We start from the raw sequence: 1,153,433 nt of genomic DNA on the forward strand, positions 1-1,153,433 counted from the left end.
AGCAGTTTGTGTCCAGGAGGTGGTGGTGGGGGGGGGGGGGTTCCAGTCATTCTGGTGGCACGAGCCTGGCCCAGAAGGCCAGGCTGGTGAAACGGACAATAGACGGGCCAAGGGCGCTTCCACGTCACCCCGATCTACTGTCTCGGGGTCCTGTATTTCACCCCAATTTACAGTCCCTAAATTTGACGTCATGGCTATTGAAGCCAGGGTGTGGAGGACCATGGCATCTTGGAACCTGTGATGTCTACCCTAGTGAATGCTAGAAAAGCTGTCATTAGGACGATCTATCTTAAGGTCGGGAAGATTTATACTGCTTGGTGTGAAGCCAAAAAATGGCATCCTCGAAAATACGTGATTGGGAGAATTCTCTTTTCTACAGTCTGCTGTGGAATTCAGATTTGGCTTTGAGTACAAACAGTGATCAGGTTTCAGCCCTGTCGGTATTCTTCCAAAGGCCTTAAGTCTCCCATTCACTGGTCCGAACCTTTATGCAGGGGGCATAAAGGTGTTACCGAAACAACCATTTGAACCCATCAAGGAAATTCCATTAGACTTGCTGTTATGTAAGCTAGCCTTCCTGATGGCCATTACCTTGGCTAGAAGGGTGTCTAAGTTGGCGGCCCTTTCGTGCAGGGAGCCATACTCGATCCTTCACCACGACAGGGTCGTGTTACGACCTGTTCGTCCTTTTTGCCAAAAGTGGTGCCAGCCTTTCATTTAAATCATGACATTATTTTGCCTTCCTTTTTTCTCTCAGCCTTGTTCGGCGGGAGAGAGACTAATGCATTCCTTTTGGATGTTGTCCGGGCAGTCAAGGTTTGTCTAGATCTACGGAGATCCGGGGATCAGACTCCTTATTTGTTTTACCAAAGGGACCCAAGAAGGGGCAGGCAGCTTCCAATGCTTCCATTGCCAATTGGGTCTGTAAATTGGTCATTCAGGTTTACGATCTAAAAAGTAAAGCTCCTCCCTTTAGGGCGAGAGCTCATTTTACCAGGGGTGTAGGAGCCTCCTGAGCTTTTCACCATCAAATATGTGGCTCAGAGTTGTAAGGCTGCTACCTGGTGTTTAGTGCATATGTTCACAAAATTTATCAAGTGGATGTTCGAGCAGCCAAGGATTTGGCTTCTGGCCGCAGTGTACTGCGGGCTGCTGTATAAATTCTAATGGCTATTGTTTGGCAGGGTGTCTCCCTCCCCTCATGGATTATTGCTCTTGGACATCCCAGCAGGCGATATGCCTGACTGTCTCCCATGATGTATGAAAAAGATAATAGGATTTTTTTTACTCATACTTGCCTGTAAAATCCTTGTACAGCAGGTAATGAATATTGGCATGTGTCCCATGATGTACTCAAAGAAAAGGATTCTATTTTTTGGGTTACTTTTTTTTTTTTTTTTTTTGTATTAAACAAAAACAGTTGAACATATATTAAAACAGGCATGCCTATTTTTTTTTTATTTTTTTTTTTCAAAGTATGATATGCACCTATCTGCTAATTAACTGACAACTTTTATTTTTTATTTTTTTCTCTTAATGCTTGAAATCTCAATCTTGTATATAGCTTTTATTCATGGAGCGCAAAAGCAATGGCTTAACTAATGTTCTTTGACTTCCTGCATATTGAGATTTTTTATATACTAGAAGCTTAACCCTTTCTACTGCATTCTACTAATCCCCCTGTCACTGGTTGCCTGTCTGTGTTTTTTTAAATATTTTCTTTTTCTTTTATTCATATTTTATAGCAAAGAGTAGTAACTCTCTTGAATCGGACAGCTCCTCTGATGTGCTTATTGTGTATGAGTTGACACCAACAGCAGAACAGAGAGCACTAGCGGATGAGCTGCTACTTCCTTCTACATTCTTCTGCTACAAGAACAAGCCTGGATATGTCAGTGATGAAAATGATGTTGATGGTAACTTCTTCACAATTTTATGTACTTTTTACAAATGTTTTTAGACTGATATGTTGGAGCTCACGCATCCGACTTAGAAACAAGTTAAATGCAGTCTGGTTTTGAGTTGCTTTCATTGCTTATTTGAAGAGCAGGCTGGCTACTTTCCTTGGTGCCCATGGTTATAATTACTCAAGGAAACAATAGTAATGTTTTGATCCATGGAATTCATCTTGCTTTCATTAAAAAAAATTACCCATTTTAGAATTTTTGTTTTATTTTGTAATTTGTATGCACTTATCTAGGTATTAACCGGTTGCTTGAAATAACAATTTTGCTCTGTTGTACAGATGAGGACTTTGATGCTGCTGTTAAGAAGTTAAATGGACAACTTTATGAAGAAGATAAAAAGGGCAAAGGTATTTATAATTGAGTAAATGATTGCTCGAACAGTAGATGTACCTCCAAATAGATTTTATCTCTCTTACCAGTGAACCAGATGTTCACAGTGGAGTCTTTGTTGCACATAATTACCAGCCTCTTTATTAAGTACACCTTGCTAGTACCAGGTTGAACCCCCCCCCCCCCCCGCCTTTAGAACTGCCTTAACTCTTCGTGGCATTAATTCAACGTGTTGGAAACACTCCTCGGATTTAGGTCCATATTAAGATGGCATCATGCTGTTGCAGATTTGTTGGCTGCACATCCATGCTGCAAGTCTCCCATTCCACCACATCCCAAAAGTCCTCTATTGGATTGAGATCTGGTGACTGTGGAGGCCAGTGGAGTACAATGAACCTCCTTGTTCTGTTCAAGAAACCAGTTTGAGATGATTTGAGCTTTGTGACATGGTTTATTACCCTGCTGAAACGAGCCATCAGAAGATGGGTACACTGTAGTCATAAAGGGTTGGGCATAGTCAGCAATAATACTTGGGTAGGCAGTGGTATTTAAATGCTACTCAATTAGTACTAAGGTGCCCAAAGTGTAACCCTGCTGGTGACCGCATCCATCTTTACTCTTCCTTGTGCAGAGTCGCTTGACGTTGCTCCTGCGAATGCGTGCGAGAGCCGACAGCACGGGTGGTGCCCTTTCTTTCCCCGATGAGATTGGCGCAATCGTATGTGGTAAATATCTCTTAAACCATGCAGGTTTAGGAGATATTTCCAGTACCAATAGGCAAGCCTTTATTATAGGCTAACCTGTAGGTAAAAGTGGTCTGTAAGGGTTTACTGGATTTAATGCCCAACAGGAGACCCGAATAAAAAGTTAGAGAGAAACTCTGTTGCATAAAACCATAAATGTATTTAAACCCCCATATAATTGCACTTAATAGTATAAAATGTTGCCAGCTCCAGCCATAATACACTGGCTGCGAGCTAGGCTGCTGTGCTACGTAATGACATATCCAATAGTCCCAACCCTACACTATTTATCATATTGATGTCTTCAGGTAAGGGATTTTGTCCCTGAAGACGTCAATACAATGAAATGCTTAGGGAGGGCTTTATTGGACATGACGTTTCATAGCACTGCCGCCTAGCTTGTGGTTAGAGCAAATGCAGTGTCCTTGCAACTTTCCTGTAAGCTTAACACTAAAGTATCTAAGAAGGTTTTCGCTTTCCCAGCCATGATTTGCAAATTTTACATCTCTCCCCCCCCGTGTAATAGAGGCGAGTACGAGTGAATAGTTTTTAGATGCACTGGATTGACAGAAGAAAACCCTTAGTCGTCACACTGTGAAGCATTAGTAAGCTGCAATGTGTTCAATTTTTTATTTTAGATTAAGGTTTTGTTCTTTGCAAAGTACAGAACTAATCTCTAGAAGTATTAGTTGCCAGGTAAAAGTTTTTTATATATATATATATATATATATATATATATATATATATATATATATATATATATATATATATATATATATATATATATATATATATATATATATATAGCGCAACACATTGCATCTTTGCCATAAGCAGAAACAATTGATAATCTTTCTAACAGTTTATAACTTTAAAGTTTTTATATCATGTTTTTTTCCTTATCCTTTTAGGCCAAGGACAAAGTCAAGCTAAAGAGACGGAATGTGTAATTGTCTGGGAAAAAACTCCCACACTCCAAGAAAAGGCCAAAGCGGAAATTTTGAAATTGCCCCCAACCTTTTTCTGTGGCGTGAGCAGTGACACAGATGAAGACAAAGACACCGCAGAGGACTACGAATCCGCTATTAGAAAAGTGTCTGACGTAAGCACAACGCTACTTGCCACTTCTTATAGATCCCTTGGCAGTGAGCAGTTACGCTCATGTGTAAAGCAGTGGTGTGTGTTTGCTTTGTGCAGCTTGCTTAAGGAATTCTCAGGCGATATCCTACACTTGCTTGCATTCCCTGTAGAAGTGAGCATAGCATCTCTTTTAGCAAATTTAAAGTAACTAGTTTTGGATAGTGGAGAGGGATTAGTACACCTGTCAGTTTTTTTTATTTCTGTCTGTGCCCCAATTTGGGAGATTAACCCTCTCTATTTGTCCTCTTTGCCATTATCGGAAGTAAAAAAAATCCCAAATTTTTGGTTGTCCCCAGAAAAGTAATAGAGGGAAATTTTCCAATGGGGACACTAGTTCTGGTCACCTGGGGTTCCCCAAGAGATTCCCTTATTTTTAGGGATTACATCACACTTCCTTTTTTCACTATGGGACAGGAAGTAAAGAGAAATCTCTGCAAATGGACAGATGGCAAAAAATAATCTGACAGGGGTTCTAACCTTTTCTTGCTCTATCCAAAATGAAAACGGAACATTTGCCTGTAGTTCTACTTTAAGCTAATTTTATATCCAGATATTGAAGTGTACCCAAACTGATTGGTATGACTTGTAGTTAAAGGAACAACCTGCCATCAGTCTGTTTTTTCCTTTTGGACCAATTGTCACTGTAGACTAAAGCTACCTCCTTTTTAGTTGTTTTCAGGTGTTTAACTTTCCATGTTGGTGGACTGTTTCCTTTTTTGAGTTCTGATATTTTCATGTGTTTGGCGGTAGTACCGCCGTTGCTGCTGTTTTCTATTTTGTCTTGTTGAACGAGTGACCTTTTTTAGTGTTCTGTGAAGCCTAAAGAGTTGGTATATCTCTAATACTTGAAGCTTTGTGGTTCGTCATGTTAACGCATAAGATGTATTGGGTGGTTGTTGTCGGCATTTGTATTTATTGTAAATGTTTACTGAATAATTAATATGTAATTACACAAGAATAGAACATACATATTTATCTTTTTGTCCTGTCAAAAATGCCATGTGTATTGCATACTGCAATGAACAAGCTTTTGGGGCACTTTATTATATTTTTGAATGTTAATATGTGATTTGTTTTCTCTTTAGTGGTTGTAAAACTCTGCCTTGAAAAATGAACAAAGAATATCCTCGAGTGTGCACTAATCTCGATCCAAAGCACTGAGTGATATTTCTTTCTGCAGTTTGGTTATTCTATTCTGCTATCTTTATAAGTAATTTCTGATGGGCTGTGCAGACTCTAAGGGACAGTGTGAAGTTTATATACGTAGTTAAAGCCTGGCGTGATGAGAAAAACCTCTTATACAGTAGCTCCAGCTCAAGGACCACTGATGGTGAGACAGTGGTCGAAAGAGTGAAGGGAGGTAGGAGTGCCTGTGGGATATTCAGCATACTGGCACAGATAAGTGGCTGGTGCTTCACCAGGAATGGATCAGATGGCCCAGACAGCAGATGACGGCAGAAGCAGAGGGCCCTGGACATGGCAGTTGGCAGGCACTGGCTGGAAAGTGACTGTCTGGGACCAGGTAGGCAGCATGCTGGTCAGGAGATGCTGAGCAAGCAGATAAGACAGGATGTGTGGTCAGATTAGCTGGGTCAGTAACAGATGGACAGCAGGCAGAAGAGTGTTCAGTGTACAGGCCAAGGTCAGTATAGTCAGAGCAGACAGATGAGCAAGAGAACAAAACAGGATCCAGAGACTAGCCAAGGTCAGGGCAGGAAGCATTTAAGCATGGTCAATCAAAGATGTCATGATCCAGCAACACGGGGTACGCTGTAGGTCAGACAGCAACTAAATAGTACAGTTGCTGCAGTTAGTCCATTTGAGACTAGAATTGGTGGCGTATGCATGCTCCTGTGCACAAGACAAGCACCTGCAGGCTCACACATCTGTGTGCGCGCGCATGCGCCTCAGAGCTTCATTTACGCTATTGCCAGCACTTCCCTGACAGATTGGGACTGGGAGGGGGCCTCCAGCACATGCAGCCTATCATTGTCCGCCTCAGATGTACATGTTTCCCTATCAGATTGTTTGGAGGGTTGGGCTGTCCCTTCCCTCCACCCCCTCTTTGAGATGTGCAGTGCGATGACAAATCCCAGCCCTCTGCCTCCGGAAGCTCAGAAATTATGTTTAAAATCTGGACTTTGAACTGATGTAAAGGAGGAAGGGCTGCAGATAAACAGGTACTTATTTAGGAGGATTTCTATGTATTACCTGAGGCTAGTCACTTCACTGGGTGTATGTAAAGGTTTATAACCACACACACACACACACACACTATATATATCTATATATATATATCTATATATATATCTATATATATATATATATATATATCTATATATATATATATATATCTATCTATATATATATATATATCTATCTATATATATCTATATATATCTATATATCTATATATCTATATATCTATATATCTATATATCTATATATCTATATATATATATATACTTTGTGTATGTGAACCATGCAAGTGATGAGTGGAAATACACTAGAGGTCCTGTATGTGATGGGCCCAAGTGACCGCCTGATTGACCTCTATGTTTAGCTCAAATTAAGAAATTAAGAGCAAATAGGGGGGCCAGGCCTGGTATTTGTCTAGGCTCGAAATGCACATGGGGAGATATAATAGGGCCTCGGAGACTCTGTCTGTACTTTTTTTTTTTTTTATAAACTTGCCTAGTTGGATACAGCATCAGACCGAACGATGCTGCATTGAGAACCGAGCCACCGAACATCACGGATGGCTCGGTTTTCACAGATCCTCAAGAGCCTGGCATCCATCAATTGGGTGTTTTTTTGCTTTTGTAAGTGGCAGAGTATCTTTGAATATGTGACTTTCTGCTGCTTGAGTTGAAAACTTCTCCCATTAATTCATATAGGGAGTCTGTCTCTTTTGGGAGAATAACTGTTTCTTTTCCTGTTTGTTAAATAATGCTGCAGTCTTTACTGACCTGTCAATAAAGACCTTTTCCCTACCCTTTGTGCTTTTCTTCTCTTCGGTCCTATTTTATGTTTATTTCTACTTATTTAATCTGTATGCTTGTCTTCATTGTTTCTATTATTCCTATATTCAGGGGTCTCTCGAATATCTGAAATTGTTGTTGTGCATGTCATTTTATAAAATGTGTTATTCTTCAGGTAGCAATCAGATTACGTGTAGTTGGTGGAAGAGCTGTGCTATATGATATAGGGCCTATCCAGTGCTGTACGCCTTTCCTAAATAGTCATATCTTGCAGGTGGATCCTGTACAACACATACTGATACATAGTACGTACCATGGAAGGGCCATCAACAAGTTATCAGGCTGCCCATGGCCTACCTTTTAAAGTAATAAAGGCCAATATGCGGGTGAGGGTTTTGTGAACTGGCCATCTGGATTTTGAAGGTGTCCTTGTTTGGCGGCACACGGACTGCATAGTGAAAATCAGGGAAACCTGTGGCACAAGTATGCATATGTTGGTAAAGGAATGGCAATATCAGTCGGTTAATAGCATGTTTTTAAATAAATGGGCATGCATTAACTCTTCATTAAAATGGGTCACCTGTATTAAGCTTCCATTTCTTAGACTAGACCTCGTCTCAGAGACCTTAAAGGAGTTCTCTGAGCTAAAACTTTTAACCCCCGCTGTGCCCGGGCTGTAAAACTATACAAAATAAACCTTCACTTACCTGCCTACGATCCCCCGTTGTTCCGATATCGCCGTCCCGTTCTCCGGTCCCGGTCTCTTCCACTTCCTGGGGGTCGGTGACTCACAGTGCGCTCAGCCTATCAGCGGCCGCAGCAATGTCCCGTCGCGGCCGCTGATAGGCTGAGCGCACTGTGAGTCACCGACCCCCAGAAAGTGGAAGAGACCGGGACCGGAGAACGGGACGGCGATATCGGAACAACGGGGGATCGTAGGCAGGTAAGTGAAAGTTTATTTTGTATAGTTTTACAGCCCGGGCACAGCGGGGGTTAAAAGTTTTAGCTCGGAGAACTCCTTTAACCACTTGTCTACCAGGCCAATTCTGACATTTCTCTCCTACACGTAAACATCATAATTTTTTATTTTTTTTTGCTAGAAAATTACACAGAACCCCCAAACAATGTTTTTTCTAGAAGAGACCCTAGAGAATAAAATGGGGGTGGTTGCAACTTTTCATCTCGCCCGGTATTTGCGTAGCAATTTTTCCAAACTCGTAAAAGACAAAACCGTAAAGTTAGCCCAATTTTTTTTTTTTTGCATAATGTGAAAGCTGTTACGCAAGTAACTAGATATTTAACATGTCGCGCTTCAAAATTGCATACGCTCGTGGAATGGCACCAAACTTCGGTACTTAAAGGTGTTGTAAACCCTCATGGTTTTTCACCTTGATGCATTCTATGCATGAAGGTGAAAAACCTTCTGTAGGGCTGTAGCCCCCCCTGTTTTACTTACCTAAACGCTGTCATCCTCCGTCCTGGAACAAGCACACCATCTCTAGCTGGTGTCCTTATTGGATAGATGGCAGTGCAGCCATTGGCTCCCGCGGCTGTCAATCAATTCCAATGATTTTGGTCCAAGTCCTGCATTTTGTGTGAATGGACACAGATCGGGGAGTACGCCCGCACGGGTATCCACCAAGGAGGCTTCTCCAACGTGAACACTCGATGAGGGGAGGAGTCACCAGCGCCGCTGAGGGACCCCAGAATAGGAGGACCACGGCCACTCTGTGCAAAACGAACTGCAACATGGAGGCAAGTATGACATGTTTTTAAAAATAGGGTTTACAACCCCTTTAAAAATCCCCATAGGCGACGCTTTAATTTTTCTACAGGTTACATGTTTTCAGTTAGAGGAAGTCCTGGGCTAGAATTATTGCTCCAGCGTTAATGGCAATACCTCACGTGTGGTTTGAACATCGTTTACATATGTGAAGCACAAGGGAACAGGGGCTCTGTAATTTTTAATTATTTTACTTTTATTTCTCGTTTGCTTTCTTTTTGGATTTTTTTTTTTTTTTTTGGTAACTTTTTATCCTCTTACAAGAAATGTAAACATCCCTTGTAATGGGAATAGTGCACGACAGGTCCTCTTTAAAGTGATATTTGGGGTCAACAAGTCCCCAGATCTCACCTCTAGGCTGGGAAGCCTGAACAGCCCCCCCCCCCAAAAAAAAGATCCTGGCTTCCCAGCCGAGGCATTTTTTTCAAATGCAGAGGCTGGGCGTGACGTCATAACATCGCTCCCCACCTTCGAATGATCATAGTGACTCTGGGGATTATTTGGCCTACCGGAAATCTTTGGTCAATTTCTGCCCCCGGTAGGTTTCTTCTCCGGTTTGCCGATGGCTGAACAGCCGCTATGATTGTTTTTATGGAGCAGGGAATTTGCCGCCTCTAAGAGAAGATTTATCTGAATATAGCCCTGTAAAGGTAGGCATCATTCAGATATCACTGCTCAAAGTCGACTACGTCATATGAAGCTGGGCAGGCAGGAAGTGGTTAAAGTGGAATTTTGGTCAGAAAATTAAGTCCTGCTAGATCACTTCAGGCTGGCCCCTTTTGCAGGATTAGCTATGTAAAACACATCGTCTATTATAAAAATCTGGCCGATCTGCTGACGGCTTTAAAGCGATGCTGCTTCTGCTTGATCTGCGACTGCTATGGTGCTGCACATGTCGGTATAACATCAGCCATTTGGTTTGACCGTTTGGTTAAGGAAACAAATGTGACAGTTGGCAATACCGGCATTATGTTTTTCTTTTAAACTGTTAAAGCGATGGGTTTAGTTCCGCTTTATGATACTTCTGTTCTGGGACTCTAAGCTTCAGCAAAATGGCAGTCTCCAGCAAAAGGAAACCGGTAACGCTGGAGGTTATTTATAGCACTGTATATTCCTTGCTGCAGAACATTATTTTAAGTCGTTATGGGTAAAGTTATGCTTTAACTTTGTCTGCCTGATGCTACACAGCCTCTTTTGCAATATTCCAAATTTTGTATTGCATCCATTTTCTTTTCTTTTTATTAAGTGTAGCTGCTGAAGTAAAGGTGTTCTGCAGTGTGAATGTGAGCCATTTAGGGCCAAAACAACAAATCGATTAATTGACAACTAATTGATTATGAAAGCCGCCGAGGGACCCCCCCCAGAAAACAGGGTTAGGGGACACTCTGTGCAAAACGAGCTGCACAGTGGAGGTAAGTATAACATGTTTGTTATTTAAAAAAAAAAAAAAAATGTTTGCCTTTTTAGTGTTACTTTAATCTGCCCAACAACAAATTGGCCCAAAAAATGTATAAATGCAAAACGTAGCAAAATTACCTTTTTTTTTTTTATTTGACCGATTAATCGAAACAATCGGCCAACTAATCGATTATGGAAATCGTTAGTTGCAGCCCCTAGAGCCATTGTTGTGGTCTTTGATTTTGCTGCAGCTTATTTGCTTTTGTGTACATCTGTGTGCAATCATCTGTTGAACTGAAGCTGTGTTTGTTTGTTTTTTTGTTTGTTTTTTCCCCTTTTGGGATGAAGGTTTTGGATGACCATAAAAGATGACTATTGTAAGCATTTTGTCAGTGTAAAATCGGCCCTCTAACTGCCACTTTTGCTGGAAAGTTTGGTCAGTTTAAGCCTGGTATTCACTTTCAAATGCTCTTGATTTAACTAGGTAATAGTGTAGTTAGATTTCCTGTGTCTTTGTTATGTAATGTTCTTGTAATGCTAGACTCGCATGTTGTGGCTGCCGTTTGTAGTGTCATGGTATATCAATTTCCATATGTCAATGTATTAATCCACTTAGCTTGGCACCATTTGCTAAAGGGACGGATAACACTGTGTCCAGTGTGTTGCATCACAAATGGTGAGCTCTATTTGCTCGATCTAAGTGTTACTAAACCCACAGCAGTAAAATCTGTCTGTATATGCAGAATAGCATTAAAGATCGATTATCAGTGTGGCAGATATTCACTTTTTCGGAAGTATCGGTCAAAAAACTGACCGATATTGCTTCAAGAGGTTTGCTTTATTGTAATAACAATCAATGCAGCTCAGCAGCCACTGGGCTGTTATTACAAGCAGCGGAAGAGGACACCCCCCCTCCCTCTCTCCCATCCTACCGGGAGGCCCGAGCAAACAGTTGACATGTCCGCCAGCTGACCGAAGACCCGAACAATGCTGATGCTTCGTTCGGGTCTCAGATGTAGTAACACAGAAGCAATATGAATTAAAAGTATAGCCCCTAGGGTAGTTCTACATAAACGTTTGTAATAAAAGTACCATCATCCAGGGATTTTGGTATAGAGAGATTGGGTCTAGGGTCCCCAAACCGAAGAATCAGAGGGGGCACAATTGGACTATTGCGGTACTGGTAAATTAGATAACAAGAGTACAGTTGAAGATAAAGATAAAATGATTTTATTAGATACAGGATCAAAAGGACACAATAAGAAAATTAAAATGGTGACGACCATACATGACACCAATAAAATAATCCCAAAGGGAGGAAAATTTGTGGGTTGACGGTCGCGACATTGGTCTTGACTAGTTTCTCGCGATAGCCGCTTCGTCGGAAATATGTCTACAATAAAATTGAGAAACAAACAATTATACATATAACAAGTTACAAGATATAAATTGGGGAACAGGGGCTCAGCTGCTTACCTAATGGGACCCCGCAGGGGACGGAGGCGGGGGTCACCATAAAGAGTCCCATGTGGCAGCCAGAAGGCAGACATATAGGGATGGATCTGCTTGTCAAAATATATAAAATAATATAATAGAATGGTTAGTGTCAGAGGCCCTGGCCTAGGACTATTGGGGAGGTGCGTGACCACAAGTGTTGATTACCAGTGATAAAAAAATTTGGAAAAAATGTGAGGATGTAAGTGGGGGAACAAGGGGGGGGGGGGGATATGGGGAGGGGAGGGAAAGAAGGAAGGAACGGGAGGGGAGATGAGGGTGGGAGGAAAGGAAGAGGGGGGAGGAGGGTTTAAGTGTACCTTGGATATAAAGGGATAAGTAGTGCATAGAGGGTACCCCAAGTAATGGAGCCCAGCTTAGACATGTGCTGGGAGCACATGTTGACTTGGTGAAAAGGGTATTTTCAAGGGTGATAACCAAGTATGGTGGAATGGTGGCGAGGCCTACCAATAACACCTATGAAGAAAATTTTAAATTACAATTAGTGACCAGTGAGAAAATCACTTTGCAGATTACTGGCATCGTAAAGGCACCAGTTTTGAAAAAAAGTGTTCAAAAACGAGGATCTTGATGTTTTTAAATACTTAAGTGCAGAGGAGGGGTTAAAGGACCCCCCGATCCTGCCATAAAGAGTACCTGTCACTGCCTATTACTGTCAAACGGCAAAAATGGTGATTAAAAAGTAAAAGGACAGTGTAAATTTTTTTTTTTAAATGTATAAAATATTGGAAAATGGCAGCAGAAGAGGTGGCCAAGATATGGGTATTGTATCTGCACCAAAAAAAGATATTGGTCGATTCCTAAATATCATGCTTGTTATACTCACTGGGGTTAACCCTCTGTATTGTGTGAAAAAGGCTCTTTGATCCTGTATGGATAGATCCTCCCCCCTCCTGTTGGGTCTCTCTTGGCAAGGCCAGATAACACACAGTGGGGGTAGTACTGAGTGCTGCACATGCTCAGTTTAGTCTCTATTGCTGGAGAGAATATTTCCTGGTTAATCTGAGTTTTTCAGATCACATGGTATTGACATTTGGGCGTGTATACAGGTCCCAAATGACAGCCCAGTCCCTCCCTTCTCCATGCTCAGTAACTAAAAAAAAAAAAAACCGCGGTGGGTGGGATGTCACATCTTGATTCAAGAATGGCCCCCCAGATGAACTATTTTCATATTACTGGGTTTAGTAACACTTTAAGCTCTGATATGAAGAGAACTATACTGAAAGGATTGTGGGATGTGTAATTTCTTCATAAAGTGTTAGTTCTCAGCCTACTGACTGAGGTCATGCATTAACCTGTGTGTGTGTGTGTGTGTGTGTGTGTGTTTTTTTCCCCAAGGGGTTGTAAAGGTTCATCTTTTATTTTCTAAATTGGTTCCTTTAAGCTAGTGCATTGTCGGTTCTAGGGCCTAAACAACGAATCGATCGACAACTAATCGATTATGAAATTAATCGATTTCAATTTTCATAATTGATTAATCGGCCAGTAACATAATGGGGTTAAAAAAATTAAATTAGCCCTTTATAGTACCAAAAAGCAAATCTCTACTGTAAATATTACTTTCACTGTCCCACAGTAAAAAATGAACCCCTTACAGTAGCGATTATTTGCTCTTTTTATACTTATTTTAGTTTTTTTTAACCCCATTATGTTACTAAACATCTCAGGCCTGGGTTCATACCTCAGTTTTTTTATGCCTTTTGCTGAAACACACTACAGTTCAGTTACATGTTTTTTCCTATGGGACACGTTCACATCCATGATTTTTTTTCAGCTGCTGCGTATTTGGAAAGGGCAAGGACGTTTTAACGCAAAAGGTGCTATTTTTTTTGGTTCAATATACTTTAATGGAGAAGCAGCAGAAATGCATGTAATGTGTTTTTGCGTCAATTTGTGTTTTGTAATCTGCCAAACAACAAATTGACCCCTTTTTTTTTTTTTTTAACCACTTGCCCACCAGGTAAATTCTGGCACTTCTCTCCTTCATGTGAAAATCACAATTTTTTTGCTAGAAAATTAATCAGAACCCCCAAACATTATATATTTTTTTTTAGCAGACATCCTAGGGAATAAAATGGCAGTCATTGCAATACTTTTTGTCACACCGTATTTGCGCAGCGGTCTTACAAGCGCACTTTTTTTGGATAAAAATCACTTTTTTGAATTAAAAAATAAGACAACAATACATTTTGCCCAATTTTTTTATATATTGTGAAAGATAATGTTACGCCGAGTAAAATGATACCCAACATGTCACGCTTAAAAATTGCGCCCGCTCGTGTCATGGCGTCAAACTTTTACCCTTAAAAATCTCGATAGGCGACGTTTAAAAAATTCTACAGGTTGCATTTTTTGAGTTGCAGAGTAGGTCTAGGGCTAGAATTATTGCTCTCACTCTAACGATCGCGGCGATACCTCACTTGTGTGGTTTGAATACCGTTTTCATATGCGGGCGCTACTCGCGTATGCGTTTGCTTCTGCGCGCGAGCTCGTCGGGACGGGGCGCTTTAAAAAAATTTTTTTTGGTTTTCTTATTTATTTTTATTTAGTTTTATAATTTTTTACACTGAAAAAAAAAAAAAAAAAAAAATTGATCACTTTTATTCCTATTACAAGGAATGTAAACATCCCTTGTAATAGAAAAAAGCATGACAGGTCCTCTTAAATATGAGATCTGGGGTCAAAAAGACCTCAGATCTCATAATTAGACTTAAATGCAAAAAAAAAAATTAAAAAAAAAAAATGTCATTTTTTCAAATGACAAAAAAAAAAATGTTTCTTTAAGAGGCTGGGCGGGACTGACGTTTTGACGTCACTTCCGCCCAGCAGAGCTATGAGGACGGGTGAAGGAGATTTCTCCTTCAGTCCCGTCCCCGCTCAGCTGCCGGACACATCGGATCCCCTCCGCCGCTACCGACGGCTCCGGTAAGCGGCGGAGGGCGCGGGAGAGCGGCGGGAGGGGGGGGGCCCCTCTCCCGCCACCGATAACGGCGATCTCGCGGCGAATCCGCCGCGGAGACCGCCGTTATCGTGTACACCACCGCCCCCTGAAAAGATGAATGTCTCGGTTGTGGCAGCAGCTGCTGCCGTTATCGAGATATTCAACTTTAAAAAGGAGGACGTCTTTTTGACATGGGGCGGTGGTCAAGAGGTTAATGGCCATTATCCGATTAATCAAAACAATAATCAGCCAACTAATCGATTATGAAAATAATCGTTAGTTGCAGCCTTAGTCAGTTCACTTACCTTTTCCTTTACCTTTTCTTTTGATTTTCCTTCTAAATGTTTCTTTTCTTTGAATTTCTCGCTTCCTGTTCCTCCTCAGTAAGCTTTCCACCATCATCCGAGCGGTGGAAAGTCATTTAGAACACCTCACTCAGGAGGAACAGGAAGGGGGAAATTCAGACAAAGAAAACAAAGAAAAATAACATTTAGAAGGGAAATGGAAGGAAAAGGTAAGTGAACCAACAATGCACTTGCTTAACCACTTCCATACCAGGTACTTACGCAGCTTCCCGCCCAAGCCAATTTTCAGCTTTCAGCACTGTCGCACTTTGAATGGCAATTGCGCGGTCATGCTACACTGTACCCAAACAAAATTGGCGTCCTTTTTTTCCCCCACAAATAGAGCTTTCTTTTGGTGGTATTTGATCACCTCTGCGATTTTTTTTTGTTGCGCAACAACTAAAAAAAGGCTGAAAATTTGGAAAAAAAATTACGTTTTTATTTTTTTCTGTTAATTTTTTTGTAAATAAGTTTTCTCTTTCAATTACGGGCACTGATATGGCGGCACTAATGGGCACCGATGAGATGGCACTGATGGACATCGATGAGGTAGTACTGACGGGCACAGATGAGGTGGCACTGATTGGCGGCGCTGGTATGCGACACTGATGGGCACACATAGGCGGCACTGATGGGCACACATAGGCGGCACTGATGGGCACACATAGGCGGCACTGATGGGCACACATAGGCGGCACTGATGGGCACACATAGGCGGCACTGATGGGCACACATAGGCGGCACTGATGGGCACACATAGGCGGCACTGATGGGCACACATAGGCGGCACTGATGGGCACACATAGGCGGCACTGATGGGCACACATAGGCGGCACTGATGGGCACACATAGGCGGCACTGATGGGCACACATAGGCGGCACTGATGGGCACACATAGGCGGCACTGATGGGCACTCATAGGCGGCACTGATGGGCACTCATAGGCGGCACAGATGGATACTTATGGGTGGCACAGATGGGCACTGCTAGGTGGGCACTGGGCATGGATGGGCACTGTGGGGTGGCGCTGATGGACACTGGGGTGGCGCTGATGGACACTGGGGTGGCAGCACTGATTGTTGCCAGTCAGTGCCCATTTGTGGGCACTGACTGGCATCTTTTCTTTATGTTTTTTTTTTTATTTATTTTTTTAGACTTTTTTTTTTTTGGCTTTTTTTTTTGCCCACCCTGGTGCTCCAGGGTGGGCATCCCTGGTGGTCCAGTGTGGCGATCCGAGGGGGGGCTGCGCTGATAAACAATCAGCGCGAACCCCCCCTGACAGGAGAGCCGCCGATCGGCTATCCTCTACTCGTGTCTGTCAGACGCGAGTGAGGAAGAGCCATCGGCGGCTCTTCCTGTTTACATCGTGATCAGCCGTGGTTGGACACGGCTGATCACGTGGTAAAGAGCCTCCGTCAGAGACTCTTTACCGAGATCGGAGATGCAGGGTGTCAGACTGACACCCCGCATCACCGATCGCCGCGATGCGCGCCCCCACGGGCGCGCGCGGCATGAAATCCTGCAGGACGTTCTAGAACGTCCTGTCAGGATTTCATAACCACTTCCCGGACGTAAATCGGCCATAGGCCGGGCGGGAAGTGGTTAAAGGAACCTATTTAGAAAATAAAAAACGAACCTTTACAACCCCTTTAAGTTTATTAGAGAAAAAAAAGATAACTGTACATATAATACATTGCTATAACCATTATAACCAGAAATCCCATTCCACTAGATTATATAGTTTACCCTCAGAGCGTGCCCACCATACAACTCAATAGGGCCAACTGGGCAATCACACTAACCAGTGGGTCTGCAATCTTAATCTCGGTGACACAGATTTTAAAGCAGTAATCTGTCCAATACCAAATCCACTGGAGAGAGCCCAGGGGCATCTATTTTTGGGGACTATAGTTTGGTAAACTTGCCAGGGTTTCCATGTTTGAACAGAAATTTCTGTCACCAGAATGTGATAGTTTACTCTGCTATAGTCTGTGCGTAGAGGGCAATAAATGACACCATGAAACTACATGATCACTTCTTATGCTATTAAAAACACAAGGGGGGGTATTTACGAAAGGCAAAGCCATTTTACACTACAAGTACACTTTGAAGTGCAGTCGCTGTAGATGTGGGGGTCATGCAAGAAAAATAAACATTTTAGCTTGCACATAATTGGATGATAAAATCAGCAGAGCTTCCCCTCATTTCAGATCGACTGTTTGACAATACAAATTTTCTCAGGCCAAATTTGCAGATCCTCCAGTAACTATTCGCCCACTGCGGTTTAATTTCCAATGCTTTGGGATTAGGCTTTTTGCTGCATTCAATAAATGTAGTAGCGTGTGTGTGTGTAGATGTATATTAGAGCTGCACGATTCTGGCCAAAATGAGAATCACTTTTTTTTTTTATATTTTGCTTCGAATAAAAACCACAATTCTCGTGGCGTAGCATCTTTCACATTATACCAAAAAAACGGGCTTACTTTACTGTTTTTATTACTTCATTAAAGTGTATTTTTTTTCAAAGAAATTGCCCTTGAAAGACCGCTGCACAAATACAGTGTGACCTAAAATACTGCAGCAACCGCCATTTAATTTTCTAGGGTCTCTGCTAAAAAAAATGTTTGGGGTTCTGAGTAATTTTCTAGCAAAACATATTGATTTTTAACTTGTAAGCAACAAGTGTCAGAAAAAAACTTTTGGTCTGTAAAATGAGGTCAGTTTAACCACTTAAACTAAAGTTCATTCCTTTGATCTGAAAGAACCAAGTGTTAAAATGTTTCTCTGTCTTCACCTAAACGATATTGTGATAAACTTGCCAGGCTGTCTTTTTTTTTTTTTGGACAGCTGTTAGCAGAGAACTCCCTGTCCTGTGTTAAGATCGAGAGTGTTAGAATGGCGATCTCAATTCTTTAACAAGTGTGTGTGTGTGTGTGTATGTGTGTGTATATATATATATATATATATATATATATATATATATATATATATATATATATATATATATATATATATATTTTTATATAGTGTGTGTGTGTGTGTGTGTGTGTGTGTATATATAATATATTCCTTTCATGTGACAACACTGAAAAAATGACACTTTGCTACAATGTAAAGTACTGAGTGTAAAGCTTGTATTACAGTGTAAATTTGCTGTCCCCTCAAAATAACACATTTAATGTCTAAACCGCTGACAACAAAGGTGAGTACACCCCTAAGTGAAAATGTTGAAACTGGGCCCAATTAGCCATTTTCCCTCCCCGGTGTCATGTGACCTGTTAGTGTTACAAGGTCTCAGGTGTGAATGGGGAGCAGGTGTGGTAAATTTGATATCCCTCTCTCTCATACTGGTCATGGGAAGTTCAACATGGCACCTCATGACAAAGAACTCGGAGGATCTAAAAAAAAAAAAGAATTGTTGCTCTACGTAAAGGTGGTCTAGGCTATAAGAAGGTTGCAAAGACCCTGAAACTGAGCTTAAAAATGGTGGCCAAGACCATATAGCGGTTTAACAGGACAGGTTCCACTCAGAACAGGCCCTGCCATGGTCGACCAAAGAAGTTGAGTGTACGTGCTCAGCGTCATATCCAGAGGTAGTCTGTGGTAAATGGACATATGAGTGCTGCCAGCATTGCTGCAGAGGTTGAAGGGATGGGGGGGGGGGGGGGGGGGGGGTTGTCAGCCTGTCAGTGCTCAGACCATACACCGCTCACTGCCTCAAATTGGTCTCAGAAGGAAACCTAAAAAAATATGCACAAGAAAGCCCACAGTTTGCTGAAGACAAGCAGACTTAATACATTGATTACTGGAACCATGTCCAAGATAAACTTATTTGGTTCAGATGGTGTCAAGTGTGTGTGTGGCAGAAACCAGGTGAGGGAGTGCAAAGAAAAGTGTCATGCCTACAGTCAAGCATGGTGGTGGGAGTGTCATGGTCTGGGGCTGCATGAGTGCTGCTGGCACTGGGGAGCTACAGTTCATTGAGAGAACCATGAATGCCAACATGTACTGTGACATACTGAAGCAGAGCATGATACCCTCACTTCGGAGACTCAGCCGCAGGGCAGTATTCCAACATAATGACCCCCAAACACCTCCAAGAGGACCACTGCCTTGCTAAAGAAGCTGAGGGTGAAGGTGATGGACTGGCCAATCATGTCTCCAGACCTAAACCCTATTGAGCATCTGTGGGGCATCCTCAAACGGAAGGTGGAGGAGCGCAAGGTCTCTAACATCCACCATCTCTGTCCCTACTTCATTAAATCTCTAACATAACAGGAGGTCTACTGGTCCCATTTATTTAGATGCACCAGGATATAGTACCCACCTGGTCAACAGTTTATAGTTACTCTCTGCCATAGTTTATTAAGGATGAATGAACTAGTTTAAATTGACCTGGTTTCATCTGGAGTCACACTGTTCTAGTTCTCCCTCCCCATTTGACTACATATGTTAGACTGTATGGTCAAAAGCAAGCAGGAGTTTTTATAAAATTGAGATGCAGTAGATGGGACTAGTAGCATGAACAAATAAATTTTCTATTGGTTAGAAGTCCTCCTATACAGATCAGTGGTTTGTCTTGATTGCATCTCTAGAAATCCAGTCGGGAAATGCCCCATTTTGTTCTAAAATCTTGTAGGCCAAGAATAGATGTACCTGACAACATATGATGATGCGTGAGTGTATCCTCTGTTTTCCAGTGATGCATGCTTACCTGTCTAACCCTGGTGTTCATGTCAGGGTTATCAATTAGCTATCAAAGTTGAGTTTGTCACCCATTTATTTGCCACAATGTATCCCACACCTTAAGAGTATACCAAGGTAATAGAGCTGTTGATGTGGCATGCTATTTAGACCAGGGGTAGGCAACCTTGGCGATCTACCAGAACAACATGGTAGAAGTCGAAGATCACCAGGCACAGTGTCCCCTCCTCACACCTGATTTAAACCTCCAATTGCCGTACTACCATGTCACAATCCTGTGCTTTGCACTGCAATCATGGGTTTAAATCGGGTGGTGAGGAAGAAACATTGCCTCCTCGCCGCCTATCAAACACTTGGATTGTTTTTCATAGGGGTCCTCCGAGTCCTGCTTTTGCGTGTATGCACACAGAAAGCCGGACTCGCCCCTTGTATTTGATTGACAGCAGTGGGAGCCAATGGCTGCGCTGCTATTAATCTATCCAATCCGGACGAGACACCAACTACGATCGTTGGAGCGAGAACAATCATTCTAGACCTCCTCTGTAACTCAAAACCGGTAACCTGTAGATGTTTTTTTAAACGTTGCCTATAGAGATAGGGTCAAAGTTTGTTGCCATTCCATGAGTGGGTGCAATTTTGAAGCATGACATGTTGTGGGTATCAATTTAAATACAGTGTGACATAAAGTATTGCAACGACCGCCATTTTATTCTCTAGGGCAGGCATGTCCAAAGTCCGACCCGCATTCCGGTTTCGGACGGCCCGCCTGGTAATTTTGATATATATATATCTTTTGTGGCCCCCAACTAATCCCCGAGCCACAAAAGATATAAATGCTTGCTGCCTTGGAGGAGACGGGACAAGTGCCGTACAGGATACAGGAGTATTTCCTGTTTACACGGCATCCTTTGTAAAAGGAAGTCCCGTCTCCTGTGATGCCATTGGACGATTGTTCTGTCCATCACAGGAGGTAGCCTAGAAAACAGAAGTTTCTCCTGTATGTCTGTCGGTGCTCGTCCCGCCCCCTCCCTGTTTCCTCAAGGCTGCAGATGGACATGAATCAGGCTGCACTGACGAATGGCGAGTTTGCATTCATGGCAATGTGGTTGGTGCTGCATTCATGGCAATGGAGTGGGTGCTGCTTTAATGGCAATGGAGTGTGGCATTCATGGCATATACGGTGGGTGCTGCATTTGTGGCACTTGTGAGGCTGCAGATGGGCACTGACCCTTATTTTGCTTCACAGTTCTTCATTTAAAATGTAAGCTTTCTTCCTGAAACTTCCTTTTTTTAAAGTAAGGTGCGTGTTTTAAGCCGATTAAATATGGTACATCCAAATAACACGCCTAAGCTCATCTCTTCACCACACACAGCCACAAAGGCAAGAGAATTATTGTTAGGCGGTGTATTAGTGCTTGAACGAACACACTTGGAACAAATTGTAATGGCTTAAAAAATGTCAAGCAAAATGGTCGTTCCTCAAGCATGTTCACTTCATCAAATCTGGCCCTTTTTGAAAAAAGTTTGCACACCCCTGCTCTAAAAAAAAAAATCTGTTTGGAGGTACTAAGTAATTTTCTAGCAAAAAAAAAAAATGATTTTAATTTATAAACAACAAGTTTGAAAAATAGGCCTGGTCCTTAGGTGGTAAAGTGATATTTAAAGCCAGGTATCATTTGGTACAGCGTTGAGCTCATTGGAGTCTTCACTTCATGTACACTTCTATTTAAAACTAGCTTACATGCAGCTGCCCAAGCAATACACAGGGAGAGACCCAGAACCGCCGATTTGGGAGCCGCTTCAATCACCACTTTGGAGGAGAGTTGTGGCTTTTGGTTCTGTGTGTTGCTCTGCCCAAGTGTGCGTCATTGGAAGTGGCTGCATGTAAAAGTGTAGTCCTAAACAGGAGCGCACACAAAGTGGAGACTACATTGAGATGCCAAAGGTTCCAGCAGGTATAGATCCACATCCACAAAACTGATGTCGGCCAGCAAAGCAGGGGCACAGTTAACATGACAAGAAAGGAGAAAAATTGAGATTTGGAGATTAAAGGATAAATTTGCTTTTTAACCACTTTAGTGCCACGCTATAGCTGAAAGACAGCTACAACACGGCTCTCTAGTTCTGGGTGGTCGTCCATAGATGTCCTCCCATAACAGCACCCCCTGGTGCGCATTCAGTGACGGCTATGTCCCTTTGGACCCAGCTGATGACGGTAAAGGGCCAGTCATAGTGGTTCTTTACCTTGTGATCAGCGGTGCCCAATTGCAGCTCATGTAACCAGACTTGACGGTTATCGGCAGTTTTTTCCTCTGACAGGAGAGCTGATAACCAGCTAGACCAGGGATATGCAATTAGCGGACCTCCAGCTGTTGCAGAACTACAAGTCCCATGAGGCATAGCAAGACTGACAGCCACAAGCATGACACAGAGGCAGAGGCATGATGGAACTTGTAGTTTTGCAACAGCTGGAGGTCCGCTAATTGCATATCCCTGAGCTAGACTGTCTGTCAGTACATTATTTACACTAATAGCCATGGTACTGATCAACAGTGCCTGTCGGTGCAGCTTATCAGGGCCCATACATTTTTTTATTTTATTTTTTTTATGTTGGTAGTGTTGCATGAGTACACAATTGTCATTCAAAGTGCGACAGCACTGAAAGCTGAAAATTGGCCTGGACAGGAAGGGGGTGAAGGGCCAGGTGTTGAAGTGGTTTAAAAAAAAAAAATGCAGTTTGAGTCTCTAAAGCATTGCCATGCAGGACTCCTACACACTGGCAGAAAGAATCCATGAACTACCACAGGGCTCAGCAGCGCCGTGGTAGTTTCATTAAGAACTGTGAATTAATGATTTATTTTAATTCTGACAGCAAGTGGAGGGAGAAAATTCCCTGCTCGCTGTCAACAGGGGAATCGGGGGCCAGTGCTATGGGTGTAATATGTTACGAAAGTTGAACTTATCCTTTAACCTCTAAGGACAGAGTAGATAAGCCATTACTTAAAGCGGAGGTCCCACGAAAAAAAAATATTAAAAGCCAGTAGCTACAAATACTGCAGCTGACTTTTAACAAATGGACACCTAACCTGTCCAGGGTGCCCACCATGTCAGCAGCTGAAGCCAAGCAATCGCTCGTCTATTGGCTGCCCCCGCCGTCATCCTCGGTGAGGGAATCGGGAAGTGAAACGTTGCGGCTTCACTGCCCGGTTCCCTACTGCGCATTTGCGAGTCGGGCGGCGCATCTTCACTGGTCCCCGCTGTTTCCTGGGACTTGTGTGTTTCCCAGTAGACAGCGGGGGTGATGCCAAGGGACGTGACTCCCACGGGAGTCTATTCCTGGAAGTGGGTGCAAATACTTGTCTTGGGTATCTGCACCCCCCTCCCTCCTGAAAGGTGCCAAATGTGACACCGGGGGGGGGGTTCTGAAAAGCGGAGGTTCACTTTTTGTGTAGACCTCCGCTTTAACACGCTTCATTGCTGCTTAACTGCTCAGGTAAGTAATTGGCCAACTACTAGACTTGTCTATGTAATGTGCATGTGCTGAAAAAGCAGTATTGTGACCTGTTACTGAAAGTTGTATCGTGTTCATGTCGCTTTTTATATTTTATTGTTGATGTGTTTATGAAAATAGTTTGTTATATAGGAACTGATTAGGTAGAATAGAGGCAAATATGTGTGTATGTGATTTTTTTTTTTTTTGTGACCTCAAGCATTTGTAATATAAGGATTGTATCAAAATATTTTCAGGAATCTAAGAAAACAGAAGAGGGTAATGAAACTGATCAGATCTCCATTTCATCATTCACAATTCCTGAAGCTCTAGTCTCCACTACTGAATCAGCCCAGGAGCCTGTAGACCTTTCAAAGACAGAACTTGCACAACCTGGTTCTGACAGCCAAGGTAACTTTAAAATTACAGATAAAACTAATCTTTTGCAAAAACTATTGCAGCTGCTTATCCGTGTCTCTTCCATTTATGAAGGTAGGCCATGTCAAAGTTAGGTACTGAGTGATGGCCTCTTTGTAACCTACATCACATCACGTAGTCTTACTAAAGATAATTAGTGTTGTACCAAACATGATATGAAAATGCTTCACTTTAAGCACTGTATAGACTTGAGGGCAAACCGTAAACCCGTTGCATAAAAAGGTGATGAGAAGTCCTGTCTGCAGACTATGCTTTAGTGGTTGTAAGAGAAATCTGAAGTTTTTTGTTTTTTTCTGTTCTAGAAAATCATACCAGGCTTCATGATTTTCATCTTTCACCAGATAGCCTGTGTCTTTTATATAGAAAAAATAAAGATTCTATTCTCCATTGTTACATGGGCAATTCTTGAATGCCCCCTTTTGGTATCGGCTGTTTTTGTCATTTGACCGAATGACAAAAACAGTGTTCGGCCAATGATTTTCAGCAGCTGAAATTTCGGTGCACCACTAGTTTGAAGTATATTTAAATCAAAAGCTTTTATTTCTTGTCTTTTAAGGGACACAAGCATTTAAAACAGTCGGGTGGCTATGACTAAAGACGAACGTCTGAAACGCGTAGGCTGTTTTTACAGCATTTTATGTTTACTTGTAGAAATATAAAGAAATACCATATTTTAGATTTTATCCTGAGTGCCGACCATCCCTTTCCTTGCTCAACAATCTGCCGCAAAGATTAAAATCCTTGCAATGGTACAGTACATGACCTAGAGAGCACCGTTTTGGTAAGTCTTCCCTGACTTTAGCCCTTGGGCCCTGTCTAGAGCTCCAATGCACCCTTTCCTAACCCTTCCACGTCTGCAGTTCGCCAACTTGTTACAGGTCTTAAAGGTGTCTAGTATGCCCTCCCTTCTCTAGATCTTGACGTTGGTGTGGGGTGACTTTATTGTAATGGAAAAGGTTGCAATTCCCAGTCCCAAAGTTTCTTGATTTACCTTGCTTGTCACCTAACTTCCATAGCAGCTTTTTCATTTGCTTATCTTGCTCAGCCTTCCTGATATCCAACCATCCTTCCGTTGGATGACCCCCCCATACCCCTGCTTTGTAATCATTGGTATAACTATCTCACCTAGTGATCTCTTAGGGAATCTCCTCCTGAGCTCCCTACTTGTCTTTCTTTATACTTTTTATTTTTTATCAGGTCCTGCTTATAGCATTTCAGTTAAGACACTGTATGTTCTGGTCGACCTTTCCACCCTCTCCTTCTCTTTTGAAACTTTGCACTCCTTGTTCAGCCTTCTACTGCAGAGGGCTTATATAGTACCTAGAGCGAACACTCTTCCTTAGGCAGAGAAACCGCTTAAATTGTCTTTCGAGTTTATCACAAAACATTGATTGCTAGGCGGCTGTTTCCACTGTCGATCCAGCAGGTAATTTTACAGTTAACAAATTGCTTTGTGCTCTATTACCCTTGTTTTTGCCTGTGGCCCTTTTGGTTTTTAGCTGTGTTGTTGCCCACCCTTTGATTATTTCTTGGGGGTTACCCATACATTCTAAATAGATTCCTGTGTCCTATACAATAAAGAGAAATTTTGACGCATCTGTAAATTCTTTATCTTGGCGTACAGAATACATGGCCATCCCCTTGCTTCTCTGATCTCCTTAGGCCTCATGTACACTGCTGCTGGTAAACGGACATTTAGGAGCAGTTGGGCATTTTTTTCAACTTCTCCTGAACTTTGTTATCTTATCAGTACATGTACACATTGTCGTTTACAGTCATTTCTAAGTAGTTGAGTTTAGAGGCTTTTTTTGGAATGCCAAAAAAGGGTTCAGAAGCCGAGTCTAGAGGCATTTCAAGCGTTAAGGCCCCTTTTACACTGGGGTGGGAGGTGCGGTGTAGCGCCGCTATGCCATCGGAATTGCCGCAGTATGCGGCTGCAAAAAAGGGTTAATATCTCCTGCAATGCGCCTCTGTAGAGGCCCATTGCTGGCGGTATAGCCGTGGTGTCCCATTGTTTTCAATGGGAATAAGCGGTAAACACACTGCTCCTCTCACCGCTCCAAAGATGCTGCTAGCAGGACTTTTGGAGCGGTCCCGCCAGCGCATCGCCTCAGTGTGAAAGCATGTTTTTTAAAGAAACTCTTCTAAATGCAGCATGTAAACGCGGCAAAACGGACGTTTCAAATGTTGGTTACGATCTGTCAAGTTAAATTGTTCAGGAGAGGTTGTAAAAATTTTCAGTGTACATGAAGCCTTATTGTTTGCTAACAAATCTAGAGCCTCATGGCTTTGGCTGATTTGTAGTGGGATGTTAGTGGGAGGATCCAGGAAAGCTTTTGCCAGTGTCCAATCAGCTGAAGCTATATATAACCTGTAGTCTTTAACTCTTTCTGTGTCTGTACTGTACTCCATGATATGGAATTTACAGATCTGCCAAATGTCCTCCTTTTTAGACTTCCAGTAAAATCTTTTCCTTAGAACCATACAGGTCCCACCAGTGTGTGTGTGTTTTTTTTTTTTTTTGCTTGCCAATTCTTGCTATTGCTTTCTAGCAAAACTGAGGCTAGCTGGGTAGAGGAGGGTTTTTACAGGGCTGGTTTAGAATTGTTTGCCTGTGTCCCAGCCTCCTATAGTCGGCATTATCCATTTCTGAATTCCTGTGGCAAGTACAAAAATCTTATTTTATTGTTTTGGCTAGGGAAGTGTGTGTTTTGTTTGTTTATAAATCTACTATTTTGTGCTTTCAGAAATCAACTTTACCTTTGGCCTAACCCGTGATTCTGGACTTTCATTTGCTGACTTGACGACAGATAATGGGGATTTTGCTTTTGGATCTAAAGGTATGTTACAATGTTTTCTAGATTTTGCTGATTTTTTTTTAAGTATTGATTGCATATCTTGTACACAGATCCTGCATTTCTGAACTGTCTTCAGCCCTGAGACTTTTTTAAAGAGGGGAAAAAAAAGCTAGTTGCCTGGTTGTTCCAACTGACCTAGAACAGACATGCAACTACTTGGCACTCCTATTCTGTATACATGTTCTCAGTCTGTGACTGAGAAGATATTTAAAGTCAGACAATTTACATGAGACTGGGCATTTGGCAATTTTAGAAACATTAAAGCTTTGGCATCTCCCATTAAGGTTTACTTTAAAAGTGGTTGTAAACCTCAGACATGAAATATGAGCATAGCATATCCCTCTATAGTGTGTACTTGTCTCAATCCAGAGCACTGTAATTTCTGTCTGCTGTCTCATTACTCTGAGTCACTGCTGACACATTTTCCTGACTGCAATGCTGTGAACTAGTATTGATATACAGTTTTATAAGAATATGTGCATCAATCCTCAGTGCAAATATGCAGTAGATAAAGTGGAAGACTAAATATGAAACTAAATATAAACCAAGATACAAATTGCATAAGTGATTAGGGGAACCACTCCCCTTAAAGTGCTAGTTGAACTAATAAACCGTAATGATGAGAAATAAGTACATTACTCAGTGATGAATTTAAACAGTGGGAAAAATTAATAACCCCGTTAAAAATAACATATGCAAAAAATAAGATATTGGCAGAAATCGGTCCATGCGATATTGCTTGAAGATGTCCAAAGACAAGCAAAGTTGCATACACCTAAAACCAACAAAGTTCCACAATGAATTGTGCTCGCTGTGGCAGGTTAGGCAGGTGACTCACCAGCGCCTTAAACCCCTACAAAGGTATGTTGCATATAAACTCAGATCCTGAAGCCTTTTAACGATTGCTTCTCCAAATTGCAGCGTCTGCAGGCTCTTCAGTGTCTCTGGTTGGATATCAAGTGACATCTAAGTATTCAGGCAATTGCAGATACACTCAATATGCTCCTCATAAGAAAAAGATAATGGCTCCCATAGTGTACTATCAAAAACAATGTTTTTATTTAAAAAGTTAATAGTTAAAAAATGATTGGTTAAAAACAGTTTCATACAGCTTCGATGTAAGTCCTGGCTAAACATTAGCTGGTTGGATGGCAGAGTGAACCAGAGTCGGGGGTTAGCAGCGTGCGTTCCAACTGCGTTCCACCCGACCAACTCTAGTATTGTGCGTGGCTCCTCCTTCACGTTTCATCATGGACGTCATCTGAGGCATGACATAAGGGTTAATTGTATCACACTGCTTTTTTTTTTAAAAGCTGGTCATGGTAACGTTACTAGCAGTATAGCACATCACTTTTTTTTCTGAATACACGACCCCATCCAGCACTTCTGTCCACATAGCCATAAAACCAGAGACCTGATGGATCACTCTTCAGTCCATAGGTAGCGCCATTTACCCCAACATCTCTGCCTTTTTACATATTCAGAGCTCTTCTGTAGGAAGCTCATTAGGGGAGGCTGCAACCTTTTATATTTATCCTAAGCACGGATTTCCAACCTCTTTAACGTTTTCCTGACGCCAAGAGATAAAAATGTGGTGGGACAAAGATCCGCACACAGCCTGTCATTGACAGCCTAATTAACCACTTTAGCTCCGGACCATTTGGCAGGCAAATGACCAGGCCATGTTTTGCGATTTGGCACTACGTCGCTTTAACTGACAATTGCGCGGTCGTGCGACGTGGTTCCCAAACAAAATTGTCCCACAAATAGAGCTTTCTTTTGGTATTTGATCACCTCTGCGGTTTTTATTTTTTGCGCTATAAACAAGTGACAATTTTGAAAACCTTCAATATTTTTCACTTATTGCTATAATATCCCCAAAACATGTATTAAAAAAAATGAATTTTTTCCTCCGTTTAGACCGATACATAATCTTCTACATATTTTTGGTAAAAAAAAAATCACAATAAGCATTTGGTTTGTGCAAAAGTTATAGTATCTACAAAAATAGGGGATAGTTTTCTGGCATTTCGATTTTTTTTTTTTATAGATTTTTTTTTTCCCATGACTGCGACATTATGGCGGACATATCGGACACATTTGACGCTTTTTTGGGACAATGCACATTTATACAGCAATCGGTGCTATAAAAATGCATTGATTACTGTATAAATGTGACTGGCAGTGAATGGGGGTTAAGTGTGTCCTAAAGAGTGATTCTAACTGTTAGGGGTCGTGGCTTCGAGTGATACGTCACCGATCACTGCTCCCGATGAGAGGGAACATACAATCGGTGTCACTAGGCAGAATGCTTGTTTACATTAGCCTCTCCTTGTTCTGCAGCTCTGTGACCCGATCGTGGGACACTGGCGGACATGGAGTCCGCGGGCATGGTAGCCGAGCTTGCGGCAGGGGCACGCGCCCGCACAGTGGGAAATTCAAAGTGATGTAAATATACGGCACTTTGCCCAGCCGTGCCATTCTGCCCAACGTATATAGTGAGTCGATTGTTAACTGTGTTAAGCGCTAAAGTGTGTAAATTCGGCTCTCTGCCCCCTGTTTTCTGACAGCTCAGACAAGCTTTAGAAGTTCTGCCCTTTGAACGGATGTAGAGAGGAGAAGATTGCGCATAAACGGGTAACTTTTGTAGGAGGATTTGGTTCCTCTAACACCTGAGGCCAGTCATTTCACTTTGTGTATGTAAGGGTTTGCAATCACTCTAAACTAACTACAGACCACTATCTAGTATGTTGGCTAGGCAAAAGTTTTCATAAAAGATGCCGGTGCTTTAGTGGTGGTCTTTCTTTTGCTAATAATTAACTGTATTACTCTCACAGATTCAAACTTCCAGTGGGCTAACACTGGGGCTGTCCTGTTTGGCTCTATGGCATCAACCCGAAAAACAGAAAAGGGAGGCGACAACGATGAGGAGGTGGTTCACAATGATGATGTGCACTTTGAGCCTATTGTATCGTTGCCTGAGGTAATTTTTTTTTGGCCAAATTCTTGCCTAGCTTTTATTTCTACGCCCTTCCCTTCCTGCAGCGTACTGATTTTCGATCTGTGGAACTCACCCTCTCCCCCCCCCCCCCCCCCTCTCTCTCTCTCTCTCTCTCCCTCTCCCCCTCTCCCCCTCTCCCCCTCTCCCCCTCTCTCCCTCTCTCCCTCTCTCCCCCTCTCCCCCTCTCCCCCTCTCCCCCTCTCTTCTCCTCTCTCCCTCTCCCCCTCTCCCCCTCTCTTCTCCTCTCTCCCTCTCCCCCTCTCTTCTCCTCTCTCCCTCTCCCCCTCTCTTCTCCTCTCTCCCTCTCCCCCTCTCTTCTCCTCTCTCCCTCTCCCCCTCTCTTCTCCTCTCTCCCTCTCCCCCTCTCTTCTCCTCTCTCCCTCTCCCCCTCTCTTCTCCTCTCTCCCTCTCCCCCTCTCTTCTCCTCTCTCCTCTCTCCTCTCTCCTCTCTCCTCCTCCTCCCCCCTTCCTCGGTTTCGGTCAAATTTGGTTAATTAGTAACTTTTTTTTCTACCTCGCTGATGAGGTGGCACTGGTGGCGTTTCATTGTAATCAGGGCACAAATGATCATTGCCCTGATTACTTCTCTTTTGGTTTCCTGCAAGGAGAGACGATTATCGGCACTTCTGCACTTCAGCATTTACATGGGACTGGCTGTGATTGAACACAGCCGATCACATGGTTAAAGAGCCGCGTCCACCCAGAACGAGAGCCGCACCATCTCCATTTGATGGTGGATGGGCGGCAGCTGGTTAAAGTGCCTTTGATTAACCACAAATAAAGGTCAGCTGTTCTAGTAGGTCTTACCTGATATTTTCTTAGTCGCATCCTACAGCAAAAGCGCTTCCAAAGCATCAGAGGGGTCTCGTTAAAAGGTATTAGTCAGGAGAAGGGTACAAAAGAATTTCCAAGGCATTATATGAGCCATGGAACACAGTGAAGACCATCATCAAGTGGAGAAAATATGGCACAACAGTGACGTAACCAAGAACTGAACGTCCCTCCAAAATGTATGAAGACGAGAAGAAAACTGGTCAGGGAGGCTGCCAAGAGGCCTACAGCAACATTAAGGGAGCTGCAGGAATATCTGGCAAGTACTGGCTGTGTGGTACATGTGACAACAATCTCCCGTTTTCTTCATATGTCTGGGCTATGGGGTTGAGTGGCAAGATGAAAGCCTTTTCTTACGAAGAAAAACATCCAAGCCCAGCTAGATTTTGCAAAAACACATCTGAAGTCTCCCGAAAGCATGTGGGAATATGTGTCATGGTCTGATGAAACCAAGGTAGAACTTTTTCCAAAAGATATGTTTGGTGAAAAAACACTGCACATAACCAAAATAACACCATACCCACCGTGAAGCATGGTGGTATGAGCATCGTGCTTTGGGACTGTTTTTCTTCATCTGAAACAGGGGCCTTAGTCAAGGTAGAGGGAATTATGAACAGTTCCAAATACCAGTCAATATTGGCACAAAACCTTCAGGCTTCTGCTAGAAAGCTGAACATGAAACTTTCTTTCTGCATGACAACGATCCAAAGCATACATCCATATCAACAAAAGAATGTCTTCACCAGAAGAAGATTTTAAGGCCCAGCCAGAGCTCAGATCTGAATCCGATTTGAAAATCTGTGGGGTGATCTGATGAGGGCTGTGCACACGAGATGCCCTCGCAATCTGACAGATTTGGAGTGTTTTTGCAAAGAGTGGGCAAATAACCCAAGTCAAGATGTTCCATGCCAATAGACTCATTCCCAAAAAGACTGAGTGCTGTAATAAAATCAAAAGGTGCATCAACAAAGTATTCGTTTAAGGCCCCTTTCGTGCTGTGAGTCATGTGATTTTTTTTTTTTTTTTTTGCAGCCACGAGTTCAGGGAATGCCTGTGTAAACTTGAGGTCTATGGACCTCAACTAACATCAAAGTCGGGTCAAAGTAGTACAGGGACTACTTTGAAGTCGCACAAATATGAATGTTTATCATTGGAAATCATGGGGTACCACTTGTCATGCGACTCTAATGTCCAAAGTCGCAGGAAAAGTCGAAAAGTCCCACTAGTGCAGTGTTTCTCAATTTTTTCAGGATTTTTTCAGGATTTCCCTCAGATGAAAAGGCTGTGGTGATTACTAAGGCAGTGAAACTGATCAAATCACCTGTGCAAAATAATGGAAATCCTGAAAACCTGACCTGTTGGGGGGGGCCTGAGGACTGGAATTGAGAAACACTGCACTAGTGTGAAACTAAGGGTGTTGCACAGTTATGCAACCATATTTTTTATTTTTACTTCCCTCCACCTAAAAGATTTCAGTTTGCTGTGTACAGTTTATAGGTCACATTTAAGGTGGAAAGTTCTGACATTTTAACAGGGGTGTGTAGACTTACTATATTTACTGTATCTCAAATTTAACGTGAAACTTAATGTATGGTTAGGTGGAGGTCAAGTCTGGAGAAGAAGATGAGGAAATACTTTTCAAAGAGAGAGCAAAGCTGTACCGTTGGGACAGAGATGCCAATCAGTGGAAGGAACGAGGAGTAGGAGAGATTAAAATCCTTTACCATCAGGAAAGAAAATATTACCGCATATTGATGAGACGAGAGCAAGTATTTAAAGTGTGCGCAAACCACGTTATATCAAAAGATATGAAACTGGCTCCTTTAAATACATCCCTGAATTCATTTGTTTGGATAGCTAATGATTATTCTGGTAAGTGCCATTTTTCTTGTTATATTCAGATGTTTATTAACAATAGCCAGGTTTATCACTGGAGTTTTCAGTTAAACCAGGGTTTGACAAATTTGCTTGGAATCTAGGAGCCAGCTAAAAATGTGCATATGTAAACGGTATTCAAACCACATGTGAGGTATCGCCGCGATTGTTAGAGCGAGAGCAATAATTCTAGCTCTAGACCTCCTCTTTAACTCAAAACATGCAACTTGTAGAATTTTTTAAACGTTGCCTATGGAGATTTTAAAGGGTAAAAGTTTGTCGGCATTCCACGAGTGGACGCAATTTTGAAGCGTGACATGTTGGGTATCAATTTACTCAGCGTAACATTATCTTTCACAATATAAAGAAAATTGGGATAACTTTACTGTTTTATTTTTTTTAATTAAAAAAGGTGTATTTTTTTCCCTCAAAGTGCGCTTGTAAGACCGCTGCGCAAATACGTTGTGACAAAGTATTGCAATGATCGCCATTTTTTTCTCTAGGGTGTTAGAATAAAAAAATATACATAATGTTTGGGGGTTCTAATTAGAGGGAAGGTGATGGCAGTGAAAACAGTAAAAAAAAAAACACACATTAGAACTGCTGTTTTACTTGTAATGCCAACGGCCACCACCAGATGGCGCCAGGTCACAGAAGGAAGCTTGGGTCTTCACAAGGCTGCAAAGCCGCGGCCTAAATTGCCATTCGTCGTGGGCCTGCCGCAATCGCGCGGAGGTGGGGGCGCACAGAGACACAGGATCCGCGGCCTCATTTACCGGCGGGCGCCAGGTCACAATTTCTTATCGCAATTGCGACCGGGCGCCCGGATTTTGTCGAGCCCTGAGTTAAACATTGGGAAAGTAGAAATGTCATCCTATTGTAAAGATGTTCAGCTTTTTACTGTTTATACTGAGGTTAGCCCTTGGCCGTCTGCTTCTTATACATTCTTCTCTAATAGATAAATGCTGTACTGCAGCATGATAAAATGTTAGGCCTCATGCACACTGGATGTTTTTACAACAGCTGTTTTTGTCAGTAGACATTTTTTCTACAGTCATTAAACTCTCCATGTTATCCTATGTGTCCTTGCACACATAGGCTGTTATCAACCGTTTTGAGCTGTAAAAAAAAAAAAGTGGGTTCTGAGACTTTTTTCAGCTGTAAAAATGCTCTAACGCTGATCAATGTCGATGAACGCTCAAAAACGTCGCTCACAAGCGTTAACATTTTTGATTCCATTAAAAAAAATTCTTTAAGAAGACGCTAATGCGGAAAAAAGCTAATAAATGCTTAAAACCACTATTGCAAAAAAGTTGAAAACTCACTGCAAAGCTACTGGCGTTTTTATAACGTTAGTTTACTGTCCAGTGTACATGAGGCCTTAATGTCAGAAATGTAAGGCTTTTGGAGTCTAACATTATTGTGATACTCTACTTTGAATACTTTCTTTAAAGCCGAACTTCAGACATTTTTTCATCTATTAAATCTTCTGCCCTTGTTTTAACTTTGGATAGTAAAACATTTTTTGTCTGTCAGTAAATTCCTTATACAGCCCACTTCCTGTTTCTTGTCTGGTAAAAAACCTAGGCTTATGACATCATGAACTGACAGCTGCAGAGCTAGAGGTGTGCCTGTGTGTAAATCCAGGAAGTGAACAGGCGGCAGTTTCAGCTGCCCACAGTTAAAATGGTTGCAGCCAAACGCTGCGGAGGGAGATTTCTGCAGCATATTTGGAAAGTACAGAATCGCAGTATATATATAATATGCTAAGTGGTTGGCGGGAAGCTTCAGAATGGCAAAGATGTTTCATTACAAATTGTGAACAGACTGCAGTTCCTCTTTAACCACCTCCCACCCACCGTATAGACTAATGATGGCAGTGGGATGACTCTCGTTCTGTCCAGTCTCCCTGTGCTTATTTAACCATCATTAAAGAAAAACTTCAATTGAGTGGCTCCTTCCAAGGAAGGCTTTAAATACACTCCACGCCTGCTGTTTACACCACCCATCTCTGCAGTAGTTGGGACAAATGACTAACTGAAGATCCTGCAGAATTGTACACTTTCAGGGGTGTCAGATTCCTGGTTACCTGCTGCACTTTGGCTTTGATCCGTTGACCATAATGATGTAGGGGTTGGCGATTCAAACCACTTGAGTGCAGAGTTGGATCAGAAATTAAACACTCCTGGAAGTATCTGTGTTCTGCAAGATTTTTAGCTGCTGGTTTGTTTTCCCTACTGTGGAAAGTGCCAACAGATGGCAGGAAAGGTAAAAGAGCAATGTTTTCTTTGCATAGAATCCTTTTAGCAAAATTGTTTTTATAGGTGGAATGGATGAACGGTTGCTAGCATTTAGTCCATTTCAGGGCACCAGCTGTCTTTATAGATGAACATGTACTCCCATTAGTAATTTGCCAGGAGACGTTAAAGTGATTGTAGACCCTCACCTTGTAAGGCAACACATTCGGCTTAACAAAAAATGTGTGTAGCTCTAAAAAGCATTAGATGCCCACCTTTTTTATTTTATTTTTTTAAATGGTGATCACATTCCTCTGTTTTTAGCTGCATACGTGCTAGGAGAGGAGAAACAGCAGGACACTGATCTTCCCAGTGAAAGTCTGTGGGGGGTGGGGTTCCCAGCATAGCTATAGAACGGATCAGGGTGTTCTGCTTATCGTGGTCAGTTTTTAATAGGAAAGCAGAGGGACTTGCAGGGAATACATTTTCATACAAGTACATGGTACAGCAGGCACGTATGAGGAATATGAAATGTGTTTAAAGTGGAGCTCCGCCCAAAAAAAAGTATTAAAAGCCAGCAGCTAAGAATACTGCAGCTGCTGACTTTTAATATATGGACACTTACCTGTCCAGGGCGCCCGCGATGTCGACAGCCAAAGCCGATCTGTCCGTCGGCTGCTGCCGCCGCCATCCTCGGTAGGGGAATCAAGAAGTGAAGCCTTGTGGCTTCACTTCCTGGTTTCCTACTGCGTATGTGCGAATTGCTCGTCCCTTCTGGTCCCTGCTGTCATCTGGGACCTGTGTCTCCCATAAGACAGCGGTGGAGGACAGAGTAGGCGCCAGAAGTGGCGTAAGTCACTGCTATCACGGCAGTGGTCTATGCCAGCAAGTGTGAGCAAATACCTGTATTACACGGGTATCTGCTCCCTCCTCCCTCTGAAAGGTGCCAAATGTGACACCGGAGGGGGGTCCAAAAAGTGGAAGTTCCATTTTTGGGTGGAACGCCACTTTAAATATTGGCACCTAACAGTGGTGCATTGTGCCCTAGGATTTCCATAATTGGTGTGATAATGACCAACTTGCAATACACGCTTTTTTTTTTTTGGAGGTTCTTCAATTGCATTAAAGGTTCTAACGCTGGATACTGCAATTGGCATATTTCATCACACATTTCATAGCCTATAGAACATAAACAGATGTTCATGTGAATTCCCTTTGCAACTAGTTTCTACAATCTGCTGGCCCCCCAATAAAGGGGAATTTTTCACTGAAGATTCCCTCCCTTTATTTTTTTTTTTAAAATCTAGTGTTCAGTTGGGAAAATGTGTAAATCTTGGGTGAAAACTTTGATCCCAGAAAATGTTTAATTCACTTTTAATTAATTGAGCACTCTCACACTAGTTTTGTTTTAACATATCTACGAAGTATGTTTACATGAATACATCTTATATTTATTTATAGCAGGGATATGCAATTAGCGGACCTCCAGCTGTTGCAAAACTGCAAGTCCCATTATGTCTCTGGGTGTCATGCTTGTGGCTGTCAGTCTTGCTATGCCTCATGAGACTTGTAGTTCTGCAATAGCTAGAGCAGTGTTTTTCAACTCCAGTCCTCAAGGCACACCAACAGGTCATGTTTTCAGGCTTTCCATTATTTTGAACAGGCGATTTGATTAGTTTCACTGCCTTAGTAATCACCACAGTCGTTTCATCTAAGGGCTCTTTCACACGAAGCGGACCGTTTCCGGGTCCGCTCCGTGTGTCTCCGTCTGCTCAGCGGGGATCCCCGCTCAGCTGTCGGCAGATAGGGCGGTCCCCGCACACAGTGCAGGGACCGCCCTGTCTCTGCTCCGCTGTCCCCTATGGGGAACCTGATGCAGACGGACCGTCTGTCCGTCTGCATCAGGTCCGTTCCCCCGAACGGAAGAAAAATAGGGTTTCTTCCGTTCGGAAAAGCGGATCCCGACTGACGCGGACGCTAGCGGATGCTCCATCCGCTAACGGATGCGTTCTCATAGGGATTCATTACAAGTCCGTTAACGGACTTGTAATGAGCGGACGAACGGTCCGCTAGTGTGAAAGGACCCTTAAGGAAATCCTAAAAACATGACCTGTTGGTGTGCCTTGAGGACTGGAGTTTAAAAACACTGAGCTAGAGGACCGCTAATTGCATATCCCTGATTTATATGACCAGTGCCTGCTAAGTGCTGCACCCATCATATTAGTATAGGTCAGACCACACACTTTTTTTTTTTTTTTTTTTATTTTTTTTTTTTCCAGGCAAAGTTCTTGATTTTACAAGCTACGGAGCCCAATTCGTTCATTAAATTCACCATTCCGTCTAAATACATTTCAGGCTGGGTTCACACTGTTGCGAATTGGATGCGGGGGAACCCGCAACAAATTCACAATAGCAAGTGATTTTGACCAGCTCTCTATGGAGCCAATTCACATATCTCCGCTGCGGCGCAAATCTGCACAAGAGAGCCCTGTGTCTTTTGGTCAGTTTCGGGTCCAAATTCAGGCTGAAATCTGACCTGAAATTGTGAACGGGGATGCACCCGACCCCTGCTGTGAGCCGCATGCAAAGATGTGAACCCAGCCCTAAGGGGCATAAAAACTAAAGATGTTCAGTGTCTTACCATTTTGTTTTTTCTTTCTAGGACAGCCACAGCTTGAATAGAAAAATGTCCCCTATCAGCAGCTGCAGAGTGGGAGCCTTGGTCTTGATTTGTGGAAGTAGTGATCTGCCCCTTATTGAGTAGACCTATAGCCCTACATTGAGTAAAGCTCAGGCTCCCTACTGATTAAGGAGTCCTGGCTGTCAGCTTGGGGTGAGTCAGACCTTTGTAAAGGCATCACTTCTTCCCCACAGAAAGCAATGGTCCTACTCTGCAGCATGCTGGCAGGTAACGTGCTGTGACTGTTCTTTGGCTAAAACAAAAGTGCAAGACTTTACTAACCCGCTACAGTATTAAGTTAAAAATATAAATTTGTGTAAGCAAGCAGGCATCTAAAATAAAGATTGCTGAAATTCTTTGCACAGCCTTGGGGACATCCTTCCCTCCCCATCCAAATGTGTCAATGTTCGGCCCTGGCAATAGAGGTTGTTCCGGAATCTTGTGCTGCATTGTAAGATGCCGGTGGAAACTGTCTACTTTTCCCATACACAAAAATGGGATTTCAATGGGTTTCCATTGCCTCTTTGGGTACATTTGCAGTATTTATTTAGGTACTCTCTTGTGGTGCTTGGTATACAGGCGTTTTACATACTTTCTCTCAGGATTGGTTTATGTATGCATGTTGTAAGTTACTGAACCTGATCAACACTCGCGTATATGCAGGCTGAGATGATAAATCTTGTTGGTGTAAATATGATCTTCAGGTTAATGACTAAACACAATTGCTTTTCCGTTGCAGGTGCAGAGCCCAATGTTGAGCAATTTGCAGTAAGATTCAAAACCCAGGAGCTGGCAGATTCTTTTCAGAGAAAGTTTGAAGAATGCCAAAATAATCTACCGTTATCCGAACCCTAAATGAGATGGTTATTAACCATTGTTATTGAGTTTCTAGATCAAATGGAAATTTCTCCCATCTGTTTTTAAACCTTCATTTATTAATGCAGATTGGTCTCCCTTCCTTACAGCTTCATGGTTTTACTGTCTGCAGGTATGATGATATTACAGTGCCGCCATTCAGATAACCTTACACTACTGGATCCATTGTATTGCGATATACTTCAATCTGTTAAACATTCAAAGCGATGAGGCTATGGATCCAATGTTACAAGGAAGGGGGGCCTCTCTTTCTCAGTCAGAATAATATAAAGAATTTCCTATTAAACTGGGTATTCAAATCCATACAGTATCGGTGATTCAGTATATAGCTTGTCCATGTTTGAGTGGGCCTTTGTTTTCTTTCACTACTTCTCTAAATTCCTGTTAAAATAAGAGGCAATTTTCCCTCCAGGATTACCTTCTAGTTCTGTTTCTATCTAAACAGAATAAAATATTTGACCGTACATAGATCTACATTTGTGTAAAGAAATTCTTTGTGCACTTGTAAGAACATACTTATTTTTTAAATGTTGGTATTGTAAATAAAGTTGAGTGAAAATTGCTTTGGTATTTATTGATCTTAACATGATGATATTGATTGGCCAACTATGCTGGCAATATCTTGGTGAGCATTTGCAGTAACTAACTCGAAAACAGCATTTCTTTATCATACATTACAGGACACAGAGTTGGGCTATTATTCATTACTGGGGTTATATGCCATCTCTAGGTAAATGGACACTGGTAGACCTGTTCTGCCTAGTGACATGACGGGGCTCTACTGCTCCCCGTCATGAGGAGCAGTGATCGCTGTCATGTCAGTGGTAGCCCACCCCCCACAGTTAGAATCACTCCCTAGGACACACTTAACCCCTTGATCGCCTCCTAGTGTTTAACCCCTTCCATGCCAGTGTCATTTACACAGTAATCAGTGTTTTTTTTTATAGCACTGATCACTGTATAAATGACAGTGGTCCCAAAAAGTTTGTCCGCCATAATGTTGCAGTCATGATAAAAATCGCAGATCGCCGGCATTACTAATAAAAAAAAAAAAGCCATAAATCTATCCCTCATTTTGTAGACGCTCTAACTTTTGTGCAAACAAATCACTATACTCTTATTGTGATTTTTTTTTTTTTTTTTTTTTTTTTTTTAACCAAAAATGTGTAGAATACATATCTGCCTAAACTGAGAAAGAAATGTGTTTTTTATTATAGAAAAAATGTAGCTTTTTTTTTTCTTTAAAATTTTCGCGCTTTTTTTGTTTATAGCGCAAAAAATTAAAACTGCAGCGGTAAAAAAGCGTCAGTGCCGTATCACAAAAAGTGCTCTGGTCAGGAAGGGGGTAAATTCTTCTGGGGCTGAAGTGGTTAAATAGATGGTTCCTGAGCAAAGATGCAAAGACCCTGCAAGGTTTTGCCTGTAATGCAACCTTAGGGCACTTGACCCTGCGTAGTGGAATCATGGACACTACAGAGCTAAGGCATTCCTTCAGGGTGCTGTACAGGTCCAAGGGAGCAGACCCTAAACCCTGAAAGGGGTATTTAGTTCTTGAAGGTCCCCAAGTGACGGAACCAGCTGTAATGGGTGAAGATTTGGCTCTAAGTTTCTAAGGTAAGTGAAACCACCTTATTGTGCCCCATGTGTGTAACAAGCTGTCAAACAAGCAAAAGGCTAGATGCCTATGTGGTGGTGACCGCAGGGTGGTGTTTGGGCTAGCTGCTGGTGTTTGGGTAGGAGTACCATGTCTTAGATACTTATGGATGAGTCTACACACAGGGATTTGCCATTGCGCATGTTGGTTCGCTATTGGCACACATGGGTTCACAGCTGTGTTGGCGACCATGGCTACACAGCCGCAAATGTGCTGTAGCTCCAAGGGTGGTGCACGAAGATTCGCTTGTACACAGCTGTGCACTTTGTCCGTGACCGCGCAGAGCATCCCAGCGCATAGCCATCTTGTTTAAACAGAGAGGCTGACATGCAGCGCTTCCAAGGGACAGTTGTGGGACACAGAGCAGGCTCTGAACCAGTTCACTTCAGCAGTTCATTCCTCCTTATCCGGCTCAGGCAAGTCCTCCCAAGTGTTGGTTGGTAGGCTAAAAGGTGCTTGGCAGGATTGTTGCATAGGGGCTTGGTGAGCCCTAATAAAGGATCTCCCTTCTGGGGTGGTGTCAAATACTAAACCCAGGTACTCCCTTTTTGTGGCTTACAATGTCCTCAAAAAAGAGGAGCGGGGCTAACACTACTGGGAAAGGAACATCTGTATCGTCCGTAGAGCCTGAGGAGCCAAGTCAAAACCCTAGTGTTGTATCCCCTGAAAGACCAGAGGCTTCTGTTCTGGGCAATCTGAGCCGCTGCACCTGTTTTGTATTGTGCCTGTCAACACTGCTGCTTCAGCATTTGTCAATGGGGATGATCTGTCCTCTGCTTTAGCTGGTTTAGAGAACAGGATAGCCGACATGATTGTCTCCATCCCGCAGGGTGGCAGGAAGCGTCACAGATCACTCTCCCCTGATCCTCCTAACTTGAAGCAGGTATGGGTCGATGAGGGTGAAGAGCTAACTGCTAAGGATTCTGTGGAAGGCCAGGCAGATGAGTCTGCTTCTGAGGGACCTGGGCCAGATGATGTCCAGCTTGTATTGGCCTCTCAGTCACAGATGCTTTTGATCCAGACTCTTGCCGAGCTGGTTTGTTCTGCCTTGAAGTTGCCTCCTGCTAAGGGCTTCTGAGCCTCCCTGGTCCTCTTTGGTGTCCCTGAAGCCTTCTCTGGCTGCACAGGCTTTCCCCTTGCACCCTCTGCTGGAGCAAGCGGCGTATGCTGATTGGGAACATCCTGACAGGATTTTTGTTCCTCCTAAGGTTTCCCCTTTTATATTCCTTGGACGAAAAGTTTAAGAAATGGAGCATGCCAGCCCTAATTGCAGTCTCTTCCTTAAACAAGAACTTGACTTGTTTGTGTAATGCACAGGGCTTGAAGGACCATGTTGACAAACTGGAGTCACTACTAAGGGCTTCCTTTTTTCTTTGGCCAGTTCAGCTATTCAGCCAGCTGTTGCAGCAATTGGAGTCTGCCAGCCCTTAAAGGATCAGGTTAGACAGCCTGACAAGCCTAACCAGGAGGATGATCCCGCTGACAGTAGGGCAAATATACCTCAAGCACTGTATTTTGCTGTAGATGCCTTGAAGAATTCAATACAGCAAGACTCTCGTTTTGCTCTCCTGTCTGTACACATGCACAGATTTCTGTGGCTTAAGAACTGGTCACCCAAGCTTTTTTTTTAGAAGTTGTTGGCAGGGTTCCCCTTCCATTGGGGAATGCTTCTTTAGTGATCATTTGGACAAATGTATCCAAAAGAAGAAGCTCTCTGCCAGGCGCCCCTCATTTAAAACCTCAGGGGCCCTTTCCTCATTGTCTCAGCACCAAGGCAGTTCAGCTGCCAACAGGGTGCACGAGCCAGGGGAAAGCCACAGGGCCAGAAAGCCAGGGCCCAAAGTTCTTCTTTTGAAGGGATGCCCCCCACTCTATTGAGTGTAGGGGAAGGCTGCTTCACTTTGTGGACATTTGGGGAACAGTGGTGAAGGACGAGTGGGTCACCTGAACAGTATAAGGTGGTTACAAACTGTAATTGCGGGGGGAGGGAGGTACTGTTTGCTCCCCAGGTTTCTAAAATCCAGCATTCCTTCGGATCCTCCAAAAAGAGACTATTATTTCAGGCACTAGATAATTTAGTGCAGGGGTGTCAAACTGGCGGCCCTCCAGCTGTTGCAAAACTACAAGTCCCATGAGGCATTGCAAGGCCAACAGTTACAAGCATGCCTCTCACAGGCAGAGGCATGATGGGACTTGTAGTTTCGGAACAGCTGGAGGGCCGCCAGTTTGACACCCCTGATTTAGTGCATCAGGGAGTGATTATACAGGTCCCCATATCGGGGTTTATTCAAACCTGGTTCAAAAACCAAATGGGGTCACAAGGCCTATTTTGGATCTAAGATCCCTGAACCAGCATCTCTTAATCCCGTCCTTTCAGATGGAGTCGGTCCACTCGGTAGTAGCCTTGTTCCAGATGGGAGACTTCTTGGCCTTCATCGGTCTCAAAGGCACGTATTTACACATACCTATCTTTCAACCTCATCAAAGGTTCCTGCGTTTGGCAGTAGAGGAACATCCTTTCCAGTTTCTGACTCTCACCCTTCATACTTGCAACAGCACTTAATTGTCTAGATCTGCGGAGATCCGAGGATCAGACTCCTTTTTTGTTTTACCAGGACACAAGGGGAAGGCAGCTTCCAAAGCTTCCATTGCCAATTGGGTCCACCAATTTGATAATTTCAGGCCTGCGGTCTGAAACGTGAAACTCCACTGTTTGACAGTGCTGACATCTGAATAATGGCCTGGGCGGGGGGTGAAAGTGTGTGGTAGTAAAGTGGTTAATTTGTCTGACCTGCTTATTCGCTCTTATCCCAGAGGATATGTTCATTCCAGGCAATGGGGGGACTCTAGTTACACTGTACACGTGGCATTCTGTTTTTTGGTTAGTCAACCCATGGGTGTGGGGACCTGTTGCACATTCTATTTGCCTTGGTTTTACCCACTCCTTGTTTATTGCATGAGGAAGACATCCCATGGTCTATGAATATTATGCCTGTGTCCTGTACAATTAAGATGAGTAATTTTTACTTATTCAATATCTTGGAGTGCAGGACACAGACCACCCTTGCCCACTAGTCCTTGCTTGCTAAAAAAAAACTGAGACAAAGCTCATGGTGGGGGGGGGGGGGGGGGGCCCATGTCATGAATATGTTTGCCTTTGTCAATCATGTGAAACCTTGGGCCTATAACCCATGGTCTTTGAATACTTGGCCTGTTTCCTGTCAAGTCCTAAAGAAGAATATTCCCTTTCTATTGGAATCTGTTGAGAGATGGGTATTTGACAAGTTGGTTATACTGCCTCCTACAGAAGGATTGGACACTTCAGAAATGTTAAGCTAGGCCTATACGATAATCCCTTATATGACCAGCATGTTGCAAGCGGCATAATGAGCAACAAATATAAGTACACAGGAGATGGGACCTGTGGTCCTCAATGGACCATGAGAAATGGATTATCTTAATTTTACAGGATACAGGCTTGAATATCACAGACCTTGGTGTTTAGGCTGGTACCATCAGGTGTTTGGACACTAGCTAAGCTTTTGATAAAACACCCCATGGGCATCCCCCTAAACCCACTCTGTGAATCATCGTTTTTTTGCTAGTGCCCTAAGGTAATTGACCTCTTCTGTGTTATGGAGAGGACACTCTTGGCTTAATGAGTTATTTTAGGACCTCTGCCGTCCTAATCCTTTTTTATTCAATGGTGTTGTAATTGTACTGTCCCTCTTTATATTGTGAAGTGCTGTGCAAATTGTTAGCACTATATAAATTCTGTATAATATGTTTAATGATGTCTTCATCTGTTCCTAAGCCAAACCATCCACTGCTTGAAATGTTGGTGGCAAACTGAGCCATCCATGCGCCTAACACATGAAGGATGAAAAAAAAAAAAATAAGCAGCTAAAGACTGATGTCTTATTAGTCCATCTTTATTGGCACAAACAACCAAAGACTTTAAAGCTGGGTTCATACCAGTCCGGTGCGAATTCCAGCTCCGTTTTCCCTGCGAAGAGGAAAAGCAGCTGTTCAATGGTTCCTCTCCATTGTAGCTGCAGATCAGCTGAGAGGGGGAGGTGTAGTGAGGAGGGGGAGAGAATTCATGTTCATAACAGGACGCATCTGCCAATCAGATGCGTTCCCATAGAAGATAATGGGCCAGAATTTGCACCTGAGCCAGGCCGCACTGCCTAGGAAACGCAAATGTTTTTTGGGCAATGTGGAGTGCGAATGCACTGCAGATATGTGAACCAGCCTCATTCAAATTAATGTATTTTAAAATGCCTGCGAATTTGCATAGTTGTGAACCCAGCCTTAAGCTTGAATGGTCTGATGGATCCACCCGGAAGATGGTGGAGCTAGATTCAAGGCTGCCCCCCCTACAGTGGCGTACTTGACTACTTCCGGACTGCCCACTGTCATTATACGTCCTCTGTTTGAGGAGGAATACCGTTGTTATGGTAGCAGCTAGCTACCATAACCTGGGTACCCTGTTCTTCAGTGGGAGGTTTTCTACAAGATAAAAGTGGTCTCTGCGGTGGATACGCAAGGTCACGTTTATCGGTGGTGGTCCTTTCCTTGCTGTGCATGTAGACGAGTGAGGGGAAGATGGCCCCCACCCGTCTCCATATCATGCAGGGCAGAAGCGCTGTCAAATCGTCTCTTCCGCCCATACGTCGTAAAGGAATTTGTTTTGTTATTTTTTTCAAATGACAACATTTTTATTTATTTTTTTATTGCATTTAAGTCCAAATATGAGATGGTCTTTTTGACCCCCAAATCTCATATTTAAGAGGATCTGTCATACTTTTTTCCATTACAAGGGATGTTTACATTCCATGTAATAGGAATAAAAGTGACCCAATTTTTTTATTGAAGTACCCCATCCCAATGAGCTCACGCAGAAGCGAATGCATACGAGAGCCGCGCCCGCATATCAAAATGGTGTTCAAACCACACGTGAGGCATCGGCGCGATCGTCGGAGCAATAATTCTAGGCCTATACCTCAAAACATGCAACCTGTAGAATTTTTTTTAAACGTCGCCTATGGAGATTTTTAAGGTTTGACGCCATTCCACCAGCGGGCGCAATTTTGAAGCGTGACATGTTGGGTATCAATTTACTCGGCGTAACATTATCTTTCACAATATAAAAAAAAAATTGGGCTACCTTTCCTGTTCAAAAAAAGTGTGCTTGTAAGACTGCTGCTTAAACCCGGTGTGAAAAAGTATGGCACTGAGGGACATTTTTTTTCTCTAAGGTGTTAAAAAAAAAGTGTTTTGCGGATCAAAGTAATTTTCTAGCAAAAAAATAAAAAAAAAACTTTGTTTAACCACTTAAGCCCCGGACCAAAATGCTGCCTAAAGGGTTTTTACAGTTCGGGACTGCGTCGCTTTAACAGACAATTGCGCGGTCGTGCGACGTGGCTCCCAAACAAAATTGGCGTCCTTTTTCCCCCACAAATAGAGCTTTCTTTTGGTGGTATTTGATCACCTCTGCGGTTTTTATTTTTTGCGCTATAAACAAAAATAGAGCGACAATTTTGAAAAAAATGCAATATTTTTTACTTTTTGCTATAATAAATATCCCCCAAAAACATATATAATTTTTTTTCCTCAGTTTAGGCCGATACGTATTCTTCTACCTATTTTTGGTAAAAAAAATCGCAATAATCGTTTATCGGTTGGTTTGCGCAAAATTTATAGTGTTTACAAAATAGGGGATAGTTTTTTTGCTTTTTTTTTTTACGACTAATGGCGGCGATCAGCGATTTTTTTCGTGACTGCGACATTATGGCGGACACTTCGGACAATTTTGACACATTTTTGGGACAATTGTCATTTTCACAGCAAAAAATGCATTTAAATTGCATTCTTTATTGTGAAAATGACAGTTGCAGTTTGGGAGTTAAACACAGGGGGCGCTGTAGGAGTTAGGGTTTACTTTGTGTGTGTTTACTAGTGTAGGGGGGTGTGGCTGTAGGAATGACGTCATCGATCGTGTCTTCCCTATAAATAGGATGACGCGATCGATGCGCCGACACAGTGAAGCACGGGGAAGCCGTGTTTACACACGGCTCTCCCCGTTCTTCAGCTCCGGGGAGCGGCTATAAACGAATAGCCGCGCCGTCGTCCCGGATCGCTCCTGAAGCCACGGGGACCGCCGCATGTACGGGGGGGTCCTGATCGGGACCCCCGTCAAGCAGGGCACGTATATATACACGTTGATGTGCCTGCCTGTGCCATTCTGCTGACGTATATGTACATGAGGCGGTCCTTAAGTGGTTAACTTGTAAACACAGAGTCTGAAAAACAGGCTTGGTCCTTAAAGTGGTTGTATAGTCAAATTTTTTACTTTTACCTACAGGTACGCCTATAATAATAATGTATATTCCCCATGCAGTGACCTGCTGACTGCAGTGGCGCATGCGCACAGGGGATTCACGGCTTAAGGCCTGGCAGATGCCGGTCCTTGCTTGAAAGAAGTCTCCCGCGTGCATACCACATTGCGGCTCTAGCCACTCACAGCGCTGGAGCTGCGATACCCGGAAGATACGCCGAGGCAACAGGTCAGCTACCTCGGCGTGGACCAAGTAAGTTACCAATGCCTTGTTCTAAGGTAAGTATTTCATAATGAGCTAGTATGTGGTGCATACTAGCTCATTATGCCTTTTGCCTTACAGATGACCAAAAAAATAAATTGTTTTTTAGGGGACTATACAACCGCTTTAAGTGGTTAAGCAGGTGCTGGCTGCGTGACACTTTTTTTTTTGTGTTGCTGCAGAAGTGGTGCTGTAGTGCTGGTTTCATGAGCAATTCAGCACCACTGCTTCTGTCAGACTGCAACTGTTCAGAGCCTAGGGGAGGCTCCAGTCACATGACAGAGAGGAGTACTTCCCCCTCCCTCTGCATCTAGTAATGAGATCTGTACTCAAAAGGTTTTTGTGCGCACAAGTTTAAAGCTTGACATTTTGGGTATTAGTTTGCTCTGCACAACCAAATCAATCATATTTTACCAAAACATTGGGTTTTGTTTCCTAAAATTAATGTTTGCACTTAATATAAACCATTGTGAAAATATTCTATGGCCAAAACTTGGACCTACCATCATTCTATTCTACAGGGTGTCTGTCTTGAGAAAATGTGTTTGGGGTTTTAACCACTTGCTGCCCATACCAATTTTGACACCTCACGTACATGTAAAAATGTGCATTGTTTTTGCCAGATAATTATTTGGAACACCCAAACATATTACATATTTTCTGAAGGCAAAGGCCCTGGAGAACAGAATGGTGGTTGTTACATTTTTTTGTCACATGATATTTGCACAGTTTACGAAGTGCAAATTTTCAGGAACAAATACACTTTCATTTACGTAATCAATCTGTTCTGTGATAACGCTTGTGGCTGCAGGGCAAACAAAGCTTGATATACATAAACTTACAATATTGTGAAATGCTGCAGGAGTGAATATAACAAAGAAATATAAAACAATGTTCCAAATGAAAGTCTCTTGCAAATCAGAGTACATATACTTTCAGAAAAATAAAGATCTTCCAGCAGATCCTTGCTTTCATTACACTACAAGTGCAACCACCTTAATCAAATGCACACTCACTAGACTATAAGCTGTAGCATCCTTCCTCCCCAGGTGTATGCACTTTGACTATAAGCACTCATCTTAGGCAGGAGCAAAAAGGTAATTCCCACAAAGAGAGCAACTGATAACCCAGAATCGTATAAGCACTGAGACTGTCACTGGTTTTGGCCAAACATGCTCATGGGGACCACCTTGAGTGGTCTACCAGACTACCTTTTGTGTCTCGGAGTCCTGCAAAGCTTCTTTGTCTCTAGTACATGGGCTTTCCTATAGCATCACTTCCTGTCCTAAGCTCGTAAACAAGTTCAACATGTTCATTAGCATAAAAATCTTAGCTTCTAAAAACACACACAACCAAAAATACCTGGTCCCACTTAAGTTCTCTTTTCCTTCTCCCAGAATACTGCAGCATGACTCATGCACGGGCAGAGGGTACCCGCCTGTGAAGCTGCAAGCCGTCACAGCCAGGTGCCCAGAGTTTAGATACTTAGGACAGAAGACAGATGGAAAGAATTGCTCAGGTGAACATCGCTGAATCCTGGGACAGATGAGTGTCTGTTTATTAAAAGTCAGCAGCTACAGTTTTTGTACCTGCTGACTTTTAATAAACACATATCACTGGAGCTTCTCTTGAACCAATGACACCTCAAAGCTTCTAATTCACTCCTTAGGTTATCTCTTGCCTTGACTACTGCAACTCCCTCCTCATTGGCTTAACTTTACATAGGCTATCCCCCTTCAGTCCATCATGAATCCTGCTGTTGCAAGATACATCCACTTTTACCAACCGCTCAGTGTCTGCGAACTGCTCTGCCAATCCCTTCACTGGCTCACTGTGCATTTTGTGCATCCTAGAGGGGGGAACTTTGAAAATCAAATCTTATAACTGGAGACCAAGTGGATCTATCACCTATGGGCAATGGACCCCCCTGGCCTCACTGAGGTTATGCATTTTAAAGTGGTTGTAAACACACCCAGCCCACGGATTTTTTTTTTATATACCGTAATAAGGCTTGCCTATATGTACTACAAATATCTCCTTACCGTGTGCCGTTTAGGAGATAGTTACCTTGTAGACATCAATGGCGCATGCGCAGTGAAAAAATGCCCCCCAATGTGTGGGGTGACTGGCGGCTCCCCCGCACATGCACAGGAGTGACATCACACGGCTCCGGCCAGTCACAGAGCAGGAGTCCACGGCCCCGGAAGGAAGAGGGGTGAAGATGGATGCTTCCACCAGCAGGAACATTGTGGGCTTCGTTTGCAGGTAAATGCCACATAATGGGCTAGTATGTGTTGCATATTAACCCATTATGCTTTTACTTTGCAGGGGAATACAGAGGAAGTAAAACATTCTATGAAAAAAGTAATTGGTGCCCGCGAAAACCCATGTGTGTCTTCTTGTCTGTTATATGCAAATGAAGTAGGGTGTGGCACCTTGATTACTTCCCTGAATTGACAGATTTGATGGTAAATAAATGTATTTGCCTGTTAAACTGGAGGAAAAAGGGACCAAAGAATGAATTATATGCACACAATAAACTTCCACAAACCCTTTGGGTTTCCACATTAGATCCTTTTATTTTTAGAATCAAAGCCAACAAGTAACCATCTCCAGTATGTTTGATGTTATATATTACAACAAATGTACAAAAAGAAAAATAGAAAAAAATAAAATAAATTAGAACCCCCAAATTTAGTCCTCATCAGAGTCACTGTTTTTGCTTGTGACTGTGGCACTCCTAATAGAAGTCATGAGCTGATCCTGAATTTGTTGTCGGGGATTTTCCTCAAGGTCTGTCTTGATGGCTCCAGATTCTGAAAGTTTCCATTCTAATTCTATGGAATCAGAAGTCACACCATTAGTATCCCCATATTTAGAACTGTAAATATACTAATTTTACACTACAGAAACAAATATGCAGTATACATTTTCCCATGGTTTCTCTTATTAAGCCCTGGTTCACACTGGTGCGGCTTTAAAAATAACGCTACTTCAATTCGATATCAGTGCGATTTGTACTGACGATTTCATTAACAGAAATCTATGCAAGTCGCAATGAAATTGATAAAAAGTAGTGCAGGAACCTTTTTCGTAATTGCTGCGACATGAGTTGCAGCAATATGAATGGTTCCACAGTACTGCTGGCAATGGGGTGCGACATATGTGATTTGGAAATGACAAGTCGCACTGGTGTGAACGGGGGCTTAAAGTACAAAGTACAGTAAAATACCAGTTAATCCTGTAAACTAACTTCCTGTTTGAGTTGACACTGCACTGAAATACCAAGCAGCTATTCCTACTATCCAAGCCCCCCCCCCCCCTTGGACTATAGAACACTCCCTCTTATGTTATTAAAATAAGGAAAGAAGGTGTTCTTTAGTACAGAAGAGAGGCAAGGCTAACAACACTGCTTGGGACTACAGTACAATATAGGTACCATGTCATGTCACACAGGAATTTAGGAGCACACCAGATTTCTGGAAGATCAAGAGCTAGATTTACAACATTTTTAGAGGCATCAGTCATGGAGAAATGTATTCCAGAGAATACATTTATACATTTTTTTTGGACAGACATACACTTTAAAGCGAGGGTTCACCCTAAAAACGATTTTCTAACATCCAGCTCACTCTCTACATTGACAGTATGCCGTTAGTTTTTTTTTTTTGCTGTACATACCTTGTACAGCTATTTTCTTCACCGGCTTCCGGGTAGGGCCTCCCGCGGGAGTGGGCGTTTCTATCCAGCAGGTGATTGACGTGATGACAAAAACGACCTCCACCTGTCGCATAAGGAGCGTCACGAGTTGCCGAAAGAAGCCGAACGGCGAGTCGGCGCTATACGGCGCCTGCGCACCGACGTTCGGCTTCTTTCAGCAACTCGTGACGCTCCTTATGCGACGGGTGGAGGTCGTTTTTGTCATCACGTCAATCACCTGCTGGATAGAAACGCCCACTCCCGCGGGAGGCCCTACCCGGAAGCCGGGGAAGAAAATAGCTGTACAAGGTATGTACAGCAAAAAAAAAAAAAAACTAACGGCATACTGTCAATGTAGAGAGTGAGCTGGATGTAATGTTAGAAAATCGTTTTTAGGGTGAACACCCGCTTTAAGAATAAGTTCTCCCAATGTACCACATACAAATTATTTTATTCCTTATATTTTTCTACTCGGGTGTTAAAGCACAGATAGATTGCACACTCTTCATAGAATCAAAAACTTTAAGCCCCATAACACACAGGCAGAATACATTTGTCGGTTCAATAAATAGGGCACCATTCTGCCCGTGTGTATGTCAGTCTGTCCAGCTTCTCTCGGACGTGCATGCTGGAAAACCAGCAGCCAATCATCCCCTTGTCAGAACACAACAGCTCAGCGGGGGGAGATCTCTGGACTAACCTCGCATGGTTAGTACAGCGGTTCCGGAGCAGTTTTTTTTTTTCGTAGTGTGTACCTGGCTTTAGTCTGTTCCTTAAAGTGGTTGTAAACCCTTACATATACCCAGTGAAGTTACTGGCCTCAGGTTATACACAGAGATGAAACAAAGCCTCCTACATAAGTTGTACCTGTTTATCTGCAGACCTCTATTCTCCACAGCTGTTCAAAGTGATAAATTTAAAAAGCTTGTCTGATTTTTCAGAAAGCAGGTGGTAGGGGGCTGAAATTACACTCTGCAGATGTCAATGAGAGGAGAGCTGATTGGAGGGAAAGAACACACCCAGCCACCCATCCCCTTATACAGCACACAGGAACAAATCTGAGGCTTTCAATCACAGGTTGTGTGCTGGAGCTCCCTCTTGTCACCTTTTTTTCTATTGGTGTCAGAAGTGACTCATGCCGATAGCAGATGAAGGAGGCAGTAGACAGAAATCACACTTAGTGCTCTTGATTGAGACAAGTACACACTAAAGAGAGATATGCTTTATTCATATTTCTTAGAAGTTTGCAACCACTTTAAGCAAGCTTACAAATCTTGTATCCCTACTATGAGCATACAGATATATACTCAACAACCTCTGAAAGTCAAATTTTACCAGTGAAATCTGCTATAATGTTTTGGCTACATGTGAAAAGACCTTACAATTTATGCACATGTAGAATTGAGACCTGGGGGTACATAAAAAAAAAAGTCCACAGAAATGGTTGCAATATATATCACCATTGTCTTTAACGGCCATTGGCTTTTTACTTACCATCCTGTGTGAGCTTCATTCCACCAAACACTAAAGGTCCTATGAATTGAGCACGAATTTCACCACCTCGATAAACAAAGATGGTGGGTAGGTTCTTATCAGGATAGTTTGGTATGCATGTTGTTGAAATGGCTTTCACAAACTTCACATCTTTAAACTTTCTTGCAAGCACTGCTAGGTGCTGGTTTATTAAACTGCAAAGTGGGATTCTAAAAATAAAACAGAGAAAAAAATAAAATAAAAAATGTTTGACATGAGAATTATCTAACGGATGTAAAAGAGTAAAAGCAAGGAGTGGCCAAATGATAGAGTCACTCAAAAACGGAAGGTATGATGAGAATATAAAGCAAGGGTCTACAAACAAGTTTACCGTGTTTCAAACTTTAGGAGGCCGGACTGTGGTCAGTGGGATTAGAAATGGTTTCTGGCATCAGTGGGAGTAAACAGTGATCTATTTTTGGTATTAGTGAGATGAATAGTGACCCCCTAGGTTGGGGTCAGTGGGAGAAATAGCCCCCCACTGTTGATGTCGGTGGCAGGAAATATGCCCCATTCTTGGTGTCAGTGGGCAGAATAGTGTTTTATATCAAGGGCCGGATAAAAGCAAGCAAAGGCCCTCATCTGGCCCCTGGGCCGCAATTTGGAGAACACGGATATAAAAAGGATTACTGGTGTACACACACACACACAGAGCCAAAAAAAAAACAAAAAAAAAAAAAACACACATTTTTCAATTACCGTATTTATCGGCGTATAACACACACCCTAACTTTAAGAGGGAAGTTTCAGGAAAAAAAATTTCCACAGCCCCCTGCATATAACACGCAGGCACAGTTTACCCGATATTTTCAGGGTAAAAAAGTGAGTGTTATACGCCAATAAATACAGTACGTACAAAATGCTTCAAAGTGTTTCTACAGCTTTTACAAACACATTCAATAAAATCCCACAAGGATCACCACTGAATAATACATACCCTTGTTTGTAAAGGTGCAAGAGCACCCAAAGATCTTTTCCTGCGTTTGTTATTTCTTGTACATAGTCCTGCCCGGAAATCTCCATCACTTCCCCAAATTTATTCTTTATTTGTGTTGCTTGCCACTGAGCCAGTCTCTGTTGTCTATAAAAGACAAAAAACACATACAAACACTACTGGTGAAAGTAAAAATGCATGTTTTACAAATCTTAATATAGCTTCCCTAAATGTGTGAAATGTTTTCACTGGTTGAAAAAGAATATTCTGTATACAGAAGAATTCTATATACATCAATATTATCAATAACAGAGACAAAAAGTAAGAGAAAGCAGGAGGATCTCAAGTGTCACTGCATACATTGGTCTTATGATACAAATACAGCTGCAGTGTGTCACTTCCTGCTGTTCTGTCCTTTTATTTCAGCAATCCCCATTCACTCTTCACCCAGCCTAAGGCCCCATACACACAAGAGGATTTATCCGCGTATACGGTCCAGCGGACCGTATCCGCGGATAAATCCTCTCGAGGATTTGCGCGGATTTCCATCCGATGGAGTGTACTCACCATCGAATCGAAATCCTCTGGCGATGCAGTGTCGTCGCCGCGATGATGACGCGGCGACGTGCGCGACGCAGTCATATAAGGAATTCCACGCATGCGTCAATTCATTACGACGCATGTTGGGGATCCCCTCGGACGGATGGATCCGGTGAGTCTGTACAGACCAGCGGATCGATCCGTGGGATCCGATTCCAGCGGATAGATTTGTTGGCATGTCAACAAATTTTTATCTGCTGGAATTCGGAAATATCCGCGGATAAAGATCCGCTGGAGCATACACACCAGGGGATCCATCCGCTGAAAACGATCCGCTGAGATTTTTCAGCGGATGGATCCTCTCGTGTGTATGGGGCCATAGAAGGGTCAAATCTTGTTTGATGGCTTGATTCATCTATAGGCAGGCTGATTGGTTGTACCCAAGTCGATCAGTAGATCGACTTGGGTACAGTCTGTTGGGTTTTCAGCATGCAATTATTGCCATCGGTTAGAGCCACTAGCAGTAATCATTGTGCTCTCCTGGCAGGGACGGCTCCCCACACCTACCCGCTGGGAGAATATAATAGCTCCATGAGAGGGATTCAAGCAAATGATGTGTACCAGGTATCTCCAGCATGCCCGCCCGACAGGGGCCACCCGTGTGTGCATCTGCTTACGTCCAAGTACGTTTAGGTCTTTAAAAAATGAGAATGGTCTTCATTCTTTCCTATTTTTCTAGACATCACTACATGTAAACAGAAATAAACAAACATTCTGTCTGTTTGTTTTAGGCAAGAAACATTTTTTATTTATACTTTGAAGACCCGGACCTTTAGGCAGGTAAAGGACCCGGACAGTTTTTGCGATTCAGCACTGCGTCGCTTTAACTGACAATCGCACGGTCGTGCGAAGTGGCTTCCAAACAAAATTGGCGTCCTTTTTTTCCCACAAATAGAGCTTTCTTTTGGTGGTATTTGATCACCTCTGCGGTTTTTATTTTTTACGCTATAAACAAAAATAGAGCGACAATTTTGAAAAAAAATGCAATATTTTTTACTTTTTGCTATAATAAATATCCCCCCAAAATATATAAAAAAAATGTCCTCAGTTTAGGCCGATACGTAAGCGTTTATCGATTGGTTTGTGCAAAATTCATAGCTATTACAAAATAGGGGATAGTTTTATTGAATTTTTTATAATTTTTTTACTACTATATTTATTATAGCGAAAAAGTAAAAAAAAAATATATATTTTCAAAATTGTCACTCTTTTTTTGGTTGTAGCGCAAAAAATAAAAGACTTCAGAGTTGATCAAATACCACCAAAATAAATCTCTATTTGTGGGAAAAAAAGGGCGTCAATTTTGTTTGGGTACAACGTCGCACGACCGCGCAACTGTCAGTTAAAGCGAAGTTCCAGCCTTTTTTGATGTTTATTAAAAGTCAGCAGCTACAAAAAGCATAGCTGCTGGCTTTTAATAAACAGACACTTACCTGCTCCACTGTCCAGCGACACGCCGCATGGAGCTCCTCTCCTCTCCCCTCCCCCCCCTCCACCGGCACCTCTATCCTAACTGTGGGCACCTGGCTTTTACAGCTTTCAGCTTCAAGGCCGGGCACTCACTGTGCATGCACGAGCGGCGCGGCACTGCGCTACCTGATTCGACAGGCGATCGCCTGGGACCTGTCATGTGTCCCAGGCGATCGCTTACAGGGAGGGGCCGCCAAAAGGTGATATGACGTGTCGCCTTAGCAGTCCCTGGGCGGAAGGAGGAAGTGGGACAAGAAGTCCCACTCCCCCTCCAAAAAAATGACATGCCAAATGTGGCATGTAAGGGGGTGAGGAGTGGATTTGGGTGGAACTCCGCTTTAAACTAACGTAGTGCCGTATCACAAAAAATGGCCTGGTCATTAAGGTGGTAAATCCTTCCAGTCCTTAAGTGGTTAAAATGCAAATCAATTTATAACTTTTTTTGAAATGTGTTTTTCTGGATATTTTTGTTGTTATTCTGTCTCTTACTGTTAAAATAAAACTACCATTAAAATTATTGACTGATTATTTCTTTGTCAGTGGGCAAATGTACAAAATCAGCAGGGGATTAAATTACTTTTTTTCCCCCTCACTGTATATGTTTTTTCCTAAAGAAAAATGTGACTGAACTGATGAGACCCATGTGAAAGGACGTGAATTTGTCCAGAGGAAATCCCAAATTCACCAAAAACCACCTACTTAATTTATTGGCGTATAACACTCACTTTTTCACCCTGAAAATAGAGGGTAAGCTGTGCCTGTGTGTTATACGCAGGGGGCTGTGGAAAGTTTGTTTCCTGAAACTTCCCTCTTAAAGTAAGGGTGCGTGTTATACGTCGATAAATACGGTACTTGATTTAAAACATAAATATGAAATATTATGGTTGATTCACAAAAACTGGAGAAAAAGAAAAGCATATTTCAGTCACCGTCAAAAACAAGTTATCAAGTTTCATTTTAAAGCGGTTGTAAACTGCAGATGTTGCAAAAAAATAAAAAACATCTGCAAGGCAATGGCATAATGTGCTAGTATGCATTGATTACTAGCACATTATGAAATACTCACCTTGGAATGAAGCCCTCCACTGTTGTAATGTCACAGATGAGAGGGCTGACATGTTCTCCCTGTCTTTCGTCCGGGTTTGCGCGCTCCGGCTGGTTGATTGGCCGGAGGCGCGATGACGTCACTCTCGCGCTTGTGTGCGCGAGCCCTCGGTTCCAGCACGAAGCTCCGGCTTCCGGCAAGGTATGCTGAGTGCATGCGTCGGTGATGTTACTGGTTGCATATATCCAAGACAGTGCACGTTTAGGAGATATATATTTTACCTACAGGTAAGCTTTATTATACGCTTACCTGTAGGTAAAAATGACCAAGTGGGGTTTACAATTGTTTTAAGGAAAAAATAAAAAATAAATCCAGATTGGGCAACAATGCTACAATTTTTAAACCTGTGGTATTAACCAGCAACTACTCACCTATACATTTCTATGGCTCTCTCATCTTCCTCACTAAACTCATCCTCATTCTCTTCTAGCTCTTCCAGTGTCATATCCTCATATGTTTTCACTGAAATACAAAAATACATACAGGCATAAAACTAGCGAAAAATGTTGCGGTTGGAAAACCCTTAAAGCAATTTAAACAAGCACCTTGTAAAACATCATATTAGTTTAAAAGGCAAAACATTTGTGTATAGCTATTTTTTTCATAAGTGATCACATTCTCTCTGTTCTCAGCTGCAGAAGAGCTGGGGGAGGAGAAGCAGAAGCACACTGAGCTTCCCAGTAAGAGGCTATGCAGAGGGAGCGTTAGGACAAGTCCGATTATTGGAGGAAAGCAAGCTAGAGAACTGACCAAGCTGTGCTTTACTGCTTTGTGTGGTCAGTATTTATTAGGAAAGCAGAGGGACTGCCAGGATTACCAGGGATTTCACACAAAGGAAGAAATACAAATACTACATAGTACAGCAGGCACATATCAGGGATACGAAATGCTGGGGTAACAAACACTTTAAAGAGGAAGTAAACCCACCAAAAAAAAAAAAAAAAAACATAATGAGCATACTAGCTCATTATGAATTACTTACCTGAGATCGAAGCCCCCGCAGCGGCCCTTGTTCCTCTCCTCCACCATCTCACTTCCTTGTATTGCAGCTCCCGCGCTGTGACTGGCCGGAGCCCCGATGATGTCATTCCCGCGCGGGAGCCATCAAGGACGGCACGGTCCTATTCAGGAACGGCACGCTCAGTGCGCCGTTGTCTATGGCGCGCAAGCGCTGTAGACATCAGTGCCGTCTTTCTTGCAAATATCTCTTTAACCGTGTAGGTTTAGGAGATATTTGTTGCACCTACAGGTAACCCTTAATCTAGGCTTACCTGTAGGTCTAAATGGTCTGTAAGGGTTTATAACCACTTTAAGTGAGCACCCCTTTTCTCAGAACACTATCCTTTTATTAGTAAAGTGTAATTATTCTCACCAATGGACTGCTGGGTCAAAATCCCTTCTTCCTCCACTTCTTCCTCCTTCGGTACCTCTTTAGGAGGCAGGATGCCTTTTTTACGCAGAATATCATTCCACTCTGTGTCTGCATTTGGATCCTGAAATCAGACAAACTCAGATAAATAAAACGTGTCAAGGCTTGTTTACATTAGCATTGCCCTCCTGAAGAGTGCTTTGCAGAGAATCACTTTACAGAGTATGTTTGGCCGGCAGCCTCCTCACCTGTTTTAACCTCTAAAAGCCCCCATCACCGCACGGCAACCACATGCACAGCAAGAAGATGCGGTGCAGCCTCATTCATAGGTCATGTTCCAATGCCCGCTTTTTACCTGACCCCCAACCGCAAAGTGTAAAACCAACCCTTAGGGTTTCCAACATGAATACTGTAAATAAAGCTGAGGTACACACTATAAGAATATTGAGCACCCCTCCCCCGTGTTCCTCACTTTCCTTTACCGCCTGGAGCAACTATGTAGAAAGATGGCCAGATTCTCGTAGTTTGGCGTATCCTTGTGCGGGCGTAACGTAACCTATTTACGTTACGCCTCCGCAACTTAGACGGGCAAGTACTGTATTCTCAAAGCACTTGCTCCGTAAGTTGCGGCGGCGTAGCGTAAATCGGCCGGCGTAAGCCCGCCTAATTCAAATTTGGAACAGGGGGGGCGTGTTTTATGTAAATGTTCTGTGACCCGACGTGATTGACGTTTTTCACGAACAGCGCATGCGCCGTCCGTGGAAATCTCCCAGTGTGCATTGCTCCTAATACGCTGCAAGGACGTATATTGGTTTTGACGTGAACGTAAATTACGTCCAGCCCCATTCACGGACGAGTTACGCAAACAACGTAAAATTTTCAAATTTCGACGCAGGAACGACGGCCATACTTAACATTGGTACGCCGCACTTACGCCACCATATAGCAGGGGTAACTTTACGCTGGGAAAAGCCTAACGTAAACGGCGTAACTGTACTGCGTCGGCCAGGCGTACATTCGTGAATTCGCGTATCTCACTGATTTACATATTTTGACGCGTAAATGAGCGTACACGCCCCTAGCGGCCATCGTAAATATGCAGTTACGATCCGACGGCGTAAGAGACTTACGCCTGTCGGATCTAAGGGAAATCTATGCGTAACTGATTCTAAGAATCAGGCGCATAGATACGACCGGAAATTGAACGATCGTAGCTTGTATGGAATTTTTCTGATAGCGCGCTTTAACGTAGACGATATGCGCTTTTTAAATCAGTAGTGTGAAAAGCTTGTTAAAAGGGGAAAAAAAAAAGTCACCAAGCAGATTTACAGCAGGGGTAGGCAACCTGGGGCCTTCCAGCTGTTGTGGAACTACATTTCCCATGAGGCATTGCAAGGCTGGCAGTTACAATTACTCTCAGAGGCATGATGGGACTTGTAGTTCTGCAATAGCTGGAGGGCCTCGGGTTGCCTACTCCTCTCCATACACAGACCTTTGTAGAAGGTCCATAATACTCGAATTATTCCCTGGACATTATAGGACAAGCCCCATACACGAGTTCCATTGGAAAGGCACAGAGAAGCGGAAGAATACTGTGTACCCAATGGGGTGGGTAGAACATCCAATGGTGGAGATTTTCCAGGTACTCACCTGCATCTTGTCTAATTCCGGACACAATCACGGCGCTACTCCTCCCTGTGAAAATACGATATTCCTATAGGTCAATGAAATTTATTTTCAGCATTAGATTGGTTAATCTACGTTCTATACAATCACAGTACCTTCTATTCACCAGCAGCTCCAACACACAGCGTGAGTAATGGGGGGGAAGTAATTTCTTGTTACACCAGACACTACTTCCTCCCCAACACCATTTCCTTATTAGGAAACACACAGCAGAGGGCAGGATACAGAATGTGTGACGGGAGCAGCTGGGCCGTGGCCATATGTTGTCTGTTACATCAACACTGGCATCCCCGACATCCCTCTATACATGCAGGCTCTTTACTTCCCTCTGGTGGTCAGATGAGTTATGGCCATGAAAGAAGGCATCCTGAATTACCTTTAGATGTGGCCGATTCTCGACCCTTTACGCTTTATACAAGGGCCCATTCACGATTTGACGTAAATGTGGTTAAAGCGGTGGTTCACCCATAAAAACGACTTCCCCCTATTACACTGCCCCCCCGCATTACAATACGAATATGCCATTAATTTTTTTTTGGCTGCTGTACATACCTGGGTACAGCTATTCACCCGTGTCCTCCGGGTTGCGAGTCCCGCGGGAGTGGGCGTTCCTACCATGGCGGTGATTGACGTTTTGACTAAAAAACGAGCTCCCCCCGTCGCGTTGGCGGAAGGAGCCGAACGGCGAGTCGGCGCTATACTGCGCCTGCGCATCGCAGTTCGGCTCCTTTCGCCAGTCGTGACGCGGCTTACGCGACGGGGGGGAGCTCATTTTTTAGTCAAAACGTCAATCACCGCCATGGTAGGAACGCCCACTCCCGCGGGACTCGCAACCCGGAGGACACGGGTGAATAGCTGTACCCAGGTATGTACAGCAGCCAAAAAAAATTAATGGCATATTCGTATTGTAATGCGGGGGGGCAGTGTAATAGGGGGAAGTCGTTTTTATGGGTGAACCACCGCTTTAATTAATGATCGATAATATGTCGACAAGTAATTCGATACAATGATGGCATTAACACATTTGACAGATCTTTTTTTCTAATGATTTTCTATTCATGTATGGTATGGCCAGCTTAATGTGGTTGTATAGTCAATTTTTTTTACTTTTACCTACAGACAGGGCCACCATCAGGAATTATGGGGCCCCTTACACAGCTTCAGGCATGGACCCCTGAAGCAGAGAACCGGGGGGATGCTGCTGCCTCAAATTAATTGAGAAGCGGGGGGGGGGCGTGAATTGAGAGGCCTCTGGGCCCCTTACAAAAAAAGAAATAAAAATATATTTTATATATATATATATATATATATATATATATATATATATATAAGGGGGTTGTCATCTGGGGCCCTCCGGACCCCTGGGAAGCTCTGGGTCCTTTAATAAAAAGAAAAAAGAAAATGTTTTTTTTTTTTTTTTTTTTTTAAAGGGGGGTTGCCATCCAGGGGCCCTGGGGACCTCCGGGCCCCTTACAGGTGTACTGCCTGTACCCCTCTGATGGCGGCCCTGCCTACAGGTAAGCCTATAATAAGGCTTACCTGTAGGTAAAAAGAATATCTCTTAAACCTGTACAGTTTAGGAGATATTCCCCTCGCAATGCGCCGCTGACTTCCCGAGAGGATCCGTACATGTCTCATCTGCTGCTCCGTTGATCCCTGCTGAGCCGGCAGATGACAGGGCGATCTCTGCTCTCCCCTATGGGGGGATCGAATGAACACGGACCGTCTGTCCCTGTTCACCCAATCCGCTCTGCAGACGGACGGAAAAATCGGATTTTCCTCCGTCTGCAGAATCTGAGCATAGCAGGGACCGATGAGATCGGGGGTCAGCGGATGTTCATCCGCTGACTCCCGCTATCCCATAGGGATACATGTATGTCCGTATTTCATCCAAAAGAGGATGGATGAAATACGGACATACGGTCCGCTGGTGTGAAAGGGCCCTTATATCAGTTTACATCAGTTCAGTTTATATCAGGTTACAACAGTTTATGGCCTAATTCACACGAGGCAGACTCCTTCGCTACAGAGTCCGCCAGCTCAGCGGGAGATCTCTCCGCAGAGCCGGCGAATGACAGGTCCCTCTCTGCTCACTGAGCGGTGAGGGGCTTGTGCAGCGCCGCTGTCTCCTATGGAGAGATATGATGACAACGGACAGCATGTCCGTTTTCATCACATCTCACCCGATCTGATCCACCACGGACGGATGGTGACGTATCGCCATACGTCTGATTTTGTCGTATCGGATGCCAGCGGACATGTCTTGCATGGAGCGGTCGTTTAGGTCCACGGACAAAACTGACAGGCGGACCTGAACGGTCCGACTGCGTGAAAGGGGCCTATATCAGTTCAAAATCTAAATCTAGACAGATGGAAACCCTATTTCCCATTCGTCTGGTGGATCGGATTAGATCGGCTTAAAACAGGCAATCCATTTTCATCCGATCCCCCATAGAGGAGAGTGGAGAACTGACAGGTCGGTCACTGCACAGTGAGCAGAGATGGACTTGTCATCCGCTGGCTCAGCGGGGATCAACGGATCGATTCCCATCGAGCAAGCAGAGTCCGTGAAAATGGGCCAGCAGGTGTGAAAGATCCCAAAAAAAGGACATAAACAAAACAGATGTAAACCCGTTTACATTTGTTTCATTCCGTTCCAACGGATCTGGACATGATTGTTCTGTTTATTATAGTAATTAATTGCTGTCCATTTTTCATATGTCAATAGATGGATGAGAAACAGTTAGGGACATACCTTGCACATGTAGCGCCTGTGTACTTTCTGTACCGGTGCTATTTTAAATTTAAAGGGGGATGAGAGAGTTAGTTAGCTCTCATCCAGTTGATTTGTTTAAATTGAGTCTCTGCTTCAGCTGGGCTGTACTGTGGGCTCATTTTGTTGTTCCCAGGGTGCTATATCACCCCGGGGTGACAGGTGGCGCCAGTGAAGTCCAGGCTGGGGTGCCTTTTGCCAGCAGCCAATGGGGAGGGGTTTTCTCTCGCGGGGCATGCTGGGAGACAGTACTTCTGGAGCAGATGCCATTGGGCGGGGTTCTTGTTCCTGGTGTGGCGCCCACCTTCAGGGTGACCACACATCACGGCTCCCCGGCGAGATGGCCTTCCAGGCCGGGGTGCGCGTGCCACGCGGTGTTCCTGGTTCTGGGACCATGTTGGCCCGGAGCAACTGAAGCTGTGGTGGGGCCCAGTGATCGACTGGGTGCCCAAATTCAGAGGAAAGATCCCAAGCGGGATAGCTGTTCGGTGGGGAGTCAGCCTGAGGAGAGCCAAGAGAGACAGGCAATCCAATAGAGCCTCGACAATTCATCGGGGATCAAGGTAACCGGACACTGAAAGGTTGGATGTCAGCCACCTGCCAGTCGGTGACCCAATTGAGAACTACCTGAGGGAGATTCATGCACATATACTACTGAGGAGGATTTTCTTCTATGATCCACGTTCTAGGGAGGGTCTGTGGCAGAGACTTGTTTTCCCTCAAGGTTCCGAGTGATACCCTGGCTGCCAGGTCGGTGTGAGAGGCCTGTCCAGGTACACTATACCCACTCCGGCTGGAGTGGCGACGAAAGTAAGGTGTCGTTGGAAGCAGGACTGCTTCCATACTGTTAGGCCTGAATCTGCTATTTCTCCGCCTCTTACATCTCCGCTGTCTACCTCAAGTTTTACTGTTTACCGTGTTGGGTAAAATAAAAGCACAAGAAAATACACCTGTTGTTTGGACATTCCATCATTGCTGCTCTCATCATCTACCCCTAGATGCTCACAGAGGTAACACGCCATCCCAATCTAAAACCAGTGGCTCCTTCGGGGGGTGAGCGCTACACACATACGCACTGCAGTGATTGAAAGATCCAACAGGGGTTTCTGTTATTCTTTCATGTGCACGCAAGCGCATGGGCAGTAGAGCCAACCCATCTAAATCTGCTGCTGGAGAGTCACTGGAAGTGGCGTAATTGGAGATTTTGACAAGTTGGCTATTTCGACAGAACATCGGCATTGCTAACTGGCACATTGCTTGTTTCCTTGACCAAAGTGTCAAACCAACAAATGGCTGGTGTCATACTGATCACATGTGCAGCACCATGGCAGTTGCAGATCAAACGGAAGCATCTTCCTTGGCTGTAACAGATAGGAGGGTTTAATTCCACTGTAAGGCTGTCAGCAGATCGGCCCCTACAAATTCTTCAGTCCCTAAAAATGGAGAGCAACAGAGCATGTGCAGAGCCATGCTGGAGGTGTTTCGTCAGATTAGGCGACCCGTTAGAATTTGTAACGGAAGTGACATTCCGTCTCCGCCATCTTGCTACACTAGTCCACAATAAGGATACAGTGAAAAGACGGCAAGCGGACATCCGGAGTCTTGCATCTCACACTTATTTTTAACAGTAAACTGAGTTTATATAGTGAAATATTAGTATTTTCGAATCCCTCGTGCTGTTTTCATGTTGATTTCTCAAAGCAGCAAACGTGTGAGATGACAAGGCTTGCCGCTGCTTTTAAAATTCAACATCTAAACAGTCAGACAGATTTTTAAATACTGTATTTCACTATATAAGCTGAGATTACTGTAAAAAATAAGCGTGAAATGCAAAACTCTGGTGGGTGTAACAAGATGTCCGCTTGCCGCCTTCTCACTGTATCCTTACTGTGGACTAAGGATGAGCTCCGGTGTGTTCGCAACCCGCACGATCAGAGCCTACCAGGAAGTTGTCATTGCACAGCGCTAATCACAGGCAGTGAGACATTTCCTGATCTCTGCGGCCACGTAGCGGGAAAATGTCTCACTTCCGCCATTTAGCGCTGTGCATTGCCAACTCCATGGCGGGCTCTGATCGTGTAGGTTGCAAACACGCCCACACGATCAGAGCCCACCATTAAGTCGGCAATGCACAGCGCTAAACGCAGGCAGTGAGACGTTTTACCGAGTGCGGGGTGTAGCAAGATGGCGACGACGGAACATCACATATTGTGATGGGTTGCCCAATCTGACGAAACACCTGCAATTTACAGCATACACTAATTTTAGTAGCACAGTTATTAATGTGGAATGTATGTTCCTTGTTATACTTTTTTTTTATAGTGGTTATAGGTAAAGTTCGGCTTTAACGTGAGAACTAAGCGATGGCACGACCTCTGATCGGTCAGTTCTCAGCAGAGAGCAGTGACTGTCAGTCAGGTGCTTGCTTTGCACCTCCAACGCTCACTGCTGGAGCTCAACACTAGCGAAAAGGCAGATACAACTAACTTCCCACTACTATAACTCCGCCCTTCCTCTTGTAGGTGGAATGGTCACGTGACATATCACCCACGTGATCTCCACACCTAGCCAGCTACGTCGGCCTCCTGTCAGCTGGGTTCGGTGACGTCACTCGTGTGAGCTTTTCTCTTCGGTCGCACTTTGCTGATGTCAGCAGTCAGTAACGGCTTCTATTTCCATGGTAAAAACCAATGTGTGTTTTGTGGGAAGACGGGTGAGTGATGCTGTGTGATCAGAGAGATGTAGCAGCCGGGCTGCCTATTATTTACTATGGTGTTCAGTCAGTATGGTTCCCTCATAGAGCAGACTGTCCTGACAGGGGAGGGGTGATTATTGTTTACATTCCTTTACATGGGCAGGGTATGTGACTTGACATCTATATCACTATGTTGGCTCATCTACAAGAAGCAGTCATTATTTTCATTCATTTTTCCCAACAAAAACACCCTGTCATCCATTTCTATGGGGAAAATAGCATAAAATAAATAATATGTACAATTACGTATTGAAATTGTATGTTAAATTACCTTTCCTTTTCAATCATTTTCTGTAAAATACAATATGGCTACCTGGAGGTGTTGTGTACACAGATGGTATATAAAACTCCTGCAATTAAAGTGAAAAAAATAAATAAAATGTGTCAATGGGAAGGAATTTTACCCCCTTAATGACTAGGTCAATTTTTGCGATAGGACGCTGCATTATTTTAACTGACAATCGTGTCGTTGCACCAAATAAAATTGACATCCTTTTTTCCCCCCCATAAATAGAGCTTTCTTTTGGTGTTATTTGATCACCTGTGCAGTTTTAATATTTTGCACTATAGAAAAAAATAAAAAAAAGCTATTTTTTACTTTAATCTATGAAACATACCCAATAAAAAAATGTTCTTCACCAATTTAGGCCAATATGTGTTCTGCTACATATTATTGTAAAAAAAATCCCAATAAGCGTATATTAATTGGTTTGCTCAAAAGTTATGGCGTCTACAAGCCATCGGATATTTTTATGGAGTTTCAATTTTTTTAATAGTAATGGCAGCGATCAGTGTTTTTTAGCGTGATTGCGGCAGACAAATCAGACACTTGACACTTTTTTAGGGAACCAGTGACACGAATACAGTGATCGGTGCTAAAATTATGCACTGTTACTATACTAATGACACTGGAAGGGAAGGGGTTAACGTGCGATCAAAGGGTTAACTGTGTGCCTAGCAGGTGCTAACTGTGTGGGGATTACTCTGGGTGAAGACAGAGACAAGATCTCATTCTTCTCCCCTGTCAGAACGTCAATCGCCGTTCTGACTCTCCCGGGAATGATCGCGAGTGGTCAGAGGACTTCGGGTCCACCAGATCTGCTGATTGGCATCCCTGTGTCCAATCAGCGTGCGATCATGCCCCCCAGTTGCTATTGCACAAAATAACGTACAGGTACGCAGTACGATTCACTGAGTCAGATCGCGCAGGTGTGAACACCAAAATTTGCGGATTTGGTGCGGTTCGAGTCATACAATGGAATAGATCAAATCGCACCACACAGACCTCGCATGTGATTTGAATAGGAATACGGTGCAATTCCATTCCAAATTACCTGCAGTGTCCTGCACCATATATATGTAAACCCAGCCTTAAAATTATTTACCTGCCTGTCCGCCTTGTATAGTGAGCTGTGCAAGTGCAGCTCACTGTACAAATTCAGCGCCCAGTGATCGAGACCCAGGAACCGACCATCTGAAGATGTCAGCGGCAGGGCAGGGAGCTCTGGGACGTTACATCGCTGGAGCCAAGGTGAATATAGTTTCCGCTTTATTGTCATTTCCTACTTGTGTGATTGGCTCACTGATTTTTCCAGACGTCTACACAAAGTCAGACTTTGTACATTTCCCCAAGCCCCCCCCCCCGCCGCCACCAAACAAACAAAATCTTATCACAATTAGTTGTCAGTGGAACTTTAGGACTCCTCTAACCCCCTGCATTTAACTTTGATATGCTGATCCTCCTATCTGCTGTGCTTTCAAACTTTTAGGCTAGGTTCACACCTATGCGAATTGAGTGCGGTTTAAACCGCATCTAATTCGCAGGACATTTCAAAATACATTGTTTTCAATGAGGCTGGTTCACATATGTGCGATGCATTCGCACTGCGTATTGCCTCCAAACCGCATGCGGTTTTTATGTCTTGCGGTGCGGCTCAGGTGCGAATTCAGTCCCATTATCTTCTATGGGTACGCATCTAATTCGCACATGTGTTCAGTTCTCTGCAGGAGTTTCTCTCATTCAGCTCAATACAATTCTCCCCCACTCTCCTCTCACCCGGAAGTTCTCCCAGGTCTCCAAATTCGCACCTGATCTGCAGCTAAACCGCAGTTGATCTGCAGAACACCCTCTAGAGAAATCTGCAACGACAACGCAGCTCAAAAAAGCAACGCACTAGTGTGATTCCGGCCTTAGCCCATTTACAGGAGGCAGGGATGCTTCCTATGTTGTGAATGGTCTGACTGTGAACAGTTGTGATGGCTTAGATTGGTACAGAGGCACTCTAATTGGCTCTGTACATCGCAATTGTGATGTGAGCTGTTTAGTGATCACAACTCCTTTTTTTCTAATTTTTTTTTTTTTTTTTTTTTTTTTTTTCAGAGGTGGTTTTTAAAGAGCAAACAAACTGAACATGCTATTAATAATGACAAATATCTGTATAAAACTTCTCATGTTGCAATTATGCTGTGCAGACAGTTGGTAAAGTTTTGTGTTGTCCTTGCAGAACAAAGGCTTTTACAGAAGGAATTGCAAGCAAGATTAGTGGTAAGCTACATGTTTCTAAATTGTATTCTTTCTTTTCATTGGGTTCCATTAGATCAGGTGTGTCAAACTGGCGGCCCTCCAGCTGTTCCGAAACTACACGTCCCCTCATGCCTCTGAGAGTCATGCTTGTAACTGTTAGCCTTGCAATGCCTCATGGGACTTGTAGTTTTGCAACAGCTGGAAGGCCGCCAGTTTGACACCCCTGCATTAGATGAATTCATGTGGTGTATCATTGCATGTTAACTGTAGGAAATAAGAAAACTAGTTAAGAATGACTGTTTATTAATCATCTCTCTGAATCTCCACAAAAAATTAACCATGCAGGGAAAAGCAGGAGTTTTTTGTCCCCCCCTCCTTAACTAATTACTGATCCTTTTCCTGCACTATTCCCTATAGCCTTCTCCTTACAACTATGTTTGAAATAGACTAAAGGAAATTACCAGGTACTTCCAGCTATGGGGGAGCATGTAACTTTCTCATCCTTCCTTCCACAATGTAGCTCTTCATGCCTGATTGATGTCACAGTGGGATGTGGAAAGGGCCAATCAGACTTAAAATGGTTGTTAACCCACTTCTATACAATTATCTTATCCCCTTTGTACCTTAATAAGATGTGTGCCTGTGTTCTGTAAAAAAAAGTCTGCCGATCTGTACTGATATAATCTGTGCTCTGGGAGCATTCTCTGTCTGGCTCACAGATGCAGTGGGCGGGGCCGAGCCATCCTGCTGACATCAGCGGGAAGGAGGAGGAGAGAAGAGACAGAGAGCCAACAATCGCTCATACAAGATACAGATCGGCGGATTTTTTTTTTTTTTTTTTACATTAAACAGACACAGGGACACATATTAAGGTATACAATTATTTTGGAGGAGGACCAAATGACACAGCACAAGCACTGTGCTGTATAACATGCTTTAAAGGAACAGTATCTGTGTTTTTTATTTTTTGTTTTATTTGGGCAACAAATGCTTTAAAGGAGAATTATCCTTTTAAATAAAATAAATGTTCTGTTCCCTATGTGGATAAATACATGTAGTACTTGTCCCATGTTGCTAGGTGCTTCCGAACACTACATATCAGGTCCAACGTGCACACCACCCCTCATATCTTGCAGTGACTGATCGGAAAACAGATAGGAAAAGGACAGACACTTCATAATGTCAGCTTGTCTTTTCTCTCAACACTTTCCCCAGACAAGCAATGTGACTAATTAGAAATACAAGAGGGAGGGAATGGGGGTGAGGATATCATTGGGTGTCAGCATTAGGCTGCATTCACACCTTGGCGTACCTAATCACAGCGTTTTGTCCCGCGAATTGCGGCGACAAATTGCGGCATTTTGTACCGCGATTTGCGGCGACAAAATGCTGCGATTGTGAATGCAGCTTACCCCCAGGTCCACATCTCCTATGCCGAAAGCCGCCTGAAAAAAAGGTCCGGGACTTGTTTTCAGGCGTACGGCGTTCGGCGTGGAGATGTGAACCATCTCCATAGAGGGCAATGTAAAATCATCCCTCCAGCGTCTTGGGGGCAGCTGCGGCGTCGCGCTTCAGGCGTATATACGCCTAGGTGTGAACAGAGCTACAAACATGCAAAGGGGAGTTTATCAAACATGCATCTTTAATGAGGAAAATTCTCTGTCTCTAAAGTATTTGGGGCAATGGCAGACTCAAGATGAGAAACCTATTCTATACAGAGGTCTTGACTTTAGTTCCTATATTTGTTTAGTGTATTTTACCTTGGTACACATGCATTCAAGTTATACAGTGTTCTACTGAAGCCATTTTGAGGATATATATAATAATTTTACATTCATATTGAGATGGCAGCCAGAAAAAGTAACAATGATATATGCTAATTTTCATTTCTGGAACTGTAACAGGGGCCATCTCCTAGATGCTATGCCTTAAAGTCTCAAGTACCTATGTTATGGTTTTGTTTAACATATAATTTTATGTTGCAAGTATGAGGCAGACAAGCTAGAGGGGTACTGATCAAAAATATTTTAACAAATCCTGTATTATTATAAAGTTTCTGAACTGCCATAACTAGCCTATCTTTTTGAAAATGCTGTCAACTGGCCTTTAGAGTCGCTGATCCAGGACAGGTATAAACATCAGGATTCCCGACTTCTTTCAAACTTAATTTACAAACTTCTAAACTGCTTTCTTGTTTTAGATTAGTTACTTAGTGTGGGTAATTTAATAAAACTGGAGAGTTCAAAATGTGGTGCCGCTCTGCATAGAAACCAATCGGCTTCCAGGTTTTATTGCCAAAGCTTAATTGAACAAGCTGAAGTTCAAAGCTGATTGGCTACCGTGCACAGATGCTCCAGTTTTAGTAAATCTCCCTCAGTGTGTTGGTCATCAGAGTATTATTCCGGCCAAGCACTAACTTTTGTGGGAGAGATCATCAACAGATTATTTATCTAGTCTCCTTAAAGCCGCCCAAATTTTTTCATAAAAGTCAGCAGCTACAAATACTGCAGCTGCTGACTTAAAAAAATATGGACACTTACCTGTCCAGGGCGCCCGCGATGTCGGCACCCGAAGCCGATCTGTCCCTCGGCTCTCGGGTGGAGGTGCTGCCATCTTCAGTAAGGAAACCAGGAAGTTAAGTCTTGCGCATGCGCAAGCTCACTGGTCCCTACTATCTTCTGGGACCTGTGTATCTCCCAGAAGACAGCGGGGGGGACAGAGGAGGGGCCGGACATGGCTTAGATATGCGCGGATACTGCGGCTATTTATGACCGGAAGTGGCATATTGCACAGGTATCTGTCCCCCCCCCCCCCCCCCCAAAGGTGCCAAATGTGACACCGGAGGGGGGGGGGGAGGAATCCGAGAAGCGGAAGTTCCATTTCAGGGTGATACTCCACTTTAAAGCGGGAGTTCACCCATTTAAAAAAAAAAAAAAAAATCTCCCCTTAGCTTCCTGCTCGTTCGGTCTAGGGGAATCGGCTATTTATATTAAAATATGTGCAGTACTTACCCGTTTTCGAGCTGCATCTTCTTCCGTCGCTTCCGGGTATGGGTCTTCGGGAGCGGGCGTTCCTTCTTGATTGACATTCTTCCGAGAGGCTTCCGACGGTCGCATCCATCGCGTCACTCGTAGCCGAAAGAAGCCGAACGTCGGTGCGGCTCTATACTGCGCCTGCGCACCGACGTTCGGCTTCTTTCGGAAAATCGTGACGCGATGGATGCGACCGTCGGAAGCCTCTCGGAAACCTGTCAATCAAGAAGGAACGCCCATTCCCGAAGCCCATACCCGGAAGCGACGGAGAGGATGCGTCTCGTAAACGGGTAAGTACTGCACATATTTTAAAATAAATAGCCGATTCCCCTAGTAATAACGAGCAGGAATCTAAGGGGGAAAAGTGCCCTCTAAGGGTGAACCCCCGCTTTAATGACTTCCCGACCGCCCACCGCAGATGTACTGCAGCAAGGCAGATGCTCTGTGCCAGACCTAGTACATGATATGACAGTTGCGATCCGCTACCCTACTGTGATCGTACACAGCGGGAGCCCAGTGGCAGGGACCACAGGCTCAATGTCTCCCGACACCCGCCAATTGTATAGTACACGACAGAACGGCGGTCTGCCTATGTTAACGTTCTGTCAGTAGGGAAGGTATTGATCCTGTGTTTCTGCAAAGCAGGAACATGGATCAATGCCTTCCCATAGTAAAAGCACATGTCTTCTCAGATGAAACGCATCGGGTTGAGCCTACTGTCGCCGTTGCGTTAATACCCCATATATACAAGCGCTTGTTGTATCTACTCAAATGTGAGTGTTTTTCTGCCTTTTTCTAATACATTTTCCTGTTAAGCGGATTCACACTATGTGGAAATCTTTCTTATCTATGGTTAAACTTGTGAATCCATGCTATGGATATTACCTCCGAGTTGGGCCCTTGTGATGTGTGTCCCCTGGAGTAAAATGTAATGACCATCTTTCGGTGTTCAACATTCCCATTCGCTGAAGTTCCCAATCATCGGTGTAGTGTCACCACTACACTTTTGACGACTCATTTGGCATATACCTTGTTGAGTCCTGTGGCAGAGCGAGGCTCTGTTCCTATGAAGATGGTGTTGAAATGGACACAGAGTCTGCATATAGCCAGATTGCAGAGCTTAAATTTAAAGACAGAGAAATCTGCTCTGGCAGTTTTCTCTAATTTTTCTATTGCTACATGGCATGGCTTGGGGATCCTTCAGAGATATGAGTGGGACGGGATCTCCAACCATGTGTCCAGATCTTATATATGCCTGTTTGGTGTGGACTCACTACAAGAAAAAGCATCTGCCACGAGAGTTAAACGCCCCCAATATCACAGAGTCCATACACTTTGGTGAGCCTCAGTCTTATAGTGGTGGTTTCTTCTATCATCCTACCTTCACTGTTTTCATATTTGAAGGTTGATATTCACACATCTGGATCAATACTTCAACGTTACTGTCACCAGTATTATATTTGGACTATATTATCACCACATATTCCCCCCCCCCCCCTCACCTTCCAGGACAGCTACTTGAGAAATGATTAGCTCCGCCCTCTACAGGAAACACAAATTGGATACAATTTAAAAGGCCCCTCCCTTTCCTCTGACCCTCAGTTGTTTTATGCCCGCAAAATGATTATTTTGTCCTGGAAGAAGCCAACAGCCCCCCCATAATGGCCTGGAAGGCATTGATAAATAAGGCTTTGCCATTGTATGAAGCCACATATCTAAACAGAGGGGTACCTGATAAGTTTAAAAATGTATAGGGTGGTTGGATGGAAAATGGCTCCACAGCATCTGATTAATAGCCCCCTGGTTAGGAGTCCTTTATTTGTGGCGAGGGTCTATGTGGGTCTTGATGAGTGCTTTTGATATCTCTTGTTATCGCAAGTGGGATATAGTGTTGGTTACTGTACTTATGTTCTATGATATATAATTTTTATTATTCATTATTTGCTCTGGGAAGGTTGCTGCTTCGATTTTTTCTGGGAGCTACATTGTGCACTGGTGCTTTTGAATGGTAGTGCTGAATGTTTAATACGTCTTTTATGTGGAAAAACTTCTAATAAAAAATAAATAAACCTACATATTGCAGCACAGGTAAAAGCGCACATGAAAGAACCATTTCAGGCAGGAACAAGAAAAGAAAAAATGTAATTTAGGGCAGCAGATGTATAGGTTGGCACGGATATAGTTAGCTTTAGCATCAAAGATGATTTTTGATTCCTTAGATTGGGGTACCATTGCAATTATTACTTTAATATTTTCTGTCTGTCTTTTTTCTAGCCTATCAGTCTGATTTATACAAAGTATGCCATATTATATTGACCCTATTGTCATTTTCTTTTTTTTTTTTTTTTGGCCTTTACAGATTTTCTGGATTTTTAGATGGCAGATTCAAGGATGCTTGCGTCACCAACCTCGCATTCCGCTGAGAATGTCGGTGACAAGAAGCATTACAACAAAGCCCTCAAGGAGTTGCTGGGAATAATACAGAGTTCTAAATGGTAAAAAAAAAAGTGTAAATCTACTTATTGGTATATTGTTGCAAAATACCTTCACACCTTACTGTTTGGATGTGTTAACTTGTCTTATGTTAATACAGCCCATTCATTTGACTAGACTAGCAATGCACCAGAATGCACAAAAAAAAATGTGCCTGCACTAAATTTCTTAGTGCATGTGGTACGCTGCGACGCTGGTATGTAGTGAAGCTGTGTTGCAATCTATTTCTAATTTATGTGGTTTATTGCAAAACAAAAGTGTGAAGCCGGCCTGATCATGTGACCTTCTTTTCTGTGCTGTCTCGGCCCTGGTTCACAGTGGTGCAGCTTTGAAATTGCACTACTTCAGTGTGATTTCAAAGCTGCACATCCCTGCGATTTTCACTGCCTATTATCATTCTGGCTTGTGACTTTAACAGACGTCTATGCAAGCCGTAATTAAATCTGTAAAAAGTAGTGCGAGGAACCTTTTTCATAATCGCTGCGGCATGAGACTTGGCGATATAAACAGTTCCATTGACTTGTCATGCGATTTGGAACTGTCAAATCGCATGACAAGTCACAGCGGTGTGAATAGGGGGTAACAGAATATAGTTGAAAGTAGTTAGATTGGCTGAACTCCCAGGATGGTGACTAAATCTTTACAATATTTTTGTATTGTTAGTTAAAACTGAACTAAATCTATCGAATTATTATTATTATTATTATATTTTTTTTTTCCCCCCAAAACAGTGTTGTGAATGATAACTCTCACAGTTGCTGGTCTACTCAACTGTACTGTCAAACTATCAAATGTCTGGTGTCATAACTGATCACATGTGCAGCACCATGGAAACTGTATATCAAACAGAGGCTAAGATGGCACCTTCTTTGGCTGTAAAAGAAAGGAGGGTTAAGTTCAACTTTTTTAAAGCTGGCCCTGTGATGTCATCTCTTTTTATGGAATATTCATTAATACCTGTGCTCCAGAAGGAGGTATCTCAGAAGAGACAATGTCACATCCTATTAGTGTTCATCACAGCTCACTAATAGCGTTCCAAACTGTACCGAACCGTTCCGCTCAGTGGAAACCAGGCAAAAGACTACAAATCCCATCATGCCCTGGGATTTCATGTCTGAATGGGAGGCCATGTGGGCCGGACTATGACTGTTTGTGTAGCAGATCAAAAGTGTGCTTCTGACCAGCCACCCGTAGTGTCTATCAAGCTACACAGTACAGTAACAACGAAATTCATTAAAGGCATGGAAGCACTTGTATGCCTATCTCATGAAATGTCTGCCCGGAGTTCAGCTTTAATTATATGTCAGCAGTTTTGTATTTATGGAAAGCAGTTTATTTTCTTTTGACATACATAGAGATTGTATTTTATTATTTTTTTTTTTTTTTTCATGAGTTGTCCCAGGGAGCTTTTATGTGGAAACGTCTATAAATTTGCTCTTGAATTTTTCCAGGGCTTGTTTACATTTCTGATCTGGGGTTAAAACTCTGTGGTTGAGCCATGTTATTACCCCTCAGTACCACCCCTTTTCCAGCTGAGACAGCAGCCGAGGTGTACACATGCTGTTATCACTGCATCAATTATACCCCCAACTGTCTCACAAACATGCACAATGCTTGTGGTTGCGGCATGGTTGTCCGGTTCTTTGAGGGATAAAACAGGCTGTAAGGAGGTGATACATTGCCTCCTCACTGCCTGTCTGTTGCTCTCTGGAGAGCGATCTGAATGCGAATAGTGCTTCAAACTACAGGCAGGTGTAAACAAGGCTTTTAGTGTATTTTGTATCCACATAAATCTTTGTGTAGGCTCTAATCTTATGGCTAGAAATGGCCTGGGCTTCACTGTATACTAATTATTTTGGTTCTAATAGGATCGATTATGAATATGATTTCAGTCAGACGGATATAGCAGACCAGAGTGATGACGACGTTTGTCCTATTCAGGATTATAATACACATCTGTACACAGAGACAGGTAAATACAGTACTGGTTCAGCTTTTAACACTAACATGGATTTCTACAGCTAAACATCTAAATGTTAACCATGTTAATTGCCAAATATATGTGATTCTCTTCAGCCAGCTGAGTTTTCTAACCTTTTTTGCAAATCTACCTAAAACTAGCCAAAAAAAAGCTTTATCTGGAGTTCTGCTTCAGAATAAAATCTGCCAATTTTCTTTAGTGCTTGTAAAAGAAATGTAGCGTTTGAGCGTTGTGTACCTAAATCTCCCTTTTTTTTTTTTTTTTTTCCTCTAAAGTACACTCGCCTTTTTTTAAATCTGGTTTATTTGTTTAATATCTGAAAGTATTTTTAAAACTGGTGAAATGCCATGAAAATGTTACAGCTTTGTAATATTCATTTTAATATTTTAATGAATAGTGATTGTCTTTGAAAGTCTTCATTGATGATTTTTTTTTTTTTTTACAGATGTAACATTGCCTTCTCATCTGGTAGCCAACACTTGTATTGAGCCATCTCTGGATACTAACAGCCCTCTTGCTAATAAACTGAATCTGAGGAGACCACGCAACAGTTCCTTAAAGGTCCCAAGTATTGTATCTTCGGAGGTTCGTGATATTTATGAAGAGTTGTCAGAAATCTACCAGAAATTGCAGGTAACCTATAGTCGTTTTTCATTTATATCACTATACCTAAAACCAACATATAGGAAACATATGTTTTCCAGTTTCCTATGTTTGTCCCTTTTTTAAAGACTCCATAAATACAGAAATATACCTGCTGAAATGCACTCAACTCCTGAGTCCAGTTGTAGGCTGACAACAGATTGGGCTAGATTTAGAGAGAATTTACGCCGGCGTATGTATAGATACGCCGCATAAATTTAAATCTGCGCCGGCGTATCTTCTTTCTGTATTCAGAAAGCAAGATACGCCGACATTAGCCTAAGACACGACTGGCATAAGTCTCTTACGCCGTCGTATCTTAGGGTGCATTCTCACGCTGGCCGCTAGGTGGCGCTCCCGTCGTTTTCGGCGTAGATTATGCAAATTACCTAGTTACGCCGATTCACAAACATACGTGCGCCCGGCGGTAGTTTTTTACATCGTTTGCGTAAGTCGTTTTCGGCGTAACGTTGCTCCTGCTATTAGGTGGCGCAGCCAATGCCAAGTATGGACGTCGTTCCCGCTTCGAAATTTTAATTGTTTGCGTAAGTCGTTCGCGAATAGGGCTGGACGTAATTTACGTTCACGTCGAAACCGATGACGTCCTTGCGACGTCATTTGAAGCAATGCACACTGGGATATGTACACGGACGGCGCATGCGCCGTTCGTAAATCACGTCAGGTCATCACATATTAGCATAAAACACGCCCCCCTTCCACATTTGAATTACGCGGGCTTACGCTGGCCCCATTTACGCTACGCCGCCGCAACTTACGGAGCAAGTGCTTTGTGAATACAGCACTTGCTCCTGTAAGTTGCGGCAGGGTAGCGTAAATACGATACGCTGCGCCGCCGTAAGAAGGGGCGCAGCTACGTGAATCTAGCCCAGTATTTTTTTAATTGAGTTTTTTCAGCCCTGCCCAGTTTTCTTTTGCCAAAGTTTATCATACCCAACCACTCTCCCATCTTCATATAACGTGAAGTCTAATCATTCTATAGTTCTAAGATGAGGACTGGGAGGGCGGTCTTTGGGATATTACAGGAAGTAAGCACTGAACACAGGACAACTCTGAATTTCTGACATGATCAACAGGTCTGTTTGATACATGCCAAAAATAGCTAACGACAGGCTTTCATATAAGTGTTTTGGTATATTTAAAGCCAAAATGTATTTCTTTTTTTGGATACAGCATCAAACACATTTGTTATCTATAATGAATGTGCATCCTATTACCTGTCAATGGCTGGCTGCTTCTGGTAAAGATCTTCTGTTCATGGTCTCCTTTAAAACTGTTTAAAGGTTAACAGCAATTTATTTTCTGCATATTGCTATTCTTCCACAATGCATCACTTTCTGTGAATGGAGGAATAGCAGGTGATGGCAGAATCTCCTCTATCTCAGTAAGAGCAGCTTCTATTCACAGCCACTCGGTATCCAGCAGCTCTGAAGGGGGGACTTAACGGAAGCTTTTTAACAGCAGCAGCTGCCTGGAGGTAATGTGATACACACTATTACACATAACTTACGTGTTTTTGTATCTCTTCAAAATAAAAAAAATAACCTTGAGCTTTAGCAGACCAACAGAGAGCAAATAAGAGACGTTCATTATTCGGGTTTTTTACAAGGTAAAAGCTGGAATAACTAAAGCATTTGCACAAAAGATGGATCCATATCACTTTTGGCTCTTCGAAATGGAGTTCAGCTTTAAGGTGGAAGTGCCTTTTGAGACTTCACATATGCTGTGCAACCAATGAGCTTCCAGCTTTCATCTTCAAAGCTTAAAGACGTTGTAAACCTACATTTGTAAATTGTACCTATAGGTAAGCCTAGAATAAGGCTTACCTATAGGTACTGTAAATATCTCCTAAGCGTGGAATGGCAGCCCGTACTGTTTCTTCAGGCAAATGTGCCGTTGACTGGCGTCTCCCGCACACATGCAAAGGATTGACGTCATGCGGCTCCAGCCAGTCTCTGAGCCCCGGAAGGAAGATGGGCGAAGATGGATGCGGCCTGCAGTGGGTACAATGCGAGCTTCGTTTGCAGGTAAGTATCACATAATGTGCTAGTTTGCAATACATACTAGCACATTATGCCTTTACTTTGCAGGGAAGAAGAAAGGAAGGGTTTACTTCCTGTTTAAGTGGAAAATCTGAAATTCTAGGCTAATTGGTGGTTACTATTCACAGCTGCTGCAGATTCTGCTGTCTCTAGTTCCCTGTCCCTTCCCTCCCACCACATCTTCTATGCTTTAGAAAGTAATAAGTGGCACCTACTCGGTCATTTCTTTGTGTTAAAGGCCATCGTGGTATATTGCTTAACCGATTAAATTTTTTTTTATCACAATTATTTTTAAACTTGATTTCTTTGCTTTGCGAATGCCATATGACAATGCACTTGTATTTCTGTAGAAAGAAAGGATGTCGCAGCATGAGTATTCACTTCAGTTGAAAAAACGGGAGCAGAGTTTACGAGACAGGGAAGACATGTTATTCAAGCATCAAGCTACTCTCAGCAAAATTAAAAGCGTTGAAGAGATTGTTCATGACAAATTTGGGATAATGAAACAGGTAATTAAAAAATAAAATAAAAAATGTAACTGATTCACTTAAGAGATTTTGCCAAATTTTCGAGTTAGAAAGTGGAATCGGATCAGATTCTAATTTTAGAGCATTACCAGAACTAGAAGATACAATGACCATTTTTTTTTATTTTTTTTTTATTCACTAGTGAGGTTTAATTCTGGTTTATGACAATTATGAATGCACTGATATCGGTACCGATACTCAGTATTTTCAGGAGTACTTGTAAAAATGCTCCCGATGCCCAAAATCGATACTTTGCGGTGCGATGTGCTTCAGTACAAAATGGATGGATTCGAATCGCATGAAATTTGAACAGTATTGCGGTGCAATTCCTTTTCAAATCACATGTGGTTTCCCGCACTGCTCCTGTGTGAGCTCAAGCCTGGGTTCACACTGGAGCTGTGGGGAAACTGCATGCGATTCGGACAGGCACCTTCTTGCTTTCAGAAATTTCTGTTTTGTTGATATATTGGGAAGCGGTTGATGATAAATTGAGGTCAAAGAAAGACAGTGCAAAATATTGATAAAGTCATTTGATGGGAAATCCTATCCATGAAAACAGTCTTTTTAAATTTTCCTTTACGAAATGTGATTCCCTATTCTTACAGCTTCTTGTTTTGTTGGAGTTGTGACATCAGACTTGTAGCATATGTAACTAGCCTGGGATAACGATCTTAGCTTTGTGTCTACCCGGCAGTGTATACTTGCCTTTCCTTGCTGCTACCACTATACCTGGCCACCAGGACTTGGAAAAGAAAGTACTGTGTAAGCTTTAAACTAACTTGTTAAAGCTTACACATGGTTATGGGTTATGAATTGCTTCCTTGCCCCTATGTGATACTCCTGGGCCAATGAGCACTGTCACATGTAAGAGGGTAAGTATATGAGGTGCTCACATATACTCAAAATTCCTGATATGTCCTGTTAGCCAGACAAAGTAGCACTCGGTTCTGAGTAAGGATTTAAAAAAAAAATGCAGGTGCAAATCATAAAAGCAAGGCAGCCAGTGGTTGCAGGAGGTCAGTGATGGCAACGCATAACTTGCATCAAGTAAGCTTTAAAGTAGATCTCCAGGCAAAATGGCCAGTTCAGATACGTGTACAATACTGTGCAAAAGCTTTAGGCACTTATGGAAAAAAAAAAATGTAAATGAGGATGCTTTAAAAAGTATTGAAACAAATTATTTTTATTTACCAATTAACCGTGTACAAAATGCATAAAAAAAGAACAAAATAAATAATTGCTGTGTCCACCCTTTGCAAAACAACATTAATTCTCCAAGGTACACTTGAACACAGTTAAGGATTTTGTAGGTACAGTGTATGATCCAGTTCATGAATAGATAATCTTACCAAAGAGGTGCTAATGATTACCAAGATAACATGTAGGTTAAAGTGGTTGTAAACCCTTTTTGCAACCACTTTTTGCTACAGGTAAGCCTATAATAGGGCTTACCTGCAGCTACCCCAGATATCTCCTAAGCATGTGCCAAGATACCCGGAAGTCACTCCAGAAGGGATGTTGGTGTATGAGGACCGCTATGGGGGCTTCGGTCTGAGGAAAGTAATTCATAATGAGCTAGTATGCTATGCACACTAGCTCATTATGCCTTTTTGTCTTGCAGGTTTATTTTTTTGTTCATGGGTTTACAACCACTTTAAAGCCCCTCTGTGGTAAAGATGACCCCCATGCCACACCACCTTCCTTTAACTTACCGCTGTGTTACCGGTAATGTAACTGTTTTTTAAACTGTTAAATCTACGGGTTTACTTCCGCTTTAAGACTGTTCAGTGTAAAAAAAGAATCGCACATACCTCTGCTACTTTCTGAATATCTATACTGCTTCCTACGTCAGAAACCTGCTTATTTATGCTTTTTCATTGTTTGGTATATGGGCTGGGGACAGAGAGGTTTCTATGGAAGGTGCAGTGAATCTGAGCAGAATTTGTAATTATTTGTCAGCTAAAGTGTTATGCCGCATACACACCATCACTTTATGTGATGAAAAAAACGACACTTTCTGTGAAGTAAAAAATGACGTTTTTGAAACTTCAATTTTCAAAGACGAAGTTGCCTACACACCATCGTTTTTCTCACAATGTTCTTGCAAAGTGAGGTTACGTTCCACCACGTTTTACCATTGAAGCTTGCTTCATAAGTAGCTTCTGGGCATGCGTGGATGAAAAAACGTCTTAGAAAACGACGTTTTTTGCTACACACGGTCAATTTTTGTGAAGTAAAAAGTGCACTTTTGAAAAACGACACATAAAATTGAAGCATGCTTCAATATTTTTTTTAGTCGTTTTTTACAAGACATAAAACGATGTTTTCCCCCACACACGGTCAATTAAAGTGACGTTTTTAAAAACGTCATTTTTTTTCATCACATAAAGTGATGGTGTGTACGCGGCATTAGAAATTTATGTAGCTGTTTGCCGGGAGATTGACTGTAAGCTACATTTGCGTTTTCGCAAAACATGAAGTTTTTTTTAATAATTGTCAATTTTTATAATTTTTTTGCGGTTTCATTACAAAAACTATAAACCTCAGTTAGGTGAAAATAAAAAAACGCAAAGAAAAAAAAAAAGAGTAGTAGAAGCAAATATCTCCAGAGAAGGCATAAATGGACTCCATACAACAGTTCAGACACAATGTCCAGTAGCATAATTGGTTTGATTAGAACTGTATAAAACCAAGGAATGCAATATGAGGAAAACAGTAGTAAAAAGTCGTCTGTCAGACATTCCATTAGCATGTGCTTTCCTATAGAATGCATGGCCTGCTTTTCCAGAAATAAAAATAAATAAAAAATTTAATAAAGTAAAAAGCGGGGAGGAAGAAGGAGAAAAACAGAAAAGGGGAGTGAAAGGAGGAAGAGGGAGGGAGAGAGATGTAGAGAAAAGACCTCAATCAGTTGGGCTCATCTCTCCTGGGCTCTGAGTGCACATGGTATACAGAGTGTGAGGGGGGGTCTCATGGAACAGGGGTGGGTCCATCCGTCGATGCCATGGATCCCATGTTGCCGAGTGTTCAAGTCGCTCCCTCAATATAGCTGACATGGACTCCATGACCTCCACATCCTTAATTCTGGCATAGAGTTCAGAAAGTGTAGGGGGGGGGGTTACGGTGCTTCCACTGAAGGGCCACTAGAAATCTGGCCATCCTTACTATATGTGTGGACAGTGGTGTGTTTTTTTTTTTGCCAAAGTTTGGATAAAAATAATAATTTTTTACTTTTAATTACCATTTTTGTCCAACAGGTGGGGTTGTATGTATGTATGTAATATATATTACTCACACTATCTCTTTCTCATGATTACAAATATTTCCTCACATTTTCTTTTGTGGTAAATATGAAAAAGTGTTACAGAATAATTTTATAGAGTTTCTGTTTGCTTTTTAGACATCATATTTACACCCTTGTAAATCTAGATTTTTGAAGCCATCAAGGCAAACAACTTTAAATAACGGTTGACAAAGCCCCCTTCCTTCAGGGCTTGTTCACACCATATGTGCATTAATACTGATGGGAACTGAAGGGTAAACTGCGCAGATTTCACTTGCATCAATCTCATCAGTTTACATCGGTTTTCATGCGTGTCAGTTATGTGCCCTTTTCACACCAATGTTGTCATGTCGGGTTTTTTTATGTGCAGAAAACTGCATACACATTGCAGATTTCTGCGCAGAAAAAAATCTGCACACTGTGGTGTAAACATGGCACATAGAGAACCATTTTTTTTTTTTTTTTTTTTTTTTTTTAGTCCTTTCAGAATGTGTGCAGAAAAACTGATGTCTCTGCACCATGGGGTGAACAAGGCCTCAGTCTTTTACATAAACGGCATTTACTGTCCTGAGCCCAATTGCATTTTTACTTAACGTGGTTGTTAAGCCACTATATTATGATCATGCCATCCCCTCTGTCAAATAACATCATGTATCCCAGTGTCTTTGCTATATAAAAAAGATGCTACCTTATAACAGAACCTCTCCTGGGGCTCACGTGACTCCTCAACTTTCTCCTCTCCCTGGCTGACGGCTGTAGTGGGAGGGGCCGAGAACTCCCGCTGACCAGAGGAGGAGAGGAGGGAAGCAGAGAGCCGAGGAGACGTTCTAATGTAAGGTAGAAGTTAACAGAGGGGATGGCATGATCATAATATAGTTATGATTGCAGCAGGAGGGGAGAGCTGAGGAGTGGACAGAGCTGACGGTCAGGGAATGGAGGGGGGAGAGGACAGAGCAAAGCTGCGGATGACGGAGGGATGGAAACTGACCACGGTGTTAGGGCTCGGGAGCCATGATAAACTGTAGTCGTCAGTTTACAGGGGAAAGAGATCAGCCAGGTATTTTAGGTCATACAGGAGGCCAAATTACACATAACAGGAACTGTGTTGTGTAACATACTTTAAGGGAACGCATCCCTTTTTCATTTTTTTTAGGGTAACAAATGCTTTAAGCGTTTTTGTACTTAATCTTCTGTACGTGTTCTAGTTAAAACTATCAGCTTTTTTGTGATACTTTTTTAGATGTTTATCCCCAAAGCAAGAGACAAAAGAGCATTAGCATAGCTAAGTATGTAGTAATTTTTGATTTAAAAAAAAAAAAAAAAAGCTGCTCACAGAAGTGGCCACAAAAATCATTCAGACTGTCTGCCAAAATAGTTTGTGGTTGAGCTGCAAATCCCAGAACTTCAAAGGGGATTGCAGTCACAAACTACAGATGCCGATAAAAGAGCACCACTTCTTCCTTGCCATGCAATAGATTTAATAATATCTCCCACCACTCTGACAGACTCATCTGCACTATGTTTTAGGTTAACACTCACTGACCACAATCGGTGCTCTCTGAAATGTGTAGCTCAGCCAAATGGAATCAATATGGTGGACAGAGTGGATGACGAGTAGTCATCCGAGTTTACAAGTTTATTTAGTTTTATACTGTATAATAAATATAGGACTTTGCTGGCGCGCACCGGATTCTCTTTTGTGTTTTTAGTTATTGCTGTTATCAATGTGAGATGTAAGGCTGTAAATTGAGTAGTTCAATGGGCAATAATGTAGTTGGCTCTCTTTCTGTGGTGAGGTTCCAGATTATAACTTTGTGCGTGTGTGTATATTAAATTCAAATCTCTGGTGGATCTCGAATTTAAAGGATCTGGATCTACAATGCCCTAAATACCAGCAGTGTAATGCCCAATTTCAGCTGGTGTGTGTGTATATATATATGTGTGTGTGTGTGTGTGTGTGTGTATGTGTGTATATATATATATATGTGTATATATATATATATATATATATATATATATATATATATATATATATATATATATATATATATATATATATATATATATAAAATTCTTTTTCCCCTTACTTGCTGTCTCTTAGAGCTTGTTCACACATGCATCAATGCCCTGTGTTTAAGCAACATCTATTCAGATATTTTAAAGCCTCATTACCGCCCTTCAATGCCTGCCATTAATATTACAATGGGCACCACACACTGCTGTTCACACGGCGGTAGCATTGTGTTGTGTCATGTTAAAAATGAAGGTGTGTGATGCTTTTATGAGGTATCCCAGAATGCACTGGGAAATAATAGAGAACTATGACAGAGCTGCTCCAGCCACTTCTTGCTTAAACAGAGCTGCCGTGTGGTAACACCATTTGCTTATGTGTGTTTGCAGACAAAAGCATCAACCAGCCAGCAATTCTGACAGTATTTGTAGAGTAGAGGAATTGTGCATTATTGTCAGCGGCAAAATCTTTGTGTCTGCACAGTTGAGCTGCACCCAGCCAAGTGTCAGAGATCAAAGTATACAAATCCATCTTGCAGAAAAATCACAGAAATGTCTGCTATCGCATCACAACCTAACCGCACCTCAGAGTAGATCATTTCCTCCACATCACTTCCACTTTAAACACTAGAAAAGCAACGCTTCCACAAGCCTTTATCAAGCATCTCAAAGCTGTTTCAAGAAAGCAACAAAAACACATAATTGCTATAGGAGCGTTAAAGCGGAGGTTCACCCATAGAGATCACTTTTTTCCCTTAGATGGATGCTCGTTTTGTCTAGGGGAATCGGCTAGTTGTTTTAAAATATGATCCGTACTTACCCGTTTACGAGATGCATCTTCTCCGCCGCTTCCGGGTATGGGCTGCGGGACTGGGCGTTCCTTCTTGATTGACAGTCTTCCGAGAGGCTTCCGACGGTCGCATCCATCGCGTCACGATTTTCCGAAAGAAGCCGAACGTCGGTGCGCAGTATAGAGCCGCACCGACGTTCGGCTTCTTTCGGCTACGAGTGACGCGATGGATGCGACCGTCGGAAGCCTCTCGGAAGACTGTCAATCAAGAAGGAACGCCCGCTCCCGAAGACCCATACCCGGAAGCGACGGAGAAGATGCATCTCGAAAACGGTAAGTACGGCTCATATTTTAAAACAAATAGCCGATTCCCCTAGACAAAACGAGCATGAAGCTAAGGGGAAAAGAGAAAAAAAAACGAATTGGGTGAACTCCCACTTTAATAAGCATTTCTTCATAATCAACACGTGAACGTGCCGTGGTGACCACACTGGAAGTGTGGGATATCTGCTCAACAGGGGTGCAAAAAACAAAAAAATTAACCCTTTCCCACTCATTCTACCAAACCAAACGTGCTCTTATTGAGACCCTTTTTGATAGAGTCCCCTCTCTTCCTGCCCTGGTGACGACACGGAAGAGATGGGAGATCTATGCAAGGGGTTCAAAGGCAACAGTGAAAACTACATGTAGATTCAAATGTTTCTTCACTCCATCAAAAAAAAAAAAAAGTTTTGCCTTGAGTTGGGCTTTAATACGACCCTTCTGGTTATATTGCTCGTTTTGATTTGAATCCTAGTGAATCCTACTAAAATACTGGATGTTTGTGGGGAGGAACAAGAGGGAGTCTGCTCCTTTTTGCAGTTACAGAAAGGAACAAGGAGGCAGACAACCAGATTTCCTGTCTGCGTGTTATCGTAAAAAATTTAAAATATCTGGCCTATACATTCTGTGTACAGTGCTATGAAAATTGGCCCCCTTTCAGATTTTTTTTTTATTTTTTTTTGCATATTTGTCACATTTTAACAAGTTCCGGACCACCCACCACATATACACGGAGGCAGGGCAGCCCAGCTGTGCAAAATCGCGCACCATTTTTTTTTTTTACACGTGGTATAGGGGGTGTGTGCATGATTGGACACAGCTGGGGGCCAATCAGCAGGTTTGGCAGCCACGATGGCTGCTGCGACCTGCCGATCATTCAGAGGAGACGGAGCGGCGGTTGGCCTATGTAAACAAGGCAGACCGCTGATGTCAGGGAGCAAAATAGATCTTGTTTCAGCTAAGCTGAAACGTGAATCTCTCTCTTTCTCCAGTGTATTTGTCCCCCACACAGTAAGCACCTCCCAGGGACACACTTAAAGAGGAACTGCAGTCTGCTCACATAATTTGTAATAAAAACATCTTTGCCATCCTGAAGCTTCCCTCCAACCACTTTGCATATCAATTTATATATACTGTGATTCTGTATTTGCCAAATATGCTTCAGAAATCTCCCTACCCTGAGTCTGGCTGAAACTATTTTAACTGTGGGCAGCTGAAGCTGCTGCCTGTTCACTTCCTGGATTTACACAGACACACACCTCCAGCCCTGCAGCTTTCATTGGCCCTCTTATGACTCATCCCCCCCTTCCTTCCTAGCAAACACTCACAAGAGTGAGAGCTGTGCATGATGTTATAAGCCTAGGCTTTTTTCCAGACAAGAAACGGGAAGGTGGGCTGTAAAAATGTTTTACTATCCAAAGTAAAAACAAGGGCAGAAGATTTAATAGACGGAAGGATGAAAAAATGTATGTAGTTCCACTTTGTAAAATGAGGCTTGCACCTTGTACAGTGTAGGATTTCATGTAATCTGTGCCCAGTCTTGCCACAAAGAGTTAATCCAGCTCTGAGCAATCCTCTTATCTTATTTCGGTGAGATAAAAACGGTCAGACAGAAAAATAGGAGTCAGTTCTTTTCCCTTGCTGTGAATGACAGGTGATTTACATATCTCGTGCGCAAGCCTGAGAGACATTCTGTGTACTTCAGATCCTCTCCTCATTTCTTCTGCAGCTCTTCCAGGATTGGCTGCTCCACACCTATGCATGATTTGGACATGGGTGACATTTCTGGGGTTTGACTGGATGTTAGTGATCATAGCAGGAGTTCGGTGTAAGAAATACACAGGAGAAAATGCATGTTGACAAGGGGAGTGTAGATGTGGGCGGGGAGTCTACTGACATCACGACTCCACCCCCCAAGCTCCGGACAACAGACCCACCCACAGAATTTGCAGTTTTTCGGGTCTCATAACAGACAGAGGGGAGACATTTGACAGGTTAGGATACATGCAGGAGGCATCTATCTCCTTATAGATAACCAATATGGCAGTAGTTTAGACAGGATGAGCATGGGTTTACATCCACTTTAACCCTTCCTTATTAACCCCTTCCTTGCCAGTGTCATTTATACCGGGATCAGTGCATTTTTTTTTTTTTATAGCACTGATCACTGTATTGGTGTCCAATTTGTCCTCCACAATGTTGTAAGCCAGCTAAATTGCTGATCGCCGCCATTAATTAGTAAAACAAATAAAAATCCCCAATCCCATAGTTTGTAGACATAATAACTTTTGCACAAACCAATCAATATTCCCCTTTTGGGATTTGTTTACCAACAATATGTAGCAGAATGCATATTGGCCTAAACCGATGAAGAACATTTTTTTTTTTTTTTAATTGGCAATGTTTTATAGCAAAAATTTAAATATTTTTTTTTTATTCAAAATTGTCTGTCTTTTTTGTTTATAGCACAAAAAATAAAAACCGCGCAATTGTCAGTTAAAGCAACGCAGTGCTGTGTAAAAACTTCTGGGGATGGAGTGGTTAATATTCCACAAACATGACCTGAGTAAATGCATTTTTTTAACCACCTCCCTGCCAGTGACATTTATACAGTAATCGGTGCATATTATTAGCAGTGATCGCTGTATATATGTCAATGGTCCCAAAATAGTGTCAAAAGTGTCCGATCTGTCCGCCGCAATGTCAGTCACAATAAAAATCACAGGTCACTGCCATTACTAGTAAAAATAATAATAGAAATGCCTAAATCTATCACCTATTTTGTAGGCGCTATAACTTTTGCACAAACCAATCAATATACGCTTATTGGTATTATTATTTATTTTTATATATTTTTTACCAAAAATATGTAGAAGAATATATATTGGCCTAAACTTTCAAAATTTACGCTTATTTATTTTTTGTTTTATAACGCAAAAAAATTAAAACCGCAGAGATGATCAAATGCCACCAAAATAAAGATTTATTTGTGGGGAAAAAAATTATAAAAATTTAGATTGATTACAGTTTTGCATGACTGCGCAATTGTCATTTAAAATCTTACAGCGCTGAAAATTGGCCTGGGCAGTAAGGGGATGAAAATGCCCTGTATTGAAGTGGTTAAATGATGTTTTTATTAAGGGAAAAAATTATTTTGGAAAGAGTTACATTTTACTTGCCACACCCAGGCCTGATTACTGCCAGACCTGTTGAATCAAGAAATCGTTTAAATAGAAACTATCTGACTAAGTGAAGAAGTGAAGTAAAAGATCTCAAAAAGCAATACATCATGCTGCGATCTAAAGAAATTTAAGAACAGATGAGAACAGTCTGGAAAGGGTTACAAAGCCAAAGGCTTTGGGACTCCAGTGAACCATGGTGAAAACTTTGAACAGTATTGAACCTTCAAAGGTGTGGTCGGCCTACCAAAATTACTCCAAGACCACGTCCCCACCAGGAGGTCATTAAAAAAAAAAACAGAGCAACATCTAAAGAACTGCAGGCCTCACTTGCCTCGGTTAAAGGGATTGTAAAATCAGAGTTTTTTTTTTTTTTTTCTATTAATGCATTCCATTTAGTTAAGATAAAAAGCCTTCTGTGTGCAGCAGCCCCCCTAACACTTACCCCGAGGTCCCTCTCTGTCCAGCGATGTCCATGAGTGTCTAAGTCGTCCTGATTGGCTGAGACACAACAGTGGCGCCATTGGCTCCCGCTGCTGTCATTTCAAGTCAACCAAAAAATCAGGAGAGGGGGGCTGGGCCAGGTCGGGCCTCTGTGTCTGGATTGACACAGGGAGCTGTGACTCGGCTCGGGTACCCCCCATAGCAAGCTGCATGCTGTGCGGGCACTGAACAGGAGGTAGGAGCCAGGAGCAGAGAAGAGGGACTCAAGAAGCAGATCCAGGCTGCTCTGTGCAAAACCACTGCAACAGAGCAGGTAAGTATAACATGTTTATTATTTTTATAGGAAAAAAAATGAGGCTTTACAATCACTTTTAAAGAGGACCTTCAGTCATTTTTTTTTTTTTTTAACTTCCAATCTTTTAAATCCTCTGCCCTTGTTGGTTTAACTTTGGGTGGTAAAACATTTTTTTTCTGCCAGTAAATACCTTATACAGCCCACTTCCTATTTCTTGTCTGGTAAAAAGCCTAGGCTAATGACATCATGCACAACTCTCCTGAGAGTTTGTCAGGAAGGGAGGGGGGGATCAGTCATGGGGGGCTAATGAGAGCTGCAGGGCTGCAACTGCCCACAGTTAAAATGGATTGAGCCAGGTGTAGGGAGCATATTTGGCAATTTTTTTTATTTATTTTTTATTATGTGAGCAGACTGTAGTTCCTCTTTAAGGTCAGTGCTCATGATTCAACAATAGGAAAGAGACTGGGCAAAAATGGCATTGATGGGAGAGTTCCAAGGCTAAAGCCAAAAAACACAAATGCTTGTCTCACTTTTTTCAAAAAAACATCTAGATTAGACTTTTGGGCAAATATTCTGTGGATTGATGAGGCAAAAATCAAACTTTTTGGAAGGTGTGCGTCCCGTTACATTTGGCTAAAAACGAACGCAGCATTTCATAAAAATCACATCATCCCAACAGTCAGACATGGTGATGGTAGCGTGAAGGTCTGGGGCTGCTTGCAGCTTCAGGACCTGGACCACTTGCTATAATTATTTGAACCATCAATTCTGCTCTGTACCAGAAAATCCTAAAGGAGAATGTCCGGCCATCTGTTTGTGGCCTCAAGCTCAGGTGCACTTTGTTTATGCAGCAGGACAATGATACGAAACACAACAGCAAGTCCACCTCTGGCTAAAAAAACAAAACAAAATGAAGGTTTCGGAGTGACCTAGTCAAGTCCATACTTGAATCCGTTTGAGATGCTGTGGCATGACCTTAAATAGGCTGTTCATGCTCCAAAAAAAACTCCAAACCTCCAATGTGCCTGAACTAAAACAATTCTGCAAAGAGTGGTCCACAATTCATCCGCAGCGATGTGCAATTACTTTTTCACATACAGCCAGGCAAGTTTGGACCGCTTTTTTTGCCTTTTAATAAATGAAATCATAATTTCAAAACTGCATTTTTGTATTTACTCGGGCATACTTTTGTGCAATATTAATTTGTTTAATAATCTGAGTAATTTTAAGTGTGATTAAATATGCAAACAAATAAAACAAATAACACTTTTCCACAGCACTGTATGCAAGCATCTTTGTTTTTTCTTTGTGATTACACTCTGGAAATATTCCTGTTGGTAATTTTCAGCAGATGGCATAGGTTGGTAATAATAATAATTTACTATTGCAGACCTAGCCAAGCAAACACGCTGCAATCGGGTACAATCTGATAATTGCAGGGCGAATTATACATCAATCTTGATTTACATTCTCGTATAGCATCCAGTTCTATAAATTGAATGATTGATAAACTGGATATTTTTTATTGAATGGAAACAAGCCGTATGAGAAGGTTGTTGTAAATAATATTCTCTGAGAGCCAGTCCACACCATAAAAACGCATCCTGAATGCGTTCCAGATGCTTTTCTGCATGCACATTTTTTATGCAGTCCAGTGCATTTTTCCCCCCTCTTTTCTGCGACATTATGGCGGACACTTCGGACAAATTTTAAATATTTTTGGGACCATTGTCATTTTCACAGCAAAAAATACATTTAAAATGTATTGTTTACTGTGAAAATGACAGTTGCAGTTTGGGAGTTAACCACAAGGGGGCGCTGAAGGGGTTATGTGTGACCTCATGTGTGTTTACAACTGTAGGGGGGTGTGGCTGTAGGTGTGACGTCATCGATTGTGATTCCCTATAAAAGGCAACACACGATCGATGACAGCGCCACAGTGAAGAATGGGGAAGCTGTGTTTTCACACAGCTCTCCCCGTTCTTCAGCTCCGGGGACCGATCGCGGGACTCCAGCGGCGATCGGGTCCGCGAGTCCCGCGGCCACGGAGCTTCGGACCGGGTCGTGTGCACGCACCTGTGACCCAACGGCTGGGCTTTAAGAGCCACGTACATGTACGTGGATGTGCCCAGCCGTGCCATTCTGCCGACGTATATCGTCGGTAGGGGGTCCTTAAATGGTTAACCTTCACCTTCAATAAGGACGTGTGTTCCAGTGCGTTTTATTTTTATGCGTTTTTACGATGGTCCAGTGCAGAAAAAATGCAGCATGTTCTATTTTTTTTTCTGGAACTGCAAGCATTGGTGTGAACTGTGCCATTAAAAACTATATAACCTACTTTTCCATGTTTTTTGATGCAGAACAAAATGCACTGAACTGCATGTGGTGTGAACTGACCCTAAGGCAGTAAGTGTCAATGCACAAAGTCTTGTGTGTGGTAAGCTTACACACTATGTATGTATGTATGTATGTATATGTGTATTGTGACAGGAAGTCAGGTAAATCTGTGGGTGTTGTCACAGACGGAACATACATTTCTGCTTTGCTTAGACAATACACTAATCATTATTAGGCGTCGGCTGCGAGAAATAGCCAGACAAGGTCTAAGGGCGTTGGAAGACTCCAGCTGTTCAGAGTGAGGCAATTAAAGGCCTCTATAAGAAGTCCAAAGGATTACCATTATTTGGCTGCGTCACTCCTAAGGCTGTGTGAGTAGGAGAGCAGTGCCAGAAGGTCTTCGGTGAAGGTGAGAAGAGGATTGATTTTTCTGTGTGAAACAAAATCAAAAGACTATTGTTTTGTGCTGTATGACCAGCACTGTCTACCCAGCAGTAGACTGTGTTAGACTTCATAGATAGGTTTCTGTGTGGAAGGTAGACGCCCAGAGTGGCTAGGATTTATTTTATGTTTGATTTTGTTTATGCTGTTTGGATGCTTGCAATTGTTTTCCAGCAAGATGGAAAAATAAACCAGAAACGTTGTTTTCAACCGTCTTCGACTGCCAGTCTGTATAAATTAAATTCAGTGTGTGGTGAACCCAACCAAGGGGTCACACACCCCGCTACCAAGATAACCCCTCACAGTATATATAAATACATTTTTTTTCCCTTTGTTCTAGGGCTGTTATGTATTTTTTTGTGTGTTTAGTTTTTTTATTAATTTTTTTATAAAATACAGCACATAAACATTCAGATTCTGATATCCATCACAGCATAGAAACAGAGGCTGGGTTTTTTTTGTTTTGTTTTTTTTTTTGTACAGGAAAACACCCAACACAACTGTGTCTAAGCTATTAATCATAATAATGGTTTTATTTTTTGTTCATTGATTAGGTGTGGTTATATGAAAGTCGGCTTTTCAAAGTTTTATGTTTTGCCCTTCTTGTTGATATCCTAAGAAAAATCTTGACGTCGTCTTTGTTATCCATCACCTGTCTTGGTTCATTCAATCATTTTTCATATTTTGTCTAACTTTTTATGGATTTTCACAGTCTCAATATTTCTTTGTGTAAGGCCCTGTTTCCATGGTGCGACTACCAGCTTTAGTAACAATTCTTAAATAATAAAGCACATCAAAAAGAGTTTTTGTACCATATGTCCCAAAATAAAAGGTATGTCATTTTTCAGTGCAAAGATCTTGAAACACTTTCAGAAATAAATCCAATTGCACAGCGCCTCTAAATATTTCCACATTGGTATGTCTTGCAAAGAACATGTGATCTATTAGCTGTTTATGTAGTGCAATACATGGCGTCCTGTGGTCTGACAGTGGTGTGTTTGGACTTGAAAGTCAGCACAATGCCTTTTCCTGCCAGAGATTTGAAAGTGAGGCGATGCAAATTAGAGCTTGGTTTACACAAATGGATAACTCTAAGCAGCAATTGATCCTTGTATGCTCAGACTATAGGGAGGGATTGCATACAGTACATGATAGCCTTTTGAATAATAGCAATGTCTATTTGTGCTTGCTTGATACTTGGCTTACACGTTAAACTTGAGCTGTGATTTAAAGGGGTGTTCATTGTTGGTCATTTTTATAATATAACCGTGAATAAAATTATATACATTAATGCAGTGCTGTGTTGTGTGTCCAGAAAAAATATGAAATCATTTATTTAAATTAAATGTTCTGTGAATTTTCTGTTTTCATAACCAATAAAAAAATAAATCGTATGAAATGCGCAGTGAAAGTTCACAAATCTTATGTAAACGGTCCCAATATCAAAGTTTTATTTGTTTTAGGTCACATCTGCCATAAGTTGGTTTATTTTGATGCTTTATATAGCATCTCATATGCTTTACTGCTTTTTGTTTTTTTTTTCATTCAGGACAGTGACAGGTTTTCCCACCTGATGATGCTTGCCTTCCCTAAGCTCCCCTCCTGCTGGACATGCTGGATGCAATTTCTGTGCAAGCTTCATGTCAAAGCTTACATTTTATCAATGTTCTTCTCTCCTCCCTTATTTGACAATATTCAGGCCAGGTGATTAAAGCAGGACTTCACCCTAAAGGTTCAATTCCGCTTCAGAAGACTATGGGACCATTCACAAAGCACAGCGCAGCTCAGGCATGCACAGTGGGAAGCTGTCTGTGAACCTGCAAGGAGTCATAGCCAGCTTTTCACAGTTAACATGCCGGCGTCTGGCACCTAAAGATCAGTGGAGAAACGGCTTAGTTGAGGGTGGCGCTGGATACAGGGCGGCTGCGCTGCACAGAATCATGGGTGATTTTTACACAATGGGAGTTGATTGGCGGGTCCCTCGGATCCGATCTTTGCCGATACCCGCTGATCGTTCGCTACACTAACTTAATACCAGTCTGCCTATGTAAACAAGGCAGATTGTCATTCTGTCAGTACGAAACACATGGATCCCGTGTTTCTGTAAAGCAGGAACACCGATCCATGTTTTCCCCTAGAAAAAGCACCTCCCCACTACACTGAAACATTAGCTAGGCTCACAGTTAACCCTTTAAAGGCCCCAGATGTTAACCCCTTCCCTGCCAGTGTCATTAGTATGGTGACAGTGCATATTGTTTAGCACTGGCCACTGTAATAATGTCACTGGTCCCCAAAAAAGTGTCAGGTGTCCAATTTGTCTGCTTCAATATCGCAGTCCCGCTAGATCGTTGCCATTACTAGTAAAAAAAAAAAACTATATAAAAATATCCCACAGTTAGCAGACGCTTTTGCGTAAACCAATTGGTATACGCTTATTGTTGGTTTTTTTTTTTTTTTTTTATTTTTTTTTTTACCAAAAATATGTTGTGTTCTGCAGGGGCACAAAAAAAAAAAGGTTCTCTATGTGCCTTGTTCAAACCACCACAGTGATATCAACACTGTGCTTTGAATAGGGCATAAAACTGACGTGCATGAAAACTGATGTCAATGTGCATAAAGTCACACTGAAAAGCGCATTAAAAGTGATGTGAAACTGATGTCTCTGCAAATTAATCTGCACTGATTTCCCATCAGTTTTCATGCACGTATGGTATAAATGTGCCCTTACATTTTTTTTTTCTGCTGGACTGAAGCTCTTCCTTATCCTCTCAAACAAGAGCACTATATCCTAAAGGGAAGGGAAGAAAGTTACATGCGCCCTATACCTAAATGTACTGGGTATTTTCGAGGACACTCACAGGTGAACAGGTGGCTGGGCAAGCATGATGAAGGTGATGACCCCATGGCAGAGATAAGGGTTTAGAGATTGGTATCATGATGGGTCTCCTTAGCACAACAAAACACTGTTGTTGTTGTTTTTTTTTCTCTGTGTCTTTTCTTTGACTCATTGAAACAGAGTTCAGCATTGAGGCTGCAAAAAACTGAATCCAATATGCTACGGCTCCTATCAAGTATCGTGCAGATATAGCATACATGTGGTACTGATCTTTTCTTTAAAATCTCTTTAAGCAAAACTAAAGGTAAAAAATACTTCTGTTCCAGAAATCCAGTGCCTGCAAAGTCACAAGCCAGCATCTTCTCCCTGGCTTTTTCTAGGTGCCAGTCTTCGGCCCTTTTGATGGGCCAGTGCAGGATGACATCACTAGCATGCATTTGTAGGAGTGCAGTCATCCTAGCACACAGTCGGTATGCCGGAATGTAAACTGAATTGCTCATGTGCAGTACAGTGTACATTCACTAAGACATTGCATGTAATTCCGCAATAAATACTGTTTCTGTTCCCAGTTTATCATGTTCTATCTTTCGTTCCACGTTTTTGTGTGTGTGTGTGTGTGTTTGTGTTTTTTTTTGTTTTTTTTATTATTTATTTATTTTTTTACTATCCAGGTTTTTCCTTACAAAACACATTTGCTGATATGGGGTTTAAATAACCTAATCCTTTTTGTAAATTGTGTTCTAAATTTTCATTTTGTGTATTTTTCATCATACTTGAGGGGGAAAAAAATGAATAAAAAAAAAAAGCTGTATACATTGGATACATAACTGAACAAAAACCAGATCTGTATAAAGGAGGTGTGTAAAAAGTCAAGTGGAAATTCTTTGTTTAGCAAATATTCTGTATTAAATCTTTTTACAGTTGAAGCCATCTCTCACCCGTGTTATTCTTTGCTTTGTAGCAGCATGATGCAGAGGTAAAACGCCTGTCGGAAGCTCTTAAAGACAAGGTTAAAGAAAACAAAAGGCTAAAATCCTCTTTTGACACCTTGAAGGAAATGAACGACGCATTAAAAAAACAGGCAAGAAACCGCCTCTGTTTGTTATACTTATGAGCTGATGAATAAACTGACCCACTAATCATTACATTACAGGTCAGAACAAGATAAGATGATCAGAAATCTTTGAGTATGGTTTACATACCGTGGACTAAAAACTGGTTCTCTTTATTGGTGTTTCATGCTCTGGTTATGATGTGCTTTAGTTGTCGTCATTGGTCTACATAGGATAACTGTGTAAATGCTATAACCCTAGAACAGTGATGGTGAACCTTGGCACCCCAGATGTTTTTGGAACTACATTTCCCATGATGCTCACCTACACTGCAGAGTGCATGAGCATCAATGTAGTTCCAAAACATCTGGAGTGCCAATGTTCGCCATCACTGCCCTAGAAAAAATGTCCTTTCTGTAGCAAACTACACATACAAGCCTGCCCCCCCCCCAACTTTTAAAAAAACATCTGTGTGTACCCCATCCTTCTCACCATGTTATTGACTAGTAGTCTGAAAAATTAGGAGGTACAATTGTTAATTTTAGACTTTCAAATGACCCCTGATTTTAAACTACTTCTGCTGTTTGACACAAAGTTCATCATTTAAAGAACTGCCGATGCTGGTCCACTTTTGAAAATGCTGGTTGACAGGCTATCACCTTGATGCATTTTTCTTCAATGCTCTCTGAGTAACTAAAATAACAACATAAATATAGAGATAATATTTTTTTTCAAAACAAAGCCAGTAATGTCCGCTTCCATTGTTCTCTCATGACATGAGTCCCATTATGCAGAAAAGAAAATCGCTCAATTCCCCCACCAACACAGTCAATGTTGATGGGAAAATCTGTCCCTTGGAGCCATTGAGTTCTCCCCCCGAGGAGGGGAGGGAGAAGCCGTCCCTACTGGGAAAACCCTGGTTAATCGCATGTAAAATCTGACAGGATGAGTGTACCCAAGTTGATCAACTTGGGTACATTCGGCCTGCCCATACATGAATTGAACTGTCTATGACTGGCCTTAAAGCGGATCTCCACTCTAAAGTGGAGTCCCGCTGATCGGCACCCTCCCCCCCTCCGGTGTCACATTTGACACCTTTCAGGGGGGAGGGGGGTGCAGATACCTGTCTACAGACAGGTATCTGCACCCACTTCCGGCCCTACGATGCGGGCAAAAGACGGGTTTTTCCCTTGCTTCCTGTCCGTCCCCCGTTGTATGCTGGGAACACTCGGCTCCCAGCACACAGCGGGAGCCAATCGGCGGGCGCAGCGCGACTCGCGCATGCGCCGTAGGGAACCGGGCAGTGAAGCCGGAGCGCTTCACTTCCTGGTTCCCTCACCGTGGATGGAGGGGGGAGCAGCAGGGTGACGAGCGATCGGCTCGTCATCTGCTGCGATCGGCGCTGGACTCCAGGACAGGTAAGTGTCCTTATATTAAAAGTCAGCAGCTGCAGTATTTGTAACTGCTGGCTTTTAATATATATTTTTAGTGGCACATCCGCTTTAAAAGCAGTTATATCTATATTTTTCCAAAACTATATTTTTTATTATAAATTATATTCACCCTCTCTTGGTGACCATGCTTACCGAGACAGAAAATTATGAGTAACCAAAAATGTAATAGTTGTACCCAGAACAAGGTAAATCTTCCAGTAGGAACTACGGATTTAGTGACAGGTGTCTAGCTACTTTCACATTTGGACCGCCCGAATGTTGGCTGTAAAGCACCACTAGTTTTAGTCACGCTTTACCGCTGCTGTGAGGGCGGGAGCGGGGCGGTTGTAACCCCAAAGACAAGGGGTTAAAAGCTCCCGAAAAGCGCCGATGCCAAAGCGATTTGCAGGGGCTTCGAAAGTGCTGCCCCTTGATTTCAATGGCAGGAGCGGTGTATATACACACTTCTCCTGCACCGCCCCAAAGATTCTGCTTACAGGACTTTTTTTTTAACGTTCTGCAAGCGCACTGCCCCAGTGTGAAAGCACTTGGGCTTTCGCACTGGGGAGGCTTGAGAGACTCTTTACAGGCGCTATTTTTAGCGCTAAAATGCCTGAAAAGCGCCTCAGTGTGAAAAGGGTCTAAGAGGGGGATTCATCTCGCTTTTCAGAGATTTCTTCTCGCTTTAATGCTGCTTTCACACAGACTTCAGCTTGTATAAGAGCAATGTAAACATCAAGCTTTGACAAAGCATTTGCAGAGCTTTCAGTAAACTTTTGAAGCTTTTGAAGTGCCAATAAACCCTTGAAGCTTGTTGAAAGTCTGCTGAAACTTGCTACAAGCTTGTTTAAAGTGGCAATCGGCACTGCCATTAGGATCTGTGTTCAAAATTTACAAACCGAAACTGAATGTTTCTTTAAAAGCTTTAATACAGCTTGGGGAAGCTCTGCAAATGCGGTGTCAACGCTTGCGGTTTTCCCTGCTCGTGTACAAGCTGAACATTCAATTTTATAATTGTTGAACACAGATCCTAATGGGATTGCCGATTGCCACTTCAAACAAGCTAGCAGGCTTTCAACAAGCTTCAGGAGTTTAATCATACTTTTTAAAAGCTTCAACAAAACTTTCTGAAAGCTCTGCAAATGATTTGTCAATGCTCGCTGTTCGCACTGCTCTTATACAGGCTGAAACCTGTGTGAAACGGATCTCTCTGTTGTGCAGCCAGTATAAGAAGTTGAGGGTAAATTCCCCAACAATGGTGTTTGGGACATAGCAGTTTAAATAAAACGGTTTATGCTAATCTAGGTAGGTGGCACACATGGTAAGTGATATTTTGAGACTTTTGGTGAATCGGAGTTTAACTTCTTCCTGCCCATGCTATAGCCAAAAGACGGCTACCGCACAGGCTTCCAGTTCTGAGAGGACGTCCTCCCAGAATCCTACCTCCTGCGCACACCCCTTGGGGCACGCATATGTCACGCTCTGTGACAGCTGTGTCCTTCAGACACAGCAGATCATGGTAAAGGGCCAATCACAGCGCCCCTTTACCAAGTGATCAGCTGTGTCCAGTCACACTTGATTACATGCAAACAGACTTGTTGGTTATCCGCAGTCCTTGTCTCACACGTTGTGTCTGTGTGAAGAATGGACAGCCGATACCCTGCAAGTCCCATCAGTGCCCATCATAGCCCATTAGTACAGCCACATCAGTGCAGCTTCATCGGCGCACATAAGTGAAGAAAAATTACTTATTTGCAAAATTGTATAACCAAAATTTGTGTGTGTTTTTTTTTTTTTTTTTCATATGTTTAGAAAAAAATAAAACCCCAGTGGTGGGCAAATGCCACTAAAAGCAAGCTTTATCTTTTCTAAAAAAAATAATAATAATAATTTTTATATGGGTACAATGTTGCATGACCACGCAATTGTCATTCAAAGTGCAACAGCACTGAAAGCTGATGCAAGTGCCCAGTATTGACATGGTTAAAGGGGTTGTAAAGTCAGAAGTTTTGTTTATCTTAAAGGGTAACTTCACTTTCGCAGGGGAAGAAATAGCAAATAAAGAAAAAAAAATATATATAGCGTGTAAAATTGCGATAAAAGTCATATTGTAATTGAATGTTATTAAAAATGACCTTTCCTTTTCATTATGCAGCCACTGTAATTTTCTAAAAAAAAGCAATACAATATGGCTACATGGAGGAGTTCTGTACACAGAATGTGTACTGAGCGCCTCCCAGAAACCTTTCCTGCTTGTGTGATTGGCTCACCATTTTTCCCCAGAAGTCTGCCTAAAATAAAAGTCAGATTTCAGGCATCCCCTGCAAAATGTGATTTGTGGTGAGATACGTCTAGGGATGCTGGCCCAGCAGCTTTCCTCATTGGTGCTCTGCAGCTGCCACAGCTGACAGATGATTATGAAACCACTCCCATTAGACCCACTCAGCACAGGAACAAACAGTGATTTCTTCAGAATAACAAAAAGTAGAAATCTGCAACAAAGGTTGTTATAATCCTTGCAATGTACAATTTTTTTCTCAACAAAATTGGAGATGCGCTTTAATGCATTCTATGCATCAAGATAAAAAAAAACTTCTGTGTGCAGCAGCCCCTTTCAAGCCCCCTAATACTTACCTGAGCCTGCTCCGATCCAGCGATGTTGCATGAGAGACTCGGCTGGCCGGGACATTTCCTCCTGATTGGCTGAGACCGCAGCAGAGCGCCATTTGCCCAAAGTCAGTGAGCTGATAAGGAGAGAGGGGGCGGAGCTGTGGCGCGGCTCTGTCTCTCAATGGACACACCGATCAGCGGCTCGGGTGCCCCCATAGCAAGCAGCTTGCTGTGGGGGCATTAGGCGGGGGGGATAGAACCGCTGAAGAGGGACCCAAGAAGAGGGGGATCTGGACTGCTCTGTGCAAAACCACTGCAACAGAGCAGGTAGGTATATTTTATCTTTTAAATAAAAATAAATAAAAATAAGCTTTAGTATCATTTTAAGAGATATAGATATACCGGTAGATGTAGATATTATATATAATGTGTGTGTGTGTGTGTGTGTGTGTGCTCTTGCGTGCCTGTGCCCTGATTACAATAAAGTGCCAGCAGTCAGTGCCACCAATCGGTGCCCATTAGTGATGCCAGTCCGTGCTGGCTTCCAGTGCCACCCCATAAGTGTGGCATATTGGTGCCTCCTTATTAGTGCCACCTCATCAGTGAAGATTTATCAGCGCACATCAGTGAAGGAGAAAAATTACTTATTTACAAAAATTACTGACAGAAACTAAGAAACCTTTTTTCAACCTTTTTTTTTTTTTTTGTAAAAAAATAAAAAACCCAGTAGTGATTTAAATACCACCAAAATAAATCTCCATTATAAAAATGTCACATGGTTACATTGTAGCATGACCGTGCAATTGTCAGTCAAGGTGTGACAGCGCTGAGTGCTGAAAAATGGCCTGGGCAGGAAGAGGGTAAAAGTGCCCTGTATTGAGGTGGTTAAACACTCTGAAATTGAATAACTCCACTTTAGTCACTTAAACTTGTTGTAACTTATGTTTTTTTTAAATGTAAGAAAGGATTTGGTATTTATTGAGAGTGCATTTTAGGCACCATGTTGCTTCCCTCTGCAGAATAAAATCTTTCATTCTATAATGTGTTCTCTCTGTCTTTGCAGCTGAATGAAGTAAGTGAGCAAAACAAGACATTGGAAATTCAAGCTAGAAAAGTGCAGTCGCGCCTGGAAAATTTGCAAGTAAGTTTTTTATAACTGCTAATTATAGCACTGACACTTCCTATGAAGAAACGATATATCCCACAATCCATGGGTCTCTTAGCACTGGTGCAGATGAGAACTAAATGGCTGCCTAATTCTGGGTTTGGGGCGCGCGCATACGCATGCCAGCAAGTCCTGTCCATTGATTCGCACATGGGACCTGCTGATGGTCTGTGTACATTTACAGCCCAGAGCTCTGTGTTGGCATTCAGCACAGAGCTCTGAACACAGGGAATGATCTCTCATCTCTCTGTTTCTCATCCCTGCTAGTGTTGGGCATGTTTGAGATCGTAGTCCCAACCCACCTGAGCAATCCTGCCAGGAAGCCGACAGCACACCGCCAATCATAGGCAGTGAGGCATTTCCCGGTCTGTGCAGCTACGGACTGGGAAATGCCTCACTGCTTATGATTGGAACAGTGCTGTCGGCTTAATGGCGGGATTACTCAGGTGGGTTGGAACTACTATCCCGAACACGCCTGAACCCAACACTAATCCTTGCTTTGAAACTTGGAGATCAGTTAGGGCCCTTTCACACTAGCGTACCGTTCGTCCGCTCTTTACAAGTCCGTTGACTTGTAATGAATCCCTATGGGAACGCGTCCGTTAGCGGATGGAGCATCCGCTAGCGTCTGCGTCAGTTGGGATCCGCTTTTCCGAATGGAAGAAACCCTATTTTTCTTCCGTTCGGCGGAACGGACCGGATGCAGACGGACAGACGGTCCGTCTGCATCCGGTCCCCCATAGGGGACAGCGGAGCAGAGACAGGGCGGTCCCTGCACTGTGTGCGGGGACCGCCCTATCCCCCGACAGCTGAGCGGGGATCCCCGCGGACACACGGAGCGGACCCAGAAACGGTCCGCTCCGTGTGAAAGAGCCCTTAGTAAAAGTAGCACACTTTACACATAGTTAAGCACCCCTCGATTGCCCTAGATGTTAACCCCTTGCCAGCGTTAGTACAGTGACCACTTATTGGAATTTTATTTTATCAAGAACATGTAGCAGAATACATTTTGGCCAAAATTTATGAAGACATTGGATTTCAATTCGGATCAGGCATCGGGGGCATTTGCGGGAGTACAAGTACTCCCGCAAATGCTCAGTATCGGTCCCGATACCGATACTAGTATCGGTATCTGGACAACCCTAGTTAGAACATAGAGCTTTCTTTTGGTGGTATTTGATCACCTCTGCGGTTTTTTATTTTTTGCGCTATAAACAAAAATAGAGCAACAATTTTTAAAAAAATGCAATATTTTTGGCTATAATAAATATCCCCCAAAAATATATATAAAAACATTTTTTTCCTCAGTTTAGGCCGATACGTATTCTTCTACATATTTTTGGTAAGAAAAATCGCAATAAGCGTTTATCGATTGGTTTGCGCAAAATTTATAGCGTTTACAAAATAGGGGATAGTTTTATTGCATTTTTATAAAAAAAAAAAAAAATTTTTTACTACTAATGGCAGCGATCAGCAATTTTTTTTTTTTTTTTTTTTCGTGATTGCGACATTATGGTGGACACTTTGGACAATTTTGACACATTTTTGGGACCATTGTCATTTTCACAGCAAAAAATGCATTGTTTACTGTGAAAATGACAATTGCAGTTTGGGAGTTAACCACTAGGGGGCGCTGAAGGGGTTAAGTGTGACCTCATCTGTGTTTCTAACTGTAGGGGGGCGGGGCTGGACGTGTGACATCATTGATCGTGTTTCCCTATAACAGGGAACACACGATCAATCACGGCGCCACAGTGAAGAATGGGGAAGCTGTGTTTTACATACAGCTCTCCCCGTTCTTCAGCCCCGGGGACTGATCACGGGACTCCAGCGGTGAACGGGTCACGGACCTTCGGACCGGGTCGCAGGCGCGCCCGTGACCCACGGCTGGGCACTTAGAGAGGACAAACCTGTACGTGCTTGTGCCATTCTGCCGACGTATATCTGCAAGAGGCGGTCCTTAAGTGGTTAATAGATAAATAAGTTGCATACTTGGCTAGGCTTCATGTACAATTTTTTTTTTTTTTTTTTTTATAGCAGAGACCCCCAGGGAATAAAATGGCGATGTTTGCTATTTTTTATGTTACAAGGTATTTGAAAATGCTATTTCTTTGGAAAAAATACACCAAACCAAAATGCAAAATTTACCCCAATTTTTTGGTAAAATGTAAAAGATGGTATGCTATGCTGTGTGCATCGATCGAAACTAACAGGCTGGCCCAAGGCTGCACTGTCCAATGTTCAGGGAAGCAGCACTGAGAAAGCAGGAGTCAACAGCACTTAAAAGTTGTACAAGTGCCCGGGGAAGAATTTAACAAACATCGTTTATTTTACCGTACTCAACGTCTAAAACTAAATTATTGAGGGTTATTTATTAATTTAGAGGCATTGTACACTTTTTCAAAATGTTTTTGTTGTTTTTAGATATTAGTGTAGTTACATTCCCTGCATCATTTTCCTTGCCATGTAATGATGCTTTCACATGTTGTGGCTGCAGTTAGTCATGGCTGATCAAATTCCCTATGTCCATGTCTAGAATGACTGCATCAATGTGGCTGGGCATGGAGGCGATCAGCCTGTGGCACTGCTGAGATGTTATGGAAGGCCAGGTTGCTTTCATAGCGGCCTTCAGCTCTTCTGCATTGTTTGGGTCTGGTGTCTCTCATCATCCTCTTCACAATACCCCACAGATTTTCTATGGAGTTTAAGTGAGTTTGCTGGCCAATCAAGCACAGTGATACCATGACCAATAAACCAGGTATTGGTACTTTTGGCAGTGTGGGCAGGTGCCAAGTCCTGCTGGAAAATGAAATCGGTATCGCCATAAAGCTGTGCTGCTAAGTTTACACACCCTGGCAGAATTTATGATTTCTTGGCCATTTTTCAGAGATTATAAATAACAGAAAAACTTTTTGTTTTCACTCATGGTTAGTGTTTAATTATCAATATGTAAACTTTTGATCGGGGTCATTTGGGTAGTTTCTGTTACCATTATGATTCAAAAAGTGTAAACGATTGATAATAAATGGCTTCAGCCAAACACTAACCATGGGGCAAAGATTTTTTTTGTTTGTGTTATCATTCATAGTATCTGAAAAATGGCCAGGAAATCATAGATTCTGCCAGGGTGCCATCTGCCATAATGTGTATGTATATGTTTGTGTATGTGTATGTATGTGTGTGTGTATGTATGTATGTATGTATGTATGTATGTATGTATGTATGTGTATATATATATGTATGTATGTATATGTATATATATATATATGTATATATATGTATATGTATATATATATATATGTATATGTATATATATATATATATATATATATATATATATATATATATATAATATATATAGTGAGGAAAATAAGTATTTGAACACCCTGCTATTTTGCAAATTCTCCCACTTGGAAATCATGGAGGGGTCTGAAATTGTCATCGTAGGTGCATGTCCACTGTGAAAGACATAATCAAAAAAAGATTTAACTATTTATTTGTATGATACAGCTGCAAATAAGTATTTGAACACCTGTCTATCAGCTAGAATTCTGACCCTCAAAGACCTGTTAGTCTGCCTTTAAAATGTCCACCTCCACTCCATTTATTATCCTAAATTAGATGCACCTGTTTGAGGTCATTAGCTGCATAAAGACACCTGTCCACCCCATACAATCAGTAAGAATCCAACTACTAACATGGCCAAGACCAAAGAGCTGTCCAAAGACACTAGAGACAAAATTGTACACCTCCACAAGGCTGGAAAGGGCTACGGGGAAATTGCCAAGCAGCTTGGTGAAAAAAGGTCCACTGTTGGAGCAATCATTAGAAAATGGAAGAAGCTAAACATGACTGTCAATCTCCCTCGGACTGGGGCTCCATGCAAAATCTCACCTCGTGGTGTCTCAATGATCCCAAGAAAGGTGAGAAATCAGCCCAGGACTACACGGGAGGAGCTGGTCAATGACCTGAAAAGAGCTGGGACCACCGTTTCCAAGGTTACTGTTGGTAATACACTAAGACGTCATGGTTTGAAATCATGCATGGCACGGAAGGTTCCCCTGCTTAAACCAGCACATGTCAAGGCCCGTCTTAAGTTTGCCAATGACCATTTGGATGATCCAGAGGAGTCATGGGAGAAAGTCATGTGGTCAGATGAGACCAAAATAGAACTTTTTGGTCATAATTCCACTAACCGTGTTCGGAGGAAGAAGAATGATGAGTACCATCCCAAGAACACCATCCCTACTGTGAAGCATGGGGGTGGTAGCATCATGCTTTGGGGGTGTTTTTCTGCACATGGGACAGGGCGACTGCACTGTATTAAGGAGAGGATGACCGGGGCCATGTATTGCGAGATTTTGGGCAACAACCTCCTTCCCTGAGTTAGAGCTTTGAAGATGGGTCGAGGCTGGTTCTTCCAACATGACAATGACCCGAAGCACACAGCCAGGATAACCAAGGAGTGGCTCTGTAAGAAGCATATCAAGGTTCTGGCGTGGCCTAGCCAGTCTCCAGACCTAAACCCAATAGAGAATCTTTGGAGGGAGCTCAAACTCCGTGTTTCTCAGCGACAGCCCAGAAACCTGACTGATCTAGAGAAGATCTGTGTGGAGGAGTGGGCCAAAATCCCTCCTCCAGTGTGTGCAAAGCTGGTGAAAAACTACAAGAAACGTTTGACCTCTGTAATTGCAAACAAAGGCTACTGTACCAAATATTAACATTGATTTTCTCAGGTGTTCAAATACTTATTTGCAGCTGTATCATACAAATAAATAGCTAAAAAAAAATCATACATTGTGATTTCTGGATTTTTTTTTTTTTTTTGATTATGTCTCTCACAGTGGACATGCACCTACGATAACAATCTCAGACCCCTCCATGATTTCCAAGTGGGAGAACTTGCAAAATAGCAGGGTGTTCAAATACTTATTTTCATCAGTGTGTGTGTGTGTGTGTGTGTGTGTGTGTGTGTGTGTGTGTGTGTGTGTATGTATGTATATATATATATATATATATATATATATATATATATATATATATATATAACGGTATCGGTATGATATCCCCGTCAACGTTCCCTTCTTCCCATAACGAAAATCACCCCAATATTCCACGAGGAGGGATATCCCTGGAATCGCCCAGAAAGCCACACATGAGACCAGCTTACTGCTTGAACAACACAGAGTTTAATGTTATAACACACAGCTTATATGTCATTTCCAAAACTGTTACAATGACAAATCTCCGCCCCCCTCACACTGGGGCTTCCATACAGATGAGTAGGTAGACACGACGGGGCCGATGCTGAAACACATTTTCTTTAGACAATGACATCAATGACGCTGAGCACTAGCTGTACTGAATACATCAACCAGACCGCTCGACCCCGCATATAGAGAGATAATTACCACAATGAAGCAATCAGAATAATTAACACAAGCCACTTAAACCCAGCTCTCCTTCACACAACACAATAGATCAATTAACCTTTAGAAATAGTGAGGGGACATTAGCACATCAATAACCTGGCTAGCAGGGAGCAGTAAACTGAGACATATAGGCAAATGTATCACAATGGCCCCCCTTTTGCTCCCTGCTCCGGCAAACCCGGTTGGACCTTCCCTGGTCCAGTAGGGTTGACGGGTTCAGAGCTATTAGTCAGAGGTTAACTCCGTTTGGCATGACTGATCTCCCTTGGCAACTGCTTCAGACTCAGGTATGTCACCGGGTCGTCAGATCACACGCCGGTCAGTCCCCAAGTCTTTGTGCGATCTGCAAAGTCACCAGAAGCCAGTGTGAAGACAGCGAATGGGTCTGTGCGCCGCCGTCTAGGTGTCCCGCTATGGGAGGGGGCAGGTTATGGCTCTGAAGTGACAATCCCAGGAGATTCATAAAAAGAAAAAGTTATAGGCAAATGTATCACTATATATATATATATATATATATATATATATATATATATATATATATATATATATATATATATATATATATATAGCAATTTGTGTGATAGAATTGTTGTTGCCAGCTGAGACATGTTGCTAATGTAAGCTGTATGTTTTTCAGAAAAAGCAAGCGTTTCTTACCGTGCAGAGATGCAAAGATGTTGCTCAGGTCATACGTGACCCAAAATTTTATAAGATCGAAAAAGCTCCTGTTCCAAAAAAAGCTAAGGCAAGTTGAAATGTTCTTATACGGGCCACATTTCCACTTTGTTCAATATATTTTGTGTTTATAATTTGTAACATTACACTTTCTGTAGGTAGCTGTGAAATATGTTGGTGCTGTGCAAGTAAAGGGTAAAAATAATAATAATGGTTGGAGGGGTAAGGTTTATGTGTCACTAAATAACACTGTAATGTGATGCATTATAAAGCATATCGCTATAGGTTTCCTCCTCTAGTATGGCGTTTGGGGTAGCCATTATTTGTTGGCATTTCCTGAAAAGAAGACTGCTGGCAAGTACCCACTAGATCTGTGCTAACTTTCAAAATGTTGAAGATTGGTCAACCTTCAAGTGTTTAAAAAAGTTTCTGCCTTTTCTGCAGTGGTAGTAAGCTTTATTAAGACCCAATTCAAACTTGTACTCCTTCGTATAGCTTTTATAAAAGCAGAAGTGACCTGGGAAGTATAAATAACCTCTTATGCATCACTTTTTTTTTTTTCTTTTTTTTTTTAAAAAGCTTGCTTAGTCACATTTTAGAATTCCTAATTGGATTCTGGCTCACATAATTCTATTTTCCCCTCAAAGCAGTTAAACTGACTGCACCTAATGGCAGGGATACTCTGTGTGTATGGCACCATTTAAAAAAACATTACATGCATTTATGTATTAGAAATGTCCTCTATATGCATGTAAATGAGGTTTAACTATGTCAGTGTGAATGAGGCCTAATTTTGTTTTCTCTTCACATTACACAATTTTTTTGAAGAAACATTCCTTTGTTTAATATAATGTTTAAACGAATCAATCACAGTTGGGCTTTTCCATCTTAAAGCGGATGTCCGCTGAAAAAAAAAAATATTAAGTCAGCAGCTACAAATACTGCAGCTGCTGACTTTTTTAATATCGGCACACTTACCTGTCCTGGAGTCCAGCGCCGTCCGCAGCAGAGGACGAGCAATAGCTCGTCACTCTGCTGCCCCCCCGCCATCCTCGGTGAGGGAACCAGGAAGTGAAGCGATCCGGCTTCACTGCCCGTTTCCCTACGGCGCATGTGTGAGTTGCGCTGCGCCTGCTGATTGGCTCTCGCTGTGCTCTGGGAGCCGAGTGTTCATAGAGCACAACAGGGGGGGGGGGGTGACGTCCTGCCCGCAGACTGTGGCCGGAAATGGGTGCAAATACCTGTCTTTAGACAGGTATCTGCACCCCCTCCCCCCTGAAAGGTGTCAAATGTGACACCGGAGGGGGGGAGAGATCCGATCAGCGGGAGTTCCACTTTAGGGTGGAGCTCCGCTTTAAAGTTATTGTAAAGTCTTGTTTAAAGAATAAATAAATAACAAACACGTTGTAGCTCCCTGCCCTGTGCAGTGGTTCCTCCTCTTCTCGGGTCCCTCTTCGGTGCTCCTGGCCCCTCCCTCCTGTCCAATGCCCACACAGCAAGTAGCTTGCTATAGGGGGCACTTGAGCCAAGTCACAACTCCGTGTGTCCATTCAGACACGGAGCCCCACCCCCTCACCGGATTGGCTAACTGACTTTGCTTGACAGCCGCAGGAGCCAATGGTGCCGCTGCTGTGTCTCAGCCAATCAGGAGGAGAGTCCTGGATGGCTAAGATACTCGTGGACATTGCTGGAGAGACATGGGGCTCAGGTAAGTAGTTAGGGGGTGGTGGTAGGGCTGCTACACACAAGTGTTTTTTTTTTTTTTTTTTTTTTTGTATCTTAAAACGGAGGTTCACCCTAAAAAAAATTATATACCATCCCATCCAGCATACTTGCGTCAGCTACAGTATGCTTTTTTTTTTCTCGCTGTACTTACCGTTTAATCGTTGATTTTCTTTTCTTCTCCCCGCGGGGAATAGGCGTTCCTATGAAGGGGCGTAGATGATTGATGTGCGGCTACAGCACGTCATGCTTTCCGAAAATAGCCGACCTAGGACTCGGCTCTTTACGGCGCTATACGGCACCGGCGCACAGACTAGGAGCTGACTGCGCAGGCGCCGTATATAGCCGAGTCCTAGGTCGGCTATTTTCGGGAAAGCGTGACACGCTGTAGCCGCACGTCGATCATCTACGCCCCTTCATAGGAACGCCTATTCCCCGCAGGGAGAAGAAAAGAAAATCAACGATTAAACGGTAAGTACAGCGAGAAAGGAAAAAAAAAAAGCATACTGTAGCTGACACAAGTATGCTGGATGGGATGGTAGATAATTGTTTTAGGGTGAACCTCCGCTTTAATGCGTTAAGATAAAATACCTTCTGCCTTTACAACTCCTTTAAATTATTGGTGCATGCCTTTTTTTCTTTTTTTTTTTTTTTTTCTCCTAACTCAGTGGTTCTGAGTTAGGAGTAAAGATAAGTTCAGATAAGGGAGTCGGTGTAATGCATACATCTATTCTAGAAGCTGTCCGGTTTTGACAGTTCGTCAGTATCTAGACCTTAAACCCCCTGACTCAGTTTGAACAAGGACAAAGTAGATAAGCCTTTTATAAGTTAGACTGTGTGGTAATAATTTTTTAACGGGGAAGTATTCTGATTTTTGCAGAAGCCATATTGTGACTGGTTCTCTTTAAAGCTATTGGCAAACATTTTAGTTTTTTTTGTGACAGAAGTTTCAGCACCTGATGGCGTCTCATACCATGCACAGGCAGCTCCATCAGATCTTGGCAGCATTTCATATCTTAATTCAAGTAAAGTCAGGCAAGGTCAAACTGTCTTTTTTCTTTGTGTGAAAAAGCAATGCAGATTGGCATAAATTGGCTCAATGTATTATTTTAATGTGCACAGTACACAGATGAAAATGATAACATGTTGTCCATTTTGCAGGTTCTTTCCAATATGCAAGTATACAAACTCTTAACCTACCTTATGGACTGGATGTATGCATCGGAAGAAAGTAGAAGCGGAGACAAGCCATTATGCACAGACAAATTGCCCGTAAACTGTGTGCAGGAAAAGTGTGCCAAGGTAAGCTTATTACAACATTTTATGGTGCTCTTCTAGAGCTGCAAGTTTCAACAAAGCACTGTCACTTATCCTGCCAGAAACGTTCTCTGTACTTGAGCACAAATGCGTGTTAATTAAAGAAGAACTATGGGCAAAGCTTCTTTGGTCCTATTTCTCATATACGGTAGATCACAGGAGTGCACTTATTTCTGCTCTCCGGTGACCCAGAATCAGCCAACAGCGGGCTAAAGCCCACTCTCTATACGAACAGATGGCAACCACTCCAACCTAAAGCCCGCTGTTGGCTGATGCCAGAGAGTCAATCCAGGCTCTACAGGAATCCCAACAATAATGTTGGGATCCATACAGATTCATGACTGGTAGCTGGCTTGGCTGCTCAGCGCACTGCTGAGGGCCTGAACCAGCCGATCCCGCCCTCTCCACAGTCCGGCGCTCCAGTGACTGACACCGCTCCGTGCTCAGAGCAGACCTGAGAACTGACTAATCAGTGTTCTCTGATCTCGGTGTACAGACAACGGGGGACAGCTGCCGCATCTGATCAATGCTGCATCCAGCTAGGTGAGTATGATTGTTTTTGTTTTTTTTCATTTCCTGCACTTCTCTTTTAAGTTTTGTCTTTGTCTTGTTGCACAGGTGCTGAAAAGGTAGAATACAAATTTGCTTCAGATGCATATTTAAATGAGAAATGGACTTTGTGTGAGATGATATAAAAGTTAATGAGCTGGGATAAACATTATCTCAGATCACCTACTTTGAATGAAGATATAAGCCTCTTGTTTTGTTCTTAGTTTCCACAGGATACAGTAACTATATATTGCATTTAATTTCTAGTTTTTATATACTCAAGCTACATTAATCAAATTTTTTTCTGTGTTCAGCAGGGACTGCTGGTGGCTCTCCCCGCTATACAGAAACTGATTGATCAACCTCTGTCGAAGGGACATGCTGGAAATTGTTTGTCATGTTTGTCAATCGGCAACTGCTGCCACTGATCAGTTTTCTGACGGTGGCGAGTCCTGTCCTCATGGGGATTCCTTCATCCACCTTGTTTGTCCGTTTTTTTTTTTTTTTTTCCCATTCTGTGCATTTATAATGCACAGTCTAATACAACCTTTCTCAACCAGAGTTCCATGAAACCTTCAGCCAAAGATGAAGGGTCCCTGAGCAATAAGCAGTATACACACAGTAGTAATTATTCGCTTCCTTGAGGCCAGAAAGTTATTTTAAGGGTTCCCCCCAGTTGAAAAGGTTGCAAAGTAATGTGGTAATATGTTTCTTTGATCAATATTTAGGTTCTAATTTTATAAGTTACATTGGGTTTGAACTGTTTTAATGTTGTTGTGGCATGTAATGTTTTTTTTTTTTTTTTTTTTTAAGTTCTGATGAATAAATCCAAACAATATATAAAAAGTGATATTAAGTACAATACTACTCCTAACAATTTTCTTTGTGGATAATATGGAGGCAAGAGTTGATCCTTTGCTGGCTTTAAAGTGGTTGTAAAGGATCAAGGTTTTTAACTCCCATGCAATTCTATTCATGAAGGTTAAAAACTTTCTCTGTGCAGAAGCCCCCAACACTTACCTGAGCCCCATCTCCATCCAGCGATGGTCACGAGAGCAGCTGGTCTCTTCCTCGTCATTGGCTCCCGCTACTGTCAATCACAGCCAGTGAGCCAAAAAGGAGAGAGAGGGGGTGTGGCCGAGCCACGTTGCGTGGGTGAATGGACATGCAGAGCAGCGGCTCGGAAGAGAGTCTGCTCGGGTGCCCCCATAGGAAGCTGCTTTCTATGAAAGGGAGGGCCCAGGAGCGCAGACAGGGGACTCTAGAAGAGGAGGATTTGGGCTACGCAGAGCAGGTAAGTATGACATGTTGTGTTTTTTTAAACCTGCCTTTAATATCACTTTTAAGGTCTATTGAAGCCCGAGAAGACTAAAAATGTAACGAAATGTAACGTATTGCTTACAAGTCGGTAGATGTGGTGACTGCATTCATTTTTGTTTGTCAGGCTTTTTTTTCTTTTATTTCCTCTCTGTGATCCTGCCAGTGATTTCCTCTCCTAGCATGACACTGTAAATTTGAGAAGCAGCATTGTCACCCTAAGACAGGAAGTTTATTAAGACTACATAACACCTCCCTTTCTCCTCATCTCCACAACTTAGGGGGGAGGTGTTTTGTAAATTATAGAGGTAACTTGGGCAGCAGCTCTCTCCGCTCTCTTACCCCTCAGGCTCAGAGACCGCTGCTTTCAGTCACAACCAGTGAGGAGGGAGCAGGGACGAGCTGCACTCTGTGTGTCCATGGACACACAGCAGCGGCTCACGAGCGAGCCTACTTGGACCTCTAGAAAAGGAGGATTTGAGGCTGCTCTGTGCAAAATCATTGCAGAGAGCAGGTAAGTATAACACGTTTTGTATGTATGTGTGTGTGTGTGTGTGTGTATGTGTATATATGTATGTATGTGTGTGTGTGTGTGTGTGTGTATGTGTGTGTATATATATATATATATATATATATATATATATATATATATATATATATATAGCTTTATTTTTATTTTTTTACAAAAAAAACAAAACAAACAAAAAAACTTTTTTTTTTATTTTCAGGCCCTGCCTATTATTATGGAGCAGTTTGAATGGATGCCATATGTCAATGCCAAGATGCATTTATCATTCATGAGGTTTACATATTGGACTGTGGTTCAGCTTGATTCCGCGACACAGGTAAAGTTAATTATACTTCTAGCTTGACTTTTGTAACCCAGTTTCTGTAGATTTAAGAATACAAATCTTTTTTTAGATTGACCTCACACAGCAGTATTTTATATCCACATAGTAGCTGTCTGTTCTTTGATATGTTGACTCGTTATGTTATGATCTCCATTCATTGTTTTTCCCTTTCTTATGGCCACAGTCCACCATGACCTCAACTCTAAGGCGAATTGGCGATGAAACCTATAAAGGAGTTTTGTGTAATTCCACAGAAGATGACAGCATGGAACGCAACCCGAAATCTGTAGCTTTTTTTAAAAGTAATAATTTACCGCTCCGATTTATTTCAACACTGGTTGTTCTCAAAACTGTAACACAAGGTAAGCATTTTTGTGCTCTGTGAAATAAAATATGGGAATGACACAATCTTTTCTTGGAATTAGAGCACAATAGATAGAAAAACTGGATATATTACACTGCATTGTCAGAAAGCTTCATGCTGATATGTTCTCATATTAGCAAAATAAATAAATGACTACATTTACATTGACTTTTTATAAACCAACTGAATAGTTTTTAATAATTTACTGGCTCATGGCAGTTCTAAGAATTTCAAAATACACATACCATACCATATACATACTATATGTCAACAGTAATATTCTCAGCATTTTGTGTATCCTCATCCACATTTCTGTTATGCCTTTATTACAAGTATTCTAAATGGCTGTCTGTTGGGGAACAATCTCAGAATTTAATGTGACTGATCATACATGTTCCAATCTGATTGTGCAATCTCCTTTAGGTTCACCATCAACCATTTTTAGTATGAAAAAAATTGTATCAGAAAAAAGCCAACGGATTATTCTGATCCTAGCGCTCAATGGAAAGATAGTTGAATAGATAATTGTTTTGTGCAGTAGAAAAGCAGCTATTATAATAAAATAGTACTAAAAAACAATGTGTTATTAAAAGATATTAACAAAACATTAACAGCGCTAAAAATGAGCCTATAAATGGCTTATGAGTCCAATACTCATGTACTGCAATGGTAAATTTGAGAAAGTTTTTAGGACTATATATACATCACATTAAATTTGCCTAGTGGATATATAACATGTGTTTCCACTCTTTGTAATTTCATTAATGGTAGTCCATGCAATTCCTCAGATGTAAACTGTTCTTTGTTAGGAGTGATCCCACAGTATAGACGTTTGTCTGCTCAAATGCTGATAGGGACTCTCTGTGATTTCCCCCTAAGGTTTTGTACTCACCAGAATGTAGTACTTTAAAATCAATGGATACATCCACTTGTAGTGATCACGCATCGGTTCTCCTCCTCTGGTGTGTGGTAATGATCCGTATGTTCTTTAGTCAGTGTAGCAGAGAGACGGTTTCATAGGCATGTCATCCCCGACCTGGGAGCTGTGGTTCATGCAAGCCGACAGGATCTGGCGTTCTGAACTTCAGGTGCAGCAGTGCTTGTAAATCACATCTCATCGCTGAGGAGTGATTTACAAGCACTGCTGCACCTGAAGTTCAGAACGCCAGATCCTGTCGGCTTGCATGAACCACAGCTCCCAGGTCGGGGATGACATGCCTATGAAACCGTCTCTCTGCTACACTGACTAAAGAACATACGGATCATTACCACACACCAGAGGAGGAGAACCGATGCGTGATCACTACAAGTGGATGTATCCATTGATTTTAAAGTACTACATTCTGGTGAGTACAAAACCTTAGGGGGAAATCACAGAGAGTCCCTATCAGCATTTGAGCAGACAAACGTCTATACTGTGGGATCACTCCTAACAAAGAACAGTTTACATCTGAGGAATTGCATGGACTACCATTAATGAAATTACAAAGAGTGGAAACACATGTTATATATCCACTAGGCAAATTTAATGTGATGTATATATAGTCCTAAAAACTTTCTCAAATTTACCATTGCAGTACATGAGTATTGGACTCATAAGCCATTTATAGGCTCATTTTTAGCGCTGTTAATGTTTTGTTAATATCTTTTAATAACACATTGTTTTTCATTTTTAGTATGAGTGAAGCCGGCCATACATGGGTCTTTCGAAAATCGGAACTAAGAATTTTCAAATTTCGCACCAATAGTGGGCCATTTTCGTGCGGCCATCAAATTTGAGTGATCAGGCATGTTGGAAATCTTTTGAAAAACAAACAAATTTCTAATCGATGATGGGAGAATCGTGCAAGAAATATAATCAAAAAAGAAATGCGCATGAGTTGACCTGGAAATAAAAGAAGATTTTACAGCTACAAATTTTTTCTGTAGCCGCATAAGGGGAAATTGAATGCTTTGTTGGTCGAATTTCTAAATCAATGGTGGTACCATAGATTCAACAAATTTCTGATTTTAACCGCTTAAGGACCGCCGCACGACTATTTACGTCGGCAGAATGGCACGGCTGGGCACATGGACGTATAGGTACGTCCCCTTTAAGATGCCCAGCCGTGGGTCGTGAGCGCGCCACTTCCAGCGTGCTCACGACCCGGTCCTGTCCTCTGTGACTGCGCCCACGGGACCCCCGGACCCGATCGCAGCTGGTGTCCCGCGATCAGGTCACAGAGAGGAAGAACGGGGAGAGGTGAGTGTCAGTGTCAGTGATCCTCTGTTCCCCGTGTTAGGGAACGACGATCAGTGACGTCACACGCACATCCATGCCCCCCCCCCCTCACAGTAAGAACACTCCCTTAGTACACACTTAACCCCTACAGCTCCCCCTCCTGGTTAACCCCTTCACTGCCAGTGTCATTTTCACAGTAAACAGTGCATTTTTATAGCACTTTTCGCTGTGGAAATTACAATGGTCCCAAAAAAGTGTCCGATGTGTCCGCCATAATGTCGCAGTCACGAAAAAATTCGATGATGGCTGCCATTAGTAGTAAAAAAAAAAAAAAATGTATTAATAAAAATGCCATAAAATTATACACTATACATTTTGCGCACACCAATCAAACGCTTATTGCGATTTTTATTTTTTTACCAAAAATATGTAGAAGAATACGTATTGGCCTAAACTGAGGAAAACATTTTTTTGTTATAAATATTTTTGGGGGATATTTATTATAGCAAAAAAGGGCCAGGTCCTTTGCCTGCATATTGGTCCTGGCCTTAAGTTTTCAAGAAGAAAATTAGTTTGAAAAACGACCCAAGTATGGCCTGCATTAGAGATATATCGACCGCAGAAAATTATCGGCCGAAAAAAGGGTTATCGGCATTTTGCTGGTAATGGCCACGGAAAAACAAAAAAATTTCATTTGCCACCAATTTAACACGATAGCGCAGTGGTGTTAACAAATTTTTTAAAGGGTCATGTGATTCAATAGCCACATTAAAAATGCAACGTGGGAGATGCTTTGTTGCCACATTTTCAATGTATTTCAATAGGGAGGTGCGTTGCACTGCAACGGAAGCACAACATACCAGTATGATGACATACAAAACATTATTTGAAAGTAATGCATTTTTCTTGAGCTTTTATTTAACATAAAAGCACTTCAAAAACGAATTACCGTATTTATCGCGGTATACCGCGCACCCCCAAAGTTGACCCGAATCCTGTGGAAAAAATGTTTTTTTTTGTACTTAAAGTTTTGGTGTCTTGCGCGGCGTCCATCGGCGGCCTCGTCGGGTCCGGCGTCCTTCTGCGGCTTCGGGTGTCCTTCTGCGGCAGGTCCGGTGTCCTCTTCAGTGGGTCCGGTGTCCTCTTCTGCGGCGTCCTCGCGGCGTCCTCCCCGCTCGTTTCCCACCGAGTTTGAATACTGCCCCGACATATACAGAGCGCAGTACACTTGTGTATTGTCGGCAATGCTCGGCTACCCGCGCTGACGTCCAGGACGTGAGCGCGGAAGGTGCCGAGACTGCCCGACTATACCCGAGTGTACTGCGCTCGGTATATGTCGGCGCAGTATTCAAAACTCGGCACGGGTATCAGTCTATACCGCGCACCCATGATTTTGCCCTTTCAGGGCAAAAAAGTGCGCGGTATACGCCAATAAATACGGTAAAAAAAGTTGAATACAATAATAATATAAAAATACTGTATTTTCTGGCGTATAACACTCACTTTTTTACCCTGAAAATAGAGGGTAAAGTTTTTTTTCCTGAAACTTCCCTCTTAAAGTTAGGGTGCGTTTTATATGCCTGTGCGTGTTTTATATGCAGATAAATACAGTATATATTAAAGAAAAAAATTCCTTTTTGGTTTTCAGCCAAGTGCATCCTGAATTTTCATTTCGTTGCACAATTAGTATGAGTGCCTGCCTGATTGGATACAGATTAAATGTTTAATTTAGGTAGGTCCCCATTTTACACAGTAATGGTAAATTTTGCACTGCTGGCCATATTTTCCTAGGAACCTAAACATAGTAGGAAAATTCACTATATTTTCTTAATCACAACTAACATTTCTAGATGTCCTATTTAACATAGCAACTCTTCACTGTTTTGAGTTTAAGTCCACTTTAAAGTAATAATACATTTGAAAGCAACTACAGTGGAACCTCGGATTGCGAGTAACACAGTTAACAAGCGTTTTGCAATACGAGCACTGTATTTTTTAAAATCGTAACTCTGTTTGCGAGTGTTGTCTCACAAAAACTAGCACGATTCGGGCCAAAACGGTGTGCAGTACCGCGTTTGGCCTGAGGTGGTGGGGGGGGGACATCGGAGCGGAGCCAAATGGTCACAGGGACAGTATGGTTGAAAAAAGGTCATACAAAATAATTGGGCAATATTGTCATAAATTGGCTCTATTGTAAGACAACAACTCTTCTACAGAAAACCCTTAACTTTTGTGGGACTACAAGCTACTCTGCTTGTAGCACTACAAGCCTGATCTCAAAGTAAGGTTTGAGGCTCGGTTCACATTGGTGCGATGCGGGAAACCTGGAAATCCATTGACTCGCATCGCACCTGACTCCCAGGCAATTCACAATGGTGCTGCGCTGCGGTCTCGGACCATGAGGAGGGGAATCACGGACAGCTGACTCTCTCGTGCAATATCGCTGGATTTAGATGGGTCTCCGGTAAGTATTAGGGTGTGCAAAAATATGAAGAAAACTTGGACAGCCGCACTCCAAAAATGTTCCTTTAATTAAAATCACTCACAAAATGAACATGCCACAGCAAAAATTGGACAAAAGCGAACGTGTTTCGCACTGTAGCTTCAGTGCTTAGTCATAGCTAGTAAGTATTAGGGTGGCTGCTGCACACAGAAGTTTTTTTTATCTTAATGCATAAACTTAGAGGTGCACCGAATAGAACTTTTGGTGTCAAACGAAAATGCAGAATTCATTTGGCCGGAAACCGAAACCAAAAAATGTATCCCTTTTTAAATTCTATTTATGTCTGCACACTGGTCATTTGGGCTTACATTGTGGTGTTAAAAATCCTGCTTGCTGCATTTTTGGTCGGTTAAAAAAAAAAAAAAAAAAAACGCATAAAAACGAACACCTCATTAACGCACCCGTGTAACATTTTTTATGTGTTTTTTTGAGTCGCATGACCTATGAAAAACCGCACCAGATGCCTGGTAAAATCACAGCAAGATTGCTGTGAATTCAAAGCCATTATCGGCACCTTTTTTTTCTTTTTATTGGCCAAGTGCCGATAACCCAATTTTCAGTCGAAATTTCGGTGCATCTCTAAGATAAAAAAAAAAAAAAAACCTGGCTTTACAACCACTTTAAGTACTCCTATATAGTTTTATCTATAGTTTCATATTGTACTATGCAGACATATATATTTTGTCCAGTATGTCACATGTTTATTATATTACTTTCAGTGGACTACCTAGCCCAGGCCTTGGATTCCCTTTGCATGGACCTGAAATGTGATGAGGGAAGAATATTGTTCTTGGAGTATCAGGCTGTGCCAATGGTTGTACATCTTCTACATCTCACCAATAGAGGACTTATTTCCAGCGTCCTTGATATTTTACTTCAACTTTCAATGGAGACCAGTAAGTACTATATTTATAATTCACGTTAATGCAGAACTCCAAGCCGGCCACCTTCTGTTGCATTATTCCTCAGAAAAACATTTTCTATAATGCACATTTTAACCCCTTCCCGACCGCCGCATGTACATATACGTCGGCAGAATGGCACGTACAGGCACATTGGCGTACCTGTACGTCCCTGCCTAGACGTGGGTCGGGGGTCCGATCGGGACCCCCCCCACGACTTGCGGCGGTCGGGTCCCCTCGGGGAGCGATCCGGGACGACGGCGCGGCTATTTGTTTATAGCCGCTCCGTCGCGATCGCTCCCCGGAGCTGAAGAACGGGGAGAGCCGTGTGTAAACACGGCTTCCCCGTGCTTCACTATGGCGCTGCATCGATCGAGTGATCCCTTATATAGGGAGACTCGATCGATGACGTCATTCCTACAGCCACACCCCCCTACAGTTGTAAACACACACACAGTGTACACCAAATCCTACAGCGCCACCTGTGGTTAACTCCCAAACTGCAACTGTCATTTTCACAATAAAGAATGCAATTTAAATGCATTTTTTGCTGTGAAAATGACAAAAATGTGTCAAAATTGTCCGAAGTGTCCGCCATAATGTCGCAGTCACGAAAAAAATCGCTGATCGTCGCCATTAGTAGTAAAAAAAAAAAATTAATAAAAATGCAATAAAACTATCCCCTATTTTGTAAACGCTAGAAATTTTGCGCAAACCAATCGATAAATGCTTATTGCGATTTTTTTTTTACCAAAAATAGGTACAAGAATACGTATCGCCCTAAACTGAGGAAAAAAAGAAAATTTTATATATGTTTTTGGGGGATATTTATTATAGCAAAAAGTAAAAAATATTGCATTTTTTTCAAAATTGTCGCTCTATTTTTGTTTATAGCGCAAAAAATAAAAACCGCCGAAATGATCAAATACCAACAAAAGAAATCTCTATTTGTGGGGAAAAAAGGACACCAATTTTGTTTGGGAGCCACGTCGCACGACCGCGCAATTGTCTGTTAAAGCGACGCAGTCCCAAACTGTAAAAGCACCTTGGGTCTTTAGGCAGCAATATGGTCCGGGGCTTAAGTGGTTAAGCCTAAAAACACTAAAACATTACAGTGAGGGGGGAAAAAAGGATTTGATCACCTGCTGATTTTGTACATTTTCCCACTGACAAATTATCAATCTTTAATTTTAATGGTAGGTTTATTTTAACGGTGAGAGACAGAATAACAACAAAAATATCCAGAAAACCGCATTTAAAAAAAAAAAGGAATAAATTGACTTGCATTTTAATGAGTGAAATAAGTATTTTATCCCCTATCAATCGGCAAGATTTCTGTCTCCCAGGTGTCTTCTATACGGGTAACGAGCTTGAGATTAGGAGTGCTCCTAATCTCAGCTTGTTACCTGTCCACAGAAGCAATCAATCAATCAGATTTAAATCTCTCCACCAAGGCCAAGGCCAAAGAGCTGTCCAAGGATGTCGGGGACAAGATTGTAGACCTACACAAGGCTGAAATGGGCTAAAATCCCTAGCCGCACTGTGTGCTTCTGTTGACACACGCAGTGCGTCCCAGCTCCGCCCCCCTCTCCTCACAGGCTATGATTGACAACAGCTGGTGCCATTGGCTCCCGCTGCTGCATTTAAATCCTGTGTGAAGGCAGAGAGAGAGCAGTGCTGCGGCTCTCAGGTACAGCACTGGGTTGAGATCGGGATCAGGTAAGTATACAGATATTTTTTTTTTTTTTTTACCTTTTAATGCATAAAGTTAAAAAAAAAACGCCTTTTAGAATCGCTTGAAATCACTACCTTCTGCCCAGGACTATATGTTCTATGAGGCATTGCTCACACATTCACATGCTCTCAGGCACTTGCAAACCCATCTACATTGTTGTACCGAGCTGTATGTGTGCTGCACTGTGTTTCCTGATATGTAAACAAATAATGCATTCTGTATGCAGGCCAGCTAATCGATTATGAAAATAGTTGACAACTGTTTTTATAATAGATTTTAATCGATTATGTCAATTCGTTGTTTCAGCCCTAATACTTTTAGAAATTACTATTATTATTATTATTTTTCACCTATCTTTATTAGTATCACATGGGGAAGATGAGCCCTACCCTTAATAATGGTGCATTCGGCCTGACAGGCCCTTTTTATGTCTTCCTCACCTCTGATGTCTTCCCTGGACTGCTTTGGAACAAATCAAATACAGACTGTTTTCTCCTTTCCTGACTGCTTGACCGCTGCATACCCAGAAGTGCTCAGAGCAGAATGATTATCTGAAAATATCACACTGTACAGATTAGTCCTCCACCCCCCCACCATTGTGAACATCCTCGGTCTCCTTGGCTGTAACTCCATTCTGTGTGTGTGTGTGTGTGTGTGTGTATATGTGAGTTTGTGTATGTGTGGGGAAATCCTGTGCTATTTCTATATACAGTAGAGATAAGGCTGTACATTGGTGTCATGTGGATAGTTCAGTAACCCATATCAACTAATTAGCTCCTGCTATACAGCACAGGCAGAAGAGCAACATTTTTATTTTTTTAATCTGCTAATTTACATGCAATAACATTAATATGTTTACTGAATAATTATACAAAACGGTATATGCAAGGTGTGTTGTACTACTGAACAGTTTAAAATCATTACCTGGTTAAAATGACATTACCAAACATTAGTATTGTACTAAATTGTTATATGCAGCACAGTAACCAACTCTGAAATCCCAACAAACACAAAACCTTGTATATAAATATAGTTTCTTAACCATTGTTATACAAGTATCGGCTTATCTCTTGAAATTCGTTTACTTATTTTCACCAGACACAAGATGGCAGCATTGATATCGCTGATATCTTTACGCAGATCCAGTGCTTTCAGCGTTTTACATTTTAGAACATTTTATATAATTATTTTATCTTTTTACTATCCCAGTTTTCTATCAGTACAGACTTAGAATTCATGTTCAGAAATTATATAGCATAGATACACATTTCTACCTCAACAATAAGCCTGTCTGTTGTCATATAACTTCCAGGCCCCCGACCTTTGAACTTAAGCACATATCCCCGTAAGGGACCTTTCTTTTTACTGTATTGCACAGCAGGTTCAATATAGTATATCCACTTTTACAGTTTACTGAACCTTTTAAATCCAGGGTTTATTCTTCAGCCTTTGTTCACCATCTTTTTGCCTTCATTGTAATTCCTCACCACTGTGTGGCTGACAGAATGTTAATAAAGTGGATGTAGTTTATGTAGCCATAAAGATTGGGCTTTATAAATTCTAATTTAGTCTAAAGACAGAATGTCTTCGCCTAAATTCAGAAATAAAGCTGGTCTCTTTTGATGTGCGGAGGGCAATAAGCCTGCACAGTGCCATCTTGCAGCTTACCCTTGATAGCTTTCACCAGCTGGAGATTAATAGTTATGTTATAGATTACGTGAAAACTGAACTCGGTGTGACTTTTGTAATTGCGGATCATTACTTTACTGAATTGTTTTTTCTTTTACACTTTTATTATTCCTGTCATCTGTGTGATCTGCTGCCAGTGAAATCCAAACATTATATATAGAAAACGTATGGGATGGGGGAGTCTAGAAAATACGGTTTATAAGAGAGCTTGTGTAGAGTTCACCTGCTAGTGACTGTACACCCTTTTTGTCCTTGTATAAAGGATATATGCAGTATGGGTGGCTGTATAGGAGCTACATGAACCATTTAACGGGAACTATTCCAAACTTCTAAAACATTTATATATTGTGTTTTAAAATGGGGCATTATTGAAAATCCAAAATAACACTAATTGTCAACATTAAATCTTTTTCACTTCAGTGGAAGAGTAGCTGAGCTTCTTTCCTGTACCTGACACCTGTATGTGTATACTTTTGGGGTGGATTTAGCCCATATTTACATTGGCCCGATTTGGCATGCAATTTGACATATCAAATCGGCGGCTATTGCCCGCAATGGCACTGTCCGAATTGTTGCAGCGCCGACTTTGTGGTGCTGCACCAATTCCGAAAAATAGAATCTGGTGCAGCGTGTTCCAGAAACTAACTTCAGCTTATTCAATCAAGCTTTGACAAAATTACCTGGAAGCTGATTGAGTTCAATGCACCAGTTATGTACATAACGGGACACAGCTGCATAGTATTTACTATGTGGGTTATAGGCCTACCTTTAGGTGATGGACACGGGCACACCCGAGACAGGAAGTCCCCTCCCCTATATAACCCCTCCCAGACCGGGAGTACCTCCAGTTAAATATGTACTTTGAATAGCTCCGCTGGAAGGTTCTTCGGGATCAAGCAAGCTATGTAACCAGATCCATCCAAAGTGCTATATAGATTTCTTCTTTTAAGTAATGTGTCACACCTGTTCCCCACCACTAGAGGGTATTCAAGTAGCATACCTATCCCATACCTTCAGTGTGTTGCTCAGTTCAGCAGGCTTCCTCCAGGGTGCAGTCCAGCCATGGTGAGATGTTCAGGAGGGGGTGGTGGTGGTCGAACAGTAGCGTGTGTGTGTGTGTGCGGGCCCCCCCATCGGTGGCGGCAGCGCGCTTCCGACTTGTGGCGACTGGCGCCCGTTTATCTCTTACCTCGGGGGTCCTGTTTTTTTTCTCTCCTCTCCCTCCGTGCCTGGTCCCGAACGGCGAGCGTGGGAAGTAGGTTTAAAGGTTCCGGTAGGCGTTACGAGGAGGGGCGTGGCTTTGCACGCACCGTGATGTGCGTGGCTCGGCGTCCACGTTCCCACACGGCACATGCACAGGGCTGGTCTCCCATATAAACTAGTCACCTCGTGGAGGGGCAAAGCTGCAGAGGGACACAAGAACGCTGGGGACCGTGAGTGGTGGATACAGGCACTCCATTGACAAAATTACTAGCGTCAGGCTAAACGGTGGATGGTAGCATTTGGCTGGAGTTTAGTTTAGCAGTGGATGTGTTTTTTATTTAGTACCTCTGCTTTTGTGTTTAGTACTATGCGTTCCAGAAATTCGGGGACAAAGGATGCTAAAACAGGGACAAATTCCTCTAAGAGGGCTCCAAATGCTTCTCTGTCGGGCTCAGAGGATCCTGGCCATGCCTCCACAGTGCTATCCTCCCCAGATAGACCAGAGCTGGCTGACCAGGGTGAGTCATTGGAGCTGTCAGGTGCTGCAGCTGCCCCTGACCCCCCAGCCTCCCCAGCCCCTGCCTATGTCACTGAAGAAGTTCTTTCCTAGGCTTGGAAGAACGGTTGGCATCTTTCATCACTTTTTCTTCCCAGGGTGGAAAGAAGTGCAGTAGATCTCCCCCCTCCCCGCTCTAAGTCCTCAAGCCACAGAGGAAAAATGAGCAGGGGAAGATGGGATGCCCTCAGGAGAAAAGGAAGAGGGTCAGACTGATGATTCCTCTTCAGAGGAATCAACCGTGGAAGAACCTTTTTCAGCTTCACAATCTGAAAAATTGCTGGTGCAATCCCTTACTGAGGTGGTTCGTTCAGCATTTAAGTTGCCCTTAACAGGATGGGAGGCCTGTTTCTTCCTTGGGTTCTTTGAAAGCCCCACAAACCATATATAGCTTTCCTGTTCATCCTTTGTTGGAACAGCTGGTATATGAGGATTGGGAACATCCGGATAAACATTTTTTTTTCTCCTAAGACATTTTCTGTACTGTATCCCGTGGAAGAGAAATTCACCAGGAGGTGGAGTGTGCCAGCAGTCGACGCTGCCATCTCCTGTGTGAATAAAAGTCTAACTTGTCCAGTAGATAATGTTCAGGGATCCAACAGATAAGAGACTGTAATCTTTACTAAAATCCTCTTTCTATATGGCAGGTGCTGTAGCCCAGCCTGCAATAGCAGCGCTAGGCATTTGTCAATCCCTGAAAGATCAAATGAAGCAAGTACTCAGGATTGTTCCTACTCGGCAAGCCCGAGACTTGGCCGACCTGCCAAGGTCATTATGTTTTGCAGTTGACGCTATTAAGGATTCTAAAAATTGGTCAGCCGAGGCGCCTTGCAAAAAGCTTTTGGCTGGTTTTCCGTTTCACGGGGAACGGTTGTTCGGGGATGATTTGGACAAATGCATCCAAAAGATTTCAAGTGGGAAGAGTACTCGCCTACCAGTAAAGAAAAGTAGGCATCCTTCTTTTAAATGGTCTTCCTCTCCAGCTCCAGGGACATCGACCTCTAGGCAGTTATGACATCCTCCGCCGTCAGGGTCAAGAGGAAAACCTCAAGGCCAGGCCCAAGGACATAAAAAGTCCTGAGGGCAGAAACCTACTAAGCAGAGCCCCAAGGCCTCTTTATGAAGGGGCGCCACAGCTCAATCGAGTGGGGCGCGGGGGGGAGGCTTCTGCAGTACTCCAGGACAGATGGCTCATCTCCACAGTATCTCTAGGTTGCAAGCTAGAGTTGTGAGAGTTTCCACCGCCTCATTTTCTGAGATCAAACGTTCCCAAAGATCCAGTAAAGAGAAAAATCTCTGTTTCTGGCACTAGACCGGCCATTGTCCCAAGGGGTGATCATAAAGGTCCCCACAGAGGAGCACGGCTTGGGATTTTATTCAAATCTCTTTACAATTCCAAAGCCAAATGGAGATGTCAGACCTATCTTGGATCTCAAGCGTCTAAATCAATTTCTAAATATCCGGTCTTTTCGCATGGAGTCAATCGGCCTAGCCTACTGCACCCCGGGTGTTTACAAAGGTTCTCGCTCGGCTCCTGGCCAGGTTCAGGGTATCACAGTAATGGCATACTTGGACGACCTGCTGTTGGTAGATCAGCCGGTAACCCGCTTGAACCAGGGTATCCTCAGCACGGTCAGGTATCTGAGATACTTGGGTTTGATTCTCAATTCAGAGAAGTCTTCCCTACAACCAGTAAAGAGGCTGGAGTACTTGGGTCTGTTCATAGACACAGATCAGAGGAAAGTTTTTTTCCCCAAAGGGCAAAGGTCAGATCTGTAAAAGAGCTGGTTTAGGTGGTCAAATCAAAAAAGAGCCCCTCCGTTCGCCTCTGTATGAGGTTGTTAGGGAAGATGGTGGCCTCATGCAAAGCCGTTCCATATGCTCAATTTCATTCAAGACTGTTACAAAACAGTATCCTCTCCACCTGGAACAAGAAGATCCAAGCTCTGGACTTCCCTATGTACCTGACTCCAAGGGTGCGTCAGGACCTCGGTTGGTGTCCAGAAATTTGCAGAAAGGGAAGTCTTTCATTCCAGTTACCTGGAAGGTGGTTACTACAGATGCCAGTCTTTTGGGCTGGGGTACAGTCCTAGGAGAGATGACTGTGCAGGGCAGATGGTCAGAAGTCGAGAAGGCCTTGCCCATCAACATCCTGGAACTCCCAGGCAGCGTGTCTAGCTCTGAGGGCATGGAAACTCGGGTTGCAGAATTGTCCTGTCAGGATTCAATCCAACAATGGCACAGCAGTGACCTATATCAATCACCAAGGGGGCACCAGGAGTCACGCAGCCCAAAAGAAGGTGAACCATATCCTGGCTTGGGCGGAGAGGCATGTTCCTTGCTTGTCTGCGGTCTTCATTCCAGAGATGGAGAATTGGCAAGCGGACTTCTTAAGTCACCAGCAGTTGCCCCTGGGGGAGTGGTCTCTTCACCCCGACATCTCTTCCTGGCCATATGTCAGAGATGGGGGGACCCCGGACGTAGATCTGTTGACATCTAGGTTCAACAAGAAAGTGTACAAGTTTGTGTCAAGGACAAGGGATCCACTCGCGTCCGGGACAGATGCGTTGGTAGTTCTCTGGGAGCAGTTTCTACTGATTTATGCGGTCCCTCTCCCAATTCAGCTGTTACCACGACTTCTTCACAGGATCAGGGTGGAGGAAAAGCCTGTGATTCTTGTAGCTTGGCATGGCCCAGAAGGTCCTGGTACACAGAAATCCTAAACATGGCTCTGGAGGACCCATGGACCCTTCCATCTCATCCAGACCTGCTCTCGCAGGGACCAATCTTCCACCATTCCTTACAAACTCTAAATTCGATGGTTTGGCTATTGAATCCCACATTCTGAGGAAGCTAGGGCTCTCAGGGTCGGTAGTATATACCTTGATTAAAGCAAGGAAGTTGGCTTCCAGAATCGTATATTATAGAGTCTGGAAGGCTTATGTGTCTTGGTGCGAAGCCAAGGGTTGGCATCCTCGAAAGTATGTCATAGGTACAATTCTTGCCTTCTTACAAGGGCCAGGTCTCAACCTTGTCTGTATTATTTCAAAGACCGCTAGCCACACATTTTTTGATTCTGGCCTTTATTCAGGGGGTAACAGGGATCAACTCACCAGTGAAATCACCCTTGTGTCCATGGGATTTGAATTGGGTTCTGTCCACATTGCAAAAACAGCCTTTTGAGCCATTACGCCATATTCCTTTAGTCCTTCTGAATAGGAAATTGGTCTACCTGGTGGCTAGAATTGGCTGCTCTTTCCTGTAAGGAGCCATACTTGATTATTTACAAGGATAAGGTAGTGTTATGTCCTCATCCAACCTTTCAACCTAAAGTGGTGTCATGTTTTCATTTAAACCAAGATATTGTTCTCCCTTCATTTTCTTTATCGTACATCACGGGACACAGAGCGGCATTCATTACTATATGGGTTATATGGAGTACCTTCAGGTGTTGACACTGGCAATCTCAAACAGGAAATGCCCCTCCCTATATAACCCCCTCCCATAGGAGGAGTACCTCAGTTTTTACGCCAGTGTCTTAGGTGTTAGTCATGGTTTAGCTTGCCTCCGCATCCTTGGGATTAGGTGAGCTACCGGTTCTGTCCAAAAAAGCCTCAGCGCTAAAGTGGTCAGTAACCGGACCCCAAACCGTTGGGGTATAGCCCATAATGCTTTTCTTTTTAGAGAGCTGGACCCTGGGCCCAGAACTTAGAAACCTTTGGGTACCTAAAGTTTTCTGTTGCCAGGGTGCTATATGGGCCCAGGACAGTGGATCCTTCATAGGAACCCAGGGCCTGAAGGTCTAGACATCCCCACGGAGATGGGGGAAGATTGGGCCTCTTGCTTGGCAAAGTCCTGCGGCATGGAGCAGGTAAGTGAGGGGAAAACTTGCGGAACTTGGTTCTTAGCAGGTTTTTTTCTGGGGGGTCACAGGGGACATGCCTAAAGTTATGCACTGCATCTGGCAAACTAGTCACATATCATAAAGATAGGATGGCTCTATATGTATTATTCCCCATAAGATGTGACCTCCCTTGTAGTGTTGGAAAAGCATTGAGTGGGGCCTGTGTTATATAAAAATATATGTGTGTGTCAGAGAGCTATGCTTACCTGCAAGCCTCCAGGCGATGCTCCATTCAGTCTTCCTCCTCAGAGCCTGCAAGCAGGCAAAACGCTGACCTCCTCATGGTTCCAGGCTGCAGGCTGCAGTTTGCTGGAACAGAGAGGTCCCTTCCTCCCAAATCCCCCCCCCCTCCCCCTGTCGGGAGGGGCATTTCCTGTTTGAGATTGCTGGGGGGGAAGGGCGGGTCAGTGGCTTAAAGGAAGGGGCGGCCCTTCCTTGTTTGTTCCATTCAATACTTTGGAACTGAGGAGAAAGACCAGAGCGGCAGCACGGGGCGCCGAGGACACACAGTGGCCAGAAAGGATATTGCAGTCTTCAGAGGACTGTTTTTCAAGCCTAGAAATAGGCTGTTTCTTTTCCATCTCATAGTTTTTCTTTGCAATACTACTCAGGGGGACAGAATGTTTTTTCTTTCCTGGATTTGAAACAAAAACGAAAAAAAAAAAAAAAAGTCATCTAGGGGAGAGGAAGCATTTTTTATCCCCCAAACAGGTGTTTGGGCAATTAACTTTTATAGTTCCAAATACCAATAGGTAGCAGGTGTACCTCGGTATTGTACCATGGCATCCGGGTCAGAGGGTACAAGAGGTGGGGATTCCCCCAGAGAGTCTGAGGTCTCAGACAAAGCTATGCCGCTGCTTTCCCCACAGGGAGCCTTGGGGCCATCGGGATCTGGGGCTGGAGCTGACGCGGGTCAGTCCAACCCTAAGATGGTCACGGAGGAGGTATTACTCACCTCTTTAAAAGAGATGCAGAAAAGCATGGGTAAAATGATAGCCGCAGCTATGCGGGGCAGTAAGCGGAATAGATCTCCGTCGCCCGAGCGCGGACCCTCAGAAGAGGAGGTCCTTTCCTCAGGGGAATTGGACGACCTCTTGGACACGGACCAAGTAGGTTCAGGGATCGAAGACCCGGATACAGAGGAGTCTGGGGCAGTCTCCCTGAGGGAGAGCTGGTGGATTCAAGGATTGTCGGACTTGGTCCATAAGGCATTCAACTTGCCAGTACCAGATCTCCAGGTATCGACGGTTTCAGCTTTGGGCTCACTGAGGGCGCCTCAAAGCAATGCTGTGTTTCCGATCCATCCTCTATTAGAGGGAATTTTGTTCCAAGATTGGAACAAGCCAGATAAGATCTTCTTACCACCTAAAAGGTTCTCTGTCCTATATCCCATGGAAGAAAAATTTTCCAAAAGATGGGCTACTCCTGCAGTGGACGCAGCCATCTCATGTGTTAACAGATCGTTAACATGCCCTGTAGAAAACATACAGGTGTTCAAGGATCCAGTTGATAAGCGCTTGGAAGCACTACTTAAGAACTCCTTCACTACTGCAGGGGCAGTAGTACAGCCAGCTGTGGCTGCGATTGGGGTCGCTCAAGCATTATCGGATCAATTTAAGCAGATGCTTAAACTTATTCCGGCCCAGCAGGCAGAAAAATTTTCGGATGTCCCTAAGGCCATATGTTTTACGGTAGACGCAATCAAGGATTCTATCCAGCAAGCGTCACGTTTATCGTTATCCCTTATCCATATGAGAAGACTCTTATGGTTAAAAAGCTGGGAGGCTGAGCCCCCATGCAAGAAGCTCCTGGTAGGGTTCCCCTTCCATGGAGGACGACTCTTCGGAGAAGACCTAGATAAATACATTCAGACCATTTCAAACAGCAAGAGTACTCTCTTGCCAACTAAGAAGAAGGTTCAGGGACCTGCGTTTAAACGACAGTATTCCCCTGGGCAGGGGCCCTCTAATGCCAAGCAGTATCGACGGCCTCCTGCAAAAGCAAACTTCGGCTTCAACAGCAGATCACAAGGACAGGCTGTTAGAGGCAAAAGGCAGTGGTTTCGCAAACCAGCAAAACCAGCCCCCAAGCCAACCTTATGAAGGGGCGCCCCCACCCACGAAGGTGGGGGGAAGGCTGCGACTCTTTTCAGAGATTTGGGAAGCCAGCATTCCCGACGAGTGGGTACGGTCTTCCGTGGCCACAGGCTACAAATTAGATTTCCTAAGGTTTCCTCCTCCTCATTTGCAGAAGTCGAGGATTCCAAACGATCCGGAAAAGGGAGCCGCATTAAGATCGGCATTAGATCATCTACTTTCCCAGGAAGTAATAGTAGAGGTACCAGTCCTGGAACAGGGGCTGGGTTTCTACTCCAACCTATTCATCATCCCAAAATCCAATGGAGATGTCAGGCCAATTTTGGACCTAAAGATGGTAAATGCATATCTAAAGATCCGCTCATTTCGGATGGAATCCGTGCGGTCAGCAGCTGCCACACTCCAGAAGGACGACTTCATGGCGTCCATAGACATAAAGGATGCCTACCTTCATGTTCCAATTTATCAGCCACATCAAAGATATCTACGCTTCATGGTGGCTTCGCGTCACTTCCAATTCGTGGCGCTTCCCTTCGGGTTGGCTACGGCCCCCCGGGTGTTCACGAAGGTCCTAGCTCCAATCCTAGCCAAACTAAGGATCCAAGGGGTCACGATCCTAGCATACCTGGACGACCTCCTAGTCATAGATCACTCGTCTCCCGGCTTGGAGCGAGCAGTGGCCCTCACGGTCCAATACCTCGAGAGGTTCGGCTGGGTCCTAAATCGAGAAAAGTCAGCTTTCCAGCCCACAAGGCAGTTGGAATATCTCGGCATGAGATTAGACACAGAACAACAAGGAGTGTTCCTACCTCTGAGGAAGGTAAAAGCCATCAAGGAATTAATCCTACTGGTTCTAAGCAAGAAAGAACCGACTATTCGCCTATGTATGAGGTTACTAGGCAAGATGGTGGCCACATTCGAGGCGGTACCATACGCCCAGAGCCACACTCGCATCCTACAGGCAGCCATCCTGTCAGCATGGAGCAGAAGGCCACAGGCCTTGGATATCCCGTTGCTGCTCTCATCAAGAGTCCGACAAAATCTGTGTTGGTGGTTAGACCCTCAGAATCTACTGAAGGGGAAGTCTTTCAGCCCAGTGGCTTGGAAGATAGTGACCACAGACGCCAGCCTGACGGGCTGGGGAGCAATTTTGGATGGTTGCACTCGCCAAGGTACTTGGGCAAAGCCAGAGAAGCAGTTGCCCATCAACATCTTGGAGCTCAGAGCTGCTCGACTAGCCCTCAGGGCTTGGACGTCAAAATTGCAGGGGTTCCCGGTGAGAATTCAATCAGACAATGCCACGGCCGTGGCATACATAAATCACCAAGGGGGAACCAGGAGTCAAGCCGCTCAGAGAGAGGTGAGCTTGATTCTCCTATGGGCAGAGGCTCATGTGCCCTGCATATCGGCAATATTTATTCCAGGAGTGGACAACTTTCAGGCGGACTTCTTAAGCCGCCAGACTCTATGGCCGGGGGAATGGTCTCTGCATCCACAAGTCTTTCAAGCACTCTGCCAAAGATGGGGAGTGCCGGACGTGGATATCATGGCATCGAGACTCAACAAGAAGCTAGACAGGTTCATGTCCCGTTCAAGGGATCCGATGGCCTGCGGAACCGATGCGTTGGTTTGCCCTTGGCATCAGTTCAAACTTCTTTATGCGTTTCCCCCGCTCCAGTTACTACCCCGCCTGCTGCGCAGGATCCGGGTGGAGCACATACCAGTCATCCTGGTAGCTCCAGCATGGCCCAGAAGGGCATGGTACTCACTAATCTTAAGGATGGTAGTGGGAGACCCTTGGACTCTTCCTCTAGGGCCAGACCTGCTATCGCAAGGTCCGATCCTCCACCCTGCCTTACGGCATCTAAATTTGACGGCCTGGAAGCTGAATCCCTGATTCTCAGGGGTAGAGGTCTGTCTCAGAAAGTAATCTCTACCCTAATCAGAGCCAGGAAACCGGTCTCTAGGGTGATTTATCACAGGGTCTGGAAGGCCTATGTAGGCTGGTGTGAGTCCAAGCGATGGCTTTCTCGCAAATTTACCATCGATAGAGTATTAAGTTTTCTCCAGCTAGGAGTGGATAAAGGATTGGCATTAAGCACAATCAAAGGACAGATTTCTGCTCTGTCAGTGTGGTTTCAGCGGCCGCTGGCCACCCACTCGCTGGTTAAGACCTTCCTTCAAGGGGTCTTACGTATTAGACCTCCAGTTAAATCCCCGCTTTGTCCGTGGGATTTAAATCTTGTTCTGTCAAGTTTACAGAAACAACCGTTTGAGCCGTTGGCTGATATTCCTTTGGTTCTACTGACAAGGAAGTTAGTATTTTTGGTTGCCATAGTTTCCGCAAGAAGAGTTTCGGAGCTAGCGGCCTTATCCTGTAAGGAACCATATCTTATTTTTCATAAGGACAGGGTCGTTCTCCGCCCTCATCCTTCCTTCCTACCGAAGGTTATATCCAGTTTTCATTTGAACCAGGATTTGGTATTACCATCCTTCTTCCCTAAACCTACTTCCAGAAAGGAAGGGTTGCTGCATACCTTGGATATTGTCAGGGCCATGAAGGCCTATCTTAAAGCTACAAAGAAGATCCGGAAAACAGATGTGCTGTTCATTCTACCGGATGGGCCCAAGAAGGGGCAGGCAGCTGCAAAGTCCACCATTTCCAGGTGGATTAGGCAATTAATCACTCAGGCCTACGGCTTGAAAGGGTTGCCTCCTCCAGTATCATTAAAGGCTCATTCTACTAGAGCCATGGGCGCCTCCTGGGCAGCACACCACCAGATCTCTATGGCTCAAGTTTGCAAGGCGGCAACCTGGTCTTCTGTCCACACGTTTACAAAATTCTACAAGTTGGACGTAAGAAGGAATACTGATACTGCCTTCGGGCAGGCAGTGCTGCAGGCTGCAGTTTGAGACCCTCGGATTCCGGGGGCTCCTCTTTTTTTAGTTAAATTTAAAAATTTAAGATTATTTTTCTCAACTAAGTTGGATTTATTATGATTTGAGTATATCTCTAAATTAAATCCTTTTGTCTTGGAGATGTTCTCCCTCCCCTCATTGTAAGCATTGCTTTGGGACATCCCATATAGTAATGAATGCCGCTCTGTGTCCCGTGATGTACGATAAAGAAAAAGAGATTTTTAATACAGCTTACCTGTAAAATCTTTTTCTTGGAGTACATCACGGGACACAGAGCTCCCACCCCTCTTTTTTGAGGACCATTTTGGGAGACATACTGCTTGCTACAAAACTGAGGTACTCCTCCTATGGGAGGGGGTTATATAGGGAGGGGCATTTCCTGTTTGAGATTGCCAGTGTCAACACCTGAAGGTACTCCATATAACCCATATAGTAATGAATGCCGCTCTGTGTCCCGTGATGTACTCCAAGAAAAAGATTTTACAGGTAAGCTGTATTAAAAATCTCTTTTTTTTCCAGAACCTCATTCTGTGGAGGAGAAGTCATTACATTCTTTGGATGTAGTGAGAGCAGTTAAGGTCTATCTTAAGGCAACTGCTCAGTTTTTGCTGTCAGAAGGTCCCAGGAAGGGGCAGGCTGAATCAAAATCTACTATTTCCAGGTGGCTTCTGCTTGCTATTGGTGAGGCTTATGGTTTATAGTGCAGCATTCCACCTTTTCAAGTCAGAGCGCACTCTACTAGAGCAGTTGGTGCTTCATTGGCAGTCATTACCAAGCCTCCATGACTCAGATCTGGAAGGCCACAACTTGGTCTTCAGTCCATACATTCACTAGATTCTATCAGGTGGATGTAAGAAGGCCTGAGGATATCGCCTTTGGGCGCAGTGTGCTGCAGGCTGCAGTATAGGTCCTCACGCCTGATGGCACCATGATGTAGGAAAAAGAAAATAGGTTTATTTTAACAGCTTACCTGTAAAATCCTTCTCTTGGAGTACATCACGGGACACAGAGCCCTCGTCCCTCATTTTGAGATACTTATTGCTTTGCTACAAATACTGAGGTACTCCTAGTCTGGAAGGGGACTTCCTGTCTTGGGAGTGCCAGTGTCCATCACCTAAAGGTAGGCCTATAACCCACATAGTAATTACTATGCAGCTCTGTGTCCCGTGATGTACTCCAAGAAAAGGATTTTACAGGTACGCTGTTATAACAATCCTATTTTTGCACTCTCCAGTTTTAGTAAATAACCCCCTTTGTGTCTGCACCCAACTTCACCAACTCTCAAAACGTGACTTTTCTATCACTGTCAAAAACTCAGCTCTTCATGGGAGGTGGGATTTTTACATACTTTATGAATGCATACTACCTACTGAAGTATTTTTTTTGCTTCTGTATGGCTGTGGTGCTTAAAAGACTGACAAATTATGATCTTAGATGTGTCATGTGTGCACATTTGTTAGAACATTAAGCTTTTTCTGGAGTAATTGGAAAAGAGGTAACTGCATGATAGACAAATTGTAATTGAGCATAAAAATAAACCACTAATGTGTAGTTTTGTGTATGTTGCAGGATTTTTGCAGCCATTCCTGGAGTCATGTAGCACGGAATCATTTTTTAGGACCTGTGCTGTTTTACTTAAGGATTCTAAAGTTGATGTGCAAATACTTGAAAAACTAAGTATTGTTCTACAAAAGCTTTCCAAAGTTAGGTAAGTTTCCATATGGTATATATTTCATTATTTAAGTCAACTGTATTTGACTTATTTTATGTTTTCTATGTGTGAGTATGAATGGATCAAACTATATATTCTTGGGGCACCTTTTCCACATTCTAGTCTTTTCTTAACCTTCAGATGGGTGCAGTATATCTTTGACCATGAACCCCATGTGGTTCAGCTTATTTAATAAGCAAGTAGATCAGAGTTCAGCGGCTCATAATAAATTAGATTTTTCCTTTTAGCAGTTAAGGGTAGCACCATATGAAAATGTTACCTTTGGGAATAATCGCACCAGAATAGATGCCTTTAGTTCTTGTTGTAATTTACCTGCATTGATTTCATATACGCTGTAACGGTCACCACCGTTTACGATTTCCCTTCCATCAGTCACGACCGCTTATCTGACACTCCACAATCTAGCAGACGACATCCATACCAATTCCCCAGAAATAACGAGACAAGCTCAGTTCTCTGAGTCAAAATGTATGAACACTTTTCATGGTTCGCCTTCAGGTTTATATACAGTTTACAAGGCATGTTTCAGTAATCACAGGAACAAACAAACTCTCCACCTACACATCACACACTGGGGGGGGCTTCAATACACCTTCAGATGGGCGAATTACTAAACATTCCAGACAGCCTGTCTCCGCATTAGAGGAGGTAATTACCACAGCTTGACAAGTCACATTCAACACACAAAACAGTATTTAGCATACATAATGCTAGATCAAGAAGCCAGGCTGTCTACCAAGCTCAAATCCACCTCATCCCAGTCCAGACTCAATTACCATCTCAACAGCCTGTGCTACACAGAGGAATGAGTCATTATTGACCGGTTGTGGGTCAGCATGAAATCACTTGAATATATCAAGATATCCTGCAATATGAATTATCAGTTATCAGTCACATCTCATGTAATTTATAATTATTTTCCAGTCACCCTATGCCTAAAAGGGGCACATGGTGACCCTAGACACGAGTCATTAGTGACTCTGGCACAGGAGTACCCCCCCATCTTCCAAAAGTCTCTGGGTGTCATGGGTCATTCTGTTATACGCTTTAGCATGTTAACGGAATTTCAAAAATAGTTTTAAATCTGAAGCTGATTAAAATACTTTCTATTGCTCTGCCATAAATGTCCTTGTCCAGGAACTTTCTGTTATGGGGTGATAGCTGTCATTTTATCACATGCACACCTGGTACAGACTTCCAGCAGCCTTCCTAGTATACAGTACGTTGCTCAGGCATGGTCCACAATTGTCACGATCAGTAAGCCGGTCCTTGGCATTTATGTGTAGCCAGTGTTGTAGCACCCTTTTACCCTCCCCCACCGCAATAAAAGGTTTTTTTTTTTGCGGGGTCCCCCTTTTTTTTTTTTTTTTTTTTTACCCCAGCACTATTCCGGCCTAGGCCAGAATTATGTGTCCTGCTCCAGCAGCCCCCAAGACATATCCTAAGATGCTGTGGAAGCCCATTCACAGAGCAGCCAGGGGTAGAGCTTCCGCATCTTAGGGCATGGGCTGTCTAAACCTGGAAGAGGCATCCAGATGAAGAGAACCAAAATGTGGGACACACCTCAACAGTCCACTGGGCTGGTAAGTGTGTGTTTTGAATTCAACCCAGCATAAAAGGTAAGGTGGGCTGGGGGGAGAAAGGGGGAATAAGGTTTCTATTTAAGGAAAGAAACTACCCCAGTTTGTTGTAGAAAGTAGATCATTTTTACTTTAGTTCACAATCACGAAGCCACTGACATATTTTTTTTTTTCTTTTTTTTTTTAGGAGTAATAAAAAGTTTTTTGACACCTTTAACATCCCTCAAGTGATCCAAGAAATGCAGAGGACAGCCAACCCAGACCACGCCTTTCTTGTTATAAACCTGAACTCTATTCTTTTTCACTTGGGTTTTTCTAAGCCCAAAATACTTTCACCTAGCGTCGGCACTAACCAGGACTAATGCTACAATATAACCCTATTTTTCTTGTGTTTACAATGTGGCATGGATGTGCAATCTAAGTGATGTGAGTTACTGTATGCTTGTCATTGTGGCTTATTTATTATAAAAAAAAAAAAATAACACTAAAAAGTTTGCGCAAAGGTGAGGGTGTATAACAAACAGATCCCATGTATGATATTTCCAGTGCATGTTAGATACACCTGATTGGTTGCTATAACTAAAAGCTAAACTCTCTCTTGTGTTTTAGAATTCCCCACATGGGGCTATGTTACAGACGTTGTATGGATGGAGTTTGTTCTGTTTCCCATGGGAATTCTGTTAACTTTTCTTTTTTACTTTATAGTGTTTTATAGTGCAGTATTTCAGTGGCCGGTGTAATGGTTATTTGGAGGGCTTCAAACATATTTGAAAAAAAAATCTGTTCAGTTAATTTTATTTAGGTTAAAGCTATAAGATTTCTAAAGAAAACAATACTTTCCTGTGATTGTCTTTTCAGCAAATTTCAAAAAACACGCCAATCTTAAAACTTTTAATCAATAACATAATATATTGGCATTAAGGTACCTATGGACAGCTAAACATGGCCAGAACTGCCAAGTATGTCATCAGTAATTCATCATAATGTAATACCACTCTGGGGTCTGACTTCATATGCTTTCACAAGGGCAGTTTACATTTCTGAGGCATTCTGTTTACATGCATAGGACAGTATAATAAAACAATAAGACTGCTTTTAAAGCTGAACTTCGGCCGATATAAAAATCAGCCAATTAGTTCAGTTATGTATTCATTTAAATTTTAAATGTTTAAATAGCTGAATTTTTCTTTGTAATTCCATGTACAGTAGCACTCACACTGTGAGATGAAGGGGCAAGCACTAGGAGCTGATCAGGTGTGCCAACAGCACATTCTGTTAAAGGAACATACTGGCAGGAGAAGAGGGCAGATAGTGAACTCATCACTGTTGCTCCTTCACTGTCCATTTACTTGGTGAGAGTAGGTAGCTGTACTGCGTGACTACAGTAGAGAAAAGTCACATTATCAGACTGGCTGCTGAGCTGACTGCAAAGCTGTGTAAATCTCAGAATTGGCTTATCAAAATTACACATTTAATGGCAAATACACAGCTCTCATATATGTATGTATGCTGACTGTTTAGCTTTTTGCCTAGTAGTAAGCTTAAAAAAAAACAAAAAAACAATGTTGTAGTTTAGACATACCTAAGCCGGCCATAGATCGAAAATCTGCCAGTCATGCCAGGAAATTCAATCCATGTATGGGCAGGGAGGTTGTACAGAAGTTGATCTACTGATAAAATTCTGTACAACCACCCTGTCGATTTTTTTCCTCGCTAAATCAGTGCTGCAGGCCTGCAACACTGATCAGTGTATTCTGATGGCGGGAAAGTCTCCCTGCTGTCAGTATACAATAGCTCAGAAGATGTGCAACGGGGAAAACAAAACCGTTTTTTCATTCAACCCACTGATTGAACAAAGAAAACATTGTATAATTCAAGGAATTCCTTAGTTTTATTGCCCCTATTGTGCCTTTTTTGGCCCTCAGTATCCCATTAATTTTAAAGCATTGTTGAATCAGCTGATAAGGATACCCTACATGTTTTTTTTAATGTTAACTGCTTACATTCCCTCAGCGCCTTTAGGAAACTGTCGCACAACACCGCCGGCCTAAAAAAGCTGCAGCTGGGTAATTCCCCCCACCCCCTGAAGCCACATGTGGGTAATTCCCCCACCCCCTGAAGCCACATGTGGGTAATTCCCCCACCCCCTGAAGCCACATGTGGGTAATTCCCCCACCCCCTGAAGCCACATGTGGGTAATTCCCCCTACCCCCTGAAGCCACATGTAACAAAAAAATGAGGATGCTGGTTACATCATTGACCTATTATGTCCATTTGGTCAATGGCATTGTCCATATCCTAGTTCATCACTACTCAGCATCTTATGCATCAGTTTACTATGTTTACTAAACTGTGCCGGTTCTCCTACACATCTGTCCTAGAAATATTTTAAAACGACCCCCAATATTTCAGAGTTGTGTTTTACATTATGGGTAGTTTATTTTTATTTAATAACAGAAGTGATAGATCTAAAGAGTTTATATTGTTGAAAACATTCATGAGTAAACAAGCCTCTTAAATGGCTTGAGTCATTTAAATGCCTGCCTTCCTATGGTACACCAATTGGTCATGTTCATCCAGAGACATAAAATATGTTGCTCATTTCCAGAAATCTGACCCTGTCTCTCCTAAATTTGGGCCATTATGTTGGTTGAAGCTGAGCTCTAGAAGTTGGAGATGTTGGGTGGTGACTTCATGATCTCCACCTCATTCATTCGGTAAACACTTTGTGTTCATTGGGGAAAAAAAATGCAAGGCACCTTCCCTAAATGTTGCCCATCCAGCAGGGCAGTCACGCAGCATGGCACCAGAAGACTGCAAAAATCACTGTTGTAACCACATCTACTACGGTGATTTTTTGCTTCCACAGGCATCCAACGGGTATGGAATATGTATTATATTTTCCATACAATGCAAACTGTACCTGGAGTTCAGCTTTAATGAAGCTAACTGGAAACTCTTTCTGAAAATGTGCACTGCATTATCAGACTGTTTATGTATATTTAATAGAGGGTTATCAAAGAAGAGGCTTCAATAAGATTGCTGGAGCTCTGCTGGGAGAGCTTGTGCACTTCATTTATTGGTCAACAGATGCCATTTAGCTGGTTTGTATATTGAACCACAGACCGTTGAACGAAGAATTGTTTTGCAAAGAATATGAGTTCTGTTGTGCCTTAAAGCTTGTAGTCCACAAATATCAAGCTAAGACTAGGTCAATCTTGGTTTAATGTGTTAATTTTCCCACTTTTATTTATTCTTAAATTGGAGTAAAATTTTCGATAATCAGAAATACTGTAGTTTAGCTTTGCTGTTGGGACCTTGTTTTAATTGTTCTTTGCGCCAGTTGTGTGATCTTTGCCTCAACAGGAGAAGGTAAATGTCAGTAAAACGTCAGTGGTACATTCATTCTCGTTTGTCGCTGAAGAGGTTTACATAATATCCTTTATATACTGATTCCAACTAATTATTTGTTTACATTTGTCATGTGAACATCATTTCACTTTTGAAGGATGTTCATGAATTCCTTCTCTGTCACTGGCCTTTCATACCATTTACCTGTCCCGTATTCAAAGGTGTTGATTTGAGAACATCGGGAAAGTCTTGGGAAAATGACACAACTGTTCCTGTGATGCGTTTAAATGTTTGGGTTCAGAAAAACATCCCTACTTCAGTAATTAACGGACTGTTGTTAACATATTGTGTGTGCATTTTTTATTTATGGTTTCAAATGTTTTTCTTTGTTTCAGTGGTTCCGCTATACATTCCAATGCTTGTAGTTTACATACTACATATTCTGTAGGTTAGTAAAAGGTTAATGTTTATCTTTTTATTGTACAAGATTTTAAGCAGTGCTTCAAAAGACTGTAAAAAATGAGACAGGATCATAAATGTTACAAATGATATATGTCTATAATAAAAGAATATCAAACTTTCCCTACCTTTTGACTTTGTGAGAAAAGACCTCCATCATGATGAATTTTGGTCAAATTTACATTTTAAAGTGCACTTTACCTTCAACAGCAAATGGATTCTATAACAGGGTGCTGATGGTCACTGTATTTGTTTTTTTTCTGGTAATGATAGTTTAAATGTTGAAGTTAACTTGTTTGAACCCCCCTCAATGTCTGTAGATTAACAAAGTATAGTGCCGTGTGCAAAGACAACCTTAATGCACACTGCTAGTTCTGCGCCTGCCGTCAATGACTGCTGTCCATTTTTACCTAGTGGGCTGGATCCATTCAGTGTGGTTCTCTGTTGAGATTACAGTGACCACGTGTAGTAATCGCATGCAGTTTGCTTACAAACAAGCCTGCTGGCTGCAACTGTCACTGTGGTTTTTTTTTGCACCTCTCTCTGTAAACAGCAGGTGCATGCACAAGTTAAACATCTATGCTTTCACTATTTAGCATGCCAGTGAAGAAGTGTGGGATAGGTAAGAATTGGTGGGTGAGGAAGGGGGGGGGTATTCTGTTAAGAGAATCTGTCACTTTGCTATGAATTGCCAAAGTGACAGATTCTATTTACAGAAAACCTGCTTTGAGGATGTATGGAGGCTGCCGTTGCTGACCTCTACTTCTAAATATATTAGGCCCCTGGTTGTCATTCCGATTCACTGTCTTTATTACTTTCTCAGTTGATGACCTGAAATTATTATGCAGAGTAAGTCAGAGTCCTGACTGCATACTGACGTTTGTGATTTGCATGCTTGTACCAGGTCAGGTTGCTCAGAAAATGTTGAAGCCACAAATAGCCTAGCAAGTAGCCTAGTATATCTCTGTGTGTGTGTGTGTGTGTGTGTGTTTAACAACAATCTATTCCCAATGCACTTGTTCCTGCAGAAATGGCTGTGTATCTAAGGGGGTGCTGCAATGATCACCGGCTGAGAGAATGTAATTAGCACACCACAGATATCTAAAAATGGGTCCAAAGCTTTATTTTGCTATATCATCATTCAAGCAGAAGCAACGTTTTTAGCCTCACAGGACCTATTCATTAGGCATTTGATTGCTGAATAAAGCTTTGGATCCAATTTTCGGAGATATGTAGTGTGCTGGTAACTTTTCTCTCACTGTGTGCAGTTAACAGATGCATACTGATTCTGCTAAAGCAATTGGTGAGCAATCCAGCAGCTTTGTAACTGCGCTAAAATCAAAATGTTCAGTCAGTTTGCTTTAATCTGTTTTCTGAATAATCAACTGCAGCCAAATTACAGAAAACACTTATGCCGCATACACACGATAATTTTTCATCATGCAAAAAACGTTGTTTTTCAAAGGTCATTTAAAATGATCGTGTGTGGGATACACATCATTTTTCAGGTTCTGAAAAATGACAAAAAAAAATTCGAACATGCTGCATTTTTTAACGTCGTTTTAAACTGTCGTTTTTCGGGTTGTAAAAAATGATCATGTGTGGGCTAAAATGACGTAAAAAACCTGCGCATGCTCAGAAGCAAGTTATGAGACGGAAGTGCTCGTTCTGGTAAAACTACCGTTCATAATGGAGTAAGCACATTCATCACGCTGTAACAGACAGAAAAGCGCGAATCGTCTTTTACTAACACAGAATCGGCTAAAGCAGCCCCAAGGCGAATGGAACTTCCCCTTTATAGTGCCGTCGTACGTGTTGTACGTCACCGCGCTTTGCTAGATCATTTTTTCAAAACGATGGTGTGTAGGCAACGTCGTTTTAATGATGAAGTTGGAAAAACGTCGTTTTTTTTTTTTTTTTTCTTTTCATGATGAAAAATGATCGCATGTACGCGGCATTAGTCTCTGGTAGTGTACTTTCTGAAACCTGTGCTTTGTTTTTCTCTTTAGATTTCTGTCACCCATTATGTTCACATTTTTTAAGCAGGTTTGATTCTGATTTGTTGGTCAGAGAAACCTATAAATGCTGATTTTTTAAATGACTGCAGTAGATGTGTTATGGGAATAGCTCTTTTTATCATAAGGGGGTTCTTCCACTAGAGAGCATAAAGAGCATAAAGTAGACTGTGCAAAAGCTGTGTCTAAATGGTAGGCTTCACACCCCAAATGCATCTCCTGGTTAAATTTTTCAACTTAGATTGGTGTCTTTCAGGGGTCTACAATTATTTAAACCAAGGACCAGTTTACAGTCTTGTCACACTGTTTGGGGACCAGACTGTGGCATCTAGGAGTAAAAAATATTCCCCAATGTCAGAGGTTTGTGGAGATGCCCTACATCTGTGGCATTAATTAAAAGAGAAGTATGGGAATAATTTTTTTTTTTTTTTTTTTTTTTAAAGAATCCTACTTGCCTAGCTGGATGCATCATCAAACTGACGCTGCATCTTGAACCCTGAGAACTGAGGGCTCAAACACCGCCTACCGCTCGGTTCTCAGTCTATCAATCACTGGCTCTCTGCTGAGTCCCCTCATGCTCACTGGAACGCTGGACTGTGGAGGTGGTGGGAGTGGCCCAGCCGGGTGTTAGTCCAGGCTTGTGGGCAGATCGCAACCATATAGTTGCGGTCTTTCCCGAGCCTGGACCGGCTCTGTGATGTCAGCCAACAGCGGGCTTTAGCCCACTGCTGAACATGGGTCACAGGAGTGCAGAATGAACTGCAACAACCTTTGGCTGTACTTCTCCTTTAATATCCTAGTGTTGTCAGTAAAAATTAAATACCCCTAGCGATACAAAAAACAGTCACTTCCAGCGCTAATAGGTCTACCAAGGTGAGAAGTAACAGATGTCAGATAAAATGGTGGTGTGAAAGGTATATATGGTATCCCAGAACTAGGTGGATGCTGCCTTCCTCAAATGGGGTAATCCGAAAGGAACTACAAGAAAAACAGAAATGGAAGTGCATTACCAGAGATAATTTAATAAGAAATTCTCATAGAAACAGCCACTTTACTCCCTTTTTTTTTTTTTTAATCACATAACTTTTTATTGTTGTTTACATATCAAGGGTAAAAAAAAAAACAGTACACCAATGTACTATAACCATAGTTATTTTTTTTTCTCTTTTTTCCCCCTTTTCATTTCTTCCCCTTTCTTTTCTTTATAACATTGTGAAAAGTGAAAAACCTCTCAGTTCCAAATTGTCTTCTCTCGTTTCCTCCCAACCCCCCTCCCTTCCCGCTCACCATAAACCAGTTTTTGAAGTTGATGTGCTTTGTTTATTATCTCTTCCCTAGAAAGCAATAATGTGTTGAGATATGTGCTAGATTTGAGGGCCGACTACCATCTTCTTATATAGGACATCCTGTTTCGTCTAGCCAAGGTTTCCACATCCTCACAAACGTTCTATAATTGCCCTGTCTGGTGAGTCTCTCTCTCTCTCTCTCTCTCTCTCTCTCTCTCTCTCTCTCTCTCTCTCTCTCTCTCTCTCTCTCTCTCTCTCTCTCTCTCATTGAGTTAATGATTTCAACCCAAGACTTGGTAGTGGGTGGCGTCTGGGCCTGCCACCTCCACGCAATTAACTTTCTTGCCTGGAAGAGGCATCTCAGCACCACCTCGAGGGAGCCAACTGGCACTCTATTTTCCTCTATACTGCCTAATAGGCATGTCTTGGACTCAGCTTCTAACTTGGTTTTAAAAGTTTTATTTATTGTATCTACCACCTCCTCCCAGTATCTAAATAGCTTTGGGCATTTCCATAGCACATGGATGAGATTGCCTGACGATCTGCACCTTAGACATTCGTCAGTGCGTCTCCACTCGAGATTAAACTTCCTCCTAGGGGTGTAGTATACTCTGTGCAAGAGGAACGGGTGTGATACTTTCTGAGATGGAGAGATCGAGACCAGTACCCCCCTCCTCAAGATCGCACTCCACTGTTCCATAGTCATTTGACCTACGTCTTTCTCATCCTATTCTACTCTTGATGGGGCCTGCCCTACTTATTGTTTTAGCTCCTATTCTGGAGTACAGCTCGGAGATCAGGCCTTTCGTTGTATTTGAAGAAGTTATTTTAAGGAAGGTAGGGACAGGGGACCATATAATTGGTTGTGACCCAGACTGGTCTTGGATGGCGTGTCGAATCTGGAGGTATTTGTAAAATGTATTATTTGCTATATTAAATTCCTGTCGTAAGTCTGAGAAGGATTTCATGTGTTCTCCATCATACAATTGAATTAAGCGGCTTATACCTTGTCTCTCCCATTCTTTAGATCTCTCAATTTCTTTTAATTCCCTTAAGTTTTGATTACACCAGAGAGGGGCAAAAGTTGTTATTCCCCCTGTGCTTTTGTTGTTTGCCACACTTTACGGGTGAGTTTTTTATAGTCGCACATTTATGCATAAACGAGTCAGCCTCGAGTGCCTCCACTATTGTCCTATGCGGTGCCCCTGTTAGCATCAATCTGCCGGAATTCCCCCCTCCACTCCGCAGTTCGCAAGATGTTGTAATTGTGAGGCTAAAAAGTATGTTTTCGGGTGTGGGACTGCCATACCCCCCTCTTTAGCTGGTAACTGCATGGTCTGGAGACAAATCCTGGCTTGTCCCTTCTTCCAAATTAACTCTCTGAAGAGGGATTCTATTCTTTTAAACCATTTTTGGTCTATCCAGATTGGGGAGTTATGGTGGATATAAAGTAACTGGGGCAACCATACCATCTTTATTAGATTACATCTCCCCGCTATGGATAATGGGAGTCTACACCAAATGTCTCTTTTATGTTCTCATTTGGACAAAAGAGGAATTAAGTTGTCTTGGACAAAACTATTGGTGATCCTCGTGATCCATATCCCAAGATATTTCTTTAACTGAGGAATTCCATGAGGTATCTGGACACCAAGAGGGTCAATTGGCAATAGTGCTGACTTTTCCCAATTGATAACCAACCCGGAGCATAGCCCAAAGTCGCCCACCGTTTTGATCACTTTTTTTAACAAGGTTTCGACGTCTACCAAAAAAAAGAGGACATTGTCCGCGAACAGTGCGATCTTATCCTCCATAGTCTGTCTGCGTAACCCCTGTATATCTTCTGTTTTTCTAATTTTAATGGCTAATGGTTCCATAGCTAGAGTAAAGAGCAGGGGGTAAAGGGGACAGCGTTGTCGCGTTCCTCTCTCTAGTTGGAAAATTTCTGAGAATTCGTTATTGATTTTAATTTTTGCTCTTGGCTGATTGTACAACAGCTTCACCCAGCTAATGAGCCTGGGGCCAAACCCAAATTTCTCTAAGACCTTCCATAAGTAATCCCATTCCAGACTGTCAAAAGCCTTGGCAGCATCCAGGGCCACTTTACTCCTACCACTGTGCCATTAACCGGCCTGTGAGTTGTAGTCTGGGGACGACTAGAGTATTCATTTTTTTTAATGATTTAAAATGTGCGGGTTTTATCACAAATACTGAAAGATTTATATTTTGCTCTCAATTTTATATTATTTGAGCTAAAAGGTCACTTTAACTGTGACCGTTGCAACAACCGTTGACTGTGTAACCTTACATGCTGCGCTCTTAGAAACTGGGAGACATTAAGCAATTGCAGACACTTAACAGGATGGCAATAACCATTCCTAAGGTAAACTTTCACCCCTGATTCAACCTGAAGCAGCCACAAACTGTGCAATTATGATTGTTTAAATCCATGAATAAGGCTAGACAAAACTGGTTCTATTAAAAATATAAAAAATAATGCTATATGTATTCACTCGGCTACCAAACCAAAGCATGCTCTGTTCTCCTAAATGCATACTGGCACTTACTATTGAAAAATAAGAGAAGAAAATAATAAATTTTGTATTGCTGTATAGCAGGGCTCAAAAAAAAAACAGGCGCCAAGTCGCCATAGGGACAAGAAATTGTGTGGTTTTTTTGCGCCTCTTTTTAAATGCAAAATATGTGCTTTTTTGGTTCAACAGACTTCAATGGAGAAGCTCCAGAAAAGCATGTAGTAATTTTTTACCACAATTTGCCTTTTTTTAATCTGCCAAACCGCAAATTTGACAAAAATAAAAACTGCAAAATGTATCAATGTTCAGAAGCGCAAAAGGCACTGCAAAAATGGATCAAAAGCAAACTGCATAGATGTGAACCAAGCCTTAGACCCTGAATGTCTCATTAAAGAGAACCTTTATACTTTGTGAGTACCCTTTAACTGTTTTAATAATAAATTACCCATTGATAGTACGTTTTTCAATCTGGAATCCCCTTTTACAGACCCTACTGGTCCAGGAGCATAAGGGAAGAACGGCCACCCCAGGCTTATATTATATGCGGTTGTCTCATTATTGCAAGGTAAGAGGCCACTCTCTCACTAGAGTGTATTTCTGCATGAAGAAGAGATCTATATCTCTCCAGCACCTTGTTTTGTTATCTGCACACTGGGACGCTTAACTGCACAGAAAAAGGAATGATCTATTGCTGTTTGATCACAGCTTGATAGCATTTTCACTCTGGACTTGATTGGACTGTATACATCAGAATTTCAGTTGGCACCAGCTCGTATTGTAGTATTTGCCACATTTATTGTGCTTGCACTATTTTGTACACTTCATTGCGGTTGTTTGCATATTCATTTTTGCAAGTTTGCACGGCTCATTTGCTGATTTTGCACTTTACTTTGTAAGATTGCACTGTCTGTACCCAGTGTACATTCTTCATTGTCTATGCATGTTGCACTTTATACCACTACATTGTTTTGTACCGTCTCTAGCTCATATTTATTAGATTAGCATGTACCGTATGTTCTCTTGCACTTCTATATATGAGCTTTTCTGTATTAGCTGTGTTTTTCTGTATTGGCCTTAGTGACACTATATTCATTGGGAATAGCACAGCACCAACCCCCACTTTATTCTATTAAAGCATTAATAGATTAAAAACAATAATCACATAGGGGACTTTTTGTCCCCTATGTGATGTAAAGTAAAAAAAAAAAAAAAAAATTTTCAATTGTAAATTTACACCCAGCACATAAAATCCCCCCTCAAAAAATGTTTTAAGCCCCCCCCCCCACTCACATATACGCACATACAAACAAAAATGCATGCGACGGGCGCCTACGCCTGAAAACGTTAATTGTGATATACATGTTGCATATCAAAGTGGCCACTACCCCTTCATATAACTGGTCTATTGCAGCAAGGAGCTCTGGAAGGGCGACGCATGTCAAATAAATACAAGGAGATTTCCAAGTTCAAATTTACCAACCAGTCAGCGACAAACCAAATTGACCTGTCTAACAATATGCATTAAGAACAGGGGTTCAGTCAGCACACATTTGCAAATAAATGCGTAAGCTACAGTCCCCATCAAGGCACCCTGTTTTCTGTAGTCCCTCCTTAACCCTGACTTCTGACTAACCCTGAAACCCCTGTTTTTAACGCATATTGTAAGACCGGTCAATTCGGTTGGTAGCTGGCTGGTTGGTAAGTTTGAGCTTTGAAATCTCCTTGTATTTGTTTGATGTGTTGCGTATTGCCATGCATGCCTGAATGAGTGCAATAATTCTAGCACCAGACTTCCTCCATAACGCTAAACTGATCACTTTTAGGGAGCTTTTAAAGCATCGCCTATGGAAAATATAGGGTACTGGAGTTTGTCGCCTTTTCACGGGCGCACGCAAATTTAGGGTTTGACATGTTGGGTATCTATTTACTTGGTGCAACCTCGGCTTTTATATTTTACAAAAAAAAATGGGCAATTTATTGCGTATTTGTGCCCCCTAAAATTAACTGTTGATGTGTTTTTTTTACTGAAATATTGTGCTTCCTAGACCTTTGCGGTAATATGTGATGTAAAAAATTGGACCTGCCACAATTTTATTCCCTAGGGTGTCTGCTTTCAGAAAATATGTTTGGGGGTAGTTATGTAATCTTCAGGCTTAAAATTATTTTCTAAAAAGGTGCAAAAAACGCCTCTGGCTGTGATGGGGTTAAAGGATAAATTCACGTTCGGGAACATGTTTCATGTTCCACCTGTAAGCTTTGTTGGTTAAAACAAAAAGAACAAAAAATTGATTCTAAGCAAATTTGTAAAGCCCTAATGTATAGAGCATCTGGTCATGAAGTGGTTATTATAGTATTGCTGATAGTTCAGCAATATTAGGTTCTTTGGTGAGCTGTTTAATAAGAATGTACTTGGCTCCATAATATCCTCCAGCATGAGCGAATCGATTCACTAGAATGGAAATAAAGCAAAGTGTTTTATGAACAGTTAATGACAGCCAGCACCTCTCTGCTTAGCCAGCCAGTAAAGAACACTGGTGTCAGCTCCAGTAAAGAAGAAGGCACAGCTGTTCTTGATCAGTGACATTGGTGCTGTAATGTAGCAGAACATTGCAGTGACTGGGATACTGCTCTATATAAAGCCAGTCTGCTTCCTTTCAGGACATAAGGCACCGGATCCCTAAACTATAAAACAAAATACAAAGATATGTTGCATATTCCTTGTTATAGTAAATGTTGTAATATATGTTGTCCGGTTTTATGTGGGATGTTATATTCATATATAATACTAATTATATATATATCTATATCTCCAAAATTGACCAGGCCAGATTTTAGTCCAGGATTTTACACATCAAACCTGTAATTTCATGTTACACATCAAAAGAGGCTTGTTGATTGTCAGTGTGCAGGGGTCCAGGATGGGTCTATTTTACACATCAAACCATTACTCAGGCCAATATGTAATCTAATTACATATTAGAGAAAGCTTTTTAGTATGCAATATTAGGAATAGGTGATGATTGAAGCCGTCTCCGGCTGGGGTCACTCTGTCACTCTGAAAGACAGGATGTAGATCAAAGACGGCCAATCAAATTGCTCAGCTATTCAGTGGATAGGGGATATAATCCTGGAAGTCAGTCTTGTCACTGAGAATATTCCCTGTGCACTGTATGAACATGGCACAGGTATATGAAATGATAGGATTCTGAATTACTCTGTTGGATTTGTATCATCTGTGGAATTTGGACTTTGTTCTGTATTGGAAATCAAATAAATGCACTCTCTGGAGAGCCTGGTGTGTTGTTGTGGAGGAACATAATTTATAGTCATCATACTAACACCTAAATATCAATTATCTAACCGGACTCTACTATAGATTATATATATATTATAATTATTTATATATATATATATATATATATATATATATATATATATATATATATATATATATATATATATATATATATAATCACTACCGTAGAGAATGTTCTTATGTCACAAAACATGCTTTTATGTTTTATACCTTGGTATATTCAATAGTTCTTACAGTGCATGTTCTCTAATTCAGCAATTATGTAGCCACTTAATTTTTGATATACAATCATTTAAGAAACCCTTGATACCAAAATGGTCAGGGCCAAACCTGAAGTATTTGGTGGGTACCTCAGTTCAGTTTAAGTAACTGTAAACCAGAAAAGAAACTGATTTTTTTTTATTTTTTTTTATTTTTTATAGCAAGGCTAATTCTTTCATCAAGACTACCTACCTCTAGAAGGTTACAGAGTGATTGGCACCAACAACACCCAAAGGCCAATTTCTCCTCAACTGTTTGAAAGGGGTGTGATTGTTTTTTTTTCACAAGGCCAATTCTTGCTTTCATCAAGACTACCTACCTCTAGAAGGTTACAGGGTGAAGGCACCAACAACACCCAAAGCCCAATTTTTTCCATACCTGTTGCTTCTATCGAAAGTCTGCGAAAGAAACACCATACTTTATCTAAAACAAAACTGTTAATCTTGCCCTGAGTGTACCAATATTTGGCTTCTTCAAATAGGGCTTGCCCACTATGGTGCCAAACTTTATTTCCATCCAAAGTCTGCCAAAGAGACGCCAGAATAAATTCCCAAATTCTTGTTCTGAGTGCACTAAAATGTGGCCCCATCGTACAGAATGGCTCCCCAAGCCTTTGTTTACTAAATAAAGAAAGCTTGCAGGGAAAATCAATTTACATTTTATATATTTTTTGCTTTATACATGTCCGTTTTGCTGCAGCAGGTTCTATACACAGTATAGAGGTGTTGCTTTACAGGCAGACTAAAGGGACCCCTCCCCAGGCACTATGTTTAACTGCTTGCAGACCATGTCCTGCACATATACATCGGCAGAACGGCACGGCTGCGCAAAGTAACGTGTGTGTGTGTGTGTGTGTGTGTATATCTCTCTCTCTCTCTCTCTCTCTCTCTCTCTCTCTCTCTCTCTCTCTCTCTCTCTCTCTCTCTCTCTCTCTCTCTCTCTCTCTCTCTCTCTCTCTCTCTCTCTCTCTCTCTCTCTCTCTCTCTCTCTCTCTCTCTCTCTCTCTCTCTCTCTCTCTCTCTCTCTCTCTCTCTCACGTTTCTTTGAATTTTGTGCCATGTGAGTGCAGAGACCGTGCCTGCGGGACCCGTAGACTCAATGTCTGCCGGTGTCCTGCAAACAGGTCACAGAGCTGCAGAACGGGGAGAGGCCAGTGTAAAGAAGACATCACCCTGTTCTGCCTAGTGACAGGACACTAATCGTCTGCTCCCTCTCATAGGGAGCAGCGATCAGTGTAGTGTCACAGCAAGCCCCGCCCCCACACAGTTAGAATCACTCCCTAGGGCACACTTAACACCTTCCCAGCCCCCTAGTGGTTAACCCCTTCCCTGCCAGTCACATTTATACAGTAATAGTGCATTTTTATAGCACTGATCTCGGTATAGATGTGAATGGTCCCAAAATAGCGTCGAAAGTGTCCGATGTGTCCATAATGTCGCAGTCACGATAAAAATCGCTGGTAATCCATTTTTTTTTTTTTAACCAAAAATATGTAGAAGAATACGTATCTGCCTAAACTGAGGATTTTTTTTTTTTTTTTATATATAGAATGCATTAAGGTGAAAAGCCATGAAGGTTTACAACCCCTTAACTGTTAAATTTTATGAGATGAAGGGGGGGGGGGGAAGAAATTGGTCTAACATATTGGTCCAAAAAAAATCAGCTGTGTGTGTATAAATATAATCCATCTCAGCCGCCACGATTTCTAAATATCTGCATTGGTCGACCTCTAGTACATGTCCCCCATACCATTTTTATGGCCAATAATTTGCATATAAACCTTTAAAATGGAGACTTTTCCTATTGACTTCAATGGGGTTCATTGTTCGGATCCAAACTTTTGCAATGTTCGAGAGTTCTTGCGCGAACCAAACCGAGGGCTGTTTGACCCATCTCTGTAAGTGAGTATCCCACATGTTCTGCCTTGAAAAAACATACACCTTACCTTATTAAAACCTCATATTCAAAAAGCACACAATAAATCAGTAGAACATGCCTTGTGTGGGGTTTTCTTTTTTCTAGAGATGGGCAACTGCATGCTCCAATATACCTAGAATGGGTTAGGCACAGCATTGTTTTAGTTGCTTTATAACCGGTTGAGATTTGATAATGGGGTGCTAGGTGCTCTAAACCGATCCCTAGGTAGCCACTGGCAGGATCTGACACAAGGTAAAACTTGTCTGTTCACCCTTAACAAATAATTAATCCACAATTCAAGAAACACGTTGAGCAGACATCCTTTCTCCTGCAATTAAATAAGTTGTTTAAACATTTTTTTAATAAAATAAAACCTCAAAATGACCTTCTAGCACTGGCTATCATACCCAACAGAACAGCACTGTAGTTTTATGTCACATTATTCTAAATTTATTCCATGTCACCTTTACCTTTTGCTTTTCTAGTCATGTCTGTGGCTCTTCCTTCTTCCCTGTGTTTCATCATGTCTTAATGAATGCAAATTTCATACTGCGCCCATGTTTCATTTATGCTTACTGTGGATGTATTCATGAGAGGAGCCGAGTGAACATAAAGATGAAAGGAAACCACAGCAAAACATCACAAAGGAACAAATTCCAAAGCCATGTTTGAAGGAAAAAACTACTTAATACGTTACCTTAAATGTAGCAGATGTATGCATAATATCCTACTTTTATTATCTTCTTTGCTGAGATGGCACTTATATAAAAAAAATAGGGCAGTTCCTGGTATTATTGATAATATGAAGAACACATCTGGTACAATTTTTAAAGCATTCTTATTATCAAGAAAAATTTGCTATGGACCTGGAATGAGTAAATATTGCGTTCAAATATGTTTTAGTCCCTTGCCAAGCCAATTACTTTAAAATAAAAGTACATCCTGACATTAAAGAAAGACCACACAATTTCAAATTACAAGCAAATATAATGTGACGTGCCTCCTTAACTGAATAAAATTCCTCATGATTTTTTTGCTTATCATTAAGTTTTGACTTAGAACTCATGTCTGAAGTCTAATGCTTCAACTACATATGAAATTTGTCCTGGCACGAAGGGAGGGAAAATCTCCCTAGTAGCGACACAGATGGCAAAGGAAACCTGACAGAGGTTCGAACCTTTCTTTGCATTGTCCAGTACTAAACAAACATTTTTGCCTAAACTTTCTTCAGTACTTTGTTAGTAATTAACCATAGGCCAAATACACATTAATAGTTCAGGACACCTAATATACACGAACCTCTTCAGGTTACTAACTCGCCAAGAGCTATAGTCTGCTGAAGAACCTTAAAGGGTCACTAAAGGAAAACATTTTTTTAGCTGAAATGACTGTTTACAGGACATAGAGACATAATAGTTAACTGATTCCTTTTAAAAATGATTAAAAATAGATAAAAAAACAATCATATAATGTGCCTGCAGTGTAGTTTCGTTTTTGCTGTTGTTTGCTGGTTCTCTGATGTACAGAGAGCCACTAGAGGGCAGTCAGCCAATAGAGAGCAGTGATACTTTGTCTAAAACTCCTCAGCACCAATCCAGTTTCGTTTTACACACAGCTCCTTGATTAGTGACCACCGTGAGAAATCTCCCAGTACTGTGGTTATCAGGAAACAGGCAACCAGGAAGTGTCCAGAACAGAGAGAGATTTACAGCAACATGAAAGCAAAAACGAACAATGAGGACATGAAACCAGGACTGCAGTAAGGTAAAGGAAGCTATTTAGCTAAAAAAAAAAATTCCTTTAGTGACCCTTTAATGTCTGATGCCTGGTTCAGTGCGGCATGCTGTGGTTCCAGTCACTACAACTGTGGCCCATGAATTCAGTACACCCAGAGGCGTGCAAATTCTGCCGGAAACTGTACCTTTTGAACAGAATGATCATCTGTAGCTCTAGTCAACAGAGAGGCAAGTATAATACTTTTATTCCAGGAAGTTGCTTTTGGATTTGTTTTAAAAACATGGCAGTTACCTTCTATTTTTTAACTTCTATTGTATTGCCCATTATAGGTTTCCACCTCTTACTGACATCACTGTGTTTTTATAAACTTTTAGATAATATGACATTGGTTTAAAATTATTAACCACTTAAGCCCCGGACCATATTGCTGGTCAAAGACCAGAGCACTTTTTGCGATTCGGCACTGCGTCGCTTTAACTGACAATTGCACGGTCGTGCGACGTGGCTCCCAAACAAAATTGGCGTCCTTTTTTCCCACAAATAGAGCTTTCTTTTGGTGGTATTTGATCACCTCTGCGGTTTTTAATTTTTGCGCTATTAACAAAAATATAGCGACAATTTTGAAAAAAAATAATATTTTTTACTTTTTACCATAATAAATATCCCCCAAAAATATATAAAAAAAAAAATTTCCTCAGTTTAGGCCGATACGTATTCTTCTACATATTTTTCATAAAAAAAAGTCTAAATAAGCGTTTGGTTTGCGCAAAAGTTATAGCATTTACAAAGTAGGGGGTAGTTTTATGGCATTTTTATTAATATTATTTTTTTTTACTAGTAATGGCGGCGATCAGCGTTTTTTTTTTCGGTACTGCGACATTATGGTGGACACTTCGGACACATTTTTGGGACCATTGGCATTTTTATAGCGATCAGTGCTATAAAAATGCATTGATTACTATAAAAATGCCACTGGCAGGGAAGGTGTTAACACTAGGGGGCGGGGAAGGGGTTAAGTATGTTCCCTGGGTGTGTTCTAACTGTAGGGGGAAGTGGACTCACTAGGGGAAATGACTGATCGCTGTTCATACATTGTATGAACAGACGGTCAGGCATTTCTCCCCTGACAGGACCGGGAGCTGTGTGCTTACACACACAGCTCCCGATTCTCGCTCTGTAGCGAGCGATCGCGGGTGCCCGGCGGTGATTGTGACCGCCGGGCGCGCACGGCAGTCAGGAGCGAGCATGGGGCGCGCGCGCCCCTATTGGCTGCTAGGAGAGATGACGTAGATCTACGTGATCTCGCCCAGCAGAGCCGACCTGCCGCCGTAAAACTGGCTGGTCGGCAAGCAGATAATAGGTTCAGCTTTACCACTGCCATGGGCTCGTGGTGAATTCTGCCGGTTCAAGATTTGTGGTCCTGGCAGATTTGTAGTATGTACAGATTCTTCCAGATCCAGGAGATTTTTTAAAATCATAATGGTCCAATATCTCAACGGCAACATAGGCAGGGTGTGCGCGCATACACATGGTTATGCAGAGATGCGTAGAGAAGCGACACCTAGTGTTGCGTACATGTGACCGTCCGGGTAAACTCGCTGTGGGCAGCCGGACGTAGTCTCTGAGAGGTAGGGTCACAGTGCAATGGAGAAACTAGTGAACATCGAGTTCTGCTACAAATTGGGGAAAACGGAGATGGAGACGCATGAAATGTAAGTATACGGTCCTGAAGACATGGACAGAAAATGTGTTTGACAAATCCCTTCGTGATGGGAAGGAAACGACTGAGTATGAGCCATGTTTCAGGTTTGCCTGTCGACAAGCAGAACCCCAGAGATGATCGAGCGAGTGCAACAAATGCTGGAACTTGATCTGTGACTGACCCTATGATTGATGGCAGAGGAATTGGGCATTAGCAAGGACATGGTGCGCACCATCGTTCACAAAGATTTAGGCAAGCGAAAGAACTGTTCTCAAGCTGACAGACGAACAAAAGGAAAACTGATGGAAACCTCTGGAGATTTGATTACCATGTGTGATCAGGAGTCCATCCTTTCTGCGATCCATCATCACAGGGATGAGACCTGATGTTACCAGTTCAATCTGGAATCCAAGCGGCAAATGATGGAATGGTGTGGGAGATGAAACGCATCTCCCTACATAAGTTTTACATCCATATCTTCAGCTTTATATATCCTTTGGAAAGTGCAGCTCGTGTTACAGATTTTCTCTTACTGTGCAGCACTGAGAGTGGATTATTGGCATACAGCCAAGACAGCTGATTGGAGGAAAGGCACATACTCCCTCTCCAATTTGGCAAAGGAAGGAAGTAATGTGCAGAGCTCTGCTGTGAAAAGTCAAGCTCTGTGCTAATTTATTTATAGCAACCTCCCACAACACAAACGTCAGGCTGCATTTATCTCCTGTCTTGGAGAACTTGTCAGAAGGTATCATGCTGACAACATGATAGAAACACACGGGACATAGTGCTTTGGAGAGAGATGAGAACACTCTACAGATACTGTATATGTGTTCAGCTCAAATTTCATGAATCGGGTTTACATCCACTTTAACTATTAGGCACCTTTTATTTATATTTTCAGTCTTTTTATTCAGAGAGGATTAATGCTGAAAGACTGAGCAATGACACACTTGTTCTTGTTCCTACCAATTCAGCATCAAGTAAGGTCCCACTACTGCTCCTTGTTGCAGGTGACACAGGGGTGATCTTTGCTGTCTGCCTCCTCACTCCTGCCCATCTAAATTCCTCCTGTTTCCAGCAGCTGGTTTGAGAGTACTTAAGGTTTAACTTTTCTTCTTCTTTTTTTTTTTTTTTTTACAGGCATAACCTTTTTTGATTGAGAACGTTCAATAGAACAAAAACATACTGTATCCAAAAATGTGAGTAGCAGGAGATACATGAGTACAATCATTACACAACAGCTATAATAAAAGGACCTCATGTCAGATAAAATACCAGTGTCGGTTGTAGTGCAGCGAGTTTCAATCGGGAGCATGACAAAGCCATAACATCAATTTTTAGCAAGTACATAGAAAAAAAATTATCCACGAGGAGGGGCCTTCCCACAGTAAGTAAATTACTTCACTTCAGCAAGGTGAAGGGATAATGAAGGGGAGAAGTTGAAGGAAGAGAATGATTGAGAAGGGGGGCAGGGGGAAAAGGAGCAATAAGTATAGTGACATGCAGGAACAGCTTAAACAAATACTTGCTACACAGCCACTATGTTGTATACAGTAACCATATTGAATTATATTAACCCAACAATCTGAGTCCAAGACTAGATCCAGAGGCTGAAAGTTAATAAACTAGAACACTCACCCCCCTTAGAATAGGTAGAAACAACATTGCATTTACCCTGAGCTAGATTGTCCCTTCCTTGTAGCACAACGTGTCAGAGCCCAACACGTGGGAAGGTTCCTACAGCTTCCGATCCACTATTGACTCTGAATTCTGCCTGCGGTGCACCCTCTAAAGGGCCCGAAAAAAACCGCCTGGAATTTTGTACTCTGCTTGAGTCCATATACCACTCTGAGTTTTCCTTAGCTCCTTCAGGTCTGGCTTCATCCTCCGTTCACTCTCAAGAGGAATTTGCTTCAGTTATGATAGATTATATGTAACAAATTACAACCCCGATTGCCATTTCTTACCACAGAGACGAAAAGCGTACTCCCATGTCTTCCCCCACAGAAACAATATCTTCTCTTTTTGCTGCAGAGACTCAGTCTAATGAACTCCATGCTGCTAAACTAGTCCATACCATACCCTATGCTCCGACTGTTGCAGGCCCTCTGATGTCATTCTTACAATACAGTGCCGATAGGCCTGAACGTAGTGGAGCACTGATCAAAACTTTTATAAATGGTTAATGGTCCCTGCAGATGATGCACCTGTTTTTAAGGTTCCTATTGATGAGCATTTATAGATCCTTTCCAAAACCTTTTTTCTTCCTGGCCCTGCATTATGACCTACATTGTCTGTCATCAGGGATGGACTGGCCATTGGGACTACAGGGAGGACCGATGGCTCAGTGGGCCGGCTTCAGTGACAGCGGCCTGGGCGTTTCTCACTTTTGCCTAATCTTGTCCCATAAGGGGGGGCATCAAACTGATTCTTTGCCCCGGGAGAAATAATGTCTAGTTTCCCCACTGGTACTGCCTATAAGAGTACCAGCCGTTCTACTCTAATAAAGTAAAACGGCTAGTGAAGGGGGGCGAGGGGCTTGGGTGGCTGTGGGGGGGGGGGGCGGGAGTTGTCCGGCCGCTGTGGGAGAGACCTGTTAAAGTGGGCCAGTCTGGATGAAGTCCAGGGCCAAATTTTTGTCCCAGTCCAGCCCTGTCTGTCATACTACTCTGACAAACATTAGGGGATTGGACTAAGGTGGTAATACAGGATCTTATTTCCCTTAAAACTGATTTTCAGTTTTGAGCTCATGCCTACAACCCTTGGCTATTTGTTATTTATATGTTAGTAGATGTCATTCATCTCATTGGAGTTAATTTACTAAAGGCAAATGTGGTTTGGAAGTGCAGTCGCTGTATATCTAAGGGGGAGCTCTGAAATGAGGGGAAGCTTTTTATCATCCAATCATGTAGAAGCAAAAATGCTGTTTTTTTTTTTTCTTGCATGTCCCCCTTAAATCTAAAGCGACTTCACTTCCAAATGCACTTGTAGTGCAAAGTGGATTTGCCTTTAGTAAATAAACTCCACTGTCTATAGCAGTGATGGTGAACCTTGGCACCCCAGATGTTTTCAAACTACATTTCCCATGATGCTCATGCACTCTGCAGTGTAGGGGAGCATCATGGGAAATGTAGTTCCAAAACATCTGGGGTGCCAAGGTTCGCCATCACTGGTCTATAGTATATGAATATCCTGTTGAAGAACTATTTGGCCAACATACTAAGCAGCGGAAAGGGCATTTATTGTGCATGTCCTTCAAGGGACAGCATCTCTTTGGAGCTGCCTTAAGACACATATAAGCATTCTGCCATTAGTCCAACACATCACTTTTGCTTTGCTATGGGTTCCCAGCATCTCTAGTTTATTGTCTTGCCATTCCTTGAGTGCTCACTAAGATGCTGGCTCCTGTTTTAGTCCTACTATGTTCCCAGTTTAAGGGGTGGAATATCTGGATGACCTCCTTTTTGGCACCACTGCAGATGCCAATTTTAGCTTTAAATCTCTGCGAGTGTCTGTTTAATGCATTTGTTTCCCCCTTGTTAGGATTTTCTTTTGTGTTAGAGTGGTCCACCTGTGTTTTGGTGTGCCTGTCCCGTTTTTTGGACATCCCTTAGTTGCTTATTCTTTATAAAGTTGTGGTGCTCCTTTGTGGATGATTAACAAAATAGTATTTTTTTACTTAACCACATCCCTACCGCGTCATTGTGAAATGACGGCGGCAGGAACCCCTTCTCGATCCGGGTGGACCTCATATGACGTCCTGCGTTCCCGGCGATCTAGGGCGCGCGCGCCCGCGGCGACGCTCGTGACCCGGCGCGGGTGCCCGGCGGCCGCGATTGCCGCCGGGTGCCCGCGATTGTCGGTAATCACGGCAGGAGTGTAGATCTGTGTGTAAACACACAGATCCACCTCCTGTCAGCGGTGAGGAGACCAATGTGTGTTCCCAGTACAGAGGAACACACATCGGTCTCCTCCCCTTGTGAGTCCCCTCCCCCCTACAGTTATAACACATCTTAGGGAACATATTAACCCCTTCCTCGCCGCCTAGTGGTTAACCCCTTCCCTTCCAGTCACATTTACACAGTAATCAATGCATATTTATAGCATTAATCGCTGTATAAATGTGAATGGTGCCAAAAACGTGTCAAAAGTGTCCGATGTGTTCGCCGCAATGTCACGGTGACAGTAAAAAAATCACAAATCGTCGCCAATACTAGTAAAAAAATTAATAAAATAAAAATGCCATAAATCTATCACCTATTTTGTAGACGCTACACCTCGGCCTAAACTGAGGAAAAAAAATGTTTTTTTAAAAAAAATTGTGATATTTATTAAATAAAAAAGTTAAAAAATATTGTGTTTTTTTTTAAATTGTCGCTCTTCTTTTGTTTATAGCGCAAAAAATAAAAACCGCAGAGATGATCAAATACCACCAAAAGAAAGCTCTATTTGTGAGAACAAAATGATAAAAAAATTGTTTGGGTACAGTGGAGCATGACCGCGCAATTGTCATTCAAAGTGCGACAGTGCTGAAAGCTGAAAATTGGCTTGGGCAGGAAGGTGCGTAAGTGCCCGGTATGGAAGTGGTTAATGTAAAATCCTTTTCTTGGAGTCCATTGATAGACACGGCTAACTAAGCAGATTTGATGAAGTTGTAGACTCTAGGGGGCTGGCCTTTAGTTTTTATGTGCCTAGCGTCCATTTTTCTTGAAGGTAGCATTATAACCCTTGATTACTTTTTCTTCATTAATTTGTGTCCCTAAATGAACTTTGAGAAAAAGATTTTATGGGGAGTACTAAAATTCTATTGCTATTAAACATAAATGAATCAGGTTAGTCTGCTTTTGCGATATTTTATGCCAGTGTACAATGTCCCTGAAACTGTGAAGATCACACTGTTCTGTAACACAAAAGCGTTTTTTTTTTGTTTTTCAATGTTGCCCCCAAAGACTTGCAAAGAACCCCTCTTCTGGCTATACAGTTTTTTTTCTTTTTGCAGTGTCTCCTATGGCTGCACCTAACTTCCGATGCCTTTTTTGACAGTAGTTTGCCTATTGGTATTAGAATGACCAGAATCTAATAACAGAATGTGATGAATGGGGGGTGTTGGGGCGCTTACCAATATTACAAATAAATATACTAACAATAACGTGCAATGTGCTCACTGATGAAACATTGCCTAATAATAACAGAATGTGCTGCTATAGATTTTAAGGATTTTAGTTAAATTCATTTTAATCAGAATTGACCATGCACTTGTCAAATCAAATTCCGGTTGCCCACCTCTAAATAATATGTGCAAAAGTAACTTCCAAAAATTTTTTGGTACTTTTTTTATTAGGAATTGTAAAGTCACAAGCATACAATATAATAACTTATATATACAAAATTAAAACATAAACAATTCTATGCTCTAGTACTCGTGAAATGCCATTAGGGTTCATTATATTATTGATGCATATAAGGGATCAGGATTTTAATTGGTGAATGCAACATTTCCACAGCCAGGTAATTGCTCACTACATTTTAATCCCATCCTTCCAAAAGATGTGATAATTATCTGTCAAATTCATATGTCCATATCAGTAAATAGTCTACGAGCTGTCATACTCCTATACAGTAATACATAGCAACAACTCACCATCACCAGTCATCTTTCAGTGATCTGATTCTGATTGGTTGCAGTGCATTACTATACCTTGCACACTAGCATTGCTCTTTGCATTGTCTTAGATCCCTTTCACACTGGGGCCTTTTTCAGGTGCTCTTGGGCTAAAAATAGCGCCTGAAAACGACTCCCCTGCAGTCTCAGTGTAAAAGCCTGAGGGCTTTCACACTGAGTCGATGTGCTGGTTAAAAAAACTCCTGCAAGCAGCATCTTTTGAGCGGTGCTCCTGCCCATTGAAATAAATGGGCAGCGCGGCTGAACCGCCGGCGAAGCGTCACTGCAGCAGCGCTTTATGGGTGGTTTGGAACCCCATTTCGGTAAAAAGCACACTGCGAGCAGCCGAATACCTCCGTAAAAAACAACACTGCCACTGCCCCAGTGTGAAAGCAGCCTAACTGCATATGCTTTCGTAATTGGCTATCTTGCAGAGTTCACTTATGAAATTGTGCAGATACCAAATTGTTGCTTTTCCCACACATTCATGTACAAGGTGTCTTCAAAAACTTTCAGCACTTTTATATTTTTTTTGGAAACAGGCCAGGAGGAGTAATAATTGGTTGTGTCTGAGATTGTCATTTTACTAGTCTGGCAAGCCAGCCATTTCAGTTTAAAGGAACACTAAAGTAAAACATTTTTTTTTTGTAAAATAACAAACATGTTATACTTACCTCCACTGTGCAGCTCGAGTGTCCCCGAACCCTGTCTTCTGGAGTCCCTCGGTGGCTGTCTCAGCTCCTTCTCGCAAGAGCTTTCCACCTCCATGCGAGCGAGCTTGCATGGTGGAAAGCTTTTGCGGGCGCACTCCCGTGATACATCGGCGGGCATAGCCGCCGACTGTATCACTTGGCCCTGCCCCTGGCGCGCGGTGTCATCGGATGTGATTGACAGCAGCGCCAGCCAATGGCTGCGTTGCTATCAATCCGTCAAGCCTAGCCAATCAACGGCTAGGCTGGGAACCGAAGAGGTACACGGGGATGCGCGCAGGACTTTCGAGGGGTGAGGTAAGTAAAACGGGGGTTCGGGGGGGGGGAGGCAGTACCGATGGGTGTTTTTTCACCTTAATGCATAGGATACATTAAGGTGAAAAAACATTTAACTTTACAACCCCTTTAATACGAATGATGTAATTTTGTTTTTGAAATTCTTAATAAAATAAATTAAAGTGTGGAAACATTTTGAAGAACCCTTGTATATTGAGAAGAATTTGATTACACACACACACACACATGTACACACGCGCACACACACACACATACACACGCACACACACACACACACACTTTGGAATCTCATGCATTCTGAGCAGCAGGAAAGTCTCTCTCCTTTTGCTACATTCCCTATGATCCCCAAGATTAGTAAGGACCCTGGGTGTGATTCCTTTACCCAAGTCCCCAAGATATGCAAGAAGCATGGGTGTGTTTTAAACCTTTCAGAGACAAAAACAACCTAAAATATTGGGGTACCAAAAGGAACTGCAACTCAAAAGCTCACAATGCGCCCATCTCAGTAGTTTCAGGTATAGGCCGATGGAGCTTGTCAGTGCTTCACACATTGAATGAACAAACAAGTCAGCTGCACTCCAATGGAAGATTTATTATTCCAGCACTAGATCACCTGAGAGTCAGCCCAGACCAAGCCTTACTCTAACATGTTTCAGCCAAAAAAGGCCCAATCAGGGTTTAATAATCTATGAGTAAGCCCTTTTTGGGTGAAACACTTCAGTGTTAAGCTTGGTCTCAGCTGACCCTTCTGTTATCTAGACCTGGAAAGAAAAGTTTATTGAAGGTTGATATCATTAGAGTATGGCCAACATATCTGTGCAACTTAAAATATGAGGTTTGGGGGGCCTCACCTTTTTAAGCTAGCTTGTAACCAAAAATGTGCTGATGGTCAGCTATAGCTGAATTTTTTTTGTCCCCCTTTACAACATTTCGTTCATATTCTCCTCACTGAACTTGTCCTTCATTCCAGCATGTTGTACAGAACCTGCAACTGCTACTGTTGGGATCGATTTGCACTACAATTTCTGTTTTTTCGGATGCATTTCTGCATGCATGTTTTTGAAGTATTCTTATGCGTTCTGGCAAATTTTCCCCCCACCTTTTTTTTCATCCCAGTTCAGAACATGTGCTTTCCAGCACATTTTTGATGTGTTTTGCCATATTGCAGAAGCGTTCCATACAGGAAAATGCAACTTTTGTTGGCAGCACTAGAACTCACTGCATTGGTTTGAACTATGGCCACTGGAATACGTGGAAGTACTGTTCATTTTTTATGTAGATTAAAAATTTACTGAACTGCAGTCCTTAATGGAAAGGTTATTGCTAAATGAAGATTTGCTGCTTTCTAAGGTCATTAGAACATGACACAAAAAGGATGCCTTTGTCGACATTCATGAGTTAAACATTAATGGGTTAAATCTGCACTGACTTTTCTTTGCGCAAGAATGCTAAATGTGTAGCATAAACTAGATATCCTAAGCCTAAACTAGGAGGACATTAATAATAAAATAAAATAATGCAGTTTAGAGATTAGGATGAAAGTTTATGCACTACACAATGAGCTTTTACTGTGCACAGCACATGCATCCTGAACCCCATTTTGTGAAAACCTGCCCTGTGTGTTTTAATCATAGTATAAAACCTTTCGTGATCATATTTATCAACCTAAGATGAGACAGTTAATATTTAAAATATTGTTTTGTACATTCAAGAAATGTTACTGTAATTTGTATACAGGTCCAAGGAAACGCATTTCTTTTTCACTTCACAAAACACTTTTAGTGAGACGCTAAAACTTCGTACACACGATTGGATTTTCCAACAACAAATGTGTGATGGCAGGGTCTTGTCCGAAAATCCGTTTGTATGCTCCATCGGACAATTGTTGTTGGATTTTCCAACAACAAATGTTGGATAGCATGCTTTCAAATTTTCTGACCACAAATGTGTGCCTTCAAATTATCCGATTGTGTGTACACAAGTCCATCGGAAAAAAATCCAAAGTACAAACACGCATGCTCAGAAGCAATGCTAACTATAGCACAACATTAGCAGAAATTTCCCAAAGGGTGGCGCTAAAGAGCAGAAAAAACACGTAGCTTCTGTTTGTTGGCTGAGAGAGTTTTGCCATCTGTATGCAAAACAAGTTCACGGTCAACACCCTTCAGGCAAAATTCCATGGATTTGTCTGACGGAAATCTGATCGTGTGTACGAGGCTTAAGTCTGTTTAAATCATTAACTTTAATGGCATCCTCGATTATGGGTTATACTCGCTTTCCCTTTTGCTTCTCCTCTACTCCATTCAGCTGCCATAAGTAATGAACAATACTCAGTACTTGTGGGTACAGGCGCACATGTGTTTTAATGCTCAGCATTAGTGCATGGTAATTGGCTATTCAGAAACTCAGTGCTGTCATAAGGAGTGGGGAAGAAGGGAGTCCTCGGCCCCCTCTGTATGCTTCATGTCATGCTTTGCAAGCTACTTGGGACTCCCTCTATTTATTACCAGTGGATTCATGAAGATTCAGTTGAGCAAGGAAAGGCATGTGAGGCTGAAAGGGCTGGTGTTAAAGTGAATCCTACTGCTTTGTCCTGCGTGGACTGCACTGTAAGGCATATATATACACTGTGGCAATGTTATGCTCCATGCTGTGATTTGGAGGCTACAGAGTGGAGAAAGGAAATGTATGTGAGGCCGAAAGGGCTTTTGTTAAAATGAATCTATTGCTCTGCCCTCCAAGTGTTGCAATATCAGACATATATATATATGCACTAGGGCTATTTTTTTTTCTTTTTTCTTTTAAGTTTTTGCCAAGAAACTGTTTGCTACCTTCAGATCCTGGCAGTCATCTATTGTAGGAAGGTTAAAAAAGGTAGAAATAAATAATTTTTGGAATGTACCGAGTGCTGTCTTCAGATGTCCTTTGGATACTCCTGAATTGGGTTGCACCACAACATATTTTTCATTAGATATTTGTAGTTAATAGAACAAAAAGTAATTTTCACACGTTTTTTTTCATTACTGAAATATGTATTGCAGAAGAATACGTTAGTTTGTATTAAACTGTCTGTATCCCATAGATAACCAGTAAACGTTGATAATTCAGAGAGGAAGTAGCCCTTCCGGTCACAGGTTCACATACAAAAGGTATGCAATGAACAGTGGTATGTAACAGTACTTAATGAGCCATTATCCTTGTGTGTGGTTCACCATTAGAAAAGGCTGTTGCTTTCCTATAAAATACTTCTAAAAGTCTTCTAATCCTTCTTGATGCTACATATCATAGTTTTCTTGCACTGTTTTGATCCGCAGTGTCCAGTCAGATATGTGCACTGTAGCTTATCCAAAAGGAAAGGCACATAGTCCAGGTATTAAGATATATGTTTCACTGCAATTCATACATCTTCTGTGTTTGGCACTGTAGGTGTTGTGACTACTGGTGTAGATTGTGCCCACTCCACAATATCCGCACAAAGGGACTCCACAGCGTCTAGTCTTTCAATTTGTACTAATTTGGTTAACAGGTCTGGGATGCTGTACCCTGCAGTACTAATCCGATCAAAAAGCTGAAGTCCATCTGTCATTCCTCCAATTTCATCCCTTTTTAGGCCAAAACTTTCGGCAAGGTGACGCCATGTTTTCACTATTGCTTTTTCTGTATTGTAAGTTGAGCTAAGCATCCTGCTTGTCTTTTCTAAGCAATCAAAAGGAAGTTCTGTTGGGCTTAAACCTAAAAAAAATGTAATAATAAGTTTAACAGTTTTTCTGTAAATATTTTATTATATATTTTCATGTGACAACACTGAAAAAATGACACTTTGCTACAATGTAAAGTAGTGAGTGTACAGCTTGTATAACAGTGTACATTTGCGGTCTCCTCAAAATAACTCAACACACAGCCATTAATGTCTAAACCACTGGCAACAAAAGTGAGTACAACCCTAAGTGAAAATGTCCAAATTGGGCCCAATTAGCCATTTTCCCTACCCAGTGTCATGTTAATTGTGTTACAAGGTCTCAGGTGTTACTGGGGAGCAGGTGTTTTAAATTTGGTGTTATCGTTACTCTCTCATAATGGCCACTGGAAGTTCAACATGGCACCTCATGGCAAAGAAATCTCTGAGGATCTTAAAAAAAAAAAGAACTGTTGCTCTACATGACCTAGGCCAGTGATGGCGAACCTTGGCACCCCAGATGTTTTTTAACTACAATTCCCATGATGCTCAACTATACTGCAGAGTGCATGAGCATCATGGGAAATGTAGTTCCAAAACATCTGGGGTGCCAAGGTTCGCCATCACTGACCTAGGCTATAAGAAGATTGCCAAGACCCTGAAACTGAACTGCAGCACAAGGGGTGTACTCAAAATGGAGTAGGACAGAGACCATATGGTTCTCACATTAAAAAATGAATTTCTAATCAGAATTGTGATCTGGGTTTAGAATTAGAAGAAAAGACAAACACATATGGCCCAATGAATAGCAAATACTTACAAATGCAAATAAACTTCCCTGATCAAATCTAAAATAAAAACTGATGAGTAAACCATCATGTGCACTTGACCATGGGACTAGTAAATCCTGATTATTTGACCTGAATGATGGCCAGCTAGTTTCCTCAAAGGTTTAATTATATTCACACAATACAGTGAGGGAGACAAGTATTTGATGTCCTGCTGATTTTGTACGTTTGGCCACTGACAAAGAAATAATCAGTCTATAATTTTAATGGTAGGTTTATTTTAACATTGAGAGGCAGAATAACAACCAAAATATCCAGAAAAACACATTTAAAAAAAATATACAAATTGATTTGCATTTTAATGAGCGAAATAAGTATTTGATCCCCTATCAATCAGCAAGATTTCTGGCTCCCAGATGTCTTCTATACAGGTAACCATATGAGATTAGGAGTACTATCTTAAAGGGAGTGCTCCTAATCTCAGCTTGTTACCTGTATAAAAGACACCTGTGCACAGAAGCAATCAATCCGATTCCAATCTCTTCACCATGGCCAAGACCAAAGAGCTGTCCAAGGATGTCAGGGACAAGATTGTAGACCTACACAAGGCTGGAATAGGCTACAGGACTATCGCCAAGCAGCTTGGTGAGAGGGTGACAACAGGTTGTGCAATTATTTGCAAATGGAAGAAACACAAAATAACTTGTAATCTTCCTCGATATACAGGATCTCAACCTTGTGGCGTTTCAATGATAATGAGAACAGTGAGGTATCGACCCAGAATTACACAGAAGAAACTTGTCAATGATTTCAAGGCAGCTAGGACCATAGTCACCAAGAAAACAATTGGTAATACACTACACTGTGAAGGACTGAAATCCTGCAATGCCCGCAAGGTCCCCCTGCTCAAGACAGCACATGCCACGGCCCGTCTGAATGATTCAGGAGAACTGGGTGACAGTGTTGTGGTCAGATGAGACCAAAATTTAGCTCTTTGGCATCAACTCAAGTCGCTGTGTTTGGAGGAGGAGGAATGCTGCCTATGATTCCAAGAACACCATCCCTACCGTCAAACATGGAGGTGGTAACATTATACTTTGGGGTGTTTTTCTGCTAAGAGACAGGACAACTTCACCACAAGTGACGATGGACAGGGCCCATGTACCATCAAATCTTGGGTGAAAACCTTTTTCCCTCAGCCAGGGCATTGAAAATGGGTCATGGATGAGTATTCCAGCATGACAATGACCCAAAACATACGGCCAAGGCAACACAGGAGTGGTTCAAGAAGAAGCACATTAAGGTCCTGGAGTGGCCTAGCCAGACTCCAGATCTTAATCCCATAGAAAATATGTGGAGGAAGCTTAAGGTTCAAGTTACCAAATGTCAGCCTCAAAACCTTAATGACTTGGAGAGGATCTGCAAAGAGTGGAACAAAATCCCTCCTGAGATGTGTGCAAACCTGGTGGCCAACTACAAGAAACATCTGTCCTCTGCGATTGCCAACAAGGGTTTTGCCACCAAGTACTAAACCATGTTTTGCAAAGGGGTCCAATACTTTTCACTCATTAAAATGCAAATCAATTTATAACTTTTTTGAAATGCGTTTTTCTGGATTTTTTTGTTGTTATTCTGTCTCTTTGTGTTAACATAAACCTGCCATTAAAATGATAGACTGATCCTTTCTTTGTCAGTGGGTACAAAATCAGCAGGGGATCAAATACTTTTCCCCCTCACTGTAGGTATAAAAAGCATCACTGTTCAACAATGTCAAATGGCTTTGATCTTTGTCACTCCATAGCTGCTCATATTGTTTGAAATTATATACTGTATTTATCGGCACCTTTTTCCCCTGAAAATAGGGGGGAAATCACGGGTGCGCTTATACGCAGATCCCTGTCGTCTCCGAGGGAAGAGGAGGAACGAGTGCCGCTGAATTACAGAGCTGTGATCTACTGTGTACCAGGCGCTCCGTCACTCACAGCCACGGGCCTTGGGCAACTGTCTATCATATGAGCAGGGCCAGGAGGCGTGGCTGTGCGTGACGGAGCGCCCAGTACACAGAAGATCGCGGCTCTGTAATTCAGTGGCACTCAATCCTCCTCTTCCCTCGGAGACAGCAGGGATCTGACACTGACGAGGCTGCAATGATGGCAGTGTTTCCAAGGTCAGTGTTTCCGGAGCAGTGAGGGGGTGCTGTGAAAGACAATATAAGGTGTTCGGGGTGTGGGCTTTATCCTAAATGGACAAGGTCTCCTTATTACATGGACTTTATTATACATACAGTAGATAGTTCATGCTGTTCCTCCAGGAAAAGAATACTCAAGCATTTTGTTTATATATCACTTGTGGTCTAATTCAGTGGCACTCGCTCCTCCTCTTCCCTCGGAGACCGTTCAAAGTTCTTTATTTAAAATGTATTTTTCCTTAAATTTCCCTCCTAAAATTAGGGTGCGCGTTATACGCTGATAAATACGGTATTGTTTTTGTCCTTGCAAAGGATTTTTTTTTGGCAGTTAAGTAAAAAAAAAAAGGCAAAATACGGGCTAACAGTTGAGGATTCCTAAGCTTAACTGAAATCTCTCACCTTTTCTCTTTCTAGCCTTGTACTCTGAGGCCCCGTACACACGTCCGAGGAACTCGACGTGCCAAACACATCGAGTTCCTCGTCGAGTTCAGTGTTGAAGCCGCCGAGGATCTCGGCGGGCCGACTTTCCTCATTGAACAACGAGGAAATAGAGAACATGTTCTCTATTTGGCCCGACGAGTTCCTCGTCGGCTTCCTCGCTGAAAAGTGTACACACGACCGAGTTTCTCGGTAGAATCCAGCTCCGATCGAGTTTCTGGCTGAATTCTGCCGAGAAACTCGGTCGTGTGTACAGGGCCTTATATCTTTTGTAAGGGCTCTCTGTTCGAAAATGCCTTTTACTCTTTTAGGAAAGTACTTCCTACAATCCCACTCCAGTGCTCCATGCTGGCAAAGATGAGTAATAGCCACTCCTCTCATCAGAAAAGTTCTCATTGAGACAATTGGTGCTAAGGAAGAGAGGAGTTTTCTGACCGGGTCAGTTAAATTATAAAATGCACTGGGTGGCATGATCAAACTTTGGTGCCTATTGGACAGAGCAATCATACTTAGACACACGGTACATCTGCTGTAACAGGAAAAATGAGGTAGAACTATGAACATGGAGGTTAACACATTGTTTAACTGCCTGAATATCTATTTCTGTGACTTCAACTTAGCTTTAAATTCACGGTACTTTATACTTTGAATACTCACCTTCTGCAACATTGCACACATTTGCATAGAGATCTAATATTTTTTTCCTTCGACTTTGAATCTGAGGAAAAATAAAATATTTTCATAAATGGAATGACCTAGACTGTATGTTTTTCATAATCATTGGTTCTCCCAAAATCCAAAACTATCTACATTTATAAAGTTACACATTAATAATTAGGACTTATATTGTAATTTGTTTTTCAGTATAAGTAACTTAAAGTGGGTGTTGTGCTCCCAGATACAAATGCAAAGAAAAAAACTGACCATGCTTGGATGGATGTGCTTCCATGCCCTGGTATGGTCAATTTCAAATAGGAAAGCAGGGGGACTGGAAGCACCACTAGGTATTTCATACAAAGGAAGCAATGCAAAGAAAACTGGATACTTTTATTACAAGTACATTGTACAAGACACATAACAGAACTATAAAATGTTGGGGTAACATACACTTTAAGGCTGGCTACACACCCCTCAGATGAAACGACTGTGGTAATTACTAAGGCAGTGAAACTGATCAAATCAAATGTGCAAAATAATAGAAAGCCTGAAAACATGACCTGTTGGGGCGCCTTGAGGACTGGAGTTGAGAGACTGCTTTGAACGTCTAGTCTTACAGATACAACTGGCCATTTGAGGGCAACCATAATTCTGATGTGGTCCCGCAATGAAATTGAGTTTGACTCCCCTGCTTATGTGTAGCGGTGTTCTAAATTGTCAAAATAGTGCAGGTGTGTTTTTAATGCTTTAATTATCATAAAGGTGCCCTTAAGATCACGTACATATACTGTAGCAGGTTGGCAGCCCTGCGCGAACCGCCGTACAGGTACGTCGGCTCCTTTTAAGAGCCTTAGCATGCACGTGCTAGCTGCGCGGCAGGGGACCCGATGCACGTGGCCGGTGATCACGATGCCATGAGCACAAGAGCTAGAACGGGGATATGTGTGTGTAAAGGTGAGAAGAGACAGATCGTCTGCTCCTAAAGATTAGGAATAGCGATCGGTCTCCTCCTTCAGTAAGTCAGATTTTCCCATAGTTAGCAACACCTAGAAGGGAACACATTTAAACCCTTGATCGCCCCCTAGTGTTAACCCTTTCTCTGCCAGTGTCATTTATACAGCAATCAGTGTTTTTTTTATAGCACTGATTGCTGTGTAAATGTCAATGGTCCCAAAAAAGTGTCTGATCTGTCTGCCTGCCGCAATGTCGCAGTCCCGATAAAAATCGCCGCCATTACTAGTACAAAAAAAAAAAAAGGCCTAAATCTATCCCCTATTTTGTAGGCGCTATAACTTTTGCGCAAACCAATCAATATGCTCTTATTGTGATTTATTTTTTTACCAAATATATATAGAAGAATATATATCGGCCTAAACTGATTGAATACATTTTTTTTAAATATTTTGAGGATATTTATTATAGCAAAAAGTAAAAATTGTCGCTCTATTTTTGTTTATAGTGCAAAAAATAAAAGCCGCAAGAAGTAATCAAATACCACCGAAAGAAAAAAAGGATGTAAAACTTGTTTGGGTACAGTGTTGTACGACCACGCAATTGTCAGTTAAAGAGACGCAGTGCCGTATCGCAAAAAATGGCCCGGTCATTAAGGGGGCAAATCCTTCTGTGGCTGAAGTGGTTAAACTGCTGTGTGTGACAGATTTAATACACTCGGCAATACATTTTTTAGTAGAGTAGAAAGTTCAATTGTACCAGTGAAGTTCTCCTTAAATATCATTAGTATGCAGGGAAATAACTCTGTGTTGCTTGTGGCCTGGCCACATGTTTTTTTCTGTGGTGGTGAACGAAGAGGGGCTAGATTTGACAGCTTGCATCTGTTCATGGATATCACATACTATATTTTACCCATAGTTTAACTAATGAGCTGTAATGCTTATCTAAATTGGTAACGAACAATTCCATCCTGGTCCTCACTTTCAGTGCCAACCTTTTCTCATTCAGAAATACAATCTTACTTTAAGCTCTTAAAGGAGCATAATGGAAACATTTTCTCGGACAAGCAAATATCTACTAGTGGACGTGGTGTTCCTTGAGCATAAAAAGGTTGAGAACGGCTGCTGTAAACAAATAGGAATAAAGTGCAACATTATCTTATGTGTTTCTGTCTTTGAAACACACTGGAGGCCAATACCAGAGCAATTCATATGTACTTTTATGTGCCATCTGCAATGTTTTTGTTCTGAAGTTATGCAATAAGGAACCTACGAAAACAATTTGAGGGCCAATAATTAAGCATTAAACACTGTCTTCTTTCTCATGCAAGGTTTGGTAGCAATACCATTTCAAATGTTCAGTACAAGTAACTAATTGTTACAATAAGAATTTACTCTGCTTAGGAAAACAAGACAGGCATCTGTGCAGGGTTTTGAGTGTTATGGGTTTGGGCAATTTCCAGTTGTGATGTATCAACAAGGAGGATTGTTCTATTCTGGATATTCGCGGTAATAACACTTAAATTCAATTAGGCGAAATAGTTTACAAGTCAGTGGTTGGGATACTTCTGGGTTAAGCTTAGTGCCAACAATGCAACTGTTTACAGTGGGCATAAATAAGACAAAATGTATGAAGCAGTTCTATCGTCACAGCATACACTTTCTTTTTACAACATCAATATTGTAATAGCAACACAAACAATAGTAATTTTTGACAATCCAATATACTGTAAGCTTACATGAAAAATATAATTTCATGTTGTGATTGCTGCTGGACATCTCTTTCCACAACTTACTGGATTCTATGCATGATTTGCAGCTTTTCCTCTGTTTTTTTACTTTCAATTTCTAAGGACTACATATCCCATGGTACCTTGTTGCCTGCAACCTGTGAATCCTGGACTCCACCTCCTGACACTCCTCCTCTTAGCACCTCTGTAGTATAGAAGGCAGGCTCTATGAAATCTATGACACTTACAGTGATCTATGGATTTCTAGTAAATGGGAAGTGACAGAAAATGATAACTCATATTATTGTTGCACAGTTCTACAAGGCTGTACTATTCTAAAAAGAAACATCATTGTCACAGTTAAAGTGGAGGTTCACCCAATTTTACAAGTTAGCCTTAAACACAAGGGCTGACTGGATGTTATAACAGTTCGCTGTCCAAAATCATTAAAAATGCTTCCATACCTTATTTCTGTCATCTTCACCAGGCACTTCCTGATTTGAGTCCCGCGGGAGTGGGCGTGACGCTTTGGCTGCGATCGCCGCAATGATTCCTGGGAGCACAGCGTGACGCTGCCCAGGAGATCATTCTCTATAACCCAGCACACGTGGTCTCGCGTGATTTCTGCACGTCACATGACTCTTCCAGCCGGTCATGTGACGAGGGCGGATACAATTCCGCCATTTCAAGTCACCGTATCCTGGAAGCAAATCCAGGAGGGCTTTAGAGTGCCCACAATTAAGATGGAGACGTCCATCTATCTTTTTTATAAAATATCCTTTCCTGGACAATGACGATCCTGGCGGCTAGAAGAATGGCTCACGAGGGTAGCAGATTGAGTAAGGTAAGAGCCCAAGAACGATAAAAAAAAAAACACATTCCCGCAGAACCCCCCCCCCCCCTTTAATGTCTGAGCTAAAAAAATAAACTGTATCTATGGTCAAAATCTAAAATGATATATTAATTTTCACATTGTATTTCAATTATTTCTAGCCTACTCCTATTAATCTGAATGATCTGGAAGTTTGTACACTTACTTTTGTGAAGATCCCCACACCTTTACCACCTTGAACTCTGTCACGCGTTTCCATTATGCCCTGCGAGTAGGCACTGGTGTGTCATAGATTTTACAGAGCTTGCCTTCTGAACTACAGAGGTGTTGAGAGGAAGAGTTTCAGGAGGTGAGATCAGTACAGGAATCACTGCTTGCAGGCAGCAAGTTACCATGGGACAATAGGACATGTACTCCTTAGAAATTGAAAGTAAACAGCAGCATAATACATGGCTGTTTGTAGCTAAGAGGTAAAAATATTGTGCTTGTAGAGATTTTGTAAGTGGGACCCATAAAGCAAATGGTATCTTACCCCAGTCAGTTTGTTTGTAGTTGATTTGTCTCTTGCCAGGTGAACTAATGATAGGAGGCAGAGATCAGGCGTTCCCATTTTGTCAAGAGCTGCTTCTTCGTCACTGTCCATACTGCGGCTCAGAAGATGTTCATTCTCAGAGGAAGCATCATTTTCACTAGGAAAGGATAAAACAACACCAATTATTACAATATATACGGTACACATTTTTTATTATTATACAGGATTTATATAGTGCCAACAGTGTGCGCAGTGCTTTACAACATGAGGGCAGACAGTACAGTTACAATACAATTTAATACAGGAGGAATCAGAACACACATAAGTGTACTCGGAATAATATTGTTTAAATATTTCTTTGTTCTACTCAAATTTGTACATTAGTAAAAAAAATTGTGTGTGAATGTGTGAGTAAACAAGTAAATCTGCGTATATTTGTGTGCTTATGTATGTGTGTATATATGTGTGTGTGTGTGTGTGTGTGTGTATATGTGTGTGTGTGTGTGTATATATATATATATATATATATTATATACAGTATATCACAAAAGTGAGTACACCCCTCACATTTTTTGTAAATATTTTATTATACCTTTTAATGTGACAACACTGAAGAAATGACACTTTGCTACAGTGTATAGTAGTGAGTGTACAGCTTGTATAACAGTGTAAATTTGCTGTCCCCTCAAAATAACTCAACACACAGCCATTAATGTCTAGACCGCTGGCCACAAAAGTGACTACACCCCTAAGTGAAAATGTCCAAATTGGGCCCAATTAGCCCTTTCCCCTCTCCGGTGTCATGTGACTTGTTAGTGTTACAAGGTCTCAGGTGTGTTAAATTTTGTATTATCGCTCTCACTCTCTCAAATTGATCACTGGAAGTTCAACATGGCACCTCATGGCAAAGAAGTCTCTGAGGACCTGAGTAAAAGAATTGTTGCTCTACATAAAGATGGCTTAGGCTATAAGAAGATTGTCAAGACCCTGAAACTGAGCTGCAGCACGGTGGCCAAGACCATACAGCGATTAAACAGGACAGGTTCCACTCAGAATAGGCCTCTCCATGGTCGACCAAAGAAGTTGAGTGTACATGCTCAGTGTCATTGCCAGAGATTGTTTTTTGGAATTAGACGTATGAGTGCTGCCAGCATTGCTGCAGAGGTTGAAGGGGTGGGGGTCAGCCTGTCAGTGTTCAGACCATATGCTATACACTGCATCAAATTTGTCTGCATGGCTGTTGTCCCAGAAGGAAGCCTCTTCTAAAAATTATGCACAAGAAAGCCTGCAAACAGTTTGTTGAAGACAAGCAGACTAAGGACATGGAATACTGGAACCATGTCCTGTGGTCTAATGAGACCAAGATAAATTTATTTGGTTCAGATGGTGTCAAGTGTGTGTGGCAGCAACCATGTGAGGAGTACAAAGACAAGTGTGTCTTGCCTACAGTCAAGCATGGTGGTGGGAGTGTCATGGTCTGGGGCTGAGTGCTGACGGCACTGGGGAGCTACAGTTCATTGAGGGAACCATGAATGCCAACATGTACTGTGACATACTGAAGCAGAGCATGATCCCCTCCCTTCGGAGACTGGGCAGCAGGGCAGTATTCCAACATGATAACGACCCCAAACACACCTCCAAGATGACCACTGCCTTGCTAAAGAAGCTGAGGGTAAAGGTGATGGACTGGCCAAGCATGTCGCCAGACCTAAACCCTATTGAGCATCTGTGGGGCATCCTCAAACAGAAGGTGGAGGAGAGCAAAGTCTCTAACATCCACCGTGATGTCATCATGGAGTAGTGGAAGAGGACTCCAGTGGCAACCTGTGAAGCTCTGGTGAACACCATGCCCAAGAGGTTTAAGGCAGTGCTGGAAAATAATGGTGGCCACACAAAATATTGACACTTTGGGCCAAATTTGGACATTTTCACTTAGGGGTGTACTCACTTTTGTTGCCAGTGGTTTAGACATTAATGGCTGTGTGTTTGAGGGGACAGCACATTTACACTGTTATACAAGCTGTACAATCACTACTTTACATTGTAGCAAAGTGTCATTTCTTCAGTGTTGTCAGATGAAAAGATTTATCAAAATATTTACAAAAATGTGAGGGGTGTACTTACTTTTATCAGCTGCTGTATATATTTATTGTACCTTTTAAAATAAATGCTGAAAGCACAGAGGGTCAGGAGAAAACAATACAAAATAACACGGAAACATGATCTGTTATTTGCAGTTTACCTCTTCTCTGTCTTTGTTTGCTTTTCTGAAAGTTGTTCAAATTCGTCCTTTTCAGGGTAGATGACAACACTTTCACCTGTAAAATAAGTCATTCTTCTTTTAAAAAAGATAGCCGTGAAGAAAAAGGTCAACCAGCAAAATAAATTTGTCCAATATTACAATATTATTTACAAGAAAAGTCAGTGTTTTTTTGTGTAGGTTTTGAATTTTAGGGCTTACTTTGTTTCTGTCACTGTAGATGATAGATTATCTGGTTTGCAATATTTTATAATAATGCAAATGTTTATTTTTGCGCTGCTGTTGCCACGTAAGTGGAAGGAAATCAGCATGCATGTATGTCTTAATGAAGAGTTTTTTGTGAAACCTCAGAAGAAAGCTACATAGACTCAGGGTTAATCACATTCTCTGCCAAACCTCTGCTGATTAGACTTTTTTTTTAAAACATCGGATTAGATTACAAAAAAGTAAATAGAAATATGGAGACTGACAGACAAGGTAGCAACAAATGTATTTATGTGTTTTAGGGCATATCCACGGTGGATCGCTTTTCAGAAGAGTAGCAAAAATAGCCACATGGTTGAATGAGTCCTAAAATTTTGGGTGGGGGTTATCCCTTTAATGTGAACCTTCTCCTTATGAGCAAAGTAACAGTTTAAAGCAGTTTTAATTTTTTTTTTTTTTGTTGCACAGAGCAGCCCCTGTACTCCTATTCTGGGGTTTGCTGACGGCGCCTTTAGCTCCTCCTTTTTTCAGTGCACCACCACAGGAAGGAGCTTCCTATTGGGGCACATGTGCAGGTGCAATCCTGAGCTGGGCTGTTCTGTGTGTATCGATAGACACACACAGGGCAGCTCTGCCCCACGCCTGATCCCTCCTTACATGATTTGATTGAGAGGAGCAGCTGCTCTCAGCCAATCTTGAGAGATCTTAGGCTGGATTCACATCTATGCAGTTTTGGTGCTTTTTGCATTTTGCAGGTTTGCACTACAGTCCATTTAACATGGTTTCCTATGGAACACATTCTGTAGTGCAAAACTGCAAAATGCAAAAAGCACTAAAAATGCATAGGTGTGAATCCAGCCTAAGAGAGGGGAGAGAAGAACTGCAGAGGGGCAAATGGCAGGATGGATAGATATTTGTGGGGAGGGAGGGAGGAACGGCAACTGGAAGGCTTCCTGTCCTAATTCATAAAATGCATTGAGGGCCAGTTCACACCAGACGCAGTTCCGTTTCATTTCGTGCGCATTTTTTCTGCACTAAGGACCAGTTCACACCAGACACAGTTCCGTGTGCTTTTAATCTACACAAAATGCATGCACAGTGTTTTCAGTTTTAGCACCAGAAACTGACTGCATGGTGTGAACTAGAGACAACTAAAGCCATTGGAATACATGGAAAAAATGTATTGCAGAAAAAATGTGCACAGAATTGAACGGAACTGGTGTAAAATGCATGCACAGTGTTTTCCATGTATTCCAATGGCTCTAGTTCACACCATGTAGTCAGTTTCTGGTCAGTTTCTGGTGCAGAAACTGACCGGAAATTGACTGCATGGTGTGAACTAGAGCCATTGGAATACATGGAAAACACTTTGCATGTGTTTTGTGCAGAAAAAATTTACACAAAACTGAACGGAACTGCGTCTGGTGTGAACTAGCACTAAGGTAAGAAACCTTTTTGACTTTAAAACCACTTTAATTTAAAGTTCATGTAAACCCTAACACTAAACTTCTCTGATTTGCACCATTTTGGTCTGTCAATTATATTGGAAGCATTCTGTTTTATCTGTTCAATAAGTGCAAACAATAATCTGTTTGGCCAGACAAAAATTCAATAGGCTTGTAAGTTGCTGTGCATTTTGCAGTGTTGTCTCAAGCAGTCTTATCATACTTGCCCAGTTCGAATTTGTGAAATTCACACTGCCACGACTGATATTTGAGATTTCTAAGTCACATGACAAGTTGTACCCCATTAACTGCAATGGAACCATTCTAATCAGTGCGACTCAAGTCACAGTGACTTAGAAAAAGGTTTGTGCACTCCTTTGGGGTGACTTCATCCCGATTCGCATTGACCTTTGTTAATGAAGTCGCAAACAAACTGCAATTAAGTCGTGCAGGATGTCAACTGTCAAAATCACGTGACTTTGAAGCTGTATAGATGTGAATCGGCACTGACTGGCAGGATCACTAAGTGAAAACAAAAGAACTAAAACAAAAGCTAAATACAGCCACCAAGGATGAGTGAGCTGCAATTTATTAAGCTTTATGTAAAAATCTACTCTCGCAGCCTATGCCGATAGTTACCTTTCCTGGTCTCCTTTATCACTCTACAAAAGCCAAGCGAAAAAGCCCCAGCTTGGCCTGGTCAAAAGTAACATATGACTATGGACCACCATGGTCACCATGTTACAGGGAAGTTCCTTAAGCTGGCCATAGATGGGACCAGTCAAATTTCGATCCATCTGTAGCCATAGAATTTGATCTAACAATCAGCTTCTCTAGAATGCGAATGTTGGAAAATTTTCATTCAATCAGCACATGCAGCCAGTTGGTCACAGTGCTGATCAGTGTATTCTAACAGCAAAGGAGTCCCCGCTGTCAGAATACACTAACACAGCGGGGAGAATTCCTCCATCCACCTCACTTGTATGGGTGAAGGGATCCATCTATGGCCAGCTTTAGCCATGATTGCCACTGAGGCACTCGCCAAAGCATACTATATGCAAAAGTATCACATGTTGGGGGCAGGGAGCTATCGAATTAAGTTGTTAAATTTCCCTGTTTATTGTAACATTGTATTTGGCAAAAATACATGTTATTCCAACATTTGGCTTTATGTCATTTATATCCATGCTAACCTGGGACATCTTTTTTCTCCTCCTGGTTAGAGACTTGAGCTTCCACATTCTTTGCATGGATAGTGCAGCATGCTGAAAGGCAATTACATGTTAGTCACCAATTAGATCACATCCCACAAGTAAGTATTGTAATAGGGAGCTGCTTGAAGTACTTGTAAGACGTTACCATGATTTTCTCATGTCCAGTACAGTTGTCATGTACAACATCGAGCAATACATTTGTTTAGTTAATAAGAAAATCAGGGTTTTTTTCTCAGAGAAAAAGAGCAGGTACTCCCCCCTTCCGAGTCACACCTGTTCCCCGCCCTCTACCCACCCCCGAGCACAGTCGCTTGGTTCCACCCCCTACCCACCTCCGAGCATCGTCACTTGGTTCCACCCCTACCCACCTCTGAGCATCGTCACTTGGTTCCACCCCCTACCCACCTACCAGTACTGTGCCTTTTAGAGAATACAGAAGTATAATTTTATGGTGCTAAGTAAATTATATGGAATTTGTTAATGATAACAGGAAACGCAGTAAAATACCCTGCAGCAATGGATCCCCGCAACAAAATACCACCTTAACAACGATAGACCCCTGACAGCAACAACAGATCTCCCATAAGCATGACCCTTCATCAACAGTAGATCTTACATCCCAGCACCCCTTGCCATTACATGCATTCAGTGCTGGAGGTGCCGGAGCTGCGTTCCCCCTCATTCCCACTGAAAAAAATCCCTGAGAGAAATAAAGAAGTTAAACTAAAATTGGGCTTCTAAAAAGGTTTGATAAGGAGTCCAGGGACAAAAGGACATTTGGATTTTTTTAAATTGAATTATTCTCTATACATAGGTCTATCAATGCAGAGAAAAACAAAGTAAGAAGGAAATTAAAGCTGGAATGAGAGCAGAACATTTTAATTTGTAGTGCACTCGATATTATAATAAAATATCGTTTTCATGACTTTGAAGATGAAACCTTTTACAGATGTAACCAGACCAACTGCACCTTACAAATTTGAAATTTGGTTTACCACGAGTGCATAAGAAAAAAACGAAAGATAAATACACTATGGAGTGTATGAGGGTAGACTATGGATAATAAGAACAAATAAAGAAGTGACGCATTAAGAACTAGACAATATCATGCATAAAGATTAGCAGATGGAGAAATATGCAGAGAACATATAGAGAAAACCGATGAGGAGAAAAGTGCTATGAGGCCCCGTACACACGTCCGAGAAACTCGACGGGCAAAATGCATAGTTTTGCTCATCGAGTTCCTTGTGAAGCCACCGAGGATCTCGGCGAGCCAAGTTTCCTCATTGACTAACGAGGAAATAGAGAACATGTTCTCTATTTGGCTCGACGAGTTCCTCGTCGGTTTCCTCGGCCAAAAGTGTACACACGACCGGGTTTCTCGGCAGAATACAGCTCCGATCGAGTTTCTGGCTGAATTCTGCCGAGAAACTTGGTCGTGTGTACGGGGCCTAACATGTATAAAGGCAAAGCATAATGCAGAAAAGATATTAGCAGGCCAAGGAAAGGTTGTAGAGGAAGACGTGAAACGTTGAGGAACTGGAGATTGCAGAAGGAAAGTAAATGCAGAGAAGAGAAAGAAAATCTAAACATAAGGGGGGGAAACACCCTAGAGGAAGCCTGTTTTGTTGTTCCTTCTCCTTTGTGTGTTAAGCTATTCTGGTCACATTCTTTTATTATACCCTACCTGGAGTTAGAGGTTGTTGTGTAAAAGGAGATGGACATTTTTCCATCTCGTTATGACTAAAGACAGGAGTGACCAAAACCCATCAACATAAAAGTTTCCATTTTACCCTGCCATGTTACAATAAACATTGATAGGATTTATTTGAGTGCTGGCCTTTTGGATCTTTGTGAAGACCTCACAGCTGAAGCAGCTCTAAAAAGCTAGTGGGTACTTCATCTCTCCATTATCTATCGATATACAAAAATGTAGTTTTGGGTGGTCAGATCTTTAAGAGTATTTCATATTCCAAGACATTTCTACAGTTTCTTATAAAGTGAGCATTCACTGCTATCTGAACTAAAAAGTAATTGGTGGATGCTGTAATGCTCAACATTGTATACGTAAAACTAGGACAGTATGTTCCAGATGGTCCTGTTTAGCCCTTAATGTATGTGCTAAATGAAATGCACTTTGATGTCTAAGGAGTATCTGACGAGGTCTAGAAAAGCTTTAGTCATCTCTATTTTTTATAGACAGGCAAGTCCCAGATTTAATTAGAGAGATATGCAATATTAATACAATAAAGCATTTTTCAGTGCCCAATTAATTGTATCTATATAATGGTTTAAAAAAATAAGTCTACAGTAGAGCATAGTTATTAAACATAACAAAAATAGTGTGCACCAAAACCTCAATACAATGAAACTGCTTCATACTCTTCCTCAACCATAGGTTTATTGTAGAAAAGGGTATGCACAGGTAAACATACGTCAACAAGGAACCTTGATGTGTTTCACACATGCCTAATTGTCAACCTATATGATTAAGCACTGTACGAAAAACATCAAGGTTCTTTGTTGATGTTTGGATAACCTGTGCATATCTTTTTCTACAATAAACCTAGGGTTCAACAAGAGAACAAAGCAGTTTCATTCTATTGGAGTTTTGCTGTACATGTAAGGACTAGGCAAGGTTCGAAAGGTGCAGTTTCTTGGGTTCAAGGATCCGTAGCCTGGCTTCACAGTAGCCGGCTATCTTGCGGCAGAAAATTATTTTGTGTTATATGCAGACTCCAATTTGGCATTGGAAAAAAATGCATATTCATGATCTAAAAAAAAATGTCTGAATTCTAAATTAAATTATTTCCTTTTTTTGTATATACATTGATCAACTTGTATTTTTCATCTAAGGGTTTTGCAGTACCTTCTTAATTAGAGTTTTGGGCAACACTTTATCATTTATCAAAAATCATGCAGTCTTTACCTCTAGTTGGTTTGGTCTTGACAATATAGAACATGATGATAAGAACAATTGCAATGGCCATGATAAATATCGTAGACATGGCTATAATTAAAGCTGTGGCCAGGTGTCCTTGACCAGGAACGTCCACTAAGAAAAGAGATCATGTTACTATCACATAAACATTGTACATATTTTAAGATATTTTAATATTTATTAAAGGCTCATGCACAAAACATTATCGCTGATGCTTGGCAGCATTACTTGCAGTATGAATAAATGAATGAATGAATGAAAAAATTATAAAGCGCGGCGCATGCGAACTGAATCGCTTCTGGCACCATTATGGCACCATTTTTGTGGAGACTGGATACAGCGAAAACATAAAATCGCATGGGCAAGCACAATAACACACCTTGGTTTTTGATCCACTAAAGTACTGCATTGCATTGCTCATCAGTGCTTTGTAAGTGCTTAGGTGAATCTGAGCTTATCTCATTAAGTTTATCTAAAGCAAAAACTTGTATTTATTGGATACAGTAGAGGAAGGATAGAAGCCCCTGTTAGTGTTTTTGTTTACTGTATTCCCTTTTGGGATATATCCCTTTACTACTTGCCCTAGAAACACAACAGGAAATAGAAGGAAATCTCTCCAGAGTGGGGGAAATCCCCCTCTTAGACAGCTGTCACCAAAACAGGCGCCCCTATTGGAAGATTACATTTCACCTCCCATTTCCCATACCTTTCTGTCCTAGTAACAATGGTTGCCAGGACAAATAGAGAGAGTGTATCTCCCCAGCAGGATCCAAACCGCAATAATAATCGAAAAGGGGTTTCAACATCTCCTTACTGTATCCAAGATTAAAAAGGTTTTGGCTTTGGATACACAAATAAATTACTGATACATGAGAAATACAGATATAATGCAGCTGACTAAATGCCATTAAAGTACTAAAGAAAGGTCCACCAATGACTTAAAGACATTGGAAATGGTTATTTAAAAAATATATATATTTATCCTAGCAGCTTACAGTGTGGTGGTCCCGGAAGGCCTTTATGCATTTATACCAAAATACCTAATCATTAGACCTGTTTAAAGGGTTTGTTCACCTTTACCAATATAATATATAACCAGATAAAAACTAGCTCTGCAGCTTTGACTTAATAATGCTCTTGCTATAGGTGAAAATACACCTCCCAAAGCTGGCTGAAAAACCCTCAGAGATGGGGGCCCCCCATCCTGCCTCATTATTATACTTTTTTTAAGACCCTTTCCGCTATTGCTGCTTTTCAAACTCAACATGTAGGTGGGATTCAATGAAGGATTAGGAAATGGGTGGCACCTATTGGGTAATGCTCCCTCTAATCTGCAGAATATGGCATGAAAATGCAGGTCTCTCACCTTTGTGTGCATGTTGGAAGGGAGAAGTAGGGCTGGTGCCCAATGTTTTTGCTGAACCACCGGGAGGATAATGCGCTGTTCCAATGCCTGCCATGGGAAAAAAACACTGATCAGTTAACATGTAACAGGTTAAAAAACATACCACTTGGTTCCTCCTTCAATTGAAGTGGAATGGAAAGTTTTCCACCCCCTCCTTGATGACTTGCAGCCAATTGAATATTATTATATGGGCTTTAGATGTAGCCAAGCATATTTTCTAACTGCCTGGACCCACCCACAGTCAAGCAGTCTATATATCCTATGGCAACCCATCTCAATTCAGCCAGATCCTTTCTCATGCAAAATAGGGAATTATGGTCAACTCTTCCCAAGAATGAGTAAAGCCCTGTACACAAGATCGGATATCTGATGGAATCTAATCCGATGGATTTTTTCGTCTGATATCCGATGAAGCTGACTTTCATCAGTCTTGCCTACACACCATCAGTCAAAAATCCGACCGTGCCAAAACGCAGTGACGTAAAACATTATGACATGCTGAGAAAAATTAAGTTCAATGCTTCTGAGCATCGACTTGATTCTGAGCATGCGTGGTTTTTGGACCGATGGACTTCAACACAGACGATCAGATTTTTCTATTGTTTTTTTATCCATAGGAAAAATTTAAAACATGTTCTATTTTTTTTCACCGATGGAAAACAAACCGATGGGGCCCACACGCGATCGGTTTATCCAATGAAAACAGTCCATCAGTCTGTTTTCATTGGACAAACCGATCGTGTGTACAGGGCTTTATACACGTGGGATGACCAGACCAGGGGGTTGATTTTATCACCCAATCATGTGCAGGCAAAAATGCTGTTTTTTTCTTTTCCTTGCATGTCCCCCTCAGATGTACAGCGACTGAACTTATAGTGCAAAGTGGATTTGCCTTTTGCAAATAACCCCCCATTAGTACGTGTTTAGAGATGGGTTACAGAGAGATAGGTCTCCACAATGTAGTTAGCAGCAGTAAAATACACATTTCTGCATCTGAGGATTTTATATTTTCTGCATTCTATATATAAACAATTGATGAGGGTAGGGAAAAGGCTTTTTGATATGTTACTTGATTTAGGTCGCCAAACTAGTTACACCATTTATCAAAAACGTAACCAACCTATAGCATAAAAAAAATTATGATTATTTAAAAGATGCTTCAAATACAATTTTATTAGGAAAGCAAGTAACAAATAAAACTTTCAGGTCTTCCCGTACACACGAGAGGATCTATCCGCTGGAATTTATCCGCGGATCACTTTCAGCGGATAGATCCGCTGGTGTGTACGATCCAGCGGATATTTATCCGCGGATATTTTTCGGGCCGATGGATTTCCAGCAGGTCAAAATTTCTTAGCATGCTAAGAAATCGATCCGCTGGAATCCAGTCCAGCGGATTAATCCGCTGGTCTGTACAGACTCACCGGATCAATCCGTCCGAATCCATACCTCGCATGCGTCGTAATGATTCGACGCATGCGTGGAAGTCCTTATATTACAGCATCGCGCACGTCGCCGCGTCATCATCGCGGCGACGGCGCGACACGTCACCGCGGAGGGAATTCCGCGCGGATTTTGATCTCATGGTTAGTACAACCATGAGATCAAAATCCCCCAGAGGATTTATCCGCGGAAACGGTCCTCCGGACCGTTTCCGCGGATCCATCCTCTCATGTGTACTAGGCCTAAGGCCTCTTCCACATGAGGCGGACACTGTCGCTATGGAGTCCGCCAGCTCCCGCCGGCTCAGCGGGAGATCTCTCTGCTGATCTCCGCTGAGCCGGCGGATGACAAGTCCCTCTCTGCTCACTGAGCGGGAAGGGGCTTGTGCAGCGCCGCTGTCTCCTATGGGGAGATCTGATGAAAACGGACAGCATGTCCGTTTTCATCAGATCTCACCCGATCCGATCTGCCATGGACGGATGTGGACGCATCGCCATCCATCTGATTTTGGCGGATCGGGTCGGATGTCAGCAGACATGTCTCCGCTAAAATCCGATGCTCTATAGGACCTGAACGGTCCGACCGTGTGGAAGGGGCCTTAAACCTAATATGAAACCTTTGTCTACTGCAAAGTATTTCCGGACATAACTCTGTGGAGTCTATTTATCAATGTTTTCACTCAGGATTCTCACAATTATTCATATTAGGTTTAATTAAAAAGTGTAAATGTCAGGTGAAAGTTGTTTGACTCTGGGGTGAAATCACATGTACGGTCAAATTCCCCAACACTGATTATGAGTGTATAATATCTTACAGGGTGATTAAGAAAAGAAAATATTTAAACAACACAATAGTATAAATTCAATATTACCCTGACCTATTCAAATTAGAAAGTGATAGCAAACATTTCCAAAGACTTGCTTAAATCATGGCACCACTCAACTACATACAACCAGTGGTAAATACTGGTAATAAAAAAATGTAAGAACTGATTGCAAAATCAGACAAATGATATGACAGACTCCGGCAGTTTACGACTTTGTTTATCGAAATTTTGGGCACTTGCTGTGAAAATGACAACACTGGTACAGTCACATGTACTACATGTTTACACTACTTCAATCCAAAACCCTATCCCCCGGACACTAGGCCAGATCTAACATGCTTTCTAAAACAAAGACCATTTAGCATTTAACAAGAAACTATTTTTAACCACATCCTATATGACAGTTAACTGTTCAAAGCTTCTTTTTTTTTTCATTTTAGGAAATGCGACGGTTCCATGCTTAATTACTTTTTTCTTTTGAAGTCTATTATGCATTTTTTTTCCTGCACAGATTGGCATTTCATCTGTAGCGTATTTCATTAAATCTATTTGTTTTTTCTAGTTGTTAAGTAGAAAATTAAAAAAATGTTTCCGCACGTACAATAAATCCCAGTGTCATAATGAAAATCAGACATGGGCGCAGAAACCTGGGGCTATATTTATATTTACTTCATTAAGAGTTTCTGGTGACATTGGAATTTTTTTTTTTTTTTTACATTTTTGCAACGAGTGTAGGGGTAGAGAAAGTCAGAAAGGATCTAATCTAACTGATCATGGCCCTTGCACCTCTGAAACAACACATCACCTATAATGAGCTAGTGTTTTCTGTTTTTATAAATACCTATTCACTATAAGGCCAGTAGCACACAGAGGTAAGAATTTACTGATGTTTATACTCAGGATCTTGTTAACCGAATAATCCAGATTAAAATGTTTGTTAAAGACCTTTGCGTAAATGTGTGTACAGGTATATGCATATGTATACAAGCGTACAATTCTTCGTTGCCAGTGTTGCAAGTTACGCATGTAAACACGTGCATGTGTAAAAATGACTGAACTCAAGAGTAGACGTCTCAATTTTTGTTTTACAGCGCTGTACCCATTGCTGTATTACTTGTTTTTACGCAGTTTCTGTTTATTTCTATAGACAACAATGCATCTATATTCAGATCAGTAAAAAACAAAGAGCCAGATTCACGTAGCTGAGCGGCGGCGTACCGTATCGTAGATACGTTACACCGCCGCAAGTTTTCATCGCAAGTGCCTGATTCACCAGGCACTTGCGATGAAAACCTACGCCGGCGGCCTCCGGCACAAGGCGGGCCAATTCAAATGGGCGTGTGCCATTTAAATTAAGCGCGCTCCCGCGCCGGACCTACTGCGCATGCTCCGTTTCTTAACTCCCGTCGTGCTTTGCGCGCCGTGATGTCATTTTTTCAAACGGCGACGCGTGTAGCGTTCTTCCGTATTCCCGGACGTGTTACGCAAACAACGATGTCCATACTTTAGACAGCAATACGATTGCTGTGTAAAGTTAAGGCACCCAAAACAACGACTAACTTTGCGACGGGAAACTAGACTAGCCGCGACGTAGCAAACGCGAAAAACCGTAGTGGATCGCCGTAACTCCTAATTTGCATACCCGACGCTGGTTTACGACGCAAACTCCCCCCAGCGGCGGCCGCGGTACTGCATCCTAAGATCCGACAGTGTAAAACAATTACACCTGTCGGATCTTAGGGATGTCTATGCGTAACTGATTCTATGAATCAGTCGCATAGATACTCTGAGAGATACGACGGAGTGTCTGAGATACTCCGTCGTATCTCAGCTGTGAATCTGGCCCAAAAGGCCTTATAGTGATCTGTTGCTGCATTGGAGAATGGGTGTTGGCTGGATCGGCTCCGCTTACACCTGGACCAATACAAGATGCATCAATATTTTCCAGTGTGCTACACTTAACTTTTCTATTCTGTGACATCTTCAGAAGTTTCCGGAACTGAATTGATTTGTTTCTGATGAGTGTGTGAGTTCTAGCACACACCCTAAGACCCGCTACAGTCGTCTTATTCACACAATTCATAACTTATTGGACATGTTTATAAACCGTGTGGGCAGGAAGCGGTTAATTTTTACTGCACTTTCTTGTTTGCTTTGTTTCCCCAAACTGTAATAATTTCTATTCAAGTATCTGGGTGTTAAAAGTATATTTTGGAAAACCACCAACATATACACAGCTCCTACTTGAGCTTCCATAAAAATATGTAATTATGCTTTGCTATTCACATAAAGGCCATCAACACTGAACACATAGATGCAACACAAAGCACACCTATAAAAAATAAAAAATAAACATCAAAGTGTCTAACCTGTCAAAACAAAATCTTATAGGACTGTTTTTATCGTTTTTTTTGCTGATGAATGATGAATGATGCAACATTTACAATATATTAGACTGTACATGCTAAAACCCTGGTTCCCAACCTGCAACTTTTGTGAGAAAATTCCCCATCTGCCGATACTCCTTTTCACTTCAGTCCCCCATCATCCCAATGCGCCATCGAAACACGCGTGGCATTGGACACGCTTTTTTAAAGCCCCTGTCACTAAATAAAATGGTTAGCTTACAGTCCTGTTTACTCCTTGCTTTTGCTTTGTTTCGCTTCAAAAATTATACCCCATGTCACTTTAGTGGTGCTTCAAAGCATCTTCAAAGCCTCCATAGAAGTCTATGGCAAAGCTCGCTTGAAGCACCAACAGCTTTTGAGAGGCTTTAGTTCAGCTTTAGCTTTGCTTTGTTTTGGAGAACTTGCAGGTATGAGATATCTACACACACACATAGGGCACCTGCCAAGCATCATCAAAGCTTCAAAAGATAATCGCCGAAACATCACAGAAGCATCAAAAACACATCATAAAAGCATGTTGAAGTGGAAGTTGAAGCAAGTGTAATACCATGACCTCTTGAGCATGCAGGAGCATGTGACCTCCCCCCAAGATGCAGGGCTCTGGCCAATCACCAGACCCAAATACTGTCACCCGATGAGGTATAGGGAAATGTTAACTCTGTGTAAACTCCACCACGTCTGACATTGAGATTACATAGAATTAGGACTGCTAGCTTCAATTAAGTAATTGGGAGGCAGGGGAGCATGAGGAAGGCAAGTATCAGCACATTTATTTTTTTTCTTATTGGAAAAACTACCAGTGAGCCCAGAATAGAGTAAGCAAAAGGAAATGTGTGCCTCATGTGGTTATGACATCTGACTGTATTGTGTCTTAGGGTGGGGGCAGCAAATATTAAAATATTATCAACAAAATTAGTATAAAATGGTAATAATATTTAAAATAATATAAATGGCTTATAGTGTTACTAAACTCAGTACCCTATATTCACATTATCTGGTCTCCCACAGTACACAGAACATGGGAATGCAATAATTTTAATAAATATAAACTGCTAAATACCTTTTCTCATCAGCAGTATATATAGAAGTCATTTGACTTTTTCCTATGCCTTGTTAAAGCTTGTAGGAGGAGTTTTCATACTGCACTGGCTGACCTATCAGACTGCACGACCCCTGGCCCTCTGTCTGGACAGTACTGATTGGCCCTGTGCTAATCAAACACAATCTCCGAAGAATAATAATAAAAAAAAATCTGATTCCAATAACTCTGTCTTATCTGGACATGTTTTGGGGGCAATGCAAGAAAGGGAGGATCTTTGCATACAGTATCAAACAGCCTTTTTACACAATGCAGAGAATTAACCCCTTAGGTTCCAGAGTGAGTATAACAAGCATGATTTACTGCATATGAATCCACTGTTGTGGGTTTAGTAACACTTTAAATACATTTTGATGCACTACCTGAAAAAAATATGCAGTGTCAAGAAAGAGTGAGTGACTCAAAAAGCACTGAAGTCAGCAAAATGGTCAGACAACCAATATTTTTTGAAAAATAAGTAATCAATGGTAGCCTACATATGTGCCTCTACTGGTTTCCCTTAAATAGAAACTATTGCCTGTTGTAAATATTTAGTTGTACTTATATTTTTATTATAAATTATAGTTATTATAATTTATTAATATTGATGACACCACCAGCCTACAAGCACAGTATTCTATTTTCAAGATTTTTATTTCAATGCAAACTGGTCTGGACTGCTAGTCTGGTAATCCTGGCAAATACTGGAATAAAGTAAACATCTATCATTAATTTGGGTGGATCTATAGGCAGGGCTTTTCACTCCTATAATGAAAATAATAATTTTATGTTTTATATACTGTATATTTTATATCTAATATTCAATTTTTTTATTTCTATTTATTCTATACCCACACACTCACACTCTCTTAGATTTTTTTAAAACAAATATATGTTTAATACATGAATAAACTCCCAGAACTTAATGGGTTAGCACAAAAGACAGCCCAATACTATTCATCTTATTTCAGGCATGATCTAAAGCAGGAGTGTCCAACCTTTTGAAGAGCGAGGGCCACTTAAGCGACTTGGTAATCAGTCACGGGCCACAATAAGCGGAGCAGGCAGATGACAGGTCCATGTCCACTCTGCATATGCAGCGCAGATAGGGATACAGACCACTCTACTCTATTGGTTCTCCGATCTGCCCAGATGGAAGGGGACGGATCGCTCCTTCTGTTTTTTTTGTAGACGGCCACAAGTCCCGTTTACACCTTTGGCTCAATAGTGGTGAACAGAGGGTCCGATTGGGTCGGACTAACCGCGTCAGAGGGGCCTAAGCCTGCTTTCACACTGATGCGCTGCGGTTTACCCACACGGAGGGTGCAGCGCAGTACACCTGTGGCTTTCCTGCAGGTTAGCTGCACTTTGCCATAGACTTCAATTATATCCTGCAGGTGTGGTGCACTTTCTGAAGTGCGCCAACCCTCAGGTAATAACAAAAGTCTACGGTAAGGTAATCCGCTGGTGCATTGCCCTACACCTGCGGATCAGTTTGAAAGCAGCCCAGTAACTAGTGCAGAACAGATATGCTCATATATACACTATGGGCCAGATTCAGGTAGAATCGCCACATCTCGGCGGCTGCGTAACGTATCAGATTTACGTTACACCGCCGCAAGTTTTACGGGCAAGTGCTTGATTCACAAAGCACTTGCCTGTAAAGTTGCGGCGGCGTAGCGTAAATCCGCCCAGCGCAAGCCCGCCTAATTCAAATGATCCGGGTACGGGGCGTGGATCATTTAAATTAGGCGCGTTCCCGCGCCGATCGTACTGCGCATGTGCCGTCCCTAAAATTTCCCGACGTGCATTGCGCTAAATGACGTCGCAAGGACGTCATTGGTTTTGACGTTAACGTAAATGGCGTCCAGCGCCATTAACGGACGACTTACGCAAACAACGTTAAATTTCAAATTTCGACGCGGGAACGACGGCCATACTTAACATTGGCTACGCCACCTAGGGGGCAGCTTTATCTTTACGCCGCATATCTCTTACGGAAACGGCGTAAATTTACTGCGACGGGCAAGCGTACGTTTGTGAATCGGCGTAATGACTCATTTGCATATTCTATGCCGACCGCAATGGAATCGCCACCTAGCGGCCAGCCTAGAATTGCAGCCTAAGATCCGACGGTGTAAGTCACTTACACCTGTCGGATCTTAGGGAGATCTATGTGTAACCTGATTCTATGAATCAGGCGCATAGATACGACCGGCCGGACTCAGAGATACGACGGCGTATCAGGAGATACGCCGTTGTATCTTCTTTATGAATCCGGCCCTATGATTTTAGTATTAAACTTAACTTTAATAACGGTATTTCATTCAGGTATCGCCAGCTGTTGCTGCCCCAGGCAGAGAGCATTTGGCATCACTCCGCCTGTGACAGGAGTTGGCGCTATACATGAAGCATTGGCTTATGCCAACCTGCCATCTCAGAGCAGGAGGTCGCGGGCCACATCAGAGGGCTCCGCGGGCCACATGTGGCCCCCGGGGCCACTGGTTGGGCACCCCTGATCTAAAGCTTAAAACTTGAGCAATACAATTCAGAATGGGTCACTGCATTGGGTCTGTGTGTACATTTAACTTTGAGCTACTAATCTCTGTAAAGTATATTGTGATAGAGAAAATAAAGTGAAAATTAGCCATAGTCTCCCAATGCTGACTACACAAAAGACTACATACAACTTAGATGCAATATTTAATTTCACAAAAAATATTTTTTTTAATTTTTATTTTTAGGCTTGACCATTGAAATGTAAAGACAAAAAATATATACAAAATCACTATACGTTCTGTTTAAAGTAGAACTATGGCCTGCTGTTACAGTTTTCTCTTAGTCCCCCTGCAAGCACCCACTACCCACAATACCTGTTGAACTCACCAGTGAAGTTCACGCAACTTTCTGTGATGGTGTGATAACAATGCTGCACTGCTCATCTATTCAGAGCAGAGTTGTCACTCTCATGTAGACTGTGCCTGCTCGCACTACAGTGGGATGAAAAATGCTATAGGGGTGTGGCAATCTGCATTATTACTGCTGATTCACAAGCCTGCAACTTGTCAATTAGGACCTGGCCACACCTAGTCTTGTCCACTGCTTTCTGGAGGAAACAACATTGCCTCTGTTGCTCTTATGATCTGCAGTGTCCAGGAGGGAAAGCATATAAGATACAAATGCAGGAGGATTTGGCGCAGTTAGGGAAGGTAATGGAGGTCTTTTGTTTGTTTATTTTATGAGGCTTGTACATTACATAGTAAATGGATGTTGTAAGTTTTACACTGTTATACAGTAGCCTTTAGTTCTACTAATTATAGTACATAATTCCAGTGAACCTTCTATTGGGTGCTGTGTTATAGAGGATCATACTTTTTGATGAGATCAGCACAGGCAGCAAGAATAGCGTAATGTAAAGTACTTTTGATCTTCACTGGAAGTCTGTTAAACTCTTAAACATAGATTATCAAAAAGGACATAGTTAAAGCATGTTGGTAATCTGAGAATCAAACATTTCATTAAAGGAAATATGAGTAGATACTGATGGCCTGCTGCTGCATGAATACCTTGGTAGGTAATTTTATATTTGGCACTGCTTGCTTAAATGCATTTTTGTGGAGATGGCAGCAATGGATGAATGCCAACGCTTTTGTTTACCTGACTGCCTTATAGGAATTACATGCCAACAAATGATCAGTAACTCTGAGAGGTGATCAAACATATGAATTACTCATTTAAAAGAATCCCAGTGAGAGTGAAATCCACAGCTTGAGTGCTGCAAAATAGTAATACTGGCTATGATGTATTTAGGGAGAAGCAACGTGTATGCAGATGTAAGGAATAATTCCTATAACTTTACTCCAAATCAATGTTGTCAAACCTCTTACTTTTGGTGTTGGTAGGGACATATACTATAAGAACAGTGGGTAGAAATAAAATATTCATTTAAAGGACTTTAATTATAAATATCAGAGCAGAAAACACACTACCAATGTAGTGTGGACATGTGTCATCACTTTTCTTATATTGATTTATGATGGGCAATCAATTAGTGCTCATTTTTTCACCTATAGCTTCTCTGTGTTCACATAAACATAACACACGTGCATATACATATATATTAACACATTGAATTATATAAATAAGCAGAACTTCCCCTCAGAACTATAGCAACTGCACCTGCAGTGCACTTTTTGTGCAAAGTATATTTTCATTTAGTAAATTAACCTCACTGTCTTTAATTCTTCTCTTCCTCTACTGAGATACTGATGTTATGCTGCACCGATCCCCTCCAGCCAGCAGGGGGAGAGCTAAAGCCAAGCAAGCTCATAGACTTTTATGTAGAGCACAAAGAGTCTTGGGAGTTGTAGTTTGAGATGGCAGCCATATAATGGGATGAATGGACTCCTTACTGTCAAGCATCTGTGCTAGTGAGCCCTTGTGATTTGCCAATTCTGGATTCCCCAGGTCACGGAGACAAAGCCTTAGCTCTCCAGGGCCACTGATGGTGCAGATGGTCTTGCATCAAGCTGGAGCCAGATTGCAGCCACCAGGTACAACCAGCTGAGGATGTGGAGACCATCTGTGTGTACAGAGTACAAAAACTGGAAGTCCAGGAGACAAGCCAAAGTCAGGACGAGCAGCAGACAAGCACAGACGGTAGAACATGCCAGAATCGGTAGTACACAGGTAGTCAGACACAGGATACATGAGTAGTAGCAAACAGAAGCTCAGAGAGCTGTGAAGTTGCTCAGGCAACGTGTGGCTGGACTGAGCACATTTATACATAGGCAGCCAAACTGGGAGACGGTCCAGGAAGTCATTGATTGGAAAGGAAATAAAAACCCACAGAATAGTAGTCGATGCCCAAAGATGAGCACAGAGCCAAACAACACATGTGAAGAAATCTAGCAGGAACACTGCAGCAAGAAGGTAAGAATACACAGGCACGAAACCTGCAGGCTAACTTGTGACACGTACAATCCAAATCCAAATGGGCACTGTGAAGTAGGAGGAGTGGATAGATTATTTTTGCCCAGGAAAACTCTTCCTCTTGGTACTAAGGGAGGTGGAGAGAGAACACATCTGTGTGGATACTTGTATGCCAATGGGAAACTATACCAGTGGAGATCCGAGCCTGACACTGGGAGTGAGCACACCTGGGGCAGTGCAGCATCGCCCACATCACAGCACCTGCACTGCTGCAGCTGGGAGACTGGAGCATTCACTCACATTCTGCTTCCCACCGCTGATCATCAGAGTCTTTTGGGGGGAGAATGAGGGGGCCCCCATTCTACAGAGGTCATTGCAGCATCTCAGAGACTGGTGAAAGGGCTATTTGCCCATTGCTGATACTGAGCCACTGGGAGCAGGACACCAAGTGTACTCAATCTATACTGCACCCATACTGCACTCTATACTGCACTTATTCCAAACATAGACTGCACCTATACGATCCCTATACTGCATTATACCAAAACATTACCATATCTGAACCACATCTACTTTGCACCAGTGCTGAGACTATACCGTACCTTTACTCCACTAGTGCTATTGTCTATTGCTTACAGTGGTTCCAGGTCAAAAAGCCACAGTACTTAGGACACCCAAAAGTACAAAAAGTACTTTGTAACTTAGATGTTCCCACTTCACCATTTATTGTCCAGTTTATTAAAACAAATGCCTTTTTCTGGTTTAATAAAAAGTCCTGTTTTGATCTGATCTCAGTCTGAGGCCCCGTACACACGACCAGTTTCCTCGGCAGAATTCAGCTTCCGACCGAGTTTCTGGCTGAATTCTGCCGAGAAACCCGGCCGTGTGTACACTTTCGGCCGAGGAAGCCGACGAGGACCTCGGCGAGGAAATAGAGAACATGTTCTCTATTTCCTCGTTGTTCTATGGGAGAACTCGGCCCGCCGAGGTCCTCGGCGGCTCCAGGACTGAACTGGCCGAGGAACTCGATGTGTTTGGCACGTCGAGTTCCTCGGCCGTGTGTACGAGGCCTAAGACTAACATGAGCTCCCCCCCAAATAAAAAATGATTGTTTTGAAAGACTAATATTTGAATTCAAATAAAAAAACACATGTATCATTAGTAGTTACAAATAGGAAAAAAAAGTCAGACTCTTCATATTATATAGTCAATTAATGGGCTTCAATAGTAAATATTGTTATATTGAACATTGGGAAAGGGACCTTAATATAACTTTAGAAATATCAGAGTGGCAAGACATAGCAAATACCTCATCCAAGATTTCTATCAACACAGCTTTGTTGGAATCTAATTATAAAACTTTATTGGGGTGGCATATGGTCCTGCCAGAATAGCTAAGATTTGTTCACAGGCTTCTCCTAATTGTTTATGAAGCTGTGGCCAAGTGGCAACCATGATCCATATTTGGCGGCATTGCCCTAAGGTAACCAGGTTTTGGATCAGAATATTTAATTACATTTGCTTGGTAACAGCAGTGCACATTATTAGAACTCCACAAATTAACTGATCTAACTTGGGTGTACCGTATACAGAAATAAAAAATAAAATAAAAAGGTACATAAACCACATGATATTTCAAAAGTATACTGTGAATACAATGTATAATCTTTTGGGTTAACAAACCGATGCTTGCTTATCTATCAAGGGTTAAAAAGAAATGCATTGCAAAGTACAACTTAGAGATCCATTAATTTATACAATTGACACCATTTTGTCTAATTCAGTAAATTATTTACTGAACCTAATTAAAAATGACTGCAAGAAAAAAAAAAAAAACAATGTAGTAAATATTGCAGGTTAATTTTATTTATTTTTTACAGTATAGTATACAGAAAATTCCACAACCATGATTCAGCAAAGACTGAAGAATGTTTGGCTAAAGAACCATATTTTTTTGCATCGGAAAAAAAGAGAACATGATTTCTTTCCAAATTCTGACGGAAAAAGTCTGATGGGGCACACACGGTCGTAAGATCAGATGAAAAAATTCCGTCTGCATTTTTTCCTCGGTAATTCCGATCGTGTGTACGCGGCATAAGGGAGGAGGTAGAAGCTAATCTCTTTCCTGCTGCAGCCAAAATATTTGCATCTGGGAATCAGGGGGTTAGTCAGCGTGCTTGCCCCCTCCCTTGGGACTACATCCCTGTGAGAGATGCTGTGTTCTGGCTGGGGGTTAGTCAGCGTGCTTGCCCCCTCCCTTGGGACTACATCCCTGTGAGAGACGCTGTGTTCTGGCTGGGGGTTAGTCAGTGTGCTCGCCCCCTCCCTTGGGACTACATCCCTGTGAGAGATGCTGTGTTCTGGCTGGGGGTTAGTCAGCGTGCTTGCCCCCTCCCTTGGGACTACATCCCTGTGAGAGACACTGTGTTCTGGCTGGGGGTTAGTCAGCGTGCTCGCCCCCTCCCTTGGGACTACATCCCTGTGAGAGACGCTGTCACAGCATCTCCCCACAGGGATGTAGTCCCAAGGGAGGGGGCGAGCACACTGATAAACCCCCAGCCAGAACAGCTCGGATGATGGTGGAAAGCTTACTGAAGAGAAACAGGAAGTGAGAAATGGGGAATCGAAGGAAACGGTAAGTGAACCAACAATACACTAGCTTAAAGGAACCTATTTAAAAAATAAAAAAAAAACCTTTACAACCCCTTTGATTGAACAAGCTGAAGTTGAAAGCTGATTGGATACCATGTACAGCTACTCCAAATTTTGCACTCTCTCGTTTTAGTAAATCAACCCCTTTTGTCTCTGAAAAGTTCCTCACCATTTTTGTGGTAAGACTGTGCTTTATTAAACATGGAATATCCCTCCTTAAAAACAATACTGTTTGCTTGCTCTATTCTAGCTTACCCAAAGAGCACCTACAAATCAGTATGAAAGACTTAACTTTTCTGAAAATCAAATGACCCAAAAGATTGCCCTCATTTGATTGTGGGATATAGTGCCAGCGAACCAGTGCTCAGCTTAGCTAAAAGGCCACATGGAGTTCTCAAAGCTTTGGGGTAGTGGTGTGTAATTGGGTGCCTTCAAAGGCTAATATTTTCCAATTAAGACCTTCACAGAATCTCTTGTTGTTTACAAATGCATGCTTGGGCAACCATTGTATGCTCAAGTAACAATTGCTAAGCATTCTTTGATGGTCACAACAGAATTGAATAAGGCCTCGTACACACGTCCGAGAAACTCGACGGGCAAAACACATCGTTTTGCTCGTCGAGTTCCTTGTGAAGCCGCCGAGGAGCTCGGCAAGCCAAGTTTCCTCATTGACTAACGACTAACATGTTGACTAATTGACTAACATGTTCTCTATTTGGCCTGACGAGATCCTCGTCGGCTTCCTCGGCCAAAAGTGTACACACCACCGGGTTTCTCGGCAGAATGCGGCTCCGATCAAGTTTCTGGCGGAATTCTGCCGAGAAACTCGGTTGTGTGTACGGGGCCTAAGCCTGGATATACAATCATGTGAAGAGAAAGGGCTAAACTACGGTGGGGCAGCTAATGTGTTTTTATCAAACTCATAAAAAATAATTTGACATTGAGAATGTAAGCTTGAAATATTGAACCGCAAGATTATGACTAGCTGTAAAAGAATATACACTTTGGTATAATTTAATCACTGAGAAATATATGGCAGGTATTTCTGTACAGTTTATGAGAATTACATGGCATACACTTTTTTTTTTCTTCGACAAAACCAATTTTCCATTAAGACTGCTACTTTTTATGAGACCTTGGTAAAGTAGCTATATTAAGAAAGTGCTGAAACATATGCTTACTTGTATTAAATTGAATATTGAAGTAGAACTTTGGACAAAACTTTTTTTACATTTTTTTACATTTTGGATAGAGTAAATGAGGGTTATAACCCCTGACAGAGCTTAGTGAATGTGGTGAAGATGCACCTAGTAAAAAATTCCCAGTCAGGTGCAAGGAAAATAAAAAACAACATATTTTCCTGCACATGACTGGATGATGGAAATTAGCAGAGCTTCACCACATTCATTAAGCTCTGGGGGAAAAGACTGCAACGGTACTTGCAAAGTGCAAAGTCTATTAGCCTTTATTAAATAAACCCCAATGAGTTAAACTGAGAGTCCATAGCCCTGTGTAAGCTATGGCCCGGATTCTTAAAACACTTACGCCGACGTATCTCTATATACGCCGCGTAAGTGCACAGATGCGCCATCGTATCTATGCGCCTGAGTCTCAATGCAAGATACGCCTGAAATGTGGCTTCATCCAACCGACGTAAGTTTCCTACGCCGTCGGAGCCTGGGCGCATATTTACGCTGGCCGCAAGGGGCGCTTCCATTGATTTACGCGCCAAATATGCAAATGACCGAGATACGCCGATTCACGAACGTACTTGCGCCTGTCGCAGTAGTATACGCCGTTTACGTAAGGCGTACGTCCGGCATAAAGTTATTCCACATATAAGGAGGCACCTTCCATGCAAAGGTATGGACGTCAGAACAGCCGTCGTATTTTATGTAGTTTACGTAAGTCGTACGTGAATGGGGCTGGGTGTAGGTTACGTTCACGTCGTAGGCATTGAGCCGTCGCATCTTAGGGAGTAAATTCAACGTGATTCTGAGCATGCGCGCGCATGCGCCGTTCGTTCGGCCTATCATTTACATGGGGTCAAGCTTCATTTAAATGGATCACGCCCACTTCATTCCTACTTTGAATTAGGTGGGCTTACACTGGCCAATTTACGTTACGCTGGCGCAACGTAGGGAGCGGGTGCTTTGTGAATACTGCTCTTGCCTCTCAGAGTTACGTTGGTGTAGCGCATATGAGATGCGCTACGCCGGCACAAAGATGCGCCGCTCTACGTGAATCCGGGCCTATGACTCTAGCAATGACTAGTAATAGAAAAGTGATTGTCCTATGTTCCTGGCAGATGAAGTGGTGGAGGAGCAAAAAGAAGGAATGAACTTGCTGCCTTGCCCCGTGTGGGAAAATGAAAGGGAAATGAGCTAAAAGATTTACATGGCAATAAATACAGTAAAACTTTGGATTGCGAGCATAATTAGTTCTGGAAACATGCTTGTAATCCAAAGCTCTCGTATATCAGAGCAAATTTCCCCATAAGAAATAGTGGAAACTCAGATGATTCGTTCCACAACCATTTATTCATAAGTCCTTCCTTTTACAGTCTATATAAAAAGATTATAGCAATGTGATAAGTTGTGTAACCATAAAATGTCCATCCATAGTGCCCTCTGTCCCCTGCACCCCCCCCACTGTAGTGTCCTCTGTCCCCTGCACCCCCCCCACTGTAGTGTCATCTAACCCCATCTAACCCCTGCACCCCCCTACTGTAGTCTCCTCTGTCCCCTGCACCCCCCCCCCCACTGTAGTGTCCTCTATCCCCTGCACCCCCCACTGTAGTGTCCTCTGTCCCCTGCACCCCCCCACTGTAGTGTCCTCTATCCCCTGCACCCCCCCCACTGTAGTGTCCTCTGCACCCCCCTCCCCCCACTGTAATCTGCATCACAGGGCTGGATGGGGGCCGATCCTTTTCTATGTGAACAGCTTTACCCCGGATTCCTTTTAATCATCAACTACGTGAGTTTCTAAATGTTGTACCTTCATTAAATGTAACCATATTGCTACACTTAGAGGCACCTCTCTTCTCTTTTATACTCAGTAACGTGACGTTACTTCTATATCAAGACATCGCTCATTTATCAAGTCAAAATTTATAAAAAATGTTTTGCTTATCTTGCAAAACAAGACCAAAATTACTCTCAATCCAAGGTTTTACTATATATGTAAACACATAATATGTTTTTGTATGTTTATTATTTTGCCATTTATTATACACACTGTTCAGATGAGCAGGTATGTGAATAGATTAGATATTCTTTAAATGTAAAGTGATCATAATTTAAATTATGATCCTTCATTTAAGAGGTGGGATACTGTCTGTATACCACAAACTGGTTCTCTTTGTAATTTTACAGTAATAATTATTTCTGTTTAATGCATCATTTTTTTTAGGGTCATATATTTGCACCCAAAACAATGGCTAACTAAGGGCTCAATGCATTAAAAGGGTGAGTAATTCTTATTGGGATAAAAAGGGAGAGGATATGGGAATCCCACCTAGTATGAAACTGCAGTACTCACCGAAAATATCGGGGGGTGTAATCAAAAATATATGGTTACAGGAAAAAATTAAATAAAAAAGGAAACAAATACACACCCATTTTATTTTTTCCTGTAACAATTCTTATTGGGGTCTTTCTGCCAAATATGTGAAATTATTTTCCTAGAGACAAAATACAAAACCAGATATTGATGACAAAATACATATTTTCTTAGCATAGCTTTTATGAAAGGCTTGTCTCCATAACAATGGTCTGTTTTGTTGTGTCTACTCGTTCACAGATCAGTTAAGTTATAGACCTGATGATTTCAACATCATAGCCTCTGCCAGACTATAAAGTCATAAGAATAATTGAGACACTCTATGATAAAGTCAGACATAGGTGTGTTAATTAAATAGCCTTTATAGTGCTAGAGAACTGGGCAAACTGCCCATATGGAATAATTTCAATTTCTTTCAAGAGCCTTGCTGATAGATTTCGTTATTGAAAAGTGATATCTAAATCTACTGTAGCAGAGTGCCCCTTACTATGCTCAGATTTAGGCATCTTTAACTCACTTATGTCCTTCTCCCACATCTCCTTGTGTTCCTGGACATACCCAGGGTCACCCCTCTCTCAGGAGCTCAGAAAGGTCCTACCTGAGGCAGAGGTATCTGGGTAAGTTTCTGCAGTCAGGTGAGAAGCTCTCCATTGTCAGAATCAGTGTAAGGCCAGCCAGGGCAGAGTCTAATAGCATGTGACTTCCCCAAAAGAACCCTCTACTGTGGGGAGCCCCTCCCCAATTGTGGAGTAACATTTTGTCTTTGGGCCTTTGATCTCTACAGCTGTTCAACTGTTTTACCAGAGCTACCCTGGACTTTACAATGTCTATAAAGATAATCGCAAGTAGCTGTGTTCTGTATTGTTTTACTAAAATAGTTATTCTATGTTTGACTTTCTGTCGTTAAAGAGTTCTAAAGAGATTATGTTATGCAGCCAAATGTTACCCTGACTGAGTCACACACATTGCTGTGAAAAGCCCATGTTTGTCCAGTTTTCATTATTCTATAGTATATGGAATTTTGTTACCTTTTTGCATTAATCCTTCTAACTTTGCACTTGTCTAATAAACTCTATTTACACTGTGCGATCATTCAGCCTATTACATGTTCTGTTAAACTTGCCATCTATAAACAGAATCAGACACATCAACAATAGTAATGGAAGTGGAACGACAGTGGCGCCCAGTAATACTTTTCCAAAGCATAGTAGCCTACTATCCCTGCTGAAATTACCACTATATTCCTGGCAGGATTTCTACCTCAACAATTGCCCAAATACATAGAGCAGGGGTGTCCAACCTGTGGCCCAAGGGCTGCATTCAGCCAAAGACAGCTATAAATGCGTCCCAACACAAAATCGTAAACTTACTTAAAAATATTTATTTTTTGGGGAATTATTTGTAAAAATGCATTCACCCTTGGTGAACATATGTGGCCAAATAAAATGTTGACAGTGTCCCTTTACTGGACTTTTATATGTTTTATCTTCCCAAAGAAAAATCCCCCACGACTTATTCATGTCATCAGTTTTGGGCAGCACCAATATTTGTGAACAGCTATTTTTAAGGATGAAGCACATGAAGGGCAAAATTAGAACCAAAATATATGATGAGCCTCTTGAGAATTCATTGAGAATTGCTACTCCATCCATGAAACCAGATATTGATTAGCTAGTTTATCAAAATAAGTGTCACATATTGCATTTGTTTTATCTTGTCCTCTTTTACTTTTATAATAAAAAATATATTACAAAAAAAGTTTTATTACTCACATGAGTACATTATTTACGGTAAATCGGTGATCATTAACGTGTGATCTGCCTGACCTTTTCGTCTCATCAGTTATCCTTATTGTTAGTGTAGTTTATGTGTGGCCCAAGACAATTCTTCTTTCAATGTGGCCCAGGAAGGTCAAAAGGTTTGACACCCCTGACATAGGGTAAGCTCAGACTGACTGGGTGAAGAGATTGCGGGACTTGATCCAATCATATGGGATGCTGCCCAGTCAGCAGTGAAAACTGGCCAATAATGACTTAGAGGGAGAAGCAAGAAGGCTAATCCTGCACATACCAGTGGAAGACCAGGGTTCCCTTGACAAGATAGTTAACCATTTAGAAGCACTGTATAGCCAAGCAGTAACATTAGGGGACCTTGAGGCCCCACATCATTGGCAGACAGCAAGATAATTAATTCTGGAATATGCACTGGAACATCAAGACATAGCAGCATATGTACAAGACAAAGTGACCAAACAGGACAGCCCTTCTGGGGTGATTTGTAGATGGAATGCTACAAGATCAGACAAAATGTATAAATTAAATATAGAAGGAACCCTAATCTCGAATGCACCTATGAACCTTGTAGGGAAATTGATACTCTGCAACCAAACAAGTGGATCCATAGGAGGAGGCCATTTGTTAATTTCACAGCTACAGACAGAATTAACTGCACTGAAGCACTGACAGGTATGCTTCTAGGAGAGGCAAGGAGTAGATGACTCTTTTTGAGATGGAGAACACCACATAAGAGGTGACCAAGGTCACCCTTACCATGCTGGGGCTGTCAAGTTGGGCCATCTCTAGAGAGACTGCCTCCAGTGAAAGCCATTAAACTAGAATGTTCTGCTGCCAGGAGTTAAACAATGACTTGACTAAAAGAGGGCCTGTTAGTAAACCTCATCTATGTAGTAGAATTGTTACTGGACAGAGACACAGAGAAAGGATCCTGTGGAAAGATCGAAGTTACTATCAGAAACCAACAAACTGCTGAGGTAGTTGTCCTATCTCATCCTCAGGGGTGGTATAAAGTACTGCAGAATAATAATCCCCTATGACTCTTCAATGAGCTTGCAGGTTGTACTGTCAAATGCCCAAACTCTCTATGTGTCATCTGTTTAGTGTTAAAGGGTTCAGATGCCCAAATTCCATATCTGACTTGGCACATGTCTGCCCCACTAGAAGTACTGACCATCAACTTTCTTACACTCAATATATCGGAATACAGATACCATCATGTTTTAGTTAATGGCAGACCAGTTCACCAAGTTTGTGGTACCAGTACGGACCTGCAACCAGACAGTCATCATCGTTGCCCAGATGGTGTACAATCAGTTTTCTGCAGAAGATACATTCAGATCTGGGAACCTGTTCTACTCACTAGGCATTCATTTGCATGCTACTGCGTACCACCCACAAGACAATAGGGCATGTGCGAAGTTCAGTGGCACCCTGATACAATTGCACCAATGCATAGCTCCTGACAAACAATAGAAATTGACCCATTAGTTAGTCAAAGTGGTCTGGAAGTATAAGTATACAGTACATTCCTTGCTAGGCTGTTCACCTTACTATGTTACATTTGGCTGCACTCATACAGACATTTGAGCCACAGTGCCTACAGAAGATTAACCAGTTGTGGGTGAAAGAAAAATTGTAAACACAATGGCAAGATATCCCTGGAGTTATATTACAACATCCCATTCTAGCTGTGCCATTCTACAATATCCAGAGAGAAGGAACTATAAAAAAAAACATGATGCATGCACCGTGCCTTGAGACCCACAGAGAGGCCCATAATAGTTTTTTTTTTAAGAAACTGCCCAAGTTCATGAGCTCCAAACAGAGGTTCAAAGGCTGCTGTCTTCTGCTCCTTAACCATTATTTCCAGGACAAGCCGTGGATCATGACAATATTACACAGCCCAATAGTAACCCAGCTGAGGTCCATGCTTCTGCTGTGAAGCTCTTTGAACCACCAGCTACTGACACACCTGTAGACAAAGATGCATTGCCTCTTGCCCCAGCAGATGGTACCAAAAGTCTGCAAACTTTTCAGCGACAGAAAGTTCAAGTAAATTGTAGTAGATTGACGTGTAACATAATGTCTATTTGCTCATCATGTTCAGATGCAGGCCCAAAGGCAAAGGCCCATTTAACTCCTTACCCCCCAGGTTCCTAGACATGCCCAGGGAAGATACCTTTCCCAGCTTCCCTTTCTCTGCAGCACAGGATGACCAGACCTATATAAGCAGAAGTAGGTGGACAAGTGACCTGGAGACATGTGAGACACCCTCCACTGTCAGAAATGGAGTAGCTGGCTCAGTGCCCAATAGCACACAGCTTCCCTAAAAAGATCCAATTGGCCAGTGGGCAGCTGGGCCAGAGCTTAATATCACACAGCTTCTCCAAAGACCCAGCTACTGTGAGATGTCCCTCTCCAATTGCTCCCACACTTCACTGTGAGGGAAGCTGTCAATGAAGATAATTGCAAATAGCTGTGTTATGTACTGTTTACTGAAATAGCGATTGTCATTTTAATTCTCTGTTGTTAAAAAGTCTCATGGAGACTAAACATGTTACTCTGGTAGAATGGCAGAAACAATGCTGAGAGTCCACTTTTGTGCAACTTTCATTATTCTCCAGTGTGTGCATGTTTTTTGCCATCCTGAACCTGTTTTGCATTATTGCTTCCAACTTTGGACCTGTCTAGTAAAGTGTGTATTACACCTACATCCTGTCTGATCATTCGGCCTATGCTACCCATTCTGTTAAACTTCGAAATAATATAAAAGCAAAATAATAATTTTGCCCTTTTTCAGTATAGTTTGATTCTGTTTGTGACACAATATTCTTTGTGTGATGTTTTAAAGCAGTCTACACAAAGCTTATATAAAGAAAACCGTATGTGCTAAAAAAAAAAACAGCAGATGCCTGTAAACCTGACCAAAACAATTTATATTTTCAAAACTAAGAAATATGCCTTTGAGGCATAAGCAAGCTTGTTCAGAGACTATTACAGTTTATTTCCACATGAATTTACACATTGGACAGCATACTTTATGATGCAACAGTGTAATGATTTGAGCTACAAACAGCTAGTGTTGATAGATTTTAGTCTGTAAATCTTCTTTAGTTCAAAGGAAGTACGTTCTCTAGGAATGAGGTCTGGGTTAACTGCTGACATGGGTTCTAGGGAAATCCTGCAGGTTCAAGATTTGGATTCCTGCCAGGGTTGCCAACTGTCAGCTTATTTACGGACAAAGGATAAGGTCAGTGATGTTGCCAAGAAAGAAAAGGAAATCTGAAAAACTACATAGGAAGAGATTAGGGTTTTTCTTTTCATCGTTTTTTGTCTTTTATTTAATTTTTTGGTTGATTTGTTTAACAATCCTGTTCATAGGAAGCATGTTTTTCGCAGTAAGACAATACTGCTCTCCAAGGACACTTTGTAGCCAATGCCCAGGTATTAAGCCTCGTACACACGACCGAGAAACTCGACAGGCGAAACACATAGTTTTGCTCGTCAAGTTCCTTTTCAGGCTGTCGTGGATCTTGGCGAGCCAAATTTCCCCATTCCCGTCGAGGAAAAAGAAGACATGCCCTCTTTTTGGCTCGGCGAGATCTTCGACAGTTTCCTCGTCGAAAAGTGTACACACGACCGGTTTCCTCTGCAAAAAAAAAAACAGCACGTTTCTTGCTGGTTTTTGCCGAGAAACTCGGTCGTGTGTACGAGGCTTGAGAGATATTGAATAATGAGTTCTAACTGCACTCCACCTAAGTTCATACTTAATTCCTAATTAAAGCATGTCCCTTTGATAATCTTGAACCCTAGTGTTCAATTCCTGAAGGAAATGCAATCAACAAGAAAGGTAAACCGTATATGTTGAAGTTTCCACCCAAATAACTATTGTAAATCTGCAGTTCAAACAACCAAAAAGGCTGAATAGGTGTTAGCTGCCAATAAATATTTATTTTAGAAAATTAGAAAGAACAAATTGTACGATTCAGTCAATGAGGCATTTGGCCCATTAGCAACACCTTTTTTCTGGAAAGCATCCACAGATTGGTCAATAAAGTACAGAAGGCTTCCAGCATTTATTGTTGGCACTCACTGGTAATAGGGAGAAGGCATCTGCCCAAACCACAGACTTCATTCCATTGCAGAAAAGAGGGAACTGCATCATTACCAATCATGAAATGATGCAAAGGAACAAGAGTAAGAATGCAAAAGAGCAGAGTTACTATGATTGCTGGCTCTATGCAGCTGCGGCAATGATCAGAAAGCAGACACAACTCCTACCATAGTTCTCCAGCTTTGACCCACTTAGTAAAGTAAGAATCTCCTTAATATTATCATCTATGATGAAAATATGTAGTAGAGCTGTCTTTATACTAGTAATTTCCGTAACCTTTTAACAAACCCTTTGGACTGAGGGTGTTGCTATGAAAACATACTGAGTTATGTACATGATTTTACTATCTCCGTAAAATTGGTCTTTGGTGTGCTCTTATTAAAAGTAATTACCTCTAGGCTAGAATACAACACAATTTTCAAAGCAGAGACATAATACACTGACAATCAAAGCAAGCTGAGAAAGATTTAACATAATCATAATATCTTGCACGAGAATCAAATTTAAACCATGAACTAGGAGATGATTAAAAAGTGCTGCATAAGTGCTGCATACAGCAGCATAAACATGATATAACGCAGTGCACTTCTGATGATCTGATCTTCTTTGTAAAAAAGTTATAAGGTGTCCTTAAAAGCAATATTCTTTTATCATATAGATCACCTAAAGTTATTGGGTATTTACTTAAAGCAACACTATAAATTTATATGGTCATTTTACCACTCAATTTCCTTCTGCTGCTCCAGATGAAAGCAATTGAAGAGGCAGAAAGGAGGAAATGAATGTTCCCTAATCACAATGGAATAGAGAACACATGCTATAAGAAAGAGTACAGGTCTTGTCTAGGCTACACTGGGGGTTATTTACGAAAGGCAAATCGACTTTGCACTACAAGTGCAAACTACAAGTGCAAAAGGGCACATGAAATTGCACTAAAAGTGCACTGGGAAGTGCAGTCGCTGTAAATCTGAGGGGGAAGATCTGAAATGAGGGAAAGCTCTGCTGATTTTATCCTCCAATCTTGTGCAAGCTAAAATGCTGTTTTTTATTTTCCTTGCATGTCCCCCTCAGATCTACAGTGACTGCACTTCCAAGTGCACTTGTAGTTTGCACTTGTAGTGCAAGAGGATTTGCCTTTCGTAAATAACCCCCACTATGCAAGAATGTTAGAATAAAGCAGTTTAGCCATGCAATCAGGTTTGTTTCTCTCCTGACCCTTAAATTCACAATTCACAATAAAACAACACTGCTTACCATGACTGCTTTCTAAACAATGCAAATTGTAGCAGACAACAAATAAAGTAAGCAATACACCAAAGATCTGCCCATGATAACAAGAGGCTATCAAGAAATATGGGCAGTCCATGTATGAAAGAAGAAACCATTGATGGACACTGTTCATATTCAGTCTGTAGTCAGCAGTATATGCATGCAATGTAAAATAAACTTTTGTTGGTGGCCGTATAGTTAGTTTTGTTCGTGGCTTATTACTTTCCTTAGAATTGACTATAAATGCATCCTTTAAGTTCCTTTTTTTTAATCTAAGAGTGCTTGCAGTACAAATGGATGCACTAGAAACTCCCAGACACCAAACTCAAAAGAATATCTTAGGGTAATACAGCTTTGAGAGAGGTAACTTGTAAAATTTGAGACCCAAGGAACACCCATATTCACAGCCAATAACCTGGTCACGTTACATGCACAAAAAAGGTGTGCAAGTATCCGTTCTACAAAGAAATCTTTTAACTTTAGATTATTTTTCACAAACAGAAAACACATAAAATATTAGTATAATGTTAGTATATCATGTGTTATATAAGAAAAGCTATAAAAATGATTCTTCAGTTTTCCGTCGAATACACTTTCTTTGATTACTTCTATAGAGTGAATATTTGTTAGTAGACGCAGACACCTGCCTTCAGGGGGAATTCATATAGAAAATGAACAGATTAATGGGAGTTACAGAACACATGTTGTTCAATGGAGTAGAAAAGATGCATTGTCCAGTCAATGTACCGTTTTATTTGAAGAGCGCACGTAATTACGAAAGTTTAAATTTTTCTTTTAGTAGATTTTTTTTTCAACCTGGTTCCAATTTAGCATCAATGTGCCTCAAACTGGGGCTTATATACATAGTTTATTCTATTTAAATTTTAAACTTTGTTAACTACCAATTGCTGTGATATTTTTGGATCAAATTTATACAAATTAATTATTAGGTAAGTAATTATTATTCGAATTAGGGATGTAGGCAGCCCATGTACATATATTTTTCTTATTCCACCACTCCCCTCTTTTTGATACAAATTTATCCAAAGATATGTTTTAAGCAGTTCATAAGAACAGCCAAGTTTTTTGATGTGCATTGAATATTCTTTCATTGGTATATATGCAGCTATATACGCACAAGCTTTTATTACTGCTGGGTGGTATTCTGGAACATTGTTATATGGTATTAAACATCTTCGACAGGGTCTCTGGCCCATACCAATCAAACACCTTCACCTGTTGTCACATATCAAATTTTGATATAGAATATGTTTTAAGTCCTGTCCAATTATACCACCCAACAATCTCCCAGACAATTTTTATATGTCACTTTTTTAATTCATAGTGTTCCATTAGCAAACAGTGTATGAATGATTACTATCGGGCCTTTGAGTATAGTTTGGGGATAATGATAAATAGGTCATGGTCCAGGAGAGGCATTTGGCTATGTTTACAATTAGATCATTAGAACACTAAATTGTAAATTCATGGATATGTGTTTTCTGACTTTCTTCCCACCTTCTTAAAGTGATTATTCCAAAATGACAGAGGAACCTAAAAGTTCTTTTATGAACCGTAATTGTTAGGAAAACTCTATTATTTCTGCAAAATTGATTTTCTATGAAGCGGCTCCTAATAGGAGGTGAATTGCTTTCTGTGACACAATGCTTTTCCAGTGCAATCAGTTCCTATGACACATATTTGAAGGCAAGGTCCCAGTAGTAATTAATTACAGGGATACGCAGGCCCTTTGTCTTAGGCATCTCTCTGCAGGTTCGGACTATACATGTGGTTTTCTAGGAGCTGCCAAGCAAAGCACCTGCATGAGGAGGTAAACACACAGCTGCTACCGTCTGACATTCTTATGTGAATGGCCCTGTGTTCCTTGGATGTGAATAATAACGTGGCAAAAGGGTTTAAGAGATGCAGCAAGTAGGTTAGGATGTGTGACTGCATTCTTCACAGAACAATACGTGCCTTGAGAATGAGCAGAGGGGCTATGCCTCAATAAATACCAAACAGCATGTACATACTAATTACTGGCTTCAGGAAAAATATGTTGGAGCTGAATTTGTTGTGTGCAATGTTAAGGAAGAATCCTGTATGAGGACAGTGTGATTCTGAGTGGGAAATGCTCCTTTTTGCCAGCAAAGCAAATGAAGCTTACAGTTATAGATATACACATATTTACAATAATAATGTTTTGTATTTGATTACTTTATTAATTTTTAAACAGTTTTGTGTCTATGTTTACATGCCAGTGCCTGCACACACACACTGGCTTAATGCACTTTGGCAGTGTTGGGGGTCTTAGGTTTCATTTGATGGGTGCTCTAGTATGTGTGTTGGTATGACTGTGGTAAACTGTAAGCAGGGATTGATGTAAATGGTTCAATATTCCATGCTGTGGAAAAAAGTGGCATTGCTATAAAACTGAGTAAAATGAATTAACATGAGAACAAACTGAACATATGTCCAAGATCCCATTGTTGAGTGTGCTAAAAATGTTTCTGGGGAGACCCTAATAGCCTCAGCAATCAGTAATGTATTGTTGCTTAAATGTAGAATGTGTTGAGACACAGGGGTCGTTTTATTACCAACAAATAGACCGTTCACTTTGCAAGTGAAGTTGCAATTTTCCCCAGGGCATGGTGAATGAGGATCTGCTGACTTCTATCATCCAATCATGTGCAAGTACAAATGCTGTCTTTTATTTCCCTGCATGTGATTGGGTAATATTTACAAAAATAAATGTCAGCACCTATGGCTCTGGGGCACATTTTCTACCAAAGTGAATGCCCCATGGCTTCATTGTCCTGCCAATTCCTGTGACTAGCTAATCTTTTATGTTGGGACAAAGGATTTGCCTTGTAAGGACTTTGCTGTATCTCAAAATGCAGAACACACAGGGGTTGACTTAATGAAACAGAAGGGTGCAAAATCTGGTGCAGCTGTGCATGGTAGCCAATCAGCTTCTAACGTCAGTTTGTTCAATTAAGCTTTGACAAAAAACAACAACCTGGAAGCTGATTACTTTCTATGCAGAGCCGTGCCAGATTTTGGACTCTACAATTTTAGTAAATCAACCCCACAGTGTACCGGCAGATTACATTGTGACAAATGTAAAAAGTTTGTTACACTTAAAAAACCCAGTTTGAATTAAATCAGATGTGGTTCATGATGCACCAGTATTGCATCTGTCTTCAACAGATTACATACAAAACTACAAATCAAGGGAATTTTAAGGTGCCATATATATATATATATATATATATATATATATATATATATATATATATATATATATACATATATATATAGTAAGACCATATACAATAGTTATATAAAAATCACTCTTTATTTACAGTGTGATTTTTATACAAATATTATATATTGTTTTACAAGTCCCATAATTTGCAGTTTTGTGTGGAGGACTCTTCATTAGGATGGGTGCCATTATTCTTCTTGACTTGGGTATCACTATTAAATGTCAACACCGACCTTAAACAAAACTATTTGATTCTAGACCACTTGCTATTTTGGGCCTGATAACAAGTAGTGGTTCTCATAAATCCGCATTAAAGAATTCTGCAATTTAGTATATACAGAGATAAGTCAGATTTGCAATTGCTATTGTTGCTGGGTGTGCAATTTAGTATATACAGAGATAAGTCAGATTTGCAATTGCTATTGTTGCTGGGTGTGCAATTTTAAGAGAATGAAACTGAGTATCTGAGTATTTTCAATAGATAGGAACAGTGGGCTCATTAGGACTCAAAAAAGTTGAAGCTGATATATCAAGTCAAGTGCAGTGCTTATTAGCTATAAGGGGACAAATGGTTAACATGAATGTACACAATGGGTTTTATTTACTATGGCTGGAGTGTGCAAAATCAGGCTCACTTCTGCATAGAAACCAATGAGCTTCTAACCCCAGCTTGTTCAATTAAGCCTGGTAATAAACCTGGAAGCTCATTGGTTTCTATGCAGAAGTGAGCCTGATTTTGCACTCTACGGCGATAGTAAATAAACCCCATTGTGTACTTAAAAGTGGGGTATGCCTGTATAGGCTTGTTTTACTAAAACTGGAAAAAATCTAGTGCAGCTCTGCATAGATACCAATCAGCTTTCAGGTTTTATTGTCAAAACTTAAAGGGGTTGTAACGGTACAATATTTTTTTCCTAAATAGCTTCCTTTACCTTAGTGCAGTCCTCCTTCACTTACCTCATCCTTCGATTTGGCCTTTAAATGTCCTTATTTCTTCTGAGAAATCCTCACTTCCTGTTCTTCTGTCTGTAACTTCACACCGTAATGCAAGGCTTTCTCCCTGATGTGGAGTGTCGTGCTCGCCCCCTCCCTTGGACTACAGGAGAGTCAGGACGCCCACTAACACACAGCTCCTTTCTCTATCTGCAACGTAGAGTGTCCTGACTCTCCTGTAGTCCAAGGAAAGGGGCGAGCACGACACTCCACACCAGGGAGAAAGCCTTGCATTACGGTGTGGAGTTACAGACAGAAGAACATGAAGTGTGGATTTTTCAGAAGAAATAAGGACATTTAAAAGCAAAATCAAAGGATGAGGTAAGTGAAGGAGGACTGCACTAAGGTAAAGGAAGCTATTTAGGAAAAGAAAATGTACCTTTACAACCCCTTTAAATGAACAAACTGAATTTAGAAGCTGATTGGCTACCATGCACAGCTGCATCAGATTCTGAGTGCTTCAGTTTCAGTAAATCAATCAAAGTATGTCCAAACAAACAAAGTAATACTATTGAAGTAGCTATGGAAACTATAGTGTATACAAATTTTTAGGTACATTTTTTGTATTGTACCGTCTGTTGACTGAGAACTAGGATAGTTTGTATGGTGTATCTGAAAAACAAGTAGAATATAAACTTGCACTATGTGCTCTAAAAGTCAGATTTTTCCCTGTGTGTAGCACCTGCTTGATTATTTTTGGTAGTTTATCCCATTATTCTATGAGGCCTCGTACACACGACCAAGTTTCTTGGCAAAAACCAGCAAGAAACTTGCTGGTTTTTTTTTTGCCGAGGAAACCGGTCGTGTGTACACTTTTAGACGAGGAAACTGTTGAGGATCTCGTCGAGCCAAAAAGAGAGCATGTCTTCTTTTTCCTCCACGGGAATGGGGAAATCTGGCTCGCCGAGATCCTCGTCAGCCTAACAAGGAACTCGACGAGAAAAACGATGTGTTTCACCCGTCGAGTTTCTCGGTCGTGTGTACGAGGCTTCACTATAATAATTCTAAATATTACATATTATTTATTTAATATGTTTGTGGCCTTTATTGGGTGAGTTGATTTTGCAAATATTCACATAATATTTATTTAATCTGTCTGTGGCCTTTATTGGGACATTTGATGTTGCAATTATTCACATCTAATAAATGGTGTCTTCCAAAAAAATTGGCACTGTTGATTGTGGAAAAACACTGCATATTTATTATTTATTGCTTACATATCAACACAGAGAAAAGACAGAACATGCTGATCATGAATAATTAGTTATTATGGGTTAGTAATGTTAATGATATGACATAGCACAAGATATTGTGGACGGCCTACAAGATATGGAATGTGACAAGGAAAATGGCATATAAAGACGGACAGACAAGACTGACGCTCTGACTCTCAGTCGCTCTCAACACACTTTACACGTTTGTGTGATCTTTTTTTCTTCTTGGAACCTGAGAAGAAAACAAAACACATGCAGTAAGGTAGTGTGGGAGTCAGTTAGGGAGAGGGTTATCTCACAAGGTGACTGCAGCACACACAAAGGAAGTTTTCAGGCTCTTGGGGTATCTTTGGAGCCCATGAACCAATGGAAGAATGGCTGAGCTCCCTGACCCTCCAAGCTGTCACAGCTGTTGGAACTGTTTATGCTGGCAACACCAATACTGTACAACAAGACCACAACCATCTTTTGCTAGAAGTTTTGATTGATAGGTCATTTGATTTTTTTTGCTGCTCTATTTTAGTTTAAAATGCCACCTTTGTAAGAGTTTAAAAAAAAGTAATTTTGAAAAAAAAAAAAAAAAACATCCCAGTGAAACTATAGATAGTGATATTGTATGGAAATGATTGCAGTAGTAATGCTTCATATTGGTTACTCAAGCCTAATGTCCAGATTCACGGCATTGTCATGGAATAGGTTGATCAGGTCACCTTATAGTGCATGGGTGCTCAACCTGTGGCTCTCCAGCTGTTTCAGAACTACAATTCCCATGAGGCATTGCAAGCTACTGACTGTTACAAGCATGACTCCCAAAGGCAGAGGCATGATGGGACTTGAAGTTCTGCAACAGCTGGAGAGCCACAGGTTGAGCACCCATGTTATAGTGCGTTGTGACCAGTGCTCTTTAGCATCAATGACTTTGGGTAATAAAGATGGGGTTGACTCCTCACTTTCCATTATCTGTGATTGCTTTAGATGTTCTGATTGGTTTAAGTTTATGTCTTTTTGAAAAATTATTCTTCATTTTGCTCCCACTCAGCCTGTTCTCATTGTACATTCTGTATATGATCTGCTTTGAATCATTAAGTATTTTGGGCGGAATGAAGTACATCTGTCCAATATTAAACCGGACTAATCTTGGAAAGAACTCTGGCACTGTAATTTGATTGTTAAGTCATATGTCAGCGCTATAAATATTTTAAACACAATTACAGCTGGCCTATAAACATTTTGCTATCCAATATGCTATGAAATCCATAGCATTTGACCGTAGGCTCCATTCCAACTCCTCTTTATATGACTGTAATAATTAATGTACTGTAAAACAGGATGATGCCCAGACACAACAGCACAGAGTGACAAACCACACCCGAAAATATTAATAAAGTCAGGACTATGGTTTAAGTATGACATCAGACAGTTACAGATGACTTCAGGGTTAAACTAAATAGTGCTCCCCTTCCGACTATTTTTGAAAATCACAAATGGATGTAAAATTTTGCAGTCACTTACTGTTGTGAACCAAAATGTGTGTATAGGATCAGAATTGGTGCATTTGTACTATTTACCTGCCTCCCCAACACTTAACCTAAAATACAATGAACCCTAAGGCCTATGATAACTTAATCCATCATGTAAGCCTCAATGACAATTTACACCTATTCTGCTGCATACTTACCATATATACTCGATTATAAGCCAAGATTTTTAGCCCTTTTTTTTAGGCTGAAAATGCCCCCCTCAGCTTATACTCGCACCTTGTCCGAGGATGAAAGAATGTCCATGATAGGCGGAACACTAAACACAGTGTCTGCTGGGAAACTGCGTGTTCCGTCTATCACGGAACAGAATGCGGAGGAGGCGTGACTTCTCAAGAATGGCCACCCGCTGTCTGATTCTGCAGTGCACGCACCATAATCAGATAAACAGAACAAAGGAGGAGGCGCGACTTTTCAAGAATGGCCGCCCGCCATCTGACTCTGCACCATAATCAGGTACACAGTCAGGAGTATAGAATCATGTATGGCGATCGGCAAGGCTGCCCGTCTGACTCTGCAGTGCACCATTATCAGATAAACAGAACGAGGAGGAGGCGCGACTTTTCCACAATGGCCGCCCGCCATCTGACTCTGCACCATAATCAGGTACATAGTCAGGAGTATAGAATCATGTATGGCGATCGGCAAGGCTGCAATGGGTACATTGAGGTGAGATTGCAATGGGCACATTGAGGTGAGATTGCAATGGGCACAGTGAGGTGAGATTGCAATGGGCACAGTGAGGTGAGATTGCAATGGGCACAGTGAGGTGAGATTGCAATGGGCACGGTGAGGCGTGCAAATGGGCATTGTTGACCCTCTTTTCCACTTACAGTAGCTGCTGCATTTCTCACCCTAGGCTTATACTCGAGTCACAACGTTTTCCCATTTTTTTGTGGTAAAATTAGGTTACTCGGGTCGGCTTATACTCGAGTATATACGGTACCTTGTCCTGCATATGGAGCCTCTGTGTTAAAAATGTTGTAAAAAAAAGAGCTACTATTATAAAATAACATAAATACGTGCAGACTAAGCTTATAATAACATATGTATGACTGTATGAATGTGTTTGCTTTCTTTTACCGGTCTGAGCTTTTTACAGACTTGTGTAGTATTTTGCTGTAATGCATCAGACTGGGCATTAGAGAAATGAAAAATTGTCAGAATAGAATTACGTTTGCCATATTGATCATGTACCTTCCAATTTTTTTTGAGCTGTTTTCCAGGACATATAAAGATGGGAAATTCTGAGTTTCATGGCTATAGGCTTGTTCTTGGTCAGTGACTCAGAATATACTGGAACCAGAGACAGCCAGAAAAAAAAAGTATTTTTAATCTCCTTTAAAAGACCGTTAAATCCTAAAGAGCATCCCAACACAAAAATTGGTTTCTTCGTTGTTTGTCCACATTTAGGGGGTATGTTATGCAATCTGCTTAACTTAACACCACGAATAACACCATATAAATCTGTCAGTACCTAGCAAAAAAAGCCAACTCTTACTTATTACTTATTATTAGCAATCACACATCACTTAAATCAATCAAGTACACATATCAGCATTACCAAACAACTTTCTATTTTTAAATTACAAGAAACAATCTCTCTCAGCACGGAAATAAATGCTGCTCTGAGCTTCACTATGTCAGACGTTTTTGGCTACCAAGTACATTGTAGATGTTTGGCACTATTAGAGACTACAGAAAGTCTATTGTTTTTGATCAGGCAAACCGTACAAGTCAGAAAAATGGTTCCGCAGGAAGAAAATAAGGGTTTTAAACAATTAGCACATTTTGGAAAAAAATAAATACATTTAGCTGCTCTCTTCACATGTAACATGACATAAAAGTGATTGTTATGGGACCCACATGTGTCCATTTGACAGAATTGACAATATGGGCACTTTAATATTCCTTTGCTCTCAGTCACCCACCCCACTCCAGAGAATGCTTGTCAGGCCAAACCCCCCCCCCCCCCGCCCAAAAAAAAAGAATAAATATATATATACAGTAGCCATAACTTTATGACCACTCACAGGATAAGTGAATAACATTGATTATCTCATTACAATGGCATCTGAAAGTTAATGAGATATATTAGGCAGCATATAAACATGTTGTCCCTGAAGTTGATGTGTTGAAATAGGAAAAAATAGACATCACAGTTTTTTGTGCAGACCGGTCAAGGTGCCCATCATGCTGACCCATGCCCACAGCCAAAAATTGTGCCTACAATGGACACATGAACATCAGAACTGGATCGCGGAGCAATGGAAGAAGGTAGCCTAGTCTGAGGAATCACGTTTTCATTTCCATTATGTAGATGACTGGGTGCATGTGCATTGCTTACCTGGGAAACAGATGGCACCAGGTTGCAGTAAGAGAAGAAGGCCTGCTGGGAAACCTTGGTTCATGCCATTCATGTGGATGTTATTTTGACATGTACCACCTACATTAATATTGTTGCTGACCAAGCACACCCCTTCATGAAAATGGTATTCCTTGATGGCAGTGGGCACTTTTAGCAGGATAATGTACCCTGCCACAAGGCAAAATTTGTTCTAGAATAGTTTGAAGAACACAACTACAAATTTGTGGTGTTGGCCTGGCCTGGCCTCCACATTCTCTAGGTCTCAATACAATACTGCATCTGTGTAAAGTCCTGGAAAAACAAGTCTGATCCATGGAGGCCCCACCTGACAACTTACAGGACTTAATAGATCTGCTACTGATGGCTTGGTGCCAGAAACCATCGAAAATCTTCAGAATTCATGTGGCATCCATGCCCTAAATGGTCAGGGCTGTTTTGATGGCAAAAAGAACTGCTGTATACCAATTATAAAATATATTATGTGTTGAACCTATATAATTATTTGGTATCCAACTGCTGTGTTGTTTATGTTTTTCCTAAATTAGACAAAGCATACCTTATGATGCTTAGCTAAACCACTTGAAAATATTTTTATATTTTTACGTCTTTTTTAAAGGAAAATTTTAAGTCTGGTGTAGTTCTATGTAGATTTTCTACATATGTCTATGTCTATTTTTAAGTTTACTAAACCTACATCAACCTATTTTTAAGTTTACTAACTACTTAAACTCTAATAACTCTCATGGAATATGTTTATGCCTATACACCACCAATAGTGCAGTGAAACACCATCGTTACATGCAGAATATGTAATATGTAGGTTTCAGTGATTTCACTTGTTTATTCTATTAGAACAAGTCAGATGGGGTATGGTCCATATGAAATCATACTGTATACAAGAAGCACCAACTTTCCACCACATTCCACAAGTCCTGCAACCATTGTGGATCTGTTGTAAGGAAATATACCACTTGAGCGAGATTACACATCTTTTGCTTTAGGGGATCCAGATAGACCTTTTTATAACAAAAATGCAAAATGTGGAAAAACAAAATGCAAAAATCATTATTCTTACCAGTCTTCTGTATAGTCTTTAAAAATAAACTCTCATCAACTTGTATTGACATTAATGCTTTTGGATGCATAGCTTTAAAGCATATTTGAAGACTTTCAAATTGGCTCCAAGAAAAACACAACTGATATGTAGCATATGTTTTTCTGCCTTTATTTAATTTCTTTGCAATATATTCTACAAACATACAATTGACTTAAATGTTAAAGGGAGCATGGCAGTATATAAATAATGAGACTGTCATTTGCTGCCTTCCTTTTACTGGTACAAGTTTCAAGGCTTCACTACTTAAAGTGATTGTAAAGAAAAAAATGTTTCCTGTAAAAATAACAAACATGTTACACTTACCTGCTCTGTTGCAGTGGATTTGCACAGAGCAGCCCAGATACTCCTCTTCTCAGGTCAATCTTAGCTGCTCCTGGCCCCTCCCTACTGTTGAGTGCCCCCACAGCAAGCAGCTATGGGGGCACCCGAGCCGAGTCACAGCTCCCTGTGTCCATTCAGACATGGAGCCCTGACCAGGCCCCGCCCCCTCTCTCCCCTGATTGGCTAGCTGACTTTTGTGTCCCAGCTAATCAGGAAAGAGAATCTTGGATGACTGTGACAATCGTGGACATCGCTGGACAGAGAGGGACCTCAGATAGGTGTTACAGTTAGACCCCTTTCACACTGAGGCACTTTTGTGCTAAAAAGCTCCTGAAAAATGTCCATTAAGAATAATGATTATTTTTACACTGGGGCGGTGCACTGGCGAGGAGATGAAAAAAGGCTTCAAAAGAACCTCAAAATGGTTCTTGCAGCAGTTTTTTAAGTCACGTGACCTTCAAAAAAGTGCACCACTAATGCTTCAAAAGCACTTGAAAAACTCTGCAAAAGTGCTCAGCATTTTATAGGAAGTTTTCAAGTGCCTTAGTGTGAAAGGGGTCTTATGGGGGCTGCTACACACAGAAGGCTTTTTTTTCTTATTGCATATTATGAATTAAGATAAAAAACCTTCTGCCTTTACAACCTTGACAGCCTTGATGCTTTCACAGTAAGGCAAGACAGCAACAGAAGCTCTCATATTTTTGATCTTGACAAATTTCCTTTAAATTACACTCTATATTCCTGCATTGGATATTGTAACGAGTTATTATCAATCTGAAAATTAGCACAAGAAAAATGGTAGTCTACTTACATTCCTTGATATTTGGAGGTGCCAGTGAGCAAGAGTGACAAACCATGCCATACATGCTTTTAGGACGGCTCTCCAGCATATAGTACCTTAGACAAGGAACATCATAAAGTAAATAAATATACTTTTTTTATACGGTTTTAATGTTGGATATGAATAACAATCCAACCAATTTGTTGTCTACATCATAACTTGGTATACAGTATGTGTGCATTCAAAGTTCATTGTACTTTGTATAGACAGGCTCTAAAAAATTTTGGAAAAATATATTACTTATGTGTTTTACAATGTCATATTATTAGAGCTGGGTCACACTCCATGTTTGCGGGGAAAAAAAATGTAAGGGTCGGTAGTTTCCAAGAGAAAATATGGTTTACATTATCTTAACATGAGGCATTGCCTTCACTGAAAGTCTTATACTACTGTCATTTTGTAATGAGTTATATGATTCAAACTGTTATGATGAATCATATAAACTGGAGCTACATTCCAGAAAGAGTGATTGGTGTTATTATAGTGTATTGGTCCCAGTCCGTGTTTTTTCTGAACTACTTTGTATCAATTCACACTAGATGCAATGTTATGACTTTTACCATACGTCATCTTACCCTGGAAGGCAAGCACCGCATTCTGCATCATTCTTGGAATCTCCAGGAGTTAAAATAGTAGCCCGGAAAAATCCCTCGCAGTCCTTATGTCTTCTGCATATTTGGTAGCCACCTTTAGAATACTTGCCGGGAAAACAAGGCATGCAACCATAGTCCTCATCTTTGGTGCCATATCCACAGGACTAAAGTGAAAACACATCATTATTGTAGATAAATTACAGATCACATCACATCAAAGATATTATTAATAGTTGATTGCTACTAACATTTTTAAACAGTTTTAGTGCTAGAGAGTTATGCTAATTGAAAGGGTCATCATTTAGTGTTCAATACAATGGTTACAGCCTTTTGTATTGATTAATTAATGATCTGTGCATATATGCTATTACTGGAGTAATTAATAAAACTGGGATAATGGCATAATTAATAAAATATGGGATATGACATAACGCCCTGAAGCCTCATACACACGACCGAGAAACTCGACGGGGGAAACACAATGTTTTGCTCGTCGAGTTCCTTGTTAGGCTGTCGAGGATCTCGGCGAGCCAAATTTCTCCATTGCCGTCGAGGAAAAAGAAGACATGCTCTCTTTTTGGCTCGATGAGATCCTCGACAGTTTCCTCGTCAAAGTGTACACACGACCGGTTTCCTCGGCAAAAAAAAACAAAACAGCAAGTTTCTTGCTGGTTTTTGCCGAAAAACTCGGTCGTGTGTACGAGGCCTGAGATTGTCATCATGTTGGTGCAGCCGAAATCACAATAATAATTAATTAATTAATTAAATAATTAATTAGAACGGATTAATTAATTTCAGCCATCAAAAGATCACTGCTTTTGTTACTTAGTTCACTGTAAATGTTTTTTGCAGTTTATCGAAACAGGAGAGACACTGCATGATTTTCTATCCTATCCTGCAGTAAAGATCAGCTGTAAAGAGACCACGGGTAATACTGGTGGCTAGTCTTTTGCTCTCTGCCTTCCTTTTTTGGGCACTGCATCCAGAGTTTTGTTCCCTTTTAACATTTAGATGACTGCTATTATGTAAGCCCTCTTCGTTGGCACTGTTAAGACCATTGGTAATTGTGCTGTCTACTTACGTTGTTTGGCTCTTCCCCTGGCTCGCACTCTGGACAGCTATGGCACAAACCAGTTGTCTGATTATAATATTCATTTTCACCACAATTAGAATACTCTGCTAGAGCTGAATACACCAAAGACACCTGCAAAAATAAGATCAAAGCATAAAACAGAATGCCACTATGATTCATAGATTTTTAACTGTAATCACAATTTAAACTGTTTATTCATTGACAATAATATATCATTAAATCAATTTATACATTTTTGGTATACTGTATATAAAATTTTCAGCTAACTGGGACAAGACTGGTTGATATTATTATTATATTATTGACAATTAGCCCTTTAATATACCTGAAAGGCAAATGTTGCCAGGGCAGGCAGTCTCTTTAGGGAGCATAATTATTTCAGTGTTAAAGCAAAGGTGTTATATTAGTGTTACTAATACAAATACAGAAAGAAAATACTCACCATTAAAAAGGGGAATATGTGGGTCCATTTGCTATCACTTTGTTTGTTCATATTCTTCCTACTGTGTCTCCCACCTATAAAAGAAGGCACATTTTACTCTGATTAATTTCATTTCTTTATTGTACATTTTACCTAACTAGATAATAATAAAAAACATTAACATAAACTCATTCAGTAGCAGCCTCTGTAATATCAGTGACATGCATACTTGAAGAAGGTCTCTGCCAAAACTATGATATATATATATATTTTTTGTTGTACAGTAAATTGGCAGACTGCTTGTGCATACTGTATATACATACACACTTGCAATCCCAGTATTTTCATCCCAAGTTTTGAAGATCCACAAGTAATATTTTATGTTTGTAAGCTCTACTACTGTCTGGCACAATATGACCAGACTGGAACTGGAACAAAAGAAGTGGAAAGAAACATGGATTGTAAAACGAACCTTGTGGTTATGAATCTAAACAGTGGCAGTAAGCAGACTTTTCATTCCTAGTTGTTTTTAAATCTACAGGCAAGATTCATATTTTTGGAAGGAGGATTCATTTAAAGGATCATACCACCCAAAATGCTATATTTCAGTTTCTGGTAGATGCAGGAGAGCTAAAATGCACAGTGATTTAAAGTGCTGGGTAAACTGTTGGAGCTATAAAAAACATGTATTATAATAATAATAATAATAATAATAATAATAATAATAATTTCTCGCATCTCACAAGGACCCAGTGGATGAGTTCCCAGTTATGCATTTTTGCTGCAAAAATACAAGCAAGGCTTATGTCACCTACACACGATAGGTAAAACCGATGAGAATGGTCTGATGGACCGTTTTCATCGGTCAAAACCGATTGTGTGTGGGCGCTTCGGTTTTTACCCAACGGTTAAAAAAAAGCGAACTTGCCACGCATGCTCAGAATAAAGCCGACACATGCTTGGAAGCATTGAACTTCATTTTTTTCAGCACGTCTTTGTGTTTTACGTCACCGCGTTCTGACACGATTGTTTTTTTAACCAATGGTGTGTAGGCGCGACGGACCATCAGTCAGCTTCATCGGTTAACCGATGAAAACGGTCCATCGGTCCGTTCTCATGGGATGGACTGATCATGTGTACGCGGCATTACTTTCCCTGTTGGACTTTTAATATATTTCATATTATAGAGAAGGTAAGGTGGAGTTAAGTCAAGAGCTACAACAGAAAAATCAATAGAATCCCCAGTAGATAACGAGTAACTGGCTTTACCAGACTTCACCTCGTAGTGAAATACAATTTTTGGAAGACCCTTTAAAATTAAACAAAGGTTGCAGGAAACAGGTACAATCTACATAAACAGTCTGCAGTAGCTATGGTACTCTGTAAAGTGGCTTTAAAGAAGAACTTCAGTCCCCTTTCACCTTCCTTATTGGGTTATCCTCCATAAACATACTCATATACCCAGTAAATCCAGCATTGTTCTGCTGAGATCCACTGCTGCATACCAGGCCCCACACAGCAATATTCTCATCTGAAATCTTAAGGAGCTGGCTGTATCTTCCCGTTTCTTACAGGCAGCCCTCTGATGATATGCGCTGCTCGGGTTCATCCTCCAGTGCTGTCTGATGCCTCATTTGTGCCTCCTGTAATATGTAATATAGATATCCCAGGAGGCTGCTAGTTCAGGGTTACATCATTCTTGCCTAGGCAAGAATTAAGACATGGAACATGCTGGACTGGAAGAAAAAACAGGTAAATACAACCCTCCGCCACCCCCCAAAAAATGCTTTGTAGACTGTGAAAGAGGGTGGAATGCAGTAGTGAAAAATCTAATTTTGCTGTGAAAGTCCATTTAAATGTAACACAATTTTAGCCTCACACTCAATACAGGAGCTTCCAATTATTGGTGCATATGCAGGGCACAATCTGCCTGGAGGTGTAAGCCCACACACTTAGCAGATTATATGTGAGGACTAGACATTGTTTTAAAACCTGTACAATTGATCTTATTCCTTATAGAGGAGTTAGTCAGGGCTTACCTTACCAAAGACCTAAGATTGTAAATAACTGACCGAACTCCCCATGCAAGTACATTTTAGGAAAAAATTGAGCTTGGGTAAGCCTACAAGGTAACAAAAAAGCATGATCTAGCACCTAAGGCCCCGACTTAACTTAATGAAAATCAAAGTCACACTCACAATACACAATGTTCCCGTAAATACAAAATCAATAGTAAAATATACAGCAATTCAGCCAAGACAGGTCTCTCTCAGAGGGATATCATAGGGATATATTTTTGCATTTAAATATCCCCATTGGTTTATGTATCTGAGTGCCTCGGAATTCAAATCAGCTTACATGTAAGCTCTAGTTTTCCTTCAACTGACACTGAAATAATGACAGATTATTTCAAAATGTATAGTGTTTGTATCCTATACTCCTTACAGATATTCTGCTAGCTAAGACAAGTCTCAGAAGGGCAAATTGTTCTGTAGATCAATTTGCTTTAAAAAAAAAATGACCATTGGCTCAACAAAGGGAGAGAACAAGTTTAGTTCTTCCTTTCTAATCTACAATTTATTTTCTATCATTTCAAAAGTCTTACAGCCTTCCTCTTATGAAAATGTAAAATTCACTTTAGCCCATACTGGAAAGAGTTTAGTTTGGCTGATGCCTGTACACTGCCAGGGCAGTTTGGATATTATGGCATATTTACAAAGATATTTAATTAACACTCGCTTTTAACCCATTGACTGCAAAAACAAGAGGATACAGTATTATATATTATTGTTTATTCAATAGCCAGCTCTCAGAAAGCATTGAACAATGATATTAAAATAAAAAGTATACTTTTCAGTCTTGAGTGCAGTTGGCCCAATTTCCAAAAGCTTAAGTGTGATTACTACATTTGGACATTTAGGACCTGTACTGCATGTAAAGACTGTCTGAGGGGCCATGCACATTTGGACCCGGCTAACTCCCTGTTGTATCATCTTCAGTCTAGATCAGGGGTGCCCAACCTTTTGAAGAGCGAGGGCCACTTAAGCGTCTTGGTAACCGGTTGCGGGCCACAATTTGCGGAGTGGGCGGATGGCAGGTCTGTGTATGCTCTGTATATGCAGAGCGGACATGGACACAGCCCACTACCCTCAGATTGGATTGGAGATAGGACACAAGTCGGTTTACATCGGCCACTCCTTAGAGGGGAATGGAGGGTCCAATTGGGTCAGGCTGACCTGTGAAAGGGGCCCAAGGCTGCTTTCACACAGATCTGCTGCAGTTTACCCACACCGCTGGTGCAATGCAGTGTATCTTTGGCTTTCCCGCACTTTGCAATAGACTTCGATTATATTCTGCAGGTTTGGTGCACTTTCAGAAAGCACACCAAACTCGCAGGTAACAGAAGTCTATGGCTCAGTGAAGGTAAACCACAGGTGCACTGCTCTGCGACCTGCGGATCATTTTTAAAGCAGCCCGGTAACCACTGCAGAACAGATATGCCCATTGTAACAGGCGCCGTTGCGCCGTATTGCGTTCCACGCTGGAACGCATATGGCGAGCGTGCGATGATATCATTGCCCGGCGCCGCGTACGTTCCAACCTGGAATGCAGAAGTGCGCTGCGGATCAGCGCTGTTCCTCGATACACCTGTCTGGGTCCTATAAAGAGAACAGCGTGCATATTGCACATATCCTTGGCTGCTAACCAAACTACAGCTACCATCCTGCTGGGCTCTGATGAAGAGTTCTTTGTAACCTCGAAACGCATCAGCTGGCAGTGACACACCTTTAACCTCCCCACTTGGAGTGTGGTTCGAGGGGTATCTACTACAAGCGTTGTTGATAAGCCTGCTATGTTGCTTTCCTTGTGAGTAGTTTTTTTATTACACTTTTTATTCTATTAAATTGTCAACTGTAACACACTAGGCTGGTGCGCCTTTTTCTTTCTTTTCTCTTTTTAGCTACCATCCATCCCTGAGCTGGAGACCATCCTGCACTACAGAATCCTGGAGTTCCCCTGCTAACCTTGTTAAGAGTTGCTGCAGACACCCCAAGCTATCCCCCACCAGGAGACCCTCCATAGAAGAATACCATTGTTGCTGCAATACTCTGAATAACACTCATCCTTGCAAAATGGATAAGTACTATTTCTGCTTAGAGTTACCTGCTTCATATATTGCCCTTATGAAGTACTGTATTTAAATCTGGATTATTGAATACTAATTTGCTGCCTGGGATTACTTAGTGTGTCTTTAGCTGTCCGCTGTAGAGTATCTTAAAGGGACATACATACTCAACTTAGCTGAGCTATATTTATGCCTCTCTTATGCAACTATTAGTTGCCTACATCTTCTTTAACTACTACGTGCTTGACATAAGTTGATACTTGTTCATGGGCCCATGCCCTAAGTTGCTGAACATGTTCGCCTTAACTTTTCTATGCTAAGCGTTGAAGGTATTTTATACCTACTCCCTTAGTGGCCTAATGCACTTCTTTATGCTTAAGTGGTATGATGTAGAGAACCCCAAACTCCTGTTCTGTGTGGAGTGACGCCTGGGGTCCAGTACTGATAATCACTTGCATACTGAGGTGCATTGGTATCTTCACATATATCGTATTCTTTTAACACTAGGGGTTGGTCGCATGTTGTAATACATCCACCCCTATTAGCTCAACGAATTCCTTTATGTGAGAGAGAGATCATGTAGAGAACCCCCAAACTCCTGTTCTGTTTGGAGTGACGCCTGGGGTCCAATACTGAATTCTCACATAGAGAAGTGCATTGAAATCCTTGCTAACTGCAGTTGTGGTTCACTCCCATTCTCCAGAGCTGTTACACCCATATATACACTGTGATTTTAGTAATACAGCCAACCTTTAATAACCGTATTCTATTCTATTCCATCACAGAGCAGAAGGTCCCGGGCCACATCCGAGGGCTATGTGGGCCACATGTGGCCCCCGGGCCACTGGTTGGGCACACCTGGTCTAGATAGCCTTAGTCTAGAGTCTTAGACTAAAACTGCCTTTAACAAAGATTCCAGTTACCTCCTGACTGCAAAACCCAATGCTTTGGTCATAACAGGTTTCATTTAACTTTGCAGCCATCTACCAAAATATCAGTTTTGTTTAGATTTACCATTCAATAAAATGAGTTGTGGTAAATACACTGAGTGTCGCACTTATTTAGCACCCATAAAGAATTACACTCAATTCTATGCTAATTTGGTGTGAAAGCTGTGTATGCCAGATTTTGGCCATCTACATGTTTCAGCAGCAGTCTAAATGTGCCAGAGCAGGCACCTTTTTTCAGCTTTGATGATCACCTGTCCATGGTAGCCTTATTCACCTGTTCTGAATGGGACAGGAGTGGAACCCTACTTAGTCTTCTGCTGCTGCAGAAGTGCCTTCCTTTACACCACTTTCATAAGAAGTGGTTCCTTAAACAGCTGTAAAATTCTTGGCCAAATCTGGCTATTGTTGATATGTTTTATTGTTCTCATCATTCTCTGTAAACCCTAGAAGGTTAGCAATTTATGATATTCTGCAAACATCAGGTATGGGACCAATAAGCATTCTTTAGTCAAAGTTGCTTAGTGCTTTCGAATTCCCTTTTTTAATGTTTGGCTGAACAACAAACAAACCTCTTGACCATGTCTGCTTCACTCATGTGTTAAGGTGCAGCCACATCATGGGCTGTTTGCATTAACAGGTTACTTTTTGTCTTCCAAACGAAAGGCAATTTCAGAAATGAAACAACATGGCTTTATAGTGAATTAGGGGGTCAAGGGTCTTGTGAACATAGACATTTTAAAATAAAAAATGTTCTATATGAAAAAAATAAATACATTTTAGTATGGCATTTGTAGCAGGCTATTTGGTCGGATTTTATATACCTTGGAATGCTGAGATATTTAAGAGTGACTTCAGCAAGGTAGCTGAATGACTGGGTGTGTGTTTATATAGGGAACATTTTAGGGCTTGCCTCTAAATACAGAAGATCTGTATGAGTGTATATATATACCGGTATGTATGTATATATATATATATATATATATATATATATATATATATATATATATATATATATATTGTATGCACACAGTAATTGAAAGCAGTGAGTATAAGCTTACAGGAAGAATAAAGATTACCTTTAAAGTATAGCTAAACCAAATATCTAAAATCTAATATAAGATTTAACACGTTAATGTAATTTCAAATGTGTTTTTCAGTATTTTTACATTTGGAGCGTCCATTAATATGATACCGGGGGATGAAGCTAAATTTTCAGGCACTTCCTGTTATGGATGACAACTTAATCCCAGTTGTGCTCCTGTGTTGTTACCCTGTCAGACATGCTCCTGATAGAGACTATAAGCAGCTGTGTCAACACAAATTGCACAGGCATGGTCTATTGTTTTGACCATCAGGGAGCCTGCCATCAGCTACGACGTGCATCCATCACTAAAAAATATTCTAGAGGAAATCATCAGCACTGCATGAAAGACATAAAAAAAGGTATAAGCAGTATAAAAAAAAAATTGTTTACACAGTGATTTTTGCAAACTAAAACCATTTAGAGTTAAGAGCTAATTTATAGTGTAACTACAGAGTCAAAACTGATAGAAGGCTTACAGTACCTGAAGAAGGAAGAGATATACTTACTTTTCTGGCGGCCCGTGTGTTAAACACCACTGCTTCCCTTTACTCTGGCTGCTGCATGTATTATACTCTTCCAGGTGTGTAGAATACCTATTCTATGCTGAGCACTGTGGTTCTTCTTGCCAAACTGTTCATCTCTGCAGGACATATGAAGTGACAGGAGGAACCGCAGCATGTGGTGGGAATCAGGTAATTTATACCCACAGAAGTGTTAATTACCCGCGGCAGCCAGTAATTAGCAAAACAGAGGCGTGTAAACACACAGGCCATCAAAAGCTATGTAGATTGCCTCTAAGTTCTCCAGGTATGTTTTCTTTCATCTCGTTAGGTACTGTTGTTGACCCACCTCCTCCTCTTCACACATACACACAAAGACTGCCATAGATTGGATGTGTATATTCTTACTTTCTTCTGCCTCTGCCCTATGCTTAGAAAATTGGAGGGTTTGTTTTTTCAATGCAAATAGCAGGACGTTTCAAAGATGGTGCAGTGAGACTTTATGTTTCCATCCCAACTAGTTCCTCCATTGGTAAATTCAGTAGGCCTAACACATAAGGGAAGTAATTTGCTATACAGATGCACATTTTGATACAAATCATAAGGGGAACAACCCAGTGAATGTTACTTTTTGTAAATCGCCCATGTATTTTATACATGACCCCCCTGGATAAACTTGGTGTTGAAAACATCTGTTATGCCACCATAGGGGGAGACTTACTAAAACTGGATCAATCAGAATCTGATGCAGGGTGTACATGGTGGCCGATCAGCTTCTAACTTCAGCTTGTTAAATTAAGCTTTGACAATAAAACCTGGAGGCTGATTGGTTTCTATGCAGAACAGCACCAGCTTTTGTACTCTCCAGTTTTAGTAAATCAACCCCATATGTCTCGTGGAGGACCAGGTATCCATTAATTCATCTGCTTATCCTAATTGGGTTTGGAAACATGCTGAGCAATCTAGCTCAAATATGCTTGCAAGCTGGAGTCCTGCTATTCCTGATATATTTCAAGGAGTTCCATGGTCTCTGCTGAGCTGGATATACCTGAAACATTACCAATTGCTATTTTGATCTTTCAGTCAACAGCCATGGTTTATCAAAATGTATGATATAGTTTAGCAGATTGTTTACCATGCATAACTCAAAATGATCCTAAAATACTGTATATACGCAATAGAAAGAGTAGAGCAAAATAGATATAAAAATCTGCCTAGGACAAATAAATGTGTATTTGTCAATGACCAGCGTGGTACCAAGATCACTGACATTTTAACTGTTGAGGAAAAATAAACAGAGCCCTATTCATATGCACCCACCCTTGTGCCTAGGGTTACATTCTCATCTTGAGATTTCATAGAAATGTCAAGAATAACAGAGATCAGAGGAAATATATTGAAAGTAAATTGACTTGGCAAAGGAGTGGCATTGGGAATATTTACTTCAACTGCTTCGAATAATACTTGCTGTCACCTGAGGTAATTCTTCAATAAATAATATCACAATGCGCTACTGAAACTTGATACTCATGATGTCTGCAGGATTTATTCTTATATAAATAATATGATATAAATATAGATCTGAAAGCAGGACATTTCAGAATCCATGCATGCATATTCAAATGCAAGAAATTGTAAGCAGCTCCTTAGATTTCTAATATTCAGTGCAGAGAAGTTAGAACACATATAAACAGTATTTATTATCTTGTTTAATTATTGAATGATTTATAAGCTTTCTGATGTATCCATTGTGCCCAAAGAGAAATGTCTACATTTTGCTAACTGCTATGAAGTTGTTATACACATAACTGTCGTCTACAGCAACGTAAGGGATTTCTGCATAATCACCTCAACTTGTATGTCTACAATTCTCCGATATCAGTGTGTATTACTTTCCACTGTGCACAGGAGCCTGTAAAAGCATATATTTTAATATACTCATACTCATAGTTATTTTATATGTTCAAACTCTGGAACAAGGAGTAATTTTTCATGATCAAATTGTCATTAGGAATGCTTTATTATCCAACTAAAATTCTTCACATTCTGACACTTTTAGAAAACAAACACTAAAATGTTTAGGAAGGAAAGACTGAGTACATTGTACCCTAACATACAATAAATTACATATTATTATTATTATACAGGATTTATATAGCGCAGTTTACATATGTGTCTCATGATGTTCTTAGCAGTAATATAAATACTGTATATCTCCAACAGCTCCAGTGTTGTGTATACATAGTATACATTATGCATATAAGATAGACTGCTCTACCATTATTAATGTAAATCATGCTGTGTACACATACTGTGTACTGTGTAAGTAAAGAAGCAGACAAGTGTCTGATTTGCAGAAAAATTGCTTCCGGCAGTAACAAGATAGATTATCATTCTGCCTCTGATACGAGAACAGAATTTTACTTGTCAGATATTTTTTTTGTGGCGCCTTCTTTCTTACACTATTCTGGCAGTTATACACATGTAATATTACCATACTTTACATTACTATAATATTTTAATAGGATTTTATACAAAATATTATGCTTAAGTTCTAAACTCCAAATATCTTTAACTACATATTGTGCATGTAGGCATAGAACATAATGCAAAAATACAGTAACCCCAAGTAACCAATCAACACTGATCTAAAGTAATAAAAGAGGGCACTTGCTTTGTTGCTAAGGGTTATTGCTACGTATGCATCAATTTTTTCTTTTACTTCTATGAAAATATATCTATATTTTGCATTTAAATAAGTAATATTGCTAATTCTTCATATCTGACATGCATACACAATATAAGCTGATATTAAATAAAATACTGTACAGTTCATAATACTCACACAAGCACTTTAAAGAAAGAAGGCAGAGTTCCAGGGTAGTTGCCAATGTAGGCATTTATCCAGGCAAGGCAATTGTTTTTTGGGGTTTGAACACAAACTTTTTTTCCCTTTTATCCTCTCAGCTTACTGGTGAGGTGAGGGATCTGGCAGCCCTGCCTCTTTTCCACCCACATAAACAGTTAGCAATGAAATACACAAAGGTCTTTGAGAAACTGTTACTTAACTAGAACCTGCAATTAATCCAGTGTTTAGGAAACCATGTGTCCTTAATGTCTTACACTGTTGGTAACCATTGCCCCAGGGTGAGAAGCTGGCATGGTGGCAAAATCATTGCTACCTGCAGAGGTTTAATGCACGGACTGTATAGACTAATGGATGTACAGTATTATATATTTTTCCTTCAGTATCAGCCAAAAATTACAAAGTGATGGCTTAGTCTCCACCAAGACATTAGATTGTTTAAACACTAAGTGCAAATATAAAGAGCAAACCTAGCAGTAGAAGAAGCATTGGTCAAGAAATGCGCTGTCATCATTTATATGCAAATCAATAAATTAATAAACACCATTTTAGGTACTCACACTGAACTGTATCACGGGTAAGCATCCAAATGCTAGATGATGTGATGAGAGAAATGCGGTGGTGAATAACATCCTTATCTTTTTATTAGAGTGAACACAGAAAACGAGCCTGAAACTCTCCACTTATAGCCAGACTCCAATTGTCATAACTTAAATATACTTGTACTTCCAGCCAATCCATTCCTAGCACCACAGAAAAGCCAAACGGTCATAGGGAGTTCAGCGAGCCCTTCACATAGGTCATACATGACAACAAGAGAAAACATTTCACTAAGAAAAGCTAATTGCTAAAGATGGGGGCACTACTGATTTAATAACAACAGTTAGCCAGTTGAAGAATGACTGCCTCCAAAAATGAAGGTGGGAAGTTTTAGTGATATAGCACAATAGAAAATACACTTTTGCATTCTGGGCTGTTGCAGTATATAACAACTGTCAATATATAGACACAAAAAAGAAGAGTCCTATATGACCAAAATAATACAGGCTAGTCTGTATTTAGGGGTGTTTTATATTAATACTCTATATCAATGGTTTCAACCTTAGTGAGACAAGGGTCCAGTAAATTCTTCCACGCCGCAACAGTGAAAGAAAGTTTATACTAATAAAATAAACATATGGGGGAATACAAAATATGTATTTAAAATGTATTAAAAGGGACCAATCAGTTGAAGATGAGTTACTGTAATTTGAATACACACAATGACAAAAAGTATTTAAGTCTATTTGAAGCTTTCTTTTTCTCAATCCCACTCATTGTCTATGTCTTGCTCTCTCACCTTCTTTCTCCTCCCTCTCCTTCTCATTCTTTCTTTGCTTCCCTTTTTTTTCTCTTTCTCTCAATCTCTCTCTTGCTTTCATTCTCTCCCTCTCTGTTTTTCTCTCACTTTCTTCCTTATTTTGTCTCACTGTATTGCTTTGCCTTTCTCTCATTATCTCTCTCTTCTCTTTATCTATACCTCCTTTTCCTTTTCCCTTGTGTCTTTTTGTCTGTTTTTTTTCTCCCTTCTTCCCTGCTGTGGTCATACACATTTAGATCTTAGTGTGTGCAGGGTCACTATTAGAAATCACGGGCCCTGTAGAGACAAACTGACTCCCCTTTTTCAATTTGCAAACCTGTTGGAGACACCAGTAGTGAAATGGTAGTCCAAGGTTCACCAAAAATGACATGTAGGGGACCAACCATGTGTGATCAAGACATGAAGAAGTTTGATGAGTGCACCAGGTTGACCATAATTCCATATAAGTCACACTCTCAACGATGAATGCATCTGGAATCATAGGTGGGATAAAATATAGGCTGCTTGGCTGGTCATCTTCTCAAAGACTTTACAGCGTACACATTCCAGAATCACCTACCTGGCCGCATGGGGTGTTATTGGAGAAGGAGGCTAGAGGAACATCTTCTGGGAACCTATGGCTCACCATCCTAATGGGATAAAGTTCTGTGCAGGAGTGGAGGAATGGATGGAAATGTGCAGTTGGTGCAGTCAATCTGTACAGCTGGGGTCCTAAAGCTAAGTGCTGCCTGGCATGCTCTCTCCTCTACCAGTGCTTAACTGCTGAAAGCTGGAGTGAGGGTCACAGGGGCACAGCTTGAACTGTATGGGAGGACTAGAGAGGAGAAGCAAGGGAGGGGCAAGTTGGAGACAGAGAGGAATAATGTGTGATTGTAAGATGCGGACACACAGGAGGCATGATTACATGAATACATGACCTGACAATTTCCAGGGCACACACAAATTAAATCATAATTATTAATAAAACCGCTGTGGTCTCGCAGTTCACTACGTGTAATATGCAATCACAATATGTAACTGATCAGACACCCTGGAACTGCAACCAGTCAGATTATTCTGGTACTGTCATGTGACAGTATTAGACTTTTGCTGATTGGCTGCAGGTACAAACTGTCTGGTTAATGGTTGTGTTTACATGGTGAACTGTGAGACTGTGGCTGTTTCTTTCATTTAAGCAGTAATTTTTTTCACAGCAATTGCCGAGTGTTCCTGCCAATGCGCACCTAAGCAGGATGGAGGCCACAGCCAATTGGATGAGAACCACTGCTCTATGAAGACAAACAAAGAATAGATCTTTATGACTATAAATATTGTCAATAACAGAGATCTGGAAATTGAAAGGTTAAAGTATATATAAAACCAAAATGTTTTTTGTTGTTAGAAAGTTAGGTATACTTACCTAATCTAAGGGGGCTCCAGTGCAATCACATGATCTCCCCAGTGGGAAGAGGAAAGAGCAGCAACAACAGCTGCAGTGCCTGGGTGGTGATGTCCCCAAAGCTTTACTATGGAGTGTGATGAATGCGGTGTCAGACCTGGGGCACCTGCATCAATTTATGCCAAATGACTGGTCACACTCACACGTGCTGTAACTAATACATGACAATGGCACTCTCAGTCTCACCCTCCAGAAAGATTCTCCAACTTCTCCAGCACCACAATCTAAGTGCCAGCAGTCAGTGAGATTGTCACTGGGGTTTAATTTACCACACTGCCCCACTAGGTAGAGTCTGGCCAATCACCCATTCACAATATCAGCGATAACACTTGTGACTTAAAATAAACGTCTGTGAGGCCCCGTACACACGGCCGAGAAACTCGACGGGCAAAACACATCGTTTTGCTCGTCGAGTTCCTTGTTCAGCTGTCAGAAAACTTGTCGAGCCAAATTTTCCCATTGCCCAACGAGGAAATAGAGAACATGCTCTCTATTTGGCTCGACGAGTTTCCCGACGGGTTTCTCGGCGAAAAGTGTACACACGACCGGTTTTCTCAGCAGAATACGTCTCCCGTTGAGTTTGCTTGCTGAATTCTGCCGAGAAAGCCGGTCATGTGTATGGGGCCTAATGCACATTGTCATTATAGACAGGTATATTATAGTTCTGCATTAGAGACAAGTTAGCACTTTTCAATATGGAAAAAGTTAAATGGTGCAAATAAAATATTTACATAAAAGGGGTTTTACAAAGAAAACAAGACAATAATGCAACAAAAAACAAAAAGGGTTTTACGGATCGAAAATACTTAACAAAATCTTGATTTAGTAAAGTCCAATCAATGAGTAAGACAGATCAGGAACCCTCATATGCCTTGGCTGATGTTCTTTGTGTTGATGTTAAAAGAGAACTGTAGACTGTGGATGCAGTCTCTCTTTTCTTGTCCATGAGGGGGGGTGTTGTCAGAAATGTCTTGACCAATCAAGAGGGCTGAGGCGTGGCTGATGGGATGTTACTGTGTTTATGACCATGTAGCTGCCCTCCCACAGATGCAGTTTTCTATAGGTATTATTCTCTTTAAATGCCTACAGGTAACAGTCTGGTACCTTGTATTTTATTGTCCAGCGTTACCTTTTAAGTGAATCGAAACTCGATGGGTATCGTATGCTATTTCACCTGGAAAAGGTGAAGGGCCTTATCTGCTTCCAATCCCTCCTAGGATAGTGTTGTTTGGGCTTCAACTGTTGTTAATTAATGGGTAAATATGTCCTTTTTTCTGGTTGTACCATTATCATCTCAGGAATTCTTAAATACACTGACGTTTTTGATTCTACAAGAAAAGGCAGACAAGAATACGCATTTGCTGACTACTCCAGCTGAGCTATTTACGAGGTGGGATTAGTGAAGAGGATATCTGCTTGCTTTGATAATTACTTAAACTTTTACTGAATGTTTATAAGGCTATATAATGATACTGAAATATGTATTGGCTTCATAGAGTGGAGATGGTTTGATGTGCTCTCAATGGACTGATAAGAATGTTCTGGAATCCAGCTAAAAGTCTGTTAATTGTATAAAATAAAAATTGCTATAAAATATAAAATTGCTATTACCTTTTGTACCACTATCCCTTCCCTTTAGAATGTAAGCTCTACGAGCAGGGCCCTCCTGTACCTTTTGTATTGAACTGTACTGTAATTGTGCCCCCCCCCCCTTATACATTGTAAAGCGATGCATAAACTGTTGGCGCTATATAAATTGTGTATAATAATAATAATAATAAAAAAAAAAAGTCCTAATGTAGCCATTTCTTAAAGAGGGTAACACTGCTTCTCTGTCTCCTATTTAAAAAAAAAATCAGGGGTGACCTGGGTCCTGAACAACATGGCTGCCTGGTCCTCTCACACGGCCTTTTTGGGGTGCCTAGTCCTCATTATAATCACATGGGGCATCCGTTGTTTGCTGTCCCTCCTCTCCCCTGAAGCTGGCAATGGGAGCCATTCATGTGAACCGACTGGAGTGCCCTTAAATTAAGTAAGTATACACATCTTTTATTTACAGGCTAGTTAATATAAGGATTAGAATGAAGGATGGGAGCAGATTTAAGCTTAGATTTTGACCGGACATTTACTTTAAGTTTTTATTGCTGTTTGTGTCTCCACTGGGGAGATTCACCCTTTATATTTATCCTGGCAACCATTGCTTTTGGTACAGAAAGAGATGGAAAACTCAAAATTTTTGGACTGTTACCAGAACATGAGGTGAGGGGAAATCTTTTAATAGGAACAGTGATAACTGTCTCTCACTTTGTAGACATTTCATCTCAATTTCCGTTGCATCTCCAGAACAGAAAGTCAAGGAACATTTCCCCAACAGAACACATAAACTTAAAAAAGCTTTAGTTCTTTCCTGCATTAGCCAAAACTGCTAATTTACCATATAATCTACTTCCACAATCAAATATGTGCTGCTAGTATATGCTATCACTGAGACTTTTTTGGGGATTGGTACATATCCCTCATAGCAGTGCTAAGCTCCCTATGAACTTTGTTGACAATAGCTTGCCTATATGCTTTGTAAAACTTGAATCAATGTTTTCCCTGTATAAACTTCAGTGTTTTTTTTTGCTCAGTTACGATTTTGCGGCCACAAAGGATTCAGCAAATCCACATCGAATCAAACCAGACCAGTTCCGCTTACCCCTAAACCCGAGCAGCCGCAGAAAAAAAAACATCCAAACCACAATGCAACAGTGTACCCAATAATAATTAAAAACAGTGCCACATTGAAATGGTGCTAATCGCTTTGACCCAGTAGAAGAGAATAAACAAGCAGATGTTGTCCTAATCCAGCACATGTAGGGATTACGCAGAAACACAGAAACAAATTGAAGAGGAGTCATACTACAGAGAACAGTAAAGAATGACTACAAGACTACAATAATAAGTGCCTTGGTTAGCTTAGTTTTATTAAAAAAACTTTGTTGTGTTTAGTATTATTATTACTATTTAACATTTTTTAAAAATGAGCTGAAAAATGGAAAGACAACCGGTATAGTTTACTAACACTCATCAAAATGGGAAATTCCAAAGCAGATCTCAATGTATTTCATTTTAGCATATAAATACAGATTGGAATATAGCTCTAAGCTAAGAATTCCAGACATGGACCAATGTAACTATGTAAAAATATCCATACTTGCAATTCCTCTTTAAAGTGATTGTAAAGTCTATTTTTTTTATAAATAACAAACATGTTATACTTACCTCCTCTGTACAGTTGGTTTTGCACAGAGCAGCCTGGATCCTCCTCTTCTTGGGTCCCTCGTTGCTGTTCCTGGCCCCTCCCTCCTATCCGAATGACCCTTGGTCAATGGTGCTGCTGCTGTGTCTCAGCCAATCAGAAGCAGTGTCCCAGATGACACTTATGGACATCGCTGGAGAGAAAGGGGGCTCAGGTAAGTAATTAGGGGATGCTGGGAGGCTGCTATACACAAAAGTTTTTTTTATCTTAATGCATATGCATTAAGGTAAAAAACCTTCTGCCTTTACAACTCCTTTAACTCCATGAGGCTGAAGACCAGTTTATATCTGACCAAATTTATACCAAGCCCAAATATCTAACCTGTTCCCAACTGCTTAAATTACCACTTCATCCCAACAACAAGTATAATCAGCCAGATATAGGTATGTGTATAAGTAGTATACGTCACTGAAAATGTATAAATATATGTGTGTATATATTGTACAGTATAATGGAAGATGGAAATTAATAATGTTCTCATTGATAAAAGACTCTTAGTCATGGATAAAAAGTTACATCCTGTTAACCCAATTAAAAGTCGTAACAAATTACAGGAATACAACCAAATAGCAGGATAACAGGATGCACTGGATTTATGTTTATAGTAGCCTCAAGAGGTGAATGTGATATCAGAACAGTTTTACGGATGTGGTATTGCCATATCAAGCAATAAAGAGTTCTGTGTCAATTACCCACCCACTTAAATTAGTCATTATTCTTTGCTCTTGCATTCAATGCTAATGTAAAGATTATCATTAGAATCCAGGTGGGCATGTCTGGAAATGTTCTAACTGTAAACGTATAACGTAAAGAGGGAATTTTACCAACCCACTCTAACTGAGGTAGACATCTACTACAATGTGTCATTAATACAAAAGAGTAAAATAGTTCCTTAAGAACACAGTTCTTATATTATTCTAATAACTGAAATATACCTGTAAATTAATGTGTTATTTGTTTTTTGTATATTACATTAACAAAGCATATTTATTTCAATCATTCACATCAGCTGAACTTAGAGCTTGACCTAAAATGACATTAACTTTAAGAGGAGCCCCAGGCTCCTTCAGAAAAAAATGAAAAGTCAGCAGCTACAAATACTATAGCTGCTGACTTTTAATATTAAGATATGTAGCTGTCCATGAATCCAGCGGTGTCCTCACCCGAGCCAATTTTTCAATCGGCTATTGGGTGCTGCTGCCACCATCTAGACCACAAGTGTCAAACACAAGGCCCGCGGGCCGAATCCGGCCCTCCAGGCCATTTCATGTGGCCCTCTCACCGCTCCAGCCCTCCTCTGGTCCTCCTCCAAACCCTTACTTTCTGCTTTCAAGCAATGCATCCAGCTTATTCCCAGCAGCAGCATAAGGAAAGGGGGTGCACTGTGATGTAAGGGAGAGTGGGGGACTCAATTCTGATGGTGGGGTGACTCTTGACATCTAATGTAAAGGGGAGGGAATGCACTGGAAATCTAATCTTACAGATACAACCGGCCCTTTTGAGGGCAATCATAATGCTGTTGCGGCCCACGATGAAATTGAGTTTGACACCCCTGATCTAGACTAAGGGAAATCGGCAGTGAAGCCGCAAGGCTGGTTCCCTACTGCACATGTGCAGCTGGTTCCGTACTGCACATGTGCGAAGCCCGCTGCACTCTGTGAATGGGGGGGCAAACTTCCGGCTGAGTTCGCCACGGTAAGTGGGAGCGCTTACCTTCCCCTAAAAGGTGCCAAATGTGGCAGCTGAGGGGAGAGGAGACAGACAAGTGGAGCTTCCATTTTGGATGGAGCTCCACTTTAATTCAAAGAGTTTTTTAAAACAACCTGTTCAGGCTAAATTGCAGATTGAGGCAATAGATTATTAATAACCCTATAGATTATTATAACCCTATTATAATCACCTCTCTGGTGACTTGATTCTCCTGAACTGAACAAGCAACATACGCCGCTCCAGGTGAGACAAGGAAGCCTAATGTTACTTGTGGGTGCCAAGCCTGTCTCGCCTTCACAGACAGTAGAAAATAATTAAGCACATTTGTATTTTGTGAAACGCATCCACCAGGCAATCTTCTGTCCTGTGGTGTCATCTTGGAATGTCCAATAAAGGATCTTGGATATTATTTAAAGAACTGGGGCAGAGAAATAATAATAATAATATAATCTATTTTGTTTCATATTTTCTTAATTTGACACCTTAAAAGCCCCAATGTTTGTTACCTCTTTCCCCCTCTTTTTCTGATGTTGGATATTAGTTGTGGTGTGCAGCCATTTCTTAATTTCCAAAGTGTTTCTCCTACCTTCCTTCTGTTCCAGTTTACCTCCCCTCCTCCTGCTGTCTCTTTAGCAATCGACACTTCTGGCTTTGACGGATGCCCGTGTCCACTATTGCCCTGCCTGATTTAGTCCTCTGATCTCTATGTTATTCATGGACAGAGGGGGTCAGAGGGTAGACTATAGCGCATGGTGGGGAAAACAGACATCTGATATCTGATGAAATTTGAAGAGACTGAAGCTGCAACTCTGGAACAGTGCGAAGGATGCACAGGCCATTGAAGAAACAAGCATAAGGCCTCACATGGTCATTTAGCCACAAATACCACTGACTGTGTCCCTTACTGCAAGTAAGCCTGAGGTGTACAGCTGCATGCAAACAGCAGCGACTGCTGTGAGACTGTCATTGTTTTATATATGTAGTCAGGTCTTCAGTTTTCAGCTAAACCAGATTCTGAACCAAGCTGGGGGCGGGGAGGACGAGTTAATACGTGTTCTGACGTTCACAGGCTTTTTGGATCCAGCCTACCGGCTTGTGACATAAATAGGGGGAAGGCTGGGTTTGGGGGTTACGGTTTGTTCCCACTTTAAGGAATGAGGGGAATCCAGCAGAGAAGGACTGCTTCACCTTGCAGTTCCTCTGAGGCACTAGGAGTCCAGAGATCTACCTGTTATTGGGAATGCCTAATATGGACTACTACCTTTTGGAGGTATAGCAGCAAAACAAATACTCTTGCGCACAAATGTGTTGACCAGGCGATCCAAAGTTCAGAGTGGATAATATCTCAGGCCTTGCTGCCCTCCAGGATAGGGGTCAAAAAAGAGAATAGAAAAAAGAGGGCACACCAGCCTTGTGCATTATCCTTTGATATATTTATTAAAAGAAGTGTTAAAAACTACAAGCATGGAAAGAAAACCACAATATAACAGTCTTTGGCTTGTGGCAATCCATCTACTGGTAGCAGTCTCCAGATCCTAAAGAGAAGACGTGCGAACCACTGCTGGCTGACGCATTTCGAAGGATTACCTTCTTCCTCAGAGCCTCCTAGTAGGGGTGCTTGATGGTTCTGACTTATGAAAGAAAAGGTTCAGTAAAGCACATGTGGGGTATGAAGCGAAACTCTTACAAAAGGTCCACTTAGCTTGACAAGCAGGAGGAGCAATGCAGTTGCTATCGGTAACCAAGAACACCAAGGTACATTGCAGCCTGTCATAAAGTATGGTGCCTGGCATGGTGGAGGACCCTCTGGTAGAGAGGGGTTTGGTAACCTGGCTCCCTCCCTGGCAATCAGTTTTCCACAGCAACCGGGCCCAAACCAATAGCCTAGCCACGTGGTATAGGAGTGAAGGAGTTAACAAGTGTACGTATGAGGTCTGCGCAAAGTGCACGTGGGACCCCATTCTGTTACTGGGAATGAGGTAAAAGAGGTACGCTGTACTGGTAGAGAGGGCACGGACTCCTGTGATAACAGCCACAAGAATCCGCTGAATCTTGCTGCCGGAATCTGGTGTATGCGGCTAAACAGCCATGTGAACGAGGCCTTACAGTAGGTACGATCCATTAGATTTGCTGTTAACCAGGTAGGGTCATGTTAATTTAGTGTAAGCTTATCATAAGGGAAACATGGAGGCTGAAATTGCTGGTCTCTTTTTGAAACTGCTAGTTGCCTGGCTGTTAAGTTGATCTCCTGACCTTAATACTTTGCATCACTGATTAGAAACAAAAACAAATCACCGGTCAGAAACAAGTATGTAGTTAACAATTGGACACTGCAGTCATACTAATCATCACATTATTATAAATGTAAAGTGGGGGCGCTAAATAAATATTATGCTAAAGTGCATGTGCTCAATTTCAAAATAATCACATAATAAATAATAGAATATAATAGAATAGAATAATAGAATATTAAGTATTAAAAAAGTGCAATATGGTGCCAATAAAAAACCTTTAAATCAGTCTCCGCATGAACTAAACTTATAAGCCAATGACTTTCTTCTGATAGGTTAGATCTCTTATCATCCACCAAAACCACACATCTGCACCCAGTGAGATCATCCACCAATGCGCACTCACCAGATAAAATTGCCCCCTTTAATCAAGAAGACGGTCACTCTGCATTTTAATTGCTGTTCTACTCCTCTTCTCTCAAAATGAACCATGTAGTATCGGTCTGCTCCGCCATACACTCTCATCAGGTTCTCCACAAAGATATCAAGTCATAAAACACCACAATTTGGTGAGATTTTCTTACCATGACATCTAATCTCACAGACAAAAATTAGGATCGGATGGTTGTCATCTCATGTCTTTGGGTACAGTTGGAGTGCAGTCCTACTCCAACTACATTCTAATAATAAATGTATATCTTATTCCCCAGTGTAGTATTATTAAGATTACAATTGCCCTAGGGTGGTAATCATTCACCCACTAGAAGATATGTGCCACATCCTTTAATATATAGATTTGTGAAAAAAACATGTAGCCTTGTCTTAAACGGAGAAAAATTGGACTTTGGAAAAGTCAAATTTTTCTCCGTTTAAGACATGGCTACATGTTTTTTTCACAAATCTATTATTCCCCCGTGTACCTGATTTTCTTACGGAAGTACAGAAAGAAATATTTTATATTATTATAATCTTTTCATGATATTTCTTCTTTTTCGAAAAATTGATTAACGCCAAAGGAAATTTTGCTCCTCTTGGTACCCCTTACCCATATAAAAATCGATGAAAATAAGTTATTAAAAAAAAAGAAAATAATAAAAAATAATAATAAAAAAAAAATACCTTCAAAAAGCTATACAAAAAATGTGCATGAAACAATAACATTACATTTTTAATTATGATGATGAAAAAATCCCGGCAACATTTGATACTTCAGGATCAATGGGCCAGATCCACAAAAACCTGACGTAACTTAAAAAATCCAATTTAAGTTACACTGGCTTAAAGTTTCTACCTAAGTGCCTGATCCACAAAGCACTTATCTAGAAATTTCAGGCTGTGTAACTAAAATTCCGCCGGCGCAAGGCGTTCCTATTCAAATGGGGCGAGTCCCATTTAAATGAGGCGCGCTCCCGCGCCGGCCGTACTGCGCATGCGCGTCGGCCGTACTGCGCATGCGCGAAGTTACGTTACGCCGAGTTTTGAGGATCGCGACGGCTTAAAGTTGCGTCGGGGAAAAAAAAAATGACAGCGGCATGCATTCCTGAGGGAGAACTCCATGCCAATTTTCAAAGAAAAAACCGGCATGGGTTCCCCCCCCAGGAGCATACCAGGTCCTTAGGTCTGGCATGGGTTGTAAGGAGACCCCCCCACGCCGAAAAATTGACGTAGGGGGTCCCCCTACAATCCATACCAGACCCGTATCCAAAGCACGGTACCCGGCCGGCCAGGAAGGGAGTGGGGACGAGCGAGCGCCCCCCCCCCCTCCTGAGCCGTGCCAGGCCGCGTGCCCTCAACATGGGGGGGTTGGGTGCTCTGGGGCAGGGGGGCGCACTGCGGGCCCCCCCACCCCAGAGCACCCTGTCCCCATGTTGATGAGGACAGGACCTCTTCCCGACAACCCTTGCCATTGGTTGTCGGGGTCTGCGGGCGGAGGCTTATCGGAATCTGGGAGTCCCCTTTAATAAGGGGCCCCCCAGATACCGGCCCCCCACCCTAAGTGAATGGATATGGGGTACATCGTACCCCTATCCATTCACCTGGAGGCAAAAAGTAAAAGTTAATAAACACACAACACAAGGCTTTTTAAAATATTTTATTATTCTGCTCCGGACGCCCCCCCTGTCTTCGTTATTAGCTCAATTACCAGGGGGGGCTTCTTCTTCCGCTCTCCGGGGGTCTTCTTCCACTCTCCGGGGGTCTTCCGCTCTCCGGGGGGGCTTCTCCGGACTCCGGGGGGGCTTCTCCGGACTCCGGGGGGCTTCTTCCATCTTCTCCCCTCTTCCGCTCTTGACTCGGCGAACCCCGGTTCTTCTGCAGATGTCCGGTGCCTTCTTCTTCAGCGCTGGCTGCCTGCTATGTTTGTGTGTTAGCTCGATTTCAAACAGGCAGCCGGCGCGGTCTTCTGTGGCGTCAGGGTCTTCTGGTCTTCTGTTCTTCCGATGTTGCCTCGTCGCCTCTTGTCGCTGCAATGATGGAAGCGCGCCTTGCATCACATTTATATAGGCATCACCGTCCCATCATGCTCCGGTAGGTACCCACGTGGTGGGTGCACGTGGGTAGGCACCCACCACGTGGGTACCTGCCGGAGCATGATGGGACGGTGATGCCTATATAAATGTGATGCAAGGCGCGCTTCCATCATTACAGCGACAACAGGCGACGAGACAACATCGGAAGAACAGAAGACCAGAAGACCCTGACGCCACAGAAGACCGCGCCGGCTGCCTGTTTGAAATCTAGCTAACACACAAACATAGCAGGCAGCCAGCGCTGAAGAAGAAGGCACCGGAGAGCTGCAGAAGAACCGGGGTTCGCCGAGTCAAGAGCGGAAGAGGGGAGAAGATGGAAGAAGCCCCCCGGAGTCCGGAGAAGCCCCCCCGGAGTCCGGAGAAGCCCCCCCGGAGAGCGGAAGACCCCCGGAGAGCGGAGAAGACCCCCGGAGAGCGGAAGAAGAAGCCCCCCCTGGTAATTGAGCTAATAACGAAGACAGGGGGGGCGTCCGGAGCAGAATAATAAAATATTTTAAAAAGCCTTGTGTTGTGTGTTTATTAACTTTTACTTTTTGCCTCCAGGTGAATGGATAGGGGTACGATGTACCCCATATCCATTCACTTAGGGTGGGGGGCCGGTATCTGGGGGCCCCCTTATTAAAGGGGACTCCCAGATTCCGATAAGCCTCCGCCCGCAGACCCCGACAACCAATGGCAAGGGTTGTCGGGAAGAGGTCCTGTCCTCATCAACATGGGGACAGGGTGCTCTGGGGTGGGGGGGCCCGCAGTGCGCCCCCCTGCCCCAGAGCACCCAACCCCCCCATGTTGAGGGCACGCGGCCTGGCACGGCTCAGGAGGGGGGGGGGGCGCTCGCTCGTCCCCACTCCCTTCCTGGCCGGCCGGGTACCGTGCTTTGGATACGGGTCTGGTATGGATTGTAGGGGGACCCCCTACGTCAATTTTTCGGCGTAGGGGGGGTCCCCTTACAACCCATACCAGACCTAAGGGCCTGGTATGCTCCTGGGGGGGAACCCATGCCGGTTTTGTTTTTTACAAATTGACGTGGAGTTCTCCCTCGGGAAAGCATACCAAATGCCGTCGCTGCAATGGGCCTTTACAAGGTGTGACTAACTTTACACTTTGTAAAACGAGCCCTAATTTTACACTTGCAAAATAACACTTACGGCGCAAAAAAGAAGCTAGAAAGCTTTGTGGATCGCCTTAAGTGCTAATTTGCATACTAGCAACGGCATTTCGACTCGAAATGCCCCCAGCGGCGGATGCGGTACTGCATCCTAAAATTAGGCAGTGTAAATCAATTACACATGCCGGATCTTCTGTCTAACTTTGGAAAAAGCCTTTTGAGGATCGTTTCCAAAGTTACACACAGACTGAACAGCACTTAAGTCGGAGTATCTCTTTTGAGGATCTGGCCCCAAAAGTGTTACAAATAAAACTGATGTGCTATAAAGGTATATCCTTTCTTTATTGAAGAGAAGCATATAACCTGTTTTTTATTTATTCCGATTTTCTAGGCTTTGGATTTTGAGTGCTTATTTTGTATGTTACCGACTCAAAGCAGCTTGGCTGTTAGTACCTGTTTCTTTATCATGTTCCTCTCTGTTGCCTTGCTGTAGTTTTACATATGTGTCAGTGACTTCTAGTGGAAAAACCTGCAACTACACCAAATGCTTTTAATAAAAAATATCACAATCTGTGAAGCACATGTGGAGAGCAGGTGAGTAATATAAAATGATAAACCTACCTGGCCAGTGCATGTGCTGGCAGCACAAATGTAGATTTTAAGACTAAAGCCTTCATGTACCGCAGATTCATGTGATTTTAATCATATACGACAAGCTCTATTTGTCCTCTACAAGAATCCTAGTGCTGATAATTATATAGGCTTCCATCACTGAGCACTCCCTCTCAAAATGCTATTTGCCTGGCTGCCATGGTCACCCAGTAGCCTGAATACTCAAAACCAGTCACCTGGAAGTTTGAAGATCAGGTTTCTAATCGGCATGCTTGTTCAAGGTCAATGACTAAAACTAATGATATAAGAGAAAGACAAGATGCAAGTATTTTTTTTAAAGGAAGACAGCACTGGCAGTAACCCTGTTTCTTTAAATTGGAAAATCAACGATCCACCTTTTCAAATGGCAAAAGGTAAAATAAGACTGGGCCCATTAGCTAAAAAATTCTATATATTAAAAATATTGCACTTTGTAAATCCAGATATGCAATCAATGGGGCATTATCTTCCAAAGGAATTTATTTAAACTATGCGATTTTAGATATACAGTAGAATAAGACTTTTTTTATACTGTATTTACTAAACTAAAAAACAAATTTGCTAATATGGGTCTCTGAACTCTGATAGCATATTTTCTTCTGCATTAGATCACATTACAACTTTTTTTTTTTTTAATTACTGAATATGACACTCTTTTGTATACTGTGTCAATAATTTGTTTGTTTTTTGAGACTCAGCACTATCGGTCCCTCATTTTTGTTAAACCTGTATTTGTAACAGCTTGGGTAAATCAGGTACACAAATCCAAACAAAGCCCCATAATCGAGAGCTTGAACCAACTCCCATCCTGGTCCTCACTTCACCATTAGTTATGATTGGCATCCCAACTCACCAAAATCTGTGGGAAAACGGGAAGGGGAGAACCTGAGCTTTCATTTTTGATGTTCTAGATTTGCATATTAGAAAGTTCTGGGTATTAGCCCACTAGGTGCTTTTAATAATCTATTTTAAGTGGCAACAGGCTTCCCACACTAAGATGGAACAAGCATGCAAGTGGTTAAATCTTAAAAATCGTATTTCCTGTCCTGCATGCTTATTCAAGGTGTCATACCAGTTAATGAAATCAAGATCTGATTGGCAGCCATATGGACTACACTATTAGAAACAAGGAAGGAATAGTAGGTTTATCAGTATTCAAATGAAAGAAAAAATGTGTTCCCTACTGATAATATTTCAATTACTCTAAAGGCAGATCACTTCATTTCATGCTTACACCTATTATTTAAGCCATTCCGTGTTTTTATTTTATTCATGATGCTGTATTCTTCTGATACCATCTCCATAGTTCAGAATAAATAAACAGCTGGGTATTTCAGAGAAAGTGACATCTTTGCTATGGGCTTGTGGATGTTAAATGGTAATGAAAACAGTGTGAGGAAATAGGGGATTCATCCAGAAAGGGATAGGTGGAAAACCAGAACACTTTAGGAACAAGGGGAGGTCAATTTGGGCACATTGATCTTCCACCTAATGGTGCATGCATACATCTGAACACATGAACACAAACACCAGTGATACCTGTCTGTATGAACCTTATTCCCACAGACCACCAATGTAAGTAAGTATGTTTCCTCTGATCACCAATATAAAAGGGGCAGTACACTAATCATCTATCTAAGACAACACCTCACTAACCACCAATGTATATGGGCAGTTCTTCACTGAGCACACATTTAAGGGGCACATCTACACTGACCATCAATGTAAGGGAGTACTTCTCCACTAACCACCAATCTAAAGGTGTACTTCTCCACTTCAACAATGTAAGAAGATCCCACATTGGCCACACGTTTAGGGAGGTAGTTCCTCAGTGACCTCAGTGTAAGGAACTCTAATCACCGGTTTAAGAGGACACTTCTCCATTGACCACCAATGTAAAGGGACACTCTTCCATTGACCATCAAAGTAAAGGGGCATCTCCCTAATGGCCACCAATCTAAGGGGACACTCTTTTGTTGACCACAAATGTAAGGGAACAATTCCCTAATGACAACCAATCTAATGGGACACTTATCTACTGACCACCAATGTAAAGGGGCCATTCCCCCAATGACCTCAATTTAAGGGGTACTTCACCTCTGATTATCAGTGTATGGGTAAATTAAGCTAAAGTTAAAAAGTAATAAATTATTGCTGATTAGATGTTGCTTTTCCTTTTTAAACAAATGGGTTAGGGAAGTGATATGTTACTATTAAAGCAAGCCTGTGTAAGCTGCCATTAGGAATGTACTCACCTGGTTGACAATCTGATCTAATGGCCTCAATCCATGCCCTGGAAAAAGCTTCCAGTAAACAAAAGTCAGAACTATCAATCTGCATACTTCTTCTTGGTCAGGGGCTAAGAAAGTATTCAAGCCACTGGATCAGCAAGACTCCCAAGCCACAAGAATCAGGCACCCACTTAGCCCACTAACAATTTTTAGTAGAAGAAGCAGAATTTTAAGCACAGGATTTAAAGTAGATGCAGATATGTTAAAACTGTTTATTGTCATTTACTATGACAAGTTAATTATGTGGTCCTAACCTACAGTGCATCCTCGATGAGTGCCAAAAAAAGCGTACTCTTAAAACAAATACGTGTTAAACACAATACACAAATATACCACTAGATGGCAGTATTTAAACATAAGCAGCCTTCCCATACTGTTCATATTCCATTATCTGCTATTTGTTTAAAGTCATTTATTGGCAAGCGGCTAAACTACAAATGCAGCTTTGTGACTAATACAGCATAAAAAGATTCATTAGTTTCCCTAAATGAATACAAAAAGAGAACGAAGCATGTTTACAGCAAGAGTCTAAAGGACAACGTTATTATCTATTTTGCCAAAGGCAGCCTAAAAAACATGCCCTCATGTTTATATGTTTCTTCAGAAAATATAATGTGTGTAGTTAAAACAAAAAAGGAAAGAAGTGCAGAGATACTGCAGTATAGCTTCATACTACTGTAAAACATTGATTTCTATGTGGTCATTAAGAAAGAACAGGAAAAGGCAACTCTACCATTAAGAAGTCAATTCTTTGTTTACCAAGGATACACATATTAGTTTGTTATCTTGTATGCTAAAGAGCAAAAACAGAACAGTTACAATTATTTGTATGGTTTTCTGATATGTAGACCTCATTATATACAAAAATGCAACACTCTACCAGCCAATGGTGTAAGAAAATTGTTGTCAAGCCCACATTAAAATCTTCAGGTTCGAAGCCCTAGTTCCAGCAACCCCTGCCTGTACACCTGATAGTATCTGTAGCAAGAATGAATATAATTAAAAAAAAAAATATTAATTTAAGCAAATAACCAATAAAATATTACATCTTATTAAAATTGGGTATGGTGATATCGCGCTCAAGACAAATGAAATAAGTTACATACAAAATATCGTCATTTGTATGTAACTTATTTCATTTGTCTTGAGCGCGATATCACCATACCCATTTTTATATGATATGTGCACACTGAACACGTTTTAGATATTGCTGCTTTGACATTTTCTCTATTTAATTATTCACTATATACTCACAGTAGCGCGAGAGACTACTTCACATTTTAGAATTACATCTTATTAACCAGGTAAATATGAGATTTCATCCATTTTATTAATATAAGCTCTTTTCAAGTCCTATTTTCAAGGAAATCTTCTCTTCCATAGGCAACTGCAAGACCATCTTTTATGGCAACTGAGGTAGTCACCTTAGGCACCAAAACCAGCAATGCTCCATCAAACATTTCAGTCTGCGCCACCTCTCAGCCAGCTTTACTAACAATAGGGACTGGCATTAATTATATGCCTTCATTAGATACTGCCAATTTATTTGTAAGCTTATTTTTGTTACACTGGTTAAAGAGTGCAAAAATGTTGTATTAAGGCTTTACATTTTATTTTTGCTCCATATTTTGTTGATTCTACACTACAATTTATAAAGGCATTAGGTTCTAGATTTAGTGAAAAGGCCTTTGTAACTGGACCACTTTGTCGGTTTTGGGCGGGTGTACCTTTTTAAACAGATATAGATATGTGTTCTATCCATTATTATTTGATGTCATAATTGATTTTACTTTGTGAGTTTATAGTTTTCCTCTTGCTTAAAAATAAGCCTGAATAGCTAACAACGCCTATAGAGACTAGAGGGCTTTCAGACTTAAAGACACATTCCAATCACCCATAAGCACCTAAAACCTAGTACACATGGGCCAAGGGGTTGGGCGGCATCGGCTGGTTCCATAGAAACCAGCCGTCATTTAACCCATGTGTATGGCGCCACTTTGTGGGGTCGGGGGTCTGTGGCACCGTCCTGCCTCTGGCGTTGACGCCAGATATGGGATTGCTTTTGCTGTCTCCCCCTCCATTTACCCGGCATTTGCATGGTGCTGGTGGGGACTGGCTTTAGGGTTAAAAGGCAGAGTCTGACCAGGTTATAATTCTTCACTCCCTTCCACTCAGTGGGTTATTGTGGACTCTACCATGGATTATAAGATGTAAGATTTGAGGTTATTACTTCTGTTATCACCTTAACTTGAATTCACCTTTATACTTTGGCACTTTAGATCATGTTCTTTCTTTCTTTAATCCACCTTCTACTCGGTGGGTTTTTGTGGACTGCTTTCTCTATGATGGAATATAAGATGTAAGACTTGATAGTATTACCTCTGTTATCCCCCTCACTTGAAGTCACCTTTATACTTTGGCAATTTTAGGTCATGTTCTTTCTCACTTTTACCCATTCGGACACCTGCTCCCAGTTTGTGGTTGCTTTCACTATGGACCCACGTGGCTTCTTTTTATTGGATATATGGTTCACTGGTGACTTTTCCTTTCTATCACTCTGAAGTCCCTCCCTCTATCCTGTTGGCTACACTATATAGACACCAAACATTGATATTTGTAATGATTACATATCTTACAGTATTATACATATTTTTTATAGAACAGTGTTGGCTGGGTGTGCCACCATTAATCCACATACCAAATGGATTTGCACTGTTTGAAAACTTGGCCTGTTCTCCTGCTGTTCCCATGGCTTGCTGGTTTACCTTGCCACAGCCCTCAGAGTAGATGTTTGTTGGCGCCCCCCTCTCACTAGGATGCTGGGCCTGTTTTTTTTTTAGCTGATTTGAAAGTAACAAGGCCATTTGCCTTTAAATTATTTTCCCCCTCCCTCTCTCCTCTGGGAGATTTTTTTTACTACTTATTTACATTATATACTCTTTCATTTTGGCATTTACTTGTCTTTATAGATACCTTTCTTGCATCAACGCCTGATGAAGTGAACAGGGGTCCACGAAATGTGTAGAGTCTTAGGATGTCAAGAAGTTTGGTCTGTTACAACTTGTGTAATCATGTATCTCTATTTGCAAACATTATTATACATATAACTATCAGGATTTTATGAATTTATATTGTCATCATGTGCATTGTAATGATGATGTACATGCCCATTTAATGTGGGTTTTACAAACTCAGCTCAGCTATTTCCATTAAATCTTATCAACTTTACCTGAGTTTAGAAATGGCTCTCATTAAAGCAAATAAGGATCATTATTGAACCTCCATTGAATCATTGTAAATCACTGTAAAGATCATATTTTTTCCATTCAGTTAAACTAAAATGTAAAGCTATGAGATAATTGACATCATTTGAGAAAATATGTCTAGACGCAAATCCTTAAAAACATGTTCTTTCCATAATTGTTTGGTTACTAAGGGCCAGATCCTCAAAAGGGATACGCCGGCGTATCTACTGATACGCCGTCGTATCCCTGTTTCTATCTTTGGAACTGATCCACAGAATCAGTTTCCAATAGATAGGCAGAAGATCCGACATGTGTAAGGGACTTGCACTGTTGGATCTTAGGATGCAGTACCTCGGCCACTGCTGGGGGCATTTCTCGTCGAAATGCCGCTTCGGGTATGCAAATTAGCACTTACGGAGATCCACGAAGCTTTTACGCTTCGTTTTTTCTCCGTAAGTATTAGTTTGCAAACGCAAAATTAGGGCTGCTTTTACAAAGTGTAAACTGTTTACACCTTGTAAAAGTAGACCCTTCTTTCCCGCGACGCTGTTATTTTTTATTTTTTATTTTTTTTTCCCGCCGTATCTTTTTTTTTTCCGACGCAACTTTTTTTACCCGGCGCGATTCACAAAACTCGGCGTAACGTAATTTCGCGCAATGCACGTCGGGAAAATGACGTCGGGAGCATGCGCAGTACGTCCGGCGCGGGAGCGCGCCTAATTTAAATGGGACTCGCCCCATTAAATTAGGAATGCCTTGCGCCGGACAGATTTAAGTTACACCGTTGCAAATTTCCAGGTAAGTGCTTTGTGGATCGGGCACTAACTTGGGAAATTTGCGGCGGTGTAACTTAAATGGGAAAAGTTAAGTTACGCCGCCTGGCTGTGGATCTGGCCCTAAATACACAAGATGATCATCACCCAACCCCATTCATCCAAAGGTGACAGACTGGCCTGGGACTTACATTCTCTCTGCAAAAAGGGGGCAGAGTGTTGTACTTTGAAAACAAATCCTCAATCTCAAACAAAAATCTGAGACTGGGGTACAAAATCCTTTCTAGGTGACAGAGAACCCCCACCGTAATTCACAAAATCTCATATTTGATGGAGATGCCACCAGAGTTGCCAAATGTCAGTAAATTCATGGACAGTTTGTAATATCCATGATGCAGTCTACATGTCCGCAATGAAAATTCACAGGCAGATGTGAAAATCACAGATGTCACAAACTGTCCATGATTTTTCTGACAGTTGGCAACCCTTCATGCCACCAGGGTATAGGTACATTCCTATATGTTATCTAATTTTCTCACATACAGTATCTCACAAAAGTGAGTACACCCCTCAAATTTTGTAAATATTTTATATCTTTTCATGACTGAAGAATTTACACTTTGCTACAATGTAAAGTAGTCAGTGTACAGCTTGTACAACAGTGTAAATGTGATGTCCCCTCAAAATAACTCATCACACTGCAATTACTGTCTAAACCGCTGGCAACAAAAGTGAGTACACCCCTAAGTGAAAATGTCCAAATTGGGCCCAATTAACCTTTTTTCCCTCCCCGGTTTTATGTGACTCATTAGTGTTACAAGGTCTCAGGTGTGATAGGGGAGCAGGTGTGTTAAATTTGGTGTTATTGCTCTCACTCACTCATACTGGTCACTGGAAGTTCAACATGGCACCTCATGGCAAAGAACTCTCTGAGGATCTGAAAAAAAGAATTGTTGCTCTACATAAAGATGGCATAGCTGCAGCAAGGTGACCAAGACCATACAGAGGTTTAACAGGACAGGTTCCACTCAGAACAGGCCTCACAATGGTCGACCAAAGAAGTTGAGTGCATGTGCTCAGCGTCATATCCAGAGGGAAATAGACATATGAGTGCTGCCAGCATTGCTGCAGAGGTTGAACGGGTGGGGGTTCAGCCTGTCAGTGCTCAGACCATACACAGGCAGGCAGAGGAACAGGCCGAGGAGCTGGCCAAGTTAACTTTTCTAGTTTACCCACAGGTGATTGGTTGATAGGTCCTAAGCAACCAATCACCAGCTTGTTAATATGAATAGTCGCTTGGCCAGACCCTCCTCCCATCCCCTGTCTAGAACTGTGCTGCTTGTCGATCTTGTGTGCACATGAAGGATGCAATGGTTTGCTGCAATGGGAGGGAAGGAGGGAGAGGACACTACTGTGTGTGTATGTGTGTCTGTGTGTGTGTGTGTGGGGGGGTGATGTGAAGGGGACAGTGGACACTGCTATGGGCAGGGCCACCCCCATAGCAGTGTCCTCTACCACCCTTCAAATCACCCCCCTCTCCAAATCCCTGCATTCTGAGCAAAACGCACTCCTGATCCCTGCATTCTTAGCATAATGCACTCCTGACCCCTGCATTCTGAGAATCACGCACTCCTGATCCTTGCATCCTGAGCGTAACGCACTATTGATCCTTGCATTCTGAGCGTATTGCACTCCTGATCCTTGCATTCTGAGCCTAACGTACTCCTGATCCTTGCATTCTGAGCATAACACACTCCTGATCCTTGCATTCTGAGCGTAACACACTCTTGAAGCCTAAATTCTAAACGCGACGTACTCTTAACCCACAGTAGATCACAAAGACAGTGCGTTTTGAACATGGTGCAGAAAACACACATGGAACATGCCTTTCTGGCATTGCGTTCTGGTGTGAACCGGTCCTCACAACAGTACACTGTGCCCAGTGATCTTTGACTTCATCAGTATTGTTCAAGTAAATCTCCATCTCTCTATGGTTGCCTACCCCTGGTCTAAAAAGTGTCTATCTTAGGCCCCTTTTACACTTGTGCAACCTGAAAGTCACACAATTTTGCAATTTTTTTTCACAATTTTGGGCTGCAATTTTGATGCAACTTGAAGCAATGCCTATGTAATCTTGAGGTTGCATCAAAGTCGGATTAAAGTAGTGCAGGGTCTACTTTGAAGTCACACAGATAGTGAGTGTGTGTGTGTACATACGCTCACACAAATTTATGTTATCTGCTTTCGGACAGGAACTTTTTTCAAATTACAGTTTCCTGAGTTTAATCCACAAAATGTGCAGCTTTGTTGTGGTGTTAAGATAAGTTCCTGCCATTTACGTGATTAAATGAATTTTATGAAATATATATCTACTGAGCATTTATTTTTAGCTAAAACTGTGTTTATGTGTAAACTCTCCACACTAGCAGAAAGCGTAATAGTTAAAGGAAGTGCAGGAGCTGCTAGATTAGTGCTTGGGTGAATCCCCCTCCTTATCTGAAGGACACAAGTACTTTTATCCCATTCCAGAGTGAGTAGAGAAAAAAAAAGACAAGAAGCTTTACACAAAGCCCCATCTTTTAAGTCTGGAATGCACAATGACTGTTTGAAGACATGACTTAGTCTTGACACCTTGCTGTACACTGTTGAGACTCGTCTGTCATTAACTGCAGACTCCTTGCCTGAGGCTACTCCATCATATAACGACCTTCACAGTCTAGGTTTTTCAGTTACGATATAGGTATTATACCTCATAGGATTTCATGATGTACAACCTCTACACAGAAAAACTGGAAGTATAGTATATATAAAGCTGAAGGTTACCTTCTCATGTTCACAGTACTTGATGTAATTTGTAAAATGGAGCTGAATCTGAGTACTTTGACTTTGTTTAAATCCTAAAAATCTTTGCTTGTATGTCTAGAGGACAGAAAGGCAGATTTGCTTACTTGATCTTCTGCTCCCCGTAAGACTGCTCTCCCACATGCTCTGGTAGTAGACTGTTCCTCAATGTCCTCATGTCCAATGAAGGGCATGGTCAGAAGACTGCTGCAGCATTGGGGAGAAGAGGCTGTGGGGACCAGTCTAACAGTGCAAGGGAACCTGCAGGAGCAGAAGATCAGGAAAGTATGTGTTAAGTAAGTGCTTTACCAAGTCCCCTAGAATTAAATGAACAACTAATCCCTGCAGTGGGGGTGCAAGAGAGGATACTTAAGTTTTCTGAAACTGAACTTCCCTGTAAACATCCAGAAACTGTGAGGCCTCGTACACACGACAGAGATTCTCGGCAGAATTCGCCGAGAAACTCGGTCAAAACCCGGATTCTGCCGAGAATCTCTGTCGTCTGTACAGTTTTGGCTCGATGGAGCCGCCGAGGAGCTCGACGAGAAAATAGAGAACATGTTCTCTATTTTCTCGTTGGCCGCGTTGTTCTATAGGAGAAGGCGGCCCGCCGAGCTCTTCGGCGGCTTCATCCCAAAACGAGACGAGGAACTCGACGTGCCAAGCACGTCGAGTTTCTCTGTCGTGTGTACGAGGCCTGAGACTACTACTGGGTGCTGCAATCTCGGATGTGCTGTTCACAGCCCCAGCAGACTTACAGTTGTCTTTCGAAAAATGCTCTATAGTATTCCCCCTTGTTCCTCCCCAGAAGCTACATATAAGAATATGTATAGAGGGGGGAGAGAGGGTGGGGAGATGGGCCAGCACAGAGAGTAAATAGACACTCCCAGAAGAGGAGAGGGCTATGAAATGCATAGAGGAAGAAGAGGTGTGCTAGAAATTTTATGTCTCCTAGCCACTTAAGCCCTGGACCATTTGGCTGGCCAAAGACCAGAGCACTTTTTGCGATTAGGCACAGCGTTGCATTAACTGACAATTTTGCGGTCATGCTATGTGGCTCTCAAAAAAAATTGACGTCCTTTTTTTCCCCCACAGAACTTTCTTTTGGTGGTATTTGATCACCTCTGCTTTTTTTTTTCTGCCCTATAAACAAAAATAGTGTGACAATTTTGAAAAAAAAAGCAATATATTTTACTATAATAAATATCCCCCAAAAATATATAAAAAAACTATTTTTTCCCTCAGTTTAGGCCAATATGTATTTTTCTACATATTGTTGGTAAAATAAATCGCCATGAGCGTTTATTGATTGGTTTGCGCAAAAGTTATAGCGTCTACAAAAAAGGGGATAGTTTTATGGCATTTTTAATTAATAATTTTTTTCTACTAGTAATGGCGGCGATCAGCGATGTTTATCATAACTGCGACATTATGGCGGACACATCGGACACTTTTGATGCCATTTTGGGACCATTGTCATTGATACAGAAAGTCCTATAGTCCATAAGTCCATTCTGCAACATTAGTCCATACCCTTGGAACCCTGACTGGGCTGACACAAGGGGTGATTAATTGGTAAAGTGGCCTGATTACACCCTCAGATGCACTGTCCTTCTCTTCCCATGCAGATAGTATACAGGAACCCTGGGCAACCCCTGACATAGATACAGTTCTCCTTTTTATATGTTTTGTCCAGCAGAGGGTGGTACTTCTCTGAAAAGCCTGGGAAAACCTGGCCAGCAAAGTTAACTCTTACCTTTCAGACAACACCACTTCTGCTTGGCAACATTAACTAAGCAGTGTAAGTCACAAAGCAGAACATACACTTAACCCAGAAAAATAAATATTATCTTATTAGACACATGTTGACATGTATATCTATCAAACTTAGCTGTGCAGGTGAGTCTGTGCTGTTGGAAGAGAAGGGAAGAAAGAGCCAAACTGGCATAGTGTAGCACAATTTATTAAGTAAAATACCATATAAACAAATAGAACTCACAAGCGGGTGAGGGGGAGAGAGAGGATGACAGTCCGCAGTGGATTGTAATGAGCTGGGAGCTGTGTGGTAGTCCTTGGTGGAGAAGAAGGCCGGCTGTGGTGAGGAGCAAGATGAGCCTGGAGTCCATGCAGGGAGATCGGCGCCAGGCTGCCCTGTGTGGCCGTGATGGTATATCTAGAAATCGTATGTCTGCCCAAAGACGATGTGTCCAGCTGGAGTAGTGGAAGGAGCTGTCAGTCCAACCGCTGTGTGAGCCAATCGGGATGCGTTTCGAAAGCGTAATCAAGCCTCCTTTATCAGCCTTTAGGCTTTAGGCTGATGAAGGATCACATGGTTAAGCCACATAGACGTGGATTATACAGTATTCTGTCATGCAACATACCTGTATTACTTTGTGACCAAATACTAGAAATTTTACTCGATGTGCTCAAATACTTATCTATACTATTGTTAGTGACTGAAATAAAACTTGTAAGAGGTGGTGAAAAAGTTGTTTTATTTGCAGTCTGTAACCATGGGTCTTAAGCTGGGCATACTTGGCTCAGTTTTATTTGTTCAGCCAGCTCTGTGGTACCATTCTTCCCTTCATGCACGAAGACTATTAATTTTTCTTTCAAACCAATTTCCCCATCCACATATTTGAGGTGGATAGGGAAATCCTCCCAGCTTTGTCAATGTATTCTAACAACAAGACTCCCCCACCATCAGAATATATTGATCAGCACTGAAGTCAATTGGCTGCATGTCCGGATTTAGTGAAAATATACCACCAAATCTGTTCTTAAGAAGTTGATTAATAGATCACATACAAGAATGGCCACACATGGATCAAAATTTTGCCAGGTCCTACTGAACTGGTGGAATTTTGATCAATGTATGGGCACATTTTAGTAAAAAAGTATATTAATAAATTATAATATCTAGACCAGATGGATATAAAGATTGATAGATAGATAGATAGATAGATAGATAGATAGATAGATAGATAGATAGATAGATAGCTGTAACAGATTTCTGTTTCTGCACCTGGCTGACATACGTCAAAAAGAATGTCCATATTCCTTGTTTAAACAGATACCGCTAAGTGTTCTTGTTAGAAAAACAGCCCTCTATCATTGTCTTTCACTAGGCAGGCAAATCTCAAACTTCCTTCTAAATATGTAGGCAAACTCAGGTTCTGCTCATTTGTTTTAATAAAAAGCGGTGTATGTTAGATTCCAATCTGAAAAGGAAACAAGCTTCCGTAAAAGTACAAAGGGGAGTCTAAGGCATTCATCCTAACGCTTTTATTTAGATAGAATCTCAGATGTTTGAATTTCCAGATGAACAACTGCCAATGTATTTCATGCAGGTGAGGCACTGTGAGATTTGTGTTCCATATGGATTCTGATTAACCCTTACTTTGAGTAGTTCCCTGTGCAGATTGCTTTTGTTGCAGGGTGCTATTGTTTGGTATATATTGTTAACTACTGCATATTTATGTAGCGCTCACCCCCGAAGGAGCCGCTGATTAGTTTGGGATCGGCGTATTAAGTTGCCCTCTTGTTTTTGTCTAGGGGTAGTACTTGTGAATGTGGATAAAGAGAAAGTGTCCAGACATCAAATAAGTTTTCAATGCTTTATTCCAAGGCCCAACACGGCCAACATCAACATGGCACACAATAGAGAAAGGTTGATGAGCAAGGAGAGAACTTTGGTATCAGGCCTTGGATATGAAGGAGAGCAAGCCTGCTATCGGCAATAATTAAGCTCAACTCGTCGCCACTCCAGCCAGAGTGGGTAAAGTGCCCCCGGACAGGCAATTGTCATAGGCCTGGCAGCCGGAGCGTCACTTGCAAATCACTGGGAGGAAACAGGCCTCTGCCACAAGCTTAGCAATTTGAGATATAAGAGATTAGATTGAGTGAATCCTCCCAGTCAGTTCAGATAGTGTCACCAATTGACATCTTTAAGCATACATGTCATACTGTGTGGTGACTGGATCCCCGATGGTTCGTCTAGGCCTCCTGGACAACCTCTAGTTCTAGGTTCTCCCTGAGCCGATACCCATCGCACAGCTCCCAGCCAAGGATCCTCTCAGCAGAGGGTTGGGACCCAGCAAGTCACTGGGGCCCCTCTCAATGTTAGGGTGAGGCTCCGCATGGTGCGCAACCTCGGTGAAGCAGGCCACGGTGGCGGGGGCCCATGGATGCGCGCACCCTGAAGGTGGATGCTGCACCTGGAACTCGTGCCCTGCACAGAACAGAACAACTAATGGCGGTTGCCACAGATATACCCCCCCCAGCATGCCCAACGAGGGAAACACTCTTCTGATTGGCTGCTGGGGAAGGTGGGTCTGTCAGAACCCCTCTAGCGCCAACTGTCGCCCAGGGGTGGTAACGCACCCCTGGAGCGCAGATTGACCTACAGGACAGTTCCGAATTGACAACAGCCCAAATTTCAATAAATTGTGAATGGGAGTAAACTAACCCTCCCATTCCCCACTAACTTTAGTGTAGTGCCATTACTGAAAGTAAGGGGGCGCTACATTTAATTAGCCATTCGGTACAAGGTAGCCAACAATTATGCTAACAATTTGGAAGAGAAACAACAGTAAACAAGTGCACTTACATACTGTATACTTGTATGGGACATTTCTACTAAGACCTCTTGAATAAGATACCCTGAATTACTAGTGGCATTACAATTACAGTACCTTGTCTACCACAAATTGAGTTTACAAACAGATGCATAACACAGGCACTCTATAATGCATTCTTGTGTATAATTATTGTTTCCCGAATTACTACCTGCCTAATAAAACAATCCATTTGGATGCTCATTGCTGTGGTCCCTGCTCACAAATGTTGGTTGAACAGTATACTAGCAGGGCTAGATTAAGGCCAACTAATGACCTTAGCATAGGCTACCAATGATTCTCTCCTTGACCCTTACATTGCTTAACTAACAAGATATAAAAGTATAGATATCTCTTTCACCAAACTATCATTAATCCCAGCCCTACTTAGTTAAACTGCATTAAACCCCTCACCCCATCTGCTTACTTACGTCCATTGTAAAGCCTTATGCCGCGTACACACAATCATGTTTTTCAGCATGTCCAGAAAACAAAGTTTTTCCAACTTCATCATTAAAAACGACGTTGCCCACACACCATCGTTTTAAAAAAATGATGAACAAAGCGTGGTGACATACAACACGTATGACGGCACTCTGAAGGGGAAGTTCTATTCGCTTTTGGGCTGCTTTAGCTGATCCTGTGTTAGTAAAAGACGATTCGCGCTTTTCTGTCTGTTACAGCGTGATGAATGTGCTTACTCCATTATGAATGGTAGTTTTACCAGAACGAGCGTTCCCGTCACATAACTTTCTTCTGAGCATGCGCGGGTTTAAAACGTTGTTTTTGCCCACACACAGTCATTTTTTACAACCCGAAATTTTTTTTTTTTAAAACGACGGTAAAAAATGCAGCATGTTCGAATTTAGGACTTGCTTATTTTGTTCAAAGCTGAACTTAAGTCTGCACAAAATGTCCCAATTTGCCTTTCTTAGCTCATAAATTTGCAGCAAGGCTAGAAAAAATCTTCCAAAACGTGTCTCTCCACATGACTTAGGGCAGGGGTGGCCAACCAGTGGCCCGGGGGCCACATGTGGCCCGCAGAGCCCTCTGATGTGGCCTGCGACCTCCTGTTCTGGAATAGTGGGTTGGCACCCCAGATCGCAGGCTGCTGACCCTCCATACTACAGCATCAGTGTTGTGAATGAAGCTAGTGGTAGAAGAAGAAAGCGGCTGCGGAGCAGAGCCCCATAAGCCGATGCTTCCTCTACAGCGCAGGCTTTTGCCACAGGCGGAGTCTATGGAAAACTTCAGCTAACCCACAGGATAGACACAGGTGCACTACGCTGACTCTGCGGTGTGGGTAAACCGCAGTACATCAGTGTGAAAGCAGTCTTATGCCCTTTTCACATGATCAGCCCAACCAAATGGGACCCTCAATTCGCCTCTATAGAGCGACAGATGTCTGTTTACGCCCGCTTACCAACAATCCAAAAAGCAGAAGAGAATGTGTCCCATTTCATCTGGGTGGATCGGAGGGCCTATAGAGTAGCCAAGACCTGTCATCCGCCCGCTCCGCTCATTGTGGCCCTCGACTGGTTACCAAGTTGCTTACGTGGCCCTCGTTCTTCAAAAGGTTGGGCACCCCTGACTTAGGGCATCAGTTTCAGTTGCAGACAACTGGTGGCCCTTTAACAGGGAGACAAATCATGTTACTGCCCATTTAGTTCAAGGAAGCCAATGCAGACATCCTTATGTTACCACTACTTATAATAAATGAATGACACATAAATCCCATCCTGAAACTTTGTTTTTGGGCTACTGATATAAGCATTCAACACATATAAGACAGGGGCTGACTAAGAAAAAGTACGATTCATAACTAAAACATCACATTAAACCCTTAAATAATTTGAAGTGTTACAGCCATAGTTTTTTGTTTTTAGAGCTACAAAATCCCAGTAAAATGTATAAAAATGTGTAGAACTACTTTGAAAAACCTTTACAAAACACCCTCTTTCACATTTGTAACTTCTTACCCTAATGCCGCGTACACACGATCAGAATTTCCGATGGAAAAAGTCAGAGGGACTTTTTCCATCGCCTTTTTCCGTTCGTGTGTAGCCCCATCTGAGTTTTTTAATCGGAAATTCCGATGAATTCCATCGGAGTTTATATATAGAACATGTTCTATTTTTCTCTGATGGAATTCCGATGAGATCTGGCCGGGCAAAAGCCTGATCGTGTGTACGTGGCATTAAAGTACTACAAATCTTTTGTTTTCTGTAGAACAAGCATTTCAAGCTTTATTTCAGCGTTACTTTATTTATTTTTGTTCATAAACCATAAAGTGCCTCACCCATTTAGGTGACGGAACTATTTAACACCTATATCACTGAGATCTGTGGTTGTAAAATATTAGCAAATTCAAGGCACCTTCTCGTTTTACTTGCTTTAATCTTTCCTTATTTGTTAGTTCAGACTTAATTTCAAAACTCATCTGTGCCAGTTATGTCTTGTTGTGCGGCCAGAAAAACCACAAATCTCACTTGTTGAGCTCCTTGGGCATTGACAGCTAAATGATCTGCATTGTGGCCAAAAGCTCCGCTGTCAGTTTTGTGACAGAACAGAAACAACAACTGTGCAATACAACACGAAGGGAATGTTAAATGTTGACAACCGATATGTCTGCAGAGCAACAATTAAGTAGGGTTCAGAGGCTAGGGTGAAGAGTTCATTAAACTTAACAGAGCAACATCCGCTCTTAAAGAAAATCATTTAAAATAAGGACTTGCCAGAAAGCACATACCAAACATATGAATGATCTATTTCAGTCAGCCATGCAAAAACAAATATTATTATCCACTTTATGATAATACTCATCCACTCTTTGCCTAACACAATTGTGCTTTTCACCAGCAGATGATGTTGCTATCACTTGAAATTGTCAATGATAAAGCTATGTGTCATCCAAACTGACCATTTTTAGGTGTTTAAACCAATAGTCTCCAGACTTCAGCTTATGGGCTGGATGTGGCCCTTTGCCTGCCTTTATCCAGCCCTACTCCTACAGACACCAACAATGTGGCACTATTCCTTCCACTGACACCAATGATGGGGCATAATTTCTCTCATTGACACTAATACCTCGTACACACGACCATTTTTCTCGCCAGGAAAAAAAACAACCTTTTTCCCGACGTGATTCCTCTCCAGCCTGACATGCATACACATGTTCATGCGAAAAAACATCCGACCAAAGCGCGGTTACGTACAACACGTACGATGGGACTATACAGGGGAAGTTCCTTTCAAATGGCGCCACCCTTTGGGCTGCTTTTGGGCTGCATACTTGATTCTGAGCATGCACGTTTTTTTTCACCTCGGAAAAGCATACACATGACCGTTTTTTGCGACGAGAAAAAGACTGACAGGAAACACGACGAGAAAAAAGAGAGCTGGTTTGCGGGCATTTTTTTTGGCGAGAAAACTGCTAGTGAGCAAACACACAACCAATATAAAAAATGGCAGTTTTCTCGTGAAAATCGGTCATATGTACAAGGCATTACAGTTGGGCATAATTTCTTCTACAGACACCAACAATGTGGCACCATTCCTTCCACTGACACTAATGATGGGACATCATTTCTATCATTGACATTAACAGTTGGGCATAATTTCTCCTACAGACACCAACAATGTGGCACCATTCCTTCCAATGACACCAATGATGGGGCATAATTTCTTATATTGACACTAACAGTGGGGCATAATTCCTCCCACTGAGACCAACATTAGGGCATAATTTCTCCCAATGATACCAAGGATCGTGCACTTATCCTCCCCACTGATACCAACAATAGAGCACAGTTCCTTCCACTAATACCAAATGATTGGGTGCTATTAATTCTCCTATTGACAGCAGGTGTTATTTTTTTTTATTTCATTGATCACCAAGTCTGAGACATTGTTTACTCTCAGTGATGCTGGACCATTTTATACTCCCATTGGCCACAATACAGCCCCCTAAAGTGTAAAGGACAGTAAACTAGCCTTTGTTTAGAAAGTTTATAGACCCCTGCATCAAACAGTTGTCCGCCCATTGGAACAACACTGTAATCAGTCATATTCACTTCAGTCCTATTAGATACAGGAAAAGGAAGACAATGTGCCTTTAGTTTTGTCCATTAAGGCCATGGAAATGTTTATGACAAGAGAAAGCAACACTTTTAAACAAACCTCAAAGTGGATACTTGCACCCCGTTACCCATATCAGTACCTTACTTAGGGGTGGTCTTAACAGAAGAACTATTTATTTGTAGCACCCTTGGGTTTAGTCAGGGAGCTCCTCACTAATGTACTTGCCAAGAGTAGTCATCTTGGTCGATTGATAGAGAAGTTTTGCATTGTTACACTTTTCTCTTCTACCACTAGGCAGCTGGGAACTTGGTGGTACTGGATATGAGAAGGGCACCCCAAGGTCAGGTTATGGGTATATGGGGTATCTCAGCCAATGGGCAGGGGTTTTCTTTAATCCCTTGGCCTGCTGGGAGAGCCTATATATTTGGGCGAGGTCAGGTGATCTGTTCTGTGCCACCTGGACAGCTGTATGGGTGGACTCCCCAGGCTGCTAGGCTGGATATTGGGCCTATCCCAGGGGCATCTGGCTGCTAGGCTGAATGAGGGCCTATCCAGAAGTAAGAGGGCAGCACATGATTGGGACTGTGGCTTGCAGTTCAACCGAAAGTGACAGTTCTGTCGGCCAGAGAACCTGTCAGTGATCGGAGGTAGAAGGGAAGCTGTCGCCACAAAGGGACCAACCACCTTTACCAGGGACCACATTGAGTAACTGAAGAAAGTACCATAACCATATTCTCACCGAACGGGCACAGTGGAGAATCTGGAAACTTCAGGCAGTGATCAAGTTAGGGAACTAACCCGCGGAGGAGAAGCTTTCAGGGCAGCCTTGTGAGTCAAGCCAGGGACCTCAATGATTAGCAGGGGTGAGGCATGAGAAGTATTTGGGGTGCCAAGATAGGGACCCAGCAGGGAAGCGTGGGTGACGCTTGAGGGAGATACCACTGCCAACCTTGGAGGAGCTCAAGGGATTCAAAGTCAGTGAATCAGTGGTTCTAGTAAGAGACCGGGAGCTCAGTGTTGAAGAACTACAAGAGGCATTTGTAGTGGAGCTGAAAGAATTGTTACGTTTGAGTTAGGAATTGTTAAAGGACAGGAGACAACATTCCTGCATGTACAGAAGGGGTGCCTTGCTGGGGCCTTTCCCTGCACGGCTGTTCTCCTATTGAAGTCTCAGAGTCTGACAATTGAATCCATAACTACTTAAAGGGTGTCCTTGCCCTAACCCTCTTCCCCCAAAAATACAAAAAGGACTGTCAAAAGAAATAAAACCTTTTTTACATTCAAGAAGTGTCTGGCGCCCAATGACTTTCACCATCTTTGCACCCAATATGCCTTACACCCCACTACATATTGAAGGCTGTCAGCTATCTTTGGCCTTGGAAGTCCTCATTAGACTGGACAAGGCTGGAGACCTTGCTACATGTTGTAAAAAAAATAAAAAAACTCTGTACAAGACAGCATCTAATTTTTTAGGTGAACATTTGTGGGAGTATTGCCTTCCAGCTAAGCAGAATGAGTAATTGAGAAAGTCAGAGGCTAGAATGTTTACTAATGAACTTATGGCCATCACAGTTTTTGAAACTTATAAGATATGTGAATGTACTACAGTTCAAGGATATTTTACAGAGTCATTCTTCCAGACATTTCAGAGCATCCTTTCCCACAATCAGAAAATATGTCAAATGCATACTGTTACAAATATTATTTACCGGAAACTGAGTTCAACTTCTTAATTCTGTTTAAAAAAAGTTAATTCTTCGTTTTTATTGATGAGAAATGATATGTCTTATAGCTTCTCTGACAACTGTGTTTGTTTACAAAATGAACATTTTTAATTAATATGGGGAAGGCTTAAAGGAGAGCCCTGCATTCACTGATTTATTTTTCACTATATCTTGATTCATTTCTGTGCCTTTGGAGTTCAACTGTCGGTTAAACTATTGGCTATATGTATTTCTATCAAAAACTGTTCCATTTTGTATTTTGTTAGAGGGAAACAGAAAAAAGCCCAAATAGCTCAATAGATAGAAAAAACATGTAAGATCAAGTAAAAAATAAAATAAAATATCAGTATTACAAATAATTTTCACAGCCACCATGAAGATTCAAACTTGCCTTGGAAGTCTGGGGGTTGTTTGTTTGTTTGCCGCCCCCATGAAAGAAGAACCCACCAGCCGCTACTGGCAGGGCAGCCCAGTCACTCAAAACTAAAGTTGTAACTGATCAGCTAGTGAGCATTTTAATGTGCTGGATTCCTCCCAATGCTGTGTCAGATGGACTTATCCTTCCAACCATAACTATTGTGCAGAAATGACACAATATTCAAAATTGAAAATTCCAAGTCAGTTTTGTTAACTCCCCTTCAGGGGGTTTTAGCTTTTGTTTCCGAAAAAAAAAAGTCTTATATTCCAATATATATTTAAAAAATCTAGTGCAAGGGGTTAAATGGAAATCTGATGACTTTATTACATGCTGTCAACTAGCAGACGTAAAAGTTCCTGTTTAATTGCAGGCTTGGACCTAACACCCGCTAGATATCCACATAATGGAAAACCAGAGGAGTTGTGGAATGAAAATCCCCCTGGCAAATTGACTGAGCAGCTTTGGACATGCTTACCAATATCTTATCTTAAATGCTATTTCTGACACCTTTCTGAAAAATAACAAATTACACTGAACATACCAAAGTAGAACTACCCACCAATGAAGCTCAAACTTTATGGAAACTATTAATTGTTCAGAGTTTATTATGTGTTTGTGCCTTGGGACAGTGTATGTATTGTGTCTTGTGTCAGTGTCTGTATATATTTTCTTGAAAAACATAGTCAAGAGTGAACAGCACAGTCTGCAAAAGATCTGGCCATTCATAGTGATGATAATGTGGAACCATTGTTACCCAAGTCAAATGTTCACATCATGTAGGCGACAGTGGAACCACAACCTTGAAGTTGTAGGGGGGCGGCAGCAAACAACCCCCCCAAGCGGCCAGCTGCACTTCCCCTCCCCCTGCAGTCCAGAAATTACCCCATCTAGGTGAGTAGTGGGTGGCGGGCAGCTGTTGTAACACACCTGGTTGGGCTGTGAGCAGGGTCGGCCTTAGGCCTTTAGGCGCCCTGTGCGAGAAAGCTTTACAGCGCCCCCTAGTGACCACGCCCCTCAGTAACCACGCCCCTTGGTAACCACACCCATTTCTCCAATACCGGCTCCATTTAAAGCCTTCCATTCCGTTAAGTTCCCAACAAAAAGATTACAAGCTATGATAAAAATACAACTTTTATTCACACGCTATAATAACGCCACATATACTGTATATCACACGGTATAAAAACGCCACATATAAAGTAAATAACAAGCTATAATAACGCCACATATAAAGTAAATCACACGCTATAATAACGCCACATATAAAGTAAATCACACGCTATAATAACGCCACCTATAAAGTAAATCACACGCTATAATAACGCCACATATAAAGTAAATCACACGCTATAATAACTCCACATATACTGTATTTCACACGCTATAATAACGCCACATATAAAGTAAATCACATGGTATAATACCACTACCTGTAAATTTACTATCAAATATCAAACATAATTACAATAAAGTATTTTTTTACTTTTGCATTTACAGTTCCTTTAAGAAACACCCTATTTAAAAAAGAAAATACAAAACAGACATTAAGCAGTACACTGCACTTATAAAAAAAGAATTTACTTACAGAAAAAAGTTTTCACATCCGCTGCCTGCTTCTGTGGATTTTTGCCCTCCTTTGTCTTTTCAGTGCGCATTGCATATGAGCTCCTCATAGCAAGGCAAGGACAGCCGCCATGCCGTCTTTCCGGCAGAATCCGCCTGTGGCCTGCCAGGTGTACCTTGAGCATTTGGCAACCGGGGCGGATTCTATATCTGCCCCCCCCCCCCATAAAATGTAAAAACACCCCACTGTGCCCCCTGCATCCTTCAATATCTCTGTCACTACTGTGTACCCTCTCTCCACAACTGCACCAATGGACCTCTCTACATTACACAGCACCCTGCACCTCTGGACCCCTTTACATTACACAGCACCCTGCATCACTGGACCCCTTTACATTACACAGTACCCTGCACCTCTGGACCCCTTTACATTACACAGCACCCTGCACCTCTGGACCCCTTTACATTACACAGCACTCTGCACCTCTGGACCCCTTTACACTACACAGCACCTTGCACTACTGGGCCCCTTACATTACACAGCACCCTGCACCTCTGGGCCCCTTTACATTACACAGCACCCTGCACCTCGTTACATTACACAGCACCCTGCACCTCTGGACCCCTTTACACTACACAGCACCTTGCACCACTGGGTCCCTTACATTACATAGCACCCTGCACCTCTGGGCCCCTTACATTACACAGCACCCCACAGCTCTGGACCCCTTTACATTACACAGCACCCTGCACCACTGGACCCCTTTACATTACACAGCACCTCACAGCTCTGGACCCCTTTACATTACACAGCACCCTGCACCACTGGACCCCTTTACATTACACAGCACCCTGCACACCTTTACATTACACAGCCCCGGACACCTATATGTAACACAGACACCCCCCTAACAGTTCTGGACCCCCTGCATATTACGCAGACCCCCGTACAGTGCATACCCCCTCCCCCTAAAATACAGATCTCTCCTTACAATACAGAACCCCCTCTACAATACAGATTTACCCCTACAATACAGAACCCCCCCCCTACAATAGACCACCCCTACAGTGCAGACCCCCCAACAGTAAAGAACACCCCCCCTACAATAGACCACTCCTACAGTGCAGACCCCCCTACAATAAAGAACCCCCCACATTACAGAACACCCCCTACAATAAAGAACCCCCCACAATACAGAAACTCCCCCCCCCTACAATACAGATCAACCCCTACAGTGTAGACCCCCCCCCCAACAATAAAGAACCCCCCCACACACACACAATCCAGAAAACACCCCCCCCCCCCCACACACAATACAGATCAAACCCTACAGTGCAGACCCCCCCCCACACACACACAATTCAGAAAACAACCCCCCCCCACAATACAGATCAACCCCTACAGTGCAGCAGACCCCCCCCCAACAATAAAGAACCCCCCCCCCACAATACAGAAAACAACCCCCCACCCACAATACAGATCACACCCTACAGTGCAGACCCCCTACAATAAAGAACCCCCCCCCCTAAAATACAGACGACCCCCCCCCTTCAGCCCTGTAAAGCAAGCAGGCTCAGATAACCTGCTTGCCGCGTGCTGCACACACAGTACAGGCAAAGGGGGAGGAGTCTTCACTGCTCGGCTGCGTGACTGAGACAGTCACAGGCAGCCGAGACTCAGGCCCGCGGAGCTGCCGAAGGAGAAGGGGGATCACTGCGGCCAGGTCCCGGGTGTGCCGACGGCTCGCTGGGATGCGGCTTGCACGGCACCCCCCCTGCAAAGCCAGGCACCCGGCACCACGCCATGCCACCCAGAAAGGTCCTCTTTAGTCGCGGGGGGGGGCGCCGGCCTGACACCCACAGTGTGCGGCACGCCCCCCGCCCACTACTTAATACGCGGGCGAATTAAAAAATCTTTGCGGTCGCCAGGCGCCCTTGTTGCTATGGCGCCCTGAGCGATCGCACTGTCCGCACACCGCAAAGGCCGGCCCTGGCTGTGAGCGCGTTCTCTATGCCCCGAGCCCCCCCCTATTTTGAAGCCTATGCATTCTGCGTCCTGAAAGGGGCCGGGCGCATGGATAGGGGGAGGCGGCGATGGATGGGGGCAGATTATAGGCAGATTAGTGCTAGGCATACCAATCTGTATGTTTATTGATGCTTTAGATTCCAAAATGCTTTGTTTGTGTGATTGGAGAGAAGGTAGATTGTTGCCTTTGAAATGTATCATGGATGAGTCACATTTAAGAATAATCCGCTCAACGCCTTTGAGGTTTCATTTTTTTACTTGCTAAGGGGCCATTATGTGATTAGCACAGTTATATTCATTGCTTTAGTAAATGCTTTGGCTGTCAATGAGTGTAAAGGAATTCTAAGACATCAGATGTAATTTAACAGGCTTAAACAGCATCAGTTTGTCTACACAATTACAGAGAAGCTTTGCAGTCTTAAGAAATCAACATCAGACAACAAGCTTGGTATTTGGTATTTTCTGAAATAAAGCATTGCATTCTTTCACTTAAAGTTGATCTAAAGTTAAAAATGGTAAACGAAAATGTAAAATCTCCTGCTCTGTAAAGTCCTGGCTATAGGGCTTTTTTATTCAGGCAATGGCTTTACCAACTAGTAAATTCGGAATCTGGAACAATAATACAGCAGTCTGGAATTTGTAAGTGTCTGCGTTAAACCTAGTACACACGGGCCAAATGTCAGGTGGCATCAGCCGGTTAAATAGATACCAGCCGACATGCGGCCAGTGTGTACTGGAGTCGGTCTGATAGAAGCCAAGGTTCGGCCAGCTTCTGTCGAAGGGGCATGACCGAAAAAGGTCTGCCGATCAATTCCCGATCAGCGCTCTTAGCCAATGGCACTGACTGAGTGTTCTAGCTGGGGTGGCTTCCCCCTATCAGAACACAATAACACAGCAGGGGAGACCACTGTACTAACGGTGAATAGTCAGTACTCCTAAGCTGTCAGTTTTTTTTTTCAGCCCTCATGGGTTGAACGAAAATAAACTACTAGTGCATACTAGACTTTAAGCTTGTTGGATTTCATTAGAATTTTTTTTATGTATTCACGTTTGTGAGTATGATTGCTTATTTTTGCTTTATAGGTGCTTTGTGTAACGCAGTAGGCTGGTGTGCCCTTATTAGTTTAATCTCTGAATCCTTCCAACCTATTCCAGGTAAATGGAGGCTGTAGCTTGAGCCTTTGTGTAAAGCCCAAATGTGGATCAGCTTTTTTGTTCAATCTGACAGGGCAGTTGTACAGAAGTGAATCAGTAGATCCACTTTTGTACAAGCTCCATTCTCATAAATGAAACAAAATCTGGCTGCTGAACCAGAGAAATTTCAATCCATGTATGGCTGTCTTAAGTCAAGGAATGGTAGGAACCAGCTATATCTGTTCATATATTATCTGATATTGTTAACTGCTTATTCCAGACAAATAAATAGTATGCATTTAGAGTGACGCTGAAACTCAAAAGTGTAACTTTCGACTTAGGAGTGTACTTCCTGGTAGGTTAAGGTGCCAAGGCACTATTGTGCCTACAGCCTCATAGCAGTAAATGTGCAAATCTAAGGCACTGCTGACTCTGACTACTGGTCATATAATAATGGGGCAGGAAACTGTACTACATTAACAAAGTAGATTGACCTATTTAGGGCCTTTCTGCGTAACCCACAGAAGTTTCTACTTCAGAGGGAGAAAGAAACTTGCTCAGGGTCTGCACCTAATTTACAAAGGGAATGTGGCAGTTTTAAATATATAAAACTGCTACAGATCCCCGCCAGGTAGCACCTGGCACAGTGGATGTGAACTGTCAGCAGACAGCTCATAGTTTCCTCTGTCCATGCAGTAAACACAATGTGTAAGAAGAGCCTACAGACTTAACACCCTTCCTCCTCCCTGCCACAATTAGCCAACTAGGGAGGTGGGCAGAGAGATCCAAAATGTGTAGTGCCAGCTTAACTGCTCTTTGTGCTGTGTCTGTCACAAACGAGGCATAGAACGCAGAATAGGTCACTAATAATTAACAAAGGGGCTTGTGTCCCTTATGCTGATTAGGGGCAAGATCTGCTCCATTTTCTCAGCTTAGAAGTATAATTCAAGTAAAGTCTGAACCAATCTTTGTTAGTTGTAAATTTTCATATTTTGCTTCTAGCTATAGGTAAGCCTATAATAAGGCTTTCTTATAGGTAGTATAAATATCTCCTAAACATGCCCCAAGATATTTACATTGCATGCAGCCAGTGAGATCACTGGCACATCCGCTCTGAAGGAATGGCCACTTTCTTTCAGAGCCCTGTGCCATAAACGTCATCGCGGCTCCGGTCATGCACAGAGCCGGAGTCCATGAACCTGGAAGCAAGATTGGTGAAGATGGGAGCCCCTGCAGCGCTGACTTCTTGGCACTGGAGGGCTTTGTTTTATGGTAAGCTTGACATGTGCTAGAATGCGATGCCTACTAGCACATTAAAGGGTCACTAAAGGATTTTTTTTTTAGCTAAATAGCTTCCTTTACCTTACTGCAGTCCTGGTTTCATGTCCTCATTGTTCGTTTTTGCTTTGATGTTGCTGTAATTCCTCTCTGTTCTGGACACTTCCTGGTTGTCTGTTTCCTGATCACCACAGTACTGGGAGATTTCTCACTGTGGTGACTAATCAAGGAGGTGTGATTACTGTGTGTCTAAAACTTCTCAGCACCAATCCAGTTTCGTTTTGCAAAACCTTCACTGCCCTCTATTGGCTCTCTGGCTCTGTACATCAGAGAACCAGGAAACAACAGCAAAAACGAAACTAAACTGTAGGTACATTATATGATTGATTGTTATCTAGTTTTAATAATTTTTAAAAGGAATCAGTTAACTATTATGTCTCTATACCCTGTAAACAGTCATTTCAGCAAAACATTTTTTTCCTTTAGTGACCCTTTAAGGCTTTACCTTGCAGGTTCCCAAAAAACAACAAAAAAAGGTTAAAATGTTAAACAATGACTACAGTGTCGACTCTAAGAACAATATATGGGGGGGCGGGGGCACATAAAATACCACAGTCAAAACTGAGGTGGGGTGGCACTAAAATTTTTCACCACTAAATCATACCACAAAAAAAAGTATTTATATATAGGATTACAATATATGAGAGTTTTAAAATACGAGCCCTTAGTGTTGGTGCCAGTTTATGCAGTAATAACCCCTAGTATTGGTGTCAGTTTACGCAGGAATAGCCCCTAATATTGGTGCCAGTTTATGCAGTAATAGCCTATAGTATTGGTGCCAGTTTATGCAGTAATAACCCCTAGTATTGGTGCCAGTTTACCCAGTAATAACCCCTAGTATTGGTGCCAGTTTATGCAGTAATAGCCCCTAGTATCAGTGCCAGTTTACAAAGTAATAGTTCCTAGTATTGGTGCCAGCTTATGCAATAACAACCGCTAGTATTGGTGCCAGTTTACACAGTAATAACCCCTAGCATTGGTGCTAGTTTATGCAGTAATAGCTCCTAGTATTGGTGCAAGTTTACGCAGTAATAGTCCTAGTATTGGTGACAGTTTATGCGGTACTAACCCATAGTATTAGTGCCAGTTTACACAGCAGTTTACGTTCCAGTGCTTGGCACTCCGCTGCCACTCTGCAAGATGTCCCAATGGTCTCGATGCGGCAGCCTAATTTAGCATGGGGGCACACATGGGGCAAGAAATAACCTAAGGGAGGCAATTGCCCCGCCCCCCTGCCCACCTGTAGCGACACCACTGACTGATAAAAAAAAAATACAATGCAAATCTGCAGACCTATAACAAACACCTAACAGTTTTGTATAGAAATTCACTCCTCAAAACTCCACCGCTCTTCCCCGGGTAAAACAGGTACCAACTTGAAGAGACATATGCTCTGTGTATCACTGCCTGAATCCCACAAAGGCCTCACACCTTTTTCAAATAAAGCCAACACATTGATACGCATTTTACCTTGAAAAGGCTTAGTCATAAATTTCTACATGGAGTTTTCTTATGAAATTATTTCATCAGTGTGCGGCCTTTGTGGGATTCTGACAATGCCTCATCTTAAATTAAGCATGCAACCCCCCTTTCACTGCAACTATCTAAAATACCCAGACATCTAGACATTTGGTAAATCTGAATGCTCTCTATCCTATCCCACAGAGCAATGCTTGGTTGGTGCCTGAACAAACTATTACTAGGTCCAAGCGCTGTCACGTGGGGGGCAGGGTGACCTATGTTCAAGTGTTGGCCTTCAGAAAATTGTTCTGTAACACTGATCCACATAAAGCCTTCTGTAAAAAAAAGTTTTTAATGCTACCTTAATGATGAAAATTAGACCACAGGGCCTTTATAGCCTTGTTTAATGCCCCCCTCCTCATCTGACACAAGATCTAGTTTGTAGCTGTTGCATAAGCTACTATGGCTTTAGTTACACCCTTGTGTTTATCTATTGTTTCCAGACTAGCAATGTTTCTAGGACACTTTCTAAGGAATGTACATTTTTATTTTATAAATAATAATTATGTGGCAGATCCCTGTGTATTTAGTAGCATAGATGCATTAACAGATAAACACTGCCCATGTTGTAACATGATGTGTTTTACATGACAAGACTGTTGTCTGAACCTGCAATGTATTGCTGTTCATTTTCATCTGTGAACTTCAAATCCTGAAGTAAAAATTATGGGACAGTGATTGAAAATAAATGGGGATTTCTTAATGTGAAGTAAAAGGTAGGATACAGCTTTCTAAGAATGTGGATAGAAGGTGTTATAATTGAAGTAGTATAACCTCCCATGAAAAACAGTGTGTCGCTAAATCTAAAGTACATCTGCACTTATAGTATTATTTTAGTCCCCCTGCAAAGTTAATTCTGCCAGTGAAGTCAATCTAATGAAGCTTCCTGTAATGGTGTGGCTACAATGCTGCACTGCTCCTGAATTGAGAGCTGAATTGTCACTCTCATGTAGACTTTGCCTGCTTGCACTACAATAGGATGGAAAATGTTGCAGGGGACATCAGCTGTCACTGCTGATTGACAAGTCTCTAGCTTGTCAATCAGCACCGGACCACATCTAGCCGTGCCCACTGCTTTCTGGATTTGCAGAACTGACTACCTAAACCTGCTGCTTAAAACCACTGTGGATTGCAGTGTCTGAAAGGGAAAGTGGGTGAGACACTAATGAAAAAGGAATTGGCTTGGTCGCTTCTTGAGGCTTATGCAACACATAGTAACGGGATCTGGGACTTATTTAAACTGTCATACAGGACGGAACCTTTGGTTGTGCTTTATGTCTGCAGTGTAATATCTTGTATGCCTTATCTGCTTTGTGTTAAAATGCTATTTAATGCTATTTATAGAAGCGCCCTTAAAAAAATTATAAATATCTTAAAGATGCTCTCAATCTGTCAAATATAATATTGTCATCTATGTGTTCTTCTGGAAACAGGTTCAAGTTATTATAATACGCATTTATGAGGAGCCAATGCAAAACGATGCATACAAAAATACAAAATATATATTTTTTTGTACCCCTATGGGGCTCATTTCCATGTCTAACATATAAAAGTTTGAAGAACTGATTAGCAGGATTGTGATCAGGGTATATGTCTCCTATGGGGACTCAAAATAAGCTGAAAAGAGTGAGCTTCCTGAGGTCTTTACTTGGATTTTGGAGCAGTTTGGGTAACATCAGCATTATGGTACTATTGTTATTTATTTTTCTTTGACTTTCATGAATCAACTTCCTCCTCCTTTCTACTTTTTCTAACACATTATTTGTCATACATTATATAAAAGATGTTTTATAAGAAAAATTACATCGAAGTATAAGTTAATACAGTCACTAAAGTCTCATGTAAGTTTTGACACGTTATTGTAATTTAAAAGTATTTTAAATTGTTTTCGATCTGTAACTTTCATTAGAATACTACCTGATGATCCAGGTGCCATAAAAGTCCTTGTGCAGGCACTTCTTATAGAATGACAACACTTTGTCCCTATCTCCTAATTTTTCTCATGCATTGTCAACCTGTAACAGGCTATCTCAGTGAAGATTAGTGGCCATTGTCATGATCAGGAAAACTGCCAAGGAAATGTCATGCAAGCATTTCATTTATTGTTTTTAACCATCATGGAGTACGGGATTGCAACACATTGCACTGGAAAAGTAGTTGCATATCCTATTTTCTCATGGAACTCAAGGCACATTATTTATGTGTTGGGACTGTGTGTGAATAAGCCCTAAGGCTGGGTTCACACTTGTGCGATTGACAGACATTGCATGTGATTTGCACTGCATTGCTGTGCAGATCACATGCAATGTCTGTGCAATGCGATTTCAGCCATACAAAGTGTATGGCTGCATTTGCACCAAAATAGCACAGGGCCCTTTTTTTGGGAAAATTGGATTGTTCACACCTATGCAATCCGATTCCTGCACCATTTGACAGTTCACACTGAGATCAACGAACCGATCTGGGGGTGTCATTAACTTTACATTGACACTTGTAGTGGTTCGCAGATCTCAGTGTGAACCACTGTGCGATTCAGGCGTAATGCGGGAACTAGCACTGAACCTGGACTACAACTGAACTAGTACGTAAATATTATCTAAATGCAAAGGGCATATGTATCCTTACTTAAAGGAGTTGTAAAGGAAAACATTGTTTTTCCCAAAATTAATGTCTGCAGGGTATACAGACAGAATAGTGTAATGATTCTGTTAAAAAACGAGTAAATACCTAATAAATTCCTTCATCTATATCACCTCTGGCATTCTAGTTTCGGTTCTCTCATTCACTTCCTGGTTTGCGGCGCTCGTTCATGTAAGAACTACATTTCCCAGTATGCAATGCAGCACACCCAGTAATTCACACCTCCTTGAAGTCTCTAACACGTAGAGAGCGTCCTGCTGCACAGATGTAGTTCCCAGGAGGGGGCGAGCACGTCCTGACCACCGCAGTAAAGCCTCCCTTCATGGTGGTCAGTAAAATCAGACAAGCAGGAAGTCAACAGAGAAGAAATAGAGCAACTTCTGAGCAAAAACGAACAATGAGGAAGTGAAAAGAGGAATGTCTGCAGGTAAAGGATGCTTATTATGAAAAAAAAAAATTCCTTTACAACCCCTTTAAATCTTGTTGGTGCCACAAAGAGGAATTTTTCTATTTATGACACATGTGTAGCATTCAACTGGAACGTGCATTGTGAATCACTGTTTATTTGTTGCCAACTACACTATTTTAATGTTACACCGATGATAGTTTATCTGGCCGATTGTGACAATATTGTGAACACAGTTTTGAATATTTACTACTATAGCACAGTTTTCATGAATAGAGCCTGAAAATAGTGTGGGGTGCCTCAAAAACAGGAAAATTATAGGTGTGGCTGAGGAATGTATGCAAGAGATTTTACTGGGGACAGGGTGTAAGGAGTGTTAGTGTAGACACAATGACAATGAAATTACAATGACTGCAGGAAAGGAATTTGCACCTTCCCCTATCAACACAGACAGTGGTGACAGGGGAATGCCTCGTGCGGATAAATTGTCTTTTCCCGGCGGAGGCAGGGGAAGGCATCCACATTGGAAGAAGACAGTGATTATCACTAGCAGCTATAGCAGCTACTTGCGATAATTGGAAGCGAATCCTGCAGGCTGGTGGTACCCAATGGTTTGAATCTGGGCCAGTTCAGCAGGAACTGGCCAAGATTCGAGCTGTGTGTTGCCAACCTTACAATTGCCTAGCTGAGACGTTAATAGTCAGTTTAGCCAGAATGTCTTGCCGTGTTTTGCAAAAGATTGAGTAATCATTGTCCCATCTCATCGATCCCTGTCTGCTCACATCTGCTATAAGAAGCTTAGTGTAAATTTTGTGAAAACTATAACATAAAAGAAATGTGTACAGCTGTTGAAATAAACACAAATAGTGTCAAAATAAAAAAATAAATAAAAAAAAACAGAGCTAGTACTCAAAAGTCAATATCAAACGTTCAAAATAAAGTCTTATCAAATATAAACGTGTTGTTGGGTGTTCTAAAACACCCGCATGCTCCAAATAAAATTGTGTTCCAATCTACCATGTACAAAGGATCCACTCCACACTCAACAGATAAAATGTACTACTTGCAATAACAAGAAAATCAAAAAGCTCCTGCTGGTATGACCATACACCACTGGACCAGAGAGATAGAAGCCAGGAACACTATCCAGCCAAGTAGAACTTACTGGGAATACTGTTGCCAATATCGCCACCACTGGTCCACCTTGCTTCTGTATGGCTCTCTCAGGTAAACCGGACACTCATACTGGGATGTTAAAGGAAAAAGGGGAGGACTCCTGTAGTGTAAAACCATTTTATTTTCTCAACAAGTAACTAAAAATGCACGTACACCATGCACAAGTAGTCTAATGATCACTCTATGACATTAGGAAGTGTTGCTGGCTCTGCAGTGTGCGTTCCAGCTGAAGCCGCCATTAAGTACTGGAAGTACCACCCTACATATTTCGTCATTAACATGGAACTTCATCAAGAGAAGCTGGAACACATTCTGGGGAGCCATTGGCACTTCCCGATTTCATAGAGTAATCAAGGTTGAACTAGTGGTAGCGATATTGGCAACAGTATTCCTGAGAAGTTTTCCTTGGCTTGATGGTGTTCATGGCTTCTATCTTTCTGGTCCAATGGTGTATGGTCATAAGCCCAGTCATGATTTGTACTCTTTAACACGTTTGAACAATATAAATTCTAAGGTCACCACAAAGTTTGCTGATCCCTTTGGCTTAAAAAAAAAATGGTCACAAGAAATTATTTTCATTATTAAATATAAACATATCCTATCACACCATATACAGTACAATCGCTTACATGGCCATTGTAATAAAAGTAAGAGAATTGCATTAAGCATAAAAAGCATTCTTGAAATACATGTTTCTCATTACATATAGTCACAGATAAAATACAATACAAAGAACATCACCTCCTTATGAAACAGATAGTGAAGTATGTGTTCAATATATACCCAATAAATTGTATATTAAAAGAAAGAAAAGTCAATATATAATTTGTGGGAATGCTTATCATTTTCTTCATTTTTATATTAAGAGAACGTGTAGTGGAAATCCACAGTGAAATCAAACATCTTATGAAAAACATAGCTCCAAGTTTCACTACTCCAACACAAAGTTACTGTTTCTGTGATTCTCTATGACAAGATACAGTAAATATGCAGCATGAATACATATAAGTAATAGAAAATTCAAAGTAGGTAAAAGTAAGGTAAACATATTATATTGTGTTCTTCGCTCATAATAACAATTCAGAAGCAAGTTCCATTAAAACTTTGGGCTAGATTCAGGTAGAATTGCCTATCTTTAGGCGGGCGTAGCGTATGTCAGATACACTACGCCGCTGTAACTTAGTGAGGCAGGTACCGTATTCACAATGAACTTGCGTCCTAAGTTATGGCGGCGTAGTGTAAATGGGCCGGCGTAAGCCTGCCTAATTCAAATTGTCCAGGCAGTGGGCGTGTTGTATTATAATGAGCCTTGACCCCACGTAATTGACGCTCCTAACGAACGGCGCATGCGCCGTCCGTGAACGTATCCCAGTGCGCATGCTCGAAATCACGTCGCAAATAGTCAATGCTTTCGATGTGAATGTAACTTACACACAGCCCTATTCGCGTACGACTTACGCAAACGACGGAAAATTCGACGCTGTCCCGACGTCCATACTTAACATTGGCTACGCCTCATATAGCAGGGGTAACTTTACGCCGAAAAAAGCCTTACGTAAATGACGTAAATCAATGCGCCGGGCGGACGTTTCTGAATCGGCGTATCTAGCTCATTTGCATAATTAATGCGTAAATCTACGGAAGCGCCCCTATCGCCCAGCGTGAATATGCACCCTAAGATACAACGGCGTAGGAGACTTACGCCGCTCGTATCTATGCCAAATCTATGCGTAACTGATTCTATGAATCAGGTGCATAGATACGACCGCGCTCATTCGGACATACGACGGCGTATCTGAAGATACGCCGTCGTATGTCCTTTATGAATCTAGCCCTTTATGTTTTAAAAAAAAGCCCAAAACACACAGGCATAAAAACTATAAAAAAGATTAGGTATTAACAGAACTGTAAATGTGTGCCAACACACTGACTATACATGCACCTATTGTTTAAAACTTTTCCTATATGCCCATAAATTCCAACTTACAACACTTAGTTGCAAGGCAATACAAAAAGTGTCATGACCAGTGGCGGCCCATCCAACAGGGGCGCACGGCCGCCGCCCCCCCCATCCACGTGTCCGGCCCCCTGATCTACATGCAGGGTGTCGGACGCATAGATTCCAATTGGGGGGGGTTTGAAGCAAGTGACTAGAGCCAGAAGCTCTAATAGGCTTAAAAAGGGTGGGCTCAGGCCCACCCAGTTGTGCCACAATAGCAAATGAATATTCACTATTGTAACACTGATTCTCCTCCCGGCCAATCAGAAAGCGGGTCGTGAGACCCTTTACCCGATTGGCCAAAAGGAGATCCATTCGGATTGGCCACCAGAAGAAGGAGGGAGAACATGCAGGGGAAGCGAGGAAGCAGCTGGGAGAACAGGCCGGAGAGAAGCCGACGTCGCCCGGAGCGCTGCCTGCGAGATGGGGTAAGTGTGGGGTGGATCGTTTGTCGCCCCTCCCCCCAGGAAAAAACACCAGCCACAACTGGTCATAACTATCACATTAACAAACACAAGCGCTGCCTGCGAGATGGGGTAAGTGTGGGGTGGATCGTTTGTCGCCCCTCCCCCCAGGAAAAAACACCAGCCGCAACTGGTCATAACTATCACATTAACTAACACGATACAAGATTTTCCCAGCACACTTACCAGCTAGCCACAAAAGAAACAAATTACAGTGTTTAACAATTTGCTTTAAAAATAGAGATTTTCATTTTAGATTTGCAAATATATGTGGAAGCCACACTGCCTTGTGAAAGACTGTGGCCCCTAATCCTAATTTATGAGCGCCTTCGTCTTGGAACATACTACTGTATATATAGCAATGCATAAATTCAGGGCAGATATGTTTGTAGTTAGCCCATTCCTCCTTAATGGGTTAGTTTGCTTTTACCAAAAAACTGCCTATGAAGATAATGTGTGTCTTCAGATAAAATCAAACTTAGCAGCTTTCACCAAACATGGTCACTCTGCCCACTGAGAACTACTGGCAAGAACAGCTGTCAATGAAATGTGTAAGCCAACAGAAACGTGCATAAGGTTGGATGACATACGTCAGATATTGATTATAGAATATTGTCAATATTTTCATAATAAAACATCAAGACTTTGAAGACATTTGGACACTCTGGAGATAGTGGGAGCTTGAGGACAGGTATCTGGAGGTACCCATGCTATGGACCTGAGAACACCTTGTTAGACAAAGAGAGTATCAGCTTCAGTTCAAGAAGATACAAGTTAAATTGCATAATTCAAACAAATTTGTCTTATTATTTGCTTGTCCATCTCTGCTTTGAATGAGTATTCTTAGATCTTACTATTAGCTTAGAGCTTTGTACCGTTGAGGTGCCGAAGCTTGGGCACCTGTGGTCTAATTACAGTTTGAAGACTTTTAAAATACTAAATGAATATAAACCCTGCTTAGAACAAAGTAGGGCATGATGTATTTCTACAAATAAAATTATACAATTGCTATTTATTTTATACATTGAATTATTTTGGAGCATTTGTTAAAAGAGATGTATGTTTTTTTTTTTTTAAATCATACTTACCTAGGTGGATGCATCATCGGTCCAATGCTGTATCTGTCCTCCCGGCATCTATAACACTAAGAACCGAGCGATCAAACACTTCAGATCACTCGTTTCTCACAGCTCCCCAACTGTCAGTCAGCAGCTCTCTGCTCTACCCCCTCCTCGCTCTCTGAAACACTGGGCTGTGGAGGGGGCGGGAGTGGCTGGCTCAGGCTCTCAGCGGCCTCGAGAGAGAGACAGAGCCAGTCCAGGCATGTGGGCAGATCCCGACTTCATTGTCGCAATCTTGTCCAGGTCTGAACCGACTCTGTAACATCAGCAGACAGTGTGATTCAGCCCGCTGTCTGCTGAAAATGGTTCACAGAAGTGCAGAGCGAACTGCACTCCTGTACTCCACAGGAGAAGTACAGCCAAACGAGCTTTGACTGTACTTCTCCTTTAAGTAAACTTGGAAGAATTCTGTAATTCTGTTCAGCCAATCTCCTAATCCAAGCAACCCAATCAGATCACACACCCAGGTCCTAAACCTCCCTGTAGACAGTTGTACAGTCTGGTCCAGAACCCTCTCAAACCTGTGACTAGACAATAAAGAAGCAAGCACACATTAGTTCAGTAGGTACCACTATTCTATCCCTTGCACGGTATTATTGCGCAATCATTTTTCAAACGCTTTTCTTTAGAAAATAAAAACGGTTTCATGAATTAAAAAATAACAAAACAGTAAAGTTATCAAAATTTTTTTTGTATAATTTGAAAGATGATGTTACACCGAGTAAATAGATACCTAACATGTCACGCTTTAAAATTGCGCACACTCATTGGTGCCAAACTTCGGTACTTAAAAATCTCCATAGGCGACGTTTTCATTTTTTTACAGGTTACTTTTTTCAAGTTACAGAGGAGGTCTAGTGCTAGAATTGTTTCACACGCTCTAACGCACACAACGATACCTCACATGTGGGGTTTGAATGGAGTTTACATATGTGGGCAGGACTTGCAATCGTGTTCACTTCTGCGCGCAAGCTATCGGGGACAGGGGCGTTTTAAAGATTTTTTTTTTTTTTACACTTTTTTTTACATTTTTCTTATCACTTTTTTTCCTATTACAAGGAATGTAAACATCCCTTGTAATAGGAATCACTGTAACAGGTCCTCTTTATGAAGAGATGTGGGGTCAATAAGACCCCACATCCCTCCTCCAGGCTTACAAGCATGAGATCGTTAAAAAAAAATTCACCGATCTCATGCCGACAGCCGCGATTGCAGCTTTGTTTACTTCCGGGTACGACGTCATAACTTTGCGCCTGGGCCTCCGACGGTCATAGAGATGACCAGTCATCTCTATGCTTCCCAGCCAGTGCCAGCCGATTCGCTCTCCGGGCCCCCGATGAGCCCGGAGAAGCACCGGATGGCGGCAGGAGGGGGGATGTCCCCTCCCGCTGCCTATAAGAACGATCAATCGGCGGAACTGCCACTTTGATCGTTCTTATCGTGCAGAGAATCTGCGGCTGAAGACGGTGATATCTGAATGATGCCTGTAGCTACAGGCATCATTCAGATATCACCGCACAAATTCCCTCGGTCATCAAGTGGTTAAGAAAATGACCAAAGAATGTATCGAGGAGTGCCCACCTTTTTGTAACTTCTTGAGATTTATTACTTACTGTCAGAATGAAGAAAAACTAAAATCAAATTTCCCTTTCATATGACTGGATATTTGAAAATAATTAATACCTGGGCTAAATAAAAACAATAAACTTCAGAAAAAGTTCTATATAAAATGTTATCCTTGGTTTGAATGATTGATTGATTAATTGATTGCATTATCGATCTCTTGAATGGCTGACTGATTTTTACTCGTATACTGCATATTAAATGTGATTTATAAATTAGAAAATAATGAATGCATTGGGATACATAGTTGCCATCTATACCACAGGAAATAAACCCTTATAGAAACATATATTTTCTAAATTAAAAATTCAAGATGGATTTCATCAGCCTAAGTCTTCACATGTCCTGCCAAAAAAAGTAAATCCATCTATGAAATATATTTGGCAAAATGCTTAGGGGTGAACTTATAGTTGGCATGCAGTATATTTAAACCATTTAGGACAAATAATAACAGTGTCCACAATTCAGTCATGTCAGCAGATAGGACTTGTCATAGGGGTTAATGAAAATAAATATTGAGGGAAATTATTAGATGTCATAGGTCTTCTCAATCCTTTTACCTAAGTTAAATCATACAGTTCATTTTGTGCTCTGTGTGCAGATGCTTGGCAGATTTCCAGACTATAAGGAATTGCTATACATGGATGGTTTAGCTAACCAAGTTTGTTTTATCGGAATACTGCCAAGACATTCAATGGTACCAATTGTTCAGGAGTGTTTTACTGCTTATGCTTCATTTTGTTTTTTGCTCTCTTTTAAAGCAAATAATAAAAATATGTACAGGTCTATTTCTTGAAATGGCAAAGAGTAAAGCTGGCACCGATGCATTTTGGCATTGAAGAGATAATACACCTTATAGGCAAAATTCTCAGCACCCTATTTCTCTTATTTTATTTAGAGAGCACAATAAGAAAAAAAAAAAAAAACAGTTTTAAAAGTAAAGTCAATTTTTTTGTTTGTTTAGAAATACTGGGGTTGCTTTTTTGAAGGCAAATACTGTGTTTCCCCGAAAATAAGCCAGCGTCTTATATTAATTTTGGCAAAAAAAGACACAGTAGGGCTTATTTTTGGGGTAGGTTTTACCATGTAATGTGCTGTCTTCTCTTCCCCTCTCTCAACCTGCCTGTTAGGAATCGCCAGTGTGAACTTAGTTAAAATGCTTGTAAAATCTTGCAATTCACTCTATTACTGTAGTATATAATGTACAATGTGTGTATTTCTGTAATATAATTGTGCCAAATACCTTCATTAGAGCACCGCTTTGCGCTTTTGTGACCTGCCGGAGCTCTCTTCCCTGCATTTATGTTACAGAAACACACACATTGTACATTGTGTACTACTGTAATAGAGTGGGTTATAGGATTTTAAACTAGGGCTTATTTTCGGAGTAAGGCTTATATTGCAGGGAATTTTCTAGCGAATTTCATTCGACTTCCATCATTCAATTATGTGCAAGCAACACTGTTTTTTTCTTTACACGCGATTGAGTGAAACCTCATCACATTCACCAAGCAAATTCCCTCTTAAAGTGAACAGCCTATTTGCTTTAATAATCGACCCCACTTTGTCTAGTAACTAGCAGGTGTCAATAAGTGTTCCTATATTAAAGTTTAAAGAGTTGTAAAGGAAAACATTTTTTTTTTGCTAAAATGACTGTTTATAGGGTATAGAGACATAATAGTTAACTGATTCCTTTTAAAAATGATTAAAAATAGATAAAAATCAATCATATAATGTACCTGTAGTTTCAGTTTTGTTTATGCATCTAGTTTCATGCTTCTGTGAAGTACAGAGACACAGAGCCAATAGAGGGCAGTGATGGTTTGTAAAACGAAAGTGATTGGTTCTGAGGGGTTTAAGACACACAGTAATCACACCTCCTTGATTAGTGCCACAGAGAGAAAGCTCCCATGACTTTTTTCATCGGGAAACAGACTGTTCAGAACAGAGAAGGATTACAGCAACATCATAGCAAAAACAAACAATGAGGGCATGAAACCAGGACTGCAGTAAGGTAAAGGAAGCTATTTAGCTAAAAAAATGTTTTCCTTTAGTGACCCTTTAATCTTAAACTGAAATAGGATTAGATGGATGACATGAAATGAAAGCACAATTCCATGTACATGGCTGCACTGGATTCCCAGTGGCTCTTGCTAATATTCTGCATACCTTGGTTGTAACAAGCAGTTATTTGAGTTACTGTTGTCTCTTTATAATCTTGAACCAGTCTGCCCATTCTCCTCTGACTTCAACAAGGCATTTTTGTCCACACAATTGCCACGCACTGGATATTTTCTCTTTTTTCAGACCATTCTCTGTAAACCCTAGAGATTTTTGTGCTTGAAAATCCCAGTAGATCAGCAATTTTTGAAGAAAAAAAACAGACCAGCCCACCGGGCACCAACAGCCATACTACATTCAAAGTCATCTCCACAATGTCTAAATGCATTGGGTTGCTGCCATGTGACTGATTAGCAATTTGTGTTACCAAGCAATTGAAGAGGTGTACCTAGTAAAGTAAAGTGGCCGGTGAGAGAAAAAGCGTGTGTGTGTGTGTGTGTGTGTGTATATATATATATATATATATATATATATAGTATATACTGTATATATATATATAAACATATATATTCCGCATTTATCTGCCTATAGCGCGCACCGGCATATGGAAAAAAATGTTATTACTTAGTTTTGCAGTTTTGGTGTCTTGCCCGGCGTCCATCGGCGGCCTTGTCCGGTCCGGCGTCCGTCTGCGGCCTTCGTGGTGTCCTCCCCGCTTCTCCCGTGCTGTCTCTGAGCCGATCCCCCGCAAAAAAGTGCGCGGTATACGCCGATAAATACGGTATATATATATATATATACTATATATATATATATATATATATATATATATATATATATATATGAATAATGGGGGGAACTAATGCGCAAACCACACACACCAGAGAATAGCTAAAAAGTTAATAAATTAAAACTAGAATAAACTACGCACCCACCAGGACTAAATAAAGATTTAAGAAATGGTGCATGAAATAACTAATATAAAATCAACAATAGCAGCAGCCACAACTAGATTAGTGCTCACACACTGATAACAATATAGAGAATAGGGGAGGTTGGGGCGCTTACTAATTATACAAATGCATTACTAAAGGTAAATCCAACATACGACAAAATAATGTTAGTGCAATTAATATAAATAATGTATAAATAAATTAATAAACAAAGTGCATAATATAGTGCATCAAAGTATCAAAAATAAAGTGCAAAAAGTTCTTACCGATGTGCAAATATATATATATATATATATATACACACATACAGAGTATATATATATATATATATATATATATATATATATATATATATATATATATATATATATTTTTTTGTTATTGCCTTTATGACTGGTTATTGCCTTTATACGTGCTGTTCAAGAAAGCAAAAAACAATAGTGTCTCTGTGAATGAGGAAAATGTTTATTTCCACAGATATCTCACCCTGCCACATCTTGGTCTTCATGTTCTACCTTCTCTCCTGTTCAGTTTAGGATGTTGTTATGTCTGTATGCTGTGTGTAAGAAGACAGCATGTGCCTACATGTTAACTTACTTCTAGGCAATGCATTCAGGTGTATCATCCCATGGAGAGATTTAGTTTGGAATTTTAACGGATAATTGTAATAAAGTCTATAAGGGAAATAGTTAAACATGAATCAAGGGATCTTTTTTTATGGTGAAGAATAAAAAGCATAATAATGCAGGGTAGCTTGACAGGGAAGGTCCATGAAGCCTTTGTCTGTGGCTTCTTTCAAGAAGAAACCTGTCGGAGGATTCATGGAAATATAATCAGTAGCTGTGAAGTTAAATTGTGTGCATTCTGTTGATGTAAAAGCATAAAAAGAAGAAACAAAAGCGTAACAGAAAGGTAATGCCAATGCAGGTTTCATATGGCACTTTAAGCATTCAGTCGTTATAGAAGTCACGTCTGCTGTATGTATATTTTTTTCTAGAATTATACATACAGAATGCTTTAATGGGACAAATAAGGTGGGCATTTCACAGTGACAAAAACTGCTGTGGACCAGACCATGTTGTCAAACCAATACTTCTCATGTCCTTAACTGGTCAGTTTAGAAGCTTTGGACTTGGTATGGGTAATGAGGTCACAGCATGGGCGAGGTACGTGCCCAAGTAGTGTTGCTGATTGACTGCTAAGCCAGCACTGCCTGTGGACAGGTTTGTCTATCCCACCACAGATCTGCTATGATTAAACACTAAATACGGTGTGAAACGCGTCAGCTCTGCCGGTATGCTGTGACATGTAGTGCTGTTTTTCTATCTTGGATTTGTACAATAAAGGCAACTTTTGTTCGGAGTGCGGCTGTCCAGAAGAATCCTTTCTTTTGTTTTGCAATATCCTGGTTCTACCGGACCGACTGCAGTACAAACGGGTCAAATGTCAGTCAGGTTCTATTGAACTGTCCGATGCCGGCAGACATTTGAGCTGTTTGTTCAAGGCTTCAGTGATGTCCAAGGAACTTAGGTGACTGGAAAACATGCAATAAGAGACTGCAGGGTAGAGCTATACCTGTTCCTCCTAGATATAAACAGTTAACCCTTGCAGTGTGGAAGTAGCCCCACTGCAAGTAAGGATTTTTGTTTTCTTCAGAGTTTAGCTTTGAGGCTGTGGGAATAAACCATTTTACCTTCCTATATACCCAACTGAGCTGTTACAGCTGATGCACAAGTTAGGACTTCTGTTTGGGGTCAATCAAGCTAATACTAAGCTGATACTTCTGCTTGGCTATCTCATACAGTTGAACCTCGGATTACGAGCATAATCCGTTTCAGGAGTATGCTCGTAATCCAAAGTACTCGCATATCAAACCGAGTTTTCCCATTGAAGTCAATGGAAACGAAAATAATTTGTTCCGCATTGACTTTAATGGGATGCAATACCGAATGCGGCCAGAGGTGGGGGGCGCCAGAGAGCGACGAAAACGTCTGAAAGGCCCAAGGACGCTTGTTTCCTGCGCCCCAATACCTTAGGCCAAATGAGGTACTGCATGCCTATTTTTGGCTCTGCTCGGCTTCTGCGCCCCGGTACCTCAGGCCAAATGAGGTACTGCAGGCCTATTTAGCTTGAATTCTGCTTGTCTTGCGAGTCAACACTTACAAACCGAGTCCGAATTTTTTTTTAAAAGTTTCTCGCAAATCAAAATGCTCTTAAACCAAGTTACTCCTAAACCGAGGTTCCACTGTATATCTATGATGCCACTGTTCAATCTGACTTTCTTTTTTTGCTACTCTTAATTCTTCTTATTTAGGTAACTGGTAAAATAGGGTTTCTGGAAGTGACCTTTTGGGGTGCCAACTTACTAGAGTAATGTGCATTTAATTACAGTTCAAAAGCAAACTTCATATTCATACATGTACAGGTGCGCTGGCAGCACTTTAGTCCAAAATATAACTGGCCTGAGAGCAGAGACAGGTATACTTAAAGGGAGTTTACAAGAAAAGTATCCAAATCTTCTGTTTATATTGAATCCCTTCCTGCATGTCTTACAATAACAATAAAGAACTTCACTTGCAGTTACAATTCTTGCAATAATCATGTATCTTTGGCATAAACATACATTTTAATGATTACGAGAATTATTATATAACAAAGGTGGGACATTAGACTGAACAAGTAGTAGTTTAAAGTGGGCTGAGGGAGAAAGAGATCCATCAGAAAATAAACATTCATGTTTCTCTGAAAATGATGTGCAGATATTTTTAAACTGAAGAATCTAGTATCTGTCTAATACAGCATAACACATTTTTGACTTTCATCTATTAAAAATGGAGATTTATTTAATAAGTAACACTCATCTTAACAACAGCTTGTTGGCTTTTAGAAATTGAGTTTAGCAATGCTGGAAAGCACATTTAAGAGTCTGTACCTGGCATTAGTCATCTTTGGACGCTTTGCCTAGTAATTATACATTGGGCTTGAAGATATCAAAACAGGCTGTCTTTGCACATTTATCTGTTTTTATTACCCATAGTTATGTTAATAGTTCGATTGTGGCATTCATCCTAACTTAGCAGCATTACAACTTTCTTGGGAAGTGGTTTTCTAGAATTTTATTGTAAACTGTCTCTATGTTAATCACTGAACTCACAGAAACTCTGCTACTTATTAAGGGGATATGTTACTATTTACATGATAGTTTAGATGCAAAAGATAATTAGGCAATTAGGCATAACAACTTCAGAAGATTTCTAAATACAGTGGGCCAGATTCAGGTACAAATGCGGCGGCGTAACGTATCACCTTTACGTTACACCGCCGCAAGTTTTCAGCGCAAGTGCCTGATTCACCAAGCACTTGCGTGTAAACTTACGGCGGTGTAACGTAAAGGCGTCCGGCGCAAGCCCGCCTAATTCAAATGGGGCGTGTACCATTTAAATTAGGCGCGTTCCCGCGCCGAACGTTCTGCGCATGCTCCATTTGAAAATTTCCCGACGTGCTTTGCGCGAAATTACGGCGCCCCAACGGTTTTTATGAACGGCGACGTGCGTTACGTCGTTTCGTATTCCCGGACGTCTTACACAAAAAAAAGAACATTTTTAAATTAGACGGGGGAACGACGGCCATACTTTAACATGGCTGTTCTAAATATAAGCCATGAAAAAGCAGGCCTAAGTTTGCGACGGGAAAAACCGACTAGCGACGACGTAAGAGATTGCGACGAACGCGCGTATCTTCGTGGATCGCCGTAATCAGCTCATTTGCATACCCGACGCTGGAAAACGACACGAACTCCACCCAGCGGCTGTCGGAAAATTACACCTAGGATCCGAAGGCGTACGAAGCCGTACGCCTGTCGGATCTTAGCCAAAAGCCGTTGTATCTTTTTTGTAAATTATAAAAAAAGATACGACGCGGCAAATTTGAAAATACGACGGAGTATCAGTAGATACTCCGGCGTATTTCCTCTGTGAATCTGGCCCAGTAAAACTTTGGTTTCAGAGTAACTTGGTTTGAGAGCGTTTTGCAAGACAAGCAAAATGTTTAATAAATCTTGCCTGGATATACAAGCGATGTCTTGATATAAGAGTAGCGTCATGTCACAACTGAGTATAAAAAAGAAGAGAGCAGCCTCTAAGTGTAGTAAAATTCTTACATTTAATAAAGGTACAACATTTAGCAACTTATTGCTACACTAATACCTCGTACATACGATCGCGATTCCCAAAGGGAAAAGTGCGATGTGAGCTTTTTGTCGCGAATTCTGACCGTGTGTATGCTCCATCGCACTTTTTCTGTCAGAATTCCGGCCAAGAAAAGTTTGAGAGCAGGATCTCAATTTTCGTGACAGGAAAAATTCCTGTTGCGAATCGCGTTCGTTTGTATGCAATTACAATGCGGAAAAAAAAATACAGGTTGAAGCAGAAGAGCCAAACTGCCTATTGAGCTTCATTGATCTCGGCTCGTCGTACGTTCTTGACGTTCGGAATTTCAGACAAGATTAGTGTGATCGTGTGTATGCAAGTGCAAATTTCAGCCGTTTTCCTGCTGAAAACAAAATGTGTTTTTCTTGTTGGAAATCGCGATTGTGTGTACGAGGCATTAGGGGTGCCTCTTTTCTTTTTTACACCCTGAAAAAAAATGCTTTGATATACAAGTGCTTTGGATTACAAGCATGTTTCTGGAACAAATTATGCTTGCAAACCAAGGTTTTACTGTACTACAATGAATGCCAGAGATTTCACAGATTATTCACACTCATCAGGCTCACATATTGTTATTGTTGACCTCTGCAGACAATGAAGCATTATAACAAATTCATAGGAAGGAAGTTGGAAAAAAAACAAAAACATTGCTGTCTATGGAGAAAAGATAGTTGTACATGTGATAGACAATAGTGGGGGAGTTTTATTACAGCGAGGCAGTGCAAGCCAGGAGCCACACAAAAGTTTTCCTATAGGTTTGATTCATGAATTCCTTTCTCAACTGGTCTGACATCCATATTAAAGTAGAGGTAAATTCTAAATTAATGGCATTTAGTAAAGCAAACCGTACCCTAGCTCAAATGCTGTATCCAGAATTCAAACGCTGGCTACGATGTTCAATTCCTGATGCAAACAGTCCATGGCAAATACAGCTGGCTACTCTTCAGGAGAAGTCTTTATTGGCTACATATAAAACGACACAATGTAAAACATTTTAATGCGTTTCAGCTAATACAGCCCTCTTCATAGCATACGAGGAAGGCTGTATTAGCTGAAAGGCGTTAGAAATTTTACACTATCATTTCATATTATTTATTTTTTTATTTTTCCTCCGATGGAATTCCTTTGGAATTCCGATGTGAGTTTGGTCAGGCCAAAGCCCGATCGTGTGTACAGGGCATAACACTTTGAGTACATCTTTATTAATAATTAAACTGGCATCCTATTTTTCATGTTATAGGGTCAGATTCACAGTGCAAGTACGCCGGCGTATCTACTGATACACCGGCGTACTTTCAAATTTCAAATTTCAAATTTCCCGTGTCGTATCTTTAGTTTGAATCCTCAAACCAAGATACAATGGCTTCTGGCTTCGATCCAACAGGCGTACGGCTTCGTACGCCTTCGGATCGTAGGTGCAATACTTCGGCGCCCACTGGGTGGAGTTTGCCTCGTTTTCCGCGTCGGGTATGCTAATTAGCTTTTTCCGTCGATCCACGAAGGTACGCGCGGCCGTCGCATTCTCTTACGTCGTCGCTAGTCGGCTTTTCCCGGCGTATAGTTAAAGCTGCTATTTTGTGGCGTATAGATAGACTTGCCATGTTAAAGTATGGCCGTCGTTCCCGCGTAAGTCGTCCATGAATAGGAAAGGACGTAACTCACGTCTAAGTTCAAAAAATGACATCGGTGCGACGTAATTTCGCGCAAAGCACGGCGGGAAATTTCAAAACGGAGCATGCGCAGTTCAATCGGCGCGGGGACGCACTTCATTTAAATGAATCACGCCCCCTACCCGCCCAATTTGAAATACGCGCCGAGAGATACACTACGCCGCCGTAACTTACGGCGCGAAATCTACCTGGATTCGACTTAGAGCCAGGTAAGATACGGCGGCGTAGCGTATCTCTGATACGCTGCGCCAGGGCAATTCTATGTGAATCTGGCCCATAGTCTTCAATTGTAGACTTCAATCTAGTACTTGCTACAGTAATTGCTCACATAAATAATTACTCTCAGGTTTGCTAAACTAAATCTAATACGTATGTGAACAAAAGCAAATGCATCTTTTAACTAGATACTCAGCCATATACAAAGACTACTACTGGATTTTTTTACTGCACGTACGGCATGTAAAGTGCACAGACCTATGAACCACACCATATGAATCCTATATTTTCTGTCAATAAAATGTCAAGTTTTAGCACCAACTTTCATATAGGACTAATTTAAAGGAAATTAAAACTCAGCAACATGAAAATCCTTTGTTATCAGTACTAGAAATCTGTATTGGATTTTCTAGAGCAGAATGAAAGGTTATGTTTTCTATGCATTTCATGAGTGCCTAGGAATCCACTTTTTGTAATAAAATATTCACTAAAGTGAAATAAATTCAACCACTGGGATGAGAGCAAAGCATGCAGTGATACTCCGGTAACCCCAATAATAATGCAGACCTTTGAAGTTGTGCCATGAATTCCTGTTGAGCATAGTGTAGTAAAATATATAGTTTACTATATTCTGTTTCCCACCTTCCATTTACTTTAAAAGAAATTACTGAGATTGACAGATTGAATATATACTTTTTTAGTTAAGTTTTATAATTCCCGGTGGAAACTAATGGTGTCTATCAGAGATACATATTAAAGTGTATTTGAAGCCCAAATGTAATTTTAGTTTGAATAGAGTGCCGGGATTTTACTGCTATCTGGGCCTCAGCTGGAGAAATTTTCCTTCATTTTCGGACTCATTGACAATGTTTCACTAGACAGGAAGTGAGAAAAAATCTGCAAGTGTTTTCAGTAACACAGACAGAAATACAAATCTGACAGAGGCTTATGCCGCGTACACACGATCGGTTCGTCTGATGAAAACGGTCGGATGGACCGTTTTCATCAGACTAACCTATCGTGTGTGGGTCCCATAGGTTTTTTATCCATCGGTGAAAAAACTAGGAACTTGTTTTAAAATTATCTGATGGTTAAAAAACCGATAGAAAAAAACGATCGTCTGTGGGCACGTCTATCGGTTAAAAATCCACGCATGCTCAGAATCAAGTCGACGCATGCTCGGAAGCATTGAACTTAATTTTTCTCAGCACGTCGTTGTGTTTTACATCACCGCGTTTTGACACGATCGTTTTTTTAACTGATGGTGTGTAGGCAAGACTGATGAAAGTCAGCTTCATCGGATATCTGATGAAAAAATCCATCAGACCATTTGGAAGTGATGGAAAATCTCTTTAAGAGGGCCATGGATAGCAGTAAAAACCCAATGGGGTGCAGCTTGCTCAGCACTGCTGCCAGTTACAGAAAGGCTTGTATCTTTTTAATAAATGCATAACATTCTCTGACTGGAGGTAGTGAAGAGGAGGGGGTTGACTTCACGATCTCCTCCTTGTCCAATGAGAAAATGCCTTGTATTCATTGGAAAAATACAAGGCATTTTGTTTATGGTGGCAATGCCAAGCAAGCAACCCTCTGTGGTCAGTGTGCAGAGGGAAAGCTGCTCCGCACAGGACCCAGGAGATTGTGGCGCTCACTGTAGTGTTGCTGACTACTACAGTGATTGACAGTTTCCCCAGCAGTCTGTTAGGTATGAGTTATACATACTTAAATTAGCCCAAACTTGGAGCCATGTAGTTATGCAATTAAAGAGATTGTAAAGTCTATTATTTTTTTCTATTAAAATAACAAACATGTTACACTTACTTGTGCTGTGCAGTGGTTTTGCACAAAACAGCCTGTATACTCTTCTTTTCCAGTCCCTGGATGAAGCTCCTGGTCCCTCCCTCCTGTTGAGTGCCCCCACAGCAAGCAGCTTGCTATGGGGGCACCGGAGCCAAACTGCAGCTCCATGCATCCATTCAGACACGGAGTTGCAGCCTGACCCCACACTCTCATGCTACTGATTGGCTAACTGTGCTTGATTGACAGCAGGGGGAGTCAATGATGCCACTGCAGTGTTCAGCCAATCAGGAGGGAGAGTCCTGGCCGAGGGACTAGTGGACATTGCTGGATAGAGATGGGGCTTAGGTAAGTATTGGGGGGGCTGGGGGAGGGGGAGCTGCTGCACACAGAAGGCTTTTTATCTTAATGCATAGAATCTTCTGCCTATATAAACCCTTTAAGATCATAGCTGGTGTTCAGCTTTAACATGTTAAAACTTAAATTATAGTGATGGGATTTACATATACTTTTTCTAAGCAGATAGCATAATTATATATGCCATCTGGATCTTAACTATAGATTATGTAGCTATGGTATGTGAAATCTTTTTTCCATGACACTGTATCTGTATACCTGGTACTGGCAATGCAGATTTTCACATTACAATTGTAAACATAAACATAAATCTTCTTTAATTACATCTAGCATTAAAACACACTTAACTTTCGTTGTGAGTATATCTGTCTCCTGGTGATGCCCTGTCCTTGGGTAAATAGTATTGAAACAGCATTTGGGTTATCCCTAAGCAACATTAGCATGATGCAATGGGTACACTGCCTATGACCCTAGAAATGATGTCCTGTTTTCTGTGCAAAATAAAAAACGCTATTACTAAAAGCCTAGAGCCACCAATCAAGCCGAGAGAGAAAGCAGGGGAGGTACGCAGCACAGCATTAAGGATGTGCTGTCTTTTGCTGACTTCTACTGACCTTGTTAGATGACCTGTAAAATCGGATAATTACAGTGATCTAAAGTTGGTGGGGGGCACGTTGTCCAACTCACCCAGAAGTGCTGGATAACAGAAGGCTCTCTAGTGTTCTTTAGGGGGGTACACCATTATAATACACACGCTGGAAAGGTAAGTGTACAGTTTAATTTACAGGCTGGTTTGGCTTTATCATTCCCATCACTCAACCCTTAAGCCCTGTGCAAACGACCGGTCAGGAAAATAACGTCGGTTTTCCTGACGGAATTCCTGTCAAGCTTGCCGTGCATACAGGTGGCCATTCAAAAGAACCGCTGTTCTTTTGAATGGCAAGAACGCTCGTCACATTCAATGCCGTAGCCGCTATCTTGCTACACCCTACACTACCCTTGTATGCTACAGCGCATGCGTCGAAGTCTCATCGAGCATGTGTGAGTTTACCTGGGGACAGGTAAGCATACTGACGTATGGTTTTCTCAGCAGGAAACACTCTGCTGAGAATCCAGACAAGAAAATAGAGAGCAGGTTCTCTATTTTTCGCGTTGGGATTCTCTGCAGTTTACTCGACGAGAAAGCATACACATGCACGGTTTTCACAGCAAAACGCTCTTCCAGCAGCTTTCTTGCCGAGAAAACCGGTTGTGTGTACGGGGCTTCAGGCTGGCCATACATGGTCGAATTTCGAAAGAATTTTCTTTTGAAAATCAGAAAATTCATGCATTTTGTCATTGGATAGTGCCACCATTGATTTCAAAATTTGACCAACCAAGCCTTCAATTTCATCTCATGTTGCTACAGAAAATAATTTTCGTGGCTGGAAATCTTCTTTTCTTTCTGGGAAACTTCTTTTCTTTCTGGGAATTTTTTTTCCTTGCTCGATTCTCCCATCATTGATTAGAAAAATGTTCCTTTTTCAAAAAAATGTCAACATGTCCGATCTCAAATTCGATAGCAGCACGAAAATCGTCTGTTGCTGCAGCCCACTAATGGTGCAAAATACAAACGAAAATTCTTAGATAAGATTTTCGAAAGAAAATTCTTTCGAAATTCGACCTATGTATGGCTCGCCTTAAAGTGGGACCTGAGGGCCAGATTCACAAAAGGGATACGACGGTGTTTCTCCTGATACGCCGTTGTATCCCTGTTTCTATCTATGCGACTGATTCATAGAATCAGTTACGCATAGATATCCCTAAGATCCGACAGGTGTAATAGTTTTACACTGTCGGATCTTAGGATGCAGTACCGCGGCCGCCGCTGGGGGGAGTTTGCGTCGTAAACCAGCGGCGGGTATGCAAATTAGGAGTTACGGCGATCCACAAAGCTTTTTCCCGTCGTTACGTCGCCGCGAGTGTTAGTTTGCCGTCGCAAAGATGGGGCACCTTTTACAAAGTGGAAAATTACTCCACCATTTTTTTTCCCGGCGGAAGTTTTTTTTTCACTTCACGATTCACAAAACGTCGGCGCGTCGTAATTTTGCGCAAAGCACGTCAGGAAATTTGCTTCGGGAGCATGCGCAGTACGTCCGGCGCGGGAGTGCGCCTAATTTAAATGGTACCCGCCCCATTTGAATTGGCCCGCCTTGCGCCAGACGGATTTACGATACACTGCCGCAAATTTCCAGGTAAGTTCTTTGTGGATCGGGCACTTAGACATAAAATTTGCGGCGGTGTAACCTAACTCGGTTACGTTACGCTGCGCCCGGGCTACGTGAATCTGGCCCTGAATTCTTACCATATCATCATATAAAACCTAAGGTGAGTTCTTGATTTTTGCTGTCCTCTTCACTTAACCCTAAAAGTTAAGCCCTTCATTCTTACATTTAACTCTAAAATCTTTTAACACTTCAAGAAAGCAAATGATTCCTAACCTTCCTCTATACTTAATCCTTTAAGTGAGCCCTTGACATCTCAACCTCCTACCCTATCACTTAACCCATGAAAACATGTCTAACACTAACCAAACATAACTAACAAACCAAATTAATCCCTTCCTCTGTATACTCGTCTTGTTCTCCTCCAAGAACCTTTAAACCAAAATCTCAAAGAACCTGTGCTGAATCACAGAGAAATGATTTTAGTAGATCATACTATTTGCAGCAGTTGCTGAATGCATACCTTAAAGTTCAGGTATAGTTCATTCTAAACAGCCTTTCTGATGCAAGTACTACTTCCGAAATATAGGTAAGGGCCTGTCCTGTGGATGAGTAATTCCATAACTTTTACCACAATCATTTTTAAATGAATGAATTAACTGTTTTATATCCCATGGCAGAGATCCAATGTGAAGCAAATGAAGATTAAGGAAACCACACTGTAAAATTCTGCATATTACTATATCTTGTAACACAGAAAACCTTTTTCTCCTGCTTATTTGTACATTTTTCTGACTTTTTAGTTCCTTTCAGGTTCTGTTGTTAGCAGTCAAACTGAAGTTAGTGCATTTCCTAAGTTCAAGAAGAAACACACACATTGTTACCATTAATACAGAGGAAATATGCTCACAAATTACATTAGCTATGCACATTCTATATTAAACATGTGCTGCTACCCTGACCATTTATCTTAGCCATGTATCAGCTGTCTCTGAAAATGTCAAACAAAGGCTAAAAAGCTTTGTAAATAGCTTTGTATCACAGGCAGATGTCCGCAGATGTAGAGCTCAATCAGGTCTTAATGCCAATTGAGAATAGTCAGTTTATAAAAAGTTTACTAGGATATATATATATATATATATATATTTTTTTAGGATATATTTCTTTATTCATGGCACCACACTGCCTTTTCTTAAGGCTGGGTTCACACCAGTGTGAAATGGATGCTGGTTTCCCTGCTTTCAATTTGCATGGCAGAAAATGGTAACCGACTCTCTATGGAGCCAGTTCACATACCCCCGAAGCGGCTCCAGTGCGAATTGCAAAGGAGTCCTGTTCTTTTATCTGATATGTTTCAGGTCCGAATTCTGCCCAAAATTTGGGCTGAAATTGGACCTGAACCGATAAATGTAGACGGACCCTCTGCTGTGAGCGGCTCCGTTCCTCAGTGTGAACCCAGCCTAAAAGTTTAATAAAATGTCAAAACGATCATAAATACAATTCAAAACCACACTGTCACATTCCCTGAACACTTTACTGTCCCTGTATGCCCAATTATTTTCCAAATATTCAAAAATAGACTTCAGGTATGTGTTTGTTAGAAATTGGCTAGCATCAGGACAGTATGTGAGCCCTTGAACAGGTAACAAATAAAAAGATAAAAGGACTTTGTTATCATTTTATCAAAAAAAATAGAGTGTAGTATCTGTATCTGAGAGACAATGGGCCAGATTCACAGAAGAAGTACGCCGGAGTATTTACTGATACTCCGGCGTACTTTCAAATTTGCCGCGTCGTATCTTTAGATTGAATCCTCAAACCAAGATACAACGGCTTTTGGCTTCGATCCGACAGGCGTACGGCTTCGGATCGTAGGTGTAATACTTCGGCGCCCGCTGGGTGGAGTTTGCGTCGTTTTCAGCGTCGGGTATGCTAATTAGCTTTTTCCGGCAATTCACGAAGGTACGCGTGGCCGTCGCATTCTCTTACGTCACCGCTAGTCTGCTTTTCCCGGCGTATAGTTAAAGCTGCTATTCTGTGGCGTATAGATAGACGTGCCATGTTAAAGTATGGCCGTCGTTCCCGCGTCGAATTTAAATTTTTTTTTTTTTGCGCAAGTCGTCCGTGAATAGGAAAGGACGTAACTCACGTCTACGTTCAAAAAATGACGTCGGTGCGACGTCATTTTGCGCAAAGCACGGCTGGAAATTTCAAAACGGAGCATGCGCAGTACGTTCGGCGCGGGAACGTGCCAAATTTTAATGATCCACGCCCCCTACCCGGTTCATTTGAATTAGGCGGGCTTGCGCCGGAGGGATTTACGCTACGCCGCCGCAACTTTACAGGCAAGTGCTTTGTGAATCAAGCACTTGCCCGTAAAACTTGCGGCGGTGTAACGTAAATGTGATACGTTACGCCGCCGCATATGTACCTGAATCTGGCCCAATATCCATAAATATTGTGCAGTGGATGGACAGTTTGTAAGCAGTTTGGTAAATCCACAATATAAGAATATAATATTAGGCATGTTTTATATTGAAATAAATATTACAGGTTATTATCTGAGAGACAAAAGCCACATTTTTTTGAGTAATGGAGCACCAAAATAGACTGCAAATGTTAAGGTGCGTTGGATTTACTCTGCAGCAAACTAGATATTTGGAACTAAGGATCAGCTGTAAAAACATTGTGTGGCCCCTTTACAGTACATTGGCACTGAAATAAGCTGCAAACGTTGAGACACATTGCAGGATTTACCCTGCAGTAAACAGTAGACATTTGGAAGCTGAGGTCCACCTGATGATAGATAACAGACTTACAGACAGGAGAGTGCTACATGCCTGTCCTAGAGCTTTTTTTATAATGAGCATTATTATTCTGTCTGACCAGTGACTACATTCGATTGGCACCTCTCTAGTCTTGGCATTCTCCAGACTCCATGATTGATGAGAAGCACAAACCTAAAGCCAAAACCAAGCATAATATCTAACTTTGCCCATATATAGCAGGTTAATTTGTAAAACAGCAAGGCCCCAGCTTTACTAATTTACATCATAACAACAAAACCAGTGCCAGCCACAGTTATACTGTGAGAACACTGAACAGTAAACGTCAATGGCCCAAAAAGCCTGTCCTTACCATGAGGGCTAGACATGAGTTATACTAGCCCAAAAACCTGACTGAAGTTAGGGTAAAGTTTATTTAATGGTCTAGGCCAGTGATGGTGAACCTTGGCACCCCAGTTGTTTTGGAACTACATTTCCCATGATGCTCAACTACATTGCAGAGTGCATGAGCATCATGGGAAATGTAGCTCCAAAACATCTTGGGGTGCCAAGGTTCGCCATCACTGGCCTAGACCATTAAATAAACTTTACCCGCTGGCAAGATCAAACCACCAATAAAGCTGTGATCACCAGTGGGTGGTCAACCCTTATGAGGGATAAAGGTTTTCAGGTCAGTAGAGGCTACACGCCTTGACTGGAGTTCAGACACAACCTCTTAAGATACAACCCCCATAGCAGCAAATCACATCTGACCTATTTCAAGCTTATCTGCATTATTGTTATCAACCACTCTAATGAGCCATGTTTACATCAGTCAGGACTCTGTTTAACTAGGAGCTCATGAGAATAAACGATTCTACTTTTGACGAGGAACATTCTGAACTATTATTTTGTATTTTAGATGACAGTACAATCATTAATTAGTATCACAAACCCGAAAGCAATTGACTCTTTGAAATTTCTCTACAAAGAAATGTATTTGCATTGTACTTTTTCTATTTGAAACGTAGCTATTCGTGTAGCATCTTGTGCCCACACTGTTCACATTTCTTTTTACCAACTGTCACGGCTTATTTTGTTGTCTCTTCCTTTCTATATCTGTCACCATCATCTGTTGTTTTCTTGTATACGCTAGAAATCTGTTTCCATTTACTATTTTCAATTGAATTTTAATATTCCTTTGATTGTTCTTTTATTTCCATGTTCCTAGCAGGACTCTGCATCAATATCAAAACATGTCTATAAATCTGTTTCTAACTAACACTGCTTGGCTACTAAAGAACACAGCGGCGAACCTGATTTACTAAGTGTGAAGCTAGGTAGAATGCAATGAAGTGAAATGTAGTGGACCTATGTTTACTTCAGACATCCAATCAACTCACATAATTGGATGTATGAAGCGAACACAGGTGAACTTCACTTAGCTTCACACGAGTTCAGAAAGAAGTTCAGGGCATATTGCCATATCAAAACTATTTTAATGGACGATTCTGGATAGATTCTGTCTTTTTGTTATAATTTTAGAATTGCAGTCCTATAAAAATTATAGAGCACCTGAAAAAAAAAAAAAAAAAAAAACGACAGGAGGAAATGCTTAGTGAAAGATTTAACAAAAGAATCTCACCACACTTAACCCAGGTAGTCCATAATGACGATTAGAGTGATCAATCTTGTGATTTAAGCTCCTGTCTGGTGTAATAGTAACTGTATAATTGAAAAGGGCACTCAATCTTGGGATAGCTTGAAAATCTTAAAGTGGAGTTCCACCCAAAAGTAGAACTTCCGCTTTAAGCACCTCTGCAGTTAAATTTTTTTGCGCTATTAACAAAAAAAAGGCAGCATATATTCTTACTTTCTGTAATGTTAAAAAAAAAAATATTTCTTCATCAGTTTAGGTCATATATTTATTCTGCTTCATATTTTTGGTAAAAAAAAATCCCAATAAGAATTTGATTGGTTTACGCAAAAGCTATTGCGTCTACAAACTATGGGTTAGATTTATGTTTTTTTTTTTTTTTTTTTTTTTTACTAGTAATGGCGGCGATCAGTGATTTTTAGTGGGACTGCGACATTGTGGCGAACAAATCTGACCCTAAATAACACTTTTTGGGGGCCAGTGACACCAATATAGTGAGCAGTGCTAAAACAAATGCACTGATCCCTGTATAAATGACACTGGCAGGGAAGGGGTTAACACCAGGGCCAATCAAAGGGTTAAGTGTGTCCTAGGGAGGTGCTTTCTAACTGTGGGGGAGTGTTAAACTGCAGGAAAACAGAGATCGTGTTTCAGCTTAGCTGGAACAGAAGATCTCTCTTTTCCTCACTGACAGCTCAGCGTGAATGATCGGCGGGTCAGGGCGGCCATCGCTTGCTGTGTCCAATCACCAGGAGCTGCACTCCAGCGGCAAACATGTGCTCCCTACACCGCGTGCACAAAATTACATAGCGGTACGTGATTTTGTGCAGCCGGGCAGTAGTATATGTACGGTCGGCGGTCCGGAAGCAGTTAGGTGAGGTGCCATTTTCTGTATTTTGACTTGATGATTCTGTACATAACACACTTGCTATCCTTTGGGTAGCTACATTCACTCCTCCATTGTACCTATGGAGGGAGCCATGTTGTCACCAAGATTGGACTTCAAACATGTCTGCCTTTATTCATCTTCATAGAGCTGAAAAGGATCCTGAATTTCTGGCAGGATTAACAGGTATTTTCTGTACTTGCTGAAATTGTTGTTTGCCTGAAAAAGAAAGCTAATGCAACTGCCGCACCGAAAGACTGCTAAGCCGCTGTGTATTACATTTTCCTTTTCAGGACCCTCCGGTAAACACAAGCAGGGACTATTATCCATTCCTTCACTCTAATACAATGTCAGATGGATAGCATTACCAGTCATGGATGTGCAATAGGAAAAAAAAAAAAAACTTGATTAATATCTGAAGAAATTCTAAGAAATTAGGAGACTTTCCATTTTGTAGGATGCAAAGAATAAGTAAACGGATTCATATGCTGTATTTATTTCCTGTCAGTGATACATAATCTAACACTTTAAAACATAGGTGGATTAACTCCAGAAACCATTTATTTCTGCTGCTATAAAAAGTACACCAAATATACCACCTCATCACATAACAAAATCAAATACATGTAAAACAAAAGATAACAAACGTCATGCGGGGTTCCTTGTAAAATCATCTCCAACATAAACAGCCCAAAATCCATGGATGAATATTTATGCCAGATGTCAAGAAATTCCATTCCCACTGACAAACACACTAATGTACAAAGAGCTGTACATATAGTAATTTTTAGCAAGTGTTCTCTGAGACCAGAAAGTTATTTCAAAGGTTCCCTCACGTTAAGAAAAGTTGAGAAAGTCTACTTTAGTACATTATAAACTCAAGTCTTTTGAACGCAGGTACAGCAGTACAAAAGTACAAAAGAGATTCCTTCCCTGTCACCATTTCTCTCTTGGTGTCAGGAAAACTTGTTAGAAGCAATTCATGCTGATAGCAGAGGAACGAAGCAGCAGACAGAAATTACACTTCTGTAAGCAGCAGACTGAAATTACACTTAGTACTCTTAATTAAGACAAGTACACGCTCTGGAGGGATATGCTTTGTTCATATTTCATGTCTAAGGTTTATAACCTTTTTAAAACTGAACTCCAGGAAATATGAAAAAATTCCCCCTTTACAGTGGGGCTGCGCCTTCTAAGGGATCTGATAAGTAGATTTACTTACCTGATCCCCTTCCCCTGCAGGCTCCTTTGCGCTGCTAGACTGGACCCCACAGCCTTTTCACCCTTATGTTCTGGTGATCTGAGGACCTCTGATGTCATCAAGACCCATGCGGGATCAATAGCCCTGGATGGGACATGAGGATGCCGATAAACAGTCCACTGCTAGAGCATGGGGGGAGTGCCAACTGCCTGGGGTGCAGATTATAGGATATGTAAAATTGCTTTTACTGTTCCCCTAGACCAGTGGCCTCCAGACTGCAGCCCTTTACCTGCCACAGTCTGGAGGCCACTCCAGGCTTTACCTGCCTTTATTGGGCCCTTGGGAATTCCTCCTACAGATATGAAGCACTATTCCTCCCACTGATATGGATGGGGCACTATTCCTTCCACTGAACCCAATGAAGGGGTACTATTTATCCCACTGACACTAATGACGGGGCATTATTCCTTCCACTGACACTATTCCTCCCGCTGATACAGACGATGGGGCACTATTCCTTTATATTGACAACAATGATGGGGCACTATTTCTCCCACTGATACCAACAATGGAACACTGATGCCGATGATAGGGCAAAATTTCTTCCACTGACACCAATAATGGGGCACTATGTATTTCACTGACACCAGCAATGGGGCATTATTGCTCCCACTGATACCCAAATGATAAGGCATTATTTATATTACTAATATCCATTATGAGACACAATTCCTCCTCCTACTGACTTCAGGTGCTATATAATTTTTTTTACTCCCACTGACCACCGTCCACCCCCCCTTAAGTCTGAAGGAGAGTAAACTGGCCTTTAGTTTAAAAAGTTTGGAGACCCTTGTCCTAGACCAGGGGTGCCCAACCTTTTGAAGATCGAGGGCCACTTAAGCAACTTGGTAACCAGTCGGGGGCCACAATGAGCGTAGCGGGTGGATGACAGGTCACGGCTACAGGTCACGGCTACTCTATAGGCCCTCTAATCCACCCAGATGAAAAGGGACGAACTCCCTTCTGTTTTTCGGATTGGAGGTAGGTGGGCGTAAACGGACATCTGGCGCTCTATAGAGGTGAATTGAGGGCCCGATTTGGTCAGGCTGATCGTGTGAAAAGGGCTTAAGACTGCTTTCACACTGATGTTCTGTGGTTTACCCACACCCCGGGTGCAGCGTAGTGCACCTGTGTCTATCCTGGGGGTTAGCTGAACTTTGCCATAGACTCCGCCTGTGTAAAAGCTGGCGCTGTAGAGAAAGCATCGGCTTATGGGGCTCTGCTCGGCAGCCGCTTTCTTCCTCTACCACCAGATTCATTCACCACACTGATGCTGTGGTATGGTGGGTCAGCAACCTGTGATCTGGGCTTGCCAACCCACCATTCCAGAGCATTAGGTCGTGGGCCACATCAGAGGGCTCCGTGGGCCACATGTGGCCCCCGGGCCACTGGTTGGCCACCCCTGTCCTATACTAAACTTTCAGTGCAAGTACAGACCCACTGCAAGGGTGACTTTTTAGGTTCCCTGGAGCTAAACTTTAAAACCTAAAGCTCACACCTAAAGCAGTTGTTTCCTATGCATGTCTGATGGCCTGTAATTGCTACTATTGCAAATACACTCGGATAATTCATTTATTTTCTAGGCCATTTAAGGACTGACATGGACAGCAGTGCAGTCATGCAAAACTGTCACAACTCACCCTAAGAATCTGCATGTGATATATTTTAAAACCAGACTCGGAAAGGCAATCCTAATATTTTTTCTGTTTTATCTCTGTTTACTTATCATCGACACACTGCTCTGAAAGGAGGTAGTTTATGCAACGTGCCAAGAAATATGATGTCATTGTGGACTTTTTGCTTTCTGCTTTAGTCTGTCTTGGCTTTTATCTTGACTTCAACACTGTGCTCTGGCAAGCTTGATAAGAAAATGTTTGTGAATCATATACCAGAGGTAAAATACCAACATGCTTAACCACAGGCCTCAATAAATAACACTAGTGAACATTACGCCAGACACAAAAGCAACATAAACTTCACTTAGGTTTTTACTTTCTCAGTATAAGACAGCTCATGCGGCGTACACACAAACGGAATTTAGAAAAAAATTGGACGGAATTCCACTCAAGCTTGGCTTGCATACGCACGGTCACACCAAATTCCGACCGTCAAGAACGTGGTGACATACAACACTACGACGAGCCGAGAAAAATTAAGTTTAATGCTTCCGAGCATGTGTCGAATTGTTTCCGAGCATGCATGTTTTTTCCCTGTCGGAATTCCATACAGACGAACGGATTTTCCGATAGGAATTGTTTCTGTCGTAAAACTTGAGAACCTGCTCTGTATCTAAGTCCGTTTGAAATTCTGACGGAAAAAGTCCGATGGAGCATACACACGGTCGGAATATCCGATGAAAAGCTCCCATCTGACTTTTTCCATCGGAAATTCCAACCGTGTCTACGCAGAATAAGCCCCCTTTCACACAGGTCTCCTGATCGGATACACCTATCAATTTTTCTGGCAGACCTGATTGGAAGGTCCATGGAGCCATATGTACAGGCGGATGGAAATGGACTTGTGCCTGTTTACATCTGCCTACCTGAGGGTCTGATGAGGTCTCGAAAGGGTCAGCAGGGTCCATTTACACCCGGCCACCCATAAAGCTCAGTGGGGTCTGCCCGAGTCTGGGGACAGATGTGACATAAGTCCTGCTCTACTCTTATCAGCAAGGGATCTGCTCACAGAACTCTGGTCGATCGAAGAGGATTCGGTTCCGTGTGAAAGGGGCCTAAGTTGTGCATTAAAATACAATTTTATGTGACGCATGGCCACAAATATTATATGACTGGTAGGTATAGGTGATTGCAATTAATATATCTATCAAGACATACAGTGGGGATCGAAAATTTGGGCACCCCAGGTAAAAATTTGTATTAATGTGCATAACGAAGCCAAGGAAAGATGGAAAAATCTCCAAAAGGCATCAAATTACAGATTAGGCATTCTTATAATATGTAAAAAAAAGTTAGATTTTATTTCCATCATTTACACTTTCAAAATTACAGAAAACAAAAAAATGGCATCTGAAAAAGTTTGGGCACCCTGCAGAGTTAATATCTTGTACTGCCCCCTTTGGTAAGTATCACGGCTTGTAAACGCTTTTTGTAGCCAGCCAAGAGTCTTTCCATTCTTGTTTGAGGTATCTTTGCCCATTCTTCCTTACAAAAGTCTTCCAGTTCTTTGAGATTTCTGGGCTGTCTGTCATGCACTGCTCTTTTAAGGTCTATCCATAGATTTTCAATTATGTTGAGGTCAGGAGATTGTGAAGGCCATGGCAAAACCTTCAGTTTACGCCTCTTCATGTAATCCCCTGTGGATTTTGAGGTGTGTTTAGGATCATTATCCATTTGTAGAAGCCATCCTCTCTTTAACTTCAGCTTTTTCACAGATGGCATCAAGTTACCATCCAAAATTTGCTGAAACTTTATTGAATCCATTTTTCCTTCTACTCGTGAAATGTTCCCTGTGCCACTGGCTGCAATACAACCCCGAAGCATGATTGATCCACCCCCATGCTTCACAGTTGGACAGAGGTTCTTTTCATTAAATTCTGTGCCCTTTCTTCTCCAAACGTACCCCTGCTCATTCCGGCCAAAAAGTTCTATTTTAACCTCATCGGTCCACAGAACTTGTTTCCAAAAGGCATCAGGCTTGTCTATATGTTCATTTGCAAAGTTCAATCGCAGATTTTTGTGGTGAGGATGTAGAAGAGGTTTTCTTCTGATGACTCTTCCATGAAGAACATATTTGTACATGTATCTCTTTATAGTGGAATAGTGTACCACAACTCCAGTGTCTGCCAGATCTTTCTGGAGGGATCGTGCAGTCAAACGTGGGTTTTGAATTGCTTTTCTCACAATCCTGCGAGCTGTTCTGTCTGATATTTTTCTTGGTTTTCCAGATCTTGCTTTAACTTCCACTGTTCCTGATGACTGCCATTTCTTAATTACATTCCGAACAGAGGATATTGACATCTGAAAACGCTTTGCTATCTTCTTATAGCTTCTCCAGCTTTGTGAGCGTCAACTATTTTCACTTTCAGTTTTCTAGACAACTGCTTAGAAGAACCCATGGTGCTGATTGTTGGGGGAGGGTCAGATGAGTCTGGGCATTTAAAACCTTTGAGATTGACATCACCTGGTCTTCCCAGACGATGAGTGAGAACAATCCATGACACTGGCAGCTCTCAGCTTTGCAAAGGGGACAGTGCATGCTATAAATTCTGCAGGGTGCCCAAACTTTTGCAGACACCATTTTTTTGTTTTCTGTAATTTTGAAAGTGTAAATGATGGAAATAAAATGTAACTTTTTTTGACATATTATATGAATGTCTAATCTGTAATTTGATGCCTTTTGGAGATTTTTCCATCTTTCCTTGGCTTCGTTATGCAGATTAATACAATTTTTTACCTGGGGTGCCCAAACTTTCGATCCCCACTGTATATCCTGTTATTGTGCAGCTAATACATGAATATGTTTACTGTGCAGCTAATACATGAATACGTAATGTATATCAATTAACGTCTGATATTTTCTCCATTTAGAGCTGTTAAATATGACCTTAATAGTGTTGTGTTATATCTGTTCAATAAGTGCACACAATACCTGTTATTCTGAAGTGTATTGGAAGTACAGAACATGTATCCCCTATGTTATAGGGAAGAGAGGTGTAGAAGGTATTCTGCAGTCCTAATACTTGTCTTGCTCTAAGGTGACAACACTGCCTCTCTGTGTGTATGGTGAGTGTTGTCACCCTAGGACAGGAAGTACTTTACTATCAAGATCACAAGGTAAAAAAAGGGAAAATATTAAACTTCTTGTGTTCTTGGATTCAGACATAAAGAATAATTTCATTTTATTATTCATTTTTTTAGAATGGAGGTTACATTTTGTAGGTAGGGACCCATAATGGAAGTTTCATAAGCATTTTTGGGAACCAAAGATATTAGTTTCCCCACATTCTATTAGATTATAGCCCTACCCCAGTATTATGACATGGTGACGGTTTGTCTCCCAGGCACATGGCACAATGATATTTGCAGTAGTCTTTGTAAAAAAACATGCAAAACTTTTTAACAATTAACCATTGCAAAAAATGTCTTCTTCCTTAGTGATTACAGTATTTTTGAAAGGAGTTATGCATTTGTATTATCCAGGTGATTTTGCAAACGTTTTGTATGATAATTAGATATGTTTTTGGCCAGCAAATTGATGAGCATACACACAAATTAGTGCCTAGTTCTTATATTAAACATCCCAATGATAGATAATAGATAGATAGATGATGATAGATAGATCAATTGCTAAGCTGGCCTTAGATGGATCAAATCTCGGCCAGCTCAGCAGGTACCAGCTGGGATTTGATCTATCTATGGGCAGGCTGGTTGTACTGAAGTTGATCCAGCGATTGACTTCAGTACAACCAGCCGGCTGCATTTTCATGCAAACACTTCCAGCGGTTACAGCTGCTAAAAGTGATCACTGTGTTCTGCCAGCAAGGAAGGATTCTCACCTGCAGAATGCAATAGTGCCGCGAAAAGGATTCCTTCATCAACACTAACCACCCATGGTGGAAGGAAAGAAAATTGCAAAATCTATGAGCTGCTTAAAGCTGGCCATACATTATACAATTTGCATACTTTTCCTTTAGATTTATCAAAACCGTATAATATGAGGTCAAACCTAAAAACTTTCCATTTGTATGCAATCAGGCAGGCCGTTACACTACATCAGGGGTCTTCAAACTTTATAAACAAAGGGCCAGTTTATTATTCTTCAGACTTTAGGGGAGCCGGACTGTGGCCAGTGGTAGTGGAGATTTTCCAGGCATCATAAACATCGCCATATTTGGTATTAGGGGAAGGAATAGTGCCCCATCGTTGGTATCATTGGGAGGAATAGTGCCCTATTATTGGTGTCAGGGGGAGAAATGATGCCCCACTGTTGGGTGTCAGTTGGACGAAAAGTGTCTTATTACAGTAAGAGGAATAGTGCCCCAAGGGCCGGATACAGGCAGGCAAAAAGGCCACATCTGGCCCCAGGGCCGCAGTTTGGAGACCACTGCACTACATAGTTGAAGGTAAATCTACAAGAAATTGAGCAAGAACAATGTATAATGTATGGCCAGCCTAAGCAGTAACAAGATTCAATGAACTGAAAATTTCCTCTTACAACTACAAAACCTACAAAAGCATTTGATTCGGACTCGATTCTTTGCAGTGCAATTTCAGCCCATTTATTTTGTATGGCTCAATTCACACCACACAAAAAAGGTGCAGGCATCCTTTTTTTTTTACCTGCACTGGAATCCGGTAGCATAGGTGCTCACAAAACAGGTTGCACTGTGTTTTTGGGACCTGTTTTGGGGTGCCATTCATTTAACATTGCTACTGGTGGCAGATCCCATGAACTGAGTGCAATTTCAGCCCATTTATTTTGTATGGCTCAATTCACGCTGCACGGAAAAGGTGCAGGCATCCTTTTTTTTTACCTGCACGGGAACAGGTTGCACTGCGTTTTTGGTAGCTGTTTTGGGGTGCCATTAATTTAACATTGCTACTGGTGGCAGATCCCATGAACTGAGTGCAATTTCAGCCCATTTATTTTGTATGGCTCAATTCACGCTGCACGGAAACGGTGCAGGCATCCTTTTTTTACCTGCACGGGAACAGGTTGCACTGTGTTTTTGGGACCTGTTTTGGGGTGCACTTAATTTAACATTGCTACTGGTGGCAGATCGCATGAACTGAGTGCCATTTCAGCCCATTTATTTTGTATGGCTCATTTCACACTGCACGAAAAAGGTGCAGGCGTCCTTTTTTTTTACCTGCACGGGAACAGGTTGCACTGTTTTTTTAGGACCTGTTTTGGGGTGCCATTAATTTAACATTGATACTGGTGGCAGATCGCATGAACTGAGTGCGATTTCAATCCAGTGTGAGAAACGCTCAGGATTCGCTGAGTTTACCGCACCGCATATATTGGTATAGTTAAAGTGACACTACACAAGATCCTTATTCTCAAAAAATAATCTGTACACATGCACCACCTAAAAGCCCTGCTATAGTCGCTAACTTTTTATCTGCAGTTAATACTAATGTCAACATGTGGATACGGTAATGGTTCACCTGCTTTGCCATATTTATGGAGCCTGTACGGATATAGACGTAGGATCAGATGTGTGCTATCTATTTATTTAAGCGGTATTTTTGTTTATAAAAGAGGGATTAGACAGGGGCCTTATCTTTATGCCCAGAGTACACATATATTGTCTATATACACAGTAGCTGCAGATACATTGTAGCAAGTGCTTGAGGGCTTGTATTCGCAGGCTGTAATTCCCCACATTCATTCAACCTCAGCCAAAGTGCTGATGATGAGCACCGCCTCGCCTGGATAGGAAACTAAACTGTAATTTCAGCTGCTTTATTAGGAATGCAGCAATCAAAACAGGCAATTAATTATCAGCCGATGATTAAAGAGTCAACAACCTTTAAAGGAACAATAAATAAAAAAAAAAGGGGAGGTGGATTTTACATCTGAAAATGATAGCTTGTATTAAATGGTAGATATCATCCTAGTTTATACAACGTACATTCCATATATGAAAAAAACAAAAACCGCCAAGGTATTCTAGCTACACAAGAGGCTGCCAAATCTAGTTATGACACTACAAATCTTAGCATAACTCAACGGCACTAGAGACGTTCGGGTTAGCTGAGACTTGTAGTTCTACAAAAGCAGGACATATTACGCCATTGAGTTTGAGGAATTCATATGGGATAGGATCCGTCACAATGTCAAACACTTTTTTCAGAGGTGACGGTGTCGATACAATATATATATATTTAGTGAAATGAACTTACCAGATGACAATGAAAGTATAAATTCTGACCCTCCAGTGTTTTCATAGGAGCTTCTTTCTGCTACCAGGCTGGCTCTGTCTTTGTGACCAAGTTCTCATCTGTTGCCAAGCTGTGACCAGTCCTTTAAGGTCCCTATTATTTCCAGGTAATGTTGCAGACCTAAGTGGGGTCGCTACGTCTCTCTCCGAGCAGTACACATGCTTTGCAAAAAGTGATTAAACTTAGCCTGGAGAGAGCAGAGTTTTTTTTTTCTTCTTCTTCTTCCCCTTTTTAATGTATACATGTAAACTCTCTGACACCACCTAGAGGCTTACCTGTCTTCTCTTCATTCATCTAGGCTTCCTTTAAGAAAGAAGAAAAAAAAGAAATACCGGTTTGCTGCAAGGGATGTATTATATCATAAAGAGCTGTCTGTATAATTGTAGCCTAAAGAGTTAGGAAGCTTTGGCACTATTAAAAGGGGTTTTCCACCATATTCCGAACCTGAATGATCACGCAGCTTTCCTTTTAAGTATGCCCACTTTTTTTAAAGTCATTAGCATAAAGCTTTCACTAAAACAACACCTTGAGAATTAGTACGGCTGTTCCTTGAACTCTGACCACAGGATATTTTTGCACACGGTTAAAAAAAAAATGCTTTGTGTTCAAATGCCTGGACATACTTGTATTTCAGTCCTAGGCAGTAGATACTAATGTAACCAATTTTACATACAATATAAAATATACCAATATAAAAAGCACTGAAAGCACTCTAATATCTATTTTTAACACTCAATCAAAAATTTTAATACCTAAGAATGTTCTACAGCTCACAGTGAAGCAGAAGTAGGAACATTTTGATGAGCCCCAAAACCCCTGTCCCGGTAAACGCACTCTCTACTGTCATAGGCAGGGGAGTCTTCTGAATGCAGTGTGCAAGTTCATAAGTTGGACCCCTTACCTGGCACCCTGCAGCAAAAAGTGGGCACAGTGTACGTTGCGCTGAATATTGAGCACTATGGTGCATAAAACCTGATTGCCTAGCTAAAAAAAAACAACAGCATATAGGAGGTGCTTCTATCTGTCCCTTGCTATCTCTATTAACTCTTGCCTGGACAACTTCGGATGACACACTGGGGAGAAAACTGAGCTACACATTTACAGAGACTGGGTATAGGTGAACCTATAACAGTCTCTGCAAATGTGTAGCTCAGTTTTCATTTGAAAGGTGTTTTTTCCTCCCCCTTCCCTCTCTATTGATTACCTGTCCCCAGATGAGATAACAGCTTTTATGTTGTCACTTTCTACAGTCTTGTAACCCTTAACAATCTGCTCACCTAGGTGATGCTCTTGCGCGTAACAAAGGCAGCACAGTCGCTGCTTCCCACTAGACATGTGCATTCGTTTTCGTCCAAATGCATTTTTGACCAAATTTCGGGTATTTTCGTTATCGTTTTAACAAACAAAAAAGAGAACACGCAGAATCCGAAATCTGAAAGATGCGACATAAAATTATTTTCATTGCTACAACAATTCGATATACATAGGAGATTTGACATGATGCTAACAATAGCCATCTGTGTCTATCGAACCTGTGCCTAACCTAAACCCTATTAGTTTAAGATTATTCTGCATAGAGAGGAAAGATTCGACATAGAGAGAAAAGATTCAACATTATAGAGGCAATGTTGGAGTAGACCAGGGGTCTACAAACATTCTAAACAAGGGGCCGATTTATTGTCCTTCAGACTCTTGGAGGGCCGGACTTTGACCAGCGGGGGTGGAAATTTTCCTGGCATCAGTGGGACTAAACATCTGGTATTAGGGGGAGGAATAGTGCTCTATCGTTGGTATCATAGTGCCCCATTAGTGGTGTTAGTGGGAGAAATGGTGCTCCACTGTGGGTGTCAGATGGCACCCTCAGTGGGAGGGATAGTACCCCAAGGGCCCGGATAAAAGCAAGAAAAGGGCCACATCCGGCCCTCGGGCAGCAGTTTGGAGACCACTGGAGTAGACCATTAGACATGAATGATGAAGATTGGATGAAGCAGCGAAAAACATACAAACGTTGAATCTGTCATTGAAGGCTTATGGTGTCTATCGAAAGTTCTAAGAAGATTCAGCAAGCAGTTAAACTGTACGATGCCGCAATCGTACATTTCCGGTCAAATGCTCCGCCCATAGGCTATAGAAGAATTTTAATGTTGGTTGACTAATAATAATAATTTATAAATATAATTGTTACTAGTGTCATACAACATTAGAATTCTTCTATAGCTTGTAGGCGGAACATTCGACCGGAAATGTACGATTGCTGCATCATACAGTTTAGTTGAATTTTCTTAGAACGTTTGACAGACACCATAAGCCTTTAATGACAGATTCAACCTTAATAATTTTCGGATTTTTGGATGAATGCATTTTTTTAACGAAACAAAATAAATAAAAACAAATTTCGTTATTAACAAAATACATTTATTTTTATTTTTAAATTTATTTTTCGGACTAAAACAAAATATTTCAGTGTGCACTTTTTAAACGTTATAAGCACTTCCGTTTGGTGAAAAATTAGGGAACTAATGCGCAAACCAACAAGGGATAAAATGTACTAAAAACTAAAAAAGTAGCAGCCGCCTAAAAAGTGTTCACATGTATAACAATAAAAGGGGGTGCTTACTATAAAATATTTTAAACTATACGAAATAACGTGCATAAAACACCAAATAATTCTGTGATAATTGCAAAACATATGCATAAATGACTCTTCATAAAGTTGAAATAATATAAAATAACACTGTGGAAAATTAATTAAAAAGTGCAACAATCCAGTGCAGAAATGACCTGTGTAAAAAAATATATGTATATAAAATGTTTTTCTTGCTGTCACAATGTAGAGTAAAATATTTCCTATCATCTGTGCCCAGTCTTGCCACAAAGAGTTAATCCAGCTCTGAGAAATCCACTTTTATTGTTCAGTGAAAAAAACGGACTTACAGAGAAAAACCTTAGTCCGTTCCGCCCCCTTGCTGTGAGTGACAGATTATTTACATATCTCATGCACTAGACTGGAGACAGGCATTATTTTTTAATTCCCACCCCCACTCCCTTTCTGAAGTCATGTGGTTACTTTTCTGGATTTTGACTGGATGTTAGTGATCATAGCAGAATTTAGTGTAATGGGAGTGTAGAGGTGGATGGGGAGTCTACTGACATCACAACTCCACCCACAGAGCTCCAGACAACAGATCCACCCACAGAATCTGCAGTTTTTCAGATCTCATAACAGACAGAGGGGAGACATTTGACAGGTAAGGATACATGCAGGAGGCATGTATATCCTTATAGATCAGCACTATGGCAGTAGTTTAGAAAGGATGAGAGTGGGTTTACATCCAGTTTAAGGTGAGAGGCTGGGGGAAACGCTTGGCACGTAGCACTGGATGAAAGCACCTGCACTTTATTGGATATCACTGCAATTAAGAGGCAATTGTTTTGAATCTGCACTTTTTGGATTTATTTGCACATTGCTGTGGAGTGTGGCTTAGAAATTTTCCAGCACAAGGACTTGCATTATTTTGCATGTTTTTTTGGAATAGTTTTTTCTGCACTAAAGACTGTTTGTTGCACAATTTTATACAGTTTTTTTTGTAGTGTATGTATTTTGCAGACACGGATTTTTTATATATATATATATATATATATATATATATATATATATATATATATATATATATATATATATATATATTTTACACAGGTCATTTCTGCACTGGGTTGTTGCACTTTTTAATACATTTTTTACAGTGTTATTTTATATTACTTCTGTTTGGTGATTTTCTTTTTTCCCATGTGCATGTCTGATCCAAATATGGTATGGGGATACCAGAGAAGGGAAGTATTGGGGAAGAAATAAAGCTGGAGGAATCCACCCACTGAGAGACATACTTAACTGTAAGGTCACATTATTTCAGGTGAGAGCACATCTGGTGGAGGGTGAGCACATTGATTATTGAATTACAAGCACTGAATATAGCAATTTGGACTACATATATTCAATAATAGAGTCGATCTACAGAGTTTGATAATTGAAAACACAATAGGACTTTAAGCACTGTCTTGTGGCTTCAGGACATTTATAAGAGATTAAAATGCATAATAAAGAAAAAAAAATACGATAAAAAAAATAGAAAATAAAAAAAATAATCAGCAGGTATCACTACCAAATTTTCACTTATCACACTACAACAGAAAAAAATATTACAAACAGTGAAGTGTTATCAGTGCAAAGACCACAAATCAATAATATTTTGTCATGTTACAACCGAAAACATAAATATATTTGATTGGGATTTTATGTGATAGGCCAACACAAAGTGGCACATAATTGCTAAGTGGAAGCAAAATTATAAATGGTTTTCAACATTTTGTACAAATAAATTTGTGAAAAATGGATTCAGCCCCCTTTACTCTGATACCCCTAAAAAAAAATCCAGTGGAACCAATTGCCTTCAGAAGTCACCTAATTAGTAAATAGAGCCCACCTGTGTGTAATTTAATCTTAGTATAAATACAGCTGTTCTTTGAAGCCCTCAGAGGTTGTTAGAGAACCTTGGTAAACAAACAGCACCCTGAAGACCAAGAAACACACCAGACAGGCCAGGGATAAAGTTGTGGAGAAGTTTAAAACAGGGTATGGCGGTATGTTTTGGGCCATTGTCATGCTGAAAGACCCATCCACGACCCATCTTCAGTGTTCTGGCCGAGGGAAGAAAGTTCTCATCTAAGATATTACAATACATGGCCCTGTCCATTGGCCCCTTAATATGGTAAAGTCGGCCTGTATCTTTAGCAGAGAAACAGCCCCAACGCATCATGTTTCCACCTCCATGGAAGAAAGAAAATCACCGCTCAAGGTGGGTCTGCTATAGGGTCATACACAGGTGTGGGATTCCAAGGGTGCTGGCAGTGCACTAGGCAAGCATTGACGTAAAATGAAGGATGGATGGCCGCACTCCAAACCAAACAGGTTGTCTTTATTTAAACGAACAGCAAAAACATACCGGATCACAGCAACAGAAACAGGAGGATAACCGAAGTTTCGCACTGACTTAGTGCTTATTCATGTTTCTGTTGCTGTGATGCGGTATGTTTTTGCTGTTCGTTTAAATAAAGACAACCTGTTTGGTTTGGAGTGCGGCCATCCATCCTTCATTTTACGTCAATGCTTTCCACCTACATGCTTGATTGTAGGGATGGTGTTCTTAGGGTCATAGTCAGCATATTCTTCCTCCAAACACAATGAGGGGAAAAGGGAATAGACGCTCCAGGTGGGAACCCAGATGAATATCTTCTGTTGCAGACAACTTAGGTGCAAGCAATGCACTTAGCAAAGCAGGAACAAAGATTGTCTCTGGACAGCCGCACTCTGAACAAATTGTAGCCATAGCTATAACTAAGCACTAGTTTCAGTGCGAAACACGTCAGAAGTCAGGTTTTATTTGATTTTGCTGTGACTTGTAGTGCTGTCCTTCTTTTAATAAAAGGCTACAATTTGTTCAGAGTGCGGCTGTCCAGAGACAATCTTTGTTCCTGCTTTCCAAACACAATGAGTCGAGTTAATGCCAAAGTGCAAAATGTTGGTCTTATCTGACCACAGCACTTTCTCTCAATCCTTCTCTGAATCATTAGATGTTCATTGGCATGACTGTACATGTACCTTCTTGAGGAGGGAGACTTGCTGTGTTTGGTGGAAGAAAAATGCTGACTATGACCCTAAGAACACCATCCCTACAGTCCAGCACGGAGGTGGAAACATTATGCTTTGGGACTGTTTCTCTGCTAAAGGTACAGACTGGATGGGGCCATGTATTGTAAAATCTTGGATGAGAACATTCTTTCCTTAGCCAAAACACTGAAAATGGGTCATATATGGGTCTTCCAGCATGACAATGACCCAAAACATACTGTCAAGACAACAAAGGAGTGGCTTAAGACAGGGCCATCTTAATGCATGGGCACCTCTGGGCACTGCCCAAGGGGCCTCCAGTTCAATGGGGCCACATGATAATCTTGCATTACATCATATTTGCCAACTCTTCCGGATTTCCTGGGACAGTAACAGGTAGAGTCCTCGAACCTGTACTGTGCCCTACTAATCCCCCTCCCTCGTACTGAGCTCTTCTGCCCTGCCCTCTGTACTGTGTCTATTGTGTTAATTAGTCTATGATTAGTCTATGATTTATGGCATCATTTCTTAGTGTTTAAAATTGGTGTAAAATTATTGAGAGTACCAATGAATTTATGTTTACTATATGCTATTTATGCTTACATTTTTGAGAGTAGGTATGTAAATTGGGGCAGACTGGAAGGGGCCCCAGTGCATTAAGTTGCCCAGGGGCCCATGATGCTATTAAGACTGCCCTGGCTTAAGAAGAAGCACATTAGGGTCACAGAGTGACCTAGCCAGTCTCCAGACCTTAATCCTATAGAAAATGTATGGAGGGCGCCAAAACTTCAAGTTGCCAAGCAACAGCCAAGAAACCTTAAGGATTTAGAGAAGTTCTGTAAAAAAGATTGGATCAAAATTTCTCCTGAGATGTGTGCAAACCTGATCACCAACTACAAAAAAACACTTACCTCTGTGCTTGCCAATAAGGGTTTTTCCACCAAGTACTAAGTCATGTTTTGCTTGGGAATCAAATACTTATTTTACTGACTGAACTGCAACTTAATTTATAACATTTGTATCATGTGCTTTTCTGTATTTTTGATTGATATGCTGTCTTTATCATTTCAAATACTCCTATGATAAAAATTATAGACCCGTAATTTCTCTGTAAGTGTGAAAACTTTTGAAATCTGCAGGGGATCAAATAATTATTTTCCCAACTGTATGTCACAGTGATGTGATATTAAATAAATAAATATATATATATATATATATATATATATATATATATATATATATATATATATATATATATATATATATATTCCAAAGTCAATATAAAGTGCAACAGTGGTAGAAGAAAATCTATTAAAAAAAAACATCCATCTGCAGGAAGTGCAAGTAAGCTCCAGTTTCTACACCATGCACACTGGAGTGACCTTCACCTCACCTTATGGATATCTGCTCACCTTAATTGTTGTACCCCCACTGATAAAAGGAGGCCAACTGCACTTTATTTACACATGTACAAACTTACCCCCTCTCCAGTCTCCCTCTTTCCATCTTTTAATGGCAAGATAATAGGTGGGAAGCAGAAAGAAACTAATAGTGCAGATCGTTCTCATGATTTTTAATAAATGGTAAAAAAACACTCACATTTCAGCAGATAAAACAAGGCATGTCACATCCATATTCCAATATGTGGTACCTAGACTCTGCTCACGCATTGCCCTGTCAAGACTTTCTCAAAGGCTACAACAGGTGACTGGCATCACGCTATATATAACTGTCAGCTTGATTGGCAGCCAATTCACATTGACAAGCGGCCATGTTGCCCAAGAGCAGACTATAGAGCACCTAGTCACATGACCACTTAAAAAAAACAAGTATTCAGAGTGATGTATTGTAAAATGTTAGCAGAAATGATCAGAGAAAAAGATGTTGCATGATTTAACTGGTAAGTTATTGTGAGTTACTATGTGGTGGTCTGGTGGTGCTGCCAATGTATAAAGGGCCACAGGTCAAGTAAAACCATAAATGACAGAATCACTGGAATCGTTGACGAATTGATTAATTGGGTGATTATGCCCAACGCTTATGCAACCAGGCAGCATTGGTATCAGAAGTAGGGTCTGTAGTGTAAATAGCTTCCACCTGTAGCATAACAGATTCAAGTTTTGTGCACATTTGAGTATTTTTACATAGTATCTCAGTGATTGACATAAAGGTACCATGAAGGGTTGCTTTAACCGTATGACTTACATGTATGGCGGCAAGGAGGCTCTGCTGCCCCAGATCACATTCTAGGTACAGGATCTGGCACCTCCAGGTAGGGGGCGCATGCGCGCGCTGCCATCGGCCCGGCTGTGCTGGGATTATACACAGCAGATGCCAATCAACAGGTGCTGGGCAATGGATGACCACCAGCATATGCCAATCATTGAAAAGACACACAGGACAGAATTCTGCCTATGTAAACAAGGCAGATCTCTATCCTGTCAGCAGGGAAGCATTGGATTTTCTTTCCCTGCAAAGCAGGGAATAACATATACCAATTTCCTTAGTAAAAGCTTCACATACAGTACAGCATAACACAGGTTAAGCACACCTTTAACCCTTTAATCGCCCTAGATGTTTAACCCCTTCCCAGCCAGTGTCATTAGTACAGTGACATTGCATATTTTTAGCACTGATCACTGTATTTGTGTCACTGGTTCCCAAAGGTGTCAGTTAGAGTCCGATTACCACAGCAATATCACAGTCCTGTTATAGGTCCCTGATCGCCGCCATTACTAGTAATAAATACATACAAATTCCAGGATATATCCCAATGTTTGTAGCTTCTATAACTTTTGCGCAAACCACTCAATATACGCTTTTTGGGATTCTTTTACCAAAACATGTAGCAGAATACATATTGGCCTAAATTTATGAAGAAATTTGATTTTTTTGATTTTTTTTTATAGTAAAAATTAAAAAATATATATAATTTTTTTTCAAAATTGTCATTTTTTTTATCTATAGTGCAATAAATGAAAAAGCATTGGCGATCAAATACCACCAAAAGAAAGCTCTATTTGTAGAAAAAAAAAATACATTTGAATTATGTACAGCGTTGCATGACTGTGCAATCAGTTAAAGTAACATAGTGTCTTATCGCAAAAAAATGGCCTGGTCATGAGGGGGGTAAATCTTCAGGAGCTCGCCTTCCTCTGGATCAACTCAGGGGGGCGGTTTAGGCCGGGCCACCATCTTTTTTTGCAGCAATTTCACCGATCCACATCACTGTCACTGAGCGAATATCAACTGAACCTTCCGGGAACATCACCCCCCCCCCGATCACCATCCTCATCATCGTTGGATCAACAGGATCACTGTATCAGCACTTCGCCATCAAGTCATCTCCCACCATGCTCATCATCAAGTACGCAGCGGACACCCTCCGCAACTTAAGGAAGTTGGCCGCAACGCTACCAACCTCCACTCAAAGAACACTACGGAAAGAACAACTACTAAGGATCTACCGCCAACCAAACCCAAAAATCAAGAAGCCACTGCATCGACTACAACACTTAGAATGCGTCCTGATCAACACAAGATCTGCAGTCAAGCACAGAAAGGAAATCCACGACTTCATCGTCCAACACAACACAGATTGCCTCTTTATCACAGAAAGTTGGCTAACACCCGACTGTAATCCCATCCTAGCAGAATTGGTGCCCAAGAACTATCGCATCCTAACCGAGCATAGAACAGGACAAAGAGGGGGAGGCCTCGCAGTGATCTATAAATCCCACCTCGCTCTCACCACACCAACTCTACAGAACTCACTGCCCTTTATGGAAACACTCACCCTGCAACTTCAAGCTACACCCGAGGAAACCGTCCACATACTACTAAATTTATATTAACCACCGATACCATCTTTCAAAAACCCAAACTCCCAACAACTATACACTGGGCAAGATCGCAGAAGAAACTACACTCTGAGCTCTTCAAAACCACACTAGCGACAAAAATAGAAGTACCAAATCTGAACCACTCAACGGAACAAACACTCAACGCTTTAAACAAAGCGTTACTACAAACAGCAGACACAGTCGCTCCGAAACGCAGAGCTCTCAGCCGGAAAAATAACTCAGGCTGGTTTAACGACACTCTTACTCTATTGAAACAGGATCGCAGAAGAGCTGAAGAAGCCTGGAGGAGGAACCCATCAAAAGAAAACCTCACAAAGTACAAAACCCTCACCAAGAATTACCACAAAGCGATTTTTAAAGCTAAAAAAGACCATTTCGCAAACACCATCTCCAAAGCCCTAAACCGTCCATGGGAACTTTTTAAACTAGTCTCTAAGGCTATGAACCCCTCCTGCTTGGAGCCCCCTGCAAGTGAGGAATTCTGTAATGAACTATCTGACTTTTTTTATCCAAAAAAATCGAAAAGATTCGGGCAACAGTTCAACAGAAAAAAAACATCAACCCCACTCAGATACAGCAAGAAGAAGAAATCAACATAAATAGTCCACGATCAACGAATTTCGAGCTGGTCCCAATTACCATCGACACCACAAAAAACATCATCGGAAGCCTCCGAGACAACACATCACCGAATTACATCATTCCTATAAAACTCTTGAAAGAATGCACGGACATATTGGCACCCATCATAACGCACATTATAAACCAATCGTTCAGGAAAGGGATTGTTCCGAACAACCTCAAGCAAGGCATAATAAAACCCCTCTTAAAGAAGCCCAACCTCGACCCGAAAGACCCAAACCAGCGCAGACCGGTAACAAGCCTGAACACGATCTCCAAGATCATGGAGAAAGCAGTAGTACAAAAGCTTCAGCCCCACCTGGACGATCACAAACTCCTAGATCCTCTGCAATCAGGTTTTCGCCCAGGCCACGGCACAGAAATGGCTCTTCTCAAGATATGGGATGACGCCCTCAAAGCAGCAGATGACGGAGAATCCTGTCTCCTAGTGCTGCTGGACCTTAGTGCAGCCTTCGACACAGTAGACCACAACATATTGCTCACGCGACTCAAAGAAGTAGCAGGAGTCTCTGACGCGGCCCTACCGTGGTTCACATCTTTCTTAGAAAATCACTCTCAGACCGTGAAACTTGGAGGTTTTACATCAGAAACACGGAACATCACATGCGGAGTCCCGCAAGGATCACCCCTCTCACCCGTACTCTTCAACATCTACATCCGCCCGCTCCTCAAAATCATCAGCAAACAGGACCTGCGCTACCACTCCTATGCGGACGACATGCAGCTTTACCTTCGAATCACCAACAAAAAAGACCAATTTAATGAACTTGAAAAGTGCCTCACACTGATCGACAATTAGATGACTGAAAGCTCCCTCAAACTCAACGGATCCAAAACAGAACTACTCACCCTTCACGCAAATAGGAAATCCATTTCTAGGACCACATGGACACCACCCACCATCCTCGGACAAACCATTGCGCCAAGCAATAAAGTCAAAAGTCTCGGAGTCATCTTTGACTCAGACATGACGATGGATGCACAAATAGGATCAGTCGTCAGCGGTTCTCATCATCTGCTCCCTCTACTTAGGACTACCGAAATACCAGATTTCACGTCTACAAGTTGTCCAGAACACGGCAGCCAGACTGGTAACAGGTAAAAAGCCATGGGAATCAGTCTCCCCGGTCTTGAGGTCCCTCCACTGGCTGCCCGTACAGGACCGGGTGACATTTCAAGACGCTCTGCCTCACCCACAAATGTATACAGGGGAAGGCTCCCCAATACTTAAGCGAGAAAATAAAACCCCGTGTCACCAAGCACGTGCTCCGGTCAACCAACCAAAACCTTCTCCAAATTCCTAAATCCCGATACAAATCGAAGGGAGAACGTAGATTTTCGGTCCAAGGACCACGGCTCTGGAATGCTCTACCCACTATCATCCGCTTAGAGGAAAACCATCAGGCATTTAGGAAAAAACAAAAGACCCACCTCTTCTGAAAGACCGGTACGACGCTGGATGCCATGCGCCTTGAGGCGATTAAGTTCACATTTGCTGCACTATACAAGTTACTCACTCACTCACTCAAGTGGTTAAAGACCTCCCACTCTGCTATATGGGTAGCAGTATTGAGATTAGGATTCCAGAAATCAACTATACCTTCAAAACACTCCCTCTGAACCATCTGATCCTACAACCATTGAGAGTTTAATCACCATAATATAGCACCGCCAGAGGGAAGGAGTTGGAGTTCAATAGGAGTGGTGCATGAACTGAAATGCCTTTTGGAAGTAAGGAGGCACCAGCAATAAAAGGGAGGGTCAGTTAGGTAGTGATGGCTAAGGCAATACGTGACATGGTGCGGAAAGAATCTGAATGGCAAGAAAATTGAGGAAGGTCTAAATGTCTCCACTGCCATGCATCAGTAAGACTGTAAACATTCATCCAATCAACAAATGATTGATAAAATCTACCACCACCTCTCAATCAAACAGTCTATGGCAGGGTCAGGAACCGCATTAAAGTCCCCAACATAATTTAAAGGTCCCTGAACAAGTTCTAAAGTTAAAAGACATTGTAGAGAGGAGAAAGGGGGAGGGACATAAATTTTCACTATAGTCAGGGCAGTAGGGCTGATTTGCTACATAAGAATTACTTAAGGTCCACCTGGATCAGTTTTAACCTGCAGGACCTCAGAAGGGTGGCACCCAACAATGGGTGTGTAAGGGGTGTGAGCAGCATGAAAGGTACTGTAAATCACATTTCTTTTAAGTGCTAAAAATTTTGAGCCCACCACGTGGGTTTAGCATTTTCTTAAATTACATAGTTTCTTGTAATCTGTTGGCATGAGAGCTCCCCTGCAAATTGAATTGTCACTTTATCTTGATATGAAAAGGTATGTAGTTAGAGGTTCCTCAGAAACATGTAAACGAATTAATGGATTTCTCCCAGTCAGCTGCCCCTTTATTTATCATGCCAGTTAGTGCCTCAGACAGTACTGACACAGTTTTTTTTTAATTCCCCTGTAAAAAAGCTGGCTCTAAAGTTGGACCGAAGCCACTTAAGGATACCACAATGCCCACTCTCTATATAATAGGTTGTGTGAATTAAACTCTTAATACAAAATGTTATACACTGTGTCAGAAGATAGAATGCCTTCTTGCCAGTAAAAAGCCTGGGAAGAATGTTTACAGGTTTAGGCCTGGTTCACACTGGCACAACAGGACAGTCGTATGACTGTCGAACTGACTTTGCCCTGCAACTTCAGGCCGACATCAATCCGGCTTCCATCCTACTTTAATGAACGGGATATGATTTCCCTCCGAATTTTGTGATAGTCCGATTTGTCCTTTGATCAATCAAAACATAAATTCCTTTTCCTGCTGCTGTCATCCCTCTTCCTTTCCTGTGCGTTAGTGTATGTCGGTCAGCCATGCCCATTATGTCCTCTCTGGCAACTGCAGTATCAGCCTTTATCACATCAGGTGTGGCAGTGTTGATGGAAACACAACAGGAGGAAGAGCAGAGGAGTGTTAGGGACCATGAATCCGACAGAGAAGGAAGTGCAGTAAAAATCACACGGTTTAATAATAATAATGGTAAAAGGTAAACAGAGCAAACTTAGTCAAAACATAGCCAGAGTTTGGTAACCGTAACGCATAGTCAGACAAGCCAGGACGTCAAGGAGCCAGGGATCAGCTTACTTCAGAACAAGCCAGGAAATCAGGAAACCAGAGAATCAGCATAGTGGAACAGCAAGCAGGATCAGGAACCAGAATGGATATCAGCCAAGCAAGTCTTTAACAGGTAGACAGGAGAGAATCTCTCGATATGTTGACTAAGGCGAAGGCAGAGAGGATCTGAACTGAACAGCTTAAGTAACCAACAGGACTGATGAGCAGGATATTATCACCAGGTGAGTCACTGTGGAAAGATTAGACAGGGCAATCAACCGACAGCTGAGTGGCCTGCTATGAGAAGAAAGGGCGGAGCCCAGCTCTGAGAAGGAGGAACAGGAGGCGTTGACATTGGATCCATCCTGTGATCACAAACCAAGAACAAAGAAGACAGTTCTAAGGGAGCTTTCAGATTCCAATAAGCCCCTTGCCTGCAAACCCTCACAGCCACTGGCCAGGGTTGTGGGGATGAGACCCTTGTCCCTATCAACATAGGTACAAGATGCTTTGGGGTGGGGGGCACAGAGCGCCCTTATAATAAAGCACCCCACACCCCAAGTTGAGGGCATGTGGCCTGGTATGATACAGGAGGGGGGTGCTTGCTCCCCCTTTCCTGACCTGCCGGGCTGCGTGTTCAGAGAAGGGTCTGGTATAGATTTTTGGGGGAACCGATTTGGGGGCACGCCATTTTTTTCAAGTTTGCCATGGGGGTTCCCCTTAAAATCCATACCAGACATAATGCCTGAGATGGATTTGGGGTGCCCACACCGTTTTTTTTTTAAATTAAGGCGTGGGGTTTTCCCTTAAGATCCATACCAGGTCCAACATTGCTAACATTGCAACAGACACACACCAAAGAGTTTGAAAAATCACTTACATTTATCAACACACACACTGTCTGGTCATGAATTCCAGTTCTTGTGGTACAGCTCACAGATCTCCTGCCAGGCCCTTTCCTTCTTGGTCCTGCCCTTGTAGTTCACATCCTGAGTGTCATACTACACTTTTTACACCAGCCAAATGAGCTCCACATTATCCAGCCTGGATCGGGCCCCTGTGTTTCTCCTGGGTACCATTATCACACAGGACACACAGGTATGGATAACACAAGGTCACTTGGGATGGCTTCCTCCTCGCTACCACAACACACCAGAGGAGGGGCTACTGGAGCAGGGGGTGGGAAATAAGACCTTGTCGGCTAGTAAAGATGAGGATCCAACTTTGATCAGACTTAAATTATATTTATTGGGCTGAAAACAGACCAAAGCCTCAACCAAAGTAGTGCAGGAACCAGGTAAGACGGCTCTCATACGGGACCATTGATTTATACATGTCATGCACCTGTGTGAACCGGGCCTTATGCAGGATTTGAGGGTGTTGAATCAGGTGAAACAATAATGCTGGGTTCTCATACATTTCTATCCTGGATTTGAATGTGCAAAGGGGTTTGTTGTAGTAATCAAGCTGGCTGATGCCTTCCTTTCTGTCACCAAGTTGTTATTGCCTTTTTGCCTCTACTTTTGAAGGCTGACAGTCCATCTGGACCTGGATACTTCACAGAGCTAACAAGTTGCCCATCGGACTCCTTCCAGGGAATGCTGAATGTTTACAAACTGCTTTTCACATATGTATTGAAAACTATATGGTGTACGGATACGTCTTTTAGGGAGATTGCTAAACTAAAAAGTTGGTAGTTCACATTTGATATTGAAATTTTGTTATTAGTAAGGACATTTGGGATGATATATTTGTTGTATGTAGCGCCCCCTATTGGTTTTAATTTATAATAAGTGTACTTATTTACACTGGGGAGGCAGCTTAATATAGAAATACACTGAATTGAAGGGCTTTTGTTAAAATAAATGCTGAATGTTCTGCATGTATAGCCAGCACAAGAAGCATGCAGTACATAGATAACTTGTTGCTAGCTTGTTACTCAAAAACAATTTGTAGGGCAGCCACAAGGGACTTGCTATTATTTCTCTGAAACGCCGAATGCAAAGTCTCTCCTTCAAAGTTGCAGCATTGTCAGGGTAAAGTTACTTTCCTGGGCCACTGCATATTTGAAGGATCAAAAGTTCCTGGTAGTTGAAAGAATCAATGCCATTCTTAGAGCACCACTGCCAAATATCAAATGTTTTATGTTTTTTTTTTTTTAAATAGTGGGCTACTGTCATCAGTAAATTCCCAACATGCCACCTATTGCTGCTCCTGTATATAAGAGGACTAATTCCAGTAAGCCACACTACACTTAACATTTCTTACAGTGATGCCTTGAAGAAGGTGGGTATACGTCAGTTGTTTTGACTTAGAGACATGAGGATAGACTAAGACTCCTCAACTACTATACCTCACAACTGGACCCAGTAGCCTTTGCTCAAGCTCCTTGCCTTTGGGCGGTGTCAGCTACTATTAGGATGGTTGAAAAATTAGTTAAAATTGTCCTGGGAAATTAGTAGATGGTCTTGGTGCCCCACTGTGTATACACTTTTGTTAAAAGCAAAAGCACCTGCCTGATGCCAGACCTACTGAGTATGAACGTGTCCTTCTGGCACCCTTCAAGTTGGCATTTTTCAGGTGCAGGGTTTTGAATCTGGCCACATTCATGCCCAAGCACACTTTTAAACCCAGAAAAGGAGGAGACACACTTGAACTAGATTACAAGCACATTTTCACTCCTTTACAAATCTTTGAGATGAACCAATAGCTGATGCTGTGGTAATGTTTTTCATAAATGGATCTAGACTTTATGGATACCAGGACACACAACGAATGCAATTGTTAATGGCCAGGTTGTAGTGAAGGTGGGCAAACAGCTCAGGTTAGTTGAGTTAGTTGCCTTCAAAGAAATGTGAAAAATGACCGAGGAAAAAACAGTAAACATTTACAGGAGACTGCATTACATCACCACCAGAAAAGCTCTCTAATCAGTTACTTGCAGTATATAATGTCATGCATGATTTCTCCTTGTAAGTTCTCACAGATCTTCACTCATCCGCTTTGACAGTTGAATGAAGATCGTGGAGTGTTATTCCGTGTACACACGATCAGTTTTCTCGTTGGGAAAACTGTCATGTTTTCTCTTGGACGAGAAAACCGGTCGCGTGTAGGCTCTCCAGCAGTTGTTCCGAAAAGAAAACCGCCGAGAATCACGACGGGAAAATTTTGAACATGTTCTAAATTTTCTCGTCGTGAATCGCAGCATTTTTTTTCTTGGCAGGTTTCCCATAGGGAAACACTGTTAGGGAGCCTACACACGGCCGGTTTTCTCGACCAAGAGAAAACCTGTCAGGAAAACTGGCCGTGTGGGGAAAGGGACCAAGCCGGTCCTCGGTTTTCCCGTCGGTTTCTCTGCAGTGTTTTCATTGTGTGTACGCGGCATTAACCTTCGGAATTGTGTGGAGTTCCAATCTGGAAGTATACTGATGGACAGTCTTTTGTGCCAAGACTTTTATTCTCTTACCTGGCTGTTATGTCACATGGTGTGACAAAAGTGTCAATAGGAGCAATGATTTATTTGATACAGCGCCATTGTGGAGTTTACCTCAGTTGCAGTTAGCTACTTCATATCATGTTTGACATATCTAAATCCTAATGCTGGCAAGCTGTACAATCACCTTAGAAACATTTGCCAAAAGCTCTGTACCCTTTCCAGAAGTTATGCATTGATTTTAGATTCAGCCGGCGCTTGCCAAATGTGTAAATACATCTCAAGAACTGAAATTCATTCAGACTTAATATATGTAATTCAGGCTAACAGGAAATGTATTATAAAGACTGCACAGCCAGGGCTACTGTTACAAATCACAGAGCCCCGTACAGCCTACCTGACAGACTCCCCCTCCCCTCAAAATGATATTTTCACAAAAAATAAACTAAAATAATTATAATCCAACACAAACATAACATAACTTAGTCAATTCCTGCTAAATCTAAAAATAACTCTGTATTGAGTCAATAAAGTTAAGTTCTGTGTGTAAATGTGGTATTGGGGCTCATTCACATAGGTGCTGTGGCCTTTACAATGTAAATCAGTGTTTTTATTTTTTTAAACATGTTACGCTATGGGGATGCACCAGCTATATGAACACAGCCCGCAGGTCTAACTTGACACGCGTGTGGATGCAGGTATATGGCCTCCAAACATGGGACAGTTTGTATTTGAGGCCATTCACCCACACCTGTACACCTGTCAAATTAGGACCTGCGCCTGTTTTCATCCACTGCATACTTAAGAATAACAGATGGCTCCAGTCACATAAACAAACTGCTCATTCACACTCTATGGGGCAGAGAACCCATGTGAACGAGTCCTTAATTTTTAAAATTATTTTTTACAATTTTTAAAACTTATTTTTTACAATTTGTTATTATGTTTTTTTTACAACCCTCTTGGGGGAACTTGGGTAAATCAGGGTTATGACAAACCCCCGATAGCTCCACCTTTCAGATCGAGAAAGGAATTGAGGACACAGATTCTTCAATTGCCAAATAAGATCTATAATGACAGCATACATTTTGATTGTATAACATCATCATTGTAATAGCAATACAAACAATATTTTTGTTGGACAATTCAATATAAACTTACTGGAAAAAAATCTCTTTTGTGTTGTGAATGCTGCCTGTTTGCCTGCCATCTCTTCCACAACTCCTGGATTCCTGTATGCTTTTTTAGGCCTAAACTGCTGTTTACTTTTAATTTTCTAAGGACTATATATCCCAAGGTACCCTTCTGCCTGCAAACTGTGATTCCTGTACTGACCCCACCTCCTAAAACTCCACCTCCCAGTACCTATGTAGCTCAGAAGGCAGACTCTGTGATATGTGTGACATAGCAGTGCCTACTCACATGGCAAAGTAACTTCATATCATATAATTGAAGAAACTAAATGTGTGGGAGTCTTCACAAAGTAAGTTTACAAACTTCAAGATCATTCAGATTAATTGGAGTAGTCATTCCCGTAGTTCCTTTTGTTAAGCATTGTAGCAAGTATAATTATGGTTTATTTTTCACCTATGAAACTGACCCACACATTGGTATTTTTAGATAATAACCATATCATCACAAAAACTAAATTTAAAGCAACTCCTGTCTTCATTATAAGAGTTGTCGCCATTCACTGTGGAAAAACAAAATTTCAAATATTCAGTAATGTATATTAAAGTGATTGTAAAGTCAAATTTTTTTTTATAAAAAAAAATAACAAATATGTTATACTTACCTGCTCTGTTGCAGTGGATTTGCACAGAGCAGCTCGGATCCTTCTCTTCTCGGATCGCTTTTCGGTGTTCCTGTCCCCTCCCTCCTGTTGAGTGCCCCCACAGCAAGCGACTTGCTATGGGGGCATCCAAGCTGAGCTACAGCTCCGTGGGTCATTCAGACACGGAGCTGCGGTTTCAGCCCACCCCCTCTCTTGATTGGCTAATTGACTTTGATTGATAGCAGTGGGAGCCAATGCGCTGCTAATGTTTCCAGCCAATCAGGAGGGAGAGTCCTGGAAGGCCCAGACACGCGTGGACATCGCTGACAGAGATGGGGCTCCGGTAAATACTAGGGGGGGCCGAGGGGGACTGTGCACACAGAAGGCTTTTTTACCTTATGCATAGAATGCATAGAATGCAAAAAACCTTCTGACATCACAACCCTTTTAACTACTCCTTGACCAACCATTGTAATGCTATGACATGGAGGCACACTTAGGCACGTACACACGATCGGTCCAACCGATGAGAATGGTCCGAAGGACCGTTGTTCATCGGTTAACCGATAAAGGCTGACCTGATGGTCTGATGTGCCTACACACCCATCAGTTTAAAAACCGATCGTGGGTCAGAACGCGGTGACGTAAAACACAACGACGTGCAGAAAAAAACGAAGTTCAATGCTTCCAAGCATGCGTCGACTTGATTCTGAGCATGCGCGGGGTTTTTAACTGATGCTTTTTGCATACTAACCATCGGTTTTGACAGGCAAGTGCTTTGTGAATCAAGCACTGCCTGTAAAACTTGCGGCAGCGTAACGTAAATGCGATACGTTACGCCGCCGTAAATGTACCTGAATCTGGCCATATGTCTTGATTTACTGATATGTGGTTAATAACCAGAATGGCTTAATGTTAGGTAAAGGTTGTTTGAAATGTTATTAGAGTTACTCCTTGAATAAACACCATTGCCAAAATTGTAATATTTACCAAAATGAATATTATTGCTTTAAATGTTTCAATCTGTCTCGTTATTGGTTGCATTGACTCCCTTTGTGCTATCTCATGTGTTTTCGGGGGTAATTGTAAAAGTATACCAATGCTGCGTGTGAGAAATAGCTTATTAAAATAACAACTTCTTTGGAAAAATCTAATTTCAATCACTTTCTTAATTTATCAAAAAAAATTGTGTCAAAAAATAAGATCTTCAAAATACTCTCAACACCTTAACCTGACGTTGTTTATACTGCCCTGACTTTTTAGGGCATTAAGAAATGTTACAGGCAGTCAAATATCAGGTTTTATAATTTTCAGATCTATACTATAGTTTGAAGTATTTATAACTTTCACACAGACTAAATAATATACAATAGTTTTTTTATTTTTTTTATATATATACTTTATAACACAAAGTAAAAGTTTTTTTTTTTTTTTTTCATTTTTCATTTACAGTGCCTTAAAAAAGTATTCATACCCCTTGAAATGTTCCAAATTTTGTCATGTTACAACCAAAAACGTAAATGTATTTTATTGGGATTTTGATAGGCCAACACAAAGTGGTACATATTAAGAAATTATTTAAAAAATTTTTGGTTACAGTGTTGCATGACCTGAAAAAAGACCTTGTAAGGTAGGTGATGTACTAGGTCATGTGCAGTTTCCTATCCCACTGTGGAGTAACCCCCTGCATAATAGGGAGGTGTATATGGCCAGACCAAGCCATCTTTGCTGTACCTTGAGCCAAGTCACTGTTTTTCAGTTTCAAGTTGAGAATTGTGGTGCTATTCCATCTTCCTACCTATAAAGGACCATTGCTACTAGAACCAACAAGCTGTTTAATGGCATCAACCCATACAGTCTATTGTGAGTGTGAATTTCACCTTTTAAATCTATTTCATGTATGTTTTAGAACAGGGCTCAAAATTTAAACTCCTGAGCTACTAGCCAGGCCTCAAGCTGTAATCGCCACCAGTTGCCCCGCCCAACCCCTACCATGTCCCACCCCCTAATCCCGCCCCTAAACACGCCCTCATAAATTATCTCATGAAATTACACTTAAATGTTTTATGCAGAATTAAGTTATAAAAACAAATGTTAACAACAACTTTATCCGTGCCCAAAAATGCACCCCTCTCCCTTACTACAACCCCTTAGTATAGGCCCCCCACTCCACTAGGTATAGACCACCACCTCCCTCAGTACAGACCCCCCTCTCCACCAAGTATAGTCCCCCCTCAGTACAGACCACCTTCCCTCAGTATAGACTCCCCTCCACTGGGTACAGACCCCCCTCAGTCCAGACCCCCCTCCACTAAGTACAGACCCCCTCCCTCAGTATACACCCACCTTTTTCCTAAGTAGTATAGCCCACCCCCTCCTTCAGTCTAGATCACCGCTCCACTAAGTACAGACCCCCATCCACTAAGTACGTACCCCCTCCACTAAGTACTAACCCCCCTCCTTCACTATAGACCCCCCTCCCTTCGTCTAGACCCCCCTCCACTAAGTACAGACCCCCTCCCTTAATACACTCACCTCTTAAGTATAGACCCCCTCCCCCAGTCCTGACCCCCCTACCCCAGTCCTGACCCCCCCTTACACTACAAGCCCCCCCTTACACTAAGTAAAAGGCCCCCTCCCTCAGTATACAACCACCTTTTTCCTAAGTATAGCCCACCCCCCTCCTTCAGTCTAGATCACCGCTCCACTAAGTTCAGACCCCCCTCCACCCAATGGAGACCCTCCACTAAGTACCGACCCCCTCCCTTAGTACAGTCACCTCCTAAGTATAGACCCCCTTACACTACAAGGCCCCCCTTACAATAAGTACAAGGCCCCCTTACACTAAGTACAGACCCCTTCCCCCAGCTCAGAACCCCTATACTAAGTACAAACCCCCCTTACACGAAGTATAGACACCCCTCCCTCACTCCGCACTCTGTGCCCTCTGTGTCCCTCCTCCATCTACGAAAGTACAGTACAAACAAACCTTAGCTCAGCATACACAGCAGTGTCCCTCCTCTGTTCTGTGTACACCTCACCCCAGGCTCAGGCTCAGGCTGGCAGTTGACATCCCATCGTAAGCTGTTAGTGTCACCCTTTCCTCCCTCCTACCTGTTGCAGCACTCACTTGCAGCTGGAGAGGAGACTCAGACGAGCATAGCGTGCAGCCGCGCCGCCCGGGTGGAGATCGTGACATCATCATGTCTGTGAGATGTCATTGGCTCAGCAGGGAAGTAGGGAGGAGGAAGAAGGACACACGCCAGGCACTGCTGCGGGCGCTGGAGGTGTTATTCCAGCGGGGTCATCGGCAAAAAAAAAAATGCAAATGCATTCTTCACCCTAGGGAGAGTCAAGATGGTGTCACCCCTCTAGCGGGTGTCACCCGGGTGCGGACCACACCCCCCGCACCCGCCTAGCAACGCTATTGAGACAGATCACCCGTCCAATCGTGCGGCAACTCTCCTCTCCTCTCCTTGCTCGCCCCCTCTGCTCCCAGGCAGCCCACACTTGCCAGCCCTCAAAATTTACTCGCAAAATGCGAGCAGGCGAGTGTAAATTTTGAGGGCTGTTTTAGAATACACAAGGTTGTTGGGTCCTTTGTTGTGTTTGGTATTGAATGTTTGAAGTCTAATCTGGTCAGCAACCATGGATTCCTCTACAAATATAGAGGAGTGTCTGTAGCCACACAGGAACGGGAAATGTGTTTTATACAGTATTACCAGTTAAAAATAAAGGCAAAAAGCATGAAAAAGGAAGAAAACTAGTCCATGCCATATACTAATTCTTACCGTATATATTGTTGTATTACCTTGCAGTTGCAATGTCTCCAGATCCTCTGTGTAAACTAGTTCAACTTAAATTTCTTGCTGAGAGATTTTTTTTAATTAAGGATTCTGGACAAAGATTTGTTTAAGCCTATTTGCCAAAGTCTTAGCATGGTTTTCAAATCTTTTAGAAATAACTGTTTTGGCTGATGTTCTTGAACTGGCCATATGGAATATTCACTTCCCAGGATTTTAAATGTTTGCTATCAGCTGCAATGAATAAAGCTGGCATCAAATGGTTTAATAAAGGATTTGATTGAATTATATTGTTTTTATTAAGGAAAAATATTAAAGCTCAAATAATCAGAATTTTATTTTGTCTTGCTAGAAACTATAAACCCTGAGTATAAAATAATCTAAAAAATGTTTGAACCCATATTATGCTTAAATAGTTGATATATTTGAAAAATGATCAGTTTTTTTTTTATTTTTTATTTCTTTAGACAGGACATGTCCTTTCATAGACAAAAGTACATACTTTGAGAATTTCAATTGGTGACATAATAAAGACATTTAAATAAATATATTTTCTTAAATAAAAAAGGCCAACCTGTTTAAAGCAAGACCAGCCTATGAAAATAAAGCCTGCATGCATGAGAAAGATAATCTACCAGAACAAGAGATGCCTGAAGGTTTAAAAGAAAGATAACTCAAGTTTTTAATTTGTGGATATGAATCAAAAGACAGATAACCCGCTTTGGCATTAACACCTAATGGAGTAAAGGACCAGGTTTTCACTAAATTGGTGATTGCATCACTATCTAATGTATTTTTGGTTTAGGTCTTGGCAAATTCAACAAGAACCAATATGTTAGGTTTTTGGGACACATCACACGTCATATAAAAGTTCCTACTGGGATTCAATCAGGTGTCAGTCCTAGAGACACTCTTAATTGTGGACACCACATAGAGTGCTGACTACTGTTCTTTGCTTAAAGAATAAGTTCACCTTTACAAAAATAAATAAAAAATGTGAATGTAAATGTAAAAAATATGCATTTAGTTGTGTTTTTTGTTAGGAGCCTGTAAAGCATTGCACCCACGATCAGCAGTAGATTTTCTCTGTGGCACCTGATGTGTAATCCTGGACAAAATTATGTAGGGATGTAGTATTATTACATTCATTGTAATTTTGTGGTCTCACCAAGCTTTAGTCAGCTTAGCTATATGTCTGTTAATGTTCTCTAAACATACAGTGGATTCAGATTCAGATTTAGAATACTTTATTAATCCCTATGGGAAACTGAGATATCGTTACATTCAATAAAGACAAAACAAAATCACAATAACAAACGGAATCATAGCACATTAACAAACAATACATTATCTTTGTGCTATAACAGGTGCAAGAGATATCTGGTCAAGCAGAAAACTTGGTGGTACATGTTGGGAATGTGTGAGGCTGTTCCAGGCACATGGTCTTCCCTTCATGGGCTTTTGCCCTTTAAAGGGGTTGTAAAGGTTAATTTTTTTTCTTTTCTAAATAGGTTCCTTAAAGCTAGTACATTGCTGGTTCACTTACATTTTCCTTCGATTTCCCTTCTAAATGTTTTTTTTTCTTTGTCTGAATTTCTCACTTCCTGTTCCTCCTCAGTAAGCTTGCCCCCATCATCCGAGCTGTTCTGGTTGGGGGTTAGTCAGGGTGCTCGCCCCTTCCCTTGGGGCTACATTCCTGCGGGGACTTGCTGTGACGCTGTCTCCCCGCGGGGATGTAGTCCCAAGGGAGGAGGCGACCACACTGTCTAACCCCCAGCCAGAACGGCTCGGATGATGGGGGCAAGCTTACTGAGGAGGAACAGGAAGTGAGAAATTCAGACAAAGAAAAAAAAACATTTAGAAGGAAAATCGAAGGAAAAGGTAAGTGAACCAACAATGCACTAGCTTTAAGGAACCCATTTAGAAAATAAAAAACTAACCTTTACATCCCCTTTAAGGATGCCAATGTAACACCTATTTTGTCCATGACCTTAAAGTCTAGGGACCTTGATTGCTCCAAAGATCTCCCTTCCTAGAATGATCCCTGAAGATTTCTAGAGGACGCAGACTGCAGTTCCAGACATGGAGGTTGGTGAGTGACTGACTTATTAGGAAAGCAACATAGAAACTGTACTAGCTGTCCTGTCTCAGTTGTCAAAGAGCCACATTTTAAGTTTATAAAAATCCAGCCAGTATAGTCATGTGAAAGAAGAATACAAAAAAAATTAGAAAGAGATGCAGAAGACTAATGCCGCGTACACACGATCGGTTAAACCGATGAGAATGGTCTGATGGACCGTTTTCATTGGTCAAAACCGATCATGTGTGGGCGCCATCGGTTATTTAACCATCGGTTAAAAAAAAGCCAACTTGTTTTAAATTTAACTGATGGATTCCTAACCGATAGAACAAAACCGATCATTAGTAGGCACGACCATCGGTTAAAAATCCACGCATGCTCAGAATCAAGTCAACGCATGCTTGGAAGCATTGAACTTCGTTTTCTTCAGCACGTCGTTGTGTTTTACGTCACCACGTTCTGACACGATCGTTTTTTAACCGATGGTGTGTAGGCGCGACGGACCATCAGTCAGCTTCATCTGTTAACCGATGAAACCAGTCCATCGGTCCGTTCTCATTGGATGGACTGATCGTGTGTACGCTGCATAAGAACCGTGTTTTGAGTAGAAACCTGCAGATATTCTGTGCCCCTTTCATCCTCTTTCCTGTTCACCATTCACTAGTGCAATAAAATATACTAAAACCTCAATTGAACTCCCATCTTTCTGAAAATAATCCCTCTATGACAAGAATGTGCCTGAAACATTATGGCCAAGTAAGTGGGCTAAGGGCATTCAAAATGTAGTCCCTAGCAAGCTACATACAATTATTGATCAAAGTGTCACTTAGCCCCCCTCATGCTATCTATATCTTTGACAGCATTAGGACACAGAAGAAGTGTTTGCAATCACAAGACATAGATAGAATTGGGGGGGCTGAGTGACACTATTAGTTGCATTCTATCTCTGGTAATGACTGGAAGTTTTCAATGCTGATTGCTGGGCAACCTGAGCACAGACAGGAGTCAAATAGGGTGTTATCAATGTATATGTGTTATACACTTGTGTAAAGGATAGGTTCACCCTTAGGAGCATATTACATGTCACGCCCATATTTAGGGTGTAACATGTAACATACTCCTATGTACCCGCTTCTCACAGCCAATGCTGCCCTCTCTGTGACAGAGTGCGGGGGGACCTTCTCCCTGTCAAGTTGCTAGGCAGAACAGGGAAATGCCTTGTTTATTTCCGCGTTCTTCCTCTCCGTGCCATGATCATGGACCACCGGTGGACATCGAGTCCACGGGACCCGCAGACACACGCTCCTGCGGCTATCCACCGATAACGGAGTGATGTACGGGTACGTTGTTTTGCGCACCCGTGCCACTTTGCCGATGTATATCGGCGTGAGCTGGTCGGCAAGTGGTTTTAATGTGCTGCTATGTGAAGTTGAGAAGCCTTGGTTTATTATGTTATTATACTGTATGTGTTTTATCACGGTGTTATCATTATATAAAGCAGTGATGGTCACATTTAAGTAGAGGCATATATATATTCTGAGCATTGCCACCCTGTGATTTATTGTGCGACCTGGGGAGCTTTTTATGTCACTGTCCCTTTGCAATGCCTAGAAAGCTTTCCTGCAAGATATGCTGCCTAATTGATTATTTTGGAATGTTACTACTTGTGGCTTGTTACTACTTCACTGTGAGATGACATGTGCACCCTGGCCGTATTTGCAACATACTGCAGAAAAATAACTTCATAGACTGATTAACAATGGAAATATAGAGCATTTTAAAACAATGTAAGCTTTGATGAGCCTGGAGCTCAAATTAATTAGGTTGAATATAACAAAATGCCATTAATTTCTGCTTTTCACGCTAAAATATTTTAAAATATCGCAAAATAATGATTTTATTAAGAGCAACTGCATTTGAACCAGAAAAGACCTGGTAGTTTCCCACCATAAGTATACACAAAGAATTAATTGTACCCTCTATTAAGTAAAATTCAAATTTCAGACAAAGGACCCGCAGAGAAGAAATAATGCAGTTGTTTAGCCTGTAGCCTATCTCCTGCGTCTGAGCTGCCCTAGGCTGCCAGTACAATGGCTCCTATTTAAGAGGTATTACCAAGATACTGGAGCAGAAGTTTGCAGGATGAAAAAGGCAATCGAATCACAATAATTGTCTGGTAATAATAAACCATTGTCACTATGCAGTCCTGATGCAAAATATACAGTAAGTTTACATCCACGCATTATCTTCTGTTGTCAGTAATATGTTAGGAGGCTGCAGGTGTTAATAACACAGCTGCAATATATCAAATGTAATGTATTTTGTAATTCAGGCATGCCTAAAGGCAGGAATTGCTAACTGGCCGACTGACAATCAGAATAATGCCTTGTTCTTCAAATATATTTCAGTAAAGTTAATATCTATCTATCTATCTATCTATCTATCTATCTATCTATCTATCTATCTATCTATCTATATATCTATCTATCTATCTATCTATCTATCTATCTATTTATTTAAAACACAAGCTGGAGATACAAACTCAGGCTGGCCATACATTATACAATTTTCTCGTACAACTTTCCTTTAGATTTACCAAAACAATATACGGTACGATTGTTGGACAACCGATCGTCTGATCTTTTGTTAAAAGAGCGTTTGCCATGATCTTGTCTTGCATACTAAAGTTACACAAATTTTTGTGCTACAAACACGAACGTAGTAACGTATTACGGGGAATTTCAGCTCTTGAGCGCCATCCTTTGGGCCCCTTCTGCTAATTTTGTGTTTGGTGAGCATTGATTTTGAGCATGCGTGTTTGTACTTTCGACTTTTGTGTGACGGACCACCCGAAAATCTGATGTGGAGCTGTCATTTGACAAAAATTTACTAGCCTGTCATCCAGCATTTGTTGTCGGAAAATTGGAAAAAAATTGTCAAAATTGACAATCCTCTTCTGATTTTCGTACCGTGTTTACGAGGCTTTAGATTCAGCTAAACAGCATGGATGGAATGCAATCTGACAGCTAGCACTGTGCCTTTCATAATATCGGAATTGCAGTTGATTTTTATTCAAAGTTGAGTCAGGCAGTACCAGCAAAACCATAGTCGATTCACAGGATCCCCTGAAATCCCAACAGTGTATAGCCAGCTTTGCTTCAATTGAGCAACTGAGCACTGACAAACTTAACTCTGACTGATCATTTATACTTGTAGTTGTTAATTGAAACCACATGCTAGTGTGTAGCTTTATCCCTAGTACCACCTTCTTTTAATTTCAACAGAAAATGAGTCAGGAGCCTGAGGTTTAGAAATCCTCTCTCCAGTCTCGTGTCTGCTCCATAGCTGACAGAACAGGCTATGTGGCTACTGATTGGTCAGTGCCGCCCATGTGACGATCCTGATGAGGCACGTTTTGGACATTCACCTCAGAGGATTTCTGAGCCCCAGGCTCCTGATGCTGATATACCGGGGCTTGGAACGGGAGATTGTGGCGGTACAGGTCAGCGGGACTGGGGGGAGCGACGAGGGGGACATTAGTAAGTTCACCTTACAGTTTTCTGTGAAGGTAAACTTACCCTTTAGGGTTAAATCTTTTCTTGTTCAACTTCATTGAGTGGATACGTGTCTTAATGAGTGACCTGAGACTGAATGGTTTCCCCCTAATGCTGGTCTCACCATTAAGATATTTAAATAGCGCTATCATATCACAGCTAGGTTCAGTGGGGTATCATCAATGTGTGCCCACTGTACTCTCACACAGGCTTCAGTTCAGGTCAACAGCCCCACCCCCCAGTCTCCAGTGTAGGTTCCCCCTGCTGAAGTGGTCATCATCCCAATATACTATATTGCCCTACAGTCTTCCAAAATATCATATCCATATCAAGATTATGGTGTATAGTCAAAAGTCACCTAACCAGTAAGAGAATATGAATCTAAAACATAAAACATAAAATTACTTTACTAAGGAAAAGAGACTGCAGGGCACAATGGTATACACCTGTTGGTGTCTATAGTGTGGTTTGGCAACATTTGTATGTAATTTATAGATCTGATGTCTGTAGGGGTAGATTTTTTTGTTGTTGATCTAGGCCAGTATAGGATATGTCTCATTTGCCAGATATCCAACCATGCAGAATGTTTCTTTTTTTTGTACCATATTATGTGATTTTTACTTGTGAATTAACAAACATTCTATGTATAGGGGATACACCCTGGCTGTTAAGGTTATTTATTTGGCTAGAAATATTGGGCCAAATTCTCAAAAACGTAGCCTAACTTAAATTTCAGCAGTTAAGTTACACTGACTTAAAATTTCTACCTATGTGCCCGATCCACAAAGCACTTACCTAGAAATTACACGCCGTGTAACTTAAGTGCCTCCGTCGCAAGGCGGTCCTCCTCTCCGGGGGGCGATTACTATTTAAATGAGGCGCGCTCCCGCGCCGGCCGTACTGCGCATGCGTGTGACGTAATTTTCCCGACGTGCAGCGCGCGAACGTAATTTACGCCGGGCTTTGTGGATTGCGAGGGGACACTAAAGTTGCGACGGGTGAAAAAAAAAAAACGCGCCGGGAAAACAAAAACAAAAAAGAAAAATTGTCAGCGTTGCTCGGCATGCATTCCTGAGAGGGAGAACTCCATGCCAATTTTCAAAGAAAAAAACGGCATGGGTTCCCCCCCAGGAGCATACCAGGCCCTTAGGTCTGGTATGGGTTGTAAGGAGACCCCCCCTACGCCGAAAATTCGACGTAGGGGGTCCCCCTACAATCCATACCAGACCCGTATCCAAAGCACGCTACCCGGCCGGTCAGGAAAGGGAGTGGGGACGAGCGAGCGCCCCCCCCCCTCCTGAGCCGTGCCAGGCCGCATGCCCTCAACATGGGGGGGTTGGGTGCTCGGGGGCAGGGGGGCGCACTGCGGGCCCCCCCACCCCAGAGCACCCTGTCCCCATGTTGATGGGACAGGACCTCTTCCCGACAACCCTTGCCGTTGGTTGTCGGGGTCTGCAGGCGGGGGCTTATCGGAATCTGGGAGTCCCCTCAAATAAGGGGGCCCCCAGATACTGGCCCCCCACCCTAAGTGAATGGATATGGGGTACATCGTACCCCTACCCATTCACCTGGAGGCAAAAAGTTAAAGTTAATAAACACACAACACAAGGGTTTTTAAAATAATTTATTAGTCTGCTCCGGAGGCCCCCCCTGTCTTCTTTATTAGCTCTAATACCAGGGGGGGCTTCTTCTTCCACTCTCCGGGGGTCTTCTCCGCTCTCCGGGGGGGGTTTCTTCTTCCGCTCTCCGGGGGGGGTCTTCTCCGCTCTCCGGGGGTCTTCTCCGCTCTCCGGGGGTCTTCTTTTATCTTCGCCGCTCTCCGCTGTTGACTCGGCGCACCCCAGTTCTTCTGCAGCTGTCCGGTGCCTTCTTCTTCAGCGCTGGCTGCCTGCTATCTTCGTGTGTTAGCTCAATTTCTAACAGGCAGCCAGCGCGGTCTTCTGTGACATCATGTTCTTCTTCTCCCTTCTTCCGATGTTGACTCGTCGCATCTTGTCGCTGTAATGATGGAAGCGCGCCTTGCATCCCATTTATATAGGCATCACCGTCCCATCATGCTCCGGTAGATACCCATGTGGTGGGTGCCTACCCACGTGCACCCACCACGTGGGTACCTACCGGAGCATGATGGGACGGTGATGCCTATATAAATGGGATGCAAGGCGCGCTTCCATCATTGCAGTGAGACGAGGCGACGTGTCAACATCGGAAGAAGGGAGAAGAAGAACATGACGTCACAGAAGACCGCGCTGGCTGCCTGTTAGTAATTGAGCTAACACACGAAGATAGCAGGCAGCCAGCGCTGAAGAAGAAGGCACCGGACAGCTGCAGAAGAACCGGGGTGCGCCGAGTCAACAGCGGAGAGCGGCGAAGATAGAAGAAGACCCCCGGAGAGCGGAGAAGACCCCCGGAGAGCGGAGAAGACCCCCCCCGGAGAGCGGAAGAAGAAACCCCCCCGGAGAGCGGAGAAGACCCCCGGAGAGTGGAAGAAGCCCCCCCTGGTATTAGAGCTAATAAAGAAGACAGGGGGGGCCTCCGGAGCAGACTAATAAATTATTTTAAAAACCCTTGTGTTGTGTGTTTATTAACTTTAACTTTTTGCCTCCAGGTGAATGGGTAGGGGTACGATGTACCCCATATCCATTCACTTAGGGTGGGGGGCCGGTATCTGGGGGCCCCCTTATTTGAGGGGACTCCCAGATTCCGATAAGCCCCCGCCCGCAGACCCCGACAACCAACGGCAAGGGTTGTCGGGAAGAGGTCCTGTCCTCATCAACATGGGGACAGGGTGCTCTGGGGTGAAGGGGCCCGCAGTGCGCCCCCCTGCCCCAGAGCACCCAACCCCCCCATGTTGAGGGCATGCGGCCTGGCACGGCTCAGGAGGGGGGGGGTGCTCGCTCATCCCCACTCCCTTTCCTGACCGGCCGGGTAGCGTGCTTTGGATACGGGTCTTGTATGGATTGTAGGGGGACCCCCTACGTCGAATTTTCGGCGTAGGGGGGGTCTCCTTACAACCCATACCAGACCTAAGGGCCTGGTATGCTCCCGGGGGGGGGGGAACCCATGCCGGTTTTGATTTTACAAATTTCCGTGGAGTTCTCCCTCGGGAATGCATACCAAATGCCGTCGCTTGAATGGGCTTTTACATGGTGTGACTAACTTTCCACATTGTAAAACCAGCCCTAGTTTTGCGCAAGCAAATCGGAACTTACGCAGAAATCACAATGCTGAAAAGCGTTGTGGATCTGCTTAAGTCCTCATTTGCATACTCAAAGCGGCATTTCAATGAGAAATGCCCCCAGCGGCGGATGCGGTACTGCATCCTAAGATCTGACCATGTAAGTGTCTTACACATCTCAGATTTTCTGCCTAACTTTGGAAAAAGCCTTTTGAGGATCGTTTCCAAAGTTAGGCACAGAGATAAGCAGGCTGAACAGCAGTTCCGCCTGCGTATCTCTTTTGAGAATTTGGCCCATTATCTAGTATTTTGCATGGTTTGTAGTCCACAGAGTCCATAATGCAGGGTTTTTGCATTTTCAGTGCCGATAATTCTGGACTTTGGGGGGGTTGAACAACCAGTAAGCAGAGAGGTAACACCTTTGTGAACTGAGCAGATAGTCAGCTATGCCTAGAATGTTAAGTCACAATTTTAGATATAATAACAGTGCAGCTCTTTTGTCAATGTTAAAGATGACCTGATTAAACTGGCCACACATTTTACATGAAAACCTGTCCATTTTCATCCGGTCCGATGCGCCAGACGGATGGAAAATAGGGTTTCCATCTGTCTGAATTTAGCAGAGCGGATGTCAGCAGACATGTCACTGTTGGCATCCGTCACTCCATAGAACTGTATGGAGCATCCATTCAGGTCCGCCTAAAAAACTGACAGGCCCGTGTGAAAGGGGCCTAATACAAGTGCCTACCTAGACAATCCATTCAGTTTATATGCACAAGGCCCTCACACTACATAGTTCTTGGTATTTCTAAAGTAGATTGTACAATCAGGTAGCAAAGTCTGTGACCAATTTAAAGCTGGCCATACACTGGTACACCTTCATATGAGTGTTTGAACAGAAAATCTCATCAGTACATTCATTAATGCCCTCAGAGGATAAATTCTGTTCGAAATTACTTCAAAATATCATTTGCTTTTAACATTTGATTCAAAATGATTAGAATTTCCCAATCAAAAACCACATTTAATTTTAGAATTTATTGAATGGTTACTACTTTGGCATCTAATTTGGGAAACACAGGGCCAGATTCAAATTTCCTGCATCGTATCTTTAGTTTGAATCCTCAAACCAAGATACGACGACATTTGGGTAAGATCCGACAGGCGTACGGCTTCGTACGCCTTCGGATCTTAGGATGCAATACTTCGGCGCCCGCTGGGTGGAGTTTGCGTTGTTTTCCGCGTCGGGTATGCTAATTAGCTGTTTACGGCGATCCATGAAGCTACGTGCGCTTGTCGCATTCTCTTACGTCGGCTTTTCCCGTCGTAAAGTTACGGATGCTATTTCAATGGCTTTAATTTAGACTAGCCATGTTAAAGTATGGCCGTCGTTCCCGCATCGAATTTTGAAAAAAAAAATTTGCGTAAGTCGTCCGGGAATAGGAAAGGACGTAACGCACGTCGCCGTTCAAAAAATTACGTCTGTGCGACGTCATTTCGCGCAAAGCAAGGTGGGAAATTACAAAACGGAGCATGCGCAGTACGTTCGGCACGGGAACGCGCCTAATTTAAATGATACACGCCCCATTTGAATTAGGCGGGCTTGCGCCGGACAGATTTACACTACGCCGCCGCAAGTTTACAGGCAAGTGCTTTGTGAATCAAGCACTTGCGCTGAAAATGGGATACGTTACGCCGCCGGAATTGTACATGAATCTGGCCCACAGATTTTTCTATTGCTTTCAGTTTGTAAGTAACACTTGGGATAGTGCATTTAATGACCACATCCCTGGGGGAGAGTACAATTTCACATTAGCTTACCGTTACAATTTAGCTTGTTCAAGAAAAATTTTCCATCCTGCTCCGTCAATTTTTTTGGTCACTATGATTAAAAACAGTTGTCTATTGGACATTAGATATATTAGAAGATCTAGTTTTCTAAAAAAAAATAAACAACATTTCTAAGAAAATTCTACTGGTGTATGGCCAGCTTAAGGGTAACCATAAATATGCAATTACATCTGGCGCAAAATCCAGTATCCATGGATGGTCTCTGATGTTGAGGGAAACTAACAATCAGGTAAGTTAAAAGCCAGTACAAAGGGTATTATTCGCTTCCAATAATGTTTCTCTAGCACCCCAGCTCAAGCATGCCTCTCAGAATTACTTTGTGTTTCAAACGTGTTGGAAGCTCGTCCATAAAACGACCGCAACATACAGGGATATACAATGTAATACTGACATATAATCACACACATAGGTTGGACTTGATGGACTTGTGTCTCATCTCACCTACTATGTAACTATGTAATAAAAAACCATAACAATTTTCAAAATGTTACCAAATTTCTTGTTATTGAAGATTTGGGGAACAAGCACAGATCCAAGCTCCTATGTATCTCTCTGGTATGCAGTGAACCAGGTTCCGGCTTCCAGAAGCTGGTCCCCATTTAGCATACTATAGTATATGTGCTGCTTTGATTCCAAGTGTGTTGCAACCTTCTGGCTAATTTACTAGTCTCCCAGAAAGTGAATGAAATGGTCCTCCTAAATTTGAAATATGTATATAATAAAATAGATAAAGTACATTTGTACCCAAATAGATTGCCTTTTTTTCCATTGCCCTCACAATGCATGCAGTACTTGCATCTTATGCCCTCACAAATAAAATTGTTTTTAAGTCCCAAAGTGGTGAATTGTGTAATCCTCACACATTGCAGACAAATGTAGCTCTATGTAATTCTCACTTTTTTCCCCTCATTGTTATTACATTTTTTCTTCCTGATTAATACCTTTAGAATATTATTACAGTGAAGAATTTATAACTTAATTAAAGAAATGTCACAATGAAAATGATATGTGGGGCAACAGATTATATATTACAAAGAAAGTCACACTAAATATTAGGTTTCAGTGTGATGTAAATAATGCAATCTCGGTGAGTCACAATTTACAACTTTCAATATTCTAAATTACATTTTGTGCACTCCAGGTGACGAGTTTTATGCTGACAAAATAAAATACAACCTTACAGAGTAGTTTGGTGTGAAAAGTGAAACACTAACTTCTATTAATTAAAACATCAAAGCCTTAATTTTTATAATGTGTAAAGCTCAATAAAAGCCATGTTTAATTATAAGTCAAGGTAAAGTCTGGCCAAACCAAGGGCAAGCAATTCTCATATGTTTTGTAAAAAAATGCTGCTGTCAAAATATGGACTCAATATTAGAAAAAGAGGAATTGTATTACAGTACTATTGTATTAATAAACAGTACATTTATTAGTCAATGCATATTTTAATACACCGTGTAAATAAATCTGTTTTACATACAGTAGTGAATAATTGTTGTTGGCCAAGATATATGCATATTTGGGGAAATGTCTTGACTATTTGCTACAGCCAAAAAAAGTAACCTTTTTTAATTATTAAAGAAGTGTAGGCTTTAAAAAAAAATAATGCATACTTATCTCCTTGCTGCAGCATCAGTCTGATGTTGCAGCTGTCCACCTGTCAACTCTAAGCCTGAGAACAGAGTGATCACAGGACCACTGATTGCTCTTCTCTGACAGAGAGCAGTGACTGTCAGGCCTTGTACACACGACCGAGTTTCTCGGCAAAAACCAGCAAAGGAAACCGGTCGTGTGTACACTTTTCGACGAGGAAACTGTCGAGGATCTCGTCGAGCCAAAAAGAGAGCATGTCTTCTTTTTCCTCAACGGGAATGGGGAAATTTGGCTCGCCGAGATCCTCGACAGCCTAACAAGGAACTCGACGAGCAAAACGATGTGTTTCGCCTGTCGAGTTTCTTGGTCGTGTGTACGAGGCTTCAGTGACTGATCTCTGTTCTGCCTCTCCAGCACTTACTGGAGTGCCAGGCCATGGAAGGGGCAGGAGCAGCAAGATCACAGTCTCAGCAGCACTCTGAGAGACTGAACCAGCTGCTGGTCAGGCTTCCATGTGGATCTCAATTTTTTTGTTGAGAACCCTTTTTGAGAATGGAACAGCTCTGTGACATCAGCTGACAATGGACTGTAGCCTGCTGTCGGCTGATTCTGGGTCCCATGGAAGCACAAGTAAGTGGTGCCCTCCTGTGACCCAGAGATGTATGATCAAATAAACCTTTAGCCATTCTTCTCTTTTAAAGCTCACCTGCAGGCAAAACTAAAAAAAAAAAAAAAATCTGAGAGGAGTGATAGCTGTATCTAGTATGGATTTTAATAGTGTTATAACAAAGCCTTTCTGCTGGTGAACTAGGTATTCAAAATGGTATTGGTGCACCCCTAGCTAACGGCAAAACTTTTTTTTGGATAAAGTGGAGAGGGAAAAGAACCCCTGTCAGTTTTTATTGCTGTCTGTGCCTCCATTAATATATCCTCTATGTGTCCTGTTTACCATTAACTTTGAAAGTAAAAGAAAATCCCAATTTTGGGTTGTCCCCAGAAAAGTAATAGAATGGAAATCTTCCAATGAATGGGGGGGGGGGGGGGTGGTTGGTATTCCATTAATTTGCAGAGGAGATTAACTCTCACTTTCTGTTTGGCTATGGGGCAGTAAGTGAAGGGAAATCTTCACAATGGGACACAGATGATGAAAAAAAATCAGACAGAGGATATAAACCTCCTTTACTGCGATATGAAAAAATAGTTTTGCCTATAATTCTACTTTAAACAAATTCTATGGTCACAGCATACACTTTCATGTTATACCATCATTATGGTAATAACAATACAAACAATATTTATTTTTTACAAACCAATGCAATCCAATAACTTGAAAAATCTCTTTCATGTTGTGAGTGCTGCCTGTCTGCTGCCCATCTCTTCCCACAGCTTCCTGGATTCCCTGCATAGATTGCAGCTTCTTCTCCGATGTTTATTTTAAATTTCTATATATCCCATAATACCTTATTGTTCCCAAGCTGTGATTCCTGTATTGACTCGGCCTCCTGAAACTCCTCCTCTCAACACCTTTGTAGTTTAAAAGGCAGGCTTCATCCACTATGTGATACAGCAGTGCTTAATCATAGGGCATAGTGAGTATGTGTTACATGTTTCCAGAAAGTAAATGTATGGGGATCTTCACAAAGTAAGTTTATAAACTTCAAGATCATTCAGTACTATAGGAGTAGGTTAGAAATAATTGAAGCGTAGAAATTAATATATGATTTTACATTTTAATACCTCCCAATTGATGGAGATGAGGGACACCTATTAGCAAAAGTATGTAGGCATAAGACACACACACCCTGTCATGCCCCCTTAAAGGAGAATTATACAAACAAACAAAAAATTTGTTAAACCCACAAGTGATTTTTTTACCACTACTATTCCTTAACCACTTAAGGACTGCTAGTAGTAAACTAATAAATGACTAGTAACATAATAAAAAACTGATGTATAACCAGTGACATAAATACATCAATTACAGTAATTGCAATGGTCTCATGGCAATAAATTATATAATGTATATAATAGTGACCAATAAATAAGAATCGAAAAAGTCCCTAAATAATATAGTCCATAAGTGCTTAAATACTAGTGAATGACAATGATGAACACCAGTGCTCAGTGCAAAAAATCCATAATTGATAAATAAACATGTCCAAAATGTGATGAGTCCTCCACCAATCAGCAGAAATTACTACTTACCAGCTTGTCATGATCCCCTATGACAGAGGATCACTGAATGCATGTAATCAAAATTCTCACTCCAGAAAGCAGCTCAAGCAAATCCTTAAGCAGTAACTCTCATCCAATAGTAGACATGGATCATCAACAGATATAGCCGATATGTAAGAGATAATAATAGCTCCACATAGTGCATTAAACGTAAAAAAGGTTACAGCAGTAATGTTATTGTCCATGTGGGGTAGCTCTGCATTTAAGGTATATGTACATTGTTTTTTTCCCCACACAATGGTTTCATGCAATTGGAAATTTGCGTACCAGTGGTCTTTTTAATTACAAAATTATAATATCTGCAGGTGTTTGGTAATTCGCACCTTGGTCTTTAAAGACAGGGCAGATGGAGAAATGTTGTGCCAATCTCTGGCATTATGCCACTTCATTGTTTTCATTATGGACCTATTATGCAGTTTGTTTAGCCGGGAGCCATGTTGGAGCCGACTTTGCATATTACTTCGCATGTCCGTGAGGTGGTTGCGAACCGGAGCGAGGCTTGGTTTTGCTTATGTCTTGTATAAATAGAGGTGACGCAGTGCGCCACCCGTTCCCCTGGACGAAGTAAGTTGTTATGAAACGGACGTAGGGCAGAGCGGCGTACTGACGTCACCTCAAGCTCCATACGATTCCCCAGTAGGACGGGTGTCTGTGTTTTGTGTACCGGCTGGCACACCAGACTTTAGGGCCTATTTTTTCCTGCAACATTGTAAGTTCATTACCAACCTTCTTAATAAACCTTTTTTACGTTTCAGGTTGGGTTGGATGGGTTGCGGGACCTGTGGTGGGCAGAGGTGCAGGAACTGGACAGTAAAGACTGGGAAGACATATGGGATTACCCATTTCAACCACTAATTGAAATTAGGGACAAGTTAATACAGTTCAAAATCCTACACAGAATATACTACACGCCCCAACGCCTTCATCGCATATACCCAACCTCATCGGCTGCTTGCTGGAGATGCTCTAGTATCCCTGCTAGCTTCCTACATATATGCTGGGATTTCCCACAGGTTCAAGAATATTGGAGGGAGATAACTCAATTTATACATGCATTGACTACCATACCTATTCCTATGACAATCAGTGTTTGTCTCCTCGGCCTTGTGGAACAGCTGGCATTAGCCAAAGCAATCCGCAGCCTAATAGGTATCCTAATATTTTACGCGAGGAAAGCCATAGTACTAAAAGCCATAGTACATTGTGGAAAACATTAATTAATACAATGATACCCCTCTACAAAGCAACATATTTATCCCAAAGATGCCCCCAAAAATATGAAAAAGTCTGGCACTTGTGGACAGACTCAGAGTCCACAACCGATGATCAGCCTGTTGGGCACTGCTCTGGTTAGATACCCTTAATAAATACCTGGCCCTGTTGAGTGTTGAGGCCCAGACCCCAGACAAGTGAGTGGTTGTGTTAGTCCAGAGGTGATCACAGTCGACCTTAGCTGTCCTTGTAAAGTCCGGCTCAGACAGATAAGAGAAATGAGAGGTCCTACAGGAATAGTTATCTCCTACCATTATCCTACCATGTGAAAACTGGGTACAAGATATGTTGTTAGTTAGGTTTAACTATATATAGTTAGGTATGTTTAGTTTTGAGATACATGGTAAATTGTAGTCTGTTATGCACATGGCTATGTGCACCAATTGGCAGGGGTATGCCCCAATGGCCCTGTTTTGTACCTCCACAGTGAAATTTTTCAATTTTAAAATCTTTCAATTCTCCAAAAAAAAATCAGACCAACATGAAGGACAAATGAGGATCAAAGAGGAACAGAGGAACTTTGTTTAAAATCAGGGACAGTCACCTGAAAGCAGGGACAGTTGGGAGCTATATATTTTGGCCATAGATATGCTTTAACAACCTGTGTTCTTAAATAAATTACTTTACAAAAGAAGCCATATTTACATGGGAGGCATTATAAATGTATTGGAATATTTTGCATAAACAGGATAAACTATATCTAATACCTAGCAGGTAACTTTAACACTTTTTATATTAACACAGAGTATAAGTAGGGTAGCCACCTGTTCGAGATTCACCCGGACAGTCCGGGTTTTAAATCATGTGTCTGGGTTTCAGGTGAACTACACAATATTCAGATTGGGCTGTGGCTCCCCAAGTAACCAAGATAGTCACACACAAATCTGTTTCTGTCCAAGAGCTGCGAGTGGCTGTTTGGGGGTAGGGTTGGCATCACTGGGGGGCAGAGTGATGATGCCAGCAAGAGCAAGTTGGCCACATCCACTGTCCACATTACAACTCTCCTTGGGGCTCCCAAAGGTGTCCTAGGCCACTAAAGTGTTCAGGTTTGGCTTGAAGAAAAGGTGGCAGCCCTAAGTATAGGTGACATATCATTTATTGCCCACATTTAGTTGTGATTTGTGGTAAGCACGTGTCTGTGATACTATTCAAGAAAAACAGTTCATGAACTTTAAAAGGAATATGCTTTATTTTGTTCATAATTTTTATTTTTATTTTATGTTCAGGACCTCAATAAAAAAACTAAAAAGGTGTTGGCATAGAGCTAGTAACCAAGCAATTGGAGAATGGCAAATTATATGTGAAGCATTGCCTTGTGACAGGTCTGTTTAACATGTTTGGATAATTACAGATGGGCATCTGAACACGCTGCACTTTTCCTAATATAGAATCATAGAGTGTATACCCTCCGCTAAGCTTCAAATGTAAGTGCTGGAAAGGGTGATTATCTACAACATGTGCAAGATGTTCCTCTGACTCTGTCTTGTGGCATGAATCTCCTGTCTGAGCTAATCATCATCTTATCATCTAAATGTGGAAATCAGTGGGCAATGCTCTTATCTTTAGTGCCGGTGCAAAACTCAGAAAATCAAGGTGTTAGCGTGTTGGCAGAACATTTTACATAGAAAAATTATTAAACTTTGAATACACTCGCTTAGCAGCAAAATTAAGTTGGGCAAATGTCACCAATTCCATTTGACTAACTTTGATATATATTAAGACCCTGAGGAAATGGACACACCTTTCGTAAATTTAATGAGCCAACGCTTAGTGATTGTGCCAAGTTGGCTTCAGATGAAGATCTTTTCCCCGAAGATTGAATAGTAGAACATATAATGAAGCAGCAGCTACAGTACAAGCCTCTTCTACTCTTTGCAACATATGTCTTTGACTGACACCTAGAGGATAATCTTAGAAAAACACCTCTTCACTCATGTGTGTTCATTTTTTATTACATTTGTCTGTTAGCTGACTTTATGGTGATGTCAAAAAGGACCATTTTGTTTTTATTTTATAGAAAATTCAGCTTATTGTCAACAATACTTGCACGCAGGTGCCAAAATGGCACGTTTTTAGGTATTCCAGTGTTTTGCTTCTTTACTAATCTAAATGTAGGCCATTGCTTTCAATTAATATCAGTAAAATAGTGCCATGTTTAGAGAAAAACGTGTATTACTGTTTTGCATCTGTAAATCAACACACCCCCTCTATGAATCGTAGATTAGAAGAATTTTTATACGTGTATGCACACATAAATGTGTGTACTATATGGACCATACTCTTGTTTTTTGTGAAGGAGCTTTCTACCAAGAAGATCCAGAGTTTTTACATCAGTACCATGTATACAAGGACCCTGCTGACAGCTCTTATTGGCTATTTTATTTCATTTCATTGCTATTTTATTTTATACACCTTAGCTTTGCCTCAACAAAGATGAGTCCCCACCCTTGATCAAATAGAAGAAAAAAAAAACTCTGTTGTGGTTCGTCCCCCAATAACACTTGCTAGAGCTTAGTAAATGAGCAGAAACTCTGCTGACTTCTGTCATCCAATCATGTGCAAGCAAAAATGCTGTTTTTTTTTATATTCCTTGCACGTGATTGGGTATTCTTTCCAAGGTGAAGCCTTACCTCATTTACTAAGCTCTGGAGCAACTGCACTTGCAGAGGGCAACTGCACATTGCATAGTGCACCGTCTTTCTGCCTTTAGTAAATCAACTTCTGAGCCTCATTATTGTTCAGGGTTATGAATACAAAGGGGTTTATTTACTACAGGCAAGTGCACTTGGAAGTGCACTTGCAGTTGCTGTAGATCTGATCATGTAAATGCATTTTTGCTTGTATATGATTGGATGATAGAATTAGCAGAGTTTCTCCTCATTTCAGATTTTCCCCTTGGATCTAAAGCGACTGCACTTCCAAGTGCACTTGCAGTGCACTTGTAGTGCAAAGTGGATTTGCCTTTAGTAAATCAACCCCACGGTCTCCTTCTGTCTGTTGGTCTGCATAATTACCGTGGTTTTCTGTCACAATGGATATGTATATTGGTGTGTTTGCTCTTTCATGTGATAACATCACATGAGGCTACTTTTTACCTGTAAAACTCTAAGATCGGTCATTTATACTGATGTAGCACCCTCCTAGATAGGTGCTAGGTTAAGTAAATTTAGTTCTTAGCTATCATGTAATCGGTGAAGCTGCTTGTGATTACTCTGGTCTGCTCTGAGTTTCACAGGCTGTAGGCTTGGCTGCTTCCCCTTTTCTGGATGGTTCTGGAAAAGTAATGGGCTGGGAGAGTAAAATCAACAGTATGGCTATTTATGCAATCCCAGCCAATCCCTGGGGGGGAGGGTGCCAAGGTGGTGGCTGGGAGTCTGAAATAGTCTAAAGCCTGGAGCTGCGGGGTCATGTCCAGGAGTAGATCCCAGCCCAAGGGCTGCTGCCCTACTGGGCAGTCTAGCTGTTCTTTCCTGCTATTCATCGAGGTCAAAGCTGGCTAGCTAGGGGGGCCTAATCTGCTGAATTCTGCTGGAGCTAACTGAGGGACTTTGTTTGGGATCTGGTCTGAGGATTCATTGGAGAGGTGTTTGGAAGTTGTTGGAAGGAGGCAGGAGGAAGGGGGCTGAACTTCCGTGGAATTTTGCTGCGGTGAAGTCTCCCGAAGTGAGTAAGTACTCAAAAACAGGAACCCGATCCTTCTCTCCCTCAAAGGGTGCCAAATGCGGCACTGGAGGGGGGATGCAAACAAGCGGATATCCCTAGGCTGTTTACTGAGCCGGATGGGTATTGGTTGCTGTGTGCCTGGCTGCTTCTGCACTGAATAGAAGTAAATCTGGACAAATTTCCAGCGGCCCTTGCAGGGGTGGGCAGTATACTAAAAACATTTTCAAAAGAAAAAAACAAAGACAAGCCCCTTATTATCAGACTTATTTAGGAAGATGAGGATCAAAGTGCAAAGTATGGTAAAAGGCACGCACATCTGCATCTGAGTGGCCGGGAGGAGCTGAGGCCGTCAATAGACACCTTTTGACCGTCATTCTTCAATGGCCGGGATGGCAAGTGGTTAAAGTGCTTCTTGGAATTTAGGCTTCTCTATGTGTCTTGGCTGTGAGAAAATAGTACATCAGGATTGATCAATTTTCAAATATAGATATGATACATTTTGGCCTAATTTATGAAGAAAGATTATTTATTTGCAAAATTTTACAACATAAACATAGAAAAACCTGTTATCAAAGTGTGTATGGCCACAAGTAATTTCTCGATCTGAATGAGCGAAACACGATTGTATTTATGATTTTTCACCTTGACTAATCAGCTCAGCTTGATAAAATCCAATCTAAATTGAGTCTAAATCCATCAGAAAGCAAGTTATGGCTATTCGATTATTTGCCGACAAAACAGATGAAAATTATCAATCAATGTGGTGGCCATTAGATGTTCTGGAGATGTTTTTCATTGAAAATTGTTTGTTGTTGCAATGTTATGGTTCTCGTGTGTCATCAATAGGATTAGGTGGAATGAAATCTGTTTGGTGAGGAGTAAATTGAGAATTTTCCAAGGGAAATTCATTTTTTATGTTGAACAAATTACATTTGCAACTGTTAATTCCCCCTCTTGTGGTCAAAAGCAGTACAGCACCAACTTAATATTACACAATCATATCACCCACCAGGGCTAGAATGTTAGCCTGTTTGAAGAAAAATTTAGGCCCCTTTCACACTGAGGCGTTGAAAAACGCGCTAAAAACGCCCATGCATTTTAATTGCGTTTTTATAGCGTTTTTAAGCGTTAGCGTCAGCTAATAGCCATACCCCCTACATCACATCCTGTGCACTTCCTGGTTTTTCGTCAAGGAAGAAAGAACAGGGAGAAGATGGAGTTTCATGAGCTGCTGTTGCTGTTTGTGCTACATGTTTGGGAACATATTCTCCAACAACAGAGATCGCAAAGTCGCTTTTGGGTTCATCCAATCCAACAAATGCACTCAGATAGAGGGCAGTTTGTGCTATTCTATCATGACCTGAGAGAGCACCCTGATAAATTCAGAAATTACACGCATATGAGCATTGCAACGTAAGTATATCCTAGTTCTATAAAGCCACTCCCGTTAGTCCCAAAAAACCCAAATGCCAGTCCCGGCAGTCCCCCACCCCTCCTAGTCCCCAACTCCTAACCCACCCCTCCATGCCCAATACTCTTAACCCTAATCCCACTCCTCCATGCCCAATACTCTTAACCCTAATCCCACTCCTTCATGCCCAATACTCCTAACCCTAACCCCAATCCCACTCCTTCTATCCTTAAAACTCCTAACCCTAATCCCACTCCTCCATGCCCAATACTCCTAACCCTAATCCCACTCTTCCATGCCCAATACTCCTAACCCTAATCCCACTCCTCCATGCCCAAATCTCCTAACCCTAATCCCACTCCTCCATGCCCAATACTCCCAACCCTAACCCCAATCCCACTCATTCTATCCTTAAAACTCATAACCCTAATCCCACTCCTCCATGCCCAATACTCCTAACCCTAATCCCACTCCTCCATGCCCAATACTCCTAACCCTAATCCCACTCCTCCATGCCCAAATCTCCTAACCCTAATCCCACTCCTCCATGCCCAAAACTCATAACCCTAACCCCAATCCCACTCCTTCTATCCTTAAAACTCCTAACCCTAATCCCACTCCCCCATGCCCACTACTCCTAATCCTAATCCCACTCCTTCATGTCTAATACTCCTAACCCTAACCCTAATCCCACTCATTCTATCCTTAAAACTCCTAACCCTAATCCCACTCCTTCATGCAAAATACTCCTAACCCTAATCCCACTCCTCCATGTCCCATACTCCTAACCCTAACCCTAATCCCACTCCTTCTAACTCCTAACCCTAATCACACTCCTCCATGCCCAATACTTATAATTCTAATCCCACTCCTCCATACCCAATACTCCTAACTATAGCCCCAATCCCACTCCTTCTATCCTTCAAATTCCTAACCCTCTATTTATTTACCATAGATTTGACTTTCTTCTTGACCTGCTGACACCTGCGTTGTTGAGACATGATACTAATTGTAGGGATGCAATATCACCATGTGAACGCTTACTTATAACACTGAGGTAAGCGATTTTATAATTCTATGCATTTATTTTCTCATTCACAAGCCATAAACATACTACAATATTTTTTAGGAAAAAATTAACATTTATTCTTTCAATTTGCACAACATATGCACCATTTTTTTTTATAATATAAAAAAATCTAATATATTATTATTATTATCATTTTTAATATATAAATCTTTTTTGTCAAAATAAACTTTGAGTATCAAAACATGTTTATTATAACGAAAAAAATATATAGGGAAATCTTTATCAAAAATTCAATACCAAAAATGTAATAAACAATGAAATGAAAATTACCTGAAGGTTTAATAACTATTGTGATTACTATGTAATCATCAAACTAAATTTAAAGATCATGATAGTATGAGGGGTGAGGGTGTAAATCTTCTCTAGCAGTGTTTGGCTGAGGAGTAGTAGGAGGAGGAGGAGGAGGGGGAGGTGGAGGATGAGGAGGAGCTTGATTTGGGGGATAATAATTTGGGGGCATATCATATTGTGCTCCATTAAATCTTGGATTGAATTAGGGAGTCATTGACATGTTTGTGCCACATGGACTGTTATATGCAGATGCACGAAAACCAGATTCTTCCCATTGATTACCGTAACGAATATTAGGTAGTTGGTTCTGGTTTTCCGATGGTTGGCCATGTAAACTTGGAGGATTGCTTTTCTGCTGATATGATATGATATGATATGATATGCTGATATGATAACTAACATAACTGTAAATCTGGTGCTCAATTATGTAATAATGTCAAAGTTTTAACTTCCTTTTTATTAGTGATCACATTACCTCTGTTCTCAGCTGCATAAGAGCTGGAGGAGGAGTAGCAGCAGCACACTGAGCTTCCTATAGAATGACTGTGCAGTGGGGGCGTGTCAGGACAAGTCCAGTCTGATCATTGGAGGAGAGGATACTGAGTTCCCAGCATAGCTAGAGAACTGACCATGGTGTGCTCTCCTGCTTAGTGTGGTCAGTTTTTAATAGGAAAGCAAGGGGACTAGCAGAAACACCAGGGAGTTCACTTAAAGGAAGCAATACAAAGAGAACAGAATACTTTTTCATACAAGTACATGGTACAGAAAGCACAAATCAGGAATATTAAGTGTAACAAACGCTTTAACTCTTTTAAGTTGATTTACTAAAGGCAAAATGGCTATTCACTTTACAAGGGAAATTGAACATTGCAAGTGAATTTGCCACAGAGCTTAATTATTATTGGCTATTGGGTATTCTTTGCAAAGTGGAACTTCACAAAATTCACTGAGCTCTGAGGCAAAGTCCCCTGCAAAGTGCAACTTCCCTTACAAAGTGATCAGTCGATTTGCCTTTAGTAAATCAACTCCTTAATTTGTTTACTCACTTCTACTGCATCAGGATCATTTGTACTACAGAGTTTCTTGAAAGAGCGTGGGATTGCATCTTATCACTCTCCTATTGATGTTGATTGCGGGAAAGAATCTTCCTGTCACCTGTGCCAAAAGAATTTCCTGCTTCGTTATCATACAACATGCAATGGTGCACACCTGAAGGTAACAGAATTAAAAGCCACATTCATCATAGATACAGAGGATCAAAGGCATGGAATTTCCTCACCCACACATAAACTTACCTGTGTTTTGTTGCTGCTTTAGGCCTTTAGCACTCCTTTTTTAATTTAAGTATTCATATTAAGGACCATTTAACACCATATAAACGCAGTCTGGATGCGTTGCAGATGCTTTTCTGCATGCGTGTTTTTGATGCGTTCCAGTGCGTTTGTGATGCAGTCCAGTGCATTTTCCCCCCTCTCTTTTCTTAAAATAAGGGCATGTGTGTTCCAGTGCGTTTTTGGTGCATTTAGGTGCGTCCCAGTGTGTTATTGATGCGTTTTTCAGCGTTCTAGTACAGTCCAGTGCAGCAAAAATGCAACATGTTTTTATTTTATTTATGGAACTGGAACGCTCTGGAACTGCCAGCACTGATGTGAACTATTCTATTGAAAACCATATAACCTACTCTCCATGCATTTTTCATGCAGAATAAAAAAAAGCAATGGACTGCATTCGGTGTGAACTGGCCCTAAAGGCTAAAAGTGAAGAAGGTAGGTTATATAAAAACAAATTTACAATTAGGCAGTTTTGGTTAAATATGAGTAAGCCTGAACAGGGTCCTTATTTTCTATGACCTGTTTTATTGTACCAAGCATATCTGTTCCTAATGTATGTTGTCTAATGCATGCCATGTGTCTTTCACATTTCCATCTGTTGTCTGTCTGTCACATTATATACTCATTATATTATGTGTTATCTGCCCATTTCCTCAACCCTTTTCATGGCATACTCATTGGGCTTTTAGAATTCCTTTCTTCAGATGTCTCCTCCACTTTTCTAATATCAGGGCCACCCAGTTCTAATGTTTAAACTTTTCTGGTCTGCTTTTCACTCTATTCAAAGAATATAAGCTATAGTGTCACCATCAAGCCCCATTCTAACTAATTTGGGAACGCAAATTATTTAAGTTTGCCAAGTTGAGGGGGTTCCTCAGTTTGAAAATTAGGAAACCTGAACTTAGCCGTGAATCCGACTGAAATCTATGTGGGTGAATCTTGCTACTAAATTCTGACCATTTCTATTAGGCAAACTATTGTAAATTGGGCACTGGCATAGGGAGCCTGTGCTAAAAAATTTTTTTAAAGGGCGACAGGAAAAAGTACAAATCTTTCAATTACTAAGTTTGGAGGATTTGTACTTTGTATTTTAGAAGTTACATTATTGGTTGTAGTGTATTTGGGGACCGTATTTTTATGTGATGAATTACAAACAGCAGTAGCACCCAATCTACTTTGATTTGATTCATACCAGTTAAAAAATACTTTTTCAAGCGACTCTATTGGTTGAAAACTCAAAACACTGTAGTTTTTTTTTATCTCACCAGAACCTTTTAACCACTTGACTTCCGGAAGGTTTTACTCCGTAAAAAGGGATTTTTTTGCTATTCAGCGCTGTGCTACTTCAATTGACAATTGCTTACTCAGGCAACACTATACCCAAATGAAATTCATATAATTTTTTTCTAGGGCTGTGGAAATGAACTATTAATTCCTCGATTAATCGTAATTTTTTTTGATCGATCAAAATTCTTTTGATCGGTACTCACCTCTCCGCCAGCTTACGGGTCTTCAGGGAGTGACATCCGACCCGCTCCGATCCACCAAAGTGTGACGGAGGAAAAACCTACTTTTCCATCCGTCTGGCGGATCGGATCAGGTGAACACAGACAGATGGTCCGTGTTCATCCGATCTCCCCATAGGGGAGAGCGGAGAAAAGACAGGGCAGTCCCTGCACAGTGTGCGGGGACCGCCCTGTCATCCGCCGGCTCAGCGGGGATCAACGGAACGATCCCCGCTGAGCAAGCGGAGGTTCATGGGGTGGATCATTACTGATCCTCCCCGTGTGAAAGGGGCCTAATTGGGTCTAGAAAATTGCCATATTTATTCACTGCAGATTTCACAATTGCTGGATCCGCCCCACACCTATAGTTGCGGTGAACCCAAACTTCATTGCTAGTGACAACTCAAAATTCGGGAATTTCACTTACTTTCAGTCCAGATGACAATGGGGTTGATTTACTAAAAGTGCAGAGTGCAAAATCTGGTGAAACTCTGCATAGAAACCAATCAGCTTCCAAGTGTTTTTTTTTGGCAAATCTTAATTGAAGCTGAAGTTAGAAGCTGATTGGCTACCATAAACAGCTGCACCAGATTTTGCACTCCCTAGTTTTAGTAAAGCAACCCTAATGATTAATAAAGGGTAAATCTCACCAGCAGGGATGCAGACAGCAATAAAAAAAACGTATATAACAGAAAATAAAGACATTTCCTATAGGTGGAGGGTTCATAAGGCAGTGGCATTCTGGTCATGAATAATAGAAGATTCATTCCTTATTGATTTATACAGGTGAACTCGAAAAATTATAATATCGTGCAAAAGTTCATTTATTTCACTAATGCAACTTAAAAGGTGAAACGAATATATGAGACTCACTGCATGCAAAGCAAGATACAGTAGTTCAAGCCGAAAATTAGAATATTACATGCAATCAATAAAACAAGGATTGTACAAAGAACAATATCGGACCTCTGAAAAGTATAAGCATGCATATGTACTCAGTACTTGGTTTGGGCCCCTTTTTCAGCAATTACTGCCTCAATGCGGTGTGGCATGGAAGTGATCAGCCTGTGGCACTGCTGAGGTGTCATGGAAGACCAGGATGCTTCAATAGCGGCCTTCAGCTCTTCTGCATTGTTCGGTCTCTCATCTTTCTCTTGGCAATGCCCCATAGATTCTCTATTCGGTTCAGGTCAGGTGAGTTTGCTGGCTAATCAGTGTCTGCCAAACCTCTCCTCCAATCCCTGCACTGGCTCCCTATCACCCAGCGAATTACATTCAAAATACTAACCACAACCTACAAAGCCATCCACAACTCTGTCCTGAGCTACATCACCAATCTTGTCTCCAAACATATCCCAAACCGTCCTCATTGCTCTTCTCAAGACCTCCTACTGTCAAGCTCTCTCGTCTCCTTCTCCCAAGCTCGTCTCCAGGATTTCTCCAGAGCCTCTCCCATCCTCTGGAACTCACTACCTCAACCTGTCCGGCTATCCCCTACTCTTGCTACCTTCAGGCGATCCCTGAAAACTCACCTCTTCAGAGAAGCCTATCACGTCTCCAACTAATCTTTTACTACTTCCATCAGCTCATTCCCCACAGTTACAACCTTTTGTACCACCTGCCCCACCCTATTAGATTGTAAACTCTTCTGAGCAGGGCCCTCTTAATCCTCTTGTATTTTATTGTATTGTAATGGTATTGTCTCCCTTTTATATTGTAAAGCGCTGTGTAAACTGTTGGCGCTATATAAATCCTGTATAATAATAATAATAATAATAATAATAATAATAATAATATAATAATAATAATAATAATCATAATAATTAAGCACAGTAATTCCACGGTCATTGAACCAGATTTTGGTGCTTTTGGCAATGTGGACAGGTGCCAAGTCCTGCTGGAAAATGAAGTTGGCATCCCCATAGAGCTCGTCGGTGGAAGGAAGCATGAAGTGCTCCAATATCTCCTGGTAGACGGCTTTGTTGACCACGGACTTAATGAAGCACAGTGGACCAACACCAGCAGATGACATGGCTCCCCAAATCAACACAGACTGTGGAAACTTCACACTGGACTTCAAGCATCTTGCAGTGTGTGTCTCTCCATTCTTCCTCCATACTCTGGGTCCTTTTCTCTCATCAGAAAAGAGGACTTTGGACCACTGAGCAAGACCAGGTATGTTTTTCTTTAGCCCAGGTAAGATGCTTCTGACGTTGTTTGTTGTTCAGGAGAGGCTTGACAAGAGGAATACGACATTTGAAGCCCATGTCCCGGATCTGTCTGTGTGGTGGCTCTTGATGCACTGACTCCAGCCTCAGTCCATTCCTTGTGAAAGTTCCCAACACTTTTGAATTGCCTTTTCCTGACAATCCTCTCTGGGCTGCGGTCATCCCTACTGCTTGTGCACCTTTTTCTTCCATACTTTTCCCTTACACATAACTTTCTATTAACCACTTAAGGACCCGCTCATGTACATATACGTTGTTACTTTAAAGATGGATATCTCGGTAACGGCAGCAGCTGCTGCCACAACCGAGATATCCATCTTTACTGTGAGCGGTCCTGTAAACGATAACGGTGGTCTCCGCGGCGGATTCGCCGCGAGATCACCGTTATCGGCGTGCCCTCCGCCGCTTACCGGAGCCATCGGTAGCAGCGGAGGCGATCGGGTCCTGTCCCCTGGTCGGCTGGGATACGAGTGAGGGCAAGATGGCCCCTCTGTCCCCAAAACATCACTTCCACCCATGCTTCTTAAAGCAATATTTTCTAGTTGTCATTTTTTCAAATGACAACATTTTTTTTTTTTTGCATTTAAGTCTAAATATGAGATCTGAGGTCTTTTTGACCCCATATCTCATATTTAATATGACCTGTCATGCTTTTTTCTATTACAAGGGATGGTTACATTCCTTGTAATAGGAATAAAAGTGATTCTTTTTTTTTTTCAGTGTAAAAAAAAAAATTTTTTACGAGCTCGAGCTTAGAAGCGAACGCATACGTGAGTAGCGCCCGCATATGAAAACGGTGTTCAAACCACACAAGTGAGGTATCGCCGCGATCGTTAGAGCGAGAGCAATAATTCTAGGCCTAGACCTCCTCTGTAGCTCAAAAGATACAACCTATAGAATTCTTTAAACGTCGCCTATGGAGATTTTTAAGGGTAAAAGTTTGACGCCATTCCACGACCGGGCGCAATTTTGAAGCGTGACATGTTGGGTATCATTTTACTCGGCGTAACATTATCTTCCACAATATATAAAAAAATTGGGCTCACTTTACTGTTGTCTTATTTTTTAATTCAAAAAAGTGAATTTTTTCCCAAAAAAGTGCGCTTGTAAGACCGCTGCGCAAATACGGTGTGACAAAAAGTATTGCAATGACCACCATTTTATTCTCTAGGGTTTTAGAAAAAAATATATATAATGTTTGGGGGTTTTAAGTAATTTTCTAGCAAAGAAAAACTGTTTTAGTCTTGTAAACACCAAATCTGAAAAACAGCCAAGGTCCTTAAGTGGTTAATGTGCTTTGATACAGCACTTTGGTAACATCCAACTTCTTTTGCAATTACCTTTTGAGGCTTTCCCTCCTTATGGAGGGTGTCAATAATGGTCAGGTCAGCAGTCCTTCCCATGAAGCCTCGTACACACGACCGAGGAACTCGACGGGCGAAACACATCGTTTTCCTCGTCGAGTTCCTTGTTAGGCTGTCAAGGAACTCGACAAGGCAAGTTTCTCCATTCCCGTCGAGGAAAAAGAAGACATGCTCTCTTTTTGGCTCGACGGGATCTTTGACAGTTTCCTCGTCGAAAAATGTACACACGACCGGTTTCCTCAGCAAAAAAAAAATCCCAGCAAGTTTCTTGCTGGTTTTTGCCGAGAAACTTGGTCGTGTGTACGAGGCCTGATTGTGATTCCTACTGAACCAGACTGAGAGACCATTTAAAGGCTCAGGAACCCTTTGCAGGTGTTATGGTTTTATTAGCTGATTAGAGTGGGACACTTTGAGCCTAGAATATTGCACCTTTTCACAATATTCTAATTTCCTTGTGGATTTGGGTTTTTTTTCATGAGCTGTAAGCCATAATCACCACAATTATGAACTATATTGCTTTGCATGTAATGAATCTATCTCATATTTTCGTTTTACCTTTTAAGTTGCATTAGTGAAATAAATCAACTTTTTCATAATATTCTGATTTTTCGAGGTTTCATCTGTATATGGCATTGATTTTTCTTTATTGAAGAGTGGGTATTTTTAATGGTGGAAATTGTGAGCATTTACATAAGGACTTTTTCACTGAATTGTATTATTTTGCACAGTGTCATATGATTTATGTTAAACACTGCCTTTATTTTCAATCATATATTGTTCATTTATTATTCGGATATACTGCTAAGGCCTCATTCACACAGCTGTAAACATTCTACTGATTTTATTACAAATGTGTTTTCTAGGAGAAAAGTTCCTGTGTAATGATCAGTAAAAGATTTACATATAGATGTGTGTAAATGCGTATGTGTAATAACTTTATTTAGACTTATTTACACGCTTACAAACATGTATACATGTTTTCATATGCGTAAGTGCATTAAACGCATGTTTTTAGATGCCGATTTTTGGATTCTGTGCTACGGATCTAAAAAGCAGCTCATATTTATGACCCGTGTGAATAGCTGCAATGAGAACAATGCAGCTGCATTCAGATCCTTAATTAAAAAAAACACTTAGGGCCCTTTCTCACGTGCGGACCGTATGTCCGCATTTTCATCTGTCTGTTGCGGATGAAAACGGGACATACATGGGTCCCTATGTGATTACGGGTGTCAGCGGATGACCATCCGCTGACACCCGTAATTTGTCCGCCTCCGCAAAGATCCGCAAAATCGGACGGAAGAAAATCCTATTTTTCTTCCGTCTGCCGGATCGGATCGGATGAACACGGACATACGGTCCGTGTTCGTCCGATCCCCCATAGGGGAGAGCAGAGGAAAGACAGGGTGGTCCCTGCACAGTGTGAGGGGACCTCCCTGTCAGTTGCCAGCTCATCGGGGATTTTACAGAGGATCCCCGCTGAGCTGTACGGACACACGGAGGCGGATCATTACTGATCCGCCTCTTGTGAAAGGGCCCTTATAGTGGAACCTTGGATTACGAGCATAATCCGTTCCAGGAGAATGCTTGTAATCCAAAGCACTTGCATATCAAAGCGAGTTTCCCCATGTTTCTATTGTATTATTAGGGATGGAGGTGTGTTACTGTTATTTATATATACAACTTGAGGACTCTAGCTGATCTAGAATTGAGTAGTAGGTGAAGTCCCTTGCTGATGAGCAATGTAAAAATCAGTAGCATGAGCAAAGTCTCTTATAAAGCGTGATAGGTGGACAGAGCTCTTCAGTTACAAGCCAGTTACAGCAGACTGCTTGGCAAGTAGTAGAACTGAGCAAAGTCCCATGCAGTAGCAGCAGTTGGTCAAGCTTTTCAGATCACCAGCCAGCGATCCCTTTTGGTTGGACCCATAGGTGTGCGCAGCCTATTACATTAGGGTGTGCACCCCAAAACTCAAACACACATGCGTATACATATAGGGCAGTAGGGCAATGGACAATGTCAGTAGAACAGTTGATGGTGTCAGTGGGCAGGGACTGCTGTCAGTAGTTTATTTTTATTTAATTTTATTATTACTTTTTAAAACATTTTTCATTTTATTATTTTTTCCAATCTTTTTTTCCAATAATTTTTTATTATTTTAATTTACAATTGGGGGGCTTTGGTGAGATATCAGGGGCCTAAACAGACCCCTGATATCCCACTTTTGAGACATAGAAAGGGGCTGAGGACAGATATTCCCAAGTCCCTTTCTCTGCAGCCAAGCAGCAGGGGGAATCTGTGCAGCACAGGGTGATTAGGGTGTGCCTGGGCACACCTGGCACACCCTGTGTGCACGCCTATGGTTGGACCCTTTGCTGACTGTACTAACACAGGGGTAGCCAAAAAGAACAGGCTGTACTCAATGTAGTTGAAAACAGATCCTCTCTGGCATGGCTCCCTCTTTCAGTCAGCTCTTCAGAAACACCAGGCTTACTCTTCTGCTTAGTTTTAGGCCCTCAGACCGACCACCTAATGCCTCATGGCTGCAAGTGTCAGGGGTGGCAAGCCTGCCTCAACCCTCGGCTAGTGCACTCCACCATCTAGGCAAGGAAACTGTTCTCTGAATATTTAAGCCAATCCCAGGATGCTCAGGGACCCCCCCCTGTAATTGTCTGAGACTGCTACATACTCATGCTGCCTATTTGCCTAACTCCCACCAATGTTCTAGAAAGCGCTACTGGTTTCTAGGAGGCGGGAGGAGTCCAAGCAAACTCCACAACACCAGAACACAGCAACAGCCTTAATTAGCAAATTATAGCATTCTGTTAAACAGATCTGCTAAAGATAGATTTGCCTCTAGCTCCACCATTAGGCGAAAGAGCAAATTGCACTAGTCTAACTATTTACATCCGAGCACCCAAACTACGGTAGTAGGGTACTACACCAGTAACAAGTTCGGTTTTTAATACTCTTTCACTGGTGCAGAAATGTACCATCACTGAGAAAGGGCACTCATTTCTAGAGTTACAAATAATTATTTAGCCACACATCTGAAACCAAGGGTAACAAATAGCTGCATATTACTTGAAATATAGAATATATTGAAGCTTTTAGGATGCGTGTCCAGTGGCAGCCAGAGAAGGGAGAAAATCAAAAAAGTAAGAAAAGCCATGCTCAGCTTTCCCTAAGGCCTCGTACACACGACCGAGTTTCTCTGCAAAAACCAGCAAGAAACTTGCTGGGATTTTATTTTTGCAGAGGAAACCGGTCGTGTGTACATTTTTCGATTGAGGAAACTGTTGAGGATCCCGTCGAGCCAAAAAGAGAGCATGTTCTCTTTTTCCTCGACGGGAATGGAGAAACTTGCCTTGTCGAGTTCCTCGACAGCCTAACAAGGAACTTGACGAGGAAAACGATGTGTTTCGCCCGTCGAGTTCCTCGGTCGTGTGTACGAGGCTTTACTGCCTTCTCTAACAACTCACCCATTGAAGCTTTATAGTAAATACAGCCCTGACTTTCAGGAACCCCCACCACAATAAGCGAGTTTCAGGATAATACATATGCAGAAATGGTCTCTATGCCACGGTATAATACAAATAGATTAAATAAGCCATTATATTTGGTTTTCGTTGCACAAGCAACATTTTGTGCACATGCATGAAGCTAATCAAATTCACTCCACAAGGGCTTTAAATAACTAGCAATTATAAATCATAATAGTAATGAACCCTTAATTGAACAGAACATGCAGTGAAGTTACAGCTGCCATTTTATCTGAAATGTGCCTCACATCCTTGTATGCATGCACACTGTTTTGATTTCATAATTAATTTTACACGCTCTGTTGTGCTTCCCCATAGGCACACAAGAAAAAAGATCTGTGGACATGAAACTCAATAAACAGTTTTAATGCTGTAATTGAATCTCATGAAATGTGGTTATAGCAGCTGCAAGACGTACTGGTAGTGACCTTATCTCAACAAAACAGATAATACAATGCAGAAATAATGGAATATATAGGGTTTGTTTTATCATGTGTGTGTAAGATAGGACTTTCTGCTTTCCCTCTAAAACTTTATTAGCTCGTCACAAGATCCTCCGATTAAATGTCAAAACGCAACATCAGCTCTAGTGCCAAAGGGCTTCTTTTTCTCTTCTTACACTTTACACAAGTGTGCTATTGTGTCCCCTACATCTGGAACATGTACAAGTTAATGTGCATTAAGAGTTTATTATGCTTTTTCTATTTACAAAAGTTCAACGAGTTCACGAATCATACTTGCTCTAACACTTGCTCTTTTTTAAAATAATACAGATTTCTGTTTGAGGCAGAATTCAGAATTCAGCTGAATTTAAGCAACCTACCCAACTTTCTGAGAAATCAATGAAGGAACAAATGTATTAAAGCAAAAGAGACACACTTCTATCAAACCACGAACAATGCACAAACACTTTTTTTGTGTATACCAATGGTCAATGGCCAATCGCAAAAAAAAAAATGTTAAATTTGCTTCGAGGTTGCGCATAACATTTAGCACTAAGTAGACATTTTAGTGATTAAATAGTACAGTCCGTAATGCAAATATACAAGAGGCACTGTTTTGGAAAATACCACTACAGTGGTGGTAAGTGGGGGGAAAATGCCAACTATGGGCCAGATTCACAAAAGATATACGACGGCGTATTTCCTGATACGCCGTCGTATCTCTGTGATCCGCCCGTCGTATCTATGCAGCTGATTCATAGAATCAGTTACGCATAGATAGCCCTAAGATCCGACAGGTGTAATTGACTTACACCGTCGGATCTTAGGATGCAATTCTAGGCCGGCCGCTAGGTGGCGATTCCATTGCGGTCGGCGTAGAATATGCAAATGACTAGTTCCGGCAATTCACGAACGTCCGATTTGCCCGTCGATCTAAATTTCCGTTGTTTCCGTAGAGATGCGTCGCGTAAAACTAAGTATGCCCTCTAGGTGGTGTAACCCATGTTAAGTATGGCCGTCGTTCCGGCGTCGAAATCTTAAATTTCACGTCGTTTGCGTAAGTCGTCCTTGAATGGCGCTGGACACCATTTACGTTAACGTCGAAACCAATGACGTCCTTGCGACGTCATTTAGCGCAATGCACGTTGGGTAATTTGACGGACGGAGCATGCGCAGTACGTTCGGCGCGGGAATGCTCCTAATTTAAATGGTGCCCGCCCCATTTGAATTAGGCGGGCTTGCGCCGAGCAGATTTACGTTACACCGCCGCAAGTTTACAGGTAAGTGCTTTGTGAATCAGGCACTTAGGCTGTAAACCTGCGGCGTTGTAACGTAAATGGGATACGTTACGCCGCGGGGGAGCAGCGTAAATGTACCTGAATCTGGCCCTAAGTAGCTTATATGTATTAATTCTTATATACATATTAATTATTTTATTTCAATCAAGCAGTCCCTTGCAACTGGGTATCTACCATTATCCTTTTAGAACTTCATGTAAACAAGGAAATATTTCTTAAAAATATTGTTGTGATCTGTCTTAACTTCCAGAAATGTTGTAATTCTGTTCAGCTGATCTTGTGATAAAGGCACTGCTACCTGATAGTACAGTTAGGCTGATGATCTTGCTTTTCTCATCTGCAATTACAATGTAACTTGGCCAGCCTGCCCAAGCCTGTGACTGGATAACGATGAAGAAGCAGCACACTAAATATATCATCCCTCTTCAAAAGAATGCACTGTACAATAGAGCCATGCTGCCTCTTCCCCTGGTAGTGGGGAGAGAGGTGGATACACTGAAAAAAAAAAAATCATCACTGCTCCTGTAAAATGACAGTAGACACTGCATGTGAATTTCTACAAAAAATAACAAAGGTTTATTTTTTTTATTTTTTTCCATATACATTTTTATTAGGTTTTAAATAATATAATAAATTAAATCGTTGCATTCAATATATAACATTTGTAAAGCATTCGCCTTGTACAGGCTATACCACTATTAACATGCAGTGCGTAATGTGCATACTGTGTATAATCACAAAATAAAATGTATGTATTGCAAGCAGTTCTAAGAAGAACCACAAGATGGCTCTTAAACCATCTATTTAGCCATCGCAACATATTTTTAATGACAGTGATTTCTGTCAAATTATCTTTCTATAAGTGCTGCCATGAATTATCCAATGTTGAACTACTGCATTATGTAGACACCAGTGACAACTCAAAGGCCATTAGTTTCAATGAGGGCAGTGGCTGTTGCACCTTACATTCACATTAAAATTACTGCTCTAATAACCTGTATTATTTTTCTTCACTTTAATTGTGCCTAATTTTCGTGAGCATTGTAAAATTATTTTTAATTTAAGTAAAAAAAAAAAAAAAAAGAAAGAATATAGAACCTATTAACTATACCATTGGAGTTCTTTTTTCTTTTTCTGTCATAAGTGACTCAGAAAATGGTAATCGTTAAACAGCTAGTCTACATGAGTAGGTACCAGGTTTGAAAAATGTACAAATAGTACAAAAACTCCCCTGTCATATCTTTTCCTATCCATCAGTAATTAAAGTGGAAATCCAATCACATGACCTTGAACACCATTTAACCCTACTGAATCCCCCTGGATTTTTTTGGCCAGTCTGGTGACATCACAGTGCATCTCCTTCCTCTTGGACTCAGCAGTGCATATGTAATGCTGTGTGTGCCCTACCTAACCCAGGAGTACTGTCAGCTCAGGTTGCATGATTATGTTCCACCAGGGGGTTTGTCATTGAAAGTACAGATTACAGTAAGTGAGTTGAATAATGGTGATTGTTGTCAGGGCTGTCTTAATGAGAGGGCACACCTGGGCATCGCCCAGGGGCCCCAGTTGCATGGGGGGCCCCTGCACTTTCCCCAAAGCAGCTGGTCCTTGAGCCCACCCTGCCCCGAAATTGGGGGCCCCATGATGGCACTGAGAGTGATAGATACACAAGGCAAGGCAGTCTGCCGCCTACCTACCTGATGTCTGTTTACCTGCACTGTCATCATTGTAGGGGCCCCAGAGCATTAGTTTGCCCATGGGCCTATGATGCCATTAAGACGACCCTGATTGTTGTTCAGCCCAAAGAGGACAGGTAGTGCTGAATGGAGGAAGACACTGAGGACAGCACTGGACTATGGAGAGGCAATGCTGTATCCTGGCCTATCCCAACAAGGCCCAGGCCTAGGGCAGCACTTTGCAGGGAGGTAGCACGGACAGTGTCCCTGCCGACTTGCGCTACACTGTTGGGCAAATTAGTTTAGCGCCCCCATAAATCGGCCGCATTGCTTCCAGAATGCAACTGTTGTGGGGGGGTGTCGCTTTTAATTTTTTACCATCCCTGTCCCATTGTAGAGATTTCCCTTCACTTCCTGTCCCATAGCCAAACAGGAAGTGAGAGGAAATCTATGCAAATTAAGGCAATCTATTGCCTCCCCCCGCCCCCAGGCAATCAGAACTAGTGTCCCCGCTTGAAAATTTCAGGGTGGGTCTTAAAATGCAAGGGGTGTGGCCTTGACAGAAAGGGGTGGGTCATATTTAAATTAGGGGGTGCACGAGTTTAGTCAGGCCTAGGGCAGCACAAAACCTAAATACACCCCTGTGGAGAGGGCAAGTACAGCTTGACAACATCTTGTTTATATGCAGGGGGAGTTGAGGAGCCTTTAAAAAAAAATACATTCTGGAGATCTGCTTTAAAAAGGACTTGAACTGTTGTGTCTATGCCCAATAGAAGTCAGGCAGAGGACAAAAAAACGAATTGCTAGTATTGCCTTTGGGCTCCATGCAACATATCTTTTGACTGTTATTGACTTACAATGCCTTGTTCTCCACTGTGTCACTGTGTAAGGGGCCAAATCGGAATATGAGCAGAGCTGAGTTTAGGTCCACTTTAATAAATTGTTTTGCAATTGAATACAAAACTAGACTGGACTAGCATGTAGGTGGGGTGCAGTGCGGTGCAGTGGCAATAACACACAGTCAAAGTGCAATGATAAAACTTGGAATGAGATATGCAAAGACAGTTCACAATAAACCTGATAAGAAGACATGAAGGGAGCCGCACTGGCAGCGCCTCTTGAGAGGGGCAGAATTCGGCCTGGCCATGTCGTGCCCAAGCAGCAAGATGTCCAGAGAAGTTGCAAGCCCTACGCTTTTCCTCCTCAAAAGGAACCTTTCCTTGCCGCCAGTTCTGTCCCTAACAGTGAGGGAACATGTCCCTACTCTACCAACTCCTGCCAAGCCTAGGAGCCAGGGTCTTAAAAAGGCTCTGCCTAACTTAAGATGGCTGCAAGAGTCACATAGGGAGGCAGCATCCAATCTGATAGCTTCCCCAGTGACCCAAGAAGCCATAGAGGAACCATGTTCCTCTTGACTTCCTCTCCAGCTGCAAAGAGCTGCAGAAGAGCATCACCCACAGTGGAGAAAGTAGACTGCACCTGTGTACACTCCCCCCTACTTAACAGATGCTATCCTCAGCATCACAACAACACAGAAACAAAAAATAAAAGAAACAAAAAAGCCCACTCATGTTTTGCTTTAAGAAAATAATAAATCGAAATGATAAAAAATACAGAAAGATAAAATACTATATGTTGCTAAGTCAGAAAATATTTCAGCGTAATGCATCAGCACATTGAGCTTTAAATGAGATTCAGTGTAGTAGATGTTCAATTGTCACTCTATCCAAACTGATATTTATTTTCAATAGGTTTTATTGGGGAAAAAATATTACGTAAAACGATGACATTTGGTATAGTCTCCATACAAGGGGTGACAATTACACTGTACAAAGGTGTAGAGAAATACACATTTAAATAAAAGGAGAAAATGGCTTTATTTTTTCCTAAACAATTTAAGTAGTAGTAAGGGAAGATTGCAGAGGTGGTTCAAGCATGAGTGGCTATAATACCGTCTTGGTATCTCATGAAGAATATAATATTAGAACTCTAAAGCTCTGGCTTGCAGACCAATACCTCTATAATAATCCAGACAGGATAATCAGTTTTTAAGAAGGTTTCTTCAGAGATAGTTGTAATGCTAGAATTGTTTTTGAAAGCATAATTAAGTTGACTTTCTGAATTACTGATTCTTATGGTAACAGTGGTTTTAAAGGCACAAGATTTTTTTACCCTAATGCATTCTTTTCTACTCTCTCTCCTAATTGACTTAGACACAGCAGCGGGAGCCATTAGAGCCAACCTGGGAGCATGGAAAGCATGAGTGCCCACAAAGCAAGTGACTTGTTATGGGGACATGCTGCAGAGAGAAGGGGGGGGGGGGTGTAACAGCACTGGTGAACGGAGTGAACCACAACTGTGGTTAGCAAGGATTTCAATGCACTTCTCTATGTGACAACTCAGTATTGGGCCCCAGGCGTCACTCCTCACAAACAGGGGTTTGGGGGAACTCTACATCATCTCTTTGTCACATAAAGAAAGGCGTTGAGCTACTAAGGATGGACGCATTACAACATGCGACCAGAGCTTAGCGTTTAAAATTATTTAATATACTTTAAAGGTCAATATTCCAATACACCTCTATATGCAAGTGATTATCAGTACGAGACCCCAGGTGTCACTCCACACAAACAGGAGTTTGGGGGTTATCTATATCATATCAGCTTAAGCATATAGGGATGTATTAGGCCACTAAGGGAGATGCTATAATTAGCACCAACCCCTATCATAGAAAAGTTAGAGCGAACATGTTCAAACAATTAGGACAAGGCCTATAAGGGATTTGTACTTATGTCAAGCTCGTAGTAAATAGGAGTTGTAGTGACAACATATATTGCATATGAGAGGCAATATAGCTCAGGTAATTATAGTTGCATATATGAGGTAAATATTGCACACGAAATAGTAGTTGCATGTGAGAGGCAATATAGCTCAGGTCCTTAGCACAGCAGTATCTCCCAAATAGTATGTTGATATCCACTAGGCATATTAAGTAACAACAAAATGTATTAGATGGAATACAAGCAGCAGATCTTCTTATAGGACTACAAGTGATACAATAGCTACTTATCCGTTAGCAGGCTTCAATGTAGGAGATAGGGAATCCGTGGTGAGCCGATAAGGTGTTCAGCAAGAAGGCCTCCCGATTGTCCCCAGCAATGGCTCTGTGTTGTAGTAGGTGCAACAGCACCAAAGTAGTAGTTGTTGCCTGGAGCGGTGTTGCAGCATGGGGAGCAATGGTAGCGGTAGGAGTAGCTAGGCCAAGCTATGGCTGACAATAATAGAACAGGGATTGAGTGTAAGGTCAATGCCTTTATAGGCATGTCAGCAGCTGTAGTGCATCGCACTAATTTTGAAAGGAGCGCCGTTCGCCAGGCGCACTTCCGCATTCCACGGTGGAACAAACGCGGCACCGCGCAATGACGTCATCCTGCGGTCTCCGTAATGCGCTCCAGAGTGGAACGCAAATAGGAAGTAACAGGCGCGCGGAGCGCCTGTTACGGGGGAGTGCTGGGGAGAAGAGGAGGATCTGTGAAAAACCTGCACAGAGCAGGTAAGCATAACATTTATTTATTTTTTATTTTCTTTTATAATCACTTAAGTGGTTGATAGCCACCTGGCATTATACAGATCCAGAAATACATTGCCATTCGTTAGATCAGCCTGTAAACTATGATCTCATCCATGGAAGTTTCTCACTACACAGTAATGCAGCAAGATCCCACTGGATGGTCTCTAGAGAGAATTGCAAAGGGAAGTATGGTTGTCATAACCCAGAGACCAGAAACTGTTCTAAAAGACCATCTCCATCTCTTTTGGCTGTGGCTACATAAGATACATTTTTTGTATCACCATCAAAGTTATGCTTTGCAGGACCATGAGACTTGATTTTAATTCCATCATTTCAGGTTCTGTGAAAATTCTCCTAAGCCTAGGTTCACACTGCTGCAAATTTTTGCGGCTGTGGTTTTGCCGCGATTTCGGCCGCGATTTCGGCCGCGATTTAAGAGACATCTGTGCAGGGTTCAATGTAAATCGCGGCCCGAAATCGCAAAAAGTAGTACAGGAACTACTTTTTGAAATCGGTGCAGCGCCGTAGATGAGGCGTCGCACCGATTAGGACGGTGCCATTGCCGACAATTGCCGGCAAATGCCGCCGATTTGAGATGCGATTTGACATGTGAAATCGCATCTCAAATCGTACCAAATCGTACCCAGTGTGAACCTGGGCTGAAACTGACTGGTTATTTGAAGAAAACACAGGTTGCCACAAAATACAACTTTAGTAAATGAGCTACTAGAAAATGTCTTAATGAGCCCTATAAAAAACATGTTACCAAAGTAATATTCAAGCAAATTACCCATCAATGCAAGGAGAAATATCCAACATAAATCTTAGTTTATCTCATTATTTTTTTATGGAGCCATCAGTGAATCATCCAGTGAAATTAGAGAGCGGTTAGAAACATGTCCAGTGAGAATGAGAGACAGACATCCTTCACGACTCCTAATCAAATATTTAGGAACTACTGCATACGGGACATTATAAACTAGAATGGTGTACATAATCGGCAGATCACAACATTTGTTTACAGTATAAGACTGACATATTTGTATAAAGAAACTATGATAAGACTAGAAATGGGGTGGCTAGAAGGAAAAGATAGATATCCTTCTGCCACCACTGTGTTCCCCTCGATAACAGGAACTCATTTCAAACCAATCTGCTTATTTGTCAACCTGTCAAAAAACTGGGCTACCCGCTAGAAATAGAGCCGATCCAAGATGACTGGCGGGTCCAGTATGATCTCTGCAGCCATCCCAAGAAAAGATCACCGGGGAGATCAACACTTAAAAAATTATATATATTATTATATATTGTAATGACAGACATCATGGTATATTAGCACATTCTACTGGGCTATAGAAAACAATTACAGTGTTATAATATGTCTATCCACTGGGAGGAGCTGCACGGGTTCACCTTTTTGCCAACACCAAGGGGAAGGGGGTTTTTTGGTAAACACTGTAATGGTAATTTAGAATGTTGAACAATGTTCTGCAATATAAAAATAGAGAACTCCGGCACTGGCAAATGGACTGGGGGGGGGGGGGGAGAGAACTGCAGCAGCACCTGTGGATCTGATCCTAACAGAAAAAATTATAATAATGTAAAGTATGGTAGCTGCGCAGTAAGGGGAATGGTAAGGGGAAGTGAAAGGGAATGGGAAGTAAAGGGATCGTGGGGGAATTAAACAGTGAAAGAAAAAGGGTATCTGATGATACTAAAATGAACAATACAGATGAAACTAAACAAGCACCTATAATAAAGTTTAACAGTGAAAATACATAGTAAAATTGCTACTACATATACAAACATGGAAACTGGTATAAAATAAGTGGAAACAAGTGCAAAACTGTCAAAAATCACGCATGTGATAAAGTCCTGTCCATAAATAAAGGTCAGATCTAGAAATCCAGTAATTCCTCCACGGAACAGTGTCTAGATGAAACACCTCCACCCAAGATGCAACGTGCAAAAAATAAATCTTCAGTGATGACACCTCTGAGTGTGCTAGCAGCTCACCTCACGGCTGTTGGTCCAAACAGCTAACAGAGATACTGATCGCAGCTGGATGAATAGGCTGGTGAACACCTCCTCCTGACTCTTAAGACAGCTCTCAGCGGCCAATGTGTGTCATGGAAAAGAGAAGATATATGCAATGCATATTGCGTGACACTGCGAGGGTACCTCAAACGGGTAGAGATATGAGAAAATGCACTCACATGAATGAAAGGACAGCGGGCATAAATCCACGAGTGCCGAACTCGTATCCCCCTCAGAGTGTCAGCTATACAGGTAGGAGTGTAATCTAATCCTCATACGTCTAAATGGCAAGGCTCAATGTATCATGGGAGCATTAAGAAGAGCGAAAGAGAGACCATAGCGTGACTCCATATAATGGATAAAATTAATAAAAACAAATAAAAAACTCACATTTAGGTAGTGAAGTAGAGTAAAACACCACGAGCGCCGAACTCGTATTAAAACTTCAGGCTCTGTCTGTACCCGGTGCTCCAATCCCTACGTATCATCATGTCACGTGACTTAGCACACAATTTAGGATAAACTAACTTAACTTGGCTGTATAGACAAACTTAAAAAGAAGAAGCATTTGATTATTTTTTTTTATTAGATACTTCCTTCCTTATTTTAACAATTCAGCCAAAATCTTTCCAGTGATAAAATCAACTAAGCAGTGCAATTTTGTGCTAAGAAATATATGATGCTCACAGTTTAATTATTTGCACTGTTAACTTTGGAGGATAAAGCATTCTACTCACTGTGGTTGGATTAATTAGTGCATTAATCCTTGTGTTAGAAACATAGAGAAAGTCAGAACAACATGTTAATTATAGCACATAATATCTGGTTAATTGTATATTGGGTATTTATATTTTAATGAAAGATATTTCCTAAAACTATGAGGCATGATATTTGACATTGTTCCAACCTTTACACAAAGACTAATGTTTTCCATCAGTCGGACAAATTAGTGGATTAATTTGCTTGTAAAGATTTATGTATTACTGTATATGATTTATAGCATACCAGCACAAGCTAGTGCATTATGCAGGCTTAAGTGGCTGTTTTTTTCCTCTTTATGTAAAAGAGCAGATCACAAAAGCTCAGTTTCCCATTTAAACTTTGCCTTCTATTAAAGTTAAAATACACCTGTGGACCTGGAACTATTTACATGTTTTTAACAAGAAGTAAAATAGCTTTAACACTTCCCCAGGCCTTTTTATCTCTGAATGCCCTAGTATGTTTTATTGTTTTGGTGTTGTCTTGGCTCCCCATATTATACAATGTGTGGTCTGCTCTAACAAATATTGTATTTAATAGCAGATATGGTTACAAATATTTTTTATTTCCTTGTTTTTTTGAGGGGGGGGGGGGCTTAATGCTGGTCCTGCATTGTATGTAATGACTTCAGAGAGGCTACGAGTGGACAAGCAGCAAAGAAGAGTGCTCATTCCTACGGCGTGAAGGAAACCTGCAGGAGTGATTTGCTATTGCCTACTATTATTGGCATGAATACAATAAACGGTAATGCATACAGTGGGGCAGAACCTCAAAGAAATTACGCCGGCGTATCTACTGATACGCCGGCGTAATTTCAAAATTCCCGCGTCGCATCTTTGTTTTGTATCCACAAAACTAGATACGACGGCATCTCGGATGGATCCGACAGGCGTACGTCTTAGTACGCCGTCGGATCCTAGGTGCAATATTTCGGCGGCCGCTAGGTGGCGTTTCCGTTGAATTCCACGTCGAGTATGCAAATTAGCTAGTTACGGCGATCCACGAACGTACGTCCAGCCGGCGCATTTTTTTCCGTTGTTTGCGTTCGGCTTTTTCCGGCGTATAGTTAAAGCTGCTATACTGAGGCGTACTCAATGTTAAGTATGTCCGTCGTTCCCGCGTACAATTTTGAATTTTTTACGTTGTTTGCGTAAGTCGTTCGCGAATCGGAATTTGCGTAGAATGGCGTCACCGTCGTAAGCATTGGCTGGTTCCGGTTTAATTTCGAGCATGCGCACTGGGATACCTCCCCGGGCGGCAGATGCGCAGTTAAAAAAAAACGTTGTTTACGTCGGGTCACGACGTATTTACATAAAACAGGCCCCCATTACATCCATTTGAATTCCGCGCCCTTACGCCGCCAGAGATACACTACGCCGCCGTAACTTACGGCGCAAATTCTTTGAGGATTCGATTTAAAAAAGATAAGTTACGGTGGCGTAGCATATCTTAGATACGCTGCGCCCGGCGCAGATGTACCTGGATCTGCACCAGTATGTTCACCAGTGTCCAGGATTTGTCAATTTCTTTTTAGTCAAAAATAATGCAGGCGTTAGATTTATTTAGTGCGTATAAGGGTTGCACCGATACCGTTTTTTTTGCCGGCAAATACGAGTACCGATACTTTTGGTCAAGTACACGCTGATAAGAAGTACCTATACCTGTGTGTTTTGAGCCCATAAAAAATGAATGGGCTCAAATCTCACTGCAAAGAATTGCATATGATTTGAACAGGAATGTGGTGCAACTCCTATCTGAATTGCATGTGGTTTCCCCCATCTCTCCTGTGTGATCCCAGTATAGAAAGACAGGGACGCACCAGCTAAGAAGTGCAGCAATGGGCAAACAAACAGTTTATTAAAATTTTTAAAAAAATGTTATGGCCGCCGACTGTATCACGGGACTGCACCCGCAAGCTAACCCCCTTGGGAAAGCGCTTCCCATAGCGGGGGTTAGCTCTTGCGGGGAGGAGCCCGAGACAGCTGCCGAGGGACCCCAGAAGACGAGGATCGGGGCCACTCGGTGCAAAGGAGCTGCACAGTGGAGGTAAGTATGACATGTTTGTTATTTAAAAAAATAAAAAAAATAAACCTTTACAACCCCTTTAAACTTTCTAATCATTCAAATGCAAGTGAATACTTGCTAATACATATCCTATACATGCTACTCAGTGCTTATAACTTCTGACAGGCATTCTGGGATTGAGCAGGGCATATCTGCATGGAGTATTTACCTTCTCCACGCTAGCATGAGTGCCCTGCAGGTTCCCAGGTTTTCTTCTACACAAGAAATATAGGTAGGTTAAAGTGGTTGTAAACCCTTACTCGCTCATCCATGTCTTAATGGACCTTGCTTTGTGCACTGGTGCGCAGTCATGTTGGAACAGGAAGGGGCCACCCCATCCCCAAACTGTTCCTACAAAGTTGGGAGCATGAAATTGTCCAAATTTTTTTTGTATGCCGACGCCTTAAGAGTTCCCTTCACAGGAGCTAAGAGGCCAAGCCCAACCCTTGAAAAGCAACCCCACACCATAATCTCCCTCCATAATCTCCCTCCATCTCCCTGATTTTTACTAGTGCACAAAGCAAGCTCCATAAAGACTTGGATGAGCGAGTTTGGGGTGGAGGAACTTGACTGGCCTACACAGAGTCCTGACCTCAACCCAATATAACACCTTTGGAACGAATTACAGCGGAGACTGCGAGCCAGGCCTAGTTGTCCAACATCAGTGCCTGACCTCACAAATGCGTTTCTGGAAGAATGGTCAAACATTCCCCTAGACCACGGGTCTCAAACTGGCGGCCCTCCAGCTGTTGTGGAACTACAAGTCATCCCATGAGGCATTGCAAGGTTGACAGTTACAAGCATGACTCCCACAGGCAGAGGCATGGTGGGACGTGTAGTTTCAAAACAGCTGGAGGGCCGCCAGTTTGCGACCCCTGCCCTAGGCACTCTCCTAAAGTTTGTGGACAGCCTTTCCAGACGAGTTAAAGCTGTTGTAGCTGCAAAGGGTGGGCCGACTCAATATTGAACCCAATGGACTAAGACTCGGATGCCATTAAAGTTCATGCACGTGTAAAGGCAGGCGCCCCAATACTTTTGACAATATAGTGTATGTTGGCAACAGGGGCGGATCCAGGTGGGGGCAACGGGGCAATTGCAACCCCCGAGAAAATATTACTGACTCTGAATGCTCCCCGGGTAACCATAGCCACGGTCGGGACAACTGGCAGCCATTCTTAGCATGAGAAACTGCTCAGAAACCTTGGACTGCATTCTCCGCCCCCCTGTACCTCCCCCAGCAGTTTTCAGCCTCTCTCCTGCAGGCTGCTGCTTGAGTGGGAGGGGATGTGCCTTTTCTCCCGAGGTCATGCTCGTATGCTCGTCTGGAAGAGGGAGCCGTGTGACCAACTGCAGTGCTGAGCAGAGGGAGCCAAGTCAAAGTTTCTGGAGGTGAGCTCTGCTCTGCTGCTTGCACTACAGTGTGGATTATTTACAGGCACCTCTATGCTGAGTCTGCTGAGTTACTGCAGCTTAGCATAGAGGTGCTGTTAGCTGACAAATGGGATCCTCTTCATCTTCTATTCATGTAGATTAGTGAGCAATTTAACTAATTAAAGGATTATGACTGCCCCCTGGTGTATGCCCTACTAAACCCCCTCAGTGTAAGCTCGCCTGACCCCCCCCCCAGTGTAAGCTCTCCTGATCCCCCCCAGTGTAAGCTCTCCTGACCCCCCCCCCCAGTGTAAGCTCTCCTGATCCCCCCCAGTGAAAGCTCTCCTGATCCCCCCAGTGTAAGCTCTCCTGATCACCCCCCCCCAGTGTAAGCTCTCCTGATCACCCCCCCAGTGTAAGCTCTCCTGATCACCCCCAGTGTAAGCTCTCCTGACCCCCCCCCCCCAGTGTAAGCTCTCCTGATTCTCCCTGTGTAAGCTCTCCTGATTTCCCCCCCGAGGGTAAGCTCTCCTGACCCCCCCTCCAATGTTTAAGCTCTCCTGACCCCCCAGTGTAAGCTCTCCCAGTGTATGCCCTCCTGATCTCCCACACCAGTGTATGCTCTCCTGATCCCCCAGTGTATTCTCTCCTGACCCCCCCCCCCCCACAGTGTAAACTCTCCTGATCCCCCCCAGTGTAGGCCCTCCTGATCCCCCCCCCCCAGTGTATGCCCTCCTAATCCCCCACACCAGTGTAGGCTCTCCTAATCCCCCCCAGTGTATGCCCTCCTGACCCCCCCCAGTGTATGCCCTCCTGACCCCCCCCCAGTGCATGCCCTCCTGATCCCCCCCAGTGTAGGCTCACCTCATCCCCCCCAGTGTATGCCCTCCTGGCCTCTCACAGCTGTTCTGACCCCCCAGTGTGTGCCGTTATTACCCCCCTGGTGACACATAGTCCTCTGTCCTGCTGTTCTTTGCACACTGCCCTACATCCTACTGACCTCTGTACACTGTATTATACATTAAATTCAGTTATTTTCTGGCAGTGCCCCTCCCGAGACTAGACTCTGGATCCGCCTCTGGTTGGCAAGAGATGTTACCGTTGAGATGACTGCAGGGAATCTAGATGATATTTCCGAAAAATTAAGGGGAAGCAACAGAGTGACTGGTCAGCAGGATTGCCACTAAAAACTCAACCACCAATCTGCAGGTAGAAGACTGTTTCTTTCCTTGGTAACTGCAATTGTAGTTCACTTATTTTCTGGCTGATAAGGAGAACACGCAACAGTAGCCACAAACTCTTTTCCTTTGACCCAGAAATTAAATAAGAGTAAACATGAACATTAAATAAATACCAATTAAATAAAAAGAAGTGGAAAAATAGAAGGAGTAAAAACCCCAAACACCAAGGTGGGCATGAACCGAGCCAGAGCTATAGCAGGGAAATTCATTTAGGATGAACTGACCTTTTCTTTTCCCTGCACATTAATAAATGTTATTCTAACAAATATCTAAAAATAGAGTTGGAAATTCAAAGTAATACTTGAAGCGTTGCCATAATTGCGCCTTGTGTGGCAGCCACTCACAAGTCAGTATATGGAGGGATATGCATCTCACTGATTTTCTATACTACTTTCTATTTTCATCACGCCGAACAAGCAACATTATGGCTGCTTTGATTATGTTTATTTTTTGAACTAAAGTTGTTTAACACTCATCAGCGCAGTTTGCCGCATGGAATTTATGCATGTAAATTACCTATGCTGATGTATATATTGAATGCAGAATCCCATTAAAAGGCAATTTCTTAGTAAAAGGAGCACATTTTGTAAAACTGCAATTTAATAAACTTAGTAAGACCTAAAAGGTTTAAACTAGCTTAAAATCCACTTAGTTTAGTCTCTTATTTTTTCTTCTGCATGGGCTACTGTTTTATTTTACACTACATTACTTACTGCTAATCCTAAGCTAATTAATGCGAGATACAAAAACACTAATCAGAACAATGTTGTGTAGATGCTAGTCAAAGTAAGCCATAGAGAACATTCTGGATAATTTATCTTTGCTTTTACAGAAGCATATTTTACATGTTTTAGGACTGGTGGCAGTTAATGAAGGGGTAAGATGGATGACTGGATTCCGATCGCCCAGCCAATTAAATTCAAAATACTAGCTATAACTAACATACAAAGCCATTCACAACGCTACATCACCAATTTTGCCTCCAAATTATCACCCAAACTGTCCTCTCCACTCCGCTCAAGACTTCCTACTCTCTAGCTCCCTTGTCACCTCCTACCATGCTCATCTCCAGGACTTCTCCAGAGCCTCTCCCATCCTCTGGAACTCTGTACCTCAATCTGTCCGGCTATCTCCTACCCTTACCTTAAGACTTAACTACACTACCCGTGTTTAGCGAAACACCAGAGCGCAGGAGAATTTTTTGTTTCACTGACTAATGCCTCGTACACATGGTCAGACTTTTGACCGTGCAAAAGCCCGCCGTGAGTCTGTCGGAAGTCCGACAGAAATATAGAGAACAGCGGTGGAGGTTCTTTCCTGTCAATCACTTTCCTGTGTGGATTTCCATATACACTTGGGAGATATATACATTTAATTTGCCTGTGGGCGGACTTATTTATGTACATTAATATGAACATTCACGTGTTTTTATTCATTCAATATTTTTTTATTTAGCGCAATCTCTTTTCCTTTGTATATTGTTTGTGCGGTATTACACTTTTGATCGCTGCTTTCTTTCACTTCAAATAAGCGCAATATTTTTTCTTTACTATCTCTATCTAAGGTCCGTTGGACTTCCGAAAAAAAAAGTTTGATGGAGGCTACACACGGCCAGACTTTCCGAGAAAAAAAGCCTTTCTGACTTTTTCTCAGAAAGTCCGGCCGTGTGTACGAGGCATTACAGCGATCCCTGAAAACTCATCTCTTAAGGGAAGCCTATCACACCTCCAACTAATATTCTACCACTTCCATCAACTCATTCCATACAGTTATAATCCTTTGTACCGCTTGCACCACCCTATTAAATTGTAAGCTCTTCTGAGCATCTTGTATTTAATTGTATTGTAACTGTACTGTCTCCCTTTTATATTGGCGCTACATAAATCCTGTATAATATTAATAATAATAATGTCTCAGTACGACCCCTTTCACACTGGAGCGGTGTGGGTGTTAGCGGTAAAGCCAGAAGGGGTTAAAAAGGGATAAAATCACTTGCTTAGCTCTGCTTTCAAAGTGCTTTTAACCATTTCCATACCAGGCATCCCCCCCCCCACCCCCTCCTGCCCAAGACAATTTTTATTTTTCAGCGTTGTCGCACTTTGAATAACAATTGCGCGATCATGCAAGCCTGTTCCCAAATTAATTTTTTATAATTTTCTTCCCACAAATAGAGCTTTCTTTTGGTGGTATTTGATCACCTCTGTAGTTTTAAATTTTTGCGCTATAAACGAAAAAAAGAGCGTCAATTTAAAAAAAATAAAAAACTGATGCGCATCACTGATGGCAGCACACTGTGTAGAGACCGCCCTGTCTTTCCTCCGCTCTCCCCTATGGAGAATCGGATGAATACGGACCGTGTGTCCATATTCATCCGATCCGTTCCTCCAGACGGAAGAAAAATAGGGTTTTCTTCCGTCTGAAAAAGCGGATCTTTGCGGAGGCGGATGTTTGCGGACGTTAGCAGGTGCATCATCCGCTAACGTCTGCAATCCCATAGGGAAGCATTACAAGTCCGTAAACGGTGCACACAGCTAGCAGCCTCTTGCTGCACTGGCTCCCCCCTGGAGCCCTCCTGACTCCTGGTACTCAGACTTCCTGTCTTCTGGGGTGGAGCCAAGAACTATGGTCAGGCTACTACTAAAAGCCCAGCACACACCTGACCAATCAGTATTCTAGCTGTTCTCAAAATCAGGGCCCAGGACTGGGGATTTCATCCCACCCGGATCTCTCAGGCCTTGTACAGACGAGCGGACATGTCCGATGAAAACGGTCCGCGGATGTGTGTACACACCATCAGACCAAAATCCCTGTGGACAGAGAACGCGGTGACGTAGACGACACCGACGTTCTCTGACGCGGAAGGTCAATGCTTCCACGCATGCGTCGAATCAATTTGACGCATGCGCGGGATTTCGGGCCAGCGGACATGTCCGACGAGTCGTACTGACCATCGGACATGTCCGACGGACAGGCTTCCAGCGGACAAGTTTCTTAGCATGCTAAGAAACTTTTGTCCGCTGGAAACCTGTCCGCTAGGCCGGAAAATTGTCCGGTCGGCCCTACACACGACCGAACATGTCCGCGGAAACTGGTCCGACGGACCAGTTTCAGCGGACATGTTCGGTCGTGTGTACGAGGCCTCAGAAATCCCCAGGCTCCAGGTCCCAAAGTGGACCTTTCTAAAAAAGCCAGTTTCCTCTTCATGTTGCAAGCTCCCTGGAGCCCCTCAAACCGTCTGGTTGAGAATTCTGGGTCACAACCTCCTTCTAGATCCTGGCAGGGCAACGCTCTGCCACACCACCATGCTTCCTTGGCATAGGGCATCAAGTTTTTTCACTTCTGTCACATCAGGAAACCTGCCTTGAGAAATGCAATGTAGCCACTGCTAGAGTGAATGCATTTAGAAAAGGAGATAGCTGCAAAGAGGCTACAGGAGATCGGAAACACCAAGATGTAACAACAAATGAAAAAAGTGAACAAAAAATACTGTAAAATAAAAGACAATTGTTTATGGGCCTTAATATTGAAGCAAGCTAACATTCACTCGGTTAGGGAGTATAGCTTTTAAAGAAAATGTAAACTACTAATTACTCTTTTGCAAATACTGAACACATAAGTACATTCATTTCATAAATGTTACCGATACTTTGTACGCAATATTACACAGTGGCTTTTGATTTTAGTCAGTAGGGGGCAATAGAGCATAGATGACGGAGCTTCTTTATTCTATAGGCACAATAAAATAAGACTGAAGGTAACTTTTGGGAAATATAAGTAAGCAGTCTTTTCTTGGATTTTCTATGTCTCAGCTTTCCTCATGTTGGCAATAAGGAACTTAAAGGCGAAATGAAATACGAGGAACAAAGAATCAGGGGCATTCAAAAGCAAACTCAGCAGTAGCCGAGACTTCCAGTGACAGCTGTGTTTAGGATAACAGTTGGAGATGGTCACAGTCGTAACATGCTATGACTTTTTTTTATTTTATTATGTAAGTGTTCACAGACTGCTCCAGTTTATAGAAGCCTGGGAGGCTAGCACTCTTTGCCTGCTGGAACTGTATAATAAACAGGGCAATGGCTGCATGCCAAAGCTATTAGTGTTGCAGATCTGCAGCAGAGAAAAATCAGGTCTCCTGTCCTGTTAGACAGGCCTGTGCTATGTGGCAGAGCTGTGTCAATCCCTGGACTGGATGGACAGAAATACAAATTATTTCGCAGGTAAACAACTCCTAAATATGTATCATCTTTGTGCTACAGGAGATCAGCAGCACTGGGATGTAAAATAAAAAAAATAGAATACAATACAGTAAAACCTTGGATTACGAGCATAATTCGTTCCAGAAACATGCTTGTAATCCAAAGCACTTGTATATCAAAGCATTTTTTTTACAGGGTATAAAAGAGAAGAGAGGCGCCTCTAAGTGTAGCAATAAGTTTCTAAATGTTGTACCCTCATTAAATGTAACCATATTGCTACACTTAGGCCGGGTACTCACGACCAAACATGTACGATGAAAGCGGTCCGTCGGACCGTTTTCACCGTACATGCCTGCCAGAGGGCTTCTGTACGATGGTTGTACACACCATCGTACAGAAGTCCGCGCGTAAACAATACGCGGGGCGTGTCCGCGTCGTCGCCGCGACGATGACGCGGCGATGACGCAGAGACGTGGGCGGGCCTGCCATTTAAAGGCTTTCACGCATGCGTCAAAGTCATTCAACGCATGCGAGGGACGGCGGGCGCCTGGACATGTACGGTAGGTCTGTACTGACGACCGTACATGTCCGAGCGGGCTGGATTCCAGCGGAAGGTTTTAAAACACGTCCACGAATATTTGCCCGCTGGGAAAAGGCCCGGCGGGCAAATGTTTGCTGGAATTCGGCCCGCTCGCGCCTACACACGACCAAACATGTATGCTGAAACTGGTCCGTGGACCAGTTTCAGCATACATGTTTGGTCGTGTGTACGGGGCCTTAGAGTCTCCTCTCTTCTTTTTTATACTCTGTTGTGACATGACGCTACTCTTACATCAAGACATTGCTTGTAAATCAAGGCAAAATGTATTAAAACATTTTGCTTGTCTTGCAAAACGCTCTCAAACCAAGTTACTCTCAAACCAAGGTTTTACTGTACAACTGTTTAAGACCCACAGAAATTTAGCAAACCAAGTTTCATTCAGTTAGGGCTTATATCTTTTTTATTTTTTTCTAACCAGTTCCCTACCGAGCCATAGTAATATGACGTCGGCAGGAACTGTGTCTCCCTCCAGGTGGATGTCATATGATGTCCATTGCTTTGTGGCCGCTAGGGGGCGCGTGCCGCGGCATTGTTTAGGACCCGGTGCGCGTGTAAACACACAGATCCACCTCCTGTCAGAGGTAGGTGAGGAGACTGATGTGTGTTCCCTGTACAGAGGAACACAGATCGGTCTCCTCCGCTTGTGAGTCCCCCTACAGTAAGAATCACTCCCAGGGAACATATTTAACCCCTTCAGCGGCCTCTAGTGTTAACCCCTTCCCTGCCAGTCCTATTTACACAGTATTTACAGTTTTATAGCACTGATCGCTGTATAAATGTGAATGGTCCCAAAAATGTGTCAAAAGTGTCGCAATGTCACAGTCACAATAAAAATCGCAGATCGCCGCCATTACTAGTAAAAAAAAGAAAAGAAAAAATGCAATAAAACTATCCCCTATTTTGTAGACGGTTAAATGTTTGCGCAAACCAATCAATACACGTTTATTGCGATTTTTTTTTACCAAAAATGTGTAGAAGAATACGTATCGGCCTAAAGTGAGGATTTTTTTTTTTTTAATTTGATATTTATTAATCACTTAAGACCCGGACCTTTAGGCAGCTAAAGGACCCGGCCAGGTTTTGCGATTCGGCACTGCGTCGCTTTAACTGACAATTGCGCGGTCGTGCGACGTGGCTCCCGAACAAAATTGGCGTCCTTTTTTTCCCACAAATAGAGCTTTCTTTTGGTGGTATTTGATCACCTCTGCGGTTTTTATTTTTTGCACTAATATAGAGCGACAATTTTGAAAACAAATGCAAATGCAATATTTTTTACTTTTTGCTATAATAAATATTCCCCAAAAATATATAAAAAAACTTTTTTCTCCTTTGTTTAGGCCGATACGTATTCTTCTACCTATTTTTGGTAAAAAAAATCGCAATAAGCGTTTATCGGTTGGTTTGCGCACAATTTCTAGTGTTTACAAAATAGGGGATAGTTTTATTGCATTTTTATAAAATATTTTTAATTTTACTACTAATGGTGGCAATCAGCGTTTTTTTCGTGACTGCGACATTATGGCGGACACTTCGGACAATTTTGACACATTTTTGGGACCATTGTCATTTTCACAGCAAAAAATGCATTTAAAATGCATTGTGTACTGTGAAAATGACATTTGCAGTTTGGGAGTTAACCACAAGGGGGCGCTGAAGGGGTTATGTATGACCTAATATGTGTTTCTAACTGTAGGGGGGTGTGGCTGTAGGTGTGACGTCATCGATTGTGTATCCCTATAAAAGGGATCACACGATCGATGACGCCGCCACAGTGAAGAAAGGGGAAGCGGCGATCGGGGTCCACGGGTCCCGCGGTCCTGGTCCTGGTCACTAGCACAGGACGTACCTATACGTGCATGTGCCCAGCCGTGCCATTCTGCCGATGTAAATGTGCTGGAGGCGGTCCTTAACTGGTTAAATCAAAAAATAAAAAATATATTTTTTTTTTCAAAATTGTCGCTCTTCTTTTGCTTATAGCGCAAAAAATAAAAAATGCAGAGGTGATGAAATACACCAAACGAAAGCTCTATTTGTGGGAAAAATAACATAAAGATTTCATTTGGGTACAGTGTTGCATGGCCGCGCAATTGTCATTCAAAGTGCGTCAGCGCTGAAAACAAAAAATTGGTCTGGGCAGGAAGGGGGTGAAAATGCCCTGTATTGAAGTGGTTAAATAAGCAGCCTTTTGCTTGGAGTTTATCTTTTAGTTTAGAGTTGTAAGTGGTTATTCAAGCCTACCCTCTATCGGCTTCTTAACCTGCCCTAAAGGATACAATACAGATATATTTGTATCATGTAGTCTGCGGTAATAATACATGATGTTTAGACTACAGTAAAAGTTTAGGCACGGTTTCATAACTTTTGCTAATAAACCTCTTAGCTCATCTTCATGCTGCTAATGTGCTCCTTCATTAATTCTCTGTGGTGTCCAGAGAAGAAACATCTGGCAGTGTGGATTGATATGTCGAAGGCTGTGAGCATGCACGCTGCCACTGGAAGTAGAAGGAAGAGGACTGAAAGATGATAAACAGAAGGGAGCGGGCCAACAGAAGAGAAGTAATGGGGAGGGGACCAAAAAGAAAAGTAGCTGAGAGAGGATTGGCAGAATAGAAGTAGAGAGGAGAGGATTATCAAATGAAAAGTAGAGGGGCGAGGAATAACAGAAGAGAAGTAGAGAGGAGAGGATTATCAAATGAAAAGTAGAGGGGCGAGGAATAACAGAAGAAGAGTAGAGAGGAGAGGATTATCAAATGAAAAGTAGAGGGGCGAGGAATAACAGAAGAGAAGTAGAGAGGAGAGGATTATCAAATGAAAAGTAGAGGGGCGAGGAATAACAGAAGAGGAGTAGAGAGGAGAGGATTATCAAATGGAAAGTAGAGGGGCGAGGAATAACAGAAGAGAAGTAGAGAGGAGAGGATTATCAAATGAAAAGTAGAGGGGCGAGGAATAACAGAAGAAGAGTAGAGAGGAGAGGATTATCAAATGGAAAGTAGAGGGGCGAGGAATAACAGAAGAGAAGTAGAGAGGAGAGGATTATCAAATGAAAAGTAGAGGGGCGAGGAATAACAGAAGAGGAGTAGAGAGGAGAGGATTATCAAATGAAAAGTAGAGGGGCGAGGAATAACAGAAGAGAAGTAGAGAGGAGAGGATTATCAAATGGAAAGTTGAGGGGCGAGGAATAACAGAAGAGGAGTAGAGAGGAGAGGATCATCAAATGAAAAGTAGAGGGGCGAGGAATAACAGAAGAGGAGTAGAGAGGAGAGGATTATCAAATGAAAAGTAGAGGGGCGAGGAATAACAGAATAGAAGTAGAGAGGAGAGGATTATTAAATGAAAAGTAGAGGGGCGAGGAATAACAGAAGAGAAGTAGAGAAGAGAGGATTATCAAATGAAAAGTAGAGGGGCGAGGAATAACAGAAGAGGAGTAGAGAGGAGAGGATTATCAAATGAAAAGTAGAGGGGCGAGGAATAACAGAAGAGAAGTAGAGAGGAGAGGATTATCAAATGAAAAGTAGAGGGGCGAGGAATAACAGAAGAGTAGTAGAGAGGAGAGGATTATCAAATGAAAAGTAGAGGGGCGAGGAATAACAGAAGAGGAGTAGAGAGGAGAGGATTATCAAATGGAAAGTAGAGGGGCGAGGAATAAGAGAAGAGGAGTAGAGAGGAGAGGATTATCAAATGAAAAGTAGAGGGGCGAGGAATACCAGAAGAGGAGTAGAGAGGAGAGGATTATCAAATGGAAAGTAGAGGGGCGAGGAATAAGAGAAGAGGAGTAGAGAGGAGAGGATTATCAAATGAAAAGTAGAGGGGCGAGGAATAACAGAAGAGGAGTAGAGAGGAGAGGATTATCAAATGGAAAGTAGAGGGGCGAGGAATAAGAGAAGAGGAGTAGAGAGGAGAGGATTATCAAATGAAAAGTAGAGGGGCGAGGAATAACAGAAGAGAAGTAGAGAGGAGAGGATTATCAAATGAAAAGTAGAGGGGCGAGGAATAACAGAAGAGTAGTAGAGAGGAGAGGATTATCAAATGAAAAGTAGAGGGGCGAGGAATAACAGAAGAGAAGTAGAGAGGAGAGGATTATCAAATGGAAAGTAGAGGGGCGAGGAATAAGAGAAGAGGAGTAGAGAGGAGAGGATTATCAAATGAAAAGTAGAGGGGCGAGGAATAACAGAAGAGAAGTAGAGAGGAGAGGATTATCAAATGAAAAGTAGAGGGGCGAGGAATAACAGAAGAAGAGTAGAGAGGAGAGGATTATCAAATGAAAAGTAGAGGGGCGAGGAATAACAGAAGAGAAGTAGAGAGGAGAGGATTATCAAATGAAAAGTAGAGGGGCGAGGAATAACAGAAGAGAAGTAGAGAGCAGAGGATTATCAAATGAAAAGTAGAGGGGCGAGGAACATGGGCATCCGCTCCATAGGGCAAGGGGGGTCGTTTTCCCCCCCTGGAATTGCCAGGGAGAGCCAGAAGCAGGGCCGAACTGGCCCTGGGGCCGATTTAAGCGGTGACTGCAGCGATCCCCTCCCCTCTAGTTGTCCCTTATTTAGAGTGCCTGTCCTTCTTCTGGAATCAAATCCATTTGTCCCTCATTCCAAAAGGTTCCTCTTTTTGACCTGAAATAAATATACTGTCAATATAGTGTAGTGTTTCAATCAAATGAAAGGGGTGCTGTGTAATGTAAAGAAGTCCAGTGATGCAGGGTGCTGTGTAATGTAAAGAAGTCCAGTGATGCAGAGTGCTGTGTAATGTAAAGGGGTCCAGTGATGCAGGGTGCTGTGTAATGTAAAGGGGTCCAGAGCTGTGGGGTGCTGTGTAATGTAAAGGGGTCCAGAGGTGCAGTTGTGGAGAGGGGGTACACAGTAGTGACAAAGATATTGAAAGATGCAGGGGGCACAGTGGGGTGTTTTTACATTTTAACATGGGGGGGGCGCGCTTTTAACCCCCGCTTGTGGTCGAAGAAAGGGTAAAATGCGACTGTGTATCGCTGCTGCCGAAGCGCCCCCCTCTGAAAACATTTCAGCGGACACCCATGGCGAGGAATAACAGAAGAGAAGTAGAGAGGAGAGGATTATCAAATGAAAAGTAGAGGGGCGAGGAATAACAGAGGAGAAGTAGAGAGGCAGGAGGACTTACAGAAGAGAAGTAAAGGGAAGAGGACTGACAGAAGAGAAGTAGTAGTACTTTGTCATTCAATTTAAAGATGTTTTTTCATCTTTCCATCTATTAAATCCTCTGCCCTTGTTGTTTTAACTTTGGATAGTAAAACATTTTTTTTCTATCAATAAATACCTTATACAGACCACATCCTGTTTCTTGTCTAGTAAAAAGCCTAGGCTTATGACATCATGCACAGCTCTGTCTCTAACTCTCGTGAGAGTTTGACAGGAAGGGAGGGGGTGAGTCATAAGAGGGCCAATCAGAGCTGCAGAGCTGGGGGTGTGCCTCTGTGTGTCTGTTTAAATCCAGGAAGTGAACAGGCAGCAGATTCAGCTGCCCACAGTTAAAATGGTTGCAGCCAGACTTAACGGAGGGAGATTTCTCCAGCATATTTGGCAAGTACAGAATCACATTATATATTAAATATGCAAAGTGGTTGGAGGGAAGCTTCAGAATGGCAAAGATGTTTTTATTACAAATTATGTGAGCAGGCTGCAGTTCCTCTTTAAGGTGAATCTGAATCCATATGGAAAAATTAGCCGTTCTTTAATTATCATTACCATTACACATCATGGAACAGATTTATGTGCTTCTAAATATAGTTTTTGATCCATTTGAATATGACTAAAAGTACGTTTCTGCCAGGTAGAGCAGGGATTAGACTTAAAACCTACGCTGACATAAATTATACACCATTTGAGAGAAGAGAAGTAGAGAGGAGAGGACTATCAAAAGGGAAGTAAAGGGGTGGAGGCTGACAGAAGAGAACTAGAGGAGAGAAAAAATAAACAGAAGAGAAGAAGAGGAGGGGGGACTGATAGGAAGAGAAGTAGAGGGATATGGACTGACAGACTAGAAGTAGGAGGAGGGGGGACTGATGGGAGAGAAGTAGAGGAGAGAGGACTGACAGAGGAGACATAGAGGGGGAGGACTGATAGAAGAGAAGTAGAGGGGGAGGACTGACAGGAGATACGTAGAGGAGAGAGGGCTGGCAAAAGAGAAGTAGAGGGGAGGAATGATAGGAGATACGTAGAGGAGAGAGGACTGGCAGAAGGGAAGTAGAGGGGGAGAACTGACAGGAGAAAAGTAGATTAGAAAGGACTGACGGAAGAGAAGTAGAGGAGGAAGGACTGAAAAAAGAGAATTAGAGGAGGAAGGACTGACGGAAGAGAAGTAGAGGGGGAGGACTGAAAAAAGAGAATTAGAGGAGGAAGGACTGACGGAAGAGAAGTAGAGGGGGAGGACTGACAGGAGAGAAGTAGAGGAGGGAGGACTGACAGAAGAGAAGTAGAGGGGAGGACCGACAAAAGTAAATTAGAGGAGGAAGGACTGACAGAAGAGAAGTAGAGGGGGAGGACTGACAGAAGAGAAGTAGAGGGGAGGACTGACGGAAGAGAAGTAGAGGGGAGGACTGACAGAAGAGAAGTAGAGGGGGAGGACTGACAGAAGAGAAGTAGAGGGGGAGGACTGACAAAAGAGAATTAGAGGAGGAAGGACTGACAGGAGAGAAGTAGAGGAGAGAGAACTGACAGTAGAGAAGTAGAGGAGGAAGGACTGACGGGGGAGAAGTAGAAGAGAGAGGACTGACAGGAGAGAAGTGGAGGAGAGAGGACTGACAGGGGAGAAGTAGAGGAGAGAGGACTGACAGGAGAGAAGTGGAGGAGAAAGGACTGACAGGAGAGAAGTAGAGGAGAGAGGACTGACAGGAGAGAAGTGGAGGAGAAAGGACTGACAGGAGAGAAGTAGAGGAGAGATGACTGACAGAAGAGAAGTAGCAGAGACAGGACTGACAGAAGTAGCAGAGACAGGACTGACAGAAGACTGAAAAAGAAAAGTCTAACAGAAGAGAAGAAGAGGGGAGAGGACTGGCAGAAGACCTGGAGGGGGGAGGGGTGACAGAAGAGTGGAGGGGAGAGGACTGACAGGAGAATGGAGAGGACCAAGAGAAGAGAAGTAGAAAGGAGAGGAGTGACAGAAGAGTTGAGGTGAGAGGAGTAAATGAAGATAAGTAGCAGAGAGGACTGGCAGAAGACTGGAGGGGGGGAGGAGTGACAGAAGAGTGGAGAAGAGAGGACTGACATAAGTAGGTAGAGGATTGACATAAGACCAGGGGAGGGCTGGCAGGGAGGACAGGGTGGAAATCTCCCCCCAGGCTGGTGACACTATGCACAGCCACCGGCCGCCACTACCAAATGCTGTTTTTGCAGAGCAGGAATATGCCAGCTGGAGCTCTGTTAACACAGGTCACGGCTGCTGCTCACCTCCCACTGTGCAGCCATGCCTGTGTCAGCTCCGAGGTAGATGGCTTCAGAGCTGAGCTATGTCTCGTCTCACACATAGCTCAGCCTCAGCGCACACCAGCGCTGACATCTCCTTCTCTCTCTGCACAGACACGAGGACTCTAATGTAAGTGGGGCCTCCTGTGCAGACTCTGATGTAAGGGGGGCCCACTGTGTGGACTCTGATGTAAGGGGGGCCTCTGTGTGGACTCTGATGTAAGGGGAGGCTCTGTGCGGACTCTGATGTAAGGGGAGGCTCTGTGCAGACTCTGATGTAAGGGGAGGCTCTGTGCGGACTCTTGTGATCATGAAAAATCTTAGACTGTTTTCCTCGATCCATCACTTGTCTACGCTCTATGGGCCACTTGACTGGACTTGCCCCCCAGGCCTAAGGCTGCCAACCCTCCCCTGCATAAGACTGGATGAGAAAAGACCAAGAGGAGAGAAGCAGAAAGGAGAGGAGTGACAGAAGAGTGGAGGGGAGAGGAATAAATGAGGAGACGTAGCAGAGAGGACTGACGGAAGACTGGAAGAGAAAAGACTAACAGAAAAGAAGTAGAGGATAGAGGACTGGCAGAAGACTGGATAAGAAAAGACCAAGAGAAGAGAAGTAGAGGGGAAAGAAGTGACAGAAGAGTGGAAGGAGAGGAGTGACAGAAAAGTGGAAGGAGAGGAGTAACAGAGGAGTGGAGGGGAGAGAAGTGACAGAAGAGTGGAAGGATATAAGTGACAGAGGAGTGGAGAGGAGAGGAGTGACAGAGGAGTGGAAGGAGAGGAGTGACAGAGGAGAGGAGAGGAGAGGAGTGACAGAAGAGTGGAAGGAGAGGAGTGACAGAAGAGTGGAAGGAGAGGAGTGACACCGTGCTCCTCCCTCTCTCTCTCTCCCAGGGAGGATGAGTAGTGTGATCGGGTTACACAGCTCACTATGGAGTGGAGTGACAGAGGAGTGGAGAGGAGAGGAGTGACAGAAGAGAGGAAGGAGAGGAGTGAGAGAGGAGTGGAGAGGGGAGGAGTGACAGAAGAGAGGAGAGGAGTGACAGAAGAGTGGAAGGAGAGGAGTGACAGAGGAGAGTAGAGGAGAGGAGTGACAGAAGAGTGGAAGGAGAGGAGTGACAGAGGAGAGGAGTGGAGAGGAGTGACAGAAGAGAGGAGAGGAGAGGAGTGACAGAGGAGTGGAGAGGAGAGGAGAGGAGTGACAGAGAAGAGATGAGAGGAGAGGAGTGGGAGAGGAGTGACACCCTGCTCCTCCCTCTCTCTCTCTCCCAGGGAGGGTGAGTAGTGTGATCGGGTTACACAGCTCACTATGGATCAGCCATGCACACAGCAGACCGCTGTAGCAGTAGAGGGGTGAGGGACAGGTCAGAAGAAGACTCCCAGGCGCTGCTTGTCTCTCTATGGTCAGCCCCTGTATCCTGGTGATCCATCCATCCATCCCAGACATTAATACACGGACTTTCCCCCAGAAGGAGTCTCCATGGTATCCCTATAGAGTGGCATGGTGATGGCATTCCTTGTAGCCTACACGTGAACTTGGACTCGATGAAGTTCCCTGGTGGTCGTGGTGTTGGGCAGAGGAGCCAAGTTGGGCTGCAGTGAGTCTCCTCTGATCGGTGTGGTGAGGGTGATGGTCCCGGTTTAGGTCCCTGAGCTGGCTGTGTTGGCCAACCCCGCTGTTGTAGATGCTCCTCGGGGCGTCCTGGTTGTGCACCTCTAAAGGACCACAGAAATCATCTAAAGGGGAGGAGGAGGAGAGGAGACGGGAGAGGAGAAGGGAGAGGAGAGAAGAAGGAGAAGAGATGGATGAGTCGTCTCTATTGGATTTATTAGAGTGCTCGGTATGTCTGGAGAGACTGGACACCACTGCCCGGGTCCTGCCATGCCAGCACACCTTCTGCCGCCGCTGCCTGCAGAGTATAGTGAGCTCCAGGAACGAGCTGCGCTGCCCGGAGTGCCGCATACTGGTGGAGTGTGGAGTGGATGATTTACCGGCCAATATCTTACTGGTCCGCCTGCTGGATGGCATACGACAGAGACCTCGGAGTACCCCCACCGGGAGTCCTACAGCGAGCAGTAACAACAGCAACAACTGCGGGAGCCCGGGGTGCTCTGCGGCACCCCCACACCATGCTGCCTGCACCCCGAGTCTGAGGGATCTGGCTGCTGCCAGTCAGAATGCCCTCCTGCTGGCCAAGGTACGTCAACTTTCCGGGACTAGGTGCACCTGTTCTGCTGATGGAATGCCAAGGCGGCTTGGGTGTCACAATTGCTGCCCGTCCAGACCTGCTATATATAGAGACTGCTAGGGGGGCATGACACTTTCTGGGAGGCTGCATGCCTGATCACAGCACCCAGCTGGGCATAGGAGCCAATCAGCTTCTAGCTTCTGCTTGCTTAGTTTAGCTTTGGAAATGAAAGCTAGAAGCTGATTGGTTGCCACACACAGCTATTCCAGTCTTAGTAAATCCTCCTCAATGGCTTTAAGTGATTTGGGAATAATATTGCTGATCCTCTGTGGCATGTCAAAGTTTACATATGGCTATTTTTACATTCTGGTTGTACTGATGTATGTAACGTACCTGTGGGATCCCCATGGAAATCTCTGTAGTCCAGCTTGGGCCAACATATGTATGTAACGTACCTGTGGGATCCCCATGGAAATCTCTGTAGTCCAGCTTTGGCCAACATATGTATGTAACGTACCTGTGGGATCCCCATGGAAATCTCTGTAGTCCAGCTTGGGCCAACATATGTATGTAACGTACCTGTGGGATTCCCATGGAAATCTCTGTAGTCCAGCTTTGGCCAACATATCTATGTAACGTACCTGTGGGATCCCCATGGAAATCTCTGTAGTCCAGCTTGGCCAACATATCTATGTAACGTACCTGTGGGATCCCCATGGAAATCTCTGTAGTCCAGCTTGGCCAACATATCTATGTAACGTACCTGTGGGATCCCCATGCAAATCTCTGTTGTCCAGCTTGGGCCAACATATCTATGTAACGTACCTGTAGGATCTCCATGGAAATCTCTGTAGTCCAGCTTGGGTCAACATATCTATGTAACATACCTGTGGGATCCCCATGGAAATCTCTGTAGTCCAGCTTGGGCCAACATATCTATGTAACATACCTGTGGGATCCCCATGGAAATCTCTGTAGTCCAGCTTTGGCCAACATATCTATGTAACGTACCTGTGGGATCCCCATGGAAATCTCTGTAGTCCAGCTTGGGCCAACATATCTATGTAACGTACCTGTGGGATCCCCATGGAAATCTCTGTAGTCCAGCTTTGGCCAACATATCTATGTAACGTACCTGTAGGATCTCCATGGAAATCTCTGTAGTCCAGCTTGGGCCAACATATCTATGTAACATACCTGTGGGATCCCCATGGAAATCTCTGTAGTCCAGCTTGGGCCAACATATCTATGTAACATACCTGTGGGATCCCCATGGAAATCTCTGTAGTCCAGCTTGGGCCAACATATCTATGTAACATACCTGTGGGATCCCCATGGAAATCTCTGTAGTCCAGCTTTGGCCAACATATCTATGTAACGTACCTGTGGGATCCCCATGGAAATCTCTGTAGTCCAGCTTGGGCCAACATATGTATGTAACGTACATGTGGGATCCCCATGGAAATCTCTGTAGTAGATACCATTACTCAAGTGATCTCTGTTAGCTTCCAGCTTCTATGTCCTGCTCACTGAACACTACAGGTCACTCGCACTCGCTATTTAGGGAACACTTTGCATTTTCTCAATGAATGTAAAGTGTTCTCCAATTGGATGAGGGGCAGATAATGATCTCCCCTCATCCAATCAGAGATCACTTAATTGAATAAATGCAAAGTGTTCCCCAAATAGCACCTGTGCCAAGTAAGTGACCTCTTGTGGTCAGTAAGCATCAGGGCAACTGCTCGGCACAGGACCCAGAAGCTAGTGGAGATCACTGGATTGGTGGAGTCTACTACAGTGATTTCCATGGGGATCACACAGGTATGGCACATACATACTTATGTTGACCCTAGCTGGGCTACAGTGATTTCCCTGGGCATCCCACGGGTATGGCACACACATTCTTATGTTGGCCCAAACTGGACTACAGTGATTCTCATAGGGATGCCACATGCCACATACTTATGTTGGTCCAAGATAGACTATCGTGAGTTCCATGGGGATTCCACAGGTATGGCACATACATTCTTATGTTGGTCAAAGGTAGACTACAGTGATTTCCATGGGGATCCCACAAGTATGGCACATTCATACCTATGTTGGTCCTAGCTGGACTACAGTGATTTCCATGGGCATTCCACAGGTATGGCACGTTCATACTTAGTATGTTGGTCCAAGCTGGACTACAGTGATTTCCAGCTTCTACATGGATAGCACAAGTATGGTATTATATATACTTAGTTACATTGGCCCCCAAACTTCAGCATTAAATTCTATATAAACCCAAGAAAATAAATTCTATATATTGCAGTTTACTGGTCTATAATTAGTCGTTCCTTTTTATTTTTTTTGTTCATGCTTTTGTCCACCTGGCAAACCTTTCAGTAGCACACTTCTTGTCCAAGGTGACAACGCTCGCTCTGTATTTATAGTGGAACAGTGTTATCACCCTAGTCTTATCTCATGAATCACAAACACTTCCCTCTCTCCCCATCTCCATACCAGCGAAGAAGGTGTAGTTACAGGAGACAATTGGGAAGGTTGAAAATATCATTTGATATTAAAGTTCAGTGCACAGGAAGTTATAGGGACATTGGGATTCTGGTGGGATCAGCGGGTATTTATCTATACTTGCAGAGAATGTACTCAGCCTGAAAACAATCTTTGGACTAATAAGCTGCAGTATATTAAATGTTTGTTCTTGGGTTTAGATACACTTTAACTATTTAGCTAATACTGCAGGATTTTCTTCTTGGCAAGACAGAGTGAGCCTGTATTTGGGTCAATGACTCTCTGAAGAGTAACTATACAAAGCTCTGCCAATTGTGAGGCTGATCAGTCAATCTAATGGTGGCCATATATACGCTCTGATTTGTGTGATTTGAAACAATTGAATAAGCCGTGACTTTCCTTCCGATTGCTTTAAGCCGGCCATAGATGATACGATTTTCCTCCCTGCAACCACCAATCAGTGTTGATAGGGAATCCCTCCCATGGAGCCATTGTGTTCACAGTGATTTTTCTAGCAGCTATAACCACTGGCAATAAATGCTTCCTAACAATCCGACATACTGGCTGTACCCAAATCGATCGATGGATCCTTTTGGGTTCAATCAGCCTGCCCTTTAATGATTCAAATCTTTGACGGTCCCTGCTGAACCAGTCCAGATTCTAACTGTCTATGGCCGGCTTTAGACTAATTTTAGATGGGATTTGATCAAACTGAGTAAAACAGTGAAAGCAGAAAATTATCGATCGTGTTGCATTGATCACCATACTGAGATGCTTTGTTCATGAATTCAATCTTTTTTTTTTAATTAATCAGAATGTGAGATTGTATTGTGAAAATGCAGGTGTAATTATAAACGTACAATTGTATCTTCCAACTATCTAAATTCACTTCCCCTGTGTGTGTCATATCTACTAAATGGGTTATCGGCTATAGATTGGTGATTTTCTCAAGAAAAATTGATCGGGAAAGAAAACAATTATTTACTGAAGCATGTATAGCCATCACATGCATCAATATCATTCAGTTGAAGAATCATCGACCACACACCCTCTGTTCGATTAACTTAGTGAGTTTTTGATTGATTATGCTGCTGGTAATTTGATTTAGATTGTGGTGAATTTTTTTTTTTATCAATAACAATTTTATTGGTCAATGGTTCAAGTGTACATTACATACAGCCATTCAGTGCCTTGGGCACACAGGGGCTGTGGTGGAATTTTATAGATCATTTCTGATCAATCATTTGAATATCTGTGTGTGCGTGTCACATTGAATGATCACTTTTAATAGACTGATAATACAATGTATCAAAAACAACACATTGTACCATTCAGGTGATTGCATTTTGCAAATAGACATTACAGCTAATACTTGATGAATAAAAGTCTAGCTGGTCTAACGCTAGGAGCATATAGACTATTTTTATTAGTGCAATCACACTACCACAAACACTAGAGATTAATCACTAGCAGTCACGATCGATCGCTATACATTTGGTACAAATTACTTATAGAGTGAGGCATGTAGTAGCTTGTAGTAGCGATTAATGGCACACATTTGGAGCAATGAGCAGTTCATCGTTGCTACTCTTTGCTTTTAGCGTTCCTCACCCCATAGGGAGCCATTTGTTACATATGTGTAGCAATCAATCACTACTACTAGCCATTAATCTCTAGTGATTATAGTAGTTCAGTCCTAATACTAAAATCGCAATGTGCTCCTTGCCTTGTTTTCATCCAGACTGAAATTTGATGCGTGCTGGAACGTTGAATTAGAGGACTTTCATATCATAGATCTCCAAATTGCAACTACTCTACTGCTACTGCTTGTGTTATTATTATTATTATACAGGATTTATATAGCGCCAACAGTTTACAACATAAGGGCAGACAGTACAATTACAATGTGATAAAAAGTGGGGTGATTTCCGCGCCAAAAAATATAATTGAATTAAATACAGTGCAGTATGCACATAGACCACATAGGGTAGGTCCTGGTGGTACTAAATCAAAAAGCTGCTCCTCAAGTTACAGGGGTACAATTACAATACAATTTAGTGCAGTAGGAGAGTATCTGAGGGCCCGGTTCATTAGAGCTTACAATCTAGGAGGGGAGAGTCAAGAGATACAAAAGGTAATAATTGTGGGGGGTGAGCTGATGGAAAAAATAAAAGTACGTTTGTTAGGTGGGGGCAGTGTAGGCTTCTTTGAATAGATGAGTTTTCAGGGATCGTCTAAAATTGGACAGAGCGGGAGATAGTCGGACAAATTGGGGTAGGGGATTCCAGAGGATGGGAGAGGCCCTGGAGAAGTCCTGGAGGCGAGCATGGGAGGAGGTGACGAGGGAGCTAGAGAGCAGAAACATCTCCAAGCCTGTTCTGAAACTGACATGCTCAATATTTATGCCCCTTTGGTGTAGGGACATGTGTTCATGTGATGACAGTTTTCTTTTTTTTTATGGGATTATTGGACAGAAAGCCTGTGGTCTGACCTTGATTTAAAATGTTTTCTGGTTTTATAAACATCCTGAAACTATTAGATACATATTTACCTAACTCCAGCCAAAACATTGTTATTGTTGTTCTGGAGAGAGAGGGAAATTATTGTTGTTTTGGAGAGAGAGGAGGTATTATCTAAATACAAGAGTCTTGTGTATTCCTATTTGAATCGTGGTGTGCTTTGTATATTTGTTTCCAGATTTGTGCAGTAATCCAGTGTGAAACGTTCCCTCTGTTCAGGGGCTTACTGTAATAAAGACCTAAATCTGTTGGTCTCTCAACTTGGACATGATGACTGGTCTTGACTCCACCCCCTCCGGTAGTTTTCTGCAGGCGGCCTGTAGTGGGCGGGGCCTGCTGGGTCCCTCCCACAGCTTCGCTCTCTGCACAGGCTATGCACAGCACATTTATTCGAAAATCTACCAGTGTATGGCCTGCTATAGGCATTGATAATTAAAGATTGAAGCTAATTGGTTGCCATCTGCGCTACATTCTGCCTGCTCTATTTTTTATTTATTTATCTATTTTTAAATTCTTATTTTTAAATTTTCAAAAGAACAGAACAGAAAGTAGTGGACCACAGGCAAAAACATATCTCATATGCCTGCTCCAGTTTTGATAAATCCCCCCACAGTATTTTTATCAGATGTTTAGTACCATTTTTATGCAAGGCTGGCCATCAGCTGCTCGATTTCCTCTCATTGAGCCTATGAACTGAATGAGAGAAAATCAATCTACTTCCCCATCCATGCTAATAGCATGGACAGAGGTATCACCAGTAATGACTATTGTATTCAGTCTCAGTGTCTGCAGGTGCCTGAATTCAATGGTACTGCCAAACAGTGACTGCATCTGATAGGATGCAGAGCATTCTGTAAATGGTGCCTGTGCTGAGCAGTCAACCTCCTGTGTTCAGAATACAGCAGGGCAGACACTCAGCACAGGACCTTGAAGCAAGTGGGGAACCCTGGAGTAGCTGTGCGGCCTCCTGGGGCATCGGCCAGGTATGGTATATACTGTTTCATTAGTCCAAGCTGGAAGGATGTATCTATGTACAAGTTGGTCATACCTGCAGTTCCTCTTTAGGTCGATCATTTCCTAGCCAGGTGGTGCTCGCAGGGCCACACACTCAACTCTCAACTCAGATTTCAGCCAGTTCAGTGGGAATGCCCCAAAATCTGAGCTGTCTATGGGCAGCCTAATTGTGTCTCACTTGTTATTTATGATTGTGTCTCCTGGGTATCGATCACTGGTGTAGAGATTTGCTCTCAGTTACCAATGGACTGCAGTGTCTAGCATGTGAAGATGTTGTTTGAAGCAACCTATTTGGTTTCCAGCTGTTATTTTTCAACATCTGTCTTAGAAAGGAACTATCTGTTGCAATGGGTTTTATTTCTCATTCCTACATTTTTATACTGCAGAGCATTGGTCTCCAAACTGTGGTCCAGGGGCCAGATGCGCCCCTTTGCTTGCGTTTATCGTGCCCTTGAGACACTTTTCCTCCAGCTGACACTATTGATGAGGCACTATTTCTCTTTCTAAAACCAATGACGGGCCAATGTTTGCTTTCACTGATGCTGGGGCAATTTCTACTCCCACTGATGCTGGGGCAATTTCTACTCCCACTGGCCACAGTCCGGACCCCCTAAAGCAGGGATATGCAATTAGCGGACCTCCAGCTGTTGCCAAACTACAAGTCCCATCATGCCTCCGCCTCTGGGTGTCATGCTTGTGGCTGTCAGTGTCTTGCTAAGCCTCATGGGACTTGTAGTTCTGCAACAGCTGGAGGTCCGCTAATTGCTTATCCCTGCCCTAAAGCCTGAAGAACAGTAAACTGGCCCTTTGTTTAGAAAATTTGAAGATCCTTGTTGTAGAGAATCTATTCTCAACCAGAATTAATTGGAATCCTAATATAAATGGTGAACCACAAGGAGAAATGTGATATTCTCACTAGAGCGTTGCCAACATCCCAGACATTTAGGAAAAAACACACAAAAAAGGGCATAAGTACCCCCCGGTACATTGTGACTTTATGGGCAAACATACAGAAATCATGTATCATAAAATATAATTTATTTAGAAATAAATAGAAAGAAATACAAATTGTTTCTAAATAAATTATATTTTATGATACATAATTTCTGTCTGTTCGCCCAAAAAGTCCCAATGTACCGGGGGGGTACTTATGCCCATTGGAATCCTAGGGTTTCTGCAGGGGTTTCTAGGGGTTACTTGAGCTGTGGCTAATTGATCCCCAATTCAATGATGCCTATATAGTGTTAGGGTCAATGCCACATGGCAGAGCCAGCTGCAAGACACTGATGATCTTTTTAGCTATTTTTAAGGATGGCATTCTAACCTGAAGAAAATAATATTATGTATGAACATTGTATGCATTCTTAGGTGTTGCAGTGGAGTCTTATGGAGGACTAGCTGTCAAAGTTACATCAGAGGAATCAACTTAAGACTTGGCGTTCATACACTCTTAGACCAACGCATCATTTTTAGATATTTTATTATTTTTTAGCCTTGACAAAGCAAAATTCGATATTTTACTACAGAAGTAAATTGGGTACAAAAATTATGGAGAAATATAAACTGTAAAAATAAATATTTAATCTAAGATTAGACAGGTAGAGGTAGATGTCAGAATTTAGAAGGGATTGATAGGAATTGTAATTTTTTCTGCCTTTCTTTGAAATGACACTTATGTTAGGTTTTGTATGTGTTATGAGACTTAGTTTGTCCCATTTTCCCAATATCACTACCTCTAATATTCTCACCGCCTCAGACGATGTCCTATGATGAAACGCGTAAGGCGGAGCTACGCAAATGATGTAATCACGCCGGAAGGTCCAGAGAGCAGCGGTGGAACGTGAGGTGGAGCGCACACCGCAATACCGATGCTCCGGACCCTAAAGTCTGTCATAGACGTTTGATTGCACACTGTTTTTACCGGCTATGACGGTTTATACCGCAGTGCTTTTATGTATTGATTTTTATTTTTACTTTTATTTATTTTTAATACATTTTCTACACGGTCAATACGGATTACACTATGGGAGTTTTCTTTTTGTCCCTATGAGGAACTTCTATTTTTTCACTTGCCACTGGATCCGCCTTTTCTCTGAGGTTAGGAGGGAGCATCCAAATTTGGAGATCTGCACCCCACATGTGGACAAGCCGGATTTCCAATTGATGTGCCTGATATTCCGTTGGGGTTCTAGGATCTGGTAAGCAGGGACACAAGAGGGGTCACAGAAGTCACCTTCATTACAACTGAGAGCACTTATGTCACCCGAAGATTTCTTAAAGGGTTCACTTGTCTTTTGATCATATATGGGACTTTCCCTGTGGTTTACTGTAGTTTACTACAAGCTGCACATTTATTATACTTTATATTTGATGCACTGGACTTTTTATTTTTATTTTCATTTGTATTTTACACATATGAATTCACTGTTATTGTTTTTTACACATTCTGATGTGGTTATGATGACAGACCACAACTGTCTCATTTGATGTAATCTACAACTAACTTCTGGTTTATTTATGTAATATTTCACATACCAGTATTAACATTTGTTCACATTATCACTTATTGACAAGGTACTGCCTCTTTAAGGCTTCTTTGTAGTATTGGTTACATTTGAGGAGCCACCTACCACACTGACGTGTAGCAATCACTTTCACTGAGATCTGATGAGCATTGAGTGGAAGGTAGCGCTATCACCCCTCCCATACTTTCCAATATTCACATCTTTTTAGGCCCTACACCGCTCTAACTTTTATCAATGAAATCTCTACCGTAAATAGTCAAGAACCCAACTGTTCACAACCAGTGTATGATTTGTTTGTTATAGCGCTGTTATGTTTTGTTAGTTGTGTGGCCAATTTAAAATGTTGCCAAGAGATGGGATTGATAGGGTAAATGGAATAGCCATTTTATTCATCAAACATTTATTTAGAATTAAGTATATATATTGGGTGTATATTTAATTAGAAATCATATTGTATAACAGCTATCTTGGTTGTGTTCAAATGCCATTTACACCTCCAGCTGTGAAGATGCTTATCTCTGGCTTTTCCCAGAGAACCCTGGAATTGACATGTGTATATAAAATGACCAACTGCATATCAATGAATGTCACCAAAGAGTCAAATGGGGGTTTAAAAGAATTTAGCTAGGTAGGTGCCACCCCCTTAATAATATATACATTGTATCCCAAGGCCCTAGCTAAACAGCAATTATTTTTCAAATGAACATGTAGTGTGGTTATAAAATGAAAAAATGCCTCCGCGCTACTACAGACTCCTTAATGGTGATAACCCAAAACAAATAAGGTGCAGCAAAACCTAATAGTGTTTAGAATACACAAATACAGAAATCATAAATAAAGGGGTTCTGCGCGGTTATACTTGCTCTCCTGGTCTGTAGCTTACAATTACACACATGTATATTAAATAAATTTTTTGGAATTTGGCTTCAGCAGTCAACGTTACTGAAACCCCTTGAGATCTAGGGTTTTCCTATCAGGGGCATTGTTTACATTGACCTCTACTGAATTGGTTTTATCAGGGGTTTCCTGAGAGCCAAGATTAATTTTCAGGGCTCCTCTGGGGTAAAATGTTCTGAAAGGCTGCTGTAGCATTTCCCCATTTTATTGTTGCAAGTGTACCAGTATATTGCCTTCTGTGGACTAAAAAAAATGTAAAATATAAAGAATAGCTCCTAGGTTATGCCGGTATTTGTAGCAGTATGTGTACAGTAGGGGTACAGTGTGGAGAACTCCCATAGAAGCACAGTAACTTGCCTTCACACAATGACATTTTGGAGCTACCCTGTTACATCTGCTAACAACATACTTAACACATTCCACATGTTTCTCCTACTGACAAGTATATCTGAAATACAAAAATACATGCTCTGCATACTCAAAGAGTCACCCTGCATTGATATCTCTTTTTTATAGCTGACAGCTCCAGAACACATCTGTCACGTCGGGATAATTCCTCATTACCCAGTGCTGAACGTGGCACTAAAACTGTTGTCTCCTAAATTGTGAAATGGGGACTTAACCAAGTCTACCTGTCATTTTTAGCCTGTAAAATCAAATTCGTTAGGCTGGATTCATGCTGTTGTGGTGTGTTAATGCACATTATATGCCATGTGTTAATGTGAATTTTGTTAATGAAGCCTGTTCATTCGAATGGGCTGTCTAATGCACCAAGGTGCACCGGAAAGCGTGCATGGACTATCTCATGTAACACAACGCAGTGTAGTGCATTTCCGTGCATTGTGGTACAATACAGATGCGTTGGTAAGGAGCACAACAGGAAGAATAAGAATCCAGAAAACATGTACTTTAACTTATAACAAGAGAAATACCTGAAAAAGACACAGCATATCATTTTTGCCTGGTTTCTGGGACGTGTATTTCCTTTTCTTGTATTTGCTGAGAGTTGCTGAAATATGTATTTAGTATGTCAAAGTGCAATGAGAATAGTGAGAAACTCACAGCAACCAATCAACATTCAGCTTTCCCTGTTCTGACTGCCCTTAACTAATTTACCATGAAATCTGTTTGCCATGGGTCACTTATTTTGCTGCACTTTGCAATGCCTTTTGAAATCCACCAAATGACCTAAGACCTCAGCTGAAGGGTGATGTTTGGGCAGAGGCAGCCGCAGAAGTGTTTTAGACTAAAAGCGGAACTAAGCTCTTCTCTCCTTTACAGCCAAGAAAGCTGCCATCTGAGCCTCTGTTTAATCTACAGTTGTCATGGTGCTACACATGTGATCAGTTATGACACCAGCCATTTGATGACTCGTCAGTTCGGTTGAGTGCACAAGCAACTGTGACAGTTGTCAATCACGGCGTGCCTTCAGTGTAACAGTTTTGGAAAACAGTAAAATAATTTATTATTAATAGTCTTACTCTGCTGATTTCCATCATCCAATCATGTGCAAGCAAAACTGTTGATTTTTTTGCATGTGATTGGGCAAGGTGAAGCTTTACCTCATTTACTAAGCTGTGGAGCAAGTGCATTTGCAGCGCACAGTATACCGTATTTATCGGGGTATTGCGCGCTCCGGCGTATAGCGCGCACCCCTAAAGTGGACCCGCAATTCCTGTAAAAAAAAGATTTTAGTACTTACAGTTTTGGTGTCTTGCGCGGCGTCCATCGGCGGCTTCGATGGTGTCCTCCTCGTCGGGTCCGGTGTCCTTCTGCGGTGTCCTCCCCGCTCGATCCCCGCTTCCCACGCTGAGTTTTAACTACTAAACAAAATCATGGGTGCGCGATATACGCCGATACCCGCTTCCCGCGCCGAGTTTGAACTACTGCGCCGGCATATACCGAGCGCAGTACACTCGTGTATAGTCGGGCAGGCTCGGCTCCTCTCGCGGTCACGTCCTGTGCGTCCTGTACGTCCAGGACGTGACTGCGAGAGAACCCGAGCCTGCCTGACTATACACGAGTGTACTGCGCTCGGTATATGCCGGCGCAGTAGTTCAAACTCGGCACGGGAAGCGGGTATCGGCGTATATCGCACACCCACGATTTTGCCCTGAATTTCAGGGCAAAAAAGTGCGCGGTATACGCCGATAAATAAGGTATTTGTCTTTAGTAAATCAACCCCATAGGATAACATACTGAGGCGTTTACATGCAAAAAAAAAAAAATGTCAGACACCCCTAGGTGCAGCAAAATAAAATGTCCAGTGTCCATGAGGCCTAAAAATGATGCAGAATATGTAAAGAGCAACAGGGAAGATACATGCGACATAACATGACTGATTTTGTAGCAGTAATTTGCAACTGCAACAAAATCATTTTTTGTAGAAAGGAAAAAATTGAACTACAGCCAAAAAGTGAAAAGTCTGTGTTTCTGTAATTCCAACAATAGTTTAGTTGCTGAGCGACTTGTTTTTTTTTTTTTTTTGCAACATTTTGAGTTCTCTGCAGTAGATACTTGTGTTATCCACCAACACTTTGCTTTTGTATCCGTATGAATTGTAGCCTTCTACAAAAGCAATTACAGTATGTAGCACATCCCTGGTACAAAGTTGCTGGTGTGACAGCAGGACACCTAAAGTATATTATGATGTCGGGTTGTCACTTTCTCTGTTTGTCTTGGTCATCCAAACATAGAGAGAGGGTGAATCCCCCCCCCCCCACAGAAATCAAAGGGTAATCCAACATTTTGAGGCTCATTCAAGCCAGCTGGGGGTGCATTATGATCTGTATAATATGTCCCCTCTAGTGTGTGTTATATAGGAGCAGTGCAATGTGTTGGTACAATTTTCTTTATATTTTACTTTATTGAAATGACACAAAATGTCATTTCATTAAACCAATGTGCCGGGCTGCAGAGGTGGCAGGTCATGCAGTGAGTTCAGCTGCTTAGCATATGCAGGTATGCTGCGCTTTTTTTTTGCAGCGCATACCAACCAACATGTAAGTTATGATGACCAGAGCACCTAGAAAACAATTCTATGGGGTTGATTTACTAAAACTGGAGAGGGCAAAATCTGGTGCATCTCTGCAAAGAGACCAATCCGCTTCTAGGTTTTTGTCAAGGCTTATTTAACCACTTGACGACCGAGGACGTCCATGGACGTCCTCAAATTTGTGCAGTGATATCTGAATGATGCCTGCAGCTACAGGCATCATTCAGATATCACTGTCTTCAGCCGCTGATTCTCTGCACGATAAGAATGATAAAAGCAGTAGTTCCGCCGCTTGATTGTTCTTATAGGCAGGAGGAGGGAACTTCCCCCCCTCCCGCCGCCATCCGGTGCTTCTCCGGGCTCTCCCATGCCATCGGGGGCCCGAAGAGCGAATCGGCCCACGCTGGCTGGGAAGCATAGAAATCTCTATGACCGTCGGAGGCCCGGGCGCGACATTATGACGTCACGCCCGGTACCCGGAAGTAAACAAAGCCGCAATCGCGGCTGTCGGCATGAGATCGGTGATTTTTTTCTTCACGATCTCATGCTTGTAAGCCTTATCGACCCCACATCTCTCCATAAAGAGGACCTGTCACAGTGATTCATATTACAAGGGATGTTTACATTCCTTGTAATAGGAATAAAAGTGATAAAAAAATTAAAATTAAAATAAAAAAAATGTGTAAAAATAAAGTAATGAAGTAAAATAATAAAAAAAAACATTTTTTTTTTAAAAACGCCCCTGTCCCCGGGAGCTCGCGCACAGAAGCGAACACGCATGCAAGGCCCGCCCACATATGTAAACGCTGTTAAAACCCCACATGTGAGGTATCTTCGCGTGCGTTAGAGCGTGTGCAACAATTCTAGCACTAGAATAAAACAATATAAAGTGTTGAGTGTTTGCGGTTTGGGACGCAAACACAACCCGTCAGTAAAACAGCAATCGTAACCCAATCCGGTTCGCATGCAGGCGGGAAGACAGAAAGGGACGCAATAGCGTGATACCGTAGGTATAACAGATTTATTAAAAACAGTAGTGTACTTACAATTAGGCAGTTTAAAAACAGCGTGTAATAGGTAAAAAGCCGGCCGGCTTGAGGAGCCCTCCTCCTAGGCGTGGTGACGTCACTGACGCTGCCTCCAGACGCGTTTCGTCCTATTGGACGTTCTCAATGGGGGTAGGGCTAGCAACAGTGAGGCACCATATATAGCGGCCACTCAATGCAAAGGGTGGTCCATAGAAACAGACCCCGCCATCTTTATTGAGGGAAAAACTTGCCCATACAACCGCGCATAACTAGCACGGCCAGGGAAAAGAATACAAAGCATTCACCATCGTTTTTATAACGAGGATGGAGCTTCGTTCTCTACGGATTGGTAACAAAAGTATAAAACAGTGTAGTGCTTGTACATAAAATCCTAAAGCAGACAGAAGAACCGAGGGAAAATCTATATATCCGGCACAGGACAGAAATCCCCTTGGCTCAGTGTGGCCATCTTGTGGATTAAGTTAAAATCTCTTTTTATAAGAGGTAAAGTCATTCATAACATTACAAGGCTAAGAGGAATCAGAGCCTCCAACCTAACAGAAGGTTTTTTTTAATGGGATCTATCCAATATATCCAAAAAAGGGGTTATTAAACTCCTATATGATATTTAATAAAGTACTAATCAATAATTAGTTATTTAATCTTATTGACTAAGTGGTATAAGGCTTTATGGTATACTAAAAGCCAATAAAGAAAAAGGAAGATAAAACAAACAGGTCACGGGGTCCATTATAGTACACACCCTATGATTGGCGTTATCAATGGATCCCTAATGACCCAAAGATATAAATTTAAATATAAATATAAATATAATAGTACTAATTATTGATTAGTACTTTATTAAATATCATATAGGAGTTTAATAACCCCTTTTTTGGATATATTGGATAGATCCCATTAAAAAAAACATTCTGTTAGGTTGGAGGCTCTGATTCCTCTTAGCCTTGTAATGTTATGAATGACTTTACCTCTTATAAAAAGAGATTTTAACTTAATCCACAAGATGGCCACACTGAGCCAAGGGGATTTCTGTCCTGTGCCGGATATATAGATTTTCCCTCGGTTCTTCTGTCTGCTTTAGGATTTTATGTACAAGCACTACACTGTTTTATACTTTTGTTACCAATCCGTAGAGAACGAAGCTCCATCCTCGTTATAAAAACGATGGTGAATGCTTTGTATTCTTTTCCCTGGCCGCGCTAGTTATGCGCGGTTGTATGGGCAAGTTTTTCCCTCAATAAAGATGGCGGGGTCTGTTTCTATGGACCACCCTTTGCATTGAGTGGCCGCTATATATGGTGCCTCACTGTTGCTAGCCCTACCCCCATTGAGAACGTCCAATAGGACGAAACGCGTCTGGAGGCAGCGTCAGTGACGTCACCACGCCTAGGAGGAGGGCTCCTCAAGCCGGCCGGCTTTTTACCTATTACACGCTGTTTTTAAACTGCCTAATTGTAAGTACACTACTGTTTTTAATAAATCTGTTATACCTACGGTATCACGCTATTGCGTCCCTTTCTGTCTTCCCGCCTGCATGCGAACCGGATTGGGTTACGATTGCTGTTTTACTGACGGGTTGTGTTTGCGTCCCAAACCGCAAACACTCAACACTTTCCATACCAAGGCTGCCATTTGACTGGGAATCTTGGAGCATCTTAGCCCAGGGGATTCAAAGGCCGTGGCTGGGTTATAGCCAATTGCACTAAAGGCTTGCCATCTGGTAAGCTGATATACATTTCTGGTGGTGGGATTACACAGATTGTATGCATGTCACCAGGTGCATTGAAAATTGGACAAGCTAATGTTTCTACATGCAAATCAGCCTCTGATCAATATACTGATTCTGTTTTTGCTGGATGATTAGTTGAAAATCCACTACCATTTATATCATCTGTGGACTGTCTAAATGTTACATAGATATTTGTTTTGACATTTGGCGCGGCTTTTTTATATTGTTTTATTCTTCTGTTATCGCACGCTAGCCGCTGCCTAAAGACTGTGTTGTGGTAGCGCGGTTTTTTGTTGTATAATTCTAGCACTAGACCTCCTCTGTAACTCGAAAATAGTAACCTGTAAAAAATATTAAAGCGTCGCCTATGGAGATTTTTAAGTACCGAAGTTTGGCGCCATTCCACGAGTGTGCATAATTTAAAGCGTGACATGTTAGGTATCTATTTACTCGGCGTAACATCATCTTTCACATTATACAAAGAAAATTGGGCTAACTTTACTGTTTTGTTATTTTTCAATTCATGAAACCGTTTTTTTTTTCTTAAACATTTTATTCCCTAGGGTGTCTGCTAAAAAAAATATATATAATGTTTGGGCGTTCTGATTAATTTTCTAGCAAAAAAATTTTGATTTTTACATGAAGGAGAGAAGTGCCAAAATAGGCGCGATTATAACCCTCCCTTACTCTAAAAAAAAAAAATCTTTCTGATACCATATGGCCAGAAAGCTTCCCAACTGGGTCACAAACAGTAACAAAAACATTACAGTAGTTCTAACCATTTCCTTCTCTATTCAAAACTGACTTGGACTTTAATAGGGTTACTATTAGACGATATGTCTACTGTAAAGAATATGGTTATTTTTCATTACTTGGCTTTACTAAGATAAATTACAGGGGGACCTTGTGTACTACTTGCTCAGTGTCTCACGAGGCACCAATCCAATTTAAGCTTTGTTCATAGCTTTCTTCATTTTTGTCCACTGACAATGATTTAAAACTTACACGCTGCTGGCTTTTCTGCGTTACCTCACAGCTACTGATTTAATTAGTATTTAAAAAAAAAAAATTGTATTCAAACATTTTATGGAGTCTGAACCTAGTTGACAATTTCAGAAAATCAACGCGTGCAATCCCATGTTTGCTATCAATAGTGCAAGCTGAAAACATGCCAAGCTAACTTTGTTTACAAGCATCTCGAATGTGCATCTATTTATAACTGTCGGTCAAAAGTGTGTCTCATCTGTTAATGAGGAGTCATCTTCACCCTAGCATGTGTTTACTCCAATCCCCCATTAGGTTCATGAGAATGAAAAGAACCTTGGAAATCGCCCAGGATTATTGTGTTTAAATGTGAGAATTACTCCAAGTTTACAGCAGCCTACAATGCTTAAAGTACTTACATATACCCAATGAAGTGACTGGCCTCAGGTGTTACAGAGTAATAAAACAAATCCCCCTTCATAAGTTTGTACCTGTTTATTTGCAGTCTTCTATTCTCTACATCCGTTCAAAGTGCAGGATTTACAAAGGATCTCTCAGCTCTGAAAAGCAGGGTGTGGAGGGCTGAAGTTAAACTTAGTGAGGAGAGCTTTGAGAGCTGATTGTCATTTTTAAGGCGATCAGTGCTATAAAAATGCACTGATTACTGTAAAAATGACACTGGCAGTGAAGGTGTTAACCACTAGGTTGCACTGCAGGGGTTAAGTGTTCCCTAGGAAGAGATTCTTACTGTTAGGGGGCGTGGCTACACGTGACACGTCACTGATGACCGTTCCTGATCACATGGAATGGTCATCAGTGACAGTGTCACTAGACAGAATAGGGGGAATGCCTTGTTTACAAAGGCATTCATTCCCTTGTTCTGCCTTTGCCGACCACAATCGTGGGCCTCCCAGGAACATCGAGTTCCAGGCACCCGCGGCCGCACTCGCGAGGCACGCAGCACGCACCCACGCCCGCTGGGTGGCAGATTTAAAGGGACGTACCTATACGCCAATCTGCATTCCTGTGCCATTCTGTCAACATAAATAGTCGTGCGGCAAGTGGTTAAAGCGGAGTTCCAACCACAATTAGCATTTTTTAAATGTATGTCCTTTCATCCTGCGTTTTTATAATATAAATCTGGTCACTTACTATTTTACAATCCGCCGCCGATCCACATAGATATTCAAAAAAGATAGTTTATAAAAACTATGTCTACACCGTTGTCATTTTGCTTGTGGGCAATGTGAAGCCTACAGGCACAAAGGGCCAGATTCACGTAGAATCGCGGCGGCGTAACGTATCCTAGATACGTTACACCGCGGCAATTTTTCATTGCAAGTGCCTGATTCACCAAGCACTTGCGATGAAAACTACGCCGGCGGCCTCCGGCGCAAGGCGGGCCAATTCAAATGGGCGTGTGCCATTTAAATTAGGCACGCTCCCGCGCCGGACCTACTGCGCATGCTCCGTTTCTTAACTCCCGCCGTGCTTTGTGCGCCGTGACGTTTTTTTGAACGGCGACGCGCGTAGCGTACTTCCGTATTCCCAGACGGCTTATGCAAACGACGTTAAATTTTGAATTTCGACGCGGGAACGACGGCCATACTTTAGACAGCAATACACTTGCTGACTAAAGTTAGGGCACAAAAAAAACGGCTAACTTTGCGACGGGAAACTAGACTAGCGACGTAGCGAACGCGAAAAAACGTTGTGGATCCGCCGTAACTCCTAATTTGCATACCCGACGCTGGTTTGCGACGCAAACTCCCCCCAGCGGCGGCCGCGGTACTGCATCCTAAGATCCGACAGTGTAAAACAATTACGCCTGTCGGATCTTATGGATATCTATGCGTAACTGATTCTATGAATCAGTCGCATAGATAGAAACAGGGATACGACGGCGTATCAGGAGAAACGCCGTTGTATCTCATTTGTTAATCTGGCCCTTACTTTCTGGAAGTCTTGGATTGGGGGGTGATAATTGGACAGCGCACTGCATCCTGGGAAATGATGACACACATTTCCCAGGAGCATTAGAGGGAGATGATGTCAGAATCCTAGGTGGATTCAAAGTCAGAATTAGTGGGACCGCATAGCAACAGGCATTTCCAGATGAGTAAAAAAAAATTACTTGGAACACCCAAACATGATATATTTTTTTTGCAGAAACCCTAGAGAATAAAATGGTGGTTGTTGCAATATTTTATGCCACACCATATTTGCGCATCGCTTTTTCAAACGCAATTTTTTTTTGAAAAAATACACTTTAATGAATAAAAAAAAACTGAACGGCAAAGTTAACCCAATTTTTTTTGAATAATATGAAGGAAGATGTTACACTGCGTGAATCGTGAGAGAATTGCGATTTTTAATCTAAGCAAAAAAAATTGTGATTCTCATTTTAGCCAGAATCGTGCTGCTTTAGCACTTGGTATGTAAAATTACACAGAAAGGAGAGCGTAGTTATCGCTGTAAATGCGACCTGACTGCATTACTGCACAAACAGTACCCACTAAGGCTGGCCATAGAATATACAGATTGCTTTCCTTCAACCACGGGGAATTTTGATCCCTCTATGGTCGGCCTTAGCTTTTAATCTGGACAGGCGTACAGGATAGCAGTCTTTGTTCTTTAATAGGGATGTCTTTGCATTTATTCCTCAACAATAGTCTTATCTTGGGTTAATAATAGCTTTTAGCTTGAACTGGTGTCTGCTAATATGTGAAAAGCCAGGAACAGGTTTGGTTGCTGAAGCCTAGCAAAATTGTCAAGATCAGGCGGCGATGATTATGTTGTGTATGTGTGTAATCTAACAACGTACCGAGTTTATGCACTTGAGGTAGAAGAGCGGCTTCTGTGACTGATAAATGCCTTGTATATTCTTCTTATTGACGAGAAGCACTTTCAAGGCCGTACATTTCCTCTGCCATTTTCCTTGCCTTATAATGTAAAAGCTATAATAACTCGCTATATTCACCTGATGTAGCAATTTTTCTGCCATAAAATCTTAATGCTTTGTATATACTCTTTATTTATATCTAGTACTGCGGGAGATGTTGCTGCTTTATAAATCAGTAATTATAATGTCCAGCAATGATATTTTCATAAAGTTTCATGTTACATTTTTATGGGAAGAGAAATAGCTTACATTACATCCTCAGAGCACTAAGTGTCATTTACCAGTGCGGATATTAGAAGAGGATCCTGTTAGAAACAGCTGTTAAAGATAATATTGTTACTTTCTCTGTGACTCGATGGTTTATATACTTACCATTTTACTAGAAGTGTAAAGCCTCGTACACACGACCGAGGAACTCGGCGGGCGAAACACATCGTTTTCCTCGTCAAGTTCCTTGTTAGGCTGTCGAGGAACTCGACAAGGCAAGTTTCTCCATTCCCGTCGAGGAAAAAGAAGACATGCTCTCTTTTTGGCTCGACGGTATCCTCTACAGTTTCGTCGTCGAAAAATGTACACACGACCGGTTTCCTTGGCAAAAAAAAATCCCAGCAAGTTTCTTGCTGGTTTTCGTGTGTACGAGGCTTGAGTTCTTCTTGGCATTGGCATTTTCCTCTGAGTGGATGTTTAACTGGATGTCTAGTACGTGTAATAGGTATGAGGCCTGAAGTGCCCTGCTTTGAGGGAGGTAGGGAGCCCCAAAATTATGTAAGCATTAAAGGCACAGGCACAATGCAGTGTAACAAGAGCGCCATATTTATCATCAGTGCTGATACTCATTTTGTTATAAATGAAACTTAAGCCTCGTACACATGACCGAGGAACTCGACGGGCAAAACACATCGTTTTCCTCGTCGAGTTCCTTGTTAGGCTGTCGAGGAACTCGACAAGGCAAGTTTCTCCATTCCCGTAGAGGAAAAAGAAGACATGCTCTCTTTTTGGCTCAACGAGATCCTCGACAGTTTCCTCGTCGAAAAATGTACACACAACTGGTTTCCTCGGCAAAAAAAAATCCCAACAAGCTTCTTGCTGGTTTTTGCCGAGAAACTCGGTTGTGTGTACGAGGCCTTATAGTAGATGTTTGCTGAAGCTATGTGTATTGTACAGGCTGCTAGGGACAGGTTCTGTAAGCCAGGTATGTTTCCTCAATATTTGGGTTGTGGTCCCTTTAAGGGGGACAATTTGAATACAGTTTTGGAGTACTCAGCAGTTCTCCCCATGCAGGGTCAGAAGTTCTAGTTAGACAGGGGTAAACTGATTTACACTTTTCCCTGGACCGTTATGTCCTAATATAGGATCCTGGAACTCGGAGGCACATTGAGACTTTGGGTGTGAAAGTGCCTAATTTGTAGGTTTTGAAAGGGTTATGCCGCGTACACACGATCGGTTTAACCGATGAGAATGGTCTGATGGACCATTTTCATCGGTCCAAATCGATCGTGTGTGGGCCCCATCGGTTATATAACCATCGGTTAAAAAAAAAAAAAAAATTGTTTTAAATTTAACCATTGGATTCCTAACCGATGGGAAAAAAACGATTGTTAGTAGGCACAACCATCGGTTAAAAATCCACGCATGCTCAGAATCAATCAACGCATGCTTGGAAGCATTAAACTTCGTTTTTTTTCAGCACGTCGTCGTGTTTTACGTCACCACGTTCTGACACGATCGTTTTTTTAACTGATGGTGTGTAAGCGCGACGGACCATCAGTCAGCTTCATCGTTTATGATGGACCAATCTTGTGTACGCGGCATTAGTCTTCCTGCAGGAGAGGCCTAAAAAGGAGCAGGAAGCAGGTGTCTGTTGTCAACCCATAACATAAATACGGACCCCCCATGGCAGGACCACCAAACATTATTTTAATGAAATCTGCACATTTTAGAATAGAATAGTAAACTTTGAAAATAACATGTTATATGAGTTTTAGTGATTGGTTTATATCTCCTTTCTATGATTTGGAAACAATTAGTGTATATGTCTGTGTGCACATAGAATTGCTATACTGAAGACCAATTGAGAGTTGTAGTGGTTCATCAGTTCTCCTCCTCTTCTTGTGTTGTGAGCTGTTGACTGATGTCATTCTGTGAATTAAAACAGAATTCTAATAATATTCCTATGAGCTACTCTTGGGAAGTAAGTTAAATGCGCTGTGCCTTATGGGAACAGAAGTGCTTGGCGTAAACTCATCAGAGATGATGAATGCGACAAGAAAATAATATATTACGCATGACATATATATATATATATATATATATATATATATATATATATGCACAAATGTATGCCTCTGCACAGAACAAATATGTAAAGCAAATGAATGCACAGTAACCCTTAGGCCTAGTACACACGAGAGGATTTATCCGCGTAAACGGTCCGGAGGACCGTTTCCGCGGATAAATCCTCTGGCGGATTTTGATCTGATGGCTGTACTAACCATCAGATCAAAATCCACGCGGAATTCCCTCCGCGGTGACGTGTCGCGCTGTCGCCGCGATGATGACGCGGCGACGTGCGCGACGCTGTGATATAAGGACTTCCACGCATGCGTCGAATCATTACGACGCATGCGAGGGAGGGAATCGGACGGATTGATCCGGTGAGTCTGTACAGACCATCGGATCAATCCGCTGGACTGGATTCCAGCGGATCGATTTCTTAGCATGCTAAGAAATTTTGATCCGCTGGAAAACCATCGGCCCGAAAAATATCCGCGGAAAAATATCCGCTGGGTTGTACACACCAGCGGATCTATCCGCTGAAAGTGATCCGTGGATAAATTCCAGCGGATAGATCCTCTCGTGTGTACGGGGCCTTAGGGCTTTTTCACACTACTGGGGAAATTCAGTATAGCACCACCCATAGTTTTCTGGTACGATGTCCCTTTAAAATGGTCTGCGCCAGATTAAAAAAATCTTTACCAGTCATTTCGGTAACTGAAAGGTTCAGATCGTTCCTAATAATGGCAATTTTACAAAGTGGCGCTATTAATGCACAAAATCATTGGTATTACCAAAAAAGAATTACCTCCAGTCCATGGATAACAAGACTGGAGGTACTTAAGATCTACTCCAAGTTGGTGTACAGAGACAAGCAGAGTGCCTGTCCCTGTACGCAGTGTAGTGGAGCAGCATATTTGTTACTGCTTCGTCCTCTCTGTCAATGGTTAATAAGGATAAGGATGCTGTTGGTTTCACAGCCAATGCCTTCTAGCAACCAGTGATGCTGCAGTGGGTACAGCCTGATGGGGAAGCAGAGACACTAGTTCCCTATAAGATCCGCTCTTGCAGTGGGCAGATTCTGTAGACAATAGCAGGCTGTTTATTGGTTAAGGATCTGCCCACTGCCTGTTGTCAATCACAAGGGGAGCAGACCTGATGGGGAACTAATGTCTGGGAATTCTGATCAATCGCTGCCACCCCTGGTACAAAAGGAAGCACAGTTTCACCGAAGAAGGAGTGTCCATATGGTAAAACATTGTGGTTTATTGTTCAGGTTGGTGTGAACATAGCCTTACAGCTGTATATCTTAACAAGTGCTATCTATTATCGGGCATTTTTGCTTGTACTGACACATCAGCTGTTTCTTTGCAATAAAAGCCGCTAAATTTGTTTCCTCAACTTGGAGCCTGTCATTGTAGTGCATAAACTCAGAAATGAGTTTGGTAACATTTAAAAGGTCAAGGTATATACTATGGGGGTTATTTACGAAAGGCGAATCCACTTTGCACTACAAGTGCAAACTACAAGTGCAAAGTGCACTTGAAATTGCCCTGAAAGTGCACTTGGAAGTGCAGTTGCTGTAAATCTGAGGGGTAGATCTGAAATGAGGGGAAGCTCTGCTGATTTTATTATCCTATCACGTGCAAGCTAAGATGCTGTTTTTTATTTTCCTTGCATGTCCCCCTCGGATCTACAGAGACTGCACTTCCAAGTGCACTTCCAGTGAAATTTCAAGTGCACTTTCCACTTGTAGTGCACTTGTAGTGCAAAGTGGATTTGCCTTTCGTAAATAACCCCCTATGTCTTATTAACAAATATAGAGAGTCTGTCCCTTGAACCAATTTTTGTAATTGTATTTATATTTTCATTATTACATAAAACCTGTGTTTGGGTTTCCTCTTGGTACCTTGGATACATCCCACACTCCAAAGACATGCTGATAGGTTAATTGGCTCCTCTATAAATGTGCCCATGGAATGTGTGTACGAACCAGTTATCACATCCTGCATGCCAGTCTCAAGTCAAGCAATGGGGAAGGCTTGAGGAAAGGCCTGGTGACCTACCTCATAAATTTGACAAGAACATTTTATGGAAAAGGCTTTCAAGCGTATCAGACAAGGTGCCCAGAGACCTGGCCTATAGAACTGCCAAGAGTCACATATGACTGAACAGATATATACATACAAAATGTGCTCACTTGTATGTGTACTACACGGTAGGTGTTTTGGAATGTGTTAAAATGTGTGTGGTTATAAAATCAAAGAGCCTGGCTGGGGAACAACCTAGGCAAGCCAGGAGAAGTGGAGATCTATGTGAACAACATAGAACACTTTACTTAGTGTTTGTATATGTGTGTAAATAAGTCAGTTAAATAACTTAGGGAAATACTGATCCTCATGGCGGCCGGTTTTATTCTGCTGGCTCCTTACTTATTTTGCTCACTCAAATGTATTAAAACCTGCTCTAATGTGTATTTTTTTTTATAAACACTTGGACTCTTATTTAATATAGAGTTAATAATTCTTTGCTCACCTCAAATTCCCACATGTCTCTTAAACCAGTCATGGTATTTGAAGTGAACAAAGCTCGGGGTGAAAATGGCTTGTTTCCCTCTTTTGCTGGCTCCATCTATTTCCTAGTGAATTGATTGGGTTCAGCTCACAAGATAATACACCTTCAGCTTAATTATTCTTGCACGGAAGTAAAGAGCACTTCAAGAAAGATCAGAACTGTCCAAGAAGATAGTATACCCATGACTGCATAAAAACTACACAGAGAAACATCGTCACTAAAGAGTCCACACCACCAGTCACATCTGAGACGAGCAATCTTCAGATGTTTTTATTAGAGTATTTTTGAACATTTTTACAAGTATATATGAACAGTTTACTGTATTGTAAGCGTTTTACATGTGTATTCAAGCTTCGGGTGTTTTTGTTTTAGCCAAAGGAAAGCACTAGGGGGCAGAGATCAGTTAATATAGGCTAAAAAATGCAGCGATACACTTGAAAAACATTTTAATCAAGTGTTTTCAGGCATTTCCTTCAAAGTCTATAAGGCCAAAAATGCTAAATTCTGCCTGAAAAGTAGCTCACATACTTTTTTGAGCGACAGGCATTCAGCTACAAGCAACGGGATGTGAACAGGGGCTATTGAAGACAATGGGATTTAGCTTGTTGAGCATATTGAAACTTTGAACATCAAGCTACAAAACACTCAGGTGTGAGTGAAGCCTAAATGATAGACTCAGTAGACCTAGAGATAATTATCCTAGAGGACTGATGTCCAGGCAGATATATGTATTGATTAAAACGTCATTAAATGTATTCTTAAATGCCACCAAAGTATGTGCGTAAATTGAGCGTGTAAATTGGTCTCGATATTGGTCTTTTTTCTACAACATTCTGCTGCAGTTTATATATGCTGACAAGAGGAGAGAAGAGTGTTGACCTTATCACTCAAGTCAGTCAGCCGGGGTGTATTTTGTCATAGCTACACCAAGCTGGGCTGCTAGGCTTTAACTGTGTTCCATCTATATAACTGTATTTTCTCCAGCTGTCAACATGGTCAGAAATCTAAAGTAGACACCTGATTCACTGATTGTTTAGTTAGTGAATTAGTTACCCATTGTGATATAGGGGATGTATAGCTCATTAGCAGATATGTTTAGTGAAGTCCATGTCACTCTAAACTGTGGTTTTAAAGGATTGCCAGTTCACTTTTATTGAAAAAGGAAAAAAGTTTGTATGTCAGGTTGCCTATGCAGGGGTTTTTCACCAGCAAACAGTCACGGAAAAATGCTGAACCACCTTGCTCCCTTGTCAGCAGCACTGCTGCTCCTGGTACTGGTCCCTCAGGCCCAGCTCTCTGGTTCTACTGGCATACTCAGCCTTAATTACAGCACCTCATTTCATCGGCCCACTCTTGGCTTCTAGATAGGGGTTCTCCTGACACCCCGGGCTCTCTCACTCTTCCGGGACTTACAGAATTCCTCCAGTCCCCTGGACTCTCTAGTTGCCTCAGCTTTCTCAGTCCTGCATGTTCACTTAGCTGTCCCAACTCTCCTAGACCTGCCGGTAGGAAATCTCTTCAATATGGAGTTCTGCCTCCCGAGTGGATCTCCTCTCCTGGCTGGAGCAAACACCTATATCTAAACACAGACCCTGAACTATGGCCAGCTGCTAACTTATGACAAGTGTGTACACCTGGACACACACACCCTGTAGGTCCCCAGGAAGACCTGGAAATAGGATTGAAGGCTTTGTCCCATCCAAGATACTTTGAAGCCTTGAAGCTTCAGGCCCCGATCTGGGATTAAAAAACACGAAGAATTCGGTAACGTCAATTTTCTCTGCTTAAAAACAATGCTTTGGAGCTTCACACTCTGCCTTAACTTGAATCCTGGGTGTTTTCTGCCTATTCTCACACAGTGGCAGGGCCAAGCACTGTCACACCATGTAAACTCCCCATTTGATTCACTGACATGTGATTTTGAAGCTAGATACATCCACGACGGCTATACTTTTATACTATATTCATCCAACCTACCCTCATAACTCTTACTGAACTAACGTGCACTAGCACCACACAACCCCCAACACAAATTCACTATGCACTGAACCCTCATAGATAAGTATGAGGCTGTCCTTGACACTGAAGCTGCTTTCTAGGATGGCCTTTACAAGTTTATGACATTCACATGCACAATAATATGAAAGAAAGGAAGGGCTGCACTCCAAAGGAAGATTCCAATGATTTTATTCCAAAAATAGCTAATGAAAGCCAACAAAGACAGAGTGTCTGAACCCAGGAGGTGACGCGTGCGTTTCACACTGACCTCAGTGCTTCTATCCACATGCACAGCTAGGGCTTAATAGGAATTTTGCCTAATGGATAGTAAGAAATGCAAGGACACAGTTTTGGTACAGGGGTAAGTAAGAATCCGAGGCGGGGGTTGTTAGTGCAGGTTGGTTCTGGAATGGTGGATTGGATTAGAGTAGTTTAGTATAAAAGCACAGTTGTTCCTTAAAGTGTTACTAAACCCACAACAGTAAAATCAGTCTGTATATGCAGTAAAGCATGCTTGTTATACTCACTGTGGAGCCTAAGGGGTTAATCCTCTGCATTGTGTAAAAAGACTGTTTAATCCTGTCTTCTCTGATGCTCCCCTTTTCTTGTACTGTCCATCATCTGATAGTTTTTTTGGGGAGAGTGCATGTGATTAACACAGGGCCTATCGGCAATGTCCAGACAGAGGGTTAGGAGTCATGCAGCCTTAATAGGATAGTCAGAGGAGAATTAAAACTCCTCCCACAAGCTGTAACCAGACACTGATAGAAGTCACAAGAATGCTATATACTGCTGATGACAAATGGTATTTAGCAGTTTATATTTACTAAAATAATTGCATTTCGATGTTCTGTGTACTGTGGAAAACCAGATATAGAGAATACAGGGTCCTGGGTTTAGTACCCCAGACAAGTTTTATAACAAAACAAATAAAACCATCCCTAGTTCGGGCTTTCCCTCTTACAATCTCACTCCTACTGCATGGTGGATTATGGTAGCCCAATACTGCATCAAATTCAGGCATTAAGACTAGTTATATTTAATAAATACATTTTCAGAAATGTTCATGAATAGAAAACATTAATAAATGATGGTTTATTAGTCTTAAGTCCATCGTTGACTATGTCTGTATTTATAACATTATTTCACTTAATAGCTGTTGAATTTCTGTTTAATACCTCCAAAATATTTGTATATCTGTTAACCGTATATGTGTCTCGTGATATAAAATGTGTCTCCATATATAAAAAAAAAATGCAAAGCTAAATGCGATCTTTTGGTTCGTTTTGTCATTTATTTTGCAGGAAAAAAAAAATGTGAAATGCCTAGGACTGCTGGTTTGTTGAGGACCTATTTGGCTGCTTCTGATAAATGTCCCCCTGGAATTCATATGATTGAATAGAGGGTGACTACACTGTGAAGCCTTAAAGAATATTTGGCTTGGTTGCTATTGCTTGACCTTCTGTGAGTCTGGACCGCTCTCATCAATCAGAACAAATCTCTCCAGTAGAGGAAAATAGAAAACAAGCAAACATTTTTGTTTTCTGGAGATGAATTAAGGTCTTTTCTTTCTTCATTGCTTCTGTGTTTCTTTCTGTTGAAGTGATGCTAATGAATTGCTTGGTTCAGAAGCCTCTTAATGAGCTTTGGAACTTGTGTTGTAAAATAGCCGCATGAAACAACATCCATGGCCAGAATAGCTAGAATGTGCATTTCTGATCAGCTCAGTGTCAGAAGATCACAAACCCAGAGCTCCCGCGAACAGGGCAGTGTAGATAATTCATAAATATCATTCCTTCATGTAGCAAGCCTATACAAACTCTGCAGGCTACCACAGTTGATTGAAGCTCAGCATTTTCCTAAGAGGAAATTGAGTCTGAGTAGACAATCCCCTTTGGAAAATGTGTTTAAAGATCTAGGTCAGCTGCAAGCTCTTTGTCATTGGGAAGATAAGTGTAGTTTGATACCATCGCTATGGGAAGAAGAGGGTTAACGGATAACATCAGCCTGTCTGCCAGATACAGATGGCAAAACCCATGCAGTGTACTATAATAAAAGCAACATACCAGGGTTGAAATCGAAATGCATGCTTCAGCTTCCCGGAGATGTATTTGGTCCTGCAAGCTTTATACTCGTGAGAAGATGTTTATTATGATGTGAAGTGTTGGGATGCACAGTTGACCATGCATTAAGGTCACTTCTAGGAAATGGAAATGAATGTGTCATGCTTACTGTAATGTTACTTTGTCTTTGTTACCTTGTTTTACGATATTGATTTGTGTGGTTAGTAAATTGTCAGTGCTTCAATGAAGTTATAGATTGACCTGAGTTCAAGATTAGAACTCCCCTTCGATGAAAGTTGCCAGTGTAAAATACACTTGGCAGAAATCAATAGTGTCTGGCTTTCAAGAGGAGGTTCAGACAAGTTAGAGTACAGTCTGTGTTCATGTTGTGTATTGAATCCACTGCTGCACCAAGTTGTATATGGAACAGGATTTATTAATAGTCTGATTTGTTTTTCATTCATTTCCTGTCAATACCGGGCCATGCAAAGTTAAAAATTAGACTTTAGAATACAGCCATGGTACGTCGTACTAAAACAGAATGTTTTTATAATAACTTATAATATTTTAAATTAACAAAAAGTTGAGAATCTGGTTCCTTAATTGAATTCAGTTTATAAGAAGATTCAATAAAAGACCTTTATTGTTTTTGGCTTATTCATGTTGGAATGAAGATGATAGTGCAGAAATCAGATTAGCTTTAAATAAATAAATATATGAAACTTAGTAGGGTCTTTGAAAGAAAATCACACCAATACCCAATTCTTGATGAATGTATAATGTATACAATCTAGGGAAAGTGCAATATCACAGCCTCTGTTGAATTTTTGAAAACATTTCCTATACAGTATATATTCCTATAGCGGGTATTAGCTCTATGGGTGGAAAAAATATTTAGACAGTGGTATGCTTCAAAGTATAACTAAAGGCAAGCCATTTTTTTTAGTTTTGGATAGAGTGGAGAGGGATTAGAATGCCTGTCAGTTATTATTGCTGTCGGTGCCCCCTTCTAGGGAGATTCACCCTCTCTATTTGTCCTGTTTACCATTTTCATTAAAAGTGAAAGTAAAAGAAAATCCCAAGCTTTGGGTTGTCCCCAGAAAAGCAGTAGAGGGTAAAACTTCCAATTGGGACACTAGTTCTGGTGAGCTGGTGGTCCTCAAAGAAAACCTTTAATTTTGGGGATTTCTGTTCACTTCCTGTTTAACTATGGGACAAGAAGTGAAGGGAAATCTCTGCAATGGCACACAGATGTTGAAATAATAATAAAAACAAATCTTACATGGGTATAACCCTCTCTTACTCTATCCAAAATGCGATTTTTTATCCCTATAGTTCTACTTGAACTCTGCTTTATGTGCTCCATTCAAAGTCCTATTCATTTTCGGTAATGGGCAAAAGAAAGTACCTGCAGGAAGAGGGTCTTTGATTTTGCAGAGAGCACTTTGAGGCATACTACAGGCTTTATGCTGCGGACTGCATTAAATAAATTCTTTGATAAATGTAGGTGAAGTGTGGAGTAAACACTAATATGTCCAGTGGAGCATGAACAGTGATACTCGTTCTCCACTTTAGAGCTCTTTCACATGGGGTGGATCAGTGATGATCCGCCCCGTGAACCTCTGCTTGCTCAGTGGGAATCGCTCCACTGATCCCCGTTGAGCCAGCGGATGACAGGGCGGTCCCCGCACACTGGGCAGGGACAGCCCTGTCTTTTCTCCGCTCTTCTCTATGGGGGGATCGGATGAACATGGACCGTCTGTCCGTGTTCACCCGATCCGATCCGCAGACAGATGGAAAAATAGGGGTTTCTTCCGTCTGCAGAATCGGAGGATTCGCTGACACCTGCAGTCTCATAGGGACCAATGTAAGTCCCTTTTTCATCCATACACGGATGTATGAAAAAGCGGAAATACGGTCCGCCCGTGTGAAAGAGCCCTTAAATAGACCTCGAAGTGAGCCATGTTAGGTACAGTGCTGTAGCCTTAAGGATGTTAACTTAATTGATTGGTGATCAACTTTATGGAGAACCAAATGTTTGAAGAGCTGGGGCTTTCAATAGATTACAATATCTTGAATGGTATAGCCAATAGCAGGGGTACCCCAAAAGTTAACTTGTGGAGTCCTGGCTCATGATCGTCCTTCAAATTGTGCACATCTGCCTTGAATAACACACAAATCCTTGAGCAGGAATGTCATTGCAACATTAAAGGAATAATAATATTGTTTCCCAAGTTTTAAATAAAAAGTAGAGATGGAAGAAAGAAAAATATCTGCAGATTCTGTTAAGTTTGTTTTATGACATCTGCTTTCAATTAGTCATCTCAATGAATGGAGTGTTGGTTTTTCAAACTATTCCAAGTACTGTCATCCTGGGATATTTTTAATATGTCTGGATTCTACTTTGGCACTATGTCTAGAAGCATCACATTGGAATGCATGAACAATCCTTTATTGGATAAGTATTGTTTAGAGCTGTTTTCTTCATCTCTGTAGAACTCTCTCTGGGACCTGTTCGAGTAAGTTTAAATGTGACAGAAAAATGAACGTGTTCTGAATCACAATATGCATAACAATATGATTTGGCAGTAAAATGATGGACATATGGCTTTAGAATTCATTAACATATATTAACTTAATAGGTTTGGATATTAATGTAAATACAGTTAAAGCAGGTCTTGCATGGAAATATAACTGCCCCCCCACAAGCACCAAAATAAAATCACTAACTAAAAGTTGACAACACCCCAAGGTTTAGAAAATTTGAATTAAAAGCTAAAAAATATTCATCTCAAAGCCTGGCTTAGGTCTGCTTCCTCTAGTTACCAGTGATGTCACTTTGTAATAATGCATTATTGTGCGTTGTGAATTATTCTAATTTATGCTAATCCTTTGGGTGATTTTAACCTTTAGTTAGTGCTTTTTATTCTTAGAAAGGCAGAGGGAAGGGTCATTAATAAATGCATCTTGCATTTTCATGCAAGGGTGGGTTTAAGTAGAATATGTGATTTGACTCAAATGGCTAAACAGTTAAGTGGAATTATAAAGCCCAGTCATAAAGTGGGTAGAATATAATTTTTTATTAGTAAAGCGTAAATAAACTTCAGTTGGATAAGTGAATATTATTTTCACTCATGATCTACCAATATTTTATGTATCAGAGCAATAAGGGCCAGACCATATCAGTTAAGAGTTGCAGGATAATGTTGTTATGCTACACTCTTAGTTCTTTCTTATGTAAAAATGCAAGTTTCACTAATATTTGAAGAAGGACTTCTTTGCCTCATTCTCCTTTCTGCTATGTGCAAGCTGTTATTTTGCAGCATTTATTCTCTCCCCTACCCAGCTTTATACTGTATACCCAAACAAGACTGACCCCCCTCAACGTGGTATTTGATGCAGCTTTCCCTTAATGGGAAACCCCTACCAACCCGCATCCAGGTTCTGATCCTTATATCCATAGCTTGCCTTGCTTCACTGTAAAGTTTTTGTAAAGCTAAAACTTTTTTCGTTTTGGATAGAGTCATTTCTTTTAAATTTGCTGCTCCCTTGTGGAGATTTCCATTTACCGTATTTATCGGTGTATAACATACACAGGCGTATAACACGCACCTACATTTTAAGAGGGAAGTTTCAGGAAAAAAACTTTTTTAATGAAAAGACTTTGAATTAAAATATGGGTCAGTGCCCATCTTCAGCCTGATCAATGCCCATCTGCAGCACATCTCACCAATGCAGCCTGATCAATGCAGCCTGATCAATGTGGCCTGATCAATGTCCATCTCATCATACAGCCTCATCAATGCCCCGTTTTAGCCTCAATGCAATTTCACCATCAATGCAGCCTGGACAGTGCATGAAATCACAAAGTCGTCATCTCCTGTTTGGGTCTTACTCTGCACTGGCAGTCACACAGAGACACACAGTCCCGCCTCCGCCATCTGCATTGGACCAGCTCCTGTGATAGACAGAACACTGGTCCAATGGCAGTGGCGGAGGCAGGACTGTGTGTGTGACGTGAGAGCCGAACAGGAGATAACGGCTCGTGAATTCCGGCTACTCGGCTCTCACTCGGCAGTCACACACAGTCCCGCCTCCGCCATCGGCATTGGACCAGCTCCTGTGATAGACAGAACACTGGTCCAATGCCAGCGGGAGAGGCGGGACTGTGTGTTTGACATGAGAGCCGAGTGAGAGACGATCAGGAGATGACGGCTCGTGAATTCTGGCTGTGTTCGTCCCCCTTCTTACCTTCCAAGGTACACTATCGGCGTATAACACGCAACCACGATTTGCCCCCTATTTTCAGGGAAAAAAGTGCGTGTTATACACCGATAAATGCGGTACTTTTTGACACAGCACAAGTAAGAAGAAATCTTAAAACCAGATGTCCCCTCTTAGTTGAGAACAGGTTTGCCATTTGAAGATTTCCATTTACATTCTTTTTCTGTGACACATTTTGGATTTCCCATCACTTTCTGTAAGGGTGCAGTGGTCACCAGGACCAATAGTGAGGGTAATCTCCCCAGCGGGGACAGACAGCAGATAAAGTTCGACAAGGCCTGGCGGAATTTTGATCCATGTATGGGCAGGGTGGTTGTACAGAAGTTGAACCACCTATCGACTTCTGTTCAACCGCCCTTATTTGATCAGCTATAGCCTGCAGTGCTGATCAGTGTATTCTTACGGTGGAGAAGTCCTCCCTTCTATCAGAATACAAATACACAGCGGGAGGATTCCCCTATCCACCTCAAATGTGTGGATAGGTGAATCAGAGCGGTTATTTTTTAACCCTTTGGTTGAACAAAAAAAAAAGACCCATCTCTGGTCAGCTTTACTATCTTACTGACTGATTTTACCTTCTGTGTGCATTTTTTTAAGCAAAGTACAAAATGTATTGACTAGCTCTACAACCCATCAAAGCATGGTGGAATGTTCCCTAAAATTAATTTCTTAGAACATCGTGCAGTGAACTTCTACTGTATTAAAAGTAAATAAAAACTGTCAAAATATAATTGCCATTATGCTTGCTTCAAAAAAAAAAAAAAAAAAAAAAAATGAAACATCATTATCAGTGTTATTTTTGCAGTAAGATTTCTGTATGTCTGAAATAAGCCAGACTTGAAAGAATTTGTAGAAGCACCCACATATGTACGTCACCTTTCTATATCAACACATTTGCAATGTCAATGTAAAATTGGTAACTACAATGGAGGTCATTTCAAGTGCTTACAAAAGAGTTTGCAGTAAATGCATGGAAACAAACATAACTTTGTTGCTCTTGTTTACAATGAGACAGACAACTTAGATCTTTTATTTTTTTATTTTTTTATGAGCATTATAGTCTCACTGTCTTGCTTTTTATAAATAGTTTCTCTGTGTCACTTCCTTGAACTTCTGGGTAAGGGAATGTGCTTACTAAGGAAAGGAGTAAGAGTAGGAAGCAGGGGAGTGACTTACCATTCTAGGCTTAGGGGATAGCTGTGTCAATGTATACATACAAGGGTGACTCCATGTAAGACAAGGGTAGGCAACCTCAGCACTGCAGCTGTGGTAAGACTTCAAATCCCATCATGCCTCTAGGAGTCCTGCCTGTGACTATCAGAGGCTTACAATCCCTTATGGGACTTGTACTACTGCTGGAGTGCCAAGACTGTCTACCCTGCTGTAGGGGCAGGGCTGATCCTCCCTATAGGCTCACTATGCAAGCCGCTTAGGGCCCCGCAAGGCTGCGAAGGACCCTCCAAATTACTAGAGGCCCCGCCTGGTGAGAAGTCATTTTCGGCCCCTCACCCCGCTTCTAAACTCTCTGGCTGAGTCATTTCCGACAGCAGAACACCCCCTCCCCCGCTTCTCAACTTTCTTTAATGTGACATGTCACTGTCGTCAGCGCCCCCCCCGCTTCTCATTTTTAATGTGCCATGTCATTTTGCTTAGGGCCCCAGGGAGGTCAGGATCAGCACTGTGTAAGGGGATGAAGGCACCTAAAAACAGGAGCCTTAGAAGAGGACATTTTGATAGCAGGAATGCACTGTCACCACAGGCCGAGAAGGAAAAGTTACACTGCAAACACGGCGAGTGCTGCGGTATACAGCAATATACCCTTTTCTCACTTTGGGGTTTAAAAACACTTTAAAGTATATGCAAACCCTCACTTTGTAAAACAACCAATTCTGTTTAACTCCTTGGCACCGGCCGCACGCAAATATGTGGCCTCTCGGTGGCCGGGCCTTGGGGGTGAGCTGACACATACTTGAGTGCATTAGTGCAAATAGCGCTGTGCCGAGAACTCGCACCCTGCACACTCCCAGCACAATTACCGGCGGCTAACAGAAAACTCTCAGAAAACAGCAAAGTGGATCATGCTCTTCTGGGGGTTTTAACCTTCCTCTGGATCAACTGTGGGTATAGAATTGACTATATGGAATTGTATGATATATTTTTTTTTATGGTTGAACTGGATGTACTTATGACCACCATGACAGCTAATCACAGCGTTCACATGACCTTAGGCCCTGTCCTGCCTCCTGACATGTAAAACCACTTAGGGGGCTGGCAGGCACCAGCTCCAAGGGGTTAAAATAGAAATAAAAGGCAAAACATCGGCATATAGATATAAAAAACACGATAAATACCTTTTTTTCCCGTGTTTTAAAGGAGTGATCACATACCCTCTAAGCTCATTATGCAGCTGAAAACAGAGAGCTGGGGTAAGGGAAGTAGCAGTACACCGGTCTTACAGGTGAATGGCTGTGCAAGGGGGGAGGGGGCACATGTCTCATCATTGGAAGAAAGCACACTGAGTTCTCAACTGACTACGCTTTGCTCTCATGCCTAGTGTGGTCAGTTTTTAATAAGAAAGCAGAGACATTTATAAGAACAGGATACTTTATCATACAAGTACATGGTACAGCAGGCACATATCAGAATATGAGATGTTGGGTTTGTCAGCTCTTTAGGTGACATATACAGGGCCGGATTTGCTCTCCCTGCCGCCCCAAGGCCAGGTTCTGCAATGCACCCCCTCCCCCCAAATCAACAGAGAATGGGCAGCGCGGTTAGTTCAAATTTGTTTTTACTTTTTTATCACTTTTTTTTGTAGCTTGTCGCTTACCTTTTTTAATTTTTGTATAATTAAGTGGTCTTGCATAGCAAGAGCACTTATTGTTATCTCACATATATATTATTATTCTTATTATAGCCAAATTTGCCACCCTAACTCTTCCCACAGTTTTTACACTACATAAACGAGTAATATATCGAATCGTGCGGATTGTTCCCGATCGGTGGGCTATTACTGTGTGGAACGTTTCGCCGAATCGTTCGCGAAATATCGTCATTTTTGCGACAAAATTTTCCCATAGGAATGAATGGGGAGAGCTAGAGTGTGGGATTTCTAAAAATGAAAAATCATTACATGATTTGCAAACTGCGACCATTCCCTCATTTTCAAGCCGACCTACACAAATCTTATATCAAAACGTTCAGCTATCCCTGCTGCCACCAGATGTGTTCACGGCTACGTGATTGATCAAACCGTTTTCACAATATGATAATTTGTTTGCAACCTACGCCATCCATTATTTCAATGGAAGTCAATGGAGGTCAAGGTTTAGAAAACTAAAATCTGCTTTGGAATTTGTAAACTGCGACTGTGCCTTCAATTTTATTATTTCAGAGACATACTATACATCAAAATGTAGGTCTGGGTCTTGTGATTCGTAAAATATAAAGATATTCGCTGTGCGATTTATAGTTTTTAAAATACAACAATTTGAAGGACAAATATTAAAAAATAAATCCAGGATCTGAGAATCTGCCTAGAGTGTGTTTGCATATGTTTACATTTGGTTTCCTAGGAGACGCTGAGGTAATTAAAAGTCCTCACAGCTGTAAGGGGATTATATAGCTCCTCCCACACAGTTGTGAGGTGTTTTCTGTGAGGTGAGTTCTGTGAGGTAAATACCTTCATACACACAGCTGTGAGGTAGCTGTGAGGCGTTTTCTGTGAGGTAAATACCTTCATACACACAGTTGTGAGGTAGCTGTGAGGCGTTTTCTGTGAGGTAAATACCTTCATACACACAGTTGTGAGGTAGTTGTGAGGTGTTTTCTGTGAGGTGTTTTTTTGTGAGGTGAGTTCTGTGAGGTAAATACCTTCATACACACAGTTGTGAGGTAGTTGTGAGGTGTTTTCTGTGAGGTAAATACCTTCATACACACAGTTGTGAGGTAGTTGTGAGGTGTTTTCTGTGAGGTAAATACCTTAATTTGAAGGACAAGTATTCAAAAAACATTCCTCAATTTCTGCTGTGTTTACAGAGAGCCTGCAAACCAAACAATTGGTTTCCTAGGAAACGCTGAGGAGTTTAATAACACCTCACAAACAGTTGTGAGGTGAGTTGGCTCCTCCCACACAAGGCTGAGGGAACTTTCCTCTGCTAGCAAGGGTCTCAAACTGGTGGCCCTCCAGCTGTTGTAAAACTACAAGTCCCATCATGCCTCTGCCTGTGGGAGTCATGCTGGTAACTGTCATTCTTGCAATGCCTCATTGGACTTGTAGTTTTGCAACAGCTGGAGGGCCGCCAGTTTGAGACGCCTGGAGAGGCTGCTTGCATATGTTTACATTGGTTTCCTAGGAGACGCTGAGGTAAAATCCTTCATACACACATCTGTGAGGGCTTTCTATAGCTCCTCCCACACACTGTGAGGTGATATGGCTCAGTTTTTTTTGGCTCTGCGTAACTTCTGCATGCTCTGCATATAGCAACCATGCATAGCAACCAGTCCATAGCAACCAGTCCATAGCAACCAGTCCATAGCAACCAGTCCCTAGCAACCAGTCCCTAGCAACCAGTCCCTAGCAACCGTCCATAGCAACCAGTCCCTAGCAACCAGTCCATAGCAACCAGTCCCTAGCAACCAGTCCCTAGCAACCAGTCCCTAGCAACCAGTCCCTAGCAACCGTCCATAGCAACCAGTCCATAGCAACCACTCCATAGCAACCACTCCATAGCAACCACTCCATAGCAACCAGTCCCTAGCAACCAGTTCATAGCAACCAGTCCATAGCAACCAGTCCCTAGCAACCAGTCCCTAGCAACCAGTCCATAGCAACCAGTCCATAGCAACCAGTCCATAGCAACCAGTCCCTAGCAACCAGTCCCTAGCAACCGCAACCAGTCCCTAGCAACCAGTCCCTAGCAACCAATCCCTAGCAACCAGTCCCTAGCAACCGTCCATAGCAACCAGTCCATAGCAACCAGTCCCTAGCAACCACTCCATAGCAACCACTCCATAGCAACCAGTCCCTAGCAACCAATCCATAGCAACCAGTCCATAGCAACCAGTCCATAGCAACCAGTCCATAGCAACCGTCCATAGCAACCGTCCATAGCAACCAGTCCATAGCAACCGTCCATAGCAACCAGTCCCTAGCAACCACTCCCTAGCAACCACTCCCTAGCAACCACTCCCTAGCAACCACTCCCTAGCAACCACTCCCTAGCAACCGTCCATAGCAACCAGTCCATAGAAACCAGTCCATAGAAACCAGTCCATAGCAACCGTCCATAGCAACCAGTCCCTAGCAACCAGTCCCTAGCAACCAGTCCCTAGCAACCAGTCCATAGCAACCCTCCATAGCAACCACTCCATAGCAAACGTCTATAGCAACCACTCCATAGCAACCAGTCCATAGCAACTGTCCATAGCAACTGTCCATAGCAACCATTCCATAGCAACCCTCCATAGCAACTCTCCATAGCAACCACTCCATAGCAACCAGTCCATAGCAACCAGTCCATAGCAACCGTCCATAGCAACCCATCCATAGCCATCAGTCCATAGCAACCCTCCATAGCAACCAGTCCATAGCAACCCTCCATAGCAACCAGTCCATAGCAACCAGTCCATAGCAACCCTCCATAGCAACCCTCCATAGCAACCCTCCATAGCAACCACTCCATAGCAACCCTCCATAGCAACCACTCCATAGCAACCCTCCATAGCAACCCTCCATAGCAACCACTCCATAGCAACCGTCTATAGCAACCAGTCTATAGCAACCAGTCCATAGCATCCGTCCATAGCAACCAGTCCATAGGAACCAATCCAGAGCAACCGTCCATACCAACCACTCCATAGCAACCAGTCCATAGCAACCAGTCCATAGCAACCGTCCATAGCCATCAGTCTATAGCAACCAGTCCAAAGCAACCAGTCCATAGCAACCCTCCATAGCAGCCAGTTTTTGATGGGGCAAATAGGATGGTGCAGTTTTGATGGTGCAGTTTTGATGGGCTAGTTTTTGATGGAGCAGTTTTTGATGGGGCAATGGACCGAATTGGATCGACACACTGTTGGATCACATTTACATCTCCAGGGGCACCGTCTCCAGTCAGGAGTATTGGTGGAGGCAAGACCACGCCGCACAATTTCCCCAGAAATTGTATCTTTTCTAGTTTTCTTATTATTTTCCTTATTATTTTTCTTATACTTTACTTTTTTATTTTATTAATTTAATTATTATTTCTTATTATTTATTTATTGTTTTAACAATTTTGTTCACTTAACTTTTTTGCTATCACACAGGAGAAAACAATTCCCTGTGTGATAGCAATTGTAGGTGACATGTTCTCTTTATTGACCCTGTCACCTCCAAAACAGGAGTCCTAGCACTGTGTTAGAACTCCTGTCACAGCTGAGATGGGAAGAGCACAGCTCTCCACTCTCTCTGTGTACATCGGCAGCAGGGACAGGAGACATACTCGGTGGCCGGGGGGAGGACGGAGTCCTGAAGACAGAGCCAGCAGAGAGAGGTATGTGGGGTGGGGGGAGAGGGGAGGACGGATGGGAGCACACATTTTACAAGTGATTTCGGCGACATCGCCGCAATCACTTGTTAACGAGCGAGCGGATTCCCCCATAACTTACCGCCCTTAACTGTATGTTCCGGGCGTCGGGGGACTCCATGCCACTGCCGCCCCTTGGCGCCCTTCCGCCCCAAGGCCTGGCTTCAGTGGCCTTGCGGGAAATCCGGGCCTGGACGTATATGAAAATTATTTTGCACAGTTGACACCCCAAAATGATTTGTAGAGCTCTAGAGATACAGTATATATTTAGGTCATTTTATTGTGTATTGGAATACTTACTTGTAAATATAATTCTGTTGTTATCATTCATTAAAGACAGTGTGGTAGAGAGCTTTACTCACTGGAGAGAGGGAAAAATTAGCTGGGGGAGATTTTATTTTTTTTGTACATTATTATGAGCCGTGCTAGAGTCCCATTCATTGCTAATATGATTATTAACATCTTTAAACGATCGTTTGTCATGATAAATATGCTGAAATACACAGAAACTGTCTTAGACACTAGCAATTCATTAAATATTCAATTAACAATCTCTGGCTTTACTTGGCCTGCTAATCCCCAGCACAGCACATTCATAATTAATCTGTTACTTTGTAAACAGAACTGACCGCTTTTAGTCACGATTAGTCACATTCAGTGTAGCATTTGCAGATTTACTTGGCAACACTTTCCATCAGTTAAAATGTGTACTAGCTGGTCCCTTTACCATAAGCAAATAGAAGTGAGCGAGTGATATAAAAAGAGATTTTAATTGCACATAATGGACAAATAATGGGAAGTTTCAGGAACTAATGGGAAACTAAGATTTGTCAAATAAAGGTGGTATACTGGGAAGTGATATATAGTACAACAACCAAAGGAGTAATCTGTAATTCCATAAAGGAATACTACCAACTAAGTCTTGGAGAACATAATATGGTGCACAGTAAAGTTATATAAATAACTATATTATTTATTTCAGGTACTTATATAGCGCCATCATTTTACATATACATTGACATCGGTCCCTACCTTTATAGTGGAGTTCCACCCTGAATTTATTTTTCTGAATTCCTAAAAAAAATTGCGGTTGCTATTCAGAAGTCCGTAATCTGCCTCTTCATCGTCCGCAGTGGGTCTTCTTCCTCTGTCCTCCTGCAGTGTCTTTCTGTGAATGGGGCACGCTGCCTTCTGAGAACTGTGTGTATCCCAGAGAGCAGCTGGCCCATTCACAAAGAGCCGCGCGGCTCGCGCAGTAGGAAATGGGCAGTGAAGCCGCACAGCTTCACTGCCTGTTTCCCTTACTGAGGATGGCGGCGCCGGGAGCTCCTAGCATCGAGGGATCGGACTCGGGGCAGCTGACATCGCGGGCGAGTAGGACAGGTAAGTGTCCTTATTAAAAGTCAGCAGCTACAGTGTTTGTAGCTGCTGACTTTAAAAAAAAAAAATCGTGGGTGGAACCCCGCTTTAAGGAGCTAACAATCTAAGGTCCCTAACTCACATTCATACTAGAGCCAATTTAAACAGGATCGAATTAACCTACCAACATGTCTTTGGAGGACCCAGAGGAAACCCACACAAGCACAGGGAGAACATGCAAACTCCAGGCAGATGATGTCATGGTCAGGATTTGAACCAGTGACCCTTTTGCTGCTAGGTGAAAGTGCTATCCACTACACCACTGTGCGATCCAAATATAAATAATATAAACTTTAATAAATGAATATACATTTATAAAAATCTATTATACTTTGCAAACAGAAAAAAATATTATTTATCCCAATCTATTTGAGCAACTTTGGTTCATTAGCTTTTATTTTGAAAAAGTTGAGATACATCAGACGGGTCCTCTTTTTATTTGGATGGCTGATTATTTTACTTCTCTTCTTCCATTTTTATGATATTTGTCCCCCCCCCCCTTCTGTGCATCCATTCTGTACCACGTACCACTACTCTCCTGTCTCCAATTGGTGTTTATATGTGTTTATAAAATTCCAGTCACACCTCAAATATGTCAATCTAAAGGCCACATGGAGAGAACCTTCTCCTTGGTTGTAGGATGTGAGGTCTTGGGGAATCTTGTATTAACCTCACCAAACCACCAATGGGCTTTAATGATACCAGTGTCAATGTTGATCCAAGAATTAGTTTAAGGCCGATAATGGGTAGGCTGAATGTACAAAGTTGATTGGTTGATCAACTTGGGTACAACCAGCATGCGGTATTTTCTTGTGCTTATTGCTAGCAATAATCACTGTCTTCTCCCAGCGGGAATAGCTTCCCGTCCCGTCCCCCTACTGGGAGAAGACAATTACTGATTCCCATGTCCACACTGTCTGTGTTGATGGGAGAATCGTGCAAATTTCTTTATTGCAACCTCGTCTATGACCAGCCTTAGTCATAGTCTTTTGACTAAAATACCATTTTAGTTCTAGTCATATTTAGTCACCTGAATTGTTTTAGTTTTAGTTGTATCTTGGGGCAGGGGGGCAGGGCGCCCCCCTGCCTCAAAGCACCCACCCCCCCATGTTGAGGGCATGCTGCCTGTTACGGTTCAGGAGGGGGGGACTGCTCTCTCGTCCCCACCTCCTTTCCTGACAGGCCAGGCTGCGTGCTCGCATAAGGGTCTGGTATGGATTTGGGGGGGGGCACACCGTTTTTTCGGCGTAGGGGTTCCCCTTGAAATCCATACCAGACCTAAGGGCCTGGTATGCTCTTGGAGGGGAAACCCATGCCGTTTTTTTATTAAAAATTGGGCGTGAAGTTCCCCCTTCTGGAGGCGACTTCAAGTTGCGTTGTAAGTCGCGATGAAGTCGCCCCAATTCACGTTGTGATTCATACACAAGTCGTGTTCAAGTTGCCTCCCAAAGTCGCACTGAAAGTCATGTTGCCCCTGTGTGAACGGTCTAAATAAAACCAAGTTTCATAAACAAACAAAAATATAAGTTCAAGTTTAAAATATAAATAAAAAACAAAAAACTGTAAACTCTATTGGCTGTAATCATATACCAAGGTGTAGCTTCAGTGACGGTTTTGCTCTTTGTTATTTTTATTGGCTGTAATGCCATTGCACATATTACCTCAATATTTTACCAACATTAAAAATTAAGAAAAAAAAAAAGAAAAGGCAATTTTTTTCTTTCTGCAGTTTAGTGCCTGCCCTCTACTTATGTGTAGTGTTAATTTTGACATCATATTTAGATTTAGTTTTAGTCATAGTCTTTAGACTAAAATGCCATTTTAGTTTTAATCGTATTTTAGTCATCTGAATTGTTTTAGTTTTAGCCTGAGTTTACATTAGATGCAGTGTGAATTCACAGCGAATTCGCTGCAGATTCAGTACCCCATCTAAATCGCAATCTGTCCATGCAAACCGATTGCGAAGGTATGTTAAAGCGGATTTGAACCCTCGCATATACCCAGTGAAGTGAACAGCCTCTGTTGATACACAGAGATGAAACAAATATCCTTGCATATCTTTTACATGTATAGCTGCTGTCGTCAGCTTTCTGTATTCTTTAGAATGTTCAGATCATGTTAGGAGATTTTCTCTTCCTGGTTAGCACTGCGGTGAAGCCTGGGCATGCAGCCAAGACAGCTGATTGGAGAAAAGGCACACACCCTCACTCCTTATAGGTAGAGATTTTTAGATCTATTCCTTGAACTCTGCTAATCTATTTATAACATCCTCCCCAACACAAAACTCAGGCTGCTTTTAGCTCCTGTGTCTGAGAACTTGTCAGACATTCTCATACTGATAATAGAAGAACAGGGCAGGAGAAAGCTACGGGACATAGAGCTTTGAAGAGAGATAGGAAAACACTACAGATATATGTGCCCAGCTCAAATTTCATGAATCTGGTTTACATTCACTTTACGTTAGCGACACCCCTCAATCGGTTTGCAAAACGCAGCATGATTTGCAGAATCGGATTGCATTAGTCTGAACACCCTTGCGATCCGATTCTGGTGCAGACAAAACAGGGCCCTGCACCAGTTTGGTGCAAATGCCGTGCAATTTGAGCCATACAAATCCATGGGTCAAATCGCACCCCGGAGACACTGAATTCACAGAAATGTGTTGTGATTATTGTGCGAATTACATGCAGTGTCTTGCACAACTGCAGTGTGAACCCTGGCTGAAGCCTCGTACACACGACCGAGAAACTCGACGGGCGAAACACATCGTTTTGCTCGTCGAGTTCCTTGTGAAGCCGTCGAGAAACTCGACAAGCCAATTTTCTCCATTCCCGTCAAGGAAAAAGAGAACATGCTCTCTTTTTGGCTCGTCGAGTTTCTCGACAGTTTCCTCGACGGAAATGTACACACGACTTCTGCAAAAAAATAGCTCCCAGCAAGTTTCTTGCTGTTTTTTGCCAAGAAACTCGGTCGTGTGTACGAGGCCTTAGTCCTATTTTGAAGAAAAGATGATCCGCACTCCGGTCATTGCTCTTAAAAATTAGTAGTGTTTATTAACAAGCCACAGTGGACAAACGCAAATAGGAATGGTTGACGCGTTTCAGCCTATAAGGCCTTAGTCATAACCACATTACAGACATGAAACTTTGAAAGAAATAGTAGCTCTAATTAAGTCAACTAAAATCATATATGAAAATATTTCCGTTGACTAAATTATTACTGATTGATAAATTATAGTGCTTTTATCTTGTTCCCCAACAGGCTAGAATTATGTATGTGTGTATTTACACGCAATCTACAGATGCTGAGTGGTCTCTTTCATCATTAAAGTATTGCAGATCTTGTCTAAGAAATGTAACTCTGAATCTTATTCAAACGGATTCGCTTGTCTCAGTTTTAATCAACAAATTGATGTAAAACCACAAGATGTGGTAGACCAATTTAGTGTAATGCTAAGGTGCACTAAATTCTTATTCTAGTTGCAGTGGTGTGGTCATAGTTGACTATGATGTGGTTGTATAGCATCTTCCGCTTTGTGTTGTCATATTACAGATGTCCTAAAACAATTAAGTACTTGCATGAGAAAACATAGCATATACTTTTTAAATTGCTTTTGTGTATCCCTAATGCACAGGTCTGTACAAGCAAAGGTTTTAACCCCCCGCCTCCTCCACTCACCCACTTGCAATTACCTTTTGCATACATCATTGCTCACTGGATATGCAAAGAACGTACGACTTCTTGTATACCATATAGCACAATAAATAAGACACCTTCCTAGAAAAATAAAGACGCACGTTATTTTGTTCCAGAGCTTTGGAGGAAAAGTATAAAAATCGAATGCAAATGTCAGCATGTAAAGATGATGTTACCAAGCTATTTAGAAATCTACTCTCTAGTTCAACAAATTATTCATTTAAAAGAAGAAGCCAGAACAGCGGGCACAAACTGTGAACTGCTGTGACTGCAAAGACATTGTTTAGCTCATACACTTATTCCATCAGCTCTCTTACTCAATCAAAGTCATGCACAGCCTAAAATAGCAGTGTTAGCACCCTATGCTCCTGTACCTCGGCTCAGTTCCTCCTGAACTGAAGCTACAAAGATATGAAAGTATATACAGTAGATGTGACACAGCACTCTGTGAGATAATAAGCATTATTTCTTGCCTTGGGCAGACGGCGACTAATGGTGCACAAGTAATTCTTTCAAATTTTGCTGATAGTAGTGTCTTCAACTTTTACACTATTAATGGGTTTGTATGATTTGATTTTTGTCTATCTATCTACAGTATCTATCTATCTATCTATCTATCTATCTATCTATCTATCTATCTATCTATCTATCTATCTATCTATCTACCGATCTATCTATCTATCTATCTATCTATCTATCTATCTATCTATCTATCTATCTATCTATCTATCTCTCTATATATCATCTAACAATCTTTCGATCTATCCTGGTTTAAACTTCCTAGATCATAATCATCTAATAAAAATTACATTTATATAAAGACTCCTTATTATTTCTATTGAGAAACATAGACGAGTGACAGCAGAAAAAAGACCAAGTAGTCCATCAAGTCTGTTCCTTTTTTCATTTTATGTTTCTTTTTTAAGCAGACCTTCTCACAATCTGACAATAACCCTATAACTGTATTGTAATTATACCTATACATACATATTCAAAGATAAAATGTTGCCTCTTAGACCCGTATGAAGATGTTTTTGACTCGCTATTATGTGGTCAGAAGATATCTCATGGTGGAGTAGAATATATACCGCACTAAGATATGGTGATAGTGGTAGCCAAGCCAGTATGATGGACAGGGACCTACGAAGACGTACCTGCTCATAATTTTATGGCTCCCCACCTTGGTGGGATGTGTTTTCGTTTATAACATATTGCACTGTATGTCTTCATATAATACGTTGTTTAATCTTTTCTATGTGCTACCCTTTTATTTACGTTGACCCTGTCTTCTCTGGACTGTATAAACAAATACAAATGTTGAAAAAAAAAAAAAATGTTGCCTCTTTTACCGTATTGCCACTTGTTTTTTTACTTTCATATCCTGTGCAACCATTTTCAAAAGAAGATGTCATTGGTGGCCATATTGTTCATCCTTGTTCTTTGGTATTAAAAAATAAGTAAAAAAAAAATAATAATTTTGACCATCATACTTACCTAGGTGGATGCAGCATCGGTCCGCATATGTCCCCGCCACCTCTTCACCGAGAACCGAGCCACCTTCCCTGAGCAGAGAGCTGCTGCCTGTCAATCAGCTGCTCTCCTGCTCTGCTCCTCTATGCTCATTGGAGACTTGAGCTGTGGAGGGGCAGGGAGCGCTCAGTTTTTCAGCGGCTTGCTGAGAGGCTGAGCCATCAGTCCAGGAACCTGGCAGATCCAGACTTTGTAAGTCAGAATGATGCAGCGCCGGGACTGATCCTGGTGATGTCAGCAGAGAGCAGTCTTCAGACCGCTCTCTGCTGAAAATGGGTCCCAGGAATTCAAAACAAATTGCACTCCTGTGACCCTTAGGAGAAGCCCAGCCAAACCTTCTTTAAATAATAACAGGCTGTTCAAGATCTCATACAACACATACACAAGTTCAGGTGACATTTCCCTGGAAAGCACTGGTGACAGTGACTGAGGCCAGGGCTACATAACCAGTACTTTGGGGGGAACCTAGAAGAAGAACAAAATCTAAGTTTAAGAAAAAGCATTTAACAAATGGTATTCATGATGCAGTGATGCATTCACCATAGGTTTGTCTGTTTGGGGGTAAAGGTCTGCTTAAACCTTGTCAAAATAGATCTGTGTTTGTCCCAAGAAAGTTCAGGTTTCCTTATGTTGACTGTCTCGCTATGTCTGATGGAAGTCTGTTTAAAGCATTTAACACCTTCCTACAATATAGTGATAGTAAAGCCTCTTTTTTTTCTTTAAAATAAGAAACATGTCATACTTACCTGCTCTATCCAGTGGTTTTGCACAGAGCAGCCCGGATCCTCCTCTTCTTGGGTCCCACGCCAGCACTTCTGGCTCCTCCCTCCTGCCTAGTGCCCCCACAGCAAGTGGCTTTCTGTGGGGGCACCCAAACAGGCGTGGCCTCTCAGCGTTAAAGCCCTCCCGCCGAGTGGCTGCAAATATGCATACCATCGTCAGGAAGAGGTTAATTATTATTTGTTAAAATAATACTTTCTAAGATTAGATTCTTAGATTTTTAAGATTTTAACTTTGCTCCTGCTAGTTTGAGGCCCAGTTTTTCCATGTTCTTGATCTTGCCTTTATATTGAAAATAATGCCCTCCCGAACATTATCTACAAGTCATTTTCATTCTTTGTATGGAGGGTGCGCAGGTCAGTGCCATGGTTTTCCACTGTATCCTTCATGTGTCCCAGGCTCTGCTCAGCAGTGGAGAGTCTGTAGTAGATTTTATCCATGTCCTGCCTGATTAGCCCCACATCTAGTCGCACCGTGTCCACCTTAGTGGTCAGAGTAGTGATGGGTGCCTGGCAGTTCGCAGCAAGGCCTGGCTGGGTTGAGAATGGTTGAGAATGGCTGGCCTACCGTGTTACTGTACAGCCAGATAGCTGTGTTACCAGACAAAAAATTGTTTCAAATCTTGTATCTTGTATTCTTCTTTATAGGTTTAAAAAAACAAGCAAAATGTGTTTTATTTAACATTAATATTTTCATAGCCATCACATAAAATATGTAATACTGGGGGCATGGCACATTTTATTTTGTTCTGTTGTGAATGTCAGATTCGTTTTAAGAAAGTCTCAGAGGCCTAGCAGCTTTGGGATACGCCTGTCTGTCTGCCTTGGTCTTTTGAGAGCTGGTACAGTAGTTTAGGTGTTTCTTCATGGCTGTCCATTAGCCCCTGCCGTCATGGCTTCTCTAATTGCTTTCATAATCACTGCTGTGCAGCATAAAGCTTCAGATTTCAAATGGTCTACAACTAAGGGCACATTTCCATTGAATTCATTATACATTGAAGGAAATGTGCATCTGGATCAGCTTTCTTAGTTCAGTCTACATGGTAGCTTCATTTTTCATACCACCCTTATGCAAACATTTGGTTGCATGCTGACTGTATTGACAGCGGGAGATTGAATTGAAGGTTTAGTAAATAAAGTCTCAGGAAATTAAAAATGTGCAAATGTGGCAAATGTAATGTTTATAGCTCTGGATATCTGGAGATCATACGTGAAACATTAGAACAGAACACCCACGATGTACTAACCAGAGAAACAGGGGAGGTGAACTTGGACATGTGCAAGTGTCCAAAACTAACAGAACTGTCTGTACAGTCTATACTGTGAAAGAGACAAGCTGCCCCGTCTGTCCTCTGTGGTAACAAGAACTACTAACAAACATGACTTGTGAACTAACAGTGGTATATGGGAATTCTGACAAGTGCTTGTGCTGTGTGCAGTACATACAGGACAATAGATTAATTACAATAGAATGCAACAATAACAATATAGTTAGGATGAGTATACATGCTGAGTTTTTTTTTTAACTATGGGGTTGAATGAAAAAAACTTGCAGATCCTCACCTCCTAACAAGTGATATGGATGCAAGGATCTCTCCTGCTGCGCTATTGTATTCCTCCAGCAGAACACACAGATCAGCACTGCAGTCATTCACTTCAGCGGCTGATCGAATGCTGGTTTTCCAGCAGGATCAACTGACAGAAGCCAGTCTAATGACTTGCTTCTGTTGAATTGAGAGGGGTACACACGTATTGAAATTTGTCTGGTTCCTGCTGAACTGTCCAACTTCAATACATGCTATGTAAACCAGGCTAAACCAACTAAAATACGTGGTAGGACTGTAAACCAGGCTAAAGCTGGCCAAACATAGATTGATATTCAGCCAGTTCAGCGGGGATCGAACAAACTTTGATCCATGCATGGCCACTGCGGTTGAACAGAAATTACTCTACCGATCTACTTCTGTTCAACTGCCTTATCTGATAAAAGCCGCTCAATCAGCAATGCAGGCAATAGGCAGCAGTGCTGATCTATTTATTCTGACTGTGGGGGAGTCTCCCCTCTGTCAGGATTCAATAGCGCAGTGGGGAGGATTCCCCCAACAAGTTACACACGGATGATTAATATTTGCCCTTTTACTTAGCTTTATCTACTTTTACTGTGTCTGACTCTTAAACATGGGTGACAGGAGTCAGAGGTCACTTGAAATCTAACAGTCACCATCTTTTTTAACATTCCCATTAAATTCTGAGCTTTGTAATTCAGTACTGTTCAATGTTATTGTGTGCTTTCATGAACTGGGGGACATTTTTTATGTCATATATTAACGTGCTTAGCATTAAGGAAGTCCATTCACCAAAAGGTGCATGCACCACTTTTGGCACCACAACATGTTAGTGCGTTGCCATGTGTTGCTCTGCAAAGCTTAGTCTGTTGGCAAGGTATGATTGGGTGCTCTTTAGAATGAATGGCACCACATTGCATCAGTGCATGTAATCCTTTCTTTTTTTAAACTTCCCTGACACATGATTGGACATTAAAATTAAACAGTGACTTCTTATTTACCAAAATAAACAAATGTAAACAAAATAAATGTACGCGTTTCGCACGTGGCTGTGAAACAGCGCATGCGCGTGAAACGCGTCGTCAAGGCAACCCTTTAATATACCTTAATATACCTTTGACCACTCACCACGGTCTAACCTGGCCTAGGAGCTTATGAAGAGCTGAATTGGCTTAATTCCAGTGCCTTCAGTTGATCTCTAGCCGACCTGTGTGTTGGGGAGATACTTCAGTGAGCTGACTTTCCTACAATCACCATTAGAGAGCAGCAGCGAGTCAAACTCCAGAGCAAAGGAGCGCTCCATTGCGCACCTATTCCACTGTGCGGCTGGCTCTCCAGACTCCTGTCGGCGTCGCAGCGACTGACGTCATCCACCTTGAGGGTACGGAGTTCTCGGGTCCCCTTTTCCTGCTGATTCAGCCTTGGTTCCGCATCCCTCGTGTTGGAGGGTCCCCCACATGTAGGTCTGCATGTCCTCTGCATGACACTCTCCCAAAGGTCCTGGCGACAGCTTTTTATTCCATCTAGGCTATTAGCTAGATTCAGGTAGAGTTAGGCCGGCGTATCAGTAGATACGCTGACCTAACTCAGAATCTGCGCCGACGTATGTTTAAGTGTATTCTCAAACAGAGATACGCTTAAACATATCTAAGATACGACGGCCTGCGCCGTCCTATCTTAGGTTGCAATATTGAGGCTGGCCGCTAGGTGGCGCTTCCATTGCGGTCGGCGTAGAATATGTAAATTAGTAGACACGCCGATTCACAAACGTAAGCCCGGCCGACGCAGTACATTTATGCAGTTTACGCAAGAGATAGGCCGCCTAAAGTTAAAGCTGCCCCCTAGGTGGCGTAGCCAATGGTAAAGTATGGCCGCCATTCCCGCTTCGAAATTCGAAAATTTTATGTCATTTGCGTAGGTCGTCCGTGAATAGGGATTTACGTCATTTACGTCCACGTCGAAACCAATAGGCCCGTGCGGCGGACTTAGCCGCAATGCACACTGGGAAATGTAGGCGCCCGGCGCATGCGCAGTTACAGAAACACGTCAATCACGTCGGGTCAAGCCTCATTACCATAAAACACGCCCCCTCAGACGAATTTGAATTAGGCGCCCTTACACCCGCCCACAACTTAGCAGGCAAGTACTTTGAGAATCAAGTACTTGCCTCGCTAACTTACGGCGGCGTAGCCTAAACACGCTAAGCTACGCCGCTGCAAAGTTGCGGCCATCTCTTTGAATCTACCTATATGTGACTACTGACTTACATTTGGAATCATTAGCCCCTCCTTGCTCAAGGGATCGTAGGTGTTACTGCAAATCTTTCTTACTGCAAGTGGTTTATTTTCTTCACCTGTTGTCCACTTCAGGACTGGATTTTATTTACATTGTGGTTAAAGGGGAGGTTCACCCTAAAAACGACTTTCTATTATTACACTGGCCCCCCACATTACAATACAATTATGCCTATTATGGTTTTTTTTGTGCTGTACATACCTTGGTACAGCTAATTCACCCGGCTTTCGGGTTGCAAGTCCCGCAGGAGTGGGCGTTCCTAACATGCTGTTGATTGATGTGATGACCAAAAACGAGCTCCCCCCGTCGCGTAAGCTGCGTCACGATTGGCGAAAGGAGCCGAACGGCGGTGCGCAGGCGCAGTATAGCGCCGACTTGCCGTTCGGCTCCTTTCGCCAATCGTGACGCAGCTTACGCGACGAGCTCGTTTTTGGTCATCACGTCAATCAACAGCATGTGAGGAACGCCCACTCCCGCGGGACTCGCAACCCGGAAGCCACAGGTGAATAAGCTGTATCAAGGTATGTACAGCACAAAAAAAAAACATAATAGGCATAATTGTATTGTAATGTGGGGGGCCAATGTAATACTAGAAAGTCGTTTTTAGGGTGAACCTCCCCTTTAATTAACGGACAAACTTTTTTACTATTGCTAAGAGACAGTCTGCATTATTGTGTGTACCAGGAGCACTGGATATTAGTGTATAGGCTTATCACTAAACACTAGATACAGACATACTTTATTTTGGCTAGTCATGACTGGTTCTCTGTAAAGAGTTGGTAGCATCATGAGTTATAATAGTAAGCAATGTATTGCTTTAACTCATCGTTGATTAAAAAATGTATATATTATTGATGGCTTATAGAAGAACATTGGCATGCATAGTTTAGCATGAATACACTAATAAAAGCTGATATGTGATTGGTTATACAGGTTTCTTAACATATGTTCACTTTGCACCAGTTTATTAAATAAGGCCAATTGATCAGAACTGATACAGGTCTACAAATAATATACATAGGGGAATACTGCATCCTTATCAACACTTCCCATGCAGTCATAAAACTGTTTTCTGTGAGAGAGAGCTAATAGATTTGATTTGCCTATGACAAATACAGGCACCAGTGAATCTTTGCTCCAAACTAAATATAAATTGAATAAATCTAATGCCTTTGGCAATTAAAATTATATCCACATGAGCATTTTTCTTGAATGGTTAATATGAAGACAATGCGTATCAAAGTGACTTTGTTTGGCTGGCTCATTAAAAGAATAAATTATTGCACAATCCATATCATTTGTTAACGGCTAACAGGTGCGTTTATGAAATGTGCCAAGATTTTTTTTTCCCCCCCCCTTTGATTGGCCGAGAATGCATATTGGATATCTTACAGCTCACATTCTAAAATGAATTAAACAGCTGCAGATAGCACATGAAATTGTGTTGGTATTCCACATTCCTTCTCAGAGTTAGTGTAGACTTTACTGTTTGCATGTGCTGTGATTGTTGACGACAGTTTAGAACTATGTAAATATGCAAAGTTTCACCTACTGTACAAGGTTCTAGGGCAGCTACAATGTATGGTAGATTGTTGTCAGAAGAAGAGAAAGAACGCAAATCCATCTGATTTCAATCTACTATTGTACAAAACTGCCCATACAGGTAAGGATCAGGCTTCTTCCCCCTTACTGAAGCTTAACGCCCAAATTTGCGAAACTTTGAAATGATCCCTTGCATTGGGGTTGTACCACGTTACAAAGGTTATTTGCTTGTTTGGATATATGGGACATATAAAAGAAGATCTACTTACTCACTCCTCCACTCCATCACGCTAATTAGACCGGTTCCCATGGTATCGTCTCTCCCATGTTTCAGTGGTGTAAGGTACCGATGTCATTAACACCCAGGGCTTTTTTTCAGGGGGAACTTGGGGGAACTCAGTTCCACCACCTCTGGCTCAGACCCTTTGGTGCCTGCTCACCACAATCACTTGTAAACACAGAAGTCTGGTTTCTGTGTTTACAAGTGACAGCTCTGCACTCTGTGTGTAACCCCCTGAACTCTACACTCTGTATGTAATGCAATCCTGGTATTTAATGCCCCTTTAAGACCCTTCTACTGTTTGTAAAATCTGAACGTGGTAGTGGTTGAGTTCCTGCACCTATTTTCTGAGAGAAAAAGCTCTGTTAACACCACTGTCCATATAACTACATTGTAGGTGATAACATGGAGATACAGTCCATCGCTGGAGCATGGGGATGCGCCATCTACCGGGTAAGTGCAAAAACTCTCCCCAGGCTAAACAAGTAGTTGGCCACAGACCCACTACAAGGGATAACTTTTGCGTTTTCTGGAGTTGGACTTTAAACTTGGGCAGTCCACTTCCCTGTATGATCTTGACATTCATCATATCTGTCAAGTGCCAAGCAGTGGGATCATGTCTGGGAAATACATGACTATATGCATAGTTAGCTGCAATCTGTTAAAGAGGAACTAAACTCATGGAGAAGTGAAAGTGAATATTTCTGGTATTTTGGGAACATTTAGAAATGTTAAGCATCACCTCCTGAGCCTACAGTCTCATAGCTGTGTATCTTCAATGTGAGATCTAAGGCACAACTGCCTCTGACTGCTGGTCTTAGGGTATTTGAAGTGAGGTTTGGTGAAGTCACTACTGTGTTGCTTTCCTACTTGAAGTGGAAGTTAAGCCCTGCCTGTTTTAGCACATATTCCACAGTTAATTTCTTCTTCAGGCTCCCAAAATGATATCACAGTATGGACATTTCATCACCCTATACTCAAGACAGATACTAGAAAAATGCAAACTTATTTAAGCAGCAATTGGCTTGTATGTAGGCATAACTGGTCTGTCTTTTGTAACTCATTGTTTAGTTCTTTTACAGCCAGGTTTGCATGTTAGACCAGTCTTCTCAACCTTGTAACTCCAGAGTAACCCTTGCTAAAACCAATTCATTTGTAGCCAGTGGGAAAAATGTCTCCCTTACATTGGTGGTCAGAATGCCACTCTTTAGCCCTGTACACACGATCGGTTCGTCTGATGAAAACGGACCGATGGACTGTTTTCATCGGAACGAACCGATCGTGTGTGGGCCCCATCGGTTTTTTGTCCATCGGTGAAAAAAAAGAGAACCTGTTTTAAATTTTTCTTATGGTTAGAAAAACGATAGAAAAAACGATCGTCTGTGGGGAAATCCATCGGTCAAAAATCCACGCATGCTCAGAATCAAGTCAACGCATGCTTGGAAGCATTGAGCTTCATTTTTCACAGCACGTCGTAGTGTTTTACGTCACCGCGTTGGACACAATCGGATTTTTAACCGATGGTGTGTAGGCAAGACTGATGAAAGTCAGCTTCATCGGATATCTGATGAAAAAATCCATCGGATTAGATTCCATCAGATACCCGATCGTGTGTACAGAGCTAAATAGATTATTGGTGTCATGCAGCAGGCTCTGACAAGTGGTATTGGACCCCAGGACTATGAAGGCACCATCAGGTGGGAGGTCAGTCAGCTACGGCTCAGGGAACCCATAGTAAACTCTGGAGGAAGCCTAGGATTCAACAGAACCTTTTTTAAGAATGGCTGTGTTAGACAAATCATTGTCCACATCTTACATAGTTAGTGATCCTTTAAGCTAGCCACATGTAGCATTTCCATTAAATAAATTATATCCATCTAGTGGTAATAGCTTATATGCCAACATCTTGTTTTCTTCTAGGTCTAAATATGCATGGGCATCTTTTGTGGTCACTCCTAAGCCAATTGTAAATATGTGCCACTCTAAAATGTCATTTTTATTGGATGTCAGTTCTCAGACCCCCCTCCCCTTTCTACCCAAAAGCAGTATTATTATTATCATTTGGTAAATGCAGTTAATTACATACTGAAGCCAATATTGGATGTATATTTGTGCTTTTCATTTTCCTATATTCCTCAATATTTTTTTGTTTTGCTTTGATTACTACACTGTTTCTGAGCTGATAGTCTAACTTACTGTATAGCAGTAAAGGTACCCTTTTGTATGTCACCCAGTTTTCTCTTGTAATATGTGATTCCATCTGATTGATTGCTACAGATACTACATTTTGCATTTCACTGTGCACTGCTTAGTTGAATAAGCCTATTATTGTAAAGTTCTTTAATTAAGAAGAAAATTCCAAAAATGTACTCAAAAGCTGGTATTTGTTACAGGATGAGTAGATGACGTCTACCCACAGGTCAAAGTTAGGTACTGCTGGCCTGAAGCATTTACATGCTTTATTTTTAATTAACAGAGAGAATTTGACCTTGCTATTACATTTATGAAAACATGTCTGACTGTCTTAATCTAGCTGAGCTATGTATCCGACTTGTAATTCAGACAGCACGCTGGCCTGCCTAATGTTGTTTTCATTATTGCAGTTTCCTCGTTCTGTCTCCCTTCATTTCATTACATCAGTTCAGAACCTCTGTTTGTTTCACTCCCTGCCAACACGTTCCGTTCCTTCACTGTCTATGACATCATTTCTTCCTGAAAGAACCAAGGAGTAGGAACAAATCTCAGGATCAAAGTGAACAAATATGCCTGAATGTTTTCACATTCTAAATATGGCTTTTTAGTGTACATCACTGTTATAACGTACATATTACTTCTTCCTTACTTAGTTAAAATGTTATTAGAGCTTCGTTTTTTTTTTGTTTTTGTTTTTTTTAAATAACAAACATGTTATGCTAACCTGCTCTCGGCCATTTTTCCCCACAAAAACAGCTTTCTTTTGGTGGCATTTGATCACCAAAAAAAAAAAATTGAATTTCTTTATAATTTTAGGCCAATATGTACACTGTTACGTGTTTTCGGTAAAAAAAAAAAAAAAAAAAATACATTTGGTGTATATTAATTGGTTTATGCAAAAGTTATAGCGACTAAAAACTATGTGATATATAATGGATTTTTTTTTACTAGTAATGGCGGAGATCAGCGACTAATAGCAGGACTGCGATATTGCGGTAGACATTTGGACACTAACTGACACTTTTGACACTCTGTGGGAACCAGTGACACTAATGCAGTGATCAGTGCTAAATATATCTACTGTCACTGTACCAGTGACACTGTCTAGGAAAGGGTTAAACATTTAGGGTTAAATGTGTGCCTAGCCAGTGTTTTGGTGTACTCTAGGAGGTGCTTTTACTAGGGGATGCCCTAATTTGCAGGGAAAGAAAATCTATTACTTCCCCACTGACAGGACAGAGCTCTGCCTTGTTTACATAGGGAAAGGTTGTAACCGCTCCAGATGGATATGCTTGGTAATTAGTCTCCTCTCAGAATCCACGGGTGCTGGCAATGCGCAGAGCAGGAAACAAAAGGATGTATATGGACAGCCGCACTCCAAAAAACTATTTAGTTGCCTTTATTGGTAAAATAGGATAAAAGCACTGAAAAGTCACAGCAAAAATAGGACACACAGCTGAAGCATTAGTGCGAAACGCGTCAGCTGTGTGTCCTATTTTTGCTGTGACTTGTGCTTTTATCCTATTTTACCAATAAAGGCAACTAAATCGTTTTTTGGAGTGCGGCTGTCCATATACATCCTTTTGTTTCCTGCCTTGTTTACATAGGCAGGGCTCTGTCCTCTGTAAATTCATGAAGATTGCCAAGTGCTGGTGGTAATCCATTGGCTGTCACCTGGTGATCGACATCTTGTGTGTTTAATCACAACATGGCCGGGTCACCAACACCCCCTACCCAGAAGTGTCAGATCACGTACTAGGTACGTGATCTGGTGCAGCCGAACCAACTTGCCGCCGCATATCTAGGTTATATGGTCGACAAGCGCTTAAGCTGCGTATACACTAGTAAAATTTAGTTTTAACATTTTTTGTTCTAAGAATGTTAGTTTGTTTTTCTAATAATTAGTGGGGGTCAAATCGATGTTAGTTTTTGACAGCAGTGACAAGAAAATTTGAAGAAGCAAGATGGAAATGTTTTCTCGAATGTATGAATTTCTCACAGTATATGTGGTTTTTATTTGGTAAAATCCATTCATTCCCAAATCAAATGTTAAAAGCAAATGAAACCTTGAACTACTTTCGGATGACAATCGAATGTCCTGAGAACTTTCTCAGAATTTCCATACAAATTGTTGTTCGGAATTCTACTGCCATATACCTAGTTTTAGTTTTGGCAGCCTGTGTACCCGACCACTCCAGTCAAATTAAAGAATATTCATCCAAACAAAAAACGCAGCACCTGAGAGACTTTGTCTAGCAACAGATTCTCAATGCCGTATGCACTAATTACTTACTGCTCAGCATGACTTATTTCATTAGATATGAACCTAGAGAAGAGATCCCAGGTTGCTGCTGGAGCTGTCTCTGTTTTGTTTCTACATGAGTTGTACTATCAGCAGATAGGAGACATCTCCCATTTCATGGACAGTAGATTGTTGGCATAGGTGTGCGCAGCCTATTGCATTAGGCTGCATTCACACCTAGGCGTAGGCAATAGCTTCGTTTTCCGGCGTTTTTTTCCGGCGTTTTGTCGCGCGTATTCATGCTAATATGCGCGTTTGCATACAGCGTTGTCCGACGTTTTTGTACTTTGACGTTTTTTTTTTTAGCCAATAGGAAAAACTATCATCTTTTCATCACTTGTTGCTATGTTGGTAGATTTTTTTAATCTTCTTCATGGGCGACAAGTTCTATTGACGAAACGCCCGTAACAAACGCCCGTTGTCGTGCAAGTCGCTTGAATCGAGCGTTTCCATTACTTTCTATGGGAAATGGAAACGCTCAAATACGCGCATATCGCGCGATATGCGCGACAAAAAAGGGTCCGGAACTTTTATTGACTATATGCGATGCGCGTCAGGCGCATCGGCGTTCAGATGTGAACCATGCCCATAGCCTTACATGTATTTTGGTCCCTCTGGCGTTTGTGCGCGTCGCGCTACAGGTGACAAAACGCCAAGGTGTGAATGGGCTCTTAGGGTGTGCACCCTAAAGCTCAAACACACATGCGTGTGTATGTGTCTACATATATATGACCTGGCACACTGACCTCCCTGCCAACACATTGAAAGAGAAGAGCATAAACACTTCTCTTATGGTAGAGCAGGTAAGGGGTAGATCTTTTACATGTAACTTCTGCTACACAGAGTGATATTACTAATGCACATGGGGTGATTAGGGTGTGCCTGGGCACACCCAGCACACAATGTGCACACGCCTATGATTGTTGGGTTACCTGGTTGTACTGACCAATTTTGTTTTTATTTTAGGATGAATTCTGATATAGTTGTCAACAAAATAGCAAAGGGTAGTCGTTACCTCTTAAGCCCTGTACACACGATCGGTTTGTCTGATAAAAATGGACCGATGACCCTTTTTCATCGGCCAAACCGATCGTGTGTGGGCCTCATCGGTTTGTTTTCCATCAGTGAAAAAAAATAGAACATGTTTTAAATTTTTCCTATGGATAAAAAAACGATAGAAAAAAAACGATCGTCTGTGTGGAATTCCATCGGTCAAAAATCCACGCATGCTCAGAATCAAGTCGACGCATGCTTGGAAGCATTGAACTTAATTTTTCTCAGTACGTCGAAGTGTTTTACGTCACCACGTTGGACACGGTCGGATTTTTGACCGATGGTGTATAAGCAAGACCGATGAAAGTCAGCTTCATCGGATATCCGCCGAAAAAATCCATCAAATTAGATTCCATCAGATATCCGATCGTGTGTACAGGGCTTTAGTTTATATTATCTGGCATTTGTTTATAGCATTCCTTTGTATCATTGTGTCACCAAAACTTTTTTTGATGAGTTATGTATTTATAAAGTAAACGCCAGCCTACACTCGGCACAGAGCTACTACATGTGTTTAGGATTTTAATATTGAATGGTGTAAATAACTTTCTCTCTTTCTGTGTACATAATAGTCAGCAGCCATGCAAGGCATTCAGACTCAGTTTATAAAATGAATGTTATATTTCGGTAAGAGGCTTAGTGTTAGGCATCCATTTATACCCTGGTGCCAAAAGAACAGTTAGAAGGCACCATACAGAACGGTTAGAAGGCTCCATACAGAACGGTTAGAAGGCTCCATACAGAACGGTTAGAAGGCTCCATACAGAACGGTTAGAAGGCACCATACAGAACGGTCAGAAGGCTCCATACAGAACGGTTAGAAGGCTTCATACAGAACGGTTAGAAGGCTCCATACAGAACGGTTAGAAGGCTCCATACAGAACGGTTAGAAGGCTCCATACAGAACGGTTAGAAGGCTCCATTCAGAACGGTTAGAAGGCACCATACAGAACGGTCAGAAGGCTCCATACAGAACGGTTAGAAGGCTCCATACAGAACGGTTAGAAGGCTCCATACAGAACGGTTAGAAAGCTCCATACAGAACGGTTAGAAGGCACCATACAGAACGGTTAGAAGGCTCCATACAGAACGGTTAGAAGGCTCCATACAGAACGGTTAGAAGGCTCCATACAGAACGGTTAGAAGGCTCCATACAGAACGGTTAGAAGGCTCCATACAGAACGGTCAGAAGGCTCCATACAGAACGGTTAGAAGGCTTCATACAGAACGGTTAGAAGGCTCCATACAGAACGGTTAGAAGGCTCCATACAGAACGGTTAGAAGGCTCCATACAGAACGGTTAGAAGGCTCCATTCAGAACGGTTAGAAGGCACCATACAGAACGGTCAGAAGGCTCCATACAGAACGGTTAGAAGGCTCCATACAGAACGGTTAGAAGGCTCCATACAGAACGGTTAGAAGGCTCCATACAGAACGGTTAGAAGGCACCATACAGAACGGTCAGAAGGCTCCATACAGAACGGTTAGAAGGCTTCATACAGAACGGTTAGAAGGCTCCATACAGAACGGTTAGAAGGCTCCATACAGAACGGTTAGAAGGCTCCATACAGAACGGTTAGAAGGCTCCATTCAGAACGGTTAGAAGGCACCATACAGAACGGTTAGAAGGCTCCATACAGAACGGTTAGAAGGCTCCATACAGAACGGTTAGAAGGCTCCATACAGAACGGTTAGAAAGCTCCATACAGAACGGTTAGAAGGCACCATACAGAACGGTTAGAAGGCTCCATACAGAACGGTTAGAAGGCTCCATACAGAACGGTTAGAAGGCACCATACAGAACGGTTAGAAGGCTCCATACAGAACGTTTAGACCGCTTCATACAGGGCTACACCTTACATTTATTTAGGACAGAATCCTCACAAAGGAGCTGCAGTCCAAGGATAAGATCACACTTAATTTAGGGGTTAAATTGTGTTCTCCAATTTTAGTAAATCCCCCCTTACCCTCATAACTTCTACTATGATAAAATAACACACCATTCTATCATAGGAACCTATTTATGAAAGTTTATCTTTGAGGTTTGCACCCTCATATGCCTACTGCAGCTCTGGAGCTGCAGGACTCCTTGACTACTCATGATATGCCTGCAAGGTTCTGATGTTAGCCCTTGCTACAAGGATGCCCAGGCCATGAAATCATGGAGCCTCCAGTCACTTTACCAGCAGTAACAAGCCCCTGCAGCTTCTCCAACCCCACAGCTCACAATCCTGCAGACATGAAAAGAGTGCACAGCAGTCAGTGTAGGATGTATTCACATGGGAGTAGAGGTCTGTACATGAAAAACAATTCTGTATTTCTGTATCCAGGAGTCACAGATGTTGATCAAATCAATGACAGGCACCTCCAGCAATGAATGTATGTAATGGCAAGGAGAGCTGGGGTGTGCTGGAGGGTCTATTATTGCTGGCTGCGGGGGGATCTATTGATGCTGGCTGTTGGGAGATCTGTTGTTGCTGCTGGGGGACTATTGTTGAGGGAAAGGTCGATTGTTGCTGACTGCGGGGGGATCTATTGATGCTGGCTGTTGGGAGATCTGTTGTTGCTGCTGGGGGACTATTGTTGAGGGAGAGGTCTATTTTTGCTGGCTCCTGGAGGGTCTATTGATGCTGGCTGTTGGGTGATCTGTTGTTGCTGCTGGGGTCTATTGATACGGCTGTCGGGCGATCTGTTGTTGCTAGAATGGTATTTTGTTGCGGGGGGAATACATTTTTTCTGGGGGGAGTCTATTTTTATGTGGGGGGTATATTTATTGCTGGGGTGGGGTCTATTATTGCTGGTGGGGTTTACTGTTGCTGGGGTGGGGTCTATTGTTGCTCACTGCAGGGGATCTATTTTACTGTCTTATTATCATTAACAAATTCTGTGTAAATCACTTAGTAGCACAAAATTATACTTGGTTCTATATTCTCTAAAAGGGGTGGTACTGGGAGGTGGGATAGGAAGTGGAACCAAGGGATGGCACTCAGAGGTGGGTAGGGGGCAGAAACGAAGGGTGACTCAGAAGGGGGCAGTTCATGCACCTATTCTGTGGGAGTGATTTATTATATGTACAGTATGCATTCCTCAGTGTGCTTTATTGTGGGCATAAAGTAGTAGCCATTCATTCACAACAAATCTTGGTGCTGGGGGCCTTCAGCTGGCCATAGATGGATTAAAATTCAGCCAGTGTGTCCAAATTTCAAGCCATCTATGGCCATTCCTGCTCTACATAAGTCGATCTAACAATTGAATTCTGTTGAATGGGAATAATGGAACATTTTTACTTGATCAGAAGCTGCAGCACAGATCATTGTAAAGTCAGAATATAATATAGTTCATCCAACTCGCTTGTGTGGATAATGCAATCCATTCACTTTTTTTTGATCAACCCACTGGCTGATTGAAAAATATAATCAAAATCTATGGCCAGCCTTAGTCATAAAAATACTAGCACCAGTCAGTATAGAAAATAAATATATCATAGTGAGTAACTTGCAGGACTATGTGAAAAAATTCAAAAATGTCTTGTCTGAAAATGTTGGGTTCCATAATCCAAAGAAAGCTTGCCTTTTCTGCTTCCTGTTATCAGCGTTGTCTGTTTAATTTCTATCTCCTAATATGTCATTGTGACATTCTTCGTCTCCCACGTAAATATAATAGCATGATGTGGCAATTGTGGTGTATGCTTTAGTTTTACTGTTTGTAAAGCCAAAACATTTTTTTTTAGAACTTTAAATGGAATAAAACCCCTAGTAACCATTCTCTTTGGTACAAAAAGAGATTGGAAATTTTAGACTTTAGAGTTGTCACAGGAACAGGAGGGGAGAGTAAATCGTATAATGGGAACACCTGTCCAGTGACAACTGTCTAAGAAGGGATTTACTTTGGCTTTGGAGCGATTTGCTCAGTGCCATGCCTTTTGATAATGCTTGGCACCCTGTGTTACAGCATAATGGTGCATTTTGCTATATCAAATTGCAGCGTAGCAACATTGAAAAAATGCAGTGAACGCTAAAACACAATAAAGGTAATCATATCTTAGATTGTAAGTTCTAAGGAGCAGGGCCCTCTGGTTCCTCTCGTATTGAATTGTATTGTAACTGTAATGTCTGCCTTCATTTTGTAAAGCACTGTGCAAACCGTTGGCGCTATATAAATACTGTATAATATTTCACAGTGGCTTACAGAGCACATAGAAATATTCACATTACCCAAGCCCAAGAGACCATACACACTATTAGATTTTCTGCAGATTTTTGTCCACAGATTTACCAAAACCATATAATATGAGGTCAAACCTTAAAGAGGAAGTAAACCTTCTTGTCCAAAAAAAATAAAAAAGACAACCTGCAAGACAAAAGCGTAATGAGCTAGTATGCATAGCACGACCTGAGATCGAAGCCCCTGCAGCAGCCCTCGGTCGCCTCCTCCAACGCCACCATGATACCTGGAGTGACTTCCGGGTATCGCTGCTGCGGCAGCATGCGCGTGGGAGCCGCCGCTAATGGCATGATGCCGTTAGTAGTGGCATGCTCAATGCGCCTGCGCCAATGTCTACGGCGCATTGCGCCGTAGACATCGGTGCTGCTATTTTTTGCAAATATATCCTAAACCTTTTAGGTTTGGGAGATATTTCTTGCACCTACAGGTAAGCCTTAATCTAGGCTTACCTGTAGGTTAAAGTGGTTGTAAAGGGTTTACAATCACTTTAAGGCCACGTACACACGATCAGTCCATCCGATGAGAACGGTCCGAAGGACCATTGTCATCGGTTAACCGATGAACCTGACTGATGGTCTGTCGCGCCTACACACCATCGGTTAAAAAAACGATCTCGTCTGAACGCGGTGACGTAAAACACAACGACGTGCTGAAAAAAACGAAGTTCAATGCTTCCAAGCATGCGTCGACTTGATTCTGAGCATGCGTGGATTTTTAACCGATGCTTTTGCATACTTACGATCGGTTTTGACCTATCGGTTAGGCGTCCATCGGTTCAAATTTAAAGCAAGTTCTCATTTTTTTAACCGAAGGTTAAATAACCTATGGGGCCTACACACGATTGGTTTGGACTGATGAAAACGGTCCTTCAGACCGTTCTCCTCTGGCGATCCTATCGTGTGTACGCGGCCTAAGAGTTTTGTATGCAATCAGGCAGACCCTTGCACTACATGGTTTTGGTAAATCTGAAGACAAAATCTGCATAAAATCTAATAGTGTGTATGGGGTCTTAGGGTGGAAGATATTCTAATGTCCTCACCACAATCTTAGGGCTTGTTCACAGCAGCCGCTAGTGTGTGGTGTGCGGTGGGGTTGAGATCAGCACAGTGATGATGCAGATGCACTGAGCTTGGCGCAACGCATCATTTCCTTTGTTTTATGAACTTTTGAGATGTGATACAGACATTTCATACAGTTCGAATGCCATCCACGCATGGATTGCCTCACACTGCGCTGCATTGCAGTACTTATTTTCAATGCGCTCAATGCTTCAATGTCTGCATCACACCGCAAGGTAGTGGAGAAAACTGGCCACAAAAGAGCCAAGCCATTTTGCCTTGTTTATGAGGTGGGACTGCGCTGGAAAAGCCACCAAACACAGTCCGACTGCTGGTGGTGTGAAAATAGACAAATACACACTATAGGGCTGGTTATGTTAGAAACCAGTTCATTTATATTTTTACCATGTGCTAAAACTGGAGCTTTTAGAGGAATCCCATTTAAACGTGGAAAGAACATGCACATGACATGCTGTTAAAACCATGTTAAAAGAAGCAGAAACAGAGAGGTTGACTATCATAAACAACAAAATGGTCACATTGCACAGTATTAATTTGTCCCCTGTGATTTGGCTGATGCACTGTATATGTTTAAAAGGGCACTTACAGAAGAAGTGTTGCATAATTATTAGGGTTGGTAATGATGAAAATGTGACCCTTTATATCTACTGATTTTATAAAACTTTGTCACAGACACATGCTATGTGAAGAAAACTGAAGGACATCTGGTATTGGTAGCATGAAAGCATTTGCTTCCTTCTTTTTACTGTTCTAACCGCAAGAAACATCTCAAGAGCTTATAAAAATGGATGATGAAGAGGTTTATTTCAGCGACTCCTCAAGTGCTTGAAGTGTCGTGATTAGCACTATACGTTTTGCCTGCTTATGATAACCAAGGTTAGCTTGATTGAAATTTGAATTAAATTGCTATAGGCAAAAAATTATGATAAAAAAACCCCTCTGAGCTGCTTTATATTTTAATTCAAATTTATATATCAAATGGTAAGTGTGAGCTAAAGAATTCAAAGTGCAGTAGTTCCAGATTAGCTGACTTGTAATTGCCCTTTACCTTAATCTGTAATGGTTGAATGGGCCAAAAATTATACATAGAACATTGTTAAAAAGCCTACCTGCTACACACCAGAAACACAACCTCATATTACAGCTATACCACTTATCAGCCCAATTCAGCCCATCAACTTAAAGGGTTAGTCCACCCAAAAGATATTTAGTATGTGCAGGAGAGTTAAACCTTCCATCTCTAGTGGCCTGTGTGCCCTTTTGCAACTATTGAGGGGACCTTGATTTCATTTTGAAGTTTTCATTTATTTATATGCAAAAGAAAAATTGGACAACCCAGTGGGTAAGAGCACTTTCCCTCTTGTAACAATGGTTGAGTACAGCCTTGCACTTCAGAGGGAGACTGCACTGCACATGCACTAAATTCAAGGGGGCCCAAGCCTTTATACCCGTGGTGCTGGGAGCGTGCTCAAAATGGTTGGCCTGTCTGGTCATCTAGACCAGTGCTCAACATTTCAAGTCCTAAGCTACTAGCCTGACCTTAAGGCCTCGTACACACAATAGGATAGCCAGAGGACAACGGTCTGAAGGACCGTTTTCATCAGTCCAAACCGATTGTGTGTAGGCCCCATAGGTTATTTAACCTTAGGTTAAAAAAATGAGAAATTGCTTTAAAATGTAACCTATGGACTGGTAACCGATAGGTCAAAACCGATCATTAGTATGCAAAAGCATCGGTTAAAACCAGCGTATGTTCAGAATCAAGTCGAAGCATTCTTGGAAGCATTGAACTTTGTTTTTTCAGCACGTTGTTGTGTTTTACGTCACCGCGTTCTGACACAATCGTTTTTTTAACTGATGGTGTGTACGCACGACGGATCATCAGTCAGCTTCATAGGTTAACCTAAGACAACGGTCCTTCAGACCGTTGTCCTCTGGCTATCCTCGTGTGTACGAGGCCTAAGAGTTACTGTCCACCAGTTGCCCCACCCAACCCCACCCCTAATTCTGCCCTCGTAAATTATCTCATGAAATTACACTATTAAATATTTAATTCAGAATAAAGTTACAAAAATACATTTTAACAACAGCAACTTTAACAGTATTAGCATAAAGCATATTTCAGCTTACTTTGAACCCGAATAATGCAAGCGAGTGAGTGGATATTTTGAGGGCTGATCTTAACAGTATAAAGGGGGGGTTGCCGACCTGGGAGTCTTTGGGGGCATGTTTGGGAGAGGCTTAAAAATGGCCGGCAGGTATGCAATTGAAAAGAAACATCATTTATCAAACCTAAGCAGTGTTTAGTAATGTTTGGCGGACACAGGAGTGCATGAGCAGTCTTATTGTAAAGGTGAACCTTTGAATAAAGCAAATGCAGGAGGCCCACGTGAATGAGAGCGTCCAAAGCTACATGTCTTATAGAAATTCATGTTCTGACTCAATCTTTGCTGTAATTGTACAAGCATAGGGCTGTAGGGACTCCCATAACTTGTGAGCCAAGCCAAAATCAATGATTATTTTATGAGTGAAATTGTGGGGCTCGATGCTGCTTTGCTGACATAATGTGGATCCAGCTGACACAGGTTAAGACCTTTTCTGTAAAAATGCCTGTGGCCACAACATCACCGTACAGTGGTAAATTAAGCATGGATCTGCGAGTATCACACTGGCATGTGCCCTTATAATAACTGTGAATCTGCTAGAAGACTGGAAGTACTTACAGCAGGGAACCTGTTTACTGATGTATTTTTCAGGGACAAGAAATCATGTCATAATACAGTGGATGCTTCACTAGAATTGAAGGGATTTAGCTCAGCTCTGTAGATTTTCTGACTCTTTTTGGAATTAAGAAGTCTATCAAGGGCTGTTTTGAAGGAGAGTACTGGCATCGGGAGGCCCATAACTGTTTGCAGCTGTGTTTATTTTCTTGGATTTTGACTCTTCTTGGCTGAAATCCATTGCTGAGAAATAAAATACTTAAAGATGCAGTTCATTTCCTACAAGCTTCCATACAAAATGAGGTCACTCTGGTATTTATTAATAGGGAGCATTGGTTTAATGGTTCCTATAACTGTAAAAAGATATTTCAATATATTAATGCATTTTATTATCAAATATCATAAATACAAAATAAAATTTCAGTTTCAATTTGCTCTGGAGGGTAGCCTGATTTGTAAATGTGAGAGCTGGTTGCTGTCCAAAGCCTGCAAAAGTGTTATATGACATACTAGGTAAGTATAAGGAAATGCAGGGTCACAGAAAAGGCAGTCAGGGCCATGCCCAGCTAACCAATCCCAACGCTTCCTTCCTTGCATTGCCAGGCTCACAAACCTCCCACCCACATCCTCATGGCGCCAGATGACCTTTTATAACCAACAGCCATGTTTTGCAGGCTCCATTTGCCATTTGGCTTTCATTTTCAATGCAATCTAACATTGGGAGTGTCCATGGGGAAGCAAAAATCAGGGCCATAGAGCAGCCCAAATGTAGCAATTCATGTTAGCTGGGTGGTATGTGGAGACCAGGAAAGGCAGAAGTGTGTGTTGATCCATTTGGCTTGTTACAACTGGCAGTTGGGTATTGCTAAAAATGCCTGCAAGGTGTCCAAACTAAAGCTCAGAATTTCGTTTTGGAACAAACCTTGCCATTGCTTGGCCTTCAATATTTGAACAGTTAGAAGAAACTTCCTGCAAACAATGTAATATTCTGTTATAATTATTGGGGAGCTGCGGTGGCTCAACGCGATTGGCACTGCGCTGACAAGCTATTCACCTCTGCAGCTAGGGGTTCGGATCCCGGTCTCGGCTACATGTGAATTGAGTTTGGTGGTCTCAGCCCGGCTCCTGGTGGGTGTGCTATGCGAGGTAAGCCTGCGCTTAGTACGCCCACCCTCCTCCCACAAAAACCACCACACTTACACGCACTCGAAATTGGGTTAACATGCACGCACTTTGACCACGCGGTCTCTAAAAAGAGAGGCGAAGGACTAACGGGGCTGGTTGAGCAGGCTAGATCCTCTCACTTCCTTATAGGGAGTCCCTCTGCCTATGGGCTTTAAAGCGGAGCAGGTAGGGCGGGCTGTGTGGGAGAACCCCCTCACACCCGCCATTGCCACCCGGGGCATGTAGAAAGGTGGCAGATTGCCTGCCTACTCCCAACTCCCGAAGTCCGGCTCCTCTCTCGAGTACACGCACAAAATACACTTTAAAAAACAAAAAAAAAGTTAATCAAAGTTAATTTAAATTTAAGTTAATTAAAGTTATCTGGAATCCAGCGCTGTAGGTAATATCCCAAAAGGATCCCCCGATATTGCTCAGGATAAAAAGGAAAGATTCTCCATGGTAAGTAAGTAATATGAAAAGATTTAATAGGTAACAAAGATGCTTATAAAGGGTAAATGATAGTGTCTTTTCATATTACTTACTTCACCATGGAGAATCTTTCCTTTTTATCCTGAGCAATATCGGGAGATCCTTTTGGGATATTACCTACAGAGAGCAAGTTTGGGATGGAGAACTATTCAACAATTAGTAACATCCGTGGCCAGGGCTGGACTGGGACAAAAATTTGGCCCTGGACTTCATCCAGACTGGCCCACTTTGACAGATCTCTCCCATGGCGGCCGGACAACTCCCGCACCCCCCCTCCCGGCCACCCAAGCCCCCCCTTCACTAGCCAGTGGCAAAGCTAGACATTATTTCACCCGGGGAAAAGAATCAGTTCGGTGCACCCCATTATGGGACAATATTAGGCAGAAGTGAGAAACTCCCAGGCCATAGCTGTTGAGTCAGCTGTCTGTCCCCTTCCCCATGCTTCTCTGTCGTCCCCCCTGCTCCTCCCCCTGCTTCTCTATTCTCCCCAGGTGAGGGCTGCAGGGAGGGAAAGGAGGTGAGAGCGCTGCGGGAAGGGAGGGACAGAGGATCGGAGGAAGCGGCGGTCTGCTGTCACTGAAGCAGGCCCACTGAGCCATCGGCCCACCGGGAAACTCCCTGTAGTCCCAATGGCCAGTCCATCCCTGTCCGTGGCTCAACTTTGAAGATTTGCTACCTTATAAGTCCCCCACCAAAGATGTACTCTATTTACTGTTACTGCCCAAAAATGAATGTAGGATTTTCTGATCGGACAAATCTGAATGCAAATATACAGAATATTTCCCTCATGCCAAATCACTTCAAACCAATCTGATAATCAGTATTGAGGATAATTTTTTGGGGGATATTAGGATTACCTAATATGTGAAATGTACTTGAACCTTTCAGTATAAGGAAATATGCGCTTTAAAGCGGGAGTTCACCCATTTATTTATTTTTTTACCTTTTCCCCTTAGATTCCTGCTCGTTTTGTCTAGGGGAATCGGCTAGTTGTTTTAAAATATGAGCAGTACTTACCCGTTTTTGAGATGCATCTTCTCCGTCACTTCCGGGTATGGGTCTTCGGGAGCGGGCGTTCCTTCTTGATTGACAGTCTTCCGAGAGGTTTCCGACGGTCGCATCCATCGCGTCACTCGTAGCCGAAAGAAGCCGAATGTCGGTGCGGCTCTATACTGCGCCTGCGCACCGACGTTCGACTTCTTTCGGAAAATCGTGACGCGATGGATGCGACCGTCGGAAGCCTCTCGGAAGACTGTCAATCAAGAAGGAACGCCCAGTCCCGCAGCCCATACCCGGAAGCGGCGGAGAAGATGCATCTTGTAAACGGTAAGTACAGCTCATATTTTAAAACAACTAGCCGATTCCCCTAGACAAAACGAGCATTCATCTAAGGGGAAAATGTGTTCTCTATGGGTGAACCTCCGCTTTAAATAGAAAGTATGACATTGAAGGCTAGGTTCTTTATGCTTATAAGGCTTTCAACACACATAGAGGGATTGGACCTAGCTGAAAAATGCTTTCCTTGTCAGTGTGACTTGCTGGCAGAATCATTTAGAAAGAATATGACTTTAACTTCACACATAGTCAGATGTGGCATTGCTTTTCATTTAATTTTGAGTATATGGATCCACTTTGGCGTATGAAGCCACCACTTGAGTGAATCACTTCCCCTGGCAGATTTTGGTTGCTTTTAAACGAATCAATCAGCTCATCAGTAGCTAAATGTATTTGTTATTGGTTTAATTCTCTTTCAGCTAATAGGCACGGCAAAATAATCATCTTTTAGCCATAGGAAACTTCGAGAACAACTCATAGTCAAAATCTGCAACGCCGGTCAGCCTGCTGGGTGGCTCCTTCATTGGCCATTGTCTATCAGGTTTATCAGATAGGCAGCCCAACAACCAACTAGAAGAGAACATGTTGACAATGCTGCTGTTAATTGCAAGACCATGGTTCAGACCCCTTTCACACTGAGGAGTTTTTCAGGCAGTTTAGCGCTAAAAATAGCGCCTAAATACCACCTGAAAAACTCCTGCCCTGCAGTCTCAATGTGAAAGCCCATGGGCTTTCACACTGAGGCGATACGCTGGCGGGACTGCTCCAAAAGTCCTGCCAGCAGCATCTTGGAACGGCGAGAGGAGCGGTGTGTTTACCGATCCTTACCATTAAAAACAATGGGACACTGTGGTAATACCGCTGGCGATGCGCCTCTGCAGAGACGCATTCCGGCGGTCATAACCCTTTTTCGGCCACTAGCAGGGGTTAAAACCGCACCGCTAGCAGCCGGATACCGAGTCAATTCCGACGGAATAGTGCCGCTAAAAATACCGCCAACGCACCTCCCGCCCTAGTGTGGAAGGGGCCTTAGTGTTGTCAACCTGCAGCAGGAAGTGATTTTACTGCCACAATCTCCTGATAAGAAACTGCAACAGATTTGCAAAAAACTATTTGATTAAAGTGAGACATGATGCCAAAGTGAGACATGATGCCAAACAAAGTGAAAAATAGATTTAGGGTTTACAGAAAATATACTTTAGCCTCTGTCCTCGATGTAGGAAATGTACTGGTGTCACATTTGACAAGTAATTGCAGTGTGTGTGAAATTCTCTTTCCCTTTAAAGCATGGTGTAATTCAGACTCAAATTATGTTGCGAAAATGGATTTGCTTCATATCAGACTGACATTACATACTCCGGTGAGAATAGTTGCTAAGTAATTAGTATGGCAATGATAGGGATTCAGCTAATTGCATGGGAAGCAGCCAGACTTCATAATCCTGGGAATTCCTGGAATATTATACCTACAGCATTCCTTGCAGTAGCCATAGACCAAGCTGTAAGTGGGGTGGATGTACAAAAAAACGGTCTTGTGTTTTTAAACAAAGTTTAAAATAAAAAAAGAACACATCAGGCAAGATGCAGACTGACAGAGTGCAGAAATGACTTTTAAATGCATGCTACCATTACAAATAGCCATGCCGAGTAAATAGCCATGGAAAATGAACAGTTTGCCACTATTTATTTAAATATTCAACACTCAGACAGCTGGTCGTTAACTGCCTAGAAGCTTCTTTGTGCTTGCAGACAATTATTTAACGTGACAATACGTGGGGATAATGTATTATTTCAATGTAATATTGTACATTTTTCAGGTTGTGAATTGCTGCTCAAATGCAATGTCCGAATGTTCTTTTGCAAGTGTCATATTTTCTTTAGACATATGTATTTTTTTAATAGCTAAAAATATTTCTGCTTTGAGAAGTCTTTTATGGTTAGTTACAGAGTTTGGCCCGGATTCACAAAGCACTTACGCCGACGTATCTCCAGATACGCCGCGTAAGTGTAAGTATGCGCCGTCGTATCTATGCGCCGTGCCCACTGAGATACACCTGAAAATAGGCTTCATCCGACCGACGTAACTTTCCTACGCCGTCGTATCATGGGCGCATATTTACGCTGGGCGCATTTTTCGCTCCCATTGATTTTCTATGCACATATGCAAATGAGGGAGAAACGCCGATTCACAAACGTAGTTGCGCCCGGCGCATAATATACGCGGTTTGCGTAAGTCGTACGTCCGGCGTAAAGTTATTCCCCATATGGGAGGCGCAACTCATGCAAAGGTATGGACCAGGGAACACAAGCCGTCGTATCTTTTGTCGTTTACGTTGTACGTGAATATGACTAGGCGTAGGTTACGTTCACGTCGTAGGCAGTGATCCGTCGTATCTTAGGGAGTAGTTCCCACGTGATTCTGAGCATGCGCTCAGGGATGCGGCCACCGGACCGCGCATGCGCCGTTCATTTTAAGTACTTCTATGACGCTTGGCCCATCATTTGCATGGGGTCACGCCTCATTAGCATGGCTCATGCCCACTTCCACCTACGCTGGCTTACGCCGAGGAAACCCAGCATATCTTTAACAGCGAGTGGGAGCAAGTGCCTTGTGAATCCAGTGCTTGCCTCTGTGCGCTGCGCCGGTGTAGAGTAAAAGAGATACGCTACGGCGGCATAAATATGCGCCGATGTATGTGAATCCGGGCCTTTATCTTTGAGTATGTTCATTATTACGGTTTTCTGGATTATTTTGTTGAAGAGTGGTAGGTAGTCTTACTTGCAACAAAGTTTTAGCACATGAAGCGGACTTTAGACAACTGGTAAGGTGAATAAATAATTTGTTAATGTGCAGTCAATATCATGTCAGGCACAGAGGTCTATTTAATAAATTTGATTTGCGACCCTCTTATCATTTGCACAAATATAAGGAATAATCAGGGCCGTCTTTAAGGCAGGGCAAAAGGGGAAGCTGCCCTGGGCCCTGTCATTGTTGTGGGGCCCAAAGCAGCTGCCTCATACTTGCCAACTATCCCAGTTTAAATTCCCTTGCCCCTCGAAGTTTTAGTCCTTTGCTGTGTCCTGATATCTCAGTGTGAAGTGCTGCTACTAATTCCCAGCTCTGCCCTTTTGTTGTGTACAGATGACTCACCTTGCAGACCGTGGCCCAGATTCAGGTAGAATGGAGCAATATTTGCGTGGGCAAAGAGCAAAGATTTTTCTCTGCGCCCACGCAAATATTTCCATTTGCCTAGCGATTCACGGAGCAGTAGCTCCGTAAATTGCGCGGGCGCTATGCTAATTAGCCCTGCGTAAGGGCGCCTAATGTAAATGATCCCGCCGGGGGGCGGGAATCATTTAAATTAGGCGCGCTCCCGCGCCGAGCTAACAGCGCATGCTCCGTCGGGAAACTTTCCCGACGTGCATTGCGGCAAATGACGTCGCAAGGACGTCATTTGCTTCTAAGTGAACGTGAATGGCGTCCAGCGCCATTCACGGTTCACTTACGTAAACGACGTGAAATTTAAATTTCACGGGCGGGAGGCGCAGCTATACTTTAGCATTGGCTGTGCCTGCTATTAGCAGGAGCAGCCTTATGCTAAAGGCGCCGTACGGAAACTCCGTACCTTGCGTACGCAGGGCCCGCGCAACTTTTGTGAATCGGTGGTAGTATGCAATTTGCATACTACACGCCGATCACAAAGGCCGCGCCCCCTAGCGGCCAACGCAAGAATGCAGCCTGGGATGTGAAGGCATAAGGAGGCTTATGTTTGTCACATCCTAGGCTGCAGTCGGTGTAACGAGGTTCCTGAATCAGGAGCACTCGTTACACCGGAGCAAGTAAGCACTTGCGCCGCGCAACTATGGTTGCGCGGGCGCAAGTGCTTCTTGAATCTGGGCCCCTATGTTTAAATAACTGTCATTCATTTGTAAATAACAGGAGAATTCATATGTAAATAGCTGAGCCTGGCATCATTCATATGTAAATATAGGCGACATTCATATGTATATCATGCCCCTCTGCAGTTAAGAGATAATGTGCTGTAACCTCTAGCAACCAATCAGTGAGCAGTATTACTGCACAGTAATCTCTAGCAACCAATCAACAAGAATAAATCATGTGCTGTAACCTCTAGCAACTAATTAGTGAGCCGTAATGTGTGCTGTAACCTCTAGCAACCAGTCAGTAAGTGGAAATGATATGTTGGCAACCATACGCAATCACTGCCTGATCTGATACAGTAAACTGATTTTAAGTCTAGCTGATATTTATTATTTGTCTCAGAGCAGGTGGAGAGCAAAATTGCATGGGGGCCCCCAAGAATTTTTTTGCCTAGGGTCCAATCAACATTAAAGACGGCCCTGGGAATAATACCTAAAATGTTTATAACTTGTGTCTAATGTCAGTTTCTATTTGTTACCTTTCGCCGGGCAAATGTAAGAACATTCAACCAGCTGGGAAATATGAGGAAGACCTCAGCACTGTGTACAGTCTATGGAGAATTATGTGTGAATTGTCCAAAGTAATCTCCAGCTGCAATGTGAAGAGAAACATTTAGTAGCAGTATTACCACCACTGCTAAATGTAACAGCTTCCTGCTCAGGGCTATGGGTTGTTAGGGAGCTGGCACCAGCAGGCGTGACTCATCACAGCCAGGCACATTCAGCTGCCAGTGGAATGTAAACAAAGTGATAATGTAAAAAAATGTAAAAAAAAATAGTAATACTGGGCCCTTTGTGTTTGGAAAGGTCTAAAGGGGTAATCCCACTAAAAATGCAAGAGAAAAAAACACAGATATCCATACCAAACCCTTATCTGAGGACAGCAGGAGACTGTCGCATTTAGGTCCACTACAGCTCCATAAAAGCCTATGTGTCAATGTACACTAAGGCCCGGATTCACAGACACTGGCGCATATTTATGCCGCCGTAGCGTATCTCCTTTACGCTACGCCGACGCAGCGCAGAGAGGCAAGCACTGAATTCACAAAGCACTTCCTCCCAAATCTGCGCTGGGTTTCCAAGGCGTAAGTCGGCGTAAGTGGAAGTGGGCGTGAGCCATGCAAATGATGGGCCGAGCGCCACACAGATACGAATCGCCAACTGCGCATGTGCCATCCTGTGGACGCATCCCAGTGCGCATGCTCACAAATACGTCAGAACAACTGCCTAAGATACGCTGGATCACTGCCTACGGCGTGAACGTAACCTACGCCTAGTCATATTCACGTCCTACGTAAAATGCGTCGGCTTGTGTTCCCTGGAAAAGCAAGGAGATTGGGACTTTAAATGAGGATCCGGACAGGATGTTCCCTGGTGCAGCCCTTTGCATGGATGCTGCTGAGTTACACCTTCTTTATGGGGCATAACTTTACGCCGGACGTATGACTTTACGCGCACTGCGTCCGGCAGACGGACGTTCGTGAATCGGCGTATCTCCCTCATTTGCATATGTGAATAGAAAATCAATGGGAGCGCCAAATACGTCCAGCGTTAATATGCGCCCGCTCTACGCCGACGTAGGCAAGTTACGTCGGTCGGATGAAGCTTATTTTCAGGCGTATCTTAGTTTTGTGGGCATGGCGTACAGATACGAAGGCGCATATTTGCACTTATGCTACGTATCTCGAGATACGTCGGCGCAAGTGCTTTGTGAATCCGGGCCATAGGCTTTTACCAAAGTTTAGGAGCTGCTGTGGTTAGCGGAGCTTCAACCTCCCTCTCCTGAACACAAAAGAATCGTGTTCAGGATAGGAACATTTTGACTGCTGGCTGCAGGAAAACGCAAACTGCCATAAAATCACGGCACGATTTTGCCAAGTTTTGAGTTTTACTGTGGCCGGCGGTCAAAGTAGGTAATGTATACATGAAACCTTATGCCTTGTACACACGATCAGGCTTTTGCCCGGTCAAATCCCATCGGAATTCTGACGGAATTCCATCGGAGTAAAATAGAACATGTTCGGAGACCTTTCCGGGAGACCTGGAGACCTTGGCAGCACTTTACTTATACAGACGCCTATCTTCAAATAGTGGCGCAGTCCGTTTGAGGTTCTTGGATGTAATCTGCTTCCCAGTCGGAGGGTGCTACTTTGTTTTTCACACTTGGTTCTCTACTTTGTTTTTGCCTCTCCCAATGTCTCCTCCTTTCTTTCCCTTCCTCTCCCCTTGCCTTCTCCCTTGATTACCCCTTACATCCCTATTTTCTGCTCTCCTTCCCCCCCACATGATCCCTAACCCAGACATGGGTTAATTAGTCAGATGCTGTGAATATCATGGTGTGTATTACCATTCCATATGTCAGATGTCTGGGCCTACTTGGCCACTGGGTCGCTATGCTTCCCGAATATTAACAAAACTGAAAAATGTTATCGTTGGCATGATGTTACAAACACTGCAGTTGTTCGTGTAAACGCTGATCAGGATGCCTTTGCGGCTCTGCACTTTGTTTTTAATTTGGTTTTAAGTATTTGTTCATCTGATTTTCACTGTGCAGGGCTGAATTATTCGCACTATCTTTGTTATCTTATTTTACGACCATGTTTGTGCATGTTTTGGATCCTTAACATGTCTAGTGGCTGTTTGTGGTGATTGTTACCTGTATTTGTCTTTTTTGCGATAATAAAGGATTGAATTAAAAAAATAAAATAAAAATAGAACATGTTCTATATCTAAACTCCAACGGAATTCATCGGAATATCCGATGACAAAACTCAGATGGGGCTACACACGATCGAAATATCCGATGGAAAAAGTCAGTCTGACTTTTTCCATCAGAAATTCCGATCGTGCTTACAAGGAATAAGAAGTAATACCGCTAAAAACTGCTAAATGTTTCACTTTGCAATCCTGCTGGAGGTTCAGTCGGCTGGACAACCATTAGTTTGACTGTTGGTGCAGGAATCTTCATAGACTGTACACCAGGTTTGCCCGGTGTTATTTCTCCTTCTGGTTGAATGTTCTTAGCCTATAGTCTTAGGCCTCGTACAGACAAGAGGATCTATCCGCTGGGATTGATCCGCGGATCTGTTCCAGCGGATAGATTCGGTCGTGTGTAGGCCCAAACGGACAATTTTCGGCGGAAAAAAATCCAGCCGACGGATTCCCAGCGGATAAAAATTTTGTAGCATGCTACAAAATCTATCCGCTGGGATCCAGTCCAGCGGACTGATCCGGTCGTCTGTACAGACTCACCGGATCAGTCCGTCCTCTCCCATCCCTCGCATGCGTCGTAATGATTCGACGCATGCCTGGAAGTGTTTACCTTCCAGCGTCGCGCACGTCACCGCGTCATCGTCGCGGCGATGGCGCAACACGTGACCGCGGATGTTTTCCGCGTGGATTTTGATCCGATGGTGTGTACAAGCCATCGGATCAAAATCCGGAGGAGGAATGTCCGCTGGAAACGGTCCGGCGGACCGTTTCCAGCGGATAACCCCTCGTCTGTATGAGGCCTTAGACTATTTTCTCTATTGGTGAATGTTCGTAACTCTTATGTTCAAGTGTTCTTGTGGCTATTTTTCTCATAGGATTGAATGTTAGGGAATGTTACATTTGTTCGGCTAAAAACAACAAATAGAAACTGACATTACATTTGCAAGTGATTTTTTATAAATGGACCCAATAACATATACTGCATCGCCAATGGTTCCCTCAGTCACTAACTAAAGGTCCTAGAGTTCAGATTATTCAACTAAAGAGAAAATATTAAGATCCTTACCCCATTTTACCTAATTGAGTGAATGACTTCTCGCCGATCAGGAATCCAGCTAAAGCTAATTAATCTTTTCATTAGTACCTGAACAAATTTGTTTCTGGTTTGCACATTTCCTACATTTTTCAATATTGTCTGTTTTTTTTCTTGATTCATCTGTTGGAAATATTTGGTTTCCACTGTAAGTAAAATCTGCATATATAAGAAACCTGGGGGAAATAAATATATATTTTGTCACTTTTTGGAATATGTTCTCTGTAGAAAAGAGGCGAGAGAACCGATGTGAGGGTTGAACATCTCCACATGAGCAAAGTGGTGGAAATGACTAAGGAAGACTTTCATTTGAATGAATGTAGCTTGCATAATGATTTTTCCATTAAGATATAAACAGCAGGTTGAGTGGAATAGAGAGATGGTAGGGATGCTATGTAGTCATTTAAACAACATAATGAAACAGCAGGAGGATGTGGGGACTTTCAGAGTTCCCAGAGAACCCAATGTCTGGTCCAGTTAAAATCAGCCTCACTTGTGTGCCACTTGCTATTCAAAACTGAAGTCACCACAAAATTGCTGCTATCAAAGGCAATTTACATTGCAAAATATTTCTCCGTAGCTCTCATTTGCTGACCTCTGGCAGCTTGTTACCGCTTATTTTCCGCTGGCATTCTTCCTAAAAAGACACTAGCTCCAGTGCTGTCATTAGTCAGAGTGGTTACATTTTGTGATTGGGACTTTTTTCCAACATGTAATTTCAGATAAAACACACAACGTAACATCACTGCTGGGAGTAGATATCATCAATAAAATGGAATATTCTACTTCTATAGGCAAGCTGTGTCACGGAGTCTCAGCTGAATCACCCAGAATATTTGTGAGCTATTTACATCTTATTGTGCTGCAGTTTTCAACACTGTATTGAAGCTGGTTGTCATAATGGCATAAAATGAGATATACAATGTGCAATAAAGAACAAAAACACAACGGGTTGGAATTCTGGGCATTGAATGCGAAGAAAAGAGATTTCTTGTTGTCCTCTTAAATATATTTAATTGTTTCAGCTTATGGAGTGCTTTTTACAATATAAATGGGCTCCAGCAGTGTAGTGCATCTTACTAAATTAGTAGCCATGTTACCCATCCACTAATATCCATCTCTGAGTGGTCATGAGGTACCCTCCTCAGTGTTCATAAATGTAAGGGAGATCCAAGAGCTTCACACTTGCATTCCTTTAGTGGTCATTGGCTGTCAACAGATATCATTTCATCTCTGTGATAAATAGAGACGGATCCACCTGCAGTTGAATTTGGCACTTTCTTCTGAACGGTCCTGCACAGACATACGACATGCCAAGCACAAATCTGTCTTTATCATGAGGTTGATCTGATGTCTGCTGAAAGCCCATGTTAACCATTAGGCCTTGTACACACGGGCAAACATGTCCGATGAAAACGGTCCGCCGGACCGTTTTCAGCGGACATGCCCGCCTGGAGATTTCTGTATGATGGCTGTACACACCATCATACAGAAATCCGCGCGTACACGATACGCGGTGACGAAGCCGTGCCGTCGCCGCGACGATGACGCAGCGACGTGCGCGGCCTTGGAAGTTCAATGCTTCCACGCATGCGTCGAAGTCATTCGACGCATGCGAGGGATGGCGGCCGCTCGGACATGTACGGTAAGTCTGTACAGGCGACCAAACATGTCCGACGGACAGGATTCCAGCGGGTATGTTTCTAAACATGTTTAGAAACATTTGTCCGCTCGAAAACGGTCTGGCGGACAAATGTACGCTGGAAACCTGTCCGCTCGGCCGTACACACGACCGAAAATGTCTGCTGAAACTGGTCCGCGGACCAGTTTCAGCAGACATGTTCGGTCGTGTGTACGGGGCCTTACAGTCAGCATGGTACTGGAGTTTTATGGATTGTGAACCTTCACATTCCTTTAAGAGCACCTTTAGAAATGCAATGGCTACTTAGAGCATAATTCTACCTTTTTCCCCCTTTGGGGTAGAGTCACACAATAGCTTTACATGTCTTCCATTTCATATAATATCTACACAGCGGGAGGATCTTCTCTTTTAACACATTCCATGTTCCACAAGATAGGAGCATTCCCCACGCCTTTTCCGGTAACCATTGTGCACATCATTTATATTTTGCTTATTGCCATTTAGAAACTGTAAATACATGGAAGTGAGAGCCGGTTCACACAGGGGCAACACGACTTGCCGAGCGACTCGGCAAGGCGATCTGCCCACAACTTCAGAGGAGACTTGCAAAATGACTTCTGTATTGGATTCAATGCAAGTCGCCCTGAAGTCGTCCTAAAGTAGTACAGGAATCTTTTTCTAAGTCGGAGCAACTTGAGTCGCTCCTATTAGAACGGTTCCATAGTACAGAACGGAGCGCGACTTGTCAGGTGGCTAAGTCGCCTGACAAGTCACGCCCGTGTGAACCGGCTCTTACTTTGTTGAACAAAGTGTAATATTTTTTTTATTGAACACATGGCAACAAGCAGGATGCCACTTCCCTGCCTTGTGGTTCTGGCGTTCAACACAGAAAAGTGGAATTGTGCTTTAACCATATCACACATGAAGACATTTATTAATGTTTCACTAACATGACACAAATATAATATGATACCCAATGTTTGGTAAAAAAATTTAAAGATGTGATTGCGAGTATACATCAATAGCAAGGCCCTTTTTAAAAAGTGCCATATCCCCAGTCATCAAAAGTACAGGAGGCAGGATTTTTTTAGGCACCAGGAATAATACATAAAATAATATCACTTTTATTTTGGTACAAAGATTAAAATTGTCAAGTTCAAAAGCTAAAAACTATTTCAAACTGAAAAAAAGATAAAAAAAATTAGGGGGGGGGGGGGACAATCCCCAAACCCCATAATTCTCAGAATTAAGGCGTTCACAAAGTGGTTATGGCAGACACCATCAACTCAACGCATTTCCCAGATCTACAAATTTCATCTCATAAGGAGCTTAGAAGGTTAATACACTTAATAGAACATAACAAAATCAAATTGACATAAAATACATTTCACATCTCTCTCCACTTGAAATTAATATACAACAGGATATCGGCTCCCCCTGGAGGCAGGATACATAGGCAGGGGGTAGAAGGAGGAAACACTAACCTAGAGCCTGGCACATCTCAGTCCGGCCAAATAATACGTCCTTGCAATATAATTTCTCTCCCAGGGTAACTAAAATAGGTAACCATCAGGTTCTAAAAAAGTTTCTAAAATAGTATCTGATTGCATTGAGTAAATAAATTTCTTATGTGTGCTCAAAACCGCTTGTGCCCATGAAATGGTGAAAGACTACCCAAAGTTGTTCATATGCAGGGCTTTAAAAGCCTTTAGAGCTTAAGTTAGGCATAAATGATAGCCCTTAGAATTATTGCTCTCACTCCAGTGTTAGCGGCAATACTTTACATGTGTGATGCAATAACTGTTTATATACGCATGTATGCCCTTTTTATGTTTGCACTCCTGTATGCAGGTGTGCAGTGATGGGGTTGCATTGAAAATGCTTTGGTTACCAAAGGGGCTAACAAGCCCCCTATGTGATACCATTGACAAGAGACAGGTTCTCTTTTGGAGACATGAGTGGTCTATGCCCTTTACAGGACTGTGCTTGAACGGCTTTTTACCTGCCATTTCAGCTTGACTTCTAACAGCTTTGAACCTGGAAATTTTCAGAGCTGAACTCTTCAGAGAAGATCTTGAGTGCAGCACTACAAGGGACCATGAGAGGGATCTCCTTTGCATGAAAGCTAGGTACTGGCTGAAAAAAACAGTGCCAAGCTTATGACTGCTGCTGTAGCCATGAGCTTGTTTTAACTATTAAATACCCTGTTAATCGAAAGTGATTAAAGAGATTTTGTCAGGAATAAAGCCATGTACACACGATCGGTTCGTCTGATGAAAACGGACCGCTTTCATCCGACGAACCGATCGTGTGTGGGCCCCATCAGTTTTTTATCCATCGGTGAAAAAAAATAGAACCTGTTTTAGATTTTTCTTATGGTTAAAAAACCGATAGAAAAAAACGATCGTCTGTGGGGAAATCCATTGGTCAAAAATCCATGCATGCTCAGAATCAAGTCGACGCATACTCGGAAGCATTGAACTTCACAGTGTTGGACACGATCAGGTTTTTAACCGATGGTGTGTAGGCAAGACTGATTAAAGTCAGCTTCATCGGATATCCGATGAAAAAATCTATCGGATTAGATTCCATCAGATATCCGATCGTGTGTACAGGGCTTAAAGGTATAAGTTGCAGGTAACTGGTGGTGGCTGCACATATCTGCAGCAGTCTTCAAATTTTGCAGTTTATGCCAGGCCATTTTTCAAGTAGTGTCAGAGTTTACCACCTCCACCAGTCCCTACACTCTTCCATTGGCCCATCACTATGATTGGCTGCTTTGCTGGCCTAAAATAAATTCACAGGTAAGGGTGGGCAAGCTGCAGCAAGGACCTATCACAGTCAGGTCCTGATCATTAGTATGGAGCCCCAGGGTTCAAAGGGAGATAAGCAAATATGCGGCCCTGTATTAGCCCAGTCTAGGTGGGCTGCATATTTGTATTACGTCGGCATTAAGGGGGTTAAAAAAAAACCTTTAGGCTGGATTCACACTTGTGCTGTGCAAATTTCAGCTCTGTTATCTATGTTTAGCACATCATCTCCGTTGTTTTAGCTGCGAATTTGGAGACCTGGGAGAGGGGAGAAGTGTATTGAGGAGAATGAGAGAAATCCTGATGAGAAATGAACACATCTGCGAATCAGATGCGTGCCCATAGAAGATAATGGGCCTGAATTTGCACCTGAGCCGCACCGCAATGCCTAGAAAATGCACACGTTTTTTCAGCAATGTGCAGTGCGAATGCATCGCACATATGTGAACCAACCTCATTTAAATCAATGTATTTTATAATGTTATGCGAATTGGATGCGGTTTAACTACTAGCCGACCAGCCACCTTCATTATACGGCGGCAGGTCGGCTCTCCTGGGCGAGAGCCCGTAGCTATACGTCCGCTTTTCGAGCGGCCACTAGGGGCGCTCGCCCCCGACTCCCGGGGGGCTCGATTGCCGCCGGGCTCGATTGCCGCCGGGCTCGATTGCCGCCGGGCACCCGCGATTGCTCGTTACAGAGCGGGGACCGGGAGCTGTGTGTGTAAACACACAGCTCTCGGTACTGTCAGCGGGGGAAATGCTGATCTTCTGTTCATACAATGTATGAACAGAGGAACAGTGTTTCCCCTAGTGAGGCCACCCCCCCCCCCACAGTAAGAACACACCCAGGGACATACTTAACCCCTTCCCCGCCCCCTAGTGTTAACCCCTTCACTGCCAGTGTCATTTTTATAGTAATCCAATGCATTTTTATAGCACTGATCGCTATAAAAATGCCAATGGTCCCAAAAATGTGTCAAAAGTGTCCAAAGTGTCCGCCATAATGTCGCAGTACCGATAAAAAATCGCTGATCGCCGCCATTACTAGTAAAAAAAAAATATTAATAAAAATGCCATAAAAATACCCCCTATTTTGTAAATGCTATAACTTTTGCGCAAACCAATCAATAAACGCTTATTGCAATTTTTTTTTACGAAAAATATGTAGAAGAATACGTATCGGCCTAAACTGAGGAAAAAAAATGTTTTTTTATATATTTTTGGGGGATATTTATTACAGCAAAAAGTAAAAAATATAATTTTTTTTCAAAATGGTCGCTCTATTTTTGTTTATAGCGCAAAAAATAAAAACTGCAGAGGTGATCAAATACCACCAAAAGAAAGCTCTATTTGTGGGAAAAAAAGGACGCCAATTTTGTTTGGGAGCCACGTCGCACGACCGTGCAATTGTCAGTTAAAGCGGTGCAGTCCCGAATCGCAAAAAGTGCTCTGGTCTTTGGGCAGCAATATGGTCCGGGGGTTAAGTGGTTAAGCCGCAACCAATTCGCATAGGTGTAAACCCGGCCTAAATATCACTTTAAATTTGCAATTTGTTCATTTATTTTCTGTTAGATTGGCGTTATTGTCTGCAGTTTAAATAGTAGGGCCGCACATTTGGCAAATAGTAAGCTCTTGCAGTATTTTCATGCACGCCTGAGGCTCACATTCCAGCCACATTTGAGTTGGCAGTATATCCCTTCTATTTCCAGAGTTTATCCAAAATTAAAGTGATCTTGTGTACAGCTTCAATAATATTTAGTTCAGTGGCTGCAATCACAAAAACCTACGGGAATGCTTCACCTAATCCTTAGATCTATTGCCTCACTCCTCTCAGCTTATAGCACATCTTTATTGTTTTTCAAGACAGGAGGCAAGGCAGTAGATTGCTGTTGCTCTGATTGCAGCTTTGGGGTTACTGCACAAAAAGCTCAGTTTATTGCTTCATAACGTAATCATTTTGGGATGGCGTAAAACATTTTATTGACAGCACAAATAGCTCTTATTAGATCACATCAGTTACGGCTTTGATTTGCAGTAAGTATTGGTTGTGAGAAAGAAAAGAAGACTAAATATGAACATGCTAAGGTAACTAGGCTTGAAGGTGTGTAACTAGGCCTGAAGGTGCAGCTTACCCAGTGGCAGCTGGTGCTCAAAATGTTTTGGGCAAACTGAAAAAAAAAAAAAAACATCAATTGCAGCCACTGTGCCCATCAAACGCAGCCATTGTGCCATCAAACGCAGCCACTGTGTCCATCAAACACAGCCACTGTGCCCATCAAACACAGCCACTATGACCATCAAATGCAGCCACTGTGCCATCAATTGCTGCCACTGTGGCCATCAAATGCAGCCACTGTGCCCATCAAGCGCAGCCACTGTACCCATCAAACGCAGCCACTATGACCACCAAATGCAGCCACTGTGCCATCAATTGCCGCCACTGTGGCCATCAAATGCAGCCACTGTGCCCATCAAACGCAGCCACTGTACCCATTAATTGCCACCACTGTGCCATCAAATGCAGCTACTGTACCCATCAATTGCTGCCACTGTGCCTATCAATTTCTGTCAGTGTGCCCATCAATTGCTGCCAGTGTGCCCACCAATCACAGCGCCTGTCGTTTCAGGCAATCAGGTGACAGGTAACAGACCCGAGCACCTGATTGGCTGAGAGGCGGTTCAGTGTTAGGAAAGTGAATATTCATTTAATTTCCTAACACAAAGCTGAGTGAACTGCGAGCGCACAGCATGGCGCCTGCTGTTCACCTTTTTGGATGCCTATTAGAGCCTATGGCCTATGGCTCTAATCAGGTGCTTCCAAAAGATACCACCGCTGCTATAATTCAGGTGCCCCGCGTACCCCTTGTCCATGATGCTCCATTGGTACCTAGATGCTATCTCCGGTGTTACAGGAATGGAGGAGACCTCTACACATCATGATTGTGCTTGTATTTAGCTTTTACTATAAGCTTCCTCATGCACAGGAACATGCATGGAGTCTTCTGATATGCAAGCACAGTGTAAAAATATCACTACTATACCTATTGAGCATCAAAGCTAGGGAGGTTTTCACCCTGCTACTAAAACTAACACCAGTGATTTTTTCCTCCTACACATCAATAACGCTAGGGCATTTTGTTCCTCCCACTGACTACGTTTTACTCTTATTGACACCAACACCAGAGCACATTTTGTCCTGTTAACCACCAACAGTAGAGCATTTGATCCTTGCGTTGACCACCAATGCTGGGACATTTGTCTTTCCCCAGAGAATGTAATGTTCAATACAGCTTATAAGGCGTGGAGTGGTCAATGGAATTTCATGCTATATGCGTTGTTGTCCATTACATAGTCCTGACCACTGCACTCTTTACGCTGCTTCTTACATACTCTGGGCAGTTATATTCTGTAAGCTGTGCTGTACGTTTCATACTCCTGATTAAGGTGTTTATTGTTTCAACAGTTGCTAATTGCTAAATAGTATCTAGCTGTTGTACTGACATTCTTTTATAGCAGGGGTCTCCAAACTGCGGCCCTGGGGCCGGATGTGGCCCTTTGCTTGCCTTAATGCGGCCCTTGGGGCACTATTCCATCCAATTTAAATGGGGCATAATTCTTGTTGACACCAATGGGGCACTATTCCTCCAACTGACACCATCAATTCTTTCCATTAACACCAACAATGGGGAACTCGTCCTTCCACTGTCACCAAAGATATGGTAATATTTACTCCCACTGGACATTTTTTTACTCCCAAGTCCCTAGTCCGGCCCCCCTAAAGTCTAAAGGACCGTGAACTGGCCCTTTGTTTAGAAAGTTTGGAGACCCCTGTTTTATAGGCTAGGATTGGACAAAGTGTTATTTGTCTATCTATATTCTGTGTGAGAAGAGCAAATTTAGGGGAAGGGTTTTTATGAGTGCAGGTTTAGACTTTATGTAACCATGTTCCTTTAGGCCACGCCCAATATTCAGCTGTACAGATGCTGCATATTTTCTCTACCTCAAGGTGTCCTTGTTTGCCAGGCTTTAAATTTGGCCTTATGCACTTGAACTTTAAACTTCTTTCACTTTACATATCGTAACCACCTCAGTACAGTATATTTCCTTTGTTTCTGGTTAAAAAAAAAAAAATACAAATGTTTTTTGCCTACTGGGATATGTGACCCGACAGGGGAAACAGGGCACGTTGTTCGCCTGGGCGTTTCTTCAGTTACTTCCTGGTTTCCAAACTTAGGGCAATTATATCATACAACCCAGAAGTCTTTGGGAGGGAAGGATGGGATTTCTCATCCAAGCACACCCTCCTGTCTACATGTTGTAAATACTACATAAACCATCTGCCCTTCTGCTTCTTTCACACGGGCTGTCCAATCAGGTCCTCCTCTCAGTTTTTCAGACGGACCTGATCGGAACCGGCATTGCCTATGGAGGGGCGTATGTCACACACCAGCTGCCTTTCGATCCAATCCTGTCTGCTAAAAACAGGACGGATGGCGGTCCTATTTTTAGATCGGATGGAAATGGACATGCGGTTAGTTTCTGATTTCCTCATAGAGGAGAGCGGGACTGTGTCCTTGTCCATTCTGCATTGCAAAACACATACGGGCCTGTCATCCGCCTGCTCAGCGGGGATCAGCGGAGAGATCCCCCGCTGAGCAAGCAAATTCTGTTTAGTGGACACACCCGTGTGAAAGGGGCCTAACACAAGATGGCCATGGCCAGAAATGCTAGGGGTGTTTTTCAAGGTGATTTCTCAGCAAAATAAAGCATAGAGACATGGAAAAATAGGTGAATTTTCTTTGAATATTAAGAAATGTATTAAATTGTGTTTTTGGTTTTTGGTGCACAGATGCAGTGTGGTTATTATTATTATTATTATTATTATTATTATTATTATTATTATTTTACAGTATTTATATAGTGCCAGTTTGCCCAGCACTTTACAACATGAGGGCAGACAATAGTTCTGCTTTACTAAGCCTGCAACCATCCAGTCATCAATCGGGAAATAGGAGTTTTCACTGAACATGATTAGATGTTGACGCAATTTTTGGACCGATAGTGCAGATTTATATCACTGATATATATATGTGTAAAGGCTGGCCGAAGGGGGAGGAGTGGGAGGAGTACATATTCCTCCCCTGTCGGGTCCTGTTTTGGCGTCATTTCAGGGTTCCCACCCACCCGTTTCCCCCAACTTTCATACATACTATTACTCTTTGTACATTTTCTTATTCTTACATTCAGGGTATGCCCTCTTTTCAGGCATACCGACCAGCTGGGCCAAGGCACACCTCAGACCTTGGTTGTTAGGGTTATCACATTTCTTACTCGAAGACTCTGACTATAAATATATATATATATATATATATATATATATATATATATATACCCACACTGTGCTGAGATTTCAATTCCACAGACTATTGTGCAAAAGCCCGCTTTAAGTACTCCTTGCCCCCTTACATGCCACATTAGTACAGTACAGAGCAGGTAAGTATAGGCATGTTTGTTATTTAACCACTAGCCGACCGCGCACCGTCATTATACGGCGGCAGGTCGGCTCTCCTGGGCGAGAGCCCGTAGCTATGCGGCGGCTCTTTGAGCCGCCCCCCGCTCGCCCCCGACTCCCGTGCGTGTGCCCGGCGGGCGCGATCGCCGCCGGGCACACGCGATCGCTCGTTACAGAGCGGGGAACGGGAGCTGTGTGTGTAAACACACAGCTCTCGTTCCTGTCAGCAGGGGAAATGCTGATTTTCTGTTCATACAATGTATGAACAGAAAATCAGTGTTTCCCCTAGTGAGGCCACCCCCCCCCCCCCACAGTAAGAACACACCCAGGCATACTTAACCCCTTCCCCGCCCCCTAGTGTTAACCCCTTCACTGCCAGTGGCATTTTTATAGTAATCCAATGCATTTTTATAGCACGGATCGCTATAAAAATGCCAATGGTCCCAAAAATGTGTCAAAAGTGTCCGAAGTGTCCGCCATAACGTCACAGTACCGAAAAAAAATCGCTGATCGCCGCCATTACTAGTAAAAAAAATATATTAATTAAAATATCATAAAAATACCCCCTATTTTGTAAACGCTATAACTTTTGCGCAAACCAATCAATAAACGCTTATTGCGATTTTTTTTACGAAAAATATGTAGACGAATACGTATCGGCCTAAACTGAGGAAAAAAAATGTTTTTTTATATATTTTTGGGGGATATTTATTACAGCAAAAAGTAAAAAATATTAATTTTTTTTTAAATTGTTGCTCTATTTTTGTTTATAGCGCAAAAAAAAAAAAAAACCGCAGAGGTAATCAAATACCACCAAAAGAAAGCTCTATTTGTGGGAAAAAAAGGACGCCAATTTTGTTTGGGAGCCACGTCGCACGACCGCGCAATTGTCAGTTAAAGCGGCGCAGTCCCGAATCGCAAAAAGTCCTCTGGTCTTTGGGCAGCAATATGGTCCGGGAGTTAAGTAGTTAAAGGAACACTAAAGTCAAAATTTTTATTTTTTTTAAATAACAAACATGTTATACTTACCTCCACTGTGCAGATCGTTTTGCACTGTGCCCCCGGACCTGGTCTTCTGGGGTCCCTCGGCGGCTGTCTCGGCTCCTCCTCGCAAAAGCTTTCCACCTTCATGCGAGCTCCCTCGCATGGTGGAAAGCTTTTGCGAGCGCGCTCCCGTGATACAGCAGCGGCCATGTATCACTCGGCCCCGCCCCCCGGCGCGCCACGTCATCCGCTGTGATTGACAGCAGCGCCAGCCAATCGCTGCGCTGCTATCAATCCGCCCAGCCTAGCCAATCAACGGCCAGGCTTGGCACCGAGCAAGATGACAAGCACGCGCCCGGGACTTTCGAACGGTCAGGTAAGTGAAACGGGGGCTCGGGGGAGGCGGTGCATAGGATGCATTAAGGTAAAAAAACTTTTACCTTTACAACCCCTTTAAAGAAAAAACACAATGCTTTATAACCACTTCACAGATTAATTGACATATGCCAGCATTTTCCCTATGCACTCACTACTAGGAGTAGAATGATGATAAATTATTTTGAATTTAGGCACAGGTATATGCTTGTATTCATGCTTGGTATTTGTATATGCCGTGTGCCTTCTAATCACTGTTTTTGTTTAGTTGTTTTCTTGCATACACCCATATGTGGCAAACTGAACTGTTTGTCCTAGTTTTGATAGGAACAGAACATCTCTGTTCTAATAAGATTTTCTACCATTTTTGCTGCTATATTAGGCACACTGCATAAATAATGGTTTTATGTGCCCACAGTGTATTGGTAGAAAGAGATAGTGGTAGCCTGCTTCTCTGTGCCACTGCAACTGTGTATAATAAGGAAATAGTTACAGTAAGGGGAAAGTAGTGGATGACCTCAGCACAGCCAGTCAGCATGCTACTAAATCACCTTGCAGCTTGCTTCATTACTGGCTGGATTTTGATGGATTACTGGTTTTATCTCCAAGATCCTCTTGTGGGACATTTGAAGACTTTGATGAATGGGAGTTGGAGGTTTCAAAAAGGAACACATATATTTCTAAGCAAAATATATTATACTGCAAATGTGATTTGTAATAAGTCTGGATATTGCTCTATTTGGTTCAGCGACTTGCATCATAATTCTGCATTCCAGCTCTATTTGAAACGGAATGTTATAATGACAGATTACTTCTTTTTTTATGAACTGCGTGTTTTGCAGATTTTTATTTATTTAAAAAAAGCTGGGTTCTCCGACAGGTTGTTGTTCGCTGATAAAGTATTTCCTCTTATATATTCATTTTCTGCATGGTGTTTAATGGGGTATGTGCTACTAAAAAGCTCTATTGTCTTTGTTTATAATAATACATTTAATAAAAATTCACCTAATTTTATACATGTGGCCGACAGTTCAAAATACAGTTGGGCTTAATTTTTTTAAAACATTGTGGGCCAGATTCTCAGAGACTTACGTTGGCGTATCAGTAGATACGCCGTCGTAAGTCAGAATCTGCTCCGTTGTAAATTTAAGCGTATTGCATAGAATATGCAAATGACTAGATACGCCGATTCACGAACGTACGTGCGCCCGTCGCAATTAGTTACGCCGTTTACGTTAGAGATACGCCGGCGTAAAGATAAAGCTGGTCTCTAGGTGGCGCATCCCATGAAAAGTATGGACGTCGGAACAAGCGTATCTTTTTACGTTGTTTGCGCAAGTCGTACGCGAATAGGGCTGTGCGTAAATTACGTTCACGTCACAGGCATTGAGCCGACGTATCTTTGGGCGTAAATACGACGTGATACTGAGCATGCGCGCGCATGCGCTGTTCGTTCGGCCATGCATCTACATGGGGTCAAGCCTCATTTAAATACAACACGCCCCCTACAGCCTACTTTGAATTACGCATGCTTATGCCGGCCCATTTACGCTACGCCGCCGTAACTTAGGAGGCAAGTGCTTTGTGAATACAGCACTTGCCTCTCTAAGTTGCGGCGGCGTAGCTCTAAGTTGCACTTGCCTCTCTAAGTTGCGGCAACGTAGATCGGCCGTACGTGAATCTAGGCCTGTGTTTTTAAATCTTGACTTTGCTACATACTCCTGGCTTTTATTCCCCTGACTTACATGACAAATCACATATTCAGTGATAGGATATCTTATGGATTTGCTTCATGTCTTCCACACAAGATTATCTAAATTCCAAAAATCAGATATAGCGCAGTTAGCTGTGCATTGAAAACAAGTGTCATAAAAATCAATCACAACACAAAGCTAGATCACAAGGATCTCTGGAGAGAGCTGAAGAAGCTGGAGCCCAATATGTACAACAAAACCTGGTTAGAACTAATGGAGGGGAGACATCAAAATACATTCATGAGAGGGTAGAATAGGCCGAATATAAAAAAAATTCTCTGCAATTTTTTTCATGAAGTGCAAACTTCTAAACTTTTATAATTTTTATTTTGTTTTGGTGGTTGGAAACCCTTGCACCAAACTGTACTTATGCAGCCATTAATGTAATGTAAATTTATTGATGTGCCCTGAAATAAAAAAAAAAAAATTGCAGTTGTTCACCTTTATTTTGCATTATTTCGTCCCTGTGCTGTGTCCACAATCATGCTCCCTTCCTATCATAAGAGCTGCTTGTGGAAGCGACTGGGAAGATGATTGGAGGAGTTGCTTCCCCTGGCAGAGCTGTTGTTACGTACCTGGGTGTGAGCCTGACGCGTGGAGGGAGACCTCCCGTACAACCCCGGCTCGGAGACCACAGGAATGGGGACAGTGGTGGTAGGAGCGCGGTGGGGTACAGGTGCCTGTTCTGGTTGTTGCTGCTGGTGAGATGGGAACCGAGAGACAGGAAGCAGATGATGCAGGTTTGCCGACTTAGTAGATGCAGGTCAGCAGAGCGTGGATGCAGGTCAGCAGAGCCGAGGATGCAGGTTAGCAGAGGCGTGGATGCAGGTTAGCAGAGGCGTGGATGCAGGTTAGCAGAGGCGTGGATGCAGGTTAGCAGCGCAGCAGGTGCAGGTGGGCGGAGTCAGGCAGGCCGGGTCATACACTTGGAGTCATAGCAGAAGCAATAGGCAGAAGAGTAGTCAGTCCAGGCCGGGTCTTGGCAACGGGTATTCAAGCAGGGAACAGAGCAAGGTCAACAAGCCGGAGTCAGGATTGGAGCAGGAAGCAGAGTCAGGAAGCCGGGTCATACACTTGGAACAGAATGCTTTCAAACAGCAACAGGAGCTCAGGGAACAGATGCAGATCAAGCCGCGAGGTGCAGCATCACCACAGTGTCTTTTATAGGCTTGCTGGGCGCCAAAAGATGCGTCTAGTGCGTGCGCATGCGCGCACGCACGAGCGACGGCTGGTTAGGTACGTTTTGGCGCGTGCGCGAAGGAGCGCGCAACGGCTGCATAGCTGTGTGCAAGGTCCGTGGTTGGCGCATGCGCGTAGGCGCGTGCCGAGGGGAGCGAACAGTACGTCCCTGACAGCTGTCTTATGAATGTGTGATGTCATAGACGGGTGGCGATAGGGCAGGGCTTGGAGAATGAACACCGACAACGGTATGAGTAAGTGCCTGTGCCTGGGCAAATGTTGTCGGTTGAAGAGAGAAGGATTTGCGAATGTAAAGGCTTGGACAATTGTTTCCAATCAGTCATTCAGCAATCTGAAAAGGGGTTAATATAAACCTTTAATATATAGCCCAATTAAATAAAGAATTCCACTTTAACTTATGCAGGTTGTTCAAATTGTACATGTTGGCAGAGTAAACCTTCCAAAATAGGGCACTACCTAATGTAGTCTCTACCACAAGTAATGCATTTGCGCCATTGTTGAACCCAACTATTGAATCCTCTTTGAAAAAATGTAAGTGTGCACTGTTGTATCCATTTCTTTACTGCCACTATCACCTCATCTATGTCATCAGATTGTTGTCCCGGAACAAAGTGGAGTTGGAGTGGACAAGTAAACGTCGGGAAGGCACTAAATCTGGGCTGTATGGTGGATGAGAGACCACTGATGAGCTGTGTATGTGTTTGCGTATAGTCATGGTGCATGTGGATCATCACTCGGTGGTTATGGACGCCAACATTCATGCTCTGGGATGGTGGGTCGGGAACCTGCGATCTGGGCTTTCCATTCCACCATCACAGAGCAGGAGGTCACTGGCCACATCAGAGGGCTCCGCAAGCTACATGTGGCCCCCGGGCCACTGATTGGGCGCCCCTGCCATATTATTGCTGTTTCCACACCTGGAATCTAGCAGTCCAAAAACTTTAAAAGGAGCAAATCCTAACTGGTCTGATTAGAGTGCTAGGGATATAAATGTATAACATTTTTAATTTCAATATGTATAAGACTTAATTTCCATGGACGTTTTTAAAAACGAGCTGTAAAGCTAGGTAGGACTCCTGGAAAAATCAGCGTTAAAAAACGCGTTTTGCATTAGCGGTTTTGCGCGTTTTTTAGCGCTAGCGTTAGGCAGCGTTTTTTTATGAAAAATACATCTCTAGGCTATATACACTCCCAAATTTCCCACAATGCCACAGAAAACAGAATAAATATGTTACAGAGCATGTGTCGGTGCCATTTTGTTAGGAGAGAGAGAGAGGAAAGAGAGGAGAGAGCATTTCTGAGTCTATTTGATTTTTTTGCCATTTTGTGAAATTTTCTGAGAAATATGGATCCTGTCATCCTGAAAATTGATGAGGCAATCCTTCTGATTGTCTTGCGGAGGCAACGGAGAAGGAGACAGGAGGAGGAGAAAAGCAGGAGACATCATCAATATTGGGTGCATCCCATGGTATCCCATCAGGTGTCAACGGGGTACTTTTGCAATATGTTTACGCAACTGCGCTTATATTCAAGTAAATTCATTACCTTCACAAGGATGTCAGTGCCGCGCTTCGACGACCTGTTGGAGAGGCTCACCAGAGGAACAGCTCCTAGTGACACTTAGGTAAGTGCAAAACACATATGGGTTAGGGTTAGGTGATAGAGTTAGGGGTCAGGGGTTAGGGTATAGGGTTAGGGGATAGTGGTTAGGGTTAGAGTTTTGGTTAGGGGATAGTGGTTAGGGTTAGGGGATAGTGGTTAGGGTTAGGGGATAGGGTTAGGGGATAGTGGTTAGGGGATAGTGGTTAGGGTTTGGGTTAGGGAATAGTGGTTAGGGTTGGGGGTTAGGGTTAGGGGATAGTGTTTAGGGTTATGGGAAAGTGGTTAGGGTTAGGGTTTGGGTTAGGGAATAGTGGTTAGGGTTAGGGGATAGGGTTAGGGGATAGTGTTTATAGTTAGGGGATAGTGGTTAGGGTTAGGGTTTGGGTTAGGGAATAGTGGTTAGGGTTAGGGGATAGGGTTAGGGGATAGTGTTTAGGGTTATGGGAAAGTGGTTTGGGTTAGGGGATAGTGGTTAGGGTTAGGGGATAGGGTTAGGAGGTAGGGTTAGGGGGTAGTGGTTAGGGTTAGGGGATAGGGTTAGGGTTATGGTTTACGGTATAGGGTTAGGGGATAGAGTTATGGGATAGTGGTTAGGGTTAGGGGATAGGGTTAGGGGATAGTGGTTAGGGTTAGGGGATAGTGGTTAGGGTTAGGGTTTGAGTTAGGGAATAGTGGTTAGGGTTAGGGGATTGGGTTAGGGGATAGTGTTTAGGGTTATGGGAAAGTGGTTAGGGTTAGGGTTTGGGTTAGGGGATAGTGGTTAGGGTTAGGGGATAGGGTTCTGGTTTACGGTATAGGGTTAGGGGATAGAGTTAGGGGATAGTGGTTAGGGTTAGGGTTATGGATTACGGTATAGGGTTAGGGGATAGGGTTAGGGTTAGGATATTGTGTCTTCCCAGCCAGGGTACACTGCAGCACAAATGTCCTCCCATGCTTTCACCTTCCTAATATGATCTCCATGAAGAGCATGTGCCACATCCCACAGTTCAGGATGTGCTTGAACAGCAGTGATTAGAAAAAGTTGGGAGACCGAACTTGCCACTGCCATCTTAGTTTGTTCTCTAAAGCACTCCAGGGTAATTAAAATGTCCAGACAGGAATTTCCTGTGTTTACAGGCTACAGTGACCAATGAAATTTTTGCTGATAAAACGCTGGAGCTCAAAAACACAGCGGTAGCGTTTTTAGAGTTTTTAAGCGTTTTTGCGCATTTTTTAGTGTTTTTTAACGTCTGGCGTTTTTACAGCTCAGGCGTCTGTGCCACAGAACGCCCTGGTCCTGGGGTTTTTTTACAGCTCAAAAACGCCTATGCCATTTGCAGCTCAAAAACGCCTATGTGGGCATCAAGCCATAGAATAACATGGACAGGCGTTTTTAAGCTGTAAAAAACGCAAAACAAAGCGGCTCTAAAAACGTCCACGGAAATGAAGCCTAAAAATGTATAATATTTAAATATCATAAGAGAGCTTCATATTTCTCACAGTTTTATTAATACTGTAAATTATTAACAATTGTCCCAAATGAAAAAGCATATGCAGACAGTGGTGCTTTAATAACATAACCATGGCCCACTGGCAAGGTCCAACTCTTTCAAAAAGAGCCAAGAAAAAAATCACTTTGAAGATTTCAAAATATCAGTGTGCACAATGTATTAGGAATGCGACTAGTGACAGTATACTAAGTTTAATAAATTCCACGTGTACATCTGTATATTGGTTTTCCTATTGTTTTATGAAAAAAGGAGGCTATGACTTTTACTCCACAAGCATGTGTCACTGTTTTCAGTGGTTACCACATTTCATACAGAACCATCTCACATGTAGAGCATTTACTATTTATTTGGCAGTGAAATTTCTAAATGGCTTTCAATCCCGTTCGCTCACTATAAGCAATGTTTGAGCAGTAGTACTATATAAAAGATCCCCTCCTTGGGTTAATATTCATACTCATGAGTACCTGTTTGGTGGCTACCAATGTGGTATAGTAAAGTAGGATTTTTAAATATTCATTCAAAGTCCATAACATGTGGAGTAGCTGGGTGTCATTCTTTCCAAAAGTATCTCAGTCATTTATAGTGGTGCTCAATGTCATCTTAAAGCTGAAGTTTAGTATATATATTTTTTGGAATATAACACCATACATATTAGTTATGTTTCACGTGTGTATATCCATAACCATAACCTGCAGGCGGATGAATTTAGGTAATAAAATAATCTGTGCTGTGCATCCTTCAACCCTATGAGAGTTAACAGCAGCCACTGCTTCTGAGGAAAGTTGGGCTGCTTGCTCAGTTCTTTCTGTCCTCTTCACCATGCATATTGCCCATATTACTACTCTCACACAATGCATCATGTTTTGTAAATGAAGGAGGAGCAGTTAAATGTCAGAATCTCCCATGCACATCAACAGAGTGAGGTGCTTTATGGGACAATAAAAGTAAGAGTTCTGTGACTGGTGTAGGATGCAAAAGGGGCTGTTAACTCCCACAGAAACCCAGGGAAATATTTAAAAGCTGTGAAGAAAATCGTTTTTCACCAGAAGCAGTAGCCTGCGGGTAATGGGGTACACACCATTACATATAAAAAGAGCAAAGTGCGCAGAGTAAGTGTAGTGGGCGTGTAGACTTTTTTTAAAGGAAGACAATAAGCAACTCACATAAAGTAAGATAAAATAATGCTTATCATGATTTTTAAAAGGATTCACAGCTAGGGAGGACACCAATGAAACTGTCACAATGGATACCCTGGATATGGTCTGAATGGCACCTGCAATAGCTAAGAGAGACAGCAAGGGGGCGTCAATCTAAGTGCAGCAAAGCTGAGAGGTGGACACAGCACACAATGTTTGGCAACTCACAGTGTCTGGATGATCTCATGCATTACAGTCAGTGGTGCATCTGCAGCTGGGAGGAGGAGGCATCCAGGATTCCAAGATGGAGCTGCTGCATGGAGTTGAGTGTGGTAGCCAGGGTGACCAGGCAGCCTCAGGGCAGGAAGCAGCACATGTGGATCGATGGAGCACAATGCATGAGATCATTCACACACTGTGAGTTGCCAATTATTGTGTCCACCTCTCCACCACTTATGGTAATACACTATGTGGCCTCCCTTGTGTTTTCCTTGATATATGGTGGCATTATGGCATACCATTTCTGTGATTGAGCTGGCTCTCCTCGATGGGTCCTGTGAGTGGTGTGGATCTGGCAGGCTGAGACATCATGGATTTCTCATTATATAAGCACTAGTGACCACCTAGGATCTAGAGCAGTGGTTCTCAACCCTGTCCTCAAGTATCCCCAACAGGTCATATTTGCAGGTTTTCCTTTATCTTGCACAGGTGCTTTAAATCAGAGTCAATGGCTTGGTATTTTGGACAGCTATTTTATCTAAGAGATATTCCCAAAACATGGCCTGTTGGGGTTACTTGAGGACAGGATTGAGAACCACTGATCTAGAGGTCTATTCTTTTGGTAAGGAGTTTGCACACTTGTAGCCAGATTCAAGTAGGGCGCCGCATCTTTAAAGCTGCGTAGCGTATCGTATTTACGCTACGCCGCCTTAAGTCAGAGAGGCAAGTACTGTATTCACAAAGCACTTGCCTCCTAACTTACGGCGGCGTAGCGTAAATGGGGCTGGCGTAAGCGCGCCTAATTCAAATGAGGATGAGGGGGCGTGTTTTATGTTAATGGGGGGTGCCTCGACGTGATTGACCTTTTTTTACGAATGGCGCATGCGCCGTCCGTGTACATATCCCAGTGTGCATTGCTCCAAAGTACGCCGCAAGGACGTATTGGTTTCGACGTGAACGTAAATTACGTCCAGCCCTATTCACGGAGCCACGGCCATACTTAAAGCGGATCTCCACTCTAAAGTGGAGTCCCGCTGATCGGCACCCTCCCCCCCTCCGGTGTCACATTTGACACCTTTCAGGGGGGAGGGGGGTGCAGATACCTGTCTACAGACAGGTATCTGCACCCACTTCCAGCTCTACGATGCGGGAAAAAGACGGGTTTTTCCCTTGCTTCCCGTCCGTCCCCCGTTGTATGCTGGGAACACTCGGCTCCCAGCACACAGCGGGAGCCAATCGGCGGGCGCAGCGCGACTCGCGCATGCGCCGTAGGGAACCGGGCAGTGAAGCCGGAGCGCTTCACTTCCTGGTTCCCTCACCGTGGATGGAGGGGGGAGCAGCAGGGTGACGAGCGATCGGCTCGTCATCTGCTGCGATCACCGCTGGACTCCAGGACAGGTAAGTGTTCTTATATTAAAAGTCAGCAGCTGCAGTATTTGTAGCTGCTGGCTTTTAATATATTGTTTTAGTGGCACATCCGCTTTAACATTGACTAGGCCAGCTATTTGATGGAATAACTTTACGCCGGAAAACTCCTTACGTAAACGGCGTACCTTTACTGCGACGGGTGCACATACGTTCGTGAATCGGCGTATCTATGCATTTACATATTCTACGCCGAACTCAACGGAAGCGCCACCTAGCAGCCAGCCTAAATATTGCACCCTAAGATACGACGGCGCAGGCTGTCGTATCTTAGCTAGGTTTAAGTGTATCTCAGTTTGAGAATACACCTAAACTTACGATGGCGCAGATTCAGAGTTACGTCGGCGTATCTACTGATACACCGGCGTAAATCTTTCTGAATCTAGCTATTGGTGTTTTGTGAAAGATTGAGGTGGCAATCTGGAACTGAATTGGAGCTCAGTGGAGCACAGCACTCTTTATGGACCTTTGTTTTGTTCTTTATATTTGGGAAATTATTGCAGCATGGCACTTTGAGACTCCATTCACACAGGGGCAACCCGACTTCCAGCACGACTTTGGGAGGCAACTTGGACACGACTTTAGTATGAATCACAGCGCCACCTGAGGGAACTTACAAGGCAACTTACAAGGCAACTTCAAGTTGCCTCCAGGACAGGAGGCTTTCCAGTGGCCAATCAAACAACAATCAGCCCTGTGGGAGGGGTTTGCCTGAGAAATGTATGTTCTCTTCCTGTATTGTTGCTTCAGTTAACACAGTGATCCAACTTCTGAGGCAACTTCCATTGAAATCAATGGGTACAAGTTGCCTACAAGTCGGATTAAAGTAGTACAGGAACCTTTTCTGAAGTCGGAGCGACTGCAGTAGTGTACATTAAGACGGCTCCATTCACTTTCATTGATTGTCTCAATCAGCGCGGCTTGAGGCGAATTGGGGCGACTTGAAGTCGGATCCAAAGTCGTCCCTGTGTGAATGGGCACTGAGAATATTGTGCTGCACTTTTGTAATTTTGTGTTACAATTTATATTCACAAATGCACTTTTTACACTTTTCACATAAAAGATTGAAGTTCACATTAATTTTATTATGCTTTTTTAGATGGTGTGATATTTAAAGGGATGGAGCACCTGTTTGTTACAATTAGCGATCCTGCAACTGTTAAAGATAATAGCTATGCTGTACTTTTAGTTTGGCCTCTTTTGTTCTATTTTCTCCACTGTATGTTTCATTTATTATATGAAAGAATAGATGCCTTATCGTCATTATCTTCATGTTTATGGGTTTCTTAACCATCTGGCACAAGAGATATAGGTCATTAAGAGGACTATTGATATTCTGTCATGTGTGATTTCTTAATTCTGATCCATGCACTGATATGTTCCAAGATATACTTAGAACTAATTGTGCTACCGGATCTCTTTCACTGGAGATAAAAAATACAAGAATCACATCAAACAGACCAAAAATAATTAGAAAAAAAAAAAGGAAAGAAGTCTGACTTTCTGCAAATCCACCATAGGATGTAACCTAGGGTGACAGGAACTTAGAGGCGGCACATACACCTACAGATTACTGTATGTTTTTGTTTGCTTTGTTTAAGCCAGTGGAAATCTAGATATTGAGAAATTGCTTGGAAAATGCATGTTGCACACATTTCCAGCCATTTTTCTGACTTTTTTTCAGGCACTCCCATTGAAGTCTATAGGGGCCAAAAATATGTGATTTTGCCCCAAGCTTGTGTACTTTTTTGAGCTTCAAACAACAAGCTTTCTTGTGGTTGTAAGCCTCAGACACAGGGCCGATCCGCCCTATAGGCTCACTATGCAAGCCGCTTAGGGCCCCGCAAAGCTGCGGAGGGCCCCCCAAATTACTAGAGTCCCCCGCCTGGTGAGAAGTCATTTAGGCCCCTCACCCCGCTTCTCAACTCGCTGGCTGCATGGGAGAAGAGGTATTTCTGACAGCAGAACACCCCCCCCCCCGCGCTTCACAACTTTAACGTGACATGTCACTGTCTGCAGCGCCCCCCCCCCCCCAGCTTCTCAACTTCAATGTGACATGTCATTTTGCTTAGGGCCCCAGGGAGGTCAGGATCGTGACTGCTCAGACATGAAATATGAACAAAACATATCCCTCTATAGTGTGTACTTTTCTCAATTAAATACACCAGGTTTCATTTCTGTTTGTTCCTTCTGACAAGTTTTCCTGGCACCAAGAGAAAAATGGTGACAGGGGAGGGACCTCCAGCAGAGTGACAGCTTCAGCTCTGTTCCTGTGAGTTGTGTGGAGGGGGGCGTGTCGCTTCCCTCCAATCTATACTTCCCAACTGTCCCTGATTTCGAGGAACTGTCCCTGATTTGAAGCAATGTCCCTCTGTCCCTCTTTCCTCCTCATTTGTTCCTCATTTTGGTCTGATCTATATGGTTGCATATAAAATGCACTTTTTATCTTTCAAAAAGTGTTTCCCAGTGCTAAACCTTTCATCCAATTTCTAAATTGCTGCATTTGTACATTTTAAAAGCCAATATAATGGAAAAGTAGTGGTAAAAAAAAAACACTTGTGGATTTAATTAACCTTATTTTTGGTTAATTATTTTTTAAGGGTGTGTGGCAGGGGGGCGTGTCCTATGCCTACATACGCTTGTCATTATGTGTCCCTCATTCCTATTTCAAAATGTTGGGAGGTATGTCCAATCAGCTCTCAGAACTGTTCTCACTGAGTTCCGCAGTGTGGCTTCAGCTCTCCACCCCCTTTTTTCTGGACTCTCAGACAAGCTGCATAAATTTGACAGCTTGAAATGGCTGTAGAGAGGAGAAGATTGCAGATAAACAGATACAACGGATATAGGGGGATGTTATATCTGTGTATTAATGGAGGCCTCAGTTTACACGGTGTGGCAATGACATCTCAATTTGTTATATGGCACTATGGATAATTTAACTAGACACCTGAAGTGGCAGGAACAGCTCAGAGAAATAGTTATCATCTTTTTCTCCTTTTTGCTCTAAGGCCTCGTACACACGACTGAGGAACTTGTCGGAAAAGACACATCGTTTTCCTCGACGAGTTCCTTGTTAGGCTTGTCGAGGAACTCAACAAGCGTGCTTTGCGTTCACACGGTCAAGACAAAATCTCCTTGTTCTCAAACGCTGTGACGTACAACACATACAATGACAGGGGAAGTTTGATTCCACTGGCACAACCCTTGGGGCTGCTTTTGCTAATCTCATGTTACTGCGTGTTAAGTAAAAGTTTGGTCGGAGACGATTTGCACTTTTCAGTCTGTTACAGCGTGACAAATGTGTTCTCTCCATTACAAATGCTACTTTTACTCCCGTCTCATACTTTATTCTGAGCATGCAAGGGTTTCTTAGCATACACACGCTCAAGTTTCTCGTCGAAAACCAGCCCGACGAGGAAATTGAGACTCCCGTCGAGGAAAAAGAGAACTTGTTCTCTTTTTTTCTCGTCGAGTTCCTCGACAGTTTCCTGGATGAAAAACTTACACACGACCGGTTTCCTCTGCAAAAAAGCTCTCCCACCAAGTTTCTTGATGGATTCTGTTGAGTTTCTCGGTCGTGTGTACGAGGCTACACACCTGTTTATTTGGAACAAGCCATGCATATTAGTTATGGTCATATGCACTGTTCTATGCACACTACATATACCATAGTCCGGGGGTGCCCAACCTTTTGAAGAGCGAGGGCCACAATGAGCGGAGCGAGCGAATGACAGGTCACGGCTACTCTATAGGCCCTCCGATTCGCCTAGATAAAAGGGGACAAATTCCCTTCTGTTTTTCGGATTGGAGGTAGGCGGGCGTAAACAGACATCTGTCGCTCTGTAGAGGCGAATTGAGGGTCCCATTTGGTTGGGCTGATCGTGTGAAAAGGGCCCAAGACTCCTTTCACACTGATGTGCTGCGGTTTACCCACACCACGGGTGCAACGTAGTGCACCTGTGTCTATCCTGCGGGTTAGCAGAACTTTGCTATAGACTCCACCTGTGGCAAAAGCCGGCGCTGTAGTGGAAGCATCGGCTTATGGGGCTCTGCTCCGCAGCCACTTTCTTCCTCTACCACTATCTTCATTCACAACACTGATGCTGTGGTATGGCGGGTCGGAAACCTGCGATCTGGGCTTGCCAACCCACCATTCCAGAGAAGGAGGTCGCGGGCCCCCGGGCCACTGGTTGGCCACCCCTGCCATAGTCCATGGTCTATCTCAGGAGCGAGCAAGAGAGGGTGGCTAAAATCTTACGTCAGTGGAACCATGGAAAATTAGTGTAACACCCTCTTACAGGAAGTTGGATCAGAGCAACAACATAGGTTCTTCTTGAGTTAAAGTGGTTCTAACACCTGAAGGTTTTTTACCTTCATGCATTCTATGCATGAAGGTAAAAAAACATCTGATTGCAGCAGCCCCCAGCCCCACCCAATCCTCACCTATGTTCACGATAGTTCTCGGGAGACAGCAGCGGGAGCCCATTGATAGCCTCGGCTGTCCCAGGAGACCACAGCGGGAGCCCTTTGATAGTCTCAGCTGTCCCAGGAGACAGCAGCGTGAGTCCATTAATTCCCACTGCTGTCGATCACAGTAAACCAATGAGGAAAGAGCAGGGGGCGGAGCCGAGCCATGGCTCCATGTGTCTTATGTACTCAGAGCAGCTGCTCGGGAGTGAGAACACAGCGGTGTGTGCACTGCTTGAGGGGGAGTGTGGGCACTGCTTGAGGGGGAGGAGCCAGTATTGCCAGTGAGGGACCCAAAAAGAAGACAATTGGGGCTACTCTGTGCAAAACCACTGCACAGTGCAGGTAAGTACAACATGTTTGTTATTAAACAAAAAACAAAGCTTTAATACCACTTTAAGAAAACATACTTGAAGGCTGTAAATTTATGCACATGACGGACGCTTGATACTTTTAAAACATATGTCTTGAACATATAATTGAGATCTTAAAATTCAGATTTTTGTTTGAAGTTCTGTTTTTATTACTGTTAGACTAATCAGACATGTGTACTGTATGGTATTTTATATGAATTATAAGAGCGACATTAGAAGCCATCTAGAGCCTCATAGGCTCAGTTTTCACCTTTCTTCTCTAAGGGGCTAACATCTTGAATGTTAATACAGAAGTGAAGAAGGAGTGAAGGATTTCTGGCTGGCCTGCCAATGCCGGGTCACATGGGAAGGAGGCAAGGGTTTAGTAGAAACTTCTAGCATGCAGATGAGCTGCCTGCTGTTCTCAGCAGGTGGACCTGGCTGACCCGCTGCGCTCAGCTGACACTGTGTGACCTTATGGGAAAAGAATCATTTCTCTGCAACTCTTCCCATTTCTAATCCCTTGTTAACCCCTGCAACTCACTTCGCTTCGGAGTGCAGCCCTGGGTTGTCTAGTGCTGATGGATGCTGCTGAAAGCACTAAGCAGCAGGTAATTGGAGTGCTCTGGGCATCTCCCTTGCCAATGCTTCTCTTTACATGTTATCGCAATGAAATTATTGTTACATCTCACTCAAAACAGAATGAATGTCAAGTGCGGCAAAACACGAGGAGGCTTATTTTAAAACTGTTAGATGTCTTTTGTAAAAATAGATAAAATAATTGTTTTTATTACTGCACTGTGCCCCCTAAATTTCTTCGCAGTTTAAAAAAAAAAAATGGACACAAAAAAAGTGCTGTGAAATTGCAGTGTATAAATAGAGAGACCCTTTAACCAGTTACGGCCCGTGCTATAGCCAAAAGATGGCTACAGCATGGGCTTACTTTGCCAGGAGGGTGTCCATGGACATCCTCTCGTGATCGTGCTGCCCGAGTGCCCCTTGCACGCTTTGTGATTGCGGCATCCTTAGGACACAGCTGATCGCAGATTTGGGTAACGACAGTGTGAGGAGAGGAGAACCGATAACCAGCTTGTGTGAAAGAGACATCTGCACCAGGGCTCAAAATTTCAAATCCTGAGCTACTAGCCATGCCTTAAAGCGGAGTTCCACCCAAAAATTGAATTTCCCCTTCTCCGGTTCCTCTCCCCCTCCAGTGTCCCATTTGGCACCTTTCAGGGGGAGGGGGAGCAGATACCTGTGTAATACAGGTATTTGCTGCCACTACCGGCGATAGATCACCGCAGAATCTCCCATTCAATGGCTCCCATGCAACCCCTCCTGCTGTTGGCACTTGACCCCCCCCCCCCAGGCAGTCAAGCAGGCAAGTTGAAATTTTGAGGGCTGATCTACACTGATAATCAGGGCACTGATTATCACTGTCCTGATTATTAGTGTAGACCCAACAGTGCCCACCAGTGCTGCCAATCTGTGCCCACCAGTGCCTCCTCATCAGTGTCGCCTATCGGTGCCCATCAGTGCTGCCTACCAGTGTCTATCAGTGCCACCTATCAGTGCCCATCAGTTCCACATATCAGTGCCACCTATTCAGTGCCTCCTTTTCATTCCCTTCAGTGCCTATCGGTACAGACTCATCACTGTACATCAGTGAAGGGGAAAAATTACCTGTTTGCAAAACAAACTATAAAACATTTTATTTATTTATTCATTTTTTTGCAGTTGTTTTACGTTTGTTTAACAAAAAAATAAAAAACCCAGTGATGATTTATTAACACCAAAATAGCTTACTGGGCAGTAAGGGGGTAAAAGTGCTCAATAGGCAAGTGGTGTTGCAGGTTGGAAGAGGAAGAGAAGAGGTGCATTAGCTTGCAGCAATTGAGTGGCATAGTGAGCAAGCAATCATCATTAAATGTTTTTAATTTGCAATAACAATTATAGTACTGGCGGCTCTTTTAAATGAGTGGGCAGGGAGATGAGTCTGCTTTAATAGATGTGTAATACAACAAAAAACTGACAAAAATAAATTTTACCTTTGATACATTTTTTTCCCTGCATCCTTTTACTGAAAATATATCTTGCTTTTCAACATAAAAAATCTAAAACGTGTTTATAAATATGGAATGTATAAAAATTATTTTCATTTTATAATTTAAACCAGGGGTCTCCAAACTTTCTAAGCAAAGGTTCAGTTTACTGTCCTTTAGGCTTTAGGGGAGCCAGACTGTGCCCAGTGAAAGTAGATAGTGCCCTATCATTGATTTTAATGAGAGAAATAGTGGCCCATTCTTGATATCAATGAAGAGAATAATACTCCATTGATGGTGTCAGTAGCAGTAGGGGGAATGGTGCCCCATCATTGATGTCAGTTGGTGGAATATTGCCCCAAGGGCCAGATAAAGGCAAGAAAAGGGCCACATCAGGCCCTCGGGCTGCAGTTTGGAGACCACTGATTTAAACCGTTGTTATTTGAAATGAGGGCAAAATAACTGGATAATTTTAGACATGTTAAAACAAAAAACGAAGATTGCTAATTTTCCCCTTAAAGCACAAGGTTTTTGTTGATCTCTTTAACCTCAGTGGGGAGATTTCCTGTCACTTTTTTAACCTGTGACACCAAGACAAGAACCTAAGGAGAACAGGGCAGTGGTGGCTAGCTCAAATCGTTGAACACCCCCCCCCCCCCCAGGTCTGCACTCAACGGTTGCTGCACCGTGGCTAACTCGGCTTCTCCTCCTGGCCAACCCGGTGGCCTCCTGTCCTGATTGGCAGGGCGGAAAAGCGGGAAAGACAATAGCGAATATTGATTCGCTAGTGTCACAAGGGAGTGAGTTCTACGCCCCAAGCCCAACCTTTTTCAAACCAATTAGAGCCTCAGACTCTAACCATGTGGCTTGAAAAAAAACAACTCATGGAAACCTAGGAGTCCGGTGCCCCGCATGCAAACTAGGGGGGTGCTCCCCTGCGCCCCTTATGGACCGGTTTCTCCTTGTCACTGGAACAGGTAGGCACACATAGCAATACCAACATGGCTGATGTTCTGAGCTTGCCCCACTGAGTGTTATCCTCCTTCCAAAACAATGAAAACAGTTCTATCTGGTATTGAACTTTAACAAACTCATATCCTTTGAACTTAAACAAACATAAAAATATGTAAGAATAAAATAGATAAGATCTATGAATAACATTTACAAATGCACAGTTCATATTTCTCCGAACTAAAGCTGTTTTAGGCAGAGCTGTGCATATGAGGAATGATAATTTCCAGGACACAACTGACTTCCTGTCTGGCAAGAGGATATCAATCAGCCTCTCTTCATTCCCTCCATAGACTAAAACGGCTGATAATGTGCAGTGTTTAATAAAAAAGACTCAGCTATATGACTAAGGTTTAAAAGTGAGATTTCACAACAATAATATATTCTATTATATTAACACAGAGAACCGCTGGCTTTCCTCAGATAAGTAATTGTGGATAGTATTTACAGACATCCATATATACGTTAAAACAGCTTGTGGAGATATTGCTGGAAAGGAAGTGAATGTGATTTGTGGAATCTGTTTCAGCACACCTCAATAGATTTACTAAAACGTTCTGCAGAACTTCATTTATGTCTGTCAATATTACTCAAAGGTCTGGTATATTTCAGCTTGTGTTTTAATGGTTCTTTAAAGCCCAACACCAACCTTTGCGATTAAATAAAAATAGTAGCCCCGCAGACTGGCTATTCTACATGCCAGAGCATCATCCAACCCACTTCCTGTGAGCCTAGGCCATCATGGATGGGGATGTATCCTCACGCGTCAAGTAGAATAGTCCCACTCCTAGAGATGGCTTGATAGAAGCGGGTGCTAGAGCAACTTCCAGCTGGCAATCAGTTAAAGTATATATAGACAGCACACCACAGATCTTCAAAATAATGTTGGAAAATGTATTAAAGGGATAACATCACAACATTTTGGGGCCACACAGGACCCATTCATCATGCATCTCATGCTGGCCTGGACTCACTGCTGTAGTACCGCACAGGACAGCACTCATATTCCATTATGTGAATGATTCTCTTTCCAGGAGTAAGTTTCGTCCACTCACGATGCTGGAATAGAAGAAGAAGAAAAAAAATACGTATTCGGTACATTGTTGCAAGTAATGGACATTTCCCATATTTATCCCTCTAAAAGTGCTACAAACATTAAAAAAAATATCCATCAATCTTGCCGAAATCCACTTACCTACTATTTGAGCTGTACTAAAATCCCAACCCGCCTTGCCTGCTGGACAACATTACTCCTTCTATCCCCCACATGCAGGGCCCTTTTCCACATGTATATGTAGCGCTCACTCCCGAAGGAGCCCGCAGTTTAAGGTCCCTAGGGTCTTTCCCCTAGTTGCCAGACACACAGTCACTCCTTTGGCTGAATGAACAGTCTAGGGCACAGGTGTCAAACACAAGCCCCGAAGGCTGACTCCGGCCCTCCGGGCTATTTCATGTGGCCCTTGCACCTCTTCTGCAGCTGCCCCGTACACACGACCGGATCTATCCGCTGGAACTGGTCCGACGGACCAGTTCCAGCGGACAGATCCGGTCGTGTGTAGGCCCGAGCGGACAATTGTCCGGCGGATCGTCTGTACAGACTCAACAGACTTGTCCGACCGACCGGCATCCCTCGCATGCGTCGAAGTGATTCGACGCATGCGTGGAAGTATTTACCTTCCAGGGTCGCGCACGTCGCCGCGTCATCGTCGCGGCCACGTCGCGACACGTCACCGCGGATGTTTTCCGCGGGGATTTTGGTCTGATGGTGTGTACAACCATCAGACCAAAATCCGCCAGCGGACATATCCGATGGAAACGGTCCGGCGGACCGTTTCCATCGCATAATCCGGTCGTGTGTACGGGGCCTTACTTTCTGCTTTCAAGCAATGCATCCAGCTTCTTCCCAGTAGCAGCATAAGGAAAGGAGGGTGCACTGTGATGTAAGGGAGAGTGGGGGGCTCAACTTCTGATGGTAGGGTGACTTTACACATCTAACGTAAAGGGGAGGGGATGTGCCGGACATCTAATTTTACAGATACATGTACCGCTGATGCGGCCCACAATGAAATTGAGTTTGACACCCCTGGTCTAGGGGTATGCTTTTCTGATACTTTATTGCAGAACTTTAACTTGGATAGGGGTAGGGTAACTGTGGGATACTCCAGTAACTCTAGTAGCAATTTGAGGACTCTAATCTTCCTCCTATTATTGTGAGCAGAGTCCTTGCACAAGCAGTTTGTGGACTGAGCTATACCAGGACACCGCGCACAATGTCCCCTTTTGAGCAACTGCGAGGGATAGCAGCGGCACACAGTCTCAGGGATCTCTCACTCCAGTCTGTACTCACTAATGTCCTTGGATACTTGGATGTCTCCTTCCAATTTCCCCCCAGACACCTTTTCCCAGTGATACCAGACTAGATCCCCCCGAAGAAAGTCCCTCATGCCACGTACACACGATCGGTTAAACCGATGAGAATGGTCTGATGGACCGTTTTCACCGGTCAAAACCGATCGTGTATTTAACCATTGGTAAAAAAAAGCCAACTTGTTCCTAACCGATAGAAAACAAACGATCGTTAGTAGGCACGACCATCGGTTAAAAATCCACGCATGCTCAGAATCAAGTCGACGCATGCTTTCAGCACGTCGTTGTGTTTTACGTCACCTCGTTCTGACACAATTGGTTTTTTAACCGATGGTGTGTAGGCGTGACGGACCATTAGTCAGCTTCATCGGTTAACCAATGAAAATGTTCCATTGGTTCGTTCTCATCGGATGGACTGATCGTGTGTATGCGGCATCAGTCAGCTCTGGTAACTTTCAGCAGAATAGGGCCTACTGCTAGTGTAAAAAGTAAAGAACCCCTCTGATTCTAGTCTCAGAGTATTTATTCTCCTTCCCAGCCACCACCTGGACACCTTTTCCCAGGGATTGGCCAGGGCTGCATAAATATTCATGGAACAGAGAATCTTCGGGTCGGCAGCACACCTATACAGAGAGTAAAGTAGAAAGTCTTTGTTGAAACATAAATATTAAAAGCACTGGATGAGTACAGTCAGGGGAAATGTAGGTAGGTTGATGCGTTTCACACAATGGAAGTGCTTTTTCAAGACCACCTGCATAAATATTCAGCTGCTGATTTGACTTTGAATCTATGCACTTACCTACAGTAGATTTTTCCTTATACAATAGGTATTTGCCAGCATTTACCCTTTCTATTAACCAGTTCTGACAGTTTGCAGTATTGGAAGTGAATCCTGGCACACGCAGAGTATGCAAATGAGAATTGTGGGTAAAATCCTTATAGAAAAAAGACAAAGATTTGAAGATTTGGATATCCAGATTTTTGACCAAATAATAGAAATCTGGATCATTGGGGTGATTGTGTTTTATAAATGTGGCAAATCCTCCGATCTGTGCTCAGTGACAGCAAAGTAGCGAGCAATCAGCAGATCAATCATTTGCCTCTTTATAACCAAGCCTCAATGTATTAAAATAAAAAATATAATAGGAAATGCATTGTACATCTCTGGCTGATGTTATGCAATCATTTGTATTCAGGCATTATTGTAGCCACTGTGACATTTTTCCTTTACAAACTCTTTGTAGCAAGCTAAAATCCAATGGATTAATTAAGTTCTTGTGACTTGTGTAGTGTTAATAAATCCACTGTGCTCTGGCAGCATGAACGAGTCTGCCAATGAATGTATAAGTAATGGTATTCGGTATAGGAAGTCTGAGCAGATTGGCAGTCTTTTTATATTTTAACACTGCAGTGGCTGGCATCCAGTGTTCATTTCAACTTTAATGCACTTTGATGGGGTTTTAACTGCATTTCTCTGATAAGATGAGGTGAGGTGCTAGAGAAATTCAATAAACTGGTCCGCGGACAAATAGATTTATAAATGTGTCAAATTCACTACCTGTGGAGCTCTAAGAAGCTAGGAGACAAAGCGATGTGGATTTGCAGTCTGCAATTAGAGCCATTTCCTTTGCTGTTTAACATATGGCGATTCTTGTAATGCACCGTAAAGAAGCACTTTCCTAAAACTGCGTCTCACAAGGGAGTGACGGCCCCCGCACATTGTTATCAACATCATCTGGACTTGCTTTCTTCAGATTATGCCTTCTCTATTGTAGAAGTTTCCACCAATATAATATTCTATATTCCCTCATATAGCTGTAATCTGAATGAGAAGAAATACCTTCAAAGTGAAGGGAATTTCCCATCTTAGAGAGTTGTCACTGGACAATGGCCACCAGGAATTCTCTCAATGGGTCTAACCTTTTCCCACCTTGTTATGTTTACATACGCTCACCGGCCACTATGTTAGGTACACCTGCTCAATTGCTTGGTAACACAAATTGCTAATCAGCCAATCACATGGCAGCAACTCAATGCATTTAGAGATCTAGACATAGTGAAGGTGACTTGCTGAAGTTCAAACCGAGTATCAGAATGGGGAAGAAAGGTGATTTAAGTGACTTTGAACGTGGCATGGTTGTTGGTGCCAGACGGGCTGGTCTGAGTATTTCAAAAACTGCTGATCTACTGAGATTTATTTATAGTTAAACCATATTCAGGGTTTACAGAGAATGGTCCGAAAAAGAGAAAATATCCAGTGAGCAGCAGTTGTGTGGATTAATATGCCTTGCTGATGTCAGAGGAGAATGGGTAGACTGGTTCGAGATGATAGAAAGGCAACAGTAACTCAACCACTTATTACTAGTGTTGAGCAGAATACGCCATATTCTATTTCGCGATATATCTCGAATATATAGTCGAATATTCGAGATATATTCGTTAAATTCGAAATGAAATGATTGCGAATTTTCGCTATTGCGAATGCGAAAATAATTGCGAAATTTCGATAACTGCGGTAGGAGCACTCTGATTGGCTCAGAATATTCTTGATATTTTTTCGAAATTTCGCAAAATGCGAATGCGATATTTACTGCGCAATTTCGACAAATGCTGTAGGAGCACTCTGATTGGCTCAGAATATTCGTGATATTTTACAATACAAAATAATTGCGAATATTCGGCAAATGCGGAAGGAGCACTCTGATTGGCTCAGAATATTCTTGATATTTTACAATACAAAATAATTGCGAATATTCGGCAAATGCGGAAGGAGCACTCTGATTGGCTCAGAATATTCGTGATATTTTACAATAAAAAATAAAAAGTGTTTTGCATTGGTGGTGATTCTTTACTCTATCCATCTGTCACAGCCGTTTGTCAATCAAACACCTTGAAGATTGAACACGTTCATGCTGCATGCTTTGGACTTTTTTCACTTCACATATCAAAGACATTTTTATGAAAGATTATTTTTCTATTATTGGGACTATATTTCTTTATATATTTGTTTCACTGTGTATTTCACAAGTTATTTGCGCTTGCTTATTTTATAATTTGCCCACATGTCTTGTCACTAGACATATTTTTTATTCTTGTAGAGCGACTCCATTTTCTGTCTTGTATTAATTTATGTTGTATAACATTTTTGAGTTGCTGCTGTATTCTCCCCTTTTTTTAAGGTATGCGCAATTTTTTCCTTCTTACAAAAAAAAATAATATCAAACATACAAATATTCATAACAGAAACATACACAAAGCCCCCCCTTTTGCATCAGAGACAATCAGAGTTCTCCTACCACAGTTATCGAAAATTCGCAATCATTTTCGCATTCGCATTAGCGAAAAATCGCAATTTTTTTTTTTTTTAATTCGGCAACATAAAAGGATCGCCTCAGCTTAGCTACTCGGCCCAGGGTCTCTAATCATACCAGCAATGCTTTTAGACGTCGATAGGATGTGATCTGTTTTAAAAATAAAATAGAAAAAATGCGAATATTCGGAATCGCGAATATTCACCGCGAAATTCGAAATATATCGCGAATACTCGAATATGCCATATTCGAGCCGAATATTCGCAATACGAATATTCGTGAGCAACACTACTTATTACAACCAATGTATGCAGAATACCATCTCTGACTTCACAACACATTGAACCTTAAAGCAGATGGGGAACAGCAGCACAAGACCACACCAGGTGCCACTCCTGTCAGCTGCCAACAGGAAACTGAGCCGCACAGGCTCCCCAAAATTGAACAATAGAAGATTGGAAAAACGTTGCCTGGTCTGATGAGTCTAGATTTCAGCTGTGTCATTCAGATGGTAGGGTCAGAATTTGGCGTAAACAACATGAAAGCATGGATCCATCCTGTCTTGTACCAACGGCTCAGGCTGATGGTGGTGGTGTAATTTTGTGGAGGATATTTTCTTGCCACACTTTGAACCCCTTATTACCATCTGAGCATTGCTTAAACACCACGGCCTACCTGATTATTGTTGCTGACCATGTCCATCCCTTTATGACTACAGTGTACCCATCTTCTGATGGCTACTTCTAGCAGGACAATGCACCATGTCACAAAGTTTAAATTCTCTCACCACTGGTTTCATGAACATGACAATGAGGTCACTGCACTCCAATGGCCTCCACAGTCACCAGATCTCAATCTAATAGAACACCTTTGGGGTGTGACGGAATGGGAGATTGCATCATAGATGTGCAGCCGACAAATCTGCAGCAACTGCGTGATGCTATCATGACAATAAGGACCAAAATATCTGAGGATTTTTTTTTTAACACCTTTTTGAATCTATGCCATAAAAAATTAAGGCAGTTCTGAAGGCAAAGGGAGGTCCAACCCGGTACTAGCAAGGTGTACCTAATAAAGTGGCCAGAGAGTGTATACTTTAACCACTTCCAGCCCAAGAACGTTATATGACGTCTTTGACTTTCAGAGGGGATATCCGAATGATGCCTGCAGCTGCAGTCATCATTCAGATATCATCTTTTAGAGCCGCCGATTCCCTGCACCGTTAGAACAATCATAGCGGCAGTTCAGCCGCTTGATCATTCTTACAGGCGGTGCCCTCCGGTGCTTCTCCAGGGTCGCCCGTGCCATCTGTGACCCGGAGAAAGAATCCGCTGCCGCCGTACAAGATCATAGAGATTTCCGGTGACCAGATGGTTCCCAGTCATCTCTTTGACCGTCAGAGGCCCAGGTGCAGCGTGATGACATCACGCCTGGCTGGCATAAGTAAACAAAGCCAATATCTCGGCTGGATAGAGAAAGATCAGTCATTTTTTTATCTCAATGTTTCCAGCCTGGAGGAGAGATGTAGGGTCTTATAGACCCTACATCTCTCCATAAGGAGGACCTGTCACACACCATTCCTATTACAAGGGATGTTTCCATTCCTTGTAATAGGAATAAAAGTGATAAAAAAATAAAAATTTAAAGAGAACTTGTAAAAATAAAAAAATTGAAGTGAAATAAACAATAAAAAAAAATTCAAGCGCCCCCATCCCCGTGTGCTCACGCACAGAAGCGAACGCACATTTAAAGCGGGAGTTCACCCAAATTTGTTTTTAACATTAGATTGATGCTCATTTTGTCAAGGGGAATCGGGTGTCTTTTTTTAAATCAAAGCAGTACTTACCGTTTTAGAGAGCGATGTTCTCCGCCGCTTCCGGGTATGGTCTTCGGGACTGGGCGTTCCTATTTGATTGACAGGCTTCCGACAGGCTTCCGACGGTCGCATGCATCGCGTCACGAGTAGCCGAAAGAAGCCGAACGTCGGTGCGGCTCTATACGGCGCCTGCGCACCGACGTTCGGCTACTTTCGGAAAATCGTGACGCGATAGATGCGACCGTCGGAAGCCTGTCGGAAGCCTGTCAATCAAATAGGAACGCCCAGTCCCGCAGCCCATACCCGGAAGCGGCGGAGAACATCGCTCTCTAAAACGGTAAGTACTGCTTCGATTTAAAAAAAAAACACCCGATTCTGCTTACCAAAATGAGCCTCAATCTAAGGTTAAAAATTGAGTTTTTGGGTGAACCTCCACTTTAAGTCACTCCCGCAAATGTAAATGCCATTCAAATCACACATGTGAGGTATCGCCGCGTGCATTAGGGCGAGAGCAACGATTCTAGCACTAGACCTCCTCTGTAACTCTAAACTGGTAACCTGTAAAAAAAATTGTAATGTGTCGCCTATGGAGATATTTAAATACCAAAGTTTGGTGGCATTCCACAAGTGTGTGAAAATTTAAAGCGTGAAATGTTCGGTATCTATTTACTCGCCGTAACATCATCTTTCACAATATACAAAAAAATTGGGCTACGGTAACTACTGTTTTTTTATTTTTTAATTCATGAAACATTTGTTACGCAAAACATCGTGTGACATAAAAAGTTGCAACAACCGCCATTTTATTCCCTAGGGTGTTTGCTAAAAAAACATCTAATATTTGGGGGTTCTGAGTAATTTTCTATAAAAAAAATTGTATTTTTACATGTAGAAAAGTAGTGCTAGAATAGGCCCAGTATGGAAGTGGTTAATGTTTTCTACTGTACACTAGTTTTATGTGGTTCCTGTGGTCACTCATGAAATGATTACTTACTACTATTATCAATGTGTATATCAATGCATCATTCCTCAGTGTTTTATGTACAATGGAATTGCTGAATAGCAATGTATGATCTACAGCTGAAATATTGTACACATTACCGTTGTGGAAAATATGCCTTGAGAATGTTTGTATTGTAATCTAGGATTGCCTCATTGATATGCTCTATATAATCAATACATAAGAAAGCTTTTCTGACTAACGGATCTGTAAACTGCACTTTAATGTGTTCTATGTGAAGAGTAATGGGTGGCATGTGTATACATTCTGTAGGTTTTCCAGAAATCAAAATCTCTAAGTAGCATTTATATTGATAAATTAGCTATTATCCATATAAACATTAGCAACTATAATGAATCTATAAACAATCTAACAATAGAGGGTTCAAACTCATTTTTTTTGCTGACATTATGCCCTTTCTGGTCCTTCCTTTCCACCCTCATGAACAATAAAACTTTTCCTTTTTTACATACATTACTTTAGACACAGTGATGTCATCACTGGGTGGGTCCTTGTGCTTCTTTATGCAAATCATACAAATCATGGCTGGTGTGAGGGACAGGCCTTCTTTACCTAGCCTTCTAAAAAAGTCACAGCACAATGTCTCACTGCATTCTGCCTTGATGGGTGGAGGAGTAGCAATTCCTAGGCAGGCTGCGTTTACATGTAAACTAGCCTATGTAACTCCCACATTTGATGCTGAGCCTTCACGATTGAAAAAAACTCACAAAAAACCTACAGTAGCTCACAAAGGTGAGTACACCCATCTTATTTATGTAACTATTTTATTATATCTTTTCGTGTGACAACACTGAAGAAATTACTTTTTGCTACAATGTAAAGTAGTGAGTGTACAGCTTGTATAACAGTGTCAATTTGCTGTCCCCTCAACACACAGCTATTAATGTTCTAAACCGCTGGCAACAAAAGTGAGTACACCCCTAAGTGAAAATGTCCAAATTGGGACCAAAGTGTCAATTATTTGTGTGGCCACCATTATTTTTCAGCACTGCCTTGGGCATGGAGCTTCACAGGTTTCCACTGGAGTCCTCCATGATGACATCACAGAGTTGGTGGATGTTAGAGACCTTGCGCTCCTCCACCTTCTGTTTGAGGATGCCCCACAGATGCTTATGGGTTTATGTCAGGAGACATGATTGGCCAGTCCATCACCTTCACCCTCAGCTTCTTTATCAAGTCAATGGTCCTCTTGGAGGTGTTTGGGGTTGTTATCATGTTGGAATACTGCCCTGCTGCCCAGTCTCCGAAGGGAGGGGATCATGCTCTGCTTCAGTATGTCACCGTACATGTTGTCATTCATGGTTCCCTCAATGAACTGTAGCTTCCCAGTGCCGGTAGCACTCATGCAGCCCCAGACCACGATGCTCCCACCACCATGCTTGACTGTAAGCAAGACACACTTGTCTTTGTACTCCTCACCTGGTTGCTGTGACACACGCTTGACACCATCAAAGCCAAATACGTTTATCCTGGTCTCATCAGACCACAGGACATGGTTCCAGTAATCCATGCCCCTAGTCTGCTTGTCTTCAGCAAACTGTTTGTGGGCTTTCTTGTGCATCATCTTTAGAAGAGGCTTCCTTCTAGGACGACAGCCATGCAGACCAATTTGATGCAGTGTGCGGCATATGGTCTGAGGACTGACAGGCTGAACCCCCACCCCTTCAACCTCTGCAGCAATGCTGGCAGCACTCATACGTCAATTTCCCAAAGACAACCTCTGGATATGTCGCTGTGCACGTGCACGCAACATCTTTGGTCGACCATGGCGAGGCCCGTTCTGAGTGGAACCTGTCCTGTTGACCTATATGGTCTTGGCCATCGTGCTGCAGCTTAGTTTCAGGGTCTTGGCAATCGTCTTATAGCCTAGGCCATCTTTATGTAGAGCAACAATTCTTTTTTTCAGATCCTCAGAAAGTTCTTTACCATGAGGTGCCATGTTGAACTTCCAGTGACCAGTATGAGGGAGTGAGAGCGATAACACCAAATTTAACACACCCGCTCCCCATTCACACCTGAGACCTTGTAACACTAACGAGTCCCATGACACTGGGAGAAAAAAGGGCTAATTAGGTCCAATTTGGACATTTTCACTTTTGCTACTTTCACACTGAGGCAGTTTTAGGCGTTTTAGCACTAATAGCGCCTGTAAAGTGCATGAAAACTGCCTCTCTTGCCTCCGTAGTGTGAAAGCCCAGGTGCTTTCACACTGAGGCGGTGTGCTTGCGTGATGGGAAAAAAGTCCTGTAAGCAGCATCTTTGGGGGGGTCCTGACCATTGGAATGAATGGGTAGCGCTTCAAAAGCGCCACAACACTGGCGCTATTAACCCCGCTAGCACTCCAAAAGCGCAGCTAAAACAACGGTAAATCGCCACTAAAACTAGCATTGCTTTACTGCTAACGGACCCGCCGCCCCACTGTGAAAGTACCCTTAGGGGTGTACTCACTTTTGTTGCCAGTGGTTTAGACATTAATGACTGTGTGTTGAGTTATTTTGAGGGGTCAGCAAATTTACACTGTTATACAAGTTGTACACTCACTACTTTACATTGTAGCAAAGTATAATTTTTTTCAGTATTGTCACATAAAAAGATAGAATAAAATATTTACAAATACATGAAAAAATAAATCCCTACAGCTTTAGTCACATTAGTTACCTGGAGAAATCTGCACTGCACCTGTCTTTGAACTTCCAGTGCCGCAATGGTTATTCTCTTTGGGGTCAGGACAGCAGTACAGATGGTCCAACGGGGACCATCTGTACTGCTGATTACGGCAGAGAATCCTCATCAGACTCTCCCCCTTTCACAGATTGTGTTACATGCAGTGCAATCAATGAGAACTTTCTCAATGGAAGAGCAGGTCCATGTCGGACCATCTGTACTGCTGTTCCACCTGAAGACCTAAAACTATTAGCCCTTGCAGCGAGACCATGTGGCGTGCCCAGCATGCTGCAAAGTGATTGCGTTTAAACTGGATATTGGATATACATTAGCCATGGTGAAATTCAGTATAAACTTACTCACAGTACACCCTGCAGTCCTTGTACCCACAAAATATTCCTTAAAGCAAGGGTGCTCAACCTGTGGCCCTCTGATGTGGCCCTCAAAATCAAATCAGGGAAGCGCATGCCTGGAGTCGGCAACTCATTGACCATGATCTGGGCTTGCAGAGGAAGCTGGCTGCTTCTTCTGTAGCACCGCCTCCTGTCCCAGCTTCTCCTCCTCTCCCTCCCCCCGGGATTCAGCGGCTGCAGGAGGAAAATGTTTATTATGCTATTCAAAATAATACATTTGAAATTCTGGACCATTTCATTTCATTGTGGCCCTCGACCAGTTACCAAATCACTTAAGTGGCACTTGCGCTTCAAAAGGTTGAGCACCACTACCTTTAAGAATATGTAAACCCAACATTTCATATTCCTGATTTGTGCCTGTTGTACCATGTACTTGTATGAAAAAGTATTCTCTTCTCTTTGTTTTGCTTTCTTTCTGTAAAATTTCTGGTGTTCCGTCTGCTTTTTGATCAAAAACTGATCACTCTAGGCATGAGAGCACAGTGTGGTCAGTTTTCTGTCTGTGCTGGAAGAACTCAATCTTCTCTCCTCCAATGATCAGACTTGCCCCCCCCCCCCCACCACCATTCCATGGGAAGACCAGTGTGCTATTGTTTCTCCTCCCCTAGCTCTTTGAGCTCCTTATGGAGCTGAGAACAGAGGGTATGTGATCACTTATAAAGAAGGGGAAAAAGGTAAACTACTACGGTGGAGGAATTTTGACTTTGAATGGTAGTTGGTTGATTGGATAGCTGTTTCTATACCTTACCTTATTGCTGCTTTTAATGTAAATAATAATTGAAACATTGTTATTGGTCTCAAACATCACCATGATATCTAATATAGATATATTTAAAGTTATTTTTTTTTTAAATAACAAACAGGTTGGTGCAAAACAATGGTTTTGAACAGAGCAGCCCCAGTCCTCTTCTTCTCAGGCCCATCGTTGGTGCTCCTAGCTCTCCCCCACGAGTACCCACCATAGCAAGCCGCTTGCTATGAGGGCGCTGGTACCTGGCCCTCTCCCAAACCGGCTCTGTGTGTCCATAGCTCAGCATATCATGGCTTGGCCATGCTCCCTCCTCAGTGGCTGTGATTGAGAGCAAATGTCTCCCATTGCTTTCTCTGAGCCTTCAGAGGGAGAGAGCGGAGAAAGACACTGCTCTTGTGCACATCACTGGATCAGAATAAAGCTCAGGTAAGTATAAGGAGAGGGGAGCTGTTCTCAAAATATTTTTTTTGTAATGCAGAGAATGCATTAAGGTAAAAAAAACTTCACCCTTTAGAAACACTTTAACTGCACAGGGCATATTATTTCCAGTTATATCATTGCAAACGTCCCTACAAGCATAGCATATAGACACGCACAAAGATATACAACCTATTGTTTGCAGAACAGCAAATTGTGGCTCTTAAATCAATCCATATGAAGGAAACGTAAAATGAGCAATTAGGAGAGATTGGATTTGCCAGCTGGATACATAACAAGGCTTTCCACCAATTGTCTCAGCCTACAGCAACTGTTCACTTTCACTATAATTAGAAACATGTATGGAACTGTGACTTCTCCAACCTCCTATCTGTATGCCTGTTAAGTGTTATGATGTGTAATGCCTGGGTTCAGAACATTTTACTGGATTTGCTTTGTCAGTTCTGGTCTAATATATTTATGTGAATTCAATCATTCATAATGAATTTATAATTAAATTAAAAATGATTGGCTAATTAAACACTCAATATGATGGTACAACAATAAATATGTATTATATCCAGCAGTGCTACATCTCTTAACAGTGCCAGTACACTCCCCAGCATGTTATCATATGTATCCATGCACACATAGGTTGTTGTCAGCGTTTTTTGGCAGGGGCGCGTTCTGTCTGGAAAACCCCCCAGGACTAATGGGTTTTAGGAGGAGTTTTTCAGCTGTAAAAACGCTCTAAATCTGATAAAAGCTTAAAAATGCTGAAAAACCCAGCTATTCAGCGTTTATCAGTGTTTTTGAGCCAAAAGCACTTGTGGGAGTATAGTTTTGCTAAAAAAAAGCTAAAATACGCTACAGCTGAAAAACTCTATGGCAAAAACTCATTCTACAGCTAACACTACTGCCATTTTTATAATGTCCAGTGTGCATGAGGCCTTATGCTGTTTTTCAGGTTGTAAAAAACGACGTTTTTTTTATGTCATTAAAAACGATTGTGTGTGGGCTCCAGAGCATTTTTCACAATGTAAAAAATGGGCATTAAAAATTTCGAACATGCTCTAATTTTTCACAGCGTTTTTAACGTCGTAAAAATGACCCATGTTTACAAAGTAACCCATTTAATATCTGGCGCCGCCAAATGAGCTTCATTATTAGCCCAGGTATCTTTTTTTGGAACCCCTTCATTTTAAACTGTACAAAAAGGTCCAGGGCCAAACAAATGTATACTCCTTGTATAATATAAGTAGGCATCATTTTCATTTCAAAGAATGTCTTAGTATTAAAGAGTTTGTTAACCCCAAAAATAATAAAAAATCTGATCCTGGTCCTTTAACCGCTTCAGCCCTGGACCATTTTTGTGGTTAATGACCGGGCCACTTTTTGCGATTCGGCACTGCGTCACTTTTACTGACAATTGTGCGGCCATGCGAAGTGGCTCCCAAACAAAATTGACGTCCTTTTTTTTCCTACAAAAAGAGCTTTATTTTGGTGATATTTGATCACCTCTGCAATTGTTATTTTTTGCGCTATAAATAAAAAAAAACTGTTCCATGTTTGGTGCATTGAAAGCTATTCGGAGTAAGCCCATTTTTAAAAGTACTAGATATAGCATCACAGCTGCTCAAAAACATATACATTTCTGTTAGTATTATTAGCGCTGATGGTGGCCCTTGGAACCGTCTGGGAACCTGATCACAGAAGATGGTAAAAAGATAATAAAGTGAGGCATGGGCTGTAATAGTGGGAGACGTCTATGTTTATACACTGTCTTCCCCCACCTATCTGACAAAAGCCTTGCAGCCAATATGTCAGAACACCATTCCATCTCATATGCACATTGTCAGTATCAGTTCACCCAGTATTTGTCCTTTTTATAGGTTTCCATGCAACAGTTCACCAGTTCTTATAATCACTCTCAATACACTGCTGTCATACATTATCTGTCCAGTATAATTCTCGGGTATCTTTTACCCATAGAATACATGTGATTTTGTCAGTGAAAGCTGAACTCCAGACAGATATAAAAATCCACCACTTATTCCAGTTAAGAATTCTTTGTAATGTTAAAATCTGTAGAATTTTTTTGTTCAGTATGTTTATTGGTTTTATGGTTTTAGCAATCTTTGTTACCATCATATTGGCATGCAACAAAGGAATGATGTCATGGATGGCGGGAAAGCTATCTTGGTGTGTCTTGCGAGGGAATAAAAGACTCTTGGAAGATCAAGTTGGTGAAATGGCAGAGCTTGGGTAGAGTAACAGCATGAGGTAAAGGAAAAAGGAAAAAGAAGAAAATGGGGAAAGGAATAGTAAAAGGGTGTCTCCCATAAATGTGCCTCAGTTCAGAGGCCCAAAACGCCCAGCTAAATTTCTGCAGGATGATGCCCAAGGGTGCCAGATTCTATTTTCTTCTGACGCATGACTAAGTAAACATAGCCAATGGGAGGTTGGGTGATTTATAGCAATTGTTTGTTTAGCTGTAGTTAAAACATGGAAAAGTAAGTTAAATTGAGACTTGGAGAGGCCTGGAGGCTTAAGGTTAAGAAGTACATATTGAGTCAGGATGGGCTCCTTGGAGATCATCAGTTCCAATATCATCTGAAATATTCCTCCCCACAATTGCTGGGTTACTGTGCATGACCACCTTATGTGAAAAAAGGTTCCTTCTAATTGACCACAACCAATAAAACAAAGAGTTGGCTGTGCAGGTAAATAATGGACAATTCAAGTTGCCACTTGTTGGGGACCTTAATTGGTCTTGACTGTGAGAACAGGATTTCATTGTTCCTATATTTGAGGCCAACCTTGTGCATCTAAGTATGTCACCAGATCTGCTGCCTGTTTATGGATGTACTTACTGTAGGAGGATGTTGAGAAGAGGGAGTTAACAGCGTGGTGTACTAACTTAGTCTATAGTAGAGATGAGCCGAACACCCCACGGTTCGGTTCGCAGCAGAACATGCGAACAGGCAAAAAATTTGTTCGAACACGCGAACACCGATAAAGTCTATAAGACACGAACATGAAAAATCAAAAGTGCTAATTGCAAAGGTTAATATGCAAGTTATTGGAAAAAATGGATACTGCGCTTGTTCTATTGGTGATGAAGCAAGCAACTATCAGTGCTCCTCAATTCGCCTGCCCGTAACTTCCGGGTTCAGCTGAGCGCGGTGACATCAGAACGTCGCTTACCCAACATTGCGTCTCAAAACTGGACGTTTCACTTTAAGCATTATTAAAATCACTGTTCCCGAAAAAACTGCAGTTTTTAAAACTTTTTTTTTGCATTGATACATATCCCCTGGGGCATGACCCGGGTCCCGAAACACTTTTTATTACAATAACTTGCATATTAACCTTTAAAATTAGCACTTTAGATTTCTCCCATAGACTTTTAAAGGGTATTCTGCGGCTTTTCGAATTTGCCACGAACACCCTAAATTGTTCGCTGTTCAGTGAACAGGCAATGTTCGAGTCAAACTCATGTTCGACTCGAACATAAAGCTTATCCCTAGTCTACAGTACGTTTTTTGCATGCTGTTGGCAAAAGTACTTGAATCAGTACTTTAGTCTTCTATAATCCCCCACAGCAGCAGTCAGACATCGAGGTGTGGGGGAGCTGCTCTGTAGGACTGTCAGACTGTATTACTTTGCATATTATTGTGCATTGTTAACACTGTGAGACTCCTAAAAGGAGGAGAAAGTAGAGTGATAATTTCAAGAGTATACTGCTACTGCTTAACTATCAAATTACACATTACTGCTCATTCACTGACAAGCTGGCTAATGTCTGTTAGAATCTATGACTTCTTCTTAAATCACAGCATTAACCCCCTTCATATTGAAGGGAACCTCAGCCTAGGTCTGAGCAAATGTCATAATATTCTATTTAAAAATCATGCAGTCTTTTTCTGGTTGCTAGAGTATATAAATTGTCAATGCTTCGTATGTTCAACCATGACCTTGACTTTTTTCCTTTTATAACACAGGGCTATCAAGCATTGTTCACTTTGTCCTCATTTATTTACCTTTTTCAATGCTTTATAATTTTATTTTATTTTTCCAGGGTCAGTATTTTTATTTTCAACACTTGCCCCCTCTTACATGCCTAATTTAAGGTCCCAGGTATGTCAAGAGTTTCTTTATCAGTCTAATTTTTCAGTCTCATCTTTCTCTGCCTATCCTGTCAGTTTTGCGCATTTTCCTCCATCCTGTCAGCCTCTAAATGTATGTTATGCTTGTCACTCTTGTGTCCTGGCTTGTCCCATTTATCAGTCTTGAGGCTCTCCAACCATACAATTTTTCTACTTCAGTCGTTTTTGTTGGTCTTGTCTTTCTTCTCCCCGTGTATCAGTTTTGTCCTCCTACTTTCCTTATCTTTAATCTGATGATTTGCTAATGACTTATAGGCTGGATAGTTACACTTTGCATGGGAATTTTCCCCAGAGCTTTGCAATGACTACCCAATCACTTGTACGCAGGGCCGATCCGCCCTATAGGCTCACTATGCAAGGCGCTTAGGGCCCCACAAAGCTGCGAAGGGCCCCCCAAATTACTAGAGGCCCCGCCTGGTGAGAAGTCATTTTCGCCCCCTCACCCCGCTTCTCAACTTGCTGGCTGCATGGGAGAAGAGGTAAGAAGTCAGCACCCCCCGCTTCTCAATTTAATGTAAGATGTCATTTCCAATAGCAGAACACCCCCTCCCCCCACTTCTCAACTTTCTTTAATGTGACATGTCACTGTTGTCAGCGCCCCCCGCTTCTCATTTTTAATGTGCCATGTCATTTTGCTTAGGGCCCCGGGGAGGTCAGAATGGGCACTGCTTGTACATGATTGGATGATGGAGGTTAGCAGCCTCATTCACTAAAGCTGGCCAAAGATACGTTTTATTCATTTTTTTGTTCAGCCAATGGGCTGATTGAAAAAAAAAAACTGATTCCTCCATCCATACAAGCGAGAAGGATGGAAGAATCCCCCTGTTGGAACATTTATTGTGACAGCAAAACTATCCTGCATATGTTCTGAAGGGACAGCATACCCATGCCGTCCCTTCAGAGCTCTGTGCAGGAGCCGACGTCACCACGGCTCAGGCCATTAATACAGCCAGAGCCCACAAACCCCGAAAGAAGACCGGGTGAAGATGGCAGTACAGGGGATTGGTGACAGTGCTGCACGGGAGGAATCCGCTTTACAAGTAGGTCTGTCATAATATGCTAGTTTGCAGTGTATACTAGTACATTATGATTTACCCCTCTAGGGGACCCCGCTTAATTTCTATTTTGGTGGCGGTTTACTACTGCGTTAAAGAGGAACTTTAACCCCCTGCAATTTATATTTTTAATCCCGTCGTACCTGTTATGCAGAGTTGTCCTTAAATCACTTACTCATCTGCCCAGCAGATCCAGCATTGTCCTGCTGCAATCCACTATTCAGGTGTCACAGCACGGGTTCCATGCTGCCATCTTGGTCTTCCTTGGCTGGCTGCTAATTTCGGGTTCAGTCAACTGGCTCATGATGATGTGTGAAGCTCCACCCACTGACTGCTCGGTGCTCTACTCCTGAGGCTTCCTGGGAAATATGGCCTGGTATCCCAGGGGGCTAAGGGAGCAGGGACACGTTATTCTTGGCTAGAAAAGAATGGTGGTGGCAGGCTGGAAAAAAACTTTTTTATACCCTTTTATACTGCGTTGCAAGAAGAGAGGTGCAAGGAGAAACAGTGACTCTAGAGCAAGGGTCTCCAAACTTTCTAATCAAAAAGTGCCAGTTTACTGGCCTTCAGACTTTAGGGGGCCAGACAGTGGCCGTCAATGGGAGTAAACAGCGTCTCTTTGGCATTAAGGGGAGCAATAGTGCCCCACCATTAGATAATAGAGAGATGATGTTACGCTGTCAAGTATCAAAGTGCTAAGTGAAATTAAATACATAAGGGAATAAACATCCAATATATCAATAAATAAAAAATAAAAACTCAAATCAACATGCTCTTGGCAGCATTAACCACTTCCGGACCGCCGCACGACTATATACGTTGGCACTTTGACTAGACGTTGGCTAGCTGCCATAACCCAGATATCCTCGTCTTCAGGCGGTGGTCCTCTTTACGATAATGGTGGTCTCTGCGGCAGATTCGCTGCAAGATCACCATTATCGGCAGGGGTAAAGGCCCGTCTCCCACGCTCTCCCGCACCCTCCGCCGCTTACCGGAGCTGTCGATAGTGGCCGAGGTGATCAGGGCCTGTCCGTGGCTGGGTATGGATATGAGGGGAAGATAGCTCCCACCTGTCTCCAAAACGTCACTTCCGCCCATAGCTCTTAAATTGCCATTTTTTTTCCTTTTTTTTCCAATGACAAAATGTTTTTTTTTATTGCATTTAAGTCTAAATATGAGATCTGAGGTCTTTTTGACCCCAGATCTCATATTTAAGAGGACCTGTCATGCTTTTTTCTATTACAAGGGATGTTTACATTCCTTGTAATAGGAATAAAAGTGACCATTTTTTTTTTTAAATGGTGTAAAAATAAATAAAATAAAGTAAATTAATAAGAAAACAAAAAATATTTTTTAAAGCACCCCATCCCGATGAGCTTGCGCGCAGAATCGAACGTATACATGAGCAGCACCCTCAAATGTGAAAACGGTGTTTAAACCACACATGTGAGGTATCACGATTGGTAGAGCGAGAGCAATAATTCTAGCCCTAGACCTCCTCCGTAACTCAAAACATGCAATCTGTAGAATTTTTTAAACATCGCCTATGGAGATTTTGAAGGGTAAAAGTTTGTCGCCATTGCATGAGCGGGCGCAATTATGAAGCGTGACATGTTGGGTATCAATTTACTCGACATAACATTATCTTTCACAATATAAAAAATTTGAGCTAACTTTACTGTTGTCTTATTTTTTAATTAAAAAAAGTGTATCTTTTTCAAAACAAGTGTGCTTGTAAGACCGCTGCGCAAATACGGTGTGACAAAAAGTACTGCAATGACCACCATTTTTTTTTCTAGGGTGTTAGAATTTTTTTTATAATGTATAAGTAATTTTCTAGCAAAAAAAATGTTTTTTAACTTGTAAACAAAACATCTGAAAAAGAGGCTCGGTCCTTAAGTGGTTAACATGTGATAAGTAAACCATCCAGGTAAAAACACAACAGTGTTAGAAAAGTCAGTGAAATTCCAATTTAACAAATGAGAAGAAAATTGTGAGTTAAATAACTATAAAGTCCAAGGGCTAGATCCACAAAGAAATTACGCCGGCGTATCTATTGATACGCCGCGTAATTTCAAAATTCCCATAAGTCGTCCGTGAATAGGGATGGACGTAACTCACGTCTAAGTTAAAAAAATGACGTCCCAGCGACGTCATTTAGCGCAATGCACGTCGGGAAATTTCGGGACGACGCATGCGCATTTCATTCGGCGCGCTTCATTTAAATAAAACCCGCCCCCAACCCGCCCAATTTGAAATCCGCCGCCAGAAATACACTACGCCGCCGTAACTTACGGCGCAAACTCGCTGAGGATTCGAATATGCACCAGGTAAGGTACGGTGGCGTAGTGTATCTCTGATACGCTGCGCCGATCTACATGTATGTGGATCTGGCCCCAAGTGTAGACACAGGTCTAGTGACTGGAGTAGGTGAATTATCTCTTCCAAAATAGGTGACTGGTGTTTAATCCTGGTGGTGGTTGGTGACACCTTAGTGCTCTCTAGCAGCTCACCTCACTGCTGTAAGATACCAGCATTCAAGTAGGCAGGTCTTTCTCTAGGTGTCACAATGTCTCCACCCGCCTCCATGCATGTTGTTAGTGAAATGCACAGCTTGTAGTTCTAACAAGATCTGGGGAACTTCCTCTGTGAGAATCCTGGGGGATCCTACCCAATGCTCTCCTCGATGTCTCCTCGGTTTTACATATAAATAAGGAATCTCTAATAGTGTAGTACATTTTTTAAAAGGTTTATTGATAAAATAGCAAAATTGTTACTCACATTTAAAAACAGTAAATCAGATATTGATCCACGAGCTTTGAGCTCGTCCTCCTGCGTCACATCTAGTATAGTCCAATCCTTACGTGTATCGTCACGCCACGTGACTTCATCAGGGGAATGCCCCATCATTGGCACCAGTGGGGAAAAAAGTGCCCCATCGCTGGTGCCAATAGAAGGAATAGTGCCCGGAGGTCCAGATAGAGGCAAGCAAAGGGCCGCATCCGGCCCACGGGCCACAGTTTGGAGACCATTGCTCTAGAGTGTGAATGCTTGCTTACCTTTATGAAATTTGTATTTTCTCCATATGTTCTAAAACTGTGCATCTAAAAAAAGTAGCTCATTGTGTTCCCTAGTTCCAAATGATGTTCCCTATAGTGTTTGCAGGACTGTGTATTTAAGTGACATAATGTTGTTTAATTAGCCTTAGCTGCTTTATTGCATAGATAATGTTTAGTTCTTTGATCCCAGTCACAGATGTACTTCTTCAAAGAATGCATTTCATAATTTATGCACATACATTATTTACTACAGAAATGTAACATACAAACATATGTCACTCTTAACAGCGAGTATCGGATATATGCCTGACTAAATTGCAGAGGCAAAACACACAGGAGTGAAGCCAAAATGTGCACCTAAAGCACCCTTCTGTTCTATAATGGAAGCCATTGCAGTGTCTGAGATTAGCTTAAGTTCTTTTGACTTACCAAAAAAAACGCTTACTCAAAAACAGTTTATTACGAGTGAGAACTCAATGTGGAAAAAAGGTTACATTCACTTGACATCTGCTATGGTGTATATATTAGACATCAGGGAAGCTTTTAAGCAAATATGGTTTTGTGCCTCCTGATTACTGAAACACGCAGAAGTGATTTACATTGCCTCTAGTGTATATTTTGTCAGTCTCACCTGAAGATGAGTGGTTGGTTTCTATGGAAACAGTGTGAAGAAGGAATGTACACCAAGCACACTGTGCCTTCATCATGCTGTCACAGGCATACATAGAACAATGGCAATTTACTGAGCAGATTAGCCATTTTATTCTACAGCGGTGTAACTTTCAATGCTATCATATCAGCTTTTTTTTTTTTTGATCTTTAAGGGTGATTATTTCCAAATTAATTTTTTTGAAAGTAGAACATGTCGGTTGACACGAGTCAAATATATGCTGACGCACACTGAATTAAACTCCAAACTTTAAATTGTGTGGAAAAGTTGGTTAAGTATTTAGGGGAGGAGGTTTTTCCTCTGAAACATTTGTGTGGTTTTCAAAACTAAGAGGGAACCATGGCTAACTCATTTTTTGGAAAATGGCTAAGTTCCACGTTAATGAGCTTTCAAGGTCCCCAGTGACCTGTGTAGCCGCAGGCACTGTGGAGCACTTTAGCCATAAAGTTCATAGCAGAAGCACTTAAGTCATTATCTCACAGGCAGCTCAGCCTACCCTTTAAGGATAAGAGAATGTCCAAAGCGGCTAAGAATTTCCATAGCCTGGACATAGATTTATTTTGAAGAAATACCTTGGACTGAAGCTCTTACAGTTTAACACCATAGTGTTAATGACATTTTGCAAATCATTGTGTAACATTTACTTCAGTTCATGCATTGAAGAATATGTAATGATTTACTATCACATTGATAGTGTTTTTAATGAATTCAAGGAATAAAATAGACAATTGTATTAAATCTAAGAAATGTAACTAGCTTCCACGAGGACAGTTTGCGTTCTAAATGGAAATGAAAAAAGTTCACATCCCAGAGGGGTTGATTTACTAAAGGCAAATAAACTGTACTCTTTGTAAAGTGCAGTTGCACTCTGCAAGTACAGTTGCTCCAGAGCTTAGTAAATGAGCAGAAGCTCAGATGACTTCCATCATCCAATTATGTGCATGCAAACATTTTTATTTTTTATTTTGCATGCACTTGATTGGGCGCTCTTTGACAAGCCAAGCTTTACCTCATTTACTAAGCTCTGGAGCAACTGCGCTTGCAGAGTACAACTGAACTTTGCAAAGTGTATGGTCTATTTACCTTTAGTAAATCAACCCCATAGTGTCAGTGGGGTAGATTCAGATAGATTAGCGGATCTTTAGATCCGCGTAATCTATCTGATTTACGATCCGCCGGCGCAAGTTTTTGAGGCTAGTGCTGTATTTAGAAAGCACTTACCTCAAAACTTGTGGCGGCGTATCGTAAATCCCCCGGCGGAATTCAAATTCCGCAGCTAGGGGGCGTCTACAATTTTAATCAGGCGCGTCCGCCGATCCAACAGAGCATGCGCCGCCCGCGATTTTTTCCAGCGTGCATTGCTCCAAATGACGTCGCTAGGACGTCATTGGTTTTGGCGTGAGCGTAACTTGCGTCCGGCCTTATTCTGAATCGACTTACGCAAACAACGTAAAAATTCAAAACTCAGCGCGGGAACGACGGCCATACTTAACACAGGATACCCCTCACATAGCAGGGGTAACTATACGCCGGAAAAAGCCGAACGCAAGCGACGTAAAAAAAAAGCGACGGGCGGGCGTTCGTTTCTGAATCGGCGGAACTCCTCATTTGCATATTCGTTGCATACAAAAAACGACACGCCACCTAGCGGCCAGCGGGAGATTGCAGCCTAAGATCCGACGGTGTAAGTCACTTACACCTGTCGGATCTTAGGGAGATCTATGCGGAACCTGATTCTATGAATCAGCCGCATAGATCCGACCGTCGGAACTCAGAGATACGACGGTGTATCAGGAGATACGCCGTCGTATCTCTATCTGAGTCCGGGCCAGTATCTTTATATGGACAAAGTCCTAAGTATCAACACATTACATCAGAGGTGTCAATCTCAATTTTATCGTGGGCCGCATCAGCATTCTGATTACCCTCAAAAGGGCCAGTTGTATCTCTAATATTAGATGTCCAGTGCATTCCCTTATGCTGCTGCTGGGAAGAAGCTTGATGCATTGCTTGAAAGCGGAAAGTAAGGGTCTGGAGGAGGACCAGAGGAGGGCTGGAGCTCTGCTGCAGCTGCAGGAGAGGTGCTAGGGCCACATGAAATGGCTTGGAGGGCCGGATTCGGCCAGCCGGCCTTGTGTTTGACACCTGTGCATTACATCATTAACAACATATGCAACAAATTTTGATTAGGAAGATAATATATTCTATATTCCACAATGGCTCAAAAGTGATATGGTCCAGAAATATTTAGACAGAATAAAGGTGGATAAAGCACCTGGACCTGATGGCATCCATCCACGGATCCTAGGTGAGTTGAGCTCTGTCATTTCAAAGCCACTGTATCTAATATTTAGGGACTCATTAAAGACAGGAATAGTACCACTGGATTGGCGCAGGGCCAATGTGGTGCCCATATTTAAAAAGGGAACAAAGTCTTTACCAAGTAACTATAGACCTGTTAGTTTAACTTCTATAGTTGGGAAGATACTGGAACGTTTAATAAAAGACCACATGGATGAGTTCTTGCTGGAAAAAAACTATTTAAGCAGCAGACAACATGGATTCATGAAAGATAGAAGTTGTCAGACAAACCTGATTTCCTTTTATGAAGAGGTAAGTAAAACCCTGGACAGAGGCGTGGCTGTGGACGTGATATATTTGGATTTTGCAAAAGCGTTCGATACAGTTCCACACACACGGCTCATGTGTAAGGTAAGGTCTACAGGATTGAATATATCAGTTTGTAAATGGATAGAAAACTGGCTGAAAGACAGAATTCAGAGAGTCGTGGTTAATGATTCTTACTCTGAATGGTCCAATGTTATCAGTGGTGTACCCCAAGGTTCAGTGCTGGGACCCTTACTTTTCAATATATTTATAAATGATATCGGGTCTGAGATCAAAAGTAACATTTCTGTCTTTGCAGATGACACCAAGCTATGCAGTGGAATAACGTCCTTACAGGATGTCTCCAATTTACAAGCCGACCTCAATGCTCTGTCTGATTGGGCGACTAAGTGGCAGATGAGGTTTAATGTTGATAAATGTAAAGTTATGCACTTGGGGGCTAAGAATATGCATGCATCATACATACTAGGGGGAGTACAACTGGGGGGATCTGTAGTGGAGAAGGATCTGGGGGTTTTAGTTGATCATAAGCTCAATAATGGCATGCAATGCCAAGCTGCGGTTTCCAAAGCGAGCAAAGTCCTTTCTTGTATTAAGAGAGGTATGGACTCCAGAGACAGAGATATAATTTTGCCCCTGTACAAATCATTAGTAAGACCTCATCTGGAATATGCAGTTCAGTTTTGGGCACCAGTTCTCAAAAAGGATATCGGAGAACTGGAGAAAGTGCAGAGAAGGGCAACCAAACTGATAAGAGGCATGGAGGAGCTCAGCTATGAGGAAAGATTAGAGGAACTAAATTTATTCACTCTTGAGAAGAGGAGAATAAGGGGGGATATGATCAACATGTACAAATATATAAGAGGTCCATACAGTGAACTTGGTGTTGAGTTATTCACTTTACGGTCATCACTGAGGACAAGGGGGCACTCTTTACGTCTAGAGGAAAAGAGATTTCACCTCCAAATACGGAAAGGTTTTTTCACAGTAAGAGCTGTGAAAATGTGGAACAGACTCCCTCCAGAGGTGGTTCTGGCCAGCTCAGTAGATTGCTTTAAGAAAGGTCTGGATTCTTTCCTAAATGTACAGAATATAACTGAGTACTAAGATTTGTAGGTATAGTTGATCCAGGGTAAATCCGATTGCCTCTCGGGGGATCAGGAAGGAATTTTTTCCCCTGCTGTAGCAAATTGGATCATGCTCCGCTGGGTTTTTTTTGCCTTCCTCTGGATCAACTGTGGGTATGGAGTTGGGTGTATAGGATTTTACTGTGTTTTTTTATTTTGTTTTTTTGTGGTTGAACTGGATGGACTTGTGTCTTTTTTCAACCTGACTAACTATGTAACTATATATTATTGTATTTTTTTTTTTTTTTTTATGGTTGAACTAGATGGACTTTTGTCTTTTTTCAACCTGACTTACTATGTAACTATGGGCCAGATTCACGTAGAGCGGGCGCAGCATAACGTAACCGGTTTACATTACACCGCCGCAATTTTCCGATTTAGTGCCCGATCCACAAAGCACTTACCTGGAAATTTACGGCGGTGTATCGTAAACAGGTCTGGCGCAAGGCGGCCTAATTCAAATGGGGCGGGTACCATTTAAATTAGGCACGCTCCCGCGCCGGACGTACTGCGCATGCTCCCGTCGCAAATTTCCCGACGTGCTTTGCGCGAAATTACGACGCGCCAACGTTTTGTGAATCGCGACGTGAAAAAAAGAGTTACGCCGGTAAAATTAAAAAATAAAAAAAATAATCAAAAGCGACGCGGGAAAGACAGGCATACTTTAACATGGTGGAGTACTTTTACACCATGTTAAAGGTGCCCTATCTTTGCGACGGAAATCTAACACTTGCGACGCCGTAACGACGATAAAAATCTTCGTGGATCGCCGTAACTCCTAATTTGCATACCCGACGCTGGTTTATGAAGCAAACTCCCCCCAGCGGCGGCCGCGGTACTGCATCCTAAGATCCGACAGTGTAAAACAATTACACCTGTCGGATCTTCTGGATATCTATGCGTAACTGATTCTATGAATCAGTCGCATAGATAGAAACAGATACAACGGCGTATCAGGAGAAACGCCGTTGTATCTCTTTTGTGAATCTGGCCCAGTGTAACTATATGCATTTTACAAACCAATGGTCCTCTTCATCAGGACAACAAAGGAGTTGAGTAAAGGAGGTACAGCATTGGTCATCAAAAAAATTATTTACTAAAATCTTATGTGGGAATTCATGTGTGCAGCATTGCAAATGTCTGCAAGGGGGGTCCAAAGTAGATAACAGGGGACACTTTTCAAAACCAAGCTCTAGACTAGATGGTAAACAGGAGGGCAGGTGCACCTAAATAGGTTAAAAAAAAGAATATGCAAGAGGCAGTAGGTGCACTCAACGAGACTTACAGCAGGAGGAATTTTCCAACGTAGTTTAATCAATGTCAATATTTAGGCAGGATACAGTCCGTCTTTCTCAAGATGAGGGCAGGAGCACCTAAGTAGGTTCAAAGAGGACATAAATGGTAACCAAAAAAATAAAACTTGGAAAATCTTCAAACGCAAACTGGTCTACTATGATTTAAGGTTCAGTTGGTCACCCAGGTTTGCTTAACTGAGACTGATCATGGCTTCAAAGAGCTCCTTACTAGGCTACTGTATCCCCCCAACGTAAGCAGCCAATGCAGGTAGCGTAAAAATCACATAAAAAAGTTAACCCTACCATTCTTTTGCCCCCTTATTATACTTACTGGTCTTGGAGAAATGAATGCGTTAGCTTCTTTTGGCTGCAAAAAGGCAAGACAACGGCCACTTGAACTCAGGTGAAGGCGTTTAGGGGGATGATTTTCTTTTACAAAGAGTTTTATTGATAAACAATGCAACTTTACAGCCTAACACTGAGAAGAATACATCATGAATAAACAAAAAAAAAAAAAAAAAAAAGTAACAATACAGCATTTAAAAAAAAAGATAAACAAAACAAGAATAAAAATATCAGTACATTAGACCCGTAAAGACAAACAAAAGTGCTCAGGACCCAGGAATGCCCGTAGGGCATAGCCCACTATTTAGCAATTATATAAAAGGTCCATCCCAACAGAAGCCCAACTGTAAATATCCCGCGGCTTCCAGCCATGCCACCAACACTTCCAGGGACAGGGCCAGGGTCACCGACATTCCAAATTATAAGCTGAGGCTGAAAAAATAATAGCACTGAGGAAAGAGAAAGAAGAAGAAGGGAAAAGAGAGAGAAAAACGGGGGGAAGAAGAGAGAGAAGGGGGGTCCCCGCGGCAGGAGGCAAAAGTACATAAAATCTGAAGAAGGGTGGTGTCAAATCTAGTGGGTTTGGTATAACCAACCCAGGGTTGCCAAACCTTCAGGAATTTATCGTGAGTATCTTAGAGAATGGCAGTCAGCTTCTCATTCACCATTATGTTATCCATGCGGTTTTTAATCGTCTCAAAGCTAAGTGTTGGCGTCTTCCACGCCTTTGCTATTGTGAGTTTGGTTGCAGCAAAGAGATGCAGAGCCAGCTGGCGTTCCGAGCGCAGCAATTCTGCGATCGGGCTACAAAGAAGGGCTTCATATGGGTCCTTTTTGAGGACAGTATGAAGTATATTCCGGAGGAGAGAATAGACTCTGATCCATAATCTGCGTACCCTCGGACAGGTCCACCAAATGTGTATCATGGTGCCATCCTGGAAATACCCCTGGAAACACTGGGGAGAGTAGCCAGGGATGAAACGGGCCAGCCTAGCCGGCGTGTTATACCACCTGTAAAATACTTTGTTGGTGTTTTTAAGAAAGAGAACATTCTTAGAAGATTTCGTTATCGCCAAAGTCATGACCTGCCAGTCCTCCGGATCAAGCTTTTTTCCTATTTCACTTTCCCATTGGAGGTTCTATTATGATTTTTTGGAAGTGATAATAGAAAAGTGGACATCCGTAAAACCGTTCGTAAGCTACCAGAAAAACTGGCGGGGGTTGAGGCAGCCTGGCGGGAACAATGGGCAATGGAAGATTTAAAGTAGGGGCAGGTGAGGGGAAATCAGGCCCGTGGAATACTTGACCGAATACCAAAGACGGAGAGAGTGAGTCAGACATGGTCCCAACACCGGAGGACGATGTATAGGGGGAGCCAGGGCAAAGAAGAGATAGGCATTTGATGGGAATCCAGTAAAACAATAGCGGCCAATAGAGGCATTTGGTACTTCCCATGAAGTTGAGACAAGGGGGCTATATTCGCGGCGACATAATAGGCGTGCAAGTTAGGAACCGAAAGCCCTTCATTGACCCTACGGGCATATAATATCTGTTTATTGATCCTAGGTCGGGAGGAACTTAGGGGGATGATTTTCAAGTACAACTGACCAGTCATTGACTGTGTCTAGGTTCTGATTTTTCTCTTCAGCTGAGATTACATGGCTAATATCTAGAAAATGGTCACACGACTAACTACAGTAGTCAATTGGAGTTTTTTTTTTCTGTTAATATTGTTTGTAGACTGAATGGCCAGGGTGAGAGGCTATGTTCATTTTATAAGTTCACTTTAAGGCAGTTCATGTCTGTTAGCAGTATTCACTGAATTTGTAAAGAGTTCATGGCTTTTTAATGCTCTTGTTTATGCATACAGATTATAAGCAAATGGAAGGCTGCATTAATCATGAAATCAGTGACTGAATGAATTCCGCTGCTGTCGTTTTTAGCGTTTAGAGGTGTCACAGTGGGAGCGGGAAATGGGGTATCTTTGCCAATAACCTCAGAGAAGAAATTCCATAACCTGCCGAGCAGAAAAGGTCAAACTCATTTTTGCAAACAGGAGTCATGTTTAACCGTGCATTGCAGAGCTCAGCTTCATTACTAGTAATTAATCCTCAAGGTTCTTGAATGTCAGTTCAGGGAGGCCATAGCATAACACAGGTAGGCTATGAAAAGTAATTGGTATTTTCCTTTGCTGCTTGTGACCTAATTGAGAATCAGCCCCTCCCTCCCATTTTCTCTAATGTATTCATAGTTAGGTATACAAGCAGCAGTGGATGAGTTTGATGAATAAAATTAATGTTATGGATAAACATATATGGGCTGTATTACAGTTTCCTTATTAAATAGTAAAACATTTTTGTGTTTTTTATGAGGCAGTCTAATATGTTAGCAGATCCAAATCCTACATGGAATGATATCTGCACTAAATTGTGTGGCACTAGATTGTAAAATAAGGGTTCTCTTATTATATTTTGGCATTTTAATGTATAGACTTTTTTTAAAGGAAGTGTACACATTGGCCCAGATTCACAAAGCACTTACGCCGACGTATAACACGTTACGCCAACGTAAGTGCCAATGTGCGCCAGCGTATGTGTGCGGCAGACCCACGAACCAACATGCGCCTAAAAACAGGCTACACCCCGCCGACGTAGCTTGCACACACCGGCGTAGGGTGGGCGCACATATGGGCTGGGCGCATGGTGCTGCTCCCATTGATTAGCCATTCAAACATGCAAATGAGGGAAACACGCCGATTCACGAACGTGCGTGTGCCCGGCACATGCTACGCGAGATGCGCGTAAGTTGTACGTCCGGCGTAAAGTTATTCCCCATAAATGAGGTGCAACCCGGGAACAGACATGCACAGGTCTGCACCAGGGAACACCATCCAGCGTATTGTGCGTTGGACGTGTGTCTGGCTGGGCGTACGTTATGTTCACGGCGTACGGGGGGTTTTCCGGCGTAGAATAGGCAGTTGTGCCGGGGGGGTTGTGAGCAGGCGCAGGGGGGTGCTGTGCATGCGTCCACGTCACGGCGCATGCGCAGTTCGTGATACGTACCTGTCTGGCGCTCAGCCCATCATTTGCATGGGGTCACGCCCACTTCCACCTACGCCGGCGTGCGCCTTCGAAACCCACGCCATGCTGGCGCAGCGTTGGGAGCACTGGCTTGATGAATGCAATGCATGCCTCTCCATGCTACGTTGGCATGCCGTACAGTGTGTGCGCTACGGCGGCGTAATGTGTGCCATGCGCTCTGTGAATCTGGGCCATTGTTTTTTTTGTGTGGCTTATTATTATTATTAAACAGAATTTATATAGCGCCAACAGTTTGGCAAATACTTTACAATATAAAGGGAGGCAGTACAGTAAGGCCTCTTTCACACGGGACAGATCCGTGATGATCCGCCCCGTGAACCTCCGCTTGCTCATCAGGGATCATTCCGTTGATCCCCGCTGAGCCGGCGGATGACAGGGCGGTCCCTGCACACTGTGCAGGGACCGCCCTGTCAGATCTCCGCTCTCCCCTATGGGGGGATCGGATGAACACGGACTGTCTGTCCGTGTTCACCCGATCCGATCCGCAGACGGATAGAAAAATAGGGTTTTCCTCCGTCTGCAGAATCGGAGGATTGCGCACCCGGATGAGATCGAATGTCAGCGGATGAACATCCACTGACACCCGCAATCTCATAGGGACCAATGTATGTCCCTTTTTCATCCGTACACGAATGGAGGAAAAAGCGGACACATGGTCCGCCCGTGTGAAAGAGCCCTTAATGTCCTCTTTTAGGCAAGAAACATTTTTTTGTACATACATATGCAGGGACTGCCCTGTCATCCGCCGGCTCAGCGGGGATCAACGGAGCGATCCCCGCTGAGAAAACAGAGGTTCACGGGGCGGATCATCACTGATCCGCCCCGTGTGAAAGAGCCCTTACAGAACAGATGTAAACGGATAGCATCTCTTTACTTCTGTTATGTTTCAATGGATCTGGACCCAGCCTTGTCCGTTTAACCACTTCAGTACAGGGCATTTTCACACCCTTCTTGCCCAGGCCAATTTTCAGCTTTCAGCGCTGTAACATTTTGAATGACAATTGCGTGGTCAGGCAACACTGTACCCAAATTAGAGATTTATTTTGGTGGTATTTGATTACCTCTACGTTTTTAATTTTTAAAAATAACAATTTGAAAAAAATATATATATTTTTAACATTTTGATATAATAAATATACCAATAATACAAAAAAAAAAAAAAAAAACGCAATAAGCGTATATTGATTGGTTTGCACAAAAGTTACAGCGCCTACAAAATAGGGTATAGATTTATGGCATTTTTCATTATTATTATTATTTTTTTTACTAGTAATGCCGCTGATCTGATTTGTATCGTGACTGTGACATCTACTTTTTTTTTATAAAATTTGAGTTATGGTAATGCACTAGGTTTTGGTGCGCCTGCTTTTTTGTTGTTTTGTAGTTTGCACAAGGATACCGACAGTCCCAAGAGGGCAGCAAGGTGTTTGTGTTCTGTACTTGCAAGATCAAAAGTGAATATACCCCTAAGTGAAAATGTCCAAATTGGGCCCAAAGTGTCAATATTTTGTGTGGTCACCATTATTTTCCAGCACTGCCTTAAACCCCTTGTGCATTGAATTCCCCAGAGCTTCACAGGTTGCCACTGGAGTCCTCTTTCACTCCTCTATGATGACATCACAGAGCTGGTAGATGTTAGAGACCTTGTGCTCCTCCACTTTCCAGCTAAGGATGCCCCACAGATGTTCAATAGGGTTTAGGTCTGGAGACATGCTTGGCCAGTCCATCGCCTTTACCCTCAGCTCAGTTTAAGGGTCTTGGCAATCTTCTTATAGCCTAGGCCATCTTTATGTAGAGCAACACTTTTATTTTTTTTCAGATCCTCAGAGAGTTCTTTGCCATGAGATGCCATATTGAACTTCCAGTGACCAGTATGAGAGAGAGCGAGAGCGATAACACAAAATTTAACACACCTGCTCCCCATTCACACCTGAGTCCTTGTAACACTAACGAGTCACCTGACAACAGGTAGGGAAAAAGGCTAATTGGGCACAATTTGGACATTTTCACTTAGGGGTGTACTCATTTTTGTTACCAGCGGTTTAGACATTAATGGCTGTGTGTTGAGTTATTTTAAAGGGACAGCAAATTTACACTGGCCCAGATTCAAGAAGCACTTGCGCCCGCGCAACCATAGGTTACGCAGCGTAAGTGCTTACTTGCTCCGGTGTAACGAGTGCTCCTGATTCAGGAACCTCGTTACACCGACTGCAGGCTAAAATCTGCGCGGCATAAGGCTCTTATGCCTCGCAGATTTTAGGCTGCATTCTTGCGGGGGCCGCTAGGGGGTGCTCCCATTGTGTATCAGCGTGTAGTATGCAAATTGCATACTACCACTGATTCACAAGCTTGCGCGGGCCCCGCGCAAGCCAGGTACGGAGTTTCCGTACGGCTACTTTTAGCGCAAGGCTGCCCCTTCTAATAATAGGGGCAGCCAATGCTAAAGTATAGCCAACCTTCCCGCGCTGTGAAATTTGAATTTCACGGCGTTTGCGTAAGTGAAACGTGAATGGCGCTGGACGCGCTTACGCCGGGCAAATTTGCCGGCGCGCCCTCGCAATTCACGGAGCTACTGCTCCGTGAATCGAGGGCAGCGCAAAATATTTGCGGGGGCGCAGGGCAAAATCGTTGCCCTGCTCCCCCCGCAAATATCGCGCAATTCTACTTGAATCTGGGCCACTGTTTTTTACAAGCTGTACACTCACTACTTTACATTGTAGCAAAGTGTCATTTCTTCAGTGTTCACAATAAAAGATATAATAAAATAATTACAAAAATGTGAGATACTGTATAATGTTGTAATGCATATGAACAACATGGGCATGATCAGGTATATTGTCATTTCTGTGCGGGTAGACATGACAGCTGTAGTGTTAGCAGTCAGAGGTGATAGTGATTGATCTGTTCATTACTATTCATGGAAGGGTGTCTGAAAATTGTCACTTAACCAGGATTGATTCATTGTGGTAATTGTTCATCTCTTCATGCTCAATTTACACCTGGGGCAAAGCAAGCAAGCGCTCGATGACTGAGTGAATTCATGCCACATTCCTACTTTGCACCACTAGTAATCTGTAGGTTTATGGTTTACTGCTTCAAGAATCAGAAAGCACTCCAGGTACACGCTACCATTTGTTTCTGATGCTGGGTGTCTATGTAGATGATGACCAAAGTTTAATGGCCATTTGCTCTGCAAAACACGACAGCAATGAGTATATAAATATTTGCCATAACCTAGGTGACAGTAGGCGTGGAAGACTGTCTGTCTGGGCCACCGATGCCTGCTGCACGCCCAAAGCACCAGGGTAAAATGTTGTCACTGTTGCATGAAGGTTACTTCACTGTAGCATGAAACCTCTCCTAAGAGAAATATATACTACATTGCTGACTGCTCATTCTACAAATGCTTGCTGCCTGACTTTCATGCTGACACTTTTGCTTCAATAGCTTGTCGCTTAACCCAGAGCAAGTATGCAGATAATGAGATCTGACTTTCCTGTGTGTTGATTTCCTGGTCCCCTGATGCACATTGTGGCTCTTCTGAACTATTGAGGGAAGAGGGAACCAGGAAAATGATATACCCAAAAGTGTCAGGACACAGTAGTGACGTAGTGGCCAGCAGCATACAGTAGGTGTGCACAGCCTATTGCATTAGGGTGAGCACCCCAAAGCTCAAACATATTTGCATGTGTATATACAGTATACTGATGGTGTCAGCAGAGCGGTGGACGGTGTCAGTAGGGCAGAGATTGGTGTCAGTAGGGCAGTGGACAGTGTTAGTAGTTTTTTATTTTTATTATATATTTATTTTATTTTAGGAGCACCATTAGGGAGCTTTGGTGAAATATCAGGGGTCTATTTTTGTTTTTTACTGCATGTTTAAAGCAGTATATTCCAGTGTGTTACTGCACGTTTAATGCAGCATATTTCTGTGCATTAGTGCACGTTTAACGCTGTATTTTTCTGTGCGTTACTGCATATTAACGCAGTATATTTTGATGCAATCTGCACCACACAGGGTGATTAGGGTGTGCCTAGGCACACCTGGCACACCCTGTGCGCATGCCTATGGCCAGCAGATTATACCAATGAGCAAAGTGGAGAACCGGGAAAGTGTCAGGAGATAGTAGTGACATAGTAGCCAGCAGATTGTACCAATGACTGCAGCGAGGTGGGGGTCAGTAAATCAATACTCATACGTGTCAGTTTCTAAATGGTCTCCAGGACGTGGTTTCTCTTCAGTGCTGCAGAGATTGACCGTTTTGGCAACAGGAGAGAAAAGCATTTACTATCTTTGCAGAATCAACAGAGTTACTTTAAAGTGGTTGTAAACCCTTATATATACCCAGTGAAGTGACAGGCCTCAGGGGATACAAAGAAGAAGTGTACATCAATGCAGTGAAAAATTGCGGGTCAGTGCAGTAGTGGCGAGATAAGAAGTGCGTGATGGCACAACAGTGCCAACAGCCTAAATGTGTGTCGGTGCAGTGATGGCGAGAGAATTGCAAATGAATGCAATGGTTGTGAGAAAAGAAATGCACGTCATACAGCGAGTGAATTCAGAACAAACTGAAGCCATTGAATTTTCACAACAACTTAGCAAATAGAATTTTTAAAATGAGGAGGCGCCAGTGTCATCCTTTGTGTTTGTCTCAGTACAGATTTCCTTTCAATGTACACTTCAGTGAGATATAGAGAGCACAGCCTGCTTTCTTCATTTTATTTTCATGCAGGCAGAACTGTAATGCACCAGTCCACTCCAATCCCTTTATTCTGCAATCTAATGATCTTGAAACATACTTGCTAATGATGCTCGAGCAGCCCATCTGCTACACAGTAAAAAGAATACCAGTACTGTACTTAGAACTTTGTCACAGCCGTCGTTTAGGTTCAGACGTGTTTGAGTGTGATTGGTGATGCAGGTAGCATAAACAGAGGGCGTTACACAGCATAGACTTCAGGAATCTAAGGCCCTGTACACATGACCGAGAAACTCGACGGGCAAAACACATTGTTTTTCTCGTCGAGTTTCTCGTTCGGCTGTCAAAAAAATCGTCGAGCCAAATTTCCCCATTGCCCAACGAGGAAATAGAGAATATGCTCTCTATTTGGCTCAACGAGTTTCCCGACGGGTTTCTCGGCCAAAAGTGTACACACGACCGGTTTTCTCGGCAGAATACGTCTCCCATCGAGTTTCGTGTGTACGGGGTCTAAAACCTTCTTCTCCACCTGCTGAGCCTGTTAGTTTAAAAAATCTAGGTACAGTGGGTTAAAGATTACCAGATAAAATAAAATCTCTTGATTTTAGCATAGTTGTAGAACTTACTTGACAGCATTAGTTAATGAAGGCTCCTTGACCCGCCCTGCCCTAAGGAAAGGGAGCCTTGACTGCTGGATGCTTGGCAACTAAGCGGGGCTTCAACCCAATCAGCGAGTCGGAATGGCTCAGTTGGGATTGGCTACAATGGCACGAGGTGACGGTGTGGAGCTGGAACTCTAGAAAAAAGGTTACGCCAAAGGCAAGCCCTGCGACTTTCAAGAAAAGCTGACGTCACAAGAGTTGACCGCCCACCCACCCGCCCGTTGTGAGTTTTATCACAGCTTTCTTGGCTGTTTTCCCTTGCCAGCAATTGGTATTACTTTATGGGCTATGCCCTCAAGTTTCATTCCAGGGTCAGTTTAATGCCTGTCTCGCACTGATGGTGGAGACAGGTCTCTTAGACTATATACGGGTTTGTTATAGATGCTCACGGTATAACCGTGACTTGGCATGGTTATTGGTATTTTGAAGGTTGTTATACTTGATATGTTCAATAAAGCTGTGGCCTTGCCCTACTTCCAACTTAAAGTAGTCTCAGTTAGGTAGATTCAGTAAGATTGCCGCAACTTTGCGGCGGCGTAGCTTAAGGAATTTAAGCTACGCCGCCGTAAGTTAGCGAGGCAAGTACATAATTCACAATGTACTTGCCTGCTAAGTTACGGCGACGTAGCCTAAAGTGGCGGGCATAAGGGTAGCCTAATTCAAATGTGTTTGGGGGGGGGGGGCGTGTTTTATGTTAATAGTGCTTGACCTTACGTTTTTTCCGAACTTCGCATCCGCCGGGCGCCTACATTTCCCAGTGTGCATTGCGGCTAAGTACGCCGCACGGGCCTATTGATTTCGACATGGACGTAAACGACGTAAATCGCTATTCGCGTACGACTTACACAAACGACGTAAAAATTTTGAATCTCGAAGCGGGAACGGCGGCCATACTTTAACATTGCTATTCCATCTAATAGATGGAATAACTTTAGGCCTGATAATGGCTTGCGGAAACGGCGTAAATGTACTGCGGCGGCCGGGCGTACGTTCGTGAATCGGCGTATCTACTAATTTACATATTCTACGCTGACCGCAATGGAAGCGCCACCTAGCGGCCATCCGAAATATTGCAACCTAAGATAGGACGGCGCAAGCCGTCGTATCTTAGATATGTTTAAGCGTATCTCTGTTTGAGCATACACTTAAACATAAGTTGGCGTAGATTATATCTACTGATAAGCCGGCCTAACTCTTACTGAATCTACCTAAGTGTCTTTTTGGAGGGCAAGGTGGATTGTGGTTAAAATAAATGGGGGTGATAAGTCTAAGCTTCTCAGCAGTCATGACTTTAGGGCTCATTCACACTATGTGTAGTGACCGGCATTTTTCTTCTTTGGATCGACACCACTAACTATGAGGACTCATTAAAAACAATTGTTTTCTATAAGTCCTGTTCACACCACAACTCTGGTTGTGATGTTAAAAAATCCAGACATGTCGCACAACACCAAAGCTCTGCTGCATTAGATAGATATGAATGACAGATAGATATTATAATAAAAACACAAATGACATAGACATTACAATAAAGTTTGAAACAAAAAAGTAAACAGTGCCTTGCGATGTTAAATTGCAAGCCACTTCTCCCCACCACCAGCTAAGAACGGGTACCAGCCTGCACGCTAAATTGGATCGTTTTAGCATGCAGGCATTTGCGAATCAGCCTTTATTGCTTTCTCCTGTTGCCAAGAATAGTTTTTTAATGGTCTTTACAAATAAAGAGTTGTGATTTTTTTAAAACTGCACTTAAATGATTTTAAGCCTAAGCCTAAGGGCTCATTCCCATGGGGCTCAGCCCTGTACAGCATGAAGAACCCATTGTTTACTTTTCTGTCCTAGCATTGAGCTGCATGCAATTAGTGAACAGACATGTATGTATTGGCTGTACAAACTCACCCTCACAGCCAAGTTTTACAAGTACCCAGGGACAGGTGCATGGCCCAGGCTGTACGAACTCACCTGCACAGCCAAGTTTGCGGAAGGGTCTGAGCACCAGTCTCTGCATACCTGTCGACTGTGTGGGTAAATTCAGGACAACTAGTGTGTGTGGGGGCATGGGGGTACCTGTTTGGGCAGAGCACACTCATCAATGCCTGGGACAAGGTGGGGACCATGTTCATGTGCGAATAAAACATTATGGTGGTTCCCCGGCTTAAAAATGGGCCTTATGCAGTGTGCAGTAATTCGTTACACAGTGTCCCGCTGTAAAAATGCTGTCCTGTGTCTCTACACACTTTAGCTTGATGTATATTGCATTTATGAGGGATACTGCTGAGCCTATACCCCCTCAACCAGTCTAGTGTACCTCTGCCACCTCACTTCAAGTCACAGAATGGGGTCCCGCTGTGCACATAGCACAGACCACATTCATGCACTTGTTAATGCCTTCACTCTCCCATACTATGCAGCTAAACTATAAGTCTCCGTAACAATTGTTTGGTCCCGATACCTTCAAGGCACCGAATGCTGGGGAGCAGACATGGCGCACGGTGGCAGGGATACCTGCCTCCACTGTCACTAATGTCCACTTGCTCTCCTGTCCCTACTCTTCTTCCTTCTCTGGCCTCGTACACACGACCGAGGATCTCGACGGGCAAAACAAATAGTTTTGCTCGTCGAGTTCCTTGTTAGGCTGTCGAGGAACACGACGAGACAATTTTCTCCATTCCCGTCGAGGAAAAAGAGAACATGCTCTCTTTTTGGCTCGTCGAGTTCCTCTACAGTTTCCTCGTCGAAAAATGTACACACGACCGGTTTCCTCTGCAAAAAAAAAAAAAACAGCAAGTTTCTTGCTGGTTTTTGCCGAGAAACTCGGTCGTGTGTACGAGGCCTCTCTCTGAGATAAAGGGAAAATGATTGCCAACACACCGGCTTCTCTGCCTCAAGCCTCCACCTTGAACAAGCCCTTTTTACCAGAGCAGTAAAAGGCTGCTCTTGGAAGAAAACTGCTATACCTGCAGTGTCGCTTTTTGAGAGAAGTGGCTGCAATTATAAAGCAGATGACAAGCACATGTGACCTTATAAGTTTAGGAAATCACTTTTTTGGTAAGCAGTATGGAGGACTAGTCTGAATAAACACTAAGGAGGAACTCTGGGAACTCTGATGTAAGGTTTGAACTCTGCAGACTCTAATATACGGGGGGCTCTTGCAACCTTGATTGTAAGGCGGGAATGTTGGGGACTTTGATGTAAAGGGGAATTGCATTGTAGAGGGGAAGATGTTGCAGGAGGGCGGTTAAGGGGGCTGGTGGGGAATATGGGGGGCACCAAAATGCACCTTCACTTTTGTAGACATCATTTATTGCACTGGCCCTGCTGGGGAGGGAGCCACATCACTGACCCCCTCGCTACCGGAGGCCATGCCAAGTACCACGCTTTATGACCGGTTGCAATGTACTTTGCACTAGTTCTTGATTACCCATAGTTACTGCATTACTCCTCCTGCTTGTTTTGCTGAGTACACCTTTCGTAGTGGCATACTTCATATTCCACATGTGTTTCACTGGCCCTTGTTCTTTCATTCACCAGAAACCATCATGCACCCCTTTAAATGAATTCAGACCAGGCTTAAAATGGTTAATTCACTTTTACTATACATTTGCGGCAAAAACCAACAGGTACATTCCAATGCAACATTCGCTATCTAACTCAACTGGGCTGCCTAAGATGTATCTCAACAAGGTAGTAGTCTATTAATGGCATCCTCCAAAGGTTGGCAGTTCTCCAGACTCCTGGTGCCTTCGGATGGACTGCTGGGGACAGCCGCTTCATGTCAGTTTGGCATTTCTAGGAATAGGGATGAGAATAAGCCCCTGAACCTGGGCTTCCCCTTATATTTATATCAAAGGGCGGATAGGCAGGGTCCAAAAAGCCTAGGAACAGAGGTGCAGAACATTAACCCATTCCCCAGCCTGGGCCAGCCAACTACCTAACTAACATACTGTAGGCAACCTGCCTACACATGTCCGTTCACTAATATGTGCTGCCTGAGGGCAGCTGAGTGCTAGGACGGAAAACAATGGTCTCTTCTCGTTATCCACTACTGCATGAATAATATATTTAGGTATGAACCACCTACCAAATGTTAATAAAAAAAATGACAACAAACACCACTTTCGTAGACATGGGATGCTAACTTGGGGCCCTGCCTTTGAACTGGAGAATTTATTGTGTTTCTGCTGGGAGGTGTATGATCTCCTGTCAGAATGCTCTACAATTGCTGTCGGTTAGCCGAGACATGTAAACAACATATCTGCAGGCACGCTTTGTAATGACACAGTTTTGCAGCTCTGCAGGTCTGAACTTAATTGGAGCAGCTGTGAAGGGGTTACTCAAGCTGTTCGTGTATTGACAGACTGAGCTGAGCATGTGCACTTTATTTTATTTATATATCGATGCGGCTCAGTCTACGCTTCACAATTAAAAAATACATTACAGCCACCGTGAAGAAGTGTTGGATAAACACATAGCAGAGGAAAATCTTCAAAGGGAAATGTGTATGAGCTAAACCAAGAGCTATCATTGTATAGGGGGGAGAAGTATGGTGCTTTCCGAAAGTCTTTCAATAAAAGTAAGGTTATTGTACATCCCACTTACTCAATGGCCATGCTTTTTTTAAATAAAATAAACCTTTAGTTTATAATTTCTTAAATGTTTCTTGATTTATCATATATCGTATATATAGCAGACAGTATAACTCAAAGCATAATCCTGGGAATTCTTCTGTGGGCAGGGGACTTTGTGGCTGTGAGTACAAGACTGGTGTCATTTACAGTATGTTTTATATTGTTCCACAATGTATTATTAAATTGCTGGATGGAGAGTGATGCTTGACTTGTCTCTTCAGAATTCCCCACAGGTGTTCGATTGGGTTCAGATCAGGAGACATACTTGGCCACTGAATCACTTTCACCCTGTTCTTCTTCAGAAATGCAACACTGGCCTTAGATGTGTGGTTTGGATCATTGTCATGTTGGAAAAGTGCACGGCAACCAATGGCACGCAGTGATGATAGCATCTTCTCTTTCGATATAGAGCAGTACATCTGTGAATTTATGATACAATCAATGGAATGCAGCTCTCTGACACCAGCAGCACTCATGCAGCCCCACAGGAGGACACTGCCACCACCGTGTTTCACTGTAGGCACCATGCATTTTTCTTTGCGACACCATATAGTTTTGAAGCCATCAGATAAAAAAATATTAATCGTGGTCTCATCACACTGGAGTACAGAGTCCCAGTAGTCTTCTTCTTTTTCAGCGTAGGCCCTGACAAATTATAGGTGGGCTTTTTTGTGCATGGATTTTGGCAGAGGCTTCCTTTGTGGATAACATCCATGCATGTCATTCCTCCGCAGTGTACGCCATATTGTGTTACGGGAAACAATCACACCAGTTTGGCTTTCTACCTCTTTAGCTAACTGCAGTGAACTTACATGGCGATTTTCTTCAACCCTTCTCATCAGAAGACGCTCCTGTCAAGGTGTTAACTTCAGTGGATGGCCTGGATGTTTCTGTAAGATGGTGGCAGTTCCATCTTTGTTACATTTTTGTATCACTTTTGCTACAGTATTCTGACTGATAAGTATCTGCTGATTTTATTATCTAATCATGTACAAGCTGATTTTAATTTTCCTTGCGTGTCCCCCTCGGATCTTGTAGTGCAAAGTGGATTTGCCTTTAGTAAATCAACCCCTCAGTAATGTAAAGTATTTCCATTTCTCCTGTGATCTACACCTGTGTTGGCAGCAGTTTTTTTCATATAAATGTATTGCCATTTTAATTATAGGCTGATATATTGAAGGCATTTCGCTTATGTCAGGACCCATCATTCACATCTATAATATTTAAGTGGGGTCAAAATTATGCACATATAATGCGAGTATAGCTGTTATCATTATTTCTAATGGAAAACAGCTGTTTAAAAATACAAGATTTAAATGACATACTGTATGCATTTCCTGAAATGTAATCATGGTGTAAATGAAGAGCCCCCTGTATGTCCCTCACTTAGCCATATGTTCTGCTTTTAGTACGTCTAGCTTTTTTCTATGGGCTGGGCAGTCCCCATGTAATGAAGAAATCTGGCACATTGTACAATATAGTCAGACACACTTCACTGTCCAGTGGGATATGCAGCTCTGGTAATTGCAGGGCTGAAAAGCAACAGACATGTGTAACATTAGACAGCCCTTCAGAAGCAGTGACTACTGGCTACAACGTGGAATGTTGCTGTTTGTCTCTTTGAAGTTAGCGTTCAAAGGAGAAAACTCCAAACCCAAGATGCCCCAAATTTCTGATACACTGCCAGTTTGTTGTATTAGGTCTGCTATATCAGCCTGGTATGTCTTCTCTTAAACAACTGCGACGCAAAAAAACTAATTCAGCATCAATGTGGATACAGAAAACATTTAAAAGCTTAAAGCATCTGAGAACCACAAATCAAAAACACTAATCAATTTTTTAAAGGCTAAATTTAGGCTTTGAAACATGTTTCATGTTTCACCCGTATTTATGGTGGCATATGTAGCATGTTCCAGCTCCTCATCCATGTCATGATGCATTATTTTGCTGAAAAATCACTTTGACCCCCAGCATTTCTAGCTATGACCATCTTGAGTAAGGGCAGATGATTCATGTAGCATTTACTTCCTGTTATTCACCTGCCCCTAGCTCAGGCATGTAGACAGGAAGATGTGCTTAGCTGAGAAAACACCCTCCTCCCATCCTGAAGACTCATGGGATGTATGACATCATTTGCCTAGGCCTGGGAACCAGAAAGCAATTGAAGAAATGTAAAAAAAAAGACGCTTAAAACCAGAAAATAAAATATTATTTTCTATCTATTTACTAATGCTAACAGCATAAGGATGAAAGATAATCAATGTTGATTGAGAGGGACGTTACCCTTTATATTTTCCTTTAAAGTGGTTGTAAACCGACTTTTTGTACTTTTACCTACAGGTAAGCCTATAACAAGGCTTACCTGTAGGTAAGGAGAATATTTCCTAAACCTGCACGGTTTAGGAGATATTCCCCTCGCAATGCGCCACTGCGCATGCGCGGGGGGATCTACGTCGAAAGGACCGGCAGCCGCCGGACCTTGCCGAGTTTTAAATCTCCTGCGCGCACGTGCGGGAGTGACGTCATCGCCGCTCCAGCCAATCACAGCGCTGGAGCGGCGAAACCCGGAAGACACGCCAAGGCAAGATGAAATCTCGCTCGGCGTGAACCAGGTAAGTGCTACGCACCTCGTTCCGAGGTAAGTATTGTGCTATCGGATGCTTTTAACCCTCGCTAGCAGCCAAAGAAAGGGCTAAAAGCGTCCATGTTGCGGCGTTGCTGAATCGATTTGCAGACGCTTTGGCAGTGCTGCCTATTAATTTCAAAGGACAAGGCATTTTTGGAAGCGGAAGCGGTGTATACACTGCCCCACAAACTGTGCCAAAGATACTGCTTGCGCACCACTTCAGTGTGATAGCAATCAGGCTTTTACACTGGGGAGGCATGAGAGGCGCTTTTCAGGAGCTATTTTTAGCGATAAAATGCCTGAAAAGTGCCCCAGTGTGAAAGGGGTCTTAGTCAGGGCTCAAGTCCTTTTTTTACAGCAGGAACTCAGTTCCCTTTGCAGGACTAGAGCAGCCGAGCCGCCCAAGCCAATCCTTCACTAAGCGGCGATGCCCAGCTCGAGTCACTGTCAGGGGCAGGCGAAACTTAGTAATCATTTATGTTACTGACCGATTCCTGTATATGGATTCATCGGGTAGTGTGTGGGTATTCCGTCACTTCCTCAATGCCGCAATGTCTCCTGGGAGCTTTTGTCATTGTTCCCAGGAGACATTGCGGAGGTCTGTCGCGAGTTATTGCGGGATTTAGAAAAAACATGCGGTTTAGTAATTATGCATATGAGCGTATCATTTTTTTTTTTTTTTGGTGGGGGAGTGGATCTTGGTTGGGAGTTCCCACACTTGTTTCCCCAGGACTTGACCCCTGGTCTTAGTGCAAGATCCAACTATATATGCGATTCCCATGTGAAATGATGGCAGATCTTGGGTGGGTTCCAGGTCAAAGTTGTCTAATTTTTAATTCCTCATTTGACCAATTGCACTCCTTGCCAAGGATCTAAACCTAAAATAATCACAAAAGACATTACACATATTTGAAAAATGCAGAAATGAGAACCAGCTATACCAAGACCTGTCATGCAGTCTCATCAGGAGGCAAATGAACTGAATCATGCACACAATAAATACATATGTAACTGCATTGTGGGCAGATGCACAAATCCACTGAGCTAGCTTATAGAATAACATGCCAAAGAACCAAACTGCAGCAGGAACAGAATTTCTATGGGGAAAAAACCCTCTAAATAACAACAAACCCTCTTTTTGTAATATAAATCTATTATTGTACAGATCAGTAGTATAATCCAAGCTTGATACGTGAGCAATAACTAAGGTTATACCAATTGCACTAGTTCACTGCCTAATTTTTGTAAAAATGAAACACAAAAGCACAGTTTCTCATAGGGGGGGCCAAACTAATCCTTAGGGGATGTACTGGATAGCAAGCGTTAAAGTGTATCTAAACCACAATAACAAAGATGTAAGATATTGGAGTTTACCAATCTACAAATGTGGTGGTTACATTCGTTTTCCTTGAGTTAGGTCCCGTCCACGTGGGGCAAGCTCTGTTGGGTTCTGTCTAGTCAGCAGAGAGTCTGTCTGCTGATCCCCACTGTGCTGGCAGATGGCTGGTCCATGTCCGCTGCGTCTCTGCAGAGAAGACACAGCCCGCTCTCCTCTATGGACGATCCCATGTAAATGGACTGCCTTTCTGTTTACACCTGGCTACCATCAAATCCGATCTGCCAGATGAATTTGGAATGGATCCCCATCTGTTTGTTTTTGGTGATAGGATTGGATAGGACACATCTGCCGCTCCATTGAGGAGACTGAAGGGTCTGATCGGGTCCAACTGAAACACTGATAGGCGAACCCAATCAGTCTGCTAATGTGAAAGAGACCTAAGGCTGGATTCACACCTGTGCATTTTTAGTGCATTTTGCAGATTTGCACTGCAGTCCATTTAACATGGTTTCCTATGGATCATGTTCTGTAGTGCAAACCTGCAAAATGCAAAAAGCACTAATAATGCATAGGTGTGAATCCAGCCTAAGGCACCTTTGGACAGCAGCACTGTCAGTGTGGGGAGAGGGTAGTGTTGGATGCACGAGCAGATTTAGATGGAGTTGACTAACAAATTAAAGCCGAACCCCATCTTAACGCGTAACTAATAGTGTTGCTCACGAATATTCGCATTGCGAATATTCGTTACGAATATGGCATATTCGAATATTCGCGAATAACTGGAATTTCGCGGCCAATATTCGCTATTCCGAATATTCAAATTTTTTCAAATTTATTTTTAAAACAGATCACATCCTATCGACGTCTAAAAGCATTGCTGGTATGATTAGAGACCCTGGGCCGAGTAGCTAAGCTGAGGCGATCCTTTTATGTTGCCGAATATTCGCAATTGCGAATATTCGATTTCCGAATATTCGCGAATACTTTCTCCGCCCTTCTTTTGCATCAGAGCCAATCAGAGTTGTCAAAATCTCGCAATCAATTTCGCATTCGCATTAGCGAAATTTCGATAAAATATCACCAATATTCGATTTCCGAATATTCGCGAATACTTTCTCCGCCCTTCTTTTGCATCAGAGCCAATCAGAGTTGTCAAAATCTCAAAATCAATTTCGCATTCGCATTAGCGAAATTTCGATAAAATATCACCAATATTCGATTTCCGAATATTCGCGAATACTTTCTCCGCCCTTCTTTTGCATCAGAGCCAATCAGAGTTCTCCTACCACAGTTGTCAAGTTTCGCAATCAATTTCGCATTCGCATTAGCGAAATTTCGCAAATTTTTTTTTTATATAAAATATCACGAATATTCGATTTTAGCGAATATTTCACGAATATTCGGCTATATATTCGTGATATATCGCGAAATCGAATATGGCGTATTCCGCTCAACACTAGTAACTAAAGGCAAAACTTGATTTTTAGTTTTGGATAGAGTGGAGAGAGATTAGAATACCTATCCGTTTTTATTGCTGTCTGTATCCCATTTGGGAGATTCACACAATTTGTCCTGTTTACCATTATCAAGAGTAAAAGAAAATCCCAAATACTGCGTTGGCATCAGAACACTAATAGGGAAAATCTTCCTATGGGGACACTAGTTCTGGTCACACGCCATGATTTCCTCACTTTGCAGGGATTTCTTCTCACTTCCTCTTCCTGAATCGGCTCTGGAGTGCTGGCGCTTCCATCTTGGCTAAAGGAAACCTTGCGACTTCACAGCCAGTTTCCTACTGCGCATTCGCGAATCGCACTGCGATTTGTGAATGGGCCGGCTGTGGTGCAAAGGAGGAGTGGAAGCGGGTACTTGTCAAAACTAGGTACCCGCTCCCCCCCAAAAGGTGCCAAATGTAGCAACAGAGGGGGGAGGAGGAGGCAGGCAAGTGGAGCTTCCCCTTTTGGGTGGAGCTCTGCTTTAAGGAAGTAAAAACATATCAGATTGACTGGCTGGATCATTAGGTGATGTTGTTGGATCACACAGGACAAGTGAGTTTCCCTAAGGAATAAGGTCTTGTTCACATGGGGCGTATCCATACGTGTCTCTTGCGAGGGCTGCTCCAGAATGCACAGGTGTTTTGTAAATCTCTGAACAGGCAGGCCCATTGATGGCCATTGGGATGCTCCCAATTTGTGATCAGTGCACAGACAGTGTGTTTTTGGGGCCATGCACCCACACCTACATGGATGTCAGATTGGGAGCAGCAGCTGTGTCTATACAGTCACTGCATCCCAACAGACATCAATAGGACTAATGTAACATGCATAGGGATGCATGGAAAACCTGTGCATCCCCGTGGAGGTAAACATGGCCCTCACACGTGGCATGCATTGATATACCCTATGTGAACGAATATATAACAGAGTGCTTACGTAGAGCGTGTATTTGTAGATGTAATAGACTTTAAAGGGGTTGTAAAGGTACAATTTTTTTCCTAAATAGCTTCCTTTACCTTAGTGCAGTCCTCCTTCACTTACCTCATCCTTCGATTTTGCTTAAATGTCCTTATTTCTTCTGAGAAATCCTCACTTCCTGTTCTTCTGTCTGTAACTCCACACAGTAATGCAAGGCTTTCTCCCTGGTGTGGAGTGTCGTGCTCGCCCCCTCCCTTGGACTACGGGAGAGTCAGGACACCCACCAACTCAGCTTCTTTTCTCTATCTGCAACTTAGAGAGCGTCCTGACTCTCCTGTAGTCCAATGGAGGGGGCGAGCACGAGACTCCACACCAGGGAGAAAGCCTTGCATTACTGTGTGTAGTTACAGACAGAAGAACAGGAAGTGAGGATTTCTCAGAAGAAATAAGGACATTTAAAAACAAAATGGAAGGATGAGGTAAGTGAAGGAGGACTACACTAAGGTAAAGGAAGCTATTTAGGGAAAAATAATTGTACCTTTACAACCCCTTTAAAATTGAAGAAACTTAAATGATTGCTAATTGCAGGTTATGTAAGGTGAGGTTTATATGTAGTGTTCCTGATTGCAGGATTTATTTTTATTTTACAGACTGCCTTTGTTATTTTTTAGTCATCCGTAAAACTGTGTGGGTGGAAAGATAAGACAAACGATTGCTCCCAAACTTATTTGTTTTTGTTTTTCAGATCTCAAGTTTTCAGAAAAAGTTGCTGTAATTATGTAACCAATTGCTGAAGTATACCATTTATTCTTCTTGCATTTGGTGCCCAGGAATGAACTGACATATTTTAAAGAGGTTGTCAACCCTTATATACACCCCGGTGATACACAGAGATGAAGAAAATCCTCCTACATAAGTTGTACCTGTTTATCTGCAGCCATTTGTTCTGTACATCCTTCCACAACACACAGATGAAAGGATTTTTCTTAGCAGCAGAAAGTAGGGGCAGGGATCTGATATCACACATACTGCAGAGCTAGAGCACAGAGCTGAGTGTAAACTGAGACTACTCTAGACCTATGTGCTTCCATAGTGTTTGACCAGTGCCATGGAAATACTGCCTGTGTAGTTGTTGCTAGGTGCAACAGGTTGACTTGTCCAGCACTTGTCAATTACTTTAACTTGTTTGCAGGTCTGCTTTTTCTTTAATGAAGTGGCTGCCTATAAATCCACAGTATACAATTCCTTCCTCCCTGGTTCATGTCTTTGGGTTTCTTCCCTCCTTTACAAGGACCCCATGGATTTACCTTTGAGTGCACACAGGCTTTGTGGATGAGTTTCCTTACATCATAGAAGCTCATAGCCCAGCAACAAGACAGTCTCTTAAGCCCCCTCCTGTCTATCAGCAGGTGGAGTCTGCACTGTCCCTGCTGTACTGTGCATATGAAAGGCATAGGGGGAAGCAGCGCTGCAGACCAGGGAAGGTAAATAAATGTTTGGACACAGATATAAGTAAAAAAAAAGGACTGAGTGATGTTGCAATGCTTGACATTATCCAGTATTTTGTTTTCCAATTCCGTATTTTTTATTTTTTTTCAATGACACAGATCAAACTTTACACATACATAATTATCCAGATAGAGTTGCATACACATACTTCATCTTACAGTAGTCTCACCAACCCCCCCCCCCCCCCCCCGGTCAGTTTATTTTTTATTGTACATTCTGTTATTTTTTGTCATGAAGATAGAGGAAGTTAGATGAAATCACCATGAAATGACAGTCATTTGTGACAGTGGTTACCAGGAGAAATAGTGGGGCGCACCTCTTTAGTGGGGACACAGGTAGCAATAAATACATGACAGGGGCTCTAATCTTTTACCACCTCTTCCAAAACTAAAAAAACTATTTTGGACATACACTTTTAGCTGGATTCAGGTAGCCGTGCCTAACGTTAGGCAGGCGTAGCGTATCTCATATACGCTACGCCGCTGTAAGTTAGAGAGGCAAGTGCTGTATTCACAAAGCACTTGCGTCCTAAGTTACGGCGGCGTATCGTAAATGTGCCGGTGTAAGCACGCCTAATTCAAAATGTGAAGAGGTGGGCGTGTTTTATGCAAATAAAGCATGACCCCACGTAAATGACTTTTTTAACGAATGGCTCATGCGCCGTTCGTGGACTTAACCCAGTGCTCTTACGCCGCAACTTACGCCGCAAAGACTCATTGCTTTCGACGTGTACGTAAATTACGGCCAGCCCCATTCACGGACGACTTACGCAAACGACGTAAAAATTTAAAAAATTGACGTGGTTCCGACGTCCATACGTAACATTGGCTGCGCCATCTTTTTGGTGGAATATCTTTAGGCCTGAAAACGCCTTACGTAAACGGCGTATCTTTTCTGCGACGGGCAAGCGTACGTTCGTGAATAGGCGTAACTCGCTGATTTACGCATTCTAGGCGTAAAACAGCGTACACGCCCCTAGCGGCCGGCGTAAATAGACAGCTAAGATACGACGGCGCCGGCGGTCGTATCTTAGCTAGATTTAAGTGTATCTCAATTTGAGAATACACTTAAATATACGAAGGCGCAGATTCAGAGTTGCGACGGCGTATATACTGATACGCCGGCGTAACTCTACCTGAATCTGGCTATTTAACTCTTGCTGACAGTATTATGGAAATGAGCTTCAATGGACAACACAAGTTTATGAAAATTGGTAAATTGGGGAGAATGGTTTATGGCAACAATTAAGCTTTTTTATTTAATAAAACAAAAAAAATGAAACAAAGGAACGGACTTGTTGCCTGAAGCATCGTACACACGTACAGGTTGTTTCCCGGCGTACTTTTTACCGCCGGAAAACCCGAGGGGAAAACCTGCTCTGTAACTTTTTTCTCCTACACAAGGAAAACTGCCATGAGAGCTTTGGCCGGGAATCCCGGCAGTGTGAATGCTCCATCGCAGTGTTTCCCATAGGAAACCTGCCGGGTTAAAGAGCTGGTTCTCTTTTTTTTTCCTGGCAGTTTTCCTGTCGGGAAAACTGCAAGGAGCATACACACGGCCCGGGGTTCCCGGCCAAAAGCTTTTCTCGCAGTTTTCCCATCGGGAAAACCGATCTCGTACGAGGCTATAGACAGCATGTCCAATTGTTTTTCGTTGTTTTTTTCCCTCCAGGTTTGATCAAGCAAGTCTGGAATTTTTTTTCAGCCACTTTCTTACATCAGGCTCAGCAAGTTTTATTTATAGAAACTAAAATTGGGAAAAAATAAGTATCCTTTTATATTGTAACTACAAACATAACTGGAACCTGATTAGCCTTTTCTATCTTTTATATTTTATACATCAATCTCAGTGTTTTCTAATTGAATTTATGCTAGACAGTGATATTATTTGGGGAACCAGAGAATCAATGTGATATATTTCCAAATATGAACCAGGCAGACTGATGAAAGTGGATATTTTTTATCCAATAAACAGCAGTGTTGATAAATATAGATTCCGCGCGGTGCAATTATTACTGTATAGCAACAGCAAATTCTTTTAAATAGAATCAATTTTCCCACATTATAAATTATCGGAAAACACATTTGTACAAATGTATCTTACTCTATTCTCTGATAGACCATCGCATTTATTAGACCTAAATTATTAATCTGCCTTTTTCAAATGCTTGTGCAGTTTACCATAATCAGGAAGATATTAAACTGTCTCAGCCTTTTATCTTGTATCAATAAACGTGAATTGTAGTCCTCTGCTTTGTGAAGTTTACATAATCACTAAATATTTTCTGAGAGCATCACTGTTAGTTCATCCAAAACTGACATGGCAGCTTGAAGTGGGAATATAATATCAATAATGTGTGCTATAAGAATCAGAATTGCAAACAAATAATTGCTAGCTAGCTTGAGCAAATAAAAAACCTATAGCAGAGATGTCTTCTCTGGTTGTCTAACCTGTGCAGAGAATTCTTCTCTGGTTGTCTAACCTGTGCAGAGATTTTTCTCTGGTTGTCCAACCTGTGCAGAGATGTCTTCTCTGGTTGTCCAACCTGTGCAGAGATTTCTTCTCTGGTTGTCCAACCTGTGCAGAGATTTCTTCTCTGGTTGTCCAACCTGTGCAGAGGTTTCTTCTCTGGTTGTCCAACCTGTACAGAGATTTTTCTCTGTTTGTCCAACCTGTGCAGAGATTTTATCTCTCGTTGTCCAACCTGTGCAGAGATTTCTTCTCTCGTTGTCCAACCTGTGCAGAGATTTCTTCTCTCGTTGTCCAACCTGTGCAGAGATTTCTTCTCTCGTTGTCCAACCTGTGCAGAGATTTCTTCTCTGGTTGCCCAACCTGTGCAGAGATTTTTCTCTGGTTGTCCAACCTGTGCAGAGATTTCTTCTCTGGTTGTCCAACCTGTGCAGAGATTTCTTCTCTGGTTGTCCAACCTGTGCAGAGGTTTCTTCTCTGGTTGTCCAACCTGTGCAGAGATTTCTTCTCTGGTTGTCCAACCTGTGCAGAGATTTCTTCTCTGGTTGTCCAACCTGTGCAGAGGTTTCTTCTCTGGTTGTCCAACCTGTGCAGAGATTTCTTCTCTGGTTGTCCAACCTGTGCAGAGGTTTCTTCTCTGGTTGTCCAACCTGTGCAGAGATTTCTTCTCTGGTTGTCCAACCTGTGCAGAGATTTCTTCTCTGGTTGTCCAACCTGTGCAGAGTTTTTTCTCTGATTGTCCAGCCTGTGCAGAGATTTCTTCTCTGGTTGTCCAACCTGTGCAGAGATTTATTTTCTGGTTGTCCAACCTGTGCAGAGATTTCTTCTCTGGTTGTACAACCTGTGCAGAGATTTCTTCTCTCGTTGTCCAACCTGTGCAGAGATTTATTTTCTGGTTGTCCAACTTGTGCGTCCACACACTCATCCTCCATTCTGGAGATTTTTTTCTTAACTGGCTGCAGAAATATGAATGAGAACACCTACAGATGCATATAACAGCTTTTAGAGGACAAGCCATGTGGTTATCATTTGATAGTGATCGCAGAATGGCTGGCAAATCTAAATTTAGCAAAGCAATTGCAAGTGACATAAGTGTAAAGTTTTATTAACTTGTACAAACCTTCTTCTGTTTTTCCAATAGAGTTCTTTGAGGTTCTGTTCAGTCTTCAAGAACAGTCAGTCATTGGCACAGCTAGGTCTCAGCTATTGGGAGGTATTTAGAAAATGTTCTTTACTTGGTCAGAGAAAGGCAATTGCCAAGGGATCTCTAAATTGATGGTGACCATGACTTTATGATCATGGAGAAGAATGTCTTTAATAAATAGTGTATGTGGTTTGGGATGCATGAAGGTTGTTAGACATAAGTCGAGTTGTCTCTAGAAAAGGAAAAATATAGGTAGACATACTTTACGTGTTAACGTTTTAATATCCAGTCCATTGTCATTCAATTTAGGGTAAATCTGGATCTTTATGGAAAATGTGTTATTATTACACCTCATAGAACAGATGTATAGGCTTCTGAATATAGTTACGGTACTTATTTGACCCAACTGAAAATGACTTAAAGTAAATTTCTACCAGGTAGAGCAGGTATTAGCAGGGGTCAAGTCCTGGGGAAAAAAGTGTGGGAACTCCCACCCAAGATCCACTTCCCCCCCAAAAAAAAAAAATGATACGCTCATCCGCATAATTACTAAACCGCATGTTTTTTTTTCCGATCCACTGTACCTTAGTAATCCTTTATGTTACTGGCTGCAGTAAGTTCTTTCTAAATCCCGCGATAACTCGTGGCAGACCTCCGCAATGTCTCAAGGGAACAATGACAATGATTGCGGCATTGAGGAAGTGACGGAATAGGGTGGCACTACCCGATGAATCCATATACAGGAAGCGGCTAGTAACAAAGGATTACTAAGGTTCGCCTGCCCCTAATAGTGACTCGAGCTGGGCATCGCCGCTTAGTGAAGGATTGGCTCGGGCGGCTCGGCTGCTCTCGGCTGCTCTAGTCCTACAAAGGGAACTGAGTTCCTGCTGTGAAAAAAGTGCAGGAACTCCGTTCCCACGCGTTCCCGCAGGACTTGAGCCCTGGGTATTAGACTTTAAAGCTGCCCTGACATTTCTGTGAACACAGCAGGACATATATTTAATATAGATAGAATGATGATGTTCATGCATTTGCACCATGGACCGAGATCATGGAAGAATACCAAGATTGTGGCTCATTTTCTTCTGTATTACATTTACTAAGATTGGTTGTCTGGAGCAGGGGTCTCCAAACTTTTTAAACAAAGGGTCAGTTTACTGTCCTTCAGACTTTAGGGGAGCCAGACTGTGGTCATCGGAAGAAGAAAATGTTCTGACATCAGTGGGAGTAAATGCCCCATTTGTGGTGAGAGGAATTGTAGTCATTGGTGTCATTTGGTGGGAAGAATCATACCTCATCATTGGTGTCACCACATTCCTTTATGACCCTCATCATTGGTGTCACTGTGAGGAACTGTGCCCCATCGTTGGTGTCATTGGGAGAAATTGTGCCCCTTTACGGGTGTCAGTGGGGGGAATTATGCCCCAATGTTGGTGTCCTAGGACGAAATATTGCCCCGAGGGCCAGATAAAGGCAAGCAAAGTGCCGCATCCGGCCTCTGGGCCACAGTTTGGAGACCACTGGTCTGGAGGATGAGCACCCCATCAGAGGTCAGAGCAGCACACTAGTACACTAATTTACACCATCCCTAGAGTTTTGCTTATACCAACTGTGGATTCTGAAGCAATGAATTTAAAACAAATTCTAACCAATATATATATATATATATATATATATATATATATATATATATATATATATATATATATATATATATATATTTCAATATTACTTTTTGCAGTGCACTAGAAGTTTCAGTGTGCTTTTCCTAGCAGTTTTCAGCACTTTGGTGAGAACTAAGACTAGAAGAGAATTGTTTTTAAAATGGACGTGAATAGATAGATAGATAGATAGATAGATAGATAGATAGATAGATAGATAGATAGATAGATAGATAGACCTTTAACTTTTCTGTAAAGTAATCCCTAATAACTGAACTTGTCACTGATGTTGACTAACTGAAACAGAATTGTGACGTTGTTGCTGTAGGTCGGTGTACTTCACATGTCTCTATGCACCTTGCTGTATAAACTTTCTTTCAGGGTATTACAGTTTAACTTGCATTAAAGACTAGTTGTGTCCAGAGCTGATATTCTAGTTTTTGACAGTTATCAGTTTACTGAACTTAAAGCGGAGGTTCACCCTAAAAAACATCTATATACCATTACATTCAGCATACTTCCGACATCTACAGTATGCTGTTTTTTTTTTGCCGTACATACCGTTTTATTGTTATTTCCCCCCCCCCCCCCCGGCTTCAGGGTTCTGGCTCCCGCGGGACTGGGCGTTCCTATTCAGAGGTTAGATGATTGACGTCTGGTGAAAAACTTCCCCTGGCGCATAAGTTTTCCGTAACTAGCCGACCTGCGAGTCGGCTCTATACGGCTCTATACGGCGCCTGCGCCCGCCGTGTAGAGCTGACTGTGCAGGCGCCATTTAGAGCCGACTCGCAGGTCGGCTAGTTACGGAAAACTGGAAAACTGGTGATGCGCCTTATGCGCCAGGGGACGTTTTTCACCAGACGTCAATCATCTAACCTCTGAATAGAAACGCGCAGTCCCGTGGGAGCCAGAACCCGGAAGCCGGGGGGAAAATAACAATAAAACGGTATGTACGGCAAAAAAACAGCATACTGTAGATGTCGGAAGTATGCTGGATGTAATAGTATATAATTTTAGGGTGAACCTCCGCTTTAAAATACTTCACAGGCTCCAGTTGTGGTTTGTCCGTTCAGAAGATTTGCATCTTAGTTCCTACTCACAAGGCCAGAACAAAGGCATCACTTTCTCAGAGCTGGACTTCCAAGCTATAAAGAGTTTTGAGTGTGGCACCATCATTTGGCTTGTATTTGGGCAGAAATTCTGGTGAGAATATCTTGACATCTTGAGTCCATGCAGTCAGACCCAAGTAGTCAGCATGGAATTCCACTTTAGCAAGAACCACACTAAACTACAATTAGAATTTAGGTGATATTGGGCTTTAAAGTAAACTTCTCATCATGTCTGTAAGGTTTTAGGCCTCGCTTACACGTTCTGCAATTGCAGATTCATGTATGCAGATTTCTGTATGGTGTGAACAGGGCAGAAAACTGACGCGCATGAAAACTGATGTCAACGTGCATAAAAACTTGCTAAACCACACATGAAAATTGATGTAAACCGATGTCTCTGCAAGAGGAATCTGCACGATTTTCCCATCAGTTTTCATGCACGTATGTTGTGTACGAGACCTTAATCTATCTCAATATGGTGTAAATGGGTAGTAAAATTTAGACACCAAGGGCAAGATTCACAAAAGAGATACAACGGCGTATCTCCTGATACGCCGTCGTATCTCTGAGATACGATTGTCGTATCTATGCGCCTGATTCATAGAATCAGGTTACGCATAGATAGCCCTAAGATCCGACAGGCCGGCCGGCCGCTAGGTGGCGATTCCATTGCGGTCGGCGTAGAATATGCAAATGACTAGTTACGCCAATTCCGCTTTGCCCGTCGCTGTAAATTTACGTCATTTCCGTAGAGATATGCCACGTAAAACTAAAGCTGCCCTCTAGGTGGTCTAGCCAATGTTAAGTATGGCCGTTGTTCCCGCGTCAAAATTTGAAATCTCACGTCGTTTGCGTAAGTCGTCCGTGAATGGTGCTGGACGCCATTTACGTTAACGTCGAAACCAATGAAGTCCTTGCGACGTCATTTAGCGCAATGCACGTCGGGAAATTTAAGGGACGGAGCATGCGCAGTACGTTCGGCATGTGAACGCGCCTAATTTAAATGGTCCCCGCCCCATTTGAATTAGGCGGGCTTGCGCCGCGTGGATTTACGCTACGCCGCCGCAAGTTTACAGGCAAGTGCTTTGTGAATCAAGCACTTACACTGAAAACTTGCGGCGGTGTAACGTAAATGTAATACGTTACGCCGCCGCAGCGTAGGGTGATTCTACGTGAATCTGGCCCATAATAACCATTAGTTTCTCTGCATTCGTTGTGGAAGCCTAAAAACCAGGGCACACAATTTTTTTAATTCAAATCATTGAAACGCGCATGAAAATTTATGTGAAACGTACGGTGTGAATGAGCCCTAGTTCAGTGTGAGTGCAGATCAGTGGGGAGGGGTGAGAATTGCAACCAGGTATGGTTCTGATTAACTCGTCCCAGTGTAAGTGCAAGTCTAGGCCATCCTTGTGTTTCTACAACGACTAATCCATGGTGAGCCATGTGATAGGCATATGCCAACAGAACGCCATGGATAGGTGTTTATTGGGTATTAGGTACTCAGGAGGAGATCTGATAATATGTGGGGAGTTGTGGCTGCATTTCATTTCTGAAGCTAATTTACACTATAGGATATATAGCAGAAATGCATTAAGAAAATGGTTGTTTCGTGTAAACAAAATTAAAACAATAGATAAAGCAAATAATATAACTCGCTTTGAAAACACGGGAAAGATGATAGGATCAAAACAAATGCAGATAAATAATAAATAACTTTACCTTCCGGTATTATGAAATGGTTTAATTATAGATCCCTGCATTAGATTAGCTGTATTACATTCCGTAATTAAAACTGTATCCAAAAGCTGCTTTAAAAAGAACAAACACTAGCATGTCCTGAAATTTATCGCTTAATTACATATGGCAGAGTGTTTTCTAAATTTTAACAACCATATAATGAACAATAAGTGTTGTGAAGAAAGCAAGAAGCTAACAGACTTACTTGATTTACATGCATTCTGTACCTGTTTCTAAGTGCTACTCCACCTTTATTTCTGCAACAGGCTGGATAATGGATTAAGTTCTTCTGCTTGCCTATCAACTTTTCTTATTAAAAATGATAGCCTTTCGAATGCTTCTGGGAATGTGGACAAACAGCTGATTTTCTCTACTGCCTTTGGACCTGTCCCATAGTGCAAGATTTCTGGAGAACCATCGGCTCCTTCATCTCCTCAGCACTAGGTTTCCCAAAAATAGTCAACCCCAAGAATGGTCCCTTGGGCATCTTTGGCGACCATCTTTGGCGACCACACCATTCCCTCCCAGGCAAAGAACTGCTCTGCATCCTTTATTTCTATGTGAAGAAGTCCTTTCTACTGACGTGGAAGGGTTTTGAGTGCCCAACTAGAACTCTTTGGTTAAAACTGGTTAATGAGTCCCTGCCTTTATACAAGCTTACCTTTGATATCCGAAAGAGGAAAAAAGCATTCCACATAATCTGGGGCAGTTGGCTAGCTCGCCCCCAGACCCTCTCCCCTATACTGCCATAATAGAAGACTCTACTGTGAAATCTGCACCGTACTACTACGCTGCATTTTTCCTAAGTCATAATGTATGGAACTATAAAACTTAACCGCCAAGATTGATACCAGTATAGGATATATTTTTACACTGCCTAGCGAATTGTCTACACAATGTACAACCCCCTTAAGCCCTGTACACACGACCAGTTTCCTCGGCAGAATTCAGCTTCCGACCGAGTTTCTGGCTGAATTCTGCCGAGAAACCCGGCCGTGTGTACAATTTCGCCGAGGAAGCCGACGAGGAGCTCGACGAGGAAATAGAGAACATGTTCTCTATTTCCTCGTTGTTCTATGGGAGCTCTCGGCCCGCCGAGCTCCTCGGCGGCTTCAGGGCTGAACTGGCCGAGGAAGCCGACGAGGAGCTCGACGAGGAAATAGAGAACATGTTCTCTATTTCCTCGTTGTTCTATGGGAGCTCTCGGCCCGCCGAGCTCCTCGGCGGCTTCAGGGCTGAACTGGCCGAGGAACTTGGCACATCGAGTTCCTCGGCCATGTGTACGGGGCCTTAGTTATAAGCTGGAATAGGAGCATTCTGTACTCAATGTGAGTTTGTTTTGTTTTTATGTATGTCTGTTAAGAAAATGCAATAAAAAATATCTTAAAAAAAAAGAAATTATAGCCTTCCAGTATACATTGGCCATAACTCCATGAGTACATCCACATGTACAGTGTTTTTGAAGATTCTCCCCAAATGCTCAGACTGTGATACCAACTGACTGGCCAAAAATGTCAAAAGTCCCAGGCTATTATCCATAATGTAGTGTTTACAGTATCTCTATTAAGGCTTGCCAGGATATCTATAGGTATGAATTCTATCTAGCCAGGGCAAAAGGAAACACTAAAATTACAATGGGAAGATATTTATTTTATTGATGATCTAAATTAAATTGGATACATATAAGCACAACATTGTGAGCCTCAGCTTATTCATAATGATGGACTATAACATGAACATTTTAGATCATCTTTGGCCAAGTAGAAACATAGTAATAAAATTAAGCTGGTGTCTTCAAAGTTCTCAGAGTTCTTATCCTGTGACTTCATTGCTGTCGATCAGGGGACTGTTCAACTAGCAAGGCTAACTCAAGAACTGGAGAGTCTTTGGACTGCTGTCTTGAATATGTTAGCAGAACATTTATTTAACCCTTTACTTTACAAAAAATGCGCCCCTGTTGGAGGGATTTCCACAACTTCCAGTCCTATATAGATATCTCTATCTATATATATATTTATAGATATATATATATCTAGATATAGATAAACTTATATATCTATATCTATATAGATCTATATATATATATATACTGGTATATATATATATATATATATATACACATATATACTATAGTTTGTAGATTATTTGTGGATGCTAAAACTTTCAAGCAAACCAATGAACCACTTATGGACTGGAAGTATTTGCCCCATTAATGGCCAGGCCATTTTTTGCGAAAAGGCACTGTGTCGCTTTACTGACAATTGCCCAGTTGTGCGCTGTTGTACCCAAACAAAATTGATGTCCCCCCCACCCCCAAATAGAGCTTTATTTTGTGGTATTTGATCACCTTGCGTTTTTTTTGCACTATAAACAAAAAAACTGACAATTTCGAAAAAAAAAATATATTTTTTACTTTTTGCTATAAAAAATGCCCCAAAAAAAATGTCTTCATTAGTTTAGGTTGATATGTATTCTCCTACATTTGTTTGGTAACAAAAAAAAAGAGACGTAATAAGTGTATATTGATTGGTTTGCGCAAAAGTTATAGCATCTACAAAAGTGGGTATAGATTTATGCCATTTATATTATAATTTTTTTTTTTACCAGTACTGGCAGTTTTTAGCAGGACTGGGACATTGCGGCAGACAGATCGGACACTTTTGACACTTTTTTTGGATCAGTGGCATTTATACAGCGATCAGTGCTAAAAATAGCCACTGATGACTGTATAAATGTCACTAGCAGGGAAGAGGTTAACACTAGGGGGCGATCAAGGGGTTAAGTGTTCCCTAGGGGGTGTTTCTAACTGTAGGGGGAGTGTAGTGACTGGAGGAGGAGACAGATCGTTTTTTCCTGATAACTAGGAACAGCAGATCTGTCTCTCCTCCCCTGACAGAACGGGGATGTGTCTGTTTACATTGACAGACCCCCGTTCTGTCTCTCTCAGGAGCGACCGTGGGTGGCCGGCGTACTTTGCAGCCGCTGACCATGCGCATTTTTGTTTTTATCAAAGACTTGTGGCCTAAATTTATGAAAAAAAGTTGATTTTATTGCATGTATTTTATAACAGAAATTTGAAAATATAGTTTTTTTCAAATTTTCTATTTGTGTGGAAAATGTATATAAATGTAATTTGCGTACCGTGTTGCATGACTGACCAATTACTAGTTAAAGTAGCGCAGTGCTGAATAGCAAAAAATGTCCTGGTCACGAAGGGGGTAAAACCTTCTGGAAGTCTTGTGGTCAAGTGTGTCATAGAGAGGTAAGCAACAGCTAGACATATGTGACTAGAAGGATGTAAAGTGTCTTTGAAATAATTTATTGCCAATTTTTAAATAGCTGTGTTCTTCTGTCCATTACAGTAGAGTTAATTCCTGTGCCTTTAAGACACGCACACTAAAATGGGATATTGTACAACACCATCTAAGCTATTTTCCAGGGCCTTGCAAAACTCTTTTCAATCCTCACTTCTGCAGCACTATTTAATAATTAAAAGAGGTGATTTATCTTTGTGACATACTATCCATTTATTTACTCTACCATATGTGCCGATTTGTACAAGGTTCTTTGGGCACAGCCAGAGACTTCTTACTGAGATTAGAGGGTTGACAACAGTCAGCAAATGCTGTCTGACAAAATGTAGGAATGCAACATATGGATGAAAAGCATAGAAAATGATTTTATCCGCACTTCGATGCAACCAATGAATTTTGCTTTCTGACTTTGACAGTATTTGTAAAGAAGAACTCTAATGTGCTTGCTGTACAGAGAAAGAGACACACAAAAAAAGATGCTAATTTCAGAATAATGCCTCATTCACATTAGCACATTTTAGGTGTGGTGTAGTAAGGCGTCATGTACACTGCTGCTGGTAAATGGACGTTTAGGAACAGTTGGGCATTTTTTTCAACTGCTTCTGAACTCTCCTCTATGTTATCTTATTAGAACATGTACACAGGGTCATTTATGCTTTGTGCACACGGTCAGACTTTTGACCATGCAAAAGTCTGCCGTGAGCCAGTCGGAAATCCAACGGAAAGGCCCCGTACACACGACCGAACATGTCTGCTGAAACTGGTCCGCCGACCGGACAGGTTTCCAGCGGACATTTGTCCAGCCGACCGTTTTCCAGCGGACAAAAATTTCTTAGCATGCTAAGAAACATCGCCGCTGGAAGCCTGTCCATCGGACATGTTCGGTCGTCTGTACAGACTCACCGGACATGTCCGATCGGCCGCCATCCCTCGCATGCGTCGAAGTGATTCGACGCATGCGTGGAAGCTTTGAACTTCCAGGGCCGCGCACGTCGCCGCGTCATCGTCGCGGCAACGGCGCGGCCACATCACCGCGTATCGTGTACGCGCGGATTTCTGTCTGATGGTGTGTACAACCATCAGACAGAAATCTCCGGGTGGACATGTCCGCTGAAAACGGTCCGGCGGACCGTTTTCAGCGGACAGTCCGTCCGTGTGTATGAGGCCAAAGACAGAGAACAGGTACTCTATCTAAGGTCCGTCTGACTTCCGAGAAAAAAAGTCAGATGAAGGCAACCCACGGCCTGACTTTCCGAGAAAAAAAGCCCTGTCTGACTTTTTTCCTCTGAAAGTCCGACCGTGTGTACGAGGCATTACAGTCATTTCTAGGCAGTTGAGATTAGAGGATTTTTTTGGAACGTGAAAAAATGGGTTTAGAAGCCGATGTTTGGAGGCATTTCATGCGCCAATCGCGTCTAAACACGGCTAAAGGTGGTAACTTACGGCAAAATAGACATTTTAAATGTGAGTTACTATCTGTCAAGTTAAATCGTCCAAGAGAGGTTGTAAAAACATCCTGTGTACATGAAGCTTAAAAAAAAACCTGCTTGCTGCATATTTGATGAGCTTTCACCAAAACCCATGTTGCATAGAGTTCAATGGTAATTCATGTAAGGAGTACCTAAAACGCAACACACCTAAAATGTTACATACATAGGGCTAGATTCAGAAAGATTTTGGCGGGCGTAGCGTATCTCAGATACACTACGCCGCTGTAAGTTAGAGCAGCAGGTCCTGTATTCACAAAGAAGTTGCGCTCTAACTTACGACGGCGTAGTCTGACTGGGCCGGCGTCAGCCCGCCTAATTCAAAATAGGCTGGTTGGGGGCGTGTTCTATGCTAAATACTGTTGACCCCACATATTTGACGTTTCTAACGAACGGCGCATGCACCGTCCGTGGACGTATCCCAGTGCGCATGCTCCAAATTACGCCACAAAGACTCATTGGTTTAGACGTGAACGTAATTTACGCCCAGCCCCATTCAAGGACGACTTACGCAAACGACGTAAAACGTGAAAAATTTTACGCGGTTCCGACGTCCATACTTAACATAAGTGAGTTTCCATTAACCTGTAATGAGGCAGTCATAGGATTAGGATTTCAGTCTATGTGATGGTGATTTAGCACATATTGGTTGATTTACACCTTATTAACATTAGGTCTATGATGTTAAAGCGGAGTTCCAGCCTTTTTTTTAGGGTTTTATTAAAAGTCAGCAACTACAAAAAGTGTAGCTGCTGACTTTTAATAAACAGACACGTACCTGCTCCACGGTCCACCTGCTCCAAGGTCCAGCGACGCGGCCGTCCGGAGCTCCACTACTCTCTCTCCTCTTTGCCGACGCCTCCATTCACTCTGTGGGCACCCGGCCATGACAGCTTTCGGCTTCACGGACGGGCACGCACTGCACATGCGCGAGCGGCGCTACGCACCCTGAGTAGACAGGCGATCTCCTAGGGCCTGTCACGTGTTCCAGAAAATCACCTAGAGGGAGGGGCCGCCTAAGGCAAGAGGAGGAGTCGCCAAGGCAGGCCCTGGGCAGAAGTAGAAAGTGGGACAGGAAGTCCCACTCCTACTGAAGCCCCCACTCCCCCCAAAATAAAATTACATGTGGCATGTAAGGGGGTGAGGAGTGCTTAAAGCGGAAGTTCAATTTTTGGGTGGAACTCCGCTTTAATGTAACATTAAATGACACCATAGGGTTGATTTACTAAAACTGGAGAATGCAAAATCTAGTGCAGCTGTGCATGGTAGCCAATCAGCTTCTATCTTAAGCTTTGGCTAAAAAAAAAACTGGAAGCTGATTGGTTTCTATGCAGAACTTCACCAGATTTTGCACTCTCCATTTTTAGTAAATCAACCCCCAAGACTCCAGTGCATATGATTTTGGAAGAGATTGCATTTCAACTTTTGGGAAGGACTTTGTTTTCTTAAGTATTGGGACACCTGCCTTTACAAACACATGAACTTTTTTTTTTTTAAAACAATTTTTATTGGTTTTACATTGACATACACTTCCGGAAAGGAAGGAAGGGAACATTAGTTGTCACAGAGTCAGCATGAGGTGGCATATAAACAAACATTTCACCCCCCCATGCCCCATCCCCTCCCGGAGCATAGCTGCACCAATCCCTCAACAGAGGGATACTTTGTCGCCAGGTGACCCAGCCTGAGCCCAGGCTGGTACACCGGCACAAACATATGGCTGTCAGCCAAAGAAACAGATAGAAGCATAGCATATCATACACCTCCGACATTCACTCCAACTCACACCCACATTCATCCATACTGCCCTCGTAGCCCCTCACCCCCCACGCCCACACACCCCAGCCCAGGCCGCCCGGAGCCCCCCCCCACCCACAGCCAGTTATGGCTGAGAGAGAGGGGTGTCCCCCCAAAAGGAGTCCGCTATGTCCAACCAGGGCTGCCAAATCTTGTAAAACTTCTTGGGACAGGCCCTTCCCTTATATATACACTTAAACATAGGTAATACCTTATTCACCATACGATACAACATTTGGGCATTAGGGGCAGATGCATTTTTCCAATGTAACAAAATCAGTTTCCTGGCATAGAATAGAACAATTCGTATTAAAGTTCGAGCATGGGTGGTAGGTACAGAGTCATTTAGCACCCCCAACAATCCGGTCTCCGGGGCGAGGGGAACAGAGATGTGTAAAGTGTCCTTAAAAAAAGAAAATAGTTCCTTCCAATATAGTGAAACAGCTGGACATGACCAAAACATATGTAAATAGTTGGCCTCCGTGGAGTCACACCTGGGGCAGGAAGCACTGGGATTCAGACCCATACGGGCCAACCTGGCAGGGGTATAGTGCAACTGGTGGATGAACTTAAATTGTATGTATTGATCATTAGAGCCTATGAGATCAAGGAAGCACGCCTCCGAGGCCTCCTCCCATCCCTCCCCGGACAGCCCCGGAATATCCACCTCCCACTTTCTTTGGGCAATTTGAAATGGTGCAACCCCCACAGACTGTAGGCTTGTATAGAACACTGTGACCAATTTCTCTAAGTCTGAGTATGACATGAGAGCCTCCAGAGGCGATTCTGAGAGCCCCTGGGCCAGACCCCCAAACTGTGCCCGAACCGCATGGCGGAGGGAAATGTATCTGAATAGAAATTTCGCCTGTATCCCATTGCGGGCCCGCAGTTCTTCAAATGAGAGAAACCGATCATTGATAAAAATGTGGGAAGCACGCGTGATCCCAACCTGGGTCCACCACCCAGAGTCGGGATGACCCAGGAGCTCAGGGAAATTTGCATTGTGCCATAGGGGGGCCCTAGGAGATACCCCTCCTGAATCAGTGAGCAAGTCATTGCCCTCATGCCACGCCAACCAGCCTACCTCTGTCGGAGCATAACGGGAGCATCGTCCCGCCCTAGACCTGAGAAGGTCATCGACCAACGAGTCCCTGGAGCCTACTTGAGCAGTCAGTAGAGCTGTGGAGCATGATGGGGAGGCCTCCAGGAACCAATCATAGACATACGTTAGTTGAGATGCTATAAAATACCGACGTAGGTTAGGGCAAGCCAGACCCCCCTCCAGTTTAGGCGCCTGGAGAGAGGCCCTGGCCATGCGAGGGCTCGATCCCTGCCACAAAAAGGTGAAAAGGATCGAGTCAAGTTTTTTAAAAAGTTTTTTTAACAAAAAAATTGGGGATGCCCGAAACACATACAAAAATTTTGGTAGGTAAATCATCTTGAAAATGTTCACCCGGCCAATGAGGTTAAGCGGCAAGGAGGTCCAGGTTTTGAGCCTAGTCTCCATGTGTGTAACAATTGGGGTAACATTTAGAGTTTCGTAGGAAGACAGGTCTGCATTAACATTTATCCCCAAGTATTTAAAGGTAGGTTGAATGGACAATTTGGACCTTGAAAGGTAGGAATAATCAAGCATAGGGCCTATAGGGAATGCAACCGATTTTTCCCAACCAACTCTTAACCCGGAGACCTTCCCAAATTCCTCCACCACCCTCATCAGGGAGACAAAAGACCGCTCCGTTCCGTCGAGGTAAATCAGGGCATCGTCCGCGTATAGAGATATCTTTTCAGAGAGGGAACCGTAACAGATCCCATCCACTTCCGCCGTCTGTCGCACCGCCAGAGCCAGAGGCTCAATGGCCAATGCGAACAGGAGTGGCGAGAGCGGACAGCCCTGCCTGGTCCCCCTCTGCAAAGTAAAAACATCTGAAACATCTTTATTAGTGCTAACCCTGGCTCTGGGATTGGTGTACAGCAAGCGGACCCACTTGATGAATCGGGCACTAAAGCCCATTCGGTGCATTGCCTCCCACAGGAACGACCAGTTAACGGTGTCAAAGGCCTTTAGTATGTCCAAAGACAGCACCAAACCCCCCTTTTCCCTGGCCTCCGCCTGGTGAATGTGCAAATAGAGTCGCCGGATATTGTCGTACGCACTCCTTCCAGGCATGAACCCCGCCTGATCCCTGTGAATAAGATGGAGAATAACCTTCTGTAATCTCAGGGCCAGAACTTTAGCTAGCACCTTCACATCACTGTTTAGAAGCGAAATGGGGCGGTATGACCCACATAGCAACTTGTCCTTGTCAGGCTCAGGGAGCACCACAATCAGGGCTTCACACATGGAGGAGGGGAGCTCACCCTCCTGCAGAGCCTGCCCAAACAAGGAGTGTAACTTCTGTGCCAATTCTTCCGCGTAGTTTTTGTACAACTCGGCGGGCAAGCCGTCTAACCCAGGAGCCCTATTTGGGGGAAGTGAATGGATAGCCTCAGTGACCTCTTCTACCGTTAGGGGTTTGTCCAGTATCGAAACATGTGATTCCTCTAGGACTGGGAACCGAAGAGATTCTAGGAATCCCAATGTCTCTTCCTCTTCTGGGGGGGGAGGGGCGGCGTATAGACTTTCATAAAAGGATTTAAAGGCCTGATTTATGGCTATGGGGTCCGAAGCGACAGATCCATCCGGCAACTGAATACGGGGTATCGTCCGATCCACGTACTCCGTGCGGGACAGAAATGCCAACATCTTGCCATTCTTACCACTATGCTCAAGTATCCTAGCTGACAAATATAGCTGTTGTTTCTGCGTCACATCCACCCTGTGAAGGTCAAGGGCTCTGTGCGCCCCCACCAGGGCCCCGTGGGAGTCCGGGGTGGGGTGCGCAGAGTATTGAGCCCTGGCCCCCTCCAGGGAGGACTCCAGGGCCAAAAGAGCGGCCCGGGAGGATTTCCTATGACTGGAGATGTTAGAAATGTATGAACCCCTCACCGTCGCCTTAAAGGCGTCCCAGGTGGGACCAAAGGAGGCCGAACAAACACATGAACTTTAATGGTATCCTAGTCTTAGTCCATAGGGTTCAATACTGAGTTGGCCCACCCTTTGCAACTATAACAGCTTCAACTCTTCTGGGAAGCATGTCCACAAGGTTTAGGGGTGTGTCTATGGGAATGTTTAACCATTCTTCAAGAAGCGCATTTGTGAGCTCAGGCACTGATGTGGAAAAGAAGGCCTGGCTTGCAGTGTCTGCTCTTATTCATCTAAAGGTGTTATATTAGGTTGAGGTCAGGCCAGTCAAAATCCTCCACCCCAAACTTGCTTATCCATTTCTTTATGGACCTTACTTTGTGCACTGGTGGGCAGTCATGTTGGAACAAGAAGGGGCCACCCCAAACTGTTCCCACAAAGCTGGGAGCATGAAATTGTCCAAAATGTCTTGGTATGCTGACTCCTTTTCCCTTCACGGAAATTGAGGGGCCAAGCCCAACCCCTGAAAAACAACCCTACACCATAATCCCCCCTCCACCAACTGATTTGGACCAGTGCACAAACAAGGTCCATAAAGACATGGATGAGTGAGTTTGGGGTGGAGGAACTTGACTGGCCTTTACAGAGTCCTGACCTCAACCCGATAGAATACCTTTGGGATGAATTAGAGTGGAGACTGCAAGCCTGGCCTTCTCGTCCACATGAGTGCCTGACCTCACAAATGTGCTTCTGTAAAAATGGTCAAACATTCCCATAGACACACTTTTTGAACAGCCTTCTCAGAAGAGTTGAAGCTGTTATAACTGCAAAGGGTGGGCCAACTCAATATCGAACCCAACGGACTAAGACTGGGATGCCATTAAAGTCAACGTGCGTGTAAAGGCAGGAATCCCAATACTTTTGGTAATATAGTGTATATGGTTGCGACATTATGATTATTATTATTATTCAGGATTTGTATAGCGCCAACAGTTTACTCAGCGCTTTACAATATAAAGGGGAGACAATACAGTTATAATACAATAAAATACAAGAGGATTAAGAGGGCCCTGCTCAGAAGAGCTTACAATCTACTAGGGTTGGGCAGGTGGTCATACTTGTACCTCCACCTAAAATGCTCCTTATATATTATAAAATGTATTTTGGTTGTTTAAAAATATGAACATGAGGTCATTCTTTAGAAATGTTAGCTTTTCTTTAGCTAATCAGGAATTTATAGTCTTTTTAGAGAAAAACAAGAAATGCGCTCATCTCAGCAGTTGTGGGAGAAGAGCCAGACAAGGGTGCTGAACAGACTCTTGGCACATGAGTGGAAGACAGAAATGGCTATACTATATAGCAGACAGTCAGGTTTTATGTGTGAGCCTCAGAAGAGGGGAGATGTGTAATTGTATATGTTCTGACATGTGCATTATTTTGGCCTAATCTGAAAAGCATTTACAGATGTTGTTTTATTATGACAACACTATTTAATATAAAATCTTGGTTGTACAGACAATTTCTTGGCATGCTAAGGCTTCAGTGATATACAGAATTGTTACTTGCCTGATTAATCCTTGCAAATATCCATGGAACAGCTGCATACTGTTCAGCTAAAACATTATTTCACTGGAGTTTACAAGATTATTTAATGCCATATGCAAGAGTGAGCGGTAATCAATTATACATTAATATTGAGTATATTGGTCAATGAAACCAATCTCATCTCACCTTTATTGATTTCAGAGTATACAGGCTGATGAAAGCTATTTTTTGATTGGTTGTTGTTACTTTGGGCCAGATTCACGTAGAAGTGCGGTGGCGTAACGTATCGTAGATATGTTACACCGCCGCAAGTTTTCATCGCAAGTGCCTGATTCACAAAGCACTTGCAATGAAAACCTACGCTGGCGGCCTCCGGCGTAAGCCCGCGTAATTTAAATGGGCGTGTGCCTACTGCGCATGCTCCGTTTCGAAATTCCCGCCGTGCTTTGCGCGAAGTGACGTCATTTTTTCGAACGGCGACGACGTGCGACGTGCGTAGCGTACTTTCGTATTCCCGGACGTTTTACGCAAGACAAAAACATTTCTACATTTTGACGCGGGAACGAAGGCCATACTTTAAACAGCACATACGTGTGCTGTCTAAAGTTAGGGCAGGTCAAACGACACCTAAAATTGCGACGGGAAACTATACTAGCGACGACTTACCGAACGCGAAAATCCGTCGTGGATCGCCGTAACTGCTAATTTGCATACCCGACGCTGGAATACGACGCAAACTCCCCCCAGCGGCGGCCGCGGTACTGCATCCTAAGATCCGACAGTGTAAAACAATTACACCTGTCGGATCTTAGGGCTATCTATGCGTAACTGATTCTATGAATCAGTCGCATAGATACTCTGAGAGATACGACGGCGTATCTGAGATACTCCGTCGTATCTCCGCTGTGAATCTGGCCCATAGTTTTCAAAGTTAATCAGGTTGAAAAAAGACACCTAGTTCTGGGATATGCAATTAGCGGACCTCCAGCTGTTACAAAACTACAATTCCCATCATGCCTCTGACATCCACAAGCATGACACCCAAGGACATAGTCTTGCTATGCCTCATGGGACTTGTAGTTCTGCAACAGCTGGAGGTCTGCTAATTGCATATCCCTGATCTAGTTCAACCATAATAATTAATAAATAATTAAAAACAATAATATCATACAATTCCATATACACAATCCTACACTTACAGTTGTTGTGAGTTACTATGGACTTTTATTTTAGAATTTCTCTTTTTTTAAATGCATGCTGAATGCTTTTAAATGGAATGAATGGAGGACCTGGCAACCCAGAAATATGTATAAAATCCTTGGAATAGCAGTGTGGTTTTATTTTGTCCTACAGATTTCCTGCAGTCGCTGCACTTTGTCTTATTGAAACATCAGTCCACGAGGCAATCTCCTGTAGACAGGCAGTAAGCAGCTTATCTGTACTCTGTACAGTAGAGCAATAAATAGCGGTGTACTCACACAAACCACTGTCTAGAGGAGAAACCTCAACCATTTGAACAAACAGCTTGCGAAAACATTTGTAATTAGCATTGGTGATGATGATTACAGTAACATGCCTGCTGCGCACCACGGGGAATTCTTCTTTCCCAGACCGCCTTGTCGTTTTCTATCTTTCACAATGTCGTGAGAAATGGGTTGAGAAAAGTGAGCTCTCACAAAGGCTGCAGCCCATTCCCTTTGACCACTAACAGCTATGTGGTATGTCCCCATTGCTTAATGATTTATTGGAAATGTTTTATTCTCCCCAGAGAATGTTGTGTGCTCTGTGCATTGCAAAACAATATATAGACTGAAATAACAAGCACTCGGTTCTTTTATCAAAGGCAAATAGGCTGCTCACTGTGCAAGGGAATTTACCTTAGCTTAGTGAATTTATTTATTTCAGGTACTTATATGGCACCGTCAATTTACGCAGCACTTTACATATACATTGTACATTCACATCAGTCCCTACCCTCAAGGAGCTTACACTCTAAGGTCCCTAACTCACATTCATACATACACATACTAGGGACAGGATCCAAGTAACCTACCAGCATGTCTTTGGAGTGTGGGAGGAAACCGGAGTACCCGGAGGAAACCCACACATGCACAGGGAGAATATGCAAACTCCAGGCAGGTAGTGTCATGGTTGGGATTTGAACCAGTGACTCTTTTTACTTCTAGGCGAAAGTGCTGCCAAATACATGTTTCCATGCAAAGTGAAAATTCCCTTGCAAAGTGAACAGCTTATTTTCCTTTAGTAAATCATTCCAGGTAAGCAGTAATTGTCAAATACAAAAATGAAGCTTTGATGTATAAATATTGTAGAACTTGAGATTTCTTCAAACAAATACTACAGTTTGAAGCCTTTTGGTTGGTTAAGTCTGTGAACTGATAGGATGAATAAAATGGAGGATGTGCTTACACATATGTAGCGCCACCCCTGAAGGAGCCACTTGAGTATATTTGGTTTCACACAACCCAGGAACAGCTTCAGCCCCTCTGGCACACCTAGATAGCAATATTACTGAAAACACAATAGTAAAAAGACACGTGGGCGGTATTGAACCAGAGTATAAACAGAAAAGTCAGTGCTACTACCATACACCACATACATAGCAGAGCTCCCGGGTGCTCAATCCACAATCGCTGGCTAAGTAGAGTAATGAGGAAAAGATGATCCGCACTCTGGTCATTGCTCTTTAAAAAATCTTTGTTTTTATTGACAAGCCACAGTAAACAAACACAAATGAGAACAGTTGACGCGTTTCAGCCTATAAGGCCTTAGTCATAACCAGATATTGAACCAGAAGTCTTTTTTACTGAACACTTTCTTTTGGCACGGAGTTAAACAGTGACAATATAGTAACAGAACTGTTAAATGTAACCCAAAAAGACCAACTTTTGTCTTACTAACTAAAAGATTTAACCAAAATGATCTGGCTACTTCCAGGGGTTTCCTTAAAGTGAATGACCCTGAAAGCAGGGATCACCACGCAAATTATGACAGATTGCAGTATGATAAGAACACTTCAACAGATTAACCACCAACTCTACCTAAGTTGGGCTCTATGAGTCCACGCAGGAGGAGGGCAGAGACGAGACCCTTTCTTATGTCAGGCCTCTCCCTTCTGTATCTCAACACCACAGTCCCAAAGAACCTTTCAAACTGTGTTTAGTTCAATAATGTTTCTCAACCTTCAAGTTATATTTACCTGCCCGTTTTGTAAGTAGAGTCCTGAATAAAAGTATGCGCCCCTATGGCACCAATTTAATTCCTTGGGATATGTCGTAGTCTCTCAGAAGAAATGAAGGCCTTGGGGTGAATTCAAGAAGCAATTGCGCCTGTGTAACCATAGGTTACACAGCGCAATTGCTTACTTGCCCCGGCGTAACGAGTGCTCCTGATTCAGGAACCTCGTTACACCGACTGCAGCCTAAGATCTGCGCGGCATAAGGCTCTTATGCCCGCATATCTTAGGCTGCATTCTTGCGATGGCCGCTAGGTGGCGTTCCCGTTGTGCTCAGCGTATAGTATGCAAATTGCATACTAACACCGATTCACAATGTTGCGCGAGCCCTGTGTACGCAATTTACGTTGTTTCCGTACGGCGGTTTTTGCGTAAGGCTGCCCCTGCTATTAGCAGGGGCAGCCAATGTTACATATACCCGTCGTTCCCGCGTCACGAAATTTTTATTTTACGTACTTTGCGTAAGTGATTCGTGAATGGCGCTGGACGCCATTCACGTTCACTTTGAAGCAAATGACGTCCTTGCGACGTCATTTGCCGCAATGCACGTCGGGAAAGTTTGAGCATGTGCTCTACGATCGGTGCGGGATCATTTAAATTGCGCGCACTTGCGCAAGGTGGATACTGTAACTGCTCAGCAGTGTGTAAATGTAACAGGTTCTACAAGTGTAGACACAAACAAGGCAAGGTTGTCTGCATGCAGTGTCTTTTGTTTGTATCTGTAAGATGGGCAAATGCCCACTAACCAATCCTGTGACCAAGGCCCAAAGGAGAGATGTCCTAGAATAGGCTCATCAGGTTGCCTGACTGATTCCCTAACCACTGGAACACCCTATGATGTCTGTGGAGATGCACCCGGGTCCCTCTCTTGGTGAGATGTCCACAACCTGACTGTGGAGCTGTGGCAGGGGACAGTCACACGAACCCTGGATGGCAGCACCTCTCTCCTGTGTTTGGTCTTCTCCTTGCTTCATGGTCTCTGCCCTTCTCCCAGGCAGCCTTGTGGTCTGCGATTCCTCCTCTTGAGTGTGGGCATCCTGGGCTGTGTAGTTCAGCTCCCAGAGATTGCCTATGGGGCGGCCTGTAAATTTCCCAGGATGCTTTGCTACAGCAGTTCCTGTAGCCCTGTCTCCCTATTAGTCCCCTCTTCCTGCCAATGAGGAAGCAGGGGAGGGAGCAGGTCGGGTGGTCGAGTCTCTGTGAGTGCTTCTTGCACACAGTATAGCTGAAGAAGAGAGGGAGGTGAAGAATTCCCCAGCAGCTGCTGACAGGCTTTGTCTCCCTTAGAGTCTGTCAGTGTGCAAGTGTCCAGTGGAAGGTGCGGGGCGATTGTCACCCGCTACACGTACATGACAGAGAATCTCAGGAGTCACAAAACCTAGTGTGTTCTGTTAGCAAGCAAATAACTTCCCCAAAAGCCACAGCTGCCTCTTTTTTTTTTCAATCAGCCACAATAAAATAAAAGGATTCCTCCACCCACATATGCAAGGTTGATGAGGGAATCCTCCCAAAGGTGTGTCCGCCCCTCCTGAACCAGCCTGAATTTGAATCCATCTATGGGCAGCTTTAGTTTAGCTGGGGCATACCCCATCCCACAGCTTTCTATTGATCAGCAGAGCTCCCAACCATAATGATAGACCAATTGTGTTCTTGGCGGGGGCAATCCCAGACAATTCTGCAACTTTTGGGTAAACACCTTTGGGTGCTTGTACTTCATTCATGCTAGCAGACATTATAATAATAACAGGTTTACTTTAAAGTGGTATTAAACCCCAAACCAACAATGTAATATATTGCAGCTTACCAATCATTAGATGTGGTGGTTGAATTTGTTTCCTTTTTGTCCCTATAATTCCCCTGTATGGATATTACATTTATTTTTTTATATATCAAATACCACTGACTTACCCTATATAGTAACCTGCTCCTTGATATTGTCAGCAGAGGCGTTGCTAGGGGGGTGTGGGTGGTGCGGCCCCCACCGGGTGACACCCGCTAGAGGGGTGACACCATCCCGTTTTTTTTTTTTTAGCTGACATGCCCAGCTTTCCCTGTGCAATCCCAGCCTGCCCTGTACCACCCCAGCCTGCTCTGTGCCACCCCAGCCTGCCCTGTACCACCCCAGCCTGCCCTGTATCACCCAGCCTGCCCTGTACCACCCCAGCCTGCCCTGAACCCCCCAAACAGCCCTGTACCACCCCAGCCTGCCCTGTACCACCCAGCCTGCCCTGTACCACCCAGCCTGCCCTGTGCCACCGCAGCCTGCCCTGTACCACCCCAAACTTTCCCATCCCACCCCAACTTGCCCTGTGCCACCCTAACTTGCCCTGTACCACCCCAATATGCCCTATGCCACCATAACTTGCCCTATACCACCCCAACCTGCCCAATGCCACCCTAACTTTCCCTGTACCACCCCAACCTTCCCCATGCCATCCCAACTTTCCCTATGCCACCCTAACTTGCACTGTACCACCCCAACCTGCCCTGTACCACCCTAACTTGCCCTATACCACCCCAACCTGCCCTATGCAACCCTAACTTGCCCTATACCACCCCAAACGACCCTATATCACCTCAACATGCCCTATACCACCTTAACCTGTCCTATACCACCCCACTACACCAACCTGCCACTATAGCACTCTATACTACCCTAACCTGCCACTATACTGCCCTATACTATCATTTACAGGGGCTGGTTTGGGGTGTGCCCCATGCCCGTGCGCTGCCTGCTTGGTGCTGGGCAGCCTAGACAGAGGGGGGGTGACACCATGTTTTACCGCACCGGGTGACACCAACCCTAGTGACGCCACTGATTGTCAGCTCTTTATATCTATTGGAGGTCACCTAAGCACTGGTTGAAATATACGGATGTAAGGTGGCTCCATAACACTTGCAGGGTCTTTTGGTGGCACTCTTCCATGTGTTTCCTGAATGGCTGTTTGCTATGAGTCTGTGTGCATCCATGAAAAAAACACTGCCCACAGTTCGCCACTTCCCTGCTCTCTCCTCCTTACTTCTGCAAGATAATTGAGGGACAGCTGCCGGTGCCTGCTCTCTCCTTCAATTATAGCAATTGCACTCCCCAACAGGAAGTTTGGGGAAGCTGAGCCTAGGGACTAGGAACATGTGGTGATGCATGGTATATGAAGAAAGTGTTACATTATGTGCTCGGGCAGGTTTACTAAGTGACTTATTAAAAAGAAAAAAAGCTGTGAAGGATAACACAAATTCTGTCTGTAGTTCGAGTAAGTGCTTTTTCCCTTCATCATATTATTCTTTCAGTGTATACTATAAGGTAAATTTGATTCAAATGTTTGCACAGAACTAGCACTCCGCTTCATGCTTGAATTATGATAGAAAACACATGACGACATGCCGCTGCATTTCTGTAATATTTATGTGTTTAATTTGAACAACGGTATATGTAATTCATTCGCTCGGGGAGACAGTTCTGTCTACATACATTTTTCCTGCTGATGTTTGCAACCATAGTTAATTAGATGCAGGTAATAGCCTGCACATTTATCTCTATAAATGTAAATTGTTAGGGCAATAAGTTCGTTAGGATGGTCAGCAGTACACAGGTTTGCTGTGTAAAAATGAAAAGTTAGTCTGAACTTTATAAATTCATTTGAAATTCTCATGACACTGTATTATTAAATATGTTTCTGTTCTAAGTGTAATAGGATGTTTTACAGAATGATGTGTGCAGAAGATTTCCGGCACTGGAGGATTTATAAAACACTGCTAAAGGATTAGACTAAAAATGACTATAGACATTGGATGGCGTGTGGACATACAAGCAGAATCTGACCACTGAAGTAAAGCTATTTATTAAACTGGTTGTAAAGGCAGCCTTTTTTTTACCTTCATGCATTATATGGGCAAAAAGAAAAAGGAAAACAGACCTTCTGAGTACACCCCCCAGCCCATTCCAGTCCATTCTCTATCCAGTGATGTGCACAAGAGCTGAGGCTCTCTGGGCTCTCTCACTCCTCATTGGCTTAGGGACAGCAGTAGGGGTCCTTGGCCCCTGCTGCTGTCAATCACAGCCAGTGAGGAGGAAGCAGGGGATGTGGCCGAGCCATGCACGAGTGCCCCATAGCAAGCGGCTTGCTATAGTGGGCACTCAGTTGGGGGGGAGGGGACCAGAGAAGAGGATGATCGGGGCTGTTCTGTGCAAGACCATTACACAGAGCAGGTAAGTATGACATGTTTGTTATTTTCATGAAAAAACAAACAAACATACGTTTAGTATCACTTTAAGAGCCGGTTCACACTGGGGCGACTTGGGATCCGACTTGAAGTCGCCTCAAGTCGTCCCAAATCGCGATGTCGAGAAAAAACAATGCAAGTGAATGGGAGCGGTGTTAATACACACGACTCGAGTCGCTCCGACTTCAAAAGAAGTTCCTGTACTACTTTAATCCGACTTGTAGGAGATTTGTACCCATTGATTTCAATGGAAGTCGCCTCCAAGTCTGATCCAAGTCTGATCACTGTCTTAACTGAAGTGACTTTCCAGGAAGATAACATACATTTCTCAGGCAAACCTCTCCCTCCCCCTCCCTCCCCTAGAGCTGATTGTTGTTTGATTGGCCACTGGAAAGTCTCCTGTCCTGGAGACGACTTCAAGTCGTGTTGTAAATCTCCCCAGATCGCCCTGTGGTTCATGCTCAAGTCGTGTCGGAGTTGCCTCTGAAAGTCGCGCTGGAAGTCGTGTCGCCCTAGTGTGAACCGACTCTAAGGGTCAGTTAGACATATTTACCAATTTTGTGTTGAATGCTTCATTTTTCCCTGCACACCAGTTAACTGTTTGGGACCTATTTACAAAGATGTGGTTCCAGACAAACAGCTAAATATACAGATGAAATACAAGGGATATAAGTGAGCCCTTTTGCCTGACAAAGGATTTTATATTTCTGTATTCCAGTTCTGACATTTACTTTCTTCTGACACATCACGTGGCTTTGCCTGGCAAGGGATGAGAACTGTTTTTTCCCTCTGTTGCAGTTCAGTAACACTTATGCCTCGTACTCAGGGGTGGACTGTCTGAGAAAAAAAAGTCAGACAAGCTTTTTTTCTTGGAAAGTCCAATCGTGTGTAGCCTCCATCAGACTTTTTGTGTCGGAAGTCCGACGGACCTTAGATAGAGAACCTGTTCTCTTTCTTTCCGTCGGACTGGACAGTGAAAAGAGAAGCTACACACTGATGAGCTCATGTATCAGTCACATCCTATCAGCATGGTTCTTGCACTGCAACACAGATGTTTGGCCCCTTGTGCTGCTTTTCCCTCCTTCAGTCTGAGCTTCTTTGTAATGGACTGTAAAAGGCTGATATCAGGCCAAATTCAGGTACTTACATTGCATACATTTAAACAAACATGTGATTATGTAATAATCAATACAGAGTTGCATTTATTTGTGTCTCTTAAATCTGGTGTCTGACATTCAGCTTTAAAGTGTTTGTTACCCTAAAAAAAACTATCCTATTCCCTTAAAGCATGTTGTACAGCACAGTGCTTGTGCTGTGTAATTTGGCCCCGTGTATCACCTGAAATACCTGGTTGATCCTGCCTGGTTCTGCCCTCCCCTTTGTAAACTGACCACGGTTTATCATGGCTGCTGAGCCCTGACACTGTGGTCAGTTTACGTGCCTCCGTCATCCGCAGCTTTCCTCTGTCCTCCTCTCCTCTCCCTGACTGTCAGCTTGTGAAAGTGCCACTCCCACTGCTATAAAACCTTCATACTATCATACCATCCCCTCTGTTAAATAAGGACATGTGCTGCACAGTATGTGTTTTATAAAAAAAGATGCATATTTCTACCTTCTTTCAGAGCATCTCCCGGCGCTCACGTGACTGCTCGACTTGCTCCTCCTCTCCTCCCGCCTGAAGTTATCGGTAGTTCTTGGCCCCGCCCGCTGGAGGTGTTAGCCCAGCAGAGGAGAGAGCCGAGTAGTCACGTGAACGCTGGGAGATGCTCTGAAAGAAGGTAGAAATCTGCATTTGTACCTAAAATGTATTCAATACTTCGTACAAAACCCTTAGTTGGTAATGACAGCTTCAAGATGCCTCCTGTATGGAGAAACTAGTCGCATGCATTGGTCAGATATCATTTTGGCCCATTCTTCCACACACACAGTCTTCAAATATTGAAGGTTCTGTGGGCCTCTTCTATGAACTCTGATCTTTAGTTCTTGGTTCCATCGATTTTCTATTGGATTCAAGTCGGGTAATTGGCTGGCCATGCTAGCAGCTTTATTTTCTTGGCTTTGTGTTTGGAATCATTGTCTTGCTGAAATGTCCATTCTCATATCATCTTCATCATCCCAGGAGATGGCAGCAGATTCTTATCAAGAAGGGGCCAGATTCAGGTAGATCCGTGCAATATTTGCGTGGGCAAAGGGCAACGATTTTTGCTCTGCGCCCACGCAAATATTTTGAAATGCCCGCGATTCACGGAGCAGTAGCTCCATAAATTGCGCGGGCGATATGCTAAATAGCCCGGCGTAAGGGCGCCTAATGTAAATGATCCCGCCGGGAGCGGGAATCATTTAAATTAGGCGCGCTCCCGCGCCGAGCGAACAGCGCATGCTCCGTCGGGAAACTTTCCCGACGTGCATTGCGGCAAATGACGTCGCAAGGACGTCATTTGCTTCGAAGTGAACGTGAATGGAGTCCAGCGCCATTCACGAATCACTTACGTAAACGACGTGAAATTTAAATTTCACGAGCGGGAAGGGCGGCTATACTTTAGCATTGGCTGCCCCTGCTATAGCAGGAGCAGCCTTGCGCTAAAGTCGCCGTACGGAAACTCCGTACCTTGCGTGCGCAGGGCCCGCGCAACTTTTGTGAATCGGTGGTAGTATGCAATTTGCATACTATACGCCGATCACAATGGCCGCGCCCCCTAGCGGCCAACGCAAGAATGCAGCCTGAGATATGAAGGCATAAGGAGGCTTATGTCTGTCATATCCTAGGCTGCAGTCCGCGTAGCGATGTTCCTGAATCAGGGGCATTCGCTACGCGGGAGCAAAACAGCTATTGCGCCGCGCAACCTATGGTTGCGCGGGCGCAATAGCTTCTTGAATCTGGCCCAATGTCTTTGGTATTTTTCCATTCTTCCTTCCTTCGACGATATGAAATTTGCCAGTACTGTAAGCTGAAAAACAGCCCCACACGTGATGTTGCCACCTCCAAAGGTCACTGTCGGCATGGTTGATTTTGGGGTGACATGCAGTACCATTTAACCTCCAAACATGGTGCGTATTATGACAATAGTAGTAAAAAAAAAAAAATTAATAAAAATGCAATAAAACTATCCCCTATTTTGTAAACGCTATAAATTTTGCGCAAACCAATCGATAAACACTTATTGCGATTTTTTTTTACCAAAAATAGGTAGAAGAATACGTATTGGCCTAAACTGAGGAAAAAAAATGTATATATGTTTTTGGGGGATATTTATTATAGCAAAAAGTAAACAATATTGAATTTTTTTCAAAATTGTCGCTCTATTTTTGTTTATAGCGCAAAAAATAAAAACCGCAGAGGTGATCAAATACCACCAAAAGAAAGCTCTATTTGTGGGGAAAAAAGGACGCCAATTTTGTTTGGGAGCCACGTCGCACGACCGCGCAATTGTCTGTTAAAGCGACGCAGTGCCGAATCGCAAAACCTGGCCTGGGCATTTAGCAACAAAATGGTCTGGGGCTTAAGTGGTTAAAGAGCTCTTTGCTTTTACCCATCAGGAGATATTTCTTGTGTGACACCTTGGTAATAAGACACCTTTTTATAGGCCATCAGTTAAGACTGAACCAGCAGATGTTAATTTGCACTGACAAGGGACAGAATTGCTTTCTAATTAATGATAGATATCAGCTGGTGTCTTGGCTTTCCATGCATTTTTGAACCTCCCTTTCTTCATGTGTTCAATACTTTTTCCCTGTGTCATTCCACTTTATTACACATAACGTAATGTCTTTATATGTATGGATTGGATGTGGTGAACATTTCATGTCAATAGCACCTTTAGAAATATATTTACTTAGAAAAATGGTGACTTGTTCAATACTTATTTTACCTGCTGATCAACTTCTAGAATGATACACCTAATATCATTATTTTAGCTATTTCAATTAAACCGATATTATACCCTCAGTTTTTAAGCACTTTCAACAGCTGATTTAACCACTTACTGAGTATGCAGCTTTTTCATTTTATAATCCATGCCTATGTTCCAGTTTAAGCTGGTGTTGTGGTCACTGACAATGGTTTCCTGTTTTAGGGTGGCTTCTTTCTCTTTCTGAGCCCTATAGAGCCAGGGGCTAGAGTTGTGCCCCTCTACACTCTGTGCATCAATAGAAACACATATCCCCAAAGCCTAGGATGGTGAGGCACTCCCCTGCTCTCTCCTCCTTCTTCTCCCCCCTTCCATCTCCAAGCTAACAGACTGGCTGGTGACTGCACGTCCACTGTTAAACCTTTCCTGTGAAGACAGGAAGTTCATGGAAGTGGCATTGAGAGAGCAGGAGCCAGCAGAATTGAAAGTTGTAAACTTCAAGTTACTGAATAGGAATTCTAACAAATAGTTTACTGGTCTGTCTACTTTGTTGTGCTCAATGTGTTAACGGAAAAAATTGCTGAGAGTTTAAAACTTCTTTAAAGTTACATGGCATTTGAAATTTTGCTGACCTTGTATTACACGACTTGCTATAATAAACAAATGATACATTTGGCCACATAACTGCTGTTGTGCTCTGTGTAGGTGTATTCTTGTGTCTGTTTTTAATTTCTTCTGTGAAGCCAAGTTTATTAGGCAATTAGTAGACATTAGTGAACATCTGCCATCGCTAAAAGCAAGTGTTACTTTAAAATAAATCTTTCTTCATACTGTGGCGGGTAATGCTGATCCCCTTCTGAAAATGTTACTGTCATTAATACTTGGAGATACTAACCCCCAAAAAATATGCAGATTAGTAAAATTTGAAATTGTCATGGACTGGAGTACTGAGCAGGGTCAGATGTCATTGTCTCTCGCTGCTGTCAGTCAAATGCTGTGACGACCGAGTGGGGGGAGGGACCGAGCCGTCTGCTCTGTCAATAGACGCAGACAGGGCGGCTCGGGAGCAAGCACGCACGGGTGCCCCCATGGAATGCATCTTTCCAGGTGGGCACTTGCCAAAGAGGAGGAGCCCGGAGAGCCAGTAGGGGACCCCCAAAGAAGAACCATTGCAGCGGGGGCAGTGATCTGAGGTGCGAAGGTGCAGGAATTGGGGCTGATCTGAGGCATGAGTGTGCGGGATGTTAATTTCGCACACTACTACTGAAGTAGTTTAAATTTACTTTATAAAAAATACTTTTCGTGATTGAGAGGGTGAAGTTTAAATTTTTTTGTTATAAAATCGGCACGCTCAATTTCTTTGAAAACATTTTTCGGCACACCGTGCTCAAAAGGTTGCCTGCCCCTGGCCTAGTGTGTGCCTATTTTTAGCATATAGCAACGTTGTTATAGTGCTGATTGGTGGAGGTTTATATTTTTGTTGCTGTTGATACATTATTTGAGTCCAATAAACTTGTACCTTTTTTGCAATTGCATATCACCTGGGGTCACTTTATACCAGCATCTCAGAGATGCTTTTCCAATTTTTGGACTCCACACAATGATTACAGGAGAAGAAAGCACAGGGATGATGACCCCATTCATGTGCCAGAGTTCCATGATTGTCAATTGTTACCTGGCATGGGTCCTGGACCAGGCTTGTGGAATTATATTTTAGTACTCAGGGAGGTCCAAGATCTTGGCTTGCTTATTGACAGGGGCACTAGATCACAAAATGTCAGAACAGAATGTCAAATCTGTGTTAAGTTATTTGCCTGGAGTTCAGTTTTTATTTATTACATGGTGGCCTGACTATTATACAGTTTAAAGCGGTATCCCTAGGCACTGGTATACAGTGTAAAGCTTTTATCCGTCATTTTGTTTTGTTTCAGCTCTTCATCTGTTGATTTTTACAGTATTCTAAGTGGCACCATCTTCCAGTATTCACACGTCTTCTAAAACCATTGTATGTGACAGGAACTTCTCAGATGATCCCATGTATAATCTCCAGCTGATAGGTCATCCAGAGCCTTCTGAAGGCAAATATGCAGTTCAAAGAGCCGCTATGATGACTTTGCATGTAAAGTATAAGCCTGTGATGAATGATCAGTATACACAACAGAATATATCTTTGATGTCCACCATATGGTTCAAACTAACCCCAGTAATCTAGTCCAGGAGCCGCTGGTTATACTGTAGTGGAACCTCAAGTGTCTGTGTCTGCTTTCTTAGACCCCAGTCATAAGTGTGCCGTCTGAGAGTCACAAAAATGTGTCTTTCAACATGAATTTCTGTTTACTGTTGTCAAATCATTTAGAAGGATATATCTGGTTGGTAAGCAGCTACCCCAGTTTGTACAAAGTCACTGTTATTTTCCTACTTTATTAATAAAGCCCACTGTCTTACATTTCACAGGCTGGGGTCAGAAAGGCGATATTGTATAGCTCCCATGGGTTTAAAGAATACGAGATAGCTGAAGACGTTTATTCAGCATGAGCAGGCGGTATTCTTATTGTTCTCAGCAGGCACTGCTGGGCAGCGCTACAGTCTGAGTCATTGCTGTAATAGCACAAACTGTATCTAAAATAAAAAAAAAGGAAAAATATAACATAGAATTATCATTTGATTATCAGTAACACTCTGCACAACAGTTCATATTGGCTTTGGGCAAACTAGCCTACTGTCTATTTTGGCAGTTTATGTGCCATGAGTAGGGATGAGCCGAACATACCCGCGTTCGGTTCGCACCAGAACTTTCGAACGGACCGATCGTTCGCACGAACATTTAGAACTCCATTGAAGTCTATGGGACTCGAACGTTCGAATTCAAAAGTGCTAATTTTAAAGACCAATATTCAAGTTATTGTTGGAAAACGTCTTTCCATGTATCAATGGAAAAAAAAGTTTTAAAAACTGTATTTTTTTCTGGAGCAGCGATTTTAATGATGCTTAAAGTGAAAAAAAAAAATCCAAAATTCCTTTAAATATGGTACCTGCTGGGTGTCTATAGTAGTGGCACGTGTTTAGAAATGTCTCTGCACAACATGAGATAACTCTCAGAAAAAGGTAATTTAATACTGCTTGCGGCTTTAATGTAATGTTTGGTCCCTGCAATATGGATAAAAATCATTGAAAAAAATAGCATGAGTTTCCCCCGCCACCACTCCCCCCAGGTCATTACAAGACCCAGTGCCGATCCTGACCTCCCTGGGAAAAAAAAAACAGCACACGTGCAGTAAGAGCGACTGCGTTTATGTGCAATTAAATAACACACGTGCACTAACAGCAACTGCGTTTATGTGCAAATAAATAGCATGCGTGCAGTAACAGCTAATGCGTTTATGTGCAATTAAATAGCCCACGTGCAGTAACAGCAACTGCGTTTATGTGCAATTAAATAGCCCACGTGCAGTAACAGCTAATGCGTTTATGGGCAAAAAAAACAGCACACGTGCAGTAAGAGCGACTGCGTTTATGGGCAAAAAACAGCAAACGTGCAGTAAGAGCGACTGCGTTTATGGGCAAAAAAACAGCAAACGTGCAGTAAGAGCGACTGCGTTTATGGGCAAAAAAACAGCACACGTGCAGTAAGAGCGACTGCGTTTATGGGCAAAAAACAGCACACGGCAGTAAGAGCGACTGCGTTTATGGGCAATTAAATAGCACACGTGCAGTAACAGCTAATGCGTTTATGTGCAATTAAATAGCACACGTGCAGTGACAGCAACTGCGTTTATGTGCAATTAAATAGCACGCGTCCACTAACACTGAGTACTATGTTTAGGTGTAAACTAAACAGCATGCAGGCAATACAACACGTTAGAGCACTGCAGCTAGCACAATCTACTGCCTAACAAATAGGAATAGCTGATCTAGCTAAGCTATACAGTGTATAAATATATGTACAACGCTAGGATGTATATATATCCTCTACACACTGTAAATTTAACTAAACTGACTAGCCTGCCTGCTCTATCTATCTATCTATCTATCTATCTATCTATCTATCTATCTATCTATCTATCTAGTAGAAAAGACACTGTGTCTCTCTCTATCTCTCTCTCTCTCTAACTGACTGACTGACTTCTCTTTAACAAAGTCGCAACACACTACACGTGGCCGCCTTGCAGACGGCCTTATATAGTGTGGGGCGTGTACTAAACCCCCTGAGCCATAATTGGCCAAAGCCACCCTGGCTTTGGCCAATTACGGTTCTTCGTTTTTTGCGCGCTGTGATTGGCCAAGCATGCAGGGTCATGGTGCATGCTTGACCAATCATCTGCGCGCAATGCCGCAGTGAATTATGGGCCATTGCGTGTCACTCAAATTTGGCGCGAACGACCCGTTTTGTTCGAAATTCGTCGAACGTACGAACAGACAATGTTCGAGTCGAACATACGTTCGAATCGAACACAAAGCTCATCCCTGGCCCTGAAATTGCTGTAGTAAATAACTGTACAGTAGTTACTGTTGGTCACTTTATTTTAGTCTCTTTGTAACATTAAAATGCTATGCATGGAAAAAGCAGCTACTGTTGAGAAATGGAAGAAAGTTATGACAGTCATTTTAGCTTATAGTCAGTAGAAAAGCTATCTCTATTCATAGTTCCAGAGTGCCACAATGACTGCAGCCTACAGGGAGAGTTCAGTCTGCTGCCAGCTCAGTGCTGTACTAAATCTAAAAGCAGCTGATTTCAGAGGCAAACACTGGCTGATGTGTAGGTATGCTGAGAACAATGATGAAAAAGTAGAAGATGGTGAGCAAACGCTCAGACAGGCAATCCTTATGTTACAATCATGTGTTTCATCTTCTATGAGTAAAACATATAATCCATGTTTTATATGCAAGCTTATATATTTTATAATTTTTTTACTATGTACTTAGCTTGCCTTAAAAAGAGGTAAAAAGACAAAGAATAGGCACCAATTTTACCTAACAACTATTATTTGTTGGTGGTACTTAGTAAGCCTGGGAAACAATATCACCCTATCCTATTATTACCCATTTTTACCAGCCAGGTGGCATCCCTACTGGGACATGATCATTGGCAAAATATAGTTACCCGTATCAAACAGTTCCCCCTGTCTTTATTTAGAACAGCCTGATCAGTTACTAATGGTTGCCGAATAGTTACTATGGGCTACTGCAGTTTGCACATTGCCCGATGACTAGCAAAAGTCTTAGGCCCCGTACACACGATAGAATCCATCCGCAGATAAATCCCAGCAAATGGGTTTCTGCGGATAGATCCTATGGTGTGTACACGCCAGCGGATCTGTTTCCGCGGAGAAATCTCCTCTGGGATGGATTCCAGCAGATCGGATATTTGTTGTGCTGCACAACATATCCATCTGCTGGAATCCATTCCAACGGATGGATCCGCTCGTCTGTACAGACTTACCGGATCCATTCGTCCAAAGGGATTCCCCGCACGCGTCGTAATGATTTGACGCATGCGTGGAATTCCTTATATGACAGCGTCGCGCCCGTCGCCGCGTCATAATCGCGGCGACGGCGCGACACGTCATCGGCAGAGGATTTCCGCGCGGATTTCAATGCGATGGTGTGTACACTCCATCCCATCGAAATCAGCGGAAATCTTTGAGAGGATTTATCCGTGGAAACGGTCCGCTGGACCGTATCTGCGGATAAATCCTCTCGTGTGTATGGGGCCTTAGGAATATTACAATGTAAAACAACTACCGTATTTGCCGGTGTATAAGGCGACCCCCTAATTTTACATTTTTTTTAAGATTTTTTGCTGTACTTACCGTATAAGACGACACCCCTTCTAAAGCTTCCGACGCTTCATATTTCTTCCTTCTGGAGCCATATTCTTCTTCATTCTTGCTGGAGCTGGAGCCAATCACGGCGAGCAATGTATTCTATTAATGAATACAAAGCCTGCTTGGATTGGCAGAGGCTGTAACATCATCAGCCCCCGCTCTGACTCTCAAAGCCAATCCGAGCAGGCTACTGTATGTAGCCTGCTCTGATTGGCAGAGGTTGTTACTCCAATCCGAGCAGGCTCTGTATTCATTTGAATACATTGCTCACCAGGAATGGCTAAGCGGTATATACTGTATGTAGCCAAAGCTACATACAGTATTACTGCACATCCAGCAGGCATCCGAGCAGCTGACCCGGCGTATAAGATGACCCCTGCTTTTTGGACAGTTTTTTTTTTAAAAGGTAGTCTTATACGCCAGAAAATACAGTATGTGCAGGGGAGGAGTGCAAATAGTAGAACAGTGGGCACTATGTGCAGGGGAGGAGTGCAAAGAGTAGAACAGTGGGCACTATGTGCAGGGGAGGAGTGCAAAGAGTAGAACAGTGGGCACTATGTGCAGGGGAGGAGTGCAAGAGTAGAACAGTGGGCACTATGTGCAGGGGAGGAGTGCAAAGAGTAGAACAGTGGGTACTATGTGCAGGGGAGGAGTGTGCAGGATATGACAGTGGGCATAATATGCATTAGAGAAGTGTAATGGTTATGACAGTGGGCAGGGGAGAAGTTCACAGTGTAGGGCACTAGGCAGTGGGTAGTATGTGCAGGGGAGGAGTTCACAGCGTATGACACTTGGCAGTATTCGTAGGGGAGGAATTTACAGTATATGCCACAGGGCAGGGTGTGCAGGGGAGAAGTCCACAGTGTATGACACTGGGCAGTATGTGCAGGGAAGAGGTCCACAGTGTATGACACTGGGAAGGGTGTGCAGGGGAAAAGTCCACAGTATATGACACTGAGCAGTATGTGCAGATATGAAGTCCACAGTGTATGACACTGGGCAGTATGTGCAGGGAAGGAGTCCGCAGTTTATGACACTGGGCAGTATGTGCAGGGGATGAATCCACAGTGCTGCCAATACGCCAACTGAATGTGTGAGGACCTCTGTGACCTTAACTACTATATCACTAGTGATGTATTTTGGTTTTGTGCTTTCCTAGGCAAGACTAAAATTGGATGCCCCCATCTAAATTGGTCCCATCCCAACCACTTTAAAATTGCGCACGCCCGTGCAACCATGAAAAAACAACGTAAATTTTACTATCCATAGGCGATACTTTAAAAGCCTTTAAAGTTTGCTACATTAGATTTACAGAGGAGGTCTGGTGCTAGAATGATCTGACATTCGCATGATACCTCACATATTGCATGCATACGGGACCGATGCACGCCTTCGCATTTGCGTTCGAGCATAAGAGGACGGGGCACTTACATTTTTAAGTTTTTAAATGATTAATTTATTACATTTCTTTTATTTTTACACCGTTACTTTTTACACGTAAAAAAAATGTTGTTCTCATTTTTACTGCTGTTACAAGGAACGTAAACATCCTTGTGACAGCAATAGGCATGTTACAGGTACTTTTTATGGAGAGATCTGGGATCTTAAAAGCATTCAAAACACCAAGATCTATGTTTTTGAATGCATTAGACTTTTAAAACGGGCCCCGATGGTTTCCGAGTAAACCGGAAGGGAAGTGCTGTCATGTCATTGCTTCTGGTTTACTGCTACGAACAGCCGACCAAAGTCGATCCCGGATTTCCTTGGCTTGTCCGACCAGCCAGCGGACCTTGTAGCTGTCAAGGGTGGGCCAACTCAAATTTGAACCCTACAAACTAAGACTGGGATGATATTAAAATTCATGTGCGTGTAAAGTCAGACGTCCCAATACTTTTGGTAATATAGGGCCAGATTCACAGACGAGATACGCCGGAGTATCTACCGATACTCCGGCGTATTTTCAAATTTTCTGCGTCGTATCTTAATTTGTGATTCACAAACAAGATACGACGGCTTTTGGCTAAGATCCGACAGGCTTACGGTTTTGTACACCTTCGGATCTTAGGCTGCAATACTTCGGCCGCCGCTGGGTGGAGTTTGCGTCGTTTTTCTGCGTCGGGTATGCAAATGAGCTTTTACGGCGATCCACGAAGGTTTTCGCTTTCGTTACGTCGTCGCTAGTAATTTTTTCCTGTCGCAAAGTTAAGCATACTTTTACATGGCTTAACTTTAGACGAGCCATGTTAAAACATGGCCGTCGTTCCCGCGTAGAATTTCACAGTTTGCGTAAGACGTCCAGGGAAAACTAAAGTACGTTACGCACGTCGCCGTTCAAAAAAATGACGTCACTTCGCGCAAAGCACGGCGGGAATTTCAAAACGGAGCATGCGCAGTACGTCCGGCGCGGGAGCGCGCCTAATTTAAATGGTACACGCCCCATTTGAATTAGGCGGGCTTGCGCCGGACGCCTTTACGTTACACCGCCGTAAGTTTACATGCAAGTGCTTGGTGAATCAGGCACTTGCGCTGAAAACTTGCAGCGGTGTAACGTATAGACGATACGTTACGCCGCCGCAAGTATATGTGAATCTGGCCCATAGTGTATGTTATTAAATATTTGAATATGATTGACCTATATACCAAATGTGCCCTTATTAAAGGTTTAGGAATAACATGTTTTCTGGTTTCTGGTTTTAAGCCTTTTGATCCTTGGATAGGACATATAGCAGTTTACATGACAGTAGTATTGCTTTCATGTTGTACTTATCAGAGAGAAGCTGTAGGTTAAATAACATACTAATTGTAGAATTGTTCATTTTGATCACTCAAACCAAATTCTAATGCCCCGTACACACCATCACTTTATGTGATGAAAAAAAATGACGTTTTTAAAAACGTCACTTTAATTGACCGTGTGTGGGGGAAAACGTTGTTTTATGTCTTGTAAAAAACGACCAAAAAAAATTGAAGCATGCTTCAATTTTATGTGTCGTTTTTCAAAAGTGCACTTTTTACTTCACAGAAATTGACCGTGTGTAGCAAAAAACGTCGTTTTCTAAGACGTTTTTTCATCCACGCATGCCCAGAAGCTACTTATGAAGGGAGCTTCAATGGTAAAACGTGGTGGAACGTAACCTCGCTTTGCAAGATCATTGTGAGAAAACGATGGTGTGTAGGCAACTTCGTCTTTGAAAATTGAAGTTTCAAAAACGTCATTTTTTACTTCACAGAAAGTGTCGTTTTTTTTCATCACATAAAGTGATGGTGTGTATGCGGCATTAGATCTTTAAATACGGAAGAGTATCATTTATTTTTCTGAAATCTGAAACATTGATTTCCCCCTCCCCGAGCAACAGTTCTATAATAATCAACAGAGAACATTTTGATTGCATCGATAATTAATTACACCATGTTCTTTATAGTGCAAACAGTAATTACACAGACTAATTAAAAGGGAACTGATGTTTAAAAATAAATATTTAATACGTATCTTGCATTAGTTAGAAAGTTCTTTTTTTTTTAAAAAACATGTCAAACGACAGCAAGATTTATGTAAGATTTCATTCTTTGACATCTTGCACTTTTGTGGATCCCGTTCAATACTCATGGTTTTTAAGTGTATAAGAAGCCTGTGATCAAAATGACATGGCTGCCAAATCCAGATGTCATCATGTCCACTCTAGCATGGAGACATCACAACTCCAGCCTTGCCTGCACTCGCTAAAAAAGGTTCCTGTCACATTGAGCTGGACACTCCCAACACTTGTTTGCATTGTCTTCATGGACCAAATAACATTCTTGGGCCCAGATTCACAAAGACTTACGACGGCGTATCTCCAGATACGCCGTCGTAAGTCCGAATGGCCGCCGTCGTATCTATGCGCCTGATTCATAGGATCAGTTACGCATAGATTTGGCCAAGATACGAGTGGCGTAAGTCTCCTACGCCGTCGTATCTTGGGTTGCATATTTATGCTGGCCGCTAGGTGGCGCTTCCATTGATTTCCGCATCAAATATGTAAATGAGCAAGATACGCCGATTCACGAACGTACGTACGCCCGTCGCAAAAAGTTACGCCGTTTACGTAAGACATACGCCGATAATGATAAAGCAGGTCTCTAGGTGGCGCAGCCCATGCAAAGTATGGACGTCGGAACAAGCGTATATTTTTACGTAGTTTGCGTAAGTCGTACGCGAATAGGGCTGTGCGTAAGTTACGTTCACGTCGTAGGCAGTGTTCGACATATCTTAGCCATTCTATCCGACGCATTCGCACTGGGATACGTCCATGGACGGCGCATGCGCCGTTCGTTCAAAACGTCATTTACGTGGGGTCATGCTTTATTTACATAATACACACCCACCTCTTCACAATTTGAATTAGGCGCGCTTACGCCGGCACATTTACGATACTCACTGGGGCTGATTTACCAAAGAAAATTGGGAGGACCATAAAAACTATGTACCTGCAAAATACAGACGGCAGAACTTTTTCAGCCAACATTCATGAAACAACATGTTTTTTTCTGCTCTTTAGCGCCACCCTTTTTCTGATGGTTAGCATTGATTCGGAGCATGCGTGTTTCTACTTTGGATTTTAATCCGACTGACTTGTGTACACACGATCGGATAATACAACGGAACACATTTGTTGTCGAACAATTTGAGAGCATGACCATCCAACATTTGTTGTTGGAAATTCCGACAACAATTGTCTGATGGAGCATACATACGGTCGGATTATCCGACAAAACACGCCCATCACACAATTGTTATCAGAATATCCGATCGTGTGTACAGGCCTTTGGTGTGTGAGAGGGAGTGGGAGGAGCTGGGTGCAAAAGCGGGTAAAGATCCACTTTAAGATTTTTTTTGGAGCTGCTTGCACCTTGAATACCTTAGGAAGCAATCCTGTTGGTTGCCACATACGGTGTAAGGACAGAACCTTACACACAGATAGCGTAGCATGCCTTATCTGCATATAGGGCATAAAAACAGCCTTATTTCAATGATCAATCCACACTTCAAACAGGGGCTGCGATGTATGCATTGCATTTTGGCAGATAGGTTAAAAAATTATGTTTTCTGGGGTGGGAACATCTGCAAGCTCATTTAAACCTGCAGCTCAAGCGTGCTGATTTATTCATGATTTCTTCATGCTATCATACATTTTATATTAGTAAGTCATACCCCTCCAAAACGTGAATTTTATTTTGGCATTCTGACCAAATAACATGCTAACTACCTATTGCTTGAGCTCATAGGCGTGCGCAGAGGGTGTGCCAGGTGTGCCCAGGCACAAATCAGTCTGTGCAGCACAGATTCCCCTTACTGCCCTAGCTCCCATCTTTCCCCCTTCAGTGCTGCCAGCTTCCCTCCTCTCCTATTGGCTGTTGCTGCTGGGATGTTTTAGGAGTGGGGAAGGGGCCAGTAAATATGTAATTTACCAGCCCCTTCCCTTTCTGAATGATCATCGTGAGTGATTGGTAGTGTGTGTTTGGGCTTTGGGGTGCATACCCTAATGCAATAGGCTGCGCACACCTATGCTTGAGCTACTCAGACAGTAGTGATTTTATATTATTTGATCTACAAGGGGATATTACATAATTGACATTGTTGTGGGAGTGCCATTGTTTTGATGTTTCATTTTAAATAAAAAAAGTTTGAGAATTTTAACATGTGTTGCTTGTTTTTTTATAAAATGTATTTAATTCATTTTAATATACAGTGGAACCTTGGATTACGAGCATAATCCGTTCCAGGAGAATACTTGTAATCCAAAACATGCATATCAAAGTAAGTTTCCCCATGGCAACAAAGATAATTTGTTCGGCATTGACTTCTATTGCATGCAATACCGCATGTGGCCACAGGCGGGGGGGGGGGCGCTGAAGAGACCCGGAGAGACTCGGAGACCGGATGCAGTCGGAAACCCTCTGAAAGGCTCGGAAACACTTGGGTATTTCCAAGTGTTTTCGAGTATTTCCGTCTCCGAACGGCTCTGAGTGTCACCTCTGGCCAATTGTGGTACTGCAAACCGCAGAGGCTTGAATCCAGCTCGTTTTGCGAGACAACACTCGCAAACCGAGTAAGGATTTTGAAAAAAAAAAGCATGTATTGCAAAATACTTGTTAACCGCGTTACTCGCAATCCGAGGTTTCACTGTATCTATTGCCATTCCAGTGTCCAGTGCTCTCTTTTGATATGTTAAAAATACAAAGTAAAGTGTTTTGTTATATATGTTTGATAAGTGCAAACCTAGTAAGAAATATCGTGGGCTCCTAATTCCTTGTGCTTCAAGCCTGTGCTGACATTGTGTCCAGTTGAACTACAGAACACCTCACCCTTGTTATGGAGGAGAGGGGGGGGGGATGTTCAGTGGCCCTTCGCTAAAGTGACAGTAATCTCCTTTATATACAGTATAGTGGATGAATGTTGGTACTCTAACACAGGAACTGTTACTGGCAGGATCAGCAATTAAAAATAAAGAAAAAGTAAAAAGCAATACACTCAAGGGCAGGTAATATATATATATTAAATAACGTGCCAATTAGACACCTTGTGATGTGTAAATGTAGCTGCTATCTCATACCTTAAAGGCTAAATTGCCGAAAAAATATAAACACTAAACAGCAAAAACAATGTGAAAAAACAATATCAATAAATAATTCCAATTTTTTTTTATGTCACAATGTAGAGTATAAGATTTCCTATCATCTGTGCCCAGTCTTGCCACGCAGAGTTAATCCAGCTCTGAGCAATCCTCTTATTGTTTAGTGAAATAAAATGGATTTAGAGAGAAAAACCTTAGTCCGTTCCACCCCCTTGCTATGAATGTCAGGTTATTTACATATCTCATGCACTAGCCTGGAGACAGGCATTCTTTTTTAATTCCCACCCCTTTTCTGAAGTCATGTGGTTACTTTTCTGGATTTTGACTGGATGTTAGTGATCATAGCAGAATTTAGTGTAAGAAATACATAGGAAAAAATGCATGTTGACAAGGGGAGTGTAGAGGTGGGCGGGGAGTCTAATGACATCACGACTCCACCCACCGAGCTCCAGAAAACAGACCCAGCCACAGAAACTGCAGTTTTTCAGTTCTTATAACAGACAGAGGGGAGACATTTGACAGGTAAGGATACATGCAGGAGGCATCTATATCCTTATAGATCAGCACTATGACAGTAGTTTAGAAAGGATGAGAGTGGCTTTACATCCAATTTAACAGGAACCAAGGTAATTCAAGTCTGTAGAAAGTGAAGAAAGTGCTTATATCTTCACTCCAAGATTACCATTTTACTGATATTTCACCACGTGCCCAAATAGAAAAATCTGCACTCACCAGAATGCAAGAAAACAAAAGAAATGTCAGACACACTTTGTGGTCAGCAAAGCGCAGCTGGTGGCTTCCCGATAGGTTGTACACACATTACCTGTATGTTTTTTTTGCAAAGGTTTTTTTATATAAGTGATTTTATCAAAATAATTAAGGGTTTTTTACACTATGAGAGGATCCCTCTTCTTTTTTGAATTTCTTTGCCATCTGAGCCCTTGGGAAATACAATAGGTCTATCTATCAGCCAGGAGAAGATATCTATGGAAGGTGCCAACTTGGTGGTACGATGCTGTCCTTTGGTGACCACAAAGCATAGCAGACTTTTCCTGTTATAAAACAAGGGGGTCATTGCATTCTGGTGAGTGCAGATTGTTCTATATGGGCACGTGGTGAAATATCAGTAAAAGGATAATCTTGGTGTCAAAATACAAGCACTTTCTTCACTTTCTGTGGACTTTTATTACTGTTTGGATCCTGTTAAGGAGTTGCGCTATTTTCTTTTGATTATGAACTGAGCACATACATATATTGATGTTTATTATATATAAAAAGAGTTTTATTGATATTGTTTTTTCACATTGTTTTTGCTTCAATTTCTATGGACTTTTATTACTGTCTGGATCCTGTTAAGGAGTTGCACTATTTTATTTTGATTGTGGACTAAGCACATATACTGATGTTTATTTTACAATATATAAAACTGTTTTATTTATTGATATTGTTTTTTCACATTGTTTTTGCTGGCAAGTGCTGTCTAGTGTTTATATATTTTAAGCTGCAATATATTTATTTGTTATTTCCAGTTTAGATATGTTTGATATTGTTTTAAATACCAACAAATGAAAACAAACGTGCAGAATCCGAAATCCGAAAGATCCGACATAAAAAAATGCTTTATTTTCGTTGCTACAACAGTTCGATATAGATAGGAGATTTGACATGACGCTGACAATAGCAATCTGTGTCTATCGAATCTGCAGTCGAATGTGCCCAAGATTATTCTACATAGAGAGAAAAGATTCGACATTATAGAGAACATGTTGGGGTAGACCATTCGACATGAACAACGAAGATTCGACGAAGCAGCGAAAAACATACAAACTTTGAATCTGTCATTGAAGGCTTATGGTGTCTCTCGAAAGTTCTAAGAAGATTCGACGGAGCAGCTAAACTGTACGACGCCGCAATCGTACATTTCCGGTCAAATATAGGCTATAGAAGAATTTGAATGTTGGTTGACTAGTAATAGTAATTTATAAATATAATTATTACTAGTGTCATATAACATTAGAATTCTTCTATAGCCTGTAGGCAGAACATTTGACCGGAAATGTACGATTGCGGCGTCGTACAGTTTAGCTGCTCCGTCGAATCTTCGTAGAACATTCGACAGACACCATAAGCCTTCAATGACAGATTCGACCTTAATTAATTCGGATTTTCAGACAAATGCATTTTTTTTTACGAAACAAAATAGATAAAAACTAATTTCGGGAGTAAATAAATACATTTATTTTTCGGACGAAAAACGAAATTCCAAAACAAAATATTTCAATGTGCACATGTCTAGTAATTTTGTTATATGCATTCTCTTTTTACGTTTTTTTATAGTATTTTTTATTTTTTTTGTGAATTCATGATTTAATTTTGCATAAATATTTAATCCTCAAGTAGTCTATGGTTTTCAAGGTCCCCCAGGGAGCCTTGGAAGGCAATTATAGTAAGTTGTAGTATTTGTATGTTATGTATCATAGAGATTGAAATATCTGAATTTCTCTCTTTCATTGATTTGTTTCCAAGTTAGCCAAGATTTGTCATATCTAAAGTGTAGCGTAATACAATTCCCGACGGGTCTGTGTCTTTGTTGTTAATAATAGATTTCTTTTATTTCTACATATTAAAGTTGCAGGTGAAATTGAAATATGATAACATCAGCTGTCTCACCATAATTCAATAGTTTATCACCTGTCTCGCACTTGCTTGCGTTTTTTGAAATATAGAAACATGAATTAATTATGATTTTCAGGTTTCTGATAAGATTTTTTTTTCTCTGTTAGAAAGATGTTTTCAAACATTCCTTGTACGCAGCGTGATAACTGTGTTTTTATAATATCATTTTGTAGTATATTTGAGTCATCTGCATAAATGCCTTGGGTGTTCTGCACCATTTAGCATTTCTTTATGCATTAATTCAACCAGCAATGGCGTAGAAAGAAGGCATTATACTGAAATTGGCACTTCCATCATGAGCAGTTCAATCTCAACAATATTATTTAACCTTTTCAGTTCTGGCTTCCTAACTTTTTGAGCTCCTGGGTGGTTCATCCAGTTTTCCCATTTTTCATATGCATCGTTAACCACTTAAGGACCTTGGGTGTTTTTCAGATTTGGTGTTTGCAATACTAAAACATTTTTTTTTGCTAGAAAATTACTTAAAACCCCCAAACATTATATATATTTTTTTCTAACACCCTAGAGAATAAAATGGCGGTCATTGCAATACTTTTTGTCACACCGTATTTGCGCAGCGGTCTTACCAGCGCACTTTTTTTGGAAAAAATTCACTTTTTTTAATAAAAAAATAAGTCAACAATAAATTTGGCCCAATTTTTTTATATATTGTGAAAGATAATGTTACGCCGAGTAAAATGATACCCAACATGTCACGCTTAAAAATTGCGCCCGCTCGTGGCATGGCGTCAAACTTTTACCCTTAAAAATCTCGATAGGCGACGTTTAAAAAATTCTATGGGTTGCATCTTTTGAGCTACAGAATAGGTCTAGGGCTAGAATTATTGCTCTCGCTCTAATGATCGCGGTGATACCTCACTTGTGTAGTTTGAAAATCTTTTTCATATGCGGCGCTACTCACGTATGCGTTTGCTTCTGCACGCGAGCTCGTCGGGACGGGGCGTTTTAAAAAAAAAAAAATTCTTATTTATTTTTATTAATGTTATTATTTTTTACACTGAAAAAAAAAAATTGATCACTTTTATTCCTATTACAAGGAATGTAAACATCCCTTGTAATAGAAAAAAGCATGACAGGTCCTCTTAAATATGAGATCTGGGGTCAAAAAGACCTCAGATCTCATATTTAGACTTAAATGCAAAAAAAAAAAAAATGGAAATGTTGTCATTTGAAAAAATGACAACAAAAAAAATTGTCTTTAAGACAAATGGGCGGGACTGACGTTTTGACGTCACTTCCGCCCTGCTAGGCTATGGGGACGGGTGGGGGCCATCTTGCCCTCACTCACATCCCCACACAGCAGGCTTACGGACCCGATCGCCTCCACCGTTACCGACGGCTCCGGTAAGCGGCGGAGGGAGGGCCCCTCTCCCGCCACCGATAACGGTGATCTCGCGGCGAATCTGCTGCAGAGGCTGCCGTTATCGTTTACAGGACCGCTCATGCTAAAGATGGATACCTCGGTTGTGGCAGCAGCTGCTGCCGTTACCGAGATATCCATCTTTAAAAACAGGACGTGTGTGTACATGAGCAGGTCCTTAAGTGGTTAAGCTGTCCGTTACCCATACAAATATTGCAGCATTTAAATAGAACCCATTAATACTGCTCTTTTGCAATGTAGATAACGATCACAGACCCAATTCCCAATTTCAATTCCCCTAGTTCAGCATTGGAACTGACAATGAAACCACTATCATAGATGCCTTATACACACGCCCGGTTTTAACGACGAGAAAACGGCCATTTTTTATATTGGTCGTGAAAACCGGTCGTGTGTATGCTCCCTAGCAGTTTTCTCGACGAAAAAACTGCCCGCGAAAAATTGAAATCAGCTCTCTTTTTTCTCGTTGTGTTTCCCGTCAGTCTTTTTCTCGTCTGGAAAAACGGTCGTGTGTATGCTTCCGAGGGGAAAAAAAACATGCATGCTCAGAATCAAGTATGCAGCCCAAAGGGTGGCGCCATTTGAAAGGAACTTCCCCTTTATAGTCCCGTCGTACGTGTTGTACGTCACCGCACTTTGGTCGAACGTTTTTTTGCATGTGTATGCAAGTCAGGCTGGAGAGGAATCCCGTCGGAAAAAAAATCGTTTTTTTTACTTGCCGAGAAAAACGGTCATGTGTATGAGGCATAAGAGATGAGAACTTCTGGGCTGGCACTGTTTAGGAGAAGATTGTGCTTTTGACTGTGACCTAGTCAAGTGAAGAACCCATAACCTGCTTCCTTTTGAGTTTAGTCACAACGGCAGCAAAACATTGGCTACTGTCAATATATACTGTAATTCATTTTACTACAATTAGGTAAAATATGACATAACATCAGATCATGGATCTGCACCTTAGGTTACATCACATTCTCACGGCTGTGTGCTTAAAGCAGAACTTTACCCATAACAACTTGATAAAAAATAATGTCCTTTAGCAAGAAACATACAGTGTAATCTCGGATTGTAATGAGCTTTTCGCAATACTTTAAGTACAATGTTTTTTTTTAAATCCTGGCTCGGTTTGCGAGTGTTGTTTCGCAGAACGAGCAGGATTCAAGCCTCTGAGGTGTGCAGTACCACATTTTGCCAGATGTGTAGAGGCACCGGTGACACTCTGAGCTGTTCGGGGCTGTTTGGAAATACTCGTAAACACTTGGAAATACTCAGTCTTTCCAGGGTTTCCGAGTGCACCCGAATGATCTCCAAGTATTTCCGAGTATCTCCCGTGCCCCCCCACCTCTGGTTACATGCAGTATTGCATGCCATAGAAGTCAATGTGGAAATAATTATCTTCGTTTCCATTGACTTCTATACGGAAACTCACTTTGGTATGCAAGTGCTTTGGATTACAAGCATTCTCCTTGAACGGATTATGCTCGTAATCCAAGGCTCCACTGTACATTCCACATTAATAGTTTTACAAAAATGAGTGTGCGCGCTGTAAATTTCCGTCAGCATTGCTCCTGTTTTTTCTTGCTGGAGGCTACCATGATACCTGAGCAGTAGTAAATCTTTCAGCTGTCAAGAGCGTGGACTCCTAATTCAGCACAGTACCAAACAATAGAGAGCAACTAAGCGTGTGCAGAGCAGGGTGAGACAATGGGGTTGATTTACTAAAACTAGAGAGTGCAAAATCTGGTGCTGCTCTGCATGGTAGCCAATGAGCTTCTAACTTCAGCTTGTTCAATTAAGCTTTGACAATAAATCCTGGAAGCTGATTGGTTTCTTTGCAGAGCTGCACCAGATTTTGCACTATTCAGTTTTAGTAAATCAACCCGAGTGTGTTTTACATAGCTATCCCTGAAAAAGGGGCAAGCACGAATTGATCTAGTAGGATTTAATTTTCTGACTAAAGTTCTACTTTAAATCATAGATTTGACTAGAATCTCACATTGGAAGGCATTGTATTTTCTATAATGTCGACCTGGCATCCACATCTTAAAGGAGGACTTTGATGTCTGCTGGCTTCAATCCCTGGCCCACATTTTTATAGGTTGTTATGTTTTTTACTTGAGTATTGTATTTGTCTGGTCTGTTTCTACAGGGATAGTGTAAATTCTTGGTAAAAGTTCTAACACAAGATAATATAGTACGATATGCTAAGATAGGTTTCTGTCTGCACTTCACACATAGTTGTTCCTAGGCTTCCTGGCTCACCCTACCCCTTTAGCTTGTAAATCCCCAGTAGTATTCTAAAAAAAAACAAATTTGGAATTATGCAACTACCCTTCAATCCTTTGATATAGCTGTGACAGATGCCTTCTTAAATAAGTAACTTCTCAGAATGTTGTACACTTAAAAAACATTGCCCATGCTATTTAATTTGTTTATATTGTCTACACCGTGTAGTATTTCCAACCTGTGCCTGTAACAGAGACCTGTTCCCAATGGAATTCTATCCTTTGCTTGTTTATCCTGCCTTATCCCACATCCACACTGCTGTCTGACTTAAAGGGTCACTAAAGGGAAAACATTTTTTAGCTGAAATGACTGTTTACAGGGTATATAGACATAATAGTTAACTGATTCCCTTTAAAAATGATTAAAAATAGATAGAAACCAATCATATAATGTACCTACAGTTTAGTTTAGTTTTTGCTGTTGTTTCCTGGTTCTCTGATGTACAGAGACAAAGAGCTAATAGAGGGCAGGTTTGTAAAACGAAACTGGATTGGTGCTGACACACAGTAATCACACCTCCTTGATTAGTCACCACAGTGAGAAATCTCCCAGTACTGTGGTGATCAGGAAACAGACAACCAGGAAGTGTCCAGAACAGAGAGGAATTACAGCCACATCAAAGCAAAAACGAACAATGAGGACAGACATGAAACCAGGACTGCAGTAAGGTAAAGGAAGCTATTTAGCTAAAAAAAAAAAAAAATCCTTTAGTGACCCTTTAAGAAATGTATTTTTAATTGTCCCAGCAAGTGGCTGGACCACTGAGTAAAATACAGGTTTTCCACTGGGGTACCTAATGTAAGAAGTATACAATCATCTTTGAGTCTGACATACTAGTTTCTAGATTTCCATGAACATGTGTCTCATTGCTTGCATAGCAAGTCATCAGAATCGTTTTTTATTTTTTTACATTATTTAAAAAAAAAAAAAAAAAAATCTTTTTTTCTAGTGTTGCGCTCAAAAGGCCACGTGCTATGCTACAACTGTGTATTAAACATATATTCTAACTCAAACATGTAAATTAGATTTTTTTTTGTGTTCATAGATAAATGGTAAATTTGTATACTGGTTGAATTTCCCCCTAGAAATTGCCATGTGTGTACATAGTAATTGCAGAATACACAAGTAGTACCATAAACTAAAGTATATTCTTCATATTCAAGCCTTGTGTGATTCTTACAGCTTCTTGGTAATGCAAATTATAGTTAGAAAAGAAAGCATGGTTATCATTGTTTTTATAGGATCAATACATGCAAACAGAATTAATTGGACCGCAGTCCATGGACTTTATGGGTATCACGAGACATCAGGGGCGGACTGACCATTGAGTCACTCGGGGACTGCCCGAGGGCCCCATGCCACTAGGGGGCCCTATCAGGGTTGCCAGGCTCAGTAAAACCAGGGACAGTATGTAAAAATCTGTGTTTTTTTTACATCTGTCCCTGATATGTCTGAAACCAACATGCTTTTGATGTGAAAATCCAGAGATTTTAGCTGCCCCGCCTCTGCACTGCCTCCTGGCGTGGTGGCCATCTGTAAGCCTGGGGGCCCCATAATCTTCTATTGCCTGGGGGCCCCATGAGTTGTCAGTCCGCCCCTGCGAGACATTTTTATATATAAAAGTACATTCATGACTGCATAATCAAATCTTAAAACAATTTAAAATATAAAAAACTTGTCATTCTGCATCCTATGTCAATTAGGGTGAAAGCCCTGATCATGTATCACGGTATAATTACTAAAAACGATGTCGGTCATTCATCATGCGTCACTGATGGCGTGGTGCACGTGAAGCACGCACGTCGGAGGGAGGAGCTGCAAGCGCCACGGGTCTGACCCAGGAGAGGCTGCGAGGGATGGAGGGACCTCGACCCGGCGGTGTTCCAGCGACGGCGGATGCCTCGCAGGGAAGGTGGTCACCGAGCGGGTAGTCCGTTCACCCCGCAGCCCACGCCGACCTCCTCCGCTCTCCGGAAATCTTTTTTTCATCCTCCGCCCCCCCCACCGTCCCCCCCCCGGCAGCAGGGGAAGCTCACCAGGAGGGAACAGCTGAGAGGCTTCCAGCTGGGGCACGTTGGTTGCCCGCCCCCCCCCCCCCTCCTGCTCGGATCAGATCCCTGGAAACCCTGGCACCAGGAGGAATAAAGGAAAGGGTAAAAACAAAGTTTCCTTTGCAAGAAGACCAGCGAACGAGGTAATATTAACCCTTTTGTCTTTGGTATATGACCTTAGGAAGGCAGCATGTGGATCTGGACCTAGCCCAAGCAGCGGAGACAGGGTGAGAAAGTGGAACCTAGCTATTTACCTTATGTGTTACACTTCAAACGTCATAAAAGTGACTTGCAAACTTGTTTTTTTTTATATATACCTTTTCTCAATATATTCCCTAAGAGTTTAAACGCTGATGGTTTAAAAATTTCAGCCCTGTTTGACGTGGACTTTAACGTGGTCACATAGTGGTTAAATACCAGACACCCTGGTGTCACCGTACCTACCTCTGTTAAAAAATATATATAGCCCTGTTAGACGTGGACTTCAATGTGGTTACTTAGTGGTTAAATATCAGACACCCTGGTGTCACCGTACCTACCTCTGCTAAAAACTAAATATATTAAAAAAAAAAAAAAAACATGTAGGGTAATCAGGGCTGGGGGCTTTGTACTGGATACAGTAGGCAAACATCAGAGGCATACATTAAATTCACTAAATATGCACTATGCTTATGACTAAGCTTGGCTGTCTACCAAAAATAAAAGAATACGATTAAGGAAAAGAAAAATTTCCTATACTTGAGGAGCATAAGAATGTATGCCCTATAGGTTTGCATACCACACGCACCTGTAGGAACCGCCACTTAGGTGTTAGCTGGCAAGTACTAGTCACCCAGGAGATACCTCACTTACCTCCGCAGACCTCTGCGAAATTACCGGGGACTTGATCGGCATACTAGAGACAAAATCAGAGAAATTATTTTTTTTACCCCCCCATCGGGCCAGGCCCGGAATGTTGGACTGACGCGCTGGAAAGCCCGAGGGACATTTAGAAACCTAAGAGAAGAGGTAAATAACAGGGCACAGGGCGTAACAGCCCAATTGATTTTGTGGTTTCTGGTTATCACAGAAGGAGAAATGAGGGGTGCTATAAGAGAGGAGAGAAGAGGTAAGAAAAAGAAGGAAATAAGTGGCATATAAGGGGGAGGAGGAGATACAGCCCCCCTACTCGGCCCGTTGTTGCGTTGTTGCGGAAAGATTGCTGGATCCCTATTGAAGACGATCCCTAAAGAAGGCTGGTTCAAACGGGGGTAGTATCACCTTCGATGTAAAACGTACGCAACCCCTCCCTTATGAGTTTACCCAAATGCATGTGGGAAATTAAAGAAATATTCAACTTTTAAGGTCGTCCGGAATTGCCGGGTCAAAACATCCTTCCTTTGCTTCTTTTTTTTTTTTTTTGCATCAAACTGGGGAAACGCATCAGACAGACAAAAAAATATAATATGAACAGGTCAACTAGGGGGGCGGCCCCGAAAATCCCTAAAGAGACTTCCTCCACAAGTACGATCAGACATTATATGACTCCGGACGGGAGTACCAAGAGCCCAGGTCAGATAAAAAAGATGGAAAAAACAGGGACAATGAAAAAGGGAGCGGGGGAGGTGGCCACCCCAATTGCTGACATTTCAATTGAATCTGAACAAGCAGCCAGTCAAATGCATGACATCAGCCGGGAGTCTCACGTTCCCACTATGGGAGAAATGGAGGCCATGTTAAAGAGGTTGGAGAATGTAATAAGAGAGGAAATCGGCACATTAAGAACGGATTTACATCACGTGTTAGAACGAGTGGAGGAAGTCGAGAAAAAGATTGAAAAGCAGGACCTTGACCTTATTGAAATAAAAAACCAACATCTGTCGTTGAAACAAACCAGAGGTGGTTGCAATATCGAATAGAAGATCAAGAGAACCGTAACAGAAGGCAGAACTTAAGAATACGTTCTATTAAGGAGGAGAAGGGCGAAGACTTGAGAAAAATTCTCAATGACCTGCTCCTCCCCCTCCTCGATAAGGCCTCGGAGGGTCCCCTCAAATTAGAACGGGTCCATAGGGTGGGAAAGATCAGAGAGGGAGGAGGCAATTGGCATAGGGATATTATTGCTAGGTTCAGACATTTTGAACATAAAGAGGAGATTTGGCGAAAACTGAGAAAAAAACCGCCGCTATCCTATGCTGGGACTGAGATTCAGATCTTCTCGGACCTGGCCTGGGAAACCCTGGCCAGAAGAAGACACCAAAAACCCTTATTGGAACAGATGCGCTCACTTAATATTAATTACCAGTGGGGATTCCCGGCCTGCTTGATAGGCCATAAGGAAGGGGTGTCAGCAAAATTAATATTTCCAGAGGACCTGGTGGGATTTTGCCGCAAATTCGATATGCCTGTGGTGGACTTGCCCGGATGGGAGGAATAGCTAGTGGAAAGATGCTTGACCCCCAGGGTGGTCCTGGGGGATAGGTCCCGGGGGATACAATCCGGTATTGGGGGGAAGGGGTGAGGGAGGGGGGGATGAGCGGAGGGAGGAGGGGGGAGGGCAGATCTGTTACCCCACCCACTAAAGATCAAGTCCCCGGAATTTCGGGAGAAAAGAGGGTGGGAGGGGCGTAGAGGAGCTCCACCTCAGCCATAAGAGCCGATGGGTAGGGGGTACCAAGGATCCCTACGGTTCAGAGGCGAGGTATTGGCCTGGGCAGGGGGGGAGGGAGAGGGGGAGAGGAGGGTGGGGGGTGGGGGATGGGGAAGGGAAAAGGGAACTTGGCTCCCAAGGAATCTCATGGACAGTTCATTAAGAAATGATCCAGCCATAGAATAATGACTGAAGTAAAATTTCTATCTTACAATGTTAAGGGTTTGAATTCAGCCGTTAAAAGACTCAAGGTCCTCGCAGAGATTGAACAACTTAAAGCGGATGCCGTGTTTATTCAGGAATCTCACTTAACCATAGAGGCGAATATTAAGCTTTTTTCACCCGCATATCCCACTTGGTTTTACGGGGATTCTATCTCGAAACGCGCTAGGGGCGTGGCAATTGGGTTCTCAAGGGGGTTTGGATTTACCCTAGAGGCAAGGAAGACAGACCCAGAAGGGAGATTTATATTCCTTAGGGTAAGGATTGACAACATTGTCTATACCTTAGCAAATATCTACGCCCCAAATCAAACCCAATATTTAGGGAAAATTCTGGGAAAGTTAAAAGACTACGCCGAGGGTTATACGATCCTGATGGGGGACTTAAATTTCGTCCTGGATCCGAAAGAGGATAGTACGTTCCGTGGGAGGGAGACAAAAAATGGGCTTCTACAAAGAATTAAACAAAAGATTCATGACCACCAATTAGTCGATGCCTGGCGGATTCTTCATCCTAAGGAACATGACTACACGTTTTACTCCCCCCCCACGGAACGTACTCCAGAATCGACTACATCTTGGCGGACCACAGGCTTCTGGACTCTATAACGGAAACGGACATAGGAATTATGACGGTGTCAGATCACGCTCCAATCTCTATGAAAATTAAATTGTCCACACAAAAGAGACAGAGGCCGGTGTGGCGCCTGGATGATAGCCTGATACGCGATGAAGGAGGGGCAAGCAGGGTGGAGGAGGAATTAAAACAATTCTTCCTCATCAACGATACAGAAGGGATAACCAGCGCAACCCTTTGGGAGACACACAAAGCCTACATCAGAGGAATTCTAATTGCGGAGGGCGTAAAAAAAAAAGAGTTGAAAAGTAAAGCAAACACCCTGACTAAAGAGATAGAGACCTTAGAACGCGAACATAAAGCGCAGGGATTAAAAGAAACATACCTTAACTTAACAATAAAGAGAGACGCCCTCAAGGAGACCATGGAACAGGAAGCGAGAAATAAACTTAACTGTATCTCTAAAGAGAGATACGTATGGGGTAACAAACCAAGCAAGCAACTAGCTAAAATGGCTCAAAAAAAGAAAGCTAGAAACTATATCGAAAAAATAAAAAGGAAAGACGGGAACATGGTTTATGCAAATAGAGAAATAGCGGATACTTTTAAAAATTATTACGAGGAACTTTATACACTAAAAAATCCAGGGTGGCAGGCAGGGGAAAGGGAGGGGAAGATCCGAGAATTTCTAGACAGGGCAGGACTTCCTAGTTTAGAGGAGATGGAAAGTTTAAATATGGACCGCCCCATAACTGAAGAAGAAATAAAAGAAGCTCTAAATTCCACCACGGGGGGTAAAAGCCCGGGGCCAGATGGGTTTTCCCCCCAGTACTATAAGAGATTTAGCAACATTTTGATCCCAAAGATGTGCAAATACTTCAACGGGCTAGGGTCTGAATTTGAAATCAGCAGGGATGCTACTGCGGCTATGGTCGCAATAATTTTAAAGGAAGGGAAAGATAGCTCTCTCTGTTCGGCGTACAGACCTATCTCTTTGTTAAATACAGACACTAAGCTCTTTGCCAAGATACTGGCGGGGCGATTAAAAGGGGCTATGCACGTTTTGATTCACCCCGACCAGGTAGGATTTGTGCCCAACAGAGAGGGCAAAGATAACAGTCTCAGGGCTATCCTCCTGCTTCAGACCATAAGGCAGAATGGGCCCCCAGGTCTATTCCTGTCAGTTGATGCTGAAAAAGCTTTTGACAGGGTAGACTGGGGGCTCATGATGGAGACTCTCAATGCCATGGGAATAGGAAAAAGGATGTCCCGCTGGATTAAAACACTCTACCATCACCCTTCAGCAAAAATAAAAATTAATGGGACACTATCGGACCCCTTCGAGATGAAAAATGGGACAAGGCAGGGATGCCCCCTGTCCCCCCTTCTTTTTATTCTTTCTTTAGAGCCTCTGTTGTCTACTATTCGTAACGACCCCGACATTAATGGAGTCAGAGTAGAAGGGGAGGAACATAAATTATCGGCTTTTGCCGATGATATTTTGTTTTATCTAACCAATCCGGCCAAATCTATCCCAAAGCTCTCCAAAGTGTTGCAACAATATGGTGCCATTTCTAATTTTAAAATTAACAAAACTAAATCTGAAATTCTGAACATTAATTTAAACAAAAAGGAGGTGGGTCGGGTCAAGGAGATCTGTGTGTTCCCCTGGACCAAAGAATTAAAGTATCTAGGCGTCAAACTGGCCAATACAACCCAGAAGATGTATAAAATAAATTATATTCCCTTACTAAATGAGATCAAGAGCGAATTAAAAAGAACGGTTAATAAACCCATTTCATGGATCGGACGCATTAATATGCTGAAGATGGTTGTAGTCCCAAAAATTCTTTATACATTTTTATTACTCCCCATAGCACTCCCTCAGCAATTTTTGAGAATTCTTAATTCCTTGTTACTAAACTATGTCTGGAAAAATAAGAAGCATAGAATATCCCTCTCTATCCTAAAACAGGGTAAGCCACTCGGCGGTCTGGCAGTTCCGGATATTAAAAGTTACTATAAGGCGGCGGTTTTAGCACGTGCGGTAGAATGGGCACGGGATAGGAAGGACAAAAGGTGGGTGCAAATTGAGAAAGCACTAACTAGTAAATATTTGAATAATATTATTTGGATTCCTGCACAACACAGAGCACTAGACCACAAAACACATGATTTAACACGGGACACTTTAAGAATGTGGGACAAGACCCTGACACAAATAGAGGGTAAATTTAATTCCCCATTAATGAACCTTAAAGAAAATCCTTATTTTGCACCAGGGGAAAATAAAATTGGAGGGAATTGGATTAAGGTAGACACGGTATATTTAGGGGATATTATTAAAGAGGGAGAGATAATGACCTATGAAGATTTGAGATCCAAAACGGATTTTTGGAACTTGGATAGGTGGCATTACTCCCAGTTGCATCACTTTGTGAGGCACCTCCCCCGTCCATTACGGACGGAGGCGGAGCTAACTCCACTCGAGAAGATTTGTAAATCTAAGAATACAAAGGGCACTATCACTAAATTATATGGATTATTGGTAAAGATAGGTTCACGGAGCGAAGCACCCTTTATAGGTAAATGGGAAAGAGAGTTAGGAACCACAAGAGGGACAAACAGTTACAAGAGGATTATGCATCTTACCCATTCATCCGCAATTGACGTACAAACCGCCGAAACAAATTATAAGTGTATCTCAGGGTGGTATATTACACCAGACAAAGCAAATAAATATAAAGCAGATCAGACCGCAGAGTGTTGGCGGGGCTGCTCTGAAAGAGGCACGATGGCCCACCTTTGGTGGTTATGCCCAAAAATACAAACTTACTGGGACATAATTTTGAGTCAAATTAAAGTTATTACGGGCAAAGATTTAAAGAAAGACCCCTGGGTCGTGCTCTTTCATTGTAGCCAAGAGGGGAAAAAAAATATAAGCAGTCTTTAATTCCTCATCTTCTAAACGCCGCTAAGAAACTTATACCCAAAAAGTGGCAGGAGACGGAAAGTCCACACGTTTGGAACTGGATAGACGAAGTGGAGGAAACGTACAGGCTGGAAGAGTTAAAGAATAGTCACCTAGAGACGAGCGGCGGACATAGGGAAAAATGGGAAAAATGGAGGGAGTATAAAAAAACATGGAGTTATGCAGAAAGAGTTAGGGCATGCTACTAACAAGTCATGTGTCGGCAACATGGAAATTATAACACTTCCCAGGCTAGGGTCTTTCCCTAGAGCGAGTCACATATTATTCATGATCAATGAACGTTAAAGATTGTTTTAGTTTGCAAAGGAAAAGTTAGGAGATTCCTGGGAGCCAAGAGGGGGGGGGGGCGTTAAATAATATAGAGCCACAATGGCAAGCTATTGTAATAATCCATTCCCGCCATTATTATAGTGTTGGCCTATATTTAAAAAAAAAAAAAAAAAAACATAAGGAGCATAGTAAATATACCACACATGATGCAAACCACAAAATGAGACGTAAGACGCATCAAACCATGAGCCGGTCTCTAGGATTTGGTAAAAGCTGAGGTGGTATTAAAAAAATAAAAAATAATTACTAAAAACAGATAATCTTTTTATATGGACTATAAACGGAAGGACCTATGAATAAATGGTTGTGGAACAAATCATCTGAGTTTCCATTATTTCCTATAGTCGAAATTCTCTTTGATATACGAGTGCTGTGGATTTCCAACATGTTTCCAAAACGAATTATGTTCACAATCTGAGATTTAACTGGACTTGTTAATAGACAAGTTTAACATATTCCTTGCATTTATATACTGCAAAAATATTATTCAGTGCTTTACATTGTGCCTAAAACCATTCATGTCAGTCCTTGCCCCAAAACAGAATAAAAGTTATTTTACCTACCGCACTCTAAGCCCTAATGCACATGGGCAGAATTAAATGCTGCTTTTTAGGAGCATTTTGTTTGTTTATGCCTCTGAACGCAGTTTTTTGTTAGCCAATGTGTCCATGTACATTGTGGCGTTCAGATTTATATTTTAGAGCAGAGTATAGAGGTATAAAAAATTCCCTAAAGTCGCATTCAGAGAAAAGCGTGTTGGCATAATTTATGAATTTGCACACATATACACATGCATATTTTTCATTTCTAGTGGCTACAACAAATTATTATTCTAAGCACTAGAATAAAGTTACGGCAGAAACACACTTAAATATGTGCCAGACCAAGCAGTGTTTACGCAGATTTTTTCCTGTCAGCTCCTGACAGACAAATCTAGCATAAATAGGATTATTTTAATACACCTATGTGTAAACGGCCATTACACAATCTCACACCAGTTAGGTTACTTAGCTATTGAACTAACTTTGTGGGTTGTGGGAGGAAGCCAGAGGACTAAAAGTTAACCCTAGAAAACATTGGCATGACATACATACCACCTTTAGATAGTGTCCTTGGAGAGATTTGAAATTAGGATGTACCTCTGCAAGATATGAACCTGCTTATCCAAATATTGGTTGTCTTATAAAAATGTTAGTACAAATCACACATGAAATCATACCTATTCAATACGATGTCATAGACCGTTGGCATAAAGGTAATTTTTTCCTGTTATCTATCTAGGAACACTTCACCCTGGATAAAGTTTGGCAATGCAGTCGTCTCAGGGTTCATCCTTTGGCAGGAAACTGACATTGGTCAGATTTCAAGAGACAAGTCACAGGAAATAACTCATTGATTGAAACACTTGGTGCAAATATTTATGTGCCTCTTAAACCGCGATTCTCAGGGAAGGATGCCAGGAAAGAAATGTTTCTATTGCATGACAATTAATCTTCCAGCAAATGCATTACATGCTGTTCAGCTCTTAGAGAGGGTTCTAGTGACATCATAAATAATTGTAATGTGTGTAAATATAAAGAAAAAAAAGCCCGTTGACTGCCAGTGGAAATATTGTTTTCTGTATGCTGTGTTCCTAACAGCATTGTAGTTATACTGGATGTGTCCACGCTTGTCCATATATTTGTTTATCCTGTACACCAATCAGCTATAACATTATGACCACTGACAGGTAAAGTGAATAACATTGATTATCTTGTGACAATGGCACCTAGAAGTGGGTCAGATACATTAGGCAGCAAGTGCAAGCATAAAGATTTGAGTGATTTTGACAAGAGACCATTTGTAATGGCCAGACGACTGGGTCAGAACATCTCCAAAACTGCAGCTCTTGTGGGATGCATCCGTTCTGCAGTGGTCAGGACCTACCAAAAGTGCCCATGCTGACCTGTGTCCACAGCCAAAATCACCTACAATGGGCACATGAGCATCAGAACTTTGACCATGGAGCAATGGAAGAAAGCATCTTCAAGGTGCTCACTTGGGCTCCAAATTCTCCAGAGCATCCATGGGATGTCCTGAAAAAACAAGTCCGATCACAACTTACAAGACTTTAAGGATCTGCAACTGGTGGCTTAGTGCCAGATACCACAACTTTTCTTTAGAGGCCTAGTGGAGTCCGTGTCTTGACAAGTCAGGATTGTTTTGGTGGCAAAAGGTCAGGATTGTTTTGGTGGCAAAAGAGGGACCTACTCATTATTAGGTGGGTGGTCATGTTATGGTGGAAGGTCATAATGTTATGGCCGATCAGAGTATGTCCTACACAGTATATTGAATGAGTCTTTGATCCTACCTGGTAATTTTTAGAACTCCATCAAATGATACATGAGGCAACAGGGATAATAACAGTGGAGGCTCCTAGAGCTCTTATGGAAAAGGGAGCACTGACTGATGGAGGCATGAAACAGCAAGAGTGGCCATAGGTATCTATGTTACTGTGATTGGCTGAACTCTGTTAAAAGTTTATGCTGAGGCAGACAATGCTAACCAGAGGAACTTCAGCTTCAGAAGCATTGCTCATCCATCCATCCTGTGTAAGAATGATTGCCACAGCTTATTTGGTCATTTGACCTTGCCAGTATTTATTGTTGCCCTAATGGGCTATGCCCTCAAGTGGAGGTGTGGTCAGTCTAATGCCTGTCCCCCACTTGTGGTAGGAACAGGCCTTTTAGACTAGGCCAGTTTACTGTTTATGTGTACTCACAGTATAAATATAACTGGCACTGGTTAAGTTGATAACTTAGAATTGAATACACCTGTGGCCTTATCCTTTTCAATGTAATGTGTCTACATATCTTCTTTTAGCAAGGCTAATGGTTAAGGTAATTTTGGCTTTAAGCCCATGCTTCTCAGCAGCCATACAATGTAGACTGGGTCCAGATAGGGGGGGTGGTTTGACCTAGCATTGACAATAAGTATACAAAACGCAGACAATATATAGACCACAAATGTTTAGTTTGGCAATACATGGACAACACATGGAGAATCATTGCAATGTGAGGGTAACAAGAGGGTAATCATTACAATATTTAGTCACTGAGACCTGACCAAACCCAGAATACCACTCAAAGCTTCACCAAAATGGCTGGCTGATTCAAACCCTGCCAGGTGCTGCCTTTCTAATGGCCCGTCTTTCCCTATCACCAACTGTAAAAAGAAGAAAGCTGAAAACACACATCGGGGAGCCACCTGGTTCTAAGTATATCAGAAAGGCTTTAGCTTTACCTCCTCCCAAGCCACACCCTCTTTCTTCTCTTTACAATACAATATGTAGGCAACAAAAAGATAGCTGATACAACAAATACAAATAGCATTTATTACAATACAATGACAAAAATAGTGACAAAAGCCGTAGCCCAGTCTGCCTCCTTCCCTTATGTTTACTCCAAGCCTTTGTCTCCATCTCTCCCTGGCTACCCTCACTGCCTCCAGAATTTTTTAATTTTTTAATAAAAACTTGTTTTGGCTAGAATGTGGCTTTAAGCTATTATTCTGAGTTTATAGGAACCTGCCACGAGTTATGCACGTTTATCCCTGATTCAGGATCAGTGGATTTTCGTTTTGGATATTGGGCAATATACTACAAATAACAGTTAGGTACAATAGCCAGTCAAAAATTTTTCATTAAGCTACTGAAAAATGTAGCTTACAAAATGAAGTCTGTTGGCATCAACGATAGTGTATGTACCTGGATAGAAAATTGGTTACAGGGGCATGTTCAAAGGGTGGCGATAAATAGCATAGCATCTGAATGGCCTTAAATTATGAGCAGGGTGTCCCAGGGTTCTGTCCTAGGACCAATTCTGTTTAACTCGTTCATAAACGTTATAAAGTTTGGTATAAATGGTTCAATCTCGGTATATGCTGACAGTGCAAAGCTAAGCAGGGCAATAACTTCACAACAGGATATTGAAACTTTACAAGACCATAATAAAATAGAAGGGTGGGCAGCTTAATGGGAAATGAGGTTCACTATAGGGAAATGTAAAGTGATGCAAAATATGAATGCAAGCTACATGCTAGGTGGAGGACCCATTAATGATGGAGGGTCCTAGTTAATGATAGATTCAGCAATAGCATGCAATGCCAAGCTGGAGCAAGTAAGGCCAGCAGAATATTAGCATCCATTAAAAAGTAGATTTACTTAAAGCGAAGTTCCGTCCCCCCACAAAAAAAATTTAATTAAAAGTCAGCAGCTACAAGTATAGTTGCTGACTTTTAATATTAGGACACTTATCTGTCCAGGGATCCTGCGATTTTGGCACCCCAGCTGATTTTCTGGTTGGCTCTCGGGTGCTGCTGCTGCCATTCATAGTAGGGGAAACCGGCAGTGAAACCTTTTGGCTTCACACCTGGTGCCCTACTGCACATGCGCGAAGCACGCTTCACTTTCTAACTGGCCTGGCGACTAAGGAAGGAGGAGGGGGGCCAAACTTCTAAAGGGGATGTCACCACGGTGCAGTCTCCCAGAAGTGGAGACGGGTACCTGTCAAAACAGGTACTCGTTACCTCCTCCCCCCAGAAAGGTGTGAAATGTGGCACCGGAAGGGGAGGGGGGGGGGCTAGCAGATAAGCAGAGCTTCTACTTTGAGGCAGAACTCTGCTTTAAGAGACAAATCTATATTTCTACCACTTTACAAAACTCTGGTTTGGCTGCCATTGTGTGTATGCTGTCCAGTTTAGGTCACCAGTTCTCTGGAAGGATGTGCTGGAACTGGAGACAGTCCAGAGTACGGCAAATTAATAAGTGGGCTGGAGGGCCTCAGCTTGTTTTTCCTGAAGAAGAAATGCTTAACCTCCCTGGCGGTAAACCCGAGCGTGACTCGGGGTTGGTTTTTCATGTTAGGATCGGTAACCCCGAGTCACGCTCGGGGTGGACGTGCAGAGTGTGCAGCGGCGCGGCTTACCTTTCGCTGGATCCACAGGCAAGTTACTTACCTTGTCCCTGGATCCAGTGATGCCACCCCGCTGTGTGAGCGAGCGGGACCTCCTCGCTCAATTCACAGTCTCCCCGTGTGCCGCCGATCTCCGTTCCCTGCGACGTTACGACGCACGGGGACGGAGAACGGCGCCAAATTAAAAAAAGTAAACAAACACTTTACATACAGTATACTGTAATCTTATAGATTACAGTAATGTATGTAAAAAATACACACCCCCCTTGTCCCTAGTGGTCTGCCCAGTGCCCTACATGTACTTTTATAAAAATAAAAAATGTCATTTCTGCCTAAAAACTGTAGATTGTCCAAAAGTGTCCCTTTATGTCAAAAATGGTTTTAGATCAGCTAGAAAACAGTGATAATAAATTATAATCACTTGCAGAAATGTGCGATAGCGATTTGTGGGGAAATTCGTCATAAAAAAAAAAAAATAATGACAGCGACAATTCTGCAACTGAGCACATTTCAGTGATTTTGAGTTGATTACATTATTGAATAATTTTTATTATAATTATATTATTATTTGTTATAATTATTTATAATTATTTATTATATTATAATTTATAATTTTGTTTTAAAAAAAAAATCATACCCGGGATGCCTACAAGACTCATGCTTGGTCAGATTTAAGTGAGTTATTTCTAAAAGTATACAGTATAAAACGCCAAATTTCCTTGCAAAATAATTGTACCGCTTTTGGTACGTAATTCCAGACAGAATCATACCGCCAGGGAGGTTAAAGTGTTACCAAACCCACAACAGTAAAATCAGTCTGCAATGAAACAAGCAAAGTCGCTGGTTAATCCCCACACAAAGTAGTCAGGTGCTAGCCCAGCTCACATGCTGTGTAACATAAGGAAATTATTCCGGGCGGCTGCACTTCCAAAAATCCTTTTATTGAAGCTTCATATGACAAATGGTTGACAGATGGAGCAGGGGACAATAGGTAGACGCGTTTTGCGCAATGTTAGCGCTTAGTCCTCAACATTACCACACGAAACGCGTCTACCTCTTTGTCCCCTGCTCCATCTGTCAATCACTTGTCATATGAAGCTTCAACAAAAGGATTGTTGGAAGTGCAGCCGTCCGGAATCATTTCCTTAAGTAAAATTAGTCTGTATGTGCAGCATAGCATGCTTGTTATGTTATTACTATTTTATAGTAATGCTTTTAAAAGTTGAGTACATTTTATTTTGAAGATTTCAGTATGTACTTCAATAGAAAGATCCCCATACCTGCTCTGCAATTGCTCCTTTAATTCCATGAAGACCTAAAGATTATGTTTGCTTGCAGCATATCATCTCCTACAATGTTACTAGGGACTTAAACCAAGAGCAACAAGAATATAACATCATTCATGTTTTTCTCTAAACCCCAGAAAGACCTGACATGTCGAGCTAAGCGGTGACCTGGTAATAAAAGGCCAAATGATGAGCCGCAGGAGCCTTAATAGTGAGGTTTGCAAGTCTCTAGAGCACTTCGCAGGAGGAATGCTCAAAGTACTGTTCACCTTTCCAGCACTTAAAAAAAAAAACACTCTCACTTGCTATTTGAAGCAGCAAAAATATTTAATAGCGTATAGCAAAACTGAAAAATGACAAAGGGCTTCAAATCTGACCTTCTTTTTTTTTTCAATTCTTTATTTTTTTTTGCGTTGAGCAAGTGAGCAGAACCTGTATCTTGAGTCATCTCATCACAGGTATCAGAGATATTTTGCTCACCTAACAATTAACACTATACAAATCCTAAGCCTTGTATTATAGCAATTCATTTAAAAAACCATGCTTATTTTAGGATACTGTCATTTCCTTAGCCATAGATTACTTTCGTCATGCTGGGTTCAGTACTGACATTTGTAGATATGCAGTCAGGGATGGACTGGGACAATAAAGTGGCCCTGGACTTCAGCCAGACCGGCCCACTTTATTTTTCCAAACACACACGCAAATTGCGGGCACCCGGCGGCAATCGCGGCCGCCGGGCACCCGCGGCGTGTCACGAGCGCTGCCGCGGGCGCGCGCCCTAGATCGCTGGGAACACAGGACATCATATGACGTCCACCCGGATCGGCGAGGGGTTCCTGCCGCCGTCATTTCCCTATGGCGCGGTATGGAAGTGGTTAAAAAAAATCAGAATGGCAGTCACAGTTCATAATCTTCATACACATATCACATTATTACATCAGTTACTATGACCAGTGGTGGCAGACAGTACATTCCTCCACCCCCCCCCCCCCTCACAGACTGGCATTCAGATTTTTTTAATACACAGCATGGCGAGGGGGGGGGGGGAGGGGAATGTACTGTCTGTCACCACTGGTCATAGTAACTGATGTAATAAGCGTATGAAGATTATGAACTGTGAGTCACAGTTCATAATCTTCATACACATATCACATCAGTAACTATGACCAGTGGTGGCAGATTTACCCCCCCCCCCATGCTGCATATTAAAAAAATCTGAATGGCAGTCACAGATCATAATCTGCATACATCCGATCAAACTGCACTGTAGTCAGATGCCTTAGTAGGTTTGTGTTAACCTTACTTGTTTAACTTGCTGGCAATGGTGGTGGTGGCACTGACTGTATCGTCGTTCTTCGTTCCTCCTCCTCGGCGGCGCTGGTTCCGCCTCCTCTTGTAACTTGAACAGCCTCTCTCCTCGGGCTCGGCTCCTCCCATGCTCCTCCTCCCATCCCCTCCTGCATACGGCCGTGACCCCTGAGGTACGTCACGCCGCTGGGAGGGAGCAGGGCCGCTCTAAACATAGGAGGAGCTGGAGGGAAGTGGCAGCCACAGCGTAATGGACGGTTATTGGCTGACGGCACCGCCGACGCCGGATACGTACAGCCAGGTAAATAAATACTGAATCAGAATCACTGACATTGACACTGATTGACAGCCGGCCCAATTCCGATCAGCCCACCGGGAATCTCCCGGTACTCCCGATGGCCAGTCCATCGCTGTATGCAGTATATATATATAGTATAGATCTGTACTGTTGTGCTGACCGAAAAGATTGTTGTGTAAAATGCATTGCAAGTAGAGCATTCATACAGTTTAATAAAGCATGCTATTAAAAATATTCAAGGCAGGCTGCCTTCATTGTTGTGGCAGCATTGAATGATGACCCATAATAAGGCTGCTGCTGGAGGAAAATGTGTTTCTTACTATTCCTAGCTTTCCCCATGAATATGAAAACAGAGGAAAATTGACATCAACTTGTGAGATGTGGCCTTTCTGCATTCAACCCAATTTACTTACCTGCAGTAGATGTTGAAACAAATTTGACGCCAAACAAAATGTTTAGTTCTATTGGTTGTACCGGTTCATCAATTTGCCTGTAAATAGAAATGGAAGGGACGAATGTGACTAAAACGCTACACTTTCGATTTCAGACCATGCAGAGTTAACAAAACTATTTCCTATGCGGCAGCGGTACCAACACCTACGATTACCTTGGAAATGAACGTATGACGCGTGTCACACATGTACATCATTTGATAACTACTAAAGTGCATAATGTTGAAAGCCACGGCAGCTCAAACATTTCTATTCACAAAACAATGTAGCCATATTAATTTGAAGCAGATAATCACACAGTAGCACTTAAAATCTGCTTCAGTTATTAGTTAAAGAAGTGCATAAGCTAAGGATTCCAACAAAATCCACTTTCTGCTAGTTCTAATCAAAGCAATTTGTGGGCTATCCTTATTTTAATAAACTATGCATAGATAAGCATGCATATATTAACTACAGTCATAATGAAATGTCCACTCCTGTTTAAGTTGAAAATTAAAGTGATTCTAAAGGTTGTTAAAAAAAAATTATAATTACCTGCTCTGTGTAATGGCTTTGCACAGAGCAGCCCCGGTCCTCTTCTTTTTGGGTCCCCCCAATGGCTCCAGCTGCTTTGTGAGTCAGTGAAGAGAGGGAGACCCGGGAGAGCCGCTGCTCTCATGCACATCACTAGATTGATTTGGGGTTCAGGCATTTTAAGGGGGGATCTGCACCCAGAAGGTTTTTAACTTAATGCATAGAATGCATTGAGGTAACAAAAAAACATCTGCCTTTAGAACCACATTAAAGTATATGTGAACACTTACATTGTAAAACAACCCATTCCACTTACAATAGAAATAAAAGGAAAAACCTCTGTGTGTGTGTATATATATATATATATATATATATATATATATATATATATATATAAACCATTATAAACACAATAGCAGCCGTAACTTTGCGACGCGAAAAGACGACTAGCGACGACGTAACGAACGCGCGTACCTTCGTGGATCGCCGTAAAAGCTAATTTGCATACCCAACGCTGGAAAACGACGCAAACTCCACCCAGCGGCGGCCGAAGTATTGCATCCTAAGATCCGAAGGCGTACGAAGGCGTACGCCTGTCGGATCTTAGCCAAATGCTGTCGTATCTTGTTTGTGAATTACAAATTAAGATACGACGCGGCAAATTTGAAAGTACGCCAGAGTATCAGCAGATACTCCGGCGTACTTAGTCTGTGAATCTGGCCCTTTCTGTTTCCATAGGTAATCACATAACCTCTGTTCTCAGCTGCATAAGGGGCTTAGTGAGCTGTGTGGAAGGCTGCATGGGGGGTCAGCAGGAGGCAGAGAAGGAGCAATACACGGATCTTCCCAGGGAAGAGCTGTTCACAAATCATGGCCATTGAAAGACAGACAGGCAGCCAGAACACCGGCCACACTGGAATGTATGAATGTCCGTGCCTTTAAATAGGAAAGCAGGGGGATCAAGATCACCAGGCATCTCACATAAAGGAAGCAATACAAAGAGTACAGGATACTTTTTAACACAAATAAATGGTACAATAGACACAAATCAGTCAGGAGTATAAAATGTCGGGGTGCCATTCTATCTATTAAATTCTCTGCCCTTGATGTTTTAACTCTGGATGGTAAAATATTTTTTGTCTGTCAGTAAATACTAGGGTTGTCCCGATACCACTTTTTTAGGACCGAGTACAAGTACCGATACTTTTTTTCATGTACTCGCCGATACCGAATACCGATACTTTTTTTAAATGTCATGTGACAGTTTTCAAACCACAATACAGACTAAGGATATTTTCTTTAGAATTATGAAGAACTCTAACTCAAGACATTATAAAAGAATAAAAATGAGTAAAAATGAATAAAAATGTTTTATTTGCTTGTCACGCAGTAGTAAAAAACTCAAAGAATTTTCATAGAACATGTTGATAAATACAAAAAAAGTATTCTATTTAGGTATCGGGAGCATTTGCGCGAGTACGAGTACTCCCGCAAATACTCGGTATCGGTCCCGATACCGATACTAGTATCGGTATCTGGACAACCCTAGTAAATACCTTATACAGCCCACTTCCTGTTTCTTGTCTGGTAAAAAAAAACGTATGCCGCGTACACACGATCGGTCCATCCGATGAGAATGGTCTGATGGACCGTTTTCATCGGTCCAAACCGATCGTGTGTGGGCGCCATCGGTTAAAAAAAAGCCAACTTGTTTTAAAATTAACCGATGGATTCCTAACCGATGGGAAAAAAACGATCGTTAGTAGGCACAACTATTGGTTAAAAATCCGCGCATGCTCAGAATCAAGTCGACTCATGCTTGGAATCATTGAACTTAGTTTTTTTCAGCACGTCGTTGTGTTTTATGTCACCGCATTCTGACACGATCGTTTTTTTAACCGATGGTGTGTAGGCGCAACGGACCATCAGTCAGCTTCATCGGTTAACCGATGAAAATGGTCCATCGGTCCGTTCTCATCGGATGGACTGATCGTGTGTACGCGGCATTAGACTTATGACATCATGCACAACTCTCTCTCATTCTCCTGAGAGTTTACCAGGAAGAGAGGGGAGTGAGTCATAAGAGGGCCAATGAGAGCTGCAGAGCTAGAGGTGTGTCTGTGTAAATCCAGGAAGTGAACAGGCAGCAGCTTTAGCTGCCCACAGTTAAACTGATTGCAGCCAGACTGGATGGAGATTTCTGCAGCATATTTGGCAAGTAGAGAATCATAGTATATATTAGTTTAAAGTGTATTTGTAGCCCAAACATTTCTTTGTATTTTAGATACATTAGAGTACATAGGAGAAGGAAGCCCTGCCACATTAGCTTTTTTGCTATCTGAGTTAATGGGGGAAATGTCTCTTTACTTCCTGTTTCAAATACAGGAAGTGGGAAGAAATGATAGGAAATCTTCTTTCAGACAATTGTCATTGTCGCAAATGTCACAATTTGACAAATTCTTCTTAATTTTGTTCTGGTGACAACCTAAAAGTTTGTATTTCTCAGCTCTTTCTTGTTTCAATATATTTTATATAAAAAAAAAAAAAAGAGAAAACAGCTGAAAACAAAGATACAGTAAGGGAATTTTCAGCTCTTTCTAATCCAATGACAGCGGTCTCCAGTGCAACTAAGGATGGGGAATCTTCCAATCCTAGACAAATAGGTAGATTCAGGTACGTTGGCGTAACTTTGCGGCGGCGTAGCTTAAGGAATTTAAGCTACGCCGCCGTAAGTTAGCGAGGCAAGTACATGATTCACAATGTACTTGCCTGCTAAGTTACGTCGTTGTAGCCTGAATCGGCGGGCGTAAGGGCGCCTAATTCAAATGTGTTTAAGGGGGTGTGTTTTATGTTAATGGCGCTTGACCTCACGTTTTTCACGTTTTTTTTTGCTGCGCATGTGCCGGGCGCCTACATTTCCCAGTGTGCATTGCAGCTAAGTACGCCGCACGGGCCTATTGATTTTGACGTGGACGTAAACTATGTAAATCCCGATTCACGGACGACTTACGCAAACGACGTAAAAAATTCGAATTTCGACTTGGGAACAGCGCCCATACTTGACATTACTATTCCAATAGGGCCTAGCTCTAACTTTACGCGGCCTATCTTTTACGTAAACGGCGTAAAAGTACTACGTCGGCCGGGCGTACGTTCGTGAATCGGCGTATCTCCTCATTTACATATTCTACGCCGACCGCAATGGAAGCGCCACCTAGCGGCCATCCAAAATATTGCAATCTAAGATAGGACGGCGCAAAGCCTTCGTATCTTAGATACGTTTAAGCGTATCTCTGTTTGAGCATACGCTTAAACATAAGTCGGCGTAGATTCTGAGTTAGGTGGGCTTATCTACTGATAAGTCGGCCTAACTCTTACTGAATCTACCTAAAAGACAGCTAAAAAAAAAAAAATTGACAGGGGTCCTATTTTCTTCCCGTCCATCCAATAAAAAAAACAAAAACAAAAAAAAAAACAATTCTGGCTTTAAACACATTTTAATGTAAATGGAGTAAGATTTCTGATTTTAGTATAACTATCAATAAAATATAATGTGACAATATATACCAAAAAATTGAAACAAATCAAAACATGTCATAAGATAAGATAAGAGTATCTCTTGACACTTTTGATTTGTTTCACATTTTTCATATATTGTCACATTATATTTTATTGATAGTTAGTGCGGCAAACCCAATTTTTCACATGTAATTTACAATTCCATCTGATTGTTTTTTTGCCAGCAGCTTGCTTCATCTACCAGCACAATCATTTTTGATTTTCAGATTTTATCATAGTTATAGAAAATATAGTAGACATCGTTAGTAGCGTATTCATCAACTGGAATTGCTCTTTGAAGTGTCTGTAAACCCGAAACCAAAATGTAATATTTTGCGGCTTACTAGGCTTTGGTGTCGGGCTGCATTCATTTTCTTTTTTCAAGCTTCTTTTGCTTTATTTTCACCTGGAGATCCTGCAACTAACAAACTTCCTGTCCCTGGGTGGCTTGTCACTCCTCCATTGGTATACAGTGGAACCTTGGTTTACGAGTAACGCGGTTAACGAGCGCTTTGAAAAATTAGCAACTTTTTTTTTTAAATCCTGTATCAGTTTGCGAGTGTTGTCTCGCATCACGAGTAGGATTCAAGCCTCTTTGGTGTTGTGCAGTACTACATTTGGCCAGAGGTGCGGGGGTGCCGGTGACACTCCGAATGGTTCTGAGCTGTTCGGAAATACTCAGAATCGTTTCCGAGGGTTTCCAAGTTCAGCCGAGCTGTCCTCGAGTATTTACAAGGCTCTCCGGTGCCCCCCACCTCTGGCCACATGTGGTATTGCATGCAATAGAAGTCAATGCCGAACTAATTATTTTCATTTCCATTGACTTCTATGGGGAAACTCGCTTTGATATACGATATTCTTTGGATTACAAGCATTCTCCTGGAACAGATTATGCTCATAATCCAAGGTTCCACCGTACTGTATGGAGGAACCGTGGTTGTAACCCTAAGCTGCTCTCCTGATATGGGCTCAAACATGTCCGCATCTCTTTATTTTCATGACATGGAAGACAGTAACCTGGTAATTTACAGAAGATAGCTAGAAACAATGCTGTATCCTGGCCTAGGCCAACAAGGCCCAGGCCTAGGGCATTACTTTGCAGGGGGCCCCCATAAAGCCGCCGCACTGCTTCCGGTATGCGGGCGGCCAGCATTCTGCAACTGTGGGGGGCGGTGCTTCTAATTTTCACTGTTCTATCATCCTGGACCACAAACCTTCCTCACTGTGCTATATGTTTTGTGCTGCGCCATTGGCATGGTTATATCTTCTTAGTCCTCTCCATAAAATTATCAGAAATTTGTGCTTATAGTAGAACTATAGGCAACACTTTTTTTTTCCATTTTGGATAGAGTAAGGGAAAGTTATTTTTACCATCCCTGTCCCATTGCAGAGATTTCCCTTCACTTCCTGCCCCATAGCCAAACAGGAAGTGCGAGAAAATCTATGCAAATTAAAGGGAATTCATTACCCCCCCCCCCAGGCCCTCAGAACTAGTGTCCCCACTCCAAATTTTCAGGGCAGGTCTTAAACAGCAAGGGTTGTGGCCTTGACAGGAAGGGGTGGGTCATATTTAAATTAGGGGTGCACAAGTTTAGTCAGGCCAAGGGAAGCACAAAACCTAAATACACTACTGGCTAGGAAGCAAGATATGCCTCAATGCAGCTCACAGGAAGGACACTGCATTTCTGGCAAGATCACCAGGAATTTTCTGTATTTGCTGAGGTGATTGTAGCCGTATTAGTGCACTTGTGACAGAAACAATTGAGTATTTTTTTTATTTGCCCTAACATATTTTTGTAATATTCTTGTAATATATGTATTTTCAATTTGCATTTAGCTGTTTACTTGGATTTCAGCTAAAACATCCGTTTTCTTTTTGTGGCACTTTACTTATACTATGTAGGAAAAAAAACAAATCCTGAAAGCCTGTGGTGTTTTGAAGATAATAATAGCAGCCGTTTTTATTTTGTTACAGGTTGTACAGAGTTGTGTTTAATATGCACAGTTTTCACAGTAGCAATGAAAGCTTTCCTTCGATAGTAACGGCTTCCTTACACTATAGTAGAAGTTGTTAAAAGGATCACTTACCATTCTTTACACATTGTGCAATTAGACCTGATAATACGCCAGCACTCTGCATTGAGGGTCATGTTAACTCTGCAGAGTACATGATTTCAGTGATTGTTTAGGCATTGCATCCTAAAAATACTCCACATGTATTACACCTGAGTGAGAGGCACAAATCAGTCTTTATAATTTGCTTGTGTTCAAAATAAATTCTAGTCTATATCTTTACAGTAAATGTGAAATATATCTTCCAGAAGCGCATTTGTGAGGTCAGGCACTCATGTGGACGAGAAGGCCTGGCTCACAGTCTCAGCTCTAATTCATCCCAAAGGTGTTCAATCAGGTTGAGGTCAGGACTCTGTGCACGTCAGTCAAGTTCCTCTACCCCAAACTCGCTCATCCATGTCTTTATGGACCTTGCATTGTGCACTGGTGTGCAGTCATATTGAAAAAGGAAGGGGCCATCCCCAAACTGTTCCCACAAAGTTGGGAGCATGAAATTGTCAAAACTGTCTTGGTATGCTTGCTATGTGTTAGACTAAAATAATTTCATCCACTAAATTAATACTTTTTTAGTTGACTAAATACGACTAAAACTAAAGCAATTGAGATAACTAAAATACGACTAAAACTAAATTGAAATTTAATGTCCAAATTAGTGCTGATGTTGACGCCTCAGGCCTTGTACACACGATCAGTCCAAACTGATGAAAATGGACTGAAATCCAGTTTCATCAGTCCAAACCGACCGTGTGTACGCCCCATCGGACTTTTGTCCTTCAGACCAAAGTTTTAAGCCTCGTACACACGACCGAGTTTCTCGGCAAAAAACAGCAAAAAAACTGCTGTTTTTTTTTTTTGCCGAGGAAACCGGTCGTGTGTACATTTTTCGACGAGGAAACTGTCGAGGATCTCGTCGAGCCAAAAAGAGAGCATGTCTTCTTTTTCCTCGACGGCAATGCAGAAAAATTTCCTCGACAGCCTAATAAGGAACTCGACGAGCAAAACGATGTGTTTCGCCCATCGAGTTCCTCGGTCGTGTGTACGAGGCTTTTGAACTTGCTTTAAAATCGGACTGATGGACGCCTGACCGATCGGTCAAAACCGATGGTTAGTACACAAAAGCATCGGTTCAAAACCCGCGCATGCTCAGAATCAAGTCGACGCATGCTTGGAAGCATTGAACTTCGTTTTTTTTCAGCACGTTGTGTGTTTTACGTCACCGCGTTGGACTCGATCGGTTTTTGAACTGATGGTGTGTACGCACATCAGACCATCAGTCTGCTTCATCGGTGAACCGATGAAACTGAACTTCAGTCCGTTTTCATCAGTTTGGACTGATCGTGTGTACAAGGCCTAAGGCCCTGTACACACGATCAGTCCAAACTGATGAAAACGGACTGAAGTTTAGTTTCATCAGTCCAAACCTACCGTGTGTATGGCCCATTAGACTTTTGTCCTTCAGACCAAAGTTTTAAAACTTGCTTTAAAATCGGACTGATGACCGATTGGTCAAAACCGATGGTTAGTACGTAAAAGCATCGGTTCAAAACCCGCGCATGCTTAGAATCAAGTCGATGCATGCTTGGAAGCATTGAACTTCGTTTTTTTTAGCATGTCGTTGTGTTTTACGACACCGCGTTGGACTCGATCGGTTTTTGAACTGATGGTGTGTAGGCACATCAGACCATCAGACTTCAGCCTTCAGTCCGTTTTCATCAGTTTGGACTGATCGTGTGTACAAGGCCTACGAGTTCCCTTCATTGGAACTAAGGGGCGAAGCCCAACCCCTGAAAAACAACCCCACACCATAATCCCTCCTCCACCAAATGATTTGGACCAGTGCACAAAGCAAGGCCCATAAGACATGGATGAGCGAGTTTGGGGTGGGGGAACTTGACTGACCTGCACAGAGTCCTGACCTCAACCCAATAGGACACAGTTGGGATGAATTACAGTGGAGACTGTGAGCCAGGACTTCTTGTCCACATCGGTGCCTGACCTCACAAATGCGCTTCTGGAAGAATGGTCAAACATTCCCATAGACCAGTGGTCTTCAAACTGCGGCCCAGGGGGCCCTCAGCTTGCTTTTATCCGGCCCTTGGGGCCAGTGTCGGGACAAGGTCATCTAGTGCCCAGAGCGAACATGCCAAACTGCGTCCCCCAAGATGTATGAGCATTGTGTGTCAGCTAAATAAATTCCCCCTCCTCTAAGTATAAATCTGCCCCCCCTGCTGAAATCCCCCCTCCTAGCACAAGTCCTCTACCCCCAAAATCCTCCCCCCCAGCACAAATCTTCTCCCCCCATCACCCCTCCCAACACAACCCCCCCCTAAATCACAAATATGTTTTTTATTTTGTTTGTATATTTTTTTTGTGGTTGAACTGGATGGACTTGTGTCTTTTTTCAACCTGACTAACTATGTAACTATGTAACTCTTAGCCCCCCCCCCCCAAATTTTCCCAACTAGAATAAGACTCCCTGCTACTCTGCCAAATTTCCCCTTCCAACACAAATCCCCTGACCCCCAATCTCCTTGTGGTGCCCCCCTCCTCACATGATACCACAGCGCCCAGGGAAGCCGTCCCTCCTGCCCACCCCTTGTCTCAGCCCTGCTTGGGGCACTATTTTATTCACTAACGCCAATGAAGGGCACAATTTTTTCCAATGACACCAACAATGGGCCACAATTCCTTCCAACGACTCCAACAATGAGGCACAGTTCCTACCAATGACATAAATGATGGGGCACAATACTTCCCAATGACATCAACGGTGTGGCCCATTGACATCAATGATGGGGTACAATTCCTCCAATGACAGGGGATTGTGCTCCCACTGACACTGGGACATTTTGTACTCCTGATGGTTACAGTCCGGCCCTCTTAAAGTCTGAAGCCTCTTAAACTGGCCCTTTGCTTACAAAGTTTGGAGACCCCTACCATAGACACACCCCTAAACCTTGTGGACAGCCTTCCCAGAAGAGTTGTTACAGCTGCAAAGGGTGGGCCAACTCAATATTGAACGCTACGGACTAAGACTGAGATGCCATAAAGTTAATGTGCGTATAAAGGCAGGTGTCCCAATACTTTTGGTAATATAGTGTATGGTTTTGCAGTAACATTTTAAAACCACGGTGGTGCGTCTTTTAGGAACACAGATCATACTGGCGTTGTTTGAGCTGACCCATTGGGGTATGTTTCCATCACACATGTATGGACGATATCCTTAGGTTGGGATAATGGAGTTGTTTGAACCCCCCATTTCCTGCCGCTGACATCTACCTAAAGATGTTTAAAAGTCTATGGCTGTAATAATTCAGTATAATTCCATTTGCTGAATAGCTCCATCGCCTTTGAAAAAGCCGTGTATTGTATAAACCTTCTTGACTGAAATCCTTATGAGACCTAAATCTTCCCATATGTTTTGGGATTAGTATCCCCGAATCATTCAAAGAGTATTTACATTCCGGCGAGCAATATGACAATAATAAATCTCAGTCTGATTTTGTGTAGCTTATGGTGCATATTTTCCAAATCTGTGTACGGAAAAATTTACCTTTTCTTGAAATAAAGAAAATTAAACCAAGCTCAACATCATCAGATTTTTTTAACAGACACTGCTATGGAATTTTTTTCTTTTTTTTTTTTTTAGCATTTAAGACTTTTAGTTGTGCATCAGCGTCATAGTGCTCTTAAACTTTTGGAATTTGGTCTCCTGGATCATCTAATAGAAGTCTGCCGCATGTGTAAACTAAAGCACACAGGTCAAATATTGGCCAAAATCAGTCGGTACAGTAGAAACCGGCTGATTGGGGAGGTTGATGCACTAACATTGCTTGTGTTAGTACAGCGATCTGTCATTTATTTATTTTGTTCAGCCCACTGGGTTGAACGAAAACAAATTATAGTGTGTCCCAGGCTTAAGCCTTAAAGTGCACCTGTGGCCAGACCCTTCCAGCAGTAACTCTGCGTCCTTCCAACCTTTTCATTTCTAATGTAAACGGAGAACAAGTGCTCTGAGAGGGGGAGCTGGGTAAGCTTAGCTGCTTTGAGAAGAACTTGATTTCAGTGCTTCTGCTGTACATTTGTTGATGCATTGCAGTTACGTATAAAGGTCAGTAAGGTAGTGTTTTAAAGCCCATTTAGTGCTGCCTACACTTAACATTTACTTAAAGTGGATGTAAAGCCACTCTCATCTTTTCTAAACTACTGCCATAGTGCTGATCTATAAGGATATAGATGCCTCCTGCATGTATCCTTACCTGTCAAATGTCTCCCCTCTGTCTGTTATGAGACCTGAAAAACTGCAGATTCTGTGGGTGGATCTGTTGTCTGGAGCTCTGTGGGTGGAGTTGTGATGTCAGTAGACTTCCCGCCCTCCTGTGTATTCCTTACACTAAATTCTGCTATGATCACTAACATCCAGTCAAAATCCAGAAAATTAACCACATGACTTCATAAAAAGAGTGGGGGTGGGAATTAAAAAATAATGCCTGTCTCCAGGCTAGTGCACGAGATATGTAAATAACCTGTCACTCACAGCAAGGGGGCGGAACGGACCAAGGTTTTTCCCTGTAAGTCAATTTTATTTCACTGAAAAATAAAAGAGGATTGCTCAGAGCTGGATTAAGTCTGTGTGGCAAGACTGGGCACAGATGATAGGAAATCTTATACTGTACACTGTGACATCAAAATAAATAAATACAATTTTCGGGTTTACATCCAGTGGCCCCGGATTCACATACCTGAGCGCATCTTTATGCCGGCGTAGCGCATCTCATATGCCCTACGCCGACGTAACACAGAGAGGCAAGCACGGTATTCACAAAGCACTTGCTCCCAACGTTGCGCCGGCGTAACGTAAATTCCTCTGCGTAAACCGGCCTAATTCAAAGTAGGTGGAAGTGGGCGTGATACATTTAAATGAACCATGACCCCATGCAAATGATGGGCCGAACGAACGGCGCATGCGCCGTCCCGTAGACGCTTCCCAGTGCGCATGCTCAGAATCACGTCGGAACGAACGCCTAAGATACGTCGAATCAGTGAACGTAACCTACGCCCAGCCCTATTCACGTACTACTACGTAAACAACGTAAAATACGACGGTTGTTCCCTGGTCCATACCTTTGCATGAGTTGCGCCTCTTAGATGGGGAATAACTATACGCCGGACGTAAGCCTTACGCAAACCGCGTACATTATGCGCCGGGCGCAACTACGTTCGTAAACTGACTTATCTCCCTCATTTGCATATTTGCAATGAGGCGGCCAGCGTAAATATGCGCCCACGATACGTCGGCGTAGGAAAGTTACGTCGGTCGGATGAAGCCTATTTTCAGGCGTATCTAGTTCTGTGGGCACGGCGTACAGATACGACGGCGCATAGTTACACTTACGCGGCGTATATCGAGATACGTCGGCGTAAGTGCTTTGTGAATCCGGGCCAGTGTGTATAAGGTATATCGTTGATGACCCTTATACCTTGATGCTATAAGTGGAGAGTCAAGAGGCTGACAATAGATGTAGTAGGTACACTATATTACCAAAAGTATTGGGACACCTGCGTTTACAAGAACATGAACTTTAATGCAACCCAGTCTTAGTCCGGAGGGTTCAATATTGAGTTGGCCCACCCTTTGCAGCTATAACAGTTTCAACTCTTCTGGGAAGGCTGTCCACAAGGTTTAGGAGTGTGTCTATGGAAATGTTTGCCCATTCTTCCAGAAGCGCATTTGTGAGGGCAGCCGCTTGGCATGAAACCCAGAAGCTAGTGGTGATAACTGTAGTAGTGGTGCCTACTAAAGTGATTTTCAATTTGAGTGGGGATCAGTGAGGTATGGAACTTACATACCTATTTTGGTCCAAGCTGGACCAATGTAACTGTGCAAACAACATAGCCATAACTAAACTTCAGCTTTAAATAACCATCACAGTAATGCTTAGACACTTTAAAAAGGTAACAGTGTAAGCGTAACGCTGATTTTATTTAGAAGCAAATGTGAAGACTTTTTGTTTTATAACTGTTCCTGAATTCATAGACGTCCACCCACACCCAGACTTTCAAATACAAATTAACATTAAACACAGATGGAAGAACCACAAAGCATTAAACTGATAGTAGTATGCAGGGTGGTTGGTTTACATAAGGGATGGGAAAGTATTCAAACATATGTACATCATGTGGGATTTATAGAATTGGAATACTATGTCCAAAAAAACAAACAGACAAGGACTAACTTTCATTGATTGTACAAATCTTGGAATGCAGAGCTTAAATACAGTAATAAAGTTAAGGGACTTAAATGGCATTTTCACATTTGCAGCCTAACTGGGATAACACCTACTTTAAAGGTTACCCAATCTCATAGCATACCATTTTTTTAATTTCTCCTTACAATTTTATATGCACCTTTCTGATAACTCACACACTGAAAATCCTATTTTGCTCTCTTTGTTTAGGAGGGGGCAGTGGAGTTGTTTTTACCATAATTAAACTTGCCTGTACTGTGCTGTCAGATCTCATTATCAGTTTCAAATTGGATTTGAAGATCTAGAAGTTGGACTTTTTCGTTGCATGTTAATGACAGGATATTCAGCATGTCTTTAACTAATTTATTGGGACAGACTCACCCTGTACTTAGTTAGAAATGCTTGCAGTCTGCCAAGACACCTTCTCTTAAGGTAAGGTAAAACATTTTACCCCCTTGCTGCCGACATCTCCTAACCTTTTAAAGCCCCATGCTTATGAGACGCTGCTAAACTCGAGTTCAGAGGCATTCGGGCATTTTTTTCAACTGCCCCTGAACACATTTAATGTTATCCTATGTGTCTATGCACACAATCACGGTTTTTGGCGTTTTAAAGCAGTTGGGTTTATGTCCGTTTTTTCAGACGCAAAATTTTGGGTTCAGAAGCGTTTTATTTTTGCGTTTTAGACTTTGGGAGGGTCTACAATGTCTTTGAGATAAGGGCTGACAGCCGCAATCGCGGTAAAACGCCGTTAATCACGGCAAAACGTTGCACAATTCTCGGCAAAAACGGGCGTTTTAAACGCCGGTTTTTGCCTTTGAAAACTTGAGTTTAGAGGTGTTTGTAATTGCTTCTCGTGTGCATGGGGCCTAAGAGTTCTAAATGCCAAAAGCCGGAGGCAGGCATTCGGGTCATGCGACTGCCGTGATTGGTTCTCACCTTGGTCACATGATCGGAAAGCTCCTTGCAAGTTTGCATCAGGAGCTTTCCGGTGGACTGTGCCAGGAGCACGCAGGGTGCACACTCTCAGCACAGTTTCATGTTTACACAGGACCGCATATATGCGGTTACTTGGCGCAAAGGCACACTCTCTAAGAGGTTAAGGTATGCTGTGTACATAGGAACAAAGAATGCGTTTTTTTCAAATTGTACTGCAAAAGTTGAAATACACTTTAAAGCTCAACTCCAGCCAATTATCCTTTTAGTTCTTGATAGCACGTAAGAGCGTTAACTCACTGTTGTTAGTTTTTTTTTATTTGTCTTTTTAGGGAAATCTCACCTTAAAGGGGTTGTAAAGGAAAACATTTTTTTTCATAATAAGCATCCTTTACCTGCAGACATTCCTTTTTTCACTTCCTCCTTGTTCGTTTTTGCTCAGAAGTTGCTCTATTTCTTCTCTGTTCTGTTCACTTCCTGCTTGTCTGATTTTACTGACCACCGTGATGAGAGGCTTTACTGCGGTGGTCAGTGACGTGCTCACCCCCTCCTGGGAACTACATCTGTGCGGCAGGACGCTCTCTACGTGTTAGAGACTTCAAGGAGGTGTGAATTACTGGGCGTGCCGCAATGCATACTGGGAAATGTAGTTCTTACATGAACAAGCGCCGCAAACCAGGAAGTGAATGAGAGAACAGAAACTAGAATGCCGGAGGTGATATAGATGAAGGAATTTAATAGGTATTTACTCGTTTTTTAACAGAATCATTACACTATTCTGTCTGTATACCTTGCAGACATAAATTTTGGGCAAAAAAAAATGTTTTTCCTTTACAACTCCTTTAATTACGGTCTGTTTAACAAGTGTCACACCGAACAGGAAGTTAAAGGAAATCTCCCCAACTGGTAGACAGGCAGCAATACAAAACCCCATTTTGAAGAATTGGAAAGGGTTAGAGCCTCTGCCAGGATGATATTACTGTCTGTGTTCATATTGAGATTATTGACCTTCACTTCCTATCCGAGATACAGGTGTTAAGCAGAAATGGGTGTGAGGGAAAAATCCTGTTAAAGCACACACAGGCAGCAATAAAAACCTGACTGTGGATCTACCTCGTAAATGTCCAAATAAGATATTTTTTATAGGTATGACATTGCTGGTGTTAAATTATAATTTATTTATAGGTCTGGTGTAAGTTAAAGTGTGATATAGGGGCCTATTTATAAAATGAAGGTGAATATTACATGCATGCTTTCTTTACAGCAACCAGTCACGTGCTTGCTGTAATTCTTATGTTGAAAATTGAGAGCTGGAATCTACGGGTTGTCCTTCTATTGTTTTTATAATCAGTCCCATCTTAGTGAATACCAATGGAATAGAAGTAAAGGCAATTATTTGGTTTTAGGCCCTCCAAGTATTGGTTCAAATAAGGGTATTCATGTGTCATTCCGATTTGCAATGTAAAGAGGATGAGATCAATGTCCTTGATTGTACAATTTTGGCCACCTGCGTTGGGTTGGTAAATGCAATTAGAGCGTTGCAGCGGGGTGTATTGATCTGGGTTGGAGCGAAGCTCATAAAATTGGAGTAATGGTGGTTGGAAGTGATACATCTGTTTTAGCCCTGGTTCACATTTGGTACGATTTGGTACGATTTGAGATGCGATTTGACATGTCAAATCGCATCTCAAATCGGCGGCACTGTCCTAATCGGTGCGACGCCGCATCTGCGGCGCTGCACCGATTTCAAAAAGTAGTTCCTGTACTACTTTTTGCGATTTCGGGCCGCGATTTACATTGAACCCTGCACAGATGTCTCTTAAATCGCGGCCGAAATCGCGGCAAAATCGCGGCAGTGTGAACCTAGCCTTAAAGAACGTTTGCATTCTCCAGTAAGTCATCATCTTTAACATAGAATATGTGACAATCATTTGCAAAACAGAATTTTCTTGGATGATTTTCATTTTAATTTATTCACCAACAGTCATGAAATTATAGCTGTCTTTAAACTTTCTTTATAACAAACTGATAGGCCCACCAATATAGCAAGGTACAGTTTATATCATTGATGGAGTAAACACGTTGGAAATGGTTAATTTTGGTAATATTTTATTGATTAAGAAGAAGCACACTCCCGTACCTCTTATTCTAAAACATGGACATTTAACCACTTAAGCCTCGTACCATTTTGCAGCTAAAGGACCAGGCCACTTTTTGCAATTCGACACTGCGTCGATTTAACTGACAATTGCGCGGTTGTGCGACCTGGCTCCCAAACAAAATTGACGTCCTTTTTCCCCCACAAATAGAACTTTCTTTTGGTGGTATTTGATCACCTCTGCGGTTTTTGTTTTTTGCGCTATAAACAAAAATAGAGCGACAATTTTGAAAAAAAATTTAAATATCCCCCAAAAAATATCTAAAAAACATTTTTGTCCCTCAGTTTAGGCTTATATGTATTCTTCTACTTATTTTTGGTAAAAAAAAATCGCAATAAGCGTTTATTGATTGGTTTGCGCAAAAGTTATAGCGTTTACAAAATAGGGGATAGTTTTATGTCATTTTTATGAATATTTAATTTTTTACTAGTAATGGCGGCAATCAGTGATTTTTTTCATGACTGCGACATTATGGCAGACACATCGGACATTTTTGGGACCATTGTCATTTTCACAGCGAAAAGTGCTATAAAATGCACTGATTACTGTGAAAATGACAATGGCAGTAAAGGGGTTAACCACTAGGGGAGAGCCCTAAGGGAGTGATTCTTACTGTAGGGGGGCGTGGCTGTAGGTGTGACGTCACTGATCGTCGTTCCCTATAACTGGGAACAGACGATCACTGACATTGCCACACAGAAGAACGGGGAAGGTGTGTTTCTTCAGCTCCTGTGACCCAATCGTGGGACATCGGCGGTGATCGGGTCCCGCGGGCATGGTCACAGAGCTTCGAACCGGTTCGCGACCCACGGCTGGGCTCTTAAAGGCGACGTACAGGTACGTGCCTGTGCCCATCCGTGCCATTCTGCCGACGTATATTGGCGTTAGGCGGTCCTTAAGTGGTTAAGAAGAAGCACACTCCTGTACCTTATATTCTAAAACATGGACATTTAAAGCGTAACTCCACTTTTGTTGAGAAAAAAACATTCCCCTCTGGGTGATCTATGTACGTTGCAAGGAATTCAACAAACTTTGTTGCAGATTCCTATCTTTTGTTATTCTGAAGAAATCATTGTTTGTGTCTCTTTGCCCCTGTTCCGAGTGAGTCTAATGGGAGTGGTTTCATAATTATCAATCAGCTGTTGCAGGATCAGGCCTTTAGGGGCCTTTCACACGTGCGGACCGTATGTCCGCATTTTCATCCGTCCATTGCGGATAAAAATGAGACATACATTGGTCCCTATGTGATTACGGGTGTCAGCAGATGACCATCAGCTGACACCCGTAATCATCCGCCTCCGCAAAGATCCGCATTTGCGGACGGAAGAAAATCCTATTTTTCTTCCGTCTGCCGGATCGGATCGGATTAACACGGACATACGGTCCGTGTTCATCCGATCCCCCATAGGGGAGAGCGGAGGAAAGACAGGGCGGTCCCTGCACGGTGTGCGGGGACCGCCCTGTCAGCTGCCAGCTCAGCGGGGATTTTACGGAGGATCCCTGCTGAGCTTTTTACTGATCCGCCCGTGTGAAAGGGCCCTTAGACAAGATTTTGTATTGGGAGTATCTCACCAAAAAAATTAATTTCTGTTGCAGGGGATGCCAAAAATCTGACTTAGTGCAGACCTCTGGAAAATCAGTAAGCCAATCACACAAGCAGGAAATTATGTTTCTAGGGGGCGTTCTGTACTCATTCTGTGTACAGAACACCTCCAGGTAGCCATATTACATTGCACTTTACAGAAAATGACAGCGCTGCACATTGAAAAGAAAAAATTCAATCTCAATTTGATTTGTGTCGCAATTGTATATGCTTATATAATATATAATATATTGAGCTTGAATGGGTAAAGCAGAAAGTATTCAAAAGTTGGCATATGTTGCAGACATGGAAAGCTTGGCTGTTAATTTTGCAAGAAAATCTAGCTTAATGAATGAGGTGAAGCTCATGATTTCAACATTCGGTCATTGTTCAATGATTATTGATATATTGATATTGATATATACAGCCATCCCCATGAGTAATTCGTGGTGATGAAACGCGCTTGGAACCTGACTGTACGGCAACCAATTGTGACGTTTGATACAATACCGTAACTGACATTCCAACGTTCATGATCTCATGTGGGTGAGCTACAGATCACACATGCTGGGTCCGCTGTGACCATATAGTACCAGTACTTGCTGCTGCAATTGGATACATACATGCTTTTACTTATTTGCTTTCATGTGAGTGCAATGTTTGAAGATTTTTTTTTTTATTTCATAAATTTACCACTATGTTAGTGCACTATTGGAGCACTTTGTTTTATTATATGTGGAGAGTTTATGACATCGGATTCACGATTGGATATCGGTGGGTGTTTTTAACACTGTGAGGGTTGATGCTGATTTGCCGAGCATGCAAGGCATATTCATCTGGTGAGTGCGTGGTGTGGTGGAAGAATACAAGAACATTTATTGCTTGAGACATAATGTTTTACATATGGACTATCACGGATTATGATCATATTGTTATATATAAATATTTTGTATCATCAGCTTATCAGCTATTAAAGTGGAGTTCCCATCAAAAAAAAACATCTGCCTTTAATGTGCTTATAATAAATAAAAAAAAAACATTTGGATATTTATTTTTTTACTCACCTTTAAATAGCTGTTGCTATGTGGTCCCACAAAATCTGCCTTCTTCATCACCTCGGTTCCTGACGTCATTTCTGTCAGTGCCTCCGCTCGCTACTGCTCCTGGGAAATGCGTGTCATCATTTCCCAGGAGTCAGTGAGCTTCCCCCGAGGGCTAGAATCGTGGGACTTCCATACTGGAAGTGACGCGATACAGTAGGTGACCGCGATATTGTGTCAATCTCGCCGCTGTAATCGGCGTGATTGACACCTGCGAGCACCGTCGCACTGGCTCGCTTATCGGGAAAGGGAAAATTAGTTTTTTCCTTTCCCAATGAGCGACAAGCATTGCTGACATTGAGGCCGGATTCACACTGGTGCGACACGACATTCGTCCTACTTTGCCATGCGACTTGAAGCCGACATACATCCGGCTTTCAATGAACGGGGTATCCGACTTGGATCCCCGTCAATGCCAGGCTATGTGTTTGTTATAAAAAAACGGCATGGGTTCCCCTCCATGAGCATACCAGGCCCTTGGGTCTGGTATGGATTTTAAAGGGAACCCCCCTCGCTCGTCCCCACCCCCTTTCCTGACAGGCAGAGCTGTGTGCTCGGATAAGGGTCTGGTATGGATTTTGGGGGGACCCCTACTCTGTTTTTTTCGGCATAAGGGCCTGGTATGCTCCTGAAGGGGAACCCATGCCATTTTTTATTAAAAAAATGGCGTGGAGTTTCCGTTCTTGATTCATACCAGACACATAGCCTGGAATTGGCAGGGATCCAAGTCAGATCCCCGACAATATCCCCTCCATAGAGAGGCTTCTTTCTCGTGCTCGCTGCAATAGGAACATTTGTTTTTCCTATTGCAACGAGCGCAAGATGTACAGTACCCTGTCGCCGAGAACCAGCGTAATGGGATTGCGCTGGAAACACATTCTCGCCGGCAGATACTGTAGCTTGTTTTCTTCGTTGCCATCACAACAGGCGGCACGTCTGACGCCGCCGCCCGTTGTGATGGCAACCTGAGAGGTTGAGGACGCTGCAGTGCGGTTAGAATGCGCATGCATGAGAATGGGACGGGACAGTGCATGATGGTTGCAGATCATCACAGTATCCAGGAAGTAAGTGCTTGTGGGCTTCACATGCCCACAAGCAAAATGGGAATGTCCGAGAACAGTTTTTTAAAAGTGTCTTTCTGCTAATACTCGGGAGATTGGCGGCAGATTTTAACAAAGTAGGTGAACATATATATACAATTGATAATAGGGATGGAGGCGGCTATCCCTCTGATTCCCGCCTCATTTAAAGTCCCACGAATGCTCTTTTCTCTTATATAACATACCGTATTTATTCGAGTATAACGCGCACCCGTGTATAACGCGCACCCCTAATTTTCAATTAAAAATCGGTATAAAATCATTGTAATTGCTAAAAATCATTTATGTCCAGCCATGCCCCCTGTATGTCCAGCCATGCCCCCTGTATGTCCAGCCATGCCCCCTGTATGTCCAGCCATGCCCCCTGTATGTCCAGCCATGCCCCCTGTATGTCCAGCCATGCCCCCCGTATGTCCAGCCATGCCCCCCGTATGTCCAGCCATGCCCCCGTATGTCCAGCCATGCCCCCTGTATGTCCAGCCATGCCCCCGTATGTCCAGCCATGTCCCCTTACCTTTAATCACGCGGCGCGCGGGAACATTACAGACAGCGTTCGTTTGAACAGCTGTTTTCCCTGCCACGCATAGACACTCCCCCTTGCTCGCGATTTGACAGATCCGTCCAAGGGGGAGTGTCTACGCGCGGCAGGGAAAACAGCTATTCAAACGAAAGCTGTCTAATGTTCCCCCGCGCCGTGTGATTAACGTTGTAGCAGCGTTGGTGGCTTCAGTGGCGGCGGCGGTAGCAGCGGCGTGTGCGGCGGCGGTAGCAGCGGCGTGTGCGGCGGCGGTAGCGGCAGTGGGGGGACAAAGTCCTCGAGTATAACGCGCACCCAAACTTTGATCTTTTTTTTGGGTATAAAATTTTGCGCGTTATACTCGCATAAATACGGTATATATACAATTTGATTGCCTCATGAAATATATTTCTTCTAAAAATTGGTTAATGTAGTTGGAACTCCACTTTAACACTTGTCACTGGGTGTTATGTTATTATTTTAGTTACTAAGCACTACTATTTACTTGTATTTGTTATATGGTAAATGTTTTTTCACATTGATGATTCATCATTCAATCGTGTGCAAGCAAAATATATATATTTTTTAATTCCCTTGCATGTGAATGGGTATTCTTTGCATCACTGCAATCCCCTTGCAAAGTGAACTCCCTATTTGCCTTTAGTAAATAAACCCCTTTCTGTCTATATGGTTGTGTTCATTAGGTAGGTGTATCTAAAACAGTGATGCTTCTGTTGCCTGGAATGAAGACAAAGGATCAGCTGCTGGATCTGCTTTTGACTTGTCTAGGAAATTTTGGAACTGCAGATGTCACACCTTCTATTCTTTCACAGTTATTGTCAGCCTTGTAATTCGTTTGTAAAATCAAGCTTGTTCAGTAAAGCCTTTTGCAATAGAGGAAAAGCTGAAATGGTTGAAGTCAGATGACTGAAATATAAATTCTTATTGATTTCTAAGGCCTCGTACACACGACCGAGTTTCTCGGCAAAAACCAGCAAGAAACTTGCTGGGAGATATTTTTTTACAGAGGAAACCGGTCGTGTGTACATTCTCATCGCGGAAACTGTTGAGCCAAAAAGAGAGCATGTTCTCTATTTCCTTGACGGGAATGGAGAAACTTGCCTTGTCGAGTTCCTCGACAGCCTAACAAGGAACTCGACGAGGAAAACGATGTGTTTCGCCCGTCGAGTTCCTCGGTCGTGTGTACGAGGCTTTAGGGTATGCACTTTACTTTTTTGCTTACCGAAGAGTCAGCTGAAGTTAATCATTTGCGACAGAATATTTGGTCAGAGACGATCCCTTGGAATGGTTATGTTATTAGAGGTTGTATAGTATGAAGTTTGTCCACAGTGATCTCATGTACATCTCACATCCTTTTTTTCATTAGCACATTTCTTGCCTGTCTGTGTTCTGATTACTGCAAGCTCATTGAACTACCTTGTGGCTGTATGTTTATCCATCATTGCATTACAGCTAATGGTAATAGTGCAGTATATGGCATGGATCAGGCTGTACTGATCGAAGACAAGCTCAGAGCTGGCTCCTGACAGTACAAAATGACTGATTGTCACTTTTACATGTCAAAGTGAGGGAAGAGACTAATTTTTCCCACTGACTCAAAGGTTGCCATGATGTTCTCAGACGTGACAGCTCTAGCAGTAGATTTGCTCATTTAAAGGATGGGGTAGATTTGTTTTAGAATAGCCACCAGGTAATTTGACAGTGTATGTTCTTTCAGTATTATTAGAGGAAGAAAGGTAACTAACAGCAAAAAATAAATAAATGACCAATTATATCTGCTATGTTCCAGTTCACCCAGGGCAGAATTCAATCTACATAGATCAATAAGAATGAGCAATCAATAATCTGATCACTGCACAGTATACTGCTTTCGTCTCATAACCCTGTGCCCTTGAAATTTCCTTCACTTTGATGCCACAAGATAAATTATGTTTTGGTATAGTGTGCACCCATCTTTATTGGTAAGGTGAACTACTAGGGGCATTATTTATTTATTTATAACAGGTTATCATATAGTTCTATTTTCGTAGCACTTTACATATACACTCACCTGCCACTTTATTAGGTACATCTTGCTAGTACCGGGTTGGACCTCCTTTTGCCTTCAGAACTGCCCTAATTCTTTGTGGCATAGATTCAACAAGGTGTTGGAAACATTCCTCAGAGATTTTGGTCCATGTTGACATAACATCACATAGTTACTACAGATTTGTTGGCTGCACATCCATGATGTGATTCTCCCTATCTCCCCTATCTCCCCCCTTTCCCCATGTTGATGCTCAGCTTGAACTTCAGCAAGTTGTCTTCACCACGTCTAGATGCCTAAATGCATTGAGTTGCTGCAATGTGATTGGCCGGTTAGCCGCTCGCCTCTCCTGACTCTAGTCCCGGTGCTACTACTGCACTCCTCCTCTTTTGTAGAGAGAGAGACACCTGCAGCTCGAAGACACCACCCCCCCGGTAATTCCTGGGAACTGCAGCACAATGATTACTCCTCCTCTGTTCGAAAATCAACAAATAGTTCCGGCAGATTAATCCTTGTGCTGCAATTCCGCCAATTAAACTAAAGTTCTGGCCCCCTCTTCTATACCACTTCACCGGGGCATTGAAATTGCCGGGAGCCGCAGCACAAATATTACTCTGGGACTACTATTTGATGATTTTCGGGCAGATGAGGAATACTCCTTGTACTGCGGCTCCCGGCAAGCCCCGGTAGAATGGTATAGATGAGGAGATCAGTACTCCAATTTATTTATCTTAACCATTGCACAAGGAGCCTGCTGGTACCCTGAATAGTGAACAGAATTACAAGAGGTAAGGGCTTGAGCCCAGGGGCTAAATAGTCCAGTTTCTTCCCCCAGCCAACAGCTGAGCAGAAGTATTTTTGCAATTGCTGCAGAAAGGAGGTTAGCAGTGATCGTTTCTTGAGCCATTCTCGTACAGTCTCGTACAGTCTCTTGAGCCATGTCTGCAGTCTCTGATAGTCTCTTGTACCATGTCTGAAGTCTCTGATAGTCTCTGTTGCTATGTCCAGTCTCTCATAGTCTCTTGTGCCTTGTTCGTAGTCTCTGATGCCATGTCTGCAATCTCTTGATGGAGGCTACACACGGCTGGACTTTCTGAGAAAAAAGCCTGTCTGAAGCCCTTTCTGAGAAAAAAAGCCTGTATGTACAAGGCATAACAGTCTCTTTTGCCATGTCCGCAATCTCTGATAGCATCTTGTGCCATGTCCGAAGTCTCTGATGGTTTCTTGTGCCATGCCCATAGTCTCTGGCAGTCTCTTGTACTATGTCCACAGTCTCTGACTATCTTTTATGCCATGTCCACAGTCTCTGACAGCAGTGGCGGTGCGTCTATAGAGGGCGTTGGAGCGCCGCCCCCTCTGGCTCTCGCACCGCCACTGATTACAATAACATAGATTCATGCATTGCATGAATCTATGTTATTGTTGCCGGCCACTGCCGCCGACTATTCAGATGGCCGGACGGTGAGCCCCGGCCACCTGAATAATGGCAGCTGCTTGGCTGTGCAGAAGTGTCTATCAGAGCCAGCGGCATCAATGGGCACAGTGGCGACAATTAAAGGGCACAGTGGCAACAAAGGGCACAGTGGCAACAATTGGCACAGTGACGACAATTGGCACAGTGGCTGCGTTTGATGGCATGGCACAGTGGCTGCATTTGATGGCATGGCACAGTGGTGACAAGTGATGGCATAGTGGCTGCGTTTGATGGCATGGCACAGTGGTGACAATTGATGGCACAGTGGCTGCATTTGATGGCATGGCACAGTGGCTGCATTTGATGGCATGGCACAGTAGTGACAATTGATGGCACAGTGGCTGTGTTTGATGGCATGGTACAGTGGTGACAATTGATGGCACAGTGGCTGCGTTTGATGGTATGGCACAGTGGTGACAATTGATGGCTCAGTGGCTGTGTTTGATGGCATGGCACAGTGACTGCATTTTATGGCATGGCACAGTGGTGACAATTGATGGCACAGTGGCTGCGTTTGATGGCATGGCACAGTGGCTGCGTTTGATGGCATGGCACAGTGGTGACAATTGATGGCACAGTGGCTGCATTTGATGGGCCCAGTGGCTGCATTTGATGAGCACAGTGGCTGCATTTGATAGGCACAGTGAGGCTGCAATTTTTTTTTCTTTTCGTTTGCGTCCCCCCAAAAACTTTGAGTACCAGCCGCCACTGTCTGACAGTCTCTTGTGCCATGTCTGCAGTCTCTGACCATCTCTTGTGCCATGTCCGCAGTGTCTTGTGCCATGTATGCAATCTCTGATGGTTAGGGGGGGGCACCAAAATGCACCTTCTTGTAAGTAGACACAAATCCTTGCACCGGCCCTGCATCTAGCAGCAGTGTATTTAGGATGAGAAGTCGTGGCAAATCTATTCATTTTCTGTAGAGAATGCATTCTGAGACTCCAGCATCTGATAGGGTGGTCATTTTTTTGTATACCTATAGACATATACAGTTTACATTCTACCCAAGCTCCCCTCTCCGATCCACATACCTACACCCATTTAAGTGGGATCATGCTCCTTAGCGTCTGTCTTCAGAGTTGCATGATAATGTGGAGTATCCAAACAAAAAGTCACATTCCTCTGATCTGAATTAGTGAACAAGAGCTCTAGGAAAAACAAAATCCAGTGCAATGTTACAATCATCAAACAATCTGTTTCTTTTGAAAGCCTACCAATTTGTGCTACATAACAGCTTTAGCATCCATCTCTGCAAGTAGCATACATTTAGAATCGTATTAGTAGACACGATGAGGCAACTTTACTTTGAAGCTCACATTGAATTTATCCATTCTCTTAGTATATTTCCATTATTTCCATAAGTTTATTCAGTATGTATTACAGCTGTTGACATGGAAAAGATAACATTTCAGCATGTGAACCACTAGAGGCTGAGTTATGTAACATTATACAAAACTCTAATTTTCTCAAGATGTTTTGGTAGATGAATTTGTTAAGCTCTTGTGTCTGATGAATATCTACCGTAACAAATCCATAGACTAGCAGCAGCGTGTGTTTGTATTCAGTCCATGCATATTTTCCCACTCACTGACCCTGGTCGGAGAGATAGGAGCATCAGGTGTCTACAATGTATATTGGTTCCTCCGACTACTGTAATTCAATTACGTCCACAAGAGAGCAGTTGTAGAAACTGGATAGAAGACAAATTGATGTCATACGGTTCTGACTCTCTTCTTGGCTGAAAATATAAAATTGGCATTTTAACACTGCCTTTGGTAACGAAAGAGTTAATGGTAGCAGATGGCAGTAAAGCTACAGAAAAAAAAAAATAACATGGCCAAAATGAATACATTTTTGGAATCTTAATGCATGTGTCAAAAAAACAGATGCAAGCCCTTGCATTTTGCAATGTGGAAGAGATTACAGCTTGTCTTTGAGCCCATACCTATGAATAAATTGACAAATATATTGTAGGCTTATCTGATTTGGTTGGCAAACCTTGACTGCATTCTTTTGTGATCTTGGGTTTGGCTGCAGGCTCTCAATTGGTGTTAAATTGTATTGAAGTAGCTGGCATTATAAAACCTTATAGATTTTTTTCAAGCTGTCACTTGTGATGAAAATATATAATTCTACAAGAAACAAACCACTGTCATTGTGATGTCATTTAAAAGACATATACTTAAGCCATTCTCTTTTCTTTTGGCCAAGGCTGAAATGCATTTTTTACCCAACGTCCTGTCTGATTATGAAAGTGCCTTTGTATTGTTTAGGGAACACTCAGTTGAGGATTGTGCTGAAACAATACATTCATTTCTGGATACTGAGCAGATGCCTCTCTGGATGTGAAGAGGATATAAAAGAATGAGCTAAAAGACTGCAAATCATTTATTCTGTTTGAAAATAGGCTTGAAAGCCTAAGCCAGGTTTTATGTTGTTGCTTAGGCGAATGCTTTTTTTGTAATCCCTAGAGTTTCAAAAGAAATTATAAAAAAAAAAGGAACATTTTACTTAATAACCAAGATATTCAGAAAAATATGTCCATGCATATTGTGGCACAATCAAACCACGAAAAGGGCATTGAGTGAAGTGCAATGGATCACAGCAACCAAGAGAGCACCAGACTTTAGTAAACACGGATAGGGTGTCAGAGCCGGTTCACACAGGGGCGGCACGACTTTGGGGGTGACTCGGCAAGGCGATCTCAAGACGACTTGAGAGGCGACTTGCAAAATGACTTCTGTATTGAAGTCAATGCAAGTTGCCCCAAGTCGCCCCCAAAGTTGTACAAGAACCTTTTTCTAATTCGGAGCGACTTGCATCGCTCCTATTAGAACGGTTCTATTGAATAGAGCGGAGCGCGATTTGTCAGGCGGCTGAGTGGCCTGACGAGTCGCCCCTGTGTGAACCGACTCTTATGGGTGATTGCACTTTTGATAAAATAATACCTCTTTGCACTTGCTTGTTGATTACTCCTTTATGTGTGGCACATTAGGCATCACAATATTCCAAAACGGTAGGTGAATGAGTTTTTTTTTATCTTTCTAAATATAACTTATGTTCTCTCATTTAACAATGGTTTCAGATTATATAATTAATCACTTGCTGTGCTCAGTCTTATGGCGTCTTTAGAATCATTCATCTGAATTTAGCCACTGGTATTTGGAGACTTTAGCTCCAATGGTAAATGTAGGCAGAATTTACTTTGCTAGACAAGCATGGGTCTGTAATTTTATTTTCCCTATTATTTTATCACTGTAGTATTCTTAGTTAAGGTTTGCATTTAAAAAATAGGTTTTGTAGATTGTAAAAAGTACCATATAATCAGCCATTGATTCTTGTTTTATTGAAAATGGAAGGTAGAGGGCGCTCAACCACACAATAGTGATTGTGAAATGTGGAATACCACACAACAACGTGCAACAATTAATAATAAAATAAGTTTCCAAAAGCATATGTGAACAGTGATTGCTGAAACAATATAAATCAATATACAGCAGAAATGTCCCACACAGATGTGCATGAATACGCAGATTCCTCTGCAGTGTAAGCAAAAAACACTGAAGTTCACTGTGTTAAACACCAAAAAAATAAAAAAATAGAGTCCCAATAGCATGCATAGAAAGCCAAACCAATCTTGACAATTGCTGTGATCTTCCTAGTGGAGAAAAGTAGAAAATGCCACCACCATACTTTTCAAATTTTACTTGTTTCCACCCAAGGTGCTTTGTATATAAAGTGCTCTTACCAGAGCCTGTTGACCACTTTACTTAAAAAGATGGTCATACGGGCTAGTGCAGGATTGTGCCTACACACACATGGATATGGACTATTGAATCTCGTTTCCAGGCGTTCCAGATAAGGATGATATGCAAAAAAAGAGAACCGGTAGACGCCGATAGCGTAATAACGTTTTAATAATAAAAACAACTAAAAACAACGGAAAGCCAAATGGCCTCTTACTTTAAAAGTGCCTACCCGGCACTGGGACTGCAGGCCTGTCACCGTCAATCTGCGGTTCAAAACTTGGTTTATCAGGATCGGATACCACCGCCGTAGTTCCACCATAAACTCCTTCCTGTCAGCTTCACCAGGGGGGCGCCCCCCTGAAGACGAGTAATCGAAACGGACGTTGGAGGCAGTCCTGGTCACGAGACGCCCCCCCGCTCTGGAATGAGACTGCTAGGGTGCCCACATTGCAAGCTGATTGCTGTGGGGATCTTGGCAGAAGGGAGAGGCCAGGAGCTCTGGTGGGGGACCTGAGAAGAGGAGGGTTGGGGCTGCTCTGTGCAAAACCACTGCACAGAGCAGGTAAGTATAACATGTTTGTTAATGAGCACTTACCTGAGCCTGATCTTTTACCAGCGTAGTGCATGAGAGCCTAGACTCTCTAGGGGCTCTCCCTCCTCAGTGGCTATGACAACAGCAGAAGCCATTGGCTCTTTCTGCTGTCAAACACAAAAACTTTAAAGTGATTCTAAAGTCTTGTTTTTTTCCCTAAAAAAATAGCAAACCTGTTATACTTACTTGCTCCATTGCAGTGTATTTGCACAGAACAGCCAAGATCCTCCTCTTCTTGGGTCCCTCTTCGGTGCTACTGGCACCTCTCTCCTGTTCAGTGCCCCCACTGCAAGCAGCTTTCTGTGGGGGCACCTGAGCCGAGTCACAGCTCCCTGTGTCCATTCAGACATGGAGCCCCGGGCCACACCCCCTCTCTCTTCTGCTTGCCTAGCTGACTTTGATTGACAGCAGCGGCAGCCAATGTCTCAGCCAATCAGGAGGGAGAATCTCGGATGGCTGAAACACTTATGGACGTCGCTGGACAGAGAGGAACCTCAGGTAAGCGTTAGGGGGGCTGCTGCACACAGAAGGCTTTTTTTCCTTAATGCATTCTATACCTTCTAACTTTACAATCCCTTTAATGTATTCCACATTGCTTCATATAGTACATTCAAGTCATTCCCTGACCATGTGGAGTTTACAGGCCACAAGATATTTTACACACATTCTTTGGAAAGCATTTGGGTGGAATCTAGTTAACCTGCCAGTATGTATTTATTGGGTAAAGGGACACACTAGCACCCAAAGAAAATCAAGGAATAGTCAGGGAGAACATACATTAGGCTCTGTTCATAAAACTAAAGCACAAGTATAAAACCTTATTTTTCAGTCCAATGTGATTTGAAAATTACAGTCACATAGCAAAAATAGAAACCTTTATCCTTGTGTATTTAAGAAAATGTCTGCGTGGTTAGTGCCCTTAAGGTTTTTAGAGTCAGTACCCACAAATCATCAGAGATAGGTAACAAAACATGTAAAGAATTTTAGTTGCTCACGTTACACTTTAGAAATGAAAAAAAAAAAAAAAAGCATGATATGTGCGGATTTAAGACACTGTAAGACTTGATATCACATATTGTATTCCTGGACAATTTCCTTCCTAAAAAAATACCTTCTTACAATTGTCTGCCGCGTGGTAATTCTCACATCGAATTTCAATTATACTCAGGAATTAAATCCTCAGAGGGTTAAAACCCGACAGAGTTTGAAATATTGCTGTAGGAAAGTTCAAGCAATCCTGTTAACCAATCTAATTTGTATTCTAATGTATAACCTGAATTTAAATGGCACCTATGCAATTTAATATTCATTCCTTTTGTTCTGTTTCACAAAAGACCAGAGCGTATCGAGAGATGAAACATCAGTTTTTAGTTGTGGAATAGCAGTTTATACTGGTTTTAGAGACACTGACATTCACAGTGGATTTGGTTGTACTTCTAGAATAATGAATAGGATTTACGTGATTAACATTCAGCTGCTTTTCATCAATTATTTGGTGAACATTACTTATCTAGCGCATTTCTATTGTTTTGCAGTTTGTAGAACCTCAAATCAATATTGTATTAACAGTTCAAATATTGTTTTTAAATTGCATTGCATTGTAATGTGCGCTGCACAGCTACACTGTTATTATTTTTATTGCAGATTTTTTTTTTACTGTTTTTAAACCATAGCAATATTGGAATTTTTTTTTATCAAGCCATAACCTAGCTGGCTTGCTTTGACAACTTGTAATGTCAGTATTTCATTCAAATTCCTGAAAAATACATTTGTAGTGCTATCCTCATAGGTGCCGCTGGTAAAGGTTGGTCCTCTGTTCTTTGCCCTGACTGGCAAAATGACTTCAGCTCTGACACTCTAGGTTGAGTGTACAACCCATGCAATTCCACAGAAATTCACTGAAAGTTATATCAGGTAAAAGTAATATTACCATTTACAAGAAACGGGCACTGAACCAGTTAGTGAAGGCAATCTTAACCACTTCAGCCACGGAAGATTTTACCCCCTTCCTGACCAGAGCACTTTTTACAATGTGGCACTGCATTGCTTTAACTGACAATTGCACGGACATGCGACGCTGTACTCAAACAAAATTTGCATACTTTTTTCCCCACAAATAGAGCTTTCTTTTGGTGGTATTTGATCCCCCCTGTGGTTTTATTTTTTTGTGCTATAAACAAAAAAACGTACATTTTAGCAGTATTGCGACATTGCGACGGACAGATCAGACACTTTTGACACATTTTTGGGACATTGACATTTATACAGCGATCAGTGCTATAAATATGCATTGATTACTGTATAAATGTCACTGGCAGGGAAGGAGTTAACACCAAGGGGTGATTAAGGGGTTACACGTGTGTTCCCTCAGTGTGTTCTAACTGTATGGGGATAGGACTGAGTAGGGGAGGAGACATATCCTTGCTCCTACTTAGGAGGAACAAAGGACATGTCTCCTCTCCCCTGACAGAACAGGGATTTGTGTGTTTACACGCACAAATCCCCGTGCTGGCTCTCGTGCACTCGATCGCGCACGACCGGCGGCGATAGCAAGCGGTGACCATGTGCATCAGGTCCCCTCCCCCGCTGTGCAGCGTACGCGCGCGCCCCCTTTGGTGGCTCTTAAAGGGAGAGGGTTTCGTGCAGGGGTGCCATTCTGACCCCGTAAAAAGACATGAGCCGGTCGAGAACCAGGTAATATAGTGTCATATGATATAGTAGGCAAAGAGGCAAGCATGAAAATGGATTTACAATTGATGTCATGAAAACTGATCAGACAAGTGACTTGTGCAGATAAGAAATGAAGCAGCAGACAGAAATGATACTTAGTGCTCTGGATTGAGACAAGTACACACAACAGAGGGATATGCTTTGTTCATATTTCATGTCTGAGCTTTACAACCACTTTAGCAATGATCACACAATCAATTGTGTAAAGATTCACTTCAACTATTCATTCATGTGCAGATAAAATAAGTAGTGGGGAGTCTCTTGTGATATGATTGGATAATTGAAGTGAATTTTCTAAAATTCTTTAGTAAATTAGCGTTATTTTATCTATCATTGTTATTACATTTTATGAGACAGTTTAAAAAGGTTTATAACTGTACCAGCTAATCCTATTGGTTTTGTGGTACTCTGGAAACCAGTTTCCATTGTGTTGTAAATTTGTTTATTGACAGAATATCTTCAATTTTATAGTTGAGTCTTTGTTTATGTGCGGTAACAAATGTACAGACATATCAAATATAGTGGCTGCAGGACTCCTGACCCTCTGTCTGAACAGTGCTGAACAGTGCTGATTGGCCCTGTGCTGATTACATGCACATACATTACACTTTCCCAAGAAGAAAAAACTCTCTAGCAATACACACCAAACTGAGCATGTGCAGCCTGTCCCCTGGCTCTATAAATATCAGAAAGTATATTGGGGACTGTGGAAGAAGGAGATGATTAGAGGAGACAGGATCGAACTGCCTTTTTACACAATGCAGAGGATTAACCCCTTAGGTTACACAGTGAGTATAACAAACATGGTTTATTGCTTATACCGACAGATTTTACCGTTGTGGGTTTAGCAACACTTTAAAGTGATACTAAAGTTTTTTTTATTAAAATAAAAAATATTTACCTGCTTTGTGCAACAATATTGCACAGAACGGTCCCTTACCTACTCTTTGAAAGTCCCTCGCTGGAGTTGTCTGCTTCTCCTTTCTCCGAATGCCTCCTTAGCAAGTTGGGTGCCAAGGGGCCACCCATGTGTGTGCAAAACAAGCCGGGCTGTTGGCATCAATAGGCATACACAGTGACGGTAAGCCACAACCCTGCTTCCTATTGAGAAGAGTTTGACTGAGAGCAGCAGGAGCCTATGGCTTCTACTAGTCTCAGTGTCTCCTATGAGACCAGGAAGAGAAGAGAGCGGTGCTGCAGTCGGGATCACTGGAGTGGGGAGAGGAGTCGGGGGTTTAGGGATGAGGGTGGGTAGGATAGGTAATGAGGAGTCTTTTTACCTTAAAGCGGTTGTAAACCGCATAAACTTTTTTTTTTCAAACCTGCAAAGCAAAAGGCATAATCAGCCAGTATGCACCGCATACTGGCTGATTATGAAATACTTACCTCGGAAAGAGGTGAAGTACACTTACCTGGTCCACGCCGAGCGAGATGTCATCTTGCTCCGGCATGTCTTCCGGGTATCACCGCTCCAGCGCTGTGATTGGCTGGAGCGGCGATGACGTCACTCCCGCACATGCGCGCCGGAGATTTAAATTCGGCAAGGTCCGGCGGCTGCTGGTCCTTTCGCCGTGGATTCCCCCCTGCGCATGCGCCGCTGCAATCAGCGGCGCATTGCGAGGGGAATATCTCCTAAACCGTACAGGTTTAGGAGATATTCTTTATACCTACAGGTAAGCCTTATTATAGGCTTACCTGTAGGTAAAAGTGAAAAAAGTGGGTTTACAACCACTTTAAAGCAGAGAATGCATAAAGGTAAAAACATTTGACTTTACTGAATGTAAAGAATGGCTGTAACATTTTATACCAGCCACGCCTGCTACAAACAAATAACATCATGGTGTTTCTACTGGCACAGCAACATTAAACAATATAGTGGCTTATATTTATATATTGTGTCTATCTCATCTCTGTTACCAGTAATGGTGCAGAGAGCATAATTGGTGCACTTCTTCTAACAGGTCTCATGGGGTAGCTAAGTGCAATGCCTCATTACTGATAGCTCCATCAGCATGCAAAATCCAGCATTTCTTTCAGTTATCATAGATGAAACATTCTAATGCCCCCCGTGATTCCTGTTGCAGGTGAATTGGAGGAGATATAGTTTAAACGAAGAATTCAGACCCCTGGTGGGTACAAGTGAGTTTTCTGAGATCACTGTTTCTGCCTGTTTTGTAATCATTGCATAAAAGTCTTATAAGTGAGACTTCCGTAATGTTTGGAAAATGAAATGATCAGTTACTCAAAACTGACATCCTGCTTTGGTTGACTGCTGGTGGGCTGAATCACCTGCTGCTTTCCAGACTCTCAGTGGGAATAAAGCCTGTGTAGTCTTTAAAATAAGTTCAATTATCTTTTTCTGAAATAAAGATTCAGAACCACTAGGTTGATTTAAAAAAAAAAATCTGAGGGATGTAGAGCGGAACTCATTGCTATAGCAGCCAACTAGTTTGCAGATTACTTCTATCTAGGCATTTTTGGAGACTACAAGCAAACTAATATAGAACAACGTTGTCAATCTTCTACCTTCTGTATATGAGACTTGTTTTTCCTCTATACTTGTATTTTTAGTCTGCGAGTGTGGGTGTTCTATAATATCATTTGCACTCTATTTGCCTATGTCAAGACAGTGGGTTTGTATTATTTAGTTAAAGTGTTACTAAACCTCCAATAGTAAAATCAGTCTGTATATACACTAAAGCATGCTTGTTATACTCACTGTTAAACCTAAGGCCGAGTACTCACGACCAAACATGTTCGCTCGAAATGTCCGACGGGCTGTTTCCGGCGTACAAGGCTGTTTTTTCATTTGGCCCGCTGGCTTGTACACACCAGCGGACCATATTTCCCTGCGGACCTGAACGCGTGCACGTAATCCACGTTTGACGTCACTATAAAGGGAAAGGCCAAAGTCAATGGCGACGCCCTCTGTTCCGCTTTTGCTAGTTACGGCTTTGCTCGTGTTAGTGAAGGTTTGGTTAGAGCTGATTCGCGCTTCTCGGTCTCCAGGCTTTAGCAGGTAGTATTTTCTCGTTCAGTGCGTGTGCTTGTGGGTACGTAGTTGGCATTCGGGTACAGGCGTGCAGTTCGTTCTGCTTTGCAGATTCGTACTGTGCGTTCGTATCTGTGTGTCGTGCGTTCTTTGCAGGTACCGCTGGATTTGATTGTGCTTTCTGTTGGAGTGTGTTCTTGACTGACCAGCCGGCCGGTTTGAAGCCATGATGGAGCAGCAGCGTCAATTTTCGCGAGTTGGTGCTGTTTATGGGATGGCTGCTGGATATGTTCATTATTCCAGTACTTTGGCCAGAAACAGGGGGCGGAGGCGTTTCTGGACCAAGAATTGGTTGCGCCAGCGTGACCAGTTCTCTCATATGCCTCTGCTTAGGGAAATCCAGGAGAATAATCCTAATGACTATAGGAATTTTCTCCGCATGACGGACCCCGTGTTCAACAGTCTGCTGGATCTTCTGTCCCCCTATATCACGAGGCAGGACACTGTGATGCGCCAAGCCATCACGGCCGAGCAGAGGCTTATTGCCACGTTGCGGTACCTGGCGACTGGGAGGAGCCTGCAGGACCTCAAGTTCTCGACAGGCATCTCTCCGCAGGCGCTTGGGGTCATCATACCGGACACGTGTGCTGCCATCATCAAAGTTCTGCACGAGGAGTATATTAAGGTAAGTTACCTCATTTGAACCTCACAATGTGTCTTTAATAATGTGGCAAACTAACTTTTTATTTTAGTTCCCAGATATGCTGTGTGTTTAACTAACGTTCCCTTTTCTCCCTATGCATGTTGATATCAGCTTTTACATGTTCTTTTTATTTTGGCCTACCTGCATATTTGGATCTTACCCAATATTAACCTGTCCAGCATGCTATCTTCAGGCCAACCCCCACCTTGCCACTTTTTTTTTTGTTTTCTAAAAACAGTTTAAACACCCCCCACCCCCCCTTCAAAGTGTTTTTGTCCCCATCAGAGGGCTGTGGAGTCTCTTATTAATTAAGTGGGCCTATATATTTGTGCCCCGAAATTCTCCCTTCATAATTTGAAAATGCTATTTTGAAAATGTAAAGTTGCACAAGGATGCTTGTAGGATTATGTTTGCAATGTTTATGTGCCAAAGTACTAAATCTCTTTTTTTGTTTGTCCCCACAGCTACCCTCCACACCACAGGAATGGCAGTCTGTGGCTTCCCAATTTGCCGAGCGGTGGGATTTTCCTAACTGCGGTGGAGCAATAGATGGGAAACACGTCCGCATTGTGCCCCCACCCCACTCGGGGTCCTTCTATTATAACTACAAGGGTTATCATAGTATTGTGTTGATGGCGGTGGTGTCGGCACAGTATGAGTTTCTATATGTGGACGTGGGGAAGAACGGCCGGATGTCAGATGGGGGAGTGTTCTCACGGACTGATTTCTATGATCGTCTCCAAACTGGTGGTCTGGCATTGCCACCAGATGAAGATAATGTGGAAGGACTTCCGTTTGTGTTCCTAGCGGACGAGGCTTTTGGCCTTGGACCTCACCTAATGCGGCCTTTTCCCCAGAGGACCCTCACCTTAGAGAGGAAGGTGTTCAATTTTCGGTTGTCCAGGGCTCGGAGGGTAGTCGAGAATGCCTTTGGGATCCTCAGCAACCGGTTCCGCCTGTTCCTGACATCGATACATTTGGCGGAATATAAATTGAACACCATTATATTTGCCTGCTGCATTTTGCACAATTTTCTACGCAGGCACTCCCAGACGTACCTAGCCTCCATGGGCTCTGAGGCAGGACTACCCTCAGAGAACATTCCTGGCCTGGACACTGGTCGCGCTGGCTTGGCCCCCCAATCTGCTCGTGAGGTACGCGACAAATATGTTGAGTACTTCATGGGTCGGGGGGCCATTGCTATGCCAGATCATATTTCTTTCTAATTCGGCCCCCCAAAGAAAGGAATATTCTCACAACTAATAAATAATTAGACCATTGGACTTTATACAGTTGTTTGTCATTACTGCTTTTTCTCTATTTTTCTGTCTTCCAGGTTCTCTCCAAAAATAGTGCACTTCTAGTGCCAAATTTACTTACTCAGATGTATTAACTAACCACATTTGCACATTATTCACTCATCTACAAACTGGGTATTCAGTCTAGAAATAAGAAGCCACTCATTTTGCTGCTTTTGATGTCACAATTACATTTTTTTATTTTAGTCATTTTTCAACAAGAAATGTGTATTTTTTTGCTGAAAACATTTCCAGCAAATATTTGGTACAAAATATTGGCTTTGAATTATTTATTTTTTTGTCTTTATTGACAGTGATTAGCAATAATACTGATCGAAACACAATGTAAGAATAATTTCACTGAAACTATACGCCAGAATTTTTGGGCTTGTCTCCTATATATCTATCTCTAGAGATAGATATAGATTTTTTAATTTTTTTTTTTTTTTTTGTATTTGTTTCGAAGACATTTATTTACATTTAGAAATGTTTGGGTATTGTTTTTATACAAAACATTTTTTGGCTTTGTATTTGTTTGTGTATAATTTTTTCAACAAGATTTTAACACAACAAAAATTTTTTTTGTTTTTTTAAGAAAATTCGTTAACTTATTTCTTTAGGTGAGATTTCTTGTTCGTTTTGTGATCTGAAACTGTAAACATTTACAAACCAAAAAAGATCAACACCAAACAAAAATTTTAAAAAAGAACAGCAGTCAGTCATGGATGGTGTGCTTTCACACTGGAACACGCCAAAATTTCTAAATGCACACATTCAGTGAAAACTCGCCAAATGTCATTGGTTAAACAGACAAATGGCCACATGTACTATCTGACATCATGGGTGATCAATGTCTGTGTTTTGTGGGAGCAAACCCTTCTTCCTCTCAACTACTTGAGGATCGAGGAGGGGTTTGTACCCACAAAGCACAGACAATAGATAGTCTGTGATGGCAGATAGCACATATTGGCACACTGTGTGTGCATTTAGAAATTTTGGCGTATTATAAAGTACAAAAATTAAAAAGGGTTTTGTGGGCGGGGGATGGGCGGGGGATGGGCTTCTGTGGTTCAGTCTTTGACACGGCCCATCATGTCAATGATATTTTTGTAATTCTGTTCAATGACTAGCATCCTTTGGCGCATGTTGTCCATTTCCGTGCTACACTCTGAAATGACATTTCGCACATTCTGCTCCATGACTAGCATCCTTTCCCGCATAATGTCCATTTCCGTGCTGCACTCCATTACTTGCTGTACAATTATAGAAGCACTTGCATGTGAAAAATGTGCTACACCATCTTCATCCCCTAAAAAGAAACAAATTGGCATTCAAAATATGTAAATAGTTTCCAGCCTATCTGCATATGTTTGGCCCTATTAATATAGGGGTGACACTGACCTGATGGCCTGATAATTTCCACATCCCCAATTTCTTCATCTTCTATCACTCCTCCTTCTTCCACCACCTCCCCATCATCTTCTATCACTCCTCCTTCTTCCACCACCTCCCCATCATCTTCGACTCCTCCTTCATCCATCAATCCACCTTCTTTCAATTCGCCAAATTGTTCTTCCGCCACTTGCCCTTCATCTGCTATAAATTCTAAGTCCAAAATTACTTCTTCCTCCTCTCTTCCTTCCTCCTTTCTTCCTTCCTCTTCTCCTTCCACATCCTTTTCTCCTTCCACATCCTCTTCTCCTTCCACATCCTCTTCTCCTTCCACATCCTCTTCTCCTTCCACATCCTCTTCTCCTTCCACATCCTCCTCTCTTCCTTCCACATCCTCCTCTCTTCCTTCCACATCCTCTTCTCCTTCCACATCCTCTTCTCCTTCCACATCCTCTTCTCCTTCCACATCCTCTTCTCCTTCCACATCCTCCTCTCTTCCTTCCACATCCTCCTCTCTTCCTTCCACATCCTCCTCTCTTCCTTCCACAGCCTCCTCCTCCTCAACATGTGGAGGTGTTTGATTTTGTGGGTGTCTGGCCCTCTCTGCCTCCTCCAATTGCTGTCGTCTTCTTTCCCCTATAAGAAATAAGGAAAAACAAAAGGTATACTCATCAGCACACAGATATTGGATATCATAAATCGCACACATTGCATAGACGATACATTTATGATGATTTTTGTTTGTTTATTCTTTTTGCAATCCTCCATTTTTGGCGTAGTTCTAGGCCAAGCTCTGATCCTGCCCCTTTTTTGCAAAGAAGTGACACACATGGATGTCCCCCCAAAACGTTAATTCTCGTCGACCCTCCAAATAAATATACTTTGATTATTGAGACACAGGTGCTTTGCATTTCCAGATGTTAAAACATCAGCTTTATTTGCATTTTGGAGAATGAATCTTGTTTGCCTGTCACATGCACTCAATTTAATTTCTGTGATTTTGCTATTCAACAATGTTGGAAAACCAAGTTTGGGGCCAGTCAGCCATGTCCAGGTGTGTTGTTCCTGGAGTAACGTCGCATTTTTGCTAAACAATGTCATATTACGCGTGTTTACTATTTGACGAAATTTGGTAAGGGTTGTTATTTGACATAAACACAATACAGTATCTACACGTGTTCAAAAGTACAAGCAGGCCAAGGAGGCAGATGTGAAAAAATACATGTCAACACATTATTGCAGACATTCCCCCCCCCCTTAAATAATATGGACTTACTTTTACGCAGAATTTTGAGGATCTTCTTCATGTGATGTGGCTCCCTCAATTTTAAATCGGACCAACGCTTCCGGAGTTGCTCCTTGGACCTGGTGACACCAAACATTCTCCTCATTCTCCTTGCCACCTTGTCCATTATGTGTGACTTTCTACGGTTCGGTGTTTTGTAGGGCCCACATTCACCATCATAATCCTTCCTCCTCATGATGTAAACCAACTCCACCATTTCTTCAAACGCCATATTAGTGGCTTTATATCTTTTAGGCCTGGATCGGGACGGTCCTGCCTCTGTCCCTTCACTTGCGCCATGAGAGCTCCGTGCCCGCTCGTGTGACATCGCCATCTTTCCTTCCCACAGAGATTAGGGGCGTGGAAACGAGGAAATGTCCCGTCAGGGGCGGAGATGAGGGCGGGGATTCTTGCATATGCGGAGTGTCGCGAATGCCAACAACGTATTGACGTAGGTTACGCGGAGAATATTCGCGCGATTCCAGAACCTACACAGTTAACGCCATATTTACTTTTTCAATTGATTAGGGGCATGGCAAAGGTGACGAGGGCGGCGTTTCATACATACGCGGAGTGGATAAAAGGCGCTTGACGTGATTACGTAGGTTACGTGTTAATTCAGCGAGCGTAACAAACAAGGATTTTGAGAGAGGCAGGTAAGAAATTTAAACATGGGATCAGCAGCGGGCTATAAAATGTAGAGCCATGGGATGGGGGTTTGGTCTGTTGGTTGCACAGTTTTATTAAGCTATTATGTCTCTTGGATACCAGAATGTGATTTTCGTACCCAAATGCTTTTGTAGACATCACAAAATAGAGAGGTCAAAAATGCTGTGACTCATTATCAATTATGTAGGGTGTATTCAGATCAGGCCAAGTATTGTTCTGTGTTGGTTGGACAGAGGTCATTAGGAAGTTTCTTTCATGTAATCAATGCTGAGGGGCAGGATATCTACACATGCAATAGTGCCTTGATGAATGCTGTCATTTGTAATAATTGTGTATGGTTCTAGATTTCAATTATTTACTGCAATGTAACCAAAGGGGCGGCATGTATAAAAATAATGTTAGCTACAACCAACCAATGGGGCCAAGCTGGCCAGCATTTTCTAAACAAGAGACACTGTGTTTGTATTTCTATATAGGTCCTACTTTTTAAACAACATATTCTATCAATGTAAATGCTGAGGCTTTTTTTAATTGTGTTTTTGGTTTCTTTTTATTTTTTCAATCTAGAATAAAATTCACTAAATCATCATTTCCCAATGGATCTCCTGCAGACCCAAGAGATTATCCAGCACTTGCTGGATAAATTTAGGGAAATGCCCATTCTGTGGGATTCAAAGCAGCCCACCTACCACAACAAGGACGTACGAGCGGCAGCACTTGAACAGCTAGCAGCATACATGAGGACATGGGTGCCAGAATGCAGTGCCAACATGGTGAAGGATAAACTTGCCAACCTCAAGGGCACATATAGGAGAGCGTACAAAGCTCACCAAAAGCAGCTAAGATCTGGAGCAGCAGCAAGACCACCAAAGGAACCAAAGCTGTGGTATTACAGCCAGATGTCATTTTTGCGGGATCAACTGGAAGGCAGGCCATCAATGTCAAGTCTGAATCCCAACCTTCCCTCCACGCTACCTTCCAGCGGGACTTCCCCAGATCACAACAGCCCTGCAGAGTCGGATGAAGAGGGCCTGGCTGACAGAGAGGCAGATCTGCGCCTCTACGATGATGAGGTATAGTAGTTTCATAACTATTTATGTAATAATATTAATTATTGTTTGATTCTTGACTTGATATTGGTTAATAAAATACAAGCTGGGAAGTAAAAATCTAAAGTCGTGGGCAAACAAATAGGTGTCAGGGATGACAACTGCAGGGGTCAGAGGGTGAGTCTGTTTTCAAGTTTAAATTCAAGGCAAAAAATAAGATTCAAGCATGAAAATGTGAGTGATTATATTCCTAAATATATTACAACATGTCCCTTTTTTTTACACAGGAAGAAGAGACCAGCCAGGAGGTGGCAGATCCTCTCCTCACTGACAGCCAGGCCGAAGGGGTCAGTGGCAGCCAGGAGGAGGCCGGGCCCAGTGGCGTTGAGCAGCTCCCCAGGACAAGCACCACCAGCCAGGCTCCTCCCCTTTATATTAGGCCACCAGGCCGTAAGAAGAAATTGGGGGCAGTGGAGGAAGCCAGCCTCCAAATGATTAGGGAGGCAAGTGCCATCATGAGGGCCCCCCTCAACCCCACTGAGGCCTACAGTGCCTCCGTGGCACATGATCTCAATAAAGGCACGGAGGAGCAGAGGCAATTGGCCAAGGGCATCATCAACCAGGCCCTTTGGTGGATGCAGAGGGAGCTGCTGACCCCAGACACTGGGCTATGTGACCCGGCCCGGCTTGCTGAACATCATACTCCTGCTGCCACATCATCCCCACCTGCAAGGGCCCAGGGAAGACCCGCTGTAAGGCAGCCTGGAAGGAAGGTTGCAAGGAAGAGGAGACGTTGATGCCCTGCCTTCCATTTGATCCCCCACAAATGGCATCTTGTTTGGACTACCACAGCTTGGGTTCCTTTGGTTATGTGCTGCTGCTTCAGATTTTAGTTTGTGTGCCTCCTGAGGTTGGCTAGTTTAGCCTTCACCATGTTTGAAATGCAAGTTTGCATGTATGTTGCTAGCTGTTCAAGTGCTGCCATTCTGTTTTTGTTCCTTTTTATCATTTGCTAAAATAAAAGCCTTTTTGTTGATTTGAAAAACGTGCCTATTGTTTGTAATACTGTGGGTATTATTTTAGGCATCAAACATTACAAACAAATAAAATGTTTAATCTAAAATATTCACTAACTCATGGGGGGGGGGGGCATTTGGTGTGCCAACATGGTAGACAATTTAAACAACCTTCAAAATAATCCAGTTAAATATACAAACAAAAGCAAAATCAAAACTATTTCCTATTAAAATATTCTAAATGGTGACATATCTATAAACACATAAATAAAGTGGGAAAGATAAACATTAAACATTAAAAGCAAAAAATTAGACATGTGGAGGACCACTAAAAATATGATACGTCGGGCCAATAAAAGATTGCTAAAATCTTACTACATCACAGCTAACAAATGTCACTTTTCAGTATGGAACAATTCAGTTGAAATAACATGAGCTAAATAACTGATTATTTATAGCAAGAGAAGAATGAATAAAACGACGGCATCAAGCGTTGTTTATTGTGTGGTTTGCTTCAGTGTTCTATTGCTAGAATTAATCTTTCTATTGACGAATGTGCCATATCCCAAACAAACGTGAGTTTTACCTGAACGAGCGCTCCCGTGGCCTCATTTAGTCTGAGCATGCGCGGGGTTTTTGTACGTTGGTTTTGTGTACTCACCACCAAACATGTCCGTCCGGACAGGATTTGAGCGGACGGTTTTAAAACAAGTTTGCAAATAAATGTCTGCTGAAAAACGGCCCGGCGGGCAAATGTACGGTGAAATTCTGTACGCTCGTAACTACACACGACCAAACATGTCTGCTGAAACTGGTCCGCGGGCCAGTTTCAGCAGACATGTTTGGTCGTGAGTATGGGGCCTCAGGGGTTAATCCTCTACATTGTGTAAAAAGGCCGTTTGATCCTGTCTTCTCTGATCCTCGCCTTCTTCCACAGTCCCCAATCCATCTGCTGATAGAACAGAGGCTCTGGGACAAGCTGCACATGCTCAGTTTCGTGTGTATTGCTAGAGAACTTTTTTTTTCTTGGGAGAGTGCATGTGATCAGCACAGGGCCAATCAGCACTGTCCAGGCAGAGGGTCGAGGATCCTGCAGCCTCATAGGACAATCAGGGGAGAATGAAAACTCCTCCTACAAGCTTTAACCAGACACTGATAGAAGTCACAAGACCTCTCTATTTGCTGATGAGAAAAGGTATTTAGCAGTTTATATTTACTAAAATAATTGCATTTACATGTTCTGTGTACTGTGGGAGACCAGATTTAGTGAATGCAGGGTCCTGGGTTTAGTAAAACTTTAAAGTAGTCTTTTTGCAGCATAGTTTAACCCCCCTGGCGGTATTCCCGAGTCTGACTCGGGGTTACATTTTTGTGCTACGATCGGTAACCCCGAGTCAGAGTTGGGCTCGCCTCACAGAATCCACAGGCTTGGTTTACTTACCTTGTCCCTGGATCCAGCGATGCCACCGCGCTGTGTGAGTGAGCGGGACCTCGCTTGATTCACACAGTGCCTCTGTGTGCCGCCGATCTTCGTTCCCTGCGACGTTACGACGCACGGGAGCGCAGAACGGTGCCAAATTCAAAAAGGTAAATAAACACATTACATACAGTATACTGTAATCTTATAGATTACAGTACTATATGTAAAAAATACACACACCCCCTGTCCCTAGGGATCTGCCCAATGCCCTACATGCACTTTTATATAATAAAAACTGTTCTTTCTGCCTGCAAACTGTAGATTGTCCATAGCAACCAAAAGTGTCCCTTTATGTCAAAAATGGTTTTAGAGCAGCTAGAAAACAGCCATAATAAATTATAATCACTTGCAGAATTGTGCGATAGCGATTTGTGGGGAAATTCGTCATAAAAAAAATAAAAGTAATGACAGCGACAATTCTGCAACTGAGCAAATTTTAGTGATTTTGAGTTGATTACATTATTGAATCATTTTTATTATAATTATATTATTATTTGTTATAATTATTTATAATTATTTATTATATTATAATTTATAATTTTGTTTTTAAAAAAAAATCATACCCGGGATGCCTACTAGACTCTTGTTTGGACAGATTTAAGTGAGTTATTCCTAAGAATTGCAGGCCTACAGTATAAAACGCCAAATTTCCTTGCAAATAATGGTACCGCTTTCAGCATCTTTTTTCTGAAATAATCATACCGCCATGGAGGTTAAAAAGCCAATTGAAATACTTATTTTTCTATCCTGTATTATAAGATGTGATCTGTATAATAGCAAAGCATGTGACACTTGTGTTATATGGGCTACTCCTTTCAGTCTGTATACAGTATTGTCACTTAGTTGCAGCTGTGTGATTCCTGTTATTTCGAGCTATGGCATTAAACCGAAGTTGCTCAGCATGCAGTGAGCACAATGTTCTCTATTTCAGCTCAAATTAATAAATGAAAGTGTTCATCTAGATAAAACTTTTTTCATTTTGAATTTGTAAGGAGTGGTTAGAACCATTGTCTTTGTCCCATTGTTGGCATTTTCCTTCCGTTCCTGTCCAGAGACACAACAGGAAGTGAGTGAAAATCTTTTAAAAGTAAAGGGAAATCCCTGCTTAGGTATTTGTCACTGGAACAGGCATTTACCCCTGTATTTGTGTCTGTGGTAGTTTTGGATTTTCCCACCACTTGCCAAGGTGGCAATCATTTTAAAAAAAATGAGAGGGTCCACCTATCAACAGCAAGCATAAAGGCAGCATTAAATCCCTGGCAGTTTATAAATGTACCCAACTCCAAACCTGATAAAATAAAAAGTGTTGGGCCAAAACAAATTAAAGCAACACTAAACTTTTTTGTTTTTTAAATAACAAACATTTTATACTTACCTCCACTGTGCAGCTCGTTTTGCACAGAGTGTCCCCGAATCTTGTCTTCTGGGGTCCCTCGGTGGCTGTCTCGGCTCCTTCTCGAAAAAGCTTTCCACCTTCATGCGAGCGAGCTTGCATGGTGGAAAACTTTTGCGGGCGCGCTCCCGTGATACATAGTCGCCGACTGTATCACTCAGCCCCGCCCCCCGGTGCGCTGCGTCATCCACTGTGATTGACAGCAGTGCCAGCCAATGGCTGCGCTGCTATCAATCCATCCAACCTAGCCAATCAACGGCCAGGCTGGAAACCGAAGAGGATCACGTGGATGCGAGCAGGACTTTCGAGGGGTCAGGTAAGTAAAACGGGGGTTCGGGGGGGGCGGTACCGTCGGATGTTTTTTCACCTTAATGCCTAGGATGCATTAAGGTGAAAAAACATTTACCTTTACAACCCCTTTAACTAATAACAGTACCCAAGGGAATAATAAGTGCAGTGGAGACAAGGTTCAAATATTTTTAACAACAAATTGCAGCTGTAATTTATGAAGTTCTTACATACACTATATTGACAACCACAAAGTAAGAAGAAATAGCTTTTTTAGGAAAACTTTCTCTTTGAATCTGTAAAGTTGGTTAAAAAAAAAAGTAGTTTTTATGTAATTAAGAATTTTCCTTCTACAGCTCTTCCTTTTACACACACTAGTAATAATTGATATCTGCATCCAGTACTATTTTCATTATTAATGAAATTCCTTGTTAAATGATAAAAGAGGCACATTTGCATAAAGAATACATATACTTTCAGTGCCAATTTTTTTTTTATTCTTTCTTGTCTCAGCCGCCTGCTTAAAAAGCCAATCGCAATTGCAGTGTGTTTACATCTTCTCCTCCTGCATGAAGCTGCTCATGTCCACCACAAGAGGGAGGCGAAGAGAAGACAAGAGACAAACTTTCTTTTACTAACAGAACAATCGTTATAAAGTATTTTAAAGATACCATTTGTAGGCCATCGGGTATATTTCACCTTTCCTAGCAACACAAAAAGCATGATAGTATATGTAAAATAAGTACAATTTACAAGTTTCCTGGATACTATATATCAAGTACCATCTGAGTATTTTGTCTGCGTTTTAATAACATTTGTAAAGCTTGTAGAGGACACAATGTACTTCAAAACATAAAAAATCTCTTTGTAGAATACATTATGGTTTTCATTGCTTGACATGATTTGATAAATAGTACATCTCTGCAACCCCTGGCACCAGCAAGAGAATTTTTTTTTTTTACAGCCAATGAATCCATATACAGTGTATATTCTTGAAGCGTTTGATTCATGGCAGAAGGTTGTGTAACACTATTCATTACCGCAGTCTTCTTCAAAAAATAAATGGCCATAGGGAAATAGTGTTAGGTAGTGCACCAATACTGCCAAACTGCCCTGACATCATATAGCTAATGGTAAGCATTTAGACAATAGGTTTTTCATGATCTACAATACTTAGTATGTAAATCCATAAGATGTGTTTGTATCTCTTTTATGGTATACATGAACAAATAGCTGATTAATAAATGTTTTCAAGGAGAAGCTTTTACCTAAATGTTCCTGTACTTTTACAAGCTTAAAAAATCTGAATAGTTATGAAGTTAAGAAATCTGTGATTTTGATAAAAATCCAAAAATAAGAAAATGTATATTTGTAATTGTTTGTTTACATGTGAATTATTTGTGAATATATACATTATGTGTGTATATATATATATATTGTAGCAGGGTGACCCCGTGCTACTCGGTAATCGGTGGTTTACACCAGATTTTGGGAGAAGCAAGCACACTGATGGTTCAGTATCCTCAAGTGTGTGCTGGCTTCATAGTAGAGAGTTAGGCCACTTTTACACAGAGCTGTCCATGTAGGACTCCCCTTGCTCAGCAGGAATAGATTCCTTGATCCCCGCTGAGTCAGTGAATGACAGATCTGTCTCTGCTCACTGTGCAGGGACCAACCTGTCAGAGCTCCGCTCTCCTTTATGAGGGATCGGATGAAAAGGAACCACCTGTCCGTTTTCATCTGATCCGATCCACCAGACTGATGGAAAATAGGGTCTTCATCTGTCTGGATTCAGCGGATCGGATGTCAGCAGACTTCCGTCGCTCCATAGATCTGTATGGAGCATGTGTTCAGGTCAGCATAAAAAACTGACAGTGAAAGGGGCCTAAGAGGGAAGTCAGTGTGTCTGAGGGGAGCCATGTAAGATGCTGCTATGCATTAAAGGGGAGTTCCAGGCTTTTTTTTAGGTTTAGTAAAAGTCAGCAGCTACAAAAAGTGTAGCTGCTGGCTTTCTTAATAAACAGACACTCACCTGCTCCACATTCCAGCGACGCGCCGGCAGGAGCTCCGCTCCTCTCCCCCCCTCTCCGGCCAGCGTCTTCTTTCTTAGTGTGGGCACCCAGCCGTGACAGCTTTCGGCTTCACGGCCAGGCACTCACTGCGCATACGGGAGCAGCACTGTGCACTGTGATTGGTCAGACGATTGCCTGGGACCTGTCACGTGTCCCAGGCGATCGCCTACAGGGAGGGGCCACTGTAGGTGATATGACATATCGCCTAAGCGGTCCCTGGGTGGAAGGAGGAAGTGGGACAGGAAGTCCCACTCCTCCTGAAGCCCCCACTCCCCCCTCCCAAAAAAAATGACATGCCAAATGTGGCATGTAAGGGGGCAAAGAGTGTTTTAAGCGGAAGTTCCACTTTTGGGTGGAACTCCGCTTTAAGGTGTTCAGGTTGGGGCAGAGGAAGGCCCAAGCTTGAGAGGAAGTCCATGTGGGATGGAAGCAGCCAGGAAGCTGTAGAGAAAGTCCAGGAAGGACAAGCGCAGCTAGGAAGCTGCAAGGAAAGATGCAGAGCTATGGTACAGCGTCTGGGCATAACCCTGGAATGTGCTTGAAGGTCAGGAAGACCAAAAAGTGTTTGATGGTTAGGAAGACTGCAGAGCTACCCTGTTTCCCCAAAAATAAGCTTGGGTCTTATATTAATTTTGGCAACAAAAGACACAGTAGGGCTTATTTTCGGGGTAGGTCTTACCATGTAATGTGCTGTCTTCTCTCCCCTTCTCTCTCCCTGCCTGTCAGGAATCCCCAGTGTGAACCGAGTTAAAATGCTTGTAAAATCCTATAATCCAATCTATTACAGTAGTACATAATGTACAATGTGTATGGTTCTGTAATATAATTGTTCCAAATACCTTCGTTATAGAGCCGCTTGGTGCTTCTGTTACCTGCCAAGGATCTTTTCCCCGCTCCAAGCACTGCGGGGGGAGGAGGGTGCTGGGAGAAGAGGAGAGCAGCGTAGGTCAGCTGAGCACTGAGCGGTACTGTAACAAATGTATATGGCACCATTATATTACAGAAACACACACATTGTACATGATATATTACTGTAATAGAGTGTATTATAGGATTTTACAAGCATTTTAAACTAGGGCTTATTTTCGGGGTAGGGTATATATTGCAGCCCTCCTGGAAAATAACGATAGGTCTTATTTTCAGGGTAGGTCTTAATTTCGGGGAAACACGGTACTCAGAGCAGTAAAGCTGTCACAAGAGAGCCAGGAGGCTGAATGTTATGTCTTTGCAGTGATGGTGAGAACCTGCATGGGAAGAGCTATCTGTATGAACTATTGACTTGCTTTTTAAAAACTTAGGCTGCCATGCCCTAAAATACAGTTTTGGAATGACACAAAACATTGTAAACGCACCTACCGCTTGAGTTTAATCACCTTAATCTTACAATATATATATATATATATTCCATGTACCATTTAAACAGTCAAAGGCAAATAATATACTTTAATGTGTTAAGGAGAACGCTGATAAAGTTCCCTTCCTTCCTGAATCAATAAACTTGAAATAACCTTACACGATGTAGTGAATTGATTGATAAAGCAGATGAGTGCATTTGAGCATGTGCAGAAATGATGAAGCTTAAATTTGCATTCAGTTGGTTGTTCAGAGCAACAAGAATGCTACAAAGAATTTTGAGGTCCCTGGAAGCCAATTAGATGGATTTGTCTTTCTTAAACCATTCCCATTTGTGCCACTGATGTAGAGTAGAAATAATCTTTAAAATTGGCAATTAGGCTACTAATGATTACTTGCGATGATGTTAACGGGTGAAACTAGATGAAGAATATATATCGTGGGCTTTTTGTCTGTTTTTTTCATATATGTCAAACTGACAGTTGGGCAATAGTATCAATAAAATATAAATGAAGGAATGGCATCCAGACATGCCACGTGTTTAGTAATTAGTATGAGTATGAGCTTCTGTAGACATAGCAGAAGTGCCAGATAAAACAACTTACAGTATTCCTTGTTATTGCCCTACGTTGCAAGTCAGATGCTTTGTCAGATGCGTTGTCAGATGCTTGGTGGCACATCATTTCCAATTGTTCAGAATATTTTTACACTTATACACACAGAGGAATGCATATCTCTGTCAATAAGTCAGATGACAGTATATACACTGAAATGTAAAATATATTGATTTTTGCATTCTTTTTAAAAATGCAAAACTGTAAGATATAATTATTCAAAAATAATTGGCAGGCACGTAGTGTGCTCTAACAATATATGCACTCAAATGAAAAATATGACAGTAAATGCAGTGAAATGTAAAATGTGTGGATTTTTGTATTTTTTTAAAAATATATAAGGTCATTCAATATGATTGCGAGACACATTATTAAAATGTTCAGTGAAAATCTTTGTAACTTTCAGCATGGTCCAATAGCCTGGTGATATCACTTTATTGTCTTCAGCTTTCCATCTATTTACTTCCTGCTGAAATTCTGAGGTTTCAAGCCAAAGTAGTCTTTTTTGGGGATCCCTGACAAAAAAAGGTGTTAGCACACATGAAAGACGGTATAAGGGCGTCCTGTTTATTTTGGGGTACTCATGCGGGGGCGCCCTGTTAGTCAAAAACTGTCTCAGATGAGCAGATGTTTGCTTGTTTAACGCTATGCATTTGCTGTACAAAGCCCTTCTGCACTGAATGTGTGCTCTGCTCTGCAGGAAGAAGCTGCTTGGACTGTTTTTGGGTACCTCTGTCAAATGCATGGTTTACTGCTGCCAATACCAATTGAGCTTGTTCCCTTTACAAGTTGATTTTTTTGAATGAAACAGAGTAGCTTGTAAAACAGCTTTAATTAGCAAACACTAACCAATATCAGGTTAATCAGCAACTTTAAAGAGTCGAACCACCTAACAGCGACAACAGTAAGTTGACCTGTCTCTACAACAGTAGATATAACACAGAAAGAAGTTCGTTCAGAGCCACACTCCCAAAAAGTTTTTGCCTTTTATTCAAAAAATGAAATCAAAAATACATGCCACAGAAAACGGACAGAAGAGCTGACGCGTTTCACACTAACAAACAGTGCTTAGTCATAGCTGAACAGTAGTTACAGTACCTGTTAGAGAGACTTATGGTTGTTAAATAGTCAATATCCATACCTCAAAAGAAGAGGAATCTGTTGCTCCAGGTGTGTGAAATACCTTGATTGGAACCAAGTAGGAGTGCTAGCCCCGGCCTGCCTCCGTAAAAACTTGAGAAAAAGAATCCAAAGGTAATGAATAAGCACAGATCCGATGTGTGAAACGCGTCTATGTGACTAACACCTACTGTCCCTGGTGTATTTTGACTGTCTGAAAAAAAAAGCACTTTTGGAAACATTGGATGTGCAGCCATTTATTATTTTTCTCAATAATCATACCTCGACAGGTGTTATGAAAATTGTCCTTGTCATCTTTGAGAGAGTTGTGGCTAGCAATGACAGAGCAGCAGAATTCAGTTCAGGCATCAGGATCAGAGTCTGTAACAAACCAAGGTTAGCATCTAGAAAAAAACATATTGGTCATAATTTGACACTGGGATAAGCTACAAGCTTCCCATAATTATCTGGCTGTATGATCTAGTCATGAATTATAACTGAGATGAGCCAAATACTTGTTGCAGAAGCGGCAAGAACATGACTTTAGACTTGTGTTTGAGGAGGTCTGGAGATATTTGACCATTGGGTGTTAAACTTTTTTCCCATAAGCCTATATTTTGGTCCCTACATTGTCAGAAATTGCAACATAGTGAAAAAGACATATGGACTTTACAGTGCCAACCATAACCCCAGAAAAAGAAGAGAAGTGAACAGTACTTACAAGTACAACATTTTATTATATCGCATTGTTAAAAGGTAATTAACACATCATATGCAATTATGTGAACAGCACAATCAGTTCCCCAATAGGGCACTAATCCATCTTGCCCAAAGTAACATGTTCATATACTGTACTGTATATCATATAATGGTACAGCAGGCAAGGCCAGAGATACAGGAAGAGGTGCTGTGGTCTAGATGAGTTTGGCAGATTGATTGCTTCATCAGGAGACCTTAAAGTGGCTGTAAACCCAATTCATGAAATTTGAGCTGGGCACATATATTTGCAGTTTTCTTATCTCTCTTCGAAGACCTAAGTGCTGTGGCTTTCTCCTGCTCCGTTCTTCTGTTATTAGCATGATAACTTCTGACAAGTTCTCTGTCAACTGTGATAAAACCAGGCTGAATTTGTATCAGGGTGAGTGCTATAAATAGATTAGCAGAGAGCTGGTCTATTCACAGCAGAGCTCTTCAAGTCTCTTCCTATGTGGAGGGGTGTGTGTGCCTTTCCTCCAATCAGCTGTCTCACAGTGTATGGCAAGAATCCACACCCACAGGTGAATCTGGAAGAGAAAATTCTAATAGGACGTGTACTTGTTTCATCCCTGTGTATCATCTGAGGCTGTTCAATTCACTGGGTATATGTGAGGGTTTACAACCACTTTAATGTGCCAGGGGGTGAATTACAGTTTAAAGTATTACAAATATAAACATCCAAATACAGATTAGCCCATAAATATCTAGGCACTTCATACTCACATAAGGAAAGACCTATCAGCCATGTATGGGCAACACTGCATTCAATGAGGAAATATCCCGAACAGCCCAGACAAGAAGAGATGGTATAATAAAACAGGAGCAGTCAGAATTCGGTCCAGCTGTGCATAGAAGCCAATCACATTCTAACTTCAGCTTCTTCAACTAATCTTTGACAATAAAACCTGGAAGCTGATTGGTCTCTATGCGGAGCTGCACTAGATTTTGCATGCTTCCATTTTAGTAAATCCCCCTATGTGTGTCTTTTATAGATTGGAGACTTTATAGATTGCCTTAATCCCTTCTTTGCCTCTGTTTCTCTTATACATATTCAATCGTCAAAAGTTAAAACTAGTATAGACTTTAGGTATAGACATGTTGGAGGAGATTTACTAAAACTGGTGCACGCAAAATCTGCATGCATAGTAACCAACCAGCTTCCAGGTTTATTTCTCAAAGCTTAAGTGAACAAGCTGAAGTTAGAAGCTGATTGGTTACTATTCTCAGCTGCACCAGGTTCTGCACTAATAAAAGTAAATCTTCTCCCTTTTTCTAAGGATCTTACTGTGTAGTACCTTCAGTATCAGTTTTAAAAAAGGAAGACTAGCAAGCAGAGACACTGTATGCAACAGAAAATATAAATATGTATAAGATCCTCAAAGCTCTTTTAAAGATTTAGGTCACTTTGTGTAAGACAGATCTCAAAGTTTTCCCTGAAGGACAAAAAGTAAAATTAATTATACAAAAGTACTTTTCATTATAAGTTACTTAGACATTAGGTATTTGCCATGATACTCTTGGATAATTGTGTCATGATATTTGTATAAATCATATAGTAATTATGAACTTTGTGATATTTTTATAATGTTGCAAATTATACAAACTGGAGGCTGTGCATGGTTCCATTCATTCATTCTTATTTCATAAATTGCACATGTAGTTGTTTCTAAAGTGACCTTTATTTGTCTTTTGCCACGTACACACGATCGGAAATTCCGACAACAAAACCAGACGGATGTTGGCTCAAACATGTCTTGCATGCACACGGTCGTACAAATGTTGTCGGAAATTCCGAACACCAAAAAAGCGGTGACGTATAAGACGTACTGTTAAAGGAAAGTTCAATACCAGTCGTGTTAGTAGAAGTTTGGTGAGAGATGATCAGAGAATGATTTAAAAAAAAAAATTCTGTGATTTCTTGAAATATTGGGTTTATTATTCCTAATTTAAGGGTTTTGCATGCACCAACACTGGTTGGTATACAGTGCACAACATATTTGCTTGTGTTTTACTGCATGAATATCTGTCACAATGGCACCTTTACCGTCAAGTGCCTGTATGGTGCCTTGACCAAGATGGTGCTTTAACCAGCATGGACCCTTTTACTGTATTGTGTAAGGTCCCTAACCAGAGGTACTCAAGAGCTGTGGACCAGCAGTAGAGTCTCAGGAGAGTGGGGAACACCAGAATGGAGAGGGACTGGAAGCCAGAACTGCAGAGCACAACCCTTGCTGGATCTCTGTCTGGACAGGAGAACACCAGATAGCGGCGTACTGGAAAACAATGTCTGGATATTGGGTGGGGTCAAGGTAGGCGGTGAACACATATAAGCACGATCCGAGCTGGAGGTTAGGGCAGGTGGCAGACTTTTTTAACCAGAATACAAGCCAAAGGTCAGTGTAAGCAGTGAACATAGATAACCAGGATACAAGCTGGAGGTCAGGGCAGGCAGCAGAAATGGATAACCAGGTTTCAAGCCAGAGGGTAGGGCAGGCAGCAGGCAGAGAAAACCAAAAGACAAGCTGGTGTTGGTACACGGAAAGCACACTGGAGAAAGGCAGGAGAGCTCACTGGGAAGGAGGTTTAAATAGGCAAATCAGGAGATAAGTTATGCTAAGTGGCCACAGCCATAGAGGGAAACATGTGCTGATTGGCTTGGCTGTAGCTAGTGTCTATGCTTATTGTTTGAAAAAACAAACCCAAATTTCAAATTTATAAAAGGGACTTGTTGATTGGTTACAAATGATGCCATAGAGTTTTATACTATCTGCCCCCCCCCCTATTAATGTTAACATTTTCACCCACATCTTGCCCAGGTATAGCAAATAATGCTGTGATTGTTTTAGCACTGGTGGATATTGTGTCATGATTGGCTGTTGATTACATCATATACACATGTACCTCTACAGTATAGTGCCTTTCTATTATTTAGACATATTAAGTGGTATTATTTATAATTTCCTGTGATATACATTTTTTAAGCAACCTTTATCTGTTAGCAGTATCCTATGTAACTTCCCACTGTACTCAATAATTATGTCTATTCTGTGCTGTGGTTGTCATGGATGTACCTCCCTGCTTCGGCATAGCATGTTCTCCCCTCTTGTTTCAAGCTGTCGCATAAATAGAGCTTCAGCTTGATTCACTGAACTTTTAACTCTGATATAAATACACTCTGACCATAGTGATGGCAAATAAGCACCATTTTGCCCTTCGCTGTCAGCAGGAGGCTGAGTTATGCACGACATATAACTTGCTGATGAAAGGGTCTTGCAGGGCAAATTAGCTGCTGGTTTAGGTTAGAACCCATGAATCCTCGGAATATCACCTCTTGTGCTTCATCTTAGAAAAAGATGAGCTGCTATCAATGCTATGCAGCTGCTCAGATTAAAACAAGAAACCTATTACTGCCTATTGATTCTCTTACAGCTAGAACGTGAACTCTTGTTCAGGTTGTTCTTTTCAGTGGATCACATGCTGGTAAAGGCTTACTAAATACAGTATAGCTGCCACTTTAAAGTTATACATGCTTGATTGCTTGTGATGTTGATTGAATTCGATACAGAAAAAAAGCCTTGAACCCCCTAGTATTTAATATGATGGAGAATCCAGTCACAATTTTATTTTTAACTTAGTTCTATTCCTCTGTGAATTATCCTTCTTATAACATTTTTCCCTCACTGTTTTCCTCTCTTTTTTCCCTCCTTTATTGTTTACCTATTACCAGTACCTATTTATTTAAAATAAGCAATATGTTGCGCTGTCATTATTGTGATAATGAAAATCAATATGCAAATAAAACAGATATTTATGAACAATAAAAGTCCATTCATGTGATCCACAAAACTTAGTGATATTTGAAAAAGAAGATCCAAACCAAAAGATCATGCTCCCCAGGAGGTAATTAAAGTATAAATTTGTAAGAGCACTGGAGAAATGGGAGTGAATCACAACTGCGGATACAAGGACCTCAATGCGCTTCTGTATGCGACAACTCAGTATTAGCCCCAGGCGTCACACCTAGCAACAGGAGTTTGGGGGTCTCTACATCATCTTCCTGTCACATATAGAAGGGCGTTGATTTACTAAGGATGGAAGCATTACAACATGCGACCAGACCTTAGCGATTAAAATATATATTTTAGCTTCAAGGACTATATTCCAATACACCTCTACATGTGTGTGATTACAGTAAGGAACCCCAGGCGTCGCTCCTAGCAACAGGAGTTTGGAGGTTCTCTACATGATATCACCTGCAACATGCAGGGATGTATTAGGTTACTAAGGGAGATGCCACAAAATAGCATCAACCCTTAGCCAATAAAAGTTTTAAGGAGAACAAGTTCGAACTATTAGGCCGAGGCCTACAAGACATTTGTACTTATGCCAAGCTCGTATTATTTGAGAGTTGTAGTAACAACTGGGTACTTGTATACTGTATGTACTATAGTAAAGTAATAGCACTTGCATATACGTAGTAAAGTAGTCTAGGTAATTACAGTAGCATACTTGAAGTATTTCCTATTGAGACATTAGTATTGCTTGAGAGAGGCAGTAAAGCTCATTATTAGTTGCATGAGAGAGGCAGTATAGCTCAGATATGTAGTATGCATAGATGAGGTATTTATAGCTGCAAACATTAGATAGACATAGCATTGGTATCATGTAGGTTGCTGAGCCTTTAAGTTAGTATTTAGCAAGCAGGATAGTAGTATCTACCATATAACATGTTGATAAGCAGACAGCATATGTAGTAGCAGTTGAAACACTAATAGTAGATCTTCTATATGACTATAAATGTAGCAAGGGTTACTTATCTGTTTGTAGCTTCTAAGGATAGGAGAGAAGATCTCATGAAAGAGGATGGTTGCCAAATGTCATGTAGTTGGTTTGCAGAGAGCTGTATTGCAGAGAAGAGATCAGCAGCAAAGGAGTAGTGGTTTCCAGGAACGGTGGCTGGTGTAACACAACCTCCATGCTGACAAGCTGTAGCTCACTCTAGCAGTGCTCCCCGACTGACACACGGCTGGCAATAATCGAACAACACCTGTATCTACTATACAGGCCTTTATAGGCAGGAGATCAGGTGTAACACATTGCAGTCAGATTCAAAATAGAGTGCCGTATAAGACGCATTTCCGCGTTCCAGGCTGGAACGCATCACGGCGCCAAGCAACGAAATCATCGCACGAGCGCCGTATGCGTTCCACCGTGGAGCGCACTACGTCGCTGAAGCACCCATACAGAGAGAGGAGCAGTAGCGCAGTGGCGCTTGTTACAAAATTCACCTTTACAGAAAAATCTGTATGGTGAACCTAAACAGGACCCCCGCTGACCTGAATGGTGGTAATCACCGGTTCTGAGCCCTGGTATAGCTGCTTCATGGCTCAGGGGCTCAGAAATCCTCTCAGCTCTTTCCTCTTCTTCCTCCCTGCTTAGCGGACAGGCTATACGGCTTCTGATTGGTTGGTGCCACCCATGTGACGGCACTGACCAATTAGAATGCTAGGGAGCACAAGGTTTAACACCTGCAGTCAATTTGGAAGGACATCACTATTTTCTTTCACAACAAGGACTTTTTGGTGTTTTGGGTCTTCTTTTTACCTTCAATTATCACTAAGATTTGTGGATCACATGAATGATCACATAGTTGGGAGAACAAAACAGAGCCTTGTCACACAGATGTAAAAAGGTTGAAAATGACATGAAACTTGATGTCATGGTAATCTTGAAAGGACAAGTATTAAGAAACAGTAGTACATTGCATACATTTTGGGCTGGCAATAGATGGGGTGATGTTTTATCAAGAACAGTAGGTGCAGAAATATGTGCCAACCCTTGGTGGCATCTCTGTAACAGAGGACACCAAATGATTTTCTCTCTGGCCTTTTCCAGTGGATGAATTTGGCACACCTACTGTATGGGGAAATTGCCCTTCTGTTTTTGCACATAGAAAGGGAGATTTTCCAAGTCAATAACTTGTATGTCCAATAACTAGCGCTTGAAATGACTTAATATCACTCTCTAGGGAACCCCTATATGGTCTAATTATAGCCTTATCATTGCAATTGATGCTTAGACTGGGCGCATTACATGCAGAGATCATTCTCTGCCTGTGCACCATTACTCATTAATAGTGTACAGATGGTGTATTCTTCAGTTGTCCAATTTTATCCTGTAGCTTTACAATATATAGTTAGCTTTTATCTTTTTTTGATTCTGCCTTTCAAGAAGGAATGTGCCAGACCCAATTGCTTTTCTTTATCGCTCACTTTGATGACTTTGAAACTAATTAATCAGCATTGATGGAATTGTTTATTAGAAAGCCCCTGCGCTGATGATTAAAACCTTGCTTGAGATCATCTGAAATGAAAGGATAAATCCTCTGTAGCCACCTAGCACAGAAGGGAGTTAGATAAATAACTGCACTGGTGTTACCAAAACCCTGTTTGAGATGTGTTTGCATCTAGAAATCGGTCATTCTATTAAGAATTATTAACCATCATTTTTATGTTTAATGGAAATACCTTTTTTTTGCTGTTGCAAGTTTGTATTAAAGTAACAGAGTATTTCAAACTTTGTGCCCCTTACGATCTTGCTTCATTTATTAAATTCACTTAAACTAATTACATTTTTTAAATTATTTTATTTATTTCAGGTACTTATATATATCGGTCAATTTTACGCTGCGCTTTACATATGAATTATACATTAACATCAGTCCCTGCTCTCAAAGAGTTTACAAACTAAGGTCCATAACTCACATTCATACAAATACCTACTAGGGCCAATTTAGGTGGGAGCCAATTAATCGACCAGCATGTCTTTGGAGTCTGGGAGGAAACCCAAGCAGGCACAGGGAGAACATGTAAACCTCATGAAGTGCCGTGGTTGGGATTCGAACCAACACCCTAGTGACGCAAGGTGAAAGTGCTAACCACTCAGCCACTGTGCTGCCCATGTGTGTTTGCATTCAGGCAGAGCCCTGGATTGACTAGTTGAGCCTAGATGGCACCTATTAACAGTGCCTGCATGACCCATTATGGTGGTTGCAGCCAAAGAAAACCCATTACAGCTCATAGCTATTACTCAGCAATGCCTAATAGATAAGGTTATAGAACAATGGAAGGGTTCATTAAATAAGTAACGGTTACATTAAGGTTTTCCTTTTAATATGTATGCTGTACTGTTTCTGTTTTTGTACGTGAGGTAGGCTTACATTTTCAGAACAGTAGTGCCAAGTACTAGATGAAGGTGAAGAAAGCACCTAGACCAGATGGCTTGGATTCATATGCCCTCAAAGAGTTGAGCTCTTTTATTTTAAAGACATAGGGCCAGATTAACAGTGGACTTATGACGGCGTATCTCCACGTATGCCGTCGTAAGTCCGAATGTGAGCCGTCGTATCTATGCGCCTGATTCTTAGAATCAGTTACGCACAGATTTGGCCAAGATAAGAGCGGCGTAAGTCTCCTACGCCGTCGTATCTTGGGTGCATATTTACGCTGGCCGCAAGGGGCGCTTCCTTAGATTTATGCGTTGAATATGTAAATTAGGTAGATACGCCGATTCACGAACATACTTGCGCCCGCTACGCCGTTTACGTTAGGCTTACGTCCGGCGTAAAGTTACCCCTGCTATATGAGGCACAGCTAATGCAAAGTATGGACGTTGGCAAGCGTATCTTTTTACATTGTTTACGTAAGTCGTACGTGAATGGGGCTGTGCGTAGCTTACGTTCACGTCACAGGCATTGGGCCTGGCGTATCTTATGGAGTAAATTCGACGTGATACTGAGCATGCGCGCGCATGCGCCGTTCGTTAGGCGCGTCATTTACGTGGGGTCACGATTCATTTACATACAACACGCCCCCTACCAGCCTATTTTGAATTAGGCGGGCTTACGCCGGCCAATTTACGCTACTCCGCCACAACTTACGGAGCAAGTGCTTTGTGAATACTGCACTTGCCTGTCCAAGTTGCGGAGGCGTAGCGTAAATAGGATACGGTACGCCCGCACAAAGATACGGGCAGATACGTGAATCTGGCCCATAGTTTCTAATTGATAAAGACCCTTTAATGGCTGGCTAGGTACCATTAGATTGGTGCAAGGCCAATGTGATGCATATATTTAAAAAAGGGATCAGAATCTTTTCTAAGTAATTATAAGTGAGTATAGACCGGTTAGTTTAACTTCTATAGTCTGGAAGATACTTGAGAGTTTGGTAAAAGACGACATAGAGTTTTTCTAGAAAATAATATTTTAAGCAATAGACAGCATAGATTTATACATTGTAAAAGACCAAAATTGTCAAACAATTCTGATTTCTTTTCATGAGGAGGTAAGCAAAAAAGTGGCTAGTGAAATAGTATATTTGGATTTTGCACATGTGTTTGACACAGTTCCCAACACATGACTAATGTGTAAGGTATAGTTTACAGGCTTTGAAAATTTTGTGGATTCAATAAGGATTCTGGTGTTGTGGTAGATCATAAACTTAAAATGTTGCTAAACGCAGAACCTTGCATTCACTATATCAGGTCTCCCACAGTACACATAATATGGAAATGCAATTATTTTAGTAAATATAAACTGCTGAATACCTTTTCTCATCAGCAGTATATAGCAATGTTGTAACTTCTATCAGTTCCTGGTGAAACTTGCAGGAGGAGTTTTCATACTGCACTGTGCTATCATGATGCAGGACCCCAGATCCTCTGCCTGGGCAGTGCTAATTGGCCCTGTGCTGATCACATGCACTCTCCAAAGAAAATTAGAACTGTCTAGCAATACACACCAAACTGAGCTCCAAATGCCCTGTACTATCTGGACATATTCTGGAGTCAGTGGAAAAAAGCAGTTTTTGTGCATACAAGGTTAAGCAGCCTTTTTACACAATGCAGACGATTAACCCCTTAGGTTTCACAGTGAGTATAACAAGCATGCTTTAATGCATATACAGACTGATTTTACTGTTGCAGGTTTAGCAACACTTTAATGATAGCATGCAATGCTAAGCTGCAGTTTTTAAAGCAAGCTAAAAATGTGTTTGCATTAAAAGACTCCAGAGAGAGAGATATAGTGTTGCCCCTGTACAAATTGGTGAGACCTCACCTTGAATATGCAGGACAGTTTTGGGTAACGGGGGAACTAGCGAAGGTGCAGGGAAGGGCCAAAAAATTTACAAGAGATATGGAGGAGTGCAGCTGAACCAAGGGAGGAGTAGCTGAACCAAGTTTATTCTCCTTTGAGTAGAGGAAAATAAGGGTATCCCTTTATGATTGCCATGTAAAAAAAGGAGGTCCATGTAGTGAACTTGGTGTCAAGTTATTCACTTAAAGGAACACTAAAGGCAGATTTTTTTTTTTTTAAATAACAAACATGTTATACTTACCTCCGCTGTGCAGTTTGTTTTGCACGGAGTGGCCCCGAATCCTGTCTTCTGGGGTCCCTTTGGCGGCTATCTCGGCTCCTCCTCGCAAAAGCTTTCCACGTTCATGTGAGCTCCCTCGCATGGTGGAAAGCTTTTGCGAGCACGCTCCCGTGATACAGCGGCGGGCATAGCCGCCGACTGTATCACTCGGCCCCACCCCCCGGCGCGCCACGTCATTCGCTGTGATTGACAGCAGCGCCAGCCAGTGGCTGCGCTGCTATCAATCCGCCCAGCCTAGCCAATCAACGGCCAGGCTGGGAACCGAACAAGATGACAAGCACGCGCCCGGGACTTTCGAACGGTGAGGTAAGTAAAACGGGGGCTCAGGGGGGGGGGGGGCGATGCTGTCAGATGTTTTTTTATCTTAATGCATAGGATGCATTAAGGTAAAAAAATGTTTACCTTTACAACCCCTTTAAGGCTCGTACACACGATAGGTTAAACCGATGAAAACGGTCTGATAGACCGTTTTCATCGGTTCAAACCGATCGTGTGTGGGTGCCATAGGTTATTTAACCTTCGGTTAAAAAAAAGCAAACTTGCTTTAAAATCTAACTGATGGATTGCTAACCGATAGGTCAAAACCGATCTTTGGTATGTAAAATCATCGGTTAAAAACCTACGCATGCTCAGAATCAAGTCGACGCATGCTTGAAAGCATTGAACTTCGTTTTTTTGCAGCACGTCGTTGTGTTTTTTGTCACCACGTTCTGACGCGATTGGTTATTTAACCTATGGTGTGTACGCGTGACAGACCATCAGTCAGTTTCATTGGTTAATCTTAGGCCTCGTACACACAACCGAGTTTCTCGGCAAAAACCAGCAAGAAACTTGCTGGGAGATATTTTTTTGCCGAGGAAACCGGTCGTGTGTACATTTTCGTCAAGGAAACTGTCGAGAAACTCAACGAGCCAAAAAGAAAGCATGTTCTCTATTTCCTTGACGGGAATGGAGAAAATTGGCTTGTTGAGTTTCTCGACGGCTTCACAAGGAACTCGACGAGCAAAACGATGTGTTTCGCCCGTCGAGTTTCTCGGTCGTGTGTACGAGGCCTAAGACAACTGTCCTTCAGACCGTTTTCATCGGATGGACTGATCGTGTGTACGAGGCTTAAAGGATCATTACAAAAGACAATGAGCACACTTTACATCTGGAGAAAAATAAATTTGTCTCCTCATATGGAAAAGCTTCTTCACAGTAAGAGCCGTGAAAAGAGCTCATGTGCAAGTCCCCAGGGCAAACCTTGATTCCTATTTTAGGACTGCTACACTTTTTAAAGAAAAAAAAACTGTGTGGTTAGTTAAAACTTTTTTTTCCCAAGCAAACAACAGAGTACCATATTTTGATGTACTAGTGATCATAGCAGTACTTTTAGTGAGAATTGACTGTGATACACACAAGATTCTAATTGAACACTCTGTTTAAGCTACTGACATAAACTTAGAATATTACTCTGAATTCAGCCTCAGTCTTGAAAACTAAAATTGATTTAATGTGTTTCATGAATCATCTTGTTCTGTCATAAACTGTGATTTGAACTGTAATTTGTGCATCTCTGAAAAACTTTGAGGCTAACATGCCTGGGGCATACCCTAGATATAGTGGTATAACTCATTCATTTTATTCATTTATTTTCAAAACTCAAAAGGTTTATTGGGATCAAAGAAAATATGAACTGCAAATTGACTTGCTTTGTATGGATGCTTGATGAATGCTTGATGAATATACCAGTAGTAGTCACGTCAGTAAAAAGCTTTCGCAAAATGGAAAAAAAATAAATGAAAGAAGTGAGCAAACATATTGTTGATAGTCAGCAGTCAGATTGCAGTTCTCATTTTCTGATGACTGTTAGATTATTCTTTGGTCAATTGTTTGCTTTCCAATGATCTGGAATTTTGTCACTAAAATAGTCCCCACAAATTGGCAGATTTACTAAAAATGGTGCATACAGAATCTGGTGCAGCTCTGCGTAGTAACCAATCAGCTTCCAGTTTTTATTGTCAAAGCTTAAGTGAACAAGCTGAAGTTAGAATCTGATTGCCCACCATAAACAGCTGCAGCAGATTATATGTGCACCAGCTTCAATAAATCTTCCTTTGTGTGATATGGGAATATGAAATAATTAACTTGCAAGTCCAAAACCCTGACACTTGCATTAGATCAAGTGGTACATATTTGCATCTTATTTCATGGCTTTTGGTGCCCTATTTTCTATGCCTCCATCGCGGGAGTCTATGTCCGGTAATGGGTGCAGATACCTGTATTATACAGGTATCTGCACCACCCTCCCCCCTGAAAGGTGCCAATTGTGACACCGGAGGGGGGTTCCGAAAAGCGGAGGTTCCATTTTTGTGTGGACCTCTGCTTTAATCTGAACATGCAGTTTCACTCTCTTCAGTAGATTCTTCATATACTCGTTTGGACAATTCACCAGGGGCTATTGACAGTATTACTGGCACATTGATAGATTCTCCATAGAGATATAATTAGAATGCATTCCAGAGAAGGAATATAGGCAGTTATCCCCAGGGGTCAGCAGGGAGTGTGAGGAAAAATTCCCCAATGGGGACAAAGACAATAATTAAAACCTGACAGAGGACTTAAAGCGGTAGTAAAGCCCGCTTTGTGATTTTTACCTAAAGGTAAGCCTATAATAAGGCTTACTTGTAGATAAAATTCACCCTCCATACAACTTTAGAGGTCAGCGATGCAAAAAGGTAGACATATTTTAGAATCTTAAAAGCCATTGCTATGCTCTTTGGTGTGTGGACATCTATGTCTGTGTCCAATATGTGGGCGTATATTTAATCATTTAGGGTATGCCTTTGCATTGAACCAACTAACTGCCTTTTGCATCATTAAAAATATACAAAACCAACATGCTTCTGCTCTGAGTCTTTCTAGTATGTGCAACTCCAACCTATGGATAGGCAAGATTGTTGATTTAAACAACCAACCTGTTGGTGTGATGCGAAAAATGTACTCCTTGAATGATGGCAAAAAACAGTTTGCCATAGTAGCAGTTTCATAATGAGTTCAGATAATCCTTTACATGCTTTGAATATAAAATGCTGCAACTGAATTGTTTCAAATGAAAATAATTACAGCACCAGGAGAAAATGTTTCTTACATAATAGCAGAACATTGAAATTGCAGCCTCAGTTCATATATTTGTATATTTATTTCACTTAATCGGCTCTTCATTTTAATCACTTTACTTTGTTAAGCGCCTAATGAAGAACACAATGTTTCTCCCTCAAAATATCAGTAGTGCTATTAGCAAGCTGAGGGCTGCCAAAGTCAAGGTCTTAATAGCAAAACCATTTGAGCTTTAATAGGTTCAGACAAGTCCTGTTTTCTACGTTAGGTTTGTTATTGGTCAAGTACATGTTTTTTTTTTTTATAGAATAGAGTTTATGTGAACTTTTAAAAAGTATCACGTGATGGCCTAGCATACTGTCATATTTATTTTTTATTTTCATGTAAGCTGGTTTCAATTGCATGATTCTTCTTTATGTTTTTCTGAAATAAGAATACCATAAGCTTTAAGGAGATTTATCGAAAAGAAAAAAAAATGCTCTCTAGGAGCTAATTACTCAGAGCAAGCTCTATCTTCCCAAGGCCTCACAATTCATGTGCCCGTATGAAAGATCTCATGTTTGTTTGTCTTTGTATAGGTAATGGTCCTCATAGAATAATGTAACCGATGAATGGAATCTCTTGCATAGCAACAGTGGCAGTGAGATAGGCACACCTAGTGGAGTAGGCTTCCGCTGTCTATTTCAATATCCTGCCTGCATGGAATCATGATGGTTTTACAACAATGCAGAGCTAGTATCAAAAACAAATCCCGGAGTACATTGCAGACATATATCTACTGTCTCTGAAAATATTTCTCAATATGACAAAGGTGGTTTGGAGATCTGCAGTGTGAAATCTGTTCTCTCTTCTTCAATAAATCATCCTGACACCAGTACGGAGCACAGTAAATCTATTCACAGGAGGTATTGCCAGGGGCAGTCACACTTCTGCACAAAGTGCTTTTGGATTACAAAGAATTCTGTATTAATGACCTAGCCCGTACTGAGAGTTTAATCAGCAGCTCCCACTCCACAGATATGTGAGCTCAGAAGAGCATGTCTTTGTCAGGCTGGCTGATGACAGTTAATAATACTCACTGCTTATATACCACAGATGTATCTGTCACTCATCATTTGAACAGTTTTTATTCACTACGCAAACTGCGTAGGATTCCTTGGAGCGAAAATTAAATGTTGCATCAACAAGTACTTTGACATGCAATGGTTCATTAGTCCATGCAATATAATTTTGATCATTCTAAAGAGAAGTCCACTCGTCCATGGCACTAGGAACACTCACATTGCATTAATAAGGAATCTGAGGTCTGAGCGGTAAGTACTGTGGATGACTGGACTATTCTTGCATTATTGGTATATACTAACTGGCTTTGTTAATCCCATACAATCAATGGTCTGCAAATATTCTTAGAAGTGTGGAGAGGCAAGAAACTCTAAGAAACTGGCTTTTAATGATTGTCTGTCAGAAACCATGAATCAAACCAAGACAGAAGTACAGTTAATAATAAAAGTAAATAGAACAAACATACTCAAAACATGGCCAAAGTTCGGTAACTGGAACAAATAGTCAGACAAACCAGAAAGTCAGGAATCTAGGAATCAGCGAAGTGGAACAGCAAGTAGGATCTGGAGCCAGAAGGAATGTCAGCAAAGCAAGTCTTTAACAGGAGCGCAGAAGAAAGTCTCTGTGATGTTGACCAAACCGAAGGCAGAGAACATCTGGGCTGGACGGCTTAAGTAAGCAGGACTGACAAGCAGGATATCATCAACAGGTGAGTCACTGTGGAGATATAGGAGCTGGCAATTAGCCGACAGCTGAGCAGCCAACTCAGAGAAGGAAGGGCTGAGCCCAGCCCTGACATTGTCTTATTCATCAACAACATGCCCTTTTATCCATTTCTTCTTGAAACGGGGGAGGTTAAAACATACTTTATTTGCACAAGGATTAAAAATAACTTACAGGCTTGTGAAATGTTACAGGCTCAATAACACCAGAGGAGGGGGGGGGTGCCATGCCTCAGCATCCTTCCGGGTTTCATATAATTCTCAGGGCTGTATGAAGATGGATGGAAGGTCCTCAATGCGTCCTGTGGCCACCAGGAAGCAAAACGTGGCCGGGAAATTACATCCTCAGCACAGGAGATGACCGGGCTAAGGCAGGCGAGGAAAAGGGCCATCTAATAGGATGAAGCTGCTGTTCAGCCTAAAATTTCCCATCCTTCTCCTTCGATTTTTTCACTTGAAGGATGTCAGGTGGGAGGGGGCTGACAGAGCCACCTAAGTAGCGAATTTTGGCGACTATATCAGAAACCAGCTAAAATTCAATCAGCGTATGGCTAGTTTAAGAGGACTTGTCGGGTGTTGAGAATTTTTTTGAAGCCATGTTCACATATAATATAACATTTCCTCTACATTCTGCAAATGGACCATAAAAAATAAAACAGTTTTCATTTGGTTTCCATAAAATTTATCAGCAAGAATGTAGTATGGTCAACCTTATTTGATCAATCCTTTACATTTTTATCAAACACCTTCACTTCTCCTTAAATGCCCTTGCATCACAATATTGGTGGTAAGATTGTTAGGCTTGAGCAACCCAAATTGTGTATGGCTAGTTTATGGTGGCATTAGCATTCCTGTAGAGAAATTGAACTGTATTTTCTTGAAAACAGTTGGCCTTATGTTTTTGGCAACAGAAGTTTGGCAACCTACCAGCCTTCTAATGTAAACAGCTTCAGGTGTTGTAAGCTGTTAGAAATAAACTGAAACACAATTTCAGGCCAGGTTCAAACCTTCGCTTTGTAGTAATGCACAATTTACTGCAAAACGTGTTATCTTGCCATCCACACGTTAGTGTGCTGCCGTGCCATTTATTTTAAATGGCATTCCTACACACTAAAGCAGTGTTTCTCAACCTTTTTCAGTCAAGGCACCATTTACAATTCTACAAAATCTCAAGGCACCCCATTCTAAAATGTAAGAACTAAACTAATAGTTTTACGTAAGACAGGAACAGCCACACACAGGACACCCAGTGTTAGAGATGATTTATTTGTTCAAAGCAAATACACCTTTGCACACCGGTACTGACTAGTATTCCAATGTTTCTCTTCTCCATCAGTTTCTCTCAATCACTCAGCTAATGTGACCCCAGTGCTGATGGAGAGGGGCAGGGGAAGGGGCAAACCAAGCATGCTGTGCAGGCACCCAATGTAGGATGCCATTGGCTAAAAGGCTGTAAAGGTGCAAAATAAAAATGTGTGGCTTTGTGTAACTAAAAGGAAGGCTTGATCAACTTTCTGATTGGTATACATTTTGGACATTTTTTAAAGGGGAGGTTCACCCTAAAAACCACTTTCTCTAATTACATTGGCCCCCCACATTACAATACGATTATGCCTGTTATGTTTTTTCTTATGCTGTACATACCTTCGTACAGCTATTCACCCCTGGCTTCAGGGTTGCGAGTCCCGCGGGAGTGGGCGTTCCTCACATGCTGGTGATTGACGTTTTGACAAAAAAACAGCTCCCCCCGTCGCGTAAGCCGCGTCATGATTGGCGAAATGAGGCGAACGGCGATGCGCAGGCGCAGTATAGCGCCGACTCGCCGTTCGGCTCCTTTCGCCAGTTTTGACGCGGCTTACGCGACGGGGGGAGCTGTTTTTTTGTCAAAACGTCAATCACCAGCATGTGAGGAACGCCCACTCCCGCGGGACTCGCAACCCTGAAGCCAGGGGTGAATAGCTGTACGAAGGTATGTACAGCATAAGAAAAAACATAACAGGCATAATCGTATTGTAATGTGGGGGGCCAGTGTAATTAGAGAAAGTGGTTTTTAGGGTGAACCTGCCTTTTAAGAATTTTTACCTTTGAAGAAACTTGAAGGCACCCTGGTTAAAAAAAAGGTGCACTGAAGCAACTCATCTGTGTTGTAGCACAATGCAATACACAGTAATGCACTACTGTGCATTGTGGTATGTTACAGTGCTAAAAAAGGTTCACATTCTGCAGCAAAATATGAACCTGGCCTCATTGTCTTTGTTGTAATTTTTAAGGATGGATTACTTGACAGTACATGCAGCTGTGAAGGTTAATGATGGCTTGTTTTAAAGCTCTTTTAAAGCTTGATACTTTAAGTTACAGGTGGGAATTTCCACAGCAACAATTTTACAGTATATATACTGAATTAATAAAGCTGTTTCAGCAGGAAGATATGTTTGTTGTAATACATGAACAGGAAGGCATTTTGAAGCCTAATCATTAAATAAGGATAACTGGCATTGGAGTAAAAACAACACAGAGATTACCAGTAAGCAGTCATATAAATTCTCATCCTTACAGGCTCCTTAGGTTACAGAGTGCATCATGTGGACACCATTTCCCAGCATACGCCCTGTTTCAAAATCTATTGTGTTTATTAAAAAGATAATTATAAGCAAAAGTCAAAGAATAAATGCAATATGTATTTCTCTACTCTCTTCTTCCCTGCTGGAACATTGCTTTTATTGCTGTATCGTATCACTTTAGTTCCTGAGGAATGTTTTACATTATTATGTAGTATGCAGACAGGAATTTACTGAGAACACTGTGAAATAATAACAGATACTATAATATTAAAACACCAGTAAATCCATGTGCTTAAGTAGCTTATTCTTGTACATGACAATTGTTCATCTGCTTCTACCTATTTCATTACAGCCAATGTTTCTATGGGCATATGAGTTTTATATACTGAGCTATTACGATGCCTGGACTCACAGCAACAATTGGTTTCATTTAAAAAATGTTTCCCCTCAAATCGCCATAATCATTTTACTGCAAACCAAAAATTATTTTACACCTAAGATTGACCATATTTTTCTTCCTTTGTCCACTTTCTGTATTTTCTCTCAATGTTTCGTTAACTTTCCCTGTCTCATGTATTTGTTTTTGTAGTCATTATTTAAAGGAGAGTTCTGGGATAAAATGAGGGCTGTGTGCTTTGCAATCCATCAGAAATAAAGTAAGAAGAGCTAAAAACATTTTCTTAGGATTTCAGAGCTGTGTTGTCAGGTCATAAAGGAAAGTAGGAGCATACTATATTTCCGACACATCAGCAGTTTTTTTCTGCACGTAACCACTTGACCTCCAGAAGGTTTACCTCCCTTCATGACCAGGCCATTTTTTGTGATACGGTACTGCATTATTTTAACTGATAATTGCGCTGTCATGCAATGCTGTACCCAAATAAAAAACATTTTCCACATTCTTTTGGTGGTATTTGATCACCATTGGTTTTTATTTTTTGCGATATAAATGAAAATTTCAAAAAAATATATATATATTTTTTACTTTTTGCTATAAAACATATCCAATAAAAAAAAGTCTTCCTAAATTTGGGCCAATATGTATTCTGCTACCTATTTTTTTTAGTAAAGAAAATCCCAATGAGCGTACATTGACTGGTTTGCAAAAGGTTAAAGGCAACTACAAACTATGGTATATATACTGAAATTTGTATTTATTAATCTATTAATCTAGTAATGGGGACGATTAGCGACTTATAGCGGGGCTGAAATATTGCGGACATTTAGGCTCTAACTGACCCTATTGAATTTTTTGGGGAACCAGTGACAGTAATACAGTTATCAGTGCTAAAAATATGCACTGTCACTGTACTAATGACACTGGCTGAGAAGGGGTTAAACATCTAGGGTTAAATGTGTGCCTAACCAGTGTTTTGGTGTATTGCATGCAGTACTTTTAGTAAGGGAAGTAATGGATTTTATTCCCTGATTTACAGGGAAATAAAATCCATTACATCCCTGTGACAAGACAGGGTTCTGTCTTGTTTACATAGACAGATCCTTGTCCTGTGTGTCTTCCCAGCGATCGGTGGGTGCTGGTGGTCATCCATTGGCAGGCACCTGCTGATCAGCATCTGCTGTGTTTAATCACAGCAAAGCCAGGTTGCCAGCAGCACGCCCTACCCAGAAGTGCCGAATCACGTACCTAGTTCATGATCTGGTGCAGGAGAGCAGCCTTATATGTAAGTTATACGGTTGGCAAGCAGTTAAAGTATAACTAAAGGCAAGGTCTTTTTTTAGCTTTAGGTGGAGTAGCAAGAGATTAGAACCAATGACCGTTGTTTGCTGCTGTCTGTGTCTTTGTTAGGGAGAGTCACCCTCTCTATTTATTCTGTTTACCAAATGTGAAAGTGAAAGAAAATCTAACATTTTTGGTTGTCTCCAGAAAAAATCCAATGAAGACATCCAAGGATTCCCTTTCCAGAGAGTTTTCCTTGCATCTCCTGCTGTGGCCATGAGACAGGAAGTGAAAGAAAATCTCTCCAATGGGATGGCAAGAAAACTGAAAAGGGTTAACCTCCCTGGTGGTATGATTATTTCAGATTTTAGGTGCTGAAAGCGGTACCATTATTTTGCATGGAAATTTGGCGTTTTATATTGTAGGCCTGCAATTCTTAGGAATAACTCACTTACATATGTCCAAACCAGAGTCTAGTAGACATCCCGGGTATAATAAAATTTGAAACACAAAACCATAAATTATAATATAATAAATAAATATAAATAATTATAACAAATAATATAATAATAATAAAAATTATTACTTTTAATTTTTTGATGACTAGTTTCCCCACAAATCACTATCGCTCAATTCTGCAAGTGATTCTAATTTATTCGATTTTTTTTTTAGCTGGTCTAAAACCACTTTTGATGTAAAGGGACACTTTTTGGTTACTATGGACAATCTCCAGTTTCCAGGCAGAAAGAACAGTTTTTATTATATAAAAGTGCATGTAGGGCACTGGGCGGACCACTAGGGCCAAAGGGTGTGTGTAATTATTTTATACAGTACTGTAATCTATAAGATTACAGTATACTGTATGTTATGTGTTTATTTACTTTTTTTAAATTTGGCGCCGATCTCCGCCCCCGTGCGTCGTAACGTCACAGGAAAAAAGAACGCGGCGGCACTCGGCACTGTGAATCAAGCCAGGAGGACAAAGCTTGATTACACAGCGGGGAGGCATCGCAGGATCCAGGGACAAGGTAAGTAACTCAGCCTGTGGACACTGCGAGGCGATCCCGAGTCTGGCTCAGGGTTACCGCATTTGGTCCTGAAATTCCACCCCGGGTCAGACTCAGGAATACAGATGAGGGGGTTAAAACCCTTCCTTATTCTATCCACAATGAAAAAAAGTCTTGACTATAGTTCTACTTTAAAAGCTATAAAGCATGGGCAATATATATGTTCTAGGGATGTACTATATGTTTTTTTATTTTTATTTTGCAATATTATTATTATTTTTGTAACAGCATCCTTAGTAGCACCAACTCTTGAAAAATGTAGGAATGATATTTATATAGAGCACAGAGCTGTGATGCAATTGCAGTGTAGGTAGCAAAGGACAGCCCAGCTAGTTTTGAGAGCACAAAACTCATTGAGCAACCCTTTGGTAAATACTATACCTAATATTGATTCTTGGCTTTTTGCTTTATATTATGATATATAAGCTTGTGCAATACGTTTCGTAACGAATCGAAATTCTGACAAATTTAGCAACTTTCAGAGGTTCGGAAGCATTCGAATTTCCCAACAAAGCAATTACGAATAAAACCGAATCCGAAATAAATTATATCGCAAATAGCGAATGCCCGAATGCCTTCGGCATAATTCGTTGTTGCGTTAATGCGGCCTAATTCAACAGCAAGTCGACTTGTTGTGATCCCAACCACACATCCAACAATAACACTCTCTGCTCTGATCTCTGCTCCTCCCTCACTGTGCTGAACTCCCTCTCAAAATGGTGTACAGGGGCGGAGGCTATAGCTGCATGTCAAAAACGAAAGTAAAATACGAGATTTAGAGTCATTACAAATAACCGCAATGTATTTTGAAAAGTACAAATCCATTCGAAGCACATTAGGCAGCGCCGTTGTGAGAGAGACACGGAAAATTACGAATCAACAAACCAAAAATAATTTACGAATCAACGAAAAATAATGTACCCTACCGAAAGTACAAATTATAAATCAACTACAAATAAGGCTTACATTAATACGAATCATTCCGATTCAATGAAAAATTACGCTTACGAAAATACGAATTAGTCCGAACTGCAAAAATCCAGTTTAACAAAATTACGAATGATTATGAATCAACAGGATGGAAAAGAAACGAAACTAAACAAATGTTTCCGTTGTGCACAAGTCTATATATATATAAAGTTATTATCTGATTCTGGAGTACCTGTCTAAAATCTCACAATAAGCTTTAATATATTTTCAAAAGACATTTTGCAATTAATATTCAATTTTTTAATTCTTAAACATTTAAAAAGTATATCTATTTCCCCACTATATAATGCTTGAAATATGACAGGTTATTATTATGCGGTCAAATTAAGTTAAGAGTTTTTTTGGTCAACATTGTCCTTGCAGCACATTCATCTATTATCAAAGAAAGTCACAGAGAAAGTTTCATGAGTAATGAAGGATAAGGCACAATAGTAAGACTGTGCCTGAAGGAGGAGCACATGTCAGCAGATTCACGCTTTAAAGTGTCTGTTAATCACTGGAAAAATCGCATGTGTCAGGAAATTACAATTAATGAGCTGCCTCTGATAAATCAAGGAAGATAAAAATACATGACTGGGTTAACTTGAGGCTTAGACAAAAACATTATTATTGACAGCGGCTCTCTATATACATTATTGATTCAGTTGCTTGATTGTTTTATTATTTTAGCACATTTATAAACCAGATTAATTCCTCTAGACAGCCAGATTATTTGTTTTATTGTGACAATCCTATATGTCCGTATCTCTGAATTAAATGCTAAATTGATTCATGAGTTCACCTGTAAATCAAGGCCTGTATCTCCCATTGGTGTTGCTGTCCAAGGTGCTGAACTGAATAATTCTGTCTCTTTTCTATTAAAATATTCTGAAAAATACAAACTAACTTGTCACATTTTTTTTAAGGTTCTTATCATTTGTAAACATGATTCTCTTTTGTGTTCATTTTCTTAGAATTTTATATAATATGCTTTTCCATACCCTAGTAATATGATTTTCAAAGTTAATATTTATTTGATAAAACAATGAGCTCATGTTTCCAACGTTTGTAACTTTTTTTTTAACGATTTTATTCAGGGTTACTCATGCATGAAAAAGAGCGACGCTGAATATTTTATACATTAAAACAATATGCAATATAATAACAAAGACAACACAGTTTTAATATAAAGTGTAAAAAGGTGTCATGTGTTAACAAAACAATGTAGATGTAAATAAAGAAAAGAAAAAAGGGGACAAAGGTGGGATATTGATATCAAAGAAGAGCTGTGAGCCCTGTGAGAGTGTCAATGCAGACTCAATAAGCTAAGAAATATGCAATTATGTAGAACCTATGGGAACTGGCTGTTGTAATATTAATATTGATATATAGGTGTAGATTATATATGTATGGGTTAGTGTCATATTATATTGTATGAGTCTAACGTATACAGGCCGGATTTCAAACCTGTGATTCAAAGAGACAGGAAGAGTCTCAAACCACTACTCAATCAGTTGAATTAGATTAAATGATAAGTCTAGTTTACACATCAGGCCTGTGATTGCATGTTGCAAGTCAAAAGAGGTTTGTCTATTGTCAAAAAAGGCAGAGACAGGATGGAGCCGTTTTTACATATCGAACCATTATTCAGATCACATGCAATCTAATTACTTATTAGAGGGGGGCTTATTAGTATGCAAGGATGCATACTAATTAGTGACTTCGGCTGAAGTCACATCCTGTCTTTTAAGAGTGGCAGGTAAATATGTCCTGCTGTCTTTCAATTAAGAGACAACCAATCAAATTGGTCAGCTATTCAAAAGAAACAATATATAATGTTGGGAATTTCTGGCTACCAGTTAGAGAAGAAACCCCCATGTATTCTCTGCATGAACATGTGAAGGCACAGATCTAGAAGGGATCAGAATATGTATTCTCTAAGATGAGACTTTCCGGGTCACGGCACCAATGTAGTAATCTTGTATAGTGTCCAACACAGAACCATAAGATCCAATGTACTGAAGTCAGAGAGTAAATTAGGTTGTTCCGCAACAACTCATATCAGGTTCTCCAGAGAACTCATTTAATGGATCTTCCAATAACATACAAAGTCCACAGATGATACAAGAATCCAACAAAGTAATGTAGTGTCAAAGTCTCATCTTAGAGAATACATATTCTGATCCCTTCTAGATCTGTGCCTTCACATGTTCATGCAGAGAATACATGGGGGTTTCTTCTCTAACTGGTAGCCAGAAATTCCCAACATTATATATTGTTTCTTTTGAATAGCTGACCAATTTGATTGGTTGTCTCTTAATTGAAAGACAGCAGGACATATTTACCTGCCACTCTTAAAAGACAGGATGTGACTTCAGCCGAAGTCACTAATTAGTATGCATCCTTGCATACTAATAAGCCCCCCTCTAATAAGTAATTAGATTGCATGTGATCTGAATAATGGTTCGATATGTAAAAACGGCTCCATCCTGTCTCTGCCTTTTTTGACAATAGACAAACCTCTTTTGACTTGCAACATGCAATCACAGGCCTGATGTGTAAACTAGACTTATCATTTAAAGCGGTCCTCCACCCTAAAGTGGAGTCCCGCTGATCGGAACCCTCCCCCCCTCCGGTGTCACATTTGACACCTTTCAGGGGGGAGGGGGGTGCAGACACCTGTCTAAAGACAGGTATTTGCACCCACTTCCGGCCACACGCTACGGGCGAAAGACGGGCATTCCGTCACATCCCGTCTGTCGCCCGTTGTGTGCTGGGAACACTCGGCTCCCAGCACACAGCGTGTGAGCCAATCGGCGGGCGCAGCGCGACTCGCGCATGCGCCGTAGGGAACCGGGCAGTGAAGCCGCAGCGCTTCACTTCCTGGTTCCCTCACCGTGGATGGAGGGGGGAGCAGCAGGGTGACGAGCGATCGGCTCATCCTCTGCTGCGATCACCGCTGGACTCCAGGACAGGTAAGTGTCCTTATATTAAAAGTCAGCAGCTGCAGTATTTGTAGCTGCTAGCTTTTAATATATTGTTTTAGTGGCACATCCGCTTTAATCTAATTCAACTGATTGAGTAGTGGTTTGAGACTCTTCCTGTCTCTTTGAATCACAGGTTTGAAATCCGGCCTGTATACGTTAGACTCATACAATATAATATGACACTAACCCATACATATATAATCTACACCTATATATCAATATTAATATTACAACACTGGCTAGAAAGACAATTCCCATAGGTTATCTATTATATATATCGTATTTTCCGGCGTATAAGGCGACTGGGCGTGTAAGACGACCCACTAATTTTCCAGCTAAAAGGTTGGTTTTGGGATATACTCGCCATATAAGACAACCCCCTTCCGACTCACCTCACTGTGCCCATTGCATACCTCACTGTGCCTATTGCATACCTCACTGTGCTCATTGCATACCTCACTGTGCTCATTGCATACCTCACTGTGCTCATTGCATACCTCACTGTGCTCATACTGAGTGTTCCGCCCTTTTACGGAACAGGACGAGGAGGACTGACTCTGCATACAGGGATAAGGTCTGGAGATCTGGAGTTTGGCACAGTGAGGTATGCTGTGTTCGGTGTTCCACCTATTACGGTGGTCCTCTCGTCCGAGGCCGAGGATGAGAGGACCTCTGTGATAGGCAGAACACTGAACAGAGACTCTGCAGGGAAACTGAGTGTTCTGCCTATCACAGAACAGGACGAGGAGGCGGCGTGGTTTTTAAACAATAGATGCCCGCAGTCTGACTGACTCTGCATCTGGCGTATAAGACGACCCCCGACTTTTGGGCAATATTTTTAAGTACAAAAGGTCGTCTTATACACTGGAAAATACGGTAATACAGACTCAAAAAAGCTAACAAATACATAAGTATGGGTAACCTATAGGAATCAGCTGCAAAGCCAGTTCTCATAGGTTACATACTATATAATAGTAAAAGAAAAGATTGCGCTACTAGTAAGAATGAGCTGCCAGCACCAACCATAAGACTAATTGCATATAAAACATAAAAAAGGGAAGATGCAGCGCTGAGAAATTAATTAATATACACGTCTAAAAAATTACAAACGTAAAGTGCAAAACCCAATAAAAAGGTAAATGAAGAGATGGGTACATATAAACAGGGAATCACTTGGATAGTGATTCAAAATATGTGTCACAAAGTGAAGTAACATAACATATTCACATTATTGTAACAACACAAAGGACATATAATAACCTATAACAGATACAAGGTTTGCATATGTTAACCACTGACAGATGGAAAGCCTTAATGGAACAGGGAGTGTACCAATCAGCACACAAACTTAAAAGTTAGTAAGATGACATAAAGTCCATCACAATATGGATAGCATGACGTATCCCTCTGATGGGTTCCAAAAATGGCGTTAATCCAACGATATGTAAGGGTGTCTAAACCATATAGAGTGATGTTCGAACACGACACCAAGGATTCTGCTTCCAACACCAGAGGAGGGAGGGGGGTTTCCTTATATGATTCACACTGTTTCCTGATGTGAGGAGCACTACATGTACCAGGAATATCGTTGTCAAAATCCGGTGTCTTGGATTGTCGCTTGGTCCGATCGATGTGGGTGTGCGTTCATATCAGACTAGCCGTGTGAAGTTTGGGTTTGTGATCCTGACTGCTATCCACGCTCGTTTGACCCACCGCCGCTGGTGTGTGTGTCCACAGTTTGTGGTAAGAGTATTCAATCCCCCCCTCCTCTAGTGTTGGAAACACAATCCTTAGTGCCGTGTGCGAACATCACTCTATATGGTTTAGACGCCATTACAATTTAAAACAGGTTCTATTTTTTTTCACAGATGAAAAAAAAAACGATGGGGCCCACACACGATCGGTTCATCCAATGAAAACGGTCCATCGGTCTGTTTTCATCAGACAAACCGATCGTGTGTACAGGGCTTCAGTGTTTGATGTTTGGTTCAAATAAAGGAATTAGAGCCATGGGAGTCTCTACCCAACAGTCCCTCTTACCATACTTCTACCTATGTATTGTCCTGTAGGTGTAGGGTCCTGATGTGGCTAGAAAAATAAATACTGCATTTATTGGCGTATAAAAACACTCACTTTTTTACCCCGAAAATAGAGGGTAAACTGTGCCTGTGTGTTATAAGCAGGGGCTGTGGAAAGTTTTTTTCCTGAAACTTCCCTCTTAAAGTTAGAGTGCGTGTTATACGCCTGTGCGTGTTATACACCGATAAATACGGTAATTGAATAAAGTAAAACATGTAAATGCTCTGTTAGGAAAAGTATGTGAATAGTACATTTTTGTGCCACTGCCTCTTTCCTGCAACCCTAAGGATAGGCATACACATAGGTCATCAGTGTCTTGGGATAATAATTGCCCTGGGTGCTTGAATATTATCTCATAAAGCCTTTGCTTCATTTTATTTGTACTATTTGAAATGCTGCAGGAAACATTTACTGTGCATGTTATTACGGTTTCTTAAATAATAATATTATATGTGCTTGTATAACATATGCACTTGTTCCTTACTCTTATTATTATACCTTGTTTTTCCTATCCTGTAAACCACTTTTTATTCTGCGAGAACATAACTGTCAGAATATTTTTCAGTAGTGATCTAAAGAGGCACATTATGTTTGATATATGATATTTATTAGTTCATGCAGTTACACGAAGCACAGTGGGGTACCCTTGTTATGCTTGCTTTTCTACCACAGCATGAGGCCATCATTGTCCTATTATTTTAGTAATAGGAGAAAATTACAAAAGAGTAAAGTAAAAAATATATAGATTTAACTAGTTCAGGCAATCTACATGCGTCGGGGGTTCAAAATTCCTTTTTGGTGTATGAAATTCTGTAATTATATCCATTTCAGTCTTCATCAGTAAAAAAAAAAGAACAAAAAGAAATGTATAATTATAAGAAAAGGCTTTAAATACTGTGTATACATATTGAGATTGAAACAGAACTGAACTGGCTTATTAAAAGGAAACTATAATGTTTTGGGGTTATGACCTTCTAATTTCATTGCTTTTTGACTTGTAATTGACCAAACAGGCGGGAGGGGGTATACATTCTCTAGTTTGTTCAGTTGTGTGTGTATCTGTGAGCTTGTGCTATTGAGCTCTGTGAACAACAGACTTTTTCAGCAAAGCAGCTAAGATTACCATAACAAATACACAATCACTATTGCAACAAATAAAGAAACTAAACACAAAAGCACTATCCATATCCCTTAACACCCATGAGAGCCCCAACCAACTTCAATGGTTGAGATAGAGTGACTTTATGATGAGCACAATATCTCCACAAAACTCTCTGGGGACTTTACAAACTTGATGCTTTTTGTGTTTCATGGTCCAAAAACAAACTAATACACAAATTTGCTTTAACGTGTCTTTGCTGTTACTGAGACAGGGGATCAGAAGTGTTTTTGATTGAGAGACTGTTGTGAATAGTCTATGAAAAAAAAACCTGTTTTAATGTGGGCCAAAATAGCAAAATTACAAAACTTATGTTTTGAAGGAATTTTAATCATTCGAAAAGCACTTATTTGTTACAGTCTGGCAAGCTCTTTTAGAGAAGACACTGCAGAGAATAATGATGTTCTGTAACCTTTAGCAATCACATATCAGTTGTAAGTCATCATTGTTCTGTAGCCAGATCATAGAAAGATGAGTAATGATAGATTGCTATGTGTTATGGCACATATCGTTATTAAGTACCCATAACAACAATGGTTTTCTTACTGTCGTCTCATATTTGTTTTCAGCTTATTATTTTCTTCCAAGTTGTTCCCTGAGATCTCTAAATTGAAAAGCACAAATGTGTGAACGTGTTAATCATATTTCTTGCATTTCCATCTGATTCAAGAAAGTTTTCACATACACCAATATAGTGCAGAGTCTGCACATTAAGTTTTACATTTTGCATAAAAAATCAATGACATATGTCTGTGCATACCTTGTTCAGATTGTTCTAGTATCCAAGTTACATTTATATACAGGGAAAACGTATCAACAATCCATTCTCCTGAAACTCTTCCCAAAGCCTCTAGAGAAGGCTCCATCTTGCTTATTTCTTATTTGCTGATTTCTACAGGAGAAACTAAGCTATCTCAATTTAAACATTAACAGCTGCAATTAATAGTACTGCATGGCATAGATGGGCACATATTTTGCATGTGTGAACTTTTTTAGGGCTGTGGAAATTAAAGATTCATTCCTTGATTAATCGTTAATTATTTTGATTGATCAAAATTCTTTTGATCAGTACTAGTGGTGCAACGGCCATAAAAAAGGCCGTGGCTTCGGCCTATCTTCCGAAGCCGCGGCCATCTTGGTCCACTCGGCGGCAGCCTAGGTGAGCCTAGAGCTGCGCGCTGACGTCATAAACCCGGCTTCAACTGCTCGTGTTCGGCCGGCTTCTCTGGTAAGACTAAGCAAGCACTAATCTTCCTATACAGTGGGGGAGATATGGAACATATTACAGTGGGGAGATGTCTGTGGGGAAATGTCTGTGGGGGGTTGTCTGTGGATATTACAGTGGGGAGATGTTTGTGGATATTACAGTGGGGGAGATGTCTGTGGATATTACAGTGGTGGAGATGTCTGTGGATATTACAGTGGGAAGATGTCTGTGGATATTACAGTGGGGGAGATGTCTGTGGATATTACATTGGGGAGATGTCTGTGGATATTACAGTGGGGAGATGTCTGTGAATATTACAGTGGGGGAGATGTCTGTGGGGAGATGTCTGTGTGGAGATGTCTGTGGGGAGATGTCTGTGGATATTACAGTGGGGGAGATGTCTGTGGATATTACAGTGGGGAGATGTCTGTGAATATTACAGTGGGGGAGATGTCTGTGGATATTACAGTGGGGAGATGTCTGTGGATATTACAGTGGGGAGATGTCTGTGGATATTACAGTGGGGGAGATGTCTGTGGATATTACAGTGGGGGAGATGTATGTGGATATTACAGTGGGGAGATGTCTGTGGATATGACAGTGGGGAGATGTCTGTGGATATTACAGTGGGGGAGATGTCTGTGGATATTACAGTGGGGGAGATTTATGTGGATATTACAGTGGGGGAGATTGTGGATATTACAGTGGGGGAGATGTCTGTGGATATTACAGTGGGGGAGATGTCTGTGGATATTACAGTGGGGGAGATGTCTGTGGATATTACAGTGGGGACCCGGAAAATGGATGTGCGTTATAATTAATCAAAATTAGTCGATTAATCGATAAAAAAAAAATCGATCAAGCAAACAACCCTAAACTTTTCACATCTATATTGTGCAAGCAAAAAAAAATACTTATGATGTTGTTGGAGCATGAAATTGTTAATGAAGATTTATTTGAAAAAAGTATGTGCCAAAAAGAAGACGTGCTCTCATATCACCCTCATTTCGGGCTGATAGGCTAACAACATGTAACTTCACTACATGTTTTTTCTTTGGCAGCCAGTGGCTACCATTGCACAGATACACAACTGAGCAAAAATAAATCATCAAGCGGCATTTTATTAATGTGCAGGAATTGTGGTGATAAGAAACCCATCTTATTCCCTAATTAGCCCCACTTCCTTTGAACTCTTTCATGCCATGGGACATTCCCTATATTTCAATTATATTATTTTTCCTTTTCAGTAAATAGCTAAGCTACTAGCAGTCTTAAAACATACAGTATATATACACACTTTTTGGATTGAGTAGGAAAAATTAGAACCCCTGTCAAATGTTCCCATTTGGTAAATGTACGCTCTCTGATGGTCACTAGAACAAGAGCTGAGGGCAAATGTTACAAAGAAAATGCCTGCTTTGGTGACATACAGTATCTCACAAAAGTGAGTACACCCCTCACAGTTTTGTAAATATCTTATTATATGTTTTCATGTGACAATGCTGAAGAAATGACACTTTGCTACAATGTAAAGTAGTGAGTGTACAGCTTGTATAACAGTGTAAATTTGCTGTCCCCCCAAATTAACTCAACACACAGCCATTCATGTCTAAACCGCTGGCAACACAAGTGAAAATGTCCAAATTTGGCCCAAAGTGTCAATATTTTGTGTGGCCACCATTATTTTACAGCACTGCCTTAACCCTCTTGGGCATGAAGTTGCCACTGGAGTCCTCTTCCACTCCTCCATGACGACATCACAGAGTTGGTGAATGTTAGAGACCTTGCGCTCCTCCACCTTTTGTTTGAGGATGCCCCACAGATACTTAATAGGGGTTTAGGTCTGGAGACATGCTTGGCCAGTCCATCACCTTTACCCTCAGCTTCTTTAGCAAGGCAGTGGTTGTCTTGGAGGTGTGTTTGGGGTTGTTATCATGTTGGAATACTGCCCTGTGGCCCATTCTCTGAAGGGAGGGGATCATGCTCTGCTTCAGTATGTCACAGTACATATTGGCATTCATGGTTCCCTCAATTAACTGTAGCTCCCAAGTGCCCCAGACCATGACACTCCCACCCACCATGCTTGACTGTAGACAAGACACACTTGTCTTTGTACTCCTCACCTGGTTGCCACAACACACGCTTGGCAGCTAACTTAAAATTGCCCACCCAACTGGATTTACCTTGTCTTGCAACTGGAATAGTCCTAATAAAGGTTGGGGAAAAAGGCTCCACTGAATTACAGATGAAGTGGCAGCAAACATTCTCCCCAGCAGATACCTACAGTTAAAAACCTTGAAGACAAAAATAGACAGATCGAATATAGACACTGCCTTAGTTTTTCTAAGGTACAGTTTCCAGGGCTATTATTCTGACCCTAGTTTGCTCTGGTGCAGACTACACATTTAAAGTCCATCTCCACTTTACATCCTAAGTTAGCGCCAATAACCCCCTCCCTTCTTGCAACTGTGTTTCTTTAAAATTCTATTAATATATACCTTCAGATGTCTTTCTCCCCACAGCATGTTTGGTCCTGAGTTCTACAGAGAATTGTGGTTGTATAGTGATGTCAGTGCTCTGGTTTTTGTCATTCTTCTGTGAATCCAGGCTGACAAGTTGACTCGCCCAAAGGTGGCAGGTATATGACAGCCCAAGCACACAGGGATGGGATTGACTGAGACATCTTTTTACCTAGAATAAATGGCAGCCAATTTCTGGAGGGCAGAAAGAAAGTGAATATTGTAGCATGCATTATGGTGTGGTTTCTATATTAAGAAGTGTTGAGCAATTACGTAAAGAAAATGCAAAACTGAAGTTCTGCTTTATAAACCTACTGACAATGACAGTTCCTACATTTTTGTCCTTGCGGGTTTCTATCAAAGCAGGGGTGTCCAACCTTTTGACCTTCCTGGGCGACTTTGGAATAGGAGGCGACACATAAAATACACTAACAAGAAAGCTAGCTGATGAGCAGAAAAAGTCAGGCATATCACAAGTTAAGGATCACTGATATAAAGCTGTGGCCAAAAGCTTTGATAATGACACACATATTCATTTTCACAAAGCCTGCTGCCACAGTTATTATGATGCCAATTAGCATATACTCCAGAATGTTATGAAGAAAGATCATATAAATTGAAAATAATTGCAAAATCCCTCTTTGCCATGAAAATGAACTTAATCCCATAAAAAAAAAACCTTTCCACTGCATTTGTGAAGAAGGCTTCAGGGCACCCAAGAAAGTCCAGCAAGCGCCAGGACCATCTCCTACAGTTGATTCAGCTGCAGGATCGGGGCACCACCAGTGCAGAGCTTGCTCAGGAATGGCAGCTGGCAGTTGTGAGTGCATCTGCACACACAGTGAGGCAAAGTCTTTTGAAGGATGGGAAGTCTTTTTTAAAGGAACTGGGGTAAAGTCATTTTCTAATTTTCCGACAGCTAATTGCATATCCCTGGTTTAGGGCATCCAGAAAAAACCTTGTCTGGAGAAAAGACAAAGACCATCAGTCCTGTGTCATGCAAACAGTAAAGAAAAAGAAAAACACCAATTATGACACACTTCAAGCATTGATTATGCAAGAATGGGCTGCCGTCAGTCAGGATGTGGCCAAGAAGTTGATTGACAGCATGCCAGGGTGAATCTCAGAGGTCTTGAAAAAGAAGGGTCAACACTGCAAATATTGACTCATTGCATAAACTTATTGTTATTGTCAATAAAAGCCTTTGACACTTATGAAAAACTTGTAATTATACTTCAGTGTACCATAGTAACATCTGACAAAAAGATATGAAAAAAAAAGCAGACTGTGAAAAATAATATTTGTGTAATTCTCAAAACTTTTGGCCATGGCTGTAGATAATGAACCTATCTGAAAAACAAAACTTCATTTTTTTTTGTATTATTTTTTATTATAAAAGTAAAGGAGGGCAACATAAAACTAGTGCAATATTTGACACTGTTTTTAATAAACGAAAGCATCAAAATCTGGTTCCATGGATGTAGTAGCATTCTCAATGAATTCTCAAAGTGCTCATGAGATATTTTGGTTCTAATTTTGCCTATCGTTTGCTTCATCCTTGAAAATAGTTGCACACAAATATATGTGCTGCTGAAAACTGATGACATGAATAAGGTGTGATTGTTAAAAGTGGGCGATTTTTTTGGGGAATATAAAAATGTAAAAAGTCCATGAAAGAGACACTGAGAAATTTTTCTTCGCCTGCTAAGTGTAAACGCATTTTTACCAAAAATTTAGGGCTGTGGAAAATAACTATTAATTCCTTGGTTGATCGTAAATTTTTTTGATCGATCAAAATTCTTTTGATCAGTACTCACCTCTCCGCCGGCCTCCGGGTCTTCAGGGAGTTCTGTCGGAGATCCGATGACGTCACGGACACCGGCGGGGCTTGCCGTGTCCATCTGAAGGGCTCCTTTGCTGTGCCTTCTTATCTGCATGCCGGCGGGACCTTACTATCTGCCACACGCAAGGGCTGTTACACTTCCCTCTATCACTTCCTCTATCAACCTGGGTTTTACAGCCACCCACTGGGAGTTGTGATAGTTCCCTTCACGGGACATCTACATGCCGACGGACTGATGTTAACCCCTCCTCATCTGGATTCAGCAGTGGTATTATTGTACACATTTTTATATCAGTTTCATACTTAGCTACATGTTTTTATGACTGCTTTTGCTACAGTTTGGTATTACTCGCACCATTTTTACAGTTTATGTAGCTACATCGATTTTTATCTCCAGTGCAATATTTATTTTGTTACCTACTTGAAGACTACCATATTTGCCGGCGTTTAAGACGACCTTTTATACTTAAAAATATGGCTCAAAAATCGGGGGTCGTCTTATACGCCAGATGCAGATTGCGGGCATCCATTTTTTAAAAGCCGCGCCTCCTCCTCGTGCTGTTCTATGATAGGCGGAAAACACTCCGTTTCCCAGCAGAGCTTGTGTTCAGTGTTCCATCTATCACTGACGTCCTCGGACGAGAGGACGTCCGTGATAGGCGGAACACTGAACACAGGCTCTGCTGAGAAACTGAGTGTTCCGCCTATCACGGAACAGCAGGAGGATGAGGCGCGGCTTTTAAAAAACGGACGCCCGCAGTCTGACTCACTCTGCCAGGCATAAAGGAATGTAGATCGGCGAAGTGAGGTGAGGCAATGGCACGGTGAGGCAATGGTCCAGTGAGGTGAGGCAATTGCACAGAGAGGTGAGGCAATGGCACAGTGAGGGGGGGAGGGGGTCGTCTTATACGGCGAGTATATCCCAAAACCAACATTTTAGCTGGAAAATTACGGGGTCGTCTTATACGCCCAGTCGCCTTATACGCCGGCAAATACGGTATAAAAGTTTTAATGCTATTCCCATCGAGTGCTGCCTTTGTGTGTTTTTTTGTATCCTGCTATCCATTTTTCCAGTGGTTGATAGCTGCACTGGGAATCAGCCTGCAAGGAGATCAGCTAAAAGTAGTTGGATCTGTATGTGCATTATAATTAATCGAAATTAGTTGATTAATCGATTAAAAAAAATCGATTAATCGAACATGAAAATTTTAATCAGTAACAGCCCTGAAAAAATGTAAAATAAATAATAATTTAGTAAGCTTTACGATTTTGTGCTGGGCATTCATAGCCATCTTGGACTGCATGCAACCCCTGGCCCGCTGGTTGAACCCCCCCCCCCCCCGCATTAAAGGCTAACTCTTTTAGAACAGGTATTTCAATGTTTTCATGTATACTAAGCAACCTAGTAAACATAGCCCCTTACTACTGCCTTTTATTTCCCTGGGCTTTGAGAAAGAATGACCATTTCCATTTGAGCCACCATGCATAGGAGTTTGGTTTTGTGATACATTCTCTTCAAAGAACGCTGATCCGGTTAATCCTTTAATTCTCTTTTCTTTAACATTTCCTATGTAGCATCTCTTTAAGGGATACATATATGAAAACCCTGCGTTTTATGATCTTCATTTTTAATTCACGTGTACCGTATATCTTCAGTGTGTTGAGTGTTGTGAGAATTATTAAATTTAGGCAGTGAAACTCATTAGGATGGCTAATGAAGATACATCTACAGTTGGAATAAAACATTTCTTAGTTGTATTTGCTGCCGTAATTGCTGCATGTTCATTACTTAAAGCTTTGTAAATTACTAACGTTGATTAAAACAGCGAGAAACATACAAAAGCTTCATGTCTGTGAAATACAGTAAGATAGAGGGAGAAGAACCCATAAGATTTAATGCCCAAGATAAAGTATGACACTCATCAGTCACAGGCGTTGTGGAATTCAATTTACAGCACATTAGTACAAGGTGAAGGTGCTCGCCCCATTCACAGGAGCATTGACAGAAGCTAGAGTAGAAATGAGAGAGAGGATTGCTGGGACAGACTATATGATCTGTGAAATTACACCTACCTTGCACCATCAGCACTTTCTAAAAGTACAGTCATTTCGTTTTTACACAGTGATAAAGCTTGTATTTTGTTTTCATGCAGTTCTTATTAAATCTATTACACAAAATACAATAGTCACACTATATATGTGTTGCCAGTTTATAATGAAACTCCAATAACTACACTTGCCGTGTTTGTTAGACCTTTTGCATTGGTGGCATTTCTTAAGCTTAATTTATTGTTAGTGCTTTGTCTCAGTAAATCCATTTCCTGACAAAAGTGCATTTTATGTTCTTTTATTTACAATTTTTGAGTAATAAGGCTGGTGTAGTTTTAGAATCAATCACAAACAAAAAATAAATAAGTAAGGTAAATCTACCAATCTTGAAGAAGACTCCTATAGATGTCACCACACCTTGCCTCAGATCTTCTTTTAATTTAGACATGCATGCTTCTCCTTGCCAGCCACTGGGTGCTGCAGACTGAAACTGTGAAATGTGCTGATAAATTGCTTGAGCATGCATGATTAAAGGGCTGCCAGGGATGTGTCCTTTCGTATGATGGCCAGGAACAAAATGACTGATGGCAAGGAAAGCTAATAGCTGTGAGAGGTGGACAATGACAATATGGAGTAGCATGGATTGTTTGATAATTGAAGTTGTTCAAAAATAAAATAGAGATGGGCTCAAGATGGCTTCTGCAACTTCAAAGGGTTATATTGTGGAGATGCAAATGTTTTGAAGGAATTGAGAATAATCAGTTTCAGCAAAGAATAGGACTTGCGATGGGGCATCCTGTTTCGGCTGTCCCTCCTCTACACTGAAACCGGCACTGGAAGCTGGTCATGTGGTTGGAGCAGATAAGCTCAGCACATCTTTTCTTTTACAGGGTAGATAGAATAGTTTATAGTTTATTTATTTGAAAAATGTTATAACAGAAATGAAGAAAAACTAATTTTTTAGTTGCTCTAATAAATTGAACATAAAGACATGAAAAACATGAAAAAGTCCACTTTAGGAATACATATATTAGTAGATTGTTTTTACCCGATTTTAGTGTCATTTTACGTCCGCTGTTTCTATGATAAAACTCTGTTGCTATTATTATTATTATAATGATAATCAGGGTCACCAATAAGGGGTACAGATCCTCCTCTACCAGGCCTGGACCAGCAGGGGTATCGGATGTGGGCACGAGTGGGGGTAATCTGTGCAGTGGGTAGGGGGGGTAATTACAGAGGCCAATCCCCTGTGTGTCTCTCCCTGCAGCAACTGAAAGACAACTTTTCTTCTCCCTCCAACCTGCTTTCAGCTGCTGCAGGGAGAGACACACAGGGGATCGATTGCTGTATTTCCCCCCTACCACGCTGATCACCCTTGCTCCAGGATTCAATCCCCCTTGTGTGGCTCCCATGAGTGCCCACTCTTTTCACTGCAGGGCTGTCGGCTTCTGTCCTCTCTCCTCCCATTGACCGCTGAAGACACACAAGGTGGGAGATCTTTTCAGGATGAAGCGTGGAAAGGGGCCTGCAAATAAGCAATATTTACAGGCCCCTTCTTTTCCTGTATGAACACAATAAGTGATTGGTACCGTTCACTCACTGTTTTTATTCACAACTGAAGCATAGTAATCTCTGTACAGAGCACTTTCTAGTCATTCACCGTCCAGTGCAGCTGGGGCTGCAGAGAAATGGGCTGAGGAATTTTTTTCCGCAGTCCTTTTCTCAGTTTCAAAAGTGAGACATCAGGGGTCTGTTTAGACCCCTAAAATTTAACCAAAGAAACCCACCCAATAGTGTTGTGAAGAAATAAATATATATATATATATATATTTTTTATAATTATAAAGAATTATTAAAGAAATTAAGGGCTCATTCACACTGATACTCTGGCACATACAGTGTGAATGAGCAGTTTGCTTGTGAGGATGGAACGGCAGATGTGAAGGTGTGGGGGAGTGGCCCCGAATGCACACTGTCTATGTTTTAAGCTGTACACTTGCACCCACACAGCTCTCAAATTTGGACCTGCAGCTGAATCCATATAGCTGCTGTGCCCCCATGGTGTAACATACAGTAAGCTGTACACACAGCTCCAGTCCAATAAAAAAACACTGATTCACACTGTGCAGGCCACGTCATCTATGTGAATGAGCCCCAAGAACTCATACTCATCTCATTTATTTATTAACTCAATACAGTTTAATATTTTACATTTAGCAGGAATGTTGTAGTTATTTTGTAATAATGATTTTAGTGTGTTTTAGTTTTAATATTTTAGGATGTGAGGCAGGCCCTGTCAGGTAGGCTGTTCAGGGCCTCATGATTTCTAACAGCAGCCCTGACAGTGGCGGTCTGTCCATTAGGGGCGTAGGGACACCAACCCCCTTATCCATGCATCTGGCCCCTAATCTACTTGTGGGGCTAGTTTTTAGAAGCATGTGATTAGAGACAGAGGCGCCCTGAGTCCACCCAGTTGTATGACAATAGCGAATGAATATTCACTATTGTCACACTGATACTCCTTCTGGCCAATCAGGAAGCGGGTCCTGAGACCCGTCACCCGACTGACTGAAAGGACAGGTGATCCTATTGGCTGCCTAGGAGGAGGAGGGAGAAGATGCACGGTGGCCTTGAGGAGACATACGAGAAGCCACCATTGAGCCCTGATGATAATTACTAGAGTGTGAGAGTCTTGTCTGAATTGAAAAAAGATGTGGCCCTCGGTAGATTTAAAGAGCAACCTCACTTTTGTTGAGAAAAAAACATTCCCCTCTGGGCTGGGTGATCAGTGTACATTGCAGGAATTTTAACAAACGTTGTTGCAGTTTGCTACCTTTTGTAATTCTGAAGAAATAGCTGTTTGTTTGTTTGTTTGTTTGTTTGTCTGTGCCCATGAAAGTGGGAGTGACTTTTCATTAGTGATCAGCTGCTTTACTTGCAGGATTCTAATGAGGAAAGTTGTAGGGTCTGCATCCCCTTACATGTGATTTCTCTTTGAGAAAATCTCACAAGAGTTTTTGGTTACAAAGGATGCACAAAATCTGATTTGTATCTTAGTGCAGATTTCTAGGGAAAACATATGCAAGAAAAGACATTAATAGGGGGTCCCTAACTCACATTCATACATAGTTATATAGTTGGTTAGGTTGAAAAAAGACACAAGTCCATCAAGTCCAACCTACAGTATGTATGTGATTATATGTCAATATTACATTGTATATCCCTGTATGTTGTGGTAATTTAGGTGCTTATCTAAGAGTTTTTTGAAACTATCGATGCTCCCCGCTAAAACCACTGCTTGTGGAAGGGAATTCCACATCCTTGCCGTTTTTACAGTAAAGAACCCTCTATGCAGTTTAAGGTTAACTTTTATTCTAATTTTAGTGAATTGCCGTAAGTCTTTTGAAGTTCCCTTGTGCGGAAAATTTTTATCCCTATTGTGGTGTCACCAGTAGTACGGTATTTGTACATTGAAATCATATCCCCTCTCAAGCGTCTCTTCTCCAGAGAGAATACGTTTAGTGCTCACAACCTTTCCCAATAACTAATATATACACATACGAGGGCCAATTTAGAGAAGAGCCAATTTGCCTACCACCATGTCCTTGTTTTAATTTTTCCTATAAAAGTGGAGTTACCCTTTAATGGAACCCCTTGAATATACATTCTGCTCAGTTTGGCTTGCTGGTTTGAGCTTGACATGCCTGTAAATGTAAATCCTCTCGTCTCCAATGCTGTATACTCTAATTCTGTCTGCTGTCATATCATGTTTGACAAATGTTAAAGCCTAGAGTGACATTTTATTTTTATTGACTGAATATTTTTTTTTATCAAAGAAAACATTTCTTTTTTTTAAAATGAGCATCTCGTTTTATCCTTGACTTGAGCTAAATCTAGTTAAACATCAATGTATATTAAAACTGAGCGCATTCAAGCATTAACCTATGGCAGAAGGATTCTTAACCCGCAAGGCATGAGTGAAAATCAATGCCCTCAATTACTAAAGACCATGTTCTGCGGAGAGCTCTGGTATTGTTAATCTATGGCTCAGAACAATGAGATTTGGTGAGCATGTTATGGATATATAAAAGGATTTAACAAGCCAACTTGACCTATGAAATTTAAAGAGACGCTTTCTATTCTTTGGTCTTATCAGTTAAGTATTAACATACTTTCAGAACAATAAACCTGGTGCTATATCCTTTTCATAGTTATAGTAAAACCAAACTTACAAAAGAATAGTTAAGTTTATAAAGTACTGCCTCGTGAGCAAATCATTTTCTTTTTAAATAAAATAGTTTTCCCCTTATTTTATTCTGTAGTCCCTGGAGTGTGCACTCCAGTGCCAGCTAAACATCACAGTTTTATCAGTGTCAATGGCAGAACATGCCAGCACTTTGTGCAATGGTAATGCTGCTTGTAGTTTAACTGGGTAACATGCAGGAAAAAGTAGTGGCATCTAAAATGTTGCAAAAAAATTGATCTTTACCACTTGCCGTCTGACCCATAGCAGTTTTATGGCTCTCCTGTGCAGAATTGTGTATATATATTCATTTAGGTACAGCGTTGCATCACCGCAAAATTGTCAGTTAAAGTAACAGTGTCAGCTTCAGGGGGTCAGGGGGTTCACTGAACATAGTCCTATATGGAATAACTCCTCCTACATTGAATTAGCTAAATTGCAGCAGGAATCCCGTTGGAAGATCTATGGGATAACCATGTTGTCTCAAATATTCCATAATGGCAGGCTGCTGACGTTTACTCAGCTGCAGGCTCGCTTTGATCTTCCGGCATCCATGTGGCTCTCATATCTTCAGCTTAGGCATGCGGTAGCAGCTCAGGGGAATGCTGTAGAGTGGATGTTGTCGCCCGCTCCGGTATTCCACTTGCTGAGAACGACCTCCGAGACCAAAGGAATTATTTCCCAATGCTATCAGATGCTACTTTCCAGACACCTGGACGCGTACCCTAGCGGGGCCTTGTCCGCCTGGCAGAGGGATCTCAGCCAGATTACGGGTGACCAGTGGGAGGAAGCCCTTCAATCCCTAACTACATGCTCCCTGAATGTCACACAAAAGGTTTCACAACTCTACATATTGCTGAGGGTACATTATACACCGGTGAGGTTGCACAGGATGGGTAGGCGGGCGGACCCATTGTGCTGCAGATGTCAACAGCACGAGGGGGACCTAATACACCTCCTGTGGCGCTGTCCAAAACTACACAGATACTGGGGGGAGGTGGTGGAGACGATTAACTCTGCTTTCCAGACAAAGGTCCCGGTCGATCCTGTGTGTTGCCTGCTGGGGGTGCTGGAAGATGCGGTCCCCGAGGAGGCGACCAGGGTGGCTGTCTCTAGGACGCTGTTCCAAGCCAGAAAGTTGATACTAATGGGGTGGAAGTCTGTCTCCCCGCCGACCCACTCCTCTTGGATTTCCCATGTGGGAAAGGCATTAATAATGGAGAAGTGCATTTACCAACATAGAGGGTGTCCTGGGAGATTTGAGAGGATATGGGGGCTGTGGCTGGACACACCAGGTCTGAGCCCCGGGGAGCTTGTCATGACTAGACTTTTGAGGTGCCTGTAGATGTATACGTATGTGGGATTCGTGAGGCCTGTCTTATGTATTATTGATGGCGGGAGGGAGGGCTTGTATATTGGAAACACGGGGAGAGCCGGTTCCTGTGGGTGGAGTGAGGGATGAGTCTGAATTTATAAGTATGTTATATGTTGGTAAGGACTCAACTTGTGTATGTGCAATGGAGAGCTGTAATATTTGTGTGAACTTGTGTATGTTCAATAAACACCTTTCTGATTTAAAAAAAAAAAAGCAACAGTGTCGTATCGCAAAAAATGGCCTGGTTAGGAAGCGGGGTAAAGTGGTTAATATGCCAAAGGGGAGATTAACTAAAACCGGTGCACACAGAATATGGTGCAGCTGTGCGTAGTAACTAATCAGCTTCTAACTTAAGCTTGTTCAATTATGTGTTGACAATAAAACCTAAGTTGCCCCAAGTCGCGCGGTCGAGAAAATGAATGGAAGTGAATGGGAGCCGTCTTAATGTACACTACTGAAGTCGCTCCGACTTCAGAAAAGGTTCCTGTACTACTTCAATCCAACTTCTAGGTGACTTGTAGGCAACTTTTACCCATTGATTTCAATGGAAGTCGCCTCAGAAGTCGGATCACTGTCTTAACTGAAGCAACAATACAGGAAGATAACATACATTTCTCAGGCAAACCCAACACTCCCTCTCCCTCCCACAGAGCTGATTGTTGTTTGATTGGCCACTGGAAAGCCTCCTGTCCTGGAGGCGACTTGAAGTTGCCTTGTACTGTCCTGGAGGCAACTTGAATTTGCCTTGTAAGTTGCCTGATGATTCATACTCAAGTCGTGTCCAAGTTGCCTCCCAAAGTCGTGCAAGAAGTCGTGTTGCCCCTGTGTGAATGGGCTCTTAATCTCTCCCAATTGTGTGTACCTATACTAAATATTTGCTATCTGGCAGTAAAATTGCATCTGACAATAGTATGGGAAAATGATTATTGTAAATATGTCCTTGGAGTAGCAGTGTCATCATTAGTGTATTTCAGATAATTCTTTATTGTATGATATGAGCAGAAAGATAAGCATGACGTCATGGTCACCGGGTGTAGGGATCACTTCCATCTATTCTGTATATTATATATTTATGCCAGGTGAAAAAGAATATGTTCTGGAGTCACCAAATAATAATCTCCTAGTTTATGTGTGCAATTCATGATGAGAGTAATAAATTGTAATCTAAAACCTTGTGTATAGCTAATGCAGTAAATAGCTAAAAATAGTCAGATTGCTATCACATCCCATATAATGGAAAAAAGTTACTGTAGATATAGTAGAGGAAATAATATGCTCTACTATATCTACAAATCGGAAGAACAAAGAAATGTAATTAAGAACATTACAATGTGATGATAAATCAATTGTCAGTTGGTTGCCACAGGCTTTATCCTGTTTCAGCGCTGATTATCCTACTGTTCATCCACCGTATTGTTTTGAGTTATTGCCGAAGCTTGACAACATAAAGGAGTTTGTGATAAATTATCCTACCAGAGAGTGTTTGCATTACCTTGGGTTGAATCACTTTCGGCAAGTGTCACTGATTTAGTTTTAAGCATGATAATTACGTGCCAGTATTTGAACTATTATGTTACAGTCAAACCAGTACGTAAATTCAAATGCAAAATCTGGGTAATGTTGATATTGTAAAGCAGGACAGTAGAGAGCCCCACTGAGCTGTATGTGATACTCCTTCACTTCAGCATTACATTAGCCGTCAGAGGTGGGGGTAGGTGCATATGCAGCATGGGTACCATCGACTCCCAATGATCGGAAAAATGATTAAACACATGATTAAATGTCTTATTTAGATTACGTATTTTTATATCAGTATATTTCAGAAAATTAGATAATATATAATTTAGTCATAATTAGAAATTGTAATTGTTTGTCATTAGAATCTACTAAGATGTTTGAAGACCAATTTTTTTCTTAAATATAGCTTTTTTGATTTGTTTTAAAATGAATCCGTACTCTATTTAAAACTTTCCAAAATAAATATTCCTCCTAAGAGAAGACACTGCAAGATGGCCACTGATAGCTTTATTAACCATTAAGGTATCCTATGCACCTCTTGTACCTGAAATTCTCAGTTTCATTGATAAGCTCCACCAACTTTCATTGTACTGTCCAGTAAGAGCAACCTTGTTGGAATTATGAAATGGTCTCAGTGGATTGTGGAAGTTGGCAGAGCTTAGTTGCGGCTGGCCTCGGGTGTCTCGTTGTTGGTCATCCAGCACTTACCCCATTTAGGTTTCTGGGCGGGCAGCACTGCGACAGTCAATGGGCGGACATCTCCTCCTCCTCTGCATCATGGCGGCTTCCGCTGTGCGCCTCCTCTCTCCTCCTCCTCGGCATCCAATAGGATTGCCTGTCCTTTCAGCCAGTCGGGTGACAGGTCTCTTGACCTGCTTCCTTACTGACCGGGAGGAGGATCAGTGTGAGAATAGCAAATATTAATTTGCAATTTTCACACCACTGGGTAGGCTAAGGCCGCGTACACACGATCGGTTAAACCGATGAGAAGGGTCAGATGGACCGTTTTCATCGGTCCAAACCGATCGTGTTTGGGTGCCATTGGTTATTTATCCATCGGTTAAAAAAAAGCCAACTTGTTTTAAATTTAACCGATGGATTCCTAACCAATAGAAAAAAACGATCGTTAGTAGGCACATCCATCAGTTAAAAATCCACGCATGCTCAGAATCAAGTTGACGCATGCATTGAACTTCGTTTTTTTTTTTCAGCACGTCGTTGTGTTTTACGTCATCGCGTTCTGACACGATTGGGTTTTTAACCGATGGTGTGTAGGCACGACTGACCATCAGTCAGCTTCATCGGTTAACCGATGAAAATGGTCCATCAGACCGTTTTCATCAGATGGATCGATCGTGTGTACAGGGCTTCAGAATGCAGTGCTCTGTGCCCTGAGCGCACCGTATTTTGAAGCCTATTACTCACCCCCCCAATGGAATTCATGCATCCGGTGCCCAAAATTAGGGGGCCGAACACATGGATAGGGGGCACCCCTAATTGATGGGCCGCCACTGGGTCCCCTCTATCAAAATTAAACATACCCAGAGGAGAGTACACAAGAGGCTGTTCTGGCTCAAAAGGTAATAGCAAATATTTTGTGGTACCTGAACATAGGCAGATTTTGTCCTGTAAAAAGTCAAAATGAGGTACAGGTGTACTTTAAATGTAAAAATGTAAATACTGAATACACATCTGGTAGTCACAGCTAGTTTTTTTTATAACCTTATACAACTATCTTGTAAGAAAGTTCTGCACCATGTGGTTCAAAAAGAGAAAATAGTGTTACTGTTGCACATCCTTGTAAGTCAAGGCTTGTTTGTGTATGTATGAAAAGAAATCAAGTGTGGCTTGACCCCAGTCTCCTGCTCACAGCAATTGACTGAAGCCCCATACACACTATCAGTTTTCCTGATGGTTTTCTCTTCAGGTTTACCAAAACCATCTAATATGAGGTCAAACCTTAAGCGTTTCAATTTGAATGCAATCAGGCAGGTCCTTGTACTACATGGTTTTGGTAAACCTGAAGAGAAAACCAGCAGGAAAACTGATAGTGTGTATGGGGCTCAACAGCAGTGGGAGCCAAGTTTGTGAGAGCACAGAGAGAAGAGAGGATACCAGCAGGCAGGCACAGAGCTGGATCAATACAGGACTCAAGGAAGTATTTAGAGGGGGAGAAGGGCACAGCAAGTAGCAAAACTTTTTTTTTTACCCTAAAGTGGAAGTAAACTCTTCTCTATAACGTTTACCTTTAGGTAAGCCTATAAGGCTTACCTATAAGTAGTGTAAATATCTTCTAAATGAGCACAGTTTAGGAGATATTTACATTACATGCAGCCATTAGCCAGCAGCCCTGTGCCGTAATTTGCAGCTCACGTAAACAATGCCCGGGAGAGACGTCTCATGGCTCCGACCAGTCACAGAGATGTAGTCTGCGTTCCCGGAAACAAGATGCGTGAAGATGGGAGTCCACTGCAGCTCTGAGATCTCGGTGCAGGAGGGCTTCATTTTAACCCTTTCCCGACCAGCCGCCGCAGTTTTAGCTCTCCTGGGCAAAACAATGTTACCTTAAGTCACTTCACCCTTTTACCTTTAGGTGGCACGAGCGAGAACAGGGATCTGTGTGTGTAAACACACAGATCCCTGTTCTATCAGGGGAGAGGATACAGATTGTGTGTTCATAGAAACACCAATCTCTCTCTCCTCCTAGTCAGTCCCACCCCCCACAGTTATAACACACCTAGGGATCACAGTTAACCCCTTGATCACCCCTAGTGGTTAACCCCTTCCCTACCAGTGACATGTATACAGTATCAGTGCATTTTTATAGCACTGATTGCTGTATAATTTCACTGGTCCCAAAAGTGTGTCAAAAGTGACGATCTGTCGGCTGATAAAAATCGCTGATCACCGCCATTACTAGTAAAAAATAATAATAATAATAAAAATGCCATAAATGTATTCCCTATTTTGTAGACGCTATAACCTTTTTGCAAACCAATCAATATACGCTTATTGCGATTTTTTTTATGTACAAGAATACATATTGGACTAAACTAAGGAAACTTATTTTTTTTTAATTTGGATATTTATTATAGAAAAAAAGTAGGATATTGTGTTTTTTTTCAAAATTGTCACTCTTCTTTTGTTTATAGCGCAAAAAAGTAAAAACCGCAGAGGTGATCAAATACCACCAAAAGAAAGCTGATCCTATAATGTTTTATATATATAGAAGTGTACACTATGCATAAAAACGTTACTTGATGATGTAACTTTTTCCCAGTGTGACAAGTTAGCTATAGTTCTAATAAAGCTGTCTTTAACATGATATTCTCTTTCTTTGCCAGAATATTTCTCAGTTGCCATGTGGAAGAGCACTGTATACCTATGAAGGAAAGGAACCTGGGGATCTGAAGTTCAACAAGGGTGACATCATTATTCTGAGACGGAAGGTGGATGAGAACTGGTATCATGGAGAGCTAAATGGAAACCGTGGATTCTTCCCTGCCAGCTACATCCAGTGCATCAAACCACTTAACCAGCCTCCTCCACAAGGAAAAGCACTTTATGACTTTGAGATCAAGGATAAAGATCAAGATAAAGATTGTTTAACATTCACTAAGGTATGGGAATAAGTGTTGTTGCTATTTGACAAGTATACTATACTATACTGACTCTGACTTTAACATACACATTTTATACTTAGTGTTAAGATTTATGAAGTTATTTGTACCAGATCAATTTCAAAACTGAACATCTTGGTTAATATTACTTTAGATCAGGTTAAACAGCACTGACTATATGCAGGAATCCAAGTTGCTTGCTCCACATCCTCTTGTGTAATGCCGCGTGCACACGATCGTAAATTCCAACAAGAAAAATTTGATGTGAGCTTTTGGTCGGAAATTCCAACCGTGTAGGCTCCATCATACTTTTTCTGTCGGAATTTCCGACAGCAAAAATGTAAGAGCTGGTTCTCAAAATTACGATCGTCTGTATGCAATTCCGACGCATGCTCGGAATCAATTCGACGCATTCTCGGAATCATTGAACTTTATTTTTCTCGGCTTGTTGTAGTGTTGTACGTCACCACGTTCTTGACGGTCGGAATTTTGTGTGACAGTGTGTATGCAACACAAGTTTGAGCCAACATTCCATCGGAAAAAACATCCACGGTTTCCTTGTCGGAATTTCCGATCGTGTGTAAGTGGCATAAGCCAGGAAAGACTTCCCTTCTCATAAGGGCTTTACCCGCTTAATGACCAGGCCATTTTTTGTTATACGGCACTGCGTCACTTTAACTGACAATTGCGCAGTCATGCAATGCTGTACCCAAACAAAATTGAGGTCCTCCTTTTCCCACAAATAGAGCTCTCTGGTATTTGATCACCTTTCACCTTTGCGTTTTTAATTTTTTGCACTATAAACAAAAAAAGACCCACAATTATTGTTTTAACTTTTTGCTATAATAAATATCCCCCATAAAATTTAAAAATAAAATGTCTTTATCAGTTTAGGCCAAAATGTATTCTTTTACATATTTTTGGTAAAGAAAATTGCAATGAGCGTATATAGATTGGTTTGCGTAAAAGTTAAAGGCGTCTACAAAATAGGGGATATATTTGCAATTTAGGCACATAAATAGACCACACACAGCCCCTAACCGTAGCTTGGGAGAAAGAAGCGTGCATCTTGTGTATTCCCTTGATTCGCCTGCTCAGAAACACGTCGCTTTACGACAGTACAACCACTTCACTAAACTCTGCACTCCAGCCCTCTCTGTGATTGTCCGGATGCACTCCAAGCCTAGTTTTGGATCCCGCATGAATCCCAGAAGTCTCCTGTAAAACAGGACGCCGGCAACATGGAGAACTAGAGCCTATTACCACCCTGACTGCAGAGATCAAATCTGACTACACGGAACTCCCTTGCGCTTGACATAAAGAATTTTACATGTGAGTGTTTTAATGCATCTGGCTATTAAATTTAAAACAGTCTTACTAAGAGACACTTGTTGCTTTGTTTTCTCTCTTTTACATATTTGGAGTGGCTTCAACTCCCTACACAAGGCTGCCCTACCAATACAGACTGTACATCTTCACACAGAGCTGTATATGCTCACAGGACTATCAAATTAACTTACATTTTGCGTACTACCATACTATAACCTGTGCCGCTACCCATTGTTTGTTTTTTCCAATTCAATATTGAACCCTACGGACTAAGACTGGGATACCATTAAAGTTCATCTGTGTGTAAAGGCAGGGGTCCCAATACTTTTGACAATATAGTGTAGTTGAACGAACCGCATTTTCAGTTATTTTTTTTTACTAAGTATTATAATTTGCAGGTTACATATTTAAAGCTGAAAATGTCTTATCTTGGAAAACACATTGCAACCGAAAAAAAATTGAATTTTCTTTTTTTTAGTTTATCTCAAGTTGTGAGCAGAAGATTGTAGGAGAAGGTACAGTACAATGTCCCCTGGACACATGGCACTGTGTGGGCACAAATAGGGTGAAGCAGGACACCAGGTTAATGGCAACAAGGCATTTCCCATGAACATAGTGCTTATTATACTACAGCTCTTCCTAGACTGAATTAAGAAATGCTTTTTCTATTGGATGATTGTAGGACTGAACACTACACTGTGCACACAGAATTGGGAATAACTTGCTACCCTATCAGATAAGGGAGAAGATGGTTATTCCAGAAACAGGCTCTCGGTGCTGAACAGTTTATGAATATCGATAAACTAACAAAGGGTGTCAAAAGGGAAACAAGGCACAATAATTGGTCCAACTAGCTATACCTTTTTTGTGTCGTTGACCAATGAAAAGTGAGAACTCTATAATTTAGCTCCAAAGAAAGTTTACTGCGTTTAGCAGAACTGAAAAGGAATGTACGGAGAATAGGTGTCTCTTTGAATCATACTTTCAATAGATATAGCCAATTGACATCCTGCATGGAAGATTTATAAGGCTAGGAAGAGACTAACAATTTGTTGAAAATACCAGGAGGAGATTGAGAAACATAAAGGCGAGTGGGAAAAAAAAAAGCAGAGGAGAGCATTGTACATTGCAGAGCAAAGACAAGGTGAGATCAGACGCTTTAGTGACAAATCTCATCTTGGAAGGTCAGTCTCAGTACAATGAACAGGCCAGAAGTTTAATTGGGGAAAACTTTCAAAAGCTAAGCTGCTGATCAAGTGAATCTGAAAGACAAGCCAGAGACCAGATAGAATTAAATAAAATGACTAGTATGTGACTGTAAAAAAAGAATTCGGAGAAACAAAAAACATCATCAATTGTAGACAATTCTGTGGCAAAAGCATTAATACAAAGAAAGACTAAAGGTTATAATTAAATACCTTCAAATCACTGCATCTGTTTGTCCAACGCTTTATTTTATGTGCTCTAATGGAAAAAAAAATACTATATAAGACTGGGTTCATTTAAGTAGGGGTGTCTGTCTGGTAACACTGTAAATCTTGCCTAACCTAGTAAATGGCAGATGTAACTGTGTATACAATCTACACTAAGGCTGTATACGTCCCCATATTTATGTTATAACACATGGCAGACCATTATTATAAATGACTAGAAACACTATTACATGTTACAGTTCTCAAAGGCCACATACCGTCCAGGATTTTTATGGACACGCAATCACTTTGTTTAGTGACAAACTGATTAATCTCTATTAACTCTAGAAATCCTAAAACCTTGGAAAGTTTGTGGCCCTTTAAAGGACAGAGGCGACTCTAGGCTTTGTGAGGCCTTAGGTAAAACTTAGGCCCCATACACACGGCCGAGGAACTCGACGTGCCAAACACGTCGAGTTCCTCGTCGAGTTCTGGGATGAAGCCGCCGAGGAGCTCGGCGGGCCACCTTCTCCCATAGAACAACGAGAAAATAGAGAACATGTTCTCTATTTTCTCGACGAGTTCCTCGGCGGCTCCATCGAGCCAAAAGTGTACAGACGACAGAGTTTCTCGGCAGAATCCGGGTTTGACCGAGTTTCTCTATGAATTCTGCCGAGAAACTCTGTCGTGTGTACGAGGCCTTAGACATGAGGCCCCACTCATGTCCATAATGGGAAAAATAATTCAAGCGATACAAATTAACTGTATGAGGAGGGTACAGTACAGGTGAAGGGTAAGTGGACACAGTACAGGGGGGAGCAAGTGGGCACAGCACAAGGAGGGCAAGTGGACACAGTACAGAGGGCATGAGGATACAGGACAGGTGGAACAGGAGGGAACAGCACAGCGGAGGGTAAGTGGACACAATACAGGGGGCAGGAGGATACAGTACAGGGGGAGGATACATGGACACAGTATAGGGGGCGAGAGGATACAGTACAAGGGGGAGCAGGAGGGCACAGGACAAGGGGAGGGTAAGTAGACGCAGTACAGCGGGCATGAGGGTAAAGTTTTGAGGGGGAGAAGGAGGGCACAGAACAGGAGTAGGTAAGTGGACACAGTACAGTATAGGGGCAGTAATGAATAATACAAATATGGTCTCCCTGAGCAAAGACAGGGAAGCTGCTCTCACAGATCCTACCTATTCTGGAAGGCTAATGCAGCATACACACGATCGGAATTTCCGACAAATGTTCAATGTGAGCTTTTGGTCGGATATTCCGACTGTGTGTATGCTCCATCGGACATTTGCTGTCGGAAATTTCCAACATCAAATGTTTGAGAGCTGGTTCTCTATTTTTCCGACAACAAAATTTGTTGTCGGAAATTCCGACGCACAAAGACCCTACGCATGCTCGGAATCAATTTGACGCATGCTCGGAATCATTGAATTTAATTTTTCTCATTGTAGTTTTGTACATCACTGCGTTCTTGACGTTCGGAATTTCAGACAACATTTGTGTAACCGTCTGCATGCAAGACAAGTTTGAGCCAACATTCCATCGCCAAAAAATCCACGGTTGTGTTGTCGGAAATTCCGACCATGTGTATGCGGTATTAATCTACAACTGGAATGACAACTCCCCCTCTACCTTCCTCTCCAGAGTTTCTGGCCTTCTTATGGCACTTTGCAGGGGTTAAGGAAGAACCCTGAGGTGGAGCATCTTAAAGCGGATCTCCACTCTAAAGTGAAGTCGCGCTGATCGGCACCCTCCCCCCCTCCGGTGTCACATTTGACACCTTTCAGGGGGGAGGGGGTGCAGATACCTGTCTACAGACAGGTATCTGCACCCACTTCCGGCCACACGATACGGGCAAAAGACGGGTTTTTCCTTACTTCCCGTCCGTCCCCCGTTGTATGCTGGGAACACTCGGCTCTCAGCACACAGCGGGAGCCAATCGGCGGGTGCAGCGCGACTCGCGCATGCGCCGTAGGGAACCGGGCTGTGAAGCCGGAGCGCTTCACTTCCTGGTTCCCTCACTGTGGATGGAGGGGGGAGCAGCAGGGTGACGGGCGATCGCTCGTCATCTGCTGCGGACGGCGCTGGACTCCAGGACAGGTAAGTGTCCTTATATTAAAAGTCAGCAGCTGCAGTATTTGTAGCTGCTGGCTTTTAATATATTTTTTTTAGTGGCACATCCGCTTTAATACTGCTGCTGCTTGTGTGGGTGAGATGTGTACTGCGCCAATCAAATGGGATAAATGGGAAGGAAGTGTCAGCAGGGATTGGCACAGTACACATCCCATCCACACAAGCAACAGCAATAGTAAGATGTTCCACCTCTGGGTTCTTTCTCAACGCCCCCTCTACCTTCCCTTACAGAGTTTCTGGCTTTCTTCTGGCACTTTGCAGGGGTTAAGGAAGAAACTTGAGGTGAAGCATCTTATTTCTGCTGCTGCTTGTGTGGCTGGCATGTGTACTGCACCAGGGCTACTGATATGGCAGTACAACCAGCCCTGTTGTACCAGGTCTGGCCCCATAAGCTCCACAGGGGTGCCCAGCAGCATCACAGTTCATTTCTGCATGTTAAAGGAAATAGGATGTGCACTTTGCACTGTACTGTGCAGCCTACAAGTGCAGTTGCTCCAGAGCTTAGTAAATGAGGTAAAGTTTCACTTTGCAAAAAGTACCCAATCACGCGCAAGGAAAAAAAAAATGTTTGTACATGATTGGATAATGGAAGTCAGCAGAGCTTTTGCTCATTTACTTAGCGTTGGAGCAACTGCCCTTGCAGAGTGCATGGGGAAAAGATACCCTTTGCTGTAGTTACAATGAACAAAGACAATTCCAAAACACCTGCTTTGATCTTCTGATTAAAATAAAGCTAATGTTCTTTTCAGGAGAACATTGATCAAAACTATATTTGTATAGCAGTAGATGGATATTTCTTAATTACTACAGCTAGATTTTATGTTGTACCTCTTTTAATGAGAAGTCATATTTCAATGAGACAAAATAAAATAAAATAACACATTTATTATTGAATATTCAGCACAGCTGAGTCATCAACCAAATGGCCTTCCCAAGACAGCTGTAAAAAGCTAACATGAGTTTCCCATTTGCCACGTGTGGTTACCAGACTTGTCCTGATGGCATTGGAATTAAACCCACATAAGAGAATCTCTCCCAGAAAATAGGTTTTCCTAAATAGCAATACTGTGCATGTTATTGGGCAAGAGAGCACAACAAATGGGAAAGCAATTACTAAACCCATTTGCAGTCTAGGACATGATGAATCATTTTAATGAGAACTTACCTTACGCATTGAGATTGCATTGCATGTTTTCTGCTCTAATTTCATGATGTTTTGTTTATATACAGGGACAGATAGAACAAAAATGGCTAGCGGTAAAAGATAAAACATCCAAGGATTTAAAATAATTAGTAAAAAGGGTACTTGTAACTTATTTACCAATGGATTGATGTCATTTTTACTCTAGTCTACAAACTGCAGTTCTACATAATTAGTCAGGTTTAAAAAAGACCAAAGTCCATCTAGTTCAACCAATAAAAAAAAAAAAAAAATCTCCATATTTAATGGTAACATGACATAATATAAATAAATAAACATAGTAAAGCAAAGATGGGAATAAAGCTTCAAAAAAATGTTATCATCGAAAAACAGTTTTCAAAATTACACCCTGATAGATTCTTTTTTTTTTTTTTTAATGCGTCCAATATATTTTTTCCCATCACATATCTGATTTTGCAGAACTTGCAAGCTTTTAATACATTTGGGATAACATTGAGACACAATACCGTTCATGGCATGCTTGGTTCTGTTTTTGATACATTCCCACTCTTCACTTCATTTTTTTTTTAACTTCAGGTCTCACCATGTAGTCTCTGTGAAACCTGTTGGCCTGGTTCACACTGGTGCGTTTTGACATGCGATTTGGCATGTCAAATCGCATGTCAAAATGGCGGTATTTCCTGCAAATTGCTAATCGTCCTAATCGGTCCGACACTGCATCTGCGGCGCTGCACCGATTTCAAAAAGTAGTTTCTGTACTACTTTTTGCGATTTACGCCCGCGATTTACATTGACATTTGTGCAGAAACCTGCACAGGTTTCTCTAAAATCGCGGCCGAAATCGGGACTGCAAGCGGGAATGAAATTGTGCGAGTTCAGTTGAACTCGCACGGCTTCACTCCCGCAGCCCAGTGTGAATCTGGAGGTTATGTTTTCTCATGCATGGTCAGAAATGACAGTGATCCTCTGTGTGATACATACAGTAATATGCAAATAATTGTAAACAGAACACAGATCATTATTTGCTGCTAAAGGATTAACTCCTCTTTTTTGGCAGGTACTATATGGTGTATCAAATGTATTATGTTGCGAGATAGACTTTTTTTTTTGGGGTGGGGCGTGTGGTGTGTTTTCAAAAAGAACATTATTATTTTTTTATGTTCAATCATTTTTTATTCATTTTTCCACAGTAATTTTTATTTCCAAAAAATAAACACATACAAAGTATGTTTAGAAAAAATGAATAGACATGATGGACTATCGCGGTACCAGAGAGGAATTTGTACAATAAAATAAAATAAAATAAAATCAATAAATGTTTCATAGTAAAGTTCAACAATCTCTGTTACTATCAATGTCAAGTGGTTGACGCGTTTCACATTCCTGCTTCTTCAGAACCATATATTATTGACTTGTAACAAAGACCTTTAGTAAGAACATGGAGAGACATGGATTAATAATAATGGTTATATTTTCCATAGGAACAGCAGAGTCATTGTCACAGTTTATAATCTCCTCAGATAAAGATAAATCAAATGAAGAAAAATGTATTAATTGAAAAGAGAACCAATAGCGATGATTTTCTTGTATGGGTACCCCCATAGCCTATATTTCCACTTTATATATACATACAAAGTGTGGTTAGTAATATTTCAGAGCATGAGGAATTTGACTTTGTAAAAAATATGCTATCAATGGGAAATACTTGAACTACAGTAATGCTGTAAAACAATGCAAAGAATAGAGAGTCAACATATGACGTGGCTCCAAAAAGAAAAAGGAAGATGAGGGTAGAGGGAAGAGAGGAGTGGGTTAGCGCATCAATTCCAGGCCTTCTTCACTACCAACATAGGAAGAAAGTAAAGTGAGAGATAAGGGGAAAGGGGGGGGGGGTTGTTGTATGTGGGACAGGAGAGCGGTGGAACCCAAGTGGCTAAAAGGCGTCAATAATCATAGGGTCAATGAGCCAGGCCAAAAATCAGGTGGATAGTAAGACACTATCTATGGCTGCCAAACCTTCTAGATTTTTGCCATTGTATCAGTTTGTCTAGCAGTGAACCTTTTAGAAAGCCAATTATTTTTAATGTTTAGTTTTTTTCTGTGACTTTCACATTTTTCCCTTTTTGCTCTTACATTTCTCCATTGTTGGAAATCAGGGAAATGTGTAATTCACTGTAGTCGCTCAGACTTCTTGATTAGAGACTCTTGATATAACAGCGTAGAAAGTGCATTTTTCCCATTGAGTCAGTCTTGATTGACACATGAATTGAGAGAGATGAACTGTAAAGCACAACTATTATGTAGTACAACAAAATGGGAAGCAGAGTCTGATTATGTAATGGGCAGTCATGCCTTTCCGCAAGAACATATATAATTACCACGTAAGCACAGAAGTTTTTTACGTCTTTACTGCACATTGATAAAATGGTTCGCATAGCACTCATCTCTTTCAACTACACATCTAAAAATGTGAATACTCTCCCAGTTATAAAAGAAGTCTAAAGCCCCATACACACAGTCACACTTTTTGCCAACCAACTTCAAAATCTGCAACTTTTCTAATTTGTCTGACCGTGTGTACGCTCCATCGGACCAACTTTTTCGGGTTTCATCCAACAAAAAGTTGGGACTGCAAACGGACCAACTTTTTGTCAACAAAAGTCTGATGGTGCCTAGTCTGACCGTGTGTACAGCAAGCCAACCAACTTTTGGACAAAGTGCAAATACGCATGCTCAGAACCAATGTTAAAATCAACCAACAATAGCAGAAGTTAACCAAAGGGTGGCGGTAAAGAGCAAAAAAAAACACTTGATGTTAGGAAAGTTTTAGAAAAAGTTTGCAGAAAAGTCTGACTGTGTGTATGCTATGGGTGTGGCCGTACAAATCAATTAGGACAAAAATCCAAGGGAAATTTGGTTGGATGTCTGACCGTGTATATGAGCCTTTATTCTGGACAGCTGGGTTGGCTTCACACAAACACATTGATGTAATGTGATGTCATATCTTAACACCATACACTGTTTAGTGCATTCATTTAGAATGGCACCACATTGCACAAGCCAAATAGCCTGCAATGCACCCCTGCTGCAATACACCACAACACAAATGCTGCAGGGATGTTTTTTCAACTATTACTGTGTAATGTCAGACAATTTTTAATGAAACAGTTGTGTTGAACGCACATTAGCTCTCGAAATAACGTGTACAATAGTGCACCTCAATGGAAACACATGTGTAAAGGGGCCTTTAAAGAAGAATTTCAGGTATTGATATTTTATACATTGTTACATTGGTCCAGCTTGCAACTATGCATTTACCATACTTGATCAATGGCCACTTGGCATGGGTGCCATTCAGAGAATGTTTTGCATTTTCTGAATGCATGAAAAATGTTCTCTGATTGGACTATGGGAAGTGGTGGGGTGGTGATGTTGTGCTCTCCACCCTGTCCAATCAGAGAATGCTGTGCATTCATTCAGAAATTGCAAAGCAATCTCTGAATTGCACCCATGCAGAGTCCTGACCTCCTATGTTCACAATGCAGCAGGACAGCCACTCAATGTAGGACCCAGAAGAAAGTGGAGATCATTGGATGATCTCTGTTTACTTTAGTGATTTCCAGGTTCCAAGCTGTAAGTAGTTACATCGGGCCAGGCAGGTTTGATCAGCCTTTTACCCATAATAAATGAAATAATAATTTAAAAACTGCATCTTGGATTTACTTGTGTTATCTTTGTGTAATATTAAAATTTGTTTTATGATCTTAATTTTTTTTTTTTATTTATTAAATATTTATTTAAGGTAAGCAGATTGTACATAACATTATGGCATCACAAATGTCAACCAACCTCAAATATTAATAGGCAAAAGTTATAACACATCAAAAAGGTCTACGTACATTAACCAATTAAGTACCGCCGCACGACTATATACGTCAACAGAATGGCACGGCTGGGCACATGGACGTATATATACGCCCCCTTTAAGATCCCAGCCGTGAGTCGTGAGCACGCCGGCGGCGGCACGCTCGCGACCTGGTCCCAATTTCCGTGACTGCGCATGCGGGACCCGCGGACCCGATCGGAGCTGAAGAACGGTGAGAGGTGAGTGTAAACAAACCTTCCCCGTTCTTCTCTGTGGCAGTGTCAGTGATCGTCTGTTCCCTGATATAGGGAACGATGATCACTGACGTCACACGTCCAGCCCCGCCCCCCTACAGTAAGAAACACACATTAGGTCACACTTAACCCCTACAGCGCCCCCTAGTGGTTAACCCCTTCACTGCCATTGTCATTTTCACAGTAATCAATGCATTTTTATAGCACTTTTCGCTGTGAAAATGACAATGGTCCCAAAAATGGGTCAAAAGTGTCCGATGTGTCTGCCATAATGTTGCAGTCACTAAAAAGTTCGCTGATCGCCGCCATTAGTAGTAAAAAAAAATTATTAATAAAAATGCCATACAACTATCCCCTATTTTGTAAACGCTATAAATTTTGTGCAAACCAATCGATAAACACTTATATGCGATCTTTTGTACCAAAAATAGGTAGAATAATACGTATTGACCTAAACTGAGGAGAAACATTTTTTTTTATATATTTTTTGGGGATATTTATCATAGCAAAAAGTAAAAAATATTGCATTTTTTTCTAAATTGTCACTGTATTTTTGTTTAATAGCGCAACAAATAAAAACCACAGAGGTGATCAAATACCACCAAAAGAAATCTCTATTTGTGGGAAAAAAAGGACGCCAATTTTGTTTGGGAGCCACGTTGCACGACTGCGCAATTGTCAGTTAAAGCGTCACAGTGCCAAATCGCAAAAAGGGGCAAGGTCCTTAACCTGCATAATAGTCTGGGTATTAACCAGTTAATGAAGTAACTGGTAAAGATTCCTTTACAGTGTCATAAGAGAGCAGGAGACTGTGGTCTAAATACTCCACAACAGCCACCACCTGCAATTCAACCTGGCTAATAGGGGGGACCGCCAGACCAGAAAGAAGGTCAGATATACCAGACATATGTGAACCATTAAGAGTGATCAATAGGGGAAAAGTAAGAAATCTTGCAGGGTGAAGCAGACTTAACCCCTATTGGCAGGTACCAAGCCAATATATTATTGCAGACAATGACGAAACGGTGTGTCTGTAATAAAGTGTGGCTATGATCTGAATTATTTAAGTATGAGAAATATGCAACACAGAATTTAAATCAGGGGGGCAAATACTTTTTCACAGCACACTATATTGTCAAAAGTATTGGGACGCCTGCCTTTACAGTGCACTACACAGTGCACTACAAGAGCAAAGTACACTTAAAATTGCACTGGAAGTGCAGTCGCTGTAAATCTGAGGGCTAGATCTGAAATGAGGGGAAGCTCTGCTTATTTTATCATCCAATCATGTATAAGCTAAAATGCTGTTTTTTATTTTCTTCTTTTATTTTATTTTCAGATCTACAGTGACTGAACTTCCAAGTGCACTTTGCACTTTTAGTTTGCACTTGTAGTGCAAAGTGGATTTGCCTTTCGTAAATAACCCCCATACACACTCATAAACCTTGTGTACAGCTTTCCCAGTTGAAGCTGGTATAGGGTGGGCCAACTTAATATTGAACCCTACGGACTAATGCCGCGTACACACGATCGGTCCATCCGATGAGAACGGTCTGATGAAGCTGACTGATGGTCAGTCGTGCCTACACACCATTGGTTAAAAAAACGATCGTGTCAGAACGCGGTGACGTAAAACACAACGTGCTGAAAAAAACAAAGTTCAATGCTTCCAAGCATGCGTCAACTTGATTCTGAGCATGCGTGGATTTTTAACCGATGGACGTGCCTACAAACAATCGTTTTTTTTTCTATCGGTTAGGTATCCATCGGTTAAATTTAAAACAAGATTGCTTTTTTTTAACCTATGGATAAATAACCGATGGGGCCTACACACGATCGGTTTGGTCTGATGAAAACGGTCCATCAGACCGTTCTCATCGGTTTGACCGATCGTGTGTACGCGGCATAAGACTGGGATTCCATTATAGTGTATGTGGGTTTATCGTGTTTATCACCATGAATTATATTTCGCAAGATTTGGACTTCTGTCGTTCTGGTCCTTTCAGACATCTGACTAGTATTATTTGATCAGCAGTGGTAGAATCTCGCTATGACATCTGTATATCATTTCTGACATGATAGATTTATCGTGCACCAAGAAGGAAAAATAATGCAAGAAATCTAGTGGAGTACATTACTTTTAAAGTAGGTCACTTGCAGAGAGACCAGAAATCCCACTGAGGAAAGAGCTCCAAGTGAAAAACAGAAAAGATATTGAAAAATCTTGGAAGCAGGCTCAGAGCTGCAGTGTATAAAAGGCGTCCGTCCTCAGTCTGCCAGGCAGTCCTCTGCCTTTGATTACCGAGCAGTGGGTGGCTATTGAATGTTATTTCCTAAACTACAAGCAAAGTGGGTTAATATGGAGCTTGTCATGTCACTCTCATCACTCCGTACAGTGAGATGAAAAGAGACCTTCTCCTGTGACCTCACGCACTGCAGCTCAACTCTATTGTGCACCGCTGAGCGCCGGCATGTGTGCTGGTGGAGCACGTTTGGCAAACTTACTTTAGTTATAGCTATTCCCGCAGACACATTTTTGTCATTTAGGCTTTAGATAGCCTTATAGTTGGGGAGATTAATCATATTTCTTTTTTTGTTTTCCTTTTATTTTACTATCTAAAGCGGCACAGCAGTGAGAGTAAAGGGTGCTTTTTTGAAAAGCAATGTCATTTTTAGAGGATCATTTCATTCTGCCCTCTGGGCGTACAATGTATATCCTCAAATAGAAGCTATTAGTGGCAGATTTTATTCTGTAAACATACCGACAAGGGAGAGCATGAGGGATTGCCAGACTAACAGCTGCTGAATGATGCTGCTGGGTTCTTGGTTACACCCCTGTCATGTTAATTCAATCATTATGAAATATGGCATGTAAATGTTTATTTTCTCAACCTTTGCCAAGGGACTGCTTTATACAAAGTACATTAACTAGGCGAATATTGATGGAAAAGGAAAAAAGCTGTATAGTTTTAAAATGTGTCGGAGAATTTTAGTAAGCCCATCGCTGTTAAATCTGAGCCAAAACCTTGGCAGACTATTTTATTCTGATTAATATATGCTATACTGTACAATGAAAAGTTTTTATTGTAACTATAAACCATATGTCTTTCCTATCAGTGCAGAGATGTAGGATATTTTATGTATTCGCCTAATATTTAAAACAAAATAAAGAAAAAAAAAAAAACATATATTTGTTTTGTTTTATTTGCATTGGCTTTAGGGGTCTAAACAGCAAAGTAGTAAAGTATATACCTGTACAGCGGGTAAATTGAGTATTGAATACGTCACCATTTTTCTAGGTAAATATATTTTTAAAGGTGCTATTGACATCTTTACCACATGTCAGTAACAATACATACAAGGAAGCAAAACAAATACGTTCAGAAATTAAGTTATGTGTAATAAAGTGGAATGACACATGGAAAAAGTATTGAACACGCTAACTGAAATGTATTTAGGGCCAGATTCACGTAGGGCAGCGGCGGCGTAACGTATCATAGATACGTTACACCGCCGCAATTTTTCATCGCAAGTGCCTGATTCACCAAGCACTTGCGATGAAAACTACGCCGGCGGCCTCCGGTGCAAGGCGGGCCAATTCAAATGGGCGCGTCCCATTTAAATTAGGTGCGCTCCCGCGCCGGACGTACTGTGCATGCTCAGTTTCCTAACTCCCGCCGTGCTTTGCGTGCCGTGACGTCATTTTTTCAAACGGCGACGCGCGTAGCGTACTTCCGTATTCCCGGACGTGTTACGCAAACTACGTTAAATTAAAAATTTCAACGCGGGAATGACGGCCATACTTTAGACAGCAATACGTTTGCTGACTGAAGTTAGGGCACCTAAAACGACGACTAACTTTGCGACGGGAAACTAGACTAGCGGCGACGTAGCGAACGCAAAAATCCCTCGGGGATCCGCCGTAGCTCCTAATTTGCATACCCGACGCTGGTTTACGCCGCGAACTCCCCCCAGCGGCGGCCGCGGTATTGCATCCTAAGATCCGACAGTGAAAAACGATAACACCTGTCGAATCTTAGGGATATCTATGCGTAACTGATTCTATGAATCAGTCGCATAGATAGAAACAGGGATACGGCCCTTAATACTTTGAACAAACTACAGTAATTCCTTTGTTGGTAATGACAGCTTCAAGCCTCCTGTATGGAGAAACTAGTCACATGCATTCCTCAGGTGTGATGTTGTCCATTCTTCCACACAGTTTTCAAATCTCGAAGGATCCGTGGGCCTCTTCTAGGAACTCTGATCTTTAGTTCTTTCCATAGATTTTCTATTGGATTCAAGTCAGGTGATTGGCTGGGCCATTCTAACAACTTTATTTTCTTTCTTTGAAACCAATTGGGAGTTTCCTTGGCCTTGTGTTTGGGATCATTGTCCTGCTGAAATGTCCACCCTCGTTTCATCTTCATCATCCTGGTAGATGGCAGCAGATTTTTATCAAGAATATCTTGGTACATTTTTCCATTCATCCTTCCTTTAATGATATGAAGTTTGCCAGTATCGTATGCTGAAAAACAGCCCCACCCACACTATGATGTTCTCACCTCCAAACTTCACTGTTATCGGGTGTTTTTGGGGTGATGTGCAGTGCCATTTGACCTCCAAACATGATGTGTATTATGGCATCCAAAGAGTTAAATTTTGGTCTCTGACTATATTCTTGCAGTATTTCACAGGCTTGTCCAAGGGCCAGTTCACACCAGACGCAGTTTAGTTCCGTGTGCTTTTTTCTGAACAAAATGCATGCACAGTTTTTTCCATGTATTCCAATGGCTCTAGTTGGCTCTAGTTCACACCATGCAGTCATTTTCCGGTCAGTTTCTGCACTGGAAACTGACTGCATGGTGTGAACTAGAGACAACTAGAGCCATTGGAATACATGGAAAACACTGTGCATGCATTTTTAGTGCAGAAAAAAATGCACACAAAACTGTACGGAACTGTGTCTGGTGTGAACTGGCCCTAAATGTTGTGCAGCAAGCTTTAAACAAGCTTCCACAAGCTTTTTCTTCAGCAATGGAGTATTGCGTGGTGAGGGTGTCAAGATGATTGAGTGCAGTACTTGGTAATTCCAGGTTTTTCTGAAGCTCTCCACAAGTAGTGCTTGACTCTTGGACAGCTTTTCTGATATTTATTTTTACTCCTCGGTCAGAAATCTTGTGAGGAGCACCTGGCCGTAGACGGTTTATGGTAAAAATATGTTCTTTCCACTTCCCAACAGTGCTCACTGGAACGTTCAGAAGTTTAGAAATCCTTCTGTAACCAATGCCATCAGTATGTTTTTAAATAATAAGGTTGTGAAGGTCTTGGGATAGCTCTTTGCTTTTACCCATCTTGAGATGTTTCTTGTGTGACACCTTGGTAATGAGACACCTCTTTATAGGCCATCAGGTGAAACTAGCCCTGCTGATATTAATTTGTGCTCACAAGGGGTGGGATTGCTTTCTAATATCTGATCGATTTCAACTGGTGTCTTCGCCTTCCATGCCCTTTTGCACCTCCCTTTCTTCATGTATTCAATACTTTTTCCCTGTGTCATTCCATTTTATCACACATAGCTTAATTTCTGAATGTATTTGTTTTGGTTTCTTTGTTTGGATTACATTGGTTCTTACTGACATGCGGTGAAAATTTCATGTCAATAGCACCTTTAAAAATATATTTACAGAGAAAAATGGTGACATGTTCAATGTAAGTATTGAACATGTCACCATTTTTCTCTGTAAATATATTTTTAAAGGTGCTACTTTACTACAAAGCGTGTTCGCTAATGTATTCACAATGCTATTTATTTGGATTTATTCAAGGTTCATTCATCTAGATGGCTTTAGTGTCCTTCCTTCCGTCCTACAAGAATGCAAGCGAATGAATACAGAATAACAATACTGGTTACTGGGGTTAAAACAATTTTCAGCAGCCACACAGATTTATAGCCAATAGTATGTATAAATCACTTCGGACTCCCTGCAATTCCTGTTTGGTCCACAGTTCAAGCAATCAACCTATCATAGAATGGAATTTGGTTCAATAATAAATTGAAAGGGCTTGATTTACTAAAGGCAAATAGGCTGTTTACTTTGCAAGAAACAAATTATTTAGCAATTTTCACCACATTCACTAAGCTAGGGGAAAATTCCCTTGCACGGTGAACAGCCTGTTTGTTATTGGTGAATCAACTTCAGAGAGTTTGGGATTGATTTATGTATGTATATGTACATGCCTGACCCCATGTAGATGTATAATTACAATTGATACCCAAAATTAAGGCTTTTAAAACATAAATACACATGATTACACATGATTCAGGTGCAGTGCAATTTAGCCCATTCATTTGAATGAGCTGAAATTGAGCCAGACCACACCAAAAGTAGTGCATGCACTATTTTAAAAAAAATGGACAGCAACCAGACCATCTGATCAGGTGCAGGCAAAGTTAAGTTTGCAGATCACAAATGCAGTGCATTTTGAATGCGGTGCTGGACACGTGCATCGCCTTCTGGTGTGAACTGTGCTTAAAGCGGGAGTTCACCCTAAAAAAAAATGTAACCTTAGATTGATGCTCATTTTGTCTAGGGGAATCGGCTAGTTTTTTTAAAATCGAAGCTGTACTTACCGTTTTAGAGAGCGATCTTCTCCGCCGCTTCCGGGTATGGTCTTCGGGACTGGACGTTCCTATTTTGATTGACAGTCTTCCGACAGGCTTCCGACGGTCGCATCCATCGTGTCACGAGTACCCGAAAGAAGCCGAACGTCGGTACGGCTCTATACGGCGCCTGCGCACCGACGTTCGGCTACTTTCGGAAAATCGTGACGCGATGGATGCGACCGTCGGAAGCCTGTCGGAAGACTGTCAATCAAAATAGGAATGCCCAGTCCCGCAGCCCATACCCGGAAGCGGCGGAGAAGATCGCTCTCTAAAACGGTAAGTACAGCTTCGATTTTAAAAAAACTAGCCGATTCCCCTAGACAAAATGAGCATCAATCTAAGGTTACATTTTTTTTTAGGGTGAACTCCCGCTTTAAGCACAGTTCACACCAGAAGGCGATGCACGTGTCCAGCACCGCATTCAAAATGCACTGCATTTGTGATCTGCAAACTCTAAAACGGTAAGTACAGCTTCGATTTTAAAAAAAAAGCCGATTCCCCTAGACAAAATGAGCATGAATCTAAGGTTAAAAATTAACATTTCCGGGTGAACCTCCACTTTAATAACATCATTTATATCACTCAGATCTCCTTTAAGGGACAGCTCACACCAGAACGTGGTGCAGGAAATCCATGTTCCGTATGACTTTCTCTCAGTACCTTCAAAACACACTGTAATTGCGAAATGCAGCAACTGTCAGTGTTAATGACAAACCGCACGCAGGTCGCAAATGCAGTGCCTTTACCTGTGCTAAATTGCATGGTACAGTAGTACCATATAATCTGGTTGCTGTACTGACACAATTTCAACCCATTCAAATGAATGGGCTGAAATCCAGAGGGGTGCACGATGGAAACATTTGTTTTGTTTTATTAGTATTTAATTTATTAAGTAAATCAATTTGCTTAGTCATATTCATTATCTTAGAATGATTCACCTTTGAAATTTGTTTTGTAGGTTCGAATTCATTTCACATATTCGTTGTTGTGAACTGATTTGTATTTTCGAAAGTTATTTTGTAAGATTGGCTATATTCGCTTTACAATTGTCGTCATTATTATGGGAGATTGCTCTGAGTCTTACTGCTAGTCTAATGATTGAACGATATTAACTGGAGTCACGTGCATCCAAAAGTTTAGAAAGGAACAAAATTAATTTTGGATTTATTTGCTATTTCATGATTCTGAGATTCTGATGGATCCACCTCCATCTGACCCAAACACAATAAATAGGAATCATCTTATTTCACTTTTATACCTTACTGTATTTATTAAGATTTTGTGTGTGGGGATAGAAAGTGAACAACTTAATTCTCCTAAGAAGGTACAATCCCTTGAAAAGCAAATATAAAAATACAACATTGTCTATCACTTTCCATGTACCTTCTTAGTTTTAAAGGATATGTAAATGTTTGGTTTAAAAAAAAAAAAGACAAAGCAAACATGTCATACCTGCCTCCTCAGTGCAGATGGTTTTGCACAGAGTGGTCCCAATCCTCCTTTCCTTGGGTCCCTCGGCAGTGCTCCTGGCTCCTCCTCTTTTCTAGTGCCCGGTTGGAGAGCCGCTGTCCCCCGGGGCACTCATGCGGTTGCGCTCCCGTGTCCAGCTGCTGTGTCTTTTGACACAGACAGCAGGACTCTGTCCCGCCCCCCTCCTGCTGAGTCATTGGATTTGATTGACAGCAGCAGAAGAAAATGGCTGCACTGCTTTTAATCTATCCAATCAGAACCCAGACACCGGCTGGAGCTGTTGTGCTCATCCCCGTCACTTGAAAGATCGGGTTCAGGTAAGTAAGAATTTGATATTTAACAGCAGATCACAGTGTGATATTGTAGAAAACACCCGTCATTTACAATTTCTTAAAACTCAGCATATTGCAAAAAATCATGAAAAAAGGTGAATGACATTTTAAATTAGAATTCATGTTTGCATAAAATGGGAATATATGTAATATTGCCTAGTAGTTACGTGCCCCCCAGGCTACCTATCATCAACCATAAGGGAATATTACACAGGTGATTTTTCTCATACGTTCCCATCTTATGCAAAAATGAATTATATTACAACATTTTATTCATCTTTTTTTGGGATATTTCGCAATGGAAAAACAGCTCTCAAGTCCAGGACAACTGGACAACCAGTTTGCAACCAGTTTGCCAATTTGTTTTTCAAAAAACAAACCTCTTTTAAAAAATTGTATAATGTTTTAAATAGTGTATTTGCTGGCGTATAAGACTACCTTTTACACTTAAAAAAACTGGTCAAAAAGCAGGGGTCGTCTTATATGCCGGGTCAGCTGCTCGGATGCCTGCTGGATGTCTGGTAATACTGTTTGTAGCTTCGTCTACATACAGTATATACTGCTTAGCCAATCCCCGTGAGTGATGTATTTAAATGAATACAGAGCCTGCTCGGATTGGAGTAACAACCTCTGCCATTATGAGCAGGCTACATACAGTAGCCTGCTCGAATTGGCTTTAAGAGTCAGAGAGGCGTGGGCTGATGATGTTACAGCTTCTGCCAATCCAAGCAGGCTTTGTATTCATTAATAGAATACATCGCTCGCCGTGATTGGCTCCAGCCCCAGCAAGAATGAAGAAGAATATGGCTCCAGAAGGAATAAATATGAAGCATCGTAACCCTATGAAGGGGGGTCGTCTTATACGGTGAGTACAGGCAAAAAATCTTAAACTGTAAAATTAGGGGGTCGTCTTTTACGCCTGGTCGCCTTATACACCGGCAAATACGGTAAATAAATGTTTAAAATTATTTTATAACTATTTTGTCAAGGGGTTACATGAAAAGTCCCAGACAATTTTGTATTTTCATACTTACTGTATTTATTGCAATAGGTTTCCATTTCACACGTAGTGCTTTTTTTTTTTTTTCATATAATAATGGAAAATATTAATGCAAAATGTAAGCGAATGGATCTCAATCAATTTAGGTCATTTCTTATGTCGTCGCGTTATTTTGGATTTTTCAAACATTAACCAAAGCCCCAAACTATTGCATCAAGTTAACCGAATGAAACAAATGGACACATTTATTGTGTCGTTTATAATTTATTTTGGATTCATTGAAAGTCGTTATTATTGTGATTCAGAGATTTGGACACATCCAAATCTCTGAATAATGTAAATCTCGGCCGAATTTTGATTTGTAACTAAATGAATTGCACATGTCTACTGAACCCTGATAACATGTGAATCGCACAGCACGTTCCTGTGCAATTCACGGTGTGAACCGGCCCTAAATGTATATCTAAAAAAATAATAATAAAAGAAAAAAGATGATAGATTCTCTTTGAGTGATCCATACAATTGTACTTTTTCTGATCTTTTCTAGGATGAAATTCTGACTGTGATTAGACGTGTTGATGATAACTGGGCAGAAGGAATGTTGGGAGACAAGATTGGCATTTTTCCCATTCTCTATGTAGAGGTAAGAGAATGACCATTATTACTGTATATCCCTCTGGTTTGGGGACAAGTAAAATCAGACTGAACAAACACGCTTACACTCAATCATGGATACCAGTATTGAATGAGAGTATGACATTTTGAGCATTGTATGGAGCTAGAGAAAAATGAATGCTGCTTAAGGGGCAGATCCACAAAAGGATTACGCCGGCGTATCTACTGATTTAAAATTTTAAATTTCCCGCGTCGTATCTTTGTTTTGTATCCACAAAACAAGATACAACGGCATTTGGGTTCTGCAATTTTTCGAGTATGCAAATTAGCTAGTTACGGCGATCCACAAATGTACGTCGGCGCTTTTTTTCCTTCGTTTGCGTTCGGCTTTTTCCGGCGTATAGTTAAAGCTGTTGTTATGAGGTGTACTCAATGTTAAGTATGGCCGTCGTTCCCGCGTCCAATTTTTAATTTTTTACGTCGTTTGCGTAAGTCGTTCGCGAATAGGAGTTTGCGTAGAATGACGTCACCGTCGTAAGCATTGGCTTGTTCCGGTTAAATTTCGAGCATGCGCACTGGGATACCCCCAGGGACGGCGCATGCGCAGTTAAAAAAAAACTTTGTTTACATCGGGTCACGACGTATTAACATAAAACACGCCCCCATTACATCCATTTGAATTCCGCGCCCTTACGCCGCAAGAGATACACTACGCTGCCGTAACTTACGGCGTGAATTCGTTGAGGATTCAAAACAAAACAAAGTAAGTTACAGCAGCGTAGTGTATCTTAGATACGCTACGCCCGGCGCAACAATGCGCTGTTGTACGAGGATCTACCCATTAGTCTTTACACTTTTCCATTACTCATTAGAAACATCACAGGACCATTTGTTCTATGAGGTAGTGTGAGAAATTCACCTCAGACAAAAACAGCTCAGAATATCCAAGAGTTTCTTCGCTCCCTACATTCTGTTTCCTAACTCTCTCCTCCATTACCTTACTTTTTTGACCAGTGGCTGTGTGCTTAAGTACTGAATTCAAGGAGAAGTATTGTGACACATATCACTTGCCCTTCTTCATGTCATCGGTGTGCTGTGTCTGCAAAAGCTAGGTGTTCTCCCTGTTCCATTTGATTTGGAATTGTTGTCAGCTGCATACATTGAGGCTGTCAGGACTGCAGGTGACTGTAACAACACCATAGGGGTTTGTATGGATGGTATAAACAGAAAATACCTCTTAGCTTTATACAGGATAAAATTATCATTTTTGAATCCTCTATAAAATTCCAACCTTTATTGATTTCAGAACAAATAATTTACAGGATGTGAAAGTATATATGACAGTCAAATTCAATATATGGGGTCACCTTGCCTGACAGATGAATCTGTATACTGCTACTATTGCATGTAATCTCTTAAATCAGACAGCATACTTTAAGCAATACACTATGTTAGAGGGAGCATATGTTTTTATTCTTCTGCAGCATACATATTCATCCTAAACCAAGCTTGAACAACAAATATTCCTGTATTTACTTGTATATTAGCACTTTTTATGCTCTTGGAATGTGCACCATTCAATACACACATACCTGATGCTGCAAGCCATCTTTGGGATATATTGGTCTAGCATATTATCAGAGAAAATGTATCATACTGTGTTTTGAAAGATGCTAGAGGACAAGAAAATAATTTGCTTGTCATGGCTTTTCCATCAGGATATTCATGCAAAAATGTGTTCAGAATTTACAAACGCTAATGAGGAGTGATCTGCTTTAATAGATCATTGCAGTAATTTCTGCTTAAGTTATAGCCAAAGCTTGACAACATACGTATACTTATACTCATACTTACTTAACTTTTAAGATGAACACCCTCTCTTCAATCGGTAGTTTTCTGTATCAAGGTTTCTGTGCTGTTAAATCTCAAGATCGTAAGACCAGTAGCTCAGTCACTAGACTAGCTAAGCGAGGTTCTGCAAGGATTCATTTATTCATAGGTATTGGGTTAGGGGTTTACAGTTAAGCTAGGTTTGACGTATAGTAGGTATGTCAAATGTAACAGTGGGTCAAAATGAATGGAATTCTTCAAAGGGGCCAGATTATATCTACTGAGGGCCACGCCTACTTAATACCATGAAAAATATTAAAGTGCTTCCATATATATTAGTATAGTAGGAATCGAGTTTACAACTACAAAGAAGCTTCAAAACATTTACCGAAGTACAGAGTTTTTAAATGATTTGCTTTACATTTTTAAACCACTGCGGGCCATAAACAGGGAGTGAAAAAATTAATAAAATTAAAAAAAAAAAAATGATATACCTGTGTTACTGTTAGTAGAAATGGTTTATTTATGATTAGCTCAAAGCATGTGATGAGAATAAAATGTTAGAGTCAAGTAAAATTTAAGTTTTTTTTCTGCTATCGTCTTGGGGGAGAACCTCACGCAAATAGTTTTTTTTTTTTTGCTGGATTCCCCCCTCAAGATTCTCAGCACACAAGTCACAACGCAAGTCGGATCCTCATGATCCGACTTCTGGTGCGACTTCTATTCTAATCAATGGACTCCCATAGGAAACCATTGATTTTGAATAGAGACAGAGAAACGCGGCTGAAAGCCAGCGAGGCTAAACATGCATTGAATTGAATGCAAAACGTGGATAAAATCGTGTTTTTAATGCCACTTTTTTCCTGGCGTCAGTACTGGCTTTACAGCCCGTTTTTTAAAACGTTAGTGGACATAAGGCCTTAAATGTATCCAAAGCAGGAGATTTGTATATAAATACCCCTCATAAATGTAGACATATATATATTTTTAATAAGCCTTTGGATCTTATAAATTACATTTCATTCCCCTTCTCGAAAATGTTAAAGGTTTATTGGATGTTAGATACACACTTTACAGGCTTCAATGTGTTGGTACAACTTAAAACTAAAGTTAATGGCCCGGATTCAGAAAGGAGATACGATGGCGTATCTCCGGATACGCCGTCGTATCTCTGAGTGTTCGTGGTCGTAACAATGCGACTGATTCAGAGAATCAGTTACGCATAGATTTCCCTAAGATCCGACCGGCGTAAGTGTCTTACATCGTCGTATCTTAGGCTGCATATTTACGCTGGCCGCTAGGTGGCGCTTCCGTATAGTTACCCGATGAATATGCTAATTAGGTAGATACGCCGATTCAGAAACGTACGTCTGGCCGGCGCATTTTTTTACGTTGTTTACGTTAGGCTTTTTCCGGCGTAGAGTGACCCCTGCTATATGAGGCGTAGCTAATGTTAAGTATGGACGTCGTTCCCGCCTAAAGCAATGACGACTTGCGGCGTATTTTCGAGCATGCGCACTGGGATTTTTTCATGAACGGCGCATGCGCCGTTCATAAAATACGTCGAAAACGTGGGGTCACAGTGAATTTACATAAAACACGCCCACATCATCCCCATTTAAATTAGGCGGGCTTATGCTGCCACACATACGTTACGCCGCCGTAACTAAGGGCGCAAGTTCTTTCTGCATATGGAACTTGTGCCCTAAGTTACGCGGGCGTACCGTATATGTGATACGTTACGCCGCGCCGACAGATACTGCAATGTATCTGAATCCGGCTCATTGGTTTTAAAATCGATGACTACTTTTCATCTACACCTATTTATTGGCATCTAGAAAGAGTATGAAAAGTATGTTATTAAGTTTTAAACTCTTACAGAAGTTGAATGATAATGCAGTGTTTACAAAGTAAAGAATAAAGTTGAAACTTATTTCCATCAATTGTATATTGCATTGGTTTTGCAACAACAGTAATGGTACATCTTCCATTTTACGATACTGCTGTTGTAAAATCCATTCTCATTGTAGGAAATTATACTCCACATAGGTATTTATAATAATACTGATATACAGTATATGTACACCCTGTGCTCTTTAGCTGAAAAATGTATTACAATATTTTTTAACACTGAAAAAAAATCTGTCTTCATATTTATCAAAGGATAAAGCTTAATTAGAAAGCATTTACTCAACTTTCATGCAAAAATTATTTTAATCAGTTTTTTTCTTTTTTTTATGTGAATCTTGGCATATTTATAGCCCAACATCAGTCCTTTGCATCAGTAAGCACCACCTTGTACTTCAGCTAATGTGTTCAATGGATATGCTAGACATGTTTTCATCTTGTTATTTGGTGATGTATCCAGTCCATTAATAGTGCGTATGGAATTCCTCTTGCTGTATTTTTTTCTGTAAACCCAACAAAAATCATTAATGTAAAAAATATGTAGGTTGATACTGCAATGAAGTTAACTCAACCCCATTGACCTATATAATGGGTGCGGCTAGGGAAGTCAGAGTGAAGTTGGAACTATTACAATACTTGTTTCGGGTCAGTGGGGTTGATTTACTAAAGGGTGGTAGGGGAATATGTAAGCTTTTTCTTTTTTTTTTTCAATGTAAAAAAACAGGATTTCGCCTCACACATGATAAGGCGAAATTCTTTGGTATTTTTTTTAGTATAGCAAGCCCATAAACAATTGAAGTCACTGGATCAACATTTCATTTAAATACAGACTATACAAAGAAAGTCATCTTATGATGTTTCTAAGAAATTACTTATTATAATAAATAAACTTAGTTTTGTTTGCTTGCCATAGTGCATGCAGTTGAGTTCACTGTTGAATGGAAGTATGCTGTCAGCCATGATATCCTAACAGTCAGTAGGATTTAGCTGGTGAGTCTCAGGCCTTGTACACACGACCGAGTTTCTCAGCAAAAACCAGCAAGAAACTTGCTGGTATTTTTTTTTTGCCGAGGAAACCGGTTGTGTGTACATTTTTCGACGAGGAAACTGTGGAGGATCCCGCCAAGCCAAAAAAAAAGCATGGGCTAGATTCAGATAGGTGAGCGGATCTTTAGTTCCGCTTAACCTATCTCATTTACGCAAGTTTTTCAGGCAAGTGCTTTATTCAGGAAGCACTTGCCTGTAAAGTTGTGGCGGCATAGCGTAAATCCACCCGGCGGAATTTAAATTCAAATGGCGTGTATCATTTAAATGATGCGCGTCCCCGCGCCGAACGCGCTGGCCACGACTGAATCCCAGTGCGCATGCTCCAAATGACGTTGGCAACTCGTCATGCTTTCGTCGTGAACGTAAATTACGTCCAGCCATATTCGCGAACGACTTACACAAATGACGTAAAAAATTCAAAACTTGGCACGGGAACGACGGCCATACTTAACATAGGATACGCCGCACATACCCCTCATATAGCAGGGGTAACTATACGCCGGAAAAAGCCAAACGCAAAAAACGTAAAAAAAAAAAAAGCCGGGTGGTCGTTCGTTTCTGAATCGGCGTAACTCCTCATTTGCATATTCCTCGCGTATACAAACGGAAACGCCACCTAGCGGCCAGCGTGAGATTGCAGCCTAATATCCGTCGGTGTAAGTCACTTACACCTGTCGGATCTTAGGGATATCTATGCGTAACCTGATTCTATGAATCAGGCGCATAGATACGACGGCCGGACTCAGAGATACGACGGCGTATCAGGAGATACGCTGTCGTATCTCCTTTCTGAATCTGGGCCCTTGTCTTCTTTTTCCTCGACAGGAATGGAGAAACTTGCCTTGTCAAGTTCCTCGACAGCCTAACAAGAAACTCGACAAGGAAAACTATGTGTTTCGCCCGTCGAGTTCCTCGGTCGTGTGTACGAGGCCTAAGACAAATTCCTAAGCCCATGGAAACCAGTCATGGGTCTTCTTTCTAAAGACCAGAGTAAACCGACATCTGGTTGCTCTTGGTTGCTGTAACCTCCACATCATAACTGGCTTATGAACTCAGTTAAATCATTCTAATAGCAGTATCAGTGTGATATATTTAGATCAGTTGCAGGTTAAAAATGAAACAGGATTTTCATCTAAGATGCTCATACAAGACCAGCAGCCACAGGAACGTAGGCATTCCTACAGATTATTTATCACCAAATCTTGTAACCAGGTATCTTTTTTAATGTATGTAGCTAGTTGGATTTATTATTCTATGCTTAATCTGGAGTTACACAAGCAATACATTTAAAGTTGCAAAATACCTTGTATAACCAGCAGCAAATCTAATCATCGTGAAAAATTTAAATGTCAATGCATTTAAAATATGCTACAGTATCATTGAAATATAAAGTTCTTTCTCATTATCTGAAATCAATACTTTTTCTACATTTTCACATAGTACCTTGTAAATATTTAATTTGTTTTAAAATTAATTCAGTAGTGAGATACATCAGGACAACTTGTATAATAACATTTTCTATTGAATATAACTTTTTCAGCTTTTTATATTTTCTCCTGTCTCATGAATCATCATGCTTCTGAGGTTCACAGGGTTACTAAAGGAGTAATGAATTTATAATGGATTTTGTTCCCTTTAAATAGCCTGTCCAGTTTCAGGGAATTAAAAGAAGCTGACATTGTAATCATTTAGCAAATCAGCCCCAGGGTCTCCTATGCTCTATGTCTTTAGTTAGTGTTAATCACTAAAACTACCATTTCATCAAAAAGCAGATGAAAATCCATTCTGTTCAATATACACCAAACTGTCATGTATGTTGTTGAGGAAAAAAAGACCACTTGTAGATTGTGAAACAAACCCTCAGGCACAATGACCCTGGTGCATGGTTGCTGTAGTCTTTCAAGGATATTTCTACCTCTGCATTGTCTCTCTAGAATTAGAATTGCCTGTAATAACTGTCAGTCAGTGAGAGCACTGCTGGCAATTTCAGGTGTCACGAGACTTGATTCTTTTAGCACAGATAATACATTTAAGGCTGGACATGACAGACGTGGTAATTGCAGTTTAATGTTCAGTGGTTTCTCTTGTTAGAAATTTGGAGACGATACCCAGCATTCCTTCTTACTAGTATCAATTTTTATTGCTGTGAAGTAAGAGTTTTTCTTTTCAATAATTTTTCTTGTCCTCGCAAGTCATAGGAAAGTGGTGCAATTGCTTTAATAAAGCAGAAGGCAGCAACCCAAAGATATCAATAAACAAGGCCCCTCCAGTTTCACTTGCTATGACTTCACTTGATTGTTGTCCCATTCTCATTTGTGCTATAGGCGTGTACATACTGTATAGACAGAAGAGGCAAAATGGCAGCTTTTCCCGGTGTGTCATCTTTTAAAAAAAATGTTTTACATCTTTTTCCAAGCTTCTTAATCAATTCATGTTCAATAAAACAAGAAAAAATTCCATGCAAAAGAGGGGATACTAGCAGTAGGGTTTGATATGCGGGACAATGTTTCTTTGCATGTAGGTTTCAGTGATGGAGTTTTGTTCCTTCTTGCCACACATACCGATTACATCCATAGGTTTAATTGAAATGATAATAAAGGATATATTTTTGTTCCTTTAAAATAAAAAAAATGTTATACTTACCTGCTCTGTTTAGTGGTATTGCACAGAACGGTCGCTTACCTCCTCTTTTTCAGTCCCTCCGGTGATTTCTGCTCCTTCTTCTTCCAAGTGTCCCCTCAGAAAGTGCATTGTTAAGTGGGCACCCATGTAAATGCACTCCTGAGCTGGGCTGTGTACATCTATAGACACACACAGCACCTTTAAGCAATGTCTGAGCACTTAAGAAACACAGAATTTTTCAAGTTTGGAGCACAAGCACTTTATTTGGGATTTAAGGGCCAGATTCACGTAGAATCGTGGCGGCGTAACGTATCGTAGATATGTTACACCGCCGCAAGTTTTTATCGCAAGTGCCTGATTCACAAAGCACTTGCGATGAAAACTACGGCCGTGGCCTCCGGCGCAAGGCAGGCCAATTCAAATGGGCGTGTGCCATTTAAATTAGGCGCGCTCCCGCGCCGGACCTACTGCGCATGCTCCGTTTCCTAACTCCCGCCGTGCTTTGCGTGCCGTGACGTAATTTTTTCGAACGGCGACACGCGTAGCGTACTTCCGTATTCCCGAACGTGTTACGCAAACGACGTTAAATTTAAAATTTCGACGCGGGAACGACGGCCATACTTTAGACAGCAATACGTTTGCTGACTAAAGTTAGGGCACCTAAAACGACGACTAACTTTGCGACGGGAAACTAGACTAGCGGCGACGTAGCGAACGCGAAAATCCGTCGGGGATCCGCCGTAACTCCTAAAATGCATACCCGACGCTGGTTTACGACGCAAACTCCCCCCAGCGGCGGCCGCGGTACTGCATCCTAAGATCCGACAGTGTAAAACTATTACACCTGTCGGATCTTAGGGATATCTATGCGTAACTGATTCTATGAATCAGTCGCATAGATAGAAACAGGGATACGACGGCGTATCAGGAGATACGCCGTCGTATCCCTTTTGTGAATCTGGCCCTTAACGTTTTTTGTGACTGTTTCTTCAGCATACATTTCTGGGGCGAACACTATACTTGGGACTTTCCAATAGTAGTGTATTTTTCAAGTCGCCATTACACATTATTGGTTTATGGTCTATATATAGTTATAGCATATAGTGCATTTTTTTTGTTAATTTTTTTTATTATTGATTTGCACCGCACATTTTATCACTGCAGTTAACTATTTCTTGTAATACCACTATTTATTTATATTATCTGGTTTCCTTTGGCACTTTGGTTATTTAACTATTTTACCGTTAAGCAATGCCCTGCACCCTCCCCACAGGAGTTTGACTGACAGCAGCAGGAGCCTATGGCTCACACTGCTTACAGTTTCCTGTGATACCAGGAAGTGGAGGAGCGGTCCGGCACCTGGAACAGCAGTGGATTGCTGAGAGGAGCCTTGTAAGTGTCTAGGGGTGGGGGGAGAACAAGTAGAGAGGCATCTTTTACCTAAAAAGGGCAAGTTCCCCTTTACAGAAAAATATGTAAGGTGAACTTACACAGGACCCCCTTCTCATCCTCTCCAGTCCCGCTGACCTGGAGAGCATTGATAACCCACTAGGAGACCTCGTAAAGCCACCTCACTGTCCTGGGGCTTAGAAATTCCCTATAGCTTAATCTCAAAAACATACCTCGTCAGGAGGTTTGTTCAGGAGCATGGTAATTGGTCGCTGCTGTCACATGGGCGGCGCTGACCAATCAGAACTGTGTAGGCCGTCCTGTCAGAAGAGGAGAAGCCATGGGGATTTCAAATCCCTGTCAAGTACGGTCTGCAGCTCATTTAGTTAAAGAAAATAACTAAAGCTGTGCTATGTGGACCTCTTCTCTAGATAAACCTTGGAAGTCCAGGTTGCAAATACGATTATGATTGCAAGTGCACATTTTAGAATTTAAAACCCACAGAGTGCTAGGCAGCAGTGAAATAGGACCCATGAGATTGTATGAGCCTAATTAATTTGAAGTCCGTAATTTAACAATGGTTTCTCTTGGAGGAATTGCATTGCATTTCTTTTTTTTTCTCTAGGCTAGGTTAAATTTTAGTTTGTGTGTGTATATATATATATATATATATATATATATATATATATATATAATATATATATATATATATATACAGCATAATGTATATAAATGTGTATATATATATATATATACAGTGAGGAAAATAAGTATTTGAACACCCTGCTATTTTGCAAGTTCTCCCACTTGGAAATCATGGAGGGGTCTGAAATTGTTATCGTAGGTGCATGTCCACTGTGAGAGACATAATCAAAAAAAAAATCCAGAAATCACAATGTATGATTTTTTTAACTATTTATTTGTATGATACAGCTGCAAATAAGTATTTGAACACCTGAGAAAATCAATGTTAATATTTGGTACAGTAGCCTTTGTTTGCAATTACAGAGGTCAAACGTTTCTTGTAGTTTTTCACCAGGTTTGCACACACTGGAGGAGGGATTTTGGCCCACTCCTCCACACAGATCTTCTCTAGATCAGTCAGGTTTCTGGGCTGTCGCTGAGAAACACGGAGTTTGAGCTCCCTCCAAAGATTCTCTATTGGGTTTAGGTCTGGAGACTGGCTAGGCCACGCCAGAACCTTGATATGCTTCTTACAGAGCCACTCCTTGGTTATCCTGGCTGTGTGCTTCGGGTCCTTGTCATGTTGGAAGACCCAGCCTCGACCCATCTTCAAAGCTCTAACTGAGGGAAGGAGGTTGTTGCCCAAAATCTCGCAATACATGGCCCCGGTCATCCTCTCTTTAATACAGTGCAGTCGCCCTGTCCCATGTGCAGAAAAAAAAAAACCAAAGCATGATGCTACCACCCCCATGCTTCACAGTAGGGATGGTGTTCTTGGGATGGTACTCATCATTCTTCTTCCTCCAAACACGGTTAGTGGAATTATGACCAAAAAGTTCTATTTTGGTCTCATCTGACCACATGACTTTCTCCCATGACTCCTCTGGATCATCCAAATGGTCATTGGCAAACTTAAGACGGGCCTTGACATGTGCTGGTTTAAGCAGGGGAACCTTCCGTGCCATGCATGATTTCAAACCATGACGTCTTAGTGTATTACCAACAGTAACCTTGGAAACGGTGGTCCCAGCTCTTTTCAGGTCATTGACCAGCTCCTCCCGTGTAGTCCTGGGCTGATTTCTCACCTTTCTTAGGATCATTGAGACCCCACGAGGTGAGATTTTGCATGGAGCCCCAGTCCGAGGGAGATTGACAGTCATGTTTAGCTTCTTCCATTTTCTAATGATTGCTCCAACAGTGGACCTTTTTTCACCAAGCTGCTTGGCAATTTCCCCGTAGCCCTTTCCAGCCTTGTGGAGGTGTACAATTTTGTCTCTAGTGTCTTTGGACAGCTCTTTGGTCTTGGCCATGTTAGTAGTTGGATTCTTACTGATTGTATGGGGTGGACAGGTGTCTTTATGCAGCTAATGACCTCAAACAGGTGCATCTAATTTAGGATAATAAATGGAGTGGAGGTGGACATTTTAAAGGCAGACTAACAGGTCTTTGAGGGTCAGAATTCTAGCTGATAGACAGGTGTTCAAATACTTATTTGCAGCTGTATCATACAAATAAATAGTTAAAAAATCATAAATTGTGATTTCTGGAATTTTTTTTTTGGATTATGTCTCTCACAGTGGACATGCACCTACGATGACAATTTCAGACCCCTCCATGATTTCCAAGTGGGAGAACTTGCAAAATAGCAGGGTGTTCAAATACTTATTTTCCTCACTGTATATATATATATACACACACACACAATATCTCCCAAAAGAAAGTACACCCCTCACATTTTTTTTCATGTGACAACACTGAAGAAATGCCACTTTGCTACAATGTAACGTAGTGAGTGTACAGCTTGTATAACAGTGTAAACTTTCTGTCCCCTCAAAATAACCCAACACACAGCCATTAATGTCTAAATTGCTGGCAACAAAAGTGAAAATGTCGAAATTGGGTCCAATTAGCAATTTTTTCTCCCCAGTGTCATGCGACTCATTAGTGTTACAAAGTCTGAGGTGTGAATGGGGAGCAGGTGTGTTAAATTTGGTGTTATCACTCTCTCATACTGGTCACTGGAAGTTCAACGTTGTACCTCATAGCAAAGAATTCTCTGAGGATCTGAAAAAAAGAATTATTGCCCTACATAAAGATGGCCTTGGCTATAATAAGATTGCCAAAACCCTGAAACTGAGCTGCAGCATGGTGGCCAACACCATACAGTGGTTTAACAGGACAGGTTCCACTCAGAACAGGTCGACCAAAGAAGTTGGGTGCACAGGCTCAGCGTCATGTCCAGAGGTTGTCTTTGGGAAATAGATGTATGGGTCCTGCCTGCATTGCAACAGAGGTTGAATGGGTGGGGGGTCAGCCTTGCAGTGCTCAGATCATACTCCGCACACTGCATCAAATTGGTCTACATGGCTTCCATCCCAGAAGGAAGCATCTTCTAAAGATGATGCACAAGGAAGCGTGTCCTGAGGCCAAGACAAATGTATTTGGTTCAGATAGGGTCAAGCGTGTATGGCAGCAACCAGGTGAGGAGTACAAAGACAAGTGTGTCTTGCCTACAGTCAAGCATGGTGGTTAGAGTGTCATGGTCTGGGGAGATAGAGTTCATTGAGGGAACCATGAATGCCAACATGTACTGTGACATACTGAAGCAGAGCATGATCCCCTCCCTTCAGAGCCTGGATCGTAGGGCAGTATTCCAACATGATAACTACCCCAAACACACCTCCAAGATGACCACTGCCTTGCTAAAGAAGCTGAGGGTAAAGGTGATGGACTGGCCAAGCATGTCTCTAGACCTAAACTCTATTGAGCATCTGTGGGGCATCCTCAAACGGAAGGTGGAGGAGTGGAAGGTCTCTAACATTCCCCAGCTCAGTAATGCCATCATGGAGAAGTGGAAGAGAACTCCCGTGGCAACCTGTGAAGCTCTGGTGAACTCCATGTCCAAGAGGGATAAGGCTGGAAAATAATGGTGGCCACACAAAATATTGACACATTTGGCCCAATTTGGACATTTTCACTTAGGGGTGTACTCACTTTTGTTGCCAGCGGTTTAGACATCAATGACTGTGTGTTGAGTTATTTTGAGGAGATAGTAAATTGTCACTGTTATACAAGCTGTACACTCACTACTTTACATTGTAGCAAAGTGTAATTTCTTCAGTGTTGCCACATGGAAAGATATAATAAAATGTTTACAAAAATAAGATGGGTGTACTCACTTTTGTGAGATACTGTATATCATTTTATTGGCAGTTGTGGGCCCCCTAGTAAATGCATGTACCCTTTTTGTGACAAATTACTATTGACCATAAAAGCTGGTTTAAGTGATGTCCTTTGCTCTATTTTGTTAATAGAACATCACTTAAACAATCAATATATCCCCACACTCTAGTCAGAATAAGCCAGATATCACAAAATATTTGATATTGTCTACTTCTTACCAGCTAGGTTAGAACATAATATTTCAAAAGAAGCCAAAGCTTTCACAGATGTAGTAGTATGACATTAAAATATGTGGAGATACACTCATGTGAGAAATAAAAAATATGTTTTACAGGTTCTTACTTCCGGACTGTTTCTACTTTCCTATAGCAAGCATGGAATATATTTGTTGATGATAAATCATTCCTTCCCAGAATGTATATGGTAATGGAAATATTCTTCACTTCTAGTACCCAGGATACTTTTGCTACTACTTAATTACTCTAGAGCTTTGATTCCAATGAGTACTGAACAATAGTGCAAATAAAGACTTCATTAAAGTAGGATTTGGTTGTTAATTGCTTTGAGCAAAAGTGGACCAATTAACCCACCGGAAGCCCTTTTATTAAGCAACCCTAATTGAGCAGTGTGTTCTTTCTTTATAAACCTGCACAAAAATTCATAAAATAAACAGAAAAGTATGGGAACACTCTCCGTCTTTTTAGATGTTGGTATGTTACTGCATGCTGACAATCTTTAAAACTTCTGGGACATAAGAGTCAATTAAAATCCTAGTTATCTTCAGTGTAGATTTTATTAAACAGAAACTGAAGTTCAAATCATAGACATGCAGTACACTAGTACTAATAAACTCTGCATTTACTGTTATTTTCTAACTAACAGCTCAATGACAAAGGCAATTTGCAATGACATCTAGTACGTCCAGTGAAACATTTTTATATTTTTCTTCCATTTGATGACACTGTGAGAAAACGAACTAGAAAACACATATTGTTTAATGGTTTTCTTCCATTATTTCCTCATGAAAAGGGAAAACCTCTTCACCTTTAAACCATTGTAAATTTTTTCTGAGCATGGAGCTGTATTGTGGGGAAAATTGTGACTTTGGGATAAATTTGTGGTCTTGTTTTTTTGTTTTTTTTTATTATTGCAAACAGATGGCAAATACAAAAAGTCAAACAGTACATCAAAGTACAGGGTGAGTGGGGAATACAAAGTAAGAAATGCGATATTAGCATGTGGTACAATCGACATTAAGTAGGCATAAATCGCAGAACAGGTGACAAACCACCGTATTCAACAATATATGAGCAAAAATCAATTGAGAGCAGGCAGTCCTATTTACAGGATATAAAATGTAAGAAGGGAAGAGAAACCGATGAATAAAGGAGCAATAGAAAAGGGGAAAGAGAAAGATATGGAGAAGGGAATAGGGGTATAGGAAAGCTGATGGCCTGTGAATGTTGTCGTCCGAGGAAGACATCTATACAATAGAACGTTAACTGAGTAAATACTGTATAAGTGTATATGTTAGGGACCGTAAATTATATCAAGGTACATAGTAGAAGATTTGAACTCGAACCAACAGGCCCATATCTTGGAGTGTTTGGTGATAGTACCCCTAGCAATATGTGTCAGTACCTCTAAGAGACATGATTCATCTACTTTACAAAGCCATTGACATAATGTGGGAACCATTTTCCCCCCCAAAAGGCAGGATTTTAGCTGCGTTCAATAGGTGAGGTATTATTGATCTCCTATATTGGCGTATTCGTTTTGTTGTACAATGGAATAAAATTGACCAGAGTTCATAAGAGAGGTTAACCCCTTCTATAACAGAGATGATTTGGATCACATCTTTCCAAAATTAGCGGATAAACAGGCAATCTCACCAGATGTGGCCATGTGGGGCACAACTGCTGCAATTTATCCAGCACTAAGGTGAAATGGATGAGAACATGGCATTAAGCCTAACTGGAGTAAGGTACCAACATGTGAGAAGTTTACAATTCGCCTCTTGGAATCTAGAGGAGAGGGACGAAACATGTGAAAGTTGCAGAATTTTATCCTTATGTTTATTCTTAAGGTTAGATCATAGATCCATTTCCCAGCATAAGAGATAAGATAGGTAGGATGGGCCTTGTAGGGAAAGAGGGGCCTTGTAGAACTGTGAAACACAATGTACTGGTGGATTCAGAGGCTTGAGTTTGGCCTCCATGGGACTCAAATCCTGGAGGGTGGCCTCCATGGGAATCAAATCCTGGAGGGTGGCCTTGTTTTTTGCACATGCAGAAAGCATCTGGTTGTCAAAAATTCAGACAGAACAATCTGTATGGCTTGGTTTTATCATGGATGTGTAGGGCATACTATGTTGTTCCCGAAAGGAAAAAAAAAACATTAAAGCCCAATGCCAACTAAAACTTGTTTTTCAGTTTTGGACAGAGTGGAAAAAGAGCAGAAATGCAGTCAAGTTTTTAGGAAACCACTTCAGGGAGTACACCGATTGAACAAAACAGAAATAAGATAACATTTTGTGTGTGTTTTCTGTACTGTTTGTGTCTTCCCATCCCAGTGACAACCATTGCCCTTCTGTTACAGGGAAAGTGTTGTGATATCTCACAGGCAGCAATGAAAACTTGATAGTAGTATTTACCTGTAATCCAAAAAAAAAAAAAGAAAGCTGCTTTAACAGTTAGGCTTTCAGAAATGTAATTGTAAATAAAGCAGATCTTTGCCAGCCACTAGCCCAGAAATTAGATTTTTTTTTTCAGTCTGCCCACCTCACCCACATAAAGTCTGTCTAATCCCAACAGCAAACATGTAATATATAGCACCTTACTATTGCTAGGTTATAGAGTATGGGTTAATTTTTTTCAGGATTTTTGCCTTTCTTTTTGCCTTGTGATCCTGTTAGTAACACACTTCTTGTCCAAGGACGACAACACTCACTCACTGTACTGTATCTATAGAAGAACAAATATTGTCACCCTAAGACAGGAAGTACATTACGACTAGTGAACAAATACTCCTCCTTACTATAACATAGGTTGTTCTGAAGTGTACAGAGAGAATTGGTGTCATGGTCTGGGATCATGCCCGGAGGTTAGTGCCTGTAGCGGTAGAGAGGTTCACTCAGTAGTCAGCTAAATGAACATACAAGTAGATCCCCCCTGGTGGATGATGTGTGCTCACCCAAGGTGCAGGGTCTAAGCACTAGCCAGGCATCACCAGTGCTCCTGATAGTGGAGATGAATTTCACTGCGTGCTAATGCCAGGCGGTGGAACTCTGGATTTCCCCATCAGGAATAGGAAAAGCAGATGTCAGGTAGCGGATGAAGCAGAGAGTAAACAACCAAAATGATGATCATGCTAAAAGGTCAGTAATGAGCGGTAGCTGGATGGGATAAGGCAGAATCATAGTTGATGAACAAGCAAACAGATCAGTAACAAGTAATAGCTGGATGGGATCAGGCGAAAACCTGGTCAATGAATAAGCTAAGGGTCGATAATAATTTGTAGCAAAAATAAGGACAACAGCAGGTATGCAAAGGAGCAAGATATTAGCTGAAGAGAGCACAACAAACTGGCAAACAGGAAATGCAGATATATTACTGCTAGGAGCAAAGAGTTCAAGGTTTACCAGAAACAAAATACATAGCAAGGTTGTTCAAGGAATGAGACAGGGAGCTGTCCAGCATCTTAGGTGGCACAGTGAGAAGGGCCACAGCCAGACACTGTAGAGGTGCCAGGTTCAGATATAGATCCCGACAACAGGAAACAATGCTGTCTGGTAAGTGTGCAGTGTAGACAGAGAGCACAAAACATTTTTGGCATGACCAACAGGTATTTTTTTCACTTATCAAACAGATATAACAATAGTATCCTTAAAAAAAACAAAAAACAATAAGTGTTTACACACTGTACACTTTAAGTTCAGTAGCACAGTTAAGTTTAGTAGTTCCAGCTATGCAGAAGTTAGGTGCTTTAATAATATTTAATGTGCCTTTCATATGTAGACTAAGCAACGAGTCCCATTATTTCAGTCATTCACAATCAAAATCTGTTTAATGTAAAATGTAGCCTATTTATTTTTTTCAAAATGCCTTCCTCTCTTATGTAAAACAAAAAACAGGTTACTATAGATGTTGTATATTATTGGTAGCATTACATTAGCATCATGACTATGGCCTGATAACATACTGTTTGGTGATCCATCTACATTGTATTTCATACATTGTACATTTCATACATTGTATATAACTAACAATTCTATAGCTGACAATACTTCTTCAGCAGGAATTGTATTTATCAGTCTTTTGAAAAGATACTATGATGAAGTTGAAGAAATCTAGCATTTACATTGCTCAGCACTATCTTGACGTTAGTAACATAATTGAGCTTATCAACCACTACTCGAAAATAAGTGAGTCTTTTATTGACTTGTCAGACAATAACTCTGTGATTACTTGTTCAAACTGTCTGTTACCAAAGGTCATTTTAGCAAATGTCAATTTAAAGGCTCATTTAATCTTTGAAGTGCTCTACTGCTCGAAATATACAGAAGTTGCATTCATTCTGCCACTGTGGTTTTTGTTGATGAGTCAGTGTGGGGTTAAAAAAGGCTCAGTTGGCTTTTAAGAGCATTTATAGCATCCAGTAATTTGAGTCAAAGTTGTGCAATTATTGGGGACAAGCAGTACTTTATTGATCCCAGGAATTACTTTTTCATGTTTAACAAGGTTTTCATGAAGTTTGAAGGGGATTTTAGTCAAAGGCAGGCATGTTTTTTGCAAGAATAAAATCGTATGTCCAACCATTATCCAAAGATACCCCCCCCCAACATCCACACAGCTGAGATGGCCCCAGCATTATTTTTTCCTTGTTTCTGTTAAAGAGGAAGTAAACCCATCCATAAAACAGTTTCATTTCCGGCACGGACCGGAAATGTAACACTACCATTGGTTGTGCTCTCAACCAAACTGTCAAGCCATCCAATGACTGGTGTCATAACTGATCACATGTGCAGCATCATGGCAGTTGTGGATTAAACAGAAGCAAAGATGGCAGCTTCCTTGGCTGAAAACGATAGGTGGATTTACTTACACTTTATTTGAAATAGATTTTTTTACTCTCTAGAACATTACCATGCTTGTTAAATTCTTGCAGAGTCAGGTGCTAGGAGGTCAGTTTTTATCAATGTAGGCTTGTCCCCATAACAACATTTTTCAAGTACCCTTTCTTTTAACAGGGCATGAGCAGGCTTTGGAAATCAAGGCATCAGCATTGTTTTGCTGGGAAAAAAATCAGTGCATGCATTTGGAGTAGAACTTAGAGGGGAGAGGGAACAGGAAGAGTTCTGTAGTTCTGCAGACCAGCCGGCAAGGTGGGCAACGTTGGTTGAGATTTCAGCACAGCAAAGGCACTGGGGTTGATTTACTAAAAGATATCAGACTGTGTGTTTTTCAAAGTTCAACTGCACACTGCAAGAACAAGAGCAGTTGCCCCAGAGCTTAGTAAATAAGGGGGAGCTCTGCTGACTTCCATCATCCAATCATGTGCAAGCAAAGTGCAGTTTTTTTTACTTTTCTTGCACGTGATTGGGTACACTTTGCAAATTGAAGCTTTACCCAATTGACTAAGGTCTGAAGCAAATGCACTTGCAGGGTGCACAGTCTATTTGCCTTTAGTAAATCAACTCCACTGTGTTGTCAGCCCAAACAGAAATTTTGGAGCAAGTGTATTTCTGGCAAATCTACGGGTATTTTTATATACTTTCAGCCTTTTTTAAGGAAAAAACATGAGGAAATGTGCATGTGTTGGAGAGCTGTACAGAATATACCTGTACATTTTTTGCATTTTCATATATTTTAAGATAACCCCATTTAAATTGGATGACCCGGATTTGCTCTAACATTTGGAATTACTTGAACCACTAGTAGTGGACATTTTGGAAATTTTTCATTACCTGTACTAGCTAGATGAGCTACCCACACATCTCAGAAACAAAATCCAGAAACCATACCAAACTAGTTTATTCAAGGCAACTATAATTTACTGGTAAATACATGATTATGCCTTTCCTGGCAGTGGAACATTGAGACATCAATGCAACTATTTTGAAAGTTTATAAGCATGTTCTTATGTTAGGTATTGCGTTGCTTATTTTTCTACTTTAAAAATCATGTAATATTGTGTCTATGTAAGCTTTAGTTGGCAAGACAGCGATCGAGCGTGCAAAACCCTGTTAATGTCTCTGTCCGTATGCTCCAGGCTACAAATCTGTCAGTAGGAAAGGTCATTGTTTGTTGCAGTATAAAGTGAGATAGCAAATGTTAGTGGAATAAATAGTAATAGAAATCATTAACTGACACAGATAACCTGAATCTGTATCTTGTCTCTTCTAGGCTAAACTGCTTGCTCCAATATACATGCAGATTATTTGTAGGATGAATTTTGTTATAGACAATTTCTGACAATTATTGCTGCATGTATTGATTACCCCTGGATAGTTCCTAACTCTTTAATCATTGGGCAGGGTGAAAGATGGGGTTGTTTATGGACTACAGCAATTCTTGTATAATTCTTGTGTGTCTAGGCAGATCTGGGTACTTGCCTAGATAATTCAGCGTTTTCAGCTGCATATTAGACTGCCTGCAGCTAAAAATGATAAGTTCTAAGTGATGTGATCTGCATATACAGTATGCAATAAAGCAAGCCCCTCCTCCCCAAGCTTTGCTTTTTATGTTCCAGCCAATAGCACAACTCACAAAATTAAATAAAGACTGGAATGTGGTGCAGCTGCTCAGAGCCCTGGCTTGAACATAAAAAGCAAAGTTTGGGAAGGGGCTTACTTTATTGTCTAATCATATTTTCTTCTTATATTAATCTTTTGATAAAAATATACGTTATGGGCGAGTTCAAATTTACAGCCAATTTGGTCATTGCATTCTTTTCGGGTTCCCCACTGGTGCTCCTGGCCCTTCCCCCTGCCAAGTCCCCTCAGAACAAGCAGCTTACAATAGGGACACCCGAGTAGGCTCGCTTCTGAGCCGCGGCTCTGCGTCTCCATTCACACACAAGGCTGTGGCTCGGCCCCGCCCCACTCTCTCTTGATTGACTCACTGGCTGTGATTAACAATTCACTGCTGTCGTAGTCAATGAGTAAGGTTTGTCCCCGGAGAGCTGAGGAAGATTGTGCTGAGGTGAGTATTGGAGGGGGGGGGGGGCTGTTGCACACCTTTACAAACACTTTAAAAAAGCAATCAATGCATTACCTTAATATCATATTTAATGACAAAGTTATGACTGGATAAACAGGTCCATAGCAGAGTTTTAAAATTTACTTTGGGCCAAAGGGGGTGAAAAGGCTGAACAGAGAAGTGGTTAAACACAATTTTTTTTTCTGAATGTCTTGCTACTGACTTTTGATTTTTGGGAAAATTGGGGTGATATTGGAATTGATTTACTAAAGGCTCCAAAGCTGAGTAAATGAGGTAAGGTTTAACTTTGCAAAGATTATCCAGTCAAGTGCAAGGAAAGAAAAAAAATGCATTTTTGCTTGCACATGATTGGATGATGGAAGTCAGCAGAGCTTATTGTCATTTACTAAGCTCTTAAGCAACTGCACTTGCACCCTGAACATATTATCCCCACTGTGAAACATGGTGGTGGCAGCATCATGTTGTGGGGATATTTATGGGGACAAGGGACTCTTCCCCACAACCCTGGCCAGTGGTTTTGGGAGTCTGCGGGCAGTAGGCTTATCGGAATCTGGAAGCCCCCTTTAAGAAAGGCATTCCCCAGATCTTGACCCCGCCCCCATGTTAATAAGTATGGTTTAAAAATAAATGCTTCTCCCCTACTGTTCTGTCAGGACCCTACCTTCTTGTGACGTAACCCCCGCTGCCCCAAAGCACCCACCCCTGCATGTTGCGGGCATGTGGCCTGGTATGGTTTGGGGGGGCACTCGCTTATCCCCCCCTTTCCTGATTTGCCGGGCTGCATGCTCAGATAAGGGTGTGGTATGGATTTTGGGGGTGTGCAACATGCTGTTTTCTTGCCTTTTTTTTTGGAGTGGGGTTCATCCTCAAGAACCATACCAGTCCCAAAAGGCCTGGAATGTATTTGGGGGGGGGGACCTCACACCGTTTGTTTGTGATTTTGCATTGCTAACATTCCACACACTTGACCTCGGAGCTCATGTTGCATGCTACAAGTCGGATCAGTTAAGATGGTGATCTGACTTGAATGTGACTTCCATTCAAATCCTTTTTTTTAAACGACGGTGTGTGGGCAACGTTGTTTTAATGATGAAGTTGGAAAAAACTTAGTTTTTTCTACATGCTAAAAAACGTAGTTTTTTACATGCCGAAAAATGATCGTGCGGCATAAGGATTGGTAAAATTTTTGTTTTTCGGTTTAATACTGCTTTAATACTATAAATGAAATTATCTGTCACAGTTTAAGTATTATCCAGCTGTCATATTAAACTCCCCGTGCACAAATAAGTGATTTTGTTATTTCAGTCTTTAAGGTTTTGGAGCCTTAATATATGAAATGGACAGAATCCAAACTTTAAAAATGCTTTACAGATCATAAAGTGTATATGACATTTTGAGGCTTTGGGGAAATGTCAGCTCAGGACTTAATCTAACAACATTTTTATCATTCTAAATACAATTTCCAGGGACATTTTAATACTTAGCAGGTGTATCTACACATGTCATATAGCACTGGGTTGGAAGAAATGGTATATTTTATATTTACTCTGCCAAAAAATGCAATTTGCAGATTTTCTAATAAATCACTCTTTTGTGTTTTTATTCTAATCAAGATTACCTTGTAGAATGTACAAGGGGACATTTTAGGATAATTTTTATAAGGTAAGTGTAATGTAAGTTTCTATTAGCTGCCTTGTTCCTTAAGGACATCCAATCAAAAGAGATAAGCAATCCTCCAGCTGCAGTGGGGAGTAAAACATTTAGCTGTGATATTTCTACTAAATGTGACAGCTTCCTGATCAGGGCTCCTGGTTGTTAGGGAGCTGACACCCATCTGTGTTCTAGCAGCTCATCCCCACCTGGCACATCCAGATGTCTTCTCAGGGATAGGGATAGTGTTAGAAAAAAGCAACCTGGGATTCCCAATAAATCCATACCAGATACTTCCGGTTTGGTATGCATTTTAAAGGGGCACGCCATAAAAAAAAGACTACCTGTCATGTGAACTTTCTTTTCTAGGCTTGAGCAAAATATTCAGGTGCATACCTTTTAAACCTCTTTTCGTATACCCTGAATCGCAGTGTGGTCTAATTAAAAATTGTGAAGAGATGGTGATGGTTTGCTGCCTTTTTTGTTGCCCCATTACGATGAGTGGCCATGTTGCCCAGTAGGAAAGCATGTGAATGAAGGGTATAGGCAAGCTCTCAATACTGGTAATAAGTGTACAAAATGTGCATTTTAAAATGCTCTACAATTCAAGGATCCTGTAGGACATAGAAGGAAAGCTAAAAGTATGTGCAGCCCTCACTTGGTTGTCTTGATTTTATTGCTGAGGTTCCAGTTTAGGTTGTTGTTACTGAAAGGTAGACTTTAAACGGGTAGCTCACACAAAAGGGATATATCAAATAGTTACAGAGACTGGTGAGATGAGTTTCCTGTTAGCTTTTTTGTTGTTTTAGGGCCTCCAGTGGTTAGGTATTCTTGTCATAGCTGTTAACTTTGTGCTTGGTTTAGCTGCACTAATTATAATGGCTTTAACCGCAATAGGGAGTATAGCACAGAGTTTTTTTTTTTTTTTATATATAGTGTATGTACTGTATAGCCACGCTGTTTTTTTTTTTATAGATTTAGGTTGTGGAAACAATTTATTTTGAGGCTTTGTCAGGTTTTTATTGCTCGGTTTGAGCGGGTAAAATCCTATATTTTAAAATTGTAACAGGAACAGACGGTAAGTAGAAATCTTCGAATGAAGAAGATACCTGTTTCATGAGGGCTATGGTTTCCTCCTTACTTTGGAAAGATTATCTCTTAGTTCCTATTGTGTTTCTGGTACAAAAAGTGAAGGGAAATCTCCCCTACAAGACCAGGATATGTAGTTAAATACCAAAATTACACTTTTATCATGGCATATCTGGTACCTGGGGTTGATCATTTTTCAACACCACCCCAACACACACACACACAAAAATAACTTAGGGGACAAAGTGTCATGTGCAAATTTCACTAACAATGAGAGGGGTTGAAAGGGTCATGGTTAAATAAAATCTGAGTCTACTCACTGTACACTCAGTACACATATGCCACAGTACTTTTACCTATACTCTCACAATGCAGTGAGTGCTAGGCTCATGACTGCATAATGCACAGGCCACTACACAGACTACAATCAAAAATTACTCCCTCCTTTCAGTAAAAATCCCCCAACCAGCAAAAGCCCATTTCTCAACCAACAGACCTAATCTCCCCAAGTACAGATCTTCCTCTATAACTCTGAATTCCCACCACCTTAGTAAACAAAAAAAAACTCACAGCCTAACCCTTCAGTATAGGCCCCCTCAGTAAAGAACAGTCACTGGAGAACCCCCCCAGCCTAACCACTCAGTCCAGACCCCTCCCCCTCCAGCACAGAACCCTTTATTATAAGTCTTATTCATCAGAATCTCCCTCCCCTGCCCAGCTGAACCCTTTAGTACAGATTGCCATAAAACAGATTCTGATCAGGTCCGCCTGTCAGTTTTTCAGGAGGACCTGATCAGATGGTGCTTCACACCTATGAACGGGCAGGTGTAAATGGACATGTGTCTGTTTTCTCCTCCACCTGATGTGCCCAAAGGTACTCCAGGTCTTTTGCATTCCTAGCAATGCCCCTGGTGCAATAATAACCAGGCCTACTCTTCACTGTGGCACACTAAGCACAACACATTTTTTTTCATCAAGCAATGGGGCCCAACTTATGATCTTGTACACAAGCCTACTGATTTCAGACGTCACCCTGTCTCAGTGTATTGTTGGGCTTGAAAGGCATAGGGATACAATACAGGGAGTGCAGAATTATTAGGCAAATGAGTATTTGGACCACATCATCCTCTTTATGCATGTTGTCTTACTCCAAGCTGTATAGGCTCGAAAGCCTACTACCAATTAAGCATATTAGGTGATGTGTATCTCTGTAATGAGAAGGGGTGTGGTCTAATGACATCAACACCCTATATCAGGTGTGCATAATTATTAGGCAACTTCCTTTCCTTTGGCAAAATGGGTCAAAAGAAGGACTTGACAGGCTCAGAAAAGTCAAAAATAGTGAGATATCTTGCAGAGGGATGCAGCACTCTTAAAATTGCAAAGCTTCTGAAGCGTGATCATCGAACAATCAAGCGTTTCATTCAAAATAGTCAACAGGGTCGCAAGAAGCGTGTGGAAAAACCAAGGCGCAAAATAACTGCCCATGAACTGAGAAAAGTCAAGTGTGCAGCTGCCAAGATGCCACTTGCCACCAGTTTGGCCATATTTCAGAGCTGCAACATCACTGGAGTGCCCAAAAGCACAAGGTGTGCAATACGCAGAGACATGGCCAAGGTAAGAAAGGCTGAAAAACGACGACCACTGAACAAGACACACAAGCTGAAACGTCAAGACTGGGCCAAGAAATATCTCAAGACTGATTTTTCTAAGGTTTTATGGACTGATTAAATGAGAGTGAGTCTTGATGGGCCAGATGGATGGGCCCGTGGCTGGATTGGTAAAGGGCAGAGAGCTCCAGTCCGACTCAGACGCCAGCAAGGTGGAGGTGGAGTACTGGTTTGGGCTGGTATCATCAAAGATGAGCTTGTGGGGCCTTTTCGGGTTGAGGATGGAGTCAAGCTCAACTATCAGTCCTACTGCCAGTTTCTGGAAGACACCTTCTTCAAGCAGTGGTACAGGAAGAAGTCTGCATCCTTCAAGAAAAACATGATTTTCATGCAGGACAATGCTCCATCACACGCGTCCAAGTACTCCACAGCGTGGCTGGCAAGAGAGGGTATTAAAGAAGAAAAACTAATGACATGGCCTCCTTGTTCACCTGATCTGAACCCCATTGAGAACCTGTGGTCCATCATCAAATGTGAGATTTACAAGGAGGGAAAACAGTACACCTCTCTGAACAGTGTCTGGGAGGCTGTGGTTGCTGCTGCACGCAATGTTGATGGTGAACAGATCAAAACACTGACAGAATCCATGGATGGCAGGCTTTTGAGTGTCCTTGCAAAGAAAGGTGGCTATATTGGTCACTGATTTGTTTTTGTTTTGTTTTTGAATGTCAGAAATGTATATTTGTGAATGTTGAGATGTTATATTGGTTTCACTGGTAAAAATAAATAATTGAAATGGGTATATATTTTTTTTTTGTTAAGTTGCCTAATAATTATGCACAGTAATAGTCACCTGCACACACAGATATCCCCCTAAAATAGCTAAAACTAAAAACAAACTAAAAACTACTTCCAAAAATATTCAGCTTTTAAATTAATGAGTGTTTTGGGTTCATTGAGAACATGGTTGTCGTTCAATAATAAAATTAATCCTCAAAAATACAACGTGCCTAATAATTCTGCACTCCCTGTATTTGTTAAAGATCCTTCTGAGTTTTTCCAACACTCCAGCTACATATAGGATTACTATATTACTCCATATGTTTTGTGCCTCCCATCTGTTCAGTGGTCCCACGTCTTTGCTGTGGTTTGTTGTTACAACCAGTCCCTTTCTCCATCTCGTCCATGTACAGGTTAGTGACAATGGGATATACTGGCGATTCCAAAGCACAGCTATGTTTCTGTCTGTAGAAGTTATCTTTGTACATGAAATTGGTGGTGTCGAGTTGCTTCCAAAAGTCTTGTCTTTTTTTTATATTTCCTTCACTTGGTATACAAGTGTAAAGTTATGTAACATCAAAAGTACACTATTATCTCTTCTGACTCTAACTTCAATTCATGCACAAGTGCTTGTCAAGAGAAAAGTTTTAAATTTGGTGTATTGTGTTGCCATTTAAGGGTGATAGGTTAGTAGCCTGATACCTAACAATGTTATATATGACAGAGTTGATGCTGGTGATAGTCAGTCTTAGATGGGCACCTTCTTGTGAATTTTAAAGAGGAGTTCTACCCAGAAATATAACTTTTGCTGTTCAGATTCCTCCCCCCTCCAGTGTTGCATTTGACACCTTTAGGAGGGAGCAGATACCTGTCAAATCCAAGTATCTGCTCCCACTTCTAGGGAATATCGATGCACATAGTGCTGCGATCTACGCAATGTCTGAAAAATCCTCCCCCCGCTGTCTTCTGGGAGACACACAGGTCCCAGTAGACAGCAGGGACCAATCAGAATGCGCAGCACGACTCATGCAAGAGCAGTAGGAAGCAGGGAGTGAAGCCAAAAGTCTTCACTGCCTGGTTCCATTACCAGGAATGGTGGTGGCAGGACCCAGGAGTCAATCCAAATAGTGGCTTGGGTGCCGACATCATGGGCTCCCCGGACAGGTACGTTTTCTTATATTAAAAGTCAGCAGCTATAGTATTTGTAGCTGCTGAATTTCAAATTTTTTTCCGCCGGCATAACTCTGCTTTAAGAAGTCTGTACAGGCATGCTGTAGCAGAAACAGTAGTACAATGTCTGATCAATGGCTTTTCTTACTGTTGTGTAAAAAGATGTATTGCGCTAAACTACAAACGTTGAAATAAGTGAAACAAAAATGGCAGGTAAATGAACTACAAATGTGAGGCAGCCAACACAACAAATGGAAATAGTCAAAAGAATAAAAAAGGAAAAGTGCAGCGCCAAATAAACCGGTCTGCTCTGTTGAGCAATACCTTGTAGTGTATCTGTGGTAAAAAGATTTAGGTATCACACCTAATCCACAGTGTGTGCAAAATATAATGTGAATATAGGTGAATCAAAACAACAGTGAATCACATAAGATGGACCTGAGTGACCCTTCAAGGTCCAACAAGTGTACAAATATATAAACAGTGTCAAAGGCACATTATATTAACCCAAGAATAAAAATAAATGAGTATTCCATATAAGGAAAAAATAGTCCCATTAAATACACAGGGGTATTCGTATATTCTTATATTTTCATGGATAAAAAGAACGCTCTCCTCTCTGATATATGGTATCCCATCTTCAGATAGGTGATCCTTGCAATAAGAGTAGACTAAACACGCTTACCAGCTGTTGTAGACCCGCAGCTCACCATACGGTGGGGGGTCCTCAAGGCTTGTGTGGGCCGATTGCCCTACCTGGTTACCCTCCCGGACAATCCAGATGGTGCCTCAAGCAAGGTCCTTTGCAGCAGCTAAAAAAGGAAATCTCCAATGATGAGTATCTTGTAATGGGTAAAACCCTCAGAGGATCCAACACAGGTGGAAAAGAAAAGGAGAGAGGACAACTCCTCATAGCATAAAAAAGTTTTTTAATTTAAAAATCAAAAAGACATGCTCATACAAAATCCAAATAAATTCCAAAAGGATCACACATAAGCAATATCTATGTAGGTAAAAAATGCCAAATCACAGCAATCGCAGCAAAAGTCCAACAGTCAGAAGGTATATGAAAGGTCCAATGCGCAGTAAAGGTGGATATGTTCAAAAAACCCAACCAGTTTCGTCTTAATAGACATCAACAGGGGTGCATATCTGAACTCACCACTTCCTCTGCGCCTTAAATAGCCCCATTATTCATCCCCATGAGACCTCATTCCCATGCACTGTCAGCGACACTGGCGTGCGTTCCAAATTCACTCACCTCCGCTCTTCCTGAGCTCCAGGCGCCCGGAGGTGACATATTACATCGAATCTGACTCATCCCTGCAACTTCTGCTCTCCGTGCGCTCCAGGTGCCAGGAAGTGACGAGTCAGAATCAAATCCAATTGTCCGCCCACCAATGGATCTCACCCAATCCAAACCATCCTCCAAATGAATGGCAGGAGTCTGGATTAGACATCACCGCCCCCACTCGAACAGTGCGTTGCTGGAACGGAGCGCGTCACCATTACGCACACTCCCCGCCCACAGCAAAACTCAACAGCACGGCAAGGGGAGATGGACGCCGCAGACTAACACATAACTGGCACACACCAACCATCGTGACCAGAACGTGTCTTGACGCAATGCGTTCCATCTGGGTGATCTCGAATAGGCTCATAGATCCTTAAAGGGCCAGAGGAAATAGATATACCCCAAAAAAGGGGGGGAGGGGATTCACATTAAAATTAAACAGCGGGTGTATAATATCAATAATCCTACATATCTAGTCTGCAAAAAGCCTCCTATTGCATAGACCAATAGCTGTAAAGCTCCCTCTTCTGCACACACTCATAGGCTCGCTAAAATGGGAAATGTTAGTTATCGAGATCGGTCTCATGACACTATAGGGGTACAAACATCCATATCTGTCAGAAACATGAATTCTGAACAAAAGGACAATTGATAAAGAATATTAAAAATCAATAACAGTATGCATATATCAGGATTGATTAATAAAAGAATTTACGTCCCACTCAACATTAAGACCAAAGGGCACATAGCATTTGAGCTGGTAAATCCAAAAAAACTCTAATCTAGATACTCCCCGAACACTAGGCTCCCCTCTCCAGTGGGGAACGAAGTGATCGATTATCTGAAAAGTAGTACCTTCAACCTGCTTATTGTGCTCTTCTAAGTAGTGTCTTGGTACTGTGTGTTTTGGGTATCCCTTTTTGATTTTGGCAATGTGCTCGCCTACTCTTTTGGAGAAACTTCTTATGGTGCGACCCACGTATTGTTTCCCACAAGGGCAGGTAATGAGGTAGACGATGTGTCTTGTCGCACATGTAAACAAAATGCTTCTTGGAAAATTCAAGTCCTGTGACTGTAGATCTGAAATTCGTAGTTTTTCTTCTATTATGATTGTGTAGACATACCTTACATCTCCTACAGGGATAGTATCCCTTGGAGAGAGGAAAAAAAGAGGTTTTAACTGGGGGGTCGGGTATGTTAAGCGCGATTTGTGGTAAATAGTCCATTACCTTTTTCCCATAGCAAAAAACAAAAGAACAAAAGCTGGACAGCCGCACTCCAAAATTTTCTTTAAAAGAGATGTCTTTTATTTTCAACTGTGCATACAGTCACTGCAAGCCCACAAAAATCAGTATGGCCAACGTTTCGCACTGGCGTCAGTGCTTAGTCACCTTTTTCCCATAACAGCTAGTGCTGTCATCTTGAGTAAATCAAAAGCATTGGCAATGAGAATAGTGGTAACATCTTTCATTGTCTGCTGCTAGGATTGTAATTCTTGGATCACTACTAACAAATTTAAGAGTCCTATACTTTAGTTGGTCAATTTGGAAGGTAGTGCTTTGACATTGGACAGGACCACGAGTCCCTCAGATGGAGTTTTTTAGCCTCCTTTACCAATATGTGGTTGGGCCCTACAGATTAAAAAAAAACATTTTTAACCTTGATAGATACAGCGTACCTGAAATGCAAGCATTATTATAGATTTTAGAGTAAGACCTCTTTCACACTGAGGCGCTTTACAGGCCATATAGTGCTAAAAATAGTGCCTGTAAAGCACCTCTCCTGTCACTCCAATGTGAAAGCCTGAGCGCTGGTAGGACATTTAAAAAAGTCATGCAAGCAGCATCTTTGAGTTGCTGTAGCAGCAGGGCTTTGCGGGCACTTTAAACCCTTTTTCAGCTGCTATCGGGGGTTAAAAGTGCCCCACTAGTGACCGAAAAGCTCTGCTAAAACGATGGTAAAGTGCAGCTCAAAATAGCGGTGCTTTATCGCCAACTCTCACAACGCCCCAGTGTCAAAGGGCTCTAAGAATTAAATAACAAATCAGTTTCAGCTGTGTAAAAGCTGAATAAAGCTAAAAAAAAGTCAAATGTTATAGAAGTCCATAATTCTTTATTGCTGATATTAATTTGATGACAAAAGAATTTAAGGTTGCTACCCAGTGGCCAAATGTGGTATTTCCCTCTTTGGATCATTGAAAAGCATTTGTTCAGCATAGGAAATAGCCTAATAATGTTACTTTTTTTTGTCCTATTCGTACAGAATTAATTTTAATGTACAGCGTACTTTCACTGGGCATAAGTGTATGGTATAACTGAGCAAATACAGTAAAAATATAATTGTATAGGACATGTGGATGCTTGATGTTAAATATGACAGACTGTAAACGTTGTATACATTCATTCTTTTGACTGCCTATAGGTTTTTAGGACACAATAAAGCTATCTTTCTAGCTTTGTATTTATGAGCAATACACAGTGTATTGTCTGATTAATGGCTAAAATGGGACATATAACGTTCTTGGTTGCTATTTCAGCTTCTCTGTGTGCTTTTTCATTTGTGTTATTTAGTTAGTGAATGATGAAACAAATTTTTCAGCACACGCTGTTCCAGTATAAAACATTTTTTCATTCCCACGATACAGATGAAATCATTGCCAAGATAAAGTACAGAATTTGTTCACTACAAAAGTGCAGATAAAATATGCCAATATCTCGGTAAGTGCTGACAGTTTAAAAGATAACTAAAGACACATTTTAGATATCAATTGTCATGCGTTTATGTGGGCCCTTTATGCCACCAGTGTTAGGCATAGGCATTTTGCCAATGACCCCAGCAAGAAGGTAAAGATTTTAGTGTGAGACAGTCCTAGATCCTGGTTCCTGTCGCTAGGAGTAAGAAGAAGTAGACTCACCATATCCATGAACCAGTCAAGCATTTAAATCTAGAAATGTCTAATACACTAGTTAAAAAAAAAAGGAATCTTTAGAAAAGTAATCAGGGACAACATGGGGAAAAAAAATTAAAACCGTATTTTAGGCTGACAGGAAACTTCATCAACTAAACAGTGATATGTTTGGACAGGTATTAAATTTAAGTCACCTCAAGGCACAGAAGACTAATAATTGATACAAGTGAACAATCACTTCCCCACTAACCCAGAGGAGAGCCATTTGAGAAATATAGTCAAGGTAGTTGTGCTACCTGCATAGCATAGTAATGTCTAAGAATATTAGGAACCTCAAGGCCTTGTTACAATCTATGTAAATTTATCAAAATATGTGCTGCTCTAGGTACTCTAAGTTCCAAAGTAATAATTTTCAAAGCCAAGACATTTTAATTATGTTAATCCAAACTAACCCTGTAATGTGATACTTGCTCAAAGACTGAAAAAGACCCTTTGAATGACATAAGAATGGATGATGCTACTTTAAGTACAAGAAGATTAAAGTACCGGTATATTTAGTAGAATGTAAACGTTAAAGTACATTAGATAGAATGTACACGTTAAAATCCTTCTCAGGTTTAAATTGTTGTCTGTCTTCACATTTGTCCTAGTGACCATTGAGCCTGGTGTAGAAAGTGATGGTATATAAATGAAAAATAATAATTGAACCGCAGTTCGTAAACTTTAATAATAAGATAAAATACAAAACTTTATTGAGACACCATTTTTTTTTTTAAAACTATTCAGGTTAAAAACAGTGTAGCATATGTCAATAAGGGTGGTAGCGCAGATACAAATATAACAAACTGTTTGATTAAAGATGTAAATTGGTACCCTGAGTCTTGTGGCTCAGGCATTTTGCATTAGTCGGGGTTATTAGAGATTTTTTTTAATATATTTTGATTGCTAATTACAGTGTAATCACAGTATAAGCAATCAGTAACTGTTTAAAAGTTTCACTCATGAAACCTTTGTTTGCTACTTTGATGCTGTGATTGGTCACAGCTATCCCATGGTACTGGGCTGGTGTGATTGGGCCTGGTATCATGTGATTGGTGACAGAGATCACACAGTAGTAAGCAGGGCATCATGAAAGACTTGTTTACTACTGTAACTGTGATTGGTTAAAACAATCACATGGTACCAGGACTACTCACAGTGGCACGGTATCATGAACAGTGATTATCTGTGTCCATTGGCACTGGGAGGATGGGTATGTCCTTCTAGAACTAAAGAGCACCTGCAAGGCCATTTATGTACATTGACCAGGCGGGAAGTGGTTAAAGCTAAGTTTCAGGTATGATCCTAATTGCAGTTCCAGCTCTGACTCAAGTGAGTATGCATATATCCTACCTGATGGACCGCTGTGGAAGCTGACATATACTCTAGTAGTCAGTGCTACCACAGTGATCTCTGTACTCTTCCAGACCCTGTGCCAAGTGGCTGCCCCACTGCACACTGACCACAGAGGGAGTGCTCACTTATTACTGCATTCATTCACACATTGCCTTTTTCCAGTGAGGAAAAGGAGTTCTCTGATTGGACTATACATAAATATTCATGTCACTGCCGCTCCTCTCCACCTTATCCCATCAGGAAAGACCTTGTGTTTATTTAAACATACAAGGCATTCTGTAACTGGTGACAATGCTGAGTAAGTGGTTGGTGTGCAGTAGGGCAGTCGCACAGGACCCAGAAGATAACGGTGATAACTGTAGTAATATCGACCACTACAGTGATTTTCAGCTTTCACAGTGGTCCCTCAGGTATGAGATACCTACTGGACCAATGTATCTATGCAAATAGGCTCAGTTCTGCTATAGTACAACATACTCTATCCAAAAAGAAAAAAGAAAAAAGTGTTTTGGCCTTAGATGAACCTAAAACATTTGTTAATGTCCTGTATAACCCAAGGGAAACCTTATTTTGATTGTATACTATTTCAAATGAATGGCACACAACTAATGCATGCATCACAAAAGTGGAATCCTGGCCTAAAATCTTTAGCTCTGCAATAAGCAGAGTTATGATCCCTGCTGATTTAAGAGCTCTACCTCAGCAGGGGGTGTATCAGATCTCTGAAGAAAAAACTACTGCTACCACATAGATAGCAATGTTGGTAGGGCACAGGCGTTTTCTACTTAGACTATGGCTGTTTTTTTAAAGTGAGCTGTAAGACTTTACATACCTTTTTGTTTTGATGCACCTGTGAAAATAAGGTGAAACTGTTTCAGAGGTTTTCACCCTAATAGGCCTCGTACACACCACAGGACATGTCCAATGAAAACGGTCTGCAGACCATATTCATCGGACATGTCGGCTCAGAGATTTCGGTCTGATGGCTGTACACACCATCAAACCGAAATCCCCGCGGACAGAGAACGCGGTGACGTAGATGACACCGATATTCTCTATCGTGCGAGTTCAATGCTTCCATGCATGCGTCAAATCAATTTGACGCATGCGTGGGATTTCGGTCCGCTGGTTAGACGTACTAACCAGCGGACATGTCCGACGGACAACTCTCCAGCGGACAAGTTTCTTAGCATGCTAAGAAACTTTTGTCCGCTGGAAATCTGTCCGCTAACCTGTACACACGATCGGATCTGTCCTCTGAAAATATGTAATCCAGTCCTTCTACCCAGTGGAGTTCTCCCTGCTTGGAACCACTGCAAATCAGCTTTCTTCAGGTCACAACACAGCTTAGGAAATCTATTGTTGTTTAGTTCATGCAGTGCCATAGTAGCATAGGCCATTCTCAGAAGACCATTGAACAGCGGGACGTTTCTGTGGCTTTGATGCGTTACTTTGCATAAAACTGACCAGTCCCAAGCAGTCCCCACCAGTATAGCTGACTAGGATGACCTCTGCTGTATAGCAATAGGGACATATTTATTGGATTTGTCTTATTCTTGAAAATAGGAAAAGTTGTGCTGACAAAAATAAATATGTTTATATTTCTCACCCAACTTTGTTTTTGAATTAATGCTGTCTGACTGTCATACTGGTCTAATGGCTTCACTACTCATTATTGCTCTGTGCCTGTTTCCAGCCATTAATTTAGTAAATACTAACGCCAAAGGCAACCCGAGAATTAAGATTTTAGGATAGGGTTTGCAATTTCAGCCTACATATTTCCCTCAATATACGCATTCTGAAAGTGATATTGCTATGCTACAAAAGTCATTACACATAATCATCTTTTAATATTTCTGTTATCCTGACAACTCTGTTATCCTGGCAAAATAGTAGACTAAAGATTTAAATCAGATACCAGACATGAATCATTAGTATACGAAATACAATTCTTCGCATGTGACTTAAACTAGATACTATGCAGAGTGTGTACTGCTTGATGGACTTAGGGCCCATTTACACTAAGTGCTGTTACTTGTGTTTTTACCTGTTTTTCTTTTGTAAAAATGCAGATAACTGCATTGACACACAGAAAACAATTGTTTTCTGTGTCATGTTCAGAACAAAACACAGTGTTACACTGTGTTTCAGATTTGTGCGATATTGTGAAACATGTTTGCATAATCAAACATTATGCTGCTTGGTCCTACATGTAACTGCACAGAAATGCACTGCATCCCACTTCTGTGCAGTTATATAAATGACACATCAAATTGTACACGTCAAATGAAGTTAATTTTTAAATGTGCATCACTCCACCCCTGCCGCACTGCTCTACAGCCCAAATTACTGTTCAGGAGCCGCTTAGTAATTTGTGTTCTCTTTTCTGCTCCTTGGCTCCAAGAACAACCTCAGCCCCCTGACACACCTGGCTGAAGGAAATTTTACTGCAAGCACTTATAAGAACACAACGTAGTGGTAACTGAACTCGATGTATTTGTACAGTTTAGAATAAATGGTTTGTGCATAATTGAACACACATAAGGTAGGGTCAGACACAGACCGCTAGACAGTATAATCACTGTGTCAATGTAACTTAGAAAAGTGTTCTGTACCACTAGACTGGGATAAACTCATGAATCAGCATAGTCAGCAATAAACAATACATATAAGCATTAACTGCAATGTGAATGCCTATACCATAATTAGTCTAAAGTGCACTCTGGGGAAATGGCTAGGATATGGTGCAATATCCCCTGAGAGGTACCTCTCAGCCTAAGCAATAGTTGCAGGTCTTTCTGTAGAAGCTGTAAAGTAATATTCTTTAGTCCTAACTTTTCAGTTGGCTAGCGTTGGGGCCCAGTTATACTGTTGTGGCACACAAGAATAGTCCCAGTTGCAATAGTCGTCAGTAACAATTTTTGTTGCACGATATTTGTACAACTGTTTATCAGATCTTTATTCTTAGGAAAAATACAACACAATTAATTTTAGCATCAAAACATAAAGCAAACAGAATTGGCTCATCCAGCACTTGTGGATAAACAGTTTATAATTGAATTTAGCAGCTGCTATAATAAACAGATACTCAAAACACAAAGCTCTAGAAGTTCATAAATGTAATTCATAGGCTAAAGCAGCGCTTGGGATAAAAGACATCAACATCCAGTAGTGGTGATATGCCCTCTGAAGAGGGAGAATTCATTTTAGCGTTTATAAGCACAAAGCACAACATAATACCCATTTTTTTCCCAAATATATAACATGGGGTTTCATTGAGCAAATACAGTAGATACCAAGCATCTCAAGCCTTAAAATTGCATGCCTCCATAAAATGGCAAAAAACAACAATATCCAAAATTGTCCATAGGTGATACTTTAAAACTATTTTCAGGTTATATATTTAGCGTTAACAGTGAATGATGGCCCTAGAAATATTGCTCTCATCCCATCATTTGTGATTATACCTAACATGCTTTGTGCAGTCACTGTTTACATACACTTGCGCATTTACATTTGTGCGTGGGGTGACAAAGGCATCTTTTTTTTTTTTGGGCACTTTTTCATTTAATTGTATTGCTATTATAAAAGGGCTAACAAACACTATGCTTGATCAAATTCTTTACCCAGCATTTGTACCCAGGATTCTGACAGCTGTGAACTGGGAAATGCTTAGAGCTGGATGCTTACAGATTCTTTAATATCCAAACAGATCAAGGAATTCATAGCAGAATTCAGAGTCCTATAAAATTATTGGGCAGTTCAATAGCCCCCTGGGTCACTTGTGAACTTTTTTTTTTACCCTTTGAGTTCTAGGACAGGGTTTCCTCTCCTATTTTTCAAACTTATCTCCTAGGCCGCATACACACGGTCGATCCATCCGATGAGAATGGTCCGACGGACGGTTTTTCATCGGTCCACCGCCGAAGCGGCCTGATGGTCTAATGTGCATACACAACATCAGTTCAAAATCCGATCGGGTCAGAACACGGTGACGTAAAACACACACCGTGCTAAAAAAAAACGAAGTTCAATGCTTCCAAGCATGCGTCGACTTGATTCTGAGCATGCGCGGGTTTTGAACCGATGCTTTTTCGGTCCGTTTTCATCAAGTGGAGTGTCATGCTCGCCCCCTCCCTTGGACTACAGGAGAGTCAGGACGCTCTCTATGTTGCAGATAGAGAAAGGAGCTGTGTGTTAGTGGGCATCCTGACTCTCATGTAGTCCAAGGGAGGGAGCGAGCACGACACTCCACACCAGGGAGAAAGCCTTGCATTACTGTGTGGAGTTACAGACAGAAGAACAGGAAGTGAGGAATTCTCAGAAGAAAAAGAAGGAGGACTGCACTAAGGTAAAGGAAGCTATTTAGGAAACAAATTGTACCTTTACAACCCCTTTAATGATAATAAAACATAAGGGCTGCATTCAATGGCACACGGAAGCTTTTTGCATTTTCCATTAATTTGAAATATGGACTACATATATGTTCTATGGGTTTGGAATTATCGTTCATTGGGTAGTTTGCTCCCTGTCTTTTTTAATCTTTATTTTCTTGTTAACTTATTGTGCTCATTTAAGCCAACCATAGATGGATTGAAGCACATGAACGAAAAAACTCTGGATAGCCGCACTCCAAGATAACTTAAAATTAAGTTGGTCTTTTTATTTTCAAATGCAGTCACCGCAAACAACAGGTACAGAAATGGCCGACGCATTTCGCGCTGCAATTCAGCGCCTAGCCATGACTAAGCGCTGAATTGCAGCACGAAACGCGTCGGCCATTTCTGTACCTGTTGTTTGCGGTGACTGCATGTGCATTTGAAAATAAAAAGACCAACTTAATTTTAAGTTATCTTGGAGTGCGGCTATCCAGAGTTTTTTCGTTCATGTGCTACAATTAGCATTGCCAGCACCCTGGTGGTTCAACAACCCTTGATGATCTACGAGGCTCACCTGGAGCGGTGAAAGAATTGTCCATAGATGGATTGAATCTCGGCCGGTTCAGCAGGGATCAACTTGGGCACAAGCAACATGTCGGATTTTTAGTATGTGATTATTGTCAGCAGCCATAGCCTTTAGCAGTAATTACTGTGTGCCCCCGGCAGGGGCAGCTATCCGACCCACGGGAGAGCACAATAGCTCTGCAGAAAGGACACTGTGTTGATGGGGGAATTGAGCAATTTTCTTTACTGGAAATAAAATGGCATGTTAAAATTAAAGATCCTGATCTTGGTTCCTTCTGCATGTCACTTTTTTAGCTCATTTCAGCACTCCGTGGCAACATTTTTCTATGATTATATTTTATGTAAGTCCTTAAGAAATTACCAAAATGAATAATGTTACAATTTCTAATGCGCAAACCTGGTATTTGGAGGCTTGTGTGAGGTTTTCCTGTGCCAAGTGAGTTGAGTTGAGTTGAGTGGCATCTTGATATAGTGCGGTCATTTACCCCGTAGTGAACTGAAAGGTTTCCTAACACTGATCTGATAAACAGATAAAGAACACCTTAGGCTGTCCTTACAATATCATGACAGTAGCTGAATAAGGCAGAAACCTCCAATCGTCAAAGAAATGATCATGGGTCCATTGGCATTTTTGAAGTCAGTGCATGATTTCATGTAACTAAGGGCTGCCTTAGATCTGTCACATCAGCAAGCCTTCCTACCTGGATAAAATTGTATTTGATTGTTAGAAATGCCATTTTACTACACAGTTGTTGGAATTTTTCTTTATCTGACAGATTTAAACTGACACAAAGATTGAGTGTGGCCAGCATAATAGAGCATACTTTCCACATTTCGAAAGTTGAAGATAGAATGGTCGGGGGTTTAAAGCCTGTGACAGTTTATAATAGATGCCCATGACCCTTTTTGGGAACATTTGAATTCACTTTCTGACCCCAAAGCATAAGAAAATATCTCCCAAATGGAGTTTTCCATCTACCCCTGTTTCATAGACAACTGAAAAATTATAGATTTTCCCTCACTTTTGGTCCTGGTAGCAGCTTATCAGCCAAATGTGAAGATTAATCATCTGCTCAAATGAAACATAGAGACAAAAAAGTAGGTTATAGCCCTTTCCTACAAAAATAAATTTGGTAGAGATTCTCTATTGTTCTCTCTGTTAGTCCAGAGATCATTGATAATCTATGTAGGATATGCGAATCATACCGTATATCAGATCATTGATGTACTGACCATAATTATACTTATAATTATACTTATAGAATTGGCAGCAAGGTTATGGGCTTATACCAAGCCTCAAATATACAAGCTTTGTTTTTTTTGTTTTTTACGTAATATTTTGTGTCCCTCTCTCTTTTAGCCACCTCTAGGTATTTAGGGTTAAATTCAGGAAATAAACAATAGACAGAATGTGTGAAAGGGGTGCTGGGTGGAGTCAAAGGACCCACTGAAGTTCAAGAAATGTGAAACCATCTCTGTGTTGGCTTGTTTATTGGTATGTATAGTTAAAAGTAGCAGGAACTATAAACGAGACAACCTACGACCTCTAATAACAAATTTTCATATCAGTATTTTCAAAAATGAATGCTTGATGGAAGAGGTGGATTGGCATGACAGCCCAGCTTATGAGTGCATCAGTAGGGAAGAAAAATACAATGAAAGGCAGATCCTGGGTAATAATTCCACCACTAGAGGATCTATATGCTGTAAACATTATAGATATCATAGATAAGAAAAACACACATTTTAACATGTTGCCTTGGAGCTATTGCTAAAAACATATTTAAGATTTCTTACTACTAGTATTTCAGATATGTAATCATACGTAGGCTTTTCCATAGTGCACATTTTACTTTAAATCAATATAAAATATGAGACTCGCACATATGAGATGATGAATCAGCTCTCACTGTGGCAGAAATGTTATTGATTTACAAAAGACCTGTTTTCTTAGAGTTATAGATAATAATAAGTGCACAATAAATCTATATAGGCTTTCTAGTGGCTACACCAGTTTAAAGTGGAACTACATTCTATCCTGGTGCTGTTTTTTGTAGAAATCATTTTCCAAACACTTTAACCTGGCAGCATAGATTAGCATAATTTGAATGCACCATTTTATGAAGACATCAAAACCCTAATTTATGTGTCTGAGAATAGAAATGCCCAAATGTGTGATTCCTTATAGTTATCACATTCACCCTTTACAGTTTGGGAGATGGAAAGGAAGAATCTGATATTATATCTGAATAATGATAATGATTCATGACCTATTGCAGTCATATCTGTATCATTAATACAGTGTTTACATGACTTAGCTCATCATTTCTAATCTAGGTTTTCGAGATTACACTGGGTGCTAATTTTGGAGCCACAATTTAAATTATCTTTGGTCTCACAAATCATTTGTAAACTCAATAGCTAGGTGTTTCCTATACGGAACATTTCCGGACCATCCAATGCTTCACTTTTTTTCTGTGGTGGGTTGCTGCAAAAATTCAGTAGGGAGGAGAGTCTCATAGTGGCGTGTTTGAGGATTGCTGTGGAACAGATTTTGCAGCAAAGGATTTACTTTTTCACATAGAGTTAAAAAAACAAAAACAGAAAATCACACACATAAGTTGGACTTGATGGACTTGTGTCTTTTTTCAACCTTACCTACTATGTAAAAGCAAAACACATTTTGAATTTCCTCATCAATCTCTTTATCCTTATCCAATTATAAAAAAAAAACACACACACACACATGGTCTATACATAAGCCTTCTAGTGCTTGGAGCCACATTATAACTTAAGCAACAATCAAGATAAATTTACACCTTTTGGCACCTTTTCTGAAAGCAAACCAAAAGTCCTGCATGCTGCATCTTTGGTGCACTTTAAGAAAATGCGATAGAAATAGAAAGTCTGTGGGACCGCAGCTAAAACTGTTGGGTGCTTGAAAACGGCAGCCCATCAGCGTGAAGTCAGCCTAAGTACAGTATATGTATAATCTTTTGACTTGTCCCTGCAATTCTTCTAGCCCCTCTCTGCTCCCCAGAGCCTTAAGAAGATGTCCACTGTAATCAATCATTGTTTGTCCTAGCATTTGTCTTCAGTCCAGCTCAGTCAAGTATTGTTCAGTTTAATCCAAAATTTTACACATGTGTTACAGTTTAGTTTAGATTTTTCTTGACATGGTCATGTTTTGTTATAGTCTTGACCTGACTTCCTGTCTTTTCTAGACAACAACTAGAATCATATCCCAGTGCTTTTCTTCCTATACCCCTTGACGGGCAATTTGTAATTTGTGGCTTAAGCCATTATTTCTACTTGTTTGATGTTATTGTTTTAAATGCATTTGTCTGCATGCTGTCTATGTGCTTTAGAGTGGTCAAGTATCAACTAACTAAGCAGCTGCTCTCAGACCTTACTTTTTTCTGACTCCTCCATACCTATGCAATCTCATATTCTATGTATATACACGTGTTGAGGAAACTAGCGCTTAACAATTACAACAAGTCACCGGAGAACAAAGATACGTAGATTGAGACCATCCAAACACCATTCATTTAGTTTCAGTCATTCAAAGTTATTATTGGTAGTGTACACACATCCCAACTATCCCCACATTTTCATGTTATAGCAGATAACTTAATAGTACACATATAATGTGCTCAAGTGTCTTAGCATAATGATTCCCAACTCTGTTGCTTGTGTACCCCAAACAGACTATGTTTTCAGAACATGGTAAATCTAGCATAGTTGATTTAAATTGGGTCACTGCATCAATAATTTCATCAGCTGTGACTACTAATGGAAATCCTTGGTTATTATGTATTATTTTCTCTAAATTACATTGACATTGATTCAAGATTGTATGTGCTCGAGGTCCTGTCTCCTAATATCCATCCCTGTATCTGAGGTATTGTTGTAGGACAGCAAAACACTATTGAGTTAACATGCAATCTTTTTCTTTAATGTGGAACACCCTATTGGAGGAGAAAAATTCAACACTATAAGGCTTTGTGCTAGCTGTTTTTTCTGTATAGAAAGGTAATGCACATATTCCCCCATTAAAATTAATCACTTCAGAATAACCACAAATGAGTACCACATGACTCATAAGAAGAATCAGCTCAGTCACAACCAACTAAAAAACATAGGCAGATTAAGTTGGAGAAGAGCAAGTCCACAGCTTTGGAAAAACAAAAAACCGCGCTTCACACACAAAGTCTATAGGCAGCAGCTGACGTTGGAAAAACAAAGCAATATATAATATAAATAGCCGCACCCATCTAAATACAAAATAAATGTCAATCAATGAATGAAAATTGGTATAATCTCCTTGAAGACAATGATAACGGATAGAGCCTTTGGTTTGCTTGATGAATGACACTAAGTTCTTAAATTTGGTCAAACCACGAACACCCAGGTGACATGCATGCTTTTAGTGCAAATCCTCCACCGTAAGAATAAGCTGCTTACCAAACGGCAAGCCTTTATTGCATTTGGCTATAGCCCAGCCACGGCCTTTCAATCCTCTGGATACTCAGGGTGGAAACACTTGTGTTTAAGCAGCGAGATCCAAGCCTCAGCAATGGGTTGGAAAGGAGTTGCGGTTCACTCTCGTTGCCCCCCGCACAGGACAATAGCAATCAAGCGATCCAGACACATATATCAAAGATAAAGAAGGGGCACAATAGCGTAATACCGCAGGATAAGAATATTTATTTAAAAGTAATGTACTTACATCAGTACGAGTAAAAACAGCATGTGACAGTAAAAGTAAAGCCGGCCGGCTTGAGGAGCCCTCCTCCTTGGCGTGGTGACGTCACTGACGCAACCTCCCAGACGCGTTTCGTCACTAATGGACGTTTTCAATGGGGGTAGGGCTAGCAGCAGTGAGACACCTTCATATAGCAGCCACTCAATGTAAACGGCGATCCATGGGAACAGACTCCGCCATTTTTGTTGAGGGTAAATTTGCCCATACCACCGCGCTTGACGTGCGCGGCTTGGAGCAGAGAATGTCAGTCTTCTTTGATGTTAGTACCCCATTGCCGCAGAGTGAACTTCCCACTCGCCGCAAAAAAGGGCAAAAAAAGGGGAAACAAGTTTTAAATATTGTAAAACCTCCGTGGAGACTAATTGAAATTAGCACACAGACAAATCAGGGAAGCACAAAGTTCATATCCGGCACAGAATAATTCAACTCGGTGCTCACCGTGGCCATCTTGTGGGCAAACTAGAAATCACTTGTTAAATTAAACCTAGTGGAGTTTAAACCTAGGAAGAATACAGGCCTCCATGTCTGTACAAGACAAAGATTATTAAAAGGTATTGTCCTAAGTACTAAAAAATGTGATGGGAAGACACATTCCTGTACAAAAACAAGATCAAAAAAACACTTCAAGTGATAAAAGTGAAATGTAAATTTTTAAATTTTAAATATGCTGATTGGTTTTAGATCAATTAAGTGATAATAAGCCAAACAATATGCTATACCAATTTTTAAATATTTTTATAAATTAAGTTGGTATATTTAAATAAATTTACAAAAATTATATTTAATAAGTCCCAACACAGTCGGGAAATGTGATATTGTGAGAAATCGCAATACGTGCTACCCCACACCCTCAAGGGTAAACATACCTCAAAAAAGGGGGGGGAGGAAGGGGGGGAAAAAGAGAACACAAATTGTGTCCATGGTGAAAAAAGAAAAATGAAAAGATGAAAATTGTATGAAAAAAATTCTACTAAAAATTAGCATTTCCACATAAGTGGAAAATGCATGAAAATTGATTATTTTTTTAAAAAATAAAATTAAATCAATTGTGTATATATATATACTAAATAGGTGAAAGCAAAACAAAACTTAGTTATGTTTAAGAAATAAAAATGCTGAAACCCGTGTCTGTTCCCATAGGGCCTTTTACAAAGGTTCACATCAGGCATTATTAATAAAAGCATTTATATCTGTTTCAATATTGAGGCCATGGGGGCTATATGATTTCAACCGATGGATCCACCCCATTTCCATTTGGGAAATCTCCCTAACTAAATTACTACCCCTCCAATGCGCCTTGAATATATCAATTCCGAGAAAAAGGGTATTGGAGGGGTCCTTATGATGTTTAAGTCTGTAATGGTTAGACACAGAGTGATTTCTAAAACCTGCAAGGATATTTGTGATGTGTTCATTAACCCTTACTTGAAAGGACCTCTTAGTACGACCTATGTATTGTAGCCCACACGGGCATTGAACCAAATACACAACCCCAGTAGAGGCACAGGTAACGCATGGCACAATTTTAAACTCCTTCTGGGTAACTGTAGAAATGAAGGTGGTAACACATCTCCGTTGATTGCTGCTGAGGGCACACACACGACACCTGTTACATTTATAGTAGCCCCTAAGCTGGTCGAAGAAGCCAATGCCCCTAAGGGGAGGGTCAATAACATTGACAGAAATTTTATTCCTAAGGGACTGTACTCCCTTAAAGATCACCTTCGGTTTTATTGGCAAAATTTCTCTCAGCACCGGGTCGCTCCTGGCAATATGCCAATGCTTCTGAATCAGATGTGAAATGGACCGGTGCTGGATGGAATAGGAGGTAATGAAAGGCACGCCGTCAAGGAATTGATTTCCTTCAGCTTGTTCCCTTTCTCGCAAAAGTTCATCCCTATCCATAGCTGCAATATGGTCAAGGGTGTCTTTTAAAGTGCTCTCATTGTAACCCTTTTCTAGGAAACGCTCTGTAAGGACCCCAGCCTGATTTAAAAACTCTTGGCGGTCCGAGCAATTCCTCCTGAGCCTGAGATATTGACTCTTAGGAACTCCCTTGAGCCAAGGGGCATGATGGCAGCTATCGATAGGGATGAAAGCATTGCGGTCGGTGTCCTTAAAATAAGTGGAAGTGGCAAAGGAACCGTCGTTGACACTTATATTTAGATCCAAATAATGGACACTGGTTTGGCTGGCCTCGTATTTTAACTCAATCCCTCTATTGTTGGAATTGAGGTCATTGATAAAACCAACGAGGTCTTCATATTCACCAGCCCACAGGAGGAGGATGTCATCAATGTACCGTGCCCAAAGAGCAACTTGAGATACATTTCGCGAATAGATGACATCCTCCTCCCACCTGGCCATAAATAAATTGGCCAGGCTTGGGGCATACTTAGCCCCCATGGCCACCCCAGTGTCCTGTTTATAGAACACATTATCAAACCAGAAATAGTTTGATCCAGCAGCGAACTTTAACAAGGCCATAATGAACTCCACCTGTTTATTGCAGAGCCCAGATTCTTTAGAGAGGAAATAAAGGACTGCCTCCATACCCAAGGTGTGGGGTATGATGGTATACAACGACTTTACGTCGATAGTAACCATCCACATCCCTGAGGCTGCTGTACAACTGGCTAGTATGTTCATAATGTGCCTTGAGTCCTTAACATAGGAAGGTACCTTTTTTACTAAGGGCTGTAAATAAAAATCAATATATCTGCCCACCCGGGACGTAATGGAATCAATCCCACTTACTATGGGACGTCCCGGGGGGCAGACTGGATCCTTGTGCAGTTTCGGGAGATAATATATAGTGGGAGTCCGGGGGGCTTTAGGGATAAGAAAAAGTTTCTCCTTGATAGTCAATATACCTTCAAATAATCCCCTCTCCACTAAAATTTCTAATTCCCTTTTGTATTTGAGTTTGGGGTCATTAGGGAGAACAGAGTAAGTGTCAGTGTCGTCGACAATATTGTGCATCTCCTTTAAATAATCCACCTTGTCCAAGACGACAATACCCCCCCCCTTGTCCGCCGGTCGGATAACTAAATCCTTATTTTTGCATAGAGAATCTAGACCCTCTTGTAAATTTTTGCTAAGTTTGGCCTTCTTAATTTCCATACCCTCTAGGTCTCTTAATAGGACATCCCTAAAGGTTTTCAAGGATGGTGCCATTCCACCAGGAGGGTTGAACAAAGAAGAATTGGATAGGCCTGAATGAACAAAGCCATTGGTTAGGTGTCGATCAGACGGAGTTATTCCAGCCATGTACCTTTTTATATGAATCTTCCTAACGAATTTATGTATATCCATGTAGGTACCAAACCTGTTAAGGCTCTGTGGGGGTGCGAACTTTAACCCCTTATCCAGTAGAGATTTTTCAGAGTCTGTCAAGGTTTTGGTACTTAAATTAAAGATACCCCTCCCAACTACGTTTTGGGGCGTTTGGACCCTGTGCTTCCTCCCCCCTCTGTTTCCTCTCCTCTTTCTACTAACCTTTTTGTGCCCTGGCCTGGCCTGTGAAAACCCCAATTATAGGATCCACTGGGGGCGACAGATGCACCAGACAGAGTGGGAGCGTCATGGTATTGAGAGGGGGGTGGTGCAAACCACATGCCCTCTGCTGGCCCATTGTAGTTAGATGCGTCAGGGGCCAAATGCCGTTCAGGACCGTCTCTATCACTTAATGGGAAGAATGCATTTGCGACCGGTACATTGTAATCCCAACCTAGTCCCGATTCAGGCTGAAAATAAGCAGGGGAGGGGTATTCGGACTCACCTAAGGGACCTTGACGCCAGTTATTACTGTTATCAGAGGTGTAGCCTCTGCCCCTAGGGCCCCCTACAACCCAACCCCTACCACGGTTGCCTGGCCCTGATGGTCTAGGGGCCATAGTTTGATAATAACTCCCAGGAAAGGGAGGGGCCAAATTCTGAGGGAATGTGTAACCCGAAGGGCCCTGTTGGGGACCCCCGGTATGTTGGGACCCTGAAAAGGGTCTGAATGAGCCCTGTGGGCGACTCTGATTTTTAAATGTTGGGCCTTTAGACTGTCCTTGGCCCCTCCTAGGGGATGCCCTCCCAGGATTTGCCTTTAGATGCTGGAAGCTTTTCTTAGGTACTAAAGAAATAATAGGTTGTTCCCCAGAGACTGGATTCGAGACTTCCATCCCGATTGGATTTTGTTTGTTTAATTCTTCAAGCAATTTTTTTTGCCAATTGAAGACCAAACCGTTCTGATAGTCCTCTAGGTCCCTGTTAAATTTCTTTTTCTTTTTGTTTCTCTGGTCCCTGTCTTCCTTTTCTAAATAGTTAAGAAGACTCAAAGATTTATCCTTATATTCTTCACTCTCCTTGGAGGGGTCTAGTTTAATTTTTAAGGCCTTGATTTCCTCATCTAGTCTCTCCAATTTAGTGGTTTTCTTATCAACCAAAAATTTCAGAAAGGAAATGCCAGCGGTGTTAAAATACTTGAACCATTCATCCAGGTCAAGTTCACCTTTCTGGGGGGGTACCTCCCATCTAAGGCTTCTAGGTACCATGCCCAACTTCATATAGGATTCTAAATAGGCAATAAGTCCACAGCTTTATTGAACTTTTCCAATTGTAACAAGTAACCAGTGTCTGTCACAGTTATACTGTGAGAACATGGAAACCATAAACTGACATAGGCTAAGAGGCCTGTCCTTATAATGTCAGACAGGCATTAGACTGATCCTAAATTCAAATTGAGGGCATAAACCATTAAAGCCATGTAAAGTGATTCTAAGGTAAATTTTTCAATTAACATAATAAAAATGTTATACTCACCTGCACCGTGCAATGGCATTGCACACACACAGCGTGGCCCAGCATTTCCCCTTCACTCCCTTCTCACATTATTTGATTGACAGCAGTAGGAGCCAATTGTTCCTGCTGCAGCCTCATTCCCTGTGAGCAGAGGGAGAGAGGACAGAAGAGATGCAGCCATGCACAGCACTGGATAGATTAAGGACTCAGGTAAGCATTTAGGGAGGGGGTAGCACAGCAAGTTATATAATTTTTTCCCTTAATAGAGGGAATGCATTAAGGTAGAATCACTTTAGAATCACTTTAGTTGATGGTAAGGTCCAACCACCAATTAAACTGTGACAAATTATCACAGAGTAGGTGGGTGGGCAGACAACTCTTCTGAAAGCTGAACTTCTCCAGGTCAGTGGAAAGCCTTAGCATAGTCTTTTTCTAGAGTTCAGGCTCTGCCCCTTCACCTCACATCCTTGTAGCTAATACATATGGAGCCAATTAACTTTCCTGCATTAGGTCAACTCTCACTGCATAGCCATGCTTCTATTAGTTAAGTATCCCTCTCCGTAAGGGGCCTTCATTCTCAATGTCACATTAGCATGGAGGAGAGCAGTAAATTTTTAATAAAGTCATGCTGCTGTTAGCATTTTTGAAAGCTGATCATACTCCTCTGCTCATTTGACAGAGGTAGAAATCCCCAAGGACAAGAAAAGCGTGTAGTAAGAGACAAAGAGTGGTATGTCAATCACCACACTATATATAGTTGTTTTCGGTAATCTATTAAAGGGTCAGCTTAGCCAATGTTGATATTTGGGTAAATGCTGTAGAGTAAAACAGTTGGGTGTTAAAACAGGGAGATTTTGCTAATGAAGTACAAAAAAGCTGCTGCCCATTGCTAAAATATCGCTTTTGGGTGGGCTGACCCTATACACATTTGAGTCTTAAAGTGCACACTATAATGAATAGGATATGTGACATATTTATTTATCAATTTATCTATCTGTTGCATCCCTGGCAGCATACATTGGTTATAGCTGCAAGCACTGGTGATGTGTCAACTTAGTGGACATACCTACAGCAATACAAAACCCTGTGATTAGACTGGTCTAGAATACACGGTCAACAGATAAGAAAAATTGGGAACTAATACTGTACATATAATAATTGCATCAACCTTTGATCGGGTCTTTAGGTTTTCTGAAAGGCAGGTTGCATTCTCTAATGAGAAATATGTCTCAAGTAATTAGTTGTAGCAATTAAAATTGTATGTAACATGTATAGGTTTTAGAATGTAAAGATTATTTTTAATAACAAATTCATTGACCTTGGCACTGTGTCTTTTTTTTTGTTCTAATCTGCATATCCGTTTTACAGATAATGTGTTATTTTTTTCTGCTTCCGCACAAAGCCTTTAAGTTGCTTTCAGCTAAAAAGGGCAGAAACAAGCAACAAGATGCAAGATGACAGCAATTTAACTTATATATTTTTTTCTTCCCCTTAATGTCCCCCTTCTACACTCAGCTGAACAAGACAGCCAAACAACTCATTGAGAAGGACAAGACAAGCATATCTACAGCACCAGGCTATGAGGTCCCTATCTCAATTGATGCCAGCATGGTAGTCAGGGTGACCTCAAGTCCTCCTTTAAGCAGTACCGGAGCTGTCAGTGCTAACCAGAGGCATATGGACATCAAGAAGAATGCCAAGAAACGACACTCTTTCACAGCCCTCAGTATGACGCACAAATCCTCCCATGCCATGAATAACAGGCATTCCATGGAAATTAGTGCTCCAGTATTGATCAGTTCTAGTGATCCCCGCGCTGCTGCCAGAATCGGAGGCGTGGCTCAACTTTCATCCAGTGCTCCAGTCCAGGTAACTGTTTGTACAGTAGCCACATGAGGGCAATAGTCGGAATAGAGCACCCATGTAGATGGCATCTGATGAAACTGAGCTCATCAGTCATGCTTTAAGTTGGTGAACTTTTTGATGACATGTATGCTTCAATACATGTGCCCACAATGGCCATTGTCTAAATGCTGCTTTGACTTTTGATTTCAATGTCTACTAATCCTAAATCTGACAATTCTAATTTTCTAATCTGTACTAAATTTGTGTTGCCCTCATTTTGACAGCATACCTAGGATCACACTACATGTGGCCAGATTTATAGTGCGGGAGATAAGAGTGTCCGTATTTCCTATTGCAACCTATCAAATTCCAATTCTTGTTTTTTAAATCCCACTAGAAGAAAGGCAGCTGAAATCTGATTGGCTGCTCTGGGCAACACAGATACTTTTTCTTCCTTCTTTTTTTTTATAAATCAGCCTCAGTATACTGAGCACCTTGTTATTCATGGCTTTTGGAAGGTTAGTTGGCATGATATTTAATAATTAATATTCACATATTAACATGCTCAGCTTCAGAGTAATTTGTTGTTTATTATCCTAATCTCCAAATAAATCAGGCTTTACATTTCTAAGTAGTTTATATCTAACCTTTCATGTCTTTATCCCAATTACAAACATATACTAAAAGCAGTTTTGAATGTCACTAACTCCTTTATTTCCCTAACCTTTTGCTTTTGAAAGTGCAACTGGACCGTCACTACTGATCTTTTTCTAACAAACTCACAGCATATACCTGCTTCCATCTGCAACCTAACAATTTTGCTTTGGAGAAAAGCTGCTGTTTTTTAAAATTCCTAAAAATGTCTTTATATTTAAATACTGTTTGAAATAAATCACAGACTGTAATGTCAGGGTATTGTCTGACAGGAGATGTCCATGGTTGAATCTTTCTAATGTCCGCTATTCCCCATGGTGTTAATGATGTCTGGTCTCAGATGGTACATAGTGCTTCTATTTCATTCACACTTCACTATTACTGACAGATGCATAGAAGGGTGAAGGGTTACATTTATTCCTTAGGCATTTCATGAATATTGAGGCCTTCTTACTTCTCACTCTAGTTACATTGTGTCAGTCATATTATCTTATCATATTATCGTATCAAGACATGCAATACTAGTAAGCTGTGTGCTTGGTTATTGTTTAATTACATTTGTATGATTGTACGTTTCAATATTTTGGGCTTTTACACACACACTTCTAAAAAAATATATATTTACCATTTATTTCAGGGCAAAATTTAAAGTGGAAGTCTGGTCAAAACCTAACTTGCTTCCACCTCCATTCTAAGCACGATGCTAACCACTCTGTATACTTACCTAATCTAAGGGTGCTCTGATACAGTCACGTTATTTCCCCAGTGGCAGGCTTACAGGGAGAGAAAAGAGCAGCAACAATGGCTGCAGAGCCTGCGTAGTGACATCACCGATAGACTTATTATGGGGCATCAGTTGTTGGCTGTCCCTCCTTTCCCCTCAAGCCGACACTGAGAGCCAATCACATGATCTTAGATTAGGTAAGTATACACATCTTTCTTTAACAGGGTAGTTGGTATATTAGTATAGGGCTTAGGACGGCAGTGGGGACAGGTTTGAGCTTAGTTAGGTTTTGACCTCCACTGTAACATCATTTTTGCTGCTATGTAATCCAGATCAGTTCAGTTGAATCTGTAGCATAAAGTATAACTAAAGGCAGCTAAAGACTTTTTTGTTTGTTTTGGATCGGGATGGAGAGGAATAAGAACACCTGTCAGTTTTTATTGCTGTCTGTGCCCCTTTTAACGAGATATGTCTCTATTTGTCCTGTTTACTGTTTTCAGCAAAATTATCCCATAGAGGGGAAATCTATTAATGGGGACACTTGTTCTGGTGACCTTAGTGGCAACCAGGGATTCCCTCACTTTAGAAGGATTTCCTCCCACTTCCTGTTGTAGCTACAAAACAGGGGTGAAGGGAAATCACCCCAGGGTGATACCTGGCAAAACAAATAAGACAGGGGTTGTAACCCCCATTTACTATATCAAAAAAGAAACAAAAAGTTTTGCATTTAGTTCTGCTTTAATGAAATGTTACCTTTGTCTTATATGCAATTTTATGGCTGAGGTTTGCACAGAAGCTCCTTTTCCGTCTTTAGCTGGCTACAGAGCTGCTTCATTAACTGGACATACCTATACAGCTACAAATTACTCATGTGCTGTGGACATCAGCTATATTTTAAATTAAGGAAAGCTACTGTAATTTATAATTCTTAGGCAGCTCAGAATACTGCTAATCTGTTTCTGATCTAGCCTTGAGAAACTGTTCTCATGCAAGAGTGCCTCTTGGAAAGTTGTTCAGAGGATGTGCTTGTTTTAGAGAACAATATATCTGCAAGTATTTGTACAGCGTATACACATTTTCTCCGATGCTGCTTTCTGGAGTTAGAAAATGTAATTGCTGTTATTATTAATATTGTTGTTAATACTACTTTATCGCGTAATACATTTTTTACATACTGTATGTAGTGGACCATCTTTAAATAATTGATATATATGGAGATAACATATAAAGTTATAATTTCATCATTACAGGGATTTTTGGGACCAAACTCTTTAATATCCACTTTTGGGGGTAATCTGTGAAATGCATGTATAGTAAATATTTAATAGTAAAGACCCTCTTCCAGAACTGATTGGCTGAAGAGGTGAATGGTGATAAAAGGTCGCTGATAAATAGTGTTCCTATTTTTCACGTTTTTTGGCATAAGACATTTACTGGTAAATCATTGTTCTATGAAGTGCTTTATTTTGAGTTTAAATTTTTGGTATATGCTTATGAAATACAGGTATAGAAAGATGTTTGGAGCACTGAAACTTCTCTTTCCTAAATCATTTTAATCAGAACTTGGATGTTAAGATGTTAAATCTGTTCATTAGGTATAGCAAAATAAAAAGCAGTCATAGTTTCCCTAATAATTACTCAAGCAGCTGAATGCACATATGTAATGAGGTCGCTTTTTATCCCACTTGTATGGACATCTTGAGTTTAAGCATGTGAGGTATTTTAATGTGGCAAGCAATTTACCTAGGTAACTGTGCAAATTGCATCTGACATCTCAAACGTGAGCAGAGAGAAAGAGGCTGAAAAGGAGGAGGAGGCTTTTCAAAGTACAAGTCACATTAATTCAGCAAATGCATCAATACATCTGTTCTGTGTGATATCTTTTAATGGAATAACGACATTGACAAGCTCTACTGAGCTAATCTCCTTTTAGCAGGGCAGAGATATGCTTCCAATTTTAAATACTCTTTACCTGGTGTGAGAACAACAAATACTTGATGGTGAAAAAAAATAACTCTAATTTTGACATTAAATAAATTTGTAGTACCCGATGGGGGGGTTGTCCTTGGTAGAAGAAGGCTTGAAATTAGATTATAGAGGCTGCCTGAGGTGGGGAAACTTACAATGTGATGTTAGGTATTTGAAAAGTGTGTTGTGGATTTGGAATTCATGGATATAAGACTGAGTAGTTATATCAAGTGCCTCTGTAAGATAATAGATATGGATACTGTTAATACTCCATTGAATACATGGCTATATATATTGATGCACTGGGTGAGATATACTTCTTCCTAATTGTTGAGACAACCTTGGAGCAACGGGCGTGAAATGTTGTCTAATAAATAGCTTTGCTAGCCAATGTAAGCTAATTTGCCTGTTGAGAAATGTAAATAAGGAAGCAGTGTATCAGTGCTGGTTAATCAAAGGACAAGTGCTGAATTTAAAGGAAATTTGTAGTGAGAGAAAAAGAGCTGCCAGTTGAATATCTGTCTCTGACATTAGTATATTCCTGAAGCAATGATCTAAAGCAAGCATGACGTTTAAAAAATTATACGCAAAGCAGACTGTATACTGTACTTGTTCCAGGTCGGTACACAGAAAGTCATTGAAAAAATATAATAGTCAGACAATTTTAATTTATTTATATACATATTCTTTTTAAATAAAATGTCTTCCTAGTCAAGGTTTCCTTTTAGAGGCAACTTTCAAGTGAACAAAAAAAAATGAAAACAAAAGTTTTCCCAATTCTCATTGTTTTCCCATTGTTTACTATTTTACCTATTACTTTTCATCTAACTTTGAAAAATTCAACAAGTGTGTATGTATTGATTGTGTTTACCTGAATTGGAGGATGATTACACCTTTTAAATTAAAGAGGTCTTAAGATTTCTCATTACCACCTAGTGGTCAAAGAGGTATTAGTTTATTTTGCTCAATATTTATGCACATTGGCTTTATCTAAAAAGGAGATAGCATTCATTAAAAATTCCCATTATTGTCTTTGGATTTGGGAGGACCTTTAATTTAAGATGAAAATCGGGCCACAAATGTTTTGTTCGAAGTCTAAAGCAGGCACGAGTTAGAAGAAAAGAAAAGGTTTGCTGCTGTCTTCACTCAATGTACCCTTTGCATCCTGTCCCAATACCACACAGGAAATACAGGCGGTCCAAGCAAGGGTTTGTAGGTTTGTTCATAAGTTGAATCTGTTTGTAAGTCGGAACAGGTACATTTTTTAGGTTTAGCTCCAGCCAGAAAAACTATTTTTAAGCTTTTTGGATAGCATAGGGAAGGGTCAACACCCCTGAAATGTTTGTTTTACTGTCTGTGCCCCTGTTTAGAAGATTTCACCTCACCTCATTTTTGTTGTGGAAACAAGACTTAGTGATAAAGCATCAGTGGAAGGAACCGTTTTCCCATAATGTCTCTTACAGGAGTGAATTTCACTTCCTAGGGGTAGATTTCCTCTCACTTCCTGTTGCCTCCCTCCATTTGTAAGTAGGAGTCGTTTGTAAGACAGATGTTTGTAACTAGGGGACTGCCTGTATGGACAAACCCACCCAGTGGGGACACATATAGCAGTACTGTTTAAACTTGCCACATGTTCTAGTCCTTCCAAAAATTGTACAAATTAAAAAATCCATCCTGTCCTTAGTTTTTCTTTAAAGCAACCCTGTTCCTATGTCACAAAAACTGAAAATTGAATGCACCCTGTAAAACAATAAGAGTTACCTTTCCACTCCGGAGTTACTCCAGTTTTCGAGTCTCTGCAGAGGTATGGCCACTTTTGATATCCGACATGTCCGGGTGTGTCTTTACCAGGTCACCCAACACAAGCTGTGGCTCCTCCCGCCATCTGATATGCCACTAAAGGGCACAGAAGTGGTTTCCAAGGTATAGTGACCCATCTTAAATGCTAGTAGTGATATTGGAGAAAACTGATTTATTGGTAACCATGTATGAGCTCTGAATCCCCATTTGATCCACCAACATTATTGGGCAGACATGAAGTTATCACAAGCACCAACCATTTTGTATTCTCCACAAATAAACCTTCAGCATACATAACAGTAAACTCTGTCCAGGAAAAATGTGCTTTAGTTATGTTATGGTTGATTTGTTCATGTTTTTAACATCCTAGCTAGGCTACCGAAAAGGAGATTTTATTTTTATTTGGAGCTTCCATCTGGCCTTTATTCAAAATGAGGCTACCATGAATATATGCATGCTGAATATTTTCCTGGAAGCCACCTTCATTTATATAATTCATTCACACTAAGCAGATAGAAGGCCTTAAAGAGATTATGCCCCATTAAGCTGTAATAGTTTCCTTAGCTGGTCTGAGATCAGATTCTACACTGTGAATGAAAGATCAGCTTGTGTCACCCTACTGGTCCCTATAGTGACAGTAACTGTTACACTCCATTAGGTGAACATTATGTGTGCAAGCATCTTCTGTTCTGCTTGTTTGCTGCTTGCTTCCATAGAATGGCTTACACAATATAGCCACAAAATTAGCTACTACAGGATTTTTAAAAAGCCATGGAAAATATTTGTATTTATATTAGTATATTTTTAGTGAGTACGTATTTTAATCTATATTTTTTTACCACTGACTAAAGGTAAGTTTTGATGGTATTTTCCATTGTTGGGCTGTAGATTTTCCTTTTATTGGCTATATGAGTATGAGGCTTTTTGCACAGCATACCAGCTTAGGGACTGTTAAGATAAATCATGTGTTTGTTTTTGCCTTTCTGAGCACATTGCTAGGTTTGCATTGGCAGGGAATAATAAAGTACAATCACCATGCAGCTGTACTAAGCAGAAGGAACATTGTATGATTAAGCATGGCTTCCTGAATGCAGGGGCTCTCACATTTATAGATAAAGTTGATCCAGGGAAAATCCGATTGCCTCTTGGGGGATCAGGAAGGAATTTTTTCCCCTGCTGTAGCAAATTGGAGTCTGCTCTGCTGGTTTCTTTTGCCTTCTCTGGATCAACTGTGGGTATAGAATTGGGTATATGGGATTGTACGATATTTTTTTTTTTTTTGGTTGAACTAGATGTACTTGTCTTTTTTCAACCTGACTAACTATGTAACTATGTAACTCTGTAATGTGGGAATATGCTGTAATATTACCCAATCTTCTTGTGTGTATTAATCTACCACTTATGATTGTAAAGGATCAAATTCTATTATTTAAACATGCTATATTCATCTGCTCTGTGCAATTGTTCTTTAGAGCAGTCCCAATCCTCCTCTTCTCAGGTCCCCCACCAGTGCTCCTGGTTCCCTCCTCCCTCTGAGTGCCCACCATAGCAAGCTGCTTACTATGGGGACACTTCTATGGGTATTCACTCTTGAAGCAGCTCTGTGTATCCATAGACACATAGAGCATGTCTCCGCACCACCCCACTCCTTCCTCATTTGGTCAATGGCTCTTGCTGCTGTCTCTGAACCAGTGAGGAAGGAGAGAACAGAGAGAGCATCTGCTCTCATGCACAGCACTGTATTGAGATTGTGACTCAGGTAGGTTTAATGGTATGCTGGGGGGAGGGAGCTGCATCTAGAAGTTTTTTTTTTACCTTAATGCATAGATTTTATTAAGGTAAAAAAAAGCTTCAGCCTTTACAACCACTTTATGCTCATTTACTTTTTGGAGCAACAGGCGTTTTGCTACAGGTAACACTCATATGAACATGTGCCAATACAAGAATGGGATTTTCCTTGTTGAGTGTCTTGGAGCTTTGCGCTACAAAACACTCAGGTGTAAATGGGGCCTAAATCCTTATCCTCAGAGAAACTGTGAGGCTGCCACTGTAGACATCTTATACTACAAGTGATTGGTATGCTACAGTATCTCTTTTCCATAAGCACTAGTAATACATGTAGACATATGAAGACTTCTAGGTGTAGCTTGACTTTTCCTAGGTAACTGTGTCATCATAGAGAAGTCAGAGATTTGGTGTAATGGCCTGGCTACTAGTATTTTCAATAGGAGTTCAGCAATGGCAGTCTGCACATTTTTACTTGAAAAGGTTCACTTTAACACAGTGGATTATGTAGGCAGATGAATCAAGTGACATTATAGGGTTTATTTACTAGAGACAAAGCAGTTGTTTACTGAGCAAAGTAAGTATTGTCTTGGAAAGTGTGTGTTCACTTTACAATGCAAATTATAGTAGATAAGGTGAACTCACAATACTCAATCATGTGTAAATGAAATTAAAAAAGTAGGATTTTTGCTAGCAAATGATTGTTCAATTAAAGTGAATACAGCCCTATCTATTTATTTTAGGCTCAGTGAATATTCATTTTGCTAAGTAAACAACTGCTGTGTCGTTAGTAATTTATCCAACATTTCTAAATGTTTCATGATTGTTTTCCAAGTTACTATACTAGTAGAAGTTTAGTTGTTGAGAGACATAATAGGGGAAGTGTTTGAGTCTTCTCCTCTACCTAGGCAGTGTATTGCTCCTTAAAATGCTCTATAAGCATACCATATTTTCTCCTCCAATTGACTCTTTAGTGAAATTAGACCAAGGGAGGACTAGGAGACACCATTGGAACCTTTGACATACCGTATTTATTCGAGTATAACGCGCAAAATTTTATACCAAAAAAAAAATCAAAGTTTTGGGTGCGCGTTAAAAAACGAGGACTGGGGTGGGATGGCAGTGGCGGGACCGATACCGAGTATTAGCGCCGCCACCAACGCCGCTACAACGTTAATCACCGCGGCGCGGGGAACATTACAGACAGCTTTCGTTTGAATAGCTGTTTTCCCCGTCGCGCATAGACACTCCCCCTTGGACGGATCTGTCCAATCGCGAGCAAGGGGGAGTGTCTATGCGCGGCAGGGAAAACAGCTGTTCAAACGAACGCTGTCTGTAATGTTCCTGCGCCGCGGTGATTAACAGTAGGTGGCTGCATATACAGGGGACATGGCTGCACATACGGGGGACATGGCTGGACATACAGGGGACATGGCTGGACATACGGGGGACATGGCTGGACATACGGGGGACATGGCTGGACATACAATAAATACAATAAATGATTTTTGGCAATTACAATGATTTTATACCGTGTGCGCGTTATACTCGAATAAATACGGTAGTTTAATCTGTAGCCGAATGATAAATGAGTGAATATAATTACTGAATAGTGTATTGGTGAACTGAACATATACATTTTAGTGTCAACAAACAGTGCGTTATCATACATGTGCCTGACTTTAACTTCAGCCAACTGGTGGATGTTCATAATGTGCCACTCAAAAAACAGTTATGTTTCCTAGCAATCAGGAAATCCAATAAAGATGAGGCCATTTTATAATCATTTGAAGAGCTAATGACAATGCTGATGTTCAAAATGCAGCAAAGCGGAAAATGATTTTTAGACATTGCTGGCATGAGAATAAGACAAAAGTGTGGAAAATCATGAAAAAGGCTATTTTAGTTCTTTATTTTAATGCCACTTGACTAGGCAAGCTAGAAAAGACTGATTGTTTCCTAATGTATATTTAGACTGCTATAGTAAAGCAAAGACTGCGATACAAAAAATTACAGGAACCCATATTTAATACCCCAATGAGCAAAGTACAGTGACTCATCTGAACCAATAGATAAAGCTTAACTCTACTTACAGCTAAATACACAGATGACATGCATATATGGAAGCAATTTTACTTGCCAAAGGATTTAAATTGTATCCAGCATTGAAATCTACACAGCCCCAATACACGAACCCTGTTGGACTGGGCAGGAGATCTTAAAGTGATACTAAAGTCTTGTTTTATTTTGTTTAAAAATAAAAAAATGTTATACTTAAGCCTGGTAAACACGATCGGACTTCCAGCTGACTTTTCCGTGGATTTTGGCGTTGGCCGTGAACTTGTTCTGCATACACACAGCAAAACATTTTCAGCCATCATTCACCAAACCACGTGTTTTTTCAGCTCTTTACCACCACCCTAATATAACTTCTTCTATTGTCTGATGTTTAACATTGGTTCAGAGCATGAATGTTTGTACTTTGGATTTTAGTTGGATGGACTTGTATACACACGATCAGATAAACCGACGTAACAGAGTTTTTGCCAGACAGTTGGTGAGCATGAACAGCCAACATTTGTAGTCGTTAATTCAGCCAACAATTGTCTGATGGAGCATACACACGGTCGGCTTATCTGACACAACACATCCATCAGACAATTATGGCCATAAAATTGGATCGTGTGTACGGGCCTTTACTTGCTCTGTAATGTTTTTTTACTCAGAGCAGCCCAGATCCTCCTCTTCTCAGGTCCCTCACCGGCGCTCCTGGCCCCTTCCTTATGCCAAGTGCCAACACAGCAAGCAGCTTGCTATGGGAGGCACCTGATCCGAGCCACTGTTGAACCCCTCTCTTCTCATTGGCTCACTGACTTTGATTGACAACAGCGTGAGCCAATGGTGCCCCACTGCTGTCTCAGCCAATGAGACTGAGACTGAACTGAGACTCTCATGCAACATCACTGGATCGAGATAGGGCTCAGGTTAGTATTACATCATACTTACCTGCTCTGTGCAGTGGTCTTGTACAGAGCAGCCCCAATCCTCCTCTTCTCGAATCCCCCATCGGTGCCCTTGCTAAGTGCCCCCATAGCAAGCTGCTTGCTGTTGGGGCAGTCATGTGTGCTCGCTCCTGAGCTTGCTCTTTGTGTTCATAAGACACAGAGGGCATGGCTCAGCCCCCCCCCCCCCACTCAATAAAAGTGTTCTCATTTTGTTTGCTCTGAATTGACGTATGATACACTTTGCTTTCTATGGGTAACACCACTATGTATTTAGTCTTTGTTATCTTTTTATGCACAGTGGTGTTTATTTGTAGGGCAACAACTATATTTTTTTATGGGGGGGGGGGGGAGTTTACAAGTTTCCAGAAACTGTTAGAAAGTGTACTGGCAGGCAGCAGCTCATGCTGACAATGTATTTTACCCAAAGCTCAGTTAATGGCAGGCCACAATTGTCAGCGTTAAGGAAAGAAACAATTACAAGATGAGAGAAAGAAGCTGATTTTTTTCTTCTTTTTTTGCTGCAAAAAGTTTAATTAACTTTCTGTCTGAACCTTGAGCGTTTAACGGAAAACTTGTTCCTCAAACACAAACAATAAATTGAATTTCAAAAACACATTCCATTTAGTTTCTTTAGTAGATTCAGTTCATTGGAAACCACAAAGAACAGCAGGAAATCTTTTTTTGACTAGTAGAAAAGAAACATATGCTTTAAAATGCTATTTCTTATGCTTGGACTGTGTCACTGTTTTTGTTTTTGTTTTTGTTTTTGTTTTTTCACAAATCCTAAAGTAACAAGTGCCAAGAAACAAAGACATTAGGAACAGAATATGGCACTACATTCTAAAAAAATATCAAACGTTATATAATTACTATCAGGCAGAAAATCTTCAGGGAGTGAGAGCAGGACTTGGGTTGGCTATTCTTTCCCACCAAGTGTTTTGTCTATTACTTCCTGTAAACTCTACAGAAAGATTGCCACTAAGGACAAAGGGAAAATCGCACACACCTGATGTTCCCTTTAAAAGTGTAAGGCCCCTTTCACGCATTCGGACTGTCCATTTCATCAGTTCAGTCATGTCAAAGCGGATGAAGTATTCATCAGTTTTGCATCAGCTGCTCGTCTGTTTGTCATCAGTTTTTTTTTTTTACATCCTCTACCAATGCAAAAATGAATGGAAAACAGACCGTTTGTCAGTTTACATCCCTTTCATCCGATCCGTTTCACTAACGGAAGAAAAATTCAGCGTTCCAAAAAATGGATGCCAACAGAAGCTGATGATCATCCATTTACATTAGTTTTCCTATAGAGATGCATTAATGTCTGTTTTTCTTCCGTTAACGGATGAATGAAAAATACACAAATGGTCCGCATGTATGAAAGGGGCCTTACTTCTTCTTCTTCTGGGTTGCAGGAATCTCTGGGAAAAAATTTTTTTTGTTGCTTTCATAATTATGGCCAGAGACATTCATCCAACATATTCTTTCATAAAAACTGCACCTCTAAGGCCTCGTACACACGGGCGGACAATCCGCTGAAAACGGTCCGCCCGGAGATTTCTGTCTGATGGTTGTACACACCATCAGACAGAAATCCGCGTGTAAACAATACGATGACGCGGCGACGTGGGCGGCCTTGTAGTTCAAAGCTTCCACGCACGCGTCGAATCAGTACGACGCATGCGAGGGATGGCGGTCGGTCGGACGTGTCCGGTGAGTCTGTACAGACGACCGAACACGTCCGACGAACAGGTTTCCACCGGATAGATTTCTTAGCATGCTAAGAAAATTTGATCCGCTGGAAACTGTCCGATCCGCTCGGGCCTACACACGACCGCATCTGTCCGCTGACCAGTTTCAGCGGATAGATCCGGTCGTGTGTACGGGGCCTAAGGGATGTTTTTATTAATTGATATAAAAGTTTGCCAAACACATGGCCAAAAGAGAGGACGTAGTAAGGTAACATGTTAAATTGTGTCAGGAAAATGGGTGAGTTAACCACTTAAGGACCGCCCTCCCTTGTTTTATGTCAGCTGTTTGAAGAGGAATATCGTTGTTATGTTAGCAGCTAAATGCCATAACCTCAGATTCCTCTACAAGAGTGGACATTCCTCTTTCAGATAAAAGTGGTCTCAGTAGCGGATTTGACGCAAGATCACTTTTATTGGGGGCTGTGGTCCCTGCTGCTTACTGGAGTCGTTGATAGCGGCAGAGATGATCAGGTGCTTTTCCCTCACAGGCTGGATGCTGAGTGAGGGAAAGATGGCCCCCGCTCGGCTCCATAACATTGGAGGGCGGAAGCGATGTTAAATGTCTCTTCCCCATCTTAAAGAGGAAATTTTTTTGTGGCAAAAAAAAAAGATATATATTTTTTTATAATTGCATTATAGTATAAATATGAGATCTGAGGTCTTTTTGACCCCAGATCTTACATTTAAAGGACCTGTCATGTTTTTTTTTTATGTAATAGGAAAAAAAGTGACCCAAATAATTTTGTTGAAAAGAATAGTGTAAAAATAAAGAATAAAAAATAATAAATAGGATTTTTTTTTTAAAGCTTCCCGTCACCCCAAGCTCACACACAGAAGCAAACGCATACGTCAGTATGAAAATGGTTTTAAAACCACACATGTGAAGTATCGCCATGATCCTTAGAGCAAGAGCAATAATTCTAGCCCTAGACCTCCTCTGTAACTCAAAAATGGTAACCTATAGAAATTTTTTAAATGTCGCCTATGGAGATTTTTAAGGGTAAAAGTTTTTGCGCCATTCCACGACCGGGCGTAATTTTGAAGCATGACATGTTGGGTATCAATTTACTCAGTGTAACAATGTCTTTCACAATATTAAAATTGGGCTAAATTCACTGTTGTCTTATTTTTTAAGTCAAAGTGTATTTTTTCCCAAAAGATTGCGCTTGTAAGACTGCTGCGCAAATACAGTGTGACATAAAGTATTGCAACGACCACCATTTTATTCTCTAGGGTGTCTGAAAAAAAATATATAATGTTTGGGGGTAATTTTCTAGCAAAAAAAAAGATTTTAGCTTGTAAACACCAATAGCCAGATTTAGGTAGAGTTACGCCGGCGTATCAGTAGATACGCCGTCGTAACTCCGAATCTGCGCCGTCGTATATTTAAGTGTATTCTCAAATTGAGATACGCTTAAATGTTTCTAAGATACGACCGCCGGCGCCGTCGTATCTTAGCTGTCTATTTACACTAGCTGTTAGGGGCGTGTATGCTGATTTACGCCTAGAATGCGTAAATCAGCGAGATACGCCTATTCACGAATCTACGATTGCCCGTCGCAGTAAAGATACGCCGTTTACGTACGGCATTTTCAGGCGTAACGATAAACCACCAGAAAGATGGCCCAGCCAATGTTAAGTATGGACGTCGAAACCGCGTCGAATTTTTAAATTTTTACGTCGTTTGCGTAAGTCGTCCGTGAATGGGGCTGGCTGTAATTTACGTGCACGTCAAAAGCAATGAGTCTTTGCGGCGTAATTTGGAGCATGCGCACTGGGTTACGTCCACGGACGGCGCATGCGCCGTTCGTTCAAAACGTCATTTACGTGGGGTCATGCTTTATTTACATAAACACGCCCACCTCTTCACAATTTGAATTAGGCGCGCTCACGCCGGCACATTTACGATACGCCGCCGTAACTTAGGAAGCAAGTGCTTTGTGAATACAGCACTTGCCTCTCTAACTTACGGCGGTGTAGCGTATATGAGATACGCTACGCCTGCCTAACGTTAGGCACGTCTACCTGAATCTGGCTACAAGTCTGAAAAATAGGCCTGGTTCTTAGGTGGTTAATGGGACAGCAGGCAGCAGTACCCTTAGGCCCCTTTCACACTTGTCCCATGATTTGGGACTGCAAAATAGCATGACAAGTCGTTCCCCATGATTTCCAATGACAACCATTTATATTAGTACGACTTCAAGTCGTTCCGACTTCAAAGTAGTCCCTGTCCAACTTTGGTCTGACTTTGATGGCAGTTACACAGGCATTCCCTGAAATTGCGGCAAAATCGCGGCCGCGAATTGCGGCAAAATCACAGTAAAATCGCATGACTTTGAAGCCGCAGTAGTGTGAAAGGGGCCTTATGCCGCGTACACACGACCATTTTTCGGGTTGGAAAACATTACGTTTTTAATGGTCTAGAAAAAACAACGTTTTTTTCAACCCGATCGTTAAAACGGCCTTGCCTACACACAATCGTGAAAAAAAATGCTCTAGCAAAGCGCGGTGATGTACAACATGTACGACTGCACCATAAAGGGGAAGTTCCATTCGGATGGCGCCACCCTTGGGGCTGCTTTTTCTGATTTCGTGTTAGTAAAAGACGATTCGCGCTTTTCAGTCTGTTACAGCGTGATAAATGTGCTTACTCCATTACGAACGCTAGTTTTACCAGAACGAGCGCTCCCGTCTCATAACTTGCTTCTGAGCATACACTTTTTTTACGTCGTTAAAGCCCACACACGATAGTTTTAAATGACATTAAAAAAAAACTTAATTTTTTACAACCCGAAAAACAGTCGTGTGTACGCTGCATTAGGATTAGTGAAATAAACACAACACCTTTGGATAAAGATTGGCCACAGCCGTTTTATTATTGGTTTGAATAACAAATAAAACCTTTAATAATTTAATCAAATATAATTTAACACACAAACCAGCTTAGCCACTATGGCTCAAGCTGTGACATTCAAAAAGTGAAATATACCCCCAAGGGCCACCGATTTTGCAATAGTGGCCACAAGAACCTGGCAGTGTATGGGTGCCTGGATCGTCTTCCATTCAGTAGATGTGTCACCAGGATAGACCAGCAGGTTTAAAAAGCAGGTGTTGTCAGTTCAGCTGATGCAGAAGGAAGCAGGCTTGGTATATGCAGAGCTGAGGAGACACTGAATGCATGGTCAGACAAGCTGGGGTTGGTAACAGACGATCAGGTGCAGACATAAACAGCAGGCAGAGAATGGTCAGGATGCAGGCAAGATTCAGCAACAGGATATCAAGCAGTGAAGAGGTAAACTGAGTCAATAAGGCAAGCTGGGGTCAGGGTAACAGAGAGCAAGTGTAGTCAGAGTAAGCCGGGTCAAACACAGGAATCCCAGACAAAGCAAGTTATTGCGAAACACGTCGGGACTCCACTGCTGCCACGCATATTTTGATCAAGAATGCTCTTGTCCACATATCTGTAAGTGTTTCTAACCGTTATTAAAACGTGAATCCATCTATGGTATTATGCTATGTGCCTTTCCATTTTTTTCTGCATATCTGGTTATGGTTCTGGGAGTCATCTCTAAGTATTATCTACCATCGCTTGATTGACGGCTTTGCTGCACCTTGCTGGTTGGATACACAGTCCCATGCTGTTATCACCTTCATATACATTCTCAGCTTTATTGACCCTTTGAGCGTAAGCACATTAGGGTTCAATTGATCTGGTAAACCTCTTTCACATTGGTGGTGGGCATCTCACAATTGTACATCACGTCCATTATGAATCATTGTTGATCTGGAATTACTCACCCAGTCTTACTCATCTATCAAGGTTTCATTCATCTATTTAATATTTGGACTTTTTTTGCTGAACATAGTTTTAACACTTGTCACTTGGTGTTTCCACATAGACAATAATTTTTATTTTTATTTTTTTTTTTTTTTTTTATTTTTTTTTTTGATCATATTATTCAGCGCTACAATTTTGTATGTTTCCATTCTTTGCGATACGGCACTGCATTACTTCAACTGACAATTGCGAGGTGGTGCTAAGCTGTACCCAAATAAAATGTATATCCCCCCCCTAAAAAATATAGCTTTCTTATAGGCTGTTTTCACGCTGTTTTTGCGGTGCTTTTCAGCCGCTAGAGGGACACTTTTAACCCTCACTAGCGGTCGAAAAAGAGTTAAAAGCACCCGCAAAGCACCACTGTAGCGGGGCTTTGCTGGCCGTTCAGCAGCGCTGCCTATTGATTTCAATGGGGAGGGGTGCTTTAGGAGCAGCATATACACCGCTCCTAAAGCGCTGCAAAGAAGCTGTTTGCAGGACTTTGCCTGATGCCCTGCCAGCGCAGCGCTCCAGTGTGAAAGCACTCAGGCTTTCACACTGGGATTGCAGCTGGGGCCCTTTTCAGGCACTTAACAGGTGCTATTTTTAGCGATAAAGTGCCTGAAAAAACGCCTCCAGTGTGAAAGGGGTCTTAGTTGTATTTGATCACCTCTGCATTTTAATTTTTTTGAGCTATAAACGAAAAAGTCAGACAGTTTTGAAATATATATATATATATATATATATATATATATATATATATATATATATATATATATATATATATAACTTTCTGCCATAAAACCTAATCTAATAAAAAAAAAAAAAATCTTCATAAATTTAGGCCAATATGTACTCTGCTACATATCTTTGGTAAAAAAATAAGCGTATGTTGATTTGTTTGTGCAAAAGTTATATGGTCTACAAACTATGGGATTTATTTATTTTCTACTAGTAATGTTGTGATCAGCGACACTAACTGATACTTTTGAAATTTTTTGGGGACCAGTGACACTAATACAATGATCAGACTGCCTCTTCATCACAGAAAGCTGGCTGACAGCCGACTGCAACACCATTCTAACAGAATTGGTGCCAGCAAATTATCGCATTCAAATGCAAAACAGAGTGGGGCAAAGAGGGGGGGGCCTGGCGGTGATCCACAAGACTCACCTCTCGATCACCAAACCAGTCCTTCAAAACTTGCTTCCATTCATGGAAACCCTCACTCTGCAGCTGCAAACAAATCCCCAAGATACGGTCCATATGCTACTTTGCTATAGACCACCAGGCCCAAAAACGCACCTTCTCACGTCATTGACGGAATTCATCTCCACATATACCCTAAACATCAAACACCTTTTGGTGCTTGGGGATTTCAACCTCTGGGCCAACTCCTCGCTGGACCCCGTAGCCGACGCCTGCATCGACCATCTGGAAGGATTAGGTCTGCAGCAACTAATACAAGGCCCCACTCATGCCTCAGGCCATACGCTCGATCTCATTTTCAAACAAGATTTGGAAATTGACGTCCTGGGAAACGAGCCGCAACCATGGACCGATCACCATGCCATCAAATTCACAATCACCAAAAATGCCAGCCCAAAAAAAACTACAAAACCGGTGACAACTCACTGGACTAGATCTCAGAAGAAGCTCCACTCAGAACTCTTCAAAACAACACTAGGGAACAAAATAAAAACAACCCAACAAAAACAAACAGCCACAGAAATACTTGACGCCATCAACAAGGCGCTACTACAGTCAGCTGACTTAGTAGCACCAAAACGCAAAACTTGCTTCCGGAAAAACAACTCCAGCTGGTTTAATGACCAGCTGACGTTGCTAAAGCAAGAGCGTAGAAGAGCAGAAGCTGCGTGGAAAAGGTGCTCTTCAGATAAAAACCACACCATTTACAAGATAATAACAAAGAAATATCACAAAGAAATCTTCACGGCCAAAAAAAATCATTTCTCCAACATCATCGCAAATGCCCTTAACCGCCCCCGAGAACTCTTCAAGCTGGTCACTCAGACTATGAATCCAGCTTGTTTAGAGGCCCCCAATTCTGATTCACAAGAATTTTGCAACGAATTATCGGATTATTTCATTAATAAAATTGAAAAAATCCGTGAAAGTATTCAGCAAAATGGAACCGTCACCAACTCCCCCCCAAATCACAAACCTAATACCCACATAAATCCGCCGCAATCACCAAAATTCACTTTGATGGAAAACCCATTTCCATCAATGCCACTAAAAACATCATCAGGACTCTGCATAATAGCACAGCACCCAATGATATCATCCCCACTAAACTGCTGAAAGAAAGTGCCGATATACTGGCACCAGCTATCACACAGCTCATTAACCAATCATTCAAGGAGGGCATGGTGCCCACCTTGCTAAAACAAGGTACAATAAAACCAATTCTAAAAAAACCTACCCTCGACCCCAAAGACCCAAACAACCGGAGGCCCATAACAGCTCTAAATGCCTTCTCCAAGGTAATGGAGAAAGTAGTTGTACAACAGCTGCAACTGCACTTAGACACCCATAAATTACTCGATCCGTTTCAATCAGGCTTCCGTCCGGGTCACGGAACAGAAATGGCGCTGCTCAAAATATGGGATGATGCTCTAGAGGCCGCAGACGAAGGAGAATCTTGTCTCCTGATACTGCTGGACCTAAGCGCGGCTTTTGACACTGTAGACCACGGACTACTACTGGCTAGGCTAGCTGAAGTAGCCGGAGTCGCTGAATGTGTTTTACCCTGGTTCTCCTCCTTCTTGGAAAACCGATCACAAATAGTGAAACTGGGGTCTTTCACTTCTGAAAAACGTACGGTGTCATGCGGAGTCCCTCAGGGATCTCCCTTATCGCCCGTATTGTTTAATATCTATCTTCGCCCTCTCTTTGAAATCATCAGTAACCAGAAGTTACTCTACCACTCCTATGCAGACGACACACAACTGTATTTCCGCATCTGCAACAAAAAGGATCATTCTCTTGGACTAGAGAAATGCCTTACTCTAATAGATAACTGGATGACAAACAGTTATCTTAAACTCAATGGTTCGAAAACAGAACTTCTCCTGTTTCACGCTAACTGGAAAAATCACCCCGCGTCAACCTGGACTCCCCCACCCATTCTGGGTAAAACTATCACCCCTAGCACCAAAGTCAAAAGTCTCAGTCAAGAGTCATTTTCGATACCTACATGACAATAGATGCACAAATAGGGTAAGTAGTCAGCGGATCCCACCATCTGCTGCGCCTACTACGCAGACTCACGCCCTTTATCCCGAAAGAGGACATTGCAGTCGTGGTGGGAACAATCATCAATTCCAGACTCGACTACGCAAATGCCCTCTATCTAGGACTCCCCAAATACCAAATCACTCGTCTGCAAGTCGTTCAAAATACGGCCGCTCGACTAGTGACTGGGAAAAAACCATGGGAATCAATCTCACCTTCACTGAGATCCCTTCATTGGTTGCCAGTAAAAGACAGAATCACTTTCAAGGCACTCTGTCTGACGCATAAGTGTATTCATGGAAACGCCCCCCAATATCTATGCGAAAAAATAAAAGCCCATAACCCCAATCGCATTCTGCGATCCACCAATCAAAACCTCCTCCAGATACCCAAGGCCAGATACAAGTCCAAAGGAGATCGAAGATTTGCAGTCCAGGGACCTCGCCTGTGGAATGCACTACCAACCACCATCCGACTGGAGTCGGACCACTTGGCCTTCAGGAGAAAGATTAAAACCCATCTCTTCTGAGGTCAAGGGGTTCCTTACCCATGAAATGGATACAGCGCCCAGAGGCGATTAAGTTTGCATGTGTTGCGCTTTACAAGTCTCTCTCTCTCTCTTTCATCAGTGCTAAATATATGCACTGTCACTGTACTAATGCCACCTGCTGGGAAGGGGTTAACATCAGGGATGATGAAAGGGTTAACTGTGTGTGTAACCAGTGTTTTACTACACTGTGGAAGGTGCTTTTACTAGGGGAACAGATGAAATGTATTTTGCAGGGGCACAAATTTCATCTCTTTCCTCCTGGCAGAACGGCGATCTACCTTGTTTACATAGGCAGACTGCCATTCTGCCTCTCTGCTTGATGATCAGTGGGTGTCGGCAGACATTGAGTCCATGGTGGTACCCCCCGCTCGGCTCCCGCTGTGTGTGATCTGGTGTAGAGGTGCCGACCTGTAGCAGAAAAACTGCTATAGGGCGGACCTTAAGTTGTTAAAAAATTATACCTGCATATGTTGCTGTCTGTTTAATATTCTTCAAAAAACTTGTACATATTTTAAAAATGTTCAACATTCCTGGAGATATTCCTTCTGTGTTTTTCTGAGAAAGTTAAGGCAATATGTTTTTTGCAGATACATTGATCTACAGTCAACTAGACACAGAGATGAATCTTTGACAGGAACAAATGTACAAGATTTTTTGTTCTACTTTTAAGTATAATGTGAAACCTCAGGGTAGTTTTCTGAAAGCCATGAATCTGATGTATGGATCAGAAATAACTGCCCCCTGGACACATAATGCAAAGCTATTGTGCATGAAAGCTTAATGGCTTCAGCCCACAGGAGTAGATATCAGAGGAAGAAAGACAAAACAGCAGATAGCTAGCCTGGACAACATTATATTCTTTACAAGTGCCTTTACAGGTGATGTTTACAACAGCCTGAAAAAGGAGAATAAAAACAGGATTAAGGCTTAGACTAGACTTATTTCCTGTACTACAACGTAGAGCTAAGAAATTCAACTTAAAAAAAATGGTCAGGTAGTCACTTGTGAGGTAATAACCAAAGTATATTTTATTGACTGAAAACAAATAAGTTAGAATAAAAAGGAAATTATGTACCAATGATCACTGCTTACATAATACTATGCATAGCCAAGTTGAATATGATATAGATAAGGGGTAAACATCTTCTGCTTTGAGAAATCATTTATTTCTTTTTTGCCATTGATTCAAAATATTTCATTGGATCATTTATTAGAACAAAGGTAGAGATAACAAAGCAACTCATATAAGTAAGCACATCAGTTATCTCATTTTGTGTGACAAGAATGTATTGCGCAGAAATTGAATATTGCAGAGTTTCTTGGTAAGGGCTTTTCTTTCTTGTCCATCCCATTTTGTGCTTTTGCAAACATCTACATTTTGTCTTGTGCTGCTAAAAAATTCAGTCCTCTACTTCAAAATAGTGATATGAAAATAAGATTTCAAAATTGATTAAGACCCTTTAGCTCCTTAGTCCTTGTAACGCCGCCCCCTCTTCCCCACCCCGACAAAGACTCATCTGTAGTAGTCATTAAGCCGAGGATGACAGAAAGACTATTCTGTATATAGATCAGAGTGTGGAGATGGGAAATTAAAAAGGATGCTGCAATTACCTTAAGGCCCAGTTCACACTGGTGTGACATACGCACCGACTTTGGGAGCACTTGTCGCATGACATGTATAAATCAATGGTTCCCTATGAGAGCTGTCTTAACTGGTCTGACAGAAGTTGGTCCAACTTTGAAAAAGGTTCCTGCATTACTTTGGTCCGACTTGGGCATGATTTCAGCCCATTGATTTGAATGAAAGTTTCATCCAAGTCGGATCATTGTCTTAACTGATCAGACTTGTGGCATGGGATTTGTGCTCTGAGGATATTAAACATGGCAAGATTTAAAAAAAAAGTGGTGTGGGGTTCCCTCCAAGATCCATACCAGACCCTTATCCGAAAGCCCCAAAGCACCTTGTCCCCATGTTTATGGGTTCAAGAGCCTCTTCCCAACAACCCTAGGGGGTGGTTGTCGGAGTCTGCAGGCAGGGGGCTTAATGGAATCTGGAAGCCCCCTTTAACAAAGATCCAGATCCTGCCCCCCCCCCATGTGAATGAGTATAGGGTAGAAGACAGCAATGAACTGAGAAAAACCAGAGGAGGGAAAAGAACTGGACGAAGAAGACATCAGCAGCGTAGGAAGAAGACATCACCGGAGAAAGGAGACATGTTGGAGCTACGACGGGGGAAATTCTTAATTTTTAACCACTTGAGACCCGCGCTATTGACAAAAGACGTCAACAGCGCGGTTCTCAGGTGCCAAGTGGACGTCTTTGGACGTCATTTGAAGTGCATTACCCGCGCGCCACTGGGGGGCACGCGGTGGGTAACCACTGGGCCGCCGCATCGCTGGGGACCCGATGCGTGTACCTGGCGGCCGCGATGTTCGCCGGGTACACGCGATCGTCGGGAACACAGCCGGTAACAGCAGTGACGTGGAGCTCTGTGTGTAAACACAGAGCTCCACGTGCTGTCAGAGGAGAGGAGACCGATCTGTGTCTCTTGTACATAGAGACACAGCATCGGTCACCTCCCCCAGTCACCCCCCTCCCCCCACACAGTTAGAACACACCCAGGCTACACAGTTAACCCCTTCCTCACCCCCTAGTGTTAACCCCTTCACTGCCAGTCACATTTATACAGTAATTAGTGCATTTTTATAGCACTAATCGCTGTATAAATGTGAATGGTCCCAAATTTGTGTCGAAAGTGTCCGATACGTCCGCCGCAATATTGCAGTCCCAATAAAAAATCGCAGATCGCCGCCATTACTAGTAAAAAAAAATAATGAAAAAAAATCATAATTCTGTTCCCCATTTTGTAGGCGCTATAACTTTTGCGCAAACCAGTCGCTTATTGCGATTTTTTTTTTTTTTTTACAAAAATATGTCGAAAAATACGTATCGGCCTTAACTGAGAAAAAAAATAGTTAGTTTTTTTTAAAAAATGGGAGATTTATTATAGCAACAAGTAAAAAAAATATATATTTTTTTTAAATTGTCGCTCTTTTCTTGTTTATAGCGCAAAAAATAAAAACCGCCGAGGTGATCAAATACCACCAAAATAAAGCTCTATTTGTGGGGAAAAAAGGACGTCAATTTTGTTTGGGAGCCACGTCGCACGACCGCGCAAATGTCAGTTAAAGCGACGCAGTGCCGGAAGCTGAAATTTCACCTGGGAACGAAGGGGGTTTATGTGCCCAGTAAGCAAGTGGTTAATAAAGGACTTTGTCAAAAACCTGTGTATTGTTTTTATTTATTTTTTACACTTTTTTGGTGAATGGGTAGGGGTACATTGTACCCAATACTCATTCACATAGGGGGGCCGGGATATGGGGGCCTCTTTGTTAAAGCCCCTTGCCGGCAGCCCCCAACAGCCATCGCAAAGGGTTGTCGGGAACCCATGGGGACATGGTGCTTTGGGGTGGAGAGCGCAGAGCTCCCTATACCCCAAAGCACACACCATGTGGTCTGGTATGGTCCAAGAGGGGGGCACTCGCTTGTCCCTTTTCTAAAAAATGTTGGAGTGCGGTTCCCCCCTCAAGATTCATACCAGACACAAAGGGCCTATTGTCAGATCAAAGTTGGATCCCATTCATTGAAGTCACATGGAAGTCGGAAATTAAGTCATAGGGCAAAGTTGGTACAGAAGTCATCCAACTTCTGTGTCGGAGCAGTGTGAACCCAGCCTTAAGGACCTAAAGGAAAGTCCATAGAGAAAATAATACTCTGCGTGTTATAGAAATCAGCTGGTGCAACAAGAAATTCCCCTTCTTCAGGAATTTCTAAATTAATTTTTTGAAGACACTCTAGAGTTGATTTGTTAAAGGTAAAACACTGTTCACTTTGCAAGTGAAGTTGCACCCAGCAAGGGATTTTTCCCAGAGCTGAATGTGCTGAAGTCTATTATTACGATTTGCATATACTTTAAGCTTTATTGTTTAATATTGGATAAATAAAGCCATTATGTTTGTGAACCATGAATAATAGACTTACACAGCCCTCTCTTTGGGAATGGTTATATTCCCTCCTTTAACATTAACTTTAAAATTCCACCAATTAACATAGAATCAAACTCACCTCTGGCATGAACAGCTGTGTATAAGGCAAACCAACATGTATGCATAAAACAAATTCATTGGAACACACTAGAGTTGTTTTGAATGCCAGGTGTATATGGTCATAAGCTACATAGTATTTATTTAAATGAACTCTTGATGCATTGAACTTAGCTGGAGGTTGTCGTTTCAAGATATTATTTGCCCATCTGGCTTCCACTCTTTTTTGCCTCTCTCACTTGAAGTATATGATAATTCCACCTTTTCAGATTAAAGTTTCAGCCAATTCAAGAGAAAAACCTTAGGTCAGAATTAAATTCAAGCTTGTCATCAACTTAATTAGCTACAGAGGCAAAACTCCCGCCAAGCTTACTCACAGATTCTGAAGTAAATTACTCTGTCACAAGAAATACTAGCATACCAAGACAGCCAGAAAGGAAATAGGCTTAGATTCTTTCTTGCCTACTGTAACATCAATAAATAACACTTTTGATTCTTTTATCATATCTGTTAGGAGAGGAAGAAGCGGAAAACAAGAGTTGCATACATTTACAAATAAGAGGTGCAGGTGGATATGGTGCAGCCATCCTAAAAACCCCTCCATGCTGCTTAAAGCGGTGGTTCACCCTTAGAGAGCACTTTTTAGCCTTAGATTCCTGCTCGTTTTGTCTAGGGGAATCGGCTATTTGTTTTAAAATATGAGCAGTACTTACCCGTTTACGAGATGCATCCTCTCCGTCGCTTCCGGGTATGGGCTGCAGGAATGGGCGTTCCTTCTTGATTGACAGTCTTCCGAGAGGCTTCCGACGGTCGCATCCATCGTGTCACGATTTTCCGAAAGAAGCCGAACGTCGGTGCGCAGGCGCAGTATAGAGCCGCACCGACGTTCGGCTTCTTTCGGCTACGAGTGACGCGATGGATGCGACCGTCGGAAGCCTCTCGGAAGACTGTCAATCAAGAAGGAACGCCCGCTCCCGAAGACCCATACCCGGAAGCGACGGAAGAAGATGCATCTCGAAAACGGTAAGTACTGCTCATATTTTAAAACAAATAGCCGATTCCCCTAGACCAAATGAGCAGGAATCTAAGGGGAAAAAAAAAAAATTTAATAAATGGGTGAACTCCCGCTTTAAAGAGAAGGTCCAGCTTCCTTCAGAAAAAAAAAATATTTACAAATACTGTAGCTGCTGACTTTTAATGCTAGGACATTTACCTGTCCAGGGATGCTGTGATGTCAGCACCCCAGCTGATTTTCCCATTGGTTCTCGGGTACTGCTGCAGCCATTGCTTCACAGCTGGTTCCCTAAGGCACATGCGCAAAGCTGCTCTTTCTGAATGGCTGTGTGGCCATCACCCAAAAGTGAATGGCCAAAAGGCCAGGGTGAGATTACCCAGAAGTGGGAGCAGGTATCTTATAAAAACAGGTACCTGTTCCCCCTCTGGTGCCACATGTGGCACCAGAGGGGGGAGGCAGATAAGCAGAGCTTCCACTTTTGGGTGGAGCTCCACATTATGTAGTGCTTGCTGTGTTGTACCATTGTGAGATGATCTTCTTTGGCTTCCAGCAAGTATTCTGTTACCAGGGATAGCCTTCTAGTTTAAATACAATTATATAAGTAAGGTGACATTTGGCTATAGTTAACAAATTACTAAGCTTATATGCAGGCAGTATGTCATAGGTATGAATCCATGTACTGCAGAATTGTGCTGCCCCTTGGGGTTGTCAACTGGACTTGTTGCCTGTTGCTGCAGGAGTAACAGGAAGACACTGCAAAGTATTTGCTACACAGATAAGCCAGGTAGAAGGAAGAAGAAGAAATGATATACATGTGAAGTCATAGGACAGATATATTATTGAATACTAGTTTTAGGCACTGCAATTTTGTAGAAGAGCTATTTTACAATCTATCAAACAGCAATGATCCTGTATTCCTGATGCAATAAAACATATGTAGCTGTGCGATGATATATGAAGAAGTTCATAAAATTGTAGCAGATACTAGACTAGTATGTGTGAATTCATCAGTACCATAAAATATTAACAATAAAAAATACATGCTGACCTTAAATGAGAAATGGATTCATCAGATCAGAACTGGTGCCAGATTGTCATATTGGTGGATTTTCTTCGCTCATTTCCAGTTATAAAATAGAATTGGAATTGGAATAGGATTTCATGGAACAGGATCCGATTGATCCTAACGTTTTCTAGCTGGCAGAACAAAATGGTGAACATTAGTACACTGTTGATGTTGGCAAATCTCATTTCAGCTTTTATTTATAGATACAAAAAGAGAACATTGTAAGTTGATTTCATACAACCAAAGTATTTCCAACTATGGATGAAACTAATCTTGAATTCAAAGAGAAGTGTGTAAATAAATTAGGACCATGCAAATTTTATGATGTTGACGAACAGATCAAACACAGAGTTATTATATCAGTGAAATGATCTAAACTACACAGACTTGAAAGAGGATAAATTCAATCTCAATATATTACCACAATGTTTAAAAGTGACATTTACTGAAGGTTTTTTTATTTTATTTCTAATTTATTTTTTAATATGCCTATGTTCCAAAGAGTATAAGCATATCTGCGCTAAGCCGGGTTTTCTGACTCATGCCCCATATGTTTCTATTACTAATAGGATGAAGGGCAACACTTTGCTTTCCTAAACCATGTGCAACCAATATGTATCTATTGTAAGAATAAGGAACACTTTCTTGGTGTTCTTCATTCAAACCAACGTTTTACCATGCATTGTATGTAAAGCCTAAACATTTTGTTCTGGATCATGTAAGGAATGTTGAAATCCCCAGTGATTTTTTAAAATTTGTTGTCTGTGTCCAGATTTCCCTTCAGACAACACAGGAAGTAACAGGACAGTCAGGAGTCACATCACATGACAATTGTCACCAAAACAGGTTTATACATTTGTACATTTTCTACATTCACCCCAGTGACGGATCCAGAGTCTAGTCTCGGGAGGGGCACTGCCAAAAAATAAGGCGATCGCTCCCCACAGAGATAGAACAGCGGTCTGCCAATGTAAAAAATGCAGACCGCTGCTCTGTCGGAGATGAACAGAGTGATCTTCTGTTTCTGCTAACCAGGAACACGGATCACTCTTTTCATCTAGTAAATCCATCCCCCACACAGTTAGAAAGCACCCCCTAGGGATACAGCTATCCCTTTGATCGCCCCTGATGTTAACCCCTTCCCAGCCAGTGTCATTAGTACAGTGACAGTGCATATTTTTAGCACTCATCACTGTATTAGCGTCACTGGTCCCCAAAAAAGTGTCAGCTAGGTGCCCCATTTGTCCGCTGCAATCTTACAGTCCCGCTAAAAATCACTGATCGCTGCCATTACTAGTAAAAAATAAATAAAAATGCTGTAACTATATCCCCTATTTTGTAGGCACTATAACTTTTGTGCAAACCAATCAATATACACTTATTGTTTTTTTGTTTTGTTTTTACCGAAAATATGTAGCAGAATACATATTGGCCTAAATTAAAGTGGTTGTAAACCCACTATTTGGACTTTTACCTACAGGTAAGCCTATAATAAGGCTTACCTGTAGGTAAGGAGAATATCTCCTAAACCTGCACGGTTTAGGAGATATTCCCCCCGCAATGCGGGCGGCACATGCGCAGGGGGGAATCCACGGCTGAAGGACCGGCATCCGCCGGACCCTGCCGCTTTTAAATCTCCCGCGCGCACGCGCGGGAGTGACGTCATCGCCGCTCTAGCCAATCACAGCGCTGGAGCGGCGATACCCGGAAGACACGCCGGAGCAAGATGACATCCTGCTCGGCGTGGACCAGGTAAGTGGTACACACCTCGTTCTGAGGTAAGTATTTCATAATAGGCTAGTATGCGGTGCATACTAGCCTATTATGCCTTTTGCATTGCAGGTTTGGGGGAAAAAAAAAAAGTTTATGCGGTTTACAACCGCTTTAATGAAGATTTTTTTAATAGCAAAAAGAAAAAATATTGCTTTTTTTTCAAAATTTTCGCTTTTTTTTTTATATGGATAAAAACTGCATAGGTATTAAAATACCACCAAAAGAAAGCTTTATTTGCGGGAAAAAAGAACATCAATTTTACAACGCCGCACGACCGCGCAATTGTCAGTCAGTTAAAGTAACGCAGCGCAGTATCGCAAAAAATGGCCTGGTCATGAACATGTGAGGGGTAAAACTTTCCGGAGCTGAATGAGTTAAGACTGAACAAGACTAAAAGGGCAGCTGCAGCACTTTTTTCCTTATAAATAATGGAACACATGTATTTTGTACTTTACACATTGATGTTTTTTTTTTACTCACTTTTAATAAAATAGTTTGGTGCTCTGGTGGGGGAAGGGGCTCCCATGCAGGACGACCATGGGAGATGAGCAGTGTCCCCATTATTGCACTGTCTGCAGGCAAGGCAGCATCAGATGTCAGAGTGTTCACTGCTTCTTCCTCCTGTGTACATGCCGCGCTGTCTGCAACTGTGGAGAAGATGGAGGGAGGAGGTGCCGGTGGTGGGTGTGGCCAACACAGTCAGGGGCGTAGAATTAGGAATGCTGGCGCCTACTTACTGTGGAAATGTGTGCATTGTGCTATTAACTTATAAACTGCTAAACATCATCCTCGTAATCTCTGCTAAATTGTAAATGCCCCGCCCCCTCCATTTGAGGCTTCAATCCATTTAATTATTACTGTCACCGGTCACTGACTCACGGTCACCAGCGCCAGCCGCCCACACCGTCACGTTGAAGGACTCTGAGACTGAGTCCGACGTGACTCGTTGGCCATGACGTCACTCGTTGCTAGACGCCACGCGGCCCTGGCATTAGCAATGAGTGCAAGGAAGGGAAGAGTCTCCACCCACCTTCTCCTCCTCCGCTCCTGCTATCACTACAGTGCGCCCGTGCGCCGCCGCCACGTAACTACACAGACGAGTCTCTCTCTCTCTCGGTGGCGGTGCCGCTGATCGGTTGATGTGAGAGAGAGACTCGGGCAGCGGCAGCCAGCCGCAGAGCAAGCAGTGAAAGAAAACCCTAAATCTATTCTTATTTTTTTTTAAATAAAAAAAACAGAGCAAGCGAGTGTGGCATGATTGTCTCGGGGGGGGGGGGGGCAATTTCCTTTCCCCCCCCCCCCCCTGGATCCGCTGTTGATTCACCCTCAGTTTTTTTTCCTGTGACATCTAAAACATTTTGGACAAATGATCATCCAGACAAATGTTAAGGGCTTGAATCTCTCCGTTGAAGACACAGACAGCAATAAAAACGGACAGATTTTCCAACTCTTCCTCATTCTATTCAAAACTAAGAATAACAAAATGTCGCTTTACATACACTTTAACCAGCTACCGACTGCCCTATAGCACTTTTAGTGCTACAGGGTGGCCCAGCTAGTGTCATTAGTACAGTGACAGTGTATATTTTTAGCACTGATCACTGTATTAGTGTCACTGGTCCCCAAAAAAGTATCGCTTAGTGACCAATATCGCAGTCACTATAAGTCGCTGATCACCACCATTACTAGTAAAAAAAATCCATAAATAGCTTAAAGACGCTATAACTTTTGCGCAAACCAGTATATACTGTGTATACCGTATTTATCTGGGTATAGCGCGCAGCGGCGTATAGCGCGCACCCCAAGTCTAGAAGGGAAATTTCAGGAAAAAAAATAATTACTTACAGTTTGAATGCCCCTCGTCGGTGTCTTGCCCGGTGTCCATCGGCGGCCTTGTCCGGTCCGGCATCCGTCTGCGGCCTTGGTGGTATCCTCCCCGCTTCTCCCGCGCTGTCTCTGAGCGCCACCGCCGACATATACCGAGCGCAGTACATATACCGACATATACCGGCCACGCTCGGCTTCTCTCGCATAAAGGCTAGGAGGCGGCACAGGGCGTGACCGTGAGCGGAGCTGAGCGTGGCCGAGCCTAGCCGTGTACCCGAGTGTACTGCGCTCAGTATATGTCAGCGGCGGCACTCAGAGACATCGCGGATCGGCGTATAACGCGCACCCACGATTTCCCCTGATTTTAAAGGGGAAAAAAGTGCGCGTTATACGCCAAAAATATGTAGAAGAATACATATCGGCCTAAACTGAGGAACATTTTTTATATATTTTTTGTTAATAGCACAAAAAATAAAATCTGTAGAGGTGATCAAATACTACCAAAAGAAAGCTCTATTTGTGGGGGGGGGGGGAAGGGTGTAAATTTTGTTTGGGTACAACGTTGCACCACTGCGCAATTGTCAGCTAAAGCAATGTAGTGCCGAATTGCAAAAAAAATGCTCTGATCAGCAAGGGGGTAAAATCTTCCAGGGCTAAAGTGGTTACATTGGAATGGGAACCTCTTCATATATGTACACGGACTGGGCATGTCTGTTGAGGAAGATAAAATAGCTGTCAATCAAGAGGCATGTTGTCTTTGTGGAATGTTGCTGGGAATCAGGAGGATGTACTTAAACCCTCTGGATCTCAGTTTGTACAGTACACAGAAGCATGGGATAAAAAAACAAGACACACTTTGGAAATTAGGTGGTTGGGATATTCCCTCCCCCCTCCAAAAAAAAGAAAAGAAAGCAAGGCCTCTGCTTTAAGGGCTATTCCTGTTATAAGAAACTGTTAAACTCATAAGGGCAAGCAGCAGGAGGAAGCAGAGGGCATTCTTTTTCATTCCTCCAATCTCTGATCATTAGACAAGCCTGTTACTGGCTGGCACAGCTACCGTAATTACCACATGGAATTGAAGGTCAGAACTGTGCATGTCAGTTGGCTCTGTACTGGCAAAAATGTTATCAACATTAATCACATCGAACAGTGCAACTGGTATATTTTAGGTGGCAGGTTGGCCAGGATTGCCTATTTTACAGCCAGATGAGCATAATTGTGCAATGTCTGCCATGGCTTGGTCTGCTGTTGGTTACTAATGACAAAAAAAAAAAACAACCCTGGCATTTGCCTTGCTTTGTGTATGAAATAATATAGGCGACTTGACCAGGACAAGTGCACATGTGAGCCTACCTTCACCCCCAACAGAAAACAGATTTCTCCAACTCTCATCTCACTAGATTTGCTGTATTATCCATTACACAGTCCTAAATTATTATTATTGGGCTTGGCATCATTTTGCTTTTGTAGCAATCACATAGTCAAAATAATCAGTCTGAATAGCCTGTATATTGTGCCTAATTATGCTTTATTGCTTCAATTAAACAGTTTATACCATGATCGCTTAAAATGAGGAATACTAACAGAACATTATTTTGCTTTATAAATAAAGAATAGCAACAGTGTGTGTATTTACGGAACTGTTTACCTCAACCATATTATTATTATTAATGAATTCATTATCGAATTAACAATTTATGCAGTTCCCTAGTGGCACAGTATTGCACACAATGGGCCGGATTTGAAGAATATATGCATACACTGGTGAATTGTTGCGCAAACAAGGAAACTCTATGCTTCCAGTTTATACTGTGCATATAAAAGTGCATGCACACGCTAAAGCACATTTACATAGAATTTACTAACAAGTGTAAGATACTAGTGAATATGATCTCCAGTGTTCAAATGCATGCCAACTAAGCTGTGACTACTTATTTTTCCTGATGCTTCTGGGTCTATATAACTGCTGTTGGCACTATTTAACCACTTAAGAACCAAGCTTGTTTTTCAGACTCGATGTTTACACGTTAAAAACTATTTTTTTGCTAGAAAATTACTCAGAACCCCCAAAAATTATATATTTTTTTCTAACACCCTAGAGAATAAAATGGCCGTCATTGCAATACTTTTTGTAACACCGTATTTGCGCAGCGGTCTTACAAGCACACTTTTTTTTAGAAAAAAATCACTTTTTTAATTAAAAAATAAGACAACAGTAAAGTTAGCCCAATTTTTTCTATATTGTCAAAGATAATGTTATGCCGAGTAAATTAATACCCAACATGTCATGCTTCAAAATTGCGCCCGCTCGTGGAATGGCGTCAAACTTTTACCCTTAAAAATCTCCATAGGCCGACGTTTAAAAAATTCTACAGGTTGCTTGTTTTAAAATACAGAGTTAGGCTAAAATTATTGCTCTTGCTCTAACGATCACGGCGATACCTCACATGTGTGGTTTGAACACCGTTTTCATATGCGGGCGCTACTAAAATAATAAATAAAATAAAAATAGGGTATTCAGGAATATTCATTTTAAACATTAAATGAATGTATCTAGCCTTTCAGAGTAGAGTATGTAGAAATGTGAGTTTTAAGATGCAAATTAATGAAATTGAAAACAAAATCAAATTTATGAATTGTATATAATATTCATAATTTACAATATTCTATACTAAAACCAGCATGAAAGAATTCATACGACCGTTGTACAAAAGTTTCTAGGCTCTACGTGTTTCGTCACAATTATAGCTTCCTGAGGAGCTTTGCAAGACTTTATATACAGTATCACCTAAATGTAAGCACAACTCCAGAGGACTATCAAGACCTCTAGGCAGACATCCTATCAAAGTATCAGTGTGTCATAGAGAGGGTTGCGGCCACTCGCCCTGTTTTGATTCATACATAATACAGTTTTTATGCCTCAGGTGACTATTTCCTTTTTAAGGCAATCGCTGTCTGCTTGGATCCACCCTGCCTTGTTTGTATCGCATTGGTATATAGAAAAAGAAAATTCTTATTTTGCATTGAGAAATAGTCTATCTAGATCATACAGCCTTTTCTTCTATTAAGCTGTATATCACTCTCTGAAGTAAGACTATTCAGAGTGATCCCTGGTGTAATGTGAAGATGATGGGGTGGAAAGACTAACTGGTTACAGTAAAGTTTTGTGCAAGAGGAGAAGAGTCCTGGGAGTAATAGTCTGCAGGAGTTGTGTGCAGAGGAGGAGTAACGGCCTGCAGGAGTTGATGCAAGGGAAGTGACTGTAAATGTGATGCCTAGTACACACGATCGGGTTTCCCGGCAGACTTTTTACCGCTGGGAAACCCAAGGGGAAAGCCGAGAACTGGCTCTGCAGCTTTTTCCCCCTACACACGGCCGGTTTTCCTGGCAGGAAAACTGCCATGAGAGCTTTGGCTGGGAAACCCGGCCGTGTGTATGCTCCCCCGCAGGCTTTCCCCATAGGAAAACTGCCGGGTTAAAAACCGCCGGGAATCCCGGTGGGAAAAAAGAGAGCTGGTTCTCATTTTTCCTGACAGGATTCCCAGCGATTTTCCTGTCGGGAAAACTGCCACGGAGCATACACACGGCCAGTTCTCCCGGTCAAAAGCTGTCATGGCAGTTTTCCCGACGGGAAAACTGGTCATGTGTACGAGGCTTCAGAGTCCATCAATTCTTCAAAACTCAATTCATTCAATGATTTTTTAAATTATGATGGCAAAGTGATCTGTCCTATGGGCATCCCATATTCCCTTTCCCCAACCAAGTTATATCCCCAAATAGACAAAAACAAAACAAAGCAGATGACTGTTTATTGTCTCTGAGCGTGATATATGGAGGTCTGGCAGCAGGGGGATATGGTAGATGATAGTAACTAGTAGCAACCATCCTCTACACATATCAGCCAGGTCTCTGTAAACTTCAAACCACTACTTCTTGTGTTCTGACCTTTTAAGACATTGCAGATTTTGGCACTACCCATCCTCCCTCCCCTTATTCATACTTATAGTACTTGAATTTTTATTTGTGGATTAATGGTACTTGATGTTAAATGTACCGTGATTTAAAAATAAAAAATTTCAAGCTTCATTATTAAATGATTTGTTGAGTGCAGCAATCTTATAAAATAGTACAATTATAATCTGCTAAAGACATGCCATGTTTATGATAAGCCTTGTGAATTCCACTACCTATGCATGCAGCTCAGGCTCCTCTGATATTTAATTGTATTAGTCTACAAACTTTTTCTAAGCTTTTGATAGAGTGGTTTAATGATTAGAACCCCTGTCAGGTTTTCACTGCTGTCTAGGGAAGACTTGACTTCCTCTCCTAGTGACAAGGTCCACCACCTTCTCACCAGGCCAAGAAGTGAGGTAATTCTCCAACAGGGAGATAAGGCTAGGACACCTTTTGTATGTTTTATTGCTGCTTGTGTCCTGCCACAGATTTTACCTCAGTGTTATTACCAGGGTAGTAAGTGAAAAGTAATCATCCCCAGGAGACCTCAGACAGCAATAATAAACCTTCTCTCCTAATCAAAATGGAAAACATAGTTTGTGCAGTAGGTACAATTTAAAGAATAATATTGCTCAGGCAGTTGCATTGATGTACTATTAGGTTGCTATTGAAATAATATAGTAATTGTTAAAATACCGCCCCATTGGAAATTGAGTCAAGTATAATTCTTAATGAAGGCATACATCTGAATGCCTCAAGAAATCTGGAGGGTCCAAGTTTAGGATAGATAACACATTGAGCAAAACCATGTTGTTTTACCCTGAAAACATTGCTATAATTTTTAGAATTGGTATGCCACTTAACTTCCAATTTATTTTGGACTGCTAAGTTGAAAAAAAAAACATCCAAAAAGTGAAATGCTTTGTGACAGAGAGAATATTTGTGCCATTGAAATGCTTTGCCAGGCACATTTCTATGAAACATTAAAAAGTGATTGCCTATGTCTTTGTTTTATTGAGCATGGAAATTACTGAACTGAATCTCAAAGGTCATTAGAAATTTACAAAGTCATATTATGTTGGGGAGCACCCTCTCCTCAAGCCTTGAGCCAGCCCTGTCTGCATCACTTATATAACGAAAGAAATGAATAAATAAGCAAGAGCAGAAGATAAGATGTAAGTAAGCATCGTAGACATAGAAGTACATTTCCCTCTGAATTAATGAAAATGGCAGTGGCCTGCGGTGAGACAGTTCCAGATTTGCTTTGAAGTTAGAATAGAGATTTCAGGCTGGTGATTTTATTGATGATAGTTACACTCAGCCTATTGCTGAAGCAATTACTTCTAGTGTGCTACTGGAATTGCTGCTGTGTCTTGCACTTTCACACTTATCACTTTAGCCATCAGAAACCTCATTTGGGAAAAAGATGCATTAAAGGTAGATGTGTTTTCAAGCAGTCCTGGAACAACGTATAGCTGTATTACCTGGTTGGCAGAAATCACAGAAGATATAGACAGAACTCAATCTCTTTAATGGTCAAATCACTGTGCTAAAGTTCGACACTGACTTGCTTTAGGAATGGCATACCGTTTAGACTTTTAACAAACAAGGAAGGCAAAATAAATCACTACCATTTGTAATCCCTAAAGGGGGGAAATTATTTAGAATCATAACTTCTGATATTCTGATAAGCAAGCATGGGTATCAATTGGATATGGATATCCCTTTCAGCCCTTTCCAACCTCATTGTGTGATTCCGAGTACTCACGATTGGATTTTCCATCGGAAAAACTTTGGATGGTTTTTCCGATGGAATTCCGCTCAAGCTTGGCTTGCATACACATGGTCACACAAAAGTTCTCTGAACTTTCGTCCATCAAGAACACGGTGAAGTACAACACTACGACGAGCTAAGAAAATTAAGTTCAATGCTTCCGAGCATGCATCGAATTGTTTCCGAGCATGCGTCTGAATTTTGCGCGTCAGCATTGCTACAGACGATCAAATTTTTTCCGTCAGAAAATTTGAGAACCAGCCCTCAATCTTTTGTTGGCAGAAATTCCGACAGAAAAAGTCCGATGGAGCATACACACGGTCGGAATTTCCATTCAAAAGCTCACATCTGACTTGTGTGTACGGGACATAACTGTTTCTCAGTTTGTAGCGCTTTTTAAAAGCTTGTGCCTACCAAGTACTTTCTGCTATGGGTTGGTTAATCTCAAGTGCCTCTTGACATTTTTAGAATCCCTAAACTATTTTTTAAAGCGGTAGTAAACTGCAGCCTTTAAAAAAATAAATGCTATAATGTGCTAGCACTTAATGTGAAGCTTACCTGAAAACCAAGCTCTCCAGCGGTGTGCTGTCTCTGCTGACAGAGCTTCCATCTTCACCCGGTCTTGCTTCCGGGTTGGCAGGCTCCAATCCTTTAATTGGACGAGCCATAATGACGTCACTCCTGTGCATGGATATGCAGTTGCTCAATAGAGCATGTGTCGGTGACATCACCAGTGGGTTTGCAAGTATATATCTCCTAAACGGTGCACGTTTAGGAGATATTTACTGTAACTATAGATAAGACTTATTATAGGCTTACCTATAGGTAAAATCAACCAGGGGAGTTTACTTTACTTTGCTTACTTTAAATAACTAAAATGGTTACTTCGATCTGTTTTACATATACGCTATTATTTCTTGAAACACTGAACTGCTCTGATGAATTTGCTTTGCCAAGGAAAAGTTACCCTTGAATCCATTACTATTATTCCCTGGAATATACATTCCAATGGTTGAGAGACTGTCTTTTAACTGACACAACTAATACATGAAAGAATATTTTACATTATGTTTTCCAAGGGAATAACATTCAAACCCTGACAGATCTGCTGAGCTTACAAAAAGGTTTTTCCTCTCTATTTTTGATAATTTAGCATACTTGCCAACATTGCCAGATAACTTCCTGGGGCAAGATACACAGCTTGCTTTGTCCAAATTCACAGAACTTGGCAAATCCAGGACAACTTTAAGTAGAGTGGTAGTGAATTATCGCTATTATATTATTTTTACTGCAGAACCACAACAACTTGGATTACCTACTGCCAAAAGCAGCAACCATTCTCCTGTCTGCAATACAAAACCATGGGAAGAACATCCACCCAATTCACCTTTACAGAGTTGTATCTAATCTACCATAACTAGGTTCATCTGTTTTTTCTTACTTTATACTGTCATATGATTACCCGCTGCACTTAATGTTGGTGGTTTCTCCATGTAGCAGGTTTCCTGTGCGACACGGTCAGTGTTACTTCTGTTTATACTGAATACAATTTATACAGGACAACTTAACCGAAATCTGTAGAACAGCTTTGAGTGGGTGTTAAAAGTTTGATTCATCTTTTGGCCTTCTACTGTATCTCTACAGGATATTCCAATGGTGGAATAGTCCACACAGTAGTTTGTTTCTCTGTCCCCTTCCAGCCATAACAACACCATTATAAAAGTTCTTCTCCCTTTTTAGTACTTTCCAGTCCTTTGTTTATTCTACATTATGGAAAATCAATTGAGGGAATGCAACACCATTTGGCATTGTAACCATGGGCAGAAATTCTGTGGAGTACATCTCACAACTAGAATTCCCAGAAGTTATAGCAGGCCAGCACTGGATTCAACTTCTTGGCAACCCCAAAACAAAATATTATATTTGCGTTGACTCTGCTTTAAATAACAGAACAGACTATAAACTTCCCAGATTATAAATTAGCAAAAAGTGTTACACCAAACACAATGTTTCTTTAAATAATAACTTCACATCTACTGTTAAAATTGTTACAGGTTTTCTTATTATTAAAGTGCAACTGGAAGCATTTTTTTTTGGATAGAGTAAATGAGAGATATAACCCCTGTTAGGTTGTTGCATAAAGAAGTGCTCATCTTTAACCACTTGCTTACTGGGCACATAAACCCCCTTCGTTCCCAGGCGAAATTTCAGCTTCCGGCACTGTGTCGCTTTAACTGACATTTGCGCGGTCATGCGACATGGCTCCCAAACAAAATTGACGTCCTTTTTTCCCCACAAATAGAGCTTTTGGTGGTATTTGATCACCTCTGCGGTTTTTATTTTTTGCGCTATAAACAAAAAAAGAGCGACAATTTAAAAAATATATATATATTTTTTTACTTGTTGCTATAATAAATATCCCAATTTTTTTTTTAAAAAAGATTTTTTTTCTCAGTTAAGGCCGATACGTATTTTTCGACGTATTTTTGTAAAAAAAAAAACGCAATAAGCGACTGGTTTGCGCAAAAGTTATAGCGCCTACAAAATGGGGAACAGAATTATGATTTTTTTTTATTATTTTTTTTTACTAGTAAAGGCGGCGATCTGCGATTTTTATTGGGACTGCGATATTGCGGCAGATGTATCGGACACTTTCGACACAAATTTGGGACCATTCACATTTATACAGCGATCAGTGCTATAAAAATGCACTAATTACTGTATAAATGTGACTGGCAGGGAAGGGGTTAACACTAGAGGGTGAGGAAGGGGTTAAATGTGTATCCTGGGTGTGTTCTAACTGTGTGGGGGGAGGGGGGTGACTGGGGGAGGTGACCGATGCTGTGTCTCTATGTACAAGAGACACAGATCGGTCTCCTCTCCTCTAACAGCACGTGGAGCTCTGTGTTTACACACAGAGCTCCACGTCCCTGCTGTTACCGGCTGTGTCACCGACGATCGCGTGTACCCGGCGGCCATCGCGGCCGCCAGGTACACGCATCGCATCCCCAGCGATGCGGCGGCACAGTGTTCACCCGCTGCGCGCCCCCCAGAGGCAGCGCGGGTAATGCTTTTAAAAAGACGTCCAGTTGGCACCTGAGAGCCGCGCTGTTGACGTCTTTTGTCAATAGCGCGGGTCTCAAGTGGTTAAGGTTGAGGGGGAAAAGGAGATGTTCAGAAACTAAGGATATTGTTTAGTGTCACTTTAAACATTACTGTCTGGTAATTAAAAAAAGGAGCAACACACTGATGAGGCCATAGCTGCCCCCCAATGTTTTTCCAGTTAGCATGTTTACATACAGCACTTTGCAAAGCAATAGAGCCCTCGGAGGGCTGTTCCTCTCTGCTTTTTCACATGGGTGGACTCCGCCAGCAGATTCACCTGCTCAGTGGGGGATCTGTCCGCTAAACCCCGCTGAGCAGGCAGATGACAGGTCCATGTCTGCTGCACTGATACAGAGCAGAAATGAACACAGCCCACTTTCCACTATGGACAGGCGGTCCGTTTACATCCAATCGCCCATAGAGGAATGCAGGCTGTCCACTGATCCCCGCTGAGCAGCCATACGACAGTTCCGCTTCGCTGATGCAGAGCAGACACAGCCCGCTTTCCTCTATGGACGGTTGGATGTAAACGGACCACCTGTCTGTTTACATCTGACTGTCATCCAATCCGATCTGCTAGACAGATAGGGAACGGATCCCCCATCTGTCTGTTTTTAGCCAATAGGATCCGATATCAGTGGGTGTAAATGGTCTGTTTACACCAGCCACTCCATAGAGGGCAATAGATAGTCCGATAGGGTCTGCCTGAAAAACTAACAGGTGGGCCAATCTGTCTGGCTGTGTGAAAGGGGCCTCATCCAGTACCAAGTTCCACAGAGCAGTATATTACAGTAGGCTGATATAAAGACAAATGTATGTGCATGCTCGTACTATGTAAAAAGTCTACTATTTTTTTAAAGATTACATATGGTAACTAAATTAAATGGTATTTTGTATATCTTTGGAGAGTTTAGCTTTTTTCATTGCAAGTTCTGAGACTCGTGGGCTCTTGAAATCCCTTCCCTGGGTTTTTTTTTAATGCAGAGTAGCAGCTGCTTATCTCAGCTTGCAGACCATGTCAGCCACTGCAGCATAAATAAGTGAACATCAGTGTCATTAATATATCCTGGTGACTTCATAGAGAGCGTGATGAGTGTTTCTATCAGTCTTTTGGGACTAGATTGCATTTTTTTCATGCCTTTTTACTTTTTTATGGAGTAGATGACTTGCACATAATGAATGCTTGCAGTTCTAGTTATCATCATTCAAGATGTCATCTACACTAATTGCAGGTTAATATCATTAAATATGTAATAGCCCTTTGAATTTTCTGGCTGACTTTGCATTTACTGTCTGACCCTGAAACAAGCATAATAAATTGACCCTCTTCTATACTAAACAATCATGGTGATGACACAATATAAGTAAGTGTAACAAGGTTAAGAGGGGTTAAATACAAGGGTACAACCAATACACACACTGTCCTGCTAATACACCAACATTTTACATAGATTATTCAGTTTTTATGATAGAGTTGGCTCATTGCAACTGGCACGAAAATTTCTACAGCTCTGTAGGACAGAATTTCTGCATAGCCATGGTCTAGGCTGGTAGATGTGCCAGGGTTGTCATACACCCGCCTATACAACATGTTGCTGAGTCTGTACACCTAAAACCAATTTTCTAGCAGAATAGAAAAACATGACTCTTCTAGTTCTAGGTGTACTAACCACTAAACAAACTGTCTCTTTTTATCTTTCCCTCCCTAGAGTGGCTATGCCAGCTCTGCCTATTAGTGTGCTGGTGCATAAAGGCTAGCCAGTTCCTGGAGAAGTGGGGGACAGGATAGGACAGGTCAAAAAGTGAGGGGGGTCTTTCTAATGAGAACATAGCAGTAAAACATATTAGATAGTAGAATGAGGTAGGGTTAGAATGTCTGCTAAGGTGCTTGGTATCGAGCAGTGACTCAGTAGTGACTCATACAGATAACAGAGGGAGGATAGATTAGAAAGCAATGACACTCTTTGGATTGATGGAAGTATGCACTGTAGAGGGATATGTCCTGTTCATTTTTAATTTCAGAGGTTTACAAACACTTTAAATTTAAAAGAGAGTGTGCATTGATCATACAGTTGAATAGAAATGTGTATGGCTAGCTTCAGGTAGAAATCTCTTAATTTCCTATCAATATGATTGGTGTCCTATAAAACCCGAAAATTTGTGGAAATACCCCAAAGGTATCAGTAATAAACTGCAAGGGTTCAAGCTGTCCCTCACACTATTCAAACAATAGTAATAAAAAAAGTTGTGCATCTTTTCTATTATGCCAAAAAAATACTTACATTTTCCCCTTAGCCTAATATTTCAATATTTATTTTACTAAACAAAAAGGCATGCTGTCATGGGTGGACTAAGTTTTCAACCCACGTCATTAGGTAAATTAGTATTCCAGAGATTTATATTAAAGATTAGTAAAAATGATCATTTTTACCTTTTACCTCATTCATGCTCTTTCAGGTCACAGAATAAAAAGCAAAACAGTAATTTGCTTACAAAATATTTAGCAATGTATGTGTTTGCAAAGTGCCATAATGCGTGTTTATAGCCCTCTCTATTCAGCTGTGTACATATCAGCTGGGAATGCTTTACGTGCTGTCTGAAGATTTACAGATGCTGGAAGAGGGCTTTGAGAATTGGGAATATATGCTGTAATACTTTGTTTTTTTTTCCCTTTCTTTCAATGAATCAAACTTAGTCTATACATCCTTTGTAAGCCTAATTTACATACAAGTTGCACTTGCATGCTGTAAATAAAGTGGAAGAAGAGGTTAACTCTAACTATTCTCATAAATATTCCCTTCCCCCTCCTCTTACCTATCTTGCATACCCTGTACAAAAAAGATCTTTGTACCTACCAATTTTTATCACGGTCACATAATCCAGTAGCTCCAGCTCCCCTGTGTCAGTGACCAGCTGCTGTAGTGGAGAGAGAAGAGCAGCTACAACGGCTGGGCCGTGGTTGTCTATGGGTAATGTCATGGCTCTGGGAAATCACAGTTGTTGTTAAAATCGTTTTGTAAAGGCAGAATGCATTCTATACATTAAGATAAAAAAAAAACCTTCTGTGTGTAGCAGCCTCCACAGCACCCCCTAATGCTAACCTGAGCCCCATCTCTCTCCAGCAATGTCCACGAGTCCCTCGGCCATCTGGGACGCTCTTCTTGATCGGCCGAGACACAGCATTGGCACCATTGGCCATTTTCTAGAGACGTCAAAGATTTTTTTTAAAGAGTTGTCAAGGCAAATGTTTTTTTTATCTTGATGCATTCTATGCATTAAGATACAAAAACCTGTGTGTAGCAGCCTCCCCAGCACCCCCTAATCACTTACCTGAGACCCTTCTCTCTCCAGCAATGTCCACGAGTGTCTAAGACGTCCGATACACTCCTCTTGATTGGCTGAGACACAGCAGTGGCGCCATTGGCTCCCGCGGCTGTCAATCAACATCAGTCATCCAATCAGGAGAGAAATGGGGCGGGGCCAGGTTGGGGCTCCGTGTCTGAATGGATACATGGAGCTATGACTCGGCTTAAGGTGCCCCCATAGAAAACTTCTGGCTGAGGGGGCACTCGATAGGGGGGAGGGGCCATGGGCAGCAAAGAGGGACCTGAGAAGAGGAGGATCCAGGCTGCTGTGCAAAACCAACTGCACAGAGGAGGTAAGTATACCATGTTTGTTATATTTTTTGATTTTTTGATAGATGAAAAGGGAGGAGGTGGGGGTATTTTTAGAAATAGTTAGTCTTTACTAAATGCATGTTTTCTTCTGCTGTTCTTAGACTTCCTGTTATAGGGTGGCTATGTTTGTTTTCCATTCCCCCTTGTGTGTGTTAATGTAGCCAACCTTTCCCTGAGATGGACTAGACATCTATGTGCAGACACATTCAGCTCTACAGGATTTGTAGTACGCATAGAGCAGAGCATGTGACCCGAAATAGCCACATTGCACACACTACTCAAGTAGTGATGGGGTGCATCAATGGAGGATTGGGTGCATGCACAGGACAAAAAAAAGAAGACTAAGAACAATGGATAAAAGCACAGTCATGGTATAATGTGCTTAATATTTTAGAACAATTGGTGTAAGAAAAAACTAGTTTAAACTTACTTAATAAATACATTTAAGACGTGTTGACTTTATTTACCAATCACGTAAAAATGCCTTTTTTTTTGCACACAAATGGTGGATCAGCGTGAACTCAGCTTCCTCGTCTTTATGAAACTCAGAAAACTTTCACTTTTTTGTTAGAACATGATTATTTGGTTAAAGTGAACACAGTTTCACCTTATTTATTAAGCTCAGTGTATAGTCACTATGGGGTTGATCTACTAAAGGCACATGGGCTGTTCACTTTGCATGGTAAGTTGCACTTTGCAAGAGAATTTTCCCCAGAGCTTAGTAAATGCGGTGAAGTTCTGCTGACTTCCGTCATCCAGTCAAGTGAAAGCAAAAAAGCATTTCTTTTTTTTTCATTTGACATGATCGTGCAAAGTGAAATTTCACAACATTCATCATGCTCTGGGGAAATTTCCTTGTGAAGTGGAAACTTCCCTTGCAATGTGAACAGCCTTTTTGACTTTAGTAAATTAACCCCTATATGTTTCCACTAGTACATAAAATTCCAGGAGTAGGAACTGTTTAAAAATATTTGTAATGTTCAAAATGTCTTTGTGTAGCAAAAATATTTTATTGGTATACTAGTACTCTATTGCTATATAGTAAGATAAGAAGTGGTAACAAATAAATAAAAATAAAGGACTTAAAACAATTAATTATTATTCTACAAACTTTTCTATTTTTATTTGTCTTTTTAAAATATAAAAAAATCTGATTAGTTGAAGTGGTCTTTAACCCGTTACCTAGAAGAGACACCTAGATAAGATTGACTTCCAGTCCACCTCGGGACCCCTATCTGCAGAGTAGTGAAGCGGACACACTAATGAGGTGTTTGACTGCTTTCCATTTAAGTTCCAGGAGAGAAGCTTTACAGTACCTGCAGAGAAGTTGTTAACAAGCTGACGTCCCTTGTGGCAACATGGGATTGCTGGAGTTTCTAAAGAGAGCTCGGAGTCATGCTGATATGTGTCTTGCATTGCAGTGACAAATTGGCAGATCAACCCCCTCTCTGCCGCAGAAAGGAGCAGACAATTTTCTACATGTCCACAGCAATAATGGCCATTCATTCAGAGTCATATTGCATCTGAATAAGGACTTAAACATCTTGGTTATATTTTTTCTACCTAGGTGATGCTTTACATGCAGGGAACGCACTGTGCTACTCTACTGCTCTCTCTATTGATATAGTTTTATTGATTATGATGCAAATGTAATGAGCCCTACTTGGCACATGTACATAGACTGCCTAACAGCACATGACATTTTTGCTTGGTGTCTTTCCAGTGAATGTTTTGCAATATGTCCTTTAAACAGAAAAATCATACCTATATGTCTCTTTCTACCCTATGTGAGGGGTAGACCCATTTTTCAGTGACATACAAAGCACTTCATAACAATAAAAGCAACAATCAGAGCACAAATAATACAGTTAAACTAAAAATATTGCAAGCTGAACACAAAAAAAGGTAATCACGGCCTCAAATGTAGCAAATGAAAAAAATATGTAAGTGCAGCGCAATAAAAGTCCATATAAAAGTAACTGAAGATGACACCCAGTGATACAGCGAAAACTCTTCAAACGAAAGAGATGTAACCGCCACCAACAAGAGAAATGCTTCCTTACCAGATGGGATGGGCCATTAGCATTACCAACTGGTCAAAACAGCTTGGTCTCAGCATAGGAGAGAAGATGCGGATGGATCCAGCAGAATGGTAGGTAATCCGATCAGATATAAAAGAAACAACAGAAAACACGATCTCAGTGTAGACTGTTTGTATTTTATTCCAAGGGTAAAAAAGTTCACTATACAGCAAAAATCCTGGACTGGACAATAGGCACAGGGAAATCCACTGGAGGACTACCGTCTGGTATAGCGAATGAGATTAAAATCATAAAAAATCATGGCATGTAGCCGTGGTGTACAGCTGCAAACAGCAATGGAAAGGACGCGGGTGATGTCACAAAGCTCCTCCCCCGTACGCACATTACGTCCGATTGGACTGACTGACCCACCGCTGACAAAGTCCAATCGGACGTAACGTGCGTACGGGGGAGGAGCTTTGTGACATCACCGCGTCCTTTCCATTGCTGTTTGCAGCTGTACACCACGGCTACATGCCATGCTTTTTTATGCTTTTAATCTCATTCGCTATACCAGACCGTAGTCCTCCAGTGGATTTCCCTGTGCCTATTGTCCAGTCCAGTATTTTTGCTGTATAGTGAACTTGTTTACCCTTGGAATAAAATACAAACAGTCTACACTGAGATCGTGTTTTCTGTTGTTTCTTTTATATCTAATCAGATTACCTACCATTCTGCTAGATCCATCCGCATCTTCTCTCCTATGCTGAGACCAAGCTGTTTTGACCAGTTGATAATGCTAATGGCCCATCCCATCTGATCGGATTACTTACCACTTTGCTGGATCCATCCGTGTCTTCTCTCCTATGGTGAGACCAAGCTGTTTTGACCAGTTGTTAACGCAAATGGTCCATCCCATCTGGTAAGGAAGCATTTCTCTTGTTGGTGGCGGTTACATCACTTTCGTTTGAAGAGTTTTCACTGTATCACTGGGTGTCATCTTCAGTTACTTTTATATGGACTTTTATTGCGCTGCAGGTGGGAGAATGGATGGACAGCCGCACTCTCTGACGCGTTTCGCATTAACAACTAATGCTTAGTCATTAGTTGTTAATGCGAAACGCGTCAGCTGTCTATCCCACTGTATGCTGTTGTGTGCTGTGCATTTTTTCCTTTTTACAATAAAGAGCACGTCTTTTTTCAACAAGACTTTTTGGAGTGCGGCTGTCCATCCATTCTCCCACCTGCTTAATTCTATGCATTGCCAGCACCCGTGTGATTCCTGAGTGGACATTGATTACCTGCCTGTGCTCACCTGGAGCGGCGGTCTCCCTACCTATCGTTTATTGCGCTGCACTTACATATTTTTTTCAAAGCACTTCATAAGTTGTTAATTTTTCTAGAAGTAAGAACTAGCATTATAAAAACGTAATTCCACTTTTGAGAAAAAAACATTTCCCTTACCAAAGATCTATGTACATTGCAAGGATTAGAACAAACTTTGTTGCAGATTCCTACCTTTTGTTATTCTAAATAAATCACCGTGTGTTTGTCTGTGCCTCTGTTCGGAGTAGGTCTAAGGCCCCTTTCACTCTGGGGCATCTATTTTTAGCGGTGCTTTACCGTCGTATTTTTGGGGGTATTCGGCCACTAGCAGGGTGCTTTTAACCCCTGCTAGCGGTCGAAAAAGGGTTAAAACCACCCGCAAAGCGCTGCTTGATTTCAATGGGCAGGATCGGTATACACACCGCTCCTTTACCGCTCCAAAGATACTGCTAGCAGATTTCCTCATTAGTGCACAGGTGCACAGCTGGTTAATAATTATGAAACCACTCCCATTAGACCCCTTTCTTACGAGGCGCTTTTCAGGTGCTATAACACTAAAAATAGCACATTCAAAGTGCCCTGAAAGAGCCGCTGCTGTCTCTCCAGTGTGAAAGCACCCTTGAGGAAATCTGCTGGGCTTGCATCCCTTTAGACATGTTCCTATTGAAATTAGCTCACCATAAATTGCATTTTTGTTGCAGACGATGCCTGAAATCTGACTTCTATCTTAGGCAGACTTCTGGGAAAATTGGTGAGCCAATCACACAAGCAGGAAATTATGTTTCTAGGGGTGGTCAGTACAGATTCTGTCTACAGAACAACTCCAATTAGCCATATTGCATTGCATTTTCAGAAAATTACAGAGCTGCAGATTGAAAAAGAAAGGTAATTGTTAATAACATTCAATTACAATATGATTTGTGTCCCAATTGTAAACGCTATATTATTTTTTCCGTTATTTGCTTATTTTTTCTCGTGAAAGTGGAGTTACCCTTTAACAATTAGATTTTGATCGCTTGTTAGCTAATTTGATTGATTGCTATGGCTCCATCTATGACATAATATGTATGTGCTAAAATGATAACTTTAAAAATACTGACACAGAAAATGCTGTAAAACACAACATTTTTTAGAACCTTTCTGTATACTCCACAGTGCCATACATATAGGTTATCGCATAAAGCTGTCTCACTTATATTTTAGAGGACCTTTAGAGACAATGAGATTTGAGCTCCATCATGTTAAATGTCAGAGGTGAATGTATTTTGCAGTAAATTGTTTTATATAGTGTTTAAAGGGTAACTCCACTTTGTGGGGGGGGGATAGCAAATAATGGAAAAATAATATAGCGTATACAATTGCGATACAAGTCAAGTCATATTTTAATTGAATGTTATTAACAATTACCTTTCTTTTTCAATCTGCAACCAATGTAGTTTTCTGAAAATGCAATGTAATATGGCTACCTGGAGGTGTTCTGTACACAGAATGTGTACTGACCACTCCCCGGAAACATAATATCCTGCTTGTGTGATTGGCTTACCAATTTTCCCAGAAGTCTACTTAAAGCGGGGGTTCACCCTATATAAATTTTTTTTTTCCTCTAGCATTAAATTCGGCATAGTAGCGCGAGCTACAGTATGCCTGTCTGTATTTTTTTATCCCCGTACTCACTGTGCAATTGTATATTGAAGATTCCGGGGAATGGGCGTTCCTATGGAGAGGGAAGGTGATTGACGGCCGGCCCTGGCACGTCACGCTTCTCCGGAAATAGCCGAAATAGGCTTGGCTCTTCACGGCGCCTGAGCATAGCCTGTGCGCAGGCACCGTGAAGAGCCGAGACCTACTCCGGCTGTCTTCGGGGAGCGTGACGTGCCAGAGCCGGCCGTCAATCACCCTCCCTCTTGCTAGGAACGCCCATTCCCCGCGGCAGACGGAATCGTCTATGTACGATTACACTGTGAGTACGGGGATAAAAAAATTAAGACAGGCATACTGTAGCTCGCGCTACTATGCCAAATTTTATGCTGAAATGTTGTTCTGCAGGGTGAACCACCGCTTTAAGATACAAGTCAGATTCCAGGCATCCCCTGCAACAAAAATTACATTTTTGGTGAAAGACTTTCAATAGGAACATGTCTAAAGGAATGCAGACCCAGCAGATTTCCTCATTAGTGCTCTGCAGGTGCACAGCTGACTGATTATTATGAAACCACTCCCATTAGACCCACTCAAAACAGAAGCACAGAGGAACAAACAGTGATTTCTTCAGAATAACAAAAGGTAGGAGTCTGCAACAAGTGTGTTATAATCCTTGCAACGTACATAGATCACCCAGAGGGGAATGTTTTTTTCTAAACAAAAGTGGAGTTATGCTTAAAAGTCAATTAACATTTTCTTTACAGTTAGATTCTATAAGAAGTGATGCTACCTTCTAGTTAAGAGCTGTGACACTGTATGCATGTGTATACTTAACAAGCCAACCAAAACTGTGGTTATCTGGCCATTTGATCTTAGAAAATACAGAGGTCCTTTTTTTGTGCCCAATTTATAGCAAAAGCTGATTCAATGATGGTAATAGAGAGGGGGCTTTAATCATTCACGATTACCTATTAGGCCCCGTACACACGGCCGAGGAACTCGACGTGCTTGGCACGTCGAGTTCCTCGTCGAGTTCTGGGATGAAGCCGCCGAGGAGCTCGGCGGGACGCCTTCTCCCATAGAACAACGAGAAAATAGAGAACATGTTCTCTATTTTCTCGTCGAGCTCCTCGGCGGCTCCATCGAGCCAAAACTGTACAGACGACAGAGTTTCTCGGCAGAATCCGGGTTTTGACCGAGTTTCTCGGTGAATTCTGCCGAGAAACTCTGTCGTGTGTACGGGGCCTTAGAGTTTTATTTGATTCAGGACTATTTGAATGTCTACAAAAAGTAGATGTATTTAGGATTCACAGAGTATATTATCTCAAGGAGTATGTTAAAAAATGATTTGTAATTCCAAGAATTTCAAGTTAGTGTTAGGCACATTAGTTTAAAAAAAAAAAAAACGGTATATATGGCAGGAGGACCAAAATGCATACTTTGTATATACTGTATTTTTTTCATTTAAAAATTGTAAAATTAATTTTGAAACATACCTTTCCTGTACTTTTTTGAAACACTAACATTGCCACATACACAGGTCTCTAATTGTTTTCTAACCTGCAACTTGAGTAAAGCTGTATCCCCATAACATATCGTATGACTATGTATTGAAATGAAACATTTCTTCAAGTCATGGATTTACATTGTATTGAGTGAATGGTTATATATTGCATACTTATTAAACACATTTAAAAAAACCTGATCATGTTTAAAATCAAAATAATTGTTTTTCACACTAAAATTAAATTTCTTTTTGCTCTTTTTTTAACTTTACCTATAGGGAATACAGTTTATATTTTCCGGCAGTATATATTTATTTGTGCTGTTTCATTTACTCTCTTTATGCAGGATTCTGCAACATTTGGTACTTCGGCTGGAGCAGGAGCTTCAAGTCCCAAGACAAGTACACTTAATGGAGAACAAGGGACCTCAGCAAAGGTTCAATTACCTCTAAATGTGTAAGTTACAGCACAAAAGCTTTGAAAAGATTCATAGCAATAGGGATGATGTACAATCACACTATGGCAGAGGTATAGCTGAATGAATAAATTAGCTGAGGGTCCATATATGATCGGAGGCACAGGTAAGAAGATGAAAGGCATTTTAATTAATTTAACATTTCCCTTGTGTACAAATGTCGTAAGATTTGTAGTCTTTAAATGCCACTTACAGCTCTGTGACTGTTTACAGTTGCAAAGGATATGCACATTTTTTCCCCATTGTACACTGCTGCATCTACTTCAGTTGCATTTTCTGATGTTGTTGTCTATATGTATGTACTCCTTTCACTCAATGCAGCTGTCAGGTGCCCATCCTCTGTTGTATGGCAGAGAATTAAGATTCCTGGAACACTAGTGAACACACAACTTTGGGGGTCCTAAAGGAGTGGGACTGATATAATAAATATGAACTCATTTTATTACATCCGTTTCAATCATTATTTCTATTAGCTGAAAACATTACCTGAAAAGTCTAAATCTTTTTTTTTACATTTCAATCTTTATTTTTTATTTTTTTTATTGAACTTTTTCTATAGACACCCATGATCTAACACTAACCTATCCAGCCCTGTAAAGAAAAAACTAGTATACATACCTTTTTTTAACTGCTTGCCGACCAGCCGCGGCGAGATCATGTGGCCATATGTCATCTCGCCGAGCAGCCAATCTCCCCTGTCGCCGACGCGCATGCCCGGCGGTCGCGATCTTTGCCGGGCACCCGCGATCGCTCGTTACAGAGCGAGAACCGGGAGCTGTGTGTGTAAACACACAGCTCCCGGTCCTGTCAGGGGGGGAAATGACCTATCGTCTGTCCATACAATGTATGAACAGCGATTTGTCATTTCCCCATGTCAATCCACCCCACCTTCAGTTAGAACACACCCAGGGAACATGATTAACCCCTTCCTAGTAGTAATCAATGCATTTTTATAGCACCGATCGCTATAAAAATCGCTATAAAAATGCCAATGGTCCCAAAAACGTGTCAAAAGTTTCCGAAGTGTCTGCCATAATGTCGCAGTACCCATAAAAATCGCTGATCGCTGCCATTACTAGTAAAAAAAAAATATTAAGAAAAATGCCATAAAACTATCCCCTATTTTGTAAACGCTATAACTTTTGCGCAAACCAATCAATAAACGTTTATTGCGATTTTTTTTACGAAAAATATGTAGATGAATACGTATCAGCCTAAACTGAGGAAAAAAATCTTTTTTTTTATATATATTTTTGGGGGATATTTATTATAGCAAAAAGTAAAAAATATACATTTTTTTCAAAATTGTCGCTCTATTTTTGTTTATAGCGCAAAAACTAAAAACCGCAGAGGTGATAAAATACCACCAAAAGGAAGCTCTATTTGTGGGAAAAAAAGGACGCCAATTTTGTTTGGGAGCCACGTCGCACGACCGTGCAATTGTCAGTTAAAGTGACGCAGTGACGCAGTGCCGAATTGCAAAAAGTGGCCTGGTCTTTGACCAGCAATATGGTTCGGGGGTTAAGTGGTTAAGCTGATCTGACCGGATCCCAAGCTGAGTTGTCAGCCGTGAAGTCACTCCCCATTCATTTCACAGCCGTTGTCGTTTATTTCCTCTGCAGAGCTTTCGCCACTGGCGATCGGGTCGGATCGGCTTCAGAAAAGGGTATGTATACTGATTTTTTCTTTACAGGGCCAGATTGGTTAGTGTTAGATTGTGGGTGTCTATTAGACATGTGCACACTGAAATATTTAGTTTCGTAATTTCGCTTTCGTCCGAAAAATAAATGTATTTAGTTACTCCCGAAATTCATTTTTATTTATTTTGTTTGGTTAAAAAATGCATTTGTCTGAAAATCCGAATTAATTAAGGTTGAATCTGTCATTGAAGGCTTATGGTGTCTGTCGAATGTTCTAAGAAGATTCGACGGAGCAGCTAAACTGTATGAACGCCGCAATTGTACATTTCCGGTCAAATGTTTCACCTACAAGCTATAGAAGAATTCTAATGTTGTATGAAACTAGTAATAATTATATTTATACATTTTTATTACTTTTCAACCAACATTCAAATTCTTCTATAGCCTATAGGCGGAGCCTTTGACCCGAATTGTACGATTACAGCGGCGTACAGTTTATCTGCTTGTCGAATCTTCTTAGAACTTTCGACATACACCATAAGCCTTCAATGACAGATTCAATGTTTGTATGTTTTTCGCTGCGTCGTCGAATCTTCATCGTTCATGTTGAAGGGTCTACCCCAACACTGTATCTATAATGTTGAATGTTTTCTCTCTATGTAGAATAATCTTGGACTAATAGAGTTAGGTTAGGCACATTCGACTGCAGATTCGATAGACACAGATCGCTATTGTCAGTGTAATGTCTCTTCTCCTATATATATCGAACTGTTGTAGCAACGAAAACGAAAATAAAGCATTTTTTATGTCAGTTCTTTCGGATTCTGCACGTTCGTTTTCGTTAAAGCGATAACGAAAATACCCGAAATTCGGGCGAAAATACATTCAGACGAAAACGAGTTCACATGTCAAGTGTCTATAGATGCAGGGATTTTAGTTTTAGCATGGACTTCCACTTTAAATCAAAAGTCACACTGGCAGCACAGATGCATACAGTTGTAACAGGGGCAAATACATTTTTAGGGGGTTTGTATGGTCTTGGATCAGTAAAAGCCTATGACCATGTAATTCTAAAACATATAAATGTTTTTACTCCTCTCTTACATCTAATGAAGAAAAATTCTAAAAGCAAATATAGGTTGGGACTTTATATGAGGCACATGGCATGTGTACAGTGTCTCCACAATGTAGTAAACATAACATTATTTGATTGGTACAATCCAGTATGGCATAATCAGTAAAGTTTTAGTAACAATCTTGCAGTGTAAACAATGGAGGGGAGCATCTAATAGCTCAATGCATTTCATGGCTTATCTGCCACTCTTCAGGAGCAGATGTAGAATAGGTGTCTATAAAAAAGTATTAAAAAAATACAAAAAATTAAAAGATTGTAAAAGTGAGTCTGTCTATTGGAGGAGAAGGAGAAAAAAGGGAATGGAAAAAAAAAAACAATACTACTTACAAATATACTTATGATTCTCGGCACAAGCGTGGAGGGAGCCCTCCCCCTCTTCCCCTCTCCTGGGTGACGTGGGGGCTCAGGCAGATGTCCTGTTGCGCATCCACGTCACGATTCCAACGCCGTGGTTACTACGTCATCACCTGTGGTGTTAGTGCGCCGGCACTATTGATTCGATTAGTGTCATTGGTGGACACCCACAATCACATTGGAGTACATATACTCCCCCCAGTTGCATCAGGCACTCCCTGATTAATTAGGAATCCTAGGTAACTTTTTGGGCAGTTTTTCCTCTTCCCCTTTTCTATTAATTTATCTTTCTCCTAGTGTCTTAGTTTTCATACTTTCATCTTGGTGCTTGTTTTTTTTACTCTATTCACTATCTATTTCTCACTTTTATTTTTTCTGGGGCACATTATGCTACTTTAATTACCTCATACCTGCCCTTTATTTAGGCATAGATTTTTCCCACCGATTTGGTCCCAGCACTAGTACTGTATATTTCTCACTATGTAGCTGCCAGACACATTCTTGCTGTGGTATCTCCCTCGCTGCATGCTTCATATAAAATCCCAACCTTTCTCCTCATTCCTCTCTTACATCTGTTAAGTTAATAATCCCCTTTAAAAATGCACAAACGTATTATTAGCTAAAAGTAAAGTGCAAAGTAAAAATAAACATTTGTTCTTGCAAAACTAGTAAGATTTTGTTATTTTTTTCAACTGACATTTTAATTAACATCAAGTCAGTTGGTTAGTAAGCAGGGGTGGACTGACAACTTATGGGGCCCCCGGGCAATAGGAGATTATGGGGCCCCTGGGTAATAGGAGATTATGGGGCCCCCGGGCAATAGATTATGGGGCCACACAGTATACACACACATACAGTATGCATACACAGTATACACACACACACAATATACACACACAGTATACATACACTGAGAAGGTTCTGGAGAGGCGGGGTAGTTATAATCTTGGGATTTTTAGACCAAAAGGGTGTCGGTAAGGGACATTTCAGGGACAGATGTAAAAAAACACAGATTTTTACATACTGTCCCTGGTTTTATTGAGGCTTGCAACCCTGATGCGGCCCCCTAGTGGCATGGGGCCCTCGGGCAGTGCCCGAGTTCCTGAATGGTCAGTCTGCCCCTGCTAGTAAGCATGTAAGAAGTAGGAGTGACATGATGGTCCAGGAAGCTGACTACAGGAAAAAAATAGCTAAATACACAGTATGTGAACTGTTTTAGCTGCCAAAGGATTTGTATTTTTGTTCAGCCAGTCTTATGATTGAGGCATTGCAATCTTACGCCTGCCCTTCAACCTGTCAGGGTTGGGAGGACCTGTCAGGAGCACAAGCTCCTGGATCATAAGGTCACATGCACAACCCCTCACAATAATAAGATCCACAGAGAATTGTAGACTATATAATCATGAAGTAGTCATTCAAATAGCAAGTATTCTCCTGCTTAATGCCCGGTACACACGATCCGATTATCGGACGAATGATCGTCCGTTTTTTTTGTATGCTAATCTCAGGTCGAATCTAATGAGTTTACTAAAGTCACGAAAATTCTCGTACGGCAGAATAAAAAATCGGAAGTGATGTCATGTGTTGTAATGCATTTGTATTGCATTTTCGAATGACAGCTGTACTGATTAAACGAAAATCGTACGATCTGGCAACGTACGAAAAAAAAATCCGTGCATGTCCGATAGAATAAAATTGATGAACTGTCCTGATCGGCTCTCGGAAGCTCTGTACTAATGATCCGATTATCGTACGATCGTTTCGAAAGCCGCATTTTTCGTACGATTTTCGGATCGTGTGTACGGGGCTTAAGGCCCGTGCATACGATCACAAAATCGCACGAGAAATAGTGCTTTAAAAGTGATTGTACGATAATCTGATCATTGGTACACAGCTTTCGAGAGACGATCACTACAGTTCATCTGAAATTATCCTAAATGATAAACATGAACATCCTCGTACAATACCAGACCGTACGATTTGTGTTTAATCAGCGCAGTTTTTGTCCAAATATGCAACACAAATACAATATAACACATTACATTACTTCCAAATTTGTATTCTGTTGTACAAGAATTTTCATAACTTTAGTAACCTCTTCATTTTTGATATAGAGAGAAGCATGCAAAAAAAAAAAGACGATCATTAACAGGCAGTTATTCACAATAGGATAAACAATGCTAGAAGTACAAACCTATGTAAGCTTATACACCAAATCAGATAAGCTACATTGATCTGCAATGAGCAACACAGGCTCAACACCAGGGTACATAGAAACAAATGTTTTCTGGATGCCCTGTTTACACCACAGTTCCTGCCTAAAGGAGAGTTTGGTACACTGCGAAATAATGCAGACATGCTGCAATTTTTACATCACACCTCATGTCAGTGCTTCTCACCACATCGAAGCTCCACTGTGGTGCACATACACTATATTGTCAAAAGTATTGGGACACCTGCCTTTACACAAACTTTAATGGCATCCCAGTCTTAGTCCGTAGGGTTCAATATTAAGTTGGCCCACCCTCTGCAGCTATAATAGCTTCAACTCTTCTGGGAATGCTGTCCACAAGGTTTAGGAGTGTATCTAGGTAAATGTTTGACATTCTTCCAGAAGTGTATTTGTGAGGTCAGGCACTGATGTTGGACAAGAAGGCTTGACTTGCAGTCTCTCTCTAATTCATCCCAAAGTGTTCTATCAAGTTTAAGTCAAGTCCTCCACCCCAAACCCACTCATACATGTTTTTATGGACCTTAGGTTGTGCAATGGTGTGCAGTCATGTTGGAACAGGAAGGGGCCACCCCATCCCCAAACAGTTCCCACAAAGTTGGGAGCATGAAATTGTCCAAAATGTCTTGGCATGCTGGCTCCTTAAGAGTTCCCTTCACTGGAACTAAGGGACCAAGCCCAACCCCTGAAAAATAACCCCACACCATAATCCCCCCTCCACCAAATAATTTGGACCAGTGGACAAAGCAAGATCCATAAAGACATGGATGAGGGAGTTTTGTGGTGGAGGAACTTGACTGGCCTGCACAGAGTTCTGACCTTAACCCGATAAAACACCTTTGGTATGAATTAGTGTGATGACTGTGAACTGGCCTTCTCGTCCACATCAGTGCCTGACCTCACAAATGCGCTTCTGGAAGAATGGTCAAACATTCCTATAGACACACTCCTAAACCTTGTGGACAGACTTCCCAAAAGATTTAAAGCTGTTGTAGCTGCAAAGGGTGGGTCAATTCAATATTGAACCCAACGGACTAAGACTGGGATGCCAAAAACGTTCATGTGCGTGTAAAGGTAGACGTCCCAATACTTTTGACAATATAGTGTATACATTAATGAAATGTAATTTTCTACATTTCATTTAAAGAGAATATAAACAGTTATTTGTGTTGTAACAACTGAATGTACCTCCCCTCACTGCTGCTTCACAATGGACACTAGCCCACATGCTATAACAGCCCTTTATTTTATGCACAATAATATATGCTGTATTGCCTTGCTTTTTTTATTTTTTTTACTCATTTGATCTTATACCTTGTATTTAAATGCACATTTAAATAATACTTACTGTTTCCAATTTTGTAGAGTTGACTGAGAGTAATTAATCTGGGTTATTCCATTAGGTTAAATTGAAACAGTTTTGCCTTTGTCATCTAGTTGCTCACTGACATTAATAGTTAGATCATTTTTAATGAAATAATACAATATAATTTGTGCATCGTCAATGCTGCAATTGAGACAGCAGGGTCATAAGAGTGAAGGATGGAAGTGTTTTCTTCTTTTATGTTTCGGTACATCAGGTATGACTTGTTACCAGCATCCATTCCTACAGTCATAGAGGAGAATAATAATGTGAAGGATTTCATTAGGTTATAGTGTAGGATAGTAACATAATTATGATAGCAGGGGAGATAGTACGGGAAAATAATGGTATCTAATAAGTCCAGTCACCTGTGCAAAATATAAGCAGATACTTGAAAGAAGAAGCTACATATGGGAACAATACATTTGAGGAGTGTATCCTTTTATGCTATCTATTCATTCATCCAATCTCTTTATCATAATACCTTTACAGCATGATGAAGGAGAATAAACGCATTCAAATATTGTTTTTATTGGAAATCCATATTTAGATATAATCAGTGGCGTCACTAGGGTTGGTGTCACCTGGTGCGGCAAAACATGATGTCACCTCCCCTCCTGTCTTTCCTGCACTGGCACCCTACAGGCAGCGCACAGTCATGGGGCGCACCCCAAAACGGCCCCTGTAAATGATAGTATAGGGTGGTATAGGGCAGGTTAGAGTGGTATAGGACAGGCTGGGGTTTATAGGGCAGGTTGCGGTGGCATGGGGCAGTTTGCAGTGGCATAGGGCAGGTTGTGGTGGCATAGGGTAGGCTGGAGTGGTATTGGGCAGGCTGGGGTGGCATATGGCCAGTTGCGGTCCCATATGGCAGGTTAGGATGGCATAGGTCAGGTTGTGGTGGCATAGGGCAGATTGGGGGGGCATAGGGCAGGTTGCGGTGGGATAGAACAGGTTTTGGTGGCATAGGGCAGGTTGCGTTTGCATAGGGCAGGTTGTGGTGGCATAGGGCAGGCTGTAGTGGTATATGGCAGGCTGGGGTGGCATAGGGCCTGTTGCGGTGGCATATGGAAGGTTGCGGTGGCATAGGGCAGGTTGCGGTGGCATAGGGCAGGTTAGGACTCTATGTAGAGACAGACAGTGTGCAGTACCCTTCAGCATGCCTGGAGATGAAGACACCTGGGGGCTACTGTGTTCTCACCTTTTTCTCCTCCAGGCTGCAGCTGCAGGATGAGCCAGAGTAAAGGAGTCTGTGGGAGAAGTGGAGGAGGCAGCCACACCCCCAGATCCGCCCACTAACTTCAGCTGCCTCCGGAGATATTGGAGATCCCGAGGGACAGGGAGCTTAAGATGGGGGAGTGTTATAGTCAGCCTCCCCTGCATGGCTTGGTGCCTTGCTCGCTCCGCTGCAGCTCTGCAAGCAGAAGCAATATAGCAAAGCGTGTAGTGATGGGCGGCAGCCCCAATGTCTCCCCTCTGATGGGTGTCACGCCACTGGATATAATGAACATACACTTTGAATTAGGAGCTTGCACAATGTAGCAAACAATTCTACAGAGTCACAGTTTCTTTAACAAAGATGTCCACTAAGCAGTATTTAAAGGTTTACGTTTTTGTTTTCTAAATGATAAAACATCTTATACTTACTTCTTTGGTGCAGTTGGTTTTGCACATGGCGGCCCAGATCCTCCTCTTCTCGGGTCCCTCTTTGCTGCTCCTGGCCCCTCCCTCCCAGGGATGATCCTAGGGTCACAGGCGCCTGGGTGCAGAAATATTTCTGGCGCCCCACATGGGCGTTGTCATTTTACTAACTCCTCCCTTTTAAAAATGTTTCTATGGCAACGACTCAACCACAGAGATGCTCCCCCACGAAATCTTCATTACCCTGGGATCCTTACATGATCTCTTAACAATAACCAAAATACAGGAAGAGAAGCAGAGTACTTAATTGGGACCTGGAGGGGGGCCTCTCTGATTGACACAGAGAGGGCTTCTGTTAGAGAGTCTGTTAGAAAGAGCCCCCAGACATACTACAAACATGATACAAGGAATGGTCAGAGACTGCAGACATGATACAGGAGGCGGTCAGAAACCGCAGACATTGTACAGGAGACGATCAGAGACTGCAGACATGATACAGGAGGCGGTCAGAAACCGCAGACATTGTACAGGAGACGATCAGAGACTGCAGACATATTACAGGAGACGATCAGAGACTGCAGACATAGTACAGGAGACGGTCAGAGACTGCAGACATGGTACAGGAAATGTTCAGAGACTGCAGACATAGTACAGGAGATGATCAGAGACTGCAGACTTAGTACAGGAGATGGTCAGAGACCGCAGACATAGTATAGGAGACGATCAGAGACTGCAGATGTAGTACAGGAGATGGTCAGAGATTGCAGACATAGTACAGGAGATGGTCAGAGACTGCAGACATAGTACAGGAGATGGTCTATTAGACCCCTTTCACACTGGAGGTGTTTTTCAGGTGCTTTAGCATTAAAAATAGCATCTGAAAAAAGCCTCATCTGCAATCCCAGTGTGAGAGCCCGAATGCTTTTACACTGGGGTGGTACTGGGAGGACGTCAAAAAAATTCCTGCAAGTAGCTTCTTTGAGGCGCTTTAGGAACGCTGTATACACCGTTCCTAAAGCGCCCCTGCCCATTGAAATCAATGGGCAGTGCCTGCTAAGTGCCTCAGCATTGGTGCCTTTGAACCCTTTATTTGGCCGCTAGTGGGGGCTAAATGTACCTCTAAAATGACGGTAAAGCACTGCTAAAACTAGCGGTGCTTTACTGCTGATGCCCCCGCACTGTCAGTGTGAAAGGGCTCTTGGTACATCTCATTATACATCACATCTGTAGACGGACTACTGAGGCGCAGGAAGGGACAGGGGCTGTGTATCCTATGCAATCTTTCATGCCATAAAACATCTAGAGCGGGGGCAGCCCAGAGCACGTGTAAAGGGATGCTGGCAATGCCATCCCGCAGCACACAGCACATTGAACACTGTGACTTACCTTGGTTCTATCTCTGTGCAGCCCGAGATAGAGATGGGAGGGGGAGGCATTCCAACTGGAGTTGGTGGAGACAGTGCAGCATCCAAGACCCCCAGTGTGAGGAATTCATTCCTGCACATCAGCACTCAGCAGCCACAGAAAACTAGAACCCTTGTGTCAGGAAGAGGAGCCGTCCCTCACCTGAGCACTGCCAGGCTGGACCGGCTGCCCTATGCTCACACTCTAGTTCTGGATGGACACACACCTATGCGCAGAACACTAGTTCTGGACAGACACAAACAAGGAGAGAAAGAGGGAGGGAGAACTCTGACACTTTGGTGCCCCCACCTCTGCAGGCATCCGGGTGCATCATATCCTCCTATCCTTTGGGCCTGCTCCCTCCTATCAAATGCCCCCTCAGCCACCAGCTTGCTATGGGGGCACTGGAGCCGAGTCAGAGCTCTGTGTATCCATTCAGGCACGGAGCCCCAACCTGACCCCGCTCCTCTCTCCCCTGATTGACCGACTGCCTTTAATTGCCAGCCGTGGGAGCCAGTGGCGACGCTGCTGTGTCTCAGCCAATCAAGAGGAGTGTATTGGATGGCTTAGACATTCGTGGACATTGCTGGAGAGATTAGGGGCTCATGTAAGTAATTAGGGAGTGCTTCTACACACAGAGTTTTTTTTTTATCTTAATGCATAGAAGAATAGAAGATTGCATCAAGATAAAGAAAACGTTTGCCTTTACAACTCCTTTAAAAAAATCTTCAACTTTTTTAGAAAAAAAAAGTACTTGGTATTCATTCACAGTGTGTGTCTTGTTATGCATTCTCATGCATTTTGCAGCACACATCAGAACGCATGAGAAAAATACATGACAAGGAAAAATACATGTTTTTTTCAGAACATATTCACAGAAATGTGAAAAATGTCTTGTGTGTCTCTGGTTTGATGCATTGATTTACATTAACCCATAACCTCAGATGAATAGGGGTTGTCACCACATATGTCTAGTGCATCAAACTGTGCATGTATCTGGTGCATGCATCATTATTGTCCAATGCTTGCATAAGTTGCATGCATCTGATGTAAACAAGCACTCAGTGCTTCCTATGTCCCTGAGCCTTTATGTGTTGTGTACATCACAAGTATGATCCTTGGCTTACATGTGAAGCCACTCCTTCAGCATGTTATAAGCTTGCATATAAGGTTATTTCTAACCCTCAGAATACAAACAGGACTTAAGCAGTTGCAGAAGCTCTGTTCCCATGATGTATCAGGACCTTTCCCAGCCAAAATACAAAACAAGGTATAGGTTACATAGGCTACAAAAATAAAATAGGTAAAAATGAGCTATAATCTACAGCAACCAATGCAATTATTTTCTGCATTTGAAAGAACAGTAACAGTTTATAAGCTTACATTACATATAATGCTCAGTATAAATGAGTACACCCCAACAGATTTGTCAGAAAACCTTTACTTACCTTTCAGAATCAAAATTTTCTATGGAACACTATACTAAAAAATACTCCCACAAATGCGGGCTATTGATTGCAACCGAGATTTGTTAATTTGCACAGACAAAAAAAATATGTTTCATAACAAATTCATTCAAGACCATGTTGCAAAAATGAATAAACCCCAATGAAAGTCTTAGGCCTCGTACACACGACCGGATCTATCTGCTGGAATTGATCCGCGGATCAGTTCCAGTGGACAAATCCGGTCATCTGTACAGCCTAGCGGATATTTATCCGCGGAGATTCCTCGGGCCGGACCATTTCAAGCGGATAGAAATTTCTTAGAATGCTAAGAAATCTATCCGCTTGAATCGGGACCAGCGGATTGATCCGGTGGTCTGTACAGACTCACCAGATCAATCCGTCCGCTCCCCTCCCTCGCATGCGTCGTAATGATTCGACGCATGCGTGGAAGTACTTACCTTCCAGCGTCGCGCACGTCGCCGCGTCATCATCGCGGCGACGGCGCGACACGTCACCGCGGATGAATTCCACGCGGATTTTGATCCGATGGTGAGTACAAGCCAACGGATCCAAATCCGGAGAAGGAATCTCCGCTGGAAATGGTCCGGCGGACCGTTTCCTGCGGAGATCCCCTCGTGTGTACGGGGCCTTAGGAGCAAAGCTAAATGTTAGACAACATAATCCTAATTAACAAGAAATCAGCTACAGGTGAGTCTAATTATTCATTAAACAGGTGTCCAGCAGACAGTTGATTATAAAGGGGTGTTAACAAAGAAAACCCCTTTCCATTACATGCTGTCAGCAATGGCACCACATGGAAGAGAAATGTCACATGGTCTGAGAAAGAAAGTAAATACTTTCTTTACACAAGAAAGATGACGGCTACAAGAAGATCCGCAATGCTTTACTTAGTCAGAATATTGTAGCAAAAGTGATACAAAAATGTAACAAAGATGGAACTGCAATCATCTCACAGAGACGTTTAGGCCATCCACGGAAGTTAACTCCTCAACAGGAGCATCTTCTGATGAGAAGGGTTGAAGTAAATTGCCATGCAAGTTCACTGCAGTTAGCAAAAACACTAGAAAGCCAAACTGGGATGATTGTTTCCCGTGACACAATATGGCGTACACTGCAGAGGATTGTCTTGCATGGGTGTCGTCCACGAAGGAAGCCTCTCCTAAAGCCCAAGCACAAAAAGCCTGCCTGGAATTTGCCAGGGCCCATGTCTACGCTAAAAAAGAAGACAACTGGGACTCTGTACTCTGGAGTGATGAGACCAAGATAAATGTTTTTGGAACTAATGGCTTCAAAACTTTATGGCGTTGCAAAGGTGAGGAGTACAAAAAAAATGCATGGTGCCTACAGTGAAACATGGTGGTGGCAGTGCCCTTCTGTGGGTGCTTCTGGTGTCGGAGAGCTGTATTTCATTGATGGTATCATGAATTCACAGATGTACTGCTCTATATTGAAAGAGAAGATGCTACCATCACTCCGTGCTCTTGGTCGTCATGCACTTTTCCAACATGACAATGATCCAAAACACATCTAAGGCCACTGTTGCATTTCTGAAGAACAGGGTGAAAGGGTGAAAGTGATTCAGTGGGCAAGTCTTCTGACCTAAAACCAATCGAACACCTACCCAGTGTGCAAGTTTGAAAATTACTTGCTAAGCTATTGCTATACTTGCCAGGCGTTTACACAATTGCAGCAAGTCCACATTGCATGACTCCAGATGAACTTTCTTTGTAAACATTCTGCAAATCTGCCGCAAGTTCTGGTTACTGTGGCTGAATTTTCATGCTGTAGACTTGCATAGATCTTGCTGTAGACTCACCACTGCAACTTTGCTTTTGATAGAGACTTGCCATGCAAATTTGCTACAAATTGGAAAAGTGTCAACTAGAATTTTTGCTTCAAGTGCTCTGCAAGTGTACAACTTGCCAGTGAAAATGTGCAGCTAGTTAATAGACTTACACACGATCGGAAATTCCAACAACAAATGTTTGTCGAAAAGTCAGACCGTGTGCAGGCTCCATCGGACATTTGAGCCAAAATCCATGATTTTGTTGTTGCAATTTACGATGGTGTTCAACACTGTCACAAATTTTTGGCAAGTTATCCTTGCTACCTGGGTATGGGGAATTCTGAAGAGACAAGTCGTGCATCACTCTCCATCCAGCATCCAGGCTCCAAAAGCGGTCGTTCTTGAAAAATTGAAATCATATGTATGTTGCAATATGTCGCCAACTTGTTAACTTCATGCCTATAAGACTTGGTGCTGTCCTTACAAATCATGAAGGTCAAAATAATAGATGTAATAGTTTTTGTTGTGGGGAGTAGGGATGAGCTTCGAGTCGAACTCATCTTCGACTCGAACATTGCCTGTTCTCCTGTTTGGCGAACAACGAACAATTTGGGGTGTTTGCGGCAAATTCGAAAAGCCGCGGAACACCCTGTTAATGTCTATGGGAGAAATCTAAAGTGCTAATTTTAAAGGCTAATATACAAGTTATTGTCCTAAAAAGTGTTTGGGGACCTGGGTCCTGTCCCAGGGGACATGTATCAATGCAAAAAAAGTTTTAAAAATGTCTGTTTTTTCAGGAGCAGTGATTTTAATAATTGTAAAAGTGAAACAATAAAAGTGAAATATTCCTTTAAATTTCTTACCTGGGGGGGTGTAAAGTTAGCATGTGAAATAGCGCATGTTTCCCTACTTAGAACTATGTCTCTGCACAAAGTGTAATTTCTGAAAGAAAAAAAGACTTTTAAAACTGACTTGCGGCTATAATGAATTGTCAGCTCTGGCAATTCAGAGCGAATTCATTCATAAAAAATAAATAAAATAGCGTGGGGGTCCTCCCAAATTCAATTACCAGGCCCTTCATGTCTGGAATGGATATTAAGGAGAACCCCGCCGTCAATTTAAAAAAAAAATGACGTGGGGTTCCCCCCAAATATCCATTCCAGACCCTTCAGGTCTGGTGTGGATTTTAAGGGGAACTCCACCCCAAATAAAAAAAAATGGCGTGGAGTTCCCCCAAAAATCCACACCAGACCCCTTATCCGAGCATGTTAACCTGGCCGGCCGCAGAAAAGAGGGGGGGACAGAGTGCGCCCCCCCTCTCCTGAACCGTACCAGGCCACATGCCCTCAACATGGGGAGGATGTCCCCATGTTGATGGGGACAAGGGCCTCATCCCCACAACCCTTGCCCGTTGGTTGTGGGGGTCTGCGGGCGGGGGGCTTATCAGAAGAGTTCCCCTTAAAATCCACACCAGACCTGAAGGGTCTGGAATGGATATTTGGGGGAAACCCCACATCATTTTTTTTTAATTGACGGCGGGGTTCCCCCTTAATATCCATTCCAGACCTGAAGGGCCTGGTAATTGAATTTGGGGGGACCCCCACACTATTTTTATATATTTTTTTATGAATGAATTCGCTCTGAATTGCCAGAGCCGACAATTCATTATAGCCGCAAGTCAGTTTTAATTGTTTTTTTTTCTTTCAGAAATTACACTTTGTGCAGGGACAGTTCTAAGTACGGGAAACATGCGCTATTTCACAGGCTAACTTTACACCCCCCCTAGGTGCGAAATTTATAGGAATATTTCACTTTTATTGTTTCACTTTTAGCATTATTTCACTGCTCCTGAAAAAACAGCCGTTTTTAAAACTTTTTTTTGCATTGATACATGTCCCCTGGGGCAGGACCCAGGTCCCCAAACACTTTTTAGGACAATAACTTGCATATTAGCCTTTAAAATTAGCACTTTAGATTTCAAACGTTCGAGTCCCATAGACTTTAATAGGGTTCTAAAGTTCACACGAACATTTGGTGTGTTCGCAAGTTCTGGTGCGAACCGAACAGGGGGGTGTTCGGCTCATCCCTAGTGGGCAGTATTCAATTTTGCATCAATTAATTTGAGTAGAAATTACGATTTTGTAATCTAAGTTATATTATTAACTGTACTTTCATGTAATGAGCTAAACAAATGTTCTATATAACTCAATATTGTCAACATTTTGTAAATTGTTCTTGTGTTCATTGAGATATTGATTAAAATCTTAAAGGAGTTGTGAATGAAATTTTTTTTTTCACCCTATTGCAATCTATGCATTAAGGTGAAAAAAACATCTGGTGTTTTGCTGCCCCCCCCCTCGAGCCCCCGTTTTACTTACCTGACCTGTCGAAAGTCCCGTGCAGTCCCGATATCCTCTTCGCCGCTCAGCCTGGCCGCTGATTGGCTATAACGGATGGATTGAGAGCAGCGCAGCCATTGGCTGGCGCTGCTGTCAATCACATCCAGTGACGCAGCGCGCCGAGGGGCGGGTTGAGTGATACAGTGAGCGGCTATGGCTGCTCGCTGTATAACGGGAGCGCGCTGTAATTACTGACCACCATGTGAGCTCTCGCATGACTGTGGGGAGGACAGAGACAGCCGCCGAGGGACCCCAGAAGACGTGGATCGGGGGCCACTCTCTGCAAAACGAACTGCACAGTGGAGGTAAGTATAACATGTCTGTTATTTTAAAGGAAAAATTATTTTTCCTTTAGTGACCCTTTAAGCCCTGTACACACAATCTGATATCTGATGGAATCTAATCCGATTGATTTTTTCGTCGGATATCCGATGAAGCTGACTTTCATCAGTCTTGCCTACACACCATCAGTCAAAAATCCGACCGTGTCCAACGCGGTGATGTAAAACACTATGACGTGCTGAGAAAAATGAAGTTCAATGCTTCCGAGCATGCGTCGAATTGCTTCCGAGCATGCGTGGATTTTTGACCGATGGAGTTCCACACAGACGATCGTTTTTTTCTATCAGTTTTTTATCCATAGGAAAATTTTAAAACATGTTCTATTTTTTTTCACCGATGGAAAACAAACCGATAGGGCCCACACACAATCGGTTTGTCCAATGAAAACGGTCCATTGGTCTGTTTTTATCAGATAAACCGATCGTGTGTACAGGGCTTTACTTTTTAAAAGGGGTGTACTCATTTAAGCTGACTACTGTACAGTACATATATACACATAAGAAAACCAGACCCGAAGAAAGTAATGAGATATTTTTGCAAACGCGGTATAATTTATTATGTCAAAACCATTGATTTTTTATTTTTATTAACAGATATTTGTGATACTGTATGCATTCATTGAAATAACTAAAATTAAAAAAGAGAATTTCAATTGGTTTTCTTGTTTTTCGTTTCTTGCACTATTTAGCAGTTTGGCCTTTCCCTGCGCTGAAATTTGATAGGGTAAAGCACAAGACACCAGTATCAATAACTACACATCTCATATTGCACATTAATTTTAGAGAGACTACTACTACTCCAAATATTTCTCTACACTGATCCATTATGTAGATGGCTCAATGTAGACAAGTGTTTTAGCCTTGGGAGATACATTGGTTTATTTTAATAAGAATGTCTGTTTATACTTGCCTTATATAATTTATATCAGAATATTAAGTCTATTCAATCTCTATACAGATATTTAGCCCTATATGCTTACAAGCCCCAGAAGAATGATGAGCTGGAGTTGCGTAAGGGAGAAATGTACAGAGTCATAGAAAAATGCCAAGATGGCTGGTTCAAAGGCACATCCCTTCGGACTGGCACATCTGGAGTTTTCCCAGGCAATTACGTTACCCCAGTTTCTAGGTAAGTCAATTTCTATTTCCACCATATAATAACAGCAATTTGCATCGAATGTCACAAGATGTCCTTTAATAATTCCAAAGAAGCTCTACTGCTTGTTATTATCATTCTGTAATAACTGACATACGGTCTTTGACAAAATTACCAAAGAATAGGGTGTAAAGTTGGGTCATTAATAGGCCTTTAATGTATGACATTCCTTATAATAGTGCAGATGGCATTGAAAGCTACAGGAAAACATATGAAAACCTTTGAGAGAAAAATGAAATTACAGCTTATGCAACATGTTTTTCAAACATTTTGAAAGAGTGACATAGTGCAAAGAAGGTGCAAAAGAAAACATAAGTCTTTAGTGCAGTCTTGGGTGCTTTGTGTTTAATTCCCATGGTTCCCCTGTATATTCCCCGTGACCTTTCAATATTGAAATTGAAACAAATAAAATCACCAATAATAAACTAGTGAATAACCCATACATAAATCAATATTGTTATAAATCCATAAAATGTATTAAAAAAAATATATAATGAAGGAAAAATGAAAATCCTTTAAAGTGTTAATAAACCAAAAAATATTGTCCATAAAATTATGCACAAACAACAGACACCCGTCCTACATTTTTATAAATGTTATGGATTTATTACAATATTGATTTATGTATGGGTTATTCACTAGTTTATTATTGGTGATTTTATTTGTTTCAATTTCAATATTGAAAGGTCACGGGGTCAGCGCGATTAAATTTTTTCCACAGTTTTGCTCTTGTATGTTTTGTTTACATGAAAATCTCAGCTCCCAACTGAATAACTGTGACACGGTTCTGCAGTTATTTGTTTTAGTATCTTCTAGCGCAGTTTATTTTTTCTCTTTTTTCCATATTCCACCACATGCTGTAATAGTTGCACACCACAATCACTAGATGTCAGTGACCCCTTTACTTTACAATAAGGAACGTCAACAAGGCTTGTAGGTCTATAGGCTTATCTATGACCTATTCAATTCCTGTTGATTCCTGGTTGCTCTCAGGGGCTTGCTTCTCCCAGTTGCACTCCGGTATGTTCTCCCCAACATAGTAAGCTGCTGCTGAAGACGTTGTTAATGACGAAACGCATCAATATGATATACCCTTAGACAACCCTAATGTAACAGGCGCTCCCTGCGCCATCATAATGCGTTCCGGTGTGGAGCGCATGTGACGACCGTGCGATGATGTCATCGCACGGCGCCGCGTGCGTTCCACAATGGCGCTTTACTTTGAATTAGTGTTGATGCACTACAGCTGCCTTGATGCTATAAACAGAGCGGTGTGCTGACTGCACACCATTCTATTATTGTCAGCCATACCACGCTATAATCAATGGTGCCATCGCTCCCCATGCTGCAAATCTTCACCAAGCTGCCACTCCAGCATTTCTGCTGTTACCTTGGCTACTTCACATTGCCTTTGCTGGGGACAACCTTCAAGACCTTCCTTGCTGACACCCTACACTACGGGATCTCGTACGGGATCTCTCGGATGTCGCTACACTCAAGGCCTGCAAACGGATAAGTAGCAATTGTTTCACTTGTAGTACTATAGGAAGATCTGCTGCATAGATTCCACCTAAAACATATCGATGGAACAACTTCTGCATCTGGACTTATTTTGTATCAAACTCAACCTTTATTGACTATTTGTGGAGTTAATCATAGTGAATTTTTTGACCTATGATGTTATTCCATCTCCTCTATTTCCTGTTGTTTTGGGGTTACCTTGGCTTAAACTGCATATGCCTACTTTTCTCTGGGATCAAGCAACTGTACTTCTGCAATCACTATATTGTAAAAAGACTTGTTATCAAGTTGCTCCACTGCTTCATCTTGCCCCTCAAGAGATACCATTCCAGTACCTTGAATTTTCTGATGTATTCAGTGAAAAGAATGTGGAGACATTGCCTCCTCATAGGATATATGACTGCCCCATTGAATTACTGCCAGGTACCACTATACCTACAGGTAGGATGTATTCTCTATTCTCTATCTATTCTATATCAACCTGAACTTCAACATTTAAATAAATATTTACAGGATAATTTAAAAAAGGGTTTCATTAAACCATCTACTTCTCCTGCCAGTGCTGGTATGTTTTTTGTTACAAACAAAGATAGTAGCCTCAGACCTATCATAGACTATAGAGCCTTGAATAAAGTCACAGCGAAAAATCGCTATCTTCTTCCACTTATTCCTGAATTGATCGAAAGACGACACACTTCTACTGTATTTACTAAACTCGATCTTAGAGAAGCTTATAATTTGATTCGTATTAAATCAGGTGATGAATGGAAGACTGCTTTCTGCACACGTTATGGACTCTTCGAATATACTGTCATGCCTTTTGGGTTGTGTAATGCTCCAGCATCTTTCCAAAGCTTTCTGAATGATATTTTCAGAGACCTTCTCGATATATGCGTAGTTGTATACTTAGATGACATACTCATTTACTCAGATGACTTGATGCAACATCGAAAACATGTCAGATGGGTACTTGCAAGACTTAGAGCTCATGCCTTGTACGCCAAACTTGATAAATGTGTCTTTGAACAAACTACTATCTCCTTCCTTGGCTTTGTCATTTCTCCAAAAGGAATACAGATGGATCAGTCCAAAGTGACTTGCATTTGGAATTGGCCTACACCTACTTGTAGAAAGGCTGTACAGAGTTTTTTGGGCTTCGCTAACTTCTACAGGAAGTTCATAAAACATTTCTCCTTATTGGTGAAACCACTTACTCAACTTACCAGCTCATTGGTAAAATTCACCTGGTCAAAAGCTGCCCAAAACGCCTTTCAACAATTAAAACATCGCTTTACCACAGCCCCAATCCTGCAACTTCCCAATCCTAATTATCATTTTGTATTGGAAGTTGATGCGTCACAATGCGCTTTAGGTGCAATCCTTTCTCAGCGTTCTGCTCCTGATTCTCCACTTCATCCTGTTGCATTTCTCTCAAAAACTTTTGTAAAAAAACAGTGTAGCGCTGGAAATCAAAATGAGTAAAACAATAAACGTAAAAATTGAAAAATACGTGACATTCAAACACCTTCAAAAAAACAATGAAGTGAAAATCTTAGGATATATGCAATTGACATATAATATATTCAAATGGTGAGTGATCAGTGAAAACAATGAGTCCAATGAATCAGCAGATGGAAATCCAGAAAGGAAAGTTCACAATCCAAAAGGAAGCTATAAACATCCAGTGTATATTGAGTAGTTCCAGATAAACGTGAAATCAGCCCATCACCTGATAGTAAAATGGAAGGCTTACCAGAAAGCCTGTGACCGCCCTTCTCAGGGAGGTCAAAACAGGCTTATATGATGAAGTTATCCTGCAGAGCAGCTGAGAAGATCCTCTGTCTCTCACACCTACTATGGCTCCATGCAACCACGGCTCACAGGTCCTTCCAAGGGTATCACAGGTGCCCCTGATGATGTAAGTGTGACGAAACGATCGTCGGGCGACACGCACACGCATTGCGCATGCACGTTTTTTTCTTCCCCATAGGCGGCTTGACGCCAAACGGAGCTACTTTGTTTTATAATTCCTTGCAAGGATATTTTATTACCTCTCGCTGAACACGAAAGTTTGTATTTTATACCCACAATAAACCCTCTAGATTTGTAAACGCCTGCACTATGGAATTCTTTCTCTGTTTCTTTTCCATTGCGGCACACCCACCCCCACTTTGAGTGTGTATTCAACACTATACACACACACCTGTGATACCCTTGGAAGGACCTGTGAGCCGTGGTTGGAGCCATAGAAGGTGTGAGAGACGGAGGATCTTCTCAGCTGCTCTGCAGGATAACTTCATCATAAAAGCCTGTTTTGACCCCCCCTGAGAAGGGCGGTCACAGGCTTTCTGGTAAGTCTTCCATTTTACTATCAGGTGATGGGCTGATTTCACGTTTATCTGGAACTACTCAATATACACTGGATGTTCATAGCTTCCTTTTGAATTTTCCTTTCTGGATTTCCATCTGCTGATTCATTGGACTCATTGTTTTCACTGATCACTCACCATTTGAATATATTATATGTCAATTGCATATATCCTAAGATTTTCATTTCATTGTTTTTTTGAAGGTGTTTGAATGTCACGTATTTTTCAATTTTTACGTATATTGTTTTACTCATTTTGATTTCCAGCGCTACACTGTTTTTTTACATATGTTTTTTTGACTTGTTATCAAGGTTTTAGTGTCTAGCTGCAGGATCCCTCAGGGATTATTAATATTATCCTCAGGGACTATTAATATCATTTTCACTTTATTTCACTTATTCTTTACCAAGCGCAAATTTTCCTATTTCCCTTCCCCTTTTACACTCTCAAAAACTTTGAATACAGCTGAATGTAACTATCCTATTGGTGAAAAAGAATTGCTCGCAATTAAATGCGCCTTGGAGAACTGGCGACACTTACTAGAAGGATCATTACATCCCATAATGATTTATACTGATTATCGTAATCTACAATACCTCAAGTCTAACAAAATCTCTCTTCTAGACAGTCATGTTGGAGTCTCTTTTTTGATAGATTTAGATTTTTTGATTACCTACAGGCCTGGCGCAAACAATGGAAAAGCAGATTCTCTTTCTAGACTTTCAGAACCTGTAGAAGAACCTCCATCCCTTCTTATTCCTTCTCATAAGTTTATACTTGCTAATATCAATCTGAAACACTTACTGTATTTATCGGCGTATAACACGCACAGGCGTATAACGCGCACCCTTACTTTAAGAGGGAAGTTTCAGGAAAAAACTTTCCACAGCCCCCTGCGTATAACACGCAGGCACAGTTTACCTTCTTTTTTCAGGGTAAAAAAGTGAGTGTTATACGCCAATAAATACAGTACTTAAAGTTTGAAAATGCAAGATACTACTATCCCTCATGGCTTAGCGCAAGATGAAGAAGGTTTATTTTACAAGCTTACTCAACTTTTTATTCCTCCTTCTATGGTTAACCATATATTAAAAGTTCTACATGATGCTCCCCTAGCTGGCCATCCTGGAATAGAAAAAATCACTGATCTCATCCAACATTATTTCTGGTGGCCTAACATGACTAGCACCATAAAAGATTACGTACAGACCTGTGAGGTCTGTATAAGATCCAAACATGAAAGAAGACCACCTTATGGATTGTTCATGTCTTTACCTATTCCTACAAAACCTTGGGAAGCATTGTCTTTGGATTTCAAAGTTGAATTGCCTCCTTCCAACGGATATAACACCATCATGGTAATAGTTGATATGCTTACTAAAATGGCTCATTTTATCCCTCTTAAGAAACTACATTCTTCTAAAGAAACAGCACAAACCTTACTGGATCATGTTATTAACCACTTGCCGCCCGCCAATGACAAATTGACGTTGGCAAAGTGGTTGTAATATCCTGAGTGGACGTCATATGACATCCTCAGGATATTGAGCCGCTGCGCACCCCCGGGGGCACACATCGCGGCGATCGTTGTTGCAGGGTGTCAGTCTGACACCCCGTAACACGGATCAAGGTAAAGAGTCTCTCACGGAGACTCTTTACCACGTGATCAGCCGTGTCCAATCATGGCTGATCACGATGTAAACAGGAAAAGCCGGTAATCGGCTTTTCCTCACTCGCGTCTGTCAGACGCTGCTCCTGTGACAGGGGGGGTTTGTGCTGATCTATTATCAGCACAGCCCCCCCGAGGATGCCCACTGGACCACCAGGGATGCAAAAAAAAACACAGGTATGCCACCCTAGACCACCAGGGATGACAATGACACAAAACTTGGATGCCAATCAGTGCCACAATGGATGCCAATCAGTGCCCACAATGGGCATCACTGATTGGCAGGCAATGTTTGGCACTGATTTGCATCCTTTAGTACAACACATACGATAGTGCCCATCTATGCCCATCCGTGCCACCTATCAATGCCCATCCATGCCGCCTATCAGTGCCCATCCATGCCGCCTACCAGTGCCCATCCATGCCACCTATCTGTGCCCATCCGTGCCGCCTATCCCTGCCGCCTATCTGTGCCCATCTGTGCCACCTATCCGTGCCCATCCGTGCCGCCTATCCATGCCCATCCATGCTGCCTATCAGTGCCCATCCGTGCCGCCCATCAGTGCCGCATATTAGTGCCCATCAATGCCACCACATCAGTGCCACCTCATCGGTGCCCATCAGTTCTGCCTTATTAGTGCCCGTCAGTGCAGCACCACCAGTGCCCATCAGTGAAGGAGAAAACGTACTTATTTACAATGTTTTATAACAGAAACAAAAAACAATTTTTTTTTTTTAATTTTCGGTCATTTTTTAATTTTTTTTGCAGGAAATAAATATCCCAGAGGTGATCAAATACCAACAAAAGAAAGCTCTATTTGTGGGTACAAAATGAAAAAAATAATTTAGTTTGGGTACAGTGTAGCAGGACCGCGCAATTGTTATTCAAAGTGCAACAGCGCTGAAAGCTAAAAATTGGTCTGGGCGGGAAGGTGTATAAGTGCCCTGTATGGAAGTGGTTAAACTACATGGTGTTCCTTCACGTCTAGTTTCTGACAGAGGTTCTGGAAGGCCCTGTGTCATATTCTTCAAATAGACCATAGATACTCCAGTGGATATCATCCTCAAACAAATGGACAGACAGAACGAGTAAACCAATGTCTTGAACAATATCTCAGATGTTATTGTACCCATCTTCAGGATAACTGGTCTACCCTCTCCCTCTCGCTGAATTTTCTTACAATAATTCAACTAGTTCTTCTACTCGTTATTCCCCCTTTTATGCAAACTATGGGCCAGATTCACATAGAAATGCCCAGGCGCAGCGTATCAGACCTGGCTCTAAGTCGAATCCAGGAAGATTTAACACAATTATTTGGCGATCCATCACAAACAGAACTGTGACCCAATGTGAGTCCCAGCTCATAGTTTAACCACTTAAGGACCGAACCTCTTTCTGGGATTTGCATTTTTTTGCTAGAAAATGACTTAGAACCCCCAAACATTATAAAAAAATTCTAACACCCTAGAGAATAAAATGGTGGTCTTTGCAATACTTTCTGTCACACCGTATTTGCAGTGGTTTGACAAGCGCACTGGGAAAAAATACACTTTTTTTTAATTAAAAAATAAGACAACAGTAAAGTTAGCCCAGTTTTTTTTATATTGTGAAAGATAATGTTACACCAAGTAAATTGATACCCAAGATGTCACGCTTCAAAATTGCGCCTGCTCGTGGAATGGCGACAAACTTTTACCCTTAAAAATCTACAGGTTACATGTTTTGAATTACAGAGGAGGTCTAGGGCTAGAATTATTGCTCTCGCTCTACTGATCTCAGCAATACCTCACATGTTTGGTTTTATATATGGGCGCTGCTCACATATGTATTCGCTTAGTTTAATAAAAAAAAAAAAAAATCGTCATTATTTTACCTTTTTTTTATTTTTACACTTTTTTTTTTCATGTTTACTTTTATTCCTATTACAAGAGATACGCTACGCCGCCGTATCTTACCTGGCTCTAAGTCGAATCCAGGAAGATTTAACACAATTATTTGGCAATCCATCACAAACAGAACCGTGACCCAATGTGAGTCCCAGCTCATAGTTTAACCACTTAAGGACCGAACCTCTTTCTGAGGTTTGTTGTTTACAAGTCAGCATTTTTTTGCTAGAAAATGACATAGAACCCCCAAACATTATAAAAAAATGCTAAGACCCTAGAGAATAAAATGGTGGTCGTTGCAATACTTTCTGTCACACCGTATTTGCAGTGGTTTGACAAGCGCACTGGGAAAAAATACCCAGTTTTTTAATTAAAAAATAAGACAACAGTAAAGTTAGCCCAGTTTTTTTTATATTGTGAAAGATAATGTTACACCAAGTAAATTGATAATCAAGATGTCACGCTTCAAAATTGCGCCCGCTCGTGGAATGGCGACAAACTTTTACCCTTAAAAATCTACAGGTTACATGTTTTGAATTACAGAGGAGGTCTAGGGCTACAATTGTTGCTCTCGCTCTACTGATCTCAGCAATACCTCACATGTTTGGTTTGATATATGGGCGCTGCTCACATATGTATTCGCTTAGTTTAATAAAAAAACATTTTTTTTCTTAATTATTTTACCTTTTTTTTATTTTTACACTCTTTTTTTTTCGTGTTTACTTTTATTCCTATTACAAGGAATGTAAACATCCCTTGTAAGAGAAAAAAGCATGACAAGACCTCTTAAATATTATATCTGGGGTCAAAAAGACATCAGATCTCATATTTACACTAAAGTGCAATAAAAATAATAAAAAAAAAAATAAAAATGTAATTTGAAAAAAAAAAAGGCCCTTTAAGAGCTCTGGGTGACGAAAGTGACGTTTTGACGCCGCTTCCCCCCCGCAATGATATGGAGACAGGTGGGGGCCATCTTCTCCTCACTCGTCTCCATACCAAGCAGGAGAACAGACCTGATCTCCTCCGCTGCTACTGACCAGCTTCGGTAAGCGCCGGAGGCCACTGTTATCGGAAACCGGACTGCTCACTGAAGAAAAGGATACCGGGGTTATGGCAACTAGCTGCTGCCATAACAAAGATATCCCTTTCCAAAGTACCGACGTATATCGGCGTGAGCTGGTCCGGAAGTGGTTAACAAACTGTGGCCTATATCACTTATCGTTAAAATTACATTGTAATGATCTAAGTTAACTACAGGAAAATATTTTTATCAGTTAAAGAAATTTTGTGTGCTACAGCTTATTTTTTAATGTGGACATACAGTATGAATGTATTAAGGACCATGGGCAGCCTGTCCATTAGGGGAGCCCGGGCGCTGCCCCCCTATCCATGGCCACCCCATCTATTTATGCATCCAGCCCCTTTCAGGACGTTGGATGCATGAATTCCAATGAATCCATGGATTCCAATGGGATGGTGTTTTTTTGAAGCACCTGATTAGAACCAGAGGAGCAAATACGCTTCAAAATAGGGTGGGCTATGAGCATAGAGCATTGCGCTACAAGCCCACCCAGGTGTGTTACAAGAGCAAATGAATATTCGCTACTGAAACACCAATATTCCTCTTGGTCAATCAAGAAGCAGGTATGAGATCCATTTCCCGATTGGCTGAAAAGAGAAGCATCCTGATTGGCCGCTGAGGAGGAGGAAGGAAACAAAAGCCGCAGAGAGCAGGGGAAGGCAGAGAGCCACCGCCATGATGCTGCGGATAGCAGGGGAAGCGGCCGGTGAAGCCCAGGAAAAGCACTGGGGTAAGTGCTCCGGACACAGCCGACCGACCGACTGACGGGGGTTGTGTTACTGTTTGCTGCCTCCCTTCCCCCCCAAAAAAATTACCACTGGTCGCCACTGTTAAGGACTGACAGAAGACATTGCTTTGAATAATCCTTTGCATCCCCTAGGCTAAGCACCAGTGTAGATCGTGTTTAGTGTGAAAACAACAATCAGATATAACTTCATCTAGCTATTTTGTGATTCAGAAAATATGAGAACTCCACAGATGCTTTTTTCATACATGTTGTTGCCACATACCGTGCCGCCCATCAGTGCCGCATATTAGTGCCCATCAATGCCACCACATCAGTGCCACCTCATCGGTGCCCATCAGTTCTGCCTTATTAGTGCCCGTCAGTGCAGCACCATCAGTGCCCATCCTCTTTGCTGTCATTGGATGCCTGCACTTGGTATCCCTTACATTAACGTTCACGGACTACAGTGAATTAAAATTGAAATGTTTGATGTGACTTACTGCATGTTACACATTATTATAGCTTGCTACATTACATTGTTAAACAAGCCCAGTTATCTCCTTTTGCAGGAACATTGACATGCTGTATGGCTGCAAGGGTTGAACAAACTTCTATTTTCTTACACAGATGGGTTCCCATCAGAGGTCATAGTTTCATGATATATGAAAATGTGATGATTTGATATGATTTTTGTATATATACACATCTTTTTTTATGCTTATGTACTTGTTTTGTTTTCCTTGGCAGTAAACGCTTCATACTATCATTATCTTTATTTTAGTATCAATGGGACCATTTCTCTTTAGGTAAAGAAGAATTTATAGTTTTCAAAATGCTTAACACTTTTTTTATGAGAAAGGTTTGCAGTTTATATTCTTTCACTTTCATCACATTTTGGCAGTATCAACCTGCAAATGCCAGTGGATTATCTTTATTTGCTTGTTTAGTATTTCAGAACTGTCTCATCTAGTTTATGTGTTTGTAATGGCATTGCGTTACTATAGAAACAGATTGTCCTGTGGGATTTATATTATTATATGCATTTTTTCACAGTTTGTACTAGTAAAAACATGGCAAACAAAATTAATTCCAAGGGGCCAGTTTATCTCTAGCACTGTTATTATGTACAATTGCTGCAATTTTACATCTCAAGTACAGTTTCAATATTACAGGCTTGAATATCACATATATTAATGTTTTTAGTAATCTAAAACTTACTGTAGTACATTCCGTGTGTGTGTGTTTTAAAGTTAAAACAATGCACTGCTTTCATCAGTTGCTATAGTTTTACTTCCCACAAAGAGGACTTAATGAGTCCCCTATTTTGGCAAAAAAGGTGCTCCATCTTTCTACATGATCTAAATGACTGCAAACTCCTATGCAACATATACAGGAAGGGGTAATCCTTCATTGTTTGCTGCCTGGCATTGAGTGCAGAATTACATTTCCGTGTATGAGCTGTTGCTGTCACATGACCCTAAATATCACACCATGTTCTACAGTGACTGCATGGAAATATGATTACATGCTGTGTTCTGGACAGCAATCATTAAAGTCCTACTCGTGCAACTTTTTCTCAGTTACTCTGGTACCCAAGGTGAAAAAAGTAAAAAAAACGTATTATTATTATTCAGGATTTATATAGCACTAACAGTTTGCGCAAAGCTTTACAATCTAAAGGGAGACAGTACAGTCAAAATACAATAGAATACAAGACGGTTAAGAGGGCTCTGCTCATGATTTAGTAGGGTAGGACAAGTGGTACAAAATGTCATAACTGTGGGGGATGATCTTGATAGAAGAGTTAAAATTTCTGTTCTTAATTGGAGGCTTAATCAGCTTCCCTGGCGAGAGGAGTTTTTAGGGATTACCTAAAGGCAGCCAGAGTAGGAGATAGCAGGACAGATTGAGGTAGAGTGTTCCAGAGAATAGGAGAGGCTCTGAAGAAATCCTGGAGACAAGAGAGCTTGATAGAAGGAGGTCATGGAATGAACGTATAGGATTGTTTAGGTGATATTTGGAGACAAGGTTGGTGATGTACCTTGGGGCAGACTTGTGGATGGCTTTGTATGCTGCTGTTAGTATTTTGAATTACATTTTCTATGGAACCCGGGATTGGCAGAGAGTAGTGGTCGACACTGAGTGGTTGGTAAGGTAGATGAGTCTGGCAGCAGCATTCATGAAAGACTGAAGAAGGGATGTCGTATGTAGAGATAGGCCTATGAGAAGGGAGTTGCAATAGTCAAGGCAAGAGGTAACAAGAGAGTGAATGAGTGAGTAGCTTGGTGATTTCATCTGTTAAAAATGGGTACATTTTAGAGATGTTACGGAGGTGAAGTCTACAAGCTTTTGACAACAAAGGGATGAGGTGGAGAGTAAAGAGATAGATTTGGGTGTCATCAGCGTAGAGATGATATTGCAAGCCGTGGGAGGTTATCCAGTGACCAAGAAAGGAGGTGCAAATAGAGAAGTGAAGGGGTCCAAAACAGTCTTGGGGTATCCCTACAGAAAGTGGAAGTGGAGAGGAAGAGACAGAGTTATAGGTAACACCGATAGGAGGAGAGCAAGTAAATAACAGAATCATGGAGGCCAATGGAGTGGAGTTTGTTGAGAAGGAGCGGGTAGTCTACAGTATCAAAGGCCGCAGAGAGGTCTAGTAGTAAGAGTATGGAGTAGGGGCTGTTATTTTTAGCAGTTAATAAATTGTTAATGTGTTTTAGTAGGACAGTTTCTCTAGAGTCTTGGAAGCAAAAGCTAGACTGTAAGGGGTCAAGATGGTTGGTTTTCAGTGAGGTTGAAGCTCAAATGGTTGCAGACTAAGCGTTCTAAAAGAGCTGAATGGGAGCAAGGAGATAAGTCTTAAATTGTTCAGGTTAGTGGGGTTTATTGAGGGGTTTTTAAGTATGGGGGTAATCTATGCATGCTTTAGAAGGGAGGGAAATATGCCAGTAGATAGGGAAAGATTGAAGATGTGAGTAAGAGTATAGGATAGAAGAAAAGGGTGACCGTAGTAGTTGAAAGGGAACGGGATCCAATTGGTTAGACGGGCATCTAAAAAAGGTTTGGTAACCTATTCAGTAGTAGCTGGTTCAAAATAGGAAATTGATGAATGTGCTGTTAGACAGGGTATGTTAATTGGAGAAGATATCTGTACCATGAAAGTGTCCTTGCAATATGCATCAATCTTGTTGCATATTGTTCAATCTTGTTTTTGAAGTGATTGGTAATCTCTTGGGCAGTGAGTGAGTTAGCAGGTAGAGAGGGTGGGGCACAAAACAGAGTTAAAAGTAGAGAAGAGCTGACAAGAACTAGATGACACAGTATTAATAAGAATGAATAGTAGGTTTGTTTGGCAGAATGGAGACCAGATTTGTATTTTATGAGGGCAGATTTGTAAGGGGAAGTCCTGCAGGGATTTGCTTTTACACCACAGTCACTTAAGAGCATGGCTATTTCTTTTGAGATTTCTGGTGTTGTGTCATGTAGAACTTTGTTCTATCCTTTTAGGTCATCTCCCCCCACTACTGTTGGACAACGCAGCTAACAAGGTGACAAATATGTAATGAGCATATATTGACAGTGCTTGTCTCTGGCACCAGACACTTGCCCAAGGCACATGCCGTCACTAGGATTGCAGTGGGAGGAGGTGTATGAGATAGTTTGTAGTGTTGCTCACGAATATTCGTATTGCGAATATTCGACTCGAATATAGCATATTCGAGAAATCTCGCTATATTTCGAATTTCGCGGTGAATATTCGCAATTCCGAATATTCGCATTTTTTCAATTTGATTTTTAAAACAGATCACATCCTATCGACGTCTAAAAGCATTGCTGGTATGATTAGAGACCCTGGGCCGAGTAGCTAAGCTGAGGCGATCCTTTTATGTTGCCAAATTGAAAAAAAAAAATTGCGATTTTTCGCTATTGCGAATGCGAAAATTATTGCGAATTTTCGATAACTGTGGTAGGAGAACTCTGATTGTCTCTGATGCAAAAGGGGGGGGCTTTGTGTATGTTTCTGTTATGAATATTTGTATGTTTGATATTATTATTTTTTGTAAGAAGGAAAAAATTGCGCATACCTTAAAAAAAGGGGAGAATACAGCAGCAACTCAAAAATGTTATACAACATAATTTAATACAAGACAGAAAATGGAGTCGCTCTACAAGAATAAAAAATATGTCTAGTGACAAGACATGTGGGCAAATTATAAAATAAGCAAGCGCAAATAACTTGTGAAATACACAGTGAAACAAATATATAAAGAAATATAGTCCCAATAATAGAAAAATAATCTTTCATAAAAATGTCTTTGATATGTGATGTGAAAAAAAGTCCAAAGCATGCAGCATGAACGTGTTCAATCTTCAAGGTGTTTGATTGACAAACGGCTGTGACAGATGGATAGAGTAAAGAATCACCACCAATGCAAAACACTTTTTATTTTCTATTGTAAAATATCAAGAATATTCTGAGCCAATCAGAGTGCTCCTTCTGCATTTGCCGAATATTCGCAATTATTTTGTATTGTAAAATATCAAGAATATTCTGAGCCAATCAGAGTGCTCCTTCTGCATTTGCCGAATATTCGCAATTATTTTGTATTGTAAAATATCAAGAATATTCTGAGCCAATCAGAGTGCTCCTTCCGCATTTGCCGAATATTCGCAATTATTTTGTATTGTAAAATATCAAGAATATTCTGAGCCAATCAGAGTGCTCCTTCCGCTTTTGCCGAATATTCGCAATTATTTTGTATTGTAAAATATCACGAATATTCTGAGCCAATCAGAGTGCTCCTACAGCATTTGTCGAAATTGCGCAGTAAATATCGCATTCGCATGTTGCGATATTTCGATAAAATATCACGAATATTCTGAGCCAATCAGAGCGCTCCTCCAGCATTTCTCGAAATTGCGCAATAAATATCGCATTCGCATGTTGCGATATTTCGATAAAATATCACGAATATTCTGAGCCAATCAGAGTGCTCCTACCGCAGTTATCAAAAAATCGCAATTATTTTCGCATTCGCAATAGCGAAAAATCGCAATCATTTAATTTCGATAAAATATCACGAATATTCGAATTTAGCGAATATATCTCGAATATTCGAATATATATTCGAGATATATCGCGAAATCGAATATGGCATATTCTGCTCAACACTAATAGTTTGCCAGTGAACAAAAAATGTCTTCCCAAGCACAGCTATGGACAGCTAGGAAAATGGTCAGTGTCAATAATGCCAATGTTACCAACAACAGGTGCACTCACTGAACACTGAGGTGGTGGCGACTGTACTCTGACTGAGCTCAGCAATAGCAACACCCACAAATAGACTTCTGGCAGTGAATAGCTAAAAGGGCAGAAATGCAAGAACTAAATAAGAGGTTTTCTTTACAAACCATTAGAATTTAACTAGAGAGGCAAAGAGAGGTATTTATATGAATGTATGGACCCGTATGCAACTTTTTAATGCTTGTTCATGTTCTGTGTATGTTTATTGATATCCCTGCATCAGACATTTGTATTGCCTTTCTAGGTTGCTAGATGGTATGTGGTATGTGAACATGATCATTTAATTTTAAGGCACAGATTTTATATATGTTTTTTTTTTTTGTGCCAGCACTTGTATTATTATACAGGATTTATTTAGCTCCAAACGGTTTGCACAGTGCTTTATGAAAAAAAGGGAGATGGTACAGTTATGTTGTGGATTTTCTATGGAGGAACATATACAGCTTCCCATCCTTAGTTAGTCAGGGAAACCTAATTGGAAGACAGCAAGTATGGGAGATCAAAGAGGACACCAAATGTATGCTGGAACTATCCCAATTTAAAAGATGATTGGCATGGGTATTTATAATAGAAAAGGTGCAAGTCATGCAGTCTTTTGATCATTGGTCAGATGGTGGTGACAATTGTCAGATGTCAGTGTTGACTAGCAAAAAGCATTTTATAATAATGGGGAACAAATAGAGTCTCAGAGGTAGCATAGAAGGGCTAATTTTATACAAGTGGTAATTTCTTGCTCTTCAATGTTCTTTGAATAGAACCTTTATTTTTCTAATGTTTTACTGGAGTCTTAAAGTGATTGTAAACTCTCCTTTTTTGTTCTATTAAAATAACAAACATGTTATACTTACCTGTCCTGTGCAGTGGTTTTGCACAGAACAGCCCGAATCCTCCCCTTCTCGGGTCCCTGGCTGGAGCTCCTGGCCCCTCTCTTCTGTTGAGTGCCCCAACAGCAAGCAGCTTGCTATGGGGGTACCCGAGCTGAGCTGCAGCTCCATGTATCCATTCAGACACAGAGCTGCAGTTCAGCCCTGCCTCCTCTCTCTTTCCTGATTGGCTAACTATGTTTGCCGTGAGGCAATGGCACCGCTGCTGTGTCTCATCCAATCAGGAGGGAGAGTCCCGGACCGCCTAGGCACTCATAACCATCACTGGATAGAGATGGAGCTCAGGGAAGTATTAGGGGGGCTAAGGGGCTGCTGCACCCAGAAGGCTTTTCATCTTAATGCATAGAATTTCAAACTCATTTAGACTGACAAAAGCTTTTCTGAGGTGTGTTCAGTCAGTAACAAATCTTGCATGCACCAAAGAGCTTTATTTCCCTTCAGAGGACTCTTTTTTTTATCCCGACCCATGCAGTGCCAAATACACAGGCATGCATGTAACCATGGGTCTTGCAGTCAAAGCTACACACCCTAAGAGGGGCATTCACTTTTGAGCCAAAGGCTTAAAAAGATTTATAGTAGATACAAAAAGTAGATAGTACTAGCTTATCCTAGTATCTTAAAGATCAATTCTATTTGTCTAAATTGTAAAAAGCTTTTACTGATTGTAATGAACTATGGGCCAGATTCAGGTACAAATGCGGCGGCGTAACATATGTCATTTACGTTACACCGTCGCAAGTTTTCAGCGCAAGTGCTTGATTCACAAAGCACTTGCCTGTAAACTTGCGGCGGCGTAGCGTAAAGCTGTCCGGCGCAAGCCCGCCTAATTCAAATGGGGCGTGTATCATTTAAATTAGGCGCGTTCCCGTGCCGAACGTACTGCGCATGCTCCGTTTTAAAATTTCCCGCCGTGCTTTGCGCGAAATGACGTTGCACCGATGTAATTCTTTGAACGGCGACGTGCGTTACGTCCTTTCCTATTTCCGGACGTCTTACAAAAAAAAAATTTGACGCGGGAACGACGGCCATACTTTAACATGGGCTGTCTAATTTTACACCACCTAAATAGCAATCGCAACTTTACGACGGGAAAAGCCAACTAGCGACGATGTAAGAGAATGCGATGAACATGCGTACCTTCGTGGATCGCCGTAAACAGTTAATAAGCATACCCAACGCGGAAAACGACGCAAACTCCACCCAGCGGGCTCCAAAGTATTGCATCCTAAGATCCGAAGGCGTACGAAGCCGTACGCCTGTCGGATCTTAGCCAAATGCCGTTGTATCTTTGTTTGAGAATTCCAAATAAAGATACGACGCGGCAAATTTGAAAGTACGCCGGAGTATCAGCAGATACTTCGGCGTACTTTTTCTGTGAATCTGGCCCTATGTTTTTAAATATACCATTCTTCCCTCCTCTTGTGCCAGTTAAGTCCATGTTTTTATGCATTTGCTATAACGTTTTGGATGTGGCACAGTAAAAGTCCCTGATTTTTGCAAAGCACTAAATGCGATCACATTACATTAAAAAAGACTTATTAGTCCATGTAGTCCATCAATGTCTTTTGGATTCTGATCTATTGAAAGCCAGCTCTTCCTAACTTTCACGGCTGTTTTTCACAAATTTCTCAGATCTCCGATGATTCGTTCCACAACCATTTATTCATAAGTCCTTTAGTTTATAGTCCATATAAAATGATTATAGCAATATGATAGTTGTGTAACCATAAAATGTCCATCCACAAATGGCAGCTTCCACAAGGGGATTAGCAAAATCCAGCAGTAACTATAGAGTATAAAAAAGAATAGAGGAGCCTCAAAGAAGAAGGTCCTTAATCCTCAATCAGAAACAGATTTCATGAGAGCGGCCTGATGTCCTCTAGTGGGCCCTGTGCTTACTGCCTGTCACAGTGGAGCTGGAATGGCATTTGCACCAGAATTAGCAGGTCCGCCACTGGCGCCCTGCACATTTCACAGATGAGATTATGGCCTGAGCACATGTGACATACGTAAAAGGGTCTGGAGTATGCTGCCTGTAACATTGTTCAGCATGGCCGGTTTGGTGGTGGGTCAGTGATGGTCTGGAGAGGCATATCCATAGAGGGACGAAGAGACAGGCTAGACAATGGCACCCTGACTGCAGTTAGTTATCGGGATGAAATTCTTGGACCCTATGTCAGACCCTATGCTGGTGCACTGGGTCCTGGGTTTCTCCTGGTACACAACAACACCTTATGTGGCGAGAGTATGCAGTCGTGCATGCAAACTACTGAGTACTATTTTGAGCAAAATGGACTAGCCTGCTGCATTTTTTTTTAACTTTGGTTTTCGGGGTGTCTTTGAATTCAGACCTCTGTAGGTTGATAATTTTCATTTCCATCAAACAATGTGGCATCCTTTTGTTCCTAACATTACCCAGTCCATATCAGTATAGCTATCCAGCATGATATTTTTCCTCATTGAGATCTGATGTGTTTTCAAAGTGTTCCTTTAGATTTTTAAGCAATGTATGTGTGTGTATATATATATATATATATATATATATATATATATATATATATACACACTGTATATTTACTTGCTTATAAAATCAAACTTGGATGCAGGTTTTATTTTAATTAGGATATTATGACATATACTTTCATACTGTGCATCTAGCTTACCACTGTGAGCAAACTGCTTAATTTGCATACAAACTGCTTGAAACGTTGGGCATCCCAAATACAGTACCTCTGCTAAGTTTAGAAGTATGTAGTTTGTCTTATATATAGCTGGAGGTATTTTATGCAAACAGTTTATTCTTTGTAACAATATGCTGTGTAAAACAAAGCATTATTTTATTAGTTCTACCCTAATTCAGAACTTATTTTAAAGTCAATGAATAAAAGTCTTATGATTGTATGTATATATATATATATATATATATATATATATATATATATATATATATATATATATACCATTAGCTTTTAAACCATTAATACCTTTGAGTCTGGACAAAACAATTTTTTTTACATGTTATGTATAAAAGACTTAGAGAACAAATGCAGATGTTTGGATTTTCTGGCAAGGGGAGGACTGGAGTTTTATGATTTTTTTTTTTTTACCCCAGGCCAGTACCTGTAAAATACATGGGCTGGTGGCCCTCGGTTGAGATGCATCATCATTTAGACTTTAATTTCAGTTAGACCTACAGTTAGTGACCCAGTTTATTAGTTACTTGTTCCTTGTTGAGACCTGTAATCACAGTATCTAGAAAATATCATGTGACTGCTGAAGGCCACAAAGGAAGCAGATTTTGATGGATGGGTAACAATAAGCCATGGCTTTTAGGAACAGCCACTGTTCTTAATGCTCGCCAATTAATGCAGCATTATGGCACACTTTGCATGGTATACTTCCTTTAGCCCACAAAAACAGTCCCTATTATGAAAGGTTCAGTTGGTTGTGTTTACCCTCAAAGCTAAAGTCCTCCCCTGTTACCAACCCAACCCCTTCTAAACTTTCTAGAACACAAACGTACAAATTGTGACAATGTATTAAAGTGTTTGTTCACCAATACCAGAAGTCTGCTAAGCAAAATATGAGAGTTCAAAGCTTTGGTGCATGAAGAAAACTATGGTTTCATTGGTATTGTTGAATCTTGGCTTCATTCTTCACATGAGTGGGCTATTAATATTCCTGATATCAAAGAGTGTGAAAGAGGACCTTGTTGATGGAGAGTGTGATGAGACTGAAGCATTATGGGTTGAACTGTGTATCGGTGTTCACACTTCAAAGTTATGTATTGAAGTTTGTTAAAGGCCACCCGGTGTTAATGAGAAGGTGGAGACTAAGCTCCTTGCACAGATAGAAAGGGCAAGGAGGGCTGGGACAGTGATAATATTGGGGGATTTTACCCTGAAAATTGACTGGCACTGCACAAACAGTGAAGGAGTGGACATTTATAAACCTGTTACAAGACAATTTTATGGTACAGTTCATAGAGGTCCCAACTAGAAATTATGCTGTGCTGGAGCTGTTAATCTCAAACCATGCAGACCCTATTACTGTTGTTCAATTAAAAGAAATCATGGGTAGAAAACAAACTGCACAATATATTTCCATGGGCAATATGTTTAAAAGGCTAAAAATAAAAATGTGTCTCACATCCAAATTTAAAATAGCTATAAATAATAAGAAAAAAACATACAACAGAAACTACCCAAATGACCCTGATCAAAAGTTTACATACCCTGATATTGGCCTGATAACATGCACACAAGTTGACACAAAGGGGTTTGAATGGCTACTAAAGGTAACCACCCTCACCTGTGATCTGTTTGCTTGTAATTAGTGTGTGTGTTTAAAAGGTCAATGAGTTTCTGGACTCCTGACATACCCTTGCATCTTTCATCCAGTGCTGCACTGACATTTATGGATTCTGAGCCATGTGGAAAGCAAAAGAATTGTCAAATGATCTGCGGGAAATGGTAGTTGAACTGTATGAAACAAGAAAGGAATATAAAAAGATATCCAAGAAATTGAGAATGACAAACAGCAGTGTTCAGACTCTAATCAAGAAGTGGAAAATGAGGGGTTCTATTGAAACCAAACCATGGCCAGGTAGACCAACTAAAACTGCCAGCATAATTGTTCGAGATGCAAAGAAAACCACACAAATAACTTCAGGTGAAATACAGGACTCTCTGAAAACATGTAGTGTGGCTGTTTCAAGATGCACAATAAGGAGGAACTTGAAGAAAGATGGGCTGCATGGTCGAGTCGCCAGAAGAAAGCCATTACTACGCAAATGCCACAAAGTATGCTGCTTACAATGCGCCAAACAGCGCGGTTTGTTAGAGAACCTTCGTGAACAAACAGCATCATGGAGGCCAGGAACACACCAGACAGGTCAGTGATAAAGTTGTGGAGAAGTTTAAAGCAGGGTTAGGTTATAAAAACATATTCCAAGCTTTGAACATCTCACGGAGCACTGTTCAATCCATGATCTGAAAATGGAATGAGTATGGCACAATTGCAAGTCTACCAAGACATGGCCGTCCACCTAAACTGAAAGACCAGGCAAGGAGAGCATTAATCAGAAAAGCAGCCAAGAGGCCCATGGTAACTCTGGAGGAGCGGCAGAGATCCACAGCTCAGGTGGGAGAATCTGTTCACAGGACAACTGTTAGTCATGCACTCCACAAATCTGGCAAAAATACTTTTGCCCAGAGGTTTTTGCGCTGGAGCATACACATGGTCGGGATTCCCGACCAAAGCTAAATCGCAGTTTTCCTGTTGGGGAAAAACGTCCGTGTGTAGGGGGAAAGGCTGACCGAGCAGGTTCTCGGCTTTCCCCTCGGAATTTCCAACGGGAACTTTTCCCGTTGGAAATCCTGCATGTGTGTACATGGCATTAGAGTTTGCAAAAGACTGGGGTGGAGGTTCACATTCCAGCAGGACAATGACAATAAACATACAGCCAGAGCTACAATGGAATGGTTTAGGTCAAAGCATATCCATGTGTTAGAATGGCCCAGTCAAAGTCCAGACCTAAATTGAATTGAGAATCTGTGGCAAGACTTGAAAATTGCTGTTCACAGACGCTCTCCATACAATCTGAAAGAGTTTGAGCTGTTTTGCAAAGAAGAATTACCACAAATGTCACTTTCTAGATGTGCAAAGCTGGAAGAGACATACCCAAAAAAAGTGCAGCTGTAATTGCAGCGAAAGGTGGTTCTACAAAGTATTGAATACAAATTCACACCACACTTTTCACATATTTATTTGTAAAAAAATTAAAGCCATTTATAATTTTCCTTCCACTTCACAATTATGTGCCACTTTGTGTTGATCTATCACATAAAATACCAATAAAATCCATTTACAATTTTGGTTGTAACATTGAAAATGTGGAAAATTTCAAGAGGTTTGAATACTTTTTCAAGGCATTGTATTCCTAAATGCACAAAATATAACTGGATACAAATTTTTAGAGGTAGTAACACAGGGGTTAGCTGATTCAGGGAAAACTTGATTGCCTCTTGGGGTATCAGAAATTAATTTGTTTACCCCACTAGAGCAAATTGGACCAATCTTTTTTTTTTTTTTAACAGGGAAAATTGACTAAGCTTTACTTGGGTTTTTTGCCTTCCTCTGGATAAAGTATGGGTATAGGATAGTGAATATCAGCCCTCAAATTTTCCTCCTGCCTACTCGCATTTTGCGAGTGGAAAATTAGGGCTGGTGAGGAGCTGGGCTGCCTGCGAGTGGGGGGTAAACATCTCCGGCGGGCGGGGTTGATCAGGATCCGTTCTCCCGGTGGAAGAGTGCATGGAGTTAGATGAGAGCCGGGGGATCACCGAGCGGTAAAACACGCCGTAACAGCTTACATTGAAACTGTCTCTGCTCTGCTTACTGATCTCACACAGCCCCGCCTCCTCCTAACTCTGTGCCTGTGATACACAGAATGCGGGTCTAATGCTGGGATGCATTCTGTCTATCACAGGCGTGGGGTTAGGAGGAGGCGGGGCTGTGTGAGATCAGTGAGCAGAGTGGAGACAGTTTCAATGTAAGCTGGTATGGCGTGTTTTACCGCAGCTCTCCTCTAACTTTGGTCATGATCCGGCCACCCTTTCACTTCCTCCACCCTGGCAAGGCTGCAATAGGGGCACTGTGAGGCTGCAATGGGGCAAAGTGAGGCTGCAATGGGGGCACAGTAAGACTGATATTTGGGACACAGTGATGCTGCAATTTGGGGCACAGTGAGGCTGCAATTTGGGACACAGTGAGGCTGCAATGGGAGAACAGTGAGGCTGCAATATGGGGCACGGTGAGGCTGCAATGGGGGTACGGTGAGGCTGCAATGTGGGGCACAGTGAGGCTGCAATGTGGGGCACGGTGAGGCTGCAATGCTGGACCCACCAGCATTGGATATAATTATTTGTTGTTCCATTTATGGGCATTATGGGCTATATTAAATATATTGATTATTTGATATGGATGTGGGACCCATTCTGCCCTTTGTACCATTCTTATTTATCTTTTATTAGCCTGGCTATCAGCAGTTGTTGGTGTCTAGCATTGTTACTGGACCACTAGCAATTATAATCCCTGCTTTACAGCGCCTTGATATGTCTTCCTGTACTATAATCTGGCTGTTGGTTTTACTTTATATTATAGTTTGCTCTATACCCCACATCATACACCAATACCTAAATGCTCATGAAGAAGCGTTGATTGAGCGCGTAACATGTTGAGCCATCTTTTCCTTTTGTTAAACATCTTTCTACCATTTTGCTGTCACCAAACCAGACTCCTGGACTCTTTCTACCTTATGGAATGACGACACTGGATCTCCTAAGTTTCCCTGTAGTATATTTGGTTTTGTACAGCAGTGGTATTGTTGGATATATATACTTCTATCAAATGTGGTTTTTAGAGAGTTTGTGAATTTTTTATATGTCTAATTAATAAATATATTTTTGTATAAAACTTTTATATTACTGTGCCTAAAAAGTCCAAGTCCCATTTTTTCACTTGTATTCTAAATTCATAGGACGTGGCACTTTTTTATTCATTTTGTATCCACAGTACCACTCTGTGGTGTGATACAATTTATTCATTTTAACGCTGCAATGATGGGCACAGGTCATGTTGCATTGATGGGCACAGATGAGCCTGCATTGATGGGCACTGGTGAGGCTGTGCTAAGGGGAACCGATAAAGTTGTTGTTAATATTTATTTTTGTAACTTAATTCTGCATAAAACATTTAAGTGTAATTTCATGAAATAATTTATGATGGCTTGATTAGGGGTGGGGCAGGGTAAGGGTTGGGTGGGGCAACTGGTGGCGAGTAACCCTTGAGACCTGGCTAGTAGCTCAGGACTTGAAATTTTGAGCCCTGGTGTATATGGAGGTTTTCTATTTGTGTTCTTTTTAAGGTTGAACTATATGGTTAGTGTCTTTATGTGACTATACAACTTGAGCTCAAAAATCGGATTAATTTGATAGTAAATTATATCACTTTTATTGCTATCATATTTGCAAATACATTTAAAACTATTGATGTATGTAAATCAATAACTTTAGAGGTAGACGCAAAGGTCATCTTGCACAGAAACCAATTAGATTTGCTTTGAAGTCCAGTAGCTGAGTCAAACAAATAAAAGACACATTTCCGCATCAGTGTTTCCATATAAATTGAATGCAGACTGCTTTGGGTTAAATGTTTGTCAAACAAATACTAAAATCCTTTATTTTCATTAAATTACTAAAATAACAATTTCCTCCAGAAGGTTCCCTGTAGCTCTTATCTTTGGTGTAACGTACAATCAAAAATGAATGAAAATATAAACATGTAATAGGATTAAGGCTATGGAAAACAGCTTATACTGTATGGCAGGGGATATAATAATATGTTGCAAAATAAAGCTTGCATGAAGGAGAACTCAAAATGAATATGTTAACAGTATATCTTCTTGAGATGGTGCATAATTGAGGGCCTACAAGAACAAGATGGAAATATATTAAACTAACAGCTCCGCACAGCATAGGCCCTGTGTGTTATCATGGAACAGTGTTTAATGGAAGTCTTCATTTAAAACATTACGTCATAATTCTTCTGGATCATATTGTAAAAAGTAGAGTCCTTAACAAATCATAAAACCTCTCTTTATTACCACAGCTGGGTAATGTAATTGTTTATAATCAGGTATATCAGAGAAAAAATCTACTGGCTATGGATATATAGAATAGTAAATCTTGTAATACTTATACTCGTTTTATTTCATGTTTTTCAATAGTATCCCAACCAGCTCACACATGACCTATACATTTATTATGCAAAAAAGCTATCCAGTTGTGTGTCTGTAATAAGGAATTTGATGGTCAAATTGGGAATTTGTGATAATTTGCAAGTGACTGTATGTATAGCCAACCCATTTCCTTTTTTTACTGTATATGCAGCTTGACTGTATTACAGTAATCAATTAGGAAGGTGTTTAGCACAGTGGTGTATATCAGAAAGTGGACAGCGATAACTGCACTCAGATATTGAGCCCCTTGGTCAAAAAAATTGTATCTGATGACCGAACTTCCATTTCTGTCAACTTGATTGGCTAGCTGAGATGGTACTTCCACTTTTCTATACATTCTCAGTGCAGTCTTTACAGAGAAATAAGGTACCTAAGTAAAACTCCTGCTTTTTTGTGAGTTCATATTTTTGGCTATTTTATTTCTTAAAGCGCATATTTATTTGTCTTCCCGGTACAGGATGCCTGCTGGACTTCTCCAGGCAAGAAATTGCGCTATGGGAGTCCCGATAGCAAGCAGAAGTTCTCCACACTCTTCACATTCATCCTCTCCTGGACTAACAAACTGCACAAATGTTGTCAGGCCAATGCTCCCTATTACTGTACCTCATCAGTCTCCAACATCCTCTCATAATAGCTCCTCTAAGATGTCTGCCCAGCAATCTGCCAACCATTCACGAATCGCTATGCACATGGGTAAGTGCACTGTATTACTGGTCACAAAATATTGTTATATAATAAAAGCAAGGTAAAATCAAGGCTTTTTAAAGGCCAATAAATCATATCAACATAGAACTAACAGTGCATAATCACTATTAAATTACATAACATAAATAATACAGCAAACACGCAATGTGCAAAAAAAAAAAAACTTTATGAAGTAAGTTCAGGTGAATAAGTCCCATAAGTGACTTCTTATGAATTCAGACAGTTCATTCAGGTACCTCAGCAGTGTTTATGTAGGATTGTGTATCAGTACACCTCCGGAAAAGGAAAAGAAACCCCAAGGAATGGTGCGGGCATGAAGCCAAGACAGGATACCGTAAAGGAGTACAAAAATGATATAAAAAAGTATAAATTTGTATTGTGAAAAATAAGAAAGTAAATATTTAAAAACAATCATGGAAAAGCATGATTCAAAAAATAATACAGCTTCTCAATTGCCGCAATTCCCAGTGTTCTGATAGACATAAGTCATAAACAGATCGTGATTACAGCCTTGGGTTGTTGCTGTAATCACGATCTGTGTATGACTTATGTCTATCAGTACACTGTGAATTTAGGCAATTGAGTAGACAGGTACAACTTATGTAGTCCAGTTATTTCACTGGATTTACAACCACTGTTAAACACATAAGAGGATTTTTTTAAATATACTTTATAGTGTTACAACCTTTAATTAAATGTCATTTATATTTTATATCACTGATCCACACAAAAGAGGCAAAAGAGGCAATAATAATGCAGAAAAAAAGCTATGTTTATAATTTTGCAAGTATCTTGAAAAGCCACAATTGCAAACATCACCCCTTTTGTCGTGAAACCTATATAAATGATCTTTCAATGCCAAGAGACTTCATATAGTTAGTTAAATGGTATCACTCTGTGTGAAAATGAATACTCTTTTCTCTGGAAGGTCCCAAGGTTTGTTAGAAAACATTTATAATTACCAATTCTAGAAAAGTTCCAATCATATATTATTTTGAAAAATACCCTAAACTTTGCAAAACTCTTGTATCGCCAATAAACCTTCAAAGTTTCATTGTTTTGCTGAGAGAAACCATGCATAGGACAACTATAACCTAAATTCTCATTACAAAATAGTGACAAGATGAAAACCATTGTGGAAAAAGTTTCATAGCAAATACCACTTGGAGTTTGCCAAATTAAAACAGGTTATCCATCCAGATGAGGCTAAAAAGTAAACTTCTAGCCTTAGTCAAATGTGTAAGCTTAAATGACGTGTGTTGGAAGGCCAACAATGCTAATTTCCCTAGAAATGCCATCTCCATAATAATGCATATGGAGTTCCATATTGCAGTGTGGGTATACTTTTTCAGCAGGGACTGGGGAACATGAAAGGATTCAGGGTGAGTTAGATGGAGTAAAATACAGGGCTGTACAGGGCTTCGAGCGGACAAATTTTTCAATCTGAAAGAGACCTGAGACCTAGACAGAAATGGATCTTTCTTTAGGGTTAAAGACCATTAGGCCCCGTACACATGACCGAACATGTCTGCTGAAACTGCTCCGCGGACCAGTTTCAGCAGACATGTTCGGTCGTGTGTACGGCCGATCGGACAGGATTCCAACGTACATTTGCCCGCCAGACCGTTTTCGAGCGGACAAATGTTTCTAAACTTGCTTACAAACATGCCCGCTGGAATCCTGTCCGTCGGACATGTTTGGTCGTCTGTACAGACTTACCGTACATGACCGAGCGGCCGCCATCCCTCGCATGCGTCGAATGACTTCGACGCATGCGTGGAAGCATTGACCTTTCAGTGTCGCGCACGTCGCCGCGTCATCGTCGCGGCGATGGCGCGAACACGTCACCGCGCTGTCTGTCCGCGCGGATTGTCTCTCATTTCTGTATGATGGTGTGTACAGCCATCATACAGAAATCTCCGGGCGGGCATGTCCGCTGAAAACGGTACGGCAGACCGTTTTCAGCGGACATGTTTGCCCATGTGTACAAGGCCTAAGAGGTACACTTACGCTGGAGTGGTTTCAAAATTAAGAAATCTATTTCACCTGAGCAAGTATAGAAGACTTTAAAAGTTGCTTTTCACCAGCAATTCCCAATCAGAGCTAAGGCAGTATTGCCAAGAAGAGTGGTAAATATTGCCAGATCTTTATATGTAGAACTGGTAGGCATAACCCAAAGCTGTATTTTTTTTCCCTTTTTTTGTGTGATTGCAATAAAAATAATTCCAGGTTTATTTGCTAAGTATATTGTAAAAAACAAGTAAACATCCAAATTAAATCAATTTTAGTTCCAGGCTGTAACATTTAAACAAACGAAAAGTCCAAAATGTTGTATTTGTATTTTAAACATTAGGCAATTCTGTGTTTCATTTTCTCCTGTTACTATACTTATATAACTTGTTATGCAATTATTAGTTAGTTAATCATAAGTACAACCTCTGTCTTGTCACTAATTTGAAGTTTGTATGTACAGAGCATCACAGGTAAGAATCAGCAACAACATTCGCTAAAATCGTGATACTTTATATAAATGACGTAAAAGAGACTTTTTTTTAATTCAAACAGAGTTCCACTTTATAAATTAACTGAGAAGGCAGTCAGTCTTTCTCTCCTTCTAAGCTCTTCCTAGGTTTAAAATGGCTTGAGATGAAACCTTGTCAAACCAAGTATATAGGTTAGACACTGATATAGAGACCAGATTTTTTTTCAACATTTTCCAAGAGGAACTTGTACAGCTATGATTTTACTTGATCTGCAGCCAGGATTTTTCTTCAAAGAACCAACTACAGCATGCCAGCCTCTTGTATCGTGTAAATAATGCCAGAGGTTCAGTAATCATGTTGTTCACGTTCATCATTATCAAATGTCTCAGAATTGCATGGCCAGCTCCAGGTTTAGGAGTTATTTATAATAACACCATACCTGGAAGGAATTCAGTTTTGCTTTGTACAGTGGATGGAAATCTAGTTATTCTAATTTAAAAAATATCTAATGTATACAACAAATAAATAATGATATAAGTGAATGGTGAATACACCAGGATGATGTAAGGGGACCAATGAACAGCAAAAAAACATTGCAAATAGCATCTCAATGTTTGCACATATATTTTGATTTAAATGAACAAAGGGGTTGGCTTATCCCAAATTAAACACTAAGGCCTTGTACTCACGACCGGATCTGTGCGCTGGAAACTGTCTGCCCGACAGTTTCCGGCGTACAAGGCTGATTTGTGTTTGGTTCCGCTGGCGTGTACACACCAGCGGACCAAATTACCGTCGTACCGGAACGCGTGCACGTAAACTACGTACGACGTCACTATAAAGGGGAAGATCAAACTTAATGGCGCCGCCCTCTGTTCCTCTTTTGCTAGTTACGGGTTTGCTCGTGTTAGTGAAGGTTTGGTTAGAGCTGATTCGCGCTTCTCGGTCTCCAGGCTTTGACAGCGTGTATTCACGGGTTCAGTGCGTGTGCTTGCGGTAACGTAGTTGTCATTCGGCTATAGGCTAGCAGGTTGTTTCTGCTTTAGCAGTTGCATCCTGTGCGCTCGTATCTGTTTGTCACGCGTTTGTCGCAGGTAGTGCTGGATTTGCGAGTGCTTTCTGTTTCAGTGTGTTCTTGACTGACCAGCCGGCCGGTTTGAAGCCATGATGGAGCAGCAGCGTCAATTTTCGCGAGTTGGTGCTGTTTATGGGATGGCTGCTGGATATGTTCATTTGTCCAGTACTTTGGCCAGAAACAGGGGGCGGAGGCGTTTCTGGACCAAGAATTGGTTGCGCCAGCGTGACCAATTCTCACATATGCCTCTGCTTAGGGAACTCCAGGAGAATAATCCTAATGACTTTAGGAATTTTCTCCGCATGACGGACCCCGTATTCAACAGTCTGCTGGAACTTCTGTCCCCCTATATCACGAGGCAGGACACTGTGATGCGCCAAGCCATCACGGCCGAGCAGAGGCTTATTGCCACGTTGCGGTACCTGGCGACTGGGAGGAGCCTGCAGGACCTCAAGTTCTCAACAGGCATCTCTCCGCAGGCGCTTGGGGTCATCATACCGGACACGTGTGCTGCCATCATCAAAGTTATCCATGAGGAGTATATTAAGGTAAGTTTCCTGGCTGTAAGAATGTTGCTAACTAACTTTATTTTTCATTTCCCAGATATGCTGTGTGTTTAACTAACGTTCCCTTTTCTCCCTATGCATGTTGATATAAGCTTTACATGTTTTATTCTTGACCTACCTGCATATTTGTCCCTTACCCAATATTAACCTGTCCAGCATGCTATCCTAGGGACAAACCCACCTTGTCATTTTTAAAAACAGGACTTTTTGGTTTTTGTGTCCCCCCCCCCTTCAAACTTTTATTGTCCCCATCAGAGGGCTGTGGAGTCTCTTAATGAAGTGGCCCTATATATTTCATTTCCCAAATTCTCCATGCACATTTTTGTAATGCAATTTTAATACTGTGAACTGTCACAAGGATGCTTGTAGGATGTTTTTGTTACAAAGTAGTAAATCTATTTTTTTGTTTGTCCCCACAGCTACCCTCCACACCACAGGAATGGCAGTCTGTGGCTTCCCAATTTGCCCAGCGGTGGGATTTTCCAAACTGCGGTGGAGCAATAGATGGGAAACACGTCCGCATTGTGCCCCCACCCCACTCGGGGTCCTACTATTATAACTACAAGGGTTATCATAGTATTGTGTTGATGGCGGTGGTGTCGGCACAGTATGAGTTTCTATATGTGGACGTGGGGAAGAACGGCCGGATGTCTGATGGGGGAGTGTTCGCACGGACTGATTTCTATGATCGTCTCCAAGCTGGTGGTCTGGCATTGCCACCAGATGAAGAGAATGTGGAAGGACTTCCGTTTGTGTTCCTAGCGGACGAGGCTTTCGGGCTTGGTCCTCACCTCATGCGGCCTTTTCCCCAGAGGACCCTCACCTCAGAGAGGAGTGTGTTTAATTTTCGGTTGGCCAGGGCTCGGAGGGTAGTCGAGAATGCCTTTGGGATACTCACCAACCGGTTCCGCCTGTTCAGGACATCGATACATCTGGCGGAATATAAATTGGACACCGTTGTATTTGCCTGCTGCATTTTGCACAACTTTTTACGCAGGCACTCCCAGACGTACCTACCCGACATCGGTTCTGAGGCAAGACTACCCTCAGATCCCCTTCCCGGGCTGGACACTGGTCGCGCTGGCTTGGCCCCCCAATCAGCTCGTGAGGTACGCGACAAATATGTTGAGTACTTCATGGGTCGGGGGGCCATTGCTATGCCAGATCATATTTCTTTCTAATTCGGCCCCCAAAGAAAGGAATATTCTCTCAAATAATAAATAATTAGACCATTGGACTTTATACAGTTGTTTGTCATTAATGCTTTTTCTCTTTTTATCTGTCTTCCTGGTTCTCTAACTAACTTCTTCAATTTTAATGCATAATTGATTTCTCCACTTTTAGTAACTAACCACATTTTGCACAGTATTCACTCATCTACAAACAGGGTATTGAGTCTAGAAATAAGAAGCAACTCCATTTGTAAATTTTGAGGTCAAGTTTTTTAATTTTTGCTTGTTCATGACCCCAAAAATTATTTTATATTTTTTTCATTACTCCCTGCTTTTGTACTTAGGAGTCTACCAAAAATTTTTTTTTTTTTTTTTTATTTTCAGGTAATTCAACCAAAAATATAATGCAGATTATACATTTTTTAACAAGTTCACATTTTTGTTTATCAAATATAGTTAGATTTATTGTTTACATATATATATATATATATAGACTATTTTGGGTGTGGTGTTTACCGCCTTATTTTTTTCTTTTTTCGGCATATTTTTTATGCACAAAAACCATTATTTTTTTAACCATTTTTTTTTTTTGGGTGTGTTTTTCAATAAGAAAATTTTTTATTGATATTTTGGAGTCAAATCTCGACTTCACTAAATTCAGTGATTAGAGAGATTTATAATTCTATATATATATATTTTAATTTTTTTGGCGTTGTTTATTCTTTATGGTCTAAACTTTATAGTATCCCAAAATGTTCAACATGGTCAAAAAGTAACAAAATCCAATTATAAAAATATAAAAACTCACAACAGCAGTCAGTCATGGTGTGCTTTCACACTGGAACACGCCAAAATTTAAAGATACACACATTCAGTGCAAACTCGCCAAATGTCATTGGTTCAACAGACAAATGGCCACATGTGCTATCTGACATCATGGGTGATCAATGTCTGTGTTCTGTGGGAGCAAACCCTTCCTCTCAACTACTTGAGGATGGAGGAGGGGGTTGGACCCACAAAGCACAGACACTAGATATTCTGTGATGGCAGATAGCACATGTTGGCACACTGTGTGTGTATCTTCAAATTTTGGCGTATTCATTATTAAAACAGTAAAAATGTTTGTGGGGGCGGGGGATGGGCGGGGGGTGTTTCAGTCTTTGACACGGCCCATCATGTCAATAATATTTTTAAAATTAGATTCGATGACCATCATTCTTTGCCGCATATTGTCCATTTCCGTGCAGCATTCCAAAAGGACATTTGTTAAATTCTCTTCCATGACAACCATCCTTTCACGCATATTGTGCATTTCAGTGCTGCACTCCATGACCTGCTGAATAATTATAGCAGCACTTGCATGTGAAAATATTGGCACACCATCCTCCTCCCCTAAAAAAAAAAAAAAAATTTTCATTTACAACATTATTTTTCGATGAGGCCTATCTACATATGTTTTTTTTAATCAAGCTAGGGTGACACTGACCTGATGGGCTTCTCCTTTCCACCTCTTCGACATCTTCTATCACTCCTCCTTCTTCCACCACCTCCCCATCATCTTCTATCACTCCTCCTTCTTCCACCACTTCCCCATCATCTTGGACTCCTCCTTCATCCATCAATCCACCTTCTTTCAATTCGCCAAATTGTTCTTCCGCCACTTGCCCTTCATCTGCTATAAATTCTAAGTCCAAAATTACTTCTTCCTCCTCTCTTCCTTCCTCCTTTCTTCCTTCCTCCTCTCCTTCCACATCCTCTTCTCCTTCCACATCCTCTTCTCCTTCCACATCCTCTTCTCCTTCCACATCCTCTTCTCCTTCCACATCCTCCTCCTCCTCCACATGTTGAGATGGAAGATTTTGGCCTTGTCTGGCCCTCTCTGCCTCCTCCAAATGCTGGCGACTTCTTTCCCCTTAAATAACCAAAAAAAAATGTACACTCATCAGCACACAGATATTGGAGAGCATAAATCGCACACATTGCTTAGAAGATGCTTTCATTTAGTTACTTTTATCTTTCACCAAACCTACATTTTGCAAATACTTCTATATGGCAAGCTCTGATCCTGCCCCTTTTTAGCAAAGTGACACACATGGATGTCCCCCCTAAACAGTATTTCTGGGAGACCCTACCAAAACCCTTTTTTGGTTTGGGGAGACACAGGTGCTCTGCATTGCAGATGTGAAAACATCTGCTTTATTACCACTGTTTTTAGAATGAATCCTGTTTGCCTTTCCCATTCTCATAATTTTATTTTCTAGAACTAGCTTTTACACAATGTTTACAAACAAAGTTTTTGGCCAGTGAGCCATGTCCAGGTGTGTTGTTCCTGGAATAACCGAGCCTTTCTGAGAAACTATGTGATGTTACGTGGTTTACTAATAACACTATTTGTAAATATGTAGGTATTTATGTCATAAAAAATAAATGACAACATGTCTTTAAAATTACAAGCAGGCCAAGGAGGCAGATGGTGAAATATACATGGCAACACATTATTGCAGACAATCACCCACCCCCCCCCCCCAACCCCAATATATATTTACTTACTTTTACGCAGAATTTTAAGTATTTTCTTCATCTGATGTGGCTCCCTCAATTTTAAGTCTGACCATCGTTTCCTCAGCTGTTCCTTGGACCTGGTGATCCCAAACATCCTATGCATTCTCCTCGCCACCTTGTCCATAATATGTGCCTTTCGGCGGTTAGGGGTCTTGTATGGCCCTAATTCACCATCATAGTCCTTCTTTCGCATGATGTAAACTAACTCCACCATTTCCTGGAACCGCATATTAGTGGCTTTGTATCTTCTTTGCCTTGATCGGGACGTCCCTGCCTCTGTCCCTTCACTTGTGGCATGAGAGCATCGTGCCCGCTCGTGTGACATCGCCATCTTTCCTTTCCCACAGAGATTATGGGCGTGGAAAAGATGAATTCTTACGCCATGGGCGGAGAAGAGGGCGGCGTTTAATACATACGCGGAGTGTAGAGAATGCAAACAACGTGTTTACGTAGGTTACGCGGAGAATTATCGAGCGCATCCAGAACATACACAGTTAACGCCATATTTCCTAAACTCATTGATTAGGGGCCTCGCAAAGCTGACGAGGGCGGGGTTTAATAAATACGCGGAGTGTTTAAAAGGTGCACGCCGTGATTACGCATCTTACGCGGTAATTAGGCGAGCGTGAGAAACGAGGAGCGAGAGACAGGAAGGTAAGGAAATTATAAATGTGATCAGCAGAGGCCTTGAAAATGTAGACACATGGGATGGGGGTTTGGGCTGTTGGTTGCACCCTTTTTAAGCTATTCTGTCTATGGGGTACCACAATGTTATTTTGGTATCCAAATGCTTTTGGACAACTCACAAAATAGAGATGTGAACAATGCTGTACCTCATTGACAAATTTTTGAATGGTGTATTCAGATCAGGCAAAGTATTGTTCAAGTGTTGGTTGTACAGAGGTCATTAGGAAGTGTCTTTTATGTCATCCATTGTCAGGGGCATGAGATTTACACATGAAAGAGTGCCTAGATGAATACTGTCATTTGTAAGCATTGTTTATTTTTCTATATTAAAAATATTTACTGCAATGTTAACAATGGCTCTGCATCTAGCAAATCAATGTTTGGTACAACCAATGCGGCCGAGCTGCCAATCATTGTTTAAACAAGAGAGACTGTGTTTGTAATTAGATATAGGTAATAAATTTGAAGACACATATTATATCAAGGTCAACGCTGATCCTTTTGAATATTTTTTTTTCTGTGGTTTATGTTTTTGGAATCTAGACTCAAAAAGAAATATAATTTTTCTAACAATTCAATGGACCAACTACAAACCAAGGAAGCTATAGAGGCCTTACTCCAAAAATATCAGGAGACGCCCATCCTGTGGAATTCCAAGCACTCTTTATATTGTAATAAAGATGTACGAGCGGCAGCACTAGAAGAGCTAGCAAACTATATGCAAACTTGGGTGCCAGGATGCACTGCCAACATGGTGAAGGATAAACTTGCCAACCTCAGAAGCACATACAGGAGAGCATACAAAGCTAATAAAAGCAAAAAATCTGGAGCAGCAGCAAGACAAGCAAAGGAACCCAAACTGTGGTATTATAAACAGATGGCTTTTTTGCGGGACGAAATGGAAGGCAGGAAAACGATGTCGAGTCTTTCTTCCAACCTTTCCTCCATGCTACCTTCCAGCGGACCTTCCCCAGATGACCACAGCCCTGCAGAGTCGGAGGAAGAGGGCCTGGCTGACAGAGATGCAGATCTGCCACCCTTCGATGAGGAGGTATAGTATTTTCCTCTATATTTCTGGCGTAAATAATTCTTGGTGGATTAATGATTTGATATTGTAAAAGAAAAGCCAAGCTGGGAAAAAGCCAAAAAAAAGGTGTACAGACAAATAGGTGTCAGAGATGACAACTGCAGGGGTCAGAAGTAGAGTGTATTCAAGTAATAATGAACAGAAAATACTAAACGAAAAACATGAAAATGAGTGTGGTTTTATTTTGCGAAATTGTAAAAAATGTCCTTTTTTTTGCACACAGGAAGAAGAGATCAGCCAGGAGGTGGCAGATCCTCAGGTGTCTGTCAGCCAGGAGGAGGCCGGGGTCAGTGGCAGCCAGGAGGAGGCCGGGGTCAGTGGCAGCCAGGAGGAGGCTGGGCCCAGTGGCCTGCAGCAGGTCCCCCCGGCCAGGAGAACCACCACCAGCCAGTCTTCTCCCCCCCAGGTGAGGCCATCAAGCCGAAGGAGGCAGTTGAGGCCTGTGGAGGAGGCAAGCCTCCGCATGATACAGGAGGCAAGCGCCATCATGAGGGCCCCCCTCAACCCCACAGAGGCCTTCAGTGCCTCATTGGCCCACGATTTAAATGAAGGGGAGGAGGACCAGAGAAGACTGGCAAAGGCCCTGATGAACCAGGTCCTTTGGTGGATGCAGAGGGGCCTGCTGACCCCAGAGACTGGGCTATGTGACCCGGCCCGGCTTGCGGAACACCATCCTCCTGCTGCCACATCGACCCCACCTGCAAGACCCTGTGTTAGATCCGCTGGAAGGCTGCCTGGAGGGAAGGCTGGAAAGAGGAGGAAACGTTGATTTTCTGCCTTCCATTTCCTTCCACATAAAGGACATATTGTTTGTACTACCACAGTTTGGGTTCCTTTGTTTGTGTGCTGCTGCTTCATATTTTTGTGTTTGGCTCCTGAGGCTTGGAAGTTTATCCTTCACCATGTTGGAAATGCAAGTTTGCATATAGTTTGCTATCTATTCTAGTGCTGCCGTTCTGTTTTTTTTTTGTGATGACATTTGCCTGAATAAAAGGCTTTTTGCTTTCAGTTGAAAACATGTCTATTGTTTGTTATACTGTGGGGATTATTAGGCAGCAAACCTTTAATAAATATACAATGGGTAATTTACAAAGGACACACTCCTTGGGGGGGGGGGGGGGGACATTTGGTGTGCCAACATGGTTTAATATTCTCAAATGAAACACAAAAAATAAAAAATAAAAAAAAATAAAAAAACATGTTAAAAAAATTTTTTTGAAATGGTGACATAACTAGAAACAACAAAAAAAAAAAAAAAGATGCACATTCCTTTACAAAAATGACTACTATAAATTATGGAGGACCACAAACCAAAACACACGTCTGGCATAGAAAACATTATTAAAGGATTACATCACAAGCAAGAAATGTGACATTTCAGTATGGGACAACTCTATTGAAATTGCATCAGTAAGAGAACGGGGTTATTCTAGCAAGAGAAGAATTAATAAAACGAGGCAAGAAAATGTGGTTTAGTGCGCCTTTTTAAGACATTGTTCTCTTGCTAGAATAAAAGGTTTCTAATGACGAATGTGCCATATCCCAAACAAACGCGAGTTTTACCTGAACGAGCGCTCCCGTCTCCTCATTTGGACTGAGCATGCGCGGGGTTTTTGTACGCTGCTTTTGTGTACAGACGACCGAACATGTCTGACGGACACGATTCCAGCAGACTGTTTTAAAGCAAGACCAGGAAACAGTTGTTCGTTGGAAAACGGTCTGGCCGACGATTGTTTGCTGGAATCCTGTACGTTACTGCCTACACACGAACGAACATGTCCGCTGAAACTGGTCCGCGGACCAGTTTCAGCAGACATGTTTGGTCGTGAGTACGGGGCCGTAAAATAAAGCTTTTATATTACATGGTTGCTGTTTAACTCTAAATTTACCAACTTCATATCAAATATTCTATGTATGGCTAGCTCAAGAAATTTGGTCTAAAGTCATATTTTGTATACAGTAATTTTGTACTGTTAGGCCTCGTACAGACGGACGGACTGTCCGCTGAAAACGGTCCGCCGGAGATTTCTGTCTGATGGTTGTACACACCATCAGACAGAAATCCGCGCGTACACGATACGTGGTGACGTGGCCGCGCTGTCATCGATGACGCGGCAACGTGCGTGGCCCTGGAAGTTCAATGCTTCTACGCATGTGTCGAATCACTTCGACGCATGCGAGGGATGGCGGGCGCTCGGACATGTACGGTGAGTCTGTACAGACGACCGAACATGTCCGACGGACAGGCTTCCAGCGGACATGTTTCTTAGCATGCTAAGAAACATTTGTCCGCCGGAAAACGGTCGGCTGGACAAATGTCCGCTGGAAACCTGTCCGGTCGGCCGTACACACCGAACATGTCTGCTGAAACTGGTCCGCGGACCAGTTTCAGCAGACATGTTCGGTCGTGTGTACGGGGACTGAAATGGTTATCATTCTGTATTAGAAACAAACGATTAACAATTAGACCAATATTATACATTTTGTTTGGTCTCTTAAACAGAGGTATTTTAGATGCACCCTTAAGCCCTGTACACATGATCGGTTTTCCTGATGAAAACAAACTGTTTTCATCGGACAAACCGATCGTGTGTGGGCCCCATCGGTTTGTTTTCCATCGGTGAAAAAAATATGTTTTAAATTTTTCCTATGGATGAAAAACGATAGAAAAAAAAACATGTGGAAGTCCATCGATCAAAAATCCACGCATTCTCAGAATCAAGTCGACGCATGCTCGGAAGCATTGAATTTCATTTTTTCAGCACGTCATAGTGTTTTACGTCACCGCGTTTTGGCACGGTCGGATTTTTGAATGATGGTGTGTAGGCAAGACTGATGAAAGTCAGCTTCATCGGATATCTGATGAAAAAATCCATCGGACTAGATTCCATCAGATATCCGATTGAGTGTACGAGGCATAAAAGATGCCTTTTGCTGCCTGGTGGTCTCACATTCAATACAGCATACATTTGCCTCTGTGATGAATGCAGGCTGTATTACTAACACCATGCATGATATAAAAGAACATACATGCATTGACTGTACGTTCTGGCAAGCCTCATCGTGTTGTCATCTGTGTATGTGCATTAAAGCCTTTTCCAGACTATTACGCAGAAGTAAGTGAAAAAAAGGAAAGCTTGGACCATCCAATATATGGAAAATACAAACATGTAGGACAGAAAAAAACTCTGGTGTGGGAGTTTGCTCATGACCCTAGTTGTTATGAGGGGGTGTTGGGGTTGGGCAGACATTAGGGGCATTGAAGTGTCTGGCAATTAGTCCAGTGCATTGGAGCACTTAAAAAGATAGTGCCCATGTTGGTCTCTAATGAAGTACACATGGCACTCATTAACAAGGTGCATGCGGAGCTTAGGAATCAATATTAATGCTGCAGTAAGAGGCAAGCATTAAATAGCCAGCTGGAGCTAGAGTGAAACAGTGAGATAGCACAGAACACTGGGGTGGAAGTGCTGCCAGAAAATGTGGTGCAAAAAAACAGCATTTGTCATGGGTTGCAAATTGGGACATTCTGTGAAAATATGTCAAGCATGTCGGCTAGTTTGGATCACTGCTACAGACACTGTTCAATAGTAGGGGCTGACTCTATTAGCAAGTTGCCAGACAATGTTTGAGATAAGGAACTAATATTTGATATACAGACTTTGTTGAGTTGGTCTGTAGTAAATTTGTCAACATCACCTATTGTGTCCATGCCATTTCTCCACAGAAGGCTGCGATTCATAACACACATGTGGGCTACAGAGGTGAAGTCAGTTATGCCGCGTACACACGGTCGTTTTTTGTGATGAAATAAAACGTCATTTAAAATGATCGTGTGTGGGCTTCACATCATTTTTTGTCTTCAGAAAAACGACAAAATTTTTTTTTTAACCTGCTTCAATTTTTTATGTGGTTTTTGAAAATGTCGTTTTTTGTGTTGTAAAAAATGATCGTATGTGGGCTAAAACAACGTTTTAAACAACGTTTTAAACCCGTGCATGCTCAGAAGCAAGTTATGAGACGGGAGCTTGAATGGAACAGAGTGCCGTCGTACGTGTTGTACGTAACCGCGCTTTGCTAGAGCATTTTCAGAAAACGATGGTGTGTGGGCAACGTCGTTTTTTATGATGAAGTTAGAAAAACTTCGTTTTTTTTTTTTTCATGATGAAAAACATAGTTTTATTTCATCACAAAAAACGACCATGTGTACGCGGCATGAGAGTAAGGCCAAAGTAAACCGCTTATGACCAGACCACACCAAAGATTGGGATTTTGTGGGGAGGTTCTGTGTAGAGATTCTTTGTGAAAGAGCCCTATGAGTCAGACCACAGAACAACTTGTTTGAAGACTTTTGCATTATGTACTTTACATACATATAGATACAATTTAGTAAACACAATCCTATGTGTAATACTGCTTTGGCTTATGTGTTGTCTTACTCTATTACCTTCTAGCTCACTCATCAGCACAACCCCAAGAACGTCCCACAGCTACTGTATCACCTTTAAGGACTCAAAATTCTCCATCACGACTCCCAGCTAGCCCAAACAGGCTACAATCCAATGTCTCTCCACAACATATGCATCAACAGCAGCAGATATCTGTACAGACTTCCCCTGCAATCCACTGTGCCAGAGCAATCATTCCTCTAACATCAGCTGCAGCTGCCATCACACCCCCAAATGTTACTGCCGCCAACATTAATGGTGATGCTCTCAATGGACAAGTCAACTGCCTGCCTACTGGAAGCCCATCCAATACAGGCTGCAAAGCAGAAGAACGAAAGACTGAAAAAGTAAGTTTGTTTCTGATAGTTGGATATTATAATATGTTGTACAAGTATTAAATATTGTACATTGTACATAAGAAGATCCAGTCTGAAACTTTGCAAGCCTCCATCTTTAAGTTTTTGGCAAAGCTAAGGCATAGTGCTGAAAGTATCAGGTTAAGCAAATGTTTTATATTTGGTAGACTTAAAGGGTTTGTATAGTTTTTTTCTTTTTCTTAATAGCTTCCTTTACCTTAATGCAGTGCTGTTTTCATGTCCTCATTTTTCGTTTTTGCTCTCAAGTTGCTGTAATTCTTCTCTGATCTCCACACTTTCTGGTTGTCTGTTTCCTGATAACCACAGTGCTGGGAGCTTTCTCTCTGTGGTCAATAACTTCAAGGAGGTGTGATTACTGTGTGTCTAAAACCCCTCAGCACCAATCAGTTTCATTTTCCAAACCATCACTGCCCTGTATTGGCTCTGTGGCTCTGTACAGCAGAGAGGCAGGAAACAACATGCAAAAACAAAACTAGAAACTACAGGTACATTATATGATTGATTTTTATCTATTTTTAATCGTTTTTAAAAGGAATTCGTTAACTATTATGTCTCTATACCCTGTAAACAGTCATTTCAGCATAATTATTTTTTTTTATTTACAACTTCTTTAAGCCCTGTACACACAATCGGTTTGTCCGATGAAAACAGACCGCTGGACTGTTTTCATCGGACAAACCGATCGTGTGTGGGCCCCATCGGTTTGTTTTCCATCGGTGAAAAAAAATAGAACATGTTTTAAATTTTTCCTATGGATAAAAAAACGATAGAAAAAAACGATCATCTGTGTGGAAGTCCATCGGTCAAAAATCCACGCATGCTCAGAATCAAGTCGACGCATGCTCGGAAGCATTGAACTTAATTTTTCTCAGCACGTCATAGTGTTTTACGTCACCGTGTTTTGGCACGGTCGGATTTTTGACTGATGGTGTGTAGGCAAGACTGATGAAAGTCAGCTTCATCGGATATCCGACGAAAAAATGCATCGGATCATATTCCATCAGATATCCGATCGTGTGTACAAGGCTTTATGGGAAAATCTCTTCTACCAGACACCAATGATGATTTGTTCACAAGCGCCTATCAGATAATAACGTTTTGAAAAATGTTCACTGTTTCTTCTACGTCTATAAAGTTCCAAAGGAATGTGAAAGAGCCATCAAAATTAAACCGGAACAACCACCCATAAACAAGAGTGGAAGACTTTGACACTGTCTACCACCCATAATCAGTTTTTTTATATATCTACCCTGTCAATTTGACAACAATTCACACTTTTAAACTGGCCATACATGGATCGAAATTTGGATGGTTCAGCAGATACCCAAAAAATTTCGATCAATGTATGTGCAGGCTGGTTGTACGCAAGTTTATCAATCAATCAACTTGTGTACAACCAGGCTGTCTGTTTTTTGCCAAACCATCAGTGCCACCGGCTTTAGCCGGCAAAACTGATCATTGCTGTCTTAAAGCGGGAAAGCCTCCCCACTGTCAGAGTACAATAGCTCAAGAGAAAGGATTCCCACATCCAAATCAAATGTGTGGCTGGGGGAATTGGCAATTTTTTTTAATGAAAAGAAAAAAAAATCATGTATGGCCGGCTTTATTCATGTGACTAAAACAGTTAACACGTCTCACAGATGTCATGGCACCATGGTGATTAAATTATGTAATCAGAACAGGATGGTTTTACAAACTGCCCTTCTATTGTGTTCTTGGACAATCAGCATCTGTTTTAACACATTTAATGTTGACTGTATTCAGATGACTAAACTACCCCTGCATACCTCCCAACAGTTCCGGATTGGGCAGAACATTCCCGCATTTATACTTCTGTCCTGCAATCCCGCTGTACAAGGGCTTTGTCCCACATCACTGCATCAGTTCATTATATTGTAACTTTCAGCGCAAGTGTTAACATCAAGCACACCCAGGAATTGGGCAGAAAACCTGCTGGGTGTACTCTGTGCAGCTGTCAGAATCAAGCCGTGATGTCGGGTATGGCAGGACTGCTATTCATACCTGGCCCTTTTGTCAAGAAATCAGCGTACAGGGAAACAGACCATGGCACTGCTTACCGTTTTTTTTTTCCCATAGCTATGTGGTAGCCCTGCACTCACAGTATGGCTTCTCCAGTGAGTTAACACATTAAAAATAACATCTCTCCCCCACTATAGCAGCCTTCCTGCTCTGCACTGAGAGCCGAGACAAGAATGTTTGAGGGGAGGAGAGGGGTGAGCTGCACCATAATTCTTATCTCCTTCTTGCTGGGTGAGGGGAGTTTGGGAGCCGAACCTGAGAAGAGTGGCACTGAAAAATGAAACCGTGACAAAGCCAGCTACAGAAAGGTACTTTTCCATAGGTAACCATGTGGAAGATGGTGGAGCTTTGGGTAAAGGGAGGGCATGTGTTTGTATGTGTGTATTTTGTATGTGTTTGTTTTGTGTGTGCTTTGTATGTATGCGCTTTGTATGTGCAGGGTGTGTATGTGCGGGGTTTGTATGTGCTTTGTTTGTATGTGCTTTGTTTGTTTGTGCATGGTTTGTATGCGTGTGATTTGTGTGTGTGTGTGTAGAGGTTATAGCTGAGAAGAGGTGCAATAGTAAGATGTAAATAGATGAATGGACTCTGTACCTAGCGCACTCTTGAACTCTGTACCCTGTGCATAACTTACTCCAGAACCCACCTTTTTGTACGTAACGCACTCCAGAACCCTTCACTCTGTATGTAACTCACTCCAGAACCCTACACTATGTGCCTAGCACTCTCCTGCACTCTGTACATAATGCACTACAAAACGCTGCACCCTGTGCATAACATACTCCAGAGCCCTGCACTTTGTGCATAGCACACTCCAGAACCCATCTTCCTGTACTTAAGGCACTACAGAACCCCACACTCTGTATCTAGCAAACACTGTACCCATTAGGCCCCTCCCACTGTTAAGAGTTTGGTCATGCACACTTTTGCCGGGATGCAGGTAGCGCGCTGCCAGTCGCTTTCTCTTGTAAGTGTCCCTCATTCTGAAGTTCAAAAGTTGGGAGGTATGCCCCTGTAGTTATGAATGTTGGGGTATGTTCTTAACAGTCGTTGGAATGGAGGAAGGTGATTGTATGAGCCGCAAAAAAAATTAAACATTACAGAACAAGTCCTTATTAGTCTTTTAAAGAGACACTGTCACTACCCAAACATAACAGGCACATGTCATGCTGTAAAAACAATAAGGGAGCTTTTTTCCTTGTATAATTAAGTGCCCAACATTTCTAAACACTTTGCTTCCCTTTGTCATGTAACTTCTGAAACTTCTGGGTGTGTCAGAGGCATCTTCACCTTATCCATCCTCAGCTGCCCCCCTTGCTACATGTCACTGGAGTTCTCTGCTGTTACAGTTAGTTATAAAAAGGTAGCAACAGTACGTTTTAATTTACTATTTTGTGGCGTGGAATATGTATGCTATGTTTTAGGTAGTGCCGGTGTCTCTTTAAACTGCAAGATTCACAGCAGAGTTATAAAAAAAATAAAACATTTTACTTGTCAACATTGAGATCACTTGACATTATTGATTATAACTCTTAATTAGGCAGAGAGGATGCATGTGGTTCCTTGGTATCCATCTGTGCATGATGTTCTTGGATTCCTAATTCATACCTTTCTGCCTTTGCTGACCTTCAGTTACAAGCTCTCAGTTTTTAGATAATGTGTATAATATACATTATTGTCTAAAGGCAGGAAACATTATAAAGATTTAAAGTGGGTTATAGCCCACCTGGCATTTTGTTTGCCATAAAGTTTCTGCAAGAGCCAGCTGGTTTATAGTGTTTAATGTTCATTTTGTACATCTTTGTTTTTACAATTAGATGAGTTTTGCTGCAGTGCAGTAATTTACCAACTTTTCTGATTCATCTTAAATGATGCCTTCATGAATTAATTTTTTTTGTATGATATCCATATGCTAATTTCATGGTCCTATACAAATTACACCTGTATATTTTGAAGGCTTTTAATTTTGTACATTCAAAATTACTTAATCAACATCATCACTTTTTTAAGGGTCTTGGCTAGGAACCATATGACAAGACTTAATTAAATTGCCTTTTAGGTTGAAAAAGACATATGGCCGTACACTTTTCAATTTGGGACAAATTAAAAAAAAGCACAAGGACACCTGTCATGAAAAAAGAACAAAGGCTGCTATTGCTCTCCTTTCCTATTGGAATTGCTAGTTACTTGGCCATCATGCTGACCCTCTATCTGTAATACTTTCAGCACTTACTAGAATAAGGTCTTTTGCACTCTGCACACCTGCGTGTGGGTCAATAACGTAGACTGTACTGAAGCTAGAGGGTCAGCCTAAGCCTTTGGATAAGTAGCCTTTAGAAGATAAGCAATACAATGACATTGTCATGGCATGTCTACCTTATTAATGACAAGCAGGGCCGGGTTTACATCTCAGGAGCCTATAAGCAGAGAGTTCTGAAGCCTCAAAAAAGACAGTATAAATTACTGCAAAGGTATAGAAAATGCAACATTTCAGTAGAAAACACACTAAAGTGACTTTTAGGGCAAACAAATGCAATAAACTACCCAAATTTTGGTAAATAATAAAAGACGAGTTGGCACCAAGTAAATAGATACCCAACATGTCAAACTTAAAATTTGTGTTGTGGTGAAATGGCGACATACTTCAGTACCCTATATGTATATGTAGTACCCTATGCTTCTGCATATATTCTCTTTTTTAACTGTGGTGGTGAAATCACCTCCTACAGTTCTGGAGTCACAGATTTACGTATCGTAAAAGTAAACCCTTTTGCTGTTAAAATAAATAAATCAGTGCTGCAGCTGAATAGCATACCTGCAAAGCAAACAGTGGTAACAATAAAACACAGTATCAATAAAACATTAACTTAACCTCCCTGGCGGTATGATTATTTCAGATTTTAGGTGCTTAAAGCGGTACCATTATTTTGCATGGAAATTTGGCGTTTTACAATGTAGGCCTGTAATTCTTAGGAATAACTCACCTAAATCTGTCCAACAAGAGTATAGTAGACATCCCGGGTATGATAAAGTTTGAAAAACAAAATCATAAATTATAATATAATAAATAACTATAAATAATTATTACAAATAATAATATAATTATAATAAAAATTATTTAATAATGTAATCAAATCAAAAACACTGAAATGTGCTTAGTTGCAGAATTGTCGCTGTCATTACTTTTATTTTTTGATGACAAATTTGATGATGAATTTCACCACAAATCGCTATCTCTCAATTCTGCAAGTGATTCTAATTTATTCTCGCTGTTTTCTAGCTGGTCTAAAACCACTTTTGACATAAAGGGACACTTTTTGGTTGCTATGGACAATCTCCAGTTTCCAGGCAGAAAGAACAGTTTTTATTATATAAAAGTACATGCAGGACACTGGGCAGATCACTAGGGACAAAGGAGGAATATGGAAAGCTCAATTCCTCAAAATGCAGCCGCTGCACCACTCCTCCTATCCAGGTATGGGGGGGCGCTGCACAGGCACTTATTTTTTTCCGGTCGTGGGGGTCAGCCAGACAGCATTGGAGCTCCATCCTTCCTCTTCACAGTCATGGGGACTGTTGATTAGAATAGGCGGCTGGGCAGGTGTGGACCGGCACGGGCTGAAGGAGCAGCCCCAGCTGCCTTAGGGGTGGGCCCCACATTGACATGCTGCATGCATGTCTTGTGGAGATGACACCTGGAGCCGTGTGCCGTCAACCGGACACTGCCACCACCTAGAGGCCTTTGCTGTCCCGCGCCTGTTGCCACTGCGGGACCAGACGCTGCATGATGAGGCTACGCAGGGTACCAGCGGGGGTAGGGTGAGCTGCCGGCGCTGTAATCGGTGTTTGATCACAGGTAAATAAGGCAGCCACACGGCTTCTGTAAGTGCGAGGCCTTAGGCGGCTGCCTTATTTTGCCTAATTAGAGAGCCGCCTCTGCCTGTGTGCATATGTTCCCTAGGACTTTGCTGTGCTGTATCCTATGCTAATACTCCACTTGTGTGTGGTAGCGACTGAAACCTCAGATGCAGAGACCAGGTTGGTCAGGACAGGAGGGACAATAATACCTGTGTGTAACGCTGTCAGAAATCATGAATCAGACCGAGATAGAAGTACAGTTAAATCACACTTGTTTATTAATAATAATAATAATAATAATAATAATAAGATAAACAGAGTAAGTGTAGTCAAAACATAGCCAAAGTTCAGGAACCGGATTGGATAGTCAGCCCAGCCAAATGTCAGAGAGCCAGAGATATACGTAGTAGAACAGCAAGCAGGATCAAGAGCCAGAAGGGATGTCAGCCAAGCAAAGCCTTCAACAGGAATGCAGGAGAAAGTCTCTGTGATGTTGACCAAGGTGAAGGCAGAGATCATCTGAACTGTAAGGCTTAAGTAGGCAGGACTGACGAGCAGGATTATCAACAGGTGAGTCACTGTGGAGAGATAGGAGCTGGCAATTAGCCGACAGCTGAGTGGCCAGCTCAAAGAAGGAAGGGCTGAGCCCAGCCCTGACAAACGCCTATGTCTTTGTTTTCTGCAGACACATCTTCTTTTGGGGTGCTCATGCAATTTGTTGGACCTCAAGCAGGCTATCTCCCCCGTCTAAGTCCGATATCTATAATCCATTGGGGGAATCCCCAGCAATTAGATCGCACAGTGCCACATGCGTCAATTTCTAGGGTGACACCAAGTCCCAAACAATCTTGCCGCTGCTCCCTATGTAGTCATGGCAGTTGGGGGGCTCCATGCTTCTATTTTTTTCTCATAAACCAGGAAACTATATATATATATATAGCCTGTCGCCCTGTCACAGAGCTTATACATCTTGACCCCATATCTGGCACGCTTGCTGGGGAGAAACTGAACACAAGGCAGCCAGATATCTTAATCAGGGACTCATCAATGCAGACATCTTGATCGGGGATAAACAAGGCTGCAAAATGTTGGTTAAAGTGGTTTACGAGCGGTCAAATTTTGTAGAGCCGATCATATTCAGGGTCACCCTGAGGACGACAGTGTTCATTGTCGTTAAAGTGCATGAACCACAAGATTTGCTTGTATCAAGTCCTTGCCATGGCAGCAGAGAACATGGGCATATGGTGAATTGGGTCAGTGGACTAATAAGACCGCAAATCACTCTTTTTAGTAATGCGGGAACCGTTATAGGTTTCCAGCTAAATTCACTGGCAAGGGTCAAATTTGGATTTGTGGTAAAAATTGACCAGCTTATAAATTGCTTTGGTTCACAATAGATCTGTACAGATCTTCAATGAAAAACATAAAAGTCATGGGGAGTAAAATCTGCTGTTTTCACCTGAATTTCGGGTTGGCCAGTGAATGGGAGAAGTACTGGTACTGCAGAAGTGGTGGGCTGCCAAACAGGATTTGCAAGTGCATCACGAAGGGCACTATGTGCTCTATGGGCCTGTATTCAAATTCTCATTGGCTGCGGGGCACTGTGTGTGCTAGCCACCGCACCAGCTTAAATTGCACTTATGGGACTCGCTACATCACCAAGTGATACTGCAGTGCTGGTTTGTCTACGGCCAGGGTGAACTAGGCCGTTGTTTTTTTGCCAGTTCACCAGAAGGTTGAGTGGCACTAGTACTGACTTTCTACTGCATAGGAAAACCATGCGGTTGTTGCATCTCAGCAACAGAAGAATGGGGTAGGGCATGCCTGACCTTACCAGGGACCACTACTCTGTCGTCAGAGCTATCTGTCAGGGTGCCGCTGCTCTCTACAGGTTCATATATTGAGTCTGAATCAGTTTGTGATTCTGACAGTGAGGCTTCCCCTGCGCTCTCATCTGTCATGTTCAGTATCCTGTAGGCCTCTTCACTAGTGTACCTTTTTGATCACTAAATTAAGAGGTACAACTAGTGAGACTTGCAGGTAAAAAAGCACCTGGTTGTTAGTGCTAGCATTTATACTGCACTTGGGTGTGCTGGGCAGAGGGGCTAAATGCAGGTGCTGGCAGTTGTCCACTAACGGATGCTAACTCTAACTGATGTCCCTCGTGACACTGATACAGTGATCAGAAAATAGATCTGTACACTATACTAGTGACACTGTAACAGGGAGTGAAAGGGTTAACTGGGGGGCGATCAAGGGGTTAAACCATTATTAGGGAAAATTTGACCGGGACCTTGACGCTATACAAGACTGATGCTGGCTCTAACTAGCTAACTAGTGTCACCCATGACACTAATACAGTGATCAGAAAAAATATCTGTACACTATACTAGTGACCACTGTGACATGGAGTAAAAGGGCTAACTGGGGGGGAGCGATCGAGGGGTTTAACCTGTATTAGGGAATATATGGGGGTACCCTAAACTTACCTGAGCCTACCACTAACTACCACTAAATGCCCTAATGCTGTTTAGTGTCACATGTGACACCAACACAGTGATCAGGGAGAAATCAGAAAACTGTACTTGGTGACACTGTGACAGGGCATGAAAGGGTTAACTGGGGGGCAATCAGGGGGGATCATGGAATTAAAAGTGTGCCTGCATGTCCTGGTGTTAGTGTAGTGTTTGGTGTACTCACTATAGATGTCTTCTCCTCACTTGCTCAAACTGAAAAGGGCTCTACGAGGGGAAATTACATCACTTCTTCTGCCTGTGTTTACATTACTCAGGCAGAGGAGGCTTTTCATTCGCCATAACCGATCAGCAGGTCCAGGCCAGAAATCATTGGTCTGGGCCTGGGGATCAATTCGTTTTGTAGCGAATCCGATCACCCCCTAACCACGGGTGAGAGTAACATACGGGTATGCCAGTTCATGCAGCCGAGCCACCATGCCGCAGTATATCTGCGGAAGGGGGTCGGCAAGTAGTTAAAGTGATATTAAAGGCTTTATTTTGAGCACTCACCTGCTCTGTGCAGTGTTTTTTGCACAGAGCAGCCAGATCCTCCTTTTCTCATGTCTCCTACTGGCGGACTGGCCCCTCCCTCTTGCCCAGTGCCCCAGAGCAAACAGCTTGCCATAGGGGCACCCAAGCAGGCTTGATCCCGAGCCATGGCATAGAATGCATGAAGGTTAAAATCAATGAGCCTTTAGAACCACTCTGACCTCTTGGTGCTGGCCGCATGCAAACTCACTGCCACTCACTGCAGTCACATGATCATATACCCCGCCATGCCTCCCGGCATCCTAAACCCCTTAAAGGGCTCAGAGGCGCCGACTCCAAGGGGTTAAGTCTGTATGTATACATCTGGCCCAGTGTAAAGCCTCTGAATATTCAGAATAATGTACAGGTAGCTTAATATTTTTTAAGAAATGTTTCCACAAAACTGGAAGTAATTGGCACCACAGAGCATATACCTTATATAAAATTAAAAAACGTATCCTTCCCTGGGCTTCTGAATTTGCCATCTGTCATCAATGAATGTGATGCACAGGTCTTTTTTTGGTCTGCATAGAGTCTCCACTCTGCATTTTACTGGTCATATTTTTTTAGTAAGAGATAAAAGTAAAAGCAGGCAGTAGTGCTAAAAATAACAATTTTAAATTTATACTGAAATATGCGGTCAGCAGCACAGTGCAAACCTCAGCAGATATTTACACAGAGATCAGAAAATATATCGCTTCCTTTTGGAGGAAATAAAAATATGCCTACACAAAGCATCGGAATGTATAATACAATTTTAGATGTTATATTCAAATATTTCTGGACCTTAAAGGCATTTTAAATGGTAATCTAGAATATTCAGATGTTTATATTCTGTTTGTGACTGGATTTTTGTTTATGTTTTGTTGTGCAGGGAAATTGTTGAACTAACAGCTATTAACATACATTTATTGTAGTAGTAGTAGTAGCTATATAAAGTGCAGTATTGAGTGTTTTACAACCATTTTCTAACAGTATAATCCAGACAAGGCCAACATTTTTTTTAACTACTTAACCCCCGGACCATATTGCTGGTCAAAGACCAGAGCACTTTTTGCGATTCGGGACTGCGACGCTTTAACTGACAATTGCGCGGTCGTGCGACGTGGCTCCCAAACAAAATTGGCGTCCTTTTTTTCCCACAAATAGAGCTTTCTTTTGGTGGTATTTGATCACCTCTCACCTTTTCGTAAAAAAAATCGCAATAAGCGTTTATTGATTGGTTTGCGCAAAAGTTATAGCGTTTACAAAATAGGGGTTATTGTTATTTTTTCTTATTAATATATTTTTTTTACTAGTAATGGCGGTGATCAGCGATTTATTTTCGTTACTGCGACATTATGGCGGACACTTCGGACACTTTTGACAAATTTTTGGGACCATTGGCATTTTTATAGCGATCAGTGCTATAAAAATGCATTGGATTACTATAAAAATGCTCCCGGTCCCCGCTCTGTAACGAGCGATCGCGTGTGCCCGGCGGCGATCGCGCCCGCCGGGCACACGCACAGGAGTCGGGGGCGAGCGGGGGGCGCACGCGCGCGCCTCCGGCGGCGCGCACGCGCCCCCTAGTGGCCGCTCGAAGAGCGGACGTATAGCTACGGGCTCTCGCCCAGGAGAGCCGACCTGCCGCCGTATAATGACGGTGGCTGGTCGGCTAGTGGTTAAAGTAGTTTCTGACGTTTTTTAAGGCCCCTTTGACATGGGTGGATAGAATTCAGCTTTTAGTTGCGGATAGATCAAGTTATCAGACAATGCTTTCCTATGGCCCCATTCACACAGTAACATTGTGAATTCTAAAACACAGAAGAGAGAACAGGACATAAAATATATTGCTATCAACAATGTCTTTGCTAATTTCTCCACATGGTATCGATTTAAGACCTCTATAGGAGGAACAGCTGTGATGTGTGACAGGAGCTGTGCTTGTCTTTTAAAGGAGCCATAGCTGTTTTGTGTGTAAGGAGCCATACCTCTTATACTTTCTAGGTTAGCAGTGTAAGTATGGTATACTACTTGACATGATAGACAGATTCGATGCCACCTGATTAACTGTGTCTGTTCAACTGCATATACACAAGATACGTTTATTTTTTTAGGTATCTATTTGAGACAGATAAACTGTAGCTTTTATTTACAATTTCAGTCCAAAACATCATCACTTAAAACAATGCATATTTCATTTTCTTACTGAGTGTTCTCATACATAAATATACACTCACCAGCCATTTAATTAGATACACCTGTTCAAATGCTTGGCAGCACAAATTGCCAATCAGCCAATCACATGGCAGCAACTCAATGCATTTAGCCATATAGACATGGTGAAGATGACTTGTTGGAGTTCAAACCGGGCATCAGAATGGGGAAGAAAGGGGATGTAAGTGCCTCTGAACGTGGCATGGTTGCTGGTGCCAGAGGGGCTGGTCTGAGTATTTCAAAAACTGCTGATCTACTGGGATTTTCACATACAACCATTCTCTTACAGAGAATGGTCCGAAAAACAGAAAATATCTAATGATAGTTGTGTGGACGAAAATGCCTTGTTGATGTCAGAGGTCAGAGGAGAATGGGCAGACTGGTTGGAAATTATGTTTCTGATCATGTCGATTCCTTTATGACTACAGTGTACCCATCTTCTGATGGCTACTTCCAGCAGGATAATGCACCATGTCACAAAACTCAAATCATCTCAAACTGGTTTCTTGAACATGACAATGGGTTCAGTGTACTCCAATTGCCTCCACAGTCACCAGATCTCAATCCAATATAGCACCTTTGGGATGTGGTGGAATGGGCATCATGGATGTGCAGCCGACAAATCTGCAGCAACTGCATGATGTCAATATGGACCAAAATTTCGAAAGTATGTTTCCAACACCTTGTTGAATCTATACCATGAAGAATTAAGGCAGTTCTGTAGGGGCAAAAGGGGGTTATCAATGAGAGACAAAATATCAACAAAAATATCCAAAAAAAATTGATTTAAAAAAGATTCTTAATTTGATTTACATTTTAATGGTTGAAATACTGTATTTATCGCGGTATAACGCGCTCCCGCGTATACCGCGCACCCCTAAAGTTGCCCCCGAAATTACTGTAAAAAAATTGTTATATGATTTCATTACTTACAGTTTTGGTGTCTTCCCAGCGTCCATCGTCCGGTCCGGCGTCCGTCTGCGGCCTCGATGGTGTCCTCCCGGCTTCTCCAGCGTTCGCCTCAAGTCGAGTCCCCGCTTCCCGCACTCAATTCGAACGCCTCCGCCGACATATACCGAGTGCAGTACACTCGGGTACATTCGGCAAGGCTCGGTGTCGCTCGCGCTCACGCTCTGTGACGTTTATGCGTGAGCACGAGCGAAGCCGAGCCTGGCCGAATGTACCCAAGTGTACTGCACTCGGTATATGTCGGCGCAGGATTTCAAACTGAGTGCGGGAAGCGGCTATCGGCGTATATCGCGCACCCACGATTTTCCCCTTATTTTAAGGGGAAAATAGTGCGCGATATACGCCGATAAATACGGTAAGTTTTTGATTCCCTATCAATCAGCAAGATTTCTGTCTCCCAGGTCTTACCTATACAGGTAACGAGCTGAGATTAGGCGCACTCTCTTAAAGGGAGTGCTCCTAATCTCAGGGTGTTACCTGTATAAAAGATACCTGTCCACAGAAGCAATCAATCCAACTTCAATCCCTCCACCTTGACAAAGACCAAGGAGCTGTACAAGGATGTCAGGGACAAGATTGTAGACCTACACAAGGCTGGAATGGGCTACAACACCATCGACATGCAGCTTCGTAAGAGGGTGACAACAGTTGGTGTTATTATTCACGAATGGAAGAAACACGAAATAAGTGTCAACCTCCCTCGGTCTGGGACTTCATGCAAGATCTCACCTTGTGGAGTTTTTAATGATCATGAGAACGATGAGGAATTAGCCCAGAACTACATGGGAGAATCTTGTCAATGGTCTCAAGTAGGGTTGTCCCGATACCACTTTTTTAGGACCGAGTACAAGTACAGATACTTTTTTTTAGTACTCGCCGATACCAAATACCGATACTTTTTTTTAAATGTGTCCCAAAATGCAGCCATGTCCCCCCACAAATGCAGCCATGTCCCCCCACAAATGCAGCCATGTCCCCCCACATATGCAGCATGTCCCCCACATATGCAGCCATGTCCCCCCACATATGCAGCAATGTCCCCCCACATATGCAGCAATGTCCCCCCACATATGCAGCCATGTCCCCCCACATATGCAGCCATGTCCCCCCACATATGCAGCAATGTCCCCCATATATCCAGCCATGTCCCCCCACATATGCAGCCATGTGCCCCATATATGCAGCCATGTCCCCCCTATATCCAGTCATGTCCCCCCTATATCCAGCCATGTCCCCCCTATGTCCAGCCATGTCCCCCATAAATCCAGCCATGTCCCCCATAAATCCAGCCATGTCCCCCCATACCTAGATTCCGCCGCCACCGAATGGTTAATCAGCATGCGGGGAACATCACAGCTTTTATTTGAATAGCTGTAGTGCTCCCCGTTGCGCCGCGTATAGACACTGCCCCTTGCTCGGGATTGGACAGATCACCCGTCCAATCCTGAGCAAGGGGGAGTGTCTATACGTGGCGCGGCGGGAAACACTACAGCTATTCAAATGAAAGCTGTGATATTCCCCGCACGCTGTTTAACCAGGCGGCGGCGTTGTTGCGTTATACGACGGCGGCGGCATTCGTTGCGACGGCGGCTGTGGTGGCGGCGGGGGGGGGCGAGTATCGGATGAGGCATCGGAGGCATTTGTGGGAGTACAAGTACTCCCGCAAATACTCGGTATCGGTCCCGATACCGATACTGGTATCGGTATCGGGACAACCCTAGTCTCAAGGCAGCTGGGACCATAGTCACCAGGAAAACAATTGGTAACACACTACGCCATGAAGGACAGAAATCCTGCAGTGCCTGAAAGGTCCCCCTGCTTATGAAAGCACATGTACAGGCCCGTCTGAAGTTTGCTAACGAACATCTGAATGATTCAGAGGAGAACTGGGTGAAAGTGTTGTGGTCAGATGAGACAAAAATCAAGCTCTTTGTCCTCAACTCAACTTGCTGTGTTTGGAGGAGGAGGGACGCTGCCTATGACTCCAAGAAAACCATTCCCACTGTCAAACATGGAGTTGGAAACATTATGCTTTGGGGATGTTTTTATGCTAAGGAGACAAGACAACTTCGCCAAATTAAAGGGACGTTGGACAGGGCCATGCACCATCAAATCTTGGGTAAGAACCTCTTTCGCTCAGGCAGGGCATTGAAAATGGGCCGTGGATGGGTAATCCAGCATGACAATGACCCAAAACACTAAGCCAAGGCAACAAAGGAGTGACTCAAGAAGAAGCACATTAAAGCCTAGCCAGTCTCCAGACCTTAATCCATAGAAAATTTATGGAGGGAGCTGATGGTTCAAGTTATCAAATGTCAGCCTGGAAACCTTAATGACTTGGAGAGGATCTGCAAATAGGAGTGGGACAAAATCCCTCCTGAGATGTGTGTAAACCTGGTGGCCAACTACAAGAAATGCCTGACCTTTGTGATTGCCAACAAGGGTTTTGCCACCAAGTACTAAGTCATGTTTTGCGAAGGGGTCAAATACTTATCTCACTCAGTAAAATACAAATCAATTTATAACTTTTTTGAAATGCATTTTCCTGGATTTTTTGTATTGTTGTTCTGTCTCTCACCATTAAAATAAACCTAACATTAAAATTATAGACTGATCATTTCTTTGTCAGTGGGCAAACATACAAAATCAGCAGGGGATCAAATACTTTTTCCCTCACTGTATAGCGGTATTCAAAGCTACGACACATGTCAAATCTTCTCCCCCAGACAGTAGAGGCTGCCCCCTCCAGCAATGGAGTTTGATCTCTTGTATGCCACCCTGTGTACTGTGTGACCACTGCCTCTGGTAAATGTGTCTGCTTATTAATCAGTGGGGGTAGGTGCACAGTAATCAGAATTGCATTCTCAATGAATTCCTGCAAACACTAAATAAATGATATCTCTTCAGGGACTGTAGTTCTTCGAGGCAGTTGGTGATTTACTTCTTACATTCATTCATGTTTACTGAGATCATGCTGTTAAATTTAAAGTCTGACATTGCTTTAGGGGTAAAATGCAAACCAGCCTTGTCCACAGCAGTGTCTTTCATTATCTTACAAGTTGTACTTGGTAAACTGCAATGCCTTAAACTCCATATCTGCCGGGAAGGTCGGCAGCTTGTTTTGTTTCTAGGCAATCATTGACATTTGTATCTGATGAACCCTAAAATGTAAAATCTTACTACCGAAAGTAAAATTTGAAATCTGTTTAGCTGGATTATTTTTTAATCCTATACTGTACATCATGTTGTAACATTTAATTTTTTTATGGTTATTTTTATGTGCTCTTGTTCAATGTATATAGTTATGTTCTGTGATAGTTTGACGATAGCCTATTGCTGCCACTAGATGTGGTAATTTTCAGCAATTTCTACGCCTTGCAATTCAACTAATAAATCTTATGATTCCAATCTTTGGCTATTCCTTTTTTACACCTGGAAGCATATATTTCCCCCATTGATTATCCCTGATTGGTTTGCTATAAATGTACTTCTAACTTCCTGTTTGGGTTGACAATATAATGCCTTGGTTGCAGTGAATTTCCAAACAGCCAACTACTTGTTGGATGACAGAATTCCACCTATCTCCCATCTCTCTCTGTCCCACTCCACATGCATAATTGTCCCACTCCACATGCATGGATTTATTTTCTTGCAAAACAGTGCTGTTGCCTACACACCTTGTGCAGGGAAGGGCATCCTTGCAGCTGTAGTCTTCGGAGCATACTGTATGTATGTCATATGAAACTTTTTTTATTTATTTGATATTTTTTTTATTGTCCTTAAAGGGTATACAAAACAGGGTATCCAAGATACCAAAAAACGGAAAGATATATAAATATATGCTTTTGAAATAAAATCTGGGAAAGAGATTACTTATGCGCTACTCTAAGTGTGATTAATAAAGCAATATAAAAATAATAAAAATGTTTGTAGCTGCTGAACTCCTAAAGAGTTACCAACACCAGTTTAAATATTATTGTAATCAAAATGGACTAGCGCTAAATGCATATACTATTATAACGATTTGTAGAGAAGTCTAAAAAGATGTGGATTACATAGGAAAATAGCTTTTTTCATCCTTAACAAATGCTGCCTCCCTGTTCTACTGTGTCACCTCCAAACGGAGAAGAAGGTGATTGGAGATTGCCATTAAAGCAGGGGTTCACCCTAAAACACCAATAGACTGTTACATCCAGCATACTGCTGACATCTACATGCTTATTTTGGTAAGTGGCTTTATAAAATGGCTATGCCTTGTTAAGCCTTCCAGTAAGTCAAAGAAGGGGCCTCAAATTTTTTCCAATAAAAAAGGAATCATCTTATGTACGTAAAATAGAGTAATAGAGAGTAAAGTTCTCTGCGCCCTGAGAGGTGCTAATTCTTCCACCAGGCCAATTAAACACACAGCAATAGTCAAAAGTATATGAAGTGCTGTAATATCTTCAAGGAGTGCAAACCACTGTCTGCCAGAAAAGCTGTATTAGTTGCATTGCCAGAAAATCTGCTCAAAATCTGCTGGGGAATGCTGGCAAGGCCAACAGTCTGAAGCATACATTTTGACAAGTCTGGCTGGAGTATAATAAATTTGATGCAGAATTTTGTATTGGATGAGGCGGTCCCTGGATGACACAAAATACATGCATATCCCACTTTTAAGTACACAATGGGGTTTATTTACTAAAGCTGGAAAGTGCAAAATCAGGCTCACTTCTGCATAGAAACCAAGGAGCTTCCAGGTTTTATTACCAAAGCTTAGTTGAACAAGCTGGGGTTAGAAGCTCGTTGATTTCTATGTGAGCCTGCTTTTGCACTCATCAGCTTTAGTAAATAAGCCCCATTGTGTACTTAAAAGTGGGGTATGCCTGTACTTAAAAGGGCAATCCCAAATATCGTTTCACTCATGCCATATGGCAATCCCATCTTATGCCATATGAAACTTAGCTAGCTTAAATTTCTTAGAGGTGGTGGCTGCATTTGTTTTCAACAAGTATTAAAAATACGCATTGATCTTCCTGTGAGCTGAACTGAAAGCACAATGACAGTGTAAATGTAAATTACTAATCACCCCCCCCAACATGTGAATACTATGAATAGAGGCAGACGTGTCCAGCCTGGGTGATAACATGGCTCCCTCCATAGATACAGTGCAGTGAGCATAGCCACCCAGGTACAGAAAGTGTGCTATTAGGATTACCAGGTGAAAACAGGGGAAACAAAAGCTTGAATAAAGAAAATAAATGCAGCAATGGCATTTAGGGACTTATAACTACAATATTTTATATTTTTGTATTTGTGTTTAGATACATTTTAAGCGCATTACAAAGAATGCAAGATGAATAAAAAAAAGTTCCTTGGGACCCATTTACATGTTGTGCATTAACATAACCAGTATATTTAAAATCAATGTGTTGCCAGGGCACCAAAATGTCCAGAAAATCTGAATTTCCACCAAATGCCTAAGGCACAGCAACACATTATGGTACATTACTTTGTGTTGCAACTCTCTGCTATGCATGTGTGTTGTCTTATTACTTTGAGGTGCCATTCAAAGTAAATGACATTGCAAAGGAACAATGCATATAACGTGCCTTCAGTATTTTGATTGTGGAGTTCCATCCAACAGACATCTGGTGCCTATGGACACTAGACATCAACACAATGGTAACAATGGTAATTGAGAGCTAAATTTGCCAGCGGCTCTTCCTTTTATAATGATTATAATTGCTTATGTTTGGTAATAACAGCAAAAAATACCTTAAGGAAATAGGCTCCTTTATGCACTTAGCTGAATTTGTTTTCTTTATAGAATTACCATGTTGTATTATATTATTAAATCCTATGGTTTACTGGAAATGATTTCTGTTGTTTAGTAATTTTTAGCAGCTAAAGTTTTATAGTGATTTTTTTCTGCTACCATGATTATTATTGATGAAGTTAAAGCATTGTTGGAATGGTGATATAGCAAATGTATGTAAATAATGTTACAATATTTTCCCCATTGCACAGCTACCAAATTTATTTTCATTTTGTATATTTGTGCACATACTATACAGCTAATCATATTTTCTTGTTTTTATCATGTTATGATTATTGTAATGCCAACTAAATGATTCAAAGTTGCTTACATTTCCTGTAAAAGTGTGATTTCTCTTTTTAAAGGTAATTTAACTTTTTTAAATTGTCTGCTTTCCTTTTTAAGTCTAGGTAAATAATAAACATTGCATTGAAATATTTAGAAATTGTATATGTAGTAAGATGGAGCTTTTGACCTTTATTGAAAAAAGGTGCCAAAGTTGTGGGAGGACACAGAGGGGTTGATTTACTAAAGGCAAATAGACTGTGCACGTTGCAAAGTGCAGTTGCTCCAGAGCTTAGTAAATGAGGTAAAGTTTCAATTTACAAGGAATACCCAATCACATGCGAGGAAAAAATAAAAAAAAATTAAATTTAGCTGCATATTTCTTTGTACTACCATAATCTAACACCAAAGGACAACCTACAATAAATTCTCCTGCTCCTGACAATCACAGCCATACCAGATATGCGTATGCGAGGTGTTGTATGTACCCATAGTACAGCCCAAAAACAATAGAGCGCATTTTGCTTTTTTTTTATCCTACCTTAGGCTCCATGCACACTGAAGCTGATAAACTGCAGTTTATTGGCGTTTTGGCTAAAAAAGCCCATAAACTGCACTCTATGTTAGCCTATGTGTCCATGCACACATGGACATTTTTTAGTGTTAATTAGCCATGGAGTTTATGGGCTTTTTTCTGTACGCCAGAAATTTGCGTTCAAAGTGCCATTTTTCGGAGGAAAAAACGCCAAGCAAAACGCAGTCAAACGCTCGAAAAAGCTCAAAAGCGCAGCTCGCCAGTGTTTTTTGGAATTTTTTTATCCTTTGAATAAAAAAAAAGCTACACTGAAAAACGCTAATTAACGCTATTGCAAAAACGCTAAAAAAACATTGAAAGGCTCCATGCAAAGCTACTGGTGTTTTTTATAGCTTTTTTTTACTTCCAGTGTGCATGGAGCCTAAAACACACTGACACTAACTTACACTAATTCATTTTTTTAAATTCTGCAACCCACCCTCCAAAAAAATTACTGAACATGACCTTTGACCCTGAACTTGACCCAAACACTAACCTTGGCACTGACCTAGATCAAACCTTAATCTAGATATATTTTTCCCATCTTTGTTTTGGTATTATTCTTATTATTTAACCTTTGTTTTTTTAAAACACACTTTTTTTCTGTGCAACGACAGAAAGAGATACAATGTATCTCTCTCTTCCATTCACAGAAAAAGAAAACACTGTGTCGGGCTTTACAGTGAAAGATCACTGTGATAGCCAATCAGAGGCTATCACAGCGATCAGGTGACCCGGACTCGGAAGTTCCAGGTCCCAATCGTTAGTACAGTGAGAGGTACGCAAAAGGGACAAAGGGAGGTACGTAAATATGTGGCCCCATGGCAAAAGCCCAGTCCAGTGGGGCCGCATGTTTGTGTGATGTCGGCGTGAAGGGGGTTAAAGGAGAACTTTAAGGAACAGCTAAATACACAATTGATATACTTATATGCAAAATACTTTCTTTTAAAGGATTGATAAATCTGTTCAAGCAGTCCAGTACTTTACATGTTCTTGACATACTGCATAGCCAGTTCTTAAGTCAGCTCTCTGCTTACTGGACAGATGCTGATACTGGTTGTTGCAACAGGGATATAACCTCCCTGGACATATTGTAAATCACAAGACTGACTGTATAGAATTTCAAATCCTTTGTCAGGCAAACATTTAAAATAACTTTGTCTATTTAGCTGTCTACCTGGAATGCTAATTAAATAATAAAAAAAAAAATCCTTAAAGTTCCATTGTATGAAATGACTTCTGTATAACGTCAGCTGGTGTCTGTTCACTAATGTATAATAAGAACTATTCCTTGGGGTTTAACTGGAAATGTTTTGTGCCATTGTTTTCATTTCTACAGCAATTTTGCAGCTGTATTAGAATGTGTGTGCATCGTACATGCAGTAATTAATTATGACAGGGCACATATGTTTTATACTGTTACTAATTTCTGTGATTACTTAAGAGCATATGGTGAATGAGGGCAATGCGTTAAGATCTATTTCACTAAACAAAATTGAACACAAAATATTGCTTGACAATTATGACTTGTAGATCCTGTTAATACACATGTAACATATCCAGTGAAGCTTCTGACAAAGTGCCTGAAGGTTGCATTTTCCCACAGTGCTGGTTGTTTTCCAGTTGGCTACCAAATGATTCATGCTTCAATCATGTTGTCTTGTGCCTTGGCTTCACCTGCTGAAAATGTCACTTCTGATGAATGGTCAGTCTGACAGCTGCCACTGTTGTCAAGTGTGTTATGATAAAATAGATTGGAGATTTTTGTAAAAAATATATTCCTCTTTACTTTGCTTTCATCTTTACTGTCTACAATCTTTTATCATTTTATGATTGTAACACATCAGGTACACCAATAAAAAGAAAATGCTTGTTGAAGGGCGTGTAAACAACAAAGGGTCATTCAACCCAAACCTGATCTTTCAGTTCTGGGTAGGTGCTGGTGAATTCAATCAACACTGGCTTTTTGTTATTTCTTGGGGATTTTGGTAGAGAGATTGACTTCCACCTACTAGATCCAATTCCTTTCATGCTCCTGGCAATTGTGGGAAGTTTAGTAGAAAGAACAACATTTTGTTGTAGAATAAAGGGGTAGTGCTGCGCTGTGAATAGGGAGTGGGATGACGTGCAGAGGAAGTATAGCCAATCCTTATATATGGAAAAATATGGAAAATATAGTCTGGCTACTAATCATGAGTAGCAATAATAAACATTTTGTTGTAGCGTGAACAAAACCAAGAACTTTGACAAGAAAGGCATACCAAAAAGGTATGCTAGAGCTTAAAGCGGATGTCCGCCGAAAAAAAATATATTAAAAGCCAGCAGCTACAAATACTGCAGCTGCTGACTTTTAATATCAGCACACTTACCTGTCCTGGAGTCCAGCGCCGTCCGCAGCAGAGGAGGAGCGATCGCTCGTCACTCTGCTGCTCCCACTGCCATCCTCGGTGAGGGAACCAGGAAGTGAAGCGCTCCGGCTTCACTGCCTGGTTCCCTACGGCGCATGCCCGAGTTGCGCTGCGCCATGCTGACTGGTTTCCGCTGTGTTCTGGGAGCCGAGTGTTTCCCAGAACATAATGGGGGGGACGGGATCTGACGTCCTGCCCGCAGTCTACCCGCAGACTGTGTGGCGGGAAGTGGGTGCAAATACCTGTCTTTAGACAGGTATCTGCACCCCCCCCCTGAAAGGTGTCAAATGTGACACCGGAGGGGGGGAGGGTTCCGATGAGCAGAAGTTTCACTTTAGGGTACAGTTAGTTATCTTGTAACAGAAACTGAAATGTTAAGACACGTTCATATCATTAAACTAAGCATTTCTATCCCTTGGAATAGGTGGGTTAAATAATGGATGCATTCATTTCAGCATAATTAAAATTTGCTCTATTTTATTTATTTTTTTACAGTAGCTTACCACTCCAGTCACTACAGATTGAATTAAACTAATCACGAAGGTTACTGACCTATGTCTAACATAGGAAACAGAATGTCTGTGAGTAGATATAAATACTAGAAATAGATACGCTTCATTTACTTTGTGGTCAGAAACATAAGTGAATGTTGAAGCTGTTATGTAGATGCCTGAGGAAAAATTATAATTAAATTTGTAAAATAATGTGCATGGTATAATTATCCACTCATCCCTTACTGTGTTGTGTGACTGCAGAAAGCAAAACAGATTAATGTTTTTCATATTCACCTGCACCTACGCATGCCTAGGTAAAGTTTACCTCCAGGAAAGAAAATGTTCTTCCAAATCTTGATATACTACCTATAGATGACTGTTGGAGATGCTACTGTCAGCTAGACATGTGCACACTGAAATATTTTGTTTCGGAATTTCGTTTTCGTCCAAAAAAAAATATTTATTTAGTTACCGAAATTCATTTTTATTTATTTAGTTTTTCGTTAGAAATTGCATTCGCCCGAAAATCTGAATTAATTAAGGTTGAATTTGTCATTGAAGGCTTTTCTTTGAACATTCGACAGAGCAGCGAAACTGTACGAAACTGTACGACACATTTCCCGTCAAATGTTCAGCCTACAAGCTAGCTACTGTATAGTAGAATTCTAATGTTGTATGACTAGTAATAATTATATGTATTAATTATTATTACTAGTCAACCAACATTCAAATTTTTCTATAGCCTATGGGCCAAGCATTTGACTGGAAATGTATGATTGCAGCTTCGTACAGTTTAGCTGCTCCTTCGAATCTTCTTAGAACTTTTGACAGACACCATAAGCCTTTAATGACAGATTCGATGTTTGTATGTTTTTCGATGCTTTGTCGAATCTTTGTCGTTCATGTTGAATTATTAAGCTAGTTCTAGCTATTTTACTGCTCCTCCTCCTTGGTTACAATCAGCCAATAACATTCATCATCATCATTATTTTTATTTTACTTCCCCCAACCAATTCCAGCAGTGATCCTTTCTCTCTATAATGTCAAATCTTTTATCCCTATAATGTCAAATCTTTTATCTCTATAATGTCGAATCTTTTCTCTCTATAATGTCGAATCTTTCCTCTCTATGTCGAATCTTTTCTCTCTATGTAGAATAATCTTGGACTAATAGAATTAAGGTTAGGCACATTCGACCACAGGTTTGATAGACACAGATTGTTATTGTCAGCGTCATGTCGAATCTCCCATTTATATCGAACTGTTGTTGCAACGAAAACGAAAATAAACCATTTATTTATGTCAGATCTTTAGTTTTTCGTATTCTGCGCTTTCATTTTCGTTTGTTAAAACGATAACAAAAATACCTGAAATTCGGACGAAAATGCATTCGGACGAAAACGAATGCACATGTCTACTGTCAGCTTTGATCTTCTCTCCCTGCTGTTCTGAGTTCCAGTGCGTATATAGTCAAGGAGTGTGGTGTTTACTCCCGCCAATTCATTGATAACATGTATTACTTTCACACAATGGGGAGAAGAGGCCCATAAATAACAAGACCATCCCTCCTTGCTCTTTTTCTCCATCCTCCATTTCTCCACCTTTATTGGTTTTAGCCTTAGAGATTTCACCATTGTTATGCAAAATGTTATGTGCTAGATTGCAACTTTAATTTTTTGACACTGACCACAGAGGTGATAAGCATACCTCAATGCCTTTCCCTGCAGAATAATTATCTAACTTACCTGCAGCCTTAGCAGCTTTTGAGCCTTAAGCTATGGAGAGTTTATCTGATGAAGAATTTCATAAATCTTTTCAGATGATGTTGTCCCTGAGGGGTGGTAGGTACCCACCATAATTCCCAAGCTTAAAGAGACCATTTCCGCTGTTGTTGATGGTGCTTGCCAGTTTAAAAATGGAGTGTCAGCCTGTAGCTTCCACCAGTGCTGCCACCTATCTATGGTCCCTTAGAAGCCCTAAGACTACTAAAAGTTTTCTTAAGGACTCATGTACAGACACTGGGATACTCCTGGTAAATTGTTTTTAATATTTTACAGTCCAATACTGATTTGGATAGGAATTTATTAGGAAGTGTGCAATTTCCACCATTAATTCTGCAGTATCCTGTCTTAATAAAGCACTGATAATTCTTGTAGAAGATGTACCAATATTTGAGGAGCCCATGGATAAAAAAATAGAGATTATTTAAAAAAACTGGCAGGCCCTATCTTTCAACTGCCAATAACAAAACTGTTAATCTGTCTAGCCTTAAGGTAATTGACCAACGTATGAGAAGGGTTCCAGCTTCTACCACACTGACCTCCAATTTATTGAGTTTTTAGATCTCATGCTGGTAGCCCTGAACTACTGCGTAAATGGGTACAACAGTTTTTTTAACCTGCATGAAGCACATTACCTATACCAAAGCAAATGCTTATTGAAGGGAATGTAAACAAGAAGTTTCATTCCACCCAAACCTAAAGGCTGCAACCTGGTCTTCTGTTCACACATTCCCTAAGTTTTACCATGTTCAGACCTCACTTGATCCCGGTTTTGGACATACGGTTCTCAAGGCAGCTCTTGGAGCTGCAGGCACTCCTGCATTCCTTGTTTTATTTGGAGGGTGGTGAGGGGGGTTACATAGTGGTCCCTTTACAGTTTTGTCTTGCTGTTTTGTCTACCCCTCAGCTGGAGTGCTTTTGGATGTCCAATTGTCTCAGAAATCTGTGTCCCTCAATGAATGAAAAAGAAAACATAATTTTTGTACTCACTTTAAAATTCTTTTCTTTGAATTCATCAAATGGTCACTGGCCCCACCATTTTTTTATGTTTTCGCTTTCTGTGTTCTGCTCGGTACTTCTGTATTACAAAACTGAGTCACTGTTATTTTTTTATTTTTTATTTCGGCAGTGTTAAATCCTCCTGGGTGGCGATATAACCTAATTTTCTAGTGTACCTCAATGAACTACAAAAATTGAATTACTGTGTTATCAATGTCACTACTGGTAGCACGAGGCAATACTTGGACCCTATAAAAGTTGCACAGGCAGTCCAACTCCTCCAGGATGGCACATCAATACGTGTCATTGCCAGAAGGTTTGCTGTGTCTCCCAGCATAGTCTCAAGAGCATGGAGGAGATTCCAGGAGACAGGCAGTTGCTCTAGGAGAGCTGGACAGAGCCGTAGAAGGTCCTTAAAGGGGTTGTAAAGACAAAAATATTTTCCTCTTAAATTAAAGTCTGACAGTACCCGATAAAGTAAAAAGTAATGTTTTGCATTATAACTAGTTTGATACCTGTTGAAATCGAGCTGTTTTATTCACCTCCGTCACTCCTGAATCATTATTCTCACTGACTTCCTGGTTTGCGGTGCACATTCATTCTTGCTACATCACGGCCTAATGGGAACTACAGTTTCCATTAGGCTTAGCCTCCATGCCTGTGAGGGATAAGAGAGCATCTTCACGCATCTTCACGCAGGCCTGTAGTCATAGGGAGGGGGTGAGCACATTCTGCTTTCCACCATGCAAAACGGCTCAGATGCTGGTGGAAAGCAAGAAGAGGAGAGACAGGAAATGGCATTTTCAAACCTTGATTACTGTATTTTGGAGGTCAAAAGGAAAAACGAGGTAAGTGATATTTAAATGCTCTAGCTTACAGCAATCAATTGATCTAATAAAAAACGAACCTTTAGTGTTCCTTTAAGCCGGTATCTGCTCCTTTGTGCAAGGAGGAACAGGATGAGCACTGTCAGAGCCCTACGAAATGACCTCCAGCAGGCCACTGGTGTGAATGTCTCTGACCAAACAATCAGAAACCGACATCATGGGGGGCCTGAGGGCCCGATTGTACTCTAGTGTGCTCTGTGCTCACTGCTGGACACTGTGGAGCTCAATTGGCATTTTCCATTGAACACCAGAATTGGCAGGTCTGCCACTTGTGCCCCATGCTTTTCACAGATGAGAGCAGGTTCACTCTGAGCATATGTGACAGACAAAAAAGGGTCTGCAGAAGCCACGGAGAACTTTATGCTGCCTGTAACATCATTCAGCATGACTGGTTTGGTGGTGGGTCAGTGATGGTCTGGGGAGGCATATCCATGGAGGGACGCACAGACCTCTACAGGCTACACAATGGCACCCTGACTGCCATTGGGTATCGGGATGAAATCCTTGGACCCATTGTCAAACCCTATGCTGGCGCAGTGGGTCCTGGGTTCCTCCTGGTGCACAACAGTGCCCGGCCTCATGTGGTGAGAGCATGCAGCCAGTTCCTGGAGGATGAAGAAATTGATACCATTGAATGGCCCCCACGCTCACCTGACCTAAATCCAAAAGAACACCTCTGGGACATTATGTTTCGGTCCATCCGGTGCCGCCAGGTTGCACCTCAGTCTGTTCAGGAGCTCAGTGATGCTCTGGTCCAGATCTGGGAGGAAATACCCCAGGACACCATCCGTCGTCTCATTAGGAGCATGCCCTGATGTTGTCAGGCATGCATACAAGCACTTGGGGGCCATACAAACTACTAAGGACCATTATGAGTTGTTGCAATGAAATTTTAGCAAAATGGACTAGCTTGCTGCATAATTTTTTCACTTTGATTTTCAGGGTGTCTTTGAATTCAGCCCTGTGTAGGTGGATAATTTTCATTTCCATCAAATGATGTGCCATTCTTTCATTCCTAACACATTACCCAGTCCATATCAGTATAGATATCCCACATGAGATGTTGCCCTTTGGGATCTGATATGTTTTCAAAGTGTTCCTTTAATTTTTTTGAGCAGTGTGTGTGTATTAGACATGTGCATTCGTTTTCGTCCGAATTTCCGGTATTTTAACAAACGATAACGAAAGCACAGAAAACAAAAACCGAAAGATCCAACATAAACAAATGCTTTATTTTCGTTTTCGTTGCGGTCGAATGTGCCTAACCTTAACTCGTCCAATATTATTCTACATGAAGAGAAAGGATTCGACATAGAGAGAAAAGATTCAACATTATAGAGACATGAAGACGAGTCGACATAGAGAGAAAAGATTCGACATAGAGAGACATGAAGATTCGACATAGAGAGACATGAAGATTCGACATAGAGAGACATGAAGAGTCAATTTTTTTTTTAAAGATTCTGTTGAATCTTCTTTTTTTTTTCTTAGAACATTTGACAGACACCATAAGCCTTCAATGACAGGATCAACCTTAATTTGGATTTTCGGACTAATGCATTTTTAAATGAAAAACAAAATATCGTATTTATCGGCGTATACCGCGCACTTTTTTGCCCTGAAAATCAGGGCAAAATCGTGGGTGCACGATATACACCGATACCCGCTTCCCGCGCCGAGTTTGAACCACCGCGCCGGCATATACCGAGCGCAGTACACTCGGGTATAGTCGGGCAGGCTCGGCTCCTCTCGCGGTCACGTCCTGGATATACAGGACGCACAGGACTTGACCGCGAGAGGAGACGAGTCTGCCCGACTATACCCGAGTGTACTGCGCTCGGTATATGCCAGCGCAGTGGTTCAAACTCAGCGGGGAGGACACCGCAGAAGGACGCCGGACCCGACGAGGAGGACACCACGGAAGCCGCAGACGGACGGCGGACCCGACGAGGCCGCCGATGGAAGCCGCGCAATACACCAAAACTGTAAGTACTAAAATGTTTTTTTTACAGGAATGCGGGTCCACATTAGGGGTGCGCGCTATACGCCAGAGCGTGCAATACCCCGATAAATACGGTAAATAAAAACGAGTTTCGGGAGTAACTAAATACATTTATTTTTCGGGCGAAAACGAAATTACGAAACAAAATATTTCAGTGTGCACATGTCTAGTGTGTGTATATGTGTATATATATATATATATATATATATATATATATATATACACAGTATCTCACAATACTGGTGAGTACACCCCTCAAATTTGGGAAAATATTTTATTATATCTTTCCATGTGACAACACTGAAGAAATTACACTTTGCTACCAGTCAGCGTACAGTGTGCATAACAGTGTACATTTGCTGTTTCCTCAAAATAACTCAACACACAGCCATTATTGTCTAAACCGCTTGCAACAAAAGTGAGTACACCCCTAACTGAAAATGTCCACATTAGGCCCAAAGAGTCAATATTTGTGTGACTGCCATTATTTTCAAACCCTGCCTTATTAACCGTCTTGGGCATGGAGTTCACCAGAGCTTCTCAGGTTGCCACTTGAATCCTCTTCCACACCTCCATAACGACATCACAGAGCTGGTGGATGTTAGAGACCTTGCGCTTCTCATACTTCTATTTGAGGATGCCCCACAGATGCTCAATAGGGTTTAGGTCTGGAGACATGCTTGGCTAGTCCATCACCTTTACCCTCAGCTTCCAAAGCAAGGCAGTGGTCGTCTTGGAGGTCGTTATCATGTTGGAATACTGCCCTGCGTCCCAGTCTCTGAAGGGAGGGGATCATACTCTGCTTCAATATGTCACAGTACATGTTGGCATTCAAGGTTCCCATAAATGAACTGTAGCACTTGAGATGATGGCAGCACGCATGCAGCCTCAGACCATGACACTCCTGTGCTTGACTGTAGGCAAGACACACTTGTCTTTGTACTCCTCACCTGGTTGCTGCCACACACACTTGACAACATCTGAACCATATGAGTTTATCTTGGTCTCATCAGACCAGAGGACATGGTTCCATTAATACATGTCCTTAGTCTGCTTGTCTTCAGGAAACTGTTTGTGGGCTCTCTTTCATCTTTAGAAGAGGCTTCCTTCTTGGACGACAGCAATGCAGACAAATTTGATGCAGTGTGTGGCGTATGGTCTGAGCACTGACAGGCTGACCCCCCACCCCTTTAAACTCTGCAGTAATGCACGTGCACTCAACTTCTTTAGTTGACCATGGTGAGGCCTGCTCTGAGTGGAACCTGTCCTGTTAAACCACTGTATGGACTTGGCCATCATGCTGCAGCTCAGTTTCAGGGTCTTGGCAATCTTCTTATAGCCTAGGCCATCTTTATGTAGAGCAACAATTCTTTTTTTCAGATCCTCAGAGAGTTCTTTGCCATGAGGTGCCATGTTGAACTTCCAGTGACCAGTATGAGAGAGTGAGAGTGATAACATCAAATTTAACACACCTGCTTTAACACTGTTATACAAGCTGCACACTCACTACTTGTAAATAAAATGCCCCCCCCCCCCCCCAATAGAAAGATTTTTTCGCCTTGCCCTGTTCAGTTCGGGTGACAGTAAATCTCTGCATTGGGGACAAAGACACCAATAAAAATATAACAGAGTAACAGAGATTCTAGCTATTTCCCCACACTATAAAAAGCTAAAAAAAAAAAATATATAATATAATATATATATATATATATATATATATATATATATATATATATATATATATATATATATATATATATATATATATATATATATAATAGCTAGAATCTCTGTTATATTTTTATTGGTGTCTCTGTCCCCAATGCAGTGACAACAGCGACAGTGACAATTCTGTCGAAAGTGACAACAGCGACAATTCTGCGATGAACTTCCGTGTTTTTGATTTGATTAGATTAATAAATAAATTTTATTATTTTAATATCATTTTTGATGATAATTTATAGTTATTTATTATATTATAAATTATGATTTTGTGCCTAAATGTTTATGTCTACTACACTCTTGTTTGGACAGATTTAGGTGAGTTATTCCTAAGAATTATAGGCCTACAACAAGGATCCTCAAACTATGGCCCTCCAGCTGTTGTAGAACTACACATCCCATGAGGCAATGGAACACACTGACATTCACAGACATGACTAGGCATGATGGGAATTGTAGTTCCTGAACAACTGGAGGGCCGTAGTTTGAAGACCCATGGCCTACAATATAAAACATCAAATTTCTATGCAAAATATTGTACCACTTTGAGATGCAAAAATCTGACATAATCATACCACCAAGAGAGGTTAGGGCACTTTAAACCAGATATTCAAATAGTCGCACTAACAATTGCAATAAACAATATGTGAACAAAAGATACGTATCATGACAGGTTATGAACAATCACATAAACATAATGTAAATGATATGTAAAAAATTATTAAGAAAATAGTGAAAAAAAAGTTTGTTGAATTATAAATAGGAAAGTTATTTTTCTTGCAATTATTAGCGTGACTATAAATATTGTGGATTGGTTACAACACAACCTATTCATGTGGTCAACATAGGAAGTTCTCTCATGCATTGCTAAAACAGGACAAGTGGCTGGTAATATTTAGTGGTTGCTGAACGCATTGATTTTACACCCCCATTGTTATTTAATGTATGTAATTTCTGAACAGTAGTTGTCAAACAAGCTATTGTTGACATCCAATGAATGACTTTATTTCTTAAATCACCCAGCCTGTGTTTTTATACTGTATGCATAAAGATATATTTTAATACATCTTTCAATCAAATAATGTTATACAAATAGCTGAAAGGCTCTAAAGTACATTCACAGCTGCATAGGCTCGGTGAATTAAAGTATAACACACATGAAGCACTCAGTGCTGGCTCAGGAGCACTTGTTAAATTCCAGGACTCAGGTTCCTAAAGTATATTGTCATTTCCTTTTATTCTTTTTGACTGGAAAATATTTTAATGTTAGAAATTATAGGAATATAATAAATGAACAGATTATTTCAGCAGGCATTACTAACACTGATAATTGCATTTTGACAAATGAAAATGAATAATAAATGTGAAATGAGTAGGTGTTTCCATTCAGTAATATAGTGCTAGAGGACTAGAAAGCGTACCTGTCTTTTACAGCAATTCTCCTTAACTGATTTTTTCAAGCTTTTATTTTGCTAATAGCATTGGGATTGGAAATGAAGACTGTTCAATTTAATATATGTGGAACAATCAAAGCCCATTTTATTTCTTCTTTTTTAAAAAAAAAATTGGACAGGGAATGGGTAACCCCCTGCCAGTTTTTATTGCTTCCATCCCTGTCCATTTCTCCAGGAAAATTATTAATGCAACTTAGGCACCTATTATTATAGGTTATTATCAAAGATCACCAGCTGCCACCAAAGTATTATTAGGGGTCAACAGTTTATGGTATCTGATGTGAGAAATGCTAGATGATAAAGGTGGCCGTAGCTGTCAATACTGGCTGATACTTTACTCAACATGTATGCACTTCAGATGCAGCATGTAGACTCTAAGGTCTCATGAACCTCAGCCCAGAAAGTCACATAATTACTACTTATATTTACTGTATAATGATTTTTTTAGTACTGCCAGTGCAGAGAGTGTTGAGATCGAATGTTGCAGAGCCCAGAGCCTTTGTTTCCAATGTCTCCTGTAGGTAAGACATAGTCCATTTAGTTCTGTCTCCTACTGTGACACAGTTGTCATTGCTATCTCAGAATTACTATGACATTCAGTTCGTTGGTATCACATTTTAACGCTTCCTATTCCAGACTATGTTATTAGAAAATGGATTTTACTATTTAAAAAAGAACACAAATGGATAGAAGTTACATAAAAATATGACTTCATTGACAATTCCTGGTAGAATCTTAAATCAAATAGAAAGTAATTATTAAAAATGTGTTTCTTTTAAAAAAAAAAAAAGGTGATTTTTTTTATTTTTTTTTGCTTTTCCCACGATTGGGTGATTGAAGTGAATATCCTCTCTATTTATTGTGTGAATATTCTCAACTCCTTTAGTAATTAAGCCTAATTGTATTTGTTTATAGATAAATGGAGATTGTTTATTTCCCTTAACTGGATCCAATAGCATTAATGGATGAATGGATAAATAATATATGATTGGTGTCCTCTGACATAAAAAGGACATGATTTTTTTTTAATATTCACACAAATCATGGTGAATTACCAAGGCCTAAGGCACAAAGGGGTGTAGCAGAACAGATTGACAGTAGCATGGTTGCAATGAGTGAGCTTATCATTTATCACATTTCAAACAATGTTTAGTACCATAGAGACAATTCCATATGAAATTATATTGAATTGTTGTTGAATAAGGGCCCTCTCACGCCAGCCTGCATATATGCTTTGTGTAAGGGCAGTGCGTTGTGGTGTTACAAAGAATACCATTTTTTTTTACTTTTTTTTACTTTTTTGAAATGTCACAACATGACTCTATTCACAGCATCAAGTTGTGACACATTGTGGTTAATTATATCATGTTGTGTGTAAAAATGCTGATTGGTGCACGTTTACACAATGCACCTGAATGGTGTTAACAGGGTACATAGAAAACAATTGTTTTCTCTATGTACTTATGTTGAGCCTGTGTTGATTAATGCCGTTCAATACAGTTTAAAGCATGGGTTCTCAACCTGTGGCCCTTCAGCTGTTTTGGAACTAAAAGTCCCATGAGGCATTGCATGACTCCCAAAGGTAGAGGCACGATGGAACTTGTAGTTCTGCAACAGCTGGAGGGCCACAGGTTGAGCACCCATTGTTTAAAGCATCAACATCAGAGTGTTTACTTGATTTGGTCATGTAAAGAGGTAATGGGTTATTGGAGTCAGGTTAAAAGACAATTAAAAGACAGGTGCCATATACTTCAGAAATATGTTTGCTGGGGTTGCTGAATGATGAAGAATGGTCAAGATATGAAAATGCTCTTTCAAGCTTGTAAACAAATTGCTATGAGATGCAAGTTACAACCCCCTCTATTAAAGAATGGATGGATGCAGTTAATTATAATATATCATATGAAAAATGTATGTATGAAAGCAGGGGAACTCCACAGAAGTATCAACATTTTTTGAGCAAATGGTATGGAGTGGAAGTGATTAATTATTGATATGAGGGTGATAAAAGAGGTGATAAAAGGGGAGGAAAGTGTGAGAAAAGATTGACATGTATATGCATTAAAAATTAAATAAGAAATTAAATAGATAGGATGATAGTAACCTGGGTGATTGTAGTGTAAGGTAGATTAAATGTATGGAATAATCAATTTTGTAATTTGTATATGAAAATTTATTTTTCTTTTATGTATAGTTTGTTATGTAATAAAAAGTATTTGAAAAAATAAAAACATCTGATGTAATTGATCCCTAACCACGGATTGAAGGAAAGACAATTGCTTGAATACCCCATCAACACTATCAGTGTTGATTGAGTAATCCCTCCCACAGTACAATTGTGTTCTACCAGTGGGGAGTGAGGGAAACCTTCCACACTGGCAGAATACATTGATTAGTGCCACCCGCAGTGAACGGGCAAAAAATGACAGGCTGGTTGTACTGAAGTTGATTGCCTGCCTATAGACGGATGGAAAATTCAGCTAGTTCCTGCTAAACTGGCTGGATTTCAATCCACCTATGGCTAGCTTTAGTCAGATAATGTTTATCAGATTTTTATTTTCATTTTGTTTTTTCACTTACTGATAGTTGCTTAAGGGAGACATACATAACAATTTAATTTGGTAACATAAACTACAGAAGTGCTGATTTGTTAATAAAGAAAAATATGTTATCTTTCAGAGAGAGAAGAAAGGTGGGCTGCTGAAGCTGCTGGCTGGAGCCTCTGCAAAAAAAAAGGCCCGTTCTCCCCCATCTATCTCGCCAACACATGACCCCCAAGCTATTGTTGAAGGTGTAATACATGGAGCAGTAGGACTTGAGTTTTCTTTGACCAACCACGGAAGAGCTGGGTCATGTCCTATTGAAAGTGAAATGCAAGGAGCAATGGGAATGCATCCACTACACAGGAAAACGGGTTCTTTAGATCTGAATTTTTCTATTTCTTCTCCAATAAGGCAACCAGCTTGTGCAATGGTGGCTATCCGACCTGAACCGAAATCCTTATCCAGAGAGAGGTAAGGTTTTCTTTAAAACGAAAAAATTTACCGTGAAAAACTTTAGCAACTAAATGTCCAAATTGTATGCATGGCATGTGTTCTACTTTTGATCTACCTTGTAATATTATGCATTTATTAGTGGTGTTTATTAAAAAATATATATATTTTTAAGCATCTTACATCGCTGGCCCTGTCTTTGTGTGCCAGAATGATGTCAGCCTACACCGGCCAATGAAGACTGGCATCCAAGATGCTTACTGTATTTGCTGGCGTATAAGACTACCTTTTACACATAAAAAAACTGGCCAAAAAGCAGGGGTCATCTTATACGCCGGGTCAGCTGCTCGGATGCCTGCTGGATGTGCGGTAATACTGTATGTGGCTTCGGCTACATACAGTATATACAGCTTAGCCAATCCCGGTGAGCAATGTATTCAAATGAATACAGAGCCTGCTCGGATTGGCATAACAACCTCTGCCAATCCGAGCAGGCTACATACAGTAGCCTGCTCGGATTGGCTTCAAGAGTCAGAGAGGCGTGGGCTGATGATGTTACAACCTCTGCCAATCCAAGCAGGCTTTGTATTCATTAATAGAATACATCGCTCGCTGTCATTGGCTCCAGCTCCAGCAAGAAGTAAGAAGAATATGACTCCAGAAGGAAGAAATATGAAGCGTCGGAAGCCTCGGAAAGGGGGTCGTCTTATACGGTGAGTACAGGCAAAAAAATCGTAAAAAAATGTAAAATTAGGGGGTCGCTTTATACGCCCGGTCGCCTTATACACCGGCAAATACGGTACACTGGCTTTTAGCAGGTTATTGAATCATGCACTTGGAAGCTTGTATGCAGACAATACTTTACTTTCATGGATGATGTCTTTCAGGAAACAGGACAATACAAGTACACACTTAGATACAGAAGGTACATCCTGAGATTACATTACCACAGAGAATACACAATATAATACTTGGTTTGAACAAAGCCAAGGTGCTTGGTCTGTTATCAGTGGTACCCAATTAGGGTCCCTGAGTTTTTTAAGTTGGCAAGCTATGCTACCTTTTAGCCTCCTAAAAGCCCTATATACTTCAATGTAGCTTAACAACTTAAAAAAAAATGAAAGACAAATATATTCAACCACTTTTAGAAAATAATTAAAGGTATAATAGAAGCTTTACAAAAAAATAAAAATGTATTGTACATATTTAACTCCTTGAAAATAAAATTGTCTTTTAATATATTTCCCCCCTCTTAAAGACTACACGGTAGAAAATTGAATGTCCTTTTGTACACAGCAAAGAGCCATTTTCCCCTTTTCTTTATGGAAATATAAAAATTATATTTAGGAAAAAAATGATTTCACAAGTAATGTGTAAAATCTCTTTGTGGGCTAAAATTAGTAAGTTAAAATGTGATTTAGTTCTTTGAGTGTCTGGCCATAGATGTTATTTTATGCTGTCAATGTAGAATGATTACTCTTTTCATTCACTTGGAAAGATAGTGCTGGGCCCTAAAATCATCTCAGTTGATTCACATTTACTGTTCTCCTCATATGTATTCATGGCACGTTCACACTTTCTGGCTAAACTAATAAACTCATCTACAGCACACAATGATTTTCTTAAACTAATTCTACTTTTTATCACCACAAGCTGACATCTGGAAAGCAGGGGCTTGTGGAGGTGGCATAGAGTGTGTCTGGAGCCTTAGCTTTATTAGAATTGGAAATAGTTTTCAATTAACATATCTTCATAACCATGCACCGCAGATAATGTAAGTTAAGAAAAAATATAAATGAAATAAAACGAAAGCCTTAATGTTTGAGGCATTTTAGGATGAATGTTATATAAGTGTTAAAGGGTCAGTTTACCCAATAGTGATACATTAGTTATTTCTGCAACCTGGTGGGGAGAGTCAGCCCCTGGCTTCCTATATGTCCTTGATACTTCATAAAAACCCCAAAGTAAAAATTGTACCCCTCATAATGGTCACAGCAGGTATGCAGACCCAGAGGCTCACAAGATCGAACCAACAGAACGATATAAGGAACTCAGGTAATTTCCCTCTCCAGCAAGTGGAAAAACTAAAACACCAGTTCTGGGTAGTGGACTGACCTTTAAAAGGAGATGTTCTATTTTATCCTTAGAATTATCTAACCCACTTTTTGAATCTCTTGATTAAATGATAAAGGTGCCATGTCCTGCAGGTTGCAGCATTAAGGCGTCATGCACACCGGGCACTATAAATGCCACTTTTAAAGCGGAGGTTCACCCTCCGCTTTTCGGAACCCTCCCCCCCTCCGGTGTCACATGTGACGCCTTTCAGGGGGAGAGAGTGCAGATACCTGTATAAAACGGGTATTTGCACCACTTCCTGGTATAGACTCCCCCTGGAGTCCTGCCCCTCCGCGTCACCCCCCGTTGTGTTCTGGGAAACACACGGCTCCCAGAACACAGTGGGGACCAGTGAGAACAGCGTAGTGCAACTGGCGCATGCGCAGTAGGGAACCAGGTAGTGAAGCCGCAGCGCTTCACTTCCCGATTCCCTCACCGAGGATGGCGGTGGGGGAAGCCGAGAGCCGAGCTACCACTCGGCTTCGGCTGCCGACGTCACAGGCGATCTGGACAGGTAAGTGTCCATTTTTTAAAAGTCAGCAGCTGCTGTATTTGTAGCTGCTGACTTTTAAAAAAAATGTAGGTGAACCACCGTTTTTATGCTGCTCTCTCCTGCCAAGAGAAAAGGCATTCAGAAGAGTTGGGCAAACGCTCATGCCGCGTACACATGATCATTTTTCGGCTTGTAAAAAACAATGTTTTTCAGCCTCTAGAAAAAACTAAAGTTTTTCTAACTTCATCATTAAAACGATGTTACCTACACACGATAGTGAAAACAAAAATGCTCTAGAAAAGCACATACGATGGCACTATAAAGGGGAAGTTCCATGCGGATGACGCCACCCTTGGGGCTGCTTTAGCTGATTTCGTGTTAGTAAAAGAAGATTCACGCTTTTCTGTCTGTTACAGCGTGATGAATGTGCCTACTCCATTACGAACGGTAGTTTTACCAGAACGAGCGCTCCCATCTCATAACTTGCTTCTGAGCATGCGTGGGTTTTTCACGTCGTTTTAACCCACACACGATCATTTTTTACAACCCGAAAAACGACATAGTTTAAAATGTCGTTAAAAAATGCAGCATGTTCGAATTTTTTTTTTGTCGTTTTTCAGAACCCAAAAAATTATGTGAAGCCCACACACCATCATTTTAAATGACATTTTTAAAAAATTAAAAATGATCGTGTGTACGCAGCATCAGTGTTCATGAGGCCTACATGTTATCAGTGGCCCGGATTCAAGAAGCAATTGCGCCTGTGTAACCATAGTTACACAGCGCAATTGCTTACTTGCCCCGGCGTAACGAATGCTCCTGATTCAGGAACCTCGTTACGCCAACTGCAGCCTAAGATATGCGCGGCATAAGGCTCTTATGCCCGCATATCTTAGGCTGCATTCTTGCGATGGCCGCTAGGTGGCGTTCCCGTTGTGCTCAGCGTATAGTATGCAAATTGCATACTAACGCCGATTCACAACGTTACGCGAGCCCTGCGTACGCAGTTTACGTTGTTTCCGTACGGCGTTTTTCGCGTAAGGCTGCCCCTGCTATTAGCAGGGGCAGTCAATGTTACGTATACCCGTCGTTCCCGCGTCGTGAAATTTCAAATTTACGTAGTTTGCGTAAGTGATTCGTGAATGGCGCTGGACGCCATTCACGTTCACTTTGAAGCAAATGACGTCCTTGCGACGTCATTTGCCGCAATGCACGTCGGGAAAGTTTCCTGATGGAGCATGCGCTCTACGATCGGCGCGGGAACGCGCCTAATTTAAATGATTCCCGCCCCCTACGGGATCATTTAAATTGCGCACGCTTACGCCGGGCATTTTGCCGGCGCGCCCACGCAATTTACGGAGCTACTGCTCCGTGAATCAAGGGCAGCGCAGTAAATTTGCGGGGGCGCAGGGCAAAAACGTTGCCCTGCGCCTCCGTAAAAAAAATGCGCAAATCTACCTGAATCCGGGCCAGTCATTGTAATTGATGGGCAAACAGATGAATTAGTCATTTGTATCTTTTAAAGAACTTTCAGTCTTAAAGACATAAAAGGAATTTAGAGGAACCCTTTCTAAAATAGGGGAAGTCCTCTTACCATAATATTCCAGTTGAAAGATTCACCCTTTCCTCCTATTCAGGTAACAATTGAAATATTTTGATTTTTTCATCACTTTATATCCAAGGGCAATTGTCACTGGAGCAAAAAAAAAAAAAAAGCTGGTAAATTTTACTATGCAGTGATAAAAGCTTAACAGTGATTTTAACGCCTCTATACTCAGTCCAAAATTAGAAAGGCTTTGGCTTTATATGCCATTTAAATGATTGATGTAAAGAAAAAAAATGAAATGCAAATACAATTATTTAAATAGAACCACTTGCAAGCAATGCTTGCTTTCATTTATGCACATGGAGGATTATGTTGTACAAGAAAAAAACATATACTGTACTTCTCAGCCTCCCCATATTCTTCTCAGACTCCCCATGTACACGCATTCACGTCACAAACCCATGAAAGCAGCTTTTGCTCCACTGCTAATTAAGATCCCTGAGCTGCCCTACATGTGATGTGAAGGAGTGTTTCGTGGGGCAGCTTTCTGTAGAAAGAATCTGAAGCATGCACAGAACAGAAGTGAAACACAAAAGAAAGCAAATAGCAATAGTGTTGCCACTTAGTACAGGGAACTGGCAGGATCACCAGGTGTTTGCAGCCACAGCACCACTTAAAAAACCCCCCCAAAAAACAAAAACAAAAAAAGAACACATAATTAGATATTATACTGGTATATGTTTTGATAACATTTTTAAGTTTAGGGTTTAATGTTACTATAACAATATCTAATATTACGTTTAATGGGCTGCTGCATGGCAACAGGGGACAATAATACTTTAGTACTAATTACTCAATTTTTATCTTGCAACTAGTTGTTTTTCTCAGACCTATTCATGGTTTCCTCTAGTATAATATTTTTACGAAATTAATATGTATGGTCGTTGCCTTTTTACCTGCAGGTCATGGTTTGTCACAAAATAAATGTACAATCTTTGTATGTAACCATAAGATAAACCACATATGCATGTTAAATAAAAGCAACATGTTCAATAAAAAGCAACACATAGAGCGTGTTACTGAAATGCCACAAAACAGTTATTTGCATACTTCACTAGTCTGTTCCATTCAGCGCGTTTTACTATCCCATAATCCAACTGTTTTCTGTTATGAAAAAGCACTGATGCAAATTAGAACTGTATTTGGAAACTGTTAACTGTTGCAGGTTCACACTGTTTAACAAAATATGGAACAATAATTTGAATCTGTATCTAGACTGTAAGCAGTAGATGTAGCTACAAGTGAAATAATGTTATGTTATTAAATGTTTAAATATATGAGTAAAATTATCTGGAGAAATAGTTTTTCCTCTGTTCTTTTTTTCACAAATTATGGGGAAAAAAACGAATAAAAAAATTAATATTAAAATCCCATTTTCAGGGAAATCAGGAGACCTTTAGAAGTAGAAAATTAACCCCTTCTCTCTGTTTGAACAGCAGTCAAGATCTCAAGAATTTTTTTCGAATTTAAAATTCAACAGTATTGCCTGTGTTCTTCCTGCAGCTGATATTCCCCCATTGCTAATTTACCATGACTTGTTCTGCACACTGTCTGTTTGTGAAGGCAGTCATTTTGATCAAGGCAATACTTTTCTTTGTCATTTCAGAGCCTCCAGCAGGGAGAACATTGAGCAAAACTCACTCCAAATCTCCTAAAAGTCAATGGCAGCAACACCTTAGATTTCACACTGCAGCCTTGAAGCGCTAGGCACAGTGGGCCAGATTCACGAAAATTTGCGGTGGTTTAACGTAACCCGTTTACGTTACACCGCCGCAAGTTTTCAGTGTAAGTGCCTGATCCTCAAAGCACTTACCTGGAAACTTGCGGTGGTGTAACGTAAAGTCGTCCGACGCAAGCCCGCCCAATTCAAATGGGGTGGGTACCATTTAAATTAGGCGCGCTCCTGCGCTGGACGTTCTGCGCATTCTCCGTTCGCAATTTTCCCGACGTGCTTTGCGCGAACTTACAGCGGCCCGACGTGTTTGTGAATTGCGACGTGCGTAACGTACTTACGTCGGAAAAAAAAATTTCAAAAGCGACGTGGGAACGACGGGCATACTTTAACATGGTGGAGTAATTTTACACCATGTTAAAGCACACCTACTTTTGCGACGGGAAAAAAAGACTTGCGCCGACGTAACGACGGGAAAAACCTTTGTGGATCGCCGTAACTGCTAATTTGCATACCCGACGCTGGAATACGACGCAAACTCCCCCCAGCGGCGGCCGAAGTATTGCATCCTAAGATCCGACGGTGTAAGTCAATTACACCTGTCGGATCTTAGGGCTATCTGTGCGGAACTGATTCTATGAATCAGCCGCATAGATACGACAGGAGATACGACGGTGTATCAGGAGATACGCCGTCGTATCTCCTCTGTGAATCTGGCCCAGTGTTCCTAGGCAAAATTACATACCATAGCAGAAGATGTAATCATTATTATATATATATATTTTTTTTGGGGGGAGGGGGGTTTATATGTTTTATAAACTGCTTTTTTTTATATCTGTAGTGCATGACAAATGTTTCCCAGAGCACCAATAACTATATAAGAGATTAGACATCTGAATAGTAAAAAAAGAATCCTGTCACATTTTTTTTTTCGGGCACTGGTTTGTTTTTGTTAGCCAGCAAATCATAAGGAGGCCTAGCAGTCAACTATATAATTAAACATTATATACAACGTAACTACACATCCTAAATGTATTTGTGATGGAACCGTCCTGCACCCAGCTTGGGTGCTTCCATCAAGATATAACTTTCTCCAATCTAAACCAGGAACCAGATATTTTAGCTCACCATCCATGACTAGCCGGCAATAGCTTAGATGTAAACTGGAACTCAATTTATTAAAAACTTACACAGACTTTATGTACCACACAACTTCAGGTAGGGCATTATTACATTACTCTAACAATACAAATTGTAAACAGGAACATAATTAACATAGCTAAGTAATAGCTAAGGACACAATAACGCCATTTGAAACAAAAGCCGACTAAAAAATAAATAAATAGTTTGCTTTGAATGGTAAGGCCCCTTTCACACCTGCGGACCGTATGTCTGCTTTTTCATCCATCCGTTTGCGGATGAAAAAGGGACATACATTAGTCCCTATGAGATTGCGTGTGTCAGTGGATGAACGGGTGTCTCGTCCGCCTCCGCAAGGATCCGATTCTGCAGACAGAAGAAAACCCTATTTTTCCTTCCGTCTGCGGATCGGATGAACACGGACATACGGTCCATGTTCATCCGATCCCCCCATAGGGGAGAGCAGAGAAAAGACAGGGCGGTCCCTTCACAGTGTGCGGGCACTGCCCTGTCATCCGCAGGCTCAGGGGGATCAAAGGAGCAATCCCCGCTGAGCATACGGAGGCGGATCATTACTGATCCGCCCCGTGTGAAAGGGGCATAAGTCAGCTAAAAGTGACCACTGCCCTTAAATGTACTGCACACTAAATGTAAAGATAAAATAATAGGAAAAAACAAAAAGTCAGCACAAATAGCTAGCATTAAAAAGTAAAGCACAATGTTCTTACTTACTCTAATCTCTCTTTGCACCACCTTTTTATAGTGATAGGCTGGTTTATCCAAAAGTTGTAATTTGACACTTCTAAGGTTGCTGGCCATGGTAAAAAAAGAAAAACTCGCACTGCATTAGAGTTGAAAATACATTTACCTGTGTGATTTCAAACCAGAACCACAAATTTCAAACCTGCAGAATCTGCAAGGAAACTAGGGCAGTGAAGAAACTGAACCTAATACCTAGCTAAAACATTATACAGTAAATCAAGCCCAAAAACACTAAAAACTGATCTCTCACATACTTCTAGGTTTCCTAAAAGAGCTAAATGGCAAAAACATGTGAACTTGGAATTACAGTGGTCTATTGATGATATATAAACACTGAGGCTACAAATGGCTCAAACAAATTGTACTTTGTAAAAGAAATGATGTCTGGAAATTCAAGAACATATTCCAAATTCCAGCTACCATTTCATGCCAAGCTTGTCCTGTTTATTAAAGGCATAAGTATTTACTAGTTTTACTTCTGTCTTCCTTCATTTGTGTCTGCTCTTCTTTCTCCTTCTTAGGCCCCATACACACGAGAGGATTTATCCGCGGATACGGTCCAGCGGACCGTATCCGCGGATAAATCCTCTCGAGGATTTCAGCAGATTTCTATGCGATGGCGTGTACACACCATCGCATTGAAATCTGCGCCAAAATCCTCTGGCGATGACGTGTCGCGCCGTCGCAGCGATTATGACGCGGCGACGGGCGCGACGCTGTCATATAAGGAATTCCACGCATGCGTCAAATCATTACGACGCGTGCGGGGAATCCCTTTGGACGGATGGATCCGGTGAGTCTGTACAGACGAGCGGATCCATCCATTGGGATGGACTTCAGCAGATGGATTTGTTGAGCATGTCAGCAAATATCCATCTGCTGGAAATCCATCCCAGGGGAGATTTATCCGCGGATAAATATCCGCCGGAGTGTACACACCATAGAATCTATCCGCTGAAACCCATTCGATGGGATTTATCTGCGGATAGATTCTATGGTGTGTATGGGGCCTAACACGTTATTAATTTTGTCTTCATGAAACATCATTGATTACTGGACATTTTTTACATTTTCAAAGAAAACATGAATATAGAAAAGCAATTAATTGAATCTGCATATCATGATTTACAGAATGCTGTATCCTTTCAAATATCCCTGATATATATATATATATATATATATATATATATATATATATATATATACTGTGCCTTGTGACACCAATCATGTAAAAGCAAGCCTAACACATAGACCCCTTTCACACTTGGGCGTTTTTTAGTTGTTGTTGCGCTAAAAATAGCATCTGTAAAGCGCCTGAAAAGCACCTCTCATGCCTCCCAATTCTAAAAGTCAGAGGGCTTTCACACTGGGAAAAAGAGTTCTGCACCACCTCCGCCATTAAAATCAATGGGCAGTGCTGCTGAAGCGCCTGCAAAGTGCTTCAGCAGCACTACAGCATGGGAGCTTTTAACCCTTTCCTCGACCACTAGCAGCGCTTTACCACTAACGCCCCCCGTCCCAGTGTAAAAGTAGCCTTAGCGCTAGTTCACACCTAAATATCACAGGAATGTGGGCTGTGTTCTTGTACAATTCCTGTACTATCCAGTGCAGTTAAATTTTCAGCCCGATTGCACTAAAAGTAGTACAATTATTTTCAAAAATGCACTGCACCAAATTTCATGGTACCACGGCATCATGCGATCTGTTGCAGGAAAACATTTGCAACCTGTGTTTAGGGTGTGGTTACAAATACATAACACTAGCAGAAGATCACACACCCACTGCGTTTTGAAGGCGGTGTAGAAAAATTGCACCACATTCTGGTGTAAACAAGCCCTTAACGTGTAAGTTCACCTTTACAGATCTGTAAGGTGAACAAACACTGGACCCCCTCCTGGTCCAGCTGTACTTGAAGTTGGTGATCACCCACTAGGAGACATCAGGTCACTGCTTCACTGGCCTGAGGATTTGAAATCCCAGTGGCTTTCTTTCTTCTTCTCCCCTGCTGACAGGATGGCTAGGCGGGTTCTGATGTGATGGCCGTCCATGTGATGGCGCTGACCAATAAAAATGCCTCCTATATGTACCTTTACGAGGATCGCTTAGGAGATTAAGCCACAGGGATTTCAAATCCCCGAACAAGTGAAGCAGCAATCTGATGTCTCCTAGCGGGTGATCGCTGGCCTCGGGTACAGCAAGACCGGGGGGATAGAGAGGGGGTCCAGTGTAAGTTTATCTTACAGATTTTCGGACACACCGCAACAATAATCTCGGTAAAGAGCCTCTGAGAGAGGCTCTTTACCACATGATCAGCCGTGTCCATTCACAGCTGATCACAGTGTAAACAGAAAGAGACATTTATCGTCATTTCCTCACTTGCATCTGACAGACACGAGTAGAGGAGAGACGATCAGTGGCTCTCCTGACAGGGGGATCCATGCTGATTGTTTATCAGCGCAGCCCTCCCAGGACCACCATGGATGTCGCCAGGACCACCAGGGAAGCCCACAAAGGACGCCCACCAGGTATGCCACCCTGGACCACCAGCGATATGCCAATCAGTGCCCATGCAGATGCAAATCAGTGCCATCAGTGACGCCTATCAGTGCCACCTATCAGTGCCACCCATAAGTACCCATCAGTGCAGCCTCTCAGTGGCCATCAGTGTCGCCTATCAGTGCCCATCAGTGCCCACCAGTGCTACCTATCAGTGACCATCAGTGCTGCCTATAAATGCTCATCAGTGCTGCATATCACTGCCACCTATCAGTGCTGCCTATCAGTGCCACCTATAAGTGCCCATCGTCAGTGCCACCTCATCGGTGCCACCTTATCAGTGCCCATCAGTGCAGCATCATCAGTGCCCATCAGTGAAGGAGATAACATACTTATTTACAAATATTTAAAACAGAAACAGAAAAACATTTTTTTTTTCAAAATTTCTGTATTTTTTTATTTGTTTAGCAAAAAATAAAAACCACAGAGGTGATCAAATACCACCAAAAGAAATATCTATTTAGGGGAACAAAATGATAAAAATTTTGTTTGGGTACAGTGTAGCATGATGGCGCAATTGTCATTTAAAAAGTGACAATGCTGAAAGCTGAACATCGGCTTGGGCAGGAAGGGGGGAAAGTGCCTGGTATTAAAGTGGTTAAAGAAACCATTGAAAAACTGTCATTATAAATGGGACACATTATAGCACTATCTTTTTTCAAAACAACACTGGTCGGAATAGTTGCATTTTGTGGACCCTGGTTCCTTCCAGAATCCTCACACTAGCCCCCAAATTTCAGGTTACTCTTTTTTTCTTCCATACTGTAAAAAGGAGAATCAGATTAGTGCAGTAGAGCAATACAATACAAGCACCACTTAAAGCGGTGTTTCACCCTGCAGAACAACTTTTTAGCATAAAATTTGGCATAGTAGCGCGAGCTACAGTATGCCTGTCTTAATTTTTTTATCCCCGTACTCACTGTTATATCGTACATAGAAGATTCCGACTGCCCGCGGGGAATGGGCGTTCCTTTCAAGAGGGAGGGTGATTGACGGCCGGCTCTGGCACGTCATGCTCCCCGAAGACAGCCGGAGTAGGTCTCGGCTCTTCACGGCGCCTGCGCACAGACTATGCGCAGGCGCCGTGAAGAGCCAAGCCTATTTCGGCTATTTCCGGAGAAGCGTGACGCGCCAGAGCCGGCCGTCAATCACCTTCCGTCTGGATTGGAACGCCCATTCCCCGTGGGCAGTCGGAATCTTCGCCGGCTCTGGCGCGTCACGCTTCTCCGGAAATAGCCGAAATAGGCTTGGCTCTTCACGGCGCCTGCGCATAGTCTGTGCGCAGGCGCCGTGAAGAGCCGAGACCTACTCCGGCTGTCTTCGGGGAGCATGACGTGCCAGAGCCGGCCGTCAATCACCCTCCCTCTTGAAAGGAAGGCCCATTCCCCGCGGGCAGTCGGAATCTTCTATGTACGATATAACAGTGAGTACGGGGATAAAAAAATTAAGACAGGCATACTGTAGCTCGCGCTACTATGCCAAATCTTATGCTAGAAGAAAAAAAACTTTTTTTTTTTTTTTTATAGGGTGAACCCCCGCTTTAAATATTCAGAATGCAGTCCAAGTAATGCACAGACATGATACACCCCTAAATATTTAGAACGCAGTCCAGGTAATGCGCGGATATGAAAGGACATGCTACATCCTATAAAAATACAAAAAAACTAGATTGTGTATTACAGTATACCTTTTTTATTGAAATGTCCAAGTATGCATCTATATGGTTTATTCACAAATGATTGCTGTGTGTTTCAGATATCGAGTGGTTGTGCCATACCCGCCTCAAAGTGAAGCAGAAATTGAGTTGAAAGAAGGAGACATTGTTTTTGTTCACAAGAAGCGAGAAGATGGCTGGTATAAAGGCACATTACAGAGAAATGGAAGGACAGGGCTTTTTCCTGGAAGCTTTGTAGAAAGTTTCTGAAGCATTCAATGATTGTTTTATATTGAAAAGCATCTGTGTAATTATGTGGAAAATAAATAGTGGATTATGATGTCCATGGCACAAAAGAATAAGCACAAGACATCAAAATATAAGGAAGCCCGATAAATATGAGTTGTCATTTTGACTTCGAAAGATACCATTGGACCCCTTTAGCTTAAAATGTAAAAGAAGATCTTGAGTTTGATGTCCTTCATTGATAAATCGTTGATTTGAACATTCAGTGATATGTTGGAGTAGTGCCTTCCACTTGGAACCACAATTTGAGAAGATGTACATTTTAATCTTGTTTGATCATTGTGATGTATAGAATATAAATGAAATTACTTTAAAGTGAATCTTTTATTATATGCTAACTTATTTGTATACACTGCAGTGTTCTTATTACTTGCCTATGCAAGAGAATTAAGCAACGTAGAAGGGCCAGCAGGCATCAAACATTAACCAATCAACTGAAGTAGTGGAAAACATGAAGTGACCAACAACTGGTTTTATCCACAGTTACTCTATAATAGGAATATATGCACAATGAAGGGCACAAGTTTGTAGCGATCAAAAAATATATTTTACCAATCTATTAAATACTGGTCTTTCTTTTATCACTATAGTGATGGTTTGAATATGATTGTTAAAATGTATGTTTACATGTTGCTTTAAAATGTTCATTTTTGAACATTTATGGCTACTTTGAAATTATTGTGTTACATTTTAAACTTTTTTCTTAGTTATCAATTATTTTGCTGAGAAATGTTTACACGTATATAGAAATGGCCACATTTTACCCACAGTGCATCAGAAAAGACACACAAAACACAAAGACATTTGTGAAAAGGCACAACAGTGGGGTCAAAGAACAATTGTACTTGTAGTGTTGTTTTCCGTTGGGTAAACCCCCAGCTCTCTCAGTGCAGTCCACCTAGTCAAACCTTTCACTTCATGTGTGGCCCTGTTTGTTACTATACAGTCATGGAAAGGAAAACATCTTGGCTGGATCCTCTTCACACTGCGTTCCACAGCCTTTGATTTCCTTTGGATTAACCATACCCATGGTGGCCTCCAGCATTCATACAAAAAGGACCTGGCAGAGATGTTTTCCCTTTTAAAGGCTGTGTGGGACCAGCAGAACCACACCATGAAGATCATGCACTCAGAGAAGGCAGTCTGCTGTCAAAGGGGTACTTGAAGGACAACTGTACTAAAAGCAAAAACAACCTTTTAAACATTAGTATCTATTGGTAGTTTATGATCTTTATTCAAATCTTCCATATTTCAGATTCATATATTTATCTATATATTATTTGTTTACGAAGATGGTTATCTGGAATAAGTTCTGTTATATACCTGAAATAAAACATGTACTAGTAAAAAGAACACTGCACGTCCCTATGTGGAAAACATTTGTGTACAGATTGTAAAGTTGTGTCGGAGTATTGTCCTTGTCATTTTCTAGTATGAATTCTGAAGTGGTATTGAAAAAATTGGATACCTGGCTATAGGTCTACATTCACTTAATGCCAGTATACAGAAAAGACCAGCAAAAAAACAAAAACAAAATACATATGCTTCTTGGGACATTTGAGTGCAATAATTTTGAAAAGACTAATCATTAGTAACTAATAAAATTAAAATGAAGCAGTGCGATTTATTAAAGATGTCCTTACAATGGAGATGTCACAATTAAAATGGCAAGCGGTAAAGGATCTGTTTGTGCATGGCTGGATCGTTGCACCGCTGAGATCCTTATTTCCCATATTCAACCAACATTCAGAAGTGTTGCAAACATGGCATGATAGTAATCATTCCCTTTTCTGTGGAATAAAAGTAACAATTGCTGAATGACCTCATATTCCACCATATTGAATATTCTTTTGTGCAATAATAACCACTCGCTAATTCTCATTAAACCTTATGTGCCCAGCTCTCACAAATGATGCCAGATTTGATCTAAATACTTGGAAGCCTAAAAACAGAACATATAGGTCTTTGATTACACTTTATCTTCAATGTTGAGCCAAAAGCAATGTAACCTTAGAAGTGTCAAAGTAATGTATAAGGCAAGGTGCACTGAAATGTGACTTCCCAAAATTGGTTTTAGTCACCTTTTCATTTTTCAAATCCTGCAGGGATCCTAGATGATCATAATGGTCTTGAAATGGCTATAATTAAAGAAATGTTGTAATGTGCTCCCTATGCCATTTCCCTAGGACCATTAGGAGAAAGATCCAGACAGCATGACATCACCGTTCGACATATTAATACATCACCAGGGTTCATTTACCAAAGGAAATTTTCACTTTGCAAGGTATTTTTTCCTTAGCTCAGTGAATGTGGTGAACTTTCACTTTGCAAAGAATACCCAATCATTTAGCTCCCTCCTCTCGTTTAGTAAACTTGACAAAATTGGTTTTCTATAGACTCCAATCTCAACTCCCTAATTCTGCTGTAGGTATTTGTGAAACTACTGTAAGTAATGTCAAATTGATCAATCAAGTTTAACCAGCAAAATGTACTACATTAAAGTTGATCAGTCAAATTAGTACTCCTAAACTAAACCTTATGCAAAACCTGCTTGTTAATTTATAAAGTCTATATGCTCTGCAGCTTCCCTGAGTAGGCCTGGTCCTCTGGTTAGGTGTTGGTGTAAACTTTATCATGGACTAGAATTATCTAATGTAGTCTAGAGAAAGTCTCTTTCCAAAATTATTTACCAATGGTTGCAACTGAGACTTCTGCTGTTAATATAATTTTGGAAGCAGGTTTTAAGTTTTATAAAGTATATTTTTGCTAACCAGTAAAACTGAGAGTTTGGAAATGTTTGTTTGTTTTGTGTGACAAAGGTGGCACATAATTTTTAAATCATCAAATCCATTTTTATGGCTTAGAATAATGGTAGCTTAAAATATTACTTTGAACCCCATAATTTGGGTAGGTGGTTAACTTGCACAAAATGAGGGGTATTTTACTACTTTAAAAGGGACACTTTAACTTGTTATGTTTTATTCCTTTAAGTCTAGAGTGTATATATAGTAAATGTCCTAAAAAATGGGACACTCAATGATTTCTCAGTTGTATTTGTTTCAAATTGTTTTTATTTTTGCAGAGATTCTGTGTCATAGTAAACATGGTGAGGAAATGTCAGTTCTCTAGTGTCCCTTTGAAGTTAACTGTTTACCTCCAATGCATGGAAATTATGAAATCATTAGACCATGAATGTGATACTTGTGGGTTGGAGGGTTTAACTTATAATGCAAACAGTTTTAGACAGGAGACCCATATCATGCTGTTTGCACACAGTAACATTGTTCTAATTCTAGTACCATCAATATGGAAAACACTTTGAGAAATGCATTTGCTTTTCAGCAGAAAATTGACCTTTACAAATTAATTCTGGCAATATAATAAATGACCATGTTATTCAATTATAAACTATGGTGTGACTATTGCAAATGCATATTAATTTATTTCTTTGTAGCAAATGACATTGTAAAGTTCTTGACATAGACCCATTTTGTCTAGTTGCATAATCTTGAGGGGCATGTAGTAACTGTTGTCCTGCCTGAAATATGAAAGTGCCTTGTCATATGACTTTGACTTACCGCACATAAACAGACTTGAATAAATAACACCCCATTTGTTTCTACAACCAAAAGATACTGTAGTGTAACCACACACAGCACATCTGAAATATTGTACTACATTTTATTAACGTGCCATACTTATTGTACTTAGGAGCGCCTTTCTATCACACAAACCTCCCCCTTTTGTTGCAGTTGCTGCAGAAAGCTTTCTAGCCAAGACATTCATAAGACATTTGTAAACTGGGTAAGGTAAAAACATCAGTCCCTTACTAAAGCATGATTCATTTTTTTTTTCCTGTTCAACCAGCGGGCTGAACGGGAGTAAAATGAGCCAATTCCCCCATCCACATGAAATCTTCCCACTGTGATACTGTATTCTGCTGGCAGGGAGCCTTTCCTATTGGCAGAATATATTAATCAGTGTTACGGCTACAGTCAGTTGAAACGAATATTCCGGAAAAACCCACGGCAGGCAGGTTGTACACAAGTCGATCAATAGGCCGACTTGTGTACAAGCAGCTAGCCCATACATGGATCAAAATTTGGTTGGTACCTGCTGAACCGGATACATTTCGATCTATGTATTGCCAGTTTAAGGTAAAAGAAAGGGTAAATTGTGATTCTTCCCAAACGAGGAATGTAATGCAAAGCTGAGCATCAGCCTACATAATATACTGTATATATGTGTGTAAATATACATATATAGAAGGACACGGTTTCCAATTCAAAAGTTTTTTACTGAAAAATCTTTAAGACAGCTTTGCTGCCACCATATATATATATATATATGTCTTAAAGATTTTTCAGTAAAAAACGTTTGCATTGGAGATCTTGTCCCATCGTCTTTTTCTACTGAATATTGGTGGATCATTAGGAGCCAACCATGATACTGCTCCAGGAAAGCACAGAGAAAAAAAGGGAAGTAACTCACCCCATTATTTAATATATATATATATATATATATATATATATATACAGTTATATATATATATATATATATATATATATATATATATATATATATATATACAGTATATATAGCAATGTTTCACAACGCCTGAAACATTGGATCATATGCTAACCAAACGTTATTGTTGTTTTTGCAATGTAGTGAGATATCACTTAAATAAAATATGTTTAAATACGTTAAAATACGCCAAAGTGAAAAAATGCACAAGTAAAAGGAAATTATCACAAGTTATTGTAATAGTATACTAGGTGTCTATGTAAATAGAAAGGCATTTTGAACACTTATAGGTGCACATTAGAATAACGCACCTTAAAATATCCTGCTACATGCTCCTCATTTTAATCTAAATATACTTAGGTACTCCAGATAGAGATGCATGAAGGTTTCACTGCAACAAGTTGCACACTGTCAGGTAGTCTGCTGCAGCCACTTTTAACCTGGGATGCGCCATCAATGGGGTTTAATGGACAGCCTCCTATGTGTCTTCCACAATGCACTATATACAGTATGGAATGAAGTGCATAAGTGTGATATAAATACTGCCTGGCCATGTGCAGACTATGTTGTTGAGAGCTCTGTCAAGTATTGCTATAAAACGCACCTCTGTATCAATCCATTCACCTCAGGGTTAGGTATTGTACATTGAGTTCTGGGGAATTCATGCATGTAAGTACCGTATTTTCTGCTCCATAAGACACACCTGACCATAAGACGCACCAAGTTTTTAGAGGAGGAAAATATGAAAAAAAATATTCTGAACCAAATGGTGTACTAAAATATTTCATAAAATATAATATTTCTACACTGACAACCAATGTAAGGGGGCACCCTACACTGATCCCCAAAGTAACTGGGACATTTACCATGACCTCGACACAACAGGAGTATTTACATCAACCACCAATGTAATTGAGACATTTACACTGACCAGCCATGTAACAGGTGTATTTACAGTAACCCCCCATCTCTCTACTCATCTCTGCATTCTTATCTCCCTCTCAGTACAACTCTGCCCCTCTAACTCATCATCTGCTAACCTCTGTCCACCAAACCCCTACTCTGCTAACCTCTGCATTCCAACACCTCCTTCCCATTCAACTCTGCACACCTCCTCTGCTCACTGCACACCACCTCTGCTCACCTCTGCACATCTCCTCTGCTCACTACACACCTCCTCTCCTCTGCTCACCACCTTTAATTACTTCTACATGCCCCCTATTCTCACCTGTATGCTGTTTACATCCTCCAGGTGGGCGGCGTGCAGAGGAGGGGGCGTGATTTGCATATGAGACGGCCAACCTTTATTTACATAACAATGCCCACGAGATTTACATGTGAATGCTGATCCTGTGGGGTTAATTAAAGGATTTAGCTGGGGAAGATAGCTGCAGAGGGCATCGTTCTTCGGCTGAAACGATCCCCCTATCAGCGACACTGCTGGTCAGTATTCACTCCAGAAGATGCACAGACATTTCCCCTCATTTTTTTGGGGGGGGGGAAGTGCGTCTTATGGAGCGAAAAATACGGTAGGTTGTCGGTCACAATCTATATTCTGAATGTATGGCTCTGAAACCATACAACCAAATTAAAGCAAGATATTTAGTCATAAATGGTTGGTTCTATATACTGTAAGTACCAATAATAAATAAAGCCCATGGAGATATAAAAAGCCAGTATGCCATTTAACAATTTCATTGCACAGGTCCCGTATTCTATATAGTCATATATTTTTAAGTAAAGTACCCATATACAGTATCAGTAATAGTTCCTCTATCCCACTGGTCATATTACAAATTAAACATTGGACAGGTTTAAGAAGTTTTATATCTTGTACATGTTTGTGAATGTTTTTAACAACACCTACATAGGAGTTATTATTAACAGTCATAAATATATACTTTAAATATGTGTTGGCTGGTCACATTCTTTGCACCAGAGTTGTGATATCTATAACTTATATGTAATGAGGATTACTAATCACTTTGAAAACCCAAATATACTGGCACTAGTAGTTCCTCAGAAGCTTGCGTCCGCTGGTGCAGTTGGGTACTGTTTATTGTATTTGGTCTACAATTCCGTTTGTCTTGGAACAGACTCATTTATAGTGTTCACTAATACCAATGATTGGAAGCATTTTCTACTGATTTAATGAATGAGAGTTATTTAAAGTTGTCACGATACATACTTTCATAAATGAGAAAACTGCCAGCATGTCAAAAGTGGTAAGTGTGTAATTAGCGTTGATTGCTATACCTGAAAAAAATCAAATATACAATAGACTCTGATTTTAATCCAAGGGATAGAACAAAGCAGCCCATAATCTATAGACTCTGCTGTGCGGTAAAACTTGAGGTGCATAAACTGTAATCAAACCATAAGCACATCAGCAGCTTGCATACCATAGAAACAGAATATATAATTTTACAGACGCATGACGTTATAAAAGCTTTGGAGGTGGATAACTGCCTGTCCTGCCCAATACAACCAATCTTGGTCTTTAATCTTTGTTGTTCATAAAATAGGGAATCTGTTTGGTTGCTAGGGAAATGAGGCCTCGTACACACGACCGAGGAACTCGTCGTAAATGAAACATTGTTTTCCTCGACGAGTTCCTTGTTAGGCTTGTCGAGAACCTTGACAAGCTTTCTTTGCGTACACACTGTCAAGACAAAATCTCGTCATTCTCAAACGCGGTGACGTAAAACACATATGACGGAACTATAAAGGGGAAGTTTGATTCCACTGGCGCCACCCTTCTGAGCATGTGCGGGTTTCTAAGCATACACAAGAACGTGTTTCTCGTCGAAAACCAGCCTGACGAGGAACACGACGAGGAAATTGAGACTCCCGATGAGGAAAAAGAGAACTTGTTCTCTTTTTTTCTCATCGAGTTCCACGACAGTTTTCTCGATGAAAAACATACACACGACCGTTTTCCTCGGCAAAAAAGCTCTGCCACCAAGTTTCTTGATGGATTCTGTCGAGGAAAACGGTCGTGTGTACGAGGCCTTACAGACAGTTCTTTTAGACACATTCAGTAATAAGTTCTCCGGGGTTAGTTTTGTTTTGAAACCAATGCAAGGCATCATATAATCATAGTATGTTCTAAAAAGTGACAACATAAATCCTTGACAATTGGTATAAGCCACCCACGCTTGCTAAGCTCATGATAAATTACAAAACACTTCTTGATTTTTTTTTCTGTATTCTAGATACCATTTCTTTTAATAAATCCAGAGTTTGGAAAATCGGCATTTGCTTTTTTTTTATTTGCCCAGAGCTAATTTGTAGGAAAATTTTATAAAGAGGTTTGTTGCAAAATACAGTGTTGTTTTTTCTAAAATTGGCACTGAATGAAAACAGTTTTAGGCAACTGTTACATCCAATGCAGTAATTTGTCATTAACCTGGGTATATGCTAAAGACTGTGAATGTGTAAAGGATCCATTGCATTGATTTGAAACTTAAAGCCATGATGTATGTACGTAGATCTCCAGGGACTAATGTCCATGATGATAACATTTAGAAAAACATGACATCCAAATACTCAATGTGTTTTTGTTGTCTTTTAACCTTGTACTCTCTAACTGTAGTGGATGAAATTAAATCCCCTCAAAAGTCTCCCATCTAAGTGTATGCTTCAGTTATGTCACCATACCTACAATTGATTATCACTGCACTGCATAGTCAAAGCCTTCTTACAAAGGAAGGTACTTCCAGAGGGAAAGTTCGCACTATGCACAATACAAAATTCCATAGCATTCAACCATTTAAGTTAAATAAGGGGGTACAATTAGAACCTATGTTTTAAAGTTTAATAAAAACAGTGGTATATACATGTGCAAACACAGGTGGAAGCCACATACCCTGCAAGTCACCTCTGAAAGAGTGACCCTATTAATCTACTGAGCATTATATAAATACAGAGCATGTGTCCTTCTACTAGAAGGGGGATAAGGTAACCTCCAGAAAACCGTTATTGTTATACAGGTCCCTGTGTCGGTGCCTGGTAGATCAGTAGGCTGTCAGTTTACTGAGTCCTGAGCATCTGTGGTGTCTATTTTTATTTTCTAGGGCACTTTTGACTTTAGGGGCAAATGTTGTGTAATTTTGTACAGTGCAACCACAACTAGGTCAGCCTGATATATGGCCTGAATTTTTAGACTATGCCTACCCTTTTCATCCAAAACAAGAGCAACACACATACAGCTCAGATGAAAATATTAAGAATGGATCCCTTATCAAGGTAGCAGCTTTGCCCTTCCCATCCTATCACTTTGAATAACATTAAATAATGATTGCAGTATAAGCAGAGAAGCCTACCCCACCAACTGCCTACACGTTCAAGAGATTTGAAAGACATTTATTATCATTCTACAATAAAAATCCTAACATGAAATACAGGTGTAGCCCCATATCTCATAAAAACATCCCATATTACATGTTAAAACATGAATTACCACATAAAAACATACACACAATAAGGAAAATATGCTCCCCTTCCCTCTGTTGTGCAGTTACAGACAGTTCACACAGATTTGACCAATTGTGCTATCATCCTGGTTCATAAAGAGTTTAAAGAAAAAAAGTCCACCATCCAAAGTGAAAAAATAAATAAGCTGAAGTGTATCTTCCACTTTCTAAAGTGCAGATCACCCCACTTTAGGCAACCGCACCACCGTGTTCCTTCACCACATACTTCATAAACACACTTGCTTGAAGAAACTTGCCCCTTTTATTTTAAAAAGTCTATAAGAGGTGGTGCAGCATAGCTGTCCTCCTATTTTGGTCTCAGCTAGTTATCCTCCCAGGCTCCAAGTTGCCCATGAAAATAAAGGCAAGGAATCCACATATTGTAAAACCATATACAGTAGAGGTACTCACAAATCAAAACAATTCAGTGCCAGTAAAAATGACGTCATCACACACCCTGGAGTTCAGAAGTAGCCTGTTGTAGCTCTGAGACTGGACCTTTTTATTGTTACTGGCACGGAATATTTTATTTTTGTGAGTACTGCTACTATTTTAATAAAAGTTTGTATATATGGTTTTACACTATGTGGATTTCTTGGCTTTATTTTCAAGGGCAATGTGGAGCCTATGAGAATAACTAGTTGAGACCGAATTAGAAGGATGGATGTGCTGCATCACAGAAGATCGTTAACACACAAGCTCTTACTGACTTCTCTGAGTAAGAGGGTCAAGTTATGTTTATGAAGCATGTGGTGAAGGAACACAGTGGTGTGGTGGGATAAACTGCACTTTAGAGAGTGGAAGATACACTTCAGTTTATTTATATTTATTCACTTTTGATGGTGGACTTTTTTTCTTTTAACTCTTTATGAACTGTGATTTGATTTTGCACTTGGTGGCTTACATTTGAAAGATTTTTAAGCACAGCACTTATTGTACTCTTTGTTCTACCAATGTATATCTATTGGTGTATATGTGTTAAAATGGAACCCCAGGTAAAATTGCATTTTAAATTTGTAATTTTGGCAAGTACATTATTAAATATGCCTTATATGGAGGTCTGCTTTAATTGTGTTGTCATTAGGTTGTAATTGACCTTCATACATTAGGCTCATGTGATATTTATTTAAGCCTAACAAAAAATGTGAACCTTTGTTGACATTTGTTAATTCTAAAGATTTTGAGCTGTTAAGTGTAAATGAAGTAAAAACACAAAAGGGGAGCAAAATAATTAACTATGGACTAATTCAAAACTTTTTTAATTAATTGGGGCAGGTAATACTGACTGTCAAAAGCTGTGCTTCAGTATTAATTCTGTTCATTAGTCTTCCCTCTGATATCAGAACCCCACACCAAACAGTTTATGAATCAAGCTGTTTACATATTTAGTGTGTAAAAGCTCTAGAAATTGGCGTGGAAATAAAAAATGACTGCCTTTCTATATTTAATGAATTGTCTTCCTGACCATTTTAAAATAGACAGCTTAATTTATTTTTTTGGGTCATTTGCTAATTACATGCATTTCATTACTTTAAAGTCTTTGGATAACTGTTTTAGTTCCTGTCTATAACATTTTGTGGTTACTTACTTAAACACATAAATGGATAAAACTACAACCAGTTAAGGGTCATTTTCTTTCCTAGGTTGATACAGTTCTTTATAATGGTTTACTATGTCACACCACACTTTTATTTGAATGTGCACGTTCCAAGGTTAGTAACAAAACATTTTCAGGGCACGCACAGTCTATAAATGCTACTTGTAGGCATATATAGGTAGTTCAGCCTTATTTAGATGCTTAGTGAATTTATCTCCCTCCCTTTACCAGAAGTATACAATTCGGTCACATTTCTATTTACCGTATATATGCATGTTCCGCAGCTAGTAGCAAAGCTTGGTTGGGGTAGACACAGAGAACATAGAGTACCTGTAGGCACATATAATTAGTTCAATCTTACATTTTATTACATGCATGGTGAACCACAGAGATCTTTCATCATTCTGGATAGAAAAAAGTTAAACAAAATTTGATGGTAAAAGGTTGGTGGAGAATAGGCACATGAATATATGTCATGTGCAAGAGGATATCGGATCTGTAACAATATTTCTAGTAAAAAAAATGTTATAAATTTCTTCAGATAATGCCTAATTTATATGTATAAATATACATCTATTAAAGTTCAACTGTAACTTTTCATACAATGCATCTTTTGCAGTACATTTTAGTGGTTTTCGCCCAGGTTTAAAGCTGCACTCCAATTAAACCACTAAGGTACAGTTTAAATAAAGATTTTTGTACTGTCTTAGCTGCTAAAAGATTACAAAACCTGTTCCTGACAACTTTCTCAAACAGTCGGTTCCTTACGCTGCAGAACACAGCCTTAACTTGCTGGCAATAAAGTGAAGGAGCTTTCTGAGTCCAGCCATGCAGGGGACACCAGGAAGTTGATGGACATCAGGAAGTTCAAAGACTAATTCAGGTAATTGTATTGGCTAGATTTAAAATATTTTAACTGATCTTTTTTGGCTTTAAACATTTCTACATATACCGGAAATACAGATACAGTAGCCAATGTAATTTGTGTTAGGTGTAATACAAGCGTCATTACATGATAATAAAATAAAAATCCCATTATGTGGATTTTAGGAAACCTTTAGTTTTTCAGCAAAAGCAAACCAGGCAGATATAAAATACAAACATTTATGTAGCTCTGTATGATTACAGCCTTTAAATGTGCTTCAAAATGCAAGCAGTGTAAGAACCTGAATTGGATTTTGTATTAGACTCATACAGAGCTCGGACTGCTGAATAAGCAGCACAAGGAGCTTATTAGTTATATTGCAGTGCAAGGAGCATGTTAAAAAAAAAAAGAGAAGAGTGAAAAAATTAGCTGTTTCTCTTTTCACAGTACAGTAGCAGTTTATAGTGGGAAAAGGTGTTACTAAATTGCAGCAGAGAAAATTTGGTTGTCCTTCCCTGCCAGATAGAGCTTTATTATAGCAGAGCTGTGTAAAGTTGGTCGTAGCCAATCGACTGCAGCACTGATCAGTGTATTCTGACAGTGGAAGAGTCCTTGCTGTCAGAATGCAATAGCACAGTGGGAAGAATTCTTTCATCCACCTTGAATGTGTAGATGGGGGAATTGCCTTTGTTTTCTTAAATCGAACCATCTAAGGCCAGCTTAAACCCCAGAACTGGATAGACAGTACTATATCCAAAAAATAAGTCAAAGTACTAATACTCAAACATTAGCAGCACTCGTGCAAAAATAGCAAGAAATGGAAATAATATATTTAAAATCAAGTCCACTTATGAAAAAATGGTAAACCACTTAGATATTGCACATTGGTGTGAGTCCATTAAAAAGCAGAAGGTGAGAGTAAAATAGTCCATCAAAGAAATTAGGATAATTTGATAAACTTCGATACTGGATAAGATCTCCGTCACCACACCGCTTGTGTCACTCCCTCCAGGTAATAAACTTACCAGATAATACTGGATAGTACGCTTATTACTCCACAGATGCTGTCAGAAGGCCAAGCTCGTGCCATCTAGGTTAGTGCTCATCACAAGCAAATAGAGAAAAAGTATACATAGCATAATCAAGTACAACTCATATTTATTGTTTAAAAGCGTCTCACGATAACACACTTACAATACATAAATACCCGGAGTGATTCCGGGTAGGGAAGACGAGGGGAAGCCGACGGTAAAAGGATTGCTGCGTAGCGTCGCCCTGACCGGTTTCTGTCAGTATATTTTACATGCCCTTGTTTTATCCATGTATTGTGTGTTATCGTGAGACGATTTTAAACAATAAATATGAGTTGTACTGGATTACGCTATGTATACTTTTTCTCTATTTGCTTGTGATGAGCAATAACCTAGATGGCACGAGCTTGGCCTTCTGACAGAGTTGGAGTTTATCAAATTATCCTAATTTCTTTGATGGCCTATTTTACTCTCAACTTCTGCTTTTTAATGGACTCACACTAATGTGCATTATCTAAGTGGTTTACCAGTGGACTTGATTTTAAATATATTATTTCCATTTCTTGCTATTTTTGCACTAGCGCTGCTAATGTTTGAGTATTAGTACTTTGACATATTTTTGGATATATTTTGTATTACTATAGTAGCTGCTTACCGTCTCTATTTTTCTGTGTGCGCTGAGGGCGATATATTGAACTTGGTTTACTATTTCTCAATTTTTGGATAGACAGTACTACAAATATTTTGACAGGTAAAAAGCTCCCCTTTCATCTGTGTATTTAGCTTTTTTACCTGAAGTTCAGCTTTAAGCACGAAACCTAGCAAACCAATGTGGAGTCTAAAGTTGTTGTGTTTCCATAAGTAAATGTCTGCCTTCAATGGAAAACTTGATATGGGGGTCCAATAATGAAATCCTTGCCACAGATCCAGTAATAATGCTACCAGCTAGAATCAGTGTTTAGTCATCAAACTGTGAATTCAAACTCATTTGTAAGACTATGATTTTGTTGTTGCACAACCACAGCCTGATACTCTGAATAATCATATTCATGTCATGCCCTCGTTGCTAAATTCAATTATTTAGAAATACATTTTCTACTCTTGTAATCGGTGTAGACCATTTACATCATAGACTTTAGCAGAATTTCCAGCTTTCCATGAAATGAAACAATGTAAAACATATTGTGAAGCGTTAAATGTTCAAATTCATTTGTGCCAATAATAAAAGCGGTGACAGTTTTAATATGGTGCATCTTGTAATGATTTCTATTATTTGTGTTACTATGAAGGCTAGTGAAGAATATCCCGGCAGGTTCATTTTTGTACAAAGCAGAATCTGATGTACTGGAAACTGTGTATGATTCTTTGTATTTTGCACAAATCTGAAATGTTTCTACTAAGTATGAATGTTAACAATGTATATGGAAAATACCAGCTCCATCTGGTTATTGGTAAATAATGAGAGTGTGTTTTGTTCTTCAAATAAACAAAGTATTACAATGTTTTTACTTGAAGTAGTATCTTGATTTACTGTACTCACTATGAATAGACATTAAATGGTGTTGAGTAATTCAGGTGAGTAGAAATACATTATAACAGATTTGTATATGATTTGATGTTTTATGTTAAAGTGAAGTTCCAACCTAAATTACAACAATAGCTACAATTATAGATGACCCCATTCATTTTCGTTTTTTTTTTGTCATTTTCTACCTTTTCTTTAGTCTAAAGCCTACACTTCCATCCAACTTTGCCACGACGAGGTATCGTATGTCATATCTTCTTTTCTTTTGGGTCCTGGGATATATGTGTCATCAATCCCAGGAGTCAATGGGCATCCCCATCTGCTAGCATCACATTATTTCACATTAGCAAGATCGGAGGTGCATTCTGGGTAGCCAGCTGCACCTAATCCGGGAGAGACTCTCAGTGGGCTTTAGATTCCCACAATCTGGATGGCTGTATTCTGAATCTGGAGTTTTTAGTAAGTAATGAGAGGGGAACCAAAAGTAGTACAATAGACAACACATGCCGATGTATAATCTACAAGCAGTGACTGTGACAGGAGGTTGTTGAAAAAAACATCCGGAATGCCGCTATAACTGTGATGGCACAAAAATGGCAAATGTTTGTGATTGATAAGCTCATCTAGTATATGATGTAGTCTTGATATATTTCTGCAGTAATCTCCATTTTAATTGGAGTGTATGAATGTATAATAGTTAATAAATAAACATTTTCCTTTTGTAATATATATATTCAGCTCAATGAAAGTGGAGTGGGCTGGCTGATATACCAAGGCACAGAGTAGGGAGAAAAATTCAGTATCACATAAGATGGATTAATTTATTGATGTAAGGTAAAAGCTGTAATGTTGTCACAAGTAATTGCACATTGTTCCATCCATATCCTTTAGAAGAAGACTGATGTGGGAATATTTACATTGGGTGTCAGTACTTTTAGCTATGGCATGTACTTGTACATTTTCTGACTATGGACTGATAGGGCTATCTGGTTTATACACTGGTCACACCATGCATATATTACTTTTAAAGCGGAACTATGCTCACCCATTCTCCAGTGCTGTTAACCTCTGGAGTTCCCAACTGGCCGATGACACCTTTGGCATGGTGGTATCTAGTTATTGATCCCCATTGATTTTCATTGGCCCTGCAAAAATTATGTCACTGTTAGTTTAGTCTGTCAGCTTTGCCAAAAGTCTTAAGGCCCGTACACGCCATCTGAAAATTGTACGAAAAATACCACTTTATAATCTGATCGTTAGTACACAGCTTTTGATAACCTATCACGACAGTTCATCCGATATTATCCGATCAGACAAGCAGCAACATTTTCCTTGTACAATACGAGATCATAAGTTTTTTTGTTTAGTCAGTACAGTTGTCATCCGAAAATACAATACAAATACACCACAAAACATGACATCACTTCCGTATTTTTTTTCTGTTGTACGAGAATTTTCGTGACTTTAATAACCTATTCAATTTCTAATTACGACTAGCAAGTGAAAAAAAGTCGGACGATCTGTCATCTGATTTTTGGATCGCGTGTACGGGTCATTACTCTGAGCTGAAAATGCGCATGCTCAATGTACAGTGTAGACATGCAGGTAATTTTAATGCAAAAGAGACATTTCATGCCTGGTCTGCATTAAAAATCCTGCCTGTTTACATTTTTTTTAGGTAAAGTTCCATTTTACTGGATGTTTAAATAAGACTAGTTCCATGGGTCCATTACTTTTACTCTTGATTTAGAAAGCCTCACACGGAGATAAGATGGATATGTAAAACTAGGTACTAGGCAATCCTGGGAGCTAGCAGACTATGGAGTATTATGCTTTTTAATGGATTTTGGAAACATGGAAACAGTGAAACACCACCCAGCCAAGCATAGACTGCAATGCTGTGAACTATATGATGTGATCAGAGATCTTCATTTGGGTAAATGTTTTTCATGAGTTGGGTAGCAGGTGTCAGAGCTTTATTTTAGAAGTGCACTTCCCCATGGTTTTCACATTTTAAGTTCCAATACAGAGTAACATCATGCAGCATAATTTAAGCTTTCAAACTTTTCCAGGATATATTGCACATTTAAATATACACAGCAAACAGCAATGTTTCCATATTTATTTCATTTTAAATTGATAGCTGTCTGACTTTTCAATAGTTAAAACAATGGTGTGAATAGGTTACAAAGCACAGAGGAAACCAGTGACTATAGCCTTACAGATATATACACAAGCAATCAACCCTAAATTATCTATTTACCATAGTGTAAGCATATAACAATGATACACACAATTATTATTTCGTTTTAAATAAGGGACTTCAATCAGCTCTGATGGTTGAAGGATGCTTCTGGATAAGATGAAGTTTTTTCTTGATTAGGGCACATAAATCATAACTGCCTCTTCTTCTTTTTATCTTCATCTTCACATTTCAAACACATTTTATTGTTGCAATTGGATCACCTTCTTCGTGAAAAAAATTATAACATTTTAATATGGGTACAGTGTTGCATGATTGCGCCTGGGCAGGAAGAGGGTGAAGGTGCCCAGTTTTGAAGTGGTTAAACTCTTTAATTTCTAAATAGTTGCTACAAATTATGTTTCATATTTCTGAAAAAAGAAAACTAAAATGGCCACGGCAACATATTACACTTTTAACCCCTTGGCGCTAGCCATATGCAAATATGCAGCCTCTGGGCGCCTGGTCCTTAGCACTGAGGGGTTGCATATTTGCATGAATTGCTGGCAGTATACCTGTGCCGGTGTCTTGTCGATCTAGTTCCCCTATCGAGATGGTTCCCTGCCTGACTGCGCAGGCGCAGACGAAGCCCACCGAAATCCTAGAACCTCGGGCGGCATCCAGGCTCATTCCTTAACATCCCAGTGGATTGGAGGATGTTAAAAAAAGAGCCAGGAGGCAGAGCGATCGGAGCGAGCCGTCTGAGCGAAGCGAGGACGTGAGGATGACTGGCCACTTACCGCAAATGGAGGTTCAGTGATTTCCGTCGGCAAGGATTGCGCCTGCGCAGTCAAGACGGGAACCATATCGATAGGAGGAACCATATCGTCAGCTCACCGGAAGTGATCGTGCTGCATGATCCCAGCACAGTTACTGTGGACTAACTGAAAACAAAGAGCGATCAGGAGTTTTCGGACCACATGACTGCCAATCACGGGAGTCACGTGATCTTATGCCACTCCCCCTCCTGGCATCATCTGCAATCCCAGTGTGAAAGCCTGATTGCTTTTACACTGGGGCGCTGCGCTAGCAGGACATCAAAAAAAGTCATGCAAGCAGCTTCTTTGAGGCGCTTTAGAATCGGTGTATACATCGCTCCCCTGTCCATTGAGTTCAATGGATAGCACCGCCGAAGTGCCTGCAAAGTGCCACGGCGCTTTGCAGGCACTTTTAACCCTTTATTCAGCCGCTAGCGGGAGTTAAAAGCGTCCCGCTAACGCTAAAACTAGCGGTGCTTTACAACCGATGTCCCCGCACTGCCAGTGTAAAAGGGCTCTTATTTAGCTGTCATCGGAAATCATCTGCGTTTTCTTTTTATCCTTGGTTTCTGGTCTGCCTTCTAATGTTTTTAACCTTAAAAAAGTGTAAAAGCAAAAAAGGGTGTTGCAGGGTGTTCACTGTTGCTGTGTAATATTCTCAAGCAAAAGCACAGACGTCCAGCAGAAATAATACATTTGCATCTCTCTCCATGCTGTCCTGGAAACACTGGCCTGCTGCTGGTCAATCTTCACAGAATTGCACTCTTTAGCTATGCGCCCTGGTCTATGACAACAAAAACATATGATGCGACTGAAATTACCATTCCAAGCTACTTTGAACATGGAAATGCAATAGTTTTGGTAAATATAAACTGCTAAATAACTTTTTTCATCAGCAATATATAGCAGACTTCTATCAGGGCCTGGTTAAATCCCGTAGGAGGAGTTTTGATACTGCACTGGCTGTTCTATAAGGATACAGGACCCCTGACCCTCTGTCTGGACAGTGCTGACTGGCCCTGTGCTAATCACATGCACTCTCTTAAGAAAACAAAAACTCTAGCAATACACACCAAACTGAGCATGTGCAGCCTGACTCCAGTTACTCTGTCTTACCCGGACATGTTATGGGGACACTGCAAGAACAGGAGGATCTGGGCATACAGGATCAAACAGCCTTTTTACACAATGCAGAGGATTAACCCCTTAGATTCCACAGGGAATATAACAATGCATGATTTACGGCATATACTGACTGATTTTACTGTTGTGGGTTTAAAAACACTTTAAGTAAGCCAGTCCACATCGAGCTCCTGGAAATCGTAGGCCTTGCTTTTCTATTGTCTGATACCACTTGGCCATCACTATGTGAACTAATCAGATTCACAGCTGTCTGCCTATGGGACATAACAGTGGAATTTTTTCTACCTCTACTTACAGGCTTTCAGCTTTTGTTCATTGTTAACCACTTAAGACCCGGACCAAAATGCAGGTAAAGGACCAGGCCAGTTTATGCGATTCGGCACTGCGTCGCTTTAACTGACAATTGCGCGGTCATGCGACGTGGCTCCTAAACAAAATTGGCGTCCTTTTTTTCCCCACAAATAGAACTTTCTTTTGGTGGTATTTGATCACCTCTTCGGTTTTTATTTTTTGCGCTATAAACAAAAATAGAGCGACAATTTTGAAAAAATTCAATAATAAATATCCCCCTAAAATATATAAAAAAAACATTTTTTGTTCCTCAGTTTAGGCCGATACGTATTCTTCTACCTATTTTTGGTAAAAAAAATCGCAATAAGCGTTTATCGATTGGTTTGCGCAAAATTTATAGTGTTTACAAAATAGGGGATAATTTTATTGCATTTTTATTAAAAAAACATTTTTTACTACTAATGGCGGCGATTAGCAATTTTTTTCGTGACCGCAACATTATGGCGGACACATCGGACAATTTTGACACATTTTTGGGACAATTGTCATTTTCACAGCAAAAAATGCTATAAAAATGCATTGTTTACTGTGAAAATTACAATTGCAGTTTGGGAGTTAACCACTAGGGGGCGCTGAAGGGGTTAAGTGTGACCTCATATGTGTTTCTAACTGTAGGGGGGCTGGATGTGTGACATCATTGATCGTGTTTCCCTATATCAGGGAACAGACGATCAATGACAGCGCCACAGTGAAGAACGGGGAAGCTGTGTTTACACACAGCTCTCCTCGTTTTTTCAGCTCCGGGGACCGATCGCGGGACTCCAGCATCGTTCGGGTCCGCGGATCCCGTGGCCGCGATCACGGAGCTTCGGACCGGGTCGCGGGCGTGTGCCCGCGACCCACGGCTGGGCACTTAAAGAGGACGTACAGGTACGTGCTTGTGCCCAGCCGTGCCATTCTGTCGACGTATATGTGCAGCAGGCGGTCCTTAAGTGGTTAAAGAATCAATAGATTTGTTCAAAAGGAATGCATACTAATTTTTTAGCCTTGTCTGCCGTGGGTTGAACACATTTTGAAGTGATGGCAAGTTGGGCATTTAATTTCCTAATTTCAAGATCTACAGCCTGGCTAGTGGTATCCTGCAAAAACCTTTGCAAGCCATCATAATACAGTGGAACCTTGGATTACGAGCATAATCCGTTCCAGGAGAATGCTCATAATCCAAAGTAATCCCATATCAAAGAGAGTTTCCCCATTGAAGTGAATGTAAACAAAAAAAATTCGTTCCGCATTGACTTCAATGGCATGCAATACCGCATGTGGCCAGAGGTGGGGGGCGCCGGAGAGATTCAGAAACACCCATAAAGGGACCCGGACACCTTCGCTGAACTCTGAAAACCTCAGAAAGGCCCCCCCCCCTTTTATAGTGACGGGCACTGTCTTATTCAAAAGCCCATTTATTTGCACTTCTCAGTCTGCTAACTCAGCTAGATTCAGCAATCAATCACGCCTGCGTATCCATAGATACGCAGCGTAATTGCTAAGTAGCGCCGGCGTATCAACTTTCTGTATTCAGAAAGCTCGATACGCCGACTGTAGCCTAATGCCGCGTACACACCATCACTTTATGTGATGAAAAAAAACGACACTTTCTGTGAAGTAAAAAATGACGTTTTTGAAACTTCAATTTTCAAAGACGAAGTTGCCTACACACCATCGTTTTTCTCACAATGTTCTTGCAAAGTGAGGTTACGTTCCACCACGTTTTACCATTGAAGTAGCTTCTGGGCATGCGTGGATGAAAAAACGTCTTAGAAAACGACGTTTTTTGCTACACACGGTCAATTTCTGTGAAGTAAAAAGTGCACTTTTGAAAAACGACACATAAAATTGAAGCATGCTTCAATTTTTTTTGGTCGTTTTTTACAAGACATAAAACGACGTTTTCCCCCACACACAGTCAATTAAAGTGACGTTTTTAAAAACGTCATTTTTTTTCATCACATAAAGTGATGGTGTGTACGCGGCATAAGATACGACTGGCATAAGGCTCTTATACTGTCGTATCTTAGGCTGCATTCTGACGCTGGCCGCTAGGTGGCGTTCCCGTAGTTGTCAGCGTAGAGTATGCAAATTGCATACTCACGCCGATTCACAAACGTACGCGCGCCCGGCGGTCGTGTTTTACCTCGTTTGCGTTCGTCGCTTTCGTCGTAAGGCTGCTCCTGCTATTAGGAGGCGCAGCCAATGGTAAGTATAGACGTCGTTCCTGCGTCGCGATTTTCGAAATTTACGTTGTTTGCGTAAGTGGATCGTGAATGGCGCTGGACGCTATTTACGTTCACGTCGAAGCAAATGACGTCCTTGCGACGTCATTTACCGCAATGCACGTCGGGAAATTTTCCCGACGGAGCATGCGCAGTATCCACGCATCCACGCCCCCTACGGGATAATTTAAATTACGCGCGCTTACGCCGCCCCCTTTTACGAAACACCGCCGCAAATTACGGAGCAAATGCTTCGTGAATGAAGCGTAGCTCCAGTAATTTACAGAGGCGTAGCGTAAAAACGGTACGCTGCGCCGCCGTAGCAGTGTGCGCCCCTACCTGAATCTACCCCACTGTGTTTTCACTATTGGAAGGTATTTTTCTTGGTTACAGGAAAGCTATAGCTGGAGACAGCTGCTTAAACAAGGGCAGAAAAATGATTTCCCCATACATCTAGTTTTTTTTATACAATAAGCTGTTTAGCTCCCCTGTAAGAAGCAGCTGAGGTTGGCTGCTCTTTCTTTCTTCATTTTTCAGCTTTGTGCCAGCAGTGGTGTGCTGTGAAACAAGTTTTCCATTGCAAGGATATTCTTTAAGCCTGTCTCTATATTGTTTGCTTCACAGACAACGTGCATATTTATGGGATGAAATTGCTTAATGTTCCTCTAAATGTGCTCAGTCTCAGCAGGAGGGGGGTCAGCATTAATGCTTCAAATAAATCGTACCCGGGACATAAAGTCTCTCAGCCAGAAAATGTTCTCTCTCTCTCTCTTTGCTTCCTGCAGAGCACTTTCCTCAACACATTTTGTCAGTTTTTTTTTCCCTCTGACTATTTGAATCCATTTATAAAAAAATATATTAATTATAACATCAAAGAGATGCACAAACTTATTGCAAATAGATAATTAAATGTCCAGGATAGTAAATAAACATGTTAATAGATAGCAGTGGTAGCCACAGGGGTTAAAGAATGAGCTGAACCTCTGAAATTGGTTATCATTCAAAAGATAGACTGTAGATGGAAATAAACCACCCCAAGCGCTAGTAACAGAAAAACAGCTGAAATACATTGTCCTAGCTAGTAAAAGCAGATAATGCAATGCTCAGAATCAGTGTGAGTCCTTTACAGGCTTATGATAAAATCCACAGTGGGCGCTCTGGCTCTGATGCTCTCTCTCACACCGGTACAAAGAATAGAGATGGCAACTTCAAACATTCTTGTTGCTTCTTTATTGCTGTGTAGCGGTCTCCCCAACTTCCAAGGGCCTGATGGTGACCCACAGGGCCAGGAAGAACTGACATTCCTCCACAGGGTGCAGGTTACTAGGCATAGTGGGTGTGGGGCAAGATGGAAAGATTGGGCGACAGTCACTTTTTGTAAAAATGAACAAAGAGATTTTATTTCTATTAACAGGAACGGTGGGAGCACTATTATATTAAGGGGCACGCTGATGGCCATATTTTATGTAAAGGGTCACTCTGATGGGCACATTTTATGTTAAGGGGCACACTGATGGGCATATTTTATGTTAAGTGGCACATTAATGGGTACATTGTGTTGTGCCCATCAGAGTACCTCTTACCTTAAAAAGGGGCCATCAGCATGCCCCTAATTTTATGTTAAGGTTCACTCTGATGGGCACATTTTATTTTAAGGGGACACACTGATTGGCACATATTATGTTAGTGGGGGTACGCTGATGGGCACATATTATGTTAAGGGAACACCTGAAGTGATGAGGACACCTGATGTAAAGGGCACTCTGATGGGGATGCCTGATGTAAGGTGACACTCTGATGTGGACCCCAATGTAAGGTGGCACACTGATGGAGACCCCTGATGTAAAGGGGCACAGTGATGGGCACACCTAATGTAAAGGGGCACTGTGATGACGGCACCTAATGTAAGGGGACACTCTGATGGGGACACTCTGATTATGGCACCTAATGTAAGGGAGCCTTCTGATGAAGAAACCTGATCAGAATACCTGATATAAGGGGGTACCCTGACGGTGGCAACTTATTTATGGGTGTAGTCTGGGTGTAGTCTGATGGGGGCACCCAATGTAATGAATTACATTAGTAGTGGCACCTGATGTAATGGTGAACGCTTGTCAGGACCTGGACTTGAACCTGGGACCTCATCTGTGTCTGGCAGTGAACCTTCTCACTGAGCTATCTGGGATGCTGGACTGCTCCCTGTCTGATCTGCTGGACAAACCCATCTGATCCATTGAACATTCCTGCCTTGTGTCTTGATTGCATTGAACCTTGAACCCCTTGCTCCTCCCACAGACTTCCTATAAAAGCCTTGTCTCTGCACTTCCTCTTTGCCAGGTTATTGTGCCTTCCCAGCCAGTGCCTTGCGATTTGTCTGCTCTGCTGCCATTGTATCTGCAACCACCTGTGTTTGACCCTCAGCCTGTTCCTGGACTTCTCTATTGCCTGATCCCAATCTGCAACCACCTGTGTTTGACCCTCGGCCTGTTCCTGGACTTCTCTATTGCCTGATCCCAATCTGCAACCACCTGTGTTTGACCCTCTGCCTGTTCCTGGACTTCTCTATTGCCTGATCCCAATCTGCAACCACCTGTGTTTGACCCTCGGCCTGTTCCTGGACTTCTCTATTGCCTGATGCCAATCTGCAACCACCTGTGTTTGACCCTCGGCCTGTTCCTGGACTACTCTACTGCCTGTATACCTGTTCTGTCACTGCTATAGCAATTGGCCTCTGAGCCTGACTCCAGACCGTGACAGAATAACCTGGCCTAAAACATGGAGGCCGCTATAGCAAAGGCTGTGGCTCCTCTCAGGCAGCAACTTTTGGAGCTCCAGCAAGAAGTTCTGTTACTGAAAGGTACAGTAGGCCCAGCCCTGGAACCAGCATGCCCTGAGCCATTTGTGGTGATGCCAGAGAGGTTTGATGGTAGCCGTGCATCATTCTTGTGCTTCAAGGTGGATTGCGAGCTGTTGTTTGCTCTTAAGCCTAGGACCTATGCCACCGATTATATAAAGGTTCGCGCTACTATCAACCTGCTCACTGGACCAATCAAAGCATGGGCTCATCAGGTACTACAGGAAAGGAGTCCAGTCTTGGACAGCTGGGAAGCATTTATGTTAGCTCTGGACTCTCACTGTACTGTTGCCAAGAAAACCAGGGTTCCCAAGTCTGCTCCTAGCTCATGTGGCCTACGGGAACCCAGGGACAGGAATACCCGGTACACATACGACTCTGAGCCATCCCAGTATGTGCCAAGCCGTGAAGCCCTAACACCACAAAGCCTTGGCATTCCTGTGGATATGCACACACCTATCCTGGAAGATGTGGAACCAATGGAGATCGGGGTCATCCAGACCAAGCTGTCTAAAGGTGAAAGAGAGCGGAGGAGAGGCTATGGCCTTTGTTTCTATTGTGGAGAAAGAGGTCACCTTATCTCCCTCTGCCCAACTCGCCCACCTCGACCAAAGGTTCTTCAAGTGTGTACTATTGGGACTCATCATGCTATCCCTGCTGTTCGGCCTGTGAACTGCCAAGGTTGCTTTAAGGCCTGTCCGTGTTCGATGGCACAAGTGGGTTCCCAGACTACGGTGGTCAACGATACCAGTGCCCCTCTTGAACCTGCAACCAATACCCCTGTGAAACCCCTACCATCTGGCCTAAAGGCAACTATGCATCTTCCTGACAACAGATCAGTTCCAGTAGTCAACCCACACTCCACAGTGGTAAATACAGTAACATCACCCTGTCCTGCCAAAGAACCACCTCCTGCTCCAGAAACATCTTCGCTACTTCTTAAGAAAACGCCTGTTCCTGATACCGTCACCACTTCCGTAATGTCTGGTTTCATCACTAATTCCTGTCCTGCCAAAGAAGTTCTACCACCTGACTGTATGTATGCCTCGAATGGCACCCTTATCCGTAAGCAGGAGCTGGAGATGTTTGAAAAAGCCTTGCAAGCAAGGAGAATCTCCCGGGCAGGAACTTCTGAAGCAATAATAAGGTTCACTCCCTAGATTAACAAAAGTATTCCACCAGAGGTTTCCTCACAAGCCAAGTCCTAGGACGTCCTGAGAGGAGGGGAGTACTGTCAGGACCTGGACTTGAACCTGGGACCTCATCTGTGTCTGGCAGTGAACCTTCTCACTGAGCTATCTGGGATGCTGGACAGCTCCCTGTCTGATCTGCTGGACAAACCCATCTGATCCATTGAACATTCCTGCCTTGTGTCTTGATTGCATTGAACCTTGAACCCCTTGCTCCTCCCACAGACTTCCTATAAAAGCCTTGTCTCTGCACTTCCTCTTTGCCAGGTTATTGTGCCTTCCCAGCCAGTGCCTTGCGATTTGTCTGCTCTGCTGCCATTGTATCTGCAACCACCTGTGTTTGACCCTCGGCCTGTTCCTGGACTTCTCTATTGCCTGATACCAATCTGCAACCACCTGTGTTTGACCCTCGGCCTGTTCCTGGACTTCTCTATTGCCTGATCCCAATCTGCAACCACCTGTGTTTGACCCTCGGCCTGTTCCTGGACTTCTCTATTGCCTGATCCCAATCTGCAACCACCTGTGTTTGACCCTCGGCCTGTTCCTGGACTACTCTACTGCCTGTATACCTGTTCTGTCACTGCTATAGCAATTGGCCTCTGAGCCTGACTCCAGACCGTGACAACGCTATTCGGAACATTTACATTCACAGAGTATTGCCAGAGCATGTGGAGGAAACCGTAAGAAAAGCACCAAAGAACCAAAAAGTGAAAGAAGATGCGTACAATCTTTCATGGCACAGACTTGTGATTAAGACCTCGGACGGAATTTTTTTTTAATGACTCCTTGAATTTTAATTTACTACCCCGATCTCAACAATAGGAAATAACAAAGTGTGTAAGACAAGACAAAAAGGTTCTGCCACATAAACTAAATGAGAAACAAGTCTGCATCATATCTTGAGTTCAAACCATATGTGTAGTCATGCTGGGATATGTAGTCCCATGCTGGGATATATAGTCCTAGCTGTTATATAAAAAAAAAACATATTATTTGATCCCTTTAGATTTTGGATAGTGGGGTGATTTGATCACCTAAAATTGGACCAGAATTTTCTATAGTGTTTAGGGGGTCAATATAAGCAGTTGAAGGCTGACTTCATACACAGACATTTGCTGCCATTGTACTTCTACGCATATGCTATGGGATATGTGTTGTCCCTAGGACTGGTAAATGTGCCATAGACAGTTAATTTTTTAAGTGATATAGGTTGAATTCAGTTTGAACTATGGGCATTCAATTTGAAAATGTTTTTCCCTTGCTACATACAGCACTTTTATCTAGGGGGTAATGCAAAAAGAATATATACTGTATATGCATATTGTAACAGGACGAGACTCTTGGTCAGCTAAAGCAGTGGTTCTCAACCTCAGTCCTCAAGTATCCCCAACAGGCCATGTTTGGGAATTTCTCTTAGATAAAATAGCTGTGCAAAATATCAAGCCACTGACTCTGATTATTAGGTTAAAGGAAAACCTGAAAACACAACCTGTTGGGGACTGACGTTGCGAGCCACTGAGCCAAAGGACACAGGGTGTGCACATTGGCTCAGGGTGCAGATGTGGAGTGGAGAAAACAGTTTTTGCAGCGTTCTCTAGGTTTTGGTATTCAGTTTCTAAGATGAAGAGGGAGAGGAATCCATGTACCAGCAATGAGTCAGAGTCGATGGGAAGATGGATGGAGCCAAATAAAGGGCAGTCTTCGAAGAAAACCACTTTGAGTCTGCAAAAGACTTGAGACTGGAGCAGAGGTTCACCTTCCAGCAGGACAACGACTCTAAACATACAGCCAGAGCTACAGTGGAATGGTTTAGATCAAAGCATATTCATGTGTTAGAATGGCCCAGTCAAAGTCCAGACCTAAATCCAAATGAGAATCTGTGGCAAAACTTGAAAAAATGCTGTTCCCAGATGCTCTCCATCCAATCTGGCAGAGCATGAGCTGTTTTGCACAGAATATTGGTAAAAAATGTCACTCTCTAAATGTGCAAAGTTGGTAGAGATACACCCAAAAAGAATTGTAGCTGTAATTGCAAAATATTGACTTAGGAGGGCTGAATACAAATGCATGCCACACTTTTCAGATATTTATTTGTAAGAACATTTTGAAAACCATTTATCATTTTGCTTCTACTTCACAATTATGTGCCACTTTGTGTTGGTCTATCACATAAAATCCCAATAAAACATATTTATGTTTTTGGTTGTAACATGACAGAATATGGAAAATTTCAAGGGGTATGACTTTTTCAAGGCACTATACATATGTGTGCAGGACCTACATACACATTCTCATTTGCATAAGAGCACAGGGGGATGGGAGCTTTAAATATATATATATATATATATATATATATATATATATATATATATATATATATATATATATATTATTTATTTTATTTATCTCCTCTGGTCTCCAAAGCATCTGATCAAACCAAGATCGGCTTGATCAGATGCTGTACAAGCCGGTAACTGTTTATCAACACAAACATACTGAAACCAGAAGTGATGAAACCCTCATCGCTTCTGGCTTCTAACACCACAAAAGAGAGACGGTAACCCCCGGAAAAGGCAGCAGTGTGGGGGGACCTTCTGCCACCTGTAAAAGTGATCCAACAACTATATAGCTGTGTGTATCACTTTTATTTTATTTTGAATAGAAAGAGAATCATCATATCTAAAAAAATAACTCAATACGAGGCCGTATATACAGTATACGTACAGTGGTATTGAGGTGGTTAATGTAACACAAAACCATGAGTTAGGCTTCAACTTTGCATCACTTTGTATATCTATGGAATATGTTAGTGTAGCTGATAGAGTGGCCTCAGATAAGGTTATGTAATCTTTAGAAATGAACTGGAGTTTTTAAAAAGAACCTGTTTAATTGGGGCAAAACGTATGCAGTAGCGGTTAATGTTCAGTACCATTAGGGGAAAAGTTAAGAAGTTTGAAAACTCATGCATTCCCAGGAAAAACATAAGTAGTAAATGCAGGACCCCAAAGCTTCAGTAAAGTTACAAATAAAATAAGGCGCAAGCTGAATATATTTTAAAACAGTTACAGTAGGTCCATATATATTTGGACACAGGTACAATTCTAGTTTTTTCAGGTATTTACCAAAATATATTCAACCTATAGTTATATAATGGATATGGGCTGAAAGTGCACACTCTCTGGTTTAACTTGATAGTATGTACATCCAAACCAGAGGAGGGGGTTAGGAATTACAGCTCTTAAGAATTGCCATCCCCCTTTTTCAAGGGTACCAAAAGTAATTGAACAATTGAATCAAAACTTGGTGTGGGCTACTCCTTCGTTATTTCTTAATAAATTAAGCAGGTAAAAGGTCTGGAGTTGATTCTAAGTGTGGTATTTGCATTTGGAATCTATTGCTTTGAATCTACATTGTGCGTTCAAAGGAGCTGTCCATGCACATGAAACAGGCTATTGTAGGGCTTCAAAAACAAATCCATCAGAGGGATAGCAACAACATTAGGAATGGCCAAATCAACCGTTTGGTACATTATGAGGAAGGAAGAACGCACTGGTGAGCTCGGCAACATAAAAAGGCTTGGGCGTCCACAGAAGACAACAGTGGTGGATGATCGCAGGATCCTCTCTGTGGTAAAGAAAAACCCGTTCACAACATCCAGACAAGTAAATGACACTCTCCAAGAGGTGGGTGTATCATTGTCAAAGTCTGCAATCAAAAGAAGACTTTACAATTGCAAATACAGAGGGTTCACCACAAGGTGCAAACCATGCATAAGCCTGGAGAATAGAAAAGCCAAATTAGACTTTTCCAAAAAAAACTTTAAAAAGCCAGACCAGTTCTGGAAAAGCATTCTTTGGACGAATGAAAGTAAGATTAATCTGTACCAGAATGACGGGGAGAAAAATGTGTGGATAAGATTTGGAACAGCTCATGATCCTAAGTACGCCACGTCATCTGTAAAACATGGTGAAGTCAGTGTGGTGGTAAGGGCATGCATGGCTTCCAGTGGCACTGGATCATTGGTGCTTATTGATGATGTGACAGAAGCAGCTGGGTGAATTATGCAGTTTTTAGAGATCCACTGTCAGCCCAGATTCAGTCAGATGCAGTAAAGTTGATTGGACGGCGCTTCACAGTACAGATGAACAATGACAAAAAAACATGACCTGCAAAAGCAACCCAGGAGCTTTTGAATAAAAAGAAGTGGAATATTCTGTAATGGCAGAGGCAATCATCTGTCCTCAACTCAATTTAATATGCATTTCACTTGTTGAAAGCAAAACTAAAGGCAGAAAGACCCACAAACAAAGAACAACTTAAGACAGCTGCAGCTAGAGCCTGGCAAAGCATCAGAAAGGAGGAATCCAGTCTTTGGTAATGTCTATGGGTTCCAGGCTTAAGGCAGTCATTGCCAGTACATACAAAGAATAGGTACGCAATTCCCAAGCAATTACAAGTACAAGTGATGAGTGCTAATTGAAATAATGTTAGCATGTGATATACACATAAAAAGTTTGTAAACCCAAGGAAGTCCCAAAAAAACAATGTGTGTACGCTCTCATAAATGAATATATAGTAGGTTTAATCAACCAATTTTTTGTACAGTTCTCCTTTAAGGAGGTGTGTCAGAGGGGTGTGTCCTATGCCTACATACTTTTACTAATAGGTGTCCCTCATTCCCATCTCAAAAATTTTGAGGTATGCACCCTATGTGCAGCCTATCCAGTTAAAGGGTTTGTAAAGGAAGTTTTTTTTTTTATCTTAATAGCTTCCTTTACCTTAATGCAGTGCTGTTTTCATGTCCTCATTGTTCGTTTTTGCTCTCAAGTTGCTGTAATTCTTCTCTGATCTCCACACTTCCTGGTTGTCTGTTTCCTGATAACCACAGTACTGGGAGCTTTCTCTCTGTGGTCACTAATCAAGGAGGTGTGATTACTGTGTGTCTAAAACCCCACAGCACCAATCAGTTTCGTTTTCCAAACCATGACAGCCCTGTATTGGCTCTGTGGCTCTGTACATCACAGAAGCAGGAAACAACATGCAAAAACGAAACTAGAAACTGCAGGTACGTTATATGATTGTTTTTATCTATTTTTAATCATTTTTAAAAGGAATCAGTTAACTATTATGTCTCTATACCCTGTAAACAGTAATTTCAGCAAAAAAAAAAAAAAAAAAATTCCTTTACAACTCTTTTAACTTCCCTCCCTGTTCCAGTGATAATACTATAGCTGCAGGTACTGTGAAGTAAATAATTCTCAAAGAACGCAACAGACATTCTGAAATTGCATTTCAGGAGGCACCCATACTTAGTATCTACATAAAAACAGCCGTGTAGAAACATTCAAAACAAAAAATAGTTTTAAACTTACGGATCAATCGAATCTCGAAAAATACGTCGATCCAGCCACTGATAGTGGGGTAGGGAGTGTACAACGCTTTATACCTAACCAGCCTCCTGGGCATGTGGTAGGTGCTCTGAAATACGCAGAGACAGAAAAAACAATACCTAAATATCAAGGACGTTTGAGAAGAAAAAAAATGATCGAATATGTATCACACCCTATGGATAGGCCTCTATTAACCCTAGACCACACCCTTGTTCTAATTTTCATTAATTTCATATATTTTATCACTTTTTTCACCTATTAGTCATTTAATGTAGAAGTGTATTCTCCATTTCCACATTTATATTCATAATTATCATTTACTCTCATTATTACTCTTATTTATTTTATTTTTTTATTCTCTTTGATAATGTGTACTTCATGCAATCTGCTTTTGTATACTCTAATACATTTTCTTTATCCCTTCACTGAAGCACTTCACTCCTGCTCCAGCCAGCTGTTTTATTAATGTTTTTTCCACTATTATGCACTTTTTGTGCACATTCACATCTTTTACACCACTGGATGGGTCGCATTGCCCACACCGTCATGGGATGGGGTTAAAAATGCATCAGGGCAATATCCAGCTATTCACATATTTATTTATATATGTATGCGCCTTTAATCATTGTTGTTCAACACACTACGCACGTTTCTCAATTGTTCAGTTATCTGCTATGTTTGTATTTACTCAATATGGGCCAGATTGAGAAAGACTTACACCGCAGCGTAAGTGTACAGATGCGTCGTCGTATCTATGCGATGTATTCTCAATACTAGATACGCCTGAATTCTGGCTTAATATGACCGACGTAAGTCTCCTACGCCGTCGTATCTTGGGTGCATATTTACACTGGCCGCTAGGGGCGCTTCCGTTGATTTACGCGTCGAATATGTAAATGACCTAGATACGCCGATTCACGAACGTACTTACGCCCGTCGCTGTAATCTACGTTGTTTACGTAAGACGTTTTTCCGGCGTAAAGATAAACCACCAAATAGCTGGTCTAAGTCATGTTAGGGTATGGACGTCGGAACTGCCTTCCTAATTTGAATTAGGCGGGCTTACGCCGGCCCATTTACGCTACGCCGACGTAACTTATGGAGCAAGTGCTTTGAGAATACTGTACTTGCCTCTCTATGTTGTAGAATGCATGAAGGTAAAAAAAACGTGTGCCTTTGCAAGCACTTTAAAGGATCACTAAAGGAATTTTTTTACCTTTACCTTACTGCAGTACTGGTTTCATGACCTCATTGCTCGTTTTTGCTTTGAAGTTGCTGTAATTCTTCTCTGATCTCCACACTTCCTGGTTGTCTGTTTCCTTATAACCACAGTACTGGGAGCTTTTCACGGTGGTCTAAGCTGTCATTACTGTGTGACTAAAACTTAACAGAACCAATCAGATTCATTTTAAAAACAAAACACTGCCCTGGATTTGTTTGTTTTTGTTCTGTGTGTCTCTCTAGTTCACAGGAACATGAAACCAGTTTAAAAGTGAAACTAACCTGCAGGCACATTATATGATTGATTTTTATCTATTTGTAATCATTTTTAAAAGGAATCAGTTAACTTTTACCTTTAAGCATTTACTGATATTAAACTGAAGATGAACGTTACTGCCAAATGTCAGTGAATGGTCATGTAATCCTGCTCATTACAGAAAACTAAGGGCCAGATCCACAAAAACGGGCGTATATTTAGGCGGGCGTAGCGCATCTCAGATACACTACGCCGCCGTAACTTAGAGCGTAGTTTCCTTATCCAGAAACAATTAGCGCCGTAAGTTACGGCGGCGTATCGTAAATGTGCTGGCGTAAGCGCGCCTAAATCAAATGAGTAACAGGGGGCGTGTTTTATGTAAACTAAGCATGACACCACGTAAATTACACTTTTTTCGAACGGCGCATGCGCGCATGCTCAGTATCACGTCGAATTTTCAAATTAAATTACGCCCGCTCAATGCCTAGACGACGTGAACGTAACTTACGCAAAGACCTATTCGCGAACGATTTACGCAAACGACGTAAACGACGGAAAATTTTACGCTGTCCCGAGGTCCATACCTAACATTGCGTACACCTCATAGAGGCAGGGGTAACGTTACGCCGAAAAAAGCCTTACGTAAACGATGTAAAAAAATGCGCCGGGTGGACGTACGTTTGAGAATCGGCGTATCTAGCTAATTTGCATACTATACGCGGAAATAAACGGAAGCGCCACCTAGCGGCCAGCGTAAATATGCACCTAAGAACCGACGGCATACTAAGATGTACGTCTGTCGGATTGAGCCCACATTCAGTCGTATCTTGTTTTGTGGATACAAAACAAAGATACGACGGCGCATCCTAGAACTTACGCGGCGTATCAATAGATACGCTGGCGTAAGTTCTTTGTGGATCTGGCCCTAGGTATGTAAACCCATTGAAGCTATGAAAAGTTTCAATATTCATAGAAGCTTCCACCAGGCGGTGTATTTGTAGCATTGAATAGATGATATCAACTATAACTGTTCTGAAGATAGACATTGGCTAAGTATCAGAAACAGTTATTCTCCTGTGTGAGAATTTAATGGTTATAAAGCACATAGGCACTTAAGTGCGTGCTTCATGATCATTTGAACAACAGAAAATATTATATCTTTTGTTGTACTAGAACTAGACGCTTATGTCTGCTTAGCTTTAAAACAGTCAAGTTGTAGCAGCTGTAGGCAGGTTCTGCAGCTGAAAGCATACTATCATTGTGTCTATGGTATGGCATTTTGATGTAGGAAGTTGTTGCCAAGACTAGAGGGAAAGGGCTTGTTGGAGCCTAGTACAAAGAGATCTTTTAAGACTTCTCTTTCATCGGTGCATCCAGGATACTCTCACTTGCACAGGCTGATGACTGGAATAACTTGAGGCTCATACACTGAAACTGCTGCAAAACAAACTTTACTCATCTTTCTCATCAACAGGGAACCAGAGTATTATCCCTAGACAGTGTCAGAACATCTTTCATCCCCCCCCCCCACACAATTCAACAGTTTCAGGTTCTCTCAAAAGACTACATGAAGCAGTGTACACTCTTATAGGCAGATTCAGATAGACTTACTGGCAGATCTACTGATATGCCAGCCTAAGTCTGAATCTCCGCCAACGCAAATTTAAGCGTATTCTGGTAACCAGATACGCTTAAATTAGGCTAAGATACGAGCGGCGTAAGTGTCTTACACCGTCGTATCCTAAAGTGTAATTTTTAGGCTGGCCGCTAGGTGGCGCTTCCATTGCGGTCGGCGTAGAATATGTAAATCACTAGATAACTTTGCAGGCAAGTACTTTGTGAATACAGTACTTGCCTTGCAAACTTACGGCGGTGTAGTGTAAATGCCATACGCTACGCCGCCGCAACTATGCGCCCGCCTACCTGAATCCAGCTATTAAAGCGGATGTCCCCTGAAAAAAAAATATATTAAAAAACAGCAGCTACAAATACTTCAGCTGCTGACTTTTAATATTAGGACACTTACCTGCCCTGGAGTCCAGCGCCGTTCGCAGCAGAGCTGCCCCCACCGCCATCCTCGGTGAGGGAACCAGGAAGTGAAGCGCTCCGGCTTCACTGCCCGGTTCCCTACGGTGCATGCGCGAGTCGTGCTGCGCCGTGCTGACTGGTTCCCGCTGTGTTCTGGGAGCTCTGTGTTTCCCAGAACACAACGATGGGGGGGGGGGGGGATCTGACGTCCTTCCCGCAGTCTATCTGCAGACTGTGTGGCCGGAAGTGGGTGCAAATACCTGTCTTTAGGGTTCCGATGAGCGGGAGTGGAGGTGGAGGGTGGAGCTCCGCTTTAAGGTGTTCTTAGGCTTCTTCTGAGCTTAAAGACAAGGAGAGATGCCTACATAGATCCTAAAGGTAGTCCCTGACTCAGGAGAAACTGCTCACTCTTTAACCCACCTAGCCATCTGACACATGTGAGCAGTTCTATTTTGTCAACTGTTTTCCATATGAAAACTTTTTTTTTTATCTTTAATAAATGTGGGACAATAAACTAGGCTGGTGCGCCGTCTTTTCTTTCCATTTTCTAGAAATTTCAAAAGACACCCCCAGTCCTAGAGGGCAGCAAAGCCTGAAGCAATACCCCTGGTGAAGTGGATCACCAGTCCCACCTGAGCCGGGTCATCATACTTATGCGCAAATGTGTTTTTTTTTTTTGCTGATTCAAAGCACCTGTTCAGCCAGGAGATGTTTGTTGCATGTGGTAATCTCCTAAAAAAAAAAAAGACAAAGCCAAGTGAGTGTGTGTGAGTGTCAGTGTCAGTCCTGTCATAACATTTTTCTTGTCTCTAAATACTATCTCAGAGAATAAGATCATAAAAATTATAATAAGCTCTGCCCAAAGGGTATGGCTTCTTTTTCATTGGTAAGCAACGCCTAATCATTTACTTTCCAGGGAGTTCAGTGAGTTTTAGGTAATATCACCTTTAACCACTAGGGTGTGTCTGAGAGCAGAAACATGTGTTCTGAATTATCTTTTAAATGATGTGTTCCATTTTCATAATGTGTATTAGTTTGTATAATAGTGAGAAGAATATATATCTTTGAGTATTCTGGTAACCGGTCTAATATAAAATACGCTCAGTATCATTTTGATTAATCACCATCACATAAAATGGTTCTGTATCTATAAATAAATGTATATCTTATAAAGTGGTCTCTCTAGGAAAGACACATGCATAAAGCAGGGGTAAGTCATGTTAAGGTATGGACATCGGAAAACGTCGGAACAGCTTCGTATTTTACGTCATTTGCGTAAGTCGTCCGTGAATGGGGATGGGCGTAGGTTACGTTCACGTCGACTAAACATTGAGCCGGCGTAAGTTTGGGAGAAAATTCGACGTGATACTGAGCTTGCGCGCGCATGCGCCGTTCATTGGGTGCGTCATTTACGCGGGGTCACGATTCATTTCCATACAACACGCCCCCTACCAGCCAACTTTGAATTACGCAAGCTTACGCCGGCCCATTTACGCTACCCTGCCGCAACTTACGGAGCAAGTGCTTTGTGAATACTGCACTTGCCTGTCTAAGTTGCGGCGGCGTAGCGTAAATAGGATACGCTACGCCCAACTAAAGATACGCCCAGATACGTGAATCTGGCCCTATGTGTCTTTCATAATGCTAATTCGTTTTTAAAACATTTCTACTTATAATCACAACTTTTATATATTTTTTTCTTATACCAAAGTTGTCCACAGATACTAAACTTATAATCATCTCCGTGACCTAAAATATTATATATACTTTGTATGACTTAGGCCCCATACTCACGACCAAACATGTCTGCTGAAACTGGTCCGCGGACCAGTTTCAGCGGACATGTTCGGTCGTGTGTAGGCAGTAACGGACAGGATTCCAGCAAACATTCGTCGGCCAGACCGTTTTCCAACGAACAACTGTTTCCTGGTCTTGCTTTAAAACAGTCTGCTGGAATCGTGTCCGTCAGACATGTTCGGTCGTCTGTACACAAAAGCAGCGTACAAAAACCCTGCGCATGCTCAGTCCAAATGAGGAGACGGGAGCGCTCGTTCAGGTAAAACTCGCGTTTGTTTGGGATATGGCACATTCGTCATTAGAAACCTTTTATTCTAGCAAGAGAACAATGTCTTAAAAAGGCGCACTAAACCACAGTTTCTTGCCTCGTTTTATTAATTCTTCTCTTGCTAGAATAACCCCGTTCTCTTGCTGATGCAATTTCAATAGAGTTGTCCCATACTGAAATGTCACATTTCTTGCTTGTGATGTAATCCTTTAATAAGGTTTTCTATGCCAGACGTGTGTTTTGGTTGGTGGTCCTCCATAATTTATAGTAGTCATTTTTGTAAAGGAATGTGCATCTTTTTATTTTTTTTTGTTGTTTCTAGTTATGTCACCATTTTGTTTAATTTTTTTTTACATGTTTTTTTTGTTTGTTATTTTTTTTTTTTTTTTGTGTTTCATTTGAGAATATTGAACCATGTTGGCACACCAAATGTCCCCCCCCCCCAAGGAGTGTGTCCTTTGTAAATGACCCATTGTATATTTATTAAAGGTTTGCTGCCTAATAATCCCCACAGTATAACTAACAAACAATAGACATGTTTTCAAATGAAAGCAAAAAGCCTTTTATTTAGGCAAATGTCATCACAAAAAATAAACAGAACGGCAGCACTAGAATAGATAGCAAACTATATGCAAACTTGCATTTCCAACATGGTGAAGGATAAACTTCCAAGCCTCAGGAGCCAAACACAAAAATATGAAGCAGCAGCACAGAAACAAAGGAACCCAAACTGTGGTAGTCCAAACAATATGTCCTTTATGTGGAAGGAAATGGAAGGCAGAGAATCAACGTTTCCTCCTCTTTCCAGCCTTCCCTCCAGGCAGCCTTCCAGCGGATCTAACACGGGCTCTTGCAGGTGGGGTCGATGTGGCAGCAGGAGGATGGTGTTCCGCAAGCCGGGCCGGGTCACATAGCCCAGTGTCTGGGGTCAGCAGGCCCTTCTGCATCCACCAAAGGACCTGGTTCATCAGGGCCTTTGCCAGTCTTCTCTGGTCCTCCTCCCCTTCATTCAAATCGTGGGCCAATGAGGCACTGAAGGCCTCTGTGGGGTTGAGGGGGGCCCTCATGATGGCGCTTGCCTCCTGTATCATGCGGAGGCTTGCCTCCTCCACAGGCCTCAACTGCCTCCTTCGGCCTGATGGCCTCACCTGGGGGGGAGAAGACTGGCTGGTGGTGGTTCTCCTGGCCGGGGGGACCTGCTGCAGGCCACTGGGCCCAGCCTCCTCCTGGCTGCCACTGACCCCGGCCTCCTCCTGGCTGCCACTGACCCCGGCCTCCTCCTGGCTGCCACTGACCCCGGCCTCCTCCTGGCTGACAGACACGTGAGGATCTGCCACCTCCTGGCTGATCTCTTCTTCCTGTGTGGAAAAAAAAGGACATTTTTTACAATTTCGCTAAATAAAACCACACTCATTTTCATGTTTTTCGTTTAGTATTTTCTGTTCATTATTACTTGAATACACTCTACTTCTGACCCCTGCAGTTGTCATCCCTGACACCTATTTGTCTGTACACCTTTTTTTGTGCTTTTTCCCAGCTTGGCTTTTCTTTTACAATATCAACTCATTAATCCACCAATAATTTTTTACGCCAGAAATATAGAGGAAACTACTATACCTCCTCATCGAAGGGTGGCAGATCTGCATCTCTGTCAGCCAGGCCCTCTTCCTCCGACTCTGCAGGGCTGTGGTCATCTGGGGAATGTCCGCTGGAAGGTAGCATGGAGGAAAGGTTGGAAGCAAGACTCGACATCGTTTTCCTGCCTTCCATTTCGTCCCACAAAAAAGCCATCTGTTTGTAATACCACAGTTTGGGTTCCTTTGCTTGTGTTGCTGCTGCTCCCGATTTTTTGCTTTTATTAGCTTTATATGCTCTTCTGTATGTGCTTCTCAGGTTGGCAAGTTTATCCTTCACCATGTTGGCAGTGCATCCTGGCACCCATGTTTGCATATAGTTTGCTAGCTCTTCTAGTGCTGCCGCTCGTACATCTTTATTGCAATATAACGCGTGTTTGGAATTCCACAGGATGGGCGTGTCCTGATATTTTTGGAGTAAGGCCTCTATAGCTTCCTTGGTTTGTAGTTGGTCCATTTCCCGTTATGAAATATGATATTTCTTTTTGAGTCTATATTCGCAAAACATAAACCAAAGAAAAATAAATATTCAAAAGGATCAGCGTTGACCTTGATATAATATGTGTCTTCAAATTTATTACCTATATCTAATTACAAACACAGTCTCTCTTGTTTAAACAATGATTGGCAGCTCGGCCGCATTGGTTGTACCAAACATTGATTTGCTAGATGCAGAGCCATTGTTAACATTGCAGTAACTATTTTTAATATAGAAAAATAAACAAGGATTACAAATGACAGTATTCATCTACGCACTCTTTCATGTGTAAATCTCATGCCCCTGACAATGGATGACATAAAAGACACTTCCTAATGACCTCTGTACAACCAACACTTGAACAATACTTTGCCTGATCTGAATACACCATTCAAAAACTTGTCAATGAGGTACAGCATTGTTCACATCTCTATTTTGTGAGGTGTCCAAAAGCATTTGGATACCAAAATAACATTGTGGTACCCCATAGACAGAAGAGCTTAAAAAGGGTGCAACCAACAGCCCAAACCCCCATCCCATGTGTCTACATTTTCTAGGCCTCTGCTGATCCCATTTTTAATTTCCTTACCTTCCTGTCTCTCGCTCCTCGTTTCTCACGCTCGCCTAATTACTGCGTAAGATGCGTAATCACGGCGTGCACCTTTTAAACACTCCGCGTATTTATTAAACCCCGCCCTCGTCACCTTTGCTAGGCCCCTAATCAATGTGTTTAGGAAATATGGCGTTAACTGTGTATGTTCTGGATGCGCTCGAAGATTCTCCGCGTAACCTACGTAAACACGTTGTTTGCATTCTCTACACTCCGCGTATGTATTAAACGCCGCCCTCTTCTCCGCCCATGGCATAACAATTCATCTTTTCCCCGCCCATAATCTCTGTGGGAAAGGAAAGATGGCGATGTCACACGAGCGGGCACGATGCTCTCATGCCACAAGTGAAGGGACAGAGGCAGGGACGTCCCGATCAAGGCAAAGAAGATACAAAGCCACTAATATGCGGTTCCAGGAAATGGTGGAGTTAGTTTCCATCATGCGGAGGAAGGACTATGATGGTGAATTAGGGCCATACAAGACCCCTAACCGCCGAAAGGCACATATTATGGACAAGGTGGCGAGGAGAATGCAGAGGATGTTTGGGATCACCAGGTCCAAGGAACAGCTGAGGAAACGCTGGTCAGACTTAAAATTGAGGGAGCCACATCAGATGAAGAAGATCCTTAAAATTCTGCGTAAAAGTAAGTAAATATATTTTGGGGTTGGGGGGGGGTTGATAGTCTGCAAGAATGTGTTGCCATGTATATTTCACCATCTGCCTCCTTGGCCTGCTTGTAATTTAAAAGACATGTTGTCATTTATTTTTTATGACATAAATAACTACATATTTACAAATAGTGTTCTTAGTAAACCACGTAACATCACATAGTTTCTCAGAAAGGCTCGGTTATTCCAGGAACAACACACCTGGACATGGCTCACTGGCCAAAAACTTTGTTTGTAAACATTGTGTAAAAGCTAGTTCTACAAAATAGAATTAGGAGAATGGGAAAGGCAAACAGGATTCATTCTAAAAACAGTGGTAATAAAGCAGATGTTTTCACATCTGCAATGCAGAGCACCTGTGTCTCCCCAAATCAAAAATGGGTTTTGGTAGGGTCTCCTAGAAATACAGTTTAGGGGGGACATCCATGTGTGTCACTTTGCTAAAAAGGGGCAGGATCAGAGCTTGCCATAGAAGTAATTCCAAAATGTAGGTTTGGTGAAAGATAAAAGTAACTAAATGAAAGCCTCTTCTAAGCAATGTGTGCGATTTATGCTCTCCAATATCTGTGTGCTGATGAGTCTACATTTTTTTTGTTGTTATTTAAGGGGAAAGAAGTCGCCAGCATTTGGAGGAGGCAGAGAGGGCCAGACAAGGCCAAAATCTTCCATCTCAACATGTGGAGGAGGAGGAGGATGTGGAAGGAGAAGAGGATGTGGAAGGAGAAGAGGATGTGGAAGGAGAAGAGGATGTGGAAGGAGAAGAGGATGTGGAAGGAGAGGAGGAAGGAAGAAAGGAGGAAGGAAGAGAGGAGGAAGAAGTAATTTTGGACTTAGAATTTATAGCAGATGAAGGGCAAGTGGCGGAAGAACAATTTGGCGAATTGAAAGAAGGTGGATTGATGGATGAAGGAGGAGTCGAAGATGGTGGGGAAGTGGTGGAAGAAGGAGGAGTGATAGAAGATGATGGGGAGGTGGTGGAAGAAGGAGGAGTGATAGAAGATGTCGAAGAGGTGGAAAGGAGAAGCCCATCAGGTCAGTGTCACCCTAGCTTGATAAAAAAAAACATATGTAGATAGGCCTCATCAAAAAATAATTTTGGAAATGACAATTTTTTTATTTTTTAGGGGAGGAGGATGGTGTGTCAATATTTTCACGTGCAAGTGCTGCTATAATTATTCAACAGGTAATGGAGTGCAGCACTGAAATGCACAATATGCGTGAAAGGATGGTTGTCATGGAACAGAATGTAACAAATGTCCTTTTGGAGTGCAGCACGGAAATGGACAATATGCGGCAAAGAATGATGGTCATCGAATCTAATTTTAAAAATATTATTGACATGATGGGCCGTGTCAAAGACTGAAACACCCCCCGCCCATCCCCCGCCCCCACAAACATTTTTACTGTTTTAATAATGAATACGCCAAAATTTGAAGATACACACACAGTGTGCCAACATGTGCTATCTGCCATCACAGAATATCTAGTGTCTGTGCTTTGTGGGTCCAACCCCCTCCTCCATCCTCAAGTAGTTGAGAGGAAGGGTTTGCTCCCACAAAACACAGACATTGATCACCCATGATGTCAGATAGCACATGTGGCCATTTGTCTGTTGAACCAATGACATTTGGCGAGTTTGCACTGAATGTGTGTATCTTCAAATTTTGGCGTGTTCCAGTGTGAAAGCACACCATGACTGACTGCTGTTGTGAATTTTTATATTTTTATAATATATTTTTTTTAGTTTTTGTCCATGTTGTACATTTTTGGATACTATAAAGTTTAGACCATAAAGAATAAACACCCAAAAAAATAAAAAAGATATATATATAGAATTATAAATCTCTCTAATCACTGAATTTAGTGAAGTCGAGATTTGACTCCTAAATCTCCACAACAAATATTCGTATTTAAAAACACACAAAAAAATTGAAAAAAAAAAAAACTATAATAAAAAAAATATATGTTTTTGGGCATAAAAAATATGCAGAGAAGAAAAAATACAAAGGCGGTAAACACCCCACCAAAAATATTCTATATATATATATATATATATATGTAAACAATAAATCGAACTATATTTGATAAACAAAACTGTGAACTTGTTAAAAAATGTATAATCTTCATAATATTTTTTGTTGAATTACCTGAAAAAAAAAAAAAAAAATATTGTAGACTCCTAAGTACAAAAGCAGGGAGTAATGAAAAAAAAAAAAATTATTTTTGTGGTCATGAACAAGCAAAAATTAAAAAACTTGACCTCTAAATTTTCAAAATGGAGTTGCTTCTTATTTCTAGACTCAATACCCTGTTTGTAGATGAGTGAATACTGTGCAAATGTGGTTATTTACTAAAAGTGGAGAAATCAATTATGCACTAAAATTGAAGAAGTTAGTTAGAGAACCAGGAAGACAGATAAAAAGAGAAAAAGCATTAATGACAAACAACTGTATAAAGTCCAATGGTCTAATTATTTATTAGTTGTGAGAATATTCCTTTCTTTGGGGGCCGAATTAGAAAGAAATATGATCTGGCATAGCAATGGCCCCCCGACCCATGAAGTACTCAACATATTTGTCGCGTACCTCACAAGCTGATTGGGGGGCCAAGCCAGCGCGACCAGTGTCCAGCCCGGGAAGGGGATCTGAGGGTAGTCTTGCCTCAGAACCGATGTCGGGTAGGTACGTCTGGGAGTGCCTGCGTAAAAAGTTGTGCAAAATGCAGCAGGCAAATACAACGGTGTCCAATTTATATTCCGCCAGATGTATCGATGTTCTCAACAGGTGGAACCGGTTGGTGAGTATCCCAAAGGCATTCTCGACTACCCTCCGAGCCCTGGCCAACCGAAAATTAAACACACTCCTCTCTGAGGTGAGGGTCCTCTGGGGAAAAGGCCGCATGAGGTGAGGACCAAGCCCGAAAGCCTCGTCCGCTAGGAACACAAACGGAAGTCCTTCCACATTCTCTTCATCTGGTGGCAATGCCAGACCACCAGCTTGGAGACGATCATAGAAATCAGTCCGTGCGAACACTCCCCCATCAGACATCCGGCCATTCTTCCCCACGTCCACATATAGAAACTCATACTGTGCCGACACCACCGCCATCAACACAATACTATGATAACCCTTGTAATTATAATAGTAGGACCCCGAGTGGGGTGGGGGCACAATGCGGACGTGTTTCCCATCTATTGCTCCACCGCAGTTTGGAAAATCCCACCGCTGGGCAAATTGGGAAGCCACAGACTGCCATTCCTGTGGTGTGGAGGGTAGCTGTGGGGACAAACAAAAAAAGAGATTTAGTACTTTGGCACAAAAACATCCTACAAGCATCCTTGTGAAAATTCACAGTATTAAAATTGCATTTGAAAAATGTGCATGGAGAATTTGGGGAATGAAATATATAGGGCCACTTAATTAAGAGACTCCACAGCCCTCTGATGGGGACTAAAAAAGTTTGAAGGGGGGGGGGGGGACACAAAAACCAAAAAGTCGTGTTTGAAAAAATGGCAAGGTGGGTTTGTCCCGAGGATAGCATGCTGGACAGGTTAATATTGGGTAAGGGACAAATATGCAGGTAGGTCAAGAATAAAACATGTAAAGCTTATATCAACATGCATAGGGAGAAAAGGGAACGTTAGTTAAACACACAGCATATCTGGGAAATTAAAAATAAAGTTAGTTGGCCACATTATTACAGCCAGGAAACTTACCTTAATATACTCCTCATGCAGAACTTTGATGATGGCAGCACACGTGTCCGGTATGATGACCCCAAGCGCCTGCGGAGAGATGCCTGTCGAGAACTTGAGGTCCTGCAGGCTCCTCCCAGTCGCCAGGTACCGCAACGTGGCAATAAGCCTCTGCTCGGCCTTGATGGCTTGGCGCATCACAGTGTCCTGCCTCGTGATATAGGGGGACAGAAGATCCAGCAGACTGTTGAATACGGGGTCCGTCATGCGGAGAAAATTCATAAAGTCATTAGGATTATTCTCCTGGAGTTCCCTAAGCAGAGGCATATGTGAGAACTGGTCACGCTGGCGCAACCAATTCTTGGTCCAGAAACGCCTCCGCCCCCTGTTTCTGGCCAAAGTACTGGAAAAATGAACATATCCAGCAGCCATCCCATAAACAGCACCAACTCGCGAAAATTGACGCTGCTGCTCCATCATGGCTTCAAACCGGCCGGCTGGTCAGTCAAGAACACACTCAAACAGAAAGCACTCGCAAATCCAGCACTACCTGCGACAAACGCGTGACAAACAGATACGAGCGCACAGGATGCAAGTGCAAAAGCAGAAACAACCTGCTAGCCTATAGCCGAATGACAACTACGTTACCGCAAGCACACGCACTGAACCCGTGAATACACGCTGTCAAAGCCTGGAGACCGAGAAGCGCGAATCAGCTCTAACCAAACCTTCACTAACACGAGAAAACCTGTAACTAGCAAAAGAGGAACAGAGGGCGGCGCCATTAAGTTTGGTCTTCCCCTTTATAGTGACGTCGTACGTAGTTTACGTGCACGCGTTCCGGTACGACGGTAATTTGGTCCGCTGGTGTGTACAAGCCAGCGGAACCAAACAAAAATCAGCCTTGTACGCCGGAAACTGTCCGGCAGACAGTTTTCAGCGCACAGATCCGGTCGTGAGTACAAGGCCTTACAATCACATATTTCTAACATATTCCTGATGTCACAAAATTCACATCTTTCTAACGTGTTGAGATGAACTTTGGACAGTCTCAATGGATGTTTAGAGAAGGGTTAGCTATCTACACAGTTTCTAAATCTGCAATGTAAATGTATAAAAAATGCACTTTTTCTCTATCAAAAAGTGTTTCCCAGTGCTAAACCTTTCATCTGATTTCCAAATTGCTGCATTTGTAAACTCCAAAAGCCAATATAAAGGAATAGTAGTAGTAAAAAGCACTTGTGGGTTTAACCAATATTGTTTTTTGTAAGATTTCCCTTAAAGGAGGTGTGGCAAGGGGTGTGTCCTATGCCTGCATACTTTTTGCTGATAGGTGTCCCTTATTCCCACCCCAAAAAGTTCGGAGGTATGCAAGTGCTCCAATATTTTTCACACAAGATTTTAGTGTTGTTTTATACTTATATACTGAATAAATTGCTAAGCTGTTTAAATGATTGGCTTGGCACTTCTCTGTCCTTTTGCTTTCCTTTGTTCACATTATTAAATATCCACTTCAGCTCCAGACAGTTTTTTGCTATTTAGCACTGTGCTATTTTAAGTTGCATGTAAACCCTCTCCTATACCCAGTGAAGTGAACAACCTCAGATGATACACATAGATTAAACACATCTACATGTATATCTGCTGTCTTCAACTTTCTATATTCTTTAGAAAGTGCACATTGTGTTAGAAATTTTTCTTTCTGTTTCGAGAGTGGAGTCTGGGCATACACTGTGTGTGAGCTGATTGGAGGAAAGGCACACATCCCCCTCCACATAGGCAAAGGAATGAAGATACATGCAGAGCTAAACTGGGAATAGACCAGCTCTCTGCTTATCTGTCTCTAAATTACCTCAACGACACAAATTTCCAGCTGCTATTATCTCCTGTCGGAGAGCTTGTCAAACTCTATTATGTTCAGAACAGAAAAACGAAACAGCAGAAAGACACGGGACTTAGGGCCTCGGAGAGAGATAGGTAAACACTACAGATATATGTGCCCAGGTCAGATTTCATAAATGGAGTTTACATGCACTTTAACTGGTAATTACTGTACATGGTCATGCAACACTGTATCTAAATAAAATTCATATTTTTGTTACACACAAACAGAACTTTATTTTGGTGGTATTTTATCACCGCTGGTTTTTTATTTTTTATTTTATATGAATGAAAAAATACCAAAATGTTTGAAAAAAAAAACAATACTTTTCTTTGAAAAACCTATTTTGTTTATAAATTTTCTCCAAAATGTATTCTGCTACATGTCTTTGGTAAAAAAAAAAAAAATCACATTACGTGTATATTGATTGGTTTGTGTGGAAGTTATAGCATCTACAATATGTGGTATATATACTGCGCTCCGAATCCACCCAGGTGTGTTAGCAAAGTAAATTAATCATTGCTTTTCTAACACTGAACCACCTCTCAGCCAATCAGGAGGCGCGGATCAAATACCCATCACCTGAATGTCTAAAGTCACAGGCGCCACACACGGGAGGACAGAGAACCATGGAGGACACAGGAGCTCACCGCCATCACCTGCTGCATGTCCCACAGCTCGCCGCCATCAACCCACCACCAGGATGGGGAAAGTATGTGACAGTCAGACAGTGAGTGGGGGGGTAACAGAGGCTGCATATGATGGGCACAGAGGCTGCATATGATGGGCACAGAGGTTGCATGTGATAGTCAAAGTGGTTGCATTTTATGGGGCACAGTGGCTGCAATTGAAGGCACAGTAAGGCTGCAATTGATGGGTTTTTTCTGTACTTTCAGAATTTTTCAGTTTGTTTGCGCCCCCCCCCCCCAAAACATTTTGAGTACCAGTCACCACTGGCTGATGGGCTGCCGAAAAACCTGCCTACCCTTCACCTTCTGCACCTTTGTTAGAGACCAAAAATGTCATCCCTTACCTCCATGCAGGTACTGCATCTCAGAAAAGGTTAAATTGCTTTTCAAAAATAACAAATAAACAGCTACAGAAGTGGATCTTTGATGCCCAGTCTATTTTGTTAGATAACTACTTTGGCACTAAATACATAAGGTCTCCTGAGACTCAATACAGATACTGCTGTGTTGCATAAAACTTCCTTGAAAATCTTTTGAATTGACTGCACGGTGCCATGTTAGAGGCTGGAGTAGATAATTTCATGGAAAAATGTCAACCCCTCATTTTATTATGCAGAGTTCACTGTTGATGGTAAAGTGCTAAATCATTAAATTTTGTGGACTGCATTCATTGCAAATTTTCCTGTGTCATCAACTATATTAACTTCACTCTTGAGTTAAATCAGATGATGCCATAATAGCGAAATAAACAAGACTGCGTAGCTGCAAACTCATTGCTATGGAGCATATGAAATCAAACTACACTGTTCACACAATGTTAGTCACTTTTGAATTATTCAGTAGGTGAAACAATTTTATTTCAGTGTTTGAAAAAAGAATATCGGAGTTTGCTTAACTAAGAGCTTTAGAATTTAGATATTATTAAAAACCTCAAACATACAGTATTTTGCCTCCTAAATCTGACTCCAGTAGGCCTGTTTTGCTGGTTATGCAATAGTTTGCAGTAAATTACAGGTTCTAGACCAAACATTTGCATACAAAAACTGTAAAGCAACATCGGTTAAAAATCTATGCATGCTCAGAATCAAGTCGATGCATGCTCGGAAGCATTGAACTTCATTTTTCTCAGCACGTCATAGTGTTTTACATCACCACCTTGGACACGGTCGGATTTTTGACGGTGTGTAGGCAAGACTGATGAAAGTCAGCTTCATCGGATATCCGACGAAAAAATCCATCGGATTAGTTTGCATCATATATCCGATCGTTTGGACAGGGCTTTGTTGAACAAAACACGTTCAATGGTATATTTAACAGACCAAAAGGTAGTAGAGTCAACCCATTTGTTAGGGTTTGCATACACTTAAAGTACCTGCAACCAACTTTTAGTATTTTTTTAATTGCACTGGGACCCCTTAATTCAAGGTTACTCTGACATGTAAATACCACTATTGAGAAGGAAAGCCAAGGACTGTTACACCCCCCAGGGTTACCAACTTTCAGTACATTTATGAACAGTTTGTAAAATCCATAATTGTTGCATCTGTCCATAAATGTTAGTTACGGACATGCAGCCTACATGTCCGTAATGGACATTCAAGGACAGATACAAATAGTACAGATTTTACAAACTGTTCGTAAATTTACTGAAAGTTGTACACCCCTACTACGTTTAGCATGTTTCAAAGCATGGTAGGTGGAATCAATAACTGCTGGTAGGTAGGCATTTGTATATCAACATTGTTGTTTCCCTTTTAACAATACCCAATCTTGATGGGATAGATCTCAGCACAGGACAAGAAGCTGTTAGAACAATTTTGGCAGCTGATAAAGTATCTCTAGGATCTGTAAGGGTAAAGTTTATTTTAGAGGTTATGTTGCGGTTACTGTTAGGAGTGGGACTTAAAGGGGTTGTAAACCTGACAAGTCATGAAGCCAGAGGACAGGGATCAAATCTGATGCGCATAAATAATACCGTCTAATATCCTTATCTGTCCCAAGTCAGTGACTCAAAGTATGGATGTCAGAGGATCAGCTGCACAATTAATCTATGTGTAGCACCCTCTAGATAGGTAGGTACTAGAGTGAGGATTTTCTAGCAGAGTAGGGAAATTTAGGCAGGCTAGCTAGTGGCTAGGCCTATTTGTTTTCACTCTGGGCTGGGAGTGGCCTAGGGCAGGGCTGGGTGACAGGTAGCATCACTGTCCTCACCCTCTTCCTTCTAGAAAGTACTGGAAGGAGAGAAAGGAAGGAGAGGAGGAGCTGCCCGGTGGTGTCTTAAGGAGCCTTGACCAATCCCCAACTTGGATTGGCCGGGACAAGCCTCCTTAAATACCTGGGGTCAACACAGCCAGGGGGAGTTGTCGGGTGGAAGAGCTGGAGTGAGAGAGTGTGGAGGTTGTCAGGGCCCACAGGGAGCTTCCCAGTCTGGGGGGTGACCCTGGGCCAGGGCTTGGGTGCATCCAGGAGGAGTGAAGAGATCCTGGAAAGAGAGGCACATGAGAGAGCAGATAGAGGCCAGCAGGTAAGAACACTACTAAGAGTCTCCAGGGAGGTCAACTGGTCACAGCCCAGAGTGCTGCTAAGTGAGCACAGTCAGGAGGACTGGAGAGGCACGCCTGAGAGAACTGGGAGATTGCAGTTTGAGATGGGTGCAGAACCAGAAGAGAGAACTGCGGGAAGGACAGTGGAGAGAGGTCATTGCAGCCAGGCTGGCTGGCAGGGCCTGAAGAGAGCTATCTGGGATTGGTAGCTGAACTGAGGACAGCTAGCATCTGAACTATTTCTACACCACAGGGGCCCGTGGTCCCTGCCTGCAAAAGGCAGCTCACTGAGGCCTGACTGAGTGAGTTGTGGTGCTAGCTAGTCTGGAGGAGTAACAGTCTGCATCAATTAAGTGCTGGTGGAGTAACAGTCTGCAGCAAGTGAAGTACTGGAGGAGTAATGGTGTGCAGCAAGTGAAGTTCTGGAGGAGGGAAGGATAAGATGTCTGAAGCAAGAGTTTGTGCTGGAGAGAAGACTGGAGTGTATATACAGGAGTGTATCTAGTCCCAAGCAAGTTAAACTGAATATTTCTGGGCATCCCATAATTCCCAATTTCCCATCCAAGTTCATCGTCCTTACTAAAAAACAAAAAAAAAACAAAGCTATGGACTGTTCTATGTCTCTGAGTGACTGAGACATGGATGTCTGGCTGGGGATGGTGACAGATGGACCACTACGTTCAACAACCCCTCAGGTTGGCTACATATGTATTCCTTTCATGACATATTCCAAAAATGAATAGGTGCTATAGATTTCTGGGATACACTACCATCCTTAGAACTTACACAGCGAAAGCATATGATAAACAAATTGTCTTTTAAATGGTAATATTGTTTTGTTTAACTAAATGAATGAATGAATGAATGAAAAACTTATAAAGCGCGGCGCATGCGAACTGAATCGCTTCTGGGCGCTAGTTGTTCGTGTCTCATGACATCAAAAGAGCAGAGTTTTGATTCGTCTTCTGAAAGTCAGGTGGTTTTCCTCCAACCGAATGCTGGTTGGTAAAGCGTTCCATAGTCTAGGACCCTGAAAAGCAAACCTTCTTTCTCCTTTGGACTTGTATTTGGTTTTTGGTACCCTGACCAGATTTTGGTCGGTGGATCGCAGAACGCGATTCGAATTGTGAGGTTCTATCTTGTCGCAAAGATATTGCGGAGCCTTCCCATGGATGCACTTATGTGTCAGGCAGAGTGCTTTAAATGCAATTCTGTCTTTTACTGGCAGCCAGTGAAGGGTTCTCAACGTAGGTGAGATTGATTCCCATTTTTTTTCCCAGTCACCAGTCTGGCGGCCGTATTCTGAACGACTTGCAGACGGGAGATTTGGTACTTTGGGAGTCCGAGGTACAGGGCGTTAGCATAGTCCAGTCTGGAATTCACGATTGTTCCCACCACGACTGCTACGTCTTCTTTGGGGATAAATGGAATAAGTCTGCGTAGTAGGCGCAACAGATGGTGCGCTCCGCTGACTACTGACCCTATTTGTGCGTCCATTGTCATGAAGGTGTCGAAGATGACCCCGAGACTTTTGACTTTGGTGCTAGGGGTGATGATTTGGCCCAGAATGGGCGGGGGTGTCCAGGTTGTTGCCAGTTGACTCTTTCGGCTGGCGTGAAACATAAGGAGTTCTGTTTTTGAACTGTTGAGTTTAAGATAACTCTTAGTCATCCAGTTTTCTATCAAAGAGAGACATTTCTCTAAACTGAGTGTCTAAAGTGTCTACCACAATGTTAGTTATTATAGGTCATGTTTTAATGAGGCAGCACACTCAGCAATGATAACGTGCAGTTACCCAGAGTCGCTAATTAGCTTTTACATTTTCTGTAGTTAGATCAGCTAAAATGTATGCCCTGACAAAACTTTTTGGAGATTTGTTGTTTAGGTTTTTATACAAATTATAACAAGGAGAAAAATAAAAGGAAAACTGGGAAGAGGGGGAAAAAAGGGATACAACTGAAAAAATATAGACGTGTAGAAGACACAAATGGAAACAGAAAACAGAAAATTCCGCGCTATCAATAGTAAGCAGCTCACACTACCAATGGACAATGGTGGAATACAAAACAAACATAAAAAGTGTAGCGCATAAAATTAATAGATCACCCAATGAAAGGATGAATAAATAGTGCATCAAACAAATGGTGAAAAAATTATGATGACAATATATCAACCAAATAAGTGATGTATATGTATAGATACTGGATGGTGTATATATAAATTCTAAATAAATATATGTTAAAAAAAAGCCCAATGTGATGAAAATTGGTGATAATAGTCACAATGCCTCGGAATGAAGTGTAGTAAAGAAATCCACCACCGATCATTGAAAGGAAGGCTTACCAGAGATACTGTATCCTAATGGACATATGCCCAGAGGGTCAGTAAAGCAGGGTATAAACCACTCTCAGGCCTGGATCATCGGCTGCAATTCTCATGGACTTCCGAGTGCACTTTCAGTGCAATTTCAAGTGCAATTTGCACTTGTAGTGCAAAGTGAATTTGCCTTTCATAAATGACCCCCAATGTGTGAAAAGAACTGTAAGATAACCATTTTATTTAGTGAAAGGACATTTGATTGGCACTTTATTGTGTGTTGAAGTCGAAGCAGGCTTCTAAGTAGGCTTTGAAGACGATTTGAAGATCCACTAAAGCAACATGGGGTACAAATTTTGAAGCAAAGCATCCCCTAAAGGCTAGTTTACACTTGCTTCAAAACATGGCGTTGGACACGCTTTTTTAAAGCACTCTGAACGCCATTTAAAGCACCTGTCACTAAATAAAATGGTTCAATCTAGTGGTGCTTCAAAGCATCTTCAAAGCCTCCATAGAAGTCAATGCCAAAGCTTACTTATAGCACCTGCAGCTTATGTGAGGCTTTTTGGGCGAATTTACACTTTCTCAGGCTTCAACACAGATTAAAGCGCCTACCGCTTCAACATGTTTGTTTGGTGTGTTTTTGATTCTTCTGTGATGCTGGGGTGATGCTTCAGTGGTGCTTCCATGATCCTGTGGTGGTGCTTTGATGATGCTTTGGTGGTGGTTCGATGAAGCTTTATGATGCTTGGCAGATGCCCTGTGTGTGTTGACATCTTATACCTGCATTACCTCCAAAACAAGCTAAAGCTGAATAAATGTTGTCATATACTTCTATGGAGGCTTTGAAGACACTTTGAAGCACCACTAAAGCGACATGGGGTATAATTTGCAAAGCAAACACAGGACTGTAAGCTAACCATTTTATTTAGTGATAGGTGCTTTAAATGGCGTTGAGAGCATATTTTGAAGAAAGTGTAAATGAGCCCTTATTCAACTATAGCTTTGCTTTGTTTTGGAGTAATTTCAGCTTTGAGATATCAACACAGACACACAGCATCTGCCAAGCGTTATTAAAGCTCTAACAAAGCATCACAGAAGCACCACCGAACCATCACAGAACCATCTCAGAACCATCAAAAACACATAAAAATAGAATGTTGAAGCAGTAGGCTCTTTAATGTGTGTTAAAGTCAAACAGGCAGCTTTCATTGGTGACAGACCTTTCACTGGTGCACTCAAACTTGCTCAAGTGGTGTTGACCCTGGAACTATCCAAGCACTATCAAATGGGAGGCTAATTGGCCACAGCTCAAAGAACCCCTGGCAACCACTGGAGAAAACCTAGGGTTCTATGGAATCCTGGTTGAGAATGGCTAGGGTATGTTAGGGCCATGTGTGTGTGTGTGTAGTGATACCCCTGTAGGGGCTGCTGAAAGTTGTGGCCCACCTGTCACCCTGCCCAGCCCGGCATTCACTTTCCAGTCACCTTGGAGACAATGGAAAATCCAGATGTTTTTTTGGAAAAGAGGTATCAGGCTAGATAATGAAAAAGAGCAGGTCATGTGAAATACAAGCTACCTCATGTACGTCCACTCTGTAGATCTTTTATGGTAATATTGGCACTAATAGTCCTTTAAAAGACAATGAGAGAATAAAGATCAAGGGTTAAAGTGAATGAGTGAGTGAATAACTTGTATAGCGCGAATGTTTGTGGGCAGAGCGTTCCATAGCCGTGGTCCTTGGACTGCAAATCTTCGTTCTCCCTTTGATTTGTAGCGGGACTTGGGGATGTGGAGAAGGTTTTGGTTGGTTGATCGGAGAGTTCGATTGGGGGTGTAATGCTTTATTTTCTCGCACAAGTATTGAGGAGCGTTTTCTTGTGCGCACTTGTGGGTAAGACAGGGTCTTGAATGTGACCCTATCCTTTACGGTTAGCCAATGAAGGGTCCTCAGTGAAGGGGTGATGGATTCCCAGGGTTTTTTCCTGTTACCAGTCTAGCTGCCGTGTTCTGGACGACTTGTAGACGCAATATCTGATATTTGGGTAGTTCAATATAGAGGGAGTTTGCGTAGTCGAGCCGGGAATTGATGATAGTTCCAACTACTACTGCTATGTCTTCTTCTGGGATGAAGGGGATGAGTCTACGCAGCAGTCGGAGGAGATGGTGGGATCCGCTGTCTACTGATCCTATTTGTGCATCCATCGACATTTCAGAATCGAAGATGACTCCGAGACTTTTGACTTTGGTGCTTGGAGTGATCAACTGTCCGAGGATGGTGGGTGGTGTCCATGAAGTCTCAGCTTTTGTCTTTCGGTTTGCGTGGAGGAGAAGGAGTTCTGTCTTTGATCCATTGAGTTTGAGGGAGCTCTCGGTCATCCAATCATCGATCAATGGGAGGCATTTTTCCAGACCGTTATATTGGTCTTTTTTCCCGTTAATGCGAAAGTATAGTTGAGTGTCGTCAGCGTATGAGTGGTAGCAGAGGTCCTGTTTACTGATGATTTTGAGGAGTGGGCGGAGGTAGATGTTGAATAACACGGGTGACAGAGGTGATCCTTGAGGGACTCCGCAAGAAATTGCCCGAGTTTCAGAGGTGAAGGCTCCTAGTTTCACTGTCTGGGAACGGGTGGCATGATAGTGAGGGTGGGGGGGCTGAGCTGGGGTTGGGGGAGTGGGGGTTTGCTGGGGGAAAGCGTGCAGGTTGTCCATGGATGAGTCCTGGATGGTGGATAGATAGAGCTTCTGTCACACACGTCCGTTACGCTTGAACATGTGTGTGGATTGCTCTGCTCTGCTTAAAGGGGAAACCCTGTCTCGTTCCAGTGGTTATAGGGAAGGAGTCATAAAAAGAGTAGCTTAACTGAGGCTGAAGGGGTGCAGTACATGGCATTACTCCTTTTTCTCGTATTTGTACCAATAAAGCTCAAGGTTGCTTTGAGAAACATCTGTTTTCCCAATCTAATGCCTTTTTTGCCAATAGTTAAGAGAAGTACAATTGGTATTTAACTGCCATGGACAATATGGATAACATAAGGTAATCTAGTAGTGTTGTCTTTGGCTTCTCTGTTGAGGAAGAAGTCTGTTCGGTCAAGGTGGATAAAACACTGGATTATTGGTAATCTAGATTATTGGTAACCAAATTCCTAACGAATTTGGTAAAGAGTTTTAGGTTTACTTTTAGAATTAGGATGAGAGGATAGTTGGAATCATTAGTTAAGTCTTTATTGCCTTTTGGTAAAAAATAATTCCTGATCACTTCCCTTGATTAGTATAATGTTACTATGGTTACATTATATTGCCCTGGTCACAATGTGTAAAAAAAAATAGGAAAAAAAAGGAAAACTATATATATATATTTTTTTATTTATTTATGAGTTTCTTTTTTTCTCCTACTGTCAGTGTCCCTGATCACCACCACACCAGTTATATGATAATGCTGTACTGCACTGGTGACAATATGTGAAAAAAATTGTGATTTTTTTTATTATTTCTTAATTCTCCATAAAATAATAAAAAGAAAATTACAACATCAAAAACTCACCATGCCTCCTACTAAATACCTTGGACTCTCTTTTTTCCAAATAAATGTAATTTGGGGGATATTTGTACTGTCCTGGCATTTTCAGGCCTCAAAAAATGAGTACATCAGGGTTGATCAATTTTCAGATATATACCATAGTTTGTGGACTCTAGCTTTCCCCAAGATTAATTAATATAGACTGATTTTGGGGTATTTTCCCCAAAGACATTAGCAGAATAGAAAAAAAGGGGAATATTACTGCACTCTCAAAAAGAATTGTTGACAAATAATAAATGAGCAGCAACTTCCTATGAGATATACACAGCATCAATCAATTATTCGAAAATAAGTTGTGCTAAACACATAAAAAAAAAATGTGAAAATTAAATAAGTGAGTCCATCCAGTGAAGTGATATCCATTGTGGTGATCCCACAATTATGATAAATGAAAGTGCACCAAGAAATAAATGATGATCAGAAAAGCGACTTCCACCTCTTATAGAATGGCCGCTTACCGGATCCCTATTATCTCCTATTATGGGAGATCACATACGCTTTCAGCTCTATACCCAGCCAGGGCCTTTGGTGAATCCAGGGAAAATCCCACTTCAAGAATTTCCACTGCCCCGATTAGCCACGGTTGTACAGGAAATCCAAAGAAAAATGCAGTCCTCCATAGCATAAAATCTTTTTGGCATTTATTGGTTTAAAAATGTAGTACACTTACAAGTATGCAAGTAGTTTCTGGCATAAAAACAAGCTGGCCGGTTCAAAGTTGCAGCCTGTAACTCCGGGACCTTCGCAAACGTGGTGACATTGGGGAGCTGAAAATTCTTGAAGTGCGATTTTGGGTATAGAGCCGAAAGCGCGCGTGATCTCTCGTAATAGGAGATCATAGGGAGTCGGTAAGCGGCCATTCTAAAAGAGGCGGAAGTCACTTTTCTGAACATCACTAATTTCTTGGTGCACTTTCATTCATTAACATTGTGGGATCACCACGGATATCACTTCACTGGATGGACTCAAGTACTTATTTAATTTTTACAATTTTTATTTATTATTTATGTAGCAGAATAGTTACATAGTACATAATTACATAGTAGGTGAGGTTAAAAAAAGACACAAGTCCATCAAGTCCAACCTATGTGTGTGATTATATGTGATTATATGTCAGTAAAATACACTTTGACCTAAAATAAACAATTATTTACAATAACAATTATTAACAATTATTTATTTGCACATTTTTATAACAAACAAATAAAAAAAAAGTGTGTGTTTTTTTTTTTTTTTTAATTTTCAGGCTTTCTTAGGGCTGGCTTTAGGATGCTTTAGGATGCGACTATACAGCCCTTCCACCATGAGATTTTTACTACTATTCAGAACTCTGTTAGAGAGATTTCCCTCACTTACCCTCACCATGGCAACAGTTTCACCAGACAGTAAGCAGGGGGAAAAATATGCAACAGGGACACAGATACCAATAAAAAAAATTTTTTGGCTGGACATACACCTTAGGAATTGATCTTTGCACAGTATCATTGCTGTTTGCATAACTCTACTAAATAAGTCTTGTAGATTCTATCTCACATGCACATGTAATATAATTCATTTTGATAGAACCAAACATTCCACCTGCTAAATAATGCAATATATTTATATACCAGATTTAATCAGAGATAGCTATGATACTGTGAAATGTCTTTATTTTATGCTACATATTACTCCCTGCTGTAGGGTCACATAAAATTTGAGAACAAAACAATGCTTTATCACATGTAATACATCTCAACACTTTGTCAAGTCTCACCAAGGAGGACTGACTGTAGTCTGGCAATCCCAGTCTCTGCACTTTTAATTAATTTTACCTAGTGACCTTTACTTAATAAAAACATCAAAGAAAAATGTAGACTGGCTATACTGTTTATTTTTTTGTACATTTAGTAGTGTCTGTATATAAAAAACAAAATAAAAAAAAAACAGTTTTTATGTGCCTGTAAAATAAATGTAAAATATATATATTTAGAACTGTAAAGACAACAATACCAATAAATTGACAACAACCATTTGTTTCAAAAAAATATTACCTATGCAAGTATGCATTCTTAACTCAGAAAGGTACCTTGTTTTGCTCTAAATTCCTTTTATTTTTTTATTTATTTTTGCTGCTGTAATCTGACTTCTTGTTAGAGGCATCCATTGTCCATGGTTTCACTGTATGTACAGTTATGGCTGAAATTGTTGGCACCTCAGAATTTTTTTCCAGGAAATCAAGTATTTCTCACAGAAAAATATTGCAGTAACACATGTTTTGCTATACACATGTTATTCCCTTTGTGTGTATTGGAACAAAGCAAAAAAAGGGAGGAAAAAAAGCAAATTTGACATAATATCACACAAAACTCCAAAAATTAGCTGGTCAAAATTTTTGTCACTCTTTCAAAATTGTGGATAAATAAGATTTTTTCAAGCATGTGATGCTTCTTTAAACTCACCCGGGGCAAGTAACAGGTGTGGGCAATATAAAAATCACACCTGAAAGCAGCTAAAATGGAGATAAGCTCACTTAGTCTTTGCATTGTGTGTCTGTGTGTGCCACACTATGCATGGACAACAGAAAGAGGAGAAGAGAACTGTCTGAGGACTTGAGAACCAAATTTGTGGGAAAATATCAACAATCTCAAGGTTACAAGTCCATCTCCAGAGATCTAGATTTGCCTTTGTCCAACGTGTGCAACATTATCAAGAAGTTTGCAACCCATGGCACTGTAGCTAATCTCTCTGGGCGTGGATGGAAGAGAAAAATTGATTAAAGGTTGCAACGCAGGATTGTCTGGATGGTGGATAAGCAGCCCCAAACAAGTTCCAAAGAAATTTAAGCTGTTATGCAGGCTCAGGGAGAATTAGTGTCAGCGTGAACTATCCATCGACATTTAAATGTAATGAAACGATATGGCATATGAGACCCAGAAGGACCCCACTGCTGACACAGAGACATAAAAAAGCAAGACTACAGTTTACCAAAATGTGCTTGAGCAAGCCAAAATCCTTCTGGGAAAACGTCTTGTGGACAGAGGAGACCAAGATAGAGATTTTTGGTAACGCACATCATTCTACTGTTTACCGAAAACGGAATGAGGCCTACAAAGACAAGAACACAGTACCTACAGTGAAAGATGGTGGAGGTTCAATGATGTTTTGGGGTTGTTTTGCTGCCTCTGGCACTGGGTGCCTTGAATGTGTGCAAGGCATCATGAAATCTGAGGATTACCAAAGGATTTTGGGTCATACTAGAGCCCAGTGTCAGAAAGCTGGGTTTGCATACAAGATCTTGGGTCTTTCAGCAGGACAATGACCCCAAACATACATCAAAATGCAACCAGACATGGATGGCAACAAAGCACTGTAGACTGAGTTCTAAAGTAGGCAGCAATGAGTCTAGATCTAAATCTCATTGAACACCTGTGGAGAGATCTTAAAATTGCTGTTGGGAAAAGCACCCTTCCAATAAGAGAGACCTGGAGCAGTTTGCAAAGGAAGAGTGGTCCAAAATTTTAGGTGAGAGGTGCAAGAAGCTTATTGATGGTTATAGGAAGCGACTGATTTCAGTTATTTTTTCCAAAGGGTGTGCAACCAAATATTAAGTTAAGGGTGCCAAGAATTTTGACCAGCCCATTTTTGGAGTTGTGTGTGACATTCAGTGTTGTTCATCTTCCTTTTAAAAAGTAACTAGTTACAATTACAAGTTACTTGACCAAAAAAGTAAGTGAATTAGCGACTCAGTTACTTTTTAGGCAAAGTAACTAGTTACTCGGAAAAGTAACTGAGAATTTTTTTTTTATATTCTACAATGCTATTACATCTTTAATATCAAAGATGTTTATATTAACTAATTGAAGAATAAAAACACTATATACAGTATTTTACAACATTTCGTACTGTGTACAATTATTATTAATATCATCATCACACTCCACCTGCCCAGGCGGCAGCAATACTGTACAATATAGATTCAGTGTGCAGTGTGAGTGACACTTCTGCAGTGCACACTGAATGTATATTGTACAGTATTGCTGCCTGGGCAGGTGGAGTGTGATGATGATATTAATAATTGTACACAGTATTGCATTTGCTGGGCCTGCCGTATACTGTATAATACTGTATAACTGCACTACAAAATTCCTTTACAAATAATGCATATTTTAAAATGTTATTACTAATAACTTATTAGTAATAAGTTATTACTAATAAGTTATTAGTAATAACATTTTAAAATATGCATTATTTGTAAAGGAATTTTGTAGTGCAGTTATAGAGTACAGTACAGTATATATGAATCTATATTGTACATTATTGCTGGACACTGGAGTGTGATGATGATATAATTAATTGTACACAGTATTGCATTTGCTGGACATGTGGAGCGGTCTGGTAGAGTGTCACACTGTGTGACACAGTCCACCGGACCGCTCCACATGTCCAGCAAATGCAATACTATGTACAATTAATTATATCAACTCCACCTGCCCCAGTGCCCATCACTGCCCAGGCTGCGCCAGCAATACTGACATGCGGGGTGTGCCCAGGCAGCACACCCTAATTACTTGTGCTCATTGCTGTCCCTGGCACTCCCTGCTAATTCAGCCATCAATACAAAAGTCCAATTCGTCACCCACACTCTCCAGTCTGCAGCTATTTAAAAAAAAAGATTCTCTGGTACTAGGCCGCTCTCTGTCCCCCCCCCCCCCCCAGGCCCCCACTCCCCGTTCCAAGCAATCCAAACTGCTCGGCTCCTTACCTGCGCAGGGCCATGGTCGGTGCAATGCTGTTGCTGGCAAGGTGAGGTGACTTTCGGACCGGCGGTGGATGGTGGAGCGGAGCCCCCCCCCCGGGGGACAGGGGAGATGTCGGCGGCTGTCGGCTGAGGTGAGGAGGTGAGCCAGACTGAGACTCACTCCCTCCTCGTGACACACACTGGCACTGCTACAGCAGCCTCAGGGCGGGCGGGACTCGGAGACTCCAGCCGCATGCATGCTCCAGGCCAGCGCCACCCACGACGAGTGACGACGAGTCACTCCAACGTCGTCACGTCGACGAGTGCGTCACATGACCCGGCCACCCAATCACAGGCCAGCTCCATCCCGCCCTGACAGAGTGACAGTGACACTGACGTGTCATGTCACAGACAGTCTGAGACGCTCTAAATAATTTCGGTAACGCAGCGAATCTAACGGCAACGGCGCTCCCGCTGGGGCAAATGTAAGTCGTTACATTACTCATTACCCCCTGAGGGGCAATCGTTACGTAACGGCGTTTATTTAAACGCCGTTACTTACAACACTGGTGACATTATGTCCAATTTGCTTTGTTTCCTCCTTTTTATGTTTTGTTCCAATACGCACAAAGGGAATGAACATGTGTATAGCAAAGTATGTGTTACTGCAATACTTTTATTTGAGAAATACTTGATTTTCTTGAAAAATGTCTGGGGTGCCAACAATTTCCGCCATGACTGTAGGAACATAACCACATTCTCTTGCTCTCTACTGAGATTGACTAAGGACTGCTGGCTGCGGGAATTATAGTGTGCATAGAGCAGATCACATGGCTGAAATGCATTTGGATGCTGATCCCCCCCCCCCCAAAAAAAAAAGGGAGGGGAAAAGGAAGCATTTTGGAGCTTACAGGGGATGTTACAAGGAGGTATAGAAACAAAAAACTCAGAGTAACAAATGAGTCAATGAAAAATTGATTAGAGCACCATTTAAGTGGAGCTCCAGGCTCTTTCAGAAAACCTTAAAAGTCAGCAGCTGTCAAAATCAGGTAACTGACCCCCCCCCCCCCGCCCGAAAGGTGCCAAATGTGGCAGAGGAGGAGTGGAGGAGGCAAAAAAGGGGAGCTTTCCTATTTAGATGGAGTTCCGCTTTAAGTAGTGGATCTGTATGGAAGATTTTTCAAAAACAATGATATTGCTTAGTGTAACTTTAATATGTAATGTTTTATATTTAACATGTTCCAACTCATGACCTAAAATTTGTTTTGACAACATAAAGAACAGAGAAAACTAATTATCCGCATTGCATAGCAAGAGATGCAATACATTTACAGTTCCAATTATTTTACTCTAGGAAACTACACACATTTATCAAATTAATATTAATGCAGGGGGTCACAGAGAAAACAGGAAACATTATTATGTTCTTTAAAATTATCTACACTCTAATAGCATAGAACATGGAACATGAATTTCAACAATTATTTGTACTTGTGTTTATTATGTAAGGCAACAAATTACTCAGAGAAGCAAATATATCAGAGAACCAGGGAGAAGAGAGAAAAAATAGTAGAAAAGAGTAAAAGGGGAGAGAAAAATGGGGGTCTAAACAAGAGGAGATGGCTCACTCAAATGTTGATTTCCAGACTGAAACTAAATAAAACAATTTCTCTCAGTTATTTCATTTCTACAGTTATGATAGGCATATGTCTCCCCAAAAATGACAGGGCTTGAAGATGTGTGTCTGTCATTTGTAGTGCAGAGTCCTTCTTCTATTTCTCATATGACTCAACAGAAGGCCTGAAGCTACACATTCCCTCTATGGCTGACTGCATAGAAAATGAACAACCCTCTGTAAGCAATAACAAGCACTTCCAATACTGGAATTGCCAGTTAGCTCCTAGAAGTCTCTCTCAACATCCCAGTATCAAGCTGGACTGTCACCATATCCCTTGTCAATCCTCCTGGGACTTTACCTATTTCATTATTCCAACAAATACTAATTTGGTGTTTGGAAGTGGGCATTTAAGTGGTGTTTCCCTTATAATAAAGCATACACAAATTTGTAAAAACAAACGTTTATTGAAATATACATAGAAGATACATATCCAAATACATAAAGGGGGCTAACAAAGAGTCCCCTATATCTATAAAATTGCCACATGTGTAACAAAACATCAAATAGTACAATATACAGTTGTGTTCAAAATTATTTAACCCCCCACTGAAATTGATTGTTTTGGCCAGTTTGACATTGATTTTGATCATTCAGTCATCCTGCTTACAATTAAATCAAAGAGGCACGTGTAGGTCAGATAAATATAACATAACATTTATAATAAAATAACCACAAATGTCTTTTCTGTGCTTACATCATTATCAGTTTTATTCAACCCCCAAGTGACATTCAATCTTAGTGCTTAGTACAACATCCTTTTACAGTTAGAACAGCTTTTAAACTTGAAGCATAGCTTGAGACAAGTGTCTTGCAGCGATCTACGGGTATCTTCGCCCGTTCGTCATGGGCAAAAGCCTCCAGTTCAGTCACATTCTTAGGCTTGCGCACTGCAACTGCTTTCTTTAAGTCCCACCAGAGGTTCTCAATCGGATTTAAGTCTGGTGACTGCGATGGCCACTCCAAAATGTTCCAGCCTTTAATCTGCAACCATGCTCTAGTGGACTTGGAGGTATGCTTGGGATCATTGTCCTGTTGAAAGGTCCAACGTCTCCCAAGCCTCAGGTTTGTGACGGACTGCATCACATTGTTATCCACTATCTCCTGGTACTGAAGAGAATTCATGGTACCTTGCACACGCTGAAGCTTCCCTGTACCTGCAGAAGCAAAACAGCCACAAAGCATGATTGAACCCCCGCCATGCTTCACAGTAGGCAAGGTGTTCTTTTCATCATAGGCCTTGTTCTTCCTCCTCCAAACATAGCGTTGATCCATGGGCCCAAACAGTTTCATCAGTCCACAGAACACAATCCCAAAACTTCTGTGGTTTGTCCACATGACTTTTGGCATACTGCAGTCGACTCTTCTTATTCTTTAGAGACAGCAAGGGGGTGCGCCTGGGAGTTCTGGCATGGAGGCCTTCATTACGCAGTGTGCGCCGTATTGTCTGAGCAGAAACTTCAGTACCCACATCTGACAAATATTTTCTCAGTTCCTCAGCAGTCACACGGGGACTTTTCTCCACTCTACGCTTCAGGTAGCGCACAGCAGTCGAAGTCAGCATCTTCTTTCTGCCACGACCAGGTAGCGTTTTAACAGTGCCCTTTGCCTTGAATTTGTGAATGATGCTTCCTATGGTGTCTTTTGGTATGTTTAACATCTTTGCAATCTTCTTATAGCCATTGCCCTTCCTGTGAAGAGTAATCACCTCTTCTCTTGTCTTCCTGGACCATTCCCTTGACCTCACCATGTTTGTAACCACACCAGTAAATGTCTAGAAGGAGCTGAGTATCACAGTCATTTTAAAGCTGCCTAATTAATGCTTATTAGGCTTTATTGCTGCTCCCTGACATCCACAGGTGTTTTCAATACCTGATTGAAATTGAACTTCAATGAACCTCTGTTCCTCAGAGTGGTAGTCTTTAAGGGGTTGAATAATTGTGTAAATGAAGAATTCACAAAATAAATATTTACTACTGTATTACAAAACCGATTGATGTCATTTTAGTTGCATATGCTTCTTTAAGAAGTCCTTGTAGGATTTCATTCTGAATACAATTACAAATGTACACTAAATTCCCTAAAACCCTTTACAGCATTGGGGGGTTGAATAATTTTGAACACAACTGTAAAAACTTGTCACAGCATAATGTGAAATGGGTGTTGTATGCAGTGCCCAGGGTAGAGATCGCAAAATGCAACCCCCCTGGGGTCGGAGCTAGTAAATGCATCTGCAGCACACAAAAACATGAAACCAAGTGATGGTTGCAGAGTGCACCAGTATTACCATGTACATTTGTGGTTGGCCATCACAATGATCACAAAGCACACAGCCAATTAGATTGCTTTGATGACAGCTTGGTTCGCAGCCAATAATGAGTAACCTGGCTGCCCAGGGGTGATTTCTGAAGATTGTAAATGGTGCTCTGGAACTAACTGAAGCTGATCTTGGTCCTGCTTAAAAACCTCCTTTGATCTGCGGGCTGCAGCGCTGATCATTGTATTTTGACAGTGGAGGAGTCCTGCTGTCAGAGTACAATAGCACAGAGGTGGAATTTCCTCCATTCACCTTGTTTTGCGTGGATGCAGGGATCTGTTCAGCCTGCTGTAAAAAAAAAACAAAAAATAGCATGTACTAGGGTTGCACTTATACTGTTATTGTTGCTGATACCAAGCATTTGCAAGAGTACTTTTACTTGTGCAGATGCTCCAATATCTCAAACCAAAAAATTGAGCTCATACAAAATGAATGGGCTCAAATCGCACTGAAAAGAAACACATGTGATTTGAACAGAAATGTGGTGCGCAGTGGCGTACCTATGGGGGCAGGGGGGCTCTCCGCCCCAGGTGCCACACATTGGGGGTGTGTCAGGCTGGCTATCAGAGCTGGGACAAGGCAGTGGCGGGTGCAAGAAAGGTGCTCTCTGTCAGTACCTGTGCTGGCTATCGTTCACTGCCGAACCAGTAGAATTTCCATCCATCAATGGCCAGCTTTAGTAGCTCCTGTTGTTTTCTTATGCCTGGGGAGCTCACTAAGCCTCCATGTACAGGAGTTCTTTAGGGCCCATTCACATGTGTTACAGACATGTTTGTCCTATGCAGGGCTCTCTTTCATCAGCAGAGGGATGTACGGGCATTGTGTGCATCCCTGTGCCAGCATCCCATTCACTTCTATTGGAACCCACACCTGAATGTCATATTAGATACAGTGCACACAACGCCTATGTACCCCCGTGTTGATAAAAGACAGCCCTGCATGGGAGATGCATGTTTGCACCCCTTGTGAATGGGTCCTTACTAAAAATTGAATCTGAAATAACAGTTGTCTCCACAGCAATTAACAGTGACATGAAACCTGAAAGTATGTTACTGTTACCTGTTTGCTGAGTAGTTAGAGGCAGCCTCATCAGCACAGAGACAGGAGAAAACAGCACTCAGTTTGGCTGAGCAGGTAGAGAGAAGGGGGTCACTATGCAGAGGAGGAATAGGCTCTGAGATCATCTAGAGCAGGGAGAGATCATAAGAGGCTAGGGGGGGGTGGAGTTGGTGATGGTGGAGGTGGTGATCTCCCACAGACAAATCGGGACAGTGTGAGAGATAAAGCAGGAGTGATAGAAATGACTGGAGATGGAGGAGAGAAGCCGCTGACCAGGAGCAGGAAAGTTGTATGCATGTAGACTAAATCAGGAAAGGACTTATAGTTGAATCAGAGAAATTTTCCATAAGGGGGTTTTTAGGCAGCTCAAGTAAAAAGTTTGGATGCAATGTATATAAAAGGTTTTATTTGGGATAACACGTACAAAGAGGGGAAAGGGAAGTAAAATTAAGATATGAGTTGCGGTATTACAAAAGCATTAAAATTCCATACATTGACAGTACACAACAAATATTTGTAAGGCTTGATACTATGAACATAAGCATATACAAATAAGTCCTAATGCGTTTCGACCCTAAGGGTCTTCTTCAGAGGTTTTGGTTGTTACTGAAAAGAAATTTACAAAAAATCATTAATATTATATATTTTATCAAATAAATTGAGGTAGAAAATCAATGGAAAGGATTTTTTACCAAATTGATGAGTATGGAACAGTCCAAATCAAGCTTCCTCGTCGCAACAGAGGAGGACCCGTTGGTCCCCTGGATGATGTGCTGACCTGAAGGCTCTCCCCTACTATCAAGTGATCAAGTGTGACTCTACAGGAGATCACCGGATGCTGGGCGACGCCCGAAAAAGTGGTGGGTAGAGAGGGAATGGGAGGGGGAGTTGTTTGACACCTGCAGCGAAAATGATTGAGAGGTATTATTAAATTTTATTAGGGTTATTCTGGTGTGTGCACATGTATGTATGAACTTTATAGTTGATGTCTTCCCAACCTCATGTGCCAAACCTGCTCCACTCTACTTTTGCTGAAGGACTAGTAAAGTGCACTGTGCACAAAGCCGATCTCTGCCTCTGCCGATCTCTGCCTGTGTTACATTCTGCAGCACATTCTGTCTTGTACCCAGCAAATTGTGCTCTTCTTACATTAAATCCCTCCTGCCCACCCTACTGGCCCTGGTTGTATGGCGCTTGTATATTTGTCTATACAAAGCCTAGGTGTGGAATGAAGCCCTGAGGAAGTGGCCATTGCATCGGGAAATATGTTGGCAAGCTCCATACAACACCCATTTGACATTATGCTGTGACAAGTTTTTATAGTATACCATTTGATGTTTTGTTAGCCCCATTCATGTATTTGTATATGTATATTTCAATAAACATTTGTTTTTACTAATTTATGTGTATGCTATATCATCGGGGAATTACCACTTAAATGCCCACTTCCTGTCCATTTTTAGGGCTGGGATTCCCTGTTCGCAAACAAGCCTGTTCCGAGCTTGGGACTCTGACTATATATTCCTACAGCACTTTACATATTGCCGTATTCTCGTAGCACTTACGCCGACGTATCTACAGATATGCCGCGTAAGTGTAAATGTGCGCCGACGTATCTCTGCGCTGTACCCATAGAACTACATACGCCTGAAAATAGGCTTCTTCTGACCGACGTAACTTTCCTACGCCAGCGTAGCGTGGGTGCATATTTACGCTAGACCCATCTGGCGCTCCCATTGATTTCCTATTCAAATATGCAAATGAGGTAGATACGGCGATTCACGAACGCACGTGCGCCCGGCGCAGGCTACGCGCGGTGTGTGTAAGTTGTACGTCCGGCCTAAAGTTACCCCTCATAAAGCAGGTGTAACTCAGCAACAGACGTGCACAGGTCAGCTGGAATGAATCGGAGGTGTATCGCATCTTCAGATTCAGTCCTGATGCCAACCTGGAATTAGCCACAGCCCTGCATGATGACATTACCAGCAAGACACAACGCTCACATGCAGTGCAGCCACTGGTCAAGGTATTGGCAACACTGCATTCCCTTGCAAGTGGATCTTTTCAATGTACAAGTGAAGTCGTGTCTGGGATGTCACAATCCAGCATGAGCAGATGCGTGCACCAGGTTGTCCCCGCAATCCTCACACGCATGTCCCACCACATCATCAAACCCACCCATGAGCATCTGCGGCAGAAGGCAATGCATGATTTCTACAGAATTGCAGGATTCCCACGCACCGCATGGGCCATTGATTGCACACGTGACACTACGGCCCCCCTGTGCCACAGAGCACATATACCGTAATCGTAAGCAGTGGTATTCCATCAACGTACAGGTGATAGCCGATGCCCAATGCCTCATATGGCAACATCCCCACAGAATTTGAACAGAACGTGTACAGGGACAGCTGGCTGGTTGGTGAGTGACATGGGTGTCAGGCATGACTGTCTGACCCCATGATGCAGACATCAGGAGGGGCACATGCACGCCTAACATCCTCCTGTCTTTTCCCTTCCAGGTGACTCGGCATATGCACTTGGGCCCCATCTCATGACTCCATACCGGAATCCCCAAACCAGAGGAGAGAGAAGATACAATGCTGCACACATACGTACCCGTGCAGTGGTGGAGCGCACATTTGGCATCCTGAAGTCCCGTTTCCGATGTCTGGATAAGTCTGGGGGGACCCTGTTGTATTCCCCAAACTTTGTGTGCCAGATGATCAGTGCATGTTGCATGCTGCACAACTACGCCATGAGAAAGGGCCAGGAGATTGACAAAAGGCACTCATTTGCCCTGTCGTGGGCTACGCCTGGTGCCAAGGCTCCTGCTCCTCAGTTGCCTGGGGGGAGCCTCGGGTGGGGGGGTGAGGCATCTGGAGGAGGATCATCCCCTGGTCTCTCCATGGCTGGCTGGCTGCCCTCCAATGCCAGGGCAATGCGGGTGAGGACCGCATTTGTCTCCGCCTGCATCCTCCCCTCCGTCTAGATGGCAACCATGTTTGCCTGTACCGCCACTGCCAGGCTCTTGACCTCTGCCACAAGGTCTGCTGTTGTGGCCTGCAGCTCCCCAAGGTAGGTGACCACTGCAGCGCAGTTGCCACTGACATCCTGCAGGCCGTCTGATATCTGTGCCGAGGAGGCCAGGCTGTCTGCCACCCGGCGCAGGTCCCCGGCTATTGCACCCATATGGCGGGTCTGGCAGGCCTGGTCCCTTGCAAGATGTTCCTGGAGGGAAGCAGGAACACCCCTTGTCTTCTGCGTCGCCTTGCTGGGGGCAGAAGAGGCTTGGGGCCGTCTGTATGGGGAGGCCCTTGAGGGGTTTCCCCTGCTGGGGGCTGAGCCTGAGGGGCTTCCCCTGCTGGGGGCTGAGCCTGAGGGGCTTCCCCTGCTGGGGGGGAGGTCTGAGAGGGCCCGGGCAAAACGGAACACTCCTCATAGTAGAGGCAAACCTCCTCATCCATATCCACCATCTCCTCCTCAACAACCTCTAGAGGAGAGGTGTGGCCACTCCCCTCCACCGCTGGATCTTGGCTTCCCAGGGGGTCAGGCTAAACCACATGTTCCGGGGATGGTGTGGGACGGCCACCGGCAGCAGATGGCCCCGCTCCCTCCAGCACATCTGTGGATGACACAAAGCATTCACATGTTGGTGGATGCACACACTTGTCACATGTTCCCTTGCACCCCCTCACATGCTACACACCGGATGGGGGATAAAAAGCACTTACCTGTCCTCGAGGCCCGATCAAGGGAGTCAAAGCCCTCCAGGCCCTCCAATTGCTCCCTCTCCAGACACCTGGTGATCACCTCCTCCTCCGGGGTCAACCGCACATCAGATGGTGGTCCACCCTTCTCATGGCTGCCACTTTATCCCGGACATGCCGCCGCAAATCGTTTATTTTTTTGTTAATGTCCTTGGCCAAGGGCATTAGCATCCAGGGTGATCAGCTCCAGGATTTCTTGCTTCTTTGCCCTGCTAGTATGGCGACTCTTGGCGCCATGGAGGAATACATCATACCTCTCTATGGCCGAGATGAGAACAGCCTTCTCATCTGGACAGAAATTTTTCTTCCTACTGTCTTTCTCTGACTCCACAACAGCCATTGCTCAGCAAAAGTACCTTGCTTCAAGGGGGGAAATAAGCAGGATGTACATTTGCGCCGGATGGGCGTATGGCTAGGCGTATTTATGCGCTTGGCGTATGCCGGTGGGCCGGCGTATCCCAGGAAGTTGCGCCGGCGTAGTTGTGAGCATGCGCACAGGGGAGAGATCATACGTCCACGCCACTGCGCATGCTCCGTTCATTATACGCCGGGCGTAAAACACTGCTCCACGCTCGGACCAACATTAGCATAAGGTCACACCCACTTACACTTACGCTGGCTTATGCCTTCGAAATTACGTTACGCCGGCGCAACGTTGGGAGCAAGTGCTTTGTGAATACTTTGCTTGCCTCTCTGTGTTACGTCGGCGTAGCATATATGAGATGCGCTACGCCGGCAAAAATATGCGCCGATCTACGTGAATCTGGGCCATAGAGTTTAAAAATACTCCTGTATTTTATTTTGATAATTTTCAAAATCTATGGACAATTAAAATATGTATAGAAAAAAAAACACGTAAAACATGTTTGTGACAGAGACTTGTGATTGCAATCATATACTATATTATACACTACACTCAATATATATTGATTGAATGGCACAATGCGATTACCATCTGATACATTTCACATCATCTCATAATGATTACATCGAATGATATTTTCATGTGTTTTTTCTCCTGCCATGTGTTTCACTGACTGCATATCTGCTTCTTTATAAGTATTATATTAGTATAGGATCACCTGACACCCAGTAAACAGTGTCCTTATTGCACAGTGCAGACTGTATGAAATAATAAGGTGTCTTGCCCAGGATCTCACAAGTAAAATTGTTAGAAACTGGGCTGTTTATGGCCAGAAACTGGGCTGTTTATGGCCAGGCTAAGCTAGTTTCTGAAACATAACAGAAAGAGGATACATCCCAAATACCCAAAATATATTTTTACAAACCAGAATCATAGAAAAATCTTACAGACAATAAAATTATATTTACATGCTCTCAAATGATATGTGTGAGGACCGTCAACTTTTCCGAACCAAGGTTTGGAGACCTGGATGCCACGATTAGTATAGTTAAGAATCAAGTATACCCATTACGTGTATTTGAAGATATTGGGGACCACAAGGCCACCATTCTCTATTCACTGTATAAAGTGAACATTCAAAAGGCCTGTAAGTAACCCAAATAAGGTGCAAAATATTTTACTTAGGTTAACAGGTTATATTGCAAGCACTGCTCAGTGACTTAACAGTGAATGGTGGAATTCATTTTAAATTAAGCCCCACTCACATAACAATGGAAACAGAAGAAATGCAGATAATACTACATATGGGGTTTACAATTATATCTGTCTGGGGTCATTGTTACTGCTATATTTCTAAGCAAAATAGGTAAGCAAGTATGATGCATCTAAGTTTTTTTCTCTGTAATGAAAACATTGCAAATGAAATAATGAGTTAACATATTTTTGCTTCTTACTTTGCTTGGAAATTATCATTCTTACCAACTAGCAAAATGTAAATGATCATTATCAGTAATATTATTAAATTTGGAGACCTGTTATCAGTTTCTCCAGTTGTTCTCTGTGTTTGTTTTCTTTTGTTTCCATCCTGCTCTTTTCTTACTTCTAACATTCAGAAGGCACTGCTTCTGGAAATTAAATTTTGCAGATAGTGGCTTGTTTTATTAAGATTTTTTTTTTTTTTACCACATAATTGTCTTGGACCTGCCTTAATGGAAATGTAATTTGACTGGTTCTGTGTTAAATAACAATCAGGTTTGCTTTGACAAAGACAGAAAGTGTCTTATTCAAAAGTTGGCACTGAACAATCTAAATGCTAATGTGAGAAATTTGGGGGAAATAGTGTTGCTATAAACATCTGTGTTAACGCTTCATTTTCAAGTGGTTTTCTAGTATCCCTCAGCCATCTCTGGCAAAATACAAAAGTATGTTCTGGGCATTATTACTGTTTTTAGCTTGGTTACACCCTTTAAATCCTACTTGCACACTGCTATACTGATACTAAGATTAGGAGTCACAACACACATAGGTGAGGTAAAGGGAGTGACTCCTACCTCTCCTGCCTCTGCATTAGCTTTTGCAGTCTGCAAGACCAGTTGTCAAACTGATAGTTTAGCCATGACAATGCTGCTCTATTTCTAGGGGATATACAGAGTGTAGGAGACCATTGCCAAAGTAACAGTAATTACTCTGAGAGATCTGGTTTCCCAGTGTGGACAGATGGGGGTGGGAGAGCTAAGAGTCGAGGGGTAGGTGTGACGCTCTCTTCTATCCTCATCTTTCAGGTCCATTACCTATAAGCTAGAAGGTAGACTTCTTGGTGTGGATGTCACTGAGATAAAGGCCCTGATTGTGGACCTTAAAAGTGTAAAAAAAACAAGAACATACAGGTTTAAGGGGGTAGGAACATTACACAAGAATATGTTGTTTGAAAATATAGCCAGCAGAAGCAGGTCTTTGAGAATTTTGAGGGTTTATCCTATAATATAATAATCAGCTCTTCCGTTTCTGCTATTCTGTGGAGTTTTAGAAGTCTCTAAGTGTTGGATCTCGACTGGAAACCTGGGACATGAGGATAGCAAGTTTGGCACCATTTACCATATACATTGCCATTTGCCAAGGATTTAAGATAGGATTTCCTAGACATAGAGGTAGAGGTAGAGGTATGGTGTAAGAGGAACTGGACTGGGATAAAAAAAAATTGAACATGTAAGTAGAGACTAGAAAAATCAGACAGTGGATTCCATTCCAAAAGGGTGGGAGGGCTGGGCATGACCACCAAATATAAAACAACGTATCTAGTTTAGTGTCACACCTCCAACATAAGTTGTAGGTGGAGAATTTGTGCAGTTGTGTCGGTGGTCTATACCAGTGTGTGATTTTAGTCACAGCATAGGACTTAATGCAATTAGTCTTACGTTGAAAGAGACTGAAACAAAGCAAAGTCTTCCAGCAGGGTTAGGAGAGTATTATCAGGGTAAAAAAAAAAGAAAATCGAACATACGCAAAAATGTCAATATCCAAATTTCTAAAAAAATCTGGAGGTTTTAATTTTTCACTTACAGCTTTCAAAGTTTGTAAAATACCCACAAATCATATATTTTCTAAAAGCATGGCCTGTAGAATAAAAATAAGGTGCTACTAATTTTTAAGGCTCCGCAATATTCACGAAAATGTTTATCTAAAACAATAATTTTGCTAAAAATACTATATAAGTGCTTGTGCCTTGACAGCACATTAGTCCATGTTTGGATGATCAGCCCCTGAGTGTGCTAGGAATAATTCCTTGCTCTGGCAACAATAGACACGTTCTGTCAAATCTTACTGTCTGATTGAATGGCAATTTCAATTCCAGTATATGAGATTTTAAGACATTTTTGCTTAGAGACTTGCCTATTCCCAACTTCCCAAAGCTGTCTCTTTTACGACTTACCTCCGTTTCTCCATGGATCAAAACATTATGCAGCTTACATATCTGCTGGTTGGATCCTCACACTCTTTCTCAAGACAGAGATTATTTTCAAGGACACAGAGGGGTTGTCAGAACCATACAAGAGGTTGGCCTGCTAGTGATTAAAAAAAGGGGTTGTCTGATCTTGTGTATCTGAGAGTCTAATCCATTATGGTTCAGAATACAATAATTTTGCCACTAGTGCATACTAGTGTTTAGGCGATAAGCTATTCTGGTCTTCCTCTCTTCACCTGTTAGAGTCTCTTTAGAGTTTACTTGCTTTGGTTTCAGTCATTTGGCTACATTCTGGACCTCTACTGATTTTAAGCTCTCTTAGAGGGCAGATATCTGCACTCCCAGTCATGTTCAAGGAGAAACACACTTGACCAGAAGTGTGTAGGCTTTGTAGGCTCCCTGTAACAGGACATCAGGAATAATTGTAGAGTGACAACATGGTCCTCCACTAAAGCTGTTCTGGCACACTGTGGTATGAAGCTCGCTTCTTTATTCTGTTAATTTTTGGCCTTAAGATTTCTTTTGGCTAAGAATCATGATTGAAACCTTACCTTTTTCTGCATCCCACTCTTATTTGTAGCTAGTTATTTTCCAGACATGCTGTCATGGAGTCAGTCAGGAAAAAAGAACCTTTCCTATTAAATATATACAATAATTTTTCTTTCCTGATAGATGGCAGTATGTGTCCCCTCCCAGTGTCATGAGTAGACTAGATATAGGACATGGTCTCTGGTTCTGCCTCAAAATTTACCCTATGGGTAGGAGCGAGGGCGGAGTCTGTCAAGAGGTGTACTGCCATGGATTCTATCAGAAAAGGGGAATTACAGTATTTGATAGGAAATTTTTCATTGTGTTACATTTTCCCACCAACTTGCTAGGAATAAATGGCACTATGTTACTATATTCATCCCAGTGACCAATGATGTAAAAAGTACTATGTTACATTCATCCTCCAATTCAAATCAAGGTATATGGCACTATGGTACATTTTTTACCCCACTTACAGCAATATCTAAGGTACTATGTTATATTGTTTATTACATTAATTATCAAAGATAAGCCAATACGTTTCCTCTGTCTTGTTAACCAATGAAAAATAATTGTAAAAAGTACTAAATTACAGTACATTTCACTTCCAACTGACCACAATATTTTTGGCTTTGATACATAATTTCTGGGCTGACACACTCGCAAAAAATTTGTGTGAACACCGTTAAAGTCTATGGGACACGAACATGAAAAATTAAAAGTGCTAATTTTAAAGGCTTAAATGCATGTAATTGCCATAAAAAGTGTTTGGGGACCCGGGCCCTGCCCCAGGGGACATGTATCAATGCAAAAAAAGTTTTCAAAACAGCTGTTCTTTTCGGGAGCAGTGATTTTAATAATGCTTAAAGTGAAACAATAAAAATGAAATATTCCTTTAAATATTGTGCCTCGGGGGTCTCCTCAAGGAAAAAATGTCACTTAAAACTGCTTGTAATGTATTGTGCCCCCCCAATCCCAGTCCATTATCAGGCCCTTTGGGTCTGGTATGAATATTAAGAGGAACCCAGCGCCAAAAATACCTCCAAAAAAATGGCATGGATGTCCCCCCCAAAATCCATACCAGACCCTTTAGGTCTGGTATGGATATTAAGGGGCATCTGGGGCCCCCAGGCATTATATGCCCTGAACAGTTGTATATATACTAAACGGCTTGCCCTATATACTCTGCAGAAAAATTGGGCCTTAGGTGTTGGTGGTGGTGGTGCCAGAACACTGTAAGCCCTTACAGTTACTCTTGTTGGGCGCAGAAACGGGCCCTGCTGTGAAATATTATATCAAAAATTGTAATTACATGCCTCTGTTAAACAGGGGCAGAAAAATTGGGCATTGGGTGTTGGTGGTGGTGGTGCCACAATACTGTAACCCCTCATAGATACTCTTGTTGGGTGCAGGAACGGGTCCTGCTTAACTATGAATGAATGAAAAACTTATATAGCGCGGCACATGCGAACTGAATCGCCTCTGGGCAAGAAGGATTGCCAGTCAGTAATGATCCCTCTCCTTGATACCATGAATCCTAGGGTCCTTTTGCAGGCTTTGCATAATCAGGGAGGCCATAATCATAATCAGAGGCAACTGCTGGTCACATGACTGAAGTTGCTGGAGAGAGGATCAATCAATTGTCATTTCTCCTCCGCACGGCTTGCAGTGAGGTTTGTAGCACCTGCTGCCGGAGGAAGGTTAGGCAGGTAAGCTCACCGGCATCCAAGCTCCCAGCTCCCAGGATCAGGATCAAGCTCCCAGCTCTCCTTTTACGGATCCTCCACACACAGCCTCCAGCCTATGGTCCCTGGCTTCATCTGGCTTCACCTCCCCCCATCCCCCCTCATCATTCCACAAACCATACTACTGCATCTACCTGGGAAAGCCTCCTAGCACAACAAAGAGACTACCCTCCCCCGCTTACCCCTTTCTTTGCCTCTCCAGCCCGTCCAAGCAATCAATTCACTGGCCAATTTTTCACTCCACAAGTCGCTTGGTCGCAGAACATAGGACAAGCAGATTCACCAATCCAGAACCCACGCTCCACCGCCATAGTTCACTTGATCCAGGGTTTTATTCGATCGCCCCTGAGGAATCAGGACTTTTTTTTCCCCTGTTGCTGCTGATTGGCATTGCACGGCTAGGTTTTTTTTCGCCTTCCTCTGGATCAAACGGGGAGGGATGGTTTAGCAAGTTGGGGACCCACCTGAAAATCTTCTTTCCCATTGTCATTGAATACCTCCCTGATCAACATTTAACCACTATCACCATCCCCGGCGTTTCTGCGATTATGGCTAATCTGAGATACTCTGCAAAAACCATTTGGGGTCTAAAGTCATCCGCCTCAATATTACCAGCCGTCACCAAAAAAGCTCTAAGGAGTGAGCAACTATTAAGAACCGATCGACGATCGACAGCCAAAAATTACACGTATTCACCCCAGCCAAAGCACATATCATGCCCTTTGGTCAACACAAGATCGGCAGTAAAACACTGACAAGAAATCCATGATTTCATCCTAAAACATGATTTAGACTGCCTCTTTATCACAGAAAGCTGGCTAACAGCCGACTGTAACACCATTCTAGGAGAACTGGTGCCAGAGAATTATCGCATTCTAACAGAAAACAGACTGGGGAAAAGAGGAGGAGGCCTGGCGGTGATCCACAAGACTCACCTATCGATCACTAAACCAGACCTTCAGAACTCACTTCCATTCATGGAAACCCTCACTCTGCAACTGCAAAAAAATCCCCAGGACACCGTTCACATACTACTCTGCTATAGACCACCTGGTCCAAAAACGCACCTTTTCACGTCATTGACAGAGTTCATCTCCACTTATACCCTAAACATCAAACACCTCCTGCTGCTCGGGGATTTCAACCTCTGGGCCAACTCCTCACAGGACCCCGTCGCCGACGCCTGCATTAACCATTTGGAAGGATTAGGTCTGCAGTAACTAGTATGTGGGCCCACACATGCTTTAGGTCACACGCTAGATCTAATTTTCAGACAAGATTTGGAAATTAACATTCTGGAAAATGAGCCGCAACCATGGACAGATCACCATGCAATTAAATTCATAATTACTAAAAATGCTCCCTCAAAAAAAACGATAAAACCAGTGACAACACACTGGACTAGATCTCAGAAGAAGCTACACTCTGAACTCTTCAAAACTACATTAGGGAACAAAATAAAAACAATCCAACAACATCAAACAGCCACAGAAACACTTTACGCCATCAACAAGGCTCTACTACAGTCAGCAAACTTAGTAGCGCCAAAACGCAAAACGTGCATCCGGAAAAACAACTCCAGCTGGTTTAACGACCAGCTGTCGTTGTTGAAGCAAGAGCGCAGAAGAGCGGAAGCAGCTTGGAAAAGAAGGCAGAGGAAAACCATACTATTTACAAGGTAATAACTAAGAAATACCATAAAGAAATCTTTAAAGCCCAAAAAAATAATTTTTCCAATATCATCGCAAATGCCCTAAACCGCCCCTGTGAACTCTTCAATCTAGTCACCCAGACCATGAACCCAGTCTGTCTAGAGGCCCCAAATTCTGATTCACAAGAATTTTTGCAACGAATTATCGGATTATTTCATTAACAAAATTGAAAAAATCTGAGAAAGTATTCAGCAACCCCCCCTAAACCACAAACCTAATACCCACATAAATCCGCCGCAATCAACTAATTTCACTCTAAAACCCATTTCCATCGATGCCACTAAAAATATCATCGGTACTCTGCGAAATAGCACAGCACCCAATGATATCATCCCCACTAAACTGCTGAAAGAATGTGCCGATATTGTGGCACCAGCTATCATGCAGCTCATAAACCAGTCATTCAAGGAGGGCTTGGTGCCAACCTTGCTGAAACAAGGCATAATCAAACCAATTCTAAAAAAAAACACCCTGGACCCCAAAGACCCAAACCACCGTCGACCCATAACAGGCCTAAATGTCTTCTCCAAGGTAATAGAGAAAGAAGTTGTACAACAGCTACAACATAATTTAGACACCCACAAATTACTCGATCCGTTTCAATCAGGTTTCCGGGAGAGAAACAGCACTGCTCAAAATATGGGATGATGCTCTTGAGGCAGCAGACGAAGGAGAATCTTATCTTCTGGTACTCTTGGACCTAAGCGCAGCTTTTGATACGGTAGACCACAAATTATTACTGACTCGGCTAGCTGAAGTAGCCAGAGTCGTGGAATGTGATTTATCTTGGTTCTCCTCCTTCTTGGAAAACCGATCACAAATAGTGAAACTGGGTCCTTTTACTTCTGAAAAACGCACATGCGTGTCATGCGGAGTCCCTCAGGGATCCTCTTTGTCGCCTGTTCTGTTCAATATCTATCTCCGCCCTCTTTTTGAAATCATCAGTAACCAGAAGTTACTTTACCACTCTTATGCAGATGACACACAACTGTATTTTCGCATCTGCAACAAAAAGGATCATTATCTCGGACTAGAGAAATGCCTTACTTTGATAGAAAATTGGATAACGAAGAGTTATCTTAAACTCAACGGTTCGAAAACAGAACTTCTCCTGTTTCACACCAATCAAAAGAATCATCCCACAACAACATGGACACCCCCGCCCATTCTGGGTAAAACCATCACCCCTAGCACCAAAGTCAAAAGTCTAGGAGTCATTTTCGACACCTACATGACAATGGATGCACAAATAGGGTCAGTAGTCAGCGGATCGCACCATCTGCTGCGCCTACTACGTAGACTCACTCCCTTTATCCCAAAAGAAGACATAGCAGTTGTGGTGGGAACAATTATCAACTCCAGACTTGACTATGCAAATGCCCTCTATCTCGGACTCCCTAAATACCAAATCACTCGTCTGCAAGTCGTTCAAAATACGGCCGCTCGACTTGTGACTGGGAAAAACCCATGGGAATCAATCTCACCTTCACTGAGATCCCTTCATTGGTTGCCTGTAAAAGACAGAATCACCTTCAAGGCACTCTGTCTAACGCATAAGTGTGTTCAAGGAAATGCCCCCCAATATCTATGCGAAAAACTAAAAGCTCACAACCCCAATCGCGTTCTGCGATCCACCAACCAAAATCTTCTCCAGATACCCAAAGCCAGATACAAGTGCAAAGGAGAACGAAGATTTGCAGTCCAAGGACCTAGACTATGGAACGCTCTACCAACCACCATCCGACTGGAGGTGAACTACTTGGCCTTCAGAAGAAAAAACAAAACCCATCTCTTCTGAGGGCAAAAAAGTTTACTCAGGGAATGGATACTAAGAGCCCAGAGGCGATTCAGTTTGCATGTGTTGCGCTATATAAGTTTCTCACTCACTCACTCACTCACTCGCCATGCAGCGTAACTTTGCAGAGGCATTCGATTCTGAGTCCTCTCGGTCACTAAGGATCACATTATTCGTAACTACCTCTTCCCAGTCACGTTTCTGTGGATTGAAAACCATCCCTTAGTGTAGAAACTGTTGCAACTGTACAGGGACAGTCTTAAGTCCTAACTCTTCAGCTGCATAGCTTTGGGGCCCAGTTGTACTGTTGGTGCACATGAGGGTACTTCCAGTCAAGCCTGCAGGCAGTAATAGGGCTACTAGACGGCTATATGGTCAGGTCCTAAAGGCTCAGCCTCTTTAGCAGCAGGTAGTAAACCCCCACACACACAGCGATTAGTCCACTTTCTGCTCTGCACTCTGTGGCTGCAGCTGCAACTGCTTTCCTGTGGCTGCAGGGTAGCAGCCATGGAAAGCAGTTGCATCCAGTGTCTCCCACTCTCAATTCTTAGCCAAGCTTTTGGCTACAATCTTGCATTGACGTGTTTTTACTGCACTTCCAAAACTATGTATTCTTTACCTACACATCTACAGGATATGTTTTCTGTTGTGCATGTGGTAAAGCAAAGCATAGAATTTTTATATATTTTTTAAACAAGTATAAAAGCCATTTTAAATTTGTATAGACCTGGACTGTGGCCAATTGGTCTTTTAAATAATTTAAAAGACCTGTAGAGGAAAACGCTAAAGTAATGCACAGAGCAGCCTTGTAGCTTTGATAAACAATACAACTAGAACAATATGCAATCAGTCATACATAAACAAAATAAACCTCAATATAATAATATACGTGTGCATGCATTGTCAGTGTTTATTTTCATAACATACATTTTCCAGTCTGTAATAGCTTGTTGCCAGGAAAAATGTGAACCCCAAGTCTTCTTTCTAAATCCTGTGTGAGTGGTTGTTTTAGAAGAGGCCCATGAATATGAATAGCAGTGAGCATTAGTCACATCTGCTTTCCTTTGTAGTTCTGCTTATAACCATATATGTTCTTTAAATTTCTTCATTGTGGTGTTTTTATAACAATTTTGTAACAATAAAGTATGTGCTACATCCATTACCTTATAACTAAGTGGATTTTATTACATATGAAATAGGTTAATAATGAACTTTACGGGTTCTATTTTTTAATGTTTACCCAGGATTCACACACTTTTCCAGCTGAATCTGAATAATAACAATACGTGGACCTTGGATGCACATTTTCTATGGGAAGATGGTAAGAGCTGTACCTCACAAGATATCTGGAGGCTGCCATGAGTACGACTTCTAATAGGAATGAATAGGGATATGATGAGCATGTGCAGGATGAATATGACCCAGTGGGGATGGGGTGGGGTCGCAGCCAAGAGGGCTGGTGAGTGACACACAGCCAGGAGAGGACTGGGGAGGCACGCCTGAGAAGACTGGGAGCTGGCATGCTGGGATGGGTGCAGAGCCCGTGGAGTGGACTGTGGTGGCACAGGCAGTAGGGAGGGGAAGCTGCAACCAGGAAGGCTGGCAGTGCCTGAAGAGGTGGTACTGGGAGCAGTAGCCACGAGGACAGCTAGCACTGGGACTTTGTAAATTTTTGCTACACAAAAGGGGCCTGGCTGAGCCAGTGTCAGGCCTGCAAATCAGTGCTAGCTGGTCCTGGAAGTGCAAGCAAGTTATGTGCTGGAGGTGTTAAGGAGAGATAGTCTGCAAGCAAGAGTTGTGCTGGATCAGAAGTGTGGAGGTGTATATACAGAGGGCTAGATTCAGAGAGAATTTACGCCGGCGTATCTATAGATACGCAACGTAAATTCAAATCTGCGCCGGCGTATCTTCTTTCTGTATTCAGAAAGCAAGATACGCCAACATTAGCCTAAGATGCGACTGGCATAAATTTCTTACACTGTCGTATCTTAGGGTGCATATTTACGCTGGCCGCTAGGTGGCGCTTCCGTCGTTTTCGGCGTAGAATATGCAAATGACTTAGATACGCCGATTCACAAATTTACGTACGCCCGACGTTATTTTTTTATTTTGTTTACGTTAGGCTTTTTCGGTGTAAGGTTACTCCTGCTATTAGGAGGCGCACGCAATGTTAAGTATGGCCGTCGTTCCCGCGTCGAAATTTGAATTCCTTGCGGCGTACTTTGGAGCAATGCACACTGGGAAATTCCACGGACGGCGCATGCGCCGTTCGGGAAAAACGTCAATCACGTTGGGTCACCAAGAATTAACATAAAACACGCCCCCTCATCCACATTTGAATTACGCGCGCTTACGCCGGCCCCATTTACGCTACGCCGATGTAACTTAGAAGGCAAGTGCTTTGTGAATACAGCACTTGCCTCTCTAACTTACGGCGGAGTAGCGTAAATACGATACGCTGCGCCGCCGTAACTATGCGCGCCCCTACCTGAATCTAGCCCAGAGAGTGTATATAGGTTGAGCCCCATGTACATTGTGCTCCAATCAAGTAGGCATCCCATACTCCCTTACCCCATCCAAGTTTAATACCCCTCAATAAAATCAAAATCAAAGTTCGAGGCCTGGTTTTATGTTTGAGGGTGTGCCTGGCCGGGCAGGGTGAGAGACAGATCACAATAATCAGCAGTCCCCGAGAAGGTACCACTACATATATAATGGACAATGTGGGTTTTAAGAAGGTACAACTGTCCACACATGAACCTTCTCAACTTTCCTGCCTTGGAACATACATGATCAAGATACCACTTGAAGGGTATAAAAGGAACCACAATCCTGCAAGGTTATTCCCTTCAGCATAGCCTGCAAGAGCAGGTAGGCCTGACAGAGAAAAAAGAATTACTGAAGATTGGAGTCTTTCTTCTGAAAATATACAGGTATCCTGTGTCCTCCCAGATAATTTTTCTTTCTATATGCAGTCTAAAATCAAAAAAATTGTTAAAGTTTACCTTTTTAGTGCCAGTTCATATCATGAATCACACAGGAACATGCTCAATGTACATGTGCAAACACTGTTCAGTGTGATGCGATTTTCAGCCCATTCATTTGAATGGGCTGAAATCACACTGTTTCACATGAAAAGGAGCACATTCACTACTTTTAAAAGTACACTGCAACCAGATTGCATGGTACTGCAGTACCATGTAATCCGGTATAGGCAAATGCGCTGTGTTTGTAATCTGCGTTTGGGGCGTTGTTAGGAATCTATTGACACCCGCAGCAGACCACACACCCAGTGCGCTTGGAACACAGTGCGGGAAATGCCCACGGAATGCAGGTTTCTCACAACGCATTTTGGTGTGAACTGTCACTTAAAGCAGAACTAAACTCATCATTTTTACTGTTACCCGAAAACATTACATTCAAGGCATGCTGTGAATGAGGACCGGATACGGCATAGGACAGCGTGACCAGGTACTGTCTCGACATACGTTTCGTGATTACATCTTCAGGAAGAGTCTACTACTACTGTATGTGAAAGTAAAATGGTATTTAGGCTACTTTCACACTGGGGCAGTGAAGGTGTCGGCAGTAAAGCGCTGCTAGTTTTAGTGGCGCTTTACTGTCATTTTAGCTGCGCTTTTTGGGCGCTATCCGGATCCTAGCGAACAAGGGGTTAATAGTGCCCGTTTAGTGCCACTGCTGAAGCACTTTGCAGGCGCTTCGGCAGCGCTGTCCATTCTTTTCAATGGGCAGGGCATTTTAGAAGCGGTGTATACAGCGCTCCTAAATCGCCCCAAAGATGCTGCTTGCAGGAATTTTTTTTTAGAGTCCCGCAAGAGCACCGTTCCAGTGTGAAAGCTTTCACACTGGAGTGACAGGAGAGGTGCATTACAGGTGCTTTGCAGATGCTATTTTTACAGCTAAAACGCCTGTAAAGCACCTCAGTGTGAAAATGGCCTTAGGGGTAAACATTACAATAATAGCATAATGCCGCGTACAGACGGTCGTTTTTTGTGATGAAAAAAAACGACGTTTTAAATCATGAAATAAAACAACGTTTTTGAAACTTCATTTTCAAAAAACGACGTTGCCTACACACCATCGTTTTTTCAAAATGCTCTGGCAAAGCGCGGTTACGTTCAGCACGTACAACGTCACTCTGTTCCATTGAAGCTCGCTTCAAAACTTGCTTCTGAGCATGCGCGGGTTTAAAAACGTTGTTTTAAACATCGTTTTGCCCACACACTATCATTTTAAATTACACAAAAAACGACGTTTTGAAAAACGACACAAAAAATTCAAGCATGTTCGAATTTTTTTTTTGTCGTTTTTCAGAAGACATAAAACGAAGTTTTCCCCACACACGGTCATTTTAAATGACGTTTTCAAAAATGACGTTTTTTTCATCACAAAAAAACGACCGTCTGTAAGCGGCATTACACAGAGGCGGCTCTAAGCTTTGTAAGGCCTTAAGCAAAACTTAGACACGGGGGCCCCACCATGCCCATAATGGGTAAAAAAAATTCAAGCAAATAAAAAGGGCTGCAGAAAGTTGCATGGATCTATCACACAGTGATTGAGCAGAGGCAAATTAGGCGGCCGCGAGGCCGCTGTGAGTGCAAGGCCTTAGGCGACCGCCTAATTTGCCTAATTAAAGAGCCGCCTCTGGCATTACATATACCGTATTTATCAGGGTATACCACGCACTTTTTTGCCCTGAAAATCAGGGCAAAATCGTGGGTGCGCGGTATACGCCGATACCCGCTTTCCCGCGCCGAGTTTTGAATACTGCGCCGACATATACCGAGCGCAGTACACTCGGGTATAGTCGGGCAGTCTCGGCTCCTTCCGCGCTCATGTCCTGGACGTACAGGACGTCAGCGCGAGAGTTGCTGAGCATTGCCGACAATACACGAGTGTACTGCACTCTGTATATGTCGGCGCAGTATTCAAACTCGGCGCGGGAAACGAGCGGGGAGGACGCAAGGACGCCGCAGAAGGACGCCGGACCCGACGAAGAGGACACCCGAAGCCGCAGAAGGACGCCGGACCCGACGAAGAGGACACCCGAAGCCACAGAAGGACGCCGGACCCGACGAAGAGGACACCCGAAGCCGCAGACGAACGCCGGACCCGACGAGGCCGCCGATGGACGCCGCGCAAGACACCAAAACTGTAAGTACAAAAAAAAACGTTTTTTCCACAGGATTGGGGGCAACTTTAGGGGTGCGCGGTATACACGGGAGCACGTTATACCGCGATAAATACGGTACATACTGAAATGGCTATAGTTTTTTTTTTTAAGCAGAAGGCTGTTTTCCATCTGTGTTGGAGTGAATTTTATCCAAAGTCATACATTTGTTCGACCTGACTTGCACATCTGCACTTTGCACAATACCAGTTGTATTATGGACGTTTTTATGTAGTGCTTGTATGTAAAGAAAGGCTAAGCAGCCAAATCATTCATAGCCACATCTGCCTCAACAGAGTGCAGATTTGTTCTCACACTCTACTGGGACTACAACATCCTGCTGATCTGGGGATAACATCACACTCTGAGTCTGTATCTTATTCCAGGGATTAAAATAGCTACAGCTATCCTAGCACTTTCATCATTCGCTCTTGTCAGGCTACCACTGTGATTTAATTAGTGGACAACACTATGATCAGACATGTTTGTAGCCTAACAGACACGCATTAAATTAATAGCATTTTCATTCCCCACTGTGTAGATTCATGGACATGTGCAGATTTTTATTGCACATTTCTCTACATTGTAATGTAACACAGAGAATTCCAGCAGGTGTTCTACAGACAATGAAAAGTATGTTATGCCAAAATTCAGGGGGCCAGATTCAAGAAGCTATTGCGCCCGCGCAACCATAGGTTGCGCGGCGCAATAGCTGTTTTGCTCCCGCGTAGCGAATGCCCCTGATTCAGGAACATCGCTACGCGGACTGCAGCCTAGGATATGACAGACATAAGCCTCCTTATGCCTTCATATCTCAGGCTGCATTCTTGCGTTGGCCGCTAGGGGGCGCGGCCATTGTGATCGGCGTATAGTATGCAAATTGCATACTACCACCGATTCACAAAAGTTGCGCGGGCCCTGCGCACGCAAGGTACGGAGTTTCCGTACGGCGACTTTAGCGCAAGGTTGCTCCTGCTGTAGCAGGGGCAGCCAATGCTAAAGTATAGCCGCCCTTCCCGCTCGTGAAATTTAAATTTCACGTCGTTTACGTAAGTGAATCGTGAATGGCGCTGGACGCCATTCACGTTCACTTAGAAGCAAATGACGTCCTTGCGACGTCATTTGCCGCAATGCACGTCGGGAAAGTTTCCCGACGGAGCATGCGCTGTTCGCTCGGCGCGGGAGCGCGCCTAATTTAAATGATTCCCGCCCCCGGCGGGATCATTTACATTAGGCGCCCTTACGCCGGGCTATTTAGCATATCGCCCGCGCAATTTACGGAGCTACTGCTCCGTGAATCGCGGGCATATCAAAATATTTGCCTGGGCGCAGATCAAAAATCGTTGCCCTTTGCCCACGCAAATATTGCGTGGATCTACCTGAATCTGGCCCAGGGTTTTCTGCATATGTATTGTTGCCTGCTAAATAACGTGCAAAAAAATGTAAGTGGGACTCTGAGCAAGTGTAAAATTTTGCACAGAAGGTTTGATAACAAATATGTGATGCGTCTCATTTTGAGAGATATTCAAGGCGTTTAGATCTTTGGGAATGTGATGAGGGTTACCCCAGAATTACCTTGCACTGGTGTCAGATGAGGCTTGTAATGCTTTTCAGCCCTTGTCATAGCTCCCAACTGTCCCTGATTTCGAGGGACTGTCCCTGATTTGGAGCAATGTCCCTCTGTCCCTCGTTCCTCCCCATTTGTCCCTCATTTTGGTCTGATCTATATAGATGTATATAAAATGCACTTTGTATCTATCAAAAAATGTTTTCCGGTGCTAAACTTTTCATCTGAATTCTGCATTTGTAAATTCCAAAAGCCAAAATAAAGGAATAATAGTGGTAAAAAAAAGCACTTGTGGGTTTAATCAATCTTGTTTTTTTGTACAATTCTCCTTTAAGGGGGCGTGACAGGGGGTGTGTCCTATGCCTGCATACTTTTTCTGATAGGTGTCCCTCATTCCCATCTCAAAAAGTTGTGAGGTATGCCTTGTCATTGGCGTGAAGTTGCTGTTGGTTATTTATTTGCAACTTTTTGGGACTACGGTGTAAAACATTTAAGCCCTGTACACACAGCCGGTTTTCCCCTCAGGAAAAAAAAATCGGTTTTCCCGACGGGATTCCTGCCAAGCTTGTCTTGCGTACAGACTGTCATACAGAATCCCACCGGTCCAAAGCACAGTGACGTACAACATGTACGACAGCACTATAAAGGGGAAGTTCCATTCCAATGGCACCACCCTTTGGGCCGCTTTTGTTGATTGCGTGTTAGTAAAAGTTTGATGAGAGACGATTCGTGCCTAAACATAATTTGCAGTGTGAAGAATTTGCTATTTCCATTAAGAACACTAGTTTTACCAGAAGGAGCGCTCCTGTCTCATACTTGATTCTGAGCATGCGCTTTTTTTTACCCTCGGAAAAGCATACACACGACCGGTTTTCTTGACGGGAAAAAGTCAGACGGGAATCCCGACGGGAAAATAGAGAGCGGGTTCTCTATTTTTTTCCGACAGTTTTCCTGTCGGGAAAACTGCCATGAAGCATACACATGACCGGTTTTACCGGCTAAACGCTCTCATGGCAGCTTTCCTGCCGGGAAAACCAGTCGTGTTTACGAGGCTTCAGACTGAAAATGTGCTGCCAGGAACAAAGCCAGTGAATGGGGGTAGTTGGTAGTTGGTAGCAAGCATAGGCTACTTAGTTAACAAAATGCAATCCTATCAAAGTTTATGGAGGATGATTTGCTGTCAATTCTTCCTCCCCAGGTGAATTACACATTATGGAGGAAATGTGGTGTTGTGTGACTTCCTGGCCACAGGATAGTAAAAAAACCTTGACATTGGTTTACAGCATGGGTGCTCAACCTGTGGCCCTCCAGCTGTTGCAAAACTACAAGTCCCATGAGGCATTGCAAGCTACTTACAGTTAAAAGCATGACTTCCAAAGGCAGAGGCATGATGGGAATTGTTGTTCTGTAACAGCTGGAGGGTCACAGGTTGAGCACCCATGGTACAGTGTTGTGGTTTCTTCATCCACTACAAAAATGACATCTGTATTTAATTTTAAGAAAATAGCACTTGGGGGTCATGCTCATGGACGTATTGGGGGATATAACGTGAAATATAGCCATATTTCACCACACATTACAGGATACAGCTCTACGAAGGTACAGTATTTGCAGCTCTAAGCATAAACATGCTTGTATGTAAAGTCTGAATCCTGGGCATTAGTCCGTAAGTATTTGTATATTTACACTCAGATCTGCATATACCTGTGCAAATACGTGTCCAGGTTTTTCTTGTAATTAATTTGCACGATATGTACGCAATGCTTGTGGCCCTCCGGTGTCAAAACATACCTGTCCTTCATGTTATGTGTCCCAATACAACCCTGTGCATAAGCACTTAGCCTACTTACATGTAATGCTTATTTTTCCACTAATTTCTCCCTATATATTCTCATTACATAGTTACATTGGGCCAGATTCTCAAAACAGTTACGACGGTGTAACTCAGGAAACACCGTCGTATCTCTGTTTTTGGCCCCGGGTATCTATGCGAGTGATTCCTAGAATCATTTTCGCATAGATACGGCCAAGATCCGACAGGTGTAAGTCACTTACACCGTCGGATCTTAGATGTAATGCGACGCCGGCCGCTAGGTGGTAGCGTTTACGTTCAGTTCTCATTTGACTATGCAAATGAGCCTGATACGCCGATTCCCGAACGAATTTGCGTCGTGTAGTCGTCGCGTACGTCTTTCCGTAAGCGCAAGGTTACCCCTGCTATATGAGGGGTAACCTTACGCCAGTCCGCCGTATGCCATGTTAAGTATGGCGTCGGGTCCGCGTCGGCTTTTTCCGTCGGTTACGTTGTTTTCCTAAGTCGTTCACGAATACGACTTTACGTCAATGACGCTCACGTCGGCGTCATTGACGTTTTCCGTGGTGAGCTGGAGCATGCGCAGTTCGATCGGCGCGGGGGCGCGCTTAATTTGAATACAAGCCGCCCCCTTTGAATTACGCGGCCATACGCCGGGCCATTTACACTACGCCGCCGCAACTTACGGAGCAAGTGTTTGGGGAATACGGCACTTGCTCCTGTAAGTTGTGGCGGCGTAGTGTAAATAGCTTACGCGACGCCGCCGCAGGATGTACGGGAATCTGGCCCACAGTCAGTAAGGTTGAAAAAAGACACCAGTCCAACCAGCTCAGTCCAAACCTGTGTTGTGTGTGGGTGTATGTGTTTATGTCATTAGTAAACCGTATATCCCTGTATGTTGCCATTGTTAAGGTGCCCATCTTTTAAACTAATGACGCACCCTGCTAACACCACTGCTTGTGGAAGAGAATTCCACATCCTTACTGCCCTGATAGTAATGAACCCTCTATGCCGTTTAAGGTTAAAGCAGTTGTATAGTTATTTTTTTTTAACTTTTACCTACAGGTAAGCCTATAATAAGGCTTACCTGTAGGTAAAAAAATATGCAGCGGCGCATGCGCACAGGGGAATTTCGGCTTAAGGCCCGGAAGCAGCCAGACCTTGCCGGAAAGAAGTCTCCCACACGCATGCGCGGGAGTGACGACATTGCGGCTCCAGCCACTCAGAGCGCTGGAGCCGCGATTCCCACTAAAAATGCGGCGGCTGGTCGGAAAGGAGTTAAAGTCAGCCATTTAATGCTGAAATCCTGAAAACGTATGATTCCTGCTCATGAATGATGAGCTGTGTTTCTAACTCAGCATAGTGTGTGACACACCTCTGTACAGATAACACCCCCTTTTAATAGAGTTCAACTACAAGATATTGGCAAGGGACCGTTTTTTTTTTAACTCAGGTTGTGGCTGCTTTAAATAACTTAAAGGGTTACTAAACCCAGGACCCTGCATTCAATATATCTGGTTTCCCACAGTACACAGAACATGGAAATGCAATTATTTTAGTAAATATGAACTTCTAAGTACCTTTTCTCATCAGCAGTATATAGCAGTCTTATGACTTCTATCAGTGTCCTGCCAAGCACTGGTTAAAGCTTTTAGGATGTTTTCATTCTCCCCTGACTGTCCTATGAGGATGCAGGACCCCTGACCGTCTGCCTGGACAGTGCTGATTGGCCCTGTGCTGATCACATGCACCTCCCCCCAAAAAAACTCTCTAGCAATACACACCAAACTGAGCATGTGTAGAGTGCCTCCTAGGGCACTGTGCTATCAGGAGTTGAATTGGGGACAGTGGAAGAAGGGGAGGATCAGAGATGACAGGATCAAACAGGCGGTTTACACAATGTGCAGGATTAACCCCTTAGGTTCCACAGTGAGTGTAACAAGCATGCGTTATTGCATATACAGACTGATTTTACTGTTGTGGGTTTAGTAACACTTTAAGGACATTGCACACCATGGGCCGGATTCAGAAAGAGATACGACGGCGTATCTCCTGATACGCCGTCGTGTCTCTGAGTTCCGACGGTCGTATCAATGCGCCTGATTCATAGAATCAGGTTACGCATAGATATCCCTAAGATCCGACAGCTGTAAGTGTCTTACACCGTCGGATCTTAGGCTGCAAATCCAGGCCGGCCGCTAGGTGGCGCTTCCGTATTATTACGCGAGGAATATGCAAATGAGGAGTTACACTGATTCAGAAATGAACGACCGCCCGGAGTTTTTTTTTCACGTAGTTTGCGTTCGGCTTTTTCCGGCGTATAGTTACCCCTGCTATATGAGGGGTAGCTAATGTTAAGTATGGCCGTCTTTCCCGCTGCGAGTTTTGACATTTTTACGTAAGTCATTCGCGAATACGGCTGGACGTAATTTACGTTCACGTCAAAAGCATGACGAGTTGCCAACGTAATTTGGAGCATGCACACTGGGATTCAGTCGCGGCCGGCGCATGCACAGTTCGTTCTGCGCGGGGACGCACATCATTTAAATGATACATGCCCCCTACCCGCCGAATTTGAATTCCGCCGGGTAATTTACGCTATGCCGCCGTAACTTTACAGGCAAGTGCTTTGTGAATACAGCACTTGTCTGAAAAACTTGCGGCGGAGTAACGAAAATGAGTTACGTTACACCAGCAGAAAGATCCGCTGATCTTTCTGAATCTGGCCCCATGTGTTTTAATGCACTTGGACTGTATTAATGTCATTTAAACTGATAATTCACTTGGGGTTTAAGCCTTGTTTTAGTCTCCGGCGACAAAAAGACAATGTGCAATAGCGTAACCATAAATCTGTTCTCAAATCAATATTAAACATGGTACAGACTACAGCAATGAAAAGCAATAGCCTGCATTTTCAGCTTCAAACAAATGTCAAGGGTGACATGGTGGAGCATTACATTTTAAGTTTTGAAAGTCTCAGGAAGAGGTGGAGCATCCAGCATGACATCTACAAAGAAAGTTAATGACCCGAGACAGAAAAGATGTGGAAAGTGTAGGCAAGAAAAGCAAACAGAAAGATAAAAGTCAATGGTAGATTAAAACCTAATGATCTGTGCAGTCTGCTCATTTTCCAAAAAATACTTTGTTACTTTTTTCAAAAATAGCTGACATTTTTCGCTGTCAATAGACATCAGTATTAATTGGAATGTAAGGCATGGCAACAACCTTTTTTTTATCTGTTTAGCAGACTGGGATAAAGTGGCCATGTTTTTTAAACATTGCATACACAGACATTGCTATAGTATTGTTCATTGACCCAACTGAAATAAGAACAGTCTGTGAAGTTCATCCCAACTAATCGAGTAATGCCGCGTACACACCATCACTTTATGTGATGAAAAAAAAAAAACATTTTCTGTGAAGTAAAAAACAACGTTTTTGAAACTTCAATTTTCAAAGACGAAGTTGCCTACACACCATCATTTTTTCACAATGCTCTAGCAAAGCGAGGTTACGTTCCACCACGTTTTTCCATTGAAGCTCGCTTCATAACTAGCCTCTGGGCATGCGCGGGTGTAAAAACGTTGTTGTAAACGTCGTTTTTTGCTACACACGGTCAATTTCTGTGAAGTAAAAAACGATGTTTTGAAAGACGACACATAAAATTGAAGCATGCTTCAATTTTTTTTTGTCGTTTTTTACAAGACATAAAACGACGTTTTCCCCCACACATGGTCATTTAAAGTGACGTTTTTAAAAACTTCGTTTTTTTTCATCACATAAAGTGATGGTGTGTACGCGGCATAAGAATTTTATAGGACATTCTTGGATTCGTATATTACCAATTAAAAAAATAACATATTTACATAAAAAATGAAAAAACTACAGTAGCCCGAAGGTACTTTCTAAATTTAACTGCTTTACTATGGTTTTTAATTGGAAAAAAAAGTATGCTAAATTTTAACTATACAAACAAAAAAGAAAAAAATGACTACAATCTTTTTATACTGACATCTAATGAAAGTTTGATAACTAAAGCTTCATACTTTCCCTCCATTAAAATCCTGAAAATTGAATTTATGGATTGAATTAAAATCTCTCTTCATTTGTTTCATACGATAGGGACAGTCATTGTGTCGGACAAAGATAAAATGGAGGCTAGGTTAATCTTCCCACTGCCTTGCTTGAAAAAAAAAAAGGAAGATTAAGGTGACACGTTAGAAGGTATTTTTCATAAAGCATTTAATGGGAGAATTAGAAGGTGCAATTCAATTATGCACTGTACAATAGACTCAAGATATTGAATGAGACTGTTTTCTGTTTCATTGAACCTAAGCTTTATTAAATGTAACCATCTTACTAGTATTGGCTGAAAGTATGGTTTTTTTTTTCTTGTTGATTAAATATTTTTTAAATCTGACTTTTTAATTACAAAACTAATAATAATAGCAACACTTTCCTGATGTATTAAAGGGACATGTTTGATATTTACTTATATTGAAAAAAAAAACATTTATATAACCGATTTCCTCATCGGTGGCTGAAAAATTGAAAAAAAGCAATGAGGGTTTGCAGAGCCTGCTTTTTGAATAATGACAGTCAACCACGCCCCCCAACCATGACCCAACCCTTAGTCACACCTATCTTAGAGGAGAGAAGTACAGTGGCGCCAAATAATGGTAAAAGGAGTTGTAAAGGAAAAAATAGTTTTTGCTGAAATGACTGTTTACAGGGTATAGAGACATAATAGTTAACTGATTCCTTTTAAAAATGATTAAAAATAGATAAAAATCAATCATATAATGTACCTACAGTTTCAATTTCGTTTTTGCATGCTCTTTCCTGCTCTGTGATGTACAGAGACTCAGAGCCAATACAGGGTAGTGATGGTTTGTAAAACGAAACTGATTGGTGTTGAGGGGTTTTAGACACACAGTAATCACACCTCCTTGATTAGTGACCACAGAGAGAAAGCTCCCATGACTTTTTTTATTAGGAAACAGACAACCAGGAAGTGTTCAGAACAGAGAAGGATTAGAGCAAAAACGAACAATGAGGACATGAAACCAGTACTTCAGTAAGGTAAAGGAAGCTATTTAGCTAAAAAAAAAAAATCCTTTAGTAAACCTTTAAGGCTCAAAACTGTGTACCGCACAAGGCGCATGGTTCAGGAACGTGTACCACACAAATTGCAGGACTCAGGTGTGCATACCACACAGGGCTCAGAAGTGTATTGTGCACTGGTGAGAAGTGTGTATTGCAAAGGTTGCTGGGAAAAAAATCAGCAAAAGGGAAAGTACTTACATTCAATGAGAAGCGTCTCTTGTGCTCGGTAATATGCATCATTCAGTCCTGTGTACAGAGTGCAGGGGTCAGGAATATGTAACATGTTGCCCAACACACAGATAGCAGTAGTAAAGTGTATGTAATATGCAGTCCAGCATTCAGTATGCAGGGCTCTGGAGTATGTAACACAAAACCCATTTTGTACAGAGTTAAGCATTCAGGGGTACCATTTAGAGGAATTGTAACATACAGCACAGCATACAGAGTATAGTGATTCTAAGTATGTAATGTACAAAGTATGTTACAAAAATGCATGCTGTGCCATACATTAGATACTCTTGGTCACTGAACTCTGTATGCTGTATTGTCCCCCCAGCTATTTTCTCTGGTCTTCCCCAAGCAAAAATCCCTCTTACCTCAAGTATCCCCCCCCTTCCAAAATAACCATCAAATGCTCACCTCTGCACATCTTTTCGCTTACCTCTGTGTCCCCTATTCACAGCTCACCTATTTTCCTCCTTCCAACAGCTCACCTCTGCACCCCTATTCTCAGTTCACCTTAGCACCCCCCATCCACAACTCACATTTGCCCCCTGTCAACATCTCGCATCTGCACCCCTACAATCACAACTTACACCCACAACTCACCTCTGCACCCCCATCCATATTATCTGTGCCCCCCTTCCACTTTTCACTTCTGCACCCCAACTAAAACTCACCCAAATCCACAGCTCTTACTTCTGCCACCCCCTATATTTTGCCTCTGCACCCCCAGCTTCCCCCACAGCTCTCACCTCTGCACAACCTGCCACCCCCTCCCCCTTCCCCCACAGCTCTGACCTATGCACAACTTACTCCCCCTCCACAGTTTTTATTTTGTACATCCTGCAGATCTCACCACTGCACATATCTCCCCCTTTCCCAGTTAACCTCCTTGCACAACCCCCCCCCCCCAGCTCTCCTCTCTGCTAAGATCCCCCACACACTTTTCCAGCTCTTCTCTCTGCTAACCCCCCCCCCCCCACCACACACACACACACTTTTCCAGCTCCCCTCTCTGCTAAAGCCCTCCACACACACACACACAGACATACTTTTCCAGCTCTCCTCTCTTTTTCATTCATGGTTCTCTCACCTCTGCAGGAAAGACCTCTCATTACTGAATGCGCATTTTTTTTTCTTTCTTTAGCAGAGTGCAGTCTGATCCAGGAACAGCAGAACAGAGCCAAGGAGGCGGAGACTTTACTCAGCTTGCGGCGGCATGTGGGGACAGAAGCTGCACTTCAAAAACAACACTGGCAGCTGAAGTTGCAGCGCCAGGACCCGAGGCACTGACAGAGGCTTGAGGGCAGAAGCCTGGGTGCCCATCACTAGTACACATAAGCCGGTTGAGGAAGTGAGTGCTCCCTCTCCTGGCTTCTATGTTAAATGAAAGGTTAGAGAGGAGAGGATTGTCAGAGGTACACAAAGATTACTTTTTTTTACAATTATTTTTTTACACTGATTGCTTATTATAGTGAATGACATCAATCCATTAATAGCCATTAATTGTATATTTTTGAGATAGCTGTGATTGGCCCTGTACCATCTGATCACTATGACCAATCACAGAGATCACAATAGTACACAATAAATAACTATGAATGAAAACCATTGTGTACATGTGATCGCTACGACTGGTCATAGCAATCACATGGTACCAGGGTCAGCCTGATACAACGATCTGTCTTCCACTTCCACTGGTTTAGGATAAGGAAGCTTCCAGCCATATTCTTATAATAGACCCGGCAGGAGGTGGTTAAAGACTGTTAAAAGAAATAATGTCAGTTCAGCTTTTTCAGGCCATCTTTCCCCAAGCAGAGAGGAGCTGTCAGTCATGTAATATAGCTGCTAAATGTATCACTTTCCGCTTCCCCCAGAGGTTTGATTCATATATAACTATATACAACACCACTATAGAGGTCCCCAAGAGGGGAACGACACGATGGGTTGAAGGTTATAACGGTTTCAACTTGTTTTGCCGCTTACCTAAAAAGGTCCCGCTAGGTGAGAACAGCGGGCACGACCAAACGGGGTCCCGTGCGGTAGCCATGGGGGACGCATGTATGGAAAGACCTACTTGTCTGTTATATAAAGTATAGGGATATATTAATTATCATCTTGAGAGCCAGCCTGAAATAGATAGGGGTGTTGTGTGGCACGCGTGATCACATTTTTTCCCCCCCTTTTTATACGTTGTTGTTCTGTGATTAATTGGATTATTGACTGATTGTTCAATTTTTTTTAGATGTGCTCCTGATGAAGCGGTGAATACCGCAAAACTAGTTGAGACCGTTATAACCTTCAACCCATCATTTTGTTCCCCTCTTGGGAACCTCTATAGTGGTGACAATGACAGATTCTCCAGCCGGCAGAACCGTCACTGTTAGTTGGACTGCAAGCTCCAGTCCCAACACTGTGCTGCCCTCTTACTTCTGAATAAGCCCTCACACAGCCTGGCAGCCAGATGCCTCCGGGATAGCCCCAATCTCCGGCCTAGCAGCCCAGGGCATACGACACACGTCCACTCAGACAGCGCTTCAGGTAGCAAAGAACATAGATCACCTGACTCCACCCAGATATATAGGTTATCCCAGCAGGCTAAGGGATGGTGTGCTGTACCCTGATGTGCTATGCCCTGATGTTCACTGTGCCCTCATGTGCCCTTATGTGCTGTGCCCTGTGTCCTGATGTGCACTGTACCCTAATGTGTTGTGCCCTGTACGTGTGTGCGCGCCAGGGGGGGGGGGCGTCAAAATGCACCTTCGCTTGAGTTGGCAAAAATCCTTGCACCGGCCCTGCTTGTGCTCCAACATAATGGACCCCCAACTAAGCCAGCAGAAGTCTGAATCATAGGACTATTTTATCACCAAGGGTCTGTTTGGTTGCAGCACTGGTGTGCAAGAGATCTAAAAGATTTTCAGGCTTAAATCTAGTCTGAGCTAGCCTGTGATTCTTTTGTTAGCCACATAAATCTCACTTGGGGAGGGATTTCCCAGTCAGAGAGTTATTGTTTACACTCTTGCTCCTGCAGGACATAATAACCCCCACTTTAAAGGGTATCTAAACTAACTGAACTGTGAACCTTGTAAACTGCTGTATTGCCTTTTATTTTATCACAGCTATTGTGTATCCTTCTTGTATGACTGCTGGGAGGCCCCGGTGAAGGTATACTGGTGGTGTCAGTAGAGGTGAGGCTCCGTCTAGGGACAGGAAAAGAGCAGAGGACACAAATCTATTATTGACTCCTTCGGGTTCAGCTCTACAAATATATTTCTGAAAAATAATTCTAATATAATGATTATGTCAAAATGAAATGATTTACTTAATGGATTTTTTTCGTCATGCACATCCCCAGCCTTGAGCCTTCATAATCAATAAGAAGGGAATGTCCACACAAGAAATATATTTTCCAAACTTCACTGAAGCTTGCAAAGATAGATGTATTAATTAAATATAACATTGACATACTGATAGAACTCTTTGGCATATGCTGCCATACACAAGAGCCAACCTTCTGTAGCAGTCACTCAGGCACAGAATGCCAGCATAACTATTAAGCTATATCCCCTTACTCTCCTTGGGAGCACAACAGTACAGCCAACCTCCATGTGTACTACATCACAGCATTCCGCTGTCAGGTTAACAAGGTGCTTTTCTGTAGTATACTAGTCTCTCTCTCTCTTTTTCTCTCTCTCTATGTCCCATACCATAATTCTGTCTAGCCAGGCACAGATATCACTCTCTCTCCCAGGTGTACTAGTATTCATGTCACAAAACACTTAGCCTGGCCTAAAAGGCCTTTGTATCAGTAATAGAATCAGGGTGACTACAGTTGTTCCTACTGGGTGTTGACCTATCTTACTCAGGGCTTCAGCCCTGTTAAGAGCTGTTGGCAGTGGCTGACTACATGCCAGACAGACTAGTCATATGACAATCTCAGGATCGGAGCAGTCTCTTAAATGTGGGGTACTGAGAAGTACAGACTGGTGCCACTGAAAGGAAACAGTCGGGGGACCTGATTCCTGGGAACAAGCATTCTTATCCCATCACTGTCAACAGTTTAATACCAGTAGAGACCATTAATATTTAGCAGCCCAACAGTCATTCAGTGCATGCAGTTTTAAAGAGACAGTAATAAGTGCACCATCGTACAGGTCCCAACATTAGCCGGCTTAAGAGTGCAATTTAGGTGCCTAGTATTATAAAAACACCTTCCAGGAGTAACTCGTTTAGGGACACCTACATGTACCCACATCCAGGGGTATAATAACCGAGTGCATTCTGGAACACTTTTTTTGATTGGTTATTGCAGAGAGTTACTGTGAGACTTTTAATTGCCATATTACAGTCTAGGCTTTACTTTATTTAGTGATCTAGCATCTATTTCCTGTGTGCTAATATAGTGTTTGGTATATTAATACTCAAGTTACAACCATGTGTGTCAGAGTTGACAGTGCGGTTTGCAGAGTAACAGCAGAACAGAGAACCAATCATACCAAGTGGCTCTTGAGGGAATAAGTACTACATAAAACTGCCTGCATCTTGTGCTTTAGTTTGACTCAGATATTATTAAAGAAATGCAAAAATAGGAATGCACCAGCAACAAATAAACAATTATGCCACCTTGAGGAAAGCTCCCTCTGCAGCATTTATCTCCCTGAAAATAATAAATGACTCTGCTCAAGAATGCTGTAAAGATTCAGCAAACATTTTGGTGAAAAAATGAATAAATAGAAAGTCTCTATATAGTGAAGATATCTATTCATTTTTCGTTGAAATATGGAATAAATGAGCAGCTGATTAAATACATGAAGGTGTTCAAATCAATATTTCCAATGAAAAATGGTAATATAGTGATTTGAATCTTGTATAAGTGTGTAGGAAGAACTTCAAATATCCTTATAAATGCAGTCTGTTGATGCCCCCCAGTGGTAGATCTTTGTAGTGCATGACAGCTACAGCTGTTAAAAGAAACCTGTACTATGAGCAAGCTCCTTCTGAAAATGTTATTTGACTGGCAGTCTCTGTCCTAAGATTTAGAACATGCATGTAAATAGAGAAGTCAGATGAATATCATAAGTCATGATCTGCATCTTCTCTATGTCAGAGAAAGTATTGATGCTTTTGGATTAGCCAAATGATCAGGCAACTAGAATTTTCAAAAAGGAGAGGTCAACAACGGCAGCCTACTTTATTTTATTTTTTTAAAGGTATCTTTTAGCAATTGAAATATGAAATTTTGGTCTGATCTATATAGTTGTACATATAATGCACTTTTTATCTTTTTATAGTGTTTCCCAGTTCTAAACTTTTCATCGAATTTCTAAATTGCTACATTTGCAAATTTCAAAAGCCAATATAAAAGAGTAGTAGTGGTAAAAAAAAAAAGCACTTGCGGACTTAACAAATCTTTTTTTTGTATAATTCTTCTTTAACCACTTAACCCCCGGACCATATTGCTGGTCAAAGACCAGAGCACTTTTTGCGATTCGGCACTGCGTTGCTTTAACTGACAATTGCGCGGTCGTGCGACGTGGCTCCCAAACAAAATTAGCGTTCTTTTTTTCCCCACAAATAGAGATTTCTTTTTGTGGTATTTGATCACCTCTGCGTTTTTTCGTTTTTGCGCTATAAACAAAAATAGAGCGACAATTTTGAAAAAAATGAATATTTTTAACTTTTTGCTTTAATAAATATCCCCCAAAAATATATAAAAAAAACTTTTTTTTCCTCAGTTTAGGCCGATTCGTATTCTTCTACATATTTCCCGTAAAAAAAATTGCAATAAGGGTTTAATGATTGGTTTGCGCAAAAGTTCTGGCGTTTACAAAATAGGGGGTATTTTTATGGCATTTTTATTCATATTTTTACTAGTTACTATTACTAGTAATGGCGGCGATCAGCGATTTTTTTCGGTACTGCGACATTAAAAAAATGCATTGGATTACTATAAAAATGCCACTGGCAGTGAAGGGGTTAACACTAGGGGGCGGGGAAGGGGTAAGGTATGTTCCCTGAGTGTGTTCTAATTGTAGGGGGGGTGGCCTCACTAGGGGAAATGACTGATCTTCTGTTCATACATTGTATGAACAGAAGATCAGCATTTCTCCCCCTGACAGGACCTCCCTGCTCTGTAACGAGCAATCGCGGGTGCCCGGCGGCAATCGTGCCCGCCGGGCACGTGCACGATGGGCACGCGCACGGGGGTCCCAGTGGCCTGCACGAGAGCCGATGTTATTTTACGTGCTCTCGCGCAGGGGAGCCGTCCTGCCGCCATAAAACGACGGCGGCTGGTCGGAAAGTGGTTAAAGGGGCGTGACAGGGGTGTGTCCTGTACCTACACACATTTGCTAATAGTTGTCCCTTATTCCCATCTCAAAAATTTGGGAGGTATGCCAATGTACCTTGCTAAAGTGCTTGAGAAATTGAGCTACAAAATGCATGGTAACAAAGCATCATGGGTTTTGGTGTGGCACAATACACACTGTTTACATATGTATACTGTATACGTAGTATTAAGTAAAGCCCAGTGTTCAGGGATCAGGGCTAAGGCTGGCCATACATTGTACAATTCTCTTGTACAATTTTGATTTATCAAAACCATGTAATATAAGGTCAAGCCCAAACACTATTAATTTGAATGCAATCAGGCAGGCCCTTGCACTACATAGTTGAAGGTACATCTAAAGATAAATAGAATAAGAAATTATAATATATGGTCAGTGATTGTAAATGATCATCTTGTAAAGCAACCCATTCAGTTTAAAATAGAAATGAAAGTCAAAACTTTTGTGTATAGATATAAAAAAAAAACATTATAATTACCTTTTTTCCCTTTTTTTCATAAGTGATCACATTCCCTCTGTTCTCAGCTGCATGAAAGCTGGGGGAGGAGAAGCAGCAGCAGCACACAGAGCTTCCCAGTGAATGGCTGTACAGCAGGGATGTGTCAAGACAAGTCTGATCATTGGTGGAAAGCCCACTGAGTTCCCAGCATAACTAGAGAATTGCTCTCCTGCTTAGTGTGGTCAGTTTTTAATAGGAAAGCAGAGGGACTGTCAGGAACACCAGGGATTGCATGTAATTTCACATAAAGGAAGCAAAACAAAGAGAACAGGATACTTTTTCATGCAAATACATGGTACAGCAGGCACATATCAGGAATAAGTGTTGGGGTAACAAATGCTTTAAGTGACACCCACAGTTCAGGGGTCAAGATTAGGTAATGCCTAGAGTTCAAGGGGTCAAGATTAAGTTGTTCAAAACAATGTAATTTACGAGGAAAAGAACCTCCTTTTGGAATTTTTTAGGGCATGAAAAACGTCATATATAAGATCAAATTTGAACTTTATTAGTATAGGTTAAAAGATAATTAATATACAGCAAAAAAAAAAAAAATTATGCGGTTACAGTATGTGTGCAAATAGTTCCAATTAAATAATCATGCATTCCTGTCCACCCTTGGGGGAGACATGATTAACCAACACGTTTCAAAACTTGACATGTTAAATCTTTCTTCGTCAGGGGTACATGATTAGCATAAGCAGTTATCTACAATAAAAGAGACAGCATTAAGCCATTGATCCACAAACACGAACATAGTACATATTGAACATAGTGAATGTTATCACTAACCTGTATGGATAGAGGAGATTAGACCAGACCATCTTTTAAAATCCAGAGGAAACAATCCTTGCTGCCACGTGCCGCCAAGTGGCCACCAGGTGATGGCATCAGGACTTCACATTTTTCCTTCCTATAAAAACAATGAAGTTAAACAAAGAATATAGTAATACTAAGGCCTTGTACACACTGACCGTTTTCATCGGACATGTCTGCTGGGAGCTTTTGGTCTGATGTGTGTACACACCATCAGACCAAAATCCCTGCGGACAGAGAACGCGGTGACGTAGAAGACACCGACGTTCTCTAACACGGAAGTTCAATGCTTCCACGCATGCGTCGAATCAATTTGACGCATGCACGGTATTTCGGGCCGCTGGTTAACGTCATAACCAGCGGACATGTCCGATGAGTCGTACTAACCATCGGACATGTCCGACGGACAGGTTTCCAGCGGACAAGTTTCTTAGCATGCTAAGAAACTTTTGTCCGCTGGAAACCTGTCCGCTAGGCCAGGAAACCTGTCCGCTAGGCCGTACACACGGTTGGACATGTCCGCGTACTCGTGTGTACGGGGCCTAAGACTCATGTAAACAATGACATAACTGAATAATAAGTAGATAGTAAATTAATAAATAAAAATTAGAATGTACTAATTAGTGCTGGCTGCAGTGGTGTGCATGGGACCTAAGCTAAGTTCCACAGCTTCAAAACAGTAGTGTCCAGCTTACCTTACAGGCTACATGGCCAATGATTCAATGATTCACACATCAGTGGTGAAGTAGATGGGAGTAAAGGTCGGAGGAAGGGAGGAAGGAGAGAACATGCAGTAACATGGTTGTGTTGCATACCTCCCAACCATCCCAGATTTACTAGGATTTGATGTAAGTTCCGGAGTCCCGGCACTTGGCTCCAGGGACTTGCCCAGTGGGGACACACTAGAATGGGTACCAGTATCATCTGTCCGTGGCTTGTACAGGGAGTCTAGGGCTGCAAGCTGCAGGCAGATGCTACTTGTGCCCGCACTAGTATACAGACAGGAGTAGTAGGTGGGAGGAGGGATGTCACTCTTCACTCTACACTGCAATAGCTGAATGTTAACTACTTCAGCCCCGGACCATTTTGCTGGTCAATGACCGGGCCACTTTTTGAGATTCGGCACTGCGTCGCTTTAACTGACAATTGCGCGGACGTGCGACGTGGCTCCCAAACAAAATTGACGTCCTTTTTTTCCCACAAATAGAGCTTTCTTTTGGTGGTATTTGATCACCTCTGCGGTTTTTATTTTTTGCGCTATAAACAAAAATAGAGCGACAATTTTGAAAAAAAATGAATATTTTTTACTTTTTGCTATAATAAATATCCCCCAAAAATATATAAAAAAAAACGTTTTTTTCCTCAGTTTAGGCCGATACGTATTCTTCTACATATTATTCGTAAAAAAAAAAATCGCAATAAGCGTTTATTGATTGGTTTGCGCAAAAGTTCTAGCGTCTACAAAATTGGGGATAGTTTTATGGCATTTTTATTATAATTTTTGTTTTACTAGTAATGGCAGCGATCTGCGATTTTTATCGGTACTGCGACCTTATGGTGGACACATCGGACACTTTTGACACATTTTTGGGACCATTGGCATTTTTATAGCGAACAGTGCTATAAAAATGCATTGATTACTGTAAAAATGTCACTGGCAGTGAAGGGGTTAACACTACATTGTATGAACATACGATCAGTCATTTCTCCCCCTGAAAGAACCGGGAACTGTGTGTTTATACACAAAGCTCCCAGTTCTTGCTCTGTCACGAGCGATCGCGGGTGCCCGGCGGTGATCACGCGTGATTTTGCTCAGCCAAGCCGACCAGTCGCTGTAAAACTGCGGTGGGCGGTCGAAAAGCGGTTAAGGAGCGGGCAGGGAAGCTGGCCACTGCATCCTTAACAATGGATGACTCATCAGCTGTCAGCAGGGTTCCCCGCTGACAGCTGAATATAAAACAAGAAATTGACGGTAATAAAAAACTGTGAAAAAATTGGTCTGGTATAGATTTTGAGGGGAAGCCCCACGCCAAAATTAAAAAAAATGATGTGGGGTCCCACTCAACATCTATACCAGACCCTTATTCGAGCTTGCAGCCCGGCAAGCTAGGAAATGGGGGAATGAGTGAGTACTCCCCTCCTACTCGCAAAAAGTGGCCTGGTCCTAAAACATCCTAGACCACAATCCCTCAATATGGGGGGTGCTTTGTCCCCATGTTGATTGAGACAAGGGATTTTTCCCCACAACCCTGGCCGGTGGTTGTGGGGGTCTTTGGACAGGGAATTATCAGAATCTGGGACAACAAGGGGGCCCCCTGATCCCAGCCCCCTCATGTAAATGAGTATGGGGTACATTGTACCCCATACTCATTCACCCAAAAAAGGGTAAAAAAGAAATAAAAACACAGAGACAGTTTATGGCTATTCCTTTATTAAAAAAAAAAAAAAAAAAGTCCCCCGGTGTAGATCCAGCATCAATCACAATAATTGACCCTTCATGGACAAGGTGCTTTGGGGTGGGGGGGCAGGTTTTTTTTTCACAACGTCGACGGTTTACAACCGCTTTAATGACATTGGCTGTATGTTTAGGAGTCGTTGTAATGCTGCAGAATACATTTGGGGTCAATCACACGTCTCCTTGATAGTGTGGCATGTGTGATGAGTATCTGCCTGTATTTCTCGGCATTGAGGACACCATTGATCCTGACCAAATCTCTTAGGCCACGTACAGACGAGAGGATTTCCGCTGGAAAACGGTCCGACGGACCATTTCCAGCGGATAAATCCTCTGGCGGATTTGGATCTGATGGCTGTACACACCATCAGATCAAAATCCGCGCGGAATACATCCGCGGTGACGTGCCACGCCGTTGCCGCGACGATGACGCGGCGACGTGCGCGACCCTGGAAGGTAAAGACTTCCACGCATGCGTCGAATCATTACGACGCATGCGAGGGATGGGAGCGGACGGACTGATCCGGTGAGTCTGTACAGACGACCGGATCAGTCCGCTGGACAGGATTCAAGCGGATAGATTTCTTAGCATGCTAAGAAATTTTTATCCGCTTGAAATCCGTCGGCTGGATTTTTATCCGCCGGAAAAAATGTCCACTAGGCCGTACACACGACCGGATCTGTCTGCTGGAACTGATCAGCGGATCAATCCCAGCCGATAGATCCGGTTCTGGGTACGGGGCCTAACTCCTTTTGCAGAAATGCAGCCCCAAATTTGCAAGGAACCTCCATCATGCTTCACTGTGACCTACAGACACTCATTATTGTACCACTCTCCAGCCCTAGGTGAAAAAAAAATGCCTCCTGCTACAGCCAAATATTAAAAAAAATTTGACTTGACAGTTCAAAGCAGCTTCTGACATTTTTCTGCACCCTAGTTCCTATGTTTTTTCAAAATTTTGTCAAAATTCTCAGTTAATTTGTTATATAATATAAACACTGGGGGGTATAGAGATAAAAAAATATTTACATATTGTCAGCCATGATCGGAAAAAGGGTCAGATGAGTGGGGAAAAAATTTTTATATTCTTTACACTGGACTGCTGTAGATTAAACTGAAAACAATTGGTTATAGGATCTAGGACCTGGGCAACGTGTTGAAAAGTCCTGTCATACATGGAGGTGGAGCTGAGATATGCTATTCTGATTGTTCTATTCATCAACCCCTCCTTTACCCTGGTTATCTGGCTAGATGGTATATCATTGTATTTCAGCTTTTTGTTCATATTTATAGATTTTAATTAGCAAACAGGGCATAATATGTTTAATAATAATTTCTCAGAAACAATAGTTATGTCCAAATGTTACACGTGAGTCATAATATCAGAAGGTCAGCATCTATTGCATGTAAATAGGAAGTGGAAATTAAGTCACAGTCTTGGGTCATAAGCTTGTGTGGGCAGGTTTGCAATACACATCATGAATATTTGCCTTAACGAGAACCAGTCACGAACGGTCATTTGTATGACTGTAAGGGTGCACTCACACTGGGGCCAGTTGACCTGAACCGCACACAAGTTCAATTCTCCACCCTCCCCACTACCCCATTGGTCTGCACTCACACTGAACTAAAGAAAGTGTTCCCAGGAACACTTACAGGTTCTCCAAGGCACACTCCCCTGTTAACCAGACCAGTGATCCTATATCAGTACACAGTCCTCCACAGAGACAACTGTTCTCCAGCATGGTTTGCACTCAGACTGAAGCAAACCATACTAGATCATTAGCGAACCACACCCAGGACCACCTCTTCCAAGTGGTCTAGGGCATGGCATGCTTAACTAATCCCAAGCAGTTTGGAGCACTGACACGACACAAAATCTTCCTCCTATGATGCCCCCTCCACCATTCATTTTCAGTGTGGTGGGGCTGAATAGAACTAAGGGAGCTGTGACAGGCACTCATCAAGAATACTGCCTGCCCTGTTTGCCCAGCAACTACATTCATAGAAGCCGTACTATAGCTTCTATGAATTCTACGGTTCTGGTTTATTATAATTAGCTGAAGTACTCCCAAGGCTTGCATCCCTTTAGATATAGTTAAAGGGGTTGTAAGGCTTTGTTTTGTTTGTTTTTTAATTATAAACATGTTATACTTACCTCCACTGTGCAGTTTGTTTTGCACAGAGTGGCCCGATCCTCGTCTTCTGGGGTCCCTCTGCAGCTGTCTCGGCTCCTCCCCAGAATAGCTAACCCTCTTCATGGGAAGCTCTCTCCCAACGGAGTTAGCTTGTGGGCACGCTCCCGTGATACAGCCGGTGGCTATAGCCACCGACTGTATCACTCGGCTCTGCCCCCGTCATTGGATGTGATTGACAGCAGCGCGAGTCAATGGCTGCGCTACTATCAATCTATCCAATCTAGCCCATCAGCGGCCAGACTTCATGGAGAATGGACACCAGGTGACACACACAGCAGGTGAACGGGCTCAGGTAAGTAAAATGGGGGGGGGGGTTGGGGGGCCATCATTGTCAGGTGTTTTTTCACCTTAATGCATAGGATGCAATAAAGCGGAGCTCCACCCTAAAATCACACTTTGCTTCAGTAGCTTCCTTTTAATAGTGTTAAAAAAGTTCCGTGAGAATTTTTTTTTTTACTTGCCTGGAACATCCTGTTGCTAGGCAGAATTCTTAATCTGCCTTCTTCCTGCACCGCGGTAGTTCTCCTATCCTACATAAGCCGCACAGACTCTTGGGCTATGAGTGTCATCATTTCCCAGGGCTGTGCGCTTGTCTGTGCCGATGTTTACGGCGCCATGTTCAAAAAGGGCACAAAGCCCTTACTTCTTTCAGAGTCATTCAGAGTTTTTATTCGAGCGTAGATTGTGTTGCAACGGGGCGGGACGTTCCTCCGTCGCCGCCCATTGCCATGACAAAAGAATAAACAAACTGCGCTGCAAGCGCCGTTCTACAGCGCACACGCGAGATGTAGGTTACCCAGCATGCACTGCAGGCAATCCAGGAAGGGAAACGAACTGGGCTTCAAATGCCCACACACATAATGGATTCGGCCAGAAGAGGAAAAGAAGAAAATAAGGCAAGTGTGGAACAATGTTACTTTAACGGCTGGGGAGCTACAGGTATTGCCATCTTATGGGGACTATGTTATGTGACAATTACAATCTTGCAAAAAAAAAAAAACAGCCCCTTTAACCCTTAGGCAATATCTTACCAAAACTTACATTTTTTTTTGTTGCAGACGATACCTAAAATCTGACCTGCATCTTAGTTCAGATTCCTAGGACAAGGGTCTCCAAACTTTTTAAACAAATCACCAGTTTACTGTTCTTTAGACTTTAGGGGGGCTGGACTTTGAAAGTAGACAATGTCCCAGCATCAGTGGGAGTAAAAAAATGCTCCATCTTTGGTGTCAATGAGAAGAATTATGCCCCAACATTGGTGTCACTGGGAGGAACTGTGCCCTATCGTTGGTGTCATTGGGAGGAACTGTGCACAATAATTGGTTTCATTAGGGGGGATTGTTCCGCTTCTTTGGTGTCATTAAGAAGAATTGTGCCCCTTTATTGGTGTCAGTGGGGAGAATGATGCCTCCGTTTTGGTGAGAGAGGATGAAATATCGAACTAAGGGCTGGATAAAAGCAAGCAAAGGGCCGCATTTAGCCTTGGGTTACAGTTTGGAGACAACTATTCTAGGAAAATCAGTAAGCCAATCACACAAGCAGCATTCTGTACCACAACAGTGTTGCCCTATGCATTCAATTTTACAGAAACTTACTTACAATGGCTGCAGATGTTGCTGGCATTCATACATAGCAAGTCTACATGCAGTTTTAACTCCATTCAGTCTCCCTTTCTTAAAATGCTTCTTGATCTTGGGTGGGCATGGTCAAATGTATCTACAGAGGGTGAGAGTCCTTACCACTTAGGCTAGACAACTAACATGCTTGCCTTTGTTCATACATTGGGGATGAAAGATTTAGTAGTTCACATAATAAAGGTCAAAACTTTTTTTTCAGGTCAGGTCACAGGAAGTGACAATGACACTGCATTTCTGTCAAGATCAACAGGTACTTTCTGTCCTTGCTGAAAGTATTCTTACTGTAGCCTGGAAAACAATAAGTGCAGCCAGCACATTTGAGGATTTGTAAGCTGAAATATATTACATTTGTATTCTTGGGTTTAGTTATGCTTCAAATAAACCCACATGGGCATCACTATTTAATGTCTGGGTTCCGGTAAAATGGTAAAGTCTTGAGTGATAATAAATAGTTAAGTTCACTTTAGATTTAACTGCACACTTTATCACCAATTATTGTAGGTAATTACCCTTCTCAAAAATGCAGCCGAACAATATCTGAGTGCAACCATTATGAAATGCTTATGTAAATTGCTCTGAATAATTAAGAGGAAAGCATCTGCCTTGAAATTTTGTTTTTATGTTTTCCTACATATTTATAAATTGCCAGCCACAACATCAGTACTCGTTGTTGTAGCAAAGGTTTAATCTCAGGACAATTTAACAATGCAGGTACAATGTATAAGATTCCAATTTGATTTGACGGTTATGATGTAATATTATATGCTTATTTGCGCTTAATACCTTGTTTGTTGGTTATAATCAGAGCTTATGCTTTGCTCATAACCAAGGCTGTGTTTGTCTTCCCTTTCTCTAAGTACATATGTATAACGATGCTGTTATGTAGACACCAAGGGTCTAATCCACAAAAACCCGGCGCAACGTAATTTTTCCCATTTAAGTTACACCGCCGCAAAATCTCTACCTAAGTGCCCGATCCACAAAGCACTTACCTAGAAATTTTGAGCGGTGTAACTTAAATCCGTCCGGCGCAAGGCGTTCCTTAATCTAATGGGGCGAGTCACATTTAAATTAGGCGCGCGCCCGCACCGGACGTACTGCGCATGCTCCCGACGCGATTTTCCCGACGTTCTTTGCGCGGTTTTACGTTACGCCGAGTTTTGTGAATCGCGCCGGGTAAAAAAAGTTGCGTCGGGGAAAAAAAAAAGATGCGGCGGGAAAAAAAAAAATTTAAAAAGAAATTTGACAGCGTCGTGGGAAAGAAGGGTCTACTTTTACATGGTGTACTAACTTTACACTTTGTAAAAGCAGCCCTAATTTTGCGACGGCAAACTAATACTTACGGAGAAAAAACGAAGCGTAAAAGCTTTGTGGATCTCCGTAAGTGCTAATTTGCATACCCGAATCGGCATTTCGACGAGAAATGCCCCCAGCGGCGGATGCGGTACTGCATCCTAAGATCCGACAGTGTAAGTCCCTTACACATGTCGGATCTTCTCCCTATCTATGTGAAACTGATTCTGTGGATCAGTTCCATAGATAGAAACAGGGATACGACGGCGTATCAGTAGATACGCCGGCGTATCCCTTTTGTGGATTAGGCCCCAACTTTCTTGTTGCCAAACCTGAGCAGTTCTTTGAAAAAGTAAGTAGATGAAAGCCACAGGTGAATTACATTTTGCTAAAACGCTGTATACCATAGACAATTGCCATTTTGTTTACCTTTTTCCCCTTTTTTCATTCTGTGTTGCATCTCAGTACTGATGATCTCCTGCACCTTTTTCTTGTCTACATACCTGTACTCCAGAGATGGTACCATCGTGTTTCTCAGGTGCCCCTATGGTGATAACAGTGATCAATGATTGGATATTGTGTGTTAAAAAAGCCACTTAAGGCTTCCATAGGAAGTTATTGTGATGAGATCTTTCAAGGGCATTCATGGCAGAGATATTTTAATAAAAGCTGCCGATTAAAAGAAAAAGAATTGAAACATTCACATTAAAGCGGTTGTAAACCGCTGACATTTTTTATTTTTTGGGGGGAACCTGCAAGTTAAAGGCATAATGTGCTAGTAGGCATCACATACTAGGACATTACAGTGCCTTGAAAAAGTATTTATACCCCTTTAAATCTTCCACATTTTGTCATGTTACAACCAAAAACATGAATGGGGTAGATTCAGCAAGCAATTACGCCTGCGTATCCATAGATATGCAGCGTAATTGCTAAGTAGCGCCGGCGTATCAACTTTCTGTATTCAGAAAGCTAGATACGCCGACTGTAGCCTAAGATACCACTGGCATAAGTCTCTTATGCCGTCGTATCTTAGGGTGCATTCTGACGCTGGCCGCTAGGTGGCGCACCCGTAGTTGTCAGCGTAGAGTATGCAAATTGCATACTAATGCCGATTCACAAACGTATGCACGGCCGGCGCTCGTTTTTTATGTCGTTTGCGTACGTCGTTTTCGCCGTAAGGCTGCTCCTGCTATTAGGAGGCACAGCCAATGGCAAGTATGGACGTCGTTCCCGCGTCGCGATTTTCAAAATATGCGTCGTTTGTGTAACTCGTTCGTGAATGGCGCTGGACGCCATTTACGTTCACGTCGAAGCCAATGACGTCCTTGCGACGTCATTTACCGCAATGCACATCGGTAAATTTTCCCGACGGAGCATGCGCAGTACGTTTGGCGCGGGAACGTGCCTAATTTAAATGATCCACGCCCCCTACGGGATCATTTAAATTACGCGCGCTTACGCCGGCCACTTTTACGAAACACCGCCGCAAATTACGGAGCAAATGCTTTGTGAATGAAGCGTAGCTCCAGTAATTTACAGAGGCGTAGCGTAAAAACAGTACGCTGCGCCGCCGTACCAGTGCGCGCCCCTACCTGAATCTGGGCCACTGTGTTTTATTGGGATTTTATGTGAGAGACCAACACAGAGTGGCACATAATTGTCAAGTGGAAAGAAAATGATAAATGTTTTTCATTTTTTTTACAATTGAATATCTGAAAATTGTAGCGTGCATTTGTATTCAGCCCCCTTTACTCTGATACCCCCAACAAAAATCGAGTGGAACCAATTGCCTTTCAAAAGTCACTTAATTAGTAAATAGAGTCCACCAGTGTGTTAATTATTATAGAGAATCTTAGTGAACAAACACCATCATGAAGGCCAATGAACACACCAGACAGGTCAGTTATAAATACTACTAATAACAAATTGTGTTGTTTTTAATATACCTGATGTTTGTTTTATGTTGTGTTTTTAGACCGTCTCCTGACGAAGCGAAAGCGAAACTAGTCGAGACTCGAGACTTATGGTCTCATGATTTCAATTGCTTCACCGATACTTACCCCGTCTGCTAAATGGGGATTGCACAACCGGTGACCTGATTGTGGTCAAGTTTGTATTTTTTGTAATGTCTGTATATTTTATGTAATTTTATGCTTGTCTTGAATGTTTATTTGTTAATAAATACTTTCATAAATATGAACTATCCAGGTTTCTAAACCTAATTATTAAGTACCGGTATAGTCCTCCCCGCCCACATTGCTTCTTTGGAGTCTCGGGGTTTGTTGGGGAATCCTTGAGACCCCTCCATTTCTCAGTTATAAAGATGTGGAGAAGTTTTAAAGCAGGGTTATGTTATGCAAAAATATCCCAAGCTTTGAACATCTCACAGAGCACTGTTCAATTAATCATCTAAAAATGGAAAGAGTATGGCACATCTGCAGACCTACCAAGACATGGCTGTCCACCTAAACTGAAATGCATGGCAAGGAGATCATTAATCAGAGAAGCAGCCAAGAGGCCCATGGTAACTCTGGAGGAGCTGCAGAGATCCACAGCTCAGGTGGGAGAATCTGTCCACAGGACAACTATTAGTTGTGCACTCCACAAATCTGGCCTTTATGGAAGAGTGGCAAGAAGAAATCCATTGTTGAACGAAAGCAATAAAAAGTCCAGTTTGCAGTTTGTGAGAAGCCATATAGAGGACACAGAAAACATGTGGAAGAAGGTGCTCTGGTCAGATGAGAGCAAAATTAAACTTTTTGGCCTAAAAGCAAAACGCTATGTGTGGTGGAAAATTAACACTGCACATCACCCTGAACACATCATCCCCACTGTGAAACATGGTGGTGGCAGCATCATGTTGTGAGGATGCTTTTATTCAGCAGGGACAGGGAAGCTGTTTAGAGCTGATGGGAAGATGGATGGAGCTAAATACAGAGCAATCTTAGAAGAACCTGTTAGAGTCTGCAAAAGACTTGAGACTGGGGTGGAGGTTCACCTTCAAGCAGGACAACGACCCTAAACATACAGCCAGAGCTACAATGGAATGGTTCAGTTCAAAGGATATTCATGTGTTAGAATGGCCCAGTCAAAGTCCAGACCTAAATCCAATTGAGAATCTGTGGCAAGACTTGAAAATTGCTGTTCACAGATGTTCTCCATCCAATCTGACAGAGCTTGAGTTATTTTGCAAAGAAGAATGGGCAAAAATGTCACTCTCTAGATGTGCAAAGCTGGTAGAGACATACCCAAAAATACTTGCAGCTGTAATTGCAGTGAAAAGGTGGTTCTACAAAGTATTGACTCAGGGGGGATGAAGACAAATGCACACCACACTTTTAACATATTTATTTTTTAAAAAAAAAATTGAAAGCCATTTATCATTTTCGATCCACTTCACAATCATGTGGCACTTTATGTTGGTCTACATAAAATCTACAATATGAAAAAGATATGGGAGTCCCACCTATTTATAGTACTGCAGTCCTCACCGATATAACATCGGGGGTGTAATCAATAATATATATAGCCACAAATAGAAAAATAAAAAATAAAACAGACAAATACACTCCCTAAAGAGTTAACTGCAAAAATGTGTTATGCTTAAAGCATGTATCAAAATACATTATTAATAGACATATAGAAACTTTAGTCCCCTATATAATAGGGAACCCTATCCAGAACATTGCCCATAAGTAAACCCAGTAACGGCAATTGGGGTCAATTCCCCTGTAAGGGAAAATCAAATAGCACACAATGCACACCGACCTTCCCCCACCTCCGAGACACCCCTAGTAACCCAACATGAATATAATCACTATATAGTAGACCCCTCAAATGTTCCTACACAGGACAGTGAATCCCTGAACAACAGGTCATATACAATCATTGCCGAAATTGTTGGCACCCCAGGAATTTTTCCAGAAAATCAAGTATTTCTCACAGAAAAGTATTCCAGTAACACACATTTTGCTATACACATGTTTATTCCCTTTGTGTGTATTGGAACAAAACACAAAAGGGAGGAAAAAAAGCAAATTGGACATAATGTCACACAAAACTTCAAAATTCTTGGCACCCTTAACTTAATGTTTAGTTGCACACCCTTTGGAAAAAAATAACTGAAATTAGTCGCTTCCTAAGGTCATTAATAAGCTTCTTACACCTCTCTTACACCTGAAATTTTGGACCACTCTTTCTTTGCAAACTGCTCCAGGTCTCTCTTATTGGAAGGGCTCGTTTCCTAACAGCAATTGTAAGATCTCTCCACAGGTGTTCAATAGGATTTAGATCTGGACCCATTGCTGGCCACTTTAGAACTCTCCAGCGCTTTGTTGCCATCCATTTCTGGGTGCTTTTTGACGTATGTTTGGGTTCATTGTCCTGCTGGAAGACCCAAGATCTTGGACGCAAACCCAGCTTTCTGACACTGGGCTGTACAGTGCGACCCGAAATCCTTTGGTTATCCTCAGATTTCATGATTTTTTTTTTATAATTGCTTCTTTTCTTTATTATAACAAATTACAACACATACACAAAAAAGAGGCAACATGAACAAATAAAGATAACAAGAAAAATACAAAAAACATCACCATACATATATAAATAAAAAGTACATACATTACCCCCCCCAAGAGCACCCTCAGATTATATCTCTTGCTTCCCCTTCCCTCTTTCCACCCCCCCCCCCCAATCCACCCTCCACCTACGAGAGGTAGAGGGAGATACGCGGGAGAGAAAAAAAAAGAAACCTTTTTTGTGGCTCTTTAAATCCCATCATCTTATGACCCCCATGCCACACGAGAAGGAGGGACTTAATAACACCCTAAAAAATAAAAGGAAAAAAAATATAGAACTTAATAGTTCTTTATTTTGTGGCTGTGACAACTCCTGGAACCCCACTTCCCCTTCTTATGATCCCATTCAACCTAAATCCTTAATAGGATAAAAGGAGGAGAGAAGAAGAAGAAAAAAAAAAAGAATTCCCTATTTCACCCTATAATAAAAAAAATAATAATAATTTAATAGTTCTTTATTTCGTGACTGTGACATCTCTTTGAAACCCCACTTCCCGTTCTTATGACCCCATCCCACCAAAATCCTTAATAAGATAAGAAAAAAAAAAGGGAGGGGGTGGGGAGCTGCTTCTCCCCTATTTCTTTCCCCTTCCCCTCGACCCTCTGTGCTCTTCATCCTGTGTTTACTCAATGAATTAATTCCTCCTTTCTACTGTGCAAGTAATCCAAATTAGTGTTGTGACAATAAAAAATATATATCTATATAAAACATTTTTTTATATAATAAAACGGTAAGTAAAAAATAAAAAAAGAAAGAGAAGGAAAGGGGGGCAAAAGTCTCTTTTCTTTCTCATATACTAAATCCTCTCTCTCTGGTGCCCCCATGGGAGGGGGGAGAGAAAAAAAATATATAGTCTCACCCTTCCCTCTCCATCCGCCCCCGGACCTCCCTGCCCCAGGCTAGTCTTTCCCTATTTCAGAAGAGTAATATATCCACCCTGCCCATACATCCTTAAATTTGTCCTGTTGGTCCTTAACAGTATGTACCCATCTCTCTGCTTCCATTATCCTCTCTACCTCCCTTTTCCTTTCCATTATATTAGGGACTTTGGGTTGTTTCCAGTATCTAGGTATCAATGCCTTCGCTGCATTTAACAGGTGTGGTGTGACACTTCTTTTATAAAACTTTATGGATGATGGCATCCCATGAAACAGGAAATGTAATGGATGCTCGATAGGTCTTAATGTCAATTTTTTATCCACGGGGATTAATCCTCCCAAAATCTCCTAATCTTGGGACACTGCCACCATATATGGAGAAATGAACCTCTTTAGTTACACCCCCTCCAGCAATTGGCATCCATCGATGGATAAATCTGGACCAGACGGGTCGGTGTATGGTACCATCTAGTCAGAAACTTATAAGACATCTCTTGTATATAAAAACATATTGAGGACTGGTGTGTTGTTTCCATCAACCTCTTCGATTGTTCCGCTGTAAATTTGAGGCCCAACTCCCTCTCCCATTCACGCATGTAATATGGAGTTGTCTTATTTTGAGCACTCTGAAACAATCTGTGCATCTGGGATAACATATGGCCCGGTTCCAAGAGGTTAACACACCACTCCTCAAAAGTAGTCATAGAGTTTACTGATCTAATTTGGTGTTTCCATTTGTTAAACAGGTCTGTCAACTGCCAGTATTTCCAGTCCATCATTGATACCTCCCCCTGCTTTTGCACCAGCTCCTCTAAGGAGAGCAATTCCCCAAATGGGGCCACCCCTGCACAATTTCCCCCCCAACCCTCTAAGCTTCCCTTCTCTTCCCCAGGGGAGAACCATGGGAACCCCTCCAAAAGAGTTATAGGCGATATTGGAGGAGCAAACTTTCCTGACTTATTCATTCTGTCCCAAGTGGATAACGTTGTTGTAGTTAATGGTGACTCAGATTTCATGATACCTTGCACACATTCAAGGCACCCAGTGCCAGAGGCAGCAAAACAACCCCAAAACATCATTGAACCTCCACCATATTTCATTGTAGGTACTGTGTTCTTTTATTTGTAGGCCTCATTCCGGTTACGGTAAACAGTAGAATGATGTGCTTTACCAAAAAGCTCTATCTGTCCACAAGACGTTTTCCCAGAAGGATTTTGGCTTACTCAAGTACATTTTGGCAAACTGCAGTCTTGCTTTTTTATGTCTCTGTGTCAGCAGTTGGGTCCTCCTGGGTCTCCTGCCATAGCGTTTCATTTCATTTAAATGTCAATGGATAGTTTGCGAACTTCGCGCTGACACTGATGCTCCCTGAGCCTGCAGGACAGCTTGAATTTCTTTGGAACTTGTTTGGGGCTGCTTATCCACCATCCGAACTATCCTGCATTGCAACCTTTCATCAATTTTTCTCTTCCGTCCACGCCCAGAGAGATTAGCTACAGTGCCATGGTTTGCAAACTTCTTGATAATGTTGCGCACTGTGGACAAAGGCAAATCTAGATCTCTGGAGATGGACTTGTAACCTTGAGATTGTTGATATTTTCCCACAATTTTGGTTCTCAAGTCCTCAGACAGTTCTCTTCTCCTCTTTCTGTTGTCCATGCTTAGTGTGGCACACACAAACACACAATGCAAAGACTTAGTGAACTTCTCTCCTTTGTATCTGCTTTCAGGTGTGATTTTTATATTGCCCATACCTGTTACTTGCCCCAGGTGAGTTTAAAGGAGCATCATATGCTTGAAACAATCTTATTTATCCATAATTTTGAAAGGATGCCAAGAATTTTGACCAGCCCATTTTTGGAGTTTTGTGTGACGTTATGTCCAATTTGCTTTTTTTCCTCCCTTTTTTTGTTTTGTTTCAATACACACAAAATGAATAAACATGTGTATATCAAAACATGTGTTACTGCAATACTTTTCTGTGAGAAATACTTGATTTTCTGGAAAAATTTCTGGGGTGTCAACAATTTCAGCCATAACTGTATGTACACTGTCCATGAGTGGAACGCAGCACTGGAGCAATCACAGGAAAAATGTATATAAATGAAGCACCACTCATTAATCGCAGACAACTATGCCCTGATACAATGAATAAAAAATCGATCACATCTCCAGCGATAGGATAGATATGAAACGTTTATAGTTATCCATTAGTATACTTCACCCTAACAGGTGTAAATGTTGTCTCAAATGATCTCTTCTAGAGATGGCCTGCCGGTTCGCCAGGCAGTCGTTTTGCGGCAAACTTTATGTTCGCGGCGGTCTGCAATGTTACATGGGTAAGAACTTTGACCTATGACACATCCATCAGGTGGTGCAGGACAGCCAATTGAGACATTTCAGCACATGGACATACCCCCTACCTTATAAATAGACCTTATCTGGCGGCCATCTTACATTCTGCTGTTTGTCAGTATAGGGAAAGGGTGCTGTGTTTGGAGCAGGGACAGGCTGTATTATTTCAAATAGCTAAAGGTCTACAAAAGTCCTTTTAAGGACTGGTATAGGTGTGCTACTTACTCTAGTATATAGGTGTCTAATACATTCATATACTTTTTGTCAGTGTAGGGCGAGGTTGGCGTTTCCAGCAGGGACAGCGTTTAGCGACAAAAATTGCTACCTAACAGGTCCACAAAAGTCCTTTCAAGCACTGGTATAGGTGTGCTACTTGGTCTGCACTGCAGTATATAGGTGTAATATACACTTATAATATACTTTCGAATATAGAAAGCATATTATAGTGGATTTGTATTGTGCAGCATTGTGACTGGCGGTGTATTTGGTTACTGCTGGATTTTTGCCTCTTTCGCTTGAAACAAGGATTGGTGATGAAGCTTCAGTGGAGACACCTTTTTCCCATGATAAATCTAATGCCGCGTACACACGATCGGATTTCCGATGGAATTTTTTGTCGGAATTCTGATGAAGCTGACTTTCATCAGTCTTGCCTACACACTTACAGACTAAATTCCGACCGTCCAAAACGCAGTGACGTAAAACACTAGGATGAGCTGAGAAAAATTAAGTTCAATGCTTTATGAGCCTTATGCCCCGTACACACGATCACTTTTTGTCTTGAAAAAAATGTCATTTTTCATCATGAAAAAAACACGAAATTTTTCCAACTTCATCATTAAAAATTATGTTGCCTACACACCATCGTTTTTGAAAAATTATGAACAAAGCGAAAGCACTCTAAAGGGGAAGTTCTATTCGCCTTGAGGCTGCTTTTAGCTGGTTACTTGTTAGTAAAAGACGATTCATGCTTTTTTGTCTGTTACAGCGTGATGAAAGTGCTTACTCCATTATGAATGGTAGTTTTACCTTCCGTCTCATAACATGCTTCTGGGCATGTGCGGGTTTAAAACGTTGTTTTTGCCCACACACGATCATTTTTTACAACACAAAAAATGACATTTTGAAAAACGACATAAAAAATTGAAGCATTCTCAAATTTTTTTGTTGTCGTTTTTCAGAAGATGGAAAACGATGTGAAGCCCACACACGATCATTTTAAATGACGTTTTTCAAAATGTCATTTTATTTCATCACAAAAAACGACCGTGTGTACAGGGCATTATAGTGTTGCAGAATACAACCTATCAGTAGGAAAACACTGACTTCAAGGCATTAAATAAAACAAATTCCCAACACAACATGCCAAAACAATAATGTGATATAGGTGGAAACATACAAGGAGTCCATTGGGTAACCATCCATTGAAAAAACAATCAACAAACCACACTTTGAAAAGTGTATAATGTATCGTCCCAACCTAAACATCAGAGAAAGGAGCAAAGCTGAAGTAAGATGTGCAAGACAAAAATTGCACTGTAATTGCATAGTTAAAATAGCAACTTTAACCACTTAACCACCGCACACCGTAAAATAACGGCTGCAGGGTGGTTCCTTAACTCTGGGAGGACTTTATATAACGTCCTCCCAGACCCGGCGCATCACGGATCGCGGCCTTTTTCACGTGATCGCTCCGTCCAATGACGGAGCGATCACATGTAAACAAACCTCCCTCCTCTCTCTGTACCGATCGGTACAGTGTGAGAGGGGGAGAGCGGGTGTCAGCAGCGCTGTGGCTGGATCTGTGACTATTGCAGTCACAGATCCAGCCATCCATGCTCAGGCATTTCTGCAACCCCCGCCCCAATACTCTGCAATACCCCCTGCAATACTCTTCCTTCCCTGCCAGTACTCTGCAATACCCCCTGCGCAATACTCTGCAATACCCCCTGCGCCAATACTCTGCAATACCCCCTGCGCAATACTCTGCAATACCCCCTGCGCCAATACTCTGCAATACCCCCTGCGCCAATACTCTGCAATACCCCCTGCGCAATACTCTGCAATACCCCCTGCGCCAATACTCTGCAATACCCCCTGCGCCAATACTCTGCAATACCCCCTGTGCAATACTCTGCAATACCCCCTGCGCAATACTCTGCAATACCCCCTGCGCAAAACTCTGCAATACCCCCTGTGCAATACTCTGCAATACCCCCTGTGCAATACTCTGCAATACCCCCTGCGCAAATACTCTGCAATACCCCCTGCGCAATACTCTGCAATACCCCCTGCGCCAATACTCTGCAATACCCCCTGCGCAAAACTCTGCAATACCCCCTGTGCAATACTCTGCAATACCCCCTGCGCAATACTCTGCAATACCCCCTGCGCAATACTCTGCAATACCCCCTGCGCCAATACTCTGCAATACCCCCTGCGCCAATACTCTGCAATACCCCCGCGCAATACTCTGCAATACCCCCTGCGCAATAATCTGCAATACCCCCTGCGCCAATACTCTGCAATACCCCCTGCGCAAAACTCTGCAATACCCCCTGTGCAATACTCTGCAATACCCCCTGCGCAATACTCTGCAATACCCCCTGCGCAATACTCTGCAATACCCCCTGCGCAATACTCTGCAATACCCCCTGCGTAAATACTCTGCAATACCCCCTGCGCAATACTCTGCAATACCCCCTACGCCAATACTCTGCAATACCCCCTGCGCAAAACTCTGCAATACCCCCTGTTCAATACTCTGCAATACCCCCTGCGCAATACTCTGCAATACCCCCTGCGCCAATACTCTGCAATACCCCCTGCGCAAAACTCTGCAATACCCCCTGCGCAATACTCTGCAATACCCCCTGCGCAATACTCTGCAATACCCCCTGCGCAAATACTCTGCAATACCCCCTGCGCAATACTCTGCAATACCCCCTACGCCAATACTCTGCAATACCCCCTGCGCAAAACTCTGCAATACCCCCTGTGCAATACTCTGCAATACCCCCTGCGCAATACTCTGCAATACCCCCTGCGCAATACTCTGCAATACCCCCTGCGCAATACTCTGCAATACCCCCTGCGCCAATACTCTGCAATACCCCCGCGCAATACTCTGCAGTACCCCCTGCGCAATACTCTGCAGTACCCCCGCACAGTACTCAGCAGTACCCCCGCGCAATACTCTGCAATACCCCCACACAATACTCTGCAATACCCCCGCACAATACTTTGCAATACCCACGCACCAATACTCTGCAATACCCACACACCAATACTCTGCAATACCCACGCACCAATACTCTGCAATACCTACGCACCAATACTCTGCAATACCCACGCACCAATACTCTGCAATACCCACGCACCAATACTCTGCAATACCCACACACCAATACTCTGCAATACCCACGCACCAATACTCTGCAATACCCCCGCGCAATACTCTGCAATACCCCCTGCACAATAATCTGCAATACCCCCTGCGCCAATACTCTGCAATACCCCCTGCGCAAAACTCTGCAATACCCCCTGTGCAATACTCTGCAATACCCCCTGCGCAATACTCTGCAATACCCCCTGCGCAATACTCTGCAATACCCCCTGCGCAATACTCTGCAATACCCCCTGCGTAAATACTCTGCAATACCCCCTGCGCAATACTCTGCAATACCCCCTACGCCAATACTCTGCAATACCCCCTGCGCAAAACTCTGCAATACCCCCTGTTCAATACTCTGCAATACCCCCTGCGCAATACTCTGCAATACCCCCTGCGCAAAACTCTGCAATACCCCCTGCGCAATACTCTGCAATACCCCCTGCGCAATACTCTGCAATACCCCCTGCGCAAATACTCTGCAATACCCCCTGCGCAATACTCTGCAATACCCCCTACGCCAATACTCTGCAATACCCCCTGCGCAAAACTCTGCAATACCCCCTGTGCAATACTCTGCAATACCCCCTGCGCAATACTCTGCAATACCCCCTGCGCAATACTCTGCAATACCCCCTGCGCCAATACTCTGCAATACCCCCTGCGCCAATACTCTGCAATACCCCCGCGCAATACTCTGCAATACCCCCTGCGCAATACTCTGCAATACCCCCTGCGCAATACTCTGCAATACCCCCTGCGCCAATACTCTGCAATACCCCCGCGCAATACTCTGCAATACCCCTGCGCAATACTCTGCAGTACCCCCTGCGCAATACTCTGCAGTACCCCCGCACAGTACTCAGCAGTACCCCCGCGCAATACTCTGCAATACCCCCACACAATACTCTGCAATACCCACGCACCAATACTCTGCAATACCCACGCACCAATACTCTGCAATACCCACGCACCAATACTCTGCAATACCCACACACCAATACTCTGCAATACCCACGCACCAATACTCTGCAATACCCACGCATCAATACTCTGCAATACCCACGCACCAATACTCTGCAATACCCGGAAAATACTCTTTTTCAGCCGGCGATTCCCTACACCATAAGAATGATCATGGCGGCTGTTCCACCTTTTGATCGTTCTTATGGGAGGCGAAAACGGGACGTCCTCCCTCCCTTCACCCTCTGGTGCTTCTTCCGACTCACTGCTACGATCGAAGCCAGGAACGTTTTTTTTTTTTTTTTAAGGCTTCCCAGCCTAGAGGTGAGATGTGGGATCTTATTGACCCCATATCTCACTGTAAAGAGGACCTGTCATACTATATTCCTATTACAAGGGATGTTTACATTCCTTGTAATAGGAATAAAAGTGATCAAAACATTTATTTTTGGGGAAAAATGTGTCAAACTAAAATAAATAAAGTAAAATGAACAATATAAAAAAAAAAATTTAAAGCGCCCCTGTTCCCGTGTGCTCGCATACAGAAGCGATCGCACACGTAAGTCCCGCCCACATATGAAAACGGTGTTCAAACCACACATGTGAGATATCGCAGCAAACGTTAGAGCGAGAGCAATAATTTTGGCACTAGATCTCTTCTCCAACTAAAAAGATGTAACCAGTAAAAATATTTAAAGCGTCACCTATGGGGATTTTTAAGTAGTGAAGTTTGGCGCCATTCCACAAGCGTGTGCAATTTTGAAGGGTGACATGTTGGGTATCTATTGACTCAGCGTAACTTCATCTTTCATATTATGCAAAAACATTGGGCTAACTTTAATGTTTTTATTTTTTTTAAAAAGCACAAAACTGTTTTATTTCCAAAAAAAAAAACGCATTCGAAAAATTGCTGTGGAAATACCATGCGCGATAAAAAGTTGCAACGACCACCATTGTATTCTCTAGGGTCTTTGCTAAAAAAGCATATATAATGTTTTGGGTTTCTATGTAATTTTCTAGCAAATAAATTATGATTTTTCCATGTAGGAGAGGAATGTTAGAACTGGTCTGGGTGTTCCAGAACGCCTGATGGTGCTCCCTGCATGTTGGGCCTCTGTATGTGGCCACGCTGTGTAAAAGTCTCACACATGTGGTATCGCTATACTCGGGAGGAATAGCAGAATGTGTTTTGGGGTGTAATTTGTGGTATGCATATGCTCTGTGTGAGAAATAACCTGCTAATATGAAAATTTTGTTTAAAAAAAATCTTGATTTTTGCAAAGAATTGTGGGAAAAAATGACAACTTCAAAAAACTCACAATGCCTCTTTATAAATACCTTGGAATGTCTTCTTTCCAAAAAGGGGTCATTTGGGGTGTATTTGTACTTTTCTGGCATGTTAGGGTCTCAAGAAATGAGATAGGCCATCAGTACTTCAGGTGTGATCAATTTTCAGATATTGGCACCATAGCTTGTGGACCCTACAACTTTCACCCAGACTAAATAATATCCAATTTTTTTTGTTGTTACCAAAGATATGTAGCAGTATACATTTTAGGACAAATTTATGAAGAAAAATATTTTTTTTGCAAAATTTTATAATAGAAATGAAGAAAAATTAATTTCTTTACAAAATTTTCGTTCTTTTTTCATTTGTAGGGAAACAAATAAAAACCGCAGAGGTGATAAAATACCACCAAAAGAAAGCTCTATTTGTGGGAAAAAAAGGACAACAATTTCATTTGGTTACAGTGTTGTATGACTGAGTAATTGTCATTCAAAATGTGAGAGCACCGAAAGCTGAAAATTGGTCTGGTTATTAAGGGTGTTTAAGTGCCCAGTGGTCAAGTGGTTAAACTTCCTTGCAAACTGTCTAGTTAAGAAAAATTAAATATGTCAATTATATCATGCATGCCCTTTAACAAAGGCTCAACTAGTGTTATCCATGTTCCAGGGCAATCTAAATATATTGCCTGGCAAAGAATAACATCAAATCTCTGTAAATATGATCCCACGGCAGATATGCTTTTTACATTTGAAGGCAATTTAATTATACTATTGAGTGAAGAAACATCAAAAAATAATACTGCTGCTCACAATAGTGAAACATGTAGGCCAGCATTCAACTACGTTGTACTTCCTTTAATGCTGATTGCATTGTATATATGTATCTCAAACATTGAACAACACCCCTGACATTGTGTATCTAGAAGTCTCCAAAGGGTTACTTAAAGTATTTTTTGACACTTATAGCATAATAATGGTTTTGATTTCAACAGGTGCTATAGATTTTCAATCTCATTGGCCCTGTGGAATAGGCAGTTAATGTCTGTATGTGCTAAATTCCTGTAATCCAGTTATTATGCAACAAACTCACAGGGTTTTATGTGATACAAGGAATGCAGCATGCATTCAATGCAACATGCATTCAATGCAAAATCTTATCTGTTCCAGATACAGTGCCTTAAAAAAGTATTCAAAACCCTTGAAATTTCCCACATTTTCCAAATGTTGTCATGTTGTAACCACAAATGTTAACAAATGTTAATTTATTTTATTGGGATTTTATGTGATAGACCAGCACAAAGTGGCACATAATTGTGAAGTGGAAGGAAATAAATGATAAATGGTTTTCAATTTTCTTACAAATAAATATGTGAAAAGTGCGGCGTGCATTTGTATTCAGCCCCCCCCCCCTGCGTTAATACTTTGTAGACCCACCTTTCACTGCAATTACAACTGCAAGTATTTTTGGGGGGTGTCTCTACCAGCTTTGCACATCTAGAGAGTGAAATTGTTGACTATTCTTGTTTGCAAAATAGCTCAAGCTCTGTCAGATTGGATGAAGAGCGTCTGTGAACAGCAATTTTCAAGTCTTGCCACAGATTCTCAATTGGATTTAGATTTGGACTTGGGCCATTCTAACACATGAATATGCTTTGATCTAAATCATTGTAACTCTGGCTGTATGTTTAGGGTCATTGTCCTGCTGGAGGGTGAACCTCCACCCCAGCCTCAAGTCTTTTGCAGATTCTAACAATTTTTCTTCTAAGATTGCACTGCATTTGGCTCCATCCATCTTCTCATCAACTCTGACCAGCTTTCCTGTCCCTGATGAAGAAAAGCATTCCCACAACATGATGCTGCCACCACCATGTTTCACGGTGGGGATGGTGTGATCAGGGTGATGTGCAGTGTTGGTTTTCTGCCATACATAGCATTTTGCTTATAAGCCAAAAAGTTAAATTCTGACCAGAGCACCTTCATCCACATGTTTTCTGTGTCCCCCAAATGGCTTCCCGCAAACTGCAAATGGGACATCTTATGGCTTTCTTTCAACAATAGCTTTCTTCTTGTCACTCTTCCATAAAAAACAGATTTGTGAAGTGCACAACTAATAGTTGTCCTGTGGACAGATTCTCTCTCCTGAGCTCTGGATCTCTGCAGCTCTCCAGATTTACAATGGGCCTCTTGGCTGCTTCTCTGATTAATGCTCTCCTTGCCCAGCCTGTCAGTTTAGGTGGACAGCCGTGTCTTGGTAGGTTTGCTTTTGTGCAATACTCTTTCCATTTTTGGATAATGGATTGAACAGTGGACCATGAGATGTTTAAAGCTTGGAATATTTTTTTAGAACCTAACCCTGCTTTAAACTTCTCCACAACTTTATCCCTGACCTGTATGGTGTGTTCCTTGGCCTTCATTAAGCTGTTTGTTCATGAAGGTTTTCTAACAAACAACTGAGGACTATACAGAACATCTGTATTAAGATTAAATTACCCACATGTGGACTCTATTTACTAATTAGGCAATTGCTTCCACTAGATTTTAGTTAGGGGTATCAGAGTAAAGGGGGCTAAATACAAATGCACACCACACTTTTCACATATTTATTTGTAGAAAATGTTGAAAACCATTTATAATTTTCCTTCCACTTAACAATTATGCACTTTGTGTGGGTCTATCACATAAAATACCAATAAAATATATTTACATTTTTGATTGTAACATGACTAAATGTGGAAATTTCAAGGGGCATGAATACTTTTTCAAGGCACTGTACTGCCTCCTGTTAGACAATGCCAATCTTTAGAAAGCACTGTTCTTACCTCCCAATGTGCACAGTGATAATGAAAGCTGGATGCTAATAGGTTGTCTTTCTGGGCCCTATTTTTGCTGGACAGCAATAAAAGCACACTCTCCCCCTTACTTTCCTGTATGCCTTGATGAGACATCTATTTTTATAACCCTTTTTTTAGAATCTCCTCCAAGGACAGCCTGCTTCCTTTTCAAAATCCTCCTCTGTTGAACAGATACACTGTACTTGCAGAAATTGTCCCATAGGTATCCCTTCATTTTAAGTTCTTGGGTGAACAACTTTATAAACACTCAACCAGATTGAGACAGACTGATTTCCAAGTCCAAGAACTTTACTGGCCTCTTACGATTAGTATTAGTGAATTTTTAATTTGAATCATTAATTTTGAGACAGTCTGAAAACACCTCAAAATTCTCTTCCCACCTTTCCGAAACATTAACACATTGTTATGTACTTGTACCAAGTCAAAGCTCAGCACAGTACCCAGATGCCTGAATATCCCCGAACAATTGATGCTCCCACTTCCCTAAGTTCAGCCCGGCACAGGTAGGACTATTCAATGTAGTAATCACAAAAAGTGGTTTAATTCATTCTCTATGAGACCCAAATGACAATGTCTTTGACCTCCAGATTGGTGTAATTCAAAATCCATTTATAGAGACCATCACAAAAGTTAATTGTGGAGCTGACTGGTTTATAATTGGATGCCATGGGTGTCTTGAAAATCTGTATACAATATATATGGTTGGTCAGTACCTATGCTTTACTGTATAACTTGTCTATTAGACATATGTTAAAAAAGGCTGTTCTGTTTAATGTAACAATGTGTTGGTGTAATGTATGCGTTTACAACTTTGTGCTTCTCTCATTTCCCTAACTATAGATGTAAATATCGTTGTGAGTTAACCTATTACCCCTGAAGAAGAGGTTTACCTTCAATGACCTCGAAAAGTTGGGTTCTTCTATTGTCAGTTAGATATTTTCAATAGAGTTGGCGTTTGTATTGTACACAATCTAATCATTGCATCCATTAATGTGCATCCTGTCATTTTAGATGTTTGTTTTTGCATCCCTGATTTGTTGCAAATGTTTGCTATAAATATATAAGGGTCTCAAACAGTGTACATAGGGTTAATTTGGAATACAGTATTGGATTTCACATCTGCTTGGCAAGCAATACATTTTATAAACATTTATCCTGATAGACAGAACACTAAAATATCACTCCTCAGCATAGTTTTTCATTTCACAGGGCAACATGTACAATGGCATGGACTAATAACAAAGCTATAAAAAAAATAGGATTACGTTGTTAACTTCTCCTTATAAAAATGCTAGTTCACTGCCTGTTAAGTTAATCCATTGGTTTCAGTTGGTTAACTTCCTGTATATATATTTTTGGGATTTTTTTCTAAACCACAACCATAGTGAAAAAGCAGAAATGGGTTTAAGGGTTAAATATTGCAAACAAATGCATAGGTTACGTCATTTCTTTACTTAGTAATGTTTTATTTTGAAACATGTTGTGCAAACTGTTGGTTAGATGTATTGCAAAGAAAGTGTTTCAACAATAGATATTAAGTATATCTAATAGAAAAATAGGAACAGTGATAACCATGGAGGTGGATAAAAACATTTTACATACGGTATCTTTTCTGAAATGACAGGTATTGAAAAGGTGGCATTTGTATTTACTATTCTTTCCACTACACTTATCTTCATGACAAAGGTTACACGCGGAAATAAACAAAAACAAAATGTGAACTTCACATGGAAACAGCATAAAACTATGTTAAAAAAGAGAACTAGATAAAAAAAAACATGCAAGGAACTCACCAGGCAGTTGTACTGTACATGTTTATTACACTAGTTTAATGTATTTTAAGATCTATTTTATTAAAAGATTTTATGATTACATTTTACAGATAGAGGGCCATATTCCCGTAGATTTCGGGCGGGCGTCGCGTAAGCCATTTACACTCCACCGCCCCAACCTACAGGAGCAAGTGCTGTATTCCCCAAACACTTGCTCTGTAGTTTGGGGCGGCGTAGTGTAATTGGCCCGGCGTATCCCCGCGTAACTCCAAGGGGGCGGCTTGTATTTAAATTAAGCGCGCCCCCGATTCGAACAAACTGCGCATGCGCCGGGCTTAAAATAGCCCAGTGCGCATGCTCCAGTTCTCGGCGGAAAACGTCAATGACGCCGACGTGTGCGTCATTGACGTAAAGTCATATTCAAGAACGACTTAGGGAAACGACGTACCCGATGGGAAAAGACGACGCGGACCCGACGCCATACTTAACATGGCGTACGTGGGACTGGCGTAAGGTTACCCCTCATATAGCAGGGGTAACCTTACGCTTACGCAAACGACGTTAGCGATGGTTACGCGACGCAAATTCGTTCGGGAATCGGCGTATCAGGCTCATTTGCATAAACAAATGAGACCTGAACGTAAACGCCACCTAGCGGCCGGTTGGGTAATTACATTTAAGATCCGACAGTGTAAGTGACTTACACATGTCGGATCTTAAGCGTATCAATGCGAAAATGATTCTAAGAATCACTCGCATTGATACGCGGGCCAAAAAAGAGAGATACGATGGAGTATCCTGAGATACTCCATCGTAACTATACTCAGAATATGGCCCATTGTATCTGTCTGGCTTAGTTTATCATTAATTGGAGGACTTTTTGTCAAAGCTTTGCTTTCAACAGTCAACAGTTGCTACCAGTATCTCCAAAGCTGGTCATACATGCTGGAGGTTGTATGACAGAATGCTGAGCTGAATGAGAAAAATCCATCGTTTCGACCATTCACACAGCTGGTTGGGTGAATCTCTCGCTGCTGGGTATTGTAGATTTTTAAGAAAAGCCTTTAGAATTCCGATAAATTCAATTAATATAGTGTACCTCATCCCTAATATTCTATAAATCAAAAATGTATTGATCCAATGGGACCTTTAATGGACAACAACAATACAGAGAGACAAGAGACACCTAAGTGTACTGGACATATGAAGCCTAATACATCAGCTTAGAAGCTTCTATGTGGGACCCATGAGAACATATAAGTGTGTTATTATGTCTATATATAGTTACATAGTTATGTAGTTGGTAAGGTTGAATAAAGACAACAATCCATCCAGTTCAACCTATGTAGGTGTGTGTGTGTGTGTGTGTAGAAAAATGATTTCCCATATCCCCTTATATTGTTTTCGCTAAGATGCACATCTAAGAGTCTTTTAAAACTATCCATACTTCCTGCCGACACCACCGATTGTGGAAGTTCCACATCCTTACCGCCCTGACAGTGAACAAAAAAAACTTAAAGTGGATGTAAACCCACTCTCATCATTTCTAAATGACTTCCATAGTGCTGATCTATAAGGATATACATTCCTCCTGTATGTATCCTTACCTGTCAAATCTCTCCCCTTTAGCTGTTTGGAGCCCTGCAATACTCCAGATTCTGTGGGCAGGTCTGTTGTCCGGAGTTTGGTGGGTGGAGTTGTGATGTCAGTAGACTCCTCGCCCACCTCTACACTCCCTTTTGGCCAGGCATCGATATTTCTTACACTGAACTTCTGCTGGTTTTGTGGATTATGCCCCATGATCACTAACATCCAGGAGAGTGACCACATGACTTCAGCATGCCCAAGCATGCTGAGGTGTGGAGCAGCCAATCCTGGGAGAGCTGGAGAAGAAAGGAGGGGGGATGTGAAGTACACAGAATGTCAGTCACAGCGAGGTGGACGAAATGGACACCTATTTCCCTGTGTGTCTGTTTTTATCATACTGAAGAAAGATAGGAGGATTGCTCAGAGCTGGATTAACTCTTCATGGGAAGACTGGGCACATATTAAAGTGATATTAAAGTGATACTAAACAGAGAAGTGTTAATTGCCATAATTCATTCGCATAAATAATTTATATCATGCCACGGTATTTTGTTTTCTGTTTTTTAAAATCCTCTAAGTACCGTATTTATTAATAAAAGGCCCTGCAGTGATTAAATACCACCAAAAGAAAGCTTTATTTGTGTGGAACAAATGATAAAAATGTCATTTGGGTACAGTGTTGCAAAGTGTGACTGTGCTGAAAACTGAAAATTACCCTGGGCAGGAAGAGGGTGCAAGTGCCCGGTAGGCAAGTGGTTAAAGACTAGTTCTGGCCAGCTCAGTAGATTGTTTACAAAACAGTGGATGCATTTCTAAATGCACAAAATATATCTACATACTAACATTCATAAGTAATAACACCAAGGATAGTTGATCCAGGGAATATCTGATATCTGATTGCCTCCTGGGGCATCAGCAAGGATTTTTTTCCCCTGCTAGAAAAAAATTGGACCACGATTTATTATTGTTTTTTTTGCATTCCTCTGGATCAACTGTGGGTAAAGATTTGTTTTTATGGATGTTTTCTATTTATATATTTTGTCTATTGGTTGAACTAGATGAACTTGTGTCTATTTGAACCAGACTAACTATTTTTTTTCAGCAACTATGTAGCGTCAGGGGAAATCCATTCAGAGAACACCATCTAGCATTTAATAAGCCTACACATGTCGACATCTGCCAGATAACTCTGCACAGGTGAATGGCTATTGCTGTTCCGTGCAGCCTTACCATGATAGCATAGAAAAAAAATTGTATATTGATTGTGTGCCAGTCCATTGGCACCTTGCATGGCTTTTTTATCAAGGTATGATTGACCTATCTATAAACTTCCCTACTTTATGAGTTTTAATTATTACATAAACAAGACAAACAAAAGTAATGAGGAAGTGGCAAATATATTTATCTTAGATTACATAGAGGAACTTGATATTGTTGCTCTAAACATACTGTATGCTTCTGTTGTAGGTTAGAGAGAGTAGTGTTCAATTCTGTGTATAATACTTTTGCTGCCAGAGCCATTTTTTCATTTTGTGCACACTTATAAAAAGGCACATTTTGAAAATGCACTTAAAATCGCAAAACATTTAATATTTTATGAGAGCAAGAGATTCAGTAGAATAAGATGGTGGAAGTTGCAATTTTTATGTAAAATTATGTGCTACGGTTTTTCAAATCTATATTTTCAGAAACACAAAATAATCCCTTTTTTCTTTAACCACTTTAGCCCCGGAAGATTTTACCCCCTTCCTGACCAGAGCACTTTTTACAATTTGGCACTGCGTCGCTTTAACTGACAATTGCGAGGTCATGCAATGCTGTACCCAAAAAAAAATTGCGTTCTATTTTTCCCCACAAATAGAGATTTATTTTGGTGGTATTTAATCACCTCTGCGGTTTTAATTTTTTGCACTATAAACAAAAAAAGAGCAACAATTTTGAAAAAAAAAAACAATATTTTTTATTTTTGCTATAATTAATATCACCCAATAAAAATAATAATAATAAAAAAATAATGTCTTCATCAATTTAGGCCAATATGTATTCTTCTACATATTATTGGTAAAAAAAAAATCACAATAAGCGTATATTGATTGTCTTGCACAAAAGTTATAACATCTACAAACTATGGGAAAGATGGATGGTGTTTTTGTTATTTTTTTTACTAGTGATGGCAGTGATCTGCGATTTTTAGAGGTATTGCGACATTGCAGCAGACAGATCGGACACTTTTGACACATTTTTGGGACCATTGACATTTATAGAGCGATCAGAGCTATAAATATGCACTGATTACTGTATAAATGTCACTGGCAGGGAAGGGGTTAACACTAGGGGGCGATCAAGGGGTTAACTGTGTGTTCCCTCACTGTGTTCTAACTGTGTGGAGAGAGATGGGACTAACTAGGAGAGATGACAGACCATTGTTCCTACTTTGTAGGAATACACCATATGTCTCCTCTCTGACAGCACAGGGATTTGTGTGTTTACACACACAAATCCCCATGCTGGCTCTCGTGCACACGATTGCTCACGGCCGGTAGCCACGCGCATTGGGTCCTCCGCTGTGCAGCGGGCACGCACGCGCTAACGACAGTGCTTGCGCACCCTCTGGTGGTTCTCCTGGGCAAAGTATATTTAGGGGATTTCGCCGAGGAGAGTCATTCTGCCACAGTATATCTGTGTGAGCCAGTCGGGAACTGGTTAAAATGTAACAAGTGATAAATAGATACTGGCACTTTTTGGGGGGGAGCAAGTACCTGCTTTTGACAGGTACCGGCTCCCACTTCCAAGTAAGACCACCGCGGCAATCTTCAAATATGTCCAGCCCCCTCCTCCTTCCCTCTGCTGTCTTCTGGTTCACAGGTTCTAGAAGATGGCGGGACCATTCAGAAAGTGCAGCGTGACTCGTGAAAGCGCAGTAGGAAAGCTTTAAAATCGGACTGATGGACGCCTGACCGATCGGTCAAAACCGATGGTTAGTACGCAAAAGCATTGGTTTAAAACCCGCGCATGCTCAGAATCAAGTCGACGCATGCTTGGAAGCATTGAACTTCGTTTTTTTCAGCACGTCGTTGTGTTTTACGTCACCGCGTTGGACTCGATCGGTTTTTGAACTGATAGTGTGTACGCACATCAGTCCATCAGACCATCAGACCATCAGTCCGTTTTCATCAGTTTGGACTGATCGTGTGTACAGGGCCTAACAGAGCAGGCATGCAATAAACCTAATATAATCAAGTAAAGAGAATTACGGTATTTTATTCAGTTTACATGCTAAAACTGTTCAATAAATCTGATTTAGAAAAGAACAGACAAGTATATGAAAACATTATATATGTATAACCAGTGATATTTATGCTTCATAATATGCTTTATAATGCATAATAAAAGCTAACAATGCAAAATCACATTATTTAAGCAATGAACATTTTTTTTTTAGAGATAATTTGAAAAATATACTTAACTATACAAAAAAGAAATATATTAAAACTAAAAAGCAAAAATAATGGCACTTTAATTTTGCATGCTGTATTTTAACAATTTAAAATGCATTTGTATTGAAAATACTAAGCTGTAAGGTGATTTAAAATGATTTAGCAGGGACCCATTTGCTATTGTTACATCATTGCATGAACCCTTATAAATGTTAAAACAAACTGTGCACCAAGATCCCTTGGAACTACACGGTTTCTTTCAGATTGACTGTACATAAGAATATATGCATTGCAGTAATGAACTTTGGCATGCATTGTGCTGCAGTTTTAAAGGATTTCCCTTTCAGTGGGCTTAAATAAGATCACATAAAGAAAACCGTATGCAGCGTGCCGCATACAGGAGATTTTCCAAACAGGCACAATGTAGCATGCCTTGCTATTCCTATAATTTGTATAAATGCACACAGAAATCACGTGAGAAAATATTTATAAAAATATGTAAATTTGCATGATTAAGTTCTTGATATACTGTATATACAAACTGGTGTGTGTATGTCCTGACCATAATATACAAAGTAAATATATACAAACTATGACATCTCTTTAGATGTAAATTGTATGTCATAAAATACCAATTTTTCCTCACCTTTATGTTATATACATATATTTGTAAATTATATGTTTTCATGGAAATGTTGTGAGGTGAAATAACCTGTAGTTGCAATGACTCTTAATTGAATGTCATGTGAGTTTCATTAAAGACCTATGTTTCAAAACTTAAAGAGTAGGAATGAGGTTTGGGGTTTACCTTTACCATGGGTCTCAAAAAGGTTGCAGATTTAAGAAGCAACCTACAATGCAATGCATAGCCTTTGCCTCCAGTCACAGGAACCAATAAATGAAGGAATGGATAAACCAAGCCCCTTTATAAAAGATTGGACTCACAGTAGCTATAGGTGTCCGTTTCTCATACAGCGGTAAAATACTGCTACTCACTTCTCAGGCATTCTCAGAGAAGATCACTCTCCTCTGTGTGCCAGTTCATGAAGCTTTGTAGATCGCTTCACCTTTGAAAGGAGTGAAACAATATACCAATGCTTCAAACACTGGAGAACGGCCCCTGATACTGGGATCTCGTGAGACGAGATTACCGTATCAGAAATTCACAGAAACACCAAGATATCAGTTTATTAAGCAATGATAAATTATCACTGCTCAATACACAGACAGAGGGTGTGGTTATTGTTAATAAAATAACAAGTCCCCCTATATAATATATATGTATACACACACATTATATATACATGTATATACACACACACATTGTATGTATGTATATATATATATATATATATATATATATACACACACATAAATATTACAAGGGGACATGGTTACTGTCTTGGGGGGTCTGAACGAGGTAGAAACCAAGCGCCGAGTAAACCAAGCGTGTGTACGAGGCTTTCAGGTTTCTCGTCTGGAAATCTGGCCAAAATTTTGACGAGAAAAATAGAGAACCTGCACTCTATTTTCTCGTCGAGATTCTTGTCTGCCTGTTTCCCGACGAGAAGCCAGAGAGTGTGTATACTGACCTGTCGCCGTGGAAACCCACGCATGCTCTAAATGACTTTGACGCATGCGCGGTAGCTTCCACAGCATAGGTAGGTTGAAGCAAGATGGCGGCGACGGCATCGAATGTGACGAGCGCATGCTTGTCGTACGCGATGACGTCACCGCGTTCTTGCCTTTCAAGAGAACTGCAGTTCTTTTGAAAGGTCTGTGTGTACACTCGGGCGGCAAGAGATTCTTGCCAAGAATCTCGTTGGGAAAAACAATGTTTTTTTTCTGACGAGATTCTTGCCCGTGTGTACGAGTCCAGAGGATGGCAGACAGGTCTGTGATGTACAAAGCAGGTACCAGTGGGTGCCAAGGACTGCACCAACCCTCTGCGCACCGCCATTCCTCTGCCAGTCTACTGTACTGTGCCATAGCAGCCTGGCATCACCTACATCGGCATGAGCTGAGCTACGTGCTGGTACTGTGGACTAGACATGGGGATAGATATATAGATAAATGTTTTACATTGTTAAATTTGTATTCACATTCTACTGTTTGCATCTATATTTGTATGCATGTATGTATCTATCTGTCTATCTATTATCTATCTACATGGTTGGAGCTGGAGGGGTCATAGGGGTCACAATCGCAACTTTTCCCATGCTTCAGGGGGTCCGTGCAGCCTTCCTGTCACACTAGATTTTACACTGTGACTCTGGAGAAAAGCACTTGCTACATCACCCTGTGTAGGTAATTCAGTCAACGCAGAGGGCCCAGGCTGGCCTGACACCTACACAATGTGATGGGGTAAGCCCTTTCCCCCAGTGGCGCACTATCTGCTTAGTCCCCCTGCCCAGCCCAGTAGAATTCCTCCTTCCCAGCCCTTCTCAATCCTGCTTAACCCTGCTCAACCGTGTACATGCACCCAAGGTGGGGGCAGGCAGGCCCCACTCTGAGCTGCTGGGTTAAAGCAGTAGGCTTGTATGTGAATCTGGAAGTCAGAGGGCCAGCTTACCCCAAGCAGGGCCCAAGTTGGGCCCTCTGAGTTTCCTCTTTTACATACAAGCCTGCTATGGTTGGTAGTGGGCAGGGCCCCAGGTTAACTTTTGCATCTGGACCCTTAAGGTTCAAGCTATGCCTCTGACTTTATATGAAGGATTATTTAAGGATGTTACATAGACTAAGATATCAAGCTAAAAAATCTCACACTTAATATAAGTGAAGATTGCTGCACTTTTACCACTCCTTGGATACAAGGAGATAATGAAAAATTGTGAAAATATAAAATATTGCGCTGTCTCATATATAAACAAAAACTCTAATCAAAAAATTATAACAAGCACAGCGTCTCAACATGTGATTAAGAAAAGAGTTCAATAAAACAAGTGTCCATGTGTATCAAAAATTATTTCAATTGTATTCCACCAACTGAATGTGCTATACACCGTTCCCAGTGATAATATAATACATCAATCCATATGAAGATTAAATTGGCCTCTTACCAAATCACTACGATCTCTAGATGGAGGTGGCTGCGGGCTTCTGGGACTTTATAAATTAAGAAAACAATGCTGCAAAACTACAAAATGGACCTTTACTAGAATACACCAAGCATGAGTATTATAGGGGTATTTTTATCTAAAAAGTAAAGATTTAGTTGGGACTTCTTTCTGTGTTCCCAATCCTATACACACACCTGAGGGAAGTGCAGTGATCTTCCTGAGCAAGACAAGCTGTGCTAGGACGCTGTGGAGTAAACCTTTAGTGTGGAGACAGAGTTCAGAGTATGCAATGTGGGGACACTAAGCTGGGGTCTATCGGATCCATCCATATGGAAGGTCGGGAGACACACAGAGGATGTGGCCGGGCATCGGGCATTTACGTACCTCATGCGCTAGATGATCTCCTAATATCTAGAGATCATAGTGATTTGGTAAGAGGCCAATTTAATCTTCATATTGATTGATGTATTATATTATCACTGGAAACGATGTATAGCACATTGAGTTGGTAGAATACAATTGAAATCATTTTTGATGGACACTTGTTTTATTGAACTCTTTTATTAATCACATGTTGAGAGACTGTGTTTGTTATAATTCTTTGATGAGTTTTTCTTTATTTATGAGACAGCGCAATCTTTTATATTTTCAAGTTTTTTTAAGATATCGAGTCTTATTTTATTGTTTTGTGAGAATATTAATAAAAAATATCTGCCTCTGTTTCTTATATTCCTAGCCTTACATCCTTAAAAGCTTAGAGCAGTGTTTCTCAACCAAGGTGCCATGGTGTGGGAGGGCCTCTGATGTTATTGATGGACTTCTGACATGCTGGGGAACCTCTGGTGTGGTAGAGGAACCTCTGACATGATGGAGATCCTCTGATGTGATAGGGGGCTCTGAAGTAAAGGGGGGCCTCAGACGTGATGGAGAAACTCGTGATGGGAAGGGGGACTTCTGATGTGATGGAAATCTCATAAGGGTGGTTGTGTGCTTTGTACCAGGTTTAGGTTTCTCAAGCCTTGCACACACGGCTGGGAATCCCGTCAGGAAAAAAGCGTTGGTTTTCCTGACGGGATTCCTGGCAAGCTTGCCGTGCATACAGATAGCCATTCAAAAGAACTGCCGTTCTTTTGAATGGCAAGAACGTGGTGACGTCATCGACTACGACGAGTGGGCGCTCTTCACATTCAATGCCGTCGCCCCCATCTTGCAACACTACCCTTGTATGCTACCGCGCATGCGTCGAAGTCTCATCAAGCATGCGTGGGTTTACCTGGGGACAGGTAAGCATACTGATGTAAGGTTTTCTCAGCAGGAAACTCTCTGCTGAGAATCCAAACAAGAAAATAGAGAGCATGTTCTCCTTTTTTCTCGTCGGGATTCCCGGCAGTTTCCTCAACGAGAAAGCATACACATGCACGGTTTTCACAACAAAAAGCTCTCCCAGCAGCTTTCTTGCTAAGAAAACCGGTTGTGTGTACGAGGTTTCATTGATAAGTAACTTTTAACATTTTTACATTTTAGACTGGGGTACCTTGAGATTTTGTATATTTTTAAAGGGTGTCACGACTGAAAAAAGGTTCAGAAACACTAGCTCAGAGGGTTTTAACTTGATTTACATGCAATTAAAATTCATCTTCAAAGCCTGAAAATGCCAGCCTCGAATCTGTAACAGGCCCATAATGTATGTTACATATTATTTTAATAATTCTTAAATGGCTGCACCCACCAAATGTTTTAATCTTTGCTCCAACACTGTTACTAGCAAAGTTCAGTGCTGGCGAAGTATAATATTGCTCTTAGTATTGCTGGAGACTATACACCGTGCTCTTAAATGTAAGATCGATGTGTTTTTCATATAGAGCCAAAAGTATAACATTTGTTTTCCTTTGAAAATGTACAAGTTTAAGTTTAGAAGTTTTCCTTGTTGAAGATGAAGTGAATGCCCCTGGGGTCCCCACTGGAGTTTCCAATGCACAGGCCACTGAGGGTTTCGGCAAGATTTTCAGGTCCACACAGAAAGACACCCACTCTGGAGCTTGGGAGCAAAGAAAAAAAAATTATATTGTTTTGTACAAGGTCGAACAGTTGGTTAGTGATATTAGACAGTATATGTAGTTGGACGTACACTCAAAACCTGACATCTGAAAAAGACAACCATCCTATAAACAAGTTTGCCTGGATCTCCCATGTGTGCATATCTACGTCCATGCTGGTGTGAGATCAACCAGACACCTCCAGCACTGGATTAATCTTTAACAAACAATAGCAATGAAAAACAGTCTAACAAAGCTGATTGCCAAGAGTGGGTGACCACAGTTGCCTGTGGCTACCCACAAAAATGTTTAGATTTGATGACGAACCTCTTACAGCATTTCTAAACTCAAAAGTTATTTTTACTTTATTTTTATATGGTGATTCAGCCAGTAACACACTTTTTTTTTTAAATTTTTTATTTATACAAAATAGAAGACCGGCCCACAAGGACCACAGCAAGTAAACAGTACAACGGTTGACATGTGTAGGCGCTCATACAAAACATGGCAGTTACATAAGAAAAGTATTGCGAGAACTCTTAAGCTGTCTGTGGAGACACCTCTCCCGGCTGGGAGTAGCAGCGCACGGCACGGAGGGCTATGTGCCATCCGTCCCGCATCGCCGTCCCCAGTTCAAAAGCCGGCACCCCATCCCATTCCGTGCTCTTGTGGTATCTTCTACGGCCGGAAACTATGGAACCGTGTGCCAGTCCTCTACCATTTCCATTTTCTAAGTGTAGTAGAGTATAGGAAAACAGAAGTAGAAATCTGGGTGCTGCTCAGTGAGCAGTCCAGAGATAAAAAAGGGGAGAGATAGATAAATAAAAGAATAGAGGGAGAAGAGTAGTAGAAGGGTAGGTATTTAAGTGGGGGATAAGGAAGTGGGAGGGGGGGGGATTGGGGGGGGGAGGTTCGCGAGCATGGATCAGCATCCCTGTCCGTCGGTTCCTTTTACCGTGGCGGCCTTCGCCGTCAGGGTTGCATGTCCAGGTGGGGGGGTAGGCTCTGATCAGGGGGTGGCGGTGGTTCTCCTCTAAGGGCCTGGCCCTCTTCGGAGTATTTAAATATTGCCCATAATTGCCAGGTCTGGGAGTAGAGTTCACCCCTATCTTGCTTTGACAGGACTAGATCCTCCATCCGCCCGATCTCATCCACCTTCCGTAACCACATGGCCACTGTCGGTGGGTTGGAGGATTTCCAGCACAGGGGAGTAACACACTTTTTGTCTTAGGTTGACTATACTCTGTGAAGGAGCAATGGACCCACCCAGAGATATAAGTTCTGTCAGCCTGTGGACATAGTAGTGTTAGAGGCATTAGCAAATTTATATAGAATTCACTAATGAAATAAAGCCAAACTCCAGCTAACACTTTCTAAACAGTTACAGCAACAGTTTTTTTTTTTTTTTAGGATAAAGGTTTTACTTTAATGTGTCAGTGTTAAATGGTTTGTCTTAACCCTCCAACTGCCACTTTTGCTGGACAGCTTGGTTTGTTAAAGAGGAAGTAAACCCTCGGTATTTCCTTTTTTTTTAAATACACCTGCAAGAGAAAGTCATAGTGAGCTAGCATGCGCGAAAACACGGCATTAACCCAGTTAATGCCATTCACAAAAATGGCACCGCTCAGTGCGCCTGCGCCGTTGTCTATGGCGCGCATGCACCGTAGACAGCGGCGCCCGTTTCTGTGAAAATATCTCCTTAACCGTGTATGTTAAGGAGATATTTCTTGCACCTACAGGTAAGCCTTAATCTAGGCTTACTGTACCTGTAGGTGCAAGTTGCAAGAGTGGGTTTACAACCACTTTAAAGAAGTTGAAAAATATCAGACTTACTGGCCGAATCACCAGCTGAAAAAAAAAAGGAAAAAGGTAAGAAAAAAAGAAAAGTAAATCAATGCAGCTACCACATTTAAGATTTTAAAGGTTGCAATATTTTACATTTTTTGGGGGTTAGATATACTTTGGGTGCCCTTTATATTTTTAGTATTGTTTTGATTTTTTTTTTATTGATTACACAATTAGGTAATATTACTTTTAAATTTGCTGTATTCCTGTGTAGGGATGAGCTGAACACTCCCCCCGTTCGGTTCGCACCAGATCCTTTGAATGGACCGACCGTTTGCGCAAACATTTAGAACCCCATTGACGTCTATGGGACTCAAACGTTCGAATTCAAAAGTGATCATTTTAAAGCCTAATATGCAAGTTATTGTCATAAAACGTGTTTGAGAACCTAGGTCTTGCCCCAGGGAACATGTATCAATGGAAAAAAACTTTTTAAAAACGGTCGTTTTTTCTGGAGCAGTGATTTTTAATGATTCTTAAAGTGGAAAAAAAATGAAAAATTCCTTTAAATATCATACTTACTGGGTGTCTATAGTATGCCTGTGAAGTGGCACGTGTTTAGAACTGTCCCTGCACAAAAAAGTAATTTAAAACTGCTTGTGGCTTTAATGTAATGTCTGGTCCCTTCAATATGGATGAAAATCAGTGAGAAAAATAGCACAGACACACACCACGCAGCTTTAGGTGCACACTGCAGAGGACATGGGCAGTACACACCACCTAGCTTTAGGTGCACACTGCAGAGGACACGGGCAGTACACACACCACGTAGCTTTAGGTGCACACTGCAGGGGACACAGGCAGTACACACACTACGTAGCTTTAGGTGCACACTGCAGAGGACACAGGCAGTACACACACCACGTAGCTTTAGGTGCACACTGCAGAGGACACAGGCAGTACACACACCACGTAGCTTTAGGTGCACACTGCAGAGAACACAGGCAGTACACACACCACATAGCTTTAGGTGCACACTGCAGAGGACACAGGCAGTACACACATCACGTAGCTTTAGGAGCACACTGCAGAGGACAATGGCAGTACACACACCACGTAGCTTTAGGTACACACTGCAGAGGACATGGGCAGTACACACACCACGTAGCTTTAGGTGCACACTGCAGAGGACACAGGCAGTACACCACGTGAGAATACTGCAGCTAGAACAATCACCTGCCTGCCTGTCAGTAAATTAGGAAGAGCGGATCTAGCTAAACTATACAGTGTATAAATATATATACAACACCTGGGATGCATATATATTCTCTACACACTGTAACTTTAACTGACTAGCCTGCCTGCCTGCTCTATCTACCTACAAAAAAATGACACTCTTTCTCTCTATCTTCTCTCTCTTAACCACCGCAACACACTACACAAGGCTGACCTGCAGGCAGCCTTTTATAGTGTGAGGCGTGTACTAAACCCCCTGAGCCATAATTGGCCAAAGCCACCCTGGCTTTGGCCAATTATGGCTCTCTTTTTTTGCAAGCTGTGATTGGCCAAGCATGGGGGTCATGGTGCATGCTTGGCCAATCATCAGCCAGCAATGCACTGCGATGCCGCAGTGAATTATGGGCCGTGACACACCACTCAAATTTTGTGCGAACGGCCAAAAACATTCGTAATTTGATGAACGATCGAACATACGATGTTCGAGTCGAACATGAGTTTGACTCGAATACGAAGCCCATCCCTAGTCCTGTGTACTCTACATAAAAAAACGAGGATGATTTCACACAGAACTGAAATATAAGCTTAAGCTGACTACTCCGCCAGTATCTTCTTTTGTTTCAGGTTCACTTCCTGTCTTTGCCTACTGCACTACTGGGAACAGCAGACATCAGCAAGAGCAACGGTATATGAACACTGAGCTAGACCCTGTTGCAGGAAACAGAATATATCTCTTAAGTTAAGCCATTATACTGCTTTTATATACATAAATAAAATCACAGGAAAAACATGCATGTAAATGTATAGTACGTACAAACGCACTTGTACTTGAATCTACAGTAAGCAAAAATTCTGTAGAAATAGAAACTGGCTCTTGGTGCAGCTGGTGGATGGACCCAGGAACTCGGGAGTCGAGATGTCTCCCTCTGGAGTTTTATTCCCTTCATGACCAGAGGTCATTAAGGCCTACAGTAGATGCCCAGACCAATTTTTAGCAGCTTCAATATTTGGGGTGCAACGGATCAAAAAACTCACGGTTCGGATCGTTCCTCGGGTCAGGAGTCACGGATCGGATCATTTTTCGGATCGGCAAAAAAAAAAATTCTCCCCCACTGTAATATACACATCCCCCCCCACTGTTCACCCACCCCCCCACTATAGTACCCCCTTGGTGCAGGACACCCCCCCTCCTCTCAGGGCAAGAAACCCCCCCTCCTCTCATGGCTCCTCTCAGGGCAAGAGACCCCCCCTCTCCTCTCAGGGCAAGAGACCCCCCCTCTCCTCTCAGGGCAAGAGACCCCCCCTCTCCTCTCAGGGAAAGAGACCCCCCCCTCTCCTCTCAGGGCAAGAGACCCCCCTCTCCTCTCAGGGCAAGAGACCCCCCCTCTCCTCTCAGGGCAAGAGACCCCCCCTCTCCTCTCAGGGCAAGAGACCCCCCCTCTCTCCTCTCAGGGCAAGAGACCCCTCTCCTCTCAGGGCAAGAGACCCCCCCTCTCCTCTCAGGGCAAGAGACCCCCCCTCCTCTCAGGGCAAGAGACCCCCCTCGGGCAGTACAGGCACTGCCAGCGTGTGTCCCACGAGTGCGGGCTCCTCCTCTGTGGGTGTAAACAGAGGAGGGCCGCCGCCGGGTGTACCAAGATGGCCGCGGCTCCGGAGCCAGGCCGAAGCCGCGGCCTCTCCTAATGTTATTCCTGCGGCTCCGGAGCTAGGCCGAAGCCGCGGCCTTTCCTAGCGCTATGGCCGCGGCTCCGGAGGTAGGCCGAAGCCGCGGCCATAACGTTAGGAAAGGCCGCGGCTTCAACCTAGCTCCGGAGCCGCGGCAATCTGCGGATCACAGTATGTTCCGATCCAAAGAGGGTGACCCGTTCGGATCACGGATCAACTGTGATCCTTTGCACCCCCATTCAATATGCATTGGTCACCTACGCAATAACATTGTGACAAAGATGCATAGATAAATAAATGTAACTGTTTAAGGACATATAGAGTTTTGGGGTACATGGTTTTTATAAGTACCTTGCACATGCTTTTTTTTTTCTTATTAGCTATTGACTAAATTTTTTATAGGAGTAAAACCTCCTCTAGTTTTCATCCAAGAAAGCTGCCATCTTGGTCTCTGTTTATTCTTCAACTGCCATGATACTGCACATGAGGTCAGTTATGACACCAGTAATTGGATGATTTCACAGTTTCACTGAGAGCACATCTAATGTCACAATTACATTCCCAGAACAAGCAGGTAATGTAAAGCCCTGTACACGCGATCAGTTCGTCTGATGAAAACGAACCGATGGACCGTTTTCATCGGACGAACTGATCGTGTGTGGGCCTCATCGTTTTTTTATCTATTGGTGAAAAAAAATAGAACATGTTTTAAATTTTCTTATGGTTAAAAAACCGATAGAAAAAAAAACAATCGTCTGTGGGGAAATCCATCGGTCAAAAATCCACGCATGCTCAGAATCAAGTCGACGCATGCTCGGAAGCATTGAACTTAATTTTCCTCAGCACGTCGTAGTGTTTTACGTCACTGCGTTGGACACGTGCGTAGGCAAGACTGATGAAAGTCAGCTTCATCGATATCCGATGAAAAAATCCATCGGATTAGATTCCATAAGATATCCGATCGTGTGTACGGGGCTTTATTGTTTTTTTAAACTGTTAAATGAATGAGTTTATTTCCACTTTAACTGCCATAGTGAACACGTGACAGAGAACTAGGGATCGACCTATATCGTTTTTTTGGTGCCGATAAGATACCCATATTTCGGCCATCTCTCCTGACGATAGCTGATATTTTTGGCCGATATTTTGTACGTTTTAAGAAAAAATGTTTTTACACTGTCTTTTAAAAATTTTATGTTTATAATCAGTGTTATTGCTGTCACAAGGAATGTAAACATCCCTTGTGACAGTAATAGGCAGTTAGAGGTACTCTTTATGGAGAGATTGGGGGTCTATAAGATCCCAAACCCCTCTTTTGCACTTCAAAGCATTCAAAACGTCAAGATCTGTGTTTTTGAATACTTTATTTTTTAAAACTGGTGCCTTCAAGATGCTAGGAATCCGGTAAGTGATGTTATGATATCGCTTCCGGATTACTAGATCCGAAACCCGAACAAAGCATTGGCTTTGTTTGGGTCTTCGGACAGCCGGCGGACGTGGTGGCTAGTTGCTCGGGCCTCCCAGTGGGACGGGAGAGACTGGGCGAGCGGCGGAAGGTGGCAGGAGGTCCCCTTCTGTTGCTTGTAATAACAGCTAAACAGTTGTTATTACAATAAAGCCGACCGTCTGCTCTAAAAAACGGTACTGGGGTGATGCATGCAGCTGCATTTATCACGCCGGTAAAAACCCTTGAAGAAATAGTTTGAGAACGATACCGATTTTTCAGAAAATGCTGATATTGGCCTCCGATAATCGGCCTTCCCGATAATCGGTCGATCCCTACAGAGAACCACATTGATTACATTCTGATTGTTACTCTGATACCTACCTATCAGTGACGGCACAGAATCAAAACTAGCAAAGCGCACAGTTTTCAGTTACAATGTCGATAGTCTCCCATCATGAGGAACTACTGTCTGAGATCATTGATATAAAGATTTCAGGCATCTAGTGATCATGTGAAGCAAAAACTGGATACATTAATCAGTCTGCTTGCATTCAACCAAATGTTAGTTTAGTTTAACTTACTGTTTTGTAAGTCATGTTAGATAGAATAGTTTTAATCCAAAATACTGTCCACATACTTGAGTAAATAACGAGACAAAGTAATGAGACTTACTTCGAATGTGCGCTGGCAATGTTCTTAAATTCGATTTCCCAGTTGGGTCTTCCATACAAGGTCTTTTGCTTAAGACCAGTGATTACATCCTTCTCTTGATCATGGTGCAATGAGAATGCAGTGGCCTTAAATTAAAAAAATATTCCAAATTTAAGGATGAGGGGCAAAGATGAAAATTAGGAGCAAATTGTATTATGTGGATTTCTGCTTATGTGCAAGTTAAAATAAATTGTACAACGATTTGATAATCTGTGGTCATGGGGAAATTCAGCCCTGTGGAGTATATAGAAGTCTACACACTGGTTTCATTTGTAAAGGAATCCTGGCCTTACTAAACAAAAATAAAAATGGATACACGCTGTGAAAATATAAGCTTTATACTTGCCTTTCAATTTGGGGCGGTATGTTATATCTTCACTTTAATGAACAGCTCTGGGTGCTTCTGCTTATTGACACTTATGAGTGTGTCCAATACAGTGCCCCCTACTGAGCACTTTGGCTCCTACCACTCGCCGTCTACTTTGCATGTACTGATGTAGGGATCAACAGAAGGAACCACAACACCCCGGGGGACACAAATGACACAGAAGTATTGAATAATTATTATGGTGCCTAAATAGTGCTAAATTTGGTACAGCTCAAAGTACAGGTGTGCATACAAAAACACATGAAAAAAAGAGTGGTTTCATATATCAACACTCAAAAGGCTTGATTTACTAAATGCAAATAGATTGTGCACTTTGTAAGCGCAGTTGAGCTCTGCAAGGGAATTTTCTCCAGAGCTTACTAAATGCGGGGAAGCTCTGCTGATTTCCACTATCCAATCATGTGCAAGCAAACATGCTGGAGTCTTATTTTGTTTTGTTTTCCTTGCATGTGATTAGATATTCTTTGCAAAGGGATGCTTCCCCTCATTTACTAAGTTTTAGAGCAAATTAACTTGCAAAGTGCACAGTCTGTACAAAGTGCCTTTAGTAAATCAACCCAATGTTTTGTTTAAATTTAAGTTAACAATTATTTTCTATGGGAAAATGTGTTTCTCTATTCTAAATAATTCCCAGGCTACTCAGTCTGACCCAGTCATTTGAATGACATACTATACAATTTTGAAGAGTAAGAGCCAGTTCACACTGGGGCGACCTGGGATCCGACTTCAAGCCACCCCAAGTTGCCCCTAGTCGCGCGGTCGAGTAAATTAATGGAAGTGAATGGGAGCCGTCTTAATGTACACTACTGAAGTCACTCCGACTTCAGAAAAGGTTCCTGTACTACTTCAATCTGACTTCTAGGCAACTTGTAGGCAACTTGTACCTATTGATTTCAATGGAAGTCGCCTCAGAAGTCGGATCACTGTCTTAACTGAAGCAACAATACAGGAAGATATAAATAGATGGATTATAGGGTGATGGCGCTGCTTATGTTTGTTTAGTAGATGTATACACTATGTCCTGTGTATAATAAAATATCACATTTGTAGGGGAGCTCCAAATGTTAGGAGAGGCCAATGGGAGTGGGTCTCCTAGACCTGCGTATCGTTTAACCAAACGTCCAGGTGCTACCCCCTAATATTGCTTATAATCAACACTGGTGACCCAATGATTTATTGGTTGTTCCAGGGGAGTTGATAACCGTGTTCCAAAGGAGTGTATGGACAGCCAATAAATTATATTTCAGTCCTATGTACCTATATCTGCTACAAATAGGTGTATCCTAAAAAGGTGTCTCAGGTGAATCCTAGGTGTAACCTCAAAGTGATAGTACGTGCTGTGGCACACACTTCCAGTGTTCCGTGAGAACCAAGTTGAAATATATATATATAAGGCACTAGAGATATATTGATAGTGAAGTGTCCCCTTGGACACTATTTGTGATGTTCAGGGTTGGCACCCTAAAACAGCTGTGAATACAGGGTGACAAACACACTGAGTATATATTAAGTATTATTGCTGTGGGCCTGAATGTAGATTAACTACATCAAGCGCAATAATGGAAGTGAAAATAAAAAATAAAAATAAAAAGTAACACTGCAAAGTGATATAGACTATTGGCAATTAATGTCAGATAGGAAATCAAATTATTATACAAAACAAGACAATAATTAATTGTGATTAAGTACCATCCCTCGAGAGGGTGCACAGAGAAAAATGTTAAAAATTGATATATAAGTTGGATGTTGTTTGAAAGTGAAAAAAACAACAGCAGTAAAAAGTGAACATGTGAGGAGTGAAGTTGAACGTCCAAGCTCAGTAATATAAAATAAACAAACAACCCTCAGTGGGTAATGGTGCTTAATTGCTAAGAAGATCTCTCAATTGAACGTGAACTCAAAGACCAAACTAATGTTCAGTTTGGAAACAATGTGTCACTGGTGCCAAAAGTACATATTATAGAAAAAGCAAAAGTGGTGACTTCATGTGACTGTCTTCTTGATGGATTTTATTGTGACTTATGTGCTCCCCCTGTTGGGTCCCCACTCACCAGACGTTGGCACCCCAAGGGGCAAAAGGCAATGGTGGTGGTACCTCGGTGTTAGTTGTTGGTTTTTGTTTCCAAACGGCAGGAAATTTCTTTGCCACCTCTCCAGAGGGGGAGGGAAGAAAATCCAAGCAGCTTCCAGGTGTCCCAAGGATAGTAATCAAAAAGGAAAGAAAAAAATCCACATAGCGTGACACTGCGTTGTGCAATAGAAAAAGATCACTCGTCTTTATTTAAAAATGTTGTAACCACGTACAATTCTGCTAATATTGTGGTGGTTTGAACAGCTTCACCAGTAATCCCAAATCCCCGTGGGATTTAGCAGAGAAGTGGTTTCTTAAAAAACATTCACAGAGTATATTTAACAAGGGAAAGAAAAAAAGGGTATATATAAAAAAATGAATAAAATTAAAAATAAAAATCAAAAGTCCATTAAGACAAAATGCAGATAAAAATGAAAGTAGGCTGCAATGGCATATTGGGCCCTGTTATCCGGTCCTACTCACGAGCTGCTAAGCGGAGCCTGTGTCACACGGTAACGCTGTGCAGTCAGCAGCAAGCGTTCGTGGCTTCCCGTTCAGGCAAATCGCGGCTCGGAGGACTAGGATACAGTCAGCTGGTGGGCCGTGCGTACGTGTGTGCTTGCGTCTGGGTCACCTGACGCGTTTCGTCGTATGACGTTATCAAAGGCGATTCAAGCTACAGACGTACGCTCGTGATTTTTATACACGGCTGTAGATGTGTCCCGCCTGTTGTGAGGAATTTGATTACTGGCTATACACTTACTAACATCCCATAATCCTCCCACCCGTTAACCCTTGGTGTGATCCAATTGTATTAAGGGGAAGGACACAACCAGCGCCGAAAATAAAAATAGCTTTTATATTGGTATGATAGACAACTTGGCTGGCTGCTTAATTAGTAATGCCAGAATGGGAACATGTAACAAGTTTAAATCTTAGGTTGAAATCTCTATTCTGCCACAGACTATGAAATGCATGCATCCGGCAAGAGAAAACAATATAAACATATATATAACATTCCCAATATGTGTAATACTCTAGAAAAAAATACACAATGGTATATACATTTGTCCTGGCTTAAACAGTGTAGGGGAGAGGTTAGAGAGGAAAAAAACACACAATGGTATATACATTTGCCCTGGCTTAAACAGTGTAGGGGTGAGGTTAGAGAGGTAATATCCTGACTAGGAATACAAAAGTAGTATTTTAATTAAAATGCACGGCTGAGATCAGAGTGAGGGACTCCTGACCCCATTCTGTATTGCTCCCATGATGCAGATAATTACATACAAAGGGCTAGTTAAATGTGAAATAAGTTATCCTATATACATAGTATACATATCATTAATAACGGGATCCTCCATTTGTTCATGGGGGGGGGGGGATTTTTACCCCCGTTCAATGGTATGTTGTCATAACGGAGCTGTCCACTAGGTGGATAAAATATATGCATGGAGAGACAGAGGATGGTTAGATGTACCTCCCTGAGTTGCCCCAGCTGGAAATGCCTGTTGTAAAAACAGAGCATGGATTAAAAAAGTATATGAAATGCTGAACATACAGTGTTTAATAGAATATGAACAAAACTATGGGAGAGCTTTTTCATTGATGCTCATTACTGTATGCTGGGCAGGTTCTGTTTTTTAAAGTAGAGCTTTTCGTGTATTTCAGATTATTAGGGTAAAGGAGGGACTGAGGGCTGTCCCTACATCTAGTTTCCTACCCCATTAATTATATTCATGGGGTAGAATTGCATGAAGCCTAAGGATGAGATGGCTTTTAATCCGAACCCCAAACTCCTTTATTTGGGAAAAAAAAGTGTATTGGTGATTTTGATTTGTGGTTATAATCTTATGTTGATTCTTTGTATGCTGTGACTTTATTGGTTTCTTATACACTTGGTCTGGAGGGAAGGAGTTAATACTTAAAGGTTGGATTCATCCATTGGTTCTATCAGAGGTTGCTTAATGGAAATTGGGATGCAGTTGAACAAGGAGGAATATATTATATCTGAAATATTCGTTATAAAATTCAGATCTCAAAAAAGTTGTTGGATTACGGATGGTCTTGTTGCTATTAGAAGTTGGAGATGAAGCAATTTAGATCTATGTCCAAGTTAAGGCCTCTAGGTGCCAGGGATCCCATCTTGTGTATCCATCTGGTTTCGTTTTGTGACACTTGTACTTGTTTATTACCACCCCGCCAGTGATCCTTGATAATATCAATCCCAAAAAAAATCATACAGCTGGGGTCTTTGTGGTGTTTCTCTGCAAAGTGTCTCGAGAGGCTATGCTTGGAAAAGCCTTTTTTGATGTTCTTGATATGCTCTCTGATTCTTACACGCAGGGCCCTGGTGGTACGGCCTATATACTGTAGGTGGCATGGGCACTCAATGACATAGGTCACATGCGTACTATTGCACGTGATTAATTCTTTTATTTGGTATTCCTGGTTGTATACTGTGGATTTGAAGGTGGTCTTTCTCCGAGGTTGGGGTTTGTTGGTTCTACATGGAAGGCAACGTTGGCACCTATAGAAGCCTTTGAGGTCTGGACATATATTGATGTTCTGAGGGGGATCAAGTACATTGTGTACAAGGTGTGTCCTTAAAGTGGGAGCTCTCCGATAGATGAACTTGGGGCGGGGTGGGAGAATGTTAGCTAGTGTTCTGTCTTCTCTGAGGATGGGCCAGTACTTTTTAAAAATCTTCTCCACTTGTTTATACTGATTGTTGAATCCAGTAATAAAGGATAGATCCACTTTGGGTACTGTTGAGGGTTTCTTTTTCTTCAGCAGTGTTTCTCTGTTCATTAATCTGATGTTATTTTTTAATTTGGTCAGTAGTTCAGTAGTAGGTCAGGGCGTAGCGATGGGGGCTCGCTACGCCCCGAGTGTCGCTAATTTATTTATGGACATGTGGGAATCGGAATATATATACGGGCAGAATATTCCTCAGCTACGGCATTACAGAAGATATATAGATGATCTTATCATCCTCTGGGACGGGACAGAAGACAGTTTGGAAACCTTCATACAGCAACTAAACAATAATAGATTTGGTATAACCTTTACGGGGAAATGGCATAACCAATCTGTCGACTATTTGGATCTACAGATTTTCAAGCACAATGGGGAACTCTGCACAAAAACATTCTTCAAAAAAACCGACAGAAACGGATACATATCCACCTCTAGTTGCCACCACCCTCAGTGGATAGGTAATATCCCCAAAGGACAACTGTTGAGAGTGAGGAGAAACTGTCGACGTCTAGAAGACTATGATATACAAGCAGAAGTACTCATTAAAAGATTCCTTGAAAAAGGTTATAAAGAAGAACTACTGACCAAATTAAAAAATAACATCAGATTAATGAACAGAGAAACACTGCTGAAGAAAAAGAAACCCTCAACAGTACCCAAAGTGGATCTATCCTTTATTACTGGATTCAACAATCAGTATAAACAAGTGGAGAAGATTTTTAAAAAGTACTGGCCCATCCTCAGAGAAGACAGAACACTAGCTAACATTCTCCCACCCCGCCCCAAGTTCATCTATCGGAGAGCTCCCACTTTAAGGACACACCTTGTACACAATGTACTTGATCCCCCTCAGAACATCAATATATGTCCAGACCTCAAAGGCTTCTATAGGTGCCAACGTTGCCTTCCATGTAGAACCAACAAACCCCAACCTCGGAGAAAGACCACCTTCAAATCCACAGTATACAACCAGGAATACCAAATAAAAGAATTAATCACGTGCAATAGTACGCATGTGACCTATGTCATTGAGTGCCCATGCCACCTACAGTATATAGGCCGTACCACCAGGGCCCTGCGTGTAAGAATCAGAGAGCATATCAAGAACATCAAAAAAGGCTTTTCCAAGCATAGCCTCTCGAGACACTTTGCAGAGAAACACCACAAAGACCCCAGCTGTATGATTTTTTTTGGGATTGATATTATCAAGGATCACTGGCGGGGTGGTAATAAACAAGTACAAGTGTCACAAAACGAAACCAGATGGATACACAAGATGGGATCCCTGGCACCTAGAGGCCTTAACTTGGACATAGATCTAAATTGCTTCATCTCCAACTTCTAATAGCAACAAGACCATCCGTAATCCAACAACTTTTTTGAGATCTGAATTTTATAACGAATATTTCAGATATAATATATTCCTCCTTGTTTAACTGCATCCCAATTTCCATTAAGCAACCTCTGATAGAACCAATGGATGAATCCAACCTTTAAGTATTAACTCCTTCCCTCCAGACCAAGTGTATAAGAAACCAATAAAGTCACAGCATACAAAGAATCAACATAAGATTATAACCACAAATCAAAATCACCAATACACTTTTTTTTCCCAAATAAAGGAGTTTGGGGTTCGGATTAAAAGCCATCTCATCCTTAGGCTTCATGCAATTCTACCCCATGAATATAATTAATGGGGTAGGAAACTAGATGTAGGGACAGCCCTCAGTCCCTCCTTTACCCTAATAATCTGAAATACACGAAAAGCTCTACTTTAAAAAACAGAACCTGCCCAGCATACAGTAATGAGCATCAATGAAAAAGCTCTCCCATAGTTTTGTTCATATTCTATTAAACACTGTATGTTCAGCATTTCATATAATTTTTTAATCCATGCTCTGTTTTTACAACAGGCATTTCCAGCTGGGGCAACTCAGGGAGGTACATCTAACCATCCTCTGTCTCTCCATGCATATATTTTATCCACCTAGTGGACAGCTTCGTTATGACAACATACCATTGAACGGGGGTAAAAATCCCCCCCCCCATGAACAAATGGAGGATCCCGTTATTAATGATATGTATACTATGTATATAGGATAACTTATTTCACATTTAACTAGCCCTTTGTATGTAATTATCTGCATCATGGGAGCAATACAGAATGGGGTCAGGAGTCCCTCACTCTGATCTCAGCCGTGCATTTTAATTAAAATACTACTTTTGTATTCCTAGTCAGGATATTACCTCTCTAACCTCACCCCTACACTGTTTAAGCCAGGGCAAATGTATATACCATTGTGTGTTTTTTTCCTCTCTAACCTCTCCCCTACACTGTTTAAGCCAGGGCAAATGTATATACCATTGTGTATTTTTTTCTAGAGTATTACACATATTGGGAATGTTATATATATGTTTATATTGTTTTCTCTTGCCGGATGCATGCATTTCATAGTCTGTGGCAGAATAGAGATTTCAACCTAAGATTTAAACTTGTTACATGTTCCCATTCTGGCATTACTAATTAAGCAGCCAGCCAAGTTGTCTATCATACCAATATAAAAGCTATTTTTATTTTCGGCGCTGGTTGTGTCCTTCCCCTTAATACAATTGGATCACACCAAGGGTTAACGGGTGGGAGGATTATGGGATGTTAGTAAGTGTATAGCCAGTAATCAAATTCCTCACAACAGGCGGGACACATCTACAGCCGTGTATAAAAATCACGAGCGTACGTCTGTAGCTTGAATCGCCTTTGATAACATCATACGACGAAACGCGTCAGGTGACCCAGACGCAAGCACACACGTACGCACGGCCCACCAGCTGACTGTATCCTAGTCCTCCGAGCCGCGATTTGCCTGAACGGGAAGCCACGAACGCTTGCTGCTGACTGCACAGCGTTACCGTGTGACACAGGCTCCGCTTAGCAGCTCGTGAGTAGGACCGGATAACAGGGCCCAATATGCCATTGCAGCCTACTTTCATTTTTATCTGCATTTTGTCTTAATGGACTTTTGATTTTTATTTTTAATTTTATTCATTTTTTTATATATACCCTTTTTTTCTTTCCCTTGTTAAATATACTCTGTGAATGTTTTTTAAGAAACCACTTCTCTGCTAAATCCCACGGGGATTTGGGATTACTGGTGAAGCTGTTCAAACCACCACAATATTAGCAGAATTGTACGTGGTTACAACATTTTTAAATAAAGACGAGTGATCTTTTTCTATTGCACAACGCAGTGTCACGCTATGTGGATTTTTTTCTTTCCTTTTTGATTACTATCCTTGGGACACCTGGAAGCTGCTTGGATTTTCTTCCCTCCCCCTCTGGAGAGGTGGCAAAGAAATTTCCTGCCGTTTGGAAACAAAAACCAACAACTAACACCGAGGTACCACCACCATTGCCTTTTGCCCCTTGGGGTGCCAACGTCTGGTGAGTGGGGACCCAACAGGGGGAGCACATAAGTCACAATAAAATCCATCAAGAAGACAGTCACATGAAGTCACCACTTTTGCTTTTTCTATAATATGTACTTTTGGCACCAGTGACACATTGTTTCCAAACTGAACATTAGTTTGGTTTTTGAGTTCACGTTCAATTGAGAGATCTTCTTAGCAATTAAGCACCATTACCCACTGAGGGTTGTTTGTTTATTTTATATTACTGAGCTTGGACGTTCAACTTCACTCCTCACATGTTCACTTTTTACTGCTGTTGTTTTTTTCACTTTCAAACAACATCCAACTTATATATCAATTTTTAACATTTTTCTCTGTGCACCCTCTCGAGGGATGGTACTTAATCACAATTAATTATTGTCTTGTTTTGTATAATAATTTGATTTCCTATCTGACATTAATTGCCAATAGTCTATATCACTTTGCAGTGTTACTTTTTATTTTTATTTTTTATTTTCACTTCCATTATTGCGCTTGATGTAGTTAATCTACATTCAGGCCCACAGCAATAATACTTAATATATACTCAGTGTGTTTGTCACCCTGTATTCACAGCTGTTTTAGGGTGCCAACCCTGAACATCACAAATAGTGTCCAAGGGGACACTTCACTATCAATATATCTCTAGTGCCTTATATATATATATTTCAACTTGGTTCTCACGGAACACTGGAAGTGTGTGCCACAGCACGTACTATCACTTTGAGGTTACACCTAGGATTCACCTGAGACACCTTTTTAGGATACACCTATTTGTAGCAGATATAGGTACATAGGACTGAAATATAATTTATTGGCTGTCCATACACTCCTTTGGAACACGGTTATCAACTCCCCTGGAACAACCAATAAATCATTGGGTCACCAGTGTTGATTATAAGCAATATTAGGGGGTAGCACCTGGACGTTTGGTTAAACGATACGCAGGTCTAGGAGACCCACTCCCATTGGCCTCTCCTAACATTTGGAGCTCCCCTACAAATGTGATATTTTATTATACACAGGACATAGTGTATACATCTACTAAACAAACATAAGCAGCGCCATCACCCTATAATCCATCTATTTATAACTTCTGGTTTCTTTGAGACCTGTCAGGGAGGCAGCAGCTTAATATTCTCCTATCCTAAGCGCGGATCCCCCCAATTTAATACAGGAAGATAACATACATTTCTCAGGCAAACCCCTCCCTCCCACAGAGCTGATTGTTTGATTGGCCACTGGAAAGTCTCCTGTCCTGGAGGCGACTTGAAGTTGCCTTGTACTGTCCTGGAGGCAACTTGAAGTTGCTTTGTAAGTTGCCTGATGATTCATACTCAAGTCGTGTCCAAGTTGCCTCCCAAAATTGTGCTAGAAGTCGTGTTGCCCCTGTGTGAATGGGCTCTAAGAGTCAGGCCTCGTACACACGGCCGAGGAACTCGACGTGCCAAACACATCGAGTTCCTCGGCCAGTTCAGCCCTGAAGCCGCCGAGGAGCTCGGCGGGACGAGAGCTCCCATAGAACAACGAGGAAATAGAGAACATGTTCTCTATTTCCTCGCCGAGGTCCTCGTCGGCTTCCTCGGCCGAAAGTGTACACACGGCCGGGTTCCTCGGCAGAATTCAGCCAGAAACTCGGTCGGAAGCTGAATTCTGCCGAGGAAACTGGTCGTGTGTACGGGGCCTAAGAGTAAGAACAATATTGTTCTGGTAAGTCAGTTCTTGGAATTGTGGTATCTGTTTTATTATTGTGTACTTCGAGTAATTTACAAGTGAGACTAATAAGAATCCACCAACTGAAGGAGACCCCCTTGGTGGGCTGTGGAGGCAGGATAATGAACTGCAGCTAGGGATCTAACTGCTGAAACCTCCCTATAAATTGTTTAGAAGAGTCAGCTAATCTCAGTTAGTTTAGTTTATACTGAGCCTTTAGGAAGGAATTATCACAATCACGCCCGCTCTGTGGCCTGTTGATGATCAAGCCTCACAGCGGGAGGTAAGCGGCGCCCATGGCCTGGACAGGGTCAACACAGGTCGCGGCTGCCGCTCACCTACCGATGTGCAAACATGCCTGTGTCATCTCCGGGCTCCGGCGCAGCTACGGTAGCGGCTGATTGGCTGAGCTGTGTGTCTCTCTCACACACAGCTCAGCGTCAGAACCAACGCTGACAGTTCAGCTGTTCAGACACTGCTCTTCCCGACTCTCTACTCTACACTGTCTGCCGCACCCACACCCACCTGTGTCTGTCCCGCCCACACATCCCAGGGAAATTAATTCTGGAGGAAAGGAAGATGTAACACATTACACAAGATTAAAAGCTGCAGGCAGCCTGCTCTGAGCCTCCATCCTGGGGTGAGTAAGCTCACCCTCTCCCACCTCCCAGTGTATATAAATCTAATTTAAGTGGTGCTCTGAGGACTTTGATGCAAGAGGGGGGCTTTGGTGGGCAGAGACCCCCTTACATCAGAGTTCCCCTTTCCATCAGAGTCCACAGCATTCCCCCTTAAATCAGGGTTCTCAGAACACCACTTTACATCAGACTCCCCTTAAATAAGAGTTCCCCTTTACATTAGAGTCCACAGAGCTCCCCCTTACAGTAAGTGGAAATTCTGCAGACTATAATGGGGCTCTGTGCAGACTCTGATGTAAGGGGCTCTGTGTGGACTCTGATGTAAGGGGCTCTGTGCGGACTCTGATGTAAGGGGCTCTGTGCGGACTCTCATGTAAGGGGCTTTGTGCGTACTCTTATGTAAGGGGCTCTGTGCGGGCTCTTATGTATGGGGGTCTGTGCGGACTCTTATGTATTGGGGCTCTGTGCGGACTCTGATGTAAGGGGCTCTGTGCAGACTCTGATGTAAGGGGCTCTGTGCGGACCCTGGTGTGAGGGGTTCCGTGCGGACTCTGGTGTGGGGGGGCTCTGTGTGGACTCTGATGTAATGGGGGTCTGTGTGGACTTTGATGTAAGGGGCTCTGTGCGGACTCTGATGTAATGGGGCTCTGTGCGGCCTCTGATGTAATAGGGCTCTGTGCGGACTCTGATGTAAGGGGCTCTGTGCAGACTCTGATGTAATGGGGCTCTGTGTGGACTCTGATGTAATGGGGCTCTGTGCGGACTCTCAAGTAAGGGGCTCTGTGTGGACCCTCAAGTAAGGGGCTCTGTGCGGACTCTGATGTAAGGGGCTCTGTGCGGACTCTGATGTATTGGGCTCTGTGCGGACTCTCATGTAAGGGGCTCTGTGCGGACTCTAATGTAAGGGGGTTCTGTGTGGAGTTTGATGTAAGGGGGGTCTGTGTGAAGTTTGATATAAGGGGGGTCTGTGTGGACTCTGATGTAATGGGGGTCTGTGTGGACTTTGATGTAAGGAAGCAGGGGGCGCTAGGAGATGGAGATCTGCACAGTGAATTGAGAGTAATGGGGGGGGGCATGATTGCAGGGACACTGTCATATAAAGAGGACTGCACTGTAATCATTACAGTGCAGTCCCCCTTATGTTTAAATCACAATGTCCCTGCACATTACAGCGTGAAGGACCGACATCCCCCCCCCCCCCCCGGGCCCCTGGAAAAATTGGCTGCTCAGTCTAAAATGCCCGGGCCAATTTTTTGTCCCAGTCCGGGCCTGATCACAATCACTTGATTTTACATTAGCTAATGAACCATTGTAATTGCTGAAAAAAATAAATGATTAAGTTTACCTGACTTTCATCCCATCCAGTAAGGTAGATGTTGTAGCTGAGAAAATCAGCATTATTCCTCTCCTGCATTTGAGACTCCAGGGATTGTAGCAAATCAGCAAACCATTCAAATGCTTGGGTTTCTCGACACAGCCAATAGAAGTAAATCTAAAACATACAGAAAATATATATACACATATGTGTTACTATAGGCCTATGGCTGTTTTATTAACAACTGGTTTGCTAAATTAAACATAAAGAGTGAGGAAGTTCCATGGAACTTACCGCTGTCTGATTATACACATAACTTAGTTACACAAAATATTTTTAACTATGCATTAAATATTGAAGACAAAATTCCCTGGAGCTTTAGACAAAATTCCCTGGAGCTTTTTGCACATTATGCTAACTCATTCATTATAATCCAATGTATTCTAACAACACATCACTAAAATATTTATGCTTGTCCACTAGTGCGCAGGAAGAAGCAGTGAATACTTGTATCATCAATGGAAATATTGATTGTTGATTGTTGCACAAAAAGATACCCCCAACTGTGTTAAGCCCTGTACACACGATCGGTCCATCCGATGAAAACAGTCTGATGGACCGTTTTAATCGGTTAACCGATGAAGCTGACTGATGGTCAGTCGTGCCTACACACCATCGGTTAAAAAAACTATTGTGTCAGAACGCGGTGACGTAAAACACAACGACGTGCTGAAAAAAAAGAAGTTCAATGCTTCCAAGCATGCGTCGACTTAATTCTGAGCATGCATGGATTTTTAACCGATGGTTGTGCCTACTAACGATCGTTTTTTTTCTATCGGTTAGGAATCCATCGGTTAAATTTCAAACAAGTTGGCTTTTTTTTAACCGATGGATAAATAACCGATGGCGCCCACACACGATCGGTTTGGACCGATGAAAACGGTCCATCAGACCATTCTCATTGGTTTAACCGATCGTGTGTACGCGGCCTTATCCTTAGCAGAGCCATGAAAATAAATAGCCAATACAAACAAGAGTTATTCTTGTAGCTTAGGTCCCTATTGTCGTAACAGACAACCAGTGTCAACATTACTTTTTGCGTATGCAAATGATCCTTCTACGCCGATTCCCGAACGAGTTCGCGTCGCGTAACCGTCGCTAAAGTCATTTGCGTAAGCGGAAACTTACTCCTGCTATATGAGGAGTAAGTTTCCGCAAGTCCCACGTAGGCCATGTTACGGATGGCGTCGGGTCCGCGTCGTGTTTTTTCGTCGGGTACGTCGTTTTACTAAGTCATTCTTGAATACGACTTTACGTCAATGACGCACACGTCGGCGTCATTGACGTTTTCCGCCGAGAACTGGAGCATGCGCACTGGGCTTTTTGAAGCCCGGCGCATGCGCAGTTCATTAGAATCGGGGGCGCGCTTAATTTGAATACAAGCCGCCCCCTTGGAGATCCGCCAGGCTATGCCGGGGAATTTACACTCCGCCGTCCCAACTTACGGAGCAAGTGTTTGGGGAATACAACACTTGCTCCTGTAAGTTGGGACAGCGGAGTGTAAGTGCCTTAAGCGCAGCCCGCGGATTTTTAGAGAGAATATGGGCCACTGTGTGTATATATATATATATATATATATATATATATATATATATATATATATATAGGCAGAATGAACCTCATCAGTGGGGATGAAGAGGACAATTAAAACCTGACAGGAGTTTTGATCCTTCACCACTCTGAATACACTTTAAGCATGCGTTATGTAAATGTATCCACTTTAACCACTTTAATGATGCGTACAGCTCTATGGCAGAATTTGTCTATTGTTTCTATTTCTTCCATGAACAATGTCTGTATTCACTGTTAGTTAAGTTGGTTAATTGCTAGGAATTGGGGGGATCAATGGTGGAGAAGGATCTGGGTGTCCTTGTAGATCATAAGCTCAATTATAGCATGCAATGCCAAGCTGCAGTCTTCAAAGCAAGCAAAGTCGTTTCTTGAATTAAGAGAGGTATAGACTCTAGAGAAAGAGAGAGATGTCATTTTGTCCCTGTACAAATCTCTAGTAAGACCTCCTCAGAAATATGAATTTCAGTTTTTGGCACCAGTTCACAAAAAGGATATTGGGGAACTGGAGAAAGTGCAGAGAAGGGCAACCAAACTGATAAGAGGCATGGAGAAGCTCAGCTATGAGGAAAGATTAGAGGAACTGAATTTATTCTCTCTTGAGAACATGTATAAATACATAAGTGGTCCATATAGTGAGCTTGATGCTGATTTATTCACTTTAAGGTCATCACAGAGGACAAGAGGCACTATTTACGTCTGGAGGAATAGAGATTTAAACTCCAAATGCAGAAAGGTTTCTTCAATAAGAACTGTGAAAATGTGGAATAGACTCCCTCAAGAGCTGCTACATTCCACCTCAGTAGATTGCTTAAAAGGCCTGGATTCTTTCTTAAATGTACATAATATAACTAGATACTAACATTTACAGGTAAAGCTAATCCAGGAAATATCTGATTGTCTCTCCGGGGATCAGGAAGGAATATTTTCCCCTGCTGGAGAAAATTGGATCATGCTTTGCTGGGCTTTTTGTCTTCCTCTGAATCAACTGTGGGTATGGGATTGTGTATATAGTAGGGTTGTCCCGATACCACTTTTTTAGGACCGAGTACAAGTACCGATACTTTTTTTCAAGTAGTCGCCGATACCGAATACCGATACTTTTTTTAAATGTGTCCCCAAATGCAGCCATGTCCCCCCCAAATGCAGCCATGTCCCCCCCATATGCAGCCATGTCCCCCACATATGCAGCCATGTCCCTCTAGCCATGTCCCTCACATATGCAGCCATGTCCCTCACATATGCAGCCATGTCCCTCTAGCCATGTCCCTCACATATGCAGCAATGTCCCTCTAGCCATGTCCCTCACATATGCAGCAATGTCCCTCTAGCCATGTCCCTCACATATGCAGCCATGTCCCTCTAGCCATGTCCCTCACATATGCAGCCATGTCCCTCACATATGCAGCAATGTCCCTCACATATGCAGCAATGTCCCTCTAGCCATGTCCCTCACATATGCAGCAATGTCCCTCTAGCCATGTCCCTCGATGCGGCGGCGCGATGCGGCGGCAGCGGCGGGGGGGGAAAGGGGGGGGGTAAGTATTCTATTTAGGTATCGGGGGTATTTGCGCGAGTACGAGTACTCCCGCAAATACTCGGTATCGGTCCCGATACCGATACTGGTATCGGTATCTGGACAACCCTAGTATATAGGGTTGTAAGACTTGTGTTTTTTTTTTCAACCAGACTATGTAACTATGTTAGTTTCTAGAAAAAAACTATAATTTCACATTATTTGATGAATTAATTATAAATACCTTTTTTAACCTTAGAGTTGACACATTGTTGCAGTATTTATACCAGACAGACTTCAAGACAGAAGCAAATGGAGTAACTCCGATTCCTGCTCCAACCAGCATAGCAACCTCATAGTCGAACACATCCTCACTTGCTGTTCCAAAGGGACCATCAATTAAAATTCTGGGGAACAAAATCAAACAATGTATCTTATATAATATTGCATTTGAATTTCCTTAAATACTTAACCCCCCTGGCGGTATTCCCGAGTCTGGCTCGGGATGGAATTTCAGGACCAAAAGCGGTAACCCCGAGCCTGACTCGGGATCGCCACAGGCAGAGTTTACTTACCTTGTCACTGGATCCTGAGATGCTTCCCCGCTGTGTGATCGAGCAGTGTCTCCTCGCTCGATTCAAAGTGCTGAGTGCCACCGTGCTCCGTTCCCTACGACGTTACGACGCACGGGGCCGAGATCGGCGCCAAATTAAAAAAAGTAAATAAACACAATACATACAGTATACTGTAATCTTTTAGATTACAGTACTGTATGAAAAAAATACACACCCCCTTTGTCCCTAGTGGTCTGCCCAGTGTCCTACATGTACTTTTATATAATAAAAACTGTTCTTTCTGCCTGCAAACTGGAGATTGTCCATAGCAACCAAAAAGTGTCCCTGTATGTCAAAAGTGGTTTTAGACCAGCTAAAAAACAGCGATAATAAATTAGAATCACTTGCAGAATTGAGCGATGGTGATTTGTGGGGAAATTCGTCATCAAAAAATTAAAAGTAATAATGTTTATTATTATTCTATTATTTGTTATAATTATTTATATGTATTTATTATATTATAATTTATAGTTTTGTGTTTCAAATTTTATTATACCCGGGATGTCTACTAGACTCTTGTTTGTAGAGTTTTAAGTGAGTTATTTCTAAGAATTACAGGCCTACAATATAAAACACCAAATTTCCATGCAAAATAATGGTACCGCTTTCAGCACCTAAAATCTGAAATAATCATACCGCCAGGGATGTTAAAGAGACTGTCACCAGACCTTTTGTTTCAACAATTACCTTTTGCATTGAACATATTTTATGCATGTTATTGACCTGCAAAAGGCTTTCCTTGTGGAGACTGCTGGTGGGCACCACCATTTTGGATGTGATGTCAGCAGCCCCATAATACTCAGAGCTGTCACTCAAGCGCCACTCTATAGTATTTAACTTCACTCCTCTCCAAGCAGCTACATAAAAGGTTACGTAGGTAGGTCAGGGGTGATTAGAGGAGCGTGGCCAGCACAGAGAGTATTTGAACACTACCAGATGAGGAGAGGGCTGTTAACTGCATGGATGGAGGAGGATGTACTAAGGCATTGACAAGTAATTTTACAAGCAAGCTCAAGGGCACATTGAATTAAAAATAAGTCAGCGAAGTGAAAAACACTTCAAGAAAGCATTTAAAATACTTCACTTTGGGCCACCTAATATCCGGTCTACTGGAGTGTGGCTTGGCTGTGTCTCCAACAGGTCTGACCATCTTTGGTTATGGTAAACTTATACTGTATAACGTATACAGAAGTGTATCACAAAAGCTGTGATGTGTGTATGTGTGTGTTTGTATTGGGGGGTGTGAAGCAATCATGCAAGAGATAAAAAAACTTTAGTAGCCTACATCTTGCCTCTGAAAAGCTCTAAGGCCTCGTACACACGACAGAGTTTCTCGGCAGAATTCACAGAGAAACTCGGTCAAAACCCGGATTCTGCCGAGAAACTCTGTCGTCTGTACACTTTTGGCTCGATGGAGCCGCCGAGGAGCTCGTCGAGAAAATAGAGAACATGTTCTCTATTTTCTCGTTGTTCTATGGGAGAAGGCGGCCCGCCGAGCTCCTTGGCGGCTTCATCCCAGAACTCGACGAGGAACTCGACGTGCTTGGCACGTCGAGTTCCTCGGCCGTGTGTACGGGGCCTAAGGCTCCTTTCACAATTGTGGTGGTGTCCCCCTCCCACCTGAAAAGTCATCTGCAGTGGATTGAATTTCCGAGGATGGTTTAGAAGGTAGCTCTTAATTGCCAAATGGCAATTTTGGATTGTGGGAACGTTGCAAGCATTTAGCTCTCAGTTGCCATGTGACAGTAGTGCTTACATTAGAGAGTTTGACAGGAGATGTTGCTTGTCTAATCTCAAAATGTAGCATTGAAATTGCAAAGCATTGTGGCCGCAGCAATGTGTATCTATCCAGGCAGATCAATCACCTGTTTTTACCGGTCCATAGCAGCAAGAGTGAAAGGAGCCCAAGGCAATCATTTTTTCCCAGATAATAAACATCTACATCAGGGGTGTTCAACCCATAGCCTATGACGTGGCCTGCGACCTGGGATGGTGGGTTGGCAAGCCCAGATTGCGATCAAAGGGTTGCTGACCTGCCTTCCTAGAGCATCAGAGAGCATGGAGTTGGCACTGACAGCAAGGGGAGCATGCAGCCTCTTGTGCCGTGTACACGCAATCGGAATTTCCGATGGAAAAAGTCAGACAGACCTTTTCCATTGGATATTCCGATCGTGTGTAGCCCCATGTGAGTTTTTTCATTGGAAATTCAGATGAATTCCATTGGAGTTTAGATATAGAACATGTTCTATTTTTCTCCGATGGAATTCCGATGTGATTTGGCCGAGCAAAAGTCTGATCGTGTGTACGGGGCATTAGAGAGCATAAGCCGCATAAGCTGATGCTTCCTCTGTAATGCTGGCTCCTGTACCAGGCTGTGATACCAAGTACACTTTTGCTTGGACCTTTCTAGAAGCCTAGAGAGAGATGCTAGCAGAAGCTGGAAGAGGAAAAGATGTTTTTTAAATATCACATACACTCCACTTTTGCATATTAGCACTTATAAAAAAGGGTTATAAGGCTGCTTTCACTCTGATCCACAGGTGCAGCTTTCCTGAGCCATAGACTTTTATTATATCCTGTGGGTTTAGTGCAGGAGTTTTGGTGGTGCAAGAGTTTCGAAAAGTGCAATACACCCGCAAGATGTCTATGGCAAAGTGCAGCTAATCCACAGAAAATTTGCAGGTGCACTGTGCTGCACCCGCGGTGTGGGTGAAACCACAGAGCATCAGTGTGAAAGCAGCCATAAAGGGGTCTCAGGACAGTAAGGTCGCATTTGCATTTGTTGTTTGGGTGGTGGTTATTTTAGCCCACGACTGGTTATCAAATCACTTAAAGTGGAGGTTTACCCGGAGATGAAAATTTTTAACATTAGATTCATGCTCATTTTGTCAAGGGGAATCGGGTAGTATTTTTAAAATCAAAGCTGTACTTACCGTTTTAGAGATACATCTTCGCTGCCGCTTCCGGGTATGGGCTGCGGGACTGGGCGTTCCTATTTGATTGACAGTCTTCCGACAGGCTTCCGACGGTCGCATCTATCGCGTCACGATTTTCCAAAAGTAGCCGAACGTCGGTGCGCAGGCGCCGTATAGAGCCGCGCCGACGTTCGCCTTCTTTCGGCTACTCGTGACGCGATAGATGCGACCGTCGGAAGCCTGTCGGAAGCCTGTCAATCAAATAGGAACGCCCAGTCGCGAAGACCATACCCGGAAGCGGCAGCGAAGATGTATCTCTTAAACGGTAAGTACGGCTTCGATTTTAAAAATACTACCCGATTCCCCTTGACAAAATGAGCATGAATTTAATGTTAAAAAAATGTTCTAGGGTGAACTCCCGCTTTAAGTGACCCACACTCATCAAAAGGTTGAGGACCCCTGATTGACATAATCTATGATAGGATTTTATATTGAACTACTACAAGCAAAATTCACAATTCCATAATAGATTGCACTGTAACAGAATGGGAATTAATTCAGTTTCCCAAAACTTACTTAGGCAGCTGCCAAGCTTCCTGAGATTCAGTCTTGTCACATCCCAAGGCTTTAAATAACCCTTCCGTCCAGTCTCCAACTATTCTAATGTGAATGCTGAAGAAGTCCTCTTCTGGGGCAGAGGTCAATGTGAAAGGATGCCACTCCAGACTGGATACTGCAGGACACTGTACAAAGACATATTGACCAACTTCCATTTTAAAGCCCTTCATTTTCATCTGCAGTTCATATGTCTTAAAAGGATGTGTAACAACCTAAAATAATAGAGGATTAATATGGTCAGTAGGGTCCTCAGTTTTTTCAGAACCATAAAATGGCCTAACATTTTAAAAAGAAATTTGTAACTGAACATAAAAAACTGAATTTAAATGATAGAATATAAACCAAACAGCTTCTAAGTATGAAATATTCTTTTTACATTTTGTGTGTTTGACTTCACTTATGAAGAATTATATGTCAACAGTATAGCGAAATGCACTCCATTACCTTTGTAATTACAACTTTTTGTTGTGATCTCCAAAATCGGATGAGTCTTTCAATGACGTATAGAGCCATTGGTGCTACTACCCATTTCCATGTCTAAAAGAAAAAAACAACGGTGGTTACATACATGCGTTTAATCCTGTAAAACATCCATTAAAAATAAGCATATTGGTGATTTCAGGTAGCCCAGTTTAGTATTCATTTCAAGTGTTCCTAGTACCACTTATAACCATTTCTTACCCCACAAATAATATTTAAAAGTTCTTCCCAGGTCTATTTTACAGCATCCCAAAAAATACGGTCAACATTATACTGCTATTCAATAACATCCATTTAGATAAGCAGGTTATAAACAAAAAAGACAACTGAAATCAATAGTTTGAACAGCTCTGGTGATTTCTCAACAGGCAACAAAGAACAAGGAATGGTATTTGGCAATTTGGTAATTATAAATTGTAGATGCACATACACAAAATTCTCGGTGCTTTTTAATGTTTATTTGGATGAAGTCATAAGGTGCTAATAGTAACATATCGCATAACAAAATTATTGTTTTTTCACTAAAGTGCTAATTGAGGAAGTTACCCAAGAACTTTTACCCAATTAAGGAATATGCCAAATCGTCATAATTTATATATAGCAGGTGTCTGTTTTACTTACAGCTTTAAAAAAAGAAAGGGAACACACTCCACAAGTCCAATAAACCACTTCAATACTGGGCACTTTTACCACTTCCCTGCCCAGGCCAATTTTCAGCTTTCAGCGCTCTCGCACATTGAATGACAATTGTGCGGTCATGCAACACTGTACCCAAACAAAAATGTTATCATAGACAGATAGAGCTTTATTTTGGTGTTATTTAAAGGGGTGGTTCCCCCTAAAACACATTTCTAACAATACATTCGTAAGACCCGTTACACTGCGGGTAGGCTGGCTTTTTTTTTTTTTTTTTAGTACATACCTCGATCTCGGCGTTTCGTCCCTTGTCAGTGGGCGTTCCTAGTTGATTGACGTTCCTCGGACGGGCGCATACGTGACGTCACGACTTTCCGAAAGAAGCCGAACGTCGCTGCGCAGGCGCCGTATAGAGCCGACTCTATACGGCGCCTGCGCAATGACGTTCGGCTTCTGTCGGAAAGTCGTGACGCGCAGTATGCGCCCGTCAAAGAAACGTCAATCAACTAGGAACGCCCACCGCCAAGGGACGAAACGGCGAGATCTCGGTATGTACGAAAAAACAAAAACAAAAGCCAGCCTACCCGCAGTGTAACGGGTCTTACGAATCTATTGTTAGAATTTTTTTTTAGGGGGAACCACCGCTTTAATTACCACTGGGTTTTTTATGTTTTGGCTAACAAACAAACAAAAAAAAACGTTTGAAAAAAAAAATCCTGTTATAAAATTTGCAAAAATGTAAATACGGTAAGTCATTTTCCTCCTTCACTGATGTACGTTGATGAGGCTGCATTGATATTCTGCACTGATGGGCACTGATAGACTGCACTGATGGGCACTGATAGACTGCACTGATGGGCATTGATAAGGTGGCACTGATGGGCACTGATAAGGTGACACTGATGGGCACTGATAAGGTGACACTGATGGGCACTGATGAGGCTGCACTGATGGGCACTAATAGGCGACACTGATGGGTGGCACTGATAGGCGGCACTGATTGGCACAGACAGGCATTGGTGGGCACAGATTGTCAGCACTGGTGGGCACAGATTGTAAGCACTGGTGAGTACTGTTGTGCACAGATTGGCAGCACTGATGGACCCTGTTGTGGCTGCACTGATAATCAGGACAATGATCAGTGTCCTGATTATCAGTGTAGGTGTCCCCTGTGTGGATTTTACAGTTTTTGGGTCTCTTCTCCTCATGCATTGTCAGTGTGAGGGGAGGATTATCGATAACTGGCACATCCTGTGATCAGCTGTGATTGGACTCTTTACCCCAATCTGTGATCTGCTGCGCCACAAATCACTGCCGATGTGCTCCACAGGGGGCGTGCAGGCAGCACAAGCACGTCATATTCAAAGTGCTGCCACGCTGCAGCCGTCATTCCGCTATAGCGCAATCGCAAAGGGGTTAGAATTGATATCAGCCAAATACATTCCAGGTGCATCAAAACAAAAGGCGTGCAAGGTCTTAGGCCCATTTCACACTGACGGACCAATCAGGTTTTTCAGGAGGACCCGATCGGGCCATCCTTCACTCTCTATGGCGTGGCGGATGTCAATGGACATGTGTCTGTTGACATCTACGGACAATCGATACAATCCTGTCCTGTTGGATCGGATGACAGTCGGATGGAAATGGACAGGTGGTCCGTTTCCATCGGACAGCCCCATAGAGAACAACGGGATGCTCCACTGATGTAGTGTCGTGAACTGTCATCCGCCTGCTCAGGGGGATCAGCAGATTTCCCACTAAGCATGTGGAACCGATGATGGACTCCAGAAGTGTGAAATGAACGTTACAGTTTATTCTCTTTAGAAAGCAACTGCAAACTTAGCAACTAAATCCCAATGAACTTTCAAGTTAAAGTATAACTAAGGGCCATTTCACACTAAGGAGTTTTTCAAGAGCTTTTGTGTTAAAAAAAAAAAGTGCCTGAAAAGCTCAAGAAAAATGCTTCCCTTTAAAACCAATGAATGTTTTCACACTCGGGAAGGGCGCTTTTTTTGCAGTGAAAAAATCCTGCTTGCAGTATCTTTGGAGCAGGTTTGGGGAGCTAAAAAAATTGCACCAAAAACGCTCCTCTCTATTTAAATAAATAGGAACCGCCTCAAAAGCACCACAAAGACGCTCCCGCTAAGCATTTTAGATGCAGTTTTAGAGGCACAATTCCTTTAACCTCCCTGGCGGTATGATTATTTCAGAAAAAAGGTGCTGAAAGCGGTACCATTATTTGCAAGGAAATTTGGCGTTTTATACTGTAGGCCTGTAATTCTTAGGAATAACTCACTTAAATCTGACCAAACAAGAGTCAAATAGGCATCCCGGATATGACATTTTTTTAAAAACAAAATTATAAATTATAATATAATAAATAATTCTAAATAATTATAACAAATAATAATATAATTCTAATAAAAATTATTCAATAATGTAATCAACTCAAAATCACTGAAAATTGCTCAGTTGCAGAATTGTTGCTGTCATTATTTTTATTTTTTTATGACAAATTTTCCCACAAATCGCTATCGCACAATTCTGCAAGTGATTATAATTTATTATAGCTGTTTTCTAGCTGATCTAAAACCATTTTTGACATAAAGGGACACTTTTGGTTGCTATGGACAATATACAGTTTGCAGGGAGAAAGAACAGTTTTTATTATATAAAAGAACATGCAGGACACTGGGCAGACCACTAGGGACAAGGGGGGTGTGTATTTTTTACATACAGTACTGTAATCTATAAGATTACAGTATACTGTATTTATAGTGTTTGTTTACCTTTTTGAATTTGGCGCCGTTCTCTGCCCCCGTGCGTCGTAACGTCGCAGGGAACGGAGATCGGCGGCACAGGAGGACACTGTGTGAATCGAGCGAGGTCCCGCTCGCTCACACAGAGCGGTGGCATCGCTGGATCCAGGAACAAGGTAAGCCAACGCGCGCTGCAGGCTCTGCATAGCTACCCCGAGCGTGACTCGGGGTTACCGATTTTGGCACAAAAAATCCACGCCGAGTCACGCTCAGGAATACCGCCAGGAGGGTTAAAAAGCACCATAAAGAACTGCAAAAGTGCTACAATAATGCACAGCCATTTTACTGGCAGTTTTGAAGCGAACCAGTGTGAAAATGCCCTAAAGGTAAAACTTTTTTTTCATTTTTGAGTTGAGAGGGATTAGAACACCTATTAGGTTTTTATTGCTGTCTGTACTCCCGTTAGGAAGATTCACCCTCTCTATTTGTCCTGTTTACTATTGTCATTGAAAGTGAAATTAGAAGAAAAAAAAAAACTCAGATTTTGGGTTTTCCCCAGAGAAGTAATAGAGGGGAAATCTTCCAAAGGGAACACTAGCTCTATCCAAATGAAAAACAAATGGCCTATTATTCTACTTTAAATCAGCTAAATATATTTCAGGTGCATCAAAACAAAAAGTGTGCAATATCTGACAGTTTGTTTTATTCAGAAGGTCAAAAGGTGCAGGATGTGAATGAGAGATGATTGAACCCTACATATATACCATCCCCGTAAAATCTATATACAGAGAAAGGAGAAGGTAGGATGGGACTTTACATGTATAATGTAGGGTTTAAGAAATACACAAAATTCAATAAAAACTGCACCTATAATAATAACATCATGCATTTGTAAGTAAAACCATCAACTTGCTTTCAACACATGCAATCTTGGTTCAAGTATTAAAATTAGATTTAAGCATATATGAGTAAATCTGTTAAAGCAGATCTGCACCCCCCCACTTACCTCAAGGTGGTATCTGCACATTTCAGATACTCACCCATCCAGCGGATCCAGCGATGTCACGCTGAGATCCTCTCATGCCCAGCCACTGCCATGCTCTTTCTGACGTCATTGAGAGGCCCACTGGCTCTTCCTGGTTAAGCAGGCGGACCTCCCGATGATTCACCATTAGGCTTGCCCCTTCTCCTTTTTTGAATAGAAGGCTATGCCTTCTGGAATATGTAATGTGCATATCCCGGGAGACACAGCGGATAGGGTGCATGCCATTCACCTAAAGCGAATGACATGCATAGGAGGCAGGGCCGGACATTTTTGCAAAAAAAAAAGGTAAAAGAACAAAACAGCGTGATACCTTCAGAGGATGGAAGAATGGGTGGAGGGGAGGGAAATAGTGAAAGAGGGTGAAGGTCCACTTCAAAGATCTACCCATCAAACACAAAGATTCATCTAGTCTATTGTTTGATGGAGAGATTTCATATTTCCTTATATTATTATATTATATTATATCCTTATATTATTATGGGCTCATCAATATCTAACAATGAATCCAAAACTTGGTTAAGGGGCTATTTAAGGACATAAGGATGGTTTAACCTTAACTTAATTTATACTAATAGAATGTCATTACGAACTGATAAAATTACTTTAAAAGATTATGTTGCTTTCAAGGGGGGTTGGTCAGATGTTACCAACTAGTCCTGTTTACAGTATACCACAGCCAAAATTTGGAATAGTCAGTCTTCTAACAGAACTGCAATAGGCATCTGTCTGCAATGATCATCGGCCAAGCCATTAGAAAACGAGTAGAGACCCTTGGAAGAGTATCTATATTCTACAAATAGCTTAGGATTCTAGTTACATTTTCTAATATTATTATTTTTTTTTATCTTTATCTGTCATTTCTTAATTAAATGTCATATACAGTTTTATTTTACCTACAAGTGTACGTGTTTCTCTTTGCACATCTAAAAAAAAAAGGAAACTATCACGTAATTGTGATAAAACATTCTTATACACAGGTTTACTTGAAACCATTAACTGGGGATAGGGGAAGGTTTACTAAAACTGGAGAGTGCAAAATCTAGTGCAGCTTTGCATGGAAGCCAATTATCTTTCAGGATTTATTGTCAAAGCTTAATTGAACAAGCTGAAGTCAGAAGCTGATTGGCTATTATGCAGAGAAGCACCAGAATCTGAGTGCTAATTTTTAGTAAATCTCCCCCAATTTCCACAAATTGGGAAACAAGGCCCACAAATAGTTTCATCGGTTTTGTTAGTTCAGTCTAAAAATAGTTATATTTCATTTATCAGAGGAAAATATTTTACCACTGGTTCGTTTCCATCAAATTGGGGTATGGGACATTTCGGATCTTGACCCCACTGAGTATAATTATTTTTGCAGATATCTGGATTATGAACTTCACGACTTTTGTCAGTCTGTCCTCGTACTATCTTCCTAAAATAAATAAATACATAAAAAAAATAAGTAGGAAATGATAATCCAACTCGATATATAGTTCACACTTAAACAAGTCAGTCTTATTATGTTGGGTTTAAAAGAGGAAATATATGGGGGAAAATTCAATTACTTAGTAGAACTCTTAAGAATAGACTTTTAGCATGACATCCATGCTAATGTTTTCTTCCGGTGACTGCCACCTGATTGAAGGGAAACAGAAACCTAAAGGAAATGTCAGGGCAGATCAAAAATATTCAGTACATCACTGCAAAACATGCATATTTGTCAGTTGTATCCCTTTAAAAACTGTGAGCTCCTAACTTCTTGCTTGAGCTGACAACTCAAACAGTTTGATAAGCCCTGCCTATGTTCTCTCTTCTGGGCTACAAACACCACAAATATGTAATGGCAGCAAGGGGAGGTGTTCAGTAGTCCAGAAAAACTAGAAATTGTACTCACTGGATTTCTGGCAGATTAGCAGGTATTTTTCTGTACTTGAAGCATTTGTAAAGGCATAAACATGCGGAAATGTGCATGTACTGCAGAGATGAACAATATATATATATATATATATATATATATATATATATTTTTTTTTTTTTTAAGTTGGGGTAAACAGCAATCTAATGCATGCAATCAGACCTTCCCATTCGGCCATATATGGAAACCAGTCAAGGGATTGTTGCACTCAAAATCATTTATTCAAAAGTAATCCCCTACAAGTGAATTGCATATCATACCAGTTCCAATTCTCAAGAATATGATATGCAATTCACTTGTATGTGATTATTTTTGAATAAATAATTTTAAGGGCAGCAATCCCTTGACTGGTTTATATATATGTATATATATATATATATATATATATATATACACACATATATATATATATATATATATATATATACACATATATATATTTTGCTCAACAGTTTGCATATCCTGGCAGAAATTGTAAAATGTTGGCATTAATACTAATAATATGACCAATCAATTGTCTTGATTGGGTGGGTGAGTGAGTGAGTGAGTGAAAAACGTATATAGCGCAACACATGTGAACTGAATCGCCTCTGGGCTCTGTATCCATTCTCTGGGTAAGGAAACCTCTTGACCTCAAAAGAGATGGGTTTTAATCTTTCTCCTGGAGGCCAAGTGGTCTACCTCCAATCGGATGGTGGTTGGTAGAGCGTTCCACAGTCGAGGTCCCTGGACTGCAAATCTTCGTTCTCCTTTGGACTTGTATCTGGCTTTGGGTATCTGGAATAGGTTTTGATTGGTGGATCGCAGAATGCGATTGGGGTTGTGAGCTTTTATTTTGTCGTATAGATATTGGGGGGCGTTTCCTTGAATACACTTATGCATTAGGCAGAGTGCCTTGAAAGTGATTCTGTCTTTTACTGGCAACCAATGAAGGGATCTCAGTGAAGGTGAGATTGATTCCCATGTTTTTTTTGCCGGTCACTAATCGAGCGGCTGTATTTTGCACGACTTGCAGGCGAGTGATTTGGTATTTGGGGAGTCCTAGATAGAGGGCATTTGCGTAGTCAAGTCTGGAATTGATGATTGTTCCCACCACGACTGCAATGTGCTCTTTCGGGATAAAGGGGGTGATCCGCTGACTACTGACCCTATTTGTGCATCCATTGTCATGTAGGTGTCGAAAATGACTCAGAGACTTTTGACTTTGGTTCTAGGGGTGATACTCTTACCCAGAATGGGCGGGGGAGTCCAAGTTGAGGCAGGTTGATTTTTTCGGGTGGCATGAAACAGGAGAAGTTCTGTTTTCGAACCATTGAGTTTTAGATAACTGTGTGTCATCCAGTTATCTATCAAAGTAAGGCATTTCTCTAGTCCAAGAGAATGATCCTTTTTGTTGCAGATGCAGAAATACAGTTGTGTGTCATCTGCATAGGAGTGGTAAAGTAACTTCTGGTTACTGATGATTTCAAAGAGAGGGCGGAGATAGATATTGAACAGTACGGGTGACAAGGGGGATCCCTGAGGGACTCTGCATGATACCGTGCGTTTTTCAGAAGTGAAAGACCCCAGTTTCACTATTTGTGATCGGTTTTCCAAGAAAGAGGAGAACCAAGATAAATCACCTTCCGCGACTCTGGCTACTTCAGCTAGCCGAGTCAGTAGTAGTCCATGGTCTACAGTGTCAAAGGCCGCGCCTAGGTCCAACAGTATCAGGAGACAAGATTCTCCTTCGTCTGCGGCCTCTAGAGCGTCATCCCATATTTTAAGCAGCGCCGTTTCTGTTCCGTGACCTAGACAGAAACCTGATTGAAACGGATCAAGTAATTTCTGGGTGTCTAAATGCTGTTGCAGCTGTTGTACAACTTCTTTCTCCATTACCTTGGAGAAGACATTTAGGCCTGTTATGGGTCTACGGCAGTTTGGATCTTTGGGGTCGAGGGTAAGTTTTTTTAGAATTGGTTTTATTGTGCCTTGTTTCAGCAAGGTGGGAACCATGCCCTCCTTGAATGATTGGTTTATGAGCTGCGTGATAGCTGGCGCCAATATATCGGCACTCTCTTTCAGCAGTTTAGTGGGGATAATGTCATTGGGTTCTGTGCTGTTTCGCAGAGTCCCGATGTTGTTTTTAATGGCCTAGATGGAAATGGGTTTTAGAGTGAATTTTGGTGATTGCGACGGATTTATGTGGGTATTAGGTTTGGGATTTGAGGGCGGGGGGTTGTGACGGTCCTATTTTGCTGAATACTATCACAGTTTTTTTTAATTGTATTAATGAAATAATCCGATAATTCGTTGCAAAATTCTTGTGAATCAGAATTGGGGGCCTCTAAACAAGCAGGATTCATAGTCTGAGTGAGTTGAAGAGTTCGCGGGGGCGGTTTCGGGCATTTGCGATGATGTTGGAGAAATTATTATTTTTGGCCATAAAGATTTCTTTGTGGTTTTTGGAAATATGGTCCAAGATGTGTAGATTCACCCAAAAATAAGGCACCTAATCCCAATTAGATAGATAACGTTTTTTCCAATGGGAAAGGGAAGGGGATAATTTGCGGTGCGTACTTTAGCAAATTGATAGTGATGAGAAAGCACAATTCTTGTTAGAAAATTACAAAAATGCTTTATTTATGAATACAAAACATACAATACAATAGTTTAAAAGAAAAGTGGACAACCAGTTTGTTGATTTGATTCAGTGGATAACACAGCATCAGTCAGTTGTAAATATGGATGCAACTGGAAAAGGAAATCGCATGGACCCTACATGTTTCGCGGACTTCCGCTTCTTCAGGGGGGGGAGCGATATCCAGTCAAAATATGCAACTGAAAGGTATATATACAAGCATTAACCAGTAAAATATGATACACATTCCAATTGCTCAAATCAGGTACAACATATAATGGTAAAAAATGGTTCCAAAGTTTAAAGACCACACTATCTTACCCACGAGTTGCCCACAACTAGCGACAAACACAGAAAACCGCCGAGGTGAAAATGGTCATGTGCATGATCCTGCAAATGAGCAGGAAAAGTTTGAAAATGGTCACAAAAGGACAGTCATATAAGGGTTAACATGTGAGTGAGACAGAGGGAAAACAAAAAAAAAAACACACACCATAGCCAAAGCAATAGGGATGGCTAGGGGTTAACATATTATTATCTGTGAGATATGATTTCTTTGTGGTATTTCTTGGTTATTTCCTTATAAATGGTATGGTTTTCCTCTGAAGAGCTTCTTTTCCACGCAGCTTCTGCTCTTCTACGCTCTTGCTTTAGCAACGCCAGAGGGTCATTAAACCAGCTGGAGTTGTTTTTCCGGATGCAAGTTTTGCGTTTTGGTGCTACTAAGTCAGCTGACTGTAGTAGCGCCTTGTCGATGGCGTAAAGTATGTCTGTGGCTGTTTGTATTTGTTGGATTGTTTTTACTTTGTTCCCTAGTGTTGTTTTGAAGATTTCCGAGTGGAGCTTCTTCTAAAATCTAGTCCAGTTTTTTTTGGGGTGGCGTTTTTTGTAATTGTGAATTTAATGGCATGGTGATCAGTCCATGGTTGCAGCTCATTTTTGAGGATGTCAATTTCCAAATCTTGTTTGAGAATGAGATCGAGCGTATGACCAGAGGCATGAGTGGGGCCATGTATTAGTTGCTGCAGACCTAATCCTTCCAGATGGTCGATGCAGGTGTCGGCGACGGGGTCCAGTGAGGAGTTGGCCCAGAGGTTGAAATCCCCAAGCACCAAAAGGTGTTTGATGTTTAGGGTATAGGTGGAATGGTGTTGCAGTCAGCTGTGAGACAGCTTTCTGTGATGAAGAGGCAGTCTAAATCGCGTTGAAGGATGAAATCATAGATTTCTTGTCGGTGTTTTACTGCCGATCTTGTATTGACCAAAGCGCATAATATGCACTTGGGCTGGGGTACCTGCGTGTAATTTTTGACTGTCAATCGTTGATTGATTTTTAACAGTCGTTCACTCCTTAGAGCTTTTTTGGTGACAACTGGAAGTATAGAGGCAAATGGTTTTAGTTCCCAGATGGTTTCTGCAGAGTATTTTAGATAACCCATGGTCGCAGAAAAAACGCAGGGAAAGTGGTGTTGATTGGGAAGGTCTTAAATTGTGATGGGAGGAAGAATATCCAAGTGAGCCGTCACTCATTAAGTTTTCCCTCCCCGATTGGTCCAGAGGAAGGCGAAAAACCCCAGGCGTGCTGTGCCAATCTGCAGCGACCGGGGAAAAAAATTCCTTCCTGACCCCGAACGGGCAATCGGTGAACCCTGGACCAATTCCTTAATGGGGGGGGCATGGCGGGGGGGATACGTACTCCTTTGGGGGGGGTAGGAGTCAATTCCTAGTTTTTTTGGGCTGGGGGAGAGGAGTTAGGTACGTCCTAAGCTTTCAAATTTGCCAGGGTGTAGCAAGATGGCCGCCGACCAGGCCTAGGCCCGGGCCAGGAGCTATGTAGCTAAGTAAAGCCCTGTTGTATGCCGGAGAGGTTTTTGGGGCGCCGAGGGGGGACGGTGGCGATCCTACTGGGGCAGAAGAGGGGGGTTTCGGTGCTATTGTGGGGATGACTGGTGCGAGAGCGGCGCACTGCTAGGCCGCGGCTCAAGCCGCGGACTTTCCTTAATGCAGTCGCCGCGATCGTGCCCCGGGAATTGTGTTTGCCTGGGGATGGTGGGAACCGGGGTGGAGAGGTGGCCGGGGGGATGTAATCAATGTGACTGGGGAGTGTAAGGGGGGATGTTGGGCCAGAGCCGCGGCTTATCCTGAAAAGGACGGCCGCACGCTTTCCCAAGAAGGAGGAGGATAAGCCTGGGAAGAGGCCTTACCTTGTGGATGCTTCCAGGGGGGAAGAGGGGCCAAGGGGGGAAGAATAGCAGACCTGATCCGGCTGGAACCCTGCCTGTTCTGGTGCCTGAGCCGCGCATCCTACTCCTAGGAGCGCACGCCGTAGGTACAGGCAAGCACCAGATTCTCGCCCTTCTTCCTCTAGACTGACCAGCGTGATTTGAGTTAAAACTGAAGTCAGGTTTTGATTTCGTCCTGTGAACTTCCCCCTTTAAGGACAGGAATCACATGAAGCCATTTATTATATATATATATATATATATATATATATATATATATATATATATTAGGGCTGTGGAAATTTACTTTTAATTAATCGATTAATCTTTAATTTTTTTGATCGATCAAAATTATTTTGATTTGTACCTACCTCTCTGCTGGCTTCAGGGAGTTCCGTCGGAGATCCGGTGACGTCAAGGCCACCGTCGGGGCTTGCCGTGTCCATCTGAAGGGCTCCTTTGCTGTGCCTTCATATCTGCATGTCGGCGGGACCTTACTATCTGCCAAACGCAAGGGCTGTTACACTTCCCTCTATCAACCTGGAATTCTACAACCATCCACTGGGAGTTGTAATAGTTCCCTTCACGGGACATCTACATGCCGACGGACTGATGTTAACTTCTCCTCATCTGGATTCAGCAGTGGCATCGTTGTACACATTTTTATAGCAGTATCATACTTAGCTACATGTTTTTATGACTGCTTTTGTTACCGCTTGGTATTACTCGCACCATTTTTACAGTTTATGTAGCTACATCGATTTTATTTCCAGTGCAATATTTATTTTGCTACCTACTTGAAGACTATAAAAGTTTTAATGCTATTCCCATCGAGCGCTGCCTTTGTGTGTTTTTTGTATCCTGCTATCCATTTTTCCAGTGGTTGGTAGCTGCATTGGGAATCAGCCTGCAAGGAGGAGATCAGCTAAAGGTAGTTGGATCTGTATGTGCGTTATAATTATTCGAAATTAGTCGATTAATCGATTTAAAAAAAAACGATTAACCAGTTCCCGACCACCGCATGTACATATACGTCCACAATATGGCACGTACAGGCACATGGGCGTATAGGTACGTCCCCGCCTTACCTCGGTTCGGGGGTCCGATCGGGACCCCCTCCGGTACATGCGGCGGCCGGGAACGGTGTACGGGAGGTCCGGGAGGAGGGGGCGGCTATTGGTTTCCAGCCGTCCCCTCTCGATCTCCCTCAGCGAATGAGAATGCAGCAGAGCCCTCCCTGCCTGTGTAACTGTAAACACAGGCAGGGAGGAAGTGACGTTTTCTCCCCTCTGGCGGTCTTTTCGTTTGATTCCAGAGGAGAGAAGACGTCAGTACTGTGAGTTGCACCAACAGCACACTGACACAGCACACATAGGCACATAACCCCCCCCGATCACCCCCCCAGCACCCCCAGATCACCCCCTGTCACAGTGTCACTGATTGCAGTGATCATTTATTTTCTGATCACTGCTTTTAGTGTCAGTGTGACAGAAAAAAGTGTCAGGGCAGTTAGGTTTAGGCCCCTTTAGGTCCAGGGTAGCCCCCTACCCCCCCCCCAATAAAGGTTTAACCCCTGATTGCCCCTAAAGTTAACCCTTTCACCCCTATTGCCAGTGTCACTAAGCGATCGGTTTCTGATCGCTGCATTAGTGTCACTGTTGCCGCTAGGCAGTTAGTTTTTTTTGAGGTTCGCCGCCAGGTTTATATAGCGTTAGGTACCCCCATAAATAAAGGTTTTAACCCCTGATTGCCCCTAGAGTTAACCCTTTCACCCCTATTGCCAGTGTCACTAAGCGATCGGTTTCTGATCGCTGTATTAGTGTCACTGTTGCCGCTAGGCAGTTAGTTTTTTTTGAGGTTCGCCGCCAGGTTTATATAGCGTTAGGTACCCCCATAAATAAAGGTTTTAACCCCTGATTGCCCCTAGAGTTAACCCTTTCACCCCTATTGCCAGTGTCACTAAGCGATCGGTTTCTGATCGCTGTATTAGTGTCACTGTTGCCGCTAGGCAGTTAGTTTTTTTTGAGGTTCGCCGCCAGGTTTATATAGCGTTAGGTACCCCCATAAATAAAGGTTTTAACCCCTGATTGCCCCTAGAGTTAACCCTTTCACCACTGATCACTGTATAAGTGTCACTGGTGACGTGGTTAGCCAGTTAGTTATTTAGTTATTTTAGGTTCGCCACCAGGTTTTTAGAAAGCGTTAGGTACCCCCATATATTACCGAATAAAGGTTTTAACCCCCTGATTGCCCCCTAGTTAACCCTTTCACCAGTGATCACCGTATAAGTGTTACGGTTGACGCTGGTTGGTTAGTTTGCTGTTTATAGCATCAGAGCACCCGCCGTATATAACCCAATAGGTTTAACCCCCTGATCACCCGGCGGGTGATATAAATTTAATTTTAGCGCCAGTCAGGGTCTGCGTCACCCCAGGCAGCGTTAGGTTAGAGCCAGTACCGCTTACACCCACTCGCTAAGCATACACCCCCCTTAGTGGTATAGGATCTGAACGGATCGATACCTGATCTGATCAGATCTATACTAGCGTACCCAGCAGTTTAGGGTACCCAAAAACGCATTGTTAGCGGAATCAGCCCAGATACCCGCTAGCACCTGCGTTTTCCCCCTCTGCCCAGCCCAACCCACCCAAGTGCAGTATCGATCGATCACTGTCACTTACAAAACACAAGACACATAACTGCAGCGTTCGCAGAGACAGGCCTGATCCCTGCGATCGCTTACAGTTTTTTTTGAAGCGTTTTCTACATTTGCTTTTCTATAGTCAGGTGCTTTTTTTACCTGTGAATCCTTACCATTGTACCACTAAATTTAGAGTCCAAAATGGCAAACCGAAGGTACAATGATAAGCAGGCCTTTGAGTTCATGTGCATGTCAGATAGTGAAGAGGAGGAGGTCACGCATCTGACAGATTCTGGCTCAGAATATGAACCCATTTACGACAGCGGCTCCATGTCAGATAGCTCGCACGACGAAGTTGAGGTCCCTGCTAAGGCCAGGCGTACCCGATCCCATTCTGATGTTGTTGAGCAGCAAGAACCGCAGGACCCTCGTATGGAGCAGAGATCCAGTACTAGCGCCGCTATTCCTTCTGGTGAATTGGCAAGCACCAGCGGCCTAGTACACCCTGGTCGTTTATCCAGCACTGCAGTAACACTTGGTGACGTGGCGAGTCCCATAAGTGCAGTTGAAGCTGGCGATGTGGCAAGCACAAGTAGTGTCCCGCTGCCACCAAGAAAAAGACAGAGACAGGCCCGTCGTGCCCATAGTGCCCTTCCTGTAGAATTTGCCTATCCTGATTGGGTCCCCACCACTTCTACAGCACCTGTACTTCCCCCATTCACTGGCCAACCCGGTATTCAGGTGGATACAGCGAACTTTATGTCACTTGATTTTTATTCGCTGTATTTCACGGAAGATCTCTATAGATCTATTGTGGACCAGACCAATTTATATGCTGGTACTTACATCGCCGCTAACCCCCAGTCTCGCCTTGCCAAAGAATGGAAACCTCTCGAGGTTTCCGAATTTAAGACCTTTCTGGGCCTTACCCTCAACATGGGCATACACAAATTTCCGTCATTGCGGATGTATTGGTCCACACATCCCATTGACCATATGTACATTTTCTCTGCTCACATGGCCAGGAGACGATACGAGGCGATCCTGCGGTTCCTGCATTTCAGTGACAATGCACTTTGTCGTCCACGTGGAGACCCTGAATTTGACCGGCTCTACAAAATTCGGCCCCTCGTAAACCATTTCAACGAACGTTTTGCAGCCTTGTTTAATCCCCAGCAGGTTGTATGCGTTGATGAGTCCCTGATTAAATTTGCTGGCCGCTTGTCTTTCAAACAGTACCTTCCCAGCAAGCCTGCCAGATACGGGGTCAAGCTCTATAAGCTCTGTGACAGGGCCACAGGCTACACATGGAGCTTTAGGGTTTACGAGGGAAAAGATAGTCAGGTAGAGCCGGAAGGATGCCCAGATTACATGGGGAGCGCTGGCAAGATTGTTTGGGACTTGGTGTCACCCTTATTCGGAAAGGGGTACCATTTGTATGTGGACAATTTTTACAGCAGCGTGCCACTTTTTAGCCACTTATTTGATCAACAGATTGGAGCATGTGGCACCGTGCGACCTAATCGCCGGGGCTTCCCCCAGCGGCTTGTAGATGCCCGTGTTAGGCCGGGGGCGAGAGCCTGCTGCAGATGTAAAAATTTGCTCGCTGTGAAGTGGCGGGACAATAGGAATGTTTTCGTTCTTACCACCCTTCACGCAGACACGACAGTCCAAATTCGTACGGCGACTGGTGTTGTGGAGAAACCCCTCTGTGTCCACGAATATAACCTTAATATGGGAGGGGTGGACCTCAACGACCAGTTGATGGCGCCGTATCATATTGCCCGTAAGACGAGACGCTGGTACAAAAAAGTGTCTCTACATTTATTTCAATTGGCTCTACTGAATGCTCATGTCGTATACAGAGCTTCAGGACGGAATGAATCCTTCCTTCAATTCCAGAGGGATATCATCACAGAACTCATGTATCCAGGCGGTATTGTACCTCACCATCTCCTACCAAATGCAGTAAGCCGACTGCATGAGAGGCATTTTTCTTATGTCCTCCCGAGTACCCCTACCCAACGAGCCCCCCAAAGAAAATGTCGTGTCTGTACCAAGCGCGGATTTAGGCGTGACACCCGTTATTTTTGTCCCAAATGTCCTGGCAATCCTGGTCTTTGTATTGGTGAATGTTTTGAACGCTTCCACACACACGTTAATTATTAGTGTAGGGTGAAACATTTCACAGGCTAGGCACACTCACACAGGGTCTCCCAAGATGCCATCGCATTTTGAGAGACCCAAACCTGGAACCGAAAAGTTGAAGTTACAGTTCACAGTTACAAAAAAAAGTGTTAAAAAAAAAAAAAAAAAAAGTAAAAAATAAAAACACACAAAAAAATATAAAATAAAAAAACCAAAAATAGTTGTCGTTTTATTGTTCTCTCCCTCTCTATTCTCTCTCTATTGTTCTGCTCTTTTTTACTGTATTCTATTCTGCAAAGTTTTATTGTTGTTATGTTTTTTCATGCTTGCTTTTCAGGTATGTAATTTATTTTACTGTTTTCAGGTACGCCATTCAGCTGTTGCGCGGACTTATTTATCTTGACAGCAACAGCGTTTGCTCCCACGATATATAAAGCCGCGACTCCAGTGCTGTAGGAGGTGATTTCACCACCACAGTTAAAAAAAAGAGCATATATGCCGAAGCATGCGGGCAGCAGGGGCGGAGGAGCGATTTTGCTCCTAATGCCGCGTACATACGGTTGACATTCCTACGGAGGCTTTCCCGTGGAAAAGTCTGACCATGTGTACACGGCATAGAAAAGTCCGACCGTGTGTACGCGGCATAGAAAAGTCCGACCGTACGCGGCATAACTTTTTTGCGGGAGGATGCCCCCATGCTTTGGCATATATATATATTTTAGGCACAGGTTGCGTTAAAAAATGTTTTATTTTTTACTATGTTTTTTTATAGGTATTTGCTTTGCAGGTATGGTATGATCTTACTGTTATACTGGAATGTTACTTTGTTTTAATGTTAACCATCATTTGCTTAGCAGGTACGCCATTCAGTTGCAGTGCGGATTTATTTAGCGTGACAGCAACAGCGTTTGCTCCCACGATATATAAAGCCGCGACTCCAATGCTGTAGGAGGTGATTTCACCACTACAGTTCAAAAAAGAGCATATATGCCGGAGCATGGGGGCATTAGGGGCGGAGGAGCGATTTTGCTCCTAATGCCGCGTACATACGGTTGACATTCCTACGGAGGCTTTCCTGTGGAAAAGTCTGACCATGTGTACACGGCATAGAAAAGTCCGACCGTGTGTACGCGGCATAGAAAAGTCCGACCGTACGCGGCATAACTTTTTTGCGGGAGGATGCCCCCATGCTTCGGCATATATAAATGGTGCATGTATGCCCATCATTAGAAGTGGGTGGATGAAGGGAGGTATTCTAATGGTGGGCATACCCACCGATCAATCTTTTTTTTGTTCAGCCAACAGACTGCATGAAAAAAAAAAAGATTACAATACATGTCCAACAAGAACCATCAACGTACTGGTATGTTGCAGGACTTTGAATGGTTATACCAGAATGATGCCTGCGGGTTTAGGCATCATCTTGGTATCATTCTTTTCAGCCAGCGGTCGGCTTTCATGTAAAAGCAGTCCTAGCGGCTAATTAGCCTCTAGACTGCTTTTACATTCAGTGGGAGGGAATGTCCCCCCCCCCAGATATAAACGGCGCCATTGAGAATATGGGAAAGCATTTTATCACACCGATCTTGGTGTGGTCAGATGCTTTGAGGGCAGAGGAAAGATCTAGGGTCTAATAGACCCCATTTAAAAAAAAAAAAGAGTACCTGTCACTAACTATTGCTATCATAAGGGATATTTACATTCCCTGAGATAACAATAAAAATGGTAAAAAAATAAATAAATGGAAGGAACAGTTAACAAATAAAATAAAAAAAGCGAAATAAATATATAAAAAAATAAAAAAATAAAAAAAAGCATCCCTGTCCCCCCCTGCTCTTGCGCAAAGACGAACGCAAGCGTCGGTCTGGAGTCATATGTAAACAGCAATTGCACCATGCATGTGAGGTATCACCGCGAAGGGCAGATCGAGGGCAGTCATTTTAGCAGTAGACCTACTCTGTAAATCTAATGTGGTAACCTGTAAAGGCTTTTAAAGGCTTTTAAAAATGTATGTAGTTTGTCGCCACTGCGCGTTTGTGCGCAATTTTAAAGTATGTCGTGTTTGGTATCCATGTACTCGGCCTAAGATCATAATTTTTATTTCATCAATAATTTGGGCAATATAGTGTGTTTTAGTGCTTTAAAATAAAAAAAAGTGTATTTTTTCCCCAAAAAATGCGTTTGAAAAAACGCTGCGCAAATACTGTGTGGAAATTTTTTTTGCAACACCTACCATTTTAATCTGTAGGGCCTTTGCTTTAAAAAAATATATAATGTTTGGGGGTTCAACTTTACTTTCTTGCAAAAAAATAATATGTTTTTATGTAAACAAACAGTGTCAGAAAGGGCTTTTTCTTCAAGTGGTTAGAAGAGTGGGTGATGTGTGACATAAGCTTCTAATTGTTGTGCATAAAATGCCAGGACAATTGAAAACCCCCCCAAATGACCCCATTTTGGAAAGTAGACACCCCAAGCTATTTGCTGAGAGGCATCTTAAGTCCATGGAATATTTTAGATTTTGACCCAAGTTGCGGGAAATATAAATATATATATATATATATATATTTTTTTTTGCGCAAAGTTGTCACTAAATGATATATTGCTCAAACATGCCATGGGCATATGTGGAATTACACCCCAAAATGCATTCTGCTGCTTCTCCTGAGTACGGGGATACCACATGTGTGAGACTTTTTGGGAGCCTAGCCGCGTACGGGACCCCAAAAACCAATCACCGCCTTCAGGCTTTCTAAGGGTGTAAATTTTTGATTTCACTCCTCACTACCTATCACAGTTTCGAAGGCCATAAAATGCCAAAATAGCACAAAAAAAACCCAAATGACCCCATTTTGGAAAGAAGACACCCCAAGGAAACTGCTGAGAGGCATGTTGAGTCCATTGATTTTTTTTTTTTTTGTCCAAAGTGATTGAATAATGAGAAAAAAAAAAAAAAAAAGAAAAATGTGTCACTAAATGATATATTGCTCACACATGCCATGGTTATATGTGGAGTTGCACCCTAAAATACATTCTGCTGCTTCTCCTGAGTACGGGGATACCACATGTTTGGGACTTTTTGGGAGCCTAGCCGCGTACGGGACCCCGAAAACCAAGCACCGCCTTCAGCATTTCTAAGGGCGCAAATTTTTGATTTCACTCCTCACTACCTATCACAGTTTCGAAGGCCATAAAATGCCAAAATAGCACAAAAAACCCCCAAATGACCCCATTTTGGAAAGTAGACACCCCAAGCTATTTGCTGAGAGGCATGTTGAGTCCATGGAATATTTAATTTTTTTGCCCCAAGTGATTGAATCATGACCAAAAAAAATTAAAATAAAAAAATGTACAAAACATTGTCACTAAATGATATATTTCTCACACATGCCATGGTTATATGTGGAATTGCACCCCAAAATACATTCTGCTACTTCTCCTGAGTACGGGGATACCACATGTGTGGGACTTTTTGGGAGCCTAGCCGCGTATGAGACCCCGAAAACCAAGCACCGCCTTCAAGATTTCTAAGGACATAAATTTTTGATTTCACTCACACAAATCTTGAAGGCAGTGCTTGGTTTTCGGGGCCCCGTACGCGGCTAGGCTCCCAAAAAGTCCCACACATGTGGTATCCCCGTACTCAGGAGAAGCAGCAGAATGTATTTTGGGGTGCAATTCCACATATAACCGTGGCATGTGTGAGAAATATATCATTTAGTGACAACGTTTTGTATTTTTTTTTTTTTGGTCATTATTCAGTGACTTGGGGCAAAAAAATTAAATATTCCATGGACTCAACATGCCTCTCAGCAAATAGCTTGGGGTGTCTACTTTCCAAAATGGGGTCATTTGGGGGGGTTTTGTGCTGTTTTGGCATTTTATTGCCTTCGAAACTGTGATAGGTAGTGAGGAGTGAAATCAAAAATTTATGCCCTTAGAAATCCTGAAGGCGGTGATTGGTTTTCGGGGTCCCGTACGCGGCTAGGCTCCCAAAAAGTCCCACACATGTGGTATCCCCGTACTCAGGAGAAGCAGCAGAATGTATTTTGGGGTGCAATTCCACATATAACCGTGGCATGTGTGAGAAATATATCATTTAGTGACAACGTTTTGTATTTTTTTTTTTTGGTCATTATTCAGTGACTTGGGGCAAAAAAATTAAATATTCCATGGACTCAACATGCCTCTCAGCAAATAGCTTGGGGTGTCTACTTTCCAAAATGGGGTCATTTGGGGGGGTTTTGTGCTGTTTTGGCATTTTATTGCCTTCGAAACTGTGATAGGTAGTGAGGAGTGAAATCAAAAATTTATGCCCTTAGAAATCCTGAAGGCGGTGATTGGTTTTCGGGGTCCCGTACGCGGCTAGGCTCCCAAAAAGTCCCACACATGTGGTATCCCCGTACTCAGGAGAAGCAGCAGAATGTATTTTGGGGTGCAATTCCACATATGCCCATGGCATATGTGAGAAATATATCATTTAGTGACAACGTTTTGTAAAAAATTTTTTTTTTTTTTTTTTGGTCATTATTCAATCACTTGGGGCCATAAAATTAAATATTCCATGGACTCAACATGCCTCTCAGCAAATAGCTTGGGGTGTCTTCTTTCCAAAATGGGGTCATTTGGGGGGGTTGTGTGACATCTTGGCATTTTATGGCCTTCAAAACTGTGATAGGTAGTGATAGGTAGTGAGGAGTGAAATCAAAAATGTATGCCCTTAGAAATCTTGAAGGCGGTGCTTTGTTTTCGGGGCCCCGTACGTGGCTAGGCTCACAAAAAGTCCCACATATGTGGTATCCCCGTACTCGGGAGAAGCAGCAGAATGTCTTTTGGGGTGCAATTCCACATATAACTATGGCATGTGTGAGCAATATATCATTTAGTGACAACTTTGTGCAAAAAAAAATCAGTTTGTCATATTCCCGCAACTTGTGTCAAAATATAAAATATTCCATGGACTCGACATGCCTCTCAGCAAATAGCTTAGGGTGTCTACTTTCCAAAATGGGGTCATTTGGTTTTTTTTTTTGCTATTTTGGCATTTTATGGCCTTCGAAACCTTGATAGGTAGTGAGGAGTGAAATCAAAAATTTGTGCCCTTAGAAATGCTGAAGGCGGTGCTTGGGTTTTGGGGCCCCGTATGCGGCTAGGCTCCCAAAAAGTCCCACACATGTGGTATCCCCGTACTCAGGAGAAGCAGCAGAATGTATTTTGGGGTGCAATTCCACATATAACCATGGCATGTGTGAGAAATATATCATTTAGTGACAACTTTTTGTAAACATTTTATTTTTTTTTTTTTTTCGTCATTATTCAATCACTTGGGACAAAAAAATTAAATATTCAATGGACTCAACATGCCTCTCAGCAGTTTCCTTGGGGTGTCTACTTTCCAAAATGGGGTCATTTGGGGGGGTTTTGTACTGCCTTGCCATTTTAGCACCTCAAGAAATGAGATAGGCAGTCATAAAATAAAAGCTGTGTAAATTCCAGAAAATGTACCCTAGTTTGTAGACGCTATAACTTTTGCGAAAACCAATAAATATACGCTTATTGCGATTTTTTTTACTAAAGACATGTGGCTGAATACATTTTGGCCTAAATGTTTGACTAAAATTTAGTTTATTCGATTTTTTTTACTTTTTGTTATAAGAAAAATCATTTTTTTTCAAAATTTACGGTCTTTTTGCGTTTATATCGCAAAAAATAAAAATCGCAGAGGCGATCAAATACCATCAAAATAAAGCTCTATTTGTGGGAAGAAAAGGACGCAAGTTTCGTTTCGGTACAACATTGCATGACCGCGCAATTACCAGTTAAAGCAGCGCATTGCCAAATTGTAAAAACACCTCTGGTCTTTAGACAGCGTATTGGTCCGGAGCTTAAGTGGTTAATCGAACACAAAAAAAATATATATATACAGGTATATATACTGTAGAGAGTGACATTTGGGAATTATTAGCTTAGTGGTAGTGCTTCCCTGTGACTTCAGTCTTAATAAGGGCTTGCTGGCCTACTTTTATTAAAAAGAACAAAAAAGTTCACAAATAAATCAGTTGCCAATGCAGAGGTTTTCATTATCACCGTAAATCACAAAACAAAATACTTCAGCCTCATGGCTTTTCTTGCCAACCGGCTGCTTCAGCCGTCAAGCCTAGGCCTTAGGTCTGATCCCCAAAAACAAAGCACACAGCTCCTTGGACTCAAGCTCTCTCATAGCTTAAAGTGGTTCTAAATCCTTATGGTCTATCACCTTAATGCATTGTATGCATTAAGGTGAAAAACCTTCTGTGCTGCAGCTCCCCCCCAGACCCCCCTTTTTCTTACCTGAGCCGGATTTGATAAAGCAATGTGCACGACAGCAGCTGCTCCAGGCACTGACTCCCTCCTCATTAGGCAGATTGAAAGCAGTGAGAGCCATTGTCTCCCACTGCTGTTAATTAAATACTGTGACACAGGAGCGGGGGCAGGACTGAGACCCGCTGTCTGTGTCAATGGACACAGCAGCAGGGCTTGGAAGAAAGCATGCACAGGTGCCCCCATGGATACATGGGAGCACCCACTGAAGGGGAGGGTCCCAGGAAAATAGGATCAGGGCTGCTCTCTGCAAAACCATTTTGCATAGCAGGTAAGTATACCATGTTTGTTATTTTAATAAAAAATGTTTTTTATGTCACTTTAATCTTTCAGCTCCTTGCTGCCTTGTCACTGACTTCGCCAGCCCTTTGCAGATATGCATGCTTTAGCTGGTCCTGTGCAGTCTCATTGACTCCTGGAAAAGGTTGGAGTCCCCCTGACCTTCTGTCTCTTGGGTGGAGCACCAGGCTATTGTCAGGTCCTAGATTATAAGGTCTGTGAATACTTGTCCACACACCCTTCTGGTCTCTGGCAAGCCCTGCACACTGGATTGGATATTTCTTCTCGCCCAAAGTACTTTGAGGTCTCTGGCCTCAGAACCGGATCCATAAATTATAAAACTGGAGAAAGATGAAAAAACACATTTCTCGCCTCAAAACCGACACTCAAACTGTATTCTTGAGATCCCTGTGTCATTTTCTCCTTCTTCCAGAAGGCATACTGGTTCTATTGACAATTGTTACAGGTATTTTTCCACTCAGAGTTAAAGGGGTTGTAAAGGTAAAAAAAAAAATTCCCTAAATAGCTTCCTTTACCTTAGTGCAGTCCTCCTTCACTTACCTCATCCTTCCATTTTGCTTTTAAATGTCCTTATTTCTTCTAAAAAAATCCTCACTTCCTGTTCTTCTGTCTGTAACTCCACACAGTAATGCAAGGCTTTCTCCCTGGTGTGGAGTGTCGTGCTCGCCCCCTCCCTTGAGGGGGGATGGGGCGAGCAGGAGAGTCAGGACGCCCACTAACACACAGCTTCTTTCTCTATCTGCAACGTAGAGAGCGTCCTGACTCTCCTGCTCGCCCCCTCCCCCCCTAAAGGGAGGGGGCGAGCATGACATTTCACACCAGGGAGAAACCTTGCATTACTGTGTGGAGTTACAGACAGAAGAACAGGAAGTGAGGATTTCTCAGAAGAAATAAGGAAATTTAAAAGCAAAATGGAAGGATGAGGTAAGTGAAGGAGGACTGCACTAAGGTAAAGGAAGCTATTTAGGAAAACATTTTTTTACCTTTACAACCCCTTTAAATATACACAAATTATTGGTTACTTTACTGGCTATTTCATATTGGACAAGACTCTTGTGCAATGTTGTTTAGTATAGATATAAATTCAATGCTCACCCAACTCCATGTATAACAAGACCAATGAAGAAAATGACAAAGAGATGATGTGTATACCAAAACACTTCAAAATATGACCTGCGAATGGTTTTTGTAGAAGAAGTAATTATTAGAATAAGAGCCAATGTAATTATTACTCCAGTGAGGCCAGCAAGAAAGGTAAATGCCACATTTAATCCTCCTATTGGATTCTGTAAAAAAGTAAGATTTTGTTTAGAACATTCTATTCTTTAGCTGCCAGATTTACAAACACCACACATTCGAATATAATAATACTTGCACATTAAGGGGCAGATCCACAAAGGTATTACGCCGGCGTATCTCTTGATACGCCGCGTAATTTCAAATTTTGCGCGTCGTATCGTTGTTTTTTATCCTCAAAACAAGATACGACGGCATCTCGGCTAGATCCGACAGGCGTACGTCTTAGTACGCCGTCGGATCTAAGCTGCAATTTTTCGGCGGCCGCTAGGTGTCGTTTCCGTCGAATTCCGCGTCGAGTATGCAAATTAGCTAGTTACGGCGATCCACGAACGTACGTCCGGCCGGCGCATTGTTTTTACGTCGTTTGCGTTCGGCTTTTTCCGGCGTATAGTTATAGCTGCTATTATGAGGCGTACTCAATGTTAAGTATGGCCGTCGTTCCCGCGTCCAATTTTGAATTTTTTACGACATTTGCGTAAATCGTTCGCAAAAAGGAATTTGCGTAGAATGACGTCACCGTCATAAGCATTGGCTGGTTCCGGTTTCATTTCGAGCATGCGCACTGGGATACCCCCACGGACGACACATGCGCAGTTAAAAAAAAACGTTGTTTACGTCGGGTCACGACGTATTTACATAAAACACGCCCCCATTACATCCATTTGAATCCCGCGCCCTTACGCTGCAAAAGATACACTACGCCGCCGTAGCTTACGGCGCAAATTTTTTGAGGATTCGAAAAAAAAAAAGTTACGGCGGCGTAGTGTATCTTAGATACGCTGCGCCCGGCGCAGAGGTACGTGGATATGGCCCTAAATGTGTGCTTTTAAAACCATAATACTGATTAGAGGGTCTGGACTTTAACAACCAAACAGAATTCCACTTTTATTCTCTAACATCAAATGATACATGAAATTGGATTGTTTTACCAGATACTAGATGTTGGTATATTCATTATAATTCCTTATTTAGTTGACCCATCCCCAGAACATGCACACTGAAGTATTTGTATATTCTAAACAAGCAGTAAATGTACTTTAAAACAGTCCTCATTTATTTATAAGCATTATCATATCTATTATCATTGAGGAGGAATTCATTTTAAAAGTTCATAGCTAGTGATGATGCCAGTAGCCAAATATAGCCATGTAGCCATATTAAGTCAATGATGATGCCGTCTCACTCCCTTTGTTACCTGCAGTTACACTGCAGGAAATTCCCCAACCGCAGCTGATTTGGCCAGCAGATTACTATAATATGACAGTTCCCAGAAAACCCTAGTTTTCCTTTAAGCGAAATGTTTTCCTTTAAGCAATAAAAAGTTCAATCAGCCACCATGCAACAGGTCCAGAGATGTTTTCTTACTTACTGGTACTCTTGATCGGACAAAGTTAAGGTAGGATTCATTATTCCTGTCCCCAAGGTCGGTAAGAGCAGCTACAATTGTGCCATTCGCTTCCACCCTGGCGTCCACCAGTCTTTCCACATTAAACAAATGGGCCACAGTGTGTATAGCTGAGACAGGAAACAAAAACCTAAGTAATTGCATAGTATATAACAGTAACAATTATTATTTGCTAAAATAATAAAGCCAAACTCCAGCAAAATACTTTTCTTTGTTTTTGGTAAAAAAAAAGGTAAAATTTCTGTCAGATTTATAGTTGTTGTCACTAGAAAAGGAAGACACAGTTAGCAATAAATTGTATTTATAACCTTTTCTCACTTCAATAGGGATACAGATGACAATCTAGTTACATCCCTGATGTCTTATATCTACATTTTGTAAACTACCCTAACATATTATATATCTGTTTTTTCAGAACAGATAGGATTTTAATTTGGTAGCAGTTTTACAGACATATCAAATTATTATTATTATTTTCTAGATTTTAATTAGGTAGAAATGTGAAAATGTGCTATTACCTTTTCTATTGATGTTTTTGTCTTTGCATTGATCCTGATTAGGGATGAGCCGAACACCCCCCGGTTCGGTTCGCACCAGAACCTGCGAACGGACCGAAACTTTGCGCGAACTTTAGAACCCCATTAAAGTCTATGGGACTCGAACGTTCAAAATCAAAAGTGCTAATTTTAAAGGCTAATATGCAATTTATTGTCCTAAAAAGTGTCTGGGGACCCGGGTCCTGCCCCATGGGACATGTATCAATGCAAAAAAAAGTTTTAAAAACTGCAATTTTTTGGGGAGCAGTGATTTTTGCTTGAAGTGAAAAAAGAAGGTGCAATATTCCTTTAAATGTCGTACCTGCTGGGTGTCTATAGTATGACTGTGACGTGGCACGTGTTTCCCGTGTTTAGAACTGTCCCTGCACAAAATTAAATTTCTATAGGTAAAAAAGTTATTTAAAACTGCTTGCGGCTTTAATGTAATGTCTGGTCCTGTGCAAAGGGCACAAAATCAAAATACTGCAGGTCCCTGCCTGTATTTATATCAGAACACCAGCAATTGTATTCAGTTAAGCTTTAGGTGCACACTGTGCAAAGGACACAGTACACTAAGTGAAAATACTGCAGCTAGCACAATCACCTGCCTGCCTGTCAGTATATTAGGAAGAGAATAACAGGAACGGATCTAGCTAAACTGAATACAGTGTATAAATACATATACAACACCTGGGATGCATATTATTCCTCTACACACTGTAACTGAAGCTAACTGACTCGCCTGCCTGCTCTATCTAACTTAAATTAAATTACACTGTCTCTCTCTCTCTCTCTCTGTCTGTCTTTAACCACCGTCGCAACGCACTACACAAGGCCGCCACGCAGTCAGACTTATATAGTGTGGGGCGTGTACTAAACCCCCTGAGACATAATTGGCCAAAGCCAACCTGGCTTTGGCCAATTATGGCTCTCTGTTTTTTCCACCCTGTGATTGGCCAAAGCATGCAGGTCATAGTGCATGCTTGGCCAATCATCAGCCAGCAATGCACTGCAATGCCGCAGTAAATTATGGGCCGTGATGCGCCACTCGAATTTGGCACGAACGGCCCATAATGTTCGACCATTTGAGTCGAACAGCCGATGTTCGACTCAAACTCGAAGCTCATGCCTAATCCTGATCCAGCCACTTTATTAACCTCTGCAGCACCAAATCACTAATAATAGTTATTATGAGCAAGTTCTAGATCTACAGTAGAACTCTGATAGGAAAAGCAAGAAAGAAAAATAAAACAGCTCCTTGAACTTAAATGTTATAGCTCAGTCATATACAAATTTCAGGGTTTTTTCCCGGTAAAGATTTATCCAGTGACAGCCCCTCCATACAGGATGCAGAGGCACTGCCCCCCTATTCCATGTGCCCGACCCCTAATCTACTTACGCCGAATGCATGGATTCCAATGTTTTTTTTTTTTTTTAGAAGCACGTGATTAGAGCCTGATGCTCTAATTGGCTTAAAAAGGGTGGGTTTGACACTGAGCCCACAGAGTTTTGTGACAATAGCGAATTAATATTCGCTATTGTCTTCCTGATTCTCCTCCAGGCCAATCAGAAAGCGGGTCCTGAGACCTGTCACCCGATTGGCTGAGAGGAGTAGCGATCCTATTGGCCACCGAGGAGGCGGAGGACGGAGGAGATGGAGGGGAAGCCACCGAAGCCGAGGAGGAGAAGACACAGGGTGGAGCCGTCGTCCACCGCCCAGAGGAAGCGCTGCCCGTGATCTAGATGGTGTAAGTGCGGGCTGGTGACTGACCAACCGACCAGGGGGGGTGCCTGTGACCCGACCGACCAAGGGGGTGGCATCGGGTGGATTGTCTGCTGCCACAGGACTTATCGTATCAATATAGTAAATAACCTTTTTTGTGTTAATGTTTACATATAATACCACGAGTAACCTGAGTACACACGCAGAATGGTCTATAAATTCTTTTAGGTCTTAATAGCTGCATTTGGGCTAGCATGTTAAAAAAAAAACAAGGCAGTCACCATGATGGTTACACGTGTTTTTCAACCTCTGAAGGCACCCATCTTGCAAAGGTATTTCTCCACTATTAATTCCAATCTATAACCGAAAAGTATGCATGCATGTATATACTGTAAGTAAAATGAGTGCCATGTAGTCAAAAAGCAGCTGATGTTCAGAAATACATACAGGAATTCAGTACCTGGCATGGGGCTCTTAAGAAAGGGGGTTCTTAACCTAAAAATGTTGGTTATTGATGATGTTATTCATACTCCTATCTCTTTTCACCAGGGTCTGGCTCTGCTATCATTCTCATTCTATTCTGGGTACTGAATTCCTGTATGTATTACTGCACATCAACTACTATATGACTAAGTAGTGCTCACTTTACTTATACAGTATATATGCATGTATTCTTTTTGGTTATAGATTGGAATTATCAGCAGAGCACTGTATTATGCTTGATGTGAAATAACATGGCAAAAAGAAAAGTCAAGTGTGTTGTCTTTGTTTCATCAATAAAGTTTAAAAAAACTTGAATTTCCTGGACATTTTCTATTGTGGGAAAACCTAAAGTGGTTGTAAACCTTTACATAAACCCAGTGAAGTGACTGGCCTCAGGGGATAAAAAGAGATGAAACGAATGCTCCTACACAAGTTGTACATGTCTATCTGCAGCCATTTCTTCTCTACAGCCATTTGAATTGCTGAATTTTAAAGCTTGTCTGGGAGTTCAGAAAAAAGCTTTGAGAGCTGATTGGAGGGAAGGGACAAACCCCCCTCAAAACAGCACATAGGAACAGAGCTATGACTTTCAATAAGCTGGAGGTCCCTCCCCTGCCACCATTTTCCTCTTGGTGTCAGGAAAACTTGACAGAAATGAGACTTAGTGCTCTTAATTTAGACAAGTACACACTATAAAGGGATATGCTTTGTTTATATTAAATTTCTAAGGTTTACAACCACTTTAAAATGGTTGATTAACGGGCTATTCTATCTAGCATTTAGATTTTCCTGAAGCAAGCAAGGTTTGATCACAGAATTAAATGCTTAATAATCTAATCCTAGCAAAGTGCACTGCTGCTATCAGCATGACTCACTACATTGCACAAATTGAAATGTATCTTCACTATTGGCATGGATCTCATGATGTCTGCTCAGTGATTTATAGGTTTGAAGAGCTGTGTGAAAAGAAGGCGCTCAGCCTAAAAAGTGTCCTGTGCCCTCCTGCCACCAAAGAAAATCCAATTTTTCTATATTTCAAAAATATGGCAGCAAAGGGGGAGTGAGATCGGTCCTAATATTTATTACAGCAATTATGATAAAACCCTCAGAAGTTTTTAAAGCAGCAGTAAAGTAACATGTAATGTTTTAGTAATGCATAACAGTCTTGTTTATCTTCAAAATGACCCGCTTCTCAAGCTGTTTAATACAATATTAAAAAAAGCTAAGCAACGCATCAATACAATTGTCACTTGAGGTCAACCGGCAGTGGTAGCGACTGCAGCTCCATTGACAGTCAGTCATCGTTCATAGCTGCAGGTGGACCCGATGGGGAACAAATACTCTAATACTCCAAAAGTATATTGAAGAACAGCCAATATATGAAAACATACATTTTCTTATTGGTTCACTGTAATAAACAGAGTAAACATATATATGTGTGTAATATATACAGTATATATATGTGTGTGTACAGTGGCAATAATAAGCATGTGAACCCTTTGGAATTAACTGGCTTTCTGTAGTAATTTGCCCAAAATTTTGATCCAACCCTCACCTAAGTCACAACAATAGACAAACACAATGGGCCAGATTCACAGAAGAGATACGCCAGAGTATCTACTGATACTCCGGCGTATTTTCAAATTTGCCGCGTCGTATCTTAATTTGTGATTCACTAACAAGATACGACGGCTTTTGGCTAAGATCCGACAGGCTTGTGGCTTCATACGCCTTCGGATCTTAGGCTGCAATACTTCGGCCGCCGCTGGGTGGAGTTCGCGTCGTTTTCCTGCGTCGGGTATGCAAATGAGCTTTTACGGCGATCCACAAAGGTTTTCACGTTCGTTAGGTCGTCGCTAGTCATTTTTTTCCGTCGCAAAGTTAAGCCTGCTTTTACATGGCTTAACTTTAGACAGCCTATGTTAAAGTATGGCCGTCATTCCCGCGTCAGATTTAAAAAAAAACATTTTTTGCGTAAGACGTCCAGGAATACGAAAGTACGTTACGCATGTCGCCGTTCAAAAAAATGACGTCACTTTGCGCAAAGCACGGCGGGAATTTCAAAACGGAGCATGCGCAGTACGTCCGGCGCGGGAGCGCGCCTAATTTAAATGGTACACGCCCCATTTGAATTAGGCGGGCTTGCGCCGGACGCCTTTACGGTACACCGCCGTAAGTTTACAGGCAAGTGCTTTGTGAATCAAGCACTTACGCTGAAAACTTGCGGCGGTGTAACATAAACGGGATACGTTACGCCGCGGCGCAGGTACCTGAATCTGGCCCCAATGTGCTTAAGCTGATAGCACACAAAAAATTATAATTTGTTGTTTCTTTATTGAACATACCCATTAAACATTCGCAGTGCTGGAGAAAAAAGTAAGTGAACTCATAGACTAATTACTTCAACAACAGCTACTTGGAGTTTGCACACCTGAGGTCCAATAATTAAATGAGCATGAAGGTGTGGTTTAGAGCTACTTTGATTGATAAAAGACACTCAAACTTTTTTAGGATTGTCGTTCATAAGAAGTATCAGCTGATGTAAACCATGCCTCAAAAAAAAGAGCTCTCTGGAAATACTGGAAATACACAATCGTGATATTATTTTCCTGAAAATTATCTTGTTTGCATATATATAGTTAAAAAATATTATGAAAGACTAAAGTTCCTCTTTAAAAGGGGAATTTCTAATTATATCATTCTACTTCTAAACCATACTAAAGTCCTGAAACTATAGTTTTCAATTACTGTTCCTTTTTTAATTTTTTTGTATCATGTGTGTGTTTATTTCTTAACGTGAACTGCTTGGTGTATAAGAGATACCATTCTGATTGTATTCCTTAACCACTTAACCCCCAGACCATATTACTGCCCAAAGACCAGAGCACTTTTTGCGATTCGGCACTGCGTCGCTTTAACTGACAATTGCGCGGTCGTGCAACGTAACTTCCAAACAAAATTGACGTCCTTTTTTCCCCACAAATAGAGCTTTCCTTTGGTGGTATTTGATCACCTCTGCGGTTTTTAGTTTTTGCGCTATAAACAAAAATAGAGCGACAATTTTGGAAAAAAATGAATATTTTTTACTTTTTGCTATAATAAATATCCCCCAAAAATATATATAAAAAAATATTTTCCTCAGTTTAGGCCGATACGTATTCTTCTACATATTTTTCATGAAAAAAAATCGCAATAAGTGTTTATTGATTGGTTTGCGCAAAAGTTATAGCGTTTACAAAATAGGGGGTATATTTATTGGATTTTTATTAATATTTTTTTTTTACTAGTAATGGCAGCGATCAGCGTTTTTTTTTCGGTACTGCGACATTTCGGACACTTTTGACACATTTTTGGGACCATTGGCATTTTTATAGCGATCAGTGCTATAAAAATGCATTAGATTACTATAAAAATGCCACTGGCAGTGAAGGGGTTAACACTAGGGGGCGGGGAAGGGGTTAAGTATGTCCCTGGGTGTGTTCTAACTGTAGGGGGGGTGGCCTCACTAGGGGAAATGACTGATCTTCTGTTCATACATTGTATGAACAGAGGATCAGCATTTCCCCCCCTGACAGGACCGGGAGCTGTGTGTGTACACACACAGCTCCCGATCCCCGCTCTGTACCGAGCCTGTGCGAGGGCCAACGTTATACTACGGGCTCGCGCGCAGGGGAGCGGACTTGCCGCCGTAAAAGGACGGTGGGCGGTCGGCAAGTAGTTAATAATAATAGGAGGTGATGGTAGGTTTAGAATTTAAACACAGACAAGGGGCCAGATCCACGTAGCCCGGCGCTTCTTTACGTCCGGCGTAGTGTATCTCAGATACACTACGCCTCCGTAACTTACAGTGTATTTTCCGTATCCTGAAAGAATTTGCGCTGTAAGTTACGGCGGCGTAGTGTAACTGTGTCGGCGTAAGGGTGCGCAATTCAAATGGATGAGATGGGGGCGTGTTTTACGTTAATACGTCTTGACCCGATGTAAATGACGTTTTTTCTGAACGGCGCATGCGCCGTCCGTGGGGGTATCCCAGTGCGCATGCTCCAAATTAACCCGCAACGAGCCAATGCTTTCGACGTGAACGTCATTCTACGCAAAGCCCTATTCGCGAACGTTTTACGCAAACGACGTACACAACGGAAAATTAGACGCTGGCCCGACGTCCATACTTAACTTTGGCTGCGCCTCATATAGCAGGGGTAACGTTACGCCGAAAAAAGCCTTACGGAAACGACGTAAAAAAATGCGCCGGCCGGACGTACGTTTGTGGATTCACGTATCTAGCTAATTTGCATACTCGATGTGGAAATCGATGGAAGCGCCACCTAGCGGCCAGCGTAAATATGCACCTTAGATCCGACGGCGTACTAAGACGTACGCCAGTCGGATCTAGCCCAGCTTCAGGCATATCTTGTTTTGTGGATACAAAACAAAGATACGCCGGAGCAACCTAGCAGTTACGTGGCGTAGATACGCGTAGATACGCCAGCGTAACTGCTTCGTGGATCTGGCCCACGATACTTAGAAACACAGTTATGGCATAGAAAGTGGTCCATTGAGTCTGTTCCTCTTTATATTTTGTTATTGTTTTTTAACTTTTTGTTTCAGTATAGTATGTTTATGCTGCTCATCTGCTAATTGGCATGTAAAATGTGCACTCTATCAATATAGGCTTAGTTAACTTGTATACTGTAGGAGGGAACTGCTTTATCTAAATTATGAAAAATCTGCAGGTTTTGATTGCATTAAACAGGTAACAGAGAAAAAACTCTTAAACACAGCATTACTAGAAGAATCGAATGTTACCAACCTGTATGCAAGGCAATCATCCATGCCACCATTTTGTGAAAAGTGAGGTTCCTATCCAGCTGTCTTCGTATACTTCTCCCACAACACTGCAGGTACAGAAAATCACTTCATAAACCATGAAGCAAAGAGATAATTTCTTCTGAGCCCAATAATTAACTGCAGTCTTTCTACCAGAAAGAACATGTATATAACAAGACACCAACACGGGACAATAAATGAAAAAGATAATGCAACGGATCAAAGAAAGCTACCAACCAACAAAAAAACAAACATATGTTAGCTGATTGACCAAAGGAAATTAAAATCTGGTGTACTTTTTACATCATTGCTTTTTTTAAGGATAAAGGGTACCCTATAAGAAAAGCACTAGACCCAAATCCCTGGAAGATAAATATACAAAAGATGCCATTGTTGACAATTGTGTCCAAGTCCATTCTGCATGCCAACAACCATTGCACGCTTTCTGAAGGCAATCATTTGCCAGACTTTTAAATGTTTTAACATTCAAGGTTTTGAAGAAAATATATATTTATTGAGCCAATAGTTCCAATGAACTGAATCTGTTTTGAAAAAATATTGTAATGCTGCTGCTGGTTTGACCTGAGACCATATATTGGGTACAGTTTTCCCAGTGGCAGGGTTTTGTCATTGTGACAATATCTGCCAGACTCTCTCTTCTAATCATAAGTGGCACAAAACCTATTGATCTTTTGACACAATACTATGACTTTTTGGTAATACCTGGCAATACCTATAATAAAGCAGAAATGCATTATTTATTTCAAGTTCATGTTAAACTTGAAAGACAATCCTCTTTAAATCAAAGTGAATGCCTCAATATAATTCAAACTTTTTGAGAACCAATAATGTGAATGTCAACATTATCAAATCATTCTCTTATCTTGAATGAAGGAGAACCTTTTTCTTCTCATGAGTAAAAAATCTTCTGTTTCCCAGCTACAAGTCTAGGCAGTCTAGATTCCATGATTTCCGTCTACCAATCAGTACCAAAAAATCCATTGTTTTCATTCTATATTGAAACAGGGGGATTAAAAATGCTGCCCCCATACTCTATAGGTATATCTAAAAAAGACTATCTAATAAAAACAAATAAAGCCTGTCTGATCGCTCAAAACTTTTGGCAGCAAGTGCACCAAGTCCTTGGTGCTCTCTTTCGGCCAACCCCCACACTAGACCCCCCTGAGGCCTTTCTGAACCGCACAACTTCTCTCAGTTTATTCTCATAACCAACATTCTTATAGCAGCCAAACCTGGCAATCATTAGCACAAGCTTGGCTATCACACGTCCCCATTTCAGAGGTTAAAAACAGAATGCATTGGACAAGCTGACGGCTCAACTGCAGAACACAATATCTAAATTCCGGAAAGTCTGGGACCCCTGGATCATGACATTTTTCCCAAGAGGCTTTGATTGCAGGCTATTAGACCTATGAAAACATGCTCCACATAAAAACAATGACCATAACGATGCCTGGATCCCCACCCGGCTGACCCTCTCCACCCCGATTTCCACCACTTTCCACCTGCCCCCTTCTTTGCAGTTTCTTCCACCCCTCTTACTCCTTTCGACTCTTTAGCAGCCCCTCTTCTCTCATCTGCTTCCTCACGCTGTAGCCTCTTTATACATATGAGGTGGTTTGACATACCAACATCACCTCATCAGTAGAGTTGAGCGAACCCGGACTGTAAAGTTCGGGTTCGGTACGGACTTTGGGTTTTTCCCGAACCCGGACCCGAACCCGAATAATTGGAAAAAGTTTGGGTCCGGGTCCAGAGGTCGGGAAAAAATGCACGGAGGTCCCCGCAAATTCAATAACCAGACCCTTAAGGTCTGTATGGATATTAAGGGGAACCCCGCCGTCAATTTAAAAAAAAAATGATGTGCGGTTCCCCCTAAATATCCATAACCAGACCCTTCATCCCCACAACCCTTGCCCGGTGGTTGTGGGGGTATGCGGGCGGGAGGCTTATCAGAATCTGGAAGACCCCTTTAACAAAGGGGACCCCCAGATCCTGACCCCCCTCACACTCTGACGCACCCTCTGCTACGTCACTGGGGAAGCCCAGGAAGAGGGAAGACTGGGCTTACCCAGTGACGTAGCAGAGGGTACGTCAGAGGGTGCGGGGTCACGTGACGGGTGGCCCTGCCTCCCCTATATAAGTAATGTCACAGCTTCAGCGTGTCCAGCGGTGAGTGGAGGTCGGCGATGCTGCGCTCTGGATGGATGGATCTTCTCATCGCTGGAGATCACCCGCACCTGTCGCTGGATCAGGACAACGTTGGAGCAGGAAGCCGGGAACGAGTGGATTATCACCGCTGGAGTTTTTTTTTTTATTAAAAAAGGACTTTATTCTACGGTGTGTGTTTTTTTTTTTACAAGAATTTACACTTCCTTCGTGAAATGGTAGGGGTACAGTGTACCCCATTACCATTTCACACAGGGGGGGGGTCAGGATCTGGGGGTCCCCTTTGTTAAAGGGGTCTTCCAGATTCTGATAAGCCTCCCGCCCGCAGACCCCCACAACCACCGGGCAAGGGTTGTGGGGATGAGACCCTTGTCCCCATCAACATGGGGACAAGGTGCTTTGGGGGGCACCCCAAAGCACCTTCCCAATGTTAAAGGCATGTGGCCTGGTGCGGTTCAGGAGAGGGGGGGGGCCGCACTCTGCCCCCCCCCTCTTTTCTGCGGCCGGCCAGGTAAACGTGCTCGGATCTGGTTATGGATATTTAGGGGGAACCGCACGTCATTTTTTTTTTAAATTGATGGCGGGGTTCCCCTTAATATCCATACCAGACCTAAAGGGTCTGGTTATTGAATTTGCGGGGGCATTTTTTTTTTCTAAAAGTCCGAGTCCCATTGACTACAATGGGGTTCGGGGTTCGGGTTCCCGAACCCAAACTTTTTTTTAAAGTTCGGGTTCGGACCCGAACCCGAACATCCAGGTGTCCGCTCAACTCTACTCATCAGTAGTCCTAGAGGCCTTACCCAACAACTTTCTACTGCCTGATGTTTTACCCACTCCCAAAGGTCTTCAATCTCTATTCTTTGAATAAACGGGTTTTTACCTCATCTATCTTGATGTAAGCGGTCTTCGCAGCTTTTGGTACACTCTTATGTACATTATTTGCTGTTTTTTTATACATAAGTAAAAATTATTGAACAAGAAAAATAAAAGGGAACCAATTGAACCTGTCTTCACTGAACATTAGGTAACTAGGATACTGTATCAGCTATGAGAATGTCACCAATGAAACTTACAAGTCTGTTAATAAGAAAACATCACCCAGAGCAAAAACCTTTTTACCCTATCACTGTTTTAAAGCTGTGTAAAAGTCTCATGAAAAGTGTTATGTCTTTGCATTCATTTGCTTCAAACAGAGCCCCAAATTAACAAATTCTCTATTATTAAAATCAAATAAGCTGATCAAGAGCAATGGAATGGGATTGGATATGTAATACTAGCTATTTGGGAACTGGAGCAATTTCTTTCCCTAACTTGGTTAAGTTCAGTTTAACAATATTCTTACCGCACTTGATCCACGGAGAAAGGAAAGAAGGTTTCGACATACTGGCAGTAAGATGAGCAGGCAGTTAAAGTTCAGGCACGCTGCTGGGGCTCTGGCCCAGGCTAGGGCTGACTGCAGCACAGGATGATAAAAAAAATGTAAGTTAGTATACAAGTATAAACTCAATATGATGGCAAAAGTCTTTAATAAAATTTATATTGAAAGAGTCACCAGAAGCCAACCATCTGACAGGAACTACTGTGGCTATAGGAGGTTTTGCAAACCCAGTCTGATGCCCTGTACACACGATAGGTTAGTCTGATGAAAATGGTCTGATGGATTTTTCCATCAGTTATCCGATGAAGCTGACTGATGATCAGTCGTGCCTACACACCATCAGTTAAAAAACCGATCGTGTCAGAACGCGGTGACGTAAAACACGATGACGTGCTGAAAAAAATGAAGTTCAATGCTTCCAAGCATGCGTCGACTTGATTGTGAGCATGCGTGGATTTTTAACCGATGGACGTACCTACAAACGATCGTTTATTTCTATAGTTTTTTTATCCATCAGATAATTTTGAAACAAGTTCCTATTTTTTTAACCGATGGATAAATAACCGATGGGGCCCACACACGATCGGTTTGGTCTGATGAAAACAGTCCATCAGACCGTTTTCATTAGACATGTGTACTGCCAAAAAAAAAATCGTTTTTTTTCTTTATGTTATTTTCATTTTTTCGTAAATTCTGGAAATTCGAAAAATTAGTTTTTCCCGTTTTTGTTTCATTAGTTTTTTATATTTTTTCAGAAATTCGTAAATTTCGAAAAAAACTTTTTTTTTCGTTTTTTTGCTTTTTTCGGAAATTTGTAAATTCGGGAAATTTTCGGATTTCCGAAAAAGCAAAAAACGGAAAAACGAATGAAACGAAAAAAACGAATGAAACAAAAAAAAAAGTTTCGGAAATTTACGAATTTTGAATTTTTCAATTTTCGAAATTTCAAAATACGAAAATTCGGAAATTGAAAAATTCGAAAATTGAAAAAAAAAATTCAAATTTCGAATTTTTCAATTTTCGAATTTTCGAATTTTTCACTTTTTCAATTCGAAATTTCGAAAATTGAAAAATTGTTCCTTTTTTAGAATTTTCGAATTTTTCACTTTTCCAATTTGACATTTTTCAATTTTCGAATTTTTCTATTTTCGAATTTTCGAAATTCGTAAATACGAAAATTCGGAAATACGAAAATTCGAAAATTTAAACATTTTTTTAAATTTTCGATTTTTTTTTAAATTCGAATTTTTCAATTTTCGAAATTCGGAAAATTGAAAAATTGAAAAATTCTGAAAAATTCGAAATTGGAAAAGTGAAAAATTATAAAATTCGAATTTTTCGATTTTCGAATTTTCCAATATTTGAAATTTCGATTTTCGAATTTTTCAATTTTCGAAATTTCGATTTTCGAATTTTTCAATTTTCGAAATTTCGATTTCGAATTTTTCAATTTCGAATTTTCGTATTTCCGAATTTCGAAAATTCGAAATTTCGAAAATTGAAAAATTCGAAATTCAAAAATTGAATTATTTTTCAAATTTCGCATTTTTCAATTTTCTTCAAATTTCGAATTTTTAAATTTTCGAATTTCGAATTTTCGAATTTTTCCATTTCGAATTTTCGAAATTCGGAAATACGAAAATTCGAAAATTGAAAAACTCAAAAATCGAAATTTCGAAAATTGAAAAATTCGAAAATCGAAATTTCGAAAATTGAAAAATTCGAAAATCGAAATTTGAAAAATTCGAAAATCGAAAAATTCTAATTTTAGATGAGCTAGATACGCCGATTCAGAAATGTACATCCGGCCGGCGCATTTTTTTACGTCGTTTACGTTAGGCTTTTTCCGGCGTAAAGTTACCCCTGCTATATGAGGCATAGCTAATGTTAAGTATGGACGTCGTTCCCGCGTCGAGTTTTTAAAATTTTACGTCGTTTGCGTAAGTCGTTCGCGAATAGGGCTGTGCATAAGTTCCGTTCACGTCTAAATCAATGACGACTTGCGGCGTAATTTCGAGCATGCGCACAGGGATTTTTTCACGAACGGCGCATGCGCCGTTCGGAAAATACGTCAAACATCATCCCCATTTGAATTAGGCGGGCTTACGCCGACACACATACGTTACGCCGCCGTAACTAAGGACGCAAGTTCTTTCTGCATACGGAACTTGCGCCCTAAGTTACCGCGACGTACCGTATATGAGATACGTTACGCCGCGCTGACAGATACTGCAATGTATCTGAATCCGGCCCATAGTTTATAAAAATTAAACAAATCAATGTATGTACAGGTTATATAACATTTAAAAATCAGTACTGTACTATAAGCTGGTTTCTGTATTTATACTGATAATGGAACCTTACATTAAGACCTTTAATTAGAGTTGGTGATCAGTTTTCAAAAAGACAGTAAGTGAAATGACAGCACACGTACTTACCCCATAAATCTCTCTAGAATAGATATATCGTGGACCTTCATCATAGACAAGGTAAAAATTCCAAAATAGGTATGCATTTGAAATTTCGAAAATTGAAAAATTCGAAAATCGAAATTTGAAAAATTCGAAAATCGAAAAATTCTAATTTTAGAATTTTTCACTTTTCCAATTTCGAATTTTTCCGAAATTTCCGATTTTTTAAATTTATTTAAATTAAAATTCTAAAATGTTTCGTATTTCCAAATTTCCGAAATTCCAAAAAAATTGTAAATACGAAAATTCGGAAATTAAAAAAAAACGGAAATCCGAAAATTCGTAAATTCGAATTTTCGGAAATACGAAAATTCATAAATAAAAAATTTGTAAATACGAAAATTCGTAATTAACGAATTGCACATGTCTAGTTTTCATCAGTCTAACCTATCGTGTGTACGCATTATTTACGCTGGCCGCTAGGTGGCGCTTCCATTGAGTTTGGCGTAGAATATGCAAATGACTAGATACGACGATTCAGAAACGTACGTGCGCCCGGCGCATTTTTTTTACGTCGTTTACGTACGGCTTTTTCCGGCGTAAAGTTAGTCGAACAAATAGCTGGCCTAGTCAATGTTAAGTATAGCCGTCGTTCCCGCGCCAAAATTTGAAATTTTTACGTAGTTTGCGTAAGTCGTCCGTGAATGGGGCTGGACGTAATTTACGTTCACGTCAAAACCAATACGTCCTTGCGGCGTACTTTGGAGCAATGCACACTGGGATATGTAAACGGGCGGCGCATGCTCACGTCGGGTCACCAATCATTTACAATCATTTACATAAAACACGCCCCCCTCATCCTCATTTGAATTAGGCGCGCTTACGCCGGCCCCATTTACGCTACGCCGCCGTAACTTAGGAGGCAAGTGCTTTGTGAATACAGCACTTGCCTCTCTAACTTACGGCAGCGTAGCGTAAATACGATACGCTACGCCACCTCAAAGATGCACCCGGCTACCTGAATCTAGCTATTAGGCTGCATATTTACGCTGGCCGCTAGGTGGCGCTTCCGTATATTTGCGCAAGGAATATGCAAATGAGCTAGATACGCCGATTCAGAAATGTACATCCGGCCGGCGCATTTTTTTACGTCGTTTACGTTAGGCTTTTTCCGGCGTAAAGTTACCCCTGCTATATGGGGCATAGCTAATGTTAAGTATGGACGTCGTTCCCGCATCGAGTTTTTAAAATTTTACGTCGTTTGCGTAAGTCGTTCGCGAATAGGGCTGTACATAAGTTCCGTTCACGTCTAAATCAATGACGACTTGCGGCGTAATTTCGAGCATGCGCACAGGGATTTTTTCACGAACGGCGCATGCGCCGTTCGGAAAATACGTCAAACATCATCCCCATTTGAATTAGGCGGGCTTACGTAACTAAGGGCGCAAGTTCTTTCTGCATACGGAAGTTGCGCCCTAAGTTACCGCGGCGTACCGTATATAAGATACGTTACGCCGCGCCGACAGATACTGCAATGTATCTGAATCCGGCCCATAGTTTATAAAAATTAAACAAATCAATGTATGTACAGGTTATATAACATTTAAAAATCAGTACTGTACTATAAGCTGGTTTCTGTATTTCAATACTGATAATGGAACCTTACATTAAGACCTTTAATTAGAGTTGGTGATCAGTTTTCAAAAAGACAGTAAGTAAAATGGCAGCACACGTACTTACCCCATAAATCTCTCTAGAATAGATATATCGTGGACCTTCATCATAGACAAGGTAAAAATTCCAAAATAGGTATGCATTCAGTCCAAGCCATGCCAGCTGAAAGATAATATTACAATCAATTAGACACTTGTCTTGTTTATGCCATTGATGTACAATATATGATTTATTATTATTAACAATATTTTAAGTTTTTAAAGTTCCTTTAATAAAAAAAATGTTTATAAATAATTTTAATACCAGCTCCATTGAAAAGTAATGTGAATGTAAATGCTGAATACAATATAAAGCATGAATGCATGCTGAGGAATGTGTAAAAGAAATGTGCAAGATTAACAATCTTTATTATTGGGCATGTACAGGAACAAAAATTATTATTTATTTTTTTGGACAGGTGTTTAGAGCCCATAACTTTCCCAGTAAATCCCAGTTGAAGTTAACTGCATAAGTCTGACTCAATAAAATCCTCATAAAGGTCATCCTATATAAATTGCACACAAAACTATCATTAGCAACAAATATATAGAACAGTAAGGCTGCATTCACACCTAAGCGACAAAACGCCCGACGCGGGACGCTTCTGTCGCTAGAGGGGAGAATTCCCATTGCCGTCTATGGAGATGGTTCACATCTCATAGACGCGCAACGCCTGTCGCCTGAAAAAAAGTCCCGGACCCTTTTTTTCACGCGACAGGCGCGTTTTCCCATAGACAGCAATGGGAATACTTTAGAAAAGAAAAAAGAAACATTTGTAATCGCAGCAAATCTGCCGCTACACGCGTACGCGGCTGTCGCTTAGGTGTGAATGCAGCCTATCTTATACAGTACACTTAACAGTACACGTGATCAAGAAGTACAATCATTTGTGAATTTCTAAGGGTAAAGAAAAGTTTTTAAGATCCATTTGTGAATCGCTATGCAATTTTTCTTTAATATGCTTAATTATTGCTAAATTGCGCATCATTTCTATTGTGATTTGTCCCTTCAAATTTTAAATTTTATACAGGGCTGGTTGTTTAAAAAGTATGCAATGCTTATAACCCACATCTCACCCCACTGTCAAAATCTCTCATCGACAACAACAAAACAGACAAAGAAACATTGCCTTCATTGTGATGATATATGTACTGACAGTATAATGTTTTATGCAAACCATTTTTCAATGTTGCCCAGCCTTGCATTGTCTAAATGCTTTAATGTTTGATACATTTCAAAATTCAATAAAATGCATCTTGTACACAATATGAATATGAGGCTTTATAATAAACACTATAATGCAGTGAGAATTTAAATTAAACATTTTGCATATAGTTTTTAGTGTATACAGTTTTTAGTGAATTGCATCTTTTCCAATCTAGCAAAATCTAGATGTATTGAATACCTTGGTATACCTAGTTTTGTATTATTGCATACAAAAATAACTTTCAGCAGTATGGCTTTCCTTATCAGTTAGCGGCAGCTATTTTGTTATATTATGGAAGTTTAAAGTATATAAATTAATAATATACTGTTAGACCTGCCTTGCATTATATTGAGCTAGTAAATGTATGTTTTGTGTTAAAATTTGTAGCACTAGCTATTGCATTTACAGGTGCTAGAGTATATGTATAGATTTTCTTACTCACAATAACAATGATGGAGAGTCCTTCGTTAACCACCCAGTTGCTCATTCTGGTACTGTGTCTGACCACCAAGGAACTTCCACTCTGAACACACAGCTGCAGGGAAATATATCTGTAAGGAAGTGAAAACAGATAATCAACAAGCTGTTTCCTTTTTAACACGACCTTCCCCTCCCCTTTGATTGCAAAAAGGAAATCACTTTATTAAGATCTATCTCTAATTCTCACCTTGCTAATTTAATGAATGCACAACATACAGTATAGGGGGTTCATTTACTAAAGGCAAATAGGCTGTTCACTTTTCAAGAGAATTTGCCCTGGAGTTTAGTGAATGTGGTAAAGTTTTATTTTGCAAAGAATACCCAATTGTGCAAGGATAAAATAAAAACAGCATTTTGCATGCACATGATTGGATGATGGACGTCAGTAGAGCTTCACTGCATTCACTTAGCTCTGGGGAATATTACCTTGCTATATGCAACTTCCCTTGCAAAATGAGCAGTCTATTTGTCTATAGTATATCAAGCCCAAAGATTCCAAGACTTATGCCACGTACACACGACCGTTATTAATTTCATGGAAAAAAACAACGTTTTTCTTGACGTGATTCCTCTCAAGCCTGCCTTGCATACACACGATCGTGAAAAAAATGCTTGAGCAAAGCGCGGTGACGTACAACACGGACAACAACACGTACGACGGCACTATAATGGGGAAGTTCCATTCAGATGGCTTTGGGCTGCTTTTGCTGATTTCTTGTTACCGCGTGTTAGTAAAAGTTTGGTGAGAGACGATTTGCGCTTTTCAGTCTTCGTACTTTTCAGTCTGTTACAGCGTGATGACTATGCTATCTCCATTACAAACGCTAGTTTTACCAGAACGAGCACTCCCGTCTCATAACTCGCTTCTAAGCATGCACGTTTTTTTCTCCCTCGTTAAAGCGTACACACGACCGTTTTTTCACGATGTGAAATAGAACAAAATGCTCTGGAGCATACACACGACCGTTTTTCACGACCATTTAAAAAAATTGCATTTTCTCGTCATGAAAAACGGTCGTGTGTACGCGGCATTAAAATGATTTTGTTATGTTGAATTTCCAAAGTGGCTTTAATTTGTACACACCAAAAGGTCGTCTAGATTGCGCTGCTTTAGGTTATGTTTTTTTACCCTTAGTATACCATAATCAGAGACGTTCGTTTCTTTCACCAAAATGTTATTGGTTTGAAGTGAACAGGTAATATCAAGTAAAACAACATGAGATTAAGAGTAACATCATGGATCACAAATGACACAATACAAGGAGTTAAAAGAAGTCCATGTTCATAGAATAATAACAAGCATGTCCAAGAATCGATAAAAGGGATTCTGGGTGTAATCATAACAGGTAACCTTTACACTGTTCTCCTGGATGAAGTCCAATATTCTAAATTCAAGTCTAATTATAGAGATAGGCCTCGTACACACGACCGAGTTTCTCGGCAAAAACCAGCAAGAAACTTGCTGGGAGATATTTTTTTGCCGAGGAAACTGGTCGTGTGTACATTTTCGTCTAGGAAACTGTCGAGAAACTCGACGAGCCAAAAAGAGAGCATGTTCTCTATTTCCTTGACGGGAATGGAGAAAATTGGCTCGTCAAGTTTCTCGACAGCCTAACAAGGAACTCGACGAGCAAAACGATGTGTTTCGCCCGTCGAGTTCCTTGGTCGTGTGTACGAGGCCATACAGTAGATGAACAGAATGTGTGGCTTTGTGTTACCTAAAGCTGAATCTAGGTATACAGTATCTGGTAAGTGTAGGCAGATGATATGATGGTAGGATATAAGTGAGGGATAGGGAAAGGGCAATATGATGGGTAGGGTGGAGAAGGAAGTAAGAAAAAATAAGAGAAGAAAGGGGGAAGAAGTAGAAAAAGAGAGAAGTCAGAGTATAATTTGGACAGAGCAATTTCTTTCTAGCACATTACATGCAAATGGTTCTCTTTATTTCACATTAACACTATCATTATGAGCTTCTTCTTTATACCAGTTACTAAAAGTGCATATTTTTAAATGCAATTTAAATAATTCACTTATAGAGGTTGTCATGCTAAGAAAACATGTAATTTATTTCAGTTTTTATGTAAAATGTCACTTTGCATTTGAGTTCTTGAATGTATGCATTTTGCTTTTTAGAGACAATGGAGTTGTTATTTTTTTTTTAAAGAAATACATGTTCACTTTCCAAATGTACATTTTTCTTAGCATTAGCAGTAGTGAATGAGGTGAAGCTGTACTGACCTCAACCAATCATACGATAGCAAAAATGTTTTCCTGGCACTTGATTGTGTATTCTTTGCAATTTTCACATTCACATTCACGTTTCACCTCATTCCATAAACTAAATGAAATGTAAATGAAAATTGTTATATTCCTTTAGTAATAAACCTCACAATAGTTTAGTAGAGGATATTAATTTGGTCTGCCTTAAGACTGGTGAGATTTCAACTATCCTGATTGGCTGGGCAGAAGGGACAACTCACTCATAGAGGCTGGGTTCACACTGCAGCCGTGGCTCACAGCAGGGGCCCAGTGCCACCCTGTACAGGTGCGAATCAGGTTGAAATTTTTGGCTGAATTTGCACCTGAAGTGGAGGCAAAGGCACTCTGCGGACCCTGTTCTATGCTCTACTGACCTTTACCCTGCTGATCCCTGTCCTCTTCCTTATTGACCATTGTCCTCTGCCCTGCTGACCCCTGTCATTTGCCTTACTGACCTCTGTCTCCACCCTGCTGACCACTGCCCCCCACCCTGCAGACTCCTGTTCTCTGTCCTGCTGACCTCTGCTCTGCTAAACCCTGTCCTTTGTGATAGGGAAAGAGTGTGTATGATTCCGCTCAAAGAAGAAAAATACCAGCAGGGAAAAAAATATATATAATATAATATGATAAATTAAGAGAACTGCTGCCTCTACAGATTACTACCACCTAGGTGGAGTAAATGAATGAGGGAGAAAAATAAGTAGATGTGGCGCTGTTCAATGGATTATAATTGACTCTCAATGTGGTGGTGATGTTATGTGGGTTTGAATGTAACACCAGTAAATAATGTGCAAAATTATGACAAATAAATTATAAGTGAACATAAACATGTTCATGTAAATAAGCAATAAATAAATGAATACAAATTTAAAAAGTTAAACTCATATTGAGCATTCAAATAAGTCCAGAAAAAATACTAATTAGATATTCAAAAAAGTTCAAAAAGTGCTTGTGCTGGTGAAAAGTGATCTCTAATGTAAATGATCTCTGGATGAAATAAATTCTATAAATAAAGCATTCAAAACAAGAAAGTGCTTGTGCTGGTGAAAAGTAATCACTGCTCGTTTTCCTACTTCACAAAGTGATCACAGCAAGTGTGGCTTATCCGTGCTTCTAATGTGCACACACTCACCAGAATGTTCCTCCCCGCTTGGGGTATGTAGCATTCACAGTATATGCCACTGTGTAGCAGCCTATGTGGTAACCCGTCCTGGATGTCTTGGTGGTAGGCAACCTTTGAGAGGTGGAGGTCTACCTGAACAACATGGAAGAGGTCAAAGATCACCAGGGTGCTGTGCCCTTTTTTAGTGTAGTGGACAGTGTAGTGTAGTGGATAGTATAGTATAGTGGTCAGTGTAGTGGACAGTATAGTATAGTCGTCATTGTAGTGGATAGTATAGTGGTCAGTGTAGTGGACAGTATAGTATAGTGGTTAGTGTAGCGTAGTGGACAGTGTAGTGTAGTGTAGTGGACAGTGTAGTGTAGTGGACAGTATAGTATAGTGGTCAGTGTAGGTATCAGGTTGGTCATTACTATTGTATTTGAAGGGACTCAGGGAGTGCTAAAAGTCCGCAGGTTGGGGGGGGGTGGGGCGCAAATTACTTGCCTTTCCCCGGGTTCCGACAACCCACGCTACGCCACTGGCTTGAGCAGTTGTAATGGAATTAATTGTGCTTAGCTTCATGTCTGAATTTTTAAATGGCACTGTGTTCTGTAAGAATCCCCCTTCTCCTCATTAAGTTTGGTTCATCAGAGTTCATTATCACAGGTTGCAGTTCAAATGGAATCTTCTAAAGACACTATGCAAGATGTCTAAAATGAATGTCAGAACATGTGAATGTATGTAACAGACGTTCAGGATTAGGGATGAGCTTCGTATTCGAGTCAAACTCATGTTCGACTCGAACATCGTATGTTCGATCGTTCGTCGAATTACAAACGTTTTGGGCCGTTTGCGCCAAATTCGAGTTACGTTTCACAGCCCATAAGTGCATTGCTGGCTGATGATTGGCCAAGCATGCACTATGACCCGCATGCTTGGCCAATCACAGCTTGCAAAAAACGGAGAGCCATAATTGGCCAAAGCCAGGATGGCTTTGGCCAATTATGGCTCAGGGGGTTTAGTACATGCCCCACACTATAAAAGGCCGCCTGCAGGTCAGCCTTGTGTAGTGTGTTGCGGTGGTTAAGAGAGAACAGAGAGAGACAGAGAGAGTGTCATTTTTTGCAGGTAGATAGAGCAGGTAGGCTAGTCAGTTAAAGTTACAGTGTGTAGAGGATATATATGCATCCCAGGTGTTGTATATATATTTATACACTGTATAGTTAAGCTAGATCAGCTCTTCCTAATTTACTGGCAGGCAGGTGATTGTGCTAGCTGCAGTATTCTCACGTGGTGTATTGTCTGTGTCCTCTGTAGTTTGCACCTAAAGCTACTTGGTGTGTACTGCACGTATGCTCTGTAGTTTGAACCTAAAGCTACTTGGTGTGTACTGCACGTATGCTCTGTAGTTTGCACCTAAAGCTACTTGGTGTGTACTGGCCGTGTGCTCTGTAGTTTGCATCTAAAGCTACTTGGTGTGTACTGCACGTGTGCTCTGTAGTTTGCACCTAAAGCTACTTGGTGTGTACTGGCCGTGTGCTCTGTAGTTTGCACCTAAAGCAACTTGATGTGTACTGCACGTGTGCTCTGTAGTTTGCACCTAAGATATTTGGTGTGTACTGCACGTGTGCTCTGTAGTTTGCACCTAAAGCTACTTGGTGTGTACTGCACGTGTGCTCTGTAGTTTGCACCTAAAGCTACTTGGTGTGTACTGCACGTGTGCTCTGTAGTTTGCACCTAAAGCTACTTGGTGTGTACTGCCCATGTGCTCTGTAGTTTGCACCTAAAGCTATTTGGTGTGTACTGCACGTGTGCTCTGTAGTTTGCACCTAAAGCTACTTGGTGTGTGCTGCCCGTGTGCTCTGTAGTTTGCACCTAAAGCTACTTGGTGTGTACTGGCCGTGTCCTCTGTAGTTTGCACCTAAAGCTACTTGGTGTGTACTGCCCGTGTGCTCTGTAGTTTGCACCTAAAGCTACTTGGTGTGTACTGCCCGTGTGCTCTGTAGTTTGCACCTAAAGCTACTTGGTGTGTACTGCACGTGTGCTCTGCAGTGTGCACCTAAAGCTACGTGGTGTGTGTACTGTCTGTGTCTGTGCTATTTTTCTCAATGATTTTCATCCATATTGCAGGGACCAGACATTACATTTAAGCCGCAAGCCGCAAGCAGTTTTAAATTATTTTTTTCTTATAGTAATCTCATTTTGTGCAGGGACAGTTCTAAACACGTGCCACTTCACAGGCATACTATAGACACCCAGCAGGTACAATATTTAAAGGAATTTTTCTTTTCTTTTTTTCACTTTAAGCATCATTAAAATCGCTGCTCCAGGAAAAACAACCGTTTTTAAAACTTTTTTTTCCTATGATACATGTTCCCTGGGGCAAGACCTGGGTCCCCAAACCCGTTTTCCGACAATAACTTGCATATTAAGCTTTAAAATTAGCACTTTTGAATTTGAATGTTCAAGTCCCATTGACGTCAATGGGGTTCTAAATGTTCGCACGAACAGTCGGTCCGTTCAAAGGTTTTGGTGTGAACCGAACGGGGGGGGGGGGGGGTGTTTGGCTCATCCCTATTCAGGATCAATCGTAAGTACAGAGACTAGATAACTGACTATTCCGCAGAAACACATGTATAAGAAAATGTCCAACAGACCTTAATTTTCATAAACTATTTAACATTGACTTTACTGTCAAAAATTACTGAATTATGAATTATGAGTTATGTTGTGTGGTTCCTCTTTTCTTGCCATTAACTTTTAGTATACACTGAAGGGAAAGGGACATTTCGGCACCTAAAAGGACTTTGATCAAGCTTTATAAAAATAATTATGCATTTTGCCAGTTTGTTCAATGACAAATCAATACCAGTTCTGGCCTCTATTTGCAGCAATATATTTATTTACCCTGTTAGAAAATTAATTTAAAAAGACATTTAAAAGGAATTTGATACATTTTATCTTATCTTATACTGGACTTGTTTCACTTTTTGTAATGCTTTTCTTACAGTGTTATCACTCTGGGGCTAGGTATTATATTGTTGAAAAATGCTTTTTTTTTTTAACAACATGTGATATGATATGACAACACATTGGGGTTGATTTACTAAAGCAAATCCACTTTGCAGTACAAGTGCATTGCAAGTGCACTTGAAAGTGCACTTGTAAGTGCAGTCGCCGTAGATCACTGTAGATCTGAGGGGAAGCTCTTAAATTAGGGGAAGCTCTGCTGATTTTATCATCCAATCATGTGCAAGCAAAAATGCTGTTTTTTATTTTCCTTGCATGTCCCCCTCAGGACAAGGCTTAGCTGGATAATCAGTCAGTGTCAGTTCAGTGAGGGAGTAGGACGCTTCCCGACGAGTCTGCTCTCTCCAGGGACCAGACAGATAGCCAGCTAGACACCGCAGACAGGCAGGCAGGCTCCTACAATCTTTGCTGCATGAATCAACTTGCAGCCCATAGGACCGGCTCCTTCCTTCCCTTCGTGGGCCCCTCTCTTCAGGTAAGACCCTGTCTTTCAGGGCCATCTTTCCACCCCCAGGAATCGCTAGTGACCGTCCTTTTCAGGACGGCCACTCCAGCGATCCAAATTGCGGCTGTTTACCTTCTCTTAGAGCCGCATGCACCCCAATCAGTCACCCATAATCACCCCGGCCACCCGCCGCGCATAGCAGCGCTTTTTTCTGGCGATCTGCGGCTCTTTCCCGCATCCTCGCCAGACCAGGCCTTATTCGCGGCCGCCGAAATTAGGAAAGACCACGGCTTCAGCCGCGGCCTAGCGGCGTGCCGCGAAAGGGAGCACTGGAAATTTTCCTGGAATTGTCAGGGATCATCCCCCTATCCCTGGAGGATCCCATCCTCCCCTGGATTAACAACCAGCTCATACCCACCAAGCCAAACAGCCCCCAAACCTGAGGCCTGTGGCCCGGTCGGCGGCCATCTTGGTACTCCTCAGCTACAGTGACACCCTTCTTCCCCCCCTTCCCCCCCCATTCCAAACAGTACTTGATCCAGGGTTTCGTCCGATCGCCTTTCAGGGATCAGGAAGGAATTTTTTTCCCTGTGGCAGCAAATTGGCTTAGCACTGCCAGGGTTTTTTTGCCTTCCTCTGGACCAAGGCCAAGCGAGAGGATTCAGCGAATCTTCCCTCTATCGCAAATTAATTCCCCCCCCCCGGTGATTGGCAACAATGGTTAAACTGCGATACTCTGCAGAAACGATTTGGGGTCTGAGACAATTCGCAACAGTATTACCAGCCGTCACCAAAAAGGCCTTAAAAATAGACCAACTTTTGAGATTCGATCAACGATCGACCATCAAAAATTTCAACCATTTAACCCAGCTCAAGCACATATCATGTGGTTTGATCAACACAAGATCGGCAGTAAAACACCGATCAGAAATCCACGATTTATTACTACACAACAATCTAGACTGCCTCTTTATTACAGAAAGCTGGCTCTCAGACGACTGCAACACCATTCTTGGAGAATTGGTGCCACAAAAAATAATCAAATTATAACGGAAAACAGAATAGGGCAAAGAGGAGGAGGCCTGGCGGTGATCCATAAGTTTCATATTGCAATCACTAAGCCGGTCCTTCAAAATCCTCTTCCATTCATGGAAACCCTTACTCTTCAACTTCAAACTAACCCCCAGGAGACTGTTCACATTCTCCTCTGCTATAGGCCACCTGGGCCAAAATCGCAGCTTCTACCATCATTAACGGAGTTCATATCCACTTATACCCTTAACAGCAATCATCTTTTGCTGCTCGGGGACTTCAATCTGTGGGCCAACTCCTCACAGGATCCCATTGCGGATGCCTGCATCGATCACCTGGAAGGATTAGGACTACAGCAACTTATATGCGGACCCACGCATGCTTCAGGTCACACGCTCGACCTAATTTTCAGACAAAATCTGAAAATAAACATTTTGGGAAATGAACCTTTGCCATGGACAGACCACCATGCAATTAGTTTCATAATTTCCAAAATTCCACCAGTGATAAAAGCACCCAAGCCGGTGACAATACACTGGGCTAGATCTCAGAAGAAGCTCCATTCGGAACTCTTCAAATCTACCTTGGGAAACCGAATCGAAACTATTCATCCTCAGTTAACAGCCTCAGATACACTGGATGCCATAAATGCAGCTCTGCTACAATCAGCCGACTTAGTAGCAACGAAACGCAAATAATTTTGAAGGAATATATTTAAAGGAATTTTTCTTTTCTTTTTTTCACTTTAAGCATCATTAAAATCGCTGCTCCAGGAAAAACAACCGTTTTTAAAACTTTTTTTTCCTATGATACATGTTCCCTGGGGCAAGACCTGGGTCCCCAAACCCGTTTTCCGACAATAACTTGCATATTAAGCTTTAAAATTAGCACTTTTGAATTTGAATGTTCAAGTCCCATTGACGTCAATGGGGTTCTAAATGTTCGCACGAACAGTCGGTCCGTTCAAAGGTTTTGGTGCGAACCGAACGGGGGGGGGGGGGGGGGGGTGTTTGGCTCATCCCTATTCAGGATCAATCGTAAGTACAGAGACTAGATAACTGACTATTCCGCAGAAACACATGTATAAGAAAATGTCCAACAGACCTTAATTTTCATAAACTATTTAACATTGACTTTACTGTCAAAAATTACTGAATTATGAATTATGAGTTATGTTGTGTGGTTCCTCTTTTCTTGCCATTAACTTTTAGTATACACTGAAGGGAAAGGGACATTTCGGCACCTAAAAGGACTTTGATCAAGCTTTATAAAAATAATTATGCATTTTGCCAGTTTGTTCAATGACAAATCAATACCAGTTCTGGCCTCTATTTGCAGCAATATATTTATTTACCCTGTTAGAAAATTAATTTAAAAAGACATTTAAAAGGAATTTGATACATTTTATCTTATCTTATACTGGACTTGTTTCACTTTTTGTAATGCTTTTCTTACAGTGTTATCACTCTGGGGCTAGGTATTATATTGTTGAAAAATGCTTTTTTTTTTTAACAACATGTGATATGATATGACAACACATTGGGGTTGATTTACTAAAGCAAATCCACTTTGCAGTACAAGTGCATTGCAAGTGCACTTGAAAGTGCACTTGTAAGTGCAGTCGCCGTAGATCACTGTAGATCTGAGGGGAAGCTCTTAAATTAGGGGAAGCTCTGCTGATTTTATCATCCAATCATGTGCAAGCAAAAATGCTGTTTTTTATTTTCCTTGCATGTCCCCCTCAGGACAAGGCTTAGCTGGATAATCAGTCAGTGTCAGTTCAGTGAGGGAGTAGGACGCTTCCCGACGAGTCTGCTCTCTCCAGGGACCAGACAGATAGCCAGCTAGACACCGCAGACAGGCAGGCAGGCTCCTACAATCTTTGCTGCATGAATCAACTTGCAGCCCATAGGACCGGCTCCTTCCTTCCCTTCGTGGGCCCCTCTCTTCAGGTAAGACCCTGTCTTTCAGGGCCATCTTTCCACCCCCAGGAATCGCTAGTGACCGTCCTTTTCAGGACGGCCACTCCAGCGATCCAAATTGCGGCTGTTTACCTTCTCTTAGAGCCGCATGCACCCCAATCAGTCACCCATAATCACCCCGGCCACCCGCCGCGCATAGCAGCGCTTTTTTCTGGCGATCTGCGGCTCTTTCCCGCATCCTCGCCAGACCAGGCCTTATTCGCGGCCGCCGAAATTAGGAAAGACCACGGCTTCAGCCGCGGCCTAGCGGCGTGCCGCGAAAGGGAGCACTGGAAATTTTCCTGGAATTGTCAGGGATCATCCCCCTATCCCTGGAGGATCCCATCCTCCCCTGGATTAACAACCAGCTCATACCCACCAAGCCAAACAGCCCCCAAACCTGAGGCCTGTGGCCCGGTCGGCGGCCATCTTGGTACTCCTCAGCTACAGTGACACCCTTCTTCCCCCCCTTCCCCCCCCATTCCAAACAGTACTTGATCCAGGGTTTCGTCCGATCGCCTTTCAGGGATCAGGAAGGAATTTTTTTCCCTGTGGCAGCAAATTGGCTTAGCACTGCCAGGGTTTTTTTGCCTTCCTCTGGACCAAGGCCAAGCGAGAGGATTCAGCGAATCTTCCCTCTATCGCAAATTAATTCCCCCCCCCCGGTGATTGGCAACAATGGTTAAACTGCGATACTCTGCAGAAACGATTTGGGGTCTGAGACAATTCGCAACAGTATTACCAGCCGTCACCAAAAAGGCCTTAAAAATAGACCAACTTTTGAGATTCGATCAACGATCGACCATCAAAAATTTCAACCATTTAACCCAGCTCAAGCACATATCATGTGGTTTGATCAACACAAGATCGGCAGTAAAACACCGATCAGAAATCCACGATTTATTACTACACAACAATCTAGACTGCCTCTTTATTACAGAAAGCTGGCTCTCAGACGACTGCAACACCATTCTTGGAGAATTGGTGCCACAAAAAATAATCAAATTATAACGGAAAACAGAATAGGGCAAAGAGGAGGAGGCCTGGCGGTGATCCATAAGTTTCATATTGCAATCACTAAGCCGGTCCTTCAAAATCCTCTTCCATTCATGGAAACCCTTACTCTTCAACTTCAAACTAACCCCCAGGAGACTGTTCACATTCTCCTCTGCTATAGGCCACCTGGGCCAAAATCGCAGCTTCTACCATCATTAACGGAGTTCATATCCACTTATACCCTTAACAGCAATCATCTTTTGCTGCTCGGGGACTTCAATCTGTGGGCCAACTCCTCACAGGATCCCATTGCGGATGCCTGCATCGATCACCTGGAAGGATTAGGACTACAGCAACTTATATGCGGACCCACGCATGCTTCAGGTCACACGCTCGACCTAATTTTCAGACAAAATCTGAAAATAAACATTTTGGGAAATGAACCTTTGCCATGGACAGACCACCATGCAATTAGTTTCATAATTTCCAAAATTCCACCAGTGATAAAAGCACCCAAGCCGGTGACAATACACTGGGCTAGATCTCAGAAGAAGCTCCATTCGGAACTCTTCAAATCTACCTTGGGAAACCGAATCGAAACTATTCATCCTCAGTTAACAGCCTCAGATACACTGGATGCCATAAATGCAGCTCTGCTACAATCAGCCGACTTAGTAGCAACGAAACGCAAAGTCCGCATCCGGAAAAAAAAGTCCAGCTGGTTCAACAACCAGCTGTCCCTACTGAAGCAAGAGCGCAGAAGGGCGGAAGCCGCCTGGAAAAGAAGCCCTTCAGAAGATCACCTCATCATCTACAAGGCAATAACAACACGATATCATAAAGAAATCTTCAAAGCCAAGAAACATCATTTTTCTCTGACGATTAACAGCGCCATGAACCGCCCCCGAGAACTATTCAAGATGGTCACCCAGACCATGAATCCGGGATGTCTTGAAGTCCCCAATTCATACACCCAAGAGTTCTGTAATGAACTATCGGATTTCTTCATCGACAAAATCGAAAGAATCCGGGTAAGTATTCTGCAAAATAATACCCCTTCAGCCCCCTCGTCAATCAACCACAAAACACCAACAGAAACCTTCTACAATCAACTAAGTTCACTCTGGAACCCATCTCCATCGATACCACCAAAAATATCATTGGTGCGTTGCGGAACAGCACAGCACCCAATGACATCATCCCCACCAAGCTACTGAAGGAATGTGCCGACATTCTGGCGCCTCCCATCACACAGCTTATAAATCAGTCATTTAAGGAAGGCATAGTGCCATCCCTGCTGAAAGAGGGCACAATCCAGCCCATCTTGAAAAAACCTAACTTGGATCCCAAGGACCCAACTCACCGCCGCCCCATAACAGGCCTAAATGTTCTCTCCAAGATAATGGAGAAAATAGTGGTACAACAGCTGCAACAGCATCTGGATACCCACAATCTACTCGATCCATTTCAATCAGGTTTCCGTCCCGGACAAGGGACAGAAACGGCCTTACTCAAAATATGGGACGATGCCCTCGAGGCCGCAGACGAGGGAGAATCCTGTCTCCTGGTTCTGCTGGACCTAAGCGCAGCCTTTGACACAGTAGACCACAAAATGTTACTGATGCGACTGGCCGAGGTAGCCAGAATCGCAGAAGGTGATTTACCATGGTTTTCCTCCTTTCTTGAAAACCGATCACAAACAGTGAAACTGGGATCTTTCACGTCAGAAAAACGCACGGTGCCATGTGGAGTCCCCCAAGGATCCCCCCTGTCACCGGTACTGTTCAACATCTATCTTCGCCCTCTCTTTGATATTATCAGTAGCCAAGAACTACTTTATCACTCTTATGCAGACGATACGCAATTGTATTTTCGCATCTGCAACAAAAAGGATCATCATCTCAGTTTAGAGAAATGTCTCTCTTCGATAGAAAACTGGATGACTAAGAGTTATCTTAAACTCAACAGTTCCAAAACAGAACTTCTTATGTTTCACGCCAGCCGAAAGAGTCAACTGGCAACAACCTGGACACCGCCGCCCATTCTGGGCCAAAGCATCACCCCTAGCGCCAAAGTCAAAAGTCTAGGAGTCATTTTTGACACCTTCATGACAATGGACGCACAAATAGGGTCAGTAGTCAGCGGATCGCACCATTTGTTGCGCCTACTACGCAGACTTATTCCATTTATCCCCAAAGAAGACGTAGCAGTCGTGGTGGGAACAATCGTGAATTCCAGACTGGACTATGCAAATGCCCTTTACCTCGGGCTCCCAAAGTACCAAATCGCTCGTCTGCAAGTCGTACAGAATACGGCCGCCAGACTGGTGACTGGGAAAAAAACATGGGAATCAATCTCACCTTCGCTGAGAACCCTTCACTGGTTGCCAGTAAAAGACAGAATTGTATTTAAAGCACTCTGCCTGACACATAAGTGCATCCATGGGAAGGCTCCGCAATTTCTTTGCGACAAGATAGAACCTCACAATTCTAATCGCGTTCTGCGATCCACTGACCAAAATCTGGTCAAGGTGCCAAAAACCAAATACAAGTCCAAAGGAGAAAGAAGGTTTGCTTTTCAAGGTCCGAGACTATGGAACGCTTTACCAACCAGCGTTCGGTTGGAGGAAAACCACCTGACTTTCAGAAGACAGATTAAAACTCTGCTCTTTTGATGTCATGAGACACGAAACATTCAAGCGCCCAGAGGCGATTCAGTTTGCATGTGCCGCGCTATATAAGTTTTTCATTCATTCATTTTCATTTCATTCATTCATTTTAAACGACTGCACTTTCAGTGCACTTGTAGTACAAAGTGGATTTGCCTTTCGTAAATAACCCCCATTGTATCACTCTAACAGCATCCATATGTCAGGCTGTCATAGTACTTGATTGTAACCAGTTTAGATTGTTTGTCGTACTAGATTGCCTTCAGAAGTAATACTTCAAATGTAGCCAATGTATAGTATGGCATTGTGAAATCACCAGTAGGTTTTTCCTTGCTCCAATATGTCCATGCTTTACATCAGGACAGCTGTTCTCTGGAGATGAGAATGGTTAAAAAGATAACACTTTATCAGAATGTTCTCTTATTGATGTATTAGGCCCCGTACACACGACCAGTTTCCTCGGCAGAATTCAGCTTCCGACCGAGTTTCTGGCTGAATTCTGCCGAGGAAACTGGCCGTGTGTACACTTTCGGCCGAGGAAGCCGACGAGGACCTCGGCGAGGAAATAGAGAACATGTTCTCTATTTCCTCGTTGTTCTATGGGAGCTCTCCTCCCGCCGAGGTCCTCGGCGGCTTCAGGGCTGAACTGGCCGAGGAACTCGACGTGTTTGGCACGTCGAGTTCCTCGGCCGTGTGTACGAGGCCTGAGTGACTCATTCGGCTGTTTAAAGCTGACCATACACTATACAATCTCATTGTACAATTTCTGGGTGCTTTAGCCTGATAAAACCACAGGTTTAGAATTACTCACGCAGGTGCAGCAGCTAAGTCTCTTCAGTGACATAGAACCTGTTAAGTGTGGAGGTTCAGGGTCACTAAGCACAGTGCTGCTGGCCACTGCACCTGTCTGTGTAACAGCCTGAACTTTTAACAGGCTTAGCGTCAATGAGCTCATGCCCTGTATATGTGGGTGCACACCACAGGCAGTGATGCCACCCAAGGCAACCATCTTGCCTGCAGAGTGAAGTGACAAGAAAAGCTGCAAAAATATATTAAAGGATGAAGTGCTAATAATGTCCAGTGAATCAAAATTAATACAAATACAAAATAAAGAGCAAGCTAAAAGTCAATAATGATGAATCCCAACAAGTAGTGATGCTCAAATTAGTTTTCTAGTTCTTCACCATGAATGCTCAATAGATGTATTGCCACTCACCAGACCACTTTTTACAGGAAGCCTAGTCCTAGTTTTACAGGTCCTAGTCCTCCTCTGCTCCGACTAGGGATGAGATTCGAACATTGCCTGTTTGCCGAACAGCGAACAATTTGGGGTGTTCGCGGCAAATTCGAAAAGCCGCAGAACACCCTGGAAAAGTCTATGGGAGAAATCTAAAGTGCTAATTTTAAAGGCTTATATGCAAGTTATTGTCATAAAAAGTGTTTGGGGCCTGGGTCCTGCCCCAGGGGACATGTATCAATGCAAAAAAAGTTTTAAAAAAATGGCCGTTTTTTCGGGAGCAGTGATTTTAATAATGATTAAAGTGAAACAATAAAAGTGAAAAATTCCTTTACATTTCGTACCTGGGGGGTGTATAGTATGCCTGTAAAGCAGGGCTTGTTTCCCGTGCTTAGAACTATCCCTGCACAAAGTGTCATTTCTGAAGGATAAAAAGTCATTTAAAATCACTGCTCCCGAAAAAACTGCCATTTTTAAAACTTTTTTTTGCATTTATATATATCCCCAGGAGCAGGACCCGGGTCCCCAAACACTTTTCAGGACAATAACTTGCATATTAGCCTTTAAAATTAGCACTTTCGATTTCAAACGTTCGAGTCCCATAGACATCAATGGGGTTCTAAAGTTCACACAAACTTTTGGTCTGTTCGCAGGTTCTGGTGCGAACTGAACGGGAAGGTGTTCGGCTCATCCCTAGCTCCGACATATGTTTTGCTTCATTGGCGCATTCCTGAAGATGCCAATACGGCAAAACATATGTCAGAGGAGCAGCCATTCCAGGTCCTCAATCCACATCCAATTTAGGCTTTGTCCTTAAGAGAGACGCGGACTCCACGCTATCCCTCTAGGACTAGCCGGCTTGCATATGCTGATTACACCTAGTGCCTGGTTTGGTACTGTAATATGGGAGTGTAATCTCCATTTGTGGTCATATATTTGTATCCATTAAAATTACTACACTATGGGCCAGATTCACAAAGGAGATACGACAGAGTATCTCAGATACTCTGTCATATCTCTCAGAGTAACTATGCGACTGATTCATAGAACCAGTTACGTATAGATATCCTTAAGATCCAACAGGTGTAATTGTTTTACATTGTCGGATCTTAGGATGCAGTACCGCGGCCGCCGCTGGGGGGAGTTTGCGTCGTAAACCAGCGTCGGATATGCAAATTAGGAGTTACGGCGATCCACAACGGTTTTTCGCGTTCGCTACGTCGCTGCTAGTCTAGTTTCCCGTCGCAAAGTTAGTCGTCGTTTTGGGTGCCCTAATTTTACACAGCACACGTATGTGCTGTATAAAGTATGGCCGTCGTTCCCGCGTCGAAATTTAAAACGCACGTCGCCGTTCGAAAAAATAACGTCACGTCGCGCAAAGCACGGCGGGTAATTCAAAAGGGAGCATGCGCAGTAGGTCCGGCGCGGGAGCGCGCCTAATTTAAATGGCACACGCCCCTTTGAATTACGCAGGCTAACGTCGGAGGCCGCCGGCTTAGTTTTCATCACAAGTGCTTTGTGAATCAGGCACTTGCGATGAAAACTTGCGGCAGTGTAACGTATCTACGATACGTTACGCCGCCGCACTTCTACCTGAATCTGGCCCTATGAGACCTATCTCTATGTCTCTTGTGGAGTCATTTTTCCTATCCTAGTTTCATCTCGAGGGGCCAGTGGAGCGGAACTGTGCTGTTAGTGGAATCTGTTGTTATTCCAGAAGCGCTGTTTGACCTTCCTGTAAAAAGGGGTCAAACTTTTCTGGGGGGTGGCCATCCATCTATTGAGCACTCATGGTGAAGAACCAGAAAACTAATTTGAGCATCACTACTTGGTGTCGGGATTCATCATTATGGACTTTTAGCTTGCTATTTTGATTCACTGGACATTATTAGTGCCTCATCCTTTAATATATTTTTGCAGCATTTGGAGATTCGTTCATTTTAAGAGGGGCTGATCTCAGAGGGTTCCATTCACTGTTTATATATTTTTTACGACAAGAAAAGCTGCATTTGCCTCTGGTCCTGGATGTCAGGAAATAGGGTTACACTGCACAGGTGCAAATGAAATGGCAATAACAACATACAGCACTGGGGTTGATTAACTAAAACTGAACAGTGCAAAATCTGGTGAATGGTAGCCAATCGGCTTTCAGGTATTATTGTCAAAGCTTTATTGAACAAGCTTAAGTTAGAATTTGATTGCCTACCATGCACAGCTGCATCAGATTTTGCACTGCCCAGTTTTAGTAAATCAACCTCAAAGCCTCAACATGGAAAAGGATATCAAGGATTTGAATGCTGACTTTCACGAGAACGTAATATCTACTTGTTAATTAAATAAAGTTGCTAGTTTGTGTTTACCTGTAACTATTGTATTACTCACTTACCATTCTAAATGTTACTGATTGTGACCCATTAATTGTGCCCTATAGATGACACATTAAAGTTAACCCACAAACCATCCATAAGCTGAGAAGGTTAGGCAAAGTAGGATTACTCAAATATGAACTGTGGTAATGATTTCCTAAACTTCCTCCTAAGGATGCACTAGTATGGTATTTCAACTTTGAGTTCCTCAACAGCACAATGTTCAGTTAGGTCTTCATTTTCTAAGTATAATGTAATATAACTGTTGCAATTCTGTGGCCTAGATATCATGAATAATGACACTGAAATGTGATTAAGCCATTTTCCCTCACCAATTATCTCCAAATAAAGCTCTAGAGTTATTTGAGAGTGCCAAAAATTAAAGTATACATACAAATCTTGCACCTTTATAACTTAAGAAAGAGGGACACATTGACGGATGGAAGACAGGCGGTGCACTGCGCACTCTGCAGCAGTAAAGTGGGTTGGGCTACATTGTGCTAAATACCCAGCATGGTTAAAAAGAGCTGTCTGGCATTACAATAATCTGCATATAAACTGTATGCTGCATGCATAAAAAATGCCTTGATTATTGTGCACAGAATGAGCTCAACAGACACACATAAGCCTCAAGATAGTATAATTTACAAAAAAAAAACCTCTAAAACTATTCTATTACATATGCTTGTCTGCACATTAAAACAAGACAGATAGCTAATACTTTATCTGAGCCTACCTTACAAAACAATTTCATTACAACTATTTAGCTACAATAAACACTTTAGTCAGTAGTATGTAATGTATAGCACGGCTTACAGATTACATCCATCAGGAGTAAATTATGTACAGTACAATTTATAAAATTTTGTAGCCAGAAGTAAGTTACATACAACATAACTTATAGGGCCAGATCCACAAAGAAGTTACGGTGGCGTATCTATTCATACGCTGCGTAACTTCTAGGATGCGCTGGCGTATCTTTGTTTTGTATCCACAAAACAAGATACGCCTGAATGTGGGCTAGATCCGACTGATGTACGTCTTAGTACGCCGTCGGATCTTAGGTGCATATTTACGCTGGCCGCTAGGTGGCGCTTCCGTTGATTTCCACGTAGAGTATGCAAATTAGCTAGATACGCCGATTCTCAGAACGTACGTCCGCCCGGCGCATTTTTTTACGTCGTTTACGTAAGGCTTTTTTCGGCGTAACGTTACCCCTGGCTCTATGAGGCGTACGCAATGTTAAGTATGGACGTCGGGACAGCGTCAAATTTTCCGTTGTTTACATCGTTTGCGTAAAACGTTTGCGAATAGGGCTTTGCGTAAATTCCGTTCACGTCGAAAGCATTGACTATTTGCGACGTGATTTCAAGCATGCGCACTGGGATACCCCCACGGACGGCGCATGCGCCATTAAAAAAACCGTCATTTACGTGGGGTCAAGATGAATTAACATAAAACACGCCCACATCTTAGTCATTCGAATTTCACGCCCTTACGCCGACACATTTACACTACGCCGCCGTAACTTACAGGGCAAATTCTTTCTGGATACGGAAACTACGCTCTAAGTTACGGCGGCGTAGTGTATCTGAGATACGCTACGCCTGCCTAAAGATAGGCAGATCTTTGTGGATCTGGCCAATAGCGTGCAGGGCTAGGAAGATTGTATCATAGTACTGCTCAGATTGCTGGTCAGTAAGAGGAATAAAGCTCCATTTGCACTAGTAGTAGGAAGAATGCCCCATCACAATCATCAGTGGAGAGAGAATGCCTTATTTTTGGCACACGTGGAAGAAAGTATGCCCTATCATTACTATCAGTTAAGAAAGAATGTCCCATCATTGGGGTCAGCTGGAGGAATAATACCACGTGGCCTCAATGAGAGGAATAATGCCCCACCAGTGGGACAAATAATGCCACATAATTGGCTTCATTGGGAGGAGTGATGTCACATCATTGGTGTCAGTGGGACTAATGGTACAAAATCATTGGTGTCAGTGAGAGGAGTAGTGACATGTCACTGATATTAGTTAGATGAATAATACCATATTGTTGTTGCCAGTGGGAGGAATAATTTAAAATGTTCTGTGTAAGTGGGAGGAATAGTGGTAAGTCTTTGGCCCCATACACACCATAGAATCCATCCGCAGATAAATCCCAGCAAATGGGTTTCAGCGGATAGATCCTATGGTGTGTACACGCCAGCGGATCTTTATCCGCGGATATATCTCCCCTGGGATGGATTCCAGCAGATCGGATATTCGCTGACATGCAGAACAAATCCATCTGCTGGAATCCATCCCAACGGATGGATCCGCTGGTCTGTACAGACTCACCGAATCCATCCGTCCGAAGGGATCCCCCGCATGCATCGCAATGATTCAACGCATGCGTGGAATTCCTTATATGACAGCGTCGCGCACGTCGCCGCGTCATAATCACGGCGACGGCGCGACACGTCATCGCCAGAGGATTTCGGCGCGGATTTCAATGCGATGGTGAGTACACTCCATCGCATTAAAATCTGCTGAAATCCTCGAGAGGATTTATCCGCGGAAACGGTCCGCTGGACCGTATCCGCGGATAAATACTCCCGTGTGTATGGGGCCTTAGGGTTCAGTGGGACAAATAATGCCAAATCTTTGGTTCCAGCGAGACTAATAATGCCACGTTGTTGGCATAAGTAGGAAGAATAAGTAGGAAGAATAGTTCCCCATGCCTGTGTCAGTGGAATGAATAATACCATGTTTTGATGTCAGTGGGAGGAATAAACCAATGGGCTTAGGACAGTGAGTTACTTGATTTGAGATCCCCCACCACTGCCACCCATTCTGATGATGTAACTGTTGGAATTGCTAGGCAGGACACTGTCGGGCAAGATAGCACCAGTATTGGGACACAACCCAGGCCCATAAAGCCCAGTGTAGCGCTACCCCCGTAGGAATAATGAGATAATTGTTTAACTTGTATTAGTGTCACAGAAATGGCAAAATAGGCAAAAGAAAACAATTGGCCGATTTTAAATGGCAAAACACCAACAGGAAAAGGCAATATAATACAATACAGTACCACTTTAAGCCACTTCCACTTGTCCTACAGGACTGAAGATTTAAATGTGAGCTCCCAAACCAAAAAATGTTCCCCAAGTGAGCGAATAAGATGGTAAAGATCAAACACTGGGCTAGCTCACTTGCAGGTGTTCAGTGAAAAGAGTCAGGATTTAACTTACAGGAATCTAGACAAGCAAATTTTCAGCTAATATCCCAAACAAATGAAGAGATCTTCTGCCGGCTAGTTGGGCCCGTACGTTGGTGTACAATAAAGATATTGAGGGTTACTTACGGAAGGCAAATCCACTTTGCACTACAAGTGCAGACTACAAGTACACTTGAAATTGCACTGAAAGTGCACTTGGAAGTGCAGTTGCTGTAAATCTGAGGGGTAGATCTGAAATGAGGGGAAGCTCTGCTGATTTTATTATTCAATCATGTACAGGCTAAAATGCTGTTTTTTATTTTCCTTGCATGTCCCCCTCAGATCTACAGTGACTGCACTTCCAAGTGTACTTTCATTGCAATATTAATTTGGTGGCTATCCTGAGAGTTGTTTGTATGCTTTTTAACCACTTGCCGACCTCCTCATGTAGATATACGTCAGCAGAATGGCACGGACAGGCACATGCACGTACCCGTACGTCCTCTGCTTGACGTGGGTGGGGGGTCCGATCGGGACCCCCCCCCACTACAATGCGGCGGTCGGTAAGCCTCGGGGAGCGATCCGGGACGACGGCGTGGCTATTCGTTTATAGCCGCCCCGTCGCGATCGCTCCCCGGAGCTGAAGAACGGGGGGAGCCGTGTGTAAACCCGGCTTCCCCGTGCTTTACTATGGCGGCTGCATCGATCGAGTGATCCCTTTTATTAGGGAGACTCGATCGATGATGTCAGTCCTACAGCCACACCCCCCTACACTAGTAAACACACACTAAGTGAACACTAAATGTTACAGTGCCCCCTGTGGTTAACTCCCAAACGGCAACTGTCATTTTCACAATAAAGAATGCAATTTAAATGCATTTTTTGCTGTGAAAATGACAATGGTCCCAAAAATGTGTTAAAATTGTCCGAAGTGTCCACCATAATGTCGCAGTCACGAAAAAAATCGCTGATTGCCGCCATTAGTAGTAAAAAATAAAAAAAAATTAAAAATGCAATAAAACTATCCCCTATTTTGTAATCGCTATAAATTTTGCGCAAACCAACCGATAAACGATTATTGTGATTTTTTTACCAGAAATAGGTAGAAGAATACGTATCGGCCTAAACTGAGGAAAAAAATTTGTTTATATATGTTTTTGGGGGATATTTATTATAGCAAAAAGTAAAAAATATTGAATTTTTTTCAAAATTGTCGCTCTATTTTTGTTTATAGCGCAAAAAATAAAAACCGCAGAGGTGATCAAATACCACCAAATGAAAGCTCTATTTGTGGGGAAAAAAGGACGCCAATTTTGTTTGGGAGCCACGTCGCACGACCGCGCAATTGTCTGTTAAAGCGACGCGGTCCCGAACTGTAAAAACCCCTTGGGTCTTTAGGCAGCATATTGGTCCGGGGCTTAAGTGGTTAATACAGTTTGTAAGTGCATTTGTATATGAATAAAGACTTGTTGTTATATACAATTACTACACTATGAAGCTTTTATGATATCCGATTTATTGATAAAGACTATGGATCTTTGAAATTTGGTAAGGTACATGGAGTGAATTTGGGTAGCCCATTACACGTGGCAAAATGCTTATTCCGTATATATTGGTTATGCACATTAAAATACATTTAAATGTGAGTAGTGGCGGATCTTAAGATTTTTTTTATATTTTTAAAACTATATTAGGTTTTTATTTTTACTGGTTATTTTCTGCATTCACTTTAAAGCGGTTGAGGAAGAATTAACACAAAAGGAAGGATCCTACAGCTGAAGGCTTATTCATGAAGTTGGAGGGTAAGAGTATATAGGAGGGATCACACGAGTGGATTCAAAGGAAGTTTTGACGCATTGTGAGCAAGTTTTGACGCATTGTGAGCAAGTTTTGACGCTTTGTGAGCATTGTGAGCAAAAATAGTAATACTAATAGGAATATTTTTCAGTAGAACATACTACATCATATATGTTCTTCTGTTTTCTTTGGTGATTCATCATCTGGGAAAGGTGGGTGTGGTCATCTTGCAGATTGAGACGCCACCATATAAATAAAGGAAATAAGAGACATTTAGAGTTTCATATATATACTTTATTGGACATGGGATTGTTTGAGTAATATTTTAAAGTGATAGTAAAGTATGTCATACTTACCTGCTCTGTGAAATGGTTTTGCACAGAGAAGCCTGGATCCTCCTCTTCTCAGGCCCCCCCGCTGGTGCTTCTGGCTCCTCCCTCTCACCAAGTGCCCCCATAGAAAGCAGCTTCCCATAGGGGCACTCAGCTTGGCCCCACCCCCTTCTCTCTGCTGACAGGTTTTGACTAACCACAGCAAGAGCCAATGGCTCCCACTGCTCTCAGCCATGCCTGTCAGATCCTGGAGAGGGGAGAAGAGCTACTGCAAACGTCCACAGTGCTGGACCAAGTATGGGTTCAGGTGAGTATTTAGGGGGTATAAACAGGGCCATGGATGAATCCTTGGGGAAAAAAAACAAGCTTACTTACCGACCAACTCGCAGACAACCAAATAAACCTGTCTAACAGTATGCGTTAAAAACAGGGGTTTAGTCCGCACACATTTGCAAAAACATGCGTAAGCCACAGAGCCTCACTACGGCACCCTGGTATCTGTGGTACCTAACACTAACTAATGACATTCCCCACAGTGAAAGTTGCCTTCTGATGGATAGGTGTGGGCAGGTGGCCTGAAGGGGAGCCCACCCCTTCTTTAAGGTACAGGAGCACACTGAACACACTTAGTATTTAGGGGGGAAGGGGTAGAAGCCACTATTAATGTTTTTTTTTACCTTAATGCAGAGAATGCATTAAGGTGAAAAAATTACTTTTACTACTTTAATTCTTCTGAGGATAACGTAAAACCTGTAAGCACTGGCTATGAATGTATTTTTACATTGACATTTGTATTATACTTTTTAAATGTAGCGCTCTGGGGTCTAGTCAGGGAGCTCCTCACAAATTTACTTGCCAAGAGTAGTTATTTTGGTCCATTGATAGGGATCTATTGATTTCTCTATAAACTTGGCCTTGTTGCACTTTTCTCTTCTACCACTAGATGGCCAGGTACTAGATATGAGAAGAGCAACCCAAGGTCAGGTTATGGGTATGTGGGTGTTCCAGACAATGGACAGGGGTTTTCTTTAAGCCCTTGGCCTGCTGGGAGAGCCTATATATTCTGGTGAGGTCGGGTGATCTGTGTTCTGTGCCACCCCTGACTGCCGTCTGGGTGGACGTGTGTCATCTGCACCGGGCTGCTAGGCCGGAGATTGGGCCTATCCTGGGGGCGTCTGGCTGCCAGGCTGTATGAGGGCCTATCCAGAAGTAAGAGGGCAGCGCAGGATTGGGACTGCGGCTTGCAGTCTAACCAAAAGTGACAGTTCTGTCAGAGGTAGAAGGGAAGCTGTCACTACAAAGGGACCAATCGCCTTTGCCAGGGACCACAGTGAGTAACTGAAGCAAGTACCAGAATCATATTCTCACCGAACGGGCACGATGGAGAATCTGGAAACTTCAGGCGGTGATCAAGTCAGGGACCCAACCAGCAGAGGAGACACTTGCAGAGCAGCCTTGTGTGTCAAGCTAGAGACCGAGCCGGTTAGCAGGGGTTAAGCTTGAGAAGTATGTGGAGTGCTAAGCTAGGTATCCAGCAGAGAAGCATGGGTGATGCTTGAGGGGATAGCATTGCCAACCTTGGAGGAGCTCAAGGGATTCAGGGTCAGTGAATCAGTGGGTCTAGTGAGAGACCGGGAGATCAGTGTTGAAGAACTACAAGAAGTAGTTGTAGTGGAGCTGGAAGAACTGATACATTTGAGTTAGGAACTGTTTAAGGACTGTTACCATAGAAGACAGCAATCCTGTACATGCAGAAGTGGCACCTTGCTGGGATCTTTCCCTGCACGGCTGTCGCCCTATTGAAGTCTCAGAGTCTGCAAATAAAGTTTGCTATTATCTAAGGGTGTCCTGACCCTAACCCTCTTTTCCCCAAAATATATAAAAAGGACCGTCAAAAGAAATAAACCTCTTTTACATCCAAGAATTGTCTGGCGCCCAATGACTTTCACAAACTTTGCACCCACTATGCCTTACAACCCACCACATATTGAAGGATGTCAGTTATCTTTGATCTTGGAGGTCCTCATTAGACTGGAAGACTTAAGAGATTCTGCTACATAAAGTTTTGTTCAAAACAACCTTATTTTTTAATGGCTATTCTAGACTAGCTCCTTTAAAAGAGGGTTCTGCACCCTGGTGATCTTTGATCTCCTGCGTTTGTTTAGGTAGATTTCCATATCTCCAAGGATTACCCCTAGCATATATTGAATGACATAGAGGGAGATTCACTAAAACTAGAGGGCCGGATTCATAAAGAAGATACGCCGTCGTATCTCTGAGTCCGGCCGGTCATATCTATGCGCCTGATTCATTCATGCGCCTGATTCATAGTGGCGATTCCATTGCGGTCGGCGTAGAATATGCAAATTAGTCGTTACGCCGATTCACGAATGTACGCTTGCCCGTCGCAGTAAATTTACGCCATTTCCGTAAGAGATATGCGGCGTAAAGATAAAGCTGCCCCTTAGGTGGCGTAGCCAATGTTAAAAATGTACGTTGTTTGCGTAAGTCGTCCGTGAATGGCGCTGGACGCCATTTACGTTAACATCGAAACCAATGACGTCCTTGCGAAGTCATTTAGCGCAATGCACGTCTGGAAATTTTAGGGACGGCGCATGCGCAGTACGATCGGCGCGGGAACGCGCCTAATTTAAATGATCCACGCCCCCTACCCGGATCATTTGAATTAGGCGGGCTTGCGCCGGGCGGATTTACGATACGCCGCCGCAACTTTACAGGTAAGTGCTTGTGAATCAAGCACTTGCCCGTGAAAACTTGCGGCGGTGTAACGTAAATGTGATACGTTACGCCGCCGCAGATTTACGCAAATATACGTGAATCTGGCCCAGAGTTAGTAAAATCTGGTCCAGGTGTATATAGAAACCAAAAGAAAAAAGTGTAATACTGCGCTAACAAAGAAAAATAATT

General features: G+C 41.9%; 6 protein-coding genes across 13 annotated transcripts in view; 3 read left to right on the plus strand and 3 right to left on the minus strand.

The window, feature by feature from the left end:
- Positions 1-38,694, plus strand: part of LOC120926499 (E3 SUMO-protein ligase RanBP2-like) — a 153,456-nt gene extending 114,762 nt beyond the window's left edge. The window contains exons 21-28 of the mRNA XM_040336469.1: positions 1,746-1,916; positions 2,246-2,314; positions 3,952-4,142; positions 23,594-23,747; positions 26,522-26,614; positions 29,470-29,615; positions 32,063-32,336; positions 37,996-38,694. Coding sequence (XP_040192403.1) covers positions 1,746-1,916; positions 2,246-2,314; positions 3,952-4,142; positions 23,594-23,747; positions 26,522-26,614; positions 29,470-29,615; positions 32,063-32,336; positions 37,996-38,111 — 1,214 coding nt within the window. The 3' untranslated portion in view covers positions 38,112-38,694. The remainder of the gene's footprint in view (positions 1-1,745; positions 1,917-2,245; positions 2,315-3,951; positions 4,143-23,593; positions 23,748-26,521; positions 26,615-29,469; positions 29,616-32,062; positions 32,337-37,995) is intronic.
- Positions 38,695-48,941: 10,247 nt separating this feature from the next.
- PDCL3 (phosducin like 3) lies at positions 48,942-59,011 on the minus strand. The gene is made up of 7 exons (XM_040336471.1): positions 58,880-59,011; positions 58,749-58,793; positions 57,102-57,222; positions 56,101-56,191; positions 52,558-52,701; positions 51,582-51,790; positions 48,942-49,225 (listed from the first exon to the last, which is right to left on the minus strand). Exons 2-7 carry the CDS (start codon positions 58,752-58,754, stop codon positions 49,083-49,085), a joined length of 714 nt encoding a protein of 237 aa, XP_040192405.1. The 5' UTR covers positions 58,755-58,793; positions 58,880-59,011; the 3' UTR covers positions 48,942-49,082.
- A 5,130-nt stretch (positions 59,012-64,141) lies between these two features.
- Positions 64,142-138,167, plus strand: CCDC138 (coiled-coil domain containing 138). Of its 2 annotated transcripts, none has more exons than XM_040336473.1 (15): positions 64,142-64,237; positions 66,817-66,857; positions 72,228-72,363; positions 74,230-74,333; positions 74,788-74,975; positions 77,395-77,553; positions 94,469-94,588; positions 99,666-99,743; positions 105,837-105,944; positions 108,758-108,898; positions 111,508-111,624; positions 111,815-111,992; positions 117,438-117,614; positions 133,292-133,430; positions 135,222-138,167. In XM_040336473.1, exons 3-15 carry the CDS (start codon positions 72,245-72,247, stop codon positions 135,394-135,396), a joined length of 1,803 nt encoding a protein of 600 aa, XP_040192407.1. In that variant the 5' UTR covers positions 64,142-64,237; positions 66,817-66,857; positions 72,228-72,244; the 3' UTR covers positions 135,397-138,167. The 2 variants fall into 2 exon arrangements, with proteins under 2 accessions (XP_040192407.1, XP_040192406.1); XM_040336472.1 differs by having other exon boundaries at positions 64,143-64,270.
- A 25,124-nt stretch (positions 138,168-163,291) lies between these two features.
- Positions 163,292-308,497, minus strand: EDAR (ectodysplasin A receptor). Of its 7 annotated transcripts, XM_040336478.1 has the most exons (13): positions 228,893-228,992; positions 227,896-227,959; positions 219,409-219,482; positions 218,955-219,077; positions 217,856-218,037; positions 217,251-217,336; positions 181,503-181,589; positions 180,125-180,250; positions 177,175-177,246; positions 174,315-174,390; positions 172,073-172,229; positions 168,029-168,089; positions 163,292-164,013 (listed from the first exon to the last, which is right to left on the minus strand). In XM_040336478.1, exons 3-13 carry the CDS (start codon positions 219,457-219,459, stop codon positions 163,679-163,681), a joined length of 1,356 nt encoding a protein of 451 aa, XP_040192412.1. In that variant the 5' UTR covers positions 219,460-219,482; positions 227,896-227,959; positions 228,893-228,992; the 3' UTR covers positions 163,292-163,678. The 7 variants fall into 7 exon arrangements, with proteins under 7 accessions (XP_040192412.1, XP_040192415.1, XP_040192411.1 ...); XM_040336481.1 differs by lacking the exons at positions 227,896-227,959; positions 228,893-228,992 and adding an exon at positions 308,140-308,497; XM_040336477.1 differs by lacking the exons at positions 227,896-227,959; positions 228,893-228,992 and adding an exon at positions 232,522-232,636.
- Positions 308,498-390,594: 82,097 nt separating this feature from the next.
- Positions 390,595-927,978, plus strand: SH3RF3 (SH3 domain containing ring finger 3). The gene is made up of 10 exons (XM_040336482.1): positions 390,595-391,542; positions 705,168-705,443; positions 725,635-725,730; positions 773,520-773,873; positions 822,293-822,402; positions 839,142-839,312; positions 864,043-864,278; positions 878,377-878,717; positions 911,937-912,271; positions 924,350-927,978. The coding sequence occupies exons 1-10, from the start codon at positions 391,030-391,032 to the stop codon at positions 924,516-924,518; spliced, it is 2,601 nt and encodes an 866-aa protein (XP_040192416.1). The 5' UTR covers positions 390,595-391,029; the 3' UTR covers positions 924,519-927,978.
- A 130,326-nt stretch (positions 927,979-1,058,304) lies between these two features.
- On the minus strand, positions 1,058,305-1,128,166 carry LOC120926504 (cytochrome b-245 heavy chain). The gene is made up of 13 exons (XM_040336483.1): positions 1,128,045-1,128,166; positions 1,126,423-1,126,518; positions 1,122,236-1,122,346; positions 1,118,687-1,118,771; positions 1,111,099-1,111,244; positions 1,109,526-1,109,716; positions 1,091,531-1,091,660; positions 1,085,771-1,085,863; positions 1,085,285-1,085,538; positions 1,081,424-1,081,586; positions 1,078,065-1,078,211; positions 1,065,667-1,065,791; positions 1,058,305-1,058,863 (listed from the first exon to the last, which is right to left on the minus strand). Exons 1-13 carry the CDS (start codon positions 1,128,087-1,128,089, stop codon positions 1,058,737-1,058,739), a joined length of 1,713 nt encoding a protein of 570 aa, XP_040192417.1. The 5' UTR covers positions 1,128,090-1,128,166; the 3' UTR covers positions 1,058,305-1,058,736.
- Positions 1,128,167-1,153,433: the final 25,267 nt, after the last annotated feature.

Source organism: Rana temporaria, chromosome 2, assembly GCF_905171775.1.
Source record: "Rana temporaria chromosome 2, aRanTem1.1, whole genome shotgun sequence".
NCBI lineage: Eukaryota > Metazoa > Chordata > Amphibia > Anura > Ranidae > Rana > Rana temporaria.

Excerpts from the sequence above, each read along its gene's own strand:
- PDCL3 (XM_040336471.1), bottom strand. Across the intron at positions 56,192-57,101 it reads TTTGACCCAGCAGTCCATTG|TGAAAACATATGAGGATATG; the intron begins GTGAGAATAATT and ends TTTGTATTTCAG. Across the intron at positions 52,702-56,100 it reads AGAGCCATAGAAATGTATAG|ACAACAGAGACTGGCTCAGT; the intron begins GTGAGTAGTTGC and ends TGTCTTTTATAG.
- CCDC138 (XM_040336473.1), top strand. The coding sequence starts at position 72,245 with ATGGCAGATTCAAGGATGCTTGCGTCACCAACCTCGCATTCCGCTGAG. Across the intron at positions 108,899-111,507 it reads TGCAGGAAAAGTGTGCCAAG|GCCCTGCCTATTATTATGGA; the intron begins GTAAGCTTATTA and ends TTTTATTTTCAG. Across the intron at positions 117,615-133,291 it reads TCAACTTTCAATGGAGACCA|GATTTTTGCAGCCATTCCTG; the intron begins GTAAGTACTATA and ends TGTATGTTGCAG.
- EDAR (XM_040336474.1), bottom strand. The coding sequence starts at position 228,947 with ATGCCTACATTGGCAACTACCCTGGAACTCTGCCTTCTTTCTTTAAAG. Across the intron at positions 219,483-228,892 it reads TCTTTCTTTAAAGTGCTTGT|GTGGGAGACACAGTAGGAAG; the intron begins GTGAGTATTATG and ends CTTCTTTTATAG. Across the intron at positions 164,014-168,028 it reads TGTGTGCAATGTTGCAGAAG|GTTTAAGCCCAACAGAACTT; the intron begins GTGAGTATTCAA and ends CATTTTTTTTAG.
- SH3RF3 (XM_040336482.1), top strand. The coding sequence starts at position 391,030 with ATGCTCCTCGGGGCGTCCTGGTTGTGCACCTCTAAAGGACCACAGAAA. Across the intron at positions 878,718-911,936 it reads AAGAACGAAAGACTGAAAAA|AGAGAGAAGAAAGGTGGGCT; the intron begins GTAAGTTTGTTT and ends GTTATCTTTCAG. Across the intron at positions 912,272-924,349 it reads AAATCCTTATCCAGAGAGAG|ATATCGAGTGGTTGTGCCAT; the intron begins GTAAGGTTTTCT and ends TGTGTGTTTCAG.
- LOC120926504 (XM_040336483.1), bottom strand. The coding sequence starts at position 1,128,089 with ATGAGCAACTGGGTGGTTAACGAAGGACTCTCCATCATTGTTATT. Across the intron at positions 1,126,519-1,128,044 it reads GACTCTCCATCATTGTTATT|CTGGCATGGCTTGGACTGAA; the intron begins GTGAGTAAGAAA and ends ATTATCTTTCAG. Across the intron at positions 1,109,717-1,111,098 it reads TTGTCCGATCAAGAGTACCA|AATCCAATAGGAGGATTAAA; the intron begins GTAAGTAAGAAA and ends ACTTTTTTACAG.